General features: G+C 39.2%; 3 protein-coding genes, 1 non-coding gene and 5 pseudogenes across 29 annotated transcripts; 3 read left to right on the plus strand and 6 right to left on the minus strand.

Annotated features, from left to right (window-relative positions):
- Positions 1-61323: 61323 nt before the first annotated feature.
- On the minus strand, positions 61324-593886 carry SCHIP1 (schwannomin interacting protein 1). 23 transcript variants are annotated; one of them, XM_069473004.1, is made up of 8 exons: positions 593244-593886; positions 185545-186201; positions 89512-89630; positions 71038-71155; positions 69679-69876; positions 68627-68750; positions 66127-66220; positions 61324-61958 (listed from the first exon to the last, which is right to left on the minus strand). In XM_069473004.1, exons 1-8 carry the CDS (start codon positions 593304-593306, stop codon positions 61907-61909), a joined length of 1425 nt encoding a protein of 474 aa, XP_069329105.1. In that variant the 5' UTR covers positions 593307-593886; the 3' UTR covers positions 61324-61906. The 23 variants fall into 23 exon arrangements, with proteins under 23 accessions (XP_069329105.1, XP_069329102.1, XP_069329114.1 ...); XM_069473001.1 differs by having other exon boundaries at positions 185506-186201; XM_069473013.1 differs by lacking the exon at positions 593244-593886 and adding an exon at positions 186743-186947.
- LOC138388671 (U2 spliceosomal RNA) lies at positions 142310-142498 on the plus strand. The gene has a single exon (XR_011234189.1). It is a non-coding gene; the product is annotated as a U2 spliceosomal RNA (small nuclear RNA).
- On the minus strand, positions 261590-262546 carry LOC138387743 (heterogeneous nuclear ribonucleoprotein M pseudogene; annotated as a pseudogene).
- On the minus strand, positions 297930-298834 carry LOC138387744 (small ribosomal subunit protein uS2-like; annotated as a pseudogene).
- An 8927-nt stretch (positions 593887-602813) lies between the features above and the next one.
- IQCJ (IQ motif containing J) lies at positions 602814-633053 on the minus strand. The gene is made up of 5 exons (XM_069472002.1): positions 632988-633053; positions 618465-618529; positions 612601-612681; positions 603108-603336; positions 602814-602861 (listed from the first exon to the last, which is right to left on the minus strand). Exons 1-5 carry the CDS (start codon positions 633051-633053, stop codon positions 602814-602816), a joined length of 489 nt encoding a protein of 162 aa, XP_069328103.1.
- Positions 633054-915768: 282715 nt separating this feature from the next.
- LOC138386542 (hsc70-interacting protein-like) lies at positions 915769-917356 on the plus strand (annotated as a pseudogene).
- A 54156-nt stretch (positions 917357-971512) lies between these two features.
- LOC138385776 (P2Y purinoceptor 3-like) lies at positions 971513-972559 on the plus strand (annotated as a pseudogene).
- An 11920-nt stretch (positions 972560-984479) lies between these two features.
- MFSD1 (major facilitator superfamily domain containing 1) lies at positions 984480-1007386 on the minus strand. Of its 4 annotated transcripts, none has more exons than XM_069473029.1 (16): positions 1007155-1007386; positions 1005200-1005252; positions 1004090-1004202; positions 1002187-1002229; positions 1001845-1001912; positions 1000126-1000234; positions 995513-995615; positions 993611-993709; positions 993032-993143; positions 992048-992104; positions 991555-991711; positions 990140-990237; positions 989407-989519; positions 987592-987639; positions 986641-986698; positions 984480-985367 (listed from the first exon to the last, which is right to left on the minus strand). In XM_069473029.1, the coding sequence occupies exons 3-16, from the start codon at positions 1004197-1004199 to the stop codon at positions 985364-985366; spliced, it is 1179 nt and encodes a 392-aa protein (XP_069329130.1). In that variant the 5' UTR covers positions 1004200-1004202; positions 1005200-1005252; positions 1007155-1007386; the 3' UTR covers positions 984480-985363. The 4 variants fall into 4 exon arrangements, with proteins under 4 accessions (XP_069329130.1, XP_069329127.1, XP_069329129.1 ...); XM_069473026.1 differs by having other exon boundaries at positions 1007124-1007386; XM_069473028.1 differs by lacking the exon at positions 1004090-1004202 and having other exon boundaries at positions 1005200-1005248; positions 1007124-1007386.
- Positions 1007387-1041492: 34106 nt separating this feature from the next.
- LOC138385777 (large ribosomal subunit protein eL33 pseudogene) lies at positions 1041493-1044419 on the minus strand (annotated as a pseudogene).
- Positions 1044420-1069071: the final 24652 nt, after the last annotated feature.

Raw genomic sequence — 1069071 nt, forward strand, 5'->3', positions numbered from 1 at the left:
CTTATAAAGATGTCAATTCTATCAAATTAATTTATAGTTATAATTCCAATCAAAATCCCAATGGGGTTATTTTTGGAATATGACAAAATCATTCCAAAGTACATCTGGAGGACAAACAGGCAATATTAACTAATATATTTTGAGGAAAAAATAAAAGGGTGATGGAGGAAGATTAGCTTTCCCCCTAAAGTAAAACATAACAGAAAATAACAATAATGTTATCAATTTGTTTCTCCTGCTATAATAGTTTAGTGGAACAGAATATATAGGCCAAAAATAGGCCACTGAATATATAAGATGATGATAAAGATGGCATCACAAAACAGGAAGAAAGGGAAGGATTCTCCAATGAATGGTGCTAGATATTGGTGGGGAGTGGGTTTGGGATTGAGGGAATGGAGAGAAACTGTTTTCCTGAGTGTGTGTTTCCATGCACAAGGTCTTCAACTATAGTCACACTTTCAGCTTTTCTTCCAAGTCCTCACTTTCTCCTCCCCGAATCTGGAGGAGGGAAATAATGGGTTGATGAGGTCAAAAGAAATAAAGTGTGTGGCTCAGACTCCTCTCTCAGAATCAGTCTGACTGCAGAGAGGCTGCATGCTGGTCTGCCCTCTGCTCCGTGGTCCTTTAAAGAAGCAGTTTCTGCTCCTACTCTTAGAGGATTCAGCGGGGGTCTAGCAAGGCCTAGGATTGGGCTGGCTAGGCAGCCCAATCCAGGGGTAAAGTATATTAGCTCTTTGGCTAATATTAGCTCTTTTGGCTGCTTATCTAAAATTACTCATTCTAATCAGCTTTAATCAGAAATAAAGATGACAATACCTACCCACATTTTATGTTTCTCTCATAACTGGTTTCCAACTCATAAGGGGGAAGGGATATTATTTGTTGATCCAGCTAAAACTCAAAGCTGGAGTTATTGGTAGGCTAGTATATGAAGAATAACTTCTATAAATAACACATGCCAGTATATGAAGAATAACTTCTATAAATAACACATGCCAGTATATGAAGAATAACTTCTATAAATAACACATGCCAGTATATAAAGAATAACTTCTATAAATATTAAACTATTAAGGCTGGGCATGGTAGCTCATGCTTGTAATCCTAGCACTTTGGGAGGCCAAGGCAGGAGGATCATTTGAGGCCAGGAGTTGGATACTAGCCTGAGCACCAGTGAGACTCCATCCCATTTCTAAAAAAAAAAAAAAAAAAAAAAAAAACAAATAGAAAAATAAGCTGGACGTGGTGGCATCCCAGCTTCTCAGGAGGCTGAGACAAGAGGAGGATAGCAGGAGCCCAAGAGTTGGAGGCTGCAGTGAGCTACGATGATGCCACTGCATTTTAGCTCGGGTGACAGAGTGAGACTCTATCTTAAAAAAAAAAAAAAATTAAACTATTAAAAACAAAAACTAGAAGACATTATCATATTTCTTTATCAGAGAAGACTCTCTAAGATTAAAAATAAAGACAGAGTTCCCACTGACAAAGATACATAGCTCTAACAAGATTTTAAAATAATACATACATATAAAAAGCAAAAACAATAAAAAAGCAATTATCAAACTAGAAAATTACTTCTGGCAAATGTTACACATAATTACTACATGAAATTTATCAAGAACACAGACAAAATGATCAGGGAAATGAATATCTTAGTAGATGATAGAAAACAAAGCATTAATAAGCCATTCACAAAAAGAAAGGTACAAATAGCTAAGAAATATGTGAAAATGTCTGCGAGCAAATGATCAAAGAGATACAGTAAAAATGAAATAGCATTCTTTGTCTCTCCAGCTGGAAAAAAATTATAAAATGAGTATACCTAGTCCTGGTGAGAATATAATGAAATGGTCACTGTGCATAATAGGAACATAAACCAGTGCAACTTTTCTGCAAAGAAATTTGGCAACATTTATCATGAGTCTGTGAATTAAAATAAGATCTTAAGCCCCTCAGCTGACTGAAGGGACCCCCTCTTGACAAAGGATACCCTAGAAAAACCCTAAAGCTGAGTTGTTGGCCATGAGAAGAGAGGTCAGACAGGCTTCTGTCATGCCTCCCTCCGTTTTTGGAGATACTCTTTGTAGCAGTAACATGCTAAATCATTAACAGGCCTAAGGCTATATAAGACAAAGCTCAAACCACACTTGCAGGCCATCAATTTCCCTAACAGATTACTTGAGTTTTGGTGGCTTGTCTCTGATTAACAAACATATTTAAGTTAAAACATTCCAAACCTTTAGACAAAGCTTGATTTTTTAACTAATTACAAATCAAAGAATCTTTAAACTCACCTATAACTTGTAAGTCTCACCTCGTTGGAGATATCCCACCTTTTTAGGACAAACGTATTGACTTAGGATCTTATGTGTAATTCCTGTCTCCATAAATGCATAAAATCAAACTGTAACCCAGCTACCATGGACACATTATTTTAGGACCTCTTGAGGCCATGTGCTCTCAGCGGGTCACACACATTTGGCTCAGAATAAACCTCTTTAAATTATTTTACAGAGTTTGAGTCTTTTTTCCATTAACAAGTCTTAAAGTGCTTATACTTTTGACTTCAATAAATCTAGGAATCTATCCTAAAGATTTTGCAGGAATGCAAAATAATTGTTATGTTCCAAGCTTTTGTACTAACAAAATAAATGGAAAAATATATGTATGTCCAACATCAGTAAATGCTAAGTACATTATCATATAATGAAATATATAGTCATTCATAAACTTCAAAAAGCTTACAAAGGGCTTTTTAAAATTACTTTAGGATATTAAAAAATAACAACTCATAATGCTTCTGTTTTAAAAAATAATTTAAGGCAGCTTGTGAATAGATTCAAAATTCAGCAAGACTGCTGAAATTAGAAGTAGGTGAGAAAAAGAGAAGACAACACGAATAGGGACAAAATAAGTGCTGAAAAGGACCTATTGTACAAATGAAAACAATTGCTGGAGTCTGAACATTGGCTGTGGGTGAGCCCAAAATCTCACTCTATGTAAGTCCAAATAGGAAAGCTGCTTTAGAACATCACAGTGTGGAATTTGCTAGAGAGGAAACGAAATAAATACAAGGATTGTCAAGCATGACTGAGGCACATGTGAGGTTTGATAATATAATTTTTGGTGGATCTTCCTGGCAGACATCTGTGATTTTCTCCAGCAACTCTCAGCAGCCTGAAAATTGCAGAAGCCACAGCATCAGAGGCTGAGAAAATGAGTGTTGTGTAAATTCAAGTTTGTAAATTGACACAATGAGGTGGGAGAAAGCCGGAATGGTGAAGGAATCTGGGGTGCTTCTTTGAACAATCATTTACTCATCTGACAAAAAGTTGTTAAACACATACTGTGTGCCACGCAATGTCCCAGTTACTCTGGAGCTACATGAGTGAATGTAACAAAGATCTCTAAACTTGGGGTTGGGATGGGGAATATATAATGCACAGAATACATCGTAAACACAATTAATTTGTGTGCTGGAAACCAAAGGAAAGTGTGGAGCACAACAGGGAATTGGGAGTATGGAGAGTGTGTGTGTGTGAGACTGGGCTATAAACACTTAGTGGAGGTGAGAGAGTGAGCCATGAGATATCTTGGGGGAGAAGGTCAAGCAGAGAGAGCATCTGGAAAACCAGGGTCTAGAGTGGGGAGTGAAGAAAGAAAAGTGAAGCCAGGACCTGAGCCTTAAATGGAGGAAACAGAGAGGGTATAGGTACAGTTTGTCAGGGAAAAAGAGAAGTCAGCAAGCTGTCAGTGGGAATGGTGAATTCCTGAGCTTGGGATTGTAGAGATTGAGGACTCTTATCTTAAACCCACTCCTTTTCCTCACAAAACTGTTGTTAAATGTTCCAATGACACATATCTGCAGTGGTGCACCTCTCTCCCTGCTTTGATTTCAGAACAAGTGCTAGGTGGGCATAGTGAAAATTAGGATTTCATATGAGAGAACTCCCTGCTAAAAAAATTTATTTAAAAAAATTGAGTTGCACATTCAAAGTTGCCTTCTTTAGAGGTTTAAAAATAAAGATAGAATTATGGGGCACATAATTGTACCAAGAAGATGATCACAACTTTGTCAGACATCACCATCTAAAACCACATGCATAGAATAAAAGAGGATGGAGGAAAATACCAAAATATCTGCTGTGGCTGGCTATCTTTGGTAGTGGGACTGTACTAGCTCTTTTCTGTCTTTTTTTCTACTTGTTTTACTTTTATAATGGCTGAAAAATTCTTTACTCAAAAATAGGCTAGTTTTTTTTTTTTTTTTTTAATCAATGTTTGTTTAAATATAGTCCTGCTAGACAGGAAGGGAATACAGTGGACAAAGGGTACAAACAGATCATTAACATAGGAAATAAAAATAATAAAGACATGAAAATATACTCTCTATCACTAATAACCAAAGAATTGAAAATGGAAACTTTTAAAATTTATCTTTTTTGCTCATTATATTGACAATTTTAAAAAAATGTATAATGTGGAACAGAGGCAAAAAAATCATCACTGAAACTGATAAAATTTCCCAGAACTAAAGGAAATTGGAAGAGTCCACTGAGTAGCCATCAACATAGATAAAAATAGACTCACATCAAGGCACATTCTCACAAAATTTTATAACACAGCAGACATAGATAAGATCCTGTGAATGTCTAGGAAGAAAAAGAAACCCCTTATGTGAAAAAAGGATCATTAATCAGAACAGCTCTGAATTGTTCAACAGCAAAACTGGAAACTAAAAGAAAATGGAAATATCAGAAGCAAAGTGATTTTCAACCTTCAATTATATAGCCACCAAATTATCAATCAAATGAGGATAAAATAAAGGCATTTTTAAGATCTCATAAATTTTCTTCTGATTCATTCTTTCTTAGGAAGGTCATTGGAGGTGTGTGCCACAAAAACTAGGGAGTAAACCAAGAAAGAGAAGAGCTAACAGAAAAGGCAGGAAAAGAAAACATCTAGGGTGATGTTAGAGAAAGATCCCAAAATGGCAGCCATCTCAGATCAGAACCCATCAGAAGTCTCCAAGAGAAAATTCTTCAGGACTATGATTTGATAAATACCTGATGTTTCCAAATATTTTGAGAGGAATTTAGATGATCAACCAAGACTTTGCGATTGAATCAGTAGTATGTTGAAAAATAGCAAATAAGTAATTATTAACTCCAGGGAAAACATGAAGATATACCAGAAAGGGAATATAAATCATAGTTTAACTTCTGACTCAGTTCCGAATAACATCTAAATCATCATCAGAATGTAAACATTGACTGTCTCTCTAACGAAAATTGTCATATGACTCTACTGGGAAGATGGGGGTACTCTGAAGGGCCAAGTGTGTGGTGGAGAGAAATTTCCCTTCTTCTTTCATGTAGGGAAATTTAAAAATAAAACCTAAGTCAATCACCTGTTCTCCCTTTGGACACTCTTGTGTTTGGATGGGGAATTATCAGAAAGGCAAACAGTGAGAGGATGATAGAATGGAAAGCAGAAACGGGGTCCTTGATGATCTGTCACTGAATGAACCAATCTTGGAATTGGTCTACCTCCAATTTACTTGTTGTGCAAGGACCTCAGTGATGACACAGTGAGCATCTATGATTTCCACATTCAAGTACTTTGCACAACTATCTCCACAAGTTGGCACATCTTCTGTACAAGGCATATCAAACTTTAGAAGCAAAGAAAAAGGTCAACATTGATGGTAAGATACATTATTATTAAGCACTGACAATATGCCATGTCTTTCAGACTACCTGAAGATTGACAGCCCTTTGGACAATGAATTTTACTGCCTTTGGTCTTAAATCTTTGCATCCATAGAATATTTGAAAGAAAAAATGGCTTTACTGAAAATAGCCACTAATATTTATATAGAAGTTTATACTTTTAAAAAATAATTTTGACACAAGTTAATATTCTAAAGAAATATATTATATAGTAGCTACTTCAAAAATGCCAAACTAAAGAAATCGGTAAGACCACACACATTTCTACAAGGACTTTCTAATACAATTTGCCCTTGAACAACACAATTTTGAGCTTTGTGGGTTCACTTACACGCAGATTTTTTCAATAAATATACTTGAAAAATTTTTGGAGATCTGTGACAACTTGAAAAAACTTGTAAACAAACTACATAGCCTAGAAATATTGAAAAAATTAAGAGAAAGTTAAATATGTCATAAATGCACAAAATATGTGTAGACACTAGTCCATTTGATCATTTACTATCGTAAAATACACAAATCTATTATAAAAAGTTAAAATTTATCAAAACTCACGCACATAAACACAGTTCATACATGACACCATGCACAGCCGAGAGAAACATAAACAAACATAAATACGCAGTATTCAATCATAACTGTATAAAATTAACTGTAGTATATACATACATACAATACTATTGTAATAATTTGGTAGCCACCCCCTGTTGCCATGGCAATGAGCTCAAGTGCTGTGAGTATAAAGGCTGTGTGATGCTAATCATCTGGCATGAGCAGTTGCCTATCCAGTAAATTGGGTATCACAGTAAAAAGGGATCCCTTGCGGTTCTCGTGTATTTTTCACCATGTTTAGTGCAATACCGTAAACCTTGAGTAACACCATGGGACCCGTACGAAGTACCACTAATGATACTGGAACTGCTCCCAAGAAGCAGGGAAAAGTCATGACATTACAAGAAAAAGTTGAATTGCTTGCTGTGTTCCATAGATTAAACTCTGCAGCTGTGGTTGCCCACCACTTCAGACAGATGATTCACCTTGTAAACAGATGATGTAAACTTATGATATCAAAAAATACAGTATAGTACTATAAATGTATTTTATCTTATGATTTTCTTAATAACATTTTCTTCTCTCTAGTTTACTTTATTGTAAGAATACAGCATAACATACATATAACATGCCAAATATGTGTTAATTTTTCAGTAATGCTTCTGGTCAATAGTAGGCTATTAGTAATTAATTTTCAGGGAGTCAAAAGTTTTGTGTGGATTTTTGACTGTGAGGGAGGTTGGTGCCCCTAACCTCTGAGTTGTTCAAGGGCCATCTTACTGTACATAGAATTACCAAAAAAAAAAAAAAAAGAGAGAGAGAGAAAAAACATTGTCCTTAACCTCACAGCACAAAAATAAAATAAAAAGATAGATGGATTTTTTTAAAAATTATGAAACTCATGTTTAAAATAAACATATTATGATTACAAGTGTTGGAACTAATCTTATAAATATGTTTGCTGGTATTGGTGGAAATTCAAGGAAGTGGACTTAATCTCTAACTATTTATCCCGAGCTGAAAAGGAGCTCACCTATAACCTAATATAAAATAATAGCAATAGCTTATAATTATTAAATTACCTGGATGTCTGGATGTGCTAGGCACCATATTCAGTATTTTATGTGTATTTTATCATTTAATTCTCATATTTATTTTAGGAAGGGGTGCTCCCATTTGGCTTGAGAAAAGTATAGTTCATACAGGTAAGCTTTGAACCCAGATATGCTTGCTTCCAGAGCCTGGGTTCTTAACCACTGTGCTATATGCTCTTTTATTAAATGTGAAGAAATCTGATATCAAATACAAGAAGAATGACTTGACCATTTTCAAACGGATTTCTATATTAAGTGTTTCTGATGAGGTGTGCTAATGTGGGCCAGGTGTCCTCTGACTACAGATCCGCACATTCCATAAGCCTCACACCTCATATTCCTCACTGCCCTGTATCTCTCTTTAGGCACAGATGTACTTAATTCTGGACTGGATATACTATGTAAAGGCTGCTTTCATAGTTGCTTGGGATTTTAGTATTCTGTCTGAAGGTCTTCCACTTACTCACTGTATAGTGAGGTCTGGTTTTGAATGCATGTGCCCAGAGACCAAGGAATGTGTCTATCTCCCATACGTGTTACAGAGTTCCTTTACAGTCCTGAGTTTTGCCAATCATTCATGCAACTTGTAAGAAAAATGAGTGAGCAGGAGGGGCTCGATAAGGGGAAGATGATGATCACACCCCACTCAGGCACGGAGCCTGGGCGCTGTCTGAACCAAGTACCCAGAAAAGCATAGGCTCTCCCCGCACCAAATGCAGAGAGTAACAGCATCTGAATTCTGACATGGCCACTGCTGACCTGCTGCCTTTCAAAAATATTTCATTTGCTCGCCAAGGAATCAGTAGAAAATGGTTTGTGAACAATGTCCCAGCATGTTCCTGATGAACCCCAAAATGGGAGTGGAAAGCGTTAAACAGGATTGGATTGTCAATAAATTATATGTAAGAACATTGACATAAAAAGCTTTTATATCTGCCTCAATTATTTAATCTCTGCCAGTTCAGATGTGCATCCTTTCTGCCCTGGTGTTAATAAGCACTGACATCTGAAGTGAAGCAAGCTGTTTCCATATCCTTTGGAAATGGAAATGAAGGTGTCAAGGGAGCACAGAAAATAGGAATGGCGAAATGCTGTTCGTCATAATAGTGCTAATTAAAAATGCACAATAATACCACCAGGGCCATGAATTTATACAGCGGGTCTTCTGGATGGTAAAAATGTTAGTCCAATCCTCTTGATGAACAGAGGAGGGAATATAACCCAGAGAAAGGAGACAACTTGCTAAGATCAAAGTGCTGATTTATGTCAGAGTACAGAATAGAACTCAGGCCTGTGAGCTCCCACCAGCGTTCTTTCCCCTGCTCTGAAAGGCCTTCCCTCGTAAAATACCCTGTTGTCTGTTACCTCATCTACAAGAGACATTCTCACATGGTGCCAACAAGCACATGGTTTAGTTGAGAGGACACACCCATCCTGTAAAAGACTTGTCTGACCTTTCTCTCAGACACTCAAACTCCTGGGGTCATACATGCACGGTCATGTTCTGTTATTTCTGTAGGCTGGGTGGGATCACGGACAACTTTCATTTTCTTTTTGTCCCTTTTATTTATTTATTTATTTATTTAGAGACAGAGTCTGGCTCTGTCGCCTGGGCTAGAGTGCTGTGGTGTCAGCCTAGCTCACAGCACCTCAAACTCCTGGGCTCAAGCAATCCTCCTGCCTTAGCCTCCTGAGTAGCTGGGACTACAGGCATGTGCCACCATGCCTGGCTAATTTTTTCTATGTATATTCTTAGTAGTCCAGATAATTTCTTTCTATTTTTAGTAGAGACGGCATCTTGCTCTTGCTCAGAATGGTTGTCCCTTTCATTTTTTTTTTTGCAACCTCAAAAATGTTTTATTTCATTTTTATATATTCACAACATCATCATGAAAGGAATTTTTAAAAATTTATTTCAAAAAGAATGATACTAAAATAACAAATTACTATAATCTATCAAATACTTAAAGAAGAGAAATGGCAGGACTGTAGCAATAGTCAGGAGTAGAATTCAGAGAGATTTCATCTTGAAACTCTGTAATCAGTGTGAAAGCAAGATGACAAGTGCTGCCAAACATTCCATTTCTAAAAGCATGAACTGCTTTACTGTCATGAGTCTAAACAAAATTATTAGTATCTATATTGTTTCTCCGATGATGAGTCTATATTGCTTCTGTGCTTTAAAATAAGCAAAAAAAATTGAAAAGGGATTTCTGGGGTTGTTGGATCAGGATAAAGAGTGTCAAAGCTAGGGGAGGGAGAGATGGCAAAAATGCAAAAAAAAAAAAAAAAAAAAAAAAAAAAGAGTCCAGATTGTCAGCTGATTTGGCCATGTAGGTGTTGAAGTGATGATGGTGTGAGATGGGTCAGAGTCAAAGAGAAATCTGGGAGTCAGGTGTTAATGTCTTCAATAAATGGCCAGGGATGGGGAGGCTTAGAAATCAAGAAGGATAGCTATTATAGATGACATGGACTTTCATGGAGAATAGAAGAATTATGTTCTTGAGGCAGCAGTGAGGCACTGGCAGGGGAAGAGGGATGTGGGTGAGAGCCAGAGCTCCACCAAGACAAGGAGATGACTGAATACACACACACACACACACACACACACACACACACATGTAGAGAGAGAGAGAGAGAGACAGGGTCTTGCTCTGTCTCCCAGGCTAGCATTATCATAGCTCACTGCAACATCAAACTCCTGGCCTCAAGTGATCCTCCAGCCTCCGCCTTCCAAAATGCTAGGATTACAAGTGTGAGCCACCATGCCTGGCCTGGAGTGAATATTTTGTTTGGAGGTTTAAGGTATAGGGAAGAATTATTTTTCATTTTCTTTTCTTTTTATTCATTTTTATTATGAAATATAACACACATAGAAAAAAGTACATTAAAACCTAAATGTACAGTATCACAAAAAATTATGAGGCATACAGCCATGCGACTGCCACCCTATTAAAAAAATAATTCATCATTAGCACCTCAGAAGCACTCTGTGTGTATTCTTTCCTTATCACATCCCTCATCTCTGGAACTAACCACTATCCTGACTTTTAGGGCAATTTACTTTCTTTTCTTTGTAGTTACTGGATTTTTTTAAATTCCATTTTCCCCCTCTACTTGTTTGGAAGTTATACAATACTTTAAATATGACAGCCTGCATCCTTAATATTTTAAAATCTAAGCTGGGCATGGTGGTGCAAGCCTATAATCCCAGCTACCCAGAAGGCTGAGGTGGGAGGATCATTTGAGTCCAAGAGTTTGAATGCAGCCTGGGCAACATAGCAAGACCCCATTTCTACAAAAAACAAAACAACAACAAAAAAAACCCAAACAAAAATAAACAACCAAAATCCAGTGTTACTCTCAAGGGCAATAAAAAAATTTAGGATGCTTTAATTCTATTTTCTGTTTTCCTGTCTTACACACTATTGTTATCATATGTTTTATTTCTATATATTTTATTAGAAGCACTAAGAAATTATTATCTTTATTGTTTTATACTTTCAGTGTTCATTTAGCTTTGCACACATACTTCCTACTTTCTTTGCTCTTTTTTTTCTTCTTATAGCTCAGACTTCTTTTTTGCAATCATTCTCCTACTGTGAAAAGTGTATCCTTTAGAATTTCCTTTCATCTTGGTGTGATGGGGACAAGCTTGCTTGGTTTTTGTTAGTCTGAAATGTTTTTATTTCATTTTCTTTCTTGTAGGATATATTTTTTGGGTATAAAATTCTAGGTGAAAGTGATCTTCATTTAGCACACTGCAGAGATAACATTCCATTGTCTTCTGGTTACCATTATTGCTATTGAGAAATTATATATCAGTTTAACTGATGCTCCTTTGAAGTTAATCTGTCTTCCCCCACCCCCATGCTTTTTAAAGTGTTATCTTTGTCTCTAGTTTTCTGTATGGTCACTATGCTGTGTCTAACATTTTTAGCTGTATTGCTTGGGGGTTGTAGTGATTCTTGAATCTATGGATTAGTATCTTTCACCAATTCTAGAATATTCTCACCATTATCTCTTCAAATATTATCTCTTGCACCTGTTATTTCTAGGCAGAAAAAAATTAAAAATTAAAAATTAAAAAAACAAATATTATCTCTGCCCCATTGTATCTAGCTTCTTCTGACACCAATTAAATATGTGGTAGACCTTCTCAGTCTACCCTCTTTGTTTTTTCTCTTCCATGATTTTCATTTTTATGTCTCTAAGCTGCACTGGGAATACATTTCCTGACCTATATCTCAGTTCATCAATTTTCTCTTTGGCTATGTCTGGACAGCTGAAGAGAAAGCTGGATGCCATCTGGAAGTTGGATGAATCTATATTTATCCACTAAGTTTTTAATTGTTCTTTCGTTTTTCTTTCACAGAAGTTCTATTTGGTTCTTTATTTTGCTTTTTATGGTTTTCTGTTCCCTGAAGATATCTTCAAGCTTGTCTTTTATAACTTTAAATATCATAAACATAATTGTTTTATAATTTTATCTGATAATTTAAATATCTGAAGTCCTGCATGTGATTTTTGGTATATTCTAGTGCTTATTGCTCTTGAGTTGTTAGCTATGATTATGTGCTTGCCATTGTATTTGGAAAAAAAATGAGATAAAAATTCAAGGCCTAGAATGAATCTTCAGAGAGAATTTTCTTTGCTTCTGCTTGGGATCTTCAGCCCCTAGTAGTCTAGGACCACATTATATTAAATTTAAGGATTGTGGCACCTAGGATGAGCCAGTTCAGCCTCATTCTGAGGCTGTAGTCCTTTGAGATCTTAACTTACTATGGGGTGTGTTTGTGAGTATCCTGTTAGACCCTCCACTTTGTGCAGGTCTTGGGATTGGTAAATGTTCCCTTCACCCCACAAGTACATCAATGCCAAAGTTTAAACTTTTTGAATGGGCAAATGCCCTCAGTAGCTTTCTTGCATAATTAATTCACTGGGTTTCCATTTGCTTTTCAGTTTTGGAATTTTTTGCTGTCTTCTCAGGTTTTCGATACTTTTAAGACAACTTAAATGTGATTTCAGCTTTTTAAAAAAGTCATTTCTAGCAGGAAGTTTTTTCAAATAACCTACAATGTTACCAGAAACAGGGAGTTTGGAAGTTTTCTTATTGGAGTAAGAACTCCAGAGGGAATGGTAGGAAGTTTTCTTAGAAAAAAGGATCATAGTGGAAGGAGGTAGAGAAAGAAGCTTTAAGGAACATAGAATTAAGAATATGTGATTAGAAATTATCCAGGAGGGAATTTTTAAAAAGATTATGTGAGATACTAGAAACCCAGAGCGTTTACCATTTGAACTGTGGTTTAGGAATATGAGGAATTATGGGATTAACTGGCCTGTAGCTTCCAGACAGTAAAGGTGTAAAGACCCCCACGGCATCAGTCTGATGGCGGGTCAGACGTGGAGACTGGGGCTGTAGACACCCGCTTTGCTGGGAATACGAGAAAGCACTGAAAAGACATTGTTCAGTGGGTCTGGAGGTGCCTTTCCCTGGTAGGTTGGGAAGGGAACTCTAGTTTCAAGAATACTCACATCTTGAAAAAATTAGGATCGGCACTCAGTGGCTTGGAAGCCTCTGTGTTCACTGTAATTTTGGATACTGTCTGCAGTAGGAATTATGAACATTACTCACTTTAAAGTATTAAGTATTTATTTCATAATTTTTAATGATTATAGAAGTTTGTAGTTGTAGCAGTGTGTTATGGCAAATCATTTGTGGCCTCTGCAATGTATAAAATGCTGAAATCCATATGAAGTTCCCTCATTGCCTGTCCTCCATTGCCTGATATTACAGGCTATCTACCCCTTCAGAGAACAGCATTCTTTGCTCCAGAGAGTTGTGAAAATATGCCTGCATGTTACTGAAATGAGCTCCCAGATCCTCAGATCCCCCAGACACCCCAGGATGATGGAGGTCCTCCTGGCCCCTCCATCTCCCTTACCTCACACCTCTGGTCACTCTTCAAGTCCTGAGGATCCTTCTTCCTCAGTGTCTCTCACTCTTGGCCCTTCTTCTAACACTCATGGTCACCATATTAGTTCAGGCAGTGGCCCCCAGGGTTATCTTCTTGACACTAGTCTCTTCTTACTGTGATCCATCCCATTGCCCAGTTGATCTACTGAAAACCATTATTTCCCTAGTCAAACATCTTCAGTAGTTTGCTCAAACTTCTAAAACCTTTTAATTCAGCATTTGGGGCACTTTGTGAGATGATTCCAGATGGCTTTTCTAATTTTGTGTGGCAGTGATTTAGTTAGGAGATAGATTAGGCAGCTGTAAGAAGAAACCCCAAATATGGTAGCATAAACAAGATAGACGCTTATTTCTTTCTCATGCAAAAAATCTGAATAGATGGTCCAGGGCTGATATAGTAGCTTAGTAATGACAGGAACTACAGTACGCCAGTGACCCACCTTTAAGATGGCCCCCAAATTCCTGCCTTCTCCTATTCATACCCCTGGGTAGTCCCCTCCCACACTGTACAAAGGTATTAATAAATAAAAATAAGTATTTTTATTTATATTGTGTGATGATTAATTTTATCTGTCAACTTGACTGGGCTAAGGTATGCTCAAATAGCCTGTAAAACATTATTTCTGAGTGTGTCTGGGAGGGTGTTTCTGGAAGAGATTAGCATTGGAGTCAGTGAACTGAGTAAAGAAGATTGCCTTCACCAATGTGGGCAGGCATCGTCCGACCCACTGAGGGCCCACTGGAATAGAAAAAGCAGGAAGGATGAATTTTCTCTCACTTCTTGAGCTGGTATATCCATCTTTTCCTGCCCTTGGACATTGGAGCACTTCCTGGTTCTCAAGCCTTCAGACTCAGGGACTTACACCAGCACCACCCCCCGCCTCCACATACCCCAGTTCTCAGGCCTTTGGACTTGGACAGAATTACACCACCAGCTTTCCTGGCTCTCGAGGTTGCAGATGGCATATTGTGGGACTTCTCATGAAATGAGTGAAAGCAAACAGTTTCCATTCATTCAATGGTTGCTCACAGGGTTAAGCAGTGCCCTCATACTCAGAGATAATGCACAAACACATTTACTCTTCAAAATTATTTTCAGTTAAATACACTAATAAATGACCAGCAACATCAAGAGCGAGGTGTACCCCCCTTTGCTCCTTTATCTTTTTAATTAAGCAACCCACCCCCTTTTCTGTTGGCAGGGAGATAGAAAGATTTGCATAATATTATGGTTGCCATGGCTGATAACGTCCTCTTTGTTAGTTAACTCTTAAAGGAGGAGTCATGTAAAAGCCTGTAAATGACCGTATGAATTATGCATAAAGGACTCAACTCAAGCCATGCATATAAAATGGGCATTAAGAACACAACCTTGACTCTCTCATCCTTTTATAAATAGCCCCCCACAGGGCATGCTGGCCTAGTCTGTACCCCTCTCATAGCACAAAATGGAGTTTGATTTATTGGTTTGAACTAATTTACAAAATGGAGATTACTAACTAAGAAAATAAAATTTTATAAATGCAGTTGGCATCTGGCTAGGAATAGTAATATGCCTTGTAAAATTTCTGTGTACCTTGCTGAACATTACATACTAAACTGCACATACAGTGACTGATGAGACCTAACCCCTTTTGTTTCTCATTCAGCCAAGAAGAACCAGTGTTAGACTGGTGAGTGACTTGCTGAGGAGCTCCGAGGGAACCAGAGGACATCCATGCTTGTATTATTCAGGGAACGTCAGAGAAACATCACCAATAGGTGATGGGGATGGAAGTTCTGGTCTGAGAACCAGGAGCACCAACTTCTTATGGCAAGAGAATATGAATGTCTCAGTTCAATCTGAAGCAAATTCACCCTTCCCCTGCCTTTTGTTCTATTTAGGTCCTCAATGGATTGGAAGATACCAGCCCACATTGGTGAGGGTAGATCTTCCTTACCAGTTTACTAATTCAAATGCTAATCTCTTCCAGAAACACCCTCACAGACACACCCAGAAATAATGTTTCACCAACTATATGGGTATCCCTTAGCCTAGTCAAGTTGATGCATAAAAAGTAAGCATCACAGTACTTAAATCCTGTCTCCTGTTGTCCAACCTTGCTTTCTATGATGACTTTGCATCTCCAAGGCCTTCCCGACATGGGCCTGTCCAGTTTGTCTAACTAATTTTGTACCACCACCCTTTGCACATCAGCTTCTAGGCCTTGCTTTCTTTCTGTTTCTTGAACACATTAAACTTATATCTCCCTTAAGTCCTTTGCACTTGTTCCTTGTGCCTGGAATGACCCCATCTTGCTGCCTTTGCCTTTCCAGCTCCTTCTTGGATTTTCATTTCTTATTAAATGTCCCTTCCTGCAGAGAATCCTTCCCTGACCACCCAGTCTGAATTAGTAGTTCTAACACATAACTTGGTTTTATTTTCCTCTTATTGTTTCCTAACATTTCTGTGTTTGTTTAATATGTTTTATTGTCTGTCTTTCACTACCAAACTGTAAACTCCACAGGAAGGAACTTTATATGTCTTATCCTCCACTGTGTCTCCAGTGCCTAGGACGGTGACTGGCACTAGCAGATACTCAGCATTTGCTGAATGAACAAAGGTCTTTGTTTTAATCTGGATCAGTCATATTAGAAAAATATGTTGGTTTATTTCCACCTGAATTGAGGTAGTCATTTTATAAAAATATTTCCCAGTTAAGGTCAATTCATAGTTTAATAAAAATTAATATGTGAACCAGCTCAATCTTCTGTAGTGTGTTATACCCCTTACATGTACAATTCAAATTCCTGACTCAGACACCTGAAAATGTCATTTGAGTTACAGCTGTCAGTCCTGGGATTGCCGTACATTTTTCTGGGCTCCAAGTACCCAACACAAGTCCCATGTCTTCTGTGAAGCTTTCTTTGACCATCCCCAACCCACAGAACCCTCTCCTCCTCCTCCTTCCCTTTCACAGCACTGACTATACTGGTCACTCACAAGCCTTGGATAGAGGTGGCTATTAGACAGTCTCTGTTCTGTGGGGGTGTATTTGCAGGAGGGTTGTTAACTCTTTGAGGGCAGGGTGAGGATCTGTGTCCTTTACTTCTTCTGGGCTTCTGGTTTGGACCCCTTCACACAGTGTTTGTTCTTTGTGTATTTTGTTGACCTGCAGATCCAACTTCAGTGGGTTTTTCTACAGTTTTGTTTGTTCTACAATGAATGTCTGCTGCTAGCAGGGGTGGGGTCCAGGATGGGCTGGCCCTAGCTTTGGCAGTGGTCAGTGGCAGGGGGCAGGGCAGAGTTCAAAGCTGGGGCTCTTTCCAGGATGCCCAAAATGTGTAGGGTACTTTCCCTTTTCTTTGCAGTTGAGGTCATCTAGTAAAGTCATTCTTAGCCAGAAATTGGTTGTGAAAAGGCAAGAACTACATCCCTTTACCTCTCATAATAGCTTTCCACAAAAGAGGGCTATCCTGCCAGCTGAGATAATGCCTGATTTTAGCTGATGCTACTGGACAAACCCACGATGAGCCTCTCCATGGCCAGAACCCAGCTCAGCGTCTCTATCAGATACATGACGATGCATCAGCAACAGACTCCAAACTTCTTCTTCTGAAAAGTGGTTTGAACCCTGGGAGAAATTGTGTCCTTAATGTAAGGATATGGTAAAATCTTGCTGTTCTTAACTGCAGACAAATCTTCCCCTTCCCGTGGAGAAACCAATTACTATTTGGTGGTTCTTTTGATAAGATGCTTGGCATGAGGGTGGGGGCATGTGAGTCATCATGGGTCCTGGAACTGCCTTTGGTGAGGGTGGATTCAGATGATTGAAAAGTGTCAGGAAAATCCCTGTCCCCAAATTGTTCTCACTGATAAGGAGTTTCTGCCCCCAAGATTAAATGCTTTTCATATTAAAAGCCTTTGTGCCTTTTAGTACTTTTGTTCAAACACGGCTCTTGCAGACAGGGGTAAGCTCTAAGACATTCATCAGGTGATGGGTTACGGGTTAGACCCTCATGTACACTCACTCCATGGGGTCTTGTAATAATATATTTAATAACTGTCTAAGATTAGCAGAACTCACTACCTTGCTTTTTCTCATGTCTATGACCTCACGAGGTGAACAGGTGCGGTAGAGAGCAGATCATTTATCTTATTCATCTTTTCACCCTCAGGTTCTAGCACAGCACCTAGTGCATGGTAGGTTCTCAATAAATATTTCTGAATGAATGACTGACATTGTTAGATGCTTCCAAGTCTTGATGTCATCTGAGCTGAGAACTAGAACACAGATGCTGGTGCAGGAATATTTGTGGAGAAAGGGTCTTTATAACAACAGGTAAAAGGAGCCGGAGCTTTCTGAGTCTTTCACCCTTGGCCACACAAAACACAGGTGGAGATAAAGAGCGCTGCTTCAGCTGGGAGGAAGTGAGAGTGCTCAGGGGGGCGCTACCTACTTTAAAAATAAATTAAAAAAAAATGGATTTTCTGTCCTACTGACAAGCCAAGGCTCTTCTTTCTATGACTGTAATGACTGAGAGAAGTAGTTTTGTCTCATTGCTAATCAGTAAAATTCTCTTCCTATAAAGCATTTGCTGTGTGAATTCTGAAGATAATCCTGGGAACTACTCCTTCAATAAACTGGGGGAATTGATGCAGGCTTCAGGGTGGCCTGTGCCTGAGATAATGGCAACTTGATTTTCTCAGGTCACATCTCTTGTCAGAAGAAAGCGGTGTTTCCTTGTTGACCGCATGCTGGGCAGCGGCTGTGGCTGGCTGCATGGCTGCAGAGTGGTTCCCATGGTGCATGCTGTGACAGAACAGGAGGCCCCAGTCCTGGGCAGTCCCCCATAGCTTCTCAAGCCCAGGGCGAGGCAGGACTGCAGCTGGGACGATTCTGGAGGCCTGGCTGGAATGTACCATCTCCTAAAGCAGGATGCAATCAACTCGGCAGAATGCTTTTTGAGCATTTCTAGCATGCTGTCAAGATGTATATTTGTCACTGAGAGGTGTGTGGGTTCCTCTGGCAACTTCCTTTCTTGGAGCTGTTGCTGCTTCTGTTCAGGTTTGAAAACAGCTGCAGCAGCAACAACAACAACAACAACAACAACTAATCCTTATTAGGCATTCACTGTGTGCTAAGCAGTTCTGAGTGCTTGTACATGTGTGAGTTCACCTAGTCCTTGTAACAGCCGTATGAGAAAGAGGGGCACAGTTTAAGGGCTGCACCTTGGCAGTCCTCTCCCCATTTGAGAGTGAAGTTTTACCCAAAGGTCTCGGCTTTTGAGGTTTCCATCTCAGAGGATCTCTACGCCCCTAGCATAGAGGTCCCTTTTTTTTTACTTTTTCTTTTTTTCTTTTTTTACCTGTTATCACCATTTTTATTCAAAAAGGAAGTATAATAAGATGACAAAATGAAATAATCATTAACATTTGTAAAATAAAGACAACTAAAAACTGTTGGTGCTGATTATATATCTGTATGTTTAGAAAACCAAGAGATTCTGGCGAAAAATATTAAAATTATAAGAGAAGTATGATGAACTAGTTGGACAGATTTTTAAAAACATTTCAGAGTATTATGGGGGTACAGATGCTTTGGTTACATAACTTGCCTTTGCACTGCCGACAAACGTGCCCATCCTCCGGACAGTGCACACCGCATCCATTACGTGTGGATTTACCCAGCCCTTCCTCGCCCCTCCCACCTGCCCAACACTCTGTGAGTGTTACTTCCACATGTGTACATTAGTGTTGATTGATTAGTATCAATTTCAGGGTGAGTACATGTGGTGTTTGTTTTTGCATTCTTGTGATACTGAGTAGAATGGGGCCCAGCCCCATCCAGGATAATACAATAGGTAGTTCTTCATTTTTTTTTTTTTTATGGCTGAGTAAACTCCATGATATACAGATATCACATTTTGTTAATCCACTCATGTATTGATGAGCACTTGGGTTGTTTCCACATCTTTGCAATTGTGAATTGTGCTGCTATAAACATTCAAGTGCAGATGTCTTTTTTATAGACTGTCTTTTTTTTTTTCTCCTTTGGGTAGATGCCCAGTAGTGGGATTCCTGGATCAAATGGTAGTTCTAGTTTTAGTTCTTTGAGGTATCTCCATACTACTTTTCATACAGGTTGTACTAGTTTGCAGTCCCACCAGCAGTGTACGAGTGTTCCTATCTCTCCGCATCCATGCCAACATTTGTTATTTTGCGACTCTTTGATAAAAGCTGTTTTCACTCGAGTTAAGTGATATCTCATTGTGGTTTTGATTTGTATTTCCCTGATGATGAGAGATGTTGAGCATTTTTTCATATGTTTCTTGACCATTAGTCTGTCTTCTTTTGAAAAGTTTTTGTTCATGGGGGACCCTTTTCAAATCCAGTGTTTAGGTCCCTGGGTATCTAGGGTAATCATATAGTGAGCATAGCCTAAAGGGTGTCCACCTAAAGAGATAGACCAGGGAATATTATTAATATGAGTGTAGTTCTAGGGATCTCCAAGGAACAAAAAAATCTTCCCATTCTGCCTTATGTTGCGACTGCCTTTCAGGTAAAGATGTTGAAGTTTTCTGTTAAAATAAAAACATAGTATCTGGAAGGGATAATATACATTATTAAACATAAACTTGCTGAATCAAATTAGATGAGCAGAATGATTTGGTGGAAAGAATACACTTTTGGGAGCCAAGGAAGAGAATGAGAGATTTTAGTTATCTATGGTTGGTATATTAGTTACCTATTTCTGTGTAGCAAATTGCCCCCAAATTTAGTGGTTTTAAATCAATATGTATTTATTATCTCACAGTTTCTATGTGTCAGAAATCTGGGAACAGCTTGGCCAGGTGGTTCTGGCTCAGAGTCTCTCATGAGGTTGCAGTCAAGATGTTAGCCAAGGCTGCAGTCATCCGAAGACTTGGCTAGGGTTAGATTATCCCCTTTTAAGATGGTTTACTCACAAGGTTGTTGGCAGGAGCCCCCAGTTTCTTGCTGGCTGTTGGAAGGGGGACTTAGTTCTCACTATAGGGCTGCCTGGGTGTCCTTATAACATGGCTGCTGGCTTCCCCCAGAGTGAGTGATCCAAGAGACAGGGAAGAGGCCACAATACCTTTTATAATCTAATAACTTCTACTATATTCTATTAATATTTGTTAAAAAGAGTCATTAAGTTCAGTCCATGCTGACAGGAAGAGGAATTAGCTTCCACATTTTTAAGAGAGGAATATCAAAGAATTTGTGGCCATAATTTAAAACCACCATACCTATGTTGTATGTACTTATGCAGTCTAGACTCCTGGGAAAGTGGGAGAGAGAGAATATGACTACGTGGTGATGCAGAAAGAATAATCTATTTGGCATCAGAAAACCTGGCTTGGTCAGCACCCGCCGGCTGGTGACTCTTAGCAAATCACAACTGCTCTGAATCTTAGTATTCTTTATCAGAATTATATAGACAATAATATCTTTCCTACAAGCTGCAAAGAACCTTATAGAGGGCTAAAGGTTATGTTTGTGAAAACCTATTTGTACATCACAAAATGCTATGCAGACTCAAGCTAATTTTTTTTTTCTTTTTTTACTTCAGCAGGCTGTATGTGTGGGTAAGGGAAACATCCATAGCAAAATTTCTTAACACACAAATTCTTCCTCAATGGGCAGAACCCAGGCCCTCATCCCTTTCTCATCATAGAATGCAGGTCTTAGAGCTCATGCCCAGATTTATTTCAGTATCAGATAGGGTCAGGTCTTCTTATTCCACATCCTTTCCAGAGCTGCTCTAGAAGGCCTGGGTGAAACACTCTACACAGGCTGTGGCCCCTTTTCTTGTAGAAACAAGTTGAAGACATCTCTCACTAAAGTCGGATAGACTCCAATTCAGAGGAGTTCACATTTTTTGTGTCAACAGACCATTACATACGCAGCCCTACATCCTTATTGTTAAGTCATACTTGATTTTCTGTTTTATTCACTTACACAGTGGCAAATTTTCAGCTTGAACATCAAAATGATATAAAGCCAGATTTGTGTATTGAGGATGCTATAATTTTCCTTTATTTAAACTCACTTCCACTGGCTACTGCATTTCAGGTCCCTTCGTTAAAGAATTCTTTGTCACTGAATCACTCAGTGCTGAAAAATGTACAACTTAGAGGCTCGTGGTAAATTCAAATGATGTGTCTGTTCCAAGGGACTCTGTGATTTCCACCCCCACTCAATCAAATATTTTCCATGTTGGGAAGTTCTTGGACATTCAATTTTCAGGGAGTAATCAATGAAATCTGTTCATTAATGTAGCCATCTGAGTAGGCATCATCTGAAAGACTATGTAGATACACACTCAAGCGGGGAGAACATACATCGTGCTCACTGGAAATGGATTCCTGCAAAATTCATCATAACCTTTATTTCTCAGCCAGGTCTTCTGTGTGGCTTTCTGTGGTGTGATGCCTAAACATGACACCATTATGTTTTAAGTTCTTAGTCTACCTAGCACTTCCTTTCTTCTGGATCAGGATGGGCCATAGTAGATTGACCCAGATTATTTTCAGGGGAAATTTATCCTTGCAGCACAGACAACAAACTGTTGTCTCATGGTATCCAAAACTCTTACAGTAAAATCAGTTTAAATCCTCTAGGAGATATTTAATAATAGATGATAAATAATAATTTTTTTAAAGTGTTGGGGAAAGTAGAGAAAGCAGGGGATTAGCATGGCTCCCAATTGGAAATCACCCAATCAGCTTTCTTTTCTATGGCAGAGATTGCCAGTTGTTCCAATATCAGATTTCTTTTTTTAGATTCTAGAATCTAGGGAAACATGCCACTAGCTTTTAGCAGGGTACACAGTCATCCAGTGTCATTTGCAGCTAGATATAACCATGTGACCAAGTTCTGGACAGTAGGATGTAAGCAGAAGTAGTACCTGTACCTTTCAGGAAGTTTTCTTGAAAGCAGGGGTTCCTGTGCTTCTCTTCTTTCTATCTTCCAAGTGACTGGAATGGAGACGTGATGGCTAGAATTTGAGCAACTGTCTTGGACAACAAGATGACGTTGAGAATGGAAACTACACACAGCAGAGCCACAGGATAAAAGGAGCCTGGGTTAACACCATGGAGAATAATGCCAGCCCTGGCCCATCCATCAACCTCAGATATCCAGCTAGCATCTTCACCCTACCCATGTTGCCTCTTGTTGTTGTAGCCAGAGGAGCAATGTCATTTGGTAGTTAAGAATGCTAGCTTTTGAAGTCAGGTGATTTTAGGTTGAAATCCTGGCTTTACCACTTCCTGGCTCTATGGGCTTGAGAAAATTGTTTAACTTTTCTGTTATTATTATGTATTTCCATGTAACAAATTCCCTCCATGTTGTATACTGAAAAATTTGGGGGTCATAAATTTAGACAAGGCATAGCAGGGCAGTTTTTCTCTGTTCTATAACATCTGGGGCCTTAGCTGGTAGACTCAAAGGCTGGATGGTGACTCAACAGCTGGGAGCTGAGATCATCTGAAGGCTCATTCACTCACAGGTCTGAGTGTTGATGCTGGCTGTCAGCTGGGACCTCAGCTGAGGCTGTCAGCCAGAGCACCTACATGTGACCTCTTCATGTGGCTTGGGTGGCTTCTGCATAGTGGTTGTATTCCAACAACAAGTGTCCCAGAAGAGAGAACCAAGTGGAAACTGTATTGCTTTGCTAACATAGCCCCAGAAGTCATATAACATTACCTCTGCCACATTCTATTCATTGAGACAGCCACAGAGGCCCCCACAATTTCTAGGGGAGGAGAGATAGACTCCAACTGGTTCTTGAAGAGCATGTGTAATTGGAAATATTGTTGTAGCCAATTTTGGAAAACGGAGTCTGTCATACTCCTTAAAGCTTCTGGTTCCTCGTCTTCAAATGTGAATAACCATATCTATCTCACAGGCAGGGCTGACATTAGAGATATTTAAGTACAGGTACAACATGGACACTGGCCAATCACAGTCGTCACTGGCATTAACAATTTAGTCCTGGATCATGAAAAGGGATTCCTTTCCCTGGAAAGGTAAAGGAAATGGTAGCGTGGTGTGTACATGGGATGGGAGGGGACTATTACTTGGTGGTGTCAGGGCACCAAGTATGTACCAACCAGCAAAGAAATATTTCAGCTTTGCTCACAGGATTATATTAAGGATTAAGTAAGACATTGCATGTAAAGCACTTGTCACACGGTAGATGCAAAATACAAGGCAGTTATAACTTTCTTTGGTAATTTTCATACTAACATTCAGTATAGAAATTAAAATGTTAAAAACGTGAGTCCCTAATATTTTCTTTTTCTTTTAATATGAGGACAGACTCTACCTCCCAAGAACTCATATACCATGGAACATCAAATGTCTTCAACACAAGTACATGACATTTCAATGGATAGATTATTCTTAAGAAATAAAGAGTCTGTTTTTTATCTCTCTTATTGGAAACCATGAGTCAATGGCAGTATTGCTTTGTATGTCTCTTTCAATAGTTATTCAAAGCTTGAAAATTCCTAGATGTTTTGGTACAAGTTGTCAAGTAGTGTGATAACAAAATAGAAACAAAAGAGCTGAAATTTCAGAAGGGATTTCTGTGGCTTCATAGAGAAGTGTGCTTTGTACCATGGAACCCCACATCCTAAAATTAGAATAGGCTGAGATGGTCGGAGTCCAGAGCTATAGTTCCTCATAGGATAGGAACATTCTTTAATAATGAAATTATGTTCACAGGGCCTGACTCATTAACACATTTCCTGGACATGAATGAGCCCCCCAGGGTTGGGCTGGCAGATATCTGTATTCTCTGGAAAAAGGCTGATTTATGCTGAAGGATTTTCCACAACGCTGGACAGCCCTATTTTTGCCAAGCCACATCAGCTGACAAAGGTCAAATAATGAGTTAGCTAATAATGGTGACAGGAACGAAAGCTAACTTTAGCTTTGAGCTGCTCCCCAATGTTGGAGCTCAGAAAGTGATACCTCAATGACTGGCACTTTGACTTACTGAGAGGCCTTGGGAGCTCCTCAGAATCAAGGGCCCCTAGCCTCATCTTGTTCTCCCACCCCAAGTGCAGGGAGAGGCTTTCTTTGGAATTCCCTTATCTAACTGAGAAAAACTTCTCCCAAAAGAACTGAAATTGTCTTAAACCCCCTCGCTAGAAATCACATCAAATAACGAGGAAAGATTAACCATCAGAGAAGAGACTGGGAATTGTCACCATACCCAGACAGACTTTTCTTCATTTCTTCTGAGGGCAACTCTGAGAGATAACCTGGGGGACTTTATCTGCATAACAAGACAGCCTTTGTTCCTGTGCAGTTCTGCCCCTCACCTTCCCCAAAAGAATAATTTACTAATTATTGTCTGAGCATTGGGTCTATTCATTCCACCATTTTCCTCTTGCCTATGAAAAGGGCATGTAAGCCTCAACCATCTGGCTCGTCTTTGAGTTCATATTTTGTATGACTCCCTTGCACATGTGTGCATGTAATAAGTTTGTTATGCTTTTCTCTTGTTAACATGTTTGGGTTTTTTTCTGTTGTTATGGAGTGTTGCCCGAGACCCTTTACCATGGGCGGAAGGGGATCACCCCCTTTCCACCCCTACAGCAACAATCAGGACCAGAATACCTCTCAGGACTCTCTTTTTCCTCAAAGTCTCTGAGAGACTCTATAGTTCTTCCTGATGCCTTTTAGAGTATTTCTGTGCAAGCTCTGTACTCTGACTCATGTTGGGTGGTCTAAACAGCAGCTACTACTGCCATGGTGTCCTTTTCCCTAAGGATTAACTTTAAGGCCACCTCTGATGACATTGTTGTTGGGGACATTCACACTTAGTGGACTGATAAGAGACAGTCCTTCCCCTTTAATGTTACATTTCCTGAATTATCATGGAAAGGGTGCTATATGGCCTCAATTTTTAACAGCCCTCTCTCTCAAGGATTGGTATAAATTCCCATGGAGCCAAGTTGGGGAACAGCTGGGAGACATTGAGCAGATGACCCCTAGAAATGTCTCTCCTCGCAAACCTTCATGTGGCTTCCACTGTGGTATCCCTGCATCTTCTCCAGCCTCTGGGTATGCTCCTGTTCCCACTGGGATTCTCTCTGAGAAGCTGGGCTTGGATTTGTCCCATTCCTCCTTTGTTTAGGAGTCTCCAACTCAAGCACAATCCTTTTTCCTCTCCCAGTTCTTCTTCTTTTTTTTTTTTTTGAGACAGAGTCTCACTCTGTTGCCCAGGTTAGAGTGCCGTGACATCAGCCTAGCTCACAGCAACCTCAAACTCCCGGGCTCTAGTGATCCTCCTGCCTCAGGCTCCCCAGTACTGGGACAACAGGTGTGCATCTCCACACCTGGCTAATTATTTTTCTATTTTTGGTTGCCCAGCTAATTTCTTTTTGCAAATTTATTTAAAATTTTTTTTAATTTATTTTTAATTTTTATGGGTACATAATAGTTGTATATCTTTATAGGTGATATTACATGTGATATTTTGATACAGGCATACAAGGTGAATTAATCAAATCAAGGGAATTGGGGTATCCTAATTTATTTCTACTTTTAGTAGAGATGGGGTCTCGCTGTTGCTGAGGCTGGTCTCATACTCCTGACCTCCAGTGATTCTCCCGCCTCAGCCTCCCAGAATGCTGGGGTTACAGGCGTGAGCCAACACATCAGGCCCCAGATATTCTTTGCTGTCTTATGCTAATAATTGGCCTTTGGGCAACTCTCACTGGAGGCCACCATTTATGGGATGGGGACACACATCTCCTAGATTCTTCCCTGCAACTTGGAAATCTTCATTTAATCCTCGTAATTGCAGAAACAGGAATTCTAAATGGGTTCAAAGCCAGACATGTACTGTGCAAGCAAATCTCATTAACCTTTTGATTAATGAAAGGACTTAGGAAATTTAAATGTGGTACTTCATCTAGCTGACCTTATATGATAGCAAATGTGATACGCTCATCTCTTATTTACTGAACATTTAGGAAGTGCCTTCATACAAGGCACTGAGCTGTGGGAATTCGGAGATAGAAAACATGGTTCCTAGCACAAGGGGCTCACAATTTGGTGAGAGGCAAATGATGAGACTGTGACAATTCTGCGTGGTCAGGCTGCAGTGGGAGCGCAGAGTATGGCCACTCGCTCTGCATGGGCTGACCAAGACTCTGCTTCCAGAACTCAATGCACTACCCAAGAAATGATCAGAAATTTAAGGTTTAAAGGCTTCTTAGGTGGTGAGAAAAGGGGTTCAGGAAATGATCACTCATCTTTTCTCTGCCTCCTCCTATAATTGAGAATCCAGGATTGGGAAGGAACTTTGGAGACACAATTAAAGCAAACCTGAAGATTGTTCTTGAACTTCTGAGGTGAGCTGTTAGGTGGGAAGAAAGGAAAACTTTGGAAGTGTTTCCCACTCAGCCCAACAATGGTGGAAATCTGATAGTCTGTGTTTTAAAGAAACTATTTACTTCAAGGATCAAGACCTGTGTTTCTCAATTGCTTTTAGACTGTGACCAAAGGGGAAAAAATCATTTTTACATCATGTTTCAGTAAATGTGTATATTAAAAAATTATTTCAACTGAAAATTGTTTCACAAAACAATACTTGATCATACTGTATGGAATATACTTTATTTTTTCTCTCTTTTTCCCTTCCTCCCTCCCTTCCTTCTTCTTCCCCCATCTTTTCCCTCCCTTCCTTCTTCCCTCCCTCCCTTCCTTCCTTCTCCTCTCTCTCTCTTTCTGTCATGTTGGTTATTATTCACTAAATTGATCTAACAGATAACCAATGAGTTTTTAAAACACAGCTCTAGAACAATGAGCCAAAACTTTCTTGAACTGCCATCACCCCCTTCCAGTAGCTGAATTACTCATAACTAAATGCGATCTTCATATCTTCAATCCTATCCACCATATCTACAGTAAAGGCAATTAGAGCCCAGCAGTCAAGGTTGGATCCCTGGCTGCATCTGGCAGCTCACTAAGAGCACTGTTCTCTTCTGCTCTACTCTGCCTAACAGGTAAATTAACTTTTCAGCCTGTGGTTGATGAGGCTTGCAGGATTGGCCAAAGCAGGCAGTTGGTCTTGCTGTGTCATATAATAATTTCTTTCTATAATCCTCCAAGCTTTCTTGAACATAATGAGCCCAAACACTTGGGAAGTACTTTAAAATGTATTTGGAGTCATTTTAGGAAAATCAGCTCCAGAAACAATTCATGATTATAAAGAATACTTAGGGCCGGGCACGGTAGCTCATGCCTGTAATCCTAGCACTCTGGGAGGCTGAGGCAGGAGGATTACTTGAGCTCAGGAATTCGAGACCAGCCTGAGCAAGAGCAAGACCCTGTCTCTACTAAAAATAGATAAAATTAGCCAGGTAACTAAAAATAGAAACAATAAATTAGCTGAGCGTCTGTAGTCCCAGCTACTCAGAAGTCTTGAAACAGGAAGATCGCTTGAGCCAAGGAGTATGAGATTGCTGTGAGCTAGGCTAATGCCATGCCACTCTAGCCCAGGCAACAGAATGTGACTCTGTCTCAAAAAACAAAACAAAAAGAATACTTAAGTCATGGTTAATACATTTTCTTTTCTTAGATTGAACTTCGGCAGTTGTTAGAAAAATTTCATTCAGTGTGGTGTAGTGGTGTGGTTAACAAGCTTTGAAAGCAGTCTGTGATGTTGTTAAACAGTCTGAGCCTCAGTTTGCTCATCTATTAAATGGGTATAATAATAGACCTGCTTGCATGGGAGTGTTGTAAGGATTAGATGATGCATGGCTGTAACATGCATGGTGGCTCATGGTAGGCACACAGTGGCAGCTGAGGTTCATTATTGTTATAATTCTATGCTACTCTAAATTCATTTCCTTGCCTGCCTTCCTCAGATCAGCAGTAATTGCTCATGGCTCCACAGACTCTGATGTCTGTAGATACTTGAGATATTGAGACTTCCTTGTTTAGATTATTCTCAGTTCCTCCTTCAGGCTACAATCCTGCATTTGTTGAATGACAGGAGAGAATCCTACATTAACAAGGAAGAGAAACTCTCCACTGCTCTTCAGGAAGACACATAAGGGAAGGTGCTAGGTTCAAACTTCCCATAATTATCTTTATTTAAATTTTCTTAGGGATATCTTCTACCCAGGTTACTGCCTTGCCCATAAGTGAGAGATACTGAGAAAAGATTCTTGAATCTGTCTGAATTTGGATTAAAGAGTGACAGTAATGATCTGTGATTTGGGGAGAGAGAGAATGAGGAGAGATGCAGGTCCTATGAATAACTGAAATCTGGAGAGCATTTTTTTATAAACATTTACTGTGTCCCTGCTGTTCATGTTGCCCTGCACTACAAAACACAGACTCAGACATCCAGGAACTGGCTGTCTAATTGGGGATTAAAATATAATTTCTTTCTTTCTTTCTTTCTTTTTTTTTTTTTTGAGACAGAGTCTCACTCTGTTGCCTGGGCTAGAGTGCCGTGGCGTCAGCCTAGTTCACAGCCACCTCAAACTCCTGGGCTCAAGTGATCCTTCTGTCTCAGCCTCCCAAGTAGCCGGGACTACAGGCATGTGCCACCATGCCTGGCTAATTTTTTCTATATATATGTTTAGTTGTCCAGCTAATTTCTTTCTATTTTTAGTAGAGATGGGGTCTCGCTCTTGCTCAGGCTGGTCTCGAACTCCTGAGCTCAAATGATCCCCCCACCTCGGCCTCCCAGAGTAAAAATATAACTATATATGTTAACATTTAAGAGTAATCCAAGAGAACTCATGGGCCATTGGATAATGGCACTCCCTGTCTATTATTCAATGCAATATGTTGTGAGTTCTAGACATTTTCTGAACAGGCCCTGGAGGGGAGGAGAGACTAAAGCAGAATCTTCCTAAGGAGTAGACTCTAGGTAAGTGAAGAGGATGGCAAGGAAAGTCTACACTGTGTAGAGAAGTAATCTTTGGAGAAAGTGAGTGTCAACTAGAATGGAAGCATGGGCTACATACGTGTAAGAAAAAGATTGAGCAGTTAGACCAGGGTCAGATCACACAAGACAACCAAGATGCCTTTTTTTAATCCAGACTTTCTATGTTTCTCTGTAACAAGCCTTTCACCAGAGTTAACCAACAAGTAACCAGAGGACCAGGGCTGGACTAAAGCCAGCTGATGCCCTCAGCACAGCATGACAATGGTGCCCCTTGGCCCTTCCATTGCTTAAAATAAAGGGTCTGTTACACAATTCAGCAGATGAGTTAAATGCTTAGACCACACCCTGCGTTTAGACTGGATGGAAGTGAAACTCTCACACTATGAGATGAAAACAAATGTGATATCTGATGACAACTTCACACAAAACTTTTATACTTTAATCACTCACCATGCCAAAGAAAATGTTTTTCTTTAACAATGCAGATTAAAGTCAAACACAGCCGATAAAGACAATTACAAAAACATTCTAGTGAAGTTGAGAGTGGTGGTGAAAGAGTTAAGGGCATGAGAGTCAAAGGAAAAACTCCATGGTGGCCCTTCCCTTGTGCCCTAACTGTGTGTTATTTTGCTTAATGTTTAATCCAGGGATGGAAAGAACAAGGGAAAAAAGAAAGGGACATGAATACTTCCCAGGCTTATGTAATGAGCTCCCCAAATAACTGGAAGTGGATAATTGTGAACTCCTTGAAGGCAAGGTTATTGTCTCACTCATCTTTTTATCCTCAGTGTCTCAACTGGGATTTGTCACATAGAATTCAAATTAACAAGCATGTATTGAATGTCTACTATGTGCCAGCAGTCAGAGGTAGGAATTAAAATATGAACAAAACCTGGGCCCTGCCTTTAAGATGCTCAAGATCTGATAAGGGAAGCAGTGTGTGAGAAGGTAAAAATGCAGTGTGATCAATGCATTGAGCAGTTTTTCACAAAGAATACTGTCTGAGGAGGTAATATGCGGGCTGACTCTAGAGAATAAAAGGCAAAGGTTTTTTATTTTTTTAAAAAAAGCATTTTAGGCAAATCTGACGCATTGAAGGAGATTAATACATTTTAGTTGAATGAAAGAGTGATTAAAAAACAGAGGTGGGGAGTGGGAGGAGGCGATGCGCACTGTCTGGGGAATGGACACACTTGAAGTTCTGACTGGGGGGGATGGGGGTAGGGGGAGGGGAGGGGGTATACCTACATGATGAGTGCGATGTGCACTGTCTGGAGAATGGACACGCTTGAAGCTCAGACTCAGGGGGATGGGGAAGCATGGGCAATATATATAACCTGAACTTTTGTACCCCCATAATAAGCTAAAATAAAAATTAACAAAAAAACCAAAAAAATCCATATACATAGAGGCGTGTATGAGCCTCAGGGGAACAGACAAGTGCCAACTGCTGAGTGAGTGATGAGTGAGTCATGCTACTGTGGGGTAGCCTGCTCTCCAGCCTCACCCACTGATACAGTCTGGAGAGAGGCAGTTCCTCATTTGCGGTAAGTTTTGTACAGAGGGAACAATAATGAAGCTGGGCTTGGCCTAAGATGCATTATTGCTTCAGGTGGACTATGTCTTCTCCATGCACACTGTTCTGGTAGAGAACTAGTTAGATACTTCAGGTGGCCCAACAACAGAGAGATATCAAAGGAACTATAGAAGTATGAGGTGTTCATGATCCCAATGAAAGGACTGGCTTGACACCAGTCCAAAGCTCCTGATTGATACATACACACACACACACACACACACACACACGCAAAATTATTTTTATTCAAATTATATAGTTTATTTTATATCTTTATTATAATTATTTTATATCTATATTAATTATTGTACATCTATATAAACATAATTATATAATTATTACATAATCATATATAATCTATATATTATACATTATTGTTTATATAATTATTAATTATATTATTTATATAAATAATAATACATTATATGTGATAATATGTAATATACAAATATATAAATATATTGAGTAATGCTATGAGTTTAATACATATCTTATATATAAATATATGTATTTATTTATAGGAACAATGTAAAAGCTCCTTATCCTGCCCCATCCTTCCCCAGGTGGATTGTTTCCAGAGGTGAAGCCAGATCAACCAGGCCAGCCAGACTTACAGGTAAGTCATTGTCCCAGGAAAGGATCAGTATTAACGTAGCCAGGCTCACAGGAATGAGCACACATTGCTTTCTTCTATCACCATTGATTTTACATTGCTTTCTCTCCTCATAGGGTGGTCTGGTGAGCAGATATCCAGGACCAGAGGTAGAAAAGGACAGGTTGAGTTTTTCTTGCCTCCTGCCAGGGGTATGTTTCTGTAGCTTTAAGGACTGGTGAGTCTGGGCTTTAGGGGTTTCCTAGGAGTTTTTACTCCTCATTTCCTGACCACATTTACACCAGCATGCTTAGTTGGAATCCCTACCCTATTAGTAATAATGTGCTTTTATTTTTATAGCCCCTGTCAGAGCACTTGCATGTATTTTATTTCATTTGAAACTGACAGTAGCCCTTGTTCTTTGCTTTATTTCTATAGATGAGACAAATACAGCCCAGATCTCCAGACTATAAAAGGCTTCTGAGCAGAACCAGCCTGTTTGACTTAGCTAAGAAGCCACAGTGCTCCTCTCTCCAGAGGGAGACACGTATTTCTATAAGCATAGAAATGGTCTACTTTTCTTTTTCATAAAGGAAACAGGCCTCATTTTTTCCTAGTGCCATAAAAATCAAAATGCTTGAGCAAGTTTGTGTTTGTGTCCTAAAATCTGTTTATTAGGCCACAAAACCCCTCAATAAATTTTAAAAGTAGAAATATAAAAGAACATTTTTCTCTAATCAAAAAGCAATAACATCAGATATTAACAATAATAAAAAGGAGGGGGGAACCATATCAAACTAGGAATTTAAAAACATTATCTTTTGGCCCACAGAGCAAATAACTGAAATTATAATAATAAGAAAATAACAATGATGTAAACTTCTTATTTCCCCAATCTATGTTTTAGCCTTTGCCAAATCACTGCTTAGAGGAAAAGTGGAGATCAATCCAGTGTTGTGTTAGGCAGCCATTGATACAACTTTGGTTATTAATGTGAGAGATAATACAAAAAGATTTAAAAAAAAAATCATACTCTGGTTTCTCTTCAGATCGTATAAATCTTTCACCTTTTAAAAAGTGCATGTTAACTTGGTCCTAACTCAGGGCTACTTATAGCAGCAATAATTTTTCCCACTGTGTTAGCTCGTCTCTCTAAGGATTACCAAGAGTTCTATGGAACTCTTAGTATTTTATATACAAAAATATCCCCAAAGCATAGAGAAATAAAGTTAATGTAATAAGCAAATATGTCTACCTATAGGTATACGGAATAAAAGTGATCATATAACCCAGATTTTTAAAGAAAATTTCAACTTACAATATTTAAAAATTTCAAAGCTGATTATATATAAATATATAGAGCTAAATCTATTTCTTTACATGGATTTTGCTTCAATAATTTGTTAAGTATGCCACTGAATATGACTTGTAAGTCAGAAAATGATTTGTCATTAGATTTTGTAACCTAATTTTTAGTTCTGAAAAATAGAGTTGTCACATGTAAAAGAAAAAAAATAATTTTTTAAATTAAAGTGCCCTAAGGGTGGATTGGCCCAAAACTGATGTCATAGGGACCCAGCCTGGTCTAAGGCAGGGCCGTATCTGCAGAATATGGCAGAACTCAGATTACAGACAACTGGAGTGCTATGGTCAGAGCAGGACTCCAAAACCAACAGGATGTGGAGCTCCTCTTCCTGCCTGTCCTTCCCAAGGTAACTTGCTTCCAGAGCTGAGAGATCAGTCAGGCTTTTGCATATAAAGTGATAGTGACCACAGCTATAAAAACAAAAGGGGTGCCAAGACAAGAAATTAAGCAGATCCTTACAGTAGGGACATTTGCCCATCATGCTGAAGAGCCCCAGTCTGCTGTTAAAAAAGAGAAAGAAAGAAAGAAAAGCCCCAGTCTGCTGTTAAAAAAGAGAAAGAAAGAAAAAACTCTTAGAATTTTATACTGGTTCCTAAACTTTTGTACAAGTTCTTAAACTTGTTAGAATTGTGTGTGATATAAAAATAAATTGACTCTGAATGAGAGTATGAGGTTACTACAATGAGCAAGGTGTATACATTTCAGGGCATAAACCATGGAATGTCTCTTTTGGTCGTTCTGAGGCCATTTCAACTTAATTCTTTTCTCTTTCTGGTAAATGATTTCTGAGTTAGATGTGATATTATTATAAATAATTTTGAATACACATAGGGCATAAGATGTGTGAAAAGCTTTAGATTCTTTTCTTGGCTTCCACAGAAGGCAGGAGGAGGCAGGAGCCTCTGGAACCCTGAGGCACAGCTCTGCTAAACATTATCTGGCGCTTAATCTTCTAGGATAGATGCCCCTTAAAGTAAAGCTACTGCATAAAAACCATACTGAAATTAAAAACTGTGGGAACCTAATTTTAGTTGATTCAGGTATTTTGGGCCAGAAAACATACAACAAATTACCCCAAAGCCTGTCTTGTTTGGGATCCAACTAATCAGTCAAGACCTTCAGTGCCTATGACTCTTCCAAAGGGCCAGTGATTCTCTCCTTGTGGGCTCTTTTGGGAGATTCTGTGAAAACTGAGTGCATAGATGGGAACCTCTTTTTCATGATTTGGAGAAAAATAGGCCCTATTATAAACAATAGTTTTTTATTGTTAAATAGCTTTGGTTCAAAAGATACAACTGTCTAAAGCATAGTGAATAAATCACATTGGAGGGGAAAAAGGAATTAGGTCAGCGTTTCCCAAACTATGTTCCTCAGCATAACAGTGTTCCATGAGATGTTAATTGGCGTTCAGTGAAAAATAAGAGTGAGAGCTCCTGGCCAGGTTTTGAGTAAAGTATCACCCTATTAGAGATTTATAATTCATACCACACATTAAAGTTTCTGAGAAGTCCTCTAGATTTGTATTTAGTTCATGGATTCAGTCAACAATACTTATATACTTATTATGTGTCAGACACTGCTCTAGGCACTGGGATTGAATGATGAACTTAAACCTAGTATTTCTGCCTTTTATCTTCCCATGGAATCCTGATTTTTGTGATATGCTAACATGATTTGTTACAAAGAATGCCATTTGGGAGATGTTGTCTAGATCTTCCTGATCTTATGTTAGCACTTTGGCTGGCAGTACTTGTGAGTTTCTCCTCCCAGAGAAGAGGAGCCATTCTTATGGGGCTGAGCTGTGGTGTTGGAGCTGATCGGTAGTGTTGGGTAAGATTTGCCTGTAGGCTGTGAAATGAAACCAAAGATGAGACAGCAAATGAGTTAGGGCTGAAACAAAGAACAAAACCAGCATCTCAGGACAACTGGGTCATCCACCTACAGGGTGTGTGGAGATTCTAGGTTTGGGAGAACAGCAGGGCATTTCAGGAAACCAGACTAGAATGAGAGGGCTTGAATCTAAGTGTGATGTGAGAGAAGCCTAGAAAGTTCTCTAAACCTTTGATGCCTGTTTATCAGCATTTTTAAAGGGTGCTGGTGACTGTGGCCATGGTGGCAAGGGGACTTTCAAGGACAGAAGTGATAGCTAAGATAATGTGTCTACTTCACATGAAGTCGTATATTTTACTAATGATCGTATAGTCTGTTAAACATTGGTCAGTAGCTGGATGGCGGTCATTTCTAAAAATGACAGCTACAGAGATAAAGTCATAGAATGAGTTATACATGGTCTTGAAGCACAAATTTCAAGATTCTCTAAATCACTTTTGAAGCAGAGGTTAGTAGTTGGGAGAGGGGAGTGTGCAAATGTATTAGAGGACTGAGCAGCCAGTTAAGTGCATTTTCTCAATTTTCCGCCTGTGGATTTACAAAGATCTTGCTCACCGTCTTCCGCATAACTTTTTATGTATTTGATGAGTCTAATCAACTGTTCTCCTCCCTAAGTCCCCAGCAGCTTCTGTGAGCTTTTCTTTTTCAACCTATTTGTCCAGATGGAAAAACGAACTCAGTGACTCCAGCCTTCCGGCATAATGGTCCCTTTCCGAGCACACTTACCATTTTCATTGATCCCCCAAAGAGTCCTTTGGTTTATGAAGTCACTCTTGGAAGCCAGACTTAGTCACAGCTGGCCCATGCTAGTCCATGCTGGGCTCACCTGCATCAATAAATACTCTCCTCTCGGAGCCCAGTGTCTGGGTAAGCCTCAAGCCTGGGCACCTGAGTTGTGGTGGTTAGAGATGGGAAGATGTGTCTCCATGGAATGATTTTTTTTTCTTTGTATGTCTGTGAAATAGCTGCTTGTTTCTTGCTTGAGAGGTACTCATCATTCCTGTTTGTACAATTCAAGACTTGGTTAATATTTTGTTTGTGAAGTTTTCAGCTGTCTTTTCAAAATGGCCTTTGAAGGGTAAGGACCAACGGGAGCTTTTGAGCACCAAGGCCTCATTTCCTCCCGACGCCCCTCTGAGGGTGGCACGGGCAGAAACAGCGTGCTGTCTAGTCCAGAGCCCTGCCTGCTGAAATCTTCCTTCCTAAACAGTAAGAGGAAATTCCACTGGCAGAGCCACAATTCACATTTGTGGGACTCTTAGTTTCCCTCTTTGTGAGGTAACGAGCTTTCTTCCAACCAGCCCCGCGCTGACACCTGTTCTCTATTTGGACTTCCCACGTGAGTGGAGTCCCACTCTTGCTGAGAGCAGCGCCCAGACTTCCTGCAGCGGGGACCATCCCCACCCAGATGAGCTCACAGGACTCCCCTGCTCTTGCTTCTGCCATCACTGGCCTGAGCCTTGTGGCTTTGAGGACTTAGACTCTATCAGGGTGGTTCCTTTGTGAAAGTAATGCTATTTCTGGTAAACAGGCTCGAGTTTTGGTGTTGCTGTTCATACCTGCCCTGAGGCCAAGAGAAAGTGAAAGTTCGAGTTTACACTTTTATGTGGAAACATCTGCCTCTCTCCTCAAACTTCTTCCTCCAAGGCCTGGGTCTGGTTCCCTCTGGAGTTCGCTGCGGCAAGCCAACCGGCCAGTCCCTGACCCTGCAGACTTGCTTTGAGTGGAGCTTCAACGCACGGGCTGTAAGATGGAAGACTTTAGTTTTTCCAAGAACTGTGACTGACTGGGCCCTGTGGAGTCCCCCCAAACACAACCCAGTTGGACCCCATAACATCAGTCGCAGCCCAGCTCAATCAAAATTTCTAACTTACATTCAAATCGAAACTCCGTCCCTCCTCCCTGTGTGGGCTAAAGTGCTAAGGAAGGGCCAGCTCCCTGCACACTTGCGTCATGGCCATGGGAAGGTGAGGTTAGTCAGACACACTCTTGCTACATAGAGTCTAAGTGGTTTCTGTTGTCTTCCTAAGTCCAAACTGTAACTTGGTTTGCAAGCCTTTTGTGAGGATGTGCCATCCTCCGCCTCACATCCTCCCACCATCCATTCCTTGACAGCCAAGGGTTTCCTCACAAACTAAGACCGCTGCTTGTGCTCCTCCCTCCGTCTCGAACACCTTTCACCTGGTTCCCCTTCCTCTAACTTTTGCTCGGTTAAACTCCATTCATCTTTCAAGTCTCAGATTGGAGCTATCTTCCCCCAGGAAGCCTTCCTTGACCACCTAGACTAAGCCAGGGTCGCCAGCCCTATGCTTGCTAGCCCTTGTTGTGATCCCCACTGGACCGTAAGTTCCTTAAGGCCAGGGACCATTTTGCCTTATTCACCACTTGGTCTCTGGCATTGAGCACCACACTTGGCTCATCCACGCTCAATAAACACGAGATGAATGATGGTGGGAGAGCATCTGTGGTCCCTGAAAGCAGTAGCAGAGTTAGGAGCCTTTTCATGCCAGATTCCTCATATTGCAGGGGTAAGAAAGGCGCTGATACTGACTCAGCTGGGACCTGGAAACACCAGCACAGAGGAGACTGGAGTCTGTCTATTCTTCGATAGCAGAAAGTAGCTGCAAAAATGTGCTGTTGGGAAGAGACTCGGGGCTGGCAGGCGTGAGGCCTCTGTCCAGATTCCACGGGCCTGCCTTGCTCGGGGCCAGCTGGAGTGCTTTGTCGGGAGCCCCCAGCATGCACTTTTGACACAGTCAGCAGATCTGTCTCAACCCATCTGTTGATGTTTCTCACTCAAATGTCAGCACTCATTGGAGACTGATGATTTGTTCCCTCGAAGTCAGGTACAGGGCAAAAGAGGCTGCAGGGCTTGATGACACAGAAGAGTGGAGAGGGCTCAGCTGAAAGATGGGAGTCTGTGTGCCTGGTCCTTATTGTGTCTCCAGGGGCTTTTCTGTGTGACTTGGGAGATGCTGAGAAATCACTCTCTCAGGCTGACTGAAGGCTAGAAGAAAACAGCAGAGGACAAACTCCTCTCTCATTTATTGTCTGGGCTCCCACTGGTGTGGTCTCTGCTCTCCAGCTGGAAATCAGGCCCTGTCTGGCCTGTGGGTGGGGGAGGCGGGGCATCCTGACAGGTGTGGGGAGGGCTGGCAGTCTGCATCTCACTTCTCACTCAGTAAGACGGACAGGGCAGTAGTCAGCAGTGTGGACTTTGAAGCTGTACTGTCTGGGTTTGACTGAATCCCAGCTCTGCCATTTACTCCTAGCTATGTGATCTTAGGCAAGTTACTTAAAAGTTCTTTGCTCTTTCTTCCTTTGTGCCTATATCATTTTTTTTTAAATGTCAACACATTTTTATTATTTGCTGCATGCCAGACATTATGGCATGGATATCCTGGCACGAGGATAAAATAATGAACAAAATAGATAAAAGTTCCTCTTCTCATGGAGCTTATATTTTAGTTTAGGGGGGCAGGGAGGAAGAAGCAATAGCAACAATTTTACAAATAAATGTCAGATGAGTACTTAGAATCCTGGAGCAATGTTTTCATTTGCAAAATGAGAAGATTAGACTCAGCAAACTCCAAGAACACTTTCAATGTAAAACCACAACCTACCTGGGTTTACTACTGATCCTCTGGTAGTTCGCTAGGCCAGAAACTGTACCTGGGTCAACTCTGGCACCCCCACTGCCTGGGACAGTGCCTGGCACATAGTAGGTATGCAGGAAAAGTTTAAATGGATGAATGTATGCATGCATGTTGCTTGGTGAGGATTCAGTGTAGGGGAATAAAGAATTGTTATGAAGCGTGAATGCTAGTTTCCCTCTGCTGCTAACAGCTGGATCTCAGCTCAGGATCCAACACCTTCAGGAAGAAGCAAAGGCCCCCTCTGTCTAACAGATGGCTTTGTGGTCTTGAGGAGTGCTAAAGCCATGAAGAAAAGGGGAGAAACTGAGGCTTGGCAGACCAAGAGTGGAGGAATATGTGGGGGGCCCCTGAGCAGGGGCACCAGCTTCCAGTTGACCTGGACCCACTGTCCAGCAAAATGGAAAAAGTAGTAGACTGGAACCCCAGAGACCTGAGTTTGCTCTCTTGGGTGCCTTGGAACAGAGCACAAACTATGCCAAACAACTGATTTTAATAAGCTACACAATGACGTTTAAAGCACTTCTTACAATATTGAGAAAATGAATGACTAGGAGCATCACTAAATTCCTGCCAAATTATATGATTTTTACATGGAAAGTTTTCAAAGTGCTTGTACAATAACATACCTTCCCATATGCAGGAACCCCTGCAGGGCAGGAATCTTCTTTATGCTCATTTTGGAGATTTGATTTAGAGTTTTTACCCAACGTCTCCTAACTTGCTGAAACAGGTCTTTAGATGGGACATCTTCCCATCTTTCCTTTCCCTCTGTCTCCCACTATGTGGCACCAATCTCCAGACTAATGTGATATTTTTTTGGTTGGTTGAATAAGGAAGGAATCTGGAGAACACATATGTGGGGTTGAGTAATTATCGCTCAACTTCTCAGGGTGGTACTATCATTGCTGAGAACTGGAGACAGCTGAAGGACCCTCAGAACAGCTGGCCCAGCTACTAACACTTCAGGGAGCTCAGCTTGTGCGTGGAGGAGACATCCAGGAGGACACATGGATAGCTTGCTCCCTGAGACAAGGTAGATGCCAGGCTCACAGCAGGGAAATTCTTCTAAAGAGGGGAAAACATTGGAGAGAAATGTGTAATTACTTCTCATTTGGTGCATTCAGCAATGTCTGACATATGTTTCTGAAGAATATACTCATGGTTTAGGGGAGGATTTGAGAACTTGGTTCGGGGATTCTAAGCCTAGCATGAACAGCGAAGAAAATCTTTTATGCTTCTTAAGACACAGAATCTTTACCAAGCAACATTTATGTATGTATTTGTTCATTCTAAACTCCCTGAGTACCTACTATGTGCCAAGCACTGTCCCAAGCTCTTTGGGGTGGCACAGAGTTGACCCAGGTATTGTCCCTGACCTTGAGGAACTCTTGCCTGCTTAGTGGTGTAGTCAGGATTTGAACTCAGGCAATCTGACTCTGTGTCTAAATTAATACTATACTTCTTCAGTTAGAAACCCTATCCAACTTAGCCTGGAGTATTCAAGGAAGGCTCCTGAGAAGAGATGTCACTTTTGAGTTGAGTCAAATTGAGTTCAGCAAGTGCACAAAGAAAGAAGGATGTTCTAGCTAAGAAAACAATATGCTCAAAGGTTCAAAGGTGTAAAGAGAGAAAGGCATATTTGAGAAAATGCAAATTGTGTGGAATGAAATAAATACAATAATAATAATAATGGAAGGAAGGTAGAATGGGTGTGGAATGGGTGTAGGAAGTGGAAGGAGATAAGGCTGGAGAATCAGGTGAGCCCAAGCCATAAAGCACCTTAAGCTCCATGCTAAGTATTTGTATTTTGGTCTCAACGGCATTAAGAAGCGATGGATGTGTTTTAGGCAGAGCAGTGATATGGGACATTACATTTAGGAAGTTCCTCTAAGACAGCATTTCTCAAGCCTACTTATTTGCTTATCAGAGTAACCATTCTTTCTTATTTGAAACTCCCCCTTATCCAGCCTTCCCCGTCGCAGTAAATGGTGCCCACGTGTGTCTGTGTATCCTGTCAAACATCTAGGGGTCATCCTTGACTCCTCCCTCTTCCGCACCACCTATATTTAATCTATCAGCATGCTCTCTGAGATGTCTCTTGAGCCCATTTACTTCTCTCTGTATCCATCATCTCTCGCCTGGACAATTGTATCTGCCTCCTACTCTGGTTTCTCCTGCCTCTTTGCAATCTAATCTGCACATAGAAGCCAGAGGGATGTTTGAAAAAAAAAAAATCAGTTAATATCAGTCTCCTACTTAAACCCCCTTTAACAGCTCTAGAATTCCATTGCCTTTGGAATAAAATCCAAACTCCTTATGATGGCCATTGGAGTCCTGGCTACTTCTCCAGCTATCTCAGGCTCAGTCCCCTCACCCCCTTGTCAAAAGGCTCTGGCCAACCGGCCTTTTGACAGTTTCCGGGACTTGCCAAACTCTTTCTGACTCAGTTCTTTGGACTTGCTATTTCCTATTCCGAGAACACCTTTCTCTACGACAAGCTCCCTCTCCACTTTCCACCTTAAAGGTCACTTTCAGGGAGGCTGTCTGCATACCTCCTCGAGTTAGTCTTTACCACAGCACCCTGCAACTTTTCTTCATGGCTGACTTTAAAAGATCTTTATAATCTTAGTTTGGCATATTTTGCTTATTTATTTGATGTCTGTCCTGTCCTGGGAGAATGTGAGCATGTCTGTCTTTTTGCTGTGTGCCCCAAGCCACGCGCTGGGGCTGGAGCACGTGGGCATTCAATAAATATTTGTTGAATGAGTGAATAAATGAGTGCATTTAATCTTCCAAAGCAAGAATTTTTTCTTAAATTGTCCCTCTCATTTTAATAAGGGAAGAGATGATGAGTGGGGAAAAAAAAACAAAAAAAAAACAAAACCACCACAGCAGTTTTTTCTCTTTAGTTTTGTCTTTCTCCTTTGCCAGCCTTCATTTACTGGTTATGAAGATGAATTTCTGACACTGTTTTTTTTTTTTTTCCCCAGGATACTCATTCAGTGCTGACTGGTTGGAATCTGTGGCAACAGCTTTCCTCAAGTCCAGGAGGTGTTGCTTGATCCTGCTCAACAGAAAACAACCCTGTGTCCCAGCAGGGGGGCGGAAATGAATCACACCACCTGCAATGCAAACCACAGAGTGGAAGGGACTTGAGAGAGGGTCTCAGGCTCAGCTCACTTGATGTATAAATGAGGAAACTCAAGCCTTTAGAGGTCAAGAAAATAGAACCCATTCTGTTTTTCTTGACTCCCCCACCTGCTACACGCCACCCCTCACCTGCTCCCAGTGAAAGCCTGGGTCTGACTTGGCCAGCGACACCTTCACCCTCTGGTCCGTTCCTCATCAAGGTCTGTTCTGATGGGGACATGAAGGCTGCAAGGACATGAATGCTCTTTCTGAGCATTTAGTGATGAGCCTGACATCTCTGAGTGCCTTCTGCAACTCTAATTTTGGTAATGTTTTCCATGAATTTAGGGAGCCTTTAGGGGAAGTTTGTTTTTATTCTCACCCTTCATTGTGCCCTAGGGATTAATGAGTGTTCTGACTTTGACACTGATAGGTAGTAGTAGAGCTTTTCTTCACTTACTTTTAATTGACTTCTTGCCATGGCCTAAGTGGCTCATGGCAGGTGTGCTTTGTTGAACCCCCACAACTGATTTGAATTAATTGCTAACATTAACAATTGGGAAGTTTTACATAATAATATGAGATTATGGCTTTCCTTGGAGAACAGGAAGATCTGGCAATTCTGGGCCCATGATCTTTCCAGGCTGCCCCATTCAGACCTGGGGCACGCTCCCCAGTTTAACACAGTCCCCACCACGGTCCGTTGCCTTCAGTGAAGCTGACTTTTCTCATTTACGTTACCTGCTCAGTTCCTGAAATTTTTTGTTTGTAATCCCTGAAATATCCTTCTCAAAGCATTCTAGAATTTGAGATCTATGATCTATGATCACATTCATGATCTTGTAGGCTTTTAGTGTAGTATTTTTCAGACTTGGTCTTCCAGTGTGAAATGCAGCTTGAGGGACCAGGGCTGGTTGGTGTCCGCTGGGGGCATGGACATGATCACTTTCACCAGAAGATTTGTGGAATCTAAAGCAAAGTTAGTGCATAGGGATTTGGAGGCAGGATGCAGGTGAGACTCAAGCCAGGGTGTAACTGTTAGGGTTAGGGAGGGGGCAGGTGAAAGTTCAGAGAATCCTCCCAAATATTCACTTGACAAATATCTATTCAGCTCTTACTATATTCCAGCCACAAAGGGCTCAAAATATAGAAGGCTACTCCCATCCACTCCCTGCCATTGCCATCTGCTTCTGCTCCCCCCACTCTCCTGAAGTTGCTCTCAAAGTTCATTAACAATTTCTGCTATGGACTGAGTTGTGTTCCCCCCTATTTGTATGTTGAAGCCTTAACCTCCAATGTGAAGGCATTTGAATATGGGGCCTAGGAGATAATTAAATTTAGATGGGGTGATGAGGGTGGTGCCCCCATGATGAAACTAGTGGCCTTGTAAGAAGGGCCACTGGTGAACTTACTCCTCCACCATGTAAGGACACAGCAAAAAGGTGGCTGTCTGCAAGCCAGGAAGAGAGCCCTCACCAGAAGCTGATCATGCTGGCACCCTCATTGTACACTTCCAGCCTTCAGAGCTGTGAGAAAATAAATTTCTGTTGTTTAAGCTGTCCAGTCTATGGTACTTTGTTGGAAGCCCAAGCAAATGAATACCATCTCCTAATTGCCAAATGGTCCTAATCTTACGTGGATTCTTTACAGCTTGTGAGGGGGAAGATACTCCCTACTGCTTAACTCTCATCCGTTGGCATCAATGGAACATTCTCCTCCCACATCTCAAGCTGCTTTTGAGTCTCCTTCACTTAATCACATCTGTAAAAACCCTTTCTCCAAATAAGGTAACATTTATTAGTTTCTAAGGATTAGGAGGACCTGATGTCTTTGGAAGACATTATTCAGCCTACTACGGACTGCTATTGATTTTAGTGTGCCAACCTTGAATGCAGCAATATTCAAAGAGTTTGTGTGAAGAGTCAACTTTTCTATATAGACAATTATATCATAAGGAAATAAAAATTTTTTGTTTACCTTCTGATTAAAAAATTTTTTGTTCTTCCTCCTTTTCCTTCTGTTTCTCTCTACTCATGTTCTTTGCATTCTTCTCCTCTCTTTTGGTTTAGTTTTCATATTTTTAAATAATTTGAATAATTTTGAATAATTCTTTTTATATTTATAATAGCTTTATTGAGACATAATTCACATACTGTAAATTTACTTGTTTCAATTATAAAATTCAATGGCTTTTAGTATATTTACAAAGTTATACAACTATTACCACAATCAATTTTAGAACATTTTCATCACCCCATAAAGAAACCACATACCCCGTAGCTGTCAACCCTCTCCCTCCCTTCCCCGAACCCTAAGTAACCATTATGTCTCTATGGATTTGCCTATTCTGGAATTTCATACAAATAGAATCATATAATATGTGGCCTTTTGTATCTGGCTTCTTTGGCTTAGTATATTTTCAAGGTTCATCCATGTTGTAGCATGTATCAGTATTTAATTTCTTTTTTCTTGTGGTAAAATATACATAACATAACCATTGTAAGTGTACAACATTTAAATTCAAATGTTGCATAATCACTAATATCTATACTCAAAACATTTTCATTGTCTTCCCAAAAAACTCCGTGGCCATTATATGAAAACTTCCCTTTCTCCCCTCTCCCAGCCCCTGATAACCTCTATTCTACTTTCTGTCTCTATGAATTTGCCTATTCTAGGGACCTCATATAAGTAGAATCACACAGTATTTTTTCTTCTGTGTCTGGCTTATTTCACTGAGCATAATGTTTTCAAGGTCCGTTCATGTTGTAGCATATATCACCGTCATTCCTCTTGGTGGCTGAATAATACTCCATTGTATGTATTTGCCACATTTTGTTTAGCCATTCGTCTCTTGATGGGCACTTGGGTTGTTTCCACTTTTTGGCTATTATGAACAACGTTGCTATGAACATTGGTGTACAACTATCTGAGCCCCTGCTTTTTAATTCTTTCAATTATTTTCAGTTTCCTAGGAATATAATCACTACCTCATATGGCAGTTCTATGTTCACTCTTTTGAGAACCCACCAAACTGATTTTCCCAGTGGCCACATGATTTTATGTCCCCACCAGCAAAGCACCAGAGTTCCAATTTCTCTATCCTAGTCAACACTTGTTATTTTCTGTATTTTTTAAAAAAATTATAACCATCCTAGTAGGTGTAAAATGGTATCTTATTGTGGTTTTGATTTCCGTTTACCTTATGGTATTGAGCATCTCTTCATGTGCTTATTGACCATTTGTATGTCTTTGGAGAAATGTCTATTCAAGTAATTTGTCCACTTTTGAATTGGGTTTTTTTTAGAAATATAGATTTAGGGGATACATGTGCAGATTTGTTAAATGGGTATATTGTATAGTGTTGAAGTCTGGGCTTTTTGTGTAATCCTTACTGGATTAGTGTACTTAGTACCCATTAGGTGATTTCTCAGCCCACACTCCTCCCACAGCCTTCTAAGTTTCCAGTGTCTATTATTTCACTCTCTATGCCCATGTATACTTATTATTTAGCTCCCACTAATAAGTGAGAACATGTGGTATTTGACAGGCTGGGGTATGGTGTAGGTCTCAGCTTTTAATCCACAGGAAGAGGTTTTATTTATCCTGTGAATACTTCATATGTATTTTTCACTGCTGTTTCTCTTGTCCCATTGGGTTCATCTTGCCCATGAGATTGCCCTTGAAGAATCAGGTCACACTGTCTGTGCTGAGGCATGTCTGGCCACCTCCTGACTGACAGTCCTGGCATGGTGGCAGGGCCCTGGCTCTTCCTCCAAAGGCACCATCACTTCTAGGAAAATGCCCACTGAAGGCCAAGGCTCGAAGCTGCTGGGACACTGCGAAGATGAACAAAGGAGAGCTGCTCATTGTAATACTCAAGTTCCAAACTTCCAATAGGGCAGAAGGAGCAAGTCAGCAAATCATCTTTCCTGAAAACAAAAAAAAAAACTAGGCAACATTGTCAGCAACAGCCATTTCAGGCATCTGGAAACTGACCAAAGGCAGACAACAAACTGAGAAATGTTTTTTAAGTGAAAAATTGCTATATTTTAGTAAGAATGGTAAGAATCTATGGCATTCTCACTCAAGGCTGCTTCCTTCTCCATCCCAGCTGAGTCGGTGCAAAGGTTCTAGCAGGGTGAGGCAGGTTGAAAAAACCTGCAGTTTTGCCCCTGGTGGAAACTCACTTCAGTTTTAGCAGAAGGTGAAAAACCCACTCCCAGCCGTGTTGTCAGGTGAAAGAATGATCTCAGCGGCAAGTGAATAAGGAAGGTTGGTGCTTTATTAACTTGAGGTTGCAGTCCTGGTTGGGGCAAGCAAGGGAATGGCAGACAAGCCAGCAATTTAATAGGGAGATGCTGGAAATGAGACAACCACAGAGGGGTTTGATAAGTTCTCCACACACCCCTGACTGCCTTCTGAGCATGTTCAGAGAGAGATCAGAGAGGGCCCAAGCTAACCACACATCCCTGGGTAACCTAGGCTGTGAGTTTGCAGAGGAGATGCAAGAGGTGGGTTGACTGCCAATGGGTACGAGGGGGTCTTACTGTATTGATGAAAATATTCTCAAACTGGACTGTAGAATTGCTAAATTTTACACTCAAAAAAGGTGGAATTTTGAGTATGTAAATAACATACCAATAAAGCTGTTGTAAAACATTTAAGTTCTAACAAATGGCTCTAAGAAATGTTTTGAAATATTTCCCTTGTTATATTATGGCATTCCAAAACCAGCTTCTGTTAGAAAAATAATTAAATACTTCTATCATAGGTATGGATTATCTACAATTATTTCTTCATTTCTTTATGTCTTGTGTAACAGTTTAGAATGCTTTAAATTTCTGTGACCATCAATAACCAAGACTCACCTGAAAACCATATTTAAAGAAAAAGATATATGCTCTGGGACACCATAGGCCAACATTTATTGAGTACAGAGTTTGCCACAGAGGCTAGGAGGTGTATTTTTAAAATCTGACTGCCCTCAAGGGGCTTACATGATTACAATAGTAAGTTAAAGAGATAGAAGAAAAGAAATGTATATATAATCTCAGTACTGCGATGGGGCTGGTAAAAAAATGAGTTGCTGCCACTTATACTTGATAAATTATTATTGCATATAACCCTTGTAACAACCTTGTGGGTATTGTCAAAAGACAGGGAAATTGAGAGTCAGAGTGGTTCAGCAACTTGTCCAAGGTCACACACCTCATGTCAAAGCTGAGGTATGTGTGGCCGATTCTTAAGCAAATGTCGGTGAGGGTCTGGGATAACAGGCACTCATGCATGGCTAGTAGGGATGTAACTTCATAAAACTTCCATGGAAGATACTTTGGCAATATCTATCAAATGAAAACTACATGTATTCTTTACTTCGGAAATTTACTTCTGAAATTTATAATTCTCTTCCAATGCTATAATACAGCAGAAATGGCCATTCATAAAGAATTAGTTAAATAAAGCTCTATCTGTAAAATGGATTACAATGCAGCCATGAAAAGGGAGGCATATCTGAATATGTCAATATAGAATGATCTGCAAGATATTTTATTAATTTTTTACAAAATCTGTTCCCCACACTTTTTTTATGTTGTTTGAAAAGAAATGGAGGCTCAGACGGGCCTCCATTGTGACATGCCCATGATGGGTAGCAGGGCTGGAATTGCTGCTCATGTGTCCAGACTTACAGGCTCCCTCCTTGTTTTATCCTATTTCCTAGATGCCTCTGTTGCCAGAGCCACAGAAAGGCTTGAAGGAATGGAAAGGTAGGTAATTGGGTTTTTCTTTCTAAAAGGTCATGAGGAACAATGTGGGGGATGAACTGATGTCATCTAAGTGGCGGCTGGGACTCTGGGTAGGAGGTTTTGTAGCAACCCTGGTGAGAACTGATGACTCCACTAAGACAATGGCCCTAGGCCTGCTGAGGGGAGAAAAGTGACAGGGCCTGTGACCACTGAACGTGAAATGGATGAGACAAGGAGTCAGGAATAAGTCCCAGGTTTTAGGCTTGGATACCTGGATAAATGGTAAGGCTGTTTGCTGAACAAGAGGAAACAGAAGAAGGAACAGTTTCAGGGGCAAAGATAATGGGAACAGATTTGGAGTGTCTTTGGAACTTCTAATAAGGACTTCCAGAAGCAAGCGGGAAACGAAGGCTTAGAATGCAGGAGAGCTTGGGGATGGAGCTAAATACCTGTGAGTCATCAGTAGAGGTTAAGGGTCACTGTGAAATAATCTCTTCTTTTAGGTTCCTTTGGGCCCACACCATTGAGTGTGATTTCCAGGCTTTCTTATTCGAAGGTGGTAAGCAGAAACTTCTCACGGCACGTCACCCCATCCAAATGCCACAGAAATGGAAAGTGAAACCACTGGAGACAGATTCAGAAACCAAAACAAAACAAATTCTCCTCTCAGAGGCTATTTCTTTATCTACTGACTTAGTTTCCATTTGTGCCAGTGTAATTAAACTACTCTTCCTTTCTTTTACTTGGAAGCTCTTCATTTGACCACCAGGGACTTCCCTCTGGTAGGGGCAACAGCCACTCCAAGGACTTGCCCCAGAGATTTCAGAACAGAAGCAACTGCATTTCCTCTTGAACTGTTATTTCTCTGCCCAAGGAATCTTCTTGACAATCATCCTGCTAACCCTTCATGGGAAATTTGGCCTCTGGGCTCTGTAATAGGTAATATTCACAGTGAAACTGTGGAAGACTCCCATTAATTAAAAATCCCATTCATACTGTCCGAGCTGAAAACAAGAAAGCACATTTTGGATTGTAGAGGAAGACTCTTTAAATGACCAAACTGCCCAATTGTTTCTGCTATGATGTATGTTTTCTGTAAATTCCAAGGAATTTATGAAATGGCAGGAGAAAGAAACATTTTTATTTCACTTTTTATACAGACACTAAAGCTTTGTTGGGAGGTTGCATGGATGTGGGGCAGGGACATTTTCTCAGTGGCAGCTATCAAACTAGGGCTACATTAGGGAATATTGGATGCAGAATTTTCCTAGACTGAAGGTGTCTAGAGATTGTCCACTTGCCACAAATACAGGATCTGTAGCTGACTAGATTCGTGACCATGGCAAGTCACTTCGCTTTCTGGACTTCATTTTTCTTCTCCAAAAAGGAGAAATGGGATCTGGTGGTCACAAAGTTCTCTTCTGGATCTAAAGATGCTACAAGTTTATACATGACTTTAAAGTAGCTCTCATTAAAAAATATTGTATAGGACACTTTAGAAAGATGAATACAACTTCTTTGACTTGCAACTTCACTCAACTAATTAGACAAATATATATTGAGAGCCTATTAGGTGCCTGGCACTTTGCTTGGTGCTGGGGAGACTTAGGAAAAAGGTCACAGTGCCCTGCACTTATGGGCTGCAGGGGAGACCAAACAGACATGTTCCAGGAGTAACAGTAGACTGAGCTTTTTATTTCTGACTCTGTCATGGTCTTAGTTTGCTCAGTGTAAAACGGAGTCAAATTCCAACTGTTTATTGTCCTTCTCCACTAGCGTGGAGGGCAGCAATTTTGTCTCTTTTATTCATTGCTGTATGTCCAGTTCCTGAAAAAATGCCCAACTTGTTTTTGGTGATTGATGGACATGGTGCAATGATGGGTATGAGTCTGAAGGATTCATAGAAAGGTAGTGGAAGAATGAGTGAAAGCAGTGGTCTTTAAACTGTAGTATGCTTATCCCAAAACAGTTTACAAGGACTTTCCAAGGGATGTGTGGGCCAGGAAAGCTTTAGGGGAATCAATTTTCAGATCCTCAACTTCCATAGGAACCATTTCCCAAAGTTGATCTGCCTGAGGGTGCACTGACAGTGTCCTGCTGGCTTCATTCCTGTCTTGCCTTTCATGCTTGTTCTCCTCTTGCTTAACCAACTGATGGCTTTTCTCTCCAGTCTTACTGAGGTGCATTCTCCCAGGTGGTAAAAAGAACCTGAGAAGAAACCCTTGGAGGTATAGGTACAAGTTTGAGACAGGAAATGGCTCTAATGTCAGGCTAATACATTTTCACTAGTCAGCTGGTCTCCACTTCTTTGTTGCCAATAAAATTCAAGTAAAGCCTAATGAAGTTTTCAGCTGATAGATCATTAAAAATAATTTTTATTCATAGATCACAATGTGATTTTTGGTATATAATTCAAAGGGAACTCTAAGAATGGATTGATGTTGCTGAAACAAGACTTTTCCCATTTCCATCTACTTATCTATAAACAAATTTTCTCAAGGTTTACATCTATAAAAAATGAATCATAGGAATAGAATTGATGGAGAACTCTGTCTTATTCTGTCAATAAATAATATTCATTGACAGATACATGAGTAAATTGAAAAAGAAAACAGCCTCCTCTCTCCATAAAAGTCATTTTCAATACAGTTTTCCTTTTTATTCTATATTGTTCATCAAAATTTATAACATATTTATGTTATTTTAATCAAATCATTAATAATGATAATTATAGTAATAAATCAATATAGAAGAATTTTATTACTGAGGAACATCATGGTCACAGAAAACTTTTAAAAATTTAAATTGACACATGGGCATATTGATATTTTTGATAGGATTATCAATAAAACATTTTTCTAAGGGGGCAGTAGAATGGAAATAAATATAAGTTCAAGAACAAATAAATGATATAAATTTTCTAACAGTTCTTTCTTTCTTTTTTTTTTTTTAATGGAGCAGCCAGGCATGGTAGCACACAGCCCATAATCCAGCTACTCAGGAGGCTGTGGCAGGAGGATTGCTTGTACCCAGGAGTTTGAGGCCAACCTGGGCAACATAGTAAGACCACAGCTCTGAAAAAAAAAAAACGATATAATGGTCAAATTGCTCTGATATTTATATTCCATTGACTACATTTAAAAGATGTATTCCATTGAATATAACAGATATCTTTAAAATTTTTCATGTTTAGAAAGTTCTGCAAATAATATTATTTGCAGTTCTTTAAACATGATGGAAAAATTTTGAGGTCAACTTAGAAATGTGTTTGTAGTATAAAGTTTTAAACACTTTTCCTGGGGGCTTTGCAAGTAGCAAAGTTTGAAGACCCTGGGCTAATAGTGCAAGTGTGGAATTCTAATACTGACTCCACTATCAAGCCTTGGGAAATGCCCTTCTTAACCCCTCTGCTTCCATTTCTCTTTCTACAAAATAAAAATCACATCTGATTGCTTTTCCTTATTCTTAGGAAAATTCTGAGATCATATGAGATAATGAAATAATATGAAAAGCTCTAAATTATTTCCTGGGGGTAAGTTGAACACCTCCGGGGAGTTTCAATAACTTTTTCAGGCTCATAGGATACTGGTTAATTCCTCAAAATGTACAAATGAAAGGTATTCTTATTACTACCTCTGCTTTCCATGGCTTCCCATTTTCCCTGGTTTTGATTCAGCTATTGGTAATCCAACGTCATAGGGTTAGTCTCTGCATCTCTGCACAATAGGGTTAATAAGAGGGGATCTAACTCTATTTCAGGGCCAAATCCAAGGTTTTACCCCAATCTTCAGTAAGTGAAACCACAGACATACACAACAGGAAAGCCAACCTGCTTAGAATCCCTTCCCAGAGGGCTGCGGGAGCACATGTATCTTAGTCCAGAAAATACTGACTGAGGTTCTGAGTATTGTCACTGTTATACCCATAAGGTAGCTGGAAATGGTCACCCACACCACACGGACTCCTTTTAGCTTGATAGGCCACCTGTCATCTGTCTTGTACTCAATTCCTTTCCTCAGAAACATGCTTATAATTTTGTAAACAATTAACAGAAAGTTAGACCTTGAGCCCCTCACTCTGTGTTTATAAAGAACATAGACTCTGATATCTAGCAGGTCTAATGTGCTTTAGAGTTGGCTTTTGCCTGAGAGAACTTAGGAGAACATTGACTGTCAAATGAGGACTTTTAAGATACTTGCTATCTTGAAAAGACATGGAGTTTGAAGTTGTTGCCTAAATCTAAGAACTCATGAAGAAACAGGGTGGTGAGCAACTGGGTGGATGGTGAGAAGCTATGGGTAGGATTTCTCTATGAGATTATATTGAACATGCATGCATTCTTTCACCCCTTGAACATATATTTATTTAGCTCCAATTAGTACCATTTGCTGGGGTGGGCATGAAGAAACACAGGTAAATAACCTTCCTTGCTTTCAGGGAACTTATACTCTGGTTGCAGAAAGGCAAAACAATGACAATATTATACCATTAGTGAAAGGAGGACACAGTGGAAGCAGAATAGAATAAGCAGCAAAGTCTATCCAAGGAAGTAAAGGAAGACTTTACAGAGGAGATTGCATTTGAGCTCAGAATAGGTGAGGGCATTTCGGGAATAAAATTGTCATGTACAAAGTCCTGGAGGCCAGGGAGAACTTGACATCAACAAGAACCTCAAATTTCACCTGCTTAAAGTCTAAAAGGCAGAGTGGCTAGAGGTAGGCTTGACAGGAAGGTAAGAGATATCATACTAAACCTTAAATATCATGTGAAGAGTTTATATTTTATCCTGTGGGTGACAGGCTTTTAAGAAATTGAGCGGGGCCATGTCAAGATCATATGTTTATTAGAAACACTACAAGATCACTTTGGCAGCTATGTGGAGGATGAATTGAGGTGATAGGACAGGGCCATGAGTTTAGAGACAATAGTACAGTCAGGACATGTTCAGTCCTGGCAGAAACACTACTTAAACTAGTATAAGCAAAATGGAGTGTTATTGGTTATTATAACAAAAATGTCCAGGGAGGCACTGACTTCAGGGTAAATCCAAGAACTCACAGGATATCCTCAGGGTTCTCTTCTTCTCCTCATCGTCCCTCAGCTCTGCTGATCTCCTTGGCTTCTGATGCAAACTCTCTCTCCTCAAGATGGACAAGATGGCTGCCAGGCTCTTATATTCCCAGTATCCATATACCAATTCCAGAGAAGCTTCTGATTGGCCTTGCTGGGGTCACATGCACATTATTGAACCGATTATTAATGGAGGGTGGGGAAATGGGTATTCTGATTAACTGCATGGGTCACTCCTGTGACAGAGGGGGCAGGGTGCCAAGTCTGATGGTCCCAGTGGAATCACACAGGAGTGAATCCCTTCATCAGTTTACCCAAAGTTCTTATCCAGTTTGTCATAGGTGGGCTGCAAATTTACTTCCATGCTTTCTGGAAGCCAATACAAAGAGGGTGACATTATCAGTCAAAGAACTTGCAGTGATTATCAGAGAAAGTTAACTCTTACTGGTACTGACACCTGAAAGGAATATCTCCCCAGGCACTCATAGAATGGCCGTTGTGTTATGTAGTAAATATCAGTCTGTCAATAAACATAATAAGTTTTGTGGGGATCTTTCTTAAAAGGACTTTCAGCGGTGACCAATGTCATATAGCTAAAACATTGAGTAATAGAAGTAATATATTTTGTATAATAAATCCAGACATTTTGAAATCTTAGGAAAGTGGTGTGGAAGCCACGTCAGCCCAGCCCAGAAAAGCAGTTAGCAAATCCCCTTAGTTAGGGCATGTGCTCCCTGTCATTCCTTATAGTCTTACATCCAACTCGCTTCCATTATTTATTTGTATTGTCAGCCAGGCCCCTAAACGCATTTGCATTTGTGACCCCTGGAGAGATATGCATAACCAGTGGTCTAATCCTTTCCCTCTCTACCCTTTTTAGCCTATGTATTAGTACACTTTGATGTCTTCTTTTTCTCTTCCCAGCTATTTATAAGTTAAAACCCATACTAGTTTTATCAAGTACTTCTGTTCTCTTCCAGTCTTCTGTGAGGAAGGAACCCTCACATTTACTCCTCTTCTGCTCTTGGCTTCAGGACCCGGAAGGGAAAGCCAGTGTCTTCCTGGAAATCCAGCAGCCCCGTTTGCAGTGGGGTGAGACTGGTCCATCTTTACGGATGGTTTGCATGACTGGCCTGGAAACTGAAGTCAAAGGAATTCCCAGTGAAGATTCTTTCATCTTGTACCAAGGAACCTGGGGTAACTTTGAGTTGAGAATGACTCCGAGTACTTGTCTCAGAAATTTGAAGTAGCCCTAAGATTTAACTTTCATTTTCTGGTGTGATGTGATAATAATGCTGCTTGGCCAATTAATTGGTAGTACAGGAAAACCCATGCAAACACCTGAAATGAGAGTGATTTGTATGTGAATTTCCTGCTCTCTTTAACATTCAGAATTCTGAGGAGGATGAATGAGTACATTTGGCCTCAGCTAGTAAGAGAGTCTGAAGATGTGATGTCAAGGCAATTGTGATGTCTTATAGGAGCAGTTACTATCTCAGACATTAACCAACTCTTAGTTGATTTTATAGCCCAGAATTTTTCTTCTTATTATTTTATTATGTGTACATAATGGTTGTATAGTTTATAAGAGACATGTGATGTTTTGATTCAGGTGTACAATGTGAATTAATCAAATCAGACTAACTGGGGTATCCATCACCTTAGGCATTTAACATTTCTTTGTGTTAGGAACTTTCCAATTCCATCCTTTTAGTTTTTTTAAAGTATATCCTAAGTTATTGTTGATTATAGTCACTTTGTTATGCTGTGAAACATTGTTCATTCTATCTAACTATCTTTCTATATTTTTGCACCCATTAACCATCTCCACTTTGTCCCCTGCTATCGCTACCCTTCCCAGCCTCATGTAACTATAATTCTACTCTCTGTCTCCATGAGATCAATTGTTTTTAATATTTAGCTCCCACACATGAATGAGAACATGTGGGATTTGTCTTTCTGTGCTTTGGCCCCAAATTCTTTACAATGAGTGTAATTTAGGAAGTGATACACATATGTGTACTTTTAAAGAAAAGGAAGTGGGCATTTTGACTTTTTATTTTAGTGGATTGAGGAGGGCATTATTAGTACAATATTGGCACATCAACTATGTAAATTAGGGGATTGAGCTGTTTATTAAAAAAATGAGACAGAGAGAGAGAGAAAAAGAGAGAAAGAAGACAAGACTTGAAATACAATTCAAATCCAAAAACCGAGATGATTTAGGACTCTTTCTTGTAAGGGAAAAATAAACAACAAATTTCAAGTGTGGCCAAAAAAAAGTACAATTCAAAACTTTTGTGTTTTTCTCTATTGTTGGTTGTGCCCCTTCCCTCCAAACCACATTCATTTCTTTTTTTTTTTTTTGAGACAGAGTCTCACTCTGTTGCCCAGGCTAGAGTGAGTGCCGTGGCGTCAGCCTAGCTCACAGCAACCTCAAACTCCTGAGCTCAAGTGATCCTCCTGTCTCAGCCTCCCGAGTAGCTGGGACTACAGGCATGCGCCACCATGCCCGGCTAATTTTTTCTATATATATTTTTAGCTGTCCATATAATTTCTTTCTATTTTTAGTAGAGACGGGGTCTCACTCTTGCTCAGGCTGGTCTGGAACTCCTGAGCTCAAAGGATCCGCCCACCTCGGCCTCCCAGAGTGCTAGGATTACAGGCATGAGCCACCGCGGCCGGCCCCACATTCATTTCTGTTTCCTGCGTGATTCTTGCCTAAGTGTTTGCAGGGAGGTGGCCCCCAAGACCAGCTTGGAAAGTAGGGAAACTCAAAAGAGGTTTTTAATTGTTCACATATTGCCTGCCAAATTCATAAAACCTCAATTATTCAGCCCTTCAAGGCTGGACAAATCTCCCCTAGGCCTCAGCACTCCTGTGGTGGGCCAGGCTCTGAGCTTCATTGGGTCCCACCATGGTGACCAAAGAACGTCCTCACAGGAAACTGCACATTGGTGATTGGCATGGCTCTAGCTCTAGCTCTCACTGCAGCAACACCCACCAGCCAATTGTTTGGCCAGTAGACTCAAGGCACTGGAATGTGTTTGGAGACAGGGGCCATGGCAAGGCCTGCTGAGTTGTCCTGGGTCCCAGAGGCCTCTCACTGAAGCAGCTCCTCCATTCTCTCAGTTCCTGCATTCAGCCAGGCTTCTGCTCCTGCTCTTGGTCTGGAGCCCTGGCAGTTCAAGCTGCTGTCTCCCTAAGACCCATTACTCTCACTTGCAAGTGTGGAGGGACTGGTTTGGGAACTCCAGAAAGCCCCATGTTCTGTTTCACTCCCACTCTCAGTTTAGCCAGAACTGTAGGGAGATGGATTTATTACTCCCATACAAACATCCCCACACCTAATTATTCTTCCTGAGGCATTCGTTACTTCCCTTAAAAAATTACTTAGCCTGACAGTTGCCTGGTGCTCTATTCTCAATCTGATTTGCATCTGAGACAATGACACATCCTAAAATCAGCCTTTTTGAGCAGCAGAGACAAGAGTCCTTCACTTCACTGGAAAGAGGAAACGGATGCTTTGTGATAAATAGTAAAGCCCTTTCTCCTCGTTGCCTATAAAAGTCAACATCATTTTCACCTCGAACCCTCACATCTAAATTGCTCTCAAGGTGAAGTATGAGCTCCTGGCTCAAATGCCATTTCCAATACATACATGGGGATGCTCTGTGACCTAAAAAGCCTCTTCTCAAGGTGAGATGACATGCCATTACAGACTGTAATTTCCACTGAGAACTAACAGACATCTGGAAGGAAGTAACTTTATGAGGCAGAAAATTAAAGAACTCACTTCCAGCCTTGTCTATACTTTACCAGAGTCAGGATACACACCACTATTTTCTGAAAAGCCAAAAATCAAATAAGGTATTGATTGAATATACAAGAAAAAGAGAATCTGGTAGTAAATAATAAGAAGAAAGTTTGAATGCCTAGTCTGGAAGGTGAAAATAAAATCACTTTTCCCCTAAGTATCACTTTTCTACATTGTGCTGTTGTACTGTGGTGTAGGGAAATGGATTCAATGGTTTTTTTAAAAGGGGCTTTGTTACCACCATAGCAGAGCATTATTCTAGAACAGAGAAATGCATAAAGAGAAGTAGACTACAGGAAAAAACATCGTACAACCAATTAGTCTTGGTGAATCATTTCTTACCAAAGCTGCTAGATGAAAGGCTTTTCTGATACTGACTCAGAAATTAGGACACTTTCATTTTGCACAGCCAGACTATTAATTCATAAATTATTTAATATAATATTAATTTATACCGACAACTATGAGCCTCAATTAAAATATCCTGAAAAACTCATTACCCACCAACCTATCTCATAATGAATGTGTCATATCTTATTTAGAAATTATAAATGAACACCAGTGCCAATGGTAATTGCATCTTGTAAGCATCAGAATTCAGCTGAGGTGGCAATAAGCCTAGTGTGGTCTTGAAGATCATTGAAACCCAAGGCTTTTCCCAATAGATAACAAAGAGGTGTCCCGTTGTCACTTGACAAATATTTGTGTGTTTGGCATCATCATTAAATCTATATGCTTGTTTCTGGCATGAATTGTATATGACAAATTTCATTTTGACCTACTTTGAATTTCTGTCCCAATGCCTAAAGGAAAAACTAAATGGGGACAAGATGTAAACTAAGCTGAAGAGGTCCGTGAACTGACAAAGGCTGAGTCATTGACCCAGAGAAGATTTTCTAAAGGAAAGATGCCATGGAGCATGGTGGTTAAGAATACAGAATTTGTTTTCAGAGAACTGGGTCTGTGTTCCAGCTCTTCTTAAAGGACTATGACTGTCCTTGTTAAGAACTTTGATTAGTTAGTCTAATACTAGCTATGGTAACACATTCAACACAGTATAGTGGTTCCAATATAATCATAGTTTATTTCTCACTCTTGTATCAGTCTGAGGTGAATCCTACTGGAGGGCAGGCAATTCTCCCCATGCAGTGACTCAGGGACCCAGACTCCTTCCCTCTTGTGGCTCTGCTATCCTCTGGGTCCTGTGATTGCAGCTGGTACAAGGAGAAACAGAACACAAGGAGAGGGCAAATCCCTTCTCCAAAGCCTTGGCTGGAATTAAGACACATCATACCCATTGACATTCCTTTGGTGAAAATTGGTTATGGGGTCACAACTAGATGCAAGGTTTGGAATGTCCCTGTCTGTTTAGCCACTCTCCACTGATAATTCTATAACTATAAACATGGTGGAGAAGCATGACTTTTAGCAGATGGCTAGCTATATCTGTGACAGGGTTGTTTAATAGCGATGACAAAGTCTGTGGAAGGCAGTCTCTGGGACTTAGATCAGATATCTGGGGAGGTGAGGAATTTAAGGGAAATATCAACCAGTCATGAGGGGTTGAACCTGTGAACAGTAAGATTAAACCTTAATGAAAGTCAGTCTGAAGGGCTCCTCCCTTGGCGAAGAGGAGAGGCATCATATATCAGGAAGGGGAAAGAATGCATCCCAGTTAGTGGGAGTGTCAAAGGGCAGGTTCTAATGATCAGAGTTTCTCATTGGGCCAGACTTCAAATGAGGACTCTGCCTGGTTCTGTGCTGGGGGCTATAGTTACAAAGGTGGCTGAGGTTGGCCTCTACTCTCAAAGAGGAAATAGAGAAAAATCTGTATTCAGGAGGCAGAAAAGAGTTCTTAGAGGCTAAGAGTGTGTGTGTGTGTGTGAGAGAGAGAGAGAGAGAGAGAGACCCAAGCTGAATATTTAAAGATGAAAATGAGTTGGTGTTTGTCAGATATGGGGGTTTGTTCTAATTTTGTTGCAAGGAGTTGAACTTCTCTGCAGTGGCCTCACCTGGTCTTCCCTACCTTAGTTAGCTCTCTGTACTGTGAGGTATCTAAACCTAATACCAAGCAATGGTTAAAGAAAAAATTAGAAAAACCAGAATAAAAGGCATATATAGATACTAAGTACAAGCATGATTATTGCATTACTGTTTTTGATGGCAGAAATCTGGAGTTTCTTAGCGTCCATCATTAAAGGGAATGGATGAATGAAGTATGTTCCATCAATACTGGGAATTACTATACAGCTGTTAAAAAGAATGACTTATATCTATATGTACTGACCTGGAAGTATCTATGGATAAAGCAAGCTGCAAGGTACCATGTTTTATGTAATCACACCTTTGCATAGACAAATTGAAATACAAAACCTATGCATGTGTATTTGTTTGTATAATCATAGAGGAAGTTGTATAAGAACACAGTTTTAACACTGGTTTTTAGAGACGAGAGGGCAACTTGAAATTATTAACTTTTTCCTTAAGCATCTAATTTGTAAATTAATAAATAAGAAATAAACCCACAAGGATGTGTTAAATCTCAGAAACTGGTAAAATATAATGTCCCACCTCACCTAAACTCTGATCATTTACTTCTTCATTCAACAATTATTTATTATCTCCTGGGTGTGAGGTGCTTTGATAGACATTATTTTATTCAATTTTTACAGTAATCCCAGGAGGTAGTATTTACAGGTGATAAAATAAGACATAGCTTTAGTAACATGCTCAAGTCCTATTCCTAGGAAAATGGCCGAGTTACATCTGTAGCTAGTTCCTTCTGGCCCGAGCCCCAGCATTCTCACCCACACTTTACTCTCTTAAAATGGGCAAGAGGGGTGATGCCCTATTTTTGAGATCGGTTAGTCCATCATTTTAAGCCTGGTTAACTAGTAAGGGTCCTACTCTACGTGTAGGGTGACGTAGAGTAGGTAAGAATCCTATTGAGAATAATTACAGTCCTTGCTTACAAACCTAAGCAAATGACCACCGGATAGACCCAAACTTGAAAGAATCCCCTTGAAGTGAGTCACATGACAACATTCCCACTAGGGGCAGAGAAGTGATAAAGGGACACCAATAACCTGAAAGTAAGACTCTTCTGAGGGCCTAAGGGGGTGGTGGGAAGAACTGCTCTACTATTAGCCAGGCTTTGACCGCAGAAATATTCTGAGAGGCCTTTTGTGGGTATAGTCTCATTTTCTTCCTTCTCTTCTTTAGTTAGGGGCTCTTTAGCCATGATTATGAGCTTCAAACCATTTGAAGGGTTTAGAGGCCATGGATTTCTTCACTACCTATGTTTCTAGCCAGAGAGATGACATTGCTTAAGATGCAGAGAAAACTCATTTCTAATTGTTTACTGGAATTGGCAATTCTGGCAATGATTTTAAAAATTAAGAAAGTCTTTTGGAGTGGGCTGAGATTTAGTATCAGGATTCCAGGTCGTGGGGTGTTGCCATAGGAGTTTTAGAAGGCCACACTTACTTGGGCACAGACATTTTTTTGTAGCACTCTTCCTAGGTCTGCATCTGCTCTTTTTTTAAAAGTTCCAAGTTAATAGGAATATAATAATTTTTTAATTAGAAAAGATCTGAAAAACATGGCTAAAAAAAGCTAAAAAGAAGGAAGTCTAAGGCGGTGGTCCTCAACATTAATATCACCTGGGGACCTTTAAAAAGTCTTGATGCCCAGGCCACACCTCAGCCCAATTAAGTCCATCTGGGGGCAGTGGGCCCTAGGAATTGATGGGTTCTAAAGTTCCCCAGGTAACGACACCAATCGGATGTCAGACTGAGGTGGGGGGAGGGGGGAGGGGATGGGGGTATGCCTACATGATGAGTGCATTGCGCACCGTTTGGGGAATGGTCACGCTTGAAGGTGCTGACTCGGGGAGGGGGGGGGTGTGAGGAGGGGATGGGTATATACCTACATGATGAGTGCAATGCGCACTATCTGGGGAACAGACACGCCTGGAGCTCTGACTTGGGGGGACAGGCGGTACATGGGCAACGTATGTAACCTGAAATTCTGTATCCCCCATAATAAGATGAAATAAAATAAAATAAAATAAAGTTCTCCAGGTGATTCCACTGTGCAGCTAGCAATGAGAACTGCTCTTCCCATTCTCCCTAAGTGGAAGCAGCGAAAGTCCAGCAGCTGTGTTTGGATTCACAGGGCTGGGATCAACCCAGGAAACCCCTGACAGCTGGTGTGGGACTTGGGGGCTCAGTTGGAGACCTCTGGGCATAAAGGATTTAGGGTCCCACCTTTAGCTCAGTGGAGAGGAGTAACCTGCCTTCCTCAACAGCCAATTCACAAAACTCAAAATATATTTATGGGCCACATTCATTTTCTCTTACACATGGAAATAACTTATTTGAGGCCCATAAAAAGTGACTAGTGTTACAACTTAAGATTACCTACTTTGTTAAATAGAAGACTGTCTATGAAAACTGGCAACTCTTTTAATTACTTATAATACTTATATGAGTATTTTTGAGAAAGGAAAATGGAAACACTTCTAAAGTTCTAACTTTAGATTACATCATGGACTTTAGTGAAACCAGGTGGCCTGTGGGTGGTTCTAGAATGCTGAATTGCTCATCTGTGCTTTAGTTTATGGTTCTCTAATCCCTTCATGGACATCAGTTAATTAGATCTATTTTCTGAAACTTTACTTACCAGGGAACAATCTGTAATCTGCTTTAGACTTAGAATTTTTTCACAAGACCAATAGAAGTGATAAAAATTTTAAAAATAGCAACAATTGGCCTTGGGAAAAGTGTATATGCCAGCCAGCATCACTTGTTCAGGTGGTGAATTTGGTAAATGGAGTTTGATACAATAGTAGTCTCTAACAAGACCAGCAGCTATTAAATAGTAAATGTAAAATTCCAGATTGTTGACTTCAAGCAATAACGGAAATACTAGCTCTGATGTTGCTGACCTTTGGCCTTCTTTGAATCATTCTCTCTCTCTCTCTCTCACACACACACTCACTCACTCACACTCATTCACACTCTCACAATCTTCTTGGCAGTTTGTTGTCTTGCCTGATCTCTGGAGCAATTTTTTTTTTTTCACTGATAACAACTTCCTGGTGGGGAACTGAACTGTGGGGAAGTGGAGAACAAATGGTGAATAGTGAATAGTAAAGATGGGGCTTGCTAGTGAGCAAAAAGACATATCATATGAAACAAAGTTTTAATTTTTATTTTACATATTTATACATAAAACTTTCAAGGAACCCTCTGAATCCAACAGAATGTTAATAGCACATCTAAAAAGGAACGTCAGGTAGTCAACATTCACAAAATGTTGAAAACTGATTAAAATATACATATTACGGAGAACTACAACGTCACTACGAGGCAGGCATGTATTTTTTGACTTGTATAGCACCGTCATTTACAGTTCTTCTTTAAAACTACAGCGAAGAATGAAAGTAGTCAATGGGAAAATACTGCTCCAACTTAAAATCTCTAAACAAATAAAAATAAAGTTAAAACTACTCTCTTTGATTAACCATGATTTGTGATGGTGTAAGTACTGTACATTTTTGTAACAATATTTTATTAAAATGCCTGATATTAAGTGGCACAAGTAAAAAATTAAAATAAATTAAGAAGCAAAGGCCAATCACTGGACATTAAGCTTCAGACATTATCAATGACTAACACTGATATTTGTTTCTGTGCCACCTTTAGCAACAGCATTTTTACAACCACAGAAGCAAAATAAATTCTCGCTTGTTCTCTGGTTGGATGGCTTCATTTCATTTTGCCGGCATTTTCTCTGCCATGTGCTTCTGCTGACTTTCAGCATGTCTGTAAAATAATTAATACAATTATTTAGCACAGTGTAGAAAGATCCAAACTGCTTTTCAGTGGACAGCTACAACATTCTTCAAACTGAAGTTCAGAGTTACTTACAGTGAAATATTTGAGAATCAAGAAAAAGTACTTTATTCAAACTGAGTTGACCTCTTTAATTTTTATATTCTATGTATGATTCCATTTATTTAGTAAGCTCTTGGATTAACTTGAGACTCATAGATATTACTGCTTTTGAGAGGAAGTTCTGTGTTTAAAAATGAAAAGAAGTAAATATCTGGGATACTTTTATCCACAAATATTTCATATGTGCCTTCTATTATATGTATCCTGGTACTGGGGATTTGCTGGGAGCAAGACAATGAGGTCTTTGTTCTTGTGAGCAGATGTTCCAATGGAGACCAGCAAGAAAGGGACAATAGCAAACAACGAAAATAGCAGATAGAAATAAGTACCAAGCGAAAGTCAAAGCAAGGGTTTGTGATCGAGAGTAACTGAGGGACTACTGTATCTGAACACATGCATGCAGACACAGACCTAGGTATTAACTAAGCCTCCTAACAGAAACCCAGAGTCAAGAATGGAATTCACTCTTACAAAAACTGTCTAACAAATGGTAGGCCTTTGTGGATGTAAAGATTTTCCATGTTTGCATGTTTTTCACCCCAATTAATCCTAAGGGCATGATCATGTCAGTGAAGGCAGGGACAGGGTGGGGTAAATCTTATTCATCAGGCCCTTGAGCCCAAAGTTACACCAATCCAGCAGCTGGACGGTGGAGACAGAGGGGGAGGAGTGCCCAGGCTGTTTACGTCACTTGAAAGGGCACTTCCCAGAGAATGGTGGGGTCTGAAGGCTGCAAAGACAATGGTTTTGAAAGATGATTTTAAGAAACAATAAATTTGGCAAGAGAAAAACATCAAAAGCTGTGGTTTCCAGAGTGATCAGAGGCTTAGGGACAATTTGTGTATGCTGCTTGGACTTGGGGAGTCAGTGACGTCAAGTTTAACTCATTGGTTTTATGCAGAATGTGTCATATCTATGGTACAGGGAAGACAAACCACAAATGCTTTAAAAAATGGGGAAGTGACAGCAGTGTCCTTGCCACACTCAGCAGCCCACAAATAAATGGCAATATTCGTCTCATAATAAAGGATCTCTGGAAGAACATATCATCAGCTCTCCATTCCTTAAAAAAGTTGTCCCCTTTAGCAGACCATCTCATGGCCCTGTTTAGCTGCACACAAGAACCTTGGTCATTTTTATAAAGTAGCTCACGTGCCTCAGTAGAGCAAATTCAGCTCAAGATATTTTGATGTCCAGTGAGCTACAATTCCACTGTAGCTACTTAAATTATAGTTCTTACAGGAGTTCTAAAATATGTATCTATGTGCATGTATGTGTACGTGTGCTCATGCACAAAAGCACATGGAGTTTTCTGAGAAGTAAAGAAGAGCAGATGGCAAATAACTTCAGAAAATATTGAAAGTTGGGTGTTATTTTTAGACATATATACAAAGATGAATTTCATTAAAATTTTAAACAAAAGGAGGGAAAGGGTTTCAGTCCATAAAACTAAAAGGTTCTCATCAACAATTTATATCAAAGTCCTTACTAGGATTTGTTTCACTGAAGCTCCACCAGGACTCCTTTTTATCAACAATCATTATTGAGGACCCACTATGTGCCTGGCAGGCCCTGTGTTAGGCTCTGGGGCACAGCACTGGATGAAAATGGCATCGTCTCTGCTTTCGGGTAGTTTGTAGTCAGGTGGGGAGAGACAGTGGACAAATAAAACGCAGTGCAATTAGGCTGCTTATGAGAGGGATGGGATGTGGTCATGAATAAAGAGGGTCCTAATCCAGTTTTGGCGATTAGGAGCCAGGTCACACAGCTAATGCTGCTTTGCAGCACCCACCATGTGGCTGCTCATGTGCTGGAAACATGCCAGCATGGAATGGCTTAGGGGCAACTCCCCTGGGACAGTCCTGATTCAGGTGGAGGTATAAGAAGTTTAACACTAACACTCTATCACAAGTGGAGGGTGGCTCTCAAAAAGCCAAGTCTTTGGGGATCAGAGAGGGTTTCTCCAGAGAAGCATCATCTAAACCTGTGGTTCTCAAATCTGGCTGTGGATTAGAATCAACTAGGAACTTTAGAAAACCCTGACACCCAGGCCAACACACAGAATAATTTAATCAGAATCTCAGTGGGGTGAAACCCAGGCATCACTATTTTATAACACTCTCCAGGTGGTTCCAATGTACAACCAAAATTAAGAACCACTGCTTTGAATGGACACCTGGAATGTAAGAGTTGGACAGGCAAAAGGAAGAGGCCAACAAAAATTCCCAGCCGTCCCTACAGCCACACTCTCAGCCTTCTGAGATCTGGCTGCAGAACTCTCCAACTGCTACCTTTAGGGAGGGTTAAGCATCCTCAGGTCCCCCCAGTGAGCAAAGTTACTGTTTTGCAGCCAGGAACAGATGTAGAGCTTCTCTCCACCAAGTGGAAGGCTGTTTAGGGAGCAAACGTCCCTGCCTATTGTAGGACTGCTCCAATTTAAAGGGGTGCCTCCAACACCTTTAAAATAGTGAACCTTTTAACCTCATGGTTTTGCCTGAACTGTTTCCCATGGTCACATCATCTAAAGGTATAAAACCATACACTGTAAACTTAAGCATCAGCCTAACACACTTGCAGAGAAGGGGAGGAGACTCTCAATGTCCTCCTTGCCAACAAGGAACGCCAACACTGTTTTGGGGGCAAAGAAAAGTTCTCTGCTACCACAGGTGAATCACAGAGTTTACAAAAGAATTCATAGATTTTTTTTTTAAAAAAATGTAGGTCCTGGTAGTATATTTTACCACTGATTTTTCATAATGTCAATACCTGTAGGAAAATTTCTCAGACTAACAAAAAGGAATCTGTTTTACAGTTGTTGGTGCAGCGCCTGAATACATCTGTAGATGGCAATAATATTTGAGTGTTATTGTGATAGTTTAGATGCAGGCAAATATGTTCAGAGTATGAGGAGGCCTACTGTTTTGTTTTGTTTTGTTTTTGGTTAAGGATGAGGCAATACAATGTTTATAACATGCAAAATAGAGTGCTGTACATAGATCTTAAAAAAAAAAAAAAAAGCTTAAACACAGTTTTGCGGGATTTATTTTGCCACCAAAACTTTTTATAAACAATCACGTCATTAGACGACGATTTTGCCGGTTACACACTGAGAAGAGGTCCTATGGTGGATGTTGGGTACATTATCACTCCATATGTTTTCAAGCTTTGTCTACGGCCATACCACCCTGAATGCACCCAATCTTGTCTGCATATGTTTCCACACTTCTCTGGGATAGTTATAGATCATGCGGTTAACTCCTTATGTTATTGTGACAAGTAGTGTTCTTTATTTCCTTGGAGAGCCTTCTACTCTCTAAATACCATTTCTGAGATTAAATTGTTGCCTCATGGTTTAAAGACTTATGACTGTCTCAGAAAAGGTGCCATAGTAAATATGTGATCATAGGAATGTTTACAGTATTTCATGTACTTTAAAGGCAAGATTTTGACCAGCATTAGCCTAGTTTTCTTATCCCCCGGGGAGAGAAGCATTCTTTACCTCTTTACAGAGAGGCAGCTGGAGCCAAGCCCAGCTAGAAACTCAAGTCCTGGAGTTTCCCCATGGGGAGAACAATCTGGTGGCACTGGGGCTGTGGAAAGATGCCAGTGTCCCTGCCTTCTGGGCACAGCAGAGGTGATGAAGAGCCAGGTCACATAAGAGCTAGCACCACTTTGTGGCACCTACCACATGGCTGCTTATGCTGGAAACACGCCAGTGTGGAATGGCTTATGGCCAACTTCCCGAGGGACAGTCCTTCCCGGTAAAGTCCTAGGCCAGAACTGTTGACCTAATTTAGGTGGAGGCGTAAGAAGTTCTGATGCGCTGACGATCCATCGCAAGGGGAGGAGGCTGTTAAAAAGCAGCGCATTTGGTAAGGAGGAGTTTGGCTGCTTCTCCTCCAACTAAACAGCTGACAGCAGTGAAGGTTAGGTCAGTTACTCGTGGAAATAAAGGAAGAAGCTCTTGCCCTAATTCTTAAATTTCAGACCACCCTAGGCGTCTTTTCTTCTTCGGAAAGAGTGAAGCCACACTGACCTGGTCAAGTCTTCGATGTCCACCAGCATGGCGTCCTGCTCTGTGTGCAGCTCATCTCGGATGAGAAGCAGCTGGACCAGCTCTTCATTCAAGCCTGTGGCAGAAAAAAGAGCACTTAAAATAGATAAAACCACAACCAAGTCAGAACGTGTAACTATTTACAACCCAGTATACATGTATCATGGATATATAACATCTAAAGAGATAAGCATAGTAGGAAAGCTATTTTTGTAAAAATTTAGACTTATGTTGCAGAAATATGACTGGTTTGAATAATTATAGAGGTGCTGGAAGAAAAGGAGTACAGTTAAGTATTTCCAATTAAATTCACATTAAACTGGGAAAAGAAATTGTTAGTTGTTAGGAAAATAGCTTTTTAGAAAGAACAGAATTTTGTTTTCAAGAAACAGGAGCAACAAGGTCTAGAGCACATTAAGTTTTCCACCCTTTGGCTTCAGGATGCTCCAGACACTGCAAATCAGAGGGGCCTCTCAGGGCCTGACAGCACTACATCAGGTGCCCAGCTGGGGAGGAAGGTATGTTGGGGGGGCTTAAAGGCTTCATATGGCCATAGGAAGGAGAAGCCTCACGTGCAGGCTATTCTATGGAAATATATTATCTGAGGCTATTGGAAAGTCAGATTGGTGTAGTTAGATGTGCAAGACCTGAAGAAATAATCCCTGAAATCTCTGGACAACAGGGTCCCAAGGAAAAATATTCCTTAAGACTTATACCAGGAATAAAATATATATAGATGGAAATATTTTTAATCTTCCTGAAATCAGGGCACTGGATTAATTTGGCTCTTGTGTTTGAAAAATATGGATAAGCAAAGGCTTCTCTCTTGATTTTTCTTCTCAAAGAAGCTAAGAATTATAGCTGGTAGGTCCAGACCCATGAGGGAGAGCACTCATCTTGCAAGAGCTCTGGGCAGGGAAACAAAAGAGAGGAAGGGGGTGATCAGACAGGTCCCCCTTGGCAAGGCTTTTAGAGATCCTGACTTCAAATGGTGCATTTACCTGCCTCTGAGTCAGACTAGTTTCCAATTTTAAAAATAGCAAAAAATCATACAAAGAGGTCTCAAATTTTACCTACTCCTGGCAAGGACTAGATGGCAATTTTATTATTTAAAAGTCTAAGGAAGATGTTTCACTGTTTTTGAAAGAATAACAATCCTAGTAATTAATTCTCAACTAAAACTAAAATGCAGTTGTAGAATTTTTTTTTAAAAAATCCTGTGAATCTATGGTTTCTTAATTAAAATGGTTAACTCTTTCTCTTGATTTTAAAACAAATTAATACTGAATGTATTAACTTGGCACTGAATACATCTAATTTTTAAAATTTGGATCTTGTAGAAAAATTTTATTTTTTTCCAGTGGCTCTTGGGGTAGCTTCTTATACTATCACTCAGAAGAGTGCCTGCATATCTGAACCCTTAGTGCATAGATATCTTTTCCCTGATATGAAGTTTTAAACTTTTTATTATTGAAATTTTCAAACCGATACAAAAACAGAGAAAATAGTTTAATGAATCCCATGTATGCACCAGCTTCAACAGTTGTCAGCTCATGGCCAAGCTTGAGCGATCTCTCTCTCTTCCTATTGGATTATTTTTATGCAAGTCCCAGACATCACATGATTTCACCTGTAAATGCTTCAGTCTGTATGTCTAAAAGACAGGGGCTTTTTTAAAATTCACATAACAATACCAGTGTCAAATAAATAAATCTTCACTAAGACATTCAGTTAGTGTTCAAATTTCCCCATTTTGCTTATAATGCTTTTTTATGTTTGTTTGAATGCATTTGGTTGGTATGTCTCTTGGATTCTTTTAAATCTGTAAATCCATAGATTATACAGAATCATAACCACACTGCCCACGTGAGAAGTTTCTTTCTTTTGTGACACCAAACTACTGCCTGTTCTCTTCACGACCTATCACCGCCAGTGAGTACCACTAACCACCCGCCCCCGGACGTTACTGTTAGGGGTCCTTTATTCTGGGGAAAAAAAGCCCAAACTTTGTCACCATGTAATTCTCACATATTGGTCACACACTTCCACCATCTGGAGTCCCACAAAATAAGTCTAATCTGATTTGACTGATGATGGGGATACCTAAAATGAAGGTATATGCAAGTGAAGCACAAGGTGTAATTGTAAAATAAATGACTCGTACCCTATGAATTGTATTCTAGAAACAGATTTGTGATTCAAATACGGGCACTCTGCTAGGAGCTGGGGGTTTAAGATCAATAAAAAGGACCTATAACTATTGTGAATCTTGAAAAATTCTTAAAGCTTCTAAACATTTTACAGTAAAAGAAAAAACCCAAAACCAACAACAACAACAAAGAGCCTTGTGATTCTCTCCCTTTCCTTGCAAGCACACAGGAGGAACCCAATGAAACATACAAAAGAATTAGATCAAGAAAGCAGCACTATCCCGTAATATTTTACACCAAATATTCTATTTTCAAGTATATCTTACACTTACTTTCTATCTGGGAATGGAGATCATTGACTATCACTTGTAGCTGCCCAATAGTCATGTCTCTCAGGTCAGTGGGCTTTAAACTTCTTTTCATCAAGCATTCACTTATATGAGGCATGTGTGGCAGCTGGAGGCACAAAAGGGAAAAAACAGAGCTGTGAATAGGGCGGCAAATACACTGAACATAATAAGACCCGGTTTTCTCTTAAAAAACCCACCCCTTCATCTCCCTGCTTCAATTCAGGTTCAAAGCACAAAAGCTTTCCCAGTCTGTGACTTTCCCAATGTGGGGCCCTAAGATGACCTAACACACTATTTGTGTCAAAATGCTACACTACCAACCTCAAAAGCTTTCTAATTGGGCTTTAACATAGGCTGTGACAACTGTGAGTCCATTATTATAGCCACAAATGAATTACCAGGGAGCATAAATAATATCAACGACATGGGAAAAATTAATATCAGCTACTATTTAATCATTTATACCATGCTACAAGCACTGTGCCATGTGCTTTGAATGCTTTATCTCACTGAATCCTCATAACTGTGTTCTGTCACAGAAATTGTTATTGCCATTTTATAGATGAGAAAACTAAGACTTAAGTAACTTGCCCAGAACCCCCATAGCAGGGCAATCACAGGGCTAGACTTAAACTCGGAAGTCCAAGGCTCTTATTCACTATGCTATATTGTCTTTATTGAAATGTGGGAATGAGAATTATAGCAATAAGTTTGCCATGATCAAAATCAATAGATTCTTAAACTGAGATTGCTTTAAAGGAATTTAAATATTCCCATGACAGCTAATACTGTCCCTAAGAAACACAGGAGATATGAATCAAGAGCAAACTTTACTTTTGTGAAATCTGTTGCTTATGTATTTTTCAGTGCTACAGTAGGAAGGAAAGAAGAAACAAAATTATTTCTCAATGACAGGACTTTTTACAAACTGCCTTGGAGAACCCAAGTTTGCATAATTCTGGGAAAGGGCTGGGACAGCATCAACCATTTGCGGTCCCTAAACACACGCTTGTGTTTCAGCCGTTGCTGCTTACAAGATCAGCGACGGGAGACTTTTTCCTGTTCTGTTTTTCCACTTCTACTTGCATTTTGGCCATTGGTTTGGCCATGGCGAGGGCCATTTTGGCTTCAGCTTGCAATTTCTTTTGCCTTGTGAGGAAGTCCATGTCATCCAAGGATTCAGATTCCTCTTCAGTAGTGTCTCTATCGGAATAGGAAGAACTTTGTTTGCTCTGCGAAGGGAAAAAGAGCAGCTTGAGCTCTCCGTGCCAATTACCACCCACGTAGAGATGGGCCACAGCATTCCCTAAGCCCTCTCAGAGCGCTGAGAGTTCCCTCCACCATTGGGACTCACTGCTTGATCTGACCTATACAAAGCTCAAGTAACATAAACAAAGTCTATTTTTTTTTTTTTTTAAGAGACAGGATCTCACTGTTGCTCAGGCTAGAGTGCAGTGGAGTGATCATAGCTCGCTGCAACCTCCAACTCCTGGGCTCAAGTGATTCTTCTGCCTCAACCGCCTGAGTAGCTGGGATATAAGTCTGTGCCACCATCCTTGGTTAATTTTTAAAACTTTTTTAGAGATGGGGTCTCACTATGTTGCCCAGATTAGTCTCAAGCTCCTGGCCTCAAGCAATCCTCCCTCCTCAGCCTCCTGAGTCAGTGGGATTATAGGTGTGAGCTACTGCACCTGGCTCAAAAAGGTCTATTTTATAACAGACTCTGATTTTAGCATAAATAGAAAGACTAGCATAATTAATAACAGAAAATATATTTATGACAAACTCAAGATATTTCTTTGATTTTTGGTCTAAAAATTTTTCTGAAGTGACCAGACACAACAAAATATTTACTCAGAGCTAGGGCGCTATGTTGGTCCTCAGAACAGGTATGACCTTAGTTAGGTATGCAGTTACGTTCTGATGTTGCACTGCACTTAATGACCAACAGGGTTTCCTATTTGCTCGTCTTTGGTGAGAAAGGCAATAGACCACACATAGAGGAAAGAATTCCAGCAGCAGGCACCCATGATTATTCAGCTAACTTCCATTATATGTAGGAAAGAAATGAGCTCCAATTTCTAAGCCCAATGGGGAAGGACTGGTATTTAGCATATTTTCCCTTAATAATCATTAAGAACATATCTGATTTTATGGTTTAATATGAAAATAGTTGCTCATTTTAACAAAGCTTATTTATCCTTATTGTATTACAGCTATGACCTTTCAATCATTATCAAATTTTAGGAGCATGCAATTCTAAGAGATTTTTCTTTCTTTCTTTTTTTTTTTTTAAATCTCTTCAATGTTTGCTCCCAATTCACAACATAACGGAAGCTAAATGACCAGGAAAGCACAACACCAAGCTTCAGCTGGTAGCTCTTTGGACTCACCATGGGGGACAAGGGGGTGTCCAAGCTGGTTTCAGTCTTACTGTCATCAGCATCACTGTCCTTATCACTGCCACTGTCGTTGACAAAGCATATCTGCAGGTTCATCCCACTCTGCAGTCTGGGCAGAAACAAACAGGACACTAATTCTACTTTGCTATTTGTTATTTGGCTGCAGCCAATAGGACTGTCTGAAAGTAGTTGTGTGTGTTCTTCACATGGAGAAGTGAGTGACTTCTCCACTTACAAATGACATTTATTAAAGGATTTTCCAATATTCTGTTAGTTTCTTCCACACCAATTTCATGTTCACCCAGCACAATACCACACACACAGCTGGCGCACGATAAAGATGTGCGGAGTCACTGAGTTTACAGCCCTGTGGATCAAGGTGAATGGGGTCCGTGGTCAAGTAAGGCTGCCTGGTGCCATCCAGGGTCCTGTCCCAGGGGGACGATCCAAAGAAGCCCACTAGAGGCAGCATCCCACAGCTCTCTGAAGATTTCTTTTTTCCCACATAGAATAGGACCATCTGAAGGAAACCTTTATTTAGGGCAGTTGCCAAAAGCCAACTGAAGGAGCTCATTTATGTTATTAGGAAGAAAATCACCACTGGTTCACACTAGCGAAACATACGGAAACCCAAAGCCCAGTCAGAAAGGCATAATCTTAGAACACAGCAAGGTTCTGCAGAACGCCTCTCGTACACACAGCCTCAGAGATAGAGACCTCTTGGGAGCTCACTGAATCCTGAAGCTCTAGAAGGGATGTTGTTGGAAACCTAGTCACAAAGGGTGACCTGACTGTGTATTTGTCATATACTGGGCCAGACTGTGGATCCAGATCTTCGTCCTAACCTTCTTTTGAAGCTGAACACATTTCAATACTGTTTGGTGACGAAGAGTTTTTAGAGTAGTAATTTTCTCTCATATGTGGAAACCCCCAACACAATGTGATGGTATTTTGAGGTGGGGCCTTTAGGAGGTAATTGTCATGAGGGCAGACAACCCAGAATAGGATTAGTGACTTTGTTAGGAGACCAAACAGCTGGCTAACTCTCTTCCCGCCAGATGAAGAACAGGACAGCTGTCTGTAAACCTGGGAGCAGCCCCGCACTAAGAATCCGACCCTGGAGCATCCTGAACTTGGACTTCCCTGCCTCCACAACTGTGAGAAATAAATGTTGCTTAAGCTCCTTCCCACCCCAAAGAAGTAATTTTCTTAGCATCTCTAGTAGCCCTAGTCTCTGAGTAAGATTAGAGAAAGAAAAGGCAAAAGGAGGCTCCTAGGCAAGAAGAGATAGATCCCGAGAGGCTTATCTAAGCCAGGTTGAGGGCAGAGGACACTGCATTTGCTCTGGCATTATGACTGCCAGAGGGAGAAATGCAAAGGGCAACTTACCTGGTATTCGACATTTATAGTTGATTTTTTTATTCCAATGCTTTGTAGAAATTGCTCAGATGACTCATTTAAAGTGCATCTTTGAAATCAACACAGAACCCAGAAAAAGAAAATCTGATTTAACACCGGCACCACAATTGTTATGGGTATGCACTGCCACCTATTGTTAAAGTCTGTAATTACTGGAAGTCCCAGCTTATGTCTCCTGTAAGAAAACGCAGCCTTTCCCTGAGCACGCCCAGCTCCCCGCCCTCCCGGCCCTCATGGTGCAGGCCGGGCGAGCCGGGCCAGTGCTGGGGGGTGGAAGGCAACAGGTTCCACTGGGATCAGCTCAAGGTGCTTAGAGTCAGGTGGACTCAGGTTCTGAATCCTCTCTTCCTTCTCCAGGCACATTATATAAGCTCCGTGAACCTCAGTTTCCTCACCCGTAAAATGGGATATTGTAAAATAGCCAATCCAATGTTTCATAGGAAGGACCAAAAGAGTTTCTTCAGAGCTTGGCGCACAGCAGGTGTGCCACACATGTCAACTGTCCTCCTTTCTCTGCTTACTCAAAGCCTAAGACACACACAGAATTTTAGAGGTAATGTGACTTTATAAAGGGACCTCCAAAGTCACTTACTCTAGTATCTTTAGCCTAGTTACATACAGCAATTTCTGATTGCAGAATCAACTCTCCAACAGAGCATACTTGAGCTGTCTTTAACTCTCAGGCACGGCGTCCTAAAAGTGAGTTGGGATTTGCTTCCTTTTAACGTTCTTTCATTGGATTTTTTTCTGGAGAAATCTAGTATGTTCAGGTTACTCTTTGATCCCATACAAGTTTTAAAATTTTAATGTCCGTAGTTGGTCTAAAAATTAAAATCAACCATTTTTAAGAATAAAACTCAACCTCTACAGATTGGCAGATGGTGGGAAAGAAAGCTGTTTGCAAATTAAAAACACGCACATTTTAAAGGCTAACATTAATTGGAATCTAATTTTATGTAGCGTTTTGTATTTATTGAAAAAAGTCTTGAGAAGTGTCTGGCTAACGGATACACAGATTATAAAAATATAAAATAACCTGCAATATAAAATACAAAACAAAAATAAACCAAAATAAAGTTTGAAATGTCCAAAGATATAAATTTTCATTCAGAAGAAACTTTGATCATAAATTCTGTTGTTCTGCACTCAAACCCACCTTTTTTTGAAGGATTAACCCAGACCTAAATCGACTATCCCATAGAGTGTTACTAACTCAGGAAAGGTAAAGAAAAGGCGGAAGGGGGGAGAGAATTAGTAGCACGGGTGAAATGAAAAAACGCCTTGGGTAGAAATTCGGAAAATCGCCTTAGTGCCACATTATCGCCATGGGAAACTGAAGAGAGCTTCTTATAGGGTGAGACTTATAATTCCTTATAGCAGTAATCACCAAGAATGTTACTCTCAGGAAAAGGAAATTACATGACATAACAGCTAATGGTTCAGAAGGGATTTTAGTAAAGACATCTTAAAATGGGCTCAGGTTTCAAGAAGGATTTGTTTGCCTTTAGCCTTTAAGCAGTTTTAAGATGAAGTCGGCTTTGGGTGAAATTCAACCACAGCTCCCAAGCAGCCTGAGTGGGCGAGTGGAACCACCTGGTGCTGCTGAAGGCCTCTGCGTCACAGGGTCAAAGGACAGACAACCCCTGTTCCCGGGCCCTTCCCACCCCCGGGAGGCGCGGCTGTGTCTGAGGCTCACTTCTGGAAACTGGAGTTCCCCGGCCTCTGTCCCTCACGCTGCAGTGTACCCGGCCTCGCTTCTAACCAGTCTTGTAAAATTCAGGCTGCAGGGGGCCTAATTTGCCTGGATCTCTCAAGCACAGTTTGAAGTGAAAACAAAACACCATCCTCATCTTGTTAATTAGAGACATAATTTCAAGGTATCCGATTGAAGGTTACATGATGTTTCGAGTGGCATTTAGCAGAGCACCGCCTGCAAAGGCTGCTGGAAGTCTGCCTTGCCTCTGGATTTCATTTCTGAAAGGTCTCTCCTGTCATCCCAGAAAACTCTCGTCCCTTACGCACCACATGGCAGTGAGAAACAATACTGCCGCCCAGATCTACTGACAGGGAGCGCCAAGGGTCTGGAGAGGGGGACGAGGAATGCTGCCAGACATGAGACAAAGACTAAGTATGTCTTTGGGACATCTCTGTGTGAGCAGAAGTGGCCTTGGTGTGACCGTGCCTACTGGCCAGGAGTGGAAGGCCATTTAGTCCAGAGGCTGCTCAGCAACCACGGCTGCCTGGCATTTACAGTGAGCGCTGTTATTTAAAAAACACTTGTGCTGACTCCCAACTACTGTTACCTGGGATAATATTAAAATATGCAGAGAATTGAGAGGATGGAAGAGATGAAAGCTTTTAACTACTAAGAGGATATCTCAAAAGCCCACCCAAGTGGTAATATGATTTGGTATAAAGATAACACTTCTTTCAAAATAAAAGACAAGACTAGTTTATTCCCCGAGAAAAACAATACCACGGTCCTAAAGTTTGCCAGTAACTTCTAAAGGGGCAGTAGCCATTGTGAATCAGGCCTTTGTCCTTGGCCTTGGGATTGGGCTGGTTTAAGGCTGGCTCTGAAGCCCAGAACCATTTACTGTTCTCTGATCTTAGAAATGGGAATCCCTGGGCAGCAGCATCTATGTATAAACGTGTAAGATTTTATCCCCCTGCCCACCGTGCTTTAGTTCACTTCACTTGACCTCCTGCATTGAATTTTAGTTTTAAAGTATGTTCACTCACATTCTCTCCCTGGGCTGTATAATCTATTACCAATGGATTACAGGCAAGATAATGGTTACTCAGAGAAGTCAAATGACTTGCCCCAGACCTGTGACAGCCTCATTATAAAAATGGTCCCAATTCTTCCTGTCCTGGTATCTGCCCCCTCCGTAACGTGACTGCAGCTTCTGTGATCAAGAAGTGGAGTCTCTTTCCCTACCCTTGGGCTGGTCTTGTGACTCATCTTGGCCAACAGAAGGCAGAGGAAGTGATGGTGCTCCAGCTCCGAGCCTCCCCTCAGGCAACCCTGCCCCGGCCCCGCCCTCAGAACAAGTCCAAGCTGGCCTGCTGGCAGAGTGACTTCCCAGCACAGAGCTCAACTGGCGCTTGTCCCTAGGCACATGTCAAAGCCTAGCTGAGAGCAGGAAAGGCACCTCGCCAACCTGTAGCTGACTACAGACACATGAGTAAGCCTGTCTGAGCCCAGCTCAGATCAGCAGAACTGCCCTGCTGACCTATAGGATTCTAAGCAGAAATAAAGGCTTATCATTATATGCTACTGAGCTGGGTGTTTTTTTTTTTTTTTTAAATTATGCATCACCATTGTGGCAATAAGTAACGGGTACAAAGTCACAAAGCAAGAGACTATATGGACTTCTGATTTTTGAATCCAGTGGCCTTTCCCTTATACTACTCTTAACCTCAGGTTTGGATTTATTAGATCCTGCCTGGGCAATATAATTTTGAAGGGCATATATTTCCTGTACTTGCTTATAATTTCAAGGCAATTGTATGGCTTTCCTTAGGAAAGAGAGCAAGAGGGGATGCCCCATATGCCAGGAATTCCAAATATGCACTGCTCATTATCTGGCTACAACCAGTGTAGCTGAGAGCCACCGGCCCTGCTGTGCCATTTGTTACTCAATATCCCCAACTAGTTTGTGGCTGGGCCATTAAAATATATTACTTCCATTTATTTTAATGGATCTTTGATGCATTATTCAAAGGTTTTATACATAATGAATAATCACTCATATTTTTATACCATATCTTTTTCTGTTTCATGAGAATTTCAAAGGTGATGGAACATAAAATATGGATTGTAACTACCCAAGGGTAGCTATAAACACATTTCATTTCCCTGAGAATCTGTCATGAAGAAAGAATGTGGGAAGACTGAGGTTTGAGTAAGCTTTAGATGTACTTTATGTGTGATGGGGTCTCAGTGGAATGTGTTAAGATAGGCTAAAATGAGGTACTGCGACTTCTTGATAAATTGTAAAACACTTTTACCATTCTGCAAACCATGCCCCTTTCTCTTCTTTTTTCTACTGTCTGTTCCATATTGACATTTACCATGAGAGTTACAGAAACGCCTATTATTATTAAAAAAAAAAAAAAACCCAGAAAACAAAGTTTCTGCTTCTCAATGTTTGTTTTGTGAAAATACAGTGCTATATAGTATTTTATTTTAGTGGGACTGTGTTAACCTTCTATTGCTAAGGGGTATGTAATGCATAGGGTGGTAACTTATTGGACTTTTTAAAAAGAATGGTATTTGTATGACAGCTGCAAATATTGATGGTCCAACAGATAGAGATAAGGTTGTCAGTTTGTTCATTCACTTATTCATTTGATGCTCTGGCAATAACAGATCTGTAAACTCTAGGGCACTAACTGGCAGGTGCTGAGTATTGCTTTTTATCTATCTGGGCTACTTCACCCATTTATGTTTCTTCTTGGCCCCTGAAGGCATTTTATATTTATATAGGCACCTCTATATTAAGTGGATGCACAGTAGTAGAACCAGGAATAAAAACCAGGTCTTCTGACAGGTACCAAGCGCTTGGATCATTAAATCACAATGTATAAATAGAAATGCAGAATATATAGAGCATTGGAAGGGAACTCCAAAAACATTAATAGACACTCCGTATCTTACATATGAGAAAACAAACTATTTTTGCTACCTGGGCATTAATAAAGTATTAACCAAGAAGAGTGAAAGAGCAGAGAACTGCAGAAGAAAAGTCTTAGTGAATTGAGGTTCAGGGAGAATCAATGCAGAAGAGAGATAAGAAATCAGCCCCTACAGTAGTTACGTGTCCACAGAAGCTCAGGGTATCTCCATGTGCCAAAGAGAGGACTAGGGGAGGGGATATCATGTCTTTTCATGTCCTGCCTGGAACTCACACTTGTAGAACTCAGAAGTCAAAGAAAGCAGCTCCAAAGGTAGCTAGAGTGTGAATGGCCCTCCCTGGGCTTTTTTCTTCCAATCCCATACATACTTGCTTTTTGTGCCTCCTCTTCTAAGGCTAGTTCTGAACGTTTCCATCTGTACATGTTCACATGACGGCTGGTAGGCACCCAACACCACATAGCCACAAGATCTTCCCACTGGCTTAAGCAACTAACAGAAAAGGGACACTACCACTCACCCGCTTTTCTTTGGAGAAACATCAGCCCCTATATCCTAACCGGAATCTCTGGAGAGCTATAAATACCTGCATTCTTTAGACAGCTGTTGGTTCTAATTCCACAGCAGTGTCCATTTCCTTCACTAATGACCACTGTCTTGTAATTAAATTTGGAATTGTAGGATCTTAACGTTGGGAAAATGCATTTTCAACAGAAATATTCTCTCAAGACTATACTTTCAGGGATCATTTCCATAGCTCGTCAGAAATATTCTCTAGCATGAATGGAAAACCAGAATGAGGCCTCTTGTGATAACAGGAATAAAATCGCCATCTCTTATAGGTGCTAAATGTGGTCTACTTTCTTAATTGAGGCCAAATTATCTTCAAGAGATCTATAATCTGAAATAAAAAGTTACCATTTTAAACATCTACTATGTGCCAGGCATTATACATATCTTACCTCTAACTCTCAGATACACATAAAGCAAGTATTGTGAACCTTGTTTTTCATATAAGAAAATAAAAGCTTTGAGAGGTTAAATTACAGAAGGTCACAAAGCTGGTACTTTAGGAAAGTCTCTCCTGAGAGGTCAGGACACTTTAAGGACAGAATAAATTTATGAATCGGAGAAAAAGAGAAGAGAGATGAAAAAAGCAAAACAAAAACCAAACAAAAGCTAGCAACAACTGAAATGCCTAACAATAAGAGATTGATGAAGTACATTATGGTGAAATGTATGATGAGCTATAATGCAGTTAGGAAAAATACACACAATAGAAGAACAGTTATGAATATGAACAAATGTTCCTGATGTATTGTTAAGTAAAATAAAATGGGCTAAAAACAGTAACTATAATATGATTCTAACTTTATAAACAAAAATGTGGAGATATATGCCCCCCCCAAAATGGCAGAAATACATCTAAATATTTTTTGGTGGAAGAAATTCAGTTGGTTTGGGATTTTTCTTTTTTTGAGTGCCCAAGTGTGGGCATTTAGCAGGAATTAAAAAAGGAAAAGAAAAGAAAATGAGACCGTTGATGATTAGCGCTTGTGTGTTGGAGGAAAGGTGAGTAGGATCAATGTTTGACAGCTGGAAGAGGATGGCTGTGTGTCTGACTCAGACCCTGTCTATGTAGGGACTGTGACTCACATATGAGTCAGGCTGGGCTTTTGATTTTGGCAGGGTGTTGTGGGTGGGCGGAGATTCATGGGCAGCAAGAAACATATTTTCTTATAAGTGAACAGTTCTGGGGATTGACTCTTTGATTCAACTATTGACATCCCTTCCCAACCCAGTCTGAATCCCATTCTCTTCCTGGGATCTGCAGTAAATTAGGGCACTCTGAAGTAATTGATGTAAATTTAACTGTTTTATATTTTCAAAGCCAGCCTATCTATTTATTCTGCTCAGCTCAGAGTTTTAACTTTTATCTTCCCCACCTGCTAATAAGTTTTAGCTGCTAGAGCAATGCAAATTGGAGAAGAAATGCTTGGCCCCTTTCAGACCTTTGATAATGTCCATACAGCAGCAGAGAGTCAGTGCCTGTGTGTGTTTTTGAGATATATGATTGGATTAGGTGAAAATCTTTTTTTAAAATTTCATTTATTTTTTATTTCAGTATATTATGGGGGTACAAATATTTAGGCTACATATATTGCCCTTGGCTCACCTGAGTCAGAGCTTCAAGTGTGTCCATCCCCCAGACAGTGTGCACCGCACCCATTAGGTGTGAATATACCCATCCCCTCCTCCCACCTCCCATCCACCTGACACCCGATGAATATTACTATTGTATGTGTATTTAAGTGTTGACCAGTTAATAACAATTTGATGGTAAGTACATGTGGTGCTTGTTTTTCCATTCTTGTGATACTTCACTTAGTAGAGTGGTGGAAATCTTAATTGCAAATTCTTTTACTCTTTTGAACACTGAAGCACTCACTGCTTTTATGATTTTTTATGTTCATGTTTAAAAACATTTTGGGGCCACCATTTAGGCTTCATTCCATAGTAAGCTTCATCTCAAAAACATTCTCTTTCGTGATTTAATTTGTGACCATTTGAATTTTAAGCAGCCATTAAAAAGAAAATTTCACTGATTCTATGAAGTGCAGTTCTTCATATTTTGCCATCTTCAAAATCGGGATGCACCTCACAGTTGCTTGTCCCTCAGGCAGCTGGTGGCATCACTGCACTACTGGACTGTAACTATCAGCCAACAAACCAGGTGAGGTTCTCTGAGGACGAGGTGGGCTCTGCTGTCTGCTCATGCCTACTGATCAGAGCAACAGAACTCCAGCGTAGAACCTTACAACATGGGGGACGGTGGCTTGGAAGGCGATGTACTCCATCTCCTGAGACTGTGAGGCTGAGACATTGACAACTCTCAGGGACAGTGGGTAAGTGGGGAGTTAGATTGTGATTGTGAAAAATTTTCAGGGCTACCTTAACATATTTCATCTTTTTTTTTTTTTTGCATGCACCAGAGACACATATGATAAAAGCATATGTCTAAACAAGTCTAAAAGGACTCTTTCAATAACTAAAACAAAAATTCTAAGTGTTAAGGAGACATGTGTCAACATTTAATTGGTAGTGATTTTCCTTTTTTAGTGGTACCTAAAATATGTATGTGTCTTATAATCGATGGTGTCTAAAAGTAAATAAAAATGATTTAAAAAATACTGTAATAGCAAACACTAACACAGCACTGACTCTGGTCCAGGCACCCTTCTGAGTGCTTTTCTTGTCTTCTTCACAGTAACCCCACGAAGTAGGTACAATTATTACCCCATTTTACACACGAGGACACTAAACAAGGCATTAGTAAGTGCAAATAAGTGGCAGAGTCAGGATTCCAAGCCAGGCCCTCTGGGCCCCAAGACCCTGCTCCTACCCACCACGCTACCCTGCCTTCGTGAACAGATCTAAAAAGAGCTCTGAAACGTGTTGCTGAGTGAAAATGCACAGTGATGAACAAAGCATGTGGATACACCATCTCACGATAGACCGTGGAAGGACAAATACAAGCCTGGGAACAGTGAAACAAGGAGACCGGAAGGATAGAGGATGGAGATGGAAGGATCTGAGCTTTTTATGGTATTTTCCAGGACACTGTTTGATTTTCTAAAACCATGTAGAAATATTCTAACCACTTAAGAAAATCACCTCACAAATAGTGGTCATTGGATATTTTTTCCCTTTGGTAATCTGTTGAAAACTGCAATATATCAGGGTTTCTGTCCTCATCAGAAATCTCTTCCCTAGGTTTTTTAATATGCACGATAATCTGAATGAGGACAATCAGAGGGTCACAGAAAATTTTACAAAAGGATTGAGCAAAAGGATGGTGCCGAACTTCCAGATGACATGGCTAAACTGTGGTCAGTGAGGCTGTTTTCTAGCAGCAGAGAATACTTTTGTGCACTCTCAAAGAAGCCCTGTCACAGGAGCTGTGTGTGTCCAGACACATGTGTACAACCACTGTCCAAAGGGAGTGCAGACTGCAGTAATAAAGCCATCATAACTTGTCAAAGATGATGCGCCAATGAAAAATATTTCCTAGAAGCCCTTTTAATTAAACATTCCACTGTCCACCAGAGCCATTTTTAAATATAAAATGCAGCCCTGTGGTCTTTTTCTCCCTACCTCCCACCCTTTTGCAATAGCTCAGGCAACTGAATTCTCATTGGTGATAAAAAAAATTCATAAGACAGGATACAGCTGGTTATCCCTCTAGCAAGATGTCAAATTCAGCTTGCACAAAATTAATTGCATCTAATTAAACTGGGGTCATGGGCATTATTGTAAAGTGAGGCTATTTATTAGACAAAGAAAATTTCACAAATACCAATTTGCTTTTCTTTCAAGTTTGTGAAGGAGAAGCATTGCTTACATAATTAAATTTGTTTTGCCATTTTAATCTTATTACTCCTCAAAAGATCCACTTCAAATCTTGCTTCACCTTTGAAATTGTGTAATATTTTAGAATACTAGAGTTAATGCTTGGAAGAGGACATAAAAAAAGATAGGTTTTCTGTAGATTACCCAATGGCTTTCAGATAATATAAGAAAAGAAGTAATAAGCTACCATTTGTAATGACATACCTTGGAACTACTTACATGAAGGGTTTTCTAAACAAACCATTAGCACAGATGTGTGAGATTAACATGAAAATTTAAAGATATGTTGCATGTAATAAATAGGTCGCTCTAGTATGAACCTATTATTTCAAGAAAGATGCCACCCACAGAGGGTGAATTTCATCAAGTTGGAACAGGACAACCTCTTTCCTCACCAATGCTGGGTAGCCATTACCATTCTATTTACTTCTTCCAGAAAATTATACAAACATTATTACTGTTGTAGACAAGAGGATGATTCACTTTCCTGGCAAAATTATGCTAGTTCAACCTGTGATTCTGTGGCAGATTACATATACAGATTCAGCTTCTCACATTCAAAGCCCCTGTGAATCCTATTTCTTTAAAGTCTCTCTAGATTCAGTGCCATTGGTCCAGCTGATAACAACTCCATGGGTCACGGTGCCCCCTCACTCCCATCTTCCAGCCCAAACACAAAAGGTGGCAGGTATCTATTATTGGTCTTATCTCAGCCATTTGCCAATGGACCTGTAAGTCCAAGAAAGATTTGATTTGAGATGTTGGAATGGTGAGATAAGTAAACAGTAATCATTATTCAAAGCAGCTGCTCAAAAGTTCTCTGGGGAATTTCTGCTTTTTGTGTTAAGAGAGAAGAATATATAGCCCATCTTAGGTTACACCAGCCCATTGCATACTTTATGAAAAAGACTACATTAGATTGTATTCATATTTTTGTGTATGTAAATAAAATGTACCTTGGGGTAAAGTAAGAAGAGAGGTGAGAATCAGATTTATTTTGTGGTTACTTTGAGAAAAGAAGAAAGGAGATGAAGACAGAGGATGTCAGCTCAGGTTGCAGTGTGTGAAAAAGGAAAGAGTTCCTGGATGTCTGTTACTAATGATCATTCTGCTTTGTGTTTCCATAACAGCTAAGCTAGTTTCTATTTCTTTAATAACACTAAGCTATATGAACTCCTAATGTGAAATAAAATGTTAACTGAAAATTAGTTTGGCCAATGAATAAATACTTCATAGGAAAGTAGTATACTAGTCATAAAAATAAAAGAATATTTTTTCAAGAAAATGACTAAACATAATATTACTTAGAAACCTTATTTCAAAAACAGATAATTCATTTTTCTAATTTCCTTTTAAGCTTTTAAAAATTTTTACTGAAACATTTTTAAGTAAAAAAAAAATGATAAAGGTCAGAGAGTCTCAGTTTGAGACGGTGGATGAATAGATTAGCAAATTTTGAAGAAAAATATGATACTTCCTATATTTACCACATTTCAGTATAAGTTAAATTAGTTGAGTTATGAAGCAACATCAAACATTCTTTTGTTGCAGTATTAGGCATAAAATGTCTTTATGAGATTATTGTAAGCCTAGCTTACATTTCACAGCTTGTCACTCTTTTAAAAAGTGCTTTAGGAGATAGCACCATCTAGAAGAATCCAGTGGAGCTGAAAGTCAACAGACAACTGAGAACTTAGACTTGCTGGAATAGCTTAAACACCAGTCTTCCCAGACCCTCCTCATGCTACTTCATAGTTTCTCGCATACTGTATATGAAGTTAATTTTTACAGGTAAATGCACATTCTTTAAAGACATAAACAGAATTCCGTTAGTTTGGCAAAGATCCCACACACCTCAGTAGGCCCCGCTTTAAAAAGTAAGCTCACTGCTTCAGAACCCATTAGTTGGCCAATTAATTTTAAGTCCTCAGCCTCATTTAAAATTGGGTATTGAGCTCTTCAGAGGAGAAAATTCATGTAAAATTTAGCTGGTTCTGATTATTTAACTAATTTAACACATGAACTCTGGTACATTTTGGAGTACCATAGTGATAAACTCAAAAGTTCTGACATCCTTCAAGTATTGTTATAAGTAAGAGGTAAGGCATTTCCAGCTCAGTGAAGAATTTCAGGGATTGTAATGCATTAGAAAAAAAAAAATTCTAACAGAGTTAGGGAATATAGGTTATACAATTGCAACTGAGCATTCCAAAAGGCTTTTCTCCTCTATCATTACTGGTGAGGGGGATGACAGTCAGTCTTTGCAGACTTTAAATTCACAGGGATAAAGTGATATTGCTTAGAAACATTTTGTCTCATTATTGAACATCATATTGAGGGGGATCCAAAAAAGTCAGCATGTTCTCATGGTGGATGATCTCATCCCAGAATGTGGAGATGAAAGCATCTGAAAGAACAGGATATAAATAATCTTCCTTATGGTGAGTCAACAAGTGTAGCTTGTTATGAGCTACTGTGAAACACATATGTTTAGATCTCTTTGCCTCCAAAGTGGGTAGATGACTCAGTGATTTTCAAAGTTTGCTCTGCCAGAAGAGTTTCAGGTAGGCTTCTGGGGCTTGTAGAAGAGGGGTGGAGAGAGGCACCAAAGGGGAGGCATGGACAGGGGCAGCTAGGATGGGGGAGGCATTTCCTGGGCAGGGGTCCTTCTCCTTCAGTCCTCCTGAACCAGAGGAGGACTGCTTTGTTTTACATATGGGTTTTCTGCAAAGGATTTTATTTAAGGTATTTCTGCCATTAAAATAGCAAAAACCTTCTTGAAATTTCTAGTTAACCATGTCATATTAAACACAGTTACCTATTCTTGTCTCTGAAATTCTACTAAAATAATATTAAAGAAAGAAAGAAGGTATAAACCTACACGGACAAAGAAGAAGGGAAAATAGCACATGAGAGAGTTTGAAAAGTTTTTTGATGATAATATGCAGATGGATGGGAAGTACTTGACTTAACTACCTCAATCTGCTGTGTGCCTGCAGGGGTGGCTGATAGAGGAAGCGCATACATTTGCACTGTAGAATCTCAGAAATGCTCAAGTACCTCTGGAGATAGGGAATAGGATAGGACCAAACACAAAGAAGGATTTGTTGAACACCTGAAAGGATTATCTAGACCTGCTTTCTGCTCTGCCTACTTGTGGCCTGGCAGAATTAGGAAGTTTACTGTCTTAAGAGGTTGAATAGAAGGGGCTCTGGACTGGGGCATGCTGAGTCCCAGCTGAAGCAGCAATGAGGTGCTTTACTAAAATTAGGGAAATTAAATGAAATTCTACATGCTAAACCTCCAACCTTTCCCCTACTAGAGTTTTAAAACACTGGCAGTCAGGCTTAAAACCCCTCAACATGAGGTTAAAGAGTTCCTGTCTGCAGCAACTCATAGCCCAAGAGAAAAGACCCACAGATACTTTTAATTAGATGCATCCCAGTGAGAGTTGTGTCCCTATTCAACGATTCTAAAGCGAAGACCATTCATTTGATCAACAAATATTTAGTGATTGACTATGTACTAGACACTATTTTAGGCAATAGTTATGGTGGTGAACAAAATAGACAAAGTCCTGCTCTCTCAAAGCTTATGTTTTAGTGCTGGAGAAAGACAAAGAAGAGATTATAAAGTATACATAATACGATCTCAGGTAGTGATTAAGGGCCACAAAGAAAAACAATTAGGGTAAGGAGATTAAGCAGAATAAGAGGAGAGAAAGTAATGGGTATGAGGGTGGTCAGAGAAGGGCTCTCTGAGCAGGTGATGTATGTCAACAATCCCCAGCCACAGTTCACAGACACCTTTTAGTGTCTTATACTTAATTATTAATGGGCAGAAAACAAAACAAACAAACAAAACATAAACTCAAAAAAAATCACAATGTAGAGATTAGAAGAAAACATTTTAAACAACCTAACTAAAATTAATACTTTCAGTGAAATGAGAAAATATCATGTCAGAAATTTTGAAAACTTAAATAAAATAGACAAGTTCCTAGAAGAATACAACTCATTAGAACTGACTCAAGAAGAAATAAAAAGCACGTATAATCTTATAACCATTTAAGAAATGGAAGCAGGTATTAAAACAAACACATGAAGTAAACACAAGGTCCAAATAGTGGTGAGCTTTACCAAACTTTACAGAAATAGATCAATTCAAAATTATGTAGACTTTTCTTAGTGTGAAAGAGGGAATAATTCCTAACCCATTTTTAAGCCACCATAACCCTGACATTAATATCAAACAAAAATATTATAAGAATATAACAGACCTGTGTTAATCTATGATTATAAACCTAAAAATCCTAAATAAAGTATTATAAATAAAATCCAGTAGTGTCTAAAAAAATATAATACTCCCGAACCAATTTAGGTTTATACTAGCTATGCTAGTATGGTTTGATATTTTGAAAATCTATGAAAATAATTTATTAATTCATTAATAGATTAATAGAGTAAAATCATGTAATTATACAAAGTCAGTTACATTTCTGTTCACCAGCAGCAAACAAGAAAGCATTATCAAAGAGAATTGAAGATATCAGAATATCAAGTATCTAGAAATAAACATAAGAAAAGATGTATAATATCTCTAAATGGAAAATTATAAAACTTTATTAAGAAATATTCAATAAGATTTAAATGAATGGAGAGACAGACCATGTTTGTGGATAGAAAGATGTAATATTGTGAAATATAATTTTTCTTATATTGATGTATAGTATCAATGCAATTCCAGTCAAAATAGCAAGATGGTATTTTGATGAACTTGATTAGATGATTAAAAATGTGTATGGAGAAATAAAAAATAAAGCAAGAATAGGCAGCAGACTTTTGAAGAAAAGAAGTAAGGAGAGGGATTTATCTGTCCAGATATCAGGACTTATTTTGATGCTATAGTAATTAAGACTACAGTTCTGGTGTAGGGATAAAAACAGTAATGAAATAGAATGTATTTTCATTAATGTATAGTGTATATAGGAGTAGTCTATCAGATCAGTGAGTAAGAGAGAGATTGTTCAATAAATATGATGGGAAAAAATGGTCATCTATATGGAAAAGATGAAATTAGACTTCTCCATACCATATCAAGAAATCAGCTCCTGATTCATTGTAGACTTTAAAAAAATCAACACTTTCAATTCTTGGTAGCAAATCTAATGAATGTCTATTGGACCTTGGGGTAAAAGAAGATTACAGATACCAAAGGCATTGACAAGGAAAGAAAAGTTTGATAAAATTAACCATATAAACTTGTAAGATTAAGAATTTATGGTCATAAAACACACATTAAGGAAGTAAAAACAAGTTATAACCTGAGAAGAGATATCTGCAATATACATAATGTATTAAGGATCCTTAGCTTGACTAAGGAACTTTGATTAGGCAATAGGAAAAGCATAGTCTCATGTCCAACAGAAGTTTGGACATAAGACCCAAACAGACATTTTACTGAAGAGAAAACAAGTATGGCTAACAAATACAAGGAAATATTGTGTTGTACCTATTCAATTAACAAAAATTTAAAAGAAATCAACACTTTAAAGTGTTAGAAAGGTTATGGATCCAAAGGGTCTCTGAACATTGCTGGTAGGAGAGTAACTTGCAAACATGTTGGAAAACAGTTTGACATTATCTTCTAAGTGTGAACATTCAGGTATTTTCCTAGTCATTCCACTCCTAGGTATACACCAAAGAGAAACACTGGCACAGGTACACAAAAGACATGTACATGAATATGTATAAATAGCATTGTTTACAAGAGCAAAACCTCTGAAACAACCCAATGCCCATCAGAAGGGTGGCTAAATAAACTGTGGTGTATTCATGCAGTAGAATCTAATATGGCAGTCACAACTATGGACTAGAAAGGGAAGAAGGAAGCAATTCTAATTTCAGGAAGAACAATAACATTTCCCAAGTAATCACAGTTTTACTATATGGTTCAGGGAGAATAATGCGTGATCTTAATAATGTAAACATTAAATAGTTTTTGACTCTAAATTGCAAAATAACTGTAAAGGGTGAATGGGAGGGGTCATATGTAGATATGTCTGTGGAAAGGCTATAAAGAAGACTTCAATCCCAATTTTCTACAATAGGTAGTCTGATGGTTATTTAAAATTAGAACTAAGAAGATAAGCATTTAATTTAGAGATATGTAGGTAAATACCAGAATAAATAGTCAAGGGGTTAAAAGTTATTGCTTCTGGAGGGTGAAACAAGGATAGATAAATAGATATGTACTATGTGTATATATATATGTATATATGTGTATGTACACACACACACACACACACACATATAAATCTTTCATTTTAAAAACAAAACTCTCCCGTTTGTTCCAGATAGACATGACATTGCTGAATAGAGAGACTGGGCTTCCAGGAGAAGACATTTCGGCACTCTGGGGAATATTAGAGAGCAGTAGCAGAAATCTATAAGACTACATGGTTCAATCCCCTCACTTCACAAAAATGAAGAAAATGAGGCTTGATGAAACAGAGTAAATTGTTAAAGTCCCAGAATTAGAAGTGAACTAGGACTAATCCTCAGGTCTTCAGGTTCCTAGGCCAGAGCTCTTTCTGCCACATCCACCTGGGAAGGAAGAGAGGCTCCCAAGGCAAAGGGGAAGGCTGACCTTCGAGCTCTGGAATGACATGTAGGAAGAGCAAGGGGATGTTGTGAGACTGGCTGGTACCCATCTCAGGAAGAGCCGCTGTAACACTTCACGGCCAAACTGGAGCTCTTGTCTTGATGTACTGACCTGCCCCCAGAGTCTCACAAACAGGTGTGCACGTGAGCACGTGTCTACCTTCTGATTCTTGCTGGTTTAGATAAATCTCTCAGGATAAGACTGAAGCAAAAGGCTTACTGAAAGTCAGATACAATAGACTTAGATAGATATTAAAATGCCTCATTCTAGGCCCTACATTAAGCAGAGACACAGTAGAGATGTATGGGTTGAATGGATGCATGAATACTATCATTTGCCTCCAACACTCAGCTTAACATGGTGAACATTCCTGGTATCTTTACAGGGTACATTTGCTTTTAGCCCAAAAGAAGACTGAGAGAAAACAGACATTTGGGGGACATGATGGGTCTTTGGTTACTACCATCTTCATTAAATAATGTTCTATATACTTTCATCCCTTGGAATACCTGTATTTGTAACAGCTAAAACTTTGCGGATTGTCTATACCTTCACGAATCAAAGCAGCCTATGGAATGGCGGCACGGACATCCCAGCTGAGAGCATCTTAGGAATGTACAATCTTGAACCCCACAGAGTTCAACTGAATCAGAATCTTCATTTTAACAAAATCCCCACATGATTCATAAGGACATTAAAGTTTGAGAAGCTCTGGTCCACAGTCTTGTTTTCTAGGTAAAATGATAATTTAAGTATATTTTATTTGGCATTAGAAGTGATGCAAATGACCAATAATATCCTGAAATAAATTATGATAAAGAGTAATGATATCCTGAAATGAGATAAAGAAAAACCACCTGGAGGACAGGTTAAGAACTGTAAGAAACATAAATGATCAAAGTGGGAATTGTATTTCTCAGTTACCAGTACTTATTGCAATCAGATGTATGGGCTGGGGGTGATTCTGGGTGCTTTGGGACTGCTTAATGGGAAATCTGGTAGTCTGCCACACGCCTCGAATCCTCAGTGAGCTTGCTTAGGAGTGTGGCTTGATTCCCTTATCAGTGTGCAAAATCAGGACTGAGTCTAGAAAAAAATGAAGTATAAAAATCTGACCTCAAGTGGCTGGGCAATAGGCCAATAACAACAACAGCAACAATGAATAAAGCAACAAACAGGTGGGGGACCATCTGTCTAAAACCCAAATAAGGACGGTAGTATTATGGAAAAAAAATCCCACTTGAGGATTTAAAGGCTATCTTTTATTAGACATACAGTCAGGTGACAAAATCCATTAGGTACATATCAGAAAATCAACTCAAAAGAACACTCACCGGGAGGAAAGGCTTGGCTTCCCACTTTTGCTACAGCTGGTATAAATTCCTGGGCCATCATCAAAGAAGCTTCCAAGTGCCAACTTCTGTCTGATAGACTCTCTCTCATTTTTCTGTGCCTAAAATTTCAAGAACATAAAAAATGCTGATAAGCGGGCAGCTACATCACAACCACAGGCAGCCTAACTTGCTAAGTTTCTTAGAACTGTAACATTAGATGAAATATAAATAAATAGGCTGCGGCACAAGAGCATTTGAATTATTAAAAGCTGAAGTGAAACCAGTCTCTTCTGATTCCAATCTCAATTCTTCAGAGCCTTTTATGATCTCTAGTCCAGGTAATCTCTGTTGTAGTGCTATGTGATCTTCACTAGGATGGAAGCAGACAATTTGGCACTGTAATCTTTCTTCTTCTTACCTGCTAGATACAGCAGAATAAAGTCGAGGAGGGCATGCACTTTCTCCTCAATCAAATCACTTTGATCCCAAATGCGGCCTTTCCCTGGATCTTGTTCTCTCTCTTCCTTACATGTCTCTTTATCCAGCCCACTTTCTCTAGGGCAAGAACATTAATCCATTTGACCAACATGTGCTGGGTCTCTCGGAGTGACAGATGCCACACTGTGATGCCAGAATAGAGCTCGTGACAAGACAGGCACAGTGCCTCCCTCCATGGCCTTATAGTCTTGTTGGGGACTATAGTTTCTGTTCAAGAGTTAGTCTTATTTCACCAGGTTTAGAATGTGAGAAGCCCTGAAAAATAATGTCTGGAATAGCTTGAGAATTCTAACTGGGCCCAGCGGGTTCATATTTTGAAGGGAAGTCAGGTCCATGTGCATAGGAAAAGGATTTGGTAAACTACACTACTGTGATCACTTGGGTATGTTTACAACACTTCACTTCCCATAAAAAAAACCCATAAAAACTCACCATGCTGAACTTTTAAACCCTTTAAACAACAGGGGAGAAGATTAGAAATGATTTCCTTAGTTAAAAATGAAATCACTACAAAATACAAATGTGATGAGTCAAAAATCCTGGGCTGGGGTTGAGATTTTGGTTTTCTGCTTTGTGAGATGATGATGGCCATGAGAACTACCATTTTATGCTCTGAGCAGGGGGTTAAAGACTACACTGAGCAAATTATATTACAAAACCCAGGTCACGTGACTGGGCAGGGCCACTGAGGGCTGGGTGGTGCCTTGATTCTCTCAAGAGGAGGTTCTGGAGCTACATCTGAACATCGCCTTGTCAGAAAGATGAAATGCACAACCTTTTGGATGAGTGGCCTAAAAATGACTTAATTTCATCCCCAAGTGAAGCACAGTATACAATAGGTTAAGGCTGTTCTGTCTAATATGGGAGTTACTAGTCACATGTGGCCATGTGCATTTCAATTAATAATTAATTAACTCACGTTAAAATTTCAGTTCCTCAATCACACTAGCCTCATTTCAAGAGCTCGACAATCACAGTGGCTGGTGGATACCCTATCGGGCCGTACAGAATAAAACACACGACAGCATGGTACGACTGAGACAGTGGTTCCCAAGTTCCTGCTTCAACAGGCTGCATTAGAATGCCCTGTAGGGTTTCTAAACTATGTATCCCCTGGCTCTAGCACCAGAGATTTAGTTTCAATAGGTTTGAGAAGTTCTAGTTTAAAGAAAGCTCATCTCTACTGTCCTTTTCTCTCATATTTTTAAATCCTTGGACACCATAAGCATTCTTTCAACTTTCACATCTAGGGATGATGTCTATCTATATAGACAGCTCCCCACTTTGGCATGTATTAGTGCAACTATGTCATACTAGGAGCTAGTGTGTGTGTGTGTGTGTGTGTGTGTTGTGTGCGTGTGAAAGACTGCTTTTATACAGATTATTTTACAGATGTCATGCCGATTTCATACTGTGTACTTGGCTGGCACAGCACTGAGCCCTAAGAAAGTAACCATAAGGTTGTACAGGAAAGCAGGAATATCTTTTATTTCACTAACCACTTGCAAGTGTACTGCTGGGAACATTAATTAAAGCAAACCACCCTTCCAAATGTACAAGGCTGGTACTTGTGATGGTCCAGCCAAAACAGAATCACATCGCTTTGACATCTTTACTTAAAACACATTCATTTCAAAATCCCAATATCTGCCAGGCAGATTTTGTGTAGTGAGTGAAATTACATCTCAGTCCATATAACAGGCAAAGGAGATTCTCACCCAATGCCCTCAACAGTCAGAGAACTGTTGAGTGGAACTGGATATCCAAATATAAAATCAGTAGGTAACAACATAAGTGTTAATGATTAATGTTCAACAACATGCTTGCCCAACATTAGCCTGAGGTCTGAAAGAGACTTTATTTAAAGTAAACACCTATCCCAGGTGTGAATGTGTGAATACACCCTTGATTTCATGTCTATCTTTCTTGACTTGTACACTAGAGCTACAGATATTGGAGCAGGCCTTATAAATATTTCTATTTACCTTAATTACAGTTTTTTACACAGAACACTTCATTAAAGAAGACAGCTTTATAATACACTTTCTTCCCCTTTTCTCTTTCTCTTTCTTTGGATACCACCGAAAAGTATATCATGAAAAGTATTTACATGCTTGATCAAAAAACTCCACAAAACAAAACAAAACAAAAAAGAATATAAATGCCACCCATAATCCCATCCCTTAGAGAAATCATTGCTAACATTTTGGTATATTTCCTCCTAGTTTTTTTTTTTTTTTTTTTATCTTATGTGTGCATTTTTTCCTCTTTATAAAATTGAGATCACATTGTTTATTATATTTTGAGAATTTCCCTTATAGCACTTCATATTCTTTAAAAACACAATTTTTAATGGTTGCAAATCATTCCATTCTATGGAGTTACCCTCTATGGTTAGCCATTTGGGTTGTGTCAAATTAAAAATCACATAGAAGTTAGCATCTTTACATAAATCCCTGCCCACATGTCTGATTATTTCCTCAGGATAAGTTCCTGGAAGTGGAATTACCAGATCAGCTGAGTGTGAACATTTGCTGAGGCTCCTGACACATTCTGTCACATTGCTCTAGAGAAAAGCTGTTCCAATTCACATGCCCACCAGCAATGTAAAAGGGTGCAGCTTCTACTATATCCTGGCTAACACTGCGCATTTTCACTTAAAAAATGTGGCTTTTAATTTTATAGACAAAAAGTGGTATTGTTTTTATTTTAATTTCTTTCATTACCAGTGAGAGTAAATATTTAAATGTTTTTAATTCCTGTACTTTCTTTTCTCTGAATTACTTATTCCTAGTTATACTTATTTTTCTACAAAGGTTTGAGAGTTTTAAAAATTTTATATTAAGGGTATTTTTCCTTTTGAGTTTCAGCTGTAAGTGTTATGTAGTTAAGTCAATAATTCACTTCCTCTATCATGTTGTTGATGGCTTTTGTGCTCGGAAAGCTCTTCCAAGTCCAGAGGTAAAGGATCTCACTTGATGTTGGAGGGTTAAACGAGAGAATTTAGGTAAGTCACTTAGCAGCTGTACCTGACCCATGGATAAGTCTGTGACAAATAGTAGCATTGTTGTTAATCCTCCAGCAATTTCTGCTTTGAAGATGAGGAAACCGGGGGTGGAAGAGGAGGATTCAAGTCCATGCTTTCTGGCTCCAGATCTTTCTGCTCTTTCACATCACTCTTTTACTCTCCCACCACCCTCTCCCCTCAAGCCCAAAGACATCCTAAGGTGAGACACAGCTAAGTACAAGGGAAAAAGGAGAGGCTGACGCAAACCACACTTTGCACTTACGGCAAGCAAAGCCATGTCCACTCTTAAAGCAGCCTTGGGAAATACCCTCATAAAACAAAAGTAAACATCTAAAATTGATATTGCTAGCAAAAAGCTAAAGGGCGACTGAGGAATAGCGGCTCATCCCTATGAGACAGAAAAACCTATTCAAGACCAAGATGAGAATAAAAATGTGCTTAGAAACTTAGCCCCAGGAAGTTTCATCTGCTGCTAAATTCCCCACTGCCAGCCCCTGTATCTGAGCAGATTAAGGCTCACAGTGACTTTCTAGGTTGCCAGGTGTGACATGATCTTAGAACATGGACCCCTGAACACTTTTAGACTCTAAATGCCAACGCTCAGCCCTCCCCAGTGTGCCCCTGTTCTACTGCAATTCCCCAAGCTCGACAAGCACAAAGAAGGGTATTTGGTAAAGACATACAAAGCAAAATGTTGTTTGGGTAGATATTGTCTATCTCAAAATTGAATATGTCCCCAAGTCCCTTCCATACTTTTTTCTGGATACAGCAGGTGCCTCGCCCCCTTGCACACGCATATCACCCCTGCATTCCCTGCTCAGGCTCTGCCTTCACGCCCCTGGCCCAGTCCACCTTACTAGCAGCATGATGGTGCCTCTGAAGCAGGGGCCACCAAGCCTTCAACATGCTAATCTGCACGTGAATTTACAGATGGAGGACTGGGTATTTTCTGCACTTCCAACATTTATTTAATTGACAAACTGTATTTTTGTGGGGGCATCTATGGGCCTATGGGTTCTCAGGAACACACTTCAGGAAAAAATATCCTAAACCTAAACCTAAAGCCATCTGGTGCTCAGGACACTTTGAACAGCTGCTTCCTTTCAACTCTTGAGCAGATGATGAAACCCACATAGCCGGAAAAGGCCTGTCAAACCAGGAGGAAGGGGTTCCTTAAACTCCCCTGAGAAAAGATATATTTAAAGAGAATCAAAAGACCCAGCTGATGAGGATGGCACAGAGGCGCAGTGGGAGTAAAACCAGGTGTAAGATGTGGAGCAGGAACAGTCTAGGCCTGGCTAGGATTCGGCTGTGGGAGGAAGGAAAATGTTTTCCCCAATTTCCTATCTTCCATCTCTTCCCTGGATTCAGCTTTCCCTCCTCCCCAGCTCCATGTGTTTCTTACTGTTGTTACCTGTTCATCGTGGCAACTGAAATAGACTTTTCTGCTATGGGATATACTTGTTTTATAATACTCACTGCCTCAGTGCTCATCTCACTACTAACCCTTACAGATACCACTTCTAGCGTCCTCTTTTCCGCACTGCTGAACTGTTGCCTAGTTCAGTGCTTTTCAGACTTCAGGGTGCATGTGAGTCGCCTGAGGACCCTGTTCAAGTGCAGATTCTGATTCAGGGTCAGGGCCTGAGACTCTGCATTTCTAATAAGTTCGAGGAGTTACAAAGGGTTAGAGGTTTCACAGGAGATCCTCCCTAAGGTCGAGAAGCCTCACAGACCTTGGCTGCTCTTTCTCCATCTTCTATACTGGTGTTACACACAGGTCTCAGGAAATGCTTGTTAAAGCAACGAAGGAAATACTTTCTACTAATGGCTGAAAGAGAAACAATGCACCACTGAAGAAAAACTTGCTAAGGACTGTGAGCAGCATCATCCCAGAAACTAATGAGTACACTGGACCCCCATGGCCCAGAAACAAACTCAGGATGCCAGGGGTCGCACAGACAGGGCCTGCCAAGCAGAGGGTAACACAGGTGGGCATGCATGCATGTGCATGCACAGATACACACACATACAGAGAAACCCTCAGTCTTGATTGTGCATGAGAATTGCCTGGAGGGTTGTGAAGACACAGAGTGTTTTTCTGTTTCAGGAAGTCTGGAGTAGAGCTGAGAGGTGGATTTCTAACAAGTTCCCAGATGCTGCTGATGCTGCTGGCTCAGGCACTTTGGGAACCACAGCTTTAAACAATTGAATAGATCAAGTAGCTAGATGAACAGAGTTGGTTCTCCTTCAGCTGAGCATACATCTGTTCCATGTGGCAAGTCCAGACTCTGGAGCCAGGTGGATTTCATTTGCAGCAGTCTGGCCTCTGCCAAGCCTTGCCAGGATGCCTGTTTTGAAGCAATTAATGAGCCCCTTGCTTCAGTGCAATCTATTGCCCAGTGATATCTGGCATCACTGCTATTAGCAGCATCCACCAGGGATGCAACTGGGATTCTGGGGCTCCCTGTGGAAAAGTACTTTTCCTTTAGGAAAATAGTAGTCACTCTTGTTTCTTTTCTCAGCTTGTAAGATAGTTTTATTCTAACATTCATAAGCAGCATTACAGTGTGTGGGAGTCTGAGGCTCTTAAACATGACCCAGAAGTACAGAACTTATTTGTTCACTAGGCAAATTTTATTAGTTTTCTTTCTAACAAAAAAGCAAAAAGAAAACCCAAATATACTGATAGTACTTTTTAATTATTTTCTCACTGAGATAAACCTTGGATCTATCACAAGATCAAAATAGAAAGAGTATTCCATAAATTGCATGCTTTTGAATGTCAAGTGCTTAAATACTTGCACTATGCAGGTTATTTCAAGTTCTTGCATCTTATTTTATCCCCTGGGAAGTGTTTTTTTATTATTAGTAAAAATATAAGTTATATAACATGGTATCTTTCCATTTTATCACTGAATAGATATTAAAATCTGGACACTTTTTTTCATTTTGTATTGCTGACATTTTACATTTCAGGAACTTAATAATAAATATCCCAGAAAGGTCATGATGAGCCACCAAATCAGGTTTCCTAAAATGCTGTTGAAATTTCTTATCTTTGCATCCTTGCGCCAATGTGTCTAAACAAGTTTCTTTGGCTGGGTGTCAGCCTGGGCTCTCAGGAAACATTGGGTCCTTAGACTGCAACTTGCTCACAACCGGTATTCATGAGAGAGCTGGCCTTGGATGCCCAAAGTCCAGGATGGGCACCCAAGGAGAAGGACTCCGGGACCCAGAGCCTTCTGACACCTGTTTTACTTGAGAATTGGCTGACATCAAAAGTGCTGAGATGCCAGTCCAGGGAATGAAGATGTTTGTTTACAATTAGTCTGTGAGGATGGCTTTTCCTAGTGTTGACTACATTCCTTCTTCTCATGTTGCAGGGAAGTGACATAAACAGAAGCAGGCAGACAGAAGTGACATTGTGCAGAGTGGCTAACACTTGAGTATTCTATTTGTTAAGGATCAGAGCAAAGGTATTTAAAAAGCACCTAGGATTAAAGTTCGGCAGTCACTTAGAATGGGAACTTTGGTGAAGGTAAAGGAGTTCATCATGCAACCCACAAAGATGACTACTGTCTTTCAACATTACATCCCAGAGCAGGGATGAGGAACCTGTGGCCTTAAGGCCAAATGTAGCCTTCTAGGTCCTTAAGTGGGGCCTTTTGATTGAATCCAAATTTTATAGAACAAATCCTTTTATTAACACATCTTTATTCATCTTTTATATTTTTATTTTATTTTTAAAATGAGCCGACTTAAAAAAATAAGTTTCAATGACATCATCCTCCCAAATTGACAAGCACAATTAGAACATTAGTAAGCCATAAGGGCTAAAATGACAGCTGCTACACTCGTGAGTTAGTTCTTGACTGGCGCCACTACTGCATGAGGCTGGTCGGTGGGAGTTTATGGGGGTCAAGCACACCAGTCTGTTATCAGCTTTTGACATCAGTGCACTGTGTTTCTGTCTGAAGTAAAATTTGTGAGAAGTTGCACAGCTTGACAGTATTTTTTAATTCTGTCTACTTAACAGCCCATCATGTCAAAGAAGATCAAGAAAATGCTGAAGGAAGAAAACAGATTTTTTAATGAGGATTGGGAACTGCAATATTATCTTGTTTCTGCTAAAGATAAGATGATTTGCTTGCTTGGTGATACTGCAATATCCACATTAAAGAAATTCAGTGCTCATCACCATTATAACACTCATAAGGTCCACAAATATTTTAAATTAGAGGAAGAGGCATGAAAGGTTGTATTGCAGAAAGTAAAAGATGAAAAGCAGGCCGGACACAGTGGCTCACACATGTAATCCTAGCACTCTGCGAGGCTGAGGCAGGAGGATAGCTTGAGCTCAGGAGTTTAAGGCCAGCCTGACCAAGAGTGAGACTCCCCCACCCCGTCTCTACTAAAAATAGAAAAATTAGTTAGGCACAGTGGTGCACACCTGTAGTCCCAGCTACTTGGGAGGCTGAGGCAGGAAGATCACTTGAGCCCAGGAGTTTGAGGTTGCAGTGAGCTATGATGACGCCCCTGCACTCTACTCCATGTGACAGAGTAACAGACTCTGTCTCAAAAAAGAAAAAGAAGAAAAAAAAAAAGATGAAAAGCAAAAGCAAAGACAATTCTTTCAAGCACCAAGAACACCTGGAAATAGTGCCACTGAAGCAACTTATAAAGTGGCTACATACTTGGGGAAAAAGAGAAGCCGTTCAGTGATGTAGATATTGTGAAAGAATGCATTGTTGAAATCATAGGATGTTTAGACCCTGATAATGTTACAAAGTACAAACAACTGCCTCTTTCAAGGAGAACCATATCTGATCAACAGCATGAATTAGCCTTCAACTTAACATTTATGCAACACTTCAAAATGAAAATATATATTATTCAATCACTTTGGATGAATCAACTGATACTACTGCCTTGGCGCAGGTTTTATACTTCGTTCACGTCATAACAGAAGATTTTCTTTGCTATGAAGAGTTACTCACTTTGGGCACTCTTGCAAACAGAACACAGAGAGTAGATATCTTCAACAATTTTCAAGATAAATGTCATGAAGTTGGGTCAACTTTGGTAAATTTAGTGAATGTATTTACATATGGTGCACCTTCCATGACAGGAAAATGTGAAGGGTTTGTTGCATAGATAAAAAAAAAAAAATATATTAACAGATACAAATGCTCTCATTTTTTTTTATTATAGCTTGCATCAGCAAAACCTCTGCACTAAAGTTACTCTTTTAAGTGACAATTTGCAACAAGTTATAAATATTGTTAACTATATTTGTGCAAATGCAACACAGCATAGTCAGTTGTGTAACATGCTAAAGTTGAACATGAGGTATTCAGTGTGGATTTGCTGTATCATTCTACAGTGCATTGGCTATCGCAGGAACAGGCATTAACCAAAATTTTATCCCTGTGAGAACAGATAGATAAATTTTATGAAGAACAGAATCAGCAATTTGAATTATTGAAAGATTTCTATAGGAATGCAGCATTTCTGTCTGATGTATCAAATCAAAATGACTTGAATATTTCTTTGCAAGGTAAAACTAAGTCTATATATGATATGTGGCAAAAAAAATCCAAGCATTTCAAAAAATCTATTTGTTCAAAACACTTCTTAAAAAGAAAATTTTGGATAAACATTTTCCCCAGTTAGCGAAGGTCACTGATGAGCAGGGTGATATATGTGAATCATTTGAAGAATATGCAGCTGTTATAGACCTATTGGAGAATACAATGAAAGGTTCACTGACTTTGAGAATCATGACATCACACTCAAATTAGCATTTCAGTCTCACCTAGTTGATATCACCAAGAAACCTAAAGAACTACTGATGGAATAGATTGAGCTCTTGGTAGATGACATTTTCAAGTCATTGTTTGATGCAAAGAAAGATCCAATTGAAATATGGAAAAATGCAGTAGAATACCCATGCCTTCAGTAACATGCTTGAAAAATGCGTTCTTGCTTTTCAACCACTTATTGCTGCAAATCTACAGTCTCCTACCTAACCCAAATCAAGACGCCCTTAGGTTCACAAACGACTGATACCCATCTAGAGGATCAGCTAAAAATGCAGACCTCCATGCTACGACCAAATATTCAAATGCTTTCCAACAAAAAGCAGGCACAACAAAGTCATTAAAAGGTACTTTAAAATTAAAAAATAGTTATCATTTTTTGAAATTATTAAGTTCATAGTAGTTAGATTTTTATAAAATAATGTACCTTTTTAAATATATCTAATTGAAGTTTCTTGAATGTGGCCTTATTTGATTACAGCTAAATTATTGCAGCCTTCCAACATGCAAATGTTCCCCACCCCTGTCCTAGAGGGATACAGTTGAAAACTAAATGATTTTCCTCCCCTATGAGCAGCATATCCAAAAGCCAAACTGCTGGGAATGAGCCTGAGCTCCTTCTGGTTCTCAAATGATTGCCCACAGAGACTACTTTTGCACACAGGGTAGTGTTATCTGGCAACTCTATTTTTAACAGGTGCCATTTTAGGAGCCTGTAAATCCATCACAGTCATTCAGTATCACCGTCAGGAACACAACAGTCCAAAACACCTACTGCATGGTTATGAAACGGGCAAACCTTAATCCACCGCCAGGAAGACAGTGTCCTCAACCCCCCGTGTCAGGATGGACTTAGGATCTGGGAGAGGAGGACACAGACACACGACCAGAAAGGAGGCAGGGGCGGGGGATTTGGAGTCGAGAAAACCCAGGTTAACATACTGACTCAGACACGAGAGCAAGTTACTGAAACTTTTTGAGCCCCAGTTTATTCTTTTGAAAGATGAGATAATGCATATTTTATGTTGTTTTAATGATTAAATGAAATGCTATATAGAAAGTGCTTGGCACAGTGCCTGGCATAGAAAGAAAACTTTATTAAATGGTAGCCGTTGTTAATATTAAAACGGTGGGTTAGGTAGTGAGAAGAGTGGAGAAAGGGAGGAAAAAAAAAAAAAGAGCCAGAAGTATCTAGAACAGGCCAATCTATAGAGACAGAAAGTAAATTAGTGGTTATGAGAGGCTAAGAGAAGGAGGAACTTGGGAGTAACTGCTAATGGGAATAGGGTTTCTTTTGGGGGTGACGAAAATGTTCTGGAATTAGATGATGGTTTGCACAACTGTATGAATATACTAAAAGCCATCAGAGTGTATACTTTAAAATGGTGAATTTTATATATGTGAATTATATCTCAATTTTTAGAAAGCCATACACATACACAAAAACGAAAGAGAGCTAGAAGCCTAAGGAAATTGATGAGAATAGGGGGAAGGAGACAAAGCAGAGAAGCTGAGGAAGACAACTATGACATGGAAAAGGGTGCCTGTGTGCGTGTGCACATGCATGAGTACATGCAGCTATGTGTGCATATGTGTACACATGTGTGGGAAGAGCGAGAATAAATTTAACATGCCTGGCATTTAACTGGAAAATCTAGTTACCAGAAACGACCCGTTCCCTGACCATACCCGAGGTGCGCCAGTGGGGTGATATGACGGAACGGACCCTGAACTAGGAGCCAGGAGGCTTCCTATTTATAACAGCTAAGACTGGCAGGGCTGATTCCCCCCTTTAAAGAAAAGGAGACCTTGGCCCACAAAAGGGAAGAGATCTTCCCCAGGTGGCTGAGGTGGGGCCAGGCCCCAGGCTTCGGTGACTTGACGTGGTTCCTCAGGCATATTCAGCCTTCACAGACAGGAGGACGTGAGGGTTAATGGAGGTCGACGGCTGCTTTTCCTCAGTAATTGTGTGGGGAGGGCACAGCGCTTGTCTGGAATGGCAGCTGGCATTCTGTGTTCCTGTTTATTGCAGTTTATCTCAAGCAGTCATTTCCATTCACCTTTTAAAAAAAACATGAGGCGCAGCTGTGGCTTCACTTTAAATATTGTTCCTTCCAGCCTTTTAATTTTTTCACGGGGGCCTCCCTAATCTTTCTCCATAATTGGATGCACAATGCTAGAGACAGCACCCCTGAGGAACAAAGCCAGGCAAGAGGCTTGCCCAGTCCTGGGCACACACATCGCCCTGTCCTCAGTTCCTTCATTCTGTGCAAAGTAGCCTGGGAACAGAGGGCAAAGCCAATTTCCCTGCATTTTCTCTGCCCTGGGACAAAGCTGGAGCCAGTCTTCTGCCATAGTCTATGTTAAATCTTTAAATTTTTTTCTCTCTCTCCATTAGTGTAATTTGGATCCTACCCCGCCCGAGACGGCGTGGGCTGCAAAGTTTAGAAGTCCACACTGGCTGCCATCTGAACCCTCTTCCAGGAAGCATCAATTGCGAGTAGCTTACTTGTCTATGTGCCTTCCCATTCGGACTGTAAGCTCCGGCAGGGAAAGCTCAGTCTCCTGCGATCCTGGTGCCGTGCACAATGCCGGGAACACGGGGCGGCTGTTGGTAAGTGATGGTGGAATGAATCAGCACGGTGACTCCTGTGCTTCGTGCCACCTGGTCCTGAAGACAATCCGCTGTGTGGTTCTTAACCAGAGGATCAGAAGTTGCTCACAGCAGGACAGGGAAATAATGGGCTGAAACACACACACCTCAGGTTCTGCTGAAGTCTGTATTTTTCTTCCTAAACATTAAGATCTGTTTTATGTTGAGTACAGTTTTACTGTTATTATTGAGTAAACCAGAGGTCCTTAATGAAACATCTTTCTTACAATGAGGACTTTCCCCAAGGAAAAGAACAGATGTATAATCTTTTCCTTCCTTTGCCTCGGTGGAATCTAATTTTGGTCATCAGAAAGTGACCTTTCCCCCAAAGGCTGTTTGTCTGACTTTAAAACAACCCTGTAAAATAATCCCTACACACATGTGGTATTTATTAGTGTAACTGGTTCAGGGAATTCTATGGTACCTAGGCAGGGGTATATCGATTTTCCAATCGTTTTTGACAAGTGACCTCAAAGTGGGTCAGAGTACCAGAGGAGTTGAAAAAAGAAATATTAGAACTTTTAAGTTTATATTTTAAATATTTTATTCCTTAAAATATCTACTTGTGTATATGTTTTACACACATAACATATTTTTATGATGGTGACTGAGTGTAATTTCTTAATAAAATATATGTATATTAGAGGCATAGACTCAAGAACATTTTACTGAAGGATACAAGGTCAAAAAAGCCTTCAGAGCACTGTTTTTATGATTTAATTTTCTACTTAGCCAACCAAACAACAAAAACATTAGAGAAAAAAAATTAGAAAAGGAAGATTCTAATTAGTGAAAGTGTTTTATGCTTAGTAACTGTTTTCCTATTCTTTACATTTTAAAAAAGCATATGTTGCCCTGTTTCACTAGAAGCTCTTAGTGAGATTACAGATAGTGGTTCTTAAAAGCATAATGAAGACTTCAATGTAACCATGACATACTTAAATCTGACAGCACTCTGCCTGAGAAAGGTATTCAAAAAGCCAAAATGACAAGAGAACAACTCTCACATTTTGGGTCCAGAATACGATATGCTGATCTCTAAGCATTCCACACATCTAGAAGTTTCATCTAGTGGTTTTTTGTACTAACTTACCAGATACTATTTCTCCTGAAATGACATGCAGCATTCTACTGCCTTAGTTAGATAACGGGTTACACAATGCGACTGTTTTGTTGTTATTGATGATTTAAAGCTCCCTGAGCCTTCCATGTTTGTAGCTTTAGTCAGCCCTGTCTCAGGTTGCCAGCATGTCATCACTCACTTATTCCAGGCATCTGGGTTCTCTCGCTCTCTGTTTCTAAGTAGAATAAAACTACAGTGGTCATGACTTTATTGTTAATGCATTAGCAATGGTTTGTCTTTCATTTTTTCTAAGCGCAAACTGACCTACACTTTTCATTATGAGAAATGGTTTGACAAAGGCAACTGTGCCCAGTTCTTTGGCACTGAAAACAGAGGAAGTATGAGAAGGGCACACTCGTTCTGCAGGGTCGGGTAAGTGATCCCACTCTTATGGCAGAGTGTCCCAAGTGTTTTTTGCACATTGCTTCCGGGAGGAGCAGACAGCTGAGATAGGTCAGGGTTTCAGGACTTGGAGAACTTATCACCTTGGGCACTCGTTCCCTTCCTGGGAATCACAGGGAATGAAAAACGCACAGGGCAACATGGCAGATCCTTGAAACCTCTTTTACATATTTAAGTTCTTTCTCAGCTTCTGGAGAGAGAACATAAGCTATTGTTAACTACTCTAAGAAATAAAGTACATACTTAAAATAGCCCCCACACTCACACAATTATTTTATATAATATATACGATATAAACTGCCATATTTTATATTACTATGCTTAAAGATTTATCATGATACAAGGTTCTTTCCATATCTCACTCTGGGGAAAAAAGTTAATGATGTATTTGAGCAAACAAAATTTAGCAGCAAGTTTTACTGTTCTATCAGGCTATATTAACTGATATTTGTCTCTGAAGGAAAAGAGGTCTTCATCTCCAGGTGCACGATGGAAGGGCCCTTATTCTTCATATTGTGCTACATTGTGAACTACATTTGACTTACAGCAAATAACAAAGGGAAAGGACATAGTGTGTGTTTAGCCTTCTGTGGACAGACAAGTATATACTTGTAGTTTAATTTCATGACCTCACCCATATAACTAAAACTATTTTTACTTGGGCCTGTTATTACCATATATAACATTCTCAAAATATATTTACTAACTTTCAAAAGAAAAGGCAAGCAAAGGATTAACAGATACTGTAACAATTTTTAACACTCCCATTTTTCTTAATAAAGCTTTATATTTTTCATTGCTAAAAAAGTCAAACTTGGAAAAATAGGTTAAACATGCTAGCAATTATAACAGGTGAACTGTCAATAATTTTTAAAATACTCCTTTATGTTAAAAGCCTGCCTAGCAATTAAATGCATAAAAGAATTTTTTTCAACTTCAGAAAAACAACATGTGTATTTTAGTTAATGCTATAAATATATTAATGAATATAAGCTGGGAAAGGCAGAAAGAACTCTCTTAGCTTAATGCATTTAATTCTGTGCATTTAGTTTTCTTGACTATATTATGGCAATGGCCACTGAGTGTGGAATTTGGCCACTCCTCAAGAGTGATCTTTCTCCCAGTTAGAAAAATGGTCCAATTGTTTATAAACAAAAGAGCTCTCCCCCCTTACCTTTTTATAATTCCCCTCCATATCCAATAAGGATTCTTGACTGATGATGTCATCCATTCCATCACTGTCCAAATTCATCCTTTAACTCTTTAGAATTTCACTTAAGAAATAACCTCCCATGAATTCGGATAGGCTGAGGTGCCAATTACCCGGCACCCTGGCTACTACTGCTCATGCTGACATGGAGAGCCAGCTAAAAGTCTGTGCCCAGTGTGTGTGTTCTTCCCCCTCTGTCCTGTAGACACCGCCCCGCCCAGCCTCCCTGCTCTGTCCCTGCTCTGGCGCTGGGCAGCTGCCGTTCTCTGAGGCTCACTCTGCTCCTGACACCCCGCTGGTTGAGAGTTCAGCCTTCCCACCATCTGCTGTCACCTTCCCCTGAATGATCCCGCCCGGATTCCTCTCCACAGCACCTTTCCTGTTCCCAATAAAGGAAAAGAGAGGCACAAAGCTTCAGCCAGCTGACTCAACTCCTCGGTTCACGGCTGAGTGTGGATTAGAGTTCTGCAAGGAAAACTAGCAATCTTATTCCAAACCAGGGGTGGACTGTGTGGGATAAAAATAGATGCTAAAACTTCCAGCTTCACAGACTTTACTAGTGAGTTAAAAGCCTGGTATCCCACGACAAAATGAAAACAGTATAATTTAAAGGCTGACCTGTAAGACAGATGTTTGCTTTTTTTTTTTTTCTTTTTCCCCAAACCGATCATTTCTTAAAATCAGATATAAAAGTTTCATCTTCTGTTAGGAGTCCCAGCACAAGGCTGAAATTGACTTCCAACACAGAGAAGGACCTCGGCCCTATGAGCAGTGCTTTGTTCTATTAATATAAGCAAGAGAAAAAGATCCATCAACTTTTCTTTAAATTCAACCAGTGGCGGGCTTTTTCACAAAAGCAAACGTTCTTTCTGCTGCTCTCTTTACTCTTTTCCCAAGGCTTCTGGTTTTGTTTACAAGCTTTACATACAGGGAGGAAGGCCCACAGCTGGAGGATGTCCTGGTGCAAAAAGCAGACGAACGGAAGAGCACACACTCATCACTGTCGCAGTATTACTGTCATAAACTAAAAATCATATCCACTGTTTACTTCAAAAAAACAAAGTTCCTGTTTGCAGGAGAAATGGGCCAGAGAAGAATTCAAAGGCCAAGACTCCATTCAGCAACACCATCTTACACTCTGACATGCTTGGATAGAAAGCAGCAAGCATCCTAGTCCACTAATTTTCTAATATAGATTCTTGAGCAACTGCAACACTGCTAAGAACAGAGTTCTAAGAGCAAAAATGCCATTCAAGGTAAGCTCTGGCATCTGGAGCTCTGCTGACATGCTCACCTTCAGTGGTCTACTTATTTCTCTCTGTAATTTTTTTTTTTTTTTTTTTTTGGAGACAGAGTCTCACTCTGTTGCCCAGGCTAGAGTGAGTGCCGTGGCGTCAGCCTAGCTCACAGCAACCTCAAACTCCTGAGCTCAAGCGATCCTCCTGTCTCAGCCTCCCGAGTAGCTGGGACTACAGACATGCACCACCATGCCCGGCTAATTTTTTCTATATATATTTTTAGCTGTCTATATAATTTCTTTCTATTTTTAGTAGAGATGGGGTCTCGCTCTTGCTCAGGCTGGTCTCGAACTCCTGAGCTCAAGCGATCCGCCCACCTCGGCCTCCCAGAGTGCTAGGATTACAGGCGTGAGCCACCGCGCCCGGCCTGTAATTTTTTTTAAATTCAGTTTGTGGCATAAATGAGTCTCAAGGTAGTTTATTACAGCCCCACTTCTATAAAGTAAATACTTTCCTCCACAGCCCCTGATCCAAATCTAAATTCTCCCTTCACTCCATTCTCATCCCCCCACCTCAGTTCCCAAGAGAATGAATTGCCCATTTGTCCAACATTACAATAGCAAGTTGTGTCTCATGGGACGTACTTGCATTTGGGCAGGGCTGCTCCCTCGCAGAGATCTCCCCTGTCTTGCTCTCCTCCAGACCCCGGGACCCTCACTCCAGAATGCTTCCCAGGGCCGTGGCAATGCTGGCCACTGAGCGCTGCCCCCAGTGCAGAGGTTCACAGGGCAGGAGAATTCATCAAGGCAAAGGCTTTGGGGTTAAAATGAAGAATGCTCTACTTTGAAGGACCCTATGTACATTAAATCCTGCCAAAGGAGGTTAGTTAAAATGAAGGATGTATGAACCTTCTTACATGACATATGTTAACACAACAACAAGAGCCACCCTTGTGCCAAGCCCTTTACACGTGCCTCTTACATATGTCTGCAATCCTCTCAATAACCCTTTGGAGTAGACATTATCATCAGTTGCATTTTATAGCTGAGTGAAGAGAGCTCAGTAAGGTTAAGTAACTTGCCTAAGGCGTGGCAGCTAGTCAGTCAATGGTCAGGTCAGAATGTGAATCTGTGCTCTCTGCCTCTGTGGCCCATGTTCTAAATGGGTATGCTAGACTGGCTCCCTCCACTGCCTGCCAGCTGCCTCCATAAAAAAACAATTATACCCAACAAAATAATCAAGCATAGCTTTTAAAAATTAGAGTTCAACACAGAGAAATCCAGCAGTGTTCCCCATTTAACAACATCATGCACTGAATCAATGTTTTATAAATCATAAATCTGGAACACCCAGCACATATGCCCTGCTAATGAAGCCTCAAGAAATGAAAGGAAAGCTGCTTCCCTGATGGTCATGACCTAGCAAGCTGTATGGTGAATTTTCCTTTCTACTTTGCGATGATGCTTTGGCATCATTGTGGCTTCTTTCCAGTAGCGATTATAGTTTGAAGCTTTTTTCCAAGGGGACAGGGATTTGTGTTTACTCATCTTGTTTATGCCACAGCATCTAGAACACTGCTTTGCACACAATAAGTGCACAATGAAGAGCTGTTGAATAACTATGTGAACAGAGGAGAAATGAATATGCTGTTTCAAATGTTTCCTCGAAATGTTGTCCACAGTAGGAAACATTAATAGTTTACATTAGTGCTTTTCAACTGAAATCTGTGGAACCCACATATGTTCAAAAGGTAAAAATGGGTCTGCTCTGGTTGAAGGAGGGGGCTGCCACGCCCACCTGCATGCATCATTATCCTGTTATCCCAGCCCCCAGCACAGCCTCTCAGGAAAGCTCTGTGGACAAGAAGCCCTAGGACCCTGCAGGCCCTGCACACTCTGCAGACCAGAGCTTGGAAAGCTCTAAAGACCTGAAAAATGGCTCTTTCACAATAGCAGCAAAGCAGCATTCTGCTCCTGGCTCTGTGGCTGTACTGATTTCTAGATCTCAGTTCACTCTACTTAGAGTTCAGCTGTTACAAGAATTTCAGTCTCTTACCTGGGTTAGCATCCTCATCCAATTAGCAACCTATAATCAATAGCTAACATAGATGAAGTTATAAATATTTAGAGATTACAAGACTCAGTAAAGATACAAAAAAGGCGAAGACCCATTACTAACAAATTTTTACTTTAATTTAAACTGGATGAGCTTAAATATACAGTTAAAATGAGAAAAACTGAACTCTCCTGATTATGTGTATGCATATACATACAAATTAGTATTTATGTATTACTAACATATTAGCTATATACATATATATGCATATATATGCATGATATATTAATGTATGCCTTTTGGGAAAGGCACCTCAAAATCTAAGATGGAAGTTTCCCAACCAAACACCAGCAAAAAGCATTAGCAATGAGATTACTAAAAGACCATTCCACTCCTCTACCCCCACCTCTTTTCTTGTCATAAGTGATCCTCTAATGAGTATTATATAAAGACAAGTGGTAGAACATCTCCTGAAACATGGATGTACGATCTTGAAGGACAGCCCCAGTGGTGGTACTATTACTTTGCACCCTCCCTAAAGAAGCTCAGCACATAGGCAGGCTCCTCAGCCCAACGCTTTCCAGACAGAGCTGTACCACTGTTGTCATGAGGGCTTGTGCCAGCTTAAGATATCTGACAGTTTCCTATCGGGTGTGATAGGACTGATCCTTGATGCTGCCTAGAGTTTTTCTACTCAAAGCATGTTCTCTGACCAGAGCATCGACAGCACCTGGAAACTTACTATAATAGAAATGCAAACTCTCAGGTCCCTCTCAAGACCTACTGAATCAGAAATTGCATTTTAAAAAAGAGATCTCTAAGATTTTGGGGTACATCTTAAATTTTAGAAGCACTGCTCTAAAACTTAAAAAAAAATCATTATAAAAATCCATTATCCTTCTATTTCAGACCATATTTCCAGACAGGGCGGCAAGACCCTGACTTCAGATGCTTGGGATCAATACTGTAATTAATTTCATTTTCAAGAGGTTCAAATGAATATGGGAAAAGAAAAAACAAAACCAAACACCATCTCAGCAGAGACTTGAATGTAATGCCTGGTGGTTTGGCAGCGGCTATGCAAACAAGGGGAGAGAGGCGCTCCTATCCTTCCCACAGGGATTGTCTCTGGTTCCTCCTCTGCTGCTGCTTTCTCTAAAATGACCTGTCCAGGCATAGATGGGCCTAAATACTAATGTTCTCCCTTAGAAAACGTACTCATAACCACTTAGAATCCCTGAGGTTGAAGGGGCCTCTTCCTACCCTCCTGCCCTGAAATTCAAGGACTGGCATGGAGAGCTTCAGTTCCTGTTGAGCCATGATCTGAATTGCAAGGCACATTGCACACATGAGCTGATGCTTTTAAATGATCATTACCAGCCACTGGTGGAAATTATTGACTCTGAGAACACTGACCACATTACTGAGAAATCACTTATGCATTATCAAAAGCTTTCTCTCTTCATAGACAGAAACTCAATTTCATCCTGATTAACCCTTCAGTCTCCTACTGCTTTCCCCTCAGCTTTAATGTCCATACTTCATACGCTAGATTTATAATTGCTTTTCAAATAAATTTTTTTTCTTATGTGCAAAGTTCATCTAAATTTGATTTGCTTTTCAATTAAGGTATTGTGATCACTAGAAAAGCCATGAAAATATGCAGATGATTTTTAAATGGACTTTTCAGTACCTATTTTAAAAATTAAGATAATGACATTAGGAGTGTTGGCCAGGGTAGCTGGTGGTGTTGGGAGTAGACAGAGTTTCAAATGTTTTCCCACATCAAAAAGGACCGAAGGCCAGAGTTGTAAACCTTTCTGCCCAACTGAAAACTGAGCACGAGAAACTCAGCTGCGGGTCACTCTGATGGCTTCCACATGGGACTGATTTTAATGCCCTCATTATGTTCTCTGTGTGTTCTTTCCCTGTTAATGGCTTTTCTACATGGATTGTCACTAGGCCTTTCTGATGGTTATTTTCTTTTGAATTCAAGTAGTTTTGTCAAATTACTTTCTATTTCAGGAAGCTTGGTAGTTTCTGAAGCTTCTATATAGTACACAGGAGAATACTAAGTACATCAAGATTTCAAATTTCCCCTTGGTATAGAGAATATAAATAAACAATGGGATATGGCTCTATTAATGTTGAGCTCCTGTATGTGAAACTGTGATTGGTTACCCATGATTTTATATATATACATATACATGAATATGGGGTCTCTACTTTCAAAAAAGCATCGAAGCAGTGATATGTCCCAAAGAGATGCCCCCATTTCCTTCCCATCCCCTCCCACCGTCCTTTCTGAAAGAAAATACTAGACCTTTGGCTTAAAATACGTCTTACATATTTATTTCTTAAAATCACTTGAAGTCTAAATCATGAAGTTTGAAGCCCCAAGTGCTACTTCAAATAAGAATGATGTGCTTGCACTAAATTTCTATTTCAAATCAGGCCCATAATGAAGCCCTGTTAATTTTCTTTTCCATTTGGGACACTTATCACTGTGCTCCTTTTGTGGTAAAGCATATAAATTACTATAAATTTTCAGATGTCTTGGCTAAAAACAAATGCAGATGAATTTACATCCAAAATTATTCTCTTAATTTTTAAGGCTACCGTCTCCTCAGAAAACGATAACTATATCTTGACAAGGCAGAACACAACTGTACTTCAAACAGGCAAAACAATGAGGACAAAGTACTCTGCAGCATTAACTATGGAAAAAAATTTTCCCAATCAAAAAAATTAATAAATCCATTAATAAATAAGACAGAAAATTGTTTCATGGAACTTATACTTAAAAGCCTCTATCAAATAGTGCACTAAAATGCTTTGAAATTCCCTTTTCCATTCCAATATACTTTGCCCTGCTGTAGATGATACGAGGCTTACATTGGGTGGAATCATCAATGAACTCAAATTTGATACGTTGTTTTCTCATTCACAGGAAGAAGGGATTGGAAAATGAGCCCTCACTTGGCCTGGTGTCAACAGGAATAGAATATATTTCCTTTCCTTTGTTAACCATTAAATAACTCACTAGAATCTAGGCATGAAGAGCTGTTTACTACTTTCTCTACCAAGAATCTTAAGAATATCTTGGTGTACTACTTAAATTGATACACTCCCTAGTTTTATCATTTGAAACTAATATAGGGTGTCTTTTATTTCATGTGCTGGGTATGACACTTCCACTGGGCTGAAACATTTTGTCCCAGAAAAATTTGGTGTCCCATAAGGCAATAAAATCATCCCTCTATATGGCAAAGGGATGTCTTAAAACTTTACAAAATTCAGTATATTAAGAAAGGCAGTTTGGGGATGAGTACTCACAAAACACTTGGGGATAGACCATGAGGTTCACCTTGGGAAAATTCTCTCGATGAAGAAGGCATGGAGGTATTTTCTTAATGCATTGTCTTTGGGAAGGGTGGGATGTCTATGCATCCCACTCATGCATTTATTTTGTTCCTTGCACTGCATTCCCTATTCTGGCACATGGGATGTTTGAAGTGCTGGCAACTGGCCAAGATACTCAGAAGCCAGGAACATGGACTGCTGGGATCAGCTTCACCAACTCCCTGCAGCAATGAAGAGATCTCAGCTTCTCTCTGGGGTTATGATGGGAAACCCTGATCCTGGGGACTCAAAACAACACTGACTGTAGAAAATACAATTCAATACAACAAATAGTTATTAAACACAAACTCCGTGTGTCAGGCAGGGGCTTGTGGAAATTAAAATAAAGTCCTTGTCTTCAAGAGGCCTGTTAATGGGGAGACACATCTACATATTAACAGCTATAAATGGGTTCGAATAGAAGTAAAAACAAAGTGTACTGAGAAGGAGAAATTTGGACTAGGGGAGGAGAGCGGAAAGTTTCCCAAAGGAGGTGGCATTTGAACTGTGGAAGCCGCATTAGCCTACAGGAGGTGGAAACAGGTGGTGTGTGGGTAGGAGACATCCCAGCCTGGGGCATCACAGCAAAGAAGAACTGATGGCTTGTGGAGGAAGGAATGGAGGGTCTGGAGGGAGAGGCTTTTCTGAGAGATCAGATCTTGGTTAGGCCTTGAATGCTATACAAAGGGGTCTGGAACGTGGGGTCTTAAGGAACATGGGGAAGCAGTAAAGATTTCTGACCATGCTTCTCATGACCAGGTGTGTGTTCAAAGGAGTGTTTATGCTCCCAAGGGAGGAAAACGATGAGAGTCATTTACACAGCGTTTTACTTTTTCTCTTTCAAGTCTCCATTCCCATAGTAGCTAAGAACGTGACGGTGTTATCTGTATCTGGGGCTGGGGCGTCAGAAGGGCCTTTAAGCCACGGCAAGAAAGGGATGAAAGCATGTCATTGTTTTTATTTGCACACTTATTCCAAAACCTAACTGCAGGAAAAGGGGAAAAATATTTAGGAGATTCTAAGCAAAAGGGACTCTTTGACCTAAACTTGTGCTTTTAAGTTAACAGTATTTCTAAGCTCTCTATCAAAAACCATTTAGAAGAATTTGGCCCCTTGAAGGCTGCCAGGCCTGAAGCTGCGGGCAGGGCTCTTTCCTGAAGAGATTGGCTTCCTCCCAAGACTGGAAAATGGAGGTCGCTAGCTCCATCTCCTAACAGGGCTACGACGGAAAATGACAACACATGCCTCAGTAACAACACATGCCTCTTTGCTAATGTAAATCCTGTGAGGGAGAAAAGCACACCCAGACGATGACAATGTGAGAACCTTTAAAAACAAAACAAAACAAACAACCATGAAAAATTCTGCATGACTATTTCTCTCTGTTCATTTTTCCTTGGCTTAAGTTGTTCAAAGCACAGTGTATCCAAATACTTGCTCAACCAGGGGTGTTCAAGATCTTGGTAGCAGTAAAACTCTCTTTTTCAAAACAATCATCTACTTGAGAAAGCAATATACAAGAATCAATTATATTTCTATATATTAGCATCACACACAATTATATTTGTGTATTAGCCATTGGGAAATGAGGTGAGGCATGGTTTTCCTGGGCCCCTTAACAATCCTCACTGAACCCGCGATGTACTCAGAAGAAACAGTGGCAAGAGAAAGGAGGCTCTTAATTGATAACTGACTGATTTATGCAGAAAAGTGGCCAGTCCTGCCAAATCACATGCCAGGATGTTAACTTGGAAACTGCCATTTCACAGACAAGAAAACTAACAAGAAACAAGGGGATAACCTGACCCAGGTACAATGAAAACAGTGCAGGTTGATGGTGGGGGGAGGGGAAGGAGTAGGACCGAAAGTCATGATACAAGAAACCATGATGCTATAGTATTTACAATACCTTTTTTCTTGGTCAGTTTTACATTTAGTGAGCATGTCCATCTATGTTACTAGAGGACCTATTCTAAGCACTGGGAAAGCAGATGAAACAAATATAAAACTCCCTGCCCTCACGGAGCATGGAGTGAGGGAGACAGAAAACTGACAAATAATTAAGTAAAATATGTACTATGATAGATGGTGATAAATGCTAAGTATAAAAATAAATTAGGGAAGTGTAACTAGGATAGAATGGGTGAGCTGGAAGTTTATGAATGAGTCCAGAGAGGGTCTTTCCAAGAAGTGATATTTGCATAAAGAACTGAAGAAAGTGAGAGAGTGAGCTGTGGAGCTAGGGTGGCCAGAGAAAATGTAGGATACCTGGTTGACTGTGAATTTCAGATAAACAGTCGACAATCTTTTAGTACAAATATGTCCTGAACACCGCAGGTTATTTGCTAAGTCTGGCGAATACAAAGGGGTGAGGGGTACATGCCAGGCACAAGGAACAGGGGTGCATGGCCAGCCTAGCATGGTGGGAGGGCAGTGAAGGAAGCAGGCATGTAGGTGACTAGTCCCAGAGGAAACAGGGACCAGCTGATGTAAGGCACTGTGTGCCCCGTGAGGACTTGTGGGGGGCTTTTACTTGGAATAGGATGATGAACTCTTGAAAAATTCTGCGACATGGGACATGATCTGACTTTGGTTTTAAAAGCTCATTCTGGACACAGTGGAAAATAGACTGTGGGGTGGGGGCAAGTGCAGGAGCAGGTACCAGTTAAAAGGCCATTATTGCTGTGATGATGACGATGATCATGATAGTAATAATACTAGTAATATGCATCTATATGTGCATATAATTTGGGGGAAATGGCCCCTGAAGCCCCATTCATAAACTCTCCATTAAGAAATCTTGGTACACATCATTTATGGGAGGAAAGGAATCAGTCCTCTGAATAAATTCTATCAGCTCACTAAAAATACCAACCTAAGGAATTAGCTTTAACCACTGCACTATCATCCTTAAAAAATAAATAAATAAGCCCTTGTCAAAAAAAAGGGGAAATTCCTGGAAAACATCAAACTATATATATCACCAGTAACTAAGAAAACATCAAGCTGACTTAAAGAAACCACCTTTTCTAATCCACTCGCATGTGGTGCCAGCTGGATTCTACAGCTAAGATTTCTAAGAGGGATTAAGATTTGGCTTCAAGGTTAATGTTTCTGTTTTTGCTGAGTTATGTATGCAGGGAGAGCACTTCAAAGGAACACACATATGAAGGTAGTTCTACTACAAAACCCCATGGAGTTACAGAATCTATTGACTATTGTTATCTGCCCAATACTCTTAATTTTATTGTGGAAATAAGCAATAAATACTTCAAAACTATTAAACACACAATGACACTGTTATATATCATAGTTCATATAAAATAAAAGCAATCTATCTTTGTTTGGAAGAAGCAGTAAACTAACATAACCCCTCCTCTCCAGATGAAATTGTTGATCTTATACTGATTTTTGACCTACAAAAACAATGATATCATATTGAACCTAATGAAAAGATATAGGGAATAATCTTAGAGTACCTTGCCTTTCAAAAAATAAATAGCTTATCTGAAAAGAGAAGAAAAATCATTTTTATTATTATAGTAATTTAATCACTTGGAACCTTGCCATACACAGATTAGCTCTCCGTAGAGGACTGATATTCCCCACCCTTAACCTTCATATTACGTGTAAGTGAAGTGTTGGTTGTTTTCTCAGCATCTCTGACCCCTTTCTCATGGAAAGAATTCCTGTGAATCTTGCTATTTAGGATCTATGGCCCCAAACATACTATAAAACAAGCCTCCAAGCACAAAAGTCTAGTTATTAAGCAGAGAAAAAGTATATAAATACATTTTATAGGCACACTTAGCTGAGAAACCACTGCCTTGCATCTTGTAAAGTGTACTATTCTGCCTGCACCTGTCTGCCACAGTGAAATCTGACCATATTATGAGAAACACCTGCTTATCCCAGGTAACCTACCTCACACAAGGAAGAGGCATTGTTGAGTTAGAGAACTGCTCTCTTAGAGCTTCTAAACTCGGTCACTTGAGTAATATCCCAATATTAACTATTCCAGGACCTGAACTAGTTCCACGCCTGCTCCTGCAAAGAGCAATTTCTCTGAGAACATTCTTGTTGTTTACAACAAGGATACTTTCAATCTTGCCTCAATGGTCCAAGTCCTATGGAGTTACTAAACACTCTAGAGCTGATATTTTGAAATTGCTCAAGTATTCAATTCTTAAGTCCAGATAGCAAATTAGCACACAGATGACTATGTGTTATTAAAATTTTTCTCTTTGGGCTTTTTGAGGTATGTTTCTTACTAACCATTTAAAACATACTAGTAAAAATAAGTTCGGAAAGACATATCAGTGCAACTTTAAGTGGCAAGTGCGTACTGGCTGATTTTTGAAAAATTCTAAGATCATCAATCATGACTTCCTATTTACGTAATTTCTTAAAGACATTCCAAAAAAAAAACTGGATGTGAAGCAACTTGTATCCTATACAATGAGCAAAAATCACATTTTTCAATGGTTATTTATGTGAAATTCCAACCAGATTTTCCTCTGAATCCCCTTAGATTCAAATTACAGTTCAAAGCAGTTCCTCTTATTTGCCCAGACACACAGAATGTGCAAAGCACAGATCATCTCTCTGAATTTCACAAATGCTTTAAAGGCCAAGGAAGCAGCGTTTTCTGCCCCATTACTCCCCAGAAAACCTAATTACAATTCAGACACTGTTTGTGATGAAGGCCCGGGAGCCCAGTATGGCAAAATCCCTCAGACATCCGGAAAGAGGCAACCTGCTGCTTTGCAAGAGGAAGGCCTCCTCTCCCAAAGGATGCCGGCCTCAGAATCGGGCTTTTAAATCTTACCTGATACGAGCAGTTGTCCTGATGTACCATCTCAGTGCATCCTAGGGCGCAGACCCTAAAGCAGGACTGCTCAGCGAGGCTGCGGAGGGAAAGCGCGGAGCATCCACGGGCAGGCGGAGAGAACGCCTTGGTCAGGCAGGGGCTCCCCGCAGATTAAAATGGATGCTGTTTCGCTGATCAACCTGCGCAGTGGCACTGCCTGTGCCGGGAGGCGCGCAGCGAGCCGAGCTGCTCTCTCTCCAGTCCTCGCAAGCCGGCGAGGCAGGCTTACGAACATGGGGCTGGGACCGGCGGGGGAGGGGGCGCGCTCATCACCGGCACAATCAGCCAATTATATTATCGGCACAAAGAAAAGGATCAGTCTGGAGCTGGTGTGACCTTCTGGTGCTTTATGAAGGCAGTTAACTGATGTGGAAACATTCTAGTCCTCATTAACGAGAAAAAGGCCAGCAAGGGAGAGAGAGAGACAGACACAAATCAATGTTGCTGCTGAACATTGCTATCCTCCGGCATCTTCCTTCCTGCCCACTAATGCTGCTTGGTTAGTGCTTATTAAAAAAAGAGGCCTTAAAGATAATTTTAGAACTTTTAACATGTTAAAGGGAAAACAGTCCACTCTGAATATTGACATTGGAAGGATGTTTTCCAGGCTGAGTTTTTGAAGTATTCGTCAACTTTATAACTAAAAGGATGGGCTTCACCCTTTAAAAATATTATTCTGTAATTCTTTAAATTCCCCACTTATTTTTGACTCTTAGGTGCTTTTTAAGTCAAACATAAATAAGATGGAATAATAGTTCCTACAAGTTTTTTTAGGAGGAGAGCTTACTAAAATATCAAAGTCAGTATAATTTATTTCATGAAAACTAAACTCTCAATTGCAAGTTATTTTGCAAAAGTCTTTGTACGTATATATTACCCAATGCTGTGACCTGAATATACAGACACGCCCAATACAGCACATAGAATCCTTGAAGCAGACGATCCTATCTAAGAGACGGTAACAAAGAATTCTGGACTTGCAGTTAATAATCAAAGGAAACACAAGTTGGATGATACACGTTCCTAGGAAAAAAGCTGGGGCTAATTTCTGAGTGGCAACTCTAGGATTTTAGCATATATAAAAAGAAAAACTGGGCCTGTATATTCCTCAAGCTAATTGAATGAGAACATTATGGGGAAAAAATAAAATTTCCTTATCTATATTCCTCAGTCACCACAGGCAATGGGTTTTGCTGTTTCTTAATAAAATGGCCCTGAGCACACAAATGGTACTTAACAAAAATTTGACCAACTTTAAACCACCAAATTTATAAGAAAAAATCAACAGGGTCCTTAGTTTTAAGTTATTTTAATATCTATCTCTTTTCTCAAAAACTCCTCCTCTTACCAATAGCCACATAATCTTCACTATACTCTTGACAGAGAAAAACAGTACTTTTTGCCTGAGTGAAATCGACATGTTTGACAAGTTTTCATATCAAGCACTCTCTTAAGGAATGGTGAGAGCTGCTGTTAGGAATATTTGGTAATGTATTTTTAATTTTATAATAAGTTGTCTGTTTCTTGGAAAGAGAAAAACCTATTTTTATAAACATTCTTTTTTTTTTTCTTGAAATAGGGTCTCTCTCTGTCACCCAGGCTGGAGTATAGTGGTGTCGTCATAGCTCACTACAACCTCAAACTCCTGGGCTCAAGTGATTCTCCTGCTTCAGCCTCCAGAGTAGTTGGGACTACAGGCATGCATCACCACAGCTGGCTAATTTTTCTATTTTTTATAGAAATGGGGGCTCACTCTTGCTCAGGCTGGTCCCAAAATCCTGACCTCAAGTGATCCTCCCGCCTTGGCCTCCCAACGTGCTAGGATTACAGGTGTGAGCCACCATGCTGAGCCAATATTCTTATTTTTCACTATTTGAGATTCAAACAGGACAAATGGCTGCTATCTTAATTCAAGTCCATTGATACACTCACATATACACTCATTTCAGCCTTCATAGTTGGGAGAATGAAAAGATGGCAGGAAAACTCAACTCCTGGTGTTCTCAGAGGCTCCAACTTCAGCAGTGGGTTCACAGGAAAAGTACTCTGGAGATGTACCCTGCAGAAGCTCTCTGCCCTTCTCCCTCCAGTGTAGAAGAGAGGTGGAGCACGCAACATGTGCAGGACTTTCTAGGCCTGCTCATTGGCCAGGAGCACAATGAAAGCTTGATGAATGAAGCACAAGCCTGGGTTAGGTAACAAGTCTTCTCAATTATAAGATGAAGAAAAGAAGACAGAAACTTTTCAGGGAAAGTAAACAATAAACAATAAATCCTTCCCAAACTCCTTCCTTCTCTATTGCTACCGCACACAGCACAGACACAGAGACTTCTGCATGGAGTGCCTTACTATACAACCATCAAAACGAAGGTTCTGGAATTCTAAGTAGGAGCAAGGAAAGGTAGGCCAAAGGAAAAGTTCCTTTTGCAAGGTAGTAGATAAGATGAAATGGAAATCTTATGTTTAATACAAGAGGCACAATCCCAACTTTCCAAGAGACAACAGCTCTAACTTCAAAAGCTGTTAGAACTTTACTCAAGTTACTACCTTGACAATCTCTGACCTTATGACTCAGGAACATGCTTCCAAGCTATACAGATCTTAAAAAGCTGCTTCCTAGCCTCTGTTCTTTTCTGAACACTGAAGACTTTGGGATATATTACATAAGCTCCTAAAGACTTTTATCATGTGTTGTTAAAAAAAAAAAGTCTAAACATGATCCCACTCTTCACAGTTGCTGTTCCGTAAATAGGGGAAGTGACTCAGAGGTGGCTCTGGGGAGAACACATTTCTGACAATTGTATCCCAAACCCCGTCAAAACCCTCCCAGGAGGTATAAACAAGATGAAAAAAGGAATATATCAAGCAGGCCTCTCTTTATAGTCATTCATTGGAAAGGACTTTGTGTTATAATTTAAATTATGATTTGCTGGTACAGAGAACTTTAAACAGAAACCAGCTTGTTCCAAGAACATTTAAGCTAGAATAATTTACCAAACTACAGTAACATTTGTTGTTTTTGACTAAAAAATATTGATGAACTTTTAATTTTAAGCACAGTCTCTGTAACACAGAGATTCTTTATTTCTTCTCAGATTTTCATAGCTTCCCTTCCCATGAAAACTACTGAGTTTCAGATTTAGGTGGGACCTCAAGAGATCATTTAGATCATTTAATCTGACACTGTTATTTTCCAGAGATGAAAACTGACGCCTAAGAAAGTTGTGATAAGCCCATCAACAACAAAAAAGGCTGCAAAGGAAGGAAAATAAAGAAACAAACATGATTTTCTGGGTTCATACCAAATGAGTATGTTCCTTATAAAACAATGCTGCTATGGTCTGAATGTTTGTGTCCCCTCAAAATTCATACATTGAAACCTAATCACCACTGTGATGGTGTTAGCCCTCATGAATGGGATTAGTACCCTTATAAAAGAGGCCCCAGAGAGCTGACTTGCCCCTCTACCAAGTGAGGACACAGCAAGAAGATGCCATCTATGAACCAGGAAACAAGACCTCACCAGGTACTGAATCTGTCAGTGCCTCGATCTTGGACTTCCCAGTCTCCAAAACTATGAGAAGTAAATTTCTGTTGTTTATAAGCTACCCAGTTTCTGGTATTTTGTTATAGCAACCTTAATATACTAAGACAAATGCTAGATGAGGGCTCACTAGATTTGGAGAAATAAACTTGCTTTGAGCGAAAGTAGCCTGGCCTTCAAATCAAAACCTATCATAAAGCAAAAGTGAGGTTGCAGTGCAGTTCTATCTAAATCTGAATACACAGTATATTTTAAAGGAAGAAAAATGAAGAATATATTTGGATTAAGATATTGTTCCTGTTTCTGCCACCATACAAATTACTGTGTCTTTAAATCCAGAAAGGATTTTTTTCAATTGTTGCAATTAATAGCAACAGAATGAGGGGTGATTTTGGACAATAAATATAGTGGTAAAAAGTCACATCCACAGATCATCTGAACACACGGCTTCAAAAATTAATTAGGGTCAGGAACTGACCTACAGTGGGCATAGGGACCTTTCTGGCTTAAGCTGTATGAGTTAAGTGTTTGGCTTACATAGGTGTACACATCTGTCAAGATACATTGAATAAAACATCCAAGATATATGCATTTCACTGCATATAAAATTTACCTCAAAAGAATAAATAACGGTTAGTTAAATTTTGAACTAATGATATGCAGACTGTAATATTTAGAGGGAATGCTCACTGATGTCTGCAACTTACTTTGAAACGTATCAGATAAATGTGACGAATCAATGGGTAGACGGAAGCTGTGACAAAGCATGTTTAGTAATCATCCATTGTAGGATCGAGGTGGCACATAAATGGGTATTTGTGAAAAAAAATTCCATTTGAAAATTTCACAATGAAATGTGAAAAAGTGAAGTACCAGGGATGGGGATGATGAGCAGGGACGTCACCGTCTTAAGCTGTAGCTTTTTAAGCTTTTCCTCAGGATGCTAGGGAAAGCAGACACCTATCACACAGCTTTAAGTGGTGCTTCTTTACAGGGCAATGAAAGAAAAGGATTTGTGAGAAACATTAATCCTGTGGACATCAGGGACATCAGGGAAAACTAGGTCTTTGAATGCCCCACCCAAAGAAGAATTAATTATCCCTACAGGTTGAGTATTCCTTATCCAAAATGCTTGGGACCAGAAGTGCTTTGGATTTGGGAATTTTTGGATTCTGGAATATCTGCATTTACATAATGAGGTATCTTGGGGATGGGACCCACATCTAAACACGAGATTCATTTGTTTCATATACACCTTATATGCACATAACCTAATGGTAATTTTATACATTATTTTAAATAATTTTGTGCACAAAACAAAGTTTTGACTTCATTTGGACTGCGACCTATCACATGAGATCAGATGTGGAATTTTCCATTTGTGGCATCATGTCGGCACTCAAACATGTTCACATTTTGGAGCATTTTGGATTTCAGATTTTCCAACTGGGGATTTTCAACCTTTAGTGTTTTCACCAAACACAATTGGCATCACCTATGACAACAAACCTTTGAAAATGCTTCATAGTTTACAAAGTACTTTCCCCAACATCATCCTGGATTCTTAAATCTTGTAGTTGAAACAAACTGCTACTATGTACCATGTCAAATAGTGTTTCCGCCCTCACGGAGTTTGGTAAGAGAAATACGGCAGTACACAAATGGCAGTACATGATGAAGAATGAGTTAAGTGTCTCTGAAGAGACTTTGTTTGCTCACTAGAAATTCAGGTGAAGAGAATGCTTAGCTAAGGTGAACCAGGAGACTGCAATAATCTTGCTCATTTGGTTGTTCACTTCTTTAATGTCTGTCTTTTGTAGATCTAGATTAATGTAAGTTTCCTTAGAACTTGGAACTTGGTTAACCTACTCTGTGGTATATCCCCAGCGTCTGAAATAGTACCTGGCATATAATAGGTTTTTAATAAATCTATTTTTAAATGAATGCATATAATGGGCTCTCAGTAAATATTTTTAAATGAATGAATAAAGGAATATGCCCTTCAGAGAGTTGCCTTATTTGTCTTTGCCTCAGTTTCCTCATCTATAAACTAAGGATGTTTATTCCTTGCTCACTGGGTTGATAACATGATGAAATGACAGTCACATGTAAAATAGCTCTTAGGTACTCAGGAAAGGAACAGAAGTGGACATTTTTCCTCTCCTAATCAAAGGCGACAACTGTCCAGGGAATAAAGAGAGGCCTGTGAGAGACACAGGTGATCATAGGAATGGAGAGAGAAAGGCGAGGGATGCGTCCCAAGGCACTGTGAGATAGGCGCTGATGGTCCTTAGGCAGTCACCCGACATGGGGAGTGAAGAAGACAAGGAATGATGAGGTTTCGAGACCATTACTGGAGTAGAACTGGTGCTGTGAAAAGACACAGGGAAGTTAGCAGGAGTAACTGATTCTGGGGGGTAGGGGTACAGTAAAGAAGTTTGTATTTTTCACCATAAAGTTCTCAGTTGAAGGTGCAAGAGGCAACTGGAGCTTGAGAGATGTCAGGCCGACAGAGAGAATTTGGGGGTCTTCTGCACAGAGACGATAGTTGAAGCTGTAGAAATGGATTAGATTAAGGGAGAGACTGTAGAGAAAAAACTAGAGAGAAACAAAGGTGTCACTGTGGAAGGCACAATAATGCTCCCTGCCTCTCCCGACAAATATCTACATCTTAATTCCCAAATGGCCAAGGGAAATTAAGGTTGCTAACCAACGGACACTGAAATGGGGAAAGGAGCCTAGGTTGTCCAGGTGGGCCCAGTGTAATAATCACAAGGGTCTTTAGAAGGCAAAAGAGCAAGGCAGGAGAGGAAGAACAAGAGAGATGGCCGCATGAGAAACATTCGGTCCAACACTGTCTGCCTTTAAGATGGACGAAGAGGCCACAAGCCAAAGAAGGCGGCTGCCTCTAGGACATGAAAAAAGGAAGGGGGCCGGGCGCGGTGGCTCACGCCTGTAACCCTAGCACTCTGGGAGGCCGAGGCGGGTGGATTGCTCAAGGTCAGGAGTTCGAGACCAGCCTGAGCGAGACCCCGTCTCTACTAAAAATGGAAAGACATTATATGGACAACTAAAAATCTATACAGAAAAAATTAGCCGGGCATAGTGGCGCATGCCTGTAGTCCCAGCTACTCGGGAGGCTGAGGCAGTAGGATCGCTTAAGCCAAGGAGACTGAGGTTGCTGTGAGCTAAGCTGACGCCACGGCACTCACTCTAGCCTGGGCAACAAAGTGAGACTCTGTCTCAACAAAAAAAAAAAAAAAAAAAAAGAAAAAGGAAGGGAATGGCTTTTCCCTAGGCCTCCAGAGGGATCGCAGCCCAGTGGACACCCTGATTTTAGTCCAGAGAGACCCATTTAGGACTTCTGACTTTTGGTATTATAATACCAATAAATTTGTGTTGACTTAAGCCACTAAATTTGGGGAAATGTTATAGCAGAAATAGAAAACTAATAAGTAGTCCCTCCTTATCCATGGGGGATACACATTCCAAGACCCACAGTGGATGCCCGAAACCGCAGATAGTACTGCACCCTAGATATACTGTATTTTTCCCTATCCATAAATACCTGTGATAAAGTTTCATTTATAAATTAGGGACAGTAAGAGATTAACAACAATAACTAATAATAAAATATAACAATTATAAACACTATACTGTAATGACAGTTGTGTGAATGTGGTCTCTCTCTCTCTCTCTCAAAAAGGCTTAGTATTTTTGGACTGCGGTTGACTGCGGGTAACTGAAACCGAGGAAAGTGAAACTGCAGGTAAGGGGACTGCCGTACGGTGAACGCGCACATTTAGAGGGCAAGCGGATGCAAAGGGGATGCGGCCAACAACGTGAGAGTAAGATGAAAACTAACATAGTGAGGAGTCAGGAAAAGACAGGGGAGTTTGACAGAGCGATTGCTTCAAATACTCAGAGAAGTGGAGGAAAGCAACTGGAAGCCGTGAGTTTTGACTGTTAGGAAGGCCTGACTCATGCTTAGGGAATAACTTCAGTAGTAGTGTGTTGGGGTGGAAGCTGGGTGGCTGTGCTTAAGAAGTTGAGGGACTGAGTAGAGAGTAAGTAGTTTGTAAAGAAGTTTGTTAATCCACTCATGTATTGATGGGCACTTGGGTTGAATGAGTGCAATGTGCACTGTCTGGGGGATGGACATGCTTGAAGCTCTGACTCGGGAGGGGGGGAGGTGAGGGACAAGGGCAATATGCATAACCCCCATAATATGCTGAAATAATAATAAAAAAATTAAAAAAAAGAAGTTTGTTGATGAACCAGAGCATTAGGGTGGTAGCTTGAGTTTGTAATAAAATCAGAAAGGTTGTTGATGTGGCTGACGTATAAGATGGGGAGACCCAAACATCCAAGTGGGCAGCAGGAAAGGAGCCAGCCAGAAGGGAGAAACTGATGATGGTGAGTGAAAAATGAAAGGACCAGGTGCTGGAAGAGTTGGCTCAGGAAGGAACCTCTGGCAGGCCTTCATTCTGTCTTGGAACTGAAGATATGAAACTGGTGAGTAAACTTACAAAGAAGTGTGGGGTAAGGAGGAAGCCACGGTGGCGTGGGGCAAGACACAGGAGCACCGACAGGCGGGAGCCTTGACCTGGTCCCTCAAGCTGCTGGTCTGGAGCAGCGGGGGGTTCAAACACCCAGGGCAGGGCGGCTGGATCAGTGGGGGGAAGCTTTGCCAAGAGATTCTGTAGGGGCTTTGCAGCTTTATTTGAGAATATTCAATTTTGCTATAGAAGAACCAGAAAAACAAACAGGATGGATGAAACTCATAAGATGTGTTAAGTATAGATAAGGACTATGTAGGAGCTCGTAAGACATAGGTGAAATGCATAAGATGTGTTAGATTTAGATAATGAGTAAGCGAGTAGATATACAGTAGTCCCCTCTTACCCATGGTTTGCTTTTTGAGGTTTCAGTTACCTGCAGTCAACCACTGTTTGAAATAATTAAATGGAAAATTCCAGAAATAAACAATTCATAAGTTTTAAATTGTGCACTGTTCTGTAGCGAGATGAAATGTCACACCATCCCACATGGGCTGTGAATCATCCCTTTGTCCAGCATATCCACACTGTTTGAGCTCCCCTCCCGTGAGTCACTCAGTGGCCTGCTCAGTTACCAGATCGACTGTCGGGGTATCGCAGCGCCTGTGTTCAAGTAACCCTTATTTTACTTAATAATGGCCCCAAAGCACCAAGAGTTGTGCTGGCATATTTTATAATTGTTCTATTTTATTACTATTATTGTTGTTAATCTCTTACCGTGCCTAATGTATAAATGAAGCTTTCTTATAGGTATGTCTATACAGGAGAAAACATAGTACATATAAGGTTCAGTACTATCCACAGTTTCAGACATCCACTGGAGGTCTTGGAAAGTATCCCCCAAAGATAAGGGGGGACTACTATAGTCAGAATTCATGAGATGTATTAAACACCAGTAAGTTAGTAACCTAGATGTGTTAGACATACATCAAGTGTGTGTGTGCCAGCATAGAAAAGCATGGAAAGACTAAACAAGCACCTAGTATCTGTGACACACTGAATAACCTGAGGTACCTGAGACACTCGATATTCATTAGATCATACATTGATTGCCCACTAGTGACACCCATTCTGGTCCTCTGCCCAAGAAATGCAAAGAGAATCCACAGCTTCTCATCAGGCTAAGAGGCGAGCTCCAGAGGAAGCCAGAGGGACTTCCCCTGTGTGTCTGATAAAGCAAGTTGTGTGTCACTGGCTGACGCCTTGTGTTTAATTGGGAATCCTTTCTCAAACCTCAACGTTGGTCCATAACCATATCACCAAAAGGCCGGGCTGCCGTGGCAGAGAGGCTGGACACATAAATACTGCGGGCCGTGCAGTCCCTCCACACTCCTGTACCGTACCCCAAGCATGTCAGCTCATCCCACCTCTTTCCCTTGCTGCTTGGTTTGCATTTGACATAAATTCAATGCACTGTGTGATCTGAGCATCTTACTTTGGCCTGTGACTTCTGGAATGGAGTGTCTCGTGGTGTACTTGCAGGCCACTATTGCATCAAGGTCATTTCCATACCACAGGCATGGAACAGAGGCCCCAGAAGAGGCCAGTTGGTGTCGAGACATTTCTCCACTTCTTCCAACAATACTGAGGCCCAGAAATAGGAAGTGAGAGAAGGATAAAAATGAGATATATTATAATTTTTATCCTTATAATTATAAATAAAAAACTTACCTGAGAGTCTTCTAAACTATGTAAACTACTTTAGTCAGCAGTTCGACTCTCATTACACTTATGTTTCTTATTTCAGGTTATATTAAAACATAATTTCCTGAGCAAATTATTAGTGTGAATCAATGGTTGTCACTTTTTCTTCTTTTGTTTAAGTACTAGAATCTGCTTTTAGAATGAAAACTAATATGCAAAAGAATCAAAAATATTTTTATCAGGATAAAATTATTCTGAGTTCGGTCTGTATTTGCCTATTATATCCCTCAATGAGAACATCAAGCTCTTTTGTTATACAAAAAAATCTGAAAATAGACTTTATAGATGTCAGTTACAGTCTTATTCCAACTGTAGTTTCACATTTATTTCTGTATTTTGCTTGGTTGGACCACATCAAAAAGAATCCTGTTTCACACAGATAAGTAGTTGTAAATGGTAACAGTTCTTTTTAATAGCTTACGCTGCAATCTCCAGATGTTCTTCATTAAACATATCCAGAAGCTTGAAAGCAAAGTAGTAGGAAATTTATTCAAGATTGATTTACTAACAATATATATATATAGCAATTGCTTGAATTTCTTATTATAAACAAGATAAGACAGAGTACCCAAACTTAAAATAGGTCATTAATCTGTAACAAGACCTTCTCGTTTGATATATTGGGCATTCACTTGTCCCTGCACAACCCACTATCAGGCTTGATGAGAGACTGTGCCAAACACATGTGTCTGACCCTAACTTGGCACTGAACCGAGCTGGGCCTTTGGGCAACTCAAATAATTTTTCCTGCTTAGATCTGCACAGGCATGAATTTTTTAGAAAGGCCAATACAGAGCTACCACCGTCAGAGTCAATGACACATTTATAATTTCAACTATTCCGAGGACTGTAAAAGACTTCACCTTGCAGGATAAATTAAATATACTGATGTCAAAAAAGGAGGTAGAGAGAAACATTTTGCATAAATAATAAGGGAAGGAAAACATTACAGTTTTGGCTGAAATGTTATACTCTTCTTACCATAGTGCTTTATATGACTCTCCAAAATCCCATAGACTTTCTCATTTGTAGATGTATTCCGAATTATTTTCACATTTCAGAACTCTTTAATTTTCAATTTGAATTTTTTTAGGAGTTGGGGATGAGGTGTTTAGCCACTCTTATAATAAGTGCAAATTGCTCTCTAAAAATACCTCCTGCAACCCTGGGTTTCTACAGACACAGTTTGAAACCTAATGCATTAGGCAGTGCTATAGCAGGCAGCCTTTCTGTATAGAGAAGGGGAATAAGAAGACGGTTTATATTTCAACAGAATCTGCCAGACTGCTTATTTACTGGGCGCATTCTATTGATCTCCCCACAGTATTTTCTGCCCAACACTAACTGAAATTTGCATCTTGTAAAAAATAGCAGCTGACGCATAGGTAAATCTGGGTGAAATCTACATGTTTTTGTCCCAAATTTATGTCAATGTTTAAGGGCCATTTCTTTTAGTCTTCATTTTCCAGCTTTTGGAGTCAGAGAAAGCAGTGGCAGAAAAAGTGAAAAGGAGTATAAATCTGCCAGGGCTAATGCAAGACTTTCCAAATAAAAATAAGGTGAGTTGCCAAGAAGGTCCAAGCCCAAACCAGCACAAAGTGTGTGTGTGTGTGTGTGTGTGTGTGTGTAGGGGAAGAAGGGGCACACCTCCCTTTTATTTCTTCAGGTGTTTTAGTAGCCCAGACAGCCTTGCCTAGCAATATAAGTACATTTCACTAAAGCAATACATGGAATCTCTGACAATAAAAAAAGCTGTTCACTACTCCAAAGTGGTGGTGGTTGATTAAAAACAGTTTAACAGAATATTAGGAAAGCGGACTGACCCTCATGTTGAAGAAAGGTGCCCTCTAGTGGACAACTGTGTTCTTCAAACAATTCAAAATAGGAATACGGTTACAAGGCAAAAATAATGTTAAAGGTACTATCCATTGCCTTATTAACATTTCAATATTTTAATAACAATTGTAATATAAATATGTAAGTCTTCTCTTAAGGAAAGAGATATAAAGGTTACACTAATGCTAATAAATCCAAAGTTACAATCTAGACCATTTTGATGGTTCTGGAGTTGCTAGAACGTTGGACCAGGAATCAAAGACCTGGTTCTGGGCTTAACTGTATCTCTTACCAGGTGTTCCTTTGGGATACTGTTTCAAATCTAGCAGCCTCTATTTCCTAATCTGTAATGTGGGTTGAATTACAAACTGTCTTCATCCCCCACTTTCAGGCTGTCAGATGGCTGTCTTTTTAAATCAAGTTCATTTTATATCATGAGTTTTCAAATCAGCAATAGAAAATAGTATCACAGTATATACTAAATATAGCATTGGGTGAGTTAGTAAAAAAAAATACTGGATTTCAACTGAAGGTCTTCCTTACAGAAATTTAACAAAAGTAAAGGTGATGAGTTTTTTTTTTCTTTTTATGGATAACGTTTCAAAAACTAAACACCTTAGATCATTAGTTGATTATGAAAATTTAGTTTATTATGAAAATCAGAGCTACTGTTTTTAAAAGATTTATTTCACAGAATAAAGCAAAATAATGATGAAACGAAGGGAAACAATTTGCGTAGCACATCTTTTCTGAAAACCACTTGCTCATCAACTGATGATATATTTTCTTAGTGCATCGCTGAACACAGGACAGAAACATAATAATTCAGGATTAAACTGTTAACATAATCTCTAAGGAGCTATTAAAATTTGTCAAGGGTCCTTAAATTTTCTTCTTCTTTTTTTAAATATGGGAATAGTGTTGAAATGCTATTAGCTATAATGGGATTTTGAGTTTCTGCAGGTCTGTTCTCTGACCAGTTTTTCCAGGGCCAGTTAAGTAGCAACATGGACTATTTTTACAATCTTTCTCATTCTCATCCCCTCAGAAGATATATTCAAATGATTTTACTGGTTGAAAGGTAGGAGAACAAACACCAGTCTAAATTTTTTTCTGAAGCAAAATAAAATTGCCAGCATAACATTTAATGATCTCATTAACCTATTTTATCTTAAAGTTATGAATTAAGAAACTTACTCATCTTTTAGAAGCAAATTCTTTCAGAATATAAAGGTACTGACTGGGAAATTATGATACTCCAAACACTAGACAATGGATAAATTCATTCTCAAAGAGGAGGGTTAAAATCAGTCATGGATAATTCATAAGCAGTAAAGTTAATCTGCACATTAATCCCAACTCTTCTAAAACCCTCTAATTTAAACCAGTTTTCCTTCGTGAATATTAAAGAGAGCCTCGCTGAGACCCTTAAGCTGGGCCCACAAAATGTTCACTTATTGAAAGTGCTCAGGCTTTTTCATTATTTATTTACTTAAAATGCCAACAGAAATTAGCAATCCTTTTGAGGTCCAGTGCCTTGTAGATAAACCTATCTACCTTACTCCAATATCTCTGTTCTCCCTCATCTGAGAAGACGCTAAGGGACTTTAGGGTTGGTTTGTTTTCACTCTTGACATTGAATCAAAGAAAAAAAAAAAACTAAGGAAATGAACACAAGACATTATGCCAAACACTCACACTTCCTCTCTTCCTCTCTCTGCCTCTGATATCCAGCGTAACTGTGAGGAATTTTAACCAGCTGAAAAGGTAGGCATCTGCTTTGCAGACATCAGTGGCAACTGGACTGATGGTTTTAAGCTACGTGTGCTTTGTTTGGAGGTTTTTAAAATCAAATTCATTTTCCAAAGGACAGAAGTGATTTCAGCAGAGCTGTCACTACAACTGAAGTAATCAGATCTTTGACCCTAATTTTAGATGGCACAAATTTATAAAATGTCATTCTGAAAGAAATTTAACCCCATGCACTCACCCGGCTGCCTCTGATTTGATCTTTTTATTGGTTTCATGCTCCTTGATTCAGTTCCCAAAGTGTTATAAAAAATTAAGGGCTTGCCTTAATTAAGCCTTACCCTTTGTGAATTAAAAATACTTCTAAAACCACAATCAGATGGTGTCACATTTTAATTTAAAATGGTTTTAAATTTAACCTTTTAAATTTAAAAGGTTTAAAATTCCTAGGTTTCCTACAATATTTAGGATGAAATCCTAAATCCCTAATGCTGCTATTGGCCCTGATCTAGCCTTCAGACTTCCTTTGCACCTCTCAAAATCTTGCTCACTAAGCTCTAGATACTGGTGGTCTTTGGGTTTTCTGGGAAAGTCAAGTTCACCCCTGCCTGCCTCAAGGCCTTTACACAAGCTGTTTCTCATCCTGGACACCCATGTCCCCATTCACCTGAGTCATTTCTCTCACTTAAATAGAGGTCTTTCCTTAGCCCCCAGTCTAAAATAAGGTGCTGCTTTTAATTCACTCAGCACACTGTTTTCTTTCTCAGCAATTATCACAATTAATTAATTTGTGGCATTTGTAATGTTGCCTTGTTCCACTGGATTGTACGGTCCACAAAAATGCAAGGGACACATCTGTACTGTCTACCGTTGTACATCTAGCATCTAGCACAGTGCCAGGCAGATAGATGTACAACAGATATCTGAATGAATGACTGAATAAAATTGCCAAGAGGTTCTCTCACTTCGGGGGCTTGGGATCCAGGGCAGGAATGTGCTTGTGACCAGTTGTCATTAATTCAATTGACTACCATGGCAACGCTGGTCACATGACCACTTGCTCATCTAAAGATGGTGGGTGCCGCTCACCTGGATGCCAAGTGGATGACTGCCAGCTTGTGAGTGAAGGCTGGTGAGGCCTCTGAGTTACACTTCCCTCCTCACCGTGGACTGCAGCTTTGGCAGGCTCAAAGGGCCCATCACTTCGCAGATTTGCCTCAGGGATGGGACCGACTGTGCCAGCTGGACCTGAGGGCAAGATAATCATTTACAGCTCCCCAGGTGAGGTTGACACTTATTAAACTGCAGTTGCTGGAGGACTTCCCTTGATTTAATTTAAAATTAATAAGAAAAAAACCCAGGCTAGTGTTTTTTTTCCTTCTCAGTTTGCCACTTTATGTGATAAATTTTTAGTTTCAGGGGATAGCCTGGCAAAATAAGCAAGTAATTTGATACTGCTAACTTATATACCCCTAAAAAGCCAACTGATAATGTCAGAATTCCCATATTTAAGGAATGATAAAGTGTCCCAACTAGTTTTGGGATGCAAAATGACCAGCAGGAAAACAAGCTGGGTTTGTGCAAGGCTGATACTTTTAACTTTGCCTGCCTACCATGGAAGTTTAGGCTGAAGAAAACAGTAAATAAAAAGGAAAACAAAAGAAAAAGCACGTTTGCTTTCTTAGACAGAGGAAAACAATCAAACAACTACTAAGAATAAGAAGTAACCTACAATTTAGGCTGTGACTTTCCAGAAAGCATTCTAATGTTTGAAGAAGAAATGGTGGATGTGGCTTGAGTGTCTAATCCAAATGTTCTCTCTCTCTAGGAAATATCTGCCATGTTCCGTACTACAGCATCATCACCAGCTGTGAGTTCCACATTCCAGAACTACTGAAGTTTCAGTTCTCCAGCCACTTGCCTGCTCTGTCTTGGTGACAAATTAATCCTGAATCCAGGTCAGGAGTACACAGAGTGTACTAGAAAGCCCATGTGGACTCTTCAATTAGTCCCCATAATCCAGGTTTGATGGCTCTATCTGTGTAGGGACTTCATTTTTCCCAGACGGTGAGCGGATTGAGGCTGGTATGCCCTCTGTCTGGATAAGCCACGAATGCTGATCTGGTCTGTCTGGATGAGTGACAAATGCTGATCTGGTCTGGTATGCATGCCTGCCTTGCCCATGTTATCTCTTTCCTTACCCCAAAGCTACAGCTCTTGGACCTACACACTAGAGGAAATGGGCATCTCCTGTCAAAATAACCAGAGAGCTCCTACATCCCGGTAAGGAATGCTCTCAAGGAAAGATTCAATGCTCTGTTTGGCATAAGTGATAATAATTCAGTCATGCTTCACTTAAAGTTAAAAAGGACTTTAAGATTTTCAACTTATTAATACATGGGGGTAATGACAATAAATGAAAAATCCTCCTGAAAGTGATGCTAATTCTTTGTGCTGAAAAATTATGATTAAAAATTGGGACTTCATAAGGTTTTAGATGCACTCAGTTATTTTCCCATTTACAAATGACATGGTTAAGGTGTTTCCATTATTTTCAAAACACCATTCATCCTGAAATGTTGACATGTGGATGGGATGATAAATCTAATTATCTAACTGCGTCATGGTCATGTTTTACCAGTTATTTGTTTTTTAGGGGTTGGAATGGGCACTTTGCAAGGCCTTGTGAAAATGAAAATGGGGACCCATTCTTCAAAAATTAAGAACTTCAGGATGGCAAGAGCAGAGCCCTAAACCAAGGACAGGGCCCTTCGAAACCTGCAGAGGTCACATGCCCATGAAGCCTGTCCTGGGTGAGCAGATGGGGTTGGAGAAGGGAACTAGACATACAGTCATTAGTTTGAGAATTACATAGGTTCCCAGTTTTAAAGGGAAAAATCATCTTTGACTTTTTGCATGCAGATACCAATGGGAAGACATAACTCTCCTTACTATGAGAGGAAATGAAATTCAAGAGGGAGCTGAGGGAGGAGAGGAGGAAATCAGTCTCTACCAAGTACCTACCAAATGCCAGCTGCTGGGCCCCACGCTGGCCCTGACATTGTCACCATTCGCTTTTGCTCCAACACTGAGCTCCAGCATAGGATTGACTCCATACTGCAGAAGCGGAACCTAACTGACGTCAATGATGAGTTTAAGTTGAACTGCTTCAAGTTCAGAAAGAGCAGGCAGGTTAAGGGATTCAGACGTTGTAGGACACCTGGGGAGTATTCTGTAATTCTGGAGAGATTTCCTTCATGACCCCCATCCTCTTCATAAGACCACCCATTCCTCATTGCTGTCAGCTCAAAGACCCCAGAAACCCGCGTGCTCTGGGCAAGAATTCCTCCCTTGCCTTCAACACTAGGCCTCACCTCCACTATCCATCTTGGGGACCAACAAGCCTTAACCCCCCAGGGTGCTTCGTACTCCAACTAATACTCCCTCAACTCCAGGTCATTGTTCATTCCCCTCTTTCACTCTCCTTCCTTTATGGCTCTGTACAACCCCACTCTGGCCATCTCTGTTCCTCCCCAGGCCCTTCATAAGCCCTTCCAGGGAGGCCTCTGCTCTGAGCATTCCCTTCACCATCCTGCTCCAACAGGAACCTGAAGGCATCTTCTTCCCCTTTCGCTCTCCACAGTGGTGGCTGTTTTCTCTCCTACCTCCCTCTTGCCAAACAGCCTGTTGGATGGGCTGGTGTCTTCCTTGCTACTCTCTTGCTTCCTCCCTAACTCCCAGCTCTGAATCTCCTACCCTCAGATCCCTGACACCACCTCCAGTTAGCCCTCCTAGTTACAGTCATCTATTCCTCCTCAGGTTACTCTGTCGCATGCCCTCAAGAGTCACTTTCCAATGTTAGTTCTGTTTAATTTGTGAGAATTTCCATGTCTGCTAGACAATCCCTCCAAAATTTTGGCCTGTAAATTCCTTTGTCCATTCTATCTCAGTTATACCCACTCCCATGGTCATATCCTGACCTTGCCATTACCATCAACTTCATGCTCTCCGTAATTTCATCTTAAACTCTCCCATTTTCCAACAACCTTGCATTGTCATTTCAGGTCACTCTCTCTAATCACCCTAATTCCAGTAATTCTTCAGCTGCACCAGGTCCACGTCTCTACCATTCCCTACTCCCAGCTCATCCACCTTTCTCTCTCTACGCATCTTGGAGTCCATGACCAACACTGTAGCCACTAACTCTCTCATTGCGTCTCACCTGGTTAAATCCCAACTGTGAGTAAATTCAACTCTTTGCTACTTTGTGCCTGCTCTCAGGCTCATATACGTAAGAAAAATATAAAAAGTTCCCCCTTTATCGAAGGTTTCAGTTACCCACAGTCAACCTCAGTCCAAATACATTAAATGAAAAATTCCAGAAATAATTCATAAGTTTTAAATTGTGCCCTGTTCTGAATAGCTTGATGAAATCTTTCGCCATCCTAGACATGAATCCGCCTTTGTCCAGAATATCCACACTGTCTCCGCGACCAGCCCATTAGTCACTTCGTAGCCCTCTCATTGTCAGATCGACTGTTGCGGAATGTAGTGCTGTGTGCAAGTCACCTTTATCTTACCTAGTAACGGCCCCAGAGTGCAACACTAGAGATGCTGGCAATTGGGATATGCCAAAGAGAAGCCATAAAGTGCTTCCTTTTAGTGAAGAGGTGAAAGTTCTTGATTTAATAAGGAGCGGAAAAAATCATGTGCTGAGGTTGCTAAGATCTTGGTAAGAAGGAATCTTCTATTCATGAAATTGTGAAGAAGGAAAAAGAAATTTGTGCTACTATTAATTTTGTTGTTGAACCTCAAACTGCAAAATTTATAGCCACAGTGTGTGATAAGTGCTTAGTTAAGACAGAAAAGGCATTAAATTTGGAGGTGGAAGACATGAAAAGAAACGTGTTCCAACTGATGGCAATTGGGTTCAGTACTATCAGTGGTTTCAGGAATCCACTGGTGGTCTGGGAACGTGTTCCCCCGTGGGCAAGGGGGACTACTGTACAACCACACTAACTGATCTCACTTTAAATTCATGACCACTAACCTCAAGTGCGCCCTTGGCAAGGCCTGGCCTCCTCTACATTTCCCCAGTCCATTCACTCCCACACTCTCCTAGACAACCACAGACTCTCTGAAAGAGTTGTCCAGACTTGCTGTCTACTATTTCTCTCCCCTTTATTCTCCTTTGAACACACTCCAGTCAGTCTTTTGTCTCCCCCATGCCAATGAAACAGCTACACCTTCCTAAACCCCAAGGTCAATTCCCTGTCTTCCTCAGACTAGATCTATGAGCAATATTCAACACAGTTGGCTCCCAGGGCAACATTCTCCTCTGGTTCCTTCCCAGCATTAAAGGCCTCTCCTCTGCTGGTGCAGCCTCATTTCTCCCACTTCTACCACTGGAACCGTACCTACTAGCTATACGTGGCTATTTAACTTAAATAGAATCAAAAATCCAGTTCCTCGGTTGGACTAGCCACGTTCTAAGCACTCAGTAGCCATGTGTCTAGTGGCTGTCATACTGGATGGTGCAGAGAGAGAACATTTCCATCTCTGAAGATGTATGTACATGGGTTAGGGAGGGTGGGGTGGTTTTAAAATGTGTCCCTAAATTCTTTCCTACTCTTCCCTTGAAGAGGGGGAGCCTAATTTCCTTTCCCTTGAATGTGGGCTTTATTCTACAGAAACAGAGGCAGAAGTGGCATACCAACTACTTTGGAGACTAGGTCACAAGAGGCACAGCAGCTTCATCTCTGTCTCTCTCTCTCTCCAATCACTGGCACTCAGGAAGTTAGCTGCCACGTCACTAGAACATACAAATAGCCCACAGAGAGGGCCACGTGGTGAGGAGCTGAGGCTGCAGCCATCGGAGTGCCGTGTTGAAGGAGGACTCTCCAGCCGCAGTCAAGCCTTCAGATGACTGCAGTTCCGGTGGACATTCTGCCCACAGCCTCATAAGAAACCCTGGGCTAGAACCATCAGCTAAGCAACTCCGGGACTTCTGACCATCAGAAACTGTGAGATAGTAAATGTTTGTTGGGTTGAGCTATAAACTGTTATACAGCAACATATAAGTAAGAGAGAGGGCAAAGACCAAACAATTAGATTTTTTTCTTTTTAAAATTAATGTAAAAAGTCATAGTTGTCAGAAAAGAAAGGACCTGTGGTGTGACCATGGACTAGACTAGAGCCTCCGTGCCGGCCACAGCAGACTCTCGCTCTGCAACCTTGGGCAGGCCACAGTGCCTGCTCCCAGTGTGGGAGGAGGGCTGCGTGACAGCGCACAGCCCCCAGCACAGCTCCTGGCACTGATGACGCATGGCAGTGTGGTGACATGATTCCCTGGTCCAGGCTGCTCTACAGTCACATAATGGCCCTGCCAGCCTCTTGGACTTCGGTACGTCATAGGTAGATAGGTGTAAAAAGGAAATCAAAACAACGAGGGGACTAGGGAGAGTCTGGGAAACCATATTCCAGAGGCCATTCAAAACCAAGGCTTAGAGCCTGTGACTGGCAGAAGTCCTGCACAGAGCGAGAATACTGTGAAAAAAGCACAATGAGGAATTTAGCCAGAAGATGACAAGTTACACTCAGTTCCTCCTCTATTGTTATGAAAAAGCTTTTGTTGGAAAGACACATTAATCCAGTCAATAATTCACCATAGGGTCACATGGGTTAACTTAAATCTGATCTAATCAGTAGTGAGAAGGTGTTTGTTTGTTTGTTTCAAGCAATCCATGAAAAAAACCAAATCAAATTGCAGCTGTGTTTTAAAAAGTCAGCCACAGAGGTACAGATATGGGCAAACACCCAGAATGGCCACCAAAAGTGAGAAAATTACTTCAAACCTGGCTAAGCACTTATCAGAGTGGTTTTCTTTCACTGGAAACCAGGTACAATTAGTGTCCACGTAGCTTCACACCAAACCGCACCAGCCACACAAGACAAGCATTCCTAATCCACAAAGAAAGCTCTTTGCTGAGTTTGGCTATATTTCTGATGTTGATGGGCTGTCGTTAGCTTAGTTTTATTCATCATAGATGCTTAATTCCTTCATTTAATCCACGTATATTTATTGAGTGGTTAAGATAATGCAGGCATTTTAACAGGCATAAGGAATACAGAGATTAAATAAGACACATTCCTACCCTCAAGGTGCACAGGCACATAAACAATGGTACTATGTCGCATATTTATATTATTTATTCGTAACATTATACATATATAATTGGTTAGGGCTCTAATTAAGCCTTGGGGAGGGAGGGGTCAGGAAAGATTTTCAGAGTAGGTGATGGCTGAGCTGAGTTTCAGTGAAAATTAGGAATTAACTGAGCAAGTGAAAGAGTGGAGAAGACAGTTCAGGCAGAGGGTATGGAAAACAAAGGCATGGAAACTAGAGGCAGCATGAGTTAGGCAGTTCAGCAGATTGGTTTTGTTAGAGCACAAGGGAGTGGCAAGAAATGAGACCAGAGGTAAGTAGGGCCCGGATACAGAAGGCTTCTAATGCCAAATTTAGTTTAGGCTTTACCCTGGAGAAGGCATGAAAGAGTTTGAGAAGGGGACCCACGTGAATAGGTAGACACGTTGGTGGATTAGGGGAGGGATTTAAAGGGTGCACCACCAGAGACTGGGTGGGACAAGTTGCAGTGGTTGAGATGAGAAGTAACAGCATTTGTAGAATTGGGATGGTATCTGTGATGGAAAGAGAATGATCTGAAACATTTAGAAGGAAAAATTGGTAAGACTTGGTGACTGATTGGTTATGGGAAATGAAGACCAGGGAGGAATCATGCATATGCTCCCAGAGGCCACCACCATCACTGAGATGGAGGGTATCTGCATAGGCAAGTTAGAGGAGAAGACGATCATGAGTTAGTTTTGAATATGCTGCACTTAAGATGGTTCAAGTAATTTATTTATTCTCCCACAGTCTTCAAACGGTAAAGTTAAATTTAACTATGGTCTAAATTGAAGGTGGCAAATGCTGTTGTTAATGGACATCACTAATCCATCATAGCGTCCTTGCTCACACAGCCCAGATGCACCTTCAGCACGATTTTCAATCTATTGCTCCATCCCCACAAGGTAGCAACTATGTGTTTCAACACAGGATGGCCACTAAAGAGTGCATGCACTGGAAACCTGTGTTTATCCCTAATCTAAAAGCTTGAATGAGTATCATTCTTTTTTTTTTTTTTTTTTTTTTTTTTTTTTTTTTTTTGAGACAGAGTCTCACTTTGTTGCCCGGGCTAGAGTGAGTGCCGTGGCGTCAGCCTAGCTCACAGCAACCTCAAACTCCTGGGCTCAAGCGATCCTCCTGTCTCAGCCTCCCGAGTAGCTGGGACTACAGGCATGCACCACCATGCCCGGCTAATTTTTTCTATATATATTTTTAGCTGTCCATATAATTTCTTTCTATTTTTAGTAGAGATGGGGTCTCGCTCTTGCTCAGGCTGGTCTCGAACTCCTGAGCTCAAACGATCCGCCCACCTCGGCCTCCCAGAGAGCTAGGATTACAGGCGTGAGCCACCGCGCCCGGCCGAGTATCATTCTTTAAAAGAGACATGTCTTGGATACATGATTTGGGGGTATCCTTGAAGTGAATTATACGTTAGCAAAATTACATAACCCAAACCACACTGATCATGAGTACCAGAGCCACTGGGAAGTCTTAGCATATTTCTGAGAGATTCTTAACTTAGTTTAAGGTTAAGGCAATGCATACCATGGTGATCCGTAGAGTCCAATTTGACATTTATTAACTATATGATGGGCTAGGGTTTCTCAATATGACTCCAGCAGGACCCAAGCCTATTAATGCTCCATGGAGGGTACTGGGAGCAGAGGAAGTCTTCCTGAAGGGTTACGGTGAGATGATTTGGATTACATCCCCCTCCTTGAGACTTAGGAGGAACAGCAGCATACTGAAGTTTGAAAAATCCTACTGTAAAGAAATCCATTTAGCTTAGTTTAGCCCAGTGTCACCCAGAGTTATTTGGACACGGAAGCCTCCTGTCACATGACACCAGTGAACAGCCCTTGAAACTAGGATTATTTGAATCCTCAAAACATACCCATTTTTAAAATGAGAAACAGAAGCTCTAAAATCACACAGCCACAAAGTTGGCAAGGGAGATCTAAAATCAGATCTTCTCTTTCCAGCTTCAAGTCCTGATTCACAGGATCACAGATGAAGGGAGCAATAAGTATTAAAGGTCAGGGCTGATATCTGGGCTACACATTCCCTTCACAAAGGGAACATGGGGTCACTGCCAACATTCTTACTTGGCAAAGCCAGATAAGGCTTTCTGGGTGGTTCCCCACCAGGGCTGACAGCTCATCCTGTCTTTCAAAGTTCTCCACCACTGGCCCTTTCTTCTAGCCTCCATAAAACACTATTTCTTTACTCTTTGTTACACCCCTGAGAGAAAGGAATTCTGGCCTCCAGGCATTTGTTCAAGCTGTTCCTGCTGCCTAGAAACCTTATAGATTACTGGGTGCAGGAAGCCTACTCTCACTAATGATTCATAGGCAGGAAGTTTATTCAGGAGCACTCAGGGGATCAACACCTGTGCGGAGTAAAGGCCTTAAGAAAGGGCAGAGAGAAGCTGAATTCTGATGCAGCTGCAAACAAATGCCTCGCTGATCCAGTAGGATGCCCTGGAGCTGGGCTGGCCCTTAGAGTGGATCTAACCTGGGAGAAAGGAGCCAGGCCTTTATGTTCCAGTATCAACCAGTCATTGGATATGGGCTGCTCCTGAGAAGGAGGCACTGACTTGGCTCTCCTCAGTCAGGGGAAATCCCAGAGGGTCTCAACTGGGAACTGCCAGCTGCCAACTTTGCCAGTAGCTGAAGAAATGAGTACTTCCCTCCTAAAGGGCAGGGAGGGGTGTCATGGATCTGGGCTGCCTGACAGTGTCTTCTACATAGTTGTATAGTTGTCTGCCTTCTACAGATGCCAATAGAACTTAGTGTCTGGGCTGTGGGCTCTATTATATTAACTCTAGCTTTAGTAAGTTTCATGGGTATTAGTTTTATTTCCCTACCTAGTCTGCAGAGCCCCCCAAAAGTTTTGCATTTCTTTTGTATCCTAGCAGGGTTTAACAAAGTTATCAGTAATCGATATGTTTGTAGAGGAAAGGGTAATGGACTTGGAGCCTGAACTAATTTTAAATCACGGAACTGCCACTTATGGATGTATAAAGTTATACACATCACTTAATTTCTGTGACTCTTAGTTTCATCATTTATAATATGGGAATAAAAAAAGCCTTATTGTACCCAAGCTCCAGTGTTGTTGTGAGAATAATAAGATGGTGAACAGAAAATGCTTTGTAAAGTAAAAAACTAAAGCCAATATTTCACAATATTGAGTACTAAATAGACACCTACTATGCTTTAAATATGGTTTGTCAACAACAAAAGTTATGTTGAGGCTTGGTCCTCAATGTAATGGTGTTGAGAGGTGATGGAATCTTTAAGAGGTGTTTGGGTCAAAGGATCCACCCTCATGAGGGGATTAATGCCATCTCTTATTTACTAAGAGAAGTGGTTGTTATAAAGCAAGGTGCCTCCCGTGTCCCATCCCTTTTTGCACATGCTGCTTTCCTTCTGCTTCTCCACCACGTCGTAATAATGCAGCTAGAAGCCCTCACCAGAAGCTGAGCAGATGCCAGCACCACACTTCTTGGACTTCCCAGCCTCCAGAATTGTGAACCAAATAAACTTCTTTTCTTTATAAATTACCCAGTCTCAGGTATGGTGTTATAGCAACAGAAAATGGACTAAAACAGCATCCATTAAAGGGAAAAGAATATTGGGCCAATAAGAGTAAAACCACATATAAATTTCTTATGCAAAAAACATTTATAAAATCAAAACAAATTTACAAAATAAACAAAAATGATATACAATTAATCTAACCTGATTATCATGCTAGATGATGTTGTCTTATTGGCTTATATATATTGTACTAACTGCAAGGACAAGGTTCGTTTGGATTGGATATGCCTATCTTCTGTGTGCCATGCAATAATTCAGTTTTCTCCATTTTCTCCACTGTGAAACTGTTTATTTATACAACACACCATTTGGCCTTCACATAAAAGTATGTGTAGCAAATGTACCTCCATTTCTTTACATTTTCCATTTTATTTGCCAATCAGAATATGTATCAGGATTTTAGTTTGGCAGTATATATCCAAAAGTCCATATAACAATGACTTTAAAAATTAGGGAACAAAAGAAATGCAAGACTTACACACTGAAAACTATAAAACATTGCTGAGAGTAATTAAAGAAGATCTAAATAAAGAGATTGTAAGCCTCAATATTATTAAAATGGCAGTTCTCCTCAAATTGATCTATAGATTCAACACAATTTCTATAAAAATTCCAGCTGGTTTGGGCAGGAATTGACAAGCTGATCCTAAAATGTATATGGAAATGCAAAGGACCAAGAAAAGCCAAAACAATCTTAAAAAAGAACAAAGTTGGAAAACTTACACTTACCAATTTTAAACTTACTATAAAGCTACATTAATTAAGACTGTGTGGTACTGGCATAAGGGTAGACATATAGATCAATGGAACAGGATTGAGAGTCTAGAAATAAACCTTTACATTTATAGTCCATTGATTTCTGACAAAGGTGCCAAGGTAATTCAATGGGGAAAGGATAGTCTTTTCAACAGATGGTGCTGGCACAACTGGATATCTGTACGCAGAAAGATGAATTTAGGTACCTCACACTATACACAAAAATGAACTCAAAATGAATCATACCTCTAGTGTAAAAGCTAAAACTATAATACTTGTAGAATAAAACTTGTAGAACATCTTTGCAACCTTGGGTAAGACAAAGAGTTCTTAAGCACAACACGAAAAGCATGATCCATTAAAAGAAAAATTGAAAAAATGGACTTCATCAAAATTAAAAATGTGCTTCCAAAAACATCAGTAAGAAAATAAAAAGTAAGCCACAGTCTGAGAGAAAATATACACAAATATTATCCTGGTAAAGGATTTGTACCCAGGATATATAAGGATCTTTTATAAATCAATAATAAGACAACCCAATTAAAAATGGGCAACAATTGAATAGATATTTCACCAAGAAATATGAATGGCTAATAAGCATATGAAAAGATGCTCAACATCATCAGTCATAAGGTAAATGAAAATTAAAACTAAAATGAGATACAAAATAATTACTGGTGAGGAAATGGAAAAACTATAGCTCTCATACATTGCTAGCAGGAATGCAAGATGGTATAACCATTTTAAAACAGTTTGGCAGTTTCTTAAAAAATTAAACATAAATTTGCCATATGATCCTGCAATTCCTCTTCTAAGACTCTACCCAAGAGAAATGAAAACATAAGTCTATACAAAGACATATATGTCTTCATAGCAACATTGTTAAAAATGTCTAAAAAGTGAAAATAATCCACATGTCCATCAACTGGAAAACGGATAAATGAAATGTGGTATAGCCATAAAATGGAATATGCAACAGGAAGGAACAAATTACTGATATATGCTACATCATGGAAGACTATCAAATCAATATGGTAGGTGAAAGAAGCCAGATGCAAAAGATTACACATTGTATGATCTGATTTATATGAAATGTCCAGAAAAGCCAAATCTATAAAGACAGAAAGCAGCTCAGTGGTTGCCTGGGGCTGAGCGTAGGAATGAGGATTGATTGCCAATGAGCAGGAGAGATATTCTCGGGTGATGGAAATGTTCTAAATTTAGATTGTGGTGACATTTACAAAAACCTGTAAATTTGAAAATAATTGAATTATACACGTAAAACAAGTGAATTTCATGGCATGTAAATTATATCTCAATAAAACTATTAAAAAATTTAGAGAATTGTTTTTCCCATATAATGAGGTATCTACAGGCAGCCATGTCCAGAGTTGGTATAATATTAACAGGTTTTTTTTTTTTTTGTAGTCATCAGAGACCTAGACTCTTTCTCTTTTTGCGTCAGCTACCAGTAGCATATGCTTGTGCTCTTGTGGTCATATCTAGACCTCCTTCCTGACTAGACAAGGAAAAAAAGCAGAGAGTGAAAAAAATATTGACCATTGCTTCTTGGCCCTTTGGCTAAGATTAAGCATAGTATCAACTCTTATCAGTTTAATATTTGATATATCCTCTATCTTAAAAGTCAGCCATTTTTAAGGATATTTCTGAGAAGCCCCACTCTTAGATGTCTTTGGCTAAAAGAGTATCACATGACCATTTTTAGCTGCAAAGGAGTATGGGAAATGTAGGACTATTGCTTCCTCCAGTCAAATCAGGATTCTGTTAGTAAGGTAGAAAGGAAGAATGGATATTGGGTAAAGCAGCTCAAAATCTCTGAGGTTGAGAAATATATCTCAGTGTCAATGTAAACACAAATAGAACCAGCACTGCTTACATCATAGAACAGTACTTAGCTATAAGGCGATGAACCAAAGCATACTTACTATGAATGGCTTCTTAACAAAATGAAAATGATTAAATTCTTAGTGAAAGCATCAGGGCTCCAGAGAAGCTGTCTGTTACTCTGTTGAGAAACACCAAGCAGAACAAATGTTCATTGTTGTTCATGTTTATTTTTATGACAAAAACTTGAGGGCCAAGCCATTTGGTATAGTAGAAAGAACAGGGATCTTGAGTTAGAAATGTCTGGATTTAAAATTTGGCCACACCCTTTAGTAAGTATGCTTTGGGCAAATTCCATAACTTAGCTAAGCCTCAATTTCCTCTTCTGCACAAGAGGAATAATATTATTAATACCTGCCCCATGGGGTTACTGGGAGGACCCAGCCCTTGCTTCCACCTCCGTCCTTCACAACTCACAGAGTGGCACAACATTGCCTCCTGCACCAGCAATAGAGATGAGTCCTAATTTTTTTTCTTGCCAAAATTAAACAGCTCTCCAGCTATGGTTTCCCCACATTTCCCAGGCTGAGAATTTTTCTCAAGAGAATTTCTACTTAGAGATCATCTATTCAAAACACACACATGCACACACACATGCACGTGTGAACACAAATTATGATATCAGGAGGGGGGAGCAAAACACACATACACACACATACATACAAACAAAACCCACTGAAAATAAAATTAACATGTGGAGAACAACATTCTAAATATACTTTCATTTTTGTACTCAAAGCATTATAACCTTCCTAATAGTCAATCCTTTTGCAGAATCAAAGCACTTAGAATAACATGCCAACCCAGTTTATGTACCTGGCACTTTAAGAAAGGTGGGTGCTGTGTCAAGTGCTTGTGAAAGCAGGTGTGCAGGTGGGTCGGCTGAGACGAACCCCAAGTCACCCATTACTGGCCCATTTATCCATACATCAGTTCAGCTAAGCCAACATGGAGCCTATTCCATCATTTTCTCCCTGAAGCACAAATACAGCTTAAAATAGGAGACTCTTCAAATCATCTGATTGTGATGGTTTATAACTTTTAAGTGGTTTGCAACTTTAGTACCTTTTTAATAGTTTCAGTTAAACACTGACTGAATAAAATCCATATTTCTGCAAGAATGTTATATATCTCAAAGGAGGACATCAAAGCAAAATTGTGAAATTTGTCAACTGAACGGTAGAACAAATATTTAGTATCTATCTTTATTCTCTATAAAATATCCAAATTGTGATGGTGATAATCTTGACAATAAACGACATTTAGTTTAGCTAATTAAGAGACATGAGCAGGCTGGCAAAACTGATACAATACTTTAGGACACAGTGTTACAGTTTGGTTTTTCCAGTCACTCTTTATCAGTAATTTAATTTTTTTTCCCATCCTATCACTCATCTCACTGGTATGACACTTACCTGCCTGGTTTTCTCCTCCTCTGTGAAAAGGGGAAGAGAACGATGGCGCGAGCCTCCTCTCCCAGAGGAGGCTAAGAAGCAGCACAGCTCTCTCCCATGAGCAGCAGCTCCGCCTGCCAAACCCGAACAGCTGTCCTGACTTCTACAGCTGTGGCTGCCACTGTTTCCCAGAACTCTCCTCCAGCCCCCCGATTGAGAAATCCTGTCTGTCCTTCGGTGCCCTCCACAGCAAACGGCAGTTAATTTCTACTCCTGGGTTTGTGCAAAATTTCTCCTATCCTGAGAGATGCCACGTTTCACATTTGAATTACAAGTCAATTAAAAGCAAAACAAAACAAAAACCTTTTCTCTCTTTTCTTGAGAGTCATTCTATATTTTAATTACCGTGTTCCTGCTTTTCCCCTATCACCCTAACCCAAATTATGGAACACAGGAAAAGCCCTGTCTCCCCACAAACATAGACCAAAGATAGGCCCCATCTAACACAGCTTTGCCTACAGCTTAAAGTAGAACTCATAGTAGCAATGTGGATCTGGTTATAATAAAAAGGCCTGCACCATAAGCGCCTTCTCTGCTATCTGACCATGCAATGGCCATTCCACAGCACAAGACAGCTGCTTACATGTGTATTTTCAGTTGTTGGAATATTTTCACATTTGTATAAGATGCAATTTCAAAACACAATTGAACGCTGAGTTTTCTTATTATGAGTACAATTAGGCTCATAGATCTCATATTTATAAGTGAAAGCAATGGCTAGGGAAGGGGAGGGGAGAGTTGGGCAACAGCTGGGTTTTTATTTACTTATAAGAGAATTCACTAAGCATGGAGGTGCTTGGTGTGAGGAGCTGGGTATTTTGCACATATACCCCACCCTGACAAAGCATACCCTGCTTTAGAAGGTAAGTGTGTGAGGAAGACACGCTTTGGATGACAATTTACAGATGCGAAAAGGGTTATAAAGACTGGTCTGAGGACGCTGGTCTGCAAAGTCAGGGGAGACCTGCATAGTAGGGTCCTTGGAGGATTTGCAATTAAACTCACTTACTCATTAAAACATTTCTAGAAGTTTTATTTCGCTTACAACTTCCTTGTGTGTGAGAGGGTGGCGTAGCTCTCGGGATTCTCACGTGAGAGGTAAACCCAAGTGTCTGGACTCTAGAGCCAATGCTTTACTCAAGACACTAGGGGTCAGCAGCCTCCAAAAGTTGAGTCAGGCTAAGTGCCCTAGTTCCAGGGGTGCTGCTAGGAGTGGGTGGGGGCTGATTCCCACACAGGGAGAGTCCAGTAGGCACTGTAGTGTCTTCCCCAACCCTGCACCCCTTGTTTTAGTAACAACTTCCACTTTCATTTGGGTACCTCACCTCCTCCTGCAAAGCCCAGGTGCTTGGGGGAAGCTGATCTGGCAGTGAGGCTTGTGGCTCAGCCCAAGTTACTTTGCATTATCCCATCCCTTGGCTCCACACAGTCAAGGATAAACATGTCACCCTATTGGGGCTAACGAGATTGAGGAGAAATTTGCTGAGGATGAACCGGGAAAATAGTTTCCTGGCTCTTCTGAGAGAGCTCCTGAAGAGGCCATTTCTCTTTTTCTGGCCTGGGATGGGGATAAAGAAACTCAAAGCCCTGGATATGTAGACTGTCGTCTGCTAACCACCAGGTATGAAGGGACAACTATAAAACAAAGCTGACTGCAAAAACCAGAGCAGAGAGGATCAGAGAAAAAAAAAAAAAAGTAACCGGGTTCCTAGTGATGTCCTGTTGAGTCAACGAAGCAAAGTTTGAAGCCTTCCCAACCAGACTTTCCAGCTGCAGAACAAATCTCATCACTGTGAAGCCAGGTTGAGCTTGATCTTCTCTTATTTTCATCTGAAGGCATCTTAAATGACACACTGAGGAGAAAAAAGGCGGCAACTACAAGCAAGCTTTGGAAAATGTGGTAGCAAGTGATTTACAAACTACTACTTACTAAGCTTTATGACAGCTCCCTCCACCCTGCAGTCACCAAAGCTCTTCAGCAAATAAATGAGAGGCTCATGGAGCCAAACCACTTGACTGAGGAAGAGTAAGTGAGGAAGACATTGTGTACTAAAGGCCTGCCTCTCTGCCAGTTAGCTGTGAAGCCCTTTTTATTAATTGGTTCCATTTCCTTACCATGTGCTTAGCGGGGGGGGGGGGGGGGGGGGGTATTTTTTAGAAATATGTCGATCACACTTATATTCTCCTACATCGGGAGGAACAGGAGGCTCCCTGCCACAGACCTTTGAAAAGCAATGAGCTGGGAGAAAATAGGCCTCCAGCTCCCGGTTTCGGCTACCTCCCTCCTTCACCTGCTCAGCCTGAAGCAGTCTCTAAATCCTCGCAACTCTAAAATGGTAGGATTTCCATAGTTCATTGTAATGGGCTTTCACCTGTAACTCAGTAAAGAACCTACGAGGGTCCAGGAAGCCCTAATACAGCTCCAGGAACCAGGAAAAGTAGATTCCACCTCTCTACTTTCCTTAGGTTATTATACAGAAAGAAACATTGAAGGGGTCATCGTATCATGTTTTAAAAGTGTGAGGCTATACTGATAAAGGGCATGGATTTTGGAGTCCATCAAACCTAAGTTCAAATCTTGGCAACTCCTCTTGCTAGTTGTGTGACTTTGTCACTGAGCTTCTGCATCTGTAAAATGAGGACAGATAAGGGCTGCCTTTCAGGTTGCTCTGAAGTTTAAGTGTAGTAACACATGTAATGGAGTTGGCATTCAAAAAATTGTTGAGGCCGGGCGCGGTGGCTCACGCCTGTAATCCTAGCACTCTGGGAGGCCGAGGTGGGCGGATCGTTTGAGCTCAGGAGTTCGAGACCAGCCTGAGCAAGAGCGAGACCCCATCTCTACTAAAAATAGAAAGAAATTATATGGACAGCTAAAAATATATATAGAAAAAATTAGCCGGGCATGGTGGTGCATGCCTGTAGTCCCAGCTACTCGGGAGGCTGAGACAGGAGGATTGCTTGAGCCCAGGAGTTTGAGGTTGCTGTGAGCTAGGCTGACGCCACGGCACTCACTCTAGCCTGGGCAACAGAGTGAGACTCTGTCTCAAAAAAAAAAAAAAATAGTTGATAGGATTATTAGTTCAATATTCCTTGAAAGGAAGGAGACTGTGACTGAAGAAAACAGAGAAGCATCCAGCATTCTCACTGTATATATTTACTTCCCACCCATGGCAAGATTCCCTGAGTGTAGCAGGTTCCAAGAATTTGGAATTCATGTTCCTTGCACAGGGTCTGTATCTATGTTAGGGAGTTCGGATTTTCAAATAGAAGTCACAAGCTTGTGAAGTAATTGCAGGTTTGGAGCTACTGATTCATTAATTATCTAATTCCCTAGGTAGGTAGGTGTTATTTGTAGTGAAGCAATGTGTAAAGGAGCTACCAAAAATTAAACAAATAAATAAATGTTACAGTTATCTTTGTTTTTCTTTTTAAAGACAAGGGCTCCTAAGGTTTTTTATCATTCCCTCAAAATCAGGTGCTCAGAGGAAAAGCGTAGGACCCACATCTACACATCTGTTCCAAGGTTCTGTCCTAGGCAAAGGACTTCCAGGGTACCCTGGAACAGAGGCTGGAAGGGAGGCAATCTTTCTATGTTGCATGGTTCACACCTTTTCGTAATTCTATGGCAGACTTTAGTGGTTTCCCCCCAATATCTGTTTTCTCCTTCTTCCTTTTCTAGCTGGGCATATGAAGAAAAATACATTTTCCAGCCTCTCTTGCAACCAGGTGTGTGGGGGTCACAACTGCATGGCTAAATTCTGGCTAACTGCATCTACACAGAGGAGTCTCGTGTGACTTCTGGGAAGTGCCCTTCCTTAAAGGAAGAGAGGAGATGTGTCCTTCCTCTTCCCTTTCCCCTTCCCACAGGCTGGATTACAACACAATAGTAGGTGTTTAAGCAGCCAGCTTGGACCATGAGGCAGAAAGCCATGTACTGACCATGAGCAGGAAGAGAAACCAACCTTCAATCATCTTGAAACTACCTTAGACTGCTGAGCTCCACATTTTTCTTACTTGCATGAGAAATAAAATCCTCTCCTGTTTGAAGCACTGGCATTTTGGGTTTTCTGTCACTCACAGCTAAACCTGGTCTGAACTGATAGTTTGCTATATCCATCGTTTGTTTTCTCCGTTCACCTGCGATATCAGAACTGCACTGTTTTTAACATGGCAAGCCACTTATAAATGGGGTATGGGTTCATCAGTCATTCCCATCACACTCCCCAAATCCCACTCACATCCTCCAGAATGAATTCCACCCACAGCAGAACATCAGAAAGGTCACCTCTTACACATGGAAAGAAAAAGGGATTTTTTAAAAAACAGGCAAGAAACTTGTTGCTTATTTTACAGAAAAACCTCTCTATTCAAGATGACTGCTTGCTCCAATGTTAGCTGGCAATTTCATGAAGTGAAGAAAATTTTCTCTAGTTGCAAGTGACACAAACCTCTCAAATGCCTACTATCAATTAAAAATAAAATGCTTGTTATTTACAAGCATGAATTAGATACAGTGTACTCTAGAGGAAGGTCAGGGGCCTTGGCATTCAGATCTAGGAGTTTTGGCTTTGCCACTTACTTGCAGTGTGACCTTGGTAAGTGACTTAACCTCTTATTCAGTTTCTGTCTATAAAATTAAACCTACTACAGTACTTGGGAAAAAAAAATTAAATGAGCTAATATATGCAATGCACCCAGCACATTATAGGTGCTATAACAGTAAACAGTCCTTTTTGTTTGTTCTTTTGTTTTTGTTTTTTATTTATTTTTTATTGAGGTAAAATATACATATATAATTTACCATCTTTACCATTTTTAAGTGTGCAGTTCAGTGGCAATAAATACATTTATATTCTTTCTTTCCCCTTTTATCCCCTTCTCCCCATCCCTTTCTTGGCCTCTAGTAACCACCAATCTACTCTCTATCTTCATGAGATCCACTTTTTTAGCTCCCACATGAGCGAGAAAACATGCAATATTTATCTTTCTGTGCTTGGCTTATATGACTTAACATAATGGCCTCCAGTTCCATCTGTTGCTGCAAATGATAGAATTTCATTCTTTTTATGGCTGAATAATATTCCATTGTGCATACATACCACATTTTCTTCATCCATTCATCCATTGATGGACACTTAGGTTGATTCCATATTTTGGCTATTGTGAATAGTACTACAATAAACGTGGGGCATAGGTATCTCTTTGATATATTGATTTCTATTATTTTGGATATACACCCAGTAGTAAATTGCTGTATCATATGGTAGTTCTAGTTTTAGTTTTTTGAGAAACCTCCACAGTGTTCTCCATAGTGGCTATACTAATTTACATTCCCACCAACAGTGTACGAGGGTTCCCCTTTCTCTGTCTTCGCCAGCATCTGTTCTTGCCTGTCTTTTGGATACAAGCTATTAAACTGGGGTGAGATGATATTGCACTGTGGTTTTGTTTTGCATTTCTCTGATGATTAGTGATGTTGAGCATTTTTCCATATATATTTTGACCATTTGTATGTCTTCTTTTGAGAAATGTCTGTTCAGATCTTTTGTCCATTTTTAATGTGATTATTTGGGTTTTTTGCTACTGAATTGTTTGAGCTTCTTATATATTCTGGTTATTAATCCCTTGTCAAATGGATAGTTTGTAAATATTTTCTCCTATTCTATGGGTTGTCTCTTTGCTTTGCTGGTTGTTTACTTTGCTGTGCAGAACTAGACCCCCATCTCTCACCATAAACAAAAATCAAATCAAAATGGATTAAAACTTACATATAAGACCTGAAACTATGAAACTACCAGAGGACAACACCGGGGAAATGTTCCAAGGCATTAGTATGGGGAAGGATTTTTTGTGTAAGACGTCAAAAGCACAGGCAACCAAAGCAAAAATAGGTAACTATTTTTGTAATAGTAACATGATTACATCATGTTCTTTTGTTTTTTATTGGTATCAATGAAAGGCTATGGATTTTAGGTCTGTAGAACTGTAATTTAATAAATTTAGTCTCTGAAATGGATTAGTTTTATAATCATAGTGGCCTTAACTACCCGTAAGACTTTGTTTCTTCAACTGTCAATCAGCTTATAACAACAATACAGATATTTTTAATTGTGGCAATAATGATTGCTAACATGTTGTGTGATTATCAGGTGTCGGGCACTGCATCAAGTCCTTTATTTTCATTATTTCATTAAAACCTATTTTTTAATCTATTAGAGATATTTTCAAGGATATTAAAAAAATGAAAAAGTGATTATAAGAACACTTTGTGTAAAAAAATTTACAAAATTGTAAAGTAGACACAAATATAGAATTATTATGGACTGAAAAGATAACTTCTTTTAAAAGAAAATACCCCAATTTTTAGAAAGCAAAAGACTTGAATCATACTAGAAGGTTAAAAAAAAAGTTCCTTTTTGAAACTTGTATTTAATTTAAAAAGTAATGTAAAATATATAATGCCAAAATAGAGCTACATGCTTACATAACTGTTTACCATAAAGGTGATAACAGAATGTCCATGTAGAATAAAAAATGTATTTTACTTTAAATCATCCTCATCATTTGATCTAGAAAAAAATAAGTAACTGGCAATTCCTAAGAAAAATATATTATGTACTCATATGTACTGTGTGTAAATATATATCTAATACATCTGCATGTACTTTCTCTTTTACTTATAATAAATAAATGTTTATGTTCCAGAATATAGGTTTATAAGTTCACTAGAAATCAGAAATTTCTCCCCTTAGAGAAACAACAGTTATAACAGTATCTTACTTATAACTGCTATCATTCCCAATTGAAAATTCTTCCTGATATAAAATCCTTATATATAGAATCTTACTTTTCTATATAACTTTTCCACACATGCAAGAATTTCGGCCAATTTTGAGTTACTCCTATTGGACGTAATGAGAGACTAAAGAACCCAGGATTGAGAGTGAAAAGAAAAGAAAAGCAGATGCCAGAAGTGGAGGTTATTGCAGGGCAGCCTTGGAAAAGATAGAGGAAGAATCCAACCCACAGATGATTAAAAACTGCATGTTTTAAAAAAAACACTTAGATGCCAACATTTAAATATAGGGATTTTTACATAAAAATCCTATGACCTGCATTTTCAGCACAGCCACAAATAGCTGGCCATGCAGTGCTATCAGGTCCCCTGAGACTGAGCCCACTCTCACGCGCCATCCGTCATTTAGAAATCTGCTTGGGTTGTATTTAAGGCATATGAATTTACATATATGAATATAAGGTATCTGAGCTTGCACACACACCTCTGCCCTGTGTGAAAATGAAGTCAGTGCAACTGCAGGTCATGGGCCCACAGCAACAAAAGAAAGATCTGGCGTGGTTCAAGTCTTCTTTTGTCACTGGGACACTCACAGCCCACCAGCTGGCAATGACCACGTGGACAATCACTGCCATATAATAGCCGCAGAGCAGCCATGACCATGGAGGTCGGTATTCCTCAGACCCAATGGTCTTGTTGCAAAGTTCACCTTCTAGCACCGGATACCACCTGTGTAACACAAAGCTGGTAATGATATTTGGCCCCTGTTGGTGTTGTTTGTGACCCTGGCTTTGAGCAGCTGTGAATCAGTCCCTTTCCTGTAGCTGTTAGTGGGGAGGGAGCGGCCCCAAGAGGGGCACCTAAAACAGATCAGAAGACTCTGGCTCTTGGGACTCAGGCATGACATTATCATGGTTAGAGACATGTCCAGAGGTCCGTTGTGCATTGGGAGGTTGGCCTGAGAAACACCTGCTCCATTACATTCAACCTCTCCTTTCAAAGGTGGGCTCAGGGAGGTGGGCACCAACTTGGTCATAAAATCAGAATGTTATATGTGTTTCATTTATTCATATATTTATTTGTGTTACATGTTGAGTCCCATTGAGGTAGGGACTTTGTTTTGTTAACTACCATACCCTTGGCAGTTAGTGCAAGGCAAATAACAGATGCTCAATTACAATGTGTGGAATAAGTGAATGAATGAAAGTATCACTTTCTTCTTCCTGCAAGCTTCCTCTTTCCAAGACCAGAAGGACTCTCGCCTGGAAGACTCACCTGGAGGACTTCAACTGGAGGTCCCGAATGAACGGGATCCCAGGCCTTGGTGTAGCTCCCCCTCAAATCCAACCTCTACCTTGAGTTATAGTTCTAGAGTCCAAATCTGTTGTATCACTTCTCCACTTAGAAGCCTGCAATAATTTTCACATTATTTTTAGAATAAAGTTCAAATTTTTAAATGAGGCTGAGAAGGCCCTTTTGATCGGGTCCCAACCCATCCGTCCCACCGAGGCAGTCCTATGGAAGGAACTCCTCTGTGTGCCCACTCTCTCCCGCACTCCCAGGCTATGTGGCAAGCTCCTGACTCATCCGTCAGGTCTCAGCTTAAGTCTTCCCTATGTTCTCAGCACCACCCTTATGCCCCCACTATGGTGCTTACACCTATTGGGTTGTCTGTCAACTGGCCAGTTCACTGTCAGGCTTGTGTGTCTCATGACCTTGGTCAGCTATGCCCCTGGCACCTGCCTCCAGGAGGCAGCAAGGAGATAAACAAATTTTATTTTGTGCCAGGTTCAGTGTCATGCTCTTTGTAATCATCCATTTCATGACTTCAGAGATGAGAGAGAAACTGAAACTCAGAGAAGTGAAGTAATCTGCCTAGGGCTGGGATTCATATTCGAGTCCCCAGACTCCAGAGCCTGCTTTCTCCTCACTGTGCCTCATGGTGGCACTTACCTTTGCTTTTCCACAAGAGCAGCCAAGGCAGCATACCTGGGTCTGAGTGCCCCAACAGCACTCACACCCTTAGCTCAGGAAGAAAGAATGCCTGAGGGGATGGAATTTGCCAGTGGTTACTCAAGACTGCACACAGAAATATGAACAAAGCCTCTTGATCACCAGAGAAAGGAATGTAGGTCAAATAATTGCCATGCCCAGTGTCTCCCTCTCCCTCTATTACCCAACACTTCTCATTTGCATATTTGAGGCCACAAGTGGAAGATAACTAGATGGAAAATTCCAGGAGCTTCCCATCTATCATTAAAAGCAAAGGCTCAAGAAATAAGGTAAGGATTTTAAAATCACTTTCTGTTTTACCTTATGATCATTCTGATTCAAAAGTTCAGATTCATTAATTTGTTGAGAGATGACTAGGTATAGAAAACTATAGTAGGCCTCTAGAAAATTAAGTCTTTTTTGGATGTTATGAAAGTGTGGTAAGCAATGATTATGATTATGATAAAGAAAAATAACTAATATTAATTATGAGCCAGGTACACACACCACCATTTAATCATCATAACAAGCCTGTGAAGTTAGATACTATTAAAACTCCCATTTTACAGATGCTGAAATCAAGGCACAGAGAGGTCAAGTAATTTCAGCAAGGTCACATAGCTAAAAGGGACAGAAAAGATTAGAACCCAGCCCAGCTGGTTCCAAAACCTGCTCTCACTATGTAATGCCAACTTTCCATTAGGTTATTAAGTATGAAATGTCCGGTTTCCTTAAGTACTAAGTTTGACAGTTGCTATCTCTGACATTTCACTTTGACAGTTCTTTTTTTATGTTTATTGTGAAGGCACATCGTCAGTCTTTCAAACGCACGTTTTGGCTTATGATTATCTTTCAAAAAAAATTTTAGAGCAATTTCTGTGAAACCATGGCTAAATATGTACAACACTGGCCGGGCGTGGTAGCTCACATCTGTAATGCTAGCATTCTGGGAGGCAGAGGCAGGAGGATCGCTTGAGGTCAGGAGTTCAAGACCCAGCAAGAGCGAGATCCCGTCTCTACTAAAAATGGAAAGAAATTATCTGGGCAACTAAAAATAGCAAAAAATTAGCCAGGCATGGTAGCACACTCTTGTAGTCCCAGCTATTCAGGAGGCTGAGGCAGAAGAATCGCTTGAGCCCAGGAGTTTGAGGTGGCTGAGCTAGGCTCATGTCACGGCACTCTAGCCCAGGCAACAGAGTGAGACTTTGTCTCAAAAACAAAAACAAAAAAAGTACATATAATACTAATTGTTAGATAAAATTTATAGGAGGCCATTGGTTTGGACTGAGCTTCTGCATTCAGACCAACCAAAATGGAGTTACTCAGGCTGAAGTTCCATGACACCAAGTTGAAACCAAATTGTTCATCTGACCTTCCAAGAAATCAGGAGAGAAAGAGATAACAGCCAAATGCCCAAACAGGTCAGTTTTAGCCGGCTTGATAAGGAAGTCTCTGCTTTAACCTCTCCAAGGAAAGTAACTGCGAAACAACCAATCTGGTTTTTGTTCTCTGTTCCTGCTTTCCTCGGCCCTTTTCTGTCTATAAAGTCAACTTCTCTGCTTTGCTCATCTGAACACTCATTCTGTTTTATAGAATGAGGTGTTGCTGGGTTCTAGAACTGCAAATAAAGGCCAAATAAAAATTTTAAACTAAACTTGTTTGTAATTTTGTCTTTTGACAAATGTAAATGATACTTTCTAGTAGTTGGAGTTACATTTTTCCAGAAAAAATTATTTCAAAATGTAGCACAGAATTATTCTAATAATTTTTCAATATTAATCTGTATCTTACAAATGTGTTGTTCTCAATAGAAACTTCACAAAATTAATTCCCTTTATGGTGTCCACCACAGAAAAGAAACAGGAAATGCCCTGGGAAGAAGAATCTTAAGGTTCTAGAAGGAAAATTACAAGTGACTGTATAAGTTCTACATGTTAACCTAAGGGGAACTAAAGGACATCTATAAAATCAAGTTTTACAGTGGCCTGCTGGATGCTATTACCTGAAGCGACAAAATAAATATTCAGGTTCAAAAGCATGCAATGACCTTGCCACTTATAAATACCATGCTGCAGAAATGAGTGGTATCATTGCCTCCTATTAATCTAGAGGAATTTTAAAAACAGCCCTTTACATAAAGAATAATTTTGAAGGGTTTAAGGTTGAACATGCAGATATGGGTCTCCTGGGCAACAGAATGCCCAAAAACAAACACAACAAGGAAAGTCAGTCATGGAAAAGTGGAATAATTCAGTAGCTGGCTGTCAAGTCCTTGTTCTAACGAAATGACATCATCTGGAAGAGACACTGTGGTGCTTGTCCAGAAAGTTTCAGTCATTTCCCTTCCTGACACACAGAGTACATACATGGTTTTAGTTTTTATCTCCCTTTCATAATTTTTGCCTTGGTATTCTCTAAGGCTGATTATTACTTCATTTCTCTGTGGTCAGTGTAAGGCTTCTTTGTCACCAAAGTATTTAATGGATCAAGACAGTGCTTTAGTATTATATAATGGTTCTCAACTCTTTGCATTGTAACTTATGTCCTAAATCAAAACTCCAAATGTTTTTTTACAATTATTATCGTTACCTAATAAATGTCACAGAAGAGGGGGGCTGTAGCCACGCAGATGGCTTTCTCCCTGTTACCTGCAGATGTCACCGTCCCAGTCATGCTATGTTTACATTTCACATCTCTGCTTTCCTCTGGGGCATCTGAGAAGGCAGGTGTCCCTGGCAGGTCTCTTTTGCAAGAAGTGGTACATCAAAGACTCGCTGAGCTCCAACCAGTCCCGTCATGCCCCGCTGGCTCCTCAGTGCTCCCCACACACACTCTCTCTCTCCCTAGGATCTGCCGATTCAACATGCTTTATATGGCTTGTATTTCTGCCCTTCTCTCTTGCACTGCCCCGTTCCTGTTTTAGTTTAGTAGTATTTCCTTTTAGAACTATTATCTCTCTGCCAGAATGCACTCTCACCGCCATCAGACACCACCCCCGTGCACACTGCTTTCATTCCATCTTCTACTATGTCCAGAATGATCTTTCTGAAAACCCAAATCTGAGCTGCAGTGGCTCTGCCCAAGTCTAAACACCTAAGCATGTCTTCATACATTTACGTGGTTTGCTTCATTTAAAAGGCAGATTGTCAGGGTCTAACGTCAGTGATTTAGATTTATTATGCCTGGGGGCAGGCCCATAATCTGCATATCGGATGCTTCTAATATATATCTGATATAGCAAAACCCAGGTGAAACCCTGCTCCACAGCCTCTCTGTTACTGCCGGCTTCCCTCAACACACCCCGCTCCATGGTCCCCAAAGCATCCTGCCCTTCCAGGCCTTCATAATTTTACATATGCTCTTCCCTCTGCCTGGAATGCCTTTTTTCACATGGTCCTGGCAAATCCTAATTATTTTTCAAGACCCAGCTCAAGAATCTTCTCCTCTAACCTACTCAAATTAAGTGAATCCTTCTTTTGGACTGTCACTGTGCCTAGCGCATATTTTTTATCTCATTTATTACCTGGCTTAGAGACTGCATGTTAGGCACCCCGGTCCAGGTATCAGAGATAGAGTTTCCAATCCCAGCTTTGCCTCCTTACCAGCTGTGATATCTTGGGCAAATTACTTAGTACCTGTAAGTTTCATCTGTAAATAAAGCCAACAAAAGTACCTATCTCATTCTGCTGTTGGTACTGTCCTGGGAAGTACTATTACTAGTCAGAAAACTGAGGCAGAGAGATTAAGTTTCCGAAGATCACATAGCTAGTGAGTGGAAGAGCTGGGATCAGCCCAGAGGCAGTCTGGCTCATGCCCACATTCCTAACCACTGGAGACCTGTCTTCCCTACTAGGAAATAAGCTGGCTAAGGACGGTACAGAAGTTAGTTGAGCTGCCAAGTGTCTAAGTTTGTTTCTATCCTGCTCAAAGGTCAGAGATAGTCTTCAACAGACTGTTTGGCAGAAGCATTGGGGCAGGAACAGGGCAGGCTAAGGGACTTACTGACCATGTCTGTCTCCTAGCTCCCTAGAACTGTTCACAGCTCCTTCACAGAGCCCTTGGTCTCTGTCCTGCTTTCTTAGGTCTTCTCATTCTACCTCACTTCTACAAGACCGAACTCAACATCACTTCTGTGACAGATATCAGAGCCCTCTGCAGACCAGTCAAATTACCATCTCTAGGGGTGGGTTCCACACACTGGTATTTTTAAAAAGAACACCACTCCCCATCTGCCCATCATCCCAATAAATGGCTAGAGTTGGAAACCACTGCCAAGAGCCTTTTCCTTCCCCTGGGCAGCTTCCTGCATCTTGAGATTATCTTTGTGGGGAGCCTACCATTTTATTATAATCCTGTTTTTTTGGCCTCTCATTGTTCTTAATCATTATTGTGCCATGGAAGGCCCCTTTGGCAATCTGGTGAAGACTGTGGACCCCTTCTCAGAATGATGTTCTTACACGCGTATAGTAAAAAAACATAGGATTACAAAGAAAACCAATTATATCAAAATACAAATACATTGACCACTGGAGGTGAGTTCTTTGACCCTGACCTTAAGGTTAGGAATCTAGTCCTTTTATGTATAGTGGCCTAACACATACTTGGTGATCAATAAATGTATGCTGGAAGAATAAATTCAAGAATAAGCCACAACTATTGCCTATTGAGAGTAAGTGTTTTAGTAGCAGGAAAGTGCCTTACCTGAGGGAAACTTTAGCAATGCACTATTTAAGAGCTCATGGGCTTCAAACGTTATGCAATCTACTTCTGAAACAAGTTCTTAAAGTACCTAAAAATTTAAAAATTGGCAGCCTTTTAAAAAAATCAATAAAATTAAAATTCTGAACATGGCATTATCACTTTGAACCTTTTCGAAATCTTCCTCTCTTGCATATCAGAAATTGTAGGGAAGGGAAACTGTGGCTGACTCAGAGGCTTCTGTACTCAGATAAGAATAGTGAGGGATTTGGACTTTATTCTTGCTGTAATAGGCAGAATAATGCCCCCCACCAAATATGTCTATGTCCTAAGCCCCAGAGCTTGTGAATACGCCACCTTACACAGCAAAAGGGACTTTGTAGATGGGATTAAGTTAAAGATCTTAAAATGGACAGCTTATCCTGGATTACCTGGGTGGCCCAATGTAATCACATGGGTCCTCGTATGAGAGAAGCAGGACGGTCAGAAAGGAGATGCAAGGAGGGAAGCAAGGGTCAGAATGATGCAGGGACATGACTCAAGGCAGCCTCAAGGTGGAAAAGGCAAGGGCATGGATCTTCCTCTAGAGCCCTGACATCTACCTCCCGAAGGGATCAGCCCTGCCAACAACTCGATGTCAGCCCTGTACGACCATTTCAGATTTTGAGCCTCCAGAACTATAAGACAATAGATTGTTTTAAGCCTACCAAGTTTGTGGTAGTTTGTTACAGCAGAAACAGAAAATGAATACATCTGCCCATATCCAGTAGGAAACAAAATGGCCAACAGACACAACGCAAGAGAAAGAATCAAGCACAAAGTTTGGCGTTATCCTTTATGCCAGTGGTTTTCAAATCTGGCAGTGTGTGACAACCACCTGGGAAGCTTAGCAAGAGAGACAGAGAGATGATAAATAGACAGATAGGAAACTAGAGACAGATATAGATAGATGTAGAGACTCACCATGCACATGAATGCTAGGGTCCCAAATGAATTAGAATGTAGGGGTGGGGGGTATGGTGCTTCCGATCTGAATGTTAAAGGCTCAAGAATTATGATCCACCATACTAACAAAAGTAGGGTAAGTTGTAGTTGCACACAGCTCTTTTCATCCAAGGTAAAGAGACACTAGTTTTAAACATTTTCATCAATGCTTATAAGACCATTGTGAAACCAAGGAGATGGCAAACACACAATGAAAACAAGCAGAGAGAATAAAATAGTCTGCCTAAAGCTACGGACAAATTCCTGACTTGGTTAAAAATAGAATCCAAATTCTTTCTAAAGTTTCAATTCAGTAGTCTAGTCACTACAACAGAATGTTTCTCCCCACTTACCCCACATCAAATCTCCATTCTGGTAAACAAACTGTCAACTTGTGAGCAAATATAAAAACTAAAGGCCTGAAAAATGGTTAAAGCCCTTGAATATTTAAAAATTCTCTTATTAAAACCTTATAAATGACAAGCTAGTCACTTCAAATCCTTTCCAGAGGTGAGCAAGACAATTATATAAATCCTAAATAAACTAATTTTAAAATAGATATTCTCTTCCAGGCCAATGACTAAAAATTAACAAACTAAAATGCTAATTATGTGAATAAAACAGAAATATATAAACAAATGAAAACTCTACTATTAAATTTAATTGTGTCTAAAAAGTCTGTACCCAAACCATGAATGATTATCAAACAACAACAATAATAATAACAACATGTTACCATTTATGGAGCATTCACTATGCTCTAGACTGATGTCATATGCCTTACCACCTACCATCCTTTAACAACCTTGCAAGATTAGTGTTCATCCTCACATCCTGGATGAAGAAACTGAGCTCAACAGGGTGAGAAAGTTAAGTGGTAGAGCTGGAAACCAAAGCCAGGTCTGTATGATGCCCAAAGCCATGTTCCTCCCACCGCCTGGGTCTCCTCTGCCTCCATATCTTTGGGGCACAGCCTGGCACTCCACAGGCCCCTAACAAAGGCTTACTGAACTGAGCTGAATACAATACAAGGAGGCCACTATCAGTACCAACTCCATCATCTTCAGAAATGAACAAAGGAACTGCAGCAAAAAGAGATGCCCATGGAATTCTAATCTTTAGAAGAAAATGAGTCATTTTATTCCTAGGCACAAGATAGACACACACAGATAAGAATAGTTTTTATGAGGACACATATTCACACCCTAAAATGAACATGACTTAAAAAAAACTCTCAAAAGTGAAGCGAGAATATTATACAGCATTCTATTCTCTGGGATTTTAAAAATAAATTGAGATGGTTTGTTTTCCTTGTTAGTATTAATATAAAAGTATTTCCTAATAACGAATGAGGAACAATCTGTAAAATAATCAAAATAGATGAATAGATTCCCTCCCTTGTTCTTAATAAATAAGAGAGTCCTCCATCACTAACACTACCCTCACTTGAGATAATAAGTTTTGTGTAGAGACAAGTGAATAAAACTGATGATAAAGACCAACACAAAAAGGAAGCCCCAGGCCTCTGCTTTTGGAAGCTGAGACTGTGCTAAGGACATTCCCCAGGCTCCTTTGTCACCTGGCTCCAGGATAGATCCTGCCAATGGGAGGTGCCAGCAGGAGATTGGCTGGGGGAACAGAGGCGGGATGTGCTTCCTGAGGTCTAGCTCCTGTGGGACATTCCTCCAGCAGCAACAGAGAGCAATGGCCCTAGGGCAACCCAGCAGTGATTAGATTGTGGCTGCAGGAAGCACCAAACACTAGTCTCCATCCCTGAGGGCTAGCGGCATGAGGCACTTCCCAGGAGGATTCTGGTGACACCACCTGTTTCCTTTTGCTGCCTCTGTCCTAGGGGTGGTGGCTGCTTCTTGCAGTTACTAGTCTCTGGGTTACCTTGGTGTCCACGTTTTGCTCATTTGGCCTTCTTTCTTTCACTTGTTTAACCAATTCCTCATATTAAATCTGCTTCCTGAAATTTTTAGAATGGCTTCTGTTTGCTGACTGGACCCTGGGCTGATAGGGCAAGGAAACTGGAAGGTTAACCATGAGAATGCACCTCCCTGGCACCACAGCTGCCTGGTGTGAATCTACTTCTTATCTGCACTCAGGTTCCAGTCCCTTTCCTGCATCTAGAGGACAAAAACCCAGAGGGTCCACCTCATCCCCATGTCCTAAGGCTATTCATTCAATTGTCTTTCAAAAGAAGTTCAAGGAAGGCAAGACGTGAGTCAGCTCAGACTAAGCCTACATTCTGATTCCTCAGAAGTAATTTTAAGGGTCCATCTTTATTCAAAAGGCCAAACTTTTCATGCTAAGAAAGATAATTGCAGGATTCTTAAAAAAGACTATTAAATAATGTAAACACAACTTTTTTGCAACACAACTTAGTTCAAAGGTCTTTATTAAGAAAGTAGTCCCATTCTAATGTAAAATCTTAAAATAGCATGATAGAGGCAGAAAGCCAACACTTAGGGGAAAAAATGGCTTCTAAATGGGCATGGAAAATTTTGAAAATATGAAATTTATAAATGTTTTTTCAAAGTCAAGTCCCCTCAGTGTGCAAAGAAAGATGGAAATAGTCTTTTAAGGGGAGATTTAACTTCACTCAAATTACAACAAGGAATCCAACATATAAAGTACACACATTAACAAATTCTAATGCTGCCCAAGTTCCTCTTTCGTAAAAACAGTGTATGTAAAAAAAAAAAAAAAAAAGCTTCTATAAAAACTAAAATTTTAATGATTCACTAAAAGCATTTCCAATTTCTGTGGACTTTGAGCCCCACTGCTGAGTCTAGTCTGCAGAGCAAAGAGGAGATTCTTTCAACCCAGTAAAAAACTGAAGCTTTCCACTTAAACCATTTCATTCCCCAAACAGTGTCCCCCCATCTTAATCCAAGTACAAAGTCCAAGAGAGGAGGCCTTGGCCAGTGAACTCTGAGAATATGACCCTCCTTCTAGTGGGGAAGTTGCAGCAAGCAGTCCAATCACCTCTGTTTTGGGTGACTGGCTTGAATTCCCAGTTCCTGCCCATGGAGCTGCCCAAAGGATGGGCTGTCCCTCCCAGGCTGATGTAATTATTCTGCTCACCATGGTGGTTTTGGTTCTTATTATAAATCAATTAATTGGCATTGTTACTTTGCACATCAGGTTTGGAGTCTTGGTTTATTTGGGTACATCCCCGAGAAATAAAACTATCTTTCTTATGATTACAAAACCATGAGGCTAAGGGTCACACCCTACATTATGTAGACCTGTCTTTCTCAAAGTACCGTTCCTGCACCAGTAGAATCAGCATTCATCACCTGGGACTTGTTAGAAATGCAATTTTGGGGGCCCAATTGCTGAACTCTTGAATCAGGGGGGTGGAGCCCCGCAATTTGCAGTTTAACAAGTGTTCCAGTGGATTCTGATGCCTGCTCAAGTTTGAGAGCCATTAAATCGAAATAACGTAGTTATTTGAAGTTAGGAGTAGGGAGTGGAGGGGTAAAGGTTAATTTTATGTGTCAACTTTGCTAGGCTGTGGTGCCCAGTTGTTTGGTCAAATACTAGGCTAGATGTTGCTGTGAAGTTATTTTTTAGATGTAATTAATATTTAAATTAGCTGACTTTGAGTAAAACAGTTTATTCTCCATAAATAGGTCAGTCCCATCCAATTAAAGACCCAAAGAGAGAAGAATGAGGTCCCCTGAAAAGGAAGGAATTCTGTCTCCAGACAGCCTTTCGACTCAAGACTGCAACATTAACTGTTGTTGGAATTTCCAGCTGCCAGCCTGGATTTGCCAGTCCCCACAGATGCATGAGCCAACTCCTTAAAATCAATCTCTTTCTCCTTCTCTCTCTCTATATGTGCATACATACACATATACAGGTTGAATATACCTTACCTGAAATGCTTGGTACCAGATTTTGAATTCTGGATTTTTTCGGATTTTTGGAATATTTCCGTTATACTTACTTACTGGCTCAGCATCCCTAATCTGGGAATCTCAAATGCTCCGATGAGTATTCCCTTTCAGCATCATGTCAGCGCTTGAAAAGTTTCAAATTTTGGAGCATTTTGGATTTAGGATGTTCAGATCAGGGATGCTCAACCTTATATATGCATAGATATGCATCCTTTTGGTTGTTTCTCTGGAGAACCCTGACAATAAAGGGGGGTCCAGAGGTTTAATGTACATGTCCTACATTGGGAATAGGATTTTACCTGTTTGGGTTTTTTTTGTTTTTTTTTCCCCAGCACTGTCTGCTTACTGCCTACCATGTAGTAGGTAAGCTCCCCATATATTTTTGATGAATGAATGAACTGTGGTAAACTCACTGAGAAAGGGAAGGGGATAATTTGGCCCTGAGAAGGGGCCCTTGGAAAACAGCCAACCCTGAAAACACCTCCACTCAATTCTTGTGGGCAATAAACCTCTCCTCAAGAATTTTCTAGCGTATGTAAATGAACCAACAGGAAATCACATCCAGGAATTGTGTTCAGTGTCTCTGTGTTTAATTTCTTATGAGTGAAAGAACGCTTGGCACACAGCAGCCCATCCTTAAGCTTTGTTCGCATCCACAGGACCACTGTGGTCAGGGCCCTGAGTGTTGGGAGTGCATTTGGCATGTCTGTTATGCCTTGTGTATTTAGAACCAGCTTTTAAAGTAGATTCTTATCAGTACATTGTTTTTCTGGGAATAGTGAAATTGAAAACTCAGCCTCAAATATTGTCATTTTAGTGTCTGCCCCAATACATGAATCTACTGAAGGTGCTTTCCTGGGCGATGGGAACAGACTTCACAGCTGAACTCATCTCCACTCCCACACACACCCTCTCTGGGGCCGGCTCACTAAGAATAACAGCAAGGCTTGGTCTCCAGGCTGCGGGGACTGTTCTAACTCTATGGAAAATGGGTCAAAAGCCATCTCAATAAGATTATTTTGAAACCTCCAGGATAGTAATTCATCTGATATATGAAATCAGAAAAAGTAAACATTCCTTGGTTAACCTTCTTCATTCCCCTACGTAAGCCTAAATTAAGTTCTTTTGAAACCACGCCAGGTTTTCAGTGTTGGCTGATGAGATTCAGGCTCAGCTGAGGGGAGCTGGTCCAAATGTGTTAGGTAGACAGAGGCGGCCAGAGAGGAGGCCTTAAGACCCAACCAAGGCCTCTTCAACACAGTGTTCAGTTCTTAGGTTGGCTCTTTGAAAGCCCCATTAAACTGCAAAGGTGTGCTCTTGGAAAAGGAAAACACTAAGAATTAGTGTGGTGAATTTGCTCTCCATTTACCCAGAAAAATAGAATATGAGGAGAAGCATTCATTATTTCACTATGAATCCATTCAGCTTGTGAACTAAAATAAAATTTTAAGGCTTATCCCCCACTCCCATCAGCTGACTAAATGGACCCCTTCATGGCCAAAGGAATATCCTAAAACTAAATAACCTGCCAGGAGGAGGGAGGTCAGACGTGCCTTATCATGCCCCCCTCCTTCTTGGGGACATCCTTTGTAACCCATTAACAGGTCTAAGGGTATGCAAGACAAACCTACATGTCCTCAATTTACACAACAAATATGTGTCCAGTGGCTTATCTTTGATAAACAGCTCCTATGTTAAAACATTCCAAGCCTTTAGACAAAGCTTCATGTCTTTAGCCAATTACAAGCCAAAGAATCTTTAAACCCACCTATAACCTGTAAGTACCCCCCTCTTTGAGATGTCCCACCTTTTCAGGCCAAACCAATGTATGCCTTCCACATATTGATTTATGACTTTACCTGTAATCCCTGTCTCCCTGAAATGTATAAAACCAAACTGTATCGCAGCCACAGCCTGGCTACTTGCTCAAGGCCTCTTGGGCGTGGCTCCAGGTCATGGTCCTCAAATTTGGCTCAGAATAATTCTCTTTAATATTATTTTATAGAGTTTGGCTCCCCCTGCCCCCCTAGACAAGCTCCCTAAGCACTTACAGACTGTGGGGCAGCCTCTGGACAGGACCCAGGTGAGGCTGATAGTCATGGAGTGTCCAGAGAAGGAACATAAAGGCCGCATGGAGTGTGTGTGAGTGCACGTGGGGTAAACAGTGAGGGGAAAAAGCAGAGCAAAGGGCTGAGCAGCTTTTAGTGTTTACAAAGACAACCAACACCTACACCACACGAAAAGGACTGGAGGTCAGGCAGAGGTTCATATCCTATATTCAATCCATACGGGAGCTACTTTGAAGTAAATTTTAAATTAAGTCATTTGGGAGTTAGAATTCTAACTCAGCCACTCACTAGCTATGTAGAAGTTATTAAATCTTTGTGGGTTTATTTATTTATTTATTTAGAAAATTCTTATTGTTCTCATCTTTTTACCAAAAATGGGTACATAGTTTGTTGAAAGGACTAAAATGACATGACATGAGTCAAGTCCCTGGTACAGCATCAGACCCAAAGTCAGCCCTCAATAAGCCTTCTCTTTGCCAGTCGATACCAAAGCTGATCAGCCACACACCTACCCACACCCCCGTCTACATTGTGCCTTTCTGTGAGTCCATTTTTGTCTTCAAAACTGTCTTCAATGTTTAATCTAATTTTTACACAAATATTCGGCTTTTTCAAGGGGGAAGGGGTCATTCTAAATTATTTGTCTTGTGTACTAAAGCTCCATAAGAACGGTCTGCATGCCATGGCTGGTCCAGCTGGGGGGCTTCTTTTCCCAACAGCACAGCACCCACCAGCACCCACCACCACACCCACCACAGCACCCACCACACACCCACCACAGCACCCACCACACACCCACCACACACCCACCACACACCCACCACAGCACTCACCACACACCCACCACAGCACCCACCACACACCCACCACAGCACCCACCACAGCGCCCACCACAGCGCCCACCACACACCCACCACAGCACCCACCACAGCGCCCATGACACAGCTACCACAGCACCCACCACAGCACCCACCACCACAGCACCCACCACAGCACCCACCACACACCTACCACAGCACCCACCACACACCTACTACAGCACCCACCACACACCTACCACAGCACCCACCACAGCGCCCACGACAGCTACCACAGCACCCACCACACACCCACTACCACAGCACCCACCACACACCTACCACAGCACCCACCACACACCCACCACACACCCACCACAGCACCCACCACACACTCACCACACACCCACCACACATACATACACACTCACACTCTGATTCACTGATGTTACTGAGTCACTTCTGTGCTTCTGACTGTAGGTGAGAAAATAAACCCTGATTTCTTACCATTCCTTCTCATTCACATTTCAGCAGCACCAAATCCATTTTTTGGTACATTTCGAGGAAGAACAGAATTGCTAACTTAAGAAAAATTAGATTTTTTGAATAGGCATACACCAATACAGCCAACAGGGATTAGTAACAACTCAAATCCATATAAGAGATTAGGTAATGTCTATTAAAACTTACTGGAATAAAAAGCAGACTTTTAAGGTTACTATATTTGCTGAAAAGGAGACCTGTGCTTAAATCATTCTAACCAATGAGGAATAAACAGATTTTACTTCATTGTAACTACAAACACATAGGAACAACTGTTGAGTGAGTCTTCCAGGTAATTCCCATAGGGTTTAAAAGTCTTGGAATAAAAATAATTAGATCTATAATGAACCTTATTAACAGAAAAAATGGAATGTAAATTATTTTCTTTCAGAAATTAAGCAAAACATCAAATTTTCCCCGATAGAGGAAGAGAAACAACCAATTGTGTATTTTAAGTGGTCAGACTGTGTAAAACAGCAACGAAAAAGAAATACACATAAACAAGCAAAATAAAAAGAAAATATACATAAAACAAAAAAAAAAGAAGTGTTAAAATTTCCCAAACAAATATTTGTGACCCAGAATTAAATCTGATGATTTCCACCAGTTTGTTTCATGTAAACCAAACCACCTTTGTCTGTGAAAGTATAAGCTGTCCTAGTAATAGACAGCTCTTTTGTTTCTATAAGCAATAGCATTCAGTGGGTAGCCTCGATGTTTTGCTACAACTTCTGACTAGCATCCTCTTTATTATTCATATTGATTAGAAAAATATATTTTCTTTTGACAGTTGAGTTGTTTCTTAAAGAATTACTTGTTTCAAATTACACCCTTCTATTGCAACACTTGAATCTGACACCTCATGCATAACTCAAAACTGCCTACTCCCCAATTTCCAAAGGAAAAAACCATGGCCCCTGAGGGGATGGCTCTGTATTTACATTCAGCCTCACACATCAGCATTTACCAGGGTGAGGTGGCTGGCTGTCAACTCCTGGCTCTTAGTCAATATTTAATCACTGTGCAGTTATGTAGGAAGAAGGAAACATTCCATCTCCCAATAACATGCCTTTAATATGAAAAAAGCTTTCATTACATTTAAGGAAGCTTGGTTATGCTTTTTAGAAAAGCCATCAAATTGAGAAGTTGCACAACTGTTCTGATACGGCATTTTAAGTGCATTGTTGTTGGTAGGTGTATAAACGAATAATACTTAATAGTGATTTTTTTTTAAGTATTACAGAACTTTGGGTTTACCCTGCAATGTTTTTGTTTTATTTATTTATTCATGGAGAAAGATGGTTGGAGGAAAAAACCCCACAAAATCCTTGTCTAGTTCATAACCTCTAGCTCTGGTTCGGTCTCTAGGTTATAAAGCAAAGCAGCCACACTAAGGAGAAAATTCAAATTGGTTTTTCAACTTTTAATTTTAAAGCCCTCACAGTTTTGTTTTTTGTTACAGTGTTGCAAATAATTTTCTCAGACCCAGCACGATGCTATAAAATCATTTACTTTTCCATTTATTCTACAGTCTAACTAAAAAAACACAAGCCATAGGTTAAAGGAAAATAGCAAAGGAAACTGATGGGAAAGCCCACATCACAAGGACTCCTTAGACTCCTATCTGACAAAACATTTCATGCTTCTTGTGTAGCAAATAGCTCTTCTAACGAGCTGGTCAGCTGAGCTGTAGACATTTTTACCATTTAAACAAGATCTGCAATGTTCCATAGGGAAGGCTCGTGCATGCCTTACAGTGTCAAGATGAAAGAAAAACTGCAGAGAAGGTGAAAGCTGGAAAGTGAATCAGAGTAATAAATATCGAAAATGCCTTAGCTCAAAGGCACAGTTTCTCTCATTCTTTCTACTAACTCACAACCAGATGAACAGGTGTGGACTTGCTCAGCTGGATGACATGTGACAAGAAACATTTTCACTTCAAAGTTGCACACTATATTTGACATTCAACAGCTTTTCATTGCAGGTGGGTGGAAGAAAGAATTAAGCTTTACTTCGACTTAGGTTACAATTCATTGATTGTGCTCTCACATAGCAATTACCTTTCACTCCTGACCAAGACTCCCCAATCAAATCATCACAAATTAGATGAGTAGGGGAAAGGAGGGGTTTCTCTAACCTTCTTGGATCTGCCTGCAAAGCATTGAGGGGTTCCAGAAAGAAGTCCCAAAATGGAGTGCTCACATAGCTGGTGGCTGGCAGCAAAATGCCTGACTTTCTGCCCCCCATCCTGTCGGCACCTGGCAATTCAACACCTCTGCTCCATCCTAGGTTAATGCGTCTAAAGCTTCAGGTAAATCACAAATAACTCATTAGGAAAAAGGCTGCCAACCTCTGTTTTAACATATTCTGAGCTCACAGCATACAGTAGACCTGATAGAAAAACCAATGAATACACTCATTCCTTTAAACCAAAATACTCAAGAAGTTCTTGGAGCCTGAGAAGTTTAACACTAATTTGCTACTTAATTTAAATAGCTTCTTCCCACTTAATTCTCTAAAAGATTCCATTCCCCACTCCACCTCAATTCTCTAGGTACAAGGAAATGGTATTTCAAGCATTGTATCTACTATCAAAGTCCTTATAGCATAAAAATATTTCAAATTGACTACAGGAAAATTGCAATGTTATTTTATTGTGTACAAGGCTTTTAGGAGTGGTGGAAAGTTCCATAAATGAGGTACAGACTCAGATGCCTGGGATGTGTTTGCAAGGAAAGAGAGTGATTTGGTCAGCATCCTTCTGGCTCAGTTTCCAGAAACCTTTCCAAATTCACTCCTGCTGTAGATCATTCAGCCTGGGTAGCTTTTGCCTTCCCACCTTTCACCTGGCTCCTAGAAGCTCTTCAGGTCTCCATTCAGCTGTTGACCCCTCAGTATTGCCTCTGTAGGTGGCCCAGACAGCCTCAAAGTCTCATAAACCTCTCCATTATGCCACTTACTTTGGATATGAAAAAACTAACTGAGGAGTTTGCTTTAACGTCCATCTCCCTCACCAAAATAAATAGGCCACTTGGGAGGAAATCCTAACTAGCTTGTTTCCTTAGTGTCTAGCACAATGTGGCTACAGTAAATAAATTACTAAGCGAATACAAGTAAATGAAAGGGCAAAAAAATCCCAGAAGGTAGTGGATTCAGCTGCAGCTTGAGCCCCCCAGTTCATGCTACCCAACCTGTCTCCCTTCCTGTCCCTGTGGGTGAGAGCCTTTCTGCTGGACAGATACCCACAGATGAAGCTATTGCTAAATGTAGTTTCAGGATTTCTGGGAGGAGAGCTCGCCAGGTGTGGCAAGGGCCCGCAGGACATGCCCCATCTGTTCAATGCTGTCTGTAACCGCAGGGACCTACAATCCTATTCTACATATAAATCAATTTACAAAGAGCAGCTAGCTTGGGATTGGGTATCAAGAGAGCAGGACTTCAGGGTGACTCTGAGTGCACCATTTAACCTCTCAGAGCTCGCTAAACCTGAGGATCATTACAATACCCTGGAGCCAATATACAGAGAGAGTGTCCAACTGAGCTTAAGGACCCGATGGATTTGATTGTTAGAAGTAAGCACAGACCTTCAACAAAGCAGAATAAAAAGCATAAAGCCATGCTGTTATGTTCAGCTGATTTTTTAGTTAATTAAAGTTTCCATTTATGAAAAATTTTCAAATAGAAGCACATAGACATGAGAGGGTATTATATATCAACAGATTACAGATATTCAGATGTGGCCATGACCTATTAGTAAAGATCAACAGTTACTGTGTGATGAAGGTTACAGAGGCTAACTTCCAAATATTTGGTGTAGGAGCCAGACAGACCAGCACTATCTCTGTGGTTCCACCATAAACTTCAGTTTCCGTGTCTGTAAAACAGGGTTAACAGTATCCACCTGCTCCAATGTGAGTATCTGGCACAGTAAGTGAAAAGTAGCCAACTCAGTGCCTGGCCATAGTAAGCACTCAATAAGTAATAACTATTGTTACTATGATTAAATACCACAAAATGTGAACATGCTTGCTTTTTTTATAATTTCTGGTCATTTTCTAGATTTTTAGTGGTAGGGGTGGTGAAGGGTAGCTGGGCCTGTGCCACACAGAAGCCCTGTCCCAGGAAGGGATGACAGGTGACTCCTTACTTCAGGTTTAGTGTGTATCTACTTCTCTCAGCATCATCGCCCCCTTGGGCAGTGACCACCACATCTGTGTGTTTATGTGACTTATGTCAGTCTTCCCTGTGTGGCAGGAAGCTCCACAAAGGCAAGATGCTCCGTGATGTGACAGCTCCCTGTCAGCTTCGGCTCCTCCTTGTCCTACACATCTAACCCATGGAGGGCATTCACATACACTTACTCACTGAATAAAACTATGAAAAAAAAATAATGACATATATTAAAAACATTCTTGGCAGACATCACTTTGTGTGCTATGCTTTGGTAAAAAGCTCCACATAAGAAATTTTAAAATAGAACTCTTGCTCCAAAATGGATTCAGAACGTTGGCCCCTTCGGAACTCAGAGACCTGCTACCCTTAGAACACACAAAAAAGTTTCTACAAAATAAGAAATTATTAGAAAGCAATCTTTAATCCACATTAAAAACATGAGATTCGCAGGAGGATACCAGTTATTTTTAATCCCAATCATCATAAGGAGGCCACTGTCTGAGGGCAGGGCCTGCTGATAACCACATCCTTAAACAAAGTCTCAGCTGCATCAAGAGGACATGTCTGGACGGGCATCAGAGAACAACTGCATCCAGCCTTGGACATTTTGGCTCTGTGTTGAATCTTGGTATTAACACAGCCACAGGTTGAATCCCTATGTGGGCTAGTTAGCTTTGATCCCTTTCAAGGTCATTGCTGTCACCCTTAGTTCTACCCTGTCAGCCCAAAAGTAGATACTGTGGGTCACAGAGGCAGAGGAGTAGAGCGAGAGTATGAGGACAAGATGCCCCGGAGCAGGTGAGCCCTGAGGTCTCTGTGCAGGATCCCGACAAGGCATGCTCCATTTATGACACCTTGACTGTCTCTTACACTCTGTGTGGTTATTTCCTCACCTGTAAAATGAAGGGGATTGGGCCAGATGAGCTCCAAGGTCCGTGACACCTTCCATATGCAATGATTTGTTGAAAGACTTCTATTTAAAGATACTGGGCCTACAACTGTCATGATTTGAACTTGGGTCCTAAGTCAAGAGGCTGTCACTCTTGTCAGTTAGGGGTCCTGACTTGCAAGCAATAAAACCAACACTGGCTGACTTAAACTCACAGAATCAACAGGAGGTGAGCACTGGAGCAGCACTTCAGAAACAAGCAGAAACCAAGGGAGGGGGAGAGGCTGGGAAGCAGAAGCCACAGCCATGGTCCCTTCATGTCGTGGGTTGAGCAGTAGTCACCACTGCGAGGCCCTCCAACCACCCCTGAGGACCTGCAGCGAGCGCTCTAGACTTAAAGTCCTGGGGAGCTGTTCCGTCTGCGGCACAGCCAGGGGAGGAGGAGCTGGGGCTGAGGTTCCTAGAACATGAGTCACCACTTGTAATTACCTCCCACCAAATCACACAGGACAGGAAAGAGGTAATTCCCCAAAAGGAAACTTGGGGCTACTAGGAAGGGTAACTCATACTGAACCCATGAATACCCACGTTAGGAGGAAGAACCTAAGATGACAGAAGTCAGTGATGCCAGTATGTCCCGTCCTCCAGCGCAGTATCTAATGAACTTCAAGAGAAAATATACATTGAAGCAGCTATTCAAAACACTGTGGTCTAGAAAATACAGTGTTGCTGAAAAAGATGTTTAGTTAATACTATTCTAATCCAAAATACATTGAACATGTAATCAGCAAAAAATTTTTAACGAGTCTTAAGAGGAAATCGTGATGCTGTTAGCAAAACCAGGCCATCCAAAGGCAGAGAATGAATAACAGGAAGCCCTCTTTATGAGAATCCACAGAGCCATGGGGACAGCCTTCTATTGGTGACAAACTATGGCCGGTGCCCATTAGTAGTTTAGTTTCCAAATTCTAGTCATTCAATCAGACAACAAATATTGAGCATCCCGATGTGCCCATTTCCCATCCCCTTTCCACTCCTGCAAGAATCTCAAACCTCTTTCTACCCCATCTCTATGCTGCCCCTCCTGCCTCAGCCCCAGTCCTTGCAGATCCTGAGTGGCATCTGATCTGCAGGTCGCTTTCACCTCTCCATCAGGCAGCTGTAACCCCCCTCCAAGGCATCCACGGACACACTTAGAGCCTTCAGAATTCCACCAGAAACTTAACATTAAAGAAGCAAGCTTCCAAGCTGAAAAGCTATTCCCTACTTAAACAACCCAAAGATTTGGATGGTGGGAGCCAAATAACATCCCCCCAGACGGTGAGAACTTGTGGCTGTCCAGAGCCCACGTGAAAAGCAGACCGTGGCAAGGATGTGGTTTATTTCCACACTTGGGAACTCACAGCAGCCCTCTCATGCCCGCCTTCCTGATTAGCAGCGTTTTACCCTCCACAGGCCGCATGTGCGTGTGCCTTTCTCTGTGTCTGCCCCTTCACTACTCTGTCTTCTCCACAGACGCAGCTCCAGAGTTCGCAGAGGAGGGACGAAGGCAAGACAAGCTGCTTGGAAGAGGGGTCTAGAGACACGTCTTCAAATGCATTTACAAAGCAAGTACACCAGCACAATTTTTTCCTACTCCTCATGCTTGCTTGGGACGACGTTGTGGGGAGGCAATGCAGAGTACGGAGCGACGTAACTCTCCCCTCCCTCCTCGAGCCATACCCTGCGAGGATATATTATTTATTACTATTCTTGAATAGTTTTAATACAAACTTTTTAATTTCAAAAGCTAATATAAACTGGAATAAAGTCTGTAGTTTAGGTACTAGTAGGGTGTCAATGTTCATTTCTTGGTTTGGACAAATGTACCATAGCTATGTAAGATGTTCACATTAGGGAAAACTGGTAAAGGATATTCGGGAACTTTCTGTACTATCTTTGTAACTCTTTTATAAATCTAAAATTATTGCAAAATAAAAGGTTGTTTTTTTTTTTTAAAAAAAAAAAGCTAATATGAAGAATGCTTCCTATTTTTCCAAAGGAAAGTGAATAAACACACCCAAATTGTTTAGTTTGTCTGTTTGGAATCTATGTTAACTTTGTACTTAGAGCCAGTAGTACTAAAAAAGAAAGAAAAGTCTCAACTTTTATTTTTTAACAGGTCCTCCTCCATATTATATAGTAACAGCTGCAATTAAATAAAATCTCAATATGATTCAGCAATATTGAAGTTCCATTAGATTCTATACAAGAAATTTTACCAAAACTCACCATCATGGCTCGCAATTAAATGGCCTCAGATGAATTTCCGGTGGATAAATATCCAGCAGATATCCTAATAAATGTGTCTGTGTGTTTACATTGAAGATAATCTGTTCTTAAAGAGTTCTTCCCTTTTCATTATTCATAAATAAATTGAAAATAAATCATGATAGATTTTCCTGAATCCAAATAACAAATCAATTTTTGAAATGCTTTGAAGATGAAACAGAAAAGTAAATGCTAAGCAATGGGATATATATAAAACTTAAGTGAAATACAGTAAGGTGTGTAGTGTCTATTATTTTTTCCTCTGAATGTTATTTTTAATTGTTTTAAGCATTGAAAAGAGAAAAAAGAGCTACTGTCATGTCAATAAATAAGAACAACACTCCATCATGGGTTTTTCTTCCTAAAATCTCACTTCTAGAATCTTACCAGACCTCTGAGCAAAGCATCCAGCCTGGCCCCACACAGGGCTTCACATAAGTCATTTAACTTCTTTGGGTTTCAGTTTTCTCATATGTAAACTGAGGAGGTTGGATTAGGTATGGGATGGGAAACTGGTAGCCTAAGGCTGTCTTTTGAACTGCAGATCTGTTTGTTAGTCCCACAAATGTATGCTCATATTTAAAGTTATTTGTCAATATTTAACAGTCAAGATATTTCTCATTAAAACTTGGGTCTTGGGCCTCTCCTGACATATCAGAATGCTGACACCACATTCTGACATGGCAGTATGTCAGCCAGCAAGGAACAGTAGCTGCCCCTTTGTCCCTGGGACACACTCTCAGTCCACCCAGGTCCTCTCCCAGCCCACCCACTGCTCCCATTGGCTACCTACTGAATGCTGGAGGCATCTGAATTTGCCACCCTTGCTCTGGAGTCCTTCTTAGCTCTAATATTCTGATTCTCAGAGTGATTGTTTACTAATAAAAAGAATGTTTCCATTTGGCTTCCATCCCACTGGAGTTTCTGTAGGGGTTTTACTCAAGTGTTAGTACAAACACAATTGTATATCTGCTTTGTTGGGAGTTTCTATGTGAAATGCAAGAAAAATAAATCTAATATTCACATCACTATACCATAGTAGAGCAGGTATTCAAAATGTTACTGCTGCCTAAAGTTACTCTTCTAGACCAAGCTCTTATTTTAAGGGCTATTTGGGCCAGACTATGGGGCCACTGTAGGTAGGATCAAATCTAACAGATCACTGGTTACATAATTTAAGTGTTCAAAAATAAAATCCCAGTGGTCTACTCTCTTACTCCTACAGAATCAATTTTAGAGTGGAAACAAAAAGGACAGAGCACTTAGGATGTAGTTACACATAATAAAAAGTCAGACTAGGTCAAAATGGACCAAAACTTATGTAAGATTGCACAAAGAAAAAAAATCATCTGTAATTTTCAAAAGCAGGATAATTTTTAGCTACTGGTGCCATGAGGAGAAAAACAGGAGACTAAATTGGTTTTGTAACTATTTGAAAACATGTTATTTTTATGAGCGTAGATTAGGCTTTAGGTTCTTTCCTAAGAAGATACTGTAACAATTTCTCAGAGGTTCAGACCCTTCTTGTTTTGGAAATAAGTTTAACACTACTTTCTCTTTGAGTAGGGGAAAGGAGTAAAAACTATTATGCTGGACTTGACATTAAAAATGCCCCAGCATTTCATAACACAGCAACTTTTCTGTTTTTGTTTTTATTTTTTAATACTCTAACCTCAATTCTAAATTTATAACACTGCCAGAGAGCTTAGGAGTTATGAGGAAATTACCTCATTCCCTTCAAACTTTTTCAGAAAGCAAAGTTCTCTCCATATATGGTAAACCAAGACAGATGCAGAATTAAGTTAGTTTAGTAGCTGCCACAACTTTACTATTGTTTTGTTCTGGGCATGCCTACAACACGTCTGTGAGCAAGCAGACCCTGGCACAGCTGGCTGGCCAGGGTGAGTGCCTGTCCTCATCTCTGCCACATCAGATGGTGCATGAGGGGTCCTGGCCACCAGAGGCGCCTTGTACTAGATGAACCATTTTCTTAGGGCCTTTGAATTGGTTCTCTCCACAGACAGGCAACTTGGTGAGGAGTGGAAAGAGAAACAGGCAGGCTGAAGACCACAGTGGGGAGAAGCTACAGGAGGAAGCAACGGGTGTGTGCTGCTGAGGGGCAACAACATGACCCCATGGCTGGCATGTCCCCACGGAGGCGCTGACAGACAACCAGCTGCCTGGAGGTTTGGCCGGGAGGCTGTAGAGATGGTCCCTGCTCGTCCCGAAGCATCCTGAAAACCAGCCCCATCCACCTGAGGTCAATGGAGCATCACCTGCCCCTGCGCCTGGAAAAGCCCAACCCACACACTTTCCTGATAGAAGCTTTTCGTAATATTTTGTAAAAAGCAACTCCGTGAATAACTAAGACATTTATTTCTACAAGAAAGAGTTCTGAGGAGATCAATCATCTCTCCTAGGACACGGGCAATAAAACCCTCTTGAACTGATGAATTTGCAGAAATCAGCTGCTGACTAATGTGCTGCTTCTTGTAATCCATAAAAATTGAAGCTTTTTTGGGGGTATACTATAAGGAAGAAAGATCCACAGTCACTTTCATGAACCATAAATACTAAGAAGAGACTTTGAGAAGTGGAAGGAAAAAAAAAAGAAAATGATAAACATGATATTATTGATGGTGGATATGCTGAAGAGCTATTCAATTATAAATAAATATAAAATGGGGAGAGATGCAGAGGTATCAGTAAAATGTATAGACACAAGTGGCAATTATTAGAAAATGTGATATACAAAACCAGACTGAAGCAATCCATAACTCTTTAGCTTCCAGTAAGTTTTGCTTTAATACAACCTCTTGTCAGTTAGATATAGAGAAAAAATAGGCTTACAAGTACTTTTTAAAAATCATCAAGCTAAGGCTGAATGAACACTGGTTGAGCTCATTCCTGTCACCTGGACATTTCCTAGCCTGAACCATCATCTTTTGAATTACCTACACTTTATGGAGAATATACATAAAAGCAGGAAAAAAGTGGGAATACCTAAAATGATGCTAATATTGAAAAACAGGTCAAGTGGAGAGAATAAATTTGGGTTAAGTATATTCTTGAATGAGAACAGATAAAAACAAGTGATAAAGATTGGTGATGGGACATGCTTATTAATTTTTTAATAAATACATAAGGAAAATAATCACAAAAGGGAAGAAGTAGCCAAAACCAAACCAAAATGGAACAAAGGAACAAACCAAGAGCATCTGAAACAACAAGGGCTCTTCCAGATTCAAGAAGCATGAAGGAGAGTGATTATTACAACTATCCTGGACATGACACGAAGAATTGGTGACATTTCAGCCCTACAAATTTAACTGGGAAACTCAGAAACATCATACAGGGGACATAAAAACCCAAACACATCTCCCTTTCCTTATGTCCATTTTTCTACCCTTGCTCTTACCCATATTCTAATTAAGCCAGGTGTCCTAATCTAGACTATTTTATGGGCTCTTCTGGAATCCACAAATACCTTTCTTACTAGCCCTCTTTTGGTTTTGTTATTTACCCTTTTGGGGGGGTAAAACTCTGTCTAAATAAAACACAAGCCGTCTCCACTTGTGGGGTGAGTCACACAGAGATCTTCTCTTCTCTAGCTTTCTGAACCCAGGGACCTCCTCATAATCCTGACAGTCCAGAGATGGGCTTTGTAAATGGAAGTGATATGCAGAAAGGTGACCCTGAACCCTAGCTGCTTCCTCTCTGCCTCCTAGAACTCGGGAAGCTCCTTGCAAAGTTCTCAAGTTCCGATCATCCCCAGCCCCCATAAAGGAGAGGACTGCATTCTACCCAATGCTGGAAAGGAGGGAGGAAAGCCAGGCAAAGGTGTTTATAGATGGAAAAGGAGCAGTGAAGGAGAAAACTGTCATTTTGGGAGAGCACTGTTCTATTTCTAGGAGAAATACACACAGTGATGAGCTAACATTTGAATGGAAGAAAGCAATTTTATAATTGTTCTGACTGCATGGGTTTAATAAAAGAAAAACAAACAATAAAATGAAAACTTTTCTATCAATGATGAAAATTAGAATCTACTTCCAATTTTGGGAAACAAATGATGAGACTGGATGTGTGCTCTAAATTAAATTTTGAAAACATTTTTTTTTCTTTCCTTTTCTTTTTTTGTTTTTTAAAGGTGGCATTCACGAAAGCAGGGCAGAGTTCATTAAAAGCAGGAGTGAGAAGTCCAGTGACTTGAGGCCAGGTCAGGCTTGTGCTGAGGAAGGTGGCTGAAGATGTTTATTTCCAAAGACTTCAGTTTCCTTCTTTGAAAATGGTGAGAGTTTAATGAAATGACCTGCCAGAATCTTTCTATCTCTAAAATCCTATTACTTTTCTATTGAAAACGCTCAATTTCACAATTGACACTTAAATTTCTACAGAAGTTTAATGCAACATAGTCTCCCAGTAACTGACAGTAGAAAGCCTCATTTGTCCTAATAGCTCAAGGAGCATAAGGTGGCTAAAGAAAAGCATTTGCAAACACCCTTCCTATTAAAATACTTAGGACCAAATTTCAAAGGTAAGAATACAAAACCATTCATGTCTTCAGGGGTAAAGGTCCAGGAGCAAAAACAAATTTCTATTTTAAAATGCAAATGTAATGTCACAGAGTTTGGATAAGCTTTTAAGAAAGGACCTGGAATTACGATTTTAGCACTAACAAGAAAGTCCATAGTATAGCAGTTGTGAGCAAATTAAAGACCTAACCAGAAAGGTTGGTACAAAATATATCAACCAACCAGGTAACAAACATACAATGAAATATCTACTCTTCAGGGAATGTATAGTGTGTGTGTGTTTGAGGCGGAGGAAGGATTTACAATAGTTGGGTAGTTAAGAGACATACGCACAAGAAGATAATAGAAAATACAAGAAAATGAGTAGTATGACGTCTCTGAAAGAGCGTGGAACTAGAGTCAGAAATTGACAGGTCTGGCCTGAATTTTGTTCAGGTGTGTGAGACTTCAGGCAAGTCCCTGAACCTTGCTGAGTCTCGGTTTTCTCATTTCTAAAATGGGAATAATAATTGCCTTGTTCAATTTTCAGGCTTGTCATGAGGATCAAACATGATAATGAACACAAAAACACTGAAAACTAGAAAGCCTTTTAATTTCTAAGTAGAAGTGGTATACAAGTGGAATAAGAAGTTCAGAAGGAAGAGAGGCTGCTTAGAGCCGAGACTGTCAGGTAAAACTTCCCAAAGAGCTGGGGGCCTGAAGGAGAGCAGGCCTTGAGAAGCGCTGGACGGTGTGGTGGACAGTAGCACGTGGTGCTAGGGCTTCCTGAGTGTGAAGTCCGGAGGAAGGCCAGGCAAAGGATCTGGAACTGAAAGGGCTGACAGAGCAGCAAGGGATGGAGGAAGGTGACGGTGGCGAGACGTTCAAAGAGCTCAGTGAGTATGAAAAGAGAATATCTGCAACCATTTTTCAGATGTGCACCTGAAAATTTTCCTGAGGACTTGTGAAAGGCCCGCTATGTGAAAACTAATTGGTAGGCAAAGATTTCTTTTAATCCAACTATAACATTTTAAAAGGCTATTCTACAATGTTATGAACCATCCAAGGGCAGCTTGAATGTACACACGCATACGGTCCCAGAACTAATGGTATGTTTCCAATATTTTAAGAATTGTTCATGTGTGGTTTACCTCCAATCTGATTTTTAAAAAACCAGACCATATTTCTTTGAAGGCTTTGCAGGTCTTAAACAAAAATCAACATAAATTAGAAAAGTAGGAGGAGGTGGGGATGGGTGAATTCACACCTAAAGGGTACATGTAGCACTGTCTGGGGGATGGGCACACTTGTAGCCCTGGCTTGGGTGGTGCAGAGGCAATTTATGTGACCAAAGCATTTGTACCCCTTAATATTCTGAAATTTAAAAAAAGGTAAAGTAGTCAAAGAACTTTTAATTATAGTACTAGACATTTCAAGGTAAAAGATTGAAGCACAGAATGCATTTATTTAGCGCCGGTAATTTTTGGTTATAATAAAAAAAAATTATCTTAACAGTGTCATGTACTGCTCTCTAACTAACAGGAATCAGTGATAGCTGAATTCCACAAAGAATGTTTTCAATGCTGTGCCCCAGGCTGCAGAATCACATAACTTATTAAACATATAAACCTTACTATATTTTATAGGAATACTGAAGACGTCTTAATTCAGTCTATAAAAACAGGAGTTCATGTAATTTAAACATAGCCCAAGTAAGTAAGGAAACAAACTGCTCAGCCATTCCAGCTACTTTAGTAGTGTCATTGACGGGGAAGGAGTAACTGAGCTGTAATTCTTACAGAATAATGCATTGAAAATAACCTGTAATTAGTACCATTCTAGGAAGAAATGTAGGTAATTTAAAGTTTGCTACCAGCTAATAGTATAAACAAATAAAAAGACAAATTATTTTCAAGTACTTTGGAAGTAACTTCATCAGGAGAATTTGCTTTCAATTAACATGTCAATTAAAATTATGCTTATCTTCTCATTAAATGAGGAAAATGCACCTGTCATGGACTCTAAAAAATAACAAAACTGCACTTAAAATGTGTTGGGTCTACACCTAGAACTCTTCTTTAATTTAAAAATGACTCCTTTCCTTTTTGAAACAACAGATGTAATGACTGGTTGGATGTAACATGTGATCCCACTGCTTTCTTGTTTTTTTCTCTTGAGCAGGGAGCAGCCATCCCAGTCACCCGAAGAGAGATGTCCTGGATAGCAGGATATGGATGGAACAGAGCAACTGGAAGGAGAGGAAGGCAAGAGTCTAGTCCAGGCGTGGGAAACCCGTAGCCTCAAGGGCACATGTGGCCCTCCAGATGCCCAAGTATGGCCCCTTGACCAAATCCAAACTTCACAGAACAAGTTAAAAGGATTTGTTCTGTAAAATCTGGATTCAGTGTAAAGGCCACACTCAAGTCAGTACTTTATGAGGGGCTATAGAAATGTCAAATAGTATGTCTTTGCAAGTCAGTTAGGCAGCTTCTTACACAGTTAAACATATACCAACCATGTGATCCAGCCATTCCACTTCTAGGTATTTCCTAAGAGAAATGAAAGTGTATATCTACACAAAGACTTGTACATGAATGTTTATAGTACTTTTATCTGTAATAGCCAAAAACTAGAAAAACCCAAGTGTCCATCAACAGGTGAATATGGTATATTCATAAAATGGAACACTACTCAGTAATAGAAAGCAATGAGCTATTGATATACACAATAACATGGAAGAATCTCAAAATGATCACATGTTGAGTGAAAGAAGCTAAACAAAAATGACTATATATAGTGCGATTCCACTTATGTTAATTTTAGAAGATACAAACGAATCTATAGTATAAAAGAGATCAGATCAGTGGTTGCCGAGGAACAAGATGAGGTATGACAAAGGGGTGTGAAATGATAGATATATTCACTATCTTGATTTTGGTGATGGTTTCACAGCTGTGTCAAAACTCATACATATGTCACATATATAACTCATATATGTCAAAACTCATCCAATTGTATATTTTAAATATGTACAGTTAATTTTACGACAATTATACCTTAATAAAGCTATTTTTTATATTAATTTATAAAAATGCCCCACTATATTTAGATTGAAGTTGCATGTGGATTCTAAATAGACTCCTTTGTTCTAAATAAATTTCTCTTATATATTTAATCTCTCATGCATATGGTTCATATTAATCAATAAAAAATTTAAGAGGATAATTACTTTATTTTTTTTTTTCAGCTCATTATGGGGGTACAAAAGTTCAGGTTATATATATTGCCCATCCCCCCCCCTCCCCCCGAGTCTGAGCTTCAAGCGTGTCCATTCCCTAGACAGTGCACATCGCACTCAGCTATTTTTTAAAGAAAAGAGTTGAAGGGAGAAAAAAATGGGGCTGAGTTTTCAGAGACACAGAGAACAGGTAAGATATGAAGGACCACACACCATGAAAGAGAGGAACTCTCATGAAAAAGCATGGAGAAAAACAGGTGAAATTATATTTCCTTTAGGAGGAGGAGTACATTGAGGCAGTGGTCCCTCCATCCCACTTAGTCCAGAAAGTCCCTTGAGTAGAAGGAAGAGTGTCACCATGACACACTGAAGTCCTAGACAAGTAGGAGAACAGGGAAAGCCAACTGCTGGGAGCCTGCTCTCAAAAGAGGGAAAACTGAAGAGAAGCTCCTCAGGATTGTCCAGGCCAGTGCACCAGAGACAGAGTAGGCAAGGAAATAAGGATTTAGGATGAACACAAACTTACGTGTGCAGAACTCCTAATCTGACATCAAAAGCACCAACACCCACCACACTTTGCTCCACGTATGGCCCTTGGGTTTGCCAAGAGTGCTCACACACAGGAGGTGATCCGGGCCCAGGGCAGGACTGTGAGAAACACACTGACGCCAGATGAGTGGGAGCTGCCCACCTGGAGGGGGCACTTCTGGGAGTAGTTCTGATTGTTGGGTGGAACCCCAACCCTCCCCACATACACCAAGCATTTATTTGTACCAGGTACAATGGAGCTACTGGGGAAATGGCAGTGGAACAATGCACACTTCTTGCCCCCAGGTGCTGACATCAAGGCACAGGGTTGGGCAGCCAGGCAACGCAGGTGTCATGAACCATCCCCCCTCCCCTGCCATGAGACAGAGCAGGGAGTACAGTCTCCACAGTGTTTCCCTCAGGGCTCCTCAGGCTCCTCTACCTGCTAACACCAAGACAGTTCCTGGCAGTATCCAAGGTCATCCCCCTCAGCAGGCCCCAAGGGAGCGATTAGCTGTTTCAACCCATCACAAAGTAAATGTCAGGGCTAGGTTTTAAATCCCACCTAAACATAGCATGTTTTTAAATTTGCCCCTAAATCTTCCCTGGATTAGGGACATCTGATTGTCAACACATTTTTGAGACCTTAGTCTGCCCTTTGAGTGTCTCACTGCAGCTGAGAGGAAGGGAGGTGCTCTGGATGGCACCGCAAGGACAGGGATTCTGTAACTATTCTGCTCTGCAGAACTCAACGTGATGCCATCAAAACAAAACAAAACAAAACCCTGTCTGTGAGAAGAGACTCATGAGTAATGGAATTTTGATTATCTCTCAGTTTACTTCTGTCATTGATTCTAAGGAAGTGCAACAAGGAACGTGTCATTAGAAACCCCTTTAAGTTTCAGGGAGATGGGAGCTCCTTCTTTTCCTTTTATTTCAAATTATTTGAGGTGTTAAAAGGAGAAAAACCTAGTCTGGTGTCAAAAGAAAGGACAAAATCCCTTTCACACATTTCTCACTAGGACTTTATGCAATTCATTTAACTTCTCTGGGCCTCAGTTTTCTCAACTGTAACATGAAAGAGTTGGATTAAGTCTGGGATATGTGCGTCTTATAAACACTTCATTCAGTATTTGAGAGCCTACTAAATCCCAGACACTAGGTTATAGCAATTAACAGAGAGGCAAGAACCCTGCACTCACTCCTACCCAGATCTCAGAGACACCAAAAGTGAAGTAGAACTAAATAAGATCATGTCAGATAGCAGCCAGCACTAAGCAAACAACACACTAGAAGTGCCTGGGTTGGGGGTGGAGTGCTGTTAGTTTACTTTAGCAAGGGTGGTCCCGGACACCTCTCTGAGTTGGTGAGAGCTGAGCTTAGTCTGAAATGACCAGAAGGAACCAGATACTTGTTTCCAAGTAGAGCCAACAGCAAGGGCCAAAGCCCTGAGGTGGGAAAATAAGCTTATTTGGTGAAGAGAACCTATCTCTCTTTTTCATTTTATACCGCTTCTTCTAGTGGCGTGTATTAATGCCACTGAAATGTATTTATACACAACATTTTAAAGAGCAGCCAAAATATCATTTGGTTTGGACAAGTCCTTCAAGACATGCCTTCTCTTCTGTACAACTCTTTGTTCTTCTCAGGTTTCTGTCCTCATGGTGATAAATTCTCTCACTTATTCCTGGCAGCACTAAACAGCATTTAAATAAGTGTTTGTCTATCTTTTATAACAGCAACCCATAGTGAGAAACAAATTTTATAAGTGTGACCCAGTGTATATACAAAACCAAAAGTTTTAAAAATCATCAAACTTACCATGACTATCTGCAATACACTATAGTATATTCTATTCTATTTCACTTTTTTAAGTGCTTAGGTGATTTCATGAGTAACACACAGTTTGAAAAACACTATTCTAAATCAATACTGACTAATAATTTTGTTCAAACACAAGGCAAAATATGGAAAAATTCAATATTAACCTCAAAGGCTACCTCCCCCTCCCTTTCTTCTGTACACATACTTCCTTTAAAACAATGGGCTCTAAATCTCTGTGTGACTTGTGGAGGAAATGAGGAGAAGGGACATTTTTAGGAGAGCTGGGGGGTAAAGGAAAGAAATGCAAACATGCAAACTGTTCACTGGATGAGGAGACACTGTGGTTTCAAAGACTGCCCCAAGAAGGAAAGATTCACAAAGTCTTCACAATAACCAGAAGAAAGGTGTGTGCAAGTGTTGGGGGTGGGCAGGTGGGGGTGTTAGGTAAGCCATTAAATTTAAGTTCCTGGAGGGAAGGCATATATCTCCCTTCACAAGAATTCCAGCCCCATGTGGACAGATGTATAACTACAGCATTGAGAACTATACCTGGCATATGGCACATAACACATGGGCACTCCATAAAATTTTGTTTCATAACTTTCGAATAATGGAGTTCATTGTCACCATTAAACCCGAACTTTGCATGTATACCCAAATATTACATTTTTCTGGAATGCATAAACGTCCTGCAGTAGTAAATGAACTTCTTGCTTATTTTCAAGTCATTGTTCAAGTCCAGGGAGCTTAATGAGGGATTATTCTCAAGCCCTAAGTGGGAAGAGGAGGTTTTCTATTGCAAGGTACAAGAGATAGCTGTACCTGGCTGTAACAGAAAGATCCCATGTCTGTTAGTGGCCATGGTAAAATCCTAAACAGCTGGGATTACAAAGGGTGTGTTAATTTAATAGGTAGTTTCCCAGTGGGCTCTGTCAGCCAAGGGCTCTCTCTGATAGAAATCATGCCAATTTCTCTATGAAATACAGTTACCATCCTCACCCCTGAAGTCAGAAGTGCATGCACCCAATTTCCAGTAAACCCCAGGCCCTGGAGTCTGAAAAATTATACCTGCAAGGCAAGTATTTTCCCACCTGCCACACAGCTGCCACACATAGAAAGCAGCTCATCTAAACCGTGCCCTTCAGCCCTATTTAGGGATATCATTAAGGATTTTAAATTACAACTGTTGCTTTATCTCAAAACAGTGATAAATTGGGGAGCTACACTCATGATGCTTTTCTTTTAAGTCATTTATCTGCTCTTCTCTCAGGGGCAAAAAAGATGTTGAGACAAGCCTGAACCTGCCAGAGCTTCTTATAATAGATGCAGCCCTCCTTCCCTCCCTTCCTCTTTTCCACTCCAGCACCCCTCCCTGTCTGGCTTTCCTGAACAGAGGCAGTAGCCTCCGGTAAAGAACTGTAAGTGGCTCGTTATCAAAACAAGGAGGGATTCACTGAAAAGGGAGTGAGTCCGGCAACCAAGACAAGAACCCCTCCCTTATCCTGGCAGGTCCATTCACCTGGTCCCCCTAGCTCAACAATAGCTAGGGTTTCAGAAAGGAAGAAAAGTCTTAGAGGAGGGAGATCAATCCCTCCAAATACAGGAGCATCCGCCTAACGCAAGATGGAAAAAACCCCGCTGCCAGACCGGAGGTGTGGGCAGGCGAATGTGTGCGTGTGCACAGGGACAGCCTATATATGGGCGAGACATTAGCGGCAACGAGAGAAGACTCACCACGATTGACAAAGCCACAACTATTACGATTGAAAATAGCCCCCGCAGGCACCGACTTCTGTGCCAAAGTCGCCCCGGATTTATTTTCAGGCAAGTGACTCACAACCTTGTCTCCGTAAGTAATTCCATCAAAATGAGTCGCCAGTTCCACTAACCCGACTTTCCGCTGCCCTCTGGCTGCTCCTCCCTCCTCTCCGCCCATCCTGGAAACCCAGACAGCTCACAGACTGAGCAACCGTACCCCAGGGGAGCAGAAGGCAGGCTCTCCGGCCCGGCCCCCACCCTCGGGGAAGGATGAATGGGGCCGCAGGCTGGCGGGAGCGCGGGGAGGGGACGTGCGGGCTGTGCGCGGGGTGTGTACGCGTGTGTGCGCGCGTGGGCACGCACCCCGGCCAACTTACGGAGGTGGAGTTGGTCCTCGCCTGGCCCTGGTTCCGTACCTCCTGCTCCCGGAACTGCAGCCCGGCCAGATGCTTCTCCAGTGCCTCCCAGTCCATAGGGGGCATCGGGGGCTCTTCGGGGACGCACGTCCTGTCGTCTGGGGGCTGAAGGCAGAGGCCCCCAGCTGCCGGGCACCGGCCACCTCGCCGGCCCCCAGCAGGCTGCGGCTTCTGGATAGCCCGGCGGGAGCCCCGGGAACTGTTCGGCCGGCCAGCCACCACCACGTTGCCATTGTGCCTGAGGTCCTGGGGGTCATGCGGGTGGAGGTTGCCATTGGGCACCGGGGGCGGCATGGCGGTGGTGGCGCTCCTGCCTCCGCCACCGCCACTGCCGGTCCTGGCGTTTACGTCCCCCGGCTCCCGGGCCGGACAGCGATCATCCCGGTACCCTTGCTCGTCGCGCTCGTCCTCCTCTTCCTCCTCCTCCCCGTCCTCCTCCGGAGCCCACTCATCAATCACCTTCTTCTGGTAGACCGGGAAGGGCTCCTCATAATCCTCCAGGGCAGATACCAAGTCCAGGCTGTCCCCCGGTGACGACGAGGACTTGCACTCGGAGCAAGGGGTCACTTTGGTGGAGTTGGACTGCGAACTGGCGCGGCTGCTGCTGCTGCTGCTGCCGGCGTCACTGCCTAGATCCATCCCATCCTCTCGGTAATCCTGGGGGGAGGAGGCAGAGAGAGTGAGCCGCCGGGCCGAGCCTGCTCCGGCCGCCCGCCGCCCGCCGCCCGCCGCTCGCCGCGAAAGCCCCGGCCGAGTGCCCCGCGCCCCGCGCCCGCCCGGTCCCGGGTGCGCCCCGCAAGGAGGACTGGGAGCGAGAGCCAGCACCAGCCTGAGGCTTCCCTCATGCCCCCCATCCCCTCCCACAACCCGACTTCCTCCCGGTAACTAACCCTCAAATTAGCAAAGGGGCGCCCAGCCACCAGCGCGCACACTTCTCATACGAGGGGTCCGGGGCGCGCGCAGACTTTGTTTTAACCATTTTGCACCAGGCGCACCTCTTTACCCCGCCCCAAGGATTCTCGGGGAACCAGACACTTTCCCAAAGAATTATAATTCCCTGGGGGCGGGAACTGAGAAAAGGGTGGGCGGCTACTAATTTCTCACCGCGCTCAGCGCGCGGAGACCACCCCCAACCCGGCTCCGCCCCGCCCCTTCCCCGCCGGCGGCCGGGAGCCCGGGTCCGCGAGCTGAGCTTTACTTTCTAAGGAATCGCTGGCAGTCGGAGGTCTCCCGCCTCCGCGCCTTCCGGGCCGGCCCCTCCTCCGGCACTCAGGAAGGCTCGGAGTGGGGGGCGCTCTCGGCCCGCCCCGGGCAGGGTGGTCCCCCGCCTCCTCCAAAGGTGTGCCTGGCCGGAGCGCCGGCAGTGGCTGCTAGCGCCGCCGCCGCCGCCCAGGGGGAGGGAGGACGCGCCCTCCTGGCGGCGCAGCCGGTCCCGCCACCGAGCATGCCCAGAGGCTGCCGGGCGCGGCACAGTCCGCAGTCCCGGTTTTCGCGGCAGCAGGCTGCAGACGGAGGCCGGGCTGGGATGGGGCTGGAGAAACCGGGGAAAGGCCCGAAAGAAGGGGGTACCGGGCGTTAGGGGCGCAGACCCAGCGAATTAGGAAGGGCGGTGCCCTGGGGACAGTGGTGTGTTTTCACCCCCAGACACTTGTATTTCCTCGGCGAGCCTCAAGCTCTCTCTGCGGGACTCGTTACCCCACCGAAGCCTCCTGGCACCCCAAAACACGGGCCTGGCATTCCTAATCCACGCGGAAGTTCCCGAGTGACCCTGTGAAGGACCTGCCTCCCCTCGCACACGCACATTCACAAGCCCATGTGGGAGCCCAAGTGACGTGTGCTCGGTGGTCATGCACCATCATTTCCCTTCCACCTTCCTCCTCACCGCTTCCTCTCCCTCCACCGCCCAGCTCCAGTCTCCTCGCCACCGCGGCATCGCCTTCCAAGTTCAGGCTGTGGGTGGAACCTGTTGCTTTAGCTCACGTTTCCTTCCCCCTGTGGGCTGCATGGTGAGGATGACCTCAGCAAGGTGTGTGTTTGGGGAACGGGTGTTTGGGGAATGCAGGGGAAGTGTGAGAAGGCACTGAGGTGGGGAAGTTGGGGGGGTGGCATCTGTTCTAAAGGTTTGGGCAAGCCTCCGAAGACCCCTTCTGCCACCTCCAGTCAGGGAGATATTGAAGGAGGGAAAGGCAGGTATCGGGTGAGGATGCCCTTGGCACATTCACTGGCTTTGCTTCCTTAAAATTTTAAAGGAACTGAGTCAAAGAAACCTATGCTGGGTTTTTCAAAAAACACTCACGGGTGCCTAAGTCTGGCAGCTCATCTTGTTAGGAAGAAGGTTTAATGAAATGTAAAATAACAACACTAGATGGGTCACAGCGCATCTATTAAGGATTTCCTGTGAATCAACCGTTCTGACCTGTAAGAACCAGGAAGCTAGGAAATGCCCTCCTCTCTGTGCTGATTATGAAAAATAGCAATTTTACAACAAATTGGGGAAAACCAGTTTCCCTGAACTTCCAGATTGGAGCCTGTTACTAATTATTACCAGTGAATTCTGCCTTGCACCAAGTGACTTCCCTGGCATGGCACAGTCCAGATGGAGGAAGGAGGAATGCTTGGGATTCTTAAGTAGGGAGTGGCTGCCACTCTGACAATTCTTCTGGGCCCTAGTAGGGACTCGGTGCAGAGACCCTTTGTTTAAGTGATTTCTGTGAAGCGTGACTCTTTCCTCTTTTAGGTAGGCCTGAGCCAGCGAAGATAAGCTAATCTTTTAACTTGTCTGGAAGCAGCAATCTTATGAATAACAGGAAAAGGGGCCTTCTGGTTTGGCCAGCTCTCTTCTGTAAAACGGGACTGATTATGACTTAAAATGTCTTTTATGGTAACATCTGTAAACAGCCTGCCTCATGCTCCAAATATGGTTTGACTTTGAGATTGCTTTGGAGCCCGGGCTGCCACTCTGGTGGGTGGAGGTGGTCCCGTGGAGTGTTCAAAATGTGGGTAGGAAGCATTGGTGTACTGGGAACTAGGTAGCTGTTTTTCAAATCACCATGTGACTAGTAAGGCTTAGGTCACAAAAAGCTCCCTTCTCTGTGGCAGGACCTAGGCAGACAGATAAGTATCAATCATCTGGGATGAAGAGGGAGAATTGTGGTCTCAGTCCAATTTTTAAACATTAGAGCCTCCTCAGCCGCCCACCCAGACTCCCTCCTAGGCTCCGGGCTCATCCCCCTGCTGCCCAGATGGTCCATGTTCAGGGAATGCAAAATAAGGCCTAAGAAAAACATTTGGCAAGGTAAATCCGCTGCCAAAAATGCAAGGCATTTCAAAGCCAATTATAAACATCTTTGAATTATCTGTACTTCTAAATTATTTTCTGACCAGATATTCTGGATCAGATAGAAAAGTATCAGGTTTCCCTTTTTCTTTTCATACAAGGTGCCTGGCTAGCCCAGGTTCCATTCTGTTTCCAGCTTTCCATCTCCTGCCAAGAGCCCTCCCACCTTGGAACAGGAAGCTCTGCCAACTCCTAGGCCCAGCAACAGTCTGCAGATATGTCCAGCAGGATGGAGAGGTAATTTGCAAAGTGATTGAAAGGTCCTGTCTTCCTGTTTACAGGAACGTTCCCTCCAAACTTAGATTTGTCCCCTGAAACCTTTGTAAATCAGACATCAGAGATGTGGGACAAGTAGTAGTCATACCAGATCCCTCTGGCTCCAGCACCTTGCCCATCAATCACCAAGTCCTGTCAATTCTACCTAAGTACAGAGTCCCTCTTGAACGCCCACTTCCCCTAGCCCCAGTCTAGGCCACTGTGTCCTGAAATTACTAAGTACTTTCCTAACTGATCCCTGCTCATTCTTCTCATGCAGTCAGAGTGGCTTTACTAAAATGCAGATCAGCACAAATCTTTCTCTAGCTTCATTACCCACCCCCTCCTGCAGCTCCTGGTTGCATTTTTTTTTTTAAAGTAGGGACAAGGCCTCCTTCTGTAACCCAGGCTGGAGTGCAATAATGCAATCACAGCTCACTGCAGCCTAGAACTTCTGGCCTCAAGAGATCCTCCTTCTTAGCCTCCAGGAGTAGCTAGGACTACAGGCATGCACCACCATGCCTGGCTAATTTTTTTATTTTTGTAGATATGGGGTCTTGCTATGTTGCCCAGACTGGTCTTGAACTCCTGGCCTCAAGTGATCCACCTGCCTCAGCCTCCCAAAGTGCTGGAATTATAGGCATGAGCAACCATGCCCAGCCCTCATTGCTCTTAAAGGAACTACTTCTTTCCCCCAACCCCAACTTCTTTTGGTAAATTTTTACTCCTCCTTTAAGACTCAGCTTAAATGTCACCTCCTCCTGGAAGGCTTGCCCGATTCTCTGTACCTGCCCTACTGGGTTCAGGTGGCCTTCCCATGCACCCATGACACATGCTGTATTAAAGCTTCTGTTTAGTTGCTTATCTTCTCTGCTAGACTCATGGTAAGAAATACATCTTATAACAAGACCTTGGGCACACATACATCTAAAAATATATGTAACTGAAAGATAGTTCCATAAAGGTCTTATTTTGTAAACTCCTATTCTAAATCATTTAAAACAAAATCTGGTCATACCTTACTACGTTGACTTCACAACCCTTCAGTGAGTCAGGTCTGCTAGTGTGAAAAAATACTTTAAATTCCATGAAGAAAGGGACCATTTCTCTCATTCATGGTAACTGGAATAGAATAAGAACTTAATGGATACTTGTTGCTGGGATTATTAACAATATCTAATTCATATAATCCCCCCAAAAGCTATGAAAAAACTATTATCCCCATTTGCAGGTGAAGAGGCTGAGGACAGTAAGGTTAAATAACTTGCCCAATATCAAAAAACTGGTAAGGTAGGTGGCAGAGCCAGGATTTGAAAGTGGGTAGTTTGGATTCAGAATTCTTGCTCCTAGTCACTCAACTAAAAGTTCAGTATCCCTTGGTCCAGCTGCATATGGATGAATTTACTAAGCAAAAATGTCAGAAAGGGTCTCCTTGCAGCAACTTCAAACTAGATCTCAGTCCCCTGCCCTGGAGAGGCTCCTTGGGCAGTATTTATGTCTATGCAGTGAAGAAGGCAGCTGGCAAGAGCAGCTGTTCTCTTTTGCTCACATGTGCTCGACCTCAACTGCCTATAAGTTCAGCAATATGCAGTAAGTTGGGAGATTTAATTGTGTGAAGCAAGAGCATAGACACATCAGAAAATGAAATTTCACGTTGTTATGAACTACTTGCTTTAAGTTCTGCCCAAAGCAAATTTTTTAAGAAGGAAGTCACCATGAATTTGGGGTATTTATTTTGTCATTGATGGGAAACTGTCTAGATCAATATTCAAAGGTAGGAGTAAGAAGATCATGTTCCTCAGGCATCAGTGCTATTTATAGCATTTTAATCTGTAAAGGCAACATTTGAGAAAGGACATGATTGAAATATTTGAGTTGTAAAGAGTATGAATAAGTGGGAACCAAGATTTATTTGTAAAATTCCCAAACTAATTCTGAAATTATTGGCCTTAACACTGAACCTGAAGTTGTGGCATTTAGAGTAATAAAGAAATGGCTGGCAAAAGGTTTGCATTTCATCTTTATTACATGAATTACATGCAAGTCACATGCAAGACACAGATGTTCTCCTGTTTCATCACCTGAATGTAACTACATGGAGATATTTAACAGCACTGTGGGATGAAGTGTCCTGCACATAGAACATCTGTGTTCTGTTTCTGGCCCTGTCTCTAACCAACTTTATGACCACAGTTTCCTGATGAACGGGGCTGGATAGCATGATCACAGTGTTTGGCAAATAAGAATTAATTGAATGAATGAATAAGTGAATGAACTAAAAGGCTTCTTCCAGCTTGAAAAATCTGTGGATTTCATCCTAGAAACTACAGAAAATATAGTATAAAAATATCTCTGAATCTTTTCATCACCTTCCTTGTCAGGAGATATAAAGTTGGTTCTTCCACTAATTAAAAACCAAGGTCTATCTTGGTTTAGACCAAGTTGGCTATCTTGGATGCATGGTATTTCTTCATTATTTCTATAGGGCCAATGAATTAATCTTAACTTATTAGTCTATATGTGTAGACACTTTAGAGATGGATCCTATATACACCTAAAATGATTTTCTTTTCTCTTTCACTTACAGAGAGACACTTTAATTTAAAAATTCCCTTTAAAAATATTAGCATCTTAAATTTTTTTATTCTCTATCAAACCATTAGACTGTATTTATTTTCTACAATTTCCTCAATAAAAGTAAATGGCAATATATAGGCAAAATGGCACTTAAAAGATAGCTCCAATGACCTATTTTCCAAACCTGAAACCAGGACACCTGGCTTAACAAATGCTATAGTGCTACAGAAACTAGGTGACTGTATGTTTGAAATGAAGATCATTCTGAACGATCTGTAGGTATTGGCAAATGAAGCAACCCTAACTACAGCAGGGGGATAGTGTCTTTATAAGAGCAAAGTCACAAAGAGGGTGTCAGTCAGGACCTCAGCATATGGCTGCACAGATTGTACCCTGTACAGTGCCAGGATTGTGAACTGCACAACAGGTGCCTGACAGGAGGAGCTATTTGGCACCATTCACATACGTGAATGGTGCCCTCTGGAGTTGTGCAGTGAGCAATCTGCACAACAGTACACAGAGTCTCTGTGGGAATTCCACTGGTAGGAAATTTGCTCTCTTGACAAGATTGGAAGAGGGAGCCTGCTGTTCTTTTCCTAAAAAAGTTATACCTCAGATTGGATGGCAATGACAGAAATTCAACTATCTAAACTCTCATGGTCTTTCTTTTTCCAGAGGTTGTCTACCATTATATTCTACTTGGAAATGCAAGTCTGTAAGCAATTCTGGATTTATTTTTTGAGCTCCATTAAAGGGTATAAATTATATAAAAGAGCATTTAGAAAAATCTGGAGAAGTTTGTAGACAAACTGCAAGAGCTCAGAAAGTATCATAAGTGATAGTTGTGGAAGCCCATGTACACATGACCCCAATATAAGATGAACTGCCTCAGAAATTGCTTGCCTTGTACTTTGATGTGTTATGCTTGTCAAACAGGAACATCCTCACAAGAGGCTCTAGAAAGTAAAAACTCTGTTTTGGTCACTTCTTAACATAACTTTGGAAGCATTATAACATCAGAAAATAGCTGCTGGTATTGTCAGTACAATGCAAGCTGGAGGAATGGAGGCAGCTTGGTGGAACAGGAGAAAATTCTTCCAAGAGACTTGGCTCTGCCTCTGATTGGCTTTATGTTTATGGGCAAGGCAGTCCCTGTAGCTCTCTGGGCCACTGGCCTTATCATGAAAGGAGAGTTGGGTGAAATTGTCTGAGCCTTAGAAACTGCTGAAGTTTCATGGAGTGTAACTCAGATGCCTTCAAGAGCCAGGCAGGTGAGGTAACTGAGTGAAGTGGGCACCAGGGGTGACAGGGGGTACCAGGGCTGAACCCACACCTGTGCTGTATTGGGTTACTGAACAACACAGCACAAAGACATCTAAATTAAAATTCAAAACAAAAAGCAGGTTTCATCCTCAATTCATCCCTAGACTTCTGCCACTTGGACTTCTGCTCTTAGCTCTAGAGCCCCAGAGTTCTAAGTCTGCATGAAAATGAAAGAGTTAGGGAGACCACATCTTGGCTTGTACAGAATGGTCTTGCTTTATACTTGTTTTCCTAGTAAAATTATTAACGGTGCCCTCCTTCACTCTCAGAAGTGTCCCAGTTTATGTGATAAGTTATATGGTCAACTAAGGTAAGGGAGAATCATCAGTGACTAAACATAAACCTTAGGGAGCAGGTTCATTTATTCAAATCTGCTCAAACCTTCAGATGAAGATAAGTAGATTTGGTGGCATTGTTTTGTAAGTAGAAATATAATTAATCTAAATAGCCTTCCAAAATATCCCAATAAAAATGATTCAATAAAAGTATATCATGAATTTTAAAATCACAGAAAATATATGAGAGGCTGTCAATATGTGAAAAATGTTGAACTTCACTAGTAATCAAAGAATTACAATTTCAATAATAATGAGATAATATTTTGCCTGCCAAAGTATTTAAAAATTATTTAAAACTATAATACTCAGTGTCAGGGTATATGCGATCAAAGGAGCACCCTGACATACTGCTGGTAGGTTTATAAATCGGTTGATACATACTTTCTAGAATGCTAGTTGATAGCACGTTTTAAAAGTCTTCATGAAGTTTACACCCCATGACCTGTTATTAATTCAACAAACATTTATTGAGCATTTATGACCTGCCAGGACTGGGGAATAAAGTGGCTAAAGAGACCAATGCTATTTGCCCCAAATTGAACTTCAGTCTAGTGAAGAAACAGATATTACAGGGAAAAATTACACAATTTAGATTGCAATTTGTAAGAAGTACCCAAAAAGTAGACTAATATGCTGAGAGAGCTTTAGGTAGCAGTTGGTGTATATTGGGGGAAGGATCAGGAAATGGGTTGACCAGCTAAAGATAGAGGGAAGGGTGTTACAGGCAGAGGGAACAGCTTGAATAAAGAAAGGTTTCGGGGCTGGAAGAAGCTTAGCACATTGGAGCAACTGGAAGGAAACCACTAGGTTGGAGTAAGAGAGTAAGGGGAAAAGTGGCAAGATGAGGATGGAGAGTGAGGAGGGGTTACCATTAAGATCTTTATCCTGATAGCCACTCAAGGATTGTGAAAGCAAACTGGCATTTTTAGAAACTCTCTGCATGGTGGAGAATTGAGAGGGGAATAGGACAGGTCAGGACTAGAGTAGGTGAGGAAAGACCAGTTAGGAAGCACATACAACAGTCCAAGAAAGAGACTATGGTGGCTTAGGTGGGAGTTGAGGAGATGGAGGGAAATAGAAATGTTAAAGATATTTAGGAAGCAGAATCAACAGGACCCGTGACTAAACAGATGGGGGGTGGTGAGGGAGAGAGATGTCACTGATGGTTTCCAGGTTTGTGTCATAAGCAACTTGGCAGAAAGGTGGTATCACTTTACTGAAATGACAAATAAAAGGAAATTTTGATAGGGGAGGAAGAAAGAGGAAGATACTGAATCCTTTTTGGACATTCTCTATTTGAAATGGTATATGACACACAGGTGAAGATGACAGGTAGACATTTGGCTACATAAGTCAGGAGCTTAGAAAACAGATCTGGGGATGGAGATATAAATATGGGAGTCACAGCATATGCTTGGTACTTGAAAGCTTGGGGATGGATGATGTGGTCTGGAGACAAACATGGAGTGAGAAGAGGTCAAGTTTCCAGCCCTGAAGAACTCTATCACTTGTGAAACTAAGGGATGATACTCTGGTTTCTCTTCAGATCATATAAAACTAAGGGATGAAACAGGAGCTTGAAGGGAAGATGGGCAGAGGAGGGAAGAGACAATAGTTACTCTTCTAATAAGCCTGAGGACACAGAAACAAGGATCTAGATTTATGCATAAAGGTGCTCACTGTGGCATTTACAATAGTGAAAAACTAGCTTCAAACTAAAGTGTCAAAAAAAAATAGGAAGATGTTTACATAAATTGTGATATATTTATTCTGTGGAATAAATGCAATCAAAGAAGTTGCTTTTAAAATTATAACATTACGAGAGTAAAAGAGGGCATAATATTATACATGCAATATGATCCGCATTTTTTCATTTAAAAAAATTAAACAGTTATATGTCCAGAAAAAAATGTAGCTGAATGTTAACAGTGATTGACTATCACTGACTAAGATTGCAGGTGATTTTTTACCTTTGTATCTATTTGTATTTTTCTGTTTCTTTACAAGAATCACAAAATAGGTAGTAATATTTTTACAAAACATGGGACAAACTATGCACATTTATCTTAGTTAAAAATAATTATTCTGAAATTTATTAAGGTATTCCATTAAAAAAAATTGTTCAGGGGCCGGATGCAGTGGCTCACATCTATAATCCTAGCACTCTGGGAGGCCAAGGCAGAAGGATCGCTTGAGGTCAGGAGTTCGAGACCAGCCTGAGCAAGAGCGAGACCCCGTCTCTACTAAAAATAGAAAGAAATTAGCTGGACAGCTAAAAATATATAGAAAAAAATTAGCCGGGCATGGGGTGCATGCCTGTAGTCGCAGCTACTCGGGAGGCTGAGGCAGGAGGATCGCTTGAGCCCAGGAGTTTGAAGTTGCTGTGAGCTAGGCTGATGCCATGGCACTCTGGCCTGGGCAACAGAGTGAGACTCTGTCTCAAAAAAAAAAAAAAAAATTGTTCAGAAGAGCTAGAATTAATTTATATAAATTCTGTGATGAACATTTTTACAAAACAAATAATTTCATTGTTCCAAAAATCATTGGCTAATTTGAAGTTTTTGAATATCAGATTTTCCTTCAAAATGCAGATGGAGTCAGCACACTTCTGGAAAAAAGTTTGGGATCATAATGGACTGAAGAAGGGGTTAGCAAACATTTTCTGTAAAGGGTTAAATAATAAATATTTTTGGCTTTGTGGATCATATGGTCTCTGTTGCATATTCTTTTTATTTTTAGATCCGACCTCTTAAAAATGTGAAAACTCTTAGCTCCCCAGACATACAGAAATAGTTTACAGGCTAGATTTGGCTCACTGGCCATAGTTTGCTAACCCCTTGTCTAAAGGATGAATGCACCTGAAAAAGTAAAAGCAAAAGGGAATTTTTTTTTTTGTAAAATGAAGAATCTTTTCATATTTTTTCTATAATCTTAGATTTTGGGTATTATGAGGGGAGTGTTGCTGTTATATACAGAAATCTATTCAGTTGTTCATGCCACAAACCTAGAAGCCATCCTTTTCTCCCCAACTCCCTGCCCCTCCACCAAATGTAGTTAGTGCTACTAGTACTCCAAGCAGATCCCTGTTTCTGATTGCTGTACCCACTCCTCAGCTGCTGGGAGTGTTTGGCTGGAAAGGACTCACATCTGTCCTCTGTGGTGAAATTTTCCCCCCACCTTCATCAGTCTACATCCTACCTGGAATTTCCCCCCCACCTCTATCCTGCGTTTCTCACTTTCTTACAAGTTTATCCCTCAATAAACCATCCGCAACCAAATCTCTGTCTCAGGCTCTGCTTCTAGGGAACATAATATAAGACACTAAGTTCCAATGATTCTACCTTCTAAATATATTTGGCTTTTTGACTAGTGTGTCTGCTTTGAGAAAGGGTACTAGATTGAAGTACTTGTATAACTTTTTTTTTTTTTTAGAGATGGGGTCTCGCTATGTTGCCCAGGCTGGTCTCGAATTCCTGGCCTCAAGCAATCCTCCTGTCTCAACCTCCCAAGTAGCTGGGATTACAAGGACAAGCCATTGTGCCTGGCAATAATTTTATTCTATTCTATGAATAACCTTCAAAATTTGGTGTATGATATCAATAATTGTATGAATATCAGGAAATAGTACCAGTAAAGCTATGCAGCAATGCTCTGGTAAACAATGACACCCATAAGGATAAACAGGGAGCTTAAAAGAGGTTTAGCTTTCAACTTACATTACCACATAGAATTACTGCCAGTATTGTTAGTACTAGTGAGTGGAAACAGCTACATATCCAATATTATCAATTTTGCTAATTGTTACTGATTATATTTTAAAATTACACTAATAATTAATAGCCTATAAATAACCTTCCTTTATAAGATCTTTCCATTTTATTATACTGTAATAGGTTCATTGGTGCTTAATATGGTGTGAATATTTGCTGACTCCAAAGAATACCTTTATTAGGATATGCATATGTGTTCAATTTATCTTTTCAATTACACCTACATTAAACCTTCAAAATTAAGTTTGCAAAAACAGGCTATGTGCAAGCAAGGGAGCCTATATGACTTGTGACCTCCTGCTCTGTTGCATTCTGGTTAATGATTCACGGTAACCTTCAAGAATAAGCACTGAGTAAATCAAAGGGTTCTGCATGGCTCTCCGGGAAATGTTGCATACACTGCCCAGCAGTCTAAAGCATGACCTCGTGCAGGGTGGGAGCTGGAACCAAGATGAACACAAATCCACTGCAATGGACAGGGAGATGATGTAGAAAAGCACAGCATTTTCCCAATGGAAATAGTTTTTCCCAGCTCTATCTAAAATGATTTTCTCTTCACTTTTCTCATTCTGGAAGTAGAAAATTAGCTACTTCTTATGCTTTCCCAGTGAAATACATTTTGCTTCAAGTTATTCATAATCACTTTTTAACTTGTAAATCTATTAGGAAAAATAAAGTAGACCGTTCTTTGGTTTGATAATCCCTGAACTATTTAGTGTTTGGTTAACTGTCATTAGCAAATAGATTACCCAGCAACAGAAACTAAAATGCTCTTTTTTGCCCTCTTTACTTCTTGGAGAATGGGTTCAAAATAAAACAGAACCTTTGAAATAGAGGCAAGTTCAGATTATTCCAATACTTATAATGAGTCTGTTTCCTAGGAATTTCTTTTCACTCTCATAAAGTGACTTCGGTGAGTTATAGCCACATTCCTCAACCTGAGCATTGACATAATTGCCCAACCTCCTCTCCCATGCTCAGTGGCCCAGGTAGGAGCTGGGCACAGTGCTGGGGAGTGGCGAGGGTTGGCTTGAGCTGGCACATGGGGCCAAGGGACAGTACCTAGGCCTGGGCAGTTAGGCCAAGTCACAACTACTTGGGTACCACCTCCAGGATTTTGCCATATTATACTCCACCTCTCCTCCTACTTACATAATATTTTTCTTTAAATCAATTCATTTTAAAATTAAATTTATTCAAAAGGGAAACTTTCTATTACTACTATCAATGGAATGTAAATATTACTTTCTAAAGTAGAAGTGATGTACCTATACTGTATTTCAAGAATTTTAAGTCACATATTTAAAAATAATTTTGATATCTCCAAAATTGGGAGGTGTCTTACAATCAATGGCATCTTACAGTTATAATTGGCAACATTTCTGTTGTTCTTAGTGGCACATAAAATAATCATATATTTTACACATCAATGGTGTATTAGATTTAATGAAATATAGTAAATTCTATAAAAACTGTGTCATTCAATTTTTAAAAACAAAGTAAAAATGGCAAACAAAAATGGAATAAATAAAACTGATATAAAATGTATTGCTGAAGATTAAGTTTCTTATTAGAAGGATGGAAGTATTTGATCAAAATAGATATTCCACTTCATAGTTTCAGACAAAGGTGTGGAACCCACATCAATGAGACAAAACTGTTAGTTTTTATATTAACCCACATTAAAAATCTAACTCACTTGAAGATGTGCTTGGACAGCTCATAAGATAATTGACTGTTTTATCTGTTATAATTAAGTGTACATGTATATTCTCTGCAACTTCAGAAAGTAACATTTCAACGAATCACTGAATAAAACACAGAGATGCTTGTGGAATTAAGCGTATGGGAGTTCCTCCTTGTGAGCCTGTCTATGCTTCTAATGGGCATGGCTACGTGTTCAGTAATCAAGGGCTTGGAATATCTATGATTACTTAAGCACTTTGCTTCTGATTTGTGAAGTCCAGGTAAGGTTGATTACCACAGCACTACCTATATTTGTCTCATCCTAAACAACATTCTTTGTGAAATCACAGGTTTTATGTGCAAAGCTTCACCACCACCATCCCCCGAATATACATGAATGTAAATACAAGACCATCAAAAGACATTTATCTGAGTATCACTTAAAAATTATTGTGAACCATGCTCTGGGAAATACTCGTCTGATAAAGCACCAAAGAGGAAGGACTCACAGACAGGGACAATTGGGTTCTAGCTGGAGCTGGATGTATCAGGCGGGTTTTTGGAGGCGAGTAAAGAGGCAAAGACTGGAGGTGCTTCCCAGAACCAAGAATGTTGGCTCAGACCTCTAGAGAAGGCCCTTGTTGGGAGATGCTTCCTTAAGTGTCACTTGTCCATTTTTCGGTTCCTTCAGTTACTCTTTCACCCAAATACCTACTATGTGCCAGGCCCTGGTTGGGTTCTGGGGAACCCAGAAATCAAAGTGCTCATGGCCTAGAAAGGAAACAAAGAATACCAATAGGGTTCAATACAATTGGGTTTCAAAGTATTAGGGTAGGTAGGCATAGTCAGAGTGCTATGGAAAAGGCAGTGGAGGGGCACTTCACTCAAAGTGGCCAGCTCAGGTAAGCCTTCCAAAAGGAGTGATGCTTGAATTGAGTCTTGAGCTATAAATGAAAGTTGCTGAAATTTCCCAAAGACTGAAAGACAGGAGGACATTCTAATCTGGGGGAACAGTGTGGTCAAAATTTTGGTGATGTAAGAAAACATGGTCTGCCACTGCAAGTAGAAGAAGTTCGGTATAGTATAGTTGGAGAGAGAAGGAATATTGGAAGATACAGGGAAAGAGATTGGAAATAGTAGGAAAGCCAGTGGAAAGGTGAAGGATATTGAACTTGAATTTGAACTTGAAGTTGATAAAGAGAACTGAGGGATTTTAAGCCAGGAATGGCTGGATTATATATGATTTATGTGTTGACTAATGTTGAGGGAAAAGTAAATTAATTATATATCAAAACATGACCTGAAGGCCTTACTCAGAGTGCTAAACAGTCAGCATATACAGATCTGCATCATTTAAAAAATGATTTAGGGTCTAATCAAGGGGTAGTGGGCTGCTGGAAGGGAATGAAAGTGCAGATTAATGTTGCAGACGTGTGGCACTGGATAAGCCACACACCAGGACAATGTAATCTCCTGCATGAGAACTAGAGTTTGGAAAGAAAGGAAAGAGGAGCAAGGGTTCAACTTCTTAATGAATGTAGGGGAATGGCTGGACCACCAATACAATGACAAGGACAGGTAGAGAATGATAGAGGAATTCCCTCTCTGTAAATCCTAAGAGAATTCAAGGGACCAATTTTATATCTATATATCTACATTTTTTTGTCTTCTAAAAAATGACCTTTGATTATGGACACATTTCAAGCATTTATGTAATTGAATACTACATGTACCTATCACCCAACTAGTGACTGTCAACCCATGACAACCTTATTTCACCTATAACCCTCCTAATCTTCTTACCCCTACTACATCATTTGGAAGCAAGTCTCAGATATATCACTTTAAGACAACGGTCTTTATTCTTTTCAGCCCAAACCTGTGCCAGAATCATAGGATATGATGAACCTTGCACTGTGACTAATTAGAAAGACACTGAAAATGAACAAATATAGTGGCAAAGTCTCTCTAATAAAGAGAAATAAAAAATAAGACAATATTAACATTATTATGAGTCATTTGGAGAAGAAGATAAAAGAATCATTTTAAATAATGCTAATCTGGTAAACAAGGTTACTAGCGAAATCCTATGACATGAATTAAGCTAATGAAGTTAAATATGTGAGCAGGAAATAAAAGGAAATTCAATTTTAAAATGTGCAAGGCATCAAAGAAATAAGCTATGAAATAATTATTAGACTGCAAAGAAAAATCTGAAAGCAGAAAGAGATCTGGGCTAAGTGTGGGATGGGGAAGAGAATGGAGTGCAAGTTGGAATATGGCCTGGCCCACTTAGAAGAGATGCCAATTAATTCCTCCATTTGGTAATTACTGGCTGTGCACCTGCCGTGTGACGAGCACTGTTCTGGGCTCCAGAATGTCACGTGCCTTTACTAAACCAGCTTTGCTGCTTAAAGAGGAGGCAGCACGTGACCTGGGGGCGGCAGCTGCCTCTACCTGCCTGAACCTCATCCAGATTCTTTATTAAACACCTGGCTCCTTGAGAAATGGAGGCAACTGGAAGGGGTTCAAAGAAGTGGAACAGAAAATAATTAGAGGAAGAGATTGATTTTAGCAGAAAGATCAAAGGAATCAAATGCAGGGAACTTGGCTAAGCAAGGGCTCAGGAAAAATGAGCTATTTGAAGCACGCAAAGAGTAAAGCAATATAAGAATTATCGAGCTGGTGCACAGGGCATTGTGAGCAGCTCCGCGATGCAGATACACAGAGCACCAGGCAGGCCGAGGGCAGGACACGCTGCTCACCTGGCTCAGGAGTGTACAGCAACCCCACCGAACACATTCTGATGTTCAACAGGCTTCTGTTGAATGGCTGCCTTGTATGGGAACACGCGCTTCCAGAGAGGTAGGCATTATTTTTAGCCTTACACTTATAACCCAGATTCAAGCATTACAAAAGTGATCCTTGTAACCAAAAACATTTGTACCCCATAATACTTTGAAATAAAAAAAGTAATCTTTTCTATTTAAAAAACTGTGTTAAATCAGTTCTGCTCTGTCAAGCAGGATGGGCAGGTGGAAAAAGTATTTTCTCTCAAGTGTAATTCATAGATAAGTTCTAGTGCTCCTCACTCCCACAGAGTTTTTCTTGTCAGCAAATTTTTTACCAGTCAAGGCAGAGAGAGAACAAGGCCGAGGGGGGGGGGATGGATTGATTCTGTACTGGTTCCATGGGTTATTAATATATTATGAATTTTCTTAAGGTCATATTGACCTTATTTTGGCAACTTTTTAAAGTTTGTGATCAGTTTAAGATCCTGAGTCTCTATCTTTTGGAGAGAGTTAAAAATGTACCTTTTTATTTTAAAATATAACATACATACAAAGCAGGGTATAAAAACATATACATGCAGTTTAATAAGTAACTATTAAGTGATCACTAGTGTTCTCCACCTCTCCGTTTTAAGTTAGAATATTCTGGTACATTTGAGATCCTCTGGGTGTCTCACCCTAATGAGGTTTCTTTCTGTCTCTTCTCTCTGAACGCTATCCTAAAGTTATGCTCAGTTTGTGCCTTTCCTTACAGTTTTGCTATATAAGGTATAGGATACATACTGTTTAAAATTTGGGGGGTTGATTTCCTTTTCTTGAGACTGATTTAGAGATTTATCCATGTCCATTCATTTAACTAATTATTTTGAATTAAACTTTTTATTTTGAGATAATTGTACATTCATATGCAGTTTTAAGAAATAATACAGAGATCTCTTGTGTCCTTCACCCAGTTTCCTGCCAATGGTAACATCTTGCAAAACCAGAGCAGAATATCAAGCCAGAGTATTGAGGCCGACACAGTCAAGATACAGGACATTCCCTTCACAGCCAGCACTCCTAGTGTCACCTGTCATGGCCACACCACTTCTCTCCTGCCCCTGCTCTCTCCTTGCCCCCTGGCGACCGTTCATCTGTTCTCCAGCTCTGTAATCTTTCCTTTCAAGAATGTTATATAAATGAAATCACACAGTATGTTACATTTGGGGATTTTTTTTTCACTCAGTGTCATTCTCTGGAGATTCATCCAGGTTGTTGTATGTGTCAAGAGCTCACCGCTCGTCACCGCTGGGCAGTGTTCCATGATGTGGACGTGCCACAGTCTGTTGTACTGTTCAGCCACTCAGGGACATCTGTGTTGTTTCCAGTTTTTGGTAGACTCCTTATTTTTGAAATGTAGAGGTGTTCTTAATGTGTATGGACATTTTAAATGTCTTAATGTTCTATTTCTAATTCAGATTTAGAAAAACCAACTAAAATAATCAAGACTAGAGCAACTACCCTTTAGGAAAAGACTGAGAATCCATTCAGCCTAGACAAGATGAAGGTTGAGAAGGGATTGATTGAAACCCAAAGGCAGGAGAATATTCGCTTGTTCTTCTCATCTCTTACAGTTACAACAGCTAGGAATAAGAGAATCAGTTTTAGGAGGAATATATTTGTAAGGCTGGTGGCAGCCACCCCTCCCCAGGTACCCCTCCCTTCCCTAATGAAAAAAAGAGGCGGCTCCTCCTGTCCCTCAATACCCGCCCCAAAGCTGAAACAAAGAAATTCCTCACTCCTCGCACCGACATCTCCTGGCCGAAGAAACTCCCATCCCCCAGCCCTAAAAACCTATATAAACCCACTCAGACTTCTGGGCGGCACAGCTTCTCTGGGTCCCATGGGTCCCGTGAAGCTCGCCCGGGTCCCTCTCTCAGGGACTCGTTACCCCCACCCGGGAGCGCCCCAATAAAGCCTCTTTACTTATCCCTTTCAACTCTGCTCGTCTTTCTTTCCCTGGCACCGGCTACTTCAAAGAAACCTTACAATATTCAGATTCACTAGTCCTCTGAGAAGAGTGTGTCCAGAATGGCCCAGAATAAGGTTTGTTATTGTCATTCAACCTATATTGTATCATGATCTCATGGTGGTGCCTTTCCTCACTCCCATGACAGCACTAATAAGAGTCCGAGGGATTTGTTTCTTTGTACGGTGGACAGGAAAAATAAAAGTAATTGAGTTCATAACACTTGCTAACAGTTGCAAACAGGCCTTAGAAAAATGGATGGATGAGCTATACATAGAACATCACAATGAAGAAGTTGGAGATTTTCGTTACTCTTGCTTCGTGGACAATATTTTGGAAGAAATGCCCACTGGGTACCCCTTGTGGACACCACTGGAGATCCCACACTTTCGAGGGGGCAGTCCTCCTATCCCAGCCCCACAGTAAAGCCCAGTGGTAGCATCTGCTCACCAGAGGGCCTGGTGCAAGGAAGAGGCACAATCCACTGCATTTCCTTTGTCTTTTTGATCCTTTTCCTGAGGCTGAAATCACTCATGCATGGCCCTCCCTGATTCATCTGAGACTCTTCAAACACTTGGCCCCTACCTGAAAGTTCCGACACTGGACCCTATCTCGGTCCCTTACATACAGACTCCTGGACCTGAGCCAGGCTCGGGCATGACTCTCTGCTACCCTTCCTGCGTCCTCCCGTCCGCCCAGCACCACACCAGCAAGGCTTTACCATGTTTGGTAACGTGGCTAGACAGGGCTGGAGTTCAACTCCACGTGGCCTGTCTTACATTCTTTAGCAATTCTAATGAGGCCTTGGTGGTTACACATTTTAAATAAATGAAAGGATCAAAGCTTATGAAGAAAAGATGCAGGCAGCTTTAAATTTTTTGATTTGGGTGTTCTTTTTTCTTTTTTTTCTGAGAAGAGCTTAAAGAGGCATGAAGTCATGGAGTAAGAGATCTGGAAATTTCTACTCAGCAATTTTATACTAGCTCTTTATAAATATAACACATTTCATAAAGGCTAGGTAAAACTCTAGTATTTCTAAAATCCTGTGAAACTGGTGCATCTCGGTGGAGACACAGGGTATTAGAAATTGTGATGTCTGAAAATTATTGCTATAATATCTAAGACTCCCTCTTTCACTCCCTGTTTAATTTTAGGAAGTCCAGGAACTTATGGGCAGAATATGTGGTTTTCAGCAATGCTGGCTCTTGAGCTTTTGCATTGACGTGGGCTCATTCTTCTCTACTTTTATATCCTCTTTATCCATTCATTAAACAAAAAATGTTTATGGGCCGGGCGCGGTGGCTCACGCCTGTAATCCTAGCATTCTGGGAGGCCCAGGCGGGAGGATCGCTTGAGGTCAGGAGTTCGAGACCAGCCTGAGCAAGAGCGAGACCCCCATCTCTACTAAAAATAGAAAGAAATGATCTGGACCGCTAAGAATATATATAGAAAAAAATTAGCCGGGCATGGTGGCGCATGCCTGTAGTCCCAGCTACTCGGAAGGCTGAGGCAGGAGTATTGCTTGAGCCCAGGAGTTTGAGGTTGCTGTGAGCTAGGCTGATGCCACGGCACTCTAGCCCAGGCAACAGAGTGAGACTCTGTCTCAAAAAAAAAATTGTTTATGGAACATCTAATAAGTGTCAGGTAGAGCACTAAGCACTGGAGATTCAAAGAAAAAACCATGACATTAGGACCTCCCTTCAGGGGAGCTTAAGAGCTAGTAGAGGGGGAGGGATACCCAAAGAAAGAAGGAAATACAGTGGAGTGTGGGGAAGAGTTGGGTGAGGGGGATGGTTTGGTTTGGGGTGCAAGAGGCTTTAGGGGAGCAGTGAAGATTTTGAGCTGAATTACAAATTGGTCTCAGAGCAAATCACGGTCTGAAGAAACTCCTTATTGCTGAAGCCCAAGAAGGTGACCTTGTCCAGATTTGCTTGGCTACTGAGTAGCTAAGACAGGATATCTTAATGCAAAACATTTGTTCTTTTCTTTCTAATATACAATTCTGGCTTCCCCCTTTTTTGTGGGGGCAGTGAAGTGGCCTATCTCTTGCAGGGCTACATCTATGGCCCAGAGATGAACGCAGAGCTCCTATTTCCTTGGTTTTTACAGTAACATAAGACCGCTTGCTTTTTTGATTCTTGGGATCTTGGCTTATGTAGACTGGGTGATGGGATTAAATTAAAGAAGATTAAATTTGTTTTGGGAGGATGGCCCTATCTCCTTTATCTTTCTCTTCTTTGGTTTCATCCAGAAATTGCAAGGCAGGGTGGAGTTGGTGAGCACCTGATCCCATCAGCTGAGTTGGAGGCTGTGCTGTGTTGTCCCACCTGCCCAGCAGCCATTCCCCAGTGTCCTGCAGTGACTACCCCGCTCTGTTCTCAGGACACAAGATTCTTTTGGGGAAGACCTCGTCCTGGTTGCAAAGACACCTGCCACTCAGTGGCACAATTCATGGAAGGTGGTGGGGGGGTGCAGGGAGCAGCCTACAGCCAGCTCCTCCTCTTTCTTCTCTTGCCACGCCTTTCAGCTCAGCCAGGTGGACAGCCCGCTCCTCCCATCGAGTGAGGAGTGGGTCGTTCTGCAGGTGAACTAAGGGGTTTCTACATTGCTGCTTTGTGGATCTCTGCATTTGCAGGAACACTCCAAGGGCAGTCTGGGTGCAGTGGGGGTGCAGAAAGAAGAGATGGCTATGAGGAGAGAGAAGAGGACAGCAGTAAGGGGGTTCTCTAAAGTCTTGGGAGCTGAATTGCTTTTGTGGGGGAGGAGCTGATGCACCTGGAAACTATTTGTAAGGCTTTAATGCCTAAGTAAAATTAGTACTGAAATGCCTGCAATCTCTTCAAGAGATTCTGATGTTCACTTAATGTTACTCTTTCAGAAGAATAAATGTAGACTTGGTCTCAGTTATTCATGTGATTAGACACCGGTTTAGCAAAATGATATACGTAGGCTAATTCCTATTGACCCTTCAGAGAAAGAAATCACATATTGTTATTCAAGAAGCACATGTAATTTTATCTCTTTTTACAGGCCCAAATCAAATAGATTACCTTCCTGAGCAAAGAACAACTGGAAATGCAGATGGATATGCAAGGTTAAAGAGCAAGAGGATAAGGACTTGCATTTGAAAAACCAAGGTGTTCTGTAATTTGGTGCCACAAAATTCTCTCAAATGAGTATAGGGGAAACCACCTGATTGTGAAACTGAAAAATCTCTCAAGGAAAAAAGAGATAACATAAGGGTGTCATGGGAAACAGCATTTTATATTTATTTAGCAGCCTTCTTCTTGAAGGTAAAAATACTTCTTGAAACGTTTGCCATTACTGCTCTTGTCCAGGCCCTTCATCTCTGTTCTAGACTACTGAAAGAGCTTCCTATTGAATTTCCCGTCTTTCACCTTTGTCCCCTTGCAATCTGCTCTCCACTCAGTAGCCAAAGTGATGTTTTAAAGACTGTCTTTTAAAGCTTACAACTCTCCAATAGCTTCCCACTGTACTTAGGATAAAATTCAAACATCTGACCCTGGCCTTAGGGGCTCTTCAGGATTTCTCAATAGAGACGATTTTTGCAGGACAATATGAGCAAGACAAATTGTGTATGAGTCTATGAAAGCAGTTCAAGGTGTTTAGCATCCCTCCTCCCTGCCCACTAAAAACCACAGTGCTCTGTCCTCAGCTCTAGCATTTTACGTGCAAACTGACCTGTACATCTTCCAACACCCTCTAGGCAAAGGTGGGGGTGTATCCCCCCAGCTGAAAACCCCTACTGGCCTACTTAATCTTGCTCCTGCCTATCTTCAACCTCAGGATCTTTGCAATGGCTGTTTTTTTTTTTTTTTCTGCTTGGAGCTTCCTTTCCATATTTAATGTTACCTTCTCAGAGAAGCCTTCCATGACTACCCCATCTAAAATAGCAAAACTCATGCACACATGAACACAGAGTAACTCACAGCACACACTTTATCACTATACACAGTTTTGTTCTTTGTTTACTTGTTTATTGTTTGTCTCTTGTCTGTAGTCTGTATGTTCCATGCGAACAATCTGTTTTGTTTGCTGCTGTATCCCCAGTGCCTGGAGATACATTTTTATAAATATTTCTTTATCAAATAAAATAGATGCCACTAAGTTATGTGTCATTTAATAACATTCATAATAACTGTTAGGATGCAGCAGAAAAGTATTATCAAATTCATTTTTCATATAAAGCACTGAGACACTAAAAAGTCCCACACTGAATGTGAACAATGGAGGGAAGAACTAAACTAGAAATGTCATTGCCTCCTTGTTAAATCACAGTGGATTATTTCAGTATAAGACAATCCATTACATAGGTCCCACTGAAAGACATAACACGCAAAGACTGTAATTAACATAATTCTCTTGTCCCCACTACTTTAGAGCAAAATGCCTATGTTGGCTACTACTATCTATATACCAGTTGCATTTCATTTTATGTCACAGTTTATTACACTTTCTCAAATCTAGGTTCGAAAAGTTAGATTCACCCTTCAGAGAAAGGGGGAGACAAGGAAATAAGTTTTATTGTTCCCTATGGAACAAATTTGAATATGCATCTCTCATCTGATTCTAGGTCCTAACACAACAAAGCAAGGCATCCTGTGGGGATGGTGAATACAAGGTGCTGACATTGCCACTCTTCACCCAGCACCCTCATGGGTGTAGCCCAGCAGTTCTAGAACTCCCTCTGCAGGAGCTCCCATTCCTCCACCCAGTGAGCCAGGCAGCTGCTACCAATAAGGCGGAGTTGACAGACATGTTAAAAGTCTATTTGCCAGCCCTGTCTGGAACAGTGGAAAGAGCAAAATCTTTTCAGATAAATCTGAGTTTGAATATCACATCTGCTCCTCATCACTTGTGAGATCTTGGTTACTTAACCTGTTTCTGTTTGTTTAATGATACCGAATTTTTAGGGTAGTTGGGAGAATAACAAATAATGTGTGTATTTAGTACAGTGTTTGTTGTGATTAGAATTCAATAAATAGTAGCATATAATTGTGGTGAGGAGAAGGCTACACTTCACCCCCAGAATGGAGGAGGAATTATGCGGGACAGTGGGAGGAGGTGCAGGTTCCTGGGAACACCAGAGGGAGAGGTAGTGCTGGGCTAGAGGAGTGGTTCCCAAAGTGTGACTTGTTAGAAATTGCAAATATTCAGGCCCCAGTTCAGACCTACAGATCAGAGACTCTGAGGATGGGGCCTAGCAATCTTGTTTTAACCAACCTTCTGGGTAATTCTGATGCATACTCTCTCTAGTTTGGGAACCACCGCAATAGACAGAGCAAAGCAGGAGTGAGGAATAGAAGTGATTAAGTCAGAGGAGAAGACTGTCTACTCACCCGATGATTAATCAGGGACAAAACAAGGAAGGGATGCCCCTCACAGAGGCTGTGGCCATATCAGCACTGCCCAACCTAGAGGCAATTAATTTCCCACTGGTAGGATATCAATTTACTGTAAATGTAAAGGACAGACCCAGAGGACATTAAAACAACATGGGCTTGCATTACAAGGTTAGGTGTGGGAAGAACGTCCCAAATGCAGCCTCAGCACAGGCAGACAATAGACTGAACTTCAGTCTCTTCCCCTGTGGAGGGGAAGGTGGCCGTTGATTGTTTCAAGTGCAGCTTTGACTGAAGGTAAGAAACTGACCTAGACACTTCCTCAACCTTCCCCAGCTTGGTGGATTCATGAATGAATTGCATCGGACAAGCTCAAGGTGAATAGCTGGGGGAGGAATGGAGTCAAGGATGTGTTAAGAGGTTCAACTCCACCTCAATCTCCTACTTCACCTGTTCAGTGTAGACCACTTGCTTTACCCCATTCCAACACCTTCTGCCGGGATACCACAGAAGTTCTTCCCATGGGGGTAAAAAGTTTAAAAATGTTTTTAAAGAATGTAATCAATTCAAGGACCTGTGAGACCCAGCAGCTTTTTAACTACATCTGCATGTAGGCTGTTTCTAAAGTTAACCCCTGCAGCAGATCTACGATTGCCTCAACACCTACTTCTCTTTGGTTCCACCTAACTAGAAACTTACATTTTTATTAAAAATGGAATTTATTAATCCTTAGATACATACCAATATTTGCTGATAATTCTAAAGAGTGTAGACAGGATCTAGGGCTAGTATATTATTATTAAGGGGCAAGATTTTTGTTAGAGGCTATTGGGCATTCAGATCTGCGGTGATTATTGAGCACTCGCTCTGCTACATTTCATGCTTTCCCCCCAACCATGTACATAGGCATTATTATCATTCCCATTACGCAGACCATAGAACTAGGCTCAGGCACATAGAGGAACTAGCCTAGAGTTCCACAGCTACTTTAAGTGGCAAAGTGTGGACTCCAAATGCCTCTCTCCTGACAGAGGCGGTGTTAATCCACAACTGGAAGATTAGCTATGGAGGGGACCTGCCCTTACTTTAGTTAAAAATGATACTCTTGATTCCCAGGATGTGTACTTCCAATGGAAAGTTTCTGCTGCTGAAATTCATCACTACTTTTCTGAGACAGTGGAAAGAATGTTTTTAGTTTAAAAGTGTATCATGCACAGCTTTGCTGCAAGTAAGGCAAACCTGCTCTTAAAGCCGAACGATGAAAATGCTGAAAGTAACAATAATCATGTTGTTAAAGATAGCTGTGTGAATGAAGGAAAAGTAGCAATTGGTTATTATTGAAATACTTGTAAAAGGTGCCTTATAACAATAAAAAAAAAGTACCTTTAAAATGCTTTTTAAGCTTACTTCTGAAGTAGAGCATCTATATAGAGATTCTAAGATGCCTTACCGTTGTTTTCCAAGCATATGGAATAATTTTATGCCAAAATAAAACAACCAACTATTCTTTATGTCTCTGAACACAAAATAAGTGGAAGTGGGTTTGCTTTAAGAACTTCCAAATAATGGGCCTGGTAAATGATTAAGAATGGGTTCCCTGGGGAGTTGGGCATCCTTCTTTGAAGAGGATGAGAAGAGGGGGATGACCTAACTGCAGTTCTAAAGTTGTGCTACAGAGCTGGTTTCCGTTTTCAAAACTTATTTCCTCCTCCAAGGAACAATGTAGCTTCCCAAGTAATAGAAAAAGAATGAAAGAAACGAGAAACATTTATGGAGACTATGCTGGGCTCTGGGCTCTTCTAATCTTAGTAGCCTTTTTAATTATTTATTCTCTTTACAAATAAGGAAACTGAGGTTCAGACTGGCTGAATAATTTGCCTACGGTTATGGTATAAATAAAAGGACTAGAAATTTCACCCAGATCTGCTCAATTCTAGGTCCCATTGCTCTTTCCACTTCATCGGAAAGTACCTCCCAACTATCCACAATTTTAAAGGTGAGGAAACTGAGGCACAGAAAAAATAAATGGCAATATGTGACCAGGAGTCACTGTGTGAAATGTTCAGGAAGGCACATCTTTTTTTTACTCTTAAATGCCTTGATTTAGCTTACAAAAGATCACACTATGTTACTTGTAGAGATTTTCCAGCTTTGGGGGTGGGATTTTGGGTTTTTTTTTTTTGGTTTTTTTTTTGGCAACATTCATATTTGAAAGCAGAATATTTGACACTGCTTTCTGGATTTAGCCTGAAGCAAAGCTATACACATGCACTCTGCTCCCTTCCACACTGTGAACACATAAGTTAACTTTGTGCTTGGGACACCAGCATTTCTGAACAGGTAAGGCCCCTGTGGAGTCCTTTGTGATTTTAGAGTGAGAAACAGATCTTTCTATTCAGCAAGGAATAATCACCACTTTGTCCACCCATCAGAAGTCAGGAGGAGAAGAGGACCCTCAGCACTAACAAATCCCTATTGATGAAACAAAATCTTTTTTCATAAACATTCTGTCTTTAGAAAGCACTAGCAACTGGATAGAGCACTTGTTAGTTAATAATAAAAAGAATTCTTCAGTGACTACTCAGATGAATGAATATTTTTAAAAGGCATGGAGTATGTAAGGAATTTTAATCCAGCCTCTGTGTTCACTCCCCCACATAACAACTATAGTGAAACCACTAGCCTCTGAGTGAGGAATGGCCCCAGACTCAACTAGGAGGAAAGATGACCCCAAGCTCTGTTATTTAGGAATTCTCTTTTTTGATTTCTGGGTGGACTTCCTTTTTGACTGTAGCTGTTGAATGGGCTCAGTTAAAGGGCTTTGGCTATAATATAAAATGACCACCGAGTGTTTCTCCTCCTATACCATGCCTCTCTCTTTTTATACTAGCCATAAAATTCCAAACCGTGTTCATCTTAGCCTTTCATAGACACACTTCTGCTAGCAATCTTTAGCTGTTAAAAAGTTTTATTAGTTAATTTCAAATAAATATCTTAGGAGGCTCCAGGCCATGGGGGAAAAATCAGGAAGCTGAATTAGTAAATGACAGAGCAGTAATCAGCTTAGATGAGATTACTTCCAACCCTTTGCTGTGGATGACACAGAAATTCTGAGCTTAGATATTTTCTCTTCTCTGCACGTGGTACTGTGGGGATACCAGAGATGCGTTTCCACAATCACAGTCTTTTTCATTTATTTAGTATCCTACAGCAGTACTCCACACAATCACACCCACCCCACACCCCATGCTCTGTGGCAGCCAAACCCTACCTGCTAACCGGCCAGGATGCACCAAGGGTTAAGGCTGCAGCCTTCCATGCCTGTAGACATTGCAAACATTCCACTAGACTTTCTCCTCTGCAGTCAGTCCTGTAGCTCCAGCTCCTGCAAAGCTTTTCAGTACTTGCAGAAGCAGTATTTCCTCCCGGCTATGTTTGGTTTAAACTTGCAGTTCACCAGGTTATAGAGCTCAGGAGTTTAAACTTAGCTCTGAATGATCTTAAGTAGAATCTGTCCCTCTTCCTCTGTTGAATTTGTTTTTCCTGCTCTATCCTGGAAGGCCTCAGGGCCTTCCATAACCTTGCTGCCGCCTCCCCACTGGGAGTTAGATGCATCCTCACTGGCTGCATTACTGCACATTTCCCTAGTAACCTTGTTTTTCCCTTCAATTCAAACTTCTCCAAACAACACCATCTCTGCTGAACCTGAAATTCTCTTGTCCTTTCATAACAGCATTTCCAACCCGCCACGAGAGCGATTATAGAGGACAAATTGGGGAGAGAAGGTTTAGGAACTCACCTGCACAGCAGCAAGGACCAGACACAGGATGGGGCTGCCTGCAAACTTCCCAGGGACTGTCTGCAGCCAAGTCTCTTGCCCTTAAAGGGACAGGGTGCTTTTCACCATATAAGGAAGACAGTTTCACTTGTCTGCTTTGGAACCTGTTTAGGCAAAGCAGCTCCTTTTCTTGACATCCCCTGCAGAGGCTTAAGCCTTCTGGGGAAATCTGGAGCCTGTCAATTCAGGAGGATCTGAACATCATAGGCAGCTTAAAAACTCCTGGATAAGACACAAGAATAATGTTTGGCAGGCCATTTTTAAAGGCCAGGAAACCCTTTATATGGGGCTTGTTCCATTACAAAAAGGTTTCTGGCAACTGGGAAGTCTTCCTCAATTAATGTAAGGTCTTTTGCGGTAATGTCTATTGCCTGTTTGGCTTCCTGAATGATCTTGTTCACCTCAAAGAGGAGAGGCAGTTTGCCCCATTCCTCCTGACACCGATACAAAAGAGAGAAGATTGAAGAGTACTGAAGCTTGTGGTGTGAGATTTGGATTGTTTTAAGACGCATTAGCACTGCATCCTGAAAACAGTGGAGATGATCTTGCTATTTCAGCTGGCAGAGAACCTTCCTAAAGAGATAAACTCACAGTCCTTGATGGAGGCTGTCCACCAGCCATTTCCACTCCCGCTTGCCCCTCTTGGCTTCCCTTGGCTAAAGCCGGCAGCTGAAGTTTGAGGGCTGTTTTACCTTCCAACTGGCAGGGATGAGGATGTGTCTTAGCAAGAGCAAACATTTTCTGCTGATGATATTCAAATGCAAAGCTGTCCTGTTGGTTTGGGGTAGATTAAAAGTAATTATAAGATGTTAGATTCTCAGAAGAAAGTAGAGCTTAATTTAGTCATCACTTGGGTGGCAGCATACGTCTTTCTTTGCTGCCAACTGGATATTGTCTCTGAAAATGCTTTGAAGTGTGCCAGGTAGCTCTAGCCAGCACCTACTCCTTATTGCTTAGTAACTGTGCCTAATATTTAATGTCTGTACCATAGATTTGGGATCTTTTAAAAATATAACTTGGCACCTGATTATTTAATCTCATACTACTTTCACATCTTGCCTTCTTGCATAGATTTTGAGTCTTGAGGACAAAGACCAGTTTATATTCTTCCATACTCTGATTAACACCCTACATGAAACAAGCATATAGGAGACAGGGAAATACTTGTAGAATTAAATCAATTGAATGGAACCCAAGGTTTCTGTATGATGTATACATAGTTTTATGAAGAAAGTGAGTGTTTACTAAATTATTGTTGCAGTTATCAAATAAGTACATGATTTTTTTCCTTTGCCATCTTTTTTCTATTTCAGCATATTACCATATTTTTTATATCAATCAGTATTTATTTTTCATTCTGTCAAATTTTCTTCAAAGGCAGAGAGGTCAAAGGAATTTTTTAAAAAGGTAATCATGGTGATAACTCCTTGGACCAACAATCTGACTTCTAGGAATTTAATCTAAGGAAATAATTAAACAAAACAAAACATTATATAAATAGAGATGTTCATTGCATTGCTATCTGTCATGGCAAAAACAAGAGACGATTTAAGGAAGCCGTGGTCCCCAACCCCTGGTCTGTGGCCTGTTTGGGGCCAGGCAACAGAGTTCTGCTGCCCCCCTCCCTGCCCCATCCTAGGAAAAATTATCTTCCATGAAGGAAGGGAAGCTTCATCTATATAGCTGCTCCCCATCCCTTGCATCACCGCCTGAGCTCTACCTCCCGTATCCCCCTCCCCCGCCCCGTGGAAAAATTGTCTTCCATGAAACTGGTCCCTGGTGCCAAAAAAGTTGTGGACCACTGACTTAAAGGATCTGAGGTCATTTCATACATCAGTAATAATAGGTCGTGTTATTGATTGCTCATCACGTACCAGACACTGTTCTAAGAACTTCATACAGATTAACTCACTTAATCTGTAATCTCACTTAATCTGTTTTAATTCTCACGACAAACCTATGAGGTAGGAATTGTCATCATCAATCATTTTATTGGCCAGAAAACTAAGGCACAGAGGTCAAGAAATTGACATTCGAATGGAGGTATTTTGGCACCTGCACTTGCAGTCTCAGCTTTCATCAGGATTTAGTGAGCGTTATAATAGACACTGAGGATAGACAGATTTATAAGACAGAAAAAAAAGGCTCTCCCTTCATGCAGCCATTAAAAATAACAGTTATGAAAACTATGTACAAATATGGAAACATGCACTTTATACAAAGTTAACTGCAAGAATCAGAATATAAAATATCTACAATTGCAACAAGCTAAATATCTGTATCTACATTCCTGTAAGAAATGGAAAGCAGTATATGAACTGAAAATAGTTACATTATAGTGTTGTACAATGATATAATTATCTCTAAAATTATCTTAAGTGGGGTTTTTTTTTTTTACTATTTTCATTTAAAAGTTAATAAAAAATTATTTCTTATTATAAAAATTTGACCTTGGTATTCTTATTGTTTTTAGCCTGTATTGCTCCAGCTCCTTAGTGATGCTCCAGGGATAGATTAGTGAATGACAAGAGGTTCTCTTGATGGTGTCTTTATGGGGGGAGCGGGGAGCTCTCTGCTAGTTGAGTGATTCTCTGTAATAGCGGGTGGAGCCTGCAAGCTTCACATACTGCACACCTGAAATGACAGTCTCCCTTAAATTGTACATCAAAATGGTATCTTACAATGTTCATTTTTACCCAACATCTTATGATTGTGTGGGCCTGGTAAGGATAAAGCCTTATGTGATAGTGATATTCAGGAAAGGTATTTCACCAAAATTTTTCCTTATGTGGTTTCTAGCAAGTTTTCTAAATCTGAAAATGTTTATTAGTAAACAAATAGATACATCTCAGAAGATGGGCTTATTCTATGAATAAGTGGGAAGACTTTTGTGTAAATTAACTAGCAAGTAAAAATTATATATAATGTTAAAAGCTATTGAGGTTTGTATTAAATTAATGCATTTATATTTTGGGAGGTATTGCAAAATCAAAGAAGTTAAGCTACAAAAGCAAACTGAAAACTTGCTTTGGGGTCATTAATATAGCCATAGCCTTTGCCTCCAGTAATCATATTTTCTTCTCTACAATTATTTCAGAGATTTTCTCTCATGGAAGGAGCGAGAGGGAAGGGAGAAGAGACCATGTGATTCCAGATAAATCAGTAAATAAATACAGATTTTTTAAAATGTGATAAAATATTTACAGGAAAGTAGTAAGTTTTTTTCTGATAAAATGTTGACAGTGTAAATTATATAATTTATATAGTAAAGATATAGGTTGATCTCATTTATTTATTATCTTTCCTAAATGAACACATATCATGTGATAGTATATACACCCATTTTAGAAAACACAAAACAAACAAAATAAACTAAACATCAGATTGATTAGAGTGGCTATTAATCCTCTTGTGGCCACAACATCCTTTGAACGTTATGATGAGAGGCATAAGTAAAGATAAATCATTCCACTTGTATTATTTTTATGTTGATGCTTAAGGTTGAGGTTATTCTTAAGTATATCACAATTGTTTAGTTTTTTTGTGCATTTACATTTATGGTTTTAAAAATTGTTTTCCAAAAAAACACATGCATACTTATTAAAGGATAAGAAGTAAAAAGGGAAAGTTCCTCCTAGAAGTACCTGGATGTACCTGTTAGGGGGTATAGTGGAGCTTTAGTGGCATTTAGGTCAGGTCCTAGGAACACATCAATCTCATACTTTCTCTCTGATGCACAATCCTCACACACAAGGAGCTACAGAACAGGAACTAGAGACTAATGTTCCTGGTGGCTATGAGAGAGCTCTGCACCCTGATGCAGAGTTGCTAAATGTCAGATTAGAGCCAGGGCTGTATCGGTGACCTGACTCACTAGCCCAGATGAGAAACCTCAGGAGAAAGCTTGGAAGATCACATATTTTAAATGTACCCTTGGGAGCCAACACTGGGTCCAGATCTAGTCAAGTTACTTATGGATTACATACTGCAGTCCTTTTAGAGACAGGATTTTTTAAATTTGATGATGCCAAGCCTGTGACCCATGCTGAGAGGACAGAATCAGGAATCACCTGGATACCCATCTGGGAAAAGGACTGACCAGTGCATGATGCAGGCCAGACATATTGAATAGAGGCTTATTAATCTGTTGACTATCATGAAGGTTTTGCTAGCAGACCTTTGTTTTATATAAAGTTATAGGAGTGGAACCAGACCTATACTCCCTGTGTGATGACCACATTTTGCCTTGTTCCCCAGCCCTACACTAGTCCAGGAAATGGAAGTCCAACCTAACTGCTTCCTCTAGGAAACCCAATTTATTCTATAAGATCCTTCAATCCTTCAAGCTCCTTATTGCCTTGCTTGAGTGCTTTTATACTGAATAAATACATTAATAAATATTATTGATATTTGGGGTTTCATTTTCTGCCCCTGTGAGTTTATGCACTATCGTAGGGTGGGAATTTATTCATTAGTTTGATTGTTGAAAGTCTACAACATGCTGGGCTCTCTTCAGAACCCTGGAGATATAGCAGTGGACGAAATAAGCAAAATCCCAACACTAATAGAGCTTATGTTCTTGTGGGGCGACAGACCAACAAATAAAGAAGGGAGAAAGTGTCACGTACTAACAAATTCCACAATAAACACAAAATAGGACACATGAAGGGGGTGACTAGGTGTTGGTCAGGAAAGAACTCTCTGAATTCTTGACTGTTAAGCTGATCATATCTTCCTTCTAAGTTCCTGTAGCACCTACCAACCAGTTCACCTTGCAAATAGTTTGGTGCTCAATCACATTATTATCAATAATAATAATATTATAGGATCATTTACAAAAAAACTTTTTTTGAAACCTGATAAAAGTTTCTTTTTCATGGCTTTGCCCTCATTGGTTCAGAGAGTAGGATTTGTGTTTTGATCTCTAAATCAGCTGGTGTTCTCAATGGACTTTTAATGTAAGTTTCCTCTCCTGAGTTTCCAGCTTATTGCCAGTTGCTACTTACACTGGTTACAAAAGAGCCAATGCAAAAATAAAGTGATCCCAAATTCTGATCAAGAAACACCTGCTAAATCGTTAACATTATCCTTAGACAATCTTCTGTTTAAGCAATTTTGGAAGCTCCCTAGTTGTACTTGGGAGATTTGCACCTGGGAAATGGCACAGAGGCTTTTACGAGAAATGCTATTACAGGCCTCACAGCAGAGCTGAGAGAGAGGAGAGGCAGGGAGCTCTATTTTATAGTACAGTAAGGTTAGCCATTTACTGTTCCCATAAGCTATTTCACTTGCAATAAAGGTCAATGGGCCTTTTTAGGGAGGAGAGGTAGGCCCCTGTCTAGAACTGCCATCTTCAGCAGTCAAAAAGACAGGCTGCTTTAGATTCTTCTGGAAAGTGGTAGGATGTTTATTCAGCTGGGAGAATGGTTCAGTCTGACCAGCCGATGAGCAAGGCAGTAAGAATTCACTAACTTCAGGGTGGAAGACTTGGACCCTAAAGGAGCTTGACCACAAAGCTAAGCAGGGCATGGCAGATTGTGGCTCTGCTTGTTACCTTCATGTGTGAACTCTGCCAAGAAACGTAACATTACGGTACCTGGAACTCTCCATCCCTACACTTCCTGGGAAGTTGGTATCCTAAAGGACTGTGGTTTGCAGTCCGTGGAGCTGCAAATCCAGTAGAGCAGAAGCAGTCCCATGAACAGTCGATTTTTTTCTTGTTAGATTTTTAATAAGGAAATCAAACTGTGCGGGAATTTCTTGGAAGACACTGAGTTTCAACATTTTTGTTCAATATTTCCTAAAGGAATTTTGAAAAACTATGTACCCTCCTCCAGTTTTAAGTTGTAATCTAAAAAATTTCATCAAAATGTAAGTGGTATCTCCATATTACCTTCCACAGAGGACTCCTCTGGGGCAAAGGCAATATATGTAACCTAAACATTTGTACCTTCATAATATGCTGAAATAAAAAACAAATAAATAAAAGTGTTAAAAAATGTAAATGGTTGTGAAGGATGTAATTTATGGTCTTTTGTAAATATTGGCTTTTTAAAGTAATACTTTTATTCAACTTGTAATCTATCCAATGGAATATAAGTAGCATAGCAACTTGATGTCCACTATCACCCACTAGGTAAGAGTTGGAAATTTTACATAATTTCTTTTTCCCTTTGAATTCTTATTTGCATTCCTTTATACAATTTTATCCTAATAAAATATATTTTTGTGCTTAAGAGTATTTAATTATTTACCTTAGTATAACTTTCTATAATAAAAATCAGTGAAATTAAATTTTTTTCTTTCCTGTGAACATAAGCCTCTATGAAAAGACAATTCATTTGGATTGAACATCTAGCAGTTAGTAGTAGTAGTAGTACTTGTGGCAGAGATGATGCTCTGTGCTCACCATACCCTATTCTCTTCCTGGAGATCCAGGAAGTTTATATTTCTTAGTTTTCCCCTGGGAGTGTGAGCAGAAATGATGTACTATTTCCTGTCCCAGGCAGTCAAGAGAGGATTGAATTTCTCTCTCTCTCTCTTTCTCTCTGAGATGGCAGAGATGTAAAATTGAAGCAGAGTTATCTAGATACCCTTTGAAAGAGAGTCCCCAAGGAGGGCTCCTCATCTGCATCAAACTGTGGTGTGAATAAGCAATAAACTTTGTTGTGTTAAAGCCATTGAAGGTTTAGGTTTATCCATTACTGTGAGGTAGCTTACACTATCCTGATGCACATAGGGCATACAACATCTAAATGACATAAATATATTACAACTTTTGATAGGTAATTATTAAGAATGAAAAATTTAAATTCTTGAAAATGCATCTCTTAATGAAAACATTGAGAAATCTTGTTCATGTAGATGGAAATGAAGGTGGTTATAACAATGTCACTCAATTCCCATTGAGTTATATGCACATAGTGATCTAGAATAAAGAATTTTAATAATTTATCAGCTGACAACTGAATTGTGTCCCCCTTGAATTCTATTGAAGGCAAAGATTTAGCAACCATGTCACTTGCAAAGAAATTTGTTACCCAGGCATTAGAGTCATTCATTTTCTCAACATCCTTACCAAAATTTCAAATTATCCTTTTATGTGGAGCTCCAGAGTATATTACAGCCCAGTATGAATTACCACAGCAAGATCTTGTAAAATGGGAGAAAGTTACTTGAAAAGGGAGGGAGGAAAGGATCTCTCGGGCAGTCAATTTTACAAATAAGTTATATGAAATTTGAAAATCTGTAAATTAATTCCCTTAAACATGTCTATGTTTATATATCCTTTGAAAATCTCTGTGAATGGCCAGGGACAAAAGAAGCTGATCTGGGGAAGAGGGGGAGGAGCCAGGAGGCAGAGTGTCTCCTGACCTGGTCCTTTTTTGGCTTTTGGCTGCAGATCTTTATCTAAACCCTTGGTCCATCATTTCCTGCCCTTCCTCCTAACTCCCACTAGCTCACAATGAAAAAGGTCCTGATTAAGATTAAAATCTGTAAGGAGTTATTTTAAATAAATGAGAAAAATACGATTATTCCAACAGAAAAAGATCAGCAAATGATACGAATAGGAAATAAGAAAAAGAAAAAATACAGGGCCAGGCACAGTGGTGGGTCATGCATATAATCCTAGCACTTTGGGAGGCCAAGGTGGGAGGATTGCTTGAGGTCAGGAGTTCAAGACCAGCCTGAGCAAGAGCGAGACCGCGTCTCTACTAAAAATAGAAAGAAATTAGCTAGACAACTAAAAATGTATAGGAAAAATTAGTCGGGCATGGTGGTACATGCCTGTAGTCTCAACTACTCGGGAGGCTGAGGCAGAAGGATTGCTTGAGCCCAGGAGTTTGAGGTTGCTGTGAGCTAGGCTTCTGCCATGGCACTCTAGCCTGGGCAACAGAGGGAGGCTCTGTCTCCAAAAAAAAAAAAAAGAAGAAATACAAATGGTCAATCCCTATAGAAAATGTTAAAACTCACTCAGAAATCATAGATATGCAACTTAAGACAACAAGATACTATTTTGGAAATCAAACTGGTAAACAAATTAACCTTTAGTGGTGGTTGTGAAAAAAATAATCTGGTTCAATACTTCTAGAGAGTAATTTGGCAATACGCATCAAAAGCCTTAAAACTGTATAAAGTTGAGCTAGTGATTCCAATGCTAAGAATTAAAATACCAAGTCTTAATAAATTAATAATTCTCAATAAATTAAATAATTAAAGAAATACTCATAAATATGTAAAAAGAAGATTCAGTCTCAAGCTTTGTCACTGTGTTTTAGTCAAGGTTCTTTTGGTTGCATATATTAGGTTGCAAGGCATCTTTCATTTGAAATGCCATCTCTCACCTGCTTTTTCTGGGTCTCTTAGTTAAAATTCTTGACTGATTTAGACTGATCACTTACTGAGTGCCAATAGATTGACTGTCCTCACCCAATCAGCTTTGTCTGGGAGGAGAAGTGTCATATCATGCATAGAGACCATATGTGGGGTTAGGGTTAGGTTCTCCCTAAGACAAGAAACTAAATAAACATAACATACATATAACGGTGAAGAACAGAACTAACTTAAAATTCCAACCCAGTATATATGGTCATACAGAGTGACAAAATAGACTTTGGAGACTCAGAAAAGGGAGGATGGCAGGAGGGTGCAGGATAAAAACTTACATATTGGGTACAACATATATGTACTATTCAGGTGATGGGTACACTAAAAGCCTAGACTTCTCCACTATACAATTCATCCATGTAACAAAAATCACTTGTATACCCTAAATCTATTAAAATAACAATGTATGTAAGCAAAACATTTGTATCCCTGTAATATGCTGAAATTTTTAAAAAAATTGAAAAAAAATTGAAAAAAATTCTGACCTGGGATATAAAGTAAACTCTGAGACCATGCAATGAGATAGTCATTAAAAATGTTCTTGTAGAAAACTATTTAATAATATGGAAATATACTTGTGAAACCTTTCTGTTTCAAGAGCAAAGAAAAACACATTGCAAAAGAGAATATACAGTATAATCTCATTTTTAAAATGTTTACATTTATAAAGAAAGAAAAAATATATAGGAAATCTTTAGTGATAGAAATATTCAAATGGTGGGGTCACTGGTGATGACTAAGTTCTTACCTTTATGAAACGCCATTGTTTCTAAATTAATATGTAAGTATTTTGATAAGAAAAACAACATCACGATTCAGTAGTAGTTCTCCAATCTCTAAGAGGACTGAAGAAACAAAATAGAATTCAAATTCTGGATGAACTAATGTTCTGTTCAAAGACTCAGACGTCTAAGAGGCTGTAAAATACTTCCCCAGTTCCTGGAGCACTGAATACATATGGGCTCTGGGAGATGGACACGTCTGAAGCTCTGACTTGGGTGGGGCAAAGGCAATATATGTAACCTAAACATTTGTACCCCCGTAATATGCTGAAATAAAAATAAATAAATAAATAAATAAATAAAAATTAGAAGCCTAAACCTTTGATTTGACTTTGGCTAACTGTAAGTGAAATTATAGATCATTGTGGATATGATGAGATGCCTTGAGGAGGAGATGTCTTATTGACCCAAGTACTTTGAGAAGTGCTGATTATTATTCTTCTTCATAAGAAAGAGAAGATTAAAGAATATTTACTTTCTAGTAAAAACAGGAGCACAATAAACAGGGAACATTGTTGAAACATAAGCTAGGGGAAAAAAGGTCTTATTTAAATTTAAATATTTGCCTACAGTGTTTTAAAATATGATAAATTATAGCTTTTCTTTTTTAATGTTTACTGAGGAGGGGAAGACATTCTCTAAGATATTCAAATATTAACAATAAGTGTGATCGTTAACCACAAAGTCTGAGATCACCACAAAGCTTGTAAAACATGTCTGATACAGAAAATTGTATTTGTTTGCTTGGCAATAAAATATGATATAAGAAATTACCTTTGTTTGAAAGCTGAATATGACCTCTCCACTTTGGAGAGATCACCCCCTCCTCAGTCATTGGATTTACCAGCCAAATTAAACCCCTGCCACACCTACTCATATTGGATAGGTTCTCTTAGTAGTCCAGTACCTTGGCTCTAGCTTTCTCTTGGCAGAACCCCTGAAACAAAGAATGCTTCTAGCAGATTCTACTTCAAACGTGGTAAAGTCTGATTGATTTCATGAAGTTTTTCCAGGTTATATCTGGGGAGTGGCAATGGGCAGTGAGAGAATAGAAATTAACTTTTACTGTGTGAACTTGTGTGTTGTTGAAACATTACCTTATCAGGCATTTACTACCTTTGTAATAATAAATGCAATTTTAAGTACACCATACACATTGTTATTCACCTGTATGTGAGGTGGGAGGGTGAGGGTGGGGGGAGGGGAGAATTTGACCTCTCCCTCCATGCATTGAGGTGGATCAGAAACTACCCCATCCAGTTACTTGTAATGAAGCTGAATCTGTTCATGGATGTATTTTCTTGACTTCTACACTATTGACCTGCCTATCAATTATTTTTTTAAAACATTGAATTAATTGCCAACATTAAAAAGCTCAGGTGAGTTTTGCCTAAAAATACGATATAGTGGATAAAATGGATTATTACTTACATTCCATGCCTTGCCCTCTACTCCCACCCCTTTCACCACCATGCACCCAGAGGCTGGGCAGCTAAAAATGACATTTTTAAACTGGGCATCTGGACATGACTTGGCTTTAGCTTTGACCAGCCAGACACATTCAAGTGAGATTTCCAAAGCAGCAGTCCCAGCTGCTCCTGGTGGCAAGCACAATCTCGTCAAGGATGCTTTGGGTTTTTTATAGCAGTGTTCCTGCCATCAGCTTTCTAAGGGTCAAGAGGTGGGGTCAGCAGCATCTTTACGCTGTTGTTATTTTTGTTGCTAGTGTGGACCTGACAGGTGGGGCACGGCTCTGGAGCCAACAGTGACAGCAGCAGCAGCTTCCTATTCCCTAGATCATTCTTACAGCTAATGGTTCAGGGGAAGCTTCCTGATTTCCCGTCTTCCTGGCTAAGGCAGAATTGGCAGCTTCCTTCAGGGCTGGATCTTCATTGTTCTCTGGCAGTCATTCGTGGAGGCCCAGCCTCAACACATTGTGAGCACCTAATTCCCTGTGTTGATACCCTTTGCCCTTAATGCTTAAAATAGCTAGAGCAGTTTCTGTTTTCTATAACAGAACTCTGACTAATACACAGGAAAAATAAGAGCTCTGGCGACATCTGTTCCCTGTTTTGGTTATGATAACAATAGGCTGGATGTGAGTAGTAGGATCCAGGTTGCACAGTCCCTATCATTCCTTATTGTACCCCCTAAATGGAGGCCATTTGTCAAATGATCTTTTTCACTGTGTTTGTAGTGTTTGTATTTAACAGACATCCACTTCTTTTCATTGTTTTACTTTCTTGGACCCCATAAGGATTTGAGGTAGAGTTTGCTGCTGCACTGATACTTATTCAAAACTTGGTTGAAAAAAATTATTTGATTTTATAAAGAATGTAATTCTTTCATTTTGAACATACTCCAAAATATCCCGAAATCAAAGCCAGGAAACTGTATACCTAAATTGCATTACTTAGGTCCCTGTTAACTGTTTTTACCAAACTCTAAAACTATTTTTATTAATCCTGAAGATGTTGGTGAGTAAACTGTAATGTCACCTCTATGAGTACACAACAAAGAGATTTCTTTCCAGTCAAGTTTTATCTTATAATCATGTAATAGATCACGTTCATTTTTTGCATCGGCTGTTAGAAAGGTTAAGGCCAAACACCGCCTGAGTGTCTGACTTTCCGCAGCAAATATGACTTCATGCTTGTACCTTGTGTACTATCCCTACTCCTGACTGTGTCTCATGGTTACCACCCTGGCTTTCTCTTCATTTGGATTTATTCACATACTAAAAAGAATTCTAGTGTAGTTTTAATTTTTTTTGGTTTTACAGTTTCAGATCTTACATTTAAGTCTTTAATTCATTTTGAGATGATTTTTATCTTTTTAAATTTAATTTTTATTTTTAATTGACAACTAATAATTGTACACATTTATGGGTACATTATAATGTCTTGATACATGTACACATTGTGGAATAAGCAAATTAAGCTAATTAACATATCTATTGCCTCACATACTTATAATGTCTTTGTGATAAGAACATTTGAAATGTACTCTTTTAGCAATTTTGAAATATACAATATATTATTTTAACTATAGTCATCTTTCTGTGCAATAGATCATCAAAGCTGCTTTAGTTTTCTAACTGAAACTTTGTAGCCTTTAACCTTTCTCCACCCACCACCCCCCACCTCCCCCCACCAGCTGTTGGTACTCCACTCTACTTCTGTGAATTCAAATTTTTAGATTTCACATATAAGAGATATCATGCAATATTTGTTTTGCTGTGCCTGGTTTATTTCACTTAGTATAATGTCATGTAGATTCACCCATATTGTCAAAAATGACAGAATTTCATAGTTTTTTAAGACTTCATGGTATTCCATTATGGATGTAAAGCACATTTAAAAAAAATCCATTCATCTGTTGATGGATACTTAGGTTGATTCCATATCTTGGTTAATGTGGAATGAACATGGAGTGCAGACGTTTCTTCAACATAACAATTTTAATTTTTTTAGATATATATCCAGAAGTTGGACTGCTGGATCATATGGTAGTTCTATTTGTAGTTTTTTTGTGGAAACTCCATGCTGTTCTCCATAGTGGCTGTACTAATTTACATTCCCACCAGCAGTGTACAAGGGTTCCCTTTCATCAACATCTTTGCCAATACTTGTTTTCACTCATCCTTTTAATAATAGAGCAATTTCTGTTTTCTGTAACAAGTGTGAAATTTTTATTGCACTGTTTAATGCTGCTATTAAACAATACTGCTATTCAATATAAGACCTGAAACTGCTATTAAACACGATGGAGAATGAATAAATATTTGAAAAACTGCCTTCATTCCCTCTGCTCTATTTCTTTTATTATTTCCAGAAGACACCTGTTCTCAGTTCTCTCTGCCTCTACATGCTCAGGCATTTATTTCCTCCAATGTCTTAACAGACCAAGGCTGTGCATGGGTATGTTTGGGATTTTTTCAATCTAACAGGATGTGGTCAAGTTGAAGAGTGAGGAATTCTTTGCAAAATTTAGTTTTTTCAGTGATTGTTACTAAGAATCCCAGGAGTTACAGATTTCTGTTTAAATCAAATGAAAGACTCAGTCTTTTTGGTAAGCAAATAATTATACTTTTTTATAATAAAATAACATCAGGAAATATCCAGCATCTGATGTTAAGTTAATCTGATTTTTATTTTTTAATTAAATAGTTTATTTTGAGATAATTATAATTTACATGCTGTTATAAAAATAGTACTAGAGATCTTGTGTACCTTTTACTCAGTTTCCACCAAAGGTAATATCTTGCAAAACTATAGTACGATATCACAGTTAAGCTACTGACACACAGTCAAGACACAGAGTATTTTCATCCTCACAAGAATCCCTCATATTGTCCTTTCATAGCCACACTTCTTCTCTGCCCACCCAACCCCCCTCTTTAACTCCTGACAATCACTAATCTTTTCTTCATTTTTATACTTGTTTCATTTCAAGAATGAGCTAATCTCTTTTGATGGTGTAAATGTTCATCACAGGTAACGACACTACTTTCAGCACCACCCTCCCCCACTTTGACCCATTATCTGCTCTTCTCTAACATACTATGTGCCTGAGAAGTCTGGCTTTGAGGACCACATCACCCAGGCTCCCTTGTTCTCTTCCAATGTCTTCCAATGGACCTATTTTTTTTATTCCAATTGTCTACACTGGGAATGAGTGCACAGGTTATTTGGTGAACTATTGTTTTATTCTTTCTTCTCTCTGTTTATCCCTCTCCTCTTTCCCGGAATAGACCCAGGCCTTTTGTGTCCTCTGACACAGGGGCTTTAGTAGGACCCAGGCCCACTTTGTGTCAGGTGCTGTTCTAGCTTAAGCTGCCAAGAACACTGGCTTTGTGTTCTGGAAGATGGGGAGAGACAGGGAAGCTTTGAAGAGAAGGAAGAAGAGTGAAGGAGAGAGGGAATGAGAGAGAGGGAGAGCAAGAGAAGAAGAAGAAGAACAACAACAAAAACAACAATGCTCAGAGAGTTTAGAGAGTGCTCCAGATGAGGAAAAGGATGTAGACGTTGGCCAGGTGAGTTGCCTACCGTCAAGGGGTGAAACTATTTTGGATAATGAATTTATCAGTCATGACCGTAGAGAGGCATCTTCACAGTCCTACCCAGGTATACTCCTCATAATAGTTCTTATAGTACTGTGGATTCCTCCTTTATAACACTTATCACCATCTAAATTTATGTTTGTTTGTATGATCATTTTATTGAAGTTTATTGTCTCTCCTCTAGACTGTAAGCTACATGAGAGGCCATGTCAGATTTTGCTCTATTACATCTCCACACTAAACATAGTGCCTGACATACAAGTGCTCAATAAATGTTGATTAATTAAATGAATTCTTTATCTTTATCTCATAGAATTAAAGATTCTCAGAGTCAGGAGTCACTCCCGCAGCTAACTATCCCATTCACCTATCAGAAGTCCTTTGGCACCATTTTCACCAACTAATGAACCACCTGATCTTGAACACTCTGTCTTTGGACCACTCTGATTGCTGGTCCCAGCCATGCTCAGGGGAGTAGGGAGTATGCTAATGAGTTCCAGTGCTCTCCCCTTACCTGTTCCTCATGAAGGCTTTCACCCAAGTCTTCTCTTTTCCAGGCCATGTGTGCCCAGTGCCTTAGGCTGCCCTCTTATGATCATCTTGTCCACATTCTCCTGAACCTGTGCTCCTCATGTTTGTTACTCAGGGAAAAGATCTGAATAGTAGGTATGGTCTGGCCAGACTTAATAGATTCTAAACTGAGATTGTGCTAATTTAATCTTACCACTGATTCACACAGAATTTGCAGACCACTCCAACTTCCCACTTAAAATCTGTGTAATGAGGGTAGTTTGATCTGTTTCTCAAGTACCTGAGCTGTGCCTCTCTCTCTCATACCCCTCCAGTTCCCTTGCCACACTGGAAGTCAAGGATTCTCATTCACCCTATTTAAGGGACTGGCAAACGGCTTAAGGATATCCTGGACAACTGAAAAATGGAGGTTATGCACATGGGGCAGTATGCATGGAGTTCAGAAAAGTCTTAGGATATAGGTGAATGTTCTAGGCTGGAAAAACCACAGGTGCCATGAGAACACCAGTTGAACAAAAGAATAGCAAGGTAGCTCCTCCACCCGTGCTGTGTGCAGTGCTCTTTGAGTTATGATTAGTGAGATCAGCTTCCGCCTGGTACTGAGCGCCAATAGTTCTGGGCAGTCCAGTGATGTTCAAGATCCTCACATCCACCAAGCTTCTGTCCTGTGCCACCCCAGATCAGGGCCTCTTCACCGTCATCCCCTGACTCTAAGTGATATTCTAGTATCTGCTGGTCCTCCTTGGAAGGGGTGGAGACTGGAGTCTTGGCCCTTCACCTAATCTCTTTCTATTTTTATGCATGGTCTCTGGGCTCCCTCAAGATGTCTCCTTGATTCTCAAAATCCTGCTTGAGAGTCACAAAGCTCAACATGTACCATTTATTCCCTTTATTCTCAATCTAACCATCCCACTTTCCTTGAGACAATGTGGTCACATAAAAGGAAGTTGAAAAGAGAAGAGCGCAAAATTAATTTTTTTTTTTTTTTTTTTTTTTTTGAGACAGAGTCTCACTCTGTTGCCCAGGCTAGAGTGAGTGCCGTGGCGTCAGCCTAGCTCACAGCAACCTCAAACTCCTGAGCTCAAGCGATCCTCCTGTCTCAGCCTCCCGAGTAGCTGGGACTACAGGCATGCGCCACCATGCCTGGCTAATTTTTTCTATATATATTTTTAGCTGTCCATATAACTTCTTTCTATTTTTGGTAGAGGTGGGGTCTCGCTCTTGCTCAGGCTGGTCTCGAACTCCTGAGCTCAAACGATCCACCCACCTCAGCCTCCCAGAGTGCTAGGATTACAGGCATGAGCCACCGCGCCCGGCCGAAATTAATTTTTAAAAATATTATCTTGTTACAGTTGTATTGCTGCTAAGCCGTATCTCTACTTGTGCCATTGATTCTTTTGGTTTCAAGAACAGGATTCAAACACTCTTGAAAGGAAGTCTTTTTGGTGTGAAGAAATTATTTTCTTTCAAGGAAATTCCCATTTTAATTTCCAATAGAATTGCCTAATATGAGATATAGCTTTTCACTTAAAAATATTTATTTGTTCAAGAGATATTTACTAAGTTACTGGCAGATACCAGGATGTTTGCTTTTCCAATTTCCTTATTTAAAGGGGACATGCCTGAGAATCATCGAAATCAATATACTCTTTGGTAATGAACAAGACAGTCTCTGTTCTAATGGGCAAACATTCTAGTGCATTTTAGTACGGATATATTCATTCATTCATTCAACATGTTTTCTGAGCCCCAGCTCAAACTTTGGCACTCAATACAGGAAAGACATGACATCTGCACTCACTTGCATTGGACAGATAGATAAGACCATAATTATTTTAAAGTATATTTAAGGTTATTTTATGCAGACAAATAAAGCCTTGACAAATAGTCAGGGAGGACTCCTCAGAGGAGGAAAGGCTTGGGCTTTTATTGTGGGGATGAGTAGGAGTTTACTAAGTGAGGAAACAAGAGATGGAGACACCAGAACTTGCAAAACACAGAGGGGAAAGAAGGAAGAGTATGTTTGGAGAAAGACAAACTGCATGAATGTAGACCAAGTAGAATGACTTTTGTCCAAGCACGGTTCAACACATAAGAAAGAACTCAAGTTCTCTGAATCCCTATGTTTCTTCTTTCTTATAGGAATAACAGCTTGACAGTGTAAGTGGAAGTCATCTAAATGATTGCTGGTATGGATGATTTGTACATGCTGAGAGACACTAGTGCCTCCAAAATGTTCCAGGGCACTAGAAAGCAGAGAAGTGTCAGGGGTTGGCTCCAGTAGCAGGATTGCTTGGGAATCCAGTTTTTCTAAAATATTGTGGTATGTTCTGCTCTGGGACCTCTAGTCCAATTTTGCAGTTTTTGTGTGACACAATTTACCCATATCTTTATGGTAGGTGAGCTACAAATCTTGGGTGAAATTCATCCCAGGTTATTGGTAAATATCATTTACTGCCAAGCTTTAACTCAAATTTTTTTTGTCTGCTACATATTCTTAGGTTAACAAGAGGGAAAAGATTTGAAAAGTGAACATGTATGGAAGATAATTTGGAAGAATAATTTCCTTCAATGTAAATGGTTAATGGACTAAAGTTCTTGCTTATTCAATGTACAAATGCCCTGGGCTCTACTTCGTACCGCATCTCTGTTCTTGAAACCCTTGATTCTGTAGGGCTGACCCTCCTCTCCTGCTTCAGTCCAAGCAGATACCACACTGGATTCTAATCACTTGGCTGAATTAAGATTAAATCTATGAATTTAGCTCAAAGTCCCAAACAATAGCTTCCTTCTTTACACCTGGGTACTCAGGGGATGAAAAACAAGATAAAGAATAAGTGCATATACTCTGTCAATTATACTGACAATTGTTTAAGGAAGAATTGTCATTTTTAGAAATGGAAATGCAAGTAAAAGGATATCATTGACTGTTTTTAACTGACAAGTCTACTTGTTTCAAAAGGTCACCATAAACTCTCGCTATACCTTGGTTTTGAAAATAGCCCTTTCATGGAACTGGAAAAAATATTTTTAGAGTTTTGAAATGTACGAACTGTGTATAATAAAGTTGTTGTAGCTGAACCTTAGAAAATTAAGTGCACGAATGCAATTGCACTTTCAATTTCAAATGCTTTTCTCATTTTCTGAAAATTTCAATCAGAAACTAACATCAGGTTCTAAATTCACCAGGTAGGAGGAATCTGGGCAATTTGTTTTCAGAGTGCATTTTTTTTCTTGTCAGAATTCAGCTTAGCTTCTTGCTCTTAGTAGCTGACTTTTTCAGATATAGTGAGCTCTGTATCACACATTTGAAGTTAGGATATGACTGTATGGCAATTATTTACAGATGTTCTCTGGTTAACAGCCAATCTTTTTTTTTCCTTCCTATGTTCAACACTTATAGGTTATTTGCTGAAAGGATCTCAAAAACATAAACATGTAGGTTTGCCATTGTGAACAAACATCAATTCAGGAACTGCTTTTATAAAGAGTAATCTGGTCCAATTCACTGTACAGTTTCACAGATTCAGTACCTTTTCTTTTAACGAAAGAAACTTCAAGAGCATTCCTTGCTGCCCTAGGGTCTCCTGCAGTATAATTAATGATGGGGCATGGGTTTTTATATTTATTAAAATAATTTTGTTTAGAATTTTGCCTGTATAAAAAGAAAGGATCAAGACACAGCCTGTAAGTGCTGTGGAGGTGAACATTGGTTATTCAGAAAACCATCTTGTTTGTGGTTATCTGTTATAGGACATGGGTCACAAGTGTCCCATCCTACAGCAGCCAGGCAGATAACCCAAGTGTGCAAGGCAGGCTGGAGCAGACTATGGCCACCTGAGGAGTACGTGTGCCATCTAAAAAGAATAGGAGTTCTTTTTTTTTTTTTTTCCACTTTTTTTTAATTCTTATTTCAGCATATTGTGGGGGTACAAAAGTTTAGGTTACATATATTGTCCTTGGCCCCCGATCCCCCTGAGTCAGAGCTTCAAACGTGTCTATCCCCTAGACAGTGCGCATCGCACTCATTATGTATGTATACACCCATCCCCTCTCCCACCCATATCTGCCCAACGCCTGATCAATGCTATTCCTAAAAATGTGCTTTTAGGTGAGGATCAGTGAAACCAATCTGATGGTGAGTACATGTGGTGCTTATTTTTCCATTCTTGGGGTACTTCACTTAGTAGAATGGGCTCCAACTCTTTCCAGGAAAATACAAGAGGTGCTATATCACCATTGTTTCTTATAGCTGAGTAGTACTCCATGGCTTCTTAGTGCTGGTTGACTGCAGCCATACAGAAATGTGGGTACAAAATGCTACAGTTTCTGTATTTGCTGACTTTTTCAGAGAACCTCCGAACTCATGTTTGAATTTGAACTTTCTGGATTAAAAATAAGCATGCTATATGGGTCAAATGTTTTCAACCTCTGGTGTAAACCTCTATTAATTCATTGCTTTACTTGCTTACTAAACAGACTAGGATTTCCTTCCCCGTGGACCATGTCTCACCAGTTTTGGTTTCCCCAATTCCTAGAACACTGCCTGGCACATAGTAGAGACACAAATAATTGTTATTAAACGGAATTGAGCTCTGAAATAACGGCCAGAAAAAGATGTTTTTTAGAGCTGGATCAATCTACTAAATCCTGTGAATACTTTGGAAAGTTAAACATTCACAACTATGATAAACTATCCATTCCAGGCAGGGCATTCCTTTTAGCCATCTGCAGACTTTGAAGCTTACTTCTTTGGATGTATTTTGTCAGGAGGAGATTAGGTTTGGCTTTATGAGCTTTCATGGAAAAAAAAAAGAAAGATAGCAATTTATACAGAAAAGTGAAAGGAACAGACATTAAATAAAAATTCTATTATTAGAGGTATTATGACAAAATAAATAAATTACTTTGGTTTAGTCAGAATTTACTCGAGAAATGATAATTGAGGCAAGATTTCCTTTTGTCTCCAGAATATATAATGAAATGAGGAAATCAGGAAATTTATCCTTTTTCCCCAGCTCCCCTAGTGCCTGTAAAAATTGGGGTAATGAACGAATGTTTCAGGAACACTGACCAGTTACACTATAATTACCACAGAGGGACTTTAGTTTAGCTAGGAAAATATTTTTTTACAATTCCCTTTTCATTACTACAAGTAAGTGAACTCTCTCAAGCTCATATATTATTCAAAGACAACATTGATTTGTGTCCCAATTAGGACTTTCAGGAAATTTGTCAGGATTCTGCAATGTTCCAGCGATTACTCCAAGGCATCTCAAAGGCGTGGATTGGATTCAGGTGGGTGCTGTTATTACCATTATCCCACTTTTCAGATGAACAAATTGAGGGTTACAGGTGACAAGCTTCAGAGCTTGGACTTCAATCTAAGTCAGTCTTCACTCAAAGAACATATTAGTAACCGCTACACTGTTCTGACTTTTATATTGCTCAAAGTCTTCCCAGTGGCTCCTGTTACTCCTTCTCTGTGCTACCCTGTGTAAACAGTTTGCGTAAGAAAATAGAAGACAGGGCATAAAAAGATCACTCAGGATTAAGACGGCCACTACATAACCTTGAAAATACAAGAAAATACAAAAAATTACAAGGAAAAATGGACAAGTCCACAACTGTAATCAGATTTTAAAATATATATTAAAAATGACAGATCACAGAGAAAACATATAGAACCCCATGTACAGAAAATACACCTTCTTTTCAGATGTGTACTGTATATTAGGTTACATAGGAAAATGAAAGTTTAAATATAAATTCTTAAAGAATCAAGATCATCCAAACCATTTTCTGATGATTGCATAATTAAATATCAAATTAGCAGTTAAAAGTAATCATTTATTTGAAAATTTAAAATTTAAAATTATCATGGTTTAAAAAGGAGATACACTGTTGATAGGAAGCACAGTTGTGCACATATGGGGACAAGAGGTATATGAAAACTATGAACTTTCTGTTCAATTTTGTTATGAACAGAAAACTACTGTAAAAAATGCAGTTTATTAATTTATAAAAATGGATGCAACCATACATTCTCACAAAGAAAATGATAAAACTTTTAGAATTGAATGACAGTGAAAATCTATTTAACATAGAAATGGGAAAAAAAATCTCTATAATTTCCTCTCTAGATAGAGGTGACCATTCTAGAAGGTCTGTTGTATATTCTAGGATATAGGGAATGTTTACTCTGCCAGGCTTTGTGATTAACATTATTGTATTTATTCTCATAGCATCCCTATGAAATAGGAACTTTAATCATCCAAGATCCAATAGTGGAAAGTATCCTTTACATTAAAATCTAGGTTTTCTGATTACTATACCATCCCATACTATACCTATTGCCTGTAACTTTCTTTTTTCCTCTCTTAATTTTTCTGTCCCAATACTGTATCTTTTTCAATGGGTGCACAGTATTTCCACGATTACAAACAGCAGAATAATAAACATTCACATATATAAACCTGCACTCTCTTGTCCAATTATTTACTTAGGATAAATTACTAGAAGTTGTATTATTACACCAACTACTTATTTTTAAATTAATTTCTATTAAGTATTTTTTATTCTGTAATCTATCTCCCTTTATTTCATGCCATTAATTTGTTGTAGAAATTGGGTCATTTGTTTTTGGAGGAACTGCATCACTTGTCCTATAGAACAGTGGTCCCTAACCTTTTTGGTACTGGGGACCAGTTTCACAGAAGACAATTTTTCCATGGACTGGGGACGGGGATGGTTTTGGGATGATTCACGGGCATTGCATTTATTGTGCAGTCAAACCTTTCTGCTAATGATAATCTGTATTTGCAGCCACTCTCCAGTGTTAGCATCACTGCCTCAGATCATCAGGCATTAGATGCTCATAAGGAGCACGCAACCTAGATCCCTCACATGTGCAGTTTACAGTAGGGTTTGTGCTCCTGTGAGAATCTTAATGCCATTGATGATCTGAAAGGAGGTGGAGCTTATGCAGTGATGCAAGCGATGGACAATGGCTTTAAATACAGATGAAGCTTCACTAGCTGTGTGGCCCGGTACCAGTTAAGATTTGGACAATTACTTCCTTTTGGTGTTACTTAACACGTTTCTCTATCCCCTGTATAGACTGTAAACTGGTAGTTAATGTAGAGGTTTGCTTAGATTCAGATTCAATTTTTTAAGCAAGAATACTTTATAAGAGCCAACTGTGTCTGATGAAAGCAATTCATGTACTTCTGATGTTTCAACATCACCTTTCGTTAAGATAAAAAACTTTCTAAACGGGGGTGTGGTTACCTTTGAGGTCTGCACCATGTGAAATGTGATGGCCTGGCATTACAGAACACCGGCACCAACTGCACATGTTGTAGCTTCCTAGTTATAACGTTCAGGCACACGAGATCTCCTCCTGTATACATTTTCCACCTCTCCTTTCCTTCTTTGCCCCGTTCAGAGAGTCTCTCTATTGTGCCTTTCATGAGCCACTCGGAGAAACTCCAGCACAACCTACTTGCCACTTGTTTCCCGGGGTCCGTTTCCATGGTCTTAAAGATACTCACATTCTATCTTCTTATGCCATCACTAGGTACTGTTTGAAGGAGAATTTCCACATAATCCTTTGCAGCTGGCCTTAGTGGTGAAGACTTGGTGACAAGTCTGTTAAGAATCTAGAAGCTATCAATGTCATTGCTCATCTTCTCATGTCCACCCTTGCCTCTCCTTTTGCATGTTGTACTTCCTGCAGCCTTACAATCACAATTTGAGCAGCCCTCCAGCACAGTTTTGGTTCTCCCTTCCTTTCTCACCTGTCAAATCTGCGTTTTGTGAATAAACGCTCCTGATGGCTTCACTCAACACTCCACCTCAGGTGTTACCTGCTTCTACTGAGTTCACTCCAACCCTCAGAGTGGGATCCAGCCAGAAATCCAGATATAACATAATGGTTAAAAACATAGGCTCTGGAGACAGGCAGACTCAGGGTTGAAATCTAGCAATAGCACTTTCTAGCTGACAAGTTATCAACATATACAAGTCCCAGTTTCATCTTTTGTAAAACTGAGATATTAATATTTGTTATATAGGGCTACTGTAAAGATTAAATGAGATGGAGCAAATTCCTAGGCCAAGGACTGGTACATAGGAAATGCCCAGAGAATAGAAACAGTACTATGAGTGTTATCATGTTCCCACACTCATGCTATGTCTCTAGCGCTTTAGTTTCCACTGGGCACAGAGACATAGTTACTATATAAAAAATTGGTATTTAATAGAGAACAGATAAAATAATGAAGCAAAGTCAAATTTAATAAAGCCTACATAGTTTAAAGCAATAAAATGTTTCTGAGGATAGAATAATAAAATTATAGAGCTTGAAGAAGTCTTAGAATTAGCCGAATTCAATCTCTCATTTTACAGATGAGACAAGAGAGGCCTAGAGGAGTTGAAGGATTTTGTCTAAGATCCTCTACCTATCAAGCAGGGACACTACAATGTGAACCCATGCCTGACTTTGGCCAGGACATTTTCCTCCGCAATACCCTGGTGAAAAAGACTCACTTGAAATTTATCTTTTGGCTTTGCACAAATGACTGGGATTATATGCAAAAACTGAAAAGAAAAATCTCTGTGTTGTACTTTCTAGATATTCTGATGAAATGAAAGAATCAAGAATAATTTAATCAAGAAGAGGGGGGCCGGGCGCGGTGGCTCACGCCTGTAATCCTAGCACTCTGGGAGGCCGAGGTGGGCGGATCGTTTGAGCTCAGGAGTTCGAGACCAGCCTGAGCAAGAGCGAGACCCCATCTCTACTAAAAATAGAAAGAAATTATATGGACAGCTAAAAATATATATAGAAAAAAATTAGCCGGGCATGGTGGTGCATGCCTGTAGTCCCAGCTACTAGGGAGGCTGAGACAGGAGGATTGCTTGAGCCCAGGAGTTTGAGGTTGCTGTGAGCTAGGCTGACGCCATGGCACTCACTCTAGCCTGGGCAACAGAGTGAGACTCTGTCTCAAAAAAAAAAAAAAAAAAAAAAAAAAAAAAGAAGAGGGGAAAAAGACATCCTTAAAAAGTACTGGGGATGTTTGTCCTTTGAGGAATGGAACTGATATTTATTACCATGGCTGGCAGACACTGTTTGGTCTCAGGGAATGTATGCCTACATTTAAATGTTATGTCCACGAAAAGAACAAAGAGATTCAAAGAGTTCCCTTTGAATGTAATTACAAAATTTCCATGATAATACATAAGAAGAGTTTTGTTGTGTCACCACCTGTAAGCTCTGTGAGGGGAACGAATGGAAAATGGAATGCAAGGCAGCATGACAGGCCATTGCTGAAAGCGAGTTTTTGTGGTGCCGAATGTGTGGCTTAAAGGTTGCTTGTTTTTGGTTTTTCTTTATTCTTTTAATGTCTTTGTCTTTTGCTAATTATTATGCACAGACAAATACATATATCATATCAAATTTTAATTGCACCGTCACAGACACTGTACAAATGATGATAAAATAGCATTTGCAATCTGCTTTGGTAATTTTTGGACTGTAACTCTGCCTTAATTTGTACAAGTGAAATGCATTTCATTAGTCTTCAAAGTAGTTATTATTCTGCCCAACTTTTTTTTAGATTTCCCATTCTAGTTCTGCTTTTCTAAAAACTTGGTTGATGCATATAAATGGAAAGATTTTTATGTTTCAATATTTTATATTAAGGGAGTTTTTCAAAATAAACTTGATTGTATTTCACACTGCTAATTAATTAATTAACATTCATCCATTTATTCAGTAAAATTATCAATGCACCTACTCTGTTCCAGGCGCAGATGAGACCCTGGAGATACAGAGGTAAATAATGTATGGTCCTTGCCTCATTAAACCTGTAGTCTAATGGGATTATATCCATCCCCTTGGCCTTAATTACAATCTATATGATAATGACTTTCAAATCTCCAAAGCTGTCTTCCTCTTCGTTGAACTCTAGATCTATGCATATTCAAATACCTAGTGGACAACTCTAATTGTTTATTTTAAAATGCACTTCAGAATCAACATGTCCTAAACCGAGCTTGTCTTCTTTTTCTCAAAGCTTCTTCTTTCTCCATCAAAAAATTCCCAGTTACAAGAATCGCACCCACATCTACCTAAATCCAGAAATTTGGGATTATCCTTGACTCTCCCTTCTTTATATTTTTTTCTAGTAAGTTAATAATTCTTGTCAATTCTGCCTCCTAAGCAGCTCCAAAATTTGTCCCCGTTTTTTCATTTCTATTGGTACCATCCAGTCCTGTCCACTAGCACCTCTCACTTGGATGATGAATAGTGTCCTGATTAGTTTTCCTGCATCTCTAATGGGCAGCCACAGTGACCATTTTAAAAGGTGGTGTGATCCTGTCATTACCCTTCTTAAAACCATTCAATGGCTTTCCCATTGTTTGGGGGATAAATATCTAATTTCCTTAAACAAGGCTTTTATAGCCCTGCACTAGCCAATGCCTCTATGACCTTTCCAGCTTGGAGTCTTGCCAGCACCCTGATTTTCTCCGTTTGTAATGAACTTGTTTCGGTTACCTGAAGAGAGGCCCCATACACTTCATTTCTTGGCCTTTGAAGGGCTACTCTCCTTTCCTGGAGCACGCCTTAGGCCCAACTGAGGGATGGCTCCTTGGGAAGCCTTTCCTGACCTCCTCGGTTGCGTTAAGAACCCTGATACCTGCATAATCTTCTACTTTATCTCCTGTGACATTTATGTCATTGTTATTCCTCAATTGTCCTTCCTTGCTAGCTTAAAACAACTGGAGAGTAGAAAACTTGTCTGAGTTGCCCACTATTATATGACACATAGTAATAAATATTTGTTGAATAAATGAATGAGACTGAGCCATTTATGGTAGATGCTCTAGTAGAGGTATTCACAGAGCGCTATGAAACCCAAATGAAGGGCATCTAAATTGGAGCTGGGGTTCAGGGAATACATGTACTGCTCTTAGCACAGTGCATAACATGTGATAAACAGTTTGAAGGACCACTAAAGACCAATAAAGTTAACTTCACTATTCGTGGGAAGAAGGGCATTCCAGGTGGAGGAAACAGTACATGTGAAATAATGGAGGTGTGAATCAGCAGCAGGGTTGCAGGAGTACACACTGTTCTATATTGGTGGAATAAAGAGTGCGTGCATGGACAGTAGGTTGGTGGAAAAGGAGGCTACAAATGTGGGTAGGACTTGACCATGAACCGAATGTCAAACTGTCAAACAGTTTGAACATTATTCTGAAAGCTATAGGGATTCAGAACATGAAGTGATGTGTGTTTTAAAAAAAGTACCATGGTTGCATAGGGAGAGATGACTACTATGCAGCCACAGAGGCTCAAATCCAAGTTCCAAACTGATTCCTGGTAGCCCATCAAGCCCTGAATTGTTTAAAGACAAAAGCCACATGGGGCCTTGAGTTTCCCTGTGTCTTGAACACTTCAAAATCCTCAGTGAGAAGAGAGATGAATGTTGAGAAAAATAAACTAGGTATGGAATGGAGCAGCTGGGTGGTTCTAGGAACAAGAAGGTGGAAAGCAGGACTGAAGTGAGAGTGGGGATTAAGTGGCAATTTATTTGGTAACAGGAGCACATGAGGAGAATAGAGAAGACTTTGGAGGAAGGGTCAATAGTAGGGCAGGTCCTTGGACTGTAAGAGGAAAGTCTGTAATGGAAGAAGCAACATGGAAGTGGCTATTTTACAGCAGTTGTAAGGGTTTGGTCACTGAGGATGGCCTGAATGACAATCTTCCCTAACACTGTTCACTATGCTCTGGTCCTTATTAGACCTCATCTATTCAAGGTATTTTGTTGCAGGGTCAAGACAGACCTCCAGTGCCCAGCACACCCTTGCTCATGGCAGTCACTCTCTAAATATTTGTTGGCTGTATTAAGAAATGAACACCACACATGCAAATAATGATTCATTTAGGAGAAAATCTTGCCATAGAAAACAGTGGAGCAAGAAGCTGTAGAGTTGTTGACATGGAGCTTCTCTTTCATGGTGGGGACAAGTCTTCTAAATAATGCAGCCTGCTAATTGCACTCCACAGCAATCAGCCAAGCATTGAGACCTGGTGTGACAGATGCATTGAGCCCAATCAACCAATTTATCAAGAATTACAAAGTAATTGAGCAGCTCAGTTGGAAGAAACTGAAGTGCTGCTTCATGAACCCCAGATACCTAGCTTCAAGGAAAATTGAGCTGAAATATCCCCTTATTCTATCAGCCCAGTTTCTGGAATTAGCAGTGGATCCAAGAGAAGACTTTTCTTCTTAAATCAGTGACAAGGCTGTTGCTCAGTTGTAAACTTAGGTGTTTTGGGTTATTTCAACATATGATCATTTGATTTTTTAATATGCAGTTGGTCATAGTTTTTATTACAAAAATATTTTGTATACTGCATGGAATTTGAAAGTCTTGAAAAAGGCTTTGTTGATTCAAGTTTAAATGTTAAGTAGATTATGATGTTACATGATAGAGTTCTTACAAAAAATGCCCCATTCACAATTAGGTGTGTGTACCTATACTCACCTACAGGTACTCACTGTAGGCCCAGATTTACTAGCACAGGCTGAATAAAGCACAAAACGAGGATCTGAGCAGACAGAGCTGTAGTTGCTGTGGAAACCATTGCACTGATCTTCAGGACACACATACCGTCAGCTCTGACATTCCATAAATGATTTAGTAATGGATGGAGTCACTTTTTCAAACAATTTCTACAACTTGAGTAAAATCTTAAAAAATGGGAAGGCTCTATAGTTCTGTTTGTGTAAATTACAGCTGTAGGTGAATTTTTCTGCAAACTTAAAACCCTGGAAATTGGAGGATTTTCCTTGTTGTTATTAGCTTCCCATGTAGATGTACAAAGTAAATGCTGATTCCATAGGACTAATGTGTGCTCTAGCTATACTCACAATCAGGAATATGCAAACGAAACCATGGGTGTCTTGTATTCTTAATGCTTTTTCCAGTTTGTCTTTGTAGACATTTTAATTCTAGCTGAAAGAAGCAACGCACTTTCTCATCTAAAACATTAATAGCCAGCATACCAAAGTGGCAGCTCAATTACATATGGATTGGGATCCAATTAGTCCTTTCTGATAACTTTATCTACTTGGTCTACACCCAAGACTGCTGGCATGAAAATCATATCTGAATTTCTTTCTAAATATAAAGTTGGCAGATTTCACTTACCCTCTCTCTCTCTCTCTCTCTCTATATATATATATTTTATCCTTGAAGGAAAGAGAGATCTTAGAATTTGCATTCTTTTGTGTGAAAACAGTTTCTGCTTCAATGAAACTCAAATTACTTTTAATGATGTTAGATATTATAATATTTTTAGGTGATAAGTAGAGTCATTTTTGAATTGTCAATGTGTGACATCAATTCTCATTAAAAACAACCCCTCCCTGTTGATATTCAGGGGTGACATAATCACCCCTGCTGGTGTCAGTATAGCACTCTTAATTTTGAGATCTAAAAAAAGTTTCATTCTATCTTCATGGCTAGCAGCCAAAGTAAATACAAAGTAAAAACAAAGTAAATCTGTTCCAAATCTTCAATTATCTCAATAACACTATTTTTGACAAAGTTATGAAAAGTACATGCTAAAGTAATACAATTTGCCAGTGGCCTGCTCTTGAATCTTATAAACTGATCAAATCCTTGGATGTATTTTTCCTTCTTAGGAATTTCCTTCTACTCTCAGCCTGAAAGAAATACACATTTAAGAGAAGGGAGAACACAAAGAAGCTGGTGAGAATAGTCATACTCTGCTTTGAGTTTTATTTATTTATTTATTTATTTATTTTTGAGACAGAGTCTCACTCTGTTGCCTGGGCTAGAGTGCCGTGGCATCAGCCTAGCTCACAGCAACCTCAAACTCCTGGGCTCAAGCAATCCTCCTGCCTCAGCCTCCCGAGTAGCTGGGAGTACAGGCATGCATCACGATGCCCGGATAATTTTTCTATATATATATTTTTTCTTTCTATTTTTAGTAGAGACGGGGTCTCGCTCTTGCTCAGGCTGGTCTCCAACTCCTGAGCTCAAATGATCTGCCCGTCTCGGCCTCCCAGAGTGCTAGGATTACAGGTGTGAGCCACTGCGCCCGGCCTTAGCTTTGAGTTTTAAAAGAGGGTCTTCAAAGCAAGAGCTTTCAACTCTGAGAGTAAGGTTCTTGGTAAGAGATTTTTTGTTATTTTAATCCTAAAAGGTTCGATATCAATACAAGGCCTGGAGGTCTCAGAGGGTAGAGTTTATACAATAATCATAAAACAGGAAGAATTCTTAATAAACATAGGGTGTTTTCCTGTAATGTAAAGAGGAGACAGAACCATTTCTGGGGACAGGTGAGATGCTTGACAGAGAGGGAGAGAACAAAAGGAGAGTTCCCTTTTCCATTTCGGTTGGGTCTGAGTAGGGAGGGAAGTGGGATTGTCAAAAATAAAGCACCCAGATAAGTTTGTGGATCTGATTGCAGGGTTTGTTTTTTTTTTCTCCAACTTCCTGTCTGAGAAAATGCAACTTCCCGGTGAGGTTTTGGGCAAAGAGGACCTGAGGCAGTCCCATGGAGATCATGTGGCTCCAGAGGGTAGCCCAGCAGCTGAAATTTTCTGTGTTTTCTAGAGGAGCAGACTAGGACTAGGTGCAGGTTAATGTACTTCAAGTCTTATAGTTGGGATGAGCAGGAGCTAGCTGAGTGACCAGAGTGTGGAAGGGAGTATGGGATCTTCTATAGTGGGTGCAGTGAGGGAAGAGGCCAGTGAATGCCTAAGACTAAAGGAGAGTAGGGTTAGTATCCAGCAGATGATAAAAGACTGTGGAGACCAAACCACCCTCCACGGATGTGCCAGAATTTAGATTGGTTCTGAGTTATTGAGTACTGAGTTATTTACCCAAAAGAGAATGAGTTTAATATGGAGGTGACTGAGTTACCTTTAATCATGAATACATTTGTAATTCCCACCATAAGCACAAAGGACTCAGGAGCTAAGTTCAATTACAGAAAAAAAGACACTTATTTTTTCATATGATGATTACATTTTTAATTTCTAGAGACACTATTTGCCTCTTTTAAGAAAGGTTGGTTATGAGTACAAACATAAAGTTAGAAGAAATAAGTTCTAATGTTTGCTAGCAGACCAGGGTGCCTGTACTTAGCAAAAATATCATATATCCTTCAAAGTAACTAGAAGAGAGGACTTAAAATGATACCAACACATAAAAATGATAAACACTCAAGGTAATGGATAACCCAATTACCCTGACTTGATTATTACACATTCTTTTGCATATAATGAACACCCACTTGTACCCCATAAATATGTAAATTATTACATATCAATAAAAGGGAAAAATGGATAGAATCTCTGGGATGAGCAAGTCTGGAGCATTCCTTGATGAGAAAAAAAATAAACATTGCTTTAACAATGGTTATGGATTCTTGCTCCTTTCTGATAGTTTTAAGCTTTAAACATCTCTTTAAATATATTAAGCATTTTTCTTTAATAATCTGTATGGTAATTCCAATATCTTAAATCAATGAGTATCTAATTTTGCTGTCTGTTCTTTCTGCTAGTTCTTGCTCATGGTGCCTTGTTTCTTTGTGTGGTTGGTTATCTTTGATTCCGTGGTGCTCATAACACTTGAAAGAGTATTTCTGAGGATTCTCAAATGCCTAATAAACGTATTTTTCTCTAGAGAGAGTTTGCATTTTCTTCTTTTAGGGGCTTAGATACAATGTCAGTAAGTACACTATCACTCTAAACTAGATTTTTGGCAGTGAAACAAATTTGGTGCTGCATTTTTGAACTTCAAATACTTCTATGGTTAAAGCTACCCAGGGCTGGGTTTTCTTTTTTTCCTCCTGCCCTGCTTTGTCCTGGGATAAAGAAACTCTTTCTGTGGCTCTCTGACGGTGATTGGAGGAATGTGCTTACCTCTGGTTGTAGCCCTTTGTGTTCCAGTTTAATATGGGGTTCTCTTATTATGTTCTCCACATTTGGTGGGCCTTGGGATCTGATTTCCATCCACTGTACCCCAGGAATCCATTGAAGTCATAGCTCAGCTTCACAGTACAAATAGGCAAATGCCCTTGGAACAAAAGCATCTTCTAATGCTTGGCCTACTTCTCAGTGTTCTCATTTATTCTCGGTTTTGGCCTGATAATGCCTTACTATGTTTTGGCTTATTGATGTTTTAAATAAAGATTAAAATATATTTTATTCAGTATTTTTTTTTTAATTTTCAGTGGGAGGATTGGTTTGAATAAGTTAGTCCATCATTGTTGGACATCAGAAGTCATACCTGAGTTACGTGTGGATAAAATTGATATTCACTACATCTATAGTGAGATAAGGAAAAAAGTGCTCTGAACTCAAGAAAAGAAAAAAGGACTGATAGAGTAATATTTTCCCTTTTTAAAGCTCTTTGTAGTTTTTGCAAGTGAAATGAATTGTTGGGTAAATTTGGGACTTAGGCAAGCTCTTCTTATAAGGGCAGTGGAGATATTTAAGAAGAAAGTGTGAGAAAAATTTAATGGCATCATGTTGATTATAGAATTAAAGAGTTTTAAGTAATTGTTCTTTTTTTTTTCTCTCCCTAAATTTTAAGTCTTTGATTCTAAACAGAATCTGAAACATGGGTGGGAAGCAGATAAAGAAACAGTTATTCATAATTATTTTTATATAGCCAGAAAAATAAAAACCTTTTACTCCTTTTCATGACGTTAAGATATGAAATACTTTTGACATGAATTTTGTGTTATATTTTCTGTAATAGATATTTTTTAAATTTTTATTTATTTATTTATTTTTTTGAGACAGAGTCTCACTCTGTCACACCAGCTAGGGTGCAGTGGCATCATCATAGCTCACTGCAACCTCAAACTCCTGTGCTCAAGTGGTCTTCCTGGCTTAGCCTCCTGAATAGCTGGGACTACAGGTACACCACCACACCTAATTTTTCTATTTTTTGTAGAGATGGCTAATTTTTCTATTTTTTGTAGAGATGGCATCTCACTCTTCTTCAGGCTGGTCTTGAACTCCTGACCTCAAGTAGTCCTTGTGCCTTGGGGTCTCAGAGTGCTTGAATTAAAGGTGTGAGCCACCTGCCCAGCCTGTAACAGATTGAATGGATTTAATGGATACAAAACAGGAGAACAGCTTCCTTTTTTTTTTTTTTTTTGGATTTTCTGAGCCTTTATTATAACTCACATATAATATATTATAAATTTTCTGTTAAGGCAATATAGAACATAGTATTTCCTGAACTTTTTGGTAATGGGCATCTTCCTCCCTCCCCTCAAAGAGTATTTAATGGAGTAGCATTTGTGGTAGTCATGGGGGTGGCGTGGAGAGGAAGTCTGGAATCTTTTCTCACTTTCCATGACTTATAGATGGAATTTAAATACCAGAAATAAATAATGAAATTTCTGAAAGGATCTCCGTTCTTCAGACTTTGCTATGTTTAATTAATCAAACTTTAATTTATTCTTTATTAGTTTTCCCCACGTGTCCTTATCTAAGAAGGATGATTCCTTCCGGTTTTAGCTCTGCCTTATAAAGAGCTTAGAAGATGTCCTAGATATATATATTTTTTTAATTTCATCTTATTGTTATGGGGGATACAGAATTGCAGGTTACATACGTTGCCCATGTACCGCCTTTCCCCCCAAGTCAGAGCTCCAGGGGTGTCTGTTCCCCAGACAGTGCGCATTGCACCCATGATGTAGGTATATATCCCTCCCTTCCCCACCCCCCCTTCCCGAGTCAGCACCTTCAAGCGTTACCATTCCCCAAACGGTGCGCAATGCACTCATTGTGTAGGCATACCCCCATCCCCTCCCCCACCCCCCACCTCAGTCTGATATCCAATTGGTGTCGTTCCCAGATGTGTATTTAGGTGATGATTAGGGAAACCAATTTTCTGATGAGTACATGTGATGCTTGTTTTTCCATTCTTGGGATACTTCACTTAATAGAATGGGTTCCAACTCTCTCCAGGAGAACCATAGAGATGTCGTATCTTCATTATTTCTTATAGCTGAGTAATATTCCATGGTATACATATACCACAGCTTACTAATCCAATCATGTATTGATGGGCATTTGGGTTGTTTCCACATCTTTGCTATTGTGAATTGTGCTGCTATAAACATTCGGGTACATGTGTCTGTGTTACAGAATGACCTTTTTTCCTTTGGGTATATGCCCAGTAATGGGATTGCTGGGTCAAATGGCAGGTCTACTTGAATCTGTTTAAGATACCTCCATAATGCTTTTCACAGGGGTTGCACTAGTTTGCAGTCCCACCAGCAGTGTATGAGTGTCCCTGTCTCTCCATATCCATGCCAACATGTGTTGTTTTGGGTTTTTTTGATAAAGGCCATTCTCACTGGGGTTAAGTGATATCTCATTGTGGTTTTGATTTGCATTTCTCTGATGATTAGGGATGTTGAGCATTTTTTCATATGTTTGTTAGCCATTCTTATATCTTCTTTTGAGAAGTTTCTATTCATGTCATTTGCCCACTTTTTGATAGGGTTGTTTGATTTTTTCTTGCTGATTTTCCTGAGTTCTAAATAGATTCTTGTTATCAGTCCTTTATCTGATGTGTAGTATGCAAAAATTTTTTCCCATTCTGTAGGTGGTCTGTTTATTCTTGTGACTGTTTCTTTGGCTGTGCAGAAGCTTTTTAATTTAATCATGTCCCATTCATTTATTTTTGTTGCTGCTGTGATTGCCTTGGGGGTCTTCTTCATAAATTCTTATCGTCAAAAATAAAAGTTCCTGTAGGGGTAGGGATTTTTGTCTGTTTTGTTCAGTACTGTGTTTCTGGGGCTTACTGCAGGTCCTGGTACACAATTGTGGCTCAATAAATATTTATTGAATAAATGAAATAAATGGAACGACAGAGACAAGTATAATTTAAGAATTTGGGAATGAAACAGACTCCACTTGTAGGATAGGATGTTAGAAACAATCATGAGACTGGCAGGTTAAGTAGGACCCAGCTGCATTGTGAGAAAGGTTTGAAGTCTGAAGGGTGACCATGGTTTGTTGACAAGGAAGCCTCGAAGTGAGAGAGAGGATATTTTCAAATGTACCTGATAATTTATAGAGACATGACTGAGTGCAACCTGAGGAAGCTAATGCCATTGAAAAAAGAATTTATTACTCACATTTCCCAAGAGAAGAGGACACACCACCCATACCTGGCCACAGGGGGATATACCAGTGTTGTCAGGATGCAGAAAAGGGCAAACAGAGCTCTTATTGGGGTTTTTGTGGGAAAGGCAAGGCATGGTAGAGTAAACAGTTTAGGGCTGGCTAGTTTGAATAATGTTGGTGGGCTCTGGGATATAAGGGTGGTCTCTAGTTTGTTACCTGGCTGCTGGGATGATTTAAAACAGGGGCAATATTGACTTGATGAGTGAGAGTTAGATTGGGGGGTGGGGATTTGGAGGTGTAGACTCAGATGAGTTGGTTTGCATATGAAAGTTGTGCTTGAAGCCCAGCTGAGCCCTTGTTATCTTTAAGAATTTCACAGCCCTGAAAGAGGCAGTCTCTCCCTGTCCAGCAAGATTTTTAAGATGTCAAAATAACATATGATAAAATAAAAACCATGATTAATACAGAGGAGGAAGGGTTTTATTTATTTATTTTTTTACCTCCTCCCGAGGAAGAGTTTTAGACAAAGGAAATAAAGTCTTTGCATAGAGGAAAAAACACAGTAAATTTAATGGAGGACAATGTTTTTTAAAAGATTGTTCTATCCGTCAGAGTCTTACCTTCAAATGAACTTTATGTGGAAGCACAGTGGAGCTCTAGTTGGAACGGAAGTGGAGGGTTCTAGACCCCATCTGCCCTGCTGCCTCCCACAATGGTAGCCCTGACGGTCCCCAATGGATACTCTAGGTCTCTGCTGAGCACACTTTGGGGGCATCTTATGTTGGCCCAAGTGGACAACTGAGCAGGAGATGAGCTGGAAACAGGGCTATTGAGACAGCATTGGAAAGGCAGAGGAAGTCCTTTCATCATCCAGGGACAGGCCTGAATAAAATAAGGTTATCAGAAGGAGCCATGCTAGATTCTCATTGAAGGGATGACATGAAAAATCTAGAACCCAAGGAGAAATATTCCAAAGTTTATTGGAATAAAAAGTTTATTGGAAGAAAAACACAAGGGATCAAGCTAAGGGTCTGAATATTAACACTGATATGAATGATCTATATAGTTTATTTAAAATGCAAATTCCTAAATCCCACTCCCAGAAAATCTGAATCAATAGGTTTGAGATGGGGCTTAGGAATCTGAATTTTAACAAGCAACCCTGATAATTCTGATGTAAGCAGTCTGGAGACAAAACTTAAAGAAATACTGTTATACCTGATGCTTCTCACTTCTTTCATCTGCCTTATCAATTTTATAGTTAAAATTTATCAGGAATAAGGAAGAACTACTTAATTCAACATGACATTAAACTGAAAGCATCAGTGAAATCTACAAATGAAACAATGATTTGAATGTCAGTTGTGGAATTTGAGCCCAGATGAAATTTTCTGGAGAACATGTTGGTAGAAACAACTCCAGTTGCCAAGAGACCTAGATCAAGTAGGGCCATGCTCAGATGCCGTACTTTGTCTGGTGCACTGAAGTCACCAGATGGTTTGTCCATTCCAGTAATTTTTCTATGATGATGTCCTCAGGGGACTTCTAGAACTAATACAAAGTTTCCCTCTAAGATTTAGATTTTTCAAAGATTCAGCACGTACCCCAATCATCCTCCACTTTGAATTTATCATCCACTCATTTAAACTCTTCTTGAAATTTATAGTTCATCGACGTCACTGTAACCCACATGTAAATAGACATGATGTAATTAAGCAGCCAGACTTTGAGGAGGTGTGCCAGCCACTTTCCTATGTTACTTAGCTGGAGTCATTTCATGCTCAATTGGCTTTTCTGGCAGCAAGTATTGAACCTTAGTAGTTGTCTTCTTTCGACACTTGATATTTACTTGGCATGGGAAAGGAAAAGGGAAGGGGAAACTAGTATTTGTTGAGTGTTCACTATATGCTAGATCTTTTAAATATATTATCTCATTTGGAGAAAAGATGAGGATTCTGAGCTTCAGAAAGGGTAAGTAATAAAGGATGAGTAAGATGTGTACAATAAAGGTAGAGCTCCCCAGATACATCTGAGGATAGCACTTCCCCTTATAATCTCTAAGGCCCTTACACATAACACCTGTTGGTATCTCATGGAAGGGTCTGTAGAATGTGGTTTGGATAAGATTGAGTTATCGCAAATTAAGCAACTAAGTTGAAAGATTTTGGTCAAAGTCCAGCTGATCAGAGATCCAATGAAAAGAAAAGATGAGGAAAGTAGCCCAGCAAGAAGGCAAACCTCCCCCTGAGCAAGTTAACTGTGTGGTGCATCACTGGTTCAATGGCATATTACTCAGGCACAAAAATATGATAATTTTGAAAATGCTAACATAGTGTGGATAATGTTTATAGAATATCATTAAGCAGGGAAAACCCCTAAGAATGGAAAACTTCTAACCATACCATGATTGCAACTATATGAAAAATTATGAGTGCTTGTGAGCAGAAACTGGAGGGAAATATGAATAATGAAAACAAATGTTTATTAGGGTCATAGACTCCCCAAAGCCTTTAAAAAATCTATTACTTTTGATGATGTTAGTTTTTATAATAAAAAGCAAAAATAAAGGAATGTCACCTGAGAATTTAATTCCCCTTCTTTTTCATTGATTTTTTTCCCCATTACTCCTTTTCTGGTAACCCAAGCCTTCTGCAGGATAATGATAAGTTCAGGAAATGCTGTTATGCTTGCTTCTCCCACCACTTTGCTCCTCCCACCAAAAGAAGAACTTCCTGAATACGTGTGTATCCTTCACCTGCTGCAGAGCAATTAACAGCCATGTACCAAGACCACATATGGCGTACGATTAAAACTTGGCACCTGCAGATCAAAAGACACAGAGGAACCAGTCCGTAGCCAATTTTTGATGTACACAGTACTTTGCTGCTTTCTTTCAGGTAAATCAAAGATAGGTGAATTATAAGGCCAAGATGTCAAAAGTTGATATTTGAAACATAGGCAGCAATTTACTGGCTTTAGGATTTTGTATATTGGTACAAAATAAAACTTAAGTTTAAAACCACATATTTTTAGACTGAGCATTCAGAAGAGAACCAGGAATACTATTCTTCACAGATCATGCCATGAATGCTATTTTGCATAAAATCCCAAAGAACATTAACCATTGTAATAAGTAATTTTAACATGGGAGACAAAGCTGTGCTAAGTGTTCTAACACATTTATTCAAAAGCATTTATTGCATGACTACAAAGTACCGGGTGGTGGGGATGGGGTGGTGAAAAAAATCCCTGTCCTCATGGAGTTTATATTCTAATGGGAAGATACACCATGAACCGGCTAAAAAGTAATGTATATAGTGTGTTCCATGATGGGGAGTACCAAGGAGAAACAGAGCAGAGATGGGAGATTGGCAATGCAGCATAAAAGATCTCACAGAAAAGGTGGCATTTGAGTAAAATATATGAAGCAGTGTGGCTCATGGATGTCTGAGGTGGAGCACTCCAGGCAGAGAAACCAGCAAGGGCAACGGCCCTGGGCTGAGTATGCCTGGTGTGAGGGAGGAAGAGCACAGAGGCTGCTGATGGGTGAGCACAGTGCTCAAGGGGTGGGGAGGGACAGCAGGAGACATGCCAGCAGGGCACACTTTCTACCCATGGGCTGACCACCTCGAGCTTCTGAGCCTCACGCTTCTGGAAAACTGACAGTTAAAAAACAATCTCCCTCCCTTTTTGTGTTCCAGATACAGATGACTGCAAAAAGCCACTCTTCCTCATTTTATGTATGTACTTATGTATGTATGTATTTTACAACTAGTAATAAATTTATTCTTCCTTTACAAAAAATTGAGAACTTCTTGGTCTGCCATTTTCTGTAGAAGACATCACCCCATTTTTGCCTATAGCATACAATTATGTAGCATTATTATTCTCCATTGCTGCCTCTCTATTAATTATTACAGGTTCAGAGTTAGGAGGGAAAAGTATCTTTAAAGTATTTAAGGTCTCCTAACTCACTTCAGCATTTTTTTTCTTTCAATCTATTTAGGGGGTACGAGAGCAGTTTTGTTACATGAATATATTGTATAGCTGTGAGGTCTGGGCTTTCAGAGGTAAGTTTTCATCCATAACCCCTCTCGCACCCTCCCCACTTCAGTGTCTCCAGTATTTATTATTCTGTACAACCGTGCATGCCCACAGCTTAGCTCCCACTTATAAGTGAGAACGTGCGGTATTTGGGTTTCCATTTCTGAGTTACTTCGCTTAGGATAATGGCCTTTAAGTTCCATCGAAGTTGCTGCAAAAAACATTTAATTCTTTTTTATGGCTGAGTATTATTCCATGTTATATGTATACATATATATGTATGTATATATGTGCAGGTGTATGTATGTGTATATATATTTACATATACATATATCCCTCGTTTTCTTTATCCATTCATTGGTTGATGGAGACTTAGGTTGATTCCATATCTTTGCTATTGTGAATTGTGCTGCAACAAACATTTCAGTGCAGGTATCTTTTTGATCCTTTGGGTAGATACCCAATAATGGGATTGCTGGATCAAATGGTAGATCTGCTTTTACTTCTTTGAGGACTCTCCACACTGTTTTCTGTCCCACCAACAATGTATAAGCATTCTCTTTTCACTGCATCCATGCGAACATCTATTGTGTTTTAACTTTTTAACAATGGCCATTCTGACTGGAGTAAAGTAGTATCTCATTGTGGTTTCAATTTGCATTTCTTTGATGATTAATGATGTTGAGCATTTTTTCATATGCTTGTTGGCCAATTGTATATCTTCTTTTGAAAAATATATGTTCCTGTTGTTTTCCCATTTTTAATAGGTTTATTTGTTTTTTTTCTTGTTGATTTGTTTGAGTTCCTTGTAGATTCTGGGTATCAGTGCTTTGTAGGGTGTATAGTTTAGGAATACTCAAGGATGACCCCCTTATTTACCTATGACAAAACTACACACAGATCTTCCAAATTTCTCTTCTTTGTCTCAAACATGATTAGCCAAACTGTTTGTCCCACTGAAACTAGCTGGACAAAGAGATAAACATTCCCTGTTTGGACAGATTGAGACTCTCCCTGATAATAAAAATATCTCCAACTGTAAAATGACTTCATCTACAACTTATCTACTCCTCTCTATAAAAGTCTAAGGTGAAACCACCTGCTGAAATGCTCTAATCTGGGTGATCTCCTGATTGCAATTGGAAGAATAAAATCAATTTCTTTCCTTATTCCATGTTTGTCTTCCTTGACAGGGTATTAGACATATTATAAACCTATTTGAGGGATGTCTTCCACCTCCTTCATAAAGCCTGTTTGCCAAAAAGCCCTCTCTAAATTTTAAAGTAACTCTCTTGGGTTGAAATCACCTCCATGCAGGCTTGAAGAGCAGAGACAGTCATGATTCAAATTTAATTACTAAATTCTAAAGTCATACTCTGTGAAAATTAAATTGGGAGTTAGAGGAAATAGTTCATCAGTAGAATCCTTTGGGCATTGTTCATTATTGAGAAAGTAAGTTTTCCTTCTGCTTTGCCAGCCAGTGCCATTGATCCAATAAATAATCAATTAAGTTTAATTAGTTTAGTTTATTTTATTGGATACTTATTATACGGGATATTTTATTATTTTAGTCTTGGTTATAAATAGATAAATTATAGAATTAAAAGTATATTTTACCAATGTCAATAAACTTTTGCTCTAAAATTCTTTTACCTAAAAAAAGGAAAAATTTTTACCTAACTTTTTCTAAAATATGTCTACAATATCTGGTAGCTAAAATGACTGGCTTTGTTTAACCAGAGCTTTTTGAAATAGCCATTTGTACTTGAAATGGTAAGAAGGAAACTATCAATCCTTCATTCCTTAGTGTTAATCAGTCTCTGCAGACTGCTTTTCTTTCACTTGGGTGAAATCATCTTCATTGAGGAAATGGGACTTTATAATAGAGTTGTAAGTAAAGAGGAGAACAGGACAATTTATGGGAGTTCAGGCTTGGGTGAGTGGAATGTTGGGTAGCTTGAGAATAGCACAAGAGCTTCAGGTTCACAAGGGGAGATGAGATGGACATAAAAGACTGATAAGACTGCAGTCCCCAAACCCCCAGCGGCAGACCGGCTGGTACTGATACATGGCCTGTTAGGAACCAGGCTGCACAGCAGGAGGTCAGTGTGGGCAAGTGAGCGGAAGCTTCATCTGTATTTACAGCAGCCCCAGGGCTAGTATCACTGCCTGAGCTCTGCCTCCCATCAGATCAGCAGAGGTATTAGATTCTCATAGAAGCATGAACCCTACTGTAAACTGCACATGCAAGGGATCTAGGTTGTGCACTTTTTATGAGAATCTAATGCCTGATGATCTGAGGTGGAGCTGAGGCAGTGATGCCAGTGCTGGGGAGTGGCTGCAAATACAGATTATCATTAGCAGAGAGGTTTGACTGCACAATAGATGTAATACACTTGAATCATGCCGAAACCATCTCCCCTCTCTGGTCTGTGGAAAAATTGTCTTCCATGAAACTGGTCCCTGGTGCCAAAAAGGTTGGGGACATTGTGATAAGAGTTATTTTAGAAACATTCATGTCCTAATTCTTAGAATTTTCACAGGTTTGTGAACTAACTAGAGTGGCAAAACTCAGAAAGGTTCTTTCAAAAATGGACTTGAGCAACTACAGATGTGCACAGTGATAATTCTCTGTGTTCAGTACAACTGATGGACTGAGCTGCGGTCAGGAGGCATCTCAGCAGGTTGTGCAGACCGAGGTGCTGCTGTAAAAAGAGGATCCCGCCAGAGCTGGAGATTTCTCCAGCCACTCCCATTTCTCTGACATTGGTGGGCCCCAGGACAGGAGTACAGATGGAGGCCCAGATGCCATAGGCCTAAATATTTAGAAGTTGTCAATTAAACTGGTAAATTGTAAAATACATATGTTCTACCCTCCTATCCTAACAAACACACCTTCATAACTACCTGGACTATTAGGTTCAAACTTAGGATCTTAGACTCTTGGGGTTCCACATCAGCCCATGGCAGTGCAGGAAGAGCTGGCTCCCTGGCTTAGCCTGCAGTCTGACTCCCTTCTCTCCCCACCCTTGAACCATGGGGCCTTGTGTGCATGCATGTGGACACCTCCAAACCCTTACTACATGTCCATGTTCTGTTCATAGTCTGTGTCAACAGCCTCCCCCACTGGCCACTTTTTTGGGCTCTAAGTGTGAACAGTGCTGGCACAGTCTGCTCTTGGAAGAAATGACTTGAGGTAGAGGCCTGTGTAGGTCAGGGATGTAGGCTTGGAATCATTTGAGCAGGGAATTCTAGATCTTGGGCACCTGGATTATAACCTACCAGGGAAGGCTTGGGTTCCAGGTGGACAAGACCCCTTGAACTCCTCACTGTGGGAGTGGGGGATGTGGCTGGGAATGTGGCTATAGGATGGCCAGAAAGGGGTCTCTAAAGCCTGTGGCCTTTCCTGCCAGGATCTAAGGGCAGTGCTGTTGGTAAGTATAACCCTATGGCACTCTTGCCTGCACTGTGTATGTAGTATACTTGTTTTATATACAGTAGTTATTTACTAAATAGATTTCATTTCATAATATGGATTTAGTTCTTCTCAAGGAACCATTATTATTTCTACAAGATCTTGAGTTGAAAAACTTCCTTTGGGTTGCAGGGAGGCTGGGTGGCTGGATGATGGTGGAGTTTGGCACACACAGCCCAGGTGACAGCTCCGTTGATAGTACAGCCCAGTCCTTGTCTACTCTGGCTGGCAGGGGGCACCTTTCCATAGGCATACCACCTCTCTCCTAACCTCTTCACATGTGGTTTTTGAGGGTTAGTCCATAGCTACAGTGACTGACAAGGTCTTTCTGTTTACCCAGGAAACTCCATGTGTTATAGGAATGCCTCCTTGTAACAGTTAACAAAATTTCAAAGATGCTTTGTGTTGTTTGTTTGCTTCAAGGGATAGGAAAAACATTGTTTGTCACTGATTCAGGCCAACTCAGTGTTCTGTGTAATGAAAAAAGAAAGCGCCTCACAATGGGGGATCCCTAAAGCATTCATTCTGACAGTGAAATAGACATTTTTGAAGTACTCAATGAGTTTAATTTGCTAAGTAGTAATTAGCTATGATTTAAATAGAAGATTATTTCAAGACTGAACAGAATAACAGTTTATCTTCAGCATAATCTGAGTAATTGACTGCTTTCGAACTTTGATGTAGATAGAGAAAGTTACCTGCCATCTGTTTCCTTAGGAAGAATATTCTTGAGAGGGAGAACTGTAAATGGTAAACCCTTCTAGAGCCCAGTACCCCTTTCATATCCACAGAAGCTCACAGATTCCATATGTAAATATTAACATACACTTCTGAGCCCAGACTTGACTTCAAGTTTTCCACCATGGGCAAGAGTAGGGAGGCATTACTTCTCTTTGCATAGGTTTTAATTTCCAAGTAGGACGGATTTTTGCTTTTTCTTAGGGATGCCGGGGAGGATTTTTGTGAAAGTAAAACTGGCACTATCTAGTGAGTGAAATTGTTTAGGGCTGTTGGCATTCTTGAACTACCCTTACCAGAGCTTCTCAAACACATGGTCCTGTCCAAACCCATGGTGCAGACCAAGTCCACACAGGCTCAGAGGCAGTTTCCAGGCCTTTTGGTGGAACAGCCCCCAAAGATTTCTTAGTGATGCACATTCTTTTCCTTCTACTTAAGGTTACTATTCTTAGAGTGTGAGAAACAAAGACCATGATTTGACATTCACTTAAGCTGACTTACTCATTGTGCATAGTTGGGATGGTGTCAACCTTCAGTACTTATCTATACATGTGTTTCAGAGAAGCACTGGGATATGTCAATAGCTGTATGTTTTCTTAATTTGTAAGGACTGTGTAAGTTAACATACGCCATTTTTCTCCTTACCAGTATTATCAGCCATGGCAAACATGGGATTTTGCAAATCAGACAAGCTGAGCCTATAATCTCAACAGTCTTTCAGTTTTGGATAGGAGATACACCCTAGCATGTCCAACCAACAAGTTCAACATTTCTGCCTCTGAACCTCTAAAAGCATATAAATCAGCTGCCTGTCTACTGTTTCCTCCACCTCTACTCCTGCCCTTGTCAAGCAGGCCTGAAACCAGGCCCTCTAAAGCACAGAAACCCTAAAGCACAAATCCAAGTCTGTGGCCTGGGCTCTGTTCTGATTCAATTTGGTCTGATGTAGGTGTGCATCAGTGGTGTCCTCCTCTTCCCTCCTGCTGGTTTTGGCCCAAAGGTGCTCCCAAGCTTGAGCTCTGCACACCCTGCTACCATTGTAGTTCCCTTCACAGTCTCTTCCTAATGAGTTACAGTTGTCAGTGAGACCTGGGCTCATGTATTCAAGAGGCATGCCCCCCCCCAGTGGGTCCAGGTACTACTGAGTCATATCCTAATTGGAGATGTCCCAGCCTTTGGGATTGTATTTTTTCCTAGGTTCTTACTGATCAGTGGCCTTGCTTAAGTACACCATTCCTCCCTCCTTATCCTACTCTCAGTTAAAATCTATTTTTCTAGGACTAGCTTCCCCCAGCCTTTTCTGGAGACTTGAATCCTGACCCCATGTGTAAGGACAGTGGATCAAAGTCCTGCATGGACAGGTTTCTTTCAAAGACAACTGCTGTGTGTCTGGCCTTGAACTTTCAAAGACTTCCTGGATTCCCGGTCATTATGTCTAATTCACCTGCTAGATACGCTAGGAATAGACACTGGGAATCAAGTCCTTGGGCACTCTACATGGGTTGCCCAAATATCCTCTCGGGGGTACCTTCTGTAACTGGGCCAATCGGCCCCAGGCCCTCTCCACCACTGATTGGACTTGGCCAAGTGTCCCCCCCAGACCCCTCTGCCCCAGTTTACTGGAGAACAATGATTATGGCTTGTGCCTGATTCATGACATAAATAGGCCCAATTTCACATAAATTTGTACATTACATTTTCTAAATATATGGAGGAGATGGCAAGGTGCTGTTGGGAGAGTGAAATTTTGTGGGATGAATGGAACATACATATTACCTGGGGTGGGATTTGCAGATGACTTGGATTTGAAAAAGACTTTGAAGGACAAAGGAAGCATTTTCACAAGATTATATAAAAAGACTATTTCAGGTGGTTTGGATCAGCTCCTGGGAAAGAACTGGGCAAATAATTTCACAATCCTAGGCAGTAGGGTAGAAGGAACTTCAGGAGGAAAGAACAGTGCACTGTGAACATCCTGGTGGCTGGGACTGTGGCTTGTTCATTGTTGTATCCTGGGCCCAGCACAGTGCCCTGGACATGGTCAGCGTTTGGTAAATATTTTTTCTTTGAGTGAATGTTAAATGAGACTGGCCATGATGTCTTTTATATTAAGCCATTTCCTGATGGGAAACAGCATACTAGACAGTAAGTAATTTTCTCCTTCAGCTCTCCTCTCTGATAAAGGGTAAGCTGGCTTATACATTTCTGAAAATATGCCTCATTCTCTTTAGGGGATCTAGAAGGATTTGTAGTAAGGCTTATTTGCCTCCCAGAGGAAAACACTATCCCCTGGGACTATATTGTTGCTCACGTGAGAACTTTCTGAAGTTCTTTCCTGGAGGAACCCACTGGTTGCCTGATAATCACTGACAAAAGATACAGAATCAGGTGGAAAATAGCCAAATCAGCCTTAGCTATGCCTTTTAAAAATTTAATCAATCAATTCCCAAACAGTTACGATATCTGTATACTAAAGAAATAGTGTATAGCAGCACCAAGAAGTCAGAGATATGGCTATTAGCTGGGCAGGAAGGAGGAGTGTAGTGCATTAATTTTGAATTGCTGGAACAGTAACCCCAGGGCAGGACCATGCAGAGTGCTCACATGCAGCTCAGCTGTCCTCAGCCTGCTGGGACTTTGTACCTTTCAAGTGCCAAAACACATACTCTTAAACGGATCATTTTTTTTTCCATGAAGGTATTGCCTTAATTAAGTCAGAGAGACAGAGTGTCAACAATAATCAAGTAACTAACAGAACAGAAAAATTGTTTCAATTCCACATAACCGGACAACTTGAATTTTTGTGTTATCTGAGGACCGTGGAAGGTGGAAACTTGTGAGAAGTGAACAGCTTTTCTAGATACCTTTAAACAGCCCAAACAAGAAACAAAAAGAGGAAAACAGATTTTTGTTACTTTTTTCTTACTTGGGTAAGAAAAAAGTCTATGTTGTTTCAAAGACTCTCTCTCTTCTCCCAGGCTAAAATGGGGGCATATTATATAAGAAACTGCAGAACTCACCACCATCAGTCTAGAACTACTGGTGTAAACATCAGGGTGGACCATGTGCCAGAGATTCTACTGTGTACTTTTCATTTATATTTACTTCCATTATTTATGAAAGCCTTGCAAGCAGGATGTTATTTCTTCTCCTTTCTAGAGATGAGGAAACTTAGGCCCAGTGAGGTTAAATATCCCAGCAAGGTCTCTCATAGAGCAGAATTTCTCAACCTTGGTACTAATGACACATAACACTGAATAATTTTTTGTTGTCAGGTGAGGGGCTGTCTTGTGCATTATAGGATGTTTAGCAGCATCCCTGGGCTCTGTTTACTAGATGCCAGTAGAACATCCCCAAGTGTGACAACCAGAAATATCTCAAGGCATTGCCAAATGGGGCTGGGGGAGGTAAATTGCTCCCAGTTAAGAACCACTGCTTATAAAGAGCAAGTGGCTGACCTGGGCTTTGAATCTAAATCTGTCTTCAAGCCAATTTTTTCTTTAGCTAGAAACTACAGTGACATGTGAACAGCTGCAGTCACATGAAGAGACTGCCTTGCATGGCAGCAGAATGATTTGATATACTCTAGTAGTCATAGCAATTAATGTCATTTCAAAATAAAGGTATATATAATAACAATAGCTAACATTTATTGAGTGCTTACTATGTTCCAAGAATTGTGCCAAGCACTGTATACACGTTTGCTCATTTAATCATCTGTACAACCTTTTCAGTAATGATGTGCAAGCAGGAAATTTTGCCACTGCAGCAGCAGGAGAGCATTCTGTAATGAGTAATAATTTTTCAAAGTTCAATTCTGGAGTCCTTGTGAGATATCAGATTTTAGTGACATTTGAGGTTCCAATTATCCCCAACTATGGAATATACCTGATCAAGCTTGAGCTGTCAAAGGGGGATTGTTTTGAACAATTTTCAAGGAGTCAACCAATTAGTTGATGTGATCACACGTCCTTTTTACCAAGTACTCTCTTGGTGCAGAACTGCATGTCACTGCTTCCCGGGGAAGCGCCTGGAGTATACTAGGAAAATGAGATCTGTTCAAAACTGGCTTCTTGCATTTCTCAGACTCTAAGTTCCTTAAAACTGTCTCTCCTAAAAAGCCATGGGTTTTGAAAGTGTTTTCTAAATCAAAGCCACAGTCTCAGGAAAAAAAAAAAAGTGACTGTGAACTCATTCGTTTGAGTTAAGTCGATGATTTAACAGTGATCATTTCAGGGGGAGAACTTAAAAGTCCAATGCCAGCAGATGTCAGCTCAGGCATCCATACCATGCTCCCAATAAATGACAGGCTGGCCCAGAAGTTGATCTCATCACTTGACAATAAACTGAACCATATTATGGTTCACACAGAGAAGAATTCCAACTTACAGATCAATTAACCACACTAAAAATCTTTATTGAGTGTACTGTTGGCATTGGTTTATGGGATACAGTAACTTGAACAAGGGACAGGGAGAAAGAAGAGCCTGGCAAAGTGGGGCAGGGATGTTAATTCTAAAGCAGAAGACATCTAGACCGATGAGAAGGAGGACAAAAGTAACCAAAAAGAAGAATCGATGAGGAGAAGAAGCAGAGACTGGCCAGGGTTCAGTGTGGGGGCTATGTTACCACAATCCATGTCAGAAGATCTACTGAGGCTTTGCTATTCTCCCTAGGCACTCACCTATCCCTCCATAGGGCAGAATATGTTAACTGAGCATATATAGAATTAATAGATTGTGCAAAAATGTATGGTAGGATTTAGTTGGGGGGTGGGTTTGGGGAAAGCTTGAATTATCAGTGAGGGAGGGCTTATGGGGTGCCAAGGACTTGTACGGTGTTTGGAGCTCAGCACAACCTGCCTCTTTGGTCAGCAGCAGGGCCAGGTCCACGGGTGTGTGACCCGTGCAGTTACACAGGGCCCTGTGCTCAGAAAAGTCTCATGCTTAGTTTAATTGCTCTGCTGTTGCTATCTTGAACTTCTTAATAATTTTTGAACAAAGGACCCTGAATTTTAATTTTGCATTGTGCTTTGCAAATTACATAGCTGGTACAGATTATATATACATAGCTGTCCAGATATACCTTTGTAATATTGCATGTCTACATTATTCCAGGATCCCAGCTGTTTGAGGGGAAGGTCAATAGTAACTCAAGTGCTGTGCACCAGACATTGTACTGGGAGTTCTTAGGGGAATACAATGAAGTCTCTATTTTTTAAAATCTAAGATACCATCAAATAGGACACTCGTTGGCTTAGTGGCAGCTTCTTTTTTCATAGAAAAATAAACACATTAACTGTCTATATAGAATATCTGACCTATACTGTTTAAGAAACATTAAATTGTGAAATGAAAAGAAAGTGTGCAGTAGAATGGCAGAAATGCAGTTCATTATGAGTCTTTATTAACCCTCACGTTGGATTTTGGGCAGCAAAAGGAAGCATTCACCTTACTCTGATCAGTCTTTCTTCAGTTCAGACAAGTTTCTGAGTTGTTTAAACCCACTCAACACTGATATACTTTGTAAACGAGCAAGGAAGGTGCTTTTTTACTTGTGATTAGTTGAAAAACAACGAATTTAAAACAACTAGACACTCAGGCTCTGAGATCTAACTTTGATGACATTGAAAATCAGCAAGAAGAAGCCATTTGAGCTTCTTCTCATGATAGGTTTGTTTATTCTGCTTGTCTTAAATCATAATTAAGAATCTCAATACCCTGAATAATCTAATCCAGCTGAAAAGCAGACAATTGCATTTATATTACCAAGATTTTGCCTGCGAGCAGAACATAAAGTCCCTTTTCCAGATACAAACATTCACACATATATCACATCATTTTCTTAGGGTTTTGGGTCAACATCATACTGAAAGGTGAATGTTTCTTTAGCTGTCCAGATTCATGCCCTGGCAAATCTCTCTTCCCTAGAAAAACTCTTACCAAGGTGCTTGTTGCCCATGATAGACACTGACTCACTCGGCTTCCCTTATAATGAGCTCAGGCTCTGTCTTCCTCACATACGCCTCTTGCCAACTCCTACTTAAAAAGGTTAACCACACTGCTTCCTTCTAGGGCTTATGGACAGAACACAGTGAGTTACCTCTGAAAAAGGGCCTCAGCATTTTCTCTTTACCCACAGTCACCATCAAGGCACTTAAACATAACCTGGGGATGCAATGCAGTGCCATAGAATTGTCTAACACTTGTACTTATCCACCTGTGAAGGCTTTGCTAGATAGTTCCTAGGTTCATGGAGCAGAGTGAAGTGAGGAGTTGGGGAGAATTTGAAGACAAATGAAAAGAGTCTCTGATCTGGGATGGAGTGGGAGGACTCAATCTAGTAGAACAGAAAAGACTGCATAAAATTTGTATTAATGAAGCCAGTTGTCCAGATCCTGCTTCCTGTAAACTACTTATTTCACATCACTACATAGAACGCAATCACTTCACAACCATGTTATCCATTTTGAAGCCATTCCTGTTGAATAGGAACTGGGCCTAATATTGTTTATGTAGCGATGTGGTCAGAAGGCTGCCTCATAAAGAGTTAAACATGGTGATAATAGGCTGCTCTCCTGGTCCTAACCCCATGCCAATGCCACCAAGGCCATAGGGAAGTTGTTGTGGATGCTCAGGAGGGAAAATCCTTCCTTGGTAAGGCCCTCCCATCCATTTTGATGTGCATGGTCTATCAAACAGCAGTTGGCCATTGAACAGAGATACAGCTTGCACAGCTTTCATGGACTGTTAAAAAGTAACGGTGCCTATTCCACAACTTTTTCCATCATTATCCTCAAGAATGTCTGCCCAGACCACCACACTAGCCATACTAAATATTTCCTTCAGTTTCTTCCAGCTCACTTTATAATCCAGATTTGCTACAAATACTGTGCTTTCTAGTATTTGTAGTGTAATGTATTGATAATCTCATTTGGGATATTAGGATTATTTAGGATACTGGGTGGGATAGCAATCATTCCTGGGCCACCTGGTCCCATACCCATCCCACCTGTCCTAGCCTTCACCTTCAGCATTTCTCTCCTGGCATGTTCACCATCAGGATCTTCTTTGACTTTCCGTGGTCTTCCACTCAGACTATGCCTGCTTAGGACTTCTGTGGCTTTTTTCCTGCCCTTTTCCACCTCGAATTCAGCAATGGCAGGTCCCCTTGACTTCCCTTCAGCGTCCGTTAAGAGCTCCACGTATGTTACCTCGCCAGCTTTCTCTTCCCCCAGGTCTCTAAGTGACTGCCATTTCACATCAAAAGGTATGTTCATAATAACGGCTGTGTATCTTTTAGCTGGATTGGCATGTGGCTCAAAGCAATCGCCTCCTCCGTTTATGCTTTCTCTTCCTCTTCTCATTCTGAGTAGGTCGTTCCCCTTCATCCTTAGGGCCCGGAGCCCTTTGCCACCAGCATTCCGGGTGCCGCTCTCCTCCTCCATTTTGGACTTCATCCTGCCACCTCCGCCACCACTTTGACCCCGCCACCATTTTTATATAGTTATTATTTTCCTAGTTTTCCAGAAGAAGAAATGGAATGTCAAAAAGTTAAGTAATTTGTCCCGGGGGGTGGAGCTGGAGTTCAGACGCAGCTTGTTCTCAAACACCCCTCTGCGGCCCTTCCTTACGTGAGAACTCTGGTCTTTTGCAGCCTTTCCTCCCAATGGGAGCATCGGGATTAAAGCTCAGATCCTCTGAGAGCTGAGGAAAAGGGCTTAGGGATGAACAGAGACTACATGGCTTGGACTGGAAATTGCAAATGTGGAGTAGAACCTACAGGCTCCTAAATGTTTTTTTCCTCTTAGATAAGCATTAGCATTCTGGAACAGCCAGAGCGCTTGCTTGCTTGTAAAAAAACAAACACCGTAACATTTTTATCTGAAAAGTCTAATGGCCCAAAGGAAGGAAAAGGAGGAAAGAAGTTCTACTATTCTACAGAAAGAGGAAAGAGAGAAGAAGCAGTTGGAGGGAAAGCATTTCTAGAAAATTCATGCGATAGTCTGAACTATTTTAAATAGTTACTCAGCTTTCTCAGAGCCTGCACTCTGAACGCACTCAGGAGAGTATCTTCAGGGAGGGCCAGTGCTCTAGACCCTACCAGAGTGTGTGTCCTTGACACTCTGTTATCAAGGGCTTGTGCAAGCCCACGTGAGCACAGAGGGACAAGCCATCCATCCACTCCTCCAGGCTTCTTGAATGCCTGCTGTATATGGGTATGAGGGATTCAAAGAAGACCCAGCCTAGTGGGAATGCACTTATTTTAATCCTCTGCAGCCCAACATTTGCAGTCACTCTGCAGGGTGAGGCCGTTGGCCATCACTACGTGCCTGTTCTAATGAAACCTCTCTCACTGGCTTGGATCCGGGGTCCCCCCAAAAACGGCCTTCCTCCAACTTTTTCCTTAAAGCAGTATTTTCAAAACTGTGAAGTAAAACAGCATTAAAAATAAATAGAAATGATAGTATCAGAGTGGAGCATCCCTGGGGAGACTAAGAGCTGTTTTGCAGAACTTTTGTATAGTTATATGTGTACTTGGGTCCTGGGCTCTTACAGTGGATACTAGTCTGAGAAGCTGGACAAGCCCTTAAGGGAGCCCTCCAGCCTCTACTTCCCAGCTCTTCTCTTTTTCTAGTCACAACAGACACTTCCCTGGGGGTTGTTCTTGTTCTGTGCCTGCTTCTTGGACGCAACATTTCAGTCACTCCTTCCTGCCAGGGCCAACTGACTAGGAATAGGACTTTGGCTGCCGTGTACCCCATGCCCACGGCCTGTGCCAGCCCCTCCCTCATCCCGCCGTCTACCACACACACAGGCCTGTGGCCTGACACTCCGGCCTAGCGGGATCACTGGGTGTACTGATCATTCATGTAGGGTGACTCAAGAACCCACCACATATTAATATACAGGCTCCTTCTGCATTTGCAGTGAAACTATTGCTAATCCAATTGTTATTTCTTTTACTGTCACCCACTGGTTGCAGAGAGGGATGCTTTAAAGAAAAGCAAAGGCTTGCCTGAGGGGTGGAACCTGGCCCTTGTGAAGGTCTTGGGTACAAAGGCTGGTCGTCTCTCAGGATTTCTCCAGAAGGCTCCTTACCCTGGCTTTCTTGCCCTATATCCTCATGCATCCTTTGATTTTAAACTATTCCCATCTGCTTGGGGCATCTCAGTGTATAATTCTGGCATTTGATCCCAGCCACAAGCTCCAACTCCCCTTCTACCATTTCAGGCTTCAACATGAGAACAAACATTCACTGGGCGCTCACTGTGAACTAGGCACTGTGTTAATACCTGTGCCATTGTCATTATTTCACATACTCTCACAGCCAGACCATGACGTGGACATTGTACCTCCATTTCACAGACAAGGAAACTGGAGCCATGCTAAGTAGCTGGCCAAGGTCAGCTGGGATTTGAACCTGGCCAGCTGGCTTAAATGCCTGCAACCTTGAGCACCACACCAGGCAAATTTATTTGTATATAGGTATCAATGTTTCGCCCCCCTACCCAGTCTCACTGTTACTGCCCATCCAAGATTGGAAAGAACATTAGCTTCATTGTAGTATACTTCTTTAAGTATTAAGAGTCAGGAAAGGGAGTTTTGCTCTTCAAGTTTGGTATGTTTCCATCTATCAGCTATGAATGATATAATTATGATGTTTCCCTATTTTGCCTTGGTTTCCAGGGGGCTCAAAATTAAATATAAGTATAATGTTTATAGTGAGCTAATTCTATGGTCAGTATTTTTCCTTTTCACTGCTTCAGTCTTTCAATTCTATTTATGTGAACATATATACACATAAATAGAATAGTACATATATAAATACAACTAAAACCACTTTAAATCGTAACAAGGAAGAAAAAACAAACACACATTCTATTTATTCAGAAAGATAACTAATTTTCTGGAGCAGATGAGAATTCGAATTACTTAAAAAAAGACTTGATAACATCTTTATAGAAAATTATGTACAGCAGGGTCTTCTACTCCTGTTTTTCCTTAGAAAAGTGGATGTACAGTATTATGCTTTCCTACTTGCCTGGGCAAAGACTCTGGGTTAGATGGTGGGGCTGCCACATATAGCATTGCAGATTATGGGCTGCACAACTTTCAGGGATGCCATTCACTTTGCAATCTATGGAGTTGCTCAGTGTGTAACCTGAGCAACTGTGTGCAGCAGCTCAAAGGGTTTAATTGGGCTCATACCACTCTCTACCTTTCACTAACTACTGACTGGGACTGGAGTTATTTGAAGAGAAGGTGGCCATGTAGCAGGGAGGTATTTCATTGCTCCTTTTTCTCCTCTTGGACAAGCCTTTTCCTCCCTGTTCTGGATTAATGTCCCAGAAAATGTGGGTGATGAGGAGAGCTCCCCCCTTTTCCTTCTGCATAGTAGCACAGAGGCTGGGAGGCACGATGAGGAGGGGAAGAAGCCCAGGGAGCATCTAAACTGAGCAGGCAATCAATCATCTCAAAGCCTCTCCTGAGTTCCTTCTGGCTTTATTTTGGGCACTAATTGGAAATGCCTGCCCCTTCACAGAATCTGTTTTCTCACTAGGAAGGAAAGAAGGTTCCAGCTGAGCCTAGGGATGCTGCGAAAGGATGGAATAACTTTTCCAACCATTAGCATTCTCCACTGCTTATTCCTCCAGAGCCTCACTTTGGGGCTCTTGCACATGTGGGCTGTCAGTGGCCAGAAAAGTCCTGTGCATACCGGGCTCCCATATCTGGAGACCACCAGGCAGGGGCTGAAAGGAATTTTATAAAGTGCATTGAATGTATGGCCTTTAAAACACCCAGACACACAAACACACACACCCCGCCATGTACAGCGAGTCTGTTTGGTGAACATGAAATAAGAACACAGGCTCTTCTGAGAGCTGCTATGGGGAAACCGTGGGGGGGCCATGCTCTGGGAGTGAAGATACCAAGTTTTGACTTGATCTGATGGCACTGGCCTCGACAATCTTGCTGGGATCATAATTAATTGCTGAGAAAAGTCTTTTTGTTACTGGAAATGATATGAAGGTGAAAAGACGCCACTAAAGAAAAATTGTTTTAAAATTGGCTCAGGTTTTGGGAAGCAGTGAGTCTGAGTCCTACTGTTGCACATGCTGTAAATTTCAATCTGGGGTCTAATACATGACCTTGGGCAATTTACTTCTCCAAATCTCAGAGTCTTAATCTGTAAAAGAGGAAAATAGGGATAATAATAATATTTGCATCATAGGATTGTGATGGGGATTTGGAGAGATAATGTATATAAAACACTTGCACAAAGTGCAGGGGTGACACTTGAAGCAGGTGCCCTGTTCAGAGAGAGAGAGAGAGAGTAAGAGAGAGAGAACAAGAGAGAGAGAGAGAGAGAGCGCGCGCCATCCCACTCTGTGAGCTCCGAGGAATATGAGATTAGAGATGTGGTCAACTGATCTCAGAGGGACTTGGTTTCTATGTGCCTCTTATATCTCATCTATTAAGGCATGTTCAAGGGTAATCTTGACTCTGTTTGATTTTCAACTTGTTTATATACTGTCTTTAGAACCTAACTCTCCTCACCTTAAGTGTCAATAAATGGTAGTTAGCATTATTAAAGATTTCCCAGTTAACAAGTGTCTGAGGGGTTATGATGAATAAAGATGATATTTGAGCTTTAAGAAATAGCTGCCTCTTAAACCAAAGGGTGTGTGGCTATTTTATTTCTTTAATTCATAAGGCAAAATATAAAAGTTTTATTTGGCTTCAGAGATGCTTATTTGTATCCCCACTCCTGCTCCCCACTCCCAAATAATTGCTTCAATTTTTACAATCTTGTTACATCAGATCCACTTCTCTGCCTGTTGAGTTGATGATTCAGTCTGCACTGAACAGAAGTTTACCTCATTCTATCTATGCAAAAAGAACTTTCTTATATCAATAGTCATGGAATCCGGTCACCAAGGGCGTGTACAATTGGCATTGGCCATTAGAAAATGGATAATGCTAATTGCAGATTAACATTATCAGGCTTAAACTAGGAGAGAATTCATTATCAATGAGTTTTTTTCTGAGAGTAAAACTTTCCCTATCACTAGCCTGTTGCAAATTATGAAACTTTAGTCTAAACCTGTGATTTTCAAACAAGGTCCCACATCAAAATTACCTGGTGAGCTTTCAAAAAATATCAATGCTAGAGTTTGACTCCCAGACTTAATTTGCTTAGGTGGGGCTCAGATGTCTGTATTCAAAGCTTCCCAGGTGATTCTAATGTGGAGGAGAAACCTGTTAGCTTAGTCTACACTCGTGGTTCTCAGACCATTGGAATCAAAGCATGAGAATCGCGTGGAGGGCTCGTTAGAACAGATTGCCGGACCCCACTCCAGAGTTTCTGATTCAGTAAATCTGAGACAGGGCAGAGAGTCTGCCTTTCTCACAAGTTCCCGGATGCTGCTGCTGTTGGTCCTGGGCCACACACTGAGGCCACTTCTACACAAAGTCACTAACCATCAACATCCAGGCATCCTCTCCAGCCTCAGTTCTTGCCTCCTACTTTTTTTACAGTCTGTTCAGCCCATCCAGAACTTCTTATGTTCCTCTAGTAAGTAAATGTCTTGCGCTCTCTGTATCCCATAGGTGTGTGAACACTCCTTTTGCCTGCAACACCTTCCCATGTAACAAAACACATTTCATTGAGAAGACTCCATAATTCAATTTTTACTAATGTGCATTAGGTTTCTTCCAGTAAACATAAGTTAGAAAAATTTTGTCGAATTTTTTAACATTAATATATATACTTTTACAACATGCAGTTTTTCATTAAATAAGGTTTTGTGTACTAAATTAAATTGAATACAAAAATAAATGATGGCTGTCCTTTTCTAAAACATCAGATATTTTTAATATAGTTTGCAATATGTCACTATAAGCTTTTTAAAAAAATCCATAATTTGTAAAGAATAAATAAGGGACTAGAACAGTTATATTATTAACACTAAAATTATAGATGTGACATGGAGTGAGTGGTCTACCAGTATAAGTAAATACAAAACAGATTCTACGTCTCTCCACTGTCTGTCTTCATCAACCAGAGACTCATTTCTCTTGCAGTGACTTTGCCTCTAGGGAAAAGGCTCTGTGCTGAGTGCGGAGGAGATGAATGAAATGCCCTTTTCTCCTGCAGTTCCTGGGCATGTTTTCCTGGTCAGTTAGTGCCTTATGACCCTTCTTGGCTCCCATGGCTTCCATTAAATCCCATCAAAAGCACCAAATAGAAAGAGAGAAACAAATAAACCTCAAATGATGGAATATGAGATACTGTCCAATTTAAACTTTGGGTTTCCTTTTTTTTCCTACACTGAGTTAGTGATTTTAAAAGTAAGGAAAACTCTTACAAGGTCTGTCAAAATTGAGGTCTTAAGCAATTATTTTTGCACCTTATATTCCACTATAGCTTGTTGAAATAAATAATTTTGATGTGCTGTTTGTGAGCAAGGAACTGCTGGAAAAATGTGATTAAAGCATTTTATCTATCTATCAATCATATAAATCCCTCCTGTTACAATAAAACTGGCTTTAACTTTTCTATCCTAGGGTTTGCCCATCTAGGAAAAATAATTTGAAGTGGAGAATGAATATTTGATGGGCTTTGTCCAAACAATGAATGTAGCTACTGCATGTAACAGTTATTAATATGCCCGTCATTGTTCTAAGTGATCTCTGTGTGTGTATCTCATATATATATATATATATAACCTTATTTAAGTTCCACAAAATACTATGAGCTAGATACTATTATTGCCTTCATTTTACACATTAGGAAATTGAAGCACACAGAGGTTAAACAAAACACCCAAGATCTTGCAGTGAATATGTGGCAGAGCTGAGATATGAACTCAGACAGTCCATCTTTAGAGTGTGTGTGCTAAGTTACCATTCTAAACTGCCTCCTTGATTATCTTAGTCTGTTTAGCCAGATAGTTAATTTAATGAAAAAAGAGTAGAATAACCTGGACAATTTAATTTTCACTTTTCATTATATTGCGTTGTTTTTATCTAGATCTAGCATCAGTGGATATTCTTTCCACCGTAGCTAAACAACACTGGAGCTGTGTTCTGCGGGATGTGTGTCTTGGGTAGAAAGGTCCTAATAGCTTCTCAGATGAGACTATTCTCAGATCTTTTGGAAAGTGGGGATGGGGAGTGGGTTTTCTTTGTCATGCTGATGTCTTGGTCAAAAAGACCTTACCTGACCTCTAAGAAGTCTCGGTCTCCAGGGACATGTGTAGTTCAGGACCTAATCCATAGAGATGGCCCCTCTCGGTGTGAGTGTGAATTAGTGCCCTTAATGTCATTCACTTAAATTTAACTCAATCAGATCTGAGGTAGAATTTTGAAGGCAGGGAGAGAGGGAAAAGCTTGAGTCATCTTTGGGGTGAATATGTATGTGTATGTGCCTGTTGTTAGGACAGGGAGGAAGTTCTGAGGGAAGCTCTCACAGAAGGCAGAAGACGGATGGCTGTGAAGACAGTTCAGTGAGAGGAATCTGTGTCCTCATATGTGATCTCTGCTTCCCAGGAGTCTGTTTTCACATAGTTGAGGAAACATCTCTTGCACCTGGGTAGGTGTCCAGGATCCACCATGTCTCTAACTCCTCAACAGCCCTCAAGTTCCAATTTAGTGTCTACTCCAGAAAGCACCCCCTGGTTACCTCATTTCCTTTTTTGAACATCACTGAGATTCTCTCACCCTTGGTTCCAACTGGGCTAAACTGAATTCACATGAGAGAGTCTTTCTAAACCCAGGGTTCTCTGTTTCTATCCCTAGATGCTCTGATTCTGTAGGTCTGGTGGGGCCCTATACTTTGAATTTTTAAAAACATCCCAAAATGAGTGTTAATTATCTTTATAGTCAGTGGTATGCTAGTAAACTAGTTTGCCAAAAACAAACAAACAAACAAACAACCCAAGAACCAAATAAAATAAAACTTTAAAGGCCCAGAATGTGAGGCTAATTTCAAGTTATAAGCAGTTTAACAATCGGCTCACAAAGTTCTTGAATATTTAACAATTGGCCTTTGTGATCTGGTGTAAGCAGGCTCCAGATACCAATTTTAGGCAATTCAAAAATCTCTGACAAAAAAATTCTTTAATAGAAGCAATAATAAAAAGTGTCCCATCAAAGTGAAGCTCAAGACCCCATGGTTTCACTGCTGAATTCTACCAAGCATTCAAAGAACTAATACCAATCCTGCTTACACTATACCAAAAAATCAAGGAGGATGGGATATTCTCAAACTCATTCTATGAGGCCTGTAACACTTTGATACCAAAACCAGACAAAGACACAACAAAAAAAGAAAATTGTAGGAAACATCTCTGATGAACATAGGTACAAAAATCCTCAACAAAATACTAGCAAACTGAATTTGACAACATGTTAGAAGGATTATTCATCATGATCAAGTGGAATTCTTCCCAGGATGCAAGGATGGTTCAGTACATGCAAATCAATTAATGTGATATGTCATATCATCAGAATGAATGACAAAAACCATATGATCATTGCAATTGAGGCTAGAAAAGCACTTGATAAGATTTAACATTCCTTCATAATAAAAACTCTCAAAAACTGGGTATAAAAGGAACTTACCTCAACAAAACAAAAGCCATATATGGCAGACCCACAGCTAATATCATAAGGAAAGGGGAAAAACTGAAGGCCTTCCCTCTAAGATCTGGAGCAAGTCAAGGATGCCCACTTTTGCTACTATTACTCAACATGGTACTGGAAGTTCTAGCTAGAGCAATCAGATAGAGAAAGAAATAAAAGGCATCCAAACTGGAAAAGAAGAAGTTTAATTATCCTTGTTTGCAGATGATATGATCTTATATCTAGAGAAACCTAAAGACTCCACCCAGAAACTATTAGAACTGATAAACAAATTCAATAAAGTTGTATACAAAAATAAGTAGCATTTCTATATACCAACAGTAAACAATGTGAAAAAGAAACCAAAAAAGCAATCCCATTTATAATAGCTACAAATAAAATAAAATACCTAGGAATAAACTTAACCAAAGAAGTGAAAGATCTCTATAATAAAAATCTATGAAACCTTGATGAAAGAAATTGAAGAGGACACACAAAAAAGGAAAGTTATTCTATGCTCATGGATTAGAAGAATCAGTATTGTTAAAATGTCCATACTGCTCAAAGCAATCTACAGATTCATTGTAATCTCCATCAAAATACCAATAACATTCTCCACAGAAGTAGAAAAAATTATTCTAAAATTTATTTGGAATCCCCAGATACCAACAAGAGCCAAAGCTATTTGGAGCAAAAAGAACAAAATTGGAGGAATTACATTACCTGACTTCAAATTATACTACAGAGCTGTAGTAACCAAAACAGCATAATACTGGCATAAAAACAGACACATAGACCAATGGGACAGAATAGAGAACCCAGAAATAAATCCATACATCTATAGTGAACTCATTTTGACAAAAATGCATTAGGGAAAGAACAGTCTCTTCAATAAATGATACTGGGAAAACTGGACATGCATACACAGTAGAATGAAAGTAGACCCTTATCTCTTGTCATATACAAAAATCAAATCAAAGTAGATTAAAGACTTAAATCTAAGACCTGAAACTATGAAAGTACTAAGAGAAAACTTTAGGGAAATGCTCCAAGACTTTGGTCTGGGCAATGATTTCTTAAGTAATACCCACAAAGCACAGGCGATCAAAGAAAAATGGGCAAGTTGGGTCACATCAAGCTAAAAAGCTTCTGCACAGCAAAGCAAACAATCCACAGTGTAAAGAAACAACACACAGAATAGAAGAAAATGTTTGCAAACTACCCATATGACAAGGAATTAATACATAGAATATATAAAGTCCCGCAACAAGAAAAAATCAAATAATCTGATTAAAAAATGGGCAAAAGATCTGAATAGACATTTCTCAAAAGAAGACATACCAGTGGTCAACAGGTATATAAAAAATGCTTGATATCATTAGTCATCAGAGAAATGCAAATCAAAACTACAATGAGATATCATCTCACCACAGTTAGAATGGCTACTATCAAAAAGGCAATAATGAATGCTGGCGAGGATACAGAAAAAGGGGAACCCTTGTACACTGTTGGTGGGAATGTAGATTACAGCAACAACCACTATGGAGAACGGTGTGGAGGTTCCTTAAAAAACTAAAAATAGAACTACAATATGACCCAGCAATCCCACTGCTAGGTATATATCCAAAAGAAAGGAAATCAGTATATCCAAAAGATATCTGCATTCCCATGCTTATTATAGCACTATTCACAATAGCCAAGATTTGGAATCAGTCTAAGTGTCTATGAATGAATAAAGAAAATGTGGTACATATTCACAAAGGAATATCATATAGCCATAAAAAGAATGAAGTCCTGCCATTTGCAACAATATGGATGGGACTGGAGAATATTATGGTAAGTGAAATAAGCCAAACACAGAAAGACAAATCTCACATGTCTTTCTGTGGGAGCTAAACATTAAAACAATTGATCTCATGGAGACAGAGAGTAGAATGATGGCTACCAAAGGCGAGGAAGGGTAGTATGGAGTGGGGGTAAATTGGGAATGGTTAATGGCTGATAGAATGAAAAATATTTGATAGTCCAACAAAGTGACTATAGTTGACAATAAGTTATGCTACACATTAAAATAACTAAAAGAGTGGAATTGGAATGTTCCTAACACAAAGAAATTCTTGAGGTGATGGATAATACAATTACCTTGATTGTATTATTACACATTGTATACCTGTACCAAAACATCACATGTACCCTATTAATATATACAACTATTGTATACCCATAATAATTAAAAATAAAAATGTTTTTTAAAAATTCTCTAAAAATTTTATTTCCTATGACTCAGAAATTCTAAGATTTTTTTCCTATTGATATATTTACATATATAGGCAAATATGTATTAGAAATGTACTTGTAATAATGAAAGATTGGAAATAACCTAAATGCTCAATAGGGAGTTGATTAAATATTTTATGGAAATTCCAATCAATGAAATACTATGTAGTCATTAAAAGAATAGATCCAGGTGAACTGCTGTTGAATCTTATTGCCATTATTATTGTCCACAAAATTACAATAAGGAGAAAAGCATCTGGTATATCATTTGTGTTTAAAGAAGGGGGACAATCCACACATATATTTGCTTCATTATATATGGAAAATTTGCAGAGCAATACAAGGCAATTATTAACGGGTTTGGCACAGAGGGTAGAAGGCAAGAAATTTTGATTATATACCCTTTTGAGTGGTTTAATTCTTTTAAAATAGTGCATATATTACTGTTTCTTTAAAAAAAAAAGTACCCTATCCTCTTGTTTAAAAAACACACAGAAACAACCAAATGAACAAAGGCAGCTTAGTTGATTCTGATGTGTGGCTGGGTTTAGAACCCAATAGGGCTGCCTCATGTTGTGTTTGGTGTGGTTCACATGAGTTAGATTGTCTCCATATCTAGATGCCAAAGTCCTCGAAGGCAACGACCATTGAGCCTTGACTTCGGGAAGAAAGCATAGTTTTCTTCACTTATAAAAGGAAGGGCTTATACAAGGATTCAGGGATTACTAACTCAAAGCCTCGGGACCAGGCTGTGAGAGGGTGCCCTGTAAAACAGTACATATGGAGTCTCATTCCCTGCCCCACTCCCCACATACACACACTTAAGAGAAACATTGAAATTAAACTAAACAAAACACTATGTTGGTCAAAAAGGGGCACATTTCACTTATATTATAGTATAGACCACCCTGAATTAGACAACCTTTAAATACTTTCTAGGCTAACAATACTTATTATGTATATTATGTTACAAGCTATTAGTGATTAAAATATCTATATTTCTAATATACTTTATAATATACATCATGGGGGTAAGATAATAACTTTCTAGCACAAGGCTTGGTTGAAATAAAAATATGGGAATATCATTGGATTATGGGCATGATCTATTTTAAAATAATGTATAATATGTTTTGCAAAATTTATTCCTATAATTTATACGTAGCTGTGATTGAGCTGGAAAATAGTCATTCATGTCAGTTTTTAGTATGTGGAAAGTTATATGCAAAATGCTTCTAAAACATTAAAAATGATCATATGAATTGTGTGGTATAAATAAGAAAACAAAATAGGAAATTCATCTTTTGTGTAGCTTAATATTTACAGAAAGGAGTTGCATTCTGACTCTTGACAATCTGAAATCTCACATAGCATTTTGTTGAATAATTGTTGTCTCCTCTCTGCATACCAAGAGGCCCCTACTCCTTCCTCATTATAGCTCAGCATAGGGTAACCAGATTCCGGGTTTCCTTGTCTTTCTCACCCATTGGGCTGACAGCTCAGTGAAGTGAGGGATTTTAGTTTTTATTTCAGATCCACAGCCCCTCGCACAGTGCCTGAGATTTGTATGCACTCAGTATATGAACGGATGTGCAGGTGGATGGATGGAGGGATAGATGAATAGATGGGTGGATGCATTCCCCTTTCCTCAGCTGCAGCCTGCTGCCTGATCGTGTGGGCTGATTACTTTACTTTTCTCTTTGTTCTAATCCCTTTGGGCCAGCTTCTAAAAGACAACCTGCAACAGATAATTTATGGATTGACTCAAGTACCTATTGATTTATCTTCTCCACTGAACCTCTGAAAGAGAACTTTAAATTCATAGTCTTCCTGAGGTTTAGTCTTGCCCTAATCACTTAAATCCTCATTCTTTATTAATTTGTGCCTTGAGCACACTCACTGTAGTTTTTTCTTAAAAATTTTTTTTCTGTACTGTTAAAATACATTTATTGTATGCATGTGTATGTTACATGTATACATGTGTGTGATAAATATACACACATATTAGATCTGTGTGTGTATATGTATGCACACACATATTAGATCAATATAATATAGGAGTCTACATTATATAGATCTGATAGAAATACAATCTTACACATATTAACCCATGACAATCTATGCACAGCTAAAATAGACTGCTCTTCTTTGGCACACTATAGCTATGTTTCAAAAGTGGTTTCAGGAAAAAAGACAATGATGAAAAGATATTAAAGCAAAAAGGTAGCTCTGTTTTCTTTTATTCCTGCCCTACTCACAGTCATTATCTGTACTCAAAGCTTCCTTTCAGGCCATTTCATATCCAACTCCCATCGTCGTTTGTGTGGTGGAGATAAGGAGAGTGCGCTAAGCCAACGGCCCCCAGTGTTGTTTTCTGCTTTCCTTTCTTCTTGGTGACCATTCCTTCAGGATTTGGAGATTTGAGTTCAAAAATAGACTCTAATTCACTGGGCATCAAACATTCAGTCTTAACTCTCCCCAGAAGCTGCCAGAGTCAGAAGGAACTAAATGTGGTGTCAAAAGATTTCAATATAATTTCCTGAAAATAACTTGATGGTGTCCTATGTTGCTTGAACTTGTGTTAACCCTCCAAATGCAAGGAGATCTCTGGACTATGTAATATATATCTCCGTCTTTCCCAAAGCCCCCACCTCTATTTTTAATACTTTAGCCTTTTGCAAGAAGGAAAAAAAAACTGGTGTCTTATTTGAATTATTCATGCCACTTTCTGTTCTGACAATTCCAGGACACATTTGAAATCATTAATATGTCATGACTTTACTTCATCTAGCTCTCTCAGATTTTTTAAAACTGTGAAACAACACAAAAAGGCATTATGGTTCATTAACAATATTATTTTTATATTTTTAGTTCACTATTCTCAATCTTCTCAGCACAATTTTAGAAGGCTGAATATTTGATGAGGTGGCAATGGAGACTGTGCACCTTCAGGGCTATTGTGAGCAATCCTGCCAGACTCACGGTGACACTTGGAAATGAAGCTGCACAGATTGACGGTGCCTATAACAGTGCCATGCAGGCAAGCGTCTCCTATATTCATTACCTTCTCATAAACATAAAAAATCCACACCATTTAGATATGCGAGGGCCCAATTTCATTCCCCTGACCCCTTCACTCATGCAATCTTCCTGCTCTGATGAGCCTTGTGCATGCCCACCCTGGGCCAGGCCTTGTGCTGACACAACAGAGAGCAGGACAGACATGGTTCTCTGTCCTCATGGAGCTCTTATGATCCACCTGATCACCACAGCATCAGGGGCCCTGACACCAAGCACAAGGACATGCCAACTAGGAGGAACGATCAACAGGTGGCCCAGGGCTTCTCTGTAGCTTTTCAAAAATACTATGGATGGATATGAGTCTGATTAAGCAAAATTCAGAGTCAAATCCAGCCAATGTTTATTGAGCACATACTATGTACTGGATCCCATACAGCTTCCACAAATATAATCTCAGGCCTCAACACAACAAATGTATCTTCTAATATCCATTAAGTTAGGGAGGCATACATCTAGGGGCATGAATTGTTGGGCCAACAGGTATACCTGTTGGTATATTTTGGGAAAGCAAAAAGAGTCAACTGCATTTGTTGATGGATTAGATGTGGGGTGCAAGAGTTGAGAATGACCCCAAGGTTTTTGGCTCCTGTAACTAAGAAGGAATTATTTAGTGAGATGGAGAAAACTGTAGGAACAACAAATTGGTAGGGAAAAGGTAAGAAATTCAACTTTGGGCTTGACTGATATGCCAGGTAGACATCCAGGTGGAGGTGTTAAGTAGGCAGTTGGACATATAAATCTGGGGTTTGTGTGGCATGTCCGGGCTAAAGATGCCTGTTTAGAAGTAGTTAGCATGTGGGTGGATTTAAATCTGTGAGACTGGATTAGACCCTTAAGGGAGGGAGTATGGACAGATGACACCTGAGGCTTAAGAACTGAGCCAAAGACAATCCTACTTAAAAGAGTAGGGAGATGAGCCAGCAGGGCCATTAAGCGTTGAGGTGTTCTGGAAACAAATGAAGGCAGAACATCATTTCTTCCTTTAATCTACCTCAGATTTCTCAAACTTTAATATGCTTAAGAATATCTGAACAGTATATAAAACTGCGTACACTGTATTTGATTTGCAAACTGAGGGGTTTCTGACCATTATTTTTAGTATCTCCCATTGTTCATCATTTTTACTGACTTGAGAATCTAACTCCTGTTCCCCAGCCTCAGATTTAGAGGTGACTCCACGATGGTGTCATCTGGACATCATAGACACAGAATGGGACCTGGTGGGAAAAAAAAAAACTGGATATCATGTTTTGTCTTTGAATTAGAAAGAATGTCAGTGTTAGGAACTGCAGAGTGTTATGAAATGAATTCACACATCTCCCATTATGATGTCAGGGCTCCTGTTCACCTCCTCTTCCTCCCCACATTTATAGGCAACTTGCTTCCTTTTCTAGTAACTAACTGTGGGAGGTACTGGGCCAAACTGCACCACTCTAGGAATATTTGCCAGACTTTAATGACATTAACCGACAAGCCGCCGCTTCTGCCAGGACAATGCTGGAAGCAAAATGGCCTTTGGTGGGACTCTGGAAGCTTCATAGCTGTAAGTCAGGGTGGGCTTCATGTGGACAATGACATCCTTGTTCCAAGCATCCTGTGTTCTCTCTCCTGGAGAACAAACCCATCACCATAGCAACTGCATCCACAAAATGCACCTCCATGTGCCCCTCAGATCCTTTCAGTTGCTTCTCCCCCATTGGTGGAACTTATTAATTTAAAATCAGATCTAACAATTAGCTTGTCTTCAGGAGGTTGACATCTCTTTTAATCCCCACTGCCGCACTTATGCCTGGAAGGTTCAGGGCCCTCATCGCTGTTTCCTGAAGAGTTAAATGACATTCAGGCAGCAGGAAACTTCTGCCAATAAGATCAAAATCTGAACTGGTTGCCTTTTATTATCACTTAAATTATTCTCTCCACTTGACATGGATTTATTGGTCAGTTTAGACTCTGTGACAGATTTGGTCGTAGTCACACGGAGCGTGACCAACAGCCTTAACTACAAGCCTGTAAAGGGAACATGATGTACGTGTACATCATCACCATCTAATATCTGTGGGCTAATTATACAAAGGCTAAAGTAAATGAACACAACAGTGACTGCCTTGCATGAGTCCAGAGAGAGCCATAAATGTGCTCCGGCAGCCGACCTGGACTTTCAGGTGGAGCTGGGGTAATTGAGGGGGGTCACTGATTTGTGTCTTCATCTGTGAAATGGAGACAATACTTTATGTTTAAAACTTGAGTGAGCTACTGAAACTAGCGGCAACTCCACAACTAACATTTACAGAGGTATGCGCAGGAGCTTTCTAAGCACTTTATCTGTGTGATTTAATTTTCATCATGGAAAGCATATGAGATGAGCACCATGTAATCCAGAGGAGGAAACTGAGGCACAGAATGGATAAGTAACTTGCCCAAAGTCACACACCAAAAATACTTTGTAGTGTACAAAATGCCACGCCCTTGTATGGGATATTTAAGATTGTTAACATCATTAGCATTATCATCAATGGGTTAGTCAGTTGTCAGCTTGGAAGTGCAGGAGCCTGGGGAGGGACAGGTGGAGCCAAGTGAGCCCACCCTTCTTCAGGAACTCTCTAGGGTACAGGAGGAGGCTGTTGGGACAGCAGGAAGAACGTGGGATTAGGAGTCAGAAACATAAAGACTTTAATGTCAGTTCTGCACTAAGTAGCTGTGGGATCCTGGAAACATTAATCTTTATTAAACTCAGTTTCCCCATCTGTAAAAGAGAGATAATGATTCCTACCTCATCAGGATGTTTGAGGATTAAATGAAATCACATATGTGAAGTACCCAAAGTCCCTGATAGACAGTGGGTACCTGTTTAACGTAAATCGCACACCCTTCTCCTTTACTTAACGTAAAAGACTTATCACACCAGATCTGTTCTTGTGCCTCCGGAGTCTATGCTGCATGATAAAACATCTGGCCTTTCCCTGAACAGCCAGGCCCTCCACAGCCTCGTGCTTTGGGACTGCTGTACTTTTTGTTAGAAATACTTCTCCATCCTCACTTCTGGAAAACTCTTGTTCATATGTCAAGACCCAGTCCTTTAACCACCTTTAAAGCACTCACCCCAACACTTTTCAGTTTCTCTCTCGATGGGTTTGTGTTCCCTTGTCTCTTAGTAACGTGCCTATCTCAAGCTTCTTACAGATCACATGACACCAAGAAGGAACAGGGACTTATATGTTGTTCTACCTGACAGAGCTGAGCACTCAAGCCAGCCACATAGGGCCCGGCCCCTAGTTAGCTCTTAATGAGTGGCAGCTATTAATAGTATTATTAATATTACTAATACTACTACTACATTGTCACAGGCTTCAGAATCTTCCACCCACTTGTTGACATCTGAAAATTGTTCACAGACTTTTTTTCCCATGCTTAGAGAAGCAAATGCAAATTAATTTGCACCAAAGTTTAATCATCTACGCAATAATTATAGCATAGGTTTTATTTTTATTTATTTTTTAAATTATAAAATATTAAGGGGGTATAAATGTTTTTGGCTACATAGATTGCTTTTGTAATGCTTGAGTCATGGCTATAAGTGTGCCCATCACCCAAATAGTGTTCACTGTACCCATTTGGTAGGTTTTTGCTCCTCCCCTTTTCCCCCTCTCTCCTGCTTGATTTCCACTAAGTTTCCCTTCCCTCTGTGCTCATCGGTTAGTTCCAATTTAATAATGGGTGCATGTGGTGTTTGTTTTTCCATTCTTTAGGTACTTCACTTATGATAATGGTCTCCAGTTCCACCCAAATTATTGCAAAAGGTTTTAATTCATCCTTTTTTTAATAATCCTTAATTACCACCCTTTTACTCCATGGTAAACATAGACCACATTTTATTAATCCACTCATGAATTGATGGGTGCTTGGGTTGATTCCACATCTTTGCAATTGTAAATTGTAGCATAGCATTTATTAAGCACTTACTATATACCAGATGCTTTATACTCAATTTTCATAAAACCTATGAAGTAAATTCAGAGAGTTCAAGTGACTTGCTCAAGATCATATGGCAGTAGAGTTAGGATTTGAACCCAGAATCTGTTCTCTTAACTACTCTACTGCACTGCCCTTAACAGGGACTTTAAGTAACTGGTAGTGAAGCCTTCCTGTTTTATGCAAGGCGGCAGTTTGTGGGCAGTAAGCACTGAGTTGACATAAAGGGCCTTGGGGTGGCCAGTCCCACCATGTCTGGTCAGCACTGCTCACTGTCAACTCAATGTGTCACTTTGACCATGCACAGATTGTCTCTGCATGATTCATGAGGAATTTTGTTACTTAAAGTCATAGACCATGTTGTAAAGTAGTTTCATTTTTCAGGTAATAGTAATTGAAAGTGAAGTGTCATGTAGCTACATCCCTGCCCACACCCCTAACTCCACATGGGCCCTTACTCTCCCCATATCTCTGTGGAGCTCACACACACTCGACACCCTTCATCCAGCTGCTTCCATTTCCGCTTCACGCAGACCCATCTCTTCAGCTCACAGGTGCACGGACACATACCAGCCTATACACTCAGAGAGTAAGGAGGTGGAGGGATGACTGATAATATGCGAGGGCTTTGTAGATGGTGAATTGTAGATCACAAAATGCTAGACTTGAGAGAGATTGTAGAGATAATCTAGGCCAGCCACATAATTTTATAGGTGAGGAAACTGAAGTCCAAGGTAACTCAGTTAGTTATTATAAATGGGTCTGCAGAGTCAAATGGTAAATGAAAAGTGAGTGCCAAACCTGAGAGAGAGTAGGGAGATATGGACTGTGAATGGGAGAGAGGATGGATGAGGCTGCAATGGGGTAAGAGCATGGTGCCAGATGTAAAAGATTAACGTTTTTTATTAATGTTAAAATCCCCTAGCTCAGAAGGGTATCTCCGAAGCTGGACTGGGGAGTTTCTCTGACATCTTCATGTGATTTGCATGTGAATATCTTCCTAATTATTCATAAATTAGCAATTAAAAAAATTCTATAATTTAAAAAAGAATAAAGCGGAAAATGGTGTCTGACACCAAATACTAAAGGCAATTTGCCCAGAATGTATGATAGGATATTTTAGACCTTTTAAGCAAAATCTGAAGTTAGACTCTCAAATTGATCACTTGGGAGTGTACATATGATAATTTAATACATTCATATAATTTGTAAAGATCAAATCAGTGTAATTGGGATATCTATCACCTTAAATATTTCTATTTTCTTGAGCTAGAAACATTTGAATTATTCTCTTCTAGGTAGCTTGAAATATGTAACAGATTATTGTAAACTTTAGCCACCCTACTGACCTATCAAACACTAGGTCTTATTTCTCCTATCAAACTGTATATTTGTACCCATTAACCACCCTCTCTTCATCCTCCCAACTCTTCCCAGCCTCTGGTAACCACCAATTTACTCTCTATCTTCATGAGATCTACTTTTTTAGCTCCCACATATGAGTGAGAACATGTTATATTTGTCTTTCTGTGCTTGGCTTATTTCACTTAACATAATAACCTCCAGTTCCATCTACATTGCTGCAGAAATTGATCACCTTCAAACAGTTAAGAATTACTTTTCATCAGGAGCTAATAATAAACAGTGAATTTTAAAGACCATTTCACCCTTGTTTTCATCATTACTCCTCCAATGTCTCTTCCTTTTATGTGGCTACTTCATTCTTGCCCTTCAGATTTTAGCTCAGATGTCATTTCCTCGGAACAGACTCCCTGACATTCGTCATTACACAGCCCTCCCCCACCTTAGCCCTGTGGTCACTTTCCTTCATAAGTGCCCTTAGAACATCCTTCATGTCATTTATCATTGGCTGCAATTGTCTTGTTTACTATCTGATTCCTTGTGTGTTCCTCATTAGGATGTGAGCACCACCGGGCCAGGGACCTCCCTGGCTTACCACCCGGCAGAGTAAGCACCCAGTGAAAATACAGATCAGGTCTGGTTCTCCCATTGGTTAGGTAAAGCTAATTTTTCAAAATCTGAAAATTAGTAGTGACTTTGTTGGTTTTATTCCCTTTTAAGTTTAGGTACTTCTTAGTAGGCGATACCACTACATTAAATATATTACAAACTACCAACAACTACCTAAGCAAAAAATAATAAATGAAGCCAAAGATGCCTTACCAAAAAATAATAAATATAATTTTTTCTCCATAATGTTCTATAAATATCTTGAAAACGTTCTAACAAATCCTAATGAAGATGGCAGCCAGAATCATGACTAAACTGCTTATAGACAGTAAATGTGGGACAAATATACAAATAAGTAGCAAAAGTACATTTTACCTAGTCTCTCAAAGTTCAGTTGTAACATGTATAATTTTGCTATGCTTATGGTAATATTTTGTGTAGTTTAACAATAAAAGGCTTTAGGCTTTCAAACTTACTTTATGCTAGAGTTTTGGTAAAATAACAGTTTGCTTACTAAAAAGTAGAAAATGATAAGAAAAGTTGGGCCTAATGCTTTCATAATTATACAATTTACCTTTTATCTTGCAACTGCTTTCTACAGAGGTACTAAAGGAAATTGTCAAAGCTTTAGTGCACTTATAGAAACAAAAATGCATTTTAATGTGATTGAGGCAATAACCAAACAACTATATTGTTAGTGATAATGGTAGTGAAACTGCTTAAGATATTGTAATGAGAGGAGGATGGCCACTGTCTTTGTTACAAAAAGGCTTCCAGGAGTTCAGCTGTCTGCATTGTTCACCTATGGGAGGCTCAAGCATGCTGACATTTCTCATTTCTCTCTCTCTTTCTTTCTTTCTTTCTTTCTTTCTTTCTTTCTTTCTTTCTTTCTTTCTTTCTTTCTTTCTTTCTTCTTTCTCTCTTTCTTTTAGCTAGAGGGTTTCACCATGTTGCCTGGGCTAGAATGTGTGTCAACCTTAAACTCCCAGGCTCAGGAGATCCTCCTGACTCAGCCTCCTGAGTAGCTAGGACTATAGGACCATGCCACTGCGCCTGGCTCAGTTTTTTACTTTTTGTAGAAATGGGGCCTCTTTATGTTGCTCAGGCTGGTCTCAAATTCCTGGCCTCAAGCGATCTTCCTGCCTCTGCCTCCCAAAGCGGTAGGATTACAGGTGTGGGTCATCATGCTTGGCCTGTGCTGACATCTCTAAATTTACCTGATAGACTTCACTAAAAAATGCTCCCTATTGTTTCTTTTTAAACATTTCAGCCATCTAAATTGCAAAAGTAACACACATTTGTTGTAACAGTTCAAGCAAAAGAAAAGTATCTACATAAAATTCTTAGTCTTTGCTCCCTCCTCTAATTCCATTCGTTTTATGTAATCAATGCTAAATATTTATGTTATGAATTCTGTATTTTCTCCTCTGCTTATATGAACATAAACATTAAATAAAATAATAAAGTAATAGCAGTTAACACTTATGTAGTGCTTAGGATATGTCAGGTATTTTTTAAAGGACTTGACATATATTCTGCTATTCATATGACCCTATAAAATAAGTACACATATTCATCCCATTTTATAGATTAGGAAGATGAGACACAGAGAGGTTAATTAATTTGCCAAAGATCACACAGCTAGTGTGTAGCAGACACAACATTCAAACACAGGTAGTCTTAATTACTAAGCTATACTGTCTTTCACACTCAGCATTTCTTGTTGGCTTATGTAAAGGGGATTATACCTTATGTTTCCCATAACTTTTTCACATACTTAACAAACTGTCATTGATGTTTTTTCCGTGCAGTAAAGATAGACTGAAGATATTCTTGTGGATGGCTGCATGGGTTTCGGTCACGTCGATGCATCATACTTTGTTCTACTCTCCTGTGATGAACATGCTGATAGTTTCCACTTTTTGCTATTACAATGATGCAACGACACAGCCTTGTACATAAATTCCTATGTACTGGCATTTTTATTTTTCTCAGAATTGGCCTCCTTTTGGGGGGGCAGTCAAAGAATATGTACATTTTAATTCCTAATAAATACTGCCAGTGTGTCTTTCTGAAATATTGTGGAAATTTATAGCTGTACCAAGAGTGAATCAGGGCACTTGTTCTTTATACCACTCTCGGACTTTTCTCACTACCTAATATCTTGAATAAAAATAATTTTGTGAATATGTAACTTTTATAACAATTTTGGTTTTTTGTAGTTTTTGGTATTATGTGCTATTCTTGAGAAAACATGTGTGGCTAGTCATAAAATGACTAAATAAGCACAAGTAAAATAATTTAATGGTGGAATTATGAATGGCAGTTTGGAATTTTCCCCTTTTTCATGATTTCAAGTGTAGAATGTTTGTTTTTCCCTGACAACAGTGTTCATTTCTTATTATTCATTCTCTTCCATCTCCCTCATGCTCCAGGGAGGACCAAGAAGGGAAAGATCACCATCTGTCCTGGGTAGTTTATACCCAATGATTTTTCAAAGTCCCTTCCAGCTCAATGATTCTTTGAGAATACAAATTGAAAAAAAAATTAAGCTTCAAAATCCAGGATGCTAGCTTGTGATTTTATAGGGCTTGTGCAAGGTTCTATAAAAAATTGTAGCCATGCTATTAAAACAAGTAGAGTGTACCTATGCCTCAGGAAAATAGAGTCTCTGGGAATATGCCAGCAACCAGAACTACTTGGAGATTATACATTCAGGGTTGTTTTAGTGGGGCAGGAGCTTTGGACACCCCCTTCACTTTGGTTCTACAGTTTTGACTCAAAGGACATTTTACATATACATATTTTAATCAGAACCATAACAACAGTGATGAATTTTCATTGAGGAAACAACTCCTGAAATGGACTTCATTAAGCCAAGGTAAATCCCTTGATCAATTTTCCATGGGATGTAGTTACATTATACCCATTTTGTTCAATTGAAATTTTTATTTTACTGAAATTATTTGCATTGGGCTAAACTATTTTCCATTTAAATTTTATAGAGTTGAATCATCAGTGAGTTTTCTATCTATATAAAATTGTACTGATTCTATCTTCTGACTTTTCTTGATGACCATTACCTCTCAGTTCATTTTTTGAGTCTACTTTTACAGGTCTAAATTCTGTAATGATTTTATTCTTTTGCCATTTTTATTCAATGTTAATTTCACAATGTACATTTTTAGCCATTGTCATTTTGTGTTGATTTTCAACCATTAACATTCATTGTTTATTATAAATTTGAATAAAAGACTAATGGTTTGCATTTATCTCTTAGCTAATCTGCAATAAAATTGTGAGCATTTTTTGTGGTAGAGAGAGAGCAATAGCAAATGGAGACTGAGAGAGACAGACACAGGAGACACCACTGCAGTCCTGAGGCATCATTGCTGAGTTCTGGAATGCACCGTGGGGCCCAAACACCTGCAGGTATAAAGCAATGGGAGGCAAATGACCTTGGGGTCAAAATGACAGAACCTAAACTTCCTGTTTCAGTGTTGCTGAAGTAAATGCAAATACCTAAATGTCTAGCTTCTCTCCTTGGAATCCTTCTATCAGGGTTCTTTACCACGATATGCAAGTCCCATTCTATCTTCCATCTCCAAGAAGTCACAAAGACAGAGATGGGGTATGTTAGGTAGGATTAGTTTTAGGTCCAAGTGACAAAAATTCCAAAGTAACTAGCTTAAACAAGATCTCCCGCCGCCCCCCAGGGGGAGGCAGTGAGCAGTGTTGTTTGGACCAGTGAGCTGGAGCCATGGAAGAAGGGTGCTGCCTGAAAGAGGGAGAAAGCCACAGCTAGAACCAGGCTGCCGAGACCACGAGAGAGTGCGGGAAGCTATTCTGACCTTTCTCTCTTCTTACTGTCGGATCTGCTGGCATGTTCTATTAGCAGAATCTTGGCATGACTAAGACAGAGAGCAAGGAAGCCTGGATAAAACCGTCCAGTGCAGTCAGCTCCTAGAGCACAGGCAGGGGCAGGAAGTGGATTTGTGGGTGTGTGTATAAATGGAGATTATCCAGCATAAAAAGGAAAGAAGGCATGGATTTATCAACAAGATGAGACAATGCTCAATAAAAACCTGAGGAAAGTAGCTGTTTTTATAATGATGCTATTACCTACCATCAGTTGAACAGTTATTATGTGTCTAGCGCTGTGCTAAACATTTCCAGGCAGTATCTCACGTAGTTCTCATAACCGTCTTTTAAGGTAGGTATTATTGTCCTTATTTAAGAAACAAAAAACTAAGGCTGAGAGATGTAGAGTAACTCGCTCAAGTTTCTATAGCAGGTGGCAGAGACAGGGCTCTAAACAAGGTCGGCCTGACCCCAGAGTCTTGCTCTCATTCGTGATGCTATTTTCTGTCTGTAGGTCAGGCAAGAGTACATGACTTCAGGACAGAGGCGTGCAGCTGCCTCACTCTAACTTTCTATCAAGGCCAAGGCCAACTCTTTTTCTTCCCACTTTTCAGAGAAGGGAAGTTGAGGCTGGGAGTGGAGAGGAGTGTGACTGTGATCATGTGACAATTCCAGTTTCTCTCTTTCCATCTCTGTTCCTTTCAGGAAGCTCTTGCAGGGCTTGCTTTGGCAGCACATATACTAAAGTTGGAACCGTGCAGAAAGCCGTTGTAGCCTCTTTCTTAGTGCCAGCCTGACGGCCACTTTGTAAAAAACCTGGGCCATGGGCGGGTCCCTCTTATTTATCCAGTGGTGTTTAGGGGCAGAAATGGTTTGCCTCTCCCTGCCTCATGAACTTAATTCTGGCCTAAGATCTCTGGATAAATCATTTTCCCCATGATCCTCTAAGAAAGAAAGCCTGTGGTTCGTGTGTCAGGGGGACTTCTTGAAGAAAGTTAATGTTTCTAAAATGTTAACATCTTTCCTTCTTCCCAAAGTAAGCAAATGGGAAGAAATACTGATTTAGTTCTCATGGCTTCCCAGTTTTCTTTCTGTCAGCAACTACACACAACTAAGCTTCTAGACAGAACAAAGGAAAATGAACAGTGCTGAACAATTGTATTATCTCGGACCAGTCCAGTGAGTAAAAGTAGTAAAAAGCACCAGAACATTAGCTATAATGGCTTCTTAGGGCAAAGTGCAATGACTACGAAGGCACACAATTAGCAGAGTCATTTGTTCTGACAGACACTGCTGTACAGGAACAGAGCTGGCACGGGGAGTTGTTTCTCCTTGTGAAGTTTACTGTTATGGTTGGAAATTCTCACCAGCACACTGCGTCCCTCTAACCCCGAAGGACCCGAGAAGGGTCTTATCTCTCTCCTTCCATGCAGTGGCAGAGTTCTCAAGAGAGCACTGGAGACTTTTGGTCCCGCCTCATTTCCCACTCAACCCTCACCTCTCTCTCCTCCTCCAGTGTCCCCACGTTCTCCATAGAACGCCTTTTACTCATGGCCTTGCTCAGTCTCCGACGTGTTTGTCATTGTCCACCACTCCCTTAGTTTTCGATTTCTCTTTCCTCTTGGCTTTTTCTGACAACAGCTTCTTCTGATTTTCCTTCTGCATTTTTGCCTTCCCCCTTTTCACTAACTTCTCCTCTCTGTCTGCCCCTTAAATGCTGATTTACTTTCTGGCCTTTTCCTTTACTGTTGTATCTTCTACCTTAACACCCTCCGTATAGTCAGTCTCAGTTTTGGTTAACTTATCTCCCAGGCCTTACCTGACAACAGCATACCCATTGCTACCAATCCCTAGCCCAGCTCTCTCCCCTGCATCCCAGACCTACATGGATGCCCTTCTTCCTTACAGAGCGTAGCAGACAATGCTGGTGTGCTGCCAGAGCCCTTCGGTCCCGTTTTAGTATTCCTGGGTGTCACAGCCCTCCACCCCACTCCCAAGGCCTGCCCTTTTCACTTTTTAAGAGGGCTGTCCTTGAATTACTGGAGCAGCTTTGCCTAACATGCATGGAGAGGTGTAACTTTCTGGGTGTTTATATGCCCTCCTGTCCCCATCTGCACCATCAGCAACTCTTAACTGGTGATTGCTGGGTACAGGAGATGAAAGACCAGCTCCCTTGTATTGAGTGGTATGTTGGGTTTGCCAGGAAGAAGATGCCAAGATAGAGTTAGAAGTTACCTTACTACCACCTTATTACCACACTACCGGGTGGAGAGGAGAGGGAGCAAGAGTAGGCAGAGAAAACCTTTAGACCATTACACAGGTCTGACTCCTGTGAAGGAGAGGAAGAAGGAAGGAGAGTCAGGTAGAGTAAGCTTCAGACTGCAGTGCAGCTCTGAGAACGTCTCAGCTAGTCCACTGGGATGCTCCAGTGCGAAGATTGCTTGCAAAGGAGTATCGGAAATGCCGAGTCATTATACTACCCCTGTGCTCAGCTGTTGGCCAGAGGCTCTCTGGGAGGCACATGGTCTCAGCTAGAAGCTGAGGCTGAAAGCACCGACAGCTAACTGCTGATAGCTAATTGCACCTTGTGGAAAGTTCTCTCTTGAAGGGTGATCTGAGCTACTCACTCCCATGGCTCCATAAGTGGGCAGCTGTGAGGTGTGTCTTACCCATCAGAGTCCCCTGTGGTTCAGTCTAAAGCCTTTGCTCTATGGAACTTATACCTGAGATTACAGCCTTTTTTGGCCCACTCCTCTTCCCTGTCTTGCTTTGCCCATTTCCTAACTAATCTCCCCTGGGAGCAGTTCTTTTATTAATCACTCCTACATGAAATTCCAACTCACGATATACTTTGGAGGATCCAATCTAAGCATGGACAAATCTATTTTGATACTCCACAGAACCTTTAAACAAAATGGTATCAAAACCAAATGCATTCTCTTTTCATTTAGACTTTCCCTTCTCCACAGCAAGTGGCACCTCCACCCACCAGTCACTTAAGCCCCAAATCATTCCTTTTATCCTTACTCCCTGTATCCAATCCATGACCAAGTTCTGTTTCTTTTTAATCATTGGTACTTCTCAGATCTGTTTCTCCTTGCCAGTCCTACTGACATGGATACTGCATCGCTGTCCATTTGCAGGGTGAGGGCCATGGCTCCCTCACTGGTCTTGGCCTTCAGGACACTCTCACCCTGCCCCAATCCAGTCTCCATACTCATGTCACGGTGAGCTACCTGAACACACAGTGGGTGCCTGGTGGAGGCAAACTGTAAATTGTTGAAAGCATTTACATAGTTCCTAATCAGTGACAAACCAGTTTTAACATGTTTGTTAGGCTGTCATGGTGGGCCAAAGCATGCAAACAAAGTTTAGTAGGAACAAATGAGAGACTACATGGTCATTCTGGAGGTTGCAAGCAGTCTATGCATTCTAGAGTGTAAAACGAAACGTACTTTAAGAGTAACCTATCACTTTGTTTGGAGAAGAGCCTTTTGAGCTGTCTCTTTGGCTATGTAGCTACAAGGCAAGCGTCTGCTCACTGTTTTTGCAGAAGTCGATATGATGGACACTCACCAGGGTCCTGGGGCTTGGATATGCTGGTGAGTACAATAGGCAGAGCTCTTTGTTTTAGATAGACCTGACCAGAGGGGCAAGCTGGAGTTGGGCGGAAAGGAGATGTCAGTTGAAGGAGGGTTTTTCTCAAGTTCATACTTGAGTCATGGCTTCTCCAACTCTGGTTTATATGGATTGTCTTGCCCTCTTAAGAATTTCTAAAAATGGAAACAACTACCTTGCCCTTTTCTTCCCACTAGAGTAGTAATTTATTAGGTAAAATAGGAAACAAAATCAGGACATTTCTTTTGTATGTGTTTGGTTAAAGCAGACATTCCCTTTCTCAGACTTTTGAGGGCTGCTGGCCTAACTATGCTCTGGGACTACTCAGTCAGAGGGGCATCAAGATTTAGTTAAATATTCTCATTAGAGCTTTTTTTTTTTTACCTCCCCCACCCCAAACTAGAGTGTTAGTTTCTTGGGGGCAGGATCTTTGTCTACTTCATTTATTTATTTTTTTATTTCAGCATATTATGGGGGTACGAAGGTTTAGGTTACATATATTGCCTTTGCCCCACCTCAGTCAGAGCTTCAGGCCTGTCTGCTTTAGTTTTTATTCCCCAAAGTTCCTGCATGTGGTAGGTGCTCAATAATTTTGTCTGACTGATAATCTCTTATTTCTCCACATTGCGGAATGCTTACATTTCAAGTACTACAAGATAAGCACTGCATTTGCAAAGTAAGGAAAACTGATAATCGTGTGATTTTGTAAAATAATGAAGTTATCTTTTAATTTGAATTTAGTGGTCATTATTCAGTCTGCAGAATTGTGTTCTACCTTGTTTACTTTGGGAGCAATAAGTACCTTTATGGCCCTTTTTATTGATCAGTATGAGATGAGCATTTTAGCTAATCTTGTTTCAATTCTTCTGTGGTCACCCCTGCAAAAGAAAAATGGCTCATGCAAAGCTCCAAGTGGATAAAGAGAAAAAGATTAAGAAGAAATGTGGTTGATGCATTTATATCACACTAGAGTTATAGATAACCTAGCTAAAGTAGAGGATCACTTGTAGAAATCGAGTCTGTAATCTGCACCCAGGCATTTACATAGCTCCTGGTCAGTGACAAACCAGTTTTAACATGTTTGTTAGGCTGTAATGATGGGCCAAAGCATGCAAAACAAAATTTAGTGGGAACAAATGAAAAATACTACTCAAAAGCCAGGGAGATGTAGTTTAAATTAAAAAGACAATTTAAAAGGTTTGGTTTGTTTGAAGCTCAAGATAAATCAACAATGCTGTGTTACTGCTGAGAAAAAAATTCTGTGTTAGGATTCATTACTAGAAGTACAGTCGCTGAGGAAAATAGAGAAACAGGTTTAGTTCTTACGAGCCCCTCAAACTATTTCTGGAATATTTTGTTTAATTCTAGGTATGGTTTTTTAAGATGGACATTGACAACTTGGTAATGTTTCTGTGTTGAGTGGGGAAAGCAAAAAGTGTGTTCAAATTCACTGTAACTGTTATCAGAAAATGGGGGCGATGGTGAGGGGTACTCTCTGGCCTATCCACTCAGAAATTAGGGAAATAGGATTGACGTCCTAGAATCAAAACATCAAAGTCAACACGTATTGGATGTGAAATGTGAAGAAAAAGATGCTAGGCCAGATTAAATATTCATTAAACAAATCGAAGGAAGAAAACATCAATTAGAGAGGTGGAACATAGGAAAAGTATGAGTTGTATAGAAAATGATCAGCCATGCTAACCCAGCCCAGTCCCGGACAGAAAGGGTCTAGAGATAGAGAGTTTTTCTGACAGTCAAGGACATTTCTATTTTGATTAAAATGTACAACCAGCTGTTGTAGCCTGACGCCATTAAACATTCAAATCATCTCTTTCCTCATGCCATGATTCTGTGCTCACCAAGCTATCTGATTACAAATTGACTTCTCATACAGGCCTGTCTACAGAGGGAGAGTGTGCCGGTGGTGCCATCTGAGTATTCTGGGATGTGTGACAGTAATGGCTCCCATTGAATTTAATAAATGAGTCTGTTGGCACACTGTCTCTTGTGGGCTTGGCTAATGCGAATATGCCCTGGAGGGTCAGAGCTACTCTTGATGTGCTTACAGAATCTAGTTTTAGAAATTGCAAAGCTGAGTCACAGACTCTGGATCATGATAAATTCACCAAAGTAACAGATTCTACCTCATTGAGAATTCTTGGGAAACAGCCAGTCTTCTACCTGGACAATCTCACTCTATCTTCTGGAAATCAGAACAATAACCTTCTTGTGAACACCTGTAGCAGGTATGTCATTTGATTCGTAGGCATTGCTTCATTAAATCTTGGTTTCTTGAAGGGGCTGAATTTGATTCACTTTTCCGTCATTTACAATACCCAGGACATAGAAATTTCACCAACAAACCAGTAGCCCATCCCTGACTACCATAGCCCTGATGACCACACTTTTTTAATATAGTTTTTTTTTTTTTTTTTCCTAGAGATGGGGTCTTTGCTATGTTCCCAGCCTGGTCTTGAACTCTTGGGCTCAAAAATCTCTTCCACCTCAGCTTCCCAAAGTGCTGTGATTACAGGCATGAGTAATCATACCTGCTGACCACCACCTTTCTTCATGTTCAGGGCTTAGTCACCTTTACGTCTCTCCACTCCACTAAAATAAGTAGGACTAACCTCATTCTCAGCAATCTCCTCCCTACCACAAAAGAGCACTCATTTTACAGAGTTGCAGCCATCTCTTTGTTCTACTCCTACCCTACACTACAGATCTCACACTCTCCCATTTCTGTGCCTGAGACCTTATACTCTCCCATCTGCCAGGCATCACTGGCTTGCTGACCACTATAAGATGGTCCAGGATATCATCTCTTCCATTGGCTCCAAAATCTACAACTCATGAGTGGTGCTTTGTCCCTGTGTCCAACATGATGTTTCATATCCTCAGATATTGCATTTGGTTTTTATTTCTGGCTGTGCTCTAGAGCTTTTTAACCTCTGCCTGTCTGAGATAGGTGATTGACCAGTGCCCTCCATAGAAACCTGCACATAATAATCCTTCATCCAATGTTTGTTCATTGAATGAATAAATTAACCATGTCAGTTGAGTAATCTAGAAACAGTTTGGAACAGGTTAAGCAGAGATGAGAAGCCATAGGAAGATGTAGTTGAAGTCTTCACATACTGAGTGTTATGCCATGTGAATAAGCAATCACATTTGTTATGCCCTGAACCTGAAGGAGGTATAGATGGAAGGTTCCTGGAGGCAGAGGTGGGTGTATGTGTAGGGGCAGGGGATTTGGATTGGATATGGTCATACTTAGGCCAAGGCAATGCAATGACCTGGGATCAGAGGCTCCAAAAAGTTAAAAAATCATTGCTCACAGAGTCAGTAAATGGCAGTACTGGGATTCAAAACCTGGTCCTCTGGCTCTAAGTCCCCTCCTCCCTATTTCCTCTCAGCTGGGCTGCTTATATAATAAGCAAAAATGAACTGTTTGAAGACCCAGCTCAAGTGGAGATCACAAGTGATAAAAATCATTTAATGTAAAAGTAGCAAAATCATTTCCTTCTTTTGCTTTAATGTGGACTTCCTTTGTGCTACAATAAAATGTCCATAAAGAATTTAGCACCAATATTTTATTTTCACAGGGACTGCTATTTGTTTTTCTTCCTGGGTAGGTTATCCACTGTAGAGAGCCAGCCTTTGAGTATTTCCTGGTATGCTGTGAACTGTACAAGTGCCACACATTCAAGGTGAATTACACTCACTTAGGAGCCAAGGCAAGTGTCAGACACTCTTTCCGTAATCTATACTTGCAATTTTTCTGAATTTCCTTTGCAACACTGCCCTATTTGAGTGTCATTTCTCAGTAGATTATGAGATATGGTTGCCATTTCAAATGAAGATTTGAAAATAAAAAGCCCTGTTCACATCCAGCCACAGAAAACCATTTAAACTCATCTCCACGAAATTGATGTTAAAATTTAAGAGCATAACTGTACTAACTCTTGAACAAATGAGAAAATAGATAGGAAAGCCTTTTGCAGAGCATAGCTCTACACAAATATGGGTAAATGTTAAAATTATTAAAATTCATATAGGGGTAAATCTTCAAACTATCTTTGATGCTGCAGTAAAAATCATTAATGCTGAATAATTGATCATCTAAAAGAACACAAACCCAAATCAATGATAAATAGTTCTAAAAGCAGAACTTAAATTTTTTTTCAAATTTCCAGGCTGGAAGGATGACAGGAACATAGGAATATAAATCAAAAAACAAAAACTTTGTTTCATTATTTAATGCAGATTCAACAACTATTGAATGGCTACTATGTGCCAGGCACAGTCTAGGCATTTTTTTAGTTCTTTCAATCAATTCTCCCAAAAAATCTACAAGATAGGTAATATTTCCCCCATTTTACATATAAGAAAGTTGAAGCTTATATTTAAGGCATCTTTTCAAGCTTACATAAATAATAAGTGAAAAATATCTAAATTCTCATTCAAGTCCTCTGATTCTAAGTCAAAAATGTCTGTCCTCTATGACATGCCACCTTCAGAAGAGATTATGCAAATTTAACTATTGTCTTTCTAATGTTGGGGAGAACTGCTTCAGAACTGATTAATCTCATGTGCTTTTCAGTTCAGAGGGAACTATCAGCTGGAGAAGCTGATCTTTTCATAACATTTATCAGTCCCCACAGGGGGACTGGAGTGTGGGTTTTCCTGGCCATTCAACGATGATGAAACCAACAGAAAAGTTAGGCCTGTGTCTCAGGGAGACAGCTTCTTTGCATCTCTGATTGTGAGGCTGTACCTTCTCATGGTCTAACATTTTTGAGTAACCTGCCTCCTAATTTTGAGACTAATGATTAAAATTCAGGCCCGTGTTTCTTATAAATTAAGGCAAAGAGCTGTAGACGATGCAGTTGACTATCTCTGCTTTTCTTTTGTGCACACATGCACACTCTCCTACAGAACATAAGCTGGCCATATATGGATAGAAAAACCAACATTCACTGCTTCCCTCCAAGGAATAGGATAAAGTTTATCCCCAAAGATGGAGGCCAGAGGATTACCCAAATCACAAAACGGAGAGGATTAGACTTGACCCCCCACACTCAGAGACCTGCATTGTGGAATTGACCCTGAGAGAGGATTTATGGATCTATCATACACAGTCACTGGTAGAATCAGGATTAAAGAACCTCAATTTCTCATTTGTACCTCAGAGCTCAGATAACTTCATACCCTGGGAATCGATGTTCCATATGAGGAAGAGCAGACAGGACTGCACAGACCTTTTACTGTTAGATTGTCTCCAAACTATTTTATCTTTAATCTCTAAAATATAAGAAGCATCAGAGCATTATTTATTTCTATAAAGTTAAATAAAATTATCAAAATGTAAGAGATTATCTGAATGAGTCAATAAAAAATATTAAATTTTATCTCCAGGTAAGATACTTACTAGGCATTAAATGGCGAAAAAAGTTATTTAAGAATTCAAAAGAATAACAAAAATATTTGCCATTTAATGGTTATCAGCTATGATATTGCCACAGAAGAGTTTTATAAACACTTCTTCTTTACAGCATAGTTAAAAGGTAGACAGTGTCTTATTTTCTAGAATAAGAAACTGAGGGCCAGGCGGGGTGTGGCTCGTACCTGTAATTCTAGCACTCTGGGATGCCAAGGTGGGAGGATCTCTTGATCTTAGGAGTTTGAGACCATTCTGAGCCATGAGCAAAAGAGAGACCCTGTCTTTACTAAAAAAAGGAAAAATAAGCTGGCTGTGGTTATGCTGGCCTATAGACCCAGCTACTCAGGAGGCTGAGGCAGGAGGATCATTTCAGCCCAGGAGTTTGAGGTTTGAGGTTGCTGTGAGCTAGACTGACACCATAGCATTCTAGCCCGGGCAACAGTGCTAGACTTTGTCTCAAAAAAAAAAAAAAAAAAATCAAAAAACACCAAACTCAGAGGGTAAGCAATTCAATTGTTCAAGGTCACATAGTTGGTTAATGATGGGCTCTTGTTTAAAGTCCTCCAAAAGCTCTGTCCAGCACAGCATATTGCCTTCCAACCTAATGGAGAGAGATTAACATCTATGAGGAGGGTCTATGATAAAATAAAATAGATTTTTAAAAACCAGAGACACTTTTTTTAAAGGTATAAATTGTTTATACAGTGATTATAAAGATGCTGTCAGTCCTCTTTGGATTCATTGCTAGACTCTAGGACATATTGTTTTAAATAGCCTCAGGGATGGTAAATATTTGCCGTTTTATCTTTAGCCATAAAACACACCATTTGTATGGGTCTGATTTTTGGAAATGATCAAAAAAGCTTCATGGCTCAAGTCAGTGAATGAATTGAGTGATTAAGCTAATAGAATTAAAAAGAAAAAAGGAAAGAAAATAAAGTATGATCATAAAATAAGAATTCAATTATTATTGTATACTTCCCAGAGAGTTTGTTACTGAACTAGTATCACTACCTTATTGTCATACCTCATACGCATGTAAAAAAAGCTTTTCCAATAAGAAACATTCAAGATCCAATAAATGGTAGAAAAAATGAGCACTATGTGTGAGGTTTTGGGGGGCTTGGATGAATCAAGGATCTTACTGATAATGATTTGATCTGATATTATGTACCTGGTAAACTTGACCTTCAGTTTCCTCTTTTATTCACCAAAAAAGGCATAATTAACTGCCTTTCACAAAAATATTAAAATTTGGGTTTTCTAAAAAATAAATATTTTAAAATTTTAAACGAGAAGTTAGTAAGAATTATAAAAGAATAGAAAGGAACACATCAATGATGTAAATGTCTGAGTCATTCAGAAGAATCAACACTTTAGATCAATGATCTCAAAGCAAGGCACTCAAGGTAATCCACAAAAGTTCGGAAAGAATATTGCAACTTCTACTTCTATTAATTTTCAAAAATCTGATGCTTTTAAAGCTTCTATTTTTGCTTGCATTTTATAATCTACATGACCCAATGTTACATGAATAGTATTCATAAATAAATATGTATACACAGTATATCAACATAAGAATATAAATATTTTTATCTATATATTCCTTGATGAGGTGTTATGTGATCAAAAACTTTGGGACAACTGCTCTAGACCCATTCAGGAGAGACTGAATGGGACAGGCTCCATATACACAATATAATGCTAACAAATGGCAGAGGCAGCACCTCATCTAGGTGATTTTTTTTCCATAATAGAGCCATAGGGGATTGTTTGGAGAAAGCTTTTTAATGCTTTGGGTATCTACTGCCTTGGAGTCTTTCATATTCTTTGTGCACTATGACTTGGACTTAGGCTGATGTATCTGAATGAGTAGCACTCGCTGGGTGAAAGCCTGAAAAAGTCTAACGTGCTCCTCTTGGGGGTGGCGAAATACAAGTGTGACCCAAGGAAGACAAGGCAGGCTACAGTTAATAAGACCCTTGATCTCCATGACTGACACTCTTGCTGAAGAGGTGGTTTCATTGACTGGTGCTGGGGAAGTCATTAGGCTGCTAAGCATGAAATAAAAAACTTGTAGAATGACTGCTAGAGCTGAGAGAACTTAGAGGTTATCTGGTCCACCCACTCATTTTACAGCAAGGAAACTGAGGTCTACGGAGTAAGTATATCTCATTAATGCAGGAGGACCTGGTGCTTGAGAACATGAGAACATTTTACTTTATAAGGAATGGAAATTCCACATGACTCATGTTAGCCTTTTTATTCTCCATTTAGACAGTGAAACTATGTTAAGGGTTGACAATTTTGAAGAATATACATTTTGATACATGGATGGACTACATGTAACTCTTCTAAAAATATTCAAACAGCAAATCTTGGTCTAAATTCTATGGATATAAGCCATTTAGTATTTTATTTACCCTCTGAGAGACAGAAATTTTAAATATTATAGAAATATTTTGTAATGGCCAATGCTGGCATTTTCCCAAGCATTTTTATAGCTAATCCTTGGGAAGTTTTTCATATATTTTTTATTGAAAGCAACTGAGAACATAATGCAATGATAACTCTCAAAAGGAAAATGTTAATTATTTTACTCCGTATGACTTTCCTAGAAGGAGCCTTTTAGCCTCTGTGTGTCCCATTAATCTAAATACTTGATTTTCTCTAAAGACTTCCAGTCTGAGTTTATGCTTCTGCAATTCCACATCCATTTCCCCGAGTTTTCATTTCCTCCACCTGGAGTGTCCTTCCAGCCTGGCTAATATCTCTATTTTCTTACAAACTTATTTACAGGCTCAGAAGTTGCTTAGAGACCTTCTCTTGGTTACTCCTGTCTCCCACTCTTAGCAGAGAGCAGAGAGCTTTGCTGAAATTATCTGTGGAATTCTCTATTCCCTACACTAAGTCTTGAGTTCCAAGATGACAGAGATTGGTTTTTTTTTGTTTTGTTTTTTTAGAAACTGGTGTTTATTTTCCATCAACCTTATTTCCATCTTGTTTAAGGGTTTGTGGAAGAACAGCTTAAGGCCACTCAGTGGTTGTTCCTGCCCATTCAGTGGCCTGAGCAGCGGGAGCTGCAGACCAGTCTTGTGTCAGGCTGAGCGCACCAGCCTTCAGTGGGGAACGGAACAGGCATAGACCTGCACGCCTTCAGGCCAGTCTGCAACCTCAGGCTGAGTAGCAGGAAACTCAGGAGCTGGAGCAGTCCATTCACCCTGAAATTCCTCCTTGGTCACAGCTTTCTCAGTGGCAGCCTGCTCTTCCTTTTCAATTTCTTCAGGCTCTCTGTAGGATCTCTGTAGATGTAGAGATCAGGCATGACCTCCTGCAGGTGCTCACGAGACAGGTGCCACACATAGGGAGAACTTCCTGGGCCAGCATCCACCACATCAGACCCACTGAGCGAGCTCCCTTGTTGTTGCATGGGAGGCGATGCCCACAGAATGCAGAGGAGAATCTGTGTTACACAGAGCAATGGTGGGCAGGTTAACGTAAGACACCTCTGTGAGAGACTGTCAGTCAGCCCTGGGATCAGTAACCACCAGAAGACGCAGCTCCCAGAATCCTGCCTGGATCTGGTTAGTGAAGGTTCCAGGAGCAAAGCTTCCAGCATTAGGAGTGGCTCCAGTGGCCTCAGCAAACTTCAGCACAGCTCACTGGCGGGTATTCCTGGAGGATATGCTGCTGACATCAGCAGGGTTTTCAATAGCAACAATGGCACGAGCTGCCAACAGAAGCTTCTCCCAGGTCCTCTTCAGATTTATGATGTAGATGCCATCACTTTTCCTTTTGTAGATGTACTGTTCCATTTGGAAGTCAAGGTTGGTGTCACCTAAGTAAGTTTCTGCTGCAAGGAATTTGAGGACATCCCCCTCCTTCATTTGCAGGACATCGAGGGCTCTGGACATTGTGGAAGTTTCCCTTTAAGTTACAATGGGAATGGACCCCTCTCTTGGTTGCGCGGAAAGGAGAGATGTTCTTTATTTCTATATTCTCAGTGTCTACCAACAGTCTAGCACACGGTAGCTCCTACGACATGTTAGCACAGAAATACAAATTATTTTCAGAATCTTATTAAAGAACAACTAAAAATTTCCTGAAGTCTAATGTAGACTAGTTACAGTCATTTGCTATTTACTTCAAGTGATCAACTGCTTTTGCGTTAAAGAAATCATTCAGTTGCTTGGAAAGAAACATCCTGCACTTGATTCATATCAGTAGTGTAATATCAATAAGTTAACTCTGCCCAGAGCTTCTGATTGACCTGAGAGAATTTTCTAGGTAAGTATCTTTTGAGAACATGAGTAGCTAAAACTACAGCTAATAAAGTATTGGAGGAGCAAGATGATACTTTGGCCTCAGTCTCTTCTGTGAAAATTGTTTATTTTGGTCTGTTTCTATCATCTTACATTAATAGCTATAGTTCAAAAGGAATTATTACTTTAATATGCTAGGATTCTCTTTTTGTTCTAGGCAGCCATGCAATGCATGCTTTAAAAGGATAGTCCCTTGATAAATTTATTTTATGCCAATTTCTCTCTGGATGAAAAATAAATGTTTTAACCTATGAATCCACGTTTCAGATCCTGCTGGGTTGGCACATTATAGATGCCTATCACTTCTATGTTTAAATTAAGGGAGGAAAACAGCTGTAAATTTTATGACCTAGATAAAAATCATATTCCTTTAAATCCCTTATTCGTATAGCTTGATAACTTCTTAGGTCCTGAGAATTGATTTAAAAAAACACAATCCAATTTCTTCCTTACAATTTATGGATTTTTCTCCCTTTCTGTTCTTCAATTAGGTTCAGCAGGGAAAACAAAGAATTGCCAGCATGGTACTTATGATTTGATTCTCTTGTATTAATTTCAATTTAAAATATTGTAAAATTAAAACACTTCCAGTGAAGTCTTCTTTTTTTCCAAAAGAAAATTTTCAGCATGAAATTTTTCCCATTGCATCTCACATCTTCTTACAAAACTAACAAACTACAAGGAATATACATTCATCTTTCTCCCAAACATCCATTATGCCAATAATAACTTTTTTCAAGAAAAGAAGACAGTTTGATTCCTGTATGTTTATTTGTTTCTAAGCCCCTTCTCCCTCACAAAGGACAGTTTTTGTGATTATGAAAAGTCCTTCTTTACCTAAGTTTTGGCATGTTTTCAAATGACAGTAAGTTGAAATGACAGTAAGTTGAAATGTTGAAATGACAGTAAGTTGAGCCATTGAAATGTTTTCAAATGAGAGTAAGAAAGTCAGACTTATTATAGAAAGGAGAAGAAATAATTTATGACATGAATTTATTCAATCATCCACTCATCCAGAGGAATCCTGTGTCACACACAGAGAAGAATCTGATTCTCAATATCCCCTCAAGGAACTTATGAAATAGAAGGGAAGAAGAGGCTATACTGTATTATAATATGTGTTATAGACAGGACAGAAATCATGCAGGGGTGATATTTCAGTTCGCATAGATGCAGCCCTATCAAATTAAATAAACATTTAAATACTTGCATATCGATTAGTTATAGTTGCTGCCCAGCTGTCCTAAGCACCTTTCTTGCCTCTCTGTCCTTGGGCAGAGACCCTCTTCTCCCTGCCCTCCTCTCTCAGGGTCTAACAATTAAAGGCAGAAAGCTTGTATTGGGTAGGAGCACCCGCCCGACTGCTGCTCTGTTTGGCTAATGCCTGGGCAGTTCTGGTTGTGAAATATTTGGCTATCATTCATGGGTAAATGATAGAAAGAGAAGAAGAGATTCACTGGGAAACACATAGTCTCCAACTGGATCTTGAATGCCTGCAAAGTTAGAATTGTACATAACACGTGGAGTAAAAAGAGACTTCGTTTTGGAGCCCAGGTTTGCAGAATGTCTTAAGAAAATTCTGGCTCTTATAATACAAAAGCCAAGGTTGTATGCAGGACTTACTACTAAAAAGTGTGCTTTTTAGATCAGGTGGAGCTCTCAAAAAACACAAACATGCAAGTTTAGTTGCTTTGTTTGCCACCCATGATTTTCAGCTTGCGTTGTCAAATTTGCATTTGAAGGAGCTATTAAACCACAGCTTCAAAATAATGATCACAGTCACTGCAAAATATAAGAAATCAAAAGAAAAGGGGGGACAAAAACAACCTCTGAAGAGAAGAATGTCTCCAAATGCGGTAATTATGCAGAGCTGTGACGAGCCTCATTCACATATAATGCATACTTTGGGCAAGAGAGGAAGTGCTGCACAAACAAATCTGAGCAGAACCTGCAATTCCCATCAGCCAAACACCGCGCAGGGGCCGCTTTTGCGGTCTAGACAACAGTGACTCAGAAAAATAAGTAATTTGTAGTGGAGCACAGGCACTCAGGGAAATCTGTCAAAATCAGTGTAGAAGTCATAACAAAAGGAAGATGAATTTGGTTTCTTTGCGTTTGTTAAACCAGTGACTAAACTGAGAGAGGTAAGTCTCTAACTCTTCAGCATTTCCTGTTTGCTTATTCTGGCTGGAAAAACTTTGATTCTTAACAGATTTTGATGAAATCTGATGTACTAGTTTAAAAATTAAATATTTTTAAACCAAAGTAATACATTTACATGTTTTTTTTTCCCCTTATTTTTACTGTGCCAGATATTACTAAAAGTAAACCAGTCTCCTTTCCATTCTTCTTTTCTCTCTCCCAGAGGCAACACATTCCAACTCTTTTCACTGACTTTTTCTTTTGGAATATTCACTCTCTTCACATTTCTTTCTCTTTCTTTCTTTCTTTCTTTCTTTCTTTCTTTCTTTCTTTTTGAGACAGAGTCTCGTTCTGTGGCCCAGGCTAGAGTGATGTGGCATCAGCCTTGTTCACAACAACCTCAAACTCCTGGGCTCAAGTGATCTTCCTGCCTCAGCCTTCCCAGTAGCTGGGACTACAGGAGCACGCCATGATGTCCGGCTATTTTTTTCTATTGTTAGCAGAGAGGGGGTCTCACTCTCACTCAGACTAGTCTTGAACTCCTGATCTCAAATGATCCTTCCACCTTGGCCTCCCAGAGTGCTAGGTTGGGAGGTGTGAGCCACCGTGCCTGGCCCACTTTTCTAACTAGCATGTTAATATCACCATTGCTTGTGTGACCAATTGTAAACATTATCTTCTTACCTCCTGTTGCTAAGTTCTCTAACTTACTCCCCCAAACCTTTGAAAAACAAATTTCCCAAACTTTCCCATATCCCATCCTCTTCATATGTCACAATATCTGGTTAAATCTACAGCCAGTCTTTATATTTGTGTCACTCAATATTACTACTGAGTTAAGTAGTGTTCTAAGATTATAGATTTTTTTCCTCATGAGTTAATAATTATCTTTTTTCCTTATGCTTACATCTATGTATGTATTATTACTCTCCCCACTCCAAATGTTTCAAAATATGCTTCAAATGTCTACCACTACTATTGTTCGAATATTCAATCATATCGGATAATCTTACTGTTCTAATTCTTCTTTAATGGAAATTCCCACAACTCTTTGTTTTGGAGTTCTCCCATAGCCCTCTATTTTGCTGTTCCTAACTGGACTGCTTCTCTGTAGACCTGTTGCATGCCAGTGTCTGGGACTTCCCTGTGTCTTTCTTTGGACTTGGATCTCCCGTTTCTTGTATCTCATGCCTCCCTCTTTTTTGGTTTATCCTCTTGTTTCTCAAAATAAATTCTCATTGTATTTCCTAAGTAAGAGTTTATAGGAAGTAAATTTTTTGACCCTTGTATATGGGAAAATATCTTTTTCTTTCTCTCCCACTTGAGTTTTGATATGTCTAACATTAAATTTTATGGTAAAATTATTTCCCTTTGGCTTCTGAAGGCATTGCTGCATTCTATTCTAGCTTCCAGTGTTGCTATTGAGAAGTCTGGTGCCATTTTAACTTTTGATCCTTTGGATCTGATCTATTTTTCCTCTCTGAACCTGTTAGAACTTTCTCTTTACTCCTCGCGTTCTGAAATTTCATTGAGACGTGTGCCTTATTGACGGGGCCCTTTTTTCTCTCTTCCATTTATTGTGCTGGGCATCAGTGGCACCTCTCATCTTTCGAAGAAAGATGGGCTTGTTGCTATTGTTCTGTTTTCTGAGAAATTTCTTCAACTTTATCTCCCAACTATTCTATTTAATGTTTCTATTTTTGGCTTTAAGTTTTTAGGATCTTTGTTGTACTCTGATTGTTCCTTTTCCACAGCAAGTTTGGCAGACATACCCTAAAGTAACCCCAATGAGTCATGCTCTACTATAATCTCCTCCCCTTGAATTCCCACAGATCCTGTGACTTGCTTCAATAGAATACAAATGAAAGTTCACAATTAAAGTAATTCCCAGTACTGAAAAGCTATTTGCACGTTCTATGGGACTTACTGACCACAAGTCATCAGCTTTTGTTTCTTAGGTTATCCCCAAATTATAATAAGAAGAGGTCTTGATCTCTGGGTCCACTTAGTTCTCCAAAGATATGCTTCTTATCCCCTGCCTGGTGGTGAATGCCTGGTTGCTGCTTTCTGGGAGCGGGGACCAGGGAACAGGTTGGCCTGAGGGTTCTACCATCAATATGCTGGTGTTCATTTAATTTCTCTATCTTTAGTTCTGAGCTTTCCACTTGGCCTCCCCAAAACAAGCAAACAAACAAGAAACTGATTTATAGTGTTTGCTGGTTTTTGTTGGTGTGAATACTGTCCCATGGCTGATTTCAAGCCACCAATGTGACATGAACATGTGAACACAATTGGCAAGAGATATGCATGACCAGCTCTTGCAAACCCTTCTGAGCTTTCTCTCACACATCACTAGGTCCCAGAGTCTGAGGAGTCTCTATTTGAGTTTCCCTAGATAATAAACTCCTAAATATTTTGTGTGTGTGCACACACATGTATGTAGGTAGCTGCAATAGACACTTAGATACCTCAAAAGAGAAAATATATGGAAAATGAGAATTTAGTGTTAAAATCTCTTGCGTTCCAACTCTTAGTTCAATTCTGAAATCATAAGACCTCAGAGTTTCAAAACAAATAAATTAAATTCTAGGGTGTAGCCATGAGTTCTCTCAGACATAGGAGAAGGTTTTTACTTTTGGTGCTTTTTCCTTGGGGCCGTACCAGATGACTGAACTAAATCCGGAGTCAACCTTCTGGCACAATCCTAGAAGAAAAGGCAACTTTCATCCTCAGAACCTTATTTAGTCTCATACATGTGCCCCTTAACAGTTAAGGAACTTCCAAGTTAAGACTTCTGCTTTAAGCCCATCTTTCTTTGAAATGTCCTGAGCAGTATCAGCATAGGGACAGATTTACTGGGAGCTCATCACACTGCCTTCTCCCCCAGCAGTTCAGTTGGCCCCTCAGTCCAACCAGCTCCAGGTAAAACCCTGAGCACACTAGCAGTGCCCCAGGTCCTTGCAGTATGGCCCAACATTTGGGTTTTCCCTCTAACAGAGGGAAGGGACGCAGGGGGCCAGAAACCAGGTCCTAAGACAACAGAACTAGCTTCTCTCCCTTTCTTAAACTAAAAGGGGAAAAAACTTGGTGCCAGGTGTTTACTTCTTCACACCTGAAGGCCCCCTCACTCTCACCCCTGGGAGAGGGAGTACTGGGAAGAAACTGGCTGGTGTTTGCATTGCACCTTCTCTTCAGTGGAAGCTTTCTGTCTGACTGTTCTAATCTCTGCAGAGTACCTCAGGCCAGCCGGGTAGCTGCATTCCAAAGGAGAAGTGTCTTTTTGAAGTTGAAGGCTATGGATGTCTTGCCCTGCCTGGGTCTGCAGCACAGAGCTAATGCTCTGCAGAAGGATCAGAATAATCAGGACCCAGACTGCATCTCTTCCAAGAGAGGTTTTCCAGAGCAAGATGACATGCAGCCACATTTTACAAGCCTGTCAAACAAGCAAATTGCAAGGTTGTTGCCAAGCCTAGTAAAATCTAGGTGATGTCCCCTGCACTCCCAAGGCACTTTGTGCATAGATAAAACATAGATTTTTATCTTACCATATTTGTTTTGCTCCCTTCCTTTTTTGAAAAGTAAAACTTGGAGTTTAAAAAAATTATAAAATACTTATGCGTCAAGGAAAAAAGAGAAAAAAATAAGTGTTCGGGGGGAGAGAGAGATAGAAGCATACCATTCAGATAAAACCATTATTAACATTTAGAGATGTTTTTCCAATCACTTCTTTTCTACTGCTTATTCTTTTTTAAAAAGATTTCATTGTGTTAAAATATACATAACAAAATTTACCATTTTAACCACATTTAAGTGTAAAATTCAGTGGCATTAAGACATTTGCAATGTTGTATAACCATCACCATTATTTTCAGAGTTCTCCGTTATCTCAAACAGAAATTCTATAACCATTAAGCAATAACTCCCCATCCCTCACTCCCTCCAGTCCCTGGTAACTTCTATTCTACTTTCTTGGCAAATTTGCCTACTCTAAACAGCTCATATAAATGGAATCATAAAATATTTTTCCTTTTGTGTCTGGCTTATTTCACTTAGCATAATATTTTCAAAGTTTATCCACAGGGTAGCATGTATCAGAACATAATTCCTTTTTATAGTCAAATAATATTCCTTTGTATTGGAATGGAATGGACCATATTTTGTTTATTCATTCATCTGTTGATGGATACTCAAGTTGTTTCTACCTTTTTGCCATTTGTGAATCATGCTGCTATGAATATTGGTCTTCAAATATCTGTTTGAGTTCCTGTTTTAATTTTTTTGCGTATATACCTCAGTATAGAATTATATGGTAATTCTATGTTTAACTTTTTGAGAAATCACCAAACTCTTTATATTCCCACCAGTAATGCATGAGGGCTCCAATTTCTCCATCTTTGCTAACACTTGCTATTTTCTGTTTTTTTTTTTTAAAGTTAGATAATAACCATTCCAGTGAGTGTGGGGTGGTATCTCACTGTGGTTTTTATTTGCATTTCCCTAATTATTAATGATGTTGAGTAACTTTTCATGTGTTTATTGCCCATGTGCATATTTTCTTTGGAGAAATACCTATTCAAGTTCTTTGCCCATTTTAAAATTGGGTTGTTTTTCTTTTTGTTTGTTTCTAGTCACCTTTATACACAGTTTTTAAAATATTTCATACATGAAATCACACAGTATATAATTTTATCTCTTAATTTTCCACATAGCCATTGAGATCACTTATATGTGTGTTTTTCTCTTCAATCAGACTGAGCCTTTGAAAGACAGTGACCAAGATTATGTCTCTGGTTCATTTTTTATACTCCCAATATGATCCTCATATTTTAATAAAAGAGAAATTGGAACTTTACAATTTTATAAATGTGTAATGCTGTTTCATGCCTCTGAGTCTTTGCACGTTTCCTCGGTTTGCCCTGGTCTTTCCAGTTTCCTTCACCTGCATGATCTCCTACTTATCCTTCAAACCCCAGCCTTTCCTGACTTCCCTTTTTGTTCTTCCACTTGTCATATTGTATTGCAGTACTTTATTTACTTGTTTGACTTCCTTCCTGGGCTTCGAGGTCCTTGCGTCCTTGCTGTCTATCAGGAATCCTAGAACATAGCAGATATTTGATAAATGTGTGTTGAGTGTTGAGTGAAGAAAATGTAGAAACTTGTTTAAAAAAATACAGGATTTCTCTGTAAACATAAATGAGACCCAATTACTCCCTTATATACAGGGTTTAGGGATCAAAGGCACCAAAAAGTAACTAACCATTTTGAAAAAGGGTTTGTGGTTTTGCGGTTTACAAAGGGCTTTTACATGGTCTAGTTTATTTATGTCTACAACAGCCTTGTAAAGGAAATGAAATTGCCCCATTCTATAGATAATGGAGGCTCAGGAAAGTTGTGACTTGCCCAAGGTCACATGATGGTAAATGCCCTGCAACAAGGCACTTTCATTCTGAAAATCACACTCTGTTGCTCTTTGTGAGCACTGTGCCTGCTGATGGGCACGATTTATTCTTTCCTGCTGTACAGTCTTCAGATAGAGCACGATTTATTCTTAAAGCTAATTGCCCGAACCCCTGAACAATAAGACTTGGTGGGAATAAAGTGTTAATTCAGAAATTCAAAGATAAGATGAAAGAATTTGTACCAAAATGGGATAAAATGAAACAAAATTTGGAAAAGCAAATTTCTGAAATAAGCAAATAGAGAAGATTTATCCTGAAAAAGAAAATTCAACGTCTTCTTAAAGATGAAAACATCTGTAAAACATTTATACTCATCGGGTGCTGCTTTGATATTTTTAAGATCTTATTTTCAGATTTTGTAGCCATGATATAAGGTTATTTTGTGATTTGTTATTTTTGACATTGTTTTATTGACCTTGTTTTATACACAGAATATGCCTGTTAATAGCTATGTGTCCATCTGTGTTGTTGGTTTTTCCAAAATTCCAGGTTTAAATAAATAGGTATACCTTTGAATTTACATATCTTTTACTTTCCATTCTTGTATTTTTCCATTTCTAGAATTTTCATGTGCTTCTTTTTTATTGATTCTAGTTCTCTGGTGAGATTCTACATCTCATTATATATTTTTTTGAACCTAACAGTCATGGTTATTTTAAAGTGTGTGTCTGAAAATCCCAGTATCTGCATTACCTATGAATCAGCTTCCACTGTGTTTTTCTTCTTTTGGTCCTAGTTCTTGACATGCATGGCAATCTTCGTTTGAATGTTAGACATTGTATATGAAGTATTGTAGAAGCTCTGCATGATAGTATATTTTTTTTCAAAAACTGTCTCTATACTCGGACAGGCAGGAGCAAATCTCCACAATCCAATCGCTTGAGGCTGACTTCAAACTTTGTGAGTTTTTCTTCTTCTGGTCACGTACACGTTGTGAATGTAGTTCTCTAGTGTAGTTCCCTGTGTGCTTACAGGGTTTAATAGGGCTCCTCCTTTTTGATGAGGCCTGAACTCCAACTATTCCTCAGCACTAGAAAACTGCTAAAAACTTCACTCAACTTCTCAGTTACTTTCTTTTGGACTTCTTTGCCTCTTACTCTGCAAAGCTTATGAGTTAGTAAATACCCTAAGATGAAAACTTTCATGGAATGATGGGTTCACTTTTCTGCATCATTCTTATTCCTTTGGATCTTGGCCCCTGAAGTTCTGGCTGCCTTAGTAAACTTAAACCATTTTCTCCAGCCATATGAAATTATGGAAAGCTTTGGGGGGTTTTTCTACCTTTTAGCAGCTGCCTTCTGCCTGGAAACCATTTAAGAATCAGTAAATACTCTAAGGAGTATAGCAAAGCACACAATATTGTGATTGCCTCAGTGAATTTCTCTTCTCTTCAGCATCATGGTCTCCACATCCTGGCAGCCTCAGAAGCCCTCCAATAGATTTTAAAACAATCTCATTCACGGGGCGGGGGAGGGGGGCACTTAAAAAAACAACAACAACAATTTCATTCAGCTTGTCAAGTTGTTCTCCAGGTGAGTATCTTTCTTCATCATAGGCTTTACCTGGCTAGGCCATCTCACTAGGTGGTGAACTCTCAGATAAGCAGCATAGCACAACTTAGTGGGAAGAATATGGGTTTCTGCACCAGATCGACCTAGGTGCAAATCCTGGCTTAACCACAGACCAGTTGCTAGCTCGTGGGCAATTATTTCACATCTTTGAGCCTCAGTTTGTCCAAAATGAAAATTATAATAGTACTTTACTCATAGGAGTGAAGATTAAATGAAGTACTTTGCCTAAAATAGTGCCTGTCAGACAGTGAATGCCAAGTACATGTTGCTTTCCTGCTCTTTCCTTGCCTAAGGCCATCCTTGTGGATAAATATATTTGCCTAACCATGCATTTTGAGAGAAAAGAAAAGACTTAAATAAAACTTTTAGAATAACTTGTATTATCCTGGGTAAGCTGGAACCCATTCTACTAAGTGAAGTATCTCAGGAATGGAAAAACAAGCACCACATGTACTTACCATCAAATTGGTTTTAACTGATCAACACTTAAGTAAGTGCACATATAGTAACAACATTCATCAGGTGTTGGGCAGATAGGCGGGGGGCGATGGGGGATGGGTATATAAACTTAGAAGAATATTTGCTCCTACAGTGGCTCTTAGAAGCCCATAGTCTGTAATTTTACCAATAATTGCAAAAATCCTACTGGCAGCTGACTGGCTATATAGACCTCCTGTCTGGGACACTTGCCAATCCCAAGACATGCACCAAAGGGAGGATGGGAATGCAGTCTAGGAGTCCGGCTTTTTCAGGAACCACTTCAGGAGAGAACCAACCACACAACAGCCTGTAGAATTCCAGCATGTAGCTACTCCTTGCAACTGAATGGTCTTGTTAGCTTGGCCTGAGTGTAAAAAAGTAAACTACTATCTACACCCTGAAAAGTTTAACCTCTTGAGTTTATTATTACATTGTATAATGGATCATTCATCAGCCCTGGTGCTCTACTGATAGGCACAGGGCCACTAGTCTAGGAGTTGGTGAAATCCAGTTAGATGCTTCAAGAAACATAGGCAGGAACAACTGACTGCAGGTACCATCTGAGACAGTGGCCAAAAGTAGACTTGGCTCCTGAGGTGAATGTAAAGATGGACTCAACAAGCCCTCATTTCCAAAATAAGTAAGATCCTCCTCCTCCTCCTCCTCCTCCTCCTTCTTTTATTCTTGTAAAAAATATGAGCTGGGAAGCCCTTCAGTCCTAGTTTTAGGAGGTGCTACATGTGTAGTATAGAGTAACTGTGATAATGGTTCATGTCAAATCTTCCTGAGAGGAAAACAAAACTATTATACTGTTAACCTGGGAGTGTTTTTAACAGCATCTTTCTCCCATTCCACCAGACAGTCCTGTATTTGCTAGCCTGGTTCTCCTCTGTTCTCTGGATCTCGAGAGAAGCACACTTGATCTATATATTGACTTGCTGAGCCCGAAAGGAGGGTACTATAGAAGGGAGGGAAGCTGTGAAGCTTGAAAGTGAAGGGTGGGTTTATTCTAGGGGTAGGTGGGTGGGGATAAGTTGGGAGTTGAGGATAAAGGCTTTGGAGTAGCTGTGGGTTGGAGCAGTGGTTTGCTGATGATAAATCAGCTCTCTGGAAATAAAAAAAGAGACCCGATTTGTAGCATTTGCCAAATTCCACAGTGTAAATACTCCCACTACAACTGATTACAAGCTACCAATGTAAAGCAAACTGGCTAAAAAAATTCAGCACATCATTAGGTGGGAGGGAAATAAAGAGGAGAGAAAAAAAAGCTTTAGTATTTTAATCACCTTTAATGTTCTTTGAGAAAGAGAATTGAAGAATTCTGCTACACTGGGTTCTTGAACTATGTGTTTGAAATGTAATGCTATTCTGACTGGTCCAAATGAGGCTCCTTGTTAATAAGGATGGTCTCATATTACAGATAAAGAAATGCAGGTTCAGAGATTTGAAATAACTTTCTTAAGTTTGTAGAGCTAGGAAGTGGGAGATTTAGGATGTGGGCCTGGTCTCTCCAGCTCTAAGGCCCATGCTTTGTTCACCACACTGCCCTGCACAAACTGCTGGTTCCATTGGCTCAATGCGCAGGTCCTGCATCCAGGGGGATCATTGTGTTGTCTCGAGTTTCCCATTCATTGTTTCTCCTCAGAGGACCCTTGTTTCCACGTTCTTGCTTTTTCTAACTGCCTCTTCCTCTCCTGCAGTAGCTCCTTTTATTCCAAAATCCAATATGTAGTGTTGGTTCAAGAGCACAGCAAACTTTCATCCCAGTGTGAGGGTTTTAGCACACAAGGGAAGCTGTGAGTTTAGGCTCAGGCTACTCAGCGAGCTTTGTCAAACCAAAAATCCCAAACACGTTCTTAGGTGCTATGACTCAAAACCTTTTTATCTGGAAACTCTTTTAGCCCTTCCTTGGGAACCTAAACCTCTGGATGGTGGTTCTTCTTATTAGCTTAGCTCAAGGTTGCCTCCTTGGCCCAAATAGAGCTATTATTTGTAGCTGCCTTTTTGACTGATAGGAAAATAGATGCCTATCTGCCTTCTACCCCAAAACTCCAGGGCCTTAGGCATCACTTTTTAAGTGGATGAGTCCACAGCCCATGAAATTTGGGTAAAACACATGCCTCTAGACTGAGCTATTATTCTGTCCTCTTCCAGCTTCTTGTTCTCTGCATGGTTTCTCTCTAATTACCCTGCATTTCTCCAACTCTGAGAGTGGTCTGTCCTAGTTCATTTCTGTGCTGGCAGGATCTATACCCTATTCCACAGTGTTCTGAGTCCATGGTTCATGTTATACCTTTGCCAGTTGAAGGAAATCACTGGATAGTCTAGGGAAAGCCTCATGGGCTTTAATGTAATAAAAAGTTTAAAAGTACCTGGATGAGTACTTGGAAAGGCAAAGAGTATAGGTCTATTAGAGTACGGCTTTGGAGTCACAGGCTACTTTGCTTCCATTTAACAGCCGATTTATCTGTAAATCTCACCCCCTTGATCCATAATGGATCATATTTTAGAGCTGCGGTCCCCAGCCCCCAGACCTCGGACTGGTACTGGTCTGTGGCCTGTGAGGAACTGGGCTGCATAGCAGAAGGTGAGTGGCAGGCAAGCAAGCAGAGCATCATCTGTATCTACAGCTGCTCTCCATCATTCGCATCACCACCTGAGCTCCGCGTCTTGTCAGATCAGTGGCAGCATTAGTTGCAGGAAAACAAGCTCAGGGCTCCTGTTGGATTCTGCATTATGGTGAGTTATATAATTATTTCATTATATATTACAATGTAATGATAATAGAAATAAACTGCACAATAAATGTAATGCACTTGAATCATTTTGAAACCATCCCCATATCGCCCCCCACCCCCATCCATGGAAAATTTTCTTCCATGAAACTGGTCCCTGGGTGCCAAAAAGGTTGGGGACTGCTGTTTTAGAGGGTTGCTGTGAGGATTAAATGTGATAATGCATGTCTAATACTTAGCACAATGCCTGGGTCAATAAACAGTAACCAGTATTGTAATTGTTTCTTAGGATGGAGCACTATGCATAATATTTCATGGATGCCTTTGACATGTGAGATACTCAGTAACAATTTTTACTTTGATTGGCTAGTTACTCATTAACTTGGAATCATCAGATTTCTGCCTTTTAGGAGCCTCCTGCCCCCGCCCCCACAACCAAGCGAATTAGCGCTCAGGTGGGGGAGGTAATAGGGATAAAGGGAGCCTCTTATTAAGGACCTAGCATTTCACAGTTGCCCTGTCCTAGTGGGGGTGGGGCATAAAATAGGGATTCTATTTAAAACAAGGCAGAGCTTAAGTGTAACCCCAGTAGAGTTTTCTGGGATACACTATAGTCTTTCTACAGGATTCTTTAACCCAAAACCTTCTAAATTTTACATAAGCACCCTACAGCCTGCACCTGAACATTTACATTTCCCACTAAAGATAACGGAGGAAGCAGTTGCCATGTAAAATTGTTTTTACTTTTCTTTTTAGTTACTCAAACAGCATTATAACAACATTAAATAAACACACAAAAGAGGTACATATTCTTCAAGTTTCCCATTTCTATAAATATTTTTCTCCCTACTTTTTTCATATTTCCTTTCAGGTCTTGTCCATATGCCTTTATTATTTTTTCCACAATTGTCTCCATAGTATAAATATAGTTTTACATTTTACTAAAAAAAAAAAAAACCTCTATTATATCATGAGCACTTTCATGTCTACTATGGCTTCAGATGTATTATTTGTAATGCCGAAATATTACTCAGTTGAGAGATTTAATATGGTTCAATAAATGTTTTTCTAATAGTACTCAGGCTGTCATCAGTCTTACCAATGACACTACAACAAACATCTTTGAATATATATAATATATTTGTATCCACACACATATCTATATACACATATATTTTCTCCATGTGCATTATATACTTGCAAAAAATTCTTATAATTGGGATTATTGAATCAAAGTGTGGGAACATTTATATACAAGCCAATAGTTTTGAGCATTCACTCATGAGGATTAATGAAACTACAAAGACATTCAAGATCTTGGGAAAAAGAGACCTCTAGCTATACTATAAGCATATTACTTGGGGAAATAAAGCTTTGTCTAGCTTCCAGGAAAATTCATCGGAAACAAATAGCACTTTCTTTTAGATTGTGCATCTCTCTTATGCCTACAGATATTACTTATTTATATAATTGTGTTAGTTCGAAATTGGCAAAGCCCCTTAATCTGGAGTGGGATATTCCGGGAACCCAGATGTGTTGATGTTGTTGTCTTGGACTTGCACCTCGTGTGGCCCCATTAATTTCTGGTCAGCTATGGTCCTGCCCCTGTGTTCTGGTGGTGCCCTGCCCACCTAGGAAGCATGACATCAGCTTGCTGGGCCCAAGCCTGAAGCAAAGTGGGGGTCTGGGAAAGCTAACTTAAAACCGAGCTAGTTTTGGATTGTCTTTGGAATCTCTGGAACTGTTTATTCCATCACTTCTGTGATAAAATGGATACTGCTGTGTTGAAGGGAAGGGTCAGAGGCTGTGTTGGGGGCCTTGCAGCTGGGAGACAGCTGTCCTTATTAAAATACACATGCACACCCCTTCTCCTTCAGCTGGCTGTTCAAAAAGAAGCAAATATAGTCTTTACCCTATTAGAAAATGAAGGGATTATCAGCCTTATTGGGGAATGCAATGGTTTCATTCCAACTTGGCTTTACTCTAGGCACCGCGTCTGCCAACGAATACCATGAAAGAAAGAGTTGGAGATATTTGAGTTATATCAGAATGTGGAATTGCAAAGATTAAGAACTCTCAGTACCTGTGAATATCTTCTCTGCTTCTCAGAGTCCCTGAGTTCTTTCAGCTAAGTACTCAGAAAAGGAAGCAGTCTTGAATGTTAGCTTGATATTGTCAAATTCCCTCCTATTACAGCAGCGGTCCCCAACCTTTTTGGCACCAGGGACTGGTTTCATAGAAGACAATTTTTCCACAGATGGGGGGTTGATGGTAGGGGGGTGGTGAACGATGGGGAGTGGTTATAAATACAGATGAAGATTTGCTTGCTCGCCTGCTGCTCACCTCGTGCTGTGCGGCCAGGTTCCTAACCTGGTATCAGTCTGTGTCCCTGGGGATGGGGACTGCAGCATTATAGTGTTTATAATGCACTTGATATGGACACAGTTGGTGCTTCTTTGGAGCGTGTATAACTCTCTCAGTTTCCTGTCTTCTCATCACCTTCCCAATCTTCTCAACTTTTCTCCACCCCATGAACCTGCAGATTTTCAGGTGACAATGTGGACACACTTGCCAGTGATCTGATGATACCACGTCAACCGGCACTCCTCATCACACAGCGTGCCTCTGCTTTTCTTCTGACCGTAGCGAGTAATGGGTGACTCAGTTGGAATGTCAGAAATGTATTGAGCGTCCACTTACTTAAAAGAGCATGCTAAAATGTGATATATTTTATATGTTTAACATGTTTGTGCAAATAGCAGCAAATACAAACTTAGAGCTATAATCCAATTGCTAGGCTAATTCCATGGTTAGGTAGTTTAAGGGATGCCATGAGAAGAATAATGAAAAGGTTTGTTTTTAAAATGACAAAGCCTAAAGCTGCATTCAAGGAAAGGAGCAGGCTTTACTCATGCTCCTTCTTGGTTCTGTTACTTTCCTGACATGGCCAGCTGATTTCTGTACCCTGCAAGCCACGTATAGGCACCACACACCCATGATCACACAGAATGTGCCTGACACAGTGCCAGGTGCGAGGACAGAGCTGAGTAGGACACAGTCCGCAGCATCTGCTCTGCCCCAATAGCCCCTTCTCACAGGGTCCTGAAAAGTGTATTATTTCCCAAGAATTACAGGGTCAGTTCACTTGAAGAGGCTGGGCATGAAGGGAGAGCAGGGACATGGCTGTTATGTTACTTTTACTGTACCTCTTTCCAGCTACTACAAAACTCAGATGAATGCCATTGTCTATTTCTTTCTCTAGTTGAAATTGGGCTTTATGCATGTCATAGTTTCCAGATGAATTAAATCTTCAAAGGAAAATGCTATTCCACAGAAGTAAGCCTGGCCTATCATTCTCATTTTTCTCATCCTCTCTGTTACCCATTTTCCATTTTGGACTAAAACAAAAAAGCTCTAATAAATATTCAACATTCAGTGGCATCAGGGATAAATTTTAATACAAAATTAACAGAGCATTGTCACAATTTTTTTCTATAGTGGCTTTCACATGAAGTATTATGCTTCAAAATTAAATTAACATCCAATATACTGTAAGGCAGGAGCAAGTACAAAGGCAAGAACTCTGGAACAGTGACAGGGATACTGGTCCACTTTCAGCTGATTTTGTGATCTCATAATGAGTGACCTTAGAATACGATGTGTTCTGGACTGAGTCAGTATGCTCTTCCATAGAATGGGATAAACATATTTTCCACATACTTAGATACAGTGTTGTTATGAAGATAAATTTGATTTTTATTATTAATGCTTTTACTACTTGGCAAAGAACTGCTTTATACCCCATAGACTTAATGTTTTAGTACTCCCCCTTTTTTAGATTTTATTTTGAGGATGGCAAATAACAAACACTAGAAACCTCTAACATATAATGTTACACAAAGCACTGCCATTTGTTTGCTTTTCCCAGGCCAAATAAAACTAGAAATCAAAGCATAACAGTTTACTCATGCTGCAAACTTTTGGACTGCAGCCTAGCTTAAAAACACCAACAAACAAACAAAAAGGGTACAGTTTCTTCAGCTATAGGAATTTGTTTTATGGACTTCAATAAATTCTTGGCAAATAAAAAGTATGAAACAATGTGTAGCCTTTGTTTGGCAGAGGCCAAATGTTATCCATTTACCGGGATGAAAGACAGTTTTCCTCGAGAGAGATGGGTGCTGACTGAGGTTTGGAGGGAGTCTGGTTGGCGGGAGGAGAGAGGACACCAGCCACTGATACTAGTGACTCCATGGGGTTTCTGTTTCAGTCTCTGCCAATCCCTTGGTTTTCACAAGCAAGGGGGGAAGGAACCAACTGCAATGCTTCAAATTGCACCAGAGAGGTGAAGGCTGTCAGGCATGCGTGTCTGCAGCCAGAAGCACAGGGGGTCCATGTGAAGCAATGGCTGGCGCACTGAGGAGTTTTCTTTATTTCCAGGTGTTACAAGAGGTTTATGAACAAGGCTATTGAAATGCTCCAGTCAGTCACTCTTCATGGGTGTTTCTCTTTTCCATTAAAAAAAGAAGAGGGAAGAAATAGATTCAGATTTTTTTTAATCCAAAGATAAATGCCGATGGAAACTTTACTTTTTGTATTTTCTTTTTCCTTTTTTAATTGCAGGGCTTTCCATGGTTGACCTGGTATAAATTTATAGGCCAGGCTACCAGCTCTGAAGTAAATCCACATACATATTTTATTGGAAGTCACCTTTAAAACTGCTGAAATGGCACTGGTTACCCTGCTAAGGAATGCTGGGAAGGGAGAGAGAGAAGGAGCACTGAGGCAAGATGATGTGAATTACTTGGCCAGTCAGAAGCATGGATGGCCTAGGCCATTTGGCTTCAGGGATGCCATTAACAGGCCACCTGCAGCAGCCCCCGTGCTCCCAGCTCAAGCAGGACTCATGAATCAAGTGTCTTGGGTCAGAGGGCTTGTGGCCAGCACTTGGGGGGCTGGAAGACTTGCTGTCAGGGTCACAGCTTCCTCAACTCCGTAAGAATGACAAAATTTCCGCTCCAGTGCTAAAGAAATATGCAGAAACTGTAGACTGACATTTCTGTATCTAAGAAGATGGAAAGTTGGCACAAAGAGTACTTTAAGAAAACAGAAGTAGAACAAGAAGAATGCAGCATACTTAGTAGTCTTCCCATCATAGTTGAACACTTTGTACAAATTTACTCTTTAGATTTTCAGGGTTTCCAAGGAGCTTAATCGCACAGATCAACTTCATAAGCATATATGTGTACATGTACACTTTTTCTAAGCAGTTCAAAGTATGAAATAGATTGTCATTTCTTATCTGTATGTTCCTGGCAGTTCATGCCCACAAATACTTTTAACTGAATAGTTTTATAAAGAAGCCAAAAATACCTACCTAGCTTTTTAAAGGCCTTTGTGTAGAATTAGAAGTTAGAACTTGAGTGATATTATGGAACTGAAGGGTAAAAATTAAAAGACCTGGGAATAGCATATCCCATCTCCACACAGAGCATCACCAATGCTTTGAGATCAGGTAGATCTCTGTTAGTCAAGTTACTTAACCTCTCTGAGCCTCAGTTTCCTCACATTTATACCTACATGGGTCATTTTGAAGATAAGATAAGGCACATAATGCAGAGGCAGAGCTCAGTGAAACATCATAGATAGAATTGTTATTACTTTAATTTAATTCTGAGCTCACACCTTACTCGTGACATCTTGGAGCAAAACAATAAATTACTTTTATATTGTTCTATTTTTTACATGTCCAAATTATGAGTTATTTTTTCTTGTTCATATTCTAGGTCCTAAGAAAGTTAAGGAGGAATGGTGAGCTCTTTTGAAGTCGTAGGTAGATATGTAGGGGCAAAAGTCAACCTTCCCCTTTGCTCACTGAAGTTTCATTGGAATGGACTAACAATAGACAGAAAAATAGGAGAAAAAGGCACAGGAAAATTTTTAAATGTTCATAAGCATAGGAGCCATATAAAGAAAGGCCAGATTATATAGCCCCTTCATAGGGAAGAGGGAGATGGGGGAGATGCAAGCAATTGTGCGGGGTAGTAAATGATTTTCAGGGAAAATGAATGTGGCCAAAGAACAATGGCCTAGGGCAAAGTTCCTTTGAGCCTGGGAAGGTGGTGGGAAGGTGAGGGGTGGAATTTCACTGTGAACAAATGTCGTCTTGTCATGCAGATAAAGTCTCTCAGATAATCTCTTGGCACTTCTCTCAAAAGAATGGACAAAAAGTCTATGTGGCATGCTGAAGACTTTTAGTCTCTCCTCCTGTAGTTGATCTTTCCTGGTCATTTAATGAGATTGCTAGAGAGAGAGTTTTGAGACAATTGCATTTCTTCTGGAAAAACTTTCCTTAATCAGATAAGAGAACTTCAGAAAAAGCCCCTCCTCATTGTTTCAGGAAAGAAAGGGGATCAGAGATACTGGGGTTAGAGGTTGGGGGAGGGGAAGGTCAAAGAGAGACCTTGGTTCTGAGGCTTATTTCTGAGGCCTTCAATTTCCTTTAATTCAAACATCCAACATGCCAAAGAACCATACTTTGGGGACTTGTTCTCTGTGCCCTAACGGGTAGTTAATGCTGTTCATCAAATATTTCTGGCTTTCTGTTTTCTGGGCACAAGGAAGAACTGTACTGTTTGAACCCTAGTGGTTGGATGGGACTACATGACATTTAATTGTTGGTGCAAGAACCCCTAAGGCCCAAGGCTATAACTCAGCATGTCCAGCAGAACTTTCTGTAATGATGGAACTATTCTCTATCTGTGCTGTCCAATAGAGTAGCCACTGACCACATGCAGCACTGAGCACTTGCAATCTGATTTTAATTAAAACGTGGCTAGGGACCACCATATTGGACAGTGCAGCCCTCGATGATGGCTGCTCCATGAGCCTGAGTCCTGGGGTGAGGACAATGATGATGCAAGGCAGAGTCCAACCAACTTGCCAGGGACACGTACCACGAGTGAGAGACAAGACCCTGGTGCTCTAATCTACTAAGGTTTGGGGGTTATTGTTACCACCTTATGGCCGCCTATCCTGACTGATATACCATCTAAAAGAAGATACTGGTACTTTCATTAGGACCCTATATAGACCAATAAGAAATAAATCCTGAGCCACTACCCTCTCCCTATGGCACTGTCCTAGAGCTCCTGGAAGGAATTATCCATGACCCCAGCTCTCATATTACTGATTATTCCTTGGTAATTTCTGGTGTGCTTATCATGCTCTGTGAGAAGATGAATGGGCCCCCTGCTCTGTCCCAGTTGGACACAAGAGAGAGTCTCAGAATGCTACCTTGTCCCAGGGATTAGGGGGGCCAGACTCTGCCCATAGTATTCCTGGTCAGCTCTCAGGAAGGGAGGGATGTGCAGTTGCTCTCTGAGAGGGCTTGTCTCTTGCATTTCCACATTCACACTACTGAGACTGGGAAAGAGAAGCAACTCCAGGTTTGGTGGAGTGGGGTGTGGGACATATGCCTCAGAGAGACTTTCTGGAGCTGAGGAGCAACTGTACAGAGTACAGAGAAAGTCATACCCTAGTAGAATTAAGCACTGCTGGTCATAACGAGGCCCTTGTGGAAAGAAAATTATGTTTTGATTCTCTAGCCAGTGTGCATTAAAAAGATTCATTTTGACATGGTTCCCTGTTATTTCAAATCAATTTTCATTATTAAATTTTCTCTCTTCATAAATAGTACCATCACTTACATATTCACCCACATCAGAAATCTGGAAGTCATCCTAGATTCATCTTTTCCTCTTCTCTCACATTACATTCAATTCTATTATGTTCACCTCCTTCTTCTTCAGTCCCACACCACCTGCCAAGGCTGCTGCATGTTTGTGCAGTGCAGAGGTGCCTGGCTGAGAGTGGTGAGCATCTTCTGCATTCAAGCCAATGGTGCTTCATAGCCCAGAGGGGGTGCCTTTTTACAAATCCCATAAAGGTGCCAGGTAGGCCAACTACAGTTCTCTCAATTGCCTTAGTTTACCCTCAACATCTTTTGCTCTAATGAAACACCCTCCCAATCAGCCTCCTTGCTCTGTCTCCTTCCCCTCCTATTCAAGGGGCAGGTAGAGTGATCATTCAAAACACAAATCTGATATTAGCACCCTCTTGCTTAAAATCCTAAATGCTTTCCACCACCCTCAGAAAGTATGAACTTGTTAATGTGACCTCCAAGGCCTTCTGTGATGCGGGCTTTGTTACCCCTCTAACTCTTAGGTAGATAGTGAGGGATTCCGGGTCTCCTAGGGACAAAAGTGGGTGCTGCTGCCTTGGTGCAATTGCCCCACCTGGGAAGAAAGCGTGGGCCCCAGGCCCTCATCTCGGTTTGCTCCACCCTAATCCTCTCCCCAGTGATTGCCATACCTGGGGAAGGAGGGAATATCCTACAGATCAGCCAAGCATAACTTAGCACGCCAGCTACAAAAGAATGCAGAGGACTCTCTAGCCCACAGGCCAAGCAGGGTAGGTACCATAGAGTCCTGCAGTGACGGAGAACAGCCCACATGCACAGTAAGACTCAGGTCAAGCAACTCCCAACTGTCCAATCAAAGTGACTCCATGGTGATGTCTGAGCCACTAGAGAGGTCCCAATCTTGGCATTTTAAACAAGACACAGACCATAACCAGGCCCTTTTTGGCCCCTTCCTTTTGCTCTCTCTTTGCGGGGACAGTGGGTCTAGTCACCATTTGTGGCCTATATATCATGCTCTGTAAACCTATATCTTGCTGTTGCCCTATAATTCTATCTTTCTCTCCTCAATAAACCTCACTTTCATGCTTACCTTACTTTGGTGCATCTAGTCTTTCTTTGGTCATGAGCGCTTTAAGAGCCGACATTTCAGACTGAAACCTGACACAACCTCATCCCATCATGCACACGCCTCCCCACAGCACCCGACACTGTCTGAATGCCTTGCAGAACCCCGAACAGTCCCTGTGGTCTTAAGTCAGTAGATCTTTTCCCCTCCGCTTTCTGCCTGGAATGCCCCCACTTCTACCTTCTTCCTGGACTGTCTTGGAAACTTTTCTTTTGAGACTTAGCCAAAACATCATACATACCTTTGAAGAAACTTCTCCTGATCACCAATAAGGGGAACGAATGCTTTCTCTTTCACACCCTCACTGCACCTACTATCATGGCACCAGTGCATTTTTAATTCTTGTGTTTGTCTTCCCATCTGAATCTCCTGGATGACATGTGACCTCCTTGGGGTCAGAGGCTGCCATGCCTTATTTCACTGTGCCCCCTGCACCTAGCATAATGCTGGTAGCAGGCACTTCTTAAACATTTATTACATAAATGAATAAATGCATAAAATGTTGTTCCATTTTATTGTTAGGGCTAAATGCATAGTTTCCCAGTAAAACTTAACAGAAATTGAAGTTATTTTAATTTTAAACTTTCCTCTCACCTTTTTATTTAACCACAGTGGCTAAAACTACACAGTTGCCTTCCTGAATCTGGTCACTCTCAAAGACTTGTCAGACCTGTGAAGGGTTGAGCTGGGAGGAGTTGAGGATGAAGCAAACATAGCTGAGTATGCTGGTATTATTCCACCTCTCCTCTCACCTGAGCCTCCCAACATACAAATGGAAACGCCAACACTGTGCTTAGATTTAAAGAGAAAAGGCAGCCGTGACCCACAAATGGGATGAAGAAAATATGATAAGGACATTAACCTAGAATTGTAGCCAAATGGGAAAGGGAAACTTTAAGATGAGAAAATAAAATCCCATGCTGGAAAGGACATATTGTAATTTGGCCAAAGAAATCACGGCCTTCAGATTTACAGTTTCAAGAGAGTTACCTTTTACATTAAATAGAAAATTTATGCCTATAGTTCTCAATCAATTGCTGTAGAAAAGAAATCTAAATTTCTGTATACAATTCTCCTCCTCCTAAAACTCACACTACTATCTGACATTTTCTAACTGTGTGACCTTAGGCAAGTTATGGCACCTCTCTGAGCCCCAAATTCCTTTTCTGTAAAATGGAGGTGATATTGGCCCCCATCTCACAGGTTTTTAGTAAAGATTAAGTACCTTTAAGCTTAGAACAGTGAAAACCTCAGTAAGTGTTAACTGGCATTATTATTGTTAGTTTTATCATTATTTAAAGGCCATGATGATTAAAATCTGCAAAGGAAAGCAGCCCCACTGGTTTCTGAGCCTTTTTTCTTTTATAAATGATTCTCCATGAAATCCAAGTTTTTGCTGGAATGTTTTGTTTTATATAATCAAATATACACACAGAAAAATGAGCAAAAGTGGCAATATTTGCTTATGAACTTCTTTTTGATGATCTACAATTCTTCCAGCCTGGGAATGAGAGGATTGTCTGGTAGTTGTCTGAACCAAGATCACAATCCTTTAGTAGTGGCTCTTGTTGGCTTCTCTAGCCAGACGGTTTGTTGCACGGTGGCAACTTTTGAATGAGTGCCCTGCATACTCTGCTAAGGGTTGTCAAGATACATCTTAAGTTCAAACTGTGGGTCATGTAATTACCTTAACAGAAAATGAGAATTAATGAAAATGCTTTCAATCATAAATATCTTTAACAGTGTTTAATGTTTTAAGTGAAATCAGATATACGTGTCAAAATTAGAGGAAAAAAATTGACAAAAATTCATAAACCTATTGATTATTTACTTAACCCAATTTTATACCGATTATTTGTTTATAAATTACCTTAATGTGCTATATTATCTTATGATTTCTCTGAATGAAGTGTCTAGTTCAATATAAAGTGTAATTTAAATATTTTCTCTGGCCAGCAGTATAAGATATAGAAAAATCAGATTTTGAGGACTTTACCTCAGACTCCACAATTTACATACTTAGTCTTACAAAATTTCAAAAATCAAAAATGGAGATTTTTATCTCAGTTTATAAAGTAAATCAATTTTTTGTTATCAAAGTTACAAAGTGCTTTCATTACTTTAACTATGTCATTTGTATGATTCAACGTCTATGTCTTCATATTAGGCGACCAAAAAGGATTCTTTGCCTGGGTTTATTTCTGACTTACTTTCATGATCTCTTTCCATTTATACTGACTTGGAATTTGGTTTAAAAAAAGTTAAAGAATTTAGTACTTACCTACCTCATCATATAATTATAGAAACAAGGCAAACTGTATCTGGCTAATCACATAATTAAATAAACAAGGGGAAAATAATCTATTTCAACATCTTTTTTTGAATGAGATGAAAACTCCAATGTGGGGAAGAGTTCTTCCTGGCTAAGGAAATAATTTATAGGCTTTCAGATATCTGATGTCATTGGTAGAGGATTTTTTAGTGTCTACTGTTTTGACCTCAGTATTTTGACTCCAAGGACATTTTTAATATAAACATTTCAGTCATAATTATACCAACATTGAATCATTTGGTGCAAGAAAGTATTTTCTGAAGTGAAAACCTTCAGGCCAATTTAATTCCCTGATTAATTTTCTATAGAGTGCATTTAATAGTTTTTAATATTTTTTCCATTTTCATTTTTATTTTACTAAAAGTATTTTTATCAGGATCAATTCTTTTTATGTCAGTATTCATTTTTGTCATTGATAAGTTATTTTTAAAAATGATTATAGCTTTGGTTATAATGAATTTTTCCTCTTACAGCCATTATTTCTACAAAGTGCAATTTTCTTGAGTCAGTTTTTTCCTAACTATATTTTCTCAGGAATATGTCATATTTTCACTAATTTCTAGTTCATAAATTTTATTTGGTACAGTTTTGGTGCCTATAAACTTTTGATTTTAACAGTAATATTTATCATTCCTACCCAGAATAATTCATAATGAATTTTATAAATAATTTATAATTTGTGTTTATGAGAAAATTGTAAGGAATTTTATGAGAGATTGAGAAATACACAAAGAGTTGAGGAGAAAGGCACAGAGGAGAAGAGTGGAGAGAATGGCAGTGAAACCCAGCAATACAGGTGGAGGCAGAAGCAGAGACTCTCCTGGTATATTGATAGGCATCCTTTTCAGTTCACTGTTGAGGTCAAAATATTCATTTGCAAAAAATTAAAGTGGGTTCACCTATGCAACTTTGGCAAAATACAGGCAAAGCTCATGTTTTTCATCTGGGTTCCTTATGATCTCACAAACATTTAATGAGCACCTGGTGTCCTGTGTACCAGAAATCCAGAGATGATTAAGACATTATCTGTGCCTTGCAGGATTTTTGCTGTGTCAGAACTGTGTGCTGTGAGTGAGTCCTATAACTTCCCAGCTATCTCATATCTGTCATATATAAGAACTGGGACTGTAAGCCTGGCTTCCATGACTTCACTGTGCGGAAGGAGTTGAGTTATTTTTCTAGAAGTTCCTGAAATCGTCTGCCCAGAGATTGAGGTGGCAGGAAGTACTTTGCTTCCGAATCATATTTCTCCCCTGCCTATGTAGACTCTATATCACACAACCCATGGCCAGTCACTGAAGTCTCTTCCCTACAAACTGGCTCCTGGGAGGAGAAATTCCAGTCCTGGAAACACACTACAACCTTATCATTATCTGAAAAGTGCTATTAGTTTCCGCAAGAGTGTTTTTCTAATATTATAGGTATTTTCTTTTCTTTGCGACTAATGACATTTGTTGGCAAAATATTGTGAGATATTTGAAAGAGGATGAAGGCAGAGACCATCATGAAATTTAAGATTTTATCTTTTTGCTTTCTGATATAACCACATATTGTTTCATATTTATAGTAGATTATTATGGAAGGAAAGATTATACAAAGGAGAGAAGTGACTTTATCTCAGTTCTGAGACTACACTAGCTAAGAGATCTTGGATAAATCACCTAACCATTTGAGCCTACTTCTTCTTCTTCTGTAAATAGAGATAGTAATTCTTGCCTTGCCTACTTCTTAGAGTTTTTAAGAAGATAAATTGTTGTTATTTGGGTGATGGATACCCTAAAAGCCTTGACTTGACCACTATGCAATCTATGCATGCAAGAAAATTGAACTTGCACCCCATAAATTTATACAAATAAAAAATAAATTTAATTTAAAAAGAAGGTAAAGTGTAATAAATATGGAATTTTTGAACCCTGTGAAGTACCAGATAAAAGTAAGATGTCTTCATGTATGGAGGTTGACTTTCAAAATACAAATACACCTGCCATGAAAGGTTGATTTCAAAACTCTTCCTCCAGGTGTTTTCTTATGCTCTTTGCTGAAAAATTACCAGAATTTTATACATTAATCTTACAGCAAAATTAAACCATTTTCCATACAAGCTATGAATAGCAATAGAGCTTTTAGATGCCATTTCATGCCAGACCACTGGTCCAAGCAAAAAACGAAATGCCATGCTAATGATGACAGAGAGTAATATGACCAGTCTTTCAGCTCTACAAGGAGGTTGTCAATAGATTTGGTTTCAAGCTCCAAATGGAAAAGGAAACAGGGACACTCTAATGAAAACAGAGGGAGGTGACAAGACTTTTCAAACATCTACTGCAAGGGTCTTTGAAACACATTTGGCATTCAAAGTGTGAAAACAAACCGCATGAGCTTTGAAAGGAAAAAGAAAAAAATAATACTGTATCCAACTTAGAAAAAACCAAACCAAACCAAAAACAGGTCAATGACAGCACATCACCCTCCACAAAATCTTGGATTTATGACTGGATAATGAATAAGTGAATATAGGTAATTCCTCTTGTTTTTTGAGGCTCTATGTCAGTCATCAGCTCCTAACAGTCCACCTCTGAAATATATTTCCTATCATTTGCTGCTTTCTGTTTACCACTGCACTCCATCATCCCAGTCTGGACAACTTCCCCCCAATCCCATGTCATCTCTCACCAGGGAGAAGGCTGGTGCCGAGGGGAGAATACCAGCTTTGTCAAATCTAAACAAACCTAGATTTGAATTCCAACTTTGCTGCTCACCAGCGGTGGGATCCTGAGCATGCCTAACCTGTCTAAGCCTGGGATTCCTTGTCTATAAAATGAAAATAATAGTATCACTTCTATAAGTTATTGTGAGAGTTAAATGAGACAATGCTTAGGAAATTGTCCAAGATAGTATGTGGCATAGGGCTGCCTCTCACAGTATACGTCCTTTTTTCCCCTGTCTCTGTTTCCGATCTCTTCCCTTTAATTCTTCCTGTCCATAACACATGTCTGATCTTTCCCCTCCCTGCTTGCTATGGTTTTTCCTTCATTTATTGGGTAAATTCTAAATTTCAAAATGTAGTTATGTTATTTATCAGTGCTGTAAAAAAGAGACTTAAAGTACAATGGCTTAAACAGGACAGATGTTTTGCCTCTCATGTAACATTCAGAGGTGAGTGGTCCAGGGCTCATAGGGCAACTCTACCATCTTTAGGTTTTAAGTGGCTGCTCCAGCTGTTTCCATCTTCTAGCCAGTGGGACGGGGGCAGGGCCAGAGGAATTCATACTAGCATTTTTAGGGGCATATTCTGGAAATGGCACTTATCAATTATAATCTTATTGGCTAGACCTTAGTCACGAGGCCACACCAAGCTGCCAGAAAAACCAATGGGAACTGTAATCTTTAGCTAAGTGGCCACGTGCTCAGCTAAAACAAAGGAACTCCTTTATTAAAGGAATGAAACATGGATATTTATAAACCACTAATAGCTTCTTCCACAATGATGTGAAGGACCATTCTTTTATCTACCATTGCAACTTCATTTCACCTTTTTGCCCTCCTACATACCTCATGGTCTATTAACACTGCACTACTTACTATGCTCTAAATATGCTATCTGCCTGCTCACCCTGGTACCTTTGCGTGTGTGTGTGTGCCCCCCCACCCCACCTAGGGAGCTCACTTACATAGTCCTTGTTCTGTGGAGCCTTTTTTGATGCTATCACTCCACTGGGAAATTTAACCTCTACACTTATCGTTCCTTGGGCTTTATATATAATTTGATTGTAAAACGTTAATTGTTTATGGGTCCACCTTCTCACTAGGTTGGAAGGCTCTCAAGAATAGAGATTATATTTTATTCTTATTTTGAGTCCCTACAAACTAGTATTTTCCTGGTTCATATTTACTCTAGATATGAGAAATGGACAAAGTTTAAATAAAAGTAGAAAAATCAGGCCAGTGATTTCACATTAATTGCTACAAAAATGAAATTGGCTGACCATTGAGTTCTGGCACCATTGCTTATAAATTGACAAAACAAGTACATGGAAGAAGTAGAAGGGAGAGATAATTGGAGTAATTCATGGACTTATTTAGAACATCAGCTATCTTTGCTCACAGGAAAGGAAAGTTGAGATCCAGAAGGACAAGAAACTTACCCATGGTCATCCAGGTCTTAAAAGCAGAGCTAGACCCTTGCTAAGGTCCCCACACATCCTCTGCAGAACTTTTCCTGTTATATCTCATTGCTCTAAAAATAATTTTTTATGCAATTACAAATACCAAAATACTTAACAGGCTGAGACTGAGGTTGGATGGGTTTATATACAGCATTTTGAAAATCTCAAGTAAGTTACTAAGACTCTAAAACTAAGCCATAGTCTGACACACAACTGTTTGAAAGACAGAATAAGGGAATGAACAGTGTGCTGTGTATAGCAAAACAGTAGCTGTCTTACTCCAAATATTGTAGCAGTTTATGGCCTAGTAAAAAGTGAAATATCTGTCAGTTTTTCTTTTTACTCATGACTATTTCCATTTATGTATTTTGAGACTAATTTATGGCAAATATAAATTGTAAGTGATGTGCTTATAAAATGTAGAATATCAATATTGAAGAGAGCATAAAACTCAATCCATGAATTTAGATTTAACTTCAATTCCATAAAGGTAACAAGTTGAATCACTCAGGTCTCACTGACCAATAGCAGATGCATAGTCATGGCTTCCTGGAATTTAGTGTTTAACTCAGACGTCCAGTGTGATCACTCTGTCTTGCTGAGATTTCAATAACATTGGCTTGAGCCCCCATCTGACTTTCTGAGGTCAGCCCCAGTGGCTTCCTCAAGAGTCTGGTGACTTCCTGAGGACTCATACCCCCTAGTGTCTGCTGCCTCTGGATTCTCAGTGGTGCTTGGGTCTCTCCTCCCACAGTGCTGTCTTCCCTTGCTTCACGCTAAGCCACAAGTGGCACCTGGCTTTTTTTGTTGGTTTTTTTTCTTCATCCATGTAAGAAATTTATATGTGTAACAGACTTACTGAAGTTTGAGTCTATGGAGGAAGCATTGCATTGTGAAATACTAAACCACATAACATCAGACATCACTCCCCCGTCTTCAAAGCCTTCTATCCCTCCCACCGCAGGTTCTACTCTTCTCCCCAGGCTCTGTGTGGATCATTACCCCCGCCTCCCACCTGTCACTCAGGTTTCCTATCTCTCTTTCCTCCTGTTTTCTCACTCCTGATAATCTCTTGAAACTCAGTTTCTTTTATGTTCTTATGCTGGGCAGTTTTGCACCCATTCTCTGTGGCCCTGGATCTTCCTTTGGAAACTGAGGATCTCATTAATATGCTTAAAAAAAGAAAGGGCTTCAGCTTTTTATCAGCAAGAACAACTCATAGAGGATTTAACAGATGAGTGTCTCCCTTACCCTTCCCTTGGCAGGTTCTGTTATTGGTTTTGGGATTTACTTTTCTACTGATGTGAACATGCTACCTATCTCTTTTCTCCTTAGAAGTAGCTGATATCAGGTTCAGTTTTAAATAAAAAATTTTCCCCAGGTCACTGTATGTGATTAGAGAACAGAATCAAGAAGACAAAGTGTGTGAACAATAATGGTTGTAAATCCCCAAACTTATTTAGAACAAAAACGTTTAAAGAACAAAGTGTACATGGATATGAAATTTAATTTAGACTTCAGCACTAAACCTTTAACAGGAAAAAGGCACTAGAAAGAACAGAATAGTATAAGAAATGTGGACATATGAAAACATTCTCAAGCCTGTTCTTTCCCTGTTTAGCCCATAAAAAGGGTGTTAAGTTTCTAAGTATTGAAGTACTGAAAAATAGGATGAGCACCTATTATAATTATGAAATTATTTGTTTTGTGTTGGCTATTCTTTATTCCTCCCCTCCCTCCTACCACCAGATCCATTCTTCTCCCCACTTTGCTTTGCTGACCGCTGTGGATCATGTCACCTGGGCTCTCTTGCCTCCTGCCTTCCAGGTAGGTTCAGCCAACGAGAGGCCCAGCGAGAATCTGGAGGACAGGAGGAGAGAGGTCAAGATATACTTTTCCGGTTCCTCCCCCTACCCCAACCTGCCCCCGACCACTAGTGCTTCTGGAAGTAGCGGTGTTACTGCATGACTGCAGTGACTGCCTGGTGGTTCCCTGGCTAGGGCTTCAGCTCTCCTGGACCTGGCGGCCCTGCTTTCTCCTCGTGTCCCTCAGGCCGGGTGGCAACAGCTTCCTGCTGGTGATTGCCTGGGTGTCTCACTAGCCTTGCTGTTCCCTTAACTCTGCCCACACCTCTCACATAGGCCCTTAGTTAAAGTCTCTCAAACTATCTTATTTGGAATCTGCTTCCTGTTATAGTAGATATTCTGAATAAGTGTTCATGCTGGTAAAGGTATTTTCTGAGGGAGTAAGACTGTGGTTTCAAATGCTGTCTGTAGACTGACTGGAGACAACCATGACAAAGTTTTCACCCGTTCAGCATGAAATGAAATTTTCAATAGAAGTGCAATATAGATTTTCATAAAGTTGAACTATACTTTTTTTTTCATTATATATCTCCTTCCTACTTTTGGGGGTTAAAGTGATTCTTCTTTTAGGATATGAATGTATGCTTAAAAAATGTTCTTACTTGGCAAAGTAGTAAGTTATCAGTGAGTGCCCTGAATTTATTTGAAAATGTACTAGTTTGTAAAATCCAAAAGTCAAGGGACCATTGGACTCTATATTTATGAATCAATTCCCTAAAAGACATTTACAGAGACTGCCAATTCTGTGGTACTTCATGAATAGAATTACCTGGGGAGAGTCACATAAGAACACTCTGCCCTACACGTCACAGTTCTAATGCATCCCTGGGGTGTGAGACAACTACATTGTAGTGCAGTGTTTTTCTCATGGAAACTAGGACTGAGATTTAAGATCTCCAAAGAAGAGTCCTGCAAGGTGGTGTTTGCATCTGAGCTTCCCACAAGACTGGGGTAGGGACATGGGGTGGAATTACTCTTGTCATTTTTCCACGAGAGCGAGTCTCCAATGCCGTAGGAAGTAGGCTGCTCTAATTTGTCCCCTCTGGGATCCTGTAGCTACCCACTCACTTGAAGGTAATTTCTTTATGTGGTCAGAGTTGACAAGAATGATTGTCCTCAATTAAAGGATTCTAATTAATTATTAAAATAAGCCTTAACTTTTAATTCATCAGTTTGATTATACTTTCTCAAACTTTGACATAGATGTTTTTTCTGCCCATTTGTTTGCATTTTTGGGTCAGCTGTTATTTAAGGTCCTGGCTTGTCAAACTTTTATGCTTGTCCTTAAGTGTAGCCACTGCCATTAACTATCTGGGCAACTATCTGGGCAACCTTGTCTAAGTCTCTTAACTTTTCAGATACTGAGTTTCCTTGACTTAGAGATTGATAGGGTTGGTCAGAAAGATCTCTAGATTTCCTTCCAATTCTAAAAGTTTGTGATCTAGGCCTAAATTACTTCCCAGATCTGAGTTCATTCAGGAGTTCAAAACTATTTCAAGCCCATAAATTAATTACTGGGATTTTAATTCATTTTTGCCAGCATTATAATGCCTGTGGATGTGTCACTGTGAAATTTAATTTGGCAGATTAGTAGCATATCTTATTAAAATTCTTGTCAAAGGATGTGCTCCCCGAAGCCCTGCATTCATTGTCTCCTTGCTCACCCTCCTTCTAATGCTTCACCCTTTTAAATCTTGTCTCTGATTATGGAACTAAAGGTTTTAGCCCCATCTAAATTTTGACTCTATTAGCCTCGGTTTCCCTGCTTGTCATTTTGGATTAGTCCTGTTGGGCACATGTTTTGTCCATCTCGCATCCCTCGATCATTTTTCTCTGGTAGGTGAAAAACAGTGTTTTTAATTAAATCAGTGTCTCTTTCCCCAAATGTTGTTGAAAATTTTCTGGGTCAAGTTGTAGCTTGTTCTTGTTTCACAATTTGATCATTTGAATGGTTTGAGGTTATTTTTAATCGTCTATGGGAAATTAACTTTCTTGGGTTGTGTTATACCATGTTCAAACAAACTCATGAGGAATTTTAATGTAAAAACTCCAATTGTCTGGATCTGGACCCATGTCATGCCAAATATTCTTATGATGAAAAACATAGATTGTCAATAATGTAGGCAAAGTGAGCTGACAAAGTCTGAAATTTTTACCTTTAGTGTTTAGATGTTGAAACAACTTTGATTGTAGATCTAATTTATTTGTCTCTTTTTAATGCATCATGGAATGATTACAGTGAACCTCAATTGCTGGTTTACTCAAACGATTTTCCCAATATGCTGTGAATGAGTTTGGGTAGGGCTCTGTCATCTGCCTTCTCTTACCTCAGTATCCTCAGCCCTGGCATGGAGGAACCATTCAGTGATGCTGGCTAGATGAGCAATCTTACTGTTGGTATCTGCATCATACTGTTGCCCACTAGTAACCAAGTTCTTGGCATGAGGGGACAGCAGGGAGAGGGAGATATAAGCCCAGTTCACCTAGATGACTTTTTGATCCCCTGACCATAACTATTCAAAAGAAGATACTACAATTACCACCAAAGAATATGCCCAGAATTCTCAGGCTGCCCATTACTTCATTAGGAACATAGGAATAGAGAAAAGCACACAGCAGAGGAAAGACAAAGATGATGTTAGTTCATTATTACATTTCACTCAGATGCAGCTGGAAAATTGCTAAGAAATGAGTAACAGTTACATTTACATTTTAGGTGAATTTTTGTTTTTCAAACGTGTACTAGGTCATGGGCTTCTGTGGTTTGAATTTGTCCCCCAAAAGTTCATATGTTGGAAAATTGGTTCCTACTGCAGCAATGTTGAGAGGTGAGACCTTTGGGGGGTGATTGGGTCATGAGGGCTCTGATGATTAATCCATTTGTTGATTAAGGGGTTAATGGCTTGATGGGTTAAGGGATTTCAAAGATGGTAGGTTAATTATCACAAGAGTGGGTCTGTTATAAAAGCCATGGGATGTGCTGTGCCACTTTGGGACTCTGCAGAGAGACCCTACCAGCAAGAAGACCCTAAGCAGATTCAACTCCCAGATCTTGGACTTCTCAGCCTTTAGAACTATAAGAAATATATTTCCTTTCTATATAAATTACCCAGTCCTATATATTCAGGTATAGCCACAGAAAATGGACTAAGACATGAGCTGATAGGTATTGGGTAGGGCTGGGAATGATTCAATAACCAGGAAATTCCTTAAAAGAAGATAAAGAGTTTTCCCAATCTGTGATATTGTGAAATATATATTTGGTCTTCATGCTCTCGGCATACAATTCCTAAAATCCTTGGAATCCTCAAAGTTATAAGTGTGTTTCTGTATGCTAATGAGTTGACTGGTGGCTGGCAGCCCCTAGGTGGCTTTAGCATGGCGGCTGGGCACCAGAAACAAGGCAGGAGTAGAGGGTTGGGACTTTCAGCTACACCCCCCAACCTCCAGGGCCAGGAGAGGGGTTGAGGGTTAAGTTGGTCACCAATGGCCAGTGATTTACTTAATTATGCCTAGGTAATGAAGATTCCATAAAAACTCAAAAAAGGACAGTAGTTGGAAAGATTCTGGATAGCTGAACACATGGAAGTTCCTGGAGGATGGCATGCCCAGGGAGGGTATGGAAGACCCACACCACTCCTCATTCCTTGCCCTATACATCTCCTCATCTGTATCTTTTGTAATATCCTTTATAATAAACTGGTAAACATAAGTGTTTCCCTGAGTTCTGTGAGCCACTCTAACAAACTAATCAACATCTCCCAGAGGGGATTGTGGGAACCCTCATTTATAGGTGATCAGTCAAAGACAGATAAAACAACGTGGGGCTTGTGATTGGCATTAGAAGTGGGGACAGTCTTGTGGGACTGAGCCCTCAGCCTGTAGGATCTGATGCTATCTCCAGGCAGACAATGTCAGAGTTGAACTGGGGGGTATCCAGCTGGTGCCACTGCAGAACTGCTTGCTTGGTGTGTGTGTGGGGGGAACACATATTTCGTCACAGAAGTCTTCTGTGTTGATTGTTGAGTGAGAGTATATGAAAAGCATTTGGGTTTGTTTATTCCTATATTCTCAGACAACCCAAACACTGATTTTTGTGTTTGGACTGAATTTTTTTTTTTAATTTTAAATAAGATTTACATAACATAAAGACAGTTTATATTTTCCATATTTTATAGTTTACAACTATACCTTATGGCATTTGATTTCCACAATAAATTATATGAGATGCTCTGGGCGGGTAATGTTTGTTTCCCTTAGTTTATAGAGCAGGAAACTGAATTGGTGGTGATAAGAGGAAGTCAGGGGAGCTTAGGAAATGGCTTATCAAGACCTCCATTTGATTTAAGCCTAGGGCTTGTTTTCACTCTGCCATGAAGCCTACCAGGGTTCCTGGATTCTGTGTTGGGTTATATTTTGTTTGTCACAAGGACAGATCAGTTCACTTTTGTGAACAACTGAGTGCTAGGCCTTTTCATGGCAGATACTGACTTCACTACAAAAATACTCATTAATGTTCCTTTTTACACTAGGATCAAAGCAGCTTTTCTTTTTATATCTAACTTCTTGTATTCTTTCTTCAAATAGCAGTGATTTGGCTTAAAAATCTAAGGTTCTCATCTCAAGGCTACCATTGACCATGTGTCTAATAGTAGAACTCTGACTACTGCCTTGGGCCTTGGGCCCCAGGTTTGCAGGACTGCTGAGGGAGGGGACCTCTTCAGGGCCAGGCCTTGGTTGTTTACCTTCCCATGTCCCCCGATCTCCCCATTTATGGTGTTCCCCAGGCTCCATGGCACCCACTTCCTTCATCCTGTCATTTCTCAGGACCTCCTTATCTTACCTTTCCCTTCTACCCAAAGGCATTTAGAATTTTAGTGTGAATTTTTGTCTATTCTTTTTCTCACCCAGAACTTGTCCGTTTTACTCAGTGGAGCAGAGAAGTCTTTGGAGTCCTGTAGCTGTAAGTTTGGATCCTTGCAGTTTGACTGTGGACCTTCTCCTCTCTGAGCCTCAGATACTTCCTCTGTGAAATGGGGACAAGCACATACCTCTGGTGCTGAGACCCATGCATGTGTTCCTCCAGATCTGCTTCTCACTCCTCTCCACCCTGCTCGTAGCAGCTGCCTCAGTAGGCTTCCCTGCCTCTGGCTTCTTGTTGGGCCTGGCCAATGGAGAGGATCAGCAGAGACTAGAGAAAGGGAGGAGAGGGGTGGGGCATTTTTTTTCATACTGGGCCACTCTGGATTACTCTCTCTGGGTTCTGTACCTCTCCTGTATGCCTCACTTTTGCTAGCCCCAGGATATTGTACTTTTTTTGTTTCCCTAAACCCTGCTGTAAATAATATCTTTATCAAAGTGTTCCCTTCATTATTAGTTTAAGTTTGTCATATGTTTCCTACCAGGAAGTGCAATTTGACCATTATGTGAAAATATATTTATAAGCTACATGACAGAATGCCTAGTGTATATTCAGTAGATGGCATTTCCTTTCCTAGCCTACCTTCCTTTGAACTTTTGTCTATTTAAATCTTGTCTTTGATTGTGGAACTAAAAGGTTTAGACTCATAAATTTCAGGTATTCCTGGAGCAAGTTGGTGGATACTTTTGAAGTCAAAGAACCTTACACAATGCTCTAAGGTCACTTATGTGGGGTGCTGTCTGCTTAGTCTGTAGATGGTTTTGCCATCAATGCAGGAATAACGCTCACTGAATAACTAGAGAACACCCTGAAAAGTTTATATAGATTCCCCTGTCCAATTTCTTCATTTGAGAGCCATGGACATCTGTCCCTCTGTTTTGAGAACAGTTGGAAAGGCAGGAGCTCCGAAGGCATGAGAATTGCTCTGTGTCTGCCAGCAACAGCTCACTTGCTCAGCAGTGCCGGGTCTGCTCTCCCTGGACCAGCGTTTATAGATACGCTTGCATGCATACAATTCTCACCACCAGCAGAACATGCCCTTGTCAGTGACTAATTAAATCTCATTTGCTTTGTTGCTTGCTGGGTTAGTATAGTACTTTCCCTTGAATTTATGACAGACGCTGGCCAAAAGCCCTTCAGAAATTGTGGGATTTGGGCATTTTAGGAGAATTAGGCTCTGGAGATCATTTTAAAGAGAATTAGGCTCTGGGTCTACACAGGGTTGACATCCTCCCCATTTTTCATCTCTACACATCCAACAACACCATAGCCAATTAAGCAAACAATTGGGCTTCATGTTTTATCAGACACTGTTTCTGTCACTGAAGGACTTAGTGGACTGAACAATTTGTGTATTGGGGACGAATATATATCAGAAACAAATGTATCCAGCCATCTGAGTTTATATTCAGAAATAAAATTATGGTTAAGTAATAGAAGTATAGAAACAATTGCCTTCCCCCTGTGCTGAAGATGTTGGTAATGAATTTTCTAGAGATTAGTACCATCACTTTCTATACTCCAGTGATGTTCAAGATTCATGGTTTATAGATTCCTGTACCATTTGTGATGGACACAGAGCCCTGGATGACTGATGGCTGGTTTATTGGAAACCAAACTCTTAGAACAAGTGTAGGAGTCACTTTGGCTATAATTTCAAGTGTCACATGCTACCTGGAATGGACCAAGTCCAATATTTTCATTACTAACTTCCTTCAATTAACTTTGCTTTATCTTACAGGCGAACATGTCTTACTGTCACTCAGTGTCAGAAGGCAATTAACCCATTGACATAACATGAGAAAAAAAAAATGTTCAAAGACAAAGCAAACTCACTCAGGAAAAACTACTTGGTGATTTTCTCTTCTTAATTAATTTCCCAGCCATCAATGCCTGCCTCTAGCATTTGTTTGACTACTTTCCTTTTTCACCAAGTCGCCATTTCTTCAGCCTTGGAAATACAGAAGCCGGTGAATTGATCTAAGCCATACATTGACAGAGAGTTGAAGGCAGCTGCATCTTGGACCTTCTTCCTGCCTTCTGGAAATGTGCCAGGGTTCCTTTCTCCACTCACCCATGGCCAGGGGTCAGCAGAAGGCAATACTGTAAGCAGCTCCAGAATGAATTTGTGAATAATTTTGGGGTATTCTACTCTGCACAGGTGAGAGCTGGGGCCGGTGGTAGAGATGGCCACAGAGGCAATGAGGAGGGGATCACACCTGCCCAGCCAAGCCAGGAGCTCCAGATGCAGCCCTCAGCCCTGCATTACTTCAGAGAGAAACACCTTGGAAAGAAATAACCAGGGTTTCTGGAAACACTACCTATCAAATCCTTCCAAGATACAATCTGCTTGCCTTTTCCATTATGATACTTGTTGAGAAGGGCACAGCATTTCCAAACGAAGTCCCCTTCCCCTTCAGATCTCTTCATCCAGATGGGAGGGAGGGGGAGAGTCAGAGTCCCTATGTCCAGGAGAGCCCCCATTTATCTTTGCTTTGCATTGGGTCACCTGATCTTTTGAGGGAGGCCCCTTAAGGACTTCTCACTGCTCCACTATTTCTCACCAGAAAAAGCATTCCAGAGAGGTTGAGCTGCTTTCCTAGGATTACACAGCTGTTTGGTGATGGAGGCAGCTTCCTCCAGAATCCCTGCTCTTGCCCAGGGCCTGGGATATTCTGGGCTGGAGCAGCCGAGCTTTGTGGAATGGGCCCTAAATCAGATTAGTCCTCCTGGCGGGATGGGCCAGAGACAGGTATCTCATAAGGAGGGCAGCCTGCTTGTCCAGGAGGGGCACTTCTTCCCTGGGGCTCTTCTGGTGTATAGTCCTTCAACTCTAAATTTGGGCTATGTGCCTCTCTAATTCCATTTAAGCACCTACCCTGGTATACTGGATTTGTCTGCCATCTCCAATTGATTAATATTAATGGTAAATTTTTATCAAATATTTACTATTAGTATGTGCCAGGATCTCTTCTAAGTGCTCTGAATACTGTCTCCTTTAATTATCACAACAATCTTATAAAGAGATTACTATTATCCTCATTCTACAGAGGAGGAAAGTGGGGCTCAATGAGGTAAGAATCTTGCTTGAAGGCACATAATTAAAAAGTGACAGAACTTTCTTTTCTACTCCAGGGCAGAGTTGTCAGCATAATAGATACTCTATAACTGTTTGTTTTATCTGTTTTTGTTTTTACAAGGTCAGGCAAGGTCATCTACTCTGAAAGAGCAGAGTGGCCAGCAGAGACTGTTTTTGCTGTTTAGAGAAGAGCACAAACACACCCTCAAGCACCAATCTATTGTTAATTCCTCTCTGTTCATTTGATCCAGTGTGCACAGAGCATCACACAGGGACAACAGGCCCTGTATTATGAGGGAGCTTTGCACAAAGTGTTAGGTAGTGGAAGTGGAGGGAGCCACAAACTGCCTGGGGAGCAAGAAAAGATTGCACGGAGAAAAAACATAGGACTTGGTCCTGCAGAGTGTGTAGGAGTCTTTAGTGCAGGAGGGCAGAAGGTATGCAGAGAGGAGCAGCATGTGAGAAGACATGGTGGTAGGAAAGGGCTGGTGTGTTCACAGAAAGGAGAGGCTTGGTGTTGCTGTAGGGTAGGGGATACATTGTAGGGATTTGGAGGACAAGGTAGGGAAGGAAGGGGGAAAATCCATTTGAAAAGGGGCCTTAAGCTGTGTTCAGAAGTTTGGAAGTCTTATTTAAACTATAATTTATAGTGCAAAATAGAGTTATTAATTATTTGATAAGGGGTAGGGAAAAGTTTGTGGCAAATGCACATTGGGAGATACCTTCCCCACAGGTAAAGCAGTGAGGGGAAGGGTCCTGGCAGCAGAACACCTTGGAGATTAGGTATTTTCATAAATCCCTTCTGCTTAACAAGTCAAAGAAAAGGGAAGTGGAGGGGTGAAAAGGTCCCCTGTCAGTCCTGTCCAGCAGAACCCATATAGATGAAAGTTCTGCTATGGAGGATATGTGGACAGCAACTAGGCACATCTGCTTATGTTTGCCGCAGATGTGAAAAGGGATTTGACTGGCCCTCCAGCAGACAGAAAGCTGGGCCAAGGGTAATCCACATTTCTACTGGCAAATCCTAGGTCAGGCTTTAGGAACCAGAAGAAAGTTTTAGAATACCATTTAGGGTTTTTGGTAGGGTATAGAAAGATACAGCTTCTAAGAAACAAGAGCAGAAACCATAAAGAATGGCTATGTGAAAAAGAAAACAGGATGAGATAAAAAGGGATATTGATAAAATAAGCCCACACTATGGCAGAATGAAAATGCTTACTGGAGACAGTAACATCAGAATTGAAATGATAAATCAAGTCGTGGACAAACCTGGGAAGCTTCCCCAGGATGCAGAGGAAAGGAAAAAGATAAAAATGATGAGGGAGAAAATGGTAAATGAGGAGGAGAGTAAATGAAGCTCCCACCTAGAATTTGTAAGTTTTCTTGGGAAAGAAACTATCAGAGTTAGAAATACAGGAGTAATCAAAGGCACCAGTAAAAGAAACTTTCCTGAGCTAAACAATAATTTAGGTGTGTAGCTGAGAAGGGTACGCTGGGAGAGGGAGAGCAGAGACAGCATGAAAAGAGAGGACATGGGTGCAGGCGAGGACCATGACTGCTTTGGATGAATGGCAGCTTCTGCCGGTTTGGTTATTTCATGCACTGAGCTGGGGGCAGGAGCTGTGAGTTGGGTTAGGGTTTGACTTCTCCATGTGGCAGAGCTGTGCCAGATTCTGAGTCAGAGCTGGTGAACCTTTGCCCTGGCCTTGTTCTTGGACCTGGAGTCTTGTCGTATATCTGCAGGCCTTCTGCTTCTACCCTGGGCCAACTCTGCCCTAGCGAAATGTGGGGCCCCTCCTTCTAGGGTTGCCAGAGTCAGTAAATAAAAATACAGGATTCCTAGTTAAACCTGAATTTCAGAGAAACAAATTGGGACATAACTACACTAAAAAATTATTTGTTTATCTGAAATTCAAATTTGAAATCCTGTATTTTATCTGGCAACCCTATTCTTTTACCTGCCCTAACTTTTCCCTAACACTTGTCCTCACTTCCTTCTGGCCCAAGACTCCTGTGTACATATTTGAAGGTTTTTGTTTTACTCACTGATATTTTGACTAGCACTACTTGAAAAATTCTAACATGGAATGAGGTAGAATATCACTCAGTAAACATTAACTATCCTACGCTTCTGCAAAGTATAGCCCCTTTTATCTGAGGTCCTATGCAGGCTCCTATGTGATTTCTGACTTTGTGAGAAATTTGTTTGCCAAAGCCTGTCATTATAATATATATTCTTGGTTACTGGAATGATTATTACATATGTTTAAAACAACTTTAAACATGTGTATCTAAGAAAACTGATATCTATTTAAAATTGTATATATTTTCATGTCTAGTTATTTGGAAAAATGTTCTCCAAAAGGTTAATAGTGGTTACCTCTGGGCAATAAGATTCTTGGGTAATATTTAGTTTTTTGCTTATGTTTTTCCAGATTTTTGAAGTGTTAACATGAGAATGTAATGTTTTATAATAAATAATAAATATATTTTCATTTGAAAAAGTCAATGCTATTTTAAGGTGACACATGATTCAAAAGTCTTGCTGGTAGTGCCTAAACTTGATTGTGTGTCCGAATCACCTGAGGAGCTCCTAAAAATTACAAACTGCTTCCTGCGTTTTGCCTCTGACCTAATGAATCCAAATCTCTATCACTGGGCCCAGGAATATATATTTTTGAAAAGCTTCCCAGGTGGAGCCCGAGTGGCATCTGCCCTTGGATTGGCATTCAAGAGCCAGAGACTCAAAACAAACATCATATGCAGGCTTAGATTCCCCAGGTGTGGAGAGAAGCTCCCTCTCTCTGTTGACATGTGTGTGATAGCCCTAATGAGGATAAATAACCACCTTTCTAAAGTTATCTGCTGCCAAGTAAATTTCCTAAATGCCATAGAACCTTAAGTTAGACAGCTCTGTTTATTTTGACAAGAGTTACTGAAGTCTTTTGAAAGGGATATTTGGAATCTGTTAGAGAAGGGCTCCAAGCCTCATCATCCCAGCTGAGGGCAGCCACCATGGAGTCTGCAGGGGAAGGCCTTGGACCATCCTCAGGCCCAGTGTAAAATGGGATCATCCCATGTCCCAGCCAAACCAGGAGCAAAGGCAGGAGATGAGATAAGCAAATCAGAACAATCTTGGGTGAGAAGAAGGCTGAACCTTATCACATCCTCAAGGGATCTGCTGAGATTCCATCCATTTGTAAGAACTTACATTTCAATGTTAACAAATGTCTTCTGAATACAGCACTCAAAAAACTGAGACAAAGCAGGAGGGAAAAATAGGTTTAAAGGACTCCCCAGAGGGGCCAGGCAGCCACAATACAATTTGCATCCTTTCTGTATTCTGTCAATTCAGTTCTAAACATAGTATTTTTTGAAATTTACTTTTATCATTGGGTCTTGATTACATATGAAAATTACAGTCCAGGCATTAAGGCTAAGCTCGTTCATCCCTCCAACCTCACACACACAGGGAGAGAGCGCGGTCCAGCAGCCTTCGCCTCCTCTGCGGGTGCTGCTCCTTATCTTCTTTGCAGGGAAGCAGGATGGTCGGGGGAGAGGAATAGACATTCATGTGGCCAAAAGTACCTGGAGACAAATGTCCTTATCGTTCAGCTTCCCTTATCTGATCTCTACGCATTTTTTCAATTATAAAACTGCAGGCTTATTTGACAGATTTAAGTTGGGGAAAACCCAAAGCTTATTAATTCATTTCTGGAGTTTCAAGGGATTGTTTAGTTATCTTAGAGATGGATGAAGCAGCCAACCCGAAACCTATACCCTTGTCCATCCACCCATCCATCCCTCCACCCACCCATCCAATAATACTATACTGGACACTGGGTAGACAGGGATGATGAACTAGAAACGATGCCCCTTTTCAGACTTTTTTCAGCCTAGCACGGAAGGTACAACTATAAAACTATGACAAACATTCTAAATGCTAACACATAGATAAAATTCATTAATTTTGAAATGGTCAATTTGATATAGTGTAGCTGTTGAGAGTTATACTATAGGGTCAGACTGATAGGTTTAAATCCGATCTCTTTCAAATACCTTCTGTGTAAACTTGGGAAAATATTAATCTTCATGTGCTCCAGTTTCTCATTTGTAAAAGGAGGATAAGTGTGATATCTAACTCATAACCTTCTTAGGAGAATTAGATGCATTAATATGTATTTTTTTCAAAAACTCAGAAATCACAACCTAAAAGGCAAAAATATGATCAAACTGGGAGTGTGCACAAATATTTCTAACTTCTGCCCAACATCATTTTTGAATATCTTCTCAACTTTTTACCTCCATCCTTCCCATGTAGCACACAGCTAGAATCATGTAACAGTATGAAAATAGTGGTAAGTAAATTGGTTGTAAGAAAGGATTCCCCTGTTAAAGATTACCAAGTTGCCTCTGGAACAGTATTTTTCTCCCTTTTGTGGTTATGAATTTCTTTGAGTATTCATTCATAGATTTAGCAATCACTTAGTGAGCATCTACTCTGTGTTCATAATTCTAGATACTCAAGGAACAAAGCAAGGGAAATAGACAATAAGCCAAAAGCATAACACACAAGTAAATTATCTAATGTGTAAGAAGTGATATATGCTTTAGTAAAATAAAAAGAGCAGGAGAAAGGAGGTCTGGAGTGCTGATGGGGATGGCGCGGGACAGGGTATAATTTAAAATAGGGTGGCTGGGGTGGAACCCACTGGGGAGGCAACACTTGAGCAAGGATGTGAAGAAGGTAAGGGAACTGGCTGCACACGTACCTAAGGGAAGAGGGCTTGGAGGAAGGGAAGAGCTAGTCAAAAGTCCCAAGGCAGAGCATGCCTGGGGTGTGTGGCAAGGAGGTCAGTGTGGCTGGAGCTGAGTGAGGCAGCGAGTGGTAGGAGATGAGAGCAGACTTACTGGAGGAAAGCTGTCCATTCTTTCCGTGGAGCAGTGATTCCCAAATGTCAGCATGCATCAGGGCTTATTAAAACACAGGCTGTGGTAGCTCCACCCCAAAGTTTTTAGCATTTCTAACAGACTCCCAGGTAATGCTGACACTGCAGGTTTGGGGGCCACACTTTGAGAATTTCTCATCTAATACATGCTTACACTATTTCACATACGCTTTGATGGTATTCCTGGGCCCCTAAAGTCCATCCTGGATTATAATTTAGGAATCCTGCATGTTCTAGGGCACGTTAGACTGGGTCACTCATTCACAGATCACACACCACCCTGAAGGCCCTACATCTGCCCCATCTTTCCAACCAAGTGAAGAGCATGAGCTCTAACTCAGGTTAGGCTGGGAAAACTTGTGGTAGAGTTTCTGATTTAATGTCTCAGCCACAATGGTGCTCTTTAACCCTGCTATAAATTTGTTTTATTCTACTCACCGAATAAGAATTCTTGGAGTACTTTGTTACAAACACAGATTTGGGCCTCTTGAAAGATAATATTAAGAAGCACTAAAAGCCTTTCCACAGGACACATAATTGGCTTGACTTATTACCTCCTGAAATAGCACGTGACTCTGTCCATGCCTCAAGAGGGGAAGATTAAAGACCTGGAGAGTCATAGTGTATCCTCATCAGGGTGGTACTCATAAGTTAAGGAAGAGGAGGCAACAAATGCCCTAGACTTCTGAATAACAAAAGATTTTTGTGACTGTTTCTAAAGAGAAGCTGAAGCAGCATTCAAAAAACCAGAATGACCTGGCAAGTACTTTTTGTGAGGAGATAGTGGGGAGAATATTAAGTGGTAAGCGAACAATGGGAAAGCTAGAATCAGATAACTTAATCATTGCAAGATGAGGTCTGAATTATGTGCAACCTACTTTGTATTTACTTGGTTTTGCAAATTAGATTGGAGTTTGATCTATAGGCTGCACATGGACAATTATGCATTACTGGGACGCCTCAGAGAAGGGGTACTCAGCAAGAGAAAAAAGAGGCAATTGGCAAATAATGAGGACACAGAAATGCTCCAATGGGTGAGAGAGGATAGCTGGACACTGACTAAAAACATGCACAAAACTAATGTAAGTGTGTCTCATGCCACTGTTCCTGCCATGGAGAAGCCTACGCAGCCAAAAGCATTTGGCAACTTAGAGACGCTGATTTCCGAGTGTGACTTATTAAGGAATATCAGGCCTTGGCGGGATATAAATTGTAAAGCAGTGGTTCATATTTTGAAGCAATTACCCAGTCATTTTCAGATATGTATTTCTCTTCATTTTTCTTTGCTTTCCTATGCTCTAGGTTTGGAGATAGTTCCCCTTTTACAGTTGAAGTCAAGGTGACTGTACACTATCTATTTCAGTTAAACTCACGTCTCAAATAAATGTTCACAATATTTAGCTGATATCGTACTCATCAAAAGAAATAGTGGAATGCTACTTTTAAAATATGATTATTTGTCTTTTGCAAAGGTATGATATTGCCAGAGGAATATCGATTTGTAATTAAAACATTACTCAATAAATTGGACTGGTTTGTGGGACTGAAATATTCACCTATAGGCAGTCAGATTGGTGATAGGGAAAAGTTGCTAGGCTTGGGGATAGGGGACATGGGCAGAGTCTTTGCTGGGTTTCGTGGCCGAGTAGCCTCGGGAAGGTCACTTACATACCCTGGAAATCTGCACAGTGACTCCAGCTAACCGACTGCTGGAAGGTCAAATGTGATTTTAAATCCTAACATGCTGCACAAGTGTTTGATATTAGTATTACTTATGATTAAGAATCAAAATTTACATTGTTTTTCAGAAACATTGCTGGAGAATGAGAAACTTTAAATAAATGGACTGTTTACATATCAACAAAACATTGCATTAAGAGTAAAAATTGAGTTAACCAGTTGGATGATGTACTCACTGATTAAAATTGAATCTAGGCCTCTGTATCAGAAAAGAGCAATTACCAACTATATTATTAACACTAATTTGCACTTAGTAAGCTGTCCTGAATTAAAATTAGTTTCCATGAGTTAAGAATAAATGGCTGTGAATTTGGAGTGTATGTTTTGTTTTTTTTTTTAAAAAGAGTATGCCATATATATTATATATATAGGTGTACCTCAGAGATATTGTGAATTTGGCTCCAGATCACTACAATAAAGCAAGTGACACAATTTTTTTTGGTTTCCCAGTGCATATAAAAATTATGTTCACACTGTACTGTAATCTATTAAGTGCGCAATGCCATTATGTCTAAAAAATGTACAAGCCTTAATTAAATATACTCTATTGGCTGGGCGCGGTGGCTCACGCCTGTAATCCTAGCACTCTGGGAGGCCGAGGTGGGTGGATTGTTTGAGCTCAGGAGTTCGAGACCAGCTTGAGCAAGAGCGAGACCCTGTCTCTACTAAAAATAGAGAGATATCATATGGACAGCTAAAAATATATACAGAAAAATGAGCCAGGCATGGTGGCACATGCCTGTGGTCCCGGCTACTTGGGAGGCTGAGGCAGGAGGATTGCTTGAGCCCAGGAGTTTGAGGTTGCTGTGAGCTAGGCTGATGCCACAGCACTCTAGCCTGGGCAACAGAGTGAGACTCTGTCTCACAAAAAAAAAAATAAATAAAATAAAAAATAAAATTAAAATATACTCTATTACTAAAAAATGCTAACAATCATCTGAATCTTCAGTAAGTAGTAATCTTTTTGCTGTTCTTGGAAGGTTGAATCCGTGCCTTGACATCTCTCTACCTACAAAAGTTCCAGATGGCATTTTCTTCCACTGTAAGGCTATTCCACCTACATTGAAAATCTATGGTTTAGTGTAGCCACCTTCATCAATGATCTTAGCTAGATTTTCGGGATAACTTGCAACAGCTTCTCCATCAGCACTTGCTGTTTCATAGTGCACTTTTATGTTAAGGAGATGGCTTCTTTCCTTAACCCTCATGAATCATCCTCTGCTGGCTTCAAACTTTTCTTCTGCAGCTTCCTTACCTCTCTCAGTCTTCAGAGAATTGAAGTGAGTTAGGAGCTTGCTCTGGATTAGACTTTGTCTTAAGGGAATGTTGTAGCTGGTTTGATCTCTAGACAAGTAAAGCGTTTTCCATATCTACAGTAGGGCTGTTTCACTTTCTTATTCATGTGTTTACTGGAATAGCATTTTTAATTTCCTTCAAGTACTTTTCCTTTGCTTTCACAACTTGTCTAACTGTTTGGCACAAGAGGCCTAGTTTTTGGCCCATCTCAGCTTTTGACATGCCTTCCTCATTTCTGCTTAATCATTTCTGCTTTTGATTTACAGTGAGAAACATATGACTGTTCCTTGCACTGGAAATCTTAGAGGCCATTGTAAGGTTATTAACTGGCCTAATTTCGATTTTGTTGTGTCTCAGGAACTAGAGATGCCTGAGTAGAGGGAGAGAACAGAGGAATAGCTGGTCAATGGAGCAGTCAGAACACACACAAATTTATCAATTAAGTTTGCTGTCTTACATGGGTGAGGTTTGTGGTGCCCCAAAACAATTAGGATAGTAATATCAAAGATCACTGGTTACAGATCATCATAACAGTTATAATAATAATACTAAAAATGTTTGGGCCAGGCATGGTGGCTTACACCTGTAATCCCAGCACTTTGGGAGGTCAAGGCAGGAGGAGTGCTTGAGGCCATGAGTTTAAGACCATCCTGGGCAACATAATAAGACCCTGTTTCTACAAAAAGTTAAAAAATTAGCTGGGTGTAGTGGTGTGCACCTGTGGTCCCAGCTACTCAGAAAACTGAGGCAGGAGAATCACTTGAGCCCAGGAGTTTGAGGCTGTAGTGGGCTATGGTTGTATCACTGTACTCCAGCCTGGGTGACAGAGCGAAATCCCATCTCTTTAAAAAAAAGTTTGAAATATTGTGAGAATTACCAGTGAAATGAATGTGATGCAAAGATATGAAGTGGGCACATGTTGTTATAAAAATGGTTCCTACAGACTTGCTCAATGCAGGGTTGCTAGAATCCTTTAATTTTTAAAATAAAATGCAATTATCTATGAAGCACAACAAAGTGAAGAACAATAAAATGAGGTATACTGGTATATGTATGTCTGTTTTACAACACAGCCCAGTCCATCTCAATCTTATTATTTGTTGACACAGGTAATTCAGGTTTAGGGTCTTACTTAAGTTAACACATGATTAAAGTTTCAGAGCACAACTGTTAATAGAACCCTTATTTCTGAATTTATGATTTTTTTATGTGGTCACACTGCAAAATTATTTAGATTATATAGTCTAGTTAAAACTATTTTAGATCATAGACTGAATTTTGGCTTTGCATCTGGATTTTGACTTCACAAATCATACTCAAAATATTTTAAAATATAGGGCTAAGTATTACACAAATATGACCCAATATTCAGCTTCAATTATATGATAAAATAATGATTTCTTCAATTGTGAAAATTTTATGTAGGGAGAAGGCCCCTCAACTCCTCAGTAATATTTTCTATGTAGATGTAGATTCATAAAAATAAAAGAATACATAAGCCTACATGCATAAGTTGGTTGCAGAACAAATAATTTTTTAAAAATTAAACCTTTTATTATGAGGTAATTGTAGATTCACATTCATTTATCTATATGTCTATCCCTCTGCTAATATCACAATATTTTGATTACTCTAGCTATACAATAAATCTTGAAATCAGGTAGACTTTTCTTTTTAAAAATTGTCTTAGATATTTGAGTTCCTTTCCCTTTCCATACAAATTTTAGACTTATCCCCCGGTGGAAGTGGGAATTCCACTTTCTCACATGGTATCCTCTGGTGTCATGAGGGGTGGAGCGTGCTGGTTACCACGTGGTAAAGATGCAAGCCCCTGCACCTTCCTTGGCTTCCTCTAATACCACCCTGGCATTGAGGGGAGGTAGGGAGAGGTAGTCTGGGCTCCCCACTTGGCCTTTGCCGGTGTGGGTGGACATGGGGAGCCACAGTTTTTCTGTAGTGTTAGGCTGGAGTAGGTAGGTATTGCCTAAAAGCTTTCTGTTTTATAAACAGCCCCTTACTATTCTTTTGGCTAGTGAGGATAGGCTTTTGTTGAGTCTTTTTTTTCTTTTTTGTCAGCACCTGCTGGTGTTTCTGGGTTGCTGGCTTCTTCAGCTCTGAGTCTAGGACATATGAGACAAAAAGAAAACCCAAGAAAACTCAACATTGTGTCATTCTGTGGGTCTGGGGGCCCCTAGCCATTCTACCTTCTTTTCTCTGTTTTGTATATAATGTCCAGGATTTTTAGTTGCATTTATAGAGAGGAATAGGGATAATGCATCTATTCCATATTCTCAGAAGCAGAAGTCCTCCCTCTAAATTTTCATATTTATCTATAAGAAACTGTTATCAACATCGCTTATCTTTCAATATGACTTGTAAAATGGAGATAATAAAAAGGAAATGAGGCATACACCAAGACAGGTTTTTCAAGTCAGTAGGCTGAAGTTCTATAAAGAAACACAATTTTTCAGAATGCCCTGCCGTCCCATCCCCAAGATGTGGCATGAGTGCTGAATTGTTCCACATTTCTGAGAAGTACGACAGATCATGGAAAGTGCCTAGAAAGGAGTCCTCCTGGCTTTGACTCTCTGCCACTAATTTTGATTCTAGAAAAGAAAACCAGCTCTTATGGAGGTCCAACTAACACTAAGCCATTGGTGAAGACATGGAGAGATCACTGGGCACCTGTAACTTTTGTCCCAGTTCCTTGAAAAGGTGGCCACATTCTGCTGCCTTCAGAACAATAAAAAAGGATACTGTTGGCTGAAGCTATGTCTTGCCCAAGGAAGTGAGCATCTTTTTTTTTCTAGCCTTATTTTATTTTATTTTTGTTATAAAATATTGGACACCATTTATGGGACATTCTATATTTCATCCAATAACTATTTTATGAGACATTTCAGTAGCCTTGTAAAGAGATAGTAGTTATTCCATTCTGGATTGTCTGAGCAGCTCTGACTGTCTGGGTCAGCCTTCATCATCACTGCTTAGCACACACGCTGTCCTCACCTGCTCCTTCCTCCAGTGGAAACAAATTGCTGTCCAATCATATGTGAGCTCCAGTACAAGCCCAAGTGTGAGGCCCTGTCTCTGTACTGGCTCTGGAAATGCCTGGCACTTAGTGATGCTTAATTAATAACCATGACAAAATAGGGCCTTGGATTTTCAGGCTGCTCCCCACAGATTCCTCAAATTGGAATCCTGGTAGAGCCCTCAGGATAAAGTTGCTATTTAATAGATGGATGGATGAATACACAGATAGGAGGATAAATGTGGGTCTATGTATAATTTATGACTATGGAAATTTGCTGCAAGGGTGGTATATTTAGACCATAACAGAATCTTAAATGTTTTGAAATGTATAGTAAGTTAAACCATGTGCCTTCAATATCCTGAAAATCAGCCAGTTTCTATTATTTTGACAGGCTGCTTTACGGCTGTATTTCTGAAATCTAAGCACAAGTTATTTCGTATTGTGGATAGGAAGAAAGTGGGGAAAAAACCTGCAATGATTTCCATTTGTCTTTTTTTCTTTGCTCTCATTTTCTGTGTCCTTCACTTCCTCCACTGATCTAAACTACAAGGTTAATGTTTAAGAAATGCAAAAAAAGAGGAAAATTCAACACTATTAACCTCAGTATTTAAAAATGTGCCTCTTAAACAAAACAGAAGAGTTATGAAATTGTTGAACTCAATTTTTAAGATATCTAGATTTATTTTCATTCTTGAAAACCTAGGCCATAGTTTACTTCTTCTAAGGAAGCTTCCTTGTTCATTTTGAACCACGACCTTAGCAGACTGAAGTTTTTTCTTCCTTTGAACTCCTCAATATCACCACCACACAGGTGATATTTTTCATTTCCTATCTGAGATGTCTGCCATTGGTGTTCATGTCTTAATTCCCTACTAGGTTGTGAGCAACTAGCGTTCAGACACATTTCAGTCCTCCCACAATGCCTTCATATAAGAGTGCCCCCAAAATATTTGTTCAATAATTTTATGAATAATTTACAAGGTGAATCAGCTCCAAAAGCTACACTAAGACTTTAAGATATATCATACTATAAGTGGATTTTGACTTATCTGCCCAGACCTTATCCTTTATATTCTTTAACCCTTTAAATTCATTACCCCTCATCTGCCAATTAATAGAGGGAATTATCTGAAGGCCATAAAAGTCCCTTTTATTAGAAAGAGAATTCAGGATTCTGGATTCCTTTTGATATTTACAACCACAAAACCTGTCTATATTACATTGAATCTATGCAGAAATCATACTTCACTCAAAAATAAATTTATTTTTTAACCTAATATTTGGCATTTTGATACTAAAATAATAAAATACTTTATTTGATATTCCTGACTCCATATGTGTAGTAGTTAAGGTGCACATCTGGCTGTGGTATAATGTGAAACGGGTGAGTTATGTACATCAGTGCTGTCCAGTGGAAACTGAGGTAGAAAAAATCCCTGCCAAGATGCCCACGTTAATCCCTGAAAGCTGTGAATGTGCTATTTTACATGGCTAAGGAACTTTGTAAATGTTAAGGATTAGTTAAGGATTTTAAGATGGGGAGATTATCCTGGATTATTTAGGTGGATACAAGGTAATCACAAGGGCCATCCTTCTAAGAGGAACAGACGGTAACTAGAGTGAAAGATGTGATGACAGAAGTAGAGGCAGGTGTATGTGTGAGGGAGAGGGAGAGAGAGGCAAAGAGAGAGAGAGAGAGAGAGGCAAAGAGAGAGAGAGAGAGAGAGAGGCAAAGAGAAAGAGAGAGAGAATCAAAGAGAGAGAGAGAGTAAGAGAGAGACTTGAGGATATTAAGCTACTGACTTTGAAGGTGAAGGTATTGTTCATAAGCCAAAGAAGGCAGGTGGCCACTAAAAGCTGGAAAAGGCAAGGAAACAGAGTCTTTCAGATCTCAGCTGAACCTTGAGTTTAGGATTTCTGATTTCTGGAACTAACTTTAAGATGGTAAACTGGTGTTGCTTTAAGTCACTAATATTGTAGTAATTTGTTATAGCAGCAATAGGAAACTAATATAGAAACATATGTGAGCCACACATATGAGACATATATGAAATTTTAGATTTTCTAGTAGTAACATTAAACAAAGTAAAATGAAGTGTTATTAATTTTAATAATATATTTTATTTAACCAATATGCCCATAATATTATCATTTCAAATGTAATCAAAACTTTAGAAATACTGGCTTGTTTTATATACATTTTTCTTAGTGAATCTTCAAAATTCAGTGTGTACTTTATAGTTGTAGCACATCTCAATCTGGACTAGCCACATTTCAAGTGCTCAATTGCCACATGTGGCTGGAGGCTACTGTATTGGACAGCACAGATTTAGATTTTTCAAGTATGACCCATTCTGCCTCAGTCTTTTAAGTCCTTGCCACTCAAAGTGAGGTTCATTGACAAAGTCGGTATCACCTGTTGGTTTGTTAGGTAAAATCTCAGAGCATCCCCTGTCCCCTTAATCTATGAGAGCAGAATATTCATTTTAACAAGAACTCTGCGTGATTCATATGCTCATTAAATTTTGAGAAGCACTGCTTAAGATATTGGATAAATTTTTTTGTTTGCATTATTTATATGAAAAGTTGCTTAAATATTTTGTTTCAATCACCTCTTTCTCAGTATTTTCTGGCGATCACTTTACAAATTTTTAACTATTGCTGGGAAAATCTAGGATTTTCTGTGGAGAATTTTGCTGTTCATTTGGTCCTTCACAGTGAAGGACGGCTAATGCTGTAATCACCTGCAAAAAGATAAAATTTGGTCTTCCTTCTAGCTGTCTTCAAGGTAGAATGGTGAATTAGTCTGTTTACCACCCACTGCATAGACCTGCAGCCATGCATGACTACATATGAGAACAAATTGCCTATTTTCCATAATGGTGTGGCTATGTAGTCCATGAGAAATTTGTGACACAGTTGCATCATTCCACCCCTACTGTTCATTCATACACATAAAAAGGAATTGTTAATAATGATGTAAAGGCCAAATAGTTTGTACATTTTCTAAGTTCCTTAGAGTAACTGGCATCTTTTCTCTGCAGTTTACATATTCACACTTTCAAATGGGTGACTCAGCAGCAAATTTTGCACAATAAATTTGGGCGCTCAAAACATGGTAGTGAAATTACTTGACAAAATTAATGCCACTTAAAACTGTGCATGAACTTCAGCAACTGGGCAAGATAAAGAGTAGAGTATAATTCCCACAAGGCTCACACCTCATCCTTTGCCTGGTAATTGTCTTTTTCATTTTGCTTTGTTTTTTTTTTTCTCTTTTTGTTCAGGGGAGGAGTTGGGAATTGAATCCTTAGCTGAAAGTAGGGAAGAGCAAGTTCTACGACTTTCTTTATTACCTGAGATGTACATTAGAATAATGAAAATTATGTTGTTTAATGATGTGACCAGGACAATGAAAGAGCCTGAAGCATTTAAAAACTATAATTAATACAACACAGACTATGCTTTTGACAATAGTGTAATCTAAATTTTATATGTGTACCCTTTAACTACAAAGCACTTAGGCATGCTGATAAAATGTAATAAATATCTCCTCAAATGAGTACCTGAGGAATTGAAACTGAGACCTCTTCATAAAGCCAGTATCACAGGAAGGTCACACATCAATGAAAGGGTAGACTAAAAAATTCTACCTACAGTCAAAAGGAGACAACAAAGTCACTAATTGGAATACTAGATGGAGAAAATAAAGAAAATAGGAGAGAATTAGCATTCTAAAAGATATTAACTAATAATTTTGCAGAATGGATAAACAATTGGACCCTCAGAATTAGGAAGTATAACAAATCTCAAGCAGATAAATATAATAATAATGAATCAACATGTAGGCACATGAGAGTGTAACTGCACAGCATAAAAGACAAAAGAAAAGATCAAAAAAGCAGCCAGAGAGAAAATATGGATTATTTCAAAGAAATAGCAATTAGTTTGATAGCAGAATTCTCTACAGTAAACATAGTAGCTATAACACTGTGCTCAGATGCTAAGAAAAGTGCTAAGAGAAAATATCCACCAACCTATCATTCCAGAAAAATGGTGTAATAATTTTTTTCTTTTATGTTGACACATAATAATTGTACATATATTGGGGATAGATTTATAATTAATTTGATATGTGCATACAATGTGTAATAACCCAACTAGGGTAATTAGTATATACATCACTTCAAACATATATCATTTCTCTGTCTTGAAAACATTCAAAATCCTCTCTTCTACAGTTTTTTGAAAATACACAATAAATTTTAAGGCAAAAAAAATCAGTGAGTTTACCACACACAGGCAATCATTAAATGAACTCCCAAAGGATATACTCTCTGAAAAATTAAATTGAACCTAGAAGACTAAATAAATGTGTAAAGAGAAACTAATGAACAGAGTAATTTGAAAACATGAGGCTAAATATAAACAAATAATGATTGCATAAATCAATAACAAAAATGATACTAATGACTAATTTGTGGTTGGAAAATGGAATAATATTGAAAATCAATAACATGTGAAAAGGGAGGAAGATGAACAGAGAGTTAGAAGGAGTGTAAAATTATTGATCAACTTATACATTAAAAGTGAATATTTAAAGATAACAAAGTGTATAATTTCAAAGCAAATAGAGAAAAAGAAGAAAAAATAGAATAAAAACAATTCAATTTGATTAATGAGAAAAAAGTGGAAAAAAGCACAGGAAATTTCAGGGAAACTAGCACAAAATAATATGGAAGAACTCAAATTTAATGAAAATTATAATGGATCTACATGGTCTAAACTTGCTAGTTAAAAGACAAGCTGTCTCTGGATTACTAGAAATCTACCTGTAGTCTGCTTATGAGGGTCGCATGTAAAACACAGGGACTTAGGAAGGTTGAAAGAAAAAAGATGTAAAACAATACATTGGGTATATTCTAACCAAAACAGAGCTTTTGTTGCTAGATTAATACTAGGTAAAATAGTTGTGGGGCAAAAAGCATTATCAGAGCTAAAAAGAGTCACAACATAATGATAAAAGGCTCATTTATTCGAAAGATACATTTCTAACTTGTTTAGGTCTGATAACAAAATATTCAGAGGTAAAACTTACATACTAATGAGAAATTGACAAATCCACAATTGCTGAGAGAGATCTGAGTATAATACTCTCAGTAATTGATAGATGAAGAAGACAAACATTTGTGAAAATATAGAAAATTTCAACAACATAATTAACGGACTTGATATTGTGGACACACACACACTCTCATATATAGACTTGCACCCACCAATTAGAAAAAATATATTTTTTCCTCAAACAACATGGAATATTAAAAGGGAAATTGACCCAGAGTATTAACAAATCAATTCCAGCAATCCATTAGAAAGTGCATTATGACAATTAACAAATTCATTGACAAAATTTACCTTAACAAATTTAGGAAGTAAAACCATATGATGGATAAAAGCAGAGAGGCATCTGATAAAATTCAGTACCCATTAATGATCTCAATAAAAGCAGAGAGGCATCTTATAAAATTCAGTACCCATTAATGATAAAATTCTCAGTGAAATAGGATTGGAAAAGATTTTCATTAATTTCATAAAAGATATTAATAAAAAGCCTCCATAGTAAGTACATAATGGCAAAATGTTAGACTCATTCCTTTTAAAATTAGAAATGAGACAAAAATGCCCCCATCTCTGCTTTCAGATTGTACTGAGAGTCTAGTCAATGGATTAAAATGAGATAAATAAATAAAATGTATATGAATCACAAAGAAAGAAAACTGTTCTTATTCTCAGATGGTATAATTTTCTACATAGAAAACCCAGGATTATCTGTAGTAAAATTATTAGAATTAATATGAGAGTTCAGCAAGCTTACTGGGTATTTGATCATTATAAAAATTACATTTCCCATTCACCAGAAACAGTGACAATATATAAAAGTATAAAAAGAGGTGCCATTTATACTGGCAACAGCAAAAATAGCAAAAAAAGAATAAATGTAACAAAAGATGTGCATGAAGTATACGGTGAAAATTATAAAACTTTAACGAATGACATTAAAAAATGTAAACAAATGAAAATATATGTCACATTTGTAAATTCAATAAGTAAATTCAATATTGTAAAAACATTAATACCCTAAATTCAATGCAATTTAAGTAAAAATCCCAAAAGCTTTTCCTATGGAACTTAAAAAAAAGGTTATAAAATTTATATAGAAGCTCAAAGGATCAAGAATAGCCAAGACAATTTTGAAGAAGAACAGGTTAGGGAAATTTGTGCACTTGTCCAAATTTCCCAAATTTGGAATATATAAAAAAATTAGTATATCTCAAGTTTTATCGAAAAACTGCAACAATTAAGATAATGTAGTACTATTGTAGAGAAAGAAAATTTCACCAACAGGAGAGGTTAAAGAATCCAGAAAAGCACCCACACATAAATGGAAAGTTAATAAATCATACAGCTGCTATTTCTTTAAAGAGGAAAGTGGTATTAAGACAGTTGCTTAGCCATTTGAAAAAAAAAAAAAATCTCTACCTCACATCATTCCGGGGAGACACAATTCCTAAATATAAAAATAAAAATTTTAGACCACCAGGAGAAACAATAGAGACCATTAATACCTTATGTATAAGAAAGGATATCTTAAGACAAAATACACAAACCACAAAGGAAGAGATTCACAAATTTGATACATTAAAATTTAAAACTTCTATGCATTAATAAACACCATAAGAACAAAGCAGACAATCCACAAGCTTGGATAATACAGTGGTAGTGTATTCCATTGATCAAAAATTAGTATTCAGAACATATAAAGAAGTCCATGTCAATAGGAAAGAAAAGAGCAAAGTAATAGAAAATTAGAAAATGAAAAAATGTACAAAAGGAGAAATTTGGATTGCCAATAAGAAGATGAAAAGATTTAAACTCACTAGTATTTGAGGAAATATCCCAAATACTGCAATAGATAGCATTGGAGAAATATCCCAAAACTGCAGTAGATAGTATTTCCTATCTGTCAGGCAACCAAAGATTTAAGTCTGAAAACATCAAGAATTGGAAAAGGTGTGAAACAACAGGCACTAAAATAAAAGCTCATGAAAGTATAAAAATATACTCTTAGGAGCAATTTGGCAATATCTAGAAAAACTGCAGATGCTCATATCCCAGCATATTGCTCATAACCCAGCCATACTCTTCCTGGGTACACACCCTGAAGAAACTAGCACATGCACCCATGGAGGTATGGCTCTCTTGTCATCTGCTCCTGGTTACCTCTCTGTTGCTATTGTCTACCATTCTTCCTTTCAGCCTGTTTCAGCCACACTGGGCTTCTGTTTTTAGAACACACCACGCACATTTCTACCTTCGGGACTTCGAACTCCCTATTTTCTTTGCACAGACTGTTCGTCCTTAAAGTATCTCCATGGTGTCTTCTTATTTCTTTCCAGTGTTTGATGAATGTCAACTTGTTATGAAGGTCTTCATGGGTCCTCAAAGCTTATCCCCTTCCCAATTTATTTTTTTTTACATTAGCATTTATCATTAAAATGTATCATAAGATACATTTTATTTATTTACTTATTTATGGAATGTTAGGTTCATAAAGGCAGGGTTTGGTTTGTTTTCATTCACTGTGGTGTCCCTAGCACCTAGAACAATACCTGGTCTATAGTAGGTGCTCATTAAATATTTGTTATATGAATAAATGTGCATAAAACGTTTATTTCAGCATTGTTGGTTATGAGTACATCACATGAACAAATAAACATGACTTGCCTGTTCACTAGCTTTGGTTAATGAGATGAAATAAGCCATCTAACCAGCTTTTAGGATATGGAGTGGGTGGCTACCTGACTATAAGTTGAGCACTGAGAGCTAGGTGTGAATGTACCTAGCTGTCCACCAGGCTTGGTATCAAGATTGACCAGCAGAGAACTCCAGCTTGAGACAATTTTGAAAGCAAAACTTTGTTTTGTAAAACTATTTGAAATTAACTATTAAGGTGAGCACATACACAGACGTGATCCAGCAATTGTCCTCCTAGATATATACTTAAGAGAAAATTGTTATGTTCTCCAAAAGACAACATGTATAAGACTATTCATTTCAGCACTATTCATAATAGCCCCAAACAGAAAATAAACCAAATGTCTATAAAAATTCAAATGGATGGAAATAATTGTTCAGTGGAATATTACATAGTAATGAAAATGAACATATGGAACTGCTTGGATTAATCTTAAAATTACAATGTTGAGTGAAAGAAGCCAGACATTAAAAAGTATACACTGTGCAGGCAAAAATAATTTATGGTGTTAATATTCAAGGTAGTGTTTCTTCTTGGTGGAGGTGGGAGGAAAGTACCTGGAATGGAGTGCAGCAAGAGCTGCTGGGTCCCTGGTGGTGCTCTTGATCTTGACTTTGTTTTGTGAAAATTCATCTAGCTGTATGCTTAGGATTTATACACTTGTCTGTGTGTACGGTATACTTCAATAAAATGTTTATATTCAGAAAGCAACATATGGGCAAGTATATGTGAGTGCAGAGTATAGAAATTTAACAAAGCGAATTTGGGGATGGGGCTGATAAAGAAATATCTGTTGAAAAAAATAAATTTTTAATTGAGTGTCAAGATTAGGAAAGCATATGATTTGCCTGGGAAATATGAGTGGTTAAAGGAAAGAGGAATAGTGTGCTTTATGTTAAGGATGAAGGAGGATGGGGCAGGCAGAAAGTGCTTTGTTGAAGCAGAAATCCACAGATGATACATAAAGAGAAGATACATGCATATAAGGAGATACATGAAGAGGAAATTTAGATCTTGATATGTTCTTCTCTCACAATTTTTAATTTTAAAAATATTATATAGGTAGAATACCTTACCTATATTTATATATAAATTTAAGTATTTATACATAAATCTAGGTAAATATAGATATTTTATATATTTGTATATAAATATTTGTATAATTATATAGATAGTATATGTTACCTATTTGCAGAAAATTTTAAAAAATCATAAGTACAGTAAGTACAGAGAAAGAAAATTACTAATGACTCCATTCCCCAAATATAACATTTTGGCAGCTCCAAGTTTCTATATTGAAAATTGTGGAGATATAATTTGAGGATTAATATTAATCATATGGAGGTTTAATATTAAAGGAATTTAAGTGGTAAATTTAGAGGGGTCAGAAGATCTTCAGGCTTTGTACCCTTCCCAATGCCAACTTGCTGCCAGGGAGCTGACATTATCTTAACAAGAGCATCTGTGTGATCCAGTCCCTTGTTTTCTTTTCCCTCTCAACTAATTGAGTTATAACATCTCTATTAAAACAAACATGTCCACAGATATCTAACCCAGTTATAACCTCCACCCCTTTCAAATAAAAGTATCCATGGGAGAGGTGAAGAATGTTTGTCTTTTCCTATACATTTTGTCAAATCTAGAATTTAAGATTTTAGAAGGCATAGGAGCAAAGGATTTTGGTCACAATCTAGTTGAAATATCAAAGAATGGGTTGAAGTCATAGAACAAGAGAACTCATAGGAAAAAAGGGTAAAAATTGCACCAATTGTATCACCCAGGTCATTAATTTTGTCTCTCCCAGGATAATTTTCATGTCTCGTTCCATGTGGTAGGGGAGAAATTGGGAGACTTGTGAAGTCACTGCAAATTGGGAACTTAGAAAATCTTTATGAAAGTCACTCCTGGGCATGGACTAGGGCATTACTTAACTCTTATGGCTCAGGATACAACACAGTGTAGCCAACAAAATCTCCTAATAGCTGGACACTCAAACGTCTTTATCTTGATCTATTTGCCACAGAAACCAGAGAGCATAACTACAAAGGATCCTGGGAGGTGAGACAAATTTACTCTGTCAGTTATTCTTGTACACAGCTGATGGGTAATCAGTGAGTACCTCCCTTTCTCAAAACAGTAGCTCTAAATTTCTTGAAGTTGGTTCCTTGGGAAGGAAATTCACCTAGAGTGGAGATGGGACACCCCTCTGGAACACAATTTGGCTCTACCCTGTACTTTCCTCAGCAATGAGCATTTTATAAATACCTTTCTCATTAAGAATGGTGATTTTTTTATTATTTGTATATAAAATTCTTTAATAAAATTGAAATTTGGTATACATCGATGAACATAGAAAGGAAGTAAATAATCCAAGGGCATGGTGGCTATTTGCCCATGAACTGAAAATGGGAGCAAAAGATCAAGGGAATTTAGAGTTGATTCCAAGCACATAAATTAGGAATTGCAAAGCCTGCTTAAGGAGCATTCAGAGACTTAGAGGTAACGTTTTGAACTCCATGTCAGGAAATGCAGGGAAAGCACTTGTGTACCCTTGTATGCTTAGTTCAAGGATATTTGATGCACATGTGGTTTGTTAAAAAAGAATTCCTTGTGCCTTGTACAAATATAAAGCTCAAGTTTACTCTAAGGAAACAATTACTGGGAAAGGTAAAATCACTGTGGGAAAGGGGAAAGGACCTCCTATTCTCATATCAACTCATATTAAGAATAATGACAGAGTTCTATTGTTCCAGAGGGACTAATTTGTCCCTTTGTTTCACTGAATAGTTGCTGAGATCCCCTGGGTGGTTCAGAAAAGTGTATCTCAAACTACCATCTACTTAAGTCCATTAAAATTGATGTGTCCTTCACTTCACACTAACTCATGCCTAGAGCCCTAAATTTACAAATAAAATATGGATTATTTGCATCATGAAAGAATGCTTACCCAAAGAGAAACTACAGGATTTCTTTAAATAGCAAATTACCCTGGTGTGTTTTACAATACAATTTCATGTACAATAATTTGATCTACACACAGTTTTTCTAGGAGTGTATCTTTAAGGTCAACAGTGGAATGTCTGTATATTCATGATGGTTGTTGATGTGGCTAAATGTGCCAGCAATATGTATTGGTGTCTGATGAATTATTGGAGTGGCAATTTCCTGCCCACTGACAGGATTTTAAGAAAAATACCAGACTCTTAGATAGCTTTGTGTTCCAAGTGTTGATTGAGTGAAGGAAAACCCAGTGGGGAAGGAGCAAGGCACATTTTTCATTAGCCTTATAAGAAGTGATATTCTCTTGATTAGCTTCTTTTAAGTATGGTTGTTCTGAGACACTCCCTCACTGTAATGCTTGTGGACATTTTTAACTTGAAATTGAAAATCATAAAAATGACAGGTAGGGTTGTTATTAGACTCAAATGGGACAATGTATGAGAAGGCATGTTATAAAGAATATTGCTATACAAATATCAGTAATTATTATTACTTTACCCTCCCACTGTTAATCATAACAAGAAAAATTATTGATTCTGGTGTGCAAAGTACATAAACATTGGGTTTGCTTCTGCTTCCAAAATATGCTTCCAAAAATGTTTCCAACGAAAATCATTTGATACTTTTCAAGTATCAAACTCAATTTTTAAAAAAACAAAGATGAGAAGCATATAGGTTCATGAACTAAAATGCTGATGGAATGTTAAAAGATTCACACATCACAACAGAGCAGCCTTGTGACGAGCCTGACCGAGTCCTGCTGCCATCTGCTCAGAAGCACTCACAATGTGCCCGCCACAAACCCAGTGGTGCTTCAGGCCTCCCAGTATTTTGAGCACAGCTTATCAGCAGGAAAAATCATTAAGCAGCAGGAAAGAGAAACAAAATGGATAGTAAGTGCAGGGGTGCAACTGGAGAGCCACGGGGGAGAATGAGAGGGGTGGGAATGTGCATGAAGAAATGGCAAATTCAATGATTGGGATAAAACATGAAATGATGTGAGGAAAGGAGACATGGGGAGGGAGTGTAGAGGGAGAAATCAGGAAGAAAAGTTACTCAACAGGATAAAGAGGAAAAATAATATTAGTGATCAGAAAACAAATGAAAACAAAAACCAGAGCAAAGCCCCAGTGTTGGAGGTAATGATGCCACAGGGGTCAGAAACTTTCCATTTAATTTGCAAAACAATGGGTTGGAAAGCCACTTCCTATGGGCAGCTGTCATTTTAGGAGTCCAATTCCCTCTCATAAGCCATTAGGCACCATTACTGAGAACAGTGCAATGGTAACTCCTCACAGCCCCACCCCCTAAGTCTCCCGTTGGCTTAGAAGAAATGCACCTTTCATGTTTCTTAATTTACACCTAGGAGTGGTTTAGTAATTTGGCAAGATTGTATTTACATTTTCTCTGTAGGACACCATAATATTATTGATAAGAGAGTATGACTGGGCCAAAAAGAGCTTATTAGTGGTATCAAAATCTCTTCTGTTTGGTTCTATATTTTTAGACTAGTAATCACATGGGAACTATATTCAGAAACTGAAGAACTTCCTTGACCCTTCATTATGAGACAAATGAAATTGCTGATTTATCAAGCAGGGACAATGTGTATTTTATTTCTTATTCAGGCTATTAGATATGAGTGGGCAGGAGGAGAAGATGACTTATGCAATAGAATGATTCTCCTTTTACTCATTTATCTACAATAATCAGTCACTTAGAAATGTTAAAATTTTCTTGTGGTTGAAGCCAAGTGTTCCTCAAGTTTGACCACAAAGGTTCATCACTAAAAGCATTATTTGCCCTACTCTGGAAAGCATGAAAATACTCTTATCTAAGAAAAAAAATCAGAAAAGTTGATAATCCTGGCAGATATTGGAGGGTGGGGATTGACTGGGAAGGGCATGAGGGAAGTCTCTGGGACAATGATAATGCCAGAGAGAATTTAATATAATATAGACTATGATATCTTACTAGAGGTTAGGCCGACACAGATGTATATTTTGTCAAAACTCAGCACGTGAAAAAATGTCAGCAAATATACATTCAAGATTTATATATTTTATCACACATAAATTTTGGATTAAAATCTGTAATCAAATATTAAATTCTAGCTAACAATATACACACTAAAGTACTTAGAGGAAAATGTTTTGATGTTTGGATTTTGAAATGCATAAAACAATGGTTTGCTGCTGGCTAGAAGGATGAATAGATGGATAGATTTGTGACAAGCATTGATTGGTGATGTCATTCAGATGGTGGATATATAGATACTCACTCTAAAAATTTTTCCAAGTTTGTTGTATGTTTGAAACTTTTCTTAATAAAATGTTGGGATAAAAAAAGAAAAATTTACACTCACCTTGAAAATGACTGTATTGAACATGACCCTATATTCTATTATGGAAGAAATGTGAGCTGAGACCTGGGCCTTAAATGCAAATTAGAGACTCCAGCAGAAGTTCTTCTCCATCTATGCAGAGTTGTATCTCTAACTCTTGGGAAGTTACATTAGTTCTAAGAGAGAAATTCCTTTTTTAAAAGGGTACCAAGTACTTGCTACCCCAATCCATCTTGTCCCCATTCCATTCTTTTGTTCTTTTGCGACATCCCTTTGTCTATTCCTTTTGAGAATGGCACTGAGCAGAAAGGGCAGCATGAGAAATATCATTTCTATATTTATGAACAGTGTGTGAGTGCTATAGTCATAGATGATGCAGAGCTGTGCAGAAAAGAATGGGGCAGTTTCTGCTCTTCATGGGATTATACTGGACAGGGGAGGTGAAGTAGAAAATAAGATTGAAGGACCTAATAGCCAACTCACTAGTAGAAAACATTTTTTTCTTGTATGACAAGCTGGTATTGTTGTATTTGAAGTTGTGGAGCTTGGAAAATGAACTTCTGATGGGCCACTGATGGGCCCCCTATGTGAACAAAGGTGCCCACTCCCAGATGTTTGACTTCTGGGCTCCTTCTCTTTCCCAAGTCCTCACCCTGTAACCCCCTTTCTCAGCACCTTTTCTCAAACTCCAAGGATTTACTATTCTTCCTCTGTAATCCTTCTCCCACCAAGGTAGGATGCCAAGTTAGATGTCATCTCCCCAAATTCTCTTTTTTATTGTCCTGAAAATAAGAGGAAGCAGGATTTCCCTTTAAGGGGTTTGTTCTCATTTATTATCAGAAAAGGAGATAAATAGAATTAATAGACACAGAGAAATTACAAAGGTTTAAGAAGTCACACAGCTTCTCTAAGTCAAAATTCCTGATGTTTATTTTCTGTTTTTCTTTCTAGCTGGTGTTTAGGAACCATGAAGAAGTGCCTTCAGTTTTATTCTTAAAGGAGTTCCTAATTCTGTTTATGTGATGAATCACATTTATTGATTTGTCTATATTGAACCACCCTTGTATCCCTGGGATGAAATACACTTGATCATGATAGATTATCTTTTTGATGTGCTGTTGAATTTCATTTGCTAATATTTTTTTGAAGATTTTTGCATCTATGTTCATAAGGGGTATTAGTCTGTAGTTTTCCTTTTTTTGTTGTGATACCTTGATACCTTCCTGGCTAGGTATCAAGATGAACTGGCTTCATAGGATGAGTTAGGAAGGGTTCTCTCCTTCTTGATGTTATAGAACAGTTTCAGTAGAATGGGTGCCAGTTCTTCTCTATAGGTTTGGTAGAATTTGGCTGCAAATCCATCTGGGAAAGTGTTATTGGTTGTTGTTGTTTGTTTTTGGGAGATTTTCTTATTAATATTACTCTTTCAGTCTTGCTGCTCATTGTTAGTCTGTTCAAGATTTCTATTTCTTCCTGATTCAGGCATGGGAGGTTGTGTGTTTCTAGAATTTGTTTGTTTCCTCTATGTTTTCTAGTTTGTAGATGTGGAGGTTTTCATAGTAGTCATGAAGGATATTTTGTATTTCTGTGGTATCAGTTGTAATGTCTCCTTTTTCATTTCTGATTGAGCTTATTTGAATCCTTTCTCTTCTATTTCTGGTTAATCTAGCTAGTGGTTGTCTTTACAAAAGACCAACTTTTTGTTTCACTGATCCTTTATATATATATATTTTGGTTTCCATTTTGTTTTGTTCAGTCCTGAACTTCGTTATTTCTTTGCTTCTGCTAGCTTTGGATTTGGTTCAGTCTTCTTTTTCTAGTTCCTTGTGGTATGATATTAGGTTGTTAATTTGTGATCTTTCTGCCTTTTTTATGTAATCATTTAAGGCTATGAATTTTCCCCTTCTGACTGCTTTTTCTGTATCCTATAGATTTTTGAAGCTTGTGTAGACTTTGTTGTTCAATTTAAAATTTTTTTTATTTCCACCTTGATTTCATCAATAACCCAAGGATTGTTCAGCATCATATTGTTTAATTTCCATATATTTCTGTAGTTTTGAGAGTTCCAGAATAGTGTACATTTTACCCAATAGGTAAGTTTTTATCCCTCAACCACCTCCAACTCTCACCCCTTCTTAGTCTCCAAAGCCCTTTTCATCACTTTATAACCATGTGTACCCATCATTTAGCTCCCACTTATGGGTGGGAACATGAGGTGTTTGTTTTCCCATTCCTGAGATACTTAGCTAAGGATAATGGTTTCCATTTCCAACTAAGTTTCTGCAAATGACATTATTTCATTCCTTTCTTATGGCTGAGTAATACTCCATGGTGTGTATGTGTGTGTGTGTGTGTGTGTGTGTTTGACATTTTCTTTATTCACTTATGCTGCAATAAACATTCGGGTACAGTTGTCTTTTTGATATAATGATTTCTTTTCCTCTGGGTAAATACCAGTAGTGGAATTGCTGGATCTGGGTGATGGACACGCTTGAAGCTCTGACTTGGGTGGGGCAAAGGCAATATATGTAACCTAAACATATGTACCCCATAATATGCTGAAAAAAAAAACAGGGAGATCTTACAAAGAGCATCCCATTTAGGTTTGCATTGTTCTCAAATCAGCAGTTACATCTGGAGGATCCTCTGCTTAGAAACTACCTCTTTAAACTTTTTCACCTAGAAAAATTCTTTGCACAAAAGTCCTAGATAAGATTTGCCTTATTTTTCTATAGTAATTTTAATCTTGTTTTGAGGAAAGTCTAGTTGATATCTCTTTCCTAGCGGAAAGAGTATCTGCTGTGATTTCTTTTTCTTCTTACCTCTTGGGAGCATATTACTGCAGTTCAGAAATAGGGGGATATTTTAAGGGCTTCAATCTTCAGCTTCCAGTTTAATCTGCATGTGAATTTTGATTCTTAAATTCCCACTATTCCAGTGTTATAATCAAAGGATTTTATTGTTTTCTGTGTAAGCCAATGACCATTCCATTTTTACTTAGTCTTTCCATGAATTATTAAACAAGGCCAATAAATAGAATCACTCCTTGGAAGAATGAGAAGACATAATGGGAATAAATGTCATGGATTTTTTTAAGACTAATTATGATGAAAATGTTATTCTCTTTAAAAATACAATTGTTAAATGTGCACCAAACATAATCAAATTTTTATGCTCTTGTAAGATGGATTATATAAATCAGATTTAAGAACACTTTTAATGGAAGTTCTTTGCCATAACATGTGTCCTAGATCTTGGTTTCAAAAACACAGTCACCACAGAGATACAAACATGTGGCCCAGAATACAGCAACATGTTCTTGGTTTTCTAATTTAAATTACAACAAAATCTTAGTACACTAATTTCTCCTTGTAAGGATGGTTATAGATTTCAGTTCAATTCATGTCCTTCAATAGAGAATGAAGTCAAATTTTAAAAATTGGGCCTGACTCCCACTCTCAGTATATACATACATGCATGTATACACACACACACACACACACGCACACACACACACAGATCTTGCTCAAGAAAGAGTAGTTAGATTGGTTATAAATTACGTGGTATAATTTGCACCAAATGACATTTAGCCTTGCAGAGTGCCCAGTTCTCACATACCGTGACCATTAGAAAACCACTCAGTAGTTTTAAGAAGTAGATGCTTTCAGTTTTGAACCCTGTATAACAAAAGCCAAAAGTAAAAAGAAAATGTATCAAGTGCTAAACAGCAGTAAATCTAATGACCATAAAGACCATTAGGAAACGAGCAAACAAAATTAATTCTCAGTGGGAGTTTCAGGCTCTCCAAGCACATATCCTTGGTTTCATTAACCTCCTACTACAACCAGGGCCATAGTCACTAGCAATACTGAATTCTCCGTCTATCTTTTGGTAGCCAGAAAGGGGATTAGTCCTTTTTAGGCCTAATTAGGCCAGAAAGCCAAATTAGTCCTACCCAGTGGACCTAGATGGAAAAATGGTGATATAGTACTATTTTGAATCCATCATTTGAGCTTCTGACTTAAAATAGAGCAAGTGTCAGGAAAGACAGTTATACTGAGATTAAGTACCAATCTTTTAAAATGTGTGTGTGTGTGTGTGTGTGTGTGTGTGTATAGAGCTGGTAAGTAGCAGTTTTACTTTTAATCTCCTTTTTCTTAAAACTTTTATGAATCCATATCAGTTTGGGTCCCTTCCTTTTTCTCTCTTTCTTCTAGGATTGCAAACTCCTTTTGATTGGATAAGGAGACTAGAGGTGGGAGCATATAGAGAGAAGTAGTTCTAGTATTTGTCACAGCAACTTGGGAAATAACTAAAGATGCCCTAGCTACAAAGGTGTTAGAGGAACTAAAAGAGCAAACAGGGAAGGTGAGGCAGCCCAGAGACGAGCAGCTTCGGAAAGCCACAACCACTCCTAGTGCTTGAGAGACAAAGGAAAGAAGCATGCATCCAAATCTGGAGCCACTCAGCTGATGCTAGAACCAGTGTGGGTCTGCAGAGAGGAAGCTGGAGCACAGAGGGGAACAGCTGTTGGAAGGCTAGCTACCAAAGCATGGTGAGAGGAGGAGAAATACCATGGCTTCTCACTTTCTTTTGCAATCTGTCTCTTAGTATCTCCCATTGGTTAAACCTAGTTGAAGCCAGTTGGCAAAGGAGCCTCATTTGATAGGATTTTCTAGGGTTTGCACCCTGGAAATACAGGATAAAGCAGGAGAAAGTGGGAATATATCTAAGGAGAAAAAGACAAAGAGCATAAAATTGCTGGTGAGTCCCTTTTCTCTTTCCATTGCCCTCACTTAAGCCCCAGTTTACATAAAACTCTTCCATATGTCAGAGTTGGAGAGACGGGCACCACAATAAATGAAATGCCATGGCTAACTTTCTTCTGTGGTTTTATGGTATACAGTCTTAATTCAGAACAACACAATCAGGACACATTAGAAGCGATGAACCCTAAGGAAGCACGTTGCTTTAAAAATATAGTTGCTATTACCTAAGGTTGAGAGCAGGAGAGTTTAAAGAAAACACACACACACATCAAACATTCTGTTAATCAAAATAAAGTTCTATTTATCAAAATTTCTATTTTATTTTTTTCCTAGAGTAACTTAATGATGATTATACATTCAAAATATCAATAAAGGCCCTGCATTGGACATCTAAGTTCTTGCCAAGAAGAAACTCAACAGTTATCTCATTACTAAATCTGAGCAAAATATTTGTGTGGAAGGTTGAAATAAAAAAGATGATCCTTTTCTTTCATCCCTCATAAAACAAAAAGGTCAATATCCTTGTTTTCCATGTTTTTTCTGCCTTCTCCATTTGAATGAGTATTTTTTCATAAATATATATGTTTTATTTTCTCATTTTAACCTACTTGTGCTTTCAAAATTTGGCTAAAGTGCATAACCAAATAATTTCTATTTGTCTAAAAAATATTTGTAATTGGCAATATTGGTTTATCAGAAAGGAAAATTACTTTCTTTGCCTATACTTCATAGATATTGTCAGCCATGCACTGTCTTTCAGTTTTCTAATTTGTAATGTGATATGATGGCACTTTTTGACAGTAACTAATATGATCTATGGCCATAAAGATATAGTCTCTTGGTTATAAGAAAGATTTATGATTCTGGTTATAAAAGATATTTTACTCCTCAGCAACATTATAGGCATGGCTGAAAGCCCAACAAAATCGAAATAAATGTACAGAATGAGCAAGCTTGTCAGGTAATAAAGGAAGTTCTTCAAATCAATGGTAAGGTTACATAAGGGCTGGGGTTTGATTATAGGTTTAATTTTAATGCTACTTTGTAATTTGATCTCAAGTATTTCTAGACCTGTGTTTGCTTATAGGTAGGACAGTAATTTTCCTTGAAAAAAAAAAATAACTGAAAGGCAAGAAGGATGAACTAAGTGTTTTAAAAAATACTAATCATATAATCCTATGCCCTAGCATTTGTTTTCAGGGACATGTGGACTACATGTAAAGAATGTTTCTAGAAATTGCCTCTCTTCAAACCCCTTGCTATTCTGTGGAATAGTCTTAAAACTGAATGGACTGCAATTAAACATAGAAGTAATGTCACATTTAGATTCAGGCTTGGAAACTTAAGCTACTCCCTTTTGTTGATTCATTCATTACTGAGAGCCATGATTAAGAAACTCAAGGTCAGCTGAGTTATTCTGCGGCTGTTGTCCAAAAAACGAAGGATTCTAATTAAAATGCAATGTGGCAGCCTAAAGGAATATCTGTTCATGTGAAATTACTATACCAAAAACAAGCAAAAATTAGGTAATTTCACATTTCTTTTTTTTTTTAAGTATCCCAAAATGTCTAGCCAACAGCTAATTTTGTAAATAATTTTAATGCCATATTACAGTAACATCAACCAGGAATAACTTGCTTTCAATCTGAATTCTGTTATCCTTGATGTGATTTCATGTACCAACACAATGCAAATCAATTTGGCCTCATGATTACTTTTTAGCCAATTTTATTCAAATTTGTTAAATCTTTTTTTCTAATGAAAAAGAATTAGAAAATCAGAAGCAACACTTTAATAGCTATATAAAGATAAAATCTCCATGGTGGTAAAATTTAACAAATGCCATGTGTGAAAAATATATAAGCTTTAAACATTTCTACTGAGCCACCTATAGGCTTTAAAATGAAAGTATTCCGCAGTTCATTATTATTTAAAAAATTAGTAGCAGAACACTTTTTGTAGATATCGATTCTACTAGAAGAAACATGTTTTCTCTTCATAATCAGTCTCCCAATCTTTATTTTTTTTCCCCCAGAGCACTAAAGCTGGTGATAAAAGAGAGGAAAAGAACCCAAGTTTACAAAAAAACTGCCATACAGTTGGCCACTTTAGGTGGTTTGATTGAAATAATAGGTCAGATGGAATTTAGTGTGGTGCTAATTATCATATTCCATGTATAGTTTGCCATGTCCTTTTGAAGGTAAACCCTGTCAAGACAGGATTCAGGAAGGGAATCATTTTCCCTATTTTATTCACTCAGAGCAACTGAATTTAGATACTGATGGAATAGCAGTGGTCCTTAAAATTTGGGAGTCATGGACTTTTTCAGGAAACAGATAAAAGCTTTAGGCTCTCTCTCCAGAAAAATGATTAGCCATCTATCTGCATAAAATTTGATACTCACCCATAGCTACTAAAGGGGATCTGGAAACTTCATATAAACAACCCCTAATGTATCAGATAACTTGTAATGGTCCTTTAACTTAGGATTTTACGAACACAATAAAAGGATCTCATTGAGAATAAATAAATAATTTATGGACTAAAATAGTGTTAACTCTCAACATTTAACAATTATTTGCAATAAATGGAAATATTATATGGTAGAGGTAGTAATAATTTCTAATGATTTACTGGTCTGGCCCAATTTCTCTTCTTTCATCACTAAGGTTTGGTGTAACTTCTGATGTATGCCACATGATAGTTTTGTTATATGCTGGTGTCTGTCAGGGTACCATTTCCTTATAGCAGTTTTTCTTGCAGTAGTTAAGTCTGCTTCTACAACTGTGATTGTTTACAGTTCAGCCTAAGTACAGAATTGGGTTCCATTGATTTTGCTATGATTTTGCCTTAGTATTCCAATTATGAGATGAAGATAGATTGGATATTAATTTGGATACAAATACAAAACTTAACTTTATCTCGCTTATTTATTTATTTATTTATTTTCAGCATATTATGGGGGTACAAAAGTTTAGGTTACGTATATTGCCCTTGCCCCCCTCCTTCCCTCTGCATCAGAGCTTCAAGCCTGTCCATCCCCTAGACGGTGCGTGTCGCACTCATTATGTATGTACACACCCATCCCCTCCCCCCACCACATCTGCCCGACACCCGATTAATGTTATTCCTAACTATGCTCTTAGGTGATGATCAGTGAAACCAATTTGATGCTGAGTACATGTGGTGCTTATTTTTCCACTCTTGGGATACTTCACTTAGTAGAATGGGTTCCAGCTCTATCCAGGAAAATACAAGAGGTGCTAGATCACCGTTGTTTCTTATAGCTGTATCTTGCTTATTTTAAACAGACATAAATATAAGGACACATAAAGCTCTTACTTTATGTATGGAAATAGAATAGAAAAATACCATTCAAGCACTAAGAAGCTGTGTTATCTATGTAAAAATGTTAGATAATGTGGTACTTTAAAGCAAAAAGTATTAGTAGAGATAAAGAGGTATATTTCATACTAGTAAAAGGACTATTCTCCAGAATATAGAATAATTAAAATCTAGAAAAATTGAATCTAATAACATACACTGAAAATAGATGAAGCAAAACATCAGAACTAAAAGAAGAAATAGGCATTTCATTAAGCATAGTATGATATTTTAATAACTTCATTCAGTAAATAATAGAACAAGCAGTTAAAAATTTAATAAACAATACAAAGTATTAGAAAAGCATGACTAACAACATTATTTATGTGTCAAAAATAAGGCTAAAAAAATCAATGATCTAAGTCCTTTTCAGTAGGTTGGGAAAAAAGACTTAGTAAATGATGCCTCCTACACACACATAAAAAGGAGGATAATTAAGATAATTTTCTGAAGATATCTTAAGATAATTAAGAGAAAAACAGAAATTAATGAAACAGAAAACAAATACAGTGGAGAGAATCAACAAAATGATTTAAAAAAATACAAATAAAATTGATAAACATGGGTTCCGCTTCTCCTATAGCCAAGTAAGCTCCGAGCAGACCTGATTTTTCTGCAGGTAACAAGGATAAACTTTGGACAAAATACAAAAAGCAACAACCTGATGTCACTGGAGAGTGAACAAAACCAGTCAGATTCTGGAGGGAAGCTGACATTTGAAAAAAGGGAATGATGCAGTGTCAGTGGCCTTTTATAGGTTTTAGCATGAGAATAGGCCAAATTAAGGGTCTGTGGGTGTATTAGTCTTCACAGGCTGCCATAACAAAGTACAGGCTGTCCCCGGGTTACAGACCACTCGACTTAAACGGTGTTCTGTATTTAGGAAAGGGCCCCCAAGGCTTCCCATAAGGATATTTTATAATTAGATAATTAAATTAATAATTCTGAAACTAGTTTCTTCCACACACGTAAACAAATCCCAGTAGTGTTAAGCGGTTCGTTGGTGCAGCATCTTTACGCTAGTGGCCAGTCTCATAGATAGAGAAGCAGCTGACAGAAACACAAGAACATGAAGAATCAGAAGATCCAGAGCCAAGAAAGTTTACGGCAAAAGAATTAGCTGAAGCCTTTCTTCTCATTGAAGCAGGATTTGCTAAGCTTGAGGAGCAAGATCCTAACACTGAGCAGTTTACAAAGGTTTACCGTGCAGTTAGTGAGAACATTAGCTGCTATAAGGCCATTTATGATGAAAAAAAGAAAAAGACTGTGCAGACAACCCTAGATACCTTTTTCAAGAAACCGACTTCAGTGGTAGCCTCCCCTCCTCTAGCAACGGAATCATACCCCGATTCTTCAGCACCCTCTCCGTCCTCTCCAGTACCATCTCCACCATCATCTTCCAATTAACGTTAGCTACCTTCTTCCTTCAGCAATGTCCCTTCCAGTAAGCAAGACATTGGTGCAATATTAGGTGAGTGTTAACCTTGAATATTCTTTTTTGGAAATTTTTCCTATCTCCTAACTCAAATTTATTTATTTTTAATTTTAATTTTAATTTTTTTTTTTGAGACAGAGTCTCGCTCTGTTGCCCAAGCTAGAGTGAGTGTCATGGGGTCAGCCTAGCTCACAGCAACCTCAAACTCCTGGGCTTAAGGGATCCTACTGCCTCAGCCTCCCGAGTAGCTGGGACTACAGGCATGTGCCACCATGCCTGGCTAATTTTTTCTATATATATTTTAGTTGGCCAGATAATTTCTTCCTATTTTTAGTAGAGACAGGGTCTCGCTCTTGCTCAGGCTGGTCTCTAACTCCTGACCTTGAGCGATTCACCTGCCTCGGCCTCCCAGAGTGCTGGGATTACAGGCGTGAGCCACTGCGCCCAGCCCTAACTCAAATTTTTGTATTAGTTTGGTTTTATGTTTGTTTGAATTAAAAGAAAGAGCACAACAGTTTCTGTAACTTATTATTACAGTACAGAGTATTATTACTGTTATTGCAATATTACACTGTTTTATTATTATCATATATGAGCCACTACAGTATTATTATTAGTATTACAGTATATGTACTGTCCTTCAGGGATCCTGGTTATATACAAATCTGACCTAAAGACATTCTCTGGAACATATCTTATCTGTAACCTGGGGAGTGCCTGTACCATAGGATGGGTGGCTTAAACAAAAGAAATTAATTTTCTCACAGTTCTGGGGACTGGAAGTCCAAGATCAAGGTGCCAATAGAGTTGATATCTGGTGAAGGCTTTCCTCTTAAATAGTAGATGGCTGCCATCTCACTGTGCATTCATATGACCTCTCCTTTGTGCATACATGGAAAAAGTGTGAGCAAGCTCTCTGATGTCTCTTCTTACAAGGCCACTAATCCTATAAAATAAGGGCCCCACCCTTAAGATCTCATTTAACCTTAATTACTTCCTTAGAGGTCCCCTCTTCAAATATAGACATACTGGGGGTTAGGACTTCAACATATGAATCTTGGGTAGCCACCGACACAAATTAGATTTCACTTCCCAAAGTTCTCTTGTGTTTCTCCCTGGTCATATCTCTTGGCTGTGCCCCCAAGTGTCTGTCCCACTATTGTGTAGAGTCTAATCATTTTTATTGCTGAGTAGTATTCCATTGAGAAAAGAAAAATCACTCAGAGCAGTTCCCAAATGTGTTGCAGATCCCGAATTTGGCCCAAATAAACTCTCTACTTATATTAAAATACACAAACACACACACACACAAAATATGAATTTTGGGAGGACACAAACATTCAGTTCATAACAATGGGGTAGCTATAATTCTAATAGAAAACCTAGAGTTTTTTTTTTACTTGAAGAATCAGAGGGTAAATTCAACCACTGTTATTAATACTAGAGATTGAGTGGGAAATCCCAGAAAGGAGAATGCCTGGGTAGAGAAGCCTTAAATTCTTTATATAAGTTTCACTCAAATTTCTAGCTGACTACTGGGTCATGCATGCATGGGATAGACTTCAGCTAATGATAAATGAGTTGAACTAAGCTTTGAGCTGCCACTCGAGATAGGGTTTGCAATTTCAGTCCAAAAAACTAAATGCCTGCTAAAATGAAAACATCAATGCTCTTCTGAGGAGCATAACAGAACTCAGGGTCTCACAGCATAACAATCACAATGTCCAGGATATAATTCAAATTTCTTCAACATATGAATAGACAGGAGAATATGACCCATTCTTGAGAGAAAAGGAAATCAATGGAGACTAAACCTGAGATGACTCAGATCATGAAACTAGCAACATCTAATGTTGAAGCAGCTATTGTATATATGCTCAAGAATGAAATATGCTCACAATGAATGAAAAGATAAGAAATCAGTAGAAAAATAGGAACTAGAAATAATCAAATGGAATTCTGGAACAACAAGAAAAAACATCTAAAATTTAAAAAAATGGGTATACTTAACAGTAGAAAGGAAATGATAGATGAAAGCATAAATGGATCTAAGGAGAGATCAATAGAAATAATTTAACACAGAGAACTAGAAAAAATTGAATAAATATAAAACAGTTTCAGAGACCTGAGAGACAATATCAAAAATTCTAAGTGTATACCATTGGAGTTCCAAAGGGAGATAAAGAATGGGGTAAAAAAAATTGTCTTTGGTAGGGGAGAGTGGGAGAGAGAGGGAGAAAGAGAAAGCCAATAAAAGCATGAAAATGGGTTATTAATAGAGATCCTATAGCTCTTAAAATGGATAAACAGACATTATAAGCAATTTTATAACAATACTTTAAAAAAATTTCGATGGAAAAAGCAAATTTCTAAAAATAACTAACTAAAACTAACCCAAGAAGAAATAACAAATACATATAATACAATGTAAAATTCTAACTACTAAAGAAATGAAATATGTAAATAAAAATTTTTAGAAAACTCCAGGCTCAGATGGCTTCTCCAACATTCTTCCAAACATTCAAGGGAGAAATAAAACCAATTTTTCATAAACTCTTTAAGAGCATAGAAAAAGAGGGAACATTTCTCCATTTGGTTTGTTTTTGTTTAGTTTTGAGGCCAGCTTAATCTTAATATTAACACTTTATAAGAATATTACAACAACAAAAAATAGTTTCTGGGCAATCTCACTCATGTGAAAAATTCCAAGGAAAATATTAGAAAATTACATAGGGTGATTTATAAAAGGGATAATGATACAGCATGGCAAAGATGAATTTATTAAGGGAATACAAGATTGGCTGAAAGTTCAAAAATTAATCAATATAAGTAATTCATCATTTTAACAGAATAATTGAGAAAATCATATAATTATTTTAATAGAGAAAAAGCATTTGTTAAATTCTGTGTCCATTTATTATAAAAAAAGTTAACAAACTTTCTTAAGTTAACAAAAATTACCTACAAAAACATATAGTAAACATGACATTTAATGGTAAAATATTATGTTTCCTCTCCTTCCACTTCTCCTTCTTCCCTAGGGATTGGATCAAGACAAGTACACCCACCATTACCACTTCTATTCAATATTTTGCTGGAGGTAGAATGAGGCGATAAAAATAAAATGTATAAGGTTTGAAAGGAAGAAATAAAACTATGACTATTCACAGATATTATGGCTGTATATATAGAAAATATAAATGATTCTCATATTAACCACTAGAATTAAAAAGTAATTTTATCAAGGTTGCCATGTATGTCTATACATATGCAACAAACATAAGATAAAGCAGACAGAAATATCTTTTACAATAGCATAAAATTAAAATATCTATGAATAAATCTTACAAACTGTGTAAGATCTCTATAAAAATTATAAGATATCTTTGAGAAAAATTTTTAAAAGACTTAAAGAAGTAGAGAGACATGCTCAGTCCATGGATTGGAAATTTCAATATTGTAAAGATGTTAATTCTTTCCAAACTGATACATAGACTTAAAGCAATCCCAAAATCCTAACAGAATCATGCATTTATGGACATTTATGACGAAGTAGGCACCACCTTGCACTATGGGAAAGACAATATTTTCAATCCATAGTTTTGGCCAATTAGATATCCATATGGGAAAATATGCCTCATGATCATTCACAAACACCAATTCCAGGTGGATTACTTGTTTAAATGTGAAAGTGAAATGTTAAAGCTTCTAGATTATAACACAGGAGTATACCTTTATCATCCTGAAGTAAAAAAATTTCTTAAAAAGCAGACAAAAGACACTACATATATATGAAAGATAGAAACATTGACTATATTAAAGTTAAAAACTTCTCTTCATCAAAGATACATTTAAGAAGTAAAACGAGTCTACGGCCATACCACCCTGAACGTGCCCGATCTCGTCTGATCTCGGAAGCTAAGCAGGGTCGGGCCTGGTTAGTACTTGGATGGGAAGAAGTAAAACGGCAATCCTCATTATGGCAGAAGTATCTGCAATGCATACCACTAACAAAGGATGCGTATATATATATATATATATATATACATATATGGAATATAAAATGAATTCCTACACATCAGTAAGAAAAAGAAAATGCAATTTTAAAATATTGGCAAGAAACTTAAGCAGTAACTACATAAAAGAGAATATTCAAATTTTAAGTAAACACGAAATGATGCTCAACTTCAGTCATCAGAGAAAATAAATCAGTGAGATATTTTACACCCATGCCAGAATGACTAAAACATGAGCAACCTGGCCATACGATGATGTTGAACAACTGGAATTCATATACTGATGGTGGAACTTTACGTTAGTATGATCCATGTTGGAAAACTCTTTTGGCTTTACCATCTAAAGGTGAACATACACATACCCTATCACTCAGCAATTCCACTCCTAGGTGTATGTCCAATATGTATAAGAATTTTCTTGAGGCATTGTTCATAATACCCTAACACTGGCAACAACACAAATATCCTTAAATATTAGAATGGATAAATGAAACATAGAATATTGACTCAATGAAACTTATACAAAAAGAAAAATTAAAAAAACTATTCCATGGAGTAATCTCATGTATTAATATATACATGTGAATTGAAGAGTTCATATAAATACACACACACATACACACAATATAATGCCTACTGATATTTCTATAATGCTCAAAACCAAAACTAACCTATGGAATAGAAGTCAGACTAGTGGTTAGTTAACTTTGTGGATGAAGGAGAAGAAAATGATTGGCAAGTGACCCAGTAGGGCTTCTTGAATGATAGTAGGGTTCTATTTCTAGATCTAATTGGTGGTTGCATGGTTGTGTTCATTTATTTATCAAGCTGTTCACTTGTGATTTATAATTTTTCTTTATGTATGATATTTTAAAAGTGTATAAATGTATGTGTATCTGTGTGTGTGTGTGTATATATATATATATATGTATATGCTATGAACTCATTTTATTCAAAGCTATTCTTTTAGTATTCTAGTTGCCAGTGCTCAGAATAATAATCCTTTAAATATATTCAAACCAACAGAATTTGGAAAGGGCCCAAACACACCTGGGTCAGTTTCTTTTACTAATTTTGTTTTAGAAACAACTACACTTGTAATCTGCACTATTTATGTTAATTTTTTTATTTTGATCTCTGTACTGAAAGGACAACAGATCACTCACTTTAGTGGGAGGCAGAACTCCATTCTCTCAATTATAGGAATCATAGCTCAATGGCATAGCTCTCAAATAGGAAGTTCAGAAATTCTTTTGTTGGAGTATGTAACTTACCATTCAGCAGCCCATCATGCTTCATGCTGACTAGACCTGGAGGTGGCAGAATTCCTGCTATCGCCACCTCAGTTCCTAGACTCCTTTCAATGGAGGGCTCCGCATCATCCAGCACTTTGAAAGGCTGTATGAACGACCCAACAGACGATTTCTGCATTTCATGGGGGAGCTTAGAGCCTCAATTCACTAATGCAATATTGACAGAACTTTGATGCTCTTTGTTTTCATTTATAAGGGAAAATAGGGAGAATGTACAATTAAAGAAGAGAAATGAAATCTCAAATATCCCACCTCCAAAGGTTCCTGGAAGCCACTTTCACGCTGTAGCATCATAGAGATCTGAACTTCATCCATAAATTGTAGCTGGGCAAAGCTTCAGCCTTGAAAATGTATTCTCTACATATTTCAAAGCAATTTTACAGCTCCTTTAAACTTTATTATTTCTGATTTTTTTTCTCCCTGAGTAAACTTGAGTTTACCAGTTTAGGTAAAAGAGAACACTTTCCCTCATACAGGGCAAGCTGCATGGAATATTTTAACATTTGAAGAGATTTTCATTCTATTTTACTTCTAATACATTTGTGATCCAAAATTCATTAAAATAGCCTGCAAAACAGGAATGCAGTCTTGTCTCAATTAATTTGCCTCAATTAAGGAATGACATGTTTTCCATATACATTTATTCCCACTTACTCTCTCTCCTCATCTTCCCCCCAACCATCACTTTTCCAGGCTGAGATTTGATCTGGAGAGATATCCATAAATCTATCAGCCACAAGGGAAATGTGTTGTCTTTTCATAGGATTTGCTACAGTGGATCTATGAAAGCCCATTTAAGTAACTGCTCTCTGGGAGGTAAATTAATCAGACAGAAGAAAAAGCGAAGAACTAGTTATAACTCCCCCACTTTTAATCCTTTCCAAGATCCAACTGCACATCTCCCATAAAAATCTCCTTTTTTTAAAAAACCATTTTAGAATGTTTATGCCCCTGTAGCCATCTGCTCCAACTTTCTTGTATCATTTTAGTTTATGATCCTCCAAAACACATATTGCCTGTTTTCTGAATGGGCTTGCTGACACTCTTTGCTGTCAATTTCATCTAACTCTTGTCCTCTATATTTGTGATTCACAAGGGCGACCCAAATGCCCATCATTTCAAACTGCATCAGCAGTTCAATCCCTAGGCTTAACCTTCTGTTGAGTGTCTTTATTACTGAGCTCCTCAAGAATATGGCTGAAGAGTGGGTAGGCTGGTTCATCTGTAGCCTGTTACACTAATGAGTTTCCAGGCAGTATTTTATCAAAGCAATGTGTCAGAGTCTTTCTGTTATTGCCTCTTGTTTTGATGGGTTAGTGTTAGTTATTAAAGGAGAACACATATTTTTTTTCCCTTCCCCTGACAGGCAAGTTGAGGGCTCTCAGTAATAGGTGCCAGAACAGGAACATCTGGTGTACATTTAATGATGCATTGTTGCATTGTTAACTTAAAGCTGTTACACGCCTTGATAAACACATAATGGGCCTCAAGAAATTAAGAGAAAATTAAAATGTAAATGTTTACCCAAACTATATTTCCCTTTTCTTTTCATTCAGTCATCTACACCTGTACCTTATATGTAAGTAAAAGAAATAGTAAGTATAAAAATTCTTTTCTAACCCTCTATAGGCCATGTTGCCAGGAATCAAAAAACCTTTTTTCTCTTTTTCTGAATAGAAGATATTGCTGAGGACAAATGGCACCATAGTGATCTTGCTAAATTACTTAAGTGCTGTCCATGTTTTCTAAAAATAAGCTAGACCATGTAGAAAATCTGCCTCCCCTTGGGACAAAGGATCCATATGGGGTTAAGAATACCATAACTATGTTGAAAATATTTTTATCATATCACCAGGTTTCAGCTCCAAATTTTGCTCATGGTTAAATGGTTAAAATGCATTGGCCTCCTTTTAGTTAGATTGCTGGAAAAGTACAGTTAAATAGCCCTTCCTGCAGTGAAAATTCACAGATCCAAGGAGAGAAAGTAACTTTCTAGGCCCTTACCAATGATTGGGCTTGTTTGAGATAAATTACTCTTTAAAAAAAAAAATCAGGCTTAGGCATTCTACAAAAGGTAGGCCGCTTTCCCTCTCTGAAGAAAGATGGGATGTAAATGCAATGGAATTGTCAAAGAGATGTAGAAGAGAGGCAGGAGGATAGGGAAGGGAGGCAGAAGGGCTGCAGGGAGAGAAGGAGGAAGGGAGATGCAAAGAAAAAGAGTCAGACAAGAAAAAGCAAGGGCAAAAATAATTTTTTAAAAACTTCAGTTGGAAACCATTCTACTAAGTGAAGTATCACAAGAATGGAAAAACAAGCACCACATGTACTCACCATCAAATTGGTATTAAAAGATCAACACTTAAGTGCACATATAGCAATAACATTCATCGGGTGTCAGGCAGATGGGATGGGGGGAAGGGGGGTTGGGTATATACACACCTAATGGGTGCAGTGAGCACCGTCTGGGGGATGGACCCACTTGGAGCTCTGACTTGGGTGGGGCAAAGGCCATATATGTAACCTAAACATTTGTACCCTCGTAATATGCTGAAATAAAAAAATTAAACAAAAACAAAAAAAATCCCCTTCAATTTATAGCAGGTTTTATAAAATAAAACACTATAATAGTTGTCTTAATAAAGCCCATAACAAAATCTGAGCAGTTTTTGAATGAAACTACATCTCATCTGAATTGATTATAATTTGACATATGGACTGAACTTGGACTCACAGCTATTTAATTTGATATAAACTGCCTTATATGGTTCCTTGCATATTTCCAGGTTTTTTTATGTTTAAAAAATTCAGGTCTCCAAAAATAGCTTCACAAGGTAGGGTTTTTTTTCACTTTTCAATTCTCTGCTTAGAGTTATTTTTTTTAAATCCAAGAATACTATTTTGGCTGGGCATGTTGGGTCACGCAGGTAATCCTAGCATTCTGGAAGGCCAAGGTGGGAGGATCACTTGAGCTCAGGAGTTCAAGACCAGCCTGAGCAAAAGTGAGACCCTGTCTCTACTAAAAATAGAAAAAATTAGCCGGGTGTGGTGGTACACCCTTGTAGTCCCTACTACTCGGGAGGCTGAGGCAGGAGGATCACCTGAGCCTAGGAGTGTGAGGTTGCTGTGAGCTAGGCTGACGCCATGGCACTCTAGCCTGGGCAACAGAGAGGGACTCTGTCTCAAAAAATAAACAAACAAAAACCAAAAAACAACAACAAAAAAAAGTGAGAATACTATTTTAAAGAAGCTTAGTAGTTGGAGGTGAGTGGCCAGTTATGTGTGAAGCTGTCATACCATGAACAGTACAGAGCAAATAGGAAATCTTTAAAAGGATTCAAACATTTTTTAAATAAACAGACGAAGTTAAAACAATGAAATCAGTTTACAGACATAGACATGGCTGGAGTCACTTGAGAAATTATGAAAAGCTTTTCTCAAGACATAAAATAAAGCAAATAAAATGGTTTTCCTAGCTTGAGCTTAGAGAATCTATCCATTGGACATCAGGGAGTGCCTAAGATAGCCTAAAGAGTTTCTTCATCTGGCTTCCATTAGTCCTGAAAGATATCCAAGCACCTCTGTCCACTCACTCTATTAAAAGCAAGACCTGGATGTTGAAGCCATTTATACCCAGGCAACACAGCAAAGATCATGTTATACTCCTGACCTTCCTTCCTCATTATTTAATTGAAAAATAACTCTTCTCTTTTATTTGCGTTTAAAGTTCTCTTTGGTAAAAATAATACAGTTTTTTTCCTTGTAAAGTTTCCAAAAATAGGATTGAGGATCACTTCCCCTGGATGCAATTTTAGGAGAGGCGTAGTGTTTCTGGGACTTCACTGAAATGAATTACAGATAGCTGCCTGGAGGGGGCAACATGGAAGAGGAACTACGCTTGGTAATGAGTGTGAAACCAATTTTCAGAGTTCGAGATACCTTGCCTCACTCCTAGGAGAGCCTAACCCTTAATTACCTTATTTCAGGTAACAGGTAGAGAAATTCCTGTGAGTGAGAAGACTTCTTATGTGTTCCTAAAATGAAGGGAAGGGAAATACTTTATTGTATAGCACAGACACCATTAAAATTCAAGAAATGGGAAAGCTAGAGGTGAAAAGATCTGAGAGGAAAGAGCAGTGAATATGCTACTATTAACAGTTCCTTCTTTGAAAAAGCATTTGATTTCTATACTCTAGAAATCCTGATGGGAAAAGGAGAGAAGAGAAAGAAAGAACACATATATATAATCTTTATTTTTACATTTATTTATTTATATATTTTTTAAATTAGGCTTTTGAACTTAAGGAAGGGAGACTGGAGACCTGCATCTTTCCCAACTTTGAAGAAACTCTTCTTTTTTTTTTTTTAATTTCAGCATATTACAGGGGTACAAATGTTTAGGTTACATATATTGCCTTTGCCACACCCGAGTCAGAGCTTCAAGAGTGTCCATCCCCCAGATGGTGTGCGCCGCACCCATTAGATCTGTATATGCCCTCATCTACTTGGAATAACATGAAACGACCATGTTTCCTGAAGAGGAACCATCTCTAGAGTGTCCACAGTTATCACTATAAGATTTATAGTAAACCTTGTTGTTTCCTACCTTGTGTGGTATGTATGCTGTGATAGGAATGTTTGTTTTTTTCCTTTTGCGATCTAGAGCACATAGTAATGAGTATATAAAACTGGAGGAAAGCACTCAGACGAGAAAAGAATGTGCAAAAGGAAACAGATACAGCCAGAATGGACAGTTGTTGTGTTATTCCTGCATCATTCTCATATGGTCCCAGCACGTCATACAGACATTCCATAGATATTAACACATGAAGACTGTATATCTAGCCTTAAGGATCTGCCATTGCAGAGAAGATTCATGAAGGGGGAAGGGAATGAAAAATGTGTGTCAAACATACCCACAGCATTTGGCATGAACATTCAATGTGGTTCATTGCCCATCCCTTCCCTCATTCCCCACCAATTCCTCAACTCCATCTCAAATTCATTCCAGGTTGTTTAACTCTGATATACTAAATTAATTATGACATATGTGTTATTTTATCTTCTTTCTTTGTTTTCTCGTTTCTAATTTTTTAAATTTACTTTTGTTCTAGTATTAATGTTGCCTTGTATGCATCTTTGTGTGATTCTAAATTCCATTTGAATCAAAGATTGCTATAAACAAGAAGTTATAACACTAAGTTAATTGCTGATCTTTGAGAATGGATCCATGTTACTGACTACCAAAAAATGTTAGAAAAAATGATCCCTTTAGAGTGTAGACAGATTCACCTAAATTTTAATTCTCAATGGGTACTGCATTTTCAAATATGTCATGTTTTTGAGTTAATATTGCATTACAGGGTAGTGATTTTTATCCTAAAGCTGAAATCCAAGGCTATTATGAGTATCAGAGATTTGTAGGGAAATTTACTGTTTGGAGGGAAGGTACTCTACTTGTATAGTCATCCACGGACAAGGCGGAAAGGATAATACTGAACATTCCAGGCTGAAGGCAGACAGAAGCCCTTACCTATAAGTTACTTCGTTTGTTTGGATATGGCATATTCTTGTAGAAGCATAGATAGAATGTGTGCAAGGGATTATTTTAAAAGAAGGACAAATATAATATGAAGCATCAAATCTGTTCATTGGTAGCTATTCCAAGTCAGATAAAGGGAACCCAACAAGAACAAAAATAATGTTGACTTTTCACTTAATAATCTGGCCAATGAATAAAATATTGTGGGCAGTTATACAAATGGTTGCTTTCAGTGTCATGGCCAAAATCAGTATTTAACATATTAACTGCCATGTGAGTTGCATTTAATTCATGCTGGTTTTGAACTGAGGGCCTCATGAAGCATATATAACTCATATATCTCTTCACCCTGGGAGCCACGTGGAGTGCAGGCAACTCACACAGCCATGCTGTAGCATACATGTTATGTGACGGGTGGCCCCCTGGCAAAACCCTGCAGTTGGCTTGTGAAAATCTTACTTGTTGATGTTCTTATTGTTACAATTAATATTGACAATTGCATATAATTACTCACAGAAAACAATAAAAAAACAAATATTTCATTAAATTAGAAAGGTTCATTTTGTTTTCCAAATTTTTATTCAGTTTTCATAATAAAACACCATGGCCCCAAGCAAAACTTTTTTTTTCTTTTGTGGCAATGTGTTAAAGACAGTGGCATTGCCTGGTTGGTACAGACATATAAACCCAATGCTTCTTAAAACTTAAATACCTAAGGCTACTGTAATGCTCCTTTTATCTTTTTATGGCTGTGCTTTTACTATGTCAAGGTTGAAGCTATGAAATATTTCTTTAGCTTCTTGGCTAATGCAAGGTATTATGTACAGTAAATTATTGCTACTGTCACACAAGAGGAGGTGGTGTTTAGAAACAAAAGATATCCCTTAAAAAGTTCCCAAGTCCCAGTTCTACACAAATGATCTGACAGGGAACATAAAAATACCTTTTTATTTAGCTAATTAATATTTTAAAAACACTTTATAGGTAAGGAAGTTAACAGGGGTGATAAAACTCAATTCCCCAAATCACTGGTAGAGAAAAATAATAAAACTTTAGTCAAATATTCCCTTCTCATCATCAAATTGCTATTGCAGTTTTTTTACTGCTTGAGTTATTTATGGTTATATCCTAAAATTTCCCTCCCTTTTCTCAACAATTTTGGCTAATGCTTGGATTATCTTGTTTAAATTAGTAAGTTCTTGTATTACATGGTATTCCTTTTTAAGTCCAAGGGCTCTCACTATAATCATTATAATTACATGTGAGTGATGTGCTCTGTTTTCTTGGTTCCTTCAGAATGAGAACATCTGATTCCTCACTCTAGCAATGCGGCTAATCTCCCTTGATCCATGACAGTGTACAGATCAGGTCACACAAAAAAGGATGATGTTTAATAATTTGTGTCAAGAGTTAAATGAGTTTATGCCTGTTGGCTTCTGCACTATGCATCACTTTAATTTAATCTTCTGTGAATTGCCTTTAATACAATACATATATTCATTTCTGCTGTTTATAACTATACTTAGACGAGACTGTTTAAAACCTCTAACAGTTCATTTCTTCTGAGCCCCTGTTCTATTTTTATGAAAATACTTTTTACAAATGTAAATGTAGCCAGAGAAGTTTATCCGTGCTAAGACACCATTCAGATTTTTTATGTGTAGGCGCCTTTTCCCCTCCTTTCCCCGGAAGCCGTGTCTGTGGTTTGGTTGTTGTACCCGTGTAATGGGAGGAGATTTGGGAACGGCATCAGCAGGCTTGTCCAGGCTAGAAAGGTCAGGATCAGATGACCAAGCTCTCAGGCAAGGGGGGTACAGCATGACAAAGTGCCTGCAAGTCTAGGAAGGATCTTTGATCAGAAAGAAAATCTGAAAGAAGATTAATCTAGAAGAGAAAAGACCAGAGGGAGACAAAGAGTTTTTACTGTGTCAGAAACAGGATCCATAACCCGTGATATCTCGTCAGTGATGGGTTAGGGAATCAAGAGATGTCAAGATGGCAAGTGGCCGGCAGAGGCCCCAAAGACTGGTTGAAAAGCTACCAAGGCAGGGTTGTTCCGATGTGGGCCGTTCTAACTGGCCGTTCTGCTGCTTCAGAACTGCAAGGAGTTATGACCAACGCTCAGCTTCAGAAGCAGAAATTCCTTCCCTCCTTGGCCTGAATTCCTTTCCCCTGTCCTTCCTTGATGATATTTTACAGCTCTCTAATATCCTGCATTCCTTTTGTTTCTGGCTTGCACAGGAGAAGCGGTATTCTGGTAAATGTTTAACAACTGGCTCTCTGAATAAGAATAAAACAAAACAGAAAACCCCACCATAGCTAATTTCAAACTGCCAACACTACATTATCGAACATGGAGTTGGAAGAGGCGTACAGCAACAAACCGTGATATAATATTTCTATCATACATGTACAATAAGATGTAAATAACCTCAAGAGCTAGAAGATAGCAAAATGTAGTAAAATAATTAAGAAGAGATGAATTTTATGTATTTGTTACCTTTGTTTTAAATATAATTTACCTAATGTAAGTTTACATAATTTATTTTAAAATAGTGGCTGTTTAACAGCAGGCTCACAGAAGTCCTGAATACTTAATTGGCTCTCATGAGCCAGGAGGGGCTGACTCCAGCTCACCTTGAGCTGCCCTTCCTAGTTTGGTTTCCCTCTCCCTTTGCTACCTGAGAGGTGCCTTTGGAGGGACAGTGTCTTCTTGAATATCTTGCTTTCCCTTCTCGTTAGAACTTGCACAGTCTCCTGTGATTGGGATGTTGGTAGACAGTCAGAGCTTGGGTTCCCAGTTTTCCTCTATTTGCTGTGGTGGATTGAGGGTGTCGTGGTGTTTGTCTTAGGATTGATGCTAGAAGTTGGGAAGAGCATGGATAGCACCATGAAGTACAAGGCTCTGACCTAGAAATGGGGTTTCAAAGTCTGATTGACTATTTCCTGTCAAGAGCCCAGATCATTATGAAGCAAATAACCTGGGGTGAAAGTCAAGTTTGCAAGCTCATTGTTTCATTTCTCCTGATCATAGCCCCACTATTTATGGCATGATGTGGATTGTTATAGTGATAGGGGTGATGTAACTGGGAGGGAAATAGAACAGATGTGTGGAGTGGATTGCAATGTAGACAGGGAATGAATCTAAATGAAATGCTATAAAAAGCTTACTAATGTGAACCAGGCTCTAGACCTGTGCTGTCTAGTTGAATTTTCTGTGATGAGGGAAGTGTTCTGTATCTTTGCTGTTCCTCATGGTAGCCAATAGCTACATGTACCTATTGAGCACTTGAAATATGGCTTTTGAGCTGGTACAACTGAGGAACTACATTTTACATAATTTTAGATAATTTAATTTTAAGTTAAAATAGTCACACGTGACTAGTGGCTACCCTATTGGATAGTGCAGCTCTAGACCAGGAGCCAGCAAACTATGGCCCACAGGCCACAGCCAGACTGTCACCTGTTTCTGTGTGGATGGCCCATGAGATAAGAATGATTTTTGCATTTTAAGTGATTGAAGAAAAAAAGACCAATACACACATAGACAAAGAATATGAGACAGAGGCTGCGACCTGCAAAGCCTAAAATGTTTACTTTGTGGCCCTTTATGGACAATGTTTGCAGACCCTTCTAGACATTGCAATTAACTGCCTCTGTAATGACAGTGGTTGTGATGAGGTCAGTAAATTTTCCTAAGATTCAACAATCTAGACTAGTCTATATCTTCATTCTGTTACCCTTAGGTCCCCAAGGCAGCTGAAGCTAACTTAGGGGAGTCCTGGTGCTGGTAACACAAGACAGGAACAGAGCCGTGGGAAGCCAGGCACAAGACAGCAGCCAATTGGCTGGGGCCCAGAGAGGCAGGGTAGAGCAAAAGCAGGAGCAAGTGGAATCTGGGGCCACCCTCCCATGGCTGCTGCTCAGGGTCACTGTCCTGAATTTCCAGGCAGGAGTCAAACTGACCCAGCTTCCAGGATTAGAATAGTGGCCTGAGTGTTCTTTTGAAAAGTAATGGGACCCTCTTCCATTAATTATCTATGCCTGTGGAATAATGATGGGCTGGTGAATGAGTAGAGAATCTGAGAGATAAAAGAGGGAAAATCAGCAGGAGTTACCGGATGTTGTAACATGTGCTAAACACTGTTGTGGGTGTTTGTAGAAATATTAAGCAATTTCGTTTACCTGAATCCAAACACTATGTTGTCATTGTCTCTCTGCACCTGTTTTAGCACTGAATCCTGGTACATAAAAGGTGCTCAATAAGTATTGAATTAAATATGATGCTCATTTTAAGGTTCAGGAAACTGGGACTCAGAGCAGTGGAGAGCAGTTGTGTTTGCTTCTGCTCATATGAGAAAGGATGTGTTGTTAATAAACTTCTTCCTGTGAAAGTGAGAATAGGGAGAAATGTAGACTGTTTGTCAGATTTTGGGGGGTGGATGAATAGAAAAGCTCTCATAGATACATAAAAGTGGCTACATTGTCAAGGTGTGGGTCATGTTTTCTTCATATCCCAAATTATCAGACTGACTAAGAGTTTTAGAGAAGAAAGCAGAATTCTCCCAGCTCCTTGTGCAGAGACTGACACCTTGATCCCCAGTCTGTTTCCTTTCCTCTGTGGCTGACAGTGTGCTCCCTCACAGCTGGGTGTGGCTGTGTGACTGAGTTCTGGTCAATGAATGTGGCAGAAAGTCATGCATACCACTCCCAGGCCTGGCCCACGGAAACCCCCCCTAGTTTCTCTCTCTCCCCATCTGCTGGTTGGATGTTGACACCCAGGGCAACCGTGGGAAGCACATGCTGAAGATGGAACACAGCTCCACTCCTGCCACGGTTGGCATTTTGAGAGCAAGAAGTTAACTTCCATCGAGTCAAAACACTGAGATTTCAGGTTTTATCTGCTACGGCAGACAATATTACCTTAATAAATCTACTCCTTCAGCTTCCACTCACTTCACTTTCAGATCAACACCACAAACAATTGCTCAGTTCATCTACTCGCATTAATAAATATGACTTTTTAATTTTTTAGGAAGTTCAGAAGTAGGAGCAGAGCATTTTGTCCTGGAAAGAAACTGACCCTTGATTAAATCCTAGATAATCTGGAGACCTCTAGAAAAGGTAAAGTTTTAAAAGGATTGAGCCTTTGAATGAAATAAACAGAATGAACACTATTAAAAAAAACTTTTAGATTGTTATCCAGTTGTCTTTTACCACATGGGCTGTGCAGTTGACTGTGGTCAGCCAAGAATGAAGATGATCAAATCATTTGCAGCCATAGGGATGAGAAGGTTGGCTTCTGTGCATGAAGCTGAAGGTGGATTTTCCAAATCTAGGTTTAGCACTATTGCTAATTGCAAGGTTTTGTTTAAAAAGCATTCCAATGTATCTTCCCTGGCTAACTTTTGACTTAGATCCTAAAATCTGAAAGTTGCCACCTTTTTTTTTTGTTTGTTTGTTTGTTTCAGCATATTATGGGGGTACAAAAGTTTAGGTTACATATATTGCCCTTGGCCCCCCATCCCCCCCTGAGTCAGAGCTTCAAGTGTGTCCATCCCCTAGACAGTGTGCATCGCACTCATTATGTATGTATACACCCATCCCCTCCCCCACCGCCCACATCTGCCCAACACCCAATTCATGTTATTCCTGAATGTGCTCTTAGGTGATGATCAGTGAAACCAATTTGATGGTGAGTACATGTGGTGCTTATTTTTCCATTCTTGGGATACTTCTTTTAGTAGAATGGGTTCCAGCTCTATTCAGGAAAATATAAGAGATGCTATATCCCCATTATTTCTTACAGCTGAGTAGTACTCCATGGTATACATGTACCACATTTTATTAATCCACTCATGTATTGATGGGCACTTGGGTTGTTTCCACAACTTTGCTATTGTGAATTGTGCTGCTATAAACATTCGGGTGCAGATGTCTTTTTTATAGAGTGTCTTTTGTTCTTTTGGGTAGATGCCCAATAATGGGATTTCTGGATCTTTCTTCTCTGCTTATCTAGAAAACTCCAGAATTAGGGGTACAATTTGATTGGCCTCAACTATGCCCACTAAAAACTGTGAGATTAAAACTGCAAGGTTAAGAACCCATTACTGATCTGAAGAAATAGTCTTTTTAATCTTTCTGTGGAACTATGACCACATAGTTTCACACATGGCCTCAGGATTCAAGGACAGAGAGCAGAGATGTGCCGCAGACAGAGCAACAAAATGGCTCTGGAGGGAGTCAGGCCAGTGAGGGTGTGAATTATTCCTCTGCTAAATATTAGTTATGAACTTGGGCAGGTTACTTAGTCTGTTTTTACTTAATACCCAGAGTGGAAAAATGTCTGCCTCATTGGTTGCCATGAGATGAAGACAAAATAATGTTAAAGTACTTTGCCCATTAAAAGTCAGGGGCAAAACCTTCTAGGAACATTGTCAACCCTATTGGGTTTGGGATGATTTGCTCCTGCCTGCTGCCCCACCTCCCCTTGTACACCGCTCCCCCTCTGGTAACACTAGCCTCCCTTTGCTGCCCTCTGTGCATGGTGTTCCCTCTCAAGGGGTATCATACACCTGCTGTGCCCTGTCCCCGTCCTCAGTCCCCTGCCTTGGCCCCACTCACTCTCATCTTCCAGTCTCAACTTCGGCTTCCTCTGACCCACCAGCCTCCGTCAGCTTCCTTTGCCATGTGTTCTTTTCCTTTATGTCACTTTGCTCGGTGTGTAGTTTGTACATCCATCTTGCTATTATTTGGAAAATGACTGTTTTACTCACTAGACTATGATTCCATGAGACAGACATGAAAATAATTACTAATTAACCACTAAAATAACAAGCACAGCAATTAATTTGTGGCCCTTTTTAACATGGTGTAACATTTTGTATTGTCTTTATAACATAATTGTTGGTCATACTCGTAAACAATTAAAAGTACATTTTTGATTTGGAGTTTGTTTTGGGATTGAGAACTCACTCAATATACAACCCCGATTCATCTTCAACTGATATGTAGCCACATGCCAGCTGCTTAGCAGAGCCCTGACCCATCAGTTCTAGTGATGTGACAAAGTCTGGGAGCCAGCTCAGACCGCAGGAAGCATTTCCTGTAGGCAGTATAGACTGAAGTCATTACCCTGGCTGGAATTTGGTCATGACATTGGAACAACACACCTCATCCCAAGAAAGCCTGGAGAATTATTTTTCTCATGCATCCATTGCCTTGATTTTTAGATATTTTTCCTTCATGACACTCTATTACATTTACTTTGCTTCTGTATTTCTTCCTATGATTGAACAACAAAAAAAAATTAAGGGCAGCAATAAAAACAAATTTTTGAATACTAAATATGTTTATAGCATAGAAAATCATGACAAAGCTCAGATAATTCACTGTTTTGCATTCACAATGCACACATGAGTGAACCAAATGATGTTTAGATTTTTCTTGGTTCCTTCTCAATAATGGGTCAGATAAATCACCGTCTGATTGCCTATTACGTTCTTGAGATTGCACTGGGAATGACTGGCAGTAAAAGGCCCCAATTCAGACTCACTTGTGTGCAAATAATAAACTTTGTTTACCATTTTTATATTTATGCCAATGATTATAAAATAGTCAACAGCTAAAAGATACTTAGAAAAAAGCAGTATCTTGCCTACAGAAAGAAATCTTTGACAAAAAATTTTCTCTATTTTCACTTGATTATGCTATTTCACAGCACGGCAACAATGTGAGCTATGTAGCAATCCCTAAAGCCATTTACAGCTTTGCTATCAATTATAAAATAATAAGATAGAGAATACAAACATGCTGAATATTAAGGAAAAACAATACTTCTGTTTGGCTGAAATATTCTTTTTCTAACTGCGTATTTCAGAATCCCCAGATTGACCCAGCTCACTGCACAGATTCTTCTGCACCTAATTTTCCTCCTTTTCATTGAAATAATACTAGTGATTACTAACATTCACATCATTTATCAGAATTTTGCTCATTCATTCTCTGATTTGATTTGATATTGTGCTTAAAAAAAACAGGAAAAAGAATCTCTAAGATGTGTAAGATGTGTAAAATAACTTGTCTAAAGTCTGATTAATTAGCCAAATAGAACTTCAAATCATCTCTCATTAGTTCAAATCTGAATCTTTACTTTTGGCAAATATAATACTTGTTTGTTAAACTTAAACTTCAGGGCATGACTTTCTGGATCAGTTTTCCAGATTGACATATTTTCATATTGATTGGTTAATTGATGGATTGATTTTCTTGATCATTTACTCACTGGCCCATCAGTTTTTGTAGGTATGGCATCTTGTATTCGGTGGGGTGTTTGTCTTTTGTATGCAAGCTATTTTACTAAGCTCCAGGAATAAAACTAAGAAAAGAAGAGATAGTGTTAACCCTAAAAGAACTTAAACAGTTACAAAGCAACCTCTGTGCAGATATGTGGTAGCAGGGCTGGAAAGAGAAGACTTCTTGTAAAAGGTGAGACTTAAGTTGGGTCTTACAGTGAATGATGGACTTATATTATTAGAAAGAAGGCAGACAGGCATCCCAGGTGGTGAAGACTGCATGAAATATCTCTAGGAATCATTTTAATGGCTGCAGTGAGTAATTAATGTAATTATTCCCTAGTATGCCTGCACACTTTGCATTTTAAATGATAATTTATCATTATAAGTATTGTCTGATTCTCATGAGTGTTAGTTTAAAATTATTTTATAAAGGTCTTATTAATTAAAAATATCCAACTTCCATTATAATATAATTTTGAAATCTTTCGGGATCTCTTGGGGTAAATGCAAGTGCTATGTGCCTCAAACCAATATATAAGTTCAATTTTGGTGAGGCTCTGTATCATGGCAGTGAATTGCCATAAGAGATTTTTACTTTTGAGGATTTTTATAGGTGAAAATATGGCTGTTGTTATCATATTAAAAACATCACTCCTTGGGTAACAGGGAAGGGTACTCATGACACTTTGCATTTGGATTTCAACCTCTTGGTCACTTGTCTCTTGTAAGTAGAACCTGATAATATTCTGAGCAAGGCAGTGCCCACAGGAGACAGGGACAGAGGCAGTAAGGGCCTCCTTGTCAGGGTGCACAAGTGAAAGGGCAGTGTGAGATTCTGTTTCCTGTGTAGGCTGGATGTGTTTGAGAAAGCAGAAAATGGATTTCTGTTAACATCTCCTGCCAACTCACTACTCTTACTTCCATGGAGCACTCCAAGAACACACAATAGAGAGAAGTTCAAAGTGAAACCCAAGGGTGAATCTGCTCAGGAGGTACCATGAGGAAGTGGAAGCCTGAATGGGCAGAGGAGATAGACACTCCCAGGAACCAGGAGGGCTGCTGGTGGAAGAGATTGTAGAAGCAAGGAAAAGGCTGGTCATCTGATGGAGTATGGGGAAGAGGAGGGAGGGACTGAAACCCCAACCTTGTATGAGGATGTGGCAGGGAGAAGGCTGTTGGTGCCAGGCCTAAGGTGGTGGTCAAGCAAGCAGGAGCTCTTTCAGCAGCTCTCTCTTGGGCCTGAGCTTGAGGCTACGTCCCAGGTGTTGTGGAGAGAAAGCTGGGGAGGCCAGGATGCTGGGTGTTTAGGTGACTTGTGAGACTGAGAGAGTAGGTAGATGAGTGCTCCCCTGTTGGTGGGAATGTAAAGGAGTACAACCACTATGGAAAACAGCATGGAGGTTTCTCAAAAAGCTAAAAATAGAACTACCATATGATCTAGCAATCCCACTGTTGGGTATTTATCCCAAAGAAAGGAAATCAGTTTATCAAAGTGATATTTGCACTTTCATGTTTATTGCATCACTATTCACAATGGCCAAGATAAGGAATCAACCTTAGTGTCCAGCAGTGGATGAGTGGATAGAAAAATGTGGCATAGATACACAACAGAGTATTATTTAGACACGAGAAAGGATGAAATCCTATTGTTTGCAGCATCATGGCTAGAACTGGAGGATATTATGTTAAGTAAAACGGGTCAGGCCAGAGGAAGACAAATACAGCATGTGCTCACTGATATGTGGGGGCTAAAAACATTGATCTCATGGAGGTGGTAAGTACAATGGTGGTGATCAAAGGCTGGAACAGTAATGGGGAGTGGTGGGGAGATGAAAAGGGGTCGGTTAGTTGAAAGCACAATAGGGTGACTATAGTTAACAATAATCTATTATATATTTCAAAATAGCTAGAAAGGAAGATCTGAAATTTTCACAACACAAAGAAATGATAAATGCTTGAGGTGATGAATATTCCAATTAGCCAAATTTGTTCATTGCACATCATATGCTTATATAAAAATATTATATGTACTCCATAAATATGTGCAATTATTTTAATAAAATTTTTTTAAAAGTAAAAGAGAGTCAACAAAAGTGAGTGCTTTTTTTTTTTTTTTTTTCAGAGCTCATATATCATTACTTCCAATCTATTTTCTAATTTATGCCTTGGGCCTCCACCCTGGCTATTAATTTGGTTTTTCTTCAACCTAATATGTATTCAATATTTATTCAAAATTTATTTAGTTAAGGAGGGGAGGAAGTCATTTTCTATCACTAAAAAAGTATGCATGAAGGATTTATTAGATTTATTAGATACCCTGAAGTTACTATCATTTTTGCTCATTTGGATTTCCCTTTACTTCTGTAGTTTTTCCATCTTATATACCTTGATAGTATTTGGCATCACACTCTAAAATAGTAGCAGAAATGTACATATGTGTGATTACTAAAACTTATTACTGGCAGACAGCAATATTCAGTATCTGAATTACAGCTGGTCTGATGGCTAACATCAGAAGCTGTCAGGCAGCTGGTCTCAAATTGGTGATCTGCCCTGCATAGAGAAATTGTCATGTGCATGTAGAGAAATTATTTAACAGAAGTTGGAGTGTTCTGGTGAAGATTTTTATTTCAGGTTCTACTTTTCATTTGGGAATTCTCTCTTCCTCTCTGGGAGCAGGACCAAATTAGATTTTGTAGGTTAAAGAGTTGTGCGTGGAAATGTGTCATCCCTTTCCCATTTTAGATTGGGGCTCCTGGCACCTGTCCAGCCCTTGATTCAGCTTAGGATGTGGGGCATTCTGAGGCTGGCGTGGCCCATGAAAATAACTGTTCTCAAAAACATGGGAAGAGAACGTTGGGAGGAGATTTCAAGAGAGAAAGGTTGGAGGGTGGCAGAGAGAGAGAGAGAGAGTGGTGGGGAGGAGAGGATGCAGGGAAGGACACAGTTAAGCCAGGAGTGAGTGAGGCAGAGAAAGAACAAAGTACAAGCAGAGTCTCTACTGCCAGCAGATCTCTCTTGAAAACAGGGTGTCAGCACCTGGCCTTTTTTCCTTTCATGAGAGGAAAGGGATCAGTACTAGCATCTTGAGGATTGTATCATTCTCCTTTTTTCTTGTTCATGGAAGGCTACTGGTGGTTAGAGCTTCACTGATCTAGATTTACATATCCTCAGCAAGGCTGTTTTACCACTGCTGATCTGCCTAAGAATGTAAATGAGTACATTTAAATATCCTGTTCTCAACAATTTTATGTTTTGTTCTAAGCTCAAAATAAAGCTACCCAGGTGTTTTTTTAATATATAAATAGGACTGCATGAATTTAAACAAACCTTTGCATTATTCATTGCAACAAAGGAATTAGAGATCCTTCCCTAGATATAAGTAATTTTAACACTTTTGTAAAGTAATAAACTACTGAAGGTAATTAGCACATTACTAAGCATTTTCTTTAATAGCTGTATCAAATTTGACTTGGAAACCATTTTGTTGGATGAACAATTATTCTGAAACCCACTAAAAGTTATCTGTCATCACTTTTTGGCCATGGTGACTTCATGTTATCACAGATTGTTTTTAATTCAAGCCTTTGGCAAACAATTTAAATGAGATTTGCAACATAAGAGTGCTAATCTCACGGTTGAAATATTAAAACTTCATGCATGAAAGATTTATCCTTTTAATAAGATCAATCACATTGGACATCATTCACCCTCCCCAATTAAAGTCCACTTAATTTGAAAACAATTTTATAAAAAACTACCTACTCCAAATGCAAATTAGTATAATACATTTTCTGATCCATTTAAGATGGGCAACAACTGGCCATACCTAAACTCAAGCTTTTCTTGCCTTGTCAAGAATTCTTTATTAATAGATGGTTGACACTTTAAGTCAAAAACAAAGCTTCTAATAGGTTTATAAATAGGTACACCAAAGAGCAATGAACAGTTTAATTCAGTGGGAATTTCCAGTGCTAAATCCATAAATGCTCACAACTAAGAGAGTTTGCTTGGTTGGTCAGTCATTTGTTCATTAATGGCATCCTGGGGCAGACACCTGGTCTGTTGGAGGAATCCCTTAAGTGGTCCCTCTTAGTTCTGGACATGTAAAGCAAGCAATACTTTTCTGGGGAAGGGTATAACTGGACATTTGTTGGCCTGACACAGGCCTCATTTGCCTACCCTCCTCGGTTATGAAAATCAAATATTGGTGAGGAAGGGGCAGGGGAAAACTGCATGGAGACCAAGGGATCTTCATGGAGGAGAGGGATTAAGGTTTTGATACCTTCTGTTATGAGAGTCAGTGTTTCTCTTACACAGAAGTGGCTCTGATAGAGATGACCTGTCAAGAGAAGATTCCAGAAAGTTGTGAAAGGAAATTTTCCCAAGGATGAAGGTATCTAAACAAAAGGGCTATTTCTGGCCACGTTTTCTAGGCTGAGCTGGAAACCTAGCACTGGGAAAATATGGCTTAGTGTGTATGTGGTCGTGGGTGGGACTCGGGAGCATGGTGACATAAGATAATAAAGACAGAGTTTAACACTGGCAAAGAGATCTCCTTTTGTTTCCTCTTCTTCCCTGACGAACAGCGGATAGGGTAAGATGAGTCTGCCCTGGACCTCCAGTCTACACTGCAGCAATGGCAGAAATGAAAGAGACCAGGGCTGCTCAGAATGTCCACCCTTCTCCATGAGGTGATTGGACATAGTTCCAGCTAACTTAGAGTTCTTCATGCTGCACCTTACAAATCTGGCACCATATCGGCTGGTCCAGCAACAGCTAGAGAACTCTATTCTTTTTTAAAAACAGAAGAAGATACTTCGCATCCATGCGCAGCTGTGTCTGCTGTGCACACTGGAAATGCAGACTTGCGTTTACAATTCTATATAACCTACCACTGGACTGGCCCTGTCAGAAATTGCAGTCGGCTGAAAAGGAAACCAAATAAAGCCCTAGGAACAAATACTTTATGTTATTCACTCAACTTTAAACTCTAGTATATCTCTCAAGAAGTTGTTTAGTTGACAAAAAAATTTGTAAAAGCCGAAGAAAGAAAAGTGGAAAATGTTTTGCCAACATGAAGGCCAGAAGAAAAGACAATTTAAATATATTTTGAGCATACCCATGTAAGTGAAGTTTATTTTCACTGAGTTTGATGACTAACTGTAGTTATGAGTGGCAGAAAAACTGTGAAGTGAAGCAATTCCAAAGATGTTAAAATCCGGTGTTATTACAAGGAATAAAATAAATTTCTCACATTGAACTTGAACAAAAAGTTTGCAATTTTTATTAATAGAAACTATTTTTTTCCCACATGCTCATTAAATGAATGTTAAATAAATATGTGAATAATAAGTATTTAAGGGGCTCACTAGCTTGTCTAGGCTGCCCACATGTTCTGGTTCACCCTGGGCTGGCCCGTAAGGAAATGTGGACTGTCCTACTGACTGATGCTGCCCTTAGGTCCTGGAACTACTTTAGCCCATGCATAATTTAAACCAAAGGAAACTGCAAATGGTATATAACTATGCCCCCTTCTTCTCCAGCATCTTTTCATTACCCTTTGTCTGAACTCCCTTAGCACACTAAGAATTTTAGCTGGCTGCTCTCCCCACACACTGGCATTCCTAATTCAGTTCAATAACTATTTATATATTAGACACACCTTTACTATCACCATTAAAGTATCATTGTATGTTTCAGCCCCTCAAGGGCAATAGTTATGTCTAACTTGGTGTCACACAAAAGGCACCCCGATTCTTTGGGAGAGGGAGTCACTCGTTCATTCACTCACTCATTCATGTAGCAAATATTTGTCAAGTATCTACCATGTGCTAGGTACTGTTTTAGACACTAGAGGTACAGCAGTGAACCAGATGGACAAAACCCTTGCCTTTGTAGAACTTATATTCTAGTGAGGGGATGGGAATCAGATAATAAACAAATAAACAAGGAGAAATATAGCATATTAGAAAGTGGAGAAAAATAAGCTAAGGAAATTACATTAGAACTACTGGTATAAGTGTTTTTGTGTTATAATTTTAAGTAGAGGGGTCAGGGAAGTCTTCACTAATAAAGGGACATTGAAAAAGCACCTGAAGGAGGTGGTGGGAGGTGAACAGTAAGGACACCTGTGGGAAGAACTTCCCAGCAGAGGGAACTGCAAATGCAAAGGCCTGGGACTGCAACGGTGCGGTGCCTTGTGTGGACGCAGGAGGCCAGTCAGTGAGATGATGGTGGCTGGGGCTGGGGTGTACAGTGGTGGCGACAAGGAGCAGTCAGATTCTGGAAATACTCTGAAGGAAGAGCCCACAAGATTTGTAACTAATTGGATATGGAGTGTGAGCAGAAAAATAGCTCTGCGCGGGACGGCTAATTCTCTAGTTCACTGAGCTTTCCTGGTCTCTGTACCTCCTTTGCTCACATCTGCCCCTTCCCCACTGGGTCATCTGAGACTTCTTGGGTGTGAAAATCTCTTATTTACACAGTTCCTAAAATCACATGTTTCAGAGGCTTATTCTAGACTCTTACAATCTCCTACAAATGATAGTGTGGAAATCTATGGGGTAGGATGCTTAAGGCAGGCAGCAACACACAGGGCTCCTGGAGGAGCATGCTGTAGGACTTTGGATCTATTTAGATAGGTTTGGATGTTTAAGCAGAGGCTGCAGGAAGAATTTTAGCTGACTATAGCTTCCCATCTGGAGCAATACAGAAATCCAGGCAAGGATGAAATCTTATAGCAAGTTTGAGAAGGGATTTCATTGCAAGGCTTTCTTGACTTGACAAGGATGCATCAAAATTAGGTGTGAGCTGTTGAAAAGGATTGCACACAGCTCTAGGAAAGGCCCAGGGAGGGAGAGGAGGCCTTTCATTTTTTAATGAAGACATCAATACTGTGAAACCAATCTTTTGTTGCAAGAGAGTGGCAGAATATCTGCCAAGAGCATGGATAGGTTATATGCGCTGTCCAACTGTGTGCTGGCCCATCCCCACCTTGGGCAGCAGCTGGATGTTTTTGCGTGGTGCACAGTGAACTGGATTTCAGTGGATGCTTGACAAACACGGGCATTAATTAATGAAGGTGACAATGTACGCAGGTGCATGCTGAGATGGGATAAGTGCCTTCAGGGGTCAGAAGTTGTGTAATAAGAGGCTGCTGATATCCCTATATCAGGAAATGCTGAGTAGGGGCTGGAAATAATTGCCAAGCCATAGAATACCCATGTCGACTCAAATTATTGGAGCATTCAGCAGTCAAGAACAGATTCAGAAATGGAGCATGAGGAGGCAGTTCTTCCTTTCTTGTGTAATTGGGCTGCAGGAATAATTGCAGCATTTGTCAAATTATATTTGTTTCTAGTTCTGACTTCTAAGTGAGCAAGCAACTTGAGGGCAGGAACCACGGTCTTATTTTATGCAGTTGGCTCTACTAGTTTAAGGAATGCAGGCACGTAGAGTGGTCAGAGTGCGAGTAGGTGGTTGTATGGGTGGATGAAGGGATGGATGGATAAATAAATGAAGGCACACATGAATAAATGAGTGACCACATTGTTACTAAATGCTCCTAAAAAGGATGCTCTATCACACACCCATACATACACACTTACACACATATACTATCATATATTGATTCTTTTTTCTCCACTTTAATCAGACACTAACTTTTTGAAAGACAAAAGCAACTTTGAACTTTGTTTCCTATAGTTTTAAAAGATTTAAATCAATTTGCTTTAAGAAATAAATTCCAAGCAAAAAAAAAAAAATATGCTGGAGGAAAAAAAACCTATCAAATAATGCAACATAAAAGGAAAAGCAACAATTGCAATGTAAGTACTTTATTTGCAACCTGATTTAAAAAAATAATCTATAAAAAATCATAACCTTTATGAGACAATTGGAATTTTGAACACTAATGGGATATTTGACTGTATTGAGGGATTATTTTTTTCTACATGAGATAATGGGAGTGTGGTTATATTTAAGAAAAAAAGAATCTTTATGTTTTAGAGATAGATATAGCAACATTTGTGGATGAAGTGTTATGATATCTGGGATTTGCTTCAAATTAATACAGAAGAGGGGAAGGTGGTCGGAGTGTGGATACAGCAGCGCTCACCAAACTCTGATGGTCACTGAGGCCAGATGATAGGTATATGGAGGCTTCTTATGCTACTATGTCTATTTTAGCTTAGTTTAAAATTCTCCTTGCTAAACAATTAAAAAGTAAAAAAAAAATAAAGTGCATTTTAAGATATAAAAATTTGATATAGCAGACACAGTGGTGTTTTAAGTTAATCACAATAGGTGCACTTCTAATTTCTTTATTCATCTAATCTATTGCTACTGTACTTGCCTATTCATAGGGCAATAGATGCTTTGGTGAAGAAAGCATTTATTTTTATCTTAAAAGTCATTTAAATAAAACAAACCTTGAAAACATTCTTTCTTACTTGTCATATAAATCACTTTATATTAGACATCTTGAGTCCCATGCTTTGTGCTTTAAAAGAACTCTATATTATTTGCAAACCTTAGCATAAATACTATTGATGTGTTTAACTAAGATTTAGTAAAATAAAGCCTTAGGCCCATTTCTTCTGACAAAGGTATGTGCTTACACCCCTATCACTTGTTCCATTTTCTCCTGAGGGCTTTGCCATCTTTATTCTGCATGACTGTATTTATGTTGCAATTGAAAAGACTTCAGAACACCTATTTCACATGCTTTAATTCCTGCGTGGTCTTGCATAACTAACTGCCTGCAGAATTCTGACACCATGCACAGATATATGTCTAATTACACTTTTGAACTTAATGAAATGAATATAATTCTGTCCTCTGATCACAGGCTAGATATTTAAAATTTTTAATTGGCTATTATTTTTCCAAGTAAGCTTATTGCAGTTTGAGGTTGAATTAAATTGGAAAGTACGTGTGAACAAAATTCTTGTATTCCATGTTTGAAATCTATGGTTGTACATATTTCTAATAATAGATTAACAATTATATTATTTGTAACTATGCATATTTCACATATGAATTGTGTATAAATTTATGTAAAATCTCTTTATAATGTAGAACTGGATAGGACCCACCAACTTAGAAGCCAAGTCTACTACTGTCATATTTCAGAGGTCATGGTTTTATCTTCAGTGTATCTAAGTTTGTGTTATAATTTTGTTCCAGCAGAATTTTACTATTACTCCAATGAAGAAGTAGTACTTGGGAGAGTCAAAGTGTCAAACTCAGAAACTGACGGTGGTCAGGCAGGTAACATAAATGAGTAAAGGCAGCTGGGTGGAATATATGATCACCTGGAGGAACCCCCCCTAGTCTAAAGGGACAATGCTTTTTAGCTCCAGTTGGGGGCATCTTGTGTGCATAGTGTTTCCAGATGTTTGAATATTTCTAGAGAAGCCATAAATCCAGATTTAAAAATGTGGGCCAAATAAACTATGCCTGCTATTTTTATGGAGCAAACACTAATCTAGGATAAATAGCAACAGAAGGATTTTTCCTCTGACTGCTTGCTACTCTAGAATTTCTACAACTTGCTTAACTGTTCAATATTATTTCTTGTAATAAAGATAAGAATATCTGTCCACTAACCATCTCACAGGATCTCTGAATGCCGACTGTACATGCCCAAGGAAGGCAGGAAGCCACTTTATAGATTCAGCCCAGCACTGTGGGTTGAAAATATCTAGGAAGGTGGGAAAACAGGCATTTTTCTGACACGATGGTGGGAGGGCAAATTGGAACAACTTTTATAGAGAGAAATTTGACAATATGTTCAAAATGTTTTATTTTAATATGCTCTCTTTAACTCAACCATTATACTCTATAAATGTGTGCTTAGGAGAAAATTACAGATGTTAAATCACATAGGTTTAAAGTCACATAGATTCATATAAGGTTTTTCATCTCAGTATTATCCATGGTAGTAAATATTGAAATAACCAAAATGTCTAGCAGCAGCAAACTGGTTACATAAATTATGACGTAATCACTTCTGTGTGATGTAATAATTTCTATAATTAGATAAACACAAAGAAATATGATTTTAGATGAAAGAAAATAAGTTGCAGGCTAATGGTATGTTTGAAAACATCATAAAGAAGACCTAGGTCTAATTCACTGGGATAGAGAATTAGTTGAAAGCTGTCAATGGTACATGACGCAAGAAAATACAGGTAAACCAATAAACAGAAAGTAATCAGTATAACAGATGTGTCTCATGAAGACAAAAAATGGTTTTAACCAGAATGTCAAGCTGAAGGTTAAACTAAAGGCTGGATGGGGCACATGTGGAAGACAGAACTTTATCGATTTGGGCTATTCCACAGCTGGTCGTCGTATCTGTGGCTGCGTGCTAGATCACATCGCACAAGTCAGATTTGGCTTTTCAATAAGTCACATACTTATTACCCGAGGTCTTACCTCTTAGGGTCCTATGCCCTCGAATTGCTTGCAGCTCTGTGGACATACAGGCTATTTCTCGCCTCTGTACCTCGGTTGTCATTGCTCATCTGCCCGGGAGGCTCCTGTCCTACCTGCTGGCCATTCATTGCTGCTCATACTTTCAGGTTGAACTCAGTCTCTTCATGAATCCTTAGCTGAGTCCCTTCCTCTAAGACGTATCAGGTTCTCTTCTGTGCCCACCTCTGTCTTTGCCCTGTCACCTTCTTTTGTAATTATCTGCTTATGTTTCTGTCTTCTCCACTGAGCTGGAAGCTTTTTTCAATGAGAAAGATCGTGTCTTTCTCATGTTTGAGTCCTTGCAACAGCCCAGTATCCAGTACCCAGTATAAGTGACTGGCTCTGTACTTTCCCGCGATGGCCTCTGTGAATTGTGCCACCTGGAGTTGTACTGTGCCCCAGCTGTACACCTGTATGTGGTGGCCCTGGACCCACATGAAATTGAAAGTGGTGTTTTCAGTTTCACATATATATTTGTCTTCCTTACATGACTGAAAATGCCTAAGGGCCTGCTCACTGTCGTTACAGAGAGTAAGTACCTATTACCCTCTTCCTGACCCCTGACATCTAGTGCTCAGGTTGTTGTTCTGTACTAACTTGAGACTCATAGCTTTTTAAAAATCATTTTTATTATATAAGCTCAAATTTCTTTAAACCTGGGACACTAAATGGCTTCATGATTTTACTTTTTTAAAAAGGAAGCCATTAATGGAAATGCGCTGTTGTTTTCAACAATAACATTTTTTTCTAAAAAAATTTTCTTTTCAGTATTTTATCTATTGAAAGTGAGTCTTCTGTGATTTTTATTCTAAGTAATTTGGAGATGAGTTCAGCAATTTGGAAAATGACAATGAGTTCTTGTTGGGAACTTTTAGACATTTAGGGTAAACTGGCATTTTTTTAAAAAAATCAAATACTGGCATATAATAATGAAGTCACATATGGTTTTTTTCTCATTAGATCCTTAAAATAATCTTATTGTCATTTTATAAGGGAAGAAAGTGAAGCTATGCAAAGTTATAATGACTTGCCCAAATCAAGCATATAGTTGGATACTTGCGACCACAAATTCTCTCCTGTATGGCACGCGCGAGAGCTTTCTTTAGCTGTTTCTCCTCTTTTATTTAAAAGGGGCTAACTTGGCTCCTTCAATTAACTTTAGATTCACATTTTCTTTATTTTTTTTTTTTTACCTCATCATTAGGTTGGAAATTCAATTATAAGCCTCTAAACTTGGACTATTTCTATTAACTTGGTAATGTTTTGTCTTATTAAATATTGCTTTCTTGAGTTCTAAGACACACATTATTAGTATCATAGAGTTTGGTTTCTTAAATGGAAGTCATCTATTAAATAAATTAAAAGGAAATGTTTTCTCAAGTTACACATATAGACATACTTTATTATCTTGGCTTAGATATGTATATTATTTTTTATTTCAGCATATTATGGGGGTACAAAAGTTTAGGTTACTTATATTGCCCTTGCCCCCTCCCTCCCGAGTCAGAGCTTCTAGCATGTCCATCTCCTAGATGGTGCACATCGCGCTCATTATGTATGTATACACCCATCCCCTCCCTACCCCCACATTTGCCCGACATCTGATTAATGTTATTCCTAAATGTGCTCTTAGGTGATGATCAGTGAAACCAATTTGATGGTGAGTACATGTGGTGTTTATTTTTCCATTCTTTGGGATACTTCACTTAGTAGAATGGGTTCCAGCTCTACATAGATTTTTTTACCCAATTTTTGTTTGGATCTCCAGGAAAAATCTAATCCAAAATCAACCTTGACACAATTTTATGAGAATGGATTGTTTTATCTTTGCTAATGCATTCTTGTTTGATTTTTCTTATGCATATGGAAGATATTGTGGTACTAGAAATTGTTGGAGGAATACAGAAATATTCTTAAAGTCCAAAGATGAGAATACTCCCACCCTTGTCCCCCCACATTTCTACTTGCCTAGAGGATATATCTCTCTAGGTTGTTCATCTATTCAGTATTTTGTATTTAACACCCTGAGGGAGTCTCCTCAGTGGGTAGAAAAACATGATACACAATTTCGGAAATCCATAGCTGTTCTATCCCGGCTTTCTAAAATTAATAGAGCATCTCAGAATGTTTTTGTCATGGATATAAGTCTACAGATTTGTCATTGTTGTAATTTCCTCAAAGGGATTTTAAAAGAAAACCATCCTCAATGGTGGAAAATATTTTTTATTATGAAATATTTCAGGTGCATATAAAAGCACAGAGAATAATAAAAGGAAAACCTATGCATCCCCTAGCCAGTGTGAGTAATCAAACATGAAAATAACTATTTAAATCTTTTTAATGCCCTCCCCAGATCCCATTCTTCCTCCTCTTTTCTAGAAGCAACCATTATCTGAATTCAGTGTGTTTCACTTCCATGAATGTGTTTTTGCTTTCATTACATATGGTTGTATCTAAAACAATAAAGCCAAGATTTGGCATTGTTTTACATGTTCTTAAATGACACATAAATAGTTTCAACCTTTATATATGCGTCTGTAATTTACTATCCTTTTTTGTTCAAAAAATGTTTTTGAAAATTATTCATATTATTTCATGTAGCTGTAGTTCCTCATTTTTGCAGTTATATGGGATTGCATTGTATGAATAGACTATAATTTATTTATACATTTTCATAGTGATGGATATTTAGGTTAATTCTTTTTTGTTATCAGTAATACCCCATGGAATATTTGCTCAAAGATGTGTTGCAAATGGAAAAAGTACATTGATAGCTGCACTTACTAGTTTGTTTTGCTTTTAAAAAATATTGGTTATCTTTCCTGAATATATAGCTTCATTGAATGTCAATCAGTTGTATTTGGAAATCATTAAGAAGGTTTAGGAGTGTACTATAAATATGTGGAGAAATACATATGTATCTATAATAATATTTATATATATGCACACACATATATACAAATGAATTTCTAAAAAATCTTTGTTTTTGAAAAATTTTAAGCAAGTTAGAAAATTTAATTTCACAATTTTAAATGGTACAGATTGGGCATTTTAATAGGAGACACATCATTTCAGTAATAACGTCTTGTAACAATGAAAACATTCTACAGTTATATTCTTAAAATGCTCTCTTCATAGCAAAATTTATTTGGACATAGTTAATTTTTCATCCATGATCCAAATATCACCTTATTTTGAAGGCAGGTACTTATCTTTGTATTTTAAAAAAATATTCCGGGCCGGGCGCGGTGGCTCACGCCTGTAATCCTAGCACTCTGGGAGGCCGAGGCGGGTGGATCACTCGAGGTCAGGAGTTCGAGACCAGCCTGAGCAAGAGCGAGACCCCGTCTCTACTAAAAATAGAAAGACATTATATGAACAACTAAAAATCTATATAGAAAAAATTAGCTGGGCATAGTGGCGCATGCCTGTAGTCCCAGCTACTCGGGAGGCTGAGGCAGTAGGATCCCTTAAGCCGAGGAGTCTCAGGTTGCTGTGAGCTAAGCTGACGCCACGGCACTCACCCTAGCCTGGGCAACAAAGTGAAACTCTGTCTCAACAAAAAAAAAAAAAAAAAAAAACCAAACAATATTCCGGGTAGCAGGGTCCCGATAGACATTTTTTCTCACAGAAAAGGCCAGAGATTTTAGAACACTTATCTTTTTTGAAAGAAAAAAAAAAAAATGCCAACTCAGCTTTAAATTTGCCAACTCTTTCTACCAAACATTCTATGATAAAAAGACTTTGTGATCATTGCTTATCTCAGTATAAGTATAATAAAAATCTCCTTTTTCTGATGCTATCATCCATAAAATCGCTTAACCTGATCTTAAGAGTAAAATTTGCCAAAATATGCTGGAACCAAGAAGGAGTGAGACTAACCCAACAGTCATTGTTTTGGGAAATGTTTTCTTGCCTTCAGAATACCTCCTGTCTGATATGCCCCCGAGTGGGGCTGTGAACAGCAGTTTGCATGTTACATAGTAGTAAAGCTCAGTATAAAAAATAAACAGAAATGGAATTTTCTGTTCTACTTCTGCCACCAAATGGATTATCGTGTGCAGTTCTTGTAGTGCATATACCTAACTTTGGGGATCCATGGCTAAAATGATGAGGGGGATTTGAACAGACTGAAGGCAAGCATGAGGGCTTTTCTGGTGGTGGCAGTGGTGAGCAGAAGTTCAGGCTGCAATGAGAGGTGCACACAGGAGAGACAAGAAAAAGAGGAATCTGGAGGAGGAGTGTGGATGGTTGAGATAAAGATGGAAAGGAAGATTAGTGTCAGATTACGGAGGATGCTTATTGCCAGTACTAGGGATTATGTTAAAGACTATATAATAGATATAAATGATAAATATTGTTTCACTAAATTTTGTTTCACATGTGCATGAGAATATTACTAGGTGGCAAATGTCAAATGTTTTCTTACTATGATTCCTGATCAAAAAGTTTGAAAGACACTGGCTAGTGGGATGTAAAGGTCAAATAAAAGAATTGAAATGGAAAATCAAAGGGGAAAAAAAAGACTAAAGGAGACTCTCTGGGGGTAGATGAGGGATACAATCAAAACTACACTTTGAAGAAATTCATCTGGCAGCAGAGTGGAAGAGGGCTGGGGAGGGGTGAAGGCAGAGAAAGGCGTTTAGAGGACAAGTTCATGTGAGAGGTAATGTTGAGTTAGTGGACATGAGGATGATGAAAAGAAGGGGAAAGATTTGAGGGATTTTTAAGGAAGTGGGTCTGACAGGCTGTATGTCTGATTCTCCACGGCTGGTGAAGCAGAGGGAGGAGTCCACGGAGGCGTCAAGCCAGTAGATTATGGTGTCCCCGCTAACTGGGCAGTGTTAGGAGGAGACTTGGCCAAAGGGAATGGAAGAGAGTTCATTCCAGACATGTGTACTTTTGATGTCCGTATAGAGATGTTTAGGAGTAAAGGGAGTCAGAGTCTGCCCTGGCCAGGTGAAGATTTGGAAGCATATCACTAGGAGGAAATAATTCAAGCTGTCAAAGCATGGCCTGAAATCACCCACAGAGTTTTTAGAGAACTGGGGAAGAGGGATGCTGATATTTAAGATTCTGAAAGAAGGAGAGCAGCCACCCAAGGGACCCAGAAATAGTCTGAGAGGTCGAAGATGTGGTCATTCCTAACTGTCCTGGCCTAGATTTTGCCCTCTTTATATCTCTTTTGACTGCTTTATATATTCCACTTGGCACTTATCTCTAAATGCTATATATTTTTCTCATTTATCTTATTTATTTTCTCTTGCTCTGCACTAACATTTAAGCTTTGCAAGAGGAGGAATTTTTATCTGTTTTGTTCACCACTATATCTCCGGTGCCTGGCACACAGTAAGTGTTCAATAAATGTTTGCCAAATAAATGAATCAGTGAACTAGCAAAGTATACTGTATCACAGATGCCAAGAGGCTTTCTGAGGAGTGAAATGTTCCACAGGTTCACTGCTGCTATTTAAAGATTTTCAAGTAGTTTTTGCTCTACATATGCCTCAGAATGGTGCTAGATGAAAATCTCCATTGAAGACAAAGAAATAACGAAAGTAGCTCCCTTGGATTGATCACAAAATATATGGCAGGAAGTCTATAAAGTTTATTTTACTTCCTAATCCCTGTAAGCTTTATTTCCATTTCACAAATTAGCAGATCAAGAGATTAAGTATTTTGGTTAAATAAACTATTAAGTGGCTGAGCTGGACTTTAAACCAGGACAGACTGGGCTGACTTTGAGACCCAAAGATAAAGTCCATGATTCAGTCATTCACGGATTTATTCAAAAAGCCTGGCAAGGGGGAAAATGGAGATAGATAAGGTTGGGTGTGTAATGGGGGCCAAGATCTGGCTTGTGTGCTGACAGAGGTGAAAAACTATTAAAGGGTTTTGAGCAGAGGAGTTTCATGATCTGTCTTCATTTTTGAAGAAACATTTTTCTGTGTTGAGAACAAACTAAAGGGAGCAAGGGCAGGAGGAGAGACAGAAGTTTCGAGACTAAAACAATCTAGGCAAGAGGTGACGGTGGATTAAATTAGGGTCACAGTGTTGGAGGTGCTGAGATGTAGTCAAATTCTTGATGTGTTTTGAAGGTAGATATAAGAGGATATCATGAAATATTGGATGTAGGGATATGTGGATGTGATATGAGGGAAAGATAGGAGTGGAGGATAGCTCCAGGGGTTATGGTCTAAGCAATGACAAGGCTGGAGCTGCTATTATTGCTATGGGGAAGACCTCCAAAGAAGCAGCTTTTGGGTAGGAGTGGGAAGATCTCTTTTGGACATGTAAGACTGAGCACCACATGTAGTCATCATCAAATTGGTATTAACTGATCAACATTTGTGTGCACATATAGTAGTAACATTCATCGGGTGTCAAGAAGGTGGAAGGGAAGGAGGAGATGGGTATATTCACATCTAATGGGTGTGGTGTGCACTGTCTGGGGGATGGAAACACATGAAGCTCTGACTCGGGCAGGACAAAGCCAATATATGTAACCTAAACATTTGTACCCCTGTAATATTCTGAAATAAAAAAAAAAATTAAAAACATGAGATATCAATTATAGAGATGTTGAGGAGGCAGTTAGATACCCAAGCCTGGGAGTTCAAATTATTTGTTGTATTTGAAGTCAGAAAACAGGTTGAGATTCCAATTATATTTGGAAACAATGAACAAATAGTCTTTAATAAAAATAGTGCTTAATGCAAAAGATTTTGACCACCCCCATCTTTACTCACAATAGAAAGTAGGCAACTACAGAAACTCAGAGAAATCAAATAAGAAAAGTGAGCCACAGCTTCATTGCACTTCTTTGTCGGCAATGAAGCTGACTAATCCATTCATTTAAAATGGTAGAACTGTTAGGTATAGCCACGCTGACTCTGCTTAGTGAAGGATGATCTCTATTTGCTAATAAACTGTGCATGCTTTGGATTGAATCTTGTTAATAATTCATTATAAATTACTTTATAAACAAATAAGTAATTTCTTTCAGGAGTTTATTTGAACTAGCTGAATACATTATAGTGACCAATTCCACAAGCCTAATAGTTATGAAACTGCATCAGCAAACAAGAATTTCAGTGTATCATCAATTGATTTTTTGTTTGCATCTTTCTTCACTGAACAAAAATGGGAATGCCTTTCTGATGCATATTTGTAGTTTTCTATGATGGTAACGGTTTTCTGATCCCTTGTGTTCTGGGTCTGCCTGTGGGGAAAGCTGGTTCGCCTGTGGAAGGTGCTTGGGCTGGAAAAAAGGGCTGCTTTCCAGATGTCCCTAAGTTAATTCCACATTGAAATGATTATTGTGTCTTCCTGCCTAATGCTGGGTTCATTTCACATCTTGCACCTGAATTACTATTGAGATCACCTAATTTGTTTTTATGGGATGCTGCTGCCCAATAAACACAGTATTTTACACCTAAAGAGACCAATCTTTAACCATGCATTGAGTGGGGATTTGGAACAATGCAATGCTAGTGGCAAAGACTGTTACAATTAGTGCCTTGAAATGTGAAAAGAGGGAGGCTGATCAGGCTCTCCCCAACTTGTCTATGCATTTCTGCAGTGGCTCGAGCGGGCAGCACACAGTCTCATCCCACTGACCATCAGCATCAGCTATGGAAACAGGCTATCTGTTCTGCTATGTCTGGAGAGTGCTATAGGAGCAATTTGAAGCCCCTTTCTCCTTTCAGTCAAGCCATTTCAGACTGTCTCCATGGCACCAGCTCTTTCCCTGACACTGAGTGGCAGCCAGGCTGGAGAGAGCCATGGTGAGGGCCAAGCAGCTGGTTCCAGTCTTGGTTCTGTCATTCAATTAGTTGGCTCAGGAAAGATACTTAATCTAAGTCTCAACTTTGTCCTCTGTCTAGAATAATGTTACTAGGAAGATAAAAGAAAATAAGAAATGTGAAAATCCTTCTTATGTAAAATGTGAATACTTACAGTTAAGTAAGCTATGATTCAATAGAAGAATATCTGAATGAAGCTTATCAGGTTTTTAAAGAAAAATAATGAAATACTTGAGGCATATAAAAAGGTATCAGGAATAATATAGCAAACATCTGTGTACTACAGCTCAACAACAAAACAGTAACTACACATTGGAAGCTGTGTACTCTCCCATATCCGATCTCTCCTACCCCTAGCCCACATACGAGTAAACATAATTGTGAATTTAGAGTTTATCCATTCAATGCCTATTTTTTAAAAAATGTAGTTACATATACAAGTAGCTCTAAATAGCATAAATAAATAATGTCTAATAATTTTGCATACTATAAGTTTAAACAAATTATATCTTATTGTATGATTCTGAAACTTACTTTTTGTTCGTATATTTTTGAGAATTATCCAATTTGATACACATAAGTATGTCCATTAAACTGCTGTATTCCACTGCATGGCTAAACTGCAATTTATATATTCTATTTTTTTCTATGACAAACAATACCACAATAACGATGTTGTTTGTTCATGCCTCCCTGTGGACAAGTGGGAGAGGTTCTCTTAGGGCCACGGTCCCCAACCCCTGGGGACCAGTACCTGTCCAGAGCTGCGTCGCCACTTGAGGTCCACCTGCCCCGTCCCCGTCCCCTCCGCTCGCCCCGTCCATGGAAAAATTATCTTCCATGAAACTTAGGAACCGGCCGCACAGCAGGAGGTGAGCCCTGGGTGAGCGGCTGGCGAGCAAGCGAAGCTTCAGCTTCATTTCCAGCTGCTCCCCATCGCTCACATCCTGGCCTTAGATCCTCCTCTTCGCCCCACCCCAAGCTCCGCCTCCCACCCCCTTCACCACACCCCCACCCCCTCCGTGGAAAAGTTGTCTTCCATGAAACCGGTCCCTGGTGCCAACCAGGTTGGGGACCGCTGTCTTAAGGCACTTAGGTAATGGCTGAATTGCTGGGCTAGGGGGTATTTACATTTAGAAGTTTGCTTTTTAGTTGTCAAATTGTCCTACAAGGTGGTTGCAACAATTTATAGCACCTGTAGCAATGTTTAGATAGACTCCCCACATTTTCACCAACACTTGGTATTATCAGAATTTTGCCAGTCTAACAGGCATGAAGTGCTGTCTCATTGCTGGTTTTGATTTGCATTTCCCTAATTAGTGAAGTTAGCATTTTTAAATAGCTATTGGCCATTCAGCCTCTCTTCTCATCATTTTCCCTATCTTCTTCCCTTTCATTCTCCCTCCTTTCCCTCTCTCTGTCTCCCTTCATTTTTCTACATATTTTGTTGTCAGTTTGAAGGAGTTCTTTTTATGTTCTGGATTCTGATTCTTTGTCAGTTTTATCTGTTGCTTGTGTTTTTACATTTCTAATGGTATCCTTTGATGCACAGAATTAAACAATTTAACATAGTCAGATTTATCAATTTTTCCCTTTGTAGTTTGTGCTTTTTCAGTGCGTTGTGTTAAGAAATTCTTCTCTAGCCCTAGAGAATAAATATACTCAACCACACTTTCTTAATAAAAGATTTAAAGCTTTAACCTTTCATGTTTTGGTTTTTAATTCATCTGTAATTGATTTTGTGTGTATGATAAGAGATAAAGTTCCATTTTATTTTCTTTCTAGAAAACCAATAGACTTGACACTATTTATTAAAATGTCCTTTTCTTCTGATTTGCAATGCAGGCTTTGTCAAATGCCATGTCCACATGCAAGCATAGATCTGCTTTAGGACTTTCTATTTTGTTCCATAGATCCATTTATCTATTCTTACACTGAAACCACACTGTTAAAATTATTATGGCTTAATAATAAGTTTTTTATTTCAGGTATTACATGTCCTCCAATCTTGTTCTCTTCACAATTGTCTTGGCTAGTATGCTTCTTTTTCTTTTCTGTATAAAATTTTAAATCATTTTGCCAATTTTTTTGGAAATCGTGTTGAGATTCCCATTGGATGGCACTGGATTCATAGATTAATTTGGATAGATAGGCAGAATGTTAAAGCAAGCTAATGTACACCCACTTGTTCAATAGTTTTGAGTGCTTATTTTATATCATGCTCTGTGTTGAAGTTATACAGGGAGCTTCACGGTCCAGGCCTGGTTTAACACACCCTCACCCTCTACATCCCATCTGGCTCTCCGCACCCCGGCCTTTAGGAACCTCTTTCCTATGAGCAAATGTACTGCACTCTCTTCTGTCCTCCTGGTCTTTGCAGATGCTCTTCCTTCTGCCTGGAGTTCTGAAGCACTCTTTGCTCCCTCCTCAACTCACCAACTCCTGCTTGCTTTTAAAACTTATTTTCTTGGGAAGCATTCTTTGCTCCTTAAGTTAGATGCTATGCTCTGGGCATCTTTAACATCCTCCATACCTCCCCTGTCATAAGCTTCCTCACATGGTATGGAAATTTCCCATGTCCCCTATGGACTGGCAGCTCAGTGAGAACAGGGAAGTCTCTCCAGCACTGGTGGATTTCTAATATCTGGCACCTCGTTGATACTTAATAGAAAACATTATTGTGTATATGAATATTGCTTCTCTACTAAAAGCAAGTCCCTGTGGCAGGCAGTTTGGGGGAAGGGGTAAAAAATTTGAGTAAGCCCTCAGTGGGGGGGGGGGGGAGTTTAGAGTCTAATGGGCCCATCAGATTTGTATGTATAAAAGGGAAATATAAGAATTATTGCATATAAGCATATACAGTGCTAATGTGTTAAGCTGCCTTTACAGACTTATTACAATCAATTTTCTATTGAACGTATATAGTTTTAGTATAATTTCTGGAGTTTTCAGTTATTTTAAATGTAAATATACTTTAAAATTCCACTGATATTTTCAGCAACTGCAATGATCATTTAAAATTACAAAAGCCTCTAATTCCATGGCATGTAGAAATTGGTTCTAGCTTCCTTCATATGTGAAATATGCCAGGAGAAGAATTTTGACAAAGCAATTTCTGGCTAGCTCCTTACATCATTTCTTCATGACACTCCTAATCTCTAGTACAGAGCTTCATGTTTTCTACAGGAGGATTTTAAAACAATGGAAGTGGCAATTTCATCTTTTCATTGCCTGAATTTGGGCCCCTATCCTCTTTCCTCCCGATGGTTGCTTTGCTGCTTCTTCCTCTCTCCTTTGTCAATTGTTTTCCATGATCCTAGAGTTAGTGTTCCAAAGCACAGATCTGAACAGTCACCTGTTCCCTAGCAGCTCTGATGAGCAGCTAGTGGTTAAAGGATCAAGGACAGACTTCTAGTTCAGCATAGAAGGTCCTTCACTTCTTGCACCAACTTATTGTCCCTTCCCCATCTCTCACTTTGTATAAGGATTACTCACTTCTACAATTCTCTCCCTATCTAGATTGTGGGTTCCTCAAAGGTAGTAACCCTGAGTTATTCTCCTTTTTATCTATAAGGTCTGGCCCCAAGAGGTTACTCAGTAAATGTTAGGTGAATTACTTTTATTTGACTCAGGAGACTTCTCTAAATTCTGAATGATTTTTGGCGACATCAAATTGAGAATGTCATGTTTTTTAATTGAATGTTGAAAAGGTATAATTGGTGTCATTTGGTCAAAAGGAAGTACATTTAGTAAAATTCTCAATTATCCATTTTATTTGAGAGCCATGCCATTAACAGCCACTCATGTGGCTAAACACTCTGAATAGCAAATGAAAGGGTTGGGCTGTTGCTGAGCCAGAAGGACTGAGTCCAGGAGATCCCCTCATGGCTTCCACAGTCAGTTTTCTAGTATAATGATGTGGCACCTGAAATTTTGTGATATTACCAGAGGAATATATACATGCATTGGAAAAATAGTACACACAGATGTCAAGGAAAATTTCCTTCCACTGCTTGAATATCTATATGGATTTATGCGGTTATTTCACTAAGTCTTTACCATTATTCACCATGTGTAGTAAGAGTGATGAAAGGAAAACAAAGACTATTCCATGTATGCAAACTGAGGAGAGGCCATAGTTTGATATTGTCTCATTTATCCGGGACTTGGCCAAGAAGAAGAAAAAGAGCATATAAAAAATCTATGAGCTGTTAAAAAAGACATGTCACCGTGCCTCTTAAATGAAGAAAGGCACCTCCAAATAGTACTAAGCCTGAAGAAGCCACCATCTGTAAGGGATGGCTTACCTGTCTCCAAATCTTGATTAATGTCAGAAAGGAATGCTTTACCTCCACCATTCCTCCCTGTTTCTATGGAGCAATGGAATAGTCCACTCAGGAAGGAAAAGTATGGGGGACACTTCCATGTCTTTTCAGGGGAGAAGGCATCACTTATCTGATTGGTGAGTTTAAAGAAGGAACTCAACCTAACTCATTCCTAGCGCAACCTAGCTCATTCCAGTGTGGTTTTCTTGCCATCAGCCTATCTGCCTGTGATCCTCATCATTTCATGCATTAGCCTGCAGGAGCCAATCTGCCCCTGTACGGGAGGGAGCCTGTGGTTGTTCAAATATGTGCACCTGAACAAGTAAATCTAATTAAGAGGTAAATGCTAGAAAGGCCATTGTGACCACACATTTTAGGATCATGCACCTACCCAGACCTTGTTAGTGATAAAGCTGATTTCGATCACTATATGTGGGTCTGTCCTGTATACCTCGATTGGTTAGAAGTCTGAGAGGAGAATAAAGGGATGTCCTCAATGATCCTGCTCCCCACCCCCATTCCCAACACTACAACCACACATTAGGCCCATCTGTGTAAGTGATGCGACAGACATCCATTTATCAATCCTCCTTCTCTTCCACGCCCCCTACACACACACACACACACACACACACACACACATGCACACACATGATACATCATTACAGACCATCCTGAAGTCCATATTTCATTTGTTTTTCCTCTCTCCCCAGGATTAATCAGGATGGTATTTGGGCTTGAGATCAGATTAGTGGTTGGTTAGGAGATTTCTTTTTCCCTTTTATAATTACATGTTAACACTATTATTAAATTTGCTTTCTCAAATTCAAATTCATTGGCTTTCTACAAACTGAAATTTCTCTTTATCAGGTTTGTAATAGAAGGGACAGTGCCCTAATTTATAAATAATGATGACTGCTGAAGTTCAAAAAGTCATAGGATTAATTAACAGGAGATCTGAGTCAAAACTTGCTGTGAGACTACAAACAGGTTAGACTCTCATTCAGTTTCCTCATCTGTGAAAAGGGAACCCTGCATCACAATAGCTTATAGGGAGACAGCCAAATAATCATGTACATGAAAATGTTTTAAAAACACAAAAGTTCTAGTTACTAGTGATATCATTAGTTTTTCAAATAAATTAATTATCTACTGGAGGAAAACAGTGGCTACTATACTACTCTTGTTATAGAAGATAATTAAATTTTAGAAATGCTGTATATGAAATTGAGAAAATATCATACTTTGAGAATAGAACTTTTTTACTTTGCTATAACACATGGTTTATTAGTAGCAATTTTCAAGACCTGGTCAGCAGTATATGAGATTTATATATACCACAAGAATATGGCATAAGTAATTAACACATAAATGGAAGTCCATAGTTTTTTGCCATATTTCTAATGCTGATACTGTTTATCTGGTTATCTTGGTCAAGTGGTAATTAGACAAGTCTCCATTGTGTTCTTTATCAGCAATAAAATATAAATGCCCTTTTAGGGACAATGAAAAGGTTTGGGGATGGTGGTGGTGTAAAGGAAGTAAATCTGTCCTAAACTAGTAAAGCTACAGAATATCTTTTGTTTCCAAACTTTAGAATTAGGCAACTGTTTACCATCTTTTTTAATGAGGAAATAAATAAGGAAATAAATGTCCCCAGCTGGGGGCCAGTAAGCTGTAAGCAATAGACAAGAACACAGCCAGAATTAGATGTTATAGTCCATGAGTTTCTGGTTTGAAAACCAAATAAACAACTCAGCTTCCTTCCCAGTTCAAATGCAAAATATCACTTTTCTCTGGCAGCAGTTTGCTGAAAATTTCCAGAAAAATACTGGTTATGAGTAATTTATTTCTGTAAAATCCAAAACTTTTTATTATAATAGGGTAACTACTGTATATATGTTTATATATAAGTATATAGTATAGCATCACTAATAATTTATTGATTAAAACAAACTTATTAGGTATATTAAAGGCCTAATTTGTGATTGGGAACTGGAATAGCCTACCTAATAGCCCAGATTTTAATTGGTAAATAAGCAATTCAATATATGAGTATAATATGACAAAATTATTAAAAATAGGGTTAGAGGAAATCTTAACATAACATTTTGGTTCTTAGGTAAATATTCTACTAATAAAAATTTACCAGAGATTTGTAACTTATTAGTAGATATGGGGTCAATAACATTTTTGGTCTTTTTGTTTTTAAAGAGCATGAAATAATAATACTTGTTTTTCAAGGAAACAAGAAAGTTCTGATATAGTAACTAAGCTATTTAAAGAATGTCAACGATATAAATCTTAAAACAAATGGGCATTGGTAAAAACAATTTGAAATGCACTGGAATGTATCTCAGGTCCCTGAGTATTCAGAGGGAAAAAAAGTATTTTTTACACGAATAAAATACACATCCTGGGAGTGACATTTCAGATATATCCATTGTTACTTAAAATAAGAGTTTACAAACTGGACATGGGTGCAGTGTGGTGTGATGGAAATAGGCTCAGACTGGAAACTTCAGGATTTCAGTTCTACTTCAAGCTCTTCCATAACTACTTGAGTCTTGGTAAGTCACTTTTCTGCTCTGGGAATCACTTTTTCTTTCTTTAATCTGTAAAATGAGGGGATAAACTAAACAAAATTGATAAGCACATAACTGATTGAATCTGTGGCTTATAACATTGATGTTTCAAAATGAGACACCAGACTACAAAATAAACCTAAGCTCTTTAGATTCCCTGAGCCTCAGTTTCCTCATTTATAAAATGGATGTAGTGATATTTGATTGGGTTATTGTGATAGTTAAGTAATGTTAAGCATGTAAAATAACTAGCAAGTGCCTTTCACATACTGTATATTTAGAAATTGGCAGCTATGTATTAGATGTTTTGAATACTTTACCCCAGTCGTTTACAAACTTTAGCATGCATCAAATTCACCTGGAGATGGGGCTAGAGAATCCACATTTCTAACAAATTCCCAAGTGATGCATATAATAAAATAGTTATCAATACCAGAAATTATGTGATCCTATTTGAGAGTATGTGATCAATTTGATTATCATCTCAGTTGACTTGGCAATACCAAATGTATTTGAATTTTAACTTAAATGTGGATTACTAATGATTTTTTCATGTCTCCAAAAAGATACCAGTATGATAGGGCTTTGAAAGGACAAATTATGGTGTATGCAGAAGAAAGCCTGCCATACTCTAGGCAATGGAATTAAGGAATTAAAGGCAGTGGAAATAGCCAATTTCTTCGGAGTAGATCATAGTGTTTTCAAAGCTGGGAAAATAGATGTGACTGATCATGAATTGTGATAGTCTATCACTCAGGCACTAAGCATCTCTGTCAAGAACTTTCAGACTGCTTGGAAGAGGAAATACTTAATATATGGTGTAATTCAGTAGATAAAAGAACTACAAATTTAACCAAAGAGGAAATGCAGACAGAACTCTGATATTCTTTCATATGCCTAGCCATTAAATGGTTAAGCCCAAGTTAATGGAATGGGGTTGAAATCAAGGCCTGGGCTAGAAAAGCAAGAGCCCAAAGTACTCAGATGAGGCTTTCTATGAGAAGAGCAAATGAAGACTGTGATTATGAGAATGTGTAACTGTACAGATAAGTGTTGGTTAATCGAAAATATTTGGTAAATATTTAATATACTGTGTCTTATTCTCCAAAGAAGCCTATAAAATAAGGTTGCACCTTGCATTAGATGGCATCTATGGATCAAAGAAATATTGCATATGTTTGCACTGTAATTTAGTTAATCCCTTGTTGTTAGTTATTTTCAGTGTTTGTTATTATACGTACGAATGCTATGGGCATATTGGTACCTATGTGTTTTTCCATAACAGACTATTTCTTTTGGCAAAGTGTGATTTAGTCTTGAGGAAAAAGGATTTTGAAGATACATAAGTGGGAGCAAAACAATTGTCGTTTCCCTCAATGTTGAAGGATGGACATTTCTGAATTTCCACATAAAGAATCCATCTCAAGTCAGTCAGATTCTTCCTCTACTCAGCTCTGTCAGTGATTGCTTTAGGAAGGGGAAAATAGAGACCAAATTCTAGGGAAGGATGAGGGGATGGGTATATACATACAAATTCTATTCTTTTTCCTTTGACATTTTTCCAAGTAAAATGATTAGATTACTTTTAATCTTCCTAACCTTTTCTTTCTCTTGTAACCTGAAGCAATTTTCTCTCACAGTAAGAGGAATTATTGGTTATTCTTCTTTTGCATCTTTTTCATATTCATGGATAGAATTGCTGCCCTTTGAACAAGACAATTATTCCCTAAAAGACAGAAATGAGTTTACTTCCCCTATGGTTCTGAAGTAATTATATAAACAAAATTTTAGAATGCAAGTGAGAATAACAAGATAGAAAGAGCTGTTGGCAGAGTTAATTGGCTGATCTTTTTATGTAGATCTAATTGGGGATGTCAATTGAATTTTTGGAAATCATTGCTTATTTCCTTTGAGAATTATTTATTGCTCTGTATAATTTGAATGTGTAATACATAGTTTGTTCACTTTTGTATTATAGCTTGCTTGAGAAAAACTATTTCTATCAGGGAGAGATAAAAAATATTTTTGAATCAGTTTTCTATCTTTTCAGTATTGGTTTAGACAAAATATACAGATGTAAAATGAGCACATAATGAATTGTTAGGTTTATCATGGTTTAATCATTTCCTGACATTGGAGAACCAGCAGTGGTATAGTGGGAGGGTACTTAGGGGATGTGAGCTTTGTTCTGGGTTTTGCTACTTACCATCTGTGACCTTGGCAAACTCAAGTATCCTCTCCAGTTCTCCATTTTAAACATGTAAAACAAGGTAATTGATAATAGTGTTTTCTTTCTTTCTCTGTCTTTCTTTCCCTTCCTTCCTTCCTTCTTTCTTTCTGCCCTGTGGTGACACTGGCAGTTTGTCTAGGCCCCTGAGCCAGTTTCCTCCATTGTAACGTAGTAATAATACACACTTGCAGGATGATTTTGAAGATTAAGAGAGAGAGTCTATGTAAAGCAGCAGATACGGCATAGACACATTTTAGGCCCTCCATAAATAGCTGTTACTGCATAATGTGGCTGTGAAGCATATGTGATAGAACATTTATAAAGGTCCTTTATCAATACAAAGAGTGCTGGCAACTTGAACGTGGGAGGAGTTAGCACTCGCTCATCTGGGCAGGCCTGACTCAGTCTCGAATGTGTGGTGGCTGAGGCTTGGCACTGCTCTCTTCCTGCCTGCCCAGAGCTTGCAAAATGTCTACTTCCAAACTAGTATTAATTTTAACAAGTTAATAAACTCATAAATCAAATGGGACTACTCATTATTGAATGACTCCTTTAAAATTGAAACTCAAACCAGTATCTCACTTGGTAAAGCTGAGAAGTATCTTAAAAATCAGATTATAAACTACTTCTTGATGTAGAGCCATACTCACTGAATCAATTCTCCTTCCCTTCCTGGCATCTCTCTGTATAACTAGTAATTTTGCCAGTTATCTTACAGGTGAAAAATCTAAGGATTAATTCCTCCTACTCCATCCTAGGCAATCCAAACCTTTCTCCTGTGGAGTTTGCAGTATAAATCTTAGAATTTATCTCCTCCCCACCCATGAGGGCTCAATTCTAAATCCACAACTTTGGTAGACTTTAACAGCACAACAATTTATTCTTAGATTCATCATTTCTCCACTGGTTTTCTGTTTGTGTGCATGCACTTGTACATCTATCTTAGCACCTGACAAGTTGTAGGCATACAATAAATATTGTTTGGATAAATGACTGAGTGAAATTGAATGATGTGTTTGGTAACACCATATCTAGCTGTAAAAATTCATTTAATTACTATTATTTCTCTTTCTGATATTATTTCTTCTTTGTACATCATCTCATGGCACTCACAGAAGCTGGTTATTTGAAAGTAAAAATTGTACACACTGTTACATTTTTAAACCTGAAGAAGGTAAGATCTAAATTGTTTTTAAAAATTACCCAACAAATACAGGAACACATTTTCATTGTAAAAGATTCAAATTATATGAAATTATCTCAGCAAAATGCTGAAGATTCTCTTCATACTTAACCCCTCTCTTCTCTAGAAGTAACCAGAGTTGACAATTTAGTGTTTATCCTTCCAATCTCCTTTCTACAAAATTACCTACATATAAAAACATACATAAATATTATACCTAGTTTTTTGATATAAAGGACATCATACCATATATATTGTTCCACCATCACCTTGTTTATCAACATGTCTTAGAACATTTCTGTACACATTCATCATATTTTTAAATGGGTATAAATAATCCAAAGTGTGGCTGTCTTGTAGTTTATGTGATCACTTTGCTCATGGTAAACACTCACAGTTTTTTCTCTAATTTTTGGCTGTTTTAAGCCACACTGCAGTATTGAACATTCATTATCATTCATATGTGGAATCATTTCAATAGGACAGATTCCTAAATATGGATGTTTGTCAAAGAGCATTCATAAATAAAAGGTCGGTACATACTGTTTCACTACTTATTTATACTCTGGTGAATAATATTTTAGAAAGCCCAGAGTGAGACATTTACACTCTAAAGAAAAAGATGTTTTTTTTCCTCCTCATCACAAGTGTGACTAGACAAAATCAGTGATTGTGTGTGTATATAATGAAATGAGTTAGCACAAGATGTTGACTTCTTTCTATCAAACTAATATTAAAAGTCTCCTTAAAGAAATAAGTGTTTCTGACTCAGTGGTCACATTTAGTAGAACACAAATTCACAGAGATAGATTAAGCCGACATGAACAGACAGAAAGGGTAGGGCAAACATTTTACTATTAATCAAGATATAAGTATCAGAACCTCGTTGTTAAGACATATTTTTAAAGAAACATACTCTAAAAGTATTGTGTGATTAAAATAAAAGATGGAAAGGACTTTCATACAATTTAATCAAAATGTGAAATTAATCAGTGTTATGGCTTGCATTCTTTCACTGCATACAGAGGAGCAAGAGCAATTAAAACATTACATTAGCTCAACACTTATGAATTTGGGCAATAAGCATGTTCTAAAAAAGGACCCTAGAGAGACATGGAAGCTTAGAATTATCTTTTTATTCAACATGTGCTCCAATATCTTGGGAACTACAGAATCAGGAACAAAATTCTCATAGCTAGGCTAATTACTTCAATAAGACCTGTTTTATTTAAAAATAAATCCAACGCAGATGCCAGAACTCGACCTGGTGACAAATATTTATCCTCTCCCTAGTGTTTTCCTTCCCTGCGGCATTGCACAGTTGGTTTCTGATCTGCACTTTGATGGTGCCAAGGGTCAGCATAATTCTTGCCAAATGCACAAGACACAATGCCTGTTTTCTAGGGGCTGCTCTGGCCGTCTGTCTGTGCCCCTCTCCCCAGATGTCCACTTTCCTCTTCGCTGCCAGCGCTTGTCCGCATGTGCTCTGAGAGAGCCACCTGTCGCTCAGCACTGCCCTCTTCACACTCCTCCATCCCCGTGTCCCATCCTCTCTGTTAACTTTAGCCAACATCAGTTAGGGCAGGCCCCTGGATAAAAGAAGAAAGCACAACTCCTGCGCCCAGGAAAATTTCAATGTAGTGGAATTTTCTAGAGTTAATTTGATAAACTTATTTAAGATCAAATGTTACAGAAGATAAAGTCTAATTGATATGTCACGTATCCTATGTTGTATCTCTAATTTAACAGGGACCTTAAAAGACTCAGTAATATAAAAACTTCAGCCACTGGGTCAAGGTGAGCGTAGAAAAATTTTTATTTCCCTTGTGGTGAGAGGCACTTTCACACCAACAAGGTGACTTCACCTCCCTTTAAGATCCCCTCTAGAAAACAAGAATAGACACTTTTCTTAGGTGGGCTTATATCATACAGGTCTGCTATGTATCTTAACATTTATTTTTTGTATTTATAGCTCCAATCTCAGTTTTATGTATTTGATTTATCTTCTTTTCTCAGACAGAGAATTGATAGCAGCACCTAAGGCCTGTGTAGAATTAGGCCAAGCTTATTTGAATAGGATTTATATTTCAGTCAAGTGCTCCCCTCTTCACGTTGAAGAAAGTTCCAACCATGAAATGGGGGGCTGCTGATTGCTGCATTCTCCATGCCTGGCAGGATTTCCACAAACTGCAGAGGGGGCTCAGACAGGTGTGGGGAATGTCCACACATTACCAGAGACCAGCCATAGACCATGGCCTAGAGAAATGTGTCCACCTGGACACCTGTGGCAGTTGTGCATCACAGAAAAACAAAAGCAATTAAACCTAACCACACCAAAGCCAACAAAATCATAACAAAACAACCACCATAGAAATAACTATTTGTCTCTATTGCACACCTACATTCCCTGTGAGTAAAGCAAGAAAAGCAAACAGTATCTTACTTCAGAAAATAGAAGATAGTCTGAATCTTAGAATCACTAGACTTTTCAGTGCAAAGCCATCTTCTGAAGCAACCTGAACACACCTCTACTCTGCTAAAGGTGCCACCAGCTCCCTATCATTGGTCTACCCTTCAGGAGTCCAGACCACTGTGGCAGATATTGCTAGCTGCCAAAAGATATCTACTCTCCCCTTCTTCCTTTGTACTAGAATCCCAATTTTATTTTGGGCAACAAAATGTCAAGTTAAACATTATCTCCAAAGTCCCTTTAAGCTAGGGGTGACAATGTGACCTTGATCAGGCCTAGGAGATACAACTAGAAGTTGCAACTTCATCTGCCTTCTCCTGGAATGTGTTTGCGCAGCAGCCATGAAGACAAAAGCTACACACTAAGGAATAAATAGTGGGTAGACAAAAGGAGCCTGTGCTTCTCATAGTGCTATTGAGCCACTGAATCAGCTCCAAATTGCCTTCTTTGTATCTTTATTATGACATAAATAAATCCTTATGTATTTAGTCTGGATTTCTGACACTTGCAGAAAGCAGATCATGAACAGGAATACTTTCCTGAGGCAATGCTTTCTTTTGGCACCAGAAAACGCTGTGTTTCTAAGACCTCAAAAGTCATGAAATCCAAAATTATTAAACTCCTAGAAGAAAACATAGGGAACAAGCTCCTTGACATTGGTCTTGGCAATGATTTTTTGGATGTCACACCAAAAGCACAGACAAAAAAAAAAGGCAAAAATAAATGATGGGCCTATATGAAACTAAAAGGCTTCCATACAGCAAAGGAAACAGTCAATAAAATTAAAAGATGTTGGTTTGTCATACATGGCTTTTATAATATTGAGGTATGTTCCATCTAGGCCTATTTTCTTAAGAGTTCTTATCATAAAAGGGTGCTTATAAGTGGGATCCAAAAATGTGAATTCATAGAAGCAAAGAATAAAATGGTGATTACCAGGAGTAGGAGTGGGTGGTTGGGGGAAGTTGAGAGATGTTGGTCAAAGGGTACTGTTTCAGTTATGTAGAATGAATAAGTTGCAGAGATCTAATGTACAGCATAGGGTCTATAGTTAACAATACTGTATGGTGTACTTGAAATTTGCTGAGAGTAGATCTTTAATGTTCTTAACACACACACACAAAAGTAACTATGTGAAGAAATGGAAGTGTTAATTAGCTTAACTGTAATAACAAGTTCATTATGTATATGTATATCAAAACATCACACTGGATACCTTAAATATATATACTTTCAATAAAAATTAAAATGAACAAGAAAAACAACAAAAGTCATGAGACCTTTAAGTTTCAAAGTTCATGGTACCTGGCATCCTGGGAAGTAGGAACTGATACAGATTTCTGCAGGCTGCAAATGGGGGTTGGAAGAAAGAGCTTACTGGCCCATCTTCTAGAAGAGCAAAAATAGTACTGATGAGGTGGCAGCCAATATCCACGTGGTGTGACTTAGATTACAAAATATTTCACAAAACAATGCATCTGCCATTTATCGAGTCCCTACTATGCATTAGGAACTTTAGATTAATTAATTTAGAAATTAATTCTAAATTCTCATGGTAATTCTGTAGCAGAGGTATTATGCTGCCTGTTTTACAAATAAGGAGACAGAAAGAGAGCAACTTGCTCAAGATCTCAGAGCTACTAAGTGAAAGAGCTGAACTCAAACCCTCCATTGGATGCTAAAGTCCATGCTCTTTCAATAATATTTCCTATAAGTATATTAATTTATTTCCTCTTCATAAAAAGTCCATAAGGTAATTATATTTCCCATTTTACCTAGGAGAAAATAAGCGCCCAGGGATGTTTAGTTAATGGTCCTATATCCCACAATCAATCACTTTAAGTTCCAAAAGCACAGCTCTTTCTACTCTAACAAAATGCAGCCCTCCCAAGATTTCCTGAATATTTCCCCCGCACTCATGTTTATTAAGTGCTTACTAAGTGCCTGGTACCAAGTGTGTTATTCTTATTTTATATATGAGGGAACTGAACCTCAGCGATGAGGCAATTATTCAAAGTTATTCAGAGAAGTGGTGACTGGTGATTTGACCCCAGGCAGGCTGGCTCCCAGGTGTGTCTCATCCCCTTCCTACCTCTTAGACACTATAAAGCCATTTCACATAGTACAGGGAAAATGTGGCTACCAAGGAAGTATGAGGAATCAGGAGAGAAAGAGTTTCCTGAAATTTCCTTAGAACCAAAGTTTGATTCTGAGAACGCTGCTTCTGTTTGGCTAAGAGAGAAGGCTGGAGTTCATTCTTCAAGGTCAACTATATAAGGTACTAAAGATGGAGCTATGAAATTATCCATGTCTTGTATGTAAAATGTCCATTTACTCTTTAAAAACCAAAAAGGAGAGGAGAACCCAACATAGTGAAAAACTAAGTGTTACCATTCTTAATAATCCAGCTTGGAAATTAATGAGCTGTAGAAATTGAAAGAATCATTTTGCTTTGGCTCAGGCAGAAAACACTGATGTAATTCTGTGCTAATGCATTGTGGAGCTTTGTAATTGTTTCCCTAAATGGTCAATAGTTTTAATTTGTATATAATACGTGATTTTAATCAGGATAAGCAAACTGTTTTGCATTTTTTTTTCCTCACAGAAGCTGCAACATGAATGATATTTAAGTAGGGCCTCTTATCTGATTTTTTAAAGAAGATATTTCATATATATAAGAAAAAAAACTTTTCTTTGGATTATAACAACAAAATATAGAGGAAGTCCCTGGTGTCACAAGATGATATACCCACTTGATTCTAATTGTGGCGTAGAAAACCTTTTTGGTGTCAACTGGCCATTGCCATTTATGCCACTGAGGTTTTTATCTGTATTTGGAGGACCCCAAGCATAATATCATGAGAAATTCAACTTGGGTCATAATTATTTATGCAATGATAATTCTAACTACACTGGTTGACTGAAAATATTATTTTTTCAACTGATTTTTTTACTTTTCAGCCAGTTTTAATGATATTATATTGACATAGCTTAAGGGACACAAATTAGAATATACTTTTAATAAAATCATAGTCAATTTCCCATTTGCATTAAATGTTTAACAAATGAGGTAAATGGTTAGTTGAATGATCTGGTTTACCAGTGAACATATAACATGTATGGGTTGTAATTTTTAACTTATCATAGTACCTTATAAACTCACTATGCTTGTGTCTTTTCCCATGGACTTGGTGATGGCTCTGGTGCTCTCCTCGCCCACATTTTTAAATGCAGGAGAGAATGATGCCTCTTTGGAACTAAGGGACACTGTCTTAGTTTACACTGTGGTCTGTAAGTACAATAGAAGTTTCACTCTTTTCATTTTATTTTGTGGCTTTTTGGAGAACATTACAGACAAGATGAAAATATTGTTTTTTTCATGCACAGTACAACAAAGTGACCCCACATTTGAACTATTTTGACATAGATTTGCCACATCATGATGGGGTTTTGCTGTACTTAGTGATAATGATAGTATTTATTGCACAACTACAATGTTCGAGAACATCACAAACATATATACATACATATTGTCATGTATTCATATACACATATAAATACTAGCATATATAGTACTTCAAGACTGTCATTGATACAGAAAGTAAATATATAAATATAAAGAACTGTCTATTTTACCACAAATTTCATTTCCAATTAATTCTGAATGCCTGTGTATCTTGAATTAGCAAAATAAAAGAAGTTAAAAAATGAGTTATATTTTATAAGCTTTATGGAAACTCTGCATGTATGGAGCATCTCCAAATCAAAAGTCCTCTTACATCATTGAAGTTGACATGCGTATCCTGCTGTATTTTATCAGGACCTCCTTATCACCACATTTTGGCACCTGACTTAATAAAGCATGTAGTAAGTAGCTGTTAAACAAATAACTGTGGATGCCTGCGGAGTTAAAATGTGACGTGCTAATGTGTAGCATCCACACTATGGGACAGATGTACTTTCCTGTCCTATGGATTATTCTCACGCTGCTTTCTGTGGATTAAATGGAATTATGCATAGACTCAGTAAAGCAAATGAAATCATTCTGTCAGGCAATCCTTTGTCTTTCAGTTAGAAATCACAAAACCAGCAACTTTGATCGGGAAGGAGAAATAACAGGAGCAATTTGAGTGCCCATAAAAGTGATTCTTAAATTTAAATTAGTTAAGAAAAAAATCCCCCAAAACAGCTGGTTGGTTAATGGCTAGTGAAAAACTGTGGGAGCTATGTCAGCGATCCCCACATCGCAGCTAAACTAATTGCTTGGAGGCTGCTTTGAAGACATAAAATATACTAGTTAAATTTTATGAAAATTTGCAAATGGTTTTAGGAATCCTGACCTGCCCTTCCTCAAATCAAAACAAGGCATTCCAGACCCCCATCCCTGAGGCCCCGGTCCGAGGCCCACTCTTTCTTCTTTACCCGTTTCTGTTCTCCCACTGGCAGATCCCACTGCCTGTCCATTTGCTCATTTGTCCTTCAACAAAAATGCACTACTTCCTGCTGGCACTGCCAGAAATGTGACTGCAGGTTCTTTTTCACGCCTGGCCCAAGGTGGTAGTTGAAAGGTAAAAGAGGCCATTTGGTCTCTGTGTTGACCCATGAATCACTCTCCCATCCAAAATCCTCTTGCATTTCAGAGGTAGGGGACATGACGGACATTTGGTTGTTTATGTCTCTCTCCTTAATACTTCATAGCTAAAGTGTACATATACTAGAATAGTAAATTCGAAATCTGAACTATTTCTATTATCTGTTACAAAACATATGTTTATGTATACCAGTTAATAAGAAATACATTTGTCATAATTTTCATAGCACTTCATAATTAGCACCTGTAGGTCAGGGCACTCAATCAGACAATAAAATTTGTGAGCCACATTCAGCTGAGTGTCTGTTGACTTGTATTACATCTCGTGGAATCATTCAAGGCTTCAGTTTCATGAAATCATTCAAGGCTTTAGAAGCTTCCTCCTCAGGGCAACCTCTGAATTTAACTCCTTGCAGTTTAGGACAGACTTTCCCCCTTTTCTAAAAATATTCATCCTTCTTTAAGGGAAAGCATGGGCGGTAAATACAGGAAGGAGCATTCTTTGACCTAAGCAGGCAAGACAGAGGCAGTAGCTTCATCAAGAAGCACAAGTAACATTGGAAGGTAATACTGACATCTGCTCTGAGCTACCTTGTCTCCGACATTCATGTCTCTAAGAATGTTTCTGTAGTAACATTAAGATAAAATGTATCTTATGTAAAGCACCATCCACAATGCCTAATAGCAATAGGAACCTAGTATTAGTTTCCCAGTCTTTTATGGGTCTCCCTATCCAAGCATGCATCTATGCGTATGCACATGCACACACATCCCGCCTCTCCCCCAGCCCCAACCCGACCAAACACTTAGCCCAGCTTACTGACTGCTGTTCTGTTCCTTTCATCATCATCCTACACAACCTCCGTCTCATTTTGGCTCACTCTGCCTGATTTTCTGAAATTCTCAGGAGGGACTAATGAGGAAGATACCTTGTGCTTTCCTATTAAGGTTAAAAGGGGGAAAAAGACATTTTATTTTTCCATGATACAAAATAAAGTAATGTTAAATATAGTAATTACTGTTTTCCCACATCACAGCATGCAGTAAAGTGCTTATAACTAGCACAGGCTTGACTTACATGGTGTTCCTTCCCAGCTTGCCCTACTGCAGAATCAAGACAAGAAGGGCCACCTGATCCCACCAAACTGGTAGCTACTCCTGCCTCTCAGAACCTACTTGTAGAAGAATGGGTTGGTGATAGTGTTGCCAGATTTAACAAATAAAAATACGGAACACATAGGACATATTCAATTTTTCTGCACTGGAGGTCTCTGACTGGTGTCCCTCAGGAGCCAGAATTGACTAGTGGATGTGTTTTGTTTGTCTATTTGGTGAGATAGGAACTCTTTAGTTCTTCATGTGCCTTATCTAATAATCTGGCTGGATTCACCCCTTCATGTTACCTGACTGACTCCTGTAGGCATGAATTTGGGACCACTGTCTATACTTTCTGTTTCTGTATCTGGGATATCTTTATTATATTATTAAGAACAATGAATATGGATACACATTTAGAAAATAAGTTTTAGGGATTAAGCTTTCTAAAATTCAAAGTTTAAATGAATCAATATACTTAATTCATGGGATATTCTATTTAATCAGGACCTTAAAATTGCTTATCCAATTTAGCAAATGTGGGCACACCATTTTGGGGATTGTCAAAGTCCACTAACCAAACACCAACAAGAACACACCTGGCAAACACAGTCCATCATCCCTAATTGTGTTGCTTTCAGAAATCTTGAAGTTTGCTTAAAACATCCATGGTTTGACAGATTCTATGAAATAGTCAGAAATAAGGCAAAACTGAAATCACATTTAGAAAATCAACTCATTGTTTGAAGAATTAGAGGTCCTATAAACTGGGGTGTTTTGGGTTCATAGCTATACTAACAGGACTCGAGGACATCAAACAGATAGTGAAGAATAATGATTACTGAAAAATGCTTCAAAGGAGATCAATACGCTTAATAAAGAGATAAGAAATAGCCCGTTTTCAGAGTGAATCAGTGCCATCAGAAACCAGACACTTCTTGGGTGAGGCAAAGACATAAAATGTAACCAAAATGTTTGTACACTCATAATATCCTGAAATAAAAAAAAGAAAAGAAACCAGACACTTTTCATTAGAGACAATTTTAACCAGTATTTTGGAATAAGAAGCTATTTGTACTAAAGATTGAAAGACAATTGGGGTGGGAAAGAAAAAAGGAATCAGATTACTTGCAAATAAATTAATCTTTTAAAATATGTTACATAAACTACTTAGCATTTGAAATATTAGCCAGACATGTTTTTTCTTGATTTAAAGAATTTATTCTTGAAATTCAGTATGTGGATAAATCAAAAGTAAAATGTCTACAAAATCTAAGGCTTTATCCATCTAATGTTTATAAACTTTTAGATTTTTGATCTTTTGGTGGTTTTTTTTCTTTTGTTTGTTTGTTTTTGTCTGTATGTTTGGAATCCTGTAGTCACATTTCCTGTAGGGCAGATCTCAGGGCATTAGAAAACCCTGTTTCCCAAATTCAGGAAAACTAGGTTTCAGCATCAGATACACTGCAACAATTGTACACGGTGTAGAAAAATTTACTTTAAGAATTAATAGGATTTCCCAGAGGATATATTTTCCTGTCAAACCTAATCCTCATGATCAACAACTACAGCTCCAAGTAATTCTGTATGATTTCTTTTATTTACATTTTTCTAAGCTTATTCTTACATATCCTCCAGGATAAAGTTTATTACAGGAATTGCTGGATTTTCTGCCAAAAAAGAAACATGCTTTATATTTCGATGACAAAGTAACAGAGTCAATGCTTTTTTTCCCCAGTGGTATTTTTTAAAATATGGGCTATTTTTATAATTCTTATTTTTCCCCAATTGCAGCCTAAAGCATTGACTGCAAATTGTCTCCTCTTTTTCAATAACTGCAGATAAATTACACAATCTTAGTCAATACTTTTCTAATGGACTTTAATAACTAATTGAGCCTGTAGCTATATAGCTATGTGTACAATTGGTATAACTGCTCCATATGGACCCGGGGCAATATTTTCTTTTATTGAGTTCATTGAGAAAACAGAGCCATATCCAGTCATATCCAGTATTCTTTCTAGTTTTCTATATGATGCAAATAATGGCCATACACTGGGACTAGTAACTCAGAATTCTTGTGACCTATTGTGTTGATGTAGGTGAACCCAGGCAAATCAGGGAGGAGCAAACATTTGACTCAACTGCACCACAACCCACTGTGTGATTCCAGAAGCTAAATTTGATTCTTCTTCTGAATCTTAACTACACGGGGAGACCCAAGCAAAAAACAGGATAGCACTTCTGGTTTCCTCACCCCACATATACTCACACAGAGCATGCACCAACTTCCCAGCTGGTCAGGTCAGGACTAGTGGATCCTACAGTTTTGTAGCCTGTGGGCAACTCTTCCTTTGGCATACAATGGTAGTTGTGGTTCCTTTGTTCACACTTTGCGTCCCTTCCTCTGAGGGCTTTATAAATGCCTTCCACTCAAACAATTTTAAAGCGCATATTTAATTAAGAGTATTACAGAAAGATTGGAAAATAAAAGTCACAGGTAGTATTAACACAACTGCAGTCTGGCATAATTGCATCCACTTCTCTGCTTCAGGGAGTACAGCATACTGAGGCAATATAGCATAACAGCTAAGAGACTGCTGCACTCAAAGACCAGCAACTTCACTGTGTGACCTTGGGCAAGTTACCTAACTTCCCTGTAGCTTAAATTCCTAATTGACAAAATGGAAGTCCCGATGTTGTGAGGATTCAATGAGCTATTAGTCTTGCAACAGTGTGTGGCACAGTGTGAGCCATGTAAATGTTTGCTGTTATTCTGAAGCAGTATTTTCTGTCTTTTTTCTCTACACATGACTCTTTAAAAACACAGCTGAGTAGATGATATGTCTACAATCACGTATTATGCTTGTTTCACTTAAGATCAGAACAATTGTTTCCCACTCTGCTTTATAGTTTGTATAATTAAAATTATGACTGCATACTATTCTATCCCGTGGCAGAGTTAACATTAGATTTCACTTTTGCACTGCTATAAATAATGCTACAATGAATATCTTTATGTAAATATTGTTCTCCTTTACTTGAAATAATAAAGGTTAAAAATGACCAGAGAAGGGAAGACTTGTACTTCATATGTGTCTTTCTGAATAGGATGTATTAATACAAATTTTTACCATCAGCAACAAGAGCTCATCAGTGTCACTGAACACATAGCAGTATAGCATGTTATGATCCAAATAATGTGCATTTTAATATATACTATATTAAAATATTACCATAGGTTTGGTTTACTAGTTATATTTACTTTTTTGTGGCTGATGTGATTAAGTATTTTGCCCAATTATCTATTGCAGAGTTTTAATATTTTCTTATTAATTACATTGTATTGCAGGATAATAAACATATAGTTCTTTTTGCTGTATTTGCTCAGAATATCACCTTCTACTCATTGTTTTTCCTTCTTTATTGTTTTTACTGATATGGAAATGTATATTTTAGACAGTTGGATCTATGTTGTCATTTATTTATAATATTTCTAAATTTATTATAGTCCTGGAAAATGCTTTAATTTTTAAGACGATACTGATTATATAAAATACATATGAAATTTATTTTATTGTATGGTATAAATCCAAATGGAAAAACTGTCTGCTAGTTACTATTCTACAACAATTTACTGAACAATCTTTCTCTTCCCCATTATTTTGGTGAGACCTCTTTTTACCACATATTTAATTATCTTGTAGGATGGAGTTGACTTTGTGCTCACATCTTCTGTACTAGTGATATGTTTGTCCTCCTGTAAATGAGCTACTGCTTTAGTGCATTTGCTTTGAAATACATTTTAATATCTTGTAGGACTAGAAGCAAACAACTCCTTTCCAGGAAGGACTTTTAATGGTTCGCTTTTTTCTTTTTAGGGATGTGTATGTTTTGGTTTGTTGTTTATTTAGGTATAATTCATATACAGTAAAATTCACCCTTCTACAAATTAGGACAAACTTACAAAATCATATAACTACGATCATCCCCCAAAATTCTCTTGTGTTCTTTTGTAGCCAAATTCTTTCCCTTTCCCCGACTCCAGGCAATCACTGGTTTGATTTTTTTTCCCCTATAGTTTTGCCTTTTCCTGAATGTTATATAAATGGAATCATACATTAGGTAGTTTTTTGAGTCTGCCTTCTTTGCCTTAGCATAATGCTTTTGAAATTCATCCATGCCATTATATATATCAATACTTCATTCCTTTTTATTGATGAGTAATATTCACACTTTATGGGTATACCACAGTTTGTTTATCAATTCATCATTTGATGGACATTTAGATTGTTTACACCTTTTGGCAAGTGAGAATAATATTGCTATAAACATTTGCACCCTGAGTTTTGTGTGAACAACTGTTTTTTTTTTCTTTCAGACGAGTTTTCAAAAACTACTGTCCATTTCTAAGAAGAATCCTGTTATTCTTAGATTGAAGATACCCCCTGCACCTCCTCCCAGAGTTATATATGAATATATTAATTTGAGGACTTGAGGGGCAGGAAAATCACATATTTTGGCATTTAGTCTTCTCTACTAGGAAAATAAATAATTCATGGTTCTTTTATTTTTCAAACTCTTATCATGTGTATATATACATGTGTCTGTACAGTTTTCTTCAAATAGGATATACATTTTTTTTCCTTATTGACTTTTCAGTCTTTCTTTTTTTTTTTTTTTATTTCATCTTGTTATGGGGGATACAGAATTGCAGGTTACATACGTTGCTCCTGTACCGCCTTTCCCCCCAAGTCAGAACTCCTGGCGTGTCTGTTCCCTAGGTTGTGCGCATTGCACCCATCATGTAGGTATATATCCCTCCCTTCCCCACCCCCCCCTACCCGAGTCAGCACTTTCAAGTGTTACCATTCCCCAAACGGTGTGCAATGCACTCATTGTGTAGGCATACCCCCATCCCCTCCCCCACCCCCCACCTCAGTCTGATATCCAATTGGTGTCGTTCCCAGATGTGTATTTAGGTGATGATCAGGGAAACCAATTTTCTGGTGAGTACATGTGATGCTTGTTTTTCCATTCTTGGGATACTTCACTTAATATAATGGGTTCCAACTCTCTCCAGGAGAACCATAGAGATGTCGTATCTTCATCATTCCTTATAGCTGAGTAATATTCCATGGTATACATATACCACAGCTTACTAATCCAATCATGTATTGATGGGCATTTGGGTTGTTTCCACATCTTTGCTATTGTGAATTGTGCTGCTATAAACATTCGGGTACATGTGTCTTTGTTAAAGAATGACCTTTTTTCCTTTGGGTATATGCCCAGTAATGGGATTGCTGGGTCAAATGGCAGGTCTACTTGAATCTGTTTAAGATACCTCCATAATGCTTTCCACAGGGGTTGCACTAGTTTGCAGTCCCACCAGCAGTGTATGAGTGTTCCTGTCTCTCCACACCCACGCCAACATGTGTTGTTTTGGGTTTTTTTGATAAAGGCCATTCTCATTGGAGTTAAGTGATATCTCATTGTGGTTTTGATTTGCATTTCTCTGATGATTAGGGATGTTGAGCATTTTTTCATATGTTTGTTAGCCATTCTTATATCTTCTTTTGAGAAGTTTCTATTCATGTCATTTGCCCACTTTTTGATAGGGTTGCTTGATTTTTTCTTGCTGATTTTCCTGAGTTCTAAATAGATTCTTGTTATCAGTCCTTTATCTGATATGTAGTATGCAAAAATTTTTTCCCATTCTATGGGTGGTCTGTTTATTCTCTGGACTGTTTCTTTGGCTGTGCAGAAGACCCCGTATAGCAAAAGCAATTTTAAGCAACAAAAACAAAATGGGAGGTATTAATTTGCCAGACCTCAAACTATACTACAAGGCCATGGTTCTTAAAACAGCCTGGTATTGGCACAAGTTCAGGGACACAGACCAGTGGAACACAACAGAAAATCCAAATATAAAACCATCCTCATATAGTCACCTAATTTTTGACAAAGCGGGAAAGAATATACTCTGGGGACAAGAATCCCTATTCAATAAATGGTGCTGGGAGAATTGGTTAGCCACTTGTAGAAGACTGAAACAGGACCCACAGCTTTCACCTCTCACAAAAATCAAATCACGGTGGATAACAGACTTAAACCTTAGGTGTGATACAATCAGAATTCTAGAAGAAAATATAGGAAAGACTCTTACAGACATTGGCCTAGGCAAAGAATTTATGAAGAAGACCCCCAAGGCAATCACAGCAGCAACAAAAATAAATGAATGGGACATGATTAAATTAAAGGATATACATTTTTAACCCAAGGTTATTACTGGGTACATTATAGTTCTGTTGTTAATGTGAATAAAATACTTTTAGTGCTATTTTAAAATAGTTGTTGCCAGAATACAAAAATATCACTCATTTTTATATATCCATGCTGTATTCAGCTACTCATCTGAATCATTTATCATGCCAAACAGTTGTTTGTCTACATCTTTGAGTGGTCCATGCATACAGTCATGCCGCCTTTCTCTTCTCTCCCATTGTATAAAACTACTATTTGTTTCATATCTTTGATTTAATATTACTTTGGAAATCTTGTTCAATGCAATAATGGTGATAGTAATCATTTTTATTTTGTTCTGATTTTAGTAAAAATGGTGCTGGTAGTTTATGATTAAATATAATATTGATTGGTAGTTTGTAATATTAACAATACAATTAAAATTAAGTATCTTTTTTTACTTTTTAAATATTTTTAGGAAGGATGGAGTTAAATTTTATCAAAATCATTTGTTGCATCGATTGATGATCATTTGGGTTTCCATTATTTAACAAGTTGGTGATGCATTATATACAAACATTTCATTATATTGAATTATCCTTGCATTACTAGAATAAAACCTACTTGGTCATGTTGAATTATTATTTAATTGTATGTTGAATTTAATTTAATATTTAATTTAATATTTTAAGATTTATGTTAATAAGAGGAGTTTATTTTTTGTGATACAACATGGGGTTATCCAGTTATATTTGCTTCATGGATTGTACTGGATAGATTTTTCATATGATTTGTCCTGGAAGAGCTTGTGATAATGTAGCAATCACTTTTCTTTGAATATATGAGCAAATTCATCAGGGACTCATTCAGGAAATTTTTTATTTGAGGGAGAGATATTTGCTTGATTAAACTCCTGGATTTTTCAGGATGTTGTTTTCCCCAATATGACTGTTCCCCTCTGCTTATGGTGGCTTTCCAAGGCCTGCCCAAGAAAGGAAATATGAAAGTACTTGTTGAATGACTATTATCAATTTTGATATTAACTACCTCATTATATTCTCTTAGCTACCCTGTCATTATTGGTATTGCTATAAAATGGAAGCTCAGAGAGGTTAAGAAATGTCCAAATGTTACTTTGAATTCAACTAGTAATTAAGTTTTAATTAGGATGCAGGCCTAGCTATAATTCTGAAACGTCAGCACTGGAATTCCAATCCAGGTTGCCTTTTCCCTTATGCCGTAATTCATTATACCTCCAAAACATATGGGATTTAAAATTCCCACCTTTCACTTTCTTGTTGTGTTTTATGTATGTAATACTTTATATTTTCACATTTTGGCTTAATATTAAGTATCTTTCCAATAATACTGGCCCTCCAGGGTTGCAAAGTCTTAATACTTGTCTTGTTTGTGAATGAATAGACCAGAGTTGTTAATAATTCTGTGTTTTCTCAATAGAAATACTCAAGTTTTCTCTATTGAATGGCAGTTCATATTCAGTATTCAATAACTGCAGCCAATTTAAAATAATTTTATTTTATTATTATATTTTAAAATAAATAAATAAAATGTTTATTTTTCTTTAGAATATTGAGATTGTTTAATCTTCCTGAGTCTGTTTCCTTGTATGTAAAATGAGGAGGTTGGGTTAAATCTGTGCTTGCTTAACTAATGACACAAATAACACTGCTTTAATGGATACTTTATAAAAATGGATTTCAAGATCAAATCAGTGTATGAGTGTTTGCATATAATATAGGATTTTAGTACATGTGGACTCATGAATGCCCTTCAGTTAAAACATCTGCTCTTTATCCCAGGGTTTCCCAGATTTATTTATATCTCCTCATTTATATTTCTTTTTTGGGATAACATATATGATATTATCTCGGGGCATATGTATGTGGAGGGCCAAACTTTGGAAAATGGTAGACCATCATTTTTCTATTCTAAAATTTTTACACTGATATAAGGAAATTACGGGGTTTCAGAATTAGGCTTATACACAGGAACACACATTCCAACAGGCCACAATCATCAAATCCAGTCCACTATGATAAAGTTAAGAATTACATCAATACAATGATATAGATTCTGACAAATAAACTGAATTTAGCAAAATTAACTAATACTAATAGGCCAAGAAATCAAGAACCCACACTTGGAACAATCGAAGTCACATTGATGGGAAGCTTCATATGTGAATGTGACAAGACAGCACTTGACTAAAAGAAAGCAAATTATTCAATGTATTTCTAGGAGAAATGAAAGGAGAAGAGAACTGCATAGAATGGATTAAATTAGTACTAGTACACAGATCCTCTCCACAAGAGATTTGAAATCCCTCAGTTTAGTTCAACATTCCATGATAACTCATTAAAATGTCAGAAAATTGCTAGAAAGTCAATTAATTTAATTGTGTAGTCAGACATTTAAATTAAAAAGTTTGGTTAGCTTAATTGGCAAGACTTTCTTTAAAAAATCCCCAATTTGATCATTATTTTCCTCTCCACAATTTTTTCTTTTGTTAAGACATTGCTTAGAATTACACAATTAGAATAACTATTTCTAATTAAGTATTTCTATTTTTCAAGTTTTAATTTGAAAACTTAATTTTAAAAAGGTAGTTGTTTTATTTATTCGTGAAAGTTAAGACTGGGGCCAGTTCATTTTTTAAAAACCTTCTAAGACTAAAATATGGTGATTTACTTGTCTTTTCTGCTTCTAAATACCAAAATTATAAATGCATATTTGGTCCTTCTATTCCACCTCTAAGAATTTTTCTTCAGGAGATAATCATAATAAGTGAGCCAAAATGAATGTACAAGTATGGTCACTGCAGAACTGGGACACTTCTTTTTAATAGAGAAAAACTAAAAACAACTAAAATGCCTATTAAAGGGTTTACTAAATTGTGTTAGGATTCATACAAATGTGATGTACCCACTTAAATGTAATGAAATTATCCTTTGGCATGGAAAGATATTTATGGTATATTGCATATTTTTGAGTGAAACAACGAGATTAGATAAATGTGTGTGTGTGTGTGTGTGTGTGTACAGAGAGAGAGAGAGAGAGAGGGTAGAGAGATACAGCAAAATTTAGAGGGACTTTCAGCAAAATATGGTTCTTTATTAACTAGAAGGTGAGATTTTAGTTATTTTTACTTTTCCTTTTTTAATGTTATTTATTATGGAAAGTGATTTTTCATTTTGGAGAGCTCAAAGAAAACAGGCAGAAGAAGTGTCAACAAAAGACATGCAGAAAAATGTTTGAAAAAATATTTAAAAACCTGGAGCAAATGTTAGTATGATAATTAATCAAGGAGAGAAAATTAAGGAGGAGGATGTTCTCAGGGCTATGGCTGCTATTTTACTGGCAGTTATAATGCTCATTACCCCTCTGTTACAACTAATAAAGCCCTATTCTGTCAACCTCTGGCTCAAATGCTACCTCTTCCTTGAAGTGTTGAGTGCCCATGAAATATAGTTGTAAGAGCACTCTTCTCTGAAATTTAGGCAAAAATGATCTGTTTTATTCCAAATGAAGTAATCATGAACCTCCTTTAATCATCTCCATGAAAGTGTTTTCATTTGTCACTTAAGCAATGCATCATTAAAATAGCTATCACTTATGCAGGGCTCTCCTTTTGACAGTCACCTTTTCAGAGCTTTCCAGACCTTTAGCTCTTGCTAATACCCCATGAGATCAATTTTATTATCCCCTTTGTACAGATTAGGAAACTAAGGCTCAGAAAATCTTGCCAGAAGTCACCGTGCCAGAGCTGGAATTCAAACTCATTAAAATTCCAAATCCCATGTTTTTAACAATGGCACAATACTGTATTTGTATGTATCTGCTGTTCTCCCCAATTAGATTGTAACCTTCTTGAAGATGCATTTGTATATTGTTCCTACTCCCTAACTAAATGATATCCAAATGTTTTTTACTTACTATGACATAGTTATTCTTGAAAGGAAATATTTTATTTTTTTCTCAAAAAAGTCCTATAAATCATCTCTCAAAAATTGTTTAACACTGCACATGATATGGAAGTGCATGAGGAAAAACAACTCGTTCACTAATCAGTATAATATTCAAACTTTTGTTAAATTTAATTGTTCATTTGATTTAGCTCAATAATGCCTGCTCTTTGGTGCATTTATGTACCTGGAGCTTTTCATCAACGAATCTGTTCATCTTCTATTTTATAGTAAGGACTCAGGCTTAGCCAAACTTTATGCCAATGTTTACCATCAGATCTTAATTAAACCAATAGTGATTATCTTTTATAGCATTAAGCATAAAAGAAAGATGCCTTAGAATTAGCTTGATAATGTTATTTTCTGCTGTAGCTTTGGATAATGTTTAGGTATTAGCTATAACATAAAATCTTATTTCATTGTATAGAAATATTTATTGCAACTCAAAGGAAATATTGACCTTGGCTTTGCCTTTGCCAGTATTCATCCCCCAAGTAAATAAATTTTAATATTTAACTGAGCAGCAGTGAAGATCTATTTACTAGAAGCCTAGGACATTTCATTTAATCCTACATCACATAGTCACACATTATCCAGTAAATAACACAACAATTTAATCAAAATGTTTGAAATGATTTCCACCTCCAAAATCCTAACTATGGGTCAAAGTATATGGTCTCTCTCTCTCTCTCTCTCTCACACACACACACACACACACACACACACAAACACACACAATCACACACATCGAGCTAGAAATGTAGAACAAGATCATTGAAGTATACCTTTAAAGTATTTTTTTTGTCTGTGGTACGCTTCCTTCTGTTCAGATTTGCAGTTTGATAACTGGCCAAAGCAATAAGGAGTGTTTCTGTGGAGAGTAGCAGTAGAAAACTTAGCTTCCTGACAGTAAGCAAAAATTTGCACTTAGAAGAATCACTGTCTAGACAACCCTCCTCTGCTTGTTTCTGGAGGGAGGAGGACATGATCCTTGGACTGACTCCCTGGAGGATGGAAGGGTGGGAGGTGGCTGCCTTCAAGTAGGAAGACAGGCTATAGTACCTAGCTTTAGGCTGCATTCTTTCTGATGTGAGAAAGAGATTCAGGACTTATGTTACCCATAAAAAGGGGATTTCTAGCAAATATTATGCAATTTTTATACCAGTGTTTGCCATCTGCTTATTCTGGTATTAAATGCTTAAGGTAAAAAAGCAACATCATGGAGAAGTTTAGCTGTCCCCTGTTCTCAAGTATGGGCATGCAGCAAAGCAAACAGATGAGTTTGGATAAATGAAAATCAATACGCTTGAAAAGACCTCCTTCATTCAATTGATTCAAGCTCTGTGGGTAATAGCTCGGCAGAATGTGAAATGGTGTTAACATGGCCCTGGCGTAAATCCCATTTACAGGAAGTACAGTAACTAAAGTGGATAAAAGCATGAGGGGATTTAATGAACCATAATGAACTCTTTACCGTGGACTTTTTATACATGCTTTTAATATGGTCTTATCACCATACCATTTGAACCTTCAATGAGGCAAGATAACCCTTCATGGAATGCATATATTTTTCAAAATCCAAGAAGTCAGCATAGCAAAATATAATTCTTATCTTTAGAGTTAAGAAACACTGCGTGTTAGAGCTGGAAAGGTCTTATTTTAATAGGAAAAGAAATGGAAGTCTCCAGAGGTATCATTTATTGCTAAAGGTTGCACAGCAACTTGTTGGCCAGGAATTCACCAGAACTCACACAGTTCACATCCCAGTGTTATTTTTTTCTACAAATCAATTTGGAGATGTTGGAATGGCAAATGTACAGACAGTTGCCAATGCCAGTGAGGCTGTGAATGGGAAATGAGGCCACAAAAGAATACAACCAGCTGGTTCCTGAATCAGATTCTCTTACTGGTGCTAAAACTTTTAGAAATTCTGATACAGGAAAAGGCTCATATTTTTTGAACCCATCAATTCCATTGCTGGAAATCCATCTTGCAAAAAGCAGCCTCACATGTGTGCAGACATAGGAGTTAGAGAAGGATGATCATTATGGTATTGTTTACAATAGCAAAATTTACAAACAACATAAATGACCATCCACGGTGAACGAGTTACATGATTATAGCACATCCATACAATAAATTACTATGAAACTGTTAATAAATTGAGGATGATCGGTATGTGTAGACATGGAAAGATGTCCAAGAAGTACTTTTTAAATGTAAAAAACCAATTCATAGAATAATATAATATATAAAATAATGCCATTTATATTTTTTAAAATATAAACCTTTAATGTGCTCTGTGTGTCTATCTCACATATCTCTCACTCTATTCTCATCTTCCTACCACCTCATATTCTGGATATGGGAACAAGGGGCGGTTTTAGTGAACAGAGCAATTGAGTGTGGCATCGTCAGACTGGGAGAACATATTTTACTAGCTTTATTCTTTTTGTAAAACGATTACTTCATTATTATGTAACGTAATGCCTATGAATATGGGCTTTGGAGTCAGAAAGACAGAATTTTGAATCCCGTCTCTGCCTCTGTTTTGTGATATGATCCTGGGAATATTTTTTCATTCCCCTGAGCCTCAGAATTAAATAAATTATCATAAGTAAAACACCCAGCACAGTACATGACAAACAATCCTCAATAAATGGTAACTTCTATAATTGTGGTTGTGTTTACAAAAATTCAAATTAAACAGAAGAGTACCAGGAAGAAAATAAATATCAACTAAGTTCAACCACTTAAAGTTTACCTCTGTTATTATTTGATGATATCTTTCCAGAAAGCTCTACGAATGTGTGCTTTTAAAATATATTTACAAACAATTATATAACCTACTGATTTGACTGACAATATTCTGTAGACTTTCCCCCAGGTCTATATCATGCAGGCAGCATGCACCTGTGTCATTCTTAACAGCAGAACTATATTCACCGGGAGGGCTATGGGCATGCTGGGCCATCCCTTTGGTGCAGTCTCTGCATCTACATCAGTACTAGGGTGCATTCTCCAGACTGCTAACAGTGGTACCTCCAGTGGTGACATTTCAGATGGCTTTATGTTTATGCACTTTATGTTTATCTGCAATTTAAATTTTCTACAGCGACCATGTATTATCAATTTCATATAATTCAATTTTATTTAATTTTCCACAATAATCATGTACTATCTTTGCTTGGAAAATAGTTATATATGCTTATTCTTTTAAAATTTAAACAATGGAATTATACGTAAAGTAAAAAATAAAAGGGTCCCCCATCATTTCCCATCAGATATCCTCAAGATAATAACTAAGACTTTGGTATATATACTTCCAGATGTTTTTGCTATATATTTTTATATATGTAAAAATACCTACATATACCTTATATAAATATGGGACCATTCTAAATGTCTATTGTTTACAACTTTTATTTCTTCAGCCACTTCTTTTCAGTAGCTGCAATTTATTCCATAGCATGGGCTCAGGTGGCTGGGAGAATGGCAGTATTCTCAAAAGATTGAAGGCAGTAGGCAGAGCAGGTAATATTGGAAGGAAGGTGAGCAATTACGTGGTAGATGTAGTGGGTTTGAACCCCCAGGTGGGCAATTGAAAATGAAGACCTGAAATGGTAAAAAAGAAAAAAAAAAAAGAGATGCAGTTTTAAAGAGACAAGTGCACAGAGAGGTAGTTGAAGGCGAAGTGGAAATTCCACTTACTAAGGAAAGCCTGTTAAACAAGAATCAACTAGTATTCATGGAGCCTCATGGTATGCCCAGCAGAGTGCTGATCTTTGACCCCAGGGATCAGTGCCTCTGAATTGGAAGAGTTTGCCTGAAACTCTCTGCTGCTTCCAAATGCTGTGTAGCCCTCAAGTTCCATGAACTTCCCGAAATAGGTCAAGCTGCAAAATGTCCATGGAATTCAAATGATTAACACAGGGTTTCTCTGCCCTCCATGAAATAACATCCAACTAACTTTTTCAACATGGCAGAGGAACATCACTACAGATTTTCTCTCTAGTCCAAACTAGAGAGAAATTAGTTCTCTCTAGTTTGGAAGGTCTTTTGCAATTAGTCTCAACCAAACTTTCTGATCTTATCTCCAGACACTTTTCTCCATAAACCTTGCTCATGACTCCCCAAATGTAGGGTGACTGGTTTGTCTAGGACTAAGGGGGTCCCAGAATCTGAGACTTCCATTTTAAAATAGATACAGTCCCAGGAAAACTCTACCTGTTTGCCTGGGACTAAAGGAGTTCTTGGGATGCAGGACTTCCTGTGATAAAATTGGAAATTCCTGGACAAATTGGGAAATGGTGATCACCCTGCCAAATACAACAGGTCCTTTTGTGCCTTCTGTGTCCTCACCTCTGCTGTTTTCATTGTCTGGATTGTTCTTTTAGACCTTTCTACAGAACATCTATTCATTCTCCATGATCCACCTCAATTCTCCTTAGGGCTACTTTTGCTCAGCTTTTTGAGGTAGACTTATTTGATCATGTTCTTTGGGTTTTAGTAGCTATCCCTACAGCTACACCCCACAACCATACTTTGACTTTCCTTTGGGGACCCCACCCACCCTCAGGGTTGGTTCCTGGTTGGCTTAAGCCAGTCCATGAATCACATTCCCCAAGCTTCAGCAAGTGTTCAAAGGCAAAGGAGAGAGTGAGAATTCTAAAATTTGTGGAGAATTACTAGAAGCTTCCTTTTGCTGCAGTTGGAAGGTAGAGGGAGAGATTGTGAAGTCTGGACTGTAGCCCTGAGGATGATGCCAAGAGTTGATATGGAGCCACCACGAAGCCCGAGATGTACCCTGTACTGGTCTGCTATGGCTGCCATAACAAAGTACCCCAGAGTAGACATTTATTTTCTCATAATTCTGGAAGCTAGAGGTATGAGATCACAATGTCAGCAGGCTTGGTTTCTTTTGAGGCCTCTCTCATTGGCTTAAAGATGTCCTTCTTCTCTCTGTGTCTGTGTCTTCACCTGGTCTTCCTTCTGTATGTGCCTGGGTCCTAATCTCGTATTCTTATTAAGTACATTAGTCATATTGGATATATTAGGCCCCACCTGAATGACCTGGTTTTAATGTAATTACCTCTTTCAAGATCTATCTGTAAATACAGTTACATTCTAGGTCCTGGGGGTGCCTATGATCAGAAATACTTCTGTTTTAGTTATATACCCTAATAAATTAGCTTTGCTGCTTAGGCCACTCTGAATATTGGTTTTATTTTGTGTAATTTGCACTGAAATAGTATTCTTTTCTGATACAGCCTCTTCATATTTTTTTTTGTTATATGCCATTTTTTCACATAGCTCTTCAATAACTTGTTCAGATGTTGACCTTCTGCACTAGCCTGTGTGTAGAACTCTTCAGGCAAGGATTGTTATTCCCATTTCTGTATCTCTGGCCCCTTAGGCAAGATTCTGGCACATAGTAGGTGCTTGGTGATGTTTATCAAATGAATAAAGACTGATTAATATTATCAGCAAGAGACCTGGAATAGCAAGGTTTTGCTCAATCTTCATTTTATTAACTTTTTTGATTAGTATTTTCTGGGCCATAACCTTAAAATGGCTGCAATTAAATCACTGAGCTTTGATCCCAGCATTATAAAACCATGACAGGGCCCACGAGACACAGTACCTGGGACAACAGCAGTCAGAAAGAAGCACAGGGACTTCTAAGATGGTGGAGAAAGTGCATGAACAGCAAACATGGTTGAGTACTGTGTTTGCACAAAGAGCAAATGTGCTTTCATTACATTTTGCATAATAATTGTAAGGAGAAGGGAAACTTACAATTATCTTCTTTGAATTGTCAAATAAATGTATAATTATAGATGCCAAAATTTTGAACAATGATGAATAATATACTTACAGAAATAGCATAAAGGTATTCAGTAAAAACAAGTGCATATGAAGATGTATGTTAAAGTGCATTTTTAAAAACCTCTTGTTTCATCAGAGCACACTCTTAGGAAAGCCCTCGTACCTTCCAGGGAAATTGTATCTCCCTCAGGATTTTTCTGTTTTCATTCCAAAGCAGAAAAAAGAACAGTTTTAGGTTTCTGTCTCTTAACTTTCTAGTTCATATGGATTAAATATTAATTCCCTAATGGCATTTCACCATCATTTACTGTGTTAAAATATCATGAACAGTTCTTCCTCCTCAGTGTGGAAGTTCTCTAAGCAATTACCTTCATGTGCTTTTCTACCGAAGGTAAGTTTGGCTTCCATCCAGAAAACTCTTTTACTGCCTATTACAAGGAGCTATTACAACCAGCCCAAACCATTAACTTTTTTTTTTTTTAAGTCAGTTCATCTGTTGTGAGGCTGAACTAAATGTATAACTTTTGACAGTAACCCACAATGAATCCAGTTCTTCTCTTATTCTTTGTTTCTAGGAGCCAAAGAAGCCCAGAGACCATCCTTGTTCCCTGAATACCTTCCAATACTTAGGATACCTGCTGAGATTACCCTCCAGGGCCTGTAGTTTGTCTTGGGAAGGATGTAGCTAAACACATCCTCTCAGGAGTGTGTTCAGGGGCTAGAGGGAGGTCCTGGGAGAAGGTGGACCCTTTTCAGGAGACAGATGTACGTGGTGGGGCAGGCTTGGCCACATGTTCCTGAAAAAGAACAATTACTGGGGAGGATAGGAGGGGTGTCACTGAATTAGTACCACAGAGTCACACAGACAAGCACATTTACATGAAAATAACTCATGATGATTTCATATTATTTTTTCTTTTAAATTTCTTTTGGAATATTTCTTTAGAGCTCTGTATCACTTTGTAAGTACATGCATGATAAAGTGCTTTAAATTCCCTGCATAGAAGATATCCTCAAAGGTTTTATTCATTGCTAAACTTTCTTTGAGGTTTAATGTATTTTTGCCAGCTTCCTCCACAGTTTTGCTTTCCATGGCTTCGGTTATCCCCACTTAACTGCAGTCCCCAAATAGGTGAGTACATTTACATAACTTTTATTGCAGTATATTGTTATAATTTTTCTATTTTATTAGTTATTGTTGTTAATTGCTTACTGTGCCTAATTTGTAAATTAAACTTTATCATAGGTGTGTATGTATAGGAAAAAACATAGTGTATATAGAGTTTGGGACTATTGCAGTTTCAGGCATCCACTGTGGATCTTGGAACATATTCCCTGAGGATAAGGGAGGACTACTGTATGTAGTTTTCTTTGAAATGTCACATCTCTCTTAATGATGTAATTTTGCTGAATCAGCATCTAATACATGCTATTTTAAATCAGATATTAATAAAACTAAACATTCTCTTTACAACCTCTTCCCCTCTCTTCATCAAGGCCTTCTCTTGTTCATCCAATCCAACTCATACCTGCTCACTGTATGAATTGTCCCAAAACACAACACCAATTTTGCAACTTCCATACCCCCAAAAGGACATGTACATATACAGAAGTTCAAAACAACACATACATAATAGAAATCAACAGCCACTAAAAATGGGAAAAAAAAAGATATTTACCATACTTCTACACCAGGATATCACTTCATACATTTAACACACATCATTAGCACAACTCACAAATACATTCTAATTTGTTTATAATGATCTTCAATTAGATGAGCTATTATTCATGGAATTCTCCTACTTTTTAGAAGCAGCATTCCCTAATGAGGAAGTCAAGCTAATTATAGGCATGGCCATAGGACCCACATCCAGAATTTCTCATCATCTCTTATCTTAAAAATAATATGTATAAATGAATATATTTAATTTTTGTATAGATGCAAAGAAAATAGTGGAATAATGGTGCCTGCAAGGCACCCCATTATTTAATTTGGGACAGAAATTCTTGTATTTAAAAAATTTCAAATCATAATTATATTGATGGTTTTATTTTGCCACTTTATTTATGTAAAATCAGATGGATAAATACATTCTGTGTGAGGACAATGTGATTTTATTTTTAACAACCCTTCCTGATATTGTTGTATGCTTCTATAAAATCTTCTGTTAAAAGCCATGATTCTTAAAATTTTCTGCTTATTTTTATGAGTATACACACTTACTCAAGATTGCTACATGTGACTTTCTGTCTTTGATACTTCCAAGGTCAGGTCAGAGTGACCAAAAGATTTGGGTAGAAAAATGCCCATCAAGATGTTAATGAATTATTTTATGAAGTGGAAGTCTCTTTAATCTCTGCATTCTGAATACTTATTAATAATTTCCCTCCATTTTCATGTGCTTTTCTTCTCTCTTCCCCATCCCCCAAATGATCTTGAGGAGCATTTATACATACATAGATCTATCTATCTAGCTATCATTAAAAATGTGACAAATGATAATCTTCACTGGATGGGAAAAGTGGGGTTTAGATTTCTTCTGTATTCTATGGAGGAAAGTTTTCTAGGTCATAAGTAAAACATTTAGTTGGCTATGAATTTTGTTCATCTTTCTGAACCAAAGTATGAAAGCTCTCAGTATCCACACAAATGAAAAGATCAATTTATCTGATTTTCTCTAAAATGAAGTCCATTATTCTATTTTACCGTTCTTTCAACATAGAGAAAAGACACAGAAAGACTTTTATTCTTCATTCTATACAATTTGTGTAAGTCCCACAATATTCATTCGTGCTAAACAGAGACGTAAGCCATAAGGCAACGTCACTCAAACCCTATCACTGGCCCATCCAGCAAGCTCCAGTGGAGGGAGGATGATGAAGCAGCAGAGGGAATGTGATCAGTCACCCCAAACTGGGCCTGAAACCATCTGATCAGAGAGAAAAATTGCTTTAAGTTATTTTATTACGTTGAGGTCATATCTGAGTCGTCATTTCAGAGACAAACTCAATAATGCCGAGCTGGCTCAGACAGTCTTCAGAGCAGGCACAACCTGGGCGTGCAGACAATCCAGAAACTCTCACGAATGATGGCATTTCTGCCTCCATGAAGGCCAACCACAGCTCCTGTCCTGACACCAACCACCTGCTACCCACCAGTGCAGAACATCTTACACTCAGTCCTGGAACTGTGCTGACCAAGCCTGCTTCCTGGTGCTGTTCTTGCTCACTCTGGCTTCCTGGCCTCTCAATGTTGCCTACATTTCTGTACTTTGGGGCATCTGTGGTGTGATAGTATAAAAGACTCTGGATGTGAAGTAAGAACCTTGGTCATTAGGGTAGAGCTTATCATTACTCTTGTGTCATCTTGACAAGTCACATGATCTTGCTGAACGTAGTTTTGACACCTATGAAATGAGTTTTTCCAAATCATAGGGCATTCATATAGTGTTTTTTCCCCTGTCTCTTAAAATAGCTTAAGTTGTTTTTACTTTGTACCACTTGCTGGACTTGTTTACTTTACATGGCTACTACGATGCCTTAAAGGGTTTTGTAAACTACAAAGTGCAATGGCATGTATTATTGTTCTTGCCTATTTGTCTTCTCCTGCCATCTGTGTTGGCAAGTATGTTCTATCAGATTCAGCCCTGTTTAGTCAAAGTCCTCCAGAGATATGGGTCTTCTAGTGTCCCACCCCTGGCCTGACATTCACCTACAAGGAAATTTTATCCACATGTTATAGTTGGCATCTGACTACATTGTAAGTCCTTAGCAGGATCAATACCCTGGTTCTACATGGAAAATGCATCCCAGCAAGTAATTGCCCTCCCCCAGGAATTACACAGCAAATATATTTGAAAATCTTACTAATTAATTTCTTGCTATCAGAAAAAAAAATCTAAGGCAATACTCAGATTCATTTTCTCCTTTTTTCCCCTTTAAAATAAGTGGCAAGTACCTGGCTCTCACCTGTTGGGTTCCCCCCTTTAAAAAAGTATTTTGCTCCACAGTCTCAAAAACAAGGAAGGGTTTTTAAAAGTATCTGCATGTCAGACTTTTTTTGAATAACAATCTATTTTAAGAGAATTTTCTACATAGTTCTTGACTTCACAGCTTAAATACATGACACTCAAGTCAATTCCATATGGGGCCATTGTTGGATGGTGACAAAAGACCTGCACTCTACTCTTAAGTCTGCCTTCAAGTTGCTGTGTGACCTTGGACAAGCCATTGTCCTCTCTGGTCCTCAGTGTCTTCATGTGTAAAATGAAAGTTTGGCTTTGAGGCTCCTGCCACATTCATCTCTCATTCTTTATCAAAGACTTTATACTTGGGGAAGACCAAGACTTCTTGGGCCCAAAGTGAGTCCAAATTTGTGGATGTGAACAAATCAGAATAAACTAAAAGGTGACTTTTGAGACCATGAAAATTCTGTTATTGTTTGCTATAGGGAGAACCATGTTCATTATCTTTAACTAGGAAGGCTCTGCCCTTTTCCCAAACCCAGGAAGGCAGTCGAAACAATGCATGCCTGTGGACACCCAGATCTGGTCTTTTCATACCTAGTCCTCTCTTCTAAGGTCTGCTACCCGAGACCTAGTCATCCAATTGGACTAGGCTTCTATTCTTAATCAATCTCATCAGGCTTTGGCTTTATGGGAGCTAACATGCTGCTTCCAGGGACTTACCTTTGTTGTAGATTCTGGCCATCACAACCAATGGAGGTGAGAGGTGGATTGTCACCAGCCCCCACCCCATCCCAGGTTATGATTTGGCTGGGAACAGCCCCTAACTCAGTGGTCCTCCACCTTGACTATCTATTGGAATCATACAACTAGTTTTGAAAAATCCTAATGCTCAAGCTACTCTCAAGACCCACTATATCAGAATCTTTGGGAGGTGGTGTCCAGACATTGTTATTTTTTCAAGTTGCCCTCAGTATTCCAATGTATAGCCAATTTGAGACTCACCACCCTAGTTGAACCTTCTAAGAATGAAAGAGACAAAATCATCTGGGAATTTTGAGAGTCTAAGCAAAAGAGAGTTACAGGCCCAGGGCACAGAGACTTGGAATTGACAAGCTTAGGAAATAGCATGGCCTGGCTGGGGCTCAGGGACAGGTCCATGGAGTAGAAGGAGTGTGGTTCTGAAATATGACTTCTGAGATGATGGTCAGGGTACAGAGGGCACTGCCGAGTGGGAGCCCGTGCTGTGCCAGGGCTCGGTGGGCTAGCAAGCCCACTGAGCAGCAAGCCTAGAAGGATGCGCTGACGGCTCGGAGGATTAAAGGTCAGAGAGCAGGTGACAAGCTATATCTAGGTAGGGGATTTGAAGAGCACGGGTCAGGCACTCAGTTGAGAAGCCTGGGTTGGGAACCCAGGTGGAGCCGCCATATGGGCATAACAACTAATATTTATAGGGTGCTTTAATTTGAAATTGGCTTTTACATCCCTTTTACCTTAGTGGTTATAATAGTGAACCTCCAAGATAGGCAGTGCAGGCATAATTACGATGCCCACTGTGTACATGAAAAAATAGAAGCTCAAAAGTTTCGACAAAAAAAAAAGACTGTAAATGTGTTTTTAACCACTGAATTGTACATTTAAAAATGGTAAAGATGGTAAATTACGTATGTATATTTTACCTCAATAAAAAAATAAATAAATATAAAACATTTTCAATGGCTTGTCTGAGGCTACACAGCTAAGTGGAAGTGGCAATGAGAAAGGCCTTGATGACAAAATAAAAGCACTGTGGAGTGTTTCAGGCTGAAACCAGCTGCCAGTGGTTAGCACACTCACTTTACAGTGTACAGAGCATTCTCACATAGCCTACCTCACTGGAAATGCACAACAACCCTATGACGTAGGCATGGCATTTTGCAGATGAGAAAACTGAGATGAGACGTGACTTGTCCAGGGTCACACAGCTGGTTGAAAAGCGGAGCTGAGACTCCAGGTGCAGATGGGTGCTCCCTCCTGGTCCCATGCTGTCTCCAGATATGGCTGCCTTGTGTCTGCAGGTGGAATTGGTTGGAAATCCCTAACTGGAATGAACAGCAAAAACTGAAGAGCAGCTACAGACTGGTACATCCTGACACTGATGGGACTCGGTTGTAATTTTTGTCCCCAATATGATACAGAAGCCAGCTCCATGTGGCATGATTTAAAAAGAAAGTCAGAGAAAAGTTTGATTTTCTAAGCTGAGCCAAATTATAACAATTTAGCCATTGTCATTTCACATTTTATTGACTTTCTTTTTGCCTTAAAAAAATCTCTCTTGCATTGGCAGTGGAGAAAATCTGTTATAAGAAGTGTTTCAGGCCGGGCGCGGTGGCTCACGCCTGTAATCCTAGCACTCTGGGAGGCCGAGGCGGGTGGATCGCTCGAGGTCAGGAGTTCGAGACCAGCCTGAGCAAGAGCGAGACCCCGTCTCTACTAAAAATAGAAAGAAATTATATGGACAACTAAAATATATATATACAAAAAATTAGCCGGGCATGGTGGCGCATGCCTGTAGTCCCAGCTACTGGTAGGCTGAGGCAGTAGGATCGCTTAAGCCCAGGAGTTTGAGGTTGCTGTGAGCTAGACTGACGCCACGGCACTCACTCTAGCCTGGGCAACAGAGTGAGACTCTGTCTCAAAAAAAAAAAAAAAAAGAAGTGTTTCAGGATTTTTTGGCTTTAATGTCATGGTTAAATGAAGTTAGGGGCATTTAGGTTAAATAATTACACACAAGGCAGACCACTTGGCCCATGCGATTAACTTTTTTGAGCATGTCTTTGTGTAATCACCTTCACAGTAAGATTAGAAAATCTGGGCTTCCTGGCCTGAAGGGGAAAGAAGTAAATTTATTTGGGGGTCAAAATCTACCCCTCTTTTCAGTATTGACCCTAATTCCACCTGCTCCTCAAGCCTTCTCTAATCTCTACCTCTCCACAGGCTCCCATCAAACCTCTCTCCTCAGCTCTCACAGCACTTTGCTTACACCGTCCTTCTAGAATATCCTGACTTATATCATGGATCTCTATGTGCATTATGTTCCCTTCTAGTTTATAATATCCCTAAGGGCAAAAATGGTCTCATTTAACTTTGCATCCTCTTAGCAACAAGCAGATTATTCAGTCTATAAACATATGTTGACTAAGTGATTGAACAATTATGAATGAATTCAGATGCCAACTAAAAATTCTTGAACATGAATTTTAAAGACAGTATTGATTTAATCTTTTCAGATGAATACAACAGAAATGGTATGATCTAATTTACACTGGAGGTCAGTTAAAGCATAGTTCATGTTTTTCTAATTGACTGCTATAGCTAAAACTAAAGTGACAAAGTAAATATCATTATCAGTCATTCACAGTGGGAATGTGTGTTCTTAAAGAAGAAAAAGATGAATGGTTGTGATTTTCATGTGGTTTATCCATATGTTCTCCCTTTTATTTTGACCACAATGTCTTTTTCTAACACTCTGTTGACCATTGATACAATCTAAAAATTGTCATTGGGTGAGTACATGTTCTGCTTGTTTTTCCATTCTTGTGATACTTCACTTAGTAGAATGGGCTCCAGCTCTATCCAGGATAATACAAGAGGTGCTAGATCACCATTGTTTTTGTGGCTGAGTAGAACTCCTTGGTATACATATACCACATTTTATGAATCCACTCATGGATTGATGGGCCCTTGGGTTGTTTCCACATCTTTGCAATTGTGAATTGTGCTGCCATGAACATTCTAGTGCAGATGTCTTTTGATAGAATGTCTTTTTTTTTCTTTTGGGTAGATGCCCAGTAATGGGGGAGGAAGGGATAGGTATATACACACCTAATGTGTGCAGTGTGCACCATCTCGGGGATGGACATGCTTGAAGCTCTGACTCCGGTGGGGCAAAGGCAATGTATGTAACCTAAACATTTGTATCCCCGTAATATGCTGAAATTAAAAAAAAATTTAAAAAGAGTATCATTGAGGTAAAGAGGGATGGTAAACAATATCTGAAAAAACAAATGACCACCCATGTACCTTAACATATGGCCTCCAGATAGAGAATGGTCTTCCTAACTGTATGATTATAACAAAATTTTAGCTTATTACCATTAATTAGTAGTAGTTTAAAATATCATAGCCATTATAAGAGTATCAATTTTGTAAAGTTAGATATTTTGTACATTTTCAAATGTAATGATTGTGTTCTAATAAAGACTTCAAAATTTTGATATAGAAGGAGGCTAAAGGATTGAAGAGAAAAAAGCCACTTGACTTGAAGCTGCATTTGCAAAGCAAACATCAAGCTTCTGCTCTGATTATATGTCTATTTGAGGAGGCTCGGAGTGTAGGGGCTGAAGGAGATTATGAGAGGTGTTTCACTACCATAGAAATCCAAAGTTTATGCTTTGTAACAGATGTGCTATTAAAATGTGCTCCTTGTCCTGAATCTGACTTGATTTCTGAAAGTCCTAGTTACCATGAGAGACTTTAGAAGTACTAGTTACTAGTTATGCCATTGCTTTCTGAAATTGTGCATTTAGAAGCATGTAAAGTCTTCTATCAATGTACCAACTGACTCCAAAGGCATCCTGGAGTTAGGGGCATTTTGTTGATGCTTGGAAGCAGGCAATGGAATTTACTGATGCAATGTAGCTCATTTCCTATGCCTCATAGAGTCACTTAATTGTGAATTTATGGTATGAATCCCCTGCTGTGATTTTACTGTCCATCAAAAATATGTTCACGTAGAACATCATTGAATGTGGGATAACACTTTAGCATAGGGAGGGTGGAAACACCTCTAAGTTAAGACGAGTTCACTGAACTTGAACCTTTAAACTCTGTTTATTAAAAATAAGTCTCCTTTTGCCAACAAGAAAGATTTAAAAGCTTACTGATAAGAGACTTTGATCCTTTTAGGTCACTGGGGGTATACTCTCTCCACTCCGTCCCTCCCCTTTCTTTTCTTCCTCTTTCCTTCCCTTCATTTTCTTTCTTTTCTCTTCCTTTTTCTTTCCTTCTTCTTTTTTCTTTCACGCTTCAAGCTCATTTAATTCATCATCTTCATTCCACAGACAACAATTTATTTCCAGACTGAGAAACTGAACTCCAATCTGTTTCTAGAATATCATGCTAAGAATTTCGTTTTTAGTTTGAAGTTAACAATCTAAATGACAATGGAGAAATTATTTTGAATCAGGGGCATTCTGAAAGGTACCCATAGATTTCAGTTTCTACATAATTAATGAACTATTTGAGTATAAGTTACATTCAGTACCCATGGGTTTAATTATTATTTATGATATGGAAAACTGATATATATTTATAGCACCTTTTTTCTCCAAATAACGAATATAGCCTGTGAAATATTATGATCTATGACTGAAAAGAATTCCTGCTCATGTTATGAGGGTATATTTCTTCATTATTGTTAATGTCTTTGGGTCTATTGGATTCCTGAGACTCGTTTGCAACAGGGCACAATTAAATCACTATTGACTCCTTTTCCCATATCGCTAATAAAAAAAAGGAGGGTAAGGAAGTGCATTGATCTTTGCTAGGAAACCTCTCCTCTTCTTCTGCATTTGTTGCCATGTCTCCTTCTTGAGTTTGCTGCCTTGCAAATGGCTTTGATTCAGCTTGCGGGCTTGTGTTCTTATCCAAGATCTACACACCATTTTACAAATGGAGTCAGGAAAGGTACATTAGATTAAATATTGATATAAATATAAATCCAATCCCCCTAGCATTTGGACAAAGCAGAAAGGCGTCAGGTTAGCTGCAGGTAAGGCTACGCCTGCACAATGGTTAAAGCAGAGCATGATTATGCAAGCCAAGGGCAGCTGAAGCCAGGGAGTGCCATCCCTGGCACCCAGCTGAAGAAGTGGGGAGGAAAAATAATGCTTTAATTTCTTGTTTCTTTCCCATTCCCATCATCCTTTAAGAATCTGAATTGAACAATACTTTTAGATGGGGTAGACAAAGAAATTGACACGGTTATATAGAGACTCAGAAAACCCATATCCAACTCCTGGCTCTCTTGCTGACCAGGCATGAGTAATTTCCAGAGGGCAATCATCTCCCGAACAACCTCATGGTGCTGTTGCAAAGACCACATGAGTTTACAAGTGTGTATGTGTATGTTAAGATGATAGAGGCTGGTAAGGAGAAAGTTTCATTGTCTGCAGCACAGGATGGCACTCTCAGTCTGCAAAATGATGGTTTTATTTCATTGTTTTATTTCTGTTCTTTGTGCTTATTATTACCAAACATGGTTCCTTGCAAAGAAAAGCTCTCCTGGTTTCTTGGGCACCTTTTGAAATATATATTCTATGGCAAATCCTAAAATTATGTAACTTGATCCGTACACAGGAGTCTTATCAGGCAGATACGCCCGCCCTACAGACCCACCCCCCACAATTCCCTTGCAAAAGAACAATAATGTTAAAAGGCTTTTAGTCTGCCAAACCCTTATATGCTCATGAACTTATTTGATCCTCACAATGACAGCATCAGGTGGTGAAGGAGGGGATGATTACCCTCATTGGGAGCTGAGACTCAGAGAGGTTAAGTTACTCATGCCAGCCAGCAATGGAGCCAGGAATTGGTTTTCCAGCTGCCTAAATAAACCTATATCCCTGTCTGCTCTTGCCAGCATCCCTATGCTCCTTATTTCACAGGACACCGTGAGACTTTGATTCCCTTAAGGGAAGGGTAACCTTACAGCTCCAAGGCCCTAGCAGTGCACGCTTGACACATATTTGAAAATGAATGCAAAAGAAAGAGTTTGAATGTGGGCAGTTGGGGACTAAAGGAAGGTGGTACAAAGAAACCACATGTTTATACAATAAATACCATACTCCACACTCATATGTTAATGTAATTTTGCAAATGTGTTCAAAGCAAACTTGTTGTGATGGTCATATTGAGCCTCTGGGGAGCAGAGTGGGAGGAGAATCAATCAACTAATGCTTGTGACTTATCATATTGAGAAGGGTTCTGAGGGCTTATCTACACTCAGTAAAAAATAGTGATTTTTTTCAATTGGTAATGCCTGTCTGTCAATCACGTGGTATGGCGGTGGACATCCAGATAATGATCTAGAACAGTGGCTAAAAACCAGGATCTGGCAGACAGAATTTGGTCTGGAGACGTGTTTAGTGTGGAGAGCTTGGTGTTTCAGATGTTTTTGAATTTGAAGACGCTTATACTCTCTAGGTCCTCACAGTCTCCATCACTCTCTCTTTCTTACTCTTGGCCATCTCAAACTTTTATTGGCTTCTGAAAGTATTTTCATTCACGATTCTGATCTACAGGCATTGAAATTTGGTTTGAGTCCCTTTTGTAGCTGGAATTCTGCTATCAAATGCTAAGAGTTTTAATAAATTGTATCATTCACTCTTCATAATTACTTTGCAAGGTAGCTCTTATTACCTCCATTTTACCAGTAATCACACTGAGATCAGTATGAGTAACCTACCAAGGTCACACAGCATTAAGTGACTTTCTGACCCAGCACTTAAAGGGCCCCTTGTGTACACTAGGAGTCTAGTACATAAATGTCAAATGCATGTTGACGAATGTTGCTGTGAGTGTCTAGGTTCTTTCTTCTACACCTGTATCAAAGAGAATTTAGTGTCCAGTTCAAGAATGTCCCATTCAGTTTCCCTTTTTGCCATAAGCACGAACAGTATGGAAAGTGGCCTGAAAACAGATTTGTATTATAGAAAACCCTTCATCCATGGAGAACCATGGGGAACCCATGTCACTGCTCATGGTTTTAACAACAGAGCCATAGTCAGGTCATGCTACTCTCCTCTGGAAAACCTTGAGGGGGTTCTCCATTACCTTAAGATGATTAACAGACTTTTTGATTTCTGGGCACACTTGTAAGTATTAAAAATGAAAAGGGGGCATGTTCCCAGTTGAAAGTATTGAGTGGATTAGATCCACGGTCCCTGAAGTATTGACTTAGTTCCTTTTTGCATTTGAGGTGTGTTTGAGATCTCCCATTGCCCTGCCTGTGCTTGTTTATATACGCACAACACGGCATTCTCCATGTTGTAGTAAACATTATCTTGTCATTCTGTTCCACCTCTTTCTACTTGTTCCTTGCAAGTTGTATCCTGACATATGACCCACTAGGCTTATCTGAGAGATCTCATCATAATAATATGTGTAGTGTGTGTGAATGTGTGTGTGTATGTGTCTGCCTGCTGCAGCAAAAAACAAATTTTTCACTTTAAGAAAAAGTGACAGCACATCTGAAAGGGTTCGGGTATCCTCATGTACACCAATTGCAAACCACTGGCCTAAAGGGCAAGGGTCAACATCCTGAGCTTGGTATTTAAGACTCTTCACAGTTTGCACTCAATAGAATTTTATAATCTTCCTCCAATTCACCCTCACTCCCTCAAGGTCAGATTATATTGACCTTTTCCTTTGCTTTCCATCCTCTGTGTCTGTGATGATTCCGTTTCCTCTGCATGGAATGTCACCCTCCTCACCTCTGAGTGTGAAAACCAAGTGCTGCCTTTCCAAGAAGTCATTGCTGGGTCTTTCCCCTCCTACCTAGAGGTCACCCCTGCCACCTCTCACTCTGCATGTGATTTGTTATATCTTTCATCACTTTGTCTCTTGTATTAGACTTGTTTGTAAATGCATCTTAACTCCTTTATTAGATTGTAAGTGCTTTCAAAATATGATCCATGGCTGAATATCTACTCTGAGTGCTTCCCTCAGAGAAATTCAATCTACCTCATTTAACATAATGGAAAGTTCTTTAATGACACTCATTGACTGTTTTATTTAAGGTGCAGTAATTAATTTTTTCCAGTTCATTCTGTATCAGCTGTTGATTGTGCCCTGCTATTTCCTCCAGGCCTGTCCAGGAGGTTGCCTGCTCGTGGTTCTTGTGCATGTAATGGCTTCTTGAGGGCATTCTCTGACTGTGGGTGCATTCCTGGCTCACACTGGGGTGGGGAGTAGGCTGGAAGTACTTGGTAGTCAGCAGCCCAGGAACAACCTTTGAGAAATGGGGATTTGGTGGATAAACACCCCAGCTTCATTTCCTCTCTCAGTGGGACAGTTCTGAAGTTTATCCCACACAGTCTCCCTGGGGGGTCCTTGCTGGGCTCAAGCTCCTCTTGCCCACGGCTGGACTGCTCAGGTATGCACCCTTCATTTTCTTGCCTCCCTTCCTATGCTCACTTCACCACCCTTTCTCAGTGCTCCCTGAATAAACTACCTGCTCCAAAATTCTCATCTTAGGGTCTACAATTGGGGGACCCGAACTAAGACAAATTATCCCCTTTCCTTGCAGTCCTCTGGTAATCAGAAGCAAACCTTTCCTAACTGGTGTCTGTGATTAGACTACAGAACCCAGTGACACTAATTGGCAGACACAGAAACTGGTCTCAATCTCTCATAGGACTTGTCCCGAGGATACAAGGAAGGCAGCAGTATTGGTAGAGTAAGTCCACTGGACCCATCAGAGCTAGCTACAACTGTGGCCAGAGCTTCACCACAGGGACTCACCTGGAAATTATTGCTGTTTTTAGTGTTGAGAAAAGAGATTGGCTACACTGAATGACTTGAAAAGATACTCTCATTACTATTTGGATAATAAAATAAAACCAGTTATCATATATTTATGAGTTCTCAAACATGCTTGCTTATAACGCTAAAGATTACAGAACCAGAATCTCAGCTGAAGATATAATACCTGATCAAAAAGATTAATGTTCTTCACTGTAATGACATTTTTATCATTACAAAAGAGCAATTCACTTTTCCAACTTCCTCTTCTTCCAATCCCAGCCTGTCAGAGAAAATCGCAGTCTCACACATGAAATATTTTCCAACTAGAGGTGGCAGGTTTATGGAAAATTACTGTGAATGTATTTGGGTTCCAACCAACTCTCCCAGCTCTATATTATTCATGATAAGCATGACTTCCAAGCCTTGCCTCTGTCAGATTTTCCTATTAATTGTTAATGTAACAGCTAAGTCCCCTGGAGTGTGTGTTATTTTCTCATTTATAAAATCATAAGCCTTGGGATAATCCTTCATTAGATCAATAATACTCTCATCAAATGAATGTAACATTGTCCAAGTGCAGGATATTATATTATAGTTAACTGTGGCAGTGGAGTGCTGCTCATATCACCCTGTGAGTTTGTCTCCTTACCTGCATCCCCATGTTTACTCTGAAGACTTAGTGGTTCTCACCTGGACCAAAGCAGTGTTCACCACTGCCGCTCCCCCAGACTTCTCTAACTGTCCTGCATGTCATTGTGGGCATCCAGCTCGTAGAGCTGACCATGTGATTACTCTGCTCTGAAACCAGTGATAGTTTCTACAGAGAAAATTTCTAAGACCACCCTGCACCCATTTTCCCCTCCTAGCAGAACCCCTCTCCCTTCTTTTTGGGCAATTTTGTGTGAACAGCTGAAAGGGTCTCTGTTTGCTGTGCTCACAGCCCTATCCCCTCAGGCACAGGGAGAACAGGGGACTTATGCTCAGCCAGTGGGTATTATTCTTCTAGATGCTGGATCTTCAACATGGGATGGAGGACAGAAAGAAGGTTTGGAGCTCTCATATCCTGGCCAGACTCTTCTCCTGGGGACCATCCCAGACGTTGCTCTTTCCTGGCCCTCTGGAGGTGCTGTTCTCAAGCAATTCCTGCCAGTCTCCCAGGCTGGTTCTCCAGCCTCCCATAGACTGTGTTAGCTCCAGTGTACTTCCTGTGGGTTTACTTCAGCTCAACCTACAGTGTGTTTCTGTTGTCTACAACTCTGGCTGACACTATTCACCATTGCCTTCGGGATAAAGACTGATGTATAGACTCAGGTGTTGCCTGTTCTCCCATTTTCATGTTATATCCTAGCCACTTCAGCCAACTCACCACTTCCTGAGCACAGCATATAGATGTGCAATTGTTCATGCATTTTTTACAAAGACTATCCTTCTCCTCCTTGAGAATCACCTCACCTACCATTCAAGGTCAAGGTCAAGGTCCAAGGCCTTCCTCTGTGGATCTCTCCCCTATCTCTGCCTTTTCTCCATTCCCTCCAGACAGACTCAATTCTCCCCTAGCCCAGAGCCCCACATTTTTTTGTTCTGTGTAGCACCCCTTATCACTCTTCATCAGACTCATGTATAGGTGTGTTTGAGGTTCCCAAAGGCAGGCTCTATGACTTAGTATTTTTAATCTTCACCATCCCATGCAAATCCTGTCACATGGAGGCCCTTCATGTGGTGGTCAAGGGAGCCGGTTTGGAGGCTCACATACCTGGCTTCGAATCCCAGCTCTCCCCCCCCCATCTCCTGTTGACTGTGCATGTTACCTTGTTTTCTAAATTCTCTCACTGTATAATGAGGATAACAGTGCCTGCTTTACAGGATGGTTAAGAAGGTAAAAATAGAGTCTGAAGACAGTATTCATCACTACAAAATACTCAATTTATGTTTAAAGAATAACTTAGCAAGTCCATGCTTCCTCTGGCATCCTGATAAAACAAATAATCTACAAAGGAAACATGTAGAGTTATTTAAGTATAACGAGAAGCACATATTCCAAGGAATATAAATATGCATGTTCATGTGTATGCACACACATGCATGTGTTGTTTCAAGGCCTATTTTGGTCAGAGTCTAGAAAAGCAAACCAGTTGGCAAGACAAGTTTTGTGTGACCAAGTAATTGGAAAGACTAGTTTTCTGTAACCAAGCCACATGACCTCACATGCAAGAAGGAAGCTGGAAGTGTCTACTCTATAACCATAGTGATTATAGTTTTCTGGATCCAGCCATGCAAATACAAGAACCTTCATCTCTTGAGAAAAAGAGGTCCCTACAGCTCTACACTGTGCAGCTGGTCAGAAATGTGCTCTAGGAAACAAAGACATAACATGTTCCCCATCAAAGTGAGCTTTAGTTGCTAGTAAAGGAGATGTTGAGTTGAGTGAGGATGCTAACCTGCTCTGAACATCTAAGCTGAGTCAGCCAAGTGAGTAACTGGTACTGCAGCAAAGGCTAGGTTGATTCATGAGTGTGTCTTTATAAGGCAAAACTTCTGATTTAATGACAGTGTAGATGTAGACCATATGGCCATAACCTGTTTGGGGACAGTGTGAGCACTCAAATGATAGCAAATTAGGAGTAAAAAATATGATTGATAATGAATTAAGGGTGGGGAAATTCTTAAGATATTTGGTAAAAGAAAGAATGAATTCCAGTTCTAATTTTACCAAAAAGAACAGGGACAATCACGCAGTAGAAATCACAACTTCATTTGTTGTCCCTCTTTCTTCAGACTCTGAAGACGTAAATCTTGGAGTCTGCAGAAGCACACTGTTCCATTGGGGAGAAGACAACGAGGTGCAACCATATCACTGAGCAAAATTTTTGAGAGGCCACTCAGACAAAACTGCAGAAGGAGGGATAGAACTCAATACCTTCTGTCCAGTCCCTCCAAACTCTGAGTTCTTTGTGGGGGAAGGGGTAGAAGGAGGGTGTTGGGAGGAGATTGCCCTGGATTGAGATTCAGGTAACCTAGGTCCTAGGATGGTCCCTGCTGCTCATTGAGGCACTCTTGTCAGGCCTTGGAAAATTCAGGTGAAGGCTCAGTCTCAATCCTCCTTCTAAAAAATGAGGGGCTTCATGATCAGAGATTCTCAACCAGGCCCCTATAGCCCTAAGTGTTCCAAAGAACCCCTTAGGGGTGGGCACGGAGGAGCTCTGGGCTTCACCTAAGCCCTTCCATCTTAACAAGACAGCTCTGCATTTCTATGTTTTATTTAGGACTTTCATCTAAGGTCGTGTCAAACAAAAGACTATTCAGCAAAATATTTAGGAAAATCCTGGTCTAGACAATCATGAATGAGAATGAACACTCATGTAGTATCTTACATGTGCCAGTTTCTTTTCTAAGCACTTTATATCTATCAGATCATTACATCCTCACAGCCCCTAAGAAGCAATAATATTATCCCTATTTTATAGGTAGAGAACCTGAGCTACTAAGCGGCTTGCCTGAATTAATAAAGCTTGTGAGTGGCAGAGCTGGGATTTGAACCAAGGCAATCTGTCTCCATGATTGGTATTCTTAATGCCTATGCTATATTACTTCTCACTGGTATCTTTCTTTCTCAAAGATTTCGTGATTCCAGTATCAGAAACTTGGTCTCATCTTTAAACCTAAACTTGTCTCATAAAACTAATCTTGGTATCCAAAATATTCTTCCTTACAAAGCTTCCTTTGAGCAAGAATTCAGGCTTATTGTCCTTTAGCTAAGGGTGAGCAAGAGAACAACTTTGGATACCCTTAACAAGATGTAGATTTTTTAAAAGACAAATGGAAATTAGTTTTTCTTCTACACTCTCTCCTTCCTTCCTTTCACATTTACTCACTATCTGTCATAGGCCAGGAACCTCATGATAAGGCAATTGAAGTCATGGTTCCAGACACAAAAGACCCCAGAATCCAGAGTAAAATGAATAATTATAATTCATAGGATATGTCTGAGGCAGTCATAGGTCAGAATGGTATGCCAATAAAGAAGAAGATCTCAAAGATCCTTGGGGCTGAGAGTCAAGAAAGAATCCTAGAAGAGGAACCATTACATACTAGAGGATGAGCATAGAAGGATATAGCCAAATAGATAAGGCAGGATGCGTACAGGAAGGTTTAGTGATATGCAAAGCAGGTGAAACTAACTTTGGATAAAGGTAGGGAATATTCAGAGGCATGCAGATGAGAGATAGCACAGCATTTTGGGGGCCCTTCAAATAGTTGGCATGGCTGGCAGCTAGTGGGTATAAGGGCATCAGTGAAGATGGCTCAGGAGAAAAGCAAGGACCTGGTGAGGGAAGACCTCATATACTAAGGAGCTTGGATTTTTTCCTTAGGATAGTGGATAGTCTCATGAATTAGAGTACGGACCTAGCAAAAGGTCACAGGAGTTAAGAGTGGAAAGGATGAGCAATATTTCTATTACCAATCAGTCAATAGTAATTGGGCATCTCTAATTCAAGATCAAAGGAGTTGGTCATATTCACCATGACTCATTTTACATGATGGCTCCTTAGAACTGCCTAGAGGACAAACAAAGGACTCTAGAGGTGGATGCTTCACAGGGGGAAGGGCAGATTCCTGGCGCATACCATATGCACAGACCAGGAGGCAAACTGACATCCAGGCCAAGAAAACCTCACTCTCACTAAAGCTCAATTGCGCCAGCACCGAAGCCATTACTGCTCACATGATGAATGTGCTGCCTGGCCTTTCAGGATTCAATTCGCTTTGCAGGTACCTTTCAGGTAACCTTGGGTCCCAACCATTCTTTATCTTCTATAGATATAGACTCTACCCTCCAAGTTTAAAGCTCAATTAAATAACTGGGGCTTTCATTAGCTCTGGCAAAAATTAATTATTTTGTCCATTAGTATTTGGAAAATGAAGGTAAGCACAGTCAAGAAAAGGTACAAAGCTCCTCTAGTGTCAGTTAGAAGGGAAGGGAAGGGACTATTATTGATCACTTATGATGGAGACAGATTCTCAACTAGATTCTCTCTAGGGGTTAATTTCCCTTAATCCTCAAAGGAACCTGGTGAGGCACATATTGTCCTCATTTTACAGATGGGAAAACTGAGGCACAAAGATGTAAATATCATTCAACAAATAGGTGCTGAAGGTATCCAAGCCCAGCTCTGCTTAAGTGGAAAGCCTATATTACTATTATTCATGCACAGCTTATCTTAAAAGATTGGAAAAATTTAAAGACATCTTGTGTGAGAGTGTGCATGGATGTGTGGAAAATTCCAGCACGATTATTTGGATACCAGTGCTGATTAAATCACTTCTAATATTGTGGGGTTACTTCGTGTGACCACACCTGTAGGACATTTCTAGCAGCTTTTGGTTTGCTATCATTTTCCAGCTGAAGCTTTCAGGCTGAGCTGTCAGATCCCATCAGTTAAGACGCACACTTAGAAGGTTCTTATCATGCAAACAGGACTAATCTGTTCTTATTCCCTTTGGCCGGGCGATAAGATTCAATAAGCTTGGTTCTTAAAGAAATTGAGTTAGATTTTTTTTTTGAGTTAGATTTTTAAAAAATTATTATACCTCCTTCTCCCCTCAAATATCTCCAAGGATTTGAACCTGGTAGGAGAAAAATTCTTACCTTTTTAGCATGAGGAGTGGCACATACTTGGTCTGGGGAGATGACATCATGCAAAGTGTGGCATTTTCATGAGCATAATTGAATACAAACATGGTCTTCTTATTAGCATGTTTCAAATATTCAGCAGGATTAAGAATACATTTACATGCATAATGTCTGAAAGAACATACCTTCTGTTATGAATGAGCCTTGAAATTATGAGGTGCCAAAGGCAAAGTTCTTCACCTGCCTTCCCTGGTTCACATTTAATCATTTTGAAGATCCCAGAAGTCCAGGGGAACATGCCAAAACAAGAGCTCACATGCTAGCACCTATCGTCAGAAAACTGACAACTCTGATAGCAATGATCCCAACATTCCACATGAGGGCTAGCACTTGTCCCTGTAGGTGTGGGGGAAGTATTTGGGGCTTGTTTTGAATGTCCTGTTGCTTTGATATGATTGTTTTGATAGCAGACTTGGGTAAAGAGGCAATAATAACAACAGCTTACAGAGAACATTCACCTCAAAATCTCCATGAAACTGAGCAATCTATAAACAAAATGCAAATCTCACTGAGTATCTCATTTAACCTACATAGCAACCTTGCTGTTGGGCATAATTATCTCCACTTAAATTATCTCTGAGGCTTGGAGATGTTATGTGATTTGCCAAAATCCAAGACTCTGACTAGAACACAGACTCATTGACTCCAAACATTCCATTCACATGGGTGTAAAGTGTGTACAGTTCCTGGAACATAGTAATTACACACACAAGTGCAAGCTGGTTGTGATCAAGCCTTGCCGTTCATGGTCCAAGGTGATAGATGAATTGATTCTGAAAAGGCAAAGCTGAATGAACCCTCAAGGACCATCTCCTCATTTTAAAGGTTGAGGACAGGGTGAGGTTGGTGACTATTACAGAAGGCCTGCTCATACTTTCTTATGTTTAAAGTCATGGGAAATGAGGAAAGTAGGGGTAGCCAGAGAGTGGCTCACACTGTTGTTTGACTATCCCAAAGCCATTCCCAATCACCTTCTACTCTGCTGACTTCTCATTATAGGCTGAACAAACCAGAAACTCAATTTTCCAGCCTCCCTGGAAGGTGAGGATGACGTGTGACCCCATCTTGGACAATCCTGTGTCAGGGAAGATCTGCTGGAAAGATTTGGAAAAAAGATATTCCCTCTCTGTTAACAGGAGAGAGGGACATGGAAACCCCTCACGCTTCCTGTCTTTGGAAATGATGGTGTGTGGATATGCCTCGAGCTTTGGTAGCCATCTTGCTACCTCTAGGGGAAACCCAGGGGAATTGCTGATTCACTAACCTATCACCCTGACATCAGAGAACTAATGAAGCATCTTCAGAACCATCTAACACCAGATTTTTTGTTACTTGAGCAATATGTATCATTAAGGTCTGAGTCACTGTTAGTTAGGTTTTCTGATACCTGTTGTCTAATGCATCCTAACTAACATAGAGTAAGAATCAGCAAACATTATGCATTACCTTCCTTCCTACTCTCTCAGTGTTGGGGCGGGATCCAGGTTTCTGGTAATAGCTCTACTACATTGCGAACTCCATTAGCGTAAGGATGGTGTCAGTCCTGATCTTTGTTGTGCTCCTGCAGCTAGTAAAGTGCCTGGCACATAGTAGGTGTTAATAAATATTTGCTGATTAATTTTGATTAATTAATCATTCTATCCACAAACATTCACTGTGAACCCCTACTATATGCCAAACACTGAGATAGATGCTGGTGATAAAGAGATACAGAAGACAAGCACTCTGCCCTTGATATGCTTGCAGTTCCAGTAGTGGAGACAGATGCAGACACACAATCAGGATGCAGTGTGAGAAGTACCATAACAGAAAAGAAGTACTATAACAAAGTGTTGCTGTAGCATGGGAAGGAGGTGAAGATGAAAGAGTAACCTCTTCTAACAGACTCTGCTATATTTATCAAACTTGGTATTCAGTTCAAATAGCAAATATTTATTCAGCACCTATTCTGTGCACAGCACTATTCTTGGTAATGATTAATAGTCATCATAAAAATAGGTAACCTTTATAGTGTTTATAATGTACTAATCACTGTTTTTGTGAATGACATATTTTTATTTACTTCTTCGTCTTTACAGCAGCCTTATGAGGTAGATAATACTATTTTACCAATTTTACAGATGGGGAAACTGAAACAGAGGAAGATGAAGTTAATTTGCTCCAAATCACACAGCTAGTAAGTGGCAGGAATTACGGCTCCAAAGGTCATATTTTAATCAGTGTATGGAAGACATGCTTACTATTTTCTTGGTATATCCCATCATTTGAGAAAAGTGGAAATAGATGTTGTCATCATTGCCCTGGTTTCTGCATTTGATCTGGATACATATTTTGCTGAATATTAATTCTAGCCAAGAACCTCGCACCAGCACTGTTTTTCAAGCAATCACCCCTTTCTTGCAGAGCATACAGATAACCTAAAACATGACTACACTGATTTCCACCTTCACTTTAAATGTGGTCAACAAAAGACCAAGCCCAGGGTTGGGTTGAGAAAGTCTTTTCTGTCTGCAGAAAATGAGTTTAAAGATACTTTCCACTAAAGACTTTTTTTTCTTACAAAATGCAAGAAATGTGAAGTCTAATTACTTAGCTGTGCCAGATATGCTTTTTCAGCTTCTGCTAGACTTAGCTCAACACAAACTGTGCTTACCCTTGCATACACAATGAGCCTCATTAATTCCTTCTTCCTTCCAAGCTCACTGAAGGAAAATGGTAAAAAAAAAAAAAAAACAACTGGGGGCAAATTCTTCTCTTTTTAGTGTGTCTATGTTAGAAGCTTCACCTCAGATCTGGCTCTTTCCACTCTTACAAAGGCTGCCCTGTATCTGACCAGCCAGACAAGGGAGGTCAGAACTGACAGAAACTCTATGACTAAAATCATTGTTTCCCCTGTTAAACACTAAATGAAAGAGCACTCACTGAGGAAATCTCTGAAGAAGTGGTGAAACACATGGAGCCACGGATCCATCCACTCCTTCCCGCTCCCATTCCATTATCAATGAAAGCACTTTCCTGTACTGTCTTAGGCCACAGCAGATGAGGGGTAATATGCTCAGAATTACAAACCTTCCCAGGCATGTATATGCAGAATAACATGGTATGTCACACCTAACGAATCCCAGATCATCTAAGTATATCAAACAAAAATTTGAGATTCCCCAAATTTCTACCTTGTATCCACCTCAACACATATCTGCCAATGATATTTAAAAAGATGTCTACAAATTCTTTGATACTTTTCACTTCAAAATGCAGAGCCTAGTTCCTTTCCCCTTGAGTGTGGGCTCTATGTATGGATGTACTTCCAATTAATAGAATGTAATAGAAGTGAAGATGTATGACTTCCAAGTCTAGGTGATTAAAGGATTTGTGACTTCCTTCTCTTTCTCTCTCTCTCTCTCTCTCGCTCTCTCTCTCTCAAGACCTACTCTTGGAAAGTCAGCTGCCATGTTGTAAGGGTACTCAAGCAGCCCTATGGAGAGGTCTACACAGAGTTCCTGTTACCAAAATTTTGGCACTTGTCCCCAAAGCCATATCAGAAGAACTAGAACAAGTGCTTTGAGGAGAATGAAAGAGAAGTTTATTAATTTGCCAGCAAATGAGAAGGCTGGCAGACTACCATCTCAAAGGACCAGCATCCTGCTTCTGAGCAGAAGTACAGAGCTCTTAAAGGTTCTAATTCATCTCATCTTCAGCTAAGACAATCTCATGACTTCCACCTGGGCAAATCCCCTGAGCCATCTCCTGTGGCACAAAGAACAAAGTTCTGTCTGCTGCTCCTCCTGACCACTAGCCTGAGGCAGGAATGTTGGTTTTAGTTCTCAAAGAGGGTGAGGGGTTTTGAAGAGACAGAAAACATTTTTACCCTTTTTTCAGGCCATTTTCTCGGTTACACCCCTAAGGCCTCCTGCCAACAACCAGCTCTACTGCCATCAGACGTCTGTCTTGGAGGTGGCTCCTCCAGCCCAGTCAAGCCTCTAGCCTGGGCCAGTATCTTGACTGTAATCTCATGTGAGGCCCTGAGGCTGAACCACCCAGCTAAGCTACTCCCAGGTTCTGATCCACAGGAACTGTATGAGGTAATGCATGTTTACTGTTTCATGCTACTACATTTTAGAATCATTTGTTAAATAAAAATAGATCATTAACACACTGCCAGGACCTACAAAGGAATGACATCAGAGTTCTCATGCTGCAGACTTCCCATCAGCAATAGTAATGCCCAAACATAATGAAATATTGTGAAATGATAAACAAAAAGTCATTGCTTTTACCTTCCCTTTTCGAATGTTAACCCATCCACCTACTTTTGAGTCCAATCTTTTCTGCCTCCTCCTGGCTTTTGCTCCATCTACTACTGTCGCTTGCATTTCAATATCTTCTCCACCCTTTCCCTCCCCCACCCCCTTCTTGCTTACAACATATAAAGATCTCTTTTGTCCTCAAACAACAAAAACAACCAACAACAAATGAAACTTTTTCAGTGTGGCTCTTCCTTAATTTTTCTGCCTTTCCCCCTTTGCTTTGTATTACTCCTCCACCTCAGCTGCCTCTACTCCCTCACAGCTACTCACTTTTGAGCAGTATCCTGCCATGCATGCACATGCGCACGCACGTGCACATACACACACACACACACACACATGCACACAGAAACCTCTGTCTCTCTCCACGCATCACCAAGGAGACGGCTGTTGGCTTCTCACACGGCATCTTACTTGACCTTCGGGGCCACTCTGACCTGCTTGTGCCATGCTCACATGTCAGCCAACGCTGCTTCACCCACTTCTCTACTGGTCCTCTCGTATCTCCTTTAGTGGCTCTTCCTCCTTGTGCTGATTTTGTCTTGTTGTTTTCCTCCCTGAATTAATTGCTCTATTTCTCTAATTCTCTTTACAAGCATAAAATCACTTTTCCATACGAAATGGTCACCATGTACCTCAAATCGGTGTCGGATGTCCTGGTTCTAAGGTCAATTTCCCTCCTTGAACCTTTTGGCTTCAACGCCAGCTTACTCTTCCAGCTTTGAGTTCTCTCTTCATTTCTGGGATCTCAAGATATCCATTGGTTGGTTGGAGCACTGCTTTGTATTTTGGTAAATATGTTACTAACAAGAGAGCATTTCTGTATATTCAGGGAGATGGGTGTGGGCTCTCCTAAGCACCTAAGTCTGCTCTCTTGCAGAAGACTGCTCACTTGGTGGTGTCTGTCTCGTGCTTTAGACATATGCCTACTTGATTTACCTTTGTCACCATCTATCACGTCCCTGAGGGCAGTGGCTCCATTTTATTCTTCTCTAGTAGTTTCTCAAATGGGGCTTTTGCCCCAGCAGTGCCTACATGGATTGAAAATATCAAATATTAAGCATCTTAATTTCTCTTTGGATAAAATTATCAAGCCTAATAACCACTTATTTCTTCTTTTTTTTCCCTATGCAATGCCCTAAGGAATCTCCAGTGCCCTCAATATTCACGAAAAAGCCTGGGAAACCAGAGCAAGCTGAGAGCATAGAACCGGAGCAGAACATAGCCTCAGGAAGAATTCTTTTTCCTTAAGTATAATCACTAGTTCAGATTACTTTTCTGGTTCCTGATTTCATTAATGTAGGTTGTATCTAAAATTAAAGTAGATTACTCCATTTTTATAAATTGTAAATAGAATAATGGAAAATTTCCACAGGCCTAGGCTTTCTTTTTCCCATTACAAAATTATAAACCATGCTGGATTAATGGTTAATATCTGAATATAGACAACTAGAACTTGCATGAAATATTTTTATCTAAAAAATTCAGAAGAAATTCACAGCAAGGTGCCCATTTCTACTCACAAACACATGAAGAAACAGGCATCCCTTTGTTTTCTCTCTATTTACAAATTTAAGTGTCATCTTACCCATGCTTTCTTTCCCAAGCAATTTTTCAAATTTTTTCTTTAGATTGTGGTGAGGGTGAACTCAGAGTAACCAACTTGATAGCCTTTGCTCAGTCTCATATTTGAAAAACATTTAGTGATTTTTCCCTCTTCTGGTTCTTCCACAGCTTCCCAAGGAGCTATTGCATCATTGATATTCATGAGCAACTACTGTGACAGTTTAGTAAACAAATCCAACAATGAATCCATCTTTCCTGTCATATGTGACAAAAATCCTTCAGAGGCTTTATTTATGCAATTTAGACCTCCAGGCTTAAAGTATGTGGTAATTTTTATTTCACAAAGGCCCCAGGCAGCAAAGTATTTATTTTACACTCCTGGACCTCATCAGCTATATGGCATAACCTGTTCTTGTGTTTATCTTTTTGAAAATGAGTGACTAATATGGCGATGCCACCTGCTTCATGGTGGGGAGGAGGGGTGGGAAAGCAGGAGATAAGTGAAGGATTAATTAGTTAATATCTATGAAGTACTTTGCAGATGGAGAGTGATATGCAAGTGTGAATTTTCATTATGGTTCCCTGCTCTCCTTGGTGTTGCTAGAGTGGCAGATACAAACAGGATAATTTCTTGGAAAGAGAAGCAGTGGTTTAACTTACCACTTAAATGCTTTGATTTTGGAAAGTAAAATTCTCTGTGGGTTTTTGTGGTGATGAGAATATTCATCTCCACCCCACCTCTTTGTGGGAGAGAGAAGGAATATGCATTTTTCATGGCACCAGGTGTAGAGAACCCTATAAAAACTTTATAGTCTCCTTCTGAAATTATCAAGAGTTGTGGCTATCACTGGATTCTACTGCTATGGCATATTCTTTGCCCCTTTATGCACATGTATGTTTTCCCTTGGGAGAACAATCAATTCACTTACAAAAGGATGCTAGAACCTAAAATTCTGCTCCTAGGTATATAACTAACAGAACTGCCTGCACATTTCCACTTGAATTCCATACACTAGAAAGCTCATGGCAGCATTACTCACAATAGCCCCTCACTGGAAACTGTTCAAATGCCCGTCGAATGTTGAAAAGATAAATTTTTGGCGTATTCACACAATAGAATACTGTACTACAATGAGAATGAATGACCTATAACTAAATCCTTTGCAGAATATAACTCACAAACACAATAACAATGGAAAGAATCCAAGGACAAAAGAGTATATAATGTAAGATTCCTTTTATATAAGGAACAAAAGAGCAGGGAGAACTAATCCTTACTGTTCCTGGTGAGGACAGCGGTTAGCCCTGGAGGGTGGCAGGGATTAGAAGGGATGGCATGGGGACTTATGAACTGCTGATGTTGCTCTTTTCTTGATCTGAGTGTTGTTATGCAGGTGTGTTCGAGTTGTGGACATTCATTTAGCTGTATGCTTATGTTCTGTGTGCTTTTGAAACAACAAATATCCACAAAACAGTTAATAAAAACAGAACAGTCTTAATTCACTCACTAGTATTAGATTAGTTAGGTTTCAAGGTATCAGGTGCCCCTTATTTATGGCTGCTTAGTTTAGCAAAGCATTTCCTAGCTATATCTGGCAAAAATTATATGTATTGGGAGATTTTTTGTGAAATGCAAGGAGTTTGCCAAAAACCTAGGTCAAAGGATAAGTAGGTAACATGCACCCACTCTTACCATTCCCTAGTTAGCAATCTGTTGATGAAATAAAAGAAGGCACCCTCAGCTTCGCTTATTACTATACACATAAGCTAGATTAAGAGCCACCCTAGATATAAGATGTACAGAGTGCTTTCTATTATGGAGAAAATGCTGAAAATGACCCTTAGAGTTTAAATTCAGCAACTGAATAGCAAAATATTGTGCAATTCTCATCTAAATCTATAGCATTCACTCTCAGATAATACCATTGGACAAATCTCATCTTCATTTAAATCCTCATTTAACTTGCTTTCTTTCCAAGACCTCTCTTTAAAGTGGCATGGTGCTAAAAAATTGTAACATGATTTAATAGTGCCTTCGAAGGGCTCAGAAGAAACATATAGTGCACTCAGTATGGATTTAATTAATGGGATTGTGTGGTGGGGGATTAGAAACTCCTCGTAAAAGCTAAATCCAGTAAATGAGCTGATGTACACAATTTGTTTATTTTGCCAGAATATATAATCCCAATCACAAACACCAGTGGTTAAGAGCAATAGGCAGAATCATGTTTTATAAATGAAAGACACAAGACACTTTTATAAATGAAAGACAAAGACACTTTTCTGTCAGCTTTTCTAAACCAAAACTCCATCCTGGAGTTTTACCAATCAAAAGACCAACCCTGGTATTAGACTTATTTGTGACACATTGCTATGCACATGTTGTATCTCAACCAATATTTTAAAAATATTTATTTTATTTGTTCTCCTTTTTTGTAGCATAAAGTCCTAGACTCCTAGAATAAAGAAAAAAAAATGAAGCCACAGAATCACGTAAGGAACTGATCCCAGGATTATGTGATAATGCCCTCCAAAACATCCAGGCTTCTTGTTGCTGAAATCACTCATCCAAGTAACAGTTCTTCAAATAGTTGAAGTTTATAAACTTCAGGCACTGTTCTAGACTTCCACTATACAGTAGTAAACAGAGCAGACTAAAATTTCTGCTCCTGTGAAGCATATATTCCAGCCATGTAAAACATAAAATGAACACTAAACTTAACAAATAAGTATGTTATATAGTATGTTAGAATGTGAAAAATTCTATGCAACAAAACCAAAAACACAGCAGGTAAATGGGTCAAGAGAGTGCAGGGTCATGGTGGGAAGGAGGGAAAGTTGCAATTTTCAGTAGAATTGGTCAGGGACTCCAGTCTCACTAAAAAGATCAGTCTCATCCTTGATGGACATTAGGAGACCTTAATGAGGTGAAACTCTCACTTAGGTCATGGGCTCCCTTTCTCAGCATCAAGCAGGCTTGTCTTAAGAAATGGCCTGGATTTACTACATAAAAAATAATTGCTTATATCTTAAAAGTTGTACACCATATGGCCAGGACAATACTGGCTTTTGCGATTCTCCAAGCAGGTGTTATCAATTGCCCACCAAGGCCGGAGAAATGGCTCAGTAAAGCTTCTTGGTAACCAAATGAATCAACTTGTTTCCTGGGGTTACCAGATTGAACCAATTACATTTAAAGGACATCTGCCAAAAATAATGCTTTCCATTTCTGAGTGGTTGATAATTATACCATTGTTTCCAGTAATACTCAGATAGCAGGACAAATTGTCTTTTGAGACCTCTTCTAGTTCTGAACAATCAGATCCAATCACCCATGAAGAAGAAATTTCCCTCCTATTCTCAATGGCCTAAATGGCAATCATCCGCAAGCATTCACATCATTAACTTATGAATTAAAAATGAGGAGGGACACCCAAGGTGGCTGTAAGGTCACAGTCTAGCCTGTACCTAACCCTCTTGCCTTATTTACCACCCTATCCCCTTCACCTGGTGAGCTTAATGCATCCATCTAAAGAGGCTACATCTACCTTTTCATACGCTTTGGGTATTTTTTTGCACTGCTCCTTTGTTCCAACCATCCCCCTCCCAGAAAGACTGAGAGGCTCTTTCCCCCTAATTCCTATTCTCATTTTAAACCTTTGTGATGTTTTCCTCTTTCACAAAAGAGGAAACCCTCTGGACCCTCACCCTCCCAGCCATTTGTCTTTTCTGTGCCTCCTGAAGCATTTATACAGTGTCTGCACTATTTCTTGGCACCAGCCACAGACTGCCTCGTACAGTTAATTATGTTTTATGTCTGTGCCCCATTTCCCTGGTGACACTGTAAGACCCTCAAGGGCTTTGAATTTCTGGGTCTTAGCCCAGATTCCTTCACCTGTTAGGTTTTTAACTTATGGTTGTGAATATGGCAGTAATGGAAATAACCAGTTTGTACATCAAGCAGAAATTTTAGTCCTTCCTCAAATGTTCCTTAAATGGTCTGTGAACTGAGACATCAAGAGGTTCCAGTTGTCCAGTCACGCGCCCATGTTCCTGTGTACACAAGCAATGACAATCATGCTGACTGTGGCCTAGCTGACAGCGAGTACAAGACAGCACTGATTTTAAGCCACAGACCATTTTCAGAGATGTGAGAATGTGAGGAAAGAATGTGCTCTCTAAATTAGATAAAATACCATGAAAAAAAAACAGTGAGGTAAAATGACAACCATTCATTTATGGTCATGAGAGCCATAGAAATAAAAGCACTAAGTACCACTATTGAGAACCTACTATGTGCCAGGCCTGGTGCCAGGCACTTCACCAGCCCTGCGATGTAGGTTTCATATCCCCATTCATGATGGAGGAAACAAAGTGCAGAGAGATTAACTGACCACACTCTAGGTCACTCAGTGAGGAAGAAGCACCCTGAGCATTTAAATTCAGGTTTGTGGTGCTTTTTCCATTTTGATATGCTTCCTTATCCCTGGGATGTGAGTTACCCCCAGTGGCTGTCTCATGTTTTTGTTTGTTCACAAGCAAAAACAGATATGAGTAGTGCACTAGATCCCATAAATGATAAATATCTACATCATCATCTTCTTGTACAAGTGAGGAGATTAAGACCCATACATTTATATAGCATGCCTAAATCCACACAGCATGTAAAGGACAAAACCCTGATTCAACCTCAATTCTAGTGAACTCAAAGCCCTCACTGTTCCCATAGCCTAACACTGAAGAGATGAGGATCTTATGAAGAGAGAGTTAGTTTGGTGGCCACTGAGTTCTGCCATCGACTCCGCCTGAGGCTTCAGGCTATCATCATGGCTTGGAACTGAAGCTCTGGGCTCCCAATCCTTTCTGAGAATTTCCCAGAACAGACTTTCAAAGCAAATGAAGTCTAACCTCGAGGATACAACTTCTTGTATTTAAAAATGAAAAAAGTAAGAAAGAAAAGGCTCTGTATGTCAAAACATAAATAATGATGGCAATAGTCAATATTGCTGTGTACTTTGAAGTCATCAAACATTATCAGCTAAAGTTAATAAAATTTAGAAGTTAATAAATATCCAAGTCCTTTATCATTCTTTCAAAAAGATGTATTATTCTAGAAGAGGCTAAAAGACTTGCTCATTCTTAAAGTAAAATCATGACCTGGCACAGTTTAGAAGCAAGTTTTTATGGCAACAGTTAGCAAAATTTGAAATGCGCATATCCTTTGATCTAGCAATTCTACTTCTAGGAATTTATCCTTTGGATCGATGTGCCAAGTATACAAAGATATTTATCTGTGTGTGTTCTTGGCAGTTTTGGCTGGCAAAAACAGGGACACAATCTAAATGCCTGTCAATAGGGTATGAATTAAATAAATCAGAGTACTTACATACAATGGAATATTTTGCAGTTAGCTAAGAGCAAAAGAGGTAGGTCTTTTTGTGGCAACATAGATAGATCTCCAAGACATATGTATGAGTTACCTACTGTCACAATAACATTGCTTAACAAATAAGCATCAATCTCAGGGGCCATACAACAATGGGTGCATTCCCTAAGCATCTGGGATCAAATGGTAGGCTGCAGTGGCTGCAAGTCTATGCTGACCTTGCTTGGGCCCACTCACCTATCTGAGGGTTACCAGGCTGTTGGCTGATGCAGGCTGGGCTATACTGAGGTGTCTGGAACAACTGACTCAGCCCTGCTTCGTGTGTCTCGTATACCTGGCAGGCTAGCCCAGAAAAACTCTAAAGATTGTGGCAGAAGTTTGAAAGAGCAGCCCCAGTGAACAACCCTATTTCAAACCTCTGCTCTTTCAAATTTGCTAACACTCCATTAGCCAAAGCAAGTGACGTGGCTGAGCCCAGTGTCAAGTGATGGGGCAGGTCAGCCACCCATGGCAGGAAAGCACTGCAAAGTTGCAGCCAGAGCAAAGAATTAGTGCCATCATTGTAATTTGCCACGCTATGTAAGTTGAGGAATTATATTCTTTGATCTCATTACTATCCAACTATCTATCTATTTACCTATGCATAAGCATAGATACATATATGTTTATATATACCTAGAAAATTTCTAGAAAGATGCCAAGAAAACTTACAATAGTGGTTATCTCTTGGGAATGTAGGTTTGCAGAGGTAGGTGGGGTAGGATTTCAAATCTCTTTTCCAGTCTCCAGGACTGTATAATTTGTATGCTTATCATGAACAAATACTAATTTAAAAAAATTTTAAATATCTCTTTTTTATTGGAGTGTCAAAGGTTATGAGATTCCAAGTGATTATGTGACTGTATAATTGGGAAACTTAAAATCCCAAATTCCTTCTGTCAATTCAGTTTCCCAAGCTCTGAATAGTCCTCCAGATCTTTCTGCTAATGACTCAGACCCCAGCTTGGGAGGAACTGCTCTGTTGGAGGAAGAGCTCATTAGTGAGCAGGATAAATCACCCCAGACTTGTCTTGAACAAATCCTGCCAAATGAAGTGAACAAAAGGGGTTGAAATATGACACATGTAATAGCCAGAGTTGGGGAAGCTCTCTTGGCCTGAAATTGAACACCCAACCTCTGTTCATTTTCAGCCACATTACAGAATGAAGTTGGCCAAAATCATCGCAGAGTTTATATTTCTTAAACGGGACTGTGTCTGACTGCAGTTTTCTGTCGGGGATCCGCACTGGCCTTCACAAAGCTAAAGGCGGCTTTCCCTTGAGGGAGCAATAGCACTAACCACACACAAACAGATCATCCTGTCTGCGGCAGCCTCAGGTGTGTCATTGGTATTCTGTTATTGTTACATAAATTAATGCCCTGCCTGGGAGCCCCACGTAGCCACACCATATGCATGTGTCAGATGTTGAGAAGTTGCACAATTAATGGCTTCCTATTTTCATTGGATTCTTCTACACTAAAAATACTAAATCAAGATTTTAAATGTGGAAATCAATCCAAATTTAAAATTTATTTAGATATGTTGATGAATTATTGAATGTTTGGGGGCCCAGAAAGTGAAAAATATCCAATTGCATGAAAAAATAATATTTATAGATTTCCTTCCAGTGGGATAAAACAACTCAAGAAAGTATAGGCAACAAAATGGAAATTTTCTTATTCGTTCATTCAACAAATATTTAAAAGCTTGTTATGTGCCAGACACTGTTCTAGGCTCTGAGATGCCACAGTAGGAATAAAAAGATGTCTACTTCATAGAGCTTACATTTTACTGGGTGAAAACAGATAATAAACAAGAATTCAAATAAATAGATAAAATAATTTCAGACAGTGATAAATGCTGTGATAAAATCAGTCGAGGAAATAGGATGGATGGTTGTGGTTGGAGGTGGAGCCATGACCTGAGAGGGGTGGTCAGGGAGAACTCTCTGGAGCAATTACATTTACTCTAAGACCCAAATAATGCAAAAGTACCAGCCATGTGAAGATTTTGGGAAAGAGGATGCAGCTGATGGAAAGGCCCTCGGATCAGAGAATTAGGGAGATATTAAGAATAGTAAATGAAGGAGCAGTGTGTGAAACAAAGCCGGAGATCTAGGAGGGAGCTAGCATATTTGAAGATCTATATGTACTGGGCACCGTGCTGTGTGTTTACATATAGCCTTACATCTGAGTGGCACACATGCAGGAGGACTGTGCAAAACAGAACTGACGCTGAAACCATAACCCACAGACGGCTGGTGGGAACTCGTGGCCTGAACTCTACTGAGCCAGTTATCCACTAAAGCAAAAATATCAACATCCTCCATAGGATTTCATCAAGACCCAGAGCCTCAAAACGTGATGCTCAAAATATTCAGGACATAATCTGTAATTACTCAAAAAATCAGGAAAATCATAATTCACATGAGAAAAGACAATCAGCAGACACCAATAACAATATAACACAGGCGTTAGAACTATCTGACAAAGACTTTGAAGAAATTCTCTTTAATCAGGAACACTTCTATATGTTGTTTTTAATATAATAATACTATGAGGCTACATGTGAAAAATCAACAGTTAAAATTCTGAACAAATAATTAAATTTGGAGTCTTTAACCTTGATTAAACATGTTGGGGTATCCCCAAAAGGGGAGGAACTGGAAACTCAAATAGCTTCTCAATTCTGTCACTTCCTAGCACTTAATCATGTACAATTACTTTGCCTCTCTCACCCCTAGTTTTCTTATCTTAAAATGGAAGATAATAGTACTCAATAGGTCGACTTCTTGTGAAGCTCAGTGGTCATATTTGGAAGTCACTGCATAGTGATGATGTGTAGAACGAGAGCATAGATGTTCATTTGCTCTCTTCTTTCCCTACTGTCTCTGCTCAGCTCTGCAGCCTCATTTTACTCTGTCCTTCCCAACCCAACTTCTATGCCTCTACAACCTCATCCTCTCAGTCCAGCCTGGACCCAGGCTACAGATCCAATGTTGCAGCTATGCCTGTCACCTGTTCAGTAGAACTGCTTTCCGGTTGGGCCAGGGGCATTGGGAACTGGCTTTGTGAGTACGTACCAGCCTTTCATCATTGATATAAAGGTTCTTGCCTCTCTGAAATTTCACAGTGCAACCTTGCTTCACGTAGCCCCAAAGCACCACTTTGGACCCATATACTTGATTGGTCCCTTTCAAGCCAGGAAAATAGATTTCTTCAAGTGCACTAGAGGTCTGTTAATACATCGCTATATATCACAATGATTGCCCTGCAGCTGTTTGTGGTACACCATCTAACTTGTACACCCAACTACAATTACAAACTGGTATTTGAATTCTAGCTACAGATATATCATGTCAGGATGTAGATTGGAAAGATCTTAAATAGGCTTACCATAAAATCCTGTTTGTCTGGAATAGTTCTGGTGAGTGCTCAACAAAATTATTAATAACGCTCCCTTTGACTGTCCAAAGGATCTCAGTTTGTATAATCATCCTTATATTAAGAGATGCAGTCTAATCTCTGATAGGACTTAGCTGATATACTACATTAAACTTGGAATATAGTGATGGCATTTGTTAGCGAGTAAGAGAATGGGCTTTGGGTTCAAAATCTGGTTTTACCATTTATTAATATTAGCTAAATGATATGAAAAGAAGTTGTTTATCCTTTATAAGCCTCAGTTCCTCAGCTATCATACTGGGAATGGATAACAGTAACTACCTTGTTAGTTTGTCTTGCAGTTTAAACAAAATAATACATGCAAAGCAGTTAGCACAATACCTAGTACATAATAAGCACTTGATAATTATTACCCTCAATAATCACAACATATCGATAATTTGTATTAAGTGATTAGTGGCCTCATTTCTTGCACTGGTTTTGCTCTTTTCTTTCATTTCCACTTTAGGCTTTTTTCAATGACTGCTCTCCATTTTCCCTGTAATACAGTGTATTATAGTCTTGGTCTTCATGCCTCCTGAATGCTGTCTGGGTCAAGAAATTAGGCTTTACAAAGTGACTTTTGGGTTGGATAAACATAGAAATTAATTCTAATAGCTGTTACAAAATTACATGAATACTTTTTTTTCTCTTTATTTGAGAGAGTCTCACTCTGTTGCTTGGACTAGAGTGCCGTGGCATCAGCCTACCTCACAGCAACCTCAAACTCCTGGGCTCAAGCAAGCCTACTGCCTCAGCCTCCTGAGTAGTTGGGACTGCAGGCATGAGCCACCATGCCCGGCTAATTTTTTCTTTATATATTTTTAGTTGTCCAGCTAATTTCTTTTTATTTTTTTAGTAGAGATGGGGTCTTGCTCTTGCTCGGGCTGGTCTCAAACTCCTGAGCTCAAACGATCCACCCCCCTGCGCCTCCCAGAGTGCTAGGATTACGGGCATGAGCCACCACGTCCAGCCACATGAGTACTTCTTAATGTATGATCTGAGGCTCAGTGTCAAGCCATGAGAGTCCCACAGTGGCCCGAGAACTGGTTAAACCATACAAGTGTTTCATATTACTGTTATGGATAAATGACGTGTGACTTCATAGACTTCAGTTTAATAAAGAATTAAGGGTTTCTTATGAGCAGTTTTAGAGGCTATTATTTATTTATTTTTGGATAGTTTAATTAATCCTGCAGTATATATTGGTGCATCAACATAATTTTTGACTGTTATTTTCCAGTTGATGCTCTTTAGTGTGTTTGAGCTGCCGTTCAAGTAGAAACCGCCCATACTCTTATTGCTGCAGTAGGTGTATACTTAATCCTCCCTAATTTTTGCTTCTATAGGGACATTTCTTGGCCATCCCTACATTCTGTCTGCCTACGAAAGGAATGGATAAAATTAGATGGACTGTGAGACCCTGACCCCTGTAACTGAACCTCTGTCAGTTTCAGAATCAATGACAGTGGTCTTCCACGACTCTTCAGTTTAGGTCCAATATTATCCATGTATGTGGGGGGGGGCTCTCACATTGATAAGTGTTTGGATTTTTGGGAGATGTTTTTGTAGGTAACTCACAATGTGTGTATAGAGTAGGGTAAAAAGAGTGTGAGTTTTAGAGTCACACTTCCCTGGATTTGAATACTGGTTATAGTACTCTTCAGTTGTTTGTATTTGAACAAGTTACTTAATCTTCTGGGATATGGTTACTTTTATTTTAAATAAGGATAAAAATAGTACCTGGCACATAAAGTGGGTGTGAGGATTAAATGAAATTATGCACATATCAGGCATATAACAAGAGGGTAAAAACTGGTAGCTATTACATTATTATTATCTAAAATTATTTAATTCAACAAACAGATGTCATTCTACATTGTTTACATTAGAACTACATCCCATTTAGTCTAGATTTTTCAAAGACAGGATTTGTGTGTTTTCAACTCTGCACATCCTCTCATCACCAAATGCAAGGTCAGCATTTACTAGAAACCTGGATATTTACTGGACTCAGAATTAGTCAGCTTGCTTATTATTACAAAGCATATATTTATTTGTATAATATTGTTAGGTATGGAGATATGAGAATTAATGTCTTGCACTCAATGCCTTCAAGTTCCTCACTGTTAGTAGGGGAACAGTCAAAGGGCACATAAAATACTGTAGAATGTGTTGTTATCACTCTCATTTATTGACTTTTTACTATGTGTCAGGTACAGAGTTAGGAGATTTATATTCATAATTCATTCTGATCCTCATAGCAGCCCTATTAGGTAAATATTATTATTATGTTCATTTAATAAACAAGGCTATCAAACTTTTGAGAGATTAAGCAACTGTCCCAAAGACACAGAACTAACACATGATGGGGAAAACCTGGAAGTCCAGAGCCTGCTCTCATCACCTGGGCCCAAGAAATGGGTATTATGTCCCAAACATGGGAACCCTAAATGAAAGGTGAGTTAAGAGTAGAACTGAGAGAAGATGAGAAATGAAGGATAAAGCAGCAATCAATCCACCAATTGCTTGCTGGTCCCAGAGCTCATGCTATACTCGGTCCACACTGCCCAGAGTTTGGAGAACCAGGAGATTTCTGGTGGGCAGAGGAGTCCGCAGTTAGACTCATTCACTTCTGAAAGGCATGATACTACAGTAGAAAGAGAAGGCACTTTGGCACTCAACAGACCCACACGGAATCCCAAGTAGTTACTAGCTGTGTACTGAGTCCAGTTATTTTTCTCTTCTGAGCCACAATTTTCTCCTTTGTCAAGAGGAGATAACAATACTATTGATTACAGATTGATGGGAACATTAGAATAATACACATAAAGTATCTGGCATGTATTAATAATAGGTACTGAATTTATTTTAAATACTATTTAATGAATATTCTAACTGCTCAATACACCACTCTGTTCTCTGATAGGAACTAAACCAAATGCTTCTTGGCCAATTGCCACTCAAGCAATTTTTACTGGTGCGCATTCTCCCCTGTCACATTAATCTCCCTTTCCTCAACTCCCACAGGTAACTATGGTGTCCATCACTGCTTCTGGCAATTAATTGTCTTAATATCTTCTTACCTGGTTCATATTTTTCTATGTTTTTCCCTTTTTATTCATAAACATAACAAGCTCCTAAGGCACAGGAAAGTGTCTGACTTTTAACAAGTGTTAACCACCAGTTAGATGCTCCCTAAGCCCTTGCTGTGAAAGTGTGGTCCACAGACCAGCAGCATTGGCATTGCTGGAAGCCTGATAAAAACACAGAATCTCTGTCCTCATATTCACTGGCTAAGTCATAATCTGCATTTTAACAAAACCCCCAGGTGATTCATGAGTGTGTCTAAGTGTGAGCATCACTACCCTTAGGAATCTATTGCATTGGATAATGTGGTAGGGGAAGTGGTGGAAATGGGAGCTCTTACCTGAAGACCTTGGTGTTTCAGTAAGTCAATAAAGTAGGGTACTTAGGTGCTAAGCAAACATTCATTCAGACAACAAATACTTATTGATGTGCCAACCACTGTTCTGGGCACATCAGTGAACAAAGATCATTGCCCATAAGGAGCTTCTATTAGTGCAGTGGGAGAGAGATGATAACCAATAGATATAATGAATAAATACGTGATATAGTATGATACAAGGTGATAAGAGCTATAGAATAAAAAGTGAGTAGAGCACGAAAAGGAGGATCAGTAATGTGTCAGGGAGGGGATTGTGATCACAATTTTACATAATGTGGTCTTGGTTAGACCACAATGAGAAGGAGAAATTTGAACAAAGCCTTAAAGGAGGTAATGGAGTTAGCCATGTAGACTTGGGGAGAAGAACATTTCGGGCAGAGAACGACCACTGCAAAGGACTTCAAACTGGAGTGTGCCTGGTGTTTTGGAGACCCCAAAATGAAGTCAGCATAACTGGAGTGAGTGAGGGCTGCAGTGGGCACTAGGATGTGAGGTTAGAGCAGGAACAGTTCTCTGAGCTGTGCTGTATTGTCTGTATTTGTTTGAATAATCCTCTACAAATCTAAGTTCCACATATATATCCAACCATCTACAGGACATTGCCACTTGGGTGCCCTAAAGTACTCAAACTCTCAACATATTCCCCTCCAAACCTGTCCCTTCTCCACACTTCTGCTTTCCTATGAATGGCACATCTACACAGTCCATCAAGCCAGAAGCCTGGGAACCATCTTTGAATTCCTAGTCCTTCACTCCTCCCTCCACCAGATTTAATCAGTTATCAAGCCCTGACTATTCTACACCAAAATACCTTTCAAGTCCTTTCATTTTTTTGCATTTCCACTACCTCTAAATGAAGATCACCTGTAGAGACTACCAGAACCATAGATACTACCTCCTATTTTTCTCCCTGTATACAGTCTTGCTTTTATGCTACCATTCTATTGTCATAGTTACTTTTCCAAAGTTACTTTTTCAAAAGAGCCAATCAGGTGTTTCATTCCATAAATTAAAACTCCTCCATGGCACCCCTGACCTACCAGAACCTTCAGCAAGTCTCTCAAGGCCTTTGCTAACCTGCTCTAATTGCAGAAGTCCTTAAGAAGAGTGCTGGCAAGGACGTTTTCTTAAATCTCAGTCAGGTTTACATGTCTTCGTTGGAACAGAACCTTGGACTCTGGCCTGACATCTTGACAATAATACTGCTTTGTTGAGGGCTCAGAAATGACTCAGCTTGTGTGAAATGAAATAGGTAAAAGCTCATGACAGGCAGCTAATGGGAGGTTTGCCAGTTTTGAGGTGATTCCAAAGGTATGAGTACTTAAAGAAAACAAACAAACAAAAAAAACCCCACAAAGGTCTTTGAGACCTTTCTCTTCTTCCTGCAGAAGGAAAAAAGCCAAAAAACCTGGCCAGGTTGGCAGAGTCTCACTCTACCCTTTACTGATGCTGTGGGAACACACCCAGAGACAGTCTGACATAATGAGAGGATATTGGATTTATAGCTGGAAGGATTGGATTTGCACCTGGCTGTTATGCCATTAACTTGCTGTGCAGCCAGGGGCAAGCTGCTTCAAACCTCTAGGCCTCAGTTGCTCCATCTGTAAAAAAAATGTAGAAATTGGCTTTAATGGTTTTTAAGGTCTAGGTACATTATTGTACAAATCCATGATTTGGAGGTAAGTACGAAAATAAGGGCAAAAGGAAGAAAAAGATAATTTTCTTTTATTCTTCCTCTGATGGAATAGAGTAATGGATTATGTTTTCTATGTGCTCATTTGTTCAATAAATATTTATCATATGTCTATTATGAGTAAGCTCTGAGGCTAGGACCTTGACCTAAGAACTAGACTTAACAAAAGTACCTAGAAGTGCAGAAATAGTTTTCGTATGTACACACATTGCACAACTTAATTGCTTTCAGGCAAATGCCCCCATTGAGCCTAGATATCTAAAGGTTTTCCTTAGAGAATGTATCATATTCTTAGAATGTAAATATCATCAGCATTATGTATTAAAGGCCTCCAATAAAAGAAAAAGGGATCCTGAACTGTCACCTTGAAATCTAACATTTGTATGGAATAATTTTAATTCATGAATTCATCAGGATCACTATCAAAATGATTGAAAGCAGTAAAAAAATTCTAGGAGAACTGGACCTTTAAGAACTGATTTTTTGTTGGCAGTGGAAACATGTCCACTATAATGGGACAATTTAAATGCATAACTGTTAAAACAAACTCTTTAAACTATTCCCTGCATGTCTCAACATTCATCATGTTGACTACCAAGACATCAATTTTTCATAAAATACTGTATAACTGAAAAGGAGACATTTAAAGGAGAGAAAAAAATTGAATTCACTGTTTCAGCTTAGGCTCTGATGATTTCAGCATTTTATAGGGTGATTAACTGATTGTGTGAAGGGAAAAAGTAAGTGGTACTTCACCAAGCTGTGCAGATTGAGCTCCTTCTTCTGTTTTTTTTTTTTTTTTTTTTTTTTTTCTCTTTCCTTAAGCACCTTGATTTTTCCACCTGCCTGAGGCATTGCTTATATGGCAAGAAGAATGAATAGGCTGCATGACAAAGTCTATACTATTGTGCCTTCGCTTCTGCCTCAACAAATACCAATGTTGGCAGCCCACATGTGGCAAAATGTGCTAGAACAGGGCACAACTCTATTTTATTGAAGTTTAATACCCATGATGCATTTTACCTTAGCTAAGGGAAAAAGAGTAAGGATAAAAACATTTTTTAAAAAACTTTTAAGGGTCATTACTATGTTAATTTTCAGAGGAGCTGAAGGTTTGTTCTGTTTTTTAAATGAGTTCACTCCAGTGCCTCAATTTTTTGATGTCCATAATACTTTAGCATAAATTTTATCTTAAGTCTATTTTTAAGAACCTTGGGATAAGACAACATATAACATCCAGAAAATGTTTTCTGGCTCACCTTGTTTTTGTGTACAACAGATAAGCCTCATCATTGTCCCAACATAGAGTTCAATAGCACCATTAAATAAAATCTTATTGCTATCTAGGGTTTAGTAAAATTCATTTTGGTTTTGAATAAGAACAGATGGTTAAAGTCATAGCAAAGAAGATGCAATAAAGAATTTCTTGTCTCCTAAAAATGGACTACTTTAATATGCTGATACACAGTGTTAAAAAAAGTACAATCCTGTCACGGAAATATAAAATGACCATATCAAAGATTATTTTTCAATTAATAAATTAATAAGGCAATCGGTAACATGTTAAGACCAGTCCAAAGGAGAACTTGAAGAACAAACATTACAGGTAATCAGGAATATGAAATACAATTTGTCAATAAATGCAAAACTGGTTAACAGTCTATGGGCCAATTAAATGTAGTGTTTGAGAAGAGGGGGCAGAGCAAGATGGCCAAATAGCAACCTCCAGCAATTGTCCCTCTGCAAAAACACCAAATTCAACAACTATTCATGCAAGGAAGATTCTTCACAGAACCAAAAATCAGATGAGCCATCACAGTACCTGGTTTTAACATTATATCAAAGAAAGAGGCACTGAAGAGGACAGAATAGACAGTCTTGCATTGCCTACACCACCCCTCCCCAAACCCCTGGCAGACCCACTCCAGTGTGATGAGTGGAGAGAGAATCTGTGTGCCTGGGAGAGGGAGAGTGAAGTGATTGTGGGACTTTGCATTGGAACTCAGGGCTTCCCTGTCACTGGGAAACATAGCACAGGGCAGAATTCTACAAGGGCCCACAGAGGGAGCATCTTGATCAGCACAGCCAGAGAAAAATCTTCTGCCCCCAAACCCAAATTCTGGCTACTTCTACCACCAGCTGATTAAAAAGCAGTCTGGGACCTGGAATAAATTCATAAGGCATTCAGGCCACAAAGGCTGTAGTCCTTGGGCAATTCATGCAGAAATTCTGGAGTTGAAAAATTTAATTGGCAAACTGAAAAATGCATCAGTCTCTCAACAGTAGAATTGATCAAGCAGAAGAAAGAGTTAGTGAGCTTAAAAACAGGCTACTTGAAAATACACAGTCAGAAGAGGAAAAGAATAAAGAATAAAAAGAATGAAGCATGCCTATAAGATCTAGAAAATAGTCTCCAAAGGGCAAATCTAAGAGCGTTTGGTGGTAAAGAGGAGGTAGAGACAGAGATTGGGGTAGAAAATTTATTTAAAGAAATAATAACAGAGAACGTTCCAAACCTAGAGAAAGATATCAATATTCAGGTATAAGAAGGTCATAGAACACTCAGCAGATTTAATCCAAACAAGACCACCTCAAGGCATTTAATAATTAAGCTCCCAAAGGTCACAGATGAAGAAAAGGTCCTAAAGGAAGTAAGAAAAAAGAAAAAAATAACACGTGAAGGAGCTCCAATATGTCTAGCAGCAGACTTCTCAGTGGAAACTTTACAGGCCAGGAGAGAGAGAGGCATGACATATTCAAAGTGCTAAAGGAAGAAAATCCTAACACTAAAATATTACATCTTGCAAAAATATTCTTCAACCATGAAGGAGAAATAAAGACTTTCCCAGACAAACAAAAGCTGAGGGATTTCCTCAACACCAAACCTGTCCTATAAGAAATGCTAAAAGGAATTCTTCAATTTGAAATAAAAGGGTGTTATTGAATGAAGACCCCAAAGGCAATCACAGCAACAACAGAAATAAATAAATGGGACCTGATCAAATTAAAAAGCTTCTGCACAGCCAGGAAACCTATCATGAGAGCAAACAGACAATCTACAGAATGGGAGAAAATATTCACATGTTACACATCTAATAAAGGGCTGATAACTACAATCTATATAGAACTCAGGAAAATCAGCAAGAAAAAATCAGACAACCCTGTCAAAAAGTGGGCAAAGGACATGAACAGAAACTTTTCAAAAGAAGATAGACTAATGGCTAACAAACATATGAAAAAACTGTCAACATTTCTAATCATCAGAGAAATGTAAATCAAAACCACAATGAGACATCACTTATCCCCAGTGAGAATGGCCTTTATCAAAAAGTCCCAAAACAATAAATGTTGGTATGGATGCGGAGAGATTGGAATACTCATACACTGCTGGTGGGACTGCAAACTAGTACAACCTCTGTGGAAAGCAATATGGAGATACCTCAAAGAGATACAAGTAGAACTACTATTTGATCCAGCAATCCCATTACTGGGCATCTACCCAAAAGAACAAAAGACATTCTATAAACACATATAGGAATAACATTAATCGGGTGTCAGGCAGATGGGGGGAGGGGGGATGGGTGTATACATAAATAATGAGTGCAATGCACACCGTCGGGGGGGATGGACATGCTTGAAGGTCTGACTTGGCGGGAGTGGAGGGCAAGGGCAATATACGTAACCTAAACTTTTGTACCCCCATAATATGCTGAAATAAAAAAAAAAGACATTCTATAAAAAAGACATCTGCACTCAAATGTTTATAGCAGCACAATTCACAATTGCAAAGATATGGAAACAACCCAAGTACCCATCAATATATGAGTGGATTAATAAAATGTGGTATATGTATACCACAGAGTTCTATCCAGCCACAAAAAAACAATGGTGATCTAGCACCTCTTGTATTATCCTGGATAGAGCTGGAATCCATTTTACTAAATGAAGTATCACAAGAATGGAAAAACAAGCACCGCATGTACTCGCCATCAAATTGGCATTAACTGATCAACATTTAAGTGCACATAAAGCAATAAGATTGATCGGGTGTCGGGCAGATGGGAGGGGGAAGAGGGGACGGGTATATTCACCAGTAAAGGGTGCAGTGTGCACCATCTGGGGGATGGTCATGCTTGAAGCTCTGACTCCGGTGGGGCAAGGGCGATATATGTAACGTAACTATTTGTACCCCCATAATATGCTGAAATAAAAAAAATTATAGTCCTCCAGCCTCTATTATTTGTCTTTTGCTGTTTTCATTTGGTTTTCATTATTTTTTGATTTACCAAATTAGGACCTTCAAGAGTAATCTGTTTCTTTTCTTGCTTGTTTTTAATCTGTTTGGAAGCTGGGAGAATGTAAATAATATGGACACAAATTTCTGAATATTGAGTCAATTTGGTTAAACTGATCAATTTGGAAAAATGAAAAGAAAAAACAAACTGACTATAGGCATATATATTAAGTCCATAACAAGGTTTGTTGTTTTTGTTATTTGTTTTTGTCTTTTATAACTAATTAGCTACAGATGGTGACCCTGTTATCTCCATTTTTAGTGATGGTCTTCTAGGATAGGTCTGTGACTAAATTTTTTGTTGATATCTCTTAATCTCTTTTGTATGCCTTTCTCTTTTGTTGTTAAGAAATAATTAAAACATCTGCTGATATTGGTATGACCTTCTCACACCATTGTTGCTTTAAAGAGCTGCTGCTACTGCAGGCAGAGGAGAGTAGAACTGGGAAAAACAGAAAAATCATGGTTTCTCCTGAACATCAATTAACTTTCAGGGAGTAGTAAGCCCTCCAGGTATACAGCCAGAAAAATACCAGTCCTCTACAACATAGACAGAGCCAAGGTCTATTATATTCCTTGAGCAGTCATTTGTGTCAGAAATCAGGCAATGATTCTAGTGCTCTTTTAGTCCAAAATGTCAGTCAAGTGCCACCTTTGTCTAATATGAAATTACCCACTTGCATAATTACACACTACGTTTACAAAATACTTGCCAAATGTTGAAACATAAGGTAGAACCATTATTTTCTCTTTCCCTATGCTAGCACCCCACCTTTATTTATTCAACACTCTGCAAACATTTATTAATCATCTATGCTGCTCTCTTCTACAGAGTGAGATAGATCAGCGAATGAGACAGAGGTGGCTGTTCTCAGGTAGCCTGCATTCTAGCAGAGGGAGTGAGATAATGAGCATAATAACTAAGTTGAAATGCTATGTAAATAGAAATATTAAAACAGGGTGAGGGGATGGATTGCAATATTAAATAAGATGGGAGCTAACCTCACTGAGAAGGTTATAGCTGAGCCAAAACTTGAAAGAGGTGAGGTCATTGGCTAAGCAGATATTAATATTTGGGGAAGAGTCTTCCAGGCAGATGGAGCAATGACTGCAAAGGCCCTAAGGTGGATTGTGCCTGGGATATTCAACAAACAGGTGCTGGTGCCTGAAGTGGGGAGGAAGTGTAGGAGGAAAAGAGGTCAGAGAGGCAATGGAGAGAAGGAATATCCTTCAGGGAGTGTAGGGTTTTGCCCTGAGTGAGACAGGGAGCCCATGGAGGGTGATGGGCAGATGAGTCACTTGCTAAGTCTTGAAAGGATGATTCTGGCTATTGTGCTGAGAACAAACCATGGACACAGGGATGAAGAAAGGACACCAGTTTGGAGGCTATTGCAAAAATCCAGGCAAGAAATGATGGTGGCTGAGATCAAGGCACAACTGTGCAGGTGGAAAAAAGTGTTCATATTTTTGATAAATCTTTAAGGGGAACCATGAGGGTTTTGGGATGGATTGGGGTATGGGATGTAAGACAAAGGTGTCAAAGATGACTCCAAGTTTTTTGGCCTAAATTAAATATAGCACAAAATTTTTCAGAAGAAAGTAAATCTATAGTAAATAAGGTTTAACAAAAACTTTCTAAAAGAGAAAACTTCACATTCACCAACATGTCAATCTTGTTTAATGCAAGCCAGTGATCTGTGCATCCTTGTTACAAACAGGAATCAGGGCTCTTTAAGCCCTCTTTAAGCCCTCTTTAAGGTCTGCTGTCTTAGCACTCATGATAGGCTGTGTACACCTTGTGTTTCAAGCTGAGCTTACTTGACATTCTTGTTTGTACAGGTATTTTATTAATCCACTCCTGTGTAACTCTAAAAATAAACTGCCCTAAATGATTTACTTCACACAAGAGCACTCATAAACTGTAGTAAATTAAGCATCTCCTTGTAAATGTTGTTCACGAAGTAGTTAAAATTTGCTCACAAGAAGGTGACACTTATTTGGCACATTTACAGCATTAACAGAGACTAAAATAGCAACCACTCTTTAAGCTCTGTTGTGAACTGCTGTAGACCATGTTATTCCATATACAACACATCTTTTACTAGAGTGTGGTCCACTGCACAACAAAGAGATGCAGTAGGATATGGTGAAAACGACTTGAGTTTTTCAGTCAGACAAGACTGTATTTGAATTTTAGCTTTGCTAATTACTAGCTATGTGGCACTGGAAAAGTTCCTAAACCTCTCTGGGCCCCAATCACTTTCTTTATTGGTAACCTTGGGACCACAATTTCCATCTTGCTTGGATGCTGTGAAGATTTTAAACAATGTATATAAAGCCTGGCACTTGGCAGATACTAAGCAAAGACAGATATCATTATAACATGCAATATACTAGTATACTAGTATTAATGACTATTACAGATTATTATACAGTTATATTTTAATGTTACCATTAATATATCAGTAACTTATATGTATAAATATAATAATAATGGTAATAATACAATAATGACATAAGGCAGATTCAAAGCAGAATTAAACTTATTTCTTTCATCAGAAGGAATAAGAAAGTTCTATTCGACCATGTCGTATCTGGAGTTTGGGTGGTCGATATTGCTAGTGGCTCTGATGGAAAGGAAATACACAAATTGAAAATACATCAGCCTTAAACACATCAACAATTGATAAAATTTGCAGCAACTTATATGAAACTGGAGACCACTATCCTAAGTGAAGTTTCTTAGGAGTGGTAAACCAAACACCACATATTCTCACTAATAAGTGGGAGCTAAACTATGATACACACGGGCACAAAGAGATATTAGAGGACATTGGAAACCAAGAAGAGGAGATATGGTAAGGGAGTGAGGGATAAAAACTTACCTATGGGGTACAACAAACACTGTTCTGGTGGTGGGCACACCAAAAGCTCTGACATAAGCATTACACAAGGTATTCATTTAACAAAAACATTTGTACCCCCTTGATATTTTGAAATTTAAAAAATCACAGTAAAAAAAAAAAACCGACAATTGATGGCAAACAAGGAAACTGTCAGCTGTTTCCTGATGTGGTAGTGATATACTGCAAGAGCTAGAAGAGGGAGAAAGATTATACTACCCAATGTCCACTTATAAATGGGATTTGGGCTGTCAATCACCCCTTCAGGATTATAGGGCTACCTATCTTTACGAGTCACAGTGTTTTGCTTTGTTTTGTTTCGTTTTTTTTTTTTTTTTTTTTTTTTTTTTGAGACAGAGTCTCGCTTTGTTGCCCGGGCTAGAGTGAGTGCCGTGGCATCAGCCTAGCTCACAGCAACCTCAAACTCCTGGGCTTAAGCGATCCTACCGCCTCAGCCTCCCGAGTAGCTGGGACTACAGGCATGCGCCACCATGCCCGGCTAATTTTTTCTATATATATTTTAGTTGGCCATATAATTTCTTTCTATTTTTAGTAGAGACGGGGTCTCGCTCTTGCTCAGCTGGTCTTGAACTCCTGACCTCGAGCGATCCACCCGCCTCGGCCTCCCAGAGTGCTAGGATTACAGGCGTGAGCCACCGCGCCCGGCCTCGTTTTGTTTTGAGACAGGGTCTCACTCTGTCACTCAGACTAGGGAGTGTAATGACACCTTAGTAGCTCAACGTAGCCTCAAACTCCTGGGCTCAAGAGATCCTCCTGCCTCAGTTTCCTGAGTATCTGGGACTACAGGCATGTGCCGCCATGCTCTGCTAATTTTTAAAATGTTTTGTAGAGATGGGATGTCACTCTTGTCCAGACTGGTCTCGAATTCCTGGCCTCAAGTGATCCTCCCACCACCTCAGCCTCCCAAAACACCGGGATTATAGGCATGAGCTACCACACACAGCCAAATCACAGTGTTTTTCAATGAAGGTTCACAAATATTTCCAGAAACCTTCTGACACTCAAGGCAACTTAACTCAGTATTACAAACTAGATGTGATTTTTAATTTTTTTCTTTCTGTCACATTTTCTCTAATGTTGACTGTTAAATTTGACTCTGTTCAAATTAAATCCACATTCTAGGCATCAAACTAGGCCTTTGAAGTGCAAAATTTTATTTGGGACTCTCTGCTAGGAAACAAAAAGAAAATACATTTGATGACTTCAAATGGGCCACAGCATTCTTCATTTTTTATGCAGTTCTCATAGAAGAGATAAGGAAAAATCAGACCACTCTGGCACAGGCTGCAGGAGAGTGAACTGAAGGAGCCTAGATTTACCAAGTACCTTTCCTGAGCGAGGAACTGTGCACAGCACTACCATAGACCAAGTTCACTCATACTGGTCCTCTGAACAAGGCAGTTGTTACAACGTCCGTTTCACAGATGAGGAAACTGAGGCTGGGAGAGATTAGGAAACAGCCTAAACCCACACACTTAGTTCATGGTAGAGCTAGGAGGAGAACATAGACCTCTCTCAGTTTCCCAGAGAGTTCTCTCTCCATATTTCTTCTCAGAGGTGAAGGCACTGACTCATCCCTTCTTCCCACTCCATCATTCCCCAGACCAGGTGGCTTTCCTTTTTGTCATCTAGTTGGAATCAAAACTGCCTCTATGGTGGCCATAACTCTGAGTTACAGGAGGAATGCAACTGCCACTAAAAGGCCTGAGGAAAAAGCCTACAGAAGCTCCTAGCATGCACAGTGGGCGGTGCCCACTAATAGGGGAATGAATATCAGTGCACTACGTGAATCTTTAGAATCATATGAAAGCCCTAAATATCTGTTGGGGGAATTAAAACTAGTTATTTCCAGTAATTACAAATTATATCACTCCATTTTATGCATGAATGGTTAAAAAGCCACCACAGGCTATAAAATCACTGGCTAATGAAAAGAACATCTTAAGGTTTTGATTTATTGTCCCTGCTATCAGAGACCACCACAGCCACCATTACAAATGTGTAAACAACCTCGATGAAGGTTTAATGTGCTTTTATCACGAGCCTCCATTGTCTGCTGGCTGGGAGATGAAGCTTTGTGCTCCTGTGCATTGTGTAATTAAAATCCTTTCACTCACAAGAGACGCTGAGACAGTTATCAACTAATTTATGAAAGAAACAGGAAGAATCTTATATTACCAGCAAGAGCAGCAGGAATTCTGATTTAGGTGTGGACGTTATTAATTGCTGCCGCGACTTTAGAGGCAGACTTTTCAGATACACAGCCTTTACAAGAGGCTGCGTCTAGGTGATAATAACAGATGATGGTGAATAGATCCAGCTTCCACAGTTGCTTTCAATTACTTGCTTTCCTGCCTGAGAGAGCTCAAAGGCTTCCTGGAGTGCTGTGCCAGGAGTACAAAGAGCGCAGTGTATGACATAAAAACAAGGGAGTCAGGAGCCCATGGCCTGACACCAATTAAGGCAATCACACAACAGAAAGATGCAGATTTACTACCTCTTCCTCCTTAGAGAGTTTTCATCTGTGGCATTAGTCAGAGATTAGATGTAACAGCTCCTAAATATTTTGAAAGTTAAAAACAAACAACAAAAACAACCACCGCAAGAGTCAATGATCAGTTTGATATTATACCTCCAGGGAAAGATCCTTGAAAATCAACAACACAGCCTCGTGAAGAAATTATTCTTTTTTGTCCAGACATCTCTACATGCTACCTTATTGTGGCTGAACTGATTGCCTGATGCAGTAAACCTGAGCAAAGGTCCAGCTCTACGGAGTGAATTACTGATGCCACACAAATACTGAGATTAACCTTCAATACTGCTCAGGCTGCTCCCCTAAGTACTACAAATTAGGTAATAGGAATGCAGACATGTGGGGCTGCTGAAGACCGTTTTATTCAGCCCGAAGTCACCTAAGAAAATACTTCTGCATTTGAAGAGCGTTCACTGTTGTTAGGGATAAATCCTGTTTCTAAAAGGGGGTCATGGATTTTGCCTTCACGTGCTCTTTATCATTCCAAAAGCCTATCCGATTTTCTGGCTCTGCACCACACCAACTGGACAGGGCCCTGCAGCAGATTTGCCAAAGGCAGTCCTGAGGAAGAGGAACAATAGGGGCAGTACCCGTCCTCTTTCCTGAGTCTGGGTGGTCATGGTTACTGCTAGCATTCCTCTCTTATACTCTTCTTGTGGTTCATGCAGCCCTTTCTTTGATTCATCAATTCCAAATTAGTAAGCTTTCTCTTAGGAAGCAGGTTTGCTATTAATACACTTTTAAAAAGTGTTTAAATTCCACAGGATGACAAAAGGCTAAAATTACAAAATTAATTTTGCATTATTTAGTTCCAGATGAAAAAATTAAAAGCACTCCAATGTAAATGACTCATTATCCCGAAGAGAGGTATCTTTCTTTCATTACCCAAAAACCAGTCACTTTCTGGAGTTGCTCAGCATCTCAAATGACTACCAAAAAGTAAGTGACAGAAACAGCAGCCCATCACCCAAGCCTGAACAATGCAATAGATTCTTCATTAACTCTTTTTCCTGTTTTCACTTTATTTCCCCATGCTTATGGGACCTAGGTCGGTGGGCTACATCAAATCATTTGCAAAAGCAAAAGGAAAACAGATCTAGTCCCTGACTGGCATAAACCTGGGAAACGTGGGGTATGTCCATGAGGAAAGCACTTGGAAGAAAGTGATTCAACCCTGTTTCTCTTTGGTAAATGAGGATCAGGATCAGACACTGGGCTCTTTCATGACAGGTTAAAGTTTCTAGCTAGTCTTGTTTGGAAACCAGGCATGTTAATATGGGCTATTTTTGTCAGCAGGGGTGCTTGGCTTCTAGAAATATTAATATTTGCTCCACTTTCCACAACCTAGCTAAACAATGACCTCCAACCCTTATCAATCAAGACCACTTTTTGGTTCAAAAGAATTAAGGAATTTAAAAAGAAGAAAGTTAAAATTGAAGAGTTCAGCCAGTTCTGAAGATTCAACTGTGGTATTACGATGGAATAGTTAGCCTGTGAAGAGAAAGTCCAAGCACATTAAATCAGAGCTTAATCAGATACCCCACCCAAAAAATGATAGTAGTGAGGGTCAAAAACAGCCTTTTCAATGGAAACCATGTAGTTTCCTGACTTCTTTAAGTGTGCTTCTCTCCGTGAGCATTTTCAACTTGGAGTCTAAAAAGGATATTGATTCAGAATTAGTGTGTGTCTAGGTCCATAAACTGTGGTACACTGGCCAAGAGGTGATGTAAGCCTCAGAATCATGACATGCTCACTGGAGTAGGACAGGCATGGAGAGGCATAGAATGGGAGAAGGTACAGCCAAGAATATGAAGCACAGCATTTGGTTCAGATGAAAGAGAATGGCAGGTGCCCATTTAGGAGATACTGAGGTCCAAAGTAAGTGCTTCCTCAACACCTAGTTATCAAACCTGTGGTTTGAGGTAAGAACAAATACGAAGTGATATTGACTCTAATAAATGTGCTAAATTAGGTGTCCTTAAAGGTGTTCCTTACTTAGGAATCCATTGACTCTAGGCTGAGGGGTAAAGTTGAAGGTTTTGTCGGGGAGGCAGATGCCCACAGCTGTGGGCAGAAGAGCACCCTGTAGGCAGGAGCCAAGCAGTAGTTGTGCCAGGTTGGCTGGCTTCCAGTTCAGAAATGGCTTCAAAACATGATTTCTTTACAAAGTGTTGATGTTATGGTCATTTGTCTCTTTATCTTGAGGATTGTGCCAAGCATGAAAACCGCATGCTGGATGGTGGAATGTTGCTTCTTTTTTGCATGAATAGTGAACTATAAGCTGAAAGAAATAGACTGTGTGTAACTAATTGTTTCATCCCCCAGAAAACCATTTTTTTGTTGTTGTTGTTCTGTTACCTAATAGGGCTTTTTGGCTTTTGGGGTCCTTTCTAAGCATTACTTAATTTATACACCACCCAACAGTATTATTGGGCACTCCTCTTCCAGTTGACTAGCCCTAAGTTAGTTGATTCTTGGAAAAAAGGCGAAGGACAGTCTTTATCATTTCTAGAATTCACATTAGGCTGTTTTGGAGAAGATTTACTCCAAAGTCTATAAGTACTTCTTTCACATTATTGGAAGATGGCACATTTTTAGACATGAGACCAGGTCTAAATTTTCTCCGTGCTTTCCTTAATGCTTGACTTTCAAATCCCTTCTGTGATGATTTCTGCCTAACTGTTCTAGCTTTACTTCTCACATTCCCACAGACCCACCCTAGTTTTAAATATATCAAACCATTAATAGTTTTCCAAACATGATAACCTATTTCAAACTGCTGTGCTATTGCACATGCTGTATTCTCTACCTAGAATGTTCTCCACTGGACTGAAGATTGTTTCCTGCTCATCTTTGAAGATTTCATCCAGGCATCACCACCTACTCCAGGCTCCTCTGATCCTCCTGGGCTCATCTGGGCATCTTGTTTGGACACTGTCAAAGCAGCCCATGTTTACCTGATCGACATCTGTCATTGCTTGTTTACTTATTGGTCTGACTAAAATGTGACCTCCTTTGAGAACACTCATTCTCACTTTCTTCCATTCCAGGGGAAATACAATGGTAGCCACATGTGTAATTTAAAATTTTGCACTAGCCATGTTATAAAAGGTAAGAAGAAACAGGCAAAATTGATTTTAATAACATTGTATATAACCCAATACATCTAAAATATTAGTTTTTTCAATATGTAACCACCATAAAGTTTATATTGGTTTATATTGTCATACTTTATAACAAAAATTCTACATTCTTTTTATTCATCATAGGTCTTCAAAATCCAGTGTGTATTTTATACTTAGAACACACGTCAGTTTTGACCAGCCACAAACGAAATGCTCAATAGCCACATGTGGCTGGTGGCTGCCAGCTTGGACCGTACAGGTCTATTCCATTAGTTTATGGTTCTAGTGCAGTGTCTAGACCAAATAGGTACTCAATTAATTGCACAAATGAGTTTCAGGCACAAGCAATATTAAGTATCTTTAGTTCCATAGGTTGAAAGTTTCATGTAAGGTCATAGTGACAGATAATTGTAAAACTAAATCTTTGTATAACCTCTGAATTCTTACTAATTTTTGGTGCATGAATTGATTCAGTCATGTTTCATCATTGAGTAACATTATAACTAATAATCTTACTGTGCTTCAGCCTGCTACTTCGTGATATGTAGATACTTAGGAAGAAAAAGCTTTTCCTATAGCTAATCTACTTTTTAGGGACCACGGATTCCCATAGGGCACAGAAATGTGCCTACTTCTTTGACCTTAATTTGCTCAATTTCTTCTTTTTTAAAAAATGTCTTCTGTCAAATCAGTTGCTTGCTCGCCACTCTGATTACCTCTTCCATTTTCCTGTTTATCTCTGTTTGCTCTTTTTCTCAGTACCTCCTAACATTGCAGAGCCTGGGACAAGAGTACAAATGGAGCCACATCTACCATATGTCTAAATACTTAAAGCTATAAATCAAGTCAACAAACCATTGAACAAAACATGTTCATTCCTCCTCCATGACAGATGTGCACTGAAAATATAAAATTTTTTTAAAAATTATAACTATATGAATTTATATGTTTATTAATGAGCCAGAGATATTTAGAAGAGTAATAAAATTTAAAAATATTTAAGTGGGAATGTAAATTACAAGAGCCATTCTGGAAATCTGTATGGAGGTTCCTCAAAATAGGATTACATACAATATGATCCTGCAATTCCACTTCTGGATATTTACCCAAAAAGATTTGAAATCAGTTATGTTGAAGAAATGTCTATAGTTTCATGTCCATTGCAGTACTATTCATAATAGCTAAGTTATGGAATCAATTTAAGCATCCATCAATAGATGAATGGATAAAGAAGATGACATACATATATATATATGTACAGACACACACACACACAATAGAGTACTAGTCAGACTTAAAAAAATAAATAAATTTTGTCATTTGTGACAATATGGATGGAATTGCAGAACATTATGCTAAATGAAATAAGCCAGGCACAGAAAGATAAATACTTCATGTTCTCACTTATGTATAGAATCTAAAACAATCAAACCCAAAGAATCAGAGAATAGAATGTGGGGCTGGGAGTTTGAAAGGGATGGGCAGATGATTGTCAAATGTACAAAGCCTCAATTAAACAAGAGAAATGAGAGTTTTTTTTCCTTTGAGATATAATGTACATGTCAAAATTGCTAAAAAGAGTGTAAATTTGAAATATTTTCACCTCAAAATCGATAAGTGTTCAAGGTGACAGATATGTCAATTAGTTTAATTATTCCATATTGTATTTGTAAATCTTAATATCACTTCGTCGCTCATAAATATATACAACTATAACTTGTCAATTTATAATTAAAAAATAAAAATTAAAAAATTAGAAGATATTTAGTCATTTTAGCTTTAGTACAAAGAATACAAATATTTGCATATTTTTAAATTTTCCTTTTATTTCAAAATAATGTAAGTATTCCTTTATTTCAAAATAATGTAAAAATTACTGTGGCCTTGTAATTTTCTGTTTCAGGGTAAATGAAACATAACCTCTTTTTCCCCCACACAATTAGAAGAATTTTCATTAAGATATATAATTGATAAATTATTATTTATTTATAATGTAAATAAGTTATTTTTCTTACAGATATATCATGTTATTATAATCAAAGTTTTCAAATAATTTATATTCTATTGACAGTAATGATTAAATCAGGAGTCAGCAAACTATTTTTATAAAAGAGAAATAGTAAATATGTTCAGCATTGTGGACCATAGAGTCCCTGTTACCACTACTCAAGTCTGCTACAGTAATGTGAAAGCAGCCATAAACAACATGCAATTACACAAATGGGTGTGGCTGTGTTCCAATAAAGCTTTATTTACAGACATTAAAATCAGAATTTCATGCACATTTTACATGCCACAAATATTATTGCTCTTTTGATTTTTCCCAAAACTATTTTAAAATGTAAAAAAAACCTGCCCACATTCTTAGCTTTTTCAGGCTATATACAAACAGGTGACATTCTGTAAAAAAGACATCTGCACTAGAATATTTATAGCAGTACAACTCAGAATTGCAAAGATGTGGAAACAACCCAAGGGCCCATCAATACATGAGTGGATTAATAAAATGTATGTATATACAATGGAGTTGTACTCAGCCACAAAAACAATGGTGATCTAGCACTTCTTGTATAATCCTGGGTAGAGCTGGAGCCCATTTTACTAAGTGAAGCATCACAAGAAGGGAAAAGCAAGCACCACATGTACTCACCATCAAATTGATATTAACTGACTTAACTGACCAACACTTATGTGCACATATAGTAGTAACATTCATTGGGTGTTGGGCAGGTGGGAGGGGTGCAAAGGGGATGGGTATATACACACCTAATGGGTACAGTGCACACCGTCTGGGGGATGGACACACTTGAAGCCCTGACTTGGGTGGGGCAAAGGCAATATATGTAACCTAAACATGTGTACCCCTGTAATATGCTGAAATTAAAAAAAAAAAGGTGACAGGCCAAATTTGGTCTCCAGAGCATAATTTGCTAATCCCTGATCTAAATGACTGAGAAACAAAATGCAATTGATTTCAAAGTGTACAAAGTTTAAACATATCATAAAAATGTAAATTAAAGCAAGTGTAAAAGTATAAAAATAATTTCTCATGTTTTTAAAAAATTTATTTTTATTCTAAAATATTTAAAATTGCCTACTAAAATAAAAAGACAATATACGTGTTTCAATAAATAAATATAAAAATTCAAATCAAAATTATTTAAATATTTCAGAAATTCTCAACTTCCATTTCAGCCCCCATAATTCTTAGCTCTTTATTAATGCCAGTGCCAAACATGGTCCATTTTCAGTTTTAATTTGAAATTGAAGGTCTTTATTTTAAGCCCCTTCTGTTCACTTCCCAATTCTAATTAACAATTTGTACACTTGAGAAATATAGCATGGTTTATTTTAAGATTAATTTTTTTCAGTGTGGCCTACTTAATTTGTACTCAGCCTGAGAAATTAGAGATAACAGCTTTTAATTACTGAAAAACAGGTTTAAAAAATTCTGAGGCACGCTATTTCATATATTTTTTGACCAACATAAATATCTCAATTTTGATCATTTATTCCAAAAAAATTCAAATGCATATGATTGCCTTTTGTCATAAAGTTGCATCATGAAATATCTTGTGAGATGACTCCTACAGAGAAAACATTAACACACATAAATAAGGATAATACATATACACTTGGCCTTCCATATTCATGGATTCCACATCTGTGAATTCAACAAACAGTGGATCAAAAATATTTTAAAAAGAATTGCATTTGTACTTAAAATGTACAGACTTATTTTCTTATCACTATTTCCTAAACAACACATTATAACAACTATCTCCATAGCATTTAAATTGCATTAGGTATTATAAGTAATCTAGAAATGGTTTAAAGTACAGGGGAGAGGATGTGAATAGGTTATATGCACATGCTATGCCCTTTATGTCAGGGACTTGAGCATCCACAAATTTTGTTATTCCTAGGAGGTCTTGGAACCAATTCCCCATGGATACTGAGGGACGACTACTGTTATATATTATTGCATTATTTTCCAAAGTAGTTCCATATACACAATTTCTTTTAACTTTTAAAACTCTGTGTCATAGGAAATGCATGACCTTATACATGACTTCTTTCTGCCCTGCCCTTGGTACCTCTTAACCTCATCCAATTGATAAGATGCTACATAACTCAGCTTGAACATTCCTTCTTCCATGAAACCTTCCCCAGTCTTTTCTGTGGAAGAGTTAAATGTTCCAACCTCCATGTGATCCATACATGTAGTTACCTATCTTATTAAATTTACCCAGCTGTTTAGGTAAGAGTTGGCTCACACTTGTATGCTATGACCTCCCCAGGGGTCAGGATCGCAATTTTGTTCACCTCTGGACCCTTAGCAGCCATCATGATGCATGGCAAGCTGCATGTGCTCAGGAAATATATGATCAATTCATTTAGTCATTCAACAAATATTTGTTGAGTGTGTCTCATGTTGCAAGCATGGTTCTAGGTGCTGGGGATACAATAGTGAACAAACCAGAAAAAATTCCCTGCCTTCATGGAGCTTCCATTCTAGTGAGGGAAGACAAACAATAAACAATGTAAGTCAGGGTTCTCCATAGAAACAGAACCTATAACATATATATGTAGATACATAAGAGAAGATTTATTATGGGCATTGGCTCATGTGATTATGGATGTCGAGCTGTCCCACCATATTCCCTCTGCAAGCTGGAGAACCAAGAAATCTGGTTGTGTAATTCAGTTCAAAGACTTGAGATCTAAGGGAGCCAATGGTGTAACTCCCAGTCTGACACTGAAGGCCAGAGGAGGCCTTCAGAGGTAGCCTTCAGAGGGAGTGGCAGGAGGAGGAGGGGTACCAGTGTAAGTCAGGAGTCCAAAGGAACGAGAAGCAGGAGCTCTCATGCCAGAGGGAAGGAGAAGATGGATGTCACAGCTCAAGAAATGAGAGAAAATTCATTCTTCCTCCACCTTTCTGTTCTATCTGTGCCCTTGAAACATCGGATGGTGCCCAGCCTCATTGGTGAGATCAGATCTTTTTCACTCAGTCCACTGATTCAAGTGCTTTCCTCTGAAAACACAGATACACCCAGAAATAATATTTTACCATCTATCTGGGCATCTCTTAGCCCAGTCAAGTTGACACATAAAACTAACTATTCATAGCCAGTAAAATGTATAGAATATTTGATGATTACAAGTGCCATGGAGAAAAAATTGAGCAGAAAATGGCACTGTTGAGATAGGATTGCCTCACTGAGAATGTGACATTTAAGTAAAGAAGTAAGGAAGGACAGGAGTGAACAACACCCATGGGTAACCAGGGGAAAGAGGGAGGGAGTATGCGTGGTCTGTTGGAGGCCAGCACGGCTGGGATGCCGTGAGCAAGTGAGAGTCAGTAATGTGGGGGAAGAAGAGAAATGGGGAGCCAGCTCTACAGCCTCAAAGGCTATTTCAAAGATGGGTCTTGACTCCAGTTGGAAGTCGTCGGAGGGTTTCCAGCAGAATAGTCACATATTCAATTTAGGTTTTAGCAAGATTACACTCCCTAAAAGAATGTGCATGTAGAGAAATTTATGTATAAAGAAGAAAGCATTTTGCCTAATGTGACACAGGTGGCACTGGGAAAATATGGGACCAGAATTCATGCTTCCTGGCCTAAGTTAAATTTCTTTTCTAACATAGCTCACTCAGAAATAGTTCTCAGGAATGTGAATATGGTTGAAGAGAATGATTTAGTTTCCTTGTAAATTGTTCATTGATTATGTCTAGGACCAGCTGATTACCCTCAAGAAAAATCAAAAGAAATCAACCAATCCTGATATTTTAACCGGGTAACTCCAATGTTCTACATATGTTGAATATTTAAAATGTCCATGTGTTTGCTGTTGTTCAGACAAAACATTTGGATGTGAGGCTGAATTGTTCCTTTTTCATTTGGCTGCCCTGGGTTATTTATGTACCAAATTGGCCTCTTCAATTTTATTTATATTCATGACAAGTATCACTTGGGGGCAGTTATCTATGAATTTGAAAGCTATATGGCATGTCTTTCTTTCAAAGAAACCCCAACCTATCTTTGCAAATAAGTAATATTAATAAATTTGTTTTATTCCCCATGCCACCCCAATTGGTATACTAAGCCACAGATGATCAACCTGATGTTAAAAATGTATAGACATAATGCTGATCACATATCTCTCTGAAATACTATCTCTGTTCTTGAAATGAGAAAGACTGCCCACTTGTACAGCTGACAAATAACACACAAGTTATTACCAGCATTACAATATTGCTAAATCACCATTACTGGAATAAAATTCCTGAGCAGCACATTTGTATTATTCATAATCTCATTGGAAAAGTAAATTATGGATGATAATTAAATAAATTATTCAACTAAATAAAAGTGATGCCAGACTAGGAATTTGAGCAGAGGCAGAGATGTGAATATTTAATAGGTTTTCATCGAAGACAATTGGCTAAAAAACTGAAATTTGTCATCTATATCATAAAATTTTTGAAACCAGAAAAAAAGGGACCCTATTTTTTCAGATAGGAATACAAAATCCCAGGGCAGAGAAGCCCTCCAGTGGGTCAGAAACAGGCCATGACCTGGCCCCAGATGCCATTACTCCTCTTTCATTTCTTGTCCAGCGTGCCAGGTACCTGATTGTAACATCAGTTGGATTTCATCAGCTGCAAAATAACAGCTGTACTGACATATTTACCAAATGAAGTCATGTACATCATCTCATTTGTTGATTTATCAATTTGCTTCCACTGAATAACTTACTTATTATTTTAACTAGTAGTCTTTGTCTAGACATGCCTCTCTAGGCTTACCCGCTTGCTGTCTCTCCAGACCCACTTCTCACAAGCCCCATGGGACTTAAAGTTGAGAGTCATCTGGTAAAAGCTGAGCCCCATCATCTTCCTGCCCACGTCTCCCCCCATGCCTGCCACCCTAGAGCTTGTCAGACATGTAGTTTGTACGGCCTAGCAACACTTCAAAAGATGGGTTTTTGTTGCTATTGTTAGGGGCAAAGGCTACTGCATAGGGTTACCAATATTTTATTGATATTTCATCAAGTAAGTTTTTAAAGTACCAATTTCTAGTACCACCATTTTACTCTGTGGTCATCACTGGTTTGGTGACTTGTTCAAAGTTAGCCAAGATGAGACTCTTTAGGATTTAAGCCTTGGTCTTCTGACTCTTAGGCCAGTGCTCAAAATTGCAGTTTAGTTTTTAAAAAATATCACAGGGCTGATAACTAAAACTTATTACGATTAGATATGTGAAACAAGGAAATAAATGTGGTGGAGGTGGGGGGAAACATGGGGGTCAGCTAGGAGATGGGGCTTGACTGGCTGAGAAATGTTAAGTCCAGGGAGAGGACAGAGGCACCACTCTTAGGGTAGCACCAAACCAGCTGAAGGGCCATTAGGTAAGCCAATAATTGGGAGTTTCTGAAAAATTATGGAAGATATGGCAAATATAAGGTGGTACTGGATGTAAATCATTATACTGGGTGCACTTAAGAAATAGAGAGGTTTGAGCAGAGGAGTTAGGAGGATTCAAGACAAGATAAAAGGGAAGACACTGGAGGTGGCCATTACAAAGACTCCTGCTAAGATTAGGAATTAGAAAAGAATTAGAAATAGAAATAAAGAGAGAGATATGAGAAATGTAATGAAGGCAATAATGTGCTATCTTATGAACAAGTTAACATCGACATTCAAAGTGCCAGTGAGCACTCAGTAATTCTGAGTTACTTAAGCATAGATTTTCAATGCCATTAATTTGGCAATTAATCATATGCTGTCTTGTGACATTCTTTATATTGTTGTTTGAACAGTCATTACTTCTTGCATTATTTAACTTTTTATCTAATAATGTCTTATCTCTTAAGGATGTTCTGGGGTTAGGGCATTATGGATGAAGCCAGCTGGCTGATGGGAGCAAAGTTTCACAATTCTGTGTGTGAGAGGAAAAAAGCTAATGTGTGGATGAATTTTATCTGTAATATCCAGGATAGCCTGTATGTCCCAAATCTATGCAGGGTGTAGAGGCAAAGTGTGTGATACATAGGCATGTATCTACTACTTGACTGGTAGTGAGGAGATATTAAGGTGAATTAAAGCAAGTCACAAAGTTACAACATATGGGTCATAAAGTTTCATACAAGATTGAAATTTCTGACAGAGTGTAGGATTGACCATTGGAAAGCATGTTCAAAGGTGGCTACAGAATCTTCCCTGGAGGCTTTTAAAGAGATAGTTTGAGATAGGTTAGCACTGTGCTTGTCTGTGCTAAGTTTTCATGGGTCTCCAGTGAAATAAGAAAAACAAAGGCAATATAATAGATAGAGATATGGACTCACAGACGGAACAGCTCAGATACAGTTGTTAGACATTCTTTTTTGAGAAAGACTGTTCTATATTCCAACTAGAAATTATTTCTAGGTTTGGCTGGGTGTTAAGACATTTTTTATTGACATCAGTTGATAGTAGAAATTGGTATTTTTTAAAATGTCATTATTTGTTAAATAAAAATTATTCCCATGATGTAAACTTTTCTCTATCAAAAAGACATCTGCACTAGAACGTTTATAGCAGCACAATTCACAATTGCAAAGATGTGGAAACAACCCAAGTGCCCATCAATACATGAGTGGATTAATAAAATGTGGTATACGTATACCATGGAGTTCTACTCTGCCACAAAAAACAATGGTGATCTAGCACCTGTTGTATTATCCTGTATAGAGCTACTAAGTGAAGTATCCTAATTATGGAAAAACAAGCACCACATATACTTACCATCAAATTGGTATTAACTGATCAACACTTAAGTACACATATGGTTCTAACATTCATCGGGTGTTGGGAAGATGGAGGGGAAGAGGGGTTGCGTATATACAAACCTAATGGGTGTGATGCGCACCGTCTGGTAGATGGACACGCTTGACACTCTGACTCAGGTGGGGCAAGGGCAATATATGTAACCTAAACATTTGTTCCCCCATAATATTCTGAAATTTAAAAAAATTTTAAAAAATCTCTTTTGAAATGTTGCTGTCCCATGCAATCTAGGTTAGCAGGCATAAGGGGAGATGAGGGTGGGAAGACGATAGGGCTCAGCTTTTGCCAGAGGACTGTTAACTTTAAGTCCAGTGGGGCCTGTGACAGACGGGTCCAGAGAGTCAGCAAGTGGTTAAGCCTGAAGAGGCATGTCTGGACACAAATTATCAGTAACGTTGGTAGGCAATGTTTACTGAACGCTTACTCTGTGTCACTATGTGAGGTGGATATTATCATTAACTCATTTTTACAGGTGAGGGAAGTGAATGGTAGGGAGATTAAGTAACTTGCCAAGGTTACAGACTGGTTAGTGCTGACACAAAGATTTGAATACCGGTTTGCTTGAATTCAGTGCCTAAATTCTAACTCACTGTGCTGCACTGACTTTCATTAATGTTTAAGTGATTATTGAAAAACCTGAATACAGAAAAGCCTGCCAAGAGGACACTGTAGAAGGATAAATTAAAAACCAAGAGAGGGGGTCCTTAGGGGAGATAACATGGCACAATGATAATTCACTCTGTTCAGTGTGAGAGGTGGATGAAGCAAAGGAGCTATTGCTTTTAGGAATGCTGAGGTCACGCATGAGGTCAGGAGGATGAGTTCTTTATGAAGTTGTTGGGCCAGAGGCCAGACTGGAAAAAGCAGGGGGCTACTGGTTCAACCAAAGGGCACTGCTGGATTCCAGTGGATGACTCTAGATCAGAGCAATCAACTAGACAATTTAAAGCAGTGCATAGAAAAAGAAATTAAAACAAATGGAATATCCATGCTCAGACTTAGGACTATCACCCAGTTTATTAGTGCTTGTATCCCAGACACTGGTCTAGCTACCAGGGCACAGCAGTGAAGAGGCAGACAAACTCCCCGCCCTGATGGTGCTTACATTCCTGTGTGGGGACACAAATATATATAATGTGAGAAAGTGATCAAGATAAAAGGGAAAGAGAGTAATAAAGTGGGTGCTATTTTTAGACATTTAGTGGTGATACACGTCATATGCCCCTGACACTCAACTACCACTTCCAAGGAGAAATTTAGCACATCTCAATATACAACCCCATAACAGAGCAGTATCATGTAATAACTTGTGACATACAATTTCCATTACAGAATATTCTAAAAGTGGAATATCTGTCTCCAGAGCAATATCAGTAGAGACAGGCCAATATGATTATACTTCACATCAGAAGACAGTCCTGTCAAGACTGTCATCTCTCGGGCACCCACCTCAGCACTTCACTTTTCAGGGTATGGAGATGGTAATGAATTCAGCACGATACAGCCACTGCTCTACAGCCTCACTGTCAGGCTCAATTCTTGCCATGAGAGTAAATACCAGATTTAAGAGCCAATGTGTAGATGTCTTAACTCTAAATCTATTAGGTGCTTTGTTTTGCACTGAAACTATTTTGAAACATTATCAACAAACCAGGAACGTCCAAGAGAATGAATGGACACCGTCCAAGTCCTGTGCTCACACATGCGTTAGCTATGAAAGTATCTGACGACCATAAATTAAACATTACCGCAATTCTATTCCACTCTGAAGGGAAAGGGTTCACCTATGGGGAGCTTTGAACCCACGAGTCATTTCCACATTGCTCTTCCCAACTCTTGCAATGGGGGCTGCATCCCTCATTTCTGCTGCCTGAACTTGCAGAGGTGACGTTCAATTTTTCCCAATTCCAAACCACAAAGCACTTCTAAATCTCTGGTACTAGAGTTGAGGTAATATGGCTTCTGTGAAAGCTACAGGGAAAATTGTACAAACATTTTCTCCTATAGATTCATTCAACACATATTCATGGAACACCTACTATGTTCTAGACACAAAGTCTTAAAGACACAAATTTCCCTTTTGCTGTACAAGAAAAGGAAACAAAGATTCCTTTCTCTGTAAGTCTTGATTTTATTGCCATTGATCATTTATATACTGTTTTAATTCCTATACCAGTAATTCTAGGAAATTCATATCTTCTAGGCCACAGAGTCCTTCCTAATAAATCAGGAAGTACTTTTATTGAGTGTCTACACTGTGCTCACTTTGAAAAGTAACATTCTCATATATTGTGTTTTGCTGGCCATTTAGAAGACTGCATGAAACTCCAAATCCCTATTTCCCAGCTTCACTAACATGCAGTTCTTATCCTGAGAACAATTAAAAATAGTCAAAATGATAATAGCAGTAAGTGCTACCAACATAAAACACTAAAAAGTGTCCTTCCTTTGGAAAGTTCCAAAATTCCATATCATACTATTATTGCACTACTGGAACCAGCAACATTATGTAACACTGTGAGAAAAACAAAGAGATAAAGTTGGCTATTTTAAAATTATATTGTCCAAAGAAATTAATAGTTTTCATTAAAAAATGTTGAAGAGTTTCTATGTATTTTTTCTATTAATATTTGGATTGAGATACATTCTGATTTTCCTTTTTATTCTTCCCAGGTACCTAGTAAAAATAGAAATCATTATCAATACCAAAACTATATTTTTTTCCAGCAGATAAGGCTAAATAAGACCAAACAAATGACTTTCCACAAAACAATGTCAATTACAATCCAAAACACCACTCTTGGAATGTATTGGTATTGCCTGACTAAACATTAGGGGTCTATGGAGCAGAGGTGTTAGGTAATCATCCTGTTTTCACATAACAATCATTATTTGGGGGTGATTGGGCTGGTGGGTGTTTTATTAGAGTCTCACAGAAATCCAGAAAATAGAACATGACAATTTCATCTACAAAAGCCTGCCAGATGGCTACTTGCACAGATGTGTATCTGTCTGGTGGGGAAGAGCAATTGCTGTTGTATGCATTCAATATTTCATTATTGGACAACCTGTGAGGGCCCATCGTCCTTTGGGTTCATTACTGTGACATTACTAGCTTTCAAATGAACATAGCAGCTGCTGTATTCATTTATCATCTCTCTATACATATTTCACTCTGCTCTTATGAAAGAGGAAATTTTGCTTACTATCTAAATACATGGTTCTTGATTATGTTTATTTTCTTACATACCACATAAAATAATTATTATTTATTAAAGTGATTTACTTACTTATTAGGCCAATTTTCTTTTTTTGAATCTGTTTATGCTACTCCTTTCACTTTTTAATTAACTTAATTCTATTGTGGCTACTTATTTTCCTTGTTAACCTTCCCTACACCAGACCTTGGTCATCACCAACTATATGCACTCAAGGGAGAGTAAGAAGAAGAAGTGTTAATTTATTTCAAAAGCGTTGTCATTGGGAAAATTTGAAGTAGGAAACTGAGAAGGGAGAGACAGAAATGTGGTAAGTGAGAGTTACTGAGACTCCTTGAACCAGCTTCTGTGTGCAGTTTTCTCCAGAAGGGTGCACTTACTCTGGTACTGAAGAAGGTAATGACATCCCTGACCACGGGCATTGCTTGGTGGATGAGGCAGAAGCAGCAGTACTGGAGGGTGTTCTCTTAAGGCGACCAGTCTTCAGGGCACAGCTGTTTAGAGAGGGGAGTCTGGAGAGAGGCAATGGACAGGGAGAAAGCAGAAAGGTGGAGATCTCTCCTGCCTAAGGGGGCCTGCTTGGTGTTAGAAATCACAGGCTTGTGGTGAGAGGTTGGAAATACCAGGATTTATTCTATGAGGTGGAGCTGTTCGTGGGCCTGCCCAGTTTTCCTGTAGGCAGATGAGGTGGAGTGGAGAGGAAATAGTTATTTGAGAATGGTGTACACAGGAAATCTAATTCCCCAACCCAGCTATGAGGCTAGTTTAGTTGCAGGAGGAGAAAAAGTCGTTCTCGGTAAAATGTAACTAATCGTGTATCACATTGAAAGATCTGCCTTATTCCTGAATTGTGGCCCTACTGAACAACTTTAACAGACCAAATACGTGGGAATTTGGAAGTGCAATTAAAATAAGTAACTGTCCTCCATGCTGTACAAAAGTTCTTCAGTAAATCTCACTAGCTGCCCTCTTCCTCACAGCCAAGACTAGAAAATTTGGCACCACCCTTTTCGATAAAATTTCAAAGTGGGAATTTAAGGAATAAAATAAAAACCTGTCCATTTTATTTCCCTAGATCTTTAGGTATGTGAATAATTTAAAATCATCTTCATTATTAACTAATCCTCATATTAATATACATTTAGTGGCTTACAAGTATTAATATTTCATTGCAAAATAGGAGAAATGTGATTGTATGATCAAAAATCAGCAGTATACAAAAATCTCTCTTCTCCTTCCTTCCTCTTCTTTCTCTCTTTTTCTATTTATTTTCCTTGCATTTGCATGGAAAAGTTGGTAGTGCTAATGGGTATGAAGGCACAGTGGAAGGAAGAAAGGAAAGAAAGGAGAAAAGTGATTAAGTATGGCGAGGATCAGAATGGTATTGATTGTCAGGTAAGTCAGATAAGGGCAGGGTAAGCACCTGTGTAAGCAGCAGAAAGTGCAGGGCACCTGAATCCCCCATAACAATGGGACTGAGGGTAGAGAGGGGCACATTTTTCAGGGAACTACTTAAATGGAGCATCAGGCAAATGCCCGCCCTCCAGCAACTAAACTTAACTATACATCCATCCATACATATCCAATCAAGTATACATTTGACAAATATCTACTGAACACATGTCTTTGTGGCACACTGGACACTGTGAAATTGTTTCAGGTTTCTAGTTCAGTTCAGCTATGAAATCCAAGACAGGAAGGTGGTCTAGCGCAGAGGTGGGGAACCTTTTCATGTTGGAAGGCCAACAATTTAGCTGTAATCAAATGAGGCCGCATTCAAGGAACTTCAATTATATATACTTAAAATTGTACATTATTTTGTAAAAATCCACCTACTACATACTTAATAATTTCAAAAATGAAAACTATTTGTTAATTTTAAAATTAACTAACCTTTTAATGACCTTGTGTGCTCTTTTTGTTGGAAAGCATTTGAATATTTGGTTGCAGTGTGGAGGTCCGCAGTTTCAGTTGATCCTCTAGATAAGTATCAGTCATTTGTGACCTAAAGGGCATCTTGATTTGGGTTAGGTAGGAGAATGTACATTTGCAGCAATAAGTGATTGAAAAGCAAGAAAGCATTTTTCAGGCATATTGCTGAAGGCATGAGTATTCTACTGCATTTTTCTATATTTCAATTGGATCTTTATTAGCATCAAACAATGACTTTAAAATGCCATCTATTGAGAACTCAATAAATTATATCTGTAGTTCTTCAGATGCCTTGGTGATATCAACCAGGTGAGGCTGAAATGCTAATGTGAGTATGATGTTATGATTCTCAAGGTCACTGAACCTTTCATTGTATTCTCTAATTAATAGGTCTATAACAGCTATATATTCTTCAAATGATTCGTATGTATCATCCTGCTCATTAATGACATTTGCTAACTGGGGAAAATGTTCATCTGAAATTTCCTTTTGGAGAAGAACTGTTTTGAAAAAAATATAGCTTTTTTTCAAAATGTTTGCATTTTTTTTTTTTTTTGCCACATATCATATAGACTTGGTTTTACCTTGCAAAGAAATATTCAAGTCATTTTGATTTGACAGGATATCACACAGAAATGCTGCATTCCTATAGAAATCTTCTTTCAGTAATTCACATTGCTGATTCCGTTCTTCATAAAATGTAACTGTCTGTTCTCACAGGGATAAAATTTTGGCCAACACTTTTCTCTGCCATAGCCAACACACTTTAGAATGATATGGCAAATCCACACTGAATACCTTATGTTCAACTTTAGCCTGTTACTAAACTGATGATGCTGTGTTGCATTTGCGCAAATATAGGTAACAATACTTATAATTTGTTGCAAAGTGTCACTTAAAAGAGTAGCTTTAGCACAGTTATTTTGTTGATGTAAGATACAATGAAAAGAAATGAGAGCATCTGGATTTTTTAATACTTTTTTTTTTATCTGTGCAATAAACTCTTCATGTTTTCCTGAGATGGAAGGTGCACCATCTGTACATACACCCACTAAATTTACCAAATTCAGTCCAACTTCATGAGATTTATTTTGAAAGTTGTTGAAGATATCTATTCCCTGTGTTCTGTTCACAAGAATGCCCAAAGCAAGTAACTCTTCACAACAAAGAAAAATTTTCTGTTATGGCCCAAATGTAGCATAAAACCTGTGCCAAGTCAGTAGTATCAGTTGATTCATCCAAAACAATTGAATAATATATATTTTCCTTTTACAGTATTGCATGAAGTTGTTCTGTTAAGTTGAAGGCTAATTCATGCTGCTGCTCAGTTGTGGTTATCCTTGAAAGAGGCAGTTGTTTGTACTTTGAAATGTTATCAGGATCTAAGCATCCTACAACTTCAACCATACATTCTTTCACAATTTCTACATCACTGAATGGCTTCCTTTTTTTTCCTGAGTATATAAGCTACTTTATAAGTTGCTTCAGTGGCATTATTGCCAGGTCTTATTGCTGCTTGAAAGAATTGTCTTTGCTTTTGCTTTTCATCTTTTAATTTCTGCAATACAACCTTTTGTGCCTCTCCCTCTAATTTAAAATATATATGATCCTTATGAGTGTTATAACGCTCTGATGAGCATTGAATTTCTTTAATGTTGATATTGTAATATTACAAAGCAAGTAAATCATCTTATCTTTAACAGAAACAAGATAACATTGCAATTCCCAATCCTCATTTAAAAAATCTGTTTTTTTCCCTTCAGTGTTCTCTTGGTCTTCTTTTGACCAAGGGCTGCTAAGCAGACAGAATTAAAAAATATCCTCGAACTGTGCAACTATTCACAAATTCCACTTCAAACAGAAATGTAGTGCACTGTTGTCAAAAGCTGATAACAGACTGGTGGACTCAACCCCCACAAACTCTCTCCAACCAGCCTTATGCATTAGTGGTGCCAGTCAGGTGGGGGAAGTTAGAACTAAATCATGAGTGTGGCAGCTGTCAATTTAGCCCTTATGGCTGACTAATGTTCTAATTGTGCCAATCTGAGAGGATTATTTCATTGGAACTTATTTTATTCTTTGGTATTTTAACTATGTTCATTTTAAAAATAAAATAAAAACACAAAAGACTAACAAAAATGCGTTTATAAAAATAAAAGGACTTGTTCTGTAAAATTTGGATTCAGCCAAAAGGCTGCACTTAAGGACCTAGAAGCCTGGGCCACAGGTTTCCCACCCCTGGTCTAGAGCCTTTTCTATGTGTATCACATGTCCTAAGTTGTTCCATATTCCCTTTCACCACTTTTCTGGTTTCTTGCTGGTAAAGTTCTCTTTCTTGATTCAGTTCTTTCAAAAATCCCATTTTTCTCTTGATCAAAATGTATACTCAGGAATGGATATGAAATGTAAATGATTCCTTTTTCATGATGTTTGCATTTTTGTCTCTAACGACCAGATTTGGGACATTTTTAGTCATACTGTGTTTAATGGAAGGTGAGACTTTTTTAGGAGGAAGCTTTTTTTGTCAACTTCTATGGCTTCCCTGGTAAAGTTTGAAAAGTCAAAAGTGATCCAGGTTGGCTAAGGTTAGCCAGTAAAGTCTTCTTTGCAGGGATGAATTGTCAAGGAAGGAATAGCCAAGCACTGGCCGGGAGCATGCAGAGGGCTGAATGGAGGAAGAGACAGCAAGGCCAATGGCCAGTGCTGCTGCACTCTTTGCTTCCCTTGGCAGCAACATTTCTGGAAAGACATGCCTATACTCCCGGTGTCCAATTCCTCTCTTTCCATTCTCTCTTGAACACACTCCAATCAGGCTTTTGCTTCCATCCCTCCACCAAAACTGCTCTGGTCAAAGACACCAAGGACCTCCACATCATTAAACCTAATGGTTTACTCTCAGTCCTCACTTTAGTTACATTCCACATTTGATAGAGTCGGTCACTCCTTCCTCCATACACATCTTGCACTGGTTTAGAGAAAAACACATTCTCTTGTATCTTATTCCTACCTCAAATGTCATCCCTCCAGGTTTCTTTGCCTGGTACTTTTAATGTTGGAGGGCTCCAGGGCTAAACCTTAGTCCTCTCCTTTTTTCTGTTTACAGTCACATTCTAAGCAAGCTGATTCAGTCACATGACTTTAAATACCATTTGTACGCCAAGAACTTTAAAATTTGTATCTCTAGCTCGTATTTCTCTTCCAAACTCCAGATATAACCCAGATATCCACATATCTAACATCTCTCTTACATTCAATATGTCCTGATCCTCTCTCCCCAAATCTGTTGTATTCATTCCCTTTCTATCTCATTTGATGGGAATTCCAAACTTATAGTTCCTTGGGCCAAAAATAAATGGAGTCCTTTTTGAATACTCTTTTTTGATCATAATCCACATTCAAACAGAGAATCACATTGAATCTACCTTGAAAATATATGCATAAGCCAATTTTTCTCACCTCCACTGTTAATACCATGGTCTGTACCACCACCATTCCTCTCCTGGATTACCACACTAGATTACCTGCATCTCCATTGCCCCCAACAATCTATTCTCCAAACACTTGCCAAAGAGATCCTTCTAAAATGTAGGTGAGATCAAACAATTTTCTTTCTCAAAACCCTGAAATGGTTCCCATTTCTCTGAATAACAACCGGATTCTTTACTATGGCTTTCATGGTCCCACATGATCCCCCAGTTACTCATGTCCAGCCCCTTACTCTGTCTGCTCCAGCCAAGCTGACCTTCTTGCTCTTCCATAAACACTCTGGGCATGCCCCCACCTCAGGATCTTTGCATTGGCTGTGTCTGGTACCTGGAATCCTCTTTCCCAAGATAACTTCATGACTAACCTCCTCACTTCTATTAAGTCTTTGCCAAAATGTCACTTTCTCTAAAAATGTACCCTGCCAATTATCTAAAATAGCAACCCTACCCTGCTCCAGCACTCTCTTATTGTATTCTACTTTATCTTTTTTGCATATCATTCTTCACTTTCTAACATACCATGTAATTTACTTATTTATTATGTTTATGCTTTATAATTTGTTTTCACAGCCAAATTGTAAATTCCATGAGGACAAAGATTTTGGTCTATTTTGTTCACTGTTTTATCCCAACTGTCAAGAATGGTGTCTGGCACATCACACATGCTCAGATGTTGAATATGTAAAGGTGAAAATAACCCAGATGTTGTCTAGAGTTGAGAATTCTATAGCACACACTAGGTACCAGAGAATTTCTTGCCGCTTGAGAGCAGAGACCAGTGTCTCTTACTTAAAAATCAGCAGCATTGTCTACCACATACTGATTTAAAGTGGTCAGTGAATACTTATAGAAGAAAGTTTGGTTCCATTGATGAAAGAAAACTACTGACATCCTTGAGAAGAAAGGCCTAATGCAAAAAGCATTTAGGAAAACATAATCTTGTCAACCTCATGTAACAAAGAATGAACAGAAAACACACAGTTCAGCAAAATTAATCCTATCTCCAACTGAATCTGAGCTAAGCTTTCTTTTGATGGCCTGATCTAGGTCTATAGTTTTACAGTAACATGTCATAGCTCAAAACCCAAACGAGCAAATGACTGCATAATGAATAATTCCATTTATATGACACTCTGGAAGCGGAAACACTATGAGAACAGAGAACAGATGAGTGACTGCCAGGGGTTAGGGATAGGAGAAGAGTCTAACAACAATGGGTCAGCAGAAGGGAATTCTTTGGAGTATTGGAGTTGGTCTGTTTCCTGTTTGCAGTTGTGGTTACAACAATCTATGCACATGTTAAAACTCAGAACTGTGCACCAAAAAAGTAAATATTACTATATGTAAATTTTTAAAGTGACATTTTCTGTTTATATGATGCTGCTGATGCTCTGCTAAAATCTAAGCTGTAAGGCTACATCCTCATAAATTTGAAAGAAAGGGAAGCTTAATGGTCCCTGGGCTCCTTATGATGTTTGCACTGAGCATTTTTAGACAACCGGGGAGGGCTCCTCTGGGTCCAGATATTTACATTTGTCCAGTCATGCACTATTTGGCAGTGAAAAGTTCTGGGTACATGTTTGCTGTAAGGTGTCATTTATTAAACTCACTCTGGCTTGTCACCTCTGCCTTTGTGCTGTCAGCTAACAAACAAGGGAGGTACACAGAAGTCATACCTATGGGTCTCTGTGTTCACAACAGGCCTGCTGTTCACAATAACTGCATGAGACCAGACCTGCTTTCCCTTTATAAGACTTTTCTATTCATGTATTATACAATTTCTGCTTTTACAGGAATATATTTTCTTAAAGTAACGTTCAGTCCTTTGATTATTGGTTTATCCATTCCCTACCCCACCCCACCTTACATTTTTGTTCTACTCTAATTCTCAGTTCATACAATGTGTTATTGATTTACAAATAAACTCGATCTTTGAAATTTTAATGTTATAATATTAACTACTTTGATGATACCTTATCTTTAATATGTACCTTCTAGTTTACCAAACACTTACCTGTGGGGTATCTTTTAATTCTCGCAATAATCAGTTAAGTTGACAGGCAGGTGGTATCATTTATGTTTTAAAACTAAAGACTCAGAGATCCTAATTGGTTAAGTGACTTTCTCAAGGTCACACGACCCATCAGAGAGGCAGGGCAAGGAGTGGATTCCGGTTAAATGTAACGGATCAGTAATTCTCACTTCTCTTATGAAAAATTAATTCTCATACCATTTTATGTGGCTCTGAAACCTATCAGCATATAATCATGTTCTTCTTTGCCTTGTCCTTTAAAAATTGATGAATGCTAAGTTATATAGACATTTGACTCAAATACTATATGAAATTCCATGTGCACTTCAGCTCACAAAATTGTGATTGCATTTTTATTTCCAACACTAAGGACCTCTCTCATAAGTGCATACCTTAGATGTCCCATCACCTATATTTCACCTATTTTCTAGGTTGCCTTGTGGATTTTTCATAGATTGCATAATTTAAAGCCTACATGACATACCAACTGTAGTTCATCCAGTTTTTAGGCACCTATTTTTGGCATATATCTTTGACACTCTGTGAAGTCTTTGCTTGGGAAACTTAAGAGAAAACCAAGTTCTCACTGAAGCACTTTTATCAAAAACAGAGTGGCTTTGGGGGAACTACAGAGACTGTGTTAAGGCCTTGGATTTCCCACTGGCCCCTGAAGCCCGTTCTGTGAAGAGAAGGCAATCATGTTGCAGGCATGGTCCCCCAAATGGTAGGGCCATGGCATTGCATTTTAAATCCATGCTCCACACTCAAGCCACAACTACCTACTTACCATTTCCCAATTATGCTACAGAGTTTAGCCTTTGCTTAGGCTATTCCCTCTGCCTGGATCACCTTTACCTGCTCTGGTCCTGGGAACTTGCCAGACACTCCCATCTACCTTTATGAGGGGCCCTGGGGCTGGGGATGACTATATTAGGTGCTGGGGATAATAAAAGACATTGGAGCACCCAGGCATGCCCAACAGAAGTTTCCAATCTAACTCATGACTGCCCCTTACCTATCCTTCTTCCCTCTCTTTAGGCTCTGAGTTTGCTTTCATTACAGCCATTACTGGTTCCTTGTTTTGCAATAAATCAAGCCCCTTCTGACTTTGCCTTTTGGCTGCAAAAATGTACCAAATATATGTACCAGTATTCCCCAAGTGCCAAGTCTCACCCTTCAAATTTGGTTCAAATACCCCCCACCCCATCCTCTCATCTCTGCAGCTTTCACTTCTGCCTGCCCCTCAGGGACAGAATTGGCTGTGCTTTAACCTGCGCTCCAGGACCTTCTGCATTCACCTCCCAGAGCACTTCTCACAGGTATGCCACAGTTTATTACATCCTGCAGCTCTGATGTATCGTAAGATTCCAGGGGTAGTGGCTGTGTTATATTTACCCATGTTCTCATGAGATAGTACCTGGTGCTTAGTATAGTCTCAGTAATTGTTTCTTGCTTCAATAAATAAAAAATTACTATTTTACTCATTTTTATGAGGATTTTATACACATTGATATAATGGAGAACCAAAAAACTCCAATGAAGTAAGTATGCTGACTCTAAAAGCAGGATGAATGAAACACTTTCTCTCAGAAAATCTTCTGTCAGAATTCATTGATAATCTTTGGTTAGGTATTTGAGTCATCCTAGTCTACACCGTACTTTTTCCTCTAAAACAATCTATTCAAACGGGCAATAATTCCTGCCCTCCCATTGATAAAACTTACCTGAGTCTCTCTTGAATGGTTGCCCAGTGTGTGTGTGTGTGTGTGTGTGTGTGTGCGCGCGCTCACATAAAGGCTGAAGGCTGATTTTTTTGCCAAGTCCGTTACTTGAAAATTACATATCACCCTAGAATTTCAATTATTATCAGCAATCTTGAGATATATTTAAAAAGAGAGATTTTTTCTTAGTCTCTTCTGTGTATTTACATTTGGATGCCTGTAATATTCTAGTAAATTCTGTGGATCTCTCTCCTAAACTTAGGTTTTATTAGATTTATTTTAATAACAAAAACCACCATTGTTAGACAGTGAAATATTACGAATACAAGTGATATTCAATTACAGGAAAGCTATCGCTCCATCCTGAAACAAGTTTCTTTCTCTCTCTTTTAAAAACTCATTCTACAAATTTGTGTTAAGGTGTTTTATCTTAAATTTGATCAAACCCAATTCAAATAAGGGGAATGTAGTGAAATTATGGGAAAGAAACATATAAAACTAGGTAGGTTGTTCAGATTTATTTTCCTTCAGGTGTTCGATTTAGTTTAAAAGAATTGAATTCATTTGCGACGTTCTCCTTGGGAAGTATTGTGAGAAGTATAATTTAGAACTGCTCTCTCTTTTGCATGTCCTCTGCAAGACATAAAGGGGCTCACAATGCATGTTTCTGCTATAATGAAGGCTCTGTTCTATCTGTCTGCTTCCATGCGAATTGCTCCTTCAGACAGAAGGTTAAAAACCATAATGAGTCAAAATTCTCACAGGGCTCAACTACTCCGAGGGAGTAAATCAGGCATCTTTGGGTGCTTAACTCTTTCAGACCCTAAGATACATTTTTAAAAGTTCAAGAATGGTTCAAGAAACTTGGTTCCACTGTCAAAATTTTCTAATTAGCTAGTGGGGTGTAGTTAAGCTCAGGATCTTCTTGGACTATTTTTTTTTTCCATACTGAAATGCCTAGAAGACTCAGACTCTAGCAGCAAAATCAATTTTTTTTTTTTCAAATTTCACTGTTTACTCTTGAGATGGCTAACAGATTTACCATTCGATCCAGCAATCCCACTATTGGGAATCTACTCAGAGGAAAAGAAGTCATTTTATAAAAGATGTGTGTGTTTACTGCAACACAATTCACAATTGCAAGGATGTGGAACCAACCTTAGTGCCCACCAATGGATAAGTGGACAAAGAAAACGTGACACACACACACACACACACACACACACACCATGGAGCACTACTTAGGCAATAAAAAGAATGAAATAATGTCTTGCACATCAACTTGGAGGGAACTGGAGGCCATTATCCTAAGTAAAGTAACCCAGGAACAAAAAACCACATACCATATGTTCTCATTTATAAGTGGGAACTAAGCAATGGATATGCATGATTATGCAGAGTGACTCAATGGACATTGGAGACTCCGAAAGGGGAGGTGGGAGGAGTGTGTGGGATGAAATATTATCTATTGGGTACAATATGCACTATTCAAGTGACAGGTATGTTAAAAGCCTGGACTTCTCCACTATGCAATCCATCCATGTAACAAGAAACCATTTATGCCCCCAAATCTATTAAAATAAAAACAAATTAAAAAAATAAAAATTGTGACAAAAATAAAAAGAAGTAGCCAGAGGGGCTTGCTAAATAGCAGACCACTGCCCTCCAAAATACAATAAAAAATTCCTACCAAAGCCTGAACACAACCTACCATTCTGAAGAAATAAACTATGGTTCTATTATGGATTGAAGGCAGATTGGCATAGTCAAAAAGGACACATGGTATACCAGAGATGTTGAGTATTTTCATTGCCTACAGAGCATATTCAAAGGAAAGCATAGGATTAAAGCATAACACAACTCAGCCCTCGGAGGAATTTTTTTAATGAACAGAACCTGCCTTCATTAAAGAATTTTGAATTAAACTACTCCCAATCTCTAAAATAAAGTAATGGCAAAATCTCCATGAAGCAGTAGTGACAAAGAATAGTACTCTAACTCACTAGGGTTTATAACCCCCCTAAAGAAACTCTAATGTAAATTATCCAGGTGAAATTTACCCTAATCAGGAAAAAAAATAAAAGGTGGAAATGGCAGAGATTTGGTAACTATGGGGTGAGGTTTTGGTGGGGTGAGGTGGGGCGGAGGGGTGCAGAGAGGAGGGGCGAGGAGGAATCAGGATTATTAAGGGAAGAAACTCTTTCTCCAAGAAATCGAATAGAATTTTGAATCCAAGGTAAATACTGAGTACCAGAAATGGAATAGATGCTTATCAAGTTTCCATTTTATGCATCTGAGGAAATTGATTTTCAGATTTCTGAGTACATAGCTATCTGATCTTATATAATGTCACCTTCCTGTGCACTAATGACTAAGATAAATGGCCTTAGCCCTGGCTGTTTTGATCTAGTCATTTCCTTGTTTTTACTCTGACATGGTAATAACATTGGGCGAGGGGGAATGCGATGCAAGAGAGATGCTGTATTGGGACGAGTGTCATTGATTTATGCCCTCTGACAGACGTCCAGGGAGTAAATTATTAGGTCCCTTTTCATCCTTTTGGAAGATTTGTTCAGTTTATTTAAACTTTTTCGGAGTATAGCTGTGATGGGGAGGGGAGGAGGTATGTACATGTAATGTGCTTGTGTGCCTATGTAAGTGAAAAAGCATGTAGCTTTACTGTCCCGCCTGGATTGTTGTAATGTCTGCAAGGTGGGATGACTCCAGAGAGCTGTTGATGTAACTCAAAGTCTCCCTTTACCTATAAGCTGGACAAACAACTATGGCAAACTTTCTAGCAGTTCTGGCAAATGCTTTGTCAGTAAACACAGACAAAAGTTCAATCCATCTATGGGAGGCAATGGATTCAGACTTGTCAATCTGTTTACATTTAGTATCTTAACAGTACAGAAAAGACAAGAAATCCTTCCAATAGAATCCATTTCTTTCTGTGGTTCTTTTCTTTTAATGCTGCCATGAAGAATCAAAGAGTCTTATTTGCATTTTCTAACACAGGTCTAGCTTTAATGTTGAATAAATGCTACAAATCTGTTTCTTATAAGTAGCTATTGTAATTATCATGCATAAAATTTAAAAAAATGCTAACCCTACTAGTTGGTTTAGTATAGTTTCTACCTTCCCCCATCAGTCATATTTGGAAGTAAGAGTTACTCAGGCATCACCAATTTTTCTTTGGTTTTAAAATATCATTAAGCCATTTTCACTCCATACCGTTTCCTCAGGAGAATAATCACCTACATTCTTCAAAGTTCCAATAAGAAGAATGTTACATAAGTCTGGTTTATAAAATTTAAAGCATGAAACAAAACTCTCTTCTTTCCCAAAATAGCCATTGAGAAACTCCAGATGAATTTTTCTAAAAGAGAATATGCATTGCCTCTCTTCATAATATTCAGGGGGAAATTCCTATGAATTAATGCAGTGATAAATATTACAGATATAGCTTCTAGATATATAGTAACATGATGTTTCTAATTAAGATGCAGCAAGATTCTCAAATACAAAATTGTTCTTTTATATTAAGAGCCAGAATTAGAATAACTTGTGTTAAAGATTACACTAAGTCTAGCACCAACCCATTTCCATTGTGCATTTTCAGTAAAAGCTGACTAAATTTATTTTTTAGAGTGTAATGAAATTATGGAGTGAATCTAGTTGAAATAACAGATTTGTTTTTAGTGTTATAAGTCAGTGAGTAACAGAATTTTTCATTCAATTTTGTTGTTATTGTTTAGAACTTCGTGGGGAATGAAAACATAAAAATTTAAAATATCTCTAGTGGTAACAGTTAGTTTTCATGCAGTGCAATTGCATTTCACTAAGAAATGAAACAATTTGTAACTTTTAGATTCACTGTTAAACTAATAGTAAACACTGTTAAAAGTTACCCTAAATTAAACCAACAGAGTAGCCAACAAAGAATTATCGAATGCCTAATTTGTGTACAACAGGATAGAAGGTGGTGTTTAGCGGAACTGATATTGCATTTCATCTGGACCAACACTTACTGCAGATTCTCCATTGTTGTTCTAGTTTACCAGACAGAAGATAAGAAAATACATCTGGGGTAGAAAATTCTCTTCTTATTACTGCAAGGGCTACCTTGATGAAGAAAGTTTTAAAGTATCGGCACTTAAGCTCTTTTTTAAAACCTGTATTTTCTCTATTATTATGCCTACAAGAAGAATGAAACAAACAATAATATCTTAGACCTAAAAAGTCATATATTTTTAGCCATGATTGTTCCTCCTTTTTTCAGCATTATGAAGGTATAAGTAAATTTTGTAGACTTGTGCAGATTCTTCAGGAATGAGCAGATTGTTCTTCTCATCCCCTATGGGATAAGTTAAAATATGCTCAGGTATTCTAATTTTTACCTTATTATGCCCTTTGATTCAACAAGAACTAAGTATGAATTACATGTGGAAAAACAAAACTATTTTCAATTAAAATGTTAAAAGTTCAGATTCTGCCTGCCACCTGGTAAGTTTTTATGCTACTAGAGAATCATCCAAGGTGAACATAAGATCTCTTGTACTTAATCCCTTATGCTTGCTCAAATGTATGGGGACAACTCACTGAATTTATATTAATAATTGAGCCCTGAAAACTGGGCTAGAAGTATTGGCTTGGAATGCCCAGCCATATTCAAGGGTTACTTTTAGAATTGAAAAGAGGTGAGCAGATGGTCTTCCTCCCTTTAGCTGCTTCTTCTATCCTGCTCAAATTGGCTGTCTCCCAAACACATTATCTACCATCTTCATATTTTTTATCAAAGCTCTGTACCACCTGAATTATTGTTTACTTACTATGTTTCTTTAAATGGACTCTTTTAAAAACTTAAATATCCAACTTACCTTGATCCTAAACAATATCTCTGAAATCATAGTTTTGGAATGCTAATTTTTCCCAATACATGTTAAAGTAATAACATAGCAACTAAAAATGCTCATCTCTTAACAAAATTATAGAGCTAGGGAACAGATTAGTGGTTCCAGAATTTGGGGAGGGAAAAAAGGAGGGAGGTGACTATGGCTATAAAGAATAGTATGAGAAAGCCTTGTGATAGAACTGTTCTCAAATATCCATGTGATACAAGTGCATCAACTAAATATACACATACACACACAGAGTTTGTAATATTGGTGAAATCTGATTAAAGTTGGCAGATTATATTGTTATCAGTTTTCTGGTTGTGATATTGTACTATAGTTATGCAAGACAGTACCATTGGTGGAAACTAGGTAAAAGGTATGCAAGATTTCACTGTCATTTATTTTTTTACGACTGCATGTGAATCTACAATTATTCCAAAATAAGAAGTTAAAGAGAAAAAAAATCTATCTGTGGAAGGTAAGGCATTACAAGCAGAGAAAATCACATGGGCAAAACCTGGGCCAAGAGATCACTTGGTATATTTAAGGAACTAAATGAGGCCTTTGTGCATAGTGGGAAATAAAGCGGATAAGGAGCTATGAGAATCTAGGACTCTGATATATACCCCAAACAAGTTGGGAGTGTGGTCATTGTCATGTCTATTGCAGCTCTGCCCAAGTACTGAAGCATAAAGTCCCTTAATGCCACCAACCCCCCAGAAGCAGGAAGACTGCCCAGACCCAGATGTGGCAGGGGTTGGTCAACTACTAGGAAAATACTTTTTATTTTTCCATGTCTTTTTCAACAGTAAGACCAAAAAACAAACAAACAAAAAATCAGTCATTAAAAAAAAATTCTCTTCTCGGTAGCACCCTGAATTATCCAGTGTACTGGTAGTGGTCTACATCCCCCACACCATTGGAGACAATGGATAAGTTCTTGCCTCACTCTGCCCTAGACAAACTCTGTCACCTGTGGCCTCTCCCTTCATGTATAAGGTCTCAGTTTCTCCCTTTTATACAGCAAGGGATTTGACAAACTGTAAGGTTCTTTCCAGATCCTGTAGTCTATGGTTTCTCTACCCATCTCGCTGTGCACTCAATATAACATAAACTGGGGCTAACCCAATGGGAGATATTAGAACATAATTGATACAAGAAATTATCTTGCAATTTCATCTCATACTTATGTATGCCATGGAATGTATCAATTCCTATAGCAGTAGCACTAAAAATAATTATTTTTTAAAAATAAAAATTTTAAAACAAAAATTTAAGTAGCACTAAAAAGTCTCTGTGGTAATTGTGCCATCAAGGACACAGAGTGTTGACCGTTTTCCCCTAACTCTTTGAAAACACAAAAACATAAGTAAGTGTGTTGAATTGTTGCAAGAATAAGTGGCATACATCAGGGAAAGACTAGAGTTGGATTCAAGAGATCTGTGTTGGCCGGGCGTGGTGGCTCACGCCTGTAATCCTAGCACTCTGGGAGGCCGAGGCGGGTGGATCGCTCGAGGTCAGGAGTTCGAGACCAGCCTGAGCAAGAGCGAGACCCCGTCTCTACTAAAAATAGAAAGAAATTATATGGACAACTAAAAAATATATATACAAAAAATTAGCAGGGCATGGTGGCGCATGCCTGTAGTCCCAGCTACCCGGGAGGCTGAGGCAGTAGGATCGCTTAAGCCCAGGAGTTTGAGGTTGCTGTGAGCTAGACTGACGCCACGGCACTCACTCTAGCCTGGGCAACAGAGTGAGACTCTGTCTCAAAAAAAAAAAAAAAAAAGAGATCTGTGTTCCTGGCTCTGTCACTCACCAGCCCTGAGAATTTGGGTGACTCACTTCACCTCTCCAAACACTGACTTTCTCATCTGTAAAATGGGCATATTCATACCTGCACAGCTGATTCACTGGGAAACTACATTGTTGCCTGGGAAACCATACACAAATGGTGGGCATAATCATCATAAGTCTATGTGTCCTCAGCTCTACAGAGCGGTAAGAGCATGACGGTCTCAGGAACTATTCATGGCAAAAATTGATACATCAATTCCTCCAATGGTCTTCTGAGAATCCCTGGTGGGTCTGTAAAGATTTGATACAATGCTTTTATAACCTAGAGGACTAATTCTGAAATACTGTACAAATATATTTTTAAATTTTTTATATTTTTATAGTAGGTAATTTCTCTTAATTCCTATTAAGAGTAGTACACTTTACAGATTTCATTTTTATAAAAATGAAAAGAAACTTAAAAGCATTCATTAATTTTTCCCAACAAATTTCAGATAAAAACATCAGAATGAACAAGTCAAAAGACCTAATGTACAAGAGGGTTAAAGTTAATAACAGTGTATTATTATTATTGTGTATACTACATAATATAGTACTAGTGCATTATTTTTGATAAATGAGATTATAGCTGCTTTGGCCACCAGGGGAAATATAATACACTATCATAAGATATGTATATATAGTAAAATGGTTACTATAGTGAGATGATGGATATGTTAATTTGTTTCATCACAGTAACCATTTTACTATATGTATATCTTATAACATTGTGTTGTATACCTTTAATATACTCCATAAAATTTATTTTTAAAATAGCATGTAGTATTACTATTACTGTTTGAAAATAAATATTAAAAAATAAAGTTCATTGAAAGGAAAACACCAATTTTCTCCAATTCCTATTTCACCATCAACATTTCTAATTAAAAGTGAGAAAAAAATTTTCTGATGATTTTCAGACTATCAAGTTTAATAGCCTCAACTTTCCTTTGTTGGATAAATATTTATAACACAAACCCTTTTACTATATAATCTCTGATTTTTCATATAAAAATTTCCACCAAAAGCTTCGAAAATTCACTTAACACAGAATGAAGCTTCTACCATATGAGACAATGTACAGTGTTGGAATAAATGTGGGCTTTGAGGTCAAAAGGAGCTAGTTTTTAATCTCAATTCTCCCACTTTCTTGTTTCTCTGAGTCTCAATTTCCCAACTGTAGCATTGGTGTGAGACTAGAATGGGATGTTATTAAATTCGATGACATAGGTAAACATCTAGGAGTCAAGCACAAAGTACTTAATAAATGTCAGCTGTTAAGCAGCCATGAGGTGTAATCAAGAGCCTGGGCTTTAAAATTTGGCAAAACTTTATTTCTATGCAATAGTTACTAAGCGAAGACTTTTGGACAAGTCAGTTTAGCCTTCAGAACTTCTACTTGCTTTATTGTAAAGTGTAATAATAAAATTTGCAGAATTTTGAAGATTATTAAATAATAGTAGCACATCTCCCATAAGCTTTACACATAATGATGACTGCAAAATAGGTGCTCATTGAATGATAGCTAGTAATATAATTTTATAGCGGTGCTTAAATCTCCTTGATTGATAAAATGGAAAAAGTATTTGACCAAAAACCTGCAAATAATTAGTGGAAGAAGGGGCAACAATATCTTATTTATGTGCATATAACATCACAGTCCTAAAGTTTAGTATATGATTAGGCAATTTAAAATAATAATAATGACAATAAATAAAAGTTATGGGGCTCCAGTCCACCAGACCCAAGTCCCTCTGACACACAGAATTGTCCTTTTTGGAGGACATGGGTGTGTTAGACTACAGTGGGCCCTTCACAAATAGTAACCTACAGTATTATGTCAAGGTGTGTCTAATGAGGAATTCCTTGAACACATTCACCTTGTGAGTATCTTTGACAATTGCATGCTGGCAAAAGAAGTTTATGTTTTTCACTTTTTTTGATATGCAACTTGTGTCTCTAAAGCATCCTCCAGAAAATTAGTTTTCTCTTGGTGTCTATGTGATGCCAAAATCATACATAAAAAATCAAAAACACTTAGGTGAACTGACTGGTCAATGCTCTACTTACAGATTCTATTGTTTGTCTGATTTCTTTTACATTAAAAAACAAACCAAAAGAAATAACAGTTTAGAAAAATCAGTGCTACATGTAGAGACAACTCTACTCAGCATTCCTATGGATTTTTGACAACCTGAAAACCTCCTTACACTTGGAGAACTAAGTGCTAGTCCATAGAACATTTACACACTGACAGAGCTGGAACCAGTGCTCAGCCAGCACTGGCCCAACTCACAGTGTCAAAGAGGAAAAGAAGCTGAATGTTTTGATAGAACGTAAAAGGTTAAGGTTTCAACACCACTACTTAGGTAAAGAAGAATTCATCTTTCAGAAAGTCAGAACTAGAAGGAATCTTGCCTATTATCTTCAAACTTAATCCTCTATTTTAACATAAGAAACGTGAGGTTCAGAAGTGCAAATCCTGACCTGAAGACCCCAGTAGGTGATGGATCTGGGATAGAACCCTGGTGCCCTGACCTCTAGGCTGTCACTTTCTCCATTAAACCACATATAAGAGATGTGTATGAATGAAGTTATTTAGTAAATTTTGAGTGGATGAATAATCACAATGATAATAAAAATAAGAACAGTTTCTGATAGTAACACTTTATATTTTCTGAACTTTTACACATGCCCGGCACTGGGTGAGCACTCGACATACATCATCTCCTTTGTTCACAGAATGCCCCCATGATTGGCATTGTTGTTACCACTCTTTTGAGATGAGCAAAGGGTTAAGGAACTTGCCCAAGGTCACGGAATTAATAAGAGGCAAGCCAAATTCAAACCCAGTACTGACTCCAGGGTGGGACTCTAAGCCACCTCCTAATGTATAATAATAATACTTTCAGAGTTACATTATTAAATAAAGTAGACTATCTCTGTCCTCACGTACACCTGAAATCATGCACAATAAGAGTGAAAATGTAGGTGTTGCAGTCTGTTATCACTGGTAAAAAAATCAATGAGCTTCTGGAAATTTGGTTAGCACACCAATCATCACCAATCTTGAAAATTGTAGCTTTGAGGATGACTGTTATCTTTGCACTAAAAAAGATGACATTCATTTAAATAAAATAGAGGGTTCTTGCTCTATAATATCCCAATTCCATGACAGTCACCTGTCATTAACTCAGCACGTAACTCTTTCATTCAGGCTGAATAATGTTCTGGAAAAGGCAGCTAGACTACTTAAACATTCATACCTATATTGAGTAGAAATTCATTTTTTCAACCACTGAACACTCATTCCTGATACACAGAAAAGGTAAGATATGAGTAAAATATGTATTGAAGAAGGAACTACTTCCCCAGGACAGTTCAAAATAGGTGGAAAGTACTATAGTAATTTCCGTGCAATTGCATAGTTCCTTTGCTTATTAAATTTTGAAGAGGTTATCAATTTGGAATATAACCTAAAGAGTTTATGTTTCATAATTTTACTTTATTGCTGAAATATTTATGCAAATATTCAGTGTAGGAAGATGCTGCCAGATGGAAATGCAACAGTAGTGGAATTCTTCCTGGCATTTCCGACAGAATATATAATATCGAATCACTTTATGCTAATGTTTTGCAGTGGAATACATATTTTATAGCTACTTTGAAATGCAAATTTAAAAGATCTAAACACTTTAGAAATCATGCCAATGCAAAATAAACTAATATAAAAAGTGGGAGTTAGATAGATAAATTATAGTAGTGTCATATCAACTGCATTTTGGTAAAAGTAATGAGCCATGTCTTTATAGTACTTGTATAGATACACTTTAATATTTAGAAATAACATTGTGTTTTGGTAAGATTAACATTAACTAACCTCAAGATTTATATGACACCTGTCAAATATCTGACTTCTAATGATACTAAACTTTCTTACCCCATTTCTCCCCTCTAATTTTCATTATTAATAAATTCTCTGATGTAGGATATGTGGTATCTTTGCTTCATTCAAAACTGAATGTAAAATTTGAGGTGTGTGTCACAAGTGAGTTTGAATTATGAGAGGATTAAAGTTTGTCATTATTAAAGATCATCAAGGCTGAAATTTATTAATTTTTTACAACTTGTCAAATCAATTTTATTTCACTACATTATCATAAATTGTAAGAATCAATACTAGATCCTAACCCTGTCATTTCTTAAACTTGTCATCAGAAATCCAGTATCTAAATAGTAAAACATTCTTTAAAAGATACTAAAAAGCACAATCTTCTCATTGAATCCATTGAACAATTGTGTCTTTCCAAATTGGGATATATTTTGTACCAGGATTTTGAATAAAGTGTCACCTTTTTTTGAAAGGTATGATTATCCTTGACAATGTCTTCAATTTATATTCTCCTTTTTAGAGCTATTTTAACACCAGTCATGACTCAAAGATTGAATCTGGAAAAGAAAAAGAACCTGTGAGCTTCTTGTGAATGATTAAAATGATAAACCCTAAAGCTTGATTTAAAACAACTATTTTGGTTCATTAAAGGCCCTAAAATAACCTGGAGTATTTTCTCTCTCTCTCTCTCTTTTTTTTTTTCAATTTCAGAATATTAAGGGGGAAGCTACAAATGTTTTTGGTTTCATGGATTGCTTTTGTAATGCTTGAGTCAGGGCTGTAAGTGTGCCAATCACACAAATAGTGTTCATTGTACCCATTAGGTAGGTTTTTTCCCCTCCCTTTCTCCCCACTCCCCTCTGCTTGATTTCCACTGAGTTTTACTTTCCTCTGTGCACATATATGCTCATCGATTAGTTCCAATTTAATGGCAAGTACATGCGATGTTTGTTTCTTCATTCTTTAGATACTTCACTTAGGATAATGGTCTCCAGTTCCATCCAAATTGTTTTAAAAGAAATTAATTCATTCTTTTTTATGGCTGAGTAGTACCCCATGGTGTACATATACACATTGGGAGAAAATATTTACAAACTATACATCCAGTAAAGGGCTAAAATCCAGAATCTACGGAAAACTCAAACAAATCATCAAGAAAAAAAAAAACAATCACATTAAAAAGTGGGAAAAAGACATGAACATAAGCTTTTCATGGATGCAGAGAGAAAGGAACATTTACACACTGTTGCTGGGACTGCAAATTAGTACAACCTCTATGGAAAACAGTATGGAGATCCCTCAAAGAACTAAAAATAGACCTACCATTTGATCTAGCAATCCCACTACTGAGTATCTACCCAAAGGAAAAGAAATCTTTTTATAAAAAAGACACCTGTGCTTGAATGTTTATTGCAGCATAATTCACAATTGCACAGAAGTGGAATCAAACCAAATGTCCACCAATTCATGAGTGGATTAATAAAATGGAGCATTTTCTCTTTTACTTCATTCCTCCTTAGTCTCAGAAAAGATATTTATAAAAAACAAACAGAAACAACAAACAATATCAATGCCACTGCTTTTTTCTTTTGCATACAGCGCAATGTTCAAATCCAGTAGAATGAAAAAATAATGTTGCCAAAATCACTATTAACAAAATATATTACACTATTAATAAGGCATATTAAATTTTGATCATTGCAAAATGCATTAACAGTTATTATTTTACTCATTCCTTGCAACTACTGTAGCAGAACGGTATTATTATTTCTTTTCACAATTGGAAAAATTAACTCATAGTGGTTAAGTAGTTGACCCAAAACACGAATCCAGGGAATAGTAGTGCTTGTTTCTTTTATGAAACTTAAACTTTGATAATCAAGGCTTAGTTTAACTACATGCTGGAATTGTGATCTAAAATGCTTCAATGTTAGTTTCCCTGTGCTCCCTATAAGCAGGAGACACTCTTTTTTTTTTCATTTCAGGATATTATGGGCAGGCAGGAGAAACTCTTTGGAACAACTACTATCCTCAGGTGCACCTTAGTTCCTCTTATTATAGTCTGTAGATGTAGAACTATCCTTACTAGAGATTAGTATTTATAACAGTATACTACATACAATACTATAGTAGTACTACAGCATCCTTACTATGGTCTATAGATGTGGAACATATGAGGCATATGTGTTTGTGGAGGACAGAGTTTGTGAGGAATTCAGATTTGGTCATGAAGCCAGCAAAATGTGAAGCTGTGGAAAAAAGAGATGAACAATGTAATTCCTCCTACCCTGCTTCATTGGAACCCTGACCACCACTGTGAGTGGACCCTTGTCTGGTAGTATTTCTTGGCCCTGAGGCCTAGCACTTAAATGTCATCTTGCATTTGCAAACCTGAAACTGATATCCCACAGGTTTTATATATTAACGAAGAAGCACTGGTCTGTTTCTTTTTTTGAGAGTGCATGCATTAAAGTTTTACACTACAGTCTTGCCCATCCCATTAGAATTCCCAGGTGAATATCTGTAAGACACACCACTAATGCCAATGACCACACCCCCACACCTATTTACCTCAATTAAAAGGGGTGCCAGGGATGACTATTTTTCATAACAAAATTACTATTCTCTACAATGCATAAGCCCCAGCTAATCCAAAATGAATCGTGTGGCTCTCAACACATTTGAGGTAAATTAGGAATCACCATCTGGCAGGGAGCATCTCTTCTTAAAATTGCCCTCTCTTTTTTTTAATTAAAATGTGTTTTAATTAAAAATAGACATGTCAAGAAGCACTATATCAATTATATGACTGACAATATGCTTTCATTTTTTCCCTGAAACACATGAACCAGAAATGGGATGTCATGGTTTCTCTCAAGAGAAACAGTAAAATATAGGACAGAGAAAGTGAGGATTGCTACTGGGAGCTGTTTAGCTGCAGCAAAATCCAACCAAATCTTCACTTGAATGTTTTATTGCTTTAAAAAAAATTGAAAGGTTGTTTACTCTTGTTTTTGATGCAACTAATGGAGGTTTTTATCCATCCCATACAACCAATGGTTTTGAAGAAGTTCTCAGCTGTTCTCACCCAGCCTCCTCCTAGTGACCCTGGGATATTCCAAGACCCATTCTCACTGCCCATGCCCTCCTTTTAGCCCTTTCCTATCCATGCTCATGTCTGAGAAGTACAAAGTAATAACAGCGTATTTCTTTTGTGTAGCCAGAAGTGCCAACGGGGAGAATAGAGCAGGGCAGGGTGAGAGATGGAGACCCAGAAGCAGCAGGAAAGAACAGAAACTGCAGTGAAGATAGATGGTACCTCACACACTGTGTGTGTGTGTGTGTGTGTGTGTGTGTGTGAGAGAGAGAGAGAGCGAGAGAGCGAGAGAATATGCTGTCAAAAACTGAGCTTCCCTTCCATTAAGACTAGCATTTGAACATTCCTAGCTCTGCCTTAGGGAGTCCCAGGGTAATTCCTTCAGGATGCCCAGCTCAAATGTTTAAAGGTTAAATATTAATGGTTGCAATGAGACATATTTAGCAATAGTCCCATAGTTTTTAGCCTTGATTGGTTTTCCCGATTGCCACAAATACTAATTTAGTATCACTGCAATTTTCTTTCTTTAAAAATTTTTTCCCCAGTATTTGGCTTTGTCTTTTAGTTTGCTTTTATTATGTTTCTTTACTTTATATCACTATAAATTAATATTTTTCCTAAGTAAACTTTTCTATTTTAAAATCATTTTGTAGTTACAGAAAAATTGTGAAGACAGTACAGGGTTCCCAGTATCCCTTATTATTATCACCCTATGGTATGTTTATCATATTTTATGAAACAATATGACATATTATTATTAGCTAAAGTCTATGCTTCATTTAGATTTTCTTAGTTTTTGCCTAATGTAGTTTTTTCCGTTCCAGGATCCCATCCAGGATCCCACTGCACACTTAGTTACCATGTTTCCTTAGGCTCCTCTCAGCTATGATGGGTTCTCAGACTTTGCTTGTTTCTGATGACCTTGACAGTTTTGAGAAGTACTAGTCAGGTGTTTTGTCAACTGTCCCTCAGTTGGGATGTGTCTGATGTTTATCTCATGATTAGACTGGGATTGTGTTTTTGGAGGAAGATCACAGACATGAAGAGCCACTTCATCACATCACATCAAGAGTACATGCTACCAATACGACTTATCACTGTTCACACTAACCTTGGTCAGCTGGCTGAGGTAGTGTTTGTCAGGTTTCTCCAGTTCTCATACTTGTTTCTTTTATTGGGGAATGGAATTAGAAACCAAGATAAAATTTAATTTCTATTTACATGTATGTGTGTTTTTAAGTAACCTATCTTGTTTTAAAATACTTTTAAATCTAATTAGAGTTATTTCTTCAAATAGCAGCAAGTTTTTTAAAAAAAATTAAAGAATTCCTATCAATATATAAATGTTATCCGTAAAAACAGAAACACCATTTGATAATTTATAATATGCTTCTCTTTCTATTCTGCGTAGATCTATGATATATATATTCACACACACGCATACACACACATTCAATGCATAGATTAAGCATGCAAAATGTTGATAAATAACAGGAAAACATTTTATCTATAGCATTGTATAAGCAATATGTGATAGAACAAATTTGTGTTAGAAATATTCTCCTTTCAGCTTTTAAAAGACTAGCTAGGGTCCTTCAGCTTTTAGAAAACTTGCTTTAGTGAGACTATAAGATTGATTTACAGTTTAGCATTTTAATTGTTTGCCTGGTTATCTCCAAGGTGTTTGAGGATTAAAAACTATCTCATTTAAGTTAATTTTTAGTTCTCCAATAATTATTATTACACAATTAGTTTACATTATAAGGAACTTGTATTAACCAAAGAAAATTTTCATTTCATTTTCTGTCCAAATAATTATGTCTTTAATTGGTAGAGACTGAAAAAAAAAAAACACGTTTGTACTGTGGAGTCTCTAATCATTTGACATCATATGATGTATTCTTAAAAAAATAAAAAACATGACAAAAATTTATCTTCAAGTAATTATGCACAATTGCTCTTTGTTATCAAATGGCAAAGTCAGCAACCTATCCAAAAGTGGTTACCTTTCTTTTTAAAAAAGATATCTGAGTAATAAAAAGCAGTTTCATAAACTTTTAAATGTAGTTTGATCAAATGTTATATAATAAAAACAGGTTTAAAAGAAAAATTGAGTAAATAATTTATTACAAGTGATACACTAAAAAAGCAAAGATGTTTCCTGTACATTTTGAATAATATTTATTTTGGATAAGAATATTTCAAATTACTGACTTAGTAAAGCAAAATTTGCTATAACAATTCTTTTTTTCCAGAGAAATTCTAAATTCCAAAGTGTATTATATTTGAGTTAGAAGATGAAACTTATCTTTATCTAGATCAGGGACATTTAAAATATATATCTTTGAGATGAAAGTTACAAAATTAATGTGATAGTTTTTAATATATATTCTTCAAAAGAGTTTTATGTTGTTCTAAATGTCTGCAATTCCTGCCAAGAGAGAAGTTGACAAGGTTTTGACCCCCTTTCCACACTAGCCTGCAGATAGAGGAGTGGAGCCCAGCCCAGAAGACCCACAGTCTGTGGCAAAGCCAGGCCAGTCAGCCCACACTCCCATAATCAAGAAAGAGTAAAAAGATTACCTTTATTATTATGGCTGAGCTCAGGCATGTGCTTCCAAAAGAATATTGAAAAACTATATATTCCTTTATATATTTTTAAGTTGACACCTATACATTTTCATCATAAGCTTAAATAGTTTTGAAGGATATAATTATCTGATTCTGGTGTTGTTTGTGTGTTTGTTTTTTGAGACAGGGTCTTCCTCTGTTGCTGGGCTAGAGTGAAGTGGTGTCATCATAGCTCACTGCAGCCTCAAACTCCCAGGTTCAAGTAATCCTCCTGCCTCAGCCTCCTGAGTAGCTGGGACTACAGGTAGATGCCACCACACCTGGCTAATTTTTCTACTTTTTTTGTAGAGACAGGGTCTCTCTCTTGCTTAGACTGGTCTTGTCCTCCTGTCCTCAAGCAATCTTCCTATCTCGGCCTCCCAAAGTTCTAGGATTACAGGATAATTATTGATAGAGTATAGATATTAATATTTAAAAATCAAATTGAAACATCACTTTTAACTAAAATTAATGGAATCTAAATACCAAATGATTTGATATTTACAATCATCAGTTTTAATACATATTTGAACAGGACTTCTGGTTTGGATTTAGGAAGTCACCCTAACAAAAATTTAAAATGTGTAAATAAATAATAAAATAAGCTACATAAAATCCTGGATAGTTTATAAAGATGCTCAAATAAACTAAGTTCCAGAAAGTGGCAAGCCCTTCATGGAAGAAAAGAGATCCATGGCTACTCCCATAGACAGGAGTAAGAAGCAGCTAGCCAAACATCCAACAAATATTGAACAGCTGGGTGTGAGCTGGCACAATGGACTACATCCCTAGAAATCCATCAACTCTCTGAACATGTGTCTACCTACCAACTTGAACTCACAGGTCTTTACTGAGTATGGAGGGTAATTTGCCCAAAGCAAGGGGACCAGCAAAGAAAAGCTGAGAAAGAGTTCTTTTTAAGACAGACTCTCCCAAGGGATAATCCCCTTCAAAAGCAGTGTTGCAGGGCACAGCAGGAGAGCTGAGAGAGGCACTCTGAGCCTTCAACTACCAAATATGAATAAGTAGGCAGGAGATCTAAGAGAAACCCTTCCAAGGCATTCCAGGTTTTCACAAAGCACTGGGCAACATCGTCCCAAAAGCCACAGAAGGGACCATTAGGCTGAAAGATATCTCTTCAAGTGCAGACAGCAAGGGCCAGGGCTAGATAGCAAAGAAAACTCCCCAATGATTCAAAACCATACAGCTGGGCTGTGAGCAGGCAGATGTCACCTACAGTTACAAAATTTGGCAGCTGAACTCTAAAGCACAGGAAGGTTTCTGGAATCCTTCCAATGCCCTAATACCAGGCCCTCTTAAAAGGAAAGTCTGGATCAAGCCCTCAAAATATTTGAAGCCAGGGGTGACCCAAATAAAACTACCAGTGCAAAAAAAGCTCCAAATATTCAAATACAGTTTAGATTGACTGAGTTCTCATCCTAGAAGCTTGATATTCCCATTTTTGGAGGTAAATATTATTTTTTTCAGTATCTACTTATCTATTATCCAAAACGTCCTTCCTATAAAAAATTATAATGCACACAGAAAAGCAAGAAAATGTGACTCATAATCAAGAGAGGAAATGATCAATAGAAATAGATTCCAAGATGGCCTAGAGGCTAGAATTTTCCAAGAAAGAGGTGAAAATAACTATGCCAAAAATACTGAAAGATCTACAGTAAAGGTAGACACATGAGTGAACAGATGAAGAATTTGACATTTTACTTCACTTATAGAATTTTATCTGAACTTAATATTAATTTTATGCTTGAAAGTCTTATTGGCTATTCAATCTTATTTATCTGCATGGAATGTGAATGCATTTTTTAGAATTTATTTACCATGGCTATAAGACTTTCAGTATTTAAATTTCTTCTAGTTTTAATGATCATTATAATTATTGGTAGTATACAATTGATTAAAAAATTAATATACTATAAATTTTGATAGATAATTATTAAGGATAGTTATTTTACTGGAACTGCACCATTTAATGAGATGAATCAAGTCATTTTCTGTTAGTTCATCTATCTTTGAATGAATATATCATCTTAGCAGAATGAGAGAGGGTTTTCTATCAATTCTATTCCTATTTACTACTTTTAAAAAGCCTGAGATAGCTTATTTACATAAATATGTAGATGAGAATTAATAAGAATTTAGTTGTAATAATGTTGCACAAATTCCTGAGCTCCTTCCAAGTTATACTTTTAAAATCAGTGTCTGTCATCAAACATTATATATCCAAATGACAATTGGATTAGGTCCTCTTAAAATTCATTGAAATCAAAAAATTTGAATTATCTGAATTGCAAAACTATTTGTTGCCTAGATTTTTAGAATCAGTCCCTTTCTCAAAGTCAGCATCAATGTTTTATGTTCTTAGAGGTTTTTTTTTTTTTTATTTCAGCTTATTATGGGGGTACAAAAGTTCAGGTTATATATATTGCCCATGCCCCACCCCCATCCTCCCGAGTCTGAGCTTCAAGCGTGTCCATTCCCCAGACAGTGCACATCGCACTCATCATGTAGGTATATACCCTTTTACACCTTGGGAAATGTAGCATATTGAATTTTGAAGTGATGAGAGATATACCTTCTTTTATTTTTATTTGTAAGTAGAAGAAGGGCAATTATGACAGGAAAAGTGAAAATGAGAAATAATTTAAAATGTGTTCTCGGGCAGATTAGTTCTAGAAAAAAAGTTTAATAGGAAGTTAAAATTGTAGGAATTTTTGTCCATTAAATTCCAACCATGCCCTCATATTCCTTGGAAAATATTTGTGTACTGCCAGCCTGAATACCATGGGCTTAAAACATCTATTAAAGAAGTCAATACATGAATGCATGCCTCTCTTTCAAACTGTTACCAAAGGGGAATTTGTTCTTAGATAACTGAAACTGCTGCCTGAAATGCAGTTTCATGTTTCAAGGTGTTTGGTAGAAAGCCAGAGAACTTCTATGTATGGAGAAAACTTCACATTCTGTTCCTGGTTCTTGATGAAACTTCTTACGAAAGAGGCTCTGAAGAAGGAGGTGATGCAGTAACCTTGGACAAGATTTCTTTCAAGTCCATTGGCAGAGACGAACACCAGTGCTTGCTGATGTGAAAACAAGGAGTTTCTTTCTTTACCAAAATAGCAAAAAGCAGATGTGTGATCAAGCATCACAGCGCTGCCATCTGAGTAAAGAACACCAAAATTGTTTTCTTCTAATCATGTTATGCTTGGCAAAAACAGTTTTCATCATTTTGAACATGTCAGAAGCCTTTGTAGTTTCTGAAAAGGGCTCATAATATAATAATTCTTTGATGTAATAGGCATGCACAGAACAGATGAAAACCTGAAGCTAGCTTCATTTGATTGTTTCACCAGTCTGCCTGTGAATGGCCATGGAACCTATGAATATTTACATTATCCATTACAGAATGCTAGGAGAAATGCCTCGATAATGAGGATGGATTGTGTCATCTGACTGCGGCACTGCGCTCCGAGTTTCTTTCTCAGTTATAAGCTGTACATGCAGCATTTTCCAGAGTATGTAGACTCAAGATTCTCTTAGTAAAGTAGCTTCTTTTGCTTGGAATTGCCATATGCATGACATAGATTCTTCAAGCACAGCCTTTTGTGTTGGGTAAAATCCAAATATTGATAATTTTACAGCATGTTGAAAATTAGTCTTAAAAACAGCTACACCATCCAATACACTATCAAAATGTTCAGATAAAAGGTATTCCTTCAGCTTGGCTGAATTCACATTTCCATTGGGTACCAACCTGACCCAAGCCACCATTATCTTTTGCCTGGATTACTACAATAGAGCCTCTAAACTGGTATTCTACTCTTGGCCCCAAGTCTATGCACCGCATGTAAGACAGAGTTCTCTGCTCTAAACCCTCCAGTGGTTTCCCATCTACAGTAAAATCATAATAGAGGCTTAGAGGGCCTACACAGTATGGTCCACCACTACCTTCTGTGGCTTTACAAGTTTAGGGGTATGAAATCTTGTTTTTTTTTTCCTCCACAGAACATAATCTTTGGCAATATATTTGACTAAGGTATTGAACTGCATGTTTCAAAACTGGTAGGTTTGTGTTTTTGTTTATTTTCTCTTCCATTGATTATCTTTTCTGGCTCAACAGGGAGGATATCATTCATTCTTGGAATTCAGAATTAAGTATTTGTATTATAGATCCAGCCCATCAGGACTAAATACCAATTAATCACCCCTTAAATTTCAATTTTTTTTTGTTTGTTTTGAGACAGAGTCTTGCTCTGTTGCCTGGGCTAGAGTGCTGTGGTGTCAAGCTCACAGCAACCTCAAATTTCTAGGCTCAAGCGATCTCCTGTCTCAGACTCCTGAGTGGCTGGGACTACAGGCATGCGCCACCATGCCCAGCTAATTTTTTTTATATATATTTTTAGTTGCCTGGCTAATTTCTTTCTATTTTTAGTAGAGATGGGGTCTCGGTCTTGCTCAGGCTGGTCTCAAACTCCTCAGCTCAAGTGATCTTCCCACCTCGGCCTCCCAGAATGCTAGGATTACAGGCGTGAGCCACCGCGCCCAGCCTAAATTTCAATGTTTATTTGAGGAATCGCATGAATATTAGTATTTCCTGTCTCCAATTTAATATGAAATATCTCTTCACAGACAGACTTAGTTGATGAGAAAGGATCCTATGATGTTTTGGTGAAAACAGATTAATGCAAAAATTCAACCTAAAGATTAACTTCAAGCAAACACTTTTGAAAAAGGTACTGTAAGAAGGCCCATATATGTAGGAAAAGTCTTTGATATCTTCTATTTGTCACTTATTTCTGCTGTGTTCTTTGAGGATGGAATTGTGAGCACCTGATAAATCATAAATTTTAGTTTCAGCCCCATTGCAAGAGTCAGTAGGGTGTCTGGGTGTGTATGTGTGTAAAATTGCTAATATCTAGACACTGAGTAATATCCATATGACAGAAGAAAATGGTCATACTCAGTATTATATTTTCTTAAAATATTAATGATAATCATAGCAAACATTTATTGACTGCTTACTATATTCCAGATACTATATTGACGGTCTTACATTCATTTTCTCATTTATACCTCCCCTAAATTCTTACACAGTGCTTTAATTTTCCAAGTCTTATATTTTGTGTCAGGGATCCAACTGACCCAGAACTTACATGTATATAAAGAAAACATACTTTGCAACTTTGAATTTATAGACAATTTAATAATTTTTGTAAATAAGTAAATTGGTATTTTCTTTTAAGTTCTACAACATACACCACCCCCACCTCTGGGGGGGAAAAAAAAACCTGTTAGGCTGACATAATTTTATATTGGAAAATTGTTTCCTTATAATTTCCAAGGTACATGCTTTATTTCAAAAGTAATATTGTTTCAGTACCATCCTTCTTTTTGTGGTTCATTTGTTTCTAAATCCGATGGCCACTCTGTATCTCTCTGTAACATGCACTGAAACTGATACCGACCGTCCAGCCTGGACTGTGGTGCAGGAACAGCTCTTCCAGGATACCTGGATAGATAAATAGTGCAGTAAAAACCCAGAAACATATCCACTTAACTGTTTTGTAATTGATGAATAATCACTTCACTGTCACAAACAGTGATGTATGAAAATTCACTGCTTATATTTCCAACTCTTTTCATCCTGCCCACCCTCAAGGCCCTCATATATATCTTCTTGGCTGTCAAACTGACTGATGCTTATTGAAATTCCACAGCTCAAACGCAATGCAATTTAACCATGGATATTCATTCCCATGATCTAACCCCAATACATAAAAGTTGTACCACAAAGTCACAGGTTCATTTCAGCAAGCTCTATGCTGAACCTTGCAGAGCTCTTATTCCTGGTGGAAGAATATTTATTTCATTTCTATAGGAAACTACCTGGGAACATATTCATTTCTAGAAAAAATTAAAAGATTTAGGCTATTGTTTTAGCTTCATAAAGGATGAAATAGAGAAAATGTGCAGTGCTTTCAAATGTAAAAATAAAAATGATTTAATGGAAAGAATATGGACTCTGGAGACAGATTTCAGTTCAAATCCTGATTTGATTGTTTATTAGTTCTGAGATCTTGAGCAAGGTGTTTAACCTACCTGACTTCAAAATTTATGTCTGTAAAGATAATAATACCTCTCGTATAAGATTGCTTTAAGGATTAAAGAAGATAACAAGAAGATAATGTAGAAATATTAATCCAACAACTATTCATTGAGCACCTGTAATGAGCAGATTCTGTGCTAGGTGCTAAAAATTTTAGATTAACACAGAGTCTCTGCCTTCAGGGAACTTATAGCCAAAATGAGGAGGTGGACAAATATAGACACAGGAACACTAGCATATGGTAAGCGACGTGGGCAAGTAAGGCCATAGCCAGGCAACTGCACATCTTGGGAGGGGAGAGGTCAGGATAAAACCCTCAGGAGGTGATGGCCTCATACCAGGTAGAGCCTGTGCAAAGACCCTGGGGCTGCACGTATGGTGTATGGTGAGGTGGGGATAGTGATATGGGATGGGCAGAGTGAGAACATGAAGGGTCTCACATGCAGCATCCTGCACTGTCAATAATGGTTTTCAGCAGAGAACAGAGGTGGTCAGATCTTCATTTGAAACCCTCACTCTGGCTACAGGAAGGAGGAAGGATTTACGTTGCCATTACTCAAGGGAAAGAGACTGGTCAGGGAACTAATGAAGAAAAGTGCAGGGAAAATAACAAATGTCTAAAATAATGTAGAGCCAGTGGTGAGGGGAAGAGTCAGGATCTGTTGAGGAGATAAAACTGATAAGATTTAGTCTCTGAGAGGAAGTGGGTGATATGGAGTGGAGAGGGGGTTCCTGCCTGGATCAAGGAGTACACTGTAGCATATTCCCCAAGATGTGGAGGAAAAACAAGTTTGGGGAGCCAGGCTTGGATATGCAGAGTTTGATGTTTCTGTGTGACACCTAAGTAGAAATGTCAGTCCCAGACACTGTGGTGCACTGTCCATATCCCCTGGCCCTTCCCTTATCAGTGCACACACGTGACTTTCCACCCCAGGGCTTTTGCTCCCCCTGTGGGAGGGACATCCAAAGGAAAGAGAAGTCAAATTTACACCCTCAGAAGCAGCCTTCACACAATGACAGATGGAGTTGAAGAATAAATACTCCAGCTTTCCCATCCCTCTGGAGGGTCCCTCTGGGGGTGGATAAATCTAAGGTGTCTTCTGTACTGTGTCCCAGAGTTCCCCATCAGGACAGAACCGCAGTCACCCACAGTAGAAATCTGCCTCCTGATGCACCCTTGATTCCTGTATCACCTCCTCACTCCCCTACTGGAGCTTTCTGGGATACTTTCTCAAATTAGCTACTTGTATTCAAACCCTTGCCTTAAGGTCTGCTTTGGGGAAATCCCATCCAAGACATACCCAGCAGGCGTGGGGGCATATGGATCTGTATATTGGAAGAGATGTCTCAGGAGGAGATATAAATTTAGAAACTCCCACATATAGGAGGTAGTTGAAGCCAGAGGAGGGAATGAGCTCACCTTGAGGAAAGGCGTAGAGGGGAGCTATTGGGACGTAAAGTAAAAGAGAAAAATCTCAAGCACAGTGTATGAAACTGGGAAGAATTAATGGGTACAAGTTAGTTCCTTTTCAAACAATGATCTGTGGCAGGGAAGTTCTCAAAAAAAGTTGTCTGGAAATACTGGACTAATTGTTTTATAGTTATGTAATCAATTTAATTTATAGTTCTTCTGCTGTACCTTGAAAATTGAGTATTTACTGTTTCTTTATGGGCTGCAACATTTTATGGCCTGTCAGAGCATTGATTGATACAGTGCACTGAAAAATAATCATATAAGATTACCTTAAAATACGTATCAGTATCTGTCATTTTGACAGTGGAATTGCAGTACTATAAATCTATAAAGATTAAAAATTTTAAGTGGAGTGTTCTAAGTTGAATATTTATTAGAATACCTGAACTGCACCAAAGGGAGAAACAGAAACAAAATACTAATTTGATGCAAAGAAAATTTAGCTCTGGAATTCTAGGACTACAACAGGCCTCATATTTTTTATGGACTTTAAAGTTATCTGCCAGTCTCACTACATTGCTCATGACAAATAATTTCCAGACTAGTGTGCAATCCTTACAGGATGTCATCTCTCTGGTTATACTTCTAAGCAACACATGAAACAGAAAAAGGCATTCCTCATCTATGCGTACTTTGAGAACAGTTTACTCTGGAGAAAATGTATATGATTGTGATTGTCTTTTGATAATTTAAAATAAAGGTGATATGGTTTTCACCCTTCCATATATCACAATAAATCTGCTACAGGCCATTGACTCAGTCCCTTCACTTCCTGATGTCCTTTTTAACTCACCTCCCATGGACTAGGTATTTTGAAAGATTTTATGCATCAAACTGTACATATTGACAATTATTTTCCAATGTTTTAGTAATCAGGAGATAAATAAAAGCTACTCAGAGCTTTAGTTCAATTGGACATAACCATTGCCATCATCCTGACTTGATAGAACTCTAGCCAAAACTTGTTTTATTTTAAAAAAAAATACTGAAGATGTTTGTACCCCTCACTTTTACTTCCACCTGTATGTGTAAGTTGAGAATGTTGAATTGGGAAACACTGCTATATATTTCTAATCAGAACTAGAGTTCTAATGCACTATCTAAATACAGTTTTCAGTTGTTAAGAGAAAGCAGAAAATGTTGGAAACTAAAAATGGAAGTGAGATGATTGCCACAGAAAGATGCAGGATATGGTATAAAACCTGAATACAGGGGCTTTTATATAAATAAATACGAAATCCAAGTAACTCCACAGCCAGTGCTCCCTATCTTAGACTAAGCCCTCATGCAGAATGCCACCCCATGTACACTTCCTTCATTTTCTCTTCCAGCCAGGAAGCCCAGGACAGCCTGTTGAAGAGGAGGAAGGTTGAGAGTGCTTCCCTGTAAGCTGAATCTCTTTTGGCCTCATGACAACACTGGGAATCACCTTTTCTTTCCTGGTTGATGGCAATATCACCTTCTCCATTGTTCTATCAATTCTCTGCTTTTAAGCACTCATTACCTCATTAAAAACTAACTCCAATAAACCCTCTCACAGATTACCTGATGCTAGGTTCCTCTCTCATAGCTTAGGCTATTTTGTTGTGTGTGTGGTATAATGTGTGTGTGTGCATACACCTGTATGTATATGTATGTGGAGTGTGTGTATGCATGCATATGCATGCAATATGTGTATTTGTGTGTGTGTAGTATACCATAGTTACTTGTGTCCTTGTTTTACCTATCCACACAGGCCCATTCCCAACTTTAAGCTCTCTGAGGGCACAGATGGGCCTCACTCATTTTGTTTCCCTTGCAACAGTAAGGTAAAGGAAAGGAACTAAGATTTGTCGGACACTTACTATATGCCAGGGACTGTGCTGGCTGCTTTGCCTATATTACATGATTTTATCCTCACATCATCCCTTTCAGGTGGAGATAAGTCTCATTTTGCAGATGAGTAAAATGAGAATCAGAGGGGTTAAATAAATTGACCAAACATAAAACATCATTCTGCTGAGAAAAAAAGTCGAAACTTTTTCCATTCCAATTCACATAAATCAGATCCCATAATTCAGTCTCCTATTTAAAACCCTTTACCTTTATCCCAGAGATGCAGGTTCTGCATGTTGGTTCAACATACACAAATCTATAAATGCAATTCACCACATAAATAAAAGCAAGAGCAAAGATCATATGATCTTCTCAATAGATGCAGAAAAAGCATTTGACAAAATCCAGGATAATAACTCTTAACAAAATAGACATAGATGGGACATACCTAAAATTATTAAAGCCTTATACCATAAACCCACAGCCAATATCATACTGAATGGGGAAAAATTGAAAGCATTCCCACGTAGAACTGGAACCAGACATAGTTGTCCACTATCTCCAGTTCTATTCAACATAGTGCGGGAAGTCCTTGTCAGATCAATAAGACAAGAGAGAGGAATCAAGGGTATCCAAATGGGGGCAGAAGAGGGCAAACTCTCCCTCTTTGCTGATGATATGATATTATATCTAGAAAATCCCAAGGATTCCACCAAGAGACTCCTAGAATTGATAAATGAATTCAGTAAAGTCTCAGGATACAAAATGAATGCACAAAAATCAGTGGTATTCATATATGCCAATAACAGTCACGCCAGAAATCAAATCAAAGACGCAACACCTTTCACAATAGCATTAAAGAAAACTAAATATTTAGGAATATATTTAATGAAGGAGGTGAGAGACATATATAGGGAGAAGAATGAAACAATGAGAAAAGAAATTGTAGAAGATGTAAACAGATGGAAAACCCTACCATGCTCATGGATTGGTAGAATCAATATTATTAAAATGTCCATACTACCTAAAGTGATCTGCAGAATTAATGCAATCCCTATCAAAGTACCATCATCATTCTTTACAGATCTAGAAAAAATAGTTCTACACTTTGTATGGAACCAGAGAAGACTTCGTATAGCCAAAGCAATCTTAAGCAAAAAGAACAAATTGGGAGGCATCAGTCTACCAGACTTCAAGCTTTACTACAAGGCTATAGTAACCAAAACAGCATGGTGCTGGCACAAGAGCAGAGATACAGACCTTTGGAACAGGACTGAGCATCCAGATATAAAACCATCCTCATATTGTCATCTAATCTTCAACAAAGCAGACAAAATTATACATTGGGGAAAAGAATCTCTATTCAATAAATGGTGCTGGGAAAACTGGATAACCACATGCAGATGATTGAAACTGGATCCCCATCTCACCTCTCACAAAAATCAACTCACAATGGCTAACAGACTTAAACCTAAGCCATGAAACCTTAAGATTACTAGAAGAAAATTATGGGAAAGCTCTTGGCCTAGGCAAAGAATTTATGAACAAGACCCCAAAGGCAATCACAGCAGCAACAAAAATAAATAAATGGGACCTGATCAAATTAAAAAGCTTCTTCACAGTCAAGGAAACTATCATTAGAGTGAATAGACAACCTACAGAATGGGAGAAAATATTTGCACTCTACACATCCAATAAAGGGCTGATAACAAGAATCTATATAGAACTTAAGATAATTAACAAGAAAAAATAAAACAACACCATCAGTAAAAAATGGGCAAAGGACATGAACAGAAATTTTTCAAAAGAGGACAAAATAAACATTCGAGTGCAGGTGTCTTTTTTATAGAATGACTTTTGTTCTTCTGGGTAGATGCCCAATAATGGGATTGCTGGATCAAATGATAGGTCTACTTGAATCTGTTTAAGGTATCTCCATATTGCTTTCCACAGGGGTTGCACTAGTTTACAGTCCCACCAGCAGTGTATGAGTGTTCCTGTGTCTCCACATCCATGCCAACATGCATTGTTTTGGGACTTTTTGATAAAGGCCATTCTCACTGGAGTTAAGTGATATCTTATTGTGGTTTTGATTTGTATTTCCCTGATAATTAGAGATGTTGAACATTTTTTCATATATTTGTTAGCCATTCTTATATCTTCTTTTGAAAAATTTCTATTCATGTCCTTTTCCCACTTTTTGACACAATTCACAATTGCAAAGATGTGGAAACAACCCAAATGCCCACCAATTCATGAATGGATTAGTAAAATGTGGTATATGTATACCATGGAGTATTACTCAGCTATAAGAAATAACGGTGATATTGGCATCTCTTTTGTTCTCCTGGAGAGAGTTGGAACCCATTCTATTAAGTGAAGTATCCCAAGAATGGAAAAATAAGCACAACGTGTACTCACCAGCAAATTGGTTTCCCTGATCATCACCTAAGTGCACATTTGGGAATAACACCAATTGGGTATTGGACAGAGGTAGGGAGTGGGGGGAGGGGATGGGTGTATACCTACATGATGAGTGCGATGTGCACTGTCTGGGGAATAGACATGCTTGAAGCTCAGACTCGGGGGGGATGGGGGGGCATGGGCAATATATATAACCTGAACTTTTGTACCCCCATAATAAGCTGAAATTAAAAAAAAAAAAAGAGGAGTAAATAATGGCCAGCAAACATATAAAAAAGTGCTCAATGATAACAAAGAAAAAAAGTCAGTGTAAAGCAAACAACAACAAAAAAGTGCTCAACATCTTGAATCATTAGGGAAATGCAAATCAAAACACAATGAGATATTACCTAACTCCAGTGAGAACGGCCCTTATCAAAAAGTCCCAAAACAACAAATGCTGGCATGGATGTGAAGAGAGTGGAACACTCTTACATTGCTGGTGGGACTGCAAATTAGTACAACCCCTGTGGAAAGTAATTTGGAGTTATGTTGAAGAGCTAAAAATAGAAATACCATTTGATCCAGCAATCCCACTACTAGGCATCTGCCCAAAGGAAAAAAAGACATTCTATAATAATGACATCTACATTTGAATGTTTATGGCAGCACAATTTACAATTGCAAAGATGTGGAAACAACACAAGTGCCAATCCATACATGAGTGGATTAATAAAATGTAATATATGTATACCATGGAATACTACTCAACTGCAAAAAACAATGGTGAACTATCACCTCTTATATTATTCTGGATAGAGCTTGAGCCCATTCTTCGAAGTGAGATATCAAAAGAATGGAAAAACAAGCACCACATGTACTCACCATCAAATTAGTACTAACTAATCAATACTAATGTGCTCATATGGAAGTAATATTCACTAGGTGCCGGTCAGGTGGGAGGCGGTTGGTGGGGGTGGGTGAACTCACAACTAATGAATGTGGAGTGCACTGTATGGGGGAAGGGCATGCTTGTAGCCCTGGCCTGGGTGAGGCAAAGGCATTATATGCAACCAAAATGTTTGTACCCCCATAATATTCTGAAATAAAAAAAAGAAAGAAAACGAAACAAAGTAAAAAAAAAAAAAAAACAAAAAAACCCTTCACTGATTCCTCATTTCCCAGAAGACAAAGCTCTGACCCCTTGGTGTGCTGCCCAAACCCTCCCAATCTTGCCCCACTGACCTCCTTGGGCTTAGCTCTGGCTGCACCCTCCAGCCAGGCTGTGACAGGGGCATCTTTCTCAACACTCCATGCTGCTTCTCCCTCCTTGATTTGCTTTTCTACTTCTGCTTATAATGCTCTCCTCCAGCCTTTTCCATCTGGGGAAATTACTTTCCTTTTAAGACTCAGGTCATGTTTCCAACCTCCATGCAGCCTTTTCTGAAAAGCTGTTCCTTCATCCTACTATATTTGACCACCATCTCTACTGGGCCCCTTCATCCTATTGCCAACCCCTGTAACAGTATGTTGACATATTTCTATCACAGCTTCAGTAACTAACTTATTTCTTTGCCTTCCAAGACTATAAATTCCTCACAGGTAGGAGTCACCTCTTTGCCATGGATGTACCACTAGGGCCCCACTGTCCAATAGAACTTTCTGTAAGGAAGGAATTTGCCTCTAGGCAAATACAGTAGTCACCAGACACATGTTTTGTGGCTAGAGAACTTAAAATGTGGGTAGTGCAACTGAGGAATTAAATTTTTAATTTTATTTAATTTTAAGTAATTTAAATTCAAATAGGAACATGTGACTAATGACTACCACATTGGATGGTGCACCTGCAGGGCTTTTAAAGAGTCTTGGACGTAGTACGTTTCAGTAACTATTTGCTGTATTGGACAGAATTTGTTTAGTTCAGGTCACCCAAAGTTTTCCCCTAACCAAGTTCAAGATCCTTTGCTTTACTTTTGATTCTGCTCAACCACTTCACTAATGGAGACTTTCTGGACCATCCTTCATCTTCCTCACACACCCTGAAGGCCTGGCTAGAAGAGAACAACAGCTCTCTGTCTTGGAACCCTTTCTGGCCACTAATTTGCCGCCTTTGCTTTTTTTCTTCATGCCTCTTATTTCTACAGAGGCTATAAAATAGGATTATATTTCCACCACAGTCTCATTTCACAACATGTAACCATAAAATATAGAAGCAGAGTTATTAAAGCCTCAAGGGAAAATGTATGAACAAAATATCAGCCTGATTCATTATGAACGGTTATTATAAACAGTGGGCTTGCTAGCAGATGACAGGAAAACTAATTTGCATTTGCAACAAAATTATGCCACACACATCTGCCACAGCTCCCATCCCCCCAAACACCATATTACTGGGACTCTTTAATTAAAGAAATCTTGCCAACTCAGAAAGGTTGGGGTCTTTGATGCATGTTCACAAAGGCTTGACTTGAAATCTTTGCTAATAATTTCAAGTATTGCCTAGATTTCCCGGCGAATAAAAGGTCTTCAAGATATCCAAGAGGAGAAACTTGGCCAACAATTACTAGGCTCTTAGTAATATTCTAGGCACAGTGTTTACGATCCCCACCCTGCCACCACCATCCAAGAACTTCTGAATAGGTTAATGTTTCCATTTGACTAATGAGGAAGAGGAGTATAAGAAATGTTACTTCTTCCCCTGTGGTCCGGGGTGGCTGAGCTGGTAATGCAGTCATGGTTGCTCTGCTCCAAAGTCTAGACTCTACTTCTCTGTCCCTTGACGATTTTAAGCCAACAGTCTAGCAAACTGCCTCTAGAGCAGGTAGTTTTCTTTGCTAGGGAAATTTTATATGCAATCCTGTTTTTCTTCCATATAAAAATCTTCATCCTCACAAATCATATTTTTAATACTATCCTTTAGGTTCTTTATCTTCATATTAAATGATCCTAATTCTTTCCACTTTAAGTTTCTTATTTTGTAAGCTTGTTCAAGATCTCCATAATCATCATAAGGATGAAACTCTGAAGTGGGAGGATGTTATCTGGATCTGCTTGGGGCTTATTACAATTGGGTTTATAGTTTTACTACAGTCAAGTAATGCTCTTGTGGACATGACTCAGAACTAGCTATAAAAGTACCTAGTGCAAACCTAGACTTAGCCAAATATTATTTTGGGGTACCTCACTTTCTTCTTTGTTTCTCAGCTTCTTTATTTATAAAATGATCAAAATAATAACTGGGACTATATGGGAGGTTTGTATGAAGATCAAGTGAATATAATACACATAAGAAAATAATACAATATTAAACAAATCTAATCTTAATATCATCTTCATAATTTTTATTATTGATATGTATAAATCATATAATTAACATGCCTTCTTATTAAATTAATAAAGGAATTGTATTTTTAAAAATGGACTACCTTTGGCAAGGGTAGAGCAGGGATGAGGCAAGAGAGAACTCACTCCATGATATCATATTTGAACATAATTTTAATGGCTAAACATATGAAGAGATAAATTATGTAAGAGAATTATCAGTTTTACAGCCTCCTAGCTGGTGTATTTTTAGAATACTAGTTTTAGCCAATAGGATAAGGTTATAGTACTTAGAATAATACTGAGCCCAGGGTCAATATTCGATAGATAATATTTAACTTACTGTATCTCTGAGGTCTAGATCAGAAGTATTCATCAAATTAAACTGCATTTTCACAAGAAGGAATGGTGAATTCAAGAAGCAGAGTATAGTAGTAGTCAAGAACTAGTCTGTGGATTTAATTCTAGTTCCACTCTTTATGTATGGCCTTGGGCAGGTAACTTAGCCTCTCTTTGTCTCAGTGTCATCATCTATAAAATGGGAACAACAGTATTACCTAACAAATAGGGTTACCTTGACAAGTGAATGAATTAATACATGTAACCTATTAAAACAGTATCTGACACATTGTGAATGCCCAATCATATTCTCTGTCATAGATGTTAAAGAAGAATAGTATAGGCATTTTCGCTGTAGAAGTCCATGACTATAGTAATCCAAATTTTTCATATAAATCTATTACTATTATTAACATTTTAGGAAGATGATTGTCCTTTCTCTCAAAACCAGAAACACTAAGAGAAAAAATGTAAATAGCAAATACATCTGAATCAGAGGGTATGTATGTTTGTTTGTTTTTTTAAGTAGGAAAGCAATTCAACCTTCCTGTAACCAGTTCTATGTGCTTTTAGAATGAACTAACAATAAAGGAAGGACAGAAATTTGTGAGGAGTAATGATGAAGAGGAAAGGAAAAAGTCATGAGTAAGAAAAAAAATTAATCCACATAATTATTAACATTCCTCTAAAATCAAAGAATCAATTAATGTATTTATTATAATATTAATAACATATAAAGAGATGATACAGAGATTTAAATTAAAGGACCATTAGAACAAAGAGTCACATCAGAGCAATTTCAGCTTTCAATTTGTCCATAAAAGCCTACCTTCCCAGACTGGGATAAACAAAATTTTTAAAAAGGTTTTCTGAGAAAGATATCTGATTGTGTGTGTTTATGAGTATATATATATATGTGTGTATAACCTCTCTTCAGATATCAAAGATTGTAGTGCAAACTTACAGATAAGTGATTTATTTGTAGCTTACAAGTGTGTTGCTTTAACTATCAAACTGGGGACATTAAAACAATATTTTCCTGGAAAGAAAATCTTCAAAATTATCAAAACAGAGTTGAGGATAAGGTGTAAAATCCATTAAAAAAACCATTGCCAATGTCTATCCTAATAATTAAGGCAACTTAGAAGGGTGGCAATAGGTCTCATTTCTCTCTAAAAACTAGTGTAGTGATGGACACATTATATACTGTATGGGACATATTGAATTGATACATATAAGCAAGCTATCAAAATAAGTAGAACCTTAATTAGTGAACACCAATGGGTCTCACTTATGAGACAGTAATGCACACAACTTTATGAAGATAGAAACATTTCCCAAATATAAACACATACTCAGGATTATTTGAGATTATGTTGTACAGAAAAAATATTTGAGATAATATCCATTATTTTATTATTTATTTTCTTTAGACCACTCAGATAAGTGATAATTTTACTTGTGTTATAGTTGAATTTCTCAAGCTGCTCTTAGAAAATGAAAGCAAAACTGAATTGTAATTCCAGATTTAAAGCTCTACCTCCATCATCAACACTTACAGTCACTCTATTATCAATCCTCTGTTAGAGAAATAGTTCTTTCAAAATAGATGCTAGTTGGAGATGTGTTTAAAAACAAGCCCTTTAGCTTCTCTAATATTCCATTATCATTATTATTATGATTTTTAGAGACAAAGTCTTGTTCTGTCACCCAGGGTGGAGTGCAGTGGTTCAATCATAGCTCACTGTAACCTCGAACTCCTGAGCCCAGGTGATCCTCCTGCCTCAACCTCCTGAGTAGCAATGACTACAGACACACACCATCATGCCTGGCTAATTTTATTTTATTTTTTATTTTTGTAGAGACAGGATATTGCTATGTTGCTCAAGCTGGTCTTGAACTCCTGGCCTCAAGCGATCCTCCTATCTTGGCCTCCCAAAGCACTGATATTATAGGCATGAGCCACCATGCTCCGTCTAATATTCTTTTACACTCTCCAATATTTTAGACATACCTGTCTTGATTCCCAGTTAAATTTTCAAGGTAATAATTCCAACTTCTAGAGACTTACTCTATTATCAATGACTTCCCTGGCCTGGGAGCACATAAAATATGCTAATGTCAGGGATAGAAATAGATAATTCACAGAGAAGAAAAAACATTGGTTAACACAAGAAAAAAATTTCTCAGCCTTAGGTACAAATTTAACTACACCAAGATACTATAGTTTACCTATCAGATGGGCAAAGATTAAAAAGTTTGGTAATACACCCTGTTATATTTCCACAAGGATATGGGTACTATAAATTAATCAAACTTTGGAATATGGCAAAATGTATTTAAATTAAATATAATATATCTTTGACTCAGCAATTCTACTTTCATGAATTTATTTCTAAAATATTTATTATAAATATATTATTTTATTTATAATAATAAATATATTATATAATAATAAATAACATATCAAAATAAATAATAAATATATTCCATAGATGGAATACTATGCAATTATTAACAGGAAAAAGGTAGGTAAATACATATGTATATAAACCAATCACCAAGGTATATCATTGAAAAACCACAAGTTTTAGAAAAGGGTGCAAAGCAACATCTATAGCATGCAACCGTATATGTCTAAATATCTCTAAATGAGTAAGATTGGTTGTTCAGGGGAGAAAAATTGGAGGACTGAGAAATAAAGATGGGATGAAAAATTACTGCGCATCTATATCCTTTGGTTTCTTTTGAATTTTGTATTGTCTGTATGATTAGCTATTTAAAAATAAATAAAATTCATTACTTTTTAAAAAGTCACTAACTTTTTTTTTGCAGCAATTTGAATGGAACTGGAGACCATTATCCTAAATGAAGTATCTCAAGAATGGAATAACAAACACCACATGTACTCTCTAATAAATTGGAACTAACTGAGGGGCACACATGTGTACAGAGGGAAGTAAAAGACTTTGGAATTCAAGCAGGTGGGGGGGAGATGGAGGGGCAAAAACCTACCTAATGGGTACAATGACCAATATTCAGGTGATGGACACACTAGTACCCCTGACTCAAGCATTACAAAAGCTATCCCTGTAACAAAAACATTTGTACTCCCTTAATATTTTGAAAGAAATAAAGAAAAAAGACAAAGCAAAAAGAAAGAAGAAAGAATATATTAGTTAAGCCAAAGATAAAAATCTAACTTTTGCAGCACCTGGAGTAATAGGAGAGTGGTCATTTCCCCATTAAGATACTTGAATCGATATATAATTTTCAGCCTTAAGAATATAGTAACATATTACAAGAATAATTTTAATGCTGATATTTTGAGTAGGGAAACGAAGCTAATCAAACACTGCTCATTTCCCCTGTTCTCCACTGTGAGGAAGGCTGCCCTTTCAACACAGTAGTTAGAGTTGGAGCAGTGGGTGAAAAGGGATAGTGCCCAAATTAACTCTGGTGATCACTGAGGAAGCAGACAGAAATCCTTGGTGTTCCTAATTTTTACTTTCAGAACAGTGTTCCATAGCCTCATATCTGTTCAATAACAACCACATTATTACAAGAGAACTTTGTCACTCTACCACCTTGTCCACCTTAGGAAAGGTCAGTTAGATGCCTTGCATCACAATTACAGGGACAAGGGAGGACTGGGGAGAGTGTCAGTGAAAGTGTAGATTCCTGCCCAGAGTGAGAATCTTTAGCAAGCATCCTGGATAATTTTTATGCCTAGTGAAGAGGGCAATTCCCCACCCCGTGAACCCCCATACCAAATATACTCCAGATAGAATTATCTAATGGGGCCTCTACTAATGAAGGAACACAATTGGGGACTAGCCAGACCTTAAGCTGAATGTTTTTACACTGAGACGTAGGCTCAATCACAGCCCCTGGTGACCCCGTGGTAGTCAGTGGCATTCAGCACTCTGGGTGGGGTAGGGGATTGATTTCTTGGATTCTGACAATGGAACTGGGTTATAAGACATAGGCAGCAAAATGCACTGGAGATCCCGTGGCTTCCAAAATCAGAAACAGACCATATTAAGACAATAATAACTTAGTATGATCCTTCTGTTCCTACCTAATAGTTTTGATTTACGCTGTACTCAGTACAAGTATAAATGACAGCCCCTACACCAGACTATAGGCTCCACTGAAAGCAGATTTCGTTCTGTTTTGTTGACTGATATTCGTGAAACAACTGAATAGCATCTGCCACATAGTGGGTGCTCAATACCAATTAGACAATTCAGGAGCCTTAGTGTCTCATACTTAAGGTTAGTAACCTGGAGTTAGGTTCTGTTAACTAATCCCTCAAATCTAGTCTTCCCATTCTGCCACAAATGCTCTACACCTTTAGTGTCTTCTACCTGGATAAAGTGATATGGGCAAAGATGTAGCCCCGAGTAATGCTTTCCACACAGATTAAATGAATTAAAGCAAAAGATACTGATGTATTCTCTGACTAAAATATTGCTTAGAAAAAGTAACTCATGAAATATATATCCCAGGTACATGCAGCTGTCTTTATTTTTCAGATGGCAGAGGGAGATTAAAGTTATTTCCCAAGGCCACATGGCTGGTATTGGGAGAGTGAGCTGGCATTGGAAGCACATCTATGACACACAATAATGCACAATCATTCCATGCTGGCCTTTGCATATTTTTGGAAACCATAGAAATTAAGAAAGTATCTTATAAACAAAAATTCACTTTACAAATAGGAATGACCATGATTAACCAGCCAAGATTACACTATTCCTAAAAGGAAAACCAGAACTCATCACCATATATCAGAAGTAAATGGCCCTTCTCCACTTGGTTTCCCCTATTCTTAACATCTTACATTAGTGTGGTACATTAGTTACAGTTAATAAACCAATATGGATATATTATTAACTAAAGTCCATAGTTTACATTTGGGGTTCATTCTTTGTGTTGTGCTATCTGCTCGATTTTCTGTAAACTTAAAACTCTTCTAAAAAATAAAGTCTGTGATTTATTTATTAAAAAAAAAAAAAGAAAAGAAATAAATTTCCCTTAAGGACAAAATGCCAAGAGGATCTGAGCCTGCATTTGATTGATGGTCAGATGTGAACCACCAGAACCAGGTGGCCAAGTATCATAGTCAGTTTGGGCTGCTGTGACAAAATACCATAGATGGGTGTCTTATGAACAATGAAAATTTATTTCCCACAGTTCTGGAGGCTGGAAGTCTGAGATCAGGGTACCAGCAGGGTCAGGTTCTAGTGAGGGCCCTCCTCTGGGCTGCAGACTGCCAAATGCTTACTCTGTCCTCACATGGTGGGAAGGGCAAGGCAGCTCTCACCTCCTAAAGGCTCCATCTACTAATAGTATCACATTAGTGATTAGGTTTCAACATATGAATTTTGAGGGACATGAACATTCAGCACCAAGTAAAGCCATGTCTCGTTATCTGTGCCACAAAGTGATGCTATTAGAGTATCAACAGAGCAAATCTGTGAAATGTGAAAACATTTAATTGGGCAGCATTAAATATTACTTGATAGATTCAAATGACAAGTAAATCACGATTATAAAAGAGGAGGAAATGCTTTCACCATTAATTATACGTGAAAACTAGAAACCAACATGTGGATGGATGTTTAAAAAAAAGTGCAACAAATTTCAAAGCAAATAGAAAATGAAGCCTTAATGTCAGAGAAAATATCTGCTTGTTTGAACAGACTTTATGTATTAACATCACTTCCCACAAAAAAGTTGTTCCCATTGACATTTTAATAGAACTTTAACATATCCAACTGGGTAAATAGCCTGGCCCAGTTCTCAGCCACAATCTATAATTTTAAAAGCACAGCTCTTCAGCACTGTCCAGCTATAATGCTAACGAAGTTCAGCTGATTCCAGGCAGGAAGTCCCTAACCAGCTTCTCTGCCTGCCTCGGGGCCCATCTGGAAGCTGGGTCCAGCCTCTAACCTGTAAGTCCTCTCTGGCTGCAAATAATCCAGCCACTTGCTCTTTATGAGAGCCCGAGATTCTGCTATATTTGGGTAACAATACATTTGTCTTGCGTTTGTCTTGACCATCACTTGCTCAGGCCAGGCCAGATGTCCTAATGTTAGATGCCCTCTTCAACCTGGATTTCTCCTTTGAGGTCTCATTACAACTACAATTAAACAATGAATTTCATTAAAAAAAAAAAAAAGCACACCCTAACTAAACATGCAAACTTGCCAGACATTTATAACTGGGTATTTAGATTACCTACTTGTAGTTATGATTTTGTCAGGAGTTTTTAGGCCCAAATACTTATTTGTGTTATAGTTAGCTCTCTCTTCTCAAACCAAAATGTAGGGCTTTTCATGCTCCAGCATTTCTAACACTGACCTTCATTACTGCTCACACGTATGAGTTTCAGCATAAGGAGAAAATTATCCCTTTTCTCCAGAGCATCGTCGTTGTCTCATATCTCCAGTGCCCACATTCAGATGTGAACCAAAGAGACCCTGCCATCAAGGTACCTAATCCCCAGGGGTACTGGGCAATGATTTGAGCATCAGGGAGCCTTCTGACCTCAGATTTACTCTCAGGGTCTGGTGTGGATGACAACCAATATTTGGACTGAAAGAATGTAAAGAAAATACGGAAATCATATAACTCCATCCTTCAATTTACAGATGAGTCCAAAAAGTGTAAGTGACTTGATGAAGACCCTTCTTTCCACTGTGCCTTTTCATGTCTCTGCTCTTGGTGAGTATGTTTCCTTTCTCACATGCCTTAAGTTGGAGCAGTTTCTGCCTTTTGTTTTATCTTGCTTTTCTATTTTACAAAACAATTCCTCCCCTTAGAAATGCACTAGAGCTTATTCATAGAACAACACACACTTAAGCTTAATATCTCTCCTTTTTTACCACCTTACTTTCAACTTCAGTTTGCATGAGTATTAACTGTCTCCTAATGGTTTCCCAATAATTTATAACTAGGCTACGGTTCTAAATGATAAAATATAGAAATCGATATGGAATGAATATAAATACAAATCTGAATACATATATAAATATCATTAGTCATAATGTGATACAGCTACACATACACATACATCAGAATGCATAAATGAAAAGACTAAAAATACCAAGTGTTGACAAAGACATGGTACAACTGCAACTCTCATACATTTCTGGTGAAAGTATAAATTGATATAAACTCTTCAGAAAAGCATTCGGTAGTCTCTATTAAAGCCAAACATGAACATAGTTTATAACTGAGCAATTTCATTCTTGGGTATGTGTGCACACAAAAGAAATGTGGGCACATTCACCAAACGACATATACTAAAATATTCATAGCAGCAGTGTTCCTAAAAGCTAAAACTAGAAACAATCAAATGCCCACCAACAGAACAAATAAATAGATTTCAATATATTTGCACCAAAAGAATAATACTTTCCTAAAAGTGGTGATACCTGTTACAAGCCATTGGATCCAATTAATTGAAAAACCATGACTCAAATTGGCTTGAACAATGAAGAAATTTATTATTGCACATAACTAGAAATCCATAGATAGGCTCAGTACCATGGTTTGTTGGAACAACATTTTAGGAATGCCATCAAGGATCCAGGTTTTTTCCAGTTTTTGTTCTGCTGGCTTCAGTGTTGGCTTTATTTTCATATTGGAAACAAGATGGAGGCCTCAGTTTCAGACAAAATATGCAGACATAGCTATGTCCAGAAGTAGAAGGTGAACTATCTTTTATTTATTTCCTCTCATTAGGAGAAAACAACTTTTCCTTAGGAGGACAATAGCATACTTTCACTCATGTCTTATTGGCCAAAATTTAGTTACATACTTATTCCAAAGCAAATCACTGGCAAGAGAAATGAGATGATGAAATTTTCTTGCAATTTATTATAGAGACGAGGTTTTACCTTGTTGCACAGGTTGGTCTCAAACTCTCGACCTCAAGCCATCCTCCCACCTTGGCCTCCCACAGTGCTGGGATTACAGGCATGAGCCACTGCACTTGGCTGCACTAAGACTGATCTTCTGGAATGGAATGAAGTATTGATCACCATGACGACTAACAATAACAGTTGATAGGAAGAGTACTTATTTTAACTCCAAATAATGGATTTCCAGTTTCTGTTGAGAGATGGAAATAGTGTTGCCCTCAAACTTACAACAAAATTAGTGGACAAAGAGTAAGTTCACAATTTTTCTCTTTCCCATTAGAGTTCTGAGGTTGCAGAGCAACCAACTATTCAGAGTCTAGGGAACATCAGTTGTCTGTAGTAAGAGAAAAGATGCAAGCACTAACCCAAGTACCTCCCTAAAATATCTATTAATTGCAAAAAGAAAAACAGTACTTTTACAGTGGAGAAACCCAACAGGTGCCACTTTACACAAGTGGCCAAAGGTAACACAACTAGTGAAAAGTCAGGTTGATATCATGTGGTTCCTTATGTGATACGGCCAGGCAGGCAATTTTTCCTGTGCTGTTCTTCCCCCAAATCCATAACCTCAGTATAACCCTGAGAAAACATCAGACAAACCAAAATTGTGGGTCATTCTACAAGATACATGATCATATTCTCCAAAGGAGTTGAGGTGATGTAAGACAAGGAAATAATGAGGAATAGTCTCAGATTGGAGAAGGCTAAGGAAACATGACAGTGAAATGCAATGTGTGATCTTGGATCAGATGCTCGAACAGAACAGGAACATTAGTGGAAGAAATGATGAGATCCGAATGAGATCAGTGGTTTGATTAGTAATATCATGCCAGTTCAATTTCTTACTCTGATAATTGCATCATGGTTATGTTAGACGTTAACATGAGGAGAAACTGAGTGAGAGTACACAGGAACTCTCTGCACTATGACTGTGACTCTTTCATAAGTCTAAAATTATTTTGAAATGCTTGCTGATTTATTTGAGTTCTTTATAGTTTCTTTTTATCAGCCCTTTATCAGATGTGTAGCATGCAAATATTTTCTTCCATTCTGTAGGTTGTCTATTCACTCTATTGATTGTTTCCTTAGCTGTGCAGAAGATTTTTAATTTGATCAAGTACTATTTGTTAATTTTTATTGCTGCTGTGATTGCCTTTGTGGTCTTCCTCATAAATTCTTTGCCTAGGCCGGTATCTAGAAGAGTGTTTTCAGCATTTTCTCCTAGAATTCTTATAGTTTCCTGTCTTAGGTTTAAGTCTGTTATCCATTGTGAATTAATTTTTGTGAGTGGTGAGAGGTGCAGATCCTGTTTCAGTCTTCTACATGTGGCTATCGAATTTTTCCAGCATCATTTATTAAATACGGATTCTTTTCCCCGGCGTATGTTTTTGTCTGCTTTGTCAAAGATCAGATGGCAATATAAGGATGGTGTTATATTCAGAATTAAAATTTTTTAAATGCAACTTCCTACTTGCTATCCCTCTATTCTTATTTTAGGACTTAAATTCTTTAATAAATATTATCAAGCTTTCACTTATTTTCCCAGTTCTCTACAGCAGTGACATTTGTGCCAAGAAAATGAAGTGACTATAGTTATGGTCTCTAGGCAGTAAACAAAAAAACAAATAGAAAGTACCCAAGTTTAGGGAGGCATAGAAAGATATAGCCAATTAACAATAATTTAAATGTCATGAAACCAAATAACTTTGCTCTTGTGCTATTTTCTTCTTTCCTGTATATCTTGCTTCAGAAGTAATTTTCTTAACTCATCCAGAGCTTATAAATCTTCTTCTATAATCCCAATAAATCACTGATAAAGAAGCTCTTTTTTGTTAACTCCATTATATACTTTAAATAATAAAGACTGTAGAGGATTTTACTAAGTAGCTTCATAGTTGCTAATCTGAGCTACAAGAGAGCAAACAGATTTAATAGGTTCTTAATGTGATACAAATACTTTGGTGCTTTCTCAAGAGGAAGAATAGCAAAAAGGAAAAGAGATGACATTTGTGATTGAAATTAAAGAATAATGCAAGGGTCTGCAAAAGCAAAGGTAAGAAAAATGCTTTCTAGATGACTATTGATTATCTGTTTTTCTCTACAGAAAATGTTGACCATGATGTTTATCCTTGTTCCACCATAGTTTACTGAATGTATGGAGGAGGAGTGAGGAGTTGATAATTTGCCTTTCTAATTTATAGGTCAGCAGATCATAAGGAGCCACACATGAAGCTGTTAAAGAGGACTGGGCACCTCCCAGAGACTCTAGATGCTGAGGTCCATGCAGGGAGGAAGAGTGAAATGTGTGCTTGGTGATCAATACGGTGGAGAGTGACAGAGATTGCCACATGCTCAGCAAACCCCATTTCCACTTCCTCCTGGGTAGGCAGCCAGACCATAGTTCCCAGGCTCCCTTGCAGTTGGGTGGGGTCATAAAATTGAGCTTGGACCATAATATGTGGGAGGAAGTGACACATGTCACTTACAGAACTGGCACATGACAAAAGTTTTATGTGATTCTCCACACTCTCTTTCTTCTCCCATTTTTTGGCTGGTTGTTTACACCCAAGGCAACCTTGCTTGCCCCAAGTTCAAGAGAAGGGAGCCCTAGTCTGCCTAGGTTTCTGAGCCATGGCCCTCCAATCACCATTTCCTTAGTAGTCTGCAATAAACTGTGATATTAGTTGGAAATAAACACTTATTGTTTCATGCTACTGAGATCTTGGAGTTCTTTGTTATAGCAGTTAGCCTGTCCTCACTAATATAGTATTCCTTCTGGTATATGAAATAGTAATATAGGAGATTCCCAGCTCTCAACCTGCTAAGTGACATACTGTATCTGTTGTGTCTGGATAAATCAAAATCAGGCGGGCAAGCTTGAATGTTTTTCTGCTATCTCTTCCTTCTTATTTCTTCTTTGTCCTTTTGTTATGTTGCCTAGGCTATGGTTTTATTGTATTTGAGCTTTTGGGTAAGTGGGGTGACCATATGTTCCAGCTTTCCTTGGACAGTGCTAGTTTATGTCTGTTGCCCCAGTATGATGATTAATATTAATCCTTTCATTCTCAAAAGTTTTGGTGATAAATTATATTGTCACTCTAATGATAAGCCATCTTATCTCCCTCTTGGGAATGGATGAGACATAAAAAAATGAATAAAATAGATTTATCATGAAGAATATTATTCTTTATGAGTATTTGAAGTTGCAATTTCCCCTATTTTTTTTAGATAGCCAAAATATGGTACTTTCTCTCCAGTATATTGCACAATATCATTTATTTACAAATAAATCAATCATAACAAATAGAAAAAGATTAAATAAGAAGGTTGTAGAATATAATCCTGAAATTCTTTCAATGATTTAGAAAAATTGTTTTGGTGTATGTTATATAACATTATTACAACATATTGAGTAATAAATTTGGTTACTAAATATGAATAATTATAAAAGTGTGATCATAATAATTTTGGATAAGGAAAATCTACATACAAACTTAGGATTCTCATAAAAATTACAACTAGAAAAGAGATTTGGATCACATATCATACCTGGGTAGCTAGGAATTTAAGTTTGCATTAAAGGCTATGCATAAAAATTAAATCCATGTGAATTTTTTCCCATTAAAAAGAATTTCAAACTGATAAAAAATATTGTTCATTGGCAAATGGGGATAATTTTTTATTTTCTGCATCATTAATTACAAATAGACATTTCCTTAGACTCCTTAGAGATAGTTTTAAGAAATCATTTTAGTTTAGACCATTTTTCCACAAAATTTAAAAAAGAAAAAAACAAAAAGGAAGCTCTAACGACTATGATTAAGTTAGGGTTAATTAGAAATTAACCTTAAAATAGCTTGTTTTTAAACTATTTCAGTGAAGAAACTTCCCTTTTAGGAAAGGAGAGGGTGGAAGTGGGGGAATGAGCCTTAGTGAATATGGTAGTATAAAATCATAAATGCTATCATGTGACGTTGGAAGAACTATGAATAGGTAAGTAGAAGATTCACCTTTGCTAAACCTTCCACAATCATCCAAACCCTTGCCATTTTAAAGATGGATCACATCTCTATTTTAATTCTGGCATGCAAATCTTATCGATTTTATTCAGGTCACCACCTGAACCTACATTACCAAAATCTCCCACACCTTAGCTCTAATTTATTGTAAAAAATGTCATTAACCTTTCACGAGAATTAATCACAAAAGATGCTGAAATTTTGTGTTACAGCCTGTACCTGCAAACCTATTTGAAACGTGCTCTACCACATTGAGTTTCTGTCTGAAATAGCTGATTTAAGCCTTTGATATAGTAGAGCTGGTACCCCATTCATTGTGTTATCATTTTATACAGTCTGTCCATAAAAACCCCAAGAGAAGAATGCACTGTCTGTCCATGAAAAATAACCCACCGTCTGTGGCTTATGGAAACAACGATAGAATTTTAAATACCTTGGAAAAGCCAGCCATAGCCATTTACATGATTTTTGCCAGTGCTCCTCTGGTTGAATGGCAACATTCAAATATAATGAAGAGAGAAACACAATTAAATATGCACCCTAATGAGGAATGGAGAACTGAGATTTTTATCATTTTTCAAAAGCAAAAGCTTCCAAAATTTAAAATACTGAAGTAACATGGCTGCTGGAGAGAAGTAAAGGATGCATTATTAGACACAGCAGTAAATGTCAGATGTAATATACTACAGCAATATTCTTCAGTTTGACTATGGCTCTTTTATTTCTTGTTCCCATGTATCTCCTGCTGTTAACTGTTCATCTCCCATCAATTTTATTCTCATCAGTAGTTGCCCTGGTCAGGCAGAAAGACTGGCTTGGTTTAATTAAATGCCCCCACTAATAAGATGACGCTAAGCAGACTTGGACATGCCTAAAGCACCAGTGCTCACATATGAGCAGGTGGTGACAAGCCTTGAGCTTACACTGAATTCTAGATTTTATGTCTGCTTGAGTTGAAGACGCAGAAAACTGTTCTCTCTAAAAATTTATTCAAGTCTGAGACTCTCCCTAAAGAAAGAAAATAATTTACACCAAGATAATTATTATTGATTCTTTCTACATGGAACTCTATCATAATGACTTCAGCTATATTAAGCACCCAATGATTTTGTCTTCAGTAAAACCGTGATACAAATATTGCTCTATGGATCCCACAGAGTGTTCATCTAAATAAAGTTTATTAGAACTAAAGTTTAGATGTTGAAATGTTGCAAGAAGTTATTGGTTGTTTGCAAGTCAAGAGATGATAATACATGCACCTTTAATTCATCTTTACCAATTTTAGTCTGATAAGAGGGAGATAAACAAGGAGGAAGAGAAACAGTAGTGTATGATCTGGTGACTTCGAAGGTTACAAGATACCTTCCACACACGAGCGGGAATCCAAAGGACTAGTCAACACCATCACCATTATCAGATGAACACGACTCTATGCATAGCCTTAGAGCATGAAGATGAGTCAAATTCCACATCTGTTTGGTGGAAATTGGTTAAATCAGTGAATGGTGGCAGAGTCTCCGCAGTTCATGAGCAGCAGGAAACACAGAAGCATCAGTCCTGCCCAAGACTGCCCTGGGAGGAGTCACAATGCTCTCTAACTGGCTTATCTCACTTGTTTGGACTAATGAGAGTCTAAATTAGAGGTAAACTTAATTTGTAGGATATCTTCAACACGATTTTATTTTCCCATAGGTTGTTATTTATAAAATCTTTTTAAAAATCAGCGCACTATCCTCCCACCCAAAAGCATCAATTTTTTTTTCCTTGTTCATATTCCCTGTCAGTCCTTGCCCCTGTGCCTGTGTAACAGATCAGTGTGCCAGGCGTGTCCTAGGCACTGCCCACACTTGATCATTTAATCCCCCTTTCAAAGGGGAGACGGTGACTTAGGAAAGTTAAGCAACTTGCCCTAGGTTGCATGAGACGTTGAAAGATTCTGTAATTGAGTTCTTATCAGTCCAGATCTAAAGCCAGTACCTCTTGGCCACTCTGTAGCATGTCCGGTGTGTTACAGGATCAAGTCATGAATGAACTTTTATATCCTGCTTTTATTTTTTCATCTTGCTAAATGAACTTATCTTTTCCACCGGTTGCCTAAAATTCGCCTGAAAAATGTTTTGTATTTTAACCTTTTCACAATTCTTGAATATTTATGTACATCTCATTTCTCTGCCTCTAGCTAGTGAGGCAATAGACATTTATTTTTGCATAATCTTTTTTTCTTCCTCCTATTGAATTCATTCCTAAGGATAAATTCCCAGAATTGGTATTGTTTTGTCAAGGAATATAAATATAAAATATTTAATTATTTTAAATACATTGATGTGCCTTATAGAGGTTTTAGAAGACTCTTAATGAAGGGATAAGAATTATTATAATACATTCTTTAAACATTTCTTGTGAGTTCTTGCTACATGCTGGACACTGAGCTAAATGTTAAATATAAAAAAAATCAGAAGATCAGATTTTTGTCTTCCTGGTACTTAATTCTACTAGGGTAGAAAATTATTTATGTATTTTAAATATATATCTGCATCATAAGTCATATGATGTCAAAATTCAAACCAGATCTTTATAAATTATTAGAAATAAAGAAAGGTATTTGCAAATGAAACCTAAAACATTACTGAGGCATTTTATTTCCCTCCTAGTACACATGTGAGTTTATTCTTCTGAAAGTTGCTACTGGTGTGTGAATGGACACATCCTCCCACTTAAACTGCCAGCTCTTTTCGTGAGTGAAAGTCCAGACCAATTACTAACAAAATGCATTTACTATTAAAAAACAAAAAAAAGCTGAAGTAGTGAGGTATTTGTGTATGTTTTCATAAAGGAAGATAACACTTTTAGGTTCCCAGTACAATCCCAGATCCCACACTTCACAGCATTTCCTTGGGCAATTTACTTAATCGCTCAGTTTCCTCATCTCTGAAATGGATATAAATGTGTTGTAGGGTTAAGTGAGATAATACTTCTTAGCATTTAGAATGGTTCTTAGTTAGTGCTCAATAACTGTCAGCTAATTCAATGGTGTGCTGCAGCCAGCTCAAAAAGGCTTCTGATTGCTAACTTTTTAGGAATTTTGCAACAAGGTTTTTAAATAGAGCCACTATTAAATACTCCTCATGGCAGAAACATTGACACTATAGAAATTGGCAAACTCTACTACTCGAAGATCTTTATTCAGAGAGCAGTTGTTAAACATTCACCAGCATACCATTATTATTATTCATATATGTATTATTACCCTTCCTGTGGAAAGAGTTATTGCAGATGGTGATTAATACCCACAAGTCAAATGGGTAGCTAAAGAAACAGTGGTTAGCAGTGTTTCTTTCTGCATTGCTGACCAGTCAAGTGTTCTCTAGGTTGGGTAAAAAGCTACTGGTTGCATATTCAATGTGTAGATAAATTTAATTTTTTTTGAGGAAAGGGAAAGGGGAATTTATTAATTTGCAGCAAATGAGGAGTATGTCAGATTCATGTCTTAAAGTACCAGAGTCCTAACTGTAAGCAGAAATGCAGAGCATTTTAAACATTTCCACGTAGACAACTCACTAGTAATCCATATTGAAGTAGAATTTGAGTAATTTGTTACTTTATTAATAACTATGTTTGTGAAGGGAAAGAGAATGGAACTCAGAGTGGGGCATGAAAGTAGCATTCATGGTTTTGCCATTAGACCAAGTCAGTTTCAATTCTGTCTCTGCCACTTTCTAACTGGAAACTTTGGTTCACTTAACCTCTTTGAATCTTGATTTTCTTATCTAAAAAAATAGGGATAATAACACTTAACCCATAAAATTGTTATGAGGATTAAATAAGATAATGTGTTCTCAAGTAACCAACATATAGTAGGCACTTAATATGATTCTGTCTTTCTTTCTCCTTTAAGACAGGAAAGTCTCAAGTGTATCTCCATGTTGAAAGAAGGAACCAGTGGAAATGAAAGAGAACTTATTATTGATGGGACATGGTCTCAGAGGAATCTGCAAGTGATGGTATCAATGGAAAGTGAAAGGATTGGCTTTAGAAAGAGGAGCAATACTTTCTCTGAGAAAGGACAGAAGGAAGTAAGCCAGGATTTAAATAAAGACCAATTTACAGGTATGGAGTGGAGAGGTCAAGAGGTTTACACCTGACAGCTTCTGTTTCCTCCATGAATTGACCAAAAAGTTATTGTTCAATAGCCAGAGCATGGGAAACTGGGGAGGGCCCTGGATGGGAAGGATTACTGAGCAGCCCTGAGGACACAGCTTGGATGGGAGACCACATTTGCATGGTATCTCCCTGCTACTTGACCCAGCAGGGCTCTGGTCCAGGTGTGGAAGTAGAGATGGCACCCAGTTGGACTGATCTAGGAATCAGAATTGGCAGGGCAGGGGCAGGAGAAAGGTGAGGTAGGATAAGGGACTGCTCTGAAAGGGAATGAACTAGTAGGTATAAGAGAGAAAATCTGAAAGCCAAGAGCTAGTTTAGAGACTTGAGGAAACAGGATGAGTTGAGGAACCAGAGCTCTCAATGAGCTCAGGGAGCAGCAGCCATGGAGGCTGCAGGGTATGGGAGAGGCACAAGGGTGTGGGCAGTTGTCGGAAGGTGGGAACAGAGGCAGGAATTTCTGAGGCGAAAGTCTTCTGGGTAGTAGAATAAACCCAGTATTATTCAATGTCAAGTCATCTAAAGCAGGAGGAGATGTGGCTGAAGAATATTTGGGAACATAGACAAGATACAAGGCTGATTTTCCCAGGTGGCTGAAGATGTAGCTGAAGGAATTACAAAGAAGGAAACAGATCCAAATGTTCAAAGTGATTAGAAATGCCAGTGAAACAAGCAAATACTTTTCCAAGAAAACACATTTTGCTCACTCTGGGATATGTTAGCATGTGTATGTTTATGTGAAAAATGAATCTTGTTGCTTCATAGCCACATGGCAGTTAAGAAAAGACAAGATATAAAACCTGTATGAGAACTAGTCAAATTGTGGGAGAAAATATAAGCATGAAAAATAAACAGTCATTCTAGCTTCATTTATGGAAGGAAAACACTGGAACTATCAACAAAGTATAATGGTTAAGGAAATTGTAGAATATACCCTTGATAGATACCCAACATTGATATTAACCTTCTGTAATGGTTTAATCATCCTTTGGGAGATATAAACTTTTTAAAACTATTGCACAGATTCCAAATCCTAAAACCACAGATACTGTATTAACTGGTTGTTAAAATGATGGCTATAAAGACCATACAATAACATGGGAAATACTTGTGGTAATAAATTAAGTAAAAACCAAATTGTAGGATTTAGATATATGGGTACACTATGTTTCTAAGTGTGTAGGAAACAAACTTACAGTAAAAATCTAAAATTATAGTGGATTTTATGGGGATTTCTTTTCTGTCTATGTTCCAGAATTTCTTATAATGTGGCTGTGTTATTTTTGAATTACAATTATTATTGTCCAATTTTAATTTCTTCCTACTGTTCAGGACACCTGTGGATTTTTAAAAACAGCTCAGGAGAGGAGCTTGCAAACTTTCATGCCCTTCCTCCAGCTCTCAATACACCTCCTCTCTCAGTACGTTATCTAGGATGCTACCCCAGAGAGGTTTGCTTTCTCCTGGCAAAGCTACTTTCTTTCTGTCAGTCTCTTTCCCTTCCTTTGCATGCATTTGTCTCTAGTATTAGAGAAAGGGCTCCATCCTCTTCCCTAAGGCCAGCGCTTTCTCTGTCTCTGAAGAGAGAAGGCTCAGCCCAGTCTTCACTCAGACCATTGCTTCTGTGATTTTCCCCCTTTTAAATGATGCTTTCATCTCCTTCCTAACACTCTTAATCCTGCTTACTTTTTAGAGACAAGATGTAGTTAACCAGCTCCTCCGTGATGCCTTCCCCAATGCTCCTGCCTCTGCTCACCTGCCCCCTTGGAGAACTTTCCCATACACTGTTTACTGTAGTATGTGTTCTAAAGCCAAACTTCCTGGATTTAAATTCTGGCTCCTCAACTAACTAGATTATCTACCCTTGCTTTGTCTCAGTTTGCTCATCTTTAAAATGGGGATAATGATAGCACTTACCTCACAAGCACTCAATAAATATAAGCTTTTAAATGTTATTTGTGTTTGTGGATTATTAGGGTGTTTAGCTTGTTTTCCTAGCCACGATGAAGGTTTTTGGAGATATCTCACTACTGGGTGTTTATGCAAAGGAAAAGAAGTCATTTTGTCAATAAGACACCTGCACTCAAATGTTTATTGCAGCACAATTCACAATTGCAAAGATGTGGAATAAACCCAAGTGCCCATCAATTCAGAAGTGAATTAACAAAATGTAGTGCATGTACACCATGGAATAATACACAGCCATGAAGAAGGATGACTTAATGCCTTTTACAACAATTTTTTTTTTCTTTTGCAACAATTTGGATGGAACTGGAGACCATTATCCTAAGTAAAGTATATAAATAATGGTATTTTAGTCTTACTTTGTTTTACCCTTGTATGGTGGTCAACAGTCTCAGTTTGTCCAGGACAGAAGGGTTTCCTAGGATGTGAAATTTTCAGTACTAAAACTGGGACAGTCCCAAGCAAATTGGGGTGGTTGGTCACTCTGCCTTCACACCTAAGACAATGTTTTCCATGTAGCAGGTACTTAATGAATTATTAATAAATGCGTTTGAATATAAATTACAGGCAAAATCATTTGTACACATTTTCTGTATAAACATGAATCTACAAGTGTGCTTTTACAGTGGGATAATTTATAAAAGAGTGAAGTCTCTTATCCAGTGTTGATATGGCAACTGCTATATTTAAACGAATCATTTTTTGGACAGATAAACATACCTGATATTAAAGGTATGTTTTCCTTTTCTCATTTTACAACACTGATGTTAATCTTCTGTAATAGTTTAATCATCCTTTGGGGAGATGTGAACTTTTGAAAACTCTTGTCCAGATTCTGAATCCTAAAATCATAGATATCATATTAACTGCCAGATTTCCTTCTACCCTTAAACAACTAACAGATTATAATAAATTATCTCTGTAGCATGATTTCTTTCTTCAAGATGAAACCCAGTACCTTTCTAATTGCTCTGGGTTGAGGATTCCTCATCCCAGAAAAATCCCAGGCAATAGAACATGGGGTTGAAGCGACCTGTTGTCTTAACATCACAAACTTAATTCTCCTCACTACCCCCAGCACCCAGCGTGCAAGCATAGCAACAGCAGCTGGTGCACCGGAACAGCATTGTTTAAAATAAACACTCTTTCAAGTTGGCATTTGCAAGTGATCTTTTTCTCTCCATCATTTAAAATATAAGTGTGAACATATCTTAAGAAAATGCAAAACAAATGAAAATGAAAACTACTTGGAAAGGTATGCAGGAGAAGAATCATGAAAAAATGATAACTTCCAAAAAGGATTTCTGCTTTGCCCTTTACCACTGGAAATTTCATTCTCAGATTGGAAGTTTTTTTCCCAAGAGTTCCCGAAAGTTAGAATTCTATGACCTCCTAAAAATAGTCATCTGATATGATTTTATTTCTCAAGTGTTTTAAGAGTGCCTACCATGTGCCAAGAGCCACAGGGATGCCAAGAAAGAAGTAAAAATGTCATAAGACAAGCACATAAGTAACTACAAAAACATAAGGTATTAGAGAAGCTAGGTAGAGTAACAGGAGCATGGAGCCAGACTAACTAGGTTTGAACTATGTTTTAGCCACTTAGTAGTGGTGTGACTTGGTAAGCCACTCAGCCTTTCTGTTTTTTACTTTCTCATCTGTGAAGTGGGAGGTAACAGTGACACCTACTTCCAAAGGCTGATGTGAGGCTTCAGTGAGTTAACGTATGTAAAGTGCTCAGAATAGGGCCTGACACATACCAAGTGCCATATATAATGTGTACGATCGATAATTTTCAGTTAGAATGTGACAGGTGACATAAGGCAGGTTAAGCAAACATGCAATGGACTTTTAAAAATGAGAGAACATATCTCATGAAATCAGGAAAAGTGTCAAGGAGGGAGTAACGAGAAGCATAAGCAGAGTACAGGAGTAGCCCAGCAGAAAGAGAGTTGAGGAGTTATGGCTCAAGGAGGAGGAAGGCAGAGGGGCATAAGGGACCAGGCAGGGCACCATGGAGGCATCATCAGGCAAAGTGGCTCTTCACGGGCTATTTCAGGATAAGTAAGCCCGAGGTGAGAACAGGTCATTGTGGACAACGCAAAATCTCTGTGATATAAAGTGCATGTGTTTGGAGTTCAGTCTGGGCCAAATGTTAATTGCAGGAGCTGAGGGCTGAGTGAAGGAGTGTACAGAAGAGCAGCAGAGGAAGATGAAGAGGGTGCCGGCGAAGGCTGGAGGAGGCTGTGAAGTCCCCCGACACCACACTAAGGAGCTGGGCTTCATTATTAGGCAACATTTTTCAAAGTGTGTTGTGTGGTCTCCTCTGAGTCTCTGCCTTAGAATCTATGAAGGCGTTGGTTAAAAACGCAGATTGCTTAGGAGGGGGCAGAATATTTAGATTAAAATGAGAGGGCTGTGGAAAAAGGGGGGGAAGGGAGATGCCTTAGGGAAACTGAAGACACCCCACAGTCACTGTCTGAAGCCCCTGCTTCTGACCTCCATCTCCTCAAGGTCGGCCTTTACTGTGAGGTGAACAGGAACAAGGCAGCTAGACGGGGCCATTCACAGCTCTCCTACTGTCCCCCATGGGTTTGCAGTTACCACCGGAACCCTTGAGTGTATGTTTGACTCTTCTCTGAGGTGCAAAATGTGGGACCTCTCTCCTCCCCACCAGGGAAGGAAGCAGCCGTGGCCAGTTGTGGGCATGGAACACCTTGCAGGGGACCAGGAATGGCCTGCAGACCATGTGGGATCATTGTGAAGACCCTGCCCCGCAGGGGAGCAACCCACCCAGACAGCCAGAAAGGAGTCCCACTGTATAGGCCACACCATGTTGGATAAAAAATAATGCAATGCCAATAGAAACGCTAACGAAAATGTCAAGAATACGAGCTGTAGAGCCAGGGAAATGAGAAACACACACTTCTCTTTTCCTAAGTTCTGGTGATTAATCTACAGAACCTCTCCTATTGGGATAGTAAATGCCAACATGGATCTGTCACTATGGTTTAATGGATGTCTCTTCAAATTCTACTCATTTGCCTTAACTTTTTGTTGTATTCAGAGAGCCATCTGTATCCTTTTCTTAATTTGATAGGATGTAGACTGGGTCTGCTGTAAATTCCATTACTCAAAGTAGCACCTGTAATAGGCTTCCTATTCACCTTCGTGTGGATAAGAGGACAAAATAGTCTCTGTTGAAGCTCAGACCATTAGAGATAAAGGACACTTGAATTACTGAAACATAAGGAGTGTACCTTCCCATGCAGACTAATCTAACAGTTTTGAGAGGGCAAAGTACACTCACATGTACACAGGTACACACACACACATGCAGTCAGCCAAATAATCTTGTTTGTAAAATCAATAAATAATTCAGTAAAGCATGTGTTTTAAAATTAAATAATGATTTAATGCTTTCTCTGTTAGAAGTCTTGGAAAGTTTCTGACTCATTATAAATCTTCTGGAATTTGTGTTATGTGAAGGTAGATCCTAGAACTTTCAACAAAAAGAATTACATGGCAAAGACACTCATGCGTGGAATGTGTGAAGCAGAGTACAGAGAAGAGAGGCATTCGCTGAGACAGAAAGAAGGCTGGAGTAGGTGAGCAGCTGAGAGTAAATATAAAAAACTCTCTAAAATGAACTTTAACAAAATACCCATTTAGCTTAATTCCAGAAAAGATGTAGCAGGGGCCAACCAGTCTATTTTAAAACATTCAAATTTATTATTTAGGTTTCATTTTCTATGCTTTCAGGCCCCATCACTATTTCCAATGCTTGCCTTTTGATGTTATTGGTCCTTTACAAACACTTCTACGCTGCTCTCATGAGACTTCTGCAGCACTTGGCTTTGGGTGTGAAGTGTTTGAGTGGCTTTAGGTGCAGACATGGTCCACAAAACTAGACTGAGAGCTCTGCAGGCAATGAAAACATCCATTTCTTTTATTATTCTATCAGCATCTAACTCAAAGGACCCTTAACATATGCTCCTAGATAAGTTATTAGAGTAAAAAAGTTATAAAATGGGAAGGAATCAGCAATAAGACACTTTTTTTAAAAAAATCTCTAAATTGTGTGCTAAATTGTATGTAGTAGTATAAATACACTGGGGAGCCCATGGGTGACATAAATGATTTTCTGCAAGAAATTTTGCAACAAGTGGTAGCAGCTCTAGGTCTATATGGATGACATGTGATAAAAGTTTCCCATGGCAAAAACAAGAGAGTTGTAGAAAGTAGTTTGGGAAGTAGCACAATGAACAGAAGCAAGAAACTTCTGGACTGTAAGAACATAAATTGGGGGAAGAAAAAGACTGAAAATTTTTCAGTCATTGAGGAACTGTCAGTAGCACTAATTTTCAGTTAGCTAAGTGAGCTGCAGAAGGCTCTTTTCTGTGTTTATTCATCCATTCAATAAACATATACTTGGGGTCTCCATGTGCCAGGCACTTTCCCTGGATGCTGAGAATAATTAGTGAACAAACTAGATAAAAACCCTGTCCTCATGGGGCTTACTTACATTCTAGTGAGCAGAAGACAAGCACCAAACAAGTAAACAAAGGTATCGTGATGTGTCAGGTGGGAATGAATGCTCTAAGGAAAAATACAGTATGGTGAACGATAAAGCTTGGCGGGTGGGGATGGTATTGCTAATTTACAAGGGATGGTCAGGGAAAGTCTTTCTGACAGGTGACACTCAAGCACAGGGCTGGGAGGAGTGAGAGGATAAGCATGCCACTACTTGGGGAAAGATGATTTTAGGTACAGGAAAATTGAAATACCTCAGAATGACTGTAAGTTGACTGGGAATTACAAATCCTGCCCTTTCAGAATTCACAGTGTATTGATGGCCTCTGAAATATGGAAGCACAGTTAAAAAAGAAAGATGGGCTTTCTTTGACATGGTATGTCTGCAAATTTTTAAAACACTCTTTAAAGTCACCATTGCTTAGGAGGGCAGTGCCCCATGTTAGAAGAGCCAGGGCTTTGGCATCCCACAGCCTTGAGTCTAGATTCTAGTTCCAGCCTATTGACTGTGACAGGCTGAGCAAATGACTTAACCTCCCTTAAAAATGGATATGGCACCATTCTCCAGGGATTAGGGGGTTCGGGGAGGTAAACTTACAATTAATGGATGTGGTGAGCATTGTAGTGGGTAAGGGCATGCTTCTAATCCTCGCTTGGGTGAGGCAAAGACATAAAATGGGGGTATGCCTACACAATGAGTGCATTGCGCACCGTTTGGGGAGTGGTAACACTTGAAGGTGCTGACTCGGGAAAGGGGGGGTGGGGAAAAAAATATGAAACTATTGTTTTTAACTTGCACTGTTCACTTAATAATTTATCATGAATATTTCCCATATTATTTCATATCATTGTACAAGAAATAATGTATACATTATGAGGACATACTGTATCTAACAAGATATACTGTTAGACTCTTTGATTCTGTAAAATTAAATTAAAAAAAAAAAAAAGGATGATGAGAGAAAATGAAGGGGTTAGGATAAGTAAATTAATTAATGAGTTAAAAAAAAAAAAAGTAACCAAAATGTTTGTATCTTAATAATATCCTGAAATAAAAATAAAAAAAAATGGATATGGCAATGCCTGTCTTAAAGCACCCAGTAAAATTGTTGGTGGGAATGTAAATTGATACAGCCATTATAGAAAATAGTATGGAGGCTTTTCAAAAAATTAAAAATGGATCTACCATATGATACATCAATCTCACTTCTGGGTTTATATCCAAAGCAAATGAAATCAGTATGTTAAAGAGATATCTGTACTCACATGTTCGTTGCAGTATTATTCACAATACCCACAATATGGAAGCAACCTAAGAGTCCATCAGTGGATGAATAGAGAAAGAAAAGGTAGCGTACAATGTAATATCATTCATTCTTAAAAAAGAAGGAAGTCCTGCCATTTGCACCAACATGGATGAACCTGGAAGTATGCTAAGTGAAATAAGCCATATACAGAAAGACAAATGCTGTATCTCATTTATATATAAAATCTAAAGAAGTCAAACTCATAGAAGCAGAGAGTAGAATGGTGGTTGTCAGGGGCCAGGAGGTGAGGAAAATAAGGAGACCTTGTTCAACAGGTACAAACCTTAAATAAGATGAATAAATCCTGGGGATCTAATGTACAGCATGGTGACCATAGTTAATAATACTGTATTGTTTACTTGAAATTTGATAAGAGAGCTGATTTTAAATGTCATCACACACACACACAAATACACACAAAAAATGGTAACTGTGGATGGTGATGTATGTGTTAATTAGATTGTACATGACATATACATATGTCAAATCATCATATTCTACACCTTGAATATATACAATTTTTATTCATCAATTAAATATTTTAAAATAAAAGACAGTAGTCTATAGGTTCTGGGGTACTTGGGAAGTTCAGAGCAAATTCTGCTAAGTGGAGTATCTTTTTAAAATTTTTAAATTTTAATTATTATTATTTTTTTAAATAGTGATGCAGTCTTTTTTTGGTAGTTCCATTTCTTTCTTTCTTTATTTTTATTTCAGCATATTACGGGAGTACAAATGTTTAGGTTATGTATGTTGCCCTTGTCCCATCTGAGTCAGAGCTTCAAACATGTCCATCCCACCGTAGAGGATATTCTTAATTCTATTTTCTTCTGTGTTGACATCTGAAAATTTTGGTTCACATATTTACAAAAGTAAAGATTTTTACCTCCAAAATTTAAAAAAGTCACCAAGTATAATTTCTGTCTCCCCTAATCTTGATTTTTTTCTCCTTTCCTCTTTTCTCAGGAAAGATATTTTAAATTTATTGTTGGAAATTGAGGTTTGGGACAATGAAATGTAACTGTGCATCCTGGTGCAAAAAAACAAGCATTTATATTTCTGAAGTTTTTGCCTTTATTGTTTTCTTTGTTTCCTCTTCACATTTAACCTTCCTTTACTTAGTTTTTTCCCCCTATCATTGACATGTATAAATACATTATTATTTATATATTAAGAAAGACTAATTAAATTCAAATGAATTCAACTGAAAAAATTTATGGAATATCTATTATGTGTAAATACCATGAGATAAATACAAGGCTCAACAGCAATATCTACCATCAATTTTACTATCTAGGAGGAAACACACAAGCACATACAGTTCTAACACAAGGCAGCATCTATGTGAATAGAAATCTATAAAGCAAATGGCAGGAGAGCCTGCAGGAGTTAAAGCACTACTTCTCAGAGGCTGAGAGGTGGACCTGGAAGTGAGCCATGCCCAAAGAGAGGAAGGACTCTAAAGGCAGGTATGTCAGCAGGAAGGAGACAGAATCCTACCAGAGGCAGAAACAAAAAGAGGAAGCCCCTGAGGAAGGATGTGAGGGAGGCAAGGAGAATAGAGGGTGCTGAGGATAGTATGCTAGAATGGGAAAATCTTATTAGTTATTTTGAAATCAGGAACTAAATTGAATGAGGAGAACAATTCTGAACACAGCTGTAAACTTCTTTATTGGAGTCTTCTTTCATGTGTGGTTTGACCTTTACCTTAAATCCTTTAGGGTAATATGCTATAGGATACATGCCATTTCTATCTGCAAAGCCTGAATTTGGGTCAGTTGATAGAAGGACACTGATAAGGTAAGGACTCAGAGGAAAACTACTTTTCCACCCTCTGGTAATGGTCTGATCCCAATCCATTTTAAGATGCTTAGGAAGAGTTTTCCTAATTCTTATGGACCAGCCAGACACAGGTATGAAACACTTATGGAGACTGGGCAGTTCCAGTTGCAAATAGAGACCCATTGCCAGCCCAGCCCTTCAGTGTAGGTTAAGACCCTAATGCCTACTTTCAGGGTTCTCTGGGCAAAGACAAAAACTTGATCTCTCTCATCCACTTCGTTCCTTCCCTGAAAAGTTCAGTCTTGATTCTACATGGAGACTTTAAAATGTTTTGAAGAAGGGAATCTGAGTAGCAGAAAAATAACTGTAAATACACTTGGCAGGATTTGAATAATTTTTCAACTTTCTGCAGCATATGCAGACAATAACCAAGGAAAATTATAAATCATGGTTTGCCACTTGAGAGTTTTGTTGAAAGAAAAATGTCATCTCAAATCTCAGCCAAAAGGTAGGCTATAAATAAATACTTATATATTCTCAAGTTATAATTTCCAAAGTTGTTTCACCACACAAAGGGGATATTTTTAAAGCATCTTGTTAGCTTATGAGAGCTCATTGAAAACCCCAAATCAACTTGATGGTATTAGTATTTGTCATTTACTATTGATGCAGAGGTGGAACTACATAGGCATTCTGCTTCTAGTAGGATGAAAGAATTTCACATTTTTTATACTGCTAAAATAAATGTTTGTATGTTTTGGAAGCATGCCACTTGCCCTAGTATGTGAAATCATCAAAGTAGCACTTCCCAAAGATCCTAATGAGTAATTAATCCAATCTCTTCATCATGTACGTGTGGAAGTGTGGAAACTGAGTCCTAGAGTGCTTAAATAACTTGTCCATACTGTCCAGCATAGGTGTCCCATCCAAGATGGATAGTCACACAGTTCCTAAGGCATGGCACTTGCAAAGTACTATCTTTGGAGTTAGGATGGACCCATAATCATCTTGCCCTATAGTTCCTGACATGGATTTGCATGCATGAAGCTAATGTTAATTTTTGAGCCCCTTGGTTTTTGGAAGTCCCCTGTGTTACTTTAATTTTTTTCTAAAGAAAATAATTATCTGAAAGAAAGTGTGCCCTCCCCTTCCCTTCCCTCTCCCTCCCTCATAGAGAAAGAGAATTATTTTTCATCCTATAACTATTGGGTTAAATTGAACAACATCCTGAGAATAGTAGGCTTTCAAGCTCCAGCAGCTAATTTGATAGGACAATAAAGAGAGGAAAGGAAGTATGTAGGAGAGAAAGACTTATGCCTGCTATCTGTCTGAGATTCCTTTTGCATTAACAACCTACTCTTTGTTTATATATTTATAATTCTTACAGACTGTGACTTGGCGTAGTCAACAATGATTTATCAGAATTGCAGTATAGTTTCATACCACAGATTGGAACGGGTGAAGATCAGAACAAGAAAAAAAATTGTGACTTTCATACCACCTTCTCACCTATATACCTCTTTCTTACCTCTATACAAACCTTGATGCTCATCAAGATGAATGAATAGAGCAAATTTGATAGCCCAGATTTGTTCACAAAGGCCTCTAAAACACCTTTCCATGGCCTGGCCGGCCTTTCTGGGAACAGATGTTTTCCCTTCTGATTTGGCACCCATATTTACATGGGGACATGGCTGCACAGTGGGTCTGAGATCATTCTCTCTATTAAAGAGGACTTAGTGAATGTCCAAACAAGAAACCAAGTGCCTATCAATACATTAGTGGATTAACAAAATGTGGTATATGTATACTATGGAGTTCTACTCAGCCACAAAAAACAATGGTGATCTAGCACCTCTTGTATTATCCTGGATGGAGCTGCAGCCCATTCTACTAAGTGAAGTATCCCAAGAATGGAAAAACAAGCACCACATGTACTTACCATCAAATTGGTTTTAACTGATCAACACTTAAGTGTACATACAGTAATAGCATTCATTGGGTGTCAGGCAGATGGGAGGAGGAGGAGGGGATGGGTATATACACACCTAATGGGTGCAGTGCACACCGTCTGGGGCATGGACATGCTCGAAGCTTTGACTTGGGTGGGGCAAAGGCAATATGCATAACTAAAACACTTGTACCCCCATAATATGCTGAAATAAAAAAAATTAAAAAAAAAAGAAACTTCAAAGGTAATCCTAAAATTTATTCTCACATATATGGAAAGTGAATCCATTTACCATAGGTGCCATCTACAAAATATCAGAAGAACCAACTAAATAGGAAAAAATGGTTTAATTATTGGCTATTATGTGACAGCTATTGTTTCCAGTCTATACAAAGGAATGTTGAGACATCATTGTATAGTGTTGAGATGACCATCAGATGAGATGGTCATTGAGAAACTGCCTTTCATTGGCAATTAACTGCATGAAGAATACAAGGGGGAAGATATAGACAGGATGAGAAAATCTGCACAACCCAAGGAAGACTGGTGCTCTTAGAATGGAAACCCCATATATATATATATATATATATATACACACACACATATACCATAATTCCCTAAAAAAAAAGCAAAACTGAAATATGATACCAATACACAGAAATCTCTGTACATTGTATGACAGTATGCCAGTGAAAAAGAAATTGAAAAAAAAAAAGCAAAACTGAAAACATGTATAATATAGTAGAGTAACCAATAACAAATTCAAAAATTGTTTAAGTTTTTTATACCCATTCCAGGTATTGCTGCAAGCACTTTACAAACACCTGTCAGTCCTCATGACACTCCTACAAGGAATGTACTACCTTGAATGCTGTTCTACTTTCTGAGTTCCCCTCCCCTCCTAGATCTCAGCAATGTAATGCCTCCCTTTCTTGATAATTATTTGATACCCCCTTTTAAATAATTATAGTCCTAATGTCTTTGTATTAAATGACTGGCAAACACAAAGGAGACATACCATTTATAATAAGGAATAAATTTTTTTATCAGTTGACTACCCAACTAACCAAGATTCCGTTTAGTTCACTAAGTTATAAATTCCATGTTCTTATTTTTCTGCAAATTTTAAACATACAAAAATAGAATATTACAGCAAGCCCCCAGGTATCCATTATCCAGATTTAACTATTATCAATATTTTCGTATAATTTCTCTCTCTCTCTCCCATCAGCCCTCCTTTCTCTCTCTTCCTTCTGGTGTGTTCTCTCTCCCCTCTTCTCAATTATTATAAAATAATCCTAGACATCAAGTCATTTCACCCCTAGAATTTCAACATGAATCTCTAAAATAACATGGATGTTTTCTTCAATAATTATGGCCTAACCATAATGTCATCATAGCAACTGAAAAAATAATAATATTTTGGTATCATCTAATTTGTATCCACATTCAAATTTTCCTCATTGTCTCAGTTGGTTTGTTTGAGTCAGGAGCCAAACAAGGCTCACACATTGTGTTTGGTTGTTATGTCCTTTAAATCTCATTTAACACATAGCATATTCCTCTTTTCTTTAAGAATATCTTTTCATTTAATTGATTTATTGAAGAAACTGAGTCAGTTGTCTTACAGAATACCACACAGTCACAGTTATTCTGTTGGCTTCTTTATGAGGTCATTTAACTTGATTCTTCACTTGCCATTTTTCCTGTAAATGGAAGTTAGCCACAAAGACTTGATTAGATTTGTGTTTTACTATTTTCACAGGGATATGTTATAGGTGGTGCTGTCTACTTTGTATTGAATTAATTCAAGAGGACAAAATCCTACTGATGCTGGGATTGATCAATTGATCAATCCAACCAGATGACAGCCTGGTATAATTTCCCATCAGTATTTCATCTTATGGCTTCATTTATTCAAAATTATATTAGATCACAATCCATTACTTCATCGGGGTTGTAAAATTGTGATTTTCTAATTATACCATTCTTTCCATATTTATTGCTTGAAATTTTATTAAAAAAAGAAATTTCCCTCATTAGCTAGGTTTATTTGGTTGCCCAAAAATATAATTCATACTGGAAAAACAGAATATATATTTAATTCTTGCATATTAATTACTTATTTTTAGAGTAAAGAGTTATTGCTCTACTTATGACAGTGGTGTCCAATGATTTTTTCTTTCTCTTTTTATAGTTTTATAATGGTCTCATAGGATTTTACTATTTATTATGTTTTCAGTAATTGTATTCATTATCCTTTTCATGCCCAAATTATCTCATCTTTGGCCCAGTGGGAGCCTTTGTGTACTTTGAAACACTCTATTGGTCTTTGGAATATCTTTTCTGTGTATTTTGTATATTTTCTGTCCCATACCTAGAATCAGTCATTCCTCTAAGTAATTCTGTTTCTTTTCAGAATGGAATAGTATTTGAAGACCACAATCTAGGTACGCTCATCTGTTGGATTGTTATTGCTTCTATGCCTTTTCACTAACTAGAACTAAGAAGTACAGAATTTTTAAAGAAAAATAAATTTTAAGTTTGTATTGCTATTTTTATTTTACATCTCATAATTCAAATCTTTACCTAGTTATTTGGTTTTATACTGAATTTTTCTCATACCCCCAAATTGTGATTCCTTACAATAGCAAAATATTACTTGCATTACGAAAATAACCATAAATTAAAATACTATAAAATAGTCCCAATATAATAATAGCAATATCACTAATGAGTAAAGTTTAAGGTTTCTTTGTAGCTCTATATTTACTTAAATAGTATTCTCTTAAAGATAAACAGTGTCCTAAAGTCACTTGAAATCATTCTTTCTTTGTGTGGCTGTGGCACATTCAATTAGATACATTTGTTTTCATTTTTTTGCTTTTAGGTATAGTCTTATTTTCTTTTTTATTTGATTTTATTCTATGAATATATTTAAATTATTCCCAGTTTTGAACTTTAAAACAAGGTATATTCAAAGAGGTTTTGTTTTCATCATCACCCAAACCACCATATCACCTCTATCCATAGGAAAACATCTTTGTTAGTTTTGTTAGTTTGTTAGGTTCTCCTTTCATTGTTTCTTTTTGGCAAAGAAAGACACACAAATACAGATATCTATTTATTATCAACTCTCTCCTACTGTTCTTACACAAAAGGTAGCATACTGTATATGCCTTTCTGAACCTTTCTTTTGTTATTTGAATAATATGTTCCAGACATTACTTCCTATTAGTAAATTAAGAGCTTCCTCATTCCTTTTCACAGCTATATAGCATAGCATTATGTGTGGTCTAGTTATCTAGTTGCATTTTCTAGTTGTCTTCAGTAGAAAAGTTATTCCAAATTACTTAGTTCCCCATTGCCAGTCTTCTTCTTGAGTCTGCAGATTAAAAAATAATTAGTTGGACAAGCACAGCTCCATGCCCAATATTTGGTGTTAGGAGGCAACTACTTAGTGTGGCTTCATTAAATGGTATCAGGATCTTTTCTTACCCCCACTTACTGGTTTTCTGGCATTTTAGTCCAGTGGAATATTAAAAAGACCATAGTACTGTGTGTGAATGCTACCAAGACTCTCCCTCTCTCTTACCCTTCACTAGTAAGAAATGTTTCCAAGTTGAAATATGCCACCACCATTTATTTCCTTTCCTGTTGTTTTCTGAGATTTACAGCATCTGGTGGATTCTCTGATTCATTCATTCAAGATATGTTTGTGGAACACCAACTATTTGGCAGGCCTTTAGCATACATACAAATAAAACTAGGCATGGTCCCTGCCCACATAGGGTTTTAACAGGGAAGACAATAAATAGGTAAAATACTTTAATTAAATAATTATAAATTGTGATAAACCAGATGAAGGGAAAAGAACAATGTGTAGTTTGAGAGAATAATGGTAGCTGGGAAGGACTTCTACAAAGAGCTGCTATTTAAGCTAATACTCAAATGATGAGGGAGAGCCTGCCAGGTGAAGAAGAGGAAGAAAAACATTCTAGACATAAGAAAGGATATGTGAAGACCCTAGGGCAAAAATTTTAAAAAAAGATATTTGTGTGTTCAGGGAACTGACAGAAGGCTGGTGACTGACACAACATGAAGAGACAATGGCCAGATCATGTGGGAGTTTGGAGTAAGGATGTGAGAATGTGATAAGGAGTTTGACTATTACTTAAGGTGCAGTTGGAGACTGTGGAAGTAAGGAGATAGTATGATGTAATTTAGGTTTTAATGAGTTTACACTGGCTGCTTTGTGGAAATTGGAGGAGAGCAGGCAGGGAACTCAGCGTAGGAGGCTATGGTAGTGATCCAGGTGAGAGATGGTGGTGGCTCAGGCTAGGGTGTTGGCAATGGTGACTACGGAAAGTTACATATTTAGGAGACGTTCTTGTAGACAAGCTCAACAAGACTGGGGTTGATTCAATGTGGATGAGAAAGATGAAATGGTGGTAAAGAAAGGAAGGAATGACTTCCAACATTCCCTCTTGACCAGCTCAGTGATGACTTGCTGGCATCAAGAAGATCGAGGGGAAGAAGGTTATCAATATGACTACAGAAAGGTTGTCAATACGATTACAGAAAGGTGGTGTGGTATGTGGGTGTAGGGTGCAACAATAATCTGACTACCCTCACCACAAGGAGACCATTCCCTCTTGTTTTGCCAGTTCAAATTTTGAGGCTGCTTTGTTCATGAACCGAAGCATGTGTTCTCAATATTGTCCTCCTTCATTGATTCTATTGTTAGTGCACATGCCTCTAAGACCCTGGCAAAATGTTGCCAATCAGCCTGTTTTCAATCTTAATGTGCATTTTCACTTTTTACTGTGACTTCACAGATATTTTTAATGGAAAATTAGATGCAACTGCATGTAAAGATACTAGCTAAGCATTATTTTAAACTGGAAGTCTCTTATTTAGTTCTTAAAAATGATATAGCTTTATTCAAGTGTGTGAGTACAGCTGAGAGTGTGGCTGTGTCTTTGATTTTGTCTTTAAAGCCTGCACAGTGACTGTTCATCAGACTCAGTGCAGAGGGAATAACACTGGACTTGAACCCCTATGACATGATTTTACACAGTTTTATTTCACGTAATACGTCTCAAAGTGGTACTGAAAAGATTAAATCAGACACCATATATCACATCTGGCACATCAATACTTTTCTTCTTTCTTCTCTTTCTCATCTTTTCCTACTTTTATCAAGTATATGACGTTCTGACAGCTGCTCAGAAATTGATTTCATACATCTTCATGTATGAAAGCTCTGTTTTCAACCTTACAGAAAGCAACTTAACATTTTTATTTACTTTCCTATTTTAAACTGGAAAATATTTGTTTATTAATAGAATAAGTATCATAGCATGGAAGTTAAGAACCAGAATGCTGACCCAGGCAGCCTTTTAGTTCCATCTCCTACTATCCATGCAACCAGAGAAAGTGACTTAACCTCTCTGTAGCTAAGATTCTTCATCTGTAAAATGAGAACAATTATGGTTCCTACCTTGGAGGATTACTACAATGATCCAAGGAGTTAATATATGTGAAATGCTTAGAGGAACACTTAGCATATAGCAATTCTCTATAAGTTTTTAGTATTACAATTATTAGTACTATGTACTAGAAAGTAATTTGAAATAGAATGCAGTACAAAATAGAACAAACACAGTTTACTTTCCACTAAAAATAATACAAAAATAAAAAAGCATATTTTCCCTAAAATTCTCTTTTGCAATACAAAGTACCAAAAGATAATAAAGTAATAACTATGGAATATTGTGATAAATCATTAGAACTCAAGAATTTTATACTCATCCCAGCTAGAATTCATGTACAAAAGCTACAAAAATATATTTTTAGATATTCAAGTAAATAAAAAATCTTTTTGCCTGTTTCAAAAAATTAGAATAGAATAAAAATGAAAATAAAAATGAGAAAACCATAGTATAAACAATAGTTTATTGTTAACAATAGTTAAAAATAACTATAACTAAAAATAATAACTATTTTTAACAATAGTTAAAAATAAATAAAACTAATAAAATTATATTAAAACTAATTACTGTTAAAAGTTCAAATAATTGAATGTAGATGTCAAAAAATAGTTCTTGAAAGACAAGTTTTAAATTGCAAAAAAAAAAACCATAGAAACATCAATATGGGCCAAGGAAAATAAAAATGGGAAAATTATAGTATAGATTATATTATAAAGACTGAGGAGTGAGGAAAGGAGTAATGAGATAGGAGAGAAATTAAAGAGAACAGAAACTGCATCTATACTAGTTTCTATTGTATTCCCAATGGTAGGTCAGTGTTTAGTAAGGAGTAGATCCACAATAAATATTTCTTGAATGAGCGAATATTTATTCAAAATATCAGAGGTGTAAATCAAAGATGCAATTTTAGTTTTTATTTTTAAAATCAGACATACATATTTTTTTAACCACCAACAGAATAAAAATTGAATATTAAGTTTCAATGCATTTGAGAAGATAAATAAAACAAAACATAATTAATTGATATAATGAGAGAGAAAGCACAGGAAATAACAATAAAGTATGAGAACACAAAGCAAAAGACAAGGCAAGGGAAAAACAAACTTAATAATAGTTTGTTATTTTAATTATTATAATGAACCCTTGATTAAAGAAAAAGACGTGTATCTATGTTTAAAACAAAATTCAACTGCATACTGCTTATAAAATGAACACTTGAAACAAAATGACTCAGAAATGTTAAAAATAAATTTTGTAACTGTTATGTGTCAGGGAAACAAAAAATAAAGTAAGGATAAAGAATATGAATATTTGATTAATTAATATAAAAATTCTTTGTACACTAAAAAGAAAGACTACAACTTCTTTTCAACTATCCATGGAATTTTGAAAGAAATAAATCATATTTGTATATGAAACCAAAACATAATCCCTAAACAAATACCCCAAAGTAAAAACTGTAAAAGCTGTACTTTATCGCCTCAATTCAATTTAACAACATAAAAAATTATTGTTTTAATATTTATCATTTTTAGAATTCTCACTATATAAAAATATTAAAATTCCTTTCTAAATAATAGTTGAGGCAAAGGAAAAAGATATGTAATCACAAAATCTTTAGAAGATAAATAAAGTGAGGATACCGCTAATTAGATTGAGGACACAATTGAATTAGAAACAGATTCAAAACCTTAATTTTATTATTAAAATATTAATTCATTAAAATAAATTAGTTAACTCTGCATTAAACTGAAGAAATAATAAATGGAACAACAAAATACACCTAAAGTTAATAGGCAAATATTAAATAAAAATATTAAAATGTATTAATTAGAAAATACAGCTGAGTTGATTAACACAATCCTTGATTGTTACAAAAATTAAATTAAAAAAATTAGAAATATTAAAAGCAATAAAAGAAGATATGTAGAAAAAATTTTAAGTAAGATAATAATATGCTAATTAATCTCAAGGTATTCACAGATATATCCCAGAAAATAAGCACCAGAATTAACTTATCACAATGTAGAAAACCTGAATATCCAAGAACCATGGAATAAGTGAAAATGTTATTCAAAAGTATATATGAGAAAAGACTTTGTGGATGAACAGTTTTATTAAGAAATTTTCAAGGAACATGTAATTACCATGCTATAGAAAATTGGAGATCAAAGGAAAATCTAGGAAGCTTCTGATTTTATGAAGCTGGCATAGCCCTGATTCAAAACTTGAGAAAACCACAAACTACAGCTGAATTCTATTTATAAGCAGAGATGTAAAAATTTAAATAACATATCATAAAGTGGAAATAAAAAGTAACTTATGAAGAAACTACCTATTAAAGCCAAACAGCAATTATACCATAATGCAAGAATGTTTTGTTTCCAGAATGTAACTCATCACATCAAGTAGGGATAATAAAGCAACGTCTGTTGTTTAGACTGGATTTTCTAGTCAATACAATAAGTCTATTGGAAAGGAGGAGGCGTATTTACTATTATTTGCAGTTGAGAAAATTGCATGCTTAGAAACCCCAAAAGAATCAAATAAAAAACTCTTAAGTACAAAGAAGAGATTTTAATAGGTGAAAACATACAAATCAAGATAAGAAGTCATTGCTTTCTATATTCTAGTGATAAGTAATTAGAGGCCGAAAAAGGAAGGAAAGGATCCATTTGCATAGGGTAATAATTATAAGGAAAGAAAAAAATGTCTAAAATGAAATTTCAAATTTTTTCTATCTATCCATATCCATGCTCATACCTACGTCTATATCTAGCTATCTATGTTCCTAGATGGGAAGAACAAGTAAAGATATCAGTTTGTATCACATCTCTTCATAGATTCAGTGCAATTCCTATTAAAGTCTCCAAATAATTTCTTTTGGAACTTAACTGCACAATGTTAAAGTTTATCTGGAATGAGTGTGACTAAGAACATGAAAAGAAATGGAGAATTTTCCTACTAGAAATTAAAACCCTTCATAAAAACGTAATATTTAAGACAGTAAGATATAGGTGCTATAGTTAACATGTGAAACCAGGAAGATAGGTCAGAAAGACATTCTAATAAATAGATTTTTTAGCAGTGATAAAGATCACATCACAAAGCAGTGAAGAAGGAAGGATTGGTCAGTAAATGGTGCTCAAGTAATGGGTTAACTACTTGGAATAAAATAAGACTATTGCTTCTCTTTATGCTATACATCAAAATTTCAAATGAACTTAAAATGCTCAACATCTCTAATCATCAGCAAAATGCAAGGGGATGGGTATATACACACCTAATGGGTGCAGTGTGCACGGTCTGGGGAATGGACACACTTGAAGCTCTGACTCGGATGGGACAAGGGCAATATATGTAACCTAAACATTTGTACCCCCATAATATGCTGAAATAAAAAAAATTAAAAAACCATAATGAGATATCACTTATCTCCAGTGAGAATGGCCTTTATCAAAAAGTCCCAAAACAGTAAATGTTGGCATGGATTTTGAGAGATAGGAACACTCATACGCTGCTGGTGGGACTGCAAACTAGTACAACCACTGTGGAAAGTAATATGGAGATAACTCAAAGAACTACAAGTATAACTACCATTTGATCCAGCAATCCCATTACTGGGCATCTACCCAAAAGAACAAAAGACATTCTATAAAATAGACATCTGCACTAGAATGTGTATAGCAGCACAATTCACAATTGCAAAGATGTGGAAACAACCCAAGTGCCCATCAATACATAAGTGGATCAATAAAATGTGGTATATGTATACCATGGAGTTCTACTCAGCCACAAAAAACAATGGTGATCTAGCAACTCTTGTATTATCCTGGATAGAGCTGGAACCCATTCTACCGAGTGAAGTATCCCAAGAATGGAAAAACAAGCACCACATGTACTCACCATCAAACTGGTATTAACTGATCAACACTTAAATGCACATATAATAATGACATTTGTCAGGTGTAGGGCAGATGTGGGGGAGGAGGGGATGGGTATATATACACATAATGGGTGTGCTGTGCACTGTCTGGGGCATGGGCACACTTGAAGGTCTGACTCAGGCGGCGCAAAGGCAATATATGTAACCTAAACATTTGTACCCCCATAATATGCTGAAATAAAAAAAAAATTTTAATGTGAGAAGGGATACTAAGTAGATTCTATCTCATAAAATAATTCTTTAAAATTCTATAGATTGAAATAGCATAAACACATAATCTAGGAAAATATTTCCCACAAATATGAAGGCAAAAACTTAATAGTGTATGTGTAATATTTAAAGAGCTAATACAAATAATTGAGAAAAAAATAAAAACTCAATAAAACAATAGACAAAAATGTGGTCAGAAAATTCACAGAATAAATCAAAATGACTACAAAATATGAAAATGTTAAACCTCAATAATTAAAAAAGAAATTCAGATTTGAAACACAGGCTACTTTCAACTATCAAACTAATGTATTGGCAGAACAGTTCTAGACATGTAACAGTAAATACCAATATCCTTACAAAACTTTATAAAAATTTTTATTCTACTTACAGTGATCTCTTGTAATGAAACAAAAATGCAAAAATATCTGAACATCCCCAATGTTGACATTGGTAAGAATAGTGGTACAGTTCAATGAATTATATTCATATATCTATATGATTTAATATTATACAAACATTCATATTATACTGTAAGACTGAAAAATTTTAATGACACAGAAATTAAAATATTAAATTTTAAAAAGTTTAAAATATTGAAAATATTTTAAGGGTATGTTCATATATATTCATATTCATTCCTAGTGTATGTATATAATTCCAAGTAAATTCACTAAAATGTTAACAGTGGTGGTCTCTGTATGTTGGATTAAGGGGGAGATATATTTCTTAAACTTTTCATATTTTCTAATATGAACATAGATACATATTACAATTAGAAATGAATGAGCATTCCTATAAAATGGGATGAAGAATTTTACAATATAATTTAGAAACACTGTCATTCAAAATGTGTTGACTGAAAAAAAAGATAACCTGCCATTATTGACAGAGTTCACTTATATAGAAGACTCATTTCCTATTAGCTTTAGAAAAATTAATGATCACTGTACTTTGTTGTAAAATAGCTCCTTTCTTCCGTGACAAAGCTCAGATTTGTTGGTCTTTATGAAGATATTTACTTATTTAAACAAGTAAGCAGGTTTAAAACTGTATTTTTTAGCTTGTAACACTAAAGAATTTTGATTAACATCTTTTACTCTAACACATGAATAGCATATTATTATTTTTTAAATATGTAAATATGTTTTAGGCACATATGTGCAAGCCTATGTATTTGAAAATGATTCTTGTGCCAATAGAGAAAACCATTTGGAACCTCTCCGTGTAATTATGATCACATAGCTTAAACATCAATCAAAAGGAATGAATAAATACTTCCCTGGATTCCAACAAGTTTTCCTGTCTCTTTCTTCTTCTAAAATCATTAAAATGAAGTTTCAAAAGGACTTACTTCTCTTCCTTATCTTCTAATTACCCACTCTTTGGTTTAGTTGGCAACGGTGACATTTGCATAACCAATAACTCTTTCAAAGAAAACTGTGACTTGGGAGATTTAGAAAGGTCTAAAAAGATCCTGCAACCTTCACCAGGGTCCATCTAAGCACTCAAACAGAAGCCTCCCAGCCACAAAGGGCCCACATGTCACACCGGGAACTAAACACACGCACACATGGAGCATTCCTTTCCTATCCATCCCTTTTCTACTGGCACAAGTCAGAGGTGTGGTTCCAAGTGTGAAATGTGGATATGAGCAGCGATTTACAGAGTGTGCATTGCCTTTTTGTGTCTGTTGGTGGGACACTGGAAGACGGGCCTGGCACAGTTCATCCCTCACAAATGCTTAATGCTGTCCCTGAGGACAGGAATATCACCAGCCCAGAAAAACACAGCTTTTAGCTGCTTGGTGTTGAAAATTTCAGGCAAAATTCCAAAAGCCCTCAAAGCTAATGTCGAATTGACAAAGTGCCAAAAGCCTCTCTGGCATTAAATTTTCACTCTTTATTTTCTCCCTTCAGGTTAACAGCTTGTGAAAATAATAATGTGGTAATGCCACCCTGTGTTCCAAGTATCTCTAAGCACCATCTTGTTAAGCTTCGGTGTCCCTTTGAAATTAATGGGAATTCAGCTGACTTATTCATTTTATAGATGAGAAAACCCCACAGGAGATGGGTCAAATGTCTGGGTGATGGCCCTGCAGGCTTATCACATTGGTCCCAGGTCTGAATTAAATTCTCAAAACAAGGCTAAGTGCAGGAAAGGGCCTGAAAAGCTCAGGTAGTAGCAAAAAGGGCCACAGCAAGACACATGCAGAATGCTAGGCAGGCTAGGGTAATAAACTGGTGAAAGTGCTCAGAACACATTTCAGGAGTGGCACCAAGGCACAGTCCAGGCATAGTAATAAAGCACAGGCTCAGCATGTGGCCAGTTGGAATGAATGATAACAACCATGGGTCGTCAGTAGATCTAATGTGACATTAGGGGCATCTTACAACATCAGGCACATCGGATTTGTCTCTCTTTTTTAGTGTATTTAAACCCTTTCCCATAATTACAGAATCCGCTGTTATTAACATTACAGCAAGAAACAGAACTCTATCCCCCACTACAGAAGCAATTCCCTTCCCTGAATTCTAGCAATCTGGCTTGAACACGTTACCTAAATCAGTCAGTGAGATGGCCCAGTTTCAGGGCTTTGAATCTGAAGGAGGTGTCTCAAAGAAGAGAGAGGCATTTTGGAACTGTGTAGCCATTGCATCCGGTGTCCAGTGGGGCCAGCAGCACTCTAGCAGTGTTGCCCCTGGGGTGTGCCTTTGCTTGGGGTTCTGGCCAACCAATTTCCCTTAGCTCCTCCTTGTTTTTTGAGCCTAATTCTCTAGCCTTCCTTTCAATTCAGTGAGTTATCTGGTGTAGTTCTAATAAATTATTTTTAGGTCAAATAAATTCTATCATTTTCAATGTGGAAGACTGACATAGGCAGTGGTCAAGGCTGTAGAGAAGTTAACATCCAGCAGATCCAACAGCTTATGCCAGATTTGTAGCAGCGGGAACTATAGATTTGGAGGAAGAATTCCTCCCATAGTAGAACAGAAGTCCAGGTATGGAAGAAAGTTCTAAGTCCTCTAAAATCCATTATTTTCCTAATTTCCGTGTACCCTGGAGGATGATATTTCCCAGTCCCCCTTGCGATTAGGTATGGCATGTGACTGGTTCAGTCAAAAGAAAGTTAGTTGAGTGATGTGTGCCTCTTTCAGAACCGGCCCGTTAGCATCTCCTGTGGGTACTACTCTATCCCTTTCCCCTTTCTGGTTTGCTGGAAGGGAGATAACTCTAGAGTGACCTTGAAAGCCATGTGTTGAAGATGGCAGAGCCCTCCCCATCCTGGATTCTCTGAATGACTACATGAAGAAGGGTCACCCCACTGTATTGCTCACCTGTACAGGACCGATACCTAATCAGGAAAAAAAACTCTGTTGTATTTGAGCTGTTTTAGTTTTGAGGATTTGTTCATTGCAGAATAGCCTAAATATACCACGTATAATAGAAACCCAGTTAATCGAGCAAAGTTCAAATTCAGAGCAGGGCCAGCAACAAGGCTTATCTGCAGTTGAGCCCTTGAATTGACGATTTGCAGCTTCAGAGCTTCTCCCAATTCTAAAAAGAACAGATGACAATTGGGACAGAATCTCTACGGGTATTATGTAGCTACAGCTACACAGGTTTGAAGGATACAGGCTAAAGAGCAGAAGAGCTAGTTAGAAATTTGACAACTCTGAATGGAATCATAGAATCACCTAGGGATTAATAAATTCTAAATTTTTCGTTTCTTTTTTATGCATTGCAGTACCTCCATGTTAGAGATAATTAAGAAATAAATTATAACTCTAGTTCTGCTTTCCCCCTTTAACATAGTTTTCCCTTCTCAAATAGACCAAGGTGATGCATATTATTCTTACTCCTGGTTTTTTTTCCAACTCCTAAGGTTTAAAATAAAACCCACCTGGAGTGTCATTTCCCAATCTCCCCCTTTTTTACTCCTTTTCGAATGGGTGGGCTCAGGGAGGACTGGATGATCACATCAGTTCTTAGAATCACATGAGTATGTACTCAATAAATACTTGTTGAATGAAGAAATTATTCTTGTTTTCTCTTTTTAATGAGACAACATTGCACTGATGTCTCCTCTCTGTATACAAGTTGGAAGAGACCTTAGAGATCACGTAGTCTAACCACTACACACACACACACACACACACACACACACCAGTAGGGAGTCCCCTTCTATAACATCTCTGATGTGGGCCATCCAGTCTGTGTATGCATATTTATGGTGATGAGAAGCTCACTGCTTTATGCCTATACCACTGAAGGTAGTTCCAAAAGTTAAAAAGTGGTACTTATTTTAAATTTTCTCCATAAAACTTCCACTTATTGCAGTGCTGGGTTTTCTTAGTGACCACATATCCTGGTAGAAATTCCCTTGCCCAGGAGTCAGTAAACTGGTTTCTAGCTACAACTTTAAATCTGACCAGTTATCCGACCTTAGGAAAGTTGCTTCCTCTATCCTGAATGAAGTTCCCTCAATTATGAAATAAGAAGTAGGAAAAAAGATTGTATTTAAGATCATTAATAAAAACAATGTTTATAACAAAAACCTATTACACACCACGAGAGACTTTAAGATGATTCTGATTCATTAGTTAACATTACTTTGGTAAGGCTATCTAACCAGGCAAAAAAATGTTATCAATTTGTATTATTGTTCCTTTCACAGGTCTTTATCTTCTCCACAACGACATCAGAAAACAATCTTCAAAGTCATGCTAAAGTCCAAATACAATGCCTGTATTTACATTCCTAGCAATCCCAACAAAAATTAAACATGGTAAATTTGTATGACTTGCTCTAAGACATCAAAGCCTTATGTTCTTGTCTATCTACTCTAAAATCATTGATCCTGTCTTTGACCACTTTTAAAAATAAGTACTTATCATGGATAGTTAACGGACATGCTTGTTCTGTCCAGTACAGTTCCACCAGTTCCAATGCACCCATATTAAACCCCAGGTGGAGAGATGTTTTCTTCCTGCCATTGTGGCAGACAGGGGTCAGAGATCAAGAACCAAAACAGCATTCTGGAGGAGCATGCTATTGAGGTCACCACAGAGTGTTGGATTCAAAATGGGTATTGCATCAAGATGGATCTTATTAATGAAGTCAGTCACTGTGTGATGTACTGTGTCAACTCCAGAAGTGTACATGAGATGGTATAAAAAATCCGAGTAAGGTGAGAGTTAGGAGAACAGGACAAATTAGACAAGATGGAAAGGGCCTGAATTCATCCCAATGACTGGCTACTTGGGTGTGCGCTTGTTCCTTACATGTTCCAGGTTGAGTTTATTTAGGGAGAAAGCCAGATTCACTTAGAGGGACTGGAATTTGAGTGACTACACAAAGTGAGAAAAGCATAGTATCCAGACTTACTAATATCTGGAGGATATTTCTGGACTTTCAGCTATGTGGATATCTTCTGTGGAAAGTCTCTAAGCTCTTTTCAATTCTCTGAAACAGAGTATTCCACCATTTCTAGTGATATTTAATACAAACCTCAAATCAGTCAGGTCATAATTAGGTCCATCATATAATATAAAGTGGGAATCTACCTTGTGAGTATAACTGGGACGGAGAAAGAACAAGTAACAGTAAAATGTAGTAACTTAGGACAAAAATAACTTGATATAAAGTTCTATGCAGAAGCATCAATGTGTGGTGATTCTCTGGGATGCTGGAGTACCACCCTTGGGCCCCTGAGGTCCACTGAGACCTACCCATAATGTTGGAAACATACTGAAACAAGCCTAGAACCCACTTGGAATCAATCAGCCTCCTGCTCACTGAAATAATCCCAAGGAGCCCCATATCCCTCTAAGAAGCTACCTTTTGGGACTTTTTCTGCAGCACATTCCACTCTCAGGCTTTTCCCTATTGGAACTTGTCCTGTCGGGACTGTAGCTACAGGAGTTGCTTCTGTAGGAAGCTGTTTTGGAGACTGATGCAAAAGAGGTGAGTCTGTGAGCACCTTGGATGTTAGAACTACTTCCAAGATCAACTTATCTCTCTTAGTAACAAAAAAGGGTTGAAATAAGCAGTAAGAACCACACCCATCAATCAGCTTCCTCTATGTTCAGACACCCTGCAAAGCAGCCTAATTAGGGTGGTTTTCATTAGGTAAATATGCCGCTAAATTCTCTGTAGCCAAAGGTTATAAAGCGCTTTCAAGGGAGAGTGGACCGCAAAAAAGAGATCTGTGAGCATATTTTTACATTGGCAAGAAAAGCAAAATGTCAGTCAACTAAATTTAAGATTGTTCACACACATCTGCTACCACCAGAATGTTATAAAAAAAAAAAAAAAAAAGAAGAAGAAAGAAAGGAAGGAAGGAAGGAAAAATAAGTGTGAATAGCTCACAGTCTAAATAGCTCTGGACATTTCTCTACTGTTCAGATGACTATTTCAATAATGATTGAAAGACCATCAAAACAGAAACCAACATGTGTTTGTGGTTTGTCATATAGCAACAATTTCTGGTTAAATAAATATATAGACAACCATATCTCAACTACAAAATGTGTATGCTAGATAGCTGTGGTTATAAATATATTGCTAAAATGTTTGCAAAAGAGCAACAAATATAAAATGTTACATTTCTGACAATATCGTAATCATATCCTTGAGAGGTAGAGAGTGAGACAAAGATTGATAGAGAATACATTTCTGAATCAGGTGCATGCCCCCCACCTCCATTTTAAAGCATAAAGCAGATACATGTTATGACATGAGTCTTAAATCCTCCAGATTAGAGTGTTAACAATCTAATCAACCAGAATGATTTGTCCAAAATCCACCACCACAGCAAATGGATATAGTTTACCATAAGACCATAAGGGGATAATTGAAGTTTAAAATCACAGAAATACACCCAATAGTGTGTGAAAGGCACTACTTACTCATCTGTAAAATCAAAGCAGAATTATAAAATTTGGGGAAGTGAAACTAAAAGAACTAGAATCACAAATCTACCTTTTACTCTTTTCAAAAACTGAGGTCTTTTAAATATTGACATCAGTTAAGGAAATCATTAGTGAATCTGTTAAACAAACCTGACAAAAATGTATAACAAGATCTCTTTAATATAAAATTAAATCACATTCTCTAAAAGTATACACTCCATATATTGTCAAAAGGTGAGTACCATTTATCCAAAATATCAAATACCAAATTACTAAAGAGTAAAGAAGCAACAGTAATTCAACTGGAAATTATCCAGATCAGAAAGAATTAGTTACATTTGAATTAGAGGTTTCGCTAAGTAAATTGCATTTACTACCAGTTTTTAAATATGAGGAAAACTATTGAGGGAAATAAATTTTATATTACAACAATATAAAAAGATAGTTTTATTAGGCTTTAAAATAAATGATTCAGCACAGATAAGTGTTCCAAACTATATTTAACTGGCCTAAGAATAGATGTTTTGTTAATTTACTTTTTTATGACACTATGTTCTCTTAGAAAAAACTTGAATAGTTAATCAAAATATCTGTTGGGGTTATTCTTGGTAATAATTCAAAGTATTGTTTCTTCATTGGCTGTGTGATATCCTACCATAGAACTATATCTTTGATAGTTTTAAGGAAGGAGTTAAAAGATGTTTTTAAAGAAAACATATTTTTTATTCCTGCCGTACAATTAGATTGGACTATTTTGAAACTAATTAAATATTTACAATGATGCTAAAAGTGCTACGTCAGTGGCCTATATCTAATCATTTCATGAAAGTATGTATTATTTCCACTTACCATAGGCTCTCACTGTATGTATTTGATACCAAAAAATTTAATTGTTTAACTCATAAAATATTCCCTATGTATCTTGACATAAGCACACCTAGATATTAGCTCTGTCAGTAACTTAAAGTATAATCTGCAATCAAAAAGTTTAAAACCGATCTTCCAAACCAGTACAAATCAGAAACTACTTTCTGAGAGAGTCTGGTGTTTACAAAGGGCAACAGATTGTACGTTTGGAACTATTTATATGTTTATATAAAAATGCTACTTCCAAAGCAGTTGTTTTGTCCACTGCAATGCAATTAATTTTGGTGAACTTAAAAAAAAAATTTCTTAGAACTTGGATTCTCAAAATTCAAAGCACCAAATATTCACATACCAACTAATGCACAGGGAAAGTAGTTTTTTTTCCCCAAATTAATATATTAACATTCTCTAATATAGCATTTTAAATTGTTAATCCTGAATTTAAAATATAATGAAGGTCATCACTTTTTATAGCTTAAATCTAACCTTACTCAGTTAGACTTTGGAGCTTCCTCTCTCCGTAAGTGAAAATATCATATGCACCTAAAATAAATGGCAGACATTTGGAAACTTACACTGTCAGATTGCTTGCCCTGGTCACAGTCCCACGTCGTCACATGCTGCCCAGACCTCTCCATGGTGCTGAAGAGTTATTCTTGCCCATTTGAGAGGAAAGAGTTGTTTATTCAAACTGGCTTTGAAAGAAATCCATAAAGGGCCACTTGTGTTAGTGAGTAAAGTTATCTGAAGAATTTCTATAACACATACTACAAAGAAGATGCTTTTGCTCTTCAGTTATCAACTACCATGCTCAGGCAACTCAGAGTAGATTTTGGAGCAGAAATCTTCAAGTATTGACAAAAAAGAGGGAGAGCTCTTTGAGAGACGAAGTTTGCTGATTTTTTGTCAGTTTTCTTCAAATTGATAAAATCGCACACAGAAGACAATCTTACTCAGAGAACAGAGGATTCCAGAAAAGTTCTTGATCTTACTGCAGAAAACAAGCTCCCATTAGTCCAAAGCAGCCAGTTCACTTCATCCTATCATTGCATCTACTTTTTGATAAAAAATCATACAATGAAATAAAGCTAAGAATTCCACGAGGCACTGCACACACTATATAAACAGATCTGCTTCATTCTAGTCCCAGCCTCCGTCTGCTGAAGATTATCACAGCAAAAATCAGGCTCTTGTGGCTTTCACAGATTATCTCTTTCTGAGGCTGAAACGTATAAGAGCCACATGACACCCAATGATGTCATCTCTAAAGCAGGTCACAGTTGCTGCTGTATGTAGATAAAGTCCTTCTAGTGAAGTATTTAGCATAGCAATTTTCTTGAAAATTTACTTGCATTAAATAGCATGGCTTTCTACCAATATTCTTAACCCTACTGATACAGTGCCATGAAGAGAAAATCAATTTGCTGCTCACATGTGAAGCAGAGTCTCTGTTTAAGCTGGGATCAGCTTCTGGTGCTGCTTTAGGAAATGGATAATTATAATGAACTCATGGTGAATACAGTGAAGAAGGGCTTTCCCCTTGAGAAGCTGTTGTGGTAACTAGAGGATCTCTAGAGACACAGAATCTACTTCTGAAACACCTTTGAGAATTTTTAGCATGTTAAAAAAATATTCTCTTTTAAATTAACCCATGAAGATTCAAAAATAAAAATACAATTGTCTTTAACTTCTAATAACAGTTTATTTAGTGGAATAAAAAGTATTTCATAAACACAAAACATCTTACTAGCAGTATCTCTGAAAGGATTGGAGTAAGTTTTCAAATGTTAGTAGAAAACTCTTTAACTCACTATTTTTAGATGTTTTGTAGCACTGAAAAAGTAACAGTTAAAATTTTAGCTGTATGTTGAAAAATCTGTACATTTAACTAGTAATAGCTAGTATATATAAATACCATTATAAAGAATGTGCAGTGAGCAATGCTCATTTCCATTCTGCGTAACGTATTTCTTTTTTCTTTCTGTTTAGTCACATACCATAATTTAGGATTTTCAATCACAATTGACATTCCCATTAGCTAATAGTTAAATCATCTAATTCCTCTTCATGCTTACTAAATAATCCTCATTGCCAAAGTGAAGAATAACTTGAAACTAATCTAATCAGTGCTTAACGAAGGTGTTCCCTCTTTTAACAACAACCAAAATAGATCAAACAGAAACCTTCCTTGAAGAGCACAATGCTCTGTCGTATTTTTGAGAAAGGACCATAAATGTGGAGAAGATAAAACAGAATTTTCTACGCAACCAGTGCCACTGGGCAAATGCTATTAACACAATAGTGATCGTTTTGGCATTAGATCAGGAAAAACTTGCTTCGGCAGCTCCTCAAGGCATATCTATTCAATGCTAAAATATCCAAAGGAAAACTGAGAACAAAAAATTGGCCACCCGGATATTCTTGTCATATAAGTTTCCTAAATAAAATTAATTTCTAATTTTTGCAATTTCTATGACTCGGTATTTTCTATACTTTAACAATGGTGAAGATTATCTGCAGAATATTTTTAAATAAAAAATCCCAGTCTCTTTCTCAGATACGCTGATACAGTAGATCTGCTGTGATTGTGGAATCTGTATTTTTCAAAAAAGTTTCCAAAGTATGCTTACTTGAAAATACTGCAATAATTAATATATTACAATGTATACAATCATATAAAAATCAAAGTGAGTAAAAAATTTATGATATTTAAAATGATAAAAACCCAAATTGTTGCTACACAAAGTATCCAATGTTGGGGACTCTCTTCTTCCCACCTCCTCAGGGTTCCATGAGAAAGCCTTTCCTAAAGGCTCCAGCTCAGATTTTCATTCTTTATTCCTCTCCAGGGAGGTGGAAGGAGTTACCCTGATTGGAGGATCAGGCAAAAGAGCCAGGCGTTTGCAACCCCGCATCACCCTCCCTCTGTTTTTCTGTGATCTCCCCCTCCCTGCACAGGTTCTACTCTGCCCTGTCCTGTGGCAGAGGCCAGCAGTTTTTGGTGCTTCCTGTGACCAGTAAAAGGTTCTCTGATTCCAAAGTTCGGTAGTAGGAGCCTCAGTGTTGCCACAGTCAGAGTCACACCCTCAAATCCAGCTTTGATAAGAAATAAAGCTGAGATTTTGATCTCCCTCTGCCTAAATCTCCTGCCTCTCAAAATAAATTATCAAAATCAAGAAAAGAAAAGGAGTTATTTATTGACTTCCTAAAACTCCACATTTCAATACTGCTATTTTGTTGACTACATTTGTTTTTTACATAACTGCTAGCCAGTTAATGTAAAAAGTTTATATGTGAACTAACTTAATAAAATTTTCATTTGTATAATGCGGCTCTACGAGAGAGGCCTATAAAAGGGAAATGTTATGTGTAAAACTTTCATTGGAAGTTTTACAAAATGCATTGTTTAACTCATATCAATTTTATTATTGAGCCACTTAGAAATTCTAGCTCTTTGAATTTTTCTTTCACAACTAGAAACACTAGGACAGTGTTTCCTAAAGTGTGTTCCATGGATCAATAGTCCAACAAGATATGATTCATCTTGGGTTTCATGGTCAAAGAAATTTAGAAAATGTGAAAACAGTACCACTTTCTTGCATGTTCAAAATGTACATTTACTTAATAAGGGTCTAAGAAGTCCTGGAGTAAATAAATTCATTTATTTCACCTCTCTTCCACTTAATATCTACCATTATCCTGCAAAACTAATTCTGGGAAATTCTGCTTTAGAAGATGTTTTAGAAGCAAAATTTTTGTTAATAATAGTACCCAAATCTTCCACACAATTAATCAATTAATAGTTGTTGAGTATCTCCTTTAAGTTATCAGTGCCTGCATTACCAGAACTGCCAACCATGTCTGAGGAATAATGTAAATTCTACAAGGTCAGAGGTCATGTTTATTTGGGTGATCATTGTATCGCCAGTGCTTGGCAAAGGCCTGGCACACAGTAGGCACTCAGTTATTTGTTGAATGAGTGAATGATGTAGACCCAATCCAGGCATGTGAGCAACTGCCACTTTCCTCCACCTCAGATACCTTATTTACAAAAGGAAAGTCCAAAGGAGACTTATGCCTATGGGCTTTCCAGAAAAAAACTGGATGTAATAGTAGATCACACTCTAGTTTCTCCATCTCCAATTTCTCCTAAAATCTTAAAGCATCTTTTACACTCATCCAATGAGTGAAATGTTGATATGTAATAATGAAAGTGGACTTTGTCACACTCTGGGTCCAAATTAAAGATCCAATATTTTATCTCACCTAAGCTGTAGAATAAGGACAGAATCTATGCAAGGACAAATGCCAAGACTGAACTTGAGGTAGACTGCAAAGAAAACAATTCTCAACTATTTTTATCAAAGGTTAGGTACTTGATCTATAGGTTTTTCTATCTATTCTCATAGGTCACTAAGCTTTGAGATGGCTAAGGAAGATTTATTATGTTACTATGGATGAATGAGTCAGTGATCAATGAATTGTCAATTTTGCATATCATTCTGAACCCAGGCAATGTTTAATGTGAGCAGTTCTTCAAAAAACATTTTTTTTAAATCCTCAAACCATGAAGTTAAAAGGAAAATTTGGGGAAAAGAATCTATATTATCAGCCAATATGCAAAGACATAAAAGGGAGATAGTGTTTGTGGGATGAAGATACTATTTTTATGCAAAAATATATTTATGCACACTGTCATACATGGTTATATATTATCTAACATAATTTGTAAAACTTTGGAAAACAAAACTTATATTCTCTATCTGCTTCTATGTAAATACCAAGAAGAGTACTCTTTTTATATACGGTTACTATATATTCTCTGAGCCAAAATTTGGGACAAATAGTAGGACAAAGAATTTGTGCTATTTGGGGGCCTAAGAGGCAGGATGGAAGGCAGAGTTTGGGTGCTGAAACATTAGAACTCACGGGAGTTAAATTTATAACAGCTGAGAATACTACTGTAACTTTTCCCTGACCTAGAAAATCTAGGTTATTAAATTATTAAGTAGCACAAAGCTTACATCCTCTATAATTTTACATTTCTCAAGAATGTCTTAGAATGAGTCCCAAGAAATCCTCTTTTGGGGCTGAGCTCCCCGCCAAAAAACAGGTACAACTTTGCAATAAGACTTTTTCCCTTTAGTCACCAGATTTTTCCTGTTGTATTTAAAGTCTGGAGCCTGTAAATCTAAAAAGGGCACTAAAGCTTGAAGGTAAGGAAGCAGTTTGAATGCCGGTACATATGCCACGTTCAACAGCAGGGGCAGTACTGACTTTGGTAGTATGTTGGGAAAAGTGTGGTGGGTCACCTGGCTGTCCATTCCTGAGTATCCACCACTTTTGCTAAAGGCCAGGATACCCAAGCAGCGCCGTCAGTCCGAGGGGTCCACGGCCTTCCCTCCAGGACAGCTGAGGTAATGAGGTCTTCAGCTGGCCCACACCCCTGCTCTTGACCTGCTCGGAACTGTAATTCCTCCTGACCAGGAGTGAAGCAAGGCCTGGCTGCTGGGGCTGTGCAGCTCCTGGAATGGCACTTAACCCTGCTTTCCCCGGTGCGCTGGAACCCTCCCATTTCTTCTTCCTCGGGTCTGGAAGGGAGAAGAATGACCGAGGCTTGCTTTTACTACGTGTGTGGGTGTGTTCTCTCAGAAGAGGCCTGCTCATTTAAAAGCAAAAGGGCTTAAACTCAGTTTCATTTTTGGAACTTGAAAATTAGTCTTTAAAAAGAGCAACACTAAAATAAATGTTTTATTACTTTTGCAATACACAACTCCAATCACAGAAAAAATATATACATATATATATATATACATACATACATATATATATACACATACATATATATACAAACACACAAAATTTTTTTCATATTTATTCTGGGACACAAATTGATTCTCATGAATCACAAAGAGGCACTGTGTGCCCCTCAATCAGTATCAAGTTAAAAATTCCATCTCTGCTCTCCACAAGTTTCTCATAGCATTTTGAGTAAAGCTCATTGAGAGTTTTCAAGAGCAGATTCAAAATCAACCAACACTTATTGAAAGCCTTCAAGGTCCCAGGCTCTGTACGGTATTTTACATACGTAGTGCCATTTAATCTTCACAGCAATCCCAATCCATCTCTGTGGCAGATGTTATTTCCTGTTGCAGATGAAAAATGACCTCTTGAGTGATATGTCTCAGGCTCATAGAAATAGTGACAGAGTGAAGGAGCTGTTCTTTTTGTTTACTTATTCTTTTTTTTTTTTTTTTTTAGAGACAGGGCTTTGCCCCGGTCTGATCTTGAGCTCCTGGCCTCAAACAATCCTCCTGCCTCAGCCTCCCAAAGTGCTGGGATTACAGGCGTGAGCCACCAGGTCCAGCCCAGAGCTGCTGTTTTAAGTCATGTCTTTTTACCAAGCCACAGCCTCATTCCATGAGCCACACTGCCCTCTACAGGCCAGGCCATGATAATATGGGCACCAATGGGAAAAAGTGGGCTTGACCACGAAGGAAGGCCCAGGCAGATGTAACCAATTCAAGACAAATGAGACTGAGAACATCTCCAAACAATCCCAAAGATTTTTCTGGATTTATCTGCAAGGATATGATAATGGTTTCTGGAGAGGTTATGAGTCTCAGAGTTTAGAATATACCATGGTATAGTTTCTTTCTACAATATCCTATTAGACAAATTACAGAGCTCTCAAAGCTGGAAACTAAAAGCATTGTCCATTTTATCACATGAAATTGACTGATAAAAAATACACAAAGCATTTTCCACTGTTGTCCTCTGTGAAATAACTAATATTTTTAAGGTAAAAAAAATATTCTTTTTCTCACTTTGATACCCACAAGTTCCATTTCCCCATAACAACTGCAATTCAAAATTCCTATTCCTAAGACAACTTTTTCTGTTACTACATGATACATTGTGGTATAAAGGCTTTTAATATGCAAATTGTTAGCATAACTTAATATTATCTTCCCCCCTGTTGCTCTTTAATTTGGCATTGAACAGCTGAGGTTTGAGGTTTTAATCAAAGAGCATTGAATAAAGCAATTTATAAAATCAAATGAGCATTTTTCAATTGTTTCATTCACTGTTTATACCTACAAAATTGTAAAATCGTCCCTAAAAAGTACTAACTGATTGCTACCCCTACAGCTTGACCATGTCTAAATGCTGACTTATTTTCAAGTGGTACAATAGAGGGGAGGAATAAGCATGCCAGCTGCAGCCCAATGTGTAACCCAAGGCAAGTTAGTTATCTCTTTAAGTTTCGTTTTCGTCATTGGTGAAACAGAGATAATAATGCCTCCTTCATATGGTCTTTGAGAGGATTAAACAAGATAATTCATGGTAAGTATTAGCAAAGTACCTGGCACATAACAAATGTTCAGCTCTTATTAAGATGATGAATTTGAGAGATCATATTCAAACATTACTGTTAAACATATATATTTTAAAGCATAAATATTCTAAGAACTCTACTAACCATTATGCTTAGCCAAAACAATCAGAGCAGAAGCATGCAGAAGCATCATTCTCAGCTTAGCACAGAGACTCAACCAGATCAGGGCGCTGATTTCCCACGTGGTGCATGCCTGGGGCAAATAGCTAAGATAGGCAGTAAGTGCAGTAATTGCAGGCATGAGGGGTGGGGAGCAGCTGGCAAGGCCAGGAGCAAGGTGAGGGCATGTTAGCCTCCAGTCAAGGCTGTGTTAGAGGTTAGTAGAGGAAAGACAGGGACTTGGGACAAGACAGGCAGTTGATCAGACTTGAGAAGATAGAAAATGCTCTAGGTAGCAACAACAATAAATCAAATCCAGAGAAAGGGAGCTGAGCTTCAACAACCTAGAAAAATCAAGCAGGAGTCAGGACCTGGAGAACTCCCCTGACAGTCACCTTACTGAGAGCATTTGACTTGGACTGGAGGCTTTTAACATTGAAGTTCCAAATGGACTCACTGGTTGTTAAAGAAAACTCAATTCTTTAAGACAGGCTTAGTTAGTCAATGCGAGCCAGGTATCATTGTATTCCCTCCATAAACTTGAAGTCCACTCATTGGAGGTTGAGAAAACCAAATCTTCCTACCTGGAGCTCCCTGAGAGTATTATGAAACCAGTGGGTCTGGAAGGCTGGCCAAGGTGGGGCAGAATCACCTTCCTTTCATTGGGCAGCTTGTCCCCAGGTTGCTACAACTCCTGAGAGATATAAGGGTAAATCTTCCCCAAAGGGGCCCTAGCAAACCGATGATCACAGGAGATAAAACAAACTTCACTAGCTAGCTGTAGCAACTTCAAACAACTAAACAGAATTTTTTTCAAATTATGACTTGGGTATTTTACCTACCTGACAAACTGGAGACTTGGGAACATCCTAACCTCTTTATTTTCATATTTTATTTTGTACATTTAATGCTATATCATTGTCATCATAATATTTAAATCATTATTATAATCAATAACTTCTGTTAGAATTCTGGGCACGGTCTGCTTGCTTTCTGATGGTAAATTCCAATAATGCTTTTGAAAATCTGCTTTGATTTTCACCTTCCATAGGCAATCAAGGGTGAGACAGACTTCCACACACTGAATAGAGTTGTTCTTGTCCCATGAGCACAGAGCTAAAGAGTGGTGACATAGTGACATGGGCTGCAAGATGCCACTCCCAATTCAGGCTGACAAAACCGATGGGAAACCATATGGGTAGGAACATTTGAGGGGAGGAAATCTCTACTAAAAAAATCAGGGGACCTGGAGACTAAGTTAAATTAAATAAGGTAAAACTGTTAGTGAAGCTATGAAAAAATATAAATGAACCTGATGACTCATGAGCTGGGAAGAACACGCACTCATGCGCAAAACACTTGAGGTGCCAGAGTCAAAGTGGTGCAGCAGCATAAATGGAAAGCAAACATACGTGCTTCTAGGATTTCAATCAAACCAAACGTTAAGCAACCTAAAACAACATTAAAACCATTAGACATCACTGGACTCAACAGCGGTTGGTAATTGTCCTAAATTGGGGTTGTGAGAAGGCACAAAGGCAGTAAATATAAACCTTTAATTCACAAAGTGATTTCTAACATTGAGCTTCCATCATTGAAATCAAATCTTCAAAGTCATGTAATTTTCACTTTCTATTGGCATTTGCAGCAAAGGCATCCTAAACACTCAATTTTCACTTTCTGTTTTACTCACAAATCGTGGGATAGATGCAAACGCAAAGCCCTGGCATTTTCTGGTGTGGTTCACGAGTGCCCTCTAGCGATAGTGAGGTCAATTGGGACAAGCCATTTCCCCCAAAAATTGTCTTACAAAGTCAAAAGTCACTAAAAGTTCAAGTTTTGCTGTCAGTTAAAAATAGCTCTTCTGCCACTTTTGTTTGCACCACTATAAACTCAACTTATTCCCTCTATTTAAAATCCAATATTTGGATACAACCATTCATTAAAGAATATGCAATGCAATCATCTCAAAACATTTCAAATAAAGCGACTTTAGCTTGGTCCCAATGTGAATATATTGTTTTGAGTATTGGGAAACCTTGTTACAACTGAATAAACATGATAAACAAGTAGTAAACGAAGATATTTTTAAAATGGTATGCATGTATAATTATTTCATTTCTCTTCCCAACTTTTCAGCACTTCAATGACTGGCTATTATAAATGATCACAATGGTTCCATCCACAAAACTCTCATTTATAAGTTCCTGGTCAATCAATCATGGATTTCCTCACACCCAGTGCTTTTTAAAAATAAAACTTTCAGCAGATTCCTTTATTCCTTCACCATGTACCCCAGAGCTCTTAAGCTGGTGGCCCGTAGGCTGATTGTGGTCTGTAGGTATGGTCTGTTTACCTTTTAAATTTTCTTATTGGTTCCTTAAAAATATGGATTTCTGGCCTCTCCTGAAGAAAGAAAGCCACATTTGGCAATGTCTGCGCCATATCCCCACATAGCGGCACACTTCCAGGAGCCAAGCATGCTGCCCTCCAGGTGCGGCCTGTGTTCTCCACGGGCATAACTCAGCCGCATCAATCCTGAGGGTTACTTACCTGGCCCCCATAGGCATTTGAGTTATAACCTGTGAGTTTTTGACTGCTTTCAAGTCTTCCTGTAAAAGCTCTCTTTCTGGTCCTTAAAATCAAGCTAATCTTCTATCATATTAGCACCACACAACGCTACCAGAGGTACATACTAAAAACAAAAACAACAACAAAAAACACATGCTGTTATAAGAAAAGAAAAAAAAAAACACCTCTGTAATAGAGAAAGGAGAATACACAAATGAGTTTAGGTAGATTTGAAATGCAATCTGTTTTCTCCAGACTTAATAAAATTCACTTTGTGTTTATGAATTGTGTCTTTGTTTTGAGGTGTCAAAGCCCTCACCATGGGTGCCTGTGTAGCAGCTAAGCAAAATAGATTCTCACTGTCACAAACCATCTGCTGACATCCCAGGATTTCTCTCTTGGAACCAAAGCCCAGGTTATCAGCAGGAGTGGCAAGCCAGGCCATGAAAACAGAAGAGACACTTACGGGTGTGCTGCTGTCAGAAAAGGTGTTCATGGAAACGGAGCTGCTCAGCTTTTCTGAGACGGAAGGTGGGGATGGGCTCCTCTTCTCCAGGGGGTCCTGCCGCTGCAGGTACTCACGCCATGCCCGCTGAATGCTAAAAACAAACAAACAAACAAAAACCCAGCACACACACTGTCACTCCCAGGTCACAGCCCACAGACTCAGAAAAGCACAAGGAGCCTGAGGGATTGGCTTTGGAGGCAGGGGAAAGTGTGACACAGAATGCCACACGGGAAATCAGAAGACCTGAACTCTGACTCCATTTCAGCCACTGAGCCTATATTACTAGTTTGACTTTCACAGGCTTGATTGGGCTAAATCAGCCTAAAAGAGTGAACTTAGTCAGAAAAATTCATCAGTCCAAGTCAAACTAGTTTGCACACATAAATGTACTTTGATTTATGGGACAAAAATCTTTCAGTTTCTCACCTTATCTTTCAAATGAGAATACTAAATGGACTATTAGTTATTCATTCCTTCAGTATATCACTGGAGAGGGGCCATTTTGTGCCAGGGTCAGCCCTAGGCTCTAGACAGGGACTCTGTCGTCTGTACACAGCTCCAGGGGTGCCATCGGCATAGACCTCAAAGTGAGGGATGTCTGTGATGCTGTCCAGTGCCGTGTGCATGGCCAATGCAGTGGCCCTGCTCTGAAAACAAGACATGCAAGAGCACTGTGGTTTGTGTATGCATTTTACATACTGTGGAAGGAAACATGTAATATGCAATAAATAAAGAAATGGACAGAGAATTAATATAACATGTGACTATGTGGCTACTTGAGATTTCACCTAAAAAAGTTCCTTATCACCTATGATTGGTATTAGAAAAAGTCATCTTCTACTTTGGATAATAGAAATCTCTTATTAGCATAAGTTAAATCATTTTTACCCCACAGACTGGCTTCTCATATTTGAGATTAACATCTAAGTTTTCACAGTGGTCAGTGAACACAATCTAACCTCTCCTGGGACTTAGTTGAACATGCAGACCAACTGTCAGGATTCAGCTTTTTAAAATAGTTTAAAATAGTTGCATTAGTTCCATCACTATGTCTTCTAGACTCCTGGAAGCATCTGATCGTCTGTAATTCTTCCACATACAACCTAGGTCATAAAAGTTGTTTCTATATAAACAAACTGATTTATTTTCATTTGGCTGGAATAGTTTAAAGACCATCAATTCTCAATAGTTACAGGATATAAAGAATATAAAAATGCTACCACATTAATGAATCTGTATGTTTTCCCTAATTTATTCAGGCTCTGTGAATTATAATTAATGCTCAAGGAAAAGTCCTGAAGCTACAGGGAAAACAATACCTTTGGGTCAGAGGCCAGATCCCTGAAGCTAAGAAATTTAAGCTTTAGGGGCTCTTACATGGAGGCCAGGAGCCTTTTCCAAGAAGACCGTTGTGAGGGGCTCTTCATGATTTGTATATAATTGCAAAAGTAAGATATTTCTTAGGATTTACAAGGACCCTCCAAATTAATTATACTTCAAGCCCCATTAAAGTAGGATCTGACCATGCTTTAAGTCAGATTTATTATTTACATTTTGTCACCATTTAATTGTGTAATGCTTGGTCAAAATACATTCTTATTTGTCTGTTTTTCTTTGATTTAAAGATTTTAGGCAGAATCTGAAAGAAAGTCTTGTAAAATTACCTGCCCAAGCTTGGTAGTCTTGCTGCTACTTCAGAACCTGTTTTATTAGGGAGCTTTTAGAACTTTTAGAAGCTGTCAGTGATTTCCACGTTATCTGAGGTGCCTGGGGTATTCCAGAGCCCAGCTGACACCTTCTGCCACCTGAAGGACCCTAACGTTTGAAAATCTGCCCATCAAGGGCTTAAAAAGTGTAAATTTTAAAAGCAGTTACAAAATTAGAAAATATTAACAATCCATAGAATACTCACAAGTTTATAAGAATGTGCTATCTCCCCCCACCCCCTTTTTAAATCACCTTTATTATTCAGAAAACAGAAAATGTAGTGGCCATTTGAAGCATTACATTTTAGCGTGTTAAACACCAGGGGGCGGTGTGACACCTTTAAAAAAAAAAAAAAGAAAACCAAACAATGGGCGAAATAGAGGTGAGAGGTTTACAAAGGTGCATTTGCATGTAAGCATCCCCTTTTCCCTCCTAGTTTTGTGGAATCTGAAAAGTGGCATATCATTTTTCCTTAAGTCATATATTAAGAAAACAATGTTTTTTTCTTCCTAGTGGATATTCTTTCTTTTTTAATTGATAAGAGACGACAATATTAAATATTTTTAAATGAATATTAAAACACTTCTACACTCACTGATTTTCTAAATATAAGAGCTATTTTATATTTGAATATTTACCGTATAGTCATTGTGCACTTATATGAAAACAACTTTAATTAGTTGAAAGCCTACTATGCTATTTATTCTTCTTAAAACTTAATATGATATAAATATTTCCTATGTACTACTTGTCCTTCATAATTACACTTTTAAGGACTGGTTGACAGGTTGGACACGTGTTTAAAATAGCACTAGGGGCTAAAAATGACAGGCTGGTCATGTCATACGAGGCGATTACCCTAAATTGCTACATTGCTTTTTTTTTTTTATAATGGTGGAACCATGCTGTTTTACTCTCTGTACTACAGAAAAGTGTTTACATCACCCACTATTTACTGACTTTGGCAACAACTATGATATAACCTTCAAATATTAAATTCTTCTAATATTAAGCTCTCTTAATACCATCTCCAAATGCTATTTTACTGTAAGAGGAAATTAAATGTAGAAGCACCTTGGCTCTCAATCATGAGGAATCACTTTTCAGCCTTCTCATCCTAGCTTTACAATAATTTCTACTCACAAGTCTCCTTCATGGCTGTAGAGTAAATTACAGACTACCTTGACGTTTTTATTTTTTAAACTAAGCAATGCTATCAATACAATTCTTTAAAGGTTTGTTGGAGTAAGAAAGCACATTCTGTGTGTTCCTATATTTTGAATTACAAATAAAGTATAGGAGTTTTCTTCTAAACAGATGATAAATACATTTTTCAATAATTTTTCTACTAGATCAATTCCTATCTATCTTCTCTCATATCAGGGATGGCAAAATCTGCCTGCCCTTCTCTATATCCCTTGTGTTTTATAGTGCAGATGGCTCCCTTGTGCACTCACAGCCACTCTGGGGATTTACAGCCTGTGTAGTCCTGGCTGCCAATAGATGTCCTTACACAGCAGAGTCGAAGAGAGAGCTCTCAGATAGCTGGGCGCCTAGAGAAGTTTTGGGGCAGTCTTAGTATCTTAATTAGGCCTTGAAGCATGCATGGTATTTAGATTGATAGGGAAGAAGAATAAAGATCTTTGGGCAAAGACATGGAGGTGAGGGTACCAGGCAGGAGGAAGGAGGGTCCCAGAGAAGAGGGGAGGAGGATCTCAGAAGCTGCCTGGGGCCAGGCTGGGGGCAGGCTGGGCAGTGAGGAGGAACCCTGTCTTGGCATTGTTGATTGTTGTCAAGAATAGCCAGAAATCTAGATTTTTATGAGAAAGTTACTATTTTTTAAATGTTATTAAGTAATTTTAAAATTTTCAAAATACAGTATACTCTGAGTAGGCTGAATTTGGGGATGGTCAAAAGAGGATGCCATAAGAGGACACATCAAGTCTGCATATTTTGGAAACAGTAGCTAATACACATATATCCCTTTTTGTGTTTATTCTCCTGCTCAATCCTTACTACAAGTGGGCTGTGAGGAAGTCACTATTATTATCACAGTGGTAGATTTTGCCTGCCCAACATTAATTTCTCTTTTGGTTTATTCCAGAACCCATTTTCCTTTGGGGACTTACCAACTCTCAGTCTGTGAGCTTTGGATGAGGCAGATCCTACCCCACCACCATAGAGAGTGGCCCGTGTACCTGGGGGAACAAACTAGAGAGCTCAAGTCAGGCCTATTAAAGACTACCCTGCACATTTTACTGAAACTTCTGAGAGAGAGGCCCTCTCTTTCATCTGGAGTGTTTCATTGAGTAGGATGTAAGCCTAGAACTGTCAGTGGTCGCTTTGCTGTGATGTTGGGAGAGCCCATGCGAGAATGAAGACATTGTGGAGAGCAGAGCTTAGAGAAGAAGAAAGACAAAATGCCTGATGACCTCACCTGACCACCTGGGTCTTACTGTGCTTGAAGTACATTAGCCCATGGGTGTTTCTGTTATGTGATCCAAAAGAATCTTTTCTAACACATACATTAGTTTGAGCTGAATTTCTGTTACTTACAACCAAGGGTCTTGGCCAAGTTTCAGCAACAAGATGGGAACTAACCATCATCCTCAGCACTTGGACCAGGTCCCCATCTGCCCATCACATTGTGCTTCCTCCTCATGGGGCATCAAAAGCCAGAAACAGAGAAGAAAGATGGCGGCTTTGGCTTGCCACATACTGACTTTGAGTGGGTGAAGTGGAACTCTTTTTGTTTAAGCCTGGTTGTTAAGTTTTCTATGTGCAGCAAAAACGTATCCTAACAGATATGTCATGTTTTCATTATTTTGTGTCTACCCAAACCCTGTGTCCTGATACAAACTTGCCCAAATAAAGAAAAGGCAGGTTTTCCACAGGAAAAGCCCCATATCTCTAGCCTGCTTCCGTTCCACTCTATCTTATCAGTTTGTTGTGTTTGACTTCATTCCCTACTTTGACTGATGATACTTCCTGTCCATCATGGACTTGTGCTATCCCAGATATTTCTGCAGATCTCTTCACCAATACCTAAGACCACCTTGACTTTCAAGGACCCCCAACTCCCTCACGGATGAGAAAATGAGCAACTAGAGTCCTGGATCCATAACACTCTTCTCTTTCTGAGGACTGAGAAGGCACTTCAGAAACAATCCACACAGGGGTCATTAAGTCTATAAAAGAGAATAGTAGCCCTGAGATGGTCAATATTAAACATTCACAAAGAAGAGTATCTGGTTAGGCCAATCAAACTGCCTCTTTTTCAACAAGTCCTCTTCCCTTAATAGATTTTCAAACCCTTGGGGGCAGTGAGCACTCCACAGTTCTGGGAATATGGTAAGTAGGTGATTAACAAATGTGTTCTTCTAACATTGTATGCGAGAAATAGCTCAAAGAAGAAAAAGTTTTACCTCATGAAGAAGTGTGTTTAGGGTGATAGAGATTCTTACTTGGTTTACACCTCCTTAGCTGTAGTCTTAGGCAAAATACTAAACACGTTGGGCTATATTTCCGCTTCTCCACAAAATCGGAATAACAATAATTTCTTTGTCATTCTTGCAAGAAGTCAAGGATGATGTATGTAAGTCACTTAGCCCCAAACTTGACAAATAGATGGCCTAGATAAATTATTATAATTACTCAAGGACATATCAAACACTTTCATATAGTTTAATGTAATGTGCAAATCATATACATTGATATGATATACTGCATTCCTATGGATCCTTAGTGGCAATATTTTATTAGCCCAAGTTACATAAAAATATGTCTGGTAAAGATACATAAAGCTAAATGATTTTCTTGGATTTTCTCATTGAAAGCTCACTACAATCCTATAAGACATGTTAATGTTCTCATTTTACAGAGGAGTGCAGCTGAGGCCCAGAGAGGTCATTAGTGTTCCCAAGGTCACACAGTGGGTAGCAAGCAAAGCTAAGATTTAAACCTAGGTTGCTCAAATTTCAAAGTCTGTGCTCTCAACCACTCTCCTCTCATATCTTCTCTTAACTAAACTTTTGACTAAAGCATTGCTCTCAGACAAATACAATTTAATAAGGCTTTATTGAGAAATATCTTTAAAATTCTTCTCTCTCATTTATAGACTCTAAATGTTGTTCCATCACAAAATCAAATACGTTAATAAAAATTTAGGAAAGGAATTGGACATATTTAATGAGCGAACTTTTAAAAGATGATTTGCATTCAATACATCTCTATATTTCATCACAAAATAAATGTATTGTTAAAACATAGGGAAAGGGATTGTATGCAGTTAATGAACAACTTTTAAATGAGGGTTTGTCTTGGGAACATCTGCTTTGGATCTTGCTACAGCACGAAAAGTGTGATGGCAACAGGAAGGGCAGTGGCTTGATGGGATCTGGGCGCCTGCTCCTTCCTTTGCCATGAGGCCTTCTCAGTAACCTGCGCTCCTTCACGTGCACCTCCATCCCCACGTCTGGTTCCAGCCTTGGCTCTTAAGAACACACTCATCTTCAGTCTTAGAGTTGTGCAGAGAGCCTTTATTTTGGTTCACTATTACTTTTGCTTTCACTAAATTTTCTGACTTGAAACATTTGCCTTTGCTTGATCTTCAGAAAACCTGTCTTTCACCTCCCCAAAGCCCTTTTCGTTAATAGCTGTGCAATCTCGATGGCTTTTGCAGCTTTGATGTGGTACTTCCATCCTCCAAGTATAAAACTCAGAATTACTTCTTAACAGTCACATTCATGAACCAGGTAATGTACCTTTTCTGACACTTCCTCTAAATTCTACATCCTTACACACACATACTCTCTCTTTCTCTCTCCCTCTCTCTCTCTCTCTCTCTCACTGAGCTGCACTTTCTGGCAGGCCTCTGCTTCCTTCCACTAACACTGTGCACTGCCACATACAGGGTTATGCTTTCTCATAAATTCTTTCCTTTTCATGTTGTACTGAGTATAAATAGCCATTTGAGATCCTTCTGCCTGTCCTTCTCCCATCCTGGGGTTCCCACCTGTGCAGGTATACGGTGGAGGCAGCCCACACCTGAGAACAGTTCTCATCTTGCCTTATCTTTCACATTCAGAAATTGGCCTGCCAAGGTACCTGCCATGCTCCCTCAGCTCTCAGGGCTTGCTGGTACTGGACTGTCCAAAAATCCTATATCGGAACCTACAACTCTCTTCTCAGCAGTGAGGGGAGAGGAGAATCTTCAGAACAGCAGATTTTATGGTGTAGTGGTCCTTTCTTCACTCTACCTCTGGTAGGAGGTAGATATTCACTTGGTCTCTACCAACAGGAATCAGAAGGCCGTAAAGAAAGCCTGTGATGGTGGAGGGTGACCCTGGAACCTCGGATGAGGGCCCGTCTTTCATATCCAATGCTCTGCAGTCTAACAAACTTCCCTTGGGTAGTAGGAATGAGAGTATCCTAAGATTCCCCCACTGAGGATGCCAAGGCTGGCCATGGGAAGGCACTGCTGGGCTGGTCATGGGACACAGCCCCAGCAAAGCCAGGGGCAAATCCCAATGCAGGGGTGCAGCCTACATCATTGGGAGGGGGGCTAGGGGAGACTCAATGACCCCTTCATTCCGAGTCCTAAGACTTAGAGCTATTTAAAAGCAAACAACTGCCTGAGAGTGAAAGTGTTTGCCACTGATGGGAAACCTGGGGCAGCTCTGGTGTTCATTACATGGGGAGCGGGAGAAGTGACCCCAACAGAGGAAAGGAGGAGGAAGGAGGAGAGAAGGAGGAGCAGAAAGAGGAGAGGGGAGAGAAGGGAAAAAACACAGCAGTAGGAAAGGTCTCATGTGTAAGGAGGAGGTGCTCAACCTGCCAGGAGAGTTAAGAATTTAATAATCAGATTAGACAAAAGTCACTGAACCAGACTAAATTCTCCAGTGGGACTCAAATTCTATTAATGGGGAAGATTAATATTTCTTTGTTTCATCCCTCTCCAGTGAGTAGAAATGGGGTCCAGTGTTATTAGAAGAGATAAAAACCATTCTGTTTGTTCCACATTGAGCTGAGACTCCTCCATCAAATCAACAAACATAAAATTATAAAACTCAGGCTCTCCGAGTTGGCTGGAATCCCAGGCACAGAGACTTTTTCTTTGCCTCCTCCTCCTCCTCCTCCTAGCATCTTCCCCTCTGCCTCTACATAATGAAGATGATAGAAACTAAAAAAGACCAAGGACGTTTCCTAACTTCAGCAGTAAAAGTAAACACTCAAATTTTTCATACACAAACTTTCCTTTCCAGCATTTTTTTTCATTTAATAGGACCTTATCTTAATGAGAAAATTCCTAATGATAAAGAAACCTATGTTTGCAAACTAATGACTTGTGTAGTGAGGCTGACAAACTGCTTACATAAAATGATTTGATAACCTGATTTGTTATGCATTTAGTAAGTGTGACACAGCTTCCTAGCAGGGGACCCCACTGCTTCAGAAACCTTGTTTGGACTTTATCTTAAGAGGCAGCCCTACATGTTCATGAAGAAGCAAGCTTTTTACTGATGACTAAGGTTAACATAGATTTATGGGGGTATGTATTAATATTTACTTTTATCCAGTAAGATATTATATATCTATGTAATTTCTGTTTCAATTCCTAAATCCAGCAAAGAATTATTTTTCTTCAAAGTTGTATACCTCAAGGTGCTCTTCTTAATTGTGACTTTTCTTTCTAAAAGATTCCTTCTTGGGGTTTTTTTGCAAATGATCAGTGATTCTGGTCAAGCTCAGACATGTTTAAATTCTCAGATACATGTTTCTCGGAGTGTTAAGCTGAGTGTGTGTGTGTATGTGTGTGTGTGTGAGAGAGAGAGAGAGAGACAGAGACAGAGATATCTTATATACACCTTCACTGGCGTTCCTTAAATGCACCCCTGAAGGAACATAGAATGGGGAAGGAGCACAGAAAATAGTCTTGAATATTTTGAAATTGCTTCCAAGGTGATTTGGTAGACCCCTTCTCTACTTAAAATGGTTTTAAAAGGTTGATATTTTGTTCTATAATAGAGCCTGTCTCACTTTGGATCTTGTTAGTTTCATTTTTTATTAATATTGAGTTGTTAGCACTATTTTAATATAATGGTCATTTATAGTGGGGGAAGTAGGCTCACATTTGGGTTTATTAAGAGAGGATAAGAAAGATAAGGGTAGGAGGTGAGAAAGAAAGAAAAGAAGAAACATTTTTCCAAAATAATTGGACAAAAGTTAGAACAGAAATAAGAAGATGGAAGAGGGTTAAAAAAAAGAAAAGATGTGTGTATTTGTATTTAATAAAGAGATAGCCTGAGGTAGAAACACCAAAGTTGTTCTAAGATAGAATTAACAAGGTTACTAACATGAAAGACAGTAGAAAATGCTAGTGGAAATTCAAGAATTGCACTCAACCTCAAAAGGAAAAAACCAAGACATGGTGAAGAGATGGCAAACAAATAATTCCCTGGAGTATCCAGTAGATGGTGCTGTGTGTCCAAAGCAGCTTTGTTGCTGCTTTAAAAAGGGAGGAAATAACGTGCGGCTCATAAACGTAAAATATGCAATTCTCGTACCCCAAAGTTCCAGATTTATTCAGAAGTTCATAAAATGAGAACTGTAAAACTAATTGCTTAATGTAAACTTTGAAATAACTTACATTTTCACCTTTGACTCCAAGGGCTGTAGATTGAGGGGATATTTTTCAATATTATTCTCCACATCCATGGCCAGCTGATGACTAGAAACAGAAATAATGTCTCAATATAAACCAATCCAGAAATCTAATATTTATAACAATAAGACTGCTAATTTCTATTCATCTGAAAAAGCAGATATAGATTCAATAATGTTCATTTTAATTTATGAATAGAGACCTAAAAGTGGCTATTGATAGGTGATGGTTAGAAAACCATACCATAGAAAGAAAACATTGCTTTTGCCTTTTACCATCACTGTCCTTTTGCTGTCCTAAATTCAACTGTCATAGCTAAGGCATGAAGATAATTTTCTTTAAGAGAAAAGGAAAGCAGAATATTTGACATAAAGAGATGGTTATAAATCCCATGATACTGGCCAACTAGTAAGTTGAAGAGAAGACTTCATTTATACCCAGTGGTGCCACTGTCATTGAACCTTTCCTCCCTTTATTCAGTAAGCTGTTTCAGAGCTCTTACTGTGAATAAAGTATGAATCTCTGACCTGGAGAAAGGCAGAGGACTATAGATAACTAGTCACTGTTTCCAGTGAGCTTATAGGATTCTTACTCAGTGCTAACAACAGTCAAGGAGGGCTTCACGGACAAGGTGGCACTTGGGCTGGGTTTTGAAAGAAAGAACAAGAAATAGATAAGTTGACAGTAGAGGGTAATATATGTGAGGAAGACAGGAGTTGAGGTAAAAAAAAACTCAAGGACAATTTTTAGGAAATAAAGAGAGCAATCTGGTGGAAGTGGATGAAAAAGTAAAAGGATAAATGGAAATAAGTTTGGATAAACAGAAAACTAATAGCTACTGGTCACAGTGTGTATGAAACATTGTAATAGACATTTTGCATTTGTTATATTATTTAATTTTCATAGTAACTTCTATAAATTATTGCTTTCCCCATTGTGTAGCTGAAAAATATGAAGCTCAGCAAGATTATATTCAATTTTATATACAGAAAAAAACCACATTAAAACTCATGTCTTACTGCTCTCTGCACCACAAGATACTGGTTGGAAAATGATATCAGTATTATTAGACTTAATCCTGCTGATTGTGGTTTTCATAAGTAATATATTTTACATCCCAATACAATGCATAGCATGTGGTAAATGTTGTGTGTGTGTATGTGTTCCTGTGTGTGTGTTTTAAACAAATTTCAAGAAACACTACTTCCCCAACTACATGTGATGTACTTTGCCTTTTTATTACTTTTCAGATTTTTTTAAAAAGGCCAGTGGTGATTCACCAAATTGACTTAACAAACCATCAGTGGATTATGATCTATAGTGTGAAAAACATTGCTACAGGAAAACAAAGCATTTGGAGCAGAGAAATAAGACAAATGTGATGTTCAAGGATGGACTGAACAAGGAGAGTGAAGGGAACTGGTTAGAAGGCAATTCAAATAGGCCAGGTAGGAAAGACCAGGATTGTGGTGATGATAAAGAAAAGAAAATATAAGAAAAAAAATTGTGCTTGGAGAGATCCCTGAGGATCACAAGTGTATTTCTCCTCTTTAGAAAAGGAATAACCAGGTGGTAGGGAAAACATAGATCAGATAAATTCCTACATGGCCACTGGGTGGTGTCATCAGCCCAAGATAGTTTTGTCGTTGCTCAGCCTGGCTGCTGAAGGGCAAGGAAACACTCTTGTTTACTCTGTGCCATTGGTATTCAGAATCCATCACTAATTCATTGTTATTCACTCCTACTACAAATATAGTTAATGCCTTCTCTGTGGCAGGAATGATGCAAAGCATGGAAGATAAAATGGTGAAAACACTAGACATGGTCCCTATTCTTATGGTCTTACAATCTAGAAGAACGTGAACATTAAGGAAGTAGTTGTAAGTATAATAGATGTTATTAAAGGGGAAACACAGAGGGACCATATCCAGGGTAGGTAGGCATGGAAAGTCTCATTTTTATAATACTATGGTCTTGCAGGAACAGTAGCCTTATAACAAGGATATTTTAAGATTCTGTTAATTAACTTCTTAATTATAAATTAGCAAATTCGGCAATAGAGATATGTGTGAGTGTGTTGTGGGGCCTGCAGATTTGCAACAAGCAAAGACAAAGCTAATGTTTTCATAAAGAGGAAAAAGCATTTATAATATTAACAAATTTGCTAATTTGAGTGTATAATCATCATCAAATTATAAACTACAAATACCTGTTGGTTTAAATTTGATAGCTTTAGTTCATTTCATCAATAATTTTCTGTGAGTAAAAAAGTGATTATATATCAGTATAATTTGTGACTTGCATTCACACATCTCCTACCAGAGACTCAGCCTGATTTAATATTTACAAAAAATTACAGTCAGCCTGAGGTCTTACTTAATAAATGATTATCATAAACAATAGAGTCATAAGAAGCCTCCTAATCAATGGCCTTACCAATTGCTCTTCTCTGTTTATGGACACAACTTCACAGAGAGAGGGTGTGTGTGTATGTGTGTACGTGTGTGTGTATATGTGTGTGTGTACACAAATGCCCTTGGTTGGCCCTGCATATGGTCTCAGATAGTGCGGAGTTGCAGCTTCTCCTCCCTTCATACTGACCGTCTACCACAAAACCCGGTTGAGCATTCAGAATAAGCGTAATGTTCCAAGGGGGAACAACCGATCAACTGCTGTGACACCACTATCACTTAACTTATGGTCATTTCGAGTAGCTGAGATGATTTATATCAGCACCTAAGTGAGCTACAGCTATAATGAAATGCCTAATCTGCTCACTCAAAGTACACCATTTTTTCAATCAAATTTGACAGCTTTCAGGGACACAGACCTGAGCTGAAGCAAAATGGGAAAATCTCCAGAATTCCAGGCAAATGGGTATAAAGAGGAGAGTCTTTCATTCCCATCCCTGGAATTCCTCAATCTTGACTGGAAGAAACCAAGCATACAAAACAGACTGGCCATTTACAGAAGCTTTGAGCTTTCTCAGGCCTCTGGCTAATGAAGGGGGAAGAGTAGGGTGAAGGAGACGGAAGCCCACGTGTATACCATTAATTTTCACATATCTTTCTGAGAGCAGAGCTGAGAAAGATACACACTGGTGTTAGTGAAAGGTTTAACATAGAGCTGTGGTCAATTAGCAGGAAAAAAAAACTTTGGGAGTTTATTTCCTACATTAAAATCAATAATGAAAAGCCAGCATAGCCATGTTTAATACACAAATGGTCTGAACATCACAGAGAAAGTGTGTCCTCAGAGACTTAAGCTGCATGAGGAGATTATTGAATAACCAAAATAATCTAAAATGCATCTATACCACTGGTTCTCAACCCCAGCTCCTCCTTATAACCACGTGAAGGATGCTATTAAGAAACACTGATTCCAGGACCTCATCCCCTGAGAGTCAGATTCAATTTGTCTGGAGTAGAGCTTATGCCAGGACATTTTTATTAAGCTCCCCAGGTGATTCTAAGTGCAGGCAGGGTGAAGAACCACTGATCCAGACCAAATGTCATTACAACACTAATCCCTACAGCAGAAAAATCTTTCTCATGTCAGCTAAAAACTCTTTCGTTATTGTTTACATATAGCTAGTGATGGTGGTGGTAAGGGGTGGAGGGAAATTGAGTTATTTTATTCTTATTTATTCATATTAATGAGAACAAGCATATAAAGGATCAATTAAATCCATAGGTAACCCAGAAGCTTCATTTGACCAAAAAGCTCAACCTGCCATTCATTCTCAGGATCATGGAGATGGAATGGAGCTTTGAGGCTGTCTAGTCCAAACCTCTGCCCAGATGGAGGGAAGGAAGCTGGCATTGCTAATATGGCCTGTCTCATTTAATGCTCTCAGTAAGACACTCAAGTCAGTATTACTATCTTCCCTTTCAGAGATGAGTAAACTGGGCTCAGGGTAAATTATTTGTCTGACTGAAAAAGCTAAGAAAAAGGAGGGAGAGGAATGAAACCCAACGTTTTCCATTTTCAGGACAGTTTTAACAACATCTCAGATGGATGGTCATTTATACTCTTCTTGGGCACTTCCAGTATCTCTCAATGTTGGGGCTCAGAACATGACACCCCAAAGTGTGGCACTTTGGCTTGCTGAGGACTTCGAAATAGAGGAGATAAAGATCTCAGAAGCAGCCTCAGAAGCCAAGTCTCTTTCTAACCTCCTCTTCTCCTGTTCTTGTCTTCATTCTTCCCTGAAGTGAGTTGTAAAAACCTGAATTCCTCTTCCATAGGTGGCTCATAGAAACTAGAACCCTTCTTCCCCAAAGCAAGCCATAAAACCCAGAAATATTACTCCAACCTTCCCCTGCACTTCTGTGTAAGAGCTGGCCATAAGAAATTTTCTGACCTATCTTATCTAATGGTAGGTCATAAGACTCTCATTCCAGAGGGGTCCTGCCCAAGAGAAAGGAATGCTGCACACAGAGGCCAAGAAGAATCTGAGCAGACAGGCTTTGCTAGGTTTCCCCCCAGTCTATTACTATTAGATTATACCCTTTTGTCCAATCACATTTCTACATGACTGTACAGTCTTCATCAAATTTAAACATAAAAATGGACAGTTTTCTCTGGGTCTTTGGGTCTTCATTTCTGGAGGCTCCTTTGTCATATAAAGCTTTGATTAGATAAATGTGTTATACTTTTCTCTTGTTAACCTGTCTTTTGTGTTGACTATGCCCCTTATGATGAGGAGGAAAGGGATCACATCTTTCTGCTCCTACACAGCTCACTTCTTAAATGAGGTTCATTTTGTAGTTGGGAAGGCTGAATTTTTACAAAAGTTTTTCTTTTTCTGAATCACAAAGCTGTTTCTCCATCTATCCTACTCATTGATTCTGGTTATATTTTCTGGAGCAAGAAGAGCAACTTAGGCTGTCTTTTACAGAATTCTTAAACATTTGTTCAAATCTATTATGTTTCTTCTGAGACTTCTTTTCTCTTAAGCTACACATCCTCATCTTTTTGTAGTCATTTCGCATGGTTCTAGAACTCTCACAATTTTTATTGACCTCTTCTGATACTCTTGGGAATTTCAACATGCTTCTTAAATGTGGCGCCCAGAGCCAAGAATGACACCTAATAGGTTTGACTGGTCCAGAGTACGCTGAGTCTCAGCCAGTGGTTGAGAGCAAAGGCTGTGTGGAGGCAGCCACACCTGGGCTTATTGCCCATCTTCACCACTTGCTAGCTAAGTATACTTGGATGATTTGCCAAAATTTCTCTGAGCCTGTTTTCCTCATCTGAAAATAGAAATATTAAAGCCTAAATATAAAAGATATAATCCGAATGTGGTGAGGAAATGTCTATAAGCATTGAGTAGTTCAGGGTACATAGTAAATGTTCAATAAATAATAGTTATTTGTGTTCCCTTAACTTGAAAATGTATGCCTATCAATCAGTCCAATGTTATGCTAATATTTTTAGAAGCCATATCTAAAAATCATGGGCTATGTTAATGTCAAATGAAACCTCTAAGCATTTACCCACAAATTGATATCAGGATATGTCTCTCATATCTCTAATTGTACAATTTTTAAAAAATCTAAGTGAGAGATTTTACTTTTATCTCTGTTCAATTTCATCTCTTCTTTTTTGCTTTTTTTAAGCTCTGTTTTGTTCAATTCTGCAATGTTATTTTGAATGTTCATTCTGTTAGTGTTAGCTTTTTTGCAAGTTTTATGCCTGGCTTTTATAAACATCCTTGATTGATCAGGGCCCTGACCACAATGATATCATAAGAAACTGCCAAATTTATTTATTCATTTTGCCAGTTTTTTCATGCAAGTTTTTCAACCTCATAAATAATTTAACTTACTTTAATAATTTTTACTTACTTTTCAAATAAATATTTTCCATCATTAACTTGTTCTAGAGGATTCTGCAATCTTTTCAGTTCTTCCTGTGAAAAAAGGAAAGATGAATCTTACAAATTGACACGAGGTATTTCTGGGCTATGTTATTTGAAGACGATTGTTAGTAAATTGAGATAACACACCATTAGGAGTTCTGGACTTTGTGATGCTTAAGTGTTTAAACACACAACAGTACAATTTGACCCTTGGTCAAATTAGAATACAATACTGTCACTCAAACTGTGTGATTTTTTAATCACTAAAGATAATACTTCCTATTATTTTTCCAGAGTCAAGATATGTTTACATGGATCTACCTACGCTCTTTCCAAATTTACCCTGTCAGCAGATTTACCTTTGCTGGTTGCTGAGTGAGAGGCTCTAATGAATGTGTGCTGGGTTTAGCCATTCAGCAACCATCCTCTCTTGTCTCTAGGTAACTCTTACTAACCTCCTCCCCATAGACCAAGTGCTCAGACACACACACATATGCATGCTCATGCCCACACCCATAACGCTCCCCTGAATTTCAAGCATCTGTTAAGTCTCTGTAATATGTCTCTGGCCACAGGGATGTGATGGAAGTTGGCCCAGGTTCCTGGTGAGACTGCTGATTCTGTCTTACTAATCACAGCAGGATTTAAGGAAGGCTCACAGAACTCTGTTCCTGGGAAGACCACCATTCTCTGAGGCCACACCACCTGCCCACCACCAAAACTGCTAAAATGACCAGCCCCAAGGAGAAGCCACAGTTAGATCTAATTACTCATTTGCTTCTAAAAGACCATCAGGACTAATCTCAACATGTTTATAGCCCACAAGACATCCAGGTCTCCTAGATCATCCCCATTATATAATCTTTTTAACCTCATTCTGCACTTTACATTCTAGAATTTTTTTTTTTTTTTTGAGACAGAGTCTCACTCTGTTGCCCAGGCTAGAGTGAGTGCCATGGCGTCAGCCTAGCTCACAGCAACCTCAAACTCCTGAGCTCAAGCGATCCTCCTATCTCAGCCTCCCGAGTAGCTGGGACTACAGGCATGCACCACCATGCCCGGCTAATTTTTTCTATATATATTTTTAGCTGTCCATATAATTTCTTTCTATTTTTAGTAGAGATGGGGTCTCGCTCTTGCTCAGGCTGGTCTCGAACTCCTGAGCTCAAACGATCCGCCCACCTCGGCCTCCCAGAGTGCTAGGATTACAGGCGTGAGCCACCGCGCCCGGCCCATTCTAGAATTTGACCCAATCACCCACCTCTCCCAACCCCTCCAGCCTTTACCCTGGGCCCTTTGCAACTTACAGTCTATCCTCAGCAGAATCCTGTATCCTCTCAACTTCTTTGAACATGCCCTTAATTATCTTGCCCTAACTGAACCATGCCTCACTGTTCTGGGACAGTTTAGTTTGTCTTAGAGATAAGAAAACTGCTCAGAAAAGTATATAGAAGATTTTGCTGATGACAAACTTGTCTGAGTCCCTGAGCACACCTTCTCCCATGCAGTCCTCTTTAGAGGTGGCTGTCTCTTCCCCACATGCTACATACTACATGGTGTGGAGAAGAGATGGGACCCTCCTCGCTCCTCATTGCTGCTTCCAGATCTTCCCTGCTCCTACAAAACCTCAGCTCCCCTGAAAACACGTCTGCTGCCTTTTCCAAGCCTCTGTCCTCTTCCTTACCTATCCTCATTCCTCGGGAGGGGGGGGGGTCTCATTCAGTCTCACAGTTTTAAATTTATATTGGCTGACTTCTCCTCAAAACTCCACTCGTCTGCATCCACCTGCCTACTTGACAGTTCCATATGCATGTCTGACAAGCATCTCAAGTTCAAAACCAAAGTGTGGATTTCCCTGCCTATACCCTCCTGCCCAAACCTCCTTCTTCACCACTTCTTCCTCATTTTAGCAAATGGCTTTCACTATTTACCTAGCTATGCGGAGCTAAAACCTAGGAGTCAGACTTTACACATTTCTTCCTCTCACAATCTATAATCAGTCAATGAACCAATCTTTCAAAAATATATTTGGAATTTGACCACTTTTCAGTCTGGCCTAGGCCAGACAATATAACCTCCTAATTGTCTCCCTGTTTCCCAGCTGGTCCACTTCAATCATTTCTCCTGACACCAGCCAGAGTGATCCCTCAGTACCTGGGCTTTCTTTTTAATTGGAGTAAAACTTACGAAGAATGAAATATATCATAAGTGTGCAATACAATGACTTTTGTCAAATCCATACATTGGTAGAACCAAAACCCAAAACAATATATAGAACATTTCTCTCACTCCAGAAAGTTTCTTTGTGTCCATTTACAATCAATTCCCCTCTCCCAAAGGCATCCCTGTTCTGATTTCTATCCATGTAGATTCATCTTGCCCGTTCCAGAATTTCATATAAATTTATTTATTCTTTTGTACCTGGCTTTATTCACTCATGAATATATTTTGACATTCATCCATGCCATTGCACACATCAGTGATTTATTTCTTCTTAGTGCTGAGTAGTATTCCATGGTATAAATATGCCACAACATATGAGTCCATTCTCCTGTTGATAGACATTTGAATTGTTTTCAGATATTACCTACTATAAATAAGGCTGCCATGAACATTCTTGTGCAAATCTTTTTGTGGTTGTATATTTTCCTTTCTTTTTGGTAAATATCTAGGAGCGAAATTGCTCTATCATAAAGTAGACGTATGCTTAACTTTTTAAAACATTCCCAGTTTTTTAAAGTGATTGTACTAATTTATATTCCAACCAGCAAGGTATGAGAGGTCTAGCTGCAGTACATCCTCACCAACTTTTGATGTCAATTTTTTTAGTTTTAGTCATTCCAGTGGATGTATACTATCTCATTGTGATTTTAATTTGCATTTCTCTGATAATGATGTTGAGTATTTTTGCCTTTGGCTTTTTACCTGTGTTATGTACCTTGTATTTATCGAGCTGTAGGAGTTCTTGGTATATTTTTGGGTACAACTCTTTTGTCAATGTTTGTATTGCTGATATTTTCTCCCAGTTAGTGTCTTTTAACAAACAGAAATTTTTCATTTTGAGGCATACAACTTCTTTTATTTTATTTTTGTTATTTAGTATTTTCTGTGTAGTAAGATATATTTGCCTACTCCAATGTCATAAAGATAGTCTCCTATATTTTTTTCTAGAAGTTTTATAGCTTATGTACATTTAGGTCTATGATCAATTAATTTTTGTGTATGGTGTGTGGTAAGCATTAGATTCATTTTTCTTTCTTTTTTTTTTTGAGACATAGTCTCATTCTGTTGCCCAGGCTAGAGTGCTGTGGCGTCTGCCTAGCTCACAGCAACCTCAAACTCCTGGGCTCAAGCAATCCTCCTGCCTCGGCCTCCCAAGTAGCTGGGACTACAGGCATGCACCACCATGCCTGGCTAATTTTATATATATATTTATATATATATATATATAATTTTTTTTTTTAGTTGTCCAGTTAATTTCTTTCTATTTTTTAGTAGAGACGGGGTCTCGCTCTTGCTCAGGCTGGTCTCAAACTCCTGAGCTCAAATGATCCGCCTGCCTCAGCCTCCCATAGTGCTAGGATTACAGGCCTGAGCCACCACACCCAGCCTAGATTCATTTTTCTTTATACAGATATGAGCATATGTCTACTGAATGGGACTTCTGTATAAACTATTGTTTTTCTGATACAAGGGAACAGACCCAATTGGCATGTGGCTTTTGACCTTTGCTCTTCCTTCTTCTTTGCCTGCATTGTAGTAATGAGATCCAGAGTGCAGAAGCCATTGTACCCACAGGAAGAAGACTTATTTAAAGGTAGTAAAATAGAAAGAAAATAGATATCTGGGACTCTGATGAAACTATGGAACTACTTCATCAACACTGATCTGCCGACATCTGAACCTATTGTCATGTAAGAAGACCAAGCTACCAACTTATTGATCCATCACAGTGAGACAAATATAGATAAGTGATACACACTTCCTGTTTATAACTCTCCAAGTTTTGCATCACTTTTGGAATAAAATCAAACTCATCACCGTGGCTTACAGAGCCCCATGTGTTACTAATATGAACCCCTACCTATCTCTCTGACCTTGTCTCCTATACTCCCGATACGCACAACCCACTCCTCTCTAGCCATATTGCTCTTGTGATATTGCAGAAACAGCCACAATTACTCCCTCTCAGATCATTTATCTTTGCTGTTCTCTCTGCACAGAACACTCATTCTCCTTATCCTCATATGGCTCACTCTTACCTCATCCAGGTGTCTGTTCAAATAGTGCCTTCTCAGAGAGAAGTCTCCCATGACTGAACTTTAAAATGTCACTCATCACTTGTTATACACTTACCATGCTTTGATTTTTCATTTGCTTCTTTTTAGTTCTTATCACTTCCTAATATATTTGTGTTTCATTATTATTTGTTTCCCTCCACTAGATTGTAAGCTCCATGGAAGCAGGTTTTTGTCATATCCACCACTATATTTTCAGTGCCTAGAATAGTGCAGTTGCTCAACCAATGTTTTGTTTTTGTTTTTTTTAATTTCATCTTATTATGGGGGATACAGAATTTCAGGTTACATACGTTGCCCATGTACAGCCTGACCCCCAAGTCAAAGATCCAGGCGTGTCCGTTCCCCAGACAGTGCGCGTTGCACCCATCATGTAGGTATATATCCATCCCCTCCCCCCTCCTCCCCAAGTCAGCACTTTCAAGCATGACCATTTCCCAAACGGTGCGCAATGCACTCATTATGTAGGCATACACCCATCCCCTCCCCCCACCCTCCACCTCAGTCTGATATCCGATTGGTATCTCAACCAATGTTAATTGTTAAACATTACTTCAGACTTTGAAAAAGAACGTTGGTTTATTCCTCTGAGTTTTGAAGTGTGAGGATTTGGAAGTGTAAGGAACCCTGGCACTGTTATAAAAGTATTTGCTGAAGGAAAAAGGTAACACAGCGAAGAGGATAGAAGCAAATAAAAACTGCAAGAGGCCAGAGCCCAGGTGATGCTGTGAACTTCTGGTTCAGACTGGAGCTTGAAACCAGCATATTGACAGACTTTTTAGTTTTGCAAGCCAATAAACTCTTCCATTTGCTTAAAACACTTTCAGTTAAGGTTTCTTTTTTTTTTTGTATTTTTTATTTTATTTCAGCATATTTTGGGGTACAAAAGTTTACATTACGTATGTTGCCCTTGCTCCCCCTGCCCCACCCCCAGAATCAGAGCTTCAAGCATGTCCATCCCCCAGATGGTGCACATCACACTCATTATGTATGTATACACCCATCCCCTCCCCCCCACACACATCTGCCCGACACCCAATTAATGTTATTCCTAAATATGCTTTTAGGTGATGATCAGTGAAACCAATTTGATGGTGAGTACATGTGGTGCTTATTTTTCCATTCTTGGGATACTTCACTTAGTAGAATGGGTTCCAGCTCTATCCAGGAAAATACAAGAGGTGCTATATCACTATTGTTTTTTATAGCTGAGTGGTACTCCATGGTACACATATACCAAATTTTAGTAATCCACTCATGTATTGATGGGCACTTCTTTTTGTTTTTCTTTCGTTCTTTCTTTCTTTCTTTCTTTTTTTTTTTTTTAACAACTGGAAGAATCCTAACTGAGAAGTAACAGCATGAGCCAAAACCTAGGGCTACTGAGTGCAAAATCCTAAAATGAGTTATAGAAGTTCAGAATAGGGAAGTTGCTGTTGTTTGCTTGTTTTGTTTTAGCAATGTCTTAAAAATGTCTTCTTCAGAAGCCTAATGAATAAAGCAGGTCATGGTCTTCAGTGCCTTTTTATTAAAGGCTGATGCTTTTATATCAAACATTGGTATAACAAATCTCACATGAAGAACATTTCTGCATCTTCTGCAAAATTTTATATTAAATATTTATATTAAAGAGAAGTTTTTTCATTTTGATGCAATACAACTTATTGTTTTATTTTATTTTTGTTATTTGGTATTTTCTGTGTCCTAAGAAATATTTGTCTACTCCAATGTTGCAAAGATAGTCTCATGTATTTTCTCCTAGAAGCTTTACAGCTTATTTACATTTAAGTCTATGATCAATCTTTAATTAATTTTTGTGAGTGATGTGTGATAGGGATTGAGATTCGTTATACACTGTCTGTAGAATACACTGTTTTGCTACTGGATCTCTCTTATGTATAATGGAATGAAAGAAAAGTGTATCTTAGAATTTAGTGCTAGGGTATATTTGCCCCCGTTTGATATAATAGTATACATTTTCATCAACAAAAACAACTCATAAGTCTTAACAGAGGTCATTTATTCTGCCTTGGCTGCTAGAATCTTAAGCTAAGTTAAATATTTACTTGCCATAAGTATTCTTTCCAGGTTGTTAGTGTGCTTACCTTCCTTCTCTTTCACTACATGACATGTGAACATCTTTATTTTAACTCTCTTATTACATGTGTGCTTATCACAGTAAGTAGAAGCAAACACCAAATAGTCAGAGAACATATGATAAATAGATAGAAGGGTAGATAGATAGATACATAGATTATTCTTTTCAATCATTTTCATGGCATTTTATTGTTAGGGTAAAACTTATTCTTCATCCCTATAGACCCCAGTTCCTTATTCTAAGAATAAATCTCATCTATTTTCTCCCATCCTTCCCACCTAATTCTTTGTCATATCCTGTCCCACCTCCAATGACATGAGCCATAAATCCAGGTTGTATATAGTCATGTGTCAGTTAACAACAAGGATACATTCTGAGAAATACGTTGCTGGGTGATCTCATCACTACATGAACATCATAGAGTGTACTTACAAAAACCTAGATGGTACAGCCCAGTATGTACTGAGGCTATGTTGTATAGCCTATTGCTGCTAGGCTACACACCTGTACAGCATGTTCCTGTACTGAATACTGTAGGCAGTTGTAACTGAATGTTAAGTATTTGTGCATCTAAACACATCTCACACATAGACAAAGTACAGGAAAAATAAGGAATTACAATCTTATGGGTTGTAATGTTATGGTTGTTCTGGGTAGTACATGTGGCCCATTGTTGATGGAAACATCATTATGTGGTACATGACTGGGAAGGCTCAGGCTTTAAGCGACTTTTATGCAGAATGGAAATAGTTTGAATAAGAAATCTTAATTATTCTTGAAAAGCAGAGGTGATTTGGGGGGTTAGAAACTTTTTTATTTTTATCCCTTGCATTATGATTAGCAAAGAGATTGAGCTGTTTGGCTGTCCTGGTACTCTCTCCTCTAAGATGAGCCTGTGGAATGCTTTCTTCTGTTCTTTTTCTCTGGGGACTTGGGGGGCAGGAAGATAAGAGTTTTGCACTCTGTACCAGCCACTCTCTTTTCCTTGGTTCTTTCATTGCAGGGAGCTTGCTGGGTGGGGAGGGCTTTGATGCAGTACTTTATTCAATATCTGAGTATCCACATTCTAGGAAATCATATTAAACATAAGGTCAATGACTAACAAGAGCTTTCTGAACAGCTGCTCTGCTGACAATTTAGAGGATTGATTTCATCATTTGGTTATTTAAGCTAACTATACAGAAACACTTCAATTCAATTGGCCTGGAAGTTCCGAACCATGTCCTCATTTTCTCAGAGATGGATAAGCAAGTCGAATTGTTCCACATATCTTTGCTCAGAGTTTCACTCTGAGAAAGTTTTGTTTTAATTTACCATTAAAAACATATACAAAGGCCGGGCGCAGTGGCTCACGCCTGTAATCCTAGCACTCTGGGAGGCCAAGGCGGGTGGATCACTCGAGGTCAGGAGTTCGAGACCAGCCTGAGCAAGAGCGAGACCCCGTCTCTACTAAAAATAGAAAGAAAATTAGCTGGACAACTAAAAAATATATAGAAAAAATTAGCCACATGGTGGGGCATGCCTGTAGTCCCAGCTACTCGGGAGGCTGAGGCAGTAGGATTGCTTGAGCCCAGGAGTTTAAGGTTCCTGTGAGCTAGGCTGATGCCACGGCACTCTAGCCCCAGCAACAGACTGAGACTCTGTCTCAAAAAAAAAAAAAAAAAAGAATATATACAAAGTGGTCTCTCCCATCATTGGTTTCTCCTACTGGTTCTGTGTGTCTCAATTTCATATCCAGCAATGCCATTTTTCTACTAGAAACCATCAATGGCTCCCCATTGCCATCAGGATGGATTCCAAACTCCTCAGCCACGGTCTGAGTGACAGGGTCCAACTGTCCTCTCCCCACTCTGCCTAATCTGCTCCTGAACACACTTCTCTGAGTCTGGTCAAATGAAACTCACACAATCCCAGAACTCATATGCTTTCTTTCTGAACATTCAATGACAATTTGTCCCTAACTCTTCTACTGGCCTGCCCTAGTTTTCTTTCAAGAAGACCTCAACTTTACCCTCCTCCATATAGATGCTCCCAATCCAGCAGGAGGGTTGAGCATCCCACCCTGCTTCCTCAGCAATCTGCAGTGACCCCTACGTTAGCATTTTTCTCTTTACCTGCCTCCCTCAGTTCCTTGAGGTCAGGGATGGTGACTTACTTGCCTTAATGTCCCCATTCCAAAAATGAGGCATTTAAGAGGTGTTTAATAAATATCTGCTGAATAAGTGAATTGAATGTATAATAGCTCCAACTAAGATGAAAAGAAACTTTAGTAGCTTAATGGCTCAAAAAAATCCCAAGAAGTTTTATGTCCTCTCTGCTGATTATTCTCCGCCCCTCCAGATATAGACTTGATTCTTCTCCACTCTCCTCTGTGCCCTGGAAGGCTCATAATGTTGGACTTTATCAACCAGGCCCCTTTGTGCTGAGGCCTTGGGTGCATCTGAGCAGAGGGGGGCACTGGCATGAGATCAGAGGGTAGCAGAAAAGAGAAGATGGAATATTTATTCTCTTTGCCCTCCTCTCTTGCTGGAGATCTGTGGTTGGCAGTAACCAAAGGCCACAGCTACCACAGTGTGGCCTCTCCCACACGACAGTGCCATGTTCTTCTAACTGCTCCCCTTTCTTGCTCCACTGAGGCCTTTCCTTCTCCTCCTTCTCTTCCCTCCCTTTGCTTCCTTTCCCTTCCCTTGCCCCATCCCTGTGTTTTTCCCTACTCCCTGCCCACATCTATGTAAATAGTCACTTCATTAAACTTTTTCAATCACCCTTTTAAATGAGTCATCTGCTTTCTCCCTGGATCCTGGCTGATATGCTCCAGGAATCCTAAGTAGCTTTTGTTTGCCCTATTCTTGTAATTTCTGTTCTATATTCCAACAAACTCAACTAATTGTATTAATCAATCATGATAATTAGCAGAGGAACATGTGTGCTTGATGACCGATCCTTATAGGTGAAGCTGGGTCAACTCAAATGCCTGAACTCAACTTTCTGGCTCAGTTTGATTCAACAAATAATGGGACAATTTCTACCATGCTTCATTTAGCTTATTTCTTTTTTAAAATTTAGGCTAAGCCCCTCTGCTAAGGACAAATTGAATTATTCAAGTACAACCCAGACATACAGGATTCCAGGTTACTTACTTAATCCCGTATCTACAAATGAAATCGGTATTATGAGTGTCGTGGCTGTACTGTTATGGTGAATAATCGCTTGACTATTTGCCAGGCTCCCCACTGTCCTAAGAGTTGCTTTGAAGTAACTTGGATGTGAACTATTAAAGCAAATGATGGGCACTGAGTTTTCTTCTTTTGCATCTGGCTTCCCCCTCACACCTTTATCCTGTAGGTTTTTCTCCTGTCACAAACAGTGGGATACAGCTAAGAGATTAGACAAGCTCATCTCTGTGGCTACTGAGTCAGCCCCCTGACCTGCCCAATAATAAAACACTGTTCTCGGTTTTTTTGTTTTTTTTCTGTCCCTACCACTTCTATTGTCCAGACAAGCAGGGAATGCTCTTTGGATAGGTTTAAAATCAGAAATCCACTTAAAATTGCTTTTTCTCTAAAGCGCACTAGTGTCTAAATGCCAACCTTTTAACTTTTTGAACTCACACCCTCACCATTTTATTCCTAGCACATTCCAGAGCATTTAAAGTAACTTAAAATGTGAAAACAACCTGCAATTGACTTCATCATGTAGCTATGGGTGAGGAAACCTGCCCCACTTACATAAATCAGATTTTTGTGTTGGAAATAATTTCATATTAACCTAAGGGTAACTATTTAGCAAAAATTAAAAACCAAAATTACTTTTGGTGTTTTTGACTATTCAATCATTCAGTTAAATATTACCAAGCATCCTCAGCACCCCCCTCACACCCTTTTTTTGATGGAAATGTAATAAGTGTAGTATAAAGGGGGTTACTAATGTTTGCATAATTTGGAAAAGTAGAAGACATAAAATCTATACTAATTTTAGCTCTGCATCATTAAACATGAAATATTGATTATTGCTCTTTGCAACAGAATTTATGAAGCTAGCTAGGCTGCTGTGTCCACATAAAGTGATTCTGATGCTTTGCCCTCAGACCTCGGTGGCCATAAATGATGTTCCTGGGTGACAGCTGGGAGGCTGGCATTCTGATCCACAGCCTTAAGAGATACATTTCCCAGATTAGACCAGGAATGACCCAGCTGCACAGCCCAACTTCAGAAAATTAAATTGGAGGGAGTCCAAACCTCTGTTGAAATAACTGTGTGAATTACAATGCTTCCACAGGCCTTGTTATAATGTAAATGTGCTTTACAATTTACTGCCATTTCCCTTCTATCCCTGCTGTGAATATGGGCATTAATAGTCATCTCATATATTTAAAAGGCAAAAAGGCATCAAAAATAAAAATTCAAGATTCATATTTTCTCCCTTCGGAAAGCAAAGACTAAATTCCTCTTTTTTTTTTTTCTTTTGCCATTTTTTGCAAAAAGAGTACACATTTTGTTTATGTATTATGCATTAATGTTTTTTATGGATGGCAGAACTGTAAATTTCACACAGGGAAGTTACCTTGCGGCTGAACATGAATTTCTTTGAGAGAAAAAAATGGCTAATAGGACATCAACTGCTCATTTAAAGGATTCATTCAGGTAAGTTATGGGCACATAAGGCATATATGAGGTGGTAGACTTAAAAAGAGATTTTCCCATTTCTAGCATTTTAAGGACATTTTGAATGTCCAACGAGATGCAGAGGGGCTGTGATTTTATGGCAGTAGTCACTGAGTGAGGTAGTCCTGGGTCTAACTGTGCTAGCTCACAGTGTCATTATTATTAGCTGCCTCATACATAGCAAACTTAGAAACTTACACATATAAGATATGGCCATGAGAATTATTGCAATAGCTCATTCTTTATTCTTGTTTGACCAACCAGGCCATGTCCGCAGGCATTAGGGCATAAAAGCCTTTGCCTGCCAAATTTGAGAATGCCAAACACCTGAACCCATTTGAGCAGATGCCAAGTGGAAACGTATTAAGTAAAAACCCAATTATGTCTGCTTAAGTCACTGTGCTTGGTCACCTTGGATCTCAGATTATTTCAGTCCCCGAGAATCTCCTAGAGTAGATAGGTACTCTGGAAGGGTACACCTACCAGGTCACCCAAGACAGCCCTTTGGCCTAATCTGAATAAGCACCTGCAAACTGTAATCCAGCTGCAGTGGACCCAGGATGGTCAGACAGGATGAGCCAGCTCGATGTTATCTTGAAAAATACCCTTCAGGCTTAAATGGTCCCCTCTCCTTTCCCTAAGATAGTGTATGATCTCCAAACTTCTGCTAGTTTTAAGTCACAGATGTTCTAAAGCTATCACTATAGAATGAAGACCCAGCTCATTACAAAAGTCTAACCACTTCCACGAAATCTAGGAAATAAGAAATTGAAACACTATAAAGTAATAATTTTTAAAATGATCAATTTACTCAAAGTTAATTCAGCTTAACAGCAAGACAGCCATGAAAACTCAACCGAGATTGAAATACTAGGTACAGACACTAGGGCGTAGACATTTTTGCATCTCACATATTTCTTCATTGTGAAAAGAAGAAAATCCTAGAGACCATGCTTCAAACTGAGAACTCAAAAGCAAATAAGCACAGAAGCCAGCAAATAAACACCTCTCAGAATACAGACAGAATAGCAAATGAGGACAAGTGATGCCATACACCAACTGCAGGTTTCCTGTGCCAAAGGACAAAAAAAACAAAGTGCAGGCAATCCAAACAACATGTAACTCCCAAATTGTTTATACCTGATTCTGGAATGCATTTCTTTGCAGTGTAGCAAACACTATCTGGATTAGGTTTTCTTTTTTTCTTTTCTTTTTCTTTCTTTCTTTCTTTCTTTTTTTTTTTTTTTGCTTAGTTGAGTTGGAAAATGAGTTTGCATTTCTTATGTGTTCAGCAAGTGATATTGTGAGGAGCAATGCAATGCATTCTGGGAAGAGCTCTCCTAACACCCCTGCAGCACCTCACACCCAGCTATCTTGTTTCCATTCCCTCCACTTCCACCCTTCTTCAGGACCTTGTTAACTCTCACCAAGACTATTGCATTGTGCTGCCTAATTGCTTTTTTTTAAAGCACATTTCCGATAATTTAACTCTTCTACTCACTGCTAGCCTAAACAAAAATGATCTTCAAGATTAAATATACTCCTAACTCCCTATCCCCAGGGTTGTTTCTCTTACACCTTCTGAAATCTTTCAAAATTCATCTGAAGTATGATTTTATATATTTTAGCATTTTTCTCTGCAGAGAATTTCATGTCATTTCTTTGAACTACTTTTATTACTACTAACATTTATTGAATTTTATTAATACTAGGCTCCAGGCACGTTGCATGAATTATCTCTTAAAATTATGACTGTAGCACCATAAAAATGGCAAAAGATGCAATTATTATTTCCATTTCTTGGATAAGAAAACAGACAGAGAGATTAAGTAACTTGGCCAAGGTCTTACAGCAGAGATGGGATGACAGCATAAGCACTCTGATTCCAGGATCTAAACTTCATCATCTCTACTCTTTTCCCATGATCATGGGACAGGCCACAGTGTGAGTAGCAGCAGTATCTCACCAGTGGTACTTGTAAAGAAGAAGTTGTAATGTTCTGCGAAATACTCAGATATATTGTTTGAACCAGATGTGACACCTTTCTGCTGTCTGACTTCAGAGAGCTGACTCCCCCCTGTAGGTCTCAGTTGCATGATTTGTAAGATGATGGCCATGCCCACTACACAGTGCTGTATGAGGATTAACTAAAGTAACATATTTAAAAGTGCTTTGTGTATTCTAAAGTGCTGGCCATCTATATGGAGCTTCCTTAAGTGTCATACTGAGGACAGCAATTCTGTCTCACTTGTCTTGGCATCCCTGTGGTGCCCAGCTCTGCTCCATTCTGACTGTATGATCTCATCTGTGTGACCCCTTTGAGCCTCAGTTTCATCATCTGTAAAATTGAGAAACTAACTGTACCAAATTTCAAGGGTTGCTATGAGGCTGGACGATTAAAAATACACATTAAGTCACTCAGTCTTGCACCAGGCACGTAGCGGGTGCTCAAAAATGTGATTTACATTGTTGTTTACATTTTTATTATTATGTATCTCCAGCCCTTTTAAAATATGTGGGTCCACCTAGAAAATTTCTCTTGTCTCACTCTAAAACTCATTTCCCATTAGTCACCCAGTTCTGTCAATTCTATTTCTTAATTGTCTCCGGAACGTACTCTCTCTATTTCTGTGGTCCTTAGTTGAGGATTTATTGCCTGCCAGAATGAGCAACCTGAAATGCCAACCTCATTAGGACAATCATCTGCTTGGAGCCCTTCTTTTTTTTTTTTTTTTTTTTGGTTTTTTTTTTTTTTGAGACAGAGTCTCACTCTGTTGCCCAGGCTAGAGTGAGTGCCATGGCGTCAGCCTAGCTCACAGCAACCTCAAACTCCTGAGCTCAAGCGATCCTCCTGTCTCAGCCTCCCGAGTAGCTGGGACTACAGGCATGCACCACCATGCCCGGCTAATTTTTTCTATATATATTTTTAGCTGTCCATATAATTTCTTTCTATTTTTAGTAGAGATGGGGTCTCGCTCTTGCTCAGGCTGGTCTCGAACTCCTGAGCTCAAACGATCCGCCCACCTCGGCCTCCCAGAGTGCTAGGATTACAGGCGTGAGCCACCGCGCCCGGCCTTGGAGCCCTTCTTGATCCCCCTCTCTTAGCAGGCAGAGCCTCAGGCCCCGGGCCTGGCAGGACCTCATAGGAGGTGTGATGTGACCTGCTCCATCTGTCCCTCCTGCCCCTCCCTTTGCTCTATCTCCACTCCACTTAATCCTCTTGGAACATCAACATGTCATTAAAACATGTCATGAATTCAAAAACTTGGAATGAGTCAGTCCAGGCATGGGTTTAAATAAAACAATGATAAAGAGACTTTTTTTAAAAAAGAAATAAAAGAGTAGGAATGCATTGCAGTGTATGTGATATCATCAAATAGCACAGCATCACCCCAGTTATCTGGAGAGCAGTCTCTCGGAGAGCACTATGTTGGAACATAGCTGCATACCTGGATGTGGAGTCCTCTGTGTCCCGAAAGACCTGTCGCACAGCTCTGAGCCTGACCACCCCCCATTTTGCCTTAAAGTCTTCATTTAGAGCCTTCTTCAGAAAACAATTCTCAAACAAGCTTAATTTTATTGTTTCCTAACTTGCAGGAATTCATGAGAATGAGGTAAACGAAAGGCGTGACCTGAGCTGATCACAGACTAGATGTGGCAGGAAGAAACAGGAAAACGAAAAAGCAGATCAGAAACTATGTTTTCACTGAACACGTAAAGGTTTCTACTCCCTGGAGTAGAAACCCTCCTGGAAGTTTCCCCCTTTGATGCAAGCTTTCTTTCCCTGAGATCTTACAGCTAGATATGTCTCTGCTGGGTGCAGCCCTCACGTCTGTAGAGGTTGTGTCTCATCCCCCTTACTGTAGCCTGAGCGTTGGGAGCAGAGTCTTTCCTCCTCTCCCCCCAGGAATCCTAAGTATCTCTCAAACTTACAAACCTTATTTTAGCCCACCGGGCTATGCCAGCCACAGGCCAGGGGTACGTGGACCCTGAGGCCACTATACATCTTCCCAGGATGTCAAGTTATCTCTGCGGACAGTGAAAGCATGACTTTAAAATGGAATACAAAGTTTGTATGAATTTTAGAGCCAAAATAGGAGGCCTCAAATAAAGTTTAGGTCTATATATGGCTATTTTTTCGTGCACCCTTCAACAATAAACACATTCACTATTTTCTGCCTTTGAGATTTCTGCATGGAGAATTTGATAAGTACTGCCCTAGTTAAGATAAAAAGTGAATATCATGTATTTTATAACTAAGATGGGTGAAAAGTGAATAAAGTAAAATGAATAAGGTAAAATACAAAATTTACTTGTAAAGATAACATTTTTCTTTTAAATGCCATGGGCCTTTATTTACACTTGTGTTATGGTGCTCACTGTTCGTGAGGGAGGAAGGTGGAATCCATGTGTGTCCAGTGCCTTCTCCCTGTGTAAGGTCCTGTGCAGCAGGCGCCACTGTGCTCAGGGAAGGGAAAGCTTGCTTGGGCACCTGATCACTCACCTGACTCAGTAGATGCTGGACTTTCTGAACTTGGATTACGATCTCATGTATACATCAAGTATTATGGATTTTAGCATCCAGCATAATCCTGGGCACACAGCAATAACTTAAGTGTTAAGAAGAATATTCGATAAATATTCATCGAAAGAAGAAAGGGGCTCCTAGCGGAGGCCACAACATAGAGAGTATGAAATTGAAAACAAAACTTGAGAAGGAACATGAAAAAGGGAGCCACAAGCAAGCAAACTTTCCTTTAGTCATTTAATCATTGTTCCATTCATTATTTAACAAAAATATGACCAAGTTGTAGGCATGAGGATACGGTGGGGGAGGGGGAGAAGACAAGGGGACACAAGACACAGCCCTGTTCTCCTGCAGCTTGAAAGGCCGGGTATAACCAGAGGAGGGAAGGAATTTTAAAGATTGTTTCTATTCAAAACTAGGTTAAACATTTTGACATTCAGGACAGAATGCAAATAAGTCAAACAAGCCTGACTGTTCTGTGCATGACACTAGGGCTTGAAAGATGATATCCCAGAGAGGCCAAGAAAGGCAGTGAGTGGCCCACTGGCTCCTGGAGGGGCAGCTGCTGCTCGGACCAACAAGAACGACAAGAACGGTGTGCCTGCAGAATGTGGGAAGGGCTAGGGGAACACCACAAAAGCTGAAATGTAAAATTCCAGGTGTGCATTAGGGGCTTATTCATAAGAATGGCATTTATTGACGGAGACAGGCAAGGCAGGCAGACAGATAAGAGAACAAAAGACAGTGTGTACAAATCTGCTTTGTCATGTAATAAGTCAACACCATCACAAACTGGAGTGTCCATTTACCCCTGTATACTATAATCTATTAACAACAACTGAGTACCACATCTTGTCTAATAATATGAAAGGTAGATTGTGCAGAAGATTAAGTCTTTCTTTTATAGATTCATCCATTCTAACTCGTGCTCATATTCTTTCTTTCTTTCTCTTTCTCTTTTTTTTTTTTTTTTTTTTTTGAGACAAGGTCTTGCTCTGTTGCCCAGGCTGGAGTGCCATGGTGAAATCATAACTCACTGTAACCTCTAATCACTGGGCTCAAGCAATCCTTCTGCCTCAGCCTCCCGAGTAGCTAGGACAACAGGTACATCCACCATGCACAGCTAATTGTTTTTTAACTATTCTGTAGAGATGGGGTTTCACTATATTGTCCAGGCTGGTCTCAAACTCCTGGCATCAAGCACTCCTCTGGCCTTGGACTCCCAAAGTGCAGGAATTATAGGCACAACCTATTGTGCCTGACCTAATTTTCTTGAATAGAGAAGCCCACATGGAAGGGAATATTAGGTTTATATAAACAAACCATCCCTTTTCAAAACCAATAAAAAATTCCCAGTGAGATGACTTTATTTTGTTCATATGTGAAATTTCCCATTAGTGCACCCCATTACATTTCATGATCTTAGCGATTGCCCCAAATTGCTTCATAACAAGTAGGTGAACAACCTTGATAAGGAGAGGTATTTTATTCTAAACTGAGATATGTCAGAATTGATATTTTTCCTTCAGACAGATACAGCAGAATATTCAGAACGAATGCCAAAATCCCAAAGAGGAAATTAAACCTCAGTCGAGCTCTCTGCTATTAAAACTACTATTACATCTTTTAGACGTGTAATCTCTATGTCCTCAAGATATTGACACACTGTTATCTAAAAATCAAGTGGAAATATACAGGGAAAAATGCATGGTTTTCTAAAGGTGGAGATGAGCAAAGAGAGAGGAGATGGAATTCAAAAAATCACTGGAATAAAACATGCAATGGCATCTCTACTACTCAGCATTGCCTAAATCCACAAGTGGTACTAACTCCCCAGTGCACAGCTCGCTAAAACTCCCATTCCCAGGCTGGTGACTACACTTCTCTCTTCTCCCTATTTATGCTGAAATGCCTTACTGGCTGTCCCTTACGCCTTTCTGTTAGATATGAATTCGTCAGCTATTCAGACTTAATATCTGAAGTATTCAAATTGAGGACTGCATCCTATGTTCTCCAATGACTCTGTTCTTAGACTTCCTAATGCCTGCACTGTAACCACCATGTTCTCACCTATGTTGGAAAAGCTCTTCTGAAATGCATTCCTTCTTTGATAAAACATTTACACCACAGTCTTTGAGTAAAGGTTTCTCCTTTGCCATGTGGAAATCTGGCAGGCAGAGTCCTCTTTAAAGAATGTTCCAGCCAGAATCAGCAAGAGAAACCTGATGGACACGATATACTCCATCCAGCTAGCACTAGTTGAGAGTCCATTCCAGACCTGGCCATTTTCTGCCATCAGCAGCTTTGAAGTGCTGAGGTGCGGAGACAGCCACCAAATCCACAGTGTCACATTTAGAGGCCACTATGATAATGCCCAGCATTTACCCAGATGCAAATAGAGTGAAGCCAAGTGCATTCTGGGACATCCTCTTAAGGGAAAGAATCCTGATATTTCATCCCGCCATTCCACACACAAGAGATAATCAAGATGCTTACTCTAGGTGAGCAGGTCGCAAAAATACCGATATAAGTAGTTATAAGCTTTAATAGACCTTGGAATCCAATTAGCTACAATTTCGTGGTGGCTAAATAATTTATGATAATTGCAAATTCATTAGACTACAATTTGCTACAACCAAACCTATAGATTTCCTGATATCTTTAAAAACATCCATTCTCAAGGTGAAGCATGGCATTTTCTATGTTCATTGCTACCAAAATCGTCTAATTTTAACAATTCAGAACACACCCTATTACTTAAACCTGGATCATTTTGAGGTTTTCCCTGTTAATGCAAAGACATAAACCTAAGAGCATTGCACCATCTTATTAAGCCTTTCGATTTCAGCAGCTGTCTGTAACTAAAAGCAATCTACTGTGTGTGCTTAAAAGGCACTGTGTTCATCTCTACTCCACAAACAAAAGCAAATTCAGAGAATGCACACATACATTCCTGTAACCATCACCCCCAAGTCAAAAAATAGAACTTCACCAAATATGTCACAAGCCCCTTCACATGCCCCATCCTGATTACAACTTCCTCCCTCCCTCCTACACACTACACACTATCACAACTTACATAGTAACCTCTCCCTTATATTTCTCTATAGTTTTCTCACTCAACTGTGCATCCTGAAATACTATGTTTAGCCTCCCCATGTCTAAACTTTTTTTCCCTTTTATTTATTTATTTATTTTTTATTTCAGCGTATTATGGAGGTACAAATGTTTAGGTTACATATATTGCCCTTGCCCCACCCAAGTCAGAGCTTCAAGCGTGTCCATCCTCCAGAGGGTGTGCACCACAACCATTAGGTGTGTATATACCCATCCCCGCTTTCCCCCTCCCATCTGCCTGACACCCGATGAATGGTATTACTATACGTGCACTTAAGTGTTGATCAGTTAAAATTAGTTTGATGGTTAGTACACGTGGTGCTTATTTTTCCATTTTGGGATACTTCACTTAGTAGAATGGGTTCCAGCTCTATCCAGGATGATACAAGAGGTACTACGTTACCATTGTTTTTTTAACTGAGTAGAACTCCATGGTATACATATACCACATTTTATTAATCCACTCATGTATTGATGGGCACTTAGGTTGTTGTCACATCTTTGCAATTGTGAATTGTGCTGCTATAAACATTCTAGTGAAGATGTCTTTTTTACAGAATGTCTTTTGTTCCTTTGGTAGATGCCCAATAATAGGATTGCTGGATCAAATAGTAGTTCTATTTGTAGCTCTTTGAAGTATCTCCATATTACTTTCCACAGAGGTTGTACTAGTTTGTAGTCCCGCCAGCAGTGTATGGGTGTTATAAATATGTTACTCCATTTTCTTCTGGCCTAATGAAAATCTGATGGTAATCTAACCTTTCCCCTTAAGTCACATGTTCTCTTTGCCTAGCTATTCAATGGATATTTTTCTTTTTCCTGACAGTTGAATAATTTTACTAGAATGTGTCTTGGCATTTATTATTCTTGTCTGATACTCTCAGGTACACAGGGACCTATTTCAATATGCAATTTCAAATCATTTTTTATTGTATAAATTTAAGGTGTACAACATGATCTTTTGATATACATATCCATAGTAAAATGATTACTACAGGTAAACAATTTAACATATCCATCACCTTCCATAGTTACTGGGTTTTTTTTTTTTTTCTCTTTGTGGTAAGAGCACCTAGAACCTACTCTCTTAGCAAATTTTCAATATACAATGCAATATTATTAACTTTAGTCCTCCTCTAGATCTCTAGACTTATCTTACATAGCTACAAGTTTGTACTCTTTGATCTACATCTCCCCATCTCTCCCCTTCCCCACACTTGGTAACCACCATTATACTCTCTGTTTCTGCGAATTTGACTTTTTTTTTTTGAGGGGAGGATTTCACATATAAGTGAGATCATGTAGTATTTTTCTTTCTGTGCCTATCTTATTTCACTTAGCATAATGTCCTCCAGGTTCAATCATGCTGTCACAAATGGGAATATTTCCTTCTTTTTAAAGGCTGAATAATATTTCATCTTGTGTATGTATAACACACACAATTTCTTTATCATCTGTCAAAGGATACAGGTTGTTTCTGTATCTTGGCTATTGTGACTAATGCTGCAATGAACATGGTGGTGCTGATATGTCTTTGAGATACTGATTTCATTTTCGTTTGGTATATACCCAGAAGAGGGATTGCTGGATCATATAGTAATTCTATTTAAATCATTTTCTTTATTTTAGGAAAGTTTTTTTTAAGTATAATTTTTGTATTTGGTTCCCTTTTTTTGATTTTCTTCTTTAGGCATTGGATATGTTGGATCTTCCTTGCATGTTTTCAATATTGGTCATATTCTATGAAATCTATTTTTTTCTTTTTCTTCATTTCTTTATGAAGTTAAACATCTTCCCTTTTTACTTTTTATTTCTCTTAAGTCACTATTTGTGTGCTTATTCAGTCTTGTGTGTCTTCTAGTTTAGTGTTCAATTCTAATATGATTTCTTTCTTTCATTTTTTTAATTCTTTCTTGGTTTTGCCACTTACCTGGCAGAGAGGCTGACCCTAGGATAAGCCCACAAGATTGGAAGAGAGTGGATGCAGTTGAAACTGCTTTTAAAAACTCCACTGGTTTGGCTTATAGGGTTGAGATAGCAGGGGCTTGTCTTTTGACTTGGAAGAATGTGGACCAAGTGGCAAAGAAGCAGAAAGCTGACAGGTGATCCACATTCAAATCTCCAAGATGTCTGTGAGAAGTTGAGCAGAACATTATGTGCTTTTTAAAGCACTGGTGTTTGCCTCTACTTAAAGAAAATTGTTGTAATTTATAGTAACTTTATTCTTTGCAGGAAAGCACTCAGGGGCAATCACCTTCAGACCCTTCTCTTCAGAATTCTAGGACTGCAGCTGAGGCCTTTTTAAGCATAAGTTTTTATAAAAGCCTTATTTAACCCTTTAAGGTCTCTCCTTAAGCATCTGTGACATTAAGGAAAGAGGCCTGCAAATTGTGAAGCATGTACATAGTATCTGGCACCTTACATTGATTGAATTACTAAATTCTCTCCCACAAGCCTTTGAAACTATTTTTTTTTCCTTTTCTTTTTTATTTCAGCATATTATGGGGGTTCAAATGTTTAGGTTACGCATATTGCCCCCCCACTCCCTGGAGTCAGAGCTTCAAGCATGTCCATCCTTTGAGACTATTTTGATCCTCACCATTTTAAAGAGAAAGAAATCAAAACTCCCAGAGATTAGGTACTTGCCTAGGATCACACAGAACAGTGGGCATTTGAATTCTGGCCTTTTCTAACTCCATGACCATAAACCATGTTGCCTTCTGTTTGAAATTTGAAAAACAAAAACAAAAAATCAGGTATTGTTGTTGTTCTGACTTCTTAAATTTTCTGCTCTCTGCTGTCTTATTCTAAGTTGTCTTTCAAATGCTGGCAACCTGACTCCTAATCTCTCCATAGCACATATGTTTTCTTTGTACCATTAGGTTTCTTCTCTAAGCTCAAATTCTGGAATAACCAAGCATGTAAATGACACCTGGTGTGGAAGCAGCATGGGTTTGTAATGGAAGATTTAGTCCAAAATCCAAAGAAGACCTTGGGCAAGTCACCTGAACTGTAACTTTGTTTTCTCATTTATAAGATAAAAATAAGACCACAGCAGCTAGGCTATGCAGAATCTTGCACTCTAAAACCACAAGGTTAATGTTTGTTCATGTTCCTTGTTCATCAGCGATCCTCCATTGGGGTGCTCCATCTTTGTTTTGCTGGTTCTGGAGTCCAGGCCAAGGGATCAGCCACCATCTGGAGTGTCTCCAGGCCCCATGACAGAAGAAAACAAAGATTCTATTAGTTTGCTAGGGCTGCCATAACAAAATACCACAGATTTGGGTAGCTTAAACAACAGAAATGTATTTTCTCATAGTTGGAGGCTGGAATTCCAAGTTCAAGGTGCAAGGCACGATTGGTTTCTTCTGAGACCTCTCTTTTCGACTTGCAAGTGACTTTTCTGTAGCTGTGTCCTCACATGGCTCTTCCTCTGTGCACACACTTCCCGTATGTCTCTCCCTCTTCTTATTGGGACCCAGGTCTTATAAGATTAGGGCCCATCTATATGACCTCATTTAACTTTAGTTATCTCTTTAAAGGTCCTATCTCCAAATACAGTCACATTTTAAAATACTGGGGGTTACAGCTTCAACATACGAAGGGGGAGGTGCAATTCAGTCCATGAAAAAGAACATGGAGACATGTGATTGACTCTATTCCCACAATTCCTATAACCCTCCTTCCATTCTTAACCTGCTGCAGAGCTGCCTTTTAAAGCCTGACAAAGTGAGAGTAAAAAAGGATTATCAAAGACTCTTAAGGGAGCACATGTCATAGAAATCTGAGATATAGGAAAAATGGAAGCATACCACTTATAGATTCACCCTTCATCCATTAGGTTTCTTTCATGCCTCAAGAGAGAAAAATTTCAAAAACATAAAAGGGCAAAGGAAAACCTGTCAAACTTGTCCAGAGACACCACTGAGTACAGAGGAAAGCGTCCCATTTAAGTAGGCTTTCTCCTCTACTCACCCAGGGCTGAGTACAGAGGAAAGTGTCCCATTTAAGTAGGCTTTCTCCTCTACTCACCCAGGGCCTCGTCCGGTGGGATTGACATGGAGAGAGTGTTGCAGGCTTGGATGTGAAGTGGAAGATATGAAGGGTCCTTTCAGCCTAGACCAGAAGTCATTTCTCAACTATAGAAATACAAATCCATTAACATGTATCTCCTGATGAGACCAGCTCCTCCATATTGCCAAGACAGGGCTACAAGGAGAACATTAAAATCTCTAGCAAAGGAGAGATCTCTATAAAAACATGCGATCCTTTTGAAAGACCTGGAATGGGTTTTCTCTTCAAGTAACCTTTTGAAGCTTGCTAATTTATGACTACAAAATTTACCCTCCCCTCCTCTGCTGAGGTCAAATGATCTTGTCCTTCCTGGGTGTCAGAGGCTGTCCTCCTCTGCTGGCCCCAGGCCAGTGCTCAGGGTGGGCCCTCCACTATGCTCATTTGGAGAGGAAGATCAGTAATTTTTACATATCACGGAGTTGAAATGTGGTATTTTCCAGCCTGTTGCTGAAGACTCTCCTTTATTCTCTACAACATAATTCTTATAAGGAGCATTTTTCTTTTAAATCTAAGCTTGAAAAAAAATTCTGAGTCTATAGTTTTACTTTTCACAGTACCCTCAGACAGAATTTATGAAGATGTACTTTAGTCAGAAATGCCTTTCTTAGAGATTTTTGATGGAAGGTTTTAGCAGACAGAATAATGGCCCCCAAAGATTTACCCGGAACTGTGAATGTGTACCTCACATGGCAAAAAGATCTTTGCAGATGTGAGTAAATCAAGGATCTTCAGATGCAGAGATTATCTTGGATAATCCAGATGGGCCATCTGTAATCACACAGGTCTTTATAAGAAAGAGGCAGAGGGGTCAGAATAAGAGAGATTTGAAGATACTACGCTGCTGGCTTTGAAGATGGAAGAAGGGGCCATGAACCAAGAAATGCGGGCAAAGGAATAGATTCTCTCCTAGAGCCTTCAGAAGGAGCACAGCCTTGCATACACATTGGTATTAGTGCAGCAAAACACATGTCAGATTTCTTTTTTTTTTTAATTCTTATTTCAGCATATTGTGGGGGTACAAAAGTTAGGTTACGTATATTGCCCTTGCCCCCCCTTCCCCGGAGTCAGAGCTTCAAGCGTGTCCATCCCCTAGACGGTGCACATTGCACTCATTATGTATGTATACACCCATCCCCTCCCCCCCCATATCTGTGTTGGGCCACTGTATTTGTGGTAATTTGTTACAGAAGCACTAGGACTAATACAAAGGTTCACTTCATATAGACCCCAAATAGAATTTGAAATAGAAAATTCTTTCTGCTTTACATTTACCCTACTAACAATGTAAACTATGCTAAGACTTAATAACTCTCAAATCTTCCTCGGGCCAGGTCACCTACAGAGTTTCAAATGGTCCATGTAAGCCATAGGCAGATTCTGACACTACTTCTTGCCCTCTCTTATATAGAAGACAAACTGGTTCAAAAAACTTATGACAGAGTACTGCATTTTTACCTTTCTGATTTTTACCTCTTGCTTCATCCCAAACATGTCCTTGACTGACTTGTCATGAGCTTACATCTACCTGTGTGTTCGAACTTCTAACGATGTTTCTCTCTCTCTCTCTCTCTCTCCCCCCGCACACACACCCACCCACAACAACACACACACCCACACATACAATTTCTTTTTTGGGAAACTATGTCCATCACTGTCTCTAAATTTAGCAAAAGCCCTGGGCACTCCCCCAAATGGGACACCCCCAGGCTCCTATGACTTTGCACTTCGTCACGTATGTTGTTTATTCAACAATATTTATTAAGAACTTGAGGACCCCGAAGCCAGATTGCCTGGGTTCAAATCCCAGCAACTGCCCTTGCTAGCTGTGTAAACTTGAGTATTCAATTTAATGAAGTTTGTTTTACCTCATTTTATCACATTCAAATGGGAATAAATAGCATAACTACCACATGGGATTGTTTATGAGACTTATATGAATAGATAATATATAAAACCTAGAAAAGTGACTATCATGTAGTAAGCACTACAGAAGTGTTAGCTATTATTTTTTTTTAATTTTTATTATTACTGTATTGCTACCATGCACTAGCCACCAAAACTGTAATAGTGAAGAGAACACAGCTCCTGTTCTCGAGAGACTTTCTTCCTGGGGCAGATGCAGGTAAAGAAAGAGGCCAGTGTGACTCGGGTAAATGTCTCCATGGCTGGACAGGCTCTGGGAGCACACAGGAGGATGCAGAGCCCAGAAGGGTGGAGAGGGAGGACAGCCAGGTAAGGCTACTCATGGAAGTAACCTTCTAGGGAAGACTTGAGAAATGAAGGGAGTTGCCTAGTTAATGGAGGACTGGGACAGGAAGGGTCGGGATGTGGATTAGACATAAGAGAGAAAAGGACAAGAATGTGTTGGCAGTGGGAATTAAGTAGAAGGATGTTCCGTGAAGCAGGGACAGGCTGTGTACAGGAAGGAGAATAAGTACCTTGGGTAGGAAGTAACTCCCTCTGGGATTTACTGGAACCTGCCAGTTGAATCCTGTTGTCAGTACAATATGCAAATTCAAGATCATCATTCCCAAATAATATAGATTGAGTGGGAATCAATGCTCCTGATTCTTACCTGACAGAAATTACACATCTCACAATCTCTTGGGCCACCATAATTAAGTCCAGCCAAGCATGTGATAATGCTCGACAAACACAAAAGATATAGTTCTATTTTTTTTTTTTAAGAAAAATGTCTTGAAGGACCACCTTGAAATCTGGATGACAACTCAGTTATTCAATAATTACAAAATAACAATTTGATGCTATTTATAAGTGCTACAGTGTAAAATTTCTACAGAGGTTTTCAATACTGGTTGGATATTAGAATTACCTAGGGAGCTTTTAAAAATTACTTGTGCCCCGGCCTCATCCTAAACCAATTAAATCAGAATAGCTATGAATGGGACCAGTTCCAAGGTATGTTTTAAAACCTTCCTAGGTGACGGTAATGTTCAGCCAGGGATAAAAATCACTGACTTAGCATTATCCGTAAGATTTTAAGAATTCTGAAGTATTTCTGTTAAATAATCTATTTCAATTCAGACTACTGTTTCAACACAAATTTGTTAGGCAATACAGGGAGAGATAATTGAACTATTAAACTGGGCAATGGGAGCCACTATTTTGATGATTAAATTGATTTTGCTTTGTGACTTGCCTTATCTTTTTACCTTCATGTATACTCTTTTATTTTTTATTTTTGCATTTTTTTAAATTTCAGAATATTACGGGGACACAAATGTTTAGGTTACATATAAGTCAAGCTGTTGACATCTATTTTTTAAGTCATTTTATTTTGTTTTTAAAGACAGCTTTAAAAATTGTCTTGATAATCCCCCTCTGACATTTTATTGTCTTGCCAACTGAACACACTATTAGTGGGGAATGGACTGTGTGCTTCCTCGCTCATTTATTTTGAAAAGAAGTCATGTATGTCAGTCAGTCAAGAAACAAGTCACAGGCTGCAGAAAAATGTCCTGCTGAACAGAAAATTAGGCAATGGGCAGGAAACAAAGGGCACTGTAATGGAAATCTTTCAAGCTTGAATTAAGTTACCGACTAATGAGGATCCTACAGGGAACAGTGATAAGAGGGCTGGATGTTTATTAAAGAACTATTCATGCAAATTACCTGACTGATGGTATTGCTGGCAGTGCCCCTAAGATCCCCCTGATAAGGCAGGACCTAAAGGGTAGCGGCCATTAAGCAATTTAGACGCAGAAGCATCCGGAAAGAAAGTAATTAAGGATTTTCTTTATGTGTATTCTAGGAGGAGAAATATCAAAAGAAAGATACTTCAGCAACTATGCCTTAAAAAAATTAGACCTGGTTGACAGACAATTTATAAAGAAAGATCTTTCATTTGCTACTCAACTGCAACAGCAAGACGCAGGCACGACGTGGTGTTGCCGGGCAATCGGTAGCAAGACCAGTGGATGCCTGGAGTTAGCAGGAGGGAGCGGTCGGGAAAGACACATCTCAGTTCTTTTTCTGAGTCTCACGCACACACACACATACACATGCACACACACACATGCACACACGCACACACGCACACATGCACACACGAGCGCTTTTTTTTTCCCTCAAAATTTCCCCCTCTTCAAGAGACGGGAGAGAATCCTCCAGTTTCTCTGAGAGACATTTACACGTTCATTCATTCCATCTGCATTTAGTGAGACACTTTCAAGCAACACAAATATTTCTAAGCCCTGGGTGCACAACGGTGACTTGAATATAGCCCAGATTCCTGAGAAACTGGGTCTTGTAGGGGAAACAAAAGTGAAACAAATAATTATCATGCCCTGTAGGGGAAAATTGCGCTTCCCTGGAAGATAATGCATTGTTGACGTCCAGCACATCTGGGTCTAGCTGTGCATCGCCTTGGATGTATTTTACAAGCCTGCAAAGTGTAGATAACTGATAGCAATGCAAAATAATTCTTCCTTGTAGATATACGAATGCTGTCCTGTCTAGTAGAGGTTCGACTGACCTCTCTCCCACCATGGAAGAAGTTAGTTTTACCTCCGTTGGGACATTTATTTCAATATTCCTCATTTATAAATGTGTCTATTTTTTGACTTCTTCTTTGAATTGGTCATTACACCTTTGCTGGTTTTCTCATTAATGAGTAAAATAAAATCTTTAATATGTGTTCAGTTTTAGATCTGAATCAGAGTTGTGATATTACCCTTGCTAGGGTTCAGAACACGATATCCCATAATTTGGCACCCTGAAATACTGAATATTTTAAGCTGAAGGAATTTGAGAAACAGCTTGTGCAGGAGGGACTCTCCGAGCTTCCCCTGAGCAGATCGTAAACACTTGTGTAAAGGGCACCTTCCTCGTTCCTGGAGGAAAGAAGCATCCTTGTCTCCGGAGAGGGAGAGACGCAGAGAGGACCTGAACTAAAAGACTTTGCTTAGCACACAGTTTATTACACTTACCTCACACCCCCTGTGTCTCATCACATTTTCCCTTGACTTTCCACTTTTCATCAAACCTAGTGTGAAAATACTCAAGCTTAACCATTCTTTGAGGTCTTCATTTCCTTATGAAGTCTCCTGTGTTATATAAAATTTATACTAAGTAAATTGGCATGCTTTTTTCTTATTCATCTGTCTTTTATTATAGGGGTCCCAGTCAAGAACTTAGAAGGATCAAGGAAAAAGATAATTTTCCTCTCCAACACTCTCTTTTGAAATGATCTTTTAACAGTAGACTTTGCATCAGGGTGGCAGACTGAAAGAAGGTAGAAATATCCCCTCTGGCTCCAAAAACATGGACTTGCTGAATAAACATTTTAAAAAATAATAGATATGTAGCCAAACTCAAATCTAAGAAAGGAAAACCTCCAGCTGCCAGAAACAAAGAAGAAAGTCACAGCCATGAGCCAGAGTTGGAATCCTGCAGCTCACAGAGAAAGTGAGTTGGACGCATATCTCACCTATGTCTGTGCAGGCCCTGGTGGGGAGGTGGGAGGGTCTCTTTCACAGGGTTGGGACCCAGAAGGTAGTTACAATATATGTGAATGTGTAGAGGAAAATCATTGCCAGCGACCTGCCCTGTAGAAATTGAGCCATCAAAAGATGAGGACCTAAAGCCTATGTCATTCAGGTGGGCAACCTGAATCTGAAATGCTCACTTGATTAGAACCTTAAACCAACAAAACACATTTAAAAATCATGTAGAATCAGTGAGCCTAATAGGAAGATTTCTGGGATAGTTCAAGTAAGATACATTGAGGGTAGAACTAAGGCAATGGCAGTGAGGACCTACAGAAGGTAGGATGGAGTCAAGAGCTCCTCAGGAGGCCAAACGGCGGGAGCCAGCCCCAGATTGTGCCAGGAAAGAAAGGGAGAGTTGTCTACACTAATTGCCAAGTTTCTTATTCCATTATCAGAGAGAACGATGGTGTCATTAATGAGAACAGAAGGAGACAGAGTGAAGAAACAAGTTGGGCTGGAAATAGACGCCATAATAGGTCCAGTTTTGCGTTTGAGTTATGTTGAGTTTAAGTTCTAGGTGGACATGGCCAGCAAGCAGGTCTGCAACTCTGGGGATGACTCAGGCAGGGACAGAAATTTGGGAATCAGCAGGTAGTAATAAGAAGGAATGGGATTTCCCAGGGGAAGTGTGCCAAGTAAGAATTAAAAAGAAACAAAGACAGAATTTTGAGGAACATGAACATTTAAGGGACGGGTTAAAGAGGGGAAGTCCACAAAGTAGACTGAAAATCAGCAGCCAGTTAAGCAGGAGGAGAAAATAGGGTCACAGAAGCCAAGTTACGAGTTTCCAATCAGAGGCCACAAATGATAAAGAAGATAAGAATTGAAAACTGCCTACTGGTCTTCGCGAGTAGGAAGATTTTGTGGTGACAACAAGGTTCACTCCTCTGGTCTAGTCATATGCTGAGGGCAAAAGCCAGATTTTAGTGGTTGAGAAGTAAATTCTTCTTTTTAGAACCCTCTGCCAAAAAATCTGGCTTAATATTTCCCTAAGAGCATTACCCCTTTCAAAGACAGAGACCTGCAGAGATGAATAGCCAGCTTTCCTTCACTCACCCATTTAATCAATATTTATTGAGCACCTCCTGTTATGAAGAACTCAGCTAGAAAGTGGGATGTAGGAATCCATGAGACCCAATCTTTACTGGAAGGAGCTTGAGCTGAGTGGGAAAATAGAATAAAATAAATAATTACAGCATAGGGCATGCTGTGCACAGGGCCTTAGGGGATGATGCCCTATGACACCCTGAAAGTAGAGTCAGGCAGAGCTCCTAAGATGAAGGGATTGCTTGGCCTAGTTTTACATAATTTCTGGCATAACAGGAGCCAGGTTTCATTCTAAGCACTAATGATTTAATTCATTTCATCTTCACAACCACCCCACAGGGTAAGGCGTAACATGCTTCACATTTTACAGATGACAAGACTGAGGTACAGAGCTTGACCGGCCTAGGACCACACAGCTAGATAGTGATAGTGCTGGAATTTGAGCACAGGTACTCTGCTTCCAAAGATCATATTAACACTTAAAACCACCATACTACACTGCCCCTTAAAAGCTCAGAATTCATTCAGTGAATGAGGTGGGATGGGTGTTCCTAATGCAAAACAGGGCACACACTGAGACAAAGAAACATGGAGGAATGTGGCACACTTTTGGTGGGTTCTATTCACAGTTACCCCAGGGGGAAAAATTCTCCCATGGCTCACATCATTCCAGTCTTACCTATTCTCTAATTCATATTATGCTTTTTATTTTAAATTCAGATTATGGATTTACTCTCTCAACAGTTAGATACACTTCTCTACTGCACGCCAGCTGCTTGTTCCTACACTGTCCACTGCATAAACTTCTTTGCCTTCTCTAATGCTTTAGAATGGTCTCCCTTTCCACCCTTCCTGATTTGACTCCAGCTCTGATAATTTTCAAATTCCACTCCCAAACCTGTCTTCTGTCTGGATTTCGTATCATCCCTCTGGCATTCCTTCCAAAACTGTCAAGCAAAGAAATAGAAATTTGATGATCCATACCAGTGCTTGCCTTCTAAACTACTCATTTGCAAGCCCTGAAAAGACTTGCAATTTATTGTCGTTTGAGAAGACTCATAATCTCCTTTCACTATTCACTGGTTATTCAATATTTATAACTCACAATTGCCATTCTTGTTAATAGAGGATCCTTAATATTCATTTATTTAGAACTGAAAACAGTATTTCAGATTCAAAACTTTGTTCTGCCTGGCACAACTTGCCCCTGATCTAAAAGGTCACACATAGGGGGAAAACTTTGAGAGTGAAAGGAAGTTTTATTAACTGTGACACTGGACAACTACTTAAACTGGATTTCTCTTAGGCAAGATGGGACATGTGGCTACCCTAGTTATCTGCGTGACCTGCTTGTTTGCTGTCAAAGTTTTGTTAAAATATTTTTCACATTAATCAGGATAATTTTAAGCAAAAGAGTTAAATGTGGAGGAATGACCTGACCCTTACTCATATTCTACCTCCTGTGCTTCCTCACCCACAATGGTGTGCTTCACGTATTTCATGCCCAGAGAGGATCGTTTTCTAATACCTCTCTCAACACAATCAAGTTATTGTCAGAAATAATCATTTTATAATCAGCAATAATCATATTTTCTTGATTTGTTCTTTAGTTTTCAAAAATAATTTATTTCAATTTTAAAGATACTCAAATTCAGTAAAATATTTTATCTATGAGATAAAATTTATACTCACCTTATAAAAATAGTACCTTGCAATTTGTACTATATTTCATTGTTTTAAAGTTCAATCACAAATACAAATTCAAATTGGTTGCATAGCGTGACAGAATTGAAGTAGCTCAAATTGTTTCTTTGTCTTTAGAATCCATGTGTGATCACTGCTTCTTATGAATCTATTATTTACACTCCAGCATATGAATACTACAGGGGCCAGAGACATGAACAGCATCCAAAGTGACTTCAAATTAATCCTAACCATTAGAGTTCGGAACCTGAGTGCAGCCCCTTGACTGAATCCAAACTTCACAGAATAAGATTTGTTCTGTAAAATTTGGCTTCAGTCAAAAGGCCACACACACTCAGGGATCCAGAAGGCCACAGGTTCCCCACTCCTGCGTTAGATCCTGACAACCAAAACAAGCACATGTAGTTAAATCTGTACATGTCGGAGGCCAACTGCATAGCTCAAATTAACTTCTACATAGAATACAATGTTTATGAAAAGCTGAGTGATAAAAATATGCTAATTTGAGGTTTACATAGATAGTATTAAAATTCAGCAGCATTATAGCAATTGTTTAATACTTGCACAAAGTATTTATAGGAAGAATCATTTTATCACTGACATTGTTTTGAATTGATCCTTGGTGATAACAAGTAAAAAGCAGACTGACTGTTAGTTGGTTTTGTTATTTTCTTACATTTCCTACAGACGATGTACCCTTTACTATCTGCGCTGGGCAGATTGCTGCCGTTGGCCCACTCTTGGTCTGGCTCTGCCTACATCAGGACACAGCAGCCCTTCCAGGCCACTCAACTGCCCCTTCATCTGGATTCATGGCCTCACTTTTTCTTAGCTTTGTGAGCTTATTTTGGTGTGCCTTGTGTCTTTCCTTACAGCTAAATTATGTAATAATATGACATTTTCAAAATGTATTTAGGCCTTGTGTTATCAACTGGAATACAATATAAACTCCTCAAGGGTGGAGGCAGATTCATCCCTCTCAACCTCAGAGTGGTGTCAGCACAGTTGTGTCCCTCCGAATGCTCTCCAGGGGAATCCTTCCCTGCCCCTTCTGATGACTCCAGGCGTTCCTTGGCTTGTGTCTGCATAACTCCAGTCTCTTCCTCTGTCTTCACATGGCCTTTTCTCTGTGCTTCTCTTCCTCATGCCTGTCCCTTATTTTTCCCTATAAGGAAATCTGTCAATGGATTTAGGATATTCCATTATCCAGGATGGCCTCATCTCAAGAGACCTTGAGATCCTTAATTACATATATAAAAATTATTTTTCCAAATAACATCACCTTCAAAGGTTCCTGGGTTTAGGACATGGACATATCTTTTGGGAGCCATTATTCAACCCACTACCAACAGTAATAGTGTTGAGTTAATTCCCTCTCACAAATAAGAAGTTGGAGAAAAGGGAATTCCTCTTTACCAAATAAGAATTGTTAGAAATTGAGTAGATTCCAGTCCATTGTCTAAGAATTCTGGATGGGGACAAGTGCCGTGGAAGGAGGCTAAAAAACATCAGGAACAAAACGCCAAGAAACAAGAGGCTTAGGTTTGTGCCTGGTCTTTCCTCAGAGGTGAGCAGTGGGAGCTAAGGGTACTGCAGAGAGTACTGTCAGTGGGCAGAGTGTCAACCGAAAACCTTGTAGGCCCTACAGGCACATGAGCGCACAGGTGATTGCTGAGCTGGTCCCCCTCATGACAGAGGGAAGAGGAACAGCAGCGTGGAAACCACAAGGCATTCAGCAGGACAGCTGGGCTTGAGTGAGTTTAGGAGCAAAGGCTGAGCACAGTACAGTTATTCTGAGGATGGCTTTTCCTTGAGGAATAGTCTGAGCCCTTTTCTGTCATCCGTCAGGAGCTCCACAGAAGCACTATCAAAGGACTCTTTCACACCGAAAGGTCTCTCGACTTGATGGTCCATGAAGACTCAATGAGCTCATTTTTTCTCCCCTCTAAGTTGCTCCACTCCCACACTAGCAAACGCACATTCATTATCTTGTCACAACTGTGCTAAAGGATAAATTTTAAAATAATGGTGCTCTGCACCACAGCCCTAATTGCCTCCAAACTGTCGTATATTTGCTTTCTTAGCATGTGTACAAATGAAGTCAGAAGATCTGGCTGCATTTGCTTTTTGGCTTGTTCAGCTAGGGATACATATTGGAAAAATCAGTGCAATTTCCAAATGCCCCTAAGGTTCAGGATAAAGTTAGTTATCATCCCTCCCAACACCAACCAGATGGAGCTAGGTTTCTAATAACTACCATGAATTTTCTCAAAAAGATAGATCTTTTCAAACATAACTTTCTAGACTTGTTTTGCTATATTCCCCAAACACTGAACATCCCTTATCAGCTCTTGACGAATGATCAGAAATCTTATTTACAACGTCTGTGAGTGAGAACGTGACTCCTTCAGGTCTACTCACCCCATGACACCAGAGCAGCAATAGTTCTGAAACCCATCAAGTCAACAGTCAAGTGATTTTCAAAGTCATCTCTCTTTACTTTTTCCAAAATAGTACATTGGGCATTTATTTTTCTCTTTGATCATTTTATGGAATCTTGAATTTCCCCATAGCTCTTCATTTTGAAATGCCATAGCTTTTAACTTTCATATATTATTAATAAGAAAAAAAATTCATGGAAAATAAAACAATAAAGCCTTTGTCTACAGTTTTTCATGACTACAGTTGAATGCTGTAACCACTAGGGTTTTGAAGTAAGAAAATCATAGACCATTAACTATGAAATTAACCATTTAGGTCTATGGTATGAAAGCAAAAAGGAGTTACAAAATAGGGGCTGTAAATACATATTCTGTGTGTAAATATGCCTTCGTCTAGTATTGCATGAGAAACACAGACTGCTGAGATCAGAGGCTTTGTACAGTAGTTCTAGATTTTAGTATAAGTCTATTGTGATATTGGTTATTGTGTAATAAGATCCTGGGATCTTAGAGAAGAGCAAGATACAGAAGCCAAATTATTAAGGTTCAAGAATTGAGAGGGGAGTAGGTAATGGAGCCAACAAATACAGATGTCTCAAGAAATTTGAAATAGATAAAACCATATAGAACTTTAGAAAAGGTACCTAACCTTTCAGAATTTGAGTTTACTTAAACTAGCTAAACTAGAAAATTTGTTCAGTAAATATTAGTCTTCCTCCTCCCCCCTACTTTATAAGATTAGTAGAGAATCCACTCATGTATTGATAGGCACTTGGGTTGTTTCCACATCTTTGCAATTGTGAATTGTGCTGCTATAAACATTCGGGTGCAGATGTCAAAAAAAGAGGGGTTGCTAGCAACAGAAGCTTGACTATTTTATTAAAATAGGTTATGCTATTAAGTTTTAGGAACTTTGTTATACAGCAGCAGATAACTTTAACACTGCTCATAAATGGGGGCCCAGCTCTTTCACATGCTCCTTTCTTATGTATGCCTCTCAGGCCTGGGTCTCTCTCACACACAGAGCCATGGCCCTCTGACCTCTAACAGCCACAGAGAACTGAACCTGACACACACACAGGAATTCAATCCTCTGACTTAGGAAATCTCTGCCACCCCACAGGGACACAACCCACAGGAAACTTCCCTTGACATACACACAAGGACTGAATCCTTTCCCATCTGGAGACTCAGCCCTGGAACACCCTTTTGCACCCTCTTGGAGAGCAGTGCTTATTTTCATGACCTGCTCTCAGAGACACATCTCTCTCACACAAACAGGAGCTCAGGGTTTCTCTCTTTCTCTCTCTCTCCCTTCTTCCCTCTCTCTCTCCCTTCTTCCCTCTCTCTCTCTCTCACACACACACACACACACACACGTACATGGAAACAGCACCCCCCCACACACACACCCACACACACATGGGAAGAGCAACCACACACACACACACACACACACATACACACACACTGTCTTTCTCTTCTCAGCTACAACCTGCACTTAACAGTGGACTTATGGAGACCATGAGTCTACTTTTAGAGTCTGATGCATGAATTACTTCTAATGACAGACATTTCAGGCCTCTTAGGAAGGGAGAGTGGAGAAGGTGTAGATCTCTGGGGAAAGGGGTGGAGCTGAGCATGATGTTGGGGCCCTGTTGTGATAAAAGGAGCACACACTAAACCAGAAACCTAAGACCCAGAATATTTATCCCTCTTCATTGCTATAAACTCAAGTTCTCATCACTGTTCAATTCACTGAGCTGTAATTTCCTCATCTTTAAAGTGGGCACAATCACTTCGCAGAGCACATCCCCCAATAACTGTTGTTGACATGCGCAAACCCATGCCCTGAGTCCCTTCAGTAAACTACTCTATATGATATGACCAGAGAAAAGGGAGCAGAACTCCTTCTTCAACTCGGCCAGTGATGCAGGGAGTTTACATCTTGAATAAAGGAGGAAAAAGTCCCTACAGGCTATCAGAAGTTATTTAGTGTCTGGGTAAGAATAAATAGCCAGCAGAAAGGGATTTAGCTAACGACACATTTCTGAGAACGCTAGATCCACTAACAGTTATCAGGTACAGGTCAAAAAGCGATTAGAAATGTAAGAGTCAATTAAAAACCCATTGTACCTTATCAAAAAGAATCTGTGTTACTTGTCTGCGGGCTCAGCTGTGATGATAGAGCTGAAAAGAAAGCTGATGGAGGTGGCTCCTTCCTTTCCTCAAAAGACACACCCAGCAATCTGCACAATTATGCTCTACTGCTACTTAGCTCCAAACAAGTGCAGTGATTGGCATTTAAAATTTGCTTAGCTTGCCACCATGGAGCATCCCTATGCCTTGGCAGTTGAGGTGCAGACTGAGGAAAGTCAACAGGACCAAGAGGAACCATGAAGGAACGGCTGCCATTTTATCCTTATCTGCTTCAAGAGAGAACCAACTTGGGCCTGTCAGAAAGAATACAGAGGGACCCACAGGAGGCATCTGGGAACCAACACAAGTAGATGGAAATACCTCAGAGAACAGAAACTGAGAAACCTGATGTTAAATCACATCTTTGTATTTCTATTTGCTTCTGTTTTGATAAACCATCTGGCCCTCAGTTTCATGTTTAGAAAATGATGCTATCCACCAAATGATTTTCACCTTCCTTCCAGCTCTCACACTGGCAACTATTCTTGTTTCGGAACACTACGAAATGAAGACTGGGGTTTATAGATGAGGATAAGTTTTAGCCACTAGAATCTTAGAGTTAAAGAGAGTTTTTAAAGTTACAAATGGTTGTCTGAGAGGCTGACGAAACTATGGCCTTCCCCTCCACCCCCCGCCCCAGATAATATGTACGTGGACAGGCACATGAATTTGCATACAATTTCAAGTAACCTGAGTCCATAGGATCTTGACCAACAGGAAGTGAAGTGACTTGCCTAAGGTCACACACACTAGTTAGAGGGGACCAGGATAGAACCCACCCACATCTTTCTTTCAATGTAGTGTATTTCATGTCCCCACATTCTATGAATGGGAAAAACAGACTTTCTAAACTGTAAGCTCCACGAGAGCTCCTGTCCATCAACCTAGCACCTAAGTGCCCAAATAAGTGACTCATTCATTCCCTGATGAACAAGATTTAAAAAAACAGATTAAGAATCATTATCAACAGTTTTGTTTGTATTAATGGCATTTTATGCTTCCAACTCTTGGCAGACTTGAACTTCTATTTAATTTGTTCCAAAACAAATTATTTTTACAGAACACACATACATACAAATCCACAAAGAATCATCCAGGGATGCTTACATAGATGACTTTAAAAATATCATAAAATCATAGTTTAATGATAATGTTATTTTTTCTAAATCCTACTTTTTCCCCACCAACATGCTCACTTGTTTACAAAATACATTTGTTGGGAGTTTTCTAAATCACACTACTATATAAAATCCAAATCTTAATTTTTCAAAAGAATTATAGAATTCTTTGCATGTAGAATAACTAAATCAGATTATATTTAATTTTAACTTGTGTGGTTTCTACGCTAGTGCCTTTTCTTCTTGAAGAACATTTGCTCCCTACCTCTCTCACTTCTTACCTCAACCAGGTGAGTTTTAAGGCCTCCTTGTGATTATTGATGAATTTCTCTTCATTTTTACTTCATTTCCTTCTTCACCCCTTTCTCACATTTGTCCTTTTCACTCTTAGATTCTAAAAATGTCATTAAACCATGATAGCTCCTCATCAGAACTCAGAACTCCCTAGACTTCTTTCCTCAACCATCTTGCCCAACAACACACTTCTCAGGCAACTCAGCCACAGGTAGGACCCCCTCCCCCATCTTTAGCATTCTTCCCTCATCTGTCCATAAGGCTTTTTAGATATCAGTAAAGATGTGGTGTGGTCTTGAGTGTAATCTTGCTATGATGGGGATGCCAGAGGCCAGATCTTTTTCCCCGCTGCCCCAGGATAGCCAGGAGAAGGACACATGGCTGGAGCTTAATGAATTAGATGTTCTCTTCCAGGACTTTAAATCTAGAGCAAGGGACACAAGGACTAAAGAATCAGATTCCTTTTGTGGTCACATCCTCACCTGACCCTTCCTTATAGAGGGGAATGGCTGGGTGGCTTCCTGCTTCTCAGGTCTCCAGTCTTCCCATTAATCCTGAAACCCCCCCCCCCCCGACTGCCCCTCAAACCTACTAATCATTTCTCTTTCACATAAGTCAGCTCAATAAATTTCTGAGGTTACAACCAAAGAGCCCTGACTGATTCATGAAGAAATCCAGGAAGTCAGACCATTCCACTTCCTCTCTGATGCCACAGCCCTGATCATACCACTGGAGTGGCTAACTGCCTCTCCTCTACCATATATTTCAGGAGGTCCGTCTGTCTACAGGGAAATGTCCCTAAACCAGGACACAAGACATCTGGATATTGGACCTGGCTGTGCCAATCACCAGCTATGAGTCTTGATGCTATTCATTCACTATATAGCAAGTAGTAGTGCCAACTTACACTTATTGAGCACTTATTATGTGCCAGAAATAGTTATAAGTGCTTTATTTAGTCATTTACTCCTTACAACAATCTTATGAAGAAGTTATAGTTGTCCCCACTTTTCAGATGAAAAACTGAGGCATGGAGAGGTTAAGTATCTTTCTAAAAGTTACAAAACTAGGAAGGAGATTGAACTCAGAAAATCTGGCTCAAGGATATGTGCTCTTAGCAAGTACACTGTGGTGACCCTCTGGGTCTTGGGGTCCTTTTCTGTAAGTTGTAACTGGACTACTTTGGGGATACTGAATCTTTGCCTACAAGAGAGTTATACTCTAATCATAGGACCACTGTGACCCAGTACCATGGGTCCAGGACTGCTCCACACATGATGGTTTGAAGATTTAGCTCCTCTGAAAGGCCTTTGTTCCTCCTGTCAGCTCCAAATGACTGTTTCTTCTGAGTAATACCCTCAGAACCCATCTAATCAAGATAGAGAAAAGCTTGTTTCTTGCCTCCTCCGTGATTTTCACCTTTATTATGTCTGTATTCATTCCTATTGCTGCTGTAATAAATTGCCACAAACTTAGTGGCTTAAAACAACTGCATTTATTCTTTTATAGCTTTGGAGCTTAGAATTCTGAAATGGGCCTCACTGGGCTAAAATCAAGGTGCTATAGGTCTGCGTTTCTTCTGGAAGCTCAAGGGGAGAATCTGTTTCCTTGCCTTTTCCAGTGTATAGAGGCTGCCTGCATTCCATGGCTTATGGCCCCTTCCTCCAACTTCAAAGCCAACAGTGCAGCATCTTCAAATCTTTCTCTGATCTGACACTCTGCTTTGGTCATTATGTCTTCTATGACTCTTTGAAGGAGCCTCATAATTACATTTAGGGCCCACCTGGACAATCTAGGATAATCTCCCTATTTCCAAGTCCTTCACTTAATCACATCTACAAAGTCTGTCTTGGCATATAAGATAACATATTCACAGGTTCTAGAGATTAAGATGTGGAAATCTTTGGAGGGGGCATTATTCTGCCTACCAACTATCCAAAAACACAACTGTTAAACCTGTTACAACAATGGAAAATATCTTAGATATCTAAGACCAGAAATAAGGAGGGGAATTCCATATTTCTTGGAATATTCTAAGTGAATATTTTTAAAGGGTCTAATCCTTCTTCTGACTGTGACAGATAAATGGAGGCAGACACTCAGAAGAAGAAAAAATTACAAGTTTGAAGTTTGATCAAACTGCAAAGATTTTAGGAGGCTTTGTTGTTCAATGCATTCTTCCGTCTATCTTTTTGATTAATATTTAAATCCAGAAGTAGTTGGCTTTTCAAGCCCTGTGAAACCTCAAATTTCTGGATTCTAAGTTTCTATATTCCCTTCCATTTGAAATCTCAAATCAGCCAATTTTTGCTTGAATATATCTTATTTAAAGCAGTGAGAAAAAGCCAAGACACACTAACAGGCTCTTTCCAGCCACTACCTTTTAGCATGACAGTCTCAGTAGGCACACGGTCTGACTCAGCCCCTTACTAGCTCTACAATCTCTAGTGTGTTACTTTATTTCTTTGAACTCCCATTTTTTAATAAAAAAATGATTATCTTTTCCATTTATCTAACATTCTAGTCGCTGATATCTCAACACCAAAGCTAACAGCTTTTCATCATTGTCTTAACATCATTGTGTAAACCTAGCCCTTAGAGGAAGAATACACTCAGAAGAATTATATGCTTCCTCAGGTACATTTCTAAGATTACAGGGAGAATTAAAAGCTATAAACTCTACCTAGCAACATGTTTTGCATATACTAACCATAACCCTAACCCTCAGTAATGTTAGATCTCATTATTTTTTCCTTTCTCTTTTCCAGTTGTTTAGAATCAGAGAAACTTGCCTCAGTGAGGAAGTGTTGCAGCAGAAAAAAGCATGGTACATGTACTTTTCTACTTGATTAAAATTTCACAGTCCATCTAGTGACCCTATAACCATTGAGGAAACTTCTCCATTTCTGCCACACATTCTTTGTTTAATAGGATAAAGCTCATTTCAGAAATTGCTGGAGAGCACTTTTCATTAGAGCCTACTTTTAAAATTCGTGGCCTTAGGGGATTTACAATTCAATCGGAGAACCAGAGTACACGGAGGAGAAAACAACTTTCTCTAGGCCACTGGTTGTAGACTGGAGGCCACAGAACACATCAGCCCATGGGCATAGTTTGTTTGTCTGTGCTATAATAGTAAAAAGTTTAATTTGGTTTTCAACATTTAAAAATCAAAAGATATCACATTAAATTTGAATTTCTGGGTTTCGGTAAAAAATGGGATAAGCTGGCTACATGGGGTCCACAGTACCACAAGGCAACAGTCCGTTCACGTGGGAGTAGCTACTCCCTTCTCACAGGACAGACACTCTCCAGTTGGTCTCCATTCCCCACCTCCCTCCACCCACATGCTTAACTATATTACCTACCTGGACTTGTAGGAGTTTGTGACTCTTGTTCTGGCTCCTATGACCTATAAGTTATAACTAGGTTTTTTATTTGCATAGTTTCTATCCCTTCAGGAGAAAATCTGTTGTATCAATTCACATTATGTTTCTAATATTCTATGCAAATTATTCTCACATTTAAAAATGTACTTCTCACCAGCTGATCAAGGTAGGCTTAGATGCCATGACCAGACCTGTGCTTCAGTCAGCTTTGCTTGGATCAAAGATAGACTGGAGTGGACTGAAATTATTCTCACATTTAAAAATGTACCTCTCACCAGCTTATCAAGGGTAGGCTTAGATGCCATAACCAGACCTGTGCTTCAGTCAGCTTTACCTGGATCAAAGATAGACTGGAGTGGGGGAAAGTGGTGAAAGAATAGTTAAAAGACAAGGGAAATAGTTTAGAACAGATGGGATGGTGGTTTGATCTAGGGCAATGGTAGTGATCATGGAGGAATGACAGTTGTAGGAGATTTTGAGGAGATAGAATCAATAGGAGGTATCAATTGATTGGATTTAGTATTTACTTACTCTTCAACTCCTCCATGAAGGTCTTCCTGGACTTTCTACACCCACACCCCCACTTCAGTCAGACTCTACTGCTCACATTTTTCTCTCTGCCTAATATTCTGATCATTTGCTTAAATGCACGTGGCAAAGGAAGTAGAGGAATCAAAGGTGAATCTTAAATTTTAGTTGGAAAAACCAACCAGGTGTCTTTAATGAAGACAAAGAGTGCTGAAGAATGGGTAACCTTTGTTTTCTTTTGTGGAGGGTGGAGCATCAGACAAGGCTGGAGGTGGAGGAAATCAGTTTGGCACATAGGATTCAAGCAGTGGATGGAGAATCTAGTAAGTAGTGGTATGGTTTAATAATCAATCACATAAGCTCTTGGGTCAGAATGCCTAGGCTTGCACCCTAGCTCTACTGCTTCCTAGTGGTGACATTGGGTAAGTTACTTAATGTCTCAGTGCCTTGAATTCCCCTGAAAAATGGAGATTAACAATTGTGTCTGCTTCATAACTGTAGTGCAGGAATGGAACTGGGACCCGAGAAAGAGACAGGAGCCATCACAGTTGAAGACAATGAGTGTGCTTCCTCAGGAAGACCCTGTGCAGAGGGAAGAAAGCCAACTGCAGAGCCCTGCTGTGAGACAGTGGCAGATGGGTCCCCAGAACAGCAATTCTCAAAGTGGCTGCACATCGTAATCACCTGGAGAGCTTCCAAAAAATACTGTTGTTTGGGCCTCACCCCTAGAGATTCTGATTGAATTGTTCTGGCATGTGGCCTGACTGTTGGGAGTTTTAAAAGGTACCCAGGCAGTTCTAATATACACCAATTTTGAAAAACAATACTAAAGGAAGACACAAAAGACCTAAACTTTCTCATTTTTAAATGGGATCCATCCATTGAAATATAGATTTAGATGTAAATTCCAACAAAGGCCTTTCTTATAACATTATCACATATCAAAGACTTGTTAGAGGATGTAATAAAAATAATAGCTACCATTTACTAGCAATTAGAGTAAAATACGGTAATGATTATGAGCTGAGCCTGGGCTCTGAGATTAGGCATAGGCTCAAATCACAGCTTCACCACTTACTTAGCTGTGTGAATTTGAGAAATTTACTTTATGTCTCTGTGTTTCACTTTCCTCATCTACAAAATGGAAATTATATCACTATCTATCACATATGGCTGTTTGTGGGATAAATGCATTAGCAAGTGAAAAGAACTTAGAATAGTGCTTGGCAAAAAGTAAATAATAAAAAAAGGATGATATTATCCTTATTTTCATTATTGACTGTTTATCCTCTACCAGGCACTGTACTGTGTACTACTATGCAACAGGGTGAATTAGTGAGATATTATGTGGTATCTTGTATTTATGCTACTGAGGACTCATCAGAAAAAATAAAGAATAATTTTACTTTTTCCTTTCAAGAAAGATGGTCTGATAGACCTCTGGGTTATGAGTCTTGTGCTTGTTTGCACTGTGGGGTGATAGCTTTTGTGTCTCAGACTCAGGGAAGATCAAGATGGTCTACACCAGGTGAAGTGGATGCTGTAGGATCCTGGAATACTGGGGATTTAATCATAAGGACAGTGGTGTTCAGAGAAGGCTTAGCAAGTCCACTATGAAAGGGTAGGACCTTGTTTGGGAAGGAATGGGATCCTGAGACTTGGGATGAAGACATCAAGGTTGACATAATTGAAAATCTTGGAACCCCAGATCCCAAAGAACCATTTGAGCTTGCAGAAGAGGCCCACTCCCCATCACTTGATGCTAACACTACAAAGAATATTGACTTGACAAACAACATATGCTTCCTCAGAGTCTGACCTCACCTCCCCTCTTGGCCACCAGAGCAATAACCAAGGCCAAGCTATAACATAACCAGCTGAAGAAGAGCTGGGCCCCCTAAGGGAAAAAAGGCACTATGCTCCTAAGTATTGCTAGGAGCTAGCAATATGTACTAGCAGTCAGGAGAGTACGTACCACTGGATCTTCAGGGTGCTGGATCAAGGAACAGAAAATAAGATTGGATATGGGAGAGTTTATAGATATGGAAATATGCTCCAGTGAAACAGAATATAAACTGTGGCAAGGACTCTAGGAGATGGTGCTGATAGGCTGGTAGGGGTAGGACAGCTCTTGGAAACTTGCATGGCTCACACTAAGTCATGCCATAATTGCCATGGCAGAAGACAGATGAAAAGATCATAGGGCTGGGAGAAGTAGGATGCTAAAATGGCTATACTATGTAAGACTAGAAATCCCACCAGTCAACTATGTTCAGTGAACTCAGAGGGCCCAGAGGATACTTTGAGTGCCCAAAATGATAAGGAATGTCCTGCTAATATAGGTACAAGGATCATAAAGAAGCTCAGTAGTAGCCATTCTCTCTAGTCTAGGGCTAATGGTAAAAGATGTTGTTACAGAACTGGGCTCCCATATAGCCATGGGTCTGACAGGATCCCAACATAATAGAAACTGTGTGGCGGCACTTAAGCATCAGAAACAAAGTGGGTACAATTATCATAGTAAATGGCAAAGTCAGAGTGGTTACCATGAGCACTTAATATATAAGAGCTATAGACATGGTAAATAGAACACAACATCTCCAGGGGCAAGATAGATGGGCAGCCAACCAGAATACTGCATTATCCAAATAATCAAGAGAAATTAAGGATGGATTATCAGGAGGTCCAGGGTAATTCTCAATTAAACTAAAAATAAAATAAAAATCTCTTGCACAATTTTCACATCTGAGCAGGTTTTCAGACCTAGAGCACATTGACTGAAGAAAAGGCTGAGTTACTGGGAGAAAGGATTGTGTAACACCGCAACAAGTATATATGATTATGATTTTCTCAGTCCTTCCCCAAAGGGACCTATGACCATTTACTCAAGTAAACATACACAGAAGAAAGAGAAATATAAAAACACTTAAAGGACTTCTGGACATTTATACGCCTTGACAACCAAGTAGACAGGCATTTGATGTAAGCTAGCCTCTGTTATTGGCCATACCAGTTGTGGCACAATAGTCACATGGCAAAGTAGCTATGGTGGCAGAGATGGAGGGTACACATGGGCTGGATGGCATAGGGCCCCTTGTACTCAGTCATATCTAGCTGTCACTGCTGACCAACATCCCACCTGCCAGTAAAGGGGACCAATAATCCTCCATATGGCACCATCCCTCAAGAAGACCAAACATCTGCTTGGTAGCAAGTTGATTACATTCTAATCAAAAGGGACATTGATTCATTTTGACTGGAATTAATACCCATTTTTGGTATAGGTTTTCTTTCTCTACTTATAGGGACTTAGCCTGTACTATTATACAAGGGCTTACAAAATCTTTGATTCACCAACATGGAATCACACATAAGCAAGGAAGGTACCCACCTTAGAGTGAAGAAAGTAGAGCAGTGGGCATATGAGCATGGGGTCCACTGCTCCTATCACATACGGAATATCCCAGAAGCTGCAGAACTCAGCTGACCTTTGGAAGGCTCCCTGAGGTATTAGCTTGGAGATGATGCTCTTCAAGGACAGTGTGCCACCAATAGTTAGAATAAATGGATCTGGAACCAGTAGGTGGAAGTAGACGTGGTCCAACTATCATCACTCCTCGTGAACTACTTTGGAAAATTGTGTCTCTCATCTTCACAACTTTAGGCTCTTTAGGTCTGCAGGTCCTCTGGCCTGCTGAGAGGGAATATTTCCCTCTGACCAGGTGTCTACTGGGGTGTCTCTTGGTGTTCTCCTACTCAATTTTGAAAGCCAAATGTAGAAGTCACAGACTGAAAAGGATGGTGACCGGGGCTTTATACCCCTCAGGGATGAGGGTCTGGTCTGTCTCACAAGACAAGCCACTTTGACCTACAAACATGCTAGCTGAGGGTAAGAGGAGCTCGAATGGGTGGTAGAGTAGGGAAATGATGAGTGTGTGCTGTGGCTCTGGGACCAGCTGCATTGCAGGGGCTGAGGCTCATATTCTAACCTACCACTTCTAAGTTGCCCTTGAAAGAGGCTAACCAGAATTCTTGGGGACCTGTTCCCAAATGGGGTGAACTTCATATTTGAAGACTGTAGCTCCAAGAGTGCTAGGAACAACCTGTAGTGGGTGCTGTGTTACACTGTCCAGGTCACCCTTCAGGACAGAGACGCACATTCCCTCCCCACGAATGGCAGGTGTTGGCCACTGAGAATGTACAGCAGAACCCCGCTAAGGAATTGCTCTTGGCTGAAGAGGGCCTCCTTGTCCAAGGTTACAGCCCCTTCATAGTCAGCCAACATCCAATGGCTGTCAATGCAGGAGTACAAAAGCCGGGTCCTCTTGCCTCAACTCCAGACAACTGTGAAGGGCCATTCTAGATCCAGAGTCACCAGCAGGACTGGCTGAGGCCTTTGTCACAACTGCTTCACAGTCGCACTTGTACCTCTGCCTAACCCTGCTTCTTTCACGCCTTTGCGGATGTGGTTCATGAGACCACTCCTCCATGAGTTCTCTGCATGCAGACAACCATCTCATAGTCCAAGGGAGTGGACCCACAGCACCAGGATAGAAGTTTTGTACTTAATGGATAAAAGAGAAACTCCCCCTCACCACCAACTTTGCCCTCGATGGCAGTAGCAAATGCCTGGATTTTTATGGAGGTTTGTCTGTCTCCAAAGCACATAATTATTATCAGTAAAAATAAAAAAAGGGTGAAATGCCAGGGAGAGTTTGCCTAAAGGAGCCCGAATTCTGAATTTCCCAAGCAGGATCATGTACAAAGATATCCTGGACAGCAAACTCCCACTAAAGCTTTAGGCATGAACTCAGGTATGATCTTTGCTAAGAGGCAAGATTTTTTGCTCACCTCTTTGGACTTTCATGACAAAGTGTCACTCCTGTGGGAAGGAAGGTCAGTTTCATAAGGGAAATAATTTTCTGCTGAAATGTATGAAAGGGTTTCGGTGTCCTCACTGGTCTCCTGTATGGAGAAATGTACCAGAGATACCAGCAAGAAAATCATCATAATGATAAAATACAGACCTCTACAGAGTCCTGAAAGGGAAGAATGGGAAACAGGGCTTGTGTCCAACTGCCTCTGTTTCCTGAATAGAATTTTTAACCTTGGCCAGGGTGTTTTCAGAATGGCTTTATACTAACTCGTAACAGAGATAAAATCTCCCTGTTAAAATAGCCATAATATTAGTCACCTCAAGGGGATGCTGTCAGGCTTTGTAAAGTACTTTGTAGCTCCTCAGATAAAAGCAGAGATAGAGCTGCAGTGTTATAATTTCTCAACTTGGAGGGCTATTTGGCTAACCCTCTGCATGAACTCACTCTAATAAACTGACTCAAAGCCTTATATAGGCCATAAATCCCATGGCCTGCTTCATTTCAGCAATGACAGGGAAAACAAGATGACCACTTGTTCTGCAGGCCCCAGGAAGTGTGACACTCCCACCCTCGGGAAAAAGAGAAACCAAGCAATGAATTTCACTGGTGCCTAATGAAATGTATCATTGCTGTCCCCTAAACTCCAACATCTTTGGGGAAAAGCGTCTTAGATTCTCAATCTGTAAGCCATTATGCTCCATGATCCAACCCCAGCCTCCTCCTCTTCTTCTTCATCATTTTCTTGACTAACAGAGGCAGGCATGGCTAACTGTGTACCAAAACCCATGTTCCTTCTTCCTCAGCCTGAGGTTGGTGCTGGGAAGCAGCTGTCCAGCCAGTAACTGTGCTCCTCACTCCCCACTGCATCCAGGTAGGGCTGGGGAACCTGTTCTCATCACGTATGTGTTGCTTTCTGGCCTGGGTAAAAGTTAAGAGGGGCTTGATTTTTCTCACTCCCATCTGCTGACTAAATGCCAAGGGCTCTGAGATTTCCAGGGATGGCAAAATCATTGAATTGAAGAATCCCTGAAAACAGGAACATCTGCATATGAATGCTATATGAGTGAAAAATAGACTATTGTGTTAAGCACTGAAATTTGGAGGTTTATTTGGTACAATGTCTAGTGTTACCATAACTATAAAAAAAATTTTCTGAGCTATTGCTATGTGCCAGGAACTTTTCCAAGACTTTATTCTAGAGATTGCTTTTAATCTTGACATCGAGCCTACAAGGTAGCTGCTATTATTATCCCCATCTTCTAGATGAGAAAATGAGGCACAGAAAAGTTCAGTAAAATACCAAAGGTGACCGTGCTGGTAATCAGTGAAGCTAGAACTGGGACCTGGGTCTACCTGAGTTCAGTGCTGGATCCTTTCTGCCCCTGGGATGCTGCCTCCAATTACCCTCCCTCCTCTTTCTCCTCTGTGCGCCTCAGGCTACAGCCTCACCAGAGCATGCACCTCCTGGCTGGTCTTCCTGTCGGGAGCAGATTTCCTTTCCTCCATCATTCCCTGTCAAATCCAACAGGGCACTGCTGAACTCCCAGCTGCTTCTGAAACAGTCCTTCCTAGTTAGGATTCCCCACCCCCACCCCCAGCCTCATTCTATCCTTCACTTGTCCGTCCATTACCAGAGAAGAATGCACTCCCTAGTGGGCCTCTGGGCACAGTGACTTGTCCATGTGTAGGCTTCCCAGTTGAGACTACAAGCCTGGGAGTCAGTGCTACCTTACCTATCCCAGAGCTTTGAACATCCAACCCCTAGCAGAAGTAGGTACTCAGGAAATGTTTGCGGAATACTTGCACATGAAACACAGAGCAGTGAGACAAAGGACTGTTTTCCTTAATAATATGCTGAAAGAATCGATACACCCCAGGATCAAATGATGACACAAATCCAGAAGAGTCTTATTGAGAAAGGACAGTTTTCTCCACCCACTGCAGCTGAGCAAGGTGTTAATTCTGACTCCAGGCCAAGTGCGGTGGCTCACACCTGTAATCCTAGCATGCTGGGAGGCCAAGGCGGGTGGATTGTTTAAGCTCAGAAGTTTGAGACCAGCCTGAGCAAGACTGAGACCCTGTCTCTCCTAAAAAAAATAGAAAGAAATTAGCTGGACAACTAAAAATATATAGAAAAAATGAGCTGGGCATGGGGGCAAATGCCTGTAGTCCCAGCTACTCGGGAGGCTGAGGCAGGAGGATCACTTGAGTCCAGGAGTCTGAGGTTGCTGTGAACTAGGCTGGGTGGGTGAGCACTCTAGTATGGGTGACAGGGTGAGACTCTGTCTCAGAAAAAAAAAAAAAAAGAAATTCTGACTCCAGTTGCTCTCTCTCATGACATACAGGGTGGGAACTGGATACTTGGGGCTGGCCACATTTCAGGAGCACACGGATTTCAGGAGGGATCCTACCTAAAACTGCATCTACCCTCCATGCCCCAGCCACAATTTTCTGATGTCTGAAATTTTACAATTAAGTGTTCACTCCTGGACAAAAGTTGAGCATTTTTCAGGTATTCATATTCTGATGCAAAAGGGTTTGCTAGGCTGTTTCCTAAGAGTGGGTTTTGAAAGGGAAACAAGAGACTATGAGAATCCAAGAATAAGGGCCTGGTGCTTGAAGAGGGAGGGCTCAGAATTCAGCATTGAGGAAAAAGAACAACTGGGGCATGAAACACCAGGTTTAAGTACTTTGCAGGTGTGTTCAGGGTTGGTATGAGCCTGAGATTGGATCCCCAGAGGATTAGATGCCTGCTTATGGAAGGCAAACAGCCAGTGGCAGCCTCTCTGTCTTATCCAAACCTGAGTCTTCTTGAAAGAGGACTCAAAAAATCCTACCCTTGGTTTTGGCAAAGATGCTGTGGTAGGCAGGAATATATCAGTCACTAAAGCTGCCCTTGGCCAGCAAAATCCACACAATTGGTTTCTAGAGCTCACTTACTACTTCAATCATCTTCAGGAATCACCTGTCACTATCTCCCTCTTGCACTGGAGGATAAAGTTTGTGCAGAGTAAAATGAGGAAAAAGACAGAATTTGCTAGAACAATACTGATCTTGAATTTTCCAGGACCAAAGGCTGTTATAGCAGGCTGTTAGTGAACTGTGAAGGATGACTATACATTGATTTGTTAATTATAGATGGCTAAATCCAACTAAAAAAATTATCTCCAGCCTTAGAGGCTATGGAGAATGTAAATATATATATATATAACTTATATATTATATATAAACATATCATGAATATATGTATCACAAACATATGTGTGTATATATTAAACATATGTATGTGTCACTTTTTCTCATGTACTTGATCCCCAGCCTCTCTTTTCCAAATTTGTTTTGACAGGCTGAAGCAAGTTACCTGAAGTAGTTATTTCTTTGATTAGTATTTTTTAGCAATCACAGTTACTATCTTCTGAATCCTATCCTTTATTATGCCAAAGTTCTACTCCATGACTTGGGACCTTACATAGGCTTGCCTTTACAGGATGAATTCAGATGCAACAAGAAGTCCCCAAAGGCTAAATAAAATATTTCTTCTTCCCAACCCCATTATTACCACCTCCCCTAACAAAACCTGCAATTTTATACTCAGAACATCACCCGGTTTGACTTCAATCAGATTCCAGTGTAAGATGTAAATCCTCCTGGAGGGAAAAATCCCTAAAACTATTAAATGAACTGAGAATATAAAAGTCAGATTTTATTAAGTCAACTATCAAACCAATAATTTCCTCAACTCCTACCATGAGCTGGGCACATTGATTTGGTAAAGGTAACCCTTGACTTTAAATCACAGGGAGAAGGAGGGGGATATTAAGGAAAGTAAGAGAACTGCCACAGCCAAGAGGACATAAGAAGACAAGACCACTAAACATAATGTAGTATCCTGAAAGGGATCCAGGAAGAGAAAAAGGACATTAGGTAAAAATAAGAAAATACAGGCTGGGTGTGGTAGCTCACTCCTATAATCCCAGCACTCTGGAGGCCAAGGCAGGAGGATCCCTTGAGCTCATTAGTTCCAGACCAGCCTGAGCAAGAGAGAGACCCCATCTCTGCTCAAAATAAAAAAGAATATAATAATAATAATCAGGTATGGTGGTACATGGCTGTAGTCCCAGCCACTCAGGAGGCTGAGGCAGGAGTTTGAGGTTGCAGTGAGGCTGATGTCATGGCACTCTAGCCCAGGCGACAGAGCAAGACTCTGTTTCAAAAAAAAAAAAAAAAAGAAAAGAAAGAAAGAAAGAGAGGAAGAAAAAGAAAATATGCATAAAGTGTGGACCTTACTTAATGATGTCTCACTATTGATTGTAACAAAAGTACCCTATAATGTAACATATTAATAATAGGGAAAATTGGAACTGGGAATAGGTGAAATATGGGACCTCTCCATGCCATCTTACCAATTTTTCTGTAAATCTAAAATTGTTCTAAAAAATAAGTTTATTTTTTAAAAGAAAAGAATAGAAGGCTGAGAACATCCATACTCCTTTTCTAATAGTGCCTTAATTCCCTTTAAGAAATCACCTCTCCCTCAGTCTCAGTCAGCAGCTTGGGTGGGATTGATCCCACACTCAGCACCAAGGAAGAGCTCTTATTGGTTTAAGTCTAACAGCATATCCCACCATGGCCACAGTGATTGGTGGGCATGTAACCAATCAGAGAAGTGGGATTCCAGGAGCTGCTTGCCGAGGCCTTAGGGGAAAAAAGCCTTCACTCTTGCCCTGGACAAGAATAGGAGAATATGGGGCTTCAGACGCTGCAGCTATCTTGTTACCATGAAGAGAATGAGACCAAGGGACACTGGGACGCGGCTCACATCCAAAGGGTGCAAAGCTGAGAAACAGATCCGGGGCTATTGGTTGAGCTTCCCTGACAATGACTGCTCCTGGGAACAGCAGGACCTCTGGGTTTCTGCCACTTACAGCATAAAAATTCTAATTAATCATAGGGACTTGCATAGTTCACTGTGTGGCTTGTGGCCACCTGACTGAGCAGAGCAGGGCACACCAGGAGCAAAGCCCTGCTGTGCTGAAGTCACAGGGCCGTATGGTAGAGCCAAGTTTATTGAAAGGGCCACAGGTAGTCACAATTTTCATTGTGCTTGATTATGAATTTGAAAACAGAGCAACAAGTAGAATGAGGCAGTGTTAGGCAATAGGCCCCTCTGTTTTTATTCCAAAGAGTCTATCAAAAGCAAGTTATCTTCCAGTTCTGAGCCAGATCAAGTAGAGGTAAAAAAATTTAAGGCTTTATTTGGGTTTCATATTGGGTTTTCAGTCAAGAATAGAAAGCTGGCCTTTAATGGATGTGGAAGCAAGAACCATTTCTCCCTGTGTCCCTAATGTTTAGCACACCAGCACGTGTCTAATAAGAGCTCAATAAATAATGCTAAATAAAAGAAATGCTACAAAATGCCTTTAACTGTAAAATATATAAATTATCTAGATTTTTTAAAGTTCTGTTGTAACAGCGTGTCTAATCCAGTGTCCTCAAAACAGAGGCTTTGAGACAAATCACAGGACTGGATGCTGAATACCAACATTTTAACGGGAAGCTCAGTGGATTGCTCAGAACTCCATCTGAGCAGTAGAATGCTCTCACCCAGAAGCGTGTTTTCCAGTCCTCGGGAAACTAGCCATGTGATTCAAGAAAGCCTTTCAAAGACAACTAGTCTGACATTCTGCTTTCTCTCACCAGCAGCATGTTCAAAAGTGCTGTGCTGGTTTAGACCTGCTAGTTCAGATTGATGAGTGAGAAATTTGCTGCTCTGTCGTTAACTGCATCTTGCTAGACAGGAAGCAACTTTTCAAAAATAGCAAGAGATTCAGGTTGTCGAAAAAGGAAAGTAAGATAGAACAGTAACAGTCACCTTTCCTCTCTTCCAAATTTGCTGAGCTGAGAGGGTGAGCACATTTTCTGCTGCTCGAAAGCAGTGGCTGTCTCCTTAATAATACCTAGAGCATGTGGGGCTATTGACCTGCTCTTGACTGCAGCTTCTATTTGCTGATTGCAAATCCTGAACAACAGATACATGAGGAGTTCAAACTGGCTTGGCACAATGTTTGGGTTCTGTGAAATGTTTTGAAATATGTTGTCTTATTGTTAAAGAAACAACTCACAGACCCAAATACAAGCAGACTTGCCACATGAATCACTGTATTTAAAGGATTAGTTAAATTATGGTTTGGGATTCTAAAAATTGGGATTTTCTTCATCCAGCCACCACTACTTATTCAATCAGTCCTTCCTTCCTTCCCTCCTTCATTTATTCAATATTTATAGTGTCTACCATGTAGTGTAGTGTTTACATTGTGCTAGGTGCTGGGGATATGTACTCAGGCTGACCTAGACCCATCAGATCCACCCTGTACCCAAAAAGTTTATCCCTCAGAGTCAACCTTCACTGTAACATTATTTCTATCCTGACTATCCCCCTTCTCTGTCAACCATTGATGAGTAAATGTAACTGTGGTGGTTTAAATATGTCCACAAATTCTGTGGTGTTCATCCCTTCAAAAGGTGGACTCTAATTCCCCTCCATTTAAGAATGGACTGGACCTAGTGACTTGATTCTAACAAATAAAACACAGCAGAGGTCAGTGTGTGACTTCTAAGACAAGGGCTTAAAATGCTTGTGGCCACCTCCTAGTTCTCTCTCTCTCAGAATTCTTGCTCTGGGGAAAGCCAACTACTATGTTGTGAGGACAGTCAAGACCTATGATGAGAAACTGAGGCTTCCTGCTAAATGCCAGCAAGGAACTAAGGCCTGCTGCAAATAGTCATGTGAGCGCCATCTTGGAAGTAATTCGTTAAATCTTTACTACCCTGTAATAAGTTCCCTTCTAGTTATATTAGCTAGAGTCAAGCCTTTGGATGACTACAGCCCCAACTAACATCCTGGCTGCAACCTCACCAGAGATGCTGAGCCAGAATTGTTGGCTAACCCATTCCTGGATTCCTGGCCCTGAGAAACTATGAGATAATAATGCTTTGTTGTCTTAAGCTGTTAAATTTGGGGATGATTTGTTATGCAGAAATAGAAAATTAGTATGATGACTGTCTAACAGCCACAGGTTTTATGAATATAGTGGATTGGCACTCAAGATCCTTTCCAACCTTCTTCTAGAGTATCCACCTGTACTACAGAGACCAGAAAGTTTTAAGCTACATTTCTGAAGCTCTCTTGCAGCTAGGGTTCCAATTGTGATCCAGATTCCACTAATCAGAATGCCTTCCTCTGAGATATGGAAGGGGCAGGCAAGGAAAGTCTTGTTTCTGAACTTGCAACTAGCAAGCACACTTGTAGAGGGTTTGTATGTGTGTGTGTGGCAGCTCTGACAGGGGTTTCAGCATCCTAACTAGTTTTCTAATTACCAAGAGTCAGGAATGGGAGCATCCATTTCTCTGCTGTGGATTGTAATGGGGCTGGTGTGGCTCTGCAGCTGATAGAAGTAAAGGCAGACAGGGCTGAAGATCATGGAAGTTTACTGATCTTGGATGCTTCCTGCTTGTGGCTATGTGGCCACAGTTTTGAAATCAGCAGTTGAAGTGGAAGTTTCTAAATTCAACAAATAACTTCTTGTCATAGAAAAAGTAATGGTTCTTTTGGTGATATGGTTCCAAAGTGGAATTTTTGGAGATGTTCTTGCAAATTCAATTTAAAGTCTGTTTTTCAGTCCTCTTAAATTCAGTAAACCTATACTACCCTGTAACATGCTCCTTTCCAGTTATATTAGCTAGAGTAGATTGTGTTCTCTGCAACAGAACCTGAATCAGTATACCAAATCAGTCTTAGGATTCATTCAGATATATGCACCTGCATTAAAAAGTAAATAAAATGATGGACTCAGCCCTCAAGAACTATGAAATATAATATAAGTAGACATGTAAAGAAATGTGCAAAAATTATTGTAGATGCTCTTTATTCATTCAGTGGATGTTTACTATGTGTCTGGCAGTATTGTAGGTTTTAGGAACACAGTAGTTAAAAAGTAAACAAAAAAGGCACTATTCTTCTAAAGTTTACATTCTAATGGAAGAAGGGAGAGAGACAGACAATAAACAGACAGGTAAATGAATACCTAAATAAAATAATTTCAGATATTTAGAGGAGCTATAATAAGGTATCAGGGTAAAGAAAATGATCTAGGGGCTACTTCAGAATAACTAATCAGAGAAAGTTTCTCTGAGGAGGTAAAATTTAAGCTGAGACCCAAATAAGATGGAACTAACTACAGGAAGATCTAGAGACAGAGTGTTTCAGGTAGAGTAAAGAATGGGTTTAAAGGGCCCAAAGTAGAAACAAAGGTGTCTTGTTTGAGTAATATGAAGAAGGCAAGAGTAGCCTGAGTGCAGTAAGCTAAGAAGAGAGTGACATAAGATGAAGTTGAAGAGGGAGGCAGGGGTGAATCACATGACCTTTTATACAGCATAGTAAGGAGTTTTTATTTTATTCAGAGTTTAATGGAAAACCACTGATGTATTTTAAGCAAGGGTGGTACAGGGCCTGATTTATATTTTTCAAAGACTCCTCAGGCTGCTGCATAAGTGACTGGATTGTAGAAAAGCAAGACAAAATGTAGGAAACTCTGTGGTCATCTGGGCAAGAAATGGCAAGGGCTTGAATTGAACAGCAGTAGGAATGATGACAAGTAGAGGGATTTGGGAAATATTTTGAAGAGAGGGCTGATGGCAGGTGATAGTGGATTTAGAAATGAGGAGAAATAAAGAATTACTGTTGATAATTTGATTAAGCAACTCAATGGACAATAGTGTCACATCTCACATGATCCTTCACACTGCTTCTTATGTATACTGTGACAGGATAATGAAATGAAAGAAGCTTGGATCCCTGAGTTCCTCTTGGAGGAGAGCAACTCAACAAACATAGGACTGAGACATGATCACGAAATAAAACTTTGTTATAATAAGTCTTTGCAAATTTCAGGGCTTATTTGTCACTGCAGCATAGCCTAGCTAACCCTGACAGTTGGATATGGAATCTGGAGCTCAGGAGAGAGATCTGGTCTGGAGAAACAAATGTGGAAGTCATTGGCAAATATGCTGAATTTAAAACTTGGGCCTAAATGAGACTTCTGTAGGTCTCACTTAGGGCATAGAGGAGACACAAAGAAGGGAGACATCACTCCTGGGTATAGCAGTAGGAAAGGAAATCAGTCAAAAAAGATTTCCTAATTAAATGAAAATCTGTATAAAGTATGAAGAGCTGTGCAACTGCTCATCATCAGCATTATGTAAAACAATTTTGAAATGAACCAGACCTGTGAGTATGGCCTATGCAATAGAAAAATAAATGAAATTTCCTTGCAATGTCCTTTCATCCTTTTCTAACACTGAACCACCTCCTCTTGTCTTTGACTTTGCCCCAAAGTGCCTGTGTCCCATGGCTACCCTATGCCAAGCCAAAGGAGCCCTATGGACATCTAGTTCCCCAGATATGAACTGGAACTTTCCTTCCCCTGTCACCTTCATAACTTACTTGCTCTACATAGCAAATGCTCAGAGCCCCCATCACTACTACTTTGACAGAAATTTAAGTCTACAAACATTTATTGAGTTACTGCTATGGGCCAAGTAATGTGCTAGGAACTCCATGCGCAAAGGTGAATGAGATAGATTTCCAGTTTCAGAGAGTTCACATTCAGAGGAGAAGACAGGCTTGAAAACAAATCACCTCCCCACACCGTGGTGCTTGGAGAGTGCTGGGGGCACAGCTGTCACTGGGGGTACAGAGAGGCTTTCCTGTTTTTCTATTTTTTAAGTACACTTTTGTTGACAGGAATCAGTCGGAATAGCCAAGCAAAGAAGTGGGGAAAGAGCATTTTAAAAAGGGAGTAACAGCAAGGAAACTGAGGTAAGGTATTTGCTGAGCTATAAGCATAGATATGATGAGGGGTACAGTTAAGCCAAGTGTGGAGGGAGCTGAGTCTGGTGAGCAGGGGCCAAGTCACACAAAGCTTTACAATACACGTGAGGGTGCTGGGACTTCATCTTATGGGAATGATAAGAGGGACACTTTAAAGGAATTTAAGAGAGAATGACATGATCAAATTCCTGTTAAATTGTTCACTCTAGGGGCTGCATGACAATGGACAAGGCAAGAGTAAGGAGCATCAGTTTGGAGATGGTGTGAGAATTCAGGAAAGAGCTGATGAGAGCCTAAACCAGGGCAGTGGCAATAGGAACAGAGAGGATTAGATGGATTAGAGAGGCAGAAAAGAGAAAAGCATCAGAACTTGGTTTTCATTGGATGTGGAAGATTCTAGAAGGACTTTATGCTTCTAACTCAGAAATCTGGGTGGAAGATGAAGCCGTTCACTGTGCTAGATAACTCGAGGGAGCAAGGGTGCCTGGGTGGAATGGGGGAGCTGAGAAGGAGTCGGCAACAAGGGGTTCAGGTTGGGCACGTTGCATTTGAGCCGACTACGGAAATCCCAGGGGGACTTCCCAGCCAGCCACGAGATACTGAGACCAAAGTTCAGCATAACTAGGCTATAGACATAAAGAAGTAGATTCAAAAGTCATCAGAACACAGGTGGAAGTTAAAACCACGTGGGTGAATAAAACTTCCTGCCCAGAGAGAATGTCAGGGAAAGGAGAGCACAGACCAAGAACAAAGCACGGAGAAGCACAGGGCTTAACAAACAAGGAGTAGATGCCCAATAAAGGGATAGCTGGATCGAATGGTAGGTCTACTTGAATCTGTTTAAGGTATCTCCACATTGCTTTCCACAAGGGTTACACTAGTTTACAGTCCCACCAGCAGTGTATGAGTGTTCCTGTCTCTCCACATCCACACCAACATGTATTGTTTTGGGACTTTTTGATAAAGGCCATTCTTACTGGAGTTAAGTGATATCTCATTGTGGTTTTGATTTGCATTTCCCTGATGATTAGAGATGTTGAACATTTTTTTCATATGTTTGTTAGCCAATTTTATATCTTCTTTTGAAAAATTTCTATTCATGTCCTTTGCCCACTTTTTGATAGGGTTGTTTGATTTTTTTCTTACTGATTTTCCTGAGTTCTAAATAGATTCTTGTTATCAGTCCTTTATCTGATGTGTAGTATGCGAAAATTTTTTCCCATTCTGTAGGTTGTCTGTTTACTCTTGTGACCGTTTCTTTGGCTGTGCAGAAGCTTTTTAATTTGATCAGGTCCCATTTATTTATTTTTGTTGTTGCTGTGATTGCCTTAGGGGTCTTCTTCATAAATTCTTTGCCTAGGCCAATGTGTGTAAGAGTCTTTCCTACATTTTCTTCTAGAATTCTAATAGTTTCCGATCTAAGGTTTAAGTCTGTTATCCACCGTGATTTGATTTTTGTGAGAGGTGAAAGCTGTGTATCCTGTTTAACAAAAGTCATTCTACAAAAAAGACACCTGCATCCGAATGTTTATAGCAGCACAATTCACAATTGCAAAGATGTGGAAACAACCCAAATGCCCATCAATTCATGAATTGATTAGCAAAATGTGGTATATGTATACCATGGAATATTACTCAGCTATTAGAAATAATGGCAATATGGCATCTCTTTGGTTCTCCTGGAGAGAGCTGGAACCCATTCTATTAAATGAAGTATCCCAAGAATGGAAAAATAAGCACCACATGTACTCACCAGCAAACTGGTTTCCCTGATCATCACCGAAGTGCACATCTGGGAATAACACCAATTGGGTATCGGACAGAGGTGGGGGCTGGGGGGAAGGGATGGATGTATACCTACTTGATGAGTGCGATGAGCACTGCCTGGGGAATGGACATGCTTGAAGATCTGACTGGGGGGGATGGGGGTGGGGGGAGGGGATGGGTGCATACCTACATGATGAGTGCGATGTGCATTGTCTAGGGAATAGACATGCTTGAAGCTCAGACTTGGGGGGGGGATGGGGGGGCATGGGCAATATATATAACCTGAACTTTTGTACCCCCATAATGAGCTGAAATAAAAAATAAATAAATAAATAAAAACAAAAAAAAAGAAAATTTTATAACAATTTGACAAAATAAAAAAAAAATAGAAAAGAAACAAGGAGGAAGAGAGGCTCGTGAAATTGCTCAGAAGGATCCTACCAGGGGAGGAAAGGCAGTGGGAGAGAGTGGTATGGTACCATGACAGCCAAGGATCCAGAAATTCTCAAGAAGGAAATCTGAGACAGCAGTAAGAGGACTGAAAGGCGCACACTAGACTGCGTGCTGGTTTTCATTGTCCAGGCAGGTTCCCAGGAGAAGTGGGGATGATGCAGATTTCAGTGGGTGGAAAAGTGAATGGAAGTTGAGAAAGTACAGACTACTCTTGAAGAACCTTAGCTATGAAGGGAAGAGGAGAGGACGACAGGTAGGTTTGATCCAGGAGAATTATTTTTTTCGTTGAGGGCTTTCATTGATGTGATAAAATGCTTGAGTCACAGTGCTAAGTGAAAAACAGCAGGTTATAGAGCTGTACATATAACTTGATTACAAAATTATGTAAATTGAAAAAAATTCATGTATCTAGGAGAAAGACTAAAAGGAAATGCATCCAAACGTTATAGTGCATTAATATGGCTCTATCAGGCTGGGAAAATTATGGGTGGTTATTATTTACTTTTTTGGTCATTTCTCTATCTTCCATGTTTTCTCTCAACTTTTTAATGGAAAATTTTAAAGAAAGAAAAGTTAAAGAATAGTATAATGAACACTCACCTACCCCTCACTTAGAACCTATATTTACTAATTGTTAACACACTACACATTTCTCTCTCTTTCTATCTCTATCCACTTATCTTTCTATCCATCTATCATCCATTTATTCATCTATCCATCTACTCTACTCTTTTTAAAGAGTAATCTATATATAATGTATAATGTAAAACATACATATATACACATTTTTTGCTGAATTATTTTTAAATGCCAGATATCATGCCACTTTTCCTTTAAGTATTTCTCCTAAGAACAAGGACATTCTGAAGAGAATGATTTAAAAAATCATATTAATCCTACTATGTGTGTATGTGTGCACACAATCACTAGGAGTGTGTGTGTACATGTGTGTGCACATGCATGTGAGAGAGAGAGGCTCTGAGTTTTGATTCATGAATCAAGAAATGATTTCAAATAAAACCTCAAGCATCAGAATTTGCATGTGTTGTTCTCTGCTGATAACACAGAACTAGTATTTCTATTTAAGTATATTTATGTTTATAGGCTCCAGAAAAACTGCCCTGTCTGTTACAATAATCTCACCTTTTCCTCCCAGACCACCTTGGATGTCACAGCCTCCACAAAGCCTCTTCCGCCCTAGCCCCTTCCACAAGGTGGGAGCTTTGCTTCTTCTCAAATCTCAAAGCACATTCGCTCACTCTCCTCTTACGGCTTCCATTACATCTGCCACGAACTGCTATTCTCCACCTGCTTAGTGTTTTTTCAGGGCTCCTTGTACATTTTAATCTACTTGAGCAAAAGGGCTGGGCTGTGTCTTGGTCACAAAGTCATGGCTATAGATCTGGATTGGAATCTGACTCTTCCACTTTTTAGTTGATCGTGTTATTTAACCTCTAAACCTTAGTCTCTCATTCCAAGCTTGCTCATAAGATTGTGGAAGTAAAGGAAATAATGTGTTAAAGTTTGAGTCTTACTAAATGCTTAATAAATAACAGTTATTTTTGTAGCTATTGTCATAGACTCTTTTCATAGAAATGTGCAATAAGTACTTGCTTGATTAATGCTTACTCATTAATAGCTAATACTGGCCTAATGTCTTATATCTTTCCCCCCACACCTATAGTAGATGTTTTAATTCAAGAAGAAAAAATATGCTTAAGAACTAGGCATAGATTCCAGTGAGAAGATGGTTCAGGTTTTCAAGGGCCTTTCTATTTTTCCTCAAATAACTGCATCACAGTAACTACTAATTATATCAGTAAAATCAGCGTTGCTACAAGTCTGTCAAGCAGTTACCAGTTTGATAGGTTCCTTGAAAGTCTCTGAAAGCAGGAAGAATCAGGGTGGATACGAAACTTCCAGGGCCACTGTTGCTGGAAGTAGATGCCCCTGTGGGAACCTCTGACCATGAAAAAACAATTTAAACCTGATGGTTCCTCACCAGCCTCTAACATGCAGAAGACCAGGGAGCTACCATCCTGCTGTCTCTGGTTGCATGTCTAGCATCCAAACTGCAGATTTAAAAAATCATGTAACATGAGGGTCATAGTTATATAGCATTTGGATAAAAGAAGGAATAATTCCTTCATTTTACACCAGTTTTGCATTACTCCTGTTCATGGATATTGTGCTAGAGACTGTAGTGTCTTTCCCCGGTCCTCCAGAATAATATTTAAACACACACACACACAACAAAAAATACGTCACCACCCACTGCCTCTTAAACCAACATCAACAATGTACCATCACGGTAGAGGAGTAGGTGCCCTAGGCTGGGGATCCAAAGACTCAAAACTTGAGAACTCATTGCATCTGTTGCCTGATGGGCAACTTGGGCAGCTTACAACCCCTCTGGACCTCCTGTTTACTCCTACAACTGAGATAATAATACTTCTCCTGTTCACTGTATAGAACTGATTGAGAATTAAAGTGCTCTATAGCTCTTAAATGCTATGCAGACATAGCTTCTATTATCTACCTTGGTGTCTAACAATCCTGCTTCCTTCTGTCAGAGCAGAACACAGAGGAAAGGTGAGACAGCACACAGCACAGGGATGCAACATGAGGGGCGTGCAAAGAAAAATGGGATTGGCATAAAGCACGTATGTGTATCACCTCAAGCCACACAGAGGATGTTGCCTTCTGAGAAAATGATGTTTTTGTGGCTTTTTGAATATTCACCCATACCAGGGCTCCCACTGTATTCTCACCAGGAATGACCTTTCTAGACTGATTGCAGGACTGCAATGGCATCAGTTGTCAAAGTGAGTGGTTTCATTACCAGGTAACAAGTCATTCACCCAAGATTAACTGGTTGTCAGTCCAGTCGAAGCTTGCATGGAACCATAAGCACCAGAGATGTGCAATGTAAGACTCAGCACATTCTTGTCCTATGATAGGTCCCTTTCTATTGCCACTAATAGCAAGCCACTCTTTTACTTCACGTCACCCACCTTCCATGAATTCATTCTGAGGGTCATGACATCCCAGATATGAGAGGAAATAGAAACAAGGAAATTTTCAAAAGCTGCCCTACCTGGTATCCCTTCTGCACAACTTTCTTGAGTTTGCTTTAAAGCACCAAAACATGCTTAGACCTGTATTTGCTTCACTTTGGAAGAAAGTAAGTCATAAAAATGTTCATCATATGCCTGCATATGTCTCACAAAAAAGAACATTGCTTCTTGAAGTCAACAGCTGTGTCTTACTCACTATTTATTTCTGACACAGTATAGGCACCCAAAATTCATTTACTGAGTTGAACTAAATTGAGGCAACACTGATTTTCAGGTCAAATCCTGTTACGTGTGTAAGTTGGTATTGTATTCATTTTATACTCTCTTACCTTCCTCTCCCTTCTTTGGTCCTAGCATTTAATAGTTAGTTACCCAATACCTTTTTTTTAGCTTCTTTAACATTTTTGGCAAATGCCTACAATCATGTAACCACCAGTGCAATCAAGGTAAAAAAGAGTTCTATCCCCTCAAAAAATTCCCCTGTGCTTCTTCATAGTCAATGCCTCCCCCACCTCAGTCCCTGGCAATGCCTGATTAGTGTGACTTTAAGTGCTCATTTCACCTTAGTAAATACCTAAAAGTGGGATTTCTGGGTCACGTGGTAAATATACGTTTAACATGTCAACTTTATTGTTTCTTGACTTTGTTTTTTTATAAGGAACTACCAAACAGTTTTCCAGAGTGGCTGTACCATTTTCTATTTCTACCAGCAAAGAGTTCCAGTTGCTCCACACCTTGTCAGCATGTGGTATTATCCGTTGTTGTTTTTCGTCAGCCATTCTAATAGGCATGCAGCCACCCAGTAAATTTTTATATGAGGATTGTTGAGCAGGGAAGAAAGAAGACACACCCAGTTTCTTACACTGTGTGAGACTTTTGTGATAATCAGGCCAATAAAGACAATTCAGAATGAATCCCATTGATGTGGATCATTAAACAATAACATTGCTGACCTATTAATTCCCTTGCCTGGAGGAAGAAAGTTGGGTGTGGAGTTTCTAACCCAAAGCCTCCTTTCTTTGCTTAATGGCAAAATTGTCACTGTCACTAGCAGGATCTGTTGGGACCAACATCCACTTTCCAGCATGTAACAAACAAATATAGTTTTAATGAATACCCAACAATGTTTCTAGGAAAACTTCAAAGCTGAAATTGGTTTTTGATATTCTCCTGGCTACACAGTTGAATCTCATATATTTTATCACCACTCTGTACAGCATTGTGGAGGCTCTAAGAGCTTATTGGATTGAAATAAAGTTTGCCTTTCCTCTAGAACTGCACTGGCCAATATGGCCCCAAGCTACATGTGGTTATTGAGCACTTGTAATGTGGCTAGTGCCACATTTAAAATTTTTAAACTAAAGTGTGTATGAAAGAAGGAATGTAAAATATCTCACTGATTTTTATTTATTAATACATTGAGTAAAAGTTGAAATGATACCATTTTTGAAATATTGGGTTTAATAAAATATATTACTAAATCAATTTCACCTGTTTCTTTTACTTTTTGAATGTAGCTACTAGGAAATTTAAAATTCCATATGCAGTTACATACATGGTTTGCATTATATCTCTATTACAAAACACCATCCTAGAAAATAAGACTATTACTGAAGAGTTAAATTGTAGATCAAAGAAGCATTTCAAAATTTAGTGCTACTTTTAAATAAGTATACTCCATTGTTAAGTAGAGTAAGTTAGATATTTAATAATTAAATATTGGGTTTAAAAAGCTATTCATTCTATATCAGTATTCTAAAATGGATATATCCATTTTTAAAGGAAAAGATATTTTTAAAAAGAATATAAGCAAAAATAATAAAAAATTAAAAGTAGGAAAATTAAAAACAACTTTAACTTTTCTTTTTATTTTGGAGTATTATGGAGATACAAATGCTTTGGTTACATACATTGCCTTTGCACCGCCTGAGTCAGAGCTACAAGTGTGCCCATCCCCAGACAGCATTCATTGCATCCTTTAGGTGTGAATTTACCCATCCCCTTCTCCCCCCTCCCACCTGCCCAACACCCTATGAATGTTACTTCCCATATGTGCACATTAGTGTTGATCAGTTAGTACCAATTTAATGGTGAGTACATGTGGTGTTTGTTTTTCCATTCGTGTGATATTTCACTTAGAAGAATGGGCTCCAGCTCCATGGAGGATAATACATTAAGTAGTTCATCATTTTTTTATGGCTGAGTAGTACTCTATGGTATACATATACCACATTTTCTTAATCCATTCATGTACTGATGGGCCCTTGGGTTGTTTCCACATCTTTGCAATTGTGAATTGTGCTGCTATAAACATTCGAGTGCAGATGTCTTTTCTATAGAATGTATTTTTTTCCTTTGGGTAGATGCCTAGTAGTGGGATTGCTGGATCAAATGCTATGTGTACTTTTAGTTCTTTGAGGTATCTCCATATTATTTTCCATAGAAGTTGTACTAGTTTGCAGTCTCACCAGCAGTGTATGAGTGTTCTTATTTCTGAATCTACACCAACATTTGTTGTTTTGGGACTTTTTTATAAAAGCCGTTCTCACAGTAGTTAAGAGATATGTCATTGTGGTTTTGATTTACATTTCCTTGACGATTAGAGATGTTGAGCGTTTTTCCGTGTATATGTTGGCCATTAGTCTATCTTCTTTTGAAAAGTTTCTGTTCATGTCCTTTGCCCACTTTTTAATGAGGTTGTTTGATTTTTTTCTTGCTGATTTTCCTGAGTTCTAAATAGATCCTAGTTATCAGCCCTTTATCAGATGTATAACATGCAAATATTTTCTCCCATTCTGTAGGTTGTCTATTCACTCTAATGATAGTTTCTTTGACTGTGCAGAAGCTTTTTAATTTGATCAGGTCCCATTTATTTAATGAGTAGATTAATAAAATGTGGTACATGTATACCATGGAGTTCTACTCAGCCACAAAAAACAATGGTGATCTAGCACCTCTTGTATTATCCTGGATAGAGCTGGAACTCATTCTGCTAAGTGAAGTATCACAAGAATGGAAAAACAAGCACCACATGTATTCACCATCAAATTGATATTAACTGATCAACACTTAAGTGCACATATAGTAACAACATTCATCGGGTGTTGGGCAGATGGGTGGGGGAAGGAGGGGAGGAGTATATACACACCTAATGGGTGCGGTGCGCACCCTCTGGGGGATGGACACACTTGAAGCTCTGAGTGGGGGGGGGGTGGGCAAGGGCAATATATGTAACCTAAACATTTGTACCCCTGTAATATGCTGAAATAAAAAAAAGAAAATTATTTTATTGTTTTTTTTTTATTTTTATTTTTTTCAGAGAAATAAATGAACTTTTATTTTTTGGTGACTTTGAATTGACTATATGTTTTTTTTGTTTGTTTGTTTGTTTTTTATTTCAGCTCATTATGGGGGTATAAAAGTTCAGGTTATATATATTGCCCATGCCTCCCCATCCCTCCGAGTCTGAGCTTCAATTGTGTCCATTCCCTAGACAGTGCACATCACACTCATCATGTAGGTATGCACCCATCCCCTCCCCCGACCCTCATCCCCCCAGTCAGAACTTCAAGTGTGTCCATTCCCCAGGCAGTGTGCATCGCACTCATCAAGTAGGTATACACCCATCCCTTCCCCCCAGCCCCCACCTCTGTCTGATAGCCAATTGGTGTTATTCCCAAATGTGCACTCAGGGAAACCAGTTTGCTGGTAGTACATGTGGTGCTTATTTTTCCATTCTTCGAGGATGGCACCCCTAAAACAAGAATAGAAGCTTATGAAACAAAAACAAGAGAATATAAAACTAGAACTGGCAGATATAAACAAAATTATACATTTTAAAAATGAAAAACATGGTCATTGAAATTTTTGATAAAATTCTCAGATAAGTTGATTGAAAATAAATGTAATGAGAGAATTAATGAATTAAAAGCTAGAATTGAGGAAATCTCAGATAATAGAGCAGAGAAATATAAAGGTATAAAAATTATGAAAGAATTAAGATACACATAGAATTTATTGAGAAGTTTCAAGATATGTGTATTAGAATTTTCAAAAGGTGTAATGGTTAAGGATTTTCCAGAATTCGAGAAAATCATAAGTCCTCAGTTGGAAAAAGACACATGATACAAGCAGAATAGATACAACTTAATATGCTTCCATACACATTACTATAAAATTGCAGAATATCAAGGAAAAGAGCTACAAAAGGAAAATAAAGATTACCCACAAGAAATGACAATCAGTTGGCAGCAAAATTATCATCAGCAATAAGAGATGTAAAAGACAATGGAAAGTATCTTCAAAGTATCAAGGAAAAATTTAGAATTCTCTACCCTAACTAATTAGAAAGAGTGGACATAGTATTAATAACATATCCAGGAGCATAAATGAGAATTATTACCCACAGATCTCTGAAAGAACTACCACAAAGGGATTTCAGCAAGAGGAGAAATTATTCTGGATGGTAAGAATGGAATAAAAGAAACAACAGTCAGCAAAATAATTGGTAAAACTTGTTTATAAATCTACATATATTTCTGTTATAAGTAACAATAGAAAGTATACCCTCCAAAAATACAGAGAACGCTTTGTTTAAAGATATAAAACCATTCTGTGTTCCAAGGACAACTCATTTCTGAACATTGTATTAATGACACTAACTTAGAAAATAAACTATAAAAGTGACTGGTACATTTTTTTAAAAAAGAACCTAGCATTAGGAATGCTTAGAGACCAAATGTGGTAATATACACATTATTGCCAATTTAAGTTGTGTGGTATTCAAGGGCTTCCCATAGTCTAGTCCTAAGGACGGCATGTCAAAGCTGAAGAGGGTGTTTATGGCAGGTAACCTAGTCTTCACAAGGTCTGCAAAGCAAGATTGCCCCAGGCCATCTGAGTTTTAGATCTACTTTAATTACAGTGAGAAATCTCCTGAAATAATATTTCCAGTCATGGGATTTCATCTGTTACATATTGTCTTAAACAGTGACTTAGAAAAATAACTCTCAACACAGCACAGAATCAGAGTATAATTGGAGTTTCTTATAAATCCTTTAGATATTGCAGGCATAGTGAATAGAGATGAGTTTCATTTGTATGCTCTATCATTCATCATAAAATGGAGACGTCAACATGCCCCCTCCTTCCTTTGTCTGCTCCCCACCTAATAGGAACCTTTAAGCTCTTTTTGTGTCACCTCTGGGGTAATTAGCATGTACTCTCACTCAGGAAAAGTTGCAATTAGGATTTGTGGGCAAATGCAGAATTCCTAGAAATTTTACTTCACACCAAGACAAAGCCACATTATCACAAAGAGAAATGGTAATGAGTAATTTGATGCCAAATATATGTTGTATGTTTTTATATGGTATAGGTATATAGTTATAATTGTGGTTATAAAATTGATAAACACAGTCATAGAAAATTTGGAAAGAAAAAAGAAAAAAACATAATCCCATCATCTTAAAGTAATACATATTGTTTGGGTTTATTTCCTTCTGGCATTTTTTTTTCTATGTATGCTTTTTCATGGTTGTAAGTATATAGCATTTATACATTTTTTATTTGGATTTAAATCACAAACACTTTTCCATGTTGCTAACTTTCACAGCTATATTTTTTTAATGATTATTCCATTAGGGGGATATACCATGATTTATTAAACCAGTCACCTACTCATGGACATTTTTAGCTATATGATATTTTGACCATTATAAAATCAGTTCCATGAACATCAAGCTTATAGCTGTTTTCCATATCTAGTTTATTTTCTTCAGATAGAGTCCCCAAAGTGGAATTACTAAATCAACAGGCATGAAGGTGTTTATGAGTCTTAATATATATTGCTACAATATTTCCCCAAAATGGGACAATTTGCAGTAACACCGTGGAAGTGTTATGATTCAGTCTGCCATCACACATTGTGAGAGTCTAAACTTTAAAGAAGCATCTCTCAAAGTGTTGTCCCTGGACCAGAAGTATCAGCATCACCTGGGAACTTGTTAGAAGTGTCAGGTCTCTGGTCAGCCCCAGCCCTACTGAATCAGACCCTATGGGGTTGGAGCCCAGAAACCTGTGCTGAGCAAGCCCTGCAGAAGATTCTGAGGCACACCCAAGTCTGAGAACCACTGGTCTAAAAGCAATGGCTTTCAACTTTAGCTGCGGTTCAGAATCACATGTGGAGCTTCTAAAACCTACTGAGGACTGAGACACAGTCCCAGAAGTCCTGATTTGACTGCCTAGAGTGGGACAAAAGCAGCAGGTATTTTTTAAAAAAGTTCCCCTTGGGTGATTCTAATGCATAGCAGAGCTGAGAACCACTAGTCTCAAGCAGTCCTGGTTGACACGTGATTCTTGAATCTGCAGCATCAGCATTACCTGAGAGTTTGTGAGAAGTACAAATCCTTAGGCCCTGCCCTAGGGTCTTTGGGGTGGGATCCAGGAATCTGTGTCAACAACCTGATAGACACTAAAATTTGAAAACATGCATGCAATGGGCTGCTTGTATAAGGACAGTGACTCTAATGCATAAATGCCTGTACATATATGAATGTAGGCATATATACTCTTACATTCATGTAAACAAATGGAAACGTTCATAGATACACTGATACGGACAAATAAATACAGATTTAGATAGAGAGAACTGTTGGCTAATTTCATAGGGAGTGGTGTTTAATTGTACCTCATTGCTGGTTTTATTATATTTCTTTTTCTTTCTTTTTTAAGAGATGGGGCTCTCAGTATGTTGCCCAGGCTAATCTCAATCTTGTGGGCTCAAGCAATCCTCCCACCTCAGCCTCCTGAGTAGCTGGGATTACAGGTATGCATCACCATGCTGAGCTTGGTTTTATTATATTTCTTTAATAATTAGTACAACTAAATATTGCATATACTTGTTCACTTGCTGACTTTTAAGAATAATGTCTTGAAAGATAAAGTTTGAATGTTTTGATCTATGGAATTATTTTCAAGGAATTGGCTGATTACTAAATTATCAGCTTATAAATTTAAAAAAAGACAAAACTTTCCACAAGCATATGAAGAGACAGGAAAAGTTACATAAATACAATCATGGCTAGGAGAATGGCTAAAGAAAATATTGCACCTTAATTAACTGGGAATAGAAAGCTAATATTAGATGAAACTAAAACGATAGATGAGTTCACTGCTCTTTTTACTTTTTTAACTTGGGCTATGAGAAAGGAACCCACAGCTTCGGCTGTAGGGCCAGCTGCCACCATGCGCGGCAGGTGTCTGAAGAGCTGAGCCTTCTGCTCCCTTACCCATGGCGGCAAGCACTGGCCACTGCCCATTACCCCAGCTAAGGTGATCTGTGAATCTGACCATCGCAAAGCCAAGTGAAAATGAGGAGCTGGGATGGTGGAAGGAACTTTAGGTTGACAGTCAGGAGGGATGTGTGGCTTTTCATCTTCTGAAGATCTTCTTGTTACTTGCTATTAACCTACATGATGGGTGCAACGCGCACTATCTGGGGAACAGACACGCCTGGAGCCCTAACTTGGGGGGAAAGGCGGTACATGGGCAACGTATGTAACCTGCAATTCTGTATCCCCCATAACAATAAGATGAAATAAAAAAAAAATTTTAGTTTATTCCTTTAAAAAGTATAAAAGAAATGTTCATTAAGGGGTTATTGGCTGCAGTCTCACTTCAAAACAGCAAACTAGCCAAAATGGAATGTTAGTGTCCTTCCTAGTTTTAGAACTGTCCCAATTAGACAAATCCTCAAAATTATTTACATAAGTGACTACTTTAGCTGGAAAAAGGGGGAAGGCTATTATGTGATTCTTCATGTCCTCTGCTCCTCCTCTGATTTATTTATTTATTTGTTTGTTTGTTTATAGAGCCAGGGTCTTACTCTGTTACCCAGGCTGTAGTGAAGCGGCACAATCATAGCTCACTGGCTCACTGCAGCCTTGCAGCCTCGAACTCTTGGGCTCAGCCTCCCGAGTAGCTAGGATTATAGGCATGGCATGCACCACCCCGCCTGGCTAATTATTATTATTATTATTATTATTATTTTGTAGAGATGGGGTTTTACTATGCTGCCCAGGCTGGTCTTGAACTCCAGGCCTCAAGCGATCCTCCCATTTCAGCCTCTCAAAGTGCTGTGATTATAGTTTTGAGCCACTGCACCTGGCCACCTCTCTCTCTCTCTCTCTCTCTGTCTCTTTCAATATACTTTGTGATCTTGAAAAAATGTTCACTTGTAACACTGAAATACCTGAAGATTTCTTCCTAACTTGAGATCCTTGACCCCTCAGTAGAGACATGGATGGGCTTTAGGAGGTCTCTGAACCATTTAAAGTTGTAAACAAGTTGTGTGCAGGTATGTTGTGCATCTTTTTGTGAGTGAGATCACAGCTACTATCAGATGATCAAAGACCGAGGGAAAGTAACTTCCTGCCAGGACTGAGTTGCCAGAGTACATACAGAAGGTCAGTTCTAGAAATGGGTGGATGACAATCTGCTTGTAAGTCCTATACCAGAGAGATGAGGTGCTGAGGGGTGGACATCTGAGGTTGGATGGGCACAAATCAGGTCTGGTTTTGACACTTCCCCCTCCCTAAACCACCCAGGAAGTGCATTCAGAGATGGGTAAACGCCTCTGGGCTCTTCCCTCCGTCTTGCAGTGCTGCCTCCACACACCCCCAGAATCTGACCCCCAAAATAACCCTTGAGTTCAAGGAATACATTTGGGTCTAACTGATCTAATCTGGAGACAGGAACCCTGAAGGCAGTTGAGGCAACAAGCCCAAAGCTCTCAAATGTCCCTCTTTATTCTTCATTTTTATTCTGGTAATTTGCTAGAGCTATGGTGTGATCAAGAACATGGGCTTCGGGGTCACTTAGGCTCACCTTCAACATTTATTTACAAGTTATATGTTCTTTGGGGAGTTATGGCAAGTTATTTAACCATCTGAGCCTTACAGTTTTTTTATGGTTTCTTCAACTGTAAGAAAGAAATACCAATAGTATCTCCTTTATAGAGTCAAAATAAGGATTAAATGAGATAATATATAAAAAGATATCAATACAGTGCTACAGTATCCTTCAGATAGGTATAATAAGTGCCAGATAACAATCATCACCATAATCATCATCACCATCACCATTATCATGAGAGCTTGGCTGGCCTGGCAGAGAGAATAATTCCCATGGAAGAGTCACTTCAGCTATTTGGGTCCATTGACTCTATGTTAAACTAATTTTTTTAAACCATATGGCTTCAAAGTATTTTGTTTAAAGAGTAGTAACCATTGGGAATAAATGTTATGGAATATTCCATGAAGACAAATCAAGCAATTAGGTGCACGAGGACTCATCATCATGTTAGAAATAAACCATTTCACATGACACTGGGGGTCAGACATGCAGAGTCTCTACTTCTAATCTCATGGATGAAATAACACACACACTTTGGAGTCAGTGAAAAAGCCAGTCACTTACATGCCAGCTCAAATACGGTAGGTGATTTTGTAAAACCAGTGTCTTTTCAGCTATGACCAATGATACCATTTCTAAGATTACTTCATTGTGGTGGTTGCGGTAGGGGGGAAACACAATTATATTTCACTGAATATTCAATATAAAAATTTACATTATAAGTACAACTAACAAAAGGTTTAAAAACCATTGATCACTAGCAGTTTTGTAAGTCACAAGACCTATGTAATATTTATGCTGTAGGAGGATAGCCCCTGCTTTGCAAAGGTTCTGGTTTTAAGAGATTTTTTTCAAGAAGTTTCTTCAGCCACTAAGAGTCTCGAGATCATCCCCAGCCTAGTCCTTCTGTCTAGGGTCTCCCCACTGGCCTTCAAGCTCATAGGTCACAATGAAAGGAGATTGGTAAAGGCAGGATCCCAAACAGTAGGTCACTTTTACAGATGGACCTCAAAGCAGGACCAGGTGGTCTTACAGCCAGTCCCTCAATGCCATCAGCTCCCTCTAGCGTTGATGTCATGGGCAATCCCAGAATGAAAAAAAAAAAAAAAAAAGGCCCGTTCTTCCTTGCTCAAGAATTCTACTGCTGGTATCCACTAATCTTCCTTAGTCTTCCTGCCTCCACCATCGCATTAAGGTGGTGCAAAAACTTCTCAGAAAATAATAGTAACTCAAGAATAGTTTGGAACTCCGTGAAATTAAGTTTTATCTCTAGTCTTTTCTCCTCTTCTTCTTCTGTTACGGCCAGGATCCTGTAATCTTGTCTTCACATCAGAGGTAGCCTTAGATATAGACAAAAATATATCTAGCTTGTGGATACAAATAAGCTGCTTGGGGTGTTAAGATCCACGAGGGTAGGGATCATGTCTGTTTTGTTTCCTATTATAAAACCAGCGCTGGTCACATGGTAGAAACTCAATTAAATTGATGTATTAATTAATTCAAGAATTCTGTCTGAAAATACCTTACTCCATCCCCAAAACAATTTGTGATGCCTGATATTCCCACCTATTGGCTTCTTTTAAATATGGCATTATATTCCAGGATTGAGATTCAAATGTTATCTGTAACGTACAACATTTTAAGCTAAGATGACCCAATGAGAACTTAACTCAATTTATTTTGGTTTATTAATTAACCAGTCACTTAACAGGGTCCATTGAAAAGGAGAAACAAACCAGAGAAATTATGAATTGCAACTTTTGACAAAAGCACTGAGCTGAAAGTAGGAAGTTATGGATTCCACTTTCAGCTCCACCAAGTAGATGACCTTTTTTCCTCATCCAAAAGTGTAAATAAATTATTCTGCTTTGTCTTACTGATAGGGTTGCTGTGAGAAGCAAATGAGATAAGGAATGTAAAAACTCATGTTATAAAGAGCTATAGAAGTACAAGAATTTCACACTAGCTGAATCCACTAGATGTGTATGTTCAGATGGCTAAAGATACCTGTTCTGGGATTTCTGGGCAACCAGAATGTCAGGTGAGGACACTTGAGAAGGGGACACAGTAGAGAAATAAATAGGGATCAAAGGCAAACTCTGTCAATTCTTCGTTTGATCAAAGGCGGCCTTGTATGTGCAAGACCACCAGTCAGACTAGGAAATACCAGGGTTGCCACCTATAGAACTCAATCTTATGGTAGAGACACTCAATCTTATGGTAAGTTTCCAGCATCCCTAGGATTTGCAGATGCATTAGACACATGACTTGTTGCAACAGGATCTGCCCCAGCTTGCCAGGGGTCAATACCAATGACTTCTGGGAAGCCATTCCCTGGAGCACACCTTGAATACCAAAATATTCTTCAATCTTTCCACAAGGAAAATTCTGATTCTCTGTGGGTCTTGAAATCAGCTATAGTCTGATTAAAGGCAAACATTAAATTTTCCTTTGCATAAAGTACCCTTATAACCCTAGGAAGCCATCCTCCAGTATTCACACAGCTGCGGATCTGATAAATATATTTAAATGCTCCCATTTACACATTGTTGCACTTGGTGTTGAGAAGGGTAGTATTTCCAAATTCTTGAACTAATTTTCTAATATGGAATCACTTGACTTATTTAGGGAGTGAGGGAATTAATGTTAAAGTTTAGTTGCAATCCGGGGCCACTTTTTGAAGCAAAGAATCCACTTTTTGAAGCACCCAAAACTTGTGCCAACATAATTTTAACTCCAAGGACATCAAAAACAGATTACAGGAATCCTCGTGTCAATGGACGTCAGATTGGCAAAGCCATCTGCACAGCCAAAGAAACAGTCATGAGAGTAAACAGACAACCTACAGAATGGGAAAAAATTTTCGCATACTACACATCAGATAAAGGACTCATAATAAGAATCTATTTAGAACTCAGGAAAATCAGTAAGAAAAAATCAAACAACCCTATCAAAAAATGGGCAAAGGACATGAATAGAAATTTTTCAAAAGAAGATATAAAAATGGCTAACAAACATCTGAAAAAATGTTCAACATCTCTAATCATCAGGGAAATGCAAATCAAAACCACAATGAGATATCACTTAACTCTAGTGAGAATGGCCTTTATCAAAAAGTCCCAAAACAATACATGTTGGCGTGGATGCGGAGAGACAGGAACACTCATACACTGCTGGTGGGACTGTAAACTAGTGCAACCCCTATGGAAAACAATATGGAGATACCTTAAACAGATTCAAGTAGACCTGCCATTCGATCCAGCAATCCAATTATTGGGCATCTACCCAGAAGAACAAAAGTCATCCTATAAAAAAGACACCTGCACCCTAATGTTTATAGCAGCACAATTCACAATCGCAAAGTTGTGGAAGCAACCCAAATGCCCATCAATTCATGAATGGATTAGCAAAATGTGGTATATGTATACCATGGAATATTACTCAGCTATTAGAAATAATGGCGATATGGCATCTCTTTGGTTCTCCTGGAGAGAGTTGGAACCCATTCTATTAAGTGAAGTATCCCAAGAATGGAAAAATAAGCACCACATGTACTCACCAGCAAACTGGTTTCCCTGAGTGCACATTTGGGAATAACACCAATTGGGTATGGGACAGAGGTGGGGGCTGGGAGGAAGGGATGGGTGTATACCTACTTGATGAGTGCGATGCACACGGGCTGGGGAATGGACACGCTTGAAGATCTGACTGGGGGGGATGGGTTGGGGGAGGGGATGGGTGCACACCTACATGATGAGTGCGTGTGCACTGTCTAGGGAATGGACACACTTGAAGCTCAGACTCAGGGGGGATGGAGGGGCATGGGCAATATATATACCCTGCACTTTTGTACCCCCATAATGAGCTGAAATAAAAAAAAAAAGAGTAGAGTTGAAATTCTAACTGTATTCGTTACATTCCACAGTTAGCTTGACCCAAGTCTAAAACTGCATCTTTGAAGATTGTGCCATTATTGATGAAACTTACAAAAAAGTAGGAAACAGAAAAGGATAACGTAATTTATGTAAATTGAATAAATTCATTTAAAGTTGGATGGAGAGTTATCTAATTTTTCACGTTGCTAATATTTAAAAGGAAGGTTTGTTTGGATTTTTTTTTAACGGTGAAAATGGTTGCTTAGCAACTCCTGCCTGCATTGCATGATTCTGTTATGATTTCCACCTGCTGGAGAAAAACATCAATAAAATTCTCTCTTTGAAAATCAGAAAAGTAGGAAAATGAGCCAGTGACTCAAATGAATGCATTATATACTCGCAAGATTCCAAAGACACATATGCATTTACTTTAAAACAAAAAACAGATGTTAATTTTTACAAAACGTACTTAAACAAAATTTAACAATAGCCTAGGCATCACAAAATGAGGTTTATTTCAGTATAATTTCTGTTGTAACTGAAAATACAGGCACAGCTTATTCAAACAGAATATACAGTTGCTGGTGTGACACAATCTGAGGGATAAACCAAAGTTCTGGACTTCTCACTGGCACTTGGCACCTGAAGTTAGCACCTTTGGAGGCAGTCTCTGAGTTCAGCATTTGTATTCAGAAGACACTGTTAATATGATGTGTCATCTGGGAGGGCTAACACCTCAACACCCTGTGGTATGTGCTAACACCACACTGCATATTTGGGCTTGCAGATATAACGTTCAAGACATTTATTTGCTTCAGGAGGCAATTGAGCTCAGGGTATGCTGCCCTAGTGATGCTTCAATCATAAGTAAGGTGTCCAAGTAGTTTGTGTGGCAAAGGCTGCTAACTGCATGACTACATCCGTTTTGTCCTTCTTCCACAGTGATAAACCTGAATTTTTACATTTCTCAGTCTGCCTTGCATAGATGTAACCATGTGCCTAATTTTGGCCAATAAAATGTAAGTACATGTATTGTGTAGCAATAAGACATCTTTAAAAGCACTGCTGGCCTACAGCCTTGGTTCTCATCTTTTTCTTTCTCCATTCAGCTACCTGAAATAAAGATGTAATTGCTGGAGCTCTAGCAGCTACACTAGACTGTGAGGTCAAGGGCCAGATGTAAGGATAGTGGAACCAAAATCTGGAAAATGACTAATCATAGTATACCTTCTGAAACATCTGTAAAGAAAAATAAACCTCTATGGTATTTAATGCAATTTTATTTTGGGTTTTCTGTCACATGCAGCAAACCTAATTCTAATTATAGTAGGCTAATGCAATAAGACAAAGTTTGACTGAGATGTTAGTAGGTCTATTTTCCTTATACTTTTAAAAGCTATATTACAAATCAATATACCTAAAACTCAGTAGCAAAGAATATATGGCCACTCCCTTCTTTACGAATTCTGATTTTTACATACCCAATACTGTAAAAGGCAGGTCAATGGGGAAGCAAGAAGTTTAATACGAGACCTTCTTATCGTAGCAAAAAAGCCAGTAGTGAGCATAGCCATGGCAGAGCACCCAAGGGTAAGCTTTTGACATGACTCAGTTACTTTGGGGTTTTATGGTCCCTTAGAAGTTATATAAAGTAAGTGTAAAGAGGTTACCGCTTGGGTGGATTTAACTTGCCAAGCAATTTATTGACAAACATAGCTTAATTACACCTTGAATTCATTTACAGATTTTCTTTTTCTAAATCATTTTAAATATTTAATCTACAACCTTCTGGACCCAAGGATTGAAGACTCCCAGATTTGCACTCTTATTGGCTTCCAAGCTTAATTGTTCAGACAGTTAATCACCATGCAATCATGGTTAAAGAAAATGCCCTTCACCTGGTTCATGTATGTAAGGAATGGGGCCTGATCTGCTCATTTCTCAAGTGTAGTGTATGCAGTATTCAGGTGTGGGCTCTGAAGCTAGACTGCCTAACGTACAATATGGCCCTGCCACCAGGGTATAATCTTGGATAAGTTATAAACACTCTGTGCCTCAGTCTCCTCACCTGCAAAATGGATAGTCACATATACTTCATGGGATTGTTACAAGGATCAAGTGAGATAATACATGGAAGTGTATAGAACTGTGTCGAGTAGGTGGTAAGTGCTCAATAAATCACAGCCATGAAGATCGCCTCCACCCACCACAGCTCAGATGTAAAGGGTTAAGAACAGGTGAATGTCTGAGCATTGATGGTGGGACAAGGGCACCATTTCTTACATTATCTTGTTTCTGTCCTAAATTTTGCTGAACTGCAGTCCACAAGAAAGAAAAATAGAAAATACAGGAGAGTTAGTCAAGCAAGAAACTGAGTCTCACTTCATCGTTTAACATCATTTGAGCCATGGACCATTTGGTGAACACCATGGAATCTTCCTCAGGACAATGTCCTTAAATACAGAAGATAAAATACATAGGGTTACAAAGGAGGCTAATTAGATTGGAATTTCATTATTAAAATATTTTTAAATGTACAATTGTGATTATGTAGTACCTCTACTTATTTATCAACACATTAAATAATAAATATCTAGCTATATTAACTATATTTTTTTACTTTCTGTGTTCTTCATGCTCTGGAATTTGGGGCCTTGATCCTGGAGAGACTGCCCCTCCCAGGGCTAGCTAATTCCCAGAGAGAGCAAATGACACCCCTAACAACAAAGCTTTAATATACAAGCCAACCAAGCCACAGCCATCCCTGCCCCCCACCCCAACAAAGCATCTCCTTTATCAGACTCTCATCAAGCCAATATTCTCCCTGTCCTAAATCACCCCAGGTGAGGTACCAGGCAACTAGGGACCACCTCTATAGCCCAGAGCCCACCAGAATTATTCAGTCTAAGCTTACACAGCATACTTACCCTGCCTCAGCCCTTCCTTCCCATGAAAATCCCAATGAAGGCTGTGCACCATGCTCTCCCCTATTCCTCTCCTGCCTCCTGGCCAACCCCAGTGCTACCCTGTGTGGTCCTGCAGGGCCTGTTACGCTTCCTGGTTTTAGAGATCTGTGAGTATAAAACCTCTTCTTCAAGACAATCATTTCTCTGCTTATCTTACCACACCTGATTAAAACAAATCCTAAGTAAAAATTTTAGAACACCAAGAGTGGGTCCAATAACTTTATCATTTTGACATAATGATGGGTATAAATGATGTTTTGGAATATTTGCGACGACTATAATGCGGCATGGTTATATCCTTCATTTCTTTTAGTGACAAAGTCACAGGTACTGCCAATCTGACTATGGTTTTATTACACCTATATTCATTACTGAAGAAAATGTTCTATTTCAGAGAGAGGTTAGTAAAAATAAAAATGTATTTTTGCCCATCCAAGTTCACTGATCCCTGAATTGGAAAAAGTCCATGGTTCCCAAGTTGAAAGCTCCTGTAAACAGATGAAACTGACTTTGTACTGATCACGAAGCTGGCAGCTCTCCAAGACTCAGGTCAGATTTGGGTTCTGAGAATTCCTGAAACTTCCTTCCAGTCAACTACTAGAGAAGGGAGGCTAATGACATTTCTAAGAAGCTTCACCACCCAAACACACAAGACTTCTTCTGTGTAATTGTTCCAAATCAGAAGAGAGACACTTTCCACTTTCTTAAAGAGACAATTGTTCCACCTCCTACAGGGCTTCCAGCATCATCACTGCAGCTGTCTCGGCCTCTAGCACAGTGCACAATACTGCTGCTTGCAAGGGAGCGTCTCAAAATTAATCTCAAAAACACTTGTTTTTGCCACAGTACCTTTTAAACATTTTGTAACAGAAAACTGGTTTAAAAGAAAATTGCAAAAATTGTATTAAAATTGAAAATAAATATACTCCGACTTAGTAATTCTACTTCTGGGAATTTATAAGCATACTTGCTTGAACATGTACACACACACACACACACACACACACAAAAAAAAATCCATTGTTGCATTGTTTGTGACAGAAAAGGACTGAAAACAGCCCATATGTCCATCAGTAGGGGACAGGTTTAAATTGTGGTCCACCCATATGGGAAGACTATTTGGATTTTAAAAAAGGAATAAGGAGGCTCTCTATGCCTTTTAAGATATGTTATGTGAAAAAACAACATGGACCATAATGTAGGTATAGTATGCTGCAAATAATAGGAAATGAGAATATATATTCATACATGCATAGAGAAAGTAGTACATACAAGAAATTAATAACAGTGGTTGTTTGTATATGGGACACAGAAATCATGTAGATGTTAGTCAAGACCAGGAGGGAATTTGTTCACTTTTACCTTTACACATACCGATATCTATTTGCCTATATACATATTTAACCTGAGGCCGTATGAATGTAACACCTATTCAAAACATTTTTAATAGAATGGTTTGACTGCAGACCTACTAATAGGCTAGAATGAGTTCATTACTCACGTTATATAAATGTCTGCATTCGAAACAATATTGCCTAAGGCTTCCTCTGACCAGAAAAATTATTACATGTTTGTTTTAATTGAAGAAGATAAGGGAAACCATCAGAAACAGATATCTGCAAGACAGAAGCAAGAAATATGAACCTTACACTCATGAATTTTAAAGGGAGCCACTTATAAATACATTTATTTTGAGTAGAGTTACCACAACTTGTAAAGCAGCTCTGGTCAGTTGACCATGCTGCACTTGGTTGTAATTACCTGTGAGGAGATTGGCCACAGAACAAATGATGTGTGACAAAGCCTGAGCCAGCCTCCCTGGACAGCAACTCTTCTCCCTTCATTTCGTCTCCTCAGTGTCCTCCTCACCCCCTCCAACTGTCCAGGTGTTGTATGCTCAGGGAATGCAAATTCATGTCAACATTAGACTAAGTAAAACACAATTAAGAAGATAAATCTACCAGTAGGAAGATCAGGCAGCACAGCACAAAGCCAAATATAACCGACTTTTGGATTATTTGCTGCTGTGAAACTTTGACTCCATTGGTAAAAATAGCCAGCTGTAGGTTCTAAAGACTTAAGAAAATGGAAAATCGCTCGTAAGTCCCCTGGCTGGCCTCCTTCTGGTATCCAAATTGGGAGATAGGTCTTTTTTTGTTACTAATCCCTGGATGGGCTCAAAAATGTTAAATGTCATTTTATTAATTATGGTGCTTTTATTTTAGTACTAGAACCCTTCTTCTAAAGGAAATTTTATGCATGAACTTAGGAGTCTGTAAAGCAAAAGTGGGACACCAAGAGCTCTGACTACCTGCACCCCTTCCACCTGCACCTCCGCCCCACCAAACAACCAAAGCTACCTCCAGAAAAGCCCTAGTATTGTAAGAAGCTTTTTGGAAAACACTGATCAAGTTCAATCTGCTTAGTCTGGCATTCAAGGCTCTGTAGAATCAGGCTTTCATCTTCTTATGTCACCAACCTTTTGACCCATTCTCTTATACATGAACCCTCCAAAATTGGTCCATTCATTGTTCCTGAAATGTACCACGCAGCTTCTTCTTTCTGCTCTGCTCATTCCCCACCAAGAAGGCCCACACGCCTGCCCTCCACTCCTGAGTCCTACATGTCCTTCTAAACTCAGCCCAGGGCATCCAACTCCTTCAGGGAATCTTCCTAGTTATTTCTTCCTTCTTCACACTGCATTTTATTCCTCTCTTCATAAAGACATTCAATCTTCCCAATAAAATTAGAAGCTCCTCCAGAACAAAATCCAGTTTTATCTTAAAGATTTTTCATCTCCAAGATGTAACACAGAGTGGGACTTAAGAAATGTTTGATGAAAATGTGTAGGGAATTAGATAAAATCAGGAGGCTATGAATATATTTAGAAATGAGATGGCATGCATTTAGTGTCTCCAGCTTTCCTTTCAGGTATATACGCTGTAACTACAATTCAAATTTCAGATTGGTTGGTTAATTTTAACACTATCCAGAAAAGCCAAATTTTACTATCTCAGAAATGATCTATAATCACTTAATAAATGTTCACTGAGTGCTCATCTGGTGTCTGTGCTATCATCAGTTTGGTTAAATGAGTATACAATGCATACTATTAATATTTTAAAAATCTATAAGTTCAGGATTATTTTATTTTACCTAAAATAGTAGCTACGTTCTAGAATTTCAAGTGATTTGTACCTTTTTAAGCCTTATGACATTCAGTTTCTATAATAATCCTAAAAAGAAAGCAAATTAAAATTGGTATATCCATAATATGCTGGATTAAAAAAATTCTGAGTAACTGGAAATTCACCATCAATATTTGTTTTGTCATGTCAAAAGTTGAGGTAAAAATTATCTTGTTTAAAATTTTTCTATAATCAAATTTTTTCTTGTCTAATACCCTAAAAAACTAGATGATGGCATTGTTAATATTTTAGAATCAGTATGTATAGTCTTCTGTAAAGTTCTTCAGGTTGTACAAGTGGGAACCATGTGAACTAAGCATTTGGCAAGAACAAATGACTGGGAGATCCCTGAAGACACTGGACACTGTATCCAATAGCCTGAAGCATAGCCTGCTTCATTTCTTGCCAGGGTCTCAGCCTCACTGGGCCTGGACGAGGAAAGGTTGGAAATGGGAAGGGGCAAAGATGGAGGGACTGAAAAGGGGATGAGGAGTACAAATAGGAAAGAGAAAACGTGGTAAAATGGAAGAGAGGGCACAAAGGAGAAAGAGAGAAGGGAGAAGGAGGAAGGGGAAGAACAGAAGGAAGAACTGTGGGGAAGGTAGAAAAGAAATCGATGCGCCTATTAGATGACAGTAAGCGCTGGGCATGGCCATTGGCTACAGGCATTAATACAGCACCAGACACTGTGACTGAACCACACTCTGACTAGAGATGGCCCGGATTCACAGGAACGTCAGAGAGAGACTTCCAAGCAAAGGGGCTTTGCTTGGAGCTATCAGAAACAGCAGACCTAAAAGGGCATCTTGAGTTTAAAAAGGCCTTGCTTGAAGAGATGGTTGGACCAAACTGCTAGAACTGCCCGAGGTAGGGGAGGCCTGGAGAAGCCAGTGGTGGACAAGAGGAGGAGGTGCCCTCCCGGAGGTGCCTGCCAGGCTCAGATGCCTCACGGAGCACAGAAGTCCCTTCACCCAACAAAAGGCAGGGCTAATACAAGGTTGGCTAATCAAAGTGATTAAAGTTGAGAATCAAAAAAATGTGATTCATAAATAATTTAAATATTTTACTGTAAATAAAAACATATCAATGTGCATTCATCCTCTCGTATCTTGATGCGTCAATGCCTCTCTGTGTATGGGTCCACCAGTTGGGGTCTCATCATTCTGTGTGGGGCACTGCCTTAGCTCATATTTTTGCAGTAGATTCTTTTGTACTTAGGTAGGAGGAGGAAAATAAATTTTGAAACTTGCATGTGCTGTTTCCAAGAAAATTATTAATTCACTTAATCTATTGTTACATTTATCACACTATGTTATAGTTATTTAGTTCTATGTCCCTTGCTAAAATGTGAATTGGGGAAAGGGGCACAGATTATATCCAAATTTTCTTTGTGCCTCTGCCCCCCAGGCAGAGCCCACTAACCTGGGCCATAGTAAGAATTCAATAATTGTTTGTGGGGTTAATTCTCAACACCGTGAAGCAAGTATTAATCCCTGGTTCTAGATGAGAAAAGTGAGCCTCTCCAGAGATGAAAATCACACATTTAGTGGATGGCTGAGATACTATTTAACCTAGGTCTTAAGTCTGACTTTAGTAACTCATGGTGTCTCCTAGTCCAGACACCTGATAACTTATATTAGAGGGTCCTGAGGAGCCACGTACAATCTCCCTTGTGCCATGGCAGGACCCCCAGAGAACGTGATAGTGGAGGTTGGGGTCTCAGAGAACGGCTGGCCTCAAGTAGCCAGCATTAACAGCCTTTTTCAGCTCAGCATTTACTTCACAGCATAAAGAAATCCCCCACTAAGGAAAATTGACTTGATTTCACAGACATCAATACCAAACAGCCTTCAGGGATAGCTCTTCACCCAAGTCTGGTATCGGGACCTGCCTGGTGACAATTTCCCCAACTATATGGAGGATACTGGAGACAAGAATTATTGCTGTGCCCACCTTGCCCACCTCTCTACCCAGAGAAGGGCTTTTATACCATCCAGAGTTCACTAAATTGAGCATGAATCACAAACCTAGAAATTAGGTATCTGTGGCTGGGAGGGATGGTGGGAACAACCTCAGGGCACAGAATTTGAAACTGAGATTTGGAAAGTGTCTTAAAAATCATGCAGCCTGACTCTCCCTAGATTTTGTTTTGTTTGGCTTGGTAAGGAAACTGAGGCAGAGCAGGTAAGTGACTTGATGACCTCTCCCAGGTCCATGGCTACAGGAGGGGCAGCTCCCCAGGGCAGGCTGGAGAGAGGAGGCCATAGGAGAGGGGCCAGGGCAGCAGGTGGAAGGTCAGCAACAAAGGCGGGTTGGTCGCCGTGCTGGGAGAACTCAGTCGGAGAGAACAACAATTCTGAGGACAGAGCAGAGCCAGTCAGGCCAAATTAGAGGCACAGGCCAAGTAGGCTGTTCCAACAAGCCCTGGCAGGAGGCTCTGGCCCCCAAAGCACAGGCCGGCTGGCATTCAGGGAGGGCACACACAGAGAATGAGGTGTGGGCAGAGTGATCACAGAAGCTCCCCACACCACCGGCCTAAGGTTATTGTTGCCAGGAAAGGGCCCTCTGCCTATAGCCTTGGACTTGAGCAAACTTCCTGGTGAGAGACGTCCTCCTCCTTCCAAAGAGCAGGGCTCCAGGAGCAATGTCCAGGGGCATCTGCCAGCCAATCCCGTGTGTGGGAGGAGGAAGGTGGAAGGCGAAAGGTGAGACAGGGGCTAAAACCCTGACACCGATTTCAACCCCCCAACTTCCCACACACCCACACAGCTCTCTCCTCTGCCTGCCTTGATGTGAAAAGGCCCGACAAAGCGGGCGCTCAGGGACAGGGGATGGAACAGGCTGCAGTAATCCTCTGTCAGTGGAAATATAAAAGCACCAGCATGCTGGTTTGGAAGCATGGATGTGACTCCCTCTGAACCATGGGAGTCGATAGGAAGGAAGGAGGAGGGGGGCCCCTTAATGATTGGCAGAGGGCACGTGCCTGTGAGGAGGCATTGGAAATCAAAACTCAGGTAGGTCTGCCTAATGGAGGCACTCAATCATCCCACTGTCGCCCCTTCAACACATGTTCACTGAATAGTTACCGTGTGCTGGTGCTACATTAGGATACAGAGGGTATGGGTGGAGACGGACAAGAAGCAGTTTCTTAATCCTCAACCCCCGGAAGCACAGCACCCAGTGTGTGTGGTGTGTGTGGTAGGGACAATGCGCCAGATGCTGCTGGTGCCCAGTACACACCCCTGTGGCATTCACTGCTCCGGTTCATGCCTGTGGTCCTATGGAGCCCACCTGCAATTCTCCACCAGTCTCCTCATGTACAGCACAGGCCAGACTGACAGGGATTCACTCAGTGTCTCCAGGAGCGGCTCTCAGCCCTCCGGCAGTGACAGATGAGGACTGGAGGATATACTTGAGCTTGCTTCCCCCTAGATGGCCTCGCTCTACGCTGTCTCCCAGAGCTTCTCAGTAGGCTGTTCCTCAGTTGCCTGCAGTGGCAAACTGTTTATAATATATTTAATAATATACCTTCCTTTTTTCCCTTCTCTTCCGTCTCCTACTTACCCACTACCCTACCAGTACTTCCTGGAATCACTTCCCAAGAAACTACTTGCATTCAAATCCCTGGCTCAGTGTTAGTTTCTGGGGAAACCCTCCAACCCAAGCAATCAACAACCATTTCTGGGGAGAGGGAGATGAGTACTAATGCAAATTTAAAGGATGAAGTAGGTAAATGCAGGGAGAGTGGGGTGCTGGTAGGTGGGACATGCTGGGCATGTTAAGTAAACGGAACAGTACAAGAAAAACAGATAAAGAGTCTTTCTGGTGGATGGGAGAACTTAAAGGACTTTAGTGTGCTGGGGTGTAAAGTGAGTGAAGAGGGCAGGAGAAGTGAGTCAGAAGAGGTACACAAGGCCACATCTCCCTGCCCTGGAGGCCTTCCCAAAGAGCCTCATTTTTCTCCTGGAGGCTGAAAATAGCCTCAGTGGTTGGTGTCAAATGTGGCATAAGAACAAAGGATCAGTAAAGTAAATCCCTTAAATCCAATTTACTTCTGGTAAGATTGCAATGAATGAGAATAAATGTTAACTCTAGTCTCCTAAATAACGCTTACCAGGAGATTGTGCTGAGATTTTCAAAAACTGAGTCAAAATGAATGCTTTCCCAGGAATATTATACTCCTATTGTAGTTCTCCATTCTCTTCCCTTTTCCCTGGAAAAGTCTTAGCATTTAGCCTCCAAACAGCCTCTTAATGTCTAATGTTTTGCTAATACAACCCCACCCAGAACTACCCAAGAGCAATCTGGAACAGAAAAAAAAAAAAGTTCTATTTTTAAAATGCCAGCCAAAAAAAGCTGCCTGTGAAACTGTACGATAGAAGCTATTCACATCCAATATCTGAAAGAGCTACCGTTGGTATGAATAATTCAAAAACAGCTCCAGACAAATGATCCTGGGATTATATGGAAATAGAAAAAACCTCCAGAACCTGACTCTTCTTTTATTAAAGCCTGGCTCACATTGAACACTGTTTTCTCTGGGGTTATTTCTACTACAAATGAGCAGTCAATAAGGCAGAATCTGCTTAAGATAGCACCCATGTGAGAGCTAGAAGAAAAGTCATTTTTATCTTCTATTCATTTTTACCTTGTAAATTATTAACTAATGTGGATTGGGTAAAAATTAAAAGTAAGCAAATTAGTCTTCATTTGTTTAACTTAATTATTTAGTAGGCTCACAAGCTTCATTAGAAAATATACAAGGGGATGACTCTTCCCCTAAATATTTCTGCTTGCTGCACAGATCTGCCACAATTAAGAAATGCTGGCAGTGTCAGTCCTAAGTAAATCAGAGCTTTGGTGGCCCAAATCATGCAGTTGACATTATGCTCTATCTTGACTTTGTTAATTATGGTATTGCTGCCAGAATGTGTTAGAGGCACCTGAAGGAGTGGATGCTAGGTGTTGAATTTTCCTTAAAGCTGAAAATTTACATAACCTTTGACATTATGCATCTTAAATGGAAGCACTTGTAAGAAAAAATCCTCTTTTATAATCACATTTGGCTCTCAATGTGTTAATAAAATCATTGGGTAGAGGTGATTTTGCAATGTCAGAAGGAATGACTTTGATGGCAAGGGAATCCTTGATGAAAAATTTCACTGCCATTAGGAAAAGACGGTATCCATAAGAGGTAAATAGGACTTCTCGGTTTCAAGGTATTTAAGTTAATGGATCACTTTGTACTAGAAAGATGTCAGTATGTAAGAGCTGTCAGATAAAATGAGTCTGGATGTTTAAGCATATGTCTTATAGAGTCTTTCGAGAATATCCCAAATGAAGTTTTCACTTTGTGCATAAACAAATTGAGAACTGACACCAAGAAAGAGTAGCAGGGACATCCATTTATTACTCACACCAATGAACAAGTTTGTTTGCTTGATATGTCATCTTTCAAAATATTCCATATGATAAGATAATTGTGTGGGGAAGTTGGAGCACAGGGAAAATAAGGGCAGAAAATAAAGAGACAGGAAGGAGGCCATAAGATTGTGTACAAGGCTTCAAATTTGGCTGTGAGATTCCTAGAAGCCATAAATAAAGAGGAAAACATGATTAGTTATAAGACTTACAGGATCCATAGGAAATGAAAAGAGAAAGTGAGGAATAAAATAAGTAACAATATAGCCAGGTACTCTACTTTTCTAAAATCAGGTGCTATCCAATTTTAGTTCAATAAATGAACATATTAGAATGTATACAACACTATAAATTGTGGTTCTCAAGCTGTGGCTTGCATTTATTTTATCTGAATCTACTCAATGCTTGGAGAAACATAGACTATTGGGTCCTACCTCCAGGGATCTGGGTTCAAGGGAGTAGGGGTGGGGTCAAAGAGTTTGCATTTTGCACAAGTTCCCAGGTGCTGTTGAAGCTGCTGGTTTAGGGACCACACTTTGAGAACCACTGGTATAAATGGATTTCTTAGCAGAAAGACTTGTAAACAAATTTACAGTACTACAGTCCTTTCACTATAGTTAGCATCCTTAGAAAGTTTATGTCATGCTCTTTTTAGTAAGTTTCAGAGAGAGAGATTCAGATGTAAAAATTATGTAGACAAAATGACCATGCAGAATCCATATACTGGTTATTTTGAAATAAACCAAGACAACTGATAAAATGTTTACTAACAGTAATTATGTTGTAACATTATTTTGCTACTTTTCTCTTCTTAATCCCCCTCCCCCAACCTAACCCTCACCAAAAAGAAAGAAAAGTTGTTAGTTTCACTGAGATTTGTCTAAGGTCACAGTTTGCAGGATGTTTCAGGATTTAGGTTAAACTCAGTTCCCTATTAGGAGTGTGAAGTTCTGAGAAAGAGGACAGCTACCTTCAGAGAAATTGGGACTTGTTTTTCAGAGGTCTTGTATTTTCTGCCTTAATGTAAAAACATAACCTATTATTCTGTCTCAAGATAGATACCATGAAGAAGAGGAGAAGCAAAGGCTGTCATTGAAAAGTAAAGGGCTCAGTGTCATCTGGTCACATTCCCTACAATCTGCTGAAAATGATAGTCTTTTATGCTTGAATGAATATTTTAAACACAGTCCGAATTCCAGGAGCAAATAAATAAATCATTTCCCTTTGCACTAAACAAGCGCCTCTATCTATTCTCCCATCCTTAAATTAAAGGAGCTCAAATGGAACCTCATTTTGATATGAATGCTTGACTCTAGTAAAATTAACATAAATTCTACATTGACATATTAAAGGGAAATTACACAAATGTAAAAAATGGATAGAATATTCTCAAGGCTAAATACTGGCACAGAATGAGTATGGCTTAATTTATAGATGCCGAAAAACTCTGTGTGAAAAACAGGGACACAACCTTTGTTCATTTATTTTATTATAATAACTGACATTGATTTTAATTATTTATGATAATTCTTCAAAGTGTATTTTTAGTAGTAATGAAGTCTTAGGAAGCTGAGCCTACCTGACAGTCTCTGACTATTTAATCTTGGCTGAAAAATGTGATGGAATCACAAAGTTCTCATCAGTGAGATGATACAGCTGATGAATTAATAAAGTGAGAATTAGCATATTTCCTTTATGTCTGAGTCTTTTATTTATATACTTGAAGATATATGTTAAATCACTACAGTCCTTTCCAATTCTAACATCATGCTCTTATGGAATGTTTTGGCTTAGAAGTTGTTCTGTCCTGATAGATGAGAAATCTAAGCCCCCAGAAGGTAAATGACTCATTTGAGGTTAAACACAGAGCGAGTGTTGAGGCCAGGCTTGAGATGTGAGCACACCCATGATTCTTGCCCCCTGCTCTCTATGGTACCAACCCTGTGCCAGGGCAGGTTTAGGGGAAGGCTGCATTATAAAGTGAAGGAATAGAACACCCTTAACCTAATTCTTTTATGTGGCTGAAATCTAAAGTAAGCTTCAACAGCCAAAGGTGATGAGGAAGGCCCAGAAAATAGTGTCTGTGACTGTATCCCGCTTGGTATTCTACTCTATTGTATTTATACTGCCTCCCCCTTTTTTCACGCTTTGAATTAGAGCAACTTCAAATGTTTATTTCCACAGATTTCTCAACCTCACCTCCACCTAAACCAAAGGCATCATTTTGCCACACCTTCAAGCTAGAGCTGATGCCATGTCCCAAGTCGAGCTCCAGCCCCCCTAAGGCCCATGATGTGAGTGAACAGTGAAGAGGTTCCATGATAGAAATGCCAATGCCTCCATTAGGAGGCCAATGTAATTGTCCCATTCCAATCACAATTGTGTACATTTCTCATAGGTTCTCTTCCTCTCCATCCTACCTCAATGCACCTATCAAAATCCTATTTGTCACTTAGTTTTCCCCCAAAATCTCCTTCATGAGGCCTTCTTTAAAGCAGAAATAACTACTTAATGTCTCTGAAGATTATGGTACAATGATAATTGTTCTACATTATGGTGGATGTGGGTCTAAACCCTCCGTCCTGTTCCAGGTTATAATCACTTTGAGAACAGAGACTCTACTCAGATCTGCATCCCACATAGACCTATATGTTGTCTTGCATATAGTTAATGCCCAATAAATATTTGTTAAATTTATTAATATTTATTGAATTTATCAATGTATATTTCGAGCCTGGTATATAAGATCAATAAATATGTTTTGAATGGAAGAATGGAGAGAAGAAAGTTGGAGAAATTAATAAATAAATGATTAAATGCATAAAAAATGATGAATCTTTCCACTTTTTCTCCAGATAAGTTTTTTTCCTGTGATATCAAAAAACATATTTCATAAAGAAAGGATAATCAAGAGAAACTATTTCAAGACTCAAATGTTCTGGTCACAAAAACTTCTTTTACAATTCACATACACTATTCCTGTGGAAAAAAATCTTTGGAAATTTTAAGGCTTTTTATGATACCTTTTTCTACCTATGTGATAAAAACATTTCACTGCTTCTGAAAATGCAAATGGATTGTTTGTGATCACTATGGACAGATTAATAATAGGACACTGAGAAGAAGACATTTGACTCCACCCATGGGTGCATGGGCCATAAATGCCTGCCACAGCCCATGCCTTTTTCCTGGCCTGACCTCTTCTCCACCATTCTCTTCAACATGCTCTTTTCCCCTCTTCATTTTCTGTCTATATTGGTAGGGAATCACCATAGCAACAATCTGAAATAAATCAATTCAGCTACTATTTTCTGGATGTTACAGCCTTGTTCAGAGGTCAGATTTCAAAGAAAGCAAAAGACTGAAGCTCCTGACAGATGAAGGAGGCAGAATTTTCTGCTAACCTGAATAACACCAATGAAAGGAAGCAGAAGGTGATCTCATCGCTTCAAGCTCAGTGAGACAGCAGCAAAAAAAAAAAAAAAAGAAGAAGAAGAATATGATCACTCAAATGCTTTCCTTCAGAGAAGATTTTTAACCATCTATGAGTAGTACTGGAAGAAAAAGGTGGAAACAACTTAAGCAAATTAAAAGAAGATGAACATCTTCTTTGTTTGAAATGAGACCATTTCTTCATATCTGATTCTTTAAGGATAAAAAAATTTCCTTTAATGATGAATTGCCAATTTATTTTCTCCTATAGATGCTGAGGTTGTCTTTTCTACCCAAAGAAGATACCAACTTCCTACCCATTTTATGCAATGATTTTGAATGCAACAGGAATTGTGTGTGCACACTCGTGTGTGTGTGTGTGTGTGTGTGTGTTTGTAGATAGAATATATCAGTAAGGCTGAAAAACAGACCAGAAATCAAGAGATTGTGGAATTACTTGTGGCTCAATTCTTTACCCAGCAATGTGACCAGGAGCATGTCACGTAACATCCTTTATCCTCAATTTTTTGTCAGTTAAATAAGTCAATAATATCTGTCTGTTTACCTTACAGGGTTATTGTGAGGACTCATGAGAAAGGATTTGTCAATTATAATTTTGTTCCACCTGTGGTCAGTATCAGAGATCCTAATGATTCCTAAATCATGTCAAAGTGTTGCTAGCTATTCCTTTTTCCCCTTGATTATGACTTTTATTAACAAATCCTTTCATCAGTTAATACATAGGAACCAGCATTCAAGTCCTTATATCAATGGTTACAAATTCCATTTGAGTTAGAGGAGTTTTACTGTATCTTAATCATTTCTTAATAAATGAAGCATTGTGCTTGCACATACAAAGCCTTCAAGTCTAGTGTGCTTGCACATAGCCAAAGACTCTTTAGACACCTATATTGTATAAGGATAGGAGCAAGAGATCAAAAGGCTTGGATTCAGTCCTGAATCTGCAAGTGAGTGAATGTGCAAGCTTGCATGGATCACTTCACCTGTCAGAACATCAATTTCCTCCCTGATTTCTATTATACTTTTCTGTGGTTTGAATGTTTGTGTCCCCTCCAAAATTTATGTTGAACTTAATCCCCAGTGCAATAGTATTAACAGTTGGGGACTTTTGGAAAGTGATTAAGTCATGAGAGCTCTTTGCTCATAAATGGATTAATATGCTTATAAAATAGCTTGAGTACAAAAAGTATGCACCTTTTGCCTTTCTGTCCCTTCTGCCATGTGAGGACACAGCGCTGGTCCCCTCTGAAGGATGCAGTATTAATGACACCATCTTGGAAGCAGAGACTCAGGCCCTCACCAGACATCCAACCTGCCAGCACCTTCATCTTGGACTTCCAGCCTCCAGAACTATTAGAATAAATTTATAATTTACCCAGTCTCAGGCGTTTTGTTACAGCAGCACAAATGAACTAAGACGTATCTCCTGGCTCCAATATTCCTGTAGAGCACAGCAAGTATTGACAGGTTAGAATTTTGAATAAGCACTTTTTCCTGCTTATTTTGGATATAAGTACTTACATGTGGAGTTTCACAGCCTCCTCTCTGTTTTCTAACCTGTAAAGACCATTCAGGGTTTAGCTTCCCATCCCCAATCCTTGTCTGCTTCTCTGAGAAGAACAATGGCAAATGCTCTGGGTTTAGAGCAACCATGGACATTAGTCATGAAGAGACAGTGTAACATGATATTAAGTGTCATGCAGGAAAGGGCAGTGAAGGGAAGGGGAACTGACTGATAAAGACAAAGGTCAAAAAGATGAGAAAAAAGATTCTTCTATGGTAGTAGGGTAAGAAGCTATAGAGAGGTTCAGTCTATTCAAGAATAAGAAAATGCTAAGAATTTGTGTGGACCAGTTCTTGAACCTCCTTAAAAGGGAGAAATACAAGTGAAAGTATTATTTAGGCCCTGAATCTTGAAAAGAGGCCCTTCTCTGGACCACATGAGTCAGAACTTTACAGGCATTGCACACCAAGAGTGCTGTGAGTGACTTCTTCACATCTCACATTGACTATGTGACATGGAGGGAATGACTTCAGTATTTTGTTCCAAAAACATAAATTCTCTCTCTTAAGAGTTGATGTATGGGTATGACTTTATAAATCTGATGGTTGATAAATGCAACAACATAGCCAAAACAGTTTGCCCAAATGTGATTGAATCTTATATTTCCATAGAAATTATTTTGGGCATAATAATGACAAACAAATGGCCATTTAAATTACCAATATATATATATATATACACACACACACATATATATGTATGTATATATGCATGTGTGTGTGTGTATATTTATATATATATCTATTATAGGAATATATGTCAAAGGCTTACATGTTTATCAATTATAGCACCCTTTCAGGCTGTTTCTCCATAACCTAAAAGAATTATGTAATGATCAAATTATTAAGACTAAAAAAAGACTCAGTGGGATGTGAGAAAGTCAATATTATATATTTTGGGCCATAATTTGGCAATATGTTCCAAAAACAAAATAAAATAAAAGGCCTGCCCCTCAGTGCATGGCCTACTGCCTTGGCACTTATCATCATGCCTATCTAAACAATGTTCTCTTGAGGTATAAACATCAAGCAGTTTTCACCTCTGAACAATCCTTCGGAACCCTCAGTAAATAGATTAGTTCAGATCAGTTTAGTTCATGATCATTTCAGAAAACAGTCATAGATTTTTTTTTTTACTGTGACCACAAACTAAAAAATAAAATTGAATCAGATAGTTGTCCTCCATTTCAAGGAACTATGTCAACCAGGAGGAAACAGAACAATAATGTAATTCGTCTATAGCGGTGAGACTGGTGAAGATCTGCAAAATGCAAGGTAAGTGGTTACTCCATGCCTTAAGTTATTCAAACCAACTGAAGGACAGGTAGACTAAAGGAGAACATTAGTTTTCAATGTTTTTTCCTTTAGCAACAACAGAGAGGCACAACCAGAGCCAATTAAATTGCATGTACTGTAATCAAAGGGCAATGGAACATATTCTAACATGTTATAAATAATTTATTCCATAAAAGTAGATAAATTCATGATCAAATATAATTAATACCCAAGTGTATAGTATGTGTTGAGGTAATTATAGCAGGATCTATCCGAATACCTTGCAACCTTGCACATAGGAAGTGCTCAGCCGATTTGAAAGAAAAATAGGGCTTTGGTTAGTTATTTATCAAAATTATATATCTAACTTGTGAAGAGAAGTTGTTGAAATTCTTATTTTCAAATTTAATTAACAAAAGATTTTTACTGTTTTAACAATATTTGAAGAGAATTTCTACTACTCTGTTGGCTAATAAGAAACTTATCAAAGCAAACATGGGCTCTATTGCAAATGATGTAAGCCACTTCATTGTCTTACTTATAGTCACAATTATAGGTGGAAAATTCTTCTTGATTGTCAAAATTCTAAAGAGTATTTTTACTATTCTAATAAACAGTCCCAGCTTTACTTCTTAAATCTCTCCAATCGATTCCAACTAGTCTTAATACAGATTGGTGCAAAAGTAATTGTGGTTTCAGACTGTGAATTTTAAATCATTACAACTAGGCTCAAACACATCTTTATTAGTCAAAATAGGAACCATTACAATCAACACATTTTTGCCAATGAGAAATAAGTTTGTTTATTTCTGGAGTGTGAAAATCTGTGCTTTAGGATTCTATGAACTCTTGGAAAGCATTTTCTGCATCCTGCTGGTTGTGTAAGTGTTTTTCCTGCATAAAGTTGTCAAGATGCTTCAAGAAGTGGCAGTTGCTTGGTGAGAGGTCAGGTGAATATGGCGGATGAGGCAAAATGTCTTAGCCCAATACGTTCAACTTTTGAAGCATTGGTTGTGCTATGTGCAGTCGGGCATTGTGGAGAAGAACTGGGCCCTTTCTGTTGACCAATGCCGGCTGCAGGCATTGCAGTTTTCTGTGCATCTCATCGATTTGCTGAGAATACTTCTCAGATGTAATGGTTTCACTGGGATTCAGAAAGCTGTAATGGATCGCACCATCAGGAGACCACCAAGCAGTGACCATGATCTTTTTTTGGTGCAACTTTGGCTTTGGGAAGTGCTTTGGAGCTTCTTCTGGGTCCAACCCCTCAGCTAGTCTTCACTGGTTGTCACATAAAATCCACTTTTACTCACACTTCACAATCATATCATGAAGTGGTTCATTTTTGTTGTGTACAATAAGAGAAGACAACACTTCAAAGTGATTATTATTTTTTTTTTTTGGTCAGCTCACGGGGCACTCATTTATCGAGCTTTTTCATCTTTCTAATTTGCTTCAAATGCCAAACGGCTGCAGAACGGTCAACATTGCGTTCTTTGGGAAGTTCTCATGTAGTTGTAAAAGGATCAGCTTCGATAATTGCTCTCAATTGGTCGTTGTCAACTTTTGATGTCTGGCCACTGCATTCCTCATCTTCAAGGCTCTCGTCTTCTTTGCAAAACTTCTTGAATCACCACTGCACTGTATGTTCATTAGTAGTTCCTGGGCCAAATGCATTGTTGATATTGCAAGTTGTCTCCACCGTTTCACCACCCATTTTGAACTTGATTAAGAAAATTACTTTTTGTCTAACATCATTTCCATAGCCTAAAATAAACATAAAATAAATAGCAAGTAATAAGTCATTAGCAAAAAATATATAAAGTGAGAAATGTGCATCAAAATGATGTATAACATAATCACATTTATTACAAATGTGTTCCAATATCAAATGGCAAATTTCAACAATGCTAAAACCGCAATTACTTTTGCACCAACCTATATATGGACCAGAATCCTTAATGTGATCTACAGGGTCCTGTGTAATCCATCCCTATTCACCTCTCCAATCTCATCATCCACCTCTATGTCCTTATTTAATGCCCCCAGCCTCCCTGTACTTCCAGGTATCCCAGGCTGATGCTGCTCATGCTCTCACCTCTGCATATGATCCTCTTTCCCATGTTCCCCTTTGCCTGCTTAACTTCTGAACATTTTTTCTATTCTGTCTCCAAAACGATTTCCTCAAAGCTTTCCTGGAACCCCCAGATGAGATCTGGTCCCTGTTGGGAGGGAGGTAGTCATTCCCAGGCTTCTTGTTCTCCTATGTGTCTTGCTGACTGGGTCAAGATTGCAGGGTTCTGAACCACCCTTCTACTCTTTCAGCCAGGCTAGTTCTCAGGATTGTTTATACAGCTGGCAATCTTGAGAGGTGAGGTAGTCTTTCCTTCTGGACAAGAATCAAGCTTGCTTACTGCTTACTATAAAACGTGCCCTTTGCCCTGAATTTCTCAGCTGTGGCACAAATCCATGGGGTGCACAGTATCCATCTGGGCAGGTCCACCGTATCTCCCTCTGGGACTCGAGGGAAGCACAACTCCACTGATGCTCATGTCATTTAAAGTGTCATGAGTACTAAGCTGTCTTGCTCTGATCCGCTAAGTCTCATGGTCTACTTTTGGCACCTATGGGGTAATAGCAGGGTTGGTCCTTGCCTTCTCTGTGAGGTTGTGGTTATTCCTTGATAGTCCCCCATTATTCTTTCCAGTGCACCAGGCATCACACCTTCACATGTAGTGGAATGGTTATTTGATTGACGTCTACATTCTTAAGTATAATAGAATCTAAGATGAGATCAGGGACTCTCTCTGTTTTATCATTTTATTTTTAAAAACTGGTACAGTATCTGGCACTTTGTGGCCACTCACTATCTATTTGTTGATTGAATGGATGGATTTGATGATGGCAATGGCAAACAAGTACCAAGTGTTTGCTATGGGGATGAGTTTCACACATGCTATTTCTTCTCATCAAATCTATGAGGTAGTGTTACGGGGTTGAATTTTGCTCCCCCCACCAAATTATTTGGAAATAGGGTCTTTGAAGATGAATCAAGTTAAAATGAGGTCATACTGAATTATGGTGGACTCTAATCCAATAAGACTTGTGTTTTTATGAGAAGAGGAGGAGAAATATGCTGTCACCTCTGTGTATGATCTTCTCTCCCACATTCCCCTTAGACACACGAGAGGAGAATGTCATGACTTGACAGAGGCAGACTGAAGTTCTACAGTAACAAGCCAAGGACCACCAAGGATTGCCAGCAACCTGCCAGAAGCTAGGAAGAGGCAAGGAAAGATTCTCCCCTACAGATTTTAGAGGGAGCACAGCCCTGTTGATACCGTGGTTTCAGACTTCCAGCCTCCATAACTGTGAGACAATAAATGTCTGTTGCCTTAAGCAGCCTTGTTCATGGTTCTTTGCCACAGCACCCCTAGCAAACTGATATCAGTGGTACCATCATTCTCATTTTACAGATGAGGAAATTGAGGGACAGAGCAGTAGAACAACATGCCTAATGATTCACAGTTAGGGTGTGGAAGAGTCAGGAGACAAACTGAAGCACTTGCATTCCAGAGCCTGCACTCAGAACCCCTATACAATCCTGGCCCTGTGTCAAACGCGTTCTTTTATTTTCTTTGTTTGCTCGTAGGTGTCCCTATGAAAACTGCCTAATGATTTAGCACTGTGGACCAACACAAAATTTAAAAAGTGTAATGTCTTATATATCTTACTATCCAAAAACCAGAAGATGCTGGAGGATTGAAACAAGCCTGGTATGACCCCCAGACCTGTGCACATGGCCTCTTTATTGTACTCCATCCACAACTGCTCCTCTCTTTCCCTCTCCTAGGGCTGCTGGAGCAGCTGTAGTCACATGGAAGAGGCACCAGACTTGCATTCAGAAGGCCTTTTCCACTGCAATCTTAAAAATTTAGGGCAACTATTCTATATGATATTATAATGGTGGGTACATGTCATTATACATTTGTCAAAACACAGACTGTACAACACCAAATATGAACCCTAATGTAAACTAGGGACTTGAGGTGCTAATGATTTGCCAGCATAGGTTCATTAGCTGTAGCAAATGTTCTACTCTGCTGGAGGATGTCGACAGTGGGATATATGTAAGTGTGGGCAGGGGTATACGTGAGCTCTATACTTTCTCTATACTGGGTCAGGATTGCAGGGTCCTGACCAACCTTTCACTCTTTCACCCAGGCTAGTTCTCAGGACTGTTTACACAGCTGGCACTCTTGAGAGGTGAGGTAGTCTTTCCTTTTGGACAAGAATCAAGCTTGCTTACTGCCCACTATAAAACACATTGGGCCCTTTGCCCTGAATTTCTCAGCTGTGGCACAAACCCACTGGGTGCCAATTTTGCTGTGAACCTCAAATTGCTTTAAAAATAGTGTATGAATTTTTTTAAAAGATTATATTTTATCATTTTTTTAAAAATGACTTTAGAGTACTCAGTCATAAAACCTGGGTTTGGATCCTGGCCCCGTTCCTTACTGGATGTAGAACTTTAAGCCACATGTCTTCATTAGAATTATACAATGGGATGAGCATAATATCATGTCTTATAACTAATCCTCACTGGACCTGTGACACAGTTGTAGGAAAGCGCTGAGTGCAGGGCCTAGTGGAGGCTGTAAGTTCTCAACCAATGTTTGCTCGAGGCCCATCTCCTTGCCAGTTACTCCAAGCAGGAGCAAGTGGGAGAAGAGGATCTGTCTGTTGAGCAGTGCCCCTGGCAGGCGTCCCGGCCCATTACCCCTGGGTTCCTGGGCTCCTAGCAAGCCCGTGGGGCATTTCTCCTGCTGGCTTTAGCAGCAATAGCCCAACAGTTGGCAAGCTGTTACCATCCCCAGCTGCCAAACAGGGCCAACCCAGCCACACAGGACTCTGGCAGACTGTAGCCCGGGGAAAGTGCAGTGAGCCAGGCCTCCTGAAAAGGACCATTTGGTAACCTGACAGTAAGGCAATGTATAAATAATACCAAGGAAGAAGAAACCGTCTGTGACCAGGCACGAGTAGCTGGGATGCATCCAAGTCTCACAGCATCCCAGTAAAAGGGCTAACGATATGCCATCACATAGGATATATTTCTTCAAGTACAGCTATCATCAAATATAATTCTAGTAAAAAGGAAAAAACACAAAAATAACTAATTCATTTTTTAAAATTTTGTTACTTCAGAAGCAAAACATTGACAGAACTAACTTTTCATCAATATATCGATGAACAAATGTAAATAAAAATCTAGCATCCTTCCTACACAGGACCTGAGGAAGAAAAGTGTTCTTTGATTTCATATCCTTTCCTCATTCAGGAAAATCAATTTTATAAAGATATGAATATGAATGTATAGATTTACTTAAGTGTTAGCTTGGCTTCTTAAGGAAATAAAGGCATTTATTTCAAAGCATCAGAGAAAAGATAATTGTTCCTTTCCAGGCCAAATCTAGTCTTTAGGATCTCATTGTTGGAGGTAAATAACTGTTTTTCACATAAAAATCAACCACTTCCAGCCTGAGCAAGAGCGAGACCCCACCTCTACCAAAAATAGAAAAAAATTATATGGACAGCTAAAAATATATATAGAAAAAATTAGCTGGGCATGGTGGCGCATGCCTGTAGTCCCAGCTACTCGGGAGGCTGAGACAGGAGGATCGCTTGAGCCCAGGAGTTTGAGGTTGCTGTGAGCTAGGCTGACGCCACGGCACTCACTCTAGCCTGGGCAACAGAGTAGACTCTGTCTCAAAAAAAAAAAATAAAAAAATAAAAATCAACCACTAACTTATGACAAAATCCTCAACTTGCCTCTCATCAAAGAGCACTACAAATAAATACGTATGCAAGGTTATGTATGAAATATCAGGTTAAGAGTGACAATTCCAACTACAAAAGGGAATAGTCTCATTGGAAAGCACTAGAATATACCTACCAGGAAAGCTCAGGTACCAGGAGTGAAGGAAGATGACATGAACACAACACGTCCACTGACTCAGGAACACATGTGCACCACAGCACCAGGCCCAAGGTGATGGCCAGTTCTCCTCACTCAAGTACTGGTCAAGCCAGAGCCAGTGTCTACTCATCTAAGGTTCCCAGTTCAACTTAATACAGGTATGTCTAAGCACATACAGAATATTTAGAAAAAAAGTTTTATTTTGAAAGAAATATAGGAAAAACACACAATTCTGATCCAAAGGAACAGAGGTTTGGATTCCAATTTTAGGGTATTAATCATGAACCCTTGGGTAAGTCTCATAATCTTTCAAAATTTTATGTTTTTTTCACCTGCCAAAAAAGAATAGTAACATGGATAGTAGGAACAAAGGATCCCCAGGGGGCTGAAGTTTTTGTGAAGAAAGTCAAGTGTCCAGCAGATTTCTGGGAACCTGTGTGAAGCTCTTCCCTCATTTACTGACTCTGACTGTGCTGCAGTGGAAATATTCATATTAACCTTGGGTCAGCAGACAAAGCCAGAAAAGCCAAGATCTGAGTCTTTGTGAAAAGACTGGGCCTTGAGCTGCCTGTGTGGGCTGTGGGACTTGAGCAAGTCACCGAGCATCTCGGGGCCTCTGCTCCTTTACTTGTAAATTGAGGATAATAATTATAATACATTTACTTCCCAGAACTGTGGTGGATATATTAAATGAAATGATATTTATGAAATTAATCTCTAATTTCAAAGAACTCTGTAAACATAATTTTTGTTATACATAAAGATGAAAGGGAATTATACAGAAATATAAAGGGTTATGTTGAGATGATAAAAATCCTATGCCTATTTGTTTTACTTTTAAATTTTTTTAAAAAATCTTATCAAAAACATTGGGATTTTTAGAGATTCATTACACTTTTTACATTGAAATCATTAGAGATGAAAAATAGATCATTTGAAACAGTCATTTGTTATTGGTGCTAGAATCATGCTATTTATAAAATAGGCACTGATAAGCTCATGATTTAATCCAAAGAGATAAGGTATATGGTCACGAAACTTGAATAAGAAAGCCAATAAATCAAAAATAAAGAACAGCAAAATACCATCTCAAATTTTTTGTTTTCTGTTTTGAAAATCATCATTGTCTTATGATGAATCTGATAAAAATTTGAAAATTCAAGGAAAAAGTTTAAAAGACAGATCTTTAGGTATTTTTCATAGGCTGGTACATGAAGTATAAAGGTCAAATCACTGGCTGTGTAATATTCTGTAATAGTGTTTGTAACCTTCACTCATAAAGAAGTATGAAGGTCACATCAATAGCTCTAGGTATTATTTTTCAACAATAAGTAAAGTTGAATCATGTGAGAAATTTTCCAAAGTTTACTGTATTTCTTAATACCAGTGATTGCTGGCATCACCTGATACAGAAGCATTCTTTGTATTTGTGATGTCAATTCAGACCATGCTTAAGATCTTGTGACAGCTTGAAGGTAAGATAACATCTGAACTTAATTCATAGTCTTGCCCTGTCATTCTTGGATTAAATGAGTTGCTATAGTCTGAATGTTTGTGTCTCCACAAAATTCACATGTTGAAATTCTAACTTCCAAGGTGATGGTATATGGAGGTGGGGTCTTTAGGAAGTGATTAGGTTATGAGGGCAAAGCTGTCTTGAATGAGATTAGTGCCCTAATAAAAGAGACCCCAGAGAGATCTCTCACCCCTTCCACCAAGTGAGGATCCTGCAAGGAGGTAGCTGTCTGGAAAGCCACTGCTCATCAGACACCAAATCTACAAGTGCCTTGATCTTGGACTTCCCAGGCTCCAGTTCTCCAAGAAATAAATTTCTGTTGTTTGTAAGCCACCAGTTTAGGGTGTTTTGTTATAGCAGCCCAATAACACTAAGACATGAATCTTCTGCCTCAGATAAAATATTCACATTGTCTTCCTATAAAAGTAGCAGCAAAATAGTCTCTGAGAGGAGCACATTCAAAACTCCATCAGCAAAAACCAGATGAGGCCCAAGAATTGTTGAATTTAATTAAAACTGGAATTCTTCCTGTAGGAGCATGTCAAATTACTGCTTCTGGTTGTATGATTTGGGGAGGTCCATCAGCTTCTGTGGACTGCACCGCATAATCTCTAAAATGGGGATAGTATTGTCTTTCCTCAAGGTGCTGTACTAAGATACACAATTTTCTTACCAATAAAAAGATTTTACCCTGATAAAAGAGTCACAGTACTAATGAAGAGTCAGTGTAGCATAGTAGTGAACACACAGACTCTGAAGTCAGGGTGCCTGGGCTCAAATTCTCACTCCTGCACTTATTGGAACTATTATCTCGAGCAATCTATTAACCAACCGCTTTGTGTCTTAGTTTGTCCATCTGTAAATGAGGATAATGACAGTACCTACTTTGTTGGGTTGTATAAGAATTAAATGAGTTGTTATTTAAAAAGCACTTAGAGCAGTATCTGGAGCATATTAAGTTTTACATAAATGTTTAGTCAGTAAATAATTAGTTATTGTCCTTTTCCTCAAAGGTGCTGCCCACTGTGTTTGCCCAACATGCATGTGGATATAGCTTCATGGCTGCCAAAGAAAGGGTTCCATGAGGCAGAAACTACTTTCTAAGTTTTCTCTTCTTCCTGGCATGGTTAGACTACATTTTCCAGACTCCCTTGCATTTGGCATGGTCAGTGAAAGTGAGAAGTGATGGGTGCTATACTCCAAGCTCAACCCATAAAACTTTCCATGCACAATCTCCCACAGTCTTTCACTCTGCATGGCTTAATACAGATAAACACAGTCTGGGAGGAAGCCATGTGTTGAAGATGGAAGAGCCACATGATGGGAGGAGCCAGAGTCCCAGCCTCACTGCATCTATACGGGAGCTGCCTAGGAACATCTGCATTATCTTGTCATGTCATCAAGAAATAAACGTTATTGTATTAAGCTCCTGAGATTTTGTTACAGCAACTAGCATACTGTTTGAACCACACAGTCCAATATTTCTTGAATGGGGTTCATACTTGGCCTGAGGTAAAGTAACTATAACATTCAATGCCTAGAGGGGATGGCTGGGTCAAAACTGGGTTTGGGCTAAGGTTAGATGCCAGAAGAGTATGGATGACACAGGAAAACCTTATACAGAAAGAAAAGCAGAGTGATGGGTAGGCAGAAGCAGATGCCAAGTGAGCCTTGCAAGAAATATCAAATCCAAAGGGTAAGCACAAAAATTTGGGAGAAAGTATGAGTTCCTGTTCCCACCAGCACAAACTGTCCTATATGTAATTTTCTAGGTCTGGCCTTTTTAGTATAATGTGCCCAAACATCTTCCTAAATGGACTTGCCTCAGTGACTAAAATCCTTATAATTCTTATAACCCTGAACTGACATAGTGTTGTACCCTACTAACATGGAAATGCAACTCATGTCGGATAACAAATAAGGTCATCATCAACCTTGAATTCCTAAATTTGTGTTGCTTATAGGGATCCAAGGGAATGGAATGCAGCATGGGTAATTTTTGCTGATGGAAGGGGGGCTGGTCTTTTGTATCAATGGCTACTGAGAAAGGCAAGTTCAGGTGTGTCACTTTTTGGAGAAATGCTAGTTGTCTGGGTGCTAGCCAGCCATCTGCTGAGAGTTCCAGAAGGGCAGAGAAGGCCACTGAAAGGAAGATGTATAAGTGTGTTTCTGATCACTCTTGGGTTTGTTCCATGACCTTCTCTCCACAAGCAGAACTATTCTAAATGCTTAATAAAAAAAAAAAAAAAAGCTGAATCAATTCTTGCAAATTAATAGATCCTTAGATTCTCCAAATATTGCACAGATTTAGGTATCTCCCTTGTGATCCCCTCTTCCTGGTGTTCACATCTTTGTGTAATCATCTCCCCATAAGAGTGGAAGAAACTTATGAGTTGCTTCTAAATTAAATAATGCAGTAAAGATGATGGGATATCATTTCTATAATTATGTTTAGATATATAAGACTCCTGCTTGGTATAAGACTTACTCTAGAAACTCCTCTTTCTTACTTCATGTTGTAAGCAGCCATATGGAGAAAGCCAGCATTGCATAGAGCTGCAGGCAGTCTCTAGGAACCAAAAGCAACCTCTGAGAACCAAGGACAGCATCTAGGAAGCAAGCACAGCCTCTAGGAAGCAAACATAGACTTTAGGAATCAAGGGCAGCCTTTGAGAATGGCAGGCAGCCACTGAAAACCACAGGCAGCCATCAGAGCTGCAGGCAGCCTCTAGTAATAGCAGGCAGCCTCTGAGAACCAAGAACAGTCAGTCTCTAGCTGTGTGCTAGCAAAGGCAGGGCCCTCAGTCCTCTCCACAAGAAAAGTAATTCTTCCCACAACTCAGATAAGTTCAGAAGTGAATTTTTCTCCAGCCAAGCTTTCAGATGAGAACACAGCAGGGGGGACACCTTCACTGCAGCCTGAGATACCCTAAGCAGAGCATCCATTTAAGCAGTGCCTTGATTATTGACTCCAGAAAATTGTGAGTTAATAAATGTGTTGTTTTAAGCTGCTAAGTGTGTGGTAATTTGTTACAGAGCAATAGATAGCTAATATGCTCTATTAACAGAAGTGTGGCCACCCTCGCCTTCCACTCTACTAAGGTTACTCTTGTAATGTTACTCATATAACATTAATGAGGCACTGGTTCAGAACCCCATTCTAGCAAACTACAAAATGCTTTCCCCACTTTTCCCTGTCATCCTCTGGACAGGTTTAAGTCCCTAAAAAGGCCCATGTATTTTTCTCTGGAAGGCCTCAGACCACATCACATAAATAATATCATATGCACCCACATCACGCATTAAATATAATTTTCTCTGCAGGGAAATTAAAATGAAAATTTTTTATTTACCATTTCCCTTGAAAATTAGTTGGCTCAAAAACTCATTTAATTTAGAATGTCAGTGATTTCTTGGCAATTATCATGTATACTAGGGAATTTGTGAAAGAACATCTCACCTTCAAATGTTTTCCAAGACAATGAAATTTTTATAAATACTAAATTCAACAATTAATGAAGCTGATATAATGTTATTTTTAGGAAATGTTTAATTAAATATTTATTAATTTCATTTTGAAGGATTTTCTAGGAATTTTAAAGCCAATAATTTCCTATTCAGGTCTCAATCTGTTCTGTTTTCCCCTGAGAACTACATGTACCCTGGGCTCTGTGCCAATAACACCTGATGAATAAAAGGGCCCTGCTTTTCTTGGATACTTCCTTTCTTCTTTTATTAAATTAATAATTTTTCACACAAGCAAATGTCATGCACAGGTCAAAGGTAGTGCTATTACAGAAAAAAGAAAAGAAAAAAGAAGGAATGCTGACATACAAACGTAAGGAAAACTGAAACCAAAGATTATAGTTCTCAGAGCTTATTAGCTTAAAATAAACACAAAGAAAGCAAACATGCACACATACACATATGCACATGCACACAGATTTTCTTTTAAATTTTAAACTGAGGATTGTGTGGATCAGTGTTCTCAAGCTTTTGTTTTTCTTTCCAAAAGAGTCTGTGGAAATGGTAACCTTTCTCTACTCAAGGTCCTGAGATCAGTAGCGACACTTAGATTATGCTTTGGAATTCATTACCTCTAAACACTAGGTATGACATCTCTCCAAATGAGCAAGTCATTTCCTAACTTTGAGCCTCACTCCATTGCTTGTAAGTAGGAGGAGTTGATTAATGATCATTAAGGCTCCTTCCATCTCCAAAATCCCAGGAATCTAAGTATCCAAAGACAGGAAATGGACTTGAATTACACCCTGATTTTTGGCAACCTTATTATTTGTCGCTGGTCACACGACTTCATTATTCTCCAATCCTTCTCCTCCTGGAAATTATGTAATAAAAAAATCATTTGTGATTACCAGTGAGATGCTATAAAATTAATTGTGCTCACTCAATCATTTAGAGGAAGAAGAGAAATCTACATAGAAAAGGTCTTCAAATGGCAGCATCTTAATCCATGCCTAAATACCATGGGGAAAGGGTATGAGTTTTTAAAAATTTTTCCTCCAAATCATATTTCTTAGTTACCTAGAGCTTGAAGGGGCTGGATTGTGTATAGAAGAGAAGCTGAAGGAGATGACTGCAAGGCAACTTCTAATTCTAAGCCTAAATCTTAAAAACAAACAACAAAAAGACTGTCTTAACTGAAAAACAGGCTGTAAAATTTCCAGAAGAAGCTTTGCTAACTAGCATATGACCTTCAGTGTTTAGTAATACATGTAGTTTACAAACGAGGGTGAGGGTCTATGGGTCGGCTGAAGGGCTAGCAGAAGAGAATCCATGGCAGGGTGATCTCGGTGTGGGAGATCAGGCGCACTCTATTTTTTTGTGCTTATTGTGGAAGAGTGGATTTGATGTAAGCCATAAAGAATAGAAAGAAGTTACTCTTTGCACAAAAATTAAGCAAAATCAGGTAGACAAATGAGAGCCTGAGAATCCCTGTTTATTATTATGTGCCAGATCCAAGGCTAAATAATGTTCATTTATATTTAAATTTAATCCCTTCACACCTGTACCAGTTGGGATCTCAGCAGGAATAACAATTAGCACAGCTGATTCTAAGGAACAGACCTTAATGAAAGGAGCGCAGAAGTGCAGAGAGGGTTAAGGGAACTAGGAAGAGATGGTGAGATACCCAGAGGTGAGCAATAGCAGATAGCTATAGTGGTAGCTATACCAGAAAACTATAGTGGTACTGGAGCCCAGTGAGAATTGCATTTGCTGAGGAGGGGCTATCCTGGAAGCTGAATTCAAGGCTAGGCACTGAAGAGGGGAAATAGCAACTAAGTCCCCCACTTCCCTTTCCCACTGCATTCTGATCTGCCAGTGCTTCCTACCAGCCAGCCGCACTGACAGCCAACTGGCCAGGGAGCATGCATGATGCATTCACAGGGACCAGGCAACCAGAGGACAGAGGATGCAAACAAGGGATTGGCGCAGGGAGGGAGGGATTATGGAGAGAAACCAGAACACAACCTTAAAAGAGAGACTATATGTAACGTTATTCCTGTTTGGAATATCAGGAAGCTGGGTCTCCAAATAGTGAAATTACTTGTTCCAGGTCACACAACCAGCATAACGTGACTGAGCTAGGATTTGAAGCCAGGACGTCTATCTCCAAGTATGTGCTCATTCCTCTACGCTACTCTCATGGTACCTCACATTCACAAGCCCTTTGCTATTTCCCAATTCTTTCACATATTTTACCTTATCTGCTCCATAGAATAACCCTGAAGGGTAAGAAAGTTTGATTTTACTTCTATTTTACAGATGAAGGCACTAAGGATCACAGAAACAATGAACACTTTTCTTCTAAAAGGTAGGTGATAATTAATGGCTTTGATTAAATAGCAGAAGGAAACTGACAAAACAGGGTGGAGCCTGCCTAGCACGTAAGTTAGCAAAATAGAAAACATTAGGCACAAACACAGATTTGGTGATATTCAAAATTCAAAATGAGAAAGACACTAACAAGTATTTATTATGATAACCTATAAGTTAGCATATGTCTTTCATCATTATTCTAAATTTTATTTTTCCCTAAGAATTTATGAACAAAGACTAGAATTAACTAGCTAATTAAATGTTGCTATTTGAACGGTACCTTCTAAAAAAAGATCACCCAGTAAAGCTATAGGCTTGATCTTATTATGGAGGTATCTTAAACAGATTCAAGTAGACCTGCCATTTGACCCAGCAATCCCATTACTGGGCATATACCCAAAGGAAAAAAGGTCATTCTGTAACAAAGGCACGTGTACCCAAATGTTTATAGCAGCACAATTCACAATAGCAAAGATGTGGAAACAACCCAAATGCCCATCAATACATGATTGGATTAGTAAACTGTGGTATATGTATACCATGGAATACTACTCAGCTATAAGGAATGATGAAGATACGACATCTCTATGGTTCTCCTGGAGAGAGTTGGAACCCATTATATTAAGTGAAGTATCCCAAGAATGGAAAAACAAGCATCACATGTACTCACCAGAAAATTGGTTTCCCTGATCATCACCTAAATACAAATCTGGAAACGACACCAATTGGACATCAGACTGAGGTGGGGGTGGGGGAGGGGATGGGGGTATGCCTACACAATGAGTGCATTGCGCACCGTTTGGGGAGTGGTAACACTTGAAGGTGCTGACTCGAGAAAGGGGGGGTGGGGAAAAAAATATGAAACTATTGTTTTAAACTTGCACTGTTCACTTAATAATTTATCATGAATATTTCCCATAAAAAAAAAAAGAAAAAAAAAAAAAAGCTATAGGCTTGATCTTAAAGGTGTGATGCAAAACCATTTCCTTTTCTCTGGCTCCTTAGGAGCCTGGGCTTACAATCTTTATTATTTAACAAAGTGGAAGGGATTGCTATATTGTAAAAAAGGAGGAATAATTTTAATTTGTAAAAAAGATCTTAACCAGAAGTATGATTCTAATGGAAAAATCTCTATTTCTGTAGAAAAGTAAATCAGATGAGACTATGCTCTCTTCTTGCTTTTGTATGTTATCTGCAAACATACCCCACTTTACTAAAAGTAGATATTTCTTAGAGATTGTTCCACCCTTGTTCACCTTTTTATCTGACTCTCACACTTCTTGGAATATAGTAGATGTTCTATACATATTAGTGAAATAAATCTATACCTGAGAAGCTACAATGTTTACAAATCTATGTGACAGACAAGGTGAATAATGTGTATTATTTCCTCCTTGCTTCAAGCCCATGAGGTTGTTGACATCATTATCATCCCCATTTTACAGATGACGAAACTGAGTTTACACAGATAGCAAGTGAGGTGGCCAGGATGCACTCACGGCTCCAGTTACTCTGTGTCAAATATCGTCTAATGCTATGTCACCTGTGCCTCTTTTGCCCCTTGGAGATCTAGGTATTATGGGTTCACAGTCCCACCAAATCTGTGGTCTTTGAAAGTTAAACCTCTCCCTAAAACTTCTGCCAATTCCCAGGAACTTGCATTCCTTCACATATTGTCTCTGTGTGGCCCAAGTTGTAAAAGCAACAGCAAGCAGCAGAGACTGTTTTGAGGATGACATTAGAAAGACAGATGGGTGCTTATATCATCAAACTTGCCAGCAAATAACTGAAAAATTCTATTAAAAGTTTCTGTTTACTGTATGACTCCATTTATATAACATTCTTAAAATGATACAGTTATAGAGCTGGAGAACAGATTAGAGGTTCCCAGAGGTTAGGGAGGGGGAGGAAAATGTGGGGTTTGGCTACAGAAGTTCAACACTAGAGATCTTGTGGTCCTGGTCATGCCAATCTACACTTGTGATAAAATTGCATAGAGATAAATACACAACAAGGGCATGAGCACACACATGCACACACATGAGTGCATCTAAAACTAGTAAAATGTGAGTCAATGGAGTGTATCAATGTGAATTTCCCAGCTGTGTTATTGAACTAAATTTACGAAAGACATTACCACTGGGGAAAACTGGGTGAAGTGTATATGGGATTTCTCTGTATTATTTCTTACAATTGCATGTGAATCTGTAATTATCTCAAGACTAAACAATTTTTAAAATGTTTCTATATGCTTAAACTGCTCTTTATTATGATGTTTTTCTTTTAGACTCCACCCCTCCATACACTGCATTAGCTTTTGGCTCTTCCTCTTCTCCCCTGGGATTTTCTTCTGGGAGCTTTATATGCCTTTCCCCTCTGTTGTGCAGAGAAACTTGGCAGTTTCCAGCTCCTACCACCAAAGATGCTTACCCAGCTTATGATGGTGTTGAGCAAACAAAGAGCCCTACCTCTAATCAACTGTGCCACAGTCCTCAGAAGGCAGTGGGGTTACAAATAACAAAACATCTTTTCAGGTGCAATTGGATTTGTTAATGATACTTAGGGGGAAATGGCTGGCTCTACAAGACTAGCCCTGGGCTTCTCAAACTCTTAAATGAAGGCAAGACACAGAATCAAGAATTGTGTCTTATCTCACAAATCAGCAATTTTGGTACAAACTAGTTATAATCCAAACTTTCTACTAGCTATAAGATGTGTGACCCCAGGAAAGTTATTTGATCACTTAGGGTGTTTGTTTCCTCATCTACAAAATGGATATATTAGTAATTGCATCAGAGAAGTATTGTGATTTTTTTTCTCCTCTATCTTTCAAATTGTCAGTGATGTTCTTATAATACTTTTTCATTAAAGTTAAAAAATGTGTTGTTGTTGTTGTTGTTATTGGATATGTGTTGAGTCAGTGTGGTTGTTTTTAACAATGGATAGGATTTTAGCAGATAGAGATGGGGATAAGAAAGAGACAGTGTTCTAGGCTGAAGAAATAGGATGAGCAAATGTATAGAGGCAGGAAAGCAAAGGGCATGTGTGTTCAGGAAACAAGGGACCACCCGTTTGGGTAAAGCATTGGGGAGTATGAAAGAATTGTGGGAGACATAGGTAGAAAAAGATGAGTACTGTGCAGGGGAAGAAGTTTGCTCTTAAAGCATTGTGGGAAGAAAAGGTGCTCTACGTTTTGGGAGAGGGAAGGGGAGGGATGTGTTTGGAGCAGGTATTTGGGAATCTGGCCACATGAGCAAGAGAGATTGGAATGTGTGTGAACTGGAAGCCGAGGGTGGCTGGCAGTAGCAGGCCTGTCCCGCTGCAGTCCAGGAAAGACAGGACATGGAGGGGGTCAGTCTGGAAATGAAGATGTGTGCAACAGCACTGCAAAAGTGTGGGATTCGCAGAGGAAACTTGGAGAATTGAGAAGGCGATTCCAGCACGTTATCAAAAAAATATTTGTGAATTTTGCTTGTGTGTTCTTAGATAATGAGAGAGGGGAAAAAAACATATTTCTAGCTTCTATTCCATTATCAGATTGATGAGAATATTCTTGTCTGCACTAGGTGAAATGACATAGCCAGTCAGAAATTAATTCTTACTGTCTGGATTTCTATCCATTCCTCTGGCTAATATATATCCACAACCAATTCTAATCTTAGTTATTACTAATTTTGAGTCCTAGAATATACTTCAAATTCACAGCCTCCCAAATTTCTCTTATGAATGTATTCTCTGGTAATTCCAGCTCATTGTCCCATGAACTTTAACATGTACCTTTGCCTGGTAATAAAACAGAACCATCTCACTAGGCTGTGGTTTATTCAGCCAAACTAAGATGAAAAAAAAAATTCTGAGTTGCTTTATAATTTTATGAAGATGGTAACCACGAAGGGATGATTTTAGATATATCTCCCCATAGCTTTTCAAACACTCTATAATAAAAGTTACCAAGGTCTCTTTTTAAATAGACAGCAGTAATAATTTATGAGAGATCAATGATAATCATTTATCACATAAATAAGCACTGTGGAGTTACAGAACTCCCAGATTAAATGAGAAGCGTTTATTACACTTCTGCATTGCAGCAAAATCTTTGGTACACATTGTACAAAAACCCAAAGGCAGCCCCCCCACTGGTTTTTAATTAAGTGTCATTCCCACTGAGTTAATAAGCATATTATCAATAACATGACTTTCTTTTAGAGTTTTGATAATAGTTCAAGCTATATTTTGTAATTACTGATAATAGACTTGATAAAATTCCCTAATTGCCACCCTCTTCTCTACTAACGGGACTAAAGACTAAATATGCTATGCCTTCTGTGCCCAGGAACAATCCGTCTTTCCATTTCTAGAGTTTTAATAAACATAAGTCATGTGAAATTGATGTTCACCTTGAGAATAACATACAACTGGGAAGTTCAGTCTTGAAACACAGATTGCTTTATAGCTGAAAAAAAAAGTACTGTCAAGATCAAAAACAACTACAGTTTCCTGAGCTCTTGTTTTGTACGTGGCATTGTGCTAGCACCCTTTAAAGCATTTCATGAGTGCTCACTGCAAGTACGAATCAGCACAATATACAGAGGCGTAAACTGGGAAGCAGAGAAATGAGATACGTGGCCCAAGTTCCCGCAGCTTGTCAGTGGAGCCAGAATCCCAAAGCCTGTGCCCTTGCCATAACCCACAAACTACCTCTGCCCGATGGAAACTTTGTCCACTTTCTGGATAAATGAAGTAATGAGCTCAAGATGAACCCTGGCTTCAATGATATTATATCTACTTGGTTACGATGATGCTCTGCCAATAACAGACATTCAACATATGCTTGTTAGCTGTATGGAATTTCTTGTTGCTAAATTCATAGAAACATGTCAGCATTGTGCCCATTCATCTCACCTCTGTGCCCTCTACTCTGTGCCACACAGGAGCCCAAAACAGCACCAGTGTCCAGTGTGGCTAGTGGCCAAGTCAACCACTTCCAGCTTCAAGCTAGGGAACATCAACCACTGGCTGACCTCCTTATGTTAATCACCGCCTAGTTTTCTGCCCTTCAAGTAGGATCAGCCCAGGCTGAAGACATGTGCATTGCAATTGGTGAGCTGACTTCAGTTAACTTGGAATTATCGTATCAACAGATGATGATCAAAGTTCTTTATTAACAAATGAAAACAAACGCCAGTGTGTTTCTGGAATGGTCACCTCTACCTAGGTTGACAGAAAGCCTGGGGTGCTCCCAGATGTCATCAGATGTGCTCTTATCCATTTCTGCTGAATTCCCTAAGAAGCAGCATCCTTTGAAAAACATCCAGCTTTTTCAATTCAGTTTAATTCAGTTCAGTTAAACTGATGATTTATTCAGAACGTACCCTGTTCTGTTTCAGGCACTGAAAATACAAAAATGAATTAAACATAGTCTGTTCCTTTAAAAAGTTTGCGGTCTCGTGGTGAGACAGTTGTGCTTATAACTAATAGGACATATTGAACCTGGTACTTAATAATGGCATGAGAAACGTGCTGATTCCATAGAGAGGAAATTGGGAAGGAGATAAGCAAAACTAACTCTTGGCATTTATTGCGAGCTGCCCCAGCTGCTTGAATATTCACCTTTCTCTGTCATTCCTCACAACCCTAGGAGGTGATAAGTGAATTGAGGCTCTAACAGGTTGAATGCCTGGCCAGGGTCACATGCCCAGGACTGAGAGAGGCAAGATGACCACCCATATGTTCTAAAGACCATGTTCTTCCACTGCTGGCTGCACACTGCCAGAATTCACTTTTTCTGGGAGGATCAGAGAAGGCTTCATATATGATAGGGGTATTAGAGCTCCTCCATGAGATTTCAACAAAAGGAGTTTGAGAAAAATGCCATCCAGATGCCAGCAGTGAGCTCATCCTCGCTCTCTGCATAAATTATCAGGGAAGTTGCTGTACTTTCAGCCTCAGACTAGCCCAGGTCTGAGTGTAGGAAGAGTCTCCACTCCCCATTAGTCACTGCCTACACCCTGTTCCAACCTAGTTAGAATACTGCTCCTACAGCACACCTGTGGCTCTGCTCGGGGTGCCCCAGGTTGGTCCCCTGCAGGGATCAGGGCTGCTATGAATTGGGCCCAGATTTGGGTTGACTGGGCCAAATTTGAATCTTGGAATTTGGAAAGTCATCATATCTTCCAAGGACAGCACTAAAGAAAACCTCAGAGGTTAACAATAAGAAATCTGGTCAGATGACAGGGCACTGACTTGGCTATGTTCATTGCCTGACCTGTGACCTTGCCTTTTTTTTAAAAAATTAACTTTAATTTTTAGAACAGTTTTAGGTCTACAGGAAAAAATGCAAAGATAGTACAGAAAGTTCCCATATACCCCATATCCAGTTTCCCCTCTTAATAGTAACTCATATTAGTTCATTTGTTGCAATTAATAAACCAATATTAATATATTATTATTAACAAAAGTCCATACTTTATTCAGATTTCCTTCGTTTTTACCTGAAGTCCTTTCTCTATTGTAGGATCCCATCCAGGGTACCACATTACAGTAGGTCATCTTGTCCCCTCAGGCTACTCTTGGCTATGCTAGTTTCTCAGACTTACCTTATTTTAGATGACCTTTCCAGTTTTGAGAAGGACTGGCCAGGCATTTTGTAAAATGTCTCTCAGTTGGAATTTTTTTTTCTCTGCAACTTCATATTTTATTAGAATATTAAAACAAGTGATTTTAGACTTTTAAACCATTTATGAATAACATTGATTGGGTGTTGGGCAGATGTGGGTGGGGGAGGGGATGGGTGTATACATACAAAATGAGTGCGATGCGTACTGTCTAGGGGGTGGACACGTTTGAAGCTCTGACTCGGTGGGAGGGGGGCAAGGGCAATATATGTAACCTAAACTTTAGTACCCTCAGTTGGAATTTCTTGATGTTTTTCTCATGATTAGAGTAGTGTTTTGGGGAGGAAGACCCCAGAGGTGAAGCGGCATTTTCATCACATCATATCCAGGTAACACACTATCCACATGACTTATCACTGTTGATGTTGACCTTAATCACCTGGCTGAGGTAGTGTTTGTCAGGCTTCTCCACTTTAAAGTTACTCTTTCCTGCCCCCTCCATACTATCATATTTGGAAAGAAGTCGCTGCAAGCAGCCCTCACTAGAAGAGTGGGTACCTTGCCTTTTTGTGCTTTGGCTTCTCCATTTGTAAAGTTGAAGATGATAAGAATAGAATGTACCTTATGGGTATGTTGTGCTTATTGAGCTAATCAGTGTAAAGCATTTAGCATAGTGCCTGGCACAGAATAAACAGTGTTATTATAACAACTCATTGTTATTTTCCTTTTATACTATCTTCTTTGTGGAAAAGCACATTGAGATAGTCATTTATACATTTATTCATTCATCCATTCCATAGACATGTTTTGAGCACCTGCTCTGTGCCAGGCACAGAGCTAAGTGGTGTTGCAGTGGGGAGCAAAAATAAATACAGCCCCTGACCTTATAGAACATAGTACAGTCTAGCAGGAGAGGGAGATACTAAAGAAGTAATCACACAAAATGGACATATTCATCCAAACAGTGAGAAGAGCAGTGATGAAAAGTCACAGGGTGCTATGAGGGCATGTTTCAGGGGAATCTGCTTATTTCTTCCTTGAAGATATGCCAGTTGAGCTGATGGCAGAAGGATGGGGCCCTGGGGGACACATGACTGCGGAAACAACTGTGAGAAGGGCAGTACAACAGGGGCAGAGTGAGGAGGAAAGTGCTATGATGGAAGGCTGGGAAGGGAGGAAGGGACCAGACCATGGGGAGCCTGTGGGCCACATTTTTGGTCTTTATTCATAGCAGCCAAGCAAGGAGTGACCTGATTAAATATCAGTTTTAAAGCGATAACTCTGACCCCAAAGTGAATGTACATTGGATGAGGTCAGAGTAGATGTGGAAAACCAAAAGCTATGCAGCAATCCACGTGGAGATGACAATAATCTGCACCAGAGAGGTGGCCAGGGAGAAATGTGAAATGGAAGGACTCCAGGGCTCCTAGCAGCAGACTGGAAATGAGAGGAGAGAGAACTGGAGCTACAAAGGATGACTCTGCTTTTCTGTCTTGGGGAATTAGATGGCAGGGGGTGATATTTAGGGAAAGTGGGACACTGAAATAAGACAGGTATGAGACACAGGGTACATAAAAGGATGGTGCAAGAAGGTAAAAAGAGGTTTGGGCCAGGTGGTGAAGGACCCTGAAAATCAGTAAAGGGGTCTGGACTTTATATAGTAGAACCTAGGAAGGAGAAGAACATTCAAGCAGCCCTGTCCCTACTGTTCTCATGGCCCAGGGCAAGAACCTACATGAAATTCCTAAATCTCTATGTTTTGAAGTTTTTCCTCACCCTACCAAGTCAAAGACAGGCAACTCCTACCATCAGGGAGGCCCCAGTTTCTCACTTCTGTCAGGGTTGCCCTTTTAGGTTCTTTAAGTACTTGAGGCTGGATGGTTGAGATGCAGAATCTAAGACTCACTGGAGCTTGGTACTTGAATGTGAAGGTGTGGGGAGAGCCTGCCTCTAGCTCCTGGTCCCCAGCGTTGGTTTTCCTGTCCTTTCTGTTCCCACTCCAGACCCATCCTCTGCCATGATGGGCCTCAACTGCAAGTATATGGACACCTCAGCCTATCTAATCAAGCTCCAAACCATCCACCATCACCACACTTAGGAAAAGCAGCTATGCCTTGGCCACTCCACACAGATCCTAGAAGCCAGCTCTCTGTAGTGATGTCTATAAGGGGATATGTATTTCAGGCAGGCAGTGTGAACTCTTCTCCTATGGGGAGGGCCATGACTAGAGTGGGATCAGGGTGGGGATCTCCAGAACAGGAGATGGAGAAGAGACTCCACCAACCAGGGCTAAGGGCAGAACTGACTTTAGGTGGCCATTTCGGACAGAGATGTGGGCCTTTGGTATTTTGGACATCAAGTCAAATATGAAGCCAGTGAGCAGAAGAAAAATTTTACTGAAATACAAAGATGTTCAACCTGGTGCTTATTTAATTTCAATTACATTCCCATTAACACCATCATTTTGTTACCTTGAGCATAATGTATCTAATGCCCGTCAAATTTAAAATACACTATTTTGAAAGAAGAGGAAAATCTAGTGCCCCTACCTTTCCAAATTCAATGACTGGCTTAGATAAATGCTGCTTCTCTCTGAAAGTTCAAATAAAAGAAAAACCATCATAATAATAAACATCATCACCATTCATCTTGGTAGTAATTACCCATTCATGCCAACCCCTCTCAAGATTTAAACTCTAGTTAAAATGCAGAAAAATGAACAGAATGAAGAATGTAGCTTATTTATTTACTTCTAAAGTGGAAGTGTCATTCTGCCACCCAAAGACTTTAAGACAAATCTGACAGCCTAAATTACTCCCTCCCAAAGGAAATGGCTTTGGTAGAATAAGACATTAATAAATAATCTGGATTTTTCTCCTTTGTTTTTACTTTATTCACTTATCATTTCTGCTCCATCTGTATTTCAAAAAGTAGCTTGTGATGAAAATCATGTACAACAGAAGACAGTTAAAAGTGAAGTTAAGAAAAAGATAGAAACTTTTTAGAGAAAAGAAGGAAATAATTTTACCAGGTTTCTGAAATAAAATATTATTCATGTGACCACTACATTGACTCTGAGTTTCCCAGCAGCCAAGGCAAAGAAAAAATGGGAGGAGGGTCATATATCTCTCATAGACTTCTAAGGAGCATATTCTCAGTCCTTTAAAAGTAACACACTTTCACTTGTTGCCAAAGTCTTATATCAAACAGTGCTTCCAAGTAGCAATGTTGAGTGTTGCAAAAATTTTGTTATTTTATTATAAGCCCTGCATATAATTTGCTATAAACAGAATGTTTTTGTCCACCCCCCTCAAATTCATATATTGAAATACTAACCTCCATTGTGATGGTAATAGGAGATGGGGCCTTTGGAAGGTAATTAGGTTATGAGGGTGGAGCCCTCATGAAAGGGATTAGTGCCCTTATAAAAGGGATCTCAGAGCATTCTCTATCCCTCTTTCCACAACCTGAAGATATAATAAGAAGTTAAAAGTCAGCTGTCTGCAATCCAGAAAAGGGCTCTTGCCAGAACCCAGCCATGCTGGAACCATGATCTCAGATTTCTAGCATCCAAAACTGGGAGAAATAAATTTCTGTTGTTTATAGACTAGAAGTCTGAACCCAGTCTATGGTACTTTGTTATAGCAGCCTAAACTGACTAAGATATAATCTACATGTATAACAAGAAGACATATTTGTAGAGAATAAGCTAATGCCAAGTACATTCTTCCTGAATAACCAGGTTGTTACAGTGTTCAATGTAAGGAAATATGGAATATGGAGAGCCAGTATATCCCCTCTGCTCTCAAGAGGAAATACATATTTAAAGAATTTCAACCTCAAAAAAAATGACTTAATTTATCATACTAGTTATAAGAAATTCCAACAGACAACTTGTGCCCAGACAAAAAACTGAAAATGCATGCATACCAGCCTCCTTTCAGCAGGCTGGACTTATGCAAAGACTGAGATTTTTGAATTATCAAATGACTATAGACAGTAATTTTCCCCTTCTTTCTAAGTAATAGAACCCCTAATTTGTTCAGATTGGCAAGATGCTCAGCTCGAAACAATCAGAGACTCCCTTGCAGCAATGGCTGGGCATGTTGGTCTCGGGACACAGTTATAGCTGAGGACATTGGAGTGAAGGTCTACCAGAAAGGGTTTCTGAGCTACTTATTAAATGGGACAGACTCAACTGACATTTGCATTTTGGTTTTTACTCTTCATGTTTCATGCTTCATCTTGTTTGAAAGAAAACAAGATGTCTGGAGAAAGAACAGCCATCTGGAGACAATGAACAGAACAGCCAGAGATAAGAACAATGAAAACAGAGCTGGAAGGAGCTTGGGTGCTTAATTCCTCAAGCAGCTCTGACAGCTCTAGACTGCCTACCCCCACACTCCTGTGACATAAGAAAAATAAAGCCCCTTATAGTTATCCACTCTAGATGAATTTTTGTTATAATCACCAGAACATCATCCCTAACTGAAAACAGTCACATAACTGCCTCTCTAAATGCCACATTTAACAAAATTAAGGTGAAACTTCAGGTCCAGGGATACTGGGAAGAAGAGAATCTCTCCTTCAGAATAGCATTCATTCTTGTGGCAGAAACGATGCTACATGTTCACCAAGCCCTGTTTTCCTCAACTCCTGGGCTCACAGCTTTTCTAAGATATGGCATGTGGCTGGGTTCTAGCCAATGAAATAGAGAAGAAAATGATGTATGCTATTTGCAGGTCTGGTACATAAAATCCTACCCCCAGATTCATCATACTGTTTTTTCCCCCATCCTCCAGATGAATGCGTAGGAGGATAAGCTCATGAAAAAGGACAGAGTCATACGAAAGAAGAAGCCTAGGTCCCTAAACCATGGAGCAGAGCCCTGCACCAGCTGGAGCTGGATAGGGACACACACAAGAAGAAATGAATATTATGTTAAACCGCCACCATTTTGAGGTTGCTATTAATATTATAGTAGCCAGCCTACTATGAATCTAACTCTGGGAATGGTCTCCAAAATTGAGGGCAAGCACTATAGGGGGCACGCAGGATGATCCACTGGGGTATGTGAAGAAAATAGTACAACTTCTACATAACCACATTCATAATTAATTTAAATAATTTTTCACCATGTAATATATTAATAGAATGCTACATCTGTATAACAAATAAATATACTTATATAAAGATATGCACAAAAACATTTTTTACTAATGGGATGCACAATTCTAAAAAGTCATGGATACCATTGTATGACAGCAGCGGTTTTTAAACATTTTTAAGCCCCAGAACTCATTCTCCAAATGAGAACTTACGCACAGAAAGCAATGCTTTTCTGGTTCACGAGGGTGGGGAAGCCCAAAGTCCCATTCCTCTCTTCTCCACCCCCTAAGGACTGGGGTTACATGGGAAAGAAGAAGAGGCTCAATATTGAGATTTTGCATAAAACTTTGATTAAAAAGTGGATTTGCTTATTTTTTTTTAAAAAAATCATACTCTATAGAATCTATGGAGCAAAGAAATGTTGGCAACTTTCTAAAGACCCTTACATTTGACATATCTCTAGTCTCTTTTTTGTTGGTTTTCATCTTCGAAATCTCTCTCTGCATAAAATTTTACTAGTTCATGGAATGTGTCTTCTGTGGTAAACTCCTTCAAATCTTGTATGAAAAGGCAGGAAACTTATATAATTTTTAATCCTAAAGAAGGCATGGACATGTTATCACGTTCATGATCCACGGACGATTTAAATCAAGACTTGCCATCTTTGGTTTTAAGCTTTGGCAGTCTTCACAATATTCAGGGACTGGGGAAAAGTGATTGGTTTTACAGGACTAAAGAGGGCAATGCATGCACTACAGAGAGGATCACCAGCACCCAGCTAAAATGTCCTCTACCAGTTACAAGAAATCATGTCCACTTTGAGCAGTCTTCTACTCCACACCGATTGTTCTAAGGCCTTGGCTTTGAAATGCTGAACATCTAGAACCAGAGAATATTCTAGTAGGGTGGCCAATCTTCTGCCACAGCAGTAAGCAAGAGCTTACCCAGGCCTGAACAGGACTGGGCTGCCATGGAAAGACCTTGATATATCTGAAACTGAGATCTCCAAGGTTCAGTTCTTGGAGTTGTGATCTGCTTTTATGGAAAGCATACGTAAATACAGCCACCAAGTCTAATACCCTGGGAAGTTTCTGCAAATCAACTCTCCTCCTCAAGTTTAAACTCTGTTCTAAGAACATGTCCTAGAGTGGTTAGTAAGAAGAAAGGCTGCTGTCTGGTTGCTTTTTCCTGAGAGTGATAATTTTATCAAGAGTTCTGAATACTCCCTGGGTGCTATAGATTAGGCACAGACTCTGTTTTCAAGAAGTTTGCAATATAAGAAAAAGATGCCAGAGATTTTACTGCCACAAAGATGCCAGGATTACCTAAGTTCAGGACAGTAGAAATGCTGGTCAGTGTGTGTATGGTTTATATTCATAGATCAACACAGAAGCCAGTGTTGGAGTAAGAGCAATATAGTTAGTTATTTAAATAAAACCCAGGCTTGGGATGCAACTGGGTGGATTCAAATCCTGGATCTGCCTACTTACTAGCTGTGTGATCTTGAGTAAGTCACTTCACATCTCTGACACTTATTTCCCCAACTATGAAATAGGACAGATTATAATAACTTTTACCTCTTTTGGATTTTGGACATTATGTGAGTTAATACATGTAAGGTGTTTAGAACAGTATCTGCAACGTAGTAAGTATTCATAAATGTTGTTTGAGGTCATGGTTGTGGCTGTCATTATTTAAGTAGTCATATGGAGATAGAGGCTTTGGAAAAGCTCAGAAAGACTTCATTAGATTCCTGGTTCCTTCTGAATCGAGGGAAAGTTCTTTAAGGCCATCAACCAGCTGGTTCTACTCTTCATTGCACCCAGGATATCTTCCTACTTTTCTGCAGAAAACCTTGAAAGCATTCCTCTTTCCCCCCTCTAACAAGCTTTATCGCTTGCCTGTTTCCCTCTTCCAAGCTCACACTTACATCATTTGATTTTGGTACCTTTAAATTGCTATTATAAAACTAACAAAAGGCATAGAAGGTTTGATATTTTGCTTTGGGAAAAATAAATATATTTTAGTAATGCTTTTAAATACATTTTTAGTAAATAAATAAAATCACTGTTTACCTTTTTAATGAAATTATTATTTTAAGTTGATTTGTACCTCAATTTGGTCATCTTAAGGCAGAGCTGGAGGATAATGATACATTGTAGAGTGATTGTGAAAATTAAGTAAAATAATGTATGTGGAAGCTCCTAGCACAATGGCTAGTAAATCTGTTGCAGAGTAATTTATGGACACTATAAAAATTCTTTTGTCTTATTTTTTAACTAGCTGGCATTACTGTCCATGTTCGATGTCTTCTCTGATAGACTCCTAGCCCCCTGAAGGCAAGAAGGATGTTTCTTTCATTCAGTGCTGTGTCTCCAGGCCTAGCAGAGTTCCTGTCACATAGCAGACACTCAACAACTATTTGTTGAGTGAATAAACTAAGTGACTTCCCTGTATCACACAATCCATTATTGGAAGATCCAGGACCAGAACCCAAGTCAAGAGCTCTTTTTCATGGAGTCACTGTGCTGTAATTGTAAAATTCAGCTTTTACAAAGTTTTAGACACTTTACAATGCCCCAGAGTTTCTAATATACACTTTGCACAAAGGACTCAAAATTTTATTTACTAAATGAATAAATAAGTGAATGGACTATTCAGAAAGTTAAAACCAAAAAGGATTAAGCAGAGAATCACAGAATCCAGAGCCTGAAATTGGAAGGGATATCAGAGTATCTGGGTCAGAAAGCACAACTCTTCCCTGACGTACGAATTCTCTTCATAAGATCACAACCAGTGGTTGCCTAACTTCCTCTTAAAACATCTTTAGCAACAGAGATAGTGGAGGAGAACCTGGATAGAGCAAAGAAGAATAAAGTTTCAAAAATCTGTGAGTTTGAAGGGAAAATATCATGAAATTAAGTGACTAAGGGGGCATCAGTGATACTCATGAGGACTTTAGTTGGTGAGTGTGCTGAGGATTAAGGAATTAGGGGAAGGCAGAGTGTCCAAGGCAGCACGTAGATAATACTATTTCAAAATGTCTTGCTGATGAGCAATAGAAGAATACTTTAATTAATTAACAAGAAGCAATTCCTTAATGTTAACAAAAGTATTTGGGGGACACCCAAACCTCTACTTTTCTTTCCACCACACCTCCAGCCAACCTGGGTTTCCTATTTCTGCTCCTTCTTCTCAGAGGCTGCTTGCAAACAGTGATCCTCCCCAGGACTATCTCAATTTAAACAGAGAGCCCCAGAAGAGACTTTTAAGACTCAGATTATTTCCAAATGGTGTGTTTGTGTGGTTTGGTTTTATGTATTTTTATCCACTTTCAATTCCACAAAAGATCTGTGAAAGTTTACAGAAAGGTTTAGACATTCACAATGTTCAAGATAAAATAAAAATGAACAGATGAGAAAGCCTGGGTAAAGGGTATATATAAGAGCAGGATGCTAAGATAGAACAAGAAGTATAGCTCTTTTATAGAAAAGCATATTAATAGAGGCTACAGGTGGCCTGAGGTGGAATGTTGACTCTGAACTTCAAAATGGCAACAGCACAGTGGGGAATAAAACTAACTTATGAGATATATAACCATCATGAGCTGAAAATATAGCCTCTGTTGAGAAGAAGCTTACATTTCTTCTATTTCTCCCACAGATCTTAAAAAGGAGATGGTGTTGGAGAAAGTGAACAAAGCCTTCCATATTTCCCTGTACCAGATACCAATGTGAATTTTGAAAGATTATTTCTTGTAGAATCCCTTAATACAAGGTGATTGCATGAGACAAACATGATTTGCAGAAAAATTGATTCTGGAAGAACTAAACAATAGGACAAAACACTTGCTATGTTGATCAGAGGCAATGGAAATGTTTTCACATGGCTTCCAGTTGCTCCTAATCTTGTTCATTAGGATGAATATAAAACAGATGCCAGATTTTGTTATCTGTGACAGAGAAAATGTTATATGTTTACTATAACTTGTGTCCTTCCTTGGTATATGTACCCAGGTATATAGCTAGGTTCCCAGACTCTCCTGCAATTAGTTGAGTCCCCAAAACCAAGTTCTGGCCCATGAAAATTGGGCAGAAATTATAAATACCATTCCCATGACTTGCCTCTAAGCTCACCCATGCAATCCTCCATGCTTTCGTTTTTTCACCATCCAAGTGCTAACTGGGGAGGATGAGACCTAGAAAGTGACAGAGCCACAGCCGAACAAAAGAGGAAGCCTCTGTCCCTGAACAAACAGAGGAAGCAGATCCCCACCCCTTCACAATCCCCAAATGAAGAGTGGGCAAGAAATAAAATTCTATTATGTGAAACCACCAAGATTTGGGGGTTGCTTATCAACAAGCCACTTTCCTACTCTGACTAGTACACTGTTCGGGGCACGTGGTTGAAAAGCACTTTCCAGCCAGGTATGAATACGTGCTTTCTAGTGAAGAGCTAGGAATGTGGAAAATCCTGAAGCACTGTAAGGAACTGACTTTTCCAGATTGGGTTTGTCATTTTTAAAGCATGAATTACACACTAGCCCTTCCTCCAGGGGGCTGAGAGACCTGACCATTTAGTTTTGCTTGATTTTACTGCCAAATTGCTTGAGTTTTATCTGAGCTTCAGGAGCAGGTCGGGATGAGGGGGAAGAAGAGGGGAAATGGCAAGGATAAGGAAAGGGGATATCGTTTCTGGCAGTTTAGAAACCAGGAGGAGCTTTGAAGTCTCTGGCTTCTTCTCGCTGTGGAGAGCTCCAGAGCTTACCAATTCCTCTTTCATTAGGTTGCGGGAGCAAAGGAGCTCAGAATTTAGCCCAAAGAAACTATTTAAAACCATTTAGAAATAAGAAGTCTTGCATGAAATTAAACCTATGTTACTGATAAGTGTGAAATACAGAAGATTTATTCACACAACAGAGAGCCCCAGAAAATGCAGTGTACGGTTTCTATGGGAAGACTGCCCAGACACCCAAGCCGGCTGACAACACGGGCCTCTTTCCATCACTCCCCAGCTCAGAACTGAGGTCAGCAAATTATCAAGTGTCAATTTTACACAAGCCTCTCGCTAATTTCTTTTTTTCTTCAGGGTGAGGAGAAGAAGAAACACTATAATAACAAAATTATCCCTGGTAGCCAAGTACAGAGCTGAAAGGAATAATCAACTAGAGCTGTTATTTGACTTTCTATTGTTTCTAGCAAGCTGATGCTGTCAAATATTTGCGTCTGTTCTTAAACTATCACTGCCTCTTCATTTTTCAATGTATTAAAAAAAAATGTTTTGGGGCCTTTCCCCTTATTATGGTATCATTCATCTTATTCACTACTTCAGGCTCCAAAGCATCAGCGCAATTTATATTGTTAGAGATCATTGAGTAAGCAGTAGTTAATTAGACTTGTGAGTCTTCCATCACTAAACGCCTTCCCCACCCACTCCGCCCCCCTCACCCGCCCCTGCTTCTGACAGGAACCGATGATGTAATTACTATCTCAGCTCACTGCACCCGAGGTGCCAAGAATATCACTTCCCGTTGGAAGTGCCGTAAGGGCAGAGCTATCTTTGAACTCAGTGTTGCTTATTAAATGAACATAAACCAACTCAAAGGACAATAGAAAGCAATTCTTTAAATGGAACGTCCCTATAAGAATATTCATTTGCTTCTCTGTGACAGAGGCTGTCACAGGGCTTATATGTAACTTCTCTTTCTTTTCCTCCCCTTGAATGTGTTTGCTGTCCTGGTGATGAATCTACAGTCGCCACAGTGCAGAAGAAAAACGGCCAGAGCTGTTCTGTATGCCAAGGCTGCAGGTCACATCTGTCATCCTCTTGCTTCTGCTTTCCTTTTAATTATCTCACTTGGGCCAGAAACTTGACTTCAAATCATAAGCCTAAGGAGAAACTAGATTTGAATTTACAGAAGCGCAGCTAAATATTTTTGTTCTAACACTATATTTCATAATAAAGCTGGGAGCCCCAGGGCACTTTAAACCAAACGGCAACCATAAACATTTTTCTTCATGGCATGGTTTTTCGCTTCAAATCAAACCTGAGTTCACCTACAGCCCATCAACCAAAAAGTTATTATAAGATTACATTCCCCTTTTCCAATCTGCCACCCAGCACACAGTAGCCTGAATTAATCACACATTAGAGAGGAATTTTCTTAAATGGGCCATTTGTTTGGAACATTTGAGGCTGATTTAGGCCTCTAGCTGGGGCTAGTTGACCATTTCAAAGGCTGGCAGTCTCTATTCCATTGAGGAAGTGCTTCCTCTTTCAATTTGTTTTTCCTCCAGGTCTGCAGGGCCCACCCAGAGAAACTAAGAAGGCTAATAATCTGGGCTACATTAAGGTCGCTCAAACAATCTCACCCATTCGTTAAGCACAAAGACTGTCCTGGGGTCCTGCAGCTTGTGCTGCCCGCGGAAGAGTTGTTCCCCCTCCCCGAGCCACAGTGAAAGGGCAAGCAAGGTTGCAGGTCAGCTCCTGGCTCTGTCACACTGCAGGGCAGATTTCACACCAATTAAGAGAACTAAGGGCCTCAGGATCAGAGACAGGTAGCAAGAGACAGGGAGGGGGCCATTAACGTCTGTTCTTTAGCCTTCTGTGCAGTAGCCTTTGTCAGAGGGATATATTAGCTCTATATGTCCAAAGGTCTGGGTTAAGTGTTCTTTCTTTCAAGAAAAGAAAAAAAGACTTTTACAACTTCCAACAAGAAAGGTGAGTTCATGTTTCCAGAAAACTGATTGAATGAACTAAAAGATGGCATTGTTGTTGCCGATGTCTAAGAAGTTGAAAAAATCCAATTTTATGGGTCAAGCTAGGTGACACAATGAGGCAGAAAAGTAAACAAATGGCAGAAAGCTGCAGGGTTTGTAGGCTCGAATTTTAGAGGTGGAGGGAGCCAAAGAGATCCTTAAAGCCAAGCACCAACTCGGTCAGATAAGCCAGGGACAAGCTCACAGTTGCACCACAAGCTTGTGGCAGAATGAGGGCGAGAACTGAGGGCTCCCCTCAGATCATTAAGCACCCATTGTGTGTCTATGGCATACAGTGAGCCACACAAGGGGCTCTGGGGACACTGAGAAACTCTTCCAAAAATATCAGCATCGTAAGTGAGACTCATTATACTGTTTCTCAAAACAGACTGATTGTATGGCTTGCTTTCAAAGAATTAAGGGGGGAAAAAACCCAAGACCCAATGTTGCTTTACATTAAAAAAATTATGTTACTTAAATATGTATAAATGTAAAACTAAACCCCTTATGCTTATTGTTCTTTTAAGCAACTATCAAACTAGAACAAATTTTGAAGTTAAATGGAAATAAAACTACAAAACCAATAAAATCCAATGAATAGCATTACTTTAATGTGACAAATATATGTGCTTTTGCTGAAACTGAATCACCTCTGGGAATGTGCGTGTGGTGCTGACTGCCAAGGTGCAGGTTCCTTGGGGCTGAGCAGGCCCCATCCCGCTGTGTGTGACACCGCTGGGCCAGCTCTGGCCTTCCTCCTTAGACCAGGAAGTTGGGATCGTCTGGCACTGACATGAGCAGAACGCAAGCCCAGTGTTCAGCTGCAGGATGGTCCAGAAGGTGCTTAGATTAATTTGCAGATGATCATCAAAACAAAAGCCCTAACTTTTAAGATTCTCATAAAACACACATGTAGTCCCAAGAATATAGCCCCAGACCAGTTTGAGAGATACTGGTCAATTTATTATTTAAAGTTATTTTTTCATTATTTCACATTCAAAATCATATAATCAAAGAACAGAAAGCTAGCTCAAATATAAATATGTTCAATATAATATGATTAAGACAAAAGAGGTTTTTTGGACAGTTTTATATCATTTCAAATTAGAGCATCATTTTAATACTTGAACTCCATCCCTGTCATAAATCTACTCCATCCATTTGCTGGTAAGGGATTAGAGGACACCCTCTGTATTCATAAAGGCTTTGTTCTAGAGTTTTCTGAGAATATTAAAATCATAAGTGTAAATCAAAACTGTGTGACAGTTACATACAGTGTGGGCACATGAGCAGCAGGGAGGCCGGCAGCTGGAGCCGTGAGGCGCAGGGCAAACGTTTGAAACTGTGACTTGCAAAGCTACATCAATGAAGTTCGCTGTGAGCCTATTCAGTTATCATAAAGGCCCTAGTCATTTTCTTACGCAGGTCATTTGCTTTTATGCTCTATTGTCTACAATGTCACATTAAAATTCCCTTAACCACAATTTCAGATTGGATTTTGTTTTGTTTTGTTTTGTTTTTAAGTATAACAAAGGATCTCAACTTAACACAGGTGGAGAGAAGGGCATGTTTATTGTTAAACATCCCCAATTCTCAGAGTCACAATCCTTGGGCCCTTTTATGCCAGATGCAGCACAGTCTGTGTCTGTTAGGATTCGATTAAGTAGTTACCCATGGAGCACCCTCTGTCTGCCCGGCACTGAGCTGGGCGCTGGGTACACAGTGGGGCACAGGAAAGGACAGCTCCCCATGAAAACCACAGTCTGCACGAGGACACCAGCCCCGGAAACAACCAGCATGTCAGGGAATGTAGCGCCACAGAAGAATCAAAAGGTGAGGAAGGAGCACTGAAGAGGAACAAATAATTGTATATGGATTGGGCAGGAGGATAGGCCTCCTGGAGGAAGTGACATTCTTTAAAAAAATAAAAAAGAGTTTTCTAGAAAGAAGATCAAGTAAGGCCAGGCTGGGTAATCCCAGCACTTTAGGATGCTGAGGCGGAAGGGTCACTTGAGGTCAGGAGTACGAGACCAGCCTGGGCAACACAGTGAGACTCCATCTCTACAAAAAATAATTTTTTCAGCCAGGTGTGGTGGTGTGCACCTATACTTCCAGCTACTTGAGAGGCTGAGGCAGGAGGATTGCTGAAACCCGGGAGTTTGAGGTTGCGGTGAGCTATGATCACACCACTGCACTTCAGCCTGGGTGACAGAGTGAGACCTTGTCTGAAAGAAAAAAAAAAAAGAAAGAAAAGAAAAGGAAAGAAAGAAGATGATCAAGTGGGAAAAGATAGATGCAAAGAAAATAGATGCAAAGGTACTTAAGCATAAAACAGTATAATGTGGTGATGACGATGATAATCACAATAGCCAACCTACATTAAGTGATTCCATGTGCCAGGCACTTTGGGTGCACTGTTTCATTTAATCTTCATAACAGATTTATCCCTATTTTACTGATGAGAAATGTGAACTTTAGAGAGATTAATCTACCCAAGATCCTATAGCTAATAAGCAGCAGGGTTCAGGTCAAATCAGGAACAAGGTCTTCAAAGCCTACATTTTCCACTTCTCCACACTGCTGTTCACAAAGCTAGAGAAAGCTATAAATAGTCTGATACTGCTACAGCATGAAGTCAAAGGCAGAAAGAAGAAACACAGCTGATTGCTAGAATACCACCTTTCTACTAACACTTATATGTGTGACTATTACATATAGTAAAATCCTCTCAAATGCCACAAAGGTCAGGAGTGATGCTGATCCACAAACCATGTGTTAATTTTTACGTGTATTAGAGACTCTTGTTCAGTCCCAACCCCTGATTTCATTCTTGTTGGAAAAGGTGAGATGTTGTTTGTTTACTTACTGTTTTAGATATGAAATGAATACGATAACATCTTCATAAGCTGTTCATTTGTAAATAAATTCACAAATCAGTCAAAATTCGTTTGCAGTCCATGTGTCCCAATCGCATGTTCAGGAATCATGACACACACTTAGGCACTCACACATGAAGGCATGCACATGAACACACACACACACACACACACACACACCAGCCACACCAAACAGATTACCAAGGCTGTCTCTACAAACTAGTAAAATAATAGAGAATAAGATTATTTCCTACTGGGCAAGTGAAGCATTTAATTGGCAAAGCAAAACCAAACAATGACAAAAACTGACATGTTTCTTGATTCATACAATTAAAAATAGTCTGCAGCTTTATGTGCTTTCTTAGCTTTTGAGAAATTTTATTTACTGTTTTTTAAATGTGACTATTTGAAAGTTAAGGTGTAGTTGTCTCCCAAGTTGAGAGAATGTGAATATCATTAACTTAAACCTCCCTAATAACCCAAGAGTTAACTCTTGTGGGCTGTGGGATCATTTCCTTATAAATTCCCCTCCCTCCTCAAGTGCCTAACTGAAAGGTGGGATTTACGTATTCAAATTACCACACTTGGAGAAAGGCCTTGTAGGGGAGCTAATCCCTTCTCCACCACCAAAAGGGAAAGATTATAACAAAAACAGCAGGCATGGAAATAACTTTCCATCAGCCTACTCAGTAAGAGCTGGGTAAAAGATTCATTCACCTGGGTTTCACTCAGCTCCAGAAAGCCACAAGGCTAGAGAGCTCATGTCTAAAGCTTTCTGGTTGAGGAAATTACTAACCCCTTTGTGTTCAGTGTTTGTCATGGTAAATTAAGAGAAATTATACCTACTTCGAAGGGCTGTTGGGAGGATAAATATAGATAATGTGTTTAAAGGGTCTAGCACAGTCCTGGGACCCAGGAGGCATTCCATATGGGTTGCCTCACCGGCTTTCCCACACAAACCCCACTCCGTCCTCTACCATGAGAGGGCCATTTTTCATTACAGTAGTTTCTTCGACATCTGAAGACAAAAATAAAGCAATAAAGCACAAGGAGTTTATAGCATAATCTTTTGATGTTTTGGTGACTTCAAATAGTTGCTTCTGTGACCAAGTGGTAGGCATGTGAAATTATCAAGATGTTGGGGGTTTACTATTGAGCCCAGTCTTGGGGGATGAAATTCACTGATAAATTATTGCCACAGAGTTTCACAGCTAATATAGCTATGTAAATTACCAAGTCTTTTTTTAAAAGAACATTTCATAGCTAATACAGCTATGTAAATCATTACATTAGTTTCACAGCTAATACAGCTATGTAAATCATTGAGAATCTTTTTTGTAAGAAAGACTTGCCGTAAATAATCAAAAGTATAAGGTACTTTTACAAATCCAAAAATATTTTTTCTTTTTCTTTCTTTTTTACCTATTTTATGTAGGGAACAGGACCTTAGAAGTTAAACACCTTAGAGGCCAAAACATTCCTTTACTTTTGAATAGGAGAAGCTATCATAAATTTAAGCTTTTATCTTTTCTAGTGTGTTGCCATCTTTAAAATATTTTGTTTATTCTATGATGAGAAAATATTCAGGTTTAAAAGGAATGAGTGATTTAAAAAATACATGCAAATCAAATAATTAATTTTAACCAGATCTTCAGTGTCCTTACTGCTGACAGAGAAAGGGAGCTGGGAAATTTAATCTCACTTTGTCAATATTTACAATCTCTAAATAAAACAGCAATCACAATGGGAGCTCTCAGGGCTCCTGGCAGGCCACTTACATTATGCAAATTCTTTTTTCACTAACTTGAACTAGAGATTAATGTCCTCTCCACCAACCTGGCATTAAAGTTCTTTTCATGCCCATTGGTTATTTTCTAGAAAATTTTTTGGAAAACCACAGAAGTAACGTTCACAGTCTCAATTCCCACAACTATGATGGGGAAGCCCTATGAGTAGGAGCTGGGTAGGGCAGTGAGTTCTTGGGGTGCAGAAGCTGATTGTTATGCCTATCTGTCACCAGCACCCACGACTTTCAGAGCATCCAACGAATAAGTGAATGAATGCAGATAATCTTGGTGGTTAGAAAAGCCAAGCTTTCGGTTCCCAGGCCCCCACTTACTAGAGGCCCGATCTTTGGTAATTTGCTTACCCTTCCTATACCTCAGTCTCCTCATCCATAAAACGGAGTAACAACAGTACTTAGCTTGTAGGTGGTTGTGAGGATTAAATAAGTTAATAAACGTAAAGCACTGAGAACAATGTTTGGCACATGTTAAATGCTGAATAAATTATTGTTAATATCACTGCCGGATTCAGTCACACAAACCTTAAACAAGCTGGACAGAAGCTTCTTTAGCTAGTAGATGGTCAAAAAATAAATGTAAAGGCTTTTTAAGCACATTAAGCAGCCAGGTAGTGTCTTAGTCTGTTTGGGCCTCTATAAAAAATACCATAAGCTGGGTAGCTTACAAACAAAATAAATTTATTTCTTACAGTTCTGTAGGCTGGAAAGTCCAAGATCAGGGTGCCCAGCAGATTCAGTGTCTCGTGAGGTCAACTTCTTGGTTCATAGATGTGTCACCTCACCTTCTCCGCTCCCCGACCTGTTAACCAAGGTGCAGCTGTGTCCACAAAATTGGCAGAAAGGGCTGGCTAGCTCTCTGAAATCTCTTTTGTAAGGGCACTAATTCCATTCATAAGGGCTCTGGCTTCGTGACTTAGTCACCTCCCAAAAGGCCCTACCTCCTAATACTGTCACCTTGGGGGTAGGATTTCAACATATGATTTTTGGGGGGGTAGGGACACTAGCATTCAGGCCATAACAGGTAGGTTAGGTAAAGAAAGAAAGAACACTTGATATATGAATCAAAACTCTTTAGAAAAAAATATAAGTGATCATTTGCAAAACAACATATTTGATTTCAAAAAAGGAATCCCTTCTGGAGAGTCATTCTAAGTAATAAGACTCTCTGGTGCCTCTAAAACAGAACTTGCTTCATAAAAATACAAACAACAAACAAAAAAGCATCCACATTAGCTTTTCAGCACACTGTGAGCAGTGGGTCTTGGAAAGGTCACTGATGAGCCTAGTTTTGTCAAATCCAGTGACCAGTGTCCTTTTCTTATGCAAACTTTCAGCAACACATGGCACAGCTGACCACTCTCCTTCTTGAAAACTGTGATATTGTGGTATAATAAATATTTGTTTGGTCTTTGGCTCTGGCTATTGGCACATGGCTCCTAAAATCCTTGTAATTCCTGAATGATAGGGGTGAGAGGAGTATATTTTGCTGTTCATAAGCCCCTTTCAACCATACCTTAGGGTAGGGGCTGGTTGCCAGAAAGACCAAGGCATGATTAGAGGATCGGAACTTTCAGCCCAACCCACCTGGGGAGAAATGCTGGATATTGAATTAATCACAATGGCCAATGATTTAATTAATCATGTCTACCTAATGGAACCTTCATAAAAACCTTAAAGGATGGTAACACATTGAAGTGCTGAGAAGGAAGTGCACCCAGAGAGGGCATGGAAGGTCTGTGCCCTTTCAACCCCTTTGCAAAAGATGCCCTATGCATGTCTTCCCTTTGGCTGCTCCTGAGTTGTATCCTTTGTAATAAATTGATAATAATAAGTAAACTATTCTCCTGAGTTCTGTTAGCCATCCTAGCAAATTATCAAACATAAGGAAGGGGTCATGGAACCTCAATTTATAGCTGGTCAGTCAGAAATCTGAGTGGCCCAAACTTGTAATTGGTATCTAAAGTGGGGGCAGTCTTGTGGGACTGAGCCCTTAAATTGTGGGATCTGACACTAACTCCAGGTAGATAATGCTAGAATTGAATTGAATTGCAGGACACCTAGTTGGTACCTGGAGAGTTGGAGAGTTTGTTGGTGGTGTAAGGAAAACCCCCAAACATTTGGTGTCAGAAGTGTTCGGTGGGTGAAAAACAGATTCTAGAAGTAGTAAACTCACTCTCTCCTCTTTCTCTCTCCCTCTCTCTGTGTATATGTCACACACACACACACACACACACACACACCTCCTCCTACTTCACTCTCCGTTTCTTCTCAATCCCTTTTGCTGGTTGCTCCTTGTACTCCTGACTGCCAAGTGCAGAGGTACTTTGAGGCTAAGCCCTTTTTTACTCTCTTCCTTCCTTCCTCAGCTCCCCTCACTCCTTGGATGATCTCTTCCAGGGGCCTGGCTTTAGCATCATCTATACATAGATGACTCTCACATTTATATCTCAAACTGGGATGGGGAACCTGCGGCATTGGGGCCACATGTGGCCTTCTGGATCCTTGAGTGTGCAGCCTTTTCACCAAATCCAAACTTAGCAGAACCAATCCTTTTAATAAAGGAGTTTGTTCTGGAAAGTTTAGATTCCGTCAAGGGGCTGCACTTGGGGATCTTAAGGGCCACATGTGGCCTTCAGGCTGTAGGTTCCCCACCTTTCTAGCAGATATCTCAAACCAATCATGGCCAAGAGCTCCTGAAACCTGTTCCATCCTCAGTCTTTCTTATCTCAGTTAATAGCTCTTTCATTGCTCCAAAGTCAAGCCGCCCTAGTTCCTTCCTCTTACCTCCCTAACCCCATTCTTCCCTCTTCTCCATACCCACATTCAATGAATTAGCAAATTCTATTTGCTCTACTTTTGAAACATATCCAAATCTGACCCTTCTCATCATTCCCACAGCTACAAGCTTGGGCTATTGCAGTAGTCTCCTAACTAGTCACTCTTCTACTCTTTTGTCCCAATAATCATACAAAATGATCTTTTTAAAAACATAAATCAGATTACATAAATCCTTGGCTTAAAACCTTCTGATGCATCCTGTCACACTTACAAAGATATCCAAAGTCTCCATTGTGTCCTAGAAGGCTCTGTGTGATGTGTCACCTAACCTTCTCCACTCCCCCACTTGTTCACCAAGCTGCAGCCTCTTGGATTTTCCTCAAGCCACAAAACTTGTTTTCTCACCCCCACCCCACCCCCAGCCTATTGCCTGGATCATTTTTGCCTTGAATTTTTCCATGACTGGGAATCAGCCAATGCTGGGGAGGTGATATGGCAGCAGCCCTGGGTGTGTGCTGGGCCTCAGAGGCCGTTCTGGGAAATACCCGATTTATGGAATTTTAGACTTAGCCCAGAAAAGGAAAATACAAAACTTGTTTCATAAATATTTTATTTCAAAATGGTGAGCTTTAGTTTGGACTTTTTGTCCTAAATTTCCCTATAAAATGTTTGCTCTTTAGTCAAGGAGAATGCAGATCCTAAAACACACGTGAATCAAGTCATAAACTATTACAACTCCATTTTGTGTTTAACTTAGTCACCAAGTACCTGGAGAGTGGAATATGACACATTCCAGGAAGCTTTATAAATGTCTATCAAATCATATGACAGTGCCTAAAAGGGGAACGTATAAGTCAATTTACCTACAAAAGAAGTAATTCTCCAGGTTTTCAAAATGTAAAATGGATGGTATATAGATCTCCTGCAAATATACAATTGTTGTATACACACTTTCCAACTGAGAGGACAGTTAATATTATAATATTAAACATTGTTTATACTAATTCATAAGTAAGCTTCAGGTGGAATCTTTGTGAACAGAAGTAGGTATTTTCTCAATTATAAGAATCACAGACACACCTGAAAATATACCATTAATTCACAATAGCTTGACCTCTGGTATAAAACTAAATGAAAAGCTGAGCACTCGAGGCTAGTATAAGATACAGAGATGCTTGAAAATGCACTTTTGTTTGAAGCAAAAAAAAAAAAAATGTAGAGGAAAGCCTGTGGAAATGGCAAAACATTTTATGCAGCTTTTACATAAATGAAGTTAGATCACTATAGGATTATTATATCAGGAATAGAGAACTAAACTTTACTACTACTGGTTCTTCTGAGAGAGGGAGAAAGAAAGAGAGAGGAGAGAAGGGGGGGAGAAAGAGAGAGCCCCCTAGACTCCCTCATTCAAGGCAAAAATGTCAGAAGTCACCAGAAATTTTAATTGCTCCTACATAAAAATGAAGAGAAGAAAGCACAATATCTACACAGATTATAAGTCTGAGAAGCAGCTAATGTTCTTAGCAGAATCAATTCGTTAATTACGACTCTGTTTGCACATCTCCTGTCAACACTGATTATTAATTTTTTAAAATGGTGTTGCAGCTGAAGCCGTTAGTACCAATAAAGGGTAAAGTATTAGAAATGCCACAGGTGAGTGTATGAGTAGTTATTTCAGTGCTCAGGAAATTTAGTTTAACCAACATTTGCCCAGGTGGACAAATGTGATCATTATGAAGCATTTCACTAGGAAAATTACTATCTTTCCCAATCAGAGCCTAAATAGAAGATTAATTCATGAATTAACAGTTATTCTTTCCTGCTATGGATATTAGTTGCTATTCATTTCTAAGCTTTTACCATACCTGCTCAATCTCTACAACTATTTTTTCCTGAAATTTTGAAAAGATTTGTCTTTTATCACTCTTCTCCCTAGGTGCTTAGAAGGATAAATACTATTATCAAGGTGTACTGCAAAAGTGAATACATTTTAATAGGATTATGATAACAGAATTTTTATCCACTGACTGTTGCAAAGAGAAGAGAGAAGGAGATTTCTGTTTTAAGATTAGAGTATAGACTTTGAAATGAAAAGAGGATTATCTTATTAGCTTGGCAACTGATGTACAGCACTCAAAGTCATGTTTCTTGTTTGTAAAAGGAATCATTTCAGGTGAACATACTTTTGGCTGGCTACTAGTATGACATTCATTATAGCAAAAGAGGAAGAGAAAATACACAGACTGCCATTCTGCACTTCTCACACCAGATATGATTACTTTTCTCTGAATCTAAAAGGCAATCAAATACCTCTACAGCTAAAAATGTGCAGCTGCTATTTGTAAGTAGTAGATAAATGAAATTGTGTACACGAGCATACTCTCTTGGAGATTGGATAGAAATATTTTCACTTCAACTATAAAATAATTTAATGAGTTCAGCCTTTCTTACACTTAAGAAAAACTATGTTTAACTGAGCATGAACTAAGGACAAGGGGTCTTAGCATTAAGAATGTGTTAATCCCAGAAAGACTTGGGGCTGTATTTGGTGAAACCTGAAGACATAAGTCCAAAGTCTGGAAGACAGTAAATGGACTTGAGCACATGATCCAAGAGGAAGCATCATGAGGATAGCCCAGGCCAGCTCCCAGGAGATCATGGAGCTTGGTTGGCAAAGAAGGAATGAAGAGAAGTCAATGACCAGAGAAGGCTGCCATTATAATGAAACATGTTGGGATGGTAGCTGATGCCCACTGAGCAGCTCTCTCCTCCCCATGAAGTGACAAACTACCAAACGTACACAGAACACTTTTAATATGCCAGGCTACATGGTGCCTAATTCACTTAAATTTTTCTCTTGAGCAATGGTCTCTATACTCCAAAAAGGAGCAGCTTCTCTGCCAAGGATTCATGAATAAGAACACTATCTATACACATTTACTTTTACTATTTTAAATAGGGAAACATTAAGATTGTGAGTTTTCATTTAATGTCATGGTTTTGAAATGTAGTTTTAATAGCTGCTTTGCCAAGTTCTAAGGTAAGAGGGTATTTTAGAGGAAGAATTGTGTAATCAATTAGGAAGAAATTAGGGACGATAGTATAATACTAACTGGCGGGAGGGAGATTTTCAAAATATGTAATAATCAGTGTGCTTGCTGTGTCAGGCATTAATTCTTTGGTTGCTGGATTTGGGGAGTGGGTATAGAGGTGCCAGTCCCAGGGGAGAAGATGCTGGGAGAGTGGAGGTGAGAGTTCTCATGGGGCAACGGTTACTATCAAGTGATGGGGCATAACTTCAATATTGTAACTGCTGATATGGGTGCATACTAGATAAATATCAATTTGGTTATGATGAAAATGGGTTTATATCAACCAACAATGGATAATAAAAAGATGCTTTAATATATCAGTCATTATTTGACCCATCCAAGGTCAAATCCTATTTTCCAAAACACAACTCCATGAAGTTAAGACCTAACAGAGATCAGATGTTTTTTAGAAGTTTTAATCTCATCTTTTTGTTCAGGGAGTCTAAGACTAAGGGATTCATAAAGATTCCTCGTACTCTCTGCTCTTCAGTGAACCCACCCAGGGGCGACACATTGGCTCTCTCCATTTTGTAGATGTGCAAAGAAAGACAATGGTGAACAAGGAATTGCATAAGGTGTGGTCTGATATCTATCTGTTCTCCTGACACTTCTCCAGGCCTAGAGCCAAAGGAATCATCAGGGATGCATGTTTACCTAAAATTTGCAATAGTAAATAGGAACACATCTTTGTTCAAAGAAACAGCAGATTCTGTCTAGAAAACTCCAAAGAATTAAAAAAAAAAAAAGATCCTAAAGACCACAGACGTGCCTCTGAGCAACTTCTCTACCCTGCTTTTTAAAATAATATCTAATCTCTGATATCTAACATAATATCTAATTTCTATAATATCTGTAAATATCTAATGTCCAGTTATTTTGCCATACAATGAACACTGAGGCCAGTAATTGTCTTTGTCCTCAGTGTCTGTCCTGGGCTTGACATACAGCAGTTTCTCAATCAATGGTTCTGAATGAAGGAAATGCTACTGCAAGAATGGCTAGAAGCGTAAGTTTTGGACATTTCCAAGAGGAAGCATGTACAGGAAAAAAGCTCCAATCAAAGAAGTGGGAGGCCCAGACCCCGTTCCGATCACTAACCCATCAATTAATTGCCTGTGTGACTGGAACAGGCTCCTCCCGAGCTTCCCCAGCCTCCCCCCACCTTCCCATCATGAGAAGGTAGCCGGCTCCTGTCCTGCCAGGCTCCCCAGGTTACGGTGAAGGTCAGTTTGGAGGGCAGGACACAAGACAGCTGACTGGCTACCACCCAAAGGTGAGGCATTTCATGGGAAATGGGGGAGCCAAATCTTGATAAAAGATGTAAAAATCTTCATACACAGAATATCAGCTATGATCAAAGAATTCATTAGCCAAAGGGATTGGAAGTGATGATATAAAGCCTCTAACTTTTCTCTTTTCTAAATGATTAATCTCCAGGAAACTCGGCTAGATTCATTTTCAGACAAAGGCTAGCTGGAAACAAGGAAAAGACTAAATGCCTCTTGCAAAATTGTCATGAGAGCCTAATAAAATTGTAAGAATTATGCAGGTTTATATGCCAACCTACACCTTTTGGCTGAGATGTGAGTAGAAGATTCTGAAGGACAGAGGAGATTAATACAAATCCAGGCATTTGCTTCATCATCGTTGAGAAGGTACGGAGGCGAAAAGGAATCAAAAAGCAGATAAAAATGGGAGATAAAGTTTGAATTACCATAGAGGGATTTTAAATAAACTGTCATAATTTTGGGAAATAAGAAAAGCCCAAATAAGTAACCAGTAAATTAATGATCTAAACCAATTGTATCTGATCATAAGTCCATTGAAAATTTAATTTGAAAGTACATTGTAGAGATCATGGCACTTCAGCCCTAAATACTTTAGCATGTGCCTCCTAAGAACAAGGAAATTCTCTTACATGATTACAATGTAATGTCCCAGCTAAGAAAAACTAATTAACTCAGTAATATTATCTTATATACAGTCTGTATTTAGTTTCCCTTGTTTCAGACATGTCTTTTATGGTCCTTGCACACAGTGGGTGTGGGGAGGAGAGTCCAGGGTCCAACCAAGGTCCACGTAAGATATTTCTATGTTGTTTCCCTCTAGCCTTTCTATAGCTAGAACAGTCCCACTGCCTTTTGTTTGCCTATTTTTCATGACATTGATTTTAAAAAGATATCAGCCACTTGTCTTATAAAATGTCCCACATTCTGGATATGTCTGATGGTTTCCTTACGATTGTATTCTGATTTAACATTTTTATCAAGAGTACTACGTAGGTGATATTGTATTCTTCTTACTGTAACACATCAGAAAGCAGGTAATTCCAGGTAGTCCCACCTTGGTGATGTTAGTTTGAGTAAGATAGTGTCCTCCAGACCTTTCTACTTTAGATGCACATTTTTACTTTCATAATAATTGAAACCATCTGAGGAGTGACACTTTGATAGTATAAGAATGTTCTGAATCCTCAAAGTGATAATCTTTGCACAATTTATTAGAAATTTCAAAATAGTTATTCTCTAATTCTATCATCCCAGATGCACTTATTAGCTGACTTTCTATAAAGAATAGTTTTCTGCACCCTTCTTTCCTCCTTTCTCTCTTTCTTTTTAGTATCACTATGAACACATGGACTTTTAAAAACCTTATTTAATGAGTTACAATTCTTTAGTGACATTATTATTTTGATATTAAAATTGTCCCAAATTTTAGCCAAAGGGAGTTTCTTCAAGCTGTCTTGTGTGTGTGTGTGTGTGTGTGTGTACGTGTGTGTTTACTTGTGTGTGTGTGTAAATACCCTTTTAAGTTTTGAGAACTGCCTTGACTTCTGGCACTACAGACTCACTCCTATGGTGTAGATGTTTGTATCCTCCCCAAAATTCATATGTTGAAATCCTAATTCCCCAAAGTGATTGTATTAGGAGGTAGAGCCTTTGGGAGGTGATTAGGTCATGAGGGCGGAGCCTTCATGAATAGGATTAGTGCCCTTATAAAAAAGACCCCAGAGAGCTAGCTCATAGCTTCTGCCATGTGAGGACACAGTGAGAAGTCCCAGTCTGCAATCCAGAAGACACTCTCATCAGAACCTGACCATGTTCACACCCTGATCTTGGACTTCCAGTTGCCAGAACCATGAGAAGTAATTTCTTGTATGTTTATAAGCTACCCAGTCTATGGTATTTTGTTATAGCAACCTAAACAAACTAAGACACCATCTTGCACTTTTTTCTGCCCTTAATCATCCATTTATCCCAGGAGTATTCTTTCTAATCAATGTTATTGTAGCAAAAACTGATGACTTGATAAATTATAAAGATGACAATGCTGAAATACTCAAAAATGCACTAAAAAATTCATATTAGGATTTCTGTGTGTCAACATCAATTATTAAAATAATTTTGAAAGTTCCTCAATTGATGATTTCCACTATACTTTAGGAAGTTAGTTTTTAGCTACATCGGCAAGAATTATGATACAAATCAACTGGGGAAATCTGAACACTTAAGAAAGAAAAAAAAACACATTTTATTCCTTGTTCCTAAAAGCTGGTGAGGCTTTTATGTTATGTCCATGTGAATCTTAGACCACTGATCAATTTGGCCCATTCCTTCCAATTGACTAATTTAGTGAAAAGAAAAGGTATGAAGCCTGAGTCTACGTCAGCCCCAGCTTTGCCATTCAAGGGAGGGATCTGGCTGTCCCAGACCTCGTGGAAAGGGAGGCCACTACAGGCTCGCCACTGCCCTGAACTCAGCTCCAGAATCATCTCGTTTCACCTGCTTGCACCTTGGCTTCCACATGGCTGAACTTCATTCCATTCCCCTTCTCCCAGTTCCTCCAATATAAAAACCTATTACATGCTTCCCAGTTTTCAGTCCTGGACATGTCTGACTTCCTCTCATGGTCCACTGACTCCATGAATGGACCCAGAACCAGCCCCACCTCCAACTCTATAGAGCACATGCTTATAAGAACCAACCCACTATCCAGCGACCTTGTGCACACAGAATCTATGTATTCCCTTTGATAGCAAGTTACTAGGATGCACCTGAAAACTGAGTGACTGGAATAAAACCCCATTAAAGCTCAGGATATAGAACCTGGGTTTCAATGGGGTTATCTCCTCTGTCACTTGCATGAGCTTCTCTTTTTCTGCCAAACTTGAAATGCTCACATTCCTGTGGTTTTCTTTCATGCCAGAGGCAAGATAACCTCTGGAGTCACACAGACTAGCTCCTCTGATTACCAGCTGTGTGACCCTGGCAAAGTTACCTAACCCTTCTAGGCTTTGGTTTCCTCATCTGTAAAGTGGATATAATAATAGTAGCTACATCATAGGATCGCCGTGAGGAGTGAATAGGAACATGTCTAAAGGGATCACACAATGGCTGACACTTAGTGATGGGTCAATTATATGAACTCTTATTATTACGGCTTTATTCTCACTCTCTGGGCAATCTCACCAAAGACTTCTCTAACTATCAACTCTCACATTTACCAATAGCTCTCATCCCAACATTTATTCTTACACTCTAAAATTGCCCCATGAATATTCTACGAGACCTCTCCAGCTTCTCAAACTCAACATTTCCAAACTGAATTTATCTTCTTTAGTAAAACCGGTTTTCTCTCTCACAATTTTCTTTTACCTTTTATTTTTAGAAAATTATAGATTCATGTGCCATTGTAAGAAATAATACAGAAAGATCTTGTATACTCTTTATCTAGCCTCCCCCAATGAAGACATCTTACATAATGATAGTTCAACAATACAAGTGGGGACATTAAGATTGATACAATCCACTGACCTTAATAAGATTGACCAGTTTTACATGTGCTGTGCGTATTTAGTTCTCCATAATTTTATTACATGCATAGGTTCATGTAATTGCTACCACAGTCAAAATACAGAACAGTTCCCCCACAAGGATCCCTCACACTACTCTTTTAATGCCACCTCCACCTCTCCTACTCTCCCCTCCCTAACTCCTGGCAACCACTAATCTGTTCCCCATCTCTATAATTTTGTCATTCCGAGAATGTTATATGAAAGGAGTTGTATTAATACAATATGTAGTCTTTTGATATTGGCTTTTTTTCCCACAGCACAGTTCCCTAGAGATGACCCAAGTTGTGTATATCAATAGTTCCTTTCTTTTTACTACCATGTGATACCATGATATGATGTTCCACAGTTTGGCTAACCAGTCATGCACTGAAGTACATTGGGTTGTTTCCAGTTTTGGGGGCCATTATGAACAAAGCTGTTATGAACATTTGTGTACAGTTGTTTATGTAAACATAATTTTTATTTTTGTGGGATAAATGTCCGACAGTGCAATTACTGTGTTATATGATAAGCACATGTTTAGTTTTCTAAGAAATTGCCATATTTTACTCCAGAGTGGTTGTATCACATTACATTCTCACCAGAAATGTCTGAGTGACTCAGTTTCTCTGCATCCTCATCAACATTTGTTATTATCACTACTTTTTATTTTAACCATTCTGATCAATGTATAGTGATATCTCATTGTCATTTTAATTAGCATTTTACTAATGGCTAACGATGTTGAACATCTTTTCATGTGCTTACATGCCATCTGTATATCGTCTTCAGTGAAATGACTGTGTATTTTGCCCATTTTCCAGTTGGCTTGTCTGGGTGATTTATTGTTGAATTTTAAGAGTTCTTTACACATATTCTAGATATAAATTATTTGTTAGATATGTGGTTTGCAAATATCGTTTCCCAGTCTGTGGCTTTTCTTGTCTTTCTCTTGATAAGGTCTTTCATAGAGCAAAAGTTTTAAATGCTGATGAGGTCCAATTTGCTTAATTTCTTTCTTTTATGGATCATGCTTTTGATGTCAAGTCTAAGAACTCTTCATCTAGCCTTAGGTCTCAAAGATTTTTCTCCTATGTTTTTTCCTAAAATTTTTATAGTTCTACATTTTACATTCAAGTGTATGACACATTATGAGGTAATTTTTGTATAAGGCATGCGATCTAGGTTGAAGTTCACGTTTTTGCTGAAAAGATGTACAATTTCTCTCACATTTTGAACAAAGGCATTGCTATTCACTGAGAAGTTACCAAGCCCCATGAGTCTCCTTCTTCCTTCTTATCTCCTCCCCCACCTGATCTGTTTTTCTCCATTCTGTCCCAGAATCATTTTCTCAAAGCCACATTTCATCATGTCAGTCTCCACCTAAATGCCTTAGATGGGTGCTGGCTGGTCACAGACAGACCCCTGGCTCCTTAGCTGGGCACACTCACAGTGCTCCAGCCACACAAGACATGCAAAGTTCTTTCAGAGATGCTTTGCACATGCCATATTTTCTCACTGCAAAGCCATTTTTTCCTGGGCCTCTCCCCTCAACCCCAGTTAGAAGGTCACCTTTACTCCGTATCTTTCCCCTAAACACTTGCTCCCTACCTTCTCAGGCAGAACTGATTGCATCTTCATCTGCATATCCATGGACTCTCTTCATACTTATCTCTTGCCTCTATTTTTTCATCTGTAAAATGGGGCCAATAAAAAAAATGTATCTTGGCCAGGCACAGTGGCTCATGCCTTTAATTCTAGCACTCTGGGAGACTGAGATGGGAGGATCTCTTGAGGTTAGAAGTTGGAGACCAGCCTGAGAAAGAGCGAGACCTCCATCTCTACTAAAAATAGAAAAAACTTAGCTGGGCGTGGTGGTGAATGCTTGTAGTCCCAGCTATTCAGGAGGCAGGAGGATTGCTTGAGCCCAGGAGTGTGAGGTTGCAGTGAGCTATGACGACGCCACTGCATTCCAGCCAGGGCAACAGAGTGAGACTCTGTTTCAAAACAAACAAACACGTATCTCATAGGGTTGTTTGAAAACTAAATGAGTTAATACATGTAAAGGGCAATAAAAGCATAATCTAGACCATCCTCAGAGCCCAGTGCATTTGTTATTGCTGTTGTTATAACTGTTATATACCTTTGTTGTATCTCATATAATAGTTGATCATAGATACTTTTTCTATGTTGATTATTTACTCCTCTTCTCCACTAGGTTGTGTAAGGTTTTGTATGGCATAGCTCCTTTCTACTATGTTAGTACATCATGGGTTTTGATAAACATTTATTGAACTGAATTGGTTATTTTAATTCAATTAAAAAACCAATTTAATGAAAAAAATTAACTAATTTTTCCCCTTGAGTCAATTATTTTGACAATGGTGGACATCCCTCCATTTCAATTTTTGTTTTAATTATGTTAATACAAGCATGACTGTTAAGTGACTAGCTGCAATGAAAGATAATAGGATTATGTATTCATGATAAAAAAAAAAAAGGTGGATTCTTCTATTTAATGCCCCCCAATAAAACAATACTCTTTTTTAAGAGCAAGAAATTGTGCTAACTCTAATAAGTAATATCAGGTCCATCTTCACTTTCCATTAAAATCTTACTTTTCACACTAGCTTGGAAGAAGCTGTATCAAGGACTAGTGAAGAAGAGTTAGAATAGTTAAATATTTAGGTAAATACTAAAAGTATAGAATTCTGCTAGAGAAAGGTGATGAAAATGAGAAGGAGTTGGTGGGACACACTGAAAAAATGGCATGCTCATTTGTATTATAGTTGGTGGTTAGATAAAAATAAAACTATCTAGAAAAGCAACAGTATACTTTTATACCATTGAAGAATCTCAGCATATATACACAATTAACTACAAAAAGAAATCTCAGAATGTCTCCAAAGCTGTGTTCAAAGAATTTTCGGTTGCTCCTTTCTGCCACCAAGCCTGGCTCTGATGTCAGCGTTCACCCTCCCTTGCCCCAGGGTGTGAAGCTTGGTCTCAGCCATTTCCAACACCAGTATTTGGTCTAGGTAGGGGTCCACAGCACAGTTCTGGGCAATGAGGCATGAGAGAGTCTACTGGGAAGTTTGTGTTGCTCTTAAAAAAGATGTGGGAGCAAAAGCCATTTCATTTTCCTGTCTCTGAATGTTGTTTCATGAAGATGTTGTGCTTAGAGCTTTTGAAACCACCGCACAATAAAAGACACCTACAAGCTGGCACTGAAAACAGCAGAGCAGCAAGGTGGGAGGATTTGCATCCCTACTGATGTCACCAAGTCTCTGAAGAAAGTTAGGAATCTCTGTCTCAGGATATCTCGTTATTTAAGATAATAAACCCTTTATCGCCTGGCCAGTTTAGTGGATTTTCTGTTTCCGGCCTACAAACATATCATAACTGACACAGGATTGAGATAGAGTCTCTAACTCTGCCTGACACACTGATTTTTAGGAGGAAAACTGCAGTTTAGTTGGCTAAACATGTAATCATGCAATGACTATTCTGGAATAGAAACAGTCAGGCTTACTGTCTAACCAGTGAGAAGGTGCAGTATAAGGAGCACAGACTCCAGAAACAGAGAACCCAGATTCAAATCCCACCTTTGCAACTCACCAGCTGTGTGGCCTCAGGCAAGATATTTTACTTGAATGAATTTTAGTCCCTTAATTGTAAAATGCCTGTGGTAATGCCTACCTCATAGGTTGATAGGGAATATTAAATGCTATAATGTAATAATAAAGGGCCTGTCAAATTGGAACCCAAATAAATGTTAGTTTCTCTTCCCCTAATTAATCCTTTGCCAAGATGAAACACTAACTCAGTTTATTAGACCATTAATTCAGACACTCTCTTTCCAGCAGGAATTACTCTGACAGCAGGGCTGGTGTCATCAAGAGTAATTTCTGCTGAAAAGGTTCCAGTCTTAACGTTTCTCCTGTGAAGCCTACCGTGGTGCAGAAGGGATCAGGCAGGGTTACTTCCAACCCTAGAGAAAATTGATGTGACGATAACCACAGTGGAAGGGTTTATATGCCCTTGATTGTTTTATTCTCACACCTTAAAAAGGGTATGTGGGTGGAATTAATGGGCTCCAGGGAAGTGTGCTTGTAGTAACTTTTTCTCTAAATTATTTCCACATTTTCTGTTACATTCCACTAAAAACTAGTCATAGTCTACTGATAATCATTACCAACCTACCAAATACATTTAATTAACACTCTATCTTAAGGATACATTGTGTTTGGAGTATAAAAACAAAAATAGGAGTTAGTGTTAACAAGAAGCACTCTTTATTCTTGGCATAGCATGTTTATTTATTGTAAATTTTTACAATAAATAAATACAAGTCATGTTTACTTAAGTAATCACTAATCAAATTGCATGCTTGCCCTATTAACAAGGGTAAAATTGGTAAAATTTAACTGTAAGAGAATTTGACGTCAAAAGCCTTAAAAGTGCATTTATAATTTGTCCTAAAATTTTTACTTCTAGGAATTTATTTTTAAAGAGAATTAAGGATTTGTACAATGATTTTTCAAGAATTTTTCTTGCAGGAAGAGGCCGGGTGTGGTGGCTCACACCTGTAATCCTCGCACTCTGGGAGGCCGAGGCGGGTAGATGGCTCGAGGTCAGGAGTTCGAGACCAGCCTGAGCAAGAGCGAGACCCTATCTCTACTAAAAATAGAAAGAAATTATCTGGCCAACTAAAAATATATATAGAAAAAATTAGCCGGGCATGGTGGCACATGTCTGTAGTCCCAGCTACTTGGAAGGCTGAGGCAGGAGGATCGCTTAAGCCCAGGAGTTTGAGGTTACTGTGAGCTAGGCTGATGCCACGGCACTCACTCTAGCCCAGGCAACAAAGCGAGACTCTGTCTCAAAAAAAAAAAAAAAAAAAAATTTTTTCTTGCAGGAAGAAAACAATCTAAGCATCCAAGATTAGAAGATTAGTTAAATTATGAAATGTCCACCCACTGGAATACTATGCAACCACTGAAGATGAAGTTATAGAAAAATAGTTATTCACATGGAAAGATGCACATGATATACTATTAGAATTTGAGAGGTCATAAACTGCATGTACAGTGTTTTACAGTTTTCATAAAAATATATGTATTTATAAAAGTTTCAATAACTATATACCAGAATGAATATAAACAGAGTTCTAAGGATTTTTTATTTTCTTCCATTTTGATTCTGTGTATTTTCTGCAGTAAGTATGAATTAACTTTATGATAAAAATAATTTTTTAAAAACTCAATAGAAGAAATAGTAAAGTACTTTTAAACAAAATAGCCAATGACCTTTTCATTGTTCATTATATGGATTCTGAGTTCTGGCTTTTCAGATTTCTGCCAAAATCTGATTTAATAATTTGAAATTTAGGAGAATAATGACCAATTCTCAGGGCAAGAAGATCCTAGGCTTGCTTTTTTAGGGGAGGTAACTGCTCCCTAGTTAAGAGCCCAGGGTGATTTGGCTCTTCCTACCCAGTTGATCTTACTGTGAACCATAAATTGGAAAACTGGTGAACTCTGCGTCAAGCTGAGGGTGGCCTCTTTATTCAGGAATGCTGATGCCCTTGCATGGAGGCTCAGGGAAGTTTCAGCTAACTTTTCTGCCTGTGCTTAGTTGGTTCTTTGTGTTTCCAGGGAAGTTTATTTCAAAAGGAAATAGCTGTTTGGTGTCCACTCTGCGATGCAGCTCCTGTCTGTCACCTCCAAGAGGATAAAAGTTCTGGCCCCTACCAGAGCCCTGCCTGCCATGCTGACCTGAACTCTATTTATTTATAACATTATTAATTTATTTATAACATTATTAAATTACCCATTAACAATTAACAATTAACCCATTAACAATTTACCCAAGATTATATAGGTAGTAAGGGCTATGGTCCACAAAGAAATCTAGATCTACCTGGATTTCATTAAAGATCCCTTAACCATTTAAATGAGGATGTTTATAATTCATCTGGGGAAGAAAGATCAATTGGCAATTCCTGGGTCTTCCTAGACCAGAGTAAAAGTGATTCCAAGAAAATACAACCATTTCATAACCATACGTGTGATTCTGCGACACAGCTGTGTCCTTGGCTGCAGGTAGCAAAGAAGGCCAAGACATAACCGAGGATCCTTGTGTGTTCAGCCCACACTGACTTGCTTGTCACTTAACCTTTCCAAACCTCAGGTCTGTATGTAGAAAATGAGCTTGTCTTAAATACCTCATTTATGAGTATCAAATGAGACAATGCGTGTGTAAGCACTTTTAAAAGTACAAAGGGCAAGGAATCTCGATTACCCTTGCATGCAAATTATTTCTGCCCTCAAAACTCAAAAGCAATGCAACTTCTACATAGCATTTTGCAAAAGACTGAGCGAGGGGTTTCAGAAATACAGAGAAACTTTAATGTAAAAAAGTCCCATGTGTAATGTTTCCCCATGTTTAGCGTTAATAAGCCCTGCAGAAAAGTCATTGACTCAATGCTCCCTGCTCCCATATAATGCTTTTGATTTAATGTTTCCTCTCTAAGTGTATGAATTTTTGAACAACAGGAATTTTTGTTACAAGACTTAAGACTCTCCTGTGACTTCGTGTTAGGAAATCCCCTTGGTCATTTTGGTCTCTGCTCCCTGGGAGCAAATCAGAGCATTGGCAGTGAGTTGATACACAGTCTGTTCTAACTTAAGATGATAGTTGGCTCAATTATTCAAAAATATCATACCAAGGTTTAGAATTATAGTTGTGAAAAGGACTAATTTTTAATAAAACTAATATATTGGGGTAGAAGGAAGAAAGGGATTTTTCTTGTCCGTTTTTTAAAATTAGCTTTTTTAAGTTGTAAAAGCAATACATGCCCATGTTTTAAAATTCACAATTCACAATTGCAAAGATGTGGAAACAACCCAAGTGCCCAACAATACATGAGTGGATTAATAAAATGTGGTATATGTATACCATGGAGTTCTACTCAGGCACAAAAAACAATGGTGATATAGCACCTCTTGTATTATCCTGGATAGAGCTGGAGCCCATTCTACTAAGTATCACAAGAATGGAAAAACAAGCATCACATGTACTCACCATCAAATTGGTATTAACTGATCGACACTTAAGTGCACGTATAGTAATAACATTCATCAAGTGTCAGGCAGATGGGAGGGGAAAGAAAGGGATGGGTATATATACACCTAATAGGTGCAGTGCGCACTGTCTGGGGCATGGACACGCTTGAAGCTCTGACTTGGGTGGGGTAAGTGCAATATACATAACCTAAACATTTGTATCCCCATAATATACTGAAGTAAAACAAAAATTAAAAAATAAAAATAAATGAAATTTAAATGGTGCACATAAAATGAAAGGGAAAAGTACTCTGCACACATTTTCATTTCCCAATATTAAACACTACCATTTCTCATATATATTATGAGAATTTTTCTATGATTGTACAAGCAAATGGATATAAATATATACCTATTTTTAACATATTCAGTATCATTCATACTATAGACTGCTCTGAAAAAGTGCTTCTTTTTTCCTAAAAGTATTATTGCACAGTTTTTCATATCCACATGTGTGGCTCTACAGTTTTAAACTCTTCTTTGCAGTACTCCATTGCATGGATATATCATATATTATTAATATTTAAGTATTTTTCTCTGGATGGGTGCTTAGTTGTTTACAGATTTTCAATATCACAAATAATGGTGAAGCCAACAACTTCACTATGTCTGCTCAGTTATGTGAGTACATCTGCAGGAAAATTCTTAGTAAACTTGATAGGTCAAAGAGGTATACATTTAAAATGTTGATGGATATTGCAAATTGCCACCTAAAGGTGGGTGTACTAATTTGCTCCTTCCCCGCCCTTGCTGTGTGAGAGCCCTGCCTTTGCCAACAATCTGTACAGATAACACATTAACTTGTTAAATTGAGATACATAATATCAATGACTCAGTGGACACTAGATTAAAATAAATATATTTAAATCTTAGATAACAAGAAACGGGAAATGCCTCCCCCTAGGTGCACTGTGAATTGGCAGGCCCCTCACTCTGAGAAGAAATCATGTCGAAGTGAACTAAATCTCATAAAGAGGGGCTTAACGCTCATGGAGTGCTCAGTGTGTGCCAGGCGTTGTTCTAAGCACTTTACATACATTAAGTCACCTACGCCTTCCAACAGCTCTACAAGGAAGGTGCTTTTATCATTCCCATTTTGTAGATGAGAAAACTAAGCCACAAAAAATGTCAAGTAAATTTCCTAAGGTCACTCAGCTGATAAGTAATAGAGCTCATATTTGAAGCTAGAAGTTTGGGTCCAGAGTCAGGTGCTTTTAACCACTTATGCATCCTGCTTCTGTGCTCCTAATGATGTACTAAGCACATTTATTAAACACCAACTATATATCAGGAATGATACATGCACTAACTTATCCTCACAGCAATACAAAGAAGTATTATTCCCATTCCACAGAGATATTAAAGTGGCTTTCCAAAGTGACAGAGAGAATGTGTACCCAGGCATGTCTGATTCCAAAGCTTGTAGTTATCCTACTACACGATGCTTCTTTATAGGAACTGGTTGTCATAATATCCATTTTACAGACAAGGAAATCTAGACTTCAGAATGAGATGCATAAGGAGGCTAAATGGGGGTCATCCCTGCCAACAAACAAAACTAACCAGGGAGGTGCATCAAATCTAACTCTTCCACCATCAAGCTTGTGTACATTTAATGTTCATTCATTCACATACAGGTTGTCATTTAACAACAGATAGGGGCAATTTGCTGTCTACAATAAAGTATGAGCTCAAATTGCCCAATGTAGACCAAAATTTAAGGCAGAATTCAAGTCTACCACTTCTAAATATCAACAAAGCCCATTTTAAAAGCATGGTACAGTTAGATGAGGATGACCAGGTGGATGCCTGTACTGCAAAGACATACATCACTACAATATAGTAGCAATATATTTTTAATCTCAGTGCACAACTCATAATCAGTCCACCAAAAAATAGGTTTGGTGCTAGTTCCTGAGTTTACTGCTGTATTTCTTTACAGTATGTAGAAAAGTTCAAGTAACCAAGGGAGACAGGAAGAGCAGCATGAGGAAGGAGAGCTTCAGTGAAGAGCCTTCTGGGTAGGCAAGCCCTGCCAATCCCTGCTTCTGCTCACACCCACCTTGCCTGGCTCAGTGTCTGAGAGCTCAGGTCCTGGGTTCAAATCCACTCTGCTACTTACCCCCTGTGCAACCTTGGACAAATTACTGAATTTCTCTACCCACAGTTTCCTTATATATATAGTGGGCAATAATCAATAGTACCTACCTCATTAGTCTATCTTAAATATCAAACATTGCCCTGTACAGATAGCTGCCTTGAAAGTTGAGGGTAAAGCACAGACCTACAAAAGTCCACATAGACAGACTCCTTCCTTTTTATGGTTCAGTGTCTTATTACTTTTTTGTTTTGATATAACCAGGAAAACATATTGTCCCATATCTAAGTCTGAAACTAAAAGTAGAATTTACACTCTTTGGCTTATGATAGCTCCCTACTCTAGAGGTCAGAGTGTGCAAATCCTGTATTTCTGTGTCTGGCAGGCCCAGTCATGAATGAGGCATCAGATCTACGTTATCTCTGTCACAAAAAAGACAACAACATGTTACCAGCTTATCTTTTGTTTGTCCCAGCTAGTTAGGCACAAGTTAGTATATGCGGTTATTTAGTAGGCTTTGCAGGTTAATTTGGTTATCTTTTAAAAGTCTTTTTTTTTTTGTACGTCATACATGCTAATACAATATTACTATAAGTATTTTCCTGCACTCTACAGTAAAACAAGTCAGCCTGGAAGAATATGCAAATTTGACCATTATGTTGTTCAGTTTTCAGGGCAATTAAATATTTGCTTTGAGCTACTCACATTGCATTGCAAATTCCTATAAAACTTACTATTCATTTCTGTACCTAAAGCTTATTTAGCATCAAGTCTTTGCTGTTATTTCCTTTTCATTGAAAATTGAGCTTTTAAGTATATGTCAGAATCGTATTTTATATGAATCTTTATTTGAAAAGTCTTCTTTCTCTTTATGTTGTTAGTTTGTCCCTTTGTTAGTTGGGTGGTGGGAGGCAGTGATTTCCGATTTTCTCTATGAGAAAGTGTCTGCAACTCATGATAACTGTATTGGCTCTTCTATCTATCCTATGAACAAAGACCTTTGATTAGACGGCCCAGTTCTGCCAGCCTCTGCGAGCCAGGATCAGGTCTATACAAAGCCAAGAAAATTTCTTGAAAAATAAAGTATAAAAATAATAATAATTTATTCAAACTGGCTGTTAGAAATTGTGTGGACCCCCCCCCCCAAAAAGGTGTTTTACAGTTCAATTTAGAAAAAGGAACCTAAATTTTGTCAGAATGGTTATGTCTGTAAACATATTTTTTGTCTCCATGCCTTAATCTTTTGTTTAAGGGATTATAGTCAAATCTCTAAATGACAGTAAATTAAAAATCAGGCAAAATTTGAGGAGTTGAACAAACAGTACCTGAAATAAAAGAAAAATGAAAGATTTATATGACATTCATTTGGGAAAATAAATGAAATGGTTCATCTGTAGACACCTCTTACACTCTTGCCATCTTCCCTCAACAAAAGCCTCTTCCTGTCTATTTCTGGTTCCCATACACCAGCCTCCCATCACCCAATTCAAAATTTGAGTCCTCTTTGAGTACTATCTTCCTCTCATGCCTTCCTCTAATTGGTCTTAAAATCCTATTCACCTTTATTTCATATTTCGTCATGTCTTTTCCATTCTTTCATTCCTAATGCAAGACCTCATTTCCTCTCACCTCTGAGAGCAAAATAGCCTTCTAACTAGTCTCCCTGACTCCTGGCTGCTCTGCGTTTGGTGCAGCCTCGCTCACCTTCACACGAGCACATTTTGATCATGCCACTTCTCTGATCAAAAGCCTTCAAAGGAAAAGTTAAACTTCATGACTACAGTTCTTTGACCAGCTCCGATTTACTATTAATTTCCTATGTATTCTCCAAATTCCAATCAAATTACCCCATTCCTTCTAATCTCCCCTAAATCACCTGGTTCTGCTTCCTCCATGTGGAACATCTTCTCAACTTTACAAATTACCACCTATCCTTCAACCCCAGAATTAAATATTACCTATTCTATTTATAAAAATAAACACCTCTCATATTCCGTAGCTGTATCGTCGAAATTGCTCCAGCCCTGGGTCCAGATTATCCACATGGTCTTTTTATATGCCATAGAAAGAATCTTGGAATTCTCTAGGCTGTAGGGAACCACTGAAGCGTATTAAGCATTGGAATTATACATCAGAGTTGCATTTAATACAGATGATGCTGTGGCAGTGGAGAGATTGACTTGGATGGGAGCAAAGAGAATAGAGATGAGCAGTTATTGAAGCTGCCTAAGCCAGAAGACTGAAAAAAGTGTCCATTTGGAGGGAAGATGATGAGGTTAATTCTAAGTGTGTTGATCTTGAGTTTCTGGGGACTAGGGTGAGGCAGGTGAGATACCTAGAGTGCAAAACTTAAGGAAACACTCACTCTGTGGTGCCCACCATGCACTGAATGACCCGGAGAGTAAGTACTTCCTTAAATTCTTCACTCTAGGCACCTAGCTTGCCTTTCCCTAAGTTCCTATGGGACATTTTGTAGAGATAACACCTCAGCAGCCAAAGAGGTACCCCACTAGATCTCCCTTCAGGAAAGAACTTGCTATTCAGCTGCAAGAAGTGCAGTTAGCTGACAACCTTCAGGATTTGCCTCAACTTGTGAGCCACAACCATGCTCTTCCTAGGGACTCCCAGCCAGTTGGTGAGCATGGTAAGGGTACTAGACCCGGTCATTTCTGCCCAAAGCAGGAATTATTTTACAGGCAATCTTCCCTCCGGAGGTTGCCATTGGGTTGGATGAGACTTTGTCAGATCTGCATTATGTGGTCTGAAGGCTTTTCCTGCCCAATTTTGCTTTCTCTCCATTTATCTTTAAAGCATTTGCTCTGCTAATTCTGTCTCAGTGTCTGTTCCTAGAGAACCAAAACAACACCCCCAGTAAACAATTAGTCATATCAATCTGGATCTGGAGCTGGAGATGAAATGGTAAGCTGAAGTGATTTGGTTGTGTAGTGGTTAGAAGGCTGAGCTCTAGAGTCTTGGTTCAAATCCCAGCTCCTCCACTTCTGACCCCATACAATCTTAGACATGGTACATAAATATCTCAGTACCTCAGTTTCTTCATCTGTAGAATGGGGACATTAATATTAAATGAGGACTATATGAGATAATGTATTTAAAGCCTTAAGTGCAATGCCTGGCACATAGTGCCTGGAGCATAGCTGGACTAGTAATTTACTCAAAAATATGAATTAAAATTATTGTATAGACTTTGAAATGCTGTTTACAGAGGTTGTTTGGTATAATAAACTGTTAATACAAGAAATGTTCACTTTCTCAAAGAATTTTACACAGGCTCTAATAAGGCTAATGAAGATTAATTAAAAACATGTAAAACTCAGCCCTGTAGTTTTTTTTCAATTTCATTTGCTGTTACCTCCAATACGGCTCCTCTTTTCCTCACAATGTCATCACCTTCTTTGTCTCCTGTAGTGATGTGCTTCTTCTCGACTTTCTTTCCCATCCGCCCAACATGCCTATTCCTCTCCTTTCCAACATTCTTGCTAATAATTTCCTCCACAATGTGGTTGAGAACTGACCTACCCTGGACAGTGTTTCCTGACCAGCCTGCCCTCCCTACCCCAACAGTGGTTGTCCCTTTCTACCGGCAAACCCTCCCTAAGGATCGTGTCATTCTGAAACTAAGTAAAACAACAACAACAAAACATGTAATTCTCAAACCGCATTGAAGGCATCTGTGACTCCATAAACAATTGTCAATCATGAAATAGCAGGAATAGCAGCTCCTATTTCTTTAGGCAGGACCTCCCTCCTCCACCCACCCTTTTGTCCCAAGGCGAGACGATGGCTTGGCAATGTGATGCTTAATAAACACTCACTTAAGGGATAAATGTTTTCAGCTATGGATGCCTGGTCAGTCTATAAATTATTTTTGCATGTGTGTTCTCATTCTATATGTGAGCCTTAAAAATAAAATGTTTGGTAAGAAAATCTCAGTCACATAATGGAGAAACTACTGTATGGGAGAAGTGTTTTACAACTATTTTAGGTATTTTGGGTAATATAAGTTTGTTTTATAAAATAAAGACCTGGTCGGTAACACATCTGAAAGCCAGTAGGAAATCAAAATTAGAGACAGATGGCAAACGCAGCATTCTTTCCTCTCACTATTTAGTACATATGATATTCCCTACAAAATGGCACTGAATGTTTTCCTGTTACCACACAGTACTACATAAGCTCTGAAAAATAAAACCTCTTTTTATGCCTATGAAACTTCAAACAAAATAACCAACTTCAAAAGTAAGGTGAAAGTGTTTTGTAGTGTGGTTGAATGCAAGGAATGTTTTTACATAGTTTAATATTTTACATATGCATTAATACATATTGCAGTACATACAAAAAAAGTGCTACTAAATCTTCAACCATCCTGAACATTCAATTTGAAGCCTTCATCAAGATATTTACATTCAAAGGCAAAATTCCTACATTCAATAGGATACAACCTTAGGCTCATTTATGATTTTGGAAATGAATAGTGTCTGAAATAGAAATCAGTTATACACAGAGTAACATATGAGTATAACATTAATAGCCTACACAGGTTTTTAATGGCTCCTAATATAATATGCCCTTTCAAGGAGCCATCCCTACATATTGAAATGCATTTTTACTGTATTACTTTGAGTAATTATAAATTGAACATGGTTGATAAAATCAGTATTAAAAGTTATGTAATTTTTTGAAATACACATAATCCTCTATAAGTACACAGCTCTATAAGTGATAAAATATTAGATCTTGAATGCTAAAAAGTAAAAGTAGTTTCACACTGACTTTTAAAATATTCATTTTCATTGTTACAACTCAGTAAACTATCCTACTGAAGTGTACTATTGTCCTCAATTCAAAGTAAATCAAAATAAATTTTTGGTTTTATAAATATAACAATGCAAATATAATAGCCAATATAAAACAATTAACTTATGTACTACCTCATTTTAAATATATCAAGGAACTACAAGATGATATTAATACTATCCTAATCTGTTCCACTTAACAAGTTAATATTTAAGATGTTTCCATTTTCAAATATCAATACCCACTGTACATTTAGAAAACTCACTTATGAAAATCTATTTTATTTAACTTCTTAGAAAACTACTAGTTCAACCTACTTTTCTTTATGAATTCTACCTGACTTGCTACCTTATTTCTCATCTTTACAACAATTAGTAATTATTGATTTCAAAGAGCAAAAGTATAATGCAAAGTGAAAGAATTATTATAATATGAAGATAAGAAAACAAGTTACTATTACACAACTGAGCAATACCCAAGAGAAGTTATTTTTCTTAAGCATATCACACATTATAGTCATAATTAGCTCACCACCACAGCCAGAAATATGCATACATATTTTTCGAAATAAGTCTTTTAAATAAAGTATTGCAAGCCTTTTTCTAGCTTAAGGATTCAAAATAGCAATTAAGTCTGAACCTTAAATCATTCGTCTCTATAACTAGAAGAGCAAGTCCCAAGGATGTAAATTTTACCCAATGAGACAAGGGATGCTGAATGTATTATTAATTGCTAAGTAATTTCTTAATTTTAGACTCTAGCACCCAACACTGGCAAATAAATAATGTGATTTATGATCTTGCATTCTCATGCTGCTTTACTGGAGTTCAATAAACACATGCACATCCTGAATGTACAGTATGAATGTGATTCCTACAAGCCAGAAAACATAGCAGGATTTGGCTATAGCAAATCTACCCCATCTACTTATTATTCAAGCACTAGTATTTAGAATACCTAAAATGCCTGCTGAACACTGCGGTTCAACGTCCCCCTGAGGTTACTCTAAAGCAGAACCACAGCTCTTTTCCTCAGTGCTTACTGAGTTTTAAGAAGGCAGGTAACATGGGTAGAAATTCTCATGCAACAGCAAGATAACTCTTCTCTCCAAATTTTCAAAAACCAACACCTCCTCCCCATACGCACACATACACACACACACAGACACACAAGAAAGGAGGGTTTTTTAAATAGGTGTCTAAAACATGCCATTTGCATGGGTTTGAAAAATGTATTTTTCCTCTACTTGCTGTTGATGTGTAAAATGTTTACAGATCTGATTAGAAAATCTAGATGTACATAAAAAGTATTGCTTTCAATGAGGTTCCGTTAGTGAAATCTGCCTGCACAGACATATGTGTACATAAATAATACATATTTATACACACATGCCTACATTAATAAGGACACATGCACACACACACCTAGACCACTAATTAAGCCCACACTGTTCCATAAGCCCCTTTGACACATTTTTTGCATGCAATGTTATTCAGAAGAGATATTTTTAAAAAATAATAAGCAGCTGCATATAATGCACATCAAAGAGGCATGTTTAGAGGAGCAAATACGTTACCAGACGCATTTTCAAGTTTCTGGAACACCTGCAGGTAAAAGGAGGCTGTGAATCGGATGCTGGCACCCGGTATTCCTCAGAATTGCAGAGCTCGATGTGACTGTGGGGGAATGAGAGGCGAGTGTGAGGCTGGAAACCTTTGAGTTGAGCTCACTCTAGGCATCAGAAAGCCTCAAAGAGGGGAAAGAAAAAGGCAGCCCACAGACAGCTAGATGAGAAACTTCTGGCACCTCTCCAGCTCAGGAATGAATTCTCTGTAATTTGGAGACGTGTAGTGATGGAAATGAAGAGAAACTTGGATTTACGGGTGAATTTGCTCAGCCATGCAGAAATGGGCAGGTAACAGTCTCTCGGCTCATTTTAAAACAGTCATTCAGGAACAAGAACGAATCAAAAAATTAACAGGCATCCTTTTTAGAAAAAATAAAAAGGCTACTCCAGCCAGCTTCCCTAGATGCCTTTACAAACTTCAAATGGATCATTCCATCAGCTATTTGTTGCACATTTTATTAATCCCAGTGCAGAGGTAAACTGGAAAATCTAATTCTTTTTATGTAGAAAACTGGATTTATTGCCTCTTTTTATAATACACTTTAGACATATAAATACATAGATTTACTTACAGAGTTCTCGTTTCCCGTGTAAAACCACTAGTGTTTGGTCCAGATAAAATGCTAAAAGGCTTGTTCGCAGCTTTTCAAGGAAGTGGGGGAAAAAAATGTTTAATACTCAGAAGCTGAGCTGAGTACTGATATTTAAATGTACAGTTTGAGGCAAAGAGAGTATAAAGGAAGAGCTCTGAGCCATTAAGTGGCAACTAAGAGATACGATTATATATAAGCATTGTGTAGGCAGGTGGCTCAAGTCTATAAATACATACATAATTAAGGATAGGAAGAAAAGAGCTTTGGCAAATTAAGTTCTTAGAGACAATAGCTGTGATTCTGTTTAGGCTTACAAATAGGCTAATAATTTCTAGGCAGCACATGTGGACGTCACCTTGTCTGAAGAACTCCTAAACCTCACAAATAGAGAGCGAGGTCGAAGGCATTGCACCCTGGCAATCTATATTCAAATGTAATGAGAAGGACGATATTACCATGAGGAATGTTGTCATATTACATTGTGCCTGTGTGGCTTAACTACTCATCCAACCTTGCAAATGGCCATTTGCCTGGACTCAATAGCAAATGTGCTATCGATGGGAGGGAGGAGGTGGGAAGCTGATTTTATTTGTTTTACAACAGACACACCTTTGGGAGGCTTGAGGATAAAATGCCTGGGCTGAGCGTGGGAGTAATCCTTTTCAAGGCCACATTTATCTATAATAAATTCGAAGTGGAATTAATGATGGCCAATTAAGCTATTTATTATTTTAACTCTTGAGGTCAAGGGCAGAACAGTATTTATGTTTATTGCTAGAGAGTCAATGGTCAGACTGCTAGCGAAGGCCAGGCTCACCTTTAAGCATGCTTGATTAGCACATCCCGACTGAGGAACTGCCAGTCCTCCTCACAGTCCAGTGCTCAGTCCTTTTATCTAGATTTTTTTTCTTATCTCTTCACTGCCATTTGCTTCATCCATTCATTGAGCAAGTATCTACCGAGTACCTACTGAAATCTCTGCTGAATTAGACACCACGTGCTGTGGAGAACACAATGACCCTTAAGACCCTTCAGCCTCCCTCAAGGGACTTACCATTGTCAAATAGTATCACAATGGACTCAGTAGAGGATGGGCACATCACAGTTACGTAAAATACACATGATCCAGGCCATCTCGTCTAGTTTGGATTTACTCTTGGTGGTGTAAGGCAAGCAGAGTTTGCATGTGTGTTTTAAAAAAATCTCCCCAGGTGATTCTGATTAAGTCCCTTCCCTAACCCCGTAGGAGCAATGTCACTCTAGACCACTGTTACAAAGACCTGGAGTCACCGGAAGAGGAGGGCATCCTGTCTACCACAGCCTTCAGACATAAGCAACACAGCTACTCAAGCTGACCCACACTTCTGTGTTCTTGTAGATCACTCCACCACGGGGAAGGCCCATACTTAATCAGTTTGACCCAGAGCCCGAGTCTACAGAGTTCTAAATGGATTTGGAAGCCAAAGCTTCCAAAAGAAAGCCCAAATCATTTGTTTCACTCATATAGCCTCTCTGTGTCTCTGTTTTTTTATCTTTAGAGTGAGAGGGCAGGGCAGGCTTTGAGTCTACGATCCTCTGTGAAAACAGGTAAGAACATCCTCTCTGAGGAAGCCTGAGCAGATGGGGGTCACCGCTCCCAAGAACAGCTCCCCCATGCTCTACTTCTAAATCTCTGTGCTGGAAGGACATCCCATATCACACCTCAGAGACATAAGTGAAGAATATGGCCACACCATCCTCAGGTGGCCAGTCTGCCTGCTCCCCACCCCACGGTCAGCACAGGCACCCACAGTGAAACCAAGAATAGCTCCAAATAGCTCAGAGCAGAGGGCTTGCTCGGCTTCCCTTCACCCCCACCAACCTGCTCTGCACCAGTGCCACCTTCATTCACTCAGGAAGAACCCAGCCTTGACTGGCATTGTCATAGTCTGCTTTGTGCTGCTGTAACAGAATACCTGAGACCAGGTAATTTATAATGAAGAGAAATTTATTAGCTCATGATCTGAAGGCTGGGGAGTCCAGGGTCAAGGGGCCAGCATCTGACAAGAGCCTTCTTGCTGAATCATAACATGGTGGAGGATAAAGGGCAAGGATGAGAGTGAGAAAGAAAGAAAAAGAGAGAGAGAACAGAACACACCATTTTATAATGAACCCACTCTGGTGATAACGACATTAATCCATTCATGAGGGCAGAGACTGTCTAATCACCTCTCATTAGGCCCCAGCTCCCAACACCGTTGCATTGGGGATTAAGTTTCCAACACATGCTTTTTGGGGAATATATTCAAGGATTTCACCTGTAGCCCCCGCCAAATTTATGTTGTTCTTACTATGTCAAATACATTTATTCCATCCCCAAAGCCTCAAATTCTTATCTCCAGCACCAACTCAAAAGTCTGAAGTCCAGGGTCTCATCTAAATCAGATGTGGGTGAAACTCAAGGCGCGAGACACCCTGAGGCAAATTATCTCCAGCTGTGAGCCTGTGAAATACAAGTTATCTGCTTCCAAAATACAATGGCTGGACAGGCATAGAATAGATATTCCCATTCCCATTCTTTAAAGTCAAAGCTCAGGTAACCAACGAAATATAAAACACCTCATGTAATAACTCTACTAAAAAAATAAATGTTTTTTTTTTTTTATTTTCTCTAGTTCTCTGTTAAGAACAATGAGAAAATCTTGACCTTGAAGTACAAAGAGATAAGGAAAAGCAGAAATGTTTAGAGATGATAGTGCTGCAGAGATATTAGGGACAGATAGACCTAAGTTGAAAGTCAAGATTCACTATTTATTAGCCATGTGTCTTTGTGTAAACCACTTAAATTCCCTCATACTGTTTCCTCTTCTATAAAAGGAAACCATGCCTATTTTATCAAGTTGCTTTGAGAGTTAAAATCTGAAAAGCGTTTGGCACATCATAAGTCACTCAAGAAATAGTAACCCACAATAATGGAAAGTTCCAATTGTCTTTGATACTCACATTAGCCTGGAGCTCCTTGGTGACAGGGACTTGTCTTAGTCACTTTCATATCCCTCATATCGAGTGTGCCACCGGCCTCCACAACCATTCCTCAAATTCTTAGTGCATCTGAGTTACATACCAGAGACAAAACAGGTGTAGCTCCTGCCCTCATGTGGATCCCAGTCTAACGAAGAGATGAAAGTTAACCAGTGCCATGAATAACAAAAAAAAACAATAATAATATAATTAATTCATCAATAATAATCTTCTTAGTTGTTTCTTTTTTTCTTTCATAACAACACAGGCAATGTCAAGGGCACAAATGAAAGAAAATGTGTGACTGCTTCAGATAATTACCTTCAACCTGGGGGCTGACGGGCTGCTTCTCATTAAGTGGCAGGTCTCTCCCCATGCACTGTCCCCAGAGACCTGTCAGGCTAGCCCAGGCAGCCCTTTGATCTGTTCTCACAGTCCCTTCCATCCCACCAGCAAAACATTCTTGTTCCTAGCCTCACTGTTTTACATCCAAGCTGTCTGAAATGCAATAACATTTTTTTTTAAAGAGCAACTGGGATTTTAATTAAAGTTCCAGGGATCCAGCCAAGGATATTTTTCTAAAAGAGAAGCAATATCTGTTTTTGGAGACAGAACATTTCATAACAGAGATCTCATATACTGCGATGAATGACAAATAGTGAATGGGCTGTACCCCCACAGGAGTGTGTATGTATGTATAGTGTGTGTGTGTGTGTGTGTGCATACTCGTGTGCGTGTTTAATGTTCATCTTGCCTAATGAGGACAGAGACAGGGAGACAAATGCACTCCAGTTACTTAAACCATTCAGACGTTTAAAGCAGACAGTTAATGGAACAACATAAGGGCCTTTCTCTTAAGGGTAGGAGATTACCTTTTGTTCTCTCTGATGATTCCATTTGATTTAAAAGGCTTTGGCTACAAGACTCTCAGCAAACAGCATTAGATAAGAATCAACTTCTGCAAGTGCTGGTCAGCAGATGTCTACCACATACCTAAATCCAGGGAGGGCCTATGTGGGATACTATAATTCCATGCCACTCACACACAGTGGTAAGTGGATTTAAAATCAGATGAAACCTTGATATCATAGCTGGGCAGTTTGGCAAGATTATTCCACCTATGACTTTTGTTTTTGTTTTGTTTTGTTTTTGTTTTGTTTTGCTGCTTGGCAAATCCCTAATAATTCCCAGTCATTAAGCCAGTCAGGGACTATAGAAAGCGAACTCCAAAGCGACCCAGTTTCTTCCAAGAACCTGAAAAGCCTACACCCATGTCAGTGTGGGCAGAGGTGCACTCATGCCTATTCTGGGCCCATCTGGGCATCTCTTGATATTGTGAAGTGGAGGCATTGGTGGAAGACCCATTAGGAGCTGCCAGGCCACATCAGGCAAAAGGGCTGGAGGCTTGGAGGCTTCTGCTGTCTACCCATCCCCAGAGGCCGTGGCACTGCCTTGGGGCCAGCAATCACAGATGTTTCCCCGGCACAGACAGCAGAGGGGCAGACCGCCACGGATCTGCTGAGAAGCCTTAGCCAAGGTGCTGGCTGGGCGCCATTACTGGGTCTGTGGACTTGGAACAGGAAGCAGGGGTGATGGTTTTAAATCCCATTTCCCTGACATTATGGATGTTATTTCTTTGGATCCAAAGAGCAAAAGATAAAGAGGTGATTTTATTAGAGGGTGATAGTGCCATGCCAGACAGACATCTCAACCCTAAACACTTACTCATCTAAGAGAAAATTTATCTGATTCTACCTCCATGGCCAATAATCAACAATTAAACTAAATTATTCCTAGTCCAGCTTTTTACATCACTTCCAGCTGGTGATATAGTAAATATAAAATCACAAGACAATATAATACATGTATACACACATATATATTTCATTCTATTTATATTGTTATATATTTTGCTATAAGACAAATGTATTTTTGTCTTTAAGTGAAAACAACAGATGACAATACTTTCAAGCCCTGAATTCAAGGCCAGCAGTGGACATAAATGAGTATAATGTACAAATACCACCCACGGAAGTCCAAGGCATAGAAAGTGTGTGACTAGGAGTCAACTACCAATTCAGAAGAAAAAGTGACATCTGTGAGAGTCACTGATTCTCAAATTATATAGAGCAGGTTGGGGGCAGGGAGGCTTCCACACTAGACACAATTGACCCTCACACCAAAGGAAATGGGTCCATGTGCCATCTGGTATAGGAGGAAAGCCCTGGGCAGAAGGGTCTTGGTCGCTGCTCCATCACCTAGCACTGCAACCTGAGCCTCAGGTCTCCCATCAGTATAGAGGGGACCAATGTAGGGAGAAGTAATGCTGTGCCTACTTCATAGTGTTGCTGTATTAAAAACCACACTCTGTATACCAATTTGCACATCAAGTGAAAAACAGTATACAAACGGATTGTAGCCAAACTGCCCAATCTCATCTCAAGGCATCAGATTATCACTAATAAATCACTACTGTTGCATCAGCATGTCTTAGCAAAAGGGGAATATGCCTGTAAAAACCCTAAGAGGGAGTCAGTGCGTGCGAGATTAAGCCATATGAAAAACAGAAGCAAAAAATTAAACTTCCCCCCATGCCTGACAATGCAGCCCAGTCAGGGGTAGTGCACTTCAATTAAGTGCTAAGCTTCCAGAGAGCCTTGTAGATTGACTATCAAAGTTCATGCTCAACTGAACTGAAACCTTGCAAAGTGGCCACCACTAAGACTCACCAAGGAATTCCTCATATAAACAGTAGTCGATGTCAATTAACCTTTGTGAACATGAAAAATAAATGGAAAGGTTGAGGAATTAACAAGGAGACAAACACAGATGCCAGACACAAGCATAATGTTACTGTAAATGCTACAATCACATGGTGGTTAATTTTAGTACACTAGGAATGGCTCTCATGATAAAAGATCTTTTCTATAAATGGAAGTGCATTAAAAATAGGGAGTGAGTTTAATCTATATTTTTCCCTGTAGCACTCTGATTTGTCCCACATCTGCAGTGGGAGTGCAAATATTTATTGAAGATACCATATTGGTGCCTTCCGAATGTGTGAAGAATCAGTAAATATATTGCATTCAGCTGTGTATCATTCAACTTCCTTAATTGAAGATTCAAGCAAAATTAATTAAATTTGTAAGTTATGAAGACATCTCCTCCCCTAAGGAAAGAAAAAGATTCATGCAGTATAGAACTGATGGAGAATAGTATCACTGAGCCCAATACCAGCCCTGGGGCAATCATGCAATTGGAACTTCCACCCCAACCCCTTTGCCTGGTCCCCTTTTTTTCACATCCCCACCTCCATCCCACAATACCTGGAGCATCACAGGCATGTGTATGGATAATCCAAAAGGCAAGTCCTACCTCTGTTCAGACCAGCACCCAATGCCCACACATGTCACCACTGCACACCCCTTAGGCATGGATATGTGATGCACACTAGTTATATAGTCCTGACCCCAAGATTTTGGACCGGAGAAGAGGTCTTCATAGGCCTTGGAAACAACCTTGGGGTCATTTATGTGGAGACTTCTGGAGTCTGGGTTATGGGAAGGGAGGCCAGAGACTCCAAGTGGTGCATGCCTTGATTCCTTGGATCCTTCACCCTGTAAGGAAGGACATGACCAGAGACAGACACAAGCCAAACCTTCAAAGGCATAGCGTCAGGGCAGGAGAGGCACCTTGGTTACATGGGTCTAATGAGGTACTTCGTGAACCCATCACCCTTCTAGTTAAACTCTCTTCCCCTCGTGATTCCCTTAATAGTAGAATTTTTGAACAAATGATCTACATCCATGGTTTCATTTATCCATCAACTTCTCTGTTAAAGCCTTTATTTTTGTGATTTCTCACATTATAATCTGGGTCCTTACTGCCTAGTAAAATTATTTTCACTAAGAACACTTACAGCTTTATTCTTATTACATTCAATTGCCCCTGGTTCAATTTTGGAAACAAATTTTGTTTTGTTTTGTTTTCTGCTTTTAACTGCTATTATCATTCTCCACCTAGGCCCTATCTAGCCTTGCTGTGCCCGTATGTGCCTTTAATTCTAATCCTGATTCTTCTGCCACTACTTTTCCCTCCTCCTCCTACATCCATTCTTTGCGGGTGAGTCCTGCTCTGGACCAGGTATCCTTCCAAGTCTGCACATAAATATTCATTTATTTCCATAGTTAGCAGCTCTCAAATAGACTTGTTCAATTTTCTTGGACCCAGAATGCTTCTCTCCACCTTTTGACAAACTCAAAATTTTTAATTTTCAAAAACTTGATGCTTATCTTCTCTATGAAGTATTTCCACATTAACTCCACTAAGACCTAATCACTCCAGATAATATACAATAAAATAGTGCCAAGGCTGAGGCTCTATCTCTGTGTGAGTGAAATGGAGGAGAACATGGAGATGGTGAAGAGGGTTTCCCAACTACCTGGCACTATGTATTCCTAGAGTCATGTTGGCCACACTGTGACCAGCACAGGAATCATCTGGGATCATGTTAAAATGCATATTCTGATACAATAGGGCTGGGTGGGCCTGAAAATGTGCATTTCTAATAAGCTTTTAGGTGATGCTGATGTTATTGGTCAGTGGGTCACACTTGGAATACCACGTGCCTAGAGGGCTGTATTGCAAATTTTTCTGAATATGAGTTTGGATTTAGCAGGAGAGAGTGACATGATTGATTAGTAATATCTGTCATGAGCACAGGAAGAGAGAATGTCAACATTGATCAAATTATTCCATAATTCATTGATTTATTCAACCATTATTTATCATCAATAATGTGTCAGGCACTCTGAACAGAGTAATAGCAGAGAAAGTCACTATCCTCGTGGAGCTTACATTCTAGTAGGAGAGAAGATTAAAAAACGAACAAGATATTTCTATAGAGTGGTAGGTGCTACAATGGTGAGGAAGGCAAAAAACAGGTGATGCATAGGGAGTCACTGGAAAGGGCTCCTCCCAGTCTTCCCACCAAGGGGTCAGGGAGAGCCTCTCCACTGAGGTCATGGCTAGGCTTAGGCCTGAAAAATGGAAACATCCCAGACATGTGAATACTAAGGGAAGCCTTTCATCAAAGAGAATGGAAAATGCAACAGCCCAGAGTCAGAAGGTAGATTACAGTGCCACATATTTGCCATCCTCAGATAGTGAAAAAAGCACAGACATTAGACTTGGACAAATGCGTATTCCAATGCCAGCTGTCCATCATGCACAAGTTGTTTAACCCATTCTTTATTTTTTAAAAACATATTTCTTGATACTCTGCCGGAAGCTTTGCTAGATGCCAGAAATGCAATGGGAAATAAGATAGATGTGATTCTGCTCTCATTCCACCCCTGTAAACCTATTTCCTCATCTATAAAATGGGTAAAATAATACTGACTTTGCAGCGTCATCAAATGAAAAAACATTTTGAAAACTTTAGTATGCAACACTTAGTAAATACTCAGTAATTATTAGAATCCCTCTTTTCCTTACATATTTGGCCATATAATGTTGACAAAATGTATATGCCTTTTGTGTACTTAAGGTTGATTTTTTAATAATCTGCTTTATGTTTCCCCTTAGATTATAACTTCTTGAATTTAGGGAACATAATATTTTTTAGCTGTTTGTCACCTTGGAGAGTACTTGATTCATGCAATTCTTCAACAAATATCTTACTGAATGTCAAATAAATAAATAAGTAGATTAATTGTTTAGTGATTGTGTCGTTAAAAAAAGAAAACTAGAGCAAGTAAGAGGAAAAAAAGAATGATAAGGAAGGGGAAAATATTATTATATTTAGGGTGGCCAGAGGAAGTCTTACTGGTAAGGTCATATTTTGGCTGAGGACTGAGGGTTGAGGGTGCAAGCTATGTGAATTTTGAGGAAAATGTTTTCAGGCAGAGGAAACAGCAAGTGCCCAAGTCCTGAGTCCCAAATGTCCAGTGTTTTGGGGAACAGCAAGAAGGCCACTGTGGCACATTCCTTCATTTTATAAAGAAGAAATTGAAGCCTTCAGAATTCTTTGCAGCCCCGAGTATATCAATTAAGTTAATTTGAGCTGCTATAACAAAATTAACAATGACTCAAACTTAAGAGAAGTATGTTTTGTTTAGATCAATTACAATGCCAGTGTCCCGGGGCACCAGGGGACTCTCCTCCAAGCAGTGATTCAGGGACCCAGGCTCCTTCTGCATTGTGTCTGCCATCTTCAACATGTGTCTTCCAGCTCACTTTGGGTGTCAATTTCCTGTGTCTGATAGGGAAAGATTATGGAAGATCATATGTAGAAAGTTTATAATGGCCCCAAGCCTGGAAGCACATCATTTCTGCTCACACTCATTGGCCATAATTTAGTCACTTGGCTACCACCTACCACAAAGGAGACTGGAAAATGTAGTCTAGCAGGAAGATGAGGAAAAGGGATTTGGTACACAGCTAGCCAATCTCTAGGAGCCCAGATCATTTTCCTCCTAGCCCTGTGCTTTCTTCCTTTGCAATACACATATGCATCGAAATAATGTTCTCTATAAAGTGATCTCTAACTTAATGATCATTGGCACTAATAATAGTAATAAAATGAGACCGGACATAGAATTCCTAGTTATTTGCTGCCAGCCAAAATACATTCTATTGGTCAAGTAGTTTAATGTTACTAAGACGGGAGTAATGGTGAAAGAGATATGCCTATAAGGAAGTGAAAGTATTTATGCAGACTCAAACAGGCAGAGGGTATGATGACAAGGGAGGAGTGCATAGACAAAAAAAATCATATCATAACCCCCACTTCACCTACCTCCACTGGTTCACAAGATCTAGCTGCAAGTCGATAAACAGTTGCTCTCTGAATTATCTCACCCCAGCATTTCACATCAGCAAGATTGTTGTGAGGATCATATGGAGATTACATAGGCAAAAATAAAATTGAGGCATCATTGTTATTATAAAATTCAATTATAAATAATGGGAAGAAAACATCAGTGGTTGGCCCACACCTATAATCCTAGCACTCTGGAAGGCCAAGGCAGGTAGATTGCTTGAGCTCAGGACCAGCCTGAACAAGAGTGAGACCCTATTTCTGATAAAAATAGAAAAATTATCTGGGTGTTGTGGCACATGCCTATAGTCCCAGCTACTCGAGAGGCTGAGGCTGAGGAACGCTTGAGCCCAGGAGTTTGAGGTTGTAGTGAGCTATGATGACACCACTGCACTCTACCCAGGGTGACAGAGTGAGACTCTGTCTCAAAATAAGAAAGGAAGAAAGGAAGGAAGGAAGGAAGGAAATCAGTGTTAGGGAGGCAAGAATTTAGAGCCAGACAATGGAATTGGATTACTCTATACAAAGTCTTTTTAGATATAAAAAACAGTCTAATTGAGACTTTCAAAAGCAATATACATCTAAGAAAAACATGATTACCAGAGAATAGGTCAGGATGTAAATAATCACTAATGAACAAAGTGTATGGTTTGAAAATTCTACCCTTTCATTTTGAACTGACAAGACGAAAAAGCCTTTTTAAAAATGGTCTTCCATAATTTTAAAAATTTCTTAGGATGTGGCTAAAATTATAAAATTAAAGCCAATTGAACCCATCCCATATGGACATCTACAATAATATCAATATTATGGATAAATATAAATCAAGGGTTAGGATGAATGAAAGTGGTTCAAGTACTTCTTTGATAGAAAATATTACTTAAAATGCTAATAGACTGGGTTTTATTTAATACTCATTAGTAATCAGAAAAACGTTATATAAATTAAATCTGCTACTGATTTTAAATTGAGTAATGCAGATAACAACTTGGAAGTCCCCCTGAAAATAAATACAAGTCATGAAAATATTTAAATAATATACAGTAAAAAATTAGGAAAGTGGCTACTAACTCAGAAAAAAACAACAAAAGCTGAGTTAGTATCATTTCACTTTAATAAATATTTGCTGAGCACTCACCATGAGTGCATTATTGCTGACCACCTCCTGCAAATGACCCTATTAACCCTGATATCTGAAAATAGTCATAATTCCTCCATATTTGAGCATGAGCTTTATAACCTTATTTACATCTGGTATCAGATTTTTCCTTTTACAAGGTCAGGTTAATGATGATGTGGAGAAGTGCCCCGGCTTTGAGGGCATGTGTGATGGGCTTAGTTAAGTGGTAATGGGTAATATATGGCCAGGAGGTACCCACAACACAAAAAGATTTCTCCTTTCTCAGAACTCATTATACTTATTTCCTGTTCCACTGATTTGACAATTAATCATTGTTCATGTGCCACCTGTGACATTTCCTGTCTTGTCAATCTGTATTAATACATTGGTCTTATGCTGGTTTAATTTTTTCATCCTGTCTCCCTAACATTGAGAACAGAAACCATACATAACATGTTTTAACTTCCGCAAAAGCATTTTTGCACACAGTGGGTGACAAATTGTAATATCTGTTGGTGAAATGAATGAATTCAGAATCTGTGAATTCTTTTTAGATTAGGCCAGACTAAATTAAGATTAGCTGAGACCAAGGTAGAATATAGTCTTGTCTCTGTAACTAAGGATCTGCGGCCTCTATTGGAAGAGTTGAGGTGGATTTGTGTCACAATTACATGCCAGAAAGCTTTGAGTAGAAGGAAATACAGGGATGGCATGGAGAGAAGGGACTGGAGGAGGAAAGGAAATACTGGTGGATTGAAAAGCACATCACAACCAAGCTTCATAAACTCCACCTACCAAAGAGCTGACTTTGAGGAAAATAATGGAGTAGGCAGAATAATGATGCCCCAGAGATGTCCACATCCTAATCTCTAGAAACTATGAATGTGTCACATTAAATGGCAAAGGGGAGTTAAGGTTGCTGGTGGAATTGTTTGCTGATCAACTGACTTTAAGATAGGGAGGGTCCTCTGGATAACCCAGGTGGGCCCAATGTAATCACAAGGGTGCTTCCAAGTGGAAGAAGAATTAGAGTCAGAGTGATGCAATCTCAGGAAGACTCACCCAACCATTGCTGGCCTTGAAGATGAAAGTAGAGGGCCATGAACCAAGAAATGTGGGCAACAGAAGCTGGAAACAGATTCTCCCCTAGAGCTTCTAGAAAGGGCTGAAGCCCTGGCACACCTTGATTTTAGCCAGTGAAGCCTGTGTCAAAATTACAACCTCCAGAATTGTAAGATAATAAATTTGTATTGTTTTAAGACCCTAAGTTTGTGGCAACTTTTATAGCAGCAACAGAAAACTCATGCAAAGACCAAACATTTTAAAGCCTTCAGATCACTATTCATTTGACTTTAATCACAAATTCACTTACAAAAAAGGTAAGGAAATAAAACTATGCAATTAAAAAATTAGTTTTCAACATCAATAAAACAAGTTAACCAAAGACAAGAACAATAAAAGCAACAATAACAACAAGGAGATTCTAATAGGATAATACTGTATTTATTTCCAGGAAAAATCAAAAGACCTAAAACTCAAAATCATTTTTGTGATTCAAAATCTGACCCCTTTGGGCTGCTGTGTGGCTCTTTTTCTTTCACAGTGAGGTAAATTGTAAAACACCTTTAAAAATGTGATGAAGAATTGTCTCAGAGAAAATGGTAATGTGCCTCAGACCCACCTCTCCCGAGCGTATTGCTTTGGCATAGTCCCAAGTCCTACTGTAGCTTTAATTTTAAAGAGCATAGTATAATATTTGCTTCAGGTTCTCTGATGAGAAGAGGTACTGTGTACTAGGAATAGCAAGCAGGTAGACTGTGACAAGGTCGAAATAAACTGTTCCCAGGGTAATAGCAAAACCCCAGCTGTTCATCGCTTCATCACATGCAGTGTAGGGGGGCAGAGAGGGAGGAGGGGGATGGTACTTACCGTTATCATTGATTCGCTGAAGTTGAGTTTAATTCACTCTCTTAATTTCAAGAACCTCCAAAATTCAAATTCCACATATATTATGTCTAACTACAAATAAGACATACAAATAAGCAGGCAGATATGTAAAGGGAATCATAAATCCACTAACAAAAGGCAGGAAAGCAGTGATTGCTCCATTACCAAGGGCATCATCCACAACTGGCTACAAGACAGTTCAGGTAGGCCAAGTCCCAAACTGGCAGGTGACTTCTAAAAAGCATTCCACTTCCGTGTGTTTTTAATTAGAGGGAAAGGGTGCAAGGAAGAGATCAGGAGACCGAGGTTCTAGTGTTGTCTAGCCCAATATTGATCTCTGTGAATCTAGGTTTCCTAGCTTGAAAACCAAGGCAATTAAACTAAGTTAATGTGTCCCAAAGTTTGAGATCTGTATTAGCAGAAGCAGTAGGTGAGTTGGAAAAAAGTATTAAATATGTTGAATCCCAAAGTATGAAAATGATTTCCTTTTCAATATTCTTTTTAAGTTTTCTATGAAGGTCAAGGAAAAAGTCTCAGTTTAGTGCTAGCATAGTTTTTACATCTCCATAATACCAGCAAATCTCCTTTTTTAACAAAGAGAAGTAAGGCTTCAAACTCAGGCCTTTCAAAGGCAAAGCTACAATTTAAATATTGTTTTATCTTTATTGTATTTGATTTTATATTTAAAACATATAAGACTGGTTTCATTTGTGGTATAATGTGGTTTAGTTAAATAAAAAGAGGCAGTTGATTTAAAGAAAAATATTAACTAAATAATAAATAAATGTTAAATGCACAAATAAAAGGGGCATCTTGAAAAGGCAATATCCAACTGACTTCAAGTATGAGAAACAGTGAACTAAGTTATTTCTAAAGTCCTTTCCCATTCTAACATTCTATAATCAGAAATTTTGATTCCATTATTGGGGCAAGTTTTTGACACACAATCTATTCCATTTATTTGCTAAGGTAACTCCTGGAATTTGTTCTGCTATTGAATTAATGTATACATGTTTTGTTTTTCCAAGATAAATAAATAGTGAATTGCCCAAAGACAGGAAAAGCAACATGCATGTCTCATTAATGTATATTGAATGAATAAATGGATCCTTGCTTCTCTTATATATGGATGTTTCTGAACATAAAAAGAATACTGAATTTAAATCCAAAACTGTATTGTCAGAATACAGAATCAGAATAACCGTATTGTCTCCCCCTGTTCTTGGTTTGTTTGTTTGTCTGTTTTTTATGAGAGACAAGGTCTTGCTATGTTGCCCAGGCTGGAGTGCAGTGGTTATTCACAGGTATGGTCATACCTCACTGCAGCCTCGAACTCCTGGGCTCAAGTGATCCTCCCACCTCAGCCTTTCCAGTAGCTGGGACTACCAGGTATGTGCCACCATGCCTGGCTTGTTCTTGGACTCTCTAGGCACCTACGGTTTCAATTAATTGATGAGGCTAGCCCAGCCCAAACAGCCCATCTAAAGTCAACTGTTGAAATTTGTTTATGTTCCTGGAAACACCTTCATCTCCTATTATATTTTCTAGAAGGCCCACAAAGATAAGAAAAGGGACAGAAAATATGTATGATGAGCAGGGTAGAGAGGGTGTGTCCCAGGCCAACCATATTTGTGTTTTTGAAGAGGTAGTTCTGAAAGTGATATTCCTAAATTGGTTGGGAACATGATTTCTATCTTCACCAGACTCTCACCATATGGAGGTGTATGTGTTCAATAATCAAAGTAGATTTTAAACAACATTCAAAAATAGTATAAATAGGGTATATATAGCACACAAATCATAAGACTGCAAATTCAGATTTTTAAAAAATTTAGATTTAAAAAAATAATGGTTATCGTTTACTGCATTCTAGATCTTGTGTTAGGAATTTTATACACATACAATTCTCAAAAAAAAAAAAACTTTCCCAAGGTAGATGTCATCCTTATTGTAAGAATGAGGAAATGAAGCTCAGAGAAGTTAATAAATTGTGCAAGAGCAGGCAGGTAGGAAGTAGTAGATTTAAGACTTGGACTCCAGTTTTTTAAAATGATGCAAAAGCCCATACTTTTTCCATTATCTCATTTGTGCCTTATAATGATAATGATAATAATAATTAGTTATTAGATTCAAGATGACTTCAAATAATAGTATCATTATAATTAATCATTATATGCATCATTATAATTAATTATAATTTCTCATACCTCAGACCTATACAGTGCTGTTGCTTTAAGCCCTTGGAGCCTAATATTTTCATTTTAATCATCAAAGACCAATGGAACTTTATTAGTCTTTGGTAATTAAAATGAAAATATTATTTTCATTAATATTCATTAATATTAAAACATGGTAAAATTTCCATATGTGCATATAAGTATTGATCGATCAGTTCCAATTTAGTATTGAGCACATGTGGTGTTTGTTTTCCCATTTAAGTTATAGTGGTAATGGAGGAAATATGCTCAAATACTTATCCATAACTCCTTGAAAAATAAAACAAAATGTAGGTAGGTAGGGTGGGGGTACAGTGGGAAAGTTTTCAATGTGTTGTAATGCTTTGCTTTGTTTTATGAAGCCATCTGAGAATAGTTAGAAGAATTATTTCATTATTGAGACAGAAATACACCATGGAAATCAGACCATATGTATTTTATAATTTGATCTATATCCATAATTTTTCTATTGAACCACTGTTTGAAAAGATTAAAGCAAAGGTATTGAAATCTAACCCTGAGCACTTGTCCTGGAGGTTAGTGTATTTTTCTAGTGGTATCTCAGATTACACTCCAAAGAATGACAAGAAATTTCCTCAATATCACACATAATCCATGCTAAGCTATTTGTATAAACTAAGATTCCTTCTTGCAATCCACTTCCCTGAAGCATCAAAATCTGGTATAGGCCAGGCGTGGTGGCTCACACCTGTAATCCTAGCACTCTGGGAGGCTAAGGCGGGTAGATCGTTTGAGCTCAAGAGTTAGAGACCAGCCTGAGCAAAAGCGAGACCCCGTCTTTACTAAAAATAGAAATAAATTATATGGACAACTAAAATACATATAGAAAAAATTAGCCAGGCATGGTGGTGCATGCCTGTAGTCCCAGCTACTCGGTAGGCTGAGGCAGAAGGATTGCTTGAGCCCAGGAGTTTGAGGTTGCTGTGAGCTAGGCTGATACCACGGCACTCTAGCCCGGGCAACAAAGTGAGATTCTGTCTCAAAAAAAAAAAAAAAAAAAAAAAAATCTGGTATAGATCCCTGTGTATAGTGAGGTTGATCAACCCTTAAAAAGTACAGCTACAAGTATAGATAATACAGACTTAGAAAATATGCAGCAGTAGTCAGTAGAGAAAACTTAAACAGTGGGAAATACTTTTTCCATAATGAAGGATAATGCCAAATCTAGCACACTGTTGAGGCCTATATATTTTCTAATTTACATTTAAAATAGTTTATATACCCTTAGAAAGATAAATGTCTTCAGTCATTGTCTCAGATCTCAGGTTGCTCCAAAATTATGCACTCTGATACAATTTGAAAGCTCAAACCTGTAACTCAGAGTAATATTTCATTACTGGCATGCATTAACTTTCTTTCCCAAATAGGGAAGGTGTAAGAAATAGGTGGATGTCACATACTTATTTTGCTTACTGTTTTTAATAAGATTTTAATCTACCAGATCAGTTCTTGAAGTACAAAATCAGGAGAAAGGAAAAAGGCCTGGAACTGGCCAGAAGCCAACCCCAGCAAGAAAATCTGTGAAGTATAGGAACTATGCTCTTTATGGGCCTTGCAGAACAATGACCTGTTGGGGAGAGGAATAGGGAAAGATTGAGGCACAGTGAATCAGGGGGTTCAAAATGGAGGCATTATCCTCCTGAGCAGAAATTAGTTAATTCACGAGCCAGGCTGCCTCAGTCAGCTACTTGCTCATTGTGTGAGATTGGGCAAGTTGCTTAATCACACTTGCTTCAGTTTCTTTGCTGTAAAATGGGATTAATAATAGTACATATCTTACTGGGTTTCTCTGAAGATTATATTGACATGTATTATTAATACATGTAAGTGCCTACAGTAGATCCTTCAGCACAGTAAGGATCTATGTTGTCCATCATCATTGCACTACTACTTTGCATGGTCTTTATTTGCAGGTCTTGCCCTGCCTCATTGTACCCTTAAAAGGCAGGAACTGTACTTTATGTACTCTTACTTCCAGAACCTTGAGCAATCCGCAGCACATAGTAGGACTTTAATAAATTTGTACTGAATGAATTTATTAAGAAACTAATGCTACTACAATGATTCTTATCAATACACAGCTCAACTCCTTTACATGGATGCACTGAAGCATGTATTCATTAAAATCAGAAGAAAGAATAGGCTTTAGTCATCCCAATTGGGCCTGAGAGTTCCCTTTATGGAATGTAGAAAACTTAAATTAAAAACACATACTGTGCATCAAAAAAAAAAAAAAAAATGATAAAGAAGAGTGGAGGAATGCACAGAGCATTATCATTTTGTGCCAAGAATTTTAAAGCCAAATCTGGTCTTTCATACACACGCTGCAGAAAATAAATAATTTCTTCAATAGCTCTTTGTTTTTCTCAGCATCACTAATGAACCTGATGAGGGAAATTTAGCCAAACTGGCTAGTACAATACAGAATTTGGGCAAGGATTTGAAGAAGGACATTGTTCTTGAACAGCCCCTAAGAGTTTCTCGTGTGTTTAACAGTCTCTTCGGCCTTTATAATGCCACCTCCTCTGACTCTCAGAGTTTATTTCCCAAAACAGTGCCACTTGGACTTACTCTCAATTTAAAGAATTTTAAATGTTCATGCCAGGTATTTTAAAGAAAATATATTATTTAGCTTTATGATTCTAAAAGACTTGAGGAGGAAACAATGTGATAAACATAGTTTTGTAAAGTATGTTTTATAAATCAAAGCTCGTTTTTCTCTTATGTGAGATAGTCTGTGTGCATGTGTGTGTGTGTGTGTAGCAGGGATGGGAGATAATTTTAAACAATACTTTATCTGAATGCCAATGCGTGGCTAGCTTTGCTGGTTCACTTTGTTTAAAGCTGAACCTAGAAGAAGAACAAAAACTCTCATTTACCTCCTGGAAGCTAATTAGTGGGGAACTTGCATGCTAAAATAGTCATCTTCAAGCACCACATGTACTTCATTTAAAACCATAATTTACCTCTTGTGTTTGAATTTACCAGACAGTTCTATAAACGTGCCAATTTGTGGTGGTTGGAAATTAGTGTGGCTTAATATTTTCTGAACTTTGTTTTCAAATTCATTTTGCAAAAATTTCAGCCACTTGTTAGTGTGATGGCAATAGAAAATGGCTGCTTTCTCTCTGCTTGTTTCCATTTCCCTCTGGAAAACAAGATGCAAAGACCCTAACCCATGGAACAGTTCTGCTGTCATTTAGAACACATAATCACTCCTTACATCATTTCTGTCTTATGAATTGATCTGTCTCTGTATTAAACAATACCAGGTCATACTAAATATTAATAACAAAGAGGTAATAAAGTTCCTGAACCTCAACTTTGATCCATTAAAATAGCCTTGACAAAAATTCGAGGATACTTTGTTCATACTCTTATTAAAGATGATTCGATCTTTAAAATGTAGTGGTGCCAAAGGTAGCAATCTCAAAGTAAATTGAAAGTAGACTTGAGTTTATTAATATAAAGTTCACATAATTCCCAATAAGATTAAAAATTTAGTTGATTGGCTTCTCAGAAATTCCTAACTGACTCACTTTTGAAGTGTGAGTTTCAGACATAAATAGCCTTTATGAGAAAAACATTTGATGATTGTGATTAATTCAATTCTGGGCACCTGGTGTCAAAAAATAAAAGAGCATTTCTTGACCCCCAAAGTTCAGTGCATTGTTGTACTAGTTTGCACAAATGGAAAATCATCTCAAAACATTTTTTCAGTCAAATTCAGATATTTCTAAAAGTAATTCCACAAAATAAATATCATCTCATAAGTATTAATAAGTATAACTGGAAGGGAAAAGCACTTTTATTTTTCTAATTAACTTTATAACCAAGACTGAGGTCTTTCCCTAGAATATTTGACTCCCTTTGTTTTTTTTCTAATATCTATTCCTTCAGACATGCAACTCCTCCATCTAGTAGAGGCTAATTTCAATGGCATTTCAAAATATGAATTTCCCTCTCCCAGGTATTAAACCCTAGAGCATTTCCTATTTCTGCATTCTTCAAAGGAATTGTTTGGGCAACGCCAAATGTCTGCCTCCATGTTGGATCTCATAGTCTCATATATGCCAGGAAGATGGCTGGAAATAATTAAGATCCTCAAAACCATTTTTCTGGGTACTCAGATTTCTGCCACTCAAACTTTTAATTATAAACTGACATCTAATAAAGCAGAATGTCAGAGAGCTACTGCAACTACACTCGCCTTGCAGTTTTACTGTGGACCTTGCTGTATCAAAAGCCTGCCTTGCCGATCATTTTTAATTAAATAAAAGGCAAGCCCTCCCAGAGCAAGAATTACAATGAAAGCCGGCTTTTCAGTGGAGCAGCTGTGTAAACGGGTTCTAAAATTAGTCTAGTCATTTCCAAGCTGTGTTTTACAGCTTCAATGTGTCTTCTTGCAGCCCATGTCAGGATGAGAAAATGAATTTTCTCAAGAACATCCCAGTCATTTTGGGTTCAGTCCATTTTAATGGTGTCAGAGCTAACTCAAACCTCTCAGTCCTAAGCAGTCTGGGCACAGGGAGACATGATCAGAAGGTGCCATTTGAGAAGAGTGTTTGCTTTAATTTAGATGGTGTTGACAGACACATGGGTACTGTAATAAAACCACCCGGTCTCTTGCCCAGGGAATGTATAATCTAAACAAGACAAACAAGAATATAATGAACAACTTGGGCTGACAGGCAGTAGTGCTAGCTTCAGACTTCAGGCTCCCTGGGAAATTTTTATTAAGACAGTAAGGAGGGACTTCTTCAATTCCTATTTCTAATACCCTTTTTTTGCAGGGATGTCAGTGCCATTATCCCTCCCTTCACCATCAAAAAATGAAAATGAAAACAAACAAACAAAAACCCCCAACTCCTGAAATAAGCTTTAACCCTCTCCTAACCCAAACTCCTGCATTTGCTGTATTAGAAGATGGGGTCGGGGGAGGTAGAGGGGAGAAGGCAGGTGAGGGAGGACAGCCCAGAGGAGAAGAAATTAAGGAGAATGGAGCTGGCATTGCACAGTAGAACATTAACAAAAATTTAACTTACATCTCTGAGAGCATTCAAATCCATACATAACCACACATAAATGATCACTGTGCAATAACCACTTGCCTTTCTTATCCTTTATTAGTGATAATCTAATGTTGCTGATGCACATGATAACATGAGATTCCGAGATATGGGGGGTACAAGACCTTGCAGAATAAAGAATCACAAATGTTTTCTTTACAAAAACAGATTATTCTAAGGCTAGGAATCCAAGCTTATGAAGTCATATTGGACCTGGGAGAGAAGTCAGAGATCAATAAGGCAGAGAGGGAAAGCCATGTCAAAACAACACACTTAACTCGTACTGACTTCGTACCAGAAACTTAGAACCCATAGCTCAATCCACTAACAGCAAGTCACCAGACCACCCACCTGAGCAGGAATTGTTCTTATAGGGTCCAGAGGACCCAAATGGTGCCTTAGTAGAATTAGGGAACTATTAAAGTGCCATTTTGACATGTTTGTGGTGATCCTTTAACGTGTATTTTAAAATGCTATTTTATCTTATCAAGTAATAAGCACCACAAACACTCCAAGTGCTCAACTTATTCTCTAAGTGACCTCAAAATGAAAAGCAGAGGCAGATCTATCAAGAAGCTAATGAAGCTTAAGCTTCAAGGCTCCTGATTTGCACCACCCCTGTGAAATCTGGGAGTTCCAGAATGTGCCAAGTGAGGATGGAAGCCAAGCTGCAACCAAGGGTTTCTAGTAAATTTCCCAAATAGATCTTTTAAAAAAAGGACTTGAATCCCCAAGTTTCTACTATTATTTTTGTGATTTCTTTGTCATTAAAAAAATCACCTTGATATTTAATGTATTCATAACTTCATGTTCTTTTTCTGAAAGAGAATCCTCAAAATTGCATAATGTTCAGGCCCCAGAAAACTTGGATGTGCCTTTCATGGTGATATTGAGCCTTTGCAATATGTTCTTATCAGCCTGCCATTTGAGAAGAAGCATGTAGCTGTGGTGTTGTTCTGGAGTAGTTATTACCAGTGCCTGTTTCACTCTCTAAAGGGTTGGTTTGAATGATAAATTATGTGGTCAATCTAAGTATAGCATAATATATAAGAGCACAAACTCTCAAGCAATATTTAAAACCAATCATTGTCATTTACTAGCTTTGTGGGAATAACTTGGGAAAGTTATTTAACTTCTGTGATGTTAATTTTATGTGTCAACTTGATTGGCCACTGGATGTCCAGATAAAAACATCATTTCTGAGTGTGTCTTGGAGGCTATTTCCACAAGAGATTAATTAGCATTGGAATTAGTAGCTTGAGTAAAGCAAATGGCCCTCCCTAAGGTGGACAGGCATCATTCAGTCCTCTGAAGAGAACAGAAAGGTAGAGGAATATTGAGTTAGCTCTGGCTGACTGCCTGAACTGGGACATCAGTCTTCTCCTGCCCTCAGCATTCCTGATTCTCAGGCCTTCATGCCCAGAGTGGAATATATACTATTGGCTCTCTGGCTCTCAGGCCTTCAAACTACACCATTGGCTTTCCTGGGTCCCCAGCTTGCAGACAGCAGATTATGGGACTTCTCAGCCTCTATAATCACATAAGTCACATGAGCCAATACCTTATTATATATATTATACATATACACACACATATCATACATATATACATATATATTCTGTTTCTCTGGAAAACCCTAACTAATACAACTTCTTTGTGTCTCAATTTCCTCAACTGTAAAATGGGGCTTATTGTACATACCTCTTATATAGTGATAAGATTAAAAAAGATCATATATGTAAAACACTTAGAGAAGTGCCTACAATAGAAGAAATACTATATGCTAGCTGTTTTGTTGTTATTATTATCATCATTATTAGTATTGATAATTCCTAACTTGTTTTCAAATTCAATTCCCTCAATGCATACTTGGAAAATCATTCATTTTTGTGAAACATATTTTTAATTATTAAGAACAGCAAATGTATCTATAAAAGATTATTTTGCACAAAAGCCACTTTGGGAATTACCTAATCCCACATAATTGCTCCAGGGGAATAAACTGAGATTAGTGGCTTAGAAAGAGGTAGAATTGAACTCAAGATAAATGAGAACTTTCCAAAGATGAATACCATCCAATATAGTCTAGGTAGGGATGGCTTGTGAGGTGCTGAACTTCCAAAGACTGAAAGTATTCAAGAAGTGACTAGCTGAATACCTTAGTCTGTTTTGAGGTGCTGTAAAGGAATACCTGAGGCTGTATAATTTATAAAGAAAAGAGGTTTATTTGGCTCACAGTTCTGCAGGTTGTACAAGAAGCATGGCACCAGCATCCGCTTCTGGTGAGGGCCTCAGGAAGCTTCCACTCATGGCAGAAGGCAAAGGGGGGAAGGCATCACATGCAAGAGGAAGAGACAGAGGTGTGTGAGGTGCCAGGCTCTTTTTAACAAGCAGTTCTCTCAGGAACTAATAGAGGGAGAACTCACTAATAGAACTCACTAATAGAGGGAGAACTCAACTAATAGAGGGAGCTGCCCACATGACCCAAACACCTCCCACAAGGCCCAACCTCCAACACTGGGGACTAAACTTCAACATGAGACTTAGTGGCACCAAACAAACCAAACCATAGCACTGACCAACCACCTGGAAATTTGGTACTTAGATTCTGCATTAGATAGGTGATTCAAACTGATGACTTCCAAGGTCATGACCAATACACAGAATCTGTTTCTATCACTTTTAGGTAGGACATCATACATTGGACAATTTCCTTCTGGTTACCATATACTCAGCTCTCTTCACTGCCGCATTTAGCACTATGGGCTTAACACTCTGTACCCTGAGGAATTGTTGGCCTGTCAATTCACCCCATCCTTGTGAAGGAAAAACTTCACAAATCGAGATTCAAAATTCACAATAATACATAGAAAAATATCAAGATTCTCCAAACATACAAATAACAGAGAAAAGTGAAAATGTTCAAGGGTTCAAGAACTTTGTAGTGAGGAAAAGTTTTAAATATTTAATGTGCCTTGCAAGATCTTTTTGGAAGAGATTAATATCATTCAAATGCAGTTTGTTTGTATTGAAGTATTTAAATGCTATGCATTTAATATAAAATAAAAATTCCCACTTCTTCCCTGATGCAAAGCTGCACTGGGAATTATGTGATCATGTGTAATTTGTTAAATGTAAATCACATTTTAAATATTCATATACCATATTTGCATTTTTTAAAATCAGAATTTTCAAAAGGGAGAGGGAGGGCATAGGAGGAACAGATCTAAAATACATTCTATTGAAGATACCAAATAAAAGAAAGCAATGTGCATGATAGACAAATTTCTGCAGCTATTGACAAGACAACCAGAGAAATCTGATCAGATTTAAAAGGTACAGTTCACACTAAAGGGATGTATTAGAAGCTTGAAGCCAAATAGGACCCTGTGGGGCAGCTGGCCTTGCCCCTTCATTTAATGAACGAGGAAATAAAAGTTGAAAGAAGCTAAATGTCTGCACTTTAGAAGACCAAGAGGAAACAGATGCAGTTAGATTGTATGAGGGATATCCAAACAATTGAGATGCCCTCAGCCTTACATCTCATCACTGCTCACTCAGTCCAGCCCATTCTGATGACTAGTTAATCAGATTTGGTGGAATCCAACAGCAGAAAATTAAAAATCAATAGAAACACTAATTACCTAAAGATGCATGATAATGTTCAATGCTGGCTGGAATGCCCTGATATTCTTACATTACTGGCAGCAGTTTGAATTGGTATAACTTTTTGGAAAGCAATTTGGCAATCCTTATCAAGTCTTAAGTGTGTTCAAGTCCTTCTTCCCAGTAATTCCAAACCTAAGTAAGTGCAAAGAAAAATAACAAAACTGAAAAAAAAAAGCCTCTAGACACACAGAAGTTTATTACAGTATTATATATTACAGCCAAAAGTTGAAAATGACTACTACAATGAAGAAATGGCTAAAGAGTAATTTATTCCCCTCATTAGATTATCATATTATAATTTAAAATGACAGTTATATGAAGATACTGTTGAACTTATAAAACTTACTAATGTATCAAACAACGTTTTTAAGAATGACTGCACCCGCAATCTGTAATGAGAACTACATAGCATCTACCCGCTATTAACTTGAGCGTAGATAATTAGAACAAGCAAAAGCACATCTAGTGGGAGTCTGATGTCAACACTGAGTTTCTCCTCACTAAGAAATTGCTGGGAATCCATAGGTTGTAAAACTTCACTGTGAGAAACTCATCACTCAGACAGTTTGTCAAAAATTCAGATCCTGATTGGTAGGTCTGGGACAGGGTTCAGAAATGGACATTTTTAAACAGACATTCTTGGTTCCCACGAGCCAAAGAAAAAGATATTTTTCTTCTTCTTTCTAGATTTGTCTTCTTCCAGGCTTCATGGATTCTCTCATGCTCTTGCCTCAGCAGACTAATTTGCAGTGAGGGAACCCTGGCATTAGGGCTTGAATCTCATCTCTACCTTTGCTTCATGAAGGTCTCAGCTCAGTTAAAGAGGCAGAGGTACAGGTAGTTTTCCTCTAATTTTATGTCATGTTTTATAGCTTTAACGAATTTTAAAATACATTTTCCAAAAAAAAATTTTTGAAAATAGATGCTTTTCTAGAACCATACCTAGATCTAATTGTAAAAAAAAAAAAAAAAAAAGTTTACTTAATAAATAAATTGCACTGAAACTGTAATTTCAACTCCCTGGAGGAATGTTAGAGGAGAGGAACAAATAAAAGAATGCTATGAGCTGTTTTTCTTTTCCTTGAAGACATAATATTCAGTCTTTATTAATGGAAAAGATTATATCTTTGTCATCAGAGTTTTACATATTTCAAGAATGACACACAAGAGAAATGATTTTCTTCAGTAAAAAGTGAGTAATTTGGACATCCCCTTCGAACAAAATAATGGACAAGAAGATATTCCAAAGCACTCTCCCATTAAATATAACTAAATCACAGATAAACTCAAACAAACACATTTTATAAAGCATTTTAGGGCTCAGTAGATATTCTTAAGAACCAAGAGAGGGGGGAAAAATGATGAACCGAATCTTGCATGGTATCAGTAAGCAAACAGAGATGGAGAAGTAAAGTCAAAGGAATGTCCTGGAACAAACGCTAAGAGATAATCTGGCATTTTGCCCACTGCAAGGTGAAGGAGCTGAATCTGATATTCCCATGTTAAGCAAGGACCCTTAAAAGGGGCTAAAGCATTCCAAGGTTAGCAATACCTCCTGGTTTTCAGCGGATGCAAATTAAAATCTTCTCTGCAGAAAAACAACAAAATTTAGGTCCTCAGAATTTCCACAGAATAAGTGCAGTCATATGTGGCCTCACAATCAAAACCTGCCAAACACACAAGGAAATAGACCTTCATAAATAAGAATCAACAGATTAAAAAAAAAAAAAAAGCCTCCAAGAACTTCCAAAGTTGAAAATATCAGATACCAAATATAAAATACCTGAGTGTAAAATGCTTTAAAAATTAGTATCAAAAATGACCAAGGAAATTAAAACAAACAAACAAACAAAAAAAAAAAACAAGTAGAACCTTGAATAACAAATATACTTTTGAAAATAAAAACTCAATGAGCTATATAGTAGATTAGATACAGCTAAAAGAAGTGATTTATAATTAACCAGAAGATATTACAGAATATAGCTTGGAGATATAATGATTAGAAACATAAAATAGACATAATGCACAGACCAAAATTATATAAAATATATTTAGTCAAATCTTTAAGAAAGAGAAGCAATTTTAAATGAAATAATGGTTGAGAGTTTTTTATAACTGATCAAAGGTATTGTATAAGTTATCTATTACTGCGTAACAAAGAGGTCCTGAGAAGAAAGATTTAAGATTCAAGAAGGAACGATGAGCAAAGAAAGTGGAAACAGAAATGTAAATCCAAACCCAGATGGTAGTAACAAAAACATATGAAGATAAAGTCCAGCTTTAACAACAAAAATAAAAGAATAATGTAATAGAGAATGTTAGCACGTGAGCCATTCAGAAGCAAAATAACCAGATTGTGAGCATTCTTAGCTACTTACATGAGTGTGTGTGGGGGTGTGTGTGTTTGATTTTTTTTGAGGGCCTGACATACTAATGAACCTTAGACATTTTGGGATTGTTAAACATGCATGTTAAGATTTAAAAAAAAAATAGAAGAGTAGAATATAGTAACTATGCTCAAATCCCTATTAACTAGAAAAATTGTAAAAGGAAAACAAACTAAACATTTAAAAAGAGGTAAGAGGGTAAAATAGTACAGACAAAGTAGAAGCTATACACATATAAATGCTAGTAATACAGTTGAAACAGTTCCAGATATTATCAATAACAAAATAATATAAACAAAATTAAATTAGCAGTTACAAAACATAAGTTGTCTAATTGCAAAAGAAAAGCTAAACCATATCCTCTTTCAGAAATACATACCTAAAAGAGAAAGCTACAGAAAGTTTGAAATAAAAGTATGAAATAAGATGGTCATGTAAGTAGTAACCAAGAGAAAGCTGAGGTAGCTATATTAATGTCAGTTAAAGAGAGAGAGAGAGAGAGATAAAGAAAAAGTGGAAGACTTTAAGACAAAGTTCTTATAGCAAATTCTCTTCTGGAAAGACAGAGCCTCACCCAAGGAAAAATTGCTGAAAATAAAAGGAAAAACAAATTGCACAGGCAGGACACTGGGGATAACATAGAGAGAAGTTTCAAATATTACAGTGAGGGAGAGTCCAGAGGAAACAGAACCCAAGAAGTACTGCAGCAGCAAAAATACAAAGTCTAAAGGCAAGAGCACTTCTTTTGAAGATAAAGTCTCTAAAGCTCTAAGAAAAACAGAGCTGGAGGCAGAAAAATTTTCTGAACTAAGTTTTGCTCTGTGAGAGAGAAATAGCTACACAGAAAAGCCATATATTAAGTATCTCATGGTAATAACAGAAGTAGGAGGTGTAAAGGGGTGAAAGTTACTTTGGGCAATTCCCAGCCCTGCTCCTCAGAAACCTTCTCCTCATAGCTCAGGAAAGCCCACCTCACTTAAACATGAGGGGGAGATTTTATATATATATATATATATGTATATATGTGCTAATTTTATACAAAATTATTGCTAGAAAAACAGATAAAAATGACCAAAATATCCAACAGACAATGAGAACAAACCAGAAACATGTAGATACAAAATATGTGAAAGCTATATTTCAAAGTGAGCTAAAAGAAATTTTAAAAACATAGTTTTGAAAAAATGGCACAAGTCAAAAATATATGAGCTCATAAATAAAGTAGCAAAGCAAGAGGTGAATAAGATGTAAAATTTGTCAGAACTCAGAAAGAATTAGAAAATAAATAAATAAATGGGGCAGAAGAGAAAATAGATCCCATAGAAACTCAGAGCAAAATATGCAATAAAAAGGAAAATATTCGGGAAATAAAACAGAAACAGAGAAAGCAATAAAAAAGGGCCTAAGAGAAAGAAAATATAGGCAAAAAATTCCAACACGCATATAATTTGAGACCCAAAAAGAAAGCCAAAAAAAACTACAACTAAACTGAAAAAGAAATACAAAAAAAAATCTTAAAATAATAATTCAAGAAAACATGTCTGAAATAAAAGAAGACCTAAATCTTCACACAAAAAGTCATACAGTATAGATAGAAAAATTATCCCTCGATAGTTAACACCAAATTTTACTATAGTAAAACTACTGGGCTTTAAAGAAAATGAAAAAAGATACTTGGGCATTAAACAAAAAGATTTTATTTTTGAGGGGCATAAAATCAAATTGACAGCAGACTTCTCTCAACAGCAACATTTAATGGTGGAAAACAATGGAGCATTTTGAAAGATACTCAAGGAAAGAAAACATAAGGCAAGAATTTTATATTTGTCTTTCCATGATAAATGCCTCAGCTGAATAATTATGAGTATGCAAAAATTCAAGGATATTGATTACATGAACTCTTCCTGAGTGTTCTGCTGGAAAATGAGCTTTGGACAAATGAGAAATCATTAGAAAAGCTTTGGCATAAAAAACAGACTAAGCATTGAATATATTTAAATTTAACTATGGAACTAAAATTAAGGATGAGGATAGGGCAAAAAATTAGTATGAAAATGTTAGATGTTCTGACAATGTAAAAATGATACAGCTAACAAAGAGAGCAGGAAAGGGGGAAGAGCAAACAGAAAGTAGAATAAGGGTACTGATCACTTCATAAGTATTGGAGCTGGCAAAATATAGTAAAAACTTGTGTATAATTAAGAGTATAAATATTAACACCAAGACAATTCACTAGTCAGTAAATTAGTGGTGGAGAAAAAGGGGGGTGGAAGAAGAAGCTGTAAGCAGATAATTTCAGTATTGTTAATGTCAGGTAATAATACTTAATATGTAAAAGAAGATGGTACTAAGGGTATTATATAAACAGATTTCTATAAAAGTAACCACTATCACGAAAATACAAACCTTCTCAACCAAATACCCAAACAAATATATTGAAGAGGAGAAAAAGAGAGAGAGAGAGAGAGAGAGAGGTCTTGGTGGGAGGAGGAGAGGAACAGAGGGAGAAAGGTAGCAAGAGCACACAAAGAAAATGCTACATAGTAAAAGATTTGTGTGTAATTGGGGTTTTTTAAAGCATATATATTCACTACATAGTATGCTACTTTTCATATATAGTGTGTGTTATTTTTCATGTAAGAAAGAAGGAAATAGGAATTTGTTCACATATTTGTTCATATTTTTTAAATGGGAAGAGTAAACCAAAAATCAATTTTTTGATGGTTACTTATAAAAATGGAGAAGGAACACAGTATAGGGGACAGAGATGGAAGCAAGACTGGTATAAATACTTGCATATACAGTTTCAACTTTGGAATCATATAAATTATATAAACATGAAATCAATATTTTTAGGTCCCCCAAAATTGAAAGCACAATGAAAAAATAAATCTGGCTGTATATGAAGATGGTGGCATAACCAAACTGAGAACACAATTCTTTCTAGTGAGTTTAACACATAGTCATTTGAAGGAACTTCCATAGTGAAATATATTCTAACAGACAAATAGAACTGCAAAGAAATTTTAAGCTTTGTTCAGTAGGCATCTTGTTAGCAGTAACAGTGACATTAATATTTTGGAACTATTTTATCTATGTTGTAGGATAAAATAAATAAATTTTTTATTAATGGATTTAGGAAACAAGATTTAATGTCCAGGAGAAGAGATACAAATAGTAAATAAAATAAGTAAAAAATTATTAAGTTAAATTTGAATTGGAAACATCAGTATGAATTCATAATTTTTTTCTTTTTAAAAATACCTGTTTCCTAGCTCTGTCACCAAAAAGAACTAGAAGCAATGATAATTTCCAATGCCCAGATTATCATCATTTAAATATTATTCCCACTAATAGGAATGAGAACTTCTTGGAGGAATGCCTTATTAGAGGTCCGGGGTAGGAACTGTACAAGTTACCCGAGACTAATAATGTCATGTCCAAAGGACACAGGAGTCAGCATAAAAAGACTCCCATTGGCTGAAGATATTCCAGATAATTTAAGCATTAGAAAGAATTATGATTGCAACTGATTAAAAGGTATTAAATATAGAAATCCATAAGTTCATTTAAAAGAGTTAAAAAAGAAAACACAAACATTTTATTGGTCATTTTGGAGAGAGAACTAGGGCACCAAATCTATACTCAGAAAATTATCAAAGAGAAAGAATTAAGATTTATCATCCATTTCCTACACAAACTATATTTTAGCTCCACAGAGGTATTCCAGCTAGTAAATATAGAAAAATGAAAGCATTAGAAAAATCACCCTTTTGAAATCCCAAATGAAATAATTGATTCAAGCAAAAATCATCAATGGATGAAAGCATTAGGTAAAAGATTAAGGAGAGGGTGTTATCACCTAAAACCACCAATCAATCTTAGCATCATTTAGAGAGGGGCAGCTGGCCATTATATGCTTACTGATGTCATGCAATGGGAAGGACACAGCAATATCTAGGAATTACACTTGCTTTTTAAAAAATGAGCCTGAATTTATTAAAGCCTTTAGAGTAAATTCTTCCTACCTTACAAGAAATATGGGAAATGAAAGAACAAGTTAAATGATACCATAAAAAATAAATAGATGAATCTTGAATGTGAGCCATTCTATAGCATGGTTGTTCAGCAACAAATCAATGGTATGGGGAAAATGTAGGAAAGGATATGGAACTGTGCTCTATTTTTAAATTTAAGGTATTTAACAACTGTAAGCAATATGCAGGCCTTGTTTAGATCCTGACTAAAACTAACCAACTGGTCACGCATTTCAGGTATGCTCTTAATTTACTAATTTGTCTTTGGTAAAGAGGGTAAACCCCCCACCTCATTTCATGACACTTATATTTTCTTGACACTAACTCAAGAGTAAACATCATTCTTTTTTTTTTTTTTTACATTTAGAGATTTTATTTGAAAGCTTTTTTTTAAACATTATCAATCAGAAACTAGATGTAAAGTGTGCCTCTTTTTTTTTTGTTTTTGTTTTTCAGCTCATTATGGGGGTACAAAAGTTCAGGTTATATATATTGCCCATGCCTCCCCATCTCCCCGAGTCTGAGCTTCAATTGTGTCCATTCCCTAGACAGTGCACATTGCACTCATCATGTAGGTATGCACCCATCCCCTCCCCCCACCCCATCACCCCCAGTCAGAACTTCAAGCGTGTCCATTCCCCAGGCAGTGAGCATCGCACTCATCAAGTAGGTATACACCCATCCCTTCCAGCCAGCCCCATAAACATCATTCTGACAATAATAAACTGTTAGAAGTATTTCTTTTAAAATCAGGAATGAGATATTAACACATTCATTATCAGTGCTTCAATTCAACATCATAGAATTGCTAGATTGCATTGTGTGCAATCTAGCCAATGTAGTGAGACAAAGCGGAAATGATATTAGGACTGTAGTAGAATCAGCAGCAAAACTGTCATTATTTGCAGTTTACATGAATTTCTACATAGAAACTTTGAAAGAATCTATGAATGTAATAATAGAGTTTAACAAGGAGACTGAATACGAGATTAATATAAAAAATTCAGTTGCACTTGTATATATCACCAACATAGAGAAGAAACATTTTATATAATATCAACAAAAACAGAAGGTGCCAAAGAATAAATCTAACTAAAGATGTGCAAGACCTCTATAAAGCAAAGTTTAAAACTTTATGGAAAGATCTTAAAAAACTGAGATATACTATATTGATGGATAGAAAAGCTCAATATTATAATGATGTCAACTTATTGACATACTAACAAATTCATTTATAGGGTCAATTATGTACTAACCAAAATCTTAACAGGATTGTTTAAGATACTTGAACAATTCTACATTTTACATAAAAAAAAAAAACAAAGTCATTCATGAACATCTATAAGGTGGAAAGATTTTTCTTACCAGATACCAAGACACTTTACTACAGAAAACACTGCACATAAGTGTAATAGAATACTACCACAGGGATAGATACATTGATCAATGAAACAGAAAAAAAGGGACCACAAAGATTACCTTACATACATATATGGAATTTTGATCTATGACAGAGCTGGCAAGACAGATCACTATAATAGATTTTCATATAGAAAGAAAAACATTTTGAGCCATATTTCATATACTTCACTCCACAGAGGGAAAAAATCAATTCTGAATGGTTTTAAGACTTTAATGTGAAAGGCAACACCATAAACATTTTAGAGTAAATATAGAATATCTTAAGAATCTCAGTATACAGAAGAATTTCTTACAAAATCTTTTACAAAAAGATACAAAATAGCTCAAACCACAAAAGAAAAGATATATAAGTTCAAACACATAAAGATTAAGAACTTCTATTCACCAAAGGACATCATAAAGAAACTTAAAAGATAAGCCACAAATGGGAGAAAACATTTGTAGCATTCATAAAGGGCAAATAACTAGTATTTTTTAAAAATTACAAATTAAAGACAAAATAATTCAAATAGTTAAAAAAACACAAAAAGAAATAAATAGTCATTTGTCAGAAGTAAACATAAATGGTCCATAAACAGATTTTTTTAAATATAATCTTAGTGTAAGTAAATGAAAGAATAAAAATTAAGAACCACAAATAGTTATCAGTTTATACTTTATTTTTTAAAAATGAAAAAATCTGACAGCTTTAGTGTTTGCTAGAAAGAAGAACCAGAAGAATTCTTACACCCTTACAACAATATGAACAAATCTTTGATATCATTGAGTAGAAAAGACACTTTGCAAAAATTACACTCAATAAAATGTCATTTTGTACAATACCAAAAAAGCAATATTGAACAACATATTGTTTAGGAATATGTATGTTTTTCACATTTAAAAAGAAAAAGCACGGAAATGAAAAACACAACATTCAAGGAAGTGGTTACCTCCTGAAAGGTGGCAGAGAATGGGATGAAAAAGTGCACATGGGAATAACATTGATAAATAGTTCTCTTTTTAAGCAGGGAGTGGATTCATGAATGTTTATTTTATTATTATGCTTTACCATGTACATTTTGATGCACATTTTAACACTTTTTAAAGAGTTTTTGAAGCACTAAGATATCGTCTCCTCACACTAGCTACCTGTAAATAAATACAGCGAATCGAGCAAAATTCATAAAATAAAATAACCTTCATGAATGATGAGCCTTAACAAATGGTCACTAATGTAAATTTGAGGGCCTCTTTCACCAATATAAACACTAGAGAAATCTAAAAGAAAGCCAGCACTTGTTATAGACAATACCAATACATCAGTAAGCATCCACTACTTGGGTGCATATATATGCACATAGATATGTAATACATATATGCACACCCAAGTGTGTGTGTTCATGTGTGTGTGTGTGTGTGTATATATATATATGTTTGGCAGGTAAATCAAGGTTGAGGGAATTGAGTTCTTAGAGAAATTAAATAAATTCTTTAATTGCTGTGGAATAAAAAGGATTCTTTCTTTTTTAGAATTAAAATTGGACTGATATTTGGAAAGCCAAGCCAATTGCTAAAGCTTTTGGTTTTAAACCATTGCCTCTAATGCTGTAGAAATGGAAGAAGCCTGAAGCAATGGAAGTTCTCGCTTGTGGGTTAAGACAAGTACCAATGCTCTCCAAACATGTCTTAGTAATTAGTGGCTGGCATGACTCCATTCAAGTCTGTTGCTTACCATCTGTGATGTCTTTTGTTAGTCAATCTCTAACTTCTTATTAAGAAAGATGACTATTCAACTAAATGATATTTTGATCCATTGATTACTGAATCAAGTACCAGTGCTACAAATGGAGGCCATATTTCTTGATCCTCGCTTTCTGTGAAGAAAGGAGATAGAGAGGGTGTGAAAGAGAAGATGGTCCACCTGGTGGTGAACAAATACAACTGGGTCTTGTCATTCACATATTTGACTGGGAAAAAAAATGTATTTGTGGATGATACACAGGCCTCCTCAAAACTGCCTTCATATGCACATTTTCATACCTCCCTTGAGCAATAAACATTTAAACCTATCACACTACGGCACTGTCTACTTGCAACCAGTTCCATTTTGGCAGCCATCATCTTTATACAGCAATTTGTGCAATTATGTGGGTACTTTATTACATTTTGTCCTTATTGGTTTATAAGATGAGAGGAAAATGTAAAAACAAAAGTGCAAATACTATCCAGATACAAAACTAGATAGGAAGCACAATTCTTGTAAACTTAATATAACTAGTACAAAGTTGGAAATCACTAGGTTCACTGGAAACAGTGAATCTTTAGGCTCACTTAGAAGCTAGTTGGACTAAAGCCACATGCCTGGATCTTCAACTGTGAAGCCAAATAAGAAAATTAAAGAACATGCATAAAATTCTGGCACTGAAAAATGAAAGATAATGTCTACGAAGTGCAATGAAATTAGAGATTTTATATATTTTAACTGTTCAATAAAACAGTGGCAGCCGTAGTGGTTGTAGTAGTACCTATCATTAATATATGCCAAGTTGTAAGTTAAATCTTTTATTTATTTTTCTGGCTGAGCCCGCTCAGATTTCTACTCTTCTGCTTAACCTCTTCGTGCTTGAGTGATTTCAGGCATCAAGGAATAAATAGAAGGAAAATGATACTGCTCAAGCAACACCCCTAAGCCTAGGCTCCTCCCTGCTTTGCCTCTCATCTGGAGGTGATTGGGCAAGCAAAGGAGGAATGGAACTAGAAGCTATAATATGGACAACTTCAGGAGGAAATGAAGCTATAAAAGTAGTCAAACAAGATATACAAGGAAATCTGGTTTTTGGGGGGGGATTTTATTATTGAGGGGTATTATTGAGTTCCTTACATTTATACAGCCACAATGAATTTGTGGTGATAAAGATCAAAATAGCAGTTACCTTATGGGGAATAGCAGGTGTGTATATAATGAAGAGGGGGCGTGAAATATCCTTCTGGGGTTCTATACCTTGATTTTGATAGTGGTTACACAGGTATGTGCATATGTATAAACTATCAGCTGTACACTTAAGATTTGTGTCCCTTGATATACATTCATTATAAATAAATTTAAAAGTAAATTTTTAAAAGTCCTTAACAAATGTCAACAAAGTTTATCATTTTATGTAAAAGACTATGAAAAATTATATGCTAAACTTTAAACATGATGAAGTCAAAATCTTGGGCTAACTTATAGAAATTATCATGTCCTCCTGAGGCAAAATATAACTGTCAGGAAATGGCTGAAAGTGATTCAAAATCTTTAGATGTAAGGATTTGGGTTCAAAATAAATGTCATGACATGAATAAAGCTATGCTATTTTCGTTTGATTTTAAATAGTACATTTGATGTAGTGCTAAGCAGCTTCCCTTAAAAGTCAGCCAGATGTGTTAAGAGAGAGGTGTGCAGGAGCACAAGTCATCCCTCCAACCTCTCCCACCTTTGAAAGTTCTGCTACCTAGAACTGGGGATTCTGCCATTTTCATAGCCTTCAACACCATTGCCTGGCTCTGCATAAGCAACTTCTGGTGCCTAATAGTCCTTGACTTCAATGCTGCATCACAGTATCATCCTTTTAGAAAACATTTTTATCCACAGCTAAAGATAGGAATTCAAGTCAAAAGTCAATAGAGTGTGGTGCTATCAGATCCCGCAGCTCAGCTGAGGTGATAACTGGATGAACAGGTTCTTCCCAGGCTCTGTCCCCATTTACCCCAGGCCTCAGCAAGTCTGTCCCAGCCCACTCCTGCTCCTGGCTGCTGGCAGGAGTCCTTGAGAGCCATGGCATGGTATCTTTTAAATACCTAAATGTTGAATAGGAAGGGGGAGCAGCAGGTCTTAGAATGGAAGGAATGAGTGTAGATGACCACACCAGCTGTCTCTATTTGTTCACTCACCTCCATCCTCAATGCACTCCAGTCAGTCTTCAGCTCCATTGTACCTCTGAACCATACTCAGCAAAATTACAAATGGTCTCCAGGTAGCTCGTGGAATGAAGGCATTTCTATGTTCATAATGCTTGACTGCTCAGCTGCTCTCGACACTTTGTTGACTCCCCCTGGAACTCTTCTCCCTTGGTCTTCATGACCCTGTGCTCTCCCGGTTTTCCTCTCATCTCCTTGGTTTCCCTGGGTGGGTTCTTCTGCTCTATTTATCTTAGTTATTGGTGCTCTTTGAAGTTCTAGCTGAATATGCTCTTTCTTCTTCTCAATCTCACTCTGATCCTTGGTAATCTTAACCATTCCCATGTCTAAATCTCTGAGATCCTACTTGTAATGCAATAAAAGAGAAACATGGGTATTTTGATTTAATCAACCACAATAAGCCCTTTGTTTAGAAAAGGAAAAAAGAAATGTGGTCATTTTTAATCCACTCCCTCCTCCAATGCCTCACCTCAACCTATTGACAGGATAAAAACTGACCATTCTCTTGTTTTAGAAGTTGAACTACATACAAACTTAGAGATTAGTTGTGTGAATTCCAGCACAGAAGATGACTGGGAGGAAGGGAGTCAATATGAAAGGGAAGAGAGAGAAGAGGAGAAGAGAGAAGTAGAAGAGGGAGAGGTTTGGCCTGAGCAGGAAGTTTAAATATGATCGATGAGTACAAGACACAGCAGATGATGAATTTAAGAGAAAAGACCTCTTTACCTACCTAAAATACATGGCTGAACCTCACCATACCACCTCAGATATTTTCCAAGGAACTAGTCTAGTTGTATTAGTAAAATGAACAGTACATGAATAATGCCCATTAGATACTATTTTGATACAAGAGAATATGCTCATAAGACTACTGAGTATTCTAACTAGTACCCTAATGGCATAAAGAATTCCTCAGCCTTCAGGTGGTAAGCATTTTACTTCTTGCTCAGTAATAGGATTAGGTCTACTGCTTTTAATATGAAGAAATTATATTTGTCTACCAATAGTTTAGCAAATTAGGAGGAGAAAAAAATGGCAGACTAGAAGCAGCCTGCCAGCACATGGCTTTCAAGGAAAGAAGTGAAAATTGCAGGCAGCTGCCTACGTAGGGACCACTCTTCTCTGAAGGAACATTATGAAATCACAGAGAAGCAACGAAGGATACTCAGTGTGGGGGGAAAAAGGGTGACAAGGCAATATATTTAACAAGATCAAAGTACACCCTGGGAAGAATAGGAGGATAGAGTGCTGGAGTGCTGTGCTCACCCTGCTGGCACCTTGCGAGTTGTGAGATGGCTCCCTCCACCACCACAGACCTCTACCTGGCTGGACTGGGGACCTACCTGGAGTCTGTGTGGAGTCACTGCACCAGACAACAGGTGCAGTGGGGATTGGGCAGCAGCTAAAGTCATCCTGAGCTCTCAGGTGCAGGGCACCAGGTCAGCACCAGGCTGGGGAGGGAGGGAACTAACTGGAGGCTGACCCTGAGACATACCCTGTGACTGGAAGCCAGGAGCCCCTCTCCTACAGTGCAATGGGATCTGAGCATGGGAACTGACTGGGGCCCAGCAGGCTCTGACCTGGGAAACTCTGGGTGGCTGCTTTGGCAGGTCCGGGGGCAAAGGGCAGGGCAGGGAGAACTCTGTGGTCTCCTGTAACCGATCTCCACACACAAGACTTGGCATCTGCAGGATCTCTGAGCCTGCAGAATAACCTGCCGCTTGTTCGGCCCAACTCCACCCTCTAGGCCACAACTGCCTACTGCGTGCTCAGCCCTGACCCTGCCCTCCAGGTCAGATCAGCCCTGCTGCCTGCACAGCCCTGCTTCTGGCTCAGAGGCCCTGCTCAAAAGCCCTGCTTTGGGGTCCTCCCCAGTCCCAGCTCTGAGGCTCTCCAGAGCTCCTGCCAAGCCTGAGACACTATCTCCAAGACTCCAGCACTGCACCTGGGCCCCAAGACTACATCCCAGAGCCTCCACCATTGATGCAGGGCTGGAGGAAGTGCTCCAAAGTCCATCACCCTGCTAGGGACTGCCCCCCTAATCCTCAAGTTGCCAGTACACTGGGACCTGATTTGAGTAAATGCCCACAGCCTGGGAACCCACAACCACTGCCTAGATAGCTTCACCTGGCTGCTACTGGTCACCTCTGTGGGGAGACCCTGGGTAGAGCAATCCCCACAACACCAGCCTCAGTGAAGAGGGTCTTGCCAAGCTCCCAACTCAAACATCCTACAACTATCTGGTCAACAACCCAATTCCCAGCAAAAATAGTATCCACCATAGCTTGAACAGAAGCAATAACAGGCGAACAAAACAAATCAGAACATCTGCATTAAAGACTTCTAGTGTACATGCCCCTCTCTGCCACATCAACATTCCACAGCAGGTGGGGGAAAAGAGCCATGTAGGGACCTCCCCTTCTTCTAATCAAGCGGGAGAGTTCTCAGCAAAGAACAGGTGTCCTGCAAACCTATTAGCCCAGAGTGGAGGTTTCAGATGAGAAGAAATCAACAAAAGAAACCTGGCAACATGAAAAATCAAAACATATCAACACCCCCCAGGGATCACAGTGGAGCTACAATAGTGAACTGAAACTACAAGGAAATTGTCAAAATGACAGAAATAGAATTCAGAATATGAATGGCAAATAAGATGAATGGAATTGAAGAGAAAGTTGAAAACCGACAAAAAAAATTTCAAGAAATTAATGAAAAAGTCACTAAAGAACTAGACAACATGGGGAGGATATAATAGAACTTAAAGAAATAAAAGAGTCATTTAGGGAATTTTAAAACACAGCAGAAAGCTTCAGCAATAGATTAAACTAAGGAGAAGAAAGAATCTCAGAGCTTGAAGACAAGGTTCTCAAGCTAACCCAGTCATTTAAAGAGGCAGAGAAGAGAACAAAAAAAGGCAGAGCAATCACTTAGAGAAATATGGGAGTATGCACAGTGAACAAACATACAAATTATAGGTCTCTCTGAGAGAGAAGAAGAAAGAGCTAAAGGCATGGAAAATCTGTTCAAGGGAATTATTGACGAAAACTTCCCTGGTATTGCCAGACATTCAGACATCCAGGTACAAGATGGTCATCAAACACTGGGGAGATTCATAGCAAACAGGACATCTCTAAGACACATATTAATCAACTTGCCCAAAGTCAAAATAAAAGACAAAATTTTACAAGCAGCTAGATGTAAGCAACAACTGACCTGCAAGGGAAAACCCATCAAGCTAACATCAGACTTTTCAGCAGAAACCTTACAAGCCAAAAGGGTGTGGGCCCCCATCTTCAATCTTCTTAAACAGAACAACTGCCAGCCTAGAATCTTGTATCCTGCAAAACTAAGTTTCACAATTGATGGAGAAATTAAGTTTTTTCCAGACAAGTTAACACTGAGGGAATTTGTCATAACCAGACCTGCCCTGCAGGAAATACTCAGAATGGCATTATAGACAAATTAGCACAATAGATACTCACCAATGTAAAATCACTCAAAATAGCTAGAGTTCATAACTCCTATAAAACAATAGCACAAGAAGAAAAACAAAGCAACAAGGTACTACCCAATATGATGAACAGAACAGTATCACACATATCAATTCTCTTAACGTTAATGATTTAAATCGCACCACTCAAAACACATAGGCTGGTTGAATGGATGAAAAAACACAATCCAAATATCTGCTGCCTCCAGGAGACACATCTAAACCATAAGGATGTACACAGGCTCAAGGTGAAAGGATGGAAAAACTATCTCATGTAAATGGAAACCAAAAGAGAGAAGCTGTAGCCATTCTCATATCAGACAAAATTGACTTTAAATCAATAATGGTAAAGAAAGACAAAGATGGTCATTATATAATGGTAAAGCGAGCAATTCAACAAGAAGACATAATGATCCTAAATATATATGCACCTAACACGGGTGCTTCCAGATACATAAAACAAACTCTACTAGAGCTAAGCAAGGAAATAAATAATAAATTGTAATTGCCAGGGACTTCAATACCTCACTATAAGAGCTGGACAGATCATCAATGCAGAAAATAAATAAACAGTGGACTTAAATGGGACCCTATAACAAATGAACCTAACAGATATTTGCAGCACATTCTACCTAAAAACTACAGAATATATGTTCTTCTCATCAGCACATGAGACATTCTCTAAGATTGATCATATCTTAGGCCACAAAATATGTCTCAACAAATTTTAAAAAATCAGAATCACACCATGTATCTTCTCAGACCATAGTGGATTAAAACTAGAAATCAATTCCAAGAGTAACATTCAATTCTACACAAAGTCATGGAAATTTAACAACCTGTTACTGAATGATTATTGAGTCAATAATAAAATTAATATGGACATCAAAAGAGTCCTTGAACTGACCAACAAAGGAGACAAAAGCTATCAAAATCTGTGGGACTCAGCAAAAGCATACCTAAGGGGAAAATTCATAGCCTTAAATGCCCGCATCCAAAAGTCAGATTACAACCTAATATCACATCTCAAGGAACTAGAAAAGAAAAAGCAAACCAAACCCAAAGCCATCAGAAGAAAACAAATGACAAAGGTCAGAGAAGAAACTGGAGACCATTATCCTAAGCAAAGTATCTTAAGAATGGAAAAACAAACACTACATGTACTCTGTAATAAATTGGAACTAACTGATGGTCACACAAGAACAGAGAGGAAAGTAAAAGTCATTGGATATCAAGCAGGGTGGAGAGGAGAGGAGGAGAAGGGCAAACACCCACCTAACAGGTACAATGAACACTATTTGGGTGATGGGCACATTTATAACCCTGACTCAAGCCATGTATCAAAAACATCTGCACCCCCTTAATATTTTAAAATTTAAAAAAATTGTTTAACAAATTAATAAATTAACTTGAGGGGGTAGATATCCTTAGGAAGTCTTAGAGGGGTGAGAGGAACAAGACAGAAATGGTCAACATTCATTTCAGGCTTTTTAAATAAGAACCAATGCCTATTTCAACATAGAATGACAAGTTATTAATTCTTTACTATGGTCTTTTTTGAGTTTTAATGTCCCACAGAAGAAATACAATATAAAGATGGGGATGACTCTTTAATGCAATGTTAATAACATGATTAAGCAACAGCTGTCAAAGCCAGAATACCTTAAACTTCTAGGAAGAAGTTTGGGAACAAATAGTTTGAAACACCAGGATGCTACAGTTTGAAAATCAAGTGTATTGTCCTACTCATGCTCCTGATATAGAGAAAAGTGTGCAGCAGCCAAGAAATAAAATAAGTAATAACCTAAAGATTCGTCCTTCACATTTGAACCCTGTGTCAGTACTCTGTCCACCACACACCAGGAACACCCACAGTTGCCACTACCAGGCTTGCACTGACCTCTCACATCTCCAGAGCAGATGCTTCCTGAAGTGCCCATGGGTGTTTCACTTTCTCCCCCATTTGGATTCCAGTGTATAACCATAAAAAAATGGCAAGATTTGGAACTGGAAGAGGTCACAACCACCAAAGCCTTCATATAGGTTAGTATGTTTATAAAATAAACACAAGTTTTGGTGCTGATGGCAAACAATCAACAGCAGGAGCAACTCCTCTCACAAAAGCACCCCCCATGTATATCCCAAATCCGAGTTTTGAAAGAACACATGGACCACGTCACCATGTTATGTAAGTAAGCAAAATGTAGCTTCTGTGTATTGGCTCCTAGGTTGTATACTCTTCACTTCTTGAAACCCATTAGCTCGAAAGCCTGCCCCAGCTCCAAACCCAAATTTTTACCCATCCAATTATTTTAAAAATAGCCCAAACAAGCAAATTTTTAGCGACTTAAAATCCAGCCCACTTTGCATACCCCAGTGAAACCTCACCCAATAGCAGTTACCCACCGGTAAGATAGAGCCTTGTAGGGAAAGGCTCCCAGCCACTGCTGCCCAGCAGAGCTCTGTGACCAGAGCTCCCAAAGACTCGCCATGGTGCTGCAGAGCACCCTCACTGGGTGAGCCCCCTCTGACCCCTTCCCCTGCATGTTCCCTTCTCCCCCTCCACTTCTGAATGGTGGCTTCCCTCACCTCAGCCAATGATCTCATGCTGTGAGGGACCTTCCCTCTCCTACAACCCTGTCCAAGTACCACCCAATAAAGCTGCTGTGTGTTACTGCCTCTCATAGTCATATCCTTTTCCTAGATCAGCTCCCAAATCCCTCAAGCTCCTACATACCATCATTTCATTTCATGATTTAATCCTGTCATGTAGCCAGCAGGCCACTGAACTCTTCCTATTTGTAAGGCAGCATGTTACACAAGGTACAAGGTGAGTTCCTGTCACCAAATTTCATACCCTCTAGTTGAGAGGCTCAAGAAACTCACCCACAACAAGTAGAAACCAGAGGCTTTGAAGACCAACAGTAAAATTTCAGTTCCACTGTTTATTAGCAAGATGAAGTTCCTTTGCTTTATCAAGCTTCTGGCTCCTCTTCTGAAAAATGGGGATAGTGTTATCTTGTGCATAAGGCTCTTGGCAGGATGGAGGTAGCTAATATGTGCCTAGGGCCTGATACAAGCTTTCATACATTTTATAATTAATCTCTCCCTCCCTAAAGATAGTATCAAACAAGTGAAAAATGAGTAGGGCCTGCTCAGTGTCTAGTTTTTTTTTTCTTTTCAGAACTTACGGCAATAATAATTGAATAACTGTTTGTTTTTTTTTTTTTTAAGGTCTATCTTTCCCATTTGAAAATTAACTCCAGAATAAAAATAGGACTAGCACCTGTCTTGTTCTCTCAATGCAACAGACACAAAATATTTGTGGAATGAATGAATGAATGAGTGAATAAAGTATTAATAGTAAAGACAACAGATCCTTTTGGATCTGAGAGGAAGGTGTGATGACCAAGGAATGGCATGAACAGAGAAAAGTTTATGAAGGGTCAGTACTTGACTGAGCTTTCTTGAAGAATGGTTAGAATTTACCCCCGTGGAGGGGAACAAGGAGACGGTGTGGGAGAAGACGCTAAGGTGGGAATGGTCCACTGTCTGTTGGCAGAGAGTAGACAGCCTGGCTGAGAACATCCTCGCCATGGGAATAATTAACATTAAGCTTAGGAAAGAAGGTTAGGACTGGAGTTTGAGCGATATTTTTCAAAGATTTGCTCAATGATGAAGAATATAGAATCCAGTCAAGCTTGTGCACATTCTTGAGGCCTAAAATAACACCTCCCAAGCCTGCCCCAAACCACACCATCCCTGTGGTTCACACTGTGAAATAGGAAACATCAAAATTCATATCATCAGACCAAGTCACAATACACCATATTAATTACATTAACAGAACACCCAGAATGAAAATTAATCCTAATTACCAGATGATTTAATGGAATTTCCTGAATAGATACAGGCTTTTTACCTTTAGGGGTTTAAAATTTACTTGGGCTGACAGAGCCAAATCCACATAACAAAGGTGCAAGCGTCAACCACCTTTCCATGCTTGTAGGTTAATTACAAAGGTGTTTATTCTCCAAATGAGTTGCCATCTGAAGTCATAAAAGGAGCAGTTAACCTAAAATGTAAAACACCCAGGTCCCCTTCCAGACTTAATGATCTGGCATCGTGTTAGCTAGTAACCTAATCATGGATTCTCCTCAGCCAAAGCCTAAAACAGTACCCCAAACTCTTCAATAACTTAGCCCCAATACTCAGCACGTTCTCTTTTAACAAGGAAAAAACTTGCCCAGTTTTGTTTGCATTCATGGATCTTTAAGTAAACTGTCCTTTCTGATGGCTGCTTTGAAAAGCAGCAGCCCAATTTTAGCAATACATTTTTTAGGGAAAATTCTACTAGGGCAGGAATGCTAGATGAGTTAGCCTGGATATGATGCTTAAAGGACATCAAACAGGGATTGCTTTTTGAGGGAATATGTGTGTGAAAATAGGACCAAGGCCTGAGTTTTATGAGACAATCCATGTGTGGAAGGCCACAGAGGTGCCTCATATTTTTCAGGTAACATCTACCTGGGCTTCTCTTTGTCACTTCCTGGGACTTGAGGAACAAGGGAAATCAACATGAACAGTACAGCTCATGCTTCTTGGTTTGCCACATAAAGTCTTTTGTCTCTGATCCAGGCTTCTTTTGTCTTCTGCCAGCATCCATGAAACCATAGCAGGCTAACTTATTAACTTGCAAGTAGGTTAACATCCCAGACCCTTTACTGTTCTTGACAAATGGTAAGTAAATGGGTAAGAATTACACACCCTGTAATACCCTGCCTTTTCTCCAAACAAAATATTTTTTGTATGAGTATTCATGTAAATGTCCCAGTCCTGCTGTGTGACTCCTGAACACTCATTATCAAGATTTTTTGGTCTTGTTTTAAGTAAAGGCTTCATGAGGCAGCTCTTGCATGATACTGCTCTCTCTTCTGAGACTCTCTGGGGCCTCCATGTGCTCTTTCAATTTATCTCAGACCAGTCCTTGGGGTCTGAGATGGTGGCTCCATTTTTTTCTTTGTAAACACTATTTCTATTATGTGGCACAAGGCAAAAGTTATTTATTAAGCCATTAATAAAGAATGTATTCTTTAAATTGTTTTAAAAAAGAGACAAACCTAAACAAAAGTTTAAAAGGTTATAGTTTATCTTTGGATGGTGAAATTATGGAAGATCTTTTTTTCTTATTTTTGTTAATTCATATTATCTGTATATGTAATATAAACACGTATCTGTATACGTAATATAAACATGAATTGCATTGTGTAACGTTTTAAAATAGAATAAAATAAGAGGTTAATTAAAACCATAGTTTCTCACCTGGCAGGATAATACCTGACTCACGACCTCCCACAGCCTTTATGCCCCAACGACAACATGTAAATCATCCTACAAATAGTCTGCCTCATCCCTGCCTCTGTCCCCTCCCCTCCTCTCCTTAGTGGAGGTGGGAAGAAAGCAACCTACAAGTAACTAAGTATTTAAGTAATATTTGGTGATTCAAATTAATTTGGCCAACATAACCTTTACAGGACTCTTGTTAAAATGTACACAAAGGGTTTTATCAATCCTAAACACAAATACAAGATCTATTTTAAAACATCTTGTGTTTCAGCTGAAGCCAAAACAATGACAGCCCCTGTAAATTCCCTAAGGTAAGACCAGAAATGCACTGAGTGATACATAATAGCTATCTCCCAAGAAAAGAATAAGAAGCCATTTATGAAATCTTACCATGTAGGAAGACTAATGTGTCTATTAAAAGCAAAAATGTGAACTCCAGGTCCTCTCATCGGGGACTAATTTAAATGCAGTTTTGCTAAATTAGTTGTAGAAGAAATCTAAAGGAGAAGACTAACAATGAAGTCATATAAAACAGCACATCCTTGGTGGAAATAATTTATATGGTACAATTCCAATACAAGGCAGGAGAGTATTGTTTAAACAATAGTTTTTTGAGGTGTTACTGTATGTAGGAATAATGCTTTTTTCATCAAATCTATATCATTTTAGTAAGAAATTGCTTTCAATATTCACTTTATTAAGAATAACCTTTTTTTTTTTTAAAGTCAAGCATTCAAGAAAATTGACTGCACTTTATAAGTGGAATGTTTTTCTAAACTAAATCTGACTTTAACCCTAGAAAGGCGGTACTAAAGGCCAGTGTGGTATGACGAGCAGTCAGTAAGTGACTTCTAATTCTATCAAAGTCATTATAGATAAACACTTCACAACATAAGCATTTTCTGTTCCCTAGTCTATTCTCACTTACGTGTCTAGTGTTTAGAACTCTTCTCATGCTTTTAGGGAACAGTATATGTCAATCACTTGGTCACTTTGGGTTAAATTCAAGCTCCTTTGTGTCTGCTACAGAAAGAAACACGAGAGTCTCTTAGAAGCTTGAAGACTTGTGCTTCATTTAGAAGCCAGAAGGCTTCCCCTTAGAAATGACTTCAAATATTCCATTGCCTCCACATCCTCACGCTTTACTCACCCAGCGCCCCCACCACACACATACTCTCTCTCTTTCTCTCTCTCTCTCTTTTGATTTTAAAACATAATTAAGCAAGGAAGATATTTAACAGTATGGAAATATTCTTTATTGACCAGGGAGGACATAATTCTCCTCTATTCAGCAAAATAAAAACATCTGTTAATCCAGCTCCTCCCTTTAGCTTTTACAATAAGAAAGCTCAGAGGTTCTGTAGATAACAACAAACACACACCCACAGGCACAAAAGGATGAGAAAAGCAAAGGCCAAGTAGGCAGCAGCAACAGCAGGTAGGGAAGGTACCCTGGGTCCTGTGCTCGAGGCAGCTAGCAGCCTGGAGTGTTTTGCAAGGCATCAGGCTTAGATAGAACAGATGTTTCTCAGCCACTAGAGAGATCTGGGTACCACGCATGCCCGCCTGCCCAGCGAAGGAAACATTATTGCATGGAAGAATTAGTACACTCTGTTGAGGTTCCTTTCTTCTTTCTTCTCAGAGCTCTGGAAAACTGAAAACAAAGGCAAAGAAAGTGAAGCAAGTGAGGGAGAAGTGGATCTATTTTGAATTGACTGCCAATCAAGAATATAGCTTCTACTCTGGCTTTGTGAGGGACATCATAAAAATATGACCAGCCAATATGCTCTTGGGTGCAGGGAAAAGAATATTATCTAGGAACATCCTGGGATGCTGCAAGGAAGAGAGAGTCCATGTCATTTGAATAAGCTACAAGTGATAAGTCATTTTTCATTCATTCAGCTAACAAACATTTACTAAAAACCTACTATGTTCTGGTACTGCTCTAGGTGCTGAGGATACAGCCTTCGATAGGCAAAAAAGGTCCCTGCACTCAAAAGCTTATATTCTAGTAAAAGAGTCAGATAGTAAAGCTAGGAATAAATAAATTCAGATAGCACAAGTGCTGGGAAATAAAATTAGGCAAGACAAAAGAATGGAAGACCTCCAAGGGTGGATGGGCAGAGGTGGGAGGGAAGGAGGGATGCTCTGGGTATTTTAGATTGGGGGTGGGCAGTGGTCAGAACAGACCTACATAAACCAACCAGGATTCCAACAAGGTCAACCTTAAGCTGCCTGCTAAATGTGATTTAAGGTATGCTTCCTGTTTAGGATGCATTCATTTATTCATTCAAACAAGCATGTCCTGGACACAGCTACTGTGCACCAGACACTGTGTTGGGCACTAGGGGTGCAAGGCAAGCAACAGAAACACACTGTCTGCCCCCTGAGGCTTACGTCTGTAAGGAAAGTAGGCATGAATCAAGTAAATAGCCAGAGAAATAAAGGACTACAATTGGTGACCTTCACCAAAAGTGCAATGAAGAAAACTGCACTTATTTGCATTGAAATAGGTAAACACTAAAGCTATCAGAATTCACCCACACTCAGAGGCTTTCTGGCTTCCTGGCTTCCTCAGCCAACTGAGATCAGAGGGGATGGGGGAATGGGGAGCAGAAAAACTGAGGAAGAGGAAAGGGAGGGATCTGGACAGGCCCACCAGGGGTCTGGAAAGGTAAAAAGGCTTCCTAGGGCTATAGAAAGGGGAAGTGGGGCCATGTGTATGAACCCAGAGACTCCTGGGACTGGAAGGCACCTTAGAAGAAGTTTGTCAAAACCCCCACCCATTCTTAGATGAGGCAACCAAGGACCAGAGAGGTTAAGAGCTTGCTCAAGGTCACAGAACAAGACAATGAGAAATCCACAAATAGAATCTCAATGAAGTGTTTCTGTTAAAATTTATATTTAAGTCAAGGTGGCAGGGGAGGTGAATGTTTTCCCTCTATTTCCAGAATTTGATTAAAACTAAGGAAAAAAAGAAGAAATTAGGAGCTAGAATTTGCTACTAGACTCAGAAATCTCACAAATATCAGTAGTATCTGTAAGCCCTCTTTAAAATAAATCAGGGTTTTATTTAAAGACAAAGTCAACCTCCAGACACAGTAGACATGAAATCTTCCTGTTAGGAGAGGAATTTGCTGAGGCTCATTAATTCTGAGCAGGGTTGTTCTCTGCCCAATTCTCTTCAGTGTGTACAGTATTTTCATTTTTCTTGCTCATACCTTTTTGGGCACTGAGCCCAGCTCTCAGAGACTCCTGGGTGCAGGCATTTAGAAAGCAGCTGCTGTCAGGCCTGCATGCTGGTGCCATCCCACAGCAGAAAAAAGAGAAGATAAACCACTTTTATTTCTAAGTGTAAACCTTTTAGTTACTTAGAATGGTGAGGCTCTAAATAGCTGGAATGTTCTAAGCGGTAACTTATCTTCATCCCCTGACACAGAGCATTTTGTCAGTATGGCCTGGCCCATTTGAAGTGGGGAGGAGTCCCAGCTAGGGGCATGATTCCTCAGGACAAACGGGTATGAATGTTCTAGAATCACTACTGCATCCCCCCCAAATAATAAAGGAAAGTACTTTAACCATATCTCTTTGATAGTCCTCTTAAGTGTAGGTAAGGAACCTTGACAGCTCGTGAGAATTGGGTGGTTTGCTATTTCTTTCTAGAATTTCACATCAGTGTTCAGTTGCCCAAGCTCAGCTTCACTGGCCACAAGGCAGGATGCTTTTAGATAAGTATTGAACGCTGTTTTCCCCAAGGAATTCTAAAAAAAAAAAAAGAGAGAGAGGAAAGGAAAAAAAAAACCCTCCTCCCTTCCAGGTTTTTTTGTTTTGTTTTGTTTTTTGCCCTGTTTTCTGGAACATGCAGAAGTTGAAGAAGCTATCAAAGAAGCTATCAAAGTGATACTGTCCTCAGCCAGGCAGGGCCCCACAAGATACTTCTCTGTATCCTACAAACAGAAGGGTAGCAAAACATCCCCTGCCCTTAGTGTCAGCCTCCCTTACCTAACTTTCTGCTCCCCTGCCTGCAAAAATCAGCAAGGGGGAAAACTGGGACAAAGATTTTATTCTGTCTTCCTTCCTTTCCTCTTCCCCCCGAAATCTTCCACGGTAGAAAAAGATCAGGTTTTTCTCCTATTTCTTTTGCTCTCTAGGCTCCTTCCACCATAAAAGATAAGGAAGGACTCCCTGGGGCTTTGCTATTATACGCAGGGGTATCATTTCTGGTTCCTTGCTATGCTGAAGGAGGGAGATAATATTCACAAAATCCTATCTCCAGACAACAGCCAGGCCATCACCTTGCTGTGCGATCCTACTTTGCATGTCAGAAACTGATTATGCTCCCCTCCCAGGGAATGCGCTTCTAAGACTAACTGGAGACATTCATAGACTCAGAAAGAAGAAAAAAAAAAAACCCAGTAGTAATTTCCTAAATATTACCCCTGACTTGTAGGTGCTACCCAAGTAATAGACATTTACATTGTTTCTTTCTTTGGCTATTACAGATAATACTGCGAGAATGGACATAAATATTTACCTGCATATGTGAGTTTGTCAATAAGATAAAATCCTAGGAAAGAACTGCTCAAAACTTTATGGATAATGTTTGCAAAACTTAAAATCCAAAATGAAAGGTTAGAGGAGGGGGAGTGAAAAGAAGTGAAACTCTGAAATCGTGTAGGAGAAGAGAACTCAGAAACATTACCAAAACAACTTATCCCAGCTCCACTCACATTTCTCATGCCAAAGGTACAACTCTTGTGGGATAGCACATGAGGTACCTGCTTTTCCATTTCCACAGGTCAGGTTTCTCATTCCACTTCCCTTTCGGTTCATAGTTCCAGGCTATTTTGGATCACGTTCATTTGCCTTTCAGATTTTCCTTCTTTAAGATGACTGAAAAAATTGCTAATGGGATGCAATGGCTTTAGACTCTAGGTCACCGTTTTTCATGTCAGCCATGCCTGTAGCGATGTTTCCCGTAGAAAATCAATAACCAGACAATCACCGTGGTGACTTATTCTCCTCTAGTTCATTTCCTTCCCAAGCTCATTCCTTTGCGTTTCTGCATTCTTCCATAACAAATGACAAACATTGAATTAAAATTTACACTATAATTGTTGTAGGTTATTTTCCCTTGTGTGTTGGGCTTAGGCTGCTCATGTTAACCCCTCCTCATTTTCCCTTCCACTCAGTGAATGTCCTTTCCTCATTCACCTGCCCCACACTCACTTACTTCTTCTCCTTTGTCTGAGTCTGTCCATGTAATTTATTCTGTCACCTCAGCAAACTTCCACACACACACTCATCTCTCTTCTAGGCACAATTCCTTAAATTCCTGAAAATTCCCTTTATATTCTTCTAACCTTCACTCCATCAGTGCTCCCATCTATAAATTAAAAAAGAAATGATCATTTTACCCATTGTCACCATTTATACCAGTTTGCATTTCTGTTGCGTATATTCCTAATAAAATTTTCCGTAGGATTACAGTTGGGGAAAGAGAGGGAAAAAATGCAAGAGAGATCCACCTTAGCTCTATTAAAGAAACTAAACCAGGAAAATACTACATTCAACCTTTTTTGTGAACATTCTTTAATACACTGGCATTGTTCTATTCCTTTAATTGAAAATAAGGGTGGAACCAAAATATTTTCAGAAATTGTGAGATGACTCAGTTAGCTAAGGAGGATACTGCTGCAGTATAGATAATATAATTATCTCATGACAAGGACATAAACCCCCTGAACCAGATGGCCCTACAATTGAATTTCTCAAGAAATTCAGAAACTTATTACAGGAACCACCCTGTACATGCAGATAGAAACTATACTTTTTAACCAGAGCATAATATCTTAGAAATGTCTAAATGACTGAGTTTTATGCAAATCAAATCACCATAGACTAAGTCCTCTGCATCTCCATTTCCTAAGATAACAATGTAAAACCTCCTAGAATGAGGAGAAATCAGTTTGAGTTTTGCAAGGCATGGCCAACCACATCCTCATCACTACCTGAATGCAGGCACACAGAATGTCAGGCGGGGCACAGAGGGTGGTATGGAGGTACTCAGGAAGCAAAGAGAAGGAGTAGTGGGGAAAAATTCTTCTAAGACTAGGGCACTGAAGCTAGATTCACCTCCTTTTTTACCACTTTTTCTTAACATTCCAATCCCATCTACTAGTCTTATGAGGTTGTGTGTATGTACATGTTGTGTTTTAATAGGAATTTTCCCCCTCTGGCTCTCTGGCTATCCTTGTGCCGAATGTTAACCTTAAAGGAGACAGAGCCATATGTTGAAACCCGTGGTATTGGCAGCCAGAAACTAAGGCCAAAATGATTAACCATCACAGTGCTCAAATAACCCCAAACTCACACTTAGCCTTGCTGTCATTCACAGCTGCAGAAATAGAATAAACTCAACCCCGAAAGTGCATAGCTTTCAAGTTTGGGGCTTAGTATTTATATAATTTGAATGTAGTGAAGAAATTTTATCTACACTATGCCTTTTTAGATTTTTTACTGATTCTTGGAATATTTTGCCATCACTTAAGCCAGGACTGAGTCACTTCAGGACTAGTTGGCTTCCTTACCTGGCAGTAGAAGCGGCTCTGACAGAACTGACTCGCAGGGGCTGAGCAGAGGGGGGTTGGCAGACCCGCAGAGATGGCGTATCATCTCAGCCTAAGCGAGGTAACACTGTGCTGGTGCGTCTTTCGCCTCCCAAAATGGGATCTGAGACAGCCAGGGCAGCTTTTCTCACAAAGAGTGAATATGACACCCAACTGTACTGAAACCCTCTAGACTAGAAGCTCCTTGAAAGCTGAGATTGCATTTGTTTGTCCACATCGTTCAGCTAATATGAAGTCCTTGATATCTGTTTAAAATGAAATTATTCAAATAGGCAAAAACAGAAGAACATTCCAGATGTTCCCATGAAAACTGACACAATCTGCTTCTCATGCCAATTCCCCCATCAGCACCTACCTACTGTGAGGACAAAACAGATAAAGAAGATAAATAATACTTTACTAATGTTAGCAGTACTGTTAGTTGGCATTATTCTGCATTGTTACATGAAAAATATTAATTTATTTAAATTAGATGCATGCACCCAAAACAATATGCATTTTAAGGAGACATATGAACTAAAATTTACGCATTAAACAAGTTGAAAATGTTATCTATAAGAAAGGAAGAGAAAGTGGAGTAGGGCATAGGGATTGAAGAAAATTAATTAAGAAATTAGTAAATAAATAATACTTAGGTAGCAACTAAATTAAATCCAACATTCAAGGGAATTTTGCATGAAAAAAAATCCTTGGACTGAAAAATGGAACAGAGTTTTGGGGTAAACAACATAGCCAATGGTGAGTGTTACAAGAAGGAGCCCTGCACACTGCCCATGTCTAGACAGAGCCCACGTGTGGACAGAGAAGGAAATAATAGGTAAAGCAACACCCCTCCCACGTACAGCTCAGGAAAGAGGCAAGCCTTGTAGAGAAGCTTCCCTACCTACTATAGCAGTTGCCTTCAGAGATAGCCTACTAGCCTTGCAGAGCTAGTGAGCAGTTCATAGCAATGTCCGCAGAGAACCCGCCACAAGTTCACAGCCTCTGAGCAAGACCTAAGAACCAAGAGATATTTGCCCTTTGTGACCAAGAGCTACAAAGACATGGCACCAAAAGCCAGCAGACCTGAATGGCCTCATGGTAAGAATAAGAAGGATACTGTAGAAGATGCCAGAGGAGACTGATTACCAGAGGCTAGCTGGAATCTCAGACATCTCAGCAGATGCCAGCAGAGAGAGATGATGATGCTTGGGGATCAGATGGGATGATGTTCTGCTTGGCAGATGCCAGCCTGGACAAATGAAACCCATAGACCTGGTACTTACCCTCACTCCACCCCACTGATTCCCTGACTCTGCAAAACCTCTGGGAATTTATAAAAGCAGCCTTCATGAGAAGGACAACAGTGGAAGAAAACATTGAATTGACTGAGATAATAAAGGAATAAGTGTATCCTGGATTGATTGAGCTTTTCCCATCAGGGGCCATGAACTAGAAATTACATAATCTAATTGATACATTGAAACCTCATTCCTTCTATCAGTCAAAATTCTACCATGAATTACATGGGTCAATTTCTTCATGTGAGATGCCTTCACAGGCTATCACAAGTAATTTTTTTTCAGAATCAGTAGCTTCTGCTGAACCTTTAAAGAAAAGCAAACTTGTGTACTCAGAGAGATGAGAGGAGATGTGCCAGTTGCTGGAAAGGGTGCACGATTTGTAGTTAGCAGGCTTTGTTGGATTCTGGCACTTGCCCAGTGACCTTGGGCAAGTCACTTAAACTCTCCTGCTTTTATGTCTTCATTTATAAAGTGGAAATGATGATGACAACAATGCTTATTTTACAGGGCTTCTATGAGGATAAAATGAGATAATGTATGCAAAAATGCTTTATAAACTATAATAAACACATAACTGTTAGTCATCATCATTTTTATCATCATCTATGAACAATAAGTAGCCTTATAGAAAGCATTTGTATAGATTCTGAACATCTAATATATTCATAGGAAAGCACTTATGTACTAGAAGAATTTGACTTATCTGTTCTGTTTTGATCTCCTTGGAAAAATAATGCTGTCCAAAATCAATTAAACAGATGAGCACAATGAATGTCCAATGACTAAAATAAATTCAGAATAAGATTAAAAATCTAAGTCTAACTTTAGAATCATGGAGTTACATATATTGTTTACATTATAATCAATAGTTCTTGCCGGCTTTTAAAATAGTGAAATATTTACCCCATCAAAAATCTTTCTAGAATATTTAAAGTGAGAACCCAAAGTCACAGAAATTTATACTAGCCTTTCTGAAGTTCTAAATATCATGTACACATGTTTCATATTTGATCAGACTTTAGGAATATGGCAATTACAAAGCAATCTTAAAATTATTTCTTTTTATTTTATTCTATATAATCTAAGCATCATATAGGTACAAAATGACCTTTGAAAGTGGAAGTGCATTGATTTTTTTTAAGGAAAGAAATTCAATCAGAATTTGATAGAGAGGTGAATCACTCAACTTTCTGAGAAAATAAAATTCATATGTTCTATTTTTAAATATGTAAACTGACCAGAGCAAGACTATGACATACGTGTAAGACATCCAGGAGGAGATGTTCAATCTAAAAGCAGAAACCGGATTCTCACCCTCAGAAAACAGACTTGAGCTATGAGCATATGGGTACTTGTCAATACCCTGGGATGGATGAGAAATTCATCAGTGAAGGTCTTTGGGAAAACTTCATTAATGAATAGATCTGAATATTGTACACTTAATGTAATAATTTTTTTCTCCATGTACTCCTAGCCTTTTGATGTTCCTTATTACATTGTTTTCTTATCATCTGTTTATCTGTCTTTTCTTCTCCCAATTTGATTATGAGAAACTGTAGGGGGAATCCCCTTTTTGCTACCTCTGTGTCTGTATCAATGTTAAATATTTCCATATAAATACGTGCTTCTACGTTGCATTGAAGATACTTGAAATCTTGGACTTGAAAATGTTCTTTAGTAGCTTTAAACATTCCTTCACAATCTTTTATATAGGTTATGTTTTTTTTTTACTTAACTCTATCCTCATAGTTTAAGCAAATGTGGAAGTCCACATACACTCCTTAAGGGAATTCTATGACCTACTATAGCGCTTGAACTGTTTTAGAGCTCAGAAAGAAACTCTTCCATCAGGAAAGCCTCCCTCCTGGCAAGAAGATTTGCTCTGTATTCACTGTACTCCAAAATATTTTACCTTTACAAACAAAATTACAAGTAGTGGGCTATGTAGGTGGCAAGCACAAAACACATACTCACAAAGAATCAAGCCACTATAAGATTGTTAATTTTCTAGTCCCCTCTATTGTGCTTGGCACATACTTAGCTCTCAATAAATAACTGTAGAATTAATTAATTATATCAGTTAATCAATTTAGTGCTTAATAACTATTTGCTAAATAGATAACCTTTAACAGCTGACACCTCCCACATCATCATCATCGTGCCCTCCCCTGGCATCTGGACCATATTTCCACCTGTACCCTGGACATTTCAGCTCAGGTGTTGTGCAGGCAGACAGAAAGGGGAGCTAGTAAACTAGAAGGGGTGAAAATAGGTAAGCTCACAAATTTCTAGTTGCTGTAAGTCCATATCTTTTTGTCCCTCAGAAAATCATATAGATAGCATTCAAGATTTTTCTCTTTAAAAATGAAAAAAAAACTATCAATGAATGGACAAAAATGCCAGAGTGATTATTTGATAGAACCATAGAATTGAGGGTGTTTTATTTATCTTTTTATGGTAAGTTTCTATTACACTTAAATTTTTCTTTCATTTTCATTGTTCTTCAGGAGCATGTATATTATCATTTGTTCTTACAAGGCAAGGCATCTCTATTGTCTGCTTAATTGTTTTATTCTCTTTCACCCCTGCTTCTTCCTCATAGGAAACCATGATATTGTGTTGTAAAACATGTACTGTTGCTTTGATATAGGTATTTTTAATTATATAAATAGTATTGTGATTTTTTTTATCTCATTTTTACTTTTTTTTTTCAAGGAGAGGATTTCCCATCGTTCTGTGACCCATCACTGATAACAAACTCCTTTTCTTTAAGTTGAATGCGTGTGTGTGTGTGTGTGTATGTGTGTGCGCGTGCATGCGTGCAGTGGGGTGGGTGGTTAATAGGGGGTTGTCCATCGCTTCTTATAGCTTTGTAGTGCTCTGCATTTATCACTTTTATAATTAAAAAAAAAGACTTTTAAAAGCTTTCTTTTTAAAGCCAATTTGGGGTGAAATAAGCAAGAATGGATAACAGTTAAAGTCTATTATATTAGATAGTTCTTTAAACTTTGTTCTACCTTATGAATCACTTTCCCACATAAGAAATTAGAGACCCACTGATAATTGTTATTTTAACAACTTTTGGGGGTTGTGCCCTGCTTTTATATAGATCTCACAGAAACCTTGTTATTGGTGCCAATATATCGAATCTTCCTCCTGGGGCAATTCCACAAATTTTAAACATAAAACTTTGGAGGGAAAGGACCCGAGACACCAGAGAGTAGAATCGGGAATGAAGAAAGCACAGCAGTGTAGATCTAACCAGTCCCCATGCTGCGACCCAACCTCTCTCCCCTCCCTGTCTTTCTCCCCATCTCTCCCTCATCGTAGATAATTGTTTATGTGAGAAGTTTACAATATGTGAGCTTTTGAATATTTGATATCTAAAATTTTACTATTGAGTTTCTTCAGTTGCTGATGTGCTTAGATGATTAGGCTTTTTCTTTTCTTTTGGTCAATTAATGAAGAATTACTTTTTTTTCACAATTTTTATCTTTAATGATAACTATAGCTATTTAAAAGTTAGAATTTGTTTTGTATAAAACTTCATCAGTGTGGAATTATTTTTAAATAAAGAATGAAGTTAGAAATATTTAGGCTGAAAATCCCAAACTATAGCTCCTACCTTCAACCTCACATAAATTTATCAAACAAAGAACTTGCCCGAAGGGACCGAACAATTCAGGTCATCTACATCTAATATGTAAGCACAGTTAACATTTATTTGACCCTAACAATCTGTCAAACATTGTCCTAAGATCTTTACATGCATTGACTTATTTAATCTTCACAAAACACTATGAGAGAGGTTTTCTTATCCCATTTTATAGATGAGGCCCCAAGATCACTCAGTTCATTCAGTATTAGGGCTGGGATTTGACCAGAACCTACCTTCTTAACCACTAAACGTACACTGCTCAGAATGTAAAGTATTCTGCCGAAGAACTTGTGGAGTTTTTATCATCAGTAAAATCTCAAATGTCAAGGTGAACTTTGCTTCACATCTTCAAGAACAACAACTAGTGACTTTCATTATACAAAGCAATAGTCTCACACCAAATATAAAACAATGAAATACACGATGAACAGTGCATATGACAATGTACCTACCTCTCATTGACAAAAATGACAAGTTTGGATGTTATAGTAAAATGGAAGATTGTAACAGAAATCCTGAAGGGCTTTCGACTATGTAGCTCTAATAAGAAGCAACACTAATCCTATTTATGCAAATTCTCTCATGGTCTCTAAAACAGGTCAAATAAAGGACGTTACTCTTGAGAACTGGATTTTTTCATTTCATATACTGACTAGTTAATGAAGTGAATGAGAAAGAAGTAAACTTAATTCTCATTCTCTGTTGGTTAACTGTTTATTAGAACACACAAACTTCAAATTTCACTGTTAACCAGGATATATCAATATATCTTCTGCAGCGGAAAGCTTTAGGGTTTGGCTTCCAGTAGCTATTTCTCCCCTTCCTGGTAAGAATATTCTGATTTTCTTTTCGGGCACCACTCCCCTCCTTCTTCTGTTTTCATATGGTCCAGGAAGGGGTTACCCTGCCTGCACTATGGGGTAGGTATATAGCCAAGGCCTGCCCAATTAACATAGTCCACTTCAACATTCTCAATAACTGGTTCAGTGACAGCATATGACCCAGGATAAGCCAGTCGAAGTCAATGAATATCAGCTCTAGAACTTCTGCTGGAACTCCAGACAAATAGGTACTCTCCTTCTACTGATTCTGCTAATGTAGAAGAAAGAATGCAAGACAAGAGAGCATTTGCCTTCTGCTAAGGGGAATTTGTCTGAGAATAAAACCAACACGGAAGAAAGTAAGACTGAGGAAGCATAGACAGATTCCTGGCAACATCGTTTGAGTTCCTAGGTCCAACCACACCTGACCTCAGATACCCCTGGACTCTTCAGGTATATGATACCTACACAGGCATGCATACACAGCACGTATGCATACACTCACTCTCACTTTATTTCTGCATAAGCTAGTTCAATTCGGCTTTCTCTCTCTTGCAACAAAAAGCTTCCTTCTAAATTACCTAAAATGAAGGCATGAAAAACAGGACATGGGGTTGCAGGGGAGAAAAATATCTCTTCTCTACCCATCTTAGGTTCATTGGCTGGACCTTTGTAAATTAGACTGACAAAAGACAGATTAACAAGAGGAAAACAACAGAAATTTATTAACCTATGCATCACCCATACACATGGGAGGGCTCAGTGATAAGTAACTCAAAGGGGAGTTTAGAACTTGGGTTTATATAGCATCTTAACAAAGAACAATAATTTAGTAGAGAAGTGACAAGACAAAGGAAAAGAACTTTGAGCTGCTAGAGGTAGCAAATTGTGGGAAGGTGTATATACGGAAAATTAATAGCAGATTAAGTGCTAAGTTAGTAAGGTTTGTTTGCATAGACTCAGCACCATCTCCTCTCCAATGATAAGGTCCTATCACTTCCTGGTATATGAAGTGTGGGGGAACACCTTCACAGGGGAATTTATGTTCTATTTTTAAATAGGTAGGGGGAGGGCAGAGAGATCATTCTGTGTCTGCTTTTACTTAATTGTTTTCAACTCCAAATAATTCTTATTCCAGAGTGGCATATTTTGAACCACTTCAGGGTAGAAAAGGGGGTGCAGGGTGGAGGGCCCAGTCAACACTCAGTATGGAACCTAAGAAAATCATGCTGCCTACACTTCTACTACTGTTCTCAGTATGTTTAAACAAAATTGTTCATAAACAACACAAAGGCAATCTTGCAGTAGAAAAGAAACCACTCACAGACAGACTGAGCAATGTATCAGCAATGGTTAGGGAGAGGTGGAGTCCCATGCGAATTGCCTTGAAGATAGCATGGTGCTGGCTGAGTGGATAGGATCATGATTTCAGGACACCTCAAATACTGGCTGGCAAAACCACCTCTGCCTTGGCCAGGCTGTCTCCTTGACTTGATTCCCCAGATTAGCATTACCCTCTCATTTCCTCTACCCCAACCCTGATAAGCCCCTCTATTCTTCATGGACCGCCCTGCCATGGGCAGTTGGTTCTTCTCTAGACATACATTTCTGAAGCAAGTGGACCCCACAGGCTCTTATGGACTAGACTGCCTGGAGACACTGTGCTGCCAGCTCTGTCTCCACGGCTGCTTTTAACAGTTGTAAGTTGTCACCCACCTCCAAAGATAACCTGCATTAGGAAGGATTCCTAAATGGTTCTATCCCACCAAAAGCAGGATTTATGGAATCAGTGCAATTCAATTAACTTCACAAGTCTACAATCTCTATACCAACTCTGAGAAATAATAGATAGCTGGGGGTAGATGGAAGGAATAAAAGTCATTGTCTTTACCAAAAATCTTTTATATCAAAACCTAAAGAAGCAAATTTCTCTGTGAACTTAGTAGCACCCAACTCTAGAGGACCCAAACAGCACCTTTTTTGAATCCATAGAAGGCCATATTCTTTGTAAATGGCAGTAATAGATCAAGATGCTGAGTCAGCCCAGAGCTGTAGATGTCCAAAGCCCACCGGGGGAGGTAAACACAGGCTCCTCACACGGGGTCTGCTAAAGGCTCCATGGCTCCTGCTTTCTCAGCTCCCTCCCAAATCCACTATGAGAGAATTGTCTCACGTTTTCTACTTTTATTTCCTCAAGTCCATCTCTTATTTGATATTTCTTAATTTTGACTTATTTTCCAGGTCATCCCTCCAATTTCCAAATGATTTACAATCTTTAGAATTCTCATTTAGAAAAGGGTCAGATATATTAATCACCTACCTATTCTGTGTCTTCATTTTATCTCTGCTTCATGCAGCCTTGAAACAGAGCTGGAGAACTTTATATTCATTATGCTTATTCCTGCCCTAAGTGCCTTTACCTTTTTACTAATATCTGAACATGTCTGACAAGCAGAACTTGAGAAATAATAGCTGGAGTCTTTATAGCATGATACAGATTTACATTGCTTGAAGTGTGGCCCTCCCTCCTGAATCAGAATCACATAAAAACCCTTTTTAAAAAAAAATTTTTTTTAAAGATTCCTGAAACTTACAACAAACCTACTGAGGTCCAACTCTCTCAGAGTGAGACCCAGGAATCTGCAAACTGAACCAACAGGACATGCTGCTGCTGCTGCTGCTGCTGCTGCACTGTGAAGTCTGAGAACCAAAGGCTTGTGGGTTGAAAAGGGATTAAAAACAAATACAATAACCCTCTGGTTGAAGAACCAAGCTGTGGGACCTGTATTAGTCAGTGAAGTAGTAGGTTATGCTGTGGTGATAACTGGCCTTCATGAAATAAGAGGGGAGCGTTCCCAATATTTGGCATAAGTATGGATTTGTCAGAAGAGCTTTACATTTCTGTCCCTCCCTCTTAATCTATGAAAAACGGTGATGCTTTCATATGGTAAAAATATCTAATGCTCAGATAACTCATATCTAGTTCTTTTCACCTTTTGGGTTTGTGGGAGGTTTGCACTTTCCTCTTATTTCTCTCCGCCAGTGTGGAGAAGGTACGTACCTTTAAAATCCTTCCTATTTCAGCAGAGTTTTACTAAAGTGACAGTTATCACAAAGGACAGACAGTATTAGAATTTAAATGTCATCATTTTTTTTTCTGAAGCAGATTGCCTAACGTACAAGCAGAGAAAACAAACCAGTTTTCAGCTGAATTTATCATTAGAGGAATGTATTACATGGATGCATCTTGCTCGGGTGTATTGTCCAAGGACTTCAATCAAACTGTTACTTGAACATCTACTATGTGTTCAAGAGCAATGCTAGGCACCTTCTAATGGCATCAATAGAAGTCTGTCTGCTCACAGGTCAGCACAGCTCACTCGGTCCTTCCTCTGACTCGGGGGAGGGGGGAGGATGGGCGGGACATGGGCAATATATAAAACCTGAACTTTTGTACCCCCTCATAATAAGCTGAAATTAAAAAAAAAAAAAAAGTTATTCCTGCTTCTCTCACTATTTATCCGCCCTCCCATTGCATATGCCCCTGGCTGGATGCCTGATCTCAAACATCCACAGCCACCAGGGCACATACCTGCCATAGCACCATGGAACCAGGGAACCAATTCCCAGCTCTCTGAAAGCATCAACCAGAGGTGTAGAGTCTCCAATTCAGGAAAGCCATCTGAGACCATAATCAGGCATATATTTTCTCAGCACAAAAAGAACACCCCATTGGGTATATTTGTGATGCTCTGCATGTTAGCCATTTTTCCGTATACTTTCAGGCATAGATAGCAGATAACTGCTTTGAAGATGACACAAATTGTAAGTGGATGAATTTTAGTTCCATATAGCATAGGTCAAGAGACAATTATTACAGGTTGCAAATGGCAACAAACCAGACTCTGCCTCTTCAGATCTACATATTTTTTGAAAAGGATGAAAAATATTGTTCATTTTTCCAGTGATTACTGCAAGTAACAGAATTCTTAATATATCTGATTATAGCTATTATCTTCTTCCTTTGAGGGCAAACACATCCCTCTTTGTAGAAAGCAGTTTGCTGGTTCAATCTGAGCTCATCTGAGCTTGCAAGAGCCCATGCTTTCCATTATTTTATCTAATGGCTTTTGATGAAAAAGTCAACATCATGCATAACTCTAGTACTGTCAGTAGTATCAAAATTACAAATATAATTTTATATCATGTAAACAGTTCTCTATCCATAAACTCTATCACTACTATCCTGACAATAACCTCTAAGTGTAAAAATTTAGTTTTATTCCATTATGTTTGCCATTGTCATATTATTTTTTGCTATCAACACAAGTTTCTGTGACTTGGATTCTAGCACGTTTACATACCAAAGTCAACCCTTCCTATCCTACTGTCCTTGAGAGCCCATGACAAAAAATAGTCCTTAAGCTGTGGTATTCTCAATATTTCTTCTAGGACTCCCCCTCCAATAAAAACCTTATAAGCAAATCCTCATACATTCCCACCTGGCTCTGTAGCAAGGCTCCAGTAAATTTAAACTAAGCAGCATGCAACATGTGCTGCGTGCGCTTCCTATTACTTCTGAGAACATTTGTCCTATTTCCTTTCTAATATGCTTCGTGCCTACTTTTCATTGTATTAGAGACTGCTACTTAAGTGAAAATGGAGGAAAAAATAAACCAAAGCATTTGTATTGATTTCTTTTGATCTGGGTCCTCAATCAAACTGCAGGTCCAACACTTGCCTTTTCAATATGCTTTTTAGCCCCTCTTGTTTCTCCTCTACCCCTGTTCCATGAATCTGGGCTCCTTACTTTCCTGTTCCATTAAAAGGCTATTACCTACTACTCTGTGTAGTTCTTTAAACTGAGGAGTCAGCAAAACCTCTCAACATAGTTTAATTTACCCTTCAATTAAATTTAGACATGAGATAAACCTTATTATGACTTTGACCTAGAACTACCATGGGATCCGGAAACAAATTTTTAAATTTCTATTTGCTGTGATATCTATATTGGTTCCAAATGAAAAGGCTAAATTTAATTTTTTCCAAAGGAAACAACATTTTTTTTCACCAAGTTTTATTCTTAAAGCCCTTGAAAGTTTTAAATAGAGTTATGAAGGGGTGGAGGTGAATTACCAAATGCAACAAAAAATAAATGCTTTTCTTATCACGAGAATTTTATATACCGTCCCCATATTTCCCACCTCTAATATGGGAAAGGAAGGTTTTGGAGCAAAATCATAGAATGTTAGAGCTGGATGAGAACTTCAGAACCATTCATATCAGCCTCATTTGGCAAATGAGGAAACTGAGGTTCATAATAGCCCCTGTTGTGACAATAACCAAGGAAACAAAAGCTAATATTTCAGCACTTACTATCAGCTAAACACTTTGCCTACATTATCTCATAAGCCCACAACAGCCATCAGAGGTGAATACTATTATAAATTCCATTTTAAAGATGGAAAAACTGAGGCATAAGGAAATCACACAGCTAGTACTTAACTGGCAGAACCAGGGCTCTGGTTCTAGATCCTCAGCCCTACTTCCAACCTGTCACACTGCCTGCCAGCTTCCTGCTGGTCCCCAGACTATCAGGTGGTAACTCCCTTCTTTCTTCCTTAGAAATAGCTAAAGGAGTATGATTCCAGTCTTCATGATGAGTCAAAAGTGTTTTCATATTAATATTATAATGTTATTTGCTTTTTGTACTTACATTTTCTCACAAGTATACAGTAGAGCTTTCCATAACTTACTTGATATGTGAGATCACAACAGACTGAGTACAGAAATCAATCTGAGAATCCAGCCATCTCTATTAGGCCAGACATTAAAGAGATTTGCAAAAATAAATAAATAAATAAAACAATGCCACTCTTCCAATTGTCTTGTTTTGAAACATGTAACTTTTTCATTAAAATATGATATTTAGGTTAATAAGTAATGCATTTATTCATGTTATTCTTAAATGACTTAAAAATATTTTAATTTATAACATGGTAAATATCAATAGCAACAATACTCATATATGAAAGCTCTTTGGAGTCCTCAGTAAGAGTGTAAGTCAGTCTTGAGGAAAAAAAGTTTGAGAATCACTGTTTTGGAGTATCTGCTGCTAACCTTAGCTCCACTGGAATCTGGAGTCTCTCTTCCCCCAGCATCAGCTTAGACCAATAAGACACCAGGGCTTCAATACTCCTGGTGCCAAAGAATAAGGAAAGGACAATGAGCATGAAGAAATCCAGATGAGTGTGAGTAGTGTCACAAGCTTCTCCATACACATGCATTTGTAGGTCATTCCATGTGTGTGTGTGTGTGTGATGTCCTCACTTCTAGAACTCTTCAGAACTCCAGCCTTTAGCTGGTAAGATCCTCAAGAGCAAGAGATCTATGATTTTTTTTTTTTTGATGGATCTTTGGTTTTTCTCCAGTATTAGTGATTAACAGAGTAAATACTCCTCACAGAGTTAGCTCTTGAAGACACTGAATGGAGTCACCATCCTATATTGACATAGAGTACCTGGCCAAATTTGTCTCCTCCCATCCCTCACCTCTACGGCCCCAATGTACTTTCACATATCACCTTCCTCAGCTGAAATGTCCTGCCTGTCTCCGTGACTTCTGATTTCCTGGAAAGAAAAGAGGTGTGATTTTAGGTCAGAAACACTCCCTCTTCCCTTGTGTACTGAGCTCTACATTGTCAAGGGCAGGAATTGAGTTCCTTGATATAGGCCAGACTATATTGAAATAGTGTATTCTGCAGCTTCTCTCTATAACTCAAAAGGATGACTGTGAAATTTGTCAACCAGTTCCTGCACACATTAGGTTAGGCCTCTTACATCCTTATGCCTGCTTGAAGAGTTTCATTTGCATACATTAGCGTATTGGGGATAAAATCACCAATTCTGTAGTCCCTCCTTAATTATTTTTCTAGTCCCTCTTACAATGCACCACACTTTCACTCTTTGTCAAAATAATGTGGGCAGGTATCTTCTGAAGGTGAATAATAAAAGCAGCAATATAGAGTGACATGTGCCAAGCCCTATGCTAACTGCCTTACATGTATTATCTTGTTTACTCATATTAATCTTACAGAGTAGCTATGGCTAGTATTCCCATTTTACACATAGGAAACTAAAGCTTAGGAAGGGAAGCAATTTGCCCAAGTTCACCCAGCTGGCTCGTGATAGAACAAGAGGACTCTAACCCACTAATGAATAAGCACTCACAAAAAAAGGAGTGATTCTAATGCATGTCATTAGAGGGGGACCAAAGAAGAGGGAGAATTAAGATGGCACCAACCTTGGAAAGCAACTCTGCTGAATGATGGCCATGATTCCTGGAAATTTTGCAAAAGCCATCACTGATAAATCTCTGATTGCATTTTCTCCTTAGTGGATTTTTGTGTATTTCTGCCCATTTTTCACTAGCACTGCTACATATTTCTTGATTAGAACAGCACCAGATACTGTAATATCATTTTAAGTTCCACTCAATGCTCCCTTCTTGGCCTTAATTCAATGGAAGAATGATTTACTTGCACACGAAGCATGTGCTCCTGTATATCAATGCCACCCTCACCCGCTCCCAGAAAGATTTAGTAGACACTATATATTAGAATAGCAATTATCACATAATGTCAGAACATTAAGCATTTTACATTTTCCAAACGATACATGAATAATTTGAGCCCTGTGTGTATACAGCCCTAATAAATCAAACATTTAATTTTCACACACTTTTGAAAGCTATAAAGGCATATTTTCTTACTTTAAAACTGCCCATGGACTTTGCCTTGGTGTCTTGATTTATCCCTCCATGGACATACTACTAATTCCTGATCCACAAATACTTGTGCAAAAGCACCTGAAATTTTTAATTAATTAGACTTATTCTAAATCACATCCTAAAATCAGAAAGCACCAAATATTGTTAAAGCACTCAAATTATTTATGAACACAAAAAAAATGAATCAGCTTTCCAGGCAAAAAGAAGAGGTGCTGGAATGGCTATGTGAATAAAATTGGATAATGACAATTGGTCATGAGTTTCATTTCATGGACATCACTTCTCAAGTTTAAATGTAATTAAAACACAATGAAAACAAACAAAACACAGTCCTTAATACTGCCAACTTTAATAAATGTTTTTGTTATTGTTGAGACAGAGTCTCCCTCTGTCACCCTGGGTAGAGTGCAGTGGCATCATTGTAGCTCAGTGCAACCTCCAACTCCTGGGCTCTAAGGAATCCTTCTGCCTCAGTCTCACCCTTCCCAGTTGCTGGGACCACAGGTGCCCTCCACAACATTCGACTGAGTTTTTTTCTTTCTTTTTGGTAGAGATGGGGTCTCACTTTTGCTCAGGCTAGTCTCAAATTCCTGAGCTCAAGCAATCCTCCCACCTCAGCCTCCCAGAGAGCTAGGATTATAGGCATGAGCACCGGGACGAGCCAATTTTAATAAATGGATGACTAAATTTGTACTTTTTAATACCAAGGAAAGCATGTGGGTTAGAATTTTTCATTTTATCCACCGATTTTGATACTCAGCAGAGAAGCACTCCTTCAGATGACTGGGCTTGCTATTAGTATTGACGCTACTGTTGTCTTTAACCCTTCTTCAAATGATGCATATGTCTGGACAGGAACCATTACCAAGAAAGAAATAAGAAATCTTTGTTCTGATGGCTGCTACCTTGTGACCAGATGTTATTGACAAATCAACACATTTGTCTGACCAAAAATAAAGTAAAAGATATCATGGAAATCTCCATTATCCAAACACTGACACTTGATTAAATATATTATTTTACCCAAATTCACACCCAGGTGGGCAAAGCAAAGTCAAGAATCAGGCAGGACTTCTTTGTTCAGTCAACTCTGTTAAATATGTGAGAGCATAGAAGAAATTAAAAGGCTAGGTTTGGGAAGTTTTTTCAACACAGGAAAGCAATATTGTGGAGAAATTAAACTCTGACAAAAGAAGATTTGAGTTGCTTGGGGGAAAAAGTTTAAAACTAGTCATATAGTTTAACAGAGTAATTCCCACTTTACCACAAAATGCTGAAGCATAAACAATCACAGATGTAGTCTTCTAAAAAAGACTTTAAATGCCCTGTAAAGACTTTTTTCCTAAACCTTTAAGTTCATATAAAGACAATTTCATAAATATCAAAACAAAAATCATCTCACATTACTTCAATAGTCCAAATTTAAATAACTGAATTTACTTAAGTTCAATCATCATAACCTAGGTAAGGTATATGTTCAAGACAAGCCGCTTTCAAGATTAACCTGAACAAATAAAACATAGGACTTCAGTAACCCTAGGACTCCATTAATCAGAATTGCCTCAACTTAAGGAGAAAATTACTGCAAGGAACCAATGTTTTCGAATATTGGTTTAAAGGGTTTTACTGACACAGAATATCACCTCCTAAACCAAGAACTTTGGAGTAAACATTTTATAACTGTGTCCCATCTACTGTCAGCTCACCAATTAATGGCAGCTCAGGAGGAAAACAGCTACATCCTTATGAGCAATCAATCTCTTTGCCCTGACCATTAAGAAAGGCCTTGGACCCCACACCTGCTATCTCTAATTGCCAAATCCACTAAAAAATTTGATAAATATTTATTATACACTATGAGCCAGAAACACTCACTAACTACAAGATACCTTGTAAAATGTTATATGAAGCACAAAGCAACATAAGGTATAATCTCTTGTCTCAAGGAATCTAAAATATAAACTAGAGAAGCAAGAAAAATATGAGAAAATAGGAGTAAAAATGTAAATATCAGCTCAGGCAGCTATAGGACATGTGACAAAGCAGTACACTATTATCGAATCAGTGGTATGGATGGTGCTGTGGTTTGCATGTCTCTACCAAAGTTCATGTGTCGGAAACTTAATCCCCAATGTAACATGTGGGGAGGCAGACCTAATAAGAGGTGATTAGGTCAAGAGGGCTCTGCCATCACGAATAGATTTATGTCGTTACTGTGGGAGTAGGTTAGTTATTGCAGGAGTGGGCTAGTTATCAACAGAATGAGTTTGTTAAAAAGTGAATTCAGATCCCTCTTGCTTTCTTGCTCTAGCCCTTTCTGGCCCTTTCACCTTCTGCCATGGGATGACAACAGGAAGACTCTCACTAGAAGCTGATGCCATACTCTTGGACTTCCCAACCTCTAGAACTGCAAGCTAAATAAATTTCTGTTTATAATGAATTACCCAGTTAGTGCTATTATGTTATATCAGTACAAAATGGATGAAGACAGATGGAATACCAGTCAGGGTCCAGTCAGGAACACAGAGATCACACTAGGTATTTCAACAGAGAGAGTTTCATACAAGGAATTGTATTGGAGGGTGATGAAAACAAAAAGAGAATGCTGATATAACACAGAGATTATAATGGCAGGAAAGCAGCTACCATCCCTTGTTAATCTGAGAAGACATAGCGGAGGAGGAGGATTATAAAATTAATCTTGAAAGATAATTTAGAAAGGTGGAAAGAAATGGAAAAGGTAGGTTTAGTAAAGAAAAAACAAACCATATTGGGCAACATAAGCAAACCATTTGGCTAAAAGCCAGTTTTCATGCATGGTATAAATTGGTATTTATATTTTTTCCTAAAATTTCAACTGTGAATTTGTCATTGGACGCTATGTCAGCAAATCAACAATAATTATTTAGTGCTTATCATGAGGTTGTTGGGCTCTATAGAACACAAGAGAATAGAAATTACAAGAAGATGCTTATAATCTCAATGCCAATATGAGACAAACAAATGCCCACAAGATGGCATGTAACTGGCAAGTTGTCTTTTCCAAAGATCTCTGCAACAATACTTCCCACCCCACATGCTATTACGCAATGTGACTTGACACATCTTCATCGAGAGGTGGAATCTATTTCTGCACCCCTTAAATCTGACTGGGCCCAGTGACTTGGCCTAGTCACTGCTTTGACCAATAGAACGTGGCAGAAGTGCTGCTGTCCCGTTTCCAAACATAGTCCTTAACTGCTTCTTACCTATTGGAAGTCAGTCACTATGCAAGAACAGTGACCACCGTAAAACCATCTTTATAAAAAGCCCATGCAACACTGGAGAGACCCTGAAGGGTGAGATAGCATGTGGGAAGCAAAAGAGGGAAAGAACTATTGAGGCACCAGACATGCAAGAGAAGAAACTATCCTGGAACTACAGTCATGCCTTGCTTAATGATGGGTATATGTTCTGAGAAATACATCGTTACGAGATTCTGTTGTTATGTGTAGATATGTACTTACACAAATCTAGATGGTATGGTCTACTACACACCTAGGCTATATGGTACAGCCTATTGCTCCTACGCTATTACAAAAACCTATACAACCTAGGCAGTTGTAACACAACGATATTTGTGTATCTAAATATATCTAAACATAGAAAAAGTATGGTAAAAATATGGCATAAAGGATAAAAAATTGTACCTCTCTATAGGATACTTACCGTGAATGGAGCTTGTAGGACTGGAAGTTGCTCTGGGTGAGTCAGTAAATGAATGGTGAGTGAATGTGAAGGCCTAGGACATTACTGTACACTACTGTAGACTTTATAAACACTGTACACTTAGGCTACACTAAATTTATTTTTTAAAATTTTCTTTCTTCAATAATAAATTAACCTTAGCTTACTTGATGACCAACCTCGTATTTGTACGGTCTGTGGTTGACTGAAACATTGTTATGTGGTACATGACTGTAGCTCTTTCCCCAGCCACCCCAGCTATGCCACATTGTTGAGAGATGAACGGCCCAGTTGAGTCTTTCCAAAATTCTTGACCCATAAAATCATGAATGAAATAAAATGGATGCTATAAGCCCTTAAATTTTGGAGTTGTTTATTTTATGGTAATAAAAAACTAAGCAATGACCAAGTGCTAAATGGTAGAAATGGTAATTATTTCTTATATCTGAAAGATATAAGCACTAATTTATAACAAGAAAAAAGATAAGATTCCAATTTTTAAAAAATCAGTCTTAGCTGAGAACGTGGTTCATGCTTATAATCTCAGCCCTTTGGGAGGCAGGAGAATCGCTTGAGCCCAGGAATTCAAGATTGCAGTGAGCTATGATGGCACCACTGCATTCCAGCCTGAGTAGCAGAGTGAGACCCTGCCTCTAAAAAATAAAAATTAGTCTTTGTCCAAAATAAAATATTATATCCGGGATTGTAATGATTGACAAAGTAAATTTATTCAGTTTAAATGCTGAAATGATACAACTATATGTTCAAAGTGATGGAAAAATCTTCTTTCTAATGGAAAAGGCACTCACTGATCTTCCCAGTTCAGCTGGATCATAAAGCACTGGAAACAGCAAAGAGGCCAAGGGTCAAGGAGGATGCAAAAGGAATCTTATGGTCAGGAAAGGCAGGATGAAGGCCATGCTTTCCCTTTATTCAAATGGTTTGAGCAAAGTGAACAGACTGTACTATTTGTACCTATCACAGAGAGAAATTGTGCCTGAGGCATCCCTGTGGAAGGCCTTTGACAGCAAGTTGTCCTGAAGTCCTGCAACTGGCAACAAGCCCCAGAGGAGGCTGACTCCAAGAAAAGGTTCAGCAGAAACTAGAAAAATATCTTCTACTCAAGACTCAGAAAATCATAGGGTTATATTCACTGCAACTTGATAATGGTTAAAGATGAATAAGTTGCCTAATTATATTTAGGTGTTTCTTAAATCTGCTCTAAATTGCAGCTCATTAGAAGGCAACATGGGTGGTGATTAAGACCAGACTTCTAGAGCCAAGCAGCCGAGATCTGAAGCCCAGGTCTGCCACTTGCTACCTCAGGACTTTGGGCACATTAGCTGCCCTGAGCTCTTGAGCTTTGCTAGCCAGTACAATAGCCAGTAGACACATGTGGCTATTAAACATAAGAAGCATGGCTACTTTGACTTGAAATACAACGTAATTGTGAAATACACACTGAGTTTCAAAGACTTAGTACAAAAAAAATGTAAAATACCTTATTAATATTTTTATATTAATTATATTTTAAAGTAATATTCTAGACATGTTAAATAAAATATATTATAAAATTAATTTTATCTGATTTATTTTATTTTTTTAATGTGGATACCATAAAATTTGAAATTCCATTCTTGTCTCACATTACATTTCTGTAGGACAGCAGTGCTTTAGAGGGAGAATAACAAACTCAGCTCTTAAGTTGCTGTAAAGATTAAGTGAAATTATCCAAGTTAAGCACCTACGACAGTGTTTGACATGTAAAAAGTGTTCAAATCCATTCATTCATTCATTCATTCATCCAGTCATCCATTCATCCAACAAACATTAATTGAGCAACTACTATGTGCTGGACACTCTTCTAGATAGTTGGGTACAGACAAAAAACAAAATAAAATAATGCAAAAAAAAAGCCCCTCTTGATGGCAGTGGTAATTATCTAAGTTCAGTGATTATTTATACAATATAATGTGTCTGTTCAGTAATTCTAATAAAAGTAATTCTAACATCTATTGTTCTTGAGCATTATTTCATGGAAATGGATGCTTCTATCCCTTGCTGTTAATCTTCCCCGTGGAGAGCCCACCTGTCCAAAACATGAGGTTATAAGAAGGTATATTCACCTGGGCACAGCAGGAGGCCCAACTGCAGTAAAGGCTCTAAGGCACTGGCTTTGCAAAACCCAAACTAGGAAGAGATTACAAAATCCAGTAAGAGTCCAAAAAGGAGAGATCAAAGGGGGCAGAATGATGGAAAAAGAATTCAACAAAGAGATGGGACATAGTTAGGACCTGCAGGACACCTAAGCATCGAATGGCAACATGAGGGGAGCTGCATCTCGGGCATTCTGATTTTTAAGAAAATAGCATCCAGGATGGGCTCAGGATTTCCATGTTAATATTTCTGGGTCCTATGCATATGTGTCTGGGAAATTGATTCTTCCTGTCAGATGCTGGCTGGCACCTGGAAAACAGCCCACAGCATGACTGGGAAGACAAATATTCAAGCCTTGCAAAGGTGAGTCATGCCAGCACAGAGTCATCCATCCACATTAATAACTTGGACCCCTCCAACTTGCTCCCTTGAGTCTCTGTCTACTGGTCTCTCCAGCCCCTGCAGGCCCCTTCCCCCTTTTTTCCCACACTACAGCCAGAGTAACAAAATTTGTTCATGCTACTCCTCGAATTACAATCTTTTAATCACTTTCTATTTCTCTCAGAATAAAGACCAAGACCCCTTGTGAGGCTAACAGGGCTCTCTCATTGCACCCTCCCCCTTGCAGTCTATACTCCAGCCACTCAGACCTTCCAGTTTCTCAGCCTCACCTTGCTTCCTCGTCACAGGACACTGGCTCCTCACTCTTCTTCCCCCTGACACCTCACCCCTCCATCTCTATCAAGACACTCCTTGCACCTCTCAGCTCAGTTATTACTTCTCCAGAAAAGCGATTTCTTTCAGTGTACATAAGCATAGCACCATGTCCACTCCCCCATGGCTTCTATCTGCGTGTAATCCACATTTATTAGTGAGATTATTTGAGCAATGTCACCTCCCCCTCTACATTGTAGGCTCTGAAGGTAGAAAGAAACCTTGTACTTTTGGCTCACCATTAAATCATCAGCATCTAGTACAGGGAATAACACATGGTAGGTACTCAGTATTTGTTCATTTCATTTATTCCACATTTTGTGTGATGATTAAATGGGTGTGTGTGTATATACACACATATATATAGCACATGACACATAGTAAGTGCTATGAATGTGATTGCTGACTATAAATTTTGTTCCACATAATGGACTTTTAATGCCAGCCTTGTGCTCTATGAAATTCGAGCTTTGCATACTCTGCCTCCCAGGAAGTCTTCCATTTCACTGCCATTAATGCTCCAGGTGGGGGAGAGTCAACATCAAATACCAAGATCTAAATTGGCAGGAATCAAGCAATGCTATTCATTAAGATTTAGCACAAAATATTATTTAATTTTAAACATCAGTGATTACTTTTATAGGAGGATAAAAATCGTAGAATGTCAGAACAATAGAGATGAGGAAATGGAGGCTCAGAGATGTGTGATATTTAGAATCATCAACCGGAAGCCTGAAGCTAAATGTTTGCTATTTCACCCACACCTATTAACAACCAGGCATTACAACATCATTTTACAGATGACACTTAAGAAAGTTAAATATTAAAAATAAAAGAAGCATTGATATCTCTACAAGGAAGATATACAAATGGCCAATAAGAACATGAAAAGATGTCCAGCCTCATTAGTCATTAGGGTAATGCAATTCAAAACCACAAATGAGAGATCACATTCACTTGGATGGCCATAATAACATTTTTAAAAAAATAAAAACAGAAATGAAAATAACAAATCTCATCAAGGATGTAGAGAAATTAGAATTCTGACACACTGCTGGTAGAAATGTAAAATTGTACAGCCATTTTGGAAAACAGTCTGGCAGTTTCTCAAATGATTAAACATAGAATTACAATACAACCCAGCAATTCTACTCCTAGGTAGACCCAAGAGAAATAAAAACATATGTCCACAAAAAAACTTGTACACAAATGTTTATAGCAACATTATTTCTAAAAGCCAAAAGGTGGAAACAATTCAAATAGCCATTAACTGATAAATGGATACACAAAATGTCTCACATCCATACAATAGAACATCACGCAGCCATAGAAAGTAATAGAGTTTTGACGCACGCTACAACACAGATAAGCCTGGAAGACATGCCAAGTGAAAGAAGCCAGACATAAGGGGCAAAATAGTATATGATTACATCCATATAAAATATTCAGAACAGCAAAACTATGGAGACAGAAAGTAGACTAGTGGTTGTTCAGGGCTGGAGAAGGGATGGGGAGAGAAGGAGATGATAACGAAAAGGGCGCAAGGTTTCTGTCTGAAGTGAAGAAAATGTTCTAAAACTGATTGTGGTGACGGTTGCACATATCTATAAATACACCAAAAACCGGAGAATTACACAATTTAAATGTGTGGATTACATGGTAAGTAAATTATATCTCAAGAAAGCTGTTTTAAACAAATTTAAGTAATAATAAGCCCGAGAAGGCTACAATGCTTCCTTGCTTGACAGGTGTTTGTTTTTGTTTTAACAATAAATAAATGAAGTTTTATCATTCAATCTTCACACCAGCTGCTCTATTGACTGTTATTTCAGTGGTACTTTAGCACACTGAGAACAAATTCAAATGTTGTTTCCAAACCTTTTTATATGCCTTCATAGGTTCTATGGTTTTTTTTAATTTTGTCCATTTGGTTTTCTCTACATAGTCCCAGAGTATTACAGTAATTAATAAAATGAGCTTGTTAAAAATAGTTTTCCAAACAAATTCTAACCTGGAGACAGCAGGTGTTTACATAGAAACCATTATTTCCAGGGTTCCTTTTGAAGACTTGCAGACAAGGCCTGCTGTTTGCCAAGCTCTGGGCTGGGTACTGGGGATGGAAATGAGTAAGACAGGGTTTCTGGTGAAAAGGGTCTGTCTGTCATCAGAACTCCTTCCGCTAGCTAAAGGCAGATGTTTGGGATCAACCTCCCCATCTGGGGATGCTACCACCCAGCAGGCAGCAGAGGGTTTGCTCAGTGGACTATATAGTTAATGCAGGTTTTTGCAGTTATCTCTGATGAGGTGACAAAGAACCCCATCTACAGACTCTCCTGAGAGTTTCTGTAATAGGAGAGGCTGCTGTCTGCCTAGGATGGTTAAGGGAAGCTCTAGCAGGCAAGAGGAAGAGTTTAATGACCTTGAATTCCTTTTCTGAAGGTTCAAGAGGGAAACTAAGATTCCACAATGTCCATTGACTTTCTAATCCCTCAACTCAAGCCTAATTATTTTTATAATGTAGCTTCTTTTCATCACTTTTGCTAACATCAAGCATAGCACTGGTTTTCTTTTGCTTACTATCTCATGGGCCCTCGGAGAAAAATAAATTTATTAAATAGAATTTGGAATCTTCACCCAAAGCTTACTACATGCCACATGCCCAATGTGCTGATAGAATCAAGATGCAAAGTAAAATAAATGCCATCTTTCACAGAGCTCATCTCATCCCGACTTGTTGAGCTGGCTCTGGAATAGGCCCAAGAATGGTATCTCATCCCCTGAGGAGAGACAAACTTGGTGTCTGAGGTACCCCAAGTGGAGCCAAGTGGGTAGGGTACAGCTTCTTCTCCTGCTACAATGGAAGATGTGATAAAGGATTTAACCTTAGGCCAGACGAGGTGGCTCACGCCTGTAATCCTACCACTCTGGGAGGCCGAGGCAGGAGGATTGCTTGAGCGCACGAGTTTGAGGCCAGCCTAAGCAAGAGTGAGACCCCATCTCTACCTAAAAGAAAATGAAAAAAAAAAAAAAAGAAATACTTGGGAGAAAAAAAAAAGAATTTAACCTTGCTCCAAAAGAAGTCTGGCCTTTGCTCTTGGATTCTGGGATATAATTTCTAGGCCCTTAGAAGGCTGTGTCTAATAGAAGTGTCTTTGTTCTCCTTGGTCTTAGGTCACACTGGATAGCCTAACGATGTAATTTGGGGAGGAGGCTGGCCACACCAGATAGTCTTGGAGTGGGAGCTGGCCACATCAGGTAGTAACAATAGGATTTAGGGTGGGGGCTTTGTTATCAGTGGCATCAGTCTCCTTGATTGGAGGTTGAGATTAGCCTCTTGGGCAATCAATCATGCCTTGATGATTGGATCAATCATTATAACATGGAGCCCCAATAAAAACCCTGAACACTGAGGCCCAGGTGGGCTTCCCTACTCCTTGTGTAGTGTCACACATTGATGCCAGAAGAGTAATGCTCTCCTGACTCCATGGGAAGAGGATGACTGGAAGCTTCAGGTTTGGTACTGTTTCTGAACTCTTCCCTGTGCTTCTCTTCCCTTGGCTGATTCTAATCTGTAGCCGTTCCCTGTAATAAACCATAATCGTCAGTGCTGTTTCAATGAGTACTGTGAGTCTCCCTAGAAAATTATCAAACATGACAGTGGTTTCAGAACTCACTTCAGTTCCAGAAGTGGAGTGGTCTTATGCAGACGGTGTTCTCTCTACCTTTGCAGTTGGCTATCTTATGCAGCAGATCAGGGCACGGTCAGAGCTATCAATTGATTTGAATTAGGTAGACCCAACTGTAAGTCCTATCTTCCTCAGCACTGAGTGTCTTTGTCCTCTCTCCTTCTCCTGTCCTCTTTCTTAATTGCTCCCTATTTATTCCTTGCTTCCAACTTCATCACCATCCCCACTTATCAAAACCTACTCTGGAAAAGACAAAGAGAATCTATATAAAGTCTATAAACTGATACAGCTTGAAGAATATCGATGAGCCAGTAGTCAGGCCAGGTGGTATAAATGATGGTTACCCTTATCTCCAGGACTTGCGCATTTTAATTGATAGGCATTAAACAGCAATAGCACCAAACTGCCCAGGTTTGAATTGTGCTTTGCCAGTTACTAGCTGTGTGACCTTGGGGAAGTAGGTTAACTTCTCCAAGATTCGGTTTCTCCATTTTAAAGTGGGGAAACAATAGTAGTACCTGCTTCCTAGGGTTACTGTTAGAATTAAGTAATTTATTACCTATAAGTACTTAAAACTAGTGCCTGACACATAATAAGCACTTAATGAACATTATCTATTACTACGATTTTAAACTAGGATGTTATTCTTAAGACAGATTTTCTCATACTATATTCATGGAACTTTTGAATCAGAATCTCCTGGAATCTTATCCCACTGATCAATCTTAGTATCACTAAAAATGGGATAATAGGACATTATATGTCTTGCTATATGAAGCAATAAGTAGATAATTCCACATATAAAAAATTCATGTCAAATTTTTAAAAAATGAAACTAAGTATCCTCAAGCCTCTGCATATAATCCCCATATATAGGCAATATAAGGGTTGGAAGAACAAATTTTACAGCACCAAGAGACCGATCAGCCAAATCTAGACTGTAGGACATCCTTACCAATTTGCTACTCAAAATTTGGCCCTCTGCCTCCCCAACCCCTAGCAGATTCAGCATTTTTCTAAATGTAGAATTTCAGGTCCTACCTTAAATTGACTGAGTCAGAATCTATATTTAAACAACATCTGCAGGTAACTCATATACAAATTAAAGTTGGAATGGATCTGGTCTCTCTAATATATCAATGCCATTAAAGAAAATGGGGACTCTGATAGACTAAAGAGATTTAACAGGCACAGCATCCAAAGGCAACATATGGCCCTTGTGTGAATAGATTTAAACAAATCAACTGTGGGAAGACATTTTTGAAATATCAAGGAAATTTGAATATAGACTGAGAATTAATATTACAGAATTATTAATTTTATTGAGTGTGACATGGCATAGTGGTTATGTAGAAACAAGAAAAGTTGTTAGAGAAACATATTTAAATATTTACTCATGAAATAACCTGATGTCTGGATTCACTTTAAAATGCATAAGGAAAAAAAATTTAATGGGGCCATAGTGAAAGACATTGGTGGGAACTGAGTGATGAGTGCATGGAGGTTCATTGCTCAATTTTATTTTGGTGGCTACTTAAAAATTTCTGTGTAAAAGTAATTTTTATAAATACGTAACACATAAATAATTATAAATACCTCATTAAAAATAATCACCTGGAATGTCTGTTTAAAAATCAGATTTCCAGGCTTCCCAACTCGAAAGTACTGAATCCAAATCCCAAGCATGGGCCCAGGCAATTAAGATTTAAAATGGTAGAATTTTAAACAAGAATAGCACCTGTAATTATGCCCCCTGGGCAATATACTACCCTGCTTAGGAAGAAAAAATGGAATGCAGTCTATGAACCTCAACTTCCCAGGCCCACAAAACCATTATTAAATTTACATGATTTACAAGACAAGTCTCTGTTACTCAAGTCCATGAATATTGTTCCTGCAGTGGAAGAAAAAGAGAAAGAGGAGAGGAGGAGAGGGGAGGGGAAAGAGGAAAAAGGAAAAGGAAAAGGAATCAGAAAAAGAAAAGGAAATGGCAATGACTCTTTTTACCCCTAGTCTTCTCACTCCACCACAATCAACTGCAGAAATTTCCCTGACCACCCGCCCATCTGTCTTTGCCCTAACGCTGAACCAGGTCCCCCAGCCACTGAGAGAAGAAATGGACAGAAGGAGAGGGAAGGTTGGGGGGAAATTCTGCTGGGGAAAGTGTAGAAGTTACTAACATGGGAACAGATGGATTTTCCCTTAAAAATACAGGGTCCAGAGGCACCTCTCACCTCACCCAGATTCAAGCATCCAGGTAAATTTTCTGAATGAAATTTCAAGCAGAATTGTAAATGAAATTCTAAGTACATGGTTTGCAACTTTAATGTGATGCCCATTGCCTTTAATTAGATGTAATGTCCTTTTTAAAATCACAGTTACAGGCCCGGTGCGGTGGCTCACGCCCATAATCTTAGCACTCTGGGAGGCCGAGGCGGGTGGATCGCTCGAGGTCAGGAGTTCGAGACCAGCCTGAGCAAGAGCGAGACCCCGTCTCTACTAAAAATAGAAAGAAATTATATGGACAACTAAAATATATATATACAAAAAATTAGCCGGGCATGGTGGTGCATGCCTGTAGTCCCAGCTACTCGGGAGGCTGAGGCAGTAGGATCGCTTAAGCCCAGGAGTTTGAGGTTGCTGTGAGCTAGGCTGACGCCACGGCACTCACTCTAGCCCGGGCAACAGAATGAGACTCTGTCTCAAAAAAAAAAAAAAAAAAAATCACAGTTACAGACACTTGCCATTTTCAAAATGCCCTCAGGTAACTCCCAACATCTATGCCCTTCAAGTGAGTAGTCAATTTTCAGTCTCACATACATAATAATTCACCCAAGCCATTGCTGGCTGTACCCATCAGTGGAAGAGATTTACAGAATCTTCACCACAGTAAATACACCAGCTCGGCTCTACGAGGCTCGAGGACAGTTTAAAGATGAAAATTGTGTAGATAAAGTGAGACCTGAAAGGATAAATATCCCCCCAGGTGATATCTGAAAAGGGTAAAACTTGAGCATTTATATATCTCTCCTGGTAAATTTTAACTTATTCGGTTTACTTCCAAAGGGGTTAAATTTTTAAAACTATTTTTGGATTTAAACTTATTCTTTTGACCAACATGACAAGTAATACCTTTTTAATCCTTTTTTATTTTTCATTTTTATTTTATTTTATTTTATATTATTTTTTATTGAGATGAGGGTCTCGCCATGTTTTCCAGGCTGGTCTCAAACTCTTGGGCTCCATCAATCCTCCAGCCTCAGCCCCGCTGAGTAGCTGGGATTATAGTCATGCACCACCATGTCTGGCCAATCCTTTTTTAAAATGGGATCTTTATTATTTGACAGTAAGAGGAAAACAGAGGAAAAAGTGAAGCCAATTCCTTGTTTTCCTGGAAAGTGAGTGGATAGGCGTGGCTGAGAGTTCATCACTCTGGGAGTGGCAGGCTTGTCACCTGGGTCCAACAATCCATTTTCATTCATCACCCCAGCTGAAACCAAGAAGATAAGAAATGCTGATTAGACCTCCCTTCTCTCTCTAAGGCCTCCATGAATCAGAAGACTCCATCTTACTCAACAACTATAATTTATCTTCCCTTTTTTTTTTTTTTTTAGCTCTCTGTTGATATACAAGTATTGATTAACTAGACAGGCTGGGAGGAATGAGGGGAGGCAGGGCCTTTTCTGCTGAACTTGTGATTCACTTACTAAATGACAGCTTCTCACTAGCTTCTCAGAGTGGGCCCACGCTGGCAGGACGACCCCACATTTATTGTGAGGCTGAGGAATGCTATTAATGTCGAGGCTGATTTAGAGAGAGGGCAGGAAGAGGTGCTTCTGTGAGTTTTAGGTAATAGTTCCCCATGACCTGGAAGGTCAAGTCACAACTTGTTAGCAGATCACAATGTAGTGCTTCCCCGCTGCCCACCTCACTGCCCACCATTCCCCTCTGAATCCCTCCAGCCTGCCCAAACTCTGTGGCTTCCTGGACTCCTTTTTCCACCTGGAATTTTATCTTAGATATTCCCCACATCTTCCAAGGCCCAGCTCCAGCATGGTTTCCTCTGAGAAGTCTGTGATCACCTCTGGCTCCCTCCTCTCCGCTCTCACACATCTTTCTATTTGCTTCTACTAAAGCTCACGTGGCTTCTTATCATGATTATTTGTGTGTGTGTAGGGGTATGTGTGAATATCAGTGTGCTGGCCCGTTTTAATATGGAAATGGAAATGTTTTGTATTCTTCCCCTCTTGTGCTACCGTCAAAAAATGAAAGGAAATACATATCCTTTCACTATTTGGAGTATTTGAGGATTTTCTTCCTGACCTCCAGAAACTTTGGGGAAAAAAATTAAAGGATAAGGGATACCTTGCCTATAAGTTCTATTATTAAAAAAGAGAATAGAGAAAAATTTATGTGCAGAATAAAAGCAGAGTGTGGACTCTAGGGAGGACTAGGGGAAAGAGGAGCAGGTGGGGAGAAGGAGATGGAACTAGATGGGAGCCTGGGAACTGATGGAGCCACGTCAGAATGGAGTCCTCGCCCAAGGACCACACAACTTTCAAATTCAAGAGGAGTTTCCCCTCTCCTGTGCCCTGGGCTGTGCCGTCTGACCCTCTCCTCTCCCCTCCTTCCCTTCACCCCATATCTGTGAGTATTCTCAGCCTTGACTGCCCAGAACAACTGGTTCTTCCCCATATCACCAGATGTCACTTGTTCTCATACCATCAAACTTCCTCCCCCTCCAGGAAATCCATAAGAAAATCCCTCCTCTGTGGAATGGACAGGGGGAACAAACTGAGCCACTGGAGACCCATCAGTGGGACCATAGTTGGTGATAGCCCTGTGCTCACGTCCATCTCCCTAATTTGGATATGAGCTCAAGGACCACGTTCCATTCATCACTGGTTCCCTGGAACATAATACCTGAGATGTAGTAAGTACACAGTAAATTGAATGAATATATAAAAGGAAGTCACTTGCTCTCCCCCTAAAAGTGTCCCCTTTTGTAGTAGGTGAAAGTTTGAAAAACTTTTCTGTTACCAAACACTGTTTTTTTTTTTTAACTATAACAAGTTATTTATTTAGCAACTACCATACACGAGTTACTGTGACAGGTAGAGAGAGAAGGAGAAAGTTGCTATAGAAAGGAATAAATAGAAAAGTAACAGTCGATTTGAGGTGACTCAAAATATGAAAGAAATCATTTTTTATAAAAGCCAACATTCATAGCCAAAATGTTAAAATCATAATACGATTCAATTTCAATTATAAATCATATCATCCCTTTGTAATGTCCATTACAAGTTTTAGACAGACATCCCCATAAGTCTGTCTCAGCTGTGTCTTAGGCTGTGTATTGTGGAAAAAGACTTGGATGCCACCAGCTCTGGGCTTTATAGACACTCAGGGAAGAAAGCTCAACATTAAGTGTGTTGAGTGTGAGTAAAATACTTTTACTTTTAATCTGTGTTAGAGTGCAGAATTAAAGATTAGACTTTAAGTGCCAGAAGGAGAATTATGAGGCCTCCAGGTTTTCTTCAAACATAGGATTTAACTTTATTACCAGACAATTTAAAACAACTAACAAGTGGAATGGGAATGCGAGGAGTGATCAAATAGATGAAATATGTAAGTAAGAGGAGAAACACAGGGAGAAGGCTACATGAAGACGGAGGCAGAGACTGGCGTGACGCTGCCAAAAGAACACCTGGAGCTACCAGAAGCTGGAAGAGTCAAGAAAGGATGCTTCCCTAGAATCTTCAGGAAGAAATCAAACCTGCCAACACCTTGATTTATGACTTCCAGACTCCAGAAATATGGGAGAATAAATTTCTGTTGCTTTAAGCCCAGTTTGTGGTATTTTGTAAAAGCAGCCCCTGGAAATGAATACACCCAGATAACAATAATAAATGAAATGAACCTTATCTATCATATCCAAATACAATCACCTGTGTTTCTTCCCAATAAAGGACTGGTTAATTGCAAACCTGTTTTTCACCTTGGCCTATGTCCTACAGTTATACGCTCTTCCCCTCTGTCCTAACCTTACTATTTCTTAAGTGGCCTTTTAGAAATCTGAAATTTCTAAATTCCATGAAGAGGGATTTCAAAGATAATTAATTAATCAAGGAGGACTCAGTATTCTTCATAAGGAAATTTATTAAGATTATGCACCATATTTTGTGATTATTAAGCTGTAACATGGAAAATGAAGCCTAAGTGGTACTGCCAAGGAACTTGGAAAAGCTTTTTATGTAAACAGTAACACAGATGGATTTTCATATGTCAAATAATTTAAGATATTTTAAATGTGCATGACATTCTCACCATCTTCCTATTAGATATTAAGTTAGTGAGATAGTTTCAACAATGATTTAACTTTTGCATTTCAGAAATAATAGGTAAAGAGTAGATTGTAAGCTCGATATTTTTGACCTCTGTATTTTGATATGAAGTCCATAAACAGGAAATTTGGAATATACTTACTAAATGATCAAAAATATATTGATAGTGGAACTGTTGGTGATTGGTATCCAATTTTGACATTTTGATGTATGACTAGCAATGTGTTTTAATGGCATTTGATACAGATTATCAATTAGAGCAAATAAGTTAAATTATTCTCTTTAAGATATCCTTTTACTCCATCACTTTAGTCCCAACTATGAAGAGTTAGTTTTTGTTCAAGTAAAATCTTTTCAAACTTCCTGTGAAACATAAGAATATGTATTTTATCCCCACCAAGTAAACAATCTTTGGGTTATAGGCCTAGGAATTAAAATAAATCAAGCTGTGCCAAAATAAATGATTTAGTGGAACTTGAAAGTGTCTCATAGCCCCTTTCCAGGCTAAAGAATAAGTACCACATTCCTTATATTAATGGGGCCCATTGGCATTGGCCTAAGGCTGCCAAGTGTGGGAAGATCCTGGTGAGATCTTAACAGAGACCTGAAAAAACACTGGCAGGTTTGAACACCTAATCTGCTTTTCCTCAATCTACCTTTCGTCCCACTGTGAAAAAAAAAAAAACAAAATCCCAGTATGAATAACTCTTAACGATCTCCCTTCTACTCTGAAGGGGTAAATAAAGATTTCCGCTCTAATTGCTTTTTATATCCCACAATCTGAGAAACCTGAACAACATCTCTGCCATACAGTGCCAAGTAGACTTGCTTTCATTATGAAATGCAACTGGTTCCCCCCACTTCTCTTGACACAGCTCGACAGAATGAATGTGTGGTGATGAATACGTTCCTGTCTGTCTCGAGATCTGGATCATAGCAACTAAGAAACATAACACAGCCAATGACAAGTTTGCTTTTAACAATAAAAACATGAGGATTACAAATGTAAATTTCATTTCCCTTCTCAATAAATATATTCTGCAGCTGCTTAGAAAATATGGAAAGTTGAATCAGAAAATGTTTCTAATCAGATATGTTTCTAAATATTAAAGGAAGGATAGCCTGACTTCATTTCTAAATCTTCCCGTCAAACTCTGCTTCTTCTCCAGTGGTCCCTGTTTTGACAAATGCTCTTCCATCCAGCCAAACTGCCCAAGCTGGAAGTCTGGAGCCCTCCATGATCCATCCATGTCCTCCAACCCCCAAATACCCAATTCTTCAACCAATCTTGGAAATACTTTCTCCAAAATTATTTTAAATTCCTCCATTTTCTCCACCTCCACCTTTCTCATCCAAAACATCATTATCCCTTGTCTTATTTGCAGCAATAACCTCTTAATTGGCCTCTCCCACTTGACCCCAATTCATTCTCCACACATCAAACAACACAGTCTTTAAAAAATGTAAATATTACTCCTTGTTGTAAACCATTCAATAGCTTCTCATTGCACTAAGATAAAACCTCTGGCCAGGTGTGGTGGCTCATTCCTATAATCCCAGCACTTTGGGAGGCAGGAGGATCACTTGATGCCAGGAATTTGAGACCAGCCTGGGCAATATAGCAAGACCCTGTCTCTTAAAAATCAAATAAACCAGGTATGGTGTGCCTGTAGTCCTAGCTACTTAGGAGGCTGAGGCAGGAAGACAGCTTGAACCCAGCAGTTCGAGGTTACAGTGAGCTATGTTGCACCCCTGCACTCCAGCCTGGTGACTAAGTAAGACCCTGTATCAAAAAAAAAAAAGAAAAAAAAAAAAAGACGAAAGAAAGAAAGAAAGAAAGAAAAGAAAAGAAAAGAGAAAAGAAAAAGACCACATAAAACCTCAAAGCTTTCATTTTGCCTACAAAGCTCTATATCACTTGGTCCTGCCTATCTCTCCAGACTTACCTCTACCACCTGTCACCTGCTCTCTGTGCTGCAGACTACTGGGCCACCTCAGGGCCTTGGCAGTTTCTCCCTGCCTGCAACGCTCTTATCCCTTTTCTTCACCTGGCTACATCTACTCATCCATTAGGTGTCAGCTTAGGTCTCAGTTTATTACACTCTCTCATAGAAGCCCTCTCTGTCCCCTAACCTAAATTTCTTCTTCTATCATAGCTTCTCATTTTACAGTTTACATTTCATTCCTAGCTTTTATCTTAATCTGTATGTATAGACTTCTTTGTGTCAATATTTGTTAAGTATTTATCCTCCCATTAGACTTCATGCATTATGGAGGCTGGAGTGTCTATATCATTCCCCATTCTCTCCCCAGAACCAAGCACAGTGCCTGGCACACTAGGTACTCAGTAAACATTTCTTAATGTGTAAACAGCAAGAACTTCTACCTTCACGTTGTAAAGAAATATTGCCACTCCTTTCTTTCCATGATCGTCCAAAAATATTAAGTTATATCTCTTTTAAGTTACTCTGTTATCTCCACTATCTTTTGAACCTCAGGGAAGCTTCTATACACACTTGATAGTAAATACAAAACAGAGAGTGTGGTATGACAGGAAAGAGGGTATGAATTGGCTTGGGTCTACATTATGACAAACATCTGACTGAAACATGGTGGGGAATCTAGATCTTTTAACATCTATTTTAATTATCTGGATTTTAAATAATTTACATTAAAAGAAAAAATAATATTTTTATTATATGCCACTTTATAGTTAAGCAGGCATCAAAATATTAAATAAAATATTAATCAAAAATAAAAATATTAATCGAAATATTAAACAAGTACCTTCACTAACAAAACAGCTAAATCTGTAATTACAAACTCATATATATACTGTGAATAAGATTTTATAGTATGGTGAGAATGAGTAATCCTTATTCATTCATTCATTCTTTATTGAATTTTTCTTACATGCCAGGGAACAAGCTTGATGCTGATACAAGAATAAACAAGACAAGGAATTCAGTCTTTTCAATGGAATCCTCACAGCAATTCTAAGGAATGGTCAGGACAGATATTGTCATTCCATTTTAAAGATGTGGACACAGAGGTCACTTCCTAAAAATCACATGCAAGAGGCTCAGCATAAGTGCCCTGGTTGGTGTAATTCCAAATCTAGAGTCACTATGCACTAATCACTGTAGTCTCATTGTGCCAGGTGAGTGACTTCATTTTGTATTTATGCAAATGTTTGGCTCAGTGAAGGTACCCCCCTCCAGGAACTAGGCGAATCACAAGATGCAGATTCTAATCTTGGTAGGCTTAAGGGGTGAAAAAGATAAGTGATCTTCCCTGTAATAGAGGGATGGCAAAGAGAACTTTCCATGGGGAACAGATGAAAATAACTTTATAAACATGGAATGTAATACAAATATAAAGCAGTGCAAACTGGCTTTTGCTTTCTACCTTACCAAGCCAGAGAGAATAAAACATAAAACAGGAAATTGTTTTTTTCATGCCCAAGCAACTAAGTCCCCCTGGAAGCTGCAAGTGGTTTTAACCATAGCTGCTTCTTTGTAGTTGTTTTAGCTGATGCTAATGAAACTCCTTTCTGGCTAATAGGCCATCTGCTCCATTCTGTCTCCCAGAGAGGGAGCACATACATTCTCCCTGAATTTAGTCTCTGCTAGCTCCAGGGAGATGATGGCTCTTGCGGAGCTGACAGTTTAAGCACAGCCTCTGGCTCCAGCATTTTTCTGCTTGTCTCAGAGTGGAGCACAGAGAAGTGGGAGCAGAGCTGGTGAGAGGTCAATGCTTCATCTACAGAGGACACTCAGGGGCACAGGGAGCCCCACAGTGGCATCAGCCATCCTCACAAAGCTAGCCAAAGTGTGCAGCTCTGCTCCTTCTGGCACAGTGGGCTGGGAAGTAGTGAGGTGCCTGTTCTTGGAAGAGGAATGTGTTGGAGGTGGTAATTTGCAAACGTAATGTGGGCGTCAGTAAAAAGCCAGAAGCTCTTGGCTTCCAGCAAAGAATTTTGAGCATATCTGACTCCATACCTTTAGCATTTTTTGAAATGAGCTCTATCAAGAGATGTTATACTAACCAAAAAATAAAAAACAATGGTTACAGCAATAGATGTCACATCCAGGAAAAAGAGGAAAGGAGGAAAGTAGGGAGGGGGGAAAAGAGAGAGAGAGAAAGAAACAGAGAGAGAGAGAAACAGAGAGAGAGAGAGAGAGAGAGAAAGTCTTCACAGCTAAAAATATATAGAAAACACTGAGGTTAACAGAACTTTCTAAAGGCTTTCATTTTCTTTTACGTACCATAATGCTATAAGAGAAATTATAATATTCAACATTTCCCTAACCTATTTAACCACTTTTTGCAGAATATCTATATCAGTTGGCATGCTGTTAGCTGCAAGTGGCAATACCTAGCCAACAATGTCTTAAACTATATAGACATTTACATACTTCTCATACCATGAGGTGCAGAGAAAGGCTTTCCTGATTCCGTCCAGGGCCTCAGGGAGATCACAGTGCTAAGTGTGAGGCTCTGTGATTCTGTTGACCTTTCTCTCATAGTGGCAGGAAAACTGGAGCAGCATCAAGCATCACCTCATACAGCAACATTCGAAGAGCAGAAAAAAAATCTCTCCCCACTGGCCTCTCTCTCCTTTTACCTGGAAAGAAAATCTTTCCCAGAGACTACCAGCTGACTTTCCCTTAAATCTCATTAGCCAGAAGTAGGTCACATGGCCACCCCTAACTGCAAGGGGGGCTGGGAAATTGGGAAACATCTGGTTTTCCCAGCCTCTGTATTGGGAAGTTGGGATGGGAGGAGGGGATTGCAAATAATTGTTAGGCAGGCAACCAGTAGGCACAGCTCCCCTTGGAGCTATTGTTCTAAGTGTTATGGAGGTATGTTCCACCACTGCTGTAGCTCAGGAGGCCTCTTTCAGCCTGTATGAGTTGAAATATGTTCCCCCCAAACTCACAGGTTGAAGTCCTAACCCCCAGGACCTCACTCAGAATGTGACCTTATTTGGAAATGAGTTCATTACTGACGTAATTGGTTAAGATGAGGTCATACTGGAGTAGGATGGGTCCCTAATCCAATATGACTGGTGCCCTTATAAAAAGGGGAGATTTGGACACAGACATGCACACAAGGAGAGCACTATGGGAAGGTGAAGGTAGAGATTGAGGTGATGCAGCACAAGCCAAGGAACACCCAAGATTGCCAGCAAAATGCCAGAAGCTAGGAGCAAGGCCTGAAATAGATTCTTCCTCAAACCCTCAGAAGGAAACAACCCTACTAACACTCGGATCGCAGAGTTCTAGGCTCCAGAACTTTGAAACAATAAATTTCTGTTGTTTAAGCCACTCAGACTGTGCTACCGTGTATGGCAGCCCTAGCAGACTAGTACAAGCCCCACCCTCCCACACACAGGCACCACTCCTCCTGGTGACCAGGGCACCTTCTGCATCTCACAAGTATCCTGGACTGATGAAGGGGCTGTTGTTGACAGGCAGTGGTCAGAGGAGGACCAGGCCCAGCCTCCAGCATACATGGGCATCTTTTCTGCTAGATGGCCAACAGTGAAAGCTGGCACCTGATACAGACAGCAAAAGCAACCGACCCAGCTCAGCCACTCAGGCAAAGCACAGCATTCACCCAGGAGGAGACCAGATGTCAGAACACTGATGTGGGCTCCACTTAGCCGATGGCCCAAGGGGAGCCTAGGAGGGATCCGGAGGCTTGAATCAATTCTGATCCACACGTCACTCCGTCCTCAGACCCTTCCTCCTCTCCTCTCTCATCTCGCATCTTCTCCTCTAACTCCATCCTCCCAGCTAGGCAAAGAGCCTTTATCTAACTCATCACAGTGTCTCCAAACAGAGCTGTCTTGGTGGATGTGCAACCTGAGCAGTCATGGAGGGCCTTGAGCTTAGTCGGGCCCTGTGCTTGGTTTAACGCTGCTGTGGCCATCTTGAAATTCTTAATTTTTTAACAGGGGCCCTCCTAATTTCATTTTGCACTGGGCCCTGCAAAACTTATACCTGGTCCAGTCTTGTCTTCAAAATCTATGTTCAATTAGTGTATGTCAAAAGCCAAGAATTGACTCTTTTCTTATAGCGGTTCAGTAGACCGTTCCTTTCCTAAGGAAATGAATTCAAAATACCTATCTGATTGAGTGACAGAGGGGCCCAGGGGTAGACAGAAATAGAAGTGCTGACTGCCAAGTGCCTACTCCTGGCCCACACGGTGGGGTCAGCCCCAGCAGGGCCCTGTCTTGCAAATTGTGGTTGCAGCCTTTAGTGGCCACAAAATCAAATTAGTAAGTCAGGAATGGAATGGACTAGAATAGAATAGAATTAGAGTAGAACAGAGTATATCAAAAGTAGGAAGATAATGATACTTTTATTTTGATTATATATGTGTACATACTAGGTTGAGAGGTAAAGTATGTATTTTCTACGACTCACATTCAAAAAAGTTTGAAAGTCATTCAATTAAGATTCCAGATGCTAAGTCAGGTCAGCAAACTGCCATCTAAGTACCAAATCAGGCCTGTTTTTGTATATACAGTTTTAGTGGAACACAGCCATGCCTGTTCATTTATATAGTGTCTATGGCTGCTTCCATTCTACTACAATGGCAGAGCTGAGTAGTTACAACGCAAGTCATACAACCCACAAAGCTGAAACTATTATCTGGTACTTTACAGAACAAGTCTGCTACCCTGACATGCTGAACCCTGCTCTAGCAATATGGACTGAGAGTTGAAGAAGATAGCTGATCATTAGGAAAATGGAAGTGCAATTATGAGAATAACAATACATAAATGGGAAGGCAAAAACAATTTTATTACTTGCCTCCCTACAAACAGAAAGCCAAAAGCAGCTATACAAGGCAGCCTGGGGCTTGGCAGGGCAGCCTGTGGGTAAAAGGGGATTCAGAAGGAAAGATCACCCATTCCTGCCCCAGTCCTCCCAGGTTTCTCCGACAGAACCAGTGCTCAGGCTTCTTGCAGCTGTGTTCATTTGAACTCTTGCTCCCTCTACCGTACACCACAGACCTGGGCCTCAGGGTTCCACTGTGCTTTGGGGAGTGCCGTCCTGGAGGAGCACCCAGGCCTGGACAAGGTCCTGCATGGGTATCAGTCAGTGGAAAGGCCTTCTCTGCCACCTGGGACATAGCAGGACCAGCAGGACCATCCTCTGCATCTGAACCAGAACCACCTGGGCCTCAACTCCCATTTCTCCCCTTCAGAGCAACTCCCAGACATTTATTCCCAGTCCCTACACAGGGAGTCCCCAGGTACTTCAGAGCTCCAGCATTCAGGTTGTCTTGGGGAAGCTCTATCTGGTCAGTAGAGTATTGGCTCACAGATGGTGCTAACACACCAATTTGGGGTGCCTCTCACTCACGTTGGGCACATCATTTATGATGGGTGACAGTAGTCCTGTGAGCTGCGGCCACATGAGTAGGCCCATGCTTCAGCTCTTGTCCATCTGCGCTCTGACTGGAGGGCCTCTGCTAAAGATCCAAGCACAGTGGGGTGGCACCAGGGGCCTTCCACCCTATGCACCCAGCCTGCTGGCACACGGGGAGGCCCCCACTCTCAGCCATCCTCCACCCTCATCCCTCCAGGCTCTGCGCCATGTGCCACGCAGCCCTTGGGGTATGGCTGTCTCCACCTCCTTCAAAGGCTTTTAATACAATTGCTCTTCAAGGCCAGTGGGCCCTCCCTGTCCACATCACCACCTGATCCCATCGAACAGACACAGCCTGTGCTACACTACGCTGTGCCCGATGGGGAACGGCCATGCCTTGCCCACTTGGGTCCACTCTTCTCACTCTGTCCTTTCCACCGATGGTGGTTTCAATACAGACAGACTGCACAGTCATGGCACTGTGCACAGTAACAGCACTGTGACCTTTTCCTGGTTGTGAGAGACATGAAATTAGCTAGAAAGAGCACTTTTCACAGTACAGAAAACAAAAAGATGATTTCTGGATGTGAAGAAGAAAAGCTGGTGCCTGGACATACGCTTTGCATGGGCACCAATGGGACAATAAATCAATACAGAAGTCAGTACCTCCTCTCCACTTAGTATTCTAGATGTTTGACAAATCACTTTATCTCACATGGGCCCACAAATTTTGTAAAATATTATAAATCTAATTGCTTATATAGTCAGAGGCCCTGCAAAATACACTTGCTCGGGGCTTCGCACACTATTGGGTGGCCCTGTCCCCTGCAGAACAGTTGTTAAAGTGTTGGCTTTGTGAGCACAGGTGGCCCAGCCATTCTGAAACAAAGCCCAGCCACTAAGAACCCTACTGAGAAGCCCTAAAATGTTCCTCCAAAGCTCCAACTTTCAAGTCCTACTGTCCTTGGCAGCTCTAAAGTGATGAAGGTTTCCATTATCACCTCATTACCAATATCTCAGTCACCCTGCTGCTAGGGTCTTTCACAGAAATCCTGTGCTCAAAACAAATTTACGGTTCATCCTGGGTCACATCACAAAAGATTCAAAAATGCTGAGTCCATTCTAAGGAGGAGCCTGCCTTGTAAATGTTGTACAGATAAGTTATGTCACTTAAACTGTATTTTTATATTGACTCATAAATGTTTTTCATTGTATAAAAATAACCTCTCCCATTTTATTCTATCAAAACGTCTCTTTATTGGGTTATGGTTAACGGTTGAAGAAGTAATTTGCAGTGAAACATGTCAGTGCATTTCATAGCTATCAAAGAGAAGCACAAAGATACCATTTTCAGGGTGTCGGTGTCATTATCCCGGGGCCTGCCTTCCTTGTGGAACTGATAGGTGCAAAAAAGTAATTAAGTATCCCTTTTTCAGTTTGGTATTGTTGTCAAGTTCTCAACTTCCCAGGTGTCAGATCTGAGCTTCTGGCCTTTAAATAAGAGGAATGTTACAAAGAACCAGGTACAAAGGAAGGTGACTCCACTTAGAACTCAATAATGAAGCTCTCCTTGTCCTTTTGTAACTCTCCAAGTAAAACTCTGACTGCTTGGCTTCAGGAAGAGTGGCCAAGTTGAGCTCATGTTTATTAATTAGCTCATTATATTTGTTGAGCAAGAAATAAACTCGTTAAGGAAAAGATTTTGTCCTTTTATAACCCAGAATTAACCTTTCTTGAAGTCGATTTTTATGAAGATCAGGCAAACAGTATTTCCATCAGACTGCCAGAATTATAAAGGTGTTTTGTAAACCCAATCATCAAGAAGGAAACTGGCAGATTGAGAATACAGAACATGTACAATATTCATATCTATTTCTAAACTGCTCATGGCATTTGCATTGAATCTGAGATGAATCAAGACCAAGCTCAGAGATCATTTGCATGGCTGCACAAAACCACAGCAGAATTAGAACACAGCCTCCAATATACACCATGTTGTTGTTTTCGTGCTTTGCTTGGGGCTACTAGAGAAGTTCATATCACAACACACATAGATTCTCGCACACTTGCTCCAGGGTACAAGTTTCCCAGGAGTTCTGCCCCCTGCACACAGTTAGACATATCTGATCCATTTGCAAATGAAAGAATTTGAGATATTGGACTCCCTGGCTATGTTCTCTGTGGTATAATCCCTGGCATATCTAAATTACATATTCAGTGAGAGCAGGACTGAGTTTGGAGCCAGACGGAATACAGCCAAGTGGAGTCAGAAAGCCCCAAGTTCAAATCCCTCACTACTTATGAGGCGAGGTGGCTTGGGCATGTTACATAAGCTCCCGATGAAGTGGAGATAAAAATATCTACTGTGCAGGGCAGTCTCAAGGACTCAATGACATATTTGTACGTGAAACTCCCTAGAACTTGCAAGACATTTAATGAACAGAAAGTGTCCTTAAGGTGCAAATTCCTTTGTCTTTGTGACTGTTTATTATCAGCAAATGAGAGGAATGGAGTTGTCTCTTATATCCTTGAATTTGGCTGTCCCAAGATTTACAGCATCTGTGGAAGCAGTAAATTACCAGTGCCAACGTGGGCCAGGTCATAAGAGTGCCTGTTCCTCCTCCTTCCTTTTCTCCCTTCAGACATTAGTTCTTTGCTCAATAACGCTGTATTAAGCACTTTTATGTGCCAAGTACTGGGAGGTGTATAAATTAGTAAGAAAGGTATCATATTATCATTATAATAATAGCACTTTTGTTTAGTGCTTACGATGTGCCAAAGCCTTGTTTTTATTATGCCATTTATTATAATGATGAGATAGTAATGGGATAATAACTGAGGAGGTTACTATTTTTATTCCAGATTATATAGATAAGAAAACTGATGCTCAAAGAAACCAAATAATTGGTCAAAATTTTTATAAAAGCTAAAACGGCAGGCTCCAAGCTTTTCAACTGTGTGTTATTTTGGTCTCCCAAGAAGTTACCATACCATGGCCAATTCTTTAATAATCAGAGAAATGTAAATTAAAACAACAATGAATCTCATTTTATACATATTAGAAGAAAAATTAGAAAGCTGTGTAATCCAAGCATTGGCAGGATGTGGTCTTATGAACTGCTATGGAAGCATGGACTGGCGCAGCCACTCTGGACAGCGGTCTGCTGTTACTTATTCATATTAACAGTGCACGTGCACTGTGACCCAGCAAGCCTGCTCCTGGGAAGCTGTCCCAAGAAATCCTCACATGTGGCCATAAAGCAGAGTTTCTCAACCTCAGCACTATTGACATTTGGGACCCAATAAATCTTTGTTGTGGGAAGGCTGCCCTGTGCATTGTGGGACCGTCAGCAGCATCCCTGGACTCTACCCACTAGATGCCAGGAGCATCTCTTCCCCAGATGTGGCAACCAGACACGTCTCCAGACATTGCCAACTATCCCCAGGGGTGCAAAATTATCCCTAGCTGAGAACCATAAGGGGATATGCTTGAGGATGTTCATGCAGCATCATTTGTGAAAGGGGGAGTTGGAGCCACCCTGGTGTCTGCCATTAGAAAAATAAATAGGTAAAACATGAGGGACGCCCAGCATGGTGTAGCAAGCAGCTGTCACATGCAATAGATTAGATGCACACCATGGCAACATGAGTGGAGCTTTAAAATATAGTCCTGAAGAAAAGGAAAGAAACAGAATGAGACACAGAAGAACACAGTTTCATTTGTGCAAATTAACAGTACATGTTCACAGAACAATAGACATTTTGAAAGAATATATATGAACAAAAAATATAAAACTAAACACATTTGGTTTCCTAGACAGGTGGGGACAAGAGCATGAGAAGGTAGAGAAATAAAAGGGTTATAGCAGGAGAGTGGTCTCATTTTGACCAATAATATTGGATGTGAAGAGTACGATAAACTGTGTATGCTCTTGAAGACAAAATAAAACTGCGAGGCACAGGTAATAATGCCACAGGCATTGAGGTAGGAACCACTTCAGGTGGGAGTGGTCAGGGAAGAGGTGGCAGCTGATCCCTGAAGAATGAGTAGACTTTTAATAGATTCAGACAGGTGTGCGTGTGTGTGTAGAGCGAAAGGGTAAGGGGGTGCGGGAGATATTTCAGAATGTTTAATGTGGTTACCAACCATTGGCCACATTTACATATAAATCTCATTTCATTTTGAGGAAAGTTTCAATTTCCTCATTGTGTATTCTTAAATTCAGAGAGTTAAATAACTTGTCCAGAGACCTGCAGCTTAGTCTCTGATTCCAAAGGCCATTCTGTTTGCATTACACATGAGAGTTGTTCTTAGGGCACAGATTTCTGGACTGGGCCTCTCAACTTATTTTTTTCGTGGAATCCAAAATGCCTCGGGAAGCAGGGGCTTCACAGCTTTACTCAGTCACCACGCTCTAGCAAGTGTGTTTCATTACCTTTAGAATCTATGGCTTCCTTTTCTTTCCCACCACAACTACCCTGGTCTAAGCCACCACAATTTCTGAGCAGGACAGCAGCTTCTCACAGAGACCCCTTGCTCATCCACCTAGATCTATCTAGAACACGCATTGGATTATGTCAATCTCCACAGAAAACCATAGTGACTCCCCACTGCCCTCAGATTAGAGTCTAAATTTCTGAATATGACCTTCAAGAACTTTCATAATCTGGTCTAAGGCCACGGTTCTTGTCAAAAAATAATGGGATTTGGTTTGCTGAACTTTTATGCTACACCCAGCACTAAACATCCTATTATTCTTTGTCTAAGAGACTTCACAGCTTATTTGAAAATTGCTAGTTGACCACATGAAGAATCATCCAGGTTTTATGTCATAACTAGGGGGGGACAAAGCCAGATTATGTAAGATAAATAAAACAATGGTATTAAAGTATTAAATCAGGGTATCACTCACAGATAAATAGCAGCATCTGTGGTATATGAGGCTCCAAACAGAAAGCATGAATCAGTCAGTGGACACTTAGTATGTGCCAGCTCTGTCCTAGATGCTGGGTGGCATAGTGGGGACCTAGAGGCATAGCTCAGCCCTGCCTCCAGGGGGCTCACAGCCCGGTGGGGGACAGGCAACTATGAGCAGTGGGTTTACTGCTGCAATAAAGAGAATGCAGGACACCATGAGGGAAGATGAAAGAGCACAAGTCAAGGAAGGCTTCTTGAAGGAGTGAAAGTCTAAGATAAATCTGAAAGTTGGACATAAGTAGGGAGTGTGGAGGGGCAGGGCACTGTGGGTTGGGAGGGCCAGGGGAGCACATTATAGACAGAGGCAGAGGCCAGCACAAAGGTCTGGGATGAGGGAGCAAGGCCTTCAGGAAAAAGAAGCAGTTCAGAATGGCTTAAAATACTTACAGGGCTTTTAAAACACTAAAGTGTTGTTATGCACTAAAACCATAAATCAACTACATCTGGGAAATCTTAGCGCCATGGGAAAAGCACTAGACAAAGTAGAAGGACCTTTGTTTCTAGTCCCAGCTCTGCCAGAAAACAGCCATCTGATATTGAGAAACTCATCTAACCTCTCTGAGCCCTTCTTTCCTCCTCTGAAAATGCAAAAAAAAAAAAAAAAAAAAGCCCTTCTGACTTCTTCATGAGGTTTCAGGGATAATAGAATGAGCTGGTATACATGAGAGCACTTGAAACAAAACTAGTTAGACTGGTTAGTAGTTAGACTTTTTTTGATACTTTTGATTATTGATCATAAAATGTTCATTTCCTATTGATTTTGGGCTCAGCCATGTGACTAGCTTGGGCCAATGAAATATTCAGCCTGGGCCCTGGGACCAACACGTATGGAGCAGACCTGAGCACAACGTCCAGCCAGGAGCTAGACTCACCTGAGCTCAGTCTGAATTAGCCATGGGCCACAGAACACCTGCAGACTCATCAACATGAGAATAAATGCTTATTGTATGTCGGCTGGATTGGGGGGGGGGGGGGCGGTAGTTTGTTATGCAGCACTGTTGTGTCAATTGCTATTAGTTTTCTATGCTGCATAATAAAGTATCACAAACTTAGTGGTCAAAACAACAAACATTTGTTGTCTCACAGTTTCCATGGGTCAGAAACCCGGACATGGCTTAGATGGGGTCTCTGCTTAGGATCTAATCAAGGTGTCATATGGGGCCAGCTTGTCATCAGAGGCTTGACTGGGGAAGAGTCCTCTTTCCAAGCTTCCTCAGTCTGTTCACAGAATCAGTTTTCTTGTGGCTATAGAATTCATGGCAGCTTGCTTATCCAAAGCCAGCAACAGCAAAAGACCCTGGGGTAAGTCTGCTGACAAGATGTAATCTTAGGTAGTATAATGTAATCATAGAAGTGCCATCTTATTACCTTTGCATATTCTATTGATTAGAAGCAAGTCACAAGTTCCACCCACACTAAAGAAGAGGGGATTATACAAGAACGTGAACACGAAAAAGCAGGGATCATGGCAACCAACTTAAAGTTTGTCCACAATAGATCAATGTAAGGCATTATCATTCCTCTTCCTCCCAGGCCACTGATTTTACCATAGTTTAGTGAATAATGTAAGTTACCAGATACCTTCTATCTGCTTTTCTTCAAGTCTCATTTCATACTCACTCACCCATTGCTTGGGCCCACAGGGGAGGAAAGTAGGGATTGGAGAAGACGTGTGCTTCTGGAGGGTCTAGCAGAGTCTTAGAGACTTTCAGAACTGGAAAGAACTTCACAGATTATTCAATCCACATCTCTCGGTTTACAGATGAGGAGATAAGACTGAGGACTTGAAGTTCCATGGCCCAGAGCACACGAAGTTAGCTAGTGACAGACGTCCAAGCACCAAGGCTGAATATGCTCCTTCCCCTGTCTCTGCTCTTCCCCCGGTTCTCCGGCACAGCCTCCCAAGTTAGCCTGAGCACAGGAACTGCAAGCGGCTCTTGTTAAAAACACACATTTCTGGACCCTATCTCAGACTTGCTAAATCACAATTTCCAAGGAGAAGGAAGCCAAGAATTTGTATTTCAACCAAGCTCATCCAGGTGCTTTCCATTAAGCAAGTTTGAAACCCTGTTCTTGCTGTTATTTGACACCTTAGTTATTGAGCATCTCTTCTGTACCAAGTTCTGGGCAAGATGCTGAGGATACAGCAGTGACAGAGACAAACACAGTCCCAACTGTCATGAAGGGTGCCACCTAGCAGGAAAAAGAGACATTGACCAGAAAATTGTAAGTGTGAAGAGTGCTGGATGAAGTATAAAGTGTGCATGGGTTTGGGGGGCAGGAAAATCAGCCCAACATGATATGGGGGGCCTGAGGAAATTGCATTGAGCTAGGACCTGAAGGATCAGAAAGAGCTACGTAGGTAGGAAGAGGACCAGAGTAGGGGACAGGGAGAGCAGGATAAGAGCATTCCAGGGGGTCACAGCAGGTTCGAGGGCCTACAGCAAGAACAGAGAGTAAGTCCCTATCGGGGTGTGGACAGTGAGTTGAAACAAGACAAGATCCAGACAGGCTAAGCGTGTGCTTCCAGAAAGGATGCAGGGCTAGCAATGTCTAGAGTGCCACTTGGTAAGGAAGTCTGCACCCCAGTACATGAGCAGCCCCTGACAAGCACCGGCTGTGGTTTATAAACCTCACCAATGTACTGATTTACAGCCAGTATCAACACCGTGACACATGCTGTTTTTATTTCAGGTGTTCCTGGTGCTCTATTTGACACGGCCTTGGGGAGCTTAGCAAAGAAAAGCATGGCTAAGACGCTTTGACTGAGAGGACACTGTCAAACAAAAAAAGGGAGGAAGAAAAAGCAGCCACAAGAGCAGCCGTAGCTTAACCAAATGAATGGCAGTGGGAAAAGGCAATTTCTGTGTGGTCAGGAGAGGGCAACAAAGACTTAAGGGATTTCCTGATGTGCCGCTCTGAGTTCACATCTCCGAACTTTGGATCCACTCATGAAGGTTTCCTGCAGTGGAGATTCGGACAGTCTCAAGAGTGTGACAGAAGCAGCAATTACTTTTTCTGCTCAAACTGGGCGAAGAAATTCTATAGCTGTCAGTAGTCAGACTTCATATTTCTCAAGAAAAACTTTTTCCTTCTCCAAACTCTGTGGGGCTTTGTCCATAGAAAGATATACGCTGTACAAAGAGGTTTGATGAACAAATTCAAAGTATCTCAGGAGTTACCTGAGATAGGAAATGAAGGGGGGCAGATGAAACAAAGGGAAAGTTTTGCTTTTTACTTTACATACCTTTTTATTGTTTGAATTTTATGACAATATTATGTTCCACAATTAAAATTTTTAACTTTGAAAAAATGCAGAAAGAGTGACTAAAACCCAGCCTAATCAATTTGCTCAATGGTTCTATTGTTTAATATTTCCTTCGCTCTTAAAAAATATGTGTGATTGATTAACTTAAATCTGCTTGGCCCCTATCAGGCTAAGCCTGGCTACATATTTACATGGAAGCCTGATCCCAAAAGCCTTGAAGACCACTGTAATTTTGAAAGCTGGGTAGGAGCAAGCAGGTGGCAGGGGGAGGTGCACGAGACCTGTTGAACAATTTTCCACGCCTTTCTTTGCCATCTCTCTCCTCAAAGCCCCCTGTCAGAGAGGCTCCCCTCTCTTTGCTCTCCTTTCATAACTCCAACCTGCGTGGACTCGCTATCTCATTTCTTTGTCCCAACCGCCTTGCTTCCAGCCCCTTTGGTTGTATCCTTCTCCCACAGGTAGTTGGAGCTGGCCCACTACCCCTCTGTCTCTATTCTGTGCCTCCCACCCGCTACCACATCCACACCACGAAAGCCCAGGAGCCGGCCACAGCAGGCAAGCAAGCCTCCTCTGACTACAGGACCTCCAGAGAAAGGCTTCCACGAATCTGATACTTCAGCATTTCTGTCCCTGTCACACAGGATCCTGGGCTTTCTGGGGGACCCCAGGGTAAACCAAACATGGCTCCTGCACTCAAGAGGCTTCCAATCAGAAGGGAGAGATGCGGCAGGAACACAGTCATTTTAAGGCAAACACTGTATGTGAGAAATGCCACAAGAGAGAAACAAATGAAGAACAGTAAGAAATGAGATGACCTTTTATTTGTGTAGTCTTGTACATTTGAATGGATGCCTGGAGCTATGCTGAAGACAGGTCTAGGGCCCCTTAGAAACCCAGAGAGCAAAAGTATTGTGAAAGGTCATCATGATTTTCCTCCTGCAGCTGATAGATTTTACCCCATGCTCCAACATGTCGAGAGGAAGTGCTGGCAGAGAGAAACCCTGTTTGAAGAGTGGCTACACACTGTGAAACGTTTCTCCACAAGTGTCAATGCTGACTGCAATGGCTGAGATGTGATAGGGTTAAGGAGGGTTCTGTGGGCCATTTGGGAGGGATTTGGTATGGCTCTGCGGTGCATAGCAATGGAAGGGAGGGAGTGACGTCAACAAGCACCTTGGAAGTCTGGTGAAAACCATGGACCTTCTGCTCAGAAAAATGCATACACACGCCAAGAAAATTTTGCTTATAATTTTGGGGATATTGAGCCCCTGTGTCCCATCTATTGACTTCCCAGGAGTCCATGGGCTCCCAGACAAAACACAGGCTTTGGAGTCAGAAATATATCTGAATCCTGGCTCTGCCACCTTCCAGGTAGGGCCTTGAACTTAACCTCTCTGATTCTTGGAAGTCTCTTACAAATTCAGGGTAGCGTTAACCCCAACATTGCTGTAGGGACCAAATTAAAGTAGAACTAATATGTAAAGCACTGACACATATCAATAATTGTGAGTAATCAATAATTGTGAGTTCCTAAGTAAAGACTGTTTCTTTGAGAAATGTACTCTTAAATTTCCAACAACCAACTTAAAATCTCATTTATAAATTGTAAAAATAAAAAAGAAATTCAATTCCACTAGGAATAAGAAGTTTCCTGTCTTAAACGTACATACCACTTGAATCATAGGCAAAGTATAGAATAAATCCAGTATAGAGGGATGCATTTTATGTAAAGGATAAATTAATGAAGACCTTGCCTAAATCAAAACTTGCATAATTCATGACTAATTTTCCCATTGGAATAAATTCAAAGTATGAATATGCTGGCACATAAATCTATAACCACTATAGCATATTTTGCTTTAATGCAGTCTCTTATTTCCTAGGCATTATCTATAATATTTCATAAAATGCTTTCTCTGAAATTAACAGCACAGTGTATCACAGCTCACATTTGTCTCAATAGTGTTTTATCACATCTACCTTCCTTTCCAGTTATTGGTTTTCAGGTGCATTTTCAGCCTCCTCCCAACATTACTGCCTCTTTTTATTTCCATCTACTGCTTCACACTCTGTGTTTGTCCAAATGTGTACCACCAGCACCAGAACCACCAGTTAGTGAACACATGTATAACATTGTTTTCTGATTATAAAAAAAGACCCAATTATAGTAGCAGTGAATATTCAGATACAGACACAACAGTAACAAACATCATTTCCAGAAGTTCCAGTTCTGACAAAGCATGGTGGGATTGCCTATTTTCAGGGCTGAAGTGGGGCTCCCATGAAGCAAAATGTGAACATAGCAACCATTTCACTCAAGTTGCCATTTTAGTTTTGAAATTACATAATTCTTCTTAGAAATATTTGCATTAATTTATTTGTACATAAAATGAAATTCTATTACTATTTCATAGACATGCTTTCATACCTTTGTAAAATGTGGCTACACAGAATCAGAAATAAGAACAAAGAAAAGGTAATCTTACAGACCAGTTCACAGCTTTAATTAGTGAATCTGAACAGCAGCAGACTGTGTCTATTATGCCTGCTGGCTAACACCCTGGACATTGTCTGCATTGGTATTAAAGAGTAGAAACTAACAGTTAGCTACAATTTCATGGAAGAAGAAATAGTCTCTGACCTTACCTCACAGGGGCTCTAGAGAACGTTAGTGCTTAGATCCTACGAATCTAGAACTCATGCACCTGTACAAAGACAGCTGAAATACTGCCATCAGGGCAGACTAACTACCAGAACAGGGCTCAGCTGAGAAAGGGGACGACCAGGAAGAGATTGGTTGGTAGAAGAAGAAAGAAATATGTTTGAAAATGCAAAACTACAGCTTCCCAATAGTGTGTCTGGCCAAGGCAAACTAAAAGACTTAAAATAGGTATCAAAGGATTGTATCAATGTCAACTTCTTAGTTATAATGTTGTTCTACAGACATGCAAGATGTTACCTTACCATTCAGTAAAACTGAGGATATCAGAGATCTCTCTGTAGTATTTCTTACAACGGCATGTAACAATTGTCTGGAAAAAAAGAGTAAAAAGAAATAGGGATAGAGGTGGAGAAACTAATTAGTTTTAGTCAAGGATTTAGCTACAAGGTGTTCATTGCAATGCTGTTTATATCAGCAAACTATTGCACAAACTACCTAAATGTCTAATGATAAGGAATTCATTCATGATAAAAATTGTGGTATGTATGTACAAAAAATATCATGCAGCCATTAAAATGATGTTGTAGAAAAGAATATACAATGTGGAAAAAAAGTTCACAATCTATTTTCACAGAAGCAAATTATAAAACAGTATGACCTCAGTTTTGTAAATAATAAGTATATATTATACTTTTTCATACAGAAGGGACTAAAAGAATAAAAACCCATAATGTTAATTATGAGTGATCAGGTTAGGAATGATTTTCTTTTTTCTGATTTGTATTTGCTTAGAATTTCTTCCATGAACACTAATTCACTCAGGTGACAGGTATTAATTAAGCCACTATGGCACAGGAGATACTGTAGGATATCATGGTGAGCAAGTTCCAGGCTAGGACAGACAGGCACAACTGATCCAGCAATTACAGAAGAGGGTGGTAGATGTCAAGCCTCCCTAAAGAAGTATCTTCGGTTCTGACAGCTCTCACCCTAGACCCAGTCTCTTTCAGTTCGTATAGCCCAGTTTCTCAGTGACTGTGATCGTTGACCTTCATCCCAGGCTCCAATCTGTGCAGGCACTGATAGTAGCCACTGGCCCTGATCTTAGAAGAAAAGAGAAACGAGAAATGGAAACTGGCATTTGTAAGATATCTACCGAATGCCAAGCACCTTCGTTGGCTTTGCTTACACAGTGTCATGGAGCCCTGTCACAGCCGCAGGAAGCAGGTTTTATTGAGAAGTGAAATAGAAGCTAATATGAGAACCACCGTTCAAGCCCAGGTCTGACTCCAAAGTTTATACTTTTTCCCACACATACCAGGCTGCTCTCCCCATTTACCTGTCAGACCTTCTCCCAACATTGCTGCCTCTTTTTATTTCCATCTACTGCTTCGTAATTTGTGTTTGTCCAAATGCATACCTTCTGGGATCTTAGAGCCCTCACCTAAAAATTCAAACCCTCTGGGAAGAATTCCTGAGGTTGGATATGAAACTCAGGGAAACAGGTTTAACCTAATTACTCCCAGGACAACTGGAGTTAATGAGGAGGGGGCCTTAGACCTGAGGTCAGGAAGCAGCCCCCTCTCCCTCCCTCCAGCCGCTCCCAAGATTAGATGCACCAAATAGCATCATGAACAATCCATGAATCTCTTCCTCCTCTCAGGACATCAGCTTCAAACACCCTTCATCTCCCTCACACTGTCCACGTAAAGGTTCCTTTTTACCTCTTAGGATTTAAAAGGTCCTTGCCAGAGTAGACTTTGCAAGCCTGTCTGAAAAGAATTGTGTTTGTCCCTGATCTTTTGACTTCCTTATACTCACTACCAGTCCTGACAAATAAAAATCCCCAGCAAAGCTGCCCTATATGAAAGTCCAGGAGCCAGTAAGCCGACTATATTGAACCTGCAAAAATCAATTCAGTAGACAAAAGTAAAACGCAAAGCAGTATGTACAGTTCTATTTATAGTTCAAAATAAAAAATTGTGCATGTAATTTTTGTCTTTTGAAAATTTTCGAACATCACACAAATAGAATAATATACTGAACCCCTCATACCTATCACCCATCATCCTGCTTCGAGTCAAGTTGAGATTGATCAGTGGGTTCAGGAGTGGCCAGCCTGATCCATCCATCATAAAGTTCCACATCTACTTTTCACTCAGTAGTGTTAGCACCCATTTATGAACATGGCCTTTATGATTTTATAAGTCCTTCTGCATTATAGCCAAAATTCTTCTATTAATACAGGGAAATTTCCTTCATTAACACTTCATTAACTCCAATACAGTGCACACAGGGAAGGTGGAATAAAAGCTGGATTCTTTTTCTTTATTTATCATATTATTGTTTTCAGAATAATGAACTGGTGCCCTAGCAACCTCCAATGCTGACCAATGAGGTTAATTTCTTAGTTTATTTTTAGTGACATTATGAGCCCATGGATTTTTAAATATTTTACGTATTTACTCAGTTGCAGTCTTACATTCTTTATGATATATATCATAAATATATAATATGTATCAGATACATATATAGATGTGAATAAGGTTTTAAAAGTTCTGCTCCAATCCCTCTCCTCAAAGTTGATCATGTAGAGAATCCTTACAACAAAGTTCTCATTGCTAAGAATAACATCAGTGAGTCTGTTTCTTGAAATCTAGGAAGCTGGGCAGAACCACTCTCTGTAGAAAGCAATGGCTTAAGAGAGAAATTATTCCAGTTCCTTGGAAGCAGGAACTTTGAAAAGGAAGATGAATTATTTAATTAGACACAAAAGGAGTCAAATTAGGGGTTAAGAAATGAATCATACAAGGTTTAAAGTAAACATTACAAAAACGCATTTTCTTTTTAAGAAATATGACTAGATCAGGACAGAAAATTAAAGAAAATCTTAATTTTTTCCCCTACAAGAAAATAACCAACAAAGGCTGTTGTTTGCCCTGAGCTAGTCAGGTGGTAAGAAGCATTAAGACTTCAGAATCAGCAATTCTGTGCAGCAGCAATCTCAGTGCTGCAACCAACTAAACCACACCTTGCTCTTTGTAAACTGGTCTAAAGCAAATTCCTGGACTTCCAGACAATGCCCCCACCCTGCCCCCACAGTCCCCCCCCCCCCATCTCAGAACCCTTCCACTCTGCCCCTCCAGGTGCTCGGGCCGGAAACCAGCCTTTCTTTCAGAAAGCCACATTCAGCAAACCCTTTTGGCCCTACCTGTAAAACACTGAGAATCTAACTGCTTCTCACCACCTCCACCCCGTCACCCTGGTCCAAGCATTCCTAGGATATAGCAACAGCTTCCTAAAGGGTCTTCCTACTTTAGCCTCATCCCTCGAGAGTATGATCTTTTTAAAATTGAGTCATGTCTAGCACACCTTAGATCAAAAGTCAGCAATGACTTCTCATCTTATTCAGAGTAAAAGCCAAACTCCTTGCTGTAGACTCTCAGGCCCCTTGTTACCTCCCTGAGTTCATCTCCTACCACGCTCTTCCTCGTCTCTCTATTCCAGCCACACTGTTTGGTGATTCCTCAGACACTCCAGATATTCTCCTGCCTCAGAGCATTTGCACTTGCTGCTCCACTGGAGCACTCTACTCCAAGATACCTGCATGGCTCATCTCTTTTCTCTTTCAGGTTTGTGCTCAAATGTCACAACCACCACCCTGCCCACCCCCACCCTCCACACAATAATGCCTATCCTCCTTTCAGGCTTTATTTCCCCCCATAGTAATTATCAAATCTACAGTATGATACAGTTAACTTATTTATTTATTTGCTTATTTTGTTTATTTTTGTCTCTTCTACTAAAATGTGAGTTCCATGAGGGCTGGGGATAGGATCTTTTGTTTTCCACTGCTAGAAACAGGATCTGGTACATTGAAGGCCCTCAGTAAGTGCCCAGTGGATCAATATAAAACACTATGGTGGCCAATGCTGTGTGTCTCCCGCAAACCCCACACCCCAAATACACAGGCCCCACTTTTTAACTTCTGCTTTAAAGCCTCATGGCCAATAGAACATGGAATATCAGATTTTACTATGTTAACTCTCCTTTTCAGCAGGCATTTGAATATGGTTTGAGAACAATTTTTAATAAACTGTTCCATCTCTTAATAGATACGGTGAACAATAAATGCAAAGCGTCATAACATATCAGACTTTTATTTGCATTGTAAAACTGAACTAGCAGCTGTGCCATAATAAAAAGTTAATATTATGAGTTGCACAAGGAACAAATAAAGCTTGATCACTCGGATTCAGAATTCTCTTGCCTTTCATACCAGCTGCTCATTCCTGCCCTGGCTAAGAGTTCTTCCAGGTTGTGTTCCTGGAACAGAAAATGTCACTGCCCTTAGTCACCCTGCATTGCCTTATTAAAGATGCCACTCATCATAACCTGCAGTGCTTTTGGTTTCGGACTACTTTGCTCTTCTCTTGCTCTAGTTCAGTAATTCTTAATCAGAGATGAAATATCAGAGTTGCCTGAGAAGCTTATTTACAGTACATACTACTGGGTCCCATCCCAAGAGATTCTGATTCATGGGTTTGGATGAGGGAGTAGAGGAGAGTGGATGTGGAACAGCTGTTCTTTAGAAAAACTCCCTGGTGATTCTGAGATGCTCCTCTGGTTCAGAACCACTATTCTAGTTGACGTGCATGCTAAATATAATTGCTATATGAGTCATTTTAATTGATGAGGGGGAGGACATGGGAGGAACCCTCGATACTCAAGGACAGAGGAGTCATACGTTTTCCAATAACCAACATCTCCCAATTGAGGAAAGGACACAGTGGCCAGCTGACCCCAAGTGGAATAATCTCCTGGCCCTCAAAATGATGGTAAGAGGGGCTTGTTAAGGGCCATGATGAGGAATGGGATTTTTGCAATTTATTTAAGCCTTACCATACACGGATTTTTTAACTAGGTAGGAAATGTCCATTTCTTTTCTCTCAAGACTTTTGGCCATACTTTGTGACAAAAATAAAGTCTCCCAGGCCTCTGTGATCCAAATCAGTCTTTGTTTTCCCTAAGTTATTCCAGTTCCCAAAGGGTAGGGAGTGCAGCTCCTGAAAAGGGTGCTCTGATGTGGGAGCTGAGAGCGAGGAATATTCAACTAGAGCAGTGCACAGCAGCAAGAATCAGAAAGTCAATCAGCCCAGGGGCTCAGGGAGGGCTTCCTGGAAGAAGTGATATTTTAACCGGTACTTGATGGATATGTAGGAGTTAGCCGAATGAGAAGGGGAAGGAGAAGGGAGGAAGCAATGTTACAGACGTAGGAAGTAGCATGTGCAGAGACACAAAGGCGAAGGCTGATTGCCATGTGGAAGAACAGGAACAAGTCCAGTGTGGCTGGGGCAGAGAGTTCAAGGAGAGTAGGAGAGAGTACCCTGTAGAGAACAGCTGGGGCCAGATCACCAAGGGCCCTGTGAGTACTGCTAAGGAATTTGGCCTTCATTTTAATGTTGAAGAGAAGCCACTGGAGGGTTTTTGAGCAAGGGAGGGACTTGATAAGCTTTGTGCTTTAGGAAAAAGCACTCTGGATGTCCTGGGGAGCATGACTACAAAGCAGCAAGGCTGGATGCAGGGAACCAGGCAGGAGGACGCCACATGCATCCAGGTTCTTCTGCTTTCTCCCCTGCTGTAACACAAGAGACAGCACCAGAATTTCTGAAACCAGCATCTTTGAGGATTCGAGGGCTTGAAACTTCTTTTTATCACTCATACAGCAATATATTTTAAGTTAATTGAGCACCTATTATCATTCATACCTGCACAGTCCAGGTAGGCACTAGCCACATATGACTAGTGAGCACTTGAAATGTGGCTCGTCTTAATTGAGATACACTTTAAATGTAAAATTCACACCAAAGTTTGAAGACTTAGAACATAAAGAAAAATATGAAATCACTCATTAATAATTTGTACATTGGCCAGGCACAGTGGCTCATGCCTGTAATCCCAGCACTTTGAGAAGCTGAGGTAGGAGGATCACTTGAGGACAGGAGTTTGAGGTTACAGTGAGCTATGATCAGACCACTGCACCTCAGCCTAGGTGACAGCGAGACTGTCTCCAAAAAAATTGCATATTGATTACATGTTAAAATAATATTTTCAATATATTGGGTTAAATAAAATATAATATTAAAGTTAATTCCACCTGTTCCTTTTTATTCTTTTTAAATGTGGCTACTAGAAAATTTTAAATTATGTATGTGGCTCACATTTATGGGTTGCATCATATGTCTATTGGACAGAGCTGTCCTAGGCACTCTTCTCAGCAAGAATACAGCAGAGAGCAAAACAAAGCCTCTGCTCTCATAAGAGCTTACTTTCCAGGGCAATTCAATCCTAAATCAATCTAAAAAAAAATAAAAATAAGCACATTCTTCATCATATGTATACTCAGTGACCTTATAACCAAGAACTGACATATAACATTGTTATCAGAGCTTGTATTGTGATCACATTGGTGCCAAGGAGTCATGCAGAAATTGACCTAACTCATCAAGGGCATCTTTGTACCTGGCAGAGGCCAAAGGACTTCATAGACAAAGGTCTTGAAGTGATTACACTAGACAATTGTGGTAGGATAACCGAGTCATCCCACAACACACAAAGTGGAGGCAGACAGGTCCAAAGAACCCTCAGTGCAAATGCCATAGATACGTTGTAAGTTATGGCTGTTTCGGCAAAGCAACAGTATCCATCACGTTAGAGAGTGCTGCTAATTTGAATTTTATTGGTATTGTCATTTTGCTTCTATTTGTTTTTGTTACATTGTTTAAGTTTTATAATTTATAAAGACATGAAGAATTTATAATTAATTTTGTTTGAACATTATTTAAGTAGTAATATAATAAGAAGAATAATTTCATTTAACAATGGAGCTATGCTACAATACTTTTCCCTCAAAAGGGCTCCTTATATTACTCAGGTTTGAGAAATCCTGTCCTGGATCATGGTGCTTATCCCATTCACTGAACCTCTCCCACCCTCCACAACTCCCACCCCCATAACTCAGGAGCTTCCTGGTGGCCTCCAGTTTGCTACTTGTCAGCAGCACCTGACAGCCCAGTGAACAACTGGCCCTCTCTCTCTTCTCACCTAGAAGAAAGTTCATGATAATTTAGGGGCCATCATCAAGCCAGCCATGGCTCTTGGTGAAGGAACATACACCCAGGAATGATACTCAAAACATGCAAGGACTATATGTCGTGACACTGCCCAATCAGAATAGATGCTGCTTGTAAGGAACAAATTGAGCCGTACCACTGTGTCCCTGCTGAACACTGTCCTGCATGCCCCACCACCGCCCCCGTCCCACCCTGAGCCCCTTGTTTCTCAGGCAAGGGAGGGCTCCCAAGAGCTCCCATTGCCTTGCCTGCTACAAGATGCCTCAACTGTAGGGCTGCCCTTGGAGTGTCCATCTCTCTGTGTCACTCCCATTTATGATTCTTAGGCCAGCATTATGGATGGTGGTGGAAGGGCATACATTCTGCAAGGTTGGGAGACAGCAGAATATAATGTTTAAAATGATAAACTCTGGAGTCAGACAGCCTGGGTTTGAATCTCAGCTCCCATAACAAGTTGGGGTGTTCTAAGGCAAGTTCTCTGTACCTCCATTTCCGTTTCTCTCAAGTAAGCATAAGACTAAATCCTCAGGTGGGTTTATTAGAATTAATTTTTTGCTCAGAAAACTCTTAGAACAATGCTTAGCACTCATTAACAGTTATTATTATTGGGGAGCTCAAGAATGTCTTTCTCTCCTACAATGGAAATAAAATGTGGAACTAAAAAGGCCCAAACTCTGCAGAACCCCTGTCTTCCCTGACTGTAGATTTTCATCTCCAGCTGCCTTTGATTAGGGAAGACTCCACCCCTAATGTTGGAGTTGGTCCACACAGTCTCCCCTACTCCCATTCATAGCCACAACAGGGGTCCTTGGCAGAAAAACAGACTTGAGAGCTCCTACAGCAGGAGATGCATTTGATGGGGAAAATAAGAGAATTGTCTTGGCACAAGCCAATACTTCACCCACAAATCCACACATTTGTAGTCTTATCAACAGAACTCTAGAATTCCACAGCTCAATTTCACAGGGAAGAGTGCATTAGGTGTTCCTAAGCACGAAGTGTGTGGGGCCTTGCTGATTTCAGCCACTTTGTAAACAACATGCTCCTGGAATGCAAGAGCTGGATAACTTGCCTAAAGCACCCAAGGCATTGGGCACAACAGATTTAGCTTCCTAGTGTATCATGTCCAGAATCCAGAATCATTGACCCCACCCCAAATACTAAGACATTTGATGCTCCAAAGCAGTGGCTCTCACACTTTGGTGGGTATTCAAAATCACCTGGGGAACTTGATAGAAATACAAAAGGCCTAGGCCTCATCCTGTGTTAATGAACTGAGGCCTTTGTGCACTTTATTCGTTCTTTGGGTGTTTCCCAGTAGCCACCAAAATGTGAAATCCACTGGCTTTGAGGCAAAGAAGGATCAATATCCCACTCCCATACTATAATCCAGCACTTCAAGTATGCCTTTACTGAATATCCCTTAATCACAATCTCATCCTTTCAATACTTTAATTAATAATACTAATAAAGACATAAAAGTAGTAGTCGTGTTTAAGTAATGCTGTCTACACACACTGTGGCATTTTGAAAAGGTATTTGCATAAGTTTATTTTAGACTCAGGGATTCTTACAGCTCTCACATTGTCTCACTATTACTAAAAGAATACTTTAAAATTATGATGTGAAGACATTTAATTAACTTTTAATTGAAATGGCTCCAGGAAGAAATTATAAATAGCACATTTGTCTTCACTGTGTTTTCATTATAAGACACAGAAAGTGATCGATGGACAAGAAATGCTGTGAAACTCATCACACAGAGTGTGATTACCAAAAACAGAAACCCAAGACTTTACAGAATGATGGTCTAGTGCAGTCATTCCCAAAAAGTGAGTGCCAAATTCAAGGAACGAATCACCCGAGTTCTGGTAAGCATCTTTGAAATATCAGAAATGACCAGTGGAACCCTCTCTTGGACACTATAACTCATTGAGCTAGAAAGTCCTCAAATTTACGGAGGGCTATATTCTGACATTTTGTTCTGTGCCTGGGCAGTGCATATTTTTAGCACAACACAGTGTTATGGATGGCTGGCAAGACATGGGAAGGAGGGAGCACAGACCATGAGTCCTGCAGGCTTGGTTTAGAATACCGGCTCCACCATGAACTAGTAACCATGTCCTTCCAGGTGTTCAGCCCCCAAATCTGGAAGTTGCCTGACATTCTTTTCATTTTCTTTCTTTTTATTTATTTATTTATTTCAGCATATTATGGGGGTACAAAAGTTCAGGTTATATAATTGCCCTTGCCCCCCCACCCCAGGCAGAGCTTCAAACGTGTCCATCCCCCAGATGGTGTGCATTGCACTCATTATGTATGTATACACCCATTCCCGCCTGCCCCCTATCTGCCCAACACCCAATTAGTGTTAGGTGCTCTTAGGTGTTGATCAGTGAAACCAGTTTGATGGTGAGTACATGTGGTGCTTATTTTTCCATTCTTGGGATACTTCACTTAGTAGAATGGGTTTCAGCTCTATCCGGGAAAATACAAGAGGTGCTATACCCCACAACCAATCCAACAACAAATCACGTTAGCTAGCTGTATCTTTAAAACGTATCCAGCATCCAACCATTTTTCCACTCTAGTACCGTCCAGGTTCATGCTACCATCATCTCTCACCTGGATTATTATGAAAGAGCTTCCAAATCATTCTTCCTGCTGATAAATATAAGTCAGATCATGGTGTGCTTCTGCTCATGGTTTCTCACTCAGAGTTAAAGCCCAAGTCCTTACCATGACCTTCAAAGTGCTGTTCGTTCCCCACTCCACCCTACGCCTCTCCCCCTCCCTCCCTCCACTCCAGCCCCATGGCCCCTCTGCTGCTCCTCAAGCCCACCCAGCCCACTGCCATCCCAGGACTCTATACTTGCTGTTCCCTCTGGCTGGAACCCCCACCCCACCCCGAGATAGCTACATGGCTGGCTTCCTGTCCTCCTTCAGTGACACTTCAAATGTCACCTTCTCAGTGATGCCTGTGGACTTTATACCTACTACAGTAATGTGTGTATAGAAAATATCTGGAAGACATACAAGAATCTGTTAACAGCAGAAAATTCAGTATAAGTGGGATTGGTTTGGGGGCAGGGTGAGGGAAAAGACTTATTATTTTATATTTTTCAGTATGCTTTTTGATATTTTTATCATAAAATAATTAATGGTAGCTAATATTATGATAATGCTGAGTGAGTAGGTACCTAGTCTAGTACAGAGAAACCCAGACAGCACTAACAGTTCTATAGCCTTAACAGAACAATAACAGAGTATAGAGCTCCTATGCCTTATGTATTTTAATGGGATTTTTATGGGCCAACCTGGGAAGGAATCTGGACATGGGTATAACATTGTTTTCTTGAGGAATAAAGAAAGTTGCTTGCTTCAGCCTATGACAAGTGCTTTTGCCCTTCTCTTCCCCTCTGCTGCCTCCACACCTCTCCTCCTGCTATATTGTTACTCACCTTTGGACACTCCACCACACTCCAGACGGCCCAGCTCCAGCCAGGTGTGTAGTATGACTGCAGTACGATGCCTCAAGGATATTTCACCTTCCTCAAGGCCTGAGGCATAGACAAGCCACCTGCATCTAGGGCATTTGTCAGCCTGTTATTCTCAAGTCCCAGCCTGGCAACATGTGAGGGGCCAGCAAGAGAGATGCTCTCTGTCTGGAAGGCAGTGTTCTCAGCTTTGTGGTCAAAAAGTCACATTGAGCAGCCCATGAACACTGGAGGCCAGGTGCCCATCCTTTGTGTTTCATGCAAAATCAGGATTTATAGGAATATCCAAGGTTAGAACCAGGATTTTCCTCTTCGCCGATTAATGTATGACTGAGGAGAGAAATGTGCTACACAGAGCACTAAACCAAGACTACAGAAGCCTGTGTTCTCCCACTAACTGTGACACACTGGCCAAGCTGTTCCATATGTGGAATCTGATGCTTCCCACCCTTAATTATCAGTGCAGTCCACTGAATTCTTACTACATGCCAGATCCTTGATAACTGACACTAATTCCCTTACAAAGCCTTCAGCATCACAAGAACCAGCAAGTTAAGGAGAGACCAGGCAAGAGAACACAGATGACCTGGCTGAAAACCCTTACCTCCTCCAGGCAAACTCTCAAATGTCCTACACTGTCTGTAGATCTGTAACTCCTCACTCTGAGGCAATGCTGCTCCAGCCAGCACCCAGGTGTGGACCTTTAGGAAGGACCGTTTCCCAGGGTTGGGTGGAAGAAGTATTGCTTCGGTGTGGGTTTGCAGCCAAGTTGGCCCAGTGAAGGGAAAAGATGACATAACCTGAAACAAATGTAGACTTTCCTGCCATTGCAGCCAGGAGGCCTGGAATCAAGAGTGCATGCCTGGAGAACAGAGCAGTGTGCAGGAGGGAACCCAGCTCAGAGCCAGGGTTCCACATGCATCCTGAGGATTGTTGTCTAAGAAAGGGTCTATCTTCAAAGATACTTGGAAAGATTTAAGTTAAAGTGAAACAGATTTGTTCTTTCCTTTGACTATGGTCCTGGACTTTTTTGTTACTTACTTCAGGACTTGTCGTGGCCTTCATTTGACCACAGGACCCTCTTCTCCATTGAGCTTTGGCAGGATTAGGGCTTCAGGGATCTCATTCTAGGAAACATTCTGTTCCACAGTATTCTGACTTTAAAACAAGGGTTGGCAATCTTTTTCTATATAGGGCCAACAAGTAAACATTTTAGACTTTTTAGGCCATGAGACAAAATCAAGGATATAATACAGGTACTTAGATACAAAAGAGAAAAACTTCCACAAATAGTTAAAATTTAAAAATATTTTTTTAAATTCTATAAAATTTTTATAAATATTCAAAAATTCAGAACATGTTCATTATCATTTAGTACAATCTTTTGCAATACAAGTCTACTAATGAGAAGATTAAAATTCTTTTGGGGGGATAAAATTTTGCTCAATTGGGGTTCAAAGTTTGTCTTCCTTATTATTATAGGAAAAAATGTAGTCAGAAAATGAATGATCCAGAAAAGGCATCTCTTAGATTACAGAATGATAGAGCTAGAAGGAATTTTCAGAGCAATTGTTTTAACCCTCTTTTACTGATGAAGAAAGTGAAGGACAGATTCCTGAGAACACCTGCTCCCATCTCACAGTGTCTCACAGCCACACAGGGATGACAACCTGGGTCTTGAGACTCATGTTTCCACTGCTCCTGCTCTTAGAATGCTTGTACTTCCTCTGGGAGAGCTGGCCTGGGGCCTATTTATCTTCTGGAATGTAGTAGGTACCTCCATCCAGAGGTACCTGGATGCACACCCAGGAAAGCCTCTTTTAAGAGGCCATGTGCTCAATGGTTCCACACGACTTTGCCCACTAAGGCACTGTGGCTCCTTATTGCTATGCTGTTGTTATTCATGCACAAGACTGTCTTTCTCTGCTGGATTGTAGGCACCTTGAGGACAGAGTCAGTATCTTATTCATCTTTCTGTCTCAGCACCTAGCACTTAAAGAAAGTTCAATAAACGTTTGTAAGTTCAATAAATCATTAAGTAGATAATGACTCTTCTTTTGCAAAAATCTTCGCCACTCCTTCACTTTCAATGAGGTGTTGGTCAGGTCATCACTTCCTGCTTAGAACTCTCCAGCAGCCTACCCTGTACTTAAAGTAAAATCCAAACTCCTCACCCTGGCCCACGGGCCTTTCTTGATCTAATGCTGGCAACCTCTCTTATCTTGTCTATCCCACTCTTTTCCACACCAGCCACACTGGCCCTTTTTTCTTTCCATTCACCAGATATGCTAGGTTTATTTCTGCTCTAGTGCTTAAATCTTTACATGGCTCATCTTGTGTTTCCCTGTCCCTTTCTCAGTCATCCTCATTTATCACCACCCATATCTTCTCACTATTTATGTTTTCTCATTTATTCACATGTGAGTTCCATGAGAGAAGAGTCCTTTGCTGTCTCTTTCACTACCACTATTCCTAGCCCTTCAGCTGATGTCTGGTACATAGTAGATACTCAATAAATATGTGTTCAATAAATGTATTAATTTCTCTAGGACTCCTTAGGCTTCTTTTCACCATATTCATTTAGTACAGCAAATATTTGTTTAAAAAGTAAATTAAGACTGAATTAATTTCCCTCTTGCCTTCAGAGTGGGACCTTGGCTTGGATGAAATGTTGTATTTGGCTAGAAACATGGGGGCAAAGATGTGGTGAGAAAATCAGAAAGAACTGAAGGCAAAACTGATGGTGCTATTGTGCATATGTAAAGTTGCCTCTCCAATTTATTTTCATCTTAGTTTACGTTGCTTTAAAGCAATGGGCCTAAAATTACAGCTTCTGACTAGCTGGCACATAAATTTCTGACTTTAAAACCACTTTATTTCAAGCTTGATAAATAGCTTTTGTCACTAGGCAGAGTAATTAAGGGAGCAGTGTTGGTCCTCACCAGGCTCGGCTGACAGTACTTTCCTTTCAGTGTTTTGTTACCTGCCTGTCGGATTTGGCAGAGCTCATAGAAAAGCTCAGGGCTGAGTTATGTGCACTCTCTCCTGACAGGAGCTTTGTCACGAAGATATATCACCCCCCTCTACCAAGCAGCCTGTTTTCCAAGACCCAGAGCAGGCACACCTGGCACAGTGGCCAAGCCCCTTTCTTCATCTCAAGTGGCTGCTCTGTCACTAACCAAGTTTGGCTACCAAGTGAAAAGGATGGATATTCCCTAGTTGAGATCTTTATACTTCTTGACCTTCTCACTATGTTCTAGCTTTACTCTCCACAGATGGCACTTTGTTAATAATTCAATATAAATTTCAAAACAAATGTTTCAGAGCACTAGAATTGCCATCTTGTGGGAGTGAGGCAAGCACTTTGCAAAGCACAATCTCTGTGGCACATTCCAAGAAATAGAGACAGATAGAGAATTAAAGAGAATCATAGGCTACTAAAGCTAGACTTTGAGAATTCAACTACATCATTTTGTGCAAGAAGAAGTTGAGTCTCAAAGAGAGAAAGTGACTTTTTTATGGTCAAGCAATTAACCAATATGACTGTGTATATGCAGTCACCCCTTGGTGTCCAAGGGGGTTGGATCCAGGACCCCCCATGGATACCAAAATCTGAGGATGCTCAAGTCCCTTATTTAAAATGGCATAGTATTTGCATGTAACCTATTCTCATCCTCCCATATACTTTAAATGAACTCTAAATTACTTATAATACCTTACACAGTGCCTAAAGACTTTTTCAGACAAGCAAACACTGAGGGAATTTGTCAAGACCAGACTGGCCCTACAGGTAGCACTCAGATCTGCATTATACATCCATCAGCACAATAGACAACCACCAGTGTAAAATCAGCCAAAAGCTAAAGCTCTGAGCCCATATAAAATAATAGCTCAAAAGGTAAAACAAAGCAATAAGGTTCTACCCAACAGGATGAACAGAAATGCATCCCACTCATCAATTCTTTCAATAAACATAAACGGCTTGAGTTCCCCACTCAAGAGACATAGGCTGGCTGAATGGATAAAAAAATACAAGCCAAGTATCATCTGTCTCCAGGAAACACATCTAACCCACAAGGACTCATTCATACTCAAGGTGAAGGGATGGAAAAAAATATTCCATGCAAATGGAAATCAAAAGAAAGCAGGTGTAGCCATTCTCATATCAGATAACATACACTTCAAATCAACTATGGTAAAGAAAGACAAAAAGGGTCATTATATAACAGTAAAGGTAGTAATTCAACAATAAATAACAATCTTAAATATTTATGCACCTAAAACAGGTGCACCCAGATTCATAAAGCAAACCCTACTAGATCTAAACAAAGTGATAACAACATTGTAATAGCTGGGAATTTCAACAGCCCACTGACAGAACTGGATAGATCCTCCAAGCAGAAAATAAACAAAGAAACACTGGACTTAAATGGGACTCTAGAGCAAGTGGGCCTAACAGACATTTACAGAACATTCTACCCCAAAACTACTGAATGTACATTCTTCTCATCAGCACATGGAACATTCTCTAAGATTGACCACATCTTAGGCCACAAAACATGTCTCAACAAATTAAAAAAAAGATAGAAATTATACCATGTATCTTCTCAGACCACAGTGGATCAAAATTAGAAATCAACTCCAACAGAAACACTCAATTCTACACAGAGTCATGGAAATTAAACAACCTACTGCTGAACAATTATTGGATCAAGGAGGAAATTAAGATGGAAATAAAAAGATTCCTTGAACTAAATATACATCATTCATTCACATCAATTCAACATAGTACTTGGTACATGTCAAATTTAAGTTTTATTCTTTAGAATTTTGTGGAATTTTTTTCCAAATATATTTGATCCAAAGTTAGTTGAATCCATAAATGTGGAATCCATGAATGCAGACCCACAAATACAAAGGACTCACTATACCTAACTCGTTCATCTGAATATATGAAGACCAAGGTTTGATAATTTGCATCCAGTCAAATAGAAACTTGTATCCAGCCAAATAGAGGCCACTGCTAGAGTCCCACCTAGGAGTGTTTCTACTTCTCTGTTGGCTTCATAAATTTAATTCATTCCTTAGGATCTACCTAATTTCATCATTGTTCAAGACAAAAATGGTAGCCATGGAATAAACTGTATTGACAATTATGCCCCAGGTGGCAAATCTGTTTTTGTACAGTTGAGCTTTATACCCAGGATCTCTTTCAAAACATCTTAAAAGAATCTTGCCCAAGAGGGCTGTGCCAGGATGAGAATATCCCAGTAGAAAGGTATCAAAAGGGGTGTGCAACTAGAATCAGTCAAAAGATTGTCACCTACATCAGGGTCCTGTGCATCTCAGAGGTCCCTGGTAGTGGTGGTAGAGTCACCAGAGAACCTTGTGATATGCATGTGAGCACTGTCCTCAGAGAGGGCACCAACAGTCAGATTACAACCTCAATAGATAGCAGACTCCACCTTTTCTCTTCCACTCCTCACTAGACTCTGGAGAGAACAGGAGAAGTAGAGAAAGGGGTGGGATAGAGAATGAAATAGCAAATCACACCCTCTTCTCCACTGTAGGTCTCTGAGCTTGCATCCTTTCCAGGGAGAGAGGAAGAAATTTAACAGTGGATGAGACATTAAAGTTTGGGCTTATATATTGACCCAGACTTGTTCACACCTGAAGGTGAAATTGTTCTAATACTTAAAAATGACTAGAAAGCAATAGGTGCTGCCTGAGATGTTGCCAAGAAATGTGAGAGAGCCAGTAATGTTTCAGAAACTTCTAGTTCACAACGGGCATAATTTAGGTAGATGGTGGGTTGGAGAACCTAAAAAGGTAGAGCTCAGAAGGTGGAAGAGGTCATGAAGAATGTATTCCACTTTATGAAGAGTTTGGACTTCATCCTAGTGATGCTTAAGAAATAAAGTATCTTCCTGAAAGGGATGACATCAGATTTATATACATTCAAAAAATATTTATTGTATATCTACTAGGTGCCAGGCCCTGTTCTAGTCACTGGGATGCATCACTGGACAAAACAGACAATGAGTCCTGCCATTGTCAAGTTTAAATCCTAGTGGGGGAGAGATGACAGATAATAAATATAGTAAGTGTTTAATATCTAGTATTTTAGAAGCTGATAAGTACTGTGGTAAAACATAAAGCATGGGAAGAAGGATTGAAAGTGCTAAGGCAGAGGCCAGGCATGGTGGCTCAAGACTGTAATCCTAGCACTCTGGGAGGCCAAGGCAGGAGAATTGCTTGAGCTCAGGAGTTTGCGACCAGCCTGAGCAAGAGCAAGACCCCATCTCTGCTAAAAATAAAAAAATTTGCTGGGCATGGTGGCACACGCCTGCAGTCTCAGCTTCTCAGGAGGCTGAAGCAGGAGGATTGCTTGAGCCCAGGAGTTTGAGGTTGCATTGAGCTATGACACCACTGCACTCTACCTGGGGTTAACAGAGTGAGACTCTGTCTCAAAAAAAAAAAAAAAAAAGTGCTGAAGCAGAGAGGCCAAGGAGACAACATTGAGAAGGTGATACCAAAGACTTTAAGGGGTGAGAGAGTTGACTACAAGGAAATCTCAAGGAAGAGCATTCAAGGCAGAGGAGAAAATCACTTCAAAGGCCATGAGACAAGACCATGACTGATGTGCTGAAATAATAGCAGGGATACCAGTATGGCTACAATAGAAGGAAAGGAGACGAGTAAAAGATCTCAAGATAGGGTCAGAGGGGGCCAGATCAGGTAGGGGCTCATGGGCCCTTGAGGGACTTCGACTTTTATTCTGAATGAGATAGGGAGACACCACAGGATTTATATATGCACATGAGAGACACAACACAGGGGAGTAGCTTGACCTGTATTATGTTTTGAAAGGATCAATCTGGCTGCCTGGCTGAGAATAGACTGTGGCAATGGTAGAAGGGGACAAAGTAGAAGCAAGAAATGAGGTAGAAGGTAAACAACATTATCCAGGTCAGTATATATTTCTAAAATCACTCTGGAGATGACGAGGAGACAGGAGTGGAAGAGACTGAGACTCAAAAGATCAGGGTTAATTAGGAATCTATTTCGATAGTCCAGTCATGAAATGACTAAGACATTCAATCATTCTGACCTGCATCTATAGCCATTTATACTAAAACACAACCAATTTTGCAGAAAGAATGAACAAATTGAATGTACCGAAAACTGAGGCCCAAAGAAAGAAAACTAAAAGCTAACCAATCAGAGATTATGTCTTGACCTTGCATGCATTCAAAAATAATTATCTATATACTTAACCCATGAATCTAACCCAATGCTCTGTATATAAAAGATCCTCAAAAGTCTACATTTGGACCTTCACCTATGCATGAAGTATTAATTGCTATAGGTATTGCTCTCCCATAATCAATTAGAAAATTGTACAAAATATGTAAAACAGCTTTTCAGGTGTAAGGCAACAGGCAGCTGAGGACTACGATCTCTGAAAGAAGGGAGATGATGAGATAAGTGCTATGATTGCCCCAGTTTACTGCCTGAAGACATCCTGATGGCTACAGCTCAGAGGGTGGGAACTCAGATAGAATCTGGCAGTCTGAGTGAGGTGAAGAGACAAAGATCAGAGTTTAAATAATCCACAATGAATAGAATGTGCAGGTCAAAATATTGTGGAGGAGAGAGCTAAACACAAAAAGAATTCCAGAGATCTTAAAAAAAAAAAAATCCCCTCAAGTCTGTGACTAAGTACTAATCTGCACATGACTGGAGTAAAACCTGATGAGGCTGGAAACTATTAGAAAGCAATAAGCTGAAAAGTCCCCAGAAATCACACAGTAATGGGAATAATTCATATTGCTATCACTCAGAGTGGAGAAACTTCATAATATATAGAGCATGGGTTGAATCTTCAAAAGAGCCATGCCTAAGTAGTGATGGGAAAAATTATCTCTTGCGTAAATACTGCTCTGGACCTGTCATAAGAAAACTTAAAAGCAAACTCAAAGAGATCAAATGGATCTGCAAGTTCAAGAACAAAGTCCAACACTCTTTAGAACAATATAACAAAGTCCAGCAGTAAACAATGTAAATTGCACAGCATCCAGCACCAATAAAAAAATACCAGGCATGTGTCAAAGAAGGAAAATAAGACCTATAACCAGAAGATTCTATCAATCAATAGAAGCAGAAACAAAAATGACAGAGATGATGAGATTTGCAGAAAAGGACATTAAAACAACTGTTATAAATCTTATTAATATGCTCAATAATGTGAAGTGTAACATGAATATGATAAACAGAGAAACAGAAGATATAAAAAAGACTTAAATGGAAAATTTGGAGAAAAAATACAATATCTAAAATAAAAAATACATTGAAAGCTGAGCACAATGGCTCATGCCTATAATCCTAGTTACTTGGGAAGCTTGGGAAGGATGACCATTTGAGGCCAGAGAGTTTGAGACTAGCTTAGGGAACATGGATGCCCTGTCTCTAAAAAAATATTTTTTAGTTAGCCAGGTGCAGTGGTGTGCACCTGTAGTCCCAGTAACTTCGGAGGCTGAGATCGGAGGATTGCTTGAGCCCAGGAGTTTGAGACCAGCCTGGGCAATATACCAAAACCTTGTCTCAAAAATAAAAATTCATTGGAGAGTATTAGCAGGCAATGAGACACTGCAGAAGAAAACCTTAGTAACATACCAGTGAAAATATCAGAGACATAGCAATAGAAACTATCCAACATAAAGCAAACAGAGGGGAAAAAGTGCTGAAAAACAAAAATGAACAGACTTCCAGTTTGGGGAAAGATAAATTTGTAGATTCAAGATACTCAGAGAACCTCATATGATAAGAATGATAAACTCAAGAAAATCATGCCCAAATACTTCATAACCAAACTGCACCAGAGAAAAATAAATGACTACAGAGTTATCATGAAAAACTATGACAGCCAGAAGAAAATGGGACATCGTTAAGGAGATGAAAGAACATACTGTTAACACAAAATTCTATCAGAAATGTCCTTTGAGAATAAAGACAAAAATAAAATCATTCTAAGATGAAGGAAAACTAAAATAATTTGTTTCCAGCACACCTGCTAAAAAAAAAAACCACATGCATAAAAATGTTCATCAGGATGAAGAAAAATAATACCAGAAGAAAATATGGAACTTCAGGAATGAAAGGGAGCAAGAAAAACGGTAATTATCTAGGCAAATAGAATATTTTTATCTTTCTAAGTTTCTAAAAATATGTGTGACTGTCAAAAGCAAAAAATATGTAGAAAATTCTAAGTAATCTACAAAAAAGCTACTAGAACTAATAAGTGAGTTTAGCAATGTCATCAGATTCAAGGTTAGTATACAAAAGTGTTTTTCTATATACTATAAATGAATACCTAAAAGTTGTAATTTGAAATGAATATTATTTACAATAACATTAAAAAACATAAAATACTTAGGAATATGTTTAACAAAATATGTACATAACTTGTATACTGAAAATTATAAAACATTGCTGAGAGAATTACAATTTAAATAAATAGTGAGATACACTATGTTCGTGAACCAGAAGACTCAATATTGTTAAGCAATCAGTTCTCCCCAAATTTATTTATAGATTCAATATAGTTCACATCAAAATACCAGCAGGATTTTTTTAATTGACAAGCTGATTCTAAAATTTATATGAAACACAGAACATAGGATAGCCAAAATATTGAAAAAGAAAAACAAAGTTGAAGGATGCATATAGCTTGATTATAAATTTTATTACAAGGCTACAGTTACTTGGAAAATGTTGTATTGGTATAAAGATTGATACACAGATCAATGGAATGGAGTAGAAAGTCCAGGAACATACACACACATATATGGTCAATTCACTTTCAACAAAGTTACCAAAGTAATTCAAAAAGGAAAGCATCATTTTCAACAAAGGGTACTAGAAAAATTGGATATTCATATGGAAAAATATAAACCTCAAACCTTATTTCACACCACAAACAAAAATCAACTCAAAATGGATCATAACTATAATGTTAAAAATTAAAATATAAAATATATAGAAGAAAACAGAAGCAAATATTTGTTAATTGGAATTACAATCTTAGATAAGGCACAAAAAGTAGGAATCATAAAAGAAAAAAATGTATAAATTAAACTTAATCAAAATTAAAATTTTTGCTCTTTGTATTACAAAGAAATTAAGGAAATTAAGGGGCAAGTCACAGACTGGGAGAATATTTGAAAAACATATATCTGATAAAGGACTTGTATCCATAACATACATAAAGACCTGTCAAAACTCAATATTGTAAAAACTTTTTTAAAAAATGGGCCAAAGATTTGAGCAGACACTTCACCAAGGAAGATATATGAAATGGCAGAGATGTACATAAAAAGATTCTCCAAAATCATTATTATATTTTTGAAGTACAAATTAAAACTATGATGAGATGCTACTACATACCCAGTACCTTAAAACTTAGTGGATTAAAACAATAACCATTTAATCCTATTTCATAATTGTGTGGATCACAAATTCAGGAAAAGCTCAGATAGGTGATTCTTCCGCTCTGTGTAATATTGACTGGGTCATTCAGTGATAGCTGGCAACTGGGCTGGTCTTGAGGGCCCAGGATGGCTTCACTCACTACACGAATTGTTTCAGAGAATACAAAAAGAGAGTAGAAGGGAGGGCAGCATAACCTTTATATTAAATATGACAAGGATATTTCAAAAGTGGAAAACGACAGCCCAATCTCTCTCATGAAAATGTACACAAGAAAATAGTGATATAGATATTAAAGGATACTTCACAGTTATCAAATGGGGTTTATCCTAAGAATGCAAAGTTGGTCTAACATTTGAAAATTATAATTTACTACATTAACTAGTGAAGAAGAAAAATTATATGATCATCTTAATAGATGCAGAGAAAGCATATGATAAATGTCAACACTCATTAATGATTTTAAAACTCTTAGCAAACTAGCCCCTTGATTAATCTGGTAAAAGGTATTTACAAAAATCCTAGAGCTATCATACTTAATTGTAACATTTTAAATGCCTTCTCCTTGAGAAAACAAAAATTGCTCAGAGTTATCATTTACATTCAGTCTTGTACTGGAAGTTCTAGCCAGTAGAGTAAGATAAGAAAATGAATAAATGCTATAAAGTTTGGAAAACAAGATAAAGAACTCTATAGTTTCCACATGGCATTATCTATATGTAGAAACTCCAAAAGACTCTCAGCTAAACTATTACAATTAATAAATATAGTTAGATCACTGGACAAAAAGTAAATATACAAAGATCCACTTTCTTTCTATATACAAGCAAGCAATAAACAATTGAAAAAATAAAATTTAAAAATTGTACTTCTCATATTTGTATCAAAAATCACCAAATAGCTACCATTAAATATCATGAAAGACATGCAAGAACTCTACACAGAAAACTAAAAAGTATTATTAAGATATATCAAAGAAAAACTAAGTAAATAGAGCAGGGATTTGCAAACTGCAGCACAGCCTGTTTGTATACAGCCCATGAGCCAAGAAAGGTTTTTTACATTTTTAAAGGGCTGTGAAACAAAAAGGAAGAATAAAAATATGTGACAGCAACAGTATATAATCCTCAAAGCCTAAAATATGTACTATTTGACTCTTTACAGAAACGTTTGCCATCATTGAATTAGAAAAACAAATCATTTTTATTGATTAGAAAACTCAATATTATAAAGATGTCAATTCTTTTCAAATTAATCTGCACAATCAATAACTCCACATCAAATTCCTAATAGGTACTCTCTTTAGAAATTCATAAGCTGATTCAAAAATTTTTATTGAAACACAAAAAGCCAAGAATAGCTCAATCTTTAAAATACAAGAGCAAACTTGGAGATTGTATACTAATAGATATCAAGATTTATTACAAAGCTATAGTAACAAAAACAAAATAGTGTTTGTACAAAGTTAAACAGACTAGAAAGTCCAGGAACTGACTCATACGTATATAATCACCTAATTTTCAATAAAAGTGGGAAAGCACAATCTTTTCAGTAAATGGTGCTGGACCAATTAGATATCCATTTGGGAAAAATAACCTTGACTTCTATTTCACACAGATATATAAATCAATTCCAAATAGATTACAGGTATAAATGCAAAAGGTAAAAATAAATATTTTAGAAGATAACATATGAGAATAGCTTTATGATCTTGGGGTAAGCAAAGATTTCTTAAACAAGATATAAAAAGCTCTCACCATAAATGAAAAGATACATAAATTAACTTGATTAAAAGGTACCTTAAGAAAGAGAAAACAAACCACAGCATGGTAGAAAATTTTTGAACAACATATCTGACGAGAACTTATATCCAGAATATGTAAAATACTGCTATAAATTAATAAAAGGATAGAAAAATCTAATAAAATGAAGGGAAAAGTCTTAAAAGGATACTACACAAAAAGAACATCCTGAATGTAAATAATGAAATATGCTCAATGCCATCAGCCATCAGGGAATGCAAATGAAAACCACAATGAGATTTCATTATATATTTGCCAAAAAGGCTAAAATGAAAAAAAATTTCAAATGTTGGTAAAAATATGGAGCACCTGAAACTCTTATACACTGCTATTATGAGTGTATACTGGTATAACCACTTTGGAAAACTGAGAGGATCTGCAAATGCTAAATAAACACATACTCTAACACCTAATTATTTTACTTCTATGCATGTAGCTAACTGAAACATAGAGCTGCATCCAAAGATATGTACAAAAATATTCACAAAGTATCTTCATAACTGCAAAAAACTGAAAGTAATTCAAATGTCCATCAGCAATAGCATGGAAAAATAATTGTAGCATATTCATAGAATGGAATACTAGTTGCCAATAGGAACAAACAAACTACAATTATGCACCATAACATGGATGAAACTCACAGTCATAAAGGTGGGCAAAAAAAGCCAGACACAAAAAAGCATATACGTGTCCATTTCAAAAACAAGTAAAACCAGTCTATGACAATAGAAGTCACAACAGAGACCATTCTAAGGGGATAATGACTGGGAGAGGACGTGGTAGAAGCTTCTGGGTTGCCGGTAATGTTCCATTTCTTCAGCTGAGTAGTGGTTACATGGCTGTGCTCACTCTGTAAAAATCCATTCACTTATAATTTGTGGATGTGTTCAGTATGTATGTTAAATTACAACTAAAATTTTACCAAAAGAAAAAGAAGATAATTATGCCATGTATCTAAAACATTTCCCGAAAGAAAAGCCTTAGACTATAATTGCCGATACTGGACCACTTATAAGCTCTAGGTAAGAAGAGCTCTGGGCAACTGTACTGGGTTGAATAGTGTCCCCAAAAAGTTATGCCCACCTGGAACCTCAAGATGAGACCTTATTTGGAAATAGGGTCTCAGCAGATATAATCAAGTTAAGATGGGGTCATACTGGCCAGGCACAGTGGTTCATGTTTGTAATCCTAGCTACTCAAGAGGCTAAGGTGAGAGGATCGCTTGAGGCCAGGAGTTTGAGGCTGTAGTGAGCTAAGATCATGTCACTGCACTCCAGCCTGGGTAACAGAGATCCTGTCTCTATAACAGATAGATAGATAGATAGATAGGAAGGATGAGGTCACACTGGATTAGGGTGGGTCCTAATCCAATGACTGGTGTCCTCATACGAAGAGGAAAATTTGGACAGAGATAGAGAGAAAAAAACGCTATGCGAAGACATAAAGCCAGAGATTAGAGTGATGGGTCTATATACAACCCAAGGAAACCAAGAATTGCTGGCAAGAGGCAAGAAAGGATTTTTCCATAGAACCTTTAGAGAGAGCATGACCCTGCTGACACTTTGATTTCAGATTTTTGGCCTCCAGAACTGTGAGAGAATAAATTTCTGCTGTTTTAAGATACCCAGTTTGTGATACTCTGTTATAGCAATCCTAGAAAACTAATACGGCAGATATAGAAGTTAGGAGTGCAAGAAGAAAACTCATTTTAAAAACAAGCATCCACAAGTTTGAAAGGGCGAGGATGGGGTGGAGGGAGGGAGAAAGTGCGCTTGTCTGGAACCATGAGAAAAGTTGGCCCCTCAGTCGTGTTTTGTGCTTTAAAGAGAATCCATTGATTTTATAATATTGTCAAGCCCTATTTCAAAGCCAAGATATGAACAAATAGGCTCTTTAGGGGAAACCACACAGAGAAAATAGAAAACAGATTTCTTAGAAAAGAAAAGTGAACCAAGTTTGGACATTTTTAAAGACAGAGAACTTGGTCTGGTACACTTGTAAATTAAAGATGAAAGTGTTTTGCTTATAAAATACCATTCTGCCACGAAGAGACAAATGTTTTTACATATTAAAAGTAACAGCTGTGTTATTTAACACAACAGAGAAAATACATGCAAAAACACCACCTCAGATAACCCTAAGAAAGAGTGCCACAATCTGGATAGTCAGTGAGTCTTCTGTGGTGGGGGAGGGAGGGAAATTGGTCTGTCACTCAAGCACTCGCCCAGAAAGGTCAAGTCCTGAAACTGGTCATAATGTTGAAAGGATAGATATGATTTGACCTCTTCAGCATCTGACATTTATTGCACCTACTACAACGGGAAAAGGGAAGTTTGCAAGAAGGTGAAGGGTATAGGGACTATATTTCTTATATTGATTGCTCACCTTCACAGTTAAGCTTTTTGATAAATTAACAGCAACCTTAATGTTCTAAAATAGCAATGGGAATCAAAGCTCATATTTCCTCAGATTTGAACTACAACCATCAGATCATGCAATTTTTTTATAGCCAAAATGTAGGCCTTTGTCAGAATGGCCATTATTAAAAAGTAAAAAAAAAAAAAAAAAAAAATAGATGTGTAGATGCAGCACGGATGAGGTGTAAAGGGACCATTGATACACTGTAAGTGGCAATTAAATTAGTACAACCTCTATGGAAAATAATATGGAGAGTTCTCAAAGAACTAAAAGTAGATCTACCATTCAATCCAGCAATCTCACCATCAGGTATCTACTCAAAGTAAAAGTCATTATATCAAAAAGACAACTGCACTCATATGTGAGTCATGGCAAAATTCACAGTTGCAAAGATATGGAATCAACCTAAATGCCCATTAGCTGATGAGTGGATAAAGAAAATGTGATATATATATATATATATATATATATATATATCATGGAATGCTACTCAGCCATTTAAAAGAATGAAATAATGTCTTTTGCAGACTTGGATGGAACTGGAGGCCATTATCCTAAGGGAAGTAACTCAGGAATGGAAAACCAAATACTATATGCTCTCACTTATAAGTGGGAGCTAAGCAATGGGTATTCATGGGTACATAGAGTTGCATAATAGACACTATCAACTCAGAAGGGGGAGGTTGGGAAGAGGTGAGGAATAAAAAATTACCTATTGGGTACAATGTACACTATTCAGGTGACTGGTACACTAAAAGCCCAGATTTCACCACTATACAATTTATCCACATAACATAAAACCATTTGTACCCCCCAAATACATGGAAATAAAGACAAAAAACCCTTAAAACATTATGCATAAGGCTTGCTTTAAAATGAAGTGATGACAAGTTTGGTAACTCACTGTTTTTTGTTAACAGTTTTATTTATTTATTTTTTTTTTTTTGCAAAACAATCAGTGAATCCAAGAAGCATGGAACTTAAGGAGGAACAGAGCACAGTCTTTTGGATTTAAACACCCTTTACTTGGAAATTGTGATAACCTGCCCAGAGCCTGAGTTAAGTCGGCATTAGTTTTAAAAAATATGTGTTTCCAGCACATCCTTAGGGTAAGAATACGAGGAGAATGCTAACCCAACTACAGAAATCATTTTTTAATGGCTCTCAGACATTTTGAAAGCATTTATTTATGTGATTTGAATATGCTAATTAAGAATTCTGATTATTAATTCAAAGAGGTATTGTAAGAGCCTCAACTATGTTACACTGTTGACTTGCTTATAATTATACACAGTTTAAAACAATAAATCTTTTTTAAAAAGGAAATCTGTATCCAAGGCTTTTCTCTAATTCAAAACTGATCTTCTTATCTATTATTCATCTACAACATCTTACTCTAAATATGTGTAACCGTCTTAAAGTGAATTCAGTATGTAGAAACCTACACTTAACAATGTAGATTACTTTTAAGGCATAATTGTTCATTTACCAATGGAATCTTCATTTTAGAGAGAGACTCACTACAAAAAAAGTTATAATAAGTTTCCATTATATGCTTAAAATAAAATTCATACTTTTCAGGACCATATCTGAGTAAAATGAGACATAGATCCAACTCCCTACTCTTCCCACAGATCCTTGCATGGTCACATGGCCATTCCTGCACTTCATTAAGGACTTTCACAAATGCCCTTCATGAGTGAGAACTGCCCTGATCATCCTGTGTAAAACAGAATCTCTGCCTTTAATTCCCTACCTCCCCTTACTCTATTATTTCCAGAGTATTTATCGCCATCTAACATCTGACATATTTGTTTGTCTTTGTCGTTGATACTTAATTTCTGGCTTCTCCCATTAGAATGCAACTGCTTTGAGGGCAGACTCTTTGCTGAGCCCCTAAGAACAGTCCCTGGCAAATAGAAGGTAATGCCAATAAGTAACTGCTAAACAAATGAATAAATGTCATAAAGTAATATGAAATAGTCTTATAAGCTATCATGAAAAGAAGTTGAACATTTTCTTAGATGTACAGTTCTAGGTTAGGAAGAAGTTATTCCACTTGGGGTATTAATAACGTAGCAATACCATTTCCTATAATCATTTCTCATTGAGTAAAAAGCTTTAGGGCAGATCTCTTATAAGCTGGCCAGCAACTTTTCCCATTTTAAGTCAACAGGGATAATTAACTGACTGCAGATTTTTTAAAAAACAATAAAATTATTAAAAACTTAAAAACCACATAATGGTGGTGGTTGTTAAGAATCCAGGAGTGTAGAATAAATTGAATCTCTCCCAAGTCAGAATAGTTCTTTGATTCAGGTACAGCCCATTCTGACTAAAGAATGAGATATTGCAGTGTTTCCCTTGTGAGAGTTCTGACCTCTAGCAGTCAAACATGAGGTGATGGAGCGCTTGTCCTTATTACTATGCACTTTGTGTGGGTAATGGATGGCTTCTTTATTTTCCTGAAGGTAGTACTTTGTTTATGAGTCACCTCTGAAATCTGTTTTCTTTTTTGGGTGGCCTTTCATTGTGCTCTATCGTGGTAACTATTCTTCATCTTTGTCATGCCTAGAGTAAGGGGGCATTTTAGAAAATAAATCTATAGTACACTTTGCACCACAAATGATATGCACCCCATAATTTTTCAATATGTTCATACCTACTATGTTTGGTGGTTTGCGTTATGCTTCAAAGAGCTGTTGCTGACCTCATAGACCTCCTCCCCCCATCAGTAATTCTTTCCTACACATACTAGCTGCAGCACAGAGCAAAGAAACAGATGCAGAGTGGCTCCCTTCTCCCAGAGAGAAGGATTCTGAACCTGACAAAATGGCCTCTCTGACTTTTAGTAACAAGCCGCATAGGCCTAATGGCTTATTTCCATCTCCATGGGGAAAACTTGAAAGACCACACAGAATCCATAGGAAAGATGAGCCACTTCTAAATGGCTAAACCATAGGCAGCTCATTATACTAGGGCTTTCAGTGGTGTCCTGCTGAATTCTTTTTTTTTTTTTTTTTTTTTTTTTTTGAGACAGAGTCTCACTCTGTTGCCCAGGCTAGAGTGAGTGCCGTGGCGTCTGCCTAGCTCACAGCAACCTCAAACTCCTGAGCTCAAGCGATCCTCCTGTCTCAGCCTCCCGAGTAGCTGGGACTACAGGCATGCGCCACCATGCCCGGCTAATTTTTTCTATATATATTTTTTAGCTGTCCATATAATTTCTTTCTATTTTTAGTAGAGGTGGGGTCTCGCTCTTGCTCAGGCTGGTCTCGAACTCCTGAGCTCAAACGATCCACCCACCTCGGCCTCCCAGAGTGCTAGGATTACAGGCGTGAGCCACCATGCCCGGCCCTGCTGAATTCTGAATGTGATTCAGGCTCCCACCTATTGGATCAGTGCGCTCAAGCTAAGTTATGCTGCCAGCAGCAAAGCACCCCCAAACCCCAGAGACTTACAACAATATGGTCTACTTCTTACTCAGGTGATACACTCAAGAATCAACTTCAGCTCTGGCATCTTCATTCCCAGTCAAGGAAGTAGGTGCAGCACCTTTCTGGAACATGCTCGTCTCATGGCACAGGTAAAAGAGTGATAGTAGAACCAGGCAATGGCTTCTAAAGCTTTTGCTCAGGAGTGGCATGTGTCAGAGCTACTCATTCCCTTGGCCAAAGCAAGTGGCATGGCCAAACCCGACATCAGTGGGGTGGAACTCTAAGCCTCCTACAGGCAGTGGCCAATAGGGAGGCACAGGGAATAGTTCTGAACAATAATACAGTCTACCACCCCTATGACCTAAAACCCTAAATCATTTAAGACACGGTTGTTTGACTGGCATAGGAGTGTTCACACACCCCTTTGAGAACCTGAAAAAAACTACAGACCCTATTTCCATAAAAATGTACACACTATAAACAAATCCCTAGAAAAAGGCATGTATACAAATAACCTACAACAGTTTGAATATAATTTCAAGGGTCAGAGACTCCTGAGTTCCATACATGAACTCCAAACTCAGGATAATAACTTATTTTAAAGAGAAAATTTCCTCATAGATCATCAAACAAACTGCTATTTGTCATCATGAGGTCGGCTTCCTCATTCCAACCGAAATTGGAGGAGGAAGACTCATTCAGGAAGGCTATCTAGGTACTCCGCACCCTGCCTGCTGTGCTGGCCCTGAAGGGCTGGGGCCCTAGGTCATTACCCTCCACATCACCTGGCAAAGCCCACTGAAAGAGGATTATGTTGCCTTTAAACTTTAAAATGTATTTTTTTCTATTCAAATTGTGTGCAACTTTGTCATAGTACCTTTTTCTCTTCTGTATTATACATCATTTATATGTGTATATATAATCCTAAGTAATACTGAAACTTAGTAGTATTTAATAAATCATATTGTTTTATCCTAAGGCAACAGACCATTTGTGGGTTTACACACACACGTACACACCCACACACCCACAGACAAGTATCTGTGCATCTGTGGCTCTCTCATCTCCATGAGATTGAGGATCATACACAACAATCAGTGTTTTCCTAAACTCTAGCACAGTCCTCAGATGTGGCCACGAGACAAGGGAGCTCCGAGAGACGGGCCAAGGCCGTCCATCACCGTACCCAGAGAGCAACTCTAGCAGCGGAGCCTGCTCACCTCGTGGCCTGCCATGGATGCAACATCTCACCGAATGTCAATGAGGGGGGATCAGCAACCTACTAACGTAATAAAAACCAAACAATTGTCAGCTGACTCCTCGTGAGAGCCATTTTTGTTCACACTGTGGTCTGAGTTCCCTAGTTTCTTAAAAATGTAAAAGTAGACTTGCTTCTTTTCGGTTGTGATTTGGAGCCAGAAATCCAAAAGAAGTCAGTATTTAAGAAAGTGGGCGAGGCCAAGGCAAGTGGCGATCAGAGGGACCTGGCACTGAGCGCCTTCAGCTGGGCGGGGCGTAGTTTGGACTTTTTGACCTGCCCGTCTCTCTGTGAGTCAGGTTAAAACACGGCGAACACATCATTTGAATTTAAAAAATAAAAACACCCTGAACAGCTTCTGACTTCAAATTTCAACGTGGAGCACCCAAAATTGGAAGTTCTGCTTCTGGATGTGGAGAGAGAAGCACAGTGAGTCACAGGCCGGTGTTTAATCAGACTGGGCTCTGCTCAGCGCGCGGCACGGGCAGCCTCCGCCGCTGTGCACGAAAGACGACCTCTGCGGCTCCTGGAGGGCCAAAGCCGCCAAAGCGCTCTCAGCAGAGAAAGTTCCTCCTTTTTTCTCATGTAAACAGACTCAATTTCACATTTATTTTCTATTAAAACACACACATACACACACAGAGACATGTACACTTTGTGCTATAAAATTTCGTCGAGAATTAAAGCAAAATAACTTTATTTTGAAACATACCCACAATCCAGAAATGCTTTCTGATGGATTCTAAGATGCCATTTGAATTTTACATATAACTGCATGCACTGCTTTAAGCAAGCCAAACACATAAACATCCTAATTACTAGATGAGAATTTTCTTTGCAGAAAACGTTCACCAGTAATTCCTTGAAATAGCAACAGTCTCTCACTGCATAAAAATATACTTTATATGCACTTTGGTACACAGCTAATGTATTAGGAAAGTACACCACCCACCAAGATTTAGTTTTAATGCTGTTCCTTAAGAGTTTGCTAATACATAGCTCTAAAACGAGAAAAGCCCTCCAAATATAAAGAATAGACACACCATGGTCGGCAAAATAAATAGCTGTTTAAGATATTAATAAAAGGGGTGATATTTTTGTAAACTATACAAAATCACAAATGTTCTTATTTTCTAGGAATATGGATTAACTATAATTAATTTCATTTTAATGGATTTAAGTATCAAAACCAACAGCATATTGCAATTTTTACTTTTTGACTATAATGGTTGTGAAATGAGTGAAAACACGTGTAACATTTTCCCCATGTGGTTCCACTTTAAATCCCATTTTGGCCCTCCTCCCCAAATAGCCATCCATTCCATCCCAACTAGCTCTAACCCCACCTCCCTTTGGCAGGGCTCCAGGAATGGACTATAGAACAGGCATGATAAGTCACCTTTCAAGATTTTATAGACCAATGAGAAGATGGGATTCCAGAGAACGGGCCATTTTAATACTCTAATGTCTCAGTTTCAAACATATCCCATTAAAGAGATGTCATGATTAGAAAATCCAAACAAAGGAAAATCATTTTACATAATTTATGTCTATTCTGTATTATTTTAAAATATCACATAAGCTTTATAACATTTTATTACTTATGGCAAGACAAGAGACATGCTGATATAAGCTGAAAATTGGGATAAAATGCCTGGAGTTGGAGGGGTGGGAAGACTTATCAGGGAAGAAATAGAGCCCAGAAATCTTGATTAGCAATCACTTCACCTTGTAATGAGTTTCTGGACCAGCAGGGGTGAAATTGCATGCCAAAAATCACAATAAATTATTCTCCATTTGAACACAGACTAGCCATATCATCACCTAGTTCCAGATTTAGAAGATTGAACTTATCAAATGCATTACTGAGCAAAAGCTTGCCCTCATTTCCTAATGTAGTTGACTGTGCTGCAATGATTGATTGAGTGTGGATGAAGGCTCAGTAATATGGAACAACAATCAAAGACCATATATCAACCACTGGGCATGTGGTGCTGTTATTATGGTGTCAATCAGTAAACATAGTTTTTTAAGAGACTCTACTAGTAACACTAATTCAAGAGCTAGGCTGCTCTGTAGGATAACTGCTCCACAGAGAAATTTATGACAAGGTGCCACAATTGCAGTGTCCCTTCCTTCAATTAATATCATCTTGTACTGGAGTAAACTATTATTATCTACACCTTCTGGGTACTTTCTTAAAGCTGGCTAACATTTTGCCAAAATGGTTTCAAAGAATCTTGAAAGCAGATCTTAAAGAAACTGCTTAAATGTTCACATCTTCATTTACCAATATCTCTATTCCCCTATTAATCTATATCTTTCAGTAGCATCACAATAAGAGCATATAAGTTTGTGTAACAGTCCCCAAAAAACACCAGTTTCAAAGAAAATCAAACCACTGGACAAATGGAAAGAAAAAAATATAGTTGTCTTTTAGGATCTCTGCTTCAGATTCTTGATAAATATGAGTAAGGATGTGAATTTATATTTATATCTGGTTTAATAAAAAATATTTCCTGAGGTATTTTCTGAGTCAATAATGTCATTCATATCTGTGTAAAAATAGTCATTGAAATTCAATCATTAATTAATTAATTCATTCAAGATATACTCAATAAGCATTGACAAAGTTAGAACATGTGCTAAGCCCTGAGCACAGCATAGGAGACACAAGTGAAAGTATTTATCCCTGTCCTAAGCCCAGTATAGGGGCAGAGATACTTAAATACAATTATTTAGAAGGAAAAAAGAGAGTAGGATAAGTGCAATGATAGAGATGGAGCTGAGGAATTTGAATCTCCTACAAGGCCACCTAAACAGGACAGGGAGCCCTTGAGGGACACTTTCCCCAGGGGATGATGCCTGAGCTGTCTTAAGGGAAAGTAATCATCACTTCATGAAAGATAAAAGGACTGAAGGCCCAGCCTGAACAAAGGAACAGAGGCCAGGGGAAAACTACAGCTCTTCTGCATTGTGGAATGTGAAAGTGCCAGATAAGAAGTAACAAGGGAGAGAGGTAGAAGGGGCGGGTCAGAGAGTCTTGTAATGCAGCCCAAAGGGGATTGAACTTATCCTACAAGCAACAAGGAGTATGGAAAATGAGTGGCTTATATAGTAAGACATCCATTTTTATGAGATGCCTTTTGTAACTGTATGAAAAATGGATCTGAGTAGAATCAAAGTGCCCAATTAAAAGCAGTCCTGATATGAGTGGCTGAAGACCTGAACTAGGGCAGCAGAGAGAACAAGTTAAAGACACGGGAGGCAAAATTGCCAGATACTGGTGCTTCACTGGATGTAAAGGTAAGGGAAAGAGAAGAGGCAATAAGACCCACTGTTTGGGGTCCTTCTTGGGCAACTGAGTGAAGGTGAAGCTGTTGAATCAAATAGAGAATGGAGGAGGAAGAGAGCAGCTAATATAGACTGTAGATGCTGTGTCCAGTCCTTACCTGTGTTTGAGGGCCTGTGGCATCACAATCATTTGGCTGGATTTTTAAATCTAGGGCTCCAGGTAGATGTCTACTAGGATATAAAGATAAAGGAGTTGTATCCAATTATACAACAGTTGGTATCCAATAAGTGCATGATTACATCTACAAAGAGTATGTGAAGCAGTAAAACCAATGGCTGAGGCCACAACCTTGGGGATTGCTTGATACTCAAGAAGTAGGAAGAGGAAGAGGAGACCCCTTTGAGAGACAGAAAGACTAGTCAGAGAACATAATCAGAAGGAAGGGAGTGAGTCCAACACAGAATGCTCTATCACAAGCATTGAACCTGGAAAATATTCACTGGCTCTGGCAACTAGAGGATGGCATTGTTGCTCCAAACAATAGTCACATTAATGGTGTGACAGGGGTGAGCCCAGACAACAGCAGGTTAAGGAATGAGCAAGTAAAAGGAGTAAGCAGGAACTGTTCTTTCAAGAACTTATATTCAGAAGAGGGTTAGGTGCAGTGGCTCACACCTGTAATCCTAGCACTCTGGGAGGCCGAGGCAGGAGGCTTTCTTGAGGTCAGAAGTTCAAGACCAGCCTGAACAAGAGTGAGACCCCATCTCCACTATAGAAAAATTAGCCAGGCATGGTCATTCGTGCCTATAGTCTCAGCTACTCAGGAAGCTGAGGAAGAAGGATCCCTTGAGCCCAGTAATCTGAGCTTGTAGTGAGCTATGATGATGCCACTGCACTGTAGTCTGGGTGACTCTGTCTCAAAAAAAGGAAAAAAAAAAGAACTTAAATAAGAAGAGGAATGAGAGATTAGGCACTAGTTAAAAGGGGGATTGGAAAGGCTAAGGGGTGGGATTGTTTTGTGAAGATGGAGGGCTTGAATGTGCTTATCAGCTGTGGAGGTTGAGGGAGAAGCCGTGAAGGTGAGGAGGGTAGAAGATCACAGGTCCAAGGGGACAAGAGACTGGCTGAGCATGGGACCAGGAAGGAGGCCGGAGGGAGTGTGCCAAGAGAAAAGAAAAGTGAAGTAAACCTGGTGGCAGCTTCAGCTTTCTGGATACCATGCTTTTTGCCAAGCTTTCTCCCAAATAATACAAAAAAAATCATTTGCGCCTTCTTAGAAATGCTGCTCCCCCAGGAGGGGTGAGGTCAGCCTTCAGAGTCCCTATTGACTAAAGACTATGCAAAGAATAAGAAATCCACAAAACAAGTTCTTTGTATTGATAAACAATATGTTTATACATGGAGATATAAGCATATTCAATAAATAAATATTACACTAACTTCTAAACAATGTCCGACAATAAATAGCTGTCTAGGTCAACAGCAAAATGATTTGGAAAACATATAACATCCCCAATCGCCACGAGCATCTCTGTGACTTCCCCAGCAAGTCAGCCAGTCCTCAAAGGCCCAAGAATCTTTACTGTCAAAGAACACGCACCATCCAGCCCCACGTGCACCTCAGGCTTGTCTAGCCTTGTCACGGCCTCACCACATAGACTATGTGTGTTCTGCACCAGCTCGTTCCTTTCTTTCAACAGGAAGCAGGAAGGCTAATCCAATTCATACAGGGGGGTTGGGGGGGGGTCAGAGACCATTGCAGGAACACCCAGGAATTAGATAAAGCAACAAAAATCAAGAGCAACCCAGGTGGGAGCGGGAAGGAAGGGAGAAAAAATAGCATAGGCAAAGGAAAGTGCTGGAATTCATCACCTGTGTCCCCCAGAGTGCCCTTCGGCCTGCTCTCATTGCTATAAAACTCCCACACTGCTCTAAAGCCATCTTTAACAGTGCTGCGTGCTGAGATCACTGACTAGCCCGCCAGTGGGGAAAGCAAGAACATAAGGTCATTACCTCACACCTTCTAATAAAATCAATTTTAAATAGATCAAAGATATAAATCTGAAATATCAAACCATAAAAGCATAAGAAGAAAACCCAGGAGAATTTTTTTTTAATTTGAGTCAGAATGGCCTAAGTATGGCCCAAAATCCAGAAACAATAAAAACAAAAGAGCAATAAATTTGACCACTATTTAAAATGTCTGAGTAGTTAAAAAATAAACAAAAGGAAGAAAAATATTTGCAACTCGTATTTCAGACAAAGAATTGATTTCTTTAATAAATAAAGACATCTTACAAACAATAAGAAAAAACTCCAACAAACCCATAGAGAAAGGAGCAAAGAATATGAACAGATTCTCCACTAAAAAAGAAATATGAATTTCTCTTAAGCATATGAAAAGATGTTCAAGCTCATTTATAAGAGAAATACAAATTAAAACTATCATGAGAGGTCATTTAACCTATTAGGTAAATGAAGATAAAAATATCTGAAAACACATAATATTAAAGATAGCATAGGGAAGAAGGGAATTTCATACATTACCAGTTAGATTGTAAATTGACACAACATATATGAAAGATAACTGGCAATATCTATCAAATTTAAAGTGTACATACCCCTTGACTCTGCAATTCCACTTCTAGGTATTTATATGTAAGACATTTGCAGAGGATATCTTTACTGAAACATTTTTTTTTTTTTAGGAGCAAAAGATTACAAACAACCTAAATGTCCACACATAGGGAGCTAGTAAATAAATTCTAGTTTATTCATACAATGAAATACTATGAAGCCAATTAAAAAATTAGATGGCATTACATGTACAGATAAGGAATAGTGTACAAGGTACACCAAATAAACAAAAGAGTAACATGCAAAACAACTCATACTGTGTTATTTATGTAGGGATTAATACACACACACACCCCTATGTTTGTAAATTGTGTAAATTATCTCAGGAAGAGTAAACAAATAAAGCGGTTTCCTTGGAGCAAGCCGAGGTACCTGACAGGGGACAGTGGTAGCTAGGAAACTCACTGTTTATTATATGTCACTTCACATCCTTAGAATTAGATGGTATGCGCTTATGTTACCTATTGAGAAGAAAATTTTTTAAAATATGTCTACAATAATATAGACTTTTCACACTACAGTCATATGATACCCTCGGTCACTGGGAGAGGAGTCTGTGTCTGTCAGGACACAGGCTTTTCTTCTTTTGTGAATTTCCAAGATCCTGTTTCTATTTTCATTATTTATCACCATTAGGTGACAAGCACGGGTGTCCAGAAATTTACAACAGGGGTCTGTACCACTTTGAGGCTTAAATAATTCAAATACAACCCACATCTGAAGTTAATCAAAATAATTTTTGAGCCTCCTTAAATCCCTTTTGGAACAGTATAAGGTCCAAATAATTGAAGTAAACTATTAGCAAACAATTTTATAGGCAATTTTTTTTATAGCCATTGCATTCAAATTATACAAAAAGACCTAAGAAGAAAGAACTGTTGTAATCCTAGCATTTATATATTGTTTGCCATGAAGTATGTGCTTAATAAAAGCTTGTTGAATAAATGAATGAATAATGTAATTAATTAAACTATAAAATGTTATTTCATTTGGAACAGTCATAAAAAGAACATAGATCTAGATAGAATCCTCCCAACTTCAATGAATCCTTTCCCTATTTTTTTTTTTTTTTTTACAGAACTCTTTCCAGCCTAATTGCAATTCTTACCCTGCTCCTTCATTCATAGTCAACTACTCCCAACCCCCTTCCCAGGTTGTGAATCTTTATTCTATAATTTAAATGAACAGCTGTTAATATTGGCCCCAAGACACTATTTGGCAATTAGGTACCTTAATGTAAATACATTTTTAGTTTTACTGCAACCCTGCTGGAAAGGCTTCACATTTTTTGCCTGTTCTGCGAAGGCATCAAAGATGCAATTGGGATTTGAGTGGGTCATCACTGAGCAGGAGATATTCTCATTTATTTCATAATTTGAATGCCGTATACTCTTCTCTATTCCTCTCCAGCCTTTCTTACGATAAATTGGCCTTGAGGGTGGCAAGGCCCTTCCTGCCTGATCCCCAAACTTTCCCACAGTATCAGAAAGGAGTCCACTACCATATGGTTCTGAGTTGGATGTGGTATACATCTCTTTCCCTTTAACGAGAAGCCCTATATGCAATGGGAGTCTTCCAAAATTAGTGTTATAATAACATTCTGTGGTTTTTGATGTTTTATGCTCATATTTTCTCAGATACCATTGGTTGAGGAAGCAAAATTCAACAGACTCTCCATTGTATTGCACTGGCCACACCCTATTTTCCTCACGAATCAGATGATCAATAGATTACGTTAGTTTTGTTTTCATAATTGACAGACTTACAGGGCATTCTGCCAGGTGGCCCCATGGTAGAGCTGCACACCCTCACTCCAAGGCAAAGGCAGACCCACAGATGGAAATGGAAATTGTTGCTTTGAATCTTCCTAGGAATATTGTCAGAAGGGCGTGATGGGTACTGCTTTAATCAAGGATGTTTGGGTTTAAATAACAGGAGCCCATTCTGAACCATCTTAAGAGGGGATAGGGGAGGGGAGGAGGATTTACTACAACACACCTTTCTCACAGCGTCTTTGGGAAGATGAGGCCCAGAAACTAGAGAGCAATCAGGAACCAAAGCAGCACCCCTTCCTCCCTCCTTCCCTCTCCCTCCCTCTCCCTCTTCCTCCTCCTCCCTCTTTCTTTCTTTCTTTCCCTCATCTTCTCCCCACCCAAGTCTCTTTGCCTGACACTCTCCACATTGTGCTTCTTTCTGCTTTCTCTGCAACTGTTCTCCTCTGCTTCTCTTTGCATACAAGGGCCCAGCAGCCCCCAGGTCAACGCCCCTTGTCACTCCACACAGCCAAACCCAAGACTGCACTTCCCTCTATGCCTACTCCAAATTCCTGTGAAAAATAATTCAACTGGCCCAGCTGTGGGTGAGGCAATCAATCAACCATAGCCAAAGGTCATATGAGCTTGAAAGAAAACTGAACTGTACCTATTGCCTTTCAGAAGTGCTTTAATGGTGCTTCTCAGCACTAAGAACAGGCCTCTATCTATAAAAAAATAAACTAGACAACGCTGTGACAATGAGCAACCTCCAAATGGCACAAGTCCTCACACAGCAAAGGCTTAGTTAGCTCCCACTCACACTCCCCGTCCACTGCAGGTCAGCAGCAGGCTCTTCTCCCTGTCCCCTCCCTCTGGGAACCCGGCAGAGGACACCTGGGGGAGGACAGAATGTGGCAATGGCACGGCAGCCCCCATACTGAGCCCAGAGGTAACCATGGCACTTCCATTCAGACTTCACTGGCCAAAGCAAGAACGTGGCAACATCTACTTCACAAGAACAGAGAGGAACAACCCTGGAGTGTGTCCAGGGGGGCCACCGGCTGGCCTGTGTTGGAGCAGCAGTGACGATTACCACAAGGCCTAGTGACAAGGATGCTGGGGTAAGAAAACTCCTTCCCTCTTCAGAAATGCCACAGACCCTCAGGCCAGAAAAAGCTAGAAGCCAGTTATGCCCCTTTACATTCACTTTGAGCCCTATGTATTTCTTTTCATCTCACTTAGTCCTGAGTTATTGGGCATTAAAATAAGTAGCCAAAAATAAATTAATGAACTTTTATTAGCTATCTTCAAAATTAAAATAAAGAAAAATAGAGAAATTAAGATTTTAAAGTTATAGTACAAAGATCCTTTATATACCTACTTAATTTCTGGAATTATTTCTTTAAAGACTGGTTCTAACCAGGTTACATGGGTGATATATAAATCTGTGGGACAGTGGTGCACTAAATCAATTACTACAGTGGTATAAATATAATCTCGAATCAATTTAACTTCTTAAATGAGGAGACCGAGAATATTCCATTAAATAAGAGTTCCACCATTTGAAAACCTTTATCAGTGTAAAAAAATCTCATGACTTTGGTTATATATATATATATATATATATGTCTCGAAAGATTGTCAATACAACTTTACTTATTTGAACCACCATAAATATATATCATGAGATAATATTAAATCAAAAGCAAATTGATTATGTACAATATATCTGATGAACTTGGATACAGCAAAATTAAAGAAATACATAAACAATAAATATATAATAGCTCCCTGCCTTAAGGTGCCTGGATAATGAATTTTGTGATTTATAATTTATATTGTCAACAAAAATTTATGATTAAAATGCTATATGGGCTACTATGCCCAAAAATATCTAGTAGTATAAAATATCTTTCCTGGACCAGCTACAACTCAGAAAGTACAGGAATGAAAACTAGTGAACAAGGTTGATTAATGAACCACATGCATTATACGAATTTCAAGAGCAATTAGTGAAGAAAGGTGCTGGTGTCATAGTGGGAGAGTGTGTCTATGTGCACCCATGTACATTGTTAAAAAAGCATACCTGGCTGGGCGTGGTGCCTCACGCCTGTAATCCTAACACTCTGGGAGGCCAAGGCGGGTGTATTGTTTGAGCTCAGGAGTTCGAGACCAGTCTGAGCAAGAGTGAGGCCCCGTCTCTACTAAAAAGGGAGAAAGAAATTAGCTGGACAACTAAAAATATACAGAAAATATTACCCGGGCATAGTGGCGCATGCCTATAGTCCCAGTTACTCTGGAGGCTGAGGCAGTAGGATTGCTTGAGCCCAGGAGTTTGAGGTTGCTGTGAGCTAGGTTGACGCCATGGCACTCTAGCCCAGGCAACAGAGTGAGACTCTGTTTAAAAAAAAAAAAAAAAAAAGCATACCTTATTTACCATCAAATTGCATTAGTTGACTGGACTGATAAAGTACATACTTCAAGGTTTGTATTTTAATTATCTCTTCCAGTATACATAAACATCTAAACCAGAATAAAGGTAGTATTTAAATGCAAATGGAAAGGTGATTTGTTTATAAATGGTGCTCAAACAATTACTTATGCATCTGGAAGAAAAAAGGTAGACTTTCACCTCACATCACTTAAAAAATTAATTCTAAATGAATTTAATATTTACATGTAAAGTTAATTAGCCTGAAATTTAAAAAATATATAGGAAAATATTTTTATGAACTGGGAGTAGATATCTGTCTAAGCTAGACAAGAAATCTAAAAGCCTTAAAGGAAAAGATTGAAATATTTGATGACATAAAAATTAAACAGTTTGATTTAGCAAAGGAAACCATTAAAAAACTTAAGTGATATGCAGTGAAAAAGACTGCAATCCAAATGGCCAACGAAAGGTAATTACTCATAAAATACTTAAGCCTCCTATATATTGATAAGAAAAAAATCCAAACAAAAATGTGCAAAAGCTATTTATGACTAAGCAAATGGCAGAAGAACAAATTTAAATGAACAGTAGTCACAGAGAGATGCTGACCCTCACCACCAGTCAGGAAAATGCAATTTAAGTAAAAGCGAGATGCCCTTATTCAGTGATCAGGTTGGTACAAATTTATAAGAGCAGTAATACCCAGCATGGTCAGCTTTGGAAAAACAGACACTCTTAGACTCTGTTCATGAGAACAGGACTAGTCAAAACTGTGACCCATTAAGCCTATGATTTGACCCAGTAATCCTACTTCTGGCTATTTACACTAAAGAAAAAAATAGTAAAACGTCTGGTTATATGAATAAGAATATGCTAACTGCAGCTTTGTTTGAAGAAGCAAAACAACTGCATTTTCTTCAATAAGAAGTAGTTATAAGCTGCATCAAATCCTTTTCTAAAATTAAACAAGATATAAATAAATTATGAATAAAATATTTAAAAGATATTCTCATATGTGCATGCATATGATATAATTTGGCATAATCTTGCCTAAGCAAGAATAAGACTTTGATCTCTTTGATCTGTATTTTTAAAAATTCACAGACTGCACTGACATGTATATTAACAGTGAGCAAAAAGCAATCTTTTAAAACAGTTTTGAAAACTAAAGTAGTTCTATTAATTTGTTTCAAAAGCCATATTTCTTAACATAATGAAAATCTTCTCCCCCCTTTCACATTTTCTCATTTTTTTGTTTGTTAGTTTTAAAATCCTAAATCAAAGTATCAGTGCGATGGCCTTTTACAAATAAGTCAGCTTTCTAATTCAAATTAAAACATGTTTGTTTGACATAATCCTACATGGTAAGTAAATGACTCCCTAAAGTAAATTAAGCATTTGATAATTTTAACTGTTTCAAGTCTTTGGGGGAACAATGAAAGTAGTGGAGAGGTATCTGACACATTCATGAAGAAGGTAACTCTGCCTTTCCACCAGTCCAGTTTGTGCAAAGGAAGCAGCCCCTGGGCTTGCAGAATCAGGGTCAGTGTGTTCATCATGTCCAGAGAGCAAAATACCCTATTACTTTTATAGCCTTTTAGTTTTCATATGACAAAAGTAATGTTCATAACAAAATTTAGAAAATAGAGGGACAAAAAGACAATAAAAATCACCCATAATCCCTCTATCCAGAGATGCTGACGACAAACCTTCTGGTTCATTTCCCTCTGGTGTCTATTCTAGGCATATAATCAACAATAACAGGTGTTTGGGGAAAAGGAAGTCATAGCTGATCCCAAATCACAGTGAAAACAGAGTCAGTCAACAGGAGGCACAACATTTATTTAATAATGGAAACATATTTTAAGATTTACTATTCTATGGTTTCTTTTATATTAACTTGCATTGTTACTCCATTTCATAGCTGAGCTCCTTTTTTCAAATGAAGCCTGTGTGCCGTCCGTTTACTGGTGAGCAAATTTTCCTCCGTCTTTCTAAAAGATCCAGCAAGATAGTACAAACAATAAAAGCCAACAATAGGCATGACTTTGTCTCTACAAACTGGCCTCCAGGCATCACCACCCTCATGAACTCTGCCCTCCTCCCAGCCCCCATCACGGGTCCACCTTGTCATTCTCCTCCATCCACCCCAGTTCACAGGCATCTCTATCAAACCACAAATTAATGTTACCTTCATCAACTTTTCTCTACTAGAAAATTGATTTACTGTCATAGAATGACTGGGCTACTATATAGTTCCAAAAGACAGAGATCTCCCAATACATCTATGCTTTCAGTTATTTCAGAAATGTTATATTTTAACAACACTGTTCCCCCTTCTACATGATCACACTCAGCTAGCGCCTGGGCCTGGAATCGGGCCGCAGCCTCCTCAGCCATGTCCTCCGCCTCCTGACCATGGACCCCTGCAAAGCGAGCGAGCTTCGGGCCTTCGTGAAAATGTGTAAGCAGGAGCCGAGCATTCTGCACACCGAGGAAATGCACTTCCTGAGGGAGTGGGTGGAGAGCATGCAGGGTAAAGTACCACCTGCTACTCAGAAAGCTAAATCAGAAGAAAATATTAAGGAAGAAAAATCCGATAGTAAGAAGGTGGAGGAAAACATACAGACAGAGGAACCATCGAGTGAGGAAAGTCAGCTAGAAATTGATAATGAAGGTGTGATTGAACCAGACACTGATGCCCCTCAAGAAATGGGAGTGAAAATGTAGAGATAACTGAGGAGATGATGGATCAGGCAAATAATAAGAAAGTTGCAGCCACTGAAGCCCTAAATGATGGTGAACTACAGCAAGCCATTGACTTGTTCACAGATGCCATCAAGCTGAATCCTCGGTTGGCCATTTGTATGCCAGGAGAGCCAGTGTCTTCATCAAATTACAGAAGCCAAATGGTGCCCTCTGAGATTGTGATAGAGCCATTGAAATAAATCCTGATTCAGCTCAGCCTTACAATTGGACAGTGTAAGGTTTTTTGGAGTGGCTGGCGCCAGAGAAAGAAAGATGGGCAGAGTTGAAAGGGATAAGTAAAGAGGCTTTATTGGGGCGCTCCCAGGTGGGGGTAACGGGTCCCAAGAGAGGGGCCCGGGCAAGCCTCATAATCCCACGAGTGGAACCAGAGAAGCCGCCCCGCCCAGAATTCTGGGTGGGCTTATATAGTTTTTTAGGGCTGGGGGGTGGAAGTTTCTCTGGAGGGAAGGTTTCAGCGGGAAGAGTGAGGAATTTCTTTGTTTCAGCTTTAGGGCGGGTATTGAGGAATAGGAGGGGCTTCTTCTTTTTCCATTAGGGAGGGGAGGGGTGCCTGCCACCAGCCTCACAGACAGGGAAAGCACACAGACTTCTGGGCCATGGGGAAGAAGCAGCCCATGATCTTGCCCTTGCCTGTAAACTGAATTATGATGAAGATGTTAGCACAGTGCTCAAAGAAGTTCAACCTAAGGCCCAGAAAATTGCAGAACATGGGAGAAAGTATGAGCGAAAACGCGAAGAGTGAGAGATCAAAGAAAGAATAGAAAGGGTTAAGAAGGCTCCACCACGAGAGAGCCCAGAGGAGGAAGAAGCCAGGGGACAATCAGGAGCTCAGTATGGCTCTTTTCCAGGTGGCTTTCCTGGGGGAATGCCTAGTAAATTTCCTGGAGGAATGCCTGGAATGGGAGGAGGCATATCAGGAATGGCAGGAATGCCGGGACTCAATGAAATTCTTAGTGACCCAGAGGTTCTTGCAGCCACGCAGGATCCAGAAGTTATGGTGGCCTTTCAGGATGTGGCCCAGAACCTGGCAAATATGTCAAAATACCAGAGCAACCCAAAGGTTATGAATCTCATCAGTAAATTGTCAGCCAAATTTGGAGGTCAAGTGTGATGCCCTTCTGACAAATAAAGCCCATGCTGAAGGAAAAGCAACCTATATCACCTAACGGATGTTGCAATAATACAAACCAGTGTACCTCTGACCTTCTCATCAAGAGAGCTGGGCTGCTTTGAAGATAATCCCCATCGCTCTTCCCCAAATGCAGCTGAAGCATTTGCAGTGGTTTGCCATTAGGATATTCATTCAGATAATGTTTTCCAATTAGAAATTACAATCTTTAGACACTTTTTAAACCATAAAAATATTTAAAACTAATTAAAAGGGTGTGTTAATTCCAAAAAAAAAAAACCACTGTTTAACTGCACTATTATTGTTATGTCTAACACCATTAATCCAAAGCCTAAGTGATCTACCCCAGGTAATTAAGAGGTTTTATTTGATTTTATTTGGAAGAAAAAAAATGGGCTCAATCTGTTTTATTTTATTTTATTTTATTAATTCTTCCAGATCCTGATCAATCTGTTTTAATGTACAATATTTGTAACCTGCTTTCTTTTTTCTTTTCTTTTCTTTTTTTTTTTTTGCAAAAATTGGATCACTATGCTTTTGTGTTTACTGTTTTGTAACCTGTTTTATTGGTTAACCAGAAATGGAAATAACTGGAAAAGATAACTACATATTCTTACTTATATGTGGAAGCTAAAAAAGTCGATCTCATACAAGTAGAGAGTAGAATAGTGGTTACTAGAGGCTGGGAAGGGGAGGTGGGATGAGGAGATAGGGAGACGTTGATTAAAGGATACAAAATCACTGCCAGGTAGGAGGAATAAGTTATAGTGTTATAGCACTGTAGAGTGACAATAGTTAATAATAGCTTATTATGTATTTCCAAATAGTTAGAAGAGAGGGTTTTGAATGTTCCCAACAAAAATACATGGTAAATGTTTGAGGTGATGGATATGCTAATCACTCTGATCAATCACTACACATTGTATGTATCAAAATATCACTATGTACCCCATAAAAACATGCAATTATTATGTGTCAATTTTTTAATGGAAAAAAAGAAAGCCAATGTTTGATAAAAAGATCTTGTCACCCATCAAGATTGGCCATTATCAAAAATTTTGAAGAAACTTTAATTTACTGGCAATAAAACTCTTTCTGTATATAGTTAATACTTTTTTTCATTTAGGACTATCATGCCACCAAGAAAATATGTATTTCTATAACAGAATAAATGCAATTAGTGGAAACTATCTCATACTAAGGTTTATAGTTTTAAAATAAGATTAACCAAAGAAGACAATGCTTAACCAAAAGTAGTAAATATCATAAAGTGGAATTTCAGGCACCCTAAAAGTGGGAGAGATTTCTGGGCAGGGCTTTCCTATACTGCCCTCATATAGTATCTGCAAGAGACGATCCACAATGTCTTCATATAAATCAAACCAAACTCTGTCAACCAGGACCCTAACTAAACTGGGTGAAATTCTAAGAAGCATGAGTTGGCATCTCTCTGGCCACAACATAGGGACAATCAATGGTAGTATGTCTGTAAAGCAAACCTTCCTTCTAAAAGATTCACAGGCACACAAATTATGCAAAATCTGTCAGGTTGACATTCAAAAGCCACAAATGAATACAGGTTACTAAACAAGAGGAATGTTACAGAATAGCAACTAAATTTTCATTGTCTAGCACAATTTAGTGCGAGATAAGTGAAGCTTCAGATGGCAATGCGTTGGTTATTGCCTGTATGAGAAAGGTGGATACCTGAATGATTCAAACATTTAAGTATGGTTCAAAAGAGTGCTTTGTATTTACTAAAATTCTTTATGATGCACCTAGTGTTTAGAATTACAATAAAACCCTTAGAGAGAGGCCAGCTTAAAAAAAAGTTCAAGCTTATAAAATGGTCCATTTGCCCTTTTCCACTTATTGCATTTATAGCTTAAGTTCCAAGCTAGAAAAATTATTTGAATACTCAAGTGGTTTTTGTAGAGATTCTGAAGGCACTAAGCTACGACTTCCTCAAGTGGAAAGTGTCATTTGATAGCACTTACAAAATGCTACAAACAGAAAAGTTGAAGGTTTGAACAAGGAATCCCTTCAGCTCATCCTCAGATCTCTCTCCTCCTTAAGGTGAGGTTATTTGTCAAACCAACAGGATTTCCCTAGTCATGTCTTTTAACCTGTTCATTTCATTTGGTAGTGGGGGTTCATTCTGATGCTTTTTGAGAATTAGACTTTATGAACAAAAATTATAAGATATCTGGACCTGTTAAGTAGGTTTTTCCATCTATCTGCAAAATACAGTATTTTCAAAGAGTTAATTACATATATTCTCTCCTCCACAAATGTCATATGCCATAATAGGTAAGAATAATAGTAATATCTGTGGCCATTACATAAATACAGAATATAAATAAAACAGCACTCACAAAACTCTCCCAACACGTTCTGGTTGCACTGCAGGCAACATGATCACCATTTTTACTCCCTCCAACAGTTATCTGATCTCAATTCTGAGAGGCTGACAGAGAAAGACAAGATTTAACAAAAGATAAATATATATACAAGTAAAATGATGTTTAATGTCTTATTCATTCTGAATGCTATAGTTATATTTATCAAGATAGTCTTTATTGATTCTCAGACACTTTAATACCAGCTCTGCCTATAAAATGACAGGGCTGTTTTCATTTAAGGTGTCAGTTTCACGGTTTTGGGGTTTTTTAATCATTATGTCTTACAGTATCTCTCCGGAGATAATGCTATAATAATAATGTGTGAAAAACATGTTTAAAGAAACTAAATAGTGATCAGGTAGGATACATATATTACAAATATATTTAATTTTACATCAAACATAGGTATATATCAATTTCTGTTAAATTAGATTTGGAAGGAAAAGGAGATCCACACAGATTGTGATTCTGTTCTATCATTGCGAAGCCATTTCAAATATAAAATGGAAGGATTCTCTGAGGAAAAAGAATCTTTTCCTATTGCTGTTAGAAAAACAGTCCTCTGCATTTCATATCAGGATATTTCCCAAGATATCCTTGTCAGCCCAAATCACTGAAACATTCTAGCATTTGAGATAAGTCAGCTCCTCATGGACTTAAAAAGAAGAGCCTACTTGTAAAGTTCCCTTATTTGCTCAAATTCATTTTCAGTACAATTTTCTAGCACTCATATGGCACAGCCCAACTACTGATGAAGAGGGCAGTGCCACCCTTGAAGTCAGGTTCTGATTATAGAGGAGGTAAATACTGAGTGAAAAAATATTTAAAAATTAATCAAATCATCCCTTGATTCTGCTCCAGGGATAGAAGTCAGATTTTTTTCCCCACCACTAATACTCCCAATGGAAAGACAAGCTTTTCTATGGAAATTATTCCTTTTGAAGAAAGTATTCATTCAATTTTACTCTTTTAATTGCACAAAAAAGTTGAGAGGATAACTTTCTATAGTAATTAGGATGAATTCAGAATTCCTACTTACCACTTATGTTTATGCTCATGAGAATTATTTGGAAGCAATATATCAAGTTCTGAATTCATTCAAATCTTTTGTTGCACAATTTTCAAAGGAGATGTTACAATTCAGTTGTTTTAGCACCTTTGCTAATTAAGAGCCATTCTAGTTAGAGGGAAAGAACAAATACTTGTTAACTTAAAACTACGCACTTAGTACTATGCCATTCTCTATGGGGAATACAAAAGACGGTAAGAGGGCATTCCCTGATGGAGCCTACAGAAAGGCTGGAGAGATAAAATTGGCAAGGTATTGCTCACTCTGAGGTCCAGCCAGTCCAGCTTAATCAGTCAGTGTGTTCCATCCTCCCCAACGCCAGTGATTAGTTTAAATTTAAGCAAGTGATCAAGTTGGACCAAACTGAGGACTTTGGCCATGGGGACTTTAGCTGGAGTTGCCAAGCTGGAAGGCTCATTCATTTAAGCGTTCAATCTTTATTAGATATCTACCCTGTCGGGCACCCTTCTAGATGGCAGATGTAAGCCACATAGAGGAAAACAAAAGGGAGGGAGGGAAAGAAATAGATGGTTGGAGCAGCGGGATTCAACCATGCCTAAAGTTAGATCAACCCCTGGACTTTTTAGTTACATGAATCAATAAACCTCTTAGTTTAAGACATTTGAGTTGGGGCTTCTGACACTTGCAACCCAGAGTCCTAACTAACACCCCACCCTCACCCCCAGCGTCTAACAGTGGGGATGGGAGTGAAGCCTCAACTCCTTGTACTGGCGGTCTTGCCTGCTCCCAGTATCATGGTCATACCCCTAAGCCAATTTCAGCAGCCTTGTAGCCAATTCCTTACTCACCCCTTCCTAGCATTTCCATACCCAATTTAGGTGACCCTCCAACTCAGACTGGTTTCGAAAATTTGAGGGTCCCCTACCCTGCAACTTAGACTGTCTTTTTTCCTTTGGGGAGAGAAGAAAACCCACTCAGTACCTACATCCCCACATAAATACATACAAACACATCACTAGAATCAGAGATGTGGAGTTGAAGGTACCCCACCAGGGCATGTTACACAATGCAGTAGTGCTGTATAATTGTCCCAGACCAAGAATTAACCAGCCTCTCATTAAATGCTTCTACAGTCAGGAAGCTCACTCCCTCAGGCACCATTCTGTTCCATAGACGGACAGCTTCTACATATGAGATGTGTCACTATTATAACAAATAAAAATTTCTCTCCCTGAAATTTCCATTGTTTTATGCTATTTCTGCTAAATAGAGCAACAAAGAGAAAGTTTTCTTGCTTGTCTACTTGTCACCAATTCAAGCATTTGTAGACATTTTGAATTTAGGATGACAAATCCCAAGATTTAATTGGCTCTTTTTCTTTTAGCAAACACACCACATGCTTGGTTGACAATTTTAGCACAATTTCCTAACACACAGTAGGTTTCCAGAATGTTTGTTGGCATGTCTAGATGATCCAAAACCTCCAGAATTTTTCAGAAGAACCTACTGCATTGAGAGCCCCTCTTTTACTTTTCTACCTTGTGTAATGGGCAATTTGTTTTTTTTAAACAAGGTAGGACCCTAGTTCTATGGTCCTCAATCCCCTCAGCACTGGCCCATTACCAATCCATGGCCTGATAGGAAACAGGCTACGCGTCACCACCTGAGCTCCGTACCACACACGCTGGAATCCATTACACTCCACCCCTGATCCCCAGTCCATGAAAAAATTGTCTTCCATAAACTGGCTACTGGTGCCAAAAAGGTTGGGGACCACTGCCCTAACTGGTTTGTTCATTGCTATATGGACTGTACCCAGAACAGTGTCTAGCGCATGGCAGGGACTTATCAATGAGGGCTGATGAACTCAACAAATCCAATTGCAGGAACCTCCATCCATTGCTGTTTACTTAATTTTTGAATTCCAGCCTTGAGATTCAGTTAGTTGAGGTCTTTTTCAGTCTAAACTTCTTATTAGTTATACTTTTTAATTCATGTTCCCTCTAAATTTGATAAGTCTGCCTTGCTCAGCTTTATCCAAAACGTTGATGAAAACATTGAACAGGCTGGAACCAAGGTCAGAGCACTTTCGTTTATTATTCAGCAAGAGACTCAGGTCAGGGTGACACTGAGCCATTATTCACACTCCAAGACTAAAGCAACAAACACAGCTTCATCATCTCATTTTGGGGAGGCTTTTTAAATGCTTTGTTGAAATCAAAACATAATATTTAGTAGGTCAAGTATTATGAGATTATCTTTTTTTTAGATCAAGAATGGTCCAATGTCAGCAATTTCATGTTGTTCAACCTAATTAAGAGCACTCCCTAATAGGTAGCCAATGTTTTGTTTGTTAATTTACCAGGATTTTCTTTAGAGAATCTATACTGGTTCTGTTCTTCCCTGTCCAGAATCTACCATCTTCCAAGGTATGAAAGTCAAGATATCTGCTCTTACCAAAAATTTTATATTGTCACTAGGACTTCTATCAAAAATATATTTTATTTTTATCCATTCATCCCTTCATAAACCCTTAAGCTGATTCCATAATTTAGCCATTGTGAATAATGCTATAATAAACCCTGAAGTGCAAATATCTTCTGGTTACATTTTATGACTTTGCCTCACCCAAGTGAGGTTTAGAGGCATGCCTTCCCCTTTACAATGCTCACCGTGTCTGTGACTCATAGTTGTGAGTTTGTCCTCGCCAACCCTCTAATCTCTGTAAGAGATGTTGGGAAGGGGTAATTCTGTTTAATAGAAGGAAGAAGTTCTGATGTTCACTGGTGCAATGGGGCAACTATAGTTGACAATAGTTTATTGTATTTCAGAATAGCTAGAACTTTTCAAATGCTCCCAACATAAAGCAATGATGAATGTTTTAGGTGAATCTTGTCCCAGTTACCCTGATTTGATCATTGTATGTTGTGTGCTTGTATCAAGATGTAAGATGTAATCCATGAATATGTACGATTATTATGTATCAATAAAAATTAAAAAAAAAAAATAAAATAAAAAAAAGAAAGTCAAGATATCTGGACTTGTCTTCTCCAACCCACAGAGCACACCTGTGCAAATTCCTTCTTCACTTAGAATGCCATTTGCTGGGACCTGGAGACAAAGACCCATTCAATGTACCCAAGGAATGGTTTTCTACCAATGCCTGTTACGTGTACTTTGGGCTTTCACTAAACTGTGCTATACCATTTATGGACTAAAGACTATTCTTCTTAAAGAAACTCTTAAACACACATAAGGGTTCTCAAAATAAAACTTTGGAGCTAGGTAAATGACATTTACAGTGCCTTAATAAATGTCAATGTTAAGGTATTTTTAAAAGTAAATAGCAATGTGATAATTTATACTATTATGCAATACCTTCCCCTACCATAAAGTGTCAAATGATCACACAACTAATAATATGGGTAAATCAAAAAGAAGAAATTGCATAAGGTTTGTATGTGTGTGACCTTCAAGTAATAAATGTGAATTTTAAAGAGTCAGTGAAAAACACTGAAGTAAGTTCAAAACTGTTGAATATATGAATTTGAAATTAATGTACCAAAATACATGGAATAATTTTAAAGTTATACTATACATTATAGGCAGAAATTATATAGGCATTTACTTAGATGCAATTAGGAGAAAAATTATGTATAGAAAATTGTCCGTAGTTATTACAATAAAGCTGATAACTGAAGCTATCTGACATATTATTCTAATGTGATCCTAGTTCTTAAGATACAAGTGGGTTGCAAAAGTATAACGTCCTGTGCATGGTATATCATAGAATTCATTTTCCTAATTTTGTTTTTATTCATTTGTTATTTTGTAATTAGTAACAGTGGTCAGATGTGGAGAGTGGGAGAAAAAATACTCCAGTAATGCAACATCATCAATATGTTTATCATTTTTAAATACATGTAAGCAGTCTTAAAAAGGAAATCAGATCTAAGGTTGAATTAGATAAAATATCTAATAAATATTAAATCTATCATTAAATTAGAAAAGGAGGTAAACTTATGGTTTTAAAATTATAATACCTAAAACTAGAAACAAGATTATTCTTACAATACGCCTTGGACAAATGAACCTTGGCAACAAAGATTTCCAATGGACCGCTTTAAATAAATTATTCTCTGTACTGGGCAGCTCAACTTGAACTATGAAAGCTTCTAGTACAGGATTCAAAGGTTGCTTTTCCTCCCAGGAAAGTAATGCTGTGCCCTCTGTACTTGCTTCTAGAATCAGGCTTCTAGATTGTGTGACTGATAAATTGTCCATTATTCACCAAATTTCCCTAGTTTGTGATTTCTACAAAGCTATTTGCTTCTCACCACTTTGAACAGTGTCCCTGCTCATTAGCAATAACAGTGTACATTCAGAAAGGGAAGGATGCCCTCAAGCCAAGCTATCCAGGTATTATGTGCAGGACTAGTATAACGCGCAATGGAATAAACACCTAAGTCTACTGTTTTCATCTGGTCTTGATCAAGTTTGGATTTGAGTTTTTGCTTTAACTTGGCAACATTTTGGAGTATCTTGCTCATCTCAAATTTGTTCACTTTCATGTCTAAAATTTCTAGGCTCACTACTACTCTGTATTTTCAGATAGTCAGGAAGCATAAGCTTGGTCTATTGCCCTAAGTCACTTTTCAAAAGCAACTCCTTAAAAAGGATTTGCAACTACAGCAAATGTGACAAGTTGACCTTTACTGGTTGCAAAGACCTTTGTCATAATAATCAGCTGCTTTCTGGTCTATAAGAGAATGACTCTTTTGGCTTTCATTTGTTGTTTCTAATATCATCTGGGTCATTATAAATATTATTCTGCAAGTCTGCAGAGAGCCAGGGTTTGAATGGTGATGCCCTTGAAATGCCCCAAACCTTAATTTCAACTGGAAAATCAGGCAAAAACGAGATGTTTTCCCTTGTGCCCTGTCTTTTGGAGGAAATGTTCACCATGCTATTTGAAAAATTTACCAATAAAACTTATTTTAAATTAAAGATGTGTTAATCCTTGTATATTTCCTAGCTATTTAAATCTGTTATGGAATTTGCCTCAAAAGAGACCACAAGTTCACACTAAATATGCCTCTAAGTCTTCCCCAAAGCACCAGTAGCCATTTACTAGAGTGTCTGTATATCAGAAAAAAAAAAAAAAACAAAGAAAGAAATACCCAAACCTTTAAGAGATTCCTAAACACTGGTTCTGAATTGACACTAATTTCTAGAAACTGAAAATGCCACTGTGAGCCATGCAGGGCTCACAGTGGTCAGGTGATAGATGGTATCTTACCTCAATTCCAAATTACAGTGGATCCAGCTGGTCCATGAATCTACCTTGCAATTATTCCCCAGTTTCTGAATGATGTATAATTGAAATAGACATACTTGGCAACTGGAAGAATCCCTATGGGACGAGGGCTGCTAGAACTTCCCTCCCCTACCAAGACAGTAAATCCCGGGACTTTCAGAGATTAATGGTACCACAAATGTCTTAAAAGAAGCAAGGATGGTGATGCCTACCACACACTCATTTAACCCACCAATTTGGCCCCTGTAGACATCAGATGGATTTTGGAGAATGACTGTGGATTATTATACTCTCAATCAGGTGGTGACTACAATTATTGCTGCCAACCAAGATATATTAATAGTATCTTTGCCAGAGCAAATAAATATGGCCTCTGGCACATGGTATGTCACTAATGCCATTCGCTTCATACTAATTTGCAAGGATTACCAGAAATAGTTCGTGCTTACCTCACAGGAAAACCGTCACAGTCTTGCTTCAGGGTTACATCAATTCACCTGCTCTCTGCCATAATATAATCTGCAGAGATCTTTGTTGTCTTGATGCTCCACAAACTTCACACTGATCCACTATGATGGGCTCTAATGAGCAGGAACGAACAAGTACTTAATGTCTTAGTAAGATACATAAAAGATAAACCCCACAAAATTTCAGGGATCCCTCCCCACCTCAGTGAAGTTTCTAAGGGCTTAATGATCGGGAGCAAGTCAAGATATTCCCTCCAAGGTTAAAAATAAGTTGCTGCACTTCATACCACCTACCACCAAATAAAAGGCACAATGCTTACAAGGTCTTTTTGAATTTTGGAAACAACATATATCACACTTTAGTGTGTTACTTTAACTCCTCTAGAGAATCCTCCCTAAATCTACCAATTTCAAGTAGGGACCAAAGCAAAAGAAGACTGCAGTAAGTTCAGGCTGTAGTACAAGCCTGTCTACCACTTGATACTTATTGTGCAGCAGATTCAGTGATACCTGAAATCTCTCTGGCAAATAGGATGTTATTTGGAATCTCTGGTAAGTACCACAGGAAACTCACAATGCAGACCTCTGGGCTTGTGAAGACAACTTATGCCTTCTTCTGCAGATAACTCTTTTCCTTTTGAGAAACAACTTCTGGTTTGCTACTGGGCCTTGATAGAGACTGAATACCTAATCATGGGACATCAGGTGACCATGAGGCCTGAACTTCACAGCATGAACTGGGTGTTGTCTAGCCACAGAATGTGCACCATGGCATTCTATCATAAACTACAAATGAAATCCAAGATAAAACAAGTTTGGAAAGTATGCAAAAGTTGCATAAGGTTACCCAAATTTCTTCAACACAACTCCTGTTGGTTGCATTGCCTCCTCTCTCTCAATCCATGCCAATGGCTTCCTTATGATCAGTTGACTGAGGAAGATATTTGTGCTCCATATGAATCTCCATATTTATCCACTGCAGAATAGGCTCTTAATAATCAGATGGACAAAATGATGTACTCTGCAGGTACCAGTCTCTTTCTTCAGTCACCTCAATGCTTTCTTAATGGGTCATGGACAAAGTGGCCAGGGAGACAGGAACGGAGACTATGCATGGGGTCCATGACATGGACTTCTAGAAATTACCTGGCCAAGTATGACTAAGCTGTCAATAGCTCAGATCAGCACTGATCCCCAGATATGAAACCATTTCCCAGGGGTACAGACCACCACCTAGCAGCAGGTTGATTACATTGGACTTCTTTCAATATAGATGGGGTACAGATTTGTCCTCACTGAAATAAACACATATTCTGGATACAAATTTGCCTTCCCTGCTAAAAGGGAAAGTAGTAATTGAGTACTGCCATTGGTAGACCCACAGAATGCTTTATCCATTGGCATGGCATTCTCGATAGCCTTGCTTCTGATCAATGAACTCACTTCACAGAGAAGGAAGTGCAGTAATGGCTCATACCCATGAAATAAACTGGCTAATTGAAAGGTGGAATGGCTTACTGAAGACTCAATTATGATACCAGTTGGGACCCTGCACCCAGAAAAGGGGTTCATTCTGTCTTACAAGATGCAGTGCATGCTTTGAATCACAGGTTACTATATGGTACTATCACCCCCACAGCCAGAATACACAGATCTAGGAGTCAAGAAATAGAAGTGGAAGTGGCTTCTCTCATCATTATACTTGAAAACTCACTTTCAGAATTTGCGCTTCCTGTACCAGCAACCAAACTTGAGCTCTGCTAGTTTGGGGTCTTTGTTGCAAAAGAAGGAATGCTTCCATCAGGGAGCATAACAATGGTTCCATTGAATTGGAAGATGAGACAGCAACTTGGCCATTTTAGACCTATGCCACTGAACAAACAGATGGGGGGGGGAAGGAGATTAACTCTTTTGGCTGGAGAAATGGATCCCAATTACCAAATGGAAATCAGGCTGCAAAAATGAGGGCAAGGAAAACTATTTCTGGAACCCAGGATTCTTTAGGATGCCTCTCAGTACTTCCGAGTACAGTAGTGAAGGTTAGTGGAAAATCATAGCAACAACAACAACAACCAAAAAAATAAAGGCAAGACAATTGAGGACTTCAACCGTTCAGGAAGATTTAGGTTACTCGACCAGGTAAAGAACCCCAACTATCTGAGATTCCAGCTGAAAGGCAGAAGAAATATGACAAAAGTCATGGAAGAAAGAAGCCATTGGCAGCAATTACATACAGACTTGTGATCAATTAGAGAAACCAAATCTGTAACGGCTTTGCGTATTTTCTCCTTGCTTGCTATATGTATGTGTTTATTTGTATATGCTAACAGTTTTCTTCTACCTCCTTCTCATTTGCATTTTATATACAAGTTGTTTGAGGTTAACTTTATAATTTAGTTTGTAGGTTACAAAATATTCTGTGGGCCTTTGACAGAATTTGATGAGTAATTAACATAGCTGGTAATGGATACAAGAACTGTTGGGACTACGTGTCTCTTCATTTGAGGAAGAGGCTGAGAACTCCACTTGTAAGAAGGACAACTTTATCTTGTGAGGGAGAAATATAGAGTTGTTTCATTGTTGCAAATTCAAGAACTTCAAATGTGTATAGAAATGTGTATATGGAAACTGAGTAGCTAGAGGGATGGACTGTAGCAATTATCAGTGTATTGTCCCTGAGCTCCAGATCCACCCTTTATTGCCTTCTCTGTGATACTAGGAGCTGTAAATATTTCTCCTTTGCCAGCTGACATGACAGGCTTTGTAGCTTGATGGCACAGGAGGTACACTGGAGGAGGAAGGGCTTCCTTTTCCTAGTTCTGGTGTGCTCCTCTCTTGAGAGTCCTGCAGCACACATGACTTCACCAGCACCAGGCCCTACAGCACAGGTGATTTCTCCAGCACCCAGCACCTGCAGCATGAGCAGCTTCGCCAGCACCCAGCTCCTGCAGTACATGCCATCCAGCAGTACCCAGTGGCCAGCAATTTCCCCAGCACCTCTCAGGCAGCTTCACAGTGGATTGTCACCAGCAAGGCATCTCCCAGTGAATGGCTTCCCCTTGCCTCCTGTTGGGCAGCTTCAAGGCAAGTTCCAAGGTATGGCACCTTCCTGTGGATGCTTCCTCTGGTGCCACAGAAGGCATATTTCTAGCAGATTCTGCCAGCACAGTACCTCAGTGACTGCTCCACCATCCAGTTAGCCATGGCCTTGCCCTCTCCAGTGAGGTCTGTATTACAGTTCTGGGGCAAGAGAAGGTCTTCCTTTTGTGTTCCATGTAAGCCACAGATGCAGTAGTTGCTCCTTATATCTGCTATTGCTGTATTCTTCAGAGTTCTATTTACTTCTTACTAACAAGTCCTCACTACTCCAATCCCCTGTTATAGTTCATAATTCTTTATATTATATTAACTTGCCCTGTTCAAATTACTGTGTGGTTTCTGTTACCAGGTCAGACCCTGATTGATCCAGGCAAGCAAAAACATATACCATATCTTTTGGAAGAAGTGTTCACCATGCTTTTTAGTATATTAAAGAATAAAACCTATTTTCAGATTTTAAAATATATACTAATCTGCCACAGGCTGACTGTGTCCCCCTAAAATTCATAGGTTAAATCCCTAATCCCCAATGTGGTGGTATTTCAAGGTGGGGCCCTTGGAAGGTAATTAGGTTTAAATGAGGTCATGAGGATGGAACGCCCTCGGTAGAATTCTTGCCCTTATAAGTAGATAAAAGGACCAGAGCTCTCTCCCTCCCCACCATGTGAGAATACAGCAAGAAGATGTCAGTCTTCAAACCAGAAAGGAATCGGCCAGTACCTTAATTTTGGGCTTCCCAGCCTCCAGAACTGTGAGAAATAAATTTCTGTTGTTTAAGCCACCCAGTCTATGGCATTTTGGTTATAGCAGCCCTAACTGACTATGAACAATCCTTATATATTTCTAAGCTATTTGATTCTACAAATAGGAATTCAGTATTTATAACATTTAATTTAAATTATCTTTTAAAATATAATCTACTGTGAGACCTTTAGTTCTCAATCAAGCTATAGATTAAGAACTAAAGAACTGTAGTTGGTATTTTCTCATCCCTAGTCACTCCCCTTTCTTAATGGTAAAAATATCACACTTTTTCTTTAACCTTTAATTACCAAGCCCTTTATTTCTTTAAATGGCTTCAGCCCTTGCCTATACAATGAGTTTGTGAAGTTTAATTAAGGAAAGAAAAATAAAAGTGTTCCATTGCCTAGGTTAGAGTTTATCATGGGAATTACCAGGAAAAAATATTTGTTACATTATGAATTTTACTTATTCTTTATGCATTTTTAGTAGATTTACAAGACTTTCTCAATCCTCGAGTTAGTTAATAAGTTTGTGACTTCTAACCTCTAAAACATTGAGTTTGAAAATATGAGATCATTGAGAAGTCAGAGTTACCACTTTCTTTCTTTTTTTAAATATCTTACCACCATTTTTATAATTTTATATTACAATTCCTTAAAGTAAGTCTTGTCATAGAAATGGCCTCATGGCCCAAATGACAGGATTCTAATTATCTCTGCATACAATTTTGCTTCCAGAAACCCAACTGCCCTCTGAAAGAAACCAGCCAGTGTGTGGTAAACCAGTGAGTTTGCCAGTAGGTAGAGTTTTTCATTCTTTAATTTTTTGGCTTTTTTTTTTTAGTCAAATAACTAAATAATATATGGCTTTGATCCCTGTCCATTATGAATTTTCATGTTAGAATTTTAAATGGAATTAAGCAGATGTCTCTAAATATGACTCAGAACATTTTTGTGCCTTCATTATCCAACTGACATCCACATCTCCACCAGTTTTCCTACTGTTTGAAAAAGGAACAGACATTCTGTGAGCAAGAGTCAAGCACTTAATCCTCACAGAAGGCCTCTTATTGCCCCCATTGTGTAGATGAGAACACTAGACAGGGGAGTTAAGTCATTTGACCAACATCAAGTAGCCGATAAGCAGCAGAGCTAGACTCTGAATCCAGGTCTTCATGGTTCTACGGTCTTAGGAACTCTGGCATCATGAAAAATCAAATTAGAGCAAAGGAAAGAAATCAGTACAGAAATACTTCCCTAACTCAAAAAATTGGATCTTCTTTAATTCAACTGTGCAACATTTGTCTGTTTATACCAGTGTAACCTTTCAACATGGCATCATACCTCTTATCCTAGAAATTCAACTTTATGGAATACATCTAAAGGAAATCATTAAGGTTGCAGCCAAATGTTTATGCACCAAAGATATGGGCAACAACCCTAAATGTTTATATATAGGTTGAATATTATGGACCAGACACAAAATCAAATATTATATAGTCATTAAAAACAAACTTTTCTAGAAGTTTCAATGAAATTTCAAGTGAGAAAAATCATGATACAAAACATCATAGAGTGTAAAACTAATTATATAAACATACAGACACACATATACACATTTTAAAAAAACTAGAATATTTAACAGAGATTAGCTCAGTTTAGTGAGAATGTAATAAATTTTTTTAAAATTTTTCTTTACAGTTTTAACTGTTCTCTACAGATGAGCATTATTACATTTATAATAATAATAAATATAAGTTATTTGTCATAAAGTACTTTTAAGACTTTCCAAAGGGGAAAATATTTGATTTCCTAAAAATTTAGTCTGTGGAAAATAATTTCAGAAATGTATAAGTTATAAGGAATATTTACAAAACTAATTATAATTCCAATGTTATATTATTTTAATAACAGGTAAAACTTACATTGTCATATGCAACTCATGTATAAATTCAATTATAGCCCTCCTGATTAGTTTTTTTAATTTCTAACATTTTTATTTTTTAATTACTTTATTTTTATTTTTTTATATTTTTTTTTATTTCAGCATATTACAGGGGTACAAATGTTTAGTTTACGTATATTGCCTTTGCCCCACCCGAGTCAGAGGTTCAGGTGTGTCCATCCCCCAGATGGTGCGCACCACACCTATTAGGTGTGCATATACCCATCCCTTCCTCCCCCTTCCCATCTGCCCGATATCCAGTGAATGTTATTACTGTACATGCACTTAAGTGTTGGTCAGTTAATATCAATTTGATGGTGAGTATATATGGTGCTTGTTTTTCCATTCTTGTGATACTTCACTTAGTAGAATGGTCTCCAGCTCCACCCAGGATAATAAAGTGCCCATCAATACAGGAGTGGATTAATAAAATGTGGTATATGTATACCATGGAGTTCTAAACTCAGCCACAAAAAACAATGGTGATGTGATTAGTTTTTATATATTGATAATATCCTAGAAAATTTTATCACAGAATTCTTATTTTAGGTTTGAAGAAAGACCTATCAATTTAAGCCTCAAGCATCTCTTTAGTCCCTTTCCCTGAGTTAAATTTTTGTTATAAAAGATAAACCAAGAAATTATTTGTCCTCTATGCCCCTTCTCCAAGTTGCCTCTGATAACAGCATTCAGCTCAGGGCAATAGATTATGATAATTGAAACTACACACTTATTTTAATTATATTCCACATTTTCCATTTGCCATCTTGTCAGAACAATGTATGAATCACAGTGAACAATTAGTGTACTGGAAGAAACGATGTGTGAGGCTGAATGGAAGCCTAGTTCAGTTTGTTACTCAGGCCAATGCTGTAATGATCCAGACAGTTCCGTTCCATTAATTCCAAACCACCAAATTGCACTGCCTTGCTCTTCCTGTAGAGAAGGTCTATGTCCAGATTCTGGGAGAACAAAACTGATTCAGGGAACAATGTGGGTTGTCTCACCTTCACATCCTCACATTGCCCAGTGCAGCCTTTGCACAAAGCTGATACTCATAAATGCTGGGCAGATTAACCTACAGGACCTGCTCATTTGGTGAGGGAGAAAAGCTTTTTTCAGTAGTCTGGGGTCTCTTTTTTGTTCTCAACCACAAAAAATTAAATGTGTTTATTTCTAGGTGGAATATGCTATTGCTAGGCCTGCTGGTGGTTTAGATCTATAAAAATAAAGGCTTTGTTCCTTAAGTCTCCTCAATTCATATAACTTCTATTTTACCAGAGCCACGGGATCATTGGAATTTTTCTGTGGTTTTCTCTTATTTGATTCAAGAACATGGACAATAGATTTATAGTTTGTTAACATTTGGGTTTGTAAATAAGATCTGGACATAGGTAAACAACCCCAAAGTGGCATTTGAAGGACAACGATATATTCCCCACCAAAACCTTCTCTATTGTAAGCCTTTCAGATTCCAGAAAATAACCTCATTGTTTATTCCTTTGGGCTCAATCCCTGAGGGCTCCTGAAAAAAAAAGTCCAGAGTATATGGGAGAAATAGCAAACCTCTTTATAGTTTTGTTCTTAAAACCTTCTAAATTCCACTTGGATGTGTTTGGGAAATACACATGCTGGTTAAGCTTGGATTTGTTACTAGCAAGAGATACGGCCCCTGTAACAGAAAGCTGTTTGTGTTGTGAACCAAGTTTATGCGTTTGAGCTTCAGTGAAGTGGTTAATGAGTACGTTTAACAATTGTACTTAAATTATCAGCAAATTTCAAGTAGCACCTGTAAAGATGGAAGGGAGAGGGAGATGCTCTCTCAATTACTAAAAGGAGATTAGAAAATTATCCACTGACTGGGAAATACGGTACCTGGGAAATGCACAGACCAACGAGCCACCACTGCTAAGTCACCTTTCCTTTTGGGTTCTATTGGGAGCAGAAATCAGACTCCAGAGGGAATTAAGTTAGAATTATGAGATCACGGCTTCAATAGCAGGCTGTCTAAAACTACAGTTAATGACAAGATTCACTAAGTTGAAATAGCCATAGTGCTGCAACATCAAAGAGCAAGAGATTTTGGAGCCATGCTGGTCTGAAAAACCATGGCCATGAAGAACATCTGACTCTGTACCATGGGTGGATTTGAGGAGTGGCTAGGGTTTTAAAACCAGAGCTACATTAAAAAGAGATTGATAGGCATGAAGCAAAAGTGAGGAGAAGAAATATTTCTAAATTGGAGCTACATGGTTGATTTGTTAAGCCCAGTGAGACTTGTGTAATCTTATCAAGTCTGCTGCTTATTAATAAGGTCAAATCACAGAAGGGTTGACAAGCGCTTTTATGCCCCCTCCACCTCCATCTTTACCTGTTGAGCACCACCAGGTGACTGTACAGCCCAGACGGAGACCTTTCTGAGACTACTCATCCAATCTAGGTCTCTTGCTGTCAGAAAAATCTATCCCCCTACATTAACTGGTCCAAATTCTTCTGAAGCAAATACAAGTCCAAAACCATTTCCATGAGAAAAATATTTGACAACAGCTTAGATGTGCCCCCTGATCTTTCTGTTCTTCTCTAAATTAAGTTCCTTCCATTATTTCACATATCACATCGCTTCTGGTCTTTTCATCCTCTTGGTTATCCACTACTGAGTGAGTTTCATTCTGTCTAATTCTTTCAGAGTATAGCACCAGAATGTTTCTTCCAGATGCCCTGTCTTTAGCCAAGAGTAGAAGAAAACGATCACCTTCCTCCCTCTGGGTATTATTCTACAAACACAGACCAAGTTTAAGACATGCACACTCACATTGCTTCCTGCCTCATGCTGTGGCAAGGCCACCTCTGTGCCATGCACTCAGTTTTCCAAACCCAGAATGGGGCCTTCCATTCATCCCTGTTAAACTTCCCCGTTAAATCCAGACCTTCCTGCTAGCCTCCCAAGATATTCCGTATTCCTGACCTGTCATCCAGCACATCTGCTGGGCCTCTAGACTTTTATTTCTGGCAAAAGGTAGAATAACATCTAGTTCTTCACACTCCTCGACTAGTCAAGGGACAGGCCTGAGACGTGGGTCTTTTCCAATTGCCTGTTGATAATGTGGGGCTGGATGCCTTGCCAGTTTCCCTGCCTCATACTAAAAGAGAATTCTAAAACTCTTGAATGCAACACCTCCACATTCCTCCCCACCCTCAGGTCATTATTCAAGATACTGCTCTGGCCCCCTCTCTAAGTATCTGCCTACTAAAATGAAGAATTGTTGGTAACTACAGCAACACCACTTCCTGCCCTTATACTTCATAGATTGGCTTTTTGCTGACCTCTACATCCAAGCTGACTTAGAACATGGAGCATGTAGAGTAAAAACTTTATGAAATACTGAAAAGACAACTTTAATCAAATGAGAGACAGAGAGAGAGAGAGAGAGAGAGAAAGAAAACAATAAAGAGACTGAAGCATGAAGAGAGAGAAGAAACAGGAGGAGTGCTATGCCCTTCTTCTGGAAATTTCCATCATATTAAGTCCAACTGAACTGCTGCTACTGTTGAAGCCTTCTCAAATGCACCTGCATTACCACAATTAATTGATTTCCTTTCTATATTTCCATAGTATTTTGAGTATAATTCCTAATAGCAATTTTTGCTTTATATTGGGAGTCAATAAGTTTTTAGGAAAGAGCCAGAGAGTAAATATATTTTAGGCTTTTCTGGCCAAGTAGTCTCTGTTGAAACTACTGAACTCTTCCATTCCACTTCAGCATGAAAGTATCTATATATAATATATAAATCAATGGGCATGGCTGTATTCCAATAGAATTTCACTTGCAAAACTAGGTGGCAGGCTGGATTTGGTTAATGTGTCAGAGTTCGCCAACCTCTGTTTTATATAATGGTATTTTATTTATGTGTTATCTTTCACTAAGCATATGAGTTCTTCACCAGCATATCACAGCCACATTTGAATCCTCTGCAACTGACAGCTAGTAACGGACTGATAAATGTTTGTAAAATATATAACTTAACAGCAGCTATCAAAAGGGACATTGTTCCATGACTTGCTGAAATCCAGGTTGGCTATGACTACCATACTTCCCTCATCTATAGTCTAGGATCCTATCAGAAAGAAAACAAGATTCACTTGACATGAGCTCCTGTTGGATTCTTGTGATACCTGCCTCAACTCCTGTACTAACTCCATAATCCTATTGTACTTGAAATCAACATCAAGATCACTGTCACGTATTTTGTGGGCTCTATTTTCTGCTCCTCAATTTGTATATTGGAAAATGTGTACATTTTCCCACCTTTAGTCTTCTGGGACTTCTTCATTTTTCATAATTCCTCATCAATTATGAGCATCAGTTCAGGGAACTCACGGGGAAGTTCTATTGACCTGAGTATAACACGGCCACTTAAAAAAGCTGGAGTCCTCTTATGATACCACTTCCCACCGCCAGCCTCAGTACCCTTTGCACTGTCTGTTCCACCTTTTGACATTCAAAGAACATTCTTCATGACACACACACACACACACACAAATGTGAATTGAGATCAGATTTTTTTTGCTAAATAGTCAACATTATGCTTTTATTTGCTCTGAACATGATTTTTTAAACAATCTATTGTTATTTTTCCGAAATTCAGCTCTTGGGATTTTAGCTTTCATGATACCACTCTTACAGATATACAGTGCCTTCTTATTATTACCCTTTTATATACCTTTCTATCCTTTTTATTATCAAAATTTGTTTTTAAGAATCTGAACTTCTTGTTTCTTTGTCTCTTCATTTGCTCATTCAGATGATTAGCAATTGAACAGTCGCAGTGTTGGCTCCAGAATTATAGGAGGAGCTTAGGTAGGGTGGCAAACTGATTGAAACATGGGCTAGGACTTGCCGTGAGATGGACATAATATTAAGCAAATATCTTTTGCCTATATTGTACATATGTTACAGACCAATTAAAATAGATTAATAAGTATGCTTTCACACATTAAATGAGATTAATAATATACCTACTGTCCATATCAATAAACAATATATTATCATTACTATCCCTGTCTTAGGGCTTGGCAGGGGGCTAATGGGGATTAGTGAGGGGGGAAAGCTAAAGCCTTCCAAGCCACCACGTGGCACCACCTTCTCAGAGTAAGAATTGCATTTCTGTGAGCTTCCCCTACCACCTGGGCATCTTCCTCCCTGGGTATCATGCCATTGAAAGGACCATGTCTTTCATTTATCTGAACTTTTTGACATCTTTGGCACAGTCTGATTGTGCTTGACCTCCCTGGCAATCATGAACTCTTTCCAAACGGAAGCCTGTTCCTCCGTAATGGTCAGAATTAGAACCAGCATGACATTTTCCTTTGACTTCCTCTCCTCTTCAGTAGAGAAAAAACATCAGGTTAAAAATATTGGGGATACTCTACTTTTGGTCGAAAGTAATCAAAGAAGATGTCCAGAGAGTCCAACGTCCCCTTACTACCATGTCTCAGACTATGACAACACCAAGTTTTCATAAGCTTAAAGGAATACCAGCCTGGCTTTCCTGATTCAATCAAATCACCATTTTTCTACCTATCTAAGCCTAGGCAGGGCCCCAAAGAGAGGAATCTCTGCCCCTCCAAGAGCCCTTCTCAACTCTTGCCACTTCCATGCCTAATCTAAGTCCCCCATTCTTCTGGTCTCTGCTTTCAGCACACACACATCCTCACTCAGCTGGATGATCCTTTTGCCTCGGCTGAGACCCCAACGGAAAGCCCTCTGAGAAATATGCAGACAGAGCAAGGTACAAGAGAGTGACAGAGCCTCAGTCTCAGCCATTTCATCTCATCACCCACCCCCAAATAGGCTTATCTGATCCATGGAATATTAAAAGGAAAAACCAATAAGGGAACTATTCTACATACATATGTATTGCACTTATTACTACCTAACACATAAGTCATATATTTATATTTATATACAATAAACATATATATTTAGTTTATCTTGCTTATCATCTATCTCCCTTTACTGGAATGTAAATTTCATGAAAACACAGATTTCTGTTTGTTTATTCACATCTGTGCCCCAGGAGTTGAGGAGAGTGCCTAATACATAATAGGTGCTCAGAAAGCACTTTGTGAATGAATGAATCAATGAATATTCACAGTATAATCAGAAAGCCTCTACTTCTTGTGGGTTCACAAATGCCCAATTTATACATTAAGGTCTTTTGTTTCAAGCAAGAGAAACCACTTTTGGCTTAGTTAGTGAAGGAGGACTTACAGGGATGGTATCATGGGACTCTCAGAATTGACAAATATAGGAGAAACAGACTTGGAAAACAACTGTCAGTCAGATGGTGAGAAAATGGGAGTGATAGGAACAGTCTGATCAGATTAGAAATGAGGGACTCCAAACTCTTCCAGTGTTTGTCCTACTCAAGAATCAAATTGCAGAGAGGAACATCCATTTAGCTGTGTTGGACCGGGGACAAGTACCTTAGACAGGGAAGGATGGCACCAGATTACAGACAATGGGGAAGTGGTCACTCCCCACAAGGAATTTGTTAGGAAGGAGAAATGAATTCTGAGCACCCAAATACAAAAACTCTCCAATCAAAAGTTCAGGCAATTAACTTGGGTTTCACAACTCCTACACCCTCACTAGCTCTTAAACTGCTTTTCCTCTAAGAAAATTTTCATGCATTTTCTTCTACTGCATGATTAGATAAGCAAAACCAAATTGTATTAGAAACTTATTTAAAACATTGTAGAATGATGTTTTAAATACAGTTTTAATGAACTTTAGGAGTCGATACTATAAAGACTTGAAATATGTTGACTCAAGAAAACACTCACACTTAGAACCTTCTCTAGTGGCCAGTCACAACTTTGGGTTGCTCTGATTTATGACATCAGCCGCTGTGGCCCAGCCATTTAATCTTATAATCAACATCAATCACCAATTTTTATTACAACATTTGCAGGCTGAGTAAAAAATATTTCTCTTGAGGACAAATTAAGAACCCCAAAGTGACTCTTGCAAATAAATACTGTTGGCTATAACTTGCTATGCTACAGTCCACCCATAGCAATTCATTTTCTAAGAGCCACAGAGGTGAAAAGCAATTGTATAATTTAAAAAAATAAAAGAAATATCCAAAGAGATTCATATAACATAATGGCTATCTGGTGACTGAGTAAAGAGTTTTAGTGGTTCAATGACAACATGTACTTTCATTTATGCCTCCAATGGTTGTCATCCAAAAGATATTAAGTGTGTCCAAATATCCTTCAAGACAGATCATAACTCACCATTAAGATGATGCAAGGCCCTATTAGGTTGACAGGCGACTTCCCCATTGGTTCAAGGTGTTCGTCCCTGAGCCTGCACTCAATAGTGAAAAAATAATGGCCAAAATACACTATGCAGAATGGCTAATTGCCAGATATACCACCAATAAATCAGCTAGATCCATTAATATATAATGGAGCTCAATTTACTGTTAATTCAGATACTCCAGGCAAACCCAGGGAGCTCTTTAAAAGTAACTGCAGTAATAATTTCCCTTTATGTAAGTCAAATAAAATTAGCATTTAATCCTGGAGTTGTATCTTATAGAAATAATCATTATGATAAATAATTTAAATATTTCTCAGCACAGATTCAAGATTCTGGAGTCCTGGGTTCACTAACACAGGTTGGCTATCAACATGCTATACAGCTTGTCTCTGGTTTCCATGTTGCTGTTGATAAAAAGAAAAACCTAAAATATTCCATATATAATACATAAGTCCAGATTTAATCACTACTAGCTATAACAACAAAATATTCTGCTTCCTCTGACTATCTTTACATGCTCATTTGATTCTCCAGATTTTACCATGAATGGTATATTTTTAAACAAGAGAGATATAGAAAAATGTTCAATAAAGAATCAAGAGTTCACTATTACTTGTAAAGTAGGAGATAGTTTTTACCCTTAATCTCGTAGTTTTTCCTCTGAGAAAGTACTCTATCTACCAGGTGGAAGAAATGAAATATGGTTTCTCCCTAGGGACTGACATGTCCAAACCCAATCTGAACACCTGGAATGACATTGGTCAAAACTACAGTAAAAAAAATGCTTGTGTTTCTATAGCTTCTTTTCCTTCCCACATATTACTGGGACTTGATCTCAAGCTAAGGACTTTAGTGTCAGCTGATATTTCAACTTCCTGCCCAGGGTTGTTGTGAGGAACAAAATGAGAAGATGCACACAACAGCACTCTGCAGAACAGTAAAATGTTGTACACATGTTGGAAATGTGTAGGATATTAGTATAAATACAATTTAAGAATAATAATATGTACTTACACTCTCCATAAAAACAGCCTTCTGTGGTCTATTAATCCAAGTTCTGTCTGTAGCCTGGTATTTGTATGTGCAGCATATCCTCTGAGAGATATTCTGGATCAAATGCATACATTTAAAAAATATAATCACTTCCAATTATAAATTATTTTTCAGAAGACCATTTGGGCTATAGAATGGTAATGGCCAAACAGAACATACATAAATAACAATATAAGCTTTTTTAAAAAATGTACTAATAAATGTTATACGGTGATCGTTTTGTTGGTCTTCAAAAGGGCAAGCTGATATGTACAACAGGTTGAGCTACTAGATTCTTTTTCTCTCCAACTAGTCCAATAGGCATCTCCCAAGCTCTTACTTCCCCAGATCTGAATCTTATCAGATGGTTCCACTTTCCCCTACCAATATGAACCACATGGATAACTCAATTAATAAACTAATGCCTGGGTAGAAACTGGGATCCAGGCAACATGAATTTCCAGCACATAAACCACAAGAATTCCTGCTAGTTTTAGTGTTGCTTTTAGTGTACCAGTTTTAAAAAATAAATACATAAGAATTTTCTCACTTTATCTTCAGTACCAGAAATTCATTTTTTTTTAAAAAAAAAAGGGATCAGGACCTTTTGTTCAAATTAATTACTAGCTTATGATATGCATAAATTTGCTTAATTGAGTTCAAAAGGTTCAAAATCTAAGTATATAAAATGAAATAAATGAATTAGTGCTACAACTCTAAAGTGCATTTATACTCAATATCCAAGACATGAAGAATATATTCCTGCCATTTCTGAAACCAATCCAGTTAACATCCCAGATTAGAGAAAATACATATTCATATAATAGTTCCTACTGTGAGCTCTTGAAAATGGAGGTTTTCAACCAGGGATAAATTTTGATTCTCCACAAAGCCTGGTGAAGAGTGAAACTTCCAGCCTTGGGGAAGGGCCACCATAAGGGACTGGCCCTCGAAGGACATGGTCATCAGGTGTGCTCAGCACACCCTGTATCTGTCAAAGCACCAGCTCTGCCCATTGCCACACACAACCCTGGGAAGGCCTGACAGACTGTGACAACTGCACAGATGTTGCCAAGTCCCCCGATGATTTTGTTCCACGCCTGTTGTATTATACATCATACATATACAACACTGAGCCAAGGAGCTCGCCAGTGACACAAAAATGAAAAGCTGCAATTTGCATGATTTTTCCACCAGAAGCAGGGTTTCCCAAAGGGTGGCAAATGTGCCATAATTTTAAATAATACACGGACAAACTTAAAAACAAAATTGGTAGTTATATATTCATTTTCACGGACATTTTAAAAATATAACTACCATATTAAACCCATACGCTTATTATTATTTAAAATGTGACTAAGTTTAATGTGTTAATTTAAATCTGAGTTTTAAAAAATCAAGAATAGTAGATAGAAATGGTAAAAAAGGTAATGGTTTACAAATTTCTGAATATTTAGAAATGGCAAAGCCTTTTTTGTTACTAAAAATGTATTTATTTTTAATATTTACAGTTCAGGAGGCAGAAAATTTAAATTGAGAAATTTACTAGCATAAGTAGTACTGGGGATTTTTCCTCTCTCAGTTCAGTTAATGCCCTATTCAGTGATAGGATGAATGGAACTAGTAACCCCAATGCTCCCGTGTGTTAAGCTGCTTCTGTAGGCATTGCAGACATACAGAAACATTCAAGCTTAAAATTGTGGCCATGCAGTGTGATGATTTTAACAAAATTTAAAAAAGTAAAACCACTGGTTCCTGAGGCCCTGATGGACTAAGTGATCATGAGATCTTGAGCAGGTTTCCTTTGCCCTTCTAGGGCTCATCTGCAAAACAGAGGCCATAAGAACACCCATTCCAGCAGGTCATGGTGGGGTGTAAAGGAGCAATTTATAAGAAGATGCTTTTTAAAAATATAAAGCAACTGTGTTATTACTATAGCCTTTATTGTGGGGAAGGCCAACAGTCCTCCAAGGCAATAAAAACAACCCCCGTACCGCTCTGCCCCTAATTTTAGGCTACAATCAATCTCACCTGCACACAGTTCAGGAGCAGAATAAAAGACTGGAAGGTCAGACCCATGTGCCCGGTCTAGAACCAGCACGTCCAGCCAACAGGCTGTAATCTGCCAACAGATCTCCAATACTTACCTGGGGTCAGCATTTGGCTTCCAACTTCATCTGTGACTAAGTCTGCAGAGAAATAAACCATTGAGCTCTTCCCCAGGAAGAGAGCAGAGGATCTGTTACAGCTGGGACTGGTGAGGAGATGACCCACATAAGGAAGTTCCTGAGACAGCAGGGGTAGCAAAGGAGACACTGAAAAGTGTGGGAGCTAGAGAAGGGGGCTGTGTCCAGGGTCTCAAACTCAGATGCCTCCTGGAGCTAAGATAATGTATAAAACTGGACAAATGTGGGCTGGCCCTGGTGAACTGATGAACAAATGCCTTCACTAAGAGAGGCAGCCATTGCCCAGTACTAGCTGGCTGTCATCAAGAGCAAACTGACTTTTTAGGAGAACTTGGGAATCTGCCTTTTTATGTGAAATCTCCCACTTATTAACTAGGAACCAATCCCCCCAAAAGGGGTGAGTTCTCTGTAAGCCAAACGAAACAAGTTTAGAGGCCACGTGCCATTTTATGGCTTCCATTTTGCAAGCTCTGTTGTACCTACCCAAAAGGTGGGTGGAGAAAAAGCAAATCACAGTGAGAAGGCAATAACAAGTTTTTAGCCATTTTCAAATGTAATTTTTTTAAAAAATATTATAGCCAATATTCAGCTGGGGAACTTTACTCTTTGGCAATCTAAGCCTATGGGTGCATAGGCTTAGATGAGGGACCATATTGCAGTCAACTTATTATCAGGAGAAGGTTTGTGAATAAGGAAGCAAGAATTTGCTTTACTGGATAAAGTGGGTATGATTAAAAGGGTCTCAATAAAATAGGCAATTATAATGAAATACGGTCTCTGTGTATGCTAGCCTGAGACCTAAGACAAGCCACCGTAAGAATGTGGTACAAAAGTCCAGCCAGTGTTAGCACCAATGTGAGAAACCTAGATGGACATCTTCACTCAGCTCTCCCAACAGAGACAAGGCCAAGAAATGGGGCAGGGATTGTGGAAATGATGATCAAAATCAGTCCTTCTTTCTCAATCACTAAACCCCTCAAATCGGACAGTACCGGTTTCTTTTTGCCAAAGACCACCATCTGGAGACTGCAGTCAAATCTGCCTCATCCCTCAGTGTCAAGGCCCTTATTATTCTTGTCAGGGGATTTTTTTAGCATGTCTGAACTCCCAAAGACCAAGCAGAAGTCTCTGTGCAAGCCCAACTGAGACACCAGAATAATGCCTGCTTGTCCTGCCCACAGCCAGCTGCCCAGACACCTGTATGACAGTGCCACCAGCCCAGGGGACAGCCACAGGCAGGAGGGAGAGTGTACTGAGGACACCTGAGTGGAGCCGAGAGTGGGAATGTCTGAGACACAGCCCCACACACCGGTTGTGTTGGCATAGCAATCCCATCTAGCAGAAACATGGGGAAACAAAAGAGCAGCACAATACTGTCCTAAGAGTTGGCCTTAAAATGCTAGTCCTGCAGCTCTCAAAAGAGTAGGTGGGGCAACCTTGCAAACCCAGCTTTGACTGCCCCCAGCCCCACACTGATCTGTTTGTTTGCCTCTACTCCTCTGACCCCCAAAAAGCAGAGGCTAGAATTCAGGTTGGCAAGCTGAGGATTCAAAAGACAAGCTAAAGCAAGGCTGAAGCTGTGTTGCTATGCTCTTCCTTCTCAGAAGTGGCCATAAAAATAGAAGCCTGAAGATACAGAGGTGACATTATGGCAAAGAAGCAGGCAGAAGGCAAAGAGGAAGGATGCTGGAGTGCCACGCCGCTCATGTCCCCACTCCTCTGGAGCAGTAGCCACACAAATAACTAGCAAGAGGCACTTCCCCCAAACGGAGTCTCCAGGCCCCTGGTTTAATACCATTCAGTTCTGCAAGTGTTTGCTGAGCACTGTTAAGTGCCACATACTCGGGTGCTGATGGGAGTGAGATATATTTAAAGTGCCAGGTGCTGGGACACTGAGCACAGTAGTACTGCAGTACTGAAGGGAAAGAGTGTTCGAGAGAGATTTCAGAAAAGAGGCAATGTTTGAGCTAGCTGGTAATCATGGTGAGGAGGATAGCAGCTAAATGTACTTGGTGTTGACACAGTTTAATTAACTGTGTCAAGCACTTATAGGGATTATATAAGTTAATATAATTATAAAATTAACTAGACAGGCAGGAAGACAACTAGCATTGCAGAAGGAACAGCATGAGCAAAGGTAAGGAAGAGAGATTCAGGCCCCAGCTCCTGCCAGACTCTATTTCTCCATTCCTGATTAAGGCTCTCATCTGCAGAGTCCATCATGGTCCTAGGAGCTTCAGCAGTTACATCCACATCCAGTGAGCGAGAAGACAACATGAAAAGGGAGGGCCAAAGGAGGTGCAGATGACATTTAGGGGAGGTCCTCAGAAGCTACCCGAGAACACTTCCTCTTCCACAGCACCATCCAGGCTTGGGCACTGGCTGCACCTAGCTGCTAGAGATACTGAGGAGTGCTGCCTATCTTCTGGGCACCCATGTGCCCAGCTAAAAACTGGGAATTCTGTTACTGAGGAAGAAGGGGAGAACAGATGTTGCTGAACAACTACTAGCCTCCATCCATAACAATTTAATTAATCTTGTCTTTCTAGAACATTTGCTTTGACTCAACTCCATTGCAACTTCCTTAAGAGTATGAGCTATCTTCTGTTCTTTAATGTATGCCACCGCATCTATACATCAAGCATCCAATAAGTGATAAAGAAAAAGAATGAATGAATAACAAATGGAACAAGAAAATTCTTAAAACCCTGGTAATGTATATGTGGACGATTTTCATAGCTGAGCTACACAAAAATAGTGTGACTATGAGGTAATAAAACTGATTTCTTTTTCCAATATGTATCATGGGAAAATAAGAACTTTTTAAAAGCCATCATCATAATACTACCATAAACAGGTTTGGTTTTTTTTTGTTTGTTTGTTTATTTTAACAAACTAGACCTTTATATACTCAAGAGAGATTCTTCACCTTCAATTCAATAGCCCACTGCACATCCATTTTTACAATAACCAATGATGTTGAATCTTCTGTTTCTGGAGGGTGTGTTTAGAATTGAGAAACACAAATATTGCTACCATGTGAGCATCTTAGTGTTGATCAGTTAGTGCCAATTTGATGGTGAGTACATGTGGTGCTTATTCTTCCATTCTTGTTATACTTTACTCCAGAGGATGGGCTCAAGCTATATCAAGGATAATATAAGAGGTGCTAGATTACCATTGTTTTTTGTAATTGAGTAGTATTCTGTTGTTGGGCATTGGGGGTGGTAAATTCACAACTAATGGATGCGGTGAGCATTGTATGGGGGAAGGGCACGCCTCTAATCCTGGCTTGGGTGTGGCAAAGTCATAACATGTAACTGTTTTTACCCCCATAATATCCTGAAATAAAAAGAAAAAAAAATGGGGAAAATATTTAATATATGTAGCCAGCAATCGGATTCTAAATATTGATACAGAAAAAAATAGCAAAAGCAACTAATAAATAATTGACCAAGAAAAAAAAAAGAATTGAGAAACATGAAAAAGTGACCCAGAACCAAGTTTGATGAAAAATAGATGATCAAGCTGTATTATGACGATTCAGGTTTCGAAAAAATAACAATGATAAAGCAACTAGCTAGATTCCTTATATGCTTATAAAATTCCTGATGAAAGCAATTTCAGGAATGCAATTCCTAAAATCTTTTGAAGAATAGTGAATTAGCTAAATGTCATAATTAGTAGTTACTTATCATGTTATATTATTTAGAAGAACAACAGTATATACATAGGTAAGCATACTAACATGATATATATGTTTTTATGTGTACATATATACATATATGTCCCTATTATTTAATGAACAGGATTATACATTATGGATAATGCACATTATTATATATACACATACACCATATACATATGCTATATACACACATGTGTGTGTGCATGTGTGTGTTTTCCCCTATTATTTAGTGGACAGGGTTACCCAAATTGGATAGGCAAAACTTTTACCAATCCAGGCCTTCTTTGACATAATTTACTGGGTTCAACATTATTTCAGATATTATACTTATTGATAAATCAGTATAAAATAGTTTAATAAAATAAAATATAGTTTAATAAGCAAATAAAAATACAATAACAATATAATCAGTTTAAATCATGTAATGTTTTTTTCAGAGAAATAGAAGGCATTTTACAGACATCAATTTTCCTAGGGGAAAACACAGGCCACATCTCTCCTGCCAGCAATTCTTGGCTATTTATGCAATGCTGAGCCATTATCTGATATGTCGAGAATTTTATATTAACCACAAAGAAAAAATGAATCAATAATGTTGCTTAGAATGGACACAGCACTTCTCATCTTCCTAGCACTTTACCAACATTGATGAATTAAGCCTCCCATGGCTCCAGTGAGACAGAGTCATACTCCTTGACCCAGGGAAGGAGACAGAGATTGGGAGGTCAACTCAACTGCCCTCAGCTCAGTGGGGAGTTAAGGTCAGGGGCGGTACTGAGGTGGGGACGTTTGGAGTCATAAGCATCACCCCCAGAACACTCAAGCCTCCCACCTCTAGCCCCTCACCCTGTCTTCGGAGAGTAGTGGTCTTGAAGCTCGGGCGCCCTATTGTCTGAGGCAGTACGGAGAATGTATTTTCAAGTCAAATATCTATCAATCAACACACATTGATTTTCTTTAATTATCTCCACAAAGCAGACTTGATTCTGAAGAGCTCATGTGATTTGAAAAATGTATCACCTATTTGCAAGGCATGTATAATTTATGAAGGCCCTTTCGTTCAAGGTCTGTAGTCCAAAGCTGGCAATCCATGAGTTATTAACATGTTATTAGATGTAGCCTATTAAAATGTGCAGCCTGTTACACAAAAGCAAAAGAGACACTACGTCAATTTTCACTTGTGCTATTAAGCTCAGAGGATTCTGATTCTAACACCATCCCATGAATCTATTCCAAGGAACTGCCTGATACAATGTAACTATCAAAAATTATTCTTAATTTTAAACTCCTTGGTTTAAATAAGCCTGCTTTAGATGGGCTTCTACTTTTTTGGAATGTGTTTCAGTGATTTCCTTCCCATGCATAGTACTTGCCAATATTCATATTAAACTCAATGCAAATTCTAGGGAAGTTTTATTACCAACATACATTCCTGAATTGGAGGCCAAATAATCTTACAGGTAACTTACTGAAAAATAACTATTAGTACTTAATTAATGAGAATATGCCCTTTACATTAGGTGTTTTTTACTAATACAAAGTAATGTTAAATTTAGATATGTCCAAAGACATATGGTAGGAATTTCTATGAATTTGGTAAGATATTTAACTCTATACCTACCATTGCCTTATGTATAGCAAAAATGGAGCAAGAACAAATAGACATATCACCACTGGTAAAGAGGGATAGTGTGAGCTGGTTCCATTTAATCTCTATAATTCTGATTTCAGGTTCGTTAGTGAGAGTTAATAAATATACATCGATCATATGTCCTAGCAATCATGCTTGACACTGGGGATCCAGCAGAGAATGAGACCAATACAGACACTAGCAAAGGGGTCAAGGAAGATGGCCTTGAAAAATCACCTAGAGCTTGGAGGTGAGGAGGAACAAGGGTGACAGAAAAGCAGGCAGAAGCCACCCACCGGTGAGGACATCCCCTACCCCCAGAGAAGAGAAACTGCGGGTGGAAAAGGGAGAAGGCCAGCAGGCAAAGGAGGAGCCTGGGGCTGGATGGTACAGGGCTGCAGTCCACAGCGGGGCCAGGGCTTTTATTCTGAGGACATAGGAGGGTTTTAAGAATGGGAGTGGCTGGAGCAGGGGAGGGTCCTCAGGAGTCCTTGAAACAAGTCATCATAAATGAAAGGCCCTGAGAGTCCAGCTTTTTTTTGAAAACTATTTCAAATCTGAGCTTGAGGTGATGTTTTTAAATTTAAAAAAAAGAAGAAAGAAGATATGCTCACTTCAGCACGTATACTTTAAAAAAAAAAAAAAAAGAAGTCACCTTCTCAAAATAACATGAAGTAAACCCAGACTTCTCTACGTTGTTTTTCACGTCATGCTATTGTATCTCTCTGAGGTTATGAGAAAAAGTGGGACAATGGGAAGAGAAATGGACTGCTTTATTATTAAATATTTCCCACCAGCCAAAAAGTATGAAGAAACAATAACAAATGCTCTCATGCTTACCACCAATATTTTACAATATTTCTCTTTACTTTTTCTTTTTCTTTCTTTCTTTTGAAAAAATAAAACATTACAGACATAAACCAATCTCCCTCCTTCCCTAGAGGTAACCATTATTCCAAAATCCTTGTTATCCTTCTAGCATACTTTATTTTTACTTTTATTATAAATGTGTGTATATGTATAATACATAGTCTTGTATTGTGTGGTTTTATATTTTAACTAAATGGTTTCATATTGTATATATAATTCTACAATCTGCTTTTTTCACCCAATATGTTTTTGAAATATATTTATATTGCTACATGTAGTTCTAGTTCATTCATTTTAACCACTGTATGGATATTGTATGATTATAGCACAACATATTTATCAGCTCTCCCATTGGTGAATATTAAGGCATCCTGATTTCAAACAATATGGCATCAAACATCCTCCCGTTTACCTATCTCCTGATGAACACATGTGAGAGCTTCCCTGAGGAATAATATTTAAGTAAAATGTTTTAACACATCGGAGGAAAGTAGTCTACTAAGTTGAATTAATATTCTAGTTGCTATTGGTTGGTAACAATGACAATGATATGTTCAGATCACAGAGGATACTTAAAAAAAACCCCATTTTCAGGACACATATTTGAGAACGCACATGTGTCACTTAATGATCTGGATATGTTCTGAGATATGCATCATTAGGTGATTTTATCATTGTGCAAACATCATAGAGTGTACTCACATGAACTTAGATGGTACAGCCTACTGCACACCTAGGCTCTGTGGTATAGCCTATTGCTCTTAGGCTACAAATTTGCGCAGCATGTTATGTACTGAATACTATAGGCAACTGTAACACAATGGCAAGTATTTATGTATCTGGACATATCTAAACATAGAAAAGGCACAGTAAAAATAGTGTGCAAAAGATAAAAAATGGTACACCTGTATAGAGCACTTACCATGAATGAAGTTTGCAGGACTGGAAGTTGCTCTGGGTGAGTCAGTGAGTGAGTGGTGAGTGAATGTGAAGGCCTGGGACATTACTGTGCACTACTGTAGACTTCATAAACACTGGACACTTAGGCTACACTAGATTTATAAAGAAATATTTTTCTTGCTTCAATAATAAACTTAGCTTTAATACAAATTTTTTACTTTATAAACTTTTAATTTTTAACTTTTTGACTCATAATAATAAAGTTTAAAACACAAACACATTGTATAGCTACAAAAATATTTTTCCTTATATCTATTCTATAAGCTTTTTTCTATTTAAGTTGGTTTTTTTACTTTTTTGTTAAAAATTAAGACACAAACACACACGCTGGCCTAGGCCTAACAGGATAATCAAGATGTCACTAGGTGATAGGAATTTTTCACCTTCATTATAATCTTACAGGACCACTGTTGTATATGAAGTCTGTAGTTGACCAAAATGTCATCATGTAGCACATGGCTGTATAAGAAATCATTTAAATTGAGATGAAGAAGGGACATGTAGAAGCTGCCAGAACCTGGGCAAGTTTTTGATTCAGTGGCAGAAGCTCTGTAGGGTCTGATCTAAGCTGAAAAACCTGACTGAAAGAGTTGAGTGTTTCTAATTTAAGATATATGCCAAGTAGACCTAAATAGCAAGGGAAAATGAGAATAGATGTACTGAGAAAAAAAAAAAAAACTCTTGACAGGTTCAGGTTAGTGTCTCACTGAACAAGTTTCCCAAACCCCCTCAGGCTCATCCAACAGCAACAATTACACAGAATTAGCTGCAGATGGATGAGATTTTCAAAGTCTCGTTTTTTAAAAAATTTTTTCTTTCCAAAAACTAACAAGTTAGGGCCAGGCTGGAGTCAGTGTTTTCATTCACATCTTACTGCTGTTTTTTTAAATCATCACTCATTGACAACACTCAAACAGCCACCTTGTCAAAACTTGCCCTTTGGCTAAGTGAACTGAGAATGAAAAATCCTTCTAAACTAAACAGTAGTCCCATGCAAGAAAGTGGCAAAACTTTGGTGGGAAGAAACTAAGTACAGGATCCATCCTATCCAATCTTGACTAAGGGTAAAGGTCTCAGATCTCACCATCTGCCTACAAAGTGCAGCGCAACACTTTCTAACAGCCCTAAGAAGCCCTGCGAATCAGGTCCTCAATACTGTCACTGCTGTCACTCAGATACACCAGCCAGCATATGCTTGGAATCTGAGGAATACAGACGCCTTTGATTTATAAGGAACTTGGAGATCATCTAACTTAAACCACTTATTTTGCAGAAAAGGGGCTCCGGTGATAAAAATGTCTTATCCAAGCTCACACAGTAAACTATTGGCATACAAAGACGCCAAATTTTCCATTTCATGCTCCTTGTCCTGCATTATGTGGCTTACACATAATGCCAATACATCATGAAAATTAAAAATATTCATTCTTTTTTCTTTCATTTTTATTCATTAGAAGTTGTCAGAACTTTTCAGCAGCAGTACTTTAAGTCGTCACAGAAAGTTCCTGTGGAAGATTACATTAACATTCTCAATCATGTGCTCTGCCTTCCTGTGAGAGGATTACACTGCCCCATTGATATCAGGCTTGACCATGTGACTTGCTTTGGCCAATGGCATGAGTGGAAGTGAAGCATGTCACTTCTAAGCAAAGCTTTAAAAGTAATTACATCTTTCCTCTCTCTTTTCTCCCTCGGCTATAAGATAAGCATGTCTCAGATAAGGACTGTTCCTTTAGCCTGGATCCCAGGATAGAGAATAAATATGGCAAAGAGCTGAAACTGACTCACAATTAACACATTGTGAATGAGAAATACACCTTTGCTGCTGCGAGCCATTAAGATTTTAGGGTTCTTTGTTATTGCAGCATAACCTAGCAGAAGGTGACAGATACAGTTCCCAAAAACTGCAATAACAATGAAAATGCTTGATCAGTCATCACAAAACAACTTATACAAAATTATGAGTAAAGAGACCAACCTAACACACTATTTTTGAAGATGAGGACAAGCCACAATTGACTCATTTTTTTCCTTTGAGGTATTCACGTCCACAATGCCCAGAACTTACTTTCCAAGAGCAATGCCAGAAATTTGCTAATGGTGCTTTTCACTTATCTTCCTGAAGAACACATATCTCGTTTCAAAGGAATTAAGACCTGTGAGCATGAAATTGAGATGCTGTATCTCAGCACATATATCTGGCTTCTGGAAAGGAGGCTACAGAGCAGGAGCAATAAGAAGCCCAACACAGCAAAATCCAAGATCTTGGGGCTAAAGGCTCAAGCTACTTTTCTTCATGCCCATCACTGACGGTAGTTACAAACAGCCACTGCCTGTGCCGCCAGCCAGTCACTGTCAGTATGGATCCAGTAGCAAAGGCTGCCCTGCTGGGATGGGAGAGACAGTAGAACCCTCACCAGAGCAAGCCACTTGCCTCCTTCCTTTCCTAGATGGCAAACAAGTCAATCCCCCACTGAGCGGCGTGTCTACATGTGCAAGGTGCCATTAGGCCCAACGACATAAAGAAAAACAAGGCAGACAATACCCCTAACCTCAATTAATTTATATTTTAGCAGGACAGACAAAAATCAAGAAAAATAATAAATAAACACAGACCTTGTAAAAAACAGGCAAAGTAAGTAAGGTGCTATAGCAAGAAATTACAGCACAAATTGTCTTTCAGATAGTAAAAAATCCTCTCAGAATGTGACATTTTAGCTAAGATCTGAAGGATAAGAAGAATTCACCCATACAGAGAAAGAGCTGGGGCAAGTGTGTTCCAAGCAGTGGGGATAGGAATTGCAAAGACTCTGGGCGTGAAAGAACACGACATATTCAGGGAACAGAAAGGCTTTCAGGAAAATGGACTTGCAATTTGGGTCCTAGGATCCAACCTAGCATCAGAATAACCCAGACTGAATCAGAGCCAGGGAGTGGACTGTGGGGAAACAGGCTTTCTAGAATCCTGGACAGCTATAGGTGGACATATTTTTCAGGCACAATTAAATACTTAGACTCTTCTCCAATGAGGTTTGTTGATACTGAATTTTGTTCAAACCGCGTAAGTCTAAATGCACAGTACACAGAATGTTAAGGTAAGTAAGTCTTGATGTGAGTCCTGTGTATAAAAGATTTATGATACAGTAAAAATCTGGCTGCTTGCTTAGAACCAGCAAGACCCTGTCCTACTCCGTGTGAACATCCCAATGCAGAACTAGCAATAAGGAAAAAGCCCTATTAAAATACACCACATCTTCTTGTCATCTATGGCCACCCTTTTTCTCAAAAGTTTCTGAGTCTTGACTATACCAATCTGTGCGTGCGTGTGTGTGTGTGTGTGTGTGTGTGTGTTGTGTGTGTGTGTGTGTTCTCCTTTTTCCAACCCATAACCCACCTGACAAACTGCAAGCAGCCAGCATGAGTGTTGTCCCACAACTGAGGAGTGGATGAGATGAGGTTGGAGTGTGGGGTAAGAACAAGACCACACACAACCCTGCAGTCCATGGGAAGACATTTGGATTTTATTCTGAAGAACAATAGGAAAGCAGTGGAAACTCTTTAGAAGAGCACATGGTCTGATTTGTGCTTCATGCTGATCAGCCTTGCTGCTCTGCATGGAGTGTGGTGCCAAGCAGATAGTTTGATATAAGAGTCTGGAACTCAGAGGACAGAACAGAGCTGTGGATATGAATTCGGGCATTGTCAAGATATAAATGATGTGAAGAAAAGAAGTTTCATATACTGTTTAGAAATTATTCTTCTAGAATCACAATTAATTTTTCTCAAATAAGTCTATAACAAGAAAGCCAAGATGAAGGGTCTCAATAGTCTCTGACTAGAAATTGGGTTTATGAATTTATGTCGAAAAGGAGTTATAAGGCTGGGCGCGGTGGCTCACGCCTGTAATCCTAGCACTTTGGGAGGTCGAGGCGGGTGGATCGCTCAAGGTCAGGAGTTCGAGACCAGCCTGAGCAAGAGCGAGACCCCGTCTCTACTAAAAATAGAAAAGAAATTATATGGACAACTAAAAATATATATAGAAAAATTAGCCGGGCATGGTGGTGCATGCCTGTAGTCCCAGCTACTCGGGAGGCTGAGGCAGTAGGATCGCTTAAGCCCAGGAGTCTGAGGTTGCTGTGAGCTAAGCTGACGCCACGGCACTCACTCTAGCCTGGGCAACAAAGTGAGACTCTGTCTCAAAAAAAAAAAAGAAAAGGAGTTATGGAATAAAGTTAGAGAGGTCATTCACAGTGCTGACGGGTGCATGACAGTTTAAGTACATAAATCCAATCTCCTACCCCAGAAATATTCCAATATGTGTAATTTCTTATAACACATATACAGTGAATAAATGCAACTCCACACAAAAAAAGTATGTAAAATAACCTCCGGGGCTTCTGTGCCACTTTTCCCCCCGATCATCTCACCACTCACCAAAGATACATGCGATGGGCGCCACAGTATCTGTGCAGGAGAGTTTCACAGGCCTTTTGATCCTCTCCAAGGCAAAGGGTTTTGCTGACCAGCTGACATTCTTGGCGGAGTCTTTTCTAAAGAGCGTTGAATATGCATTGCTCTTTACTTCACAGCCCAGGCCAGTCCTATTGCAAACTCAACGCTGGCCAGAGAGCAAAACATGCACAAAAGGTCAGTGGCCATCAAAATGCATTTCTCTTATTTAGCTCAATCAAAAGCAGGACAAAGGTTAATTTTTCAACAGGATACCATACCGTATATATCAGCACTAACAATGAAGTTTTATTTCCCTGAGTCAGCTTTAAAAATAATGTTGACTTTTATGGTCGATACATTATAGATCACCATATTTATGTCAGAACATATTGGCAGGAAAATAAATCAATGAAAATATTAATACATGAGCCTTGTGTTTAAATGAAACCCTTGCAACTTCACACCTTCCCCTCATATTTCACTGTAGGGCTTTCAGAGGCCTCGCCTCTGACATGTTTTACTGAACATGAAATCAAGGCCTATTTTCATTCTCTACAACTACTGTTTTTATTTTTTATTTATTTATTTTTTTTTGAGACAGAGTCTCACTCTGTTGCCCAGGCTAGAGTGAGTGTCATGGCGTCAGCCTAGCTCACAGCAACCTCAAACTCCTGAGCTCAAGCGATCCTCCTGTCTCAGCCTCCCGAGTAGCTGGGACTACAGGCATGCACCACCATGCCCGGCTAATTTTTTCTATATATATTTTTAGCTGTCCATATAATTTCTTTCTATTTTTAGTAGAGATGGGGTCTCGCTCTTGCTCAGGCTGGTCTCCAACTCCTGAGCTCAAACAATCCGCCCACCTCGGCCTCCCAGAGTGCTAGGATTACAGGCGCGAGCCACTGCGCCCGGCCTACAACTACTGTTTTTAATCGGTCTTACATATAATCAGGTTCAAAATATATACTTTGTTCTTTTATCATAAACATACATAAATGCATTCCATCATTAATAGTACTGTCAATTGAAATTTATGGTTTATGCGTGAACAAAATCTCTCAGAGCCAATGCTCTGACGATATACTACTACTAAGTGAAACGCTCTGTGTTGGAGACCAGCTTCAACTATTGTATTCACTATCCACATTTGTTTTAGCGTCATGACAAATTTCTATTATAAATATGTGTTTTAGACAGCAAGTTCATAATTTAGACATTTTTAAAAATGGGGTGAAAAAAATCATTAAGTGTGTCTTCTCTTTCTGATGCTCTTCTGTACTCACGGGATACATAATGCACCAGCTGTTCACAGTCACCTTCTGAGGGACAGTGTTTCTAAAAGATCCTGCAGATAGAGCAACCCTAAACGTCCATTCATCAAGTTTGACCTACTCCTAAGTCCATGAGCCCGTCACACCAGCCTTGGCCATAGTGAAGGGGCCAGCCAGCCCCTGGCTGGGTGTCCTCGCCCACAGCGTGTGAGAGGCCTGGCTGTGCCGTCCCACACAAACAGGAATAATGGTGACTACCTGGGCCAATCTGTGTCTAGGGAAAATTTATTTGGCTCTGCGTGGAGTCAGCAATCTGCAACAGGGCAGAAGCCAAAGGATGCCCAGAGGAAAGAAAGAGTCAGGAGAGGCAAGGAGGAAGCAGAAACTAAATAGACAGAAGCAATGAAGTAGAAACATAATAGACAGAAGAAGAGTAAAGGCATCAGTTAGTAGCAGGAGAAAGAAGAGTCACTGTGGGTGATCCTTAAGCTCTCCCTTACCCCCATATATAATTCATCACTAAGTTATGTTCACTACCTCCTATATATCGACCCACTTCTCATCTCTCTCCTAGAGTGACAGCCTTCTAATTCGTCTCCTAGTGCTCACTGCTCTCTGCTCTCCAAATAGCAGAGTGATGTTTTTTCAAAATTCAAATCTGATCATGTGTCTCTGTATTTCTTACACACAGAGAGAGAGAGAGAGAGAAAGCAAGAGAGAGAGAGAGAACTAGTGAGACACACACACAAGCATTAAATCCTTTAGTCGGACAAAATAAATTAGCTCTAAAGAGGAAAGGCTTTCCTATGCTAATATAGAAGAATATCTTTATGACCTTAAGGTAGAGAAAGGTTCTTAAACCAGATGTAAAAACCAGCAACCCATAAAAGAAAAATTAATAATTTGGACTATATTAAAATTAAGAATTTCTATTCCTCAAAAAATTACATATAGATATATACCATTAACCCAGTAAAAAGGTAAGGCACAGAGTAGGAAAAAATGTTTGTAATATAAGTAACTTAAAAGACTTTTACCCAAAATATGTAAAGGACTGCTAGAAATCAATAATCAAAAGATAGACAACTCAATAGAAAAAAATCAATAAAAAGAAATGGAAGAATCACTTCATACGAAAGGACCCTGGGCCAGATACAGCAGTAACCCTCCACCTCTCATGCAGAAGCAACCCAGGAGTACATGGGGAGGGAGGGGACGACACCTCAAAGGGCAAAAGTAAAATGTGGTTTGGTGAAAAAGAAAATTCCTTCTGCCAAATGTGTCTTCTCTTTCTGATGTTCTCTGTGCTCACAGGACATGCCATGCACCAGCTGTTTGTTACAGCCTGCTTCTGAGGGAACTTTCTCAAAGCCCCTGCAGGAAGAGCAACCCTAAACACCCATCCAGGGGGCGTGGGCCTAGCCAGGGGGAGACAGGGGCTGGTGACCAAATACCTCCCTCTTCTTGTGCCAGAGAGGACTTTCCTGAGATACAGTCAGTTCGGAGTTCAAATTCTCAGAAGATAGTCTCTTGGGACTCAGTTTGCCTTGTGTGGGGACCAACTCAGTAACACATCTTCAAATCCTCATATTGGTTCTCCCTCGTTCGACAGGTCACTCTCCTTGTCCCTCACTGCTGTTCCCTGGAATTGCACTCTGAATAAAATGATAGCACATTTAGCCTTGGCTCTGCTTTCTCAGTGGCTCAGGCTAAAACACCACCATTCTCCCTCCTCCCCAATGCACTGAGTGTCCAGAGCCGCTGCGGATTCTTCCCACCACCCTCCCCTAGCAACCCCATAGCAACAGGAAAGCTCTGATGGTGAGCAGCAAGCCGGGCTGTTACTACTGTAAGCAGCATTGGATTGGAGGAAGGGTCCCGGGATGCAGCCCCCTGCTCTGCAGATGCCTTGGGCAACTTTGCCACTACTCCTGGAGCCCCAGGCACTGTGACTGATCTTTTCTTTTGCCCCAAATCAAACCAGCTTTCTACATTGCTTCATACACAGCACACAAAGAAAGACTCAGTTGTGATGCATTTAAAGATTTTCGATGCTAAATGAAAGGAAAAGGAAAAAAGTTTTTTCAAGATTCCCTTTCAGGATCCCAAGCCCAGAGGCAGTGAGTGATCGGCTTCCACAACACAGGACAGCAGAGCTACTGTTATTTTTACCACATCATTAATTGAAGTTAAAAATTCTGATTTCAGAGTCAGTTTGGGGGTATCACACAATTGTAAAGATAGATTAGAAAGAGAACGTTAGCAATTATTTTCCCAGAATAACATCGGTTTCAGAGCAGCCACCTTCTCTGTTGTGCAATACAATGGTTCCCAATCACTCCCGTTTACATAAAGTTGAAGCTGCCAATTATGTCAGATCCTTGTCAACAGAAAACAAAAATGTGTAGATGGCCGGGCGCGGTGGCTCACGCCTGTAATCCTAGCACTCTGGGAGGCCGAGGTGGGCGGATCGTTTGAGCTCAGGAGTTCGAGACCAGTCTGAGCAAGAGCGAGACCCCACCTCTACTAAAAATAGAAAGAAATTATATAGACAGCTAAAAATATATATAGAAAAAATTAGCCGGGCATGGTGGTGCATGCCTGTAGTCCCAGCTACTCGGGAGGCTGAGACAGGAGGATCGCTTGAGCTCAGGAGTTTGAGGTTGCTGTGAGCTAGGCTGACGCCACGGCACTCACTCTAGCCTGGGCAACAGAGTGAGACTCTGTCTCAAAAAAAAAAAAAAAAAAAAAAAAAAATGTGTAGAGATCAAAGATGGCGGAGTGGTGGTGACGGCCTGAATCTGCGCTCCCGGGAAGGAAGGCATCGATCCGGACCTGCCACAACGCTAGAAGACCGCTCCCACACAGGAACAGCGTTGTGAATCCACGGAGAATCAGCGTGGGACAAACAGAGCGAGTGAGGTCTCAGGTGAACGAAAATTGGGAACGCGGGACAGACACTAGCCAGCGGAGCGCGGGTCAGATACACCCGCCCCCAGCCGGGGCGGGTGCAGCCTCTCGGGAAAGCGGCTAGCCCTCTGCTCCCAATTGAATAGAGCCCTGACCCAGGCCAGCTCAGAATCACTGAGGGATACGCGGCGCATTGCAGACAGGAGGCTTTTTTGCGAGATTACCTTAGAACCTGGGGGATCTCAGCTGAGACAGCGCTTGGCGAGGAGGGACGAATCTGCCCCAGGGCAGAAAAACACAAAAGACTCCCGGACAGCAAATAGCGTTGTACCCCGTGCTGCCTTTTTCGGCAGTTCTCCAGCCGGTCACCCCCGGTGCGCGTCCTTGCTGGCCAGCCCCTGGGCAGTGGCGGTCTCTGCCTGCCGGGGAGCCGGTCCCCTCCAGCCCCGGAGCTTGGCAGGCGCCATCTTGAAAGCGAGAGCGAAACGGCTCGGGAGCCAAAAAGTGCCCAGCGGCTCTTTCTGCCGGTGCTGCCTTTTTCGGCGGTTCTCCAGCCGGTCAGCCCCGGGGCGTGTCCTTGCTGGCCAGCCCCTGGGCAGTGGCGGTCTCTGCCTGCCAGGGAACCGGTCCCCTCCAGCCCCGGAGCTTGGCAGGCGCCATCTTGAAAGCGAGAGCGAAACGGCTCGGGAGCCAAAAAGTGCCCAGCGGCTCTTTCTGCCCGTGCTGCCTTTTTCGGCAGTTCTCCAGCCGGTCACCCCCGGTGCGCGTCCTTGCTGGCCAGCCCCTGGGCAGTGGCGGTCTCTGCCTGCCGGGGAGCCGGTCCCCTCCAGCCCCGGAGCTCGGCAGGCGCCATCTTGAAAGCGAAGGCAAAACCGCTCGGGAGCCAAAAAGTGCCCAGCGGCTCTTTCTGCCCGTGCTGCCTTTTTCGGCGGTTCTCCAGCCGGTGACCCCCCGGTGCGCGTCCTTGCTCGCCAGCCCCTGGGCAGTGGCGGTCTCCGCCTGCCGGGGAGCCGGCCCCCTCCGACCCCGGAGCTCGGCAGGCTCCATCTTGAAAGTGAAGGCAAAACCGCTCGGGAGCCAAAAAGTGCCCAGTGGCTCTTTCTGCCCGTGCTGCCTTTTTCGGCAGTTCTCCAGCCGGTGACCCCCCGGTGCGCGTCCTTGCTCGCCAGCCCCCGGGCAGTGGTGGTCTCTGCCTGCCGAGGAGCCGGTCTCCTCCAGCCCCGGAGCTCTGCAGGCGCCATCTTGAAAGCGAAGGCAAAACCGCTCGGGAGCCATAAAGTGCCCAGCGGCTCTCTTTGCCCGGCGCCCTCCGCTGGTCTCTGAACCAACGCCAGGAGTACGGGATATGCCGGGGCCGCGCTCGGGGTGAAGGGGCAGAGCTGCGCTAAGGCAAAAAAAAAAAAAAAAAAAAAAACACGAACAAGAAGAATAGGCTCGCCGAACTGTATATTTTATTCTTGGTAAATTTCTTCTGGGTTTTGTTTGTTTGTTTGTGTTTGTTTTTGTTTTTTTTTGGGTTTTTTCTTTTTTTTCTTTCCTTTTCTTTTCTTTTTCTTTTTTTTTCCGGCGGCGGACAGCCTCGGCGGGCACCTTTGCCCTCTGGGCCTCTGGCTGCCGCGCCTTTTTGAGCGCGGAGGTTGGATCCCCACCACCCTCGGAGCTGTGCGGGCGCGCAGACGCCATCTTGAAATCCACTGCGAAACCGCCCGGGACCCAGCCCGGCGGGCGTGAAGGGGCGGAGCTGTGCTAAGGCATAAAAACAAAAACATCTAATGGCCACTCCGGACCCAGCCGAGCGGAAGTGAAGGGGCAGAGCTGTGCTAAGGCGTAAAACAAACAAAGAAACAAAAAAACATTGAGTTGCTGAATTATATACTTCAGATTTGTGTATCTTTCTGCCTTGCGGTGTGGTGAAGTGCTATGTAGTTTGTTTTTGTTCATTTTTGTTGGCGTTTTTGGTGTTTTTTGGTTTGGCTTTTTGCGTTTCTTTTCTTTTTTTTTTTTTTCTTTCTTTTTCTTTCTTTCTTTTTCTTCTTTTTTTTCTTTTCTCTTTCGTTTTCTCCTCTTTCTTTTCTTTCTTTCCTTTTCTTTTTTCTTTTTTTTTTCTTTTTTTCTCTTCTCTTTCTCCTCTCTTTTCGCCTTCTAACTGGGGACCCACGGTGAGCTTCGGAACGGGCCAGGTCCCTGGCTCTGGTACATACCGGATCCTGAGTAGTCACCCCCAGGGCTGGAGATCTGCGGGCACGCAATTGCCACTCTAGGGCCCACAGCCAAGTGACTGCGGAGCAATAGGGTACCAAGAGGCTCCCTGGACGGCCCTCTCCCCTGGTCCACGGACCTTATATAGGATCCCTGCCCAAGTGTAAACACTGAATACTTCTCCAGAAGCGAGAGTGTGGAACCTGATCTCTGGGGACATTGGGCCAAGACAGACTTTTGCCCGTGGGAGCTACAGCAACTGGGGCGCTGAGCAAGCAAAGTCACCGTCCTCTCCCCATAGCTAGTATCTTGCCGGCAGATAGAGTCAGAAACCTCCCCTATAGAGGAAGAACCAAAGGGAAACAAACAAACAAAGAGAATTTCGGTCTACTATTAGTGTGGACCCTGCCTGCCTTCTGAAAGACCACAACACAGTGTCCTAACTCACCAAAGCGGTCCTGGATCACTCCAATCCTCTAGGATTGGACCCATTGGAAGCAGTCCCCCAACAGAAACAGAAAAATCTCTGAACAATACACAACAGTCTCCCCCTCTTGCCAAAAGAAGCAACATACCTAGACTGTTTCACAGCCTAAGAATAGAGCACAAAGAGTCCTGTTAACCAGACTAAACCTATAAGTAAAGATCCAACGACAAATCTAGATGGGAAGGGCCCAGCGAAAAAACACGGAGAGCAAAAAGAATCAAATGGAAAGCTCATCCCCAAAGAGAAATACCAGCTCCCAACCATTTGACACAAACCAGACTCAAAACACCAACATGTCACAGGAAGAATTCCAATTATGGATTATAAACAAGCTGAATAATATACAAGAATCAATGGATAAACAACACAAGGAAAACACAAAAAAAATACAGGATTTGGAGGAAAAATTCACTAAAGAAATTGAAATATTGAAGAAAAACCAAACTGAACTCCTAGAAGTGAAGAATTCACTCAGAGAGCTACAAAACACTGTGGAAAGTCTCAAGAGCAGGGTAGATGAAACAGAGGAAAGAATCTCAGAAATTGAAGATAACTCCTTCCAACTAAATAAGTCAGTCACAGAGATAGATCGAAAAAGTAAGAGAAATGATCTGAGTCTTCAAGAAATGTGGGATTATGTGAAGAAACCTAACTTGAGAGTTATTGGCATTCCTGAGGGTGAAGAAGATAACAAGCAAGGGTTGGACAAGCTATTTGAAGACATAATCGAGGAAAATTTTCCAGGCCTTGCCAATACTCTAGACATACAGATTCAAGAAACTCAAAGGACCCCTGGGAGATTCATAGCAAATAGGAAAACACCACGCCACGTAGTCATCAGGCTGACCAAAATATCCACTAAAGAGTCACTTCTCCGAGCTGTAAGGAGAAAGAAACAAGTAACTTACAAAGGAAAACCCATCAGAATTACGCCAGATTTCTCAGCTGAAACCTTACAAGCAAGAAGAGGTTGGGGCCCCATTTTCACGCTTCTGAAACAGAATAATGCCCAGCCTAGAATCTTGTACCCAGCTAAGCTAAGTTTTCTATATGAAGGAGAAATCAAGACATTCTCAGATAAACAAAGGTTGAGGGAATTCACCAAGACAAGACCAGCCCTCCAAGAAGTACTCAAAAGAGAATTATACACGGATCAGCACAAGAAAGATCCACGAATGTAAAACTACTCAAGAGCTAAAGATGAAATTCCAGATACCACAATGGCCCAGGAGAGAAAACATCACAATGAAGTTCTACCCAACAAGCTGAACAAAAAACTGTCTCACCTATCAGTTTTCTCAATAAATGTGAATGGCTTGAACTCCCCGCTCAAGAGACATAGACTGGCCCAATGGATAAAAAAATACAATCCAAGTATCTGCTGTCTTCAAGAAACTCACCTAACCTGCAAAAATGCATTTAGACTGAAAATAAAAGGATGGAAATCGATATTTCAAGCAAATGGTAACCAAAAGAAAGCTGGTGTGGCAATCTTAATTTCCAATAACTTAGCTTTCAAACCAACAAAAATAATAAAAGACAAAGATGGCTACTACATACTGATTAAAGGCACAATTCATCAAGAAGCCATGACTATACTCAATATATATGCACCCAACCTAGGTGCACCTAGATTCATAAAGCAAACCCTACTAGATCTCAACCAAATGATAGATAACAATACTGTAATAGCTGGAGACTTTAACACCCCACTGGCAGTACAGGACAGATCCTCTAAACAGAAAATAAACAAAGACATAATGGACCTAAATAGAATGCTAGAACAAATGGGCATGGCTGACATCTATAGGACATTCTACCCAAAGTCCACAGAATATACATTCTTCTCATCAGCTCACGGGACATTCTCTAAGATTGACCATGTCCTAGGACATAAATCATGTCTTCAAAAATTCAAAAAAATAGAAATTATACCATGCATCTTCTCAGATCACAGCGGAATAAAAGTAACAATGATCACAAACAGAAACCCTCACTCTTACTCAAAGTCATGGAAGCTAAATAACCTTCTCCTGAATAATTATTCTATAAAAGAAGAAATCAAGATGGAAATCAAAAATTTCTTTGAATTAAATGACAATGGAGATACAACTTATCAAAATCTATGGGATGCAGCTAAAGCAGTCCTGAGAGGAAAATTCATATCCATAAATGCCTATATCAAAAAGACAGAAAACATGCAAATAGACAACCTAACGAATAGACTCAAAGAACTAGAGAAAGAAGAACAGAACGATCCCAAACCCAGCAGAAGGCGAGAAATTACTAAGATCAAATCAGAACTAAATGAAAAGGACAAGAAAGAAACTATAAGGGAAATTAATAAAACAAAAAGTTGGTTCTTTGAAAAGATAAACAAAATAGACACACCTCTGGCTAGACTAACCAAGAGCACAAAAGTAAAATCTCTAATAACCTCCATTAGGAACATGAAAGGAGAAATCACAACCGATGCTACAGAGATACAAGATATCATCTATGAATTCTACAAAAATCTTTATGCACACAAACTGGAGAACGTGGAGGAAATGGACAAATTTTTAGAAACACATAGTCTTCCCAGGCTCAACCACAAAGAAATAGAGTACCTGAACAGACCAATATCAAGAACTGAAATTGAAACAGCAATAAAAAACCTTCCCAAAAAGAAAAGCCCTGGTCCAGATGGGTTCACACCTGAATTTTACCATACATACAAAGAAGAACTGGTGCCCATCCTACATAAACTATTCTCCAATATTGAGAAGGATGGAGTTCTCCCTAACACGTTCTACCAAGCCAATATAACAGTAATACCAAAACCTGGAAAGGACACAACAAAAATAGAGAACTACAGACCAATTTCCCTCATGAATATAGATGCAAAAATTTTCAATAAAATACTAGCAAATCGAATCCAAGTACTTATCAAAAAAGTAATCCACCACGACCAAGTGGGCTTCATCCCCGAGATGCAGGGGTGGTTCAACATACGTAAATCTATAAATGTAATTCACCACATAAATAGAAGCAAAAACAAAAACCATATGATACTCTCATTAGATGCAGAAAAAGCATTTGACAAAATTCAACACCCTTTTATGATAAAAACGCTTAACAAAATAGGCATTGATGGAACCTACCTAAAAATGATACAAGCCATATATGACAAACCCACAGCCAACATCATACTGAATGGGGAAAAACTGAAAGCACTCCCACTTAGAACTGGAACCAGACAGGGCTGCCCATTGTCTCCATTACTTTTCAACATAGTATTGGAAGTCCTTGCAAGAGCTATCAGGCAAGAGAGCAGAATCAAGGGAGTCCAAATAGGGAAGGAAGAGATCAAACTCTCACTTTTTGCTGATGATATGATGTTACATCTGGAAAACCCCCAGGATTCAACCAAGAGACTCCTGGAATTGATTAACGAATACAGCAAAGTCTCAGGCTACAAAATTAATATACACAAATCAGAGGCATTTATATATGCCAATAACAGTCAATCGGAAAACCAAATTAAAGACTCAATACCCTTCAAAATCGCAACAAAGAAAATAAAATATCTAGGTATATATCTAACTAAAGAGGTAAAGGACCTCTATAAGGAAAACTATGAAACACTGAGAAAAGAAATAGCAGAACTTGCAAATAGATGGAAAAATATACCATGCTCGTGGATCGGAAGAATCAACATTGTTAAAATGTCTATACTACCCAAAGTGACCTACAGATTCAATGCAATCCCTATTAAATTACCAACATCATTCTTTACAGACATAGAGAAAATAATTATACACTTTGTATGGAATCAAAGAAGACCCCGTATAGCAAAAGCAATTTTAAGCAACAAAAACAAAATGGGAGGTATTAATTTGCCAGACCTCAAACTATACTACAAGGCCGTGGTTCTTAAAACAGCCTGGTATTGGCACAAGTGCAGGGACACAGACCAGTGGAACACAACAGAAAATCCAAATATAGAACCATCCTCATATAGTCACCTAATTTTCGACAAAGCGGGAAAGAATATACTCTGGGGACAAGAATCCCTATTCAACAAATGGTGCTGGGAGAATTGGTTAGCCACTTGTAGAAGACTGAAACAGGACCCACAGCTTTCACCTCTCACAAAAATCAAATCACGGTGGATAACAGACTTAAACCTTAGGCGTGATACAATCAGAATTCTAGAAGAAAATGCAGGAAAGACTCTTACAGACATTGGCCTAGGCAAAGAATTTATGAAGAAGACCCCCAAGGCAATCACAGCAGCAACAAAAATAAATGAATGGGACATGATTAAATTAAAAAGTTTCTGCACAGCCAAAGAAACAGTCCAGAGAATAAACAGACCACCTACAGAATGGGAAAAAATTTTTGCATACTACACATCAGATAACGGACTGATAACAAGAATCTATTTAGAACTCAGGAAAATCAGCAAGAAAAAATCAAGCAACCCTATCAAAAAATGGGCAAAGGACATGAATAGAAATTTTTCAAAAGAAGATATAAAAATGGCTAACAAACATATGAAAAAGTGTTCAACATCTCTAATCATCAGGGAAATGCAAATCAAAACCACAATGAGATATCACTTAACCCCAGTGAGAATGGGGTTTATCAAAAAAACCTGATCAAAAAAACCTTTATCAAAAAAACCCAAAACAACACATGTTGGCGTGGGTGTGGAGAGACAGGAACACTAATACACTGCTGGTGGGACTGCAAACTAGTGCAACCCCTGTGGAAAGCATTATGGAGGTATCTTAAACAGATTCAAGTAGACCTGCCATTTGACCCAGCAATCCCATTACTGGGCATATACCCAAAGGAAAAAAGGTCATTCTGTAACAAAGGCACGTGTACCCAAATGTTTATAGCAGCACAATTCACAATAGCAAAGATGTGGAAACAACCCAAATGCCCATCAATACATGATTGGATTAGTAAACTGTGGTATATGTGTACCATGGAATACTACTCAGCTATAAGGAATGATGAAGATACAACATCTCTATGGTTCTCCTGGAGAGAATTGGAACCCATTATATTAAGTGAAGTATCCCAAGAATGGAAAAACAAGTATCACATGTACTCACCAGAAAATTGGTTTCCTTGATCATCACCTAAATACAAATCTGGAAACGACACCAATTGGACATCAGACTGAGGTGGGGGGTAGGGGAGGGGAAGGGGGTATGCCTAAACAATGAGTGCATTGCGCACCGTTTGGGGAGTGGTAACACTTGAAGGTGCTGACTCGGGAAAGGGGGGGTGGGGAAAAAAAAAATGAAACTATTGTTTTTAACTTGCACTGTTCACTTAATAATTTATCATGAATATTTCCCATATTATTTCATATCATTGTACAAGAAATAATGTATACATTATGAGGACATACTGTATCTAACAAGAAAAAAATAAAAAGAAAAAAAAAAAGAAAACAAAAATGTGCGTGCTACTACATGAATTAACTATTGAAATTAGGTACTCACTGTCTCTTCACAGTCTTCTAAATTATTTAAAGCACCTGATTTGCATTCATTGTGAAACAACAAAAGCCCTTGGATTCCCACATTTCAGGACAATTCAAACACGGGAGAGGGGTCCAGGTACAAAGAGGTGTGAGCCTGCACTGTAAAAATGTAATACAAAATCATTAAAAAGCTAACATCAGTGCCTTTTATCTTAAGACTCTAGGTATACTTTAAAACTGAGTAGAGGGTTGCTATGTCAGTCTCTCTCCTGACAGTTTTTTTTTTTTTTTAATTTTACATATTCTGTTATCTCTCTTTTTACCATTATCTCCAGGTCGTGCTTTTTAAGCCAGGGTTCCATCATCTCTAAGAAAGGCACTACATCTAGTGACCTTAGGGATGATTTGCTATTTTAGTTCCACATTTTTATTTCTTGGGCACATGGTGACGGGGGAGAGGGGTAATGGGTAACACAGTCCCCGGAAATCTGGAAATTTGTTCAGTCTCTGCTTTATAAAAGTAGTCCAGGCTTTTCCCCAAATCATCGAAGACAGGACTTCTACCTAAACTCTCTGAACCTTGGTTTCCTCAGCTGTAAAATGGGCAGAATAATGCCTGCCATGCTTATCGCACAGGGTTCATTGCAGAATCATCACAATTAACAGGCAGCTTTCGGCTAACTCTATCTCTGTGTGAACCTAACACGGTAACTGTAGATGACAGACCAATACATGGTTTGCTTGGTGGAATTTTATATAGATCTTCAATGAATTATATCTCATGCACATATAATAATATAATACAAATTATATCTACGTCTGGACAGGAGCCCAACCCCAGGTCAGGCTTCCATTAGCAGTGGGGGCGTTGAGGGGATTGGAACCTGTCTGTTGGTCTTCGTCGCCACCCAGTGGTAAATTTGCCAAATAACATAAAATTATCTAGTGGATTTGAAACACCTAAGAAAATTTGAATTCAAAATAAACCACCTGCTACTTTAATCCACTACCTAATTAAATGTACCTGGGGTCCTCCATTTAAAGAAACTCATTAAAAACCAAATACTTATGATGTGAATAAGTCTCTAATTCATCTTTGTGAATTAAGAAATGTATATGTTAATCGTTTTTATCTTAATAAAACAAAAACTTGTAAAAACAAACTTTTACTGTCTGAAGGTATTTATGAGATCCCATTAAATGGCTTCTTTTGTTCAAGAAGTTATCCAGATACAGGTAAAATATTAAAATCAATTCATAGGTTTAAATTCATGTCCTCACATAGAAGAGAGAGTGAGCTTTCTGGTGTCCCTAATTTTAATCAGGAGGCTAATCCCATCAAATTAGGGCCCCACCATTATAACCTCATTTAACCTTAATTACTTTCTTATTCCAAATAGAGCTACACTGGAGTTAGGGTTTCAACATACGAATTGGTGGCAGACAAAATTCAGTCCATAGACAGTAACAGAAAGAAAAGTGACCCTGTCCAGTTTATGGGGCAGCAAAGCCACACCTGCCCTTCCATCCAACCACAGATACCAAAGAGCTCAGGTTTCCAGGGCCCCATAGTCTCTAGAAGAGGGTGAAGGAGGGAGTGGGAAGAGAACTAAACTGCGCTGGGTCTCTCCCTTGTGTCAGGCCTGTGGGGCACTAATCTTTATTCTAGCTGATTCTCACAGCAACCTAACCAGAGAGGGATTGTCCCATTTTACAGCTGAGGAAATTGTGCTCAGAGAGATAAGGTAACAGCTTCGGATGGTGTACTGGTCCCTGGCAGAGGCAGGCTTTGAGCACTTTCCTCTACACCAAAGCAGTCCCCTGGGGGCAGAAGCCCGTGGTCCAATCAGGAGTACTGCCTGTCAGACTACGGGCCCCAGAGGGTTCTCTTCTCCAACTCTCAATTTCTTCATCAGTAAAACAGAGGTAATAATGCTTCCTTCATTCACAAGGTCATTCTGAGGATTAAATAAGATCAATTACTCATGTGAACTGGCGGACTCACATCAGTGCTAAATCAAGGCTGGTTTCCCTCCCCCGCTTCCCTCCAAGGGCTCACACTGAGCTGGGAAGGTAGCTCTACTGGAAATGGCTAAGTATTTGCCAGCCCCCCAGCATGAAAAATTACAGGGAACAAAATGAACGAAAATCACCCAGCCAAAGAAGCTTTGCTGTCCCAGTTTTAAAGCCAGTTACCAAGGTGGTGAGCTGGTGGAGGCATAGACAGCCTCCGTCCCCCACAACTTCAGAGGGCCAGTTCAGCTCCCAACAATGAAGACCTCAAGGACACCCTCAATTCCTCTGGCTCAAGCCCCATGTCCAATCAGGCCTGTCACTTCTGCCTCAGCAGCATCTCTGGCTTCTGGTCCCTGCTCTGCATCCACCCTGCAGGGCCTTGCTTGGGATACTGGCCGTATCTCACCTGCACGCACTGCAACAGCCCCCTTACCGGTCTGACTCGTCTCTCCCTACTCCAGGTGCAGGGTCATGTTGCTACCTCACGGCCCTCATGGAATCTTCCTCAAACACAGCTGTATTAGTCAGGGTTCTTCAGAGAGAACCAACCAAATAACTATAGATGTAGATGTGGAATAGATACAGGAGAGGGGATTTATTATGGGGTTGGCTAAAGCAATTATGCAGGCTGAGAAGTCCAGACAGCTGGAGAACCAGGGATGCTGATGGCATGGCTTAGTCTGAGTCCAAAGGCTGGAGAACCTGGAGTTCTGATGTCCAAGGTCAGGAAGAGAAAGGGTTTGCTTCAGGAGAGAAAGCCAATCCACCTTTCCTCTGCCTTTTTGCTTTGCTCAGGCCCACCTTGGGTGAAGGTGGATCTTCCTTACTCAGTCCACTGATTCAAATGCCAGTCTCTTCTGGAAACACCCTCATAGTTATACTCGAAAATAATGCTCTACGAGCTATCTGGGTATGTCTTAACCCAGTCAAATAGACACCTAAAACGAACCATCACAGCAGCCTTATCACCGTCCTGCTGAAGAACCTCCTCCTACGGTAGCTGATTCTCCCACCACCCCCAGTTCACGCTGTGCCCTTTCTGGCATCCATCCCCTTGGAAGTGCCATTCCCCTACCCAATGCCCCTCAGCCTTCTCTGCCTGGTGCCTAGCAAGCTCATGTTTGTTCTTCTCCCAAGCAGCTCAACTGTCACCTATTCTATGAAGGCTGTACTCAATTCCCTCAGAGAATTGGCTGTATCCTGCAGATTTTCACAGCATTTTGTTGACAATTTTCCACATCATGTTACAATTATCTGTATCCATTTCTGTCTTCCCCACCAGACTGAGAAGACTGTGGAATCCTGGAGAGCAAGGACTGTGCCTTAGTCATCTTTGTAGCCCCAGTGCCAGGCTCAGTAAATGCTCAATAAAGGTTTGTTGGTTGGCAGAGTGAATGAAGTCCCTGTTAACTTTTCTTGTGAATAAAACTCTATAAATTAATATCATAGTTTACAATCAACAGTCAATTTACTCCCTAATTACCTTATGCTTTTCCTTCTTCCCTCGTTTTAAACCTGTCTTTCTAAATGTTAAGTCTCTAATGTTAAGCCCTAGAATTAAACTTTTCAGTTCCTGAGAGCTCCATGCTGATTGGCTGACCAACACACTGACCCCGAACATGACAGAAACCTTCAGGCTCCACGCACAGCTTCCTTAGCTACGTGGGCCCACTGTTGGATCCGCTTTGTCAGCAGGGACAGGAATAAGGAAGAAGCTGCACCTGGCTTCATGGCTCAGATTTGTTTTCTTAGACGCTTGGGATGCTGAGATGGTTAATAAGCAAATCAGCCTCAGTATTCAAATACACAGGTAATAAATCCTGAAAGAGATACAAATCAAAATCCTCCAGCAGAGCCTGTAGTCAAAACCTGTGCTTTCCCTAATCCTCTCTAACTAATCCAGAAGGATCACTTTCTATTCCACAATGTGGAATAGGACTGTGTGGTTAAGACCAGATTGTGGGCAGTATTGCCCCCTGGGAATACTGCAGCTTCTCCAACTGGAGTATTTCCCCTTGGAGATTTCCTGACTCTATGCAAAGGATTCTAGCAAGAGGAGCCACAGGTCTGGAAGCTCTGTGTACCCTATTTAAATGACAGTGCCATTCCCCACCATTCCTATCACCACACAGCCTAGAACAGAGCATACAAGTCAGTGTAAGCCAGCCCTTGGGACCTGGTAAGTCTAGAAGCCTTGCTTGCTTTTTTTTTTTTTTTTTTTTTTTTGAGACAGAGTCTCGCTCTGTTGCCTGGGCTAGAGTGCCTGGTGTCAGCCTAGCTTACAGCAACCTCAAACTCCTGGGCTCAAGCAATCCCTCTGCCTCAGCCTCCTGAGTAGCTGGGACTACAGGCATGTGCCACCACGCCTGGCTAATTTTTTCTATAAGTATTTTTAGTTGGCCAGATAATTTCTTTCTATTTTTAGTCGAGATGGGGTCTCGCTCTTGCTCAGGCTGGTAGAAGCCTTGCTTTTGAAGACTCTTTTGCCCTTGGGTTTAACTCTTTTTTCCTTCTTCTTCTTCTTGGGCTGGTCTTTCTCAAACAAGGACTCTGACTAGACTTTGTGAGCACAGAGTTGAATGCCAGGTCAAGGCAGAGACTGACATGGCTGAGGTCATGATGCTATGCTGTCCATTTGGTTTTCTCCCAGGGAAGCAGAAGCCAGAGCCGTGACAGAGCTCTGCACCTAGGAAGCGGTGGAGATGGAGAAGCTGGACACGATGGAGGAGATGGAGAAGCTGGACACGAACACTTCAAACGAGCAAGGTCACTGCCAGTTCTCAGAGAAGTACAAGCAAACCTACCTCTCCCTGACCTACAGTATCATCTTCGTCCTAGGGCTGCCCCTGAATGGCACTGTCTTGTGGATCTCCTGGCGCCAAACCAAGCCCTGGAGCTGTGCCACCATCTATGTGGTAAACCTGATGGTGGCCGACCTGCTTTACCTGCTGACACTGCCCTTCCTCATCATCACCTACTCCCTGGGTGACACGTGGCCCTTCGGGGGGCTGGTCTGCAGGCTGGTGCGCTTCCTGTTCTACACCAACCTCTACTGCAGCATCCTGCTGCTGACCTGCATCTCTGTGCACCGCTTCCTAGGCGTGTGCCACCCACTGCGCTCGCTGCCCTACCGCACCCGCAGGCACGCCCGCCTGGGCGCCACCGCCACCTGGGCTCTGGTGGTCCTGCAGCTGCTGCCCACACTGGCCTTCTCCCACACAGACAACATCGACGGCCAGATGGTCTGCTACGACATGAGCAGCCCGGAGAATTTCGATCAGTTTTTTGTCTACGGCATGGTCCTGACACTGACTGGCTTTGTCGTTCCCTCTGTGGTCATTCTGGTGTGCTACTCGCTGATGGTCAGGAGCCTGAACAAGCCACAGGAGACCCTCACGAGGGCAGGCAGTGCGGCCCGAGCCAAGTCCATCCGGACCATCCTGCTGGTGTGCGGCCTCTTCACCCTCTGTTTTGTGCCCTTCCATGTCGCCCGCTCCTTCTACCTCACCATCCGCTTCCTGCCTTCTCAGGACTGCCAGCTCTTGATGACAGCAGATGTGGCCTATAAGACATGGAGGCCTCTAGCCAGCGTGAGCAGCTGCCTCAACCCCGTCCTGTACTTCCTGTCAGGGGGCAACAACAGAATCAGGCTCTTCCAGAAATGGAGGCAGAACAAGGTGGGTGAGCACCCAGCTGGAGCCAAGGGGGAGACACCCAGGGGTGGGCAGATTTGGATACTGCCAAGGTGAACTTGGGGAAAATGAGTTCCAATGACATTGACAATGACTTGTTTGAACACATATGAGTGCTAGTGGGAGGGGAGCCCAAGACCTCTTAAAAGCATCCTGCTGGAAAGAATTCTATATTGATGTTAATAGAGTTTAAAATAAGAATATGGAGAAAGCCACCAACACAAAGGAAAACTTTCTTATTTTCATGAGAGCTAACATTGATCTCTTGTCATCCAGTTCTCAGCGCAAATGTCACCTGCTCAGAAGCCTCTCCTGCCACCCTAGCTAATGCTGACCTATCTCTCCATAACCCAATCACTCTTTTACTTCCCTATGTATTGTCTTTGTAACATTTATTACTATCTCGACTTGTTGATTCGTTTACTTATTTATGATCTGTCTCTTCCCACGGGAATACAGGCTCCAATACAACAGGGACCTCGTCTAACTGCTGAACCCCAAATACCAGCCTCTGCAGCAGGGCGCGGCACATAGTAGTGCTCAATAGGTAGGTGCTGAGTGAGCGAATACATAAATGAGTAAACGAAGCCCTTACTATGTAAGAGTACTTACATGGAGCAAGTCATTTAATCCTCGCAACAGCACTTGGAGGTGGGGGCTATTGTTACTCCCATTTACAGAGAAGGAAACTGACACACAGAGCTTTAAGTAACTTGTCCAAGCTCACCTAGCATGAGAATGCCCAGATCATGGTGTTGAGAAGAGGCTTTGAACCCAGGCAGCGGCCTCTGACGTGAGTGCTCTAAGCTTGAAGGGTACGGCCCTATCCAGACGCCAGTCAAGAGGCAGCTGAGTTCCCGTGACAGTGCCAGCTTGCCATTTTAGGGCAGTTTGCTTGTTTACATAGCTGCTATTATCTGTAGACTCCTGGGTACACCTCATGTGATCTTTTACTACATTTCTTAACCAGTGTTCTTGATAGGAAAATCTCTGTGGGATAAAGTGAGAGATACAGAGGAAAGTGGCTGCATGAAAAATGATTCACTTTATTTTTATTTAAACATGATGTCTCAGTTTATGACCAAAATAATCTTTACCACTGACTTAAGTCATAATGATGCTCTTTCCCTAAAAGATAATTTAAAAAAATTAAAGATCCAAGGTAATCCAAAAAGATAACCTTTAAAAGAAAAAACCTCTAATATTTAAACAGTAAGACTGCCAAGGTTTTCTCAGATCTATACGTACATTATCTAATAATTCATCATAATCTCCCTATGAAGAGAAGCCGCATCCTTTTTATAAGAACCAGGTGTAACCCTTCCTTACTATCCCACTGTAATTAAGGGAAGTGTCTGAGTAACCATGTCTATGTCTAAATGATAAAATTTTATTCTAAAAGTATAGTTTATTGCTTTTGAGGCCACATAGTAATTAGAACTAGACTAAGTGTTGCTTAGCAGAATCCTCAGGATAAGTGGTTTAATGAATAGGTAAGGATGTTTCTAATTAACAGGTCAGCTGTTGCCACATAAATATTTCTACAGGAGCTGAGAGAGCTTAAATTTGTTTGTTCTTTTGAACATTCAGTTCTCTTGCTTATATAATTAATTTCTGCCCCTTTCTTTGCATAACATATAGGTAAGTTTAAGCTAACTTACAACCCCTATTATCACCCTAACAAATGGATACGGTTTCACATTACTGGAGAACTGGTGTGCCAGGCTCCCCCAGTAAAAGCTTGGAGCCATTCCACATCGCACTAAGCCGTGACCTCTAATATCCACAGCCTGTCAGCCTTGCAGGTGGGAAGAAAACTAATCTAGAATCCTCAGGATGCATCACTTTTATCTAAGAGGAAAGTACATTAAACTCCTGGCCAAAGTTTTCCCGCCTTTAAGTCTTGGTTAACCTATGCGCTTGCAATTATTTCTCTGATCCATATAAGTCTAACTTTGCTTCTGCAGTTTTTTAACCTACTTAACAGCAAAGTATAAATATCCATTTTTAACTTATTTGTGGAAAGTTGGGGTCAAAAAGCTTAGCTTAGTTGACATCATATCCTGGGTTTTCAGGGACAGTTATCTCAAGATACTAGGATCAAACTAAACTATTCCCTTTGGGAAAAGGGCCTCATTGCATGTGGAGCTGGAAGTTCACTGTTCAACCTACATCAAGAGGATATTCCTCACTTTCCTTGTGATTAGCGAAAACCCACTGATAGAAGGGGATATGAAAACCAGGGGAAGAAAACAGAAAGTTCTTTCTGAATCTACTCATTCAATGCCCACCACTCTGGGAAAGTGGGATCCTCAAATTTGTTATCCCCCTGGGTCCTGAGAATATTACAGTAATCTTCCTTGCTGTTCGGACAGGTTAAAACAAAACTAAAGGTCAGCAAATATCATGTTCAAAACACCATGATTAGGGCTATACTGGCTGAAAATATGATGATTATAGCCACTTACAAAAGAGTCAAAAAAAAGTCCCAGCCTTTATGGAGATTATAAACTGTTGGAGAAACAAAATATAAAAACATACAAACAACAATATGAGGGCTAACTAACATTTTAAGCAGCTACAGAAGAAATGATGTCAGTTGTTGCTTATCAAAATGAACAATACAGTCAGTAAGCGTTAGAGAGGTTTCAAAGCAGGGTGAGAGCACGCAGGCTGAGAGGGCCATGAAGGGTCTTATGAGTTTGCTGTTGGCTGGGTAAAATTTCAACCAGAAGAATTTCCAAAACAGTAGATAAAATGGAAAAAGGGATCATTGTGAGTAAATTTAATTTGTGTGAGAGTCAATGGTGGGTTCCTGATTGGAGGAGTTGGGGACAATGCTGAAAGGGCAGGCAGAACTGTCATTACAAAGTCCCCCTAAAGCCAGCAAAAGAACCACTTTTCAGGGCAGGGGAACCACCAACAGCATTTGAGCAGAAGTGCAGTGTCATCATAGTTGAGATTTAGAAACTTAATCCAGCAGTCCCCATGTTTTGAGTGAATTAGAGAAAAGAAATAAAAATATCATAGCTAGACTCCTGCAAGGTGTCCTAATTGGCCCTCCTTCCCTTCAACAGCACCTCCAGATTTTTTTTTTTTGAGACAGAGTCTCACTCTGTTGCCCGGGCTAGAGTGAGTGCCGTGGCGTCAGCCTAGCTCACAGCAACCTCAAACTCCTGGGCTCAAGCGATCCTCTTGCCTCAGCCTCCCGAGTAGCTGGGACTACAGGCATGCGCCACCATGCCCGGCTAATTTTTTCTATATATATTTTTAGCTGTCCATATAATTTCTTTCTATTTTTAGTAGAGATGGGGTCTCGCTCTTGCTCAGGCTGGTCTCGAACTCCTGAGCTCAAACGATCCACCCACCTCGGCCTCCCAGAGTGCTAAGATTACAGGCGTGAGCCACCGCGCCTGGCCCAGATTTTCTTTAAAACAGTATTTTCTATACATCACACCTTCCCCAATTGTCTGCTCCTTCCCTACATCCTCACTTCTACAGGATAAAGCCCAGATCCGTCATGCTGTGACCCTAGCCCCATCACAGTCTAGTCCCAGCTGAGCTTTTCAACTCACAGCTCTCCTACCACCCCACTTGGAGCCCCACCCTTCATCACACGTTTGCCACGGCCGACCAGCTACCACTCCAGCCCCCAGCAAACCTTCTCCAATCACCTATGCACTCATCTGCCACGGGCCTTGGGGTCTGCCTCCTCCAGCTGCCTCTAATCTTGCTCTACACTGACTCACCCAGGGCCTATCCCTTTGGAGTTGATGTGGGCTTCTTTACCATTGCAGGTCTGCTTTATTTCCCTCATGACTCCATTTTTCAACCTATAGAATATGGCATCCTACTGACATTCTGAATATGGTAGGCAATAAGCAAAGGCGATGTTAATCACAAAGAGGAAGATGACTGATATTCAGACCACTGCAGTGATCCAAGCACACAGGTAATGGTCAGAAGTAAGGTGGCATGAGGAGAACTAAAATTTTAAAACATCTTGGAAAGAATGAACAGAAATAAAATTACTATTTAGACTTGACTGATAGGGAGACATAATAAAAGAGGTGGTCTTTTTTGTTATGAAATGAAACAAAGACTGAGGAATCAGAAGAATGATAAACTAGCACCTAGCACAAAATAGAGCATCAGAGGGTGTGGAAGGGAGAAAAGGAGCAAGAGAAGGAGGGAGGGAGGGAGAGAACTGTGCACAAGTTACACGTGAGCCGGCAGTGAGACCTCAGTTTGGAAATGCAGGATGGAGGCTCAGAGACAGCTTAGGCTGAAACTCTGCATTTGGAGTTACCTGAGTGGGCGAATACTCAACGCTGTATCTGTGAATGAGATCTCTGAGGGAGAAGTGAAGAACAGACGACATACAGAAATCACAGGAAGTGCGGATAGAGAGTAGAGGGATAGGAGTTGCTCTTAGATGACAGATCATGGGAAAAACAAATGAGTGAACATGTTGTCGTGGATGTGGAGAGACAGGAACACTCATACACTGCTGGTGGGACTGCAAACTAGTGCAACCCCTGTGGAAAGCATTATGGAGGTATCTTAAACAGATTCAAGTAGACCTGCCATTCGATCCAGCAATCCCATTATTGGGCATATACCCAAAGGAAAAAAGGTCATTCTGTAACAAAGACACATGTACCCGAATGTTTATAGCAGCACAATTCACAATAGCAAAGATGTGGAAACAACCCAAATGCCCATCAATACATGATTGGATTAGTAAGCTGTGGTATATGTATACCATGGAATATTACTCAGCTATAAGAAATAATGAAGATATGACATCTCTATGGTTCTCCTGGAGAGAGTTGGAACCCATTATATTAAGTGAAGTATCCCAAGAATGGAAAAACAAGCATCACATGTACTCCCAGAAAATTGGTTTCCCTGATCATCACCTAAATACACATCTGGGAATGACACCAATCGGATATCAGACTGAGGTGGGGGGTGGGGGAGGGGATGGGGGTATGCCTACACAATGAGTGCATTGCGCACCGTTTGGGGAATGGTAACGCTTGAAGGTGCAGACTCGGGAAGGGGGGGTGGGGAAGGGAGGGATATATACCTACATGATGGGTGCAACGCGCACTATCTGGGGAACAGACACGCCTGGAGCTCTGACTTGGGGGGAAAGGCGGTACATGGGCAACGTATGTAACCTGCAATTCTGTATCCCCCATAACAATAAGATGAAATTAAAAAAAAAAAAAAAACAAATGAGTGAACAGTTCCAAGAAAGATAGTCAAGGGTGTCATATGAAATAGCCTAGTCAAAGAGAACAGACAGTTGTTTCTCAGTAAAAGCTCAAATGCCACCTCTTCCAAGAAGCCTCCCCTGATCACCCATCAGAAGGCCCTCTCCCTTCTCTGAACCATCATCCACACCTCTCTTAAAGCATATCCCCCCCCCACCAAGTATGAGGGGCATTATTTAAGTCTTCTAATCTCCCCACCCCGACCAGGATCTAGCAGAGGCTTGAGCATACGGGTGCTCACTAAATCTTTGTGGAATAAAGGAATATACAGCAAATGCTTCTCCTGTGCATGCTTTTCTGGAAGTACTGCTAAATCCAATTTATGAATGTGTGCCTATAAAACTAAATCACAAGCTGTTTGGGATTTATTTGTTCTAACATCCACCAACTCCAATTCCAAGCAATTCCAGGACACACACAACCTGCTAGAATTCTCACTTTTTCTTTTTAGCTCATATTTCAAAGGCAATAAAAGGGGAAAGTTTTCACCAAACTGCTTTCAATTAAACATTACCTGAGCTTATAAAGTTATGTGTTCTCATTATCTTTTATTTTCTTATAAATAAGTTAAACCTCTTTAGTATTTCTATTTCAAAACTTTTTGGTTTTCTGAGGGTTTTTTTTTTTAACGTATCAAACAACTTCACAGGTAATGGCTTCAAGAAGAATTCCATAATAAGAAGCAGAAGTTATGTTCTTGCAGAAAGCTGTAGCTGGGCATTTTTATAGTGGTTAAATCATGAACAAAAAGCAAAAAATGCCACTTCAAGAAAATTAAAGAATCGCAGAGTCGGAGAATGTTCCACTCTGCAAGTAGAAAAACACATTAACAAAGAGACTTTTATAAAGCATTAACCCGACAATCAAGAAGCAGCCACCGAGGACTCCTTATGCTCTCTCTTCTTTTATAGCCTAGTTTCCTGCAAGGGTAGGCTACACTTTTTAATGCAATTTCTACCTTGAATTCATACTCCAAATCATTGCGCCCTGGCTGCTGACTAGCCCACCATCCCATCCCACTGAAATTGCTCTCAGCAACACACCAATGACGTGCCAGCTACAAGCTGAAGGGACACGGTCTGCCCCTATCCACTTGACCTCTCATGGCATCTGTCACCCTCGCCTACTCCCTTCTTAAACTCCCCTTTGCATCCATCAGTTGCACCTCTCCCTGCATCCAGTCTGCAGGTGAGAGTGGACGTGTTCCAGGACTCTGTCCCTGTCCCTCTGCTCATCCCACACTCTTACTGGACGATTTCACCAACACCCTGATGGCTCCACTGATGGCTCCCAGACCTCCCTCCAGAGCAATCGTCTCTCATTTTGAACCCAGTTCCATATCCATGCAAATCTCTTGGGCACTGCAAACTCCACAATGCTGAAACTGAACTCATTTTCCTCCCAAACCTGCACCTCCTCATCTGTGGTCTTGATGGTGAAATGGCACCACTGTTCACCCAAGCCAGGAATCTGGGAGTTGTCCTTAATTCTGTCCCCCACTCACGTCCAGTAAATGACCACCTCTGTAAGCCACCCGTCCTTCCTTTCCATCTGCATGGCCACTGCCTTAGTTCAAGTCCCATCATCTTGCTCCAGCTTCACTACTCGAACCTATCAACCATTCTCCTGCCTCCATATTTGTTCCCCTCAATCCCCAATTCATTCCCTTCCTACTGTATCAAGGGTCAATTTTCTAAAATGCAAATCCTATCTTGACAACTCCAGCATAAAAATCTTCCAAAAGATTAAAATCACATCCTGAACATGGAAGAAACCTTCAGTGATCTGCCTTGTACAAAAGCTTTCAACCTAAACTACCCAAGTGCCACTTTCACTCCATTTCCATCAACAAGGCCCTCTCAGGATTAGCTCTGGGACCTCTTTTCCGCCTTCCTCTCACTCTGCTCCTTCATTGCTTAGGTGAACCATCCTACTCACCTTTTATAATGTAGATCAAAGACCCTCCCCTCTGGGAATCTTAGAAGCATCCTAGGTTCTCTGACCCTCGTGATGTCCCTAGTCATTGCTCTGACAGCCCTCATCACACTGTATCACAGTCACCGAATCACTGACCCCGCACCCATTCCCCTACTCATCAATGTGACCCTTGAGCAAGGTGCTCATTTCCCACATCTCTGAATCATCAGCTCCAGTAAAGAGCTCCAGCAAAGATGCCAGAAATTCATTATGACACAGAAGCCCATGCATATCTTACAACAGCAAGCAACACTGCATGGTTACAAGCATCATGCTTGGTTTTCTGCTACTAAGTTTCTTCGAATCATAAGATGCTTATCAAAGATAAGACACATCCCAATTTCAGAGATGTTAAAAGGTGACAAATTGGAGTCTATAAAATATGACATATTAAGTAGTATGATCATGTACTTAGCCATTAGGCTACAAAAGCATTTTTAAAAATCTAAGTGCTAGAATATAAATGAAAACTTTCTAAGACAACTCAAATATTTCCACATGAAGGGAACACACATATGTTATCTTAAAAAGATATAGTCAGACTCCTCTACAAAAAACAAACAAACAAACAAAGACTATTATAGTATTTTTCCTTTGAAATATTCATTCAGAAACTCTTTGTCCTGCATCCTGATTGTGGTGTCATAACATAAATCTTTATCTACTATAATTCATATAATTGTGAAAAAAAGTTAAAGTCATACAAAACATTTAAAAATGTCCATTAAACATGATTGTCCTCTTAGGCCCATTCCCTGCACTTTCTCATCCACCAAGCCTGGACTCCACCTCCATGGACCCATTAGAACCCAAAGAGGCTCATCTTTCCTCCAACACTCTCACTCCATTCCATGGGCAATGACTCTAAAGTCCAGAGAGGACCTGTTTCCAGGCCCACTTTCCCACTACCTCCATGTCCCTGGCCAGGCTTCTTGCTGCTAACTTGGGGCCCTGTTCTCCCTCCAGTGGATTTTCTCATCCCAGCTCTTGAGCCCTGTTACTGCCAGCTCACGCCCAGCCTCCCTCTCATCCTCCTCCCACCTCGCTCCACCCACTGTCCATCTCTCATCCACTTTACCCTGTGAAATCTGGGCTCTACTTGGCTGAGGAATGAGGGATTTCCCTTTTGTCCTGAAACTTTTTTTTACCTCTTCCCCAGGGCAGATAGGGTCCACTTTGAAAGGTTAAAGACTACCTGAACATAATCACAGATTTTCCTTGGAAAACTGTACAAGCCTCAACATGGGGGGGAGGCGGGGGGGACAAGTCTTGCAAGAAGCTTGAAAGTGTCATTAGCCCACACTTTCAGCTGTTTAGGAACAACCCATTGTATCCTAGAAATTCCAGGGTACACCCTGTTGCCTCTCTGGGGTCCTCCATTTATTTGCCAGAGTGCCCAAAGGAATGTGAATGAAATCTTGAGGGCCCAGCTTGCCCAATTCATCAACTAAACACAAGGTATGGAAAGACATGTTTGCAAACAATGTTTTAGGTCATCCATCAATGAATATATGTCTAACATATGGTAATTAACTGTATCCTTATGTTTCATAAATTAAGAATGAGAGTGCTAGAAGGAACTCTACTGATGCTCTATTTTGCTAATAAGGAAGTGGAAGCACAGGAAGCTGCTACATACTTAGTAACACTTGGGAGACATGTACCAAAGGTGACCCTCTTCAAAAAGAGAGAATGACAAACTTCCACAAGTACATGGTAATCCCAAATGAAATGCCCTGTAGGTACACTGATTTTCATTACACAACTGATTTGTGGTCACATCTATGGGGGAAACAATCATTTCAGGAATAAAGTAGATTAGGCAGGGCAGCTGCCAAGATGTGCGACTAAAAAAGACCCACCAAAGAGAAGACATGTGCAAAGGAGTATATGACCATGTACACAAATACACCCGAGGGAAATAAATGCTAGTAAGTTTATAGTAAGTTTGGCTATCTGGCCTGCATGATGACAAGTTTTCAGTTTTTCCTACAAACCTTGAACTTTCCCCATCAACCTCTCAGCAGCAAATTACTGCTCAAAGCCTACACCCCCAACCCCCATGGGGGTATTCAAGACACTCAAATGGAAGAAGCCAAGGGGTATAAGGCTGAAGTTGAGGCATTCCAGAATTCGTAAACAGCTTACAGAAAAGGTTGGAGCTGTTTTTAGCTACCACTTAACACTAGGACCAAAAAACAAATGCATTAATTCATTTATCCTTTTAACACAGTAGTCCTGGACCTTTTTGGCACCAGGGGCCGTTTTCATGGAGGACAATTTTTCCACGGATGGTTTTGGAATGATTCAAGTGCAAAACCTTTATGGTGCAGTCAAACCTCTCTGCTAATGATAATTTGTATTTACAGCCGCTCCCCAGTGCTAGCATCACTGCCTCAGCTCTACCTCAGATCACCAGGCATTAGATTCTCATAAGGAGCGCACAACCCAGATCCCTCACATTCGCAGTTTGCCCTAAGGTTGGTGCTCCTATGAGACTCTAATGCTGCTGCTGATCTGACAGGAAGAGGAGTTTATGCAGTGATGCAAGCATCGGGGAGCAGCTATAAATTCAGATGAAGTGTCACTCGCTTGCCCACTCCTTTACCTCCTGCTGTGCTGCCCAGTTGCTAACAGACCACAGACTGGTACCAGTCCGCAGCCTGTGGGGTTGGGGACCACAGCTTTAACCCATTCTCCCTTCTGTTTTGTCTCCAACAATTCTCTTTATGTGCAATTTTCTTTCTGTCAATGCAAATTCAATTTCTAACTCATGGCCCTGTTTAACTCTCACCCATATCCTCAAAGTTCTTTGGAAAATACTACCTGTTAGTTTCCTCCCTTAACACTACCCTTTTTCAAACAGTAGCACTTAAACTTGCATTGTCTTTTGTGAATTTTTAAAAATTTTATTACACAATATTCATTTTGGAAAAATTTAAAAATATAAATAAGTCAAAAGAAAGTCATTACTCAGAGACACTGCTATATATCGTTCATGCGTTTGTGTTTGCTTTTTACAAAAAATGGCAGCAGTGTGAATCTTCCAAATAAAAATGCTATCAATATCATTATTCCATGTCAGTATGTTCTCTAACAAAACCATTAAATGACTACATAATATTTCACTTTAAGCATGTGATATGAGGTACTTAACAAATCTCCTAGTCTTATAAATTTGAATGGTTTCCTATTTTAGGCTATTATAAAAACTGGCAAATATATATGCCTTAAAATATATTTATGTGTATTCCATCTGATGGTTTCCTCAGGACAAATTATTAAAAATGGAATGGCTAAGCCAAAAGGCACACAGCCCACCACCATCCCTCTTTTAGGTCTTTTTATTCATACTGACAATTTACCCTCCAAAAAGTTTTTTTCAATTTACTCTTTTTATTTATGTACAGTTCAAAAAATATTTATTTTGTGCCTACTTTTTACTAGGCACTATGTATACAATCATCATTAACAAAACAGACATAGTCCTTGCCCTCACAGAGCTTACAATCTAAGGAAGAGACAGATACCCACACCCACACCATCACGAAATCTTCATTACAAGTTGAGGTAAGCCAAGAAGAAAAAGTACAAGCTCAAGGGAATGTTAGAAGAATCTGATATAGTCTGAAGGATCTGGAAGAGTTTCCATGAGGAAAAATGGTTCTGGGATAGACACTAACTTTTTCTGTTGTATTTAATAAATCAGGTGAAACCTGGTTGTAGAGAGCCATGGAGAAAACACTCTAGGCAAAGGGAACAGTTTGAACAAAGCTCCTGAGACGGGCTGCAGTGCGGACTTCCTGCACTCTCCCTCGCTGGTCAGATCAACATTCAATAGCCATGTGCTAGAACAGTCACCTGGCAGTCAAAGCCTGAAGAACTAACAACTGAATAATGACACAATAAACTGTAAATCACAAAAATGGATGTAAATGAAGTTACCCTGCATGTGGAATGCATTTTCAACCTGTTCCAGAATTTTTAAGCACACAATGTTATGCCATATACTTTAAACAATACAATTGGCTAAATTCATTGGTTTAATATTTGCTGTCCAAAATATCTGCATGCCCATAGAAAGCAAAACACATAAAAAATTCCTTGACTTTAATAAATAATATGCTAAGGCTGAGTCCACTGAAAAGTGTTTAAGGTTTGTCAGCGAAGTTTCATATTCATATTTTATTTAATTCAAAAAACACAAATGTTACTTAAATGCCTACTCTGGAGAAAAATCTATTCCCATAATCTTTCAATGACTGTAATTAGGCAAGTTTTCCTTATTCCAACTTGGGTTTTCTTCTAGATAATCTTCCACATGAATTTTTTTTTTTTTTTTTTTTTTTGAGACAGAGTCTCACTCTGTTGCCCGGGCTAGAGTGAGTGCCGTGGCGTCAGCCTAGCTCACAGCAACCTCAAACTCCTGGGCTTAAGCGATCCTACTGCCTCAGCCTCCCGAGTAGCTGGGACTACAGGCATGAGCCACCATGCCCGGCTAATTTTTTTGTATATATATATTTTAGTTGTCCATATAATTTCTTTCTATTTTTTAGTAGAGACGGGGTCTCACTCTTGCTCAGGCTGGTCTCGAACTCCTGACCTCGAGCGATCCACCCGCCTCGGCCTCCCAGAGTGCTAGGATTACAGGCGTGAGCCACCGCGCCCGGCCTACATGAATTAAATTTAAAATCAGTGTTTTAATATTTTTTTAAAAATCCAAAGTTGGTTTTTTTGTTGTTTTGTTTTGTTTTTGAGACAGAGGTCTTGCTTGCTCTGTTGCCTGGGCTGGAGTGCAGTGGCGCAATAATAGCTCACTGCAACCTCAAATTCCTAGGCTCAAGCAATCTTCCTGCCCCAGCTTCCCATAAAGCTGGGACTATAGGTGTAAGCCACCAGGCCTGGCCCCGTGATTTTATTTATCCATGTAAATAGGAAATTATCATAATTTTAAGGGTATTTTTTTAAAGTTATTGCTTAGACCATAAAAAACTGTACAGAAAGTTTGTACTACAAAATTATGTCACTACATGATTAGGATCCTCAGTAGCAGAGAGGTAAGAAACTCAAAAGGGTCACTTGTTCAGCAACCCTCATAACTACAGAGAAAGAAGCACAATCTGCTAGTCATGAATATGAACAGACTTCGTACAAATATCCCTATCACAACAGGGAATGCCTATTACAATGCCATTGTTCATTCTGTGTAAAACAGCCCTTCTATTCCCCTAGTTTTTTCTTCTGCTATAAGATAAAGAAAAGGCCATATCCCTAAGATATACTTTGTGAAAATTATCTCAACAGAAGATCCAATGTTTTCCATGTTATACTGTTCCTCTTCAGTTCACTTGGATGTTCCAGAGCAATTTTCTTAACCTCTCATTGTTGACTGGCCTATTCTAAAGTAGAATTCTTCAGCAACACACAAAAGACATAGGCTAAAATAGGCCTCACAAATACACTTTGGAATAGGTATATCTCAAATACAACTTTCCAGTCCATTATTTTTCCTAATGACTAAACTCTAAATAAAAAAAAAAATGGAGGTTGTCAAACCAGTGATGTGTGCAGCCCATTCTCATGACACAGTCATTTAAACGCCTCATCTGCAAAACATAATGCAATACATTATCAAAAAGAGGAAGAAAAAAACATGAAGCTCCATCTGGCTTACAAAATGAAAACCATAAGCATTATATGACATGTAGTATCAAATATTAAAATTTTTCTGGATAATTTTTTCACTCTTCTTGATTGTAAGAGTAACAGATCAATGTACAAAATTTGAAAAATATGGAATAGCAAAAAATATCCTCATAACCCTGCCATTCAGATGGAACTGTTAATATTTTGGGATTATTTCTTTCAGTATTTTTTTCCATAATACACAAGTACTTGGGTTTAAGACATGCACACACCAGCACAATTTTTCTTGAATAAAATTAGGATATTTACATTTTTATCTTTTATTTATTTAACATATGGCATGTTAAGTATCTGTGACATTAAAAATCCCTCTAAAACACACTTTTAATAGCACATCATACAGGTGTGTCAAAATATATTTAACCACTTTCCCTACTTTGGGACATTTATGTTGTTTCTAATTTTTTAACATAATAAACAAGACTGTCATAAAGATAGTTAAAACTCAAAAAACTTCCAATTATTTTCTTAAGATATATTTCTAGAAGTGGAATTACTACATTGAAGTGAAACTGATATGATCAAAATCACCCCTACCCCCCAAAACACAGCCTATTCTACCACACTTTAACTTAGTCAAAAGTCACGAAACCTAATCACATGGTATATATATTTTCAAATAAATCTTTTTAAAAATAAAAAATTCAAAGTCTAAAGAAATTAGAAATAACAGGAAATAGAATCACCATTATGCTTTAGTATATAGTTACAGAAAAAATTAATTTAACTTAAACCCCATACTATATACTTTAATCTGTTCTAAATGAGTCAAAGAACACAGAATAGTATGATGGTACCAGGAGATGAGAATCTCACAAGTACTTAAGAAAAGGAAAATGTCTGAGAGAATGGAAGGATAAGTCCATCCCAGAAACTTGGGACAAAGGCCTTTCCTCCAATAAATTGCAAGTACTATAGATATTTCTCTCTCTCTCTCAGAAGGCAATTTAAGCCCAATTATTATTTTTTACTTAATTTTAGGCCCTGATATCCATTTTTTAAGTTTTCTGAAACAAAAAAGAATTTTGTTATAATAGTTCCAGACATAATCGTTAGCTCTCAAAACTCAAGAAAAAGACCAATCTCTTAAAAGTTCAAAACCAAAACCCTTAAAATAAAATAGTAATATTTAAGATTTTCAAAATTTGGCAATTTTCTCCCTTAAATACTTACTCAGTATGGGAAAGTTTTATTTCTTCTCTTTGTCTTGCAGAATAATTTAGGTTCCCACCTAAAACACAATAAACATAGAATCTTTTCAATATAAATATTAAAGTAAGTAAAATTCAACCATACACACACATGCAAGCATTTGCATAAATACACTTTAAGTAATAGAAAGAGCTACAGAAGATGAGGGAAAAAAGCTTATTCACTGGAACCTTCCCAAGAGGAAAAAACAGAATCCTTGTATGATACAAATAATTACCCCTTAATTTTAGCTTTCTTTTTTTTCAGTTTGGACTTAGTGTTACTTCAGGTTTTGTTAATTAGGACATTGTATTAATATTTATTAATAGTGAAAATTAAGAGAAATTAGAGTAAATGACCTGAAGTTATTTGAATAACATGTATATTATATTTTGCCAAGTATATAACACCCTTTAGGAGTAAGCAGTTAGAAAAGTTATTAAGGGTAACATAAAAATCTTATAAAGAATGACAAACAAAGCACTAATGCATATAGTACAACTTAGCAAAAAAAATTTTGTAATTTCTAATTCTAAACTAACTACTTTCAATCTTAAAATGCAAATTACAGCTATAAATTTGCTTCTTATTTTTTAAAAATACAAGACAATAACACAGGAGGGGCTTTAGGTTATTTTTAAAATACCATATTTCTTTCCGCCAATATATAATAAAAATGACATCTAAAATTTTATACTATAAAATTTAAACTGCTCTAGCTAGCAGATAAAAAAAACATGACAGCAATTTTAATAAATGAGAAGGTTCGGAATATATAATTATATATTGCATAATTAAATGTTTCTACCACTATGAACAGAAAGCCATTATTACATGAACTAACGCATTGGCTCCCAAAGAGGCAGACATTCCAGGGACCCCACAAAATGGTCCAGGGGTGTCTGAGAAGAAAATACCAGAACCTCTACTTACCTCGGGCACGATTCACCAAATAGAGTAAGACCACAGATAGAAGGGACACTAGGAGTGAAAAAACACAGGGCCCTTAAAAAATATATATTTCTTTTCAATGATTCCTTTGTAATCATAATTACAAAGTAAAGCTTAGACACGCTCAGACCTTTATTAACTGGTATTTAAAAATAAAATTATTCTTCACATTATTTTATTTTCCAAAAGCATTAAATATAAGTTAGATACCATTTTGGCCAGGGATCAGGGATGGCAGGGCCAGGGAGAAGCTGAGACCCCTAGAGGAGAGGGAGCTGACCCACCTGCAGGCCATCCCTACCCCTCTTTCCTCTCCCTTGTCAGTGCTGGTCTTTCCTGGCACTTACCAAAAACTCCCAGCCACAGACTGTTTATCATTTTAGAAAGAGCCAAACAGAAGGAGTCCTTTGGGGGTTTTAAGTCTGAAAGCATCATGTCCATTTTATAAATTACATGACCAAACATTAAAACATGGTCACTAGACTCCCAGAAACTCACACCCAGTAAAGACCTCAAAAGTCAGGTGCTTGGCTTCCTCCCTTAACAAGTGAGGCCCACTATTTAATTTACTTTAAAATAATATGGCAACAAAAACTTTTTTTTTTTTTTTTTTTTTTTTTTTGAGACAGAGTCTCCCTTTGTTGCCCAGGCTAGAGTGCCGTGGCGTCAGCCTAGCTCACAGCAACCTCAAACTCCTGGGCTCAAGCAATCCTTCTGTCTCAGCCTCCCGAGTAGCTGGGACTACAGGCATGCACCACCATGCCCAGCTAATTTTTTCTATATATATTTTTAGTTGGTCAGATCATTTCTTTCTATTTTTAGTAGAGACGGGGTCTCACTCTGACTCAGGCTGTACAAAAACATTTTTAAATGGCACAGTATCTAGCTTGAGACCCAAATTGGACTGAAGTTTAACCACATGTTGCAGCATCAAAATAGACCAAAAAACACTTCACAACCTAATGTTTTAAATTCTTACATGACACATTTTTTAAAAACAAATGATTTATTGGCTATATTGTTAACATTCGATGTGCTTGTTTCTAAAATTATGAGATAATAAAATGCACTCAAGGCTATTTATAAGCAATGATCTGCAAATACTACACTTCAAATATAGTCTTTATTCCCTGTAAATAAAAACAAAGTTTCATAAAATCATCACCGTGGTTTGCCGTTCTTAAGCACATGTTACTGAAGTATAAAAGACATCTTGATGTGCTATGGGACAATTTTTTTAGATAAATGCAATTTATGTGTATGGTAAAGATTATTATGAAAAAATGCTGACATAGCTTTTCAAGTTTCCTAATGCCTCTTATTTTTAACCAATGAACTGTTATAGGTAAAAATTAAATAACAAACTAAAAATAAATGCCATCTAAAACTGCCTAATAAATAACCCTGAGTACTCACACCCAAATCACACCAATGTCCACCCATTGGCACTAGGGACATACTCAGGACTCTTTTCAAAGTGTTCCACTATAAAGGGGAAAAATGTTTTCTAAAAACCATAAACATTTAAAACAGAATATGAAGCAGATTCCACTATTGGCTTTAAGGATAGGAATCTCCTGAAAAATGCCTGTGACTCTTCAAAGAACTAGAAAGTCACCAGCTGAGAAACTCTGATACACAGGCTAAGAATCAGGAATCTGAGAGACATGCCTTTAGGGATTTGGTTTCAGAGAGGGGAAAAAAGAGAACAATAACAAAAACCTACAAGTAAAAATGAGAATAGAATATTGTGCTACATATTAAAAGAAACTAAATGTTGCCACATGGCGTACTCACAAGAAACACAGGCAATGAAGAAAACTTCTAAAAACAAATATCCCCGAGTATCCAATATCATGCCAGCAATGATGGAAATGATGGCCAACCCAAGATTCTGAATGGACTGCATGCTACAATTTAAGAAATATAAAAACACATTTCATTTTCAAAAGTCTTCACACACAGACTAACACTTCCCCATAAATATTAGTATCTGTAAACCACATACTATTAGTGTTAAGAGATGTTTTCAACCAGGGATGACTTGATTAGATTTTGTTTTTCATCCCATGACTATTTCCACTACTGGAGTGTCTGCCCAAAGGTAAGGGATTTTGTCTCATTAAGTGTAGTATGTACTTAACACCTTCCTGCTGAATGAAGGAAAGGGCTATGGGAACATCAACTATGGGTGTGATTTCTCCCTTTTGCCTTTTTGGGCCAGAGAAGACACTCAACTTCTCACCAAGAAGCCCTCATATAAAAGAGCAGGTGGATGGTAATGTCAGCAAGTACCTATTATGGGTTAGCCTATCCCAGCTCTGTTGTTGGAGGCTTGGAGTTTTTCTGTTGCTACAACGGTATTTTAAATAGATTTGGCAATTTTTCCAGTTATCTCCAGCAATTTTTCCAGTTATCTCCATCTCCAGAAGCCAGATGATGACTAGATTCAGGAGATCTGGAGTTTTATATGATAATTAAATTGACACAGCAGAGAGTGACAAATATGATGTGTAGCATAAATACTTACAAGCCATATGCAGTTCCCAATTGATGTTCAGGAACTACAAATGCCACCATTGGCCACAATGCACAGGCAAGCAATGAATAGGAGAGTCCCAGGAGACACTACAGAAATCAATATAGTAAGGCATAAAAGTCTTATATTAATCAAAAGGTGATTTTCCTTTGATTCAGATTAGCAAAAGTGACATACTAGCTATTAATAATATATGAATAGTCAAGCAAATTTTATTATGATTAGGCTAAAACTCATATTCAAATAATATAAAAAAGTCTTTGACCTCTTTAATAGTGTCCCTCTAGTGACAAGATACACACTCTCTTAATCATTTTCATTTGTTATATTATATGCATATATAACTGGCTGAAGCCTAGGATGTAGTCAAGGACCAAGCATGAAAACGAAACTAATTTGGAAAAAGTTCTTGCCAGTATTTCAGGCAAGCTAGTTTTCTAATATTTACTAGGAATGACAAATTAGGTCATCAAAGCAACATCATGCCAATAATCCATCATTCTGCCTCTGGGTCAACACCCAATTGGAGAGCACAGCAGAGAACCAAACACCACCACCACTGGTTGTAAAATATGTTCTAATGCTGACTTTTATTCCATTAAAAAAGAAACCTTATGATTTCAATTTAAATAAGTATCATTTATACCTACCAGATTGGCAAAGATTAAAATAATGCCAATACCCAATAATGGAAAGGATACTAAAACACAGACACCTTTGTATGTTACTGGTGAAGTTATAAATGGGTAGAAAATTACTGAAGTTTCACAGTATCTTCCAAGATGCTAAATTTACAAAGCCTCTGCTACAGCATTTCTACTTCTAGTAATCTGTGCTGTATCTATAGAAATATTTCTACAGAAATTCTCACCAAGTACACAAACATTCATGTTCAAGATATTTCTTTATTAACAGGTAAGAAATGCAGCACTTCAGTCTATGGTCTTAAAAATGACATTCCGAAGAATAACAACAAAAACTTGATAAATTCATTATCACTTTTTAAAAACCTACTAGAACAGTCAAAGACAAAACAATGGATACTGGGCCAACAGATTTTTTTGCCACCTATGATGGAATTACTTCTTTTAAGTCATTTATTTCAGAAAAACCAATAGAACTATAAGCACTCTGGCTTTTATAAGGCTATTTAATTTCAAATTCTATTTCAGCATTGAGGTTATCATGTTATTAATAAATATGCCCAATGAAATTAAAAGATACTTTACACATTAATAATTCATAATTACCCTTTAAACAATAACTGTTTTGTAGAAACTGAAATCAAATCGTTTCCCCCCTGCCACAGGCACTGCCATCTGAGTTTGCTGAGCGTGCCTCCCGACATGGGCTTGACAGAGTCCTTGTTGGAGCCCTGACCCCCAGCATGTTAACACAGGAATTACCATAGCAATCCAAGGGTTCCACATCGTAAAGGCCAGCATCATGTGGGACACAAGAGTGGTCACTACTGCACACAGAACCCAGATGATGTTCTTCCCTGTTTTATCCACCAGGAACCCAAATATTGGGGACATGGGAGCTGATATGACATACACAACACTGCCCAGAGAACAAATAAGATATTTAATGAAATGCAACAATAGCCAAAAATTAATTCAAGAAAATCCCTAAAAATATTAGGCAAAGCAAATCCTAACTCATTTAACATTATTCTAAAATGGTCATTAGAAAATAGAAATATAAAAAGCAATGCAAGACTTCTTTGCTTTTCTATTAATGCAAAGATGGACATTCGGGATTCAAGTCCCAGTATAATCTGAGTTTCACACTGTGGATGTTAGGTCACATACATCTCTTTTTGCCTCTCACAACTTGTGGTTATAATTAAAGACCCACAGTTTGCATGCAATAGCACTTACAGAATTCATGAAATACCTGTTAATAGCACTTGCTGCCTGGGAAGAAAATCCAAATTTCTCTGTAAAGAAAACTCTAAAATTAAAAAGATACAGAAATGAGTACATTAGAGAAAACTACCCGGTTTTCAGAAAATAAAGGCAAAAAAAGACGAATAAAAACTCTTAAGTTTAATAAACTTTTCTTTCTTGATACTTCCCACCTTTTTTAATATTTACCTTCAAGCAATTTGCTAAAGCTTAAAGTACTTATATAAAGTATATAAATACTTTACTGACTAAATAAAATATAATGCTTATTTTGTCCATTTTACATATACAGCAAGCATTACACACAAATTTTCAGAAAACCAAATATATTACTACAGGGAATTAAAGCTGTTTCTTTTTCTTAAAAATCAGTACTGGACAGGTTCTTTGCTAAATATTTTAATAACAAATAGAGTTCTTGTGTCAAATTATTTAAAATGATAGCCTGAACTTAAAGTTTATAAAGATATAAAGACACACTCACACAAACACATTCACACATTGCTCTATTTAAGCAGCTGCCAGTGGAAAAGGAAAGAGAAACAGAAGATATAGCAAGGAAGAATTTGGTTTGAATCCTGAATTTAAGTCTGGCAGAATTACAGTCCTAACAAATGGAGATACGCCCAGCCATGGTGCACCAATACCCAGTCCCCATTCTCAGTAAGAAGCTTCCTAATCAAGGAATAAAGAGGAAATAAAAAGGATTCTAGTCCAAAATTGACTATTAAAACAAATCAGTATTATGAATCTAAACTGTTATTAGGTATTTCTTCAAAAGAATAATAAAATAAAACCAATACTAAACTTTAAGCTAAGAAAATCATTTGTATCTCGAGATATAAAGCAATTTCTGTGAAAATATAAACTATAATCAGAGAAGCAAGACTTACTGTTAAAAAAAACTACATTTATGTGATTGAACTTTCATTATAAGTCAGTCAAGAAAAATGGAATGCTAGAGAATACTCACTTCCCGAGTCCAATAAAAGGAAACACGGCAACATAGTAGCAGACACAGATGATAAATATGAGCCACAGGGGTAAGGAGAAGTCCTTTACATCAGTTAATTTAATAACTTCCCCTTAAAGAAAAGGAAGATGCTATCAGCATAATTTTGCATACCTACGGAGATTTCATCTGTAGTCAAGATTATTTTTTTAATCATGTGATTAACCTTTGCAATTCACTTTGAAAAACACAACTCTAGTAAATTATGCAAACATCATTTCTGGGATAACTTACAAAGACATAAGAAAAAGCCAAACCAAGATTGGTACCTACCATCCTGCTCCCTTCCAGGAACAATAATCATTTTGCAAACATACAAAGTACAATTGAGAATGTAAATTCTGCCAAAACATTTAAGAGGAAAAAAAAAACATATCCAAAATTTAGAAAAGTAAAAATAGATTTGGAAATAAAAAATAAAAAAATATGTCTTAAGCCCCACTGGGTTTATAACATTGCATTAGGAACTTACCCCGTTATAAATTATCTCACAAAGGCTATAATTCCCTAAAGTCCCACTCTTCTTTCATTTAGACTTACCTGTTTTTCCTTGTTCTTTATGAAGGATTCTCTCTGCTCTCTGATCCAAGTAAGCAAGTGCCAAGGCACAGATTAGTGAAAGAATACATGTTATACCCCCTAAATTAAAAAAAACAGATTTTAAAAAGAGAACCAGACTGAAGTTCCTAAAAGGCAGTACATTATATAAACAGCAGAAAACTCAGCAAACTGAAAGGGATGGCATCTAAAGACATAAGAAAAGCCCATTATTACTAAACCAAGACAGAAGAAGAGACAGTGTACATAGTAAATACTCAACAAATAGTAGTCACCTTCATTGCTCAGTAGAAGAGTGGAGATTAGAAAAACACTAGAACAAACTAGACTAATCTTATAATGGAGAATACAGACTGAGGAAAGCTGATAACCAGCCAACAAATTAGTCCTAATTTCTTAATTCAATCTAAGCACCACTGTGCCAACAGAAAAAATTACCAAAGCCAAGTCTGATTCTGTGACCACCTCTCTTCCTTCTGATGCCTTCCCAAAGTCTGCAAGCTTTGCTCCTTCCCTCTAGCAGCCCAACGGGCCCACCCTCCCAAAACAGCTCTCTGAAGCTCTCTTTCCTGTGAGTGTGGCATTTCTCCTTAATGCTGACCTCATATCATTACATTAATAGTAAATTAGGATAAAGAGTGGATAAAGTTTACACTCAAGAAGAATTTTCAAAAGAAGCTTAGTAAAATAAACAAATAAAGACTGACATAACATGGTCTAGCTGAAAAATCGCTGAAATAAGAGTCAGCAGACACAAGTTCTATTGCTGGCACTAACAAGCTGAGAGATCTTGGACACAGAACTGAACGTCTCTGGGATTCAATTTCCCCATCTGTAAAATAAGAGACTTTGACTTGACGATGGCAGAGGTCTTTTCTGGCTCTAAAATTCTTTAAAACTCTAAAGATATCCATTGTGGAGGGAACTTGATGGAATATTTAGGAATATTTTAGAGTGAAAGAGGTTTTAAGTAAGGAAAGGAATTTAAGAGGAGGGGTTTGGAAGAAAGGAATCTTTAGATATTCTTGCCTATTTGGGATTCCCTCTCCACTCTCCTCTTTTTGCCAGGCTGTATGTACTAAGGAATTATAAGGAATACAAAAGATGTGCAAATCTTAGGCACAGAGCTTTTGCCTCACCATGCCACAGTTCTCTCTAGAGCCCTGCAAACAGTCATATACACACCGTGGGGCTCAGTTAGACAAATTCACTGCTCAGAAAAAAACAAAAGTGATGAATCCACAGGGCCTTATACACTTCTCAGTGACCTGCCCAGTAACCAGCACAATGGGCCTTTAGCTAAGAGAACTTAGGAACAGGAGGGACCTATACAGCTTTGATCAAACACCTGCAATTTGACAGAAAAGAAAACTGAGACATAAAAGGATTAACTTTCTTGTCCAAGATGACAGAACTAGTTAGAGTCAGCATTAAAACCCAGGCTCGTGACTCCCAACTTAGTAGATTTTCAACCATATCATATCACATCTGACTTGTATAAAATCTAAGCTCTCTAGGCATACTGACTGAATTTGATCAAAAGGAAACAATTCTCCCTTCTGCTACAGACTATTAACACCTTACATGAATAAATTCCCTGATTTGTCTCCCTCAAAGAGTTTTCACATACACTATCTCTTTGTATTATGAGATACAAATGACAACACTGAAATAGATGACAAGGAACAAGATCCTCCATTTTGAGAAAATGGAAATTAACATACAATCAGGGTAAATGATGGGCTATTTCTAGTTAGGTCAGAGAACGAATAAACCATGGGGGCAAAACTATAACCAAAGTGGTCTGACACCAATTCCTATGTTCTTTCCTCTTCTGACAAGCTTTCAAAAGAGACAAGATGTGGGACATTAGGATTCACTCACCGATCATAAGTGTGACCCCAAGGGTTGTGGGACCAGCAGAACCCAATGAAGCTTCAATTTTAGAATACAGCCATCCCATGAGGTTCATGTTTACTGTACTCCCCTAAATGAGAAAGAAAAACAGTTAATAGAACTTTCAATTACTTATACATACGATTTGTTCCAAAAAAAAAAAAAAGAAAAGAAAAAAGGATTTGAGGCAGCTTAGAGAAATAGGTATAATAGAATCCAGATGAAATAGGAGGTAATTTTTTTAAAACACCATAAGAAAAAAACTGACAAAGATAAAGCCACAAATAAATTTACTGTGTTTTTCTAATGCCAATTTATTACAAAAGGCTGATATCCAAAAGAACATAGTACATTTAGAACTTCCTAGAAGCCAAAGCAAAAATGAAGAAGTTATAAAATTCACAGATTACCTAAGACAAAAATACACCAGTAGCTCAGAAAAAGCTATGCTGTTCCTGGTACTGAGAAAAAAAAAAAAAAATCTTCCTCTAAATGTCCATTAAAAAAAAATAGTAAAAGTTACAGTAAATAATGTCCTCATTTATTCATTCACTCAGCAATTACTGAGCCTGTCTTACCTGCCAGTCACTGTTTCAGGTGTCGGGAATATAATAAAGAGCAAAACAGAAAAATATCCAACTTTCATAAAGCTTACATTTTAGTGGGGTAAAAAAATAAAATATGTAGTATATTAAGAAGTGACAAGGGCTTTAAAAAACAAGGAAAATATAAAGCAATGAAGAATATAAAATTAGGAGTGGAGGCCTCACTGAGAAAGTTTCTTGGGAGTAAAACTCAAAGGAAGCAAACTGCAGGCATACTTGGGGGAAGAGCATTCCAGGCAGAAGGAACAGCCAGCGCACAGGCTCCGAGAGGGAGTCTGCCTGGCATGTTCAAGGAATGGCAAGGAGGGCAGAGGCCAAAACAGCAAAAATGAAAAGGGGAGAGGATGAGATGAGGTCTCTAGAGAGGAAACAGTGGGGAGGGGAGCTATACGCAATAAGAAGGACTTTCAGTTTTTATTGTGTATGAGAGGGGAAGCCATTGGGGTTCTGAGTGGAGAAGTGGCATGATCCACTCACGCACTGACAGACTCCCTCTGGCTGCTATATTCAAAACAAACGACAAGTGGGGGCAAAGGCAGAGGCAAGGGCAACAGTTAGGGAGCTACAGCAGTAATCCGGAACAGAGCTGACAGGGCTTAGCCCAGGAGGGTTACCAGTGGCTATGGTGAGCAGTGATCAGAATACGGATATATTGACACATAAGTTGCCCTAAGTTTCTAGAAGGGAAACTCAAGGCTTCTAAGAGGTAGGGTAGGGGTTATAGGAGTGGTGGGGCGGACCTGAGGAGGTGGAGGGAGCCAGTTCTCAGGCAGCCACCTCAGCTTCAGCCAGAGCTGCTCGACTTTTATCTGATTTCTGTATTTAGGGTTCATGTAAGATATCATTAGATGAAAGTATTTTATGATCAAAACGTTCAAGAGACATTCCATTACAGAGTTGCTAGGGATCTGACAGATTCAGCCTTTTTGTGCTTCTCTTGCTCCAGTGCATCTTCCAGAATGATCACAGAGCTTACCAGTCTATGATTTCTCTGTTGTCAGAGCAGTGACTTTGATTGAGTTTAGACACTTGAACCTCTTCAAGCAATGGACTTCTCATTTTCCTTATTACTCATGTCTTAGCTAGGAGTTGGAGGTCTGGCACCCTTTTGATTTTCCTTTGCAATTTGTTACTTTAAACATTATTTCAACAAATATTTCTTTTTTTTTTTTTTTTTTTTTGAGACAGAGTGTCGCTTTGTTGCCCAGGCTAGAGTGAGTGCCGTGGCGTCAGCCTAGCTCACAGCAACCTCAAACGCCTGGGCTTAAGCAATCCTACTGCCTCAGCCTCCCGAGTAGCTGGGACTACAGGCATGCGCCACCATGCCCGGCTAATTTTTTTTTTTTTCTACATATATTTTAGTTGGCCAGATAATTTCTTTCTATTTTTAGTAGAGACGAGGTCTCGCTCATTGCTCAGGCTGGTCTTGAACTCCTGACCTCGAGCGATCCACCCGCCTCGGCCTCCCAGAGTGCTAGGATTACAGGCGTGAGCCACCGCGCCCGGCCTCAACAAATATTTCTTAAGTACTTGATAAGCCAGGTCATGTTAGATATTTTAGAATTAAACATTATTAAGGTAACATGCTAGTATTTGAGGAGCTTATATTTTTGATGACACTGGAGAAAGTTTCCAATAGGTCTCCATTTACCTTCCTGTTCATTTGAGTAATGCCATTGGCTGGCATTTTGTAAGAAACAGACATGTGAAATTGCTACTATATTTGCTGTGAGAATACTGCCAAGGACACATTCATTTCTCAGTCTTCAGTAGCATCTAACTTATCAATAGCCTTTAACACAGTCGACATTCTCTCCTCTTTGATTTCTTTGCAGGGCACTACAGTCTTGCAGTTTTCCTCTTGCCTTTCTGCATTACACCCCCTGTCCTGGGAGCTCTTTCATTGGTTCCATCTCAATATTCTTAACCTGTAAATGTGGAAGTTCCCTATGGTTTGGTCATTGAACATCTTCTCTTTCCTTCAACATTCACAGCCCTGGTGATCTTATCGAGTTTTGCAATTTTAAGCAGTATTTTCCTTGCTCCTGAATTTATATCACGTGTCCAGGCCTTTCCTCTGAATTCCATAGCCATATATGCAACTGCCTACTCAACATTTCTACCCAGATGTTTGGAAGGCAGCTCAAACCTAATGTGCCCAAAACCAGCTCTTAATATTCTGCCCACCATCCATCCCCAAAAACAGCACCTGCTGCCATATTTTTCTCATTCTCACTCAGGGCAACTCTTTTCTTCCAATTGCTCAGGCAAAAACTTTGGTATCATCCTGAGCTCCTCCTTCCCTCACCTCCCTAATCCACACATTTTCCATTAGCAAATCTTGTTAGCTTTATCATCAAAAGAATATATATACATATATATAAAAATAAAATAAACTCAGGGCTCCTCAGAATGCAGTTTAGTAGATTATAACTAAGTCATAATGACACAGAGAAGAACCTAATGATCACTAGTAACCAGAATGGAATCACTGAGAATGAGTTTTGCTTAACTGATCTTACTTCCCTACTTCCCTCTTTGAGACGTTATTATACAATTAGATCCTCAAACTGCCACAGACATCTTGACTTGCACAAGACACATAATGAAGTCTGTTGGAATATCCCTGTAGATAAAATTTAGAAAACATGGGAAACCATATTATTTATCAAAGAATTACAAATTAAAATAATATTTAGGTGTTTCCCTACAAAAGTGATAAAATGACTTTTTAAAAAGTCATTAATTACTTTTTTAAAAAGTAATTAACAGCCTATACTATCAAAGCTACAATAAAAGGGATACTCTCATACCCTATAGATGGCAATGTACACATCTGTGGAACGAACGATAATCTGTAAATATGTCTCAACAGTCCTAGAAACTCTAATAAACCCTTTGACTCAATAATTCCATTCCTAGCCACCTAGCCTAAGGAAATCATCAAAGATGCAGACAAGTTTTATAGTGAGAGTTTTGGGCTACAACACTATTTATAATAGTGAAAAAATCAGAAAGAACCTACATGTACAAAAATATAGAAATACTCATATGATGGAATATTGTATTAAAAGCTTTTACACTGGATTTCTTCTTTCCTAAGAATATGTTGGCATTTTCATGCCATTTATTAGTCTCTGAAAGCTTGATTTTTAATGGCAAAGAATTTTTAAAATCTTTTATTCATAGGACTTTATAAGGAAAAAATGTGGTTTGGGACTGCCAAAATACCTTACAGGATGCAAGAATAAAAACATCATGTTGTTTCTCTGGGTAACCTTTATCAGACCAAACCTAACACACCATGATCATTTCTAGGTTCCAATTACCAGGAAGAGTACAGGCTAACTAAGATAAGTCCAGAGAGGTGCGAACACCACGGTGAGGGAGCTAGGACCCATGTCACATGGCCTAGACAATCACAGGAAATGAGCACATATGAATAAGAACTTAAGAGCTGTCTTCAAATAAGCAAACCACTGTCACACAGCAGAGAAGGTAAACTTTACAGACGGCAAAAATCAGAACAATCAGTAAAAGCTACTTGTGAAGGTAAGTTTCTTCTCTCTATGAGGGTGAGCTCCAAAAAGTGAAGTGAAGTAGACAGGCTGTTTCATCACAGAGTGAGCTTCTGATCACTGGAGATGTGCAAGCAGAAACTGGATGGCCATATGTAGAGAGTTTCATAGCAGAAATACCAAAAATTGGTAAGAAATCAGATAACAAAACTTGTAAGATCCCTCTCTATATAATAAGATTCTTTGAATTAACCAATGTTCACATAGCCATTTTAGACTGTTTACTAACTGAAATAAGGTCAGAGACGCCTTACTGAAAGTAAACTAAATGTCATACTATGTTCTAGAGAAACATATAAAAATCAATACCTAATTTATCATACACAAACACATTTCACCCTGTGATTTTTAAGAGATAACTATAAGATTGAATTTTTTGCTTCCCATTTGCTTTCATTGGGTTTGTCATCATACTTACAATTCTAGCCATGCTAAGTTGTAGTCCAAACACCAGGTTTAATTCTTTGCCTTTAAACCAACTCACAGCATATGTATTCTGAGCAACTGCTAAGGACTCCCCACCAATCCTAAAAATAGGAAACAGAAGAAAAGTCAGAGCTTTTAAAGTAATACCATTGTTAGCAATGCAGGTTTAAAATTTTGACACTTTCCTATCAAGAGGTGGAGTCTCTGTCCCCTCCCGTTGAATCTAGGTGGGCCTGTAACTGCTTCAACCAATAAAATATGGTGGAAGTGACACTATGTAACCCCAAGGCTGGGTCGTAAAAGGTGACATCTGCCTTTTCACTCCAACACTCACACTTAGAGCCCTGAGCAACCTTGTATTAATAAAGTCAACTACCCTCACGCTCTGAGAAAGCAAGCCACACAGAGAAGCTACATGTAAGTGCTCCGGTCAACAGTCCTAGTCTTCCAGGCATCCCAGCCCGGACATGTGAGTCAGTGAGCTTTCGGATGATTCCAGCCCCCAGCCTCCCATGAATCTTTCCTGCTGAGGCCCCAGACATCAGGAGCAGACAAGTCATCCGTGCTATACCCAGTCCAAATTCCTGACCCACAAAGTCCACAAGCATAATGAAATGGTTGTTTTATATTGCTAAGCACTGGAGTCATTTCAAATGCCACAGTAACTGTGCCAGGCAATAAAAGGAGTCTGGGTTACGACATCACCATCTAAAATACACAAAGTGCTGATATGGGCAAAGTGGTCCGTACTTTGTGAAAATGTAAAAATTTACACTTCAGTCCAATACGCCAAGCTCCATCAATCCTCCCAGCTCACCTTCCATAGTCGACATTCTCCTACCTCCTGGGTTTTAGTTTTCCTTCAGTAAGTTCCATATACTTACCATCCCCCTTGAAGGCCTTCAGTTAGGAGATTCCTCTCCTCCACATCCTAGCACTGAGCCCTCCTCACCACCCTGTCCCAGTCTAAAAATACTTTCCCTCTCTTCTACCAATCCAAATCCTACACTCTGTCAAGGTCCATGTCATCCAAGAGGCCATTTCTGACCACATTTCTGTCTCTGAATCCTTTCACATTTTCATATTCTGTTTCCTTCTCTCTCAGAGCACTTTTTGGGTAGGCCACATATGTCTGTCTACATGTCTCCAGCACCTGTGAAAAGCTTGAATGACATATACTTTTAAGACTGAATAGTTCTGTCACCTAGCTCCCTCAGGGAAGGAAGACCAAGGCTGAACTCAGAATAGGCTTACTGAATAGACACTGAAATTCAGGTAGAACAATCGGCCTATAGGTATGGTGCTCATTTAAGACTCCTGAACAGGGTTCAAAAGGGTCTGTACATTACCCACTAAGAAAGAATGAAATGTCCATGAATGACCAACCTAGGTATCGATGGTCTATCTTTTGGAAATGAAGTTTGAGCCATATCTTCAATACAACAAAATAGGCAAAACGCTTAGGAAAAATATTATTTCTGAAGAACTACTTAATATTCAAACCCCACACAGAGTTAACTATGACTACTCAAAATTTTTAATTTCTTTTTTTTTTTGAGAAAAGACAACTAAAAAATAGTCTTATGTATATGTGGCTAGATTGCAAGGATTTGAAGTAATTCCTCAAGATACACAAAAATATTTTTTTAAATCCTTAATAAATGAATACTAAAACAATAAGTTAGGATAAATTAAATTATGCATAACTTACCCAAACACAAACCTTCCAAATTCCATCAGCCAAAAAGCATTAAATATTCCACCCAGAGCAAAAATAACCTATAATGTAGAATTTAATGCTTAATCAATGAAAAAGTAAATTTAAGGTATTAAACAGAAACAATAAGTAACTTATGAGAGAAATCACAACTTCTACAATGGTTTTAATTCCTCCTTAGTAAACCTGTGAAATTAAAATATTAATGTTCATTTATTTCAAGGCTTAAAGTAGACTATGTATTATACCATGTGGGCATTTATGTTTGCCAGAAGAATTAATCAGACAAGAATTCAAAAGTCACTGTCAATCAATGAATATTTCGGCCTTCCTTACCTGTCCAATGCAAACAAAACAGCTAAAAATAATTGTGCCCCATCTGTTTGAGAGAGAGAGAGAGAGAAAAATTTCTTAATTTCTTCTTATATTACAATAAGTAATCACAAAGTCCTTTAGTAATAATTTGCTTTGGTTTTCTTTGCCCCCTCTGTATTCCCTCCAAGGAAAGAAAAATAAAGTGCTCATTTGCCTCTGAAGTCAGCAACTTTCCTAGGCTGAATACTAACCTATAGCTGTCTAGATTTCTGAGGAGATTCCAGAGGCTTTAGCAATGGCATATATTAGTTTAAACTATTGTTATTTCTTAAATAAAACTTAAATAAATAATCTTCAAGAAGTTCCCAGGGTCAAAACTATTTAAAAATGGAAATTCTTTATAAAATTTCTTTTAAGAGTTTAGGATTGATTCCAAGGAATTCTACACTAAGTAATTTGAAGTGATTATGATTCTTGATAACTAAAAACTACTTTTAAAAGGACAAATATCAAACATGTTAATATAAGTCTAACATTCTATAGTCTGAACATCTGATTGATTTTCTCCCAGAATAATAAAATACCAGTGTCAGAAGAGTCCTTAAAGGTCAGCAAAGGAAACCATACTTCTTAAATCTCTCTCAAGGTCCTTGTGAAATGGTCATTCCATGTTCTGCTGACTGTTCTCTAGCACTGGAAAACTCACTATGGTCCCAAGACAATTTACATCACTTCCTGTCAAACTGACCAAAGAAACTCTTCATCGTACTAAGTAGAATCTGTTCCCCTGAAGTTTCAAGCTAAGTCTAACGCTTGAGACCAAACAAAATAAATTTAATTCTTTCTTCATACTGTAACTCTTCAAAGTTTTAAAAAGTTAGTGCCTAAGTCTAAACACTTAAAATTTCTTCAACCCTTTTCTACCAGACATAGTTTGAAGACCCCTCATCATTTTGGTCTCTGCCTTCTGAAAATATTCCCAGTCTATTCCCTCTTTAGTCTCCACTAACAACATACACACGATAGTAAGAATGAGAAGTGACAAAACTTACAGTGTTTTTTTTTTTTTTTTTTTTTTTGAGACAGAGTCTCACTCTGTTGCCCGGGCTAGTGTGAGTGCCGTGGCGTCAGCCTAGCTCACAGCAACCTCAAACTCCTGGGCTTAAGCGATCCTACTGCCTCAGCCTCCCAAGTAGCTGGGACTACAGGCATGCGCCACGATGCCCGGCTAATTTTTTGTATATATATATTTTAGTTGTCCATATAATTTCTTTCTATTTTTAGTAGAGACGGGGTCTCACTCTTGCTCAGGCTGGTCTCGAACTCCTGACCTCGAGCGATCCACCCGCCTCGGCCTCCCAGAGTGCTAGGATTACAGGCGTGAGCCACCGCGCCCGGCCAAAACTTACAGTGTTATTCCTTCCTCAGCATCTAATAGAAGTGGTCACAAAAAGTTCAATGCCCAAAGAAAGGCAGAAATAGAAAATCTCTCTGAGGCCGGGGGAAGCACATACTATCAACATGCCAAATACTGTACATCCATCTCTCATTTAATCCTCATAATCACCTTGCAAGTAGGATTATCCATATTTTACCAATGAGGGAATTGAAGCTCAGAACAGCTAGAAGTTGAACAGGTGGTAGCAATGGGATTCAGACTCTGGTTTGTCTGATCTCAGGTGTGACCAGAATTTACCTCCAGATAACTGAGTTATTTCATCCCATCAGTAGCATTTACTAGTCTCTATTTTAACTGAAATACCAATCAAGTTTCAAAAACCAATTCCAGAGAGAAAAATCATTTTTCAAAATTCATGCAGATTATCATAGTCAATACAGAAGTTTCTTCAGTTGTTTCTAGAAATATTTTAATCTAGCTCTGTATTTTCCTAATAATTAGGTGAGACTTTTTTTTCAAGCTTACCGTATTCCAAATACTCGGTCTATTAAAAAGCCACCAAAGAAACATAAAACTACATTGGGCCAAGAATACCAGGCATACAGCAGCATGAATTTCGTGGTATTCACCTGCATATCCTATATGGAAAGAAAATAAAACTATTTTTTTCCAAACAGTTAAGTTTAGCAACTAACAAATCAAATTATGACAATCTAATAGAAACAGTGGTTATATTATTCCTTCTGCGTAAGGCAAGTTTCTCACCCATTTGTAGTAAGTCATTAACTTCCTTGAGAGTCTCATGAAAGCTCTGGCTCCTGCCCCAGAAAAATGGTCACACCTGGGAACTTCTTGCATACACATGCCATTTCAGGGGCTTCATGGATTCTAAGATCAAACACCCTACTACAGGGACCACCTCACTCTCTCTCTAACTTGTATATTCTTATTCCCTCAATACTTTCTGCAATGGGGACTCTTCCCACATAGAAAAGAATAATCTTAGCCTATTGCTACCCACCCTACCCTCTCCACACCTCACCCTTGCCAACTCCTACCTCCTTTCCTCTTTAATTCTAGAATGCAAAGGGCTGATCTATATATTTTTTTCCTGTCCAAAGGTAGAAAACTTACAATGAAAAAAGACTATCTAAAAACTCAAGAAATTATAAATACCAAATATATAATACAAAACCAAACTAAAAATATTGACATAGACAATTCAATGCAGTCAGTTTCCACATTTAAAATACAAAATAACAACAAAATAACAACAAAAACATATTTAAGAAGGCAAAAAGCTAACCTACCAAATCATTTGTCATTCAGATGATTAAGCACTGAACAGTGAAATGCAAACAAAAATCTGCTAATATTTTTGGCAATACTATTGAAATAGCACATAATTATTTATGTAAGGTCTGAAACAATTTCAAGTCACATATGGCAACTCATCTTTGTGGCAACTCATTTCAACTCAAGAACACTCCTTACGGCTTGTGGATTTGATGACTACAAATATTAAGATGGATTCAGTGGCCATTTTGGACTAGACAACGCAAGAGTTGATGATGCCTGAACAGCTACACCTGCTCCAAAGCAAACAAAAAGAACAAAGGTAAAAAATCAACTTACCTGTTTAACCTGAGTCTGAAGGGCAGCAGGATTATCATAGCAAAAATAGCTGCCTAGAAAAAGGAAGAGAAAGTATTTTATAAGTAATAATAGTATCCATATAAAAATTTAAAGTTGTAAATACTACTCAAAAGGTGATTTTAAGCATTTATACTATGGGGCTTGAGGACTGACATGATGGAAACTTTTGTGGACCACTTCCTCATCCACCAGTACTTTCTAAGTTGGTAGCAAAATAACTTTCACAAATGAGTAGCATGCACACACAGCAAATACTGGGAATCTGAATTAAAAGAAGTCAACAATCAACTGTTTTTCCATTTATTTTCATCATGGTTCACATGTCTATTATTTTATTAACATCTTCATGAAGCAGCTATATTTTCCTTAAAGTTACCAAAACACAAACACACTAAAAACTTTACAAACATCCTGAACAGTTTCCTGACAATGTTGGCTGTGGGTGGTCTCCACTCATCTTGAGAGCAAAGGAATGGAGTTTAGCTATTCTGACTAACCCAATACCTGAAATGAGTTCCAATGCTAAATAGAATACCCAAGATCAAATAATGTAGTGAATGCAATCTCAGGAATGAAGAAAAATGCAACTGAGAGTTCTAAAGAACTAAATTAAAACATAATGTTTGTTGTAGTATCAGAGAGAAGTGAGCAGAGATTTGATATTCAAGCACTCAGATTTGTTTTAAAGGTAAAATGACAGATTCTTTGGTAGGATATAAAGTAATATTGCCTCCATTTCTCTGCTCTCTCCACAAGTACACAAAGCAACTGGTTCAAAGGAATGAAAACTGTTATTAGAAAGGCATGAATCTGGCTTCTGAAACTCAGGCAGATAACCAGAATCTACCAAAAATAATCTGTCTACCTGAGTAGGAACAATTTTTTTATTAAAGTGTTTTATTGTTGTTTTTCTTGTTTTTTGTTTCTAAACCCAGAAACGTCTGGTTCCTGCTTTTATTACTTGTAAGGGATTCAATGTCATGCTTTAATGTTAAAGTACGGGCATCATCTTTCAAAAAAAAAAAAAGAGAGAGAGAAGAGAGGGCAAAAAAAGTTGCAAAGAAACCAAAGCCCAAAGCATTCTTCATGCCTACTAATACATTTCAGCAGTAGCATAAGGTTATGCACCATAATGTTCCTAAACCTGATGATAACACAGGTTCCAGCTAGCCTCCTGAAAAACACATTCTTTCATACCGAACTAATATTAACCTTAGAATAGCTGCAGAATAAATTAAAAACTGTAACATAGGAAGGAAAGATGTTTTTAAAATTATCTTGAGAAACTGCTTTTGGAGTCATCAGATTTCATAAGTAAAACCAACCATCGCCAAGCCTACCACAAGTCCAGTCCAGTATGATTGCTTAACAGTCGCAGAGCGGAAGATTAAAAAAACACATCCACTCGCTGAGACTATCAGCAAGACACATTCATACGTTTTTACATAGAGGGTGAGAAACACAAAAAAGAGTGCCAATGAAATGATTTAAAAAAAAATAATAAAAAGAAGGTAGTTTTGGGGTTAGGGCAGGGGATAGGCATAGGGAAGTCTTTCTGAATTTCTTCTGAACACAGTGTGACTAGAGAGGAACCGTGAAGATCTAGAGATGCCTCATATCTGTGGCCCCAGGGGCGAGCTGCTAGCCTCTGAGACTTCTTGGCGAGCAAAGGAGCGGGACAAAACTCGCCCAGCTCAGTCCCCCGACATCCATGTTCGGGATGCTGAATAACTAGCAACATCCACCGACCGTCTTGGGGCTGCAAAGGGAAAAGAGAGGCCCCGGAGCGGAAGCCAGAAGCTGTGCTGAGGCACCGTGGCACCGGCGAGCACGACGCTCATCTGGCTCCGAGAGAAAGCCGGGAATGCTCGGTTATCAGCCCCACCCCACCCGGCCGGCTCACCGAAGCCAAGGAAACACATCAGCAGCAGCACCAAAAGCCGGTGCGCCAGGCGACTGGGGTCGCAGAGAGCCGGCAGCGCCCGGGGGGCCGCGGGGGCATCACTGCCGGCCTCGTCAGGGCCGCCTCCCAGCAGCGGTCGCGCTTCCTCCTCCTCCTCCTCCATTGTGCCCACCACCAGAGACCGAGAGGTGAAAACGCTAGCAACTCCGGGACAGGCAGGAAGCAACGCTGCCAGAGCCCGGCCCAGACCGCGATCACATGACGGCGGGCGCTCACGTGACACCGGCCGGTCACGCAGGGCCAGCCTCACGTGAGCGGTGCTCACGCGCACAGGGGAGGGCTGACGAGGAGCGGGCCCGTTGTGCTTTGCTTTCCCCAGGCGACTGTCTTCTTGGGAAAAAGAGCCTAAGGCGCCCACACCCAGCCTTCCACCGTTTCCCGCGCTGTCCTTCCGTCTCCTGCCCTGCTGACACTTGCACTCACTCCAGACTCAGCGCACTCCCTCCGGGAGAAAGTGCCGGCCTCCTTCTGGCCTCGACACCAGACTCCTGAGGATCCGACCTGCGCAGGCACACCACAACACTTGCCGCCTTTCTCCATGCAGCGCTGCTCTCACCAACTTCTATGACTGCTCTTTATACCGACAAACTTAATCGAGCACCTTTTGATGTGCCAGATACTGGGAATACAAACTGGAATAAGGCAACCTCTCTGACCGCAGAGATTTCGGAGTTGAGTTGGAGAGATCGACAGAAACTAGTACTTTAAAATGCAGTATGATAAATGAATGAATGTGGTGAGAACAGTGGCGGAAATTGGCACTGAATTCCTTAGAAATGTCTGCAAAGGGCATTTGAGAAAGAGATAACAGGTGCACAGTGTAACCAGCTTTGGAGGAAAGGGAGGGAGGGGGGCAACGGGGGTGGGTCCTTAAGCGCCTTGAAGTTGATACCCAGGCTGGAATTAGTAAGAATGAGCCAGTCACGGTGCCTGTTTGAGGGGGTTGGTGGGAGGGTGGGCGGTTAGGAGGGGTAATAAAGACATAGCATGAACCAGTACGGGATGTGTATGTTTGTATTGATCACGGAGTAAGAGAGAAGGAACTCAGGAGTGGAAACACAACCTGTTCCATGAAGAGCCAGGCAAGAATTCCAAACAGTAGCAAAACTGCAAGATTTTGTTTGTTTTTTTTTTTTATTTATTTCATCTTGTTATGGGGGATACAGAATTGCAGGTTACATACGTTGCTCCTGTACCGCCTTTCCCCCCAAGTCAGAGCTCCAGGCGTGTCTGTGCAACCCTATCAAAAAGTGGGCAAATGACATGAATAGAAACTTCTCGAAAGAAGATATAAGAATGGCTAACAAACATATGAAAAAATGCTCAACATCCCTAATCATCAGAGAAATGCAAATCAAAACCACAATGAGATATCACTTAACTCCAATGAGAATGGCCTTTATCAAAAAAACCCAAAACAACACATGTTGCCGTGGGTGTGGAGAGACAAGATTTTGTTTTTAAAAATTCAATCTGGCAACACAGCATCACCCCCATACTCTGGAATTTTGAGGGCAGCAAAGCTAGAGGCTGAATAACCGTGAGGCTTATTAGGAAGATGCTGCAGTAGTAAAGACTAGAGCTGGCAAGGGGGCAAGGGCCTATCACCAGTTTAAAAAAAAATAGGGATGGCACAAAGGAGACAGAATCACGAATTATTGACAAGATAAAATGGAAATGACTTTCTTATAATAGCATATAATGTCTGAAAGATAGAAAGGACTTAAGAGTGTCTTCCAGATTTCTAGCTTGGGCCCCCAATAGAGATCAAAATATAGGAAGAGATGAAGGGGGGGAGAGAGAGGAGATAGATCAGTTACAGAATGTGTTGCCTTTGAGAAGTCTCCGCTTTCCACCTCCCATTCTCTCTTCAGCTACAATGGAGGAGCCCCCAATCTGGTAAGACTGCCTTGCCAAGATGACTAACAACTCCATCTTTCCAAACGCAATGATGATCATTTTTCTGACCTCATCTTACTAAACTTCTTAGTGTCAGTTGATGCAGTTAACAGCCCCCTCCCTTTTAGCTTCCTTGACACTAGCCTTGTTTTCCTCCCAGTTAACTAGGCTGTCTCATTTGCTGTCTCATTGTTAGCTCCTTGTCTTCTACTCCAACTCTGCATGTTCAAGTGCTGCAAGGCCCAATCCTATGCCTCTTCCACTCATCCAGTCCCATAGCTTTAAATAACCTTACAGTGCTGTCCGATAGGTAGCCACTCACCAAATGTAGCTACTGAACACCTGAAAAGTGACTAGTCAAAATTGAGATATGAGTAAATGTAAAATACACACCAATTTTGAATACAACTATGAGAAAAAGAATGTAAGTATCTTGTTAATTTTAATACTGACTACATGTTGAAATGTTTTGCACACATTGTATTAAATAAAATATATTAAAATTAATTCACCTGTTTTTAATATGACTGCTAGAAAATTTAAAATTACATATGTGGCTCGCATTGTATTTCTATTTATTATGATTTACATGCTTATGTCTCTAAAATACTTCCATCCAGACTCCTTTCCTGAGCAACTGTTTAAGTCTTGATGACTCCTTTCCAACTGCCTATTTGACATCTTCACAAGGATGACTAATAGGCATCTCAAATTTAACATATCCAAAACAGAATCTTTGAATTGTCTTACCCATGCTATACCTATTCCTCCCTAAGTGCTCCCCAGCAAAGTAAATGGCACATGTTTCCACTGGATGCTAGCCACAAGTCTAGCTATCATCCTTGATGGCTTACTTACCTCATCTGCCACATCTACTCCATCAGCACATTTTGTCAACTCTCCTCCAAAACATATCCTGAATTGTGCATTCTGTCCATCACTACTCCTCTTAGAAGAATGATACCACCTGGACAACTGCAACAGACTTTTAAAATTTTTTATTTTGCTTATTTTTGATGAGAAATACATATACCTCATATGACATTTAAATAACACCAAAGAGAATTAAGTACAAAACAAATCTTTTCTGCCTCCCTATCCCCAGTATTCTTGGGAAGTAATCACCAGTACCAGATTTTTTCATATTCTCCTGGAGTTACTGCACACAGTTGGGTTTTTCTTTTCTTTCAACCCAACAATATAGCCTAGAGATTGTCCTCATTCTTTTTTTTCACAGATGTAAAATATTCTGTTGTGTGGATGCATTATACTTTATTTAGCAAGTCCCTATTGATGGACATTTAAGTTGTTTCTCATATTTTACAACACTACACAGGACTGCGGCAAATCATTTGGACGATAGTCATTTCACATACATTAAATATACCTATAAGATAAATTCCTAAAAGTAGAACTGCTAGGTCAAATAATAGGTGTATTTTAAAAATTTTGTTAGATAGTGCCAAACTGTTCTCATTAAAAGTTGTACCTGCAAGAAAGAGTCTGTTTGCCACACCATCCATAATCACGCTTGTTATCAGATTTTTGGTCTTTGCAAATCTAATCAGTGAAAAATGGCTATCGTAGTGTAGTTTCAATTTATGTTTCTATCATATGAAGGGAAGTTGACCTCTTTTTTATGATTTATAAATATAGTTTCTTTTCTAGGAATTCTGTTCATATCCTTTGCTCATTTTTTCAGATTAAGTTATTGGGTTTTTTCTTATTGATGAAATTGGCTCTTTGTCGCTGATATGAGTTGAAAATATTTCTTTTGACTATGTTTATGGCATTTTTCTATATAGTTCTTAATGCCAAATTTATCTTTTTTTTAATGCACCCCATACAAAATTTTTAACAGCCACAATTGGTCTCTACTTCCACTGTTGCTTTTCTGTGATATGTTGCCCACACAGCAAACTAAATGATCTTTTTAGTTAGTTTGGGGGTTTGGTTTGTCAAAAGATGATGAGACAACCATTCCATGTCTGAACTAAAGAGACAAAACTGGATATATTGGAAAGTTAACCCTTGAACAACTTGAGGGTTAGGGGCAATGGCCTCCTGTGCAGTTGAAAATCTGCCTGTAACTTTTGACTCTCCCAAAATTTACTAAAAGCGTACTGTTGACTGGAAGCCTTACCAGTAACATCAACAGCCAATTAACATATATTTTGTATATTATATTATTATATACTGCATTCCAACAGTAAAGTAAGCTGGAGAAAAGAAAATGTTATTAAGAAAATCAAAAGAAAGAGAAAATATATTTATGATTAATTAATTGGAAATGGATTATCATAAAGGTCTTCATTCTCATCTTCACACTGCCGATGAGCCAGCAATTCAACTTTTTCTTGTAATGTCATGACTCTGTTTCTTGGGAGCACTTCAGCATCACTAGTGACACTTCACAGGGGTCCCATGTTGTTATATAAGATTTATGGTATTGCACCAAACATGATGAAAAATATTTGAGAACCTTAAGAGATCATTTTTTACTGATATTCCATTTACTAGAGGGACAAGCTGCTCACGCCAAGGTGATTTGTATCATATGGTGTTTTAAACAGAGACTCGCAACACTTGAGCTCACTGCAACAGCAAGAGGAGGCTTATTACAGGAGTACAGTATTACTACAGTTAATTTTATTCAATTATAATTTAATACTGCATCTTCACCTTTGTTTATATTTCTCTCAACGTTGAATGCCACCATATATGGTATATGTTTGTGTAAGTTTTGATAAATTTTAACTTTTTATAAAAAGAATTGTGTATATTTTATGGTAGCAAATGATAAAGTAGACTAGTATCAACATATATTTAATGTATTCATGACATATTTAGCTTTTTCTTAACTTTTTCAGTATTTCTAGACTACACAGTTCCTCTGTGAGTTTTTTCAAATTATTGAAAATCTCAAAAAAAATTAATACATTTATTCAAAAAAAATCTGCATATAAGTGGACCCATGCAATCAAAGCTGTGTTGCTCAGGGTCAACTGTATAGTCTAGAAAGGAAGAGCTATGCTGGGTAGGCACAGTCTCCCCAGACAGAAATTCTCAGGGTTTAAAAAAAAATTATTATAAAAATGTAAAACCTACAGAAAAATCAAAGAGTAATATGACCAAAACAGTCATGTATTCACCAATGTGAGCACCCAGAGGAAGACACAGGAAACAGCTTTCAAGTAAGTGCAAATTCCTCTTGTGTCATGGGTGAGAAGTCTCTCTTTGGAGGAGCTTGCCCTCCTCGAGAATTCAGGTTACTTGGCTTACTTGTAAACCCAGCTGCATCAGTTGGTTTCGATTAAAGTTGTGACTTTGTAGTTTATCTGACATTTTCTCATTGTTAAGGAAGGAATGGGTGTTCATTGCAGATTTCTACATCCTAAGCACGAGAGAAGTCTTTCCCCCAATTTTAACACTGTATTAATGGGATGTTGCCTTTTTTCTCCCTGTTTTTCAGTTGTCTTTTGTCTTTATTTATGATGTTTTGAGCTTGTTTTTCTGTCTAAATTTTCTTTTTTAATATAGTCAAATATTTTGTTTTATTACATCTGGGTTTGTTTTTTTTTTTAACATGGTTAGAAATCCTTTCTCTGCACACAGGTTAAAGAGGAATTAACCTGTATTTTTTTCTAGTACTTATATAGTTTCATTATTCAGATTTAGATGCCTGATCCATTTGGAGTTTATTCTTTTGCATAGTGTTAGGTATGGGCCAAACTTTTATCTTTTTCCAAATGGCTTACCAGTTGTCCCAACACCATTTATTTAAAAGTCCATCTTTGTCCAAGTGATTTGAAATGACACCTTTATTGAATACTAAATTCCTATATGAGTTCGCATTTACTTCTGGCCTTTTCTTTTCAATCCTACTGACCTGTCTGTCTCATGCACCAGGACCACAGTTTTTATTTTAGAGGTTTATAGTGTGTTTTAAAGACTGGTAGAGGTAGTCCCCTTTCATAACTTTTATTTTTCAGTGTTTTCCTCGATATTCTTGCTTATTTACCATTTGGAATCAGTACCAACTTGCCTAAGAAAATGTATTGGTATTTTTAAAATTAGAATTAAATGAACTTTCTAAGTTAACTTAGGGAAATGACATTTTTAGTATTAAGTCATTGTATCCAAGAAAAAAGAATATTATTCCACTTATTCAAATCTACTTTTGTGTCTTTCAAGAGTATTTTAAAGTTTTCTTCATATACATTTTGCATATTTCTTGTTAAATTTATTCTTCTTTGTTGCTTTTGTAAGTGTGGTTTTCTCTACCTTTATTTCGTGTAATTGATTGCAAATATGAAGGCTATTAATTTTGTGTTAATTTTATATCCTTCCACCTTACTAAATTGTTCTATTGTTTGATTTAGTTTTATTGTTAATTCTCTAGAATTTTTCAGGTGTACTATCATATCATCTACAAAGAAAGATAGTATTACTTGTTCTTTTCTCATTCATATGCCACTAACTGAAATCAATTTCTCTGATCTAATTGCACTAGCAAATACCTCCAACTTAATGTTAAATATCAGTGGAGGTAGTGCACATTCTTATCTTGGACCTGGGATAAATACTGAACAAACAAACAGGAGAAAGGAATGCTCTTCCTTGTAGTAGAAAGCCAACAAATAAATGTAGAAGGAATAATGAAAACAGAAAATCACTATTCACCCCCAGTCGTGTTAATAATAATTGATTCAGGCAAGAATCATAAATGTTGCTAAAATCAGTGGATGAAAGCTTGAAGAGTAATAGAATATTTGCATAGTCTCAAAGTGTGTCCTCACCAGAGACTTATTAATTATAAAGGGGAAAAGTGCAGAGACCTGGCTCACACACTTTTACGAAGTGATCAAAGTTAACATTACCAGCATTGAGACAAAGTGACATCATGCCTCCTGGTGTGCACTGAAACTGAAAACAGCAGAACACTGTGGTATACCTAACGAAAGTTCACACCTAAATCTGATCCTGAGGAAACATTAGACAAACCTAAATTGAAGGACAGTCTGCAAAATAGCTGGCCTGTACTCCTCAAAAAACTCAATATCATAAAAGACTATGGAGCTGTTCCTGAGTAAAGGAGACTGAGGAGACATGACAGTTGAATGCAATACATGATCCAGGATTTCTTTGGCCACAGGAACATTATTGGAACAGTTGACAAAATCTGAATAAAATCTATGAGTAGATCATTTGTAGTCTATCAGCATAAATTTCCTGATTTTGAATATTGGACTGTGGTTATAAAAGAAAGTACTCAGTTTTAGAAAACACACCCTGAGATATTTAGAAGTCAAAGGAAATACACATGTACATATGTATGTACACAAAGAGAGACAAAAGATACAACAAAAGTGGTAAAAAGTTAACAGTTAGGGAATCTGGGTACAGGCTACATGGGAAGTCTTTGCACTAGCCTTACAACTTCTATGTAAATCTAAAATTATATCCACCAGACTGACTTCCTAAGAGCCTTGTGCATCTTTGTCTCTCAAACACCTGGTATGGGACCCAGATTGAAAAATGCTTAAATGAATGAATGAGTCCCTTAAATCAGGAGAGTTACACCAGTGAGTGGCATAACAAGGAAATTTTATTGCCGTGGAAAAACCCATTCCTGCCCACATAATATTAATAACATTCTAAGTGCATTGACCTATATTAGCCAAGCAAATTGCACTTATTTTGTAATTACAGAGTGATGGAAAAATGAGAACAATTTGGGCTATAGGTGTAGACTTTATCATCTGGGACACAAGGTCACCGGATTGATCAGACTGGTTTCACAGGTGTGGGGGTGGCTGCAGCCTCTGTAGCACAGTTAGCCACACAGACAGAATAGAGTTACTCTCAGAAACCTAAGTTCTGGATTCAGTCTTCTGAATTCAGTCCTCTTTGCTGATGATATGATCTTATACCTAGAAAACCCCAAAGATCCCATCAAGAGAGTCTTGGAATTAATAAATTCAGCAAAGTCTCAGGCTACAAAATCAATGTGCACAAATCAGTAGCATTCCTAAACACCAACAGTAAAGCTGAGAATCAAATCAAAGGTTCAATACCTTTCACAGTAGCTACAAAGAAAATAAAATACCTAGGAATATGTTTAACCCAGGAGGTGAAAGATCTCTACAAAGAGAACTACGAATCACTGAGGAAGGAAATTGCCGAAGATGTAAACAAATGGAAAAACATCATGCTCATGGATCAGCAGAATCAATATTGTTAAAATGTTCATACTATCCAAAGTGATTTACAGATTCAATGCAATTCCCATCAAAACATCAACATCATTTTTCACAGATTTAGAAAAAATAATTCTACACTTCGTTTAGGACCAGAAAAGAGCCTGAATAGCTAAAGCAACTTAAGCCAAAGGAAAAAATCTGGAGGCATCACTTCACCAGGCTTTAAGTGATACTACAAAGCTATAGTAACCAAAATAGCATGGTAATGGCACAAAAACAGGGACATAGACCAATGGAATACAAAAGAGAACCCCAATATAAAACCATCCACATATTGCCATCTGATCTTTGACAAAGTAGACAGCAATATACACCAGGGGAAAGAATCCCTATTCAATAAGTGGTGCTAGGATAATTGCGTAGCCACATGTAGAAGATTGAAACAGGAGCCATGTCTCTCACCACTCACAAAAATTAATCCAAGATAGATAACAGACTTAAATCTAAGACATGAAACCATAAGAATTCTAAAACAAAATGTTGGAAAAAACTCTTCTAGATATAGGCCTAGGCAAAGAATTTGTGAAGATGACTCCACAGGCAATCACAGCAACCACAAAAATAAAAAAAAATGGGACTTGACTAAATTAAAAAGCTTCTGCACAAACAGGAAAACAATCAACAAAGCAAACAGACAACGTACAGAATGGGAGAAAATATTTGCCTCTGATAAAGGGGTAATAGAATCTACAAAGAATTCAAGCAAAGCAGCAAGAAAAAAATCAAACAATCCCATTAAAAAGTGGGCAAAAGACATGAACAAAAGATTTTCAAAAGAAGATAGACTGATGGCCAATAAACATATGAAAAAATGTTCAGCATCACTAATCATCAGAGAAATGCAAATCAAAATCACAATATCACCTAACCCCAATAAGAATGGCTTTTATCAAAAAGTCCCCAAACACTGGAGTTAAGTGATATCTCGTTGTGGTTTTGATTTGCATTTCCCTGATGATTAGAGATGTTGAGCAATTTTTCATTTGTTTGTTGGCCATTCTTCTGTCTTCTTTTGAAAAATTTCTGTTCAAGTCCTGTGCCCACTTTTTGATAGGATTGTTTGGTTTTTTTCTTGCTGATTTTCCTGAGTTCTAAATAGATTCTAGTTATCAGTCCTTTATCGGATGTGTAGCATGGGAAAATTTTTTCCCATTACAGTAAATGCTACCATGAATGCAGAGAGAAAGGAACACTTATACACTGTTGGTGGGACTGCAAACTAGTACAACCTTTATGGAAAATAGTATGGAGATTCCTCAAAGAAATAAAAGTAGACCTACCATTTGATCCAGCAATCCCACTATTGGGTATTTACCCAAAGGGAAAAAAAGTCATTTTATGAAAAAGACACTTGAACTTGAATGTTGATTGCAGCAAAATTCACAATCACAAAGATGTGGAATCAACCCAAGTGCCCATCAATTCATGAATGGATTAATAAAATGTGGTATATGTATACCATGGAGTACCACTCGGCCATAAAAAATGAAGTTATACATTTTGCAACAATCTGGATGGAACTGGAGACCGTCCTTCTAAGTGAAGTATCACAAGAATGGAAAAACAGACACCACATGTACTCACTATTAAATTGGAACTAACCGATCAGCACTCATGTGCACAGTAAGACTCAACAGAAATAATGCAGGTGGGAGAGTGGTGGAGGGGTTGAGTGGAATCATACCTAATGTGTACAATGTACACTATCTGAGTGATGGGCACACTTATAACTTTAACTCAAGCAGTACAAAAGCAATCCATGTAACCAAAACATTTGTTCCCCCATAATATTCTGGGGGAATGAAAAAGAACTAAGTTTGGCATCAATATGGTGACCTCCCAGGAACAGGGGACCAGCAGGTTACCTAAAGAGAGATGAACCAGACCAGGTTGAAAAAGGAGCAGGTCAAAAGTCTACTGATCAGTAGTGGGGTCGTGCCTGTGAATAGTTACTGCGCTCCAGCCTGGGCAACATAGCAAGACCTCATCTCTATTTTTTTTTTAAAGTAGAAAAGAGATTGCAAAAGATATTGCATTATTAATATAGGTGACTGTGTATTTCACTGAATAAAAAGAATTAAAATGCATAAATCTATAGTGATATTGGGAATATATGAGGCAATATGACAAAACAAAAATATAGAAGTACACAGTACAGAATTACAAAATGAGGGAGAAAAGATAAGGAAAAAAAAATTAACAATACCCAAACCAGCGTATTGGAAGAACAGCATTAGAAAAGAAACATTAGCATGGCTCCACAGAAGCGCATGAGATTTCCCACTGGGAAGAGTCAAAAATGGGAAGGGCAGAGCTATCACATCTAGAGGTCAGAGCCAGCCAACAACCCTCAGATCCAGTGTGACTGTTAGAGATGTACATGCATGAGTGTATCATCTCAGAGGAAATGTGTGTTTTCTTTCATACACGGACCTCCACACTGGCACATTCCTACTATCTGTTTGAAAACTAGTTAAATAAAGAGAAGTGATCTATGCCCAAAGACACTAAATTGGTGAATATGTCAGAATGAAGAGGAGAAAGACTAGCATGTTGGGAACAAATATAGGTGCCATGCCTTGGGTGAAATGCCATCCCAAATTGCCCCAAATTTCTAATACAAATTTTAATAAAGGTATATCTCTCTCTTATTATGAGTGTTTTTCATCTGGGTATGCATTCTTCTTTCAGTCTATTTCTATCTATTTTCTTTCTCTTTTTGTATATGTCCAATTATGTATTCGTCTGTATGTCTACCTACCTATACATTTACCTATTTGTCTACCGTGGTATATGGAAGTCTGTTTTACAGGCCAATTGCAAAAATAAACCTCATCATAATTTTCCTCCCTCACAAGAGATGAAAGGAGTCAGGAAAGAATAGGTAATGTTACATTTTTCTAATTGGAAAAATTTTAAAGGACCCCTCCAACTTGGTACAAGAAAAAAAGTGTGTGTGTATGTATGTGTGTGTGTGTATAAAATTATTTTTAAAAATACTTGTGAATTACATTTTGAGGAGAAAGACAAAGGATGAGAAAATATTTTAAGAAAAAATTAACTAACCTGTTGGAGGAACAGCTATATGAAGTATATGTAGACACTCCTCGTGAGGGTTATAAATTCACTGTCTGAGGGCCAAGTTCATCCTTTTTGCAGACTTGCAAATTTAAATATTTTTTTCTTTGTCAGCTGGCAAGATGTTGGCGCGGGAGAGACGTCTCCGGAAGAAACGGGTTTTACTCACAGCTCAGGTGTGCTCGCTCAAAGACTTCTGCTGCACGCAGCTTCTCCAGTACCAGAGGCTACAGCACAAATGGCTTCTTCCATACCAGGATGCTGTATTTTTTTAAATGGAAAATTTTTAAGAGTCCCAAGTTTTAATAGAAGTAATAAAAATAAGAGATAAAAAACAAATATATAAAACACAACTGTACAGTAAAGGTACCTCTGAAATTCAAAGTAAGAGGAAAGAGAATTTTGAGAAAAACAAAATAAAAATAATAAGCCCATTGGAATGACAGAAATGGGGAGGGAAATATGAACATACCTCTACGGAAGCAGGGCAGGTTTTACAATTTGGAAAGTGGTATAGTTTTCTCACCTGATGCCAACTCAGCATTTCAGAACAAAGAGAGGCAACTAGAAATGAGGCAGAAATGTAAACCCACATACACCCAAGTGAACAGATCAGCATAAAATCTTGGAGCCAACAAGCTTGCTAGACTGTGATCCACTGCCACCGAGCATGATTTGTTTGTGAATAATGCAACATGGCAGGGTCAATGTCACTCATACACCTAAATCCAGACACACATGTCTATGTTCTGCTTTGGATCTCTACCTATCTATCTATACCTACGCGTTGAGAGAAGTGACCTGCCCCAAATAGACCGCATTAGTGGGTATGTCAGGAGCGCTGGCCTGTGGAAGGCAAAAATGTCTTACCTGGTTCCAAATGCCTTCCCACCTACCTCTACCATTCTTGATTAACATCAAATTTCTAGTACTAAAATTTTAAATTATGTCCTGGATAGGTCAAAATACAGCATTGATATGAATGAATATAAGCTGTTAAAAGTTATCTTTCTGTGTCTAACAATATCTTCTGAGAAGCACTCCACATCAGTTTGTATTTATCTTCCTCATTCTTTTTCTTATACCTACATGGTACTTCATTGTGTATATGTACTGTTAGTCAACCACTCTCCTATATATAGGTATTTAGTAAGTTTCCAATATTTTGTGATTACAAATCATGTTGCAATAAATAATTTGTGTGTCTATATTTTCACATTGTTGGAAGTGTGTCTTCAGGCTTAAGTGGGATAGCTGAGTCAAAGAATAAATGCATACATGGTTTTATTAAGTATTGGCAAATTTATCTTTAGAGGAATTTTAGCATTTTGCATTATGAAAATACTGATTCTCCCACAGCCTCACCTACACAGCTTATATTAACAAGCTTTTGAATTTTTGCCAATCTGAGCTGGCATACGTGGTATAGATTTCCAGAAATAACATGGAGAAATTTCTACAATAAATTTTTAAAGGTAGAAATCATTTTCTTTTTGCATAGATATGTTTAGTGATTTAGAGCATCTGTCTCCTAATGTTCTCATATGTGGCACCCATCAGAAATAACCTCTCTCATACAACCACTAAAGCTGTTTTGCCAGTAGATGGCACTCTAGTGCAACTTTAAGAGAGAAATTCTAGGACATCCGTCTCTGTGCATATATAGGATAATGACTCTAAATATCTATTCTATGTGTTCATTAGGTAAACGAGGCAGTAATTTCCAAGGGTCAAATCGTTGTTTAAAAGCCCAAGACTAATGTTCTTAATAGGAGGGAGCTTTTTGAAGAACTAAAGGAAACCAATTCAGCATGTTCTGATTTAAACAAAGTGTGTGGTAGGTTTTGATGTGATAACCAAAATTATCTAAATTAAGAACAAAATTCATGGCAGTGAGAACTAAACCATAATCATCTGGCTTTTTGATGTATGTAAATATTGACATATTGGCATCTTTAATGGAAATATGTTCTACACAGGTTCAGAGAATTAGAGAGAGGCTTTACTTACACTTCAGCAGACCCCCCTCGAGCTGGGGACAATGGCTTTTTCACATAGAACAGTCTCCAATCATGAAATGCAAATATCTTAGCTAAGTTCTTACATCCCTCTCCTAATACTACCTTCAAAAAATTGATCTTTAAATGAATTTCTAAAGCATTGATGCATTAGGAAAAAGTGAAGATGACCTTTAGGACCAAAGAATCTTTTAATTAATTATTTTGTGCATTAAAAGGAAAGAGAAATCTTAGCAAACCTAGGGTATTAAATTATACATTTAATTTTATTATTGTTTATTTCTAAGACAGTCTTTCCTAACTCAAGTTCACAAAAATTTTCTCTTGTGCTTTATAAGTTTTACCATTTTAGCTTCTATATTTGTTACATGATCGATTTCTAGTTAACTTCTGTATATGATGTGAGGTAAGAGTCAAGGTCCTTTTCTTTTCTTTTTAGACATCTAATTGTTCTATTATCGTTTATTAGAGATACGATCTTTTTACCTTTGAATTACCTTAGTACATATGTAAAAAATTAATTGAACATCTATGTATGAGTCTACTTCTGGACTCTCTGTTGTTTTCCATTGATCTCTGTGTCTATCCTTATGCCAATACCACATTGTCTTGATTAATGTACTTTTGTTGTACATCTTAAAATTAGTAATATAAATTCTCCAACTTTGTTCTCCTCTTTTCAAAACTGTACTTTATCCTTTAACATTTCACATAATTTTTTAGAATCAGCTCTTTAAATTCTACAGAGGAGGCTTATAGTATACAAATACCATTAAATTCCAACTAAAATTACAGATGAGCTGGTTTTAAAATCATTAACTTGGAATCTATCCTCCATCCTTTCTGCAAGTTTCAGTATATGGCTTGGATAACAGTGCAGAATCACAGTGTTGTGGTATAATGGGGGGAGGGATTCTGAATTTGCTTGGGACTTGACTCTGATATATTATCATTTAACATCCCTGAGTCTTGAATTCTGCAGCTATAAAATAGAATTTATAATTTTATCCATTGTTTTCTCATTAAAAATGATCCCAAAATTCAGTGGTTTTAAACAATAATCAATTGAGATTATGTAGAGAAAAATACTTTAAAATTGAACTGGGGAAGCCTTGTAAAAACATAAGGGATTATTAACATATAGATGCTTCAAATTAATTAAAGTCTCTCCAATTTCAGCCTGCTCACTCAGAGAGGAGTAAAACGTATAACAATGCACTAATGACACAGTTCTGAGCAATAGTATTCCCAGCCAATGCTTAACCACCAATGTCTCATGTATACTCCAAGGTAAAGTTCCCACCAGAGAAGGAATGAGGCATAAATCTCCAGGTGAGGCAAGCTGTGACAGCCTGTTCTCCTAAAAAATAAGAGGAAGAGAAAGAAGATTCAGGGACAAGATGATACAGGAAGAACAGAGGCAAGGAGAAAGATAGCTAATTTATTTGTTTCCCCAAAAGAATTGTGGTTCTCAAGCCTCCCACATCGTGTTGAATGCTTCTGACTGGCTCAGGGATGATCCAGGTTCTAGCCAGGTCCTACCACTACTACGTCACCTTAAACAAATCAACTTCATCTCCTTGAGCTTCAATTTCATTATTTATAAAGCAAAAGAGTTTAACTAGGTCTCTAGAGTCCTTCCAGTTTTTAAATTTTATGCACCAAAGACAGTTGTTTCTAAATCCTTATAAGTAAAACAGTTGTGAGCACACAGCCATAAAACAAGTATATTTAGTTTCAAAATAAATACAAGTATTTCAGGACTAGTACCTTATAGTAATGATCAAACACACACACACACACACACGCACACAGAGAGAGATATAAATTCTAAAGGGTGATATTCTTAAGTGAAATAAATAATATTTTAAATATTAATTGAGGTGTTCCATAGATCATCAGTATCTCAAGCTGCAATATAGACTTTGTCAATAAGGATAGTAAATGCAAATCCATTTTTCAGATAGTATTCTTAATAATAAAGTTTTTATTCATTGGTGTTTGTTGTTTGGTTTGTTGTTGTGTTTCCTTTTTTTCTCATGGTAGAAGAAAGAGAAATACTTAGTCACTTTCTTGTTCATTTGTCCTTGCCATATTATATAGCTGAGGGTCAACAGATAATATTGCTCTCTTATCCAACTGAGGTTAAAGACACAGGAGTCAGAGGGAGGAAGATCGAATTGATAAACTAAAGCATCACATTAAATGGGCTTATGTGCAGAAAGGACTTACACAGCAGGCCTGTGCTTCTGTCCTTGAAAAGGCCTGTTTGAAAGGTGGGCACTTTGCTGGCAACTGGGAACTTAGATTTCAGGATGGTTCCCACTGTTAACTGATAGAGTGGCTTACTCTGCCTGAATTGTTTGTACAAATAGTATAGTTTATGAGGAACACCTACTTTATTTCTGGGAGCCTGGAATTTGAGTATGTGCTACACAGAGAGTGTTATGTCATTAACCCCAGTGAGAACTCTGGGTACAAGTCTCTAATGAGCTTCGCTGGTTGGCAACATTTCACATGTGTTGCCACAATTTGTTGCTGAGAGACTTAAGGGTGTCCTGTGTGATTCCACTGGGAGGAACTCTCAGAATTTTGTGCCTGATCTCTTTCAGACTTCAGCCACGTGCCTTTTCCCTCTGCTGATTTTGCTATAATCTTTTCTTTGTAATAAATCGTAATCATGAGTATGATTTATGCTGAGTCCTGTGAGTCCTCCTAAGGAATTGTTGACCCTGGGGGTGGCCTTGAGGACCTTGTGACACAGGCTGCTAACACACCCCCTGAAGTAAACTGACCCCAAACTGCACACCTCCCTCTGTTGAGGCATTTGAAATGAAACTGCCTTTGTCAAGCTTTCAATTTATTTATGAAAACAAAAATAAACCCATATACAGTATCTTAAGAACAATAGCCAGAAACATGTTAGCTAGTCAAAGAAAGGCTATACAAATGTGTACTTTTTGGCCCACGTAGATTTTGTTTCTCCATGACTTCTGGACTTACCATGTACACCTAAGAATAATAATAAATGCTTATACACTAAAAAATACATATTTGGCATATGTAAAATAAAAACAAAATACTTTCCCAAATTTTTTCATTATTTCCCCCAAATGTTTAACTAAAACGTCTCTGAAACTAGCATTAGGGAAATCAAGTAGGTTTTCAATTATGCTGCCAACTACCTCATAGATGAGCTAGATGCATTTTTGTCCAAACTTGTCTAACGCAGTCTAAAAATAAACATTCCTCCCTCATTAACATGGACTTGTAATTATAAATAATGAAATTACTTAGAATTTAGACTCCTTTATTTTGGTTTGTATTGCAGTAGATTTTAAATTAGTCAAATTATGCCACCTTAGTTGTAAGTACCCTGGTGAAACAAGCATGAGACAATCCACATAAAACTAAATAGACCTTAAGGGAATTATGCTGAGTGAGAAAAAATCCAATCTCAAAAGGTTACAGACTATATGATTCTATTTATATAACACTCTTGATATAACAAAATTATAGAGATGGAAAACATATTAGTGGTTGCTGGAGTTGGGGATGAGGGAGAAGATGGGTGTAAAAAATAAAATAAACAGAATATGACTATTAATTGGTAATAAACAAAGATGAAAGCCTATATATCATTTATTTTTTAAATATTTATCACTATACATTTGATCTTTTTTCATTTTCATCCACATATAGTTTTCACCTTGGTGGTGACCTTGCTGAGTGGGAAACATAATATCTTTAATACATGAGTTAAATCTAAGATGATGTTCAAATGGACTGCAGGTAACTGTTTATGTCAATAATAAATACAGTAGATTACTTTTAAAACCCATACTTTGGACTTTTTATTACAGATGCAGTTGCTGACTTACCATAAATCAATGTGCTTAAAGTGCCATATGATGTCAAATGTTTAGCTTAACAGCATAAAATTGAAGAGAAACTGTAAAACATGTTTTATAGTTGCTATAAAACTCTGGGGCTGGAGGTCCTGCTTTTTGCATTGCTCTGATCCATCAAGTTCCCTGGAAATTCTAGATAGCCAATACACTTGGGAGTCAAAAATTGGCTCTCAGAATTTTACTCACTTTGGTTATTATGACCTCTCGGAACAGCATGCTCTGTTTCCTAATATGAGGTGAGCACAAGGAGAGAAGCACAAGCTAGTGTAGGACCGACAAGAGTTTAAACACTCTATGTCCTTTATAATTTTCTTCTGTTAATAACCCATCCTGCTGCATCTGGCCTTCTCCCCACCCAGCCTCAGGTGGGTCCTGTCAGCATCTGAAAAGAGGCTAACTGATATGACAAGAGGGTAGTCACTGTTTATCTTAAAATGTTTGTTTTCCATGAGTAGCAGCCATTTATTCATTCAGCAAAGTGAGTTACTGCTCTGAGTTAGGCACTGTTCTGTGGTCCAGCAATGGACAAGACTGTAGAGGCAGTGAGGATGCAGGGATAGAGAGATGTAAATGGATGTGAGAGGCCTTTAGGAGACAGAGGCAGTCAGATGTGTTGATGAGAGAGGGTGACAAAAGGGAAGGAGTCAAAAATGACACCCAGGTTCTTGGCTTGACAGCTGAGTAGATGGTGCTGCCACCTGGGATGGAATACAGGGGATGGAAGAGCCAGGGGCGGTGAGGAAGGGCAGATACATTACATTTAAGACACCTGTGGGTAATCCAAGTGGAAATTTCCAGTAGCAATCCAATTGGTTATCTGGAAGGTAAATTAAAAGAACCATTCCTATCATGAACCATAACATTACAAAATGCTGGTGGAACCATCTCTAATTATAGAGAATTAAAATATCACATACTTATTTCTCCAGCCTCCCTTGAAGCCAGGACATGTGATCTGATTCTTAGTAATGGCCCCCATAGAAGTCTGATAGGAGCTTTTTGAAATGTTTTCCTTTGTGATTAAAAGAACTATCTGAGAAGAAATTACCCTTTTATCCATCTTCGAACACAGTTGTGTGAAGTGTGATGCCTGGAGTTATGGAAGCCATCCTACAACCATGAGGACACAAGGTTGTGAATGAAAACCAATATATTAAGAACGGTAGAGCTGAAAGATAAAAAGATCTTAGGTCTTGAATATCATCACTGAACATTTCACCAGTCCTCAAATGGTCCTGTCTCTGGGCTCTTGTAATGTGAGATTACTAATCATCATTATTTAAGCTATATTTAGTTGGATTTCCTGTTACTTGTAGCTGAAAACATTGTAGCTAAACAACTCAACAAAGAAATGAGTAAATAATAAAGTAATTTTTTAAAGTAAAAATAAAAAATTGAGCTCTATATACACAGTGTTTGCATGTATCAAAATCTCACAGGTTCCTGGGGTGCGGTGGCTCGCTCCTGTAATCCTAGCATTCTTCGAGGCTGAGGTGGGAGGATCGCTTGAGATCAGGAGTTCAAGACCAGCCTGAGCAAGAATGAGACCCTGTCTCCACTAAAAATAGAAAAAATTAGCTGGGCATGGTGGTGCACACCTGTAATCCCAGCTATTCGGGAAGCTGAGGCAGGAAGATTGCTTGAGCCCGGGAGTTTGAGGTTGCTGTGAGCTAGGCTGACACACGGCACTCTAGCCCCGGCAACAGAGTGAGACTCTGTCTCAAAAAAAAATCTCATATGTACCACATAAATATGTACAACTATTATGTATCAATTTTTAAAAAAGAAAGGATTGAACTCTTTTTGTGTTTATATGCATCAATTTTTTAAATAACCTGATGAAATTAAGCTTTTGGAAGAAAATTTGAAAAAAATGAGTGAATAGTGAATAGAAAATGGAAATAGCAGGTGAAAACCTCTTAGAAAAGGGATCCAAGAGATTTAATGTAACTGGAAGGGATATCAAGGACAAAATATCCTAGCAGAGATAGAAAGAGTGATAGCAAAGATGCCAAAACATGTGAAGGGGATATTCCAGAGGAGGTGGGCAGGGATGGGGTGGGTGGGAATATTAGCTTTAGAGACATAGAGATGGAAACTCTTCTTTAAAATCAAAGGAAAAGCCAGGAAGAGGGAAAGTAATAGGATAGGTCTGCTGTTAATACCAATCTCTTTTACTAAAGCCATCCAAGGGGTTACAGAAAAGCAATTAAATAATGAGTGATGCTTAATTTTGACTTCAGAATGTCAACAGAATAATTTCTTCTCAAAGGATGGAAGTATATTTTAAAATGGGTACATTCTGAAGCCAAGGAACATTTGCTATACGGTATTTGGAATAACCGATATTATTTCTTTTTTGTTGTTGGAAATGCAGTTCCTTCCATTATAAAATCACGTATCTCATGGTTCCCTTCAAAGAATTACCTGATTCAGCTCTCCATCTCTATTTATCCATCCAGGCCATTCATTACTAAGCTTAAGCCATCAATTGCTCACCCTAAGCACTCAGAGAGTCTGTAGCTTTTCCTCTTCAATCTACGGAACCCAGAACTGAAAGTAATGCCTTAGTCTGTATACAGCCAGAGCTTAGCACTGAAGAAATGGAAACAGACACTAAAGAAGTCTATGGCAAGTTAGTGAAGGAATACAATAGAATAATAAAAAATATTTTATTAATCCAAAAGAAGGTAAGAATAAAAAGAGAACATAAAACAGGTGGGTCAACATATGGAAATGAGTAGCAGATAGTAGATACAAACCCAACTATGTCAGTAATTAGTATAAATTGATTAAATACCTGAAGAAAAAAGCAAAGACTGTAATACTAGATAAAAATATATTACTTATAAGGACACATTTTAAATATAAAAGCACAGAGAAAGATTGAAAGTGAGAAGCTGAAAAAAATCACCATCCAAATATTCACCACAAGAGAGCTGGTGTAGCTACCCTAATGTCACAGAAAATTGTAAGGTAAGACATTCCTAACCACATCACTTTCTAATGATCAAGAAGTCAATCCGACAGAAAGAAATCACAATCCTAAATCCTAATACACTCAATAAGGTAGCTTCAAAATACAAAAAGTAAAACACTGGCAGATCCAAAGTCCCCTGAAGGATGTCATTGATAGAGTTCAAGACTAGTCTGAAGGGTGAAGTCCTACTCATTCTGAACTCAGCACAAAGCACCTGACTTGCTGAGTCCAGCTTGCGTGAAGTTGTCTTAGGGACTCAGACAGGGGCAGCAGCTTGATGGTGAACTTCAACTCCTGCTGGATCTCTTGCTCAGTGAGGCCTCTAGAAAACATCTCCCGCACTCATTTAAACCATTATGTGTATATTACATCCTTAAGTAAGACTGGTGCATTCCATCTGCATTTTTCCAGCTGAAATTTGATCAGTGTCAGCAGGAAATCCAGGGCCTTGGGATCCTCCAGCTTCTGACCCTGTCAAAGAATAAACATAATTCGGCAGCTGCATCTTGGAACCTGGCTGCTCAAGAGTCCTCATAGGACACCTAGAACAGCAAACTGCTCCAGGATTATGGTCCAAAGGGTCATAAATATGTAGAAAATTTTAAAAAGCTGGTTTCCTTCCCAGCAAGGAAAACACCACTCAGTTCCACTGTGTCCCCAGTAATGTCTGCCCCAGGAGCTACTGTCTCAGGAGGACCATTGAGCTCTCTCTCTTCTGTCTGCACAGCAGGCCCACACCTCCCCCTGCTCCCACCCCCAGTACCCACTGCCCACTCTCGGAAAAATCTCAGGTCATTAGACTCTCTACATTAGAATTACTTTTCTAGAAACAGAAGATCACTCTGCTACATTTACCCAGCTTTAACCTTCAATTTCAAGTTTGTTTCAGAACCTACAACCCAGCAATATGCCATGGTTGTCTTTTTTTCTTGTATTGCAAAATTTGTAGCCTAATTTTTACCAGAAGAAGAAAATATACAGAGCAAGTTTGGTTAGTCTGAAATTTCCCAATTATGGCTAAGAGTGCTATGGGCAGTTGAGGGACTTGAGCATGTTATGGGACTTTAGTTTACTGTAATTTGCCAGTTGTACATATCTATTTCTTTTTCTTTTCTTAAAACTTCCTTTTATTAAAAAGAAAAACAAGGAGTCAACCATTTAGCACTTGATGAGTGTGTATTTCCCCATAAATGTAAATACCTATGTACCTTCAGATGCAAGTTTAAAAGTAAAATGAAACTAATCAAATAGACAGTGGTTTATCTAACAATGTCGGCCAAATTGGGAGGGACAGAAGACCTAAAAATTTTGTATCCTTTAGTTCTTGAATATTAGAAATTAAAGAAATGTAGCGGCCGGGCACGGTGGCTCACACCTGTAATCCTAGCACCCTGGGAGGCCGAGGTGGGCGGATCGTTTGAGCTCAGGAGTTCGAGACCAGCCTGAGCAAGAGCGAGACCCCATCTCTACTAAAAATAGAAAGAAATTATATGGACAGCTAAAAATATATATAGAAAAAATTAGCCGGGCATGGTGGTGCATGCCTGTAGTCCCAGCAACTCGGGAGGCTGAGGCAGTAGGATCGCTTGAGCTCAGGAGTTTGAGGTTGCTGTGAGCTAGGCTGATGCCACGGCACTCACTCTAGCCTGGGCAACAGAGTGAGACTCTGTCTCAAAAAAAAAAAAAAAAAAAAAAAAAAGAAATGTAGCTATCATTTAATCTGGCTTCTTTCTCTCACAAAATGAATTGAGTGATTTGTGCAAACCAAATGTCCTAGACCTCAGAAACTCTTAATCCCAAAATCAGGCCCCACTCCCTGTCTGTGAAACAGCCTCGACCTGTAATGCCTCAACCGGATTGACCAAAAGGACTTAGTGTTTTTCAGGTTCCCTCTCCAGATACCTCAGGGGAACCTGAGCTGTTCCATGATCTACACTGGCTCCTGACGGCCACGCTGCCCCTGTGGCCCAGGCCTGCTCTGCTGCTCTGCCATCTCCCAAAGCCCCTCTACGCAGGCTCATCTGGTCTCCTTCCCTTTACCGGATTCCTCCTGGGCAGCTCCTCTCAGACCCGGACACAGCCCCACTGAGTTATGTGGGAAGATCCCAAGGCCTTCCCCAACCCCATCCTGGGGCAGGTGGGGGCAGGGGCTGTGTATTAAGGCCCGAGTCACACTCCTGCCTCTTGTCATCACACCACTTCTCTCCAAGTTGAACATAGTCCCTTTTCCTTTAGTCCCCAAATCTACCCCTACAAATTTGCCAGATATGGTAGACCCTCCATGGTTTGATCGTAACACAGAGGGAGCAGAGTCAAACCCTCAAACAGGGAACAACCAGAAACTGAAAACTAGTCATCATGGTTCTTAAAAGGTCCTTGGCCACCCCTGCACTGGGGGTTTCCTGACGGCCATCCTGACCTCAGGCCCATCCTCCCACCATTCACAGGTCTTCCCCAACTGCTGCTCCCGTCCCCACCAGGCCTCCTTCTCCAGGCTCTTCACACCTCTTGGAGCTACGCTGAATTCCAGATTCATCTTCCTTTATTGTAATTCAGCAATCTGGGTGTTACTGTCTCCACTCATCCTTACCTTTCTCCAAAAAGAACAACAACAAAAAAAGACAATTCAGGCCCCTCAAGATACTCCCAAAACTTAAAAAAAAAAATTTTTTTAACTATTCATATATTATATGCCCCCAACAAATGATGTTCATCTCCTAGAAGACACAGCAGTAATTTTGATTTTAAATAGCATTTTCTCTTCCAGTAAATGCTTCAGAAAGAATAAAGACTTCCTCCTAGAAAAGTGTGCCATCTGGTTCTTGTCACCCTGTTGTGTTCCTTAGCTCGCTTCACACAAAACCACAAGTTTCTTGTTGGACGGACCCTGATCACTCTCATCCATACGGTTCCAGGGCCACATGAGATTTGCACTTGGGTGGGCAGAACTGGAAGTTGCTTATGAGCACGGAGTATTTCTGGGAAATGAACACACTAATCTTGGGATGTGCAATCTGATTTATGTCCTTGATGATTACAGGAGGAAGTTTGTTACAAACAAGAATATTCTGTGGAATACGCATGAATGTCTTTACTCAGATAATAAAAAAACCAAAGGATTTTGAGCATTTTGGGAAAAAAACAATTTGTACAATCAATTTAAAGATTTTATGCATAACCTAGAAAATGAAAAGGGGAAGCAAATACACCAGAAAATGAGAAGTGGGGGAGAGCCACATTATTGTTTCACAGTTAATTAAGAGAACTTTCAACCAAAACATGCAACTGGGTAACAAATACCATGTAATTTTCTTTGGCTGATTTTTTTTTTCACTTCATTTTCTGTGAAGTAAAAAGTAATTTTTAAGTATAGGAAACAACATTTTATGACTGAGTAGTCTCTTCAAAGTGTCTGGGTCAGCAGCTCATTTCAGATTTTCAATGCCTAGAGGATAATAATACTTAGTACTGTTTGCTTGTGATTTACAACCCTCTCGTGGTTTAAAAGCAAGAATATGTGTGTTAAAAATCATGCTCTGCCTGAATCCAACAAGCAGATGCCACACCTTCTTTTATGGAAGAATATAGTAATAACCAATGGATAGTAGACAGTACAAACAGGATAAAGACGCTTAACATTTCCCAATGCTTGCAAATATTAATATTAAGTAACAAGGCATCATTTCTATTACAGCTGGCTTTCAGCCACCCCCTCATGAGGTGGAAAGAAACTGTCCCATAATTCTATTGCTTATGGGAAAGTAAGTGGACTTCAACCAGCATTGATGTGAAGAGCGTGATGCAGTGTTCAAGCCTGCAGTACTACTGCTCAAGAAAGTGGAAAACAGAACAGGTATTGGCAAAGTAGCAGACAAGTATTCACTCCACGAGTTCTGTTCTCAGCTTCCAGGTAATTCAGTCTTATGTTCTCACCTTGTATGGGTCATCTTCATTTAGGTAGTATATGAGTGTGTGAGTATATAGTATGAGGCCAAAACCCTGCATCTATGGCAACAAAATTATCTCCCCCACCCCCACTGCCCATCCGTAAAAATAACACCTGTCAGGTTGGAAAAGAATGCTACAAAATCACCTTGAAAAGATCAATGGTTCTCAAGGCAAGAAAACTTGAATGCATTAAACTCCCTAGAGAGAACATGTCACCCAGGGGTGTGATTGGCAAGTCACAGAAATAGGGGAAAGAGGAGAAGAAAGACAACAGGGCACAGTGTGCATGAGAAAGAGACTTAGGATGCTTTTTAAGAAACTTGGGTGTGAAAGGAAAACAGGCAATGTTTAGAAAGGAACTTTTGATCAATGGATGGAAGTGGGTTAAAATGGGAGATGTCTGCACTCAGTTATATTCCAAGGCAGAGGAACCAATAGAGAGAGCTGGTGAAAATGTCAGGAAGAGAAGGAAGAATGGGTGTGGGTGTGGGTGCATATCTGGAGCACAGGCTGGGAGGAGTCTGCTGCCGGGGTTGCATGCTAATAAATAAGCAGGACTCAGGGCTTCTGGACCTGGATGCAAACCTTAGTCTTGCCACTTTCAAGATGAGGGACCTTGTCACCCTAATGGTAAAGAATAAACCCATAATGGATGAAAGGGAAGATGAGAACTGGGAGGTTGTGATGGGAGAGCTACGTATATCAGCAGTGGAGCAATTCCAGGTGTTAACATGGTTCGTGGTGAGGCCAAGAGAGCAAGTGCTGGAAGAGAGTAGAGGACAAAGTCCTCAGCCTCAGAAACATCAATGGTTTCTTCCCTGGGAAACTGGTCAGTGAGGGGCCAGCATGGCCACAGCTGGCCTCTGGTGGGAGAGACTGTTACATGTGGCCCCAGGGCCTAATGAGCACTGGACAATTCATTCATCATTCATTCAACAAACATTATTGAGGCCCCTCACTTTGTTAGACACTTTGGGACACAGAGATCTAAATTACAGGTCCTACTCTCAAGGAGCTCACAGCTGTGTACCAGAGATGGACAAGCAAATAGAATATTACAGTACAGAAGAATAAACCCAACGAGAGAGGAGCATACAGGACACTGGGGGACCTCCAAAGGGGGTACCTTGTGCAGAAGGTAGAAAGGTGGAATGAATGAGGGGCAGAGATGACAGAAAGGATCACACAGAGAGAAACAGAGTCTCAGAAAAGAGAGCTTTTAGAACGGGGTGCAAGACTCACTGTCCAGAAACCAACAGTACCAGGTGAGAAACGCTGCCTGTGAGGGGTGAGTCACATCAGGACACTGCAACCATCGTCCTCTTCAATCCTTCCTGCACCCCAGGCCCTAAGACTTAGACTGGGGTATCTACACCCTGGCCTGCCCTGCCCCCCAATTACTCCTAAACCAGCATCTTCTAACCCTGGTCAAAAGTCACCCCTTCCCTTCAGCTAGCCATTAGAATTGAAACTAATCCACACCACTGTGTGAAAGCCTGATTGTCCTACTGTTCCCAAGGCACCAGACTTTTAAAGGAGGTTGCTTGCTATGATAGATTGTATTTTCCAAAAACGGCCACAAAACATTTTTGATTCCACATGCTCATGCAGAAACTTGCTGCTCCCTCATTAAGAGGTGGAGTCTATTTCCCTTTCCCTTGAAATTGGGCTGCCTTTGTGACTTCTTCAATAAAAAGAGCTGCTCAGAACACCGCCCCCCACCTCCCTTACCTGCCCCCATCCATGCGCACTATCCTCTCGGGCTGTGCTCTCTCCCATTGCTTCCCTGACATGGGGCTTTGGCCCTGGAGTCCATTCCCTCCCCCAAGAAAAAGAAATCCCCACCCACACTCTTCTTTAGTTCTCAGGAAGCTCCCTTCAGCTCCGGCCACTGCCCTCTCCCCAGAACCCCCTGTGTTCTGCCCTCTCTGTGGGATCTGCATACTCTGCCTCCAGTGGTTTCAGGGAGTAAACCCAGAGACCTTGCTGAGGGTAGGGCTAGGGGGTGGAGGTAACAATGGGCAGATTGTTGTTAATATGTGTGGCAAGATATTATCTTAAGATATTAATCTGTGGGTTTTTCTTTGCCCACTTCCTTGTACAGTGACCAAGTGGCCTCACAGAGAGTACAATTGACAGAGAGGGATTGAAAAGAGCCAGAAATCATCAATGTTGAGCTTTGTGACTCCAAAACAGCTTTTGAGAATCAAAAAGTGAGGCTTGGGGCACAAAGTACACAGGGAAACATGGACTGGGGTGAAGACTAGGAGAATTGCCAGACAGCTCCACCACAGTACCTCCAGGGAGACCAGAGTGAGGTCTGCTGGGCCAGGTGAGGGGAGGAGCAAGGAGGAGCACTAGGTGAGGAGCACGTCCACGCTGGAAGTCTGGGGAGCACCGGGGCACTCCCCATCGCCACCCCCCAGGAGGCCCTCAGCTGGTTGTATATTCCCAGAGATGTTTACTGGGCCCATCCACTCTCTCCTGATGGACACCTTCCCCGCTTCAATGTCTAAGGACTCGCACAAGCCCCAAGGACTAGGATATTAGGAACGCTTTCAGCTGCAAGCAACAAAACCTATGATCACCAGTGCCTTAAACACTACAGTTTTATTTTTCTCACATAACAAGAAGGTCAGAGGTGGCAGTTGCTTGGTAAAAATTCAGGTTCCCCAGGACACAGGTTCTGAGATTAGGATTCTGATTCCCAGGATCTGAATGATCCCCAGGAATCTGTAATTCTGGAAGCTTCCTAAGTGATCCTAATTTGCAACCAGATGTAGGAGACATTGTTCCCAAGTTTACTGAGGCTGCTGTGCTGTCCCTTCTTCTAAGGAGTTTTCAGAGTCCCTTATCTTTCAGGGGAGTCAACAGCACTGCCGGTGGACACCTGACTCATCTGTTCACTCAAACGGCCAATAGGCAGGAATTGCTCACCTTTTACATGTCAGACACTGGCTCAGGAAGAGTTATGGATTGAGCCTAGAGATCAGGATTCAGGAACATTCTCAAACTGGGTGAAATTTCCACAGAATCTATTTCAAGTACTTTTCTTTCCATGAGGTAACCACCCAGGTAAACATGGCTGTCTTAGTCTGTTTTGTGTTTCTATACCAGAATACCTGAGAATGGATAACTGGAAAAAAAAAAAAAAAAAAGCAATTTTATTTGGCTCATGGTTCTAGAGGCTAGGAATTCCAAGAGCATGCCACCAGCATCTGGTAGGGGCCTTCTGGCCATGTCATCCCTTGGTGGAAGGGGCAAGAGAGCATGTGCAAGAGCAAGAAAAGAGGGCTGAAATCACCCTTTTGTCAGGAGCCCACTCCTGTGATAGCTAACCCACTCCCAAGATAATGACATTAAGACATTCATGAGGTCAGGACCTTCATGACCTCATCACCTCCTAAATGTCCCACCTCTCAACACAGTTACATTGGGGATTAAGTTTCCAACACATGAACTTTGGGGGACACATTCAAACCATAGCAGTAGTGGATTGAACACCCTCTTTTGCCTTCATTCTCACCCCCAGAATTCACTATAGTATGGATATTTTGTTAAAGGCAAAAAAAAAAAAAAAAAAAAAAACCCACACCAACGGCAAAGCTAAAAGAAAAAGAAAAAAGAGTGGAGAGATTGACATGAACAAAATGTTAGAAACTGAAAAGCAAGTTCTAAGTGTTGAGTGACTTAAAGACCAGGCATGGGTTGCAGAGAGGAGGCAGGAAGCCGACAGATTGTCCCACAAAGCCCCTGAAAGGCACTGAATTGAGGGCACCAGGAACCTCTCAGGAGGTGGGGTGCTAGTTAAAAGGCTGTAGTAAATGCAGGTTGATGCCTTGATTGGTTCTCCACCCCAGCAGCCAGCACCTGGCTCATCCAACAGAAGACATACCAGAGAAGGGGATGAAGGGGAAGTCAGCAAGCTTAGTGGTGACAGCCACCAGCAACCTTTCCCCACTGCATCTGAGGATCTGGGTGCCACAGCGTAGACATCTGCCGCAGCAGGCTGGAGGTTTCCTCTCTAGGGAAACTGAGCTCCTCAAAGAAAAGACTTACAGACAATGATCCCTGGGGACTGTAATCAAACATAGAAATGCAGAAGAAACCTAGACAGAACAAAGAGCAGAATAAACTTCCAGAAAAACCATAAATAATATCTTTAGAGAGAGAATATAACTGAACCTAAAAAGAATAGACTATTTATAGAACAAAAATGGGCTGTCAGTTTTAAAAAATACACAAAAACAGAGAAAAAAAATCCAAGAGAATCCAAGCATGCTTTTATTGGGAAGATACTGGAGGATAAAAAATGAATGAGCAAACTAGAAAAAAGGAAGACAGAGCATTCAAGAAACAAGATCAAATTAAGGAGAGTTGGATGACACATCAGAGCAGGAGGCTAGTGGGCTCCAGAGGGCATGTGTTAAAAATAAAAAATCAATAGATTGTCTGAGGTGTTTGAACTATTAAGAGGAGATTAACAGTTTGGGCAAAGAGTTGGAGGAGAAGTAGGGATATGTAAATGTCAAAACATAAGATAGGCCGGGCGCGGTGGCTCACGCCTGTAATCCTAGCACTCTGGGAGGCCGAGGCGGGTGGATTGCTCAAGGTCAGGAGTTCGAGACCAGCCTGAGCGAGACCCCGTCTCTACTAAAAATAGAAACACATTATATGGACAACTAAAAATCTATATAGAAAAAATTAGCCGGGCATAGTGGCGCATGCCTGTAGTCCCAGCTACTCGGGAGGCTGAGGCAGTAGGATCGCTTAAGCCAAGGAGTCTGAGGTTGCTGTGAGCTAAGCTGACGCCACGGCACTCACTCTAGCCTGGGCAACAAAGTGAGACTCTGTCTCAACAAAAAATAAAAAAAAAAAAAAAAAAAAAAAAAAAAAAAAAAAAAAAAAAAAAACATAAGATAATTTTGACTTATGAGAAAAAAAGTTGTATAACAAAGAAAATATTATCAGTGTACACTATATGCCTTAGCTGGGAAAAACATGTACAATAATCATGGTGTTAACTTTGAATATTGACTTAACAAAAATTATGATATAATTACATTGGGAGGAAACAAAAGTGCTAAATCCTCATCTTTCATAAGAGTAAGTCAAGAATTTATATCTAAATCTGAAAAATCAATACAGAGCATATTGTTTAGACACATGAAGGAAATATGCACAAGAGGCAGCTGAGCCCCTTGAAAGCGAGACTTTCATTTTCTCTGATAAGAATGGCCGGGTGGGAAATGGTAATCTGTCAGATCACAGGGAATTTTTCTGGTCAGTAAACTCCAGACTTTTGTGATTCTTTCTCCACTAGTTTACTGGGTTCAGCCAAAGTCCTCCCTTGAGGATTGCCAAGTGTAAGCTCTAAGGAAACACACAAACACACACAATGAACTTCATTTGAACTTTCTTTCATCCTTTCTTTTTCTAAGCCAAGATGCCATAACAAATAGGAAGGAGACAGAGCAGACCCCGACATGTGAGATATTGGTGCCGAGGGTCAGCTCCCTGAGACTCTTCCTACCAGCACAAAGAACTGTGAGTGGCTTCTCCATTGACCCAATGTACTAGGCACCCCCTACGTGTTTGAATGAATGACAGAGTGAATGAACCAACAACCAATTAACCCATTATTCTTTATACATCATGAATGCTTAACACTTATTAGGAACCATGCTGGCACCAGCACTTCCTTCTGATTCACTCAAAGATTTAATGACCTGTTGTGTACCTTGTTATATAGGAAGTGGGCATCTCTAATGTGCAAGGGACACTCCCTACCTTCAGAGATACTACAGTCTGTTTGGGGAGGCAAAATGTGAATAGAGGAAAATTTAAACTCATGGCCTCTGACAGTCTAGCTGTGGGTGCACAGGGAGGAGCTATTGTGGGCCTGGAGCCACCCCCAGAATGTGGGGTGGTGTGGAGGGGGAGGCTTTCCCAACACTGGCTGCAAGTCCCTGGAGTCTTTCCCATGTGTTGTGTTTACATTGATGGTGGGGAAGATGGGAAGAGCATGTCACATCAAGTGACACTTGTTGACAAAAATCAAGAAAGCACAAATTTCTTTGGCTTCCCACAAACATTCTCATGTTTCCATTGATGCTTTAACTCTAAGGCAGAGAAATGGCCCTTCTCTTTCCTTCCCTGCCAGGAGGGCAGTGGGAGAGGTGCTGCCAGCTGCCTGTCCTGCTCACTCACTTGGTGATTGCAGATTTTGATTAATTCCTCCCATTTGGGTATTTCTTCCCTCTGGGACAATGATTAAACTAAGAAATCCTTCACTCATCTGGACCCCTTCCTTTGGTGTTTTCTCGTTCTGGAATTCTGTGTCTCTACTCCTATATCTTCAGGAATTCACCAAGTCCAAAGCCCTACCAATTATATCAGAGCAACCCCTTCCTTGTTCTTGGAGGAAGATCCTAATGGAGGAGAATTCTTGGTCTCACTCTGCACTTGTTCAGACTTCCAAGTATAGAGTCACCACCAAATGCATTTATTTAGCTCTGCTACTTTGCTTTTATTTACTCTTATTATTTTTTTTTTTTTTTTGTTGAGACAGAGTCTCACTTTGTTGCCCAGGCTAGAGTGAGTGCCGTGGCGTCAGCTTAGCTCACAGCAACCTCAAACTCCTGGGCTTAAGCGATCCTACTGCCTCAGCCTCCCGAGTAGCTGGGACTACAGGCATGCGCCACTATGCCCGGCTAATTTTTTCTATATAGATTTTTAGGTGTCCATATAATGTCTTTCTATTTTTAGTAGAGACGGGGTCTCGCTCAGGCTGGTCTCGAACTCCTGACCTTGAGCAATCCACCCGCCTCGGCCTCCCAGAGTGCTAGGATTACAGGCGTGAGCCACCGCGCCCGGCCTACTCTTATTATTATTATTACTAAAAATATCAGGAGGTGTAATACTCTCAATTTTGTAAATATCCCCCTAGCAAAATTCATGCCCTTGGCATTTAAACCTCCCTGACTTTGGGAAATAAGATAACTACAAGAGGAGCACAGTCTTTAAAAGGCTCTTGCACTCTACAGGATGGTTACTTCTGGAGACTTGGTTGCTGGTGTGGCATTGGAGTGCTTGGCTCTAATCACATGCATTCAGAACAGAAAGCCTGACACACAGGAGATCCTCAATAAATAAGTATATTCTCTGAGACAGTCTTGCTCTGTCGCCCCAGCTATAGTGCAGTGGCATCATGACAGCTCACTGCAACCTCAGACCCCTGGGCTCAAGCGATCCTCCTGCCTCAGCCTCCCGAGTAGCTGGGACTACAGGTGCGCACCACCATGGCTGGCTAATTATTTCTACTTTTAGTAGAGACAGAGTCTTGCTCTTGCTCAGACTGGCTCAATAAATATTTTTAAAAGAATAAAAACTAAAAACCTTGCATCTGTTGGCTGTAAGCTTATCCTACCACAACATGAGAGAGTGTTGAAGAGTTCTATTTTGTATTCTCTTCAAATTCACTTGCCTATCCTGTGAACTTACATAGACTCCACCTACTTTGTTTCAGGATGCCTTGGGAACTTATGCTGATTAATCTAGTGGCTCTATGTCTCAGGTGGGGGGAAAGGGCTCTCTGCTTTTTCCAAACAGTCTCTTTCATGAGATCAGCACTAGGAGGACAGGGCTCTAGCTGCCATTTTCTATGAACTACATAAGTTCTCTAGCATGGTTTAGGGTGTGGGAAAATCTTGATATGGGCAGAAAGCAGCTCAAGAAGTCACGGGAAGGTGGTCCCCATAAGCTCTGCCCCAGACATGCTCCACTTCAGGACTCTGTTGTCAGGGCTGAGCACCTACTATGTGTCAGCAGTAAATAAGACAGTAAGTTCTGCTTTCAAGGGACTTGCAGTCTAATGGAGGAGCTGGAAGTTGCAGGGTCCTATGGGGGCACATAGAAGAGCATGTGGCCCGGACAGCCACAGGGAAAGTAGCCTCTAAGAGCTGACACCTGGGAGATGAGTAGGGATCATTAGGACAAAGCAGGTGGGCAAGGAAAGGGTTCCCAGCAGGGGAGCAGCCAGTGTCAAGGTCCACAGGTGAGAGATGCTGTGACGTACTTGGGGTAAACCTGGAACAGAGTAGGCAAGAGGAGGAAGCAGCTGCAGATAACGGAGAGTGAGGGAAGCAGGGGGCAGACCACAGAGGGCTCCTGTTAGGGGGCTTGGACTTTATCCGTAGAGAAATGGGGAGTCACCAAAGTATTTTAGGCAGAGGAGAGTCATTCGGGGGACAATACAACCTGGGTCTCCTCAATAATACAGCACATTCTCTGCTTCTTTTCTAAATTAATCTTTAAACCTTTATTGAGGATGTTATATTAATGACATAAAAAGTTAGACTCCCAGGACATTAGAAGTCACCTGGTTCGGTGAACTTTTTAAATTGGGATTCTCTTGACACAGCTGGGAGAAATGACGCCCCCTCTGTTGATGATCCTCCATCCACCTCCCTGGTGGAGGTGTATAACTTAGATAGATAGAGATATAGATAATCTCCTATTGGTCATGTTTCTCTGAAGAACACTGACTAATACACACAGATAATATCCAACTCAACCACATTCTATTTAACAGCCACATGGCAATCCAACTCCATACTGGTGGGTCTTTTCCAGTCTTTGTGCTGTTTGTTACAATGCTGGTGAACATTCTTCACCATTCTGTGTATGCAAATGCACCTCTAGGATGCATTTGTAGAAGTGGAATTGCTGGGTCAAAGGGCATGGACATTTAAATTTTGTTAGGTGTTGATAAATTGCTTTTCAAAAGGTTGCACCAATTCACACCCCAATAGCAGGTAGTGAGAATACTTGTTTCCCCACATAAGAGGTGATCAGCTGGTTTATTGGTTGGTTGAAGATGGGCAACATTTAAGTGTGCTTAAAATGACGAAACCAAAATAAACGGACAGCAGAAAGAGAGAAAGAGATAATGGAAAGGGAGAAGACTAGGAAAGCCAGAGGGGAGCCCATCCAGAGTGCTGGTGCAGGGATTCGCCTGGAAATGAGCACGGACGCTCCTTCCATCACAATGAAAGAGGAGAAAGGCATGGGACTAGAGAGTTTGTAAGTTTGGTGGCCAGAAGAGGTTTTTGTTTTTTCTGAAACATAGAATAGAAAGAGTGGTTGCTCAAAGTGAAGGTGGAGGAGTTAGGTTGGGAGGTTGATGAAGAATGAATATTAAGTATTCCTCTTAAGGAACAGGAGGGAAAGTTGACTAGGGAAACAAAGAAGGATTTCCAAGCAGCATTTAAGTCTCATAATTTATTTTTAGCCTAATGCACAAGTTTTCAACAACATTTCTACTCAATCTTGATCAACACATCCCTCCCTCCTAACAGGGCACAATGGAGGAGCCACTTATAAGCAGGCCACCATCTGAGAATTCTCCAACATTGAGTATGCAGGTGGGGACCTTCCCAAGGATGGGAGTTAAGCCCCCACCCCAGCGTTCCTCATGTACCAGAGTCATCCAGATTTCCCAAACTCCACCATTCTCCACTTGATTACAGAGGTCCCTATGGTGTGGTTTCAGGATGCCCTCAAAACACCTCCCCATCACTCCTGAAAATCTGCCTCCAAGAGCTGAGAGTTGGTCCTTGGTTCTTGTTGAGGTGCACAACAGATGTTACTGGAGTCTATATTCCTGCTGAGGACACTGAGATCCCTTAGTTCAATCCTATTGCCCAGCCCTGTCCCCTACAACTCATCCCATCCTAATCCTTCCTAGGCCTAGAACAGATCAAACCTACCTTTAGCCTTCTTTGCTGTGGATTAAATAATCCCAGTTCTTCCAATGATTCTTCATAAAATTCAAGACCTATTCTCACTGTCCTTACTTCAAGATGCTCAACTTTTTGATCTGATTAGTTTTCTTCCCAAGATGGCTCTTACCTGTGCCAGGAACATCACCTTAGAAAGGACACCCTTGAGCCCCCATCAAAGATCCCTTGGGGAGGGCAGAACAGCCCATCACTGATGCTCTGGGGAAGTTGAGCAGGCAGCAAGTGGAACGACCTTCCAGATAGGCTGCCTGTGTGCTGCCCAGGGCAGGTCAGAAAGAAGGACCCGAAGGTGCTACCCTCACCTCAAAGCTCCATGTTCCACTATTTGACTCTTCCAACACATAGAAATTTGATTTTTTTTTTTCAAATGAACAAACCTACAACTTTATTTATTTACTTTTCAATGAATTTAAATCCTTAAGTGGTATGGTATCACATGGATTCTGTGCCCAATGGCCTTAGCAGAAAGCCTGCTTTGGAATTTGGCATGAACCACACTACTCTTTTCATAGGCATACGTTACCTTTCCCTGGATTGCTCTGGTTTTGTTTACTTTGCTGCCAGAAGTCACTACATTGTTCTTTACACACACAAATACATCTCTTGACCAAATATAATTCAGTTTCATCTTGGGCATAAACACCTCCAATTTCTAGAAGAGCTGTGTGCTCCCTCTGGTTCCAGAGATTCCACTTACAGCCAGCAAAAATGGCCTTGGACCACAGCCTTCCAGACACATTTACTGTTTTAGAAGTCCTATCCTTGCAGGCCTCCACAGGCCCCGAGTTGGCAGAGAGAGCGAATTTGGTATCATTTGATAGGATAAGAATATCTCTTTAATTCGAGAAGAACAAAGTACTTTTTATATAATTCATCCCAAAATAAACTGTTTTGATTGCTGAATCTAAGATGTAGTGATACATGTAGTCCTAAATCTTACTCAGATCCCTTAAAACTAGTTTTAATTTCCAGAATGTTGGTGCCATATTATTTGTACTGAAAAATTAACACTACAAAAAAAAATAGCTCCACTAATAATCCCACCAGAGAAAAATAACTTCACTTCTCACTATTAATGTTTGAAAGACAGCATATCAGTTTACCTGGACATCTCCCCAAAATTCATAATTAATCCCCAAATGATGTAAGTAGAATTTCTGCAGGTCAGTAAGAGGAAAATGCAAGTGAATTTTGTAAAGTATTAAGTATCAAGATATGGCTCAAAGCCATAGTCCCTCAGGCTCTGTAGGATCATGTTCTCAGGAAAGGGGAGTTAACATTGGAGCGAACTCAAGAGGAGATGGCCAAAAAGCATGTGGAGTGTAGCAGGATATGGTAGTTGTGATTTAGGAGGCCTCATCCCCCTTGAGTCAGTAATAATAATAACAACAATATTTAGCACTCCTGGGGTGCTTTTGAAACCTTAGAAGCCCCTCAAAGTCCTACCATGGGGCCAGTGCACAGAATTGCTGGGAACGGTCATTTTACAAATACTGTGTAACCTGATGTCCTCCACGCTGGTGGACAGCATGGGAGAGGGAGAGGCCCACGCTGACTGAGTGCCCAGTGTTGTGATCAGACCCTCCTTACTGAGCTTCCAGCATCCACTCCGCCCATTCCCGTATGGACAGCAGGACAGCCAGAGTGAGCCCTTCAAGATAGCCTGATCACATCATGCCTCTACTTAAACATTTGAGTGGCCTCACATCACTCTTAGAACACAGGCCAAATCCTAATAGGGTCTTTGGGACTTCGCATCTGTCTTAGTCCATTCAGGTAGCTATAACAAAATAACTTAGACTGGGTAACTACAACAGAAATTTATTGCTCACAGCTCTGGAGGCTGGGAAGTCCAAAATCAAGGCACTGGCAGATTTGGTGTCTCATGAGGGCCCGAGGGCCTGCTTCCTCATACACGGAAGTCTTTTCACTAACCTCATTTGGCAGTAGGGGCAAGCAAGTTCCTTTGGGGACTCTTTTATGAGGGCACTAATTCCATTCATGAGAGCTCCTCTTAACACTATTGTATTTGGGATTGGGTTTCAACATATGAATTTGGATGTGTTGTTGTGGGAGGTGGATACATAAACATTCCAGTCATAGCAGTATCCAATTCCTTCTCACTTGTCCACTTCATCTTCCCCTTCCTGCTCCTGCCACGCTGGCCCTCTATGAGCTCCTCCAGACAGGCATTGAGCATTCCAGACAGGCACTTTCCCACCACAGGGCTCTGTGCAGGCTGTTTCCCCTACCCGGAACACTCTCCCCTCCCCACACCCTTGCTTTGTCTCTTACTCTTGCTTCAGATCTCAGCTTAAAAGTCTGTTCCTCAATAAGCTTCCCACCCCCACACTAGTTTACCTCTTCCAGAACTTTTTCCTCAAGGATTTATCACAATGTGCAATTAGGCAGTTGTATGTATGATTATTTGATTAAGGTCTCCCTCTCCCACTAATGTGTGATCTCTGTAAGGGCAAGCCCCTCATCTGTTTTGCTCACCACATTATTTCCTAATGCCTGGAACAGGTACATCGCAGGCTCTCAATAAATGCTTGACACATGAATAGATGGTATACTGCTGTATCATCCTTTATAAAAGTAATATTTGGGTTCACACCCCACCACTCCAGCACGGGGTATAATTATTAGTAGCATACACATTTCTATCCTTAATACAGCAAAGGTTTACTCTTGCATTTTATTCTCTAAAATTTAACAGTATTTTAATTACTTTCTCTGTTCTCCAGCAAGAAAGAAAGTAATTATAGACTCATAGTACTAAAAAGGACTCAGTTATCTTAACTGGACAGTTTAAATATTAGACTAATGTTAAGCAATCCAGTCATGATGACTGAGCTTCCTACAGTTTTCTACTGTTAGAGATCCTCTCCCTGCCCCAAACATTTAGTCAAATTCCACTTAAATCTTTATTTATCCTAATAGACAGTGAAAATTCTCCCTCCTCACTTTTTGTGTACCATCCTTCTGACTGACTGGGAAAGGAAGGCCATCCAGCTACATTGTACATTCCTCATTCTTCGCCAAGCTGTCTAGGTGATGCTTACTATGCTCACTTTTCTCTGAAATAAACCACCCCCATTTCTGTTTTACTTGCTTTATTTAAAGTGTTTTTTCTTCTCAGCTTCTGTGGAGTTGTCATGGAAAAGACAAAGTTTTGTTTGAAAATAACAGTAAGGATGAACTTGCTGCATAGTCAATATGTCATCAGGCACTGGTAACTGACGCAGCCAGCACCAGGACTTCTCTGTCAGCAGCCACGGTCCTCTGGGCTGCCGAGTAACTAGCAGAAGAATGTGAAAGCCCCACAATGTACATCTTGGACCATGCCCGGCCAGGGCCGCAATCATCATGGCTCCTGGAAAGCAGTTCCCCTCTCCACCCGCTTGGCGCTGCCTCCATATGCCAAGGCCCCATTGGAAGGTCACTCTCCCAGTGCAAGGGTGCCTGCCTTCTGCTGGCCTTCCTGGCTCTCTTGGCTTCTGCCACCAGCCCTATAATTGGCCTGGCCAAAGCCGTAGTTTCTTCTCTTCCCTCACGGTACCTGTTGGGAAGACTCTCATCGCCCTTCACATGAGCCCCAATTGTCAGCAACTGGCACAAATGTGACCATCCTCAAGGGCAAGTGACATTCATTCTTCATCAGACCCAAGAGTCTAGGATCCGCTCCATGGAGAGGAGAGGGACGATGCTCTTCAGTCCTGGAGAAGGTGGCCCTCACATCCAGGATGGGCCAAACAGCTCTGAGCCGTTCAGAAAGAAAAAGACAACACAAGGTGAGTATTTACTTAAAGAGAAAGTTTATGTCCTGCTTTTCAGACCATAATTTATTTAATACTCACAAATATCTCCAATACTATACATACACACAAAAGTGATTACAGTCTTTACATTTAAGAGGCTTGCCATAGAAAAGAACACTCATTATTATTTGTATTTTGTTTAATGCTCAATTTATTAAACCTTTTATAAAATATAATTTTTAATAGAAATATAAAATAAATATTAAAATTTATGTATATAATGTAATATAAACAATTATACAAGTTTAATTTTTAAAACTTTGAAAATCAAATATTCTTACACATTCAAGCAATGATCATAAACTGAAATTACTATAATGATTTAAGCTACAATTAAAAGTTTAGTTTTACCAAATTTTGAACACTTCAAAACACACACAATGATTATAAAACCATTAAAAGTAAAATATCAACCCAATTATTTCCTAATTTCCTAATTATTTCTTTACTTGCTATGCCTTCCTGAGGTTACATGAAAATGTAGTACAGTACTACTTATTTCAAATACCTTCCCAAGATTATATAATATAGGCCAAAAAAGAGGCACGCTGTGTCGCTCATGTCCAATCAGGAAAACCAAACCCAGCTGGCGTGTTTCAGACATACGGAATTTAACACAAAGACTTGGTTACAAAAATGCTGGAGGAACAAAAAGGGGAGACAAGTTTATCCAGAGATTATCAGCAGCAGGAAGTGGCCACCATCCTCTGGCCTGAAGAGCAAAAGGGAAGGTGTGTTACCAGAGTGCACAATCATGGCATGCCCAAGCCTCCAGGGCGCCAGCCGGTGCCACGGCTGCCTTTCAGGAAGCCCCAAACCCAGCCCCCACCAACACTCAGAGCCCACGCCTGGCAGTGCCAGAGCCAAACCCCGCCATGTTCCTCTCCTTCCCTCACCACAGGATGAGTGCATTCGTCCCCAGTGTTTGTACATAGACATAACCCAAAAGAAGAAATAAAAAGCCCGCACGTATATTGTTCTCCTATGTACTATAGAAAACGCAAACTTAAACACTCAGCAGTGCATTCACTCTTCTGCCATGACTTCCTTTTACTGTAACTTCCCTCTTTTAAATGTCATTATAAACTTTTAACAAATTCAACTATTTCAATGAACTATAATTATTTTCTTGGTGATGTTCACACTGCCAAAGGCAGGCGGGAACCTTTCTCAGTCAACTCCTCCGTCCTTTCGGCACAGTTCTGAAGTCCTTGAAATCATTCTTCTTTCGCTCCAAATCAGTCCTGTGGGTTTCTCTGCCCAAGGCAGGGAATCATCTTCCCTCCAAAGGGTCCTGGTTCCTTATAGAGACCAAATTCCGGGAGAAGGGGGTGCACGAGGGAGTGAGCAATGGCCAAATTGCCCCCACTTTACCCCTCCATCGTCAGCAGTGCTAGAGTGAAGGGTCCTGTCTTCAGTGATCCGCATTCTCAACAATGCTTTGATTTAACACATCATGTTGTTGTAACTTCCTTTTCTTATAGGATGAGATTTCATTGGCAACCAGATTTTTTCTTTTCTGCTCCTTCTTGCCTCAGGGAAATGGAGGCTGAGAGAACTTAAGTAACGTGTCCAGGGTGACATCCTCAGCAAGCAGCAGGACGCTACCGCAAACCTGTTCTAATCCCAAAGCTCATATTCTCTCCATTACACAGCACTTTGTGAACCCAAAGCTATAGTTCTGGTTGTTTGTTCATTTATTCCATGACCAGTCTCCCTTGATAGCATAGGACTGGCCTACCTTCCTTCTCCTTCCTCTGTCACATGTGTTAGGTTTGCTCCGGGTGGGAACCCGAAAAGTTTGTATAAGACATAATACTTAGACAGTGATCATAAAGCCTGTGAAACAAAAGCTGCAGGAGTCTGGAGAGTTCACGGTTATAAATCCAACTTCAACCACAAACAGCTGCAGGACCGTAGGCAGCTGCAGCCATGCTGTCATTCCTATCCCCCCTGATAAGGACGAACCTACCCCCTCTCCCCTATCTCTGCAGGTGCTACTCCCCCTGGAAAAACCCTCTATAAAACCCAAGGCATTCCCCTCCCTTAGGGTGGACACTTTTTTGCCTCCACCCATCTGCACCCAGATGCTCAAAAATAAACAGCCTTTTGCTACACATGAGGCTTCGTGTGTCTGTCTCTCAGCTCTGGACCTAACAGCATGGTCACAAGGAGATCTAAGTATGTCCTGTCCTTTATGGATGTACTTCCAATGATAAGAAAAAAACATTCCTGTAATGGCATCCAAATGAGAGAGAGCACTTTTACAAATTATTTTTATACCTTCAAGAACTATTCTTTCAAGGCAACGACACTGGTTTCCATTTCAAGGTCAAGTCCAGGATAAGAAGTAGAGTGTAAGTGAACAACAAAAGAAATCATCTGGACTGTGTAAGCCAACAGAGTAACAGTAAATGAGGATCCAAACCTTGCCAAGCTCCAAATTTCAGAATAGATGACCTGCTCCTCCCTCACAGAATGGGCCTGAGGATCAAATAAGAGCCCACTTGAAGCCCTTAGTCCAGCACCTGGCACAGATCAAATGCTCAAAAATGTCAGCCATCCTCGGTGCCTTACTTCTTTCTGAACCAGCCAGCTTCTTGAGCACCTATTATGTGCACAGATTAGACCTGGTGCACAACGAATCTGTCATAGTCAAAACTGATCTCAGTTTCTGTGGACAGTGGCACAAATTGACAATAAAGAATTTCCTTCCGGTCCTAATTTCTCAAGTACAGCCTAACTTAGCTAAGACAGCTCTGAGTGACCTAATGAGTGACTATAATCAATTGGATAGAATATTGAAAATATAATTTTAAAATATTATATACAGTTAATGTCTTTCTATCAAGTTCAAAAGCAGTGTTGGACACATGCTAGGTTATACACTATGTGAAAATCTAAGCTTATACTGTTGCATATATATCTACATGTACATATATATAAGAAATATATACATTTCTTATAATTGGCACATCTCTATCATCCAACCAAATATTCATGGAGAGATTAGCTTCTCAAGTTTCTAATAAATGCAGCACAAGTCTTGGAACTCCTCACGAAGCTTCTCCATGAAAAGGAGGCTAGAAAAACTATACACATAGATATATGTTTCCCCCCAACACTGTGTGTGTCAAAGGTGTTTGTCATCTGCTTGCTGCTGTGGATAAAAAAGAGTAAATTTTTCACATGAAATCAAACTCCTAAGTCTATTCTACTTATGGGAGTGGGGTTCACATTTACGTTATCCCCAGAGCACAGGAATTCTGATCCGAAAAATTAAACTAGGAGAGAGTCTGGGACCCAGAAAGCTCTGTGACCTAATAAAAGACAAATTACCCTGTAAAGACATCATAAAAAGTTAAGACCTCAAAAATCTGAGATAATTGAATCGTGCACCCAACGTTAGAGAACATTTTTTTTCTCTCACTCTTGAAACATTTACAAAAGTTAAACATTTATAAAAATCGACCACTGACTAAGCAACAACAGAAATCTCAGTAAATGCCAAAAGCTCAGTATCATTCAGATCAAGTTCTCTAACCACAACAACAACAACAACAACAACAATGAAAAAGCAAAAACAAATAAATAATGAACCAATGTATTTGGAAAATAGAAACACTTTTTCATGAGTCAAAGAATAAATCATTTTAAAAAATTATAAAATATCATATTTAGAAATGGATACCGAAGAAAATTTTATATATCATATGAAATGCAGGTAACATAGAACTTAGAGGAAAAAATTAGGTACATTAGAAAAGAAGAAAAATTTAAAAACTAATAATCTGAACAGTTCAAGAAGTTGTATAACTAACAAACAAAATAAAGTAGAAGGAACTAATAAATGTGAGAACAGAAACAAATGAAATTAAAAAAGCAAAGATAACTAAATGGATTTAATAAAACCAAAAGCTAATTCTTTATAGACTTGTAAAATAGATAAGGCTCTCATAAAACTAGCCAATGAAGATAGGCACATATCAACAAAACTAAACATGAAAAGGAAATATAAATACTGGCATAGGAAATTTTAGAATTTTATGAAAGAATACTATGAATAGCAATATTACAATAAATAATTAGATGTAGATATTTTCTTGAAAAATATACTTTAAAACTTGACTCAAGAAGAATAAAAAACCTGAAAAGATCTGTAAGCACTTAAAAATAATCAGTAATAAGAAATTGAATCAGTAATTTTTTTAAAATGTCAATGACTAACAAAAATAATCTTTCAAAATGGTATAGCCAAGAGTGAGACCCTGTCTCCACCAAAAAAAATAAATAGAAAGAAATGATCTGGATGGCTAAAAATATATATCGGAAAAAAAAATTAGCCGGGCATGGTGGCGCATGCCTGTAGTACCAGCTACTCGGGAGGCTGAGGCAGAAGGATCGCTTGAGCCCAGGAGTTTGAGGTTGCTGTGAGCTAGGCTGACACCATGGCACTCTAGCCTGGGCAACAGAGTGAGACTCTGTCTCAAAAAAAAAAAAAAAAATTGTTACAGCCACTTTGGAAGACAGTTTGGCAGTTTCTTACAAAACTAAATATATTCTTACCATATGATTCAACAATTGTGCTTCTTGGTATTTTCTCAAATGAGTTAAAAATTTATGGCCACATAAAAACCTGCACATGGATGTTTATAGCAGATTTATTCATCATAATTGCCAAAACATGGAAGCAACCAAGATGACCTTCAGTAGGTAAATGGATAAATAAATTGTGGTACCTCCAGACAATGGAATGCTGTTTGCTCAGTGGTAAAAAAGAAGTGAGCTACCAAACCATGAAAAGACATGCAGAAAACTTAAATGTCTATTACTCACTGAAAGAAGAGAAGGCTGAAAAGGCTACATACTGTGTGATTCCAACTATATGACATTCTGGAAAAAGCACAACTCTGGAGACACTAAAAGAATCAGTGGTTACCAGGGATTGAGGGAAGAGAGGAATGAACAGGCAAAGCACAGAGGATTTTTTAGGGCAGGGAAACTGTACAATACTACAGTGGAGAATACATGTTATTACACATTTGTCCAAATCCATAAAATGCACCACACCAAGAGTGAACTCTAATGTAAATTATGCATTTTGGTTGATAATGTGCCAATAAGGTTCATCAATTGTGGTAAGTATGCCACTCTGTGTGGAGTGTTGATGGTAGCAGAGGCTGGGGGTGTACGGGAAATCTCTATATCTTCGCTCAGTTTTGCTGTGAACTTAAAGCTGCTCTAAAAAATAAGGTCTATTTAAAAAGGAATAAAAATAATAATCCTTGGTGGTTTCACAGTCATTTTATCAAACCTTTGAAGAAAGATAATGAAAATCTTAAATAAAATATTAGCAAACTAAATCCGGCAAAGTATTGAATTTTTTTTAAATGTAAAGTTTATTCTCAGAATGACATGATGGTTTAACTTCAGAAAATCTATCAATGCAGGAACCAGCTTAACATGTTAAAAAAGAAAAAAATATATAATTATTTCAATAGATATAGAAAATGCATTTAACAACTCTAAAACCCATTCATAATTAGAAAATAAACTCTTAGCAAAGGAGGAAGAGAAGGTAGAGCTCATGACTTCATAAAAGATGTCCTAAAAGATTACAAAAACATTAGATTTAATAATGAAGTACATTAGAAGTTTTGCCTCACAATCAAGAAAAATTTAAGGATTTTCAATATCATCTCTTCTATTTAACCCAAGGTTTTAGCCAGCATAATAAAGCCAGAATAAACATAAAATATATAAGGGTTGAAAAGGAAGAAAAAATCTTGCCATTAATTGCAGACAATATGATTGCTTACCTATGTATTGGCTTTCTGTTGCTGGGTAACACATTACCACAAATTTAGCAGCTTAAGACTACACACATCTATTACCTCACAAATGTGTAGGTCAGAAGTCTGTTTTCTACTTGGGGTCTCAGGAGGCCAAATCAAGGTGGAGCCCTGCTTCTTTTCTCAGCTGGAGCTCGGGGTCTTCTCCTAAACTCTCATGGTTGTTGACGCAATTCAGTTCCTTGGAGTTGTAGGACTGAGGTTTCCATTCTCTTGACGGTTGTGGACTGGGTGCTGCACTCGGCCCACACTGTGACAGCTTACTTGTTCAAAGCCACCAGGAGACTCTTGTCCTTCAGCCATCTAGCCCTGAGTCTTATGAGACATAACATAATGATGGCAGTGACTAACCCATCATATTCACAGGTCCTGTCCACATTCAAGGGAAGGGAATTATACAGGGAGTGTATCTTTGGGGCCAAAGATTTTTGCCTACTTGAACATAGAAAATCCAGGAGAAGTTCAAACACTATTATAAATACAATGATAGTTTAACCAGGTTACCAAATACAAGATCAACAGTCAAAAAGCAAAAGTATTTAGACTCGAATCAACTAATAAAAAATGTAATGGAAAAGATTATTCCAATCTTAATGCGAAATAAAATAAAACCATCTGCTACCTAACTAGGAAAGACTCTCACAAAAGTAGTACAAAATCCAAAGAAAATTATAAAGCTGATGAAGAACATGAAAGAAAATCTAGACAAGTGGAGCTATTTAACACAATCATGAATGCTAAAATTTAACACCTTAAATATGTCAATTCTCTACAAATTAATCAATAAATGCAATGCAATTCCAACCAAAATCCCAACAGATTTTCTTTCATAGAACTTGTCAAATCCACCCTCAAATTAATAGTGAGGAATAAAAGGAAAAGAACGAAGAAAAAAAATAGAAGACAAATCGAAGAAATAAGAAGAGAAGGAGGAGGAGGGAGAGTGGCAGAGGGAGGTGGAGACTTAACCTTCAGATAATATGACTTTTGATGAAGGCTAGGGACATTAGGAGGACATAGTACCATAAATGGCCCAGATATATCAAGGAACATGTCTAGATGCAGATACTCATACATGTGACAACTCCATTGTTTATTTATTACATTCACCTCCAATTGCCCAATTTAACTTCACCATGTACCTCTACATGACAGGTACATCTGGTGCAAATTCTGCTTTTAGAATGGTTTACCTCTTTAGGCCAGTTACTTAACCTGTCTTACTTCAATTACTTCAACTATAAATAGTACTGTTGTGGGAATTAATTGTGATGATCTATACAAGCTCCTCAGCACAGCAGCCAGCATGTGAGCCATAGTCAATGGCTGCTATTATTATCACCGTGGTTGGTATTACTATTATTGCTAATATCTCTTCACAGCTACATTGTGATCTGAGCAGAACCTAACCACAGTTGAGCAAAACACTGTCTTAGTCAGGGTCCTCCAAAAAAACAGAACCAATAGGATATATATAGATATAGAGAAAGAGATTTATTACGAGAGCTTGGTTCATGGATTACAGATGCTGAGAAGTCCCAAGATCTGCCATCTGCAAGCTGGAGACACAGGAAAGCCACTGGTGGAGTTTCAGTCCACATCAAAAGGCCTGAAAACCAGGGGAGCTGATGGCTTAAATCTCAGTCTCAGTCTGAAGGCCCAAGAATCAGGAGAGCTGATTTTGAGGGCAGGAGATGATGGATGTTCCAACTCAAGCAGAGAGCAAATTCACTCTCCCTCTGTCTTGTTGTTCTGTCTGGGCTCTCAATAGACTGACTGGCTGAGGCACATCCATATTGGTGAGGGTGGATCTTCCTTCCTTGTTCCACCAATGTGAAATGCTAGTCCCTTTCAGAAACACCTCACAGACACATCCAGAAGTAATGTTTACCAGTGATCAGGGAATCCCTCGGCCCAATCAAGTTGACACACAAAATTAACCATCATTAACACCAAATCACTTAGGATGGCTGAAACACAATTTGCTATCAGACTTGAATGAAGAACTTCCCTGAATTTTCTTAAGTTCATCATCATATTAATAAATGTTGAATAGTCTTTACCAAGTGAAATTATGTAGAGTTGTCTCTGTCCCCCTATGACGAGTGGGCTAGTCCAGTCCATCTCCTGCAACAAGAGAAGCCTTTAGTACTTGCAAGGCCAGGCTGCACCAGTTACTCACATGTCACAGACACCTGCAGGTGTGTCAGCCACAGGAGTCAGGGATGTCCTTACAAGTGAGGTCTCCGTAAACAGTAGCCAACACAAACCACGAGGTGGAAGCCAGCGGGTTCTCTCTCCTGCACCTGTGTGCTCCTCTGCTGGCTACAGGCCTCATGGGTTGCTTCTGCCAGCCAGGGACCATGACAGTTGTCCTTACACACCTAATGACACTCATGTCCTGGCAGATTGTCCCCTTTTAAGTTCAATTTTACACACTTAGTTTTAAAATACTCACCATTAAATTGGCACTAATTGATCAACACTTATGTGCACATATGGAAGTCACATTCATTGGGTCGTCATTGGGCAGGTGGGAGTGGGGAGGAGGGGATGGGTAAATTCACACCTAATGGGGGCGCTGTGCACTGTCCGGGGGATGGGCACACTTGTAGCTCTGACTCGGGCAGTGCAAAGGCAATGTATGTAACCAAAGTGTTTGTACCCCCGCAATATTCTGAAATAAAAATAAATAAATAAAATAAAATACTACATGTACAAGTTGCAACACAGAATAAATGGTTTAATGGTAGGGGACTGAAATATTCAAGAAAATTATGCAATGGTAAATGTGAGAAAACAACGTAGTAAACACTTGGTAACCTGTGCCGTGAAAGGAGTTTAGAAATTTTAAACTGTACCTATTTTTAAATTACATGTATCAGTCTTATTTTATTTTTATAGGGTATTTCCTCCCCCGATGATATTTGCGTGGTGTCTAAGACCTGTTAGCGTGTTAGAGGTTTAAACCACATGAGGGGAGGGCACTGACTGGAAGGAGGCACCGGGACTTTCTGGAGTGATGAACGGGATCGTGTCTTGACTGGTGATAGATACACGGATAACACATTTGTTAAAACTTGTGGAACTGTGGGCTTAAGACTGGGCATTTCTCTGCAGGTATTAACTTGATTTTTTTAAAAGATCATAGACACAGAGACAAAAAAGTTAAAACACAAGTTCTAAGAGTGTACGTAAAGGTACATCCCTCCATACTAATTTCGTTGTGTGATAGAATAAAATCTTGAAATATTAAGCTAGTTGATCCCAACTCTCCAGGAGTTTACTAAAATTTGCTGGTGAGGGGAAGTGACTCAGGGACCTGTGTGAGTAGCAAAAAGGAGCCAACTGAGGACTAGGCCTTTGCTGGGAGTAAACCACTCACATAATTACAGAGTCCAGGTCTCAACTATCTGTGCCCATTCAGAGTGGCTGATCTGATGACATCCTAGCCCTTCTGGAATATGCTTCAGCTCCTGAGAGACCTCAATTTTCATCAGCATGTGCCCAAAGCCTCTGGGGTTACACCCAAGGGTCGAAACACAATTAGATCAATTCCCAGGTGGCTGAACGAGCACATTATAGATGATTGACTGACAGCTTGATGCTAATCGACATGGATGTCTCAGGTGGTGTGCCCCAGGGCTCTGCGTCAAACGTTTTAATCAATAGTTTGGCTGAGGGCACAACAGATGTGCTCACCAAATGTTCAGAAGCCGCATACCTGGGAGAGACCACCAATGAGAGGGGCCACAGGCCCACAATTCACATCACCTGAATGGAGATGATGGCTAGGCCCAAGCCAATAAAGTTAAACTAGAATAAATTAAAAAATAAACTGTCATTAGATCAAATAGGCCAATTGCCAAATATAGAATGGAGGTGGGGAAATCTGAATTGACAGAGTTTATGAGAAAAATCCTGTGGTTTTATTGGTCACACATGCAGTTATGAGCCAATGGTGTGGCAAAGGAGGAGAAGGCAGCGCAGCCTGTGTGGAGAGGCACCGTCTTGCAGGGTGACCGGACAGGAGAGGGCTCCCACCCCAGCCCGGCCCGGAGGAGCAGCTGTGTCCACCAGGGAAGGGGTGAGGAGGTTGCTGGGAAGAGGACCCTGCCTTAGGATGGAGCTAGAAGCTGTGGGAGCCAGGACCCCAAACATGGACAGGAGCCTTGAGCCCAGCTCCAGACACCAAAGAACAGAGGCCTAGGGCCAGAGTTGGAGGGGCCAAGCGTCCCGATGAGGGTTGGGGAGGTCGGACAGACCTGGTGGGTCCCAGCTCTGCCCTTCCTGGCTGTGTGACTCAGGCATGGTGCTAAAACCGTCTAAACCTCAGATGCCGCACTTGCAGAATGACCTGGGGTCAGTGCCCAGGAAATGGTGGTTAACGTGGCTGCTGCTCTGCGCGTCCCTCTCACAGTCATCAGTGGCACAACGCTCACATGTCACTTCTCTTCTTCCTCAGACTCCATGCTGAGCCCACGCAAGTAACAGGAAATCTGACAGAGGCCTGAGTCTAGCAGGGGCTTGTTTTTCTCACACAAGAGGGAGGGTGGAGCGCGGCAGCTGCTGGAGATGCCATTAAGGAGGCTCCAACCTCCTCACGGGTGGCTTTCGTGGTGGCACAGTGGCCGCTGCACCTCCAAGCCTACCACCTGCATCCCAGCATGGAAGAAAGGGAAGGAGGAAGGAGGAGAGCAATAACACACCCTGCTGAGCCAGGCCTTTTGGAAAGCTTTTCCCAGAAGCCCCTGGCGTAACTCTTGTGTGTCATTGGCCAGTATCAGGTCCCACAGCAGCCCCTAGCTGCCATAGCACGAATGCAGTATTTAGCTGGGCACATCACCACCTTGAACAACGCCAGGGTCTGCTCATTAAGTGTCTCAGTCCATTCCAGCTGCTATAACAAAACACCATAGACCGGGTGGCTTATAAACAACAGACATGTGTTGCTCAGAGTTCCAGAGGATGGGAGTCCAAGATCAAGGCACCAGCAGGCACAGGGGCTGACGAGGACCTGCTTGCTGGTTCACAGACAGTGCCTTCTCACTGTGTCCTCACATAGTGGAAGGGATGAGGGGTCACTCTCAGGCCTCTTCTTTCAGGGCACTAATACCACTCATGAGGCTCTGCCCTCATGACCTAATCACCTCCCAACGGCCACACCTCCCAATACCATCACCTTTGGGGTTAGGATTTCAACATATGAATTTGGGGGAATATAAACATTCAGACTGTCTCAGTAAGAAAGAACAGAAGCATGGATACTGGGTAACAGAGAGCAGTGTCTGCCTCAGCCACCTTCTCCGGACATATCCGCTGTGGCTTCCCCGGCTCTCACTGCTCCTTGGGGGGGGTTGGGACCCTCCCGTCCTAATGGCATGGCCTGAGCCGTACGTCCCAAATAGGAGGCCAGGGAATCAAGAAGAGAGGTTAGCGCAGGCCACTGTGCCGTGCTTTGGCAAGGGGCTCTGCGAGTCCCAAAGCAGAAGTGCTCACAGTTAGCACTCAGCCCAGGAAGTTTCTGTTTATGAAAAGCAACACAGTTGGAAACAGAAAAAGGACTGGGTAAGTTTTTTTTCCTCTCAAGACTTGGGTGGAATTGGCATAACTGGTAAAAAGAATGTTCTACCAGGACCCTCTGTTCTAAAAACAAAAACAAAATGACTGAAGCATGGGCCAAGAGGAAGCAGCCCTTGCACAGAGCGGGTACTATTACATGGCTTGTGTAGGGTGAAGAGATACAAATGAGCTAGCCCTGGTTAGACAACGCCTCGTTCACGATTCTGACTCCCTTGCTCACTGTCTCCCTGGGACTGGAAGGTGCCAAAATTGTAGACATTAACCTCCTGCCTCCTGGGACCTCCTACATGGGCCCCCAAAGACAAGGAAACATAGGAAGCGGGTTCCCCCACTGCTCCATTTGCAACTTCCTGTACCAGTGGTTCCTGAAGTCTGGTCCCTGGACCGGGACTGGCAGTGGCAGCAGCACTGGGGATGTGTCAGAAATGCGGAACTGGGTCCATCCCAGACCTACTGAACCAGAGTCTCTGGAGAGCGGCCTCCGCAGTCTGCTTTAACAAGCCCTCCAGGGATTCTGATGTGAGCTCAAAGCCTAGATCAATGCGTAATAGCAGAGAAACATAAATAAAATAACAAGTCTAAGGTTTTCTAACACATATCACAGGAAAAATATTAAAACCGGTAAAAAGGTAAATCAGTCTTCAGGATTCTGGAGGAGCTAATGTGTTTAAAGAGAGTTAAGGTAATGAGATGAATTAGGAAAACCCTCTACAAGTCTGCAATTAAATTTTTAATTTTTTAGTCTAATCATAGAATCTCTTTAGATCTGTCCTAAATGTTATAGCAAAAAATTATGTACTTGCAAAAGTAATCTCGTTAGAGTTTTGGCACCAGTACAGGGATAAAACGTATCAAAAAGTTTTGCTCATTACCACCATGGTTATAGCTCCAATTAATGAAACAAGGCTCTAATTTTAACACATCTGTTATGGGCTGAATTGTGTCCCCACAAAATTCATATGTTGAAGTCCTAACCCCCAGTACCTCAGAATGTGACAGTATGTGGAAAGAGGGTTTTAAAACAGGAAATTAAGTTAAAATAAAGTGTTTAGGGCAGGCCCTAATCCGATATGATTTGTCTCCTTATAAAACGAGATTAGGACACAGACACGCAAGGAAGGAAGACCGCGTGAAGACACAGGGAGAACATGGCCATCTGCAAGCCAAGGAGAGAGGCCTCAGAAGAAATCAACCCTGCAGCACCTTAATATCAGACTTCTAGCCTCCAGAATTGTGAGAAAATAAATTGCAGTTTGATCCACTCAGACCATGGTAGTTTGTTATGAGCCCAGCAAACTAATACCATAGACTCTGCTCATGCCGAGGTTAGGTTGGCAGTCACTGCTGTGGTAAGCATTTGTGCTGTTCCAACTGATTTCAGCTCTCTGCCTCCTGGAGAACATGACAGTGCTGTACCTTCCCACCTCCTGAAGAAGTCAGGCGTGGCCATATGACATGCTTTGGCCAATAAACAGTGGGCAGAAGTAACAGGAACTCTAAGAGCCTAAGCATGATTTACCCAGTTCCCTTTTTCTCTCCATGACAGCAGTGAGAAATGCTCCAGAAGAGACTGCTTCATCGGCCTGTCCCGTGGGAGCCCCAGCCAGCCCATAATGGACTCATAGTGAGAACAACAAATAAACTTTTGCTACTGTAAGTCCTGAGGCTTGTTTGTTATTGCAACATATCCTAGGCTAGGCTAGGCTGCCTATGCTGACTGCTGCATCAGCTTACTCACAATTTAAAGTATGAGTCAGTTCATTAATTAGATTTTTCAAACATCTGATTGTTTCATTTAGTTCAGACAATATGCATATCAATTAAACCATTGATCTTTTGGGGGTTTAGATTTCTGAAAGCCTAAAATATCTGGTAATAAGGCCTCGTAGGATACCTGCATGCTCTTAAGAGGGCACAAGTCTTCTTGCAGAAGGTGGGAAGATGCTACTGAGATTAGTCCAAAGGAAGGACAACTTAGCAAGGCTCTCTGCACAGCTAAAAAAGAATAAAATCACAGTGTTTCAAACTGGCAGTTCCCTCTGATTACAGCGTAATTCATCCCACGCCCACCACTGGACACAGAAGAGACTGAGCCAGTTTGGGTGGCTGAGCTGGGACTAGGCCCCATTCCTTCTGGCTCTCAGGCCAGAGCTCTTTGCACTGTGACATCCCTATTAGTCCTTTAAGAATCCAAAGTTAGAAGTTCACTGTAGCCAACAATAATACCTCCTTATTCTAAAGCCTGATCATAACTCTGTTATTTGCCAGTGAAGAGAAAACCATTTGTGCACTAGCACTGTGTTTCAAAAAAAAAAATAATGCTCATAAAATCCAACTCACCCTGTGCATGGTAAGCTCTTTTCAGCCTAGGTGTACAGGAACTTCTGAGAAGCCTCTAAGAACAAATGCCCATTGCTGGGCTTAGAAGTCTTCCACCTATTTTCTTTACCTCAGGCAGCCACTGGCACCGCTCCAGCCAGACTCACTGCTGTTCTGCTTGGTCTTCCCTATAATTCATTCACTCAGGCTACCCTGTCCGCCCAGAACAGTCTGTCCTTTGCTGTTATCACAACTTGCTGACTCTCCTGAACCCCCACAAATCCAGCTTTTCTTGATTAGCTTCCTAACTTGAAGATCCACCCACTGCATCACGACAATCCAAGGAACTCAACCAACCTGGTCTGGATATATTTATGTATCCTAAGTTGTCTATTTGTTAGTCAGGGGATTCACTTAACAGTGCTTCTATTTGCTCTCACTATCGTATGTGTGCCTTGCTGTACATGCTGTGGAAAGAATGGCGAGGAGGGGAAACAACAGAATGTCCTGTTATCTAGGCTGCCTTTTGTGGGCAGAAACCTTCCTCTGTGGTATGAGGAACTGGTTTTGGTTTATCCTGATAACACACTCTATGCAAGTTTGATTGATGAACACTAGTGCCATAGTTTCATAAATCCGTCACTCCAGGAAGTTCATGGCATACAAATATTAACAGCTTTTATGGATTTTTCTTTGAAGAACATAAGATTCTAAGTATTACTGACAGAAAAAAAAAACCTTTAAAATTCTTTATTTCACTCTGTAATGAATACAGCATCCCCTCAAAGAGGAAAGAATAAAGTTTATGATTTCAAGCTTTATTTAAATACTCTTCACTTGAAAAATTAAAATAGTTCCAATTTGTAGTTTATTTTGCATCTCAGTTTATAGATCACCAAGGAGAGTGTTAATTCATTCTTGGAATGGCAAATGTCCTGTCTTACGTGACTGATGGAAAAACAAAATGCCATACTGAATTCACCAGAAAATGTGTAATTGAGCTATAAAAACATTGTGTTCTTAACTAGCATGTCATGCCAAAAATGAGTGCTTACTTTGGAAAACTGCAAAATCTAACACATGGGGTACTGACCATTTTCATTTCATTACATTTAAAAAACCATCTGTTGGCAATTATGTGTCAACATGGTTTGTCAAATCTTTGCAAGAGAAGAAATTTTTCTCAAATCTATAGAATGCAAATTACTTTTAGTGTTAAATGTGAACACATGGTGGGTTTTAAAGGAATTGTTTCATTCCCACAGGTAAGTGGAGCAGAAAATTGCATAACAGTTCTATCAATCTGCGATTGATATGAGTTTAGCGATAGCTCTACCTCAAAAGCAGTCAAGCAAACAGACTGTCTCCACTGTGTATTTTTGCTAACAACCAATATTGAGATCACCAAATAATTTGAAGATAGGAATCCTGATGCATGAGCCCAAATGCTACACACAGTGTCCTAAGGCCCCAGCTGTCCAGTTTCCCCAGGACCACAGAGTCAGCCTCACAGGGACCTGAAATCCAACCAAGATCACTGGGATCCAAAGAGAAATGCCCCCAGAGTCAGAACTAAGCCTTTGTCACATTCTTCCATGTCCACTTGTTAACCAGAATAAAATGAAGCTCTCATTAATGGTGACAGAGACATTCAGCCATTCTCCTCTTAAAAAAAAAAAAATCTTTTAATTTAGTACTAAAGATTGAATAGCTCTTTCAGTATTCTTTTGAAATAAAATAATCCCACTTCTCTAACCACAAAGCCATATTTCCTGGCCTGCAATTCATTTTGCTGCTGTAATCTAAACCCTTCAAGTCCATCTTGAGCCTCCTCAACCGTGGAATGTGCAGGCCGTACTTGGGTGGGCCAGATCTGAGCTCGAATCCCTTCCCTCATTGGTGATGCAACCTCCGGCAAGTTACTTAACCTCTCTCTGGCCCCCAGATCACTCCTCAAAATTGTGGAGATTAAACAAGATCATTCTGCAAGAGAAAGCATCTAGCATCATGTCTGCAACAGCTCCCAAAAATATTACTTTCCCTTTCTTTGCCCAAATGAAATATTGCAGGGGAAAGTCTATAACTGTGCTGTCTAATACAGTAATCACCAGCCACAAGTGGCTATGTACATTTAAATCAATTCAAATTAAATTAAATGTAAAGCTCAGTTCTTCAGCTGCACTGGCCATATTTCAAGCACTTGGTAGCCACATGTAGCCAGTGAAGATATAGAACATTTTCACCAGAAAGTTCTGTTGGACAGTGCTGGTTATACCTCACCCACTTGGGTTTTGAGGGTTCCAAACATATCCATGTCAGTCTCTACCTAAACTATGTCATGTGAAATCTTTCCTTTGTGACAGCATTAAATGAGACCACCCTGTTTCCTGTGGCATCTCCTTTAGGAAGAACCCCGTCTCCAGTTCTGCATCCCCAAAGAATTCAGGCTCACTGGATTCAAGCTGGAAAGGCTCCCTCCTTAACCTCACAGATTCAGAATAGTCTAACTAGCTGCTCTATGGCAGCCCAGCTCTCCCAGATTCTAGGGTCCATCCTTGCACTGCAGCCGTTGCCTTCCTGTTAAGAGTCTGGTGGGTGTGGACAAGATGCTGAAAGCTCCAAGCCCTAGGTCTTGCTCCCAAAGCAAACTACCAACTCTGGGGACTCACTGCAGCCAGTGTAAACCTCAGGAAGGTTATGGGCACAGCATTGAGGACACTGTGAGTTCCCGCATGAGCCCAAAGCACCTTCATGGGAGAGACCAGGAAGCCAATCGCTCTGGCAAAGCAGCTTGCTCCATCGAGTAGGGCCTCTGCTCTTTGCCTCTGTGGATGGCTAAGTGTTTCAGGACAGACATTACAGGCTCAGGAACACAGCACGGAAAATGTGTAGGTTTACAGGGCTTAGCCTAAATAAAAGCTGACGTCTCCTGAGAGCATGGAAGGTGCAGGCCTAAGGAACCAGAAGAGCTGCATTTTCCCCACCAGCATTCTTGGTTCAAAGGCTCGGAGATAAAGATCATTTCGGCAACACCCCACCTTTGGTTAATCAACTTTCACAGTCAAGGCTGAATTACCCATATTCTTCTGCCAACCCCACCTACCTTCACCTCTGCCAAGGAGAAGAATCCAAAAATGAATATAGATTCACATTTTCTTTTTTTTTTTTTTTTTTTTGAGACAGAGTCTCACTCTGTTGCCCAGGCTAGAGTGAGTGCCGTGGCGTCAGCCTAGCTCACAGCAACCTCAAACTCCTGAGCTCAAGCGATCCTCCTGTCTCAGCCTCCCAGTAGCTGGGACTACAGGCATGCGCCACCATGCCCGGCTAATTTTTTTTTTTTTCTATATATATTTTTAGCTGTCCATATAATTTCTTTCTATTTTTAGTAGAGGTGGGGTCTCGCTCTTGCTCAGGCTGGTCTCGAACTCCTGAGCTCAAACGATCCGCCCACCTCGGCCTCCCAGAGTGCTAGGATTACAGGCGTGAGCCACCGCGCCCGGCCTAGATTCACATTTTCTTAATTGCTAATAGCTCTAACAAAAGATTAGGTTTAAGGGAGCTAAAAGTAACAGCTAAGATTCTAGTTAATGGCCCAGCTGGTTTTAGTCCCTGCCAGCCCTGCTTACCATTTGTGAAGAGAAACCTCCAGCTAATTGCATTTTTTCAAGATTATGTCTAATTTAAGTTAACAGCAATAATGATAATTACAATAGCAACAATCACATATCCAGCCGTTACTTTGTGCCAGGCACTGTCCCAAGTGCTTTACACATACACAGACGTTAGCACACTTGAGCCTCACAAACAACGCTGTGAGGTAGGAGGCAGCACAAAAGCATGGAAAGGTGAGAGAACACACCTCAGCTCGTGCAGGTGGAGCTGGCTGCAAACCAGGCAGCCTGGCTCCAAGTCCACGCCCTGAGCCACTGTGCTACCTGCAAATGGTAACAGAAAAGAACCAAAAGGCTTAGAGTTAGAGCGAGCTGTTCTGACCCCAGAGCTCCCTCTCCACGCCGCTCCCCAGAGGCAGCCATTGCTAGGCACTTCCAATCTGTCCTCGCAGAGACATTCTGTGCGTCCATCAGTATCCAGGAAGGAGCGTGTGCTATTACACTGGGCAATCTCTCTCACGTACAGATAGGAGATGTTTTCATCTTTTCCAATAACTGTTGCCAACTTTACTTTCCAAGCCCCCATGTGGGTGCTTACACTGGTGAGCCAAGACAAGGAGAGAGGAGAGAACTTAAAGGTCTCAGCTGAGGGTCCTTAGGGCTCTGCAAAATATTCCATCCACCCAGTGGTTTTGCTGTCTGCTCTGCATGTGACCCTCAGCCATGGCCTAGCTCTTTATCCTGGGGATTCTTTCTCCTTCCCCAGGGTCTTTTCCCCTCTCCTCACTACCTTGCTCTTCATTGCTGCCTTAGAGAGGGGCACGGAGTCTGTGGAGCTGAGAGACTCGACTCAACAGGGAACAGACAGTTGTCCAGCCTGGGAGTGATCACCTGTCTCCTGGGGTCTGGCTGGTCTGGCCCTGCAGCTGGAGAGTCTCCACAGCCACGGCCAGGAGTTGTTGGAGAAGAAGGATATCACTTCTCCAGCTGGGTCAGCCTGAAGTTGGTGGAATCTGAGGTATGGGGTCCCAAGGCAGGAGGCAGCTGTGGTGTTCTCAGACTGCGTTTGGCTTCCCCCAGCCCCCAGCACAGGCCCCCCGCCCTGCCCAGGCAGCCATATATCTCTGTAGTTCCTGCCAGTAATAACTGCCTCAGCAATCCATGGGGAATTTTCAACCCATGTTGCAAAATCACACTCAAAGTGGCTTAAACAGTAAAATTGACTTATTCTCATAACTCTAAAGTCTAGAGACAGGGCAGGGTTCAGATGTGTCATGATGCGGCTGGTTGGTCATATCCCCAAGGACCTGGTTTCTTTCCCTGCCTCATCTCCGGCTTCCACTGAGTGGACTCATGCTGAGGCCCACCTTCCTGAGGCAGGCGACATGGCACCCGCAGCTTCTGGGGCACAGGCTCTTCTCACAAGGACAGCAGATGAGGGGAGAGCCCACACTCACAGAAGAGCAAGAAAGCTTCTCCCCAAGACCTCACCAACCACTCCTCGTGTCCTAGTCACCCACACAGGGTCCTCAGCCTATTCCCGAACCCACCACAATGGCCCGGGACAGTTGGGTGAGAGATGGGGTGACAGCCCAGTTGGCCCCCTGGACCGAGGTGTGCTCAGCAGCATTGGAGAGGGGTGGGCAAAGTGCAAATCAGGGAAGCATCACGAGGAGGAAGAATGGACAGCTGCTGGGAGGCCCCAAACAACGTCTGTGTCCACACGACCTCACCTGTTCTCCGCGTATTGTCAGGGCCTGGCTAAGGGAACATGGGGCCTGGGACCGTGGGAGCCAGCTCCAGGGCCCTCTTACACTCTCCACAACCCAGGACGGCAGTGTCACCACGCCCTTCTTTTTCTGCGTGCCACCACAAGGTCTCCTCATGCCCAGTCCTCTCATCTGCGGGGAGGACACAGCCCAACCCCACTGGGAGAGGTTTGCTGTGGACTGAGTTGTGTTCCCCACCCAAATTCATGCATTGAAACCCTAACCCACAATGTGTTGGTATTTGGACATGGGGGCCTTTGGGAGGTAATTAGGGTTAGATGAGGTCGTGGAGATGGGCCTTCATGATGGGATTCCTGTCCTTCTAGGAAGAGGCAGCAGAGGTTTGCTTCCTCTCGCTCTGCTATGTGAGCATGTAGCTCCAAGGCAAGCCAGGAAGAGGGGCCTCACCAGGAACCGAGTCAGTCAGCACCTTGATCTTGGACTTCCCAGCCTCCAGTCTGAAGAAAGTATATTCCTGTTGTTTAAGCCACCAGTCTGTGGTGTTTTGTTATGGCAGCTCAAGCTGATTAAGACAAAGGAAATAAACAGCTAAGCCTCTCAAAGCCCACCCTCTCTGCTCTCTGGCCTCTTTGTGCACTCAAAGGGGCAAGAAGGAGCAGATACAGATGTTCAGGGGCTGCCGGTTGCCTCCACCTAGCACACTGCACAGGTGCCTATGCCTGCCATCTGTTCAGTCGGGACTCAGGTCTCTCAAGAGCTTGTCCGTATTTAAAAGACAATGCTTCCAGGAGGAGCAATGCAATGAGCCCGGGCAGTCATTTACACCACAGTATGAATTAGCTCATCAACTCCTTTCCTAGAAGTGTTAATGTGGGCAAACCCAAGCAGGCCTGAAGCAAAAGAAGAGTGTAGAAAGGCAAGGTTTAGAGGGAGGAAGACTAGACTGAACTGTAAGACAACTAAGCTAAGGCAGGCTTGCTCTGGCTACGCCGAATGGTAAAATTGTAAAGCCCCTATGGTGGTCCTTCCTACTACAGGAGAAACTGATTGAAGCACACTGGGAACAGCACTTCATTTATTTACTTATTTAGAATAGGTAACACACATTTCGAAAAAAAAAAAAATCAACCACCACAAAAGGCTACATACATGGTGAAAAACTTCTCTCCCATCCTATAGTTGCCAATTTCTTGTGAAATTTTTCAGAGTCAGTCTTTGCATATTTCCATGTCTATGTATGTATGCATATAAGTATGTTATATGTTTCTTTTAAAACAAACAGTGGCACACTACTCACCCTATTCTACTCTTTGCTTTCTGTTAACATTATACCTTAGAGAGGGTTCAATATCAACATACCTAGATCTACCTCCTTCTTAACGACTGCACAATATTTCATTATATGGAGGTACCATAATTATTCAACCATGCAACTTAGATTTTTATAGCCCTTTACTCTACATTCTTTCAAAAAATCTGTAAGGGTGACTATTGTGGGCCAGGCACTGTTCTTGGAAATGAAGAGCAAAGAATGAGACATTTGGCATCTCTGTCCTCAAGGAGTTTCCAAATCACGTGTGGAGATAAACATCCTGTACACACTTCTTTGTGTACGTGTGTGAATCTATTGTTACGACAAACTCTAAAGGTGGGATTTCTCAGTCAAAGGGTGTGTGCATTTCTAATTTTCATAGATATTGCAAATAGCCCACCAAACAGGTTGTATCAATTTACTCTCCACCCTCTGTACTCTCTCTTCATATGATTAATAGTCATTATAGCTTTATATACCATTATGTTTCTTATCACAAACCAAATCCTCCAGATAAAAATCCTCATGATAACCTGAGCAATGACTGAGGAACTAGGAACTAGGACCGACGAGGGCACCCTCTTGGGGAATACCACTGCTTCTGCACAGACGCTGGGGCCAGAACCGGCGGGCTGAGGATTTCCTCCTCTTCCGTGTGGCACAGGCTTCCAACAGCCCCATGGAGGAGAGACCTGGGTGGGAGATGGTGCGTGTGACCCAAGACGATAGGCCCTTTGGAGAACGTGGTGTGCAGTTAGCAGTATCATCCCCACACACAGTATCTGGCAAAGAAGAACAATCTATGTACACACAAAAGCTGTATATGAATAGAGAAAAAAATATTAGCGATACACCTAGAATGTCAAGGCCTGACTTCTCTAGTATGGAAAGAGCTTCTACAAATCAACCAGAAATCCATCAACCCCACAGATAAATGGACAAAGAACATGGACAGTTCTCAGCGCAGGAAATAGTCTATGTTCCAACACATCTCTGTTTATAAAATAAATGCTGTGTGTTCCTGATCAGCATCCATTTGCTCTTATTGTAATTATTATCACTATTAAAAATAACTACCCTTGGAAGAGTTTCCTGAGTACTTTTCTGCGTGTTTATCTTCTCTCTTGTGTGTCATTTCTCATGGTCTCACCATCTCCTAAGCAGTAACTGAACACAGACTGCTTCTTGGCCACCGTCAGCCCTTCCCACCCTCCTCTGCCTTGCCACAGTGACAGAGATTGCTGCTGGCTTCCCACTCTCCATTATCCCTGCAGGGACCCCACTGGGACCTGAGATCACAGGTCCCTTTGCTTGAGTCTGCCCCTGCCACTTGGCATGCTTTTGCTTCCAACCTGAGGTTCCTGGAGCTGTTTTTGGAAAGGAGGGAGGTGTTCTCGTGCTAATGCCTCTTTGTATCCACCTGTAGAAAGCCTGAGGTACCTGGGTGGCCCTTAGCCAATAACTGACAGGCATAGAGGTGTGGAAGCCCAGATCCCCTCAGGACATCTCTGCGGCACAATTTACAGTCCAGAGCTCCCCTGTGGATCCGGCTGAACCACCCATCAAATAACTCTGAGATCCTGGCATAGCTACCCTCCTTCTGAGTCCTTACTGGTTCTCCTGGGAGTAATTCCTATATAAATCACTTGCACACAATCCTTGTCTAATGGCCTTCTTCTAGGATACCCCACAGTAAGACACAATCTTCTTCCTTAGTAACAAAATCCTGATTTTTATTCTGGCATATGGCCACCCTGAAAAAAGACTACATTCCTCAGCCTCCTTTGCTACTAAGAATAACACTAAGTTCTTGCCAATAACGTATAAGCAGAAGTGCCCTGTGGGACTTCTAGGAAGTTTACAAAAAGGAGCTCCTGCTGATGGCTAGTGCCCATCTTGGACTCTGAGGGCAAGGAGTGTAACCTCGGATGTGGGAGCTGACATCCGGAAATGGCCTGGACCCCTATCAAATTCATGGACCTGCCAATACCACCACAGATGGCCTACCACCCTACCCCACCCCCCAATTTCTTTTATATGAGAATTAAGGTTCTCTCCTGTTTAAGCCAATGTCATTTGGGTTTTTGTTCCATGCAGTTGAACTTAATCCTGATTTATAGGCCATACCACCACAATAGAGGCTGAAAAATGACAGATACTTTTCCAGCCTACCATGCAGCTAGAGTTTGTCATTGTGACCCAGTTCTGGCCCATGAGATGTAAAGGAAGATCTGGTGGGGAGAAAGGAATGGGCAGGAGGTTCTAGAAAAGCTACTTCTTCCTGACGAAAAACAAAAACAAACAAAAGATAAGTTCACAATGTAGAGGTCTGTTGCAACCCTGACAACCTACTCCCTGCTCTTTGCCTTTGGCTGTAGCATGTGAAGATGTGATATTTGGAGCTATTCCATAGCCATGAAGCTACAAGTCCACGGACAAAAAGCCAACCAGCAGAGGATATCTGTGCAGAAGGATGGAGAGAGCCTGAATCTTTCAAAAAAAATCACTGAGTCACCAAACCATCCCTCTCGCTCCAGACCACTGAATAGTCCATGTTCAGTCAATGAGGTTTTCTGTTACTTGCAGCTGAAAACAGTCTAACACACCCACAGAGGACAAAACACTCAAGTAAAATAAGGAGACTTTAATCTTTATAAAATCTGAAGGTGCTAAATTCTCAAGAAGCCTACTACTATAGCACTTGGAGGTACTGTGGCTTGAATGTTTTTGTTCCCTCCAAAACTCATGTTGAAACTTAATCCCCAGTGCAATAGTTGGGACGTGAGGCCTAATGGAGGTGTTTGCGTCATGAAAGCTCTGCCCTTATGAATGCATTAATGCTGCTATAAAGTCGACTTTTGGGAGTGGGCTCACTCTCTTCTACTCTTCCAGCATATGAGGACACAGCGTTCCTCTCCTTCAGAGCATGCACCATTCAAGGTGCCATCTTGGGAGTAGAGACTTGAGCCCTTGACAGACACCAAACCTGCTGGTGCCTTGACCTTGGACTTCCAACCTCCAGAACTGTGAGAAATAAATATCTGTTCTTTATATATTACCCATTCTCAGGTATTCTGATACAGCAGCACAAAATAGACTAAGGCAAGGGAGAGATGACTGGGTTCTGGAAGATGATTATGTGTGTCGGGCTGCCCCTGAGAGCAAGAAACAGAAACTCCAGCTTCAACGAAGTTAAACAATAAGAAATAAGCTTTAGGATCAGTTGATCCAGGTGGTCAACAATGGCACCAGGAACCCAGGGTCCTACCCTCTCTCTGCCCCACCATTCTTGAAATGGGCTTCATCTCAGGCTGCCACCAAGACGGGGGCACTTACAGGCGGCACATCCAGACATAGCCACGGCCTATCAAAGGACTCCACTCTCTGCCTTGTCTTCTCCCTCCAGCTGCATTTTTTGCTCGTCTTCAAACATGCCAGGTGGACTCCTGCCCCGGCCTCTGCACTTGCTGTTCCCTCTGCCTACAGTGCTCTTCTGTACGTGTCCACCTGGCTCCCTCACCTCCTTCAGGTCCTCACTCACATGTCACCTTCCCAGTGAGGCCTGCCCTGACTGTAGCATTTAAGATTACAACCACCTCCCAACTCTCCATGTCCTTTCTGGCGTAATTTTTCTCCACAGCATGTAATTGCATCCAACACATTCCCTTGGCCTCATTGATTGTCTAGGCCCCCCCCACCTCCTAGAAGGTGCTCTGCAGCAGGGCAGAGATGTTTATCTCATTGTTCACCCTCATTCCCC

Source organism: Eulemur rufifrons, chromosome 7 (assembly GCF_041146395.1).
Source record: "Eulemur rufifrons isolate Redbay chromosome 7, OSU_ERuf_1, whole genome shotgun sequence".
Taxonomy (NCBI): Eukaryota; Metazoa; Chordata; class Mammalia; order Primates; family Lemuridae; genus Eulemur; species Eulemur rufifrons.

Excerpts from the sequence above, each read along its gene's own strand:
- MFSD1 (XM_069473026.1), bottom strand. The coding sequence starts at position 1,007,286 with ATGGAGGAGGAGGAGGAGGAAGCGCGACCGCTGCTGGGAGGCGGCCCT. Across the intron at positions 991,712-992,047 it reads GCAGCAAGTGCTATTAACAG|TGTTGTGTATGTCATATCAG; the intron begins GTATTTCATGAA and ends TTCTCTGGGCAG. Across the intron at positions 989,520-990,139 it reads TTGGGAACTGCATATGGCTT|CATGCAGTCCATTCAGAATC; the intron begins GTAAGTATTTAT and ends CTTAAATTGTAG.
- SCHIP1 (XM_069473001.1), bottom strand. The coding sequence starts at position 593,306 with ATGGAGAGGTCTGGGCAGCATGTGACGACGTGGGACTGTGACCAGGGC. Across the intron at positions 89,631-185,505 it reads CGAGGACCAACTCCACCTCC|GCACAGAAAAATGAGAGAGA; the intron begins GTAAGTTGGCCG and ends TTGAAATTTTAG. Across the intron at positions 69,877-71,037 it reads ACACCCCCTTGTCCCCCATG|AGCAAACAAAGTTCTTCCTA; the intron begins GTGAGTCCAAAG and ends TTCCCTTCGCAG.
- IQCJ (XM_069472002.1), bottom strand. The coding sequence starts at position 633,053 with ATGGGGGGTGGTCAGGCTCAGAGCTGTGCGACAGGTCTTTCGGGACAC. Across the intron at positions 612,682-618,464 it reads GGAAAATATTTATTTGAAAA|TCATCAGCTGGCCATGGATG; the intron begins GTAAGTAAAAAT and ends TTCTGTTTCTAG. Across the intron at positions 603,337-612,600 it reads TTGGAGTCAAAGGTGAAAAT|CATTCAGCGGGCATGGCGTG; the intron begins GTAAGTTATTTC and ends GTTTGTTTTTAG.